Source organism: Lagopus muta, chromosome 31, assembly GCF_023343835.1.
Source record: "Lagopus muta isolate bLagMut1 chromosome 31, bLagMut1 primary, whole genome shotgun sequence".
Lineage (NCBI taxonomy): Eukaryota > Metazoa > Chordata > Aves > Galliformes > Phasianidae > Lagopus > Lagopus muta.
The window spans coordinates 187,501-1,020,000 of NC_064463.1; the positions used below are offsets into that span (position 1 = coordinate 187,501).

An 832,500-nucleotide genomic window follows, 5' to 3' on the forward strand; every position below is an offset into this window, starting at 1 on the left:
AATGCAAGATAACACAATATAATACAATCTAATTGAAATTGAGACTAATAAATCAAATAAAATAGGAGAGAGAGAGTTCCTGAGACCGAGTCAAACCTGAAAAGCTTGGAACAGCCAGGAAAGCACCTCCAGCACCCACTGCCAGGCAGTAAGAGACCCAGAAGGGCCAGATCCCATGACTTCCATAATGTATAGGGATAGGTACCTGGAATTGGAGCATTAACACTTTAACTCCCAGTGCACACTACACGAAGTTATGATATGGAATACTGAAAACCAAAAAACATAAAACCATGACAAACCAGCACAATCAGGCTGTTCCCAATGACAACTGTGACATAAACAAGCAGGAAGATAGCGAAGCACACAGCTGGCAGCCCAGGGTGACCAGTAAATCCCAAAAGAAATCAAGGTTCAGTGGTGTGATTCTTCAGGATATTTCCTTGGGGCATTTTCTCTGCATAAAACAACACCAACAACACTTTGTTAAAAAATGCCCATCCACCATATACAGCTCCAGCACAGCAGAGCAAAATGGACTTCAGGATTAGGACACCTTGACCAAAAAGTGAATGTAGGCATGGACTTCTAACTTGGTATTCTGGGCAGATTCAAGATGGCAGCCAGGCACACCCAGTTGAGCATAAGATAGAAAGTCCCATGTTGGGTCATCCTTGAAAAGTCCCCTATGCAATGCTCTGAGCATGCAATGCAGCTGTGAACCCTCAGCCCCATGCAGCATCCCTAGCAACATAAGGTCCCTGTGCTGCTGGGGGGCTCCTTCCTTCCCCCCACACATCTCCCTGCAGCTACCTGACTCTGCTGGACAGCCCTTTACACTTCCATGGGGACAGAATTCAGCTGAATCAGTTGAGGCATCTTATCCTCAGGTATCCTGGGTCCTGGAGGGGTGTCAGCTCCCTCCCATGCCTCCCACACACCCACCCAGACAAACACTGACCACACATTTGGCTACAAGCAACTGGCCCCCTGCATCTGCCTCTTCCACAGGCTTCTTTCTCCTCCATCTACATTAATTCCCATCTTTGTCTGGTGCAGTCATATCCATTTATCAGCTCTCATTGACTACATTTCCCTCTTGCATCCCCACAATGCTATCCCCATGCTGGCTGTGCCTCCCTCTCCCTGACGGAGCTGCCATCTGTGTCACAGGGGTTGAGCCACACTCACTGATGTCTCTGTGTCTGCTGTAATAAAAAATACCCTTAAATATGACAACTCCTTTTTTGGACAGTGCTCCTGGAAAACTTTGTCTACAACACTGAGACCATCCTAATGAACAGTTCAAGTCGTGAAGACTTAGGGAAGTAAGGTCTGTACACAGCTCCAGCTCATCCTGTTTATTTCCCATGCTATGTGCACTGGTCTACAGGCACTTTAGGGAAGCAGCAGGTGCAGTTACCCCTAGAGTGTGCAAGAAGATTTTGGATGGGGTATTGGCAACATGACCGTCTCTGAGGAGTGCCTGTATGAGGTTTTTCCCTGCTATCTCCAACAGTGTCAACATCCCATCAGTCCATCAGTAGCCCACATACCCAGTTTCTCAAAGGCCTGCCCAAGATCAGAATAACCAAAGCCTTGATCAAGACACTGCACCCTCAGTCAGGCAGCAAATGGGAGCCTCAGTGCTCCCCAGCAAGTAGCCCCCAAACTAAGACTCTCCACCCTTTTTTGCTGGTACTGGTATTGATGCAGCACTCTGTCTGGCTCTGTCCCTATGCTTGTAACACCCTGCATTCTCAACATGCTTCTTGGGGCATGAGTTCTAACTGTTTTCCTGACCCTCATGCGTTTCTGGCCTGAGAGACTCAAATTATGCAGGGATTGTGCAGGGGTTGGTGGCACCTTGCATGTTGAGGGCAGACGCCTCCCTCTGCACTGAACAGAAATGAACAAGTGAAGAGTAGGTAACCATTCATGTGGTAAATGCTGTCAGCACACTTGGAGGCGAGGCGACCCTGCATTCCTGGTCCAAAGAATAAATTCTGCAGCACAGAGAAGACACCTTGGCCTTGTGTATGAACCACTCAGCACTCTGCTTCTGAGTGTTGAGACTAGATCTGTGTTTAAAGCTCTTTTCACACTCATGACACTTAAAAGGTCTCTCCCCTGTGTGGATGCAGTGGTGCAGCTTCAATTCAGAACTGCTTTTGAAGCTTTTTGCACACTCAGGACACGTAAAGGGTCTCTCCCCTGTGTTGATGCACTGGTGATAGATGAAGTGGAAACGGCTTTTTATGGACTTCCCACATTCAAAGCACTTGTAGGGTCTCTCCCCCGTGTGGAATCGCTCGTGGCTCTTCAATTCAGAACTGCTTTTGAAGCTCTTCCCATCAGAGCACTTGTATGGATTCATTGCTGAGCGTATGCACTGGTGATTAACGATGCTGGAATCTATTTTAATGTTTTCCCACACTCAGTGCATGGATTCTGCTTTTTCTGCTGGCACACATCCTTGCTCCTGGGTTCTTCAATCTCCTTTTGACCTACGTTGAAGTCCAACGGGCTCCTCCCTGTCTTTCCCAGACCCTTTCCCAGTGGCTCCATGATGTGCTCACCCTGACCTTGCTCCAGGCCTCCTTGGACATCCCTTCTCATTTCTTCCACACAGACACCACCCCACCGCCTTTCGGCCACACCACTTTCCTCCAGGTCCTCCAGCGTATCTGCAATCCCAGTTCCTGCTGGATGACAGGAAATCCAGAAATAGCACACAGTGCCCAAAATAAAACACAGACAGACATGGCTCTTCCAGACCCAACCTCCTCCTTCCCTCCACCACCTCACCTGGGCTGAGGTCTCCTGGCACGGCCTCAGGGCTACGCACATCTGGGATCCAGGGCTCTTCCCCTCCTTCAAGCAGGGAGATCACCATGGGTTTGGGAGTTGGAAGTGGAGCTTCAAAGAGAAACAGGGGAGATGAGAGCAATTCCATCATTCTGGCACAGTGCCTGTTCAACAGCTCCACTCTGTGTCCCCTCCCCAGGGAGAAATCTCACTTTGGGCCTGAATGACACTGGGCCCAAAGTTTCCTTTCCAAAAAAAGAAATGCTTTTACAACTCTGAAAATTATGAAGGGATATTTCCTTTAAAATGAAATTGAGAACAGTTTGTTTATTTTCTGCCAATATATCAATGACCAAGGCATCAAAATGTTTATGGCAACTGAATGCAAAATGCTACATTGTAAAGAAGCACCCAGGCAGTCATCTGTTAGCTGGAGCTGGTGGCACCATGCTGTGCACCAACACAAGGGCTGGTTTTCTCCCTCCTGGCTGATGCCTGCTTGCCAGCACTGACTCTGGGGCATTTATGAGTCTGCTGTGCATACAAATCCCACCTGAAATTCATGCTTCTCAGTATTTCTTTTGTTGCTGTTGTAATTATCAATATGTAACTGCAGCTTGCACAAGGCACAAACTCCCATCCCAGCCGCTTCTCTGGCCCCAGCACACACACGCTGGCTGAGGCCACCTCCCTCTCCCCTGCATTCACATCCCTTTGCCCCTCGGCCTCTCCTGCCTGCTTCCCCCAGCCCCTACCTGAGATGCATGTGCTGTGGCCATCTGCTGCTCTCCTGCAGCTGAGATGATCACGGCTGGAAGGCAGAAGTTGAACTGGAGCCTGCAGGGACAAGAGAAATGGCAGGGGAGCTGTGAGGGAACGCAGCAGTCCCTGTCCCATCCCAGCCCTCCGGAGCTCTTGACCAAGCCTAGGACTAGGAGTGAACCCATCTGTGCCAAGGCTCCTTACCTCTGTGATTTGAGGATTTGTGATACAAAGGGGGATGACTCTGACCCTTGTGACAGAACAGGAAGTTCTCCTGTAGTTGTGTGTTTGTAACCCTATCATCTATGTGGGAAATAACCAAGTGTATTCAGCCATCGCCAGTTGTCATGGTTTTATGATCTTTGGTTATCAGTATTCCATACCATAAAATCATGTAATGCACTGACGGTTTGACTTCCAATGCTCAAGTTCCGAATGTTTGTATGTTTGTCTGATGGAGAAGAACTACATTTCCCCAGGAGGCTTTGTGGTCAGCGAGCAGATATAACTCTGTGCAAGGTCACCTGATCCTTCTTCTTCACCTGCTCTTCCTCGCCTGCACGTCTGTGTCTGCGCTTCACCATCTGCTTTTCTCCATCTGCTCAACTGGACTGCACTTTTCACCTCAGTGCTGTGGTGAGGCCTATCCACCTTTCAGACACACTCTCTCTCTCTCATTATATTTTGCTGATACTATATTTAGTAAACTAGTTTATTCCATCCTAGATTGTTGCCGCTATTTTCAATTATTTTGGGGTCCCCTGTTTCCCTTTTCCAGAAGCGCGGATCCACGGATCCCTCCACCCCGCTGGTCACAGAACCGGGCCAAACCAGCCCGTAAACCGTTGATACCAGTCTTGTTTCATCACTGCTAAATCACTACAGCATATCAGAATTACATCAATAAATACAGACCTGCTTCTGCCTTAGGAGTGTATATTACAGGGAGGATTATCTGTGACAAAGGGGCAAAGCCATTGGGGGCCATACAAGGATGAGAGTGGAGAGGTGTTATCTGCAAAGTCCCAGGTTTGGAAGTTGCATATGAAGCAAAGGAGAACAGAAGTAAACAGCAGCGGAGAACAGGAACTAAAGCAGAGGAGAATAAAGCTAAAGAGTCGCAAACAAATCTCCCAAGGAGGAGAAATCAATTTCAAGGAAAAAAAAAAAAAAAAAAAAAAGCCTTACATCTGGGTGTTCACAAAGACACTGTTCATCAACAGCTTCCTGATATTATCTCCAGTTTAATTGTAGCAATCCAGAAATGAGGTAACAGGGAAGGAAAGTATTTCAGCTCCTGTACTGTCAGGGTCAGCATGGAAAAGAAAACAGCTTCCCAGTTCCCCCATGTACCTCCAGAGAAACGGCAAGGCCTGAACTCAGAACAAAGAGCCCAGAAGGCATCGGCCCCACCTGTCCCAGGAAAATGGAGATCCGTGAATAAGTTCTGACAGCACAAATGCTTACATTCATCCCAATCGGTCTTTAATGATATCTGGCAAAGTCCTTTCCATAAATAATAAAGCACAAATGTCAGGGCCAGCTCTACTCCCTTCTGGGAACCTGAGCATGCACAGGCAGTGGAAACACTGACACGTACTGTGGGAAGAGTATAAGGAAGCTGCCATCCTGTATAGGGATGGGGTCAGGAAAGCCGAGGCCCGGTTTGAACTGAACGTGGCCGGGGATGCCAACAAGAACAAGAAAGGCTTCCACAGGTGCCTCAGCCAGAAAAGGGAAGTCCAGGAGGACATACCAACCTAGTGAGAAACACAGGCAGGCTGGTAACAACAGACAAGAAGGCGGCTGAGGTACTCAACAACTTTTTTCCTCAGACTTCTCTGGTAACTGCCCACTGCACAGCCCTCGGACATTTGGTTGGGTAGGAGGGGATCCGGGAAGCAACGTCCCTCCCACTGTAAGCAAAGATCAGGTTCGTGACCACCTGAGGAGCCTGAACATGCAGAAGTCTATGGGTCCTGATGAGATGCACCGCAGAGTCCTGAGGGAACTGGCTGATGTGTTTCTATGAAATTACAAAAGTTGCAGCAATCAGCTGTAAGTCCCTGGTGACTGGAAAAAAGGAAACGTCACACCTATTTCTAAAAAGGGTAACAGAGATTACCCTGGGAACGATGGACCCATCAGTCTCACCTCTGTGCCGGGGAAGATCATGAAGCAGATCCTCCTGGAAGCAGTGCTAAGGCACAAGGAAAGCAGGGAGGCGGTAGGGGAGAACCAGCACGGCTTCACTAAGGGCAAATCCTGTTTGGCCAAAATAGCAGCCTTCGACAGTGGTGCCACTGCATCAATGGGCAAGAGAAGAGAGGCATCAAGGCAGACTTGAGCAGTGGGCCCAGGTGAACCTCACGAGGTTCACTCTAGTGCAAGGCTCTGCACCTATGTCAAGGCAGCCCCCATTACCTATACAAGCAGGGGGATTCAAGGATTGAGAGCAGCCCTTCCAAAAAGGACCTGGGGGTACTGGTGGAGCCCAAAAAGCCAACTGTGTCCTGGGCTGCATCAAAAGAAGCGTGGCCAGCAGGGTGAGGGAAGTGATCCTGCACCTCCACTCTGCAGTGATGAGGACACACCTGGAGTACTGCGCCCAGATGTGGAACCCTCTGTACAGGAGGGAGATGGAACTGTTGGAGTGTGTCCACAGAAGGGCCACAAAAATGATTCACAGAGTGGAACACCTCTCCTTGGAGGACAGGCTGAGAGAGCTGGGGCTGTGTGGCCTGGAGAAGAGAAGGCCGCAAGGTGACCTGAGAGTGGCCTTTCAATACCTCAAGGGGAGCTACAGGAAAGAAGGGACAGGCTCTCCAGCAGGGTCTGTGGTGATAGAACAAGCGGAAATGGCTTCAAGCTCAGAGAAGGGAGGTTCAGGTTAGGAATAAGCAAAAAAACTTTGATAGTCAGGGTGGCAAGGCACAGGAAGAGGTTACTTAGCATTATGGTTGATGCCCCATCTCTGGAAACTTTCTAAGAGAAACTGGATCAGGCCCTGGGCAGCCTGATGGAGCTGTGCTGTTCCTGTGCACTGCAGGGAGTTGGACTGGATGGCCTCAGAGCCCCCTTCCAACTCTTAGGATTCTATGATTCCATGGTTCTCCACAAATCAAAAATAAGCGACATACAGCAATACTGCATTGCTGCAGCTGCACAGGGGGGAAGTTCTGATGTCCGATTTAGCTGCAGCTAAAGAAACTGAGCAGTGATAGACGAGAAATGGGAAAGGGAGTTTTATTGGAGGTCTGAGTGGAGAAGCAAGATGAGGAAGTACAACAAGGACAGCCTGTGCCAACCGGGGGATCTTTTGGTTGACTGGAAGCACGCCTAAAGAGGACTGCTACCCAGGAAAGAGCTGCAGAAAACTGTTAGGAAATGGTACGGCCATCCAACAGGAGGTGCAGAGAAATACCTGGATCACTGAAGAACACTGAATGCAGCCCCAGCACACAAACACAGTGAGCCTCAGCGCAGATCATAGAATCACAAGGTTGGAAACGACCTATAAGATCATCTGGTCCTACCATCTTCTATCACCACTGCTACCACCAGCACTAAACCAGATCTCACAGCTCCTCACCCAGGCACCTCTTGAACACTGCCAGGGACGGCGACTCCACGACCTCTCTGGGCAGCCATCCCAGTGCCTGAACACTCTCTGAGAGAAAAAGTTTTTCCTCATATCCGACCTAAGCCTCCTCTGGTACAACTTGCAGCCATTTCCCTGGGTCCTCTTCATTGTCTGGGAGAAGAGGCCAAACCTCTTCACCACAGCCTCCCTTCAGGAAGTTGTACAGTGCAGTGAGGTCTCCCCTGAGCCTCCTCTTCTCCAGACTGAACAATCTCAGCTCCATCAGCTGCTCCTCATAAGACTCGTGCTCCAGACCCCTCACCAGTTTCGTTGCCCTTCTCTGGACACGCTCCAGGGCCTCAATGTCTTTCTTGTAGTGAGGGGCCCAAAACTGAACACAGTACTCGAGGTGCAGCCTCACCAGTGCTGAGTAGAGGGGATGATCACCTCCCTGCTCCTGCTGGCCACACTGTTTCTCATGCAGGCTGGCCCTCTTGGCCACCTGGGCACACTGTCTGCTCACGTTCAGCCGAGCATCAACCAACACCCCCAGGTCCCTTTCCTCTTCCAATCATCCAGCCACTCGTCCCCAAGCCTATAATGCTGCATGGGGTTGTTGTGGCCAAAGTGCAGGACCCGGCACTTGGCCTTGTTGAACCTCATCCCATTCACTTCAAGCCCAGCGATCCAGCTTGTCCAGATCCCTCTGAAGGGCCTCCCTCCATCAACCACTATCCTCTGAGCACAACCCTCCAGCCAGCTCCTTACCCAAAGAAGTGTAGACGGGCAGCCAGTTTCCCCACAAGAAGCCTGTGAGAGACCGTGTCAAAGGCTTTGCTGAAGTCTAGGTCGACTACATCAACAGCCCTTCCCTCATCTACCAGACTGCTCACCCAGTCATAGAAGGAGATGAGGTTGGTCAAGCACGACCTGCCTTTCACAAACCCATGCTGGCTGGGCCTGGTCCCCTGGACACCATGCACGTGCCGTGCAATCTCACCCGAGATGATTTGCTCCATAACTTTCTCCAGTATTGAGGCCAGGCTGACAGGCCTGTAGTTCCCCAGATCCTCCTTACGGCCCTTCTCGAAGATGGGAGTCACATCAGCAAGCCTCCAATCCTCCAGGACCTCTCCAGTTAACCAGGAGCATTGATAGATGGCTGAGAGGGGCTTAGCAATCACCCCCGCCACCTCCCTCAGCACCCAAGGGTGCTGCCCATCCGGTCCCATGGACTTGTGACAGTCCAGATGGAGGAGGAGCTCTCTGGGGTCTCTCTGTCTCCACCTGAATTGTTGGGAGTATATTCTGAGTAGGGTCCCAGACTTCAGGGCATAAAAAGCCCAGTGGACAACTCGTCTGGCTATTAAAGGCAGATGTAAAGAAGGCATTGAGAACCTCAGCCCTCTCCTTGTCCTCAGTGGCCACATTCTCTGCTGCATCAAGTATAGAATGAGAAATATCCTTGGTTCCTCTATTGCCGTTGTTATATTTATAAAAGGATTTTTTATTGTCTTTTACTGCAGTGGCCAACTGTTCAAGTTCAAGTTGGGCTTTTGCCTTCCTTACTTTCTCCCTGGATACCTTAGCTACTCCTTGGTAATCCCCCCAAGTAGCCTGTCCCTTCTTCCAGAGGACACAGACTCTCTTTCTCTCCCTGAGCCTCACCAGTAATTCCCAGCTCATCCACACCGCTTGTCTTCCTCTACGGCTCGCCTTACAGCACTCAGCACAGCCTGTTCTTGTGCCTTTAAGATCTCCATGGATTGAGGAGCATCCAGGCTTCCCGGACCCTTTTACCCTGGAGAAGCGACTCCCAAGGGATTCATGCTACAAGTGCCCTGAACAGATCAAAGTCCGCCCTCTGGAAGTTCAAGAAAGTGGTCACTCTGTTGACGTCTCCAAGAAAGGAGAATTCTACAATTCCACAGTCAATCTGCCCAAGACGGTCCCCAGCTTTCACTTCTCCCACCAGTCCTTCGCTGTTAGCGAAGACCAGGTCTAGCTGGGCACCAGCCTGGTAGGATCTCCTACCAGCTGCATAAGGCAGCTATCTTCCACACAGCCTAGAAACCTCCCGGACTGCTTCTATGTGCTGTATCCACGTATCCAACACAGATCAGGGAAATCAAAGTCTCCCACGAGAATCCAGATGGCAGCTGCCAGCAGAGCAGCGTGCTGGAGAACCACCTCTGCTGATGTTCTGTACAGCGCGAATGGCGCACTGCGCCGAGACGATCCTCTGCTCTTCCTCCACAGCACCGCGCGGGACGGCAAATGGAAACGCCGCGCCCACGCTGCCACGGGGCGAGGCAGGAAAGGGTGACGCGCTCCGCCCGCTCGGCCTCACCTGCTCTGCTGGGAAGAGTCGGCCGTTCTCCTGCCGGCGGCTCCGACGGCTCCGTCTGTGCCCAGAGCTGCCCGCAGGGCTGAGCGCCGTCCCGGGATGTGCCGGGAGCAGCAGCCCGGGAGGTGACACAGCGCCAACGTCGCCGCTCGGAGAGACCAACAGCGCCGGAGAGGAGAGGAAAGGAAAGGAGAAGAGAGCGAGGCGTGGGGGACACAGAGCAGCGGAGCCCAGCGAAGGCCGACTCCCGTCCCGCCGGAACGCAGCCGTCCGTGGCCGTGAGGGAAGAGGAGTTCCGGGCTCAGTCGGGCTGCAACGACTGCCTGGGCCGGGCCGCTGGGCGGAGCCGCCGCCGTGACGGCGCGGGGCAGGGGGCGGCCGCAGGACGGGCTGGGCTGGGCTGCGTGCGTGCCGCGCTGTGCGGGGCGGGTGCTGCTGCCGTCTGGGTCAGCGAGCCCGAGGGTGGCAGCGGGAGGCTTTCTGTGGCGAAGGCAGGATTCCCTTTGCCGACTTATATATCGGTTCTTAAACGAACGTACGAATCGCTGTTGCTGAGGAAGCCGACCCGTATCACCAGCACAGCGGGTTTGCTGGGCCAGACGGGCCGCAGCGAGGGGAGCAGCGGCTCCCAGGCGTGTTGCAGCCCGGGTTGTATATCGAGGGGCACAGGAAGGGGTTGGAGCTGGGACAGCGAGGAAGTGAGCAGAGGAGTTCAGCGCGCTCTGCTGCCCGGTCGGCTCTCTGTAACACAGCCCAGCTGGGACTGCGCTTCTCCCCCTGGGCCACGGGAGACACGAGATGACCTCGCTCTGCAGCTCTGCACGCAAGGATTGATGGAAGCTTTCAACTCCCCGATGCCTCCTTTTGAGTGTCTGAACGTGAAGCCTCCAAGGCGGGAATTTCCGCTCCCCTCCCCGTCAGCCCGCAGTTTCCCTTCGTGGACCCAGCAGGCAACATCTGCCTCTAGCGGCCCTTGCAGCGTTACGTTTTGTGCGCTTAGTGCTGGGCTGATGGCCTATGGTGAGGATTCCTGTCCTCATGTTAACAACAGTGGCATTATCCCAGTTTCTCCCCGAGTAGCAGCACAGCACAGCATTTCCAGTTGCCATCCCAGCGCTGCTAAGAAAAGTAAGGAATCGTCTCGGTGGGGAATTCTAAACAGGTCACCCATTACAGAGAAGGATAAATCCATGATGCTTAATTGTTCTGTTCAGCACCGCTACTATTCAAGAAGTTGCCTACATGGTTCAGTTACCAGCACAGCATCGGTAGGTGGTGCTCTGACTGTCACAGCCTGGCTTGGCTACAGTGCTGTCAGATACTCTCTCCTCAGGAGGTGAATAAATCGTCTCCATTTGGTTGGATGTTTTGTTGATTTATTTCTGTGTTTTTTTAAGTAAGCCATCCCGTCTCCTTCCAGTTTTGTTCTTCCTCACCTGAGGAATGTGAGCCATTATCGCTTTTAGGTGACATCAGCAGTAGGTGGATTTGTGGGCTACGTAAGTTGCCTTCACAAAGTACTTTTCCCAAGCCCTTTCTGAGGGCTTAGTTGATTTAATCCAGGCCAAGGCTACTTCCACACCGGAGATGTACAGACATCTCCCAGAGGATTGAATCCCTTTGCCAGCAGGTGTTCCCCTCGCTGTCTGTAGAGGTGGTTCTCCAGCACGCTGCTCTGCTGGCAGCTGCCATCTGCGCTGAGGCTCACTGTGTTTGTGTGCTGGGGCTGCATTCAGTGTTCTTCAGTGATCCAGGTATTTCTCTACACCTCCTGTTGGATGGCCGTACCATTTCCTAACAGGTTTTCTGCAGCTCTTTCCTGGGTAGCAGTTCTCTTTAGGCGTGCTTCCAGTCAACCAAAAGATCCCCCGGTTGGCACAGGCTGTCCTTGTTGTACTTCCTCATCTTGCTTCTCCACTCAGACCTCCAATAAAACTCCCTTTCCCCTTTCTCATCTATCACTGTTGTGTTTTTTTAACTGCAGCTGAACTAGACAATAAGCACTAATTCTGCTGCCTCTGTTTGTTGAACTGTGTAGAGGCAGTGCCTTCAATTACAGTTTTCTTGGTGCAATTTCACATCTGTTTGGAATCAAACTATAAAAGTTCAGGATGTGTGGCATAAAGGATTGTAGGTGACAGAGGGAAGTCTTTGTTATGTGAATAACCATTACCTTCAGTATCACAGAATGGCTCGGGTTGGAAGGGTCCTCAAGGATCACGAATCTCCAACCCCCTGCCACATGCAGGGCCACCAGCCTCCACATTTCATAGCAGCCCAGGCTGCCCAGGGCCCCATCCAACCTGTCCTTGAACACCTTCCGGGATGGATGGGGCATCACAGCCTCTCTGGGCAGCTTCTCCAGCACCTCACCACTTTCACAGTAAAGAACTTTCCCCTGACATCCAACCTAAATCTTCCCTCCCTCAACTTAAAACCATTTCCCCTTGTCCTACTGTTGTCTACCCTTTCAAAGAATTGACTCCCCTCCTGTTTGTAGGCTCCCTTTAGGTACTGAAGGCTGCAATGAGGTCACCCCACAGCCTTCTCTTCTCCAGGCTACACAAGCCCAGCTCCCTCAGCCTGTCTTCGTGGGGAAGGTGCTGCAGCCCCCTGATAATCTCTGTGGCTCCTCTGGACCCTCTCCGACAGCTCTCTGTCTTTCTTGTGCTGGGGGCTCCAGACCTGGGCACAATACTCCAGATGGAGCCTCATGAGGGTGGAGTACAAGGGACAATCACCTCCCTGTTCCTGCTGGCCGCCCCTCTTCTGATGGAGCTCAGGATCCCATTTGCTTTCCGATCTGCCAGAGCACACTGCTGGCTCGTGAAGTTTTTCATAAATCAGGACCCTCGTAGCGCAGCAGAAATATTGTGGAATATCAGTCGTTTTTCATCCAGGGAGGACCGGTGCAGTTCTCCTTTGCTTCTTGTGTTACTTCCAAACCTGACATTATGCTGATAACACCTTTCCCCTTTTTCGCCCTTTTACTGCCCCTAATGACCTCTGCTCGCTTCTCAACTATAACAGTTGCCACAAGGACATTCATAGGAGAATTTGGAACGTGCTCCGTGTCTCCTGGAATCACTTTGTGTCCCTTGTTGCCATTCTGCAGACTTCACCAACTTGCCACAGATGGATCCAAACACAATATACACTCCTAAGGGAGAAGCAGGACTGTATTTATTGAAATAGTACAAATAGGTTGTAGTGATTTAACAGTGACACAGCAAGATGGGAGATGGTTGGATACACTTGGTTATTTACTGCATAGAAGATAGGGATATACCCACACCTACGGCAGACCTTCCTGTTGAGTCACGAGGCTCAGAGCGGTCCCCGTTCCTATGTGAAGTCCGCAAGCCACAAAGGTAAGGAGCCTGGCCATGGCTGGATCCGCTCCTAGTCCCAGGCTTGGTCAAGGGCCGTACGTCAAAGGAATCATATGTGCACAGTCTCTCTAAGACATAACCTCAGAGGAGCAATGATAGCTCCAAAGTAACAATGAGTCTCTTCCAGAATCTCTCTATCCGGAAGGAGTCTTGGCGGCAAGGTGCAGGTGTGCAGGTGTGACCTCGAGAGACATCCCTACTTGAGGGGAGATCCCGTTGTGCAGCACGCTGCTGTGCAGGAGAGCTCAAAGGGCACCTGGGCTGCTCCCTGTTTTGGGGTAAGATGACAGAGTCCTTGCCATGCTTTGTCTTAGGCACACAGTCCATGTGCCCTCAGCAGTTGAACTGAGTGTCAGCTGACAGTTCTTTCAGCCCCACAGTTTGAGACAGCTTTGAGATGGTTCATCTTTTAGCCAGAGTTGAGGTTGAGGTTACCAGTGCTGTTGCTGCTTGTGTTCCTGTGCAAGGCCTGCTGTGCCATCCCCCAGGCAGTGCCCTGCAGATGGGCTGTGGAGGGCTGGGCTGGGACAGGGACTGCTGCGTTCCCTCACAGCTCCCCTGCCATTTCTCTTGTCCCTGCAGGCTCCAGTTCAACTCTGCCTTCCAGCCGTGATCATCTCAGCTGCAGGGGAGCAGCAGATGGCCACAGCACATCCATCTCAGGTAGGGGCTGGGGGAAGCAGGCAGGAGAGGCCGAGGGGCGAGGGATGTGAATGCAGGGGAGAGGGAGGTGGCCTCAGGCAGCGTGTGTGTGCTGGGGCCAGAGAAGCGGCTGGGACGGGAGTTTGTGTCCTGTTTGAGCTGCTTCCCTGGGCCTTGGCTGTTCCCAGCAAGGAGCCTCTTTGCTTGCAGGAGCCCGTGAGCTTTGCGGAGGTGGCCGTGTATTTCAGCAGGGAGGAGTGGGCGCTGCTGGACCCTGCGCAGCGAGCGCTGTACCGGGACGTGATGCTGGAGACGTACCAGTGCGTGGCCTCGCTGGGTGAGGGCTTTGCTGCCTTTCCTCCTCATTAGGGCACCTCTGGCTGTGCAGAATGAGCCTCTGCAGGCCGGGCCTAGCAAAGTTGCCATGCAGTCACATATTGATAACTACAACAGCAACAAAGGAAATACTGAGAAGTGTGAATTTCAGGTATGCTTTGTCTGCACAGCAGACTCATAAATGCTCCAGAGTCAGTGCTGGCAAGCAGGCATCAACCAGCAGGGAGAAAACCAGCCCTTATGTTGTTGCGCTGCATGGTGTCACCAGCTCCAGCTAACAGATGACTGCCTGGGTGCTTCTTTACAATGTAGCATTTTGCATTCAGTTGCCATAAACATTTTGATGCCTTGGTCATTGATATATTGGCAGAAAATAAACAAACTGTTCTCAATTTCATTTTAAAGGAAATATCCCTTTGGAGTTTTCCATGTTGTAAAAGCATTCTTTGCTCCAAAGGAAGCTGTGTGCCCAGTGTCATTCAGGGCCAAGGTATGGTTTCTCCCTGGGGAGGGGCTGTTGAACAGGCACTGTGCCAGAATGAGGGAATTGTTCTCATCTCCCCTGTTTCTCTTTGAAGCTCCACTTCCTGCCCCCAAACCCATGGTGATCTCCCTGCTTGAAGGAGGAGAAGAGCCCTGGATCCCAGATGTGCGTAGCCCTGAGGCCGTGCCAGGAGACCTCAACCCAGGTGAGGTGGTGGAGGGAAGGAGGAGGTTGGGTCTGGAAGAGCCATGTCTGTCTGTGTTTTATTTTGGGCACTGTGTGCTATTTCTGGATTTCCTCTTTCATCCAGCAGGAACTGGGATTGCAGATATACTGGAGGACCTGGAGGAAAGTGGTGTGGCCGAAAGGCGGTGGGGTGGTGTCTGTGTGGAAGAAATCAGAAGGGATGTCCAAGGAGGCCTGGAGCAAGGTCAGGGTGAGCACATCATGGAGCCACTGGGAAAGCGTATGTTAAAGACAGGGAGGAGCCCGTTGGACTTCAACGTAGGTCAAAATGAGCCTGAAGAACCCAGGAGCAAGGATGTGAGCCAGCAGAAAAAGCAGAATTCATGCACTGAGTGTGGGAAAACATTAAAATAGATTGCAACATCGTTAATCACCAGTGCATCCACTTTGCCCATACAAGTGCTCTGATTGTGGGAAGTGCTTCAAAAGGAGGTTCCACCTAACTCGCCACCAGGTTATCCACACGGGAGAGAGACCCTACAAGTTCTCTGAGTGTGGGAAGAGCTTCAAAAGCAGTTGTCAGTTGAAGCAGCACCAGCGCATCCACACAGAGGAGAGACCCTTTCAGTGTCCTGAGTGTGGGAGGAGATTCAAAAGCAGTTCTGAATTGAAACAGCAGCAGCGCATCCACATGGGGGAGAGACCCTACAGGTGCTCTGAGTGTGAGAAGAGCTTCAAACGCAGATCTAATCTCAACATCCACAAGCACATCCACAGAGCACAGAGGCTGTAGAAGCATCCCAAGATACAGGGAACCTTCAAAAGTGGTTCCAGCCTTGTTACCTACCAGCAGAGCCGCAAAAGATACAGAGCCTCCATAGATGTAAATGTGGGAAGAGCTTGAGCCAGAGCCCCAGCCTGATCAGCACCTGTGGCTTTGTGTGGTGATGAACCTTACAAATCCCTTGAGCAGAGGACGAGCTCTGCGCCCTAACTCCTCTTTCTCCTTCTTTGCATGGGAATTATGTATATTGCTCTCTTAGAACTGCAGTTGCTGTGTTGAGTGGCCATGCAAAGGAGAATCCAGAGTGGGATTGTTACACCTCTGCCAGGTGGCCCATTTCTACCAGGGCTGTGTGCAAGGAGAGTCACCTCTTACCTCCCCTGTAGAAACCCATCTGCTGTGGGGCAGCAGGTGAGGACCAAAGGAAACCTCAGCTGGGCTGATGTCACCAGGAAGGAAGAAATCCTGTCTGCAGGCAGTGTGGGAAGAGCTTCATCTGGAGCTCAACCCTCAGTAGAGGCCAGAGAACCAACCCAAGAGGAGAGTCCCAGTGAGTGCCTTGACTGCAGGAAGAGGTCTGTCCACAGCTGGCAGCTCATCACACACCGGTGGATCCACGTGAGGAACCCTACAGATGTGCAGCCTGCAAGAAGAGCTTTGGGCACAGCTCGAACCTGCTGAGGTACCAGAGTGTCTGCACTTGGGTGGAGTCCAATCCGTGCCTGCAGCAGTGAGTTCACGTGGCAGGAAGCCTTAGAAATGCCTGGAGTGTGAGAAGGGCTTTGTGCAGAGCGCAGAGTTTCGTGAGATGGCACTCGTGGAAGAAGTGCTACAAATGTCCCATGTGTGGGAAGATTGTCAATCAAAGCTCCTACCTGATCAAGCACCCTGGGATCCACAGAATCACAGAATCACAGAATTGTAGGGGTTGGAAGGGACCTCCAGGGATCATCGAGTCCAACCCCCTGCCAAAGCAGTTCCCTACAACCAGGTCGCACAAGTAGGTGTCCAGGCGGGTCTTGAATATCTCCAGAGCAGGAGACTCCACCACCTCCCTGGGCAGCCTGTTCCCGTGCTCCGTCACCTCACCTAATGAAGGTCTTGTGTACATTTGTGCAGAACTTCCTATGCTGCAGTTTCCGGCCGTTTCCCCTTGTCCTGTCTCCACACACTGCTGAAAAGAGTCTGGCCTCGCCACTCTTCCCCCACACCTCAGGTATTTATAAACCTGGAATAGATCCCTTCTCAGTCTTCTTTTCTCAAGGCTAAGCAGACCCAGCTCACTCATCCTTTCTTCACAGGGGAGATGCTCCAGGCCCTTCACCGTCTTTGTGGCCCTCCGCTGGACTCTTTCCAAGAGATCTCTGTCTTTTTTGTACTGGGGAGCCCAGAACTGGACGCAGTACTCCAGATGAGGTCTTACCAGGGCAGAGCAGAGGGGGAGGATCACCTCCCTCGACCTGCTGGCCATGCTCTTTTTAATGCACCCCAGTAAGCCATTGGCCTTTTTGGCCACAAGGGCACACTGCTGGCTCATTGCCAACCTGTCGTCCACCAGGACGCCCAGGTCCCTTTCCGCAGAGCTCCCCTCCAGCCGCTCATCCCCCAACCTGTAGTGGTGCATGCAATTATTTCTCCCTAGATGCAAGACTCTACACTTGCTTTTGTTGAACCTCATGCGGTTTTTTTCTGCCCAGCTCTCCAGCCTGTCCAGGTCTCGCTGAATGGCAGCACGGCCTTCTGGCGTGTCAGCCAATCCTCCCAACTTTGTATCATCAGCAAACTTGTTGAGGTGGCCACTATCTCCTCATCAAGGTCATTGATGAAGATGTTGAACAAGACCGGACCCAGCACAGACCCCTGGGGGACACCACTGGTTACAGGCCTCCAGGCAGACTCCAACGACGACCCTCTGCGCTCTGCCACTCAGCCAGTTCTCAACCCACCTCACTGTCCACTCATCTATCCCACACTTCCTCAGCTTTGTTACAAGGATGTCGTGGGAGAGAGTATCAAATGCCTTGCTGAGATCAAGGTAGACTACATCCACTGCTTTCCCCCCATGTACCCACCCAGTGAAAACATCGTAGAAGGCTACCAGGTTGGTCAAACATGACATCCCCCTGGTGAACCCATGCTGACTACTCCTGATAACGTCATTTTCTTCCAGTTATCTGGAGATGGCATCCAGCACAGCTGTTCCATCACCTTTCCAGGGACAGAGGTGAGACTGATTGGCCTGTAGCAGAGACCATAGGAATGCCTGCACTTCAGGAAGAGCTTCATCCAGAGCTCAATCCTCATTAAACATTGCCCATTCCAATGAGACGGTGGCCCTGCAAGTGTCCCTGGTGCAGGAAGAGTTTCTCTCAGGGCTGGCACTGTGAGAATCCTTCTTTGTTTTTTTGGCTCAAAGTTTGCTTCCTTAGGTATTTTGTTGAGGAGGCAAGTGATGGATGTTGTGTGGCAATCAACATCGCTGTGTGGACAATTTTGCATCTTTGGAACTGTTTGCCTTTGGAAGATAGTGCTCAGGATTGTTTACTGGCAGAAGATCTAGCCTGTTACCAAATAACTCCTGTTTGCTATGGAAGACTGAGGGACAATGCCATTGTATCCTGCGAAGGCAAGATACAAGTTGGCGTCTCCCTGCTCCCTCTTATCTGCTGGCAAGGCCAGGAAGATAAGAACAAAGGAGTTTCCTGCTGAGGCCCCAGAGCCAGAGGCTGCCACTCAAAGGAGAGCTGACTCGACCACTTTGGATTTGAGCTGTCACTCCGAAGACAGCTGACTTCACCACTTTGAAACCATTGAAAAGGGGCCATCATCGCCATGGTCCTCGTCGTGCTTCGTCGTTGTCAACAGGACAACTCTGCCTGACGACCCACCGCTACTGAAGATCAAAGACTGAACTACGGGGGGGGGGGCGGATGGACGGACGGACGCACATATGGAAGTCACAGTTGGGTTTTGGGGGGGGCGTGAAATACACAGTGCAGTCCAGGGGGATACATGGGAGTTGGGGGGCGGGGATCACGTGATGCGGAGGGGGGGGCACCAAAAGATCCCAATGGGGACATGGGGTGATGGTTGTGGGGTGGTCCCCAAATCTCTCCCATACCCCCCCCACCCTGGTCAGTACCTCTGTGTTATCTGGAGCTGCTCCGTGCGGGGGGCTGGAACCGGAAATTCTGGATGGAGGGATTTGATGCGCGCCCCCCGAATTCTGGGAGGATGTGGGTGGAGTGGAAGTGGGGGCGTTCTCCGTTCCGACTGGGTTTTCTCGATGGATAGAAATGTAACATTTTTAATGTATATATATTTTTAGGGAGGGGGTCCGATAATTTCCCGGGGGAGAGCAGACTGATTTTTTTGTTTTTTCTCGGGCGACTTCTGGCGTGTATTTTGGGGCACCCCACGAATGCAGAGCGCCACGGCACTGAGCTGCGGTGGCTGGAGGGGGAGAGGCCTTCGCGGGCGGGGCCTTCGCAGGGGGCGGGTCTTCGGGGGCGGGGCTACCGGTGGAGCTGGATGAGGGCGAGGCCTGGTGGGTCTATGCGAAGTGAACGGGGCTACACGGAGTGGAACTAAATGTGGGCGTGACCTTGAGCTGTGGGCGGGGCTACGGGCGGTGGGCGGGGCGAAGCATCTCCATCCCATTTCCCCTATAGAACGGCCCGCCCCATTTCCGCGGACCTCCCCCGGTTTTGGGTGCAGTGGGGGGGGGCCCTGTGGGGGAAGGGGGCTGCTGTGTGCAGGGTAGCAGCAGCTATAGGACTGGAGGTGGGGGCAAGGGACCCCATTACCTCATCCCCATAACCCCGTAACTCCAATCCTGTAAGCTTAGCTCCAACCCTGACCCTAAACTTGACCTTGACCAGACCAGACCTCATAATCTCAACCCTGACCTCAATCCCATAACTCCAACCCCGTAACTCCATAAATCCCATATCTCCTATCCAATATCTACCTCTGACACCGGCCCCATAACCCCCTAACGCCAGTCCCATAACTCCAACCCTAAATCTAACTGTGAACCCAGCCCCATAACCCCACACCCCCAATCCCCCTCACAGTGGGTAAGAAGGGGTTAAAGGGTTCTTTCCCTCCCCTCTCCCCCACACCCCACCCCCAACCTTCACCCCACACACCTGAACCGGGCAGGAAGGTGTTGAACCGTCCCCTCCCCTCTAACCCTTCCCTTCCCTTCCCTACACCCAGTCGAGGAAACCCCATAGACATAGAAATGGGGCGGATATCCCAAAACCATGGACTGGGGACCCCAAAGACAATGGGTTGGAGACCCCATAGACACAGCAATGGGTCAGTGCCCCAGAGACAGAGATTGGGGACCCCATAAGGGCAGCGTTGGGTTGGAGACCCCAAAGACCCAAAGAACGGCCCAAAGTTCCCCCCACCCCCGAAAAACCCTGTTGGAAATACCCAAATAATTTTTGTCGGAACGGTATCTCTGATAAAAGCAGATTTTATTTGTGATTGCAATGGCAGGCATCCCACAAGCAGGAGCGACCCTATGGACACAACATGACAGTCTTTATATCCTGTTTTCCCCCCTTACCTCCCCTGTTTCCCCACTGGCTGGGTACTCCAGGTTCACAATCTTATCAGAAGGTTTACATTTGTTAATTACTTGTTAATTTATTTGTTATCTGGTGTCAGTACCATCCTCTCCAGCCCAATTAAGTAGAAGGGCTCCTGAAAAGAACTATTAGCTCTAATAAAGGACCCGAATGGTAGCAGAAGCCATGAAATTAACAAAATTCTTATTTTGTTCTGATGCAGAAGCAACGTTCAATTCACACAACCCCAAACCCACAAATCAACCCCATATCCCTGCAAACTGCTGAAAACCAAATGAAATACTGCAGCAACAGACCCCCCTCAAAGGCCCCAAAAACTCAACAAAATACCCCAAACCCCACCAGATCACCCCTAAAATCCAACAGATTGCCCCCAAAACCCAACAACACACCTCCAAAATCCATCAAATCCCCAAATCCCATCAATGTACCTCCAAACCCTCAAAAGCCCAACAAATCAACCCAAAGCTTCACAACCCCGCCCCCCCCTCCCCCTCTCCCCCCCCCCCCCCCCCCCCCCAAAAAAAAGGGGAAATGCCCCAAATCCACCAACTTGGATTTGGATTTTTGGGGGGGTTTCCTTCCCTCACCACCACCGTACCCAAAACTCCCCACTTTGGCCCCAAAATGTGCTGTGGGCGCTGGAGCAGCGATGTCTGAAAGGAACAGAAAGGAGCCAAAAGGAGCCAGATGGAGCCAAATTCCACCTTTTCTGCCCCCAGAAAAGTGAGAAATTCGCTGCAGGCGGGGCACCCTTTGCTGCTTCTTTTGCACTTCTTTTCCTTTTTTTTATTTTTTCTCTCTTCTTTTTTTTTTTTTTCCCCCCTTTTTCCTGAGTTAGGGGATGAAGGGCAAACATGGGCCGGCTGTAAAGGAAGCCAAGACAAAGAATGTAGCAAGCAGGATGTGCAGTAAATAAGGGTTAACCATTGTATAGGAAGGTGAGTAAAGAGAGGACAAGTTAAGGGTTAACCACTGCATAGAAATACAGGTAAGCAGGATGTGAGGCCAGTTAAGAAAAGAACATCTTGAAACTCTATTGTAAACTTGGAGAGAACATCACACAAGGAACAGGTGGGATCGGATCACTTCGGTTGAAGATAATGAGCCTTCATCCCATGACCACCAGAAGACCCCCACTGCCCACAGCACACGTGCAAAAGGGAGGGACCGTATGCTGATGGGTTCTTGGAAATGTAATAAATATGTATACGAATTCCGGGAAAAACACTGATTATGCATTAACTCGGCCTCTATCTGTACCAAGCTTTTGTCCTAGTTCGGAGGAGCGATCGCCCTGGCACCCAGCTTGGCGCCAAACGCTGAATAAAACATACCTGCTTTATAACCTAACTCTGGGTTATAGAGTTTGATTCCGTAAATCATTCCTTTTCCCTCCATTATCTCCTTTAATCCATTTTCCCATTCTCTCCTTTTATTTTTTTTTTATTTTCGCACTTTCGCCTTTTATTTTTTCCCAAATTTTCCCCCTTTCTTGTCAATTTTCCCCCATCTTTCCTCATTTCCCCCCTTTTCCTCATTTCTCTCCATTTTTCTCTCCATTTTCCCCAGCTTTTCCCCATTTTCCCTTTTTCCCCTGCTTTCCCCCTATTTTCTCCCATTTTTCATTTTTCCCCATTTTTCACCCAAATTTCCCAATTTTTCCCTCAAAGTTCCCAAATTTCCCATTTTTTCTCATTTTCCCTCAAATCTTCCATTTTCCCCCAATTTTCCCCCAATTTTCCCCCAATTTCCCATTTTTTCCTTTTCCCCCCAAAATTTCCCAAATTTTTCACTATTTCCCCGCTTTTTTCTCCTCCTTTTGCCCTCATTTTCTCCCATCTTTCCCCCATCTTTCTGCAATTTTTCCCTGATTTGTCCCCAAATTTTCTCATTATTTTCCCCCATTTTCCCCAATGTTCCCATTATTCCCCCTTATTTCTCCCTTATTCCCCCGTTATCCCCCGTTGTTCCCCCCCCCCCCCTCCCCCCGCACTTTGGTCGCTCCGCACTCGCGCTCGCTTCGGTTCCGACCCCCCGGCGCTCCGTACGGACCCTCCCCGCCCCCCTCAAATTCACACCGCGCGGAGCGGAGCAGAAATGGCGGCAGGACCCGCGGAAGTAACAGCGCTGCGCGGGCACGGCAAGGAAACCGCGCGGAAATTTGCGCGGATCGCTGCACTGAAATCTGCGCGGATGGCTGCGGTGCGCGGAGCACTGCGCGGTACTTTGCGCGGCTGACCGCACTGAAACGTCCACGGATCGCTGCGCGGCTCCCTGCGCTCCCCCCCCAGTTTGCGCCCTTTCCCTTCGTCTCCATATTCCTTTTCCTCCATTTATTTCCTTTTGAAAATCCCCGTTTTGGCTTTAATTTCGGGTTTTGTTTCATTAGATCGAAATTTTCATTCATTCTTCCCGAAGTTCCGTTTTGTTCCCTTTGTTTCATTTTGTCCCCATTTGCTTTCTTTTGCCTCAATTTTGAGCCCATTTCTTCAAATTTTGACTCATTTTAAAATTTCCATTTTAAGAAAAAACTTCGGTTTTTGAAAATTTCGATTTTTTCCCCCCAAATTCGATTTCTTTTGGAAATTTCGATTTTTTCCACGATTTCGATTTTTTCCCAATTTTGATTCAATTTCTTTGTATTTTTTCCCTTAATTTTGATTTAATTTCTCTGATTTTGATTTCACTTTTTCTCAATTCCAATTTTTTCCCCTAATTTTGATTGCATTTCGTTGAATTAATTCCAATTTTTAAATTTGGATTCTATTTTTCATTCATTGCCGTTTTATTGCCCCCAATTTCGATTTCTTTTTAATTTTTATTTCATTTTTTATTTCAATTTTTTTCAATTTCAATTTTCTTCATTTTTTTTAATTTTCCATTTTTTCAATCTTTTTATTTTATTTCTCTAGTTATTGATTTTTTCAAAAAATTTCATTTCCATATTTTTAATGTTCATTTCCTTTTTTATATTTGAGTTCTATTCCTTTAATCAATTCTCATTTTTTCAATTTTGATTTTATTTTTAAATTTGTTTCATTTTTAATTATTTATTTTCTTTTATTGCCCCTTAATTTTGATTCCCTATTAATTTTAACTGTACTTATTTTGATTTCATATTCCATATTTTTTAATTTCTAATGTTTAATTTTTCCATTTTCCTCAATTTCCTCCCAGTTTTTCCCAAATTTCCCTCACCCGCCCCCATTTTTCCCCAATTTCTCCAACATTATGCAGTTTCCCCCGTTTCCCCCAAATTTTCCCCATCCCCCCATTTTGTCCCAATTTCCCCATTCCCCCCCAATTTTCTCCTGCATTTCCTTGAAATTTCCCCGTTTGCCCCAATTTTTGCCCATTTTTCCTCTGATTTCCCCATTTCCCTCCATTTTCCCCATGTTTTCCCCCAATTTCCCTGAAATTGTCCCCAATTTCACTCCAATTTTCCCCCTATTTTGCTCCCGTTTTCCCCAAATTTCCTCAATTTCCCTCCAATCTCCCTCCACCCCCCTTCACCACCCTGCATTTCCCACAGGTCCCAGATGCACTGCAGGAAGTGACGGTCATTTCCACCCCCACCGCTCTCCACCCTCCCCCGGGGCACCGCAGCCACCCACAGCTTCCCCCCACAGGTGGGGCCACTGACCCTCTCCCCCCCTCCCCCCCCTCCAAACCCACAGTCCCATTTGGGGCCCCCATTTCCCCATAGGGATCCCCTCATGTCTTGGGGTGCAAAAAGATGGGAGCAAATGTGAGGGGGGCTGGGGGGCACTGGGGCGTGGACCCCCAAAAGATGCTTTCTGGCAGTGGTGGGATTCGAACCCACGCCCCCGCAGAGACTGGAGCCTTAATCCAGCGCCTTAGACCGCTCGGCCACACTACCCCATGGGACACCCCCAAATCCCAATGGGAAACAATGAGGAATCCTCAACCCAGTGGGATCCAAAGGGGTCCTACCACCCAAACCCATCAGCCAATGGGATCCTACAACCCAAACCTATCACCCAATGGGATCCCGCCACCCAATCCCATCACCCAATGGAATCTCACCAACCAAACCCCCTCAGCCAATAGAGCTCCACTTCTCCAAGCCCCATTATACCTCACTCAATGAAATCCCACCACCCCAATCCCACCACACCAATGGAATCCCATCACCCCAAACCCCATATGGGGGACTGGGACAAAACGGATGGGTTCCATTGGCAGCACTGGGGTGGGATGTGGGATCAGAGCTGTTCATCCCACCCCAAACACAGATCTGACCCACCGCCACCCACCTATATAGGGCCACAGGAGTGCAGTGGGGAGCCATGGGTCCCCAACATGCTCAGCTTGGGGGATGAGGAGCCCAAGCAACCACTGCTGTGGGTTTGGGTCTGGAGGAGGAGGTGAAGGGGCTGCCCCAACACCGGGACGTCCTCTGGGTCCTCCTGCTCAGGTAAATGGGGGATGGATGTAATGGGGGAAAGTGGGTGTGGGAACCAATGAGTACCCATATGGGGATGTGTCCACATCCCACCAGAACTCCATCCCCATCCCCCTCCCACAGTTCCCATCCCCTTTCCATGATTCCTTTCCCTCTTCCCACAGTTCCCATCCCTTCACCTCTCCTTCTCTTCCCCTGTCCATGGCTCCCATCCCCTTTCTATGGTTCCCATCCTCTTGTCATCCTCCTCATCCCCTCTCCACAGTTTCCATCCTTCATTCCCATTCATGGCCAACAAATTGCTCAGCAAGAGCCACACGCTGCCAGGCAGCAATGCCAGCAGTGCTGCAAACACAGCCTATGTTGCATTGCCTCCTACAGACTACATGGTACAGCTCCATGTGCACCGCAACCACGCACCAGAGCCGCGTGCTGCATACAGGCAGAGCTCAGCCCTCAGTGCAACACCTGCACGGCAGCACAAGGATGTGATGCCCCATCACTGCCTGCAGTGCGGAGCTGCATTCCGGCTGCATTCGGCACTGCTGCTTCACCAGAAAAGCCACACGGTGCCACGGCCGCACACCTGCAGCAACTGCGGGAAGGCATTCCGTGAAGCCGCCACGCTGTGCCGGCACCGCCGCATCCACACTGGGAAGAAGCCATACAGCTGCCAATACTGCGGGAAGAGCTTCCGCGCCAGCTCCACGCTCATCATCCACCAGCGCATCCACACCGGCGAGAAGCCGTACCCGTGTGGCAGCTGCACCAAGCGTTTTGTCTCCAGTTCATCACTCATGAAGCACCGCCGCACGCACCAGCGCCAAGCACCATGATGGGGTTGGTTGGTTGCCCCTCACCACGGGGCTCTGAGGGGCTCACAGCCCCCTCCCACAGAGCTCTGCTGTGTCCCCATTGCTGGCCCACAGTTTTATGGCTTTCCCAACCAAACCCAATGAGGATTGGTCTTTTCTTGGGGGGTTGGACTCCACTGGTTGGACTAATTGGGGTGTTGGAGGAGGGCGATGGGGATTGGGGTGATGGGACTCCATTGGGATGGAGGGATTCTACTGGGTAGGGGATGATGGAGTCGAGGATGGTGGGACCCCGTTGGGTTGGGGGATGATGGGGTTCCATTGGGAAGGAGGATGATGGGCTTGGGATGGTGGGATTCCATTGGGATGGAGGATGATAAGATTTAGGGCAATGGGACCCCATCCGATGGAGAATGATGAGATTTGGGCTGGCAAAATTCCACTCAGTGGACTATGATGGGGTTTGGGTCAGTGGGACCTCAGTGCAATGGTGGATGATTGGGTTTAGGATGGTGCTCAGGAAGCACCCTTGCATGCACCAATTCCAGGCGCCCTGACTAGCTCACAGCCCCCTGTCTCACTCCATTTTATAGGAGGGAGAGGAGGTTCTTTTATTATCTATGTACCCGGTGTGAGATTAAGAAGCAACGGTTCAAATGTTGGTCCGACCAGTTTATTACAAATCTTAATCAGGGAAATGGGGAAGGGGAGGATGGACACTATTATGATTAGGGTAATGGGGAAGGGAAGGAGGGTGATAGAAAAGATAGAAGAGAAGAAGCAAGGAGTCTTTATAGGCAGCAAGAGGGACATAGTCACCACAGTGGTTCAGTCTTTGATCCTCAGTAGTGGTGGGTCGCTGGGCAGAGTTTTTCTATTGACGATGACGGCAATGACGAAGGACAACGATGACCATGGTGATGATGGCCCTTTTTCAATGCTTCAAAGTGGTCGAGTCAGCTCTCCTTGCAGTGACAGCTCAAACCCAAGGTGGTTGAGTCAGTTCTCCCTGCTGTGGCAGCTTCTGGCTCTGGGATCTCAGCAGGAACCTCCTTTGTTCTTATCTTTCTGGCCTTGCCAGCAGAAAAGAGGAAGCAGGGAGGCACCAACTTGTATCTTGCCTTCGCAGGATACAATGGTATCATCCCCCAGCCTTCCATACTAAGCTGGAGCAGTTTAGTCACAGGCCAGATCTTCCGCCAGTAAACACTCCTGAGCACTCCCATCCACTCTTCTACAGAGCAAGCAGCTCTGGAGGAAGGGGCTTTCAAATGTGCCCACAGCGATATCGATTGTCACACAGTTAGCACCCTGATGGTAGCCACAGAGCTCTCCGTCTACTGAAGGGATTTGTGAGGTTCATCACCACACAAAGCTACAGGTGCTGACCAAGCTGGGGCTCTGGCAGAAGCCCTTCCAATGTTCGGGACTCTGCAGGCGCTGTATCTTCTGTGGCTGTGCTGGTAGATAACGAGTCTAGAACAGCTTTTGAAGGTTCCCAGAGTCTTGAGATGCTTCTACAGCATCTGTGCACTGTGGATGTGCTTGTGGGAGTTGAGACTACATTTGTGTTTAAAGCTCTTTTCACAATCAGGACACTGAAAAGGTATCACCCCTGTGTGGATGCGCTGGTGGCACTTCAGAGCTGCTTTTGAAGCTCTTCTCACACTTAGGACACTGAAAGGGTCTCTCTCCTGTGTGGAAGCACGCATGGTAGATGATGTGGGCACGGCTTTTGAAGCTCTTCCCACACTCAGGGCACTGAAAGGGTCCCTCTCCCATGTGTGTGGCCCGTTTCTGCCAGGGCTGTGTGCAAGGAGAGTCACCTCTGATCTCCCTGTAGAAACCCATCTGCTGTGGGGCAGCAGGTGAAGACCCAAAGGAAACCTCAGCTAGGACAATATGTCACCAGGAAGGAAGAAATCCTGTCTGCAGGCAGTGTGGGAAGAGCTTCGTCTGGAGCTCAACCCTCAGTAGACACCAGAGAACCAACCCAAGAGGAGAGTCCCAGTGAGTGCCTTGACTGCAGGAAGAGGTCTGTCCACAGCTGGCAGCTCATCACACACCGGTGGATCCACGTGAGGAACCCTACAGATGTGCAGCCTGCAAGAAGAGCTTTGGGCACAGCTCGAACCTGCTGAGGTACCACAGTGTCTGCACTTGGGTGGAGTCCAATCCGTGCCTGCAGCAGTGAGTTCACGTGGCTGGAAGCCTTAGAAATGCCTGGAGTGTGAGAAGGGCTTTGTGCAGAGCGCAGAGTTTTGTGAGATGGCACTCGTGGAAGAAGTGCTACAAATGTCCCATGTGTGGGAAGATTGTCAATCAAAGTTCCTACCTGATCAAGCACCCTGGGATCCACAGAATCACAGAATCACAGAATTGTAGGGGTTGGAAGGGACCTCCAGGGATCATCGAGTCCAACCCCCTGCCAAAGCAGGTTCCCTACACCAGGTCGCACAAGTAGGTGTCCAGGCAGGTCTTGAACATCTCCAGAGCAGGAGACTCCACCACCTCCCTGGGCAGCCTGTTCCCGTGCTCCGTCACCTCACCTAAAGAAGGTCTTGTGTACATTTGTGCAGAACTTTCTATGCTGCAGTTTCCGGCCATTTCCCCTTGTCCTGTCTCCACACACTGCTGAAAAGAGTCTGGCCTCACCATTCTGCCCCCCACACATCAGGTATTTATAAACCTGGAATAGATCCATTCTCAGTCTTCTTTTCTCAAGGCTGAACAGACCCAGTTCACTCAGCCTTTCTTCATAAGAGAGATGCTCCAGGCCCCTCACCATCTTTGTGGCCCTCCGCTGGACTCTTTCCAAGAGATCTCTGTCTTTTTTGTACTGGGGAGCCCAGAACTGGACGCAGTACTCCAGATGAGGCCGCACCAGGGCAGAGCAGAGGGGGAGGATCACCTCCCTCGACCTGCTGGCCATGCTCTTTTTAATGCACCCCAGTAAGCCATTGGCCTTTTTGGCCACAAGGGCACACTGCTGGCTCATTGCCAACCTGTCGTCCACCAGGATGCCCAGGTCCCCCTCTGCAGAGCTCCTCTCCAGCAGCTTATCCTCCAACCTGTACCAATGCAAGCAGTTGTTTCTCCCTATATGCAAGATTCTACACGTGCTTTTGTTAAACCTCATCTGGTTTCTTACTGCCCAGCTCTCCAGCCTGTCCAGGTCGTGCTCTCAATCTTCATTAAACATTGCCCATTCCAATGAGATGGTGGCCCTGCAAGTGTCCCTGGTGCAGGAAGAGTTTCTCTCAGGGCTGGCACCTCGTTTCTCCTGGGAAAAACGCCAGCGGAGAGACCTTGGGGATGCTGGAAAGCCCAGGATGATGGAGACCCCAATGCTTCTTGGAGGGTTTGGTTTTGGTGCCAACACAGGAGGAGTTTGCAACGGAGATGGCATCCCTGGCACCCTCTACACAGGGCACTTAAACCAGGAGCTTCAGATGGCCTCTCCTTGCTACCCAGCGCAGTTCTCTCACCATGCCTGCTTTCCTCTTCTGCTCTGCCTGCCAGCAGCTTTTTGATGCTGTTTCCTAAGGAGAAGCGGCTGTGCAGGGATGTTCTGTGTGTCTCTGTGCATGTGCTGCTCTCAGTAATTTGTGAGTGCACTGATGAATCTTAGAGGGGTCAGGAGAGCAGTAACGTGTCTCATGGAGGTATTCTGAAAATCATCTGTAGTGGGAAGGAAAAGGGGTGAATAAAGTAGCTGAGTTGTTCTGGAGCTTTCTTCACTGTGGTCTTGTTTTTTGTTTTTAAAATAAACGTCAGCATGTGCAATGAGGAGAGGGAAGGGTGCAAGCAGGGTTTGGTTTGGGTGCCTCTTCCAGCCCAGTGCTTGCTTTTGGGAAGGCATTTCTTTCACACAGTCCTATCATCCTTCCTAACCCAATGTGTTGCACATTGGTTCAATTGCTTTTCTCAAATGCTTTAATCAGGAACTCAAGAGTAGGTGTGTGACTTGAAGTCTTGGTTGTCTCCAATATAGCTACAAAAAGCTGAGCTTGTTATTCCTAAACGCATCGTCCAAAGTTTCAGGAGATGGCAGGAACAGAAAGCAGTGCAGGGTGCACCAGCAGTTCATCCCCACAGCACAGAGATATCAGAGTGCTCTCCAGGGCGTGCTTGCCTTGCAAGTGATCCCTTTAGAGCTTGAAAGTTTTTGCTTTGACCTTGGCAAGGTGTGTCTGAGACCTCCTGCAGCAGGGCCTTCACCTTTGCTGGGCTCAGCTAAAGCTGCTGTGGTTGGAATGCGGTTGGCAGGAAGTGGAGGTTGATTTTGGTGAGCTAGTGAAGCCAGCAGGAGCTTGCCCATGTCCTCTAAAGGCTCCCTGACCCCTCAGCAAGCTGCAAGGAGATGATGATTGCAGTCCCGAGGAGCTCTGCTTCCTCCATCCCAGGAAGCAGAGGCCTGGTCTGGTGCAGGAGAGGTACAGCAGGGCCCTGGGGCTTGCAGGAACTCACAGCTCCAGGGGAAATGCATGGGGACGAAGCAAGCAGCTGGGAGGCGTGGGGATCCCCAGCAGCAGGAGGCAGCAGCCCAGCCAACAGCCGGGATGATTTACATTTAAACTGCAACCAATTAATTCTTGTCCAGTGGCATCACTCATGTGTCTCCTCTTTCCTTTTAGATTCCCCAAAAAAACCTTCTCACTCTTCTGTGTTTTCATTTCACATCACCATATTCTCAGAATTGTTGAGCAGGATTTCTCTAAAAAGAAAATGAAGATGAAGGTTTTCTACATTTACTGCCATAAAAATCAATTTAACTGCTGGAGCAGGAACATTTCAGATGGGGGCGTGAAGGAGGGGCTGCCAGTCTAGGGGTGGACGTTCATACAGGTGGGCATGGAGGGAGGGAAGGAGGGATGGAGGGATGGAGGGATGGAGGGAGAGCTTTCTCCCATCAGATTTAACCCGCAGTTGCATACGCCCAGCAGAAGCCTGTGTCCTCTGTGTCCCACGTGACCTCTGCGTGGAGCTTACACTTGGCTGTGATGTGGTGAAGAGCCTCTGGGCACTGATTAAGGGACAGGGAAGTAAAGCGGGAATCTAGCGTAAGCCAGCCAGCCAGGAGGATGATACCAATTAATTATTCTTGATGGAATTAAGGGATGTGTCTGGAACAGCATCACTTCCCCTAGGCACTGTGGTCCGTCTGCACTGGACCAGTGCACTGGTCACTTGTTAAGAGTCATCTCATAAGAGCACAGGTGCAGGCAATTTCAAAGTGTTGCAAGACAAGAAGCGGGGCAGAAGTCCAGCTGCTCTGAGCAGAGATTTCTTCTAGAGTTCGTGTGGAAGGGAAGGTAAATGGACTCACGGAGTGAGACCTGGCTACATGGGAGCAACTGACTGTGAACCTTTGTGGAATGTGCTGCTCCACTTGCAGCCAGGTAAACGTATGGCCTGTGGGGATTATCCAGCGGTCTTGGGAATCTCAACAGGTCCCAGTTGATTGGAAGCCGGCAAACATCCCAGTTTCCAAGAAGAGCGGGAAAGAAGAGCTTGGTGATTAGTACCCTTTGAGGCAAGGCCTGATCTGTCAGCTTGTACCGAAAGGACTCCTAAGGTCCTTTTCCAGAAGTGCTCTTTCTGTTGTTCATTCAACACTGTCACTCCGTGCACATGATGGCCGAGGTGACCACATTCACAACCCTTCCAGTTAGACAAAGGCGAACCAACACTCAAGATTCACACACAGGTGGAAAACAACATCAACTTTATTAGCAGATTTCTACAAAACATTTATCCTACGTTTCCACCCTCTCACACTTGAATCTGTCTAAGCTGTATTGTTTACAGGAACTTCAAGTATGCCTTGAGGTAGTAAAAACAATAAGAGGAGAAAAAAAATAATGAAAAGGAAGAAGAGAAATTACAAGGGCTAGGCAGATCATCAGTCCTGGATCCAGCAACAAGCATGCTGACAGAGATGCTCCACATGGTAAAGAATTAAACAGGCGATAGCTCATGCAGTAGCCCTTGGGCCAGTGCAGACAGGACAAGATGTAAGAAATTCACTCCACACAGCAGCTGGGGAGAACGGCTCCACTTGGAGCCTCTGGCAGAAACCAGAGCAGTTCCCAGCATGTCAGTTGTTATACAGTTCATATATATATGCACACTGTCATAACATTCATCCTTTATCTAAGTGAAAACTTCATCTAAACCTGTAAGTTCTACTTCATGGGTTTTCCTTTTGTTCTCTCCTCCATCCCAAAGGGAAAGAGAAGAGTGAGAAAACGACTGCTGAGCGGCCTGCTGGTTTAAACCTTCTACTTTCTGTTCTTAAACACTTCTACTTTCTGTTTCCTCTGTGCACATGCTTATGGGATTTGAGATTTGAACTGCTTCTAAAGCCCTTCCCACACTCAGAGCACTTGAAGGGTCTCTCCTCTGTGTGGATGCGCTGGTGGAGAATGACATGGGAAGTCTTTTTGAAGCTCTTGCCACATTCAGGGCACTTGTAGGGTCTCTCTCCTGTGTGGACGTGCTGGTGTTGGATGAGGTGGGAACTGCTTTTGAAGCTCTTCAAACACTCTGAACACTTAAAGGGTTTCTCTCCAGTGTGGATGCGCTGGTGTACTGTGAGGTTTGAACGGTGTTTGAAGCTCTTCCCACACTCAGAGCACCTAAAGGGTCTCTCTCCTTTGTGGATGCGCTGGTGGTGGATAAGGTGGGAACTTCTTTTGAACCTCTTTCCACAGTCAGGACACTTAAAGGGTCTCTCTCCTGTGTGAATGCGCTGGTGAAGAATGAGGTCAGAACTGATTCTGAAACTCTTTCCACACTCAAGACACTTATAGGGTCTCTCTTCCATGTGGATGCTCTTGTGGCGCGTAAGGTTGGCTCTCCATTTGAAGCTCTTTCCACAATCAGAGCACTTATACAGTTGTTTTTCTGAGTTTACACACTGGTGGTTAACAAACTCAGAACAACTTCTAAAGCTTTTCCCAGATTCAGTGCAATACTTCTGCTTTTTCTTCTGGCACACTTGCTTACACCTGGGGTCTTCAGGCTCCTTCTGACTTGTGCTGAAGCTGAGATGGTTCCTTGCTCTCCTTCCAGAATGCTTTCTCAGTGGCTTCTTGAAGTGATCTCCTTGCTCCAGGCCACTCTGGGCATGCTTTCTTGCTTTCCTTACAGATGCACTACTATACTGCCTTTCGGCTACACTAGTTTTGGGCAGATCCTCCTTAAAATCTGTGATCACAGCTCCTGATGGATTGCATAAGAAACCAAGAATTAGCACATGAACCCAACAATGGCCTATTCACACAAGGCGCTTACAGCCTCAGCCTCCTCCTTCCGTCCACCACCTCACCTGGGCTGAGGTCTGTTGGCACAGTCTCAGGGCTACGCACATCCGGGATCCAGGGATCATCCCCTCCTTCACACAGGGAGATCAGCAGGCATTTGGGGACTGGATGTGGAGCTTCAATGACAGAAACATTGGAACATAAGAGTGTTAACTTGATTCTGGTACAGCTGCTTCTCCAGCAACTCGACTATCTGTCCCTCCAAAACGGAAGCCACAATCAGGGCCTGAATGACTCGGGGCAACCACGTAGACATTAGAATGTATCTGTTGAATTTTTCCAAACTGCTCTATGCCCAAGGCTTCAAAAATGTTTATGGGAATGGAATAGAGAGCCAATAAATGCTAAAGTAATAACTTGAGAGTGGTCTGGCTGCTGCTGCTGGTAGCACCCTGCAATGCAGCAAGATGGTTCTAACACCCGCCCCCCCAGCTGATGCCTGCTTCCCAGCACCAACTCAGGGGCTTTTATCAGAGTGCTGAGCACAATAAGCCCCCCATAAAACTCACGCTCCTCTGTGTTTCTTTTGTTACTGTCACTGTGGTGTTGGACAAGAACTAAGTGCATGGCGATTATTCTAGGCCCGGCCTGCAGAAGCTCATTCTGCACAGCCAGAGGTGCCCTAACGAGGAGGAAAGGCAGCAAAGCCCTCACCCAGCGAGGCCACGCACTGGTACGTCTCCAGCATCACGTCCCGGTACAGCGCTCGCTGCGCAGGGTCCAGCAGCGCCCACTCCTCCCTGCTGAAATACACGGCCACCTCCGCAAAGCTCACGGGCTCCTGCAAGCAAAGAGGCTCCTTGCTGGGAACAGCCAAGGCCCAGGGAAGCAGCTCACACAGGACACAAACTCCCGTCCCAGCCGCTTCTCTGGCCCCAGCACACACATGCTGCCTGAGGCCACCTCCCTCTCCCCTGCATTCACATCCCTCGCCCCTCGGCCTCTCCTGCCTGCTTCCCCCAGCCCCTACCTGAGATGGATGTGCTGTGGCCATCTGCTGCTCTTCTGCAGCTGAGATGATCATGGCTGGAAGGTGGAGTTGAACTGGAGCCTGCAGGGACAAGAAAATGTCAGGGGAGCTGTGAGGGAACGCAGCAGTCCCTGTCCCAGCCCAGCCCTCCACAGCCCATCTGCAGGGCACTGCCTGGGGGATGGCACAGCAGGCCTTGCACAGGAAGACATTCAGCAACAGCACTGGTAATGCTCTGTCTAAAAGAGATGAATCACCACAAAGCTGTCTCAAACTGGGGGGCTGAAAGAATTGATAACTGACACCCAGCTCAACAGCTGAGGGCACTTGCATTGTGTGCCTAAAAACAGAGCACAGCAAGGATTCAGTCACTACCCCAACACAGACAACAGCCCAAGTGTCCCTCAAGCTGTCCTGCACAGCAGTAGGCTGCATGACAGGATCTCCCCTTGAGTAGGGATTACCTGCACAGAGATGCCTTGCACCTTGACATCAAGACTCCTTCTCAATACAGATCTTCCGTAAGAGACTCATGGTTACTTTGGAACTATCAGAGCTTCTCTAAGGCTATATCTTTAACTGATTATGTATATATGATCACTTTGACATTATTCCCTGGTCAAGCCTGCAATTAGAAGTGGATCAAGCTGCAATTATGCTTCTTACCTTTGTGGTTTTAGAAGTTTAGAAAGGATGGGGGAGCACTGTGAGACACTTGTTGAGCCAGTGTCAATCCAACTCAGTTCTGGGAACCTGAGCGTGCAGTTCAGGCAGCAGTGTTAAGATTACCCACAGAAAGGGAACCAAATGTTGTGTGTCAAACTGCAAAGCCAGAGTCTGGCTCCCAGATGAGAAATGTATGTCAAACATTCACTCTGCAATTATAAACTGTCATGAGACATTGTTCTCAACCTCCAGAAAACAGGGAGGCTGCTGTGTGTGCACTTCATGCAGCTGCTAACCTCCATGAATCAAAAACCACCAACGTTCCCCTATACTCTTTTTCTGCTGCGGCATGGGGTGGAAATTCTGATGTTACAGCATATTTGGAGAAAATAAAAGACCTCTCATTCTCACCCATAATGCTTTAGCCACACATATGGAACTTTTACAGTTTACTTCCTTTAGTAAATGTAAAAGGAGAACTGGCTTCAATGGACTAAGAATAGGTTGAGGTACTGAATGAGTTCTTTGCCTCAGTCTCCACTGGCAGCCAGGATTCTAATAATTCTCACGTCCCTGATCCCTGCATCCCTAAACCTCCAAGTGGGTGTCAGAGCAGTAAATCAGGTCAGGCTGTCACTGGTGGCCTTCTATGATGAAGTGATGGCACTGGTGGACAAAGGGAAGGCAACCAATATCATTTACCTGGACTTGAGCAAGGCCTTTGACATGGACCCCACCACATCCTTATCTCCAAATTGGAGGGACTTGGATTTGATGGGTGGACCACTCCATGGATAAGGAATTGGTGGGAAAGCCACAGACAGAAAGTGGTGATTAATGGTGCTATGTCTCGGTGGAGGCTGATAATGAGTGGTTTCCCCCAGGGGTTTGTTTTGGAACTGGTGCTCTTTTAACACCTTTATCAATGACATCAACGATGGAATCGAGTGCACCCTCAGCAAGTTTGCTGCTGACACCCAGCTGAGTGGTGCTGTTGACAGGGTGGAAAAAAAAGATGCCGTTCAGAGGGACCTCAACAGGCTTGAAAGACGGGCCCAGGTGAATCTAATGAGGTTCAACACAGCGAAGTGCAAGGTTTGACACCTGGTCTGGAGGAATTGCAGGCATCTATACAGTTTGGAAGGAGTGGTCCCTGAGAGCAGCCCTGCAGAGAGGACCTTGTGGTACTGATGGATGAAAAGCTTCACATGAGCCAGCAGTGTGCTCTTGTAGTTCGGAAAGCAAATGGTATCCTGGGCTCCATCAGAAGAGGGGCGGCCAGCAGGGACAGGGAGGTGTCCCTCTCTATTCTGCCCTTGTGAGACCCCATCTGAAGCACTGTTGATTGTTTGTGGGGAGGGGGTTCAATTCTACCCCTTGCTTAAGACTCACAGAAGCGCTTTTGCAAAATGCAGCGAGAAAAATAAGCTCTTATCTGCATAGTTCGCAGAAAAAGGAACAAACACGAGGAAGTATTGGGACATAGTCAGCAAGAATTGGTTTTATTGTGCAAACTGGGCCAGAGGTGAAGAACCAGAGTGTGGAAGACAACTAACTTCATCCCCAAACACCACCAGCACGGACCCTCACTGCACAGGACGCACGCGCCAGGGGGAGGGAGTTTATGGAAATGAATTCCTGGAAAAATAATGAATATGTAGATGAATTCCAGGAAGTTTATTGAACATGTATGAGCGTGGCTTACAAATATGTAACGCTTCTGCTGCCTGGTATGCAAGGTAGGCAGAAAGCTCCCCTCCTGCATCCAGCATGTAAACCACTGAACTAAATGTACCTGCTCTTATAACTACTTTGTGGTTATAGAGTCTGATTCTGCAAGTCACTGTGACGTGTGGAATCAAACTGTATAACCACAAAGTGTTATAAAGCATGTATGGTTTATTCAGTGCTGCGCAGACACCGGGTGCAAGGGGGATAGATCTGCCTAACTTGCACACAGTCTAGAAAAATCATGCTACAGATATAGGATGAACTAATACATAATCAATAGTTTTCCCGGAATTCAGAGGGTCACGGGATGAAGATTTGTCATCTTCCTCGCGAAGGCTTCTGACCATTTTCACTGTAAACTTCTGACCTTTCAGGGGAACATCCCCCCAGACAGGTTTCTTCTTGCCCATCTAATCACCTCCCTGCCAAATGTCCTATGGCTGTTCTCAAACCCTTATCTTTATGGCCTTCATCCCCCTCACTATCTCAATCACAGTGTCTGCCATTCCTTATTTTCTAACAAGCTCTACATTCTTGCTTCTATAAACTATCTCTAACTATTCCCCTCCACTCCCCTTATTCTCAGTCACTGTGAAGTCTTCTTGCCTTATTACTTTCACTTATGGGGCCCGTCTCACCTTTCAACTGTGCGCAGGTCTGGAGTCACCAGTCCAAGAAAGACAGCTGTTGGAGAGGGTCCAGAGGAGAGACACAAAGATGATCAGGGGGCTGGAGCACGTCCATAACAAAGACAGGCTGAGGGAATTGGGCTTGTTCAGCCTGGAGAAAAGAAGGCTGAGGGGTGACCTCACTGCAGCCTTTCAGTACCTAACCCGCTCAGCCTCACCTGCTCTGCGGGGAAGAGTGGGCCGCTCCGTCTGTGCCCAGAGCTGCCCGCAGGGCTGAGCGCGGAGACCAGCGAAGGCCGAGTCCCGTCCCGCCGGAACGCAGCCGTCCGTGGCCGTGAGGGAAGAGGAGTTCCGGGCTCAGTCGGGCTGCAACGACTGCCTGGGCCGGGCCGCTGGGCGGAGCCGCCGCCGTGACGGCGCGGGGCAGGGGGCGGCCGCAGGACGGGCTGGGCTGGGCTGGGCTGGGCTGCGTGCGTGCCGCGCTGTGCGGGGCGGGCGCTGCTGCCGTCTGGGTCAGCGAGCCCGAGGGTGGCAGCGGGAGGCTTTCTGTCGCGAAGGCAGGATTCCCTTGCCGACTTATATATCGGTTCTTAAACGAACGTACGAATCGCTGTTGCCGACCCGTATCACATACGGCAGTTAGTATAGTATGGCAATTTGGTGCCTGTGGCAATTTGGAATGTATTGCACTGGGTACGCAGGGTCAGCCCCAAGTACATTGCCCGGTGCAATTCAAGGGTAGGTACGGCCAGTCATACGGACCACAACTCCACAGAGAACCCCATGGTATCACGGCACAGAAGACTTATTAGGACCTTTATTCAAGGATTTAGGGACGGTCGTATTCCTACAGCAATTTATGGGTAGAGCTCCTACGCACAGCTCCATCTGTTCAACACAATATGGCGCCTGGTGTCGTACCGGAGATTGCCTCTTCCTGAGACATATTCGTGGTTGAGAGGAGTTAAAGGAACGGTAGGACAGCAGCGCGGGGACGTGTGACCACAAGGATGTGCGGATGTCCCAAGCAAAGGAAGCAAAGAAACCCAGCAGAAAGCGACGCATCATTAGCGTAACAAAACACAGCCTCCATCCTCCCTCCCTGCCCCCATCCCTCCCCCGGGTGCAGATGTGCCATGAGAACGAGCTGTGAAACTGCCCAAGGCCCGGCAGCCGGCTCGGGGCGTGCTCGCTGTGGGAATTGCTGCCTGCACCTGAGGCTGTGCCGAAGCGGCCAGAGCCTGGCTGGAAGCCGTCCGGGCAGCACGGCGGTGGCAGGAGGAGCAGCGAGGCCGTGCTGCGACCAGCTCCGGGCTGAGGGCACTCGGCATCCTCTGCTCTCCGCGACTCCCAGGAGGCCGGTTGCCCGCACCAGAGGCGGGAGCAGCCTGCTCCGCACCCAAGGTAGGAGCCCTTCGCGGCTCGTGCAGAGGAGCGCACGCTTCCTGCCCCCTGCCAGCAGCAGCGGGAGGGGAGCGCGGAGCGTCACCGGGCGGGGCGGAACCGGCACTGCTGTAGCCCAGGTGGGAGCCCGGTCCCGGCTCCAGCTCCCGCCCAGCACAGCGGGTTTGCTGGGCCAGACGGGCCGCAGCGAGGGGAGCAGCGGTTCCCAGGCGTGTTGCAGCCCGGGTTGTATATCGAGGGGCACAGGAAGGGGTTGGAGCTGGGACAGCGAGGAAGTGAACGGAGGAGCTCAGCGTGCTCTGCTGCCCCGTCGGCTCTCTGTAACACAGCCCAGCTGGGACTGCGCTTCTCCCTCTGGGCCACGGGAGACACAAGATGACCTCGCTCTGCAGCTCTGCACGCATGGATTGATGGAAGCTTTAAAATCCCCGATGCTTCCTTTTGAATGTCTGAATGCGAAGGCTCCAAGGGCGGAATTTCCGCTCGTCTCCCTTCCCCGTCAGCCCGCAGCTTCCCTTCGTGGACCCAGCAGGCAACATCTGCGTCTAGCGACCCTGATAGATACTGATAGGACTAGGGGGATTTTATTTAAATTTGAAGTGGGGAGGTCTGACATTTGATATTAGGAAGAAATCAGCACTGTCCAGGCCATCAGCATCCATGGAAGATCCTGTGGGCAGGAAGCTAGCTAGATAATCAGGGCCTAATGTCATCAGTGATACAGAGTTCATATATTCATAGGTCACACACTAAAACCACAATCCCTCAGTGACTGGTAACTGGTCCAACACAGTTGAATGTTTTCATTAACTAACTTGCTTTATGGTGGCATAGAACACACTGTCAATCCTTTTTCTGGATGACTCAGAGCTCAAAGGTGTCCATGGTTTTATGGGCTGGTTTGGCCTGGTTCCATGACTGGTGGGGTGGGGGGACTTCTTCCTACAAAGAAGTGGTCTGAGCAGCCATGGATTAGGTTAGGATAGCTAAAACCCAGATAGAACTGGATCTAGCCAGGGACATAAAGAGGAACGAGAAGATTCTATAGATGGAAGGCCAGGAAAGATGAGGACTCTTTCTGGAAGGAAACTGGAGACCTGGTCACAAGGGATATATATATATATACATACATACCTGATGGATATGTACATCCTATGGAAATTGGTTCTAAAGAAACATAATGAAACACACTGGGGAGTAGAGGCTCTTTGTAAGTATTTGAAGGAAGTCACTGTCAGTTGTGATCTGTATAGCAGAATGAAACAGGTTATTCAACAGTGTGAAATCTGTCTGAAGAACAGTCCTAATACTAGAACAGGGTACGAGTGGGATCTATCAGGACAGGGAATGTTCCAGGAAAACAACGGCAAATAAATTTTTCAGAGCTTTCTAGAAAATGGGAGTATCAGTATTTACTGGTGCTGACAGACACTTTTTCAGGTTGGCCTGAAGCTTGTCAAATAAGGTGAGAGAAGTTACATGAGTATTATTGAATGAAATAATACCTCAATTTGGGATACGTGTCATGATATCATCAGGCAGGGGTACTCATTTCTGTGAGCAAGAGGAACAACAAATCAGCAGAATATTGGGAATTTATTGACAACTGCACGTCTGTCAAATTTTGAGTCAGAGAGAATTGCTTAAAGAATATATTCAAAGGCTTAATAAAACCATACACGAATCCTTAGTGAAAATGATGATTACCCAAAACGAAGTGAAACAGATCTCACAGCAAACTGAGGCAGGGGAGCTCTTCATCTTTGGGGACATCTTTGTAGGGTACTCCCTGATATTATCAAAAGTGTTTTATTAGTGCTGCTAGTGAGAAGTCTGATATTAACAATCTAATCTGCTTCTTTTTGTATAAACTTAAGAAATTAATTCAAAGTTTTTGGGCATTGCCTAGCAGTGATTAAGCATGAGCAATATGAGCTTTTGCAAAAGAAGCTTATTGAAAAAGGGGGGAGCTGATTTAAGAAATGATTACAAAATATTCCTTAGTATATCCTTATAAGATTGTTGTGGTAACACTTGCATCACCACGGTAGCCTTTAGATGTTATGGATGATAATTGTGATGCAGCATTGTAAATGAGGAGGCACACTGTGAGACTGATCTGCTTTAGCACGATACAACTTATCACAATACAGTTAAGCTTACTACAGTGCCTTGCAATTTGTTTAGATAATAGAAAGAGCTGTGACTCTGAACCAAGGAGATAAGGAAGTCCTGCTGAGTCTTTGTATCAAGGAAATAGCAGGTCCTGCCTGGAATCAATCACTGAATATTTAACATACTTCTGGGAAAACATGCGTATGTAACAGAACTCTGAGAAACCTCCACATATGTAGGGTACCTCTGGGAAAAGTTCTGCAGATGTAGCACAAGTCATATATATAAACTGAAGACCTCTTGTGTAAGCTATGCATGATAGGAGGATTATCCCCATGCACCACCCCAGCATCCAGTGCTGCCACCGGGAATATCTCCTTAACGATAATAAACTTTTGCTGATGCTCTTTGCATCGAGTTCTTCTAATCAATTGGAAGCAGAAATTGGCTGTGGAAACCATGGATTTAAGGGAAGAATCTTGCCCAGCAAAGCCTTGCTGGGTGAGGGAGATGAAACAAACTCAAATAGGAGACCAGGTGTCTGGCATCGAGTGCCCTCCAACCATCTCCACAGGAGGGGAGACTCCTGGGGTGAGGGGAGTAGGGGGTGGGACACAACCCTAGTCTGTGTTCATCCTGTTCTTTCCTGCTACAGGTACTGCAATTCTGGAAGCAATGTTCGGGTTACCTTGGCTAATGCAACCGGACAAGATACGCTATGTGTAAGTACTGCAACCCCGACAAACCCGATTCCTGACCTGCCTGGCTGGAGTACCACTGACTGAAAATGACTCTTGTGTACTCCAGAACAGCCTGAATGGCAAGAGCAAATGGCTTTCCTGCCATGCGCTGGGGAGTCTCCAGTTCTTGCTCCTGAGGATCTCTGGATCCTGGTGACACTATGCGCTGACTAGTGCACCAACTCCATGCCTGACATAGGCTGTTGGCACACCGCCAGCTGCCCAAGAGGTGGAGCCCCAGCTACAGTTGCCTACGCAACAAGCTGAGTTATTTGAATGACTCAGTGTGGTGTAATCACGCTGCAACTAATGTATCAACTGGCTACAACACCCCAGTGTCCCTGCCAAAGGGCAGATTTTTTATCCGTGGGGACCAGGTTTGGGCAGTTGTACCTGCTGGGGCCCTGGGAGGGCCATGTACCAGTGAATGACTCATTGTTTTTATGCCCAAAATCACCATGGCGATTGCATGGCAGTGGAAAAAAACACAGACTTGGTGACCCACGTGGGAATTTTACGCTTTCTTGCTGGACTGTAAATTTGAGTTTACAGCTGCACCTGCTGCCCAAACCATTGCTGTGGCTGCCTTGGTACTCCAGGCTCAGGTGTGGCAGCAACATTAACACAATTGAATAGGTTATCTTGCTGGCTTGGTAAATTTAGCAGTGCTGCTTCATTTGCTGTTTGGAAACTCTCATAGATGTAGGCAGTGTTAGGACCACCTCACTTCGGAACACTGCAGCTGTCGATTTCCCACTACTCAGCCATGGCCATGAATGCCAGGACTTTGATGGATTCTGCTGCATGAAACTTTTGGACCATTCCTAATCCATTCCAAACCTAGATGAATTAAGGGATCTCGCTGATCAGCTGCACGAGTCCTTGGGATGGAATCCTTTTTCAGCCTGGGACTGGGGATGAGGACTGCAGAAAAAGGTAATACAGATAGGCTGTATCTTGGACCTGTATTTCCTCACTCTTCTGTGCAATATTTCACGCTTCTTGCAACTTGTACAACAAGCTGTGCAAAGTGCTTTTTGTGGACTTGCAGTAAAAGTAGTGCATATTCCAAACCAGGAACACGCAGCGGCATGTGCCAGGGATCTGAAGGTTCTGACCAAAGAATGCTCCTGAATTGGAACAAAGGACTCTGGGAAAGTGCTTACAGCTGACTTAGCTTGTTTTGCAAGAAGCTGACCTTGCAGGTTTACAGTTTTGCAAGAAGCTGAACTTGTTTTGCAGGAAGTTGCTCTGCTGTGCCTCTATCCTATGCTGGCCACGCAGCTGCAGTGTGCGAGTAAAAAAACCCTGCAGACACTGGGAGAGAATAAAAAGAGGAGGGAGGTTGCGGTGGATCCCAGGAGGACAAGTGCACCTTGAAATGGGGGATGCACCATGGGCAATACCTAGTGAAAGCACCGCAGGCATGTTCCATCTCATCCTCCTGCTCAGCACTGTGTCCATCTCTAGGAGGTCGGTAAGTCATTTTTACTTGCTTGGGGAACTTCTGCTTGCTGCATACAGAGTTATCTAAGTGTATGAATGTGTGCGTGTGTCAAATAAAACTTATGATTCTCAGAGCTGCCATGAGTGCATACTTGTTCGTCTTCACTCCTGAGACATCCTCTTGAATCCAAACCAACCCAGAAACAAATTAGCATCATCATCCAGCCTGGGTGGCATATGATAGACTCTCACAGTGATAACTACTTTATTTCCTTGTCACTTAATCTGCACCCACCACATTATTGCTAAATGTAAGCTCCATTCCATCCAGCCCACCAGTACATACGGCCTGTAACCTGCCCTGCATCTCTGGCATGGAGAGCCCAGAGCCATCCATCACACACAGCACACCCGTCACAGGACCGTTCCCACCACCTCTCACTCATGCTGATGATGCTGCAGCACACAGGCCTCCAACTTCGAATGCCAATATGAAAAACCAATAACACCTAACAGCCTTGCACATGGGCACCTGGGGGGCTGGTTGTTCCCTTGGGAGCTCTGTCAGTGGCTGCACTATTGCAGTGAGTGCAGAGGTGGCATGAGACTCAAAGGGCATAGCTTTCTGCTGGGTGGATGCAACTACTGGTTAAACTGGCCAGGACAAAGCCTGTTCATTCCCTTCCACGTGAACATCCCCCCTGAGAATGGAGATCCCTCTTCCCCCATGCCCACCATCCCACCACCATAAGGGAAACAAAGCATTTTGGCATCTGAACTGCTCCTGTTCCTGCAGCTGGGCACTGCAGTCACAACTCTGCAGGGACTCATGTCTGCAACAGAAGGGTTTTCCCCAGAGCAGAGGGAAAGCAGGGAAGTCCAGGGGGAAGAGGAAAAAAAATTGAGTTTTCCTACTCTTCAAGCAACTAAACATGACATGCACAAAAAGATGGGGTGAAACCAGCAATGAAATTTTCCCGGGGGGAAAATATAGAGAGGAATATCTTGCAAAGCAAACATGCATTCTGGAGCCTGTTGCAATCTGAAAACTTAGTACTGAACAGATGAGCTGAACGTGCACTCTACATATCGCACTGTGTTTTGCTCCCACCACCTGCTGAAATCGGGATATTGCATTTAGGAAGAAAAAGCTAAGTTTTCATGTTTATGAGAGCAAATCAAGGCTTGGTATCTGATAGCAAATCTGAGCTGCAGATAAAAACCTTTGGGAAGTAAAGGATAGCAAGTGTGTTCTTCGGAAGGGAGACGGGGCTGTGTGCCAAACATGCCTTCACCCAGAACCAAGCAGTGGGCTGTAATCAGCACCAAAAACAAACCCTTTTCCCACCTTTTCCTCCCCTTTTTGCACACACACATTTTAAGAACATAGAGCCAGATGACAGGGAAAACAAAAGCTCCAGGACAACTCAGCTATGTTCTCCCCCTCCTTACCCTGCAGGTAATTTCCAGTTAATCTCCAAGAGCTGCGTTACTGCTTTCGTCACCCTTTATTTGACTCATCAGTGCACTAAGAAATTACTGGGTATAACACATACACACAGACACACAGAACATTTCTACACAGCTGCCTTTCCTTAGGAAACAACATCAAAAAGCTGCAAGCAGGAAGAGTGGAAGAGAAAGCTGGGCATGGTGACTTTCTTCTGTTAGCAAGGAAAGGCCATCTGAAGCTCCTAGGTCTCATGGTTTTATGGTTTTTCTTCATGCATCAGAACACTGCATTCATAGCAGCATGCCATGATGGGAGTCGGAGTGAAGAGATAATGCTCCATTTTCTGAAACGAATGAGCTAGAGCTCCCAAGGGCCAGGAGAAGACACTACACTTCCAGAAGATGTCATTTTGTAATTTTCTGTCTTGCAGGGGGAGAAAAAATAAAACAGCAGAGGTCACGGGATCTCTCTCTTTTGCTGCTGGCTGCTAACTGCTACAGCAAAAGATTCAGTTTCAGAAAACACTGTCTTTAGCATTTATTTAATTTCTTAGCTTAAATCCAAATTAAATTATATTTCACCATTATAATTAGTCAACTAAGGTTTCTTCTCCTCAGATCATTTCCAGCATCCTCAAGGTCTGGTCCCTCAAGGGACGGTTTTCCCAGGAGGAACAAGGTGCCAGCCCTGAGAGAAACTCTTCCTGCACCAGAGACACTTGCAGGGCCTCTTAATCACATGCATGGGGCAATGTTTAATGACGACTGAGCTCTGCATGAAGCTCTTCCTGCAGTGCAGGCATTTCCATGGTCTCTGCACTGAGTGGATCCACAGGCAAAAGCTCTTCCCACACATGGGACATTTGTAGCACTTCTTCCACCAGTGCCATCTCCTGTGAGTGGGGAGCTCTGCACTCTGCACAAAGCCCTTCTCACACTCGAGGCATTTCTAAGGCTTCCTGCCACGTGAACTCACTGGTGCAGGCTCTGGACAGACCTCTTCCTGCAGTCAAGGCACTCACTGGGACCTCTCCTCTTGGGTTGGTTCTCTGGCTTCTACTGAGGGTTGAGCTCCAGATGAAGCTCTTCCCACACTGCTGCAGACAGGATTTCTTCCTTCCTGGTGACATATTGGCCTAGCTGAGGTTTCCTTTGGGACCTCACCTGCTGCCCTACAGCAGATGGGTTTCTACAGGGGAGTTCAGAGGTAACTTCCCAGGCATCATCCTGCACACGGCCCTGGCAGAAACGGGCCACCTGGCAGAGGGTTTCCAGTGGCTGTGACACATCCCACTTTGGACTCTCATTTGCATGTCCACACAAGAGCCTGTCTGCAGCTGAAAGAGGGCAATAAGGGTAATTTACATGCAGGTAAGAGGGAATAGATTTAGTTTTGCCCCACAGCTCTTCCTCTACTCAGGGGATTTGTGAGGTTCATCACCACATAAAGCCAGAGGTGGTGACCAGGCTGCTGCTCTGGCTGAAGCACTTCCCACATCTTGGGCACTGCAGGCTGTGTCTGCTGTGAGGATGTCCCGGTAGGTAATGAGGGTGGAAGTGGGGCTTCAATGAGACAAACAGGGGAGATGAAAGCATTTCCATTTTTCTACACAGTGCCCGTTCAACAATTCTATGTCCCTCCCCAGGGAGAAACTGCAATTTGGTCCTGAACGACACTGGGCCCACAGCTTCCTTTGGAGCAAAGAGTGCTTTTACAAAACCGTGAAAATTATGAAGGGGTATTTTCATTCAAAATAAACTTGAGAACAGCTTATTTATTTTCAAAACAAATATCAATGACGAAAGCATCAAAATGTTTACGGGAATTGAATAGAAAATCCAAAATTGTAAAGGAGTAACCAGGGAGTCATCTATTAGCCCAAACTGGTGGCACTATGCAGTGCACCAACACAGGAACTGGTTTTCTTCCTCCTGGCTGATGCCTGCTTGCCAGCACTGACTCTGGGGCATTTATGAGTCTGCTGTGCATGCAAATCCCACCTGAAATTCACGCTTCTCAGTATTTCCTTTGTTGCTGTTGTAGTTATCAATATGTAACTGCATGGTGATTATTCACTTTGACCCTTGTGACACAACCGGAAGCTCTCCTGTAGGTGTATGTGTGTAACCCTATCCTCTATACAGGAAATAACCAAGTGTATCCAGCCATCACCAGTCTTGTTTCATCACTGCTAAATCACTACAGCATATCAGAATCATATCAATAAATACAGTCCTGCTTCTTCCTTAGGAGTGTATATTACAGGGAGGATTATCTGTGACAAAGGGGCAAAGCCATTGGGGGCCATACAAGGATGAGAGTGGAGAGGTGTTATCTGCAAAGTCCCAGGTTTGGAAGTTGCATATGAAGCAAAGGAGAACAGAAGTAAACAGCAGCGGAGAACAGAAACTAAAGCAGAGGAGAATAAAGCTAAAGAATTGCAAACAAATCTCCCAAGGAGGAGAAATCAATTTCAGGGAAAAAAAAAAAAAAAAAAAAAAGCCTTACATCTGGGTGTTCACAAAGACACTGTTCATCAACAGCTTCCTGATATCATCTCCAGTTTAATTGTAGCAATCCAGAAATGAGGTAACAGGGAAGGAAAGTATTTCAGCTCCTGTACTGTCAGGGTCAGCATGGAAAAGAAAACAGCTTCCCAGTTCCCCCATGTACCTCCAGAGAAATGGCAAGGCCTGAACTCAGAACAAAGAGCCCAGAAGGCATCGGCCCCACCTGTCCCAGGAAAATGGAGATCCGTGAATAAGTTCTGACAGCACAAATGCTTACATTCATCCCAATCGGTCTTTAATGATATCTGGCAAAGTCCTTTCCATAAATAATAAAGCACAAACGTCAGGGCCAGCTCTACTCCCTTCTGGGAAGCTGAGCATGCAGTTCAGGCAGCAAAGAGTTAAGACTACCAGAGGGAACGGAGGAAAATACTGTGTGCCAAAGTGCCGCAGCCTATGTCTGGTTCCCGGGTGAGAAACCCATGCCAGACAGTCACTGTGCAACGATAAACTGTCCTGGAAAATGTTCATGTCTGCAATGGATGACCCTGGGGACGCTCCTTCAGCTCAAACGCTGATCCAACCCCCGGAAAACAGGGAGGCTGCAGCGCGTGTACAAACACAGCGAGCCTCAGCGGAGATGGCAGCTGCCAGCAGAGCAGCGTGCTGGAGAACCACCTCTGCTGATGTTCTGTACAGTGGGAATGGCGCACAGCCCACAGGTAAGGCAGCAAGGAACGGAAGGGGAGAGGAGGGGAGGGGCTAAGGATTGTAGGTGGGATACGGAGCAAAACAAGGTTCAGCCATTGATTCTCTTCCCCTTCCCCCCCAGCCGAGAAACAGGGAGGCTGCTGTGCCCCTGCTTCGTGCAGCCGCTATCTACTGTGAGTTAAAAGAGCAGCTGCCCATCTGAAGTGCCTCTACACCAACGCGTGCAGTTTGGAAAACAAACAGGAGGAGGTGGAAGCTACTGAGCTGCTTGAAAAGCATGACGTGGTTGCCACCGAAACCTGGTGGGATGATTCCCACAGTCATAGTGCAGCTATTGATGGCTACAAGCCGTTCAGAAGGGACAGGCTGTGAAGGCGGGGTGGAGGTGTTGCTATGTACACCTGGAATGGAAGAGAATGTGCAGAGCTGGCCCTAAAGAACAATCCTGAACTAGTCAGGATTAGCCTATGGCTAACCGTAGTTAGAGACCAAGGCAGCAAAGGAAGCCTTGTGATTGGTGTCTACTATAAGCCACCAGATCAATCAGAGCCTGTTAATGAGGCTTTCTAGCTCCAGCTACAGGAGGCGTTGTGATCACAATTGCTTGTCCTGCTAGGGGACTTCAACCACTCAGACTGGAAAAGTAGCACAGCAAGCCGTAGGTAAGCTGGGAGGCTCCTGGAATGCACTGAGGATGACTTCCTGAGTCAAGTATCCACCATGGGGAATGCAATAGTCGACCCGTTGCTCACCAAAGTACATGAACTGACTGGTGACATCAAGATTGGAGGCTGCCTGGGCTGTAGCAACCATGCTATGGTTGAGTTCACGCTTCGGATGGCCACGAGACAGGTGAAGAGTAAAACTAGGAAGCTAAACTTTAGGAAAGCTAGCTTCCAGCTCTTCAGGGAGTTAATCCAAAACATCCTGGGAAACTGTCCTCACGGGCAAGAGTGCAGGGCAGATCTGTCCGGTCTTTAAGGAGGCTTTCTTCAGGGCTCAAGAGCTCTCCATCCCCAAATTTGGCAAGTCAGGAGAGGAAGGCAAGAGACCAGTGTGGCTGAAATGGGACCTGCTGGTCAAACTGAAGAGCAAGAAGAAAATGCACAGGCAGTGGAAACACTGACACGTACTGTGGGAAGAGTATAAGGAAGCTGCCATCCTGTATAGGGATGGGGTCAGGAAAGCCGAGGCCCGGTTTGAACTGAACGTGGCTGGGGATGCCAACAAGAACAAGAAAGGCTTCCACAGGTGCCTCAGCCAGAAAAGGGAAGTCCAGGAGGACATACCAACCTAGTGAGAAACACAGGCAGGCTGGTAACAACAGACAAGAAGGCGGCTGAGGTACTCAACAACTTTTTTCCTCAGACTTCTCTGGTAACTGCCCACTGCACAGCCCTCGGACATTTGGTTGGGTAGGAGGGGATCCGGGAAGCAACGTCCCTCCCACTGTAAGCAAAGATCAGGTTCGTGACCACCTGAGGAGCCTGAACATGCAGAAGTCTATGGGTCCTGATGAGATGCACCGCAGAGTCCTGAGGGAACTGGCTGATGTGTTTCTATGAAATTACAAAAGTTGCAGCAATCAGCTGTAAGTCCCTGGTGACTGGAAAAAAGGAAACGTCACACCTATTTCTAAAAAGGGTAACAGAGATTACCTTGGGAACTACGGACCCATCAGTCTCACCTCTGTGCCAGGGAAGATCATGAAGCGGATCCTCCTGGAAGCAGTGCTAAGGCACAAGGAAAGCAGGGAGGCGGTAGGGGAGAACCAGCACGGCTTCACTAAGGGCAAATCCTGTTTGGCCAAAATAGCAGCCTTCGACAGTGGTGCCACTGCATCAATGGGCAAGAGAAGAGCTACCGATGTCACTTATCTGGACTTCAGCAAGGCCTCTGACACAGTACCCCACAACTTCCTTCTCTCCAAATTGAAGAGAGAGGGATTTCACGGGCAGACAGTTCTGTGGATGAAGAACTGGTTGCAGGATCGAATCCAGAGCTGTGGTCACTGGCTCAATGTCCGGACAAAGACCAGTGATGAGTTGTGCCCCACTGGGGTCGGTCCTGGGGCTGATATTCCTCAGTATATATCTTCCTCAGTGACATCAACAGTGGGGTCGAGTGTCCCCTCAGCAAGTTTGCAGGTAGCACCATGCTGTGGTGTGCAGTGACACATCAGAGGAACAGGATGGCTTCCAGAGGGACCAAGGCAGACTTGAGCAGTGGGCCCAGGTGAACCTCACGAGGTTCAGCAACTCTAGTGCAAGGCTCTGCACCTGGGTCAAGGCAGCCCCCATTACCTATACAAGCAGGGGGATTCAAGGATTGAGTGCAGCCCTTCCAAAAAGGACCTGGGGGTACTGGTGGAGCCCAAAAAGCCAACTGTGTCCTGGGCTGCATCAAAAGAAGCGTGGCCAGCAGGGTGAGGGAAGTGATCCTGCACCTCCACTCTGCAGTGATGAGGACACACCTGGAGTACTGCGCCCAGATGTGGAATCCTCTGTACAGGAGGGAGATGGAACTGTTGGAGTGTGTCCACAGAAGGGCCACAAAAATGATTCACAGAGTGGAACACCTCTCCTTGGAGGACAGGCTGAGAGAGCTGGGGCTGTGTGGCCTGGAGAAGAGAAGGCCGCAAGGTGACCTGAGAGTGGCCTTTCAATACCTCAAGGGGAGCTACAGGAAAGAAGGGACAGGCTCTCCAGCAGGGTCTGTGGTGATAGAACAAGCGGAAATGGCTTCAAGCTCAGGGAAGGGAGGTTCAGGTTAGGAATAATGATGTCCGATTTAGCTGCAGTTAAAGAAACTGAACAGTGATAGACGAGAAACGAGAAATGGGAAAGGGAGTTTTATTGGAGGTCTGAGTGGAGAAGCAAGATGAGGAAATACAACAAGGACAGCCTGTGCCAACTGGGGGATCTTTTGATTGACTGGAAGCACGCCTAAAGAGGACTGCTACCCAGGAAAGAGCTGCAGAAAAACTGTTAGGAAATGGTACGGCCATCCAACAGGAGGTGCAGAGAAATACCTGGATCACTGAAGAACACTGAATGCAGCCCCAGCACACACAGTGAGCCTCAGCGCAGATGGCAGCTGCCAGCAGAGCAGCGTGCTGGAGAACCACCTCTGCTGATGTTCTGTACAGCGGGAATGGTGCACAGCCCACAGGTAAGGCAGCACCGAGACGATCCTCTGCTCTTCCTCCGCAGCACCACACGGGACGGCAAATGGAAACGCCATGCCCACGCTGCCACGGGGCGAGGCAGGAAAGGGTGACATGCTCTGCACCGCTCGGCCTCACCTGCTTTGCTGGGAAGTCAGCCGTTCTCCTCTTTTCCATTGGTAAGAAAACAAATTCTCCACCTTCCTTAAGCACTACTTGGTGTCTATTTTTATATATAAATAAATATGTACGGGCTACTATTGCTCACGTGCCGACCGGTGCCTTCTCGGCCAGGCAGCCCTGTTCATTCTGGGCACTGCTCTTTGTTCTCCAGACTGGGGGATGTTTGCTGGATCTGAGGGTGGAGTAGTTGAGGTACCCGCTTTCCTTCACTGTTCTGTCCCTTTCTAGGCTAACACCACGCAAGCAATACCCTTCCCTTTTTACAACAAAATCCGTTTTCTTTTGCCAGATCCCTTATCCACCCCGCAACAGCTGTGGGAGACTGCAAAGCTCCCCAGCACGGGTCTATCCTTTCCAAGTCAGGCACATGTTACAGCTCCCTTACCTGGGAAAGGGGAAGGGGGGTGAAGGGAAAAAGGCAGACAGATGGGCTTAGATTAAAAGAAATACAATTACAAGGAGCTAAGGGAAAGAAACTAATTTATTATATATGATAGCGGGACACAAGATAATACAGTATAGCTGGAATAGAAGCTAATAAATAAAATGATTTTCCGAAACCAAAGTCCGTACTCTAATGCAGTAGGTGAGATGGACAGCAGCACAGAAAGCAAAGAGGCAGTCTCGTGACTCACAGTTTTATCTTTCCCACCGACCAGAAAATGAAAACCTAATAATGAAGGCTTCTGAGAGTTGTAGTTCATCCTTCCCTTCAGAGACCAGGTACCCGGATCTATTGACAATTCACACAGCTTGAGAGTTAGCACTTAGCTTCCAGTACACTGAATGATGTTATAGTGTGGAATACCGATCAGAAAAATCATAAAAGCATTACATGCTCCTGTGTGGGTCTGTTGGTGGCGGTTGAGGTGGGAACTGTTTTTGAAGCACTTGCCGCACTGAGGACACTTATAAGGTCTCTCTCCTGTATGGCTGCGCTCATGATATTTCAGATCACCATTGCTTTTGTAACTTTTCCCACACTCAGCACACTTGTAGGGTCTCTCTCCAGTGTGGATGCGCTGGTGGACAATGAGGTCAGAACTGCTTTTGAAGCTTTTCCCACAGTCAGAGCACTTGTAGGGTCTCTCTCCTGTGTGGATACGTTGGTGGCGGATAAGGTGGGAACGTATTTTGAAGCTCTTCTCGCACTCAGTACAATTATAGGGTCTCTCTTCTGTATGCATACGCTGGTGACGAAAGAGGTTGGAACTGCTTTGGAAGCTCTTTCCGCACTCAGAGCACTTAAAGGATCTTTCTTTTGTGTGGATGCGCAGGTGGTACTTCAATCCAGTTCTGCTCATGAAGCTTTTCTCACACTCAGGACACTTATAGGGTCTTTCTCCTGTGTGCACGCGCTGGTGCTTGATAAGTTCAGATCTCCATTTGTAGCTTTTTCCACAATCTGAGCACTTCAACCGGCACTTCCCAGAGTGTATGCGCTGGTGATTAACAAGGTTGGAATACCTTTTGAAGCTTTTCCCACACTCAGTGCATGGATTCTGCTTTTTCTTCTGGCACACATTCTTGCTCCCGTGGTCTTCAGGCTGCTTTTGACCTGTGCTGAAGTGCAGCAGGTTCCTTGTTGTCTCTTCCGTATGCTTTCCCAGTGGCTCCTTGTAGTGCTCTGCTTGCTCAAAGCCCACCTGGACACCTCCGTCGATATCTTCCACAGAGGTGCTACCCCACTGCCTTTTGCCCATACCACTTTCCTGCAGATCTTCTACTATATATGTGATCCCATCCTCTCCTGGATGACAAAGGAAATCCATAAATAGCACACGGTGTCCCAAACATTTCTCCATCATAGACGGCGTTTATAGCCCCAACCTCCGCCTTCCCTCCACCACCTCACCTGGGCTGAGGTCTCCTGGCACAGCCTCAGGGCTACGCACATCTGGGATCCAGGGATCTTCCCCTCCTTCAAGCTGGGAGATCAGCATGGGTTTGGGGACTGGAAGTGGAGCTTCAATGAGAGAAAACAGGGGAGATGAGAGCATTTCATTGATTCTGGCAGAGCTGTGTGTCCAACAACTCCACTCTGTGTACCTCCCCACAAGGAAACTACAATTATGGCCTAAAGGACACTGGGCCAACACATACCAGCTTCCTTTGGAGCCTACCGTGCTTGTACAACACAAAAAAAATTATGCAGTAGTACTTCTTTTATGTTTTCTTTTAGAACGGTGTGTTTCTTTTCAAGTTGCTTCAAGTTGCTCAATGCCCAAGACATCAGAAAGTTTCATGGGAACTGAACAGAAAATCATAAGTTCGAAAGGAGAAACAAGGGACTCGTTTGGATTCCGGAGCTGGAGCCATCATGTAACACAGAAACATGAGCTGTTTGCAGGTTCTCCCCCTCCTGGCTGATGCCAGTTTGCCAGCACTGACTCAGGGTTTTTATCAGATTGCACAGCACACTAAACTCTCCTGAAACTCATGCCTGTCTCTTTTTGTTTTATTGCTTTTATTTTGATGTTAGTCAATATGTAACTGCATGGTGATTATTCTAAGCCCGGCCTGCAGAGGCTCATTCTGTACCAGCCAAAGGTGCCCTAACGAAGAGGAATCATAGAATCACAAGGTCGGAAACGACCTAGCATTTAGTCCAACCGTCTACTCACCACCATTGCCATCACAAGAACTAAAAAAGGAAAGGCAGCAAAGCCCTCACCCAGCGAGGCCACGCACTGGTACGTCTCCAGCATCACGTCCCGGTACAGCGCTCGCTGCGCAGGGTCCAGCAGCGCCCACTCCTCCCTGCTGAAATACACGGCCACCTCCGCAAAGCTCACGGGCTCCTGCAAGCAAAGAGGCTCCTTGCTGGGAACAGCCAAGGCCCAGGGAAGCAGCTCACACAGGACACAAACTCCCGTCCCAGCCGCTTCTCTTGCCCCAGCACACACACACTGGCTGAGGCCACCTCCCTCTCCCCTGCATTCACATCCCTCGCCCCTCGGCCTCTCCTGCCTGCTTCCCCCAGCCCCTACCTGAGATGCATGTGCTGTGGCCATCTGCTGCTCTCCTGTAGTTGAGATGATCATGGCTGGAAGGTGGAGTTGAACAGGAGCCTGCAGGGACAAGAGAAATGGCAGGGGAGCTGTGAGGGAACGCAGCAGTCCCTGTCCCAGCCCAGCCCTCCACAGCCCATCTGCAGGGCACTGCCTGGGGAATGGCACAGCAGGCCTTGCACAGGAGCACAATCAGCAACAGCATTGGTAACACTCTGGCTAAAAGATGAACCATCTCAAAGCTGTCTCAAACTGTGGGGCGGAAAGAACTGTCGGCTGACACTCAGTTCAACAGCTGAGGGCACATGGACTGTGTGCCTAAGACAAAGCATGGCAAGGACTCTGTCATCTTACCCCAAAACAGGGAGCAGCCCAAATGCTCTTCGAGCTCTCCTGCACAGCAGCGTGCTGCACAATGGGATCTCCCCTCAAGTAGGGATGTCTCTCAAGGTCACGCCTACACACCTGTACCTTGATGCCAAGACTCCTTCCTGACAGAGATCTTCTGGAAGAGACTCATGGTTACTTTGGAGCTATCAGAGCTCCACTGAGGTTATGTCTTAGAGAGACATGATTCCTTCCACAAAAAGCCCTGACCAAGCCTGGGATGAGGACTGGATCCAGCCACTTGCAGGCTCCTTACATCTGTGGTTTGAACAGTTCAGATAGGAGGAGAACTACTCTGAGCCTCGTGACTCAACAAGAAGTTCTCCTGTAGGTGTGTGTGTGTAACCCTATCCTCTATACAGGAAATAACCAAGTGTATCCAGCCATTGCCAGTCTTGTTTCATCACTGCTAAATCACTACAGCATATCAGAATTACATCAATAAATACAGACCTGCTTCTGCCTTAGGAGTGTATATTATAGATAATGACAAAGGGGCAAAGCCGTTGGGGGCCATACAAGGATGAGAGTGGAGAGGTGTTATCTGCAAAGTCCCAGGTTTGGAAGTTGCATATGAAGCAAAGGAGAACAGAAGTAAACAGCAGTGGAGAACAGAAACTAAAGCGGAGGAGAATAAAGCTAAAGAGTCGCAAACAAATCTCCCAAGGAGGAGAAATCAATTTCAGGGAAAAAAAAAAAAAAAAAAAGCCTTACATCTGGGTGTTCACAAAGACACTGTTCATCAACAGCTTCCTGATATTATCTCCAGTTTAATTGTAGCAATCCAGAAATGAGGTAACAGGGAAGGAAAATATTTCAGCTCCTGTACTGTCAGGGTCAGCATGGAAAAGAAAACAGCTTCCCAGTTCCCCCATGTACCTCCAGAGAAACGGCAAGGCCTGAACTCAGAACAAAGAGCCCAGAAGGCATCGGCCCCACCTGTCCCAGGAAAATGGAGATCCGTGAATAAGTTCTGACAGCACAAATGCTTACATTCATCCCAATCGGTCTTTAATGATATCTGGCAAAGTCCTTTCCATAAATAATAAAGCACAAACGTCAGGGCCAGCTCTACTCCCTTCTGGGAAGCTGAGCATGCAGTTCAGGCAGCAAAGAGTTAAGACTACCAGAGGGAACGGAGGAAAATACTGTGTGCCAAAGTGCCGCAGCCTATGTCTGGTTCTCGGGTGAGAAATCCATGCCAGACAGTCACTGTGCAACGATAAACTGTCCTGGAAAATGTTCATGTCTGCAATGGATGACCCTGGGGACGCTCCTTCAGCTCAAACGCTGATCCAACCCCCGGAAAACAGGGAGGCTGCAGCGCGTGTACAAACACAGCGAGCCTCAGCGGAGATGGCAGCTGCCAGCAGAGCAGCGTGCTGGAGAACCACCTCTGCTGATGTTCTGTACAGCGCGAATGGCGCACTGCGCCGAGACGATCCCCTGCTCTTCCTCCACAGCACCGCGCGGGACGGCAAATGGAAACGCCGCGCCCACGCTGCCACGGGGCGAGGCAGGAAAGGGTGACGCGCTCCGCCCGCTCGGCCTCACCTGCTCTGCTGGGAAGAGTCGGCCGTTCTCCTGCCGGCGGCTCCGACGGCTCCGTCTGTGCCCAGAGCTGCCCGCAGGGCTGAGCGCCGTCCCGGGATGTGCAGGGAGCAGCAGCCCGGGAGGTGACACAGCGCCAACGTCGCCGCTCGGAGAGACCAACAGCGCCGGAGAGGAGAGGAAAGGAAAGGAGAAGAGAGCGAGGCGTGGGGGACACAGAGCAGCGGAGCCCAGCGAAGGCCGACTCCCGTCCCGCCGGAACGCAGCCGTCCGTGGCCGTGAGGGAAGAGGAGTTCCGGGCTCAGTCGGGCTGCAACGACTGCCTGGGCCGGGCCGCTGGGCGGAGCCGCCGCCGTGACGGCGCGGGGCAGGGGGCGGCCGCAGGACGAGCTGGGCTGGGCTGCGTGCGTGCCGCGCTGTGCGGGCGGGCGCTGCTGCCGTCTGGGTCAGCGAGCCCGAGGGTGGCAGCGGGAGGCTTTCTGTCGCGAAGGCAGGATTTCCTTTGCCGACTTATATATCGGTTCTTAAACGAACGTACGAATCGCTGTTGCCGACCCGTATCACCAGCACAGCGGGTTTGCTGGGCCAGACGGGCCGCAGCGAGGGGAGCAGCGGCTCCCAGGCGTGTTGCAGCCCGGGTTGTATATCGAGGGGCACAGGAAGGGGTTGGAGCTGGGACAGCGAGGAAGTGAGCAGAGGAGCTCAGCGCGCTCTGCTGCCCGGCTGGCTCTCTGTAACACAGCCCAGCTGGGACTGCGCTTCTCCCCCTGGGCCACGGGAGACAGGAGATGACCTCACTCTGCAGCTCTGGACGCATGGATTGATGTAAGCTTTCAACTCCCCGATGCTTCCTTTTGAGTGTCTGAACGTGAAGCCTCCAAGGGCGGAATTTCCGCTCCTCTCCGTTCCCCCTCAGCCCGCAGTTTCCCTTCGTGGACCCAGCAGGCAACATCTGCGTCTAGCGGCCCTTGCAGCGTTACGTTTTGTGCGCTTAGCGCTGGGCTGATGGCTCACCTTGGCATGTGCAAACCCGTCCCAAGGCTTTTGTTCAGGCTGTCCCGGCAGCTGCCTTTAGCGCACAGCTGCGGGCCCAGAGCACAGCAAGCATCTGCTCCAGCCCCGGCACTGGGCTGTGTAATAGACGCTGAAAAGTTGACAGCCTGTGGGCTGACTGTAGCACACGCTGAGAACGCGCCCGAGCACCACATCAGTGAAGTGCAGCCCAGGCTGCCTCTTGCAAAGGGCGCACGGTGCTGAGAACGTCCCCTGGAAGCGAGCGCGGTGTGCGTGCTTGAGCGGAATGGGAAGCGTCGCCCCCTGGTGGGGGAGGAGGGAGATGCAGCCGAGGCATTCTTGGTGCGGATGGCTGCAGCTGGCACGCATCCAGCGCGAGCCTTCAGGCCCTGTGCTGTCAGGCGGGCAGAGGCTGAAATAGTGGCAGCAGAAAGTTCAGCTCTGCCCAGCAGGGAGAAGAGCTGCAAGGCGAGGGAAGGAACTTTTGCAAGGTGTTTCTGCCTCTGTCTGGCTGGCAGCTGGGGCTGGCAACAGCTATGCTGTGCATTTCAGTTCTAAGAGAGAAGGAGGAATGTATTTATTGATATAATGTTGTTATCATGTAGTGATCAAATAGTGGCTCAGAACATGCTCAGTTGTGCCCCAGCTGTTGAAGCAGGGCTCTGCTATCAGTTCTTTCAGTCCCCATTTTGAGACAAATCTATGGTGGTTAATCTATTTTAGCCAGAGCAACCTGCTGTGTTGTGCATTGCCTTCCTGTGCAGGGTGTTGTGAGCAAGGCCAGGCTGAAGAAGGGAGCTGAGGGAAGAAGCTGGAGGTGGGGGGAAGAGGGAGGAGGGGTGAGCAGGATGTGTCTCTCCTCATCCACCCTACAGTCACTCATGGTTGCATCAGCCATAGCAGGTGGGAAAGGCAGTTACACTGGTACAATCCCAGTGACATTCACTTCCATTTGTATATTTATGTGTGCTTCATTTCTGTGCATGACCATGGATGAGAGATCTGAGTTTTTGTTGTTAGAATTTGTAGTCATACTCACTACATACTGAACACAGGCATTGAGTGCGTATGGTGAGATTTCCTGTCCTGATGTTAACAAAAGTGGTGTTATTCCAGTATCTATCCAAGTAGCAGCATGAGTACAGCATTTCCAATTGCCATCCCAGGGCTGCTAGGAAAAGTAGGAAATCGTCTTGGTTGGGAATACTAAACAGGTCATGCCATTACTGGGAAGGATGATGCTTAATTGTTCTGTTCAGCATCGCTACTATTCAAGAAGTTGTCTACATGGTTCAGTTAAAATTACCAGCACAGCGTTGGTAGGTGGTGGTCTGACTGTCACAGGCTGGCTTGGCTGCAATGGTGTCACATTCTCTTCTCAGGAGGTGAAAAAATCATCTCTGTTTGGTTGGATGTTTTGTTGATTTATTTCTGTGTTTGTTTTAAGTAGCCATACTATCCTCCTTCCACTTTTGCATTTCCTTTCCCGAGGAATGTGAGCCATTATCACTTTCAGGTAACATCAGCAGTAGATGGATTTGAGAACTAAATCAGTCATCTTCAGTGTACCTTTCCCATCCCCTATCTGAGGGCTTAGTAGATTTAATCAAGGCCATGGGTACTTCCACTCCTGAGAAGATGTACAGACATCTCCCAGAGGATTGAATCCCTTTGCCAGCAGGTGTTCCCCTCACTGTCTGTAGAGGTGGTTCTCCAGCACGCTGCTCTGCTGGCAGCTGCAGTCTGCGCTGAGGCTCGCTGTGTTTGTGTGCTGGGGCTGCATTCAGTGTTCTTCAGTGATTCAGGTATTTCTCTGCATCTCCTGTTGGATGGCCATACCATTTTCTAACAGTTTTCTGCAGCTCTTTCCTGGGTAGCAGTCCTCTTTAGGCGTGCTTCCAGTCAACCAAAAGATCCCCCGGTGTCATGAAGTTGACCAGATCAATCTATGTCCGTGACAGGGGCGACAGGCCTCTGCCCTCCCCCTCCACCCCAGTCCCACAAAAAATGGGAAGGAAGTAAGGAAGGAAAAGAACGGCAACAATCTATGAAGGAAAACTTATTTTACTATAATATTGGAATACAAGATAACACAATATAATACAATTTAATTGAAATTGAGATTAATAAATCAGACAAGATGAGAGAGAGAGTTCCTGGGACCGAGTCAAACCTGAAAAGCTTGGAACGGCTAGGAAAGCACCTCCAGCACCCACTGCAAGGCAGCAAAGAGAGCGCCCCCCCCACCCAGAAGGGTCAGATCCCGTGACTGCTGTAATGTACAGGGATAGGTACTTGGAATTGGGGCAGTGACACTTTAATGCCCCGTACACTACATGATGTTTTGATGTGGAATACTGAAACCCAAAAACAAAAAACTTAGAACCATGACATTCCACCCCTTATTCTACATCGTTACATCATGCTTAAAATATATATACATATATACAAACAAACAAAAAATGATTAAAATGCATTACACACACATGACACATAGAATTACTAACTGCATTCCCCCAGCATCAAGTTTCCTTGTGGTACACATTGAACATCCCCATTCTTCTGCATTACCCACCAAGTGGATCCTGGTCCCTGGGCAAAAACTGTACCACGGAGAGGTTTGCCCTTTCCAGAAGCTGGAAGAACCCAAACTGCCTTTCCTAACATGTTCTTTACATGTACAACGGGGACTTTATCTCCCTCTACGGTATGTAGGGAACTGGATTGGTTAGGACCATCACGATTGATTGATCCTCTGGTATTGACTACCCAGGTGGCTTCTGCCAAATGCTTCTCCCAGTGCTTAAATGTTCCGCCACCCAGTGCTTTTAGCATCGTTTTTAACAATCCATTGTATCGTTCAATTTTACCAGAGGCTGGAGCATGATAGGGAATATGGTAAATCCACTCAATGCCATGATCTTTGGCCCAAGTATTTACAAGAGAATTTTTGAAATGAGTCCCATTATCTGACTCAATCCTTTCTGGGGTGCCATGTCGCCACAGGACTTGTTTCTCGAGACCCAGTATGGTGTTTCTGGCGGTAGCATGGGGTACTGCATATGTTTCCAGCCACCCAGCGGTTGCCTCCACCATGGTGAGCACATAATGCTTACCATTGCGAGATCGTGGCAAGGTGATATAATCAACCTGCCATGCCTCCCCATATTTGCACTTTTGCCATCGCCCTTCCTCCCACAGAGGTTTCATCCTCTTGGCTTGTTTGATGATGGCACATGTTTCACAGTTATGAATAACCTGTGCAATGGCATCCATAGTTAAATCCACCCCTCGGTCTCTAGCCCATTTGTATGTTGCATCTCTCCCTTGATGACCTGAGGTCTCATGGGCCCACCGAGCCAGAAATAATTCACCCTTGTTCTGCCAGTCCAGGTCTATTTGAGCCACCTCAATTCTGGCAGCTCGGTCTACCTGATGGTTATTTTGCTGTTCTTCAGTAGCCCGACTCTTGGGCACATGAGCATCTACATGACGCACCTTTACAACTATAGTCTTTGTTCGGGCAGCAATGTCTTTCCACAGTTCAGCAGCCCAAATAGGTTTACCCCTTCTTTGCCAATTATTTTGCTCCCACTGCTGTAACCACCCCCATAAGTCATTCGCTACCATCCACGAGTCAGTGTAAAGATAGAGCATTGGCCACCTCTCCCGTTCAGCAACGTCTAAGGCCAGTTGGACAGCCTTTACCTCTGCACATTGCCTTGATTCTCCTTTCCCTTCAGTGGCCTCAGCAACTTGTCATGTGGGGCTCCACACAGCAGATTTCCATCTGCGATGCTTTCCCACAATACAACATGATCCGTCTGTGAACAGGGCATATTTCTTTTTGTTCTCTGGTAGTTCATTGTATGGTGGGGCTTCTTTAGCATGTGATACTTCTTCTCCTGGTGGTGTTCCAAACTTCAGGCCAGTCCATGATGACCTCTAGGATTCCTGGATGGCTGAGGTTCCCCATCCGCGCTTGCTGTGTAATCAGTGCAATCCACTTACTCCAAGTGGCATCAGTAGCATGATGGGTGGAGGGAACCTTTCCCTTGAACATCCAGTTCAGCACTGGCAGTCGAGGTGCCAGAAGGAGCTGTGTGTCAGTACCGACTACTTCAGAAGCAGCCCGAACCCCCTCATAAGCGGCTAAGATCTCCTTCTCAGTTGCAGTGTAGTGCTCTTCAGACCCTCTGTATGCCAGACTCCAGAATCCCAGGGGTCGGCCTCGGGTCTCTCCCGAGGCTCTTTGCCACAAACTCCAAGTGGGACCGTTCTCTCCAGCAGCAGTATAGAGGATGTTCTTTATACCCTGTCCCATTCATACTGGCCCTAGGGCCACGGCACGGGCTATCTCCTGTTTAATCTGTTCAAAAGCCTGCTGCTGCTCAGGGCCCCATGTAAACTCATTTCTCATTCGCGTCACATAATAAAGTGGGCTTACAGTGAGGCTGTAGTTTGGAACATGCATTCTCCAAAAGCCCACTGCACCCAGAAAAGATTGTGTCTCTCTTTTGCTAGTGGGTGGAGACATAGCAGTGATTTTGTCCATCACATCTGTCGAGATGTGATGACGGCCATCTTGCCACTTTATACCTAGGAACTGAATCTCCTGGGCAGGTCCTTTCACTTTGCTTTGCTTAATAGCAAAACCAGCACTCAGAAGAATTTCGATTATTCGCTCTCCTTTCGTGAAGACTTCTTCTGCTGTATCGCCCCACACAATGATGTCATCAATGTACTGCAGGTGCTCAGGAGCACTGCCCTGTTCCAGTACAGTTTGGATCAACCCATGGCAAATGGTCGGGCTGTGTTTCCACCCGTGGGGCAAACGATTCCAGGTATACTGAATGCCCCTCCAGGTGAAAGCAAACTGTGGCTTGCATTCTTTGGCCAAAGGAATGGAAAAGAAGGCATTAGCAATGTCAATGGTGGCATACCATTTGGCTGCTTTTGACTCCAGTTCATACTGGAGTTCTAACATGTCTGGCACAGCAGCACTCAGTGGGGGTGTGACTTCATTCAGGCCACGGTAGTCCACCGTCAGCCTCCATTCTCCACTGGCTTTACGCACTGGCCATATGGGGCTGTTAAAAGGCAAGTGAGTTTTGCTGATCACTCCCTGGCTCTCTAGCTGACGAATTAACTTATGAATGGGGAGCAAAGAATCCCTGTTGGTGCAGTACTGACGCCTGTGCACCGTTTTTGTAGCAATTGGTACGTGTTGCTCTTTTACTCGCAGTAACCCCACAACAGACGGATCTTCTGACAGGCCAGGCAAAACAGACAGCTGCTTAATGTTGTCTGTGTCCACAGCAGCTATTCCAAAAGCCTATTGATACCCCTTAGGATCCTTGAAATGCCCCCTTCTGAGATAATCAATACCTAGTATACATGGAGCCCCTGGGCCCGTCACAATAGGATGTTTTTGCCAGTCCTTACCAGTGAGGCTTATCTCAGCCTCCAACACAGTCAATTCTTGAGAGCCCCCGGTCACTCCAGAAATATGGATTGATTCTGTCCCCTCATGACTCGAGGGCATCAGAGTGCACTGTGCACCAGTGTCCACCAGTGCCTTATATTTCAGTGGTTCTGATGTGCCAGGCCATCGAATCCACACAGTCCAATATACTCTATTATCCCTTTCTCCCCCCTGACTGAGGGCAGGGCCCCTCTATTCATTACCTGTGGTAACTGGAGCAACTGCACTGGTGGTTGATCTGCCTTGTAATTCTTTCACCCGGGCTCGTAGTACAGGAGTAGGTTGACCGTGCCACTTCCCCATGTCTTCTCCATGGTCACGTAGGTAATACGATAAGGCAATTCGCGGTGTATTACCCCTTACTTGAGCTGGAGAGCGTCTGCCTCTAACAGCTGAGATTTTTGATGGTGCACGTGAGAAGGAAGGTTCATCGTCTTTAGTTAGATGGGCTTGCATAAATTTCATCATCTCCTTCATCTCCTTCATTAGACTCTTTTGATTATCCTGATCTTCATCAAGTGTCTCTGATACTGCTACAGGTTTGTCATGACTGATCAGTTGAGACACTTGCGCTTGCACCTCATTCAGTTGGTCCGTCGTTTTTGAGATAGCTGCAACAGCAGAAAGAGTGGGGGGTAGCAACTGTTCATAGTTTTAGAGCGTAAGAATTAATTCATAAACTAAGGGTGTTCTCTGTTGTTCCTTGTATCTGTCACACTGACATTAGTGTAGCGGCATATTTGTGCGGTGCTGTTGTCATGAGTTTCTGCCATACCTCAGGTGTCATCCTCACTTTTTCAGGGTTGCAGTCTTGGCGTGGGTGGTTAGGAACAAAGTTAAGGTCATACAACATTTCCACCACACCTATTTCCCTCAAATACTGGATACCCTTTTCCACTGTATCCCATTTTTTCATTGCAATCTTCAAACCGTTTTTGAAGGGATACTTTTCCTTCATGGCTATTAACACTCATTCCCAGAGGGTGGTAGCCTCATCCGAACATCGACTAATTCCTCTATCAATAGCTGGATCTCTGGCAATGGCACCTAGTTGGTGAGCTTCATTACCATCCAGAGACAAGCTATGGGCCCCACTGTCCCAACAGCGAACCAACCAGGAAACAAGAGTTTCATTCGGGCGCCATGTAAACTCCTTTCTTGAACCTTGGATTTCAGTCATCTTTAGAGATCGACGAGTAGTAATAGAGACTTCATCACTCTCTTCTGCATGTCTCCTAGTTTTTTCTTTTGCCTTTCGCGATGGTGGTGGTTCCTAGGAGGGCCCCTCACCTGGATCTTCCTCCACCTTCGCCTCCTCCTCTTCTTCTCTTTTTCGTTCAAGACACAAAGACACTCGTTTCCATTTCTTGCCCTCCACAGGAGCAACTGGTATTGTTACTGGTGTCTCCTGTAATTGGTTAGATTTTACTTGGAGATTTTCCCCTTTGGCTTGAACCTCAGCTCGGAAACTCTCTCTCTCCAGAATGGTATTATATAGGGCACGGTAAGCACAAGCCAAACCCCAAATCAGTTGTACCTCCTTAGATTTATGTAAGCCGCATCGTCCCTGACTCAAATACTGGCTTAGTTTCTCAGGATCCCACAGGTGTTCAAGAGTAAAATCCCATGACACTGCGGGTCCCCATGCTTCTAAGACCTTTCCTAAACCTCTCCATATCCCCTACCAGTCATCATTCTCTGGTTTTGGAAGAGACTCCTTCCTCTTATTATTCACAATTATTAACACAATTATGAATACAATCAGAGAACTTAATGACACGCAGACCAACATGAGTATTAATTCAAGATTCGAAAAACGTTTGACAAACCAAGAAGAAAACCCGGAGACTGGTCTGAACATCGTGTTGTTTGTAAAATTAGCTATTCCATTAGGGATGTAGTTGTTTGTGAAATTAGCCATTCCTTCTGGGATGTAAATGTCAAAATTCAAATCATACCACATTGCATATAGGTAAAATATAGGTGTCTCCATCAGTGCCATTAGGTAGTTATATATAGATGCAATTCCACAACACACAAGTGTGAGATGGATTATTGGCCAGTAGGTTGTGACTAACACCATTGCTTTTAATCCTTTACCCAGCACCCCCACAATAACGAGTGGGTTCATCACTGGTGCTTGCTAAAAAGGGGTTAATGAATTGAAGCTAACAAGACGAGGGAAAAAAAAAAGGAAAAAAGGCACTACCCAGACTAAGTAGTGCTGAAAGTTTACAAATATCCCAGAACACTGGCAGTACGCCTAATCTTTCAAGGTCAGGTTTTCCAGCACAGAAACCTGAACTACTGATAATGCTCCTTAATGAAGCTCTCTAAGAGCAGAGAGAAAAAGAGATTCGTTCTAAAAGCTAAAAAGCAGTGAGCCCCACGTTGGGCGCCAGAAATCTGTCACGGAGTTGACCAGATCAATCTATGTCCGTGACAGGGGGCAACAGGCCTCCCCCCCCATCCCAGTCCCACAAAAAATGGGAAGGAAGGAAGGAAGGAAAAGAACGGCAACAATCTATGAAGGAAAACTTATTTTACTGTAATACTGGAATACAAGATAACACAATATATACAATTTAATTGAAATTGAGATTAATAAATCAGACAAGATGAGAGAGAGAGTTCGCGGGACCGAGTCAAACCTGAAAAGCTTGGAACGGCTAGGAAAGCACCTCCAGCACCCACTGCCAGGCAGCAAAGAGAGCGGCCCCCCCACCCAGAAGGGCCAGATCCCGTGACTGCTGTAATGCACAGGGATAGGTACCTGGAATTGGGGCATTAACACTTTAATACTGAAACCCAAAAACCAAAAAACATAGAACCATGACACCCGGTTGGTACAGGCTGTCCTTGTTGTATTTCGTCATCTTGCTTCTCCACTCAGACCTCCAATAAAACTCCCTTTCCCCTTTCTCATCTATCACTGTTGTGTTTTTTTAACTGCAGCTAAGCTAGACACTAAGCACTAATTCTGCTGCCTCTGTTTGCTGAACAGAGAGGCAGTGCCTTCAATTACAGTGTTCTTGATGCAATTTCACATCTGTTTGGAATCAAACTATAAAGGTTCAGCATGTGTGGCATAAAGGATTGTAGGTGACACAGGGAGGTCTTTGTTTATTTTGTGAATAAACATTATCTTCAGAACTTTTACACTGTAGCGCAGCAGAAATATTGCGAATATCAATCGTTTTTCATCCAGGGAAGAACCATCTCCTTTGCTTCATATGTTACTTCCAAACCTGACATTATGCTGATAACACCATTCTTTTTCATCCTTTTACTGCCCCTAATGACATCTGCTTACTTCTCAACTACAATAGTTGTCATGAGAGCATTCATAGAAGAATTTGGGATGTGCCCCATGTCTCTTGTAATCGGTTTGTGTCCCTTCTTGCCGTTCTGCAGACTTTGCAAACTTGTCACAGATGGATCCAAACACAATATACACTCCTAAGGGAAAAGCAGGTGGGGACCCAAGCAGTAAATACCCCCACCATAACGACAGAGCAAGTCCAAGACCGCCTCATGAGACTGAATGCTTAGAAGTCTATGGGGCCAGATGGCGTGCATCCCAGGATTCAGAAGGAGCTGGCTGAGGTGGTTGTCGAGCCACTCTCCATCATATTTGAAAAGTTGTGTCTGTCAGGTGAGGTCCCAGATGACTGGAGGAAGGATCACGTCACTCCCATTTATAAGAAAGGGAGCAAGGAGGACCTGGGGAGCTACAGGCCGGTGAGTCTCACTTCTGTACCTGGGAAGATCATGGAATGACGTCCTTGATCACATGAGGAATGTGTGTGTGATCTGAGACAGCCAGCACGGCTTCACCAGGGGAAGGTCATGCTTAACCAATCTGGTGGCCTTCTATGATGGAGTGACGGCATTGGTGGACAAAGGAAAGGTGACCGATGTCATTTACCAGGACTTGAGCAAGACCTTTGACATGGTCCCCCACCACATCCTTACCTCCAAGTTGGAGGGATGGGGAATTGATAGGTGGACCACCCAATGGGTAAGGGATTGGTGGAAAGGCTGCAGACAGAGGGTGGTGATTAATGATGCTATGTCAAGGTGGAGGCCCATAAAGAATGGTGTCCCTCAGGGATTGTCTTGGGACCGGTGCTCTTTAACATCTTTATCAATGACATAGACGATGGAATTGGATGCACCCTCAGCAAGTTTGCTGACAACACCCAGCTGAGTTGTGCGGTTGACACAGTGGAAGGAAGGGATGCCATTCAGAGGGACCTCAACAGACTTGAAAGGTAGGCCTGGGTGAACCTAATGAGGTTCAACAAGGTTTGGCACATGGGCTGAAGGAATTGCATGCATTTATACAGACTGGAAGGAGTGGTCCTTGAGAGCAGCCCTGCAGAGAAGGACCTGGGGTACCTGGGGAAGAAAACTTGAATGTGAGCCAGCAGTGTGCTCTTGTAGTTCGGAAAGCAAATGGGATCCTGGGCTCCATCAAAAGAGGGGCGGCCAGCAGGACGTGTAGGCGATTGCCCCCTCTACTCTGCCTTTGTGAGGCCCCATCTGCAGAACTGTGGCCAGGTCTGGAGCCCCCAGTACAAGAAAGACAGAGAGCTGTTGGAGGGGTCCAGATGAGAGCCACAGAGATTATCAGGGGGCTGGAGCACCTCCACTACAAATACAGGCTGAAGGATGTTGAGGACTGGCTTGAGAAACAAGGCCATGTTTCAAGGACATAATAATGGTGTAGAGGAATTTGGGTAAACAACTTGTTGCAAGTTGTATGAAAAAGCCATTGTGAGGGGTAGGCACAGGAGGGAATTTCGTGTTGTCACGGTTACAGGAGGATGTGAATAAGCAATAACCAATAAGAATGCGACAAATGTACCTAAACTTATATATTCTATTGCTCTGCCATTAAACGTTGGACTTAGCTGCTAACTTGTATCGAGTCGTCTCTAAGTAATTGTCCCAGGTCCCGCTCCTGCAGAGGGAGCTGAACTTATTCAGCCTGGAGAAAAGAAGGCTGCAGGGTGACCTCATTGCAGTCTTTCCGTACCTAAAGGAAGCCTACAAACAGGAGGGGAATCAACTCTTTAGAAGGGTAGATAACAGCAGGACAAGGGGAAATGGTTTTAAGTTGAGGGAGGGAAGATTTAGGTGGGATGTCAGGGGGAAGCTCTTTACTATGAGAGTGGCAAGGTGCTAGAACAGAGAGGTTAAGGATACCCTGTCCCTAGAGGTGTTCAAGGGTAGGTTGGATGGGACCCTGGGCAACCTGGTCTAGTATTAAATGTGGAGATTGGTGGCCCTGGATGTGGTAGGGGGGTTGGAGATTCAAGACCCCTGAGGTCCCTTTCAACCCATTCGATGTGATTCTATTACTATATATATTGATACAATACAGATAGGTTGTAGTGATCTAATAGTGACATAACAAGTTTGGAAATGGCTGGATACACTTGGTTATTTAGTGCATAGAGGATAGGGTTACACAGACACATACAGGAGGCCCTCCCACTGTGTCATGAGGCTCAGAGTAGTTCCCCTCCTATCTCAACTCTTCAAACCACAGATGTAAGGAGCCTGCAAGTGGCTGGATCCAGTCCTCATCCCTGGCTTGGTCAAGGGTTTTTGTGGAAGGACTTGTGTGTGCACAGTCCCTCTAAGACATAACTTTAGAGCTAAGCTCACAATGCTCCAAAGTAAGCATGAGTCTCTTACAGAAGATCTGTATCAAGAACGAGTCTTGACATCATGCTGTGTTGGATCTCTGTGCTAGTGTGACCTTGAGAGACATCCCTATTTGAGGGGAGATCCCATTGTGCAGCCCATTGCTGTGCAGGAGAGCTGAAAAGGCACCTGGGCTGCTCCCTGTTTTGGGGTAAGATGACAGAGTCCTTGCCATGCTTTGTCTTAGGCACACAGTCCATGTGCCCTCAGCAGTTGAACTGAGTGTCAGCCGACAGTTCTTTCCGCCCCACAGTTTGAGACAGCTTTGAGATGGTTCATCAGCTTTAGCCAGAGCATTACCAGTGCTGTTACTGATTGTGCTCCTGTGCAAGGCCTGCTGTGCCATCCCCCAGGCAGTGCCCTGCAGATGGGCTGTGGAGGGCTGGGCTGGGACAGGGACTGCTGCGTTCCCTCACAGCTCCCCTGCCATTTCTCTTGTCCCTGCAGGCTCCAGTTCAACTCCACCTTCCAGCCGTGATCATCTCAGCTGCAGGAGAGCAGCAGATGGCCATAGCACATCCATCTCAGGTAGGGGCTGGGGGAAGCAGGCAGGAGAGGCCGAGGGGCGAGGGATGTGAATGCAGGGGAGAGGGAGGTGGCCTCAGCCAGCGTGTGTGTGCTGGGGCCAGAGAAGCATCTGGGACGGGAGTTTGTGTCCTGTTTGAGCTGCTTCCCTGGGCCTTGGCTGTTCCCAGCAAGGAGCCTCTTTGCTTGCAGGAGCCCGTGAGCTTTGCGGAGGTGGCCGTGTATTTCAGCAGGGAGGAGTGGGCGCTGCTGGACCCTGCGCAGCGAGCGCTGTACCGGGACGTGATGCTGGAGACGTACCAGTGCGTGGCCTCGCTGGGTGAGGGCTTTGCTGCCTTTCCTCCTCATTAGAGCACCTTTGGCTGTGCAGAATGAGCCTCTGCAGGCCGGGCCTAGAATAATTGCCATGCAGTTACATATTGATAACTGCAACAGCAACAGAAGAAATACTGAGAAGCGTGAGTTTCCGAAGGGCTTAGTATGCATTGTCAGTGCTTGCAAGCAGGCATCAGCCAGGAGGGGGTGAACCAGCTCCCTGCAGACAGCCCTTCTGTTGTGTTACATGGTGCCAGCAGCTCCTGCAGCCAGACTACTCAAGGGTAACTTCTTAGGAATTAATTGTCTCTTTATTCCATTCCCATAAATATTTTTGAAACGTTCGGCATAGAGCAGTCTGAAAAATATGAAAGGAAATTCTATAAAATTATAATTCTATAAATGTCATTCTGGCCTTAATTGTACTTTCACTGTAGGGTGGGCCTGAGAGTGGAGTTGATGGACAAGCATCTGTGCCAGAGTCAGGGAAACTCTCTTATCTCCATATTTCTGTCATTGAAGCTCCGCTTCCAGCCCCCAGACCCGTGCTGATCTCCCTGCTTGAAGGAGGGGAAGACCCCTGGATCCTAGATGTGTGTAGCCCTGAGGCCGTTCCACGAGACCTCAGCCCAGGTGAGGTGGTGGAGGGAAGGAGGTGGCTGGGGCTGAAGGAGACATCTCTGTGTTTAATTTTGGGCATTATGTGCTATTTCTGGATTTCCTGTCATCCAGCAGGAACTGGGATTACAGATATATTGCCGGATCTGCAGGAAAGTGGTGTGGTCAAATGGCAGTGGAGTGGCATCTCTGTGGAAGAAATCAGAAGGGATGTCCAAGGAGGCCTGGAGCAAGGTCAGAGTGAGCACATCATGGAGCCACTGGGAAAGCATCTTGGAAAGACATCAAGGAAGCCACCGGACTTCAGTGTAGGTCAGAATCAGCCTGAAGACTGCAGGAGCGTGGGTGTGTGGAAAAAGAAGAATCAGTGCGCTGTAGGGGTTGGAAGGGACCTCCAGTGATCATCGAGTCCAACCCCCCTGCCAAAGCAGGTTCCCTACAGCAGGTCGCACAGGTAGGCATCCAGGCAGGTCTTGAACATCTCCAGAGAAGGAGACTCCACCACCTCCCTGGGCAGCCGTAACCACCAGTACATACACTCAACACTCAACAGCCCGTACAAGTGCTCTGATTGTGGAAAGTACTTTAAATGGAGATCCCACCTAACCCGCCACCTGCGCCTCCATACAGGAGAGAGACCCTTTAAGTGTCCTGAGTGTGGGAAGAGTTTCAAAAGAACTTCTGAATTGAACCAGCACCAGCGCATCCACACAGGAGAGAGACCCTACAAGTGCTCTGAGTGTGGGAAGGGCTTCAAAAGCAGTACTGAATTGAAACAGCACCAGCGCATCCACACAGGAGAGAGACCCTGTAAGTGTCCAGAGTGTGGGAAGAGCTTCAAAAGAAGTTATGAATTGAAGCTACACCTGCGCATCCACACAGGAGAGAGACCCTATAAGTGTCTTGAGTGTGAGAAGAGCTTCAAACACAGATCTAATCTCAACACCCACAAGCACATCCACAGCGCACACAGGCTTAAGAAGCATCTCAAGATGCAGGGAACCTTCAAAAGCAGTTTCAGCCTCGTTAACTACCAGCACAGCCACACAGGAAACAGAGTCTGCAGAGCCCCGAGGGTGGGAAGAGCTTCAGCCAGAGCCCCAGCCTGGTCAGCACCTGTGGCTTTGTGTGGTGAAGAACCTTACAAATCCCGTGAGTAGAGGAAGAGCTCTGCAGCTAAACTGAATCCCCATTCTCCTTCTTTGCGTGGGAATGACCCCTATTGCTCTCATTAAGCTGCAGTCAAGGTATTGTGTGGACACTCTAAGGAGAGTCCAGAGTGGGACGTGTCACAGCCACTGGAAACCCTCTGAGGCACATTTCTGCCAGGGCTGTGTGCAGGGAGATGCCTTGGAATTCACTTCTGATCTCCCCTGCAGAAACTCAACTGCTATGAGAGCAGGTGAGGACCCAATGTAAATCTCAGCTGGGCTGATATGTCACCAGGAAGGAAGAAATTCCGTTTGCAAGCAGTGTGGGAAGAGCTTCATCTGGAGCTCAACCCTCAGTAGATCCCAGAGAGCCAACCAAGGGGAAACTCTCTGTGAGTGCTGTCCAGAGCTGGGAGCACATCACACACCGGTGGATCCACGTGAGGAACCCTACAGATGTGCAGCCTGCAAGAAGAGCTTTGGGCACAGCTCGAACCTGCTGAGGTACCAGAGTGTCTGCACTTGGGTGGAGTCCAATCCGTGCCTGCACCAGTGAGTTCACGTGGCTGGAAGCCTTAGAAATGCCTGGAGTGTGAGAAGGGCTTTGTGCAGAGTGCAGAGCTCCTCACTCACAGGAGATGGCACTCGTGGAAGAAGTGTTATAAATGTCCCATGTGTGGGAAGAGCTTTTACCTGGGGATCCACTCAGTGCAGAGACCATGGAAATGCCTGCACTGCAGGAAGAGCTTCATCCAGAGCTTGATCCCCATTGAACATTGCCCAGTCCACATGAGATGGTGGCCCTGCAAATGTCTCTGGTGCAGGAAAAGATTGTGTCTGGGCTGGCACCTCATTTTTCACAGGAAAACTGCTAGCGGAGAGACCTTGAGGATTCTGGCAAGCCCAAGGATGACGCCCAGATGCTTTTCCCCACACAGGAGGAGTTTGCAAAGGAGATGGCATCACTGGCACCCTCTGCAGAAGGGACTTAACCCAGGAGCTTCAGATGGCCTCTCCTTGCTACCCAACGCAGTTCTCTCACCATGCCCGCTTTCCTCTTCTGCTCTTCCCGCCAGCAGCTTTTTGATGCCGTTTCCTAAGGAGAAGCTGTGTAGGGATGTTCTGTGTGTCTGTGTGCATGTGTTGCTCTCAGTAATTTATGAGTTCTCTGATGAACCTGAGGGAAGGGTCAGGAGAGCAGTAACGTGGCTCTTGGGGGTTTTCTGAAAATCATCTGTAGAGGAATGAGAAGGGGGTGAATAAAGTAACTGAGTTGTACTGAAGCTTTCTTCACTGTAGTTTTGGTTTTTTGTTCTTAAAATAAATGTCAGCATGTGGAATGAGGAGAGGGAAAGGTGCAATCAGGATTTGGTTTTGGTGCCAACTCCAGCCCACTGCTTGCTTCTGGAGAAGGCATTTCTTTCACACAACACTATCATCCTTCCTGCACCTTGTGCTGCACCTTGGTTCTACTGCTCTTCTTGACTGCTTTAATCAAGAGCTCAGAGCAACTGTGTGACACCAAGCCTTGTTTGTCTCCAATAAATCTACAAAAAGCTGAGCTTGTTCTTCCTAAATGCACCATCCCATGTTTCAGGAGGTGGAGAGAGCAGAAGGCAGTGCAAAGCTACAGGGTGCACCAGCAGCTCATCCCCACAGCACAGAGATACCAGAGTGCTCTACAGTGTGTGCTTGCCTTGCAAGTGGTACCTTCTGAGCTTGAAGGTTTTTCTTTTGACCTTGGGAAGGTATTTTGAGATCTCCTTCACATTTGTTGGGCTCAGCTAAAGCTGCTGTGCTTTGAATATGGCTTGCAGGATGTGGAGATTGATTTTGGTAAGCTAGTGAAGCTGTTTTTCCACTTTTTCCCTGGGAGAAAAAAAAAAAAAAATACTGTTGATTTCCTCCCATGTTTTGTCACACATTGTTTTTAGTTGCATTTAGAGTTACTCAAGATTTTTTTCTCTGACTCTGAACTTCCCATCTTTTCCTCTGCTCTGGGGAAAGTGCTTCTGTTGTGGACATGAGTCCTTGCAGAGTTGTGACTGCAGCGCCCCATCTACAGGAACAGGAGCATTTCAGATGCCACAATGGTTTGTTTTAGTTGTGGTAAAATCGTGGGCATGGAGGTGGGGGACTTCCATTCTCGGTGTGCATGTTCACTTGGGAGGCTTTGTCTTGGTGAATTCTAGTAGTTGCATCCACCCCACAGAAAGCTCTGCCCTCTGTGTCATAGGTCACCTCTGCACCCATGGAATCAACACAGGCACAGACAGAGCTCCCAAGGGAACAACCAGCCCCCCAGGTGCCCATGTGCAAGGCTGTTAGGTGTTACTGGTTTTTCCAGAGCCAATGAGCTCTGTGGTTTTCATGGCCAACTGATTATATACAACTGTTGAAGTCATGTGGGAGATACTCACACATCCACCCAGGAGCAGAAGTACTCTCTGGCTTGCTTAGGGGACTCAGTATCAGTCAGTGGGAAAAAAGCAGTGTGAGAGCAATCATTTTGCTTCTCTAATCTTCCTACTGCTGATGTTATCTACAGTGACAATGTCTCACATTCTTTGAGTGAGGAAATGCAAAACTGTGCAGTCAGAACTCATGCCCTGAGAAGCATGTTGAGAATGCAGGGCAGGGGGCCAGACAGATCACTGCATCAATATCAGTGCCACCAAAAAATGATGGAGAGTCTTAGTAATTGGGGGCTCCTGGCTGGGGAGAACTGAGGCTGCCATTTGTTGCCTGGGTGAAGGGGCAGCATCATGATCAAGGCTTTGGGTATTCTGATCTTGCACAGGCTTTTGAGAAACTGGGTATGTGGGCTCTTGATGGACTCCGACCGAGCAAGTGAGGCACACCTGTGCTGGGGAGCATGCTGTCTGCATTGATTACCAGGGCTTTAAACTAGGTCTGAAGAGGCAAGGGAGGGAAATTCATTGTGGCAGAGAAGGGCTTAGGGATGTTGTCACTGTTGGAGATTGCAGAGAAAACCTCTGAGCTGTCCCATAGGATCATACAGGGACTCCTCAGAGAAGGTCATGTTGCCAGTACCCCATCCAAAATCTTCCTGTGTCCCTCTAGGGGTAACTGCACCTGCGCTTCCCTGAAGTGCCAGTAGACCAGTGCGCATAGCATGGGAAATAAACAGGATGAGCTGGAGATCTGTGTACAGTCGCAGGGCCATGATCTCACTGCAGTCACGGAGATGTGGTGAGACAGCTCACATGATTAGAATGCTGTCATGGAGGGCTGTGTCCTTTTCAAGAAAGACAGGCTGGGGAAGCAAGGTGGAGGAGTTGCCCTTTATGTGAGACAACTAGAATGGATTGAGGTGCACCCATGAGTGGGTGAAGAACGTGTGGATTGCTTGTGGGTGAGAATTAAGAGCAGGGCTGGTATGGCCGACACTGTTGTGGGGTGTACTACAGTCACCAGATCAGGAGGGTGAAGTCGATGAGGCCTTCTTCATGCAGCTGGAAGTAGCCTTGCAATCCCATGCACTGGTTCTCATAGGGGACTTGAATCATCCACTATCCGTCCAATATCTGCTGGGTAAACAACATGCTCAGGCACACAAAACCCAGATGGTTTCTGCAATGTGCTGAAGATAATTTTGTCACGCAGGTGTTGGAGGAGTCAGCAAGGGATGGGGTGATTTTGGACCTTGTTCTTTCCAGCAGGCATGGGCTTGTTAGGGATGAGAAGTTTGGGGGAAGCTTGCGATGCTGATCATGAGATGGTAGTGTTCAAGATCTTGGGTGGAAGAAGTAAGGCAAAAAGTGGGATTGCTGCCCTGGACTTTCAGTGAGCCCACTTCAACAATTTCTGGGACCTACTTGGAGGTGTTTCATGGGCTGGAGTGCTTGAAGGTAAAAGGGCCCTTGAGATCTGGCCAACATTTAAACAGCACTTCTTCCAAGCTTAGGATTAGTGCATCCCTAGGAGTAGGAAATTATGGAATGGATTCAGGAGACCTGCATGAATGAGCAAGGAGTTCATGGATAAGATCAAAGGGAAGAAGAAGGTTTAGGAAAAGTTGAAAAAAGGGCCTGTCCCCTTGGGAGGAGTATAGGTGTGTTGTCAGAGCCTGCAGAGAAGCAACATAGAAGGCTAAAGTTCACGCTGAGCTGAAGCTAGTGAAGGACATAAAGGATAATAAGCAGGGTGATCTTCTTACTCATTTTAATTTCTCTTTCCTTTTTCTCCTTTTCTCTGAGAGCTGTAAAGTAACTCAAGCCTTCTGTGATTTCCTTATGTAGCATACAGCTTAGACAGATAAAATTGTGAGAGGGTCGACACATAAAGGATTACCATTTTGTGGAAATCTCCTGAAGGACTACAAGAGGAACATGGCTGGAAAAGGACCTTAGAAGTGATTCTTTCTGCACAAACTGACAGGTCAGCCCTCCCCTACAATGGTAGTGCTATGGTGCCAGAGACACCCAGCAGGACTCTGTGATCAATTTGTGCTGTTGTGTCACAAGGAACAACTAGTGAGACTGCAGAACCATCAGAGTAAGGCAATGCCAGGGTGAGTGCCAGTGCAGGAGTGTCTGCAGCCTGCAGGGAAAAGGAGGCGAGTGTAGGACTGCATGGAACAGCCTCTGGTGGAGATGGCCAACAGCACTGGCAAGGCTGGAGGGCCCTGGGAGAAAACCAAGGTCTTTGTCCTCTTGGCTGTGGCACTTGTGTCTGCTCTTGAGGCTCAAGAGGGCACATGTTGTCATCGTGCCACTGAGGCCTCCTTGCCTTCTTCCAGTCCTGTAGGGAGTAGTAGTAGCAGGCCAGTAGTTGTCATATTATTTTTCCTCACAGAACACTACACATGGACATAGGACAGGTATACTCTTCTTGGACAGGTACACTCTTCTTTGCGTAAGGAACTGGCTAGAGGGCCGTGGCCAATGGGCAGTGGTTAATGGAGCTAAGTCCAACTGGCGACCCGTTACAAGTGGTGTCCCCAAGGAGTTGGTACTGGGGCCCATGTTGTTTAATATCTTTATTGATGGCCTTGATGAAGGCACTGAGTGTGCCCTCAGTAAGACTGCAGATGACACCAAGGTGGGAGGCAGTGTTGATCTGCCTGAAGGTAGGGAGGCCCTGCAGAGGGATCTGGATAAGCTGGATCATTGGGCTGAGGGGAATGGGATGAGGTTCAACAAGGCTAAGTGCTGGGTCCTGCACTTTGGGCACAATAACTCCAGGCAGCACTGCAGGCTTGGGCTGAGTGTCTGAATGACTGTGAAGAGGAAAGGGACCTGGGGGAGTTGGTTAATGCTTGGCTGAACATGATACAACAGTGTGCCCAGGTGGCCAAGAGGTCCAGCATCCTGGCCTGCATTAGAAACAGCGTAGCCAGCAGGAGCAGGGAGGTGATCATCCCCTCTACTCAGCACTGGTGAGGCTGCACCTCGAGTACTGTGTTCAGTTTTGGGCCCCTCACTATAAGAAAGACATTGAGGCCCTGGAGCGTGTCCAGAGAAGGGCAGCAAAACTGGTGAGGCGTCTGGAGCACAAGTCTTACGAGGAGCGGCTGAGGGAGCTGGGATTGTTCAGTCTGGAGAAGAGGAGGCTCAGAGGAGACTTTATTGTACTCTCAAACTTCCTGAAGAGAGGTTGAGAGGAGGAGGGTTTTGGCACCTTTTTCTCTCAGAGAGTGGTCACACAATGGAATGGCTGCCCAGGGAGTGGTGCAGTTGCCGACCCTGGCAGTGTTCAAGAGGCATCTGGATGAGGAGCTATGAGATATGGCTTAGGGGTTTGTGGTAGCAATGGTAATGGTTGGACTGGATGATCTTGCAGGTCGTTTCCAACCTTGTGATTAAATGATTCTATGATTCACATCCCACTGACTGTGGGAGAGCTTTGGGCCATCAGTGAGGGACAGGACCACCCTTCTCAGAGGCAGCAGCTATGGCCCTACCCTTCTGCTGCATCAGACAAACCAAGGGCTTGCCTCAACCTCAAAGCACCTGCACAGGGCCTTTGCCTGCCTGGAATCACGACCTCCAATTATCTGCTCTAACATGGATGTGGGGAGGCTTTGTTGGTAATGGCTCCATAGGGACCAATTAACACTCCAACACTCTCCAACATTTCTGGACAGCGTTTTGACTGCACCTTCATCATTTGTTTACAGCAGGCTTTTCTCAGTACCAGAAGTTCATGCACACCACATTCGCTGTGGGACTCATTACAGTGCAGAAAGACCTAACAAGGCATTTCCATCAAGTCTTCAAGACTTGAACTGTTCATTAGGGAGGTCTCAGTGTTGCAGACAAAGCTTTCTAGGAGCACTGTCCAAAAAAGGGGTTGTCATATTTAAGGGTATTTTTTATTACAGCAGACACAGAGATGTCAGTGAGTGCAGCACAACCCCTGTGACACAGATGGCAGCTCTGTCAGGGAGAGGGAGGAACAGCCAGCATGGGGATGGCATTGTGGGGATGCAAGAGGGAAATGTAGTCAGTGAGAGCTAATAAGGGGATAGTGACTGCACCAGACAAAGATGGGAATTAATGTAGATGGAGGAGAAAGAAGCCTGCGGAAGAGGAGGAATGCTTGTGCCCAAATGTGTGGTCAGTGCTTGTCTAGCTTTGTGTGTGGGAGGCATGGGAGGGAGTTGACTGCCTTCAGGACCTAGGGCTGCAACTTCAGGATAAGATGCCTCAACTGATTCAGCTGAATCCCGTCCCCATGGAAGTGAAAAGGACTGTCCTGCAGAGCCAGGTAGTTGCAGGGAGATGTGTGGGGGGAAGGAAGGAGCTCCCCAGCAGCACAGGGGCCTTCTGCTGCTAGGGGTGCTGGGGGCTCACAGCTGCATTGCACACTCAGGGCACTGCAGAGGGGACTTTTTAAGAAGCAGGACCAAACATGGGACTTTCTGCCCTGTGTTCATTTTCCTACCCTTAGGGCAGGGATGACTGCAGAAGTGGGAGAGGAGCTGTCTATGTTGACACACCACTGAGACTGCTGTACTGCTGTAGCTTTGGAGTTGAGTAGGATTGTGAGCAGCATCCTCATGTTCCATCAGCCTTTCCTCACTCAGTGGACAGAACGAGCGTCAGCTTTATTGATCCCATTCAGGCTTTCTGATATGTCTGTTTATACCTGCAAAGACAAGCATGCACACGGATACTGCCCTGCAAATAGGCAGTTTCCTGACAGGCAAAGATGGGTGCACTGACTTTTGGGTGGTGAGTGTGAGTGCAGAAAGGAAAAGAAGGAAAAGACATGAGACATGGAAATGGCAGGGAGGGAAGACAATCTCTAGGCAGCTGGGATGTGATCAGGCAATGAGAGGAAAGGAAAAACAGAAATGTTATCTGCAGAGACAAGAGACAACCACATAGCATCCCTTCCATGCAAGCCCCCTGCATCCTCTCCCACCCAGAAATACCTCTGCCTTCATGGCAGTGGTGTCCAAGCATGAACTCCCTACTCTGCAGCCAGAGCTCCAGCAGAGCAGGGCTGCATCTCTCCAGGCATGAGCTCCTTTCCTTCTGCAGTACATGGGGCTGAGAGCAGCTGCCTGGGGCTGTGGACAGCAAAGTCTGTGAGGCTAGGGAATGAGCTGACATTCTTTTAATGAGATGCCATCATTAGGACACTTGGCTGTCTCTCTAAGACAGATGTCTTTTCAAGCTGTGAGCTGCCCTGCAGGATGCAAATCTTTCTCATAGGATCTCTGTGTTACCTGAAATCCCAGGGAGATGAAGTGGGGAGATGCCAAGAGAGATGTCACATTCTAAAAGTAAAACCAAGCACTCCGGCCTCTTTGCAATTACCCACGTGGATGGGTCAGGATTGCTTTCTCAAGAGCCCATGGGCAGAAGACTCTCCTCTTCCTTACATATTCCAATTCATGAAAATGATCTCAAATCATGGATCTGAACAATCACTTCCTTTAGAGAAAGAAAATGTATTGGATTATATGACAGGAGGAAGGTCACCAAGGAATGGTGCAGGGTTTTGCCAAGAGAAGTCTCACCTAACTTGCCTTTTGTTTCTTCTTTGATGATAACCCATGTCCAGGAGCAGCAGATGCCCAACAGCAGCTCCGTCAGCGAGTTCCTCCTCCTGGCGCTGGCAGACACGCGGCAGCTGCAGCTCCTGCACTTCTGGCTCTTGCTGGGCATCTACCTGGCCGCCCTCCTGGGCAACGGCCTCATCAGCTCAGCCGTAGCCTGTGACCACCGCCTGCACACCCCCATGTACTTCTTCCTCCTCAACCTCGCCCTCCTCGACCTCGGCTGCATCTCCACCACTGTCCCCAAAGCCATGGCCAATGCCCTCTGGGACACCAGAGCCATCTCCTACAGTGCATGTGCTGCCCAGGTCTTTCTGTTTTCATTCTTATTTTCAGCCGAATTTTACCTTCTCACTGTCATGTCCTATGACCGCTATGTTGCCATCTGCAAGCCTCTGCATTACAGGACCCTCATGGGCAGCACAGCTTGTGCCAGCATGGCAGCAGCTGCCTGGGGCGCTGGGCTTCTCAATTCTCTGCTGCACACTGCCAATACATTTTCACTGCCACTGTGCCGAGGCAACGCTGTGGACCAGTTCTTCTGTGAAATTCCTCACATTCTCAAGCTCTCTTGTTCGTACCCTTACCTCAGGAATCTCAGTCTTATGACATTCAGTGCTTTTTTGTTTTTTGGGTGTTTTGTTTTCATTCTGCTTTCCTATGTGCTGACCTTCAGGGCTGTGCTGAGGATGCCCTCTGTGCAGGGACGGCACAAAGCCTTTTCCACGTGCCTCCCTCACCTGGCCGTGTTTTCCCTCTCTATCAGCACTGGCTTCTTTACCTACCTGAAGCCCCAGTCCATCTCCTCCCCAGCAATGGATGTGGCGGTGGCAATTCTGTACTCGGTGGTGCCTCCAGCAGTGAACCCCCTCATCTACAGTGTGAGGAACCAGGCACTGAAGGATGCCATTTGGAAACTGTTACTGTGGATGTTTCCTGGTAATCATGATGATTCCATCTCTCTCCCCAGGTGACTTCTAATGTGTCCCATTCTAAGCTTGTGCTTTGTTGTTTTCCATTAGTATGTTTTTTTCTTTAACACATCTTCAATATTTTCAAACTACTTATGCTTCTTCTGTTCCCTTCCAATACTTTCAATCGTCTCTTCTTTTCCTACCTTGATTCTATGGAACTCGAGATTTCAGCATATGCCTCATTGCATCTGCGATGAAATAACAGCAAAGAAAGTACATGAGCAGAGGATCTCCATTGTGGAAAAGCACATTCAGTTGGGAGTCCTGATGGATCAAGATCAGAATTTGTGAATGCCTCATCTCTGGAGGCATTCAAGGCCAGTCTTGACGTGTTCCTGGGCAGTCTGGTCTTGTGGTTGGCAACCCTGCCCACAGAAGGAGGGTTGGAACTAGATGTTTTTTCTGATCTTGCCAACCAAAGCCATTCTGTGGCACCATAATTCAGTGGATATTACTTGGACTTAGTAAAACTTATTTTTACAGAACTGTGCCTTTTGCTTTCCTTTGCTGTCAATTAACCATATCCATCTGTGTCCTCATGTAGTTTTTCTCCATGGGAGGAAGCTGCAAACTGGTGACTAGTGCTACTTGTAACCCATTTACTAAACCTTTAATCTTAACTCTAACCCCCAACCCTAACTCCTAACCCATAACTCAAACTCCTAATATTGAAGTCTAACCTTAGCATTTTCTTGTCCTAAACTTTAACCAAAACCTGAACCCTTCCCCCTAAACACCAGTTCTTCTCACATCCCTCAACCTAACACTAATTCAAGTGCTAGCACTTCACCTAACACTGAATCTAATCATCAGTGCTAGCCCTGGCCTGAACTCTAATCTTAAACCTAACTCTAACAGTGAACCCTATCCCTGACCCTCTGGTTGGCAGCCGGTATCAGGTGGGGTAAATTAGGCTGCTGCTCTTCCAAGTCAGTTCCCAAGACAGATGGAATTCTCAGTATGAGTAGGACTTGGCATGCTTTACAAACAAATGTTTTGTAAGAGGCTGTTCATCAAGGCCCTGCCATAGAGAAGTCATCTCACCATAAACTGGAGAATTCAGGAAGATCCTAACAAGCACTGGAAGATCCAGGAAGGCTTCTGAAGTGCGAGTGGTCTGGGATGAAGCAGTTGGCAGTACGTAAGTCTGGGAAGCAGGATTGGGGGATATCTGTGAGAAGTAAAGTGATGTCTGAAGGCCTTAGTAAGTCACTCCAACCATATGTGAGCCCAGAAATTGAGAGAAATATGCATCTAGAAGAGAACAAGTATGAAGAGAATTAGCCTGGGAACATGGCATGAAGAAGGCCCCTGCTGTGCCAACCAGGAGAAAATGACAAGTTTCTATCTGGTGTGCATGGCTCTGCATGTGGGATGTGGAGTATTTGCTCAGCCATGCCCCATCAGCTAGCTGACCTTATTCTCCTCTCTTGTCCCTCCCACATTTCAGTGGACTTCCAGAAGCATTCATGACTGTGGAGGAAGCCTAATTCTCCTGCAGTGTTGGCTCATTGCTGCAATGGTAGAGGGAAGAGTTCGTGTGACACAGGGAAGTATAGGCCAGTGCTTGGCAATGCTGCTGAATGAAGCACAGCTGAATCAACCTCTGATTCAATGTGTCACGCAAAAGTCAAAACGTGTAGAAAAAAATCTCTGTGTAATAAATTTATAATAAGTTACTCTGCTGAATTTTGAGTGTTGTCTATAAGTGCTCATGATTTATTTTTCAGCAGCCAAGGACATGTAGCAGTAAGATAATAACTTTTATGTTTTATCTCAACATGGATTTATACAACCATTATTAAAAAAAAAAAAATCACTTGTAAGTGACATTTAGAGATCATTTAGTCCAACTGCCTGACCATTTCAGGACTAACAAAAAGTGAAAGCATGTTATGTAGGGCTTTATCCAGATGTCCCTTGAGCACCAGTGGTCATGGGTCAAGAAACGTTAAAGGAAGCTTTTTACAGTGTCTATTTTGAACATAGTAAGTTGGAAGATGAAAGAGAAGCAGAGGGTTTTTGTGTCCTGACTCGAGAAAGTGACTGATGTAGGGGCTGCATAGGTAGAGAATGAGGAGGATCAAAAACTGGCTGAATGGCCGGACCAGTCAGAGTGGTGGTCAGTGGTAGAAGGTTTTGCTGGAGGCCAGCAGCTGCAGGTGCGCTGCAGGAGTTGATAACGGGCCTTAATCCTACTTGAGTTTTCATTCATAGTCAGAACTGTGAGACAGTGGAGTTCAGGATGCTGAGTGGAAGAACCATGCCAAGAAGTAGGAAAACAGCCCAGTAGCAGGAAATGTGACTCTGACACTTCAGGGACCCACTTGGAGGTACCCTTTGGGTCAGAGTACTGGAAGATTAGGGGGACCAAGGCAGGTGGTTAACATTCAAGCATCACTTCCTTTGATTCCTCTACGCTTGAGATCAGTGCATCCCTCTGCGTTAAAAGTCAGACAAAGCTGAACAGGGACCAGCATGCATGAGCAAGGAACTCATAGATAATCGCAAAGGCAGGAAGAAAGTCTATGAAATGTGAAAAAGGGCATGGGCACTTGGGAAGAATAATGGAATGCTGCCAGGGCCTGCAGGGATGCAATGAGGAAAGCTAAGGCAATTTATAATTATTGCATCTGTAATTCATTGATTATACATGCAGACAGAGAACTGCTTGGGAGAGTGTAGTGGAGGGCATTAAAGATGATTGAGACCCAGAGCATCACCCATATGAGGAAAGGCAGAAAGACCTGGGCCTGTTCGGCATGCTGTAGGGAAGGCTAAGAGGGAATCTTAGTAATGCTTGTGAAGATCCGTAGGGGATATCAACTGGGGCAGAGTATGAGGGGAGAATTGTCTTCTGCCCCAGTGAAGACAATCCTTTGAGCCCTGCCAGTCAGCCAGATATCAATCCACCTCAATCTCCACTCACCTAGCCCTCACTTCCTCAGCTCATCTGCTATAATGGTTTGGGAAACAGTGTCATTCAGCCTGATGTTACTCTATTTCCTGTAGGACTTTGAGGCCATCCCATCAGTCAGTGGTTCACTGTTTCTGTGATTATGCCCTGCTACATCAGCTGTATGCCAAACATTTTGTCGACAAGGATACTGTGAGAATCTTTTGCAGAAGCTTTATTGGGCTTCTCTTGGTTGACTAAAGGAGTAAATCTGTCATCAAAGCAAATTAAGTTTATCCACAGGACTCTCCTCTCCTGAACCCATGTTGGCTGTTACCAATAAGTGTGTTGGCTTTGCAGTGTTTCTCAGAAGCTCCCAGAATGATCTCCTCCATAATTTTGCAGGTACCACAGTGAGACCGGCAGGCCTGTAATTCTCAAGGTCTTCTTTCTTGCTCTTCTTGGAAACTGGGATGTTTACCAGCTTCCAGTCAACTGGGATCTGTCAAGATTCCTAAGATCCTTGGATAAATGCCACAGGCCATACAACTGGAGCAGAAAATTCAACACAGGTTGAATAGTCAGGTCCTCCCCCATAGGCTTATCTCACTCCATGTGTCCATTCACCATCACTTTCACACAAACTCTAGAAGAAAATCTCTGCTCCAAGGAGCTGGACTTCCACCCCGCTTTCAACAAATTGGAGAGGAAAAAAGTTTTAAATTCAGAAAGCAACTAAACATGATATGTGATAAAACGTTAGGCAATAATTCATGGAGTAAAAGAGGAAAACCTGCTTCACTCTTTATTTCTTCTACTTTTTCTACCCAGTGCAAACCAGCACAGTGGTTCTGAGAATACGGTGATGTAAGATGAGAACACAAAATAGTGAGAATGCTTTTTGGGGGAACCTATAAGGAAAGAGGAAAAACATGACCGATGCCACAGGACAGCAATTATTGGATGCAATTAAGAAGTAAATCATCCCAGCTCTTGGCTGGGCTGCTACCTCCCGTTGCTGGGGATCTCCAGGCCTCCCCGCTGCTTGCTTCCTCCCCACACATTTTCCCTTGGAGCTGTGAGTTCCTGCAACTCCCAGGGCCCTCCTCTGCTGCGCCAGACCAGGCCCCTGCTCCCTGGGATGGAAGAAGCAGCACTCCTTGGTACTGCAATCATCATCTCCTTGCAGCTTGCTGGGGGGTCAGGGAGCCTTCAGACACACTCAGTGCTTTACTTCCTACCCACTGCATTCCAAGCACAGCAGGTTTATCTGAGCACAGCAAATGTGAAGGCCCTGCTGCAGGAGGTCTCAGACACACCCTTCCCAGCTCAAAATAAAAACCTTGAAGTTCAAAAGGGATCACAAGCAAGGCAAACATGCACTGGAGAGCACTCTGGTATCTCTGTGCTGTGGAGATAAGCTGCTTGTGCACCGTGTGGGTTTGCACAGCCTTCTGCTCCTACCACCTCCTGAAACTTGGGAGGGTGCATTTAGGAAGAACAAGCTCAGCTTTTTCTAGTTTTATTGGAGAAGGCACATTACTGCTCTCCTGACCCTTCCCTCAGGTTCATCAGTGCACTCACAAATTACTGAGAGCAACACATGCACACAGACACACAAAACATCCCTGCACAGCCACTTCTCCTTAGGAAACAGCATCAAAAAGCTGCTGACAGGAAGAGCAGAAGACGAAAGTGGGCATGGTGAGAGAACAGCTTAGGGCAGCAAGGAAAAGCCATCTGCAGCTCCTGGGTTAAGTCCCTTCTGCAGAGGGTGCCAGTGATGCCATCTCTGTTGCAAGGTCTTTCTGAGTCGGGAGATGTATCTGGGTCTCCCTCAACCTTGGACTCGTCAGCATCCTCAAGGTGTCTCTCCTGGGGGTTTTCCCAGGAGAAATGAAGTGCCAGCTGTGATAGAAAGTCTTCCTGCACTAAAAATATTTTCAGGACCACTTTACCATGTGGACTGGGCAATGTTTAATGAGAATCGAGCTCTGGATGAAGCTCTTGCTGCAATGTAGGCATTTCTAAGGTCTCTGGCCTGAGTGTATCCCCTCGCAAAAGCTCTTCCCACACATGGGACATTTGTAGCACTTTCTGCCACAGGTGAGGAGCTCTGTGCTCTGCACAAAGCTCTTCTCACACTTGAGGCATTTCTAAGGCTTCCTACCACGTGAACTCACTGCTGCAGGCACAGATTGGAGTCCACCCAAGTGCAGACACTCTGGTACCTCAGCAGGTTCAAGCTGTGCCCAAATCTCTTCTTGCTGGCTGCACATTTGTAGGGTTCCTCATGAAGATCTACTGCTGTGTGATGAGCTCCCAGCTCTGGATGGATCTTGACCTGCAGTCAAGGCACTCACAGGGAATCTTCCCTCCTTGGTTCTCTGGGGTCTGCTGAGTGTTGAGCTCCAGATGAAGCTCTTCCCACACTCCCTGCAGACAGGATTTCTTCCTTCCTGGTGACATATTGACCCAGCTGAGGTTTACATTGGGTCCTCACCTGCTCCCACAGCAGTTGAGTTTCTACAGGGGAGATCAGAGGTGAATTCCAAGGCATCTCCCTGCACACAGCCCTGGCAGAAACATGCCATCTGGTAGAGGGTTTCCAGTGGCTGTGACACATCCCACTCTGGACTCTCCTTAGAGTGTCCACACAATACCTTGACTGCAGCTTAATGAGAGCAATAGGGGTCATTCCCACGCAAAGAAGGAGAATGGGGATTCAGTTTGGCCACAGAGCTCTTCCATTGCTCAAGGGATTTGTAAGGTTCTTCACCACACGAAACCACAGGTGGAGACCAGGCTGGCTGAAGCTCAGCCCATGGTTGGGGCACTGCATGCTCTGTATCTTGTGTGGCTGTGCTGGTAGGTAATGAAGCTGGAACTGCCTCTGAAGGTTCCCAGAGTCTTGGAAAGCTTCTGAAGCCTGTGTGTGCTGTGGATGTGCTTGTGTGTGTTGAGATTAGATCTGCTTTTAAAGCTCTTCTCACAGTCAGGACACTTGAAGGGTCTCTCCCCTGTGTGGATGCGCTGGTGGTTCTTCAACTCACAACTCCTTCTGAAGCTCTTCCCACACTCAGGACACTTATAGGGTCTCTCCCCTGTGTGGATCCGCTTGTGCAGCTTCACTGCAGAACTGCTTTTGAAGTTCTTCCCACACTCAGGACACTGAAAGGGTCTCTCCTCTGTGTGGATGCGGTGGTGGCGCTTCAATTCACAACTCCTTTGGAAGCTCTTCCCACAGTGATGGCACCAAAATGGTTTCTTTCCTGTGTGTGTGCGTTGGTGGTAGGTGAGGTGGGAACTAATTTTGAAGCTCTTCCCACACTCAGAGCACCTGTAGGGTCTCTCTCCTGTATGGACACGCTGGTGGATAATGAGAAGGGATCTCCATTTGAAGCTTTTCCCACAGCCAGAGCACTTGTATGGCCTCATTGCTGAGCGCATGCACTGGTGGTTAATGATGCTGCAATGTAATTTAAAGCTATTTCCACACTCAGTGCATGGATTCTGCTTTTTCTTCTGGCACACATTCTTGCTCCTGGGTTCTTCAGGATCCTTTTGACCTATGCTGAAGTCCAGTGGGCTCCTTCCTGTCTTTTGCAGACCCTTTCCCAGTGGCTCCATGATGTGCTCACCCTGACCTTGCTCCAGGCCTCCTTGGACATCCCTTCTGATTTCTTCCACACAGACACCACCCCACCGCCTTTCGGCCACACCACTTTCCTCCAGGTCCTCCAGTATGTCTGCAATGCCAGTTCCTGCTGGATGACAGGAAATCCAGAAATAGCACACAGTGCCCAAAATAAAACAGAGACAGAGATGGCTCTTCCAGACCCAACCTCCTCCTTCCCTCCACACCAACTCATCGGTGTGTACGTCTGGGATACAGGGGTCTTCCCCTCCTTCAAGCAGGGAGATCAGCATGGGTTTGGGGGCTGGAAGTGGAGTTTAAATGAGAGAAATAGGAGAGATGAGAGCATTTCCATCATTCAGGCACAGTGCCTGTTCAACAACTCCACTCTGTGTCCCTCCCCAGGAAGAAACCACACTTTGGGCCTGAATGACACTACGCCCACAGCTACATTTTGAGCAAAATATGCATTTACATGTCTGAAAGGGATATTTTCTTTAAAATTAACTTGAGAACAGTTTGTTTATTTTCTGACAATAGTTCAATGACCAAGGCATCAAAATGTTTATGGCAACTGAACGTAAAATCCAAAATTGTAAAGGAGTAAGCAGGGAGTCATCTGTTAGCTGGAGCTGGTGGCACCATGCAGCACACCAACACAAGGGCTGGTTTTCTCCCTCCTGGCTGATGCCTGCTTGCCAGCACTGACTCTGGGGTGTTTATGAGTCTGCTGTGCATTCTAATCCAACTTTAAACTCACACTTCTCAGTATTTCCTTTGTTGCTGTTGCTGTTATCAATATGTAACTGCATGGCAATTTTACTAGCTCCAGCCTGCAGAGGCTCATTCTGCACAGCCAAAGGTGCCCTAACGAGGAGGAAAGGCAGCAAAGCCCTCACCCAGCGAGGCCACGCACTGGTACGTCTCCAGCATCACGTCCTGGTACAGCGCTCGCTGCGCAGGGTCCAGCAGCGCCCACTCCTCCCTGCTGAAATACACGGCCACCTCCACAAAGCTCACGGGCTCCTGCAAGCAAAGAGGCTCCTTGCTGGGAACAGCCAAGGCCCAGGGAAGCAGCTCAAACAGGACACAAACTCCCGTCCCAGACGCTTCTCTGGCCCCAGCACACACATGCTGGCTGAGGCCACCTCCCTCTCCCCCTGCATTCACATCCCTCGCCCCTCGGCCTCTCCTGCCTGCTTCCCCCAGCCCCTACCTGAGATGGATATGCTGTGGCCATCTGCTGCTCTCCTGCAGCTGAGATGATCACGGCTGGAAGGCAGAAGTTGAACTGGAGCCTGCAGGGACAAGAGAAATGGCAGGGGAGCTGTGAGGGAATGCAGCAGTCCCTGTCCCAGCCCAGCCCTCCACAGCCCATCTGCAGGGCACTGCCTGGGGGATGGCACAGCAGGCCTTGCACAGGAACACAAGCAGCAACAGCACTGGTAACGCTCTGGCTAAAGCTGATTACAAATCACAAAGCTGACTCCAACTGGGTGGCACAAAGAACTGACACCCGGTTCAACAGCTGAGGGTACATGGACTGTATGCCTAAAGACAATGCACAGAAATGAGTCAGTCATCTTACCCCTAAACAAGGCGCAGCCTAAGCAGCCCTTGAGGTCGCATGCACAGCAATTTGATACACAGGATTTCCACTCAAGTAGTAATGTCTCTTGAGGACACACCTGCACAAAGAGCTGTTGCAGCTTGACGTCAAGACACCTTGCTGATGGAGATCTTCTGAGAGAGACTCATGGTTAGTTTGGAGCTTTGTGAGCTTCTCTAAGGTTATTTCTTAATTATGTACATGTGATCTCTTCCACATCTCCTGATCAAGTCTGGGATTAGCAGTGGATCAAACTGCACTGTGGTTCCTTACCTTCGTGGTTTGAGAAATTTAGAAAGGATGGGGGAGCCCTCTGGGACTCATGACTCACTGAGACAGTGTCAATCCAACTCAGTTCTGGGAACCTGAGTGTTCAGTTTAGGCAGCAGCACCAATGGAAATGGAACCAAATGTTGTGTGTCAAACTGCCAAAGCCAGTGTCTGGCTCCCAGGTGAGAAATGCATGTCAAACACTCACTCTGCAATCATAAATTGTCAAAAAACATTGTTCCCAACCCCCAGAGAAACAGGGAGGCTGCTGTGTGTGCACTTCATGCAGCTGCTGACCACTGCAAATCCAAAACTATCGACGTTCGCCAATACTCCTTCTCTGCTGCAGCATGGGGTACAAGTTCTGATGTTACAGCATATTTGGAGAAAATAAAAGACCTCTCATTCTCACCCATAATGCTTTAGCCACACATATGGAACTTTTACAGTTTACTTCCTTTAGTAAATGTAAAAGGAGAACTGGCTTCAATAGATGAAGAAAAAGCTGAGGTATGGAATGAGTTCTTTGCCTCAGTCTCCACTGGCAGCCAGGATTCTAATATTTATCACTTCCCTGAGCCCTGCATCCCTTAACCTCTAGGTGGGGACCCAGGCAGTAAAACCCTCCCTGCTGTAATGGCAGAGCAGTGTGAGACCACCTCATGAGACTGAATGCATGCAAGTCTATGGGGCCAGATGGCATGCATCCCAAGATTCAGAAGGAGCTGGCTGAGGTGGCTGCCAAGCAGCTCTCCATCCTATTTGAAAAGTCGTGGCTGTCAGATGAAGTCCCAGATGACTGGAGGAAAGGTGAAGTTACTCCCATTCATAAGAAAAGGAGCAAGGAGGACCCAGGGAACTACAGGCCAGTGAGTCTCAGTTCTGTAACTGGGAAGATCACAGAACACTTCTGTCCCTGGGAAGATCCTCCTGGATGACATGCTTGATCACAAGAGAAATGAGCGTGTGATGCAAGACAGCCAGCACGGCTTTACCAGGGGAAGGTCATGCTTTACCAACCTCATGGCCTTCTATGATGGAGTGACAGCATTGGTGGACAAAGGCAATGTGACCGATGTCATTTATCTGGACTTGAGCAAGGCCTTCGACATGGTCCCCCACCACATCCTTACCTCCAAGTTGGAGGGATGAGGATTTGATGGGTAGACCACCTGATGGATAAGGAAATGGTGGAAAGGCCACAGACAGAGCGTGGTGGTTAATGGTGCTATGTTTGGGTGGAGGCCAGTAACCAGCCTCCCTCTCTACTCTGCCCTCGTGAAGCCCCATCTGCAGAACTGTGCCCAAAGAGCTGTTGGAGAGAGTTCAGAGGAGGATCACAAAGATGATCCGGGGACTGAAGCACATTCCCTACGAAGACAGGCTGAGGGAGCTGGGCTTGTTCAGCATGGAGAAAAGAAGCTGCGGGGTGACCTCATTGCAGCCTTCCAGGTCCAAAGGGAGCCTACAAACAGGAGGGGAGTCAACTCTCTGAAAGAGTAGACAACAGCAGGACAAGAGGAAATGTTTTTAGGTTGAGGAAGAAAAGATTTAGGTTGGATGTCAGGGGGAAGTTCTTTACAGAGAGAGTGGTGAGGTGCTGGAACAGCTGCGCAGAAAGGCTGTGGATGCCCCGTCCATCCCTGGACGTGTTCAAGGCCAGGTTGGATGGGGCCTTGGGCAGCCTGCTTTGGTGTTAAATGTGGAGGTTGGTGGCCCTGACAGCAGTAGAGGGATTGGAGCTTCATGATCCCTGAGCTCTCTTCCAACCCGGGCCAGTCTGTGATCCTCTGCTCTTCCTCCACAGCATCACGCGGGACGGCAAATGGAAACGCCGTGCCGGACAGGAGGGGCTCCGGACTCAGTCGGGCTGCAACGACTGCCTGGGCCGGGCCGCTGGGCGGAGTCGCCGCCGGACGGGCTGGGCTGGGCTGGGCTGGGCTGCGTGGGCGGGCGCTGCTGCCGTCTGGGTCAGCGAGCCCGAGGGTGGCAGCGGGAGGCTTTCTGTCGCGAAGGCAGGATTCCCTTGCCGACTTATATATCGGTTCTTAAACGAACGTACGAATCGCTGTTGCTGAGGAAGCCGACCCGTATCACCAGCACAGCGGGTTTGCTGGGCCAGACGGGCCGCAGCGAGGGAAGCAGCGGCTGGGAGCTGGGACAGCGAGAAAGTGAGCAGAGGAGCTCAGCGTGCTCTGCAGCCCGGTCTGCTCTCTGTAACACAGCCCAGCTTGGACTGCGCTTCTCCCTCTGGGCCACGGGAGACACGAGATGACCTCGCTCTGCAGCTCTGCACGTATGCATTGATGTAAGCTTTAAACTCCCTGATGCTTCCTTTTGAGTGTCTTAATGTGAAGCCTCCAAAGGGGGAATCTGCACTCCCCTCACCATTCCCGGGCAGCCCGCAGTTTCCCTTCGTGGACCCAGCAGGCAACATCTGCGTCTAGCGGCCCTTGCAGCGTTACGTTTTGTGCGCTTAGCGCTGGGCTGATGGCTCACCTTGGCATGTGCAAACCCGTCCCAAGGCTTTTGTTCAGGCTGTCCCGGCAGCTGCCTTTAGCGCACAGCTGCGGGCCCAGAGCACAGCAAGCATCTGCTCCAGCCCCGGCACTGGGCTGTGTAATAGACGCTGAAAAGTTGACAGCCTGTGGGCTGACTGTAGCTCACGCTGAGAACGCGCCCGAGCACCACATCAGTGAAGTGCAGCCCAGGCTGCCTCTTGCAAAGGGCGCACGGTGCTGAGAACGTCCCCTGGAAGCGAGCGCGGTGTGCGTGCTTGAGCGGAATGGGAAGCGTCGCCCCCTGGTGGGGGAGGAGGGAGATGCAGCCGAGGCATTCTTGGTGCGGATGGCTGCAGCTGGCACGCATCCAGCGCGAGCCTTCAGGCCCTGTGCTGTCAGGCGGGCAGAGGCTGAAATAGTGGCAGCAGAAAGTTCAGCTCTGCCCAGCAGGGAGAAGAGCTGCAAGGCGAGGGAAGGAACTTTTGCAAGGTGTTTCTGCCTCTGTCTGGCTGGCAGCTGGGGCTGGCAACAGCTATGCTGTGCATTTCAGTTCTAAGAGAGAAGGAGGAATGTATTTATTGATATAATGTTGTTATCATGTAGTGATCAAATAGTGCCTTTACAAGCCTGTTGTAAGCTCGTGGTTGTTTATTGCACAGAGGGCAGGGTTAAACACACACATAAAGGAGGCCCTCCTGCTGAGTCCCGAGGCTCAGAACATGCTCAGTTTTGCCCCAGCTGTTGAAGCAGGGCTCTGCTATCAGTTCTTTCAGTCCCCATTTTGAGACAGATCTATGGTGGTTAATCTATTTTAGCCAGAGCAACCTGCTGTGTTGTGCATTGCCTTCCTGTGCAGGGTGTTGTGAGCAAGGCCAGGCTGAAGAAGGGAGCTGAGGGAAGAAGCTGGAGGTGGGGGGAAGAGGGAGGAGGGGTGAGCAGGATGTGTCTCTCCTCATCCACCCTACAGTCACTCATGGTTGCATCAGCCATAGCAGGTGGGAAAGGCAGTTACACTGGTACAATCCCAGTGACATTCACTTCCATTTGTATATTATGTGTGCTTCATTTCTGTGCATGACCATGGATGAGAGATCTGAGTTTTTTTTGTTAGAATTTGTGGAGAATGGTGCCTCACTGGAGGCATTAGAACAGGCAGTAGACTCATTAACTGCTCACTTAGAAGAAAAACGGTGGGCTGTGAGCCCACAAAAGTGCAAGGACCAGGTTTGTTGGTAAAATTCCTGGATGTAATTTGGTCAGTGCAATAACGGACGAAGTTCAGGTGTTCCCAATTCCTGCTGGGCCATGGCAGCTGCAGGAATTTGGGGGTATATTGAGATACTGTTGTTCCTTTATACCCCACTTATCGCAGCTGCTGCAGCCTTTGTATCTGCTTACCAACCTCGTGGCCTTCTATGATGGTGTGACAGCGTTGGTGGACAAAGGGAATGTGACCGATGTCATTTACTTGGACTTGAGCAAGGCCTTTGACATAGTCCCCCACCACATCCTTACCTCCAAGTTGGAGGGATGTGGAATTGATGGATAGACCACCTGATGGATAAGAAATCAGTTGAAAGGCTACAAGACAGAGTGTGGTGATTAATGGTGCTATGTCCCAATGGAGGCTGATAATGAGTGGTGTCCCCCAAGGGTCTGTCTTGGGACCGGTGCTCTTTAACATCTTTATTAATGACATAAATGGTGGAATTGAGTGCATCCTCAGCAAGTTTGCTGATGGCACCCATCTGAGTGGTGCGGTTGACATAGTGGAAGGAAGGATGCCATTCAGAGGGACCTCAACAAACTGCCTGGGAGGGGGGGAAGGGGCAGAGGGGGGAAAAGGGAAGCAGAGGAGGAGGGGGGAGAAGAGAGGGGGGGAATGTAGGGGGTGGTGTGGAGCCCCACACCCAGCCGTGGAGACCCCATAGACAGAGAAATGGAGCAGACACCATAAAACCATGGACTGGGGACCCCAAAGACAAAAACTGGGGACCCCATAAGGGCAGTGTTGGGTTAGAGACCCCAAAGACCCAAAGAACGGTCCAAAGTTCCCCCCACCCCCGAAAAACCCTGTTGGAAATACCCAAATAATTTTTGTCGGAACGATATCTTTGATAAAAGCAGATTTTATTCGTGATTGCAATGGTGCGCATCCCACAAGCAGGAGCGGGCCTATGGACACAACATGACAGTCTTTATACCTCGTTTTCCCCCCTTACTTCCCCTGTTTTCCCACTGGCTGGGTACTCCAGGTTCACAATCTTATCAGAAGGTTTACATTTGTTAATTACTTGTGAATTTGTTTGTTATCTGGTCTCAGTCCTGTCTCCAGCACAGCTCAACACTCTTCTTGTTCATATTGATATGGTGATTTTCTTCAGAGTCCTCGTTAAACAAAGAATATGGAGGGGAGGTGCCCGATCTTCCTCAATACCTTCTTCAGGCACTCCCTGAGGCATGGAACGAATTGTCCTTTTAATTTGCACAGGATACTCTTGCCTTGTGTGTGACATGTATTTTCAATGCTGGCTACAGGTAAGTTGTTACTAGCTTACATACATGTTTTTAATTATTTAACTTCTCCTCCTTTATTTATTCTCTATTGCTCAGGTTCTGTCTATCCATCACCAAAAGCTTTTCCAACATCAAGGGGTTTCTGATTTGTAAAGATATTTATTACATCTAGCTTGCCTTTAACTGAAGGCACAGAAATTTTTCAGATGGCTGGACAGACAGGAGCTTCAGTCTTTGTGCTTTTAATTTACTCCATCTACCTAACCTCTATGGATATACACACACACACACACACACACACACACACACACACACACATTACTTTGCTTATATACTTAGTATGTGCTGTTGGGGAAGATTTATCTAGGGGATTAACAAGGAAAACTTATCAGAGAAACCCCATAAAGTAGAAGGGTGCCTGAAAAGAACTATGAGTTCTAATAAAGGACCCAGATAGTAGCAGAGGTCATGAAATTAACAAAATTCTTATTTTGTTCTGATGCAGAAGCAACATTCAATTCCCACAACCCCAAACCCACACATCAATTGCAAATCCTCCAAAACTGCTGAAAACAAAATGAAATACTGCAAACCCCAAAAGACCCTCCCCAAAGACCCCAAAAACTCAACAAAATACACCAAACCCCACCAGATCACCCCCAAAACCCAACAAAACACCCCCAAATCCATCAAATCCCCAAATCCCATCAATATACCCCAAAACACACACACACACACACACACACACAAAAACAAAACAAAACAAAAACCCTAAAAAGCCCAACAAATCACCCAAAACCCCATACCCCCCCCCCCCCCCAAAAAAAAAGGGGAAATGTCCCAAATCCACCAATTTGGGTTTGGATTTTTGGGGGGTTTCCTTCCCCGCCCCCACCGGACCCAAAAGTCCCATAATTGGCCCCAAAATGCGCCCCTGGCGCCGGGAGCGACGATGGCTGAAAGGAATAGAAAGGAGCCGAAAAGAGCCGGATGGAGCCAAATTCCGCCTTTTCTGCCCCCAAAAAGGTGAGAAATTCGCTGCGGGCGGAGGGGAATTGCTGATTCTTTTACACTTCTTTTCCTTTTTTATTTTTTCTTTTTTTTTTTTTTTTCTTTTTTCCCCTTTTTCCTTTTCACCCATTATCTCCTCTTATTCATTTTCCCATTTTCTCCTTTTTTTTTTTTTTTTTTTTTTGCGTTTTTTCCTTTCCCCCCCCCCAATTTTCCCCTTTTCTTATCAATTTCCTCCCATCTTTCCCCATTTTCCCACTTTTCCTCATTTCTCTCAATTTTCTCTTCATTTTTCCTAATCTTTCCCCAGCTTTCCCCCATTTTCCCCAAACTCTCCCATTTTTCCCAAATCTTCTAAATTTTTCCCTTTTTCCTCCAAATTTTCCCCGTTTTTACCTATTCCTCCCTTTTTTTCACTCCTGTCCCCCATTTTCCCCTATTTTCTCCCATTTTTCAATTTTTCCATTTTTCATTTTTCCCCATTTTTCACCCAAATTTCCCTGTTTTTCCCTCAAAGTTCCCAAATTTCCCAAATTTCCCATTTTTTCCCTTTTCCCTCAAATTTTCCAATTTTTCCTAATTTTCCCCATTTTCTCCATTTCTTTTCCTTTCTGCTCGAAGTTTTTTCCTATTTCCCCACTTTTTTCTCCTCCTTTTCCCCTCCTTTTCTCCCATCTTTCCCCCATCTTTCTCCAATTTTTCCCTGATTTTTCCCCAAATTTTCTCGTTATTTTCCCCCATTTTCCCCAATGTTCCCATTATTCCCCCTTATTCCCCCGTTGTTCCCCCCACCCCCCGCACTTTGGTCGTTCCGCACTCGCGCTCGCTTCGGTTCCGCCCCCCGGCGCTCCGTGCGGACCCTCCCCGCCTCCCAGCTCAAATCCACACTGTGCGGAGCGGAGCGGTGCAGAAATGACGGCGGGACCCGCGGAGGTAACAGCGCTGTACGGGCACGGCAAGGAAACCGTGCGGAGATTTGCGCGGATCGCTGCGCTGCTCCCTGCGCTCCCCCCCCCAGTTTGCGCCCTTTCCCTTCGTTTCCATTTTCCTTCTCCTCCAGTTATTTCCATTTGCAAATTCCCATTTTGGCTTTAATTTCGGGTTTTGTTTCATTTGATCGAAATTTTCATTCGTTCTTCCCGAAGTTCCATTTTGTTCCCTTCGTTTCATTTCGTCCCCATTTGACATTTTTGCCTCAATTTTGAGTCCATTTCTTCAAATTTTGACTCATTTTCAAAATTTCAATTTTTTACAAAAACTTCTGTTTTTGAAAACTTCGGTTTTTGAAAATTTTTATTTTTTTCCAAAAAAATTCGATTACTTTTGGAAATTTCTATTTTCTTTCAAAATTTCGATTTTTTTTTCCCAGTTTTGATTGCCCCTAATTTCATTTTTTAAAGATTTTGATTTCATTTTTTATTTCAATATTTTTTATTTTCAATTTTAATTTTCTTCGTTTTTTTGAAATTTTCGTTTTTTTCAAGTTTTTTATTTTATTTCTCTAGTTATTGATTTTTAAAAAAATTCATTTCCATATTTTTTTCAATGTTGGTTTTCTTTTTTAAATATCAGTTTTATTCCTTTAATTAATTCCCATTTTTTAAATTCTGACTTTATTTTTTAATTTGTTTCATCTTTAATTATTTATTTTCTTTAATTTCCCCTTAATTTTGATTTCAAATTAATTTTAATTGTGCTTATTTTGATTTCATATTCCATGTTTTTTAATTTCTGATTTTTCCATTTTCCTCCATTGCCCCCCAATCTTTCCCAAATTTCCCCCATCTGCCCTCATTTTTCCCCAATTTTTCCAATACTCTGCAATTTCCCCCCATTTCCCCCAGATTTTCCCCATCCCACCATGTTGTCCCAATTTCCCCATTCCCCCCAAATTTTCTCCTACATTTCCCTGAAATTTCCCCATTTGCCCCAGTTTTCACCCATTTTTCCTCTGATTTCCCCAATTTCCCTCAAATTGTCCCCAATTTCACTCCAATTTTCCCCCTATTTTGCTCCCGTTTTCCCCAAATTTCCTCAATTTCCCTCCAATCTCCCTCCACCCCCCTTCACCACCCTGCATTTCCCACAGGTCCCAGATGCACTGCAGGAAGTGACGGTCATTTCCACCCCCACCGCTCTCCACCCTCCCCCGGGGCACCGCAGCCACCCACAGCTTCCCCCCACAGGTGGGGCCACTGACCCTCCCCCCCCTCCCCCCCTCTCCAAACCCACAGTCCCATTTGGGGCCCCCATTTCCCCATAGGGATCCCCTCATGTCTTGGGGTGCAAAAAGATGGGAGCAAATGTGAGGGGGGCTGGGGGGCACTGGGGCGTGGACCCCCAAAAGATGCTTTCTGGCAGTGGTGGGATTCGAACCCACGCCCCCGCAGAGACTGGAGCCTTAATCCAGCGCCTTAGACCGCTCGGCCACACTACCCCATGGGACACCCCCAAATCCCAATGGGAAACAATGAGGAATCCTCAACCCAGTGGGATCCAAAGGGGTCCTACCACCCAAACCCATCAGCCAATGGGATCCTACAACCCAAACCCATCACCCAATGGGATCCCACCACCCAACCCACCAGCCAATAGAGCTCCACTTCTCCAAGCCCCATTATCCCCATTCAGTGAAATCCCACCACCCCAAACCCACCACCCCAATGGAATCCCATCACCCCAAACCCCATATGGGGGACTGGGACAAAACGGATGGGTTCCATTGGCAGCACTGGGATGGGATGTGGGATCAGAGCAGCCCTGACCCATCGCCCCCCACCCATTTAGGGCCACAGGAGCGCAGTGGGGAGCCGTGGGTGCCCGATATGCTCAGCTCGGAGGATGAGGAGCCCACGCAGCCGCTGCTGTGGGTTTGGGTCCGGAGGAGGAGGAGGTGGAGGAGCTTTCCCAACACGGAGATGTCCTCTGGGTCCTCCTGCTCAGGTATGGGGGCACTGAAATGGGGGATGGGTGTAATGGGGGAAAGTGGGTGTGGGAACCGATGAGAACCCATATGGGGATGTGTCCACATCCCACCAGAACCCCATCCCCTTCCCACAGTTCCCATCCCCTTTCCATGATTCCTTTCCCCTTCCCATAGTTCCCATCCCTTCACCTCTCCTTCTCTTCCCCAATCCGTGGCTCCCATCCCCTTTCTATGGTTCCCATCCTCTTTTCATCCTTCTCATCCCTTCTCCACAGTTTCCATCCCTTTGTCCTTCATTCCCATCCACTCCCCCAAAATTCCCATTCTGCTCCCATCGTTCCCATCCCATCCCTGTACTTCCCATCCCTTCATCCCTCCTTCCCATCCTGTATCTGTGGTTCCTATCTCCTTTCCATAGTTTCCATCCCTTTACTCCTTATTTCCACCCCCCTTTCCATCCTCTCCATCCATTTCCCATGGTCCCCATCCCATATCTGCAGTTCCCATCCCCTTTCCATCCTTCTCACCCCCTTCCTGCAGTTCCCACCCCTCCGCCCCCCATCCCCACCCCCCATTCCCACCCTGCTCCCCATTTCCTCCCCAATTCCTAACAGACGCCGATGATGGATGGACAACCACAACAACAGAGGGTGCATCCATGGAGGATGATGGTGATGATGGTGACGAGGAAGATGAGGACGAAGATGGGACCAAAATCAAGCCCCGCAGCATTGCATCAGGACGGAGAAGAACTGGCACCTCCTGCACCCAGTGTGGGAAAAGCTTCCGCCATGCTGCGTCACTCCGACGGCACCGCCGCCTGCACCGCCGCATGCAGCCGTCCCCATGCACCCGCTGTGGCCGCGTGCTGATGTGCAGCTCCGCCCTGGAGGACCACCAGAAGAAGCACTGCCGACCCCAGGCCCGGCACCGCTACTTTCCCTGCGCTGACTGCGGCAAGCAGCTCTCCTCCAATGCCGCGCTCATCACCCACCGCCGCATCCACACCGGGGAGCGGCCCTATGGCTGCCCCGACTGCGGGAAGCGCTTCATGGCCAGTAAGTCACTGGGCAAGCACCGCAAGAGCCACTCGGAGGACGGCTTCTTTACCTGCCCTGACTGTGGCAAGAAGCTGACGTCCAAAGCCACGCTGCTCACCCACCGCCGCATCCACAGCGGGGAGCGGCCCTATGGCTGCCCCGACTGCGGGAAGCGCTTCATGGCCAACAAATCGCTCAGCAAGCACCGCAAGAGCCACATGCTGCCGGGCAGCAATGCCAGCAGTGCTGCAAACACAGCCTACGTGGCACAGCTCCACATGCACCACAATCATGCACCAGAACTAAATGCTAAATACAGGCAGAGCTCAGCCCTCAGTGCAACACCTGCACAGCAGCACCGGCAGCACAAGGATGTGATGCCCCATCACTGCCTGCAGTGCGGAGCTGCATTCCGGCTGCATTCGGCACTGCTGCTTCACCAGAAAAGCCACACGGTGCCACGGCCGCACACCTGCAGCGACTGCGGGAAGGCATTCCGTGAAGCCGCCACGCTGCGCCGGCACCGCCGCATCCACACTGGGGAGAAGCCATACAGCTGCCAATACTGCGGGAAGAGCTTCCGTGCCAGCTCCACGCTCATCATCCACCAGCGCATCCACACCGGCGAGAAGCCGTACCCGTGTGGCAGCTGCACCAAGCGTTTTGTCTCCAGTTCATCACTCATGAAGCACCGCCGCACGCACCAGCGCCAAGCACCATGATGGGGTTGGTTGGTTCCCCCTCACCACAGGGCTCTGAGGGGCTCACAGCCCCCTCCCACAGAGCTCTGCCGTGTCCTGTTGCTGGCCCACAATTTTATGGCTTTCCCAACCAAGCCCAGTGAGGATTTGTCTTTTCTTGGGGGGTTGGACTCCACTGGGTGGAGGGTGGAGGGATTGGGGTGATGGGACTCCATTGGGATGGAGGGATTGCACTGGGTAGGGGATGATGGAGTCTAGGGTGGTGGGACCCCATTGGGTTGGGGGATGATGGTGTTTGGGGTGGTGGGATTCCATTGGGATGGAGGATGATGAAATTTGGGATGGCAGAATTCCACTGAGCCCACTGAGTCCACTAAGTGGACTATGATGGGATTTGGGTCAGTGGGATCCACTGCAATGGAGGTTGATTGGGTTTAGGATGATGCTCATGAAGCACCCCCGCATGCACCAACACCAGGAGCCCTGATGAGCTCACAGCCCTCTCCCCACAGAGCTCTGCTGTGTCCCCATTGCTGGCCCACAGTTTTATGGCTTTCCCAACAAAATCCAGTGAGGATTGGTCTTTTCTTAGGGGGTTCAACTCCATTGGCTGGAGGGCGATGGGGATTGGGGTGATGGGACACCATTGGGATGGTGGGGTTCTAGTGGGTGGGGATTGATGAGATTTGGGATGGTGGGACCCCACTGGGTGGGGTATGATGGGGTTTGGGGTGGTGAGACCCTGTTCTGGTGCAGGATGATGGGTTACCACCAACATTTAGGGTGGTGGTATTCAACTGGAGTGGATGTCAATGGGGTTTGGGATGATAGGACCCCACTGTGGTGGAGGATGATTGTGTTTGGGGTGGTGGGACCCCATTGGGTCGAGGGCAATGGGGTTTGTGATGGTGTAATTCCATTGGGATGGAGGATGATGGGGATTGGGATGGTGGAATTCCTTTGGGGGGGGACAGTGGAGTTTGGTGGGCTTTGAGGTTGATGGGGTCTGAGCACAGTGGGAAAGAGAGGGAGAAGTGAGGTGGCGTGGCTGAGCGGTCTAAGGCACTGGATTAAGGCTCCAGTCCCAGCACGGGCATGGGTTTGAATTCCACAAAGTATCTTTTGGGGGGTTGCTGGTGGGAGCACAGCTGGAAGGGGGGAACTTCTGCATCTGGGGTGCCTCCATCCCAGGGGACAGACCTCCCCATTTCAGTCCCCCCTATTACAGCTCTCCTTAATCAGAGGAATAATTCCATTTTCCATGCACTGAGTGCACCGAGTGATTGCCCACCTTCCACAAAAACACTTCCTGGTTCCCAGAGCCCTCCACCATGGGAAGAGGGGATGTGGGGGTGTCACAGGGCAAACATTAATTTCTGCATTAATGGTCAGTTACTTAAAAAAATCCCTACTGAACAAAGAAACCACCACACTTTAGGCATAGCTCAAAACAAACTCACCTCTGCCAGCTGCTCCAAGCCATAATCCTGCACCCTCAGGAAATGCTCTGGCAGCTTTACTGGTCCCCGTAACCTATGGGAAGTTGAAGAAACTGGGAGAAGTGTTCATGCAGCGCAGCTCATGGCTTTCTCATGTCCTATGGGTCCACGTTCCTGGTAGATGCAGAGCCCCATCAAGCCCCAGTGGAAAGTCAGCTATGGATTCCACAACCGTTTGCCCCATTGCCAACTGCCCCACGTTGGAGTGACTCCATTACCTCCTCCCCTGGTGGCTGTAACTCTGGGCCCCTCCCATTGAATCACAGAATCACTGTGGGGCCTGGGTTGAAAAGCACCTCAAAGATGACATCGTTCCAATCCCCTGCTATGTGCAGGGTCACAACCACCAGTCCAGGCTGCCCAGAGCCACATCCTATGGCCTGAAACACCTCCAAGGATGGGGTATCCACAGCCTCCCTGGGCAACTAGAGAGGTCACCACCCTCGGAGTGAGGCCACGAGAACTCATTGTCATGTCACAGTAAGAAAGTGGGACGGATGTGGGTAAAGATGCAAAGCAGACGCTTTGGTTGCACACAACACCAGCAGAGGCCCATTTGGGTACCTCCCCTTAAAGGTTAGAAGTGCACAGCGGGGAACACACCAAGCCTTTGTGAGGATGACTGCCGGCCTTCATCCAACAGCCACCAGATGGGGCACAGAGACCCTCCCACGTTTTAATACAGATAACATGCAACCAGTGTCTCAGAAATGCACTATGTACACACTGTGCCTACAGTCCTGTAGCCATCGCTCCCCTCGTGCTGCTCTTTGGGTGCAGCGATTCCCTGAGCTCCCAATGCTCCCAGTGATAAAGCAATTCCTGCTTGACATAACCCACTGCCATCCCACGTTACTGGGTCAGACTTCCCAGCCTTCGCTTGTCCAACTGGGGGGCAGATGATCACCCCCTGTCTGCACCCCTCCCTGCACTATCTGCAGCACTGAGACCTTAAGATTCACAGCGCAACATTTGTGCTCTGTGGGCCCCACTTTGCAGGCATGGAGGATATCAGCTCTCCTCCTTCCACCCACCCTCATCAGAGCCACTGTGCTGCTGGGGGAGGCAGATGGGATGGCTGCATCGCTCCCCCTCAGCTTCATAGAGTTGCTTTGCTGCAGGTTTTGGCTGCAAATTGGACCCTCTAAGAACAATCCCTCATTGTGAGACTCCACTGCAAAGCTGATCGGCTCGAGCTCTCTTCTCTTACAGCTTCTGCCCTCATATTCACCACGAGCTTTTTCCACATATTCTTTCCAAATCCTCTTCCCCATCTTCTCCATCTCCATCTCCTTCCTCTCTCACCTTTCCCCAACTCCTTCTCCCCTCCCCTTCTCCCACAGACGCTCTTCCTATTGGGCTGCAACCACCCCAGTTTCACCCTCCCCTGGAGGAGCCTCCTTGTTTATCTTGTGGCTCTGCAACTCCTCCATCTGGAATCAGGTAGGGGTCCTGTGTGGCTGCTGTGCCTGGCAGAGGTGTTTCTGTGGGGCAGGGGAGCAGCCATGGGACAGGGAGAACCCAAGACCAGCACCCAGCCCCACTTGAGTTTCTCTTCAGTTCTTTCATGAAATGTGTGATTTTGGGTAGAATTTCTGTCCCTTCACCTCCTCCACATGTTGTGAATGGGCTCCCACCCCCAGGAATCCTTCCCCACTCTCTCTTGCTCCTTCTCCAGTGGTTTTAGATGAGATGGGGCATACACCAACTCACCCTGTGCCGTTCCAGGTCCCCACATTAACACAGCCACCATCTCACCATCTCGTTGCTCAGCCCAGCTCAGGGTGGTGGCACCGAGCCTCTGTGTCACTGCCAACAAAGGACAGGATGTTGTGCTGCGCTACCAGTTGTTCTCTTGCAAGGATGCTCAGAGATCAGACATCAGATGGATCCAGCACCGGTCCTCTGGGCTTGTGCCCCACTACCAAAATGGAGTGTGCCTGCAACAGATGGTGGAATGTAAAGGGAGGACAGAACCGCCCAGGAATTGTCTCTCTGATGGAAACCTGGATTTGCGCATCACTGCAGTGAGCTCCTCTGATAGCAGCTCATATATCTGCGCTGTGCAAGATGGTGATGGTTATGCGGACGCTGTGGTGAACCTGGAGGTGTCAGGTCAATGGCTGGGGTATTCATGGATGGAGAGCTGAAGGACAGCAACCTTTGAAAGAGGATGGGGCTGAACTGCTCCATGAGATGCTGGAGTTGGAGCGGGCACATGGTTTGATTTGGGGATGGATCTGCATGGATGAGGTGGTTGGGTTGGGTTTCTGCGATGGGTTTCTCCATGTCTCAGCACAAGATGCTGAGCAGCTCCTCCACCTGTGCCAAGTTGGGGATGCTGCCATTGTATGGCACTGCTCCCTGGTTGCTGCTTCATTGGGTTCTGTTGTCTCCCAAGTCTATGTCTTGCTTTTCCACATAGGGGAATGGAAAAGTAACAACTTTCCCTGATTTTTTTTCCAGATCTCTTTTCCCAAATTGTGCATCCCTGGAAGGTGGCTCTGGCTGTGATCATCACACTTCTGGTTGCATCATCTGTTGTCATTGTTTTTCTCTATAGAAAGCGAAGAGAGCTGAGAGTGGAGGGGATGAAGTGCAGGGAGGTGTTGTGCAGCAACAGGGATGGTCGAGGTGGTGCTGAGTTCTGGTCCATGGAGGTACACAGGAGGAGGAAGGGAGATTTTTCCTGAGATTCCAATATTGCTTGTTAAATAAAATTTTTGGGACCGAAGTGGTCATCGGCCATTTCCCTGAACAAAAAGATTTGGGGTGTAGGAATGGGAGCAGCCATGGAAAGAGAAGATGTTCCCTCTGACCGTGCGTTTCCTTTGCTTCTGTTTTGCAGAAAGAAAAGATGAATGCTGGGTATGTACTGGAAGGAGCGGTGCTTGAGAGCAGCCCTGCAGAGAAGGACCTGGGGGCCCTGATGGATGAGAAGCTTAACATGAGCCAGCAGTGTGCTCTTACAGCTCTGAAAGCAAATAGGATCCTGGGCTACATGAGAAGAGGGGTGGCCAGCAGGGGACAGGGAGGTGATTGTCCCTCTCTAGCTTCTGTGAGGGCCCCATCTGCAGAACTGTGCCCAGGTCTGGCGCCCCCAGTACAAGAAAGACAGAGAGCTGTTGGAGAGGGTCCAGAGGAGCTACAGAGTTGATCAGGGGACTGGAGCACCTCTCCTATGAAGACTGGCTGAGGGAGCTGGGCTTGTTCAGCCTGGAGAAAAGAAGGCTGCGGGGTGACCTCATTGCAGCCTTTCAGTGTCATGTGAATCAGAAGCCTCACCATGTCCCTTTCCTCCTTTCTCCCAGAGCTGGGCTGAGAGAGAGCAGTTGGACAGTGGCCCTCTGCACAGCCTGGGTTCTTCTCTGGAGCAACCTGTGGGTGCAGCCATCCACCAGCTGAGCAAGGGGCAGCATGGGGCAGGTAGGAACAAGCCCGATGGACAGATCAGCTTGACTCTTCTCTAAGTGACAGTGAGAAGGCTTTACCTCTGAGCGCTGACCTGTCCTTATGCCAGGAAAGTAAACCTGGAGATTTTTTAGTCACAAACTTTAAGGGGAAATCTAAATCCAATTCATAGAAACTTTTTTTTCTCTCATCTTATAGAAAGCAAGATGTAAAGATTATTTTAATCAGTGGGAGACTGCATACAGCAAAGCTTTTTCATCCTATTACTCATAGAGGATTGGAAGAAAGAGCATTCTGCAAATTGATTTGAAGTCAGGCTCTCGCCTACCAAAATGACAAAATGTGTAGAAGTTTGGTTCAGTGCTGATCTCATGAGCATCTCTTTCTCCCTTGCTGAGCGTGGGAGCATGAGTTCAGTGATTCTTTTACTATGGACCCATCTCTGAAGAATAGAAAAGTAGGATGAGATGAATGCCATCTTTCCTTACCCACAATGATGGACATTGTGTCAATTTCATGTCTCATTGTGATAAAATGGTAATATTCCCAAAGAGCCACTGGACAGAATCTGAATAATTTAAAGCAGGGATCCAAGTGCAGAAAACTTCCCACTTCAAATCTAAGAGGTACTGATGGAAACTTCCATGTCTCCAGAGGCTTAGAGCAGGATTGACTCCTCTGAAATCTTTTCTAAAATCTCCTCTGTGCACCTCTGTTCCTCCTCCTGGCGCTGGCAGACACGCGGCAGCTGCAGTTCCTGCACTTCTGGCTCTTGCTGGGCATCTGCCTGGCCGCCCTCCTGGGCAACGGCCTCATCAGCACAGCTGCAGCCTGCAACCACCGCCTGCACACCCCCATGTACTTCTTCCTCCTCAACCTCGCCCTCCTCGACCTTGGCTGCATCTCCACCACTGTCCCCAAAGCCATGGCCAATGTCCTCTGGGACACCAGGGCCATTTCCTATGCAGAATGCACTGCACAGGTCTTTTTTTATTATGCTTTCATTCTGCAGAGATTTTTCTTCTCACTGTGACCTGTGAACTGTGGACCAGTTCTTCTGTGAAATCTCCCAGATCCTCAAGCTCTCCTGCCCAGAATCAGACTAACTCAGGGAAGCTGGTATTGTTTATTTTAGTCTTTGTTTAATGTAGTCTTTGTTTAATCTTTGGTTGTTTTGTATTCATTGTGCTGTCCTACATGCAGATCTTCAGTGCCGTGCTGAGGGTGCCCTCTGAGCAGGGACAGCACAAAGCCTTTTCCACGTGCCTCCCTCACATGTCTGTCTGTTTGTCAGCACTCTCCTGTTTGCCTCTCTGAAGCCACATTCCTTCCCCATCCCTGGACCTGGTGGTGGCAGTTCTGTACTCCATGGTACTTCCCACAGTGAATCCTCTCATCTATGGTGTGAGGAACCAGGAGCTCAGGGATGCCCTGAGGAAACTTTGGGAAATCCGGCTATATTAGGACAACATTTTGTTAAATGTTGTGTTTATTGCATCCTAAAACTTGCATTTTCTTTTAAATATAGTTATTCTAAATATGTTATTATAGTGAATTATGTATTTTGACCCAGTCATCTCATGTGCCTACAGAACTCGTCTTCCCATATGCATGAACACAATGAAGATGACAGCAGAAAATAATTTCTCTCAGCTCACTTTTCTTCCCTTCTCCTCTGGAGCTGGAGGAGAAACCCCCTTATGCAGGAGGGATTCAGGGGCCAAGAGCCCATCTACCAAGTTGAGCAGCAGCCCAAATTTCCTTGGCAGCTGCCCCTCACTACTCAGTGGGCTTCTGCACCTGAAGTTCTTTATTATGAGAGTGGTGTAACAGAGCTATAACAGGCTGCCCAGAGAGGTTGTGGATGCTCCATCCCTGGAAGTGTTCAAGGCCAGATTGGATGGGGCCCTGGGCAGCCTGGTCTAGTATCAGACTGGGAGGTTGGTGGCCCTACATGTGGCAGGGAGGTTGGAGATTCATGATCCTTGAGGTCCCTTCCAACCCTTGCCATTCTGTGATTCTGTGACTCTGTAATTCTTCTACTCACTGCCTTCAAGTCAGGGCTGCTGCTTTCCTGGGGCCATGACAATGGGCAAGGGCAAGATGTGATTTTTTGATTGCTGCTCTCTTTCCATTTCCATGCTTTCCTCTTGTCCCTCTACAGTCCTGGTAGCCCTCGGGTCTCAGATGAATTGACAGCAGTCCTGTTGTCTCTACAGTGGCATCCAGTGGCATCCAGTGGCAGTGAGGTAGCAGGCAGGAATAGGCAATATGCACCATTGCGTCAGAGTTTGTCTCACTGTTCCCATCACAAGACAAGGGGCTGCTTGTTGCAGGTTAGCAACACGTTACAGGGTTCTTGTGCAAAAATTCTCCTTTATTTTCTCATGCAAGGTTTTTATTGCCTAACACATTTATTCAGGACATTTCCACTAACAGTCCATTGGCTGAAAAAACAGTTTCAACACAAATCTTCATAACAGCAGCGAGCTTATCTTATGCTGTGAGAAACATGCTCAAGATCAACAATTTCTAGGCAAAGATCCCTGTGATTCATTATTGCAATACTGGGCGCACACCCCCTACTGGCAAGGTAGAAATTGCAGAACCAATTAGTGAAATCCATTCCGTTATATACCCTCAGTCCAACGCAGGTAAAGCCTCTCCTGACACTCAATGGTTGAGCATCTCAGGCTCACAATCTTCTGATGCTAGAGCTATGTTATACTTCCATAACTAAATTACACTTCTATAGCTATGGTTACACATCCAAAGCTATGGTTACACTTCCATAGCTATGGTTACACTTCCATAGCTACGTTTACACTTGCATACAATGTCTGTTACGACCCCATTGTCTTTGGATATGTTCTAAACTTTTTATAGTGTATGTTCTGGACTTTTTATAGTGATAGGAAGACAATATTTTCACTTGTTCTGTCTCTCCTTTACCCTAGTGCCTGTGCCAGTTCTAGGTCAAACTGCCCCAGTCTCGACTATGTTCAGGAGTTTTCTTTGTAAAAGGTTTCTTACCCTATGCTATTCACGGAAAATACTGAAAACTTCCATTGCAAAAACACAATCTGCCCCTCACAGGCCCGTGGCCATTTTGGGCCCTTATGGACACAAATGAAAGGGGATTGTACTTGCACCATGGTAAAACACATTATCATTATTATGATTATCAATATCATCATTCAACCTGCTGGGTCATCCTGGAATCAAGGTCCATCTGTCCACATGTGGGTCATTCAGGACTCACATATGACACAAAATGAAAGAAAATACACTCAGTCACATTTGATTGCAAGCATTAAAAACATGACATCTATCAGGTGCTTATCCAGTGTAACTTTACCAAATGATTTCTTGCTTCTCATACTTAGGGATTTGGGGTATTGGTAGTACCATTCATATTGCTCCAATCTGAGGCATTTTCAGCAGTACAGGTTGTTGCAAAATTCTATAAGATCTTTTCCTGGCTTGATATGAACTTCTAGGATGGTTGTATTCACAGATAGACAAATGGCTTTCATGTTCACAGAATCACAGAATCACAGAATTGTAGGGGTTGGAAGGGACCTCCAGAGATCATCGAGTCCAACCCCCCTGCCAAAGCAGGTTCCCTACAGTAGGTCGCACAGGTAGGCATCCAGGCAGGTCTTGAACGTCTCCAGAGAAGGAGACTCCACCACCTCCCTGGGCAGCCTGTTCCAGTGCTCCGTCACCTCACTGTAAAGAAGTTCTTGCGCATGTTTGTGCGGAACTTCCTATGCTGCAGTTTCCGGCCGTTTCCCCTTGTCCTGTCTCCACTCACCATTGAAAAGAGTCTGGCCTCACCATTCTGCCCCCCACACCTTAGATATTTATAGACCTGGATCAGGTCCCCTCTCAGTCTTCTTTTCTCAAGGCTGAACAGACCCAGTTCACTCAGCCTTTCTTCACAGGGGAGATGCTCCAGGCCCTTCACCTTTTTTGTACTGGGGAGCCCAGAACTGGACACAGTACTCCAGATGAGGCCTCAGCAGGGCAGAGTAGAGGGGGAGGATCACCTCCCTCAACCTGCTGGCCACGCTCTTTTTAATGCACCCCAGTAAACCATTGGCCTTTTTGGCCACAAGGGCACACTGCTGGCTCATGGCCAACCTGTCATCCACCAGGACACCCAGGTCCCTCTCTGCAGAGCTCCCCTCCAGCAGGTCATCCCCCAACCTGTACTGGTGCATGCAATTATTCCTCCCCAGATGCAAGACTCTACACTTGCTTTTGTTAAACCTCATCCGATTTTTTTCTGCCCAGCTCTCCAGCCTGTCCAGGTCTTGCTGAATGGCAGCACAGCCTTCAGGCTGTCAGCCAATCCTCCCAACTTCGTATCATCAGCAAACTTGCTGAGGGTGGCCACTATCCCCTCATCAAGGTCATTGATGAAGATGTTGAACAAGACCGGACCCAGCACAGACCCCTGAGGAACACCGCTAGTTACAGGCCTCCAACCGGACTCTGCACCGCCAACGACAACCCTCTGTGCTCTGCCAGTCAGCCAGTTCTCAACCCACCTCACTGTCCACTCATCTATCCCACACTTCCTCAGCTTTGTTATAAGGATGTTGTGGGGGACAGTATCAAATGCCTTGCTGAAATCAAGGTAGACTACATCCACCGCTCTCCCCCCATCCACCCAGCCAGAGACAACATCATAGAAGGCTACCAGATTGGTCAAGCATGACCTCCCCCTGGTGAACCCGTGCTGACTACTCCTGATAACCTCCTCTTCTTCCAGTTGTCTGGAGATGACATCCAGTACAAGCTGTTCCATCACCTTTCCAGGGACAGAGGTGAGGCTGACTGGCCTATAATTGCCTGGGTCTTCCTTCTTGCCTTTTTTGAAGACCGGGGTGACGTTGGCTATCTTCCAGTCTTCAGGCACCTCCCCCGTCCTCCAAGACTTCTCAAAGATGACAGAAAGCGGTTCAGCAATCACCTCTGCCAGCTCCCTCAGCACCCGTGGATGAATCCCATCGGGTCCCATGGATTTCTGAACATTGGTGTTGCCTAGGCGCTCCCGGACCACCTCTTCCCTGACTGAAGGGAGGTCTTCCATTCCCCAACCCTGTCACTAACCTCCAGGGTCTTGGATTCCCGAGGGGGAGCTTTTTCACTGAAGACAGAAGCAAAGAAGGCATTCAGTATCTCCGCCTTCTCAGCATCCCGTTACCAGCACACCCCCGTCACTTAGCAGGGGAGACACATTCTCCTTAGCCTTCCTTTTACTGTTAACATACTTAAAAAAGCCTTTTTTATTATCCTTTATCCCTTTCGCCAGATTTAATTCCAGGTGGGCTTTAGCCTTCCTCATTGCATCCCTGCAGGCCCTGACAACATTCCTGTATTCTTCCCATGTAGTCAGACCCTTTTTCCACATTTCATGGGCCTTCTTCTTTCCTTTGAGTTTGTGCACGAGCTCCTTGCTCATCCACACAGGTCTCCTGCCACCCTTTCCCGATTTCTTCCTCACAGGGACGCACCGATCCTGGGCTTGGAAGAAGAGCTGCTTAAATGCCAACCAGCTCTCACAGACCCCCTTGCCTTCCAACACCCTAGCCCACGGGATAGCTCCAAGTAGGTCCCGGAAGAGATCGAAGTTGGCTCTCTTAAAGTCCAGGGTAGCAATCCTACTTTTTGCTTTACTTCTTCCACTCAGGATCTTGAACTCCACCATCTCGTGGTCACTACAACCCAAGCTGCCCCCAACCTTTACTTCCCTGACAAGCCCTTCTCTATTAGAGAGAATAAGGTCCAGCAGTACCCTTCTCCTCATCGATTCCTCAACCACCTGCAACAGGAAGTTATCTTTAACACATTGCAGGAACCGTCTGGACCGCGCATGCCTAGCCACATTGCTTTTCCAGCAAATATCTGGATGATTGAAGTCCCCCATAAGCACCAGCGCCTGGGATTGTGATGCTGATTCCAATTGTTTGTGGAAGGCCTCATCAACCTCCTCCTCCTGATCAGGGGGCCTGTAGCACACACCTACAACGGTGTCAGCCATACCATCCCGCCCCTTGATTCTTATCCACAAGCTCTCCACTGCTACACCACTCTCCCCCAGGTGGAGTTCAATACATTCAAGCTGCTCTCTTACATAAAGAGCAACTCCACCACCCCGCCTCACTGGCCGATCTTTCTGAAAAAGCACATAGCCCTCCATGACAACATTCCAGTCATGTGAGCTGTCCCACCACGTCTCCGTGATCGCCATGAGATCGTAGCCAACTGGTTAAACTGCTCCACAGTTGTGTAAATGAGGTATGATCCAAAGTAAATCTCACCTAAGTAAATCTCACCAAAGTAAATATCACCTGAATTTGTTCCCACAGTTTAGTGTGCACATCTGTGTCTTTTATTGAGTTTTGTCAGTTTTGATTAATTCTAGCCAACACCCCTCCTTCTTGGGCCGTCAGGAGATCAAGAGCCATTCCATTCTGCAATACTGCCTGACTAAGAGAGGACACCTCTGTCTGCAATCCAAGTATAGCATCCATAGCTGAGTTCTTGATATTCTCTAGTGTAGCTGCTATACTGACAATTGCCTTTTCTGATTCACTTACTCCTGGACTAGGAATAAACCATCCAATAAAACTATGGAACCCACAGAACCTGTCTATAAGGGGGTTATCCCCCGCTTCACCATTTTCCAAGAGCTTCTCAGCACCCCTGGGGGAGGAGCTTGAAGCACTAAGCATCCTCCTACATAATATCCTTCTAGTTCTCAGGAAGGGTCTTACATTGAGGCCTGTCTACAGCTGTACACTGAATTTAGGTCCTTTTTCCTATTGTTCTGATTTTATTTGCACACCTACGCCTACTTCCTGCTCCACCCCATGGTGTCCAATTGGTGGAGGGAGTCCCACACTGAGGGATTTCCATTCCTCCATCTCTTGCTAAGGCTGTACATATCCTGCAATCAGGGAGCTTTAGGCTAACCACTGTTCCTTTAGTGATGTTTAAATAGGTATTTTCACACCAGGCTGAAGCAAGTCTTATGTAACACGTGCAACCTATAGAACACATTCTAAACATATTGTCTCTCAATCCTTAGCTCCAGTGGTCCGGTCTTCTTAACAGTGCACTGGGGCTGAGATGTCTTCTTAACTCATGTGTAGTTCCACCACGCTTTCTCTTTCACCTTGATCGCTATGGATGATGCTCTGGATGATGCTCTCAACCCCAAATCTTGGAATTGTCTCTTGTAACAATACTTTAGTTACTTCCTGCACCTTGTTGGTCCTGCAAGGGAAAAGGTGCCTGTTAATACCAACGTATACCTATACCCCTTTTCCCTGTGAGTTCAGAGAAATCAATTCACCATTGTTGTCGAGGATAAATTCCCTTCCCTGTTAGTCCCATGGCACCGTGGGGCCTGTTCTAGGACTATTCTGTAAACAAATCTCACATTGCTCTGTTACCTGCTTAGTGGTGGTGTATAAATTCCAAGCCATAATCCGTTGCCTCAAGTATTTATACAGGGTCTCAGTTCCCCAGTGAGTTTTCCTGTGCTCAGCCATGATTATGGCCCATAATAAGGAGGTGAGAACTACTATCTTGTTTTGAAGCCTGCACTTCTGTGTCCTCTGTTTCTGAACACTTTCCAAGCCCTCTTGATTAGTTTATCCAGGTCCTGTATTTTGCTTGCTTAATCTGTAATTCACCAGGACAAAATACAGACATTGTCACTCTGATTAGCAAAAGACCTTGGGAGATGTGAACAAGTTCAGCAGACATGGACAGAGAAAACCAAAAGATCGTAGCTTCCACTTGTTCTAGTAAATCTTGCCCTAGGAAAGGCTTTGGTGAGTTTGGCACCTACAAACATTTGTGTATCCCTACCTGTTTACCTGTACTAAGTTGTAAAGGCTTAGGAAAGTAAACCTCCTCACTTCTGCCAGTGGCTTCCCTTACGGTTACAAATTCATCACTTCCTGGAGTTAGAGAAGCATTTCACACCCAATAAGTTGCTCCAGTTACAACAAATTTCACACTTGGCTGCAATTCCTTCCTTAGCTTAATCTTCTCCACCCTTAACTGTTATTGCATCTGTTACCAAATCCAGTGCCTCTTATTGCACTGCTTTTCTGTTCAACGTGGAAGGAACACTCCTGGGCCTTTCCAGCTCCCCCCCTTCAGCTCCTCCTGAGGAGATCTCTGGGTCCTACAGCCCTGCTCTCAGCTCCTCCCCTGCTAAGGCTTCCCATGCTAACACTGGGATATCCAGTTTCCCAGGTCTCTGCAGATGAAGGCTGATCACTTCCAGCGTCTCATCTCCTGCCTTGGCACAAACAAGATGAACTGCTAAATGGTCATCACCTTCCAAACACCATTGATATTAAAGTTGTCTTGCTCATGGGGCCCCCAGGCTCCCCAGCAGTATCTGAAGTGGAATTTGCCTGGGGACTTCCTTTCCCTGTGCTCCCCCATACTCAATTTCATTGATTCCTTATTGTTCCCCAAAGTTCACACCTTATAGGTAGAATGTTAGTGTGACCAAATGCATATTCCTCTTTAAAGCCCAGTCTACAACACCAACCGAAACGCCACTTTCCTCTATTCCACTGTAATCCCTGGACACTACTACAGGTCAAGCCTCTGATAACAAATACAGGGTTAAACAAACAGCCAATTAGATTCCCACATTCACACCACTCACACCTTGCATCCAATAGTCAGCATTCACACCACACAGCAGCTGCTTATGAAGTCTCTGCTGCTGGGTAATGGACTCTGCCTACTTCCCCAGGGCACGGGAACACCGAATTCCCTGGGCAAGAGCTATAACCAATGTCCCCAGCAACAACAGCACTTGTATTGTATGTGGAATTCCACAAGCAATCATTTTATAACAGAAAAACTTAGCAATCACAAAGGTAATGACAATGAAGAAGTTTGGACGTTTACTCGTTACATGATCCTAACCATGCCCCTTCCTGGCAGCTAACTGCAAATGCCCCTGATACATTTCTGTTGTGATGATTTCTCCAAAGTATTTCAAAGCTTACATTCCCGAGCACATTATAGCCTCACTCCTGCATGATTTCACCCATGAGGTTCTTACAATTCTCAGGATACCACCTCAAGTGGGACCCTGCTCCCAAGGGTTGTCCTCCCCCAAGGATCGCCATGACCGAACCTCCAGCTATGGATCCACCCTCAAGGGGAGCACCCTCGCTCCTTCACCCTTCAAGATGCGTAGAGTTTAAACATTGCCAAATGAAACTGGGGGCCCACTTTTGCCCCACAGAAAATGCAATAGAACAGGAAGCACTCTTCCCCAGACACAAACCCCCGGTTAACCCGAGGGCAGTACCTTCTTGCTGACCTTAAAACCTGTAGATCTACAGCAGCAAACAGCAGAGCCGGCCCATGTATAACACAGAGCATAACCAAAGGAAGCAAAGAGACCCAGGAAAAAGCGATGCTTCATTAGCGTAACAAAACGCAGACCCCATCCCTCCCTCCCTCCCCCGGGTGCAGATGTGCCATGAGAAGGAGCTGTGAAACTGCCCAAGGCCTGGCAGCCGGCTCGGGGCGTGCTCGCTGTGGGAATTGCTGCCTGCACCTGAGGCTGTGCCGAAGCGGCCAGAGCCTGGCTGGAAGCCGTCCGGGCAGCACCGCGGTGGCAGGAGGAGCAGCGAGGCCGTGCTGCGGCCAGCTCCGGGCTGAGGGCACTCGGCATCCTCTGCTCTCCGCGCCTCCTAGGAACACAACTGCCTGCACCAGAGGCGGGAGCAGCCTGCTCCGCACCCAAGGTAGGAGCCCTTCGCGGCTCGGGCAGAGGAGCGCACGCTTCCTGCCCCCTGCCAGCAGCAGCGGGAGGGTAGCGGGGAGCGTCAGCGGGCGGGGCGGAACCGGCACTGCTGTAGCCCAGGTGGGAGCCCGGTCCCGGCTCCAGCTGCTGCCCAGCATAGCGGGTTTGCTGGACCAGACGGGCTACAACGAGGGGAGCAGCGGCTCCCAGGCGTGTTGCAGCCCGGCTTGGGCTCCGAGGGGCACAGGAAGGGGTTGGAGCTGGGACAGCGAGGAAGTGAGCAGAGGAGCTCAGCGTGCTCTGCTGCCCGGTAGGCTTTCTGTGACACAGCCCTGCTGAGGCTGCGCTTCTCCCTCTCGGCCACGGGAGACACGAGATGACCTCTCTCTGCAGCTCTGCACGTATGCATTGATGTAAGCTTTAAACTCCCTGATGCTTCCTTTTGAGTGTCTTAATGTGAAGCCTCCAAAGGCGGAATCTGCACTCCCCTCACCATTCCCGGGCAGCCCGCAGTTTCCCTTCGGGGACCCAGCAGGCAACACCTGCCTCTAGCGGTCCTTTCAGAGTTACCTTTTGTGCGCTTAGCGCTGGGCTGATGGCTCACCTGGGGATTGTGCAAACCCCTCCCATGGCTTTTGTTCAGGCTGTCCCGGCAGCTGCAGATGCCTTTAGCACACAGCTGCGGACCCTGAGCACGTCCAACACCTGCGCCAGCCGCAGCACTGGGCTGCGTAATAGGAGCTGTAAAGCTGAGAGCGTGTGGGCTGACTGGAGCACACGTTGAGAACGCGCCCGAGCAGCACGTCAGTAAAGTGCAGCCCAGGCTGCCTCGTGCAAAGGGCGCACGGTGCTGAGAACCGTGCCCTGAAGTGAGCGCGGTGTGCGTGTGGAGCTGAATGGGAAGCGGCGCCCCCTGGTGGGAGGGCAGGGAGATGCCGCCGTTGAGGCAATCTTTCGGTAATGAGGGACTTGGGCTTTTTTTATCTTGGAGAACAGAAGGCACTGGGGAGACCTCCTTCTGGTCTTCCAGGACTTGAAGGAAACGTATAAACTGGAGCAGAACAGCTGATTGCGAGGGTGGATAGCGATGGGGCAAGGGGAATGGTTTTAATTGGAGTTAGAGGAGATTATTTTAGATATCTGGAGGAAGTATTTTACTCTCTGAGTGAGTGGTGAGGCACAAGAACAGGTTGCCCATAGAGGATGTGGATGCCCCATCCTTTGGGCCTCTGGGATGTGGCTCAGAGCAGACTGGTCTGCTGGATGTTGTCTCTGCACATAGCATTTTATTGAAACTAGATGGTCATTGTGGTCCTTTTCAACCCCGGGTATTCCCTAATGATGTGATTACCTTCAGATAATCACTCTAACAAAACACCTTAGAGAAGCTCAGGAAGCTCCAAACTAACCATGAGTCTCTTACAGAAAATCTGTGTCAGCAAGGTGTCTTGACATGAAGCCAAGTGGGATCTCTGTACAGATGTGGCCTTGAGAGCCATCCCTGATTGTGGGGAGATCCTGTCGAGCAGCCCTTTGCTGTGCAGGAGAGCTCAAGGGGCACTTGGGCTGCTCCCTGTTTAGGGGTAAGATGACTGCCTCCTTGATAGGCATTGTCTTTAGGCATAGAGACTATGTATTCTCACCTGTTGAACCGGGTGTCATTTCTTTGTGCCACCCAGTCTGAGTCAGCTTTGTGATTTGTAATCAGCTTTAGCCAGAGTGTTACCAGTGCTGTTGCTGCTTGTGTTCCTGTGCAAGGCCTGCTGTGCCATCCCCCAGGCAGTGCCCTGCAGATGGGCTGTGGAGGGCTGGGTTGGGACAGGGACTGCTGCGTTCCCTCACAGCTCCCCTGCCATTTCTCTTGTCCCTGCAGGCTCCAGTTCAACTTCTGCCTTCCAGCCATGATCAGCTCAGCTGCAGGAGAGCAGCAGATGGCCACAGCACATGCATCTCAGGTAGGGGCTGGGGGAAGCAGGCAGGAGAGGCTGAGGGGCGAAGGGATGTGAATGCAGGGGGAGAGGGAGGTGGCCTCAGCCAGCATGTGTGTGCTGGGGCCAGAGAAGCGGCTGGGACAGGAGTTTGTGTCCTGTTTGAGCTGCTTCCCTGGGCCTTGGCTGTTCCCAGCAAGGAGCCTCTTTGCTTGCAGGAGCCCGTGAGCTTTGCGGAGGTGGCCGTGTATTTCAGCAGGGAGGAGTGGGCGCTGCTGGACCCTGCGCAGCGAGCGCTGTACCGGGACGTGATGCTGGAGACGTACCAGTGTGTGGCCTCACTGGGTGAGGGCTTTGCTGCCTTTCCTCCTCGTTAGGGCACCTATGGCTGTGCAGAAGGAGCCTCTGCAGGCTGGAGCTAGTAAAATTGCCGTGTAGTTACATACTGATAACAGCAACAAAGGAAAGACTGAGAAGCATGACTATCAGAAAGGGTTAGTATGCACAACAGACTCATAAACGCCCCAGAGTCAGTTTTGGCAAGCAGGCATCAGCTTGGAGAAGGAGAATCAGCTCCCTGCAAACAGCCCTTGTATTGCTGCATTGCATGGTGCCACCAGCCCCAGTGGACAGACCGCTTCCAGATTGTTTCCTCTGCATTTTTTGCCTCTATATTCTCTTCCCATGAACATTCTTGAACCCTTGGGCATTGAGCTGTTTGGAAAATATTAAAGGAAACGTTCTAATGGGTATTTGATTGCCCACTGTTATTATGGCCCTTATCTTGTTTTCAACGTGGTGATGGATGTACTGCAAAGTTGCTGGACAAGCGGCTGTGCCAGATTCTGGGAAACACTCTTATCTCCATATTTCTTCCATTCAAGCTCCACCTCGAGCCTCCAAACCCATGGTAATCTCCCTGCTTGAAAGAGGGGAAGAGCCCTGGATCCCAGATGTGCATAGCCCTGAGGCCGTGCCAGGAGTCCTCAGCCCAGGTGAGTTGGTGGAGGGAAGAAGTTTGGGGCTGTAAGAGCCATCTCTGTGTGTGTTTTATTTTGGACACTGTGTGCTATTTCTGGATTTCCTGTCATCCAGCAGGAACTGGCATTGCAGACATACTGGAGGACCTGCAGGAAAGTGGTGTGGCCGAAAGGCGGTGGGGTGGTGTCTGTGTGGAAGAAATCAGAAGGGATGTCCAAGGAGGCCTGGAGCAAGGTCAGGGTGAGCACATCATGGAGCCACTGGGAAAGTGTATGTTAAAGACAGGGAGGAGCCCGTTGGACTTCAACGTAGGTCAAAATGAGCCTGAAGAACCCAGGAGCAAGGATGTGTGCCAGCAGAAAAAGCAGAATCCATGCACTGAGTGTGGAAATAGCTTTGAAAAATATTCCGCCGTTGTTAACCACCAGTGCATACACTCAACAGAGAGCCTATACAAGTGTTCTTATTGTGGGAAGAGCTTCAAAAAGAAATCCCAACTCACATACCACCAACGCATCCACACAGGAGAGAGACCCTACAAGTGCTCTGAGTGCGGGAAGTCAGTAAAAACCCATTCCCACCTCACGTACCACCACCGCTTGCACACAGGAGAGAGACCCTTTAAGTGCTCTGAATGTGGGAGGAGCTTCAAAAGTAGTTCTGAATTGAAGCTGCACCAGCGTATACACAAAGGGGAGAGACCCTACAAGTGCTCTGAGTGTGTGAAGAGCTTCAAAAGTAGTTCTGAATTTAAGCGCCACCAGCGCATCCACACAGATGAGAGACCATATAGGTGTCCTGAGTGTGCAAAAAGCTTCAAAAGCAGTTCTGAATTGAAACGCCACCAGCGCATCCACACAGGAGAGAGACCCTATAAGTGTCCAGAGTGTGCAAAGAGCTTCAAAAGTTGTTCTGATTTGAAGCGCCACCAGCGCATGCACACAGGAGAAAGACCCTATAAGTGTCCCGAGTGTGGGAAGAGCTTCAGAAGGAATTCTGAATTGAAGAGCCATCAGCACACGCACACAGGGGAGAGACCCTTCAAGTGTCCTGAGTGTGAGAAAAGCTTCAAACGCAGGTCTAATCTCAACACCCACAAGCACATCCACAGCGCACACAGGCTGTAGAAGCATCCCCAGGATATGGGGAACCTTCAGAAACAGTTCCAGCCTCAGTATCTACCAGCACAGCCACACAAGACACAGAGCCTGCAGAGCTTCTGTCAACAGTTTTTGGGCTGGTTCGGCCCAGTTCCGTGACCAGGGGGGTGGAGGGATTTCATAAAATCTGTGCCTCTGGAAAAAAGGGAAACGGGACCCCCCAAAAAAATTAAAAACAGCGGGAACGACCTGAGGAGAAACAAACTGATTTACTCAATGTAGTATTGGAATGCAAGATAACACACCATAATACAATATAATAAGAATTGAAGCTAATAAATAAAATATAATGAGAGAGAGCATGTCCGAAAGGTGGGTAGGCCTCACCACAATGCTGAGGTGAGATGCGCAGTCCAGTTGAGCAGCAGGGAGATGGGAGGAGAGCCGACAAAGAGCAGATGAAAAAGAGCCCATCAGGTGACCTTGCCAGGAGCTCTATCTCCTTCCTGGCCGTGCTGCACATTGGTTCTACGACTCTTCTCAAATGCTTTGAACAGCTGGTCACAGCAGCTGTGTGACACCAAGCCTTGTTTGCCTCCAATAAAGCTACAAAAAGCTGAGCTTGTTCTTCCTAAATGCACCATCCCAAGTTTCAGGAGGTGGATTGAGCAGAAGGCAGTGCAAAACCTCAGGGTGTACAAGCAGCTCATCCCCACAGCACAGAGATATCAGAGTGCTCTCCAGTGTGTGCTTGCCTTGCAAGTGATCCCTTTAGAGCTTGAAGGTTTTTGATTTGACCCTGGCAAGGTGTGTCTGAGATCTCCCACAGCAGGGCCTTCACATTTGTTGCGCTCAGCTAAAGCTGCTGTGCTTGGAATGCAGTTGGCAGGAAGTGGAGGTTGTGATTGGTGAGCTAGTGAAGCTTTTTTTTCCATTTTTATTTCCTAAAATTATCAATTTAATGGTAGGTTTCCCCCCCAATGTTTTGTCTCACATCTTATTTAGTTGGATTAGGAGTTAGAAAACTCAACTTTTTGTCTGCCTCTGAACTCGCCATCTTTTCCTCTGCTCTGGGGAAAGTCCTTCTGTTGCAGACATGAACCCCTGCAGAGTTGTGACTGCAGTGCCCCAACTGCAGGAACAGGAGCATTTCTGATTCCACAACAGTTTGTTTTCCTAGTGGTGGTGGAAAAGGAGGGGGACTTCCATTCTCAGGGTGGATGTCCACTTGGGAGGCTTTGTCTTGGTGAATTCTAGTAGTTGCATCCATCCCACAGAAAGCTCTGCCCTCTGTGTCATAGGTCACCTCTGCACTCATGGAATCGACACAGGCACAGACAGAGCTCCCAAGGGAACAACCAGCCCCCCAGGTGCCCATGTGCAAGGCTGTTAGGTGTTACTGGTTTTTCGCACTGGCATCCAAAGTTGGAGGCCCTGTGTGCTGCAGCATCATCAGCATGAGTGAGAGGTGGTGGGAATGGTCCTGTGACGGGTGTGCTGTGTGTGATGGATGGCTCTGGGCTCTGCAGGCTGAAGATGCAGGGCAGGTGAGATGGGATGGGGCTGCTGTGTGTACGGGTGGGCTGGATGGAATGGAGCTTAGAGTTAGTAATGACATGGTTGAAAGCCTCTGGGTATGGATTAAGGGTCAAGGAAAACTAAAGAGGACGTCACTGTGGGAGTCTACTATAAGCCACTCAGCCAGGACGATGGTACCAATTAATTATTCTTAATTCTTTAAAGGAGTATCTCAAGATCAGCCTCTCTTGTCCTAATGGGTCACTGGATTCCCAGCAATTTAGGGGTTGTAGCACAAAGCCAGTAAGCTGTGTGGTTTTCATGGCCAACTGATGTGATTATATGTGACTGTTGAAGTTATGCAGGAGATACTCACACATCCGCCCAGGAGCAGAAGTACTCTCTGGCTTTCTTAGGGGACTCAGTATCAGTCAGTGGGCAAAATGCAGTGTGAGGGAGATCATTTTGCTTCTCAAATCTTCCTACTACTGACGCTACCTACAGTGACAATGGCTGACATTCTTTGAGTAAGGCAATGCAAAACTGAGCCAAATGAGAAAGAATGCAATGAGTGTTTGAAGTCCCTTACTACCCTCCATCAAACGTGGCAGTAGCAAGAGCAAAAGGTTGACTGTTCCAAACTCATCTTAGAGCTTCAGCAACTGAGAAGAGAGAATACCCAACAACACAGCAGTCACAGCAGGTGTGATAGTCAGACTACCACCTATTGATGCTGTGCTCATGATCTTTAAATAAAGTTTGTAGCCACTTACCCGTAGTAGTGGGGCTGAACAAGGAAGTCAGGGCATCATGAATTTAATTTTCTCCTTAATAGGGTAAGCTGTTCAGAATCTCCCACCACAGTGATTCTCTGTGCACCACACAGGATTGCAAATGGAAATGCTGCCATCAGAATCTCTATTGATGTTACTGCTGTTGTCGCAGAGTCTGGGTTCTTTAGCTCCGTGTGCCCAGATCTCATTTGCTCAGAGTGGCACGAGATTTTTGTTTCATTTCTGCACAGAGATGAGTGCTGTGGTTCATGCTAAGGTGCCTTCTCTGTGCTACAGGATTTCTTTTGTGGACCAGGAATGCAGGATCGTCTCACCTCCGAGTGTACTGACAGCATTTACCCACGTGAATGGTTACCTACTCTTCATCTGCTCATTTCTGATCATAGCAGAGGGAGGCATCTGCCCCCAACACCCATGGTGCCACCAACCCCTGCAGTGTCATAGATTTGGGTTTCTCAGGCCAGAAAAGGGTGAGGGTCAGGAAAACAGTCAGAACTCATGCCCCAAGAAGCACATTGAGAATGCAGGACAGAGGGCCAGACAGGGCACTGCATCAATACCAGTGCCACCAAAAAAGCATGGAGAGTCTTAGTAATTGGGGGCTTTTGGCTGGGAAGCACTGAGGCTGCCATTTGCTGCCTGACGGAGGGGGCAGTTTCTTGATCAAGGCTTTGGGTATTCTGATCTCGGGCAGGCTTTTGAGAAACTGGATATGTGGGCTACTGATGGACTCTGACTGAGCAAGCAGGGCACATGTGTGCTGGAGAGCAAGCTGTCTGGATTGATTACCAGGGCTTTAATCTAGGTCAAATAAGGCAAGGGAGAGGAATTCAAAGTGGTAGAGAAGGGCTGAGGGATGTTGTCACTGTTGGAGATTGCAGGGAATAACCTCTGAGCTGTCCCATAGGATCATGCAGGGACTCCTCAGAGAAGGTCATGTTGCCAATACCCCATCCAAAATCTTCGTGAGACCCTCTAGGGGTAACTGCACCTGCTGCTTCCCTGCAGTGCCTGTAGACCAGTGAGTGTAGCATGGGAAATGAACAGGATGAGCTGGAGATCTGTGTACAGACCTTACAAGTGATTCTTTCTGCACAAGCTGGCAGCTCAGCACTCACCTCCAATGGTAGTGCTGTTTTGCCTGAGACACCCAATAGGACTCTGATCAGTCCATGCTGTTGTGTCACAAGGAACAACTAGTGAGACTGCAGAACCATCAGAGTAAGGCAATGCCAGGGTGAGTGCGAGTGCAGGAGTCGAGGTGAGTGTCTGCAGCCTGCAGGAAAAAAAGCCAAGTGTAGGACTGCATGGAACAGCCTCTGGTGGAGATGGCCAACAGCACTGGCAAGGCTGAGGAGATCTGACAAAAAACCAAGGTCTTTGTCCTCTAGGATGTGGCAGCTGTGTCTGCTTCTGAGGCTCAGGTGGGCACACATTGTCCTTGTGACACGGTGGCCTTCTTGCCTCCTTACAACTCTGTAGGGAGGCCAGTAGGTGTCCCATCATTCTCGCTCACAGAACAATCCACACCCACGTCAAACTGACCTTGCAAAAACCTTGGGACATCTGTGAGAGACGTGACCACCCTTCTCAGAGGCTGCAGCTATGGCCCTACCCTTCTGCTGCATCAGACATATCAAGGGCTTTCCTCAGCTTGAAAGTACCTGCACAGGGCCTTTGCGTGCTGGGAATCACAACCTCCAATTATCTGCTCTAAAATGACTTTATTGGTAATGGCTCTACCGGGACCAAATAACACTCCAACACTCTCCAACATTTCTGGACAGCATTTTGACTGCACCTTCATCATTTGGTTGCTGCAGTCTTCTCTCAGTACCTGAAGTTCATGGACACCACATTCGCTGTGGGCTCATTACAGTGCAGAAAGACCTAACAAGGCATTTCCCACAAGTCTTCAAGACTAGAACTGTTCATGAGGGAGGTCTCAGTGTTGTAGACAAAGTTTTCCAGGAGCACTGTCCAAAAAAGGAGTTGTCATATTTAAGGGTATTTTTATTACAGCAGACACAGAGATGTCAGTGAGTGCAGCACAACCCCTGTGACACAGATGGCAGCTCTGTCAGGGAGAGGGAGATACCGCCAGCATGGGGATAGCATTGTGGGGATGCAAGAGGGAAATGTAGACAGTGAGAGCTGATAAGTGGATAGTGACTGCACCAGACAAAGATGGGAATTAATGTAGATGGAGGAGAAAGGGGATTCCACAACCCCCCTGGGCAGCCTGTTCCAGTGCTCCGAACATAAGCTGCAGCATAGGAAGTTCCAAACGAATGTGCGCAAGAACTTCTTGAGATGAGCTGATGGAGCACTGGAAACAGGCTGCTCAGAGAGGTTGTGGAGTCTCCTTCTCTGGAGATATTCAAGACCTGCCTGGATGCCGACCTGTGTGACCTGGTGTAGGGAACCTGCTTTGGCAGGGGGGTTGGTCTCGATGATCTCTAGAGGTCCTTTCCAACCCCTACAGTTCTGTGATTCTGTGATGATACCTGCAAAGATAAGCATGCACACAGATACTGCCCTGCAAACAGGCATTTTCCTGACAGGCAAAAATGGGTGCAATGACTTTTGGGTGGCGAGTGTGACAGCAGAAAGGAAAAGAAGGAAAAGACACAAGACTTGTAAACAGTAGGCCAATAGACACCAATAGAAGGCCTGTTTTTCTCCCTCCAGGTTGGAAAAAGCCTTCCCAAAAGCAAGCAGTGGGCTGGAGGAGGCACCAAAATCAAACCCTCCATGTACCTTTCCCTCTCCTCATTCCACGTGCTGACATTTTAAGAACCAAAGACGACAGTGAAGAAAGCTCCAGAACAACTCAGCTAATTTACTCATCCCTTCCCCTTTCCACTACAGATGATTCTCAGAAAACCTCCAAGAGCCACGTTACTGCTCTCCTCACCCTTCTCTCCTGCTCCTGGGTGGATGTGTGAGTATCTCCCACATGACTTCAACAGTCACATATAATCAGATCAGTTGGCCGTGAAAACCACGCAGCTCATTGGCTGTGTGCTACAACCCCTAAATTGCTGGGAATCCAGTGACCCATTAGGACAAGAGAGGCTGATCTTGAGATACTCCTTTAAAGAATTAAGAATAATTAATTGGTACCATCGTCCTGGCTGAGTGGCTTATAGTAGACTCCCACAGTGACGTCCTCTTTAGTTTTCCTTGACCCTTAATCCATACCCAGAGGCTTTCAACCATGTCATTACTAACTCTAAGCTCCATTCCATCCAGCCCACCCATACACACAGCAGCCCCATCCCATCTCACCTGCCCTGCATCTCCAGCCTGCAGAGCCCAGAGCCATCCATCACACACAGCACACCCGTCACAGGACCATTCCCACCACCTCTCACTCATGCTGATGATGCTGCAGCACACAGGGCCTCCAACTTTGGATGCCAGTGCGAAAAACCAGTAACAGCTAACAGCCTTGCACATGGGCACCTGGGGGGCTGGTTGTTCCCTTGGGAGCTCTGTCTGTGCCTGTGTCGATTCCATGAGTGCAGAGGTGACCTATGACACAGAGGGCAGAGCTTTCTGTGGGATGGATGCAACTACTAGAATTCACCAAGACAAAACCTCCAAAGTGAACATCCACACCGAGAATGGAAGTCCCCCTCCTTTTCTACCACCGCAAGGAAAACAAACCGTTGTGGAATCAGAAATGCTCCTGTTCCTGCAGTTGGGGCACTGCAGTCACAACTCTGCAAGGGTTCATGTCTGCAACAGAAGGACTTTCCCCAGAGCAGAGGAAAAGATGAGAAGTTCAGAGGGAGATGAGTTTTCTAATTTTTAATGCGACTAAACAAACCATGGGGGGAAAACCGCCATTGCAATGTTTTTTTTCCGGGGAAAAAAAATGGAAAAAAAGCTTCACTGGTGCACCAAAATCGAACTCCACTTCCTGCCAACTGCATTCCAAGCACTGCAGCTTTAGCTGAGCACAACAAAAGTGAAGGCTCTGCTGCAGGAGACTTTGGATACACATTCCCAAGGTCAAAATAAAAACCTTCAAGGTCAAAAGGGATCACTTACAAGGCAGGCACACGCTGGAGCGCACTCTGACATCTCTGTGCAGTGTGGACGAGCTGCTTGTGCAACTTATGGGTTTGCACTGCCCTCTGCACCCACCTGCATCCATAAATTTGGGGTGGTGCCTTTGGAAAAACCAGTTCAGTTTTTTGTAGATTTATTGGAGACAAACATGGCTTGGTGTCACACAGCAGCTCTGAGCTCTTGATACAAGCATTTGAGAACAGCAGTACAAGCAGTGTGCAGTACGTTGGTTTACAAAGGATGACTGGGTTGTGTGAAAGAAATGCATTCCCAAAAGCAATCACTGGGCTGGAGGAGGCACCAAAACCAAATCCTGCTTGCACCTTTCCCTCTCCACATTCCACACGCTGACATTTATTTTAAGAACAAAATACAAGACAACAGTGAAGAAAGCTCCAGAACAAGTCAGCTACTTGGTATTCACCCTGTTCCCTTTCCTCTACAGATGATTCTCAGAAAACATCCAAGAGACATGTTACTGCTCTCCTGACCCTTCTCTCAGATTCATCAGAGCACTCACAAAGTACTGAGAGCAACACATGCACACAGACACACAGAACATCCCTACACAGATGCCTCTCCTTAGGAAACGGCATCAAAAAGCTGCTGGCAGGAAGACAGAAGAGGAAAGCAGGATTTGGGTAGCAAGGAGAGGCCATCTGAAGCTCCTGGGTTAAATCCTGGGTTAAATTTTGCAGAGGGTGGCAGTGATGCCATCTCCTTTGCAAACTCCTCCTGTGTGGGGAAAAGCATCTGGGTCTCCCTCATCCTTGGGCTCACCAAAATTCTTAAGGTCTCTCTGTAGGGGGTTTCCCCATGGGAAAGCAGGTGTCAGCCCAGACAGAAATTTCCTGCACCAGAGACACATGCAGGGCCTCTTTATCACATGCATGGGGCAATGTTTAATGACGACTGAGCTCTGGATGAAGCTCTTCCTGCAGTGCAGGCATTTCCATGGTCTCTGCACTGAGTGGATCCACAGGTAAAAGCTCTGTCCACACATGGGACATTTGTAGCACTTCTTCCATGAGTGCCATCTCCTGTGTGTGAGGAGCTCTGCACCGTGCACAAAGCCCTTCTCACACTCGAGGCATTTCTAAGGCTTCCTGCCACGTGAACTCACTGGTGCAGGGATGGATTGGACTCCACCCAAGCGCAGACACTCTGGTACCTCAGCAGGTTTGAGCTGTGGCCAAAGCTCTTCTTGCGGGCTTCTCATTGGATCCACTGGTGTGTGATGAGCTCCCAGCCCTGCATAGACCTCTTCCTGCAGTCAAGGCACTCACTGGGACTCTCCTCTTGGGTTGGTTCTCTGGCGTCTACTGAGGGTTGAGCTCCAGATGAAGCCCTTCCCACACTGCCTGCAGACAGGATTTCTTCTTTCCTGGTGACATATCAGCCCAGCTGAGGTTTCCTTTGTGCTGCCCCACAGCACAGGAGTTTCTACAGGGGAGGTAAGAGGTGATTCTCCTTGCACACAGCCCTGGCAGAAACGTGCCACCTGGCAGAGTGAGGAAGACTGTTAAGCAAAACAGACCTGGCTGGCCTGAAAGGGTCAAACAGGGAACACGCGGCCCCTCCTGAAAGGGAAGGACTGCCATGTGAAACTAGCAAGCATAAGCTACAGCTTCTTTGTTCCGTGACCAAGAGCAGAACATGTTCTGTGGAGAGAACGCCTTTTGATCACTGTACTGATCATAATACAAAGAGCTAATTAAGTAATGATGTATTGCTGTCAGCCACATGAATGTTATCTGATTTAAGTATTGTATACTCCTGTAGCTAAAAGATATAAAAACCCTGTAACAACAATAAACTTTGCTTCTTGCGCCACCAGAGCCTAAGCCCGTCTGTCCCAGGCGTCTTGAGCTGGTCTCCGTCAGCAGAGGGTTTCCAGTGGCTGTGACACATCTGGATTCTCCTTTGTATGGCCACTCAACACAGCAACTGCAGCTGGAGGAGAGCAATATGCATTATTCTCATGCAACGAAGAAGAAAGAGGATTGAGTTTGGCCACAGAGCTCTTCCTCTACTGAAGAGATTTGTAAGGTTCATCACCACACAAAGCCACAGGTGGTCTCCATGCCGTGGCTCTGGCTGAAGTTCTTCTAATGCTCTGCAGGCTCTGTATCTTGTGTGGCTGTGTTGGTAGGTAATGAGGCTGGAACTGCTTTTGAAGGTTCCCCGTATCTTGTGATTCTTCTACAGCCTGCATGTGCTGTGGATGTGCTTGTGGGTGTTGAGATTAGACCTCCTTTTGAATCTCTTCTCACATACAGAACACTTATAGGATCTCTCTCCTGTGTGGATGGTCTGGTGGCGTTTCACAGAATCATAGAATCACCAAGGTTGGAAAAGACCTAAAAGATCATCCAGTCCAACCGTACACCTATTACCAATAGCTCCCACCAAACCATGTCCCTCAACACAACATCCATTTTTTCTTGAACCCCCAGGGTCGGTGACTCCACTACCTCCCTTGGCTGTCCATTCCAGTTTCAATTCAGAACTGCTTTTGAAGCTCTTCCCACACTCGGGACATTTATAGGGTCTCTCTCCTGTGTGAATGCACTGGTGGTAGGTTAGGTGGGAACTAAGTGTGGGAGTGAGTGCTTTAGAAATTCCTCCCACACTCAGCACTTGTAGGGTTTTTCACCTGTGTGGATGAGCTGATGCAACTTCAGTTCAGAACTGCTTGTGAATTTCTTCTAACACTCAGGACTTTTGTAAGGTCTCTCCCCTGTGTGGATGCTCTGGTGCCTCTTTAAATCAGCACTGATGGGGAAGCTCTTCCCACACTCAGAGCACTTGTAGGGTTTTTCACCTGTGTGGATGCGATGGTGCGACTTCAATTCAAAACGGCTTCTGAAGCTCTTCTCACACTCCGGACATTTGTAAGGTCTCTCCCCTGTGTGGATGCGCTGGTGCCTCTTTAAAACAGAACTGCGTGTGAAGCTCTTCCCACACTCCAAGCACTTGTGCGGTTTTTCACCTGTGTGGATGCGCTGGTGCCTCTTTAAATCAGAACGACATGTGTAGCTCTTCCCACACTCAGAGCACTTGTAGGGTCTCTCCCCTGTGTGTATGCGCTGGTGCAGCTTCAATTCAGAACTGCATCTATAGCTCTTCCCACACTCAGGACACTGAAATGGTTGCTGTCCTGTGTGGATGCGCCTGTGCAGCTTCAATTCAGAACTCCTTGTGAAGCTCTTCCCACACTCAGAGCACTTGCAGGGTCTCTCTCCTGTGTGGACACGCTGGTGGACAATGAGGAGGGATCTCCATTTGAAGCTCTTCCCACAATCAGAGCACTTGTATGGCCTCATTGCTGAGCGCATGCACTGGTGGTTATCAACGCTGGAATCTTTTTTAAAGCTATTTCCACACTCAGTGCATGAATTCTGCTTTTTCTGCTGGCTCACATCCTTGCTCCTGGGTTCTTCAGGCTCATTTTGACCTACGTTGAAGTCCAACGGGCTCCTCCCTGTCTTTAACATACGCTTTCCCAGTGGCTCCATGATGTGCTCACCCTGACCTTGCTCCAGGCCTCCTTGGACATCCCTTCTGATTTCTTCCACACAGACACCACCCCACCGCCTTTCAGCCACACCACTTTCCTGCAGGTCCTCCAGCATATCTGTAATCCCAGTTCCTGCTGGATGACAGGAAATCCAGAAATAGCACACAGTGCCCAAAATGAAACACACACAGAAATGGCTTTTCCAGACCCAACCTCCTCCTTCCCTCCACCACCTCACCTGGGCTGAGGTCTCCTGGCACAGCCTCAGGGCTACGCACATCTGGGATCCAGGGCTCTTCCCCTCCTTCAAGCAGGGAGATCAGCACAGGTTTGGAGGCTGGAAGTGGAGCTTTAATGAGAGAAACAGGAGAGATGAGAACAATTCGTAGAATCATAGAATTGTAGAATCACAAAGTTGGAAACAACCTGCAAGATCATCCAGTCCAACCACCCTCCCATTCCTATGAGTACCACAGGCTACTAAACCACATCTCATAGCTCCTCATCCAGGCAGCTCTTGAACACTGCCAGGGATGGAGACTCCACCACCTCCCTGGGCAGGCCATTCTAGTGCCTGACCACCCTCTCAGAGAAAGTTTCTCCTAATGTCCAACCTAAACCTCCTCTGGTACAACTTCTGCCCACTTCCTCAGGCCCTACTATTTGCTTGGGAGAAGAGGCCAGACCCTTTTTCATCACAACCTCCCTTCAGGAAGTTGTAAAGTGCAATGAGGTCTCCCCTGAGCTCCTCTTCTCCAGAGTGAACAATCCCAGCTCCTTCAGCCGCTCCTCATAAGACTTGTGCTCCAGACCCCTCACCAGTTTTGTTGCCCTTCTCTGGACACGCTCCAGGGCCTCAATGTTATACATATATATAACATATATACAATGTTATATATATATAATGTAACTCTTATAGTGAGGGGCCCAAAACTGAACACAGTACTTGAGGTTTGGCCTCACCAGTGCTGAGTACAGGGGGACGATTACCTCCCTGCTCCTGCTGGCTATTTCTATTCCACTATTTCTAATGCAGGCCAGGATGCCGTTGGTCCTCTTGGCCACCTGGGCACACTGTTGGCTCATGTTCAGCCGAGCATCAACCAACACCCCCAGGTCCTTCTCTTCTTCACACTCATCCAGCCACTCATCCCCAAGCCTATAGCGCTGCATGGGGTTATTGTGGCCAAAGTGCAGGACCCAACACTTGGCCTTGTTAAACCTCATCCCATTCACCTCGGCCCAGCGATCCAGCTTATCTACATCCCTCTACAGGGCCTCCCTACCATCAGGCATATCGACACCACCTCCCACCCTGGTGTCATCTGCAAACTTACTCAGGGTACACTCAACCCCTTCATCTAAGTCATCAGTGACGATATTAAACACGATGGGCCCCAGCACTGACCCCTGGGGGAAACCACTTGAAACAGGTCACCAGCTGGACTTAACTCCATTGACCACCACCCGTTGAGCATGGCCCTCCAGCCAGTTCCTTATCCAACGGAGGGTAAAACTGTCCAAGCCACAGGCAGCCAGTTTCTGCAGCAGGACACTGTGAGAGACCATGTCAAAGGCTTTGCTGAAGTCTAGGTAGACTACATCAACAGCCTTTCCCTCATCTACCAGTCTGGTCACCCAGTCGTAGAAGGAGATGAGGTTGGTCAAACACGACCTGCTTTTCATGAACCCATGCTGGCTGGGCCTAATCCTGTGGATGTCACGCACGAGCTGTGATCTTTCCCAGGAGGATTTGTTCCATGACCTTCCCTGGCACTGATGTCAGGCTAACAGGCCAGTAGATTCCCGGATCCTCCTTATGGCCCTTCTTGTAGATGGGAGTCACATCAGCAAGCCTCCAACCCTCTGGAACCTCTCCAGTCAACCAGGAGCACAGGTAGATAGCCGAGAGCATCTTAGCAATCCCCCCCGCGTTCCATCATTCCATCATTCTGGCACAGTGCCTGTTCAAAAGCTCCACCCTGTGTTCCCCTCCCCAGGGAGAAATCACACTTTGGGCCTGAATGACATTGGGTCCACAGCTTCCTGTGGAGCAAAGAATGCTTTTACAACTCTGAAAATTAGGAAGGGATATTATCTTTAAAATTAACTTGAGAACAGTTTGTTTATTTTCTGACAGTATATCAATGACCAAGGCAACAAAATGTTTATGGCAATTGAATGCAAAATCCTACATCGTAAAGGAGTAAGCAGGGAGTCATCTGTTAGCTGGAGCTGGTGGCATGACGTAAAGCACCAACAGAAGGGCTGGTTTTTTCCTTACTGGCTGATGCCTGCTTGCCAAAACTGACTCTGGGGTGTTTATGAGTCTGCTGTGCATACTAATCCCTCCTGCTACTCATACTTCTCAGTATTTCCTTTGTTGCTGTTGCTGTTATCAATATGTAACTGCATGGCAATTTTACTAGCTCCAGCCTGCAGAGGCTCATTCTGCACAGCCATAGGTGCCCTAATGAGGAGGAAAGGCAGCAAAGCCCTCACCCAGAGAGGCCACGCACTGGTACGTCTCCAGCATCATGTCCCGGTACAGCGCTCGCTGCGCAGGGTCCAGCAGCGCCCACTCCTCCCTGCTGAAATACACGGCCACCTCCGCAAAGCTCACGGGCTCCTGCAAGCAAAGAGGCTCCTTGCTGGGAACAGCCAAGGCCCAGGGAAGCAGCTCAAACAGGACACAAACTCCTGTCCCAGCCGCTTCTCTGGCCCCAGCACACACATGCTGGCTGAGGCCACCTCCCTCTCCCCCTGCATTCACATCCCTCACCCCTCAGCCTCTCCTGCCTGCTTCCCCCAGCCCCTACCTGAGATGGATGCGCGGTGGCCATCTGCTGCTCTCCTGCAGCTGAGATGATCACGGCTGGAAGGCAGAAGTTGAACTGGAGCCTGCAGGGACAAGAGAAATGGCAGGGGAGCTGTGAGGGAACGCAGCAGTCCCTGTCCCAGCCCAGCCCTCCACATCCCATTTGCAGGGCACTGCCTGGGGGATGGCACAGCAGGCCTTGCACAGGAAGACATTCAGCAACAGCACTGGTAACGCTCTGCCTAAAGCTGATTACAAATCACAAAGCTGACTCAGACTGGGTGGCACAAAGAACTGACACCCGGTTCAACAGCTGAGGGTACATGGACTGTATGCCTAAAGACAATGCATAGCAAGGAGGCAGTCATCTTACCCCTAAACAGGGAGCAGCCCAAGTGCCACTTGAGCTCTCCTGCACAGCAAAGGGCTGCTCGACAGGATCTCCCCACAATCAGGGATGTCTCTCAAGGTCACACCTGTACAGAGATCCCACTCAAGGTTGATGTCAAGACACCTTGCTGACACAGGTCTTCTGTAAGAGACCCAGGGTTCGTTTGGAGCTTTGTGAGCTTCTCTAAGGTGATGTGTTACAGTGAAGGTCTCAAGGTAATCACACAATCATAGAATGGCCTGGGTTGAAAAGGTCCTCAATGACCATCTTGTTTCAACCCTCCTGCTATGTGCAGGGTCACCATCTACTACACCAGGCTGCCCTGAGCCACATCCAGCCTGGCCTCGATTGCATCCAGGGATAGGACATCTATGACCTCCCTGGGCAAGATCTTGCAGTGTGTCTCCACTCTGACTGCAAAACTTCTGCTGACTATCTAACCTAAATCTCCTTTGTCTCAATTTAAAACCATTCCCCCTTGTCCCATCACTATACACGCTCGTAAAAAGCCGTTCTCCCGCTAGTTTATGCTTTTCTTTCACGTACTGGAAGGCCACAATGTGGTCTCCCTGGAGCCTTCCCTTCTCCCGTTAAACAAGCCCAGTTCCTCCATTGCGCCAAGAATGCTTCGGCGGCTAAATTTCCCTCCTCTCCCACCAGGGGGCGCCTCTTCCCATTCAGCTCCGCACGCACACCGCGCTCACGTCACGGCGCGGTTCTCAGCACCGTGCGCCCTTTGCACGAGGCAGCCTGGGCTGCACTTTACTGATGTGCTGCTCGGGCGCGTTCTCAACGTGTGCTCCAGTCAACCCAAAGCTTTTCAGCCTCTATTACACAGCCCAGTGCCGGGGCTGGCGCAGATGTTGGACGTGCTCAGGGTCCAAAACTGTGCGCTGAAGGCAACTGCAGCTGCCGGGACAGCCTGAACAAAAGCCTTGGGAGGGGTTTGCACAATCCCCAGGTGAGCCATCAGCCCAGCGCTAAGAACACAAAAGGTAACTCTGAAAGGACCGCTAGAGGCACATGTTGCCTACTGGGCCCCCGAAGGGAAACTGCGGGCTGCCGGGAAGGGGGAGGGGAGTGGAAATTCCCCCCTGTAGGCTTCACATTCAGACACTCAAAAGGAAGCATCGGGGAGTTTAAAGCTTACATCAATGCATACGTGCAGAGCTGCAGCGCGAGGTATTTCGTGTCTCCCGTGGCCCAGAGAGAGAAACGCAGTCCCAGCTGGGCTGTGTTACAGAGAGCCGACGGGGCAGCAGAGCACGCTGAGCTCCTCTGCTCACTTCCTCGCTGTCCCAGCTCCAACCCCTTCCTGCGGCCCTCGGAGCCCAACCTGGGCTGCAACACGCCTATTAACTTCTGATCCCCTCGTTGCAGCCCGTCTGCTCCAGCAAACCCGCTGTGCTGGGCAGGAGCTGGAGCCGGGACTGGGCTCCCGCCTGGGCTACAGCAGTGCCGGTTCCGCCCCGCCCGGTGACGCTCCCCGCTACCCTCCCGCTGCTGCTGGCAGGGGGCAGGAAGCGTGCGCTCCTCTGCCCGAGCCGCGAAGGGCTCCTACCTTGGGTGCGGAGCAGGCTGCTCCCGCCTCTGGTGCAGGCAACCGGGCTCCTGGGAGTCGCGGAGAGCAGAGGATGCCGAGTGCCCTCAGCCCGGAGCTGGCCGCAGCACGGCCTCGCTGCTCCTCCTGCCACCGCGGTGCTGCCCGGACGGCTTCCAGCCAGGCTCTGGCCGCTTCGGCACAGCCTCAGGTCCAGGCAGCAATTCCCACAGCGAGCACACCCCGAGCCGGCTGCCAGGCCTTGGGCAGTTTCACAGCTCGTTCTCATGGCACATCTGCACCCGGGGGAGGGAGGGGGAGAGCGGGGGAGGGGGAGAGGGGGGGTGGCGAGGTGGGGGGAGCGGGGGAGGCGTGCAGGGCTGGGAGGAGTGGGGGGGGGGGGGAGGGATGGGGGCTGCGTTTTGTTACGCTAATGAAGCATCCCTTTCTGTTGGGTCTCTTTGCTTCCTTTGGTTATGCTCTGTGTTATACATGGGCCGGCTCTGCTGTTTGCTGCTGTAGATCTACAGGTTTTAAGGTCAGCAAGAAGGTACTGCCCTCGGGTTAACCGGGGGTTTGTGTCTGGGGAAGAGTGCTTCCTGTTCTATTGCATTTTCTGTGGGGCAAAAGTGGGCTCCTAGTTTCATTTGGCAATGTTTAAACTCTACGCATCTTTGTGAGAATCAAGTGTTGTTTCTGCATTAGAATTGGATAATATTATTTTTATTTTATGATCTCCGCTATCATAGTTCCCAGGAACACACTGTATGTATGTGTATATATGTACATTTTGTCATACACACTGCAAGAATATCCTGCACGAGAGCAAACCAGAGAACAAGTCATGGCAGCCCGAGGAAGCGCCTGACATTGGGAAGGCCTGACATCATCCCCCAGTGCTCTCTGTTTAACGATGATGACTTTAAAGAAAATCACCATATCAAAGCAAGGAGAGCACCGAGACATCTTGGAGACAACAGGATGACTACTGACTGGCACCAGATAACAAATAAATTAACAAGTAAATAGCAAATGTAAAACCTTCTGATAAGATTGTGAACCTGGAGTACCCAGCCATTGGGGAAACAGGGGAGGGGGGAGGCAAGGGGGAGAAAACAGGGTATAAAGGCTGTCATGTTGTGTCCATAGGCGCGCTCCTACTTGCGGGACGCCCGCCATTGCAATCGCGAATAAATTCTGCTTTTATCAGAGATACCGTCCTGACAAAAATTACTTGGTTTATTTCCAACAATTTGGGGGCTCGTCCGGGATTATTATCGCCTCTTTGAGAGTTTCCCTACTGCCCTGCACAGGATAGGTGCACCCCGCTGATTTCAGCGGTCCTGTCTGGGTGCTGAGGTGACTCCTTGGTACGGCCGATAAAAAACCGAGACTGTTTCATAGAGGACGGACTCTGTAAAAGCCAAGGGGCAGGCAGGCACGGGTGTTGGCCATTGCGACCCGGTAACTTCGTGCACGGACCAAGGTAAGGGGATTTAACTCTTTCCTTGGGGGTCGGTTGAGACTCTTTGTGTGTGACTGAGACGCGCTGTCAGTGCGAAGCGAGTTCACGGAGTCCCGACCTGTGGTTCCGCTGTCCCGCGAGGGGCACGGCCAGGGACGGACAAAGCGGCTGTGTTGGTGAAAGGAAGAGTCTCGGGAGGGAACTGTTGGTGTGCGGTACCCTGTGCACTTGACGAAGTGCCAGCAGTACACCCCTATTAATCCGAGATAGGAGTGTAGTACTCCTGAGGGATTGGGCCCAAAATCCGAGAATCAGAGTGTGGTAACCTGTGAGCTGGGGAATTCACAGTAGCATTCTGGAGGGATGGGTAATAGGAGTTCCCGAGAGCAGGGGAAAAAGGTCCCCGGAATGGTGCCTAGAGAGAGCCAGCCCCTTGGGAGAAGTGCTTCAAAATTGGAAAATAATCCCAAAACTAGGAAAAGAACAGGGAAAAGATGTTTAAATACTGTATACAGTAGAGAGCCACTACAGGGAAAATCATTATTTTGACCAAAATAGGAGTCTGACGAAAATTGGGCCTATCAGACTTTGTATTTATATGTCAACAGTAAGACTCCTTTTTCTGAAACAGAATTGGCTTAGGTCGCTTAATGAGTGCAAGGAGTAAAGAAATGTTCCTTGCGAGGAGTCCAAGTTCAAAGGAAATGGGAAAGAGAAGCAGAAAGATCATAAATGGGATCCCTTAGATAACTTCCCCCCCTTTAATTTCTAAAGCAGTGCAATTTTTAAAGCGGCGGTGACCTCTCCAGAGGAGGAGAGTGTGTGCTGCTGATCTGTGCAGGGTCCTGGAGAGAGGATGCGCTCTCAATTACTGAGGGAGTTGGAGTAATGCGAATGGGACCTGGAGAGTTTTCCTTTCTCTAATACTAACCTTACTAATACTTCACTTTGTCCTCTTAAGGCAGTCTTAGGTCAAAGGAAAAAAAAAAAAAAGGTGCGGTAATGCTTGCTGTTTTTACTAGAAGAGAAGTTAGGAGTTGCAAGAAAAATTCCTTAACTGAGGATCCTATAAGTGTAGCAGAACAATTAGATCAATTTCTAGGGCCTAATTTGTACTCATGGATGGAAATGATGTTTATCATTGATATGTTGTTTATTGGAGAAGGAGGTTGGCAGCTCTGCAAGTGTGGGAAATGAATACAGAGGGAAGGTTGAGCTCTGGAGGAAGGCAGAGAGAGAGGAAGGATCCTGAGGATAAATTGTACTGATTATTGTCACTGTCTTTATGATTGTTAAATGTTTATGTCCTGAAGGTGTTGTGTTATGTTATGTTGTGTACGAGGCTGTTATGGAACAAGGGGTGTCTAAAGTGATATGAGAAGACCCCCTGGGTTGTATTTTGGCTCACTGGAGAAACATTGTTGGTGAGCCAGGGGGAATATTGAATAAGAAACCAGGAACGTAAATGGACTAATGGGACCAGTTGTATAATTGAGTATCCTAATCATGAGACCAAGTGCTGGGTGTTTGTGGAAGTTGAGGAATTGTGTTGTCTGATTTGTGGATTTTGAAGGCACTGGGAGAAACTGTCTTAATGGTATGTGGAAATTATGTGGAAATGCAGCTTTTAATGGTATATGAAAATGCAGAAATGCAATTTTAATGGTATGTGGAAATTACGTGGAAATGCAGTTGTTAATGGTATGTGGAAATTATGTGGAAATGCAGTTTTAATGGTATATGAAAATGCAGAAATGCAGTTTTTAATGGGATGTGGAAATTGTGTGGAAATGCAACTTTTAATGGTATGTGGAAATTATGTGGAAATGCAGTTTTAATGGTATATGGAAATGCAGAAATGCAATTTTAATGGGATGTGGAAATTGTGTGGAAATGCAACTTTTAATGGAATGTGGAAACTGTGTGGAAATGCAACTTTTAATGGTATATGGAAATTATGTGAAAATGCAGTTTTTAATGGTATGCGGAATTGCAATTGTTTGGTATGTGGAATTGCAGTTGAGGGTACAAATAGTGGAATTGTGGAAAAACAAACAAACAAACAAAAAAAAATGGCAAAAAGGTTAAGGAAAACAGTGAGTTTGGGATGTTAGAGTTGGGCCGGCACGAGAACACATCCCCGCACACCCCCCTTACTGCGGCTTGTAAGAACAACTTGGAGTGGGAGAAAGAGCTGGGGCCGGAGCCTCCCGCTGTGATGTGAAGGGTGCAGTGCTTGTGAATGGGGATGGGACGGACATTGGAAGTGAGAATAGCCGGCATCTGCAGAGCTGGGGAAACCCGATATCCAGTGTGAGCACTGGAAGCCTGGGGAGAGAAGGGAGTGAAACTGAAATACAGTGTTAGTAATGGCTGTGATGATGAGAGTTTGGGAAGTGAAAAGGGCTTGGGAAAAACAAACTGGGGAAGACAAAGTTGAGCAAGGTTAACAGGGATGTCCTTACCTAGAAGAAGAGGTAAGGGGAGCCTGGAAGGACTCAGGGAGAGTTCCACCCTGCCAGGACTGAAAGTAGCAGGGGAAGCAGGCTGAAGAGGTTTATTGTCTGGTACCTCTGGGTGCGTCTTACTGTTACCCGTAGATGATTTTTGTAATAGTTGTAGCAGCTACTGGCAAGAGAAGTTTACTTTTTTTTGGACCAATTAAATACAGGCTAGGAGAACAAGTAGGAATATATAAATTCTTGTACATGCCAGGTTCTCCAAAACGATTATTTGGGCATGACATGTTAGAATAGTTGAATGTAGAGATTAAATTCAGTAGAGACAATTGGACCTACTTGTCAAGCAAGAGCAATGGACTGAAAATTTTAAGTCTGGCTTTAACACAAACTGGGAAAAGCAATGTTGTACTCCCAGAAGTTACGTAAATCCTACATTGGGTATACACAGGATTGCAGGCATCAGGGATACCTGGCAGAGCCAAAAATGCAGCCCAATGAAAGTTAAGTTAAAGATGGGAGCCAGCCCAACCAGGGTAAAGCAATGCCCTTTGAGGATACAAGATTGTAGGAGGATAAAAGAAATAAAAATAACTTTTTGGATTTTTGGATTACTAATTGGATAGAAATCCAAATACAACACCCAATCTTGCAAATGAAAAATTGAATGGCAAGAGCTGTAGTTTGGTACAAGGTTTGAAGGCAATTAATAGAAAAGTTGAATATATACAACACATGGTGTATATCTTTATTAACCAAGTTAAGGAATAAGTAGGTGGGTTTTACCGTTCTGGACTTGAAGTACACCTTTTTCTGCCTGGTTTTGCAAAAGAAAGTCTAAAATTATTTGCCTTTGAATAAAAAAACTCAAATATGGAGAGAAGGAAAAAAAAAAAAATAATTAAAAGTAATAATAATAATAATTCAGTTAACCTGCACAGTGATACCCAGGGTTATGAGAACAGCCCAGTGATTTTTGAGAACTGGTCAACTCGTGAGCCTGAGATTTGGGTTCACCATCTCACAGTGGAACTTTACTGCAGTACGTGGATGCTACAGTAACAAAGGACTGTGTGCAATGGACTGTGAGCTTGCTGAATTTCTTGATTTAAATGGCTATCAAGTTTCTCAACAGAAAGCACAACTGATCAAAGAGAAGGAAGCAACTTGCTGAACACCCAGAAAGCCAACGCAGAGCTGCCTCCAAGCCAGCAGTGTGCGACTGCATGGAGACTATCTGTGCCAGCTGTCAGAGCTACAGGAGGAACCTCTGGATGATGCTGAGGAGTCCTGGATTCATCGACGGAAGCAGTTTTGTGAAGACAAGGAAACCGTAAGGCAGGACATGCAGTAACTGCTACTGACAAGGTAATTGAAGCAAAACCATTACCTGTGGGGACTTCCACTCAGAAGGCTGAAATAATTGCCTTGACAAGAACCTTAAATATATGGATGGATGCTAAATATGCTTTTGGGGTGGTACCCACTCGTGGTACCATCTGGAAAGAGCAAGGATTGTTTACACACAAGGAAAACAAATTCAGCATGATGTAAATCTACCAAAGAACATCATGGCTGTTATACATTGTAAAGGACATCAGAAGAGTGACACTGTACAGGAAACTGGAAATATGATGATGGATCAGGGGGCAAAACAGGCAGCTGAAGGAAAAGAAATTGGAGAACGGCTTTAATTCCAGACGGTAAACTTGAAATACCTGAACCTTAGTCAGAACTTATAAGGTACTCTAGAAAGGATAGGAATCTAATGAAGGGAAGAGAGCAAGCTGACAGATGGGTGCAGACCCAGATGGACACACTGTTGTGCCCATTAGTATTTTATAGAATTTGGTTCTAAGGGAACATAATAAAACATGGGGGGTACAGACACCAGAAAGTAACTGTACAATCCTAGTACCAGGAACAGGGTACAAGTGGGGCATGTTGGAAAGGGAACCTTCCAGGACAACAATTGCAAATTCATTTTTTTTAAACTGCCAGGAAAAATGAGGGTTTTGAGATATGCTAGTTCTAACCAATACCCTTTCAGGGTGACCAGAAGCATTCCCTTGCAGGACCAATAGAGCCAAGAAAGTAACCAAGGTACTTTTGCAGGAGATTATTCCAAGGTTTGGGTGTCCTGCAACAATACCCTTCAACCAGGGAACTCATTTTATTGCAGAGATTGTCCAAGAGGTCAGCAAGCATTGGGAATAAATTGGCAATTGCACACAGCACACAGACCACAGGCGAGTGGTCAGGGGGAAGAAATGAACTATCTAATTAAATCACAGGTTGTAAAACTGGGACAGGAAGCTGGACTATCCTGACCACAGTTGTTGCCTTTGGCTCTCCTTAGTACCAGAACAAAACCTAGAGCCAAAGAGGGGTTAAGTCCTTTCAAAATACTGTACAGAAGGCCTTATGTTGTACAGAAGGGGATTTCTACCCAAGTAGGGAGCGAAATACTAACTGAGCATGTGATAAGTCTGCAGGAATGGCTTTGAGAAAAGGAGAAACTGGTTCTAGGAACTAGAGCCCAAGGCCTTGATATGGCTCGATAATATGTATGTAACAAATCTCTTTAAGATTCGCCCCTGGAACCAAGGTGGGTAGGTCTGTTCCAGGTGCTGCTAACATCCCACACAACAGTGAAAGCATTGTGGATACATCATACTAGAGTTAAGAAGGTCCCTCGAACACAATGAGAACTGAAATCAGCTGGACCCTTAAAATTGTGAATCTAAGGACAGAAATGTGGGCTCTTGTAACTGTTAGAAATGTTGATTTGATGAGTGCAGCATTTGATGTAAATACTTATGTATCTCTTGTGACAAACATTATTACATATCAATATTGTTTGGTATGTGGGCAAGCTAAGGATTTAAACTTTTTTCTTCTTGTTGTTCCTGATGATTTTAAGGCAAGAAATCAAACTGTTTCAGGGTTTGAGTCACTGTCCTGGTGGGTGATGATCAACAAGAATGTAGATTGGGTTAACTACATCTGTTATAATCAGTGGAGATTTACAAATTATACAAAGAGTGCAATAAAGAGAATTGCAGGACAGTTATATGCCACAAGTAGGGTGGCCTGAGAAAATAGGATCTCCTAAGATATGATAAAGGAATGTATATGTAATACTGGGTACCCGTTGTTGCACCTTCATCCCAATAACACAGCTCTGGATGACATAATAATGAAGGCATTGCAAGGGCTTGGTGCCACCCTTGGCAATGAAGTGGTAGAAAAAAAATCAGGAATAGATAATTCTGTCACTGGATGGTTGGAGTTCTGGTTTGGTAAATGGAAAGGGGTGACTGTATCCACTTTTACTTCGTTGATAGTAGCAGCAGCAGCCTTGATGGCCACTGGTTGCTGTGTTATCCTCTTTGTGAGGGGATTAGTAGAGTGATTGATAGAGCACTACTGAAGCAAGCACTAATGGAGCTATTACATTTGGATAAAATTATGGTATTAGAGGAGATGGGAGATAAAGAAAGTGAAGATGAGGGTGATGTCTATAAAAGTGAACCTTAAAAAAAAAAGAATTGCAGAAATCAACAGTGTATAAAAAAAGAAAAAGGGGGGAATTGTGAGAATCAAGTGTTGTTTCTGCATTAGAATTGGATAATATTATTTTTATTTTATGATCTCCGCTATCATAGTTCCCAGGAACACACTGTATATATGTGTATATATGTACATTTTGTCATACACACTGCAAGAATATCCTGCACGAGAGCAAACCAGAGAACAAGTCATGGCAGCCGGAGGAAGCGCCTGACATTGGGAAGGCCTGACATCATCCCCCAGTGCTCTCTGTTTAACGATGATGACTTTAAAGAAAATCACCATATCAAAGCAAGGAGAGCACCGAGACATCTTGGAGACAACAGGATGACTACTGACTGGCACCAGATAACAAATAAATTAACAAGTAAATAGCAAATGTAAAACCTTCTGATAAGATTGTGAACCTGGAGTACCCAGCCATTGGGGAAACAGGGGAGGGGGGAGGCAAGGGGGAGAAAACAGGGTATAAAGGCTGTCATGTTGTGTCCATAGGCGCGCTCCTACTTGTGGGACGCCCGCCATTGCAATCGCGAATAAATTCTGCTTTTATCAGAGATACCGTCCTGACAAAATTACTTGGTTTATTTCCAACATCTTGAAGGGTGAAGAAGCGAGGGTGCTCCCCTTGAGGGTGGATCCATAGCTGGAGGTTCGGTCATGGCGATCCTTGTGGGAGGACAACCCTTGGGAGCAGGGTCCCACTTGAGGTGGTATCCTGAGAATCGTAAGAATCTTGCAGGAGTGAGGCTATAATGTGCTCGGGAATGTAAGCTTTGAAATCCTTTGGAAAAATCATCACAACAGAAATGTATCAGGGGCATTTGCAGTTAGCTGCCAGAAAGGGGCCTGGTAGGATCATGTAACAAGTAAACGTCCAAACTGGTTTTTCATTGTCGTTATCTTTGTGATTGTTAAGGATTTCTGTTATAAAATGATTGCTTGTGTGTTGGAAATAATCCAAGTAATTTTAAACGTTTCTTGAGTATGTTTAATGGAAGCAGCATAAGCTGCGCCAAAAGATGGAAAGTGGGGCGTGTTTTCCATAAATCCCCAGGAGAGAATGGCATCACCTAGCGACGTGACGCTTGCTAGGTTATAGAAAAGGGGGGAATTGATGTGGAACATATTTCTGTAGAATTGTTTAGGAATCGTGCACTGGGTAAGGAGCTGTAGAGCAATGAAAGTCAAAACAGAGGCTTCAGGGAGGGATGTCAGAGCAGGGGGCTGAGTCATCCCTCCTAGCAGGGGTCTGGAGAAGGGGGAGGTGAGGAATGCATCCCTCTCACACTGCTCCAGGCACTCGTGCTCACTTACTGGTTCCTTGCTGTGCCACTACAGCAAGGAATAAGAGCTGCAAGCCACATACTCAGCAATTGGGGTGGAGAATATTATAATAACTTCTTGGAACCAATGAATATCCCCTCCTATGCTCATTGTCATATCAGAATAATCTACGCCTACTTTCTTAGAATCAATGGTAATATCCTCTCCTATTTTTGCATATGTGTAACTTGTCTCTATAAAGATCCTTAAACTGTCGCTTTACGGTGTGCAGGTTAGGAGAGGCTCCTCCCTCAGCATGTGTGCGTAGTGCTGTAACTCAAAATAGACCTGCTTTATAACCATTTTGTGGTTATGGAGTTGGATTTCCCACAAGTCATCCTGTTCAGGCCATGATCTGTGTTCTTCCACACATATGGAAGTTCTGCTTAGGCTTGAGTGGGACAGAAGTGAGAACACTTGGCAGAATCTGGTGAACCAAGTCCCAAACTAGACTAAGGTGGGCTTCTTTGTTAGCTTGCTTATTGGTTTTCCTTTCTTTTTTGTTTTACTTTTTTGTTCTCAAGATCAGAATCAGAAGAGGATGTGTTGACCCTCTCTGCCATAGGGATACTGGCCATTTTATTAGAAAACCATGGCTTTCTGGAAAGCTCTAATGTGAGCGGAGGAAATACTTTTGGTCATGTGTACAGCTGGGTTATCAGCAGAAAGGAAAGAGATGCGGCTGTGATCACAGCAAAGTTCAGAGGAACATCCTCTGCAGAAAGATGTGTAGAGTTTAAACATTGCCAAGTGAAACTTGGAGCCCACTTTTGGCCCACAGAAAATGCAACAGAAAAGGAAGCAGCCTTTCCCGGGCACAAACCCCCGGTTACCCCGAGGGCGGTTCCTTCTGGGTGGCCTTTAAAGTCTGTAGATCTACAGCACTGAAGAGCAGAGCCGGCCTTCGTACAGCAGAGAGCTTAACCATGCTCATGCCTTGCAGGGAAGACCGAATTGAGAAAGCAGGATAGGAAGTTGTTCGAAATAGCACTCACTTGCTCAGTGAGTAGAAACGTGACATGAGTGCCATGGGCAGCACTCAGTGAGGAAGTGACCCAGCTGCAGGGAGATGCTGCCCTCGAGAGCAGGGCAGCGGGAGATTGCCTCTTGCTGGGAGCTGCTCACAGGTGAGAGGAGTTAAAGGAATGGCAGGGTAGCAACGTGGGGATGTGTGACCACAAGGATGTGCGAATGTCCCCAGCAAAGGAAGCAAAGGGACCCAGCAGAGTGATGCTCCATTAGCGTAACAAAGCACATAGAATCATAGAATCATGTTAGAATCACAAGGTTGGAAACGACCTATAAGATCATCTAGTCCAACTGTTTCCTCATCACCTTTGCCAGCACAAGCTTACTAAACCATATCATGCTGCACACCATCCAGACACGTCTTGAACACTGCCAGGGATGGCGACTCCACCACCTCTCTGGGCAGCCATTCCAGTGCCTGACCACTCTGTGAGAGAAATAGTTCTTCCTCATGTCTAATCTAAACCTCCTCTGATACAACTTGCAGCCATTACCCTGTGTCCTGCTCGTTGCCTGGGAGAAGAGGCCACATCCCTCTCCTCCACAACCTCCCTTCACAAAGTTGTAGTGTGCAGTGAGTTCTCCCCTGAGCCTCCTCTTCTCCAGAATAAACAATCTGAACTCCCTCAGCCGCTCCTCATAAGACTTGTGCTCCAGACCCCTCACCAGTTTTGTTGCCATCTCTGTACACGCTCCAGGACCTCAATGTCTTCTTTGTAATGAGGGGCCCAAAACTGAACACAGTACTTGAGGTGCGGCCTCACCAGTGCTGAGTAGAGGGGGATGATCACCTCCCTGCTCCTGCTGGCCACGCCATTTCTAATGCAGGCCAGGATGCCATTGGCCTTCTTGGCCACCTGGGCACATTGTTGGCTCATGTTCAGCCGAGCATCAACCAACACCCTCAGGTCCTTCTCTTCTTCACACTCATCCAGCCACTCATACCCAAGCCTATAACGCTGCATGGGGTTATTGTGCCCAAAGTGCACGACCCGGCACTTGGCGTCATCCCATTCACCTCAGCCCAGTGATCCAGCCTGTCTAAGTCCCTCTGAAGGGTCTTCTATCCTCAGGCAGATTGACACCACCTCCCAGCTTGGTGTCATCTGCAAACTTACTGAGGGTGCACTCAATGCCCTCATCTAGGTCATCAATAAAGATGATAAACAAGATGGGCCCCAGTACCGAGTCCTGGGGGACACCACTTGAAACGGGTCGCCAGCTGGACTTCACTCATTCACCACTACGCACTGGGCACAGCCCTCCAGCCAGTTCCTTACCCAAAGAAGCATAAACCTCTTCAGACCATGGGCAGCCAGTATCCCCACAAGAAGCCTGTGAGAGACCGTGTCTAAGGCTTTACTGAAGTCTAGGAAGATTACATCAGCAGCCCTTCCCTCATCTACCAGACTGCTCACCCAGTCATAGAAGGAGATGAGGTTGGTCAAACACGACCTGCCTTTCACGAACCCGTGCTGGCTGGGCCTGATCCCCTGGACACTGCGCACATGCCGTGCAATCTCATCCAAGATGATTTGCTCCATAACCTTCCCTGGTACTGAGGTCAGGCTAGCAGGCCTGTAGTTCCTCGGATCCTTCTTACGGCCCTTCTTGAAGATGGGAGTCACATCAGCAAGCCTCCAATTTTGTGGGACACCACGAGTTAACCAGGAGCATTGATAGATGGCGGAGAGGGGCTCAGCAATCACCCCCGCCAGCTCCCTCAGCACCCGAGTGTGCAGCCCATCCGGTCCCATGGACTTGTGACAGTCCAGACGGAGGAGGAGCTCTCTGACTATCTCCACCAGAATTACAGGGGGCAAATTCTGAGCAGCGTCCCAGACTTCCAGATCGGGGCATAAAAAGCCCAGAGGATGACTAATCTGGCTGTTAAAGGCAGATGTAAAGAAGGCATTGAGGACCTCAGCCCTCTCCTTGTCCTCAGTGGCCACATTCCCTGCTGCACCAAGTATAGGATGAGAATTATCTTTGGTTCTTCTTTAGCTGTTGATATACTTATAAAAGGATTTTTTGTCGTCTTTTACTGCAGAGGCCAACCTGAGCTCAAGTTGGGCTTTCACCTTCCTAAATTCCTCCCTGCTTACCTTAGCTACATCTTCATAATCTCCCCGAGCAGCCTGTCCCTTCTTCCAGAGGATGTAGAATCTCTTTTTCTCCCTGAGTCTCACCAGTAGTTCCCGGCTCATCCACACTGCTCGTCTTCCCCTACGGCTCGCCTTACGGCACTCAGCACAGCCTGTTCTTGTGCCTTTAAGATTTCCATGGATTGAGGAGCATCCAGGCTTCCTGGGCCCCTTTTACCCTTGAGAAGCAACTCCCAAGGGACCCGCGCTACAAGCGCCCTGAGCAGATCAAAGTCTGCCCTCTGGCAGTTCAAGAAGGCAGTTTTGCTGGTCACTCTGTTGACATCCCCAGGAATGGAGAATTCTACAATTCTGTGGTCACTCTGCCCAAGACGGTCCCCAACCTTCACTTCTCCCACCAGTCGTTTTCTGTTAGCGAAGACCAGGTCCAGCAGGGCACCGCCCCAGGTAGGTTCTCCTACCAGTTGCATAGGGAAGCTATCATCCATGCAGTCTAGAAACCTCCTGGACTGCTTCCTCTGTGCTATATTTCCAACATATATCAGGGAAGTTGAAGTCTCCCATCAGAACAAGTGCTGGCGATCGCGTGGCTTCCACAAGCTGCGCACAGAATGCCTCATCCAACTCTTCGTCCTGATTAGGTGGTCTATTACAGACCTCCAACATGATGCCGCCCCTACAGGCCTTCCCCCCGATCCTTACCCATACACACTCCACTCTATCATTCCCAACCCCAAGCTCTTCAACCTTGAAACAGTCTGTAATATAAAGGGCCACACCACCACTCTTCCTTCCTCGTCTATCCTTCTGAAGACCTTGTAGCCATCTATCACAGCACTCCAGTCATGGGAGGGGTCCCACCATGTTTCAGAAATAGCAACAAGGTCATAATTAGCTTGACTCACAACCGCTTCCAACTCATCCTGCTTGTTGCTCTTGCTGCGTGCATGGGTATAGACACATTTCAGACGAGTCATCTGCCTCACCCCAGCTCAAGCATCATTCCCCTAGGCTCATCTCTTGAGAATCCTGTTTTGTCCCCTTTCCCCTTCATAGCTATTTTAAAGCTCTTTCAATAAGTCCCGCTAGTTTGTGTGCTAGTATTTGTTGTCCCCTTTGAGATAGATGGGTTCCATGGACAGACAACAATCCAGGGGCCAAGTAAACTGCTCCATGATCAAAGAACCCAAAGTTTCTGGCACAACACCAGCCTCTGAGCCAATTATTCATCGCCTGTGCTTTCCGATCCCATTCACAGTCCCTCACTGCCCCTGAAGGTATCAAGCAGAAGATCATTTGAGCTCCCGCTCCTTGAACTAAATGCCCTAAACCCCTGAAATCTTTTTTCATCGTGCGTAGGCTTGTCTGAGCAATTTCATCACTGCCCACCTGAACTACGAGTAGGGGAAAGTAGTCAGATGACCTAACCAGCTTTGGGAGTTGCTTGGTTGTGTCCCTGACCCAAGCCCCAGGAAGGCAGCACACTTCCAGACAGCCTGGGTCAGGTGTGCATATAGGGCCCTCCATTTCTCTGAGAAGGGAGTCACCCACGACGACCACCCTTCTTTCTTTCCTGTCAGAGGCAGTCTCAAGTTATGGGGGTGACTGCCTCGCCCTAGGCTCTCTCCTAGGCAGATCCTCCATCTCTTCTCCAGTCACCTCCCTTCAACTTCCAGCAACTGGAACCTGTTACTCAGAGTTGTGGAAGCAGGCTGGGCAGGTGTGGGCGTCTCTTGTGACACCGAGTCGGGACTCTCTTCCAACCTTCCTCATCAGTGAGGTCTGTTCAACTGTGACAGGGTAGGGGGTCCACCACCTGTCTGGGGTTTTTCTCCCGGGGCCCTTCCCTCTAGTAATCCAGCGAGTCACTCCACCAGTCGATCTCCCGTTCACACTCCCTGATGGTCCTAAGTCTCTGCACCGCATCCTTGAGCTCCACCACCAGGTTGAGCAGCTCATCCACCTGCCCAAACCTCATACAAGTGAAGTTCCTGCCACTCTCCCCAGGCAGAAGTAGGCTCAGGCACTCATTGCAGCCAGAGGCCTGAACAGCAACATTTCTCAGCAAGCTTTCCGTCTGGGTTGCCACAATCTTCTTAGAATGAGACCACTGTCTAGTGGAGACCATGTTTCAGCCTGGGGCCTCAGGGACTGCCAAGGAAAGCCGGTCTCCTGAGCAAGTAGGGACCAGAGCTTACAATTCTCACCACTGGACCACCTCCCACACACAGATGTAGCACCCTATAGGAAGCATGGGCTGTGCTCACTCACTGAACCTCCCCTTTCTCAGTGAGAACAAACAATGATTTCTCAGCTGAAGCAACTCGTGGGTAGAAGCTAGCTATCAGGTGTGAAGGTGAGGGCAGGTATTTAAAGCATGCCACTAATATAGCAGCTCCACCCATGGAGACTCAGGAGCCTGCCCGCAAGCTGCTGGCTCCCAGTGGAAGTGCACTCCTGACGCTAGCCTCAAAGAAGCCTAAAAAAAAAAAGCGTTAAAAAGAGCTTTTTGGATGGCCTTTTTTTACTGTGCATCCCTTGCCAGTGCAGAATTACCTGCTCAAAAGAGAGTCTCTGCATAAAAAAAAAAAAAAAGCTCCGCAGTAAAAAGAAACAAAGCTCTCATCCCTCTCTCTCTCCTCTGGGTGCAGATGTGCCATGAGAAGGAGATGTGAAACTGCCCAAGGCCTGGCAGCCGGCTCGGGGCGTGCTCGCTGTGGGAATTGCTGCCTGGACCTGAGGCTGTGCTGAAGCGGCCAGAGCCTGGCTGGAAGCCGTCCGGGCAGCACGGCGGTGGCAGGAGAAGCAGCGAGGCCGTGCTGCGGCCAGCTCCGGGCTGAGGGCACTCGGCATCCTCTGCTCTCCGCGACACCCAGGAGCCCGGTTGCCTGCACCAGAGGCGGGAGCAGCCTGCTCCGCACCCAAGGTAGGAGCCCTTCGCGGCTCGTGCAGAGGAGCGCACGCTTCCTGCCCCCTGCCAGCACCGGCGGGAGGAAAGCGGGGAGCGTCACCGGGCGGTGCGGAACTAGCACTGCTGTAGCCCAGGTGGGAGCCCGGTCCCGGCTCCAGCTTCTGCCCAGCACAGCGGGTTTGCTGGGCCAGACGGGCTACAACGAGGGGAGCAGCGGTTCCTAGGCGTGTTGCAGCCCAGCTTGGGCTCCGAGGGGCACAAGCAAGGGTTGGAGCTGGGACAGCGAGGAAGTGAGCAGAGGAGCTCAGCGTGCTCTGCTGCCCGGTTGGCTCTCTGTAATACTGCCCAGCTGGGACTGCGTTTCTCCTTGTGGACCACAGGAGACACAAGATGACCTTGCTCTGCAGCTCTGCAGGCATGGATTCACTGATAGAAGCCTCCTTTTGAGTGTCTGCATGTGAAGCCTCCAAGGGGGGAATTTGCACCCCCCCCCCCAGGCAACACCTGCCTCTAGCGGTCCTTTCAGAGTTACCTTTTGTGTTCTTAGCACTGGGCTGATGGCTCACCTGGGGATTGTGCAAACCCCTCCCAAGGCTTTTGTTCAGGCTGTCCCTGCAGCTGCAGATGCCTTTAGCACGCAGCTGCGGACCCTGAGCACGTCCATCACCTGCGCCAGCTGTAGCACTGGGCTGTGTAATAGGAGCTGTAAAGCTGAGAGCGTGTGGGCTGACTGGAGCACACGTTGAGAACGCGCCCGAGCAGCACGTCAGTAAAGTGCAGCCCAGGCTGCCTCGTGCAAAGGGAGCACGGTGCTGAGAACCGTGCCCTGAAGTGAGCGCGGTGAGCGTGTGGAGCTGAATGGGAAGCGGCGCCCCCTGGTGGGAGGGCAGGGAGATGCTGCCGTTGAGGCAATCTTTCGGCAATGAGGGACTTGGGCTTTTTTTATCTTGGAGAAGAGGAGGCTCGGGGGAGACCTCCATGTGGCTTTCCAGGACTTGAAGGAAACGTATAAACTGGAGGAGAACGGCTATTTACGAGCCTCGATAGTGATGGGACAATAGGAATGGTTTTAATTGGAGTTAGAGGAGATTATTTTAGACATCAGGAGGAAGTATTTCACTTTCTGTGTGGGTGGTGAGGCACAAGAACAGGTTGCCCATAGAGGATGTGGATGCCCCATCCTTTGGGCCTCTGGGATGTGGCTCAGAGCAGACTGGTCTGCTGGATGGTGTCTCTGCACATAGCAGTTTCTTGAAACTAGATGGTCATTGTGGTCCTCTTCAACCCCGGGTATTCTCTGATGATGTGATTACCTTCAGATAATCACTCTAAAAAAACAACTTAGAGAAGCTCACAAAGCTCCAAACTAACCATGAGTCTCTTACAGAAGATCTCCATTAGCCTGGTAGATCTGGCAGCCTGGTGTAGTAGATGGTGACCCTGCACATAGCAGGAGGGTTGAAACAAGATGGTCATTGAGGACCTTTTCAACCCAGGCCATTCTATGATTGCGTGATTACCTTGAGATCTTCACTGTAACACATCACCTTAGAGAAGCTCACAAAGCTCCAAACGAACCCTGGGTCTCTTACAGAAGATCTGTGTCAGCAAGGTGTCTTGACATGAAGCCGAGTGGGATCTCTGTACAGATGTGGCCTTGAGAGCCATCCCTGATTGTGGGGAGATCCTGTCGTGCAGCCCATTGCTGTGCAGGAGAGCTCAAGGGACACTTGGGCTGCTCCCTGTTTAGGGGTAAGATGACTGCCTCCTTGCTATGCATTGTCTTTAGGCATAGAGACTATGTATTCTCACCTGTTGAACCGGGTGTCAGTTCTTTGTGCCACCCAGTTGGAGTCAGCTTTGTTATTTGTAATCAGCTTCAGACAGAGCGTTACCAGTGCTGTTGCTGCTTGTGTTCCTGTGCAAGGCCTGCTGTGCCATCCCCCAGGCAGTGCCCTGCAGATGGGCTGTGGAGGGCTGGGCTGGGACAGGGACTGCTGCATTCCCTCACAGCTCCCCTGCCATTTCTCTTGTCCCTGCAGGCTCCAGTTCAACTTCTGCCTTCCAGCCGTGATCATCTCAGCTGCAGGAGAGCAGCAGATGGCCACAGCATATCCATCTCAGGTAGGGGCTGGGGGAAGCAGGCAGGAGAGGCTGAGGGGTGAGGGATGTGAATGCAGGGGAGAGGGAGGTGGCCTCAGGCAGCATGTGTGTGCTGGGGCCAGAGAAGCGGCTGGGACGGGAGTTTGTGTCCTGTTTGAGCTGCTTCCCTGGGCCTTGGCTGTTCCCAGCAAGGAGCCTCTTTGCTTGCAGGAGCCCGTGAGCTTTGCGGAGGTGGCCGTGTATTTCAGCAGGGAGGAGTGGGCGCTGCTGGACCCTGCGCAGCGAGCGCTGTACCGGGACGTGATGCTGGAGACGTACCAGTGTGTGGCCTCGCTGGGTGAGGGCTTTGCTGCCTTTCCTCCTCGTTAGGGCACCTTTGGCTGTGCAGAAGGAGCCTCTGCAGGCTGGAGCTAGTAAAATTGCCGTGTAGTTACATACTGATAACAACAACAAAGGAAAGACTGAGAAGCATGACTATCAGAAAGGGTTAGTATGCACAACAGACTCATAAACGCCCCAGAGTCAGTTTTGGCAAGCAGGCATCAGCTTGGAGAAGGAGAATCAGCTCCCTGCAAACAGCCCTTGTGTTGCTGCATTGCATGGTGTCACCAGCCCCAACGGACAGACTGCTTCCAGATTGTTTCCTCTGCATTTATTGCCTCTATATTCCATTCCCATGAACATTCTTGAACCCTTGGGCATTGAGCTGTTTGGAAAATATTAAAGGAAACGTTCTAATGGGTATTTGATTGCCCACTGTTATTACGGCCCTGATCTTGTTTTCACCATGGCGATGGATGTACTGCAAAGTTGCTGGACAAGCGGCTGTGCCAGATTCTGGGAAACACTCTTATCTCCATATTTCTTCCATTGAAGCTCCACCTCGAGCCTCCAAACCTGTGCTGATTTCCTTGCTTGAAAGAGGGGAAGAGCCCTGGATCCCAGATGTGCATAGCCCTGAGGCCGTGCCAGGAGACCTCAGCCCAGGTGAGTTGGTGGAGGGAAGAAGTTTGGGGCTGTAAGAGCCATCTCTGTGTGTGTTTTATTTTGGATACTGTGTGCTATTTCTGGATTTCCTGTCATCCAGCAGGAACTGGCATTGCAGACATACTGGAGGACCTGCAGGAAAGTGGTGTGGCCGAAAGGCGGTTGGGTGGTGTCTGTGTGGAAGAAATCAGAAGGGATGTCCAAGGAGTCCTGGAGCAAGGTCAGGGTGAGCACATCATGGAGCCACTGGGAAAGTGTATGTTAAAGACAGGGAGGAGCCCGTTGGACTTCAACGTAGGTCAAAAGGATCCTGAAGAACCCAGGAGCAAGGGTGTGTGCCAGCAGAAAAATCAGAATCCATGCACTGAGTGTGGAAATAGCTTTGAAAAAGATTCCAGCATCGTTAACCACCAGTGCGTGTGCTCAGCAATGAGGCCATACAAGTGCTCTGATTGTGGGAAGAGCTTCAAAAAGAAATCCCAACTCACATACCACCAACGCATCCACACAGGAGAGAGACCCTACAGGTGCTCTGAGTGTGGGAAGAGCTTCAAAAGGAGTTCTCATGTGAAGGAACACGAGCGCTTCCACACAGGGGAGAGACCCTACAAGTGCTCTGAGTGCGGGAAGACCGTAAAAACCCGTTTCCACCTCACGTACCATTACCGCTTGCACACAGGAGAGAGACCCTTTAAGTGCTCTGAGTGTGGGAAGAGCTTCAAAAGCAGTTCTGAATTGAAGCTGCACCAGCATGTACACAAATGGGAGAGACCCTACAAGTGCTCTGAGTGTGTGAAGAGCTTCAAAAGCAGTTCTGAATTTAAGCGCCACCAGCGCATCCACACAGATGAGAGACCATATAGGTGTCCTGAGTGTGCAAAAAGCTTCAAAAGCAGTTGTGAATTGAAACGCCACCAGCGCATCCACACAGGAGAGAGACCCTATAAGTGTCCAGAGTGTGCAAAGAGCTTCAAAAGGAATTGTGAATTGAAGAGACATCAGCACACGCACACAGATGAGAGACCATATAGGTGTCCTGAGTGTGCAAAAAGCTTCAAAAGCAGTTCTGAATTGAAACGCCACCAGCGCATCCACACAGGAGAGATACCCTATAAGTGTCCCGAGTGTGGGAAGAGCTTCAGAAGGAATTCTGATTTAAAGTGCCACCAGCGCATGCACACAGGAGAAAGACCCTATAAGTGTCCCGAGTGTGGGAAGAGCTTCAGAAGGAATTCTGAATTGAAGAGCCATCAGCACACGCACACAGGGGAGAGACCCTTCAAGTGTCCTGAGTGTGAGAAAAGCTTCAAACGCAGGTCTAATCTCAACACCCACAAGCACATCCACAGCGCACACAGGCTGTAAAGCATCCCCAGGATACGGGGAACCTTCAGAAACAGTTCCAGCCTCAGTATCTACCAGCACAGCCACACAAGACACAGAGCCTGCAGAGCTTCTGTCAACAGTTTTTGGGCTGGTTCGGCCCAGTTCCGTGACCAGCGGCGTGGAGGGATTTCATAAAATCTGTGCCTCTGGAAAAAAGGGAAACAGGGGACCCCAAAAAAATTAAAAACAGCGGGAACGACCTGAGGAGAAACAAACTGATTTACTCAATGTAGTATTGGAATGCAAGATAACACACCATAATACAATATAATAAGAATTGAAGCTAATAAATAAAATATAATGAGAGAGAGCATGTCCGAAAGGTGGGTAGGCCTCACCACAATGCTGAGGTGAGATGCGCAGTCCAGTTGAGCAGCAGGGAGATGGGAGGAGAGCCGACAAAGAGCAGATGAAAAAGAGCCCATCAGGTGACCTTGCCAGGAGCTCTATCTCCTTCCTGGCCGTGCTGCACATTGGTTCTACGACTCTTCTCAAATGCTTTGAACAGCTGGTCACAGCAGCTGTGTGACACCAAGCCTTGTTTGCCTCCAATAAAGCTACAAAAAGCTGAGCTTGTTCTTCCTAAATGCACCATCCCAAGTTTCAGGAGGTGGATTGAGCAGAAGGCAGTGCAAAACCTCAGGGTGTACAAGCAGCTCATCCCCACAGCACAGAGATATCAGAGTGCTCTCCAGTGTGTGCTTGCCTTGCAAGTGATCCCTTTAGAGCTTGAAGGTTTTTGATTTGACCCTGGCAAGGTGTGTCTGAGATCTCCCACAGCAGGGCCTTCACATTTGTTGCGCTCAGCTAAAGCTGCTGTGCTTGGAATGCAGTTGGCAGGAAGTGGAGGTTGTGATTGGTGAGCTAATGAAGCTTTTTTTTCCATTTCCTAAAATTATCAATTTAATGGTAGGTTTCCCCCCCAATGTTTTGTCTCACATCTTATTTAGTTGGATTAGGAGTTAGAAAACTCAGCTTTTTGTCTGCCTCTGAACTCGCCATCTTTTCCTCTGCTCTGGGGAAAGTCCTTTGCAGACATGAACCCCTGCAGAGTTGTGACTGCAGTGCCCCAGCTGCAGGAACAGGAGCATTTCTGATTCCACAATGGTTTGTTTTCCTGTGGTGGTAAATCGTTGGGCATGGAGGAGTGGATGTTCACTTGGGAGGCGTTGTCTTGGTGAATTCTACCAACAGTTGCATCTGCCCCACAGAAAGCTCTACCCTCTGTGTCATAGGTCACCTCTGCACCCATGGAATCAACACAGGCACAGACAGAGCTCCCAAGGGAACAACCAGCCCCCCAGGTGCCCATGTGCAAGGCTATTACATGTTAATGGTTTCTCACATTGGCATCCAAAGCTGGAGGCCCTGTGTGCTGCAGCAACATCAGCATGAGTGAGAGGTGGTGGGAACAGCCCTGTGACGGGTGTGCTGTGTGTGATGGATGGCTCTGGGCTCTGCAGGCTGGAGATGCAGGGCAGGTGAGATGGGGTTGCTGTGTGTACTGGTGGACTGGATGGAATGGAGCTTAGAGTTAGTAATGACATGGTTGAAAGCCTCTGGGTATGGATTAAGGGTCAAGGAAAACTAAAGAGGACGTCACTGTGGGAGTCTACTATAAGCCACTCAGCCTGGACAATGGTACCAATTAATTATTCTTAATTCTTTAAAGGAGTATCTCAAGATCAGCCTCTCTTGTCTCAGTGTGTCAACAGCATCCCAGCAATTTAGGGGTTGTAGCACAAAGCCAGTAAGCTGTGTGGTTTTCATGGCCAACTGATGTGATTATATGTGACTGTTGAAGTCATGTGGGAGATATACATCCACCCAGGAGCAGAAGTACTCTCTGACTTCCTTGGAGGACTCAGTATCAGTCAGTGGGCAAAATGCAGTGTGAGGGAGATCATTTTGCTTCTCAAATCTTCCTACTGCTGACGTTACCTACAGTGACAATGGCTCTGTATAATCAAAGAATATTAGGCTGTTATAATCACAAACTGAACAGGAGTGTTAGGCAAAGTAGACTATGGTAACAAAAGAGAATAAATAGAAGGCTTACCCTTATGCTGGGCTCACCCACAAAACACCAGAAGAGGTGATCTCCAGAAGAGATCCTTCCCAATGGTAGCCAGCTCTTAAATAGGTCTAGGAGGGGTGGAGCTAGGCTCCATCCCTTCTGGCAGCACAGGTGAATTGCCTTCACCTGTGCTCCTCTGGCTGACTCATGGCTCACCTCAGGTGATCAATCAGAGGTTCAGGCCATGACTCAGCAGTTCCCATACACTCCAGCCCTTCACAGTGTGAACCAGTGATCAGGTTGACAAAAGGATAAGCTTTCCCTAATACAGAGATCCGGTATATCGTGACACTTATACAATTTTATTGCAACACGTGTTGGTACAATTCGAGACGAGTGATAATCAGTGGATGTCCATACTCTTCTATGGGCCAGTGCTCGATGATGTGACTGGAGGCATGAGGTCCTGAGGTGCAGGTCCGTTCTATGTTCCATCAGTCCCATGCAGACCATCACCGGGTGTTGTACGTGATCTGACAGCAACACTGGAACGCTAGATGGCATTTTGTTCCTTCCGGTGGTCCTGAAGGCTCACAGACTCACGGGGAGTAATACAGATGTTTTACAGGTACCAGGAGGGGAAGGTCTGCTCTCCAGGGCAAGATACAGGCCGTATTTCTATCCTGGGTCAACACTTCTGCCTGTACTGGGGCACGTCCTGGCCGCCTGTACCACACCTTCTGGCCGGATATCTGCGGCTGCGTAACGATATCAGGCACCAAAGGAGGTGTCCTGATCTGCCACAGGGACATGATGGGGGTCCCTTTAGCAATAAAGATCGGAGTGTTGACCACAATATCAGTAGGCCATGTACCTATTACTGGAGGGACTGCTGAGCCTCCCACCTCCAACAGTCTCCCCCAAGGTGCAAGTAGGCCACACCACTTGGGTCCTACCTGCACCTTCCAGGGCTATTTTATTTTATGGGTACCTGGCTCTAAGTTTTCAGGGGCAGGGAGCAGAAGATTATTTTCGTTACCTATCTGGGGTTTTACCTGATGATCAGTGCCCGTAATTTGGATCCTAAGCGGGGTGGCCCATGTCATCCGTAACATTCTCAGGGCACTGGGTGTGCCGTCTCAAGGTCTTTCATTCAGGTCCTGCAGGGTTTCATACAGTCTTTTCGTCCACCCCTGCAGGGACTGGGAGTCTGTCTTCAGGGCAGCCTTAAGAATACCATTATAACGTTCGATGAGGCCTGCCCCCATTGGATTATATGGCAGGTGGAATCACCATTCGATGTTAGTTTCTTCTGCCCAGCACTGTATCGTTGCACCAGTAAAATGAGTCCCTTGGTCACTCTCAATTACTTGAGGTGTCCCATAGGCAGATATCACAGAATCACAGGGGTTGGAAGGGACCTCCAGAGGTCATTGAGTCCAACCCCCCTGCCAAAGCAGGTTCCCTAAACCAGGTCGCACAGGTCGGCATCCAGGTGAGTCTTCAACATCTCCAGAGCAGGAGACTCCACAACCTTCCTGGGCCGCCTGTTTCAGTGCTCCGTCATCCTCACTGTAAAGAAGATCCTTTGCACATTTGTGCGGAACTTCCTATGCTGCAGTTTCCGGCCATTTCCCCTTGTCCTGTCTCCATTCACCACTGAAAAGAGTCCATCCTGGCCATTCTGCCCCCTACACCTTAGATACTTATAGACCTGGATCAGGTCCCCTCTCAGTCTTCTTTTCTCAAGGCTGAACAGACCCAGTTCACTCAGCCTTTCTTCATAAGAGAGATGCTCCAGGCCCCTCACCATCTTTGTGGCCCTCTGCTGGACTCTTTCCAACAGATCCCTGTCTTTTTTGTACTGGGGAGCCCAGAACTGGATGCAGTACTCCAGATGAGGCCTCACCAGGGCAGAGTAGAGGGGGAGGATCACCTCCCTCAACCTGCTGGCCACGCTCTTTTTAATGCATCCCAGGATGCCGTTGGCCCTCTTGGCCACAAGGGCACACTGCTGGCTCATGGCCAACCTGTCATCCACCAGGACACCCAGGTCCCTTTCCGCAGAGCTCCTCTCCAGCAGCTCATCCCCCAACCTGTACTGGTGCATGGAATTATTCCTCCCCAGATGCAAGACTCTACACTTGCTTTTGTTAAACCTCATCTGTTTTTTTTCTGCCCAGCTCTCCAGCCTGTCCAGGTCTCGCTGAATGGCAGCACGGCCTTCAGGCGTGTCAGCCAATCCTCCCAACTTCGTACCATCAGCAAACTTGCTGAGGGTGGCCATTATCCCCTCATCAAGGTCATTGATGAAGATGTTGAACAAGACCGGACCCAGCACAGACCCCTGAGGAACACCGCTAGTTACAGGCCTCCAACCGGACTCTGCACCGCCAACGACAACCCTCTGCGCTCTGCCAGTCAGCCAGTTCTCAACCCACCCCACTGTCCACTCATCTATCCCACACTTCCTCAGCTTTGTTATAAGGATGTCGTGGGGGACAGTATCAAATGCCTTGCTGAAATCAAGGTAGACTACACCCACTGCTCTCCCCCCATGCACCCACCCAGTGACAACATCATAGAAGGCTACCAGATTGGTTAAGCACGACCTCCCCCTGGTGAACCCATGCTGACTACTCTTGATAACCTCCTCAGTACATCAGTTTAGTGAGTGCCTTGATGGTATATGCCTGGTTTGCTTTCGGTACTGGATAGGCCTGCAGTAGCCCACTTGCTGTGTCGACACAGGTCAGGGCATATCTTGCCCCTTCGGAACGAGGAAGGGGCCCGATGTAATCGACCTGCCATCGCTGGAGAGGATTGTGTCCCCTAGTAAGATGGGCTGTTGCTTCGGGCAATGATCTTGGACTCATCTTGGAGCAAGCGTCGCAATCCTGGCATGCCTGGACGATATCAGATAGTTGTATGGGCAGTCCCCATGCTTTAGCAGCTGCCCACATTGTCTTTTGTCCAGCATGCCGTAGCTTCTGATGTAACCAGTGGGCAACGTTCTCAGATGGTGAATTCTCAATCCATCAAACTCGGGCCAGTGTGTCGGCTTCATCGTTTCCCGGTGACTGTAGGGGCTGGTGACCAGAAACATGGTAGACACGTACAGTCCTGTGTTTGACCATATTCCATGTATCTAACCACGTCTTTGCCCCAGATCGGTCGGGCGTGGATAGTCCATTCCTGGGTGGCCCACTGTGCAATCCAAAGAGTGAGCCCCCGGTACACAGCCCAACTATCTGTGCAGATGTTCAGGATACCATCACCGGGTTCTTTGGTCATAACCATCCACACGGCTCGCAGTTCTGCCCATTGGCTGCTCTGACCATCCCCCTTGTGTAACCAGATTGTCTCAGTGGAAGGATGGTATGCTATTGCTCTCCACTTGCTCGGGTTGCCCTTGCTGGACCCATCTGTGTACCAGGCATCTTCAGGGACAGGATATTTTCCCTCCTGAACAGGACTCTTCTCTGGTGGAGCGACCAGTATTTCTTTTGGTGCATCACTGTGACACGACACTGGGCCTAGGATCTTCTGGAGTTCTTCTTTCAAGGGTGATGAAGACAGACTGCTCCTTTGGCTAAGATAGGCGACCCATCGTGCCACTGTTTGTGCTTGGGCCACCCCTGTCTTAGGAAGGTGGGTCAGATCTTTCACTCACCCCTGAATTGGCAGAGTGGTCTTGACTATAACTGCAGCTGTTTGAGTTATTGGCTCTACTGCCTGTAATGCTGTATAGGCAGCCAATAACTGTTTTTCAATCATACTGTATCTCTCTTCTGCTCCATGCCAAACCTGAGACCAGAAACCAATGGGGGTCCAAACAGAGCTCTGGCGTTGACACAGGCCCCAGCCGAAGCCGTCTTGAGTAACATGAACATCCAACTCAGCAGGGAGGGTAGGATCAAACATACCCAATGCCTGGGCTTGTTTAACTGCCAGTTTCGCTTGTTGGAAAGCATCCTGTTCGGTTTTCCCCCAGTCCCATAGCTGCCCCTTTTTTGTGAGTCTGTATAGTGGCCTTAGCAGCTGCGCTAGGTGAGCTATAAAGGAACACCAGTAACCCAATATTGCTAGAAACTCTTGCAGCTTCTTCGATGTTGTAGGGACTAGGAATGCCTGAACCTTATCTATGACAGCACTGGGAAGGACTTTGGTCTTTCCTGACCAAACCACCCCCAGGAATTTTATGGACAGGCCTGGACCTTGCACCTTTGGGGGATTTATAGCCCATCCCCTCTGTTGTAAATAGGCGGTTAATGAATTTGCCGCCTGTACTACTGCCTCCAGTGAGTCGGATGTCAGCAGGAGATCATCAATATAATGATATAGGTTAACATCATCAGGTTTTCTCCAATCAGCCAGGTCACGCGCCACTAGATTGTGACAATACGTTGATGAATGCACGTACCCCTGTGGCAGGACCTGAAAGGTCCACTGCCTGCCTCCCCACATAAACGCAAATCTTGCGATTCCTCAGCAATTGGGATACTGAAGAATGCATTTGCTAGATCTGAGACACAATGATAGGTTTTTATCTCCCTACTCAATGTGTCCATTAGGGAGGCAATATTGGGTACGGCTGCATGAATAGGCGGCATGACCTTATTTAATTCTCTGTAATCTACTGTCATCCTCCATGTGCCATCCGACTTTCGCACTGGCCATATGGGGGAGTTATATGGGCTGCGTGCAGGTCTTATAATGCCCACTTTTTCTAATTCCTGCACCGTTCTCAATATTTCATCTTGCCCACCCAGGAGTCTATACTGTCTGACATTAGTAATCCAGCACAGTTTCGGCAGGCAAACAGGCCCATGTTTCGCATGGCCTCTTAATATTGCCTGCACCGCCTGGATACTGATACATCTCTGTCGAAGTCTGAACTCTCCCACAGTTGCCTGGAGAGCCAGACCCCATAGAATATCTATGCCCAGGATGTATTCTTGGACTGGGGCAATAGACACCTTGTACTCCCGGGGTGGGAGACGCCCAACCCCCAATTTTAACCATGTTTGGGTGACAGGAATAGTCTGTCCCCCAAAACCACCAATCGTCACTCTGTCCCCATCAAATTTCCTCGGATCTCCATAGATAATTGATGTTTCTGCTCCCGTGTCCACCAATGCCATAACTCTCTGAATATTTTTTCGGGACCAATGAATCGTTCATTCTACATAGGGCCTCCGATTCCGTCTGGAGGCCCTACAGGGACTAACATCCCTTGTCACTCCATGAATTGTGCTAGGGCCAATTCTTTTGCTTCTGGTGGCTCAGGCATCATGGCCCGAGACACCTGAGGTGGCTTTTTTTTTTTTTTTTCCTATTTGGAACAATGAAATCTTCTAGGTTCCATGTTGTTTTTGGTACCCTCTCTATAACAGTCACCCTTGATTTCTTAGGGTTGTTCTGGAATTTTTGATTGCCCTTTAGTTGTCTCCAGAGCTGGAGAAGGACATGGTTGGGCTGGCGGTCGATCTTAGCAAATTGGACCCCAGCCCGAATTAAATCATTAAACATTTGTTTTCGGGATACCCTTATGGGTCCCGATGGAGGAGCTCGAGTAGCCGGCATTCTGGTTTTATTTACCGGCAGGACCTCTGCTTCCTCCAAAAACCGAATATTGCGCCTAGTCCGCTGGTGTTCTGTTTCTCCCAAGTCGGCAACTAACTGGGCAGCCTGCTGGACTACGGCTTCGGATGCTACAAGGGGATTTAATATGGAGACTAGGGTGCCGTAGAGATGGGAGGGAGCTTGCTGTAAAATTAAATCTCTCATCCCTGCTGAAAATTTAACCATATCAGGGCCATCAAATGTGTTTTCATAGATAGCTTCTGTTACACCCAGTTCACGGATGTAATTTTGAAGGTCCTCCATGGAGGACCACATGCCTGTATGTAAAGGTATGTCCGATTTATTCGGCCATACCATACGGCAGGCCACCATTAACCATTCTATTATGGAATGGTTTTCATCAGGATATTGATTACCCACATATAACCTCAGTCTGAGAGCAGGATGGACAGTCATGGTGGCCAACTTGGCTATTTCTGGGCCATTCACCAAAACACTACGCCAAGTTCTTGCTCTAGTTTTTCAATACCGTCTTTTAAAAGTTGGTTTTCATTTTGTAAAGTATTATTTCTTATTTCCGCATGATTTAAGGCACTTAATAGTGGCCACGCCACTGTGGAGGCAGCCAATTGTCTTTCTTTAGCGATGAGCACATCCTTGCTAAGTCCCTGAAAGTAATCTGTCATGCGATATGGGGAGATATTACCCATAACACATAAGGGACCCCATTTCTCAATGATAACTGTTAGCTCATAATAGGGGGATCCCACAGATCCTGGGATCTGCCCTGGAATCATTTTTTCTAGAAGAGTATTGTTCTCCCCCTTGACCCATTTATAGAAATTCCAAAGAAAAGACATGATGTAACTTTTAGTATATTTGACCTGCCTGGCTCGCCAAGTGTATAATCAAAGAATATTAGGCTGTTATAATCACAAAACGAACAAGAGAGTTAGGCAAAGTAGACTATGGTAACAAAAGAGAATAAACAGAAGGCTTACCCTTATGCTAGGCTCACCCACAAAACACCAGAAGAGACGATCACCAGAAGAGAACCTCCCCACTGGTAGCCAGCTCTTAAATAGGTCTAGGAGGGGTGCAGCTCCACCCCTTCCCGCAGCACAGGTGAATTGCCTTCACCTGTGCTCCTCTGGCTGACTCATGGCTCACCTCAGGTTATCAATCAGAGGTTCAGGCCATGACTCAGCAGTTCCCATACATGCTCACATTCTTTGAGTAAGGAAATGCGAAACTGCAACAAATGAGAAAGAATGCAATGAGTGTTTGAAGTCCCTTACTACCCTCCATCAAACGTGGCAGTAGCAAGAGCAAAAGGTTGACTGTTCCAAACTCATCTTAGAGCTTCAGCAACTGAGAAGAGAGAATGTCTACAAACATTAGAGTCATAGCAGGTGTGATAGTCAGACTACCACCTATTGATGCTGTGCTCATGATCTTTAACTAAAGTTTGTAGCCACTTACCCGTAGTAGTGGGGCTGAACAAGGAAGTCAGGGCATCACGAATTTAACTTTCTCCTTAATAGGGTAAGCTGTTCAGAATCTCCCACCACAGTGATTCTCTGTTTTCTTTAACAGCACCACACAGGATTGCAAATGGAAATGCTGCCATCAGAATCTCTATTGATGTTACTGCTGTTGTCGCAGAGTCTGGGTTCTTTAGCTCCGTGTGCCCAGATCTCATTTGCTCAGAGTGGCACGAGATTTTTGTTTCATTTCTGCACAGAGATGAGTGCTGAGTGGTTCATGCTAAGGTGCCTTCTCTGTGCTACAGGATTTCTTTTGTGGACCAGGAACGCAGGATCACCTCACCTCCGAGTGTACTGACAGCATTTACCCATGTGAATGGTTACCTACTCTTCATTTGCTCATTTCTGATCATAGCAGAGGGAGGCATCTGCCCCCAACACCCATGGTGCCACCAACCCCTGCAGTGTCATAGATTTGGGTTTCTCAGGCCAGAAAAGGATGAGGGTCAGGAAAACAGTCAGAACTCATGCCCCGAGAAGCATATTGAGAATGCAGGACAGGGGGCCAGACAGGGCACTGCATCAGTACCAGTGCCACCAAAAAAGCATGGAGAGTCTTAGTAATTGGGGGCTTTTGGCTGGGCAGCGCTGAGGCTGCCATTTGCTGCCTGACTGAGGGGGCAGTTTCTTGATCAAGGCTTTGGGTATTCTGATCTCGGGCAGGCTTTTGAGAAACTGGATATGTGGGCTACTGATGGACTCTGACTGAGCAAGCAGGGCACGCTGCTGCTAGGGAGCATGCAGTCTGGGTTGATTACCAAGGCTTTAAACTAGGTCTGAAAGGCAAGGGGGAGGAATTCATAGTAGTAGAGATGGGCTGAGGGATGTTGTCACTGTTGGAAATTGCAGGGAATAACCTCTGAGCTGTCCCATAGGATCATGCAGGGACTCCTCAGAGAAGGTCATGTTGCCAATACCCCATCCAAAATCTTCGTGAGACCCTCTAGGGGTAACTGCACCTGCTGCTTCCCTGCAGTGCCTGTAGACCAGTGAGTGTAGCATGGGAAATGAACAGGATGAGCTGGAGATCTGTGTACAGACCTTAGAAGTGATTCTTTCTGCACAAACTGGCAGCTGAGCCCTTGCCTCCTTGCCTCCTTGCAGCCCTATAGGGAGGCCAAAAGGTGTGCTATCATTCTTGCTCACAGAACACTCCACACCCGCGTCCCACTGACCATGTGAGAGCTTTGGGACATCTGTGAGGGACAGGACCACCCTTCTCAGAGGCAGCAGCTATGGCCCTACACTTCTGTTGCACCAGACATATCAAGGGCTTGCCTCAGTCTCAAAGCACCTGCACAGGGCCTTTGCCTGCCGGGAATCACGGCCTCCAATTATCTACTGTAACATGGATGTGGGGAGGCTTTGTTGGTAATGGCTCCACCAGGACCAATTAACACTCCAACACTCTCCAACATTCCTGGGCAGCGTTTTGACTGCACCTTCATCATTTGGTTGCTGCAGTCTTCTCTCAGTACCTGAAGTTCATGGACACCACATTCGCTGTGGGGCTCATTACAGTGCAGAAAGATCTAACAAGGCATTTCCCTCAAGTCTTCAAGACTTGAACTGTTTATTAGGGAGGTCTCAGTGTTGCAGACAAAGTTTTCCAGGAGCACTGTCCAAAAAAGGAGTTGTCATATTTAAGGGTATTTTTTATTACAGCAGACACAGAGACATCAGTGAGTGTGGCTCAACCCCTGTGACACAGATGGCAGCTCTGTCAGGGAGAGGGAGGAACAGCCAGCATGGGGATAGCATTGTGGGGATGCAAGAGGGAAATGTAGTCAGTGAGAGCTGATAAATGCATATGACTGCACCAGACAAAGATGGGAATTAATGTAGATGGAGGAGAAAGAAGCCTGTGGAAGAGGCAGATGCAGGGGGCCAGTTGCTTGTAGCCAAATGTGTGGTCAGTGTTTGTCTGGGTGGGTGTGTGGGAGGCATGGGAGGGAGCTGACACCCCTCCAGGACCCAGGGCTACAACCTGAGGATAAGATGCCTCAACTGATTCAGATGGATCCCGTCCCCATGGAAGTGTAAAGGGCTGTCCAGCAGAGCCAGGGAGCTGCAGGGAGATGTGTGGCGGGAAGGAAGTATCCCCCCAGCAGCACAGGGGCCTTCTGCTGCTAGAGGTGCTGCATGGGGCTGGGGGCTCACAGCTGCACTGCACGCTTGGGACCTAGCAGAGGGGACTTTTCAAGGATGACCAAACATGGGACTTTCTGCCCTGTGTTCATTTTCCTGCCCTTGGGATAGGGATGACTGGCAAAATGGGAGAGGAGCTGTCTATGTCAAAACATCACTGAGACTGCTGTACTGCAGCTTTGGAGATGAGTAGGATTGCGAGCAGCATCCTCATGTTCCATCAGCTTTTCCTCACTCAATGGACAGAATGAGCATTAGCTTTGTTGATCCCATTCAGGCTTTCAAAAACAACAGAAAAAAACAGATCAGGTTTAACAGAAGCAAGTGTAGAGTCTTACACCTAGGGAGGAATAATTGCATGCACAAGTACAGGCTGGGGAATGAGCTGCTGGAGAGGAGCTCTGCAGAGAGGGACCTGGGTGTCCTGGTGGACGACAGGTTGGCCATGAGCCAGCAGTGTGCCCTCCTGGCCAAAAAGGCCAATGGCATCCTGGGGTACATTAAAAAGAGCATGGCCAGCAGGTCGAGGGAGGTGATCCTCCCCCTCTACTCTGCCCCGGTAAGGCCTCATCTGGGCTCTCCAGTACGAAAAAGACAGGGATCTGTTGGAAAGAGTCCAGCGGAGGGCCACAAAAATGGTGAAGGGCCTGGAGCATCTCCCCTATGAAGAAAGGCTAAGTGAACTGGGTCTATTTAGCCTTGAGAAAAGACGATTCAGTGGGGATCTAATCCACGTTTATAAATACCTGAGGTGTGGGGGCCATAGTGGTGAGGCCAGTCTCTTTTCAGTGGTACGTGGAGACAGGACAAGGAGAGACAAACATAAGCTGCAGCATAGGAAGTTCCGCACAAATGTGCACAAGAACTTCTTTAGGTGAGGTGATGGAGCACTGGAACAGGCTGCCCAGGGGGGTTGTGGAGTATCCTTCTCTGGAGACATTCAAGACTCGCCTGGATGCCTACCTGTGAAACCTGGTTTAGGAAACCTGCTTTGGCAGGGGGGTTGGTCTTGATGATCTCTAGAGGTCCTTTCCAACCCCTACAGTTCTGTGATTCTGTGATTATAATTGCAAAAAATAAGCATGCACACAGATACTGCCCTGCAAACAGGCAGTTTCCTGACAGACAAAAATGGGTGCACTGACTTTCGGGTGGCGAGACACAAGACCTGTAAACAGTAGGCCAATAGACACCAATAGAGAGCCTGTTTTTCTCCCTCCAGGTTGGGAAATGCCTTCCCAAAAGCAAGCAGTGGGCTGGAGAAGGCACCAAAACCAAATCCTGATTGCACCTTTCCCTCTCCTCATTCCACGTGCTGACATCTATTTTAAGAACAACAAACAAGACAGTGAAGAAAGCTCCAGAACAACTCAGCTACTTTACTCATCCCTTCCCCTTTCCACTACAGATGATTCTCAGAAAACCTCCAAGAGCCACGTTACTGCTCTCCTCACCCTTCTCTCCTGCTCCTGGGTGGATGTGTGAGTATCTCCCACATGACTTCAACAGTCACATATAATCAGATCAGTTGGCAATGAAAAGTTGGCTGTGTGCTACAACCCCTAAATTGCTGGGAATCCAGTGACCCATTAGGACAAGAGAGGCTGATCTTGAGATACTCCTTTAAAGAATTAATTGGTATGACTGTCCAGGCTGAATGGCTTATAGTAGACTCCCACAGTGACGTCCTCTTTAGTTTTCCTTGACCCTTAATCCATACCCAGAGGCTTTCAACCATGTCATTACTAACTCTAAGCTCCATTCCATCCAGTCCACCCGTACACACAGCAGCCCCATCCCATCTCACCTGCCCTGCATCTCCAGCCTGCAGAGCCCAGAGCCATCCATCACACACAGCACACCCGTCACAGGACCATTCCCACCACCTCTCACTCATGCTGATGATGCTGCAGCACACAGGGCCTCCAACTTTGGATGCCAGTGCGAAAAACCAGTAACACCTAACAGCCTTGCACATGGGCACCTAGGGGGATGGTTGTTCCCTTGGGAGCTCTGTCTGTGCCTGTGTTGATTCCATGAGTGCAGAGGTGACCTATGACACGGAGGGCAGAGCTTTCTGTGGGGTGGATGCAACTACTGGTAGAATTCACCATGACAAAAACTCCCAAGTGAACATCCACACCGAGAATGGAAGTCCCCCTCCTTTTCCACCACCACAAGGAAAACAAACCGTTGTGGAATCAGAAATGCTCCTGTTCCTGCAGTTGGGGCACTGCAGTCACAACTCTGCAGGGACTCATGTCCGCAGCAGCAGGACTTTTCCCAGAGAAGAGGGAAAGATGGGAAGTTCATAAGGAGATGACTTTTCTAATTTTTAATGCAACTAAACATGACATGTGACAAACCATGGGGGGAAAACCGCCATTGCAATGTTTTTTTTTCCGGGGAAAAAAAATGGAAAAAAAGCTTCACTGGTGCACCAAAATCGAACTCCACTTCCTGCCAACTGCATTGCAAGCACTGCAGCTTTAGCTGAGCACAACAAAAGTGAAGGCTCTGCTGCAGGAGACTTTGGATACACCTTCCCAAGGTCAAAATAAAAACCTTCAAGGTCAAAAGGGATCACTTGCAAGACCAGCAAACACTGGAGAGCACTCTGATATCTCTGTGCAGTGCAGACTAGCTGCTTGTGCAACCTATGGGTTTGCACTGCCCTCTGCACCCACCTGCATCCATAAACTTGGGGTGGTGCCTTTGGAAAAACCAGTTCAGTTTTTTGTAGTTTTATTGGAGACAAACAAGGCTTGGTGTCACACAGCAGCTCTGAGCTCTTGATACAAGCATTTGAGAAGAGCAATAGAACCACTGTGCAGCACATTGGGTTAGGAAGAAAGACTGAGTTGTGTGAAAGAAATGCCTTCCCAAAAGCAATCACTGGGCTGGAGGAGGCACCAAAACCAAATCCTGCTTACACCTTTCCCTCTCCTCATTCCACACGCTGACACTTATTTTAAGAACAAAATACAAGTCCGTAGTGAAGAAAGCTTCAGAACAACTCAGATACTTTATTGACCCCGTTCCCTTTCCTCTACAGAGGATTCTCAGAAAACCTCCAAGAGCCACGTTACTGCTCTCCTGACCCTTCTCTCAGATTCATCAGAGCACTCACAAAGTACTGAGAGCAACACATGCACACAGAACATCCCTACACAGATGCCTCTCCTTAGGAAACGGCATCAAAAAGCTGCTGGCAGGAAGACAGAAGAGGAAAGCAGGATTTGGGTAGCAAGGAGAGGCCATCTGAAGCTCCTGGGTTAAATCCTGGGTTAAATTTTGCAGAGGGTGGCAGTGATGCCATCTCCTTTGCAAACTCCTCCTGTGTGGGGAGAAGCATCTGGGTCTCCCTCATCCTTGGGCTCACCAAAATTCTCAAGGTGTCTCTGTAGGGGGTTTCCCCATGGGAAAGCAGGTGTCAGCCCAGACAGAAATTTCCTGCACCAGAGACACATGCAGGGCCAATTTATCACATGGACTGGACAATGTTTAATGACGACTGAGCTCTGAATGAAGCTCTTCCTGCAGTGCAGGCATTTCCATGGTCTCTGCACTGAGTGGATCCCCAGGCAAAAGCTCTTCCCACACATGGGACATTTATAACACTTCTTCCACGGGTGCCATCTCCTGTGTGTGAGGAGCTCTGCACTCTGCACAAAGCCCTTCTCACACTCCAGGCATTTCTAAGGCTTCCAGCCACGTGAACTCACTGGTGCAGGCACGGATTGGACTCCACCCAAGTGCAGACACTCAAACTCAAACCTCAGCAGGTTTGAGCTGTGCCCAAAGCTCTTCTTGCAGGCTGCGCATCTGTAGGGTTCCTCACGTGGATCCTCTGGTGTGTGATGAGCTGCCAGCTGTGGACAGACCTCTTCCTGCAGTCAAGGCACTCACTGGGACTCTCCTCTTGGGTTGGTTCTCTGGCGTCTACTGAGGGTTGAGCTCCAGATGAAGCTCTTCCCACACTACCTGCAGACAGGATTTCTTCCTTCCTGGTGACATATCAGCCCAGCTGAGGTTTCCTTTGTGCTGCCCCACAGCACAGGAGTTTCTACAGGGGAGAAGAGGTGATTATCCTTGCACACAGCCCTGGCAGAAACATGCCACCTGGCAGAGGGTTTCCAGTGGCTGTGACACATCCCACTCTGGATTCTCCTTTGCATGGCCACTCAACACAGCAACTGCAGCTGGAGGAGAGCAATATGCATTATTCTCATGCAAAGAAGGGGAAAGAGGATTGAGTTTGGCCACAGAGCTCTTCCTCTACTGAAGAGATTTGTAAGGTTCATCACCACACAAAGCCACAGGTGGTCTCCATGCTGTGGTTCTGGCTGAAGTTCTTCCAATGCTCTGCAGGCTCGGTATCTTGTGTGGCTGTGTTGGTAGGTAATGAGGCTGGAACTGCTTTTGAAGGTTCCCTGTATCTTGTGATTCTTCTACAGCCTGCATGTGCTGTGGATGTGCTTGTGGGTGTTGAGATTAGACCTCCTTTTGAATCTCTTCTCACATACAGAACACTTATAGGATCTCTCTCCTGTGTGGATGGTCTGGTGGCGTTTCAATTCAGAACTGCTTTTGAAGCACTTCCCACACTCGGGACACTTATAGGGTCTCTCTGTGTGAATGCACTGGTGGTAGGTTAGGTGGGAACTGCTTTAGAAGTTCCTCCCACACTTAGAGCACTTGTAGGGTTTTTCACCTGTGTGGAAGCGATGATGCAACTTCAATTCAGAACTGCTTCTGAAGTTCTTCTCACACTCAGGACATTTGTAAGGTCTCTGCCGTGTGGATGTACTTGTGCCTTTTTAAAACAGAACTGCGTGTGAAGCTCTTCCCACACTCCAAGCACTTGTGGGGTTTTTCACCTGTGTGGATGCGCTGGTGCCTTTTTAAAACAGAACTGCGTGTGAAGCTCTTCCCACACTCCAAGCACTTGTGGGGTTTTTCACCTGTGTGGATGCGCTGGTGACTCTTCAAAACACAACTGCTTGTGAAGCTCTTCCCACACTGAGAGCACTTGAAGGGCCTCTCCCCTGTGTGTATGCGCTGGTGCAGCTTCAATTCAGAACTGCATCTGTAGCTCTTCCCACACTCAGGACACTGAAATGGTTGCTGTCCTGTGTGGATGTGCTTGTGCAGCTTCAATTCAGAACTGCTCTTGAAGCTCTTCCCACAGTCAGAGCACTTGTAGGGTTTTTCACCTGTGTGGATGCGCTGGTGCCTCTTTAAATTAGAACTGCTTGTGAAGCTCTTCCCACACTCAGAGCACTTGTAGGGTCTCACCCCTGTATGGATATGCTGGTGCAGCTTCAATTCAGAACTGCATCTATAGCTCTTCCCACACTCAGGACACTGAAATGGTTGCTGTCCTGTGTGAATGCGACTGTGCAGCTTCAATTCAGAACTCCTTTTGAAGCTCTTCCCACACTCAGAGCACTTGCAGGGTCTCTCTCCTGTGTGGACACGCTGGTGGACAATGAGGTGGGATCTCCATTTGAAGCTCTTCCCACAATCAGAGCACTTGTATGGCCTCATTGCTGAGCGCATGCATTGGTGGTTAACGATGCTGGAATCTTTTTCAAAGCTATTTCCACACTCAGTGCATGGATTCTGCTTTTTCTGCTGGCACACATCCTTGCTCCTGGGTTCTTCAGGCTCCTTTTGACCTACATTGAAGTCCAATGGGCTCCTTCCTGTCTTTAACATACGCTTTCCCAGTGGCTCCATGATGTGCTCACCCTGACCTTGCTCCAGGCCTCCTTGGACATCCCTTCTGATTTCTTCCACACAGACACCACCCCACCGCCTTTCAGCCACACCACTTTCCTGCAGGTCCTCCAGTATATCTGCAATCCCAGTTCCTGCTGGATGACGGGAAATCCAGAAATAGCACACAGTGCCCAAAATAAAACACAGACAGACATGGCTCTTCCAGACCCAACCTCCTCCTTCCCTCCACCACCTCACCTGGGCTGAGGTCTCCTGGCACGGCCTCAGGGCTACGCACATCTGGGATCCAGGGCTCTTCCCCTCCTTCAAGCAGGGAGATCAGCACAGGTTTGGAGGCTGGAAGTGGAGCTTCAATGAGAGAAACGGGGGAGATGAGAACAATTCATAGAATCATGGAATCATGGAATCATAGAATCATGGAATCACAGGTTGGAAACAAACTGCAAGATCATCTAGTCCAACCACCCTCCCATTCCTATTAGTACCACAAGCTACTAAACCATCTCTCGTAGCTCCTCACCCAGGCACCTCTTGAACACTGCCAGGGACGGCGACTCCACCACCTCCCTGGGCAGCCATTCTAGTGCCTGACCACACTCTGAGAGAAAAAATTTCTCCTAATGTCCAACCTAAACCTCCTCTGGTACAACTTCTGCCCATTTCCTCAGGTCCTACTATTTGCCTGGGAGAAGATGCCAGACCCATTTTCATCACAACCTCCCTTCAGGAAGTTGTAAAGTGCAATGAGGTCTCCCCTGAGCCTCCTCTTCCCCAGACTAAACAATCCCAGCTCCTTCAGCCGCTCCTCATAAGACTTGTGCTCCAGACCCCTCACCAGTTTTGTTGCCCTTCTCTGGACACGCTCCAGGACCTCAATGTCTTTCTTATAGTGAGGGGCCCAAAACTGAACACAATACTTGAGGTTCGGCCTCACCAGTGCTGAGCACAGGGGGACAATTACCTCCCTGCTCCTGCTGGCTATTTCTATTCCACTATTTCTAATGCAGGCCAGGATGCCATTGGTCCTCTTGGCCACCTGGGCACACTGTCGGCTCATGTTCAGCCGATTATCAACCAACACACCCAGGTCTCTTTCCTCTTCACATTTATCCAACCACTCATCCCCAAGCCTATAGCGCTGCATGGGGTTATTGTGGCCAAAGTGCAGGACCCAACACTTGGCCTTGTTAAACCTCATCCCATTCACCTCGGCTCAGCAATCCAGCTTATCTACATCCCTCTACAGGGCCTCCCTACCGTCAGGCAGACAGACACCACCTCCCACCCTGGTGTCATCTGCAAACTTACTCAGGGTACACTCAACCCCTTCATCTAAGTTGTCAATGAAGATATTAAACAAGATGGGCCCCAGCACCAACCCCTGGGGGACACCACTTGAAACAGGTCGCCAGCTGGACTTAACTCCATTGACCACCACCCGTTGAGTACGGCCGTCCAGCCAGTTCCTTATCCAACGGAGGGTAAAACTGTCCAAGCCACGGGCAGCCAGTTTCCACAGAAGGATACTGTGAGAGACCGTGCCAAAGGCTTTGCTGAAGTCTAGATAGACTACATCAACAGCCTTTCCCTCATCTACCAGTCTGGTCACCCAGTCGTAGAAGGAGATGAGGTTGGTCAAACACGACCTGCTTTTCATGAACCCATGCTGGCTGGGCCTGATCCCGTGGACGTCACGCACAAGCTGTGATCTTTCCCAGGAGGATTTGTTCCATGACCTTCCCTGGCACTGATGTCAAGCTAACAGGCCTGTAGTTTCCCGGATCCTCCTTATGGCCCTTCTTGTAGATGGGAGTCACATCAGCAAACCTCCAACCCTCTGGAACCTCTCCAGTCAACCAGGAGCGCTGGTAGATAGCCGAGAGCATCTTAGCAATCACCTCTGCATTCCATTATTCCATCATTAGGCACAGTGCCTGTTCAACAGCTCCACCCTGTGTTCCCCTCCCCAGGGAGAAATCACACTTTGGGCCTGAATGACACAGGGTCCACAGCTTCCTGTGGAGCAAAGAATGCTTTTACAACTCTGAAAATTAGGAAGGGATTTTTCTTTAACATTAACTTGAGAACAGTTTGTTTATTTTCTGACAGTATATCAATGACCAAGGCATCAAAATGTTTATGGCCATTCAATGCAAAATCCGACATTGTAAAGGAATAAGAAGGGTGTCATCTGTTAGCTGGAGCTGGTGGCATGACGTAAAGCACCAATAGAAGGGCTGTTTTTCACCTTCCTGCCGATGCCTGCTTACCAGCACTGATTCTGGGGCGTTTATGAGTCTGCTGTGCATACTAATCCCTTCTGAAACTCATGCTTTTCAGTATTTCCTTTGTTGCTGTTGTTGTTATCAATATGTAACTGCATGGCAATTTTACTAGCTCCAGCCTGCAGAGGCTCATTCTGCACAGCCAAAAGTGTCCTAACGAGGAGGAAAGGCAGCAAAGCCCTCACCCAGAGAGGCCACGCACTGGTACGTCTCCAGCATCACGTCCCGGTACAGCGCTCGCTGCGCAGGGTCCAGCAGCGCCCACTCCTCCCTGCTGAAATACACGGCCACCTCCGCAAAGCTCACGGGCTCCTGCAAGCAAAGAGGCTCCTTGCTGGGAACAGCCAAGGCCCAGGGAAGCAGCTCAAACAGGACACAAACTCCCGTCCCAGCCGCTTCTCTGGCCCCAGCACACACACGCTGGCTGAGGCCACCTCCCTCTCCCCTGCATTCACATCCCTCGCCCCTCGGCCTCTCCTGCCTGCTTCCCCCAGCCCCTACCTGAGATGCATGTGCTGTGGCCATCTGCTGCTCTCCTGCAGCTGAGATGATCACGGCTGGAAGGCAGAAGTTGAACTGGAGCCTGCAGGGACAAGAGAAATGGCAGGGGAGCTGTGAGGGAACGCAGCAGTCCCTGTCCCAGCCCAGCCCTCCACAGCCCATCTGCAGGGCACTGCCTGGGGGATGGCACAGCAGGCCTTGCACAGGAACACAAGCAGCAACAGCACTGGTAACACTCTGGCTGAAGCTGATCACAAATCACAAAGCTGACTCTAACAGGGTGGCAGAAAGAACTGATACCCGGTTCAACAGCTGGGGGCACATGGACTGTATCAGAGAATCACAGAATTGTAGGGGTTGGAAGGGACCTCCAGAGATCATCGAGTCCAACCCCCCTGCCAAAGCAGGTTCCCTACACCAGGTCGCACAGTTAGGCAAAAGAGACAGACTGTATGCCTAAAGACAATGCATAGCAAGGAGGCAGTCATCTTACCCCTAAACAGGGAGCAGCCCAAGTGTCCCTTGAGCTCTCCTGCACAGCAATGGGCTGCATGACAGGATCTCCCCACAATCAGGGATGGCTCTCAAGGTCACACCTGTACAGAGATCCCTATCAGCTTGATATCAAGACACCTGGCTGACACAGATCTTCTGTAAGAGACCCAGGGTTCGTTTGGAGCTTTGTGAGCTTCTCTAAGGTGATGTGTTACAGTGAAGATCTCAAGGTAATCACACAATCATAGAATGGCCTGGGTTGAAAAGGTCCTCAATGACCATCTAGTTTCTACCCTCCTCCTATGCGCAGGGTCACCATCTACCATACCAGGCTGCCCTCAGCCACATCCAGCCTGCCCTCGAATGCATCCGGAGATAGGACATCCATGACCATGGCAACATCTTGCAGTGTGTCACCACTCTCTGACTGCCAAACATCTTCTGACTATCTAACCTAAATCTCCCTTGTCTCAATTTAAAACCATTCCCCCTTGTCCCATCAAAATACACGCTCGTAAAAAGCCGTTCTCCCGCTAGTTTTCTTTCACGTACTGGAAGGCCACAATGTGGTCTCCCTGGAGCCTTCCCTTCTCCTCGTTAAACAAGCCCAGTTTCTCCATTGCGCCAAGAATGCCTCGGCGGCTAAATTTCCCTCTTCCCCCACCAGGGGGCGCCGCTTCCCATTCAGCTCAGCACGCACACCGCGCTCACGTCACGGCGCGGTTCTCAGCACCGTGCGCCCTTTGCACGAGGCAGCCTGGGCTGCACTTTACTGACGTGCTGCTCGGGCGCGTTCTCAACGTGTGTTCCTGTCAGCACGCAAGATCTCAGCTTTTCAGAGACTGTTACACAGCCCAGTGCCGGGGCTGGCGCAGATGCTGGACGTGCTCAGGGTCCGCAGCTGTACGCTAGAGGCATCTGCAGCTGCCGGAACAGCCTGAACAACAGCCTTGGGAGGGGTTTGCACATCCCCAGGTGAGCCATCAGCCCAGCGCTATGCGCACAAAACGTAACGCTGGAAGGGCAGCTAGAGGCAGATGTTGCCTGCTGGGTCCCCGAAGGGAAACTGCGGGCTGCCTGGGAATGGGGAGGGGAGTGGAAATTCCCCCCCTGGAGGATTCACGTTCAGACACTCAAAAGAAGGCATCGGGGAGTTGAAAGCGTCCATCAATCCATGCGTGCACAACTGCCGAGCGAGGTCATCTCGTGTCTCCCGTGGCCCACAGGGAGAAACGCAGTCCCAGCTGAGCTGTGTTACAGAGAGCCGACGGGGCAGCAGAGCACGCTGAGTTCCTCTGCTCACTTCCTCGCTGTCCCAGCTCCAACCCCTTCCTGTGTCCCTCGGAGCCCAACCCGGGCTGCAACACGCCTGGCACCGGGCTCCCGCCTGGGCTACAGCAGTGCCGGTTCCGCCCCGCCCGCTGACGCTCCCCGCTCCCCTCCCGCTACTGCTGGCAGGGGGCAGGAAGCGTGCGCTCCTCTGCCCGAGCCGCGAAGGGCTCCTACCTTGGGTGCGGAGCAGGCTGCTCCCGTCTCTGGTGCAGGCAACCGGGCTCCTGGGTGTCGCGGAGAGCAGAGGATGCCGAGTGCCCTCAGCCCGGAGCTGGCCGCAGCACGGCCTCGCTGCTCCTCCTGCCACCGCGGTGCTGCCCGGACGGCTTCCAGCCAGGCTCTGGCCGCTTCGGCACAGCCTCAGGTGCAGGCAGCAATTCCCACAGCGAGCACGCCCCGAGCCGGCTGCCAGGCCTTGGGCAGTTTCACAGCTCATTCTCCTGGCACATCTGCACCCGGGGGAGGGAAGAGGAGAAGAGGGAGGGACGGAGGGGTGGGGGCTGCGTTTTGTTATGCTAATGATGCATCGCTTTTTGCTGGGTCTTTTTGCTTCCTTTGGTTAAGCTCTACAAGTGCCGGCTCTACTATTCGCTGCTGAAGATCTACAGATTTTAAAGTCAGCAAGAAGGAACTGCCCTTGGGTTAACCGGGGGTTTGTGTCTGGGGAAGAGTGCTTCCTGTTCTGTTGCATTTTCTGTGGGGCAAAAGTGGGCTCCTAGTTTCATTTGGCAATGTTTGAACTCTACGCATCTTGAAGGGTGAAGAGCGAGGGTGCTCCCCTTGAGGGTGGATCCATAGCTGGAGGTTCGGTCATGGCGATCCTTGTGGAAGGACAACCCTTGGGAGCAGGGTCCCACTTGAGGTGGTATCCTGAGAATTACAAGTACCTCACGGGTGAAATCTTGCAGGAGTGAGGCTATAATGTGCTCGGGAATGTAAGCTTTGAAATACTTTGGAAAAATCATCACAACAGAAATGTATCAGGGGCATTTGCAGTTAGCTGCCAGGAAGGGGCCTGGTAGGATCACGTAACGAGTAAACGTCCAAACTGGTTTTTCATTGTCATTACCTTTGTGATTCTTAAGTGTTTCTGTTATAAAATGATTGCTTGTGGAATTCCACATACAATACAAGTGCTCTTGTTGCTGGGGACTTTGGTTATAGCTCTTGCCCAGGGAATTTGGTGTTCCCGTGCCCTGGGGAAGTAGGCAGAGTCCATTACCCAGCAGCAGAGACTTCATAAGTGGCTGCTGTCTGGTGTGAATGCTGACTATTGGATGCAAGGTGTGAGTGGTGTGAATGTGGGAATCAAGTCTAATTGGCCATTGGTTTAACCCTGTATTTGTTATCAGAGGCTTGACCTGTAGTAGTGTCCAGGGATTACAGTGGAATAGAGGAAAGTGGCGTTTTGGTTGGCGTTGTGTACTGGGGTTTAAAGAGGAATATGCATTTGGTCACACTCACGTTCTAGCTATGAGGTGTGGACTTTGGGGAACAATAAGGAATCAATGAAATTGAGTATGGGGGAGCAGGGGAAAGGAAGTTCCCAGTCAAATTCCACGTCAGATACTGCTGGGGAGCCTGGGGGCCCCATGAACAAGACAACTTTAATAAAAAATTGTAATCAATGGTGTTTGGAAGGTGATGACCATTTAGCAGTTCATCTTGTTTGTGCCAAGGAGGAGATGAGACGCTGGAAGTGCCCAGCCTTCATCTGCAGAGACCTGGGAAACTGGATATCCCAGTGTTAGCATGGGAAGCCTTAGCAGGGGAGAAGCTGAGAGCAGGGCTGTAGGACCCAGAGATCTCCTCAGGAGGAGCTGAAGGGGGGGAGCTGGAAAGGCCCAGGAGTGTTCCTTCCATGTTGAACAGAAAAGCAGTGCAATAAGAGGCACTGGATTTGGTAACAGATACAATAACAGTTAAGGGTGGAGAAGATGAAGGTAAGGAAGGAATTGCAGCCAAGTGTGGAATTTGTTGTAACTGGAGCAACTTACTGGGTGTGAAATACTTCTCTAACTCCAGGAAGTGATGAATTTGTAACCGTAAGGGAAGCCACTGGCAGAAGTGAGGAGGTTTACTTTCCTAAGCCTTTACAACTTAGTACAGGTAAACAGGTAGGGATACACAAATGTTTGTAGGTGCCAAATTCACCAAAGCCTTTCCTAGGGCAAGATTTACTAGAACAAGTGGAAGCTGAAATCAAGTTGAAAGGGAACTGGAATTTAAGGTGAAAGAAGAACAGTTAATAGAAGTGCTTAGTTTAGCATTGATCACTACCCCTGCAGCAACCAGGATCCCAGACAAAGGAAGTGATCAAGTCTATCCTGAGGTTTGGGTACTAGAAACCCCCGCAAGAGCTAGGAATTCAGCTCCAATAGCAATTGGAATAAAGCAGGGAGCTCAGCCGGTTCAGATTGAACAGTACCCCCTCAAATTCGGAGATGGGAAAGCAATCTGGCCAATAATGGACAGTTTGCAGAAATTTGGGTTGTTATTGAAGTGGAGTACAAGATTTAAGGGCCATCAATAGAACAGGGCAAGATTTACTAGAATAAATGGATGCCACAATCTTTTGGTTTTCTCCGTCCCTGTCTGCTGAACTTGTTCACATCTCCCAGGGTCTTTTGCTAATCAGAGCAAGAATGTCTGTATTTTGTCCTGGTGAATTACAGATTAAAGGAAGCAAAATACAGGGCCTGGATAACCTAATTGAGGGGGCTTGGAGAGTATTCACAAAGCAGAGGACACAGGGGTGCAGACTTTGGTTTCAGATGGTTAAAAGTTTAAACTGAGGGTAAAGCAAGGTATTCAAGATAAGACCAAGTGTTGACAGAGGACTTAGGAGAGCATGTGGGAGAAGGAGGATGGATTAGGGTGCAGAACAAAATAAGAATTCCCGCCTCCTTATTATGGGCCATAATCATGGCTGAGCACAGGAAAACTCATTGGGGAACCGAGACCCTGTATAAATACTTGAGGCAACAGATTGTGGCTTGGAATTTATACACACCACTAAGCAGGTAACAGAGCAATGTGAGATTTGTTTACAGAATAGTCCTAGAACAGGCCCCAGGCTGCCAAGGGACAAATAGGGAAGGGAATTTGTCCTGGGCAACAATGGTGAATTGATTTCTCTGAACTCCCAAGAGAAGGGGGTATAGGTATATGTTGGTATTAACAGACACCTTTTCAGGTAGGCCAGAGGCTTTTCCCTTGCAGGACCAACAGGGTGCAGGAAGTAACTAAAGTATTGTTACAAGAGACAATTCCAAGATTTGGGGTTCCAGAGCATCATCTGTAGCGAGCAAGGTGAAAGAGCAAGTGTGGTGGAGCTACACGTGAGTTAAGAAGACATCTCAGCCCCAGTGCACTGTTAAGAAGACCGAACCACTGGAGCTAAGGATTTAGAGACAATCATGTGTTTAGAATGTGTTCTATAGGTTGCATGTGTTACATAAGACTTGCTTCAGCCTGGTGTGAAAATACCTGTTTAAACATCACTAAAGGAACAGTGGTTAGCCTAAAGCTCCCTGATTGCAGGATATGTACAGCCTTAGCAAGAGATGGAGGAATGGAAATCCCTCAGTGTGGGACTCCCTCCACCAATTGGACACCATGGGGTGGAGCAGGAAGTAGGCGTAGGTGTGCAAATAAAATCAGAACAATAGGAAAAAGGACCTAAATTCAGTGTACAGCTGTAGACAGGCCTCAATGTAAGACCCTTCCTGAGAACTAGAAGGATATTATGTAGGAGGATGCTTAGTGCTTCAATGGAACAGCTCCTCCCCCAGGGATGCTGAGAAGCTCTTGGAAAAGGGTGAAGCGGGGAATAATCCCCTTATAGACAGGCCCTGTGGGTTCCATAGTTTTATTGGATGGTTTATTCCTAGTCCAGGAGTAAGTGAATCAGAAAAGGCAATTGTCAGTATAGCAGCTACACTAGAGAATATCAAGAGCACAACTGTGGATGCTATACTTGGATTGTAGACAGAGGTGTCCTCTCTCAGTCAGGTAGTATTGCAGAATGGAATGGCTCTTGATCTCCTGACGGCCAAAGGAGGAGGGGTGTGGGCTAGAATTAATCAAAACTGACACAACTCAATAAAAGACACAGATGTGCACACTAAACTGTGGGAACAAATTCAGGTGATCCACCAATTTACTTTGGATAATACCTCATTTGGATTTACAGAATTGTGGAGCAGATTAACCAGTTGGTTAGTGAGCTTTGCCTGGCTAAAGCCACTCTTCGAGGCTTGCGCAGTCTAACTCTTGGAATATTCGTATGTGTTGTTACGTTGTTTCTTGAGTATGTTTAATGGAAGCAGCATAAGCTGCGCCAAAAGATGGAGAGCGGGGCGTGTTTTCCATAAATCCCCAGGAGAGAATGGCATCATCTAGCGACGTAACGCTTGCTAGGTTATAGAAAAGGGGGGAATTGATGTGGAACATATTTCTGTAGAATTGTTTAGGAATCGTGCACTGGGTAAGGAGCTGTAGAGCAATCAAAGACAAAACAGAGGCTTCAGGGAGGGATGTCAGAGCAGGGGGCTGAGTCACCCCTCCTAGCAGGGGTCTGGAGAAGGGGGAGGTGAGGAATGCATCCCTCTCACACTGCTCCAGGCACTCGTGCTCACTTACTGGTTCCTTGCTGTGCCACTACAGCAAGGAATAAGAGCTGCAAGCCACATACTCAGCAATTGGGGTGGAGAATATTATAACAACTTCTTGGAACTGATGAATATCCCCTCCTATTCTCATTGTCATATCAGAATAATCTACGCCTACTTTCTTAGAATCAATGGTAATATCCTCTCCTATTTTTGCATATGTGTAACTTGTCTCTATAAAGATCCTTAAACTGTGCAGGTGTGCAGGTTAGGAGAGACTCCTCCCTCAGCCCCCAGCGTGTGTGCGTAGTGCTGTAACTCAAAATAGACCTGCTTTATAACCATTTTGTGGTTATGGAGTTGGATTTCCCACAAGTCATCCTGTTCAGGCCATGATCTGTGATCTTCCACACATATGAAAGTTCTGCTTAGCCTTGAGTGGGATAGAAGTGAGAACACTTGGCAGAATCTGGTGAACCAAGTCCCAGACTAGACTAAGGTGGGCTTCTTTGTTAGCTTGCTTATTGGTTTTCCTTTCTTTTTTGTTTTTCTTTTTTGTTCTCAAGATCAGAATCAGAAGAGGATCTGTAGACCCTGTCAGCCATAGGGATACCGGCTGTTTTATTACAAAACCATGGCTTTCTGGAAAGCCTTGATGTGAGCAGAGGAAATACTTTGGGTCATGTGTACAGCTGGGTTATCAGCAGAAAGGAAAGAGATGCGGCTGTGATCACAGCAAAGTTCAGAGGAACATCCCCTGCAGAAAGATGTGTAGAGTTTAAACGTTGCCAAGTGAAACTTGGAGCCCACTTTTGGCCCACAGAAAATGCAATAGAACAGGAAGCAGTCTTTCCTAACACAAACCCCGGTTACCCCGAGGGCGGTTCCTTCTGGGTGGCCTTTAAAGTCTGTAGATCTACAGCACTGAAGAGCAGAGCCGGCCCTCGTACAGCAGAGAGCTTAACCATGCTCATGCCTTGCAGGGAAGACCGAGGAGGAGCAGCGAGGCCGTGCTGCGGCCAGCTCCGGGCTGAGGGCACTCGGCATCCTCTGCTCTCCGCTGTTTTATATTATGCCAAACAAATTGAACAACCCAATTATATATTTTGGAAATCGTCTTTTATTAAAACAAGCAAGTAAGCCAAACAGCACTGGGTGGCCCGGGAGTCTCTGCTCCACCAACGGCACACACTTTCCCTTGCCAGCTGACAGTCTTTATGCATTTCACTGTCCGGTGTTCGTGGCTTCACAATATCTCTTGTGCAGGCGTGGTCCTGTTGTGAGGCAGCCGTCCTTTGTCTTGTCAGATGGGGAGGCCTGGGATCTTTGCAATACATCCATTCATAATCCTTATGCAGCATCTTTAAAGCTGTGTAAGTCCTGGGGTCCGTACCTAAAACTGCTGTGTTTGTTGGTGTTTCCGGATGTCTGTAGTAGGAAACTGGCCCCTGCTGTTGTTACAGTTTTCTAGTGATAAGCTTACAAATGATTTGATGAACAAATAACAGATTGCTTCGATTACAATTCCCCCCTTTGCTTTTTCCCATTTTGTTCATCAAATCGATTAACGGCTTTCCGAGCCAACTCAAGGATAAGGGTCTCATTGACCTCCTCCTCCTCTAATTGTTCCTATTGTTTTCTGATCAACATTAAATGTGCCGCTTCAAGTCTGCTTTTTACTAGGGTGATTGCTTTATTAAAAATACATGGTTCAAAGGTTAGAACTAACATCAACAAAATCAAAGGACCAGCTATTGTTGGTCATAATGTAGTAAGCCATGGAAAACGGTTGAACCATGGCTCATACCAGTTCTGCTGTTGTTCTCTCTCTTTTTTTTCTTCTCCAGTCCTTCCCTTAATTTGGTCATGGAATCTCTTACTACCCTGGTGTGATCAGCATAAAGACAGCATTCTTCTGCTATGGCTGCAGACAGACCTCCTTGTTGCAAGAATAATACATCGAGTCCTCGCTGATTCTGTAATACTTGTTCCGATAATGATCTTAAAGATTTTTCCAGGGCTGTTATAGACTTTTCGATTCTTGCCAAATCCTCATCCACAGCCTCTCGTAATGATTGGAACCTTTGATTTTGCTGTACCAGAGAAGAGATGCCTGTGCCTGCTCCCACAACTCTTACAGTCATTAGAGTTGCTATAGTGAGAGCTGTAAAAGGTTCTCTTTTCTGTAAATGGTGTTCTCCTTTTTCCCTATGATTATATATGAAATTCTCATTGTGATATAATACCCTAGGAATAATGGTCACTTGAACACAATATTCTCGGTTTTCGTTAAACACCTTTGAGGACAAACAAGGGGTGAGTCCTGTCCTGGAACAAATCCATTTGGTCCCATTAGCCGAAATTATCCATTCAGCTTTTGGTTCTAGGGACACTGTTACTGCACAAAGTTTCTCCCTGGATTTGGGTATTTTACCTATACACTGCCCTTTTCCCGTTACATGTTGCATAGTGAGCCCCCTTTTCCCATCCTTCCACTTACACTGACTGGGGTTCGATTCGTTTGTTAGCTTAGCAGGAGTGGTAGTTCCTATTGCTTCATAAAATGGAGGTTTAATATCATAGCATAGCCAACAATGGTTTGTCACATTTGGGTTGGAGTCGTTAAGGGCCTGATAACTAGCTTTCATTAAATTCCAAAGGGGGTTGTTACTTACCACTTCTATCACAGGTTTTTCAGTGGATTTGTCTCCACTGTCAGTGGAGTTGACCCTACTGTCCTCAGTAACATCGAGATTCCCTCTCTCAGACCTTGGATCTTTTTTTAGTATGACATTTGGGCCCACTGCCACAGGAGATGACTGAAGTCCTTCCTTCCTAATGTATATCAAACCCCCTGGGTCGGTACCTGGTTCCCAGTATCTCATTCCCCAAGTTTTTCCCATTGTCCATCCTGGATTTTCAGGTTTAGTTCTGTTGAGGTAAATATGCTTGCAATTCCCTAGGGAGACTGTGCGTCCACTGAAATCTTGATGAGGAGATGTACACCCTGTGGGTCCCCAACCCATGGATAGGAAGGGATCTTTACCTTTCCCTCCTATCCAATCAGGGGCTATGGTCTCACAACCCCAGTAGGCACAATAATAATGCCCTGGCCAATTGCAATATCCTTTTCCTGGGTTAGAACTCGGGCAAAAATAAAATCCTAAAAGATTCAGGTGTGGTTTAATTGGTACAAGCTCGCATAAATTAGGTGTAAAACTGGGTGGACCTTCAGTCTCTTTAATTTGAATCACTTGCTGATCCTCCCACCTGATTAGAGACCATTTAAAGGGCTGGTGTGGGTTACTTTCTGCCTGGATTGGTACCAACACCCACCCCACAATGCATACAATACCATATAAGAATTGGATAACTGGTGGATCCTTATGGTGTTTAAATGAATTCCTCCTTTCCTCCAAAGTTTTGAGCGCCCAATTGATCTGGGTGTCGTATTCACGCTTTAAGAGGCATTGGTCCTGGGAGTGGGAGTCTGGGGTTTTACCTCTGAGGGGGCCTCTTGGCCTACATCCCCACCGTTTTACACCTCTGCCTCCTTCACCTACTCTTTTGCTTAGAGCAGGGAGGTGCTCCATCTTCTTGGCAGCAGTCGTATTCTTCAGGGGTCCCTCTTTTTGCCCCTTATAGGTTTACTCAACTCTCAATCAACCACTTCCAGGCTCTCAAGGTTTTACCTCCACTAAGCGCACCAATCGCTCCTTTGGGCCAATTCCTGTTTCAAAAGTGTCCCATCGTAGGGCTCTAAATAATCTCTGTAGAAACTTTGACCTCAGTTACAGGTCCTGGTATCTCTGAAGAGATATCCGTAGGTATAACGGATCCACCAGTTATCCTTACAGAAGTCAGTCAGTACTCACAAGGTTGAGCTACAGACAGTCTCATTTGTGCTCTTTAGATCTTTCTTCTCAGTTTGAGTTTCAGTCCCCTGGGATTTTCAGACACTTCCCACTGATCCTCCAGAATGGGTCCTTTTACACGACTTATGTGCATCCATCCCCGTTCGGCTGTTTGGACAGCAGTTTCTGTGGTAGTAGAACAATAAAAGGCCCCTGCCCATCTAGGGGTGAGGGATACTTCCCTCCAAGTCTTAATCAATACTCGATCTCCTGATTTCAACTGATGGATTGCCATATTTAGGGGTGGCCTCTGTACAATCAGGCCTCTCTTTCTCAGCTTGTTCCTCCTTTTCATTAACTCCACTATATATTCCCGTAAGGAGTATTCCTCAATCTTTGCATGTTCTACCACTAATTCTAAGTCATACGGCATCCCATATAACATTTCAAAAGGAGAAAGTCCTGTACCTGTCCTAGGCTGGGTCCTTACATTTAATAGTGCTAGTGGTAAACATTTAATCCAGGACATCTTAGTTTCTATCATTAATTTAGTAAGTTGTTTCTTGATTTCTCCATTCATCCTCTCTACTTTCCCTGAGCTTTGGGGGTGCCATGGAGTGTGGAATTCCCACTTAACTCCGAGTGGTTCTAAGGCCTCCTTCACTGTTCTGGAAATAAAATGAGGTCCCCTGTCTGAATCTATCACCTCCATGTTCCCACATCTGGGGATGATGTTTTCAAATAATATTTTTACCACTGTTTGGGCAGTGGCTCTGGCTACTGGGAAAGCTTCTACATAATACGTCAGATGGTCTATTATCACCAATAAATATTTTTATCTCCCAGTTTTAGGCAATTCTCTAAAATCTACCTGGATTTTGGCAAATGGTCTTAAGGCTAGTTCTCTCCCCCCCAGTATTCTTTCTCTTAGATGCTGCTTATTGACTTTCTTACAGGTCAAGCATCCTCCCAAAACAGCCTTTGCTATACTGTATACCCCGATGCACATATATTTTGTGCTAAATTGGTCCACAAGTGCCTGGATTCCCCAGTGTGTTTTTCTATGAAATTCTCTCATTACCCTCTGGGCAAGTCCTTTTGGTAGTACTTCCTGACCATCAGGAAGTAACCACTTCCCATCTTTTTCTTCAATACCCATTTGCAACAATCTTTCCTTTTCCTTAGTAGTAAAACTTTTTTTGCATTGTTTTTGTTCTTCAGACTCCTCCATCCCTAACTCCTTAACTATCAGCAGAGCTGCTTTCTTGGCTTCCTGATCAGCCAAGTTGTTTCCTCTTATGTGATTGGACATTCCCTTTTGGTGACCTCTTATATGTATGTCACGGAGCTGACTAGATCAATGTATGTCTGTGACAGAGGCAACAGGCCTCTGCCCTCCCCCCCCCACCACAGTCCCACAAAAATGGGAAGGAAGGAAGGGAGGAAAAGAACAGCGGCAGCAATCTATGGAGGAAAACTTATTTTACTATAATACCGGAATACAAGATAACAAAATATAATACAATTTAATTGAAATTGAGATTAATAAATCAGACAAGATGAGAGAGAGAGTTCCCAGGACCGAGTCAAACCTGAAAAGCTTGGAATGGCTAGGAAAGCACCTCCAGCACCCACTGCCAGGCAGCAAGAGAGCGCCCCCCCCCCCCCTCCCCCGGAAGGGCCAGATCCCGTGACTTCTGTAATGTACAGGGATAGGTACCTGGAATTGGGGCATTAACACTTTAATGCCCTGTACACTACATGATGTTTTGATGTGGAATACTGAAACCCAAAATAAAAAAAAACAAAAAACAAAAAACATAGAACCATGACAATGTACAATCGCAATTTACTTTGGTTTTCTCAAAGCTTGCAGTGTCTGCTTGATTAGGCATTCATGAACCAACCATTTTCCTTGTGAATTTATTAGCCCCCTCTCTTCCCATATCTTCCCGAAGGTGTGGACTACCCCATAGGCATATTTAGAGTCAGTATATATAGTCCCTTTCCTATCTTTAAGTCATATTAGCACCTTCAATAGGGCATATAATTCACACGCCTGAGCAGACCAAGATCTATCTAACGTCCCTGATTCGACTACTGATAATGTTTTCCCATCAGCTAGTGCATATCCCAACCTACACTTCCATCTACCACCCGAGAGGACCCGTCTATATATAATTTTTCTCCTTCCTGTAACTCTTCTTCCTCTAGGTCTTCCTGAATTTTGGATTGATGTTCTATACATTGTATACAATCATGGGTTAGATTTCCATTTGGTTCTCCATAAAGAAATTGAGCAGGGTTCTGTAAACCCGTAGTTTCAATCTCTAGTCTGGGGGAGTGTATTAATATCCCCTCATATTTTAATAACCTGGCATCAGTTATCCACTTATCTGCCTTTTGTTGTAATACTCCCCTAATGTTGTGGGGGGTATATACTTTTAATTCTCCACCAAAGGTTACTTTTCCAGCTTCTTCTACTAAAAGGGCTACTGCCACTATGGCTTGTAAACAAGTTGGCCACCTTCTACTCACGGGATCAAGTAACTTAGAGAAGTACCCTACAGGTTTCTTTCTTCCTGCCCATTCCTGTGTCAGGACCCCGAATGCTGTCCCTCCATCTATATTCACAAACAGGTAAAAAGGTCTCTTAATATCTGGCAGGCTTAATACTGGGGCATTAACTAAGTCCATCTTTATATCTTCGAGTTTCCGATCTTCCTCTTGGCCCCATTTCAGGTGTCCGTCTTTGGTTAATTTCTCATGTAAAAATTTTACCTTACTGCTACAGTTCTCAATCCATTGTCTGCAATATCCCAGTAATCCCAGGATTTGCCTTATCTGTCTTTTACTTTTCGGAGCCTGGAGGGATAGGATTCCATTCACCCTTTCTGGGTCTAATTTCTTGTTTCCTTTTGCTAACCAATGTCTCAAATACTTTACTTCCTCTTCTGTAAACTGCAATTTTGACTTTGATACTTTTAGTCCTTTTAGGCCTAAAAAGTTTAATAACTTAATACTTTCTTTTCAGACTGCATTCTTGTCTGCCCCTGCCAGGAGCAAATCATCTACATATTGCACTCAGGTTACCTGGGGATCTGGTTGATAAGTGCCCAGTACCTGTTCTAGTGCTTGACCAAACAGATGAGGTGATTCGGTGAATCCTTGGGGTAACACTGTCCACCTTAACTGTTGTTTCCTGTGAGTTCAGGGATCTTCCCATTCAAAGGCAAAATAATTCCTACATTCCTCCTTAAGGGGGCAGGCCCAGAATGCATCTTTTAAATCTATGACTGTATACCACTTCAGTTCCGGTGTTAATTGGCTTAATAGAGTATAAGGATTGGCGACCACTGGGAACCGGGTGATCGTTTGCTTGTTTATTTCCCTCAAGTCATGCACTAGCCTATATGACCCATCAGATTTCTTCACAGGTAGTGTAGGTGTGTTGGATGGTGACATGCTCTTGCTATTAATCGCTCAGTCTCTGGCTGGAGTCCCTGTCGGCCTTCCTATGAAATAGGATATTGTTTTATCCTTGCAGGGATCTCTGGGTTCTTAATGGTTACTTCAAAAGAGGCAATATCCAATTTTCCCACCGAATCCGAGGTATAGCACACCTCAGGATTTATCTTTTCTTCATCCTTTATTGTCAGGGTGCATAATTTTACAGTCAGCTCCTTGTTTGTAACTTCCAAATTAACTCCTAATTCAATAATCACATCCTTGATGTGATTAATCAATAATCATCCTTGGCTCCGACTACTTGAAGTTTTTCTGAGGAGACTGAGCATCCTCAGGGCAGCTTTTGGACAGCAGATCTTTCTGCCCCGGAGTCCACAAGGAACTCCATTTTCTGGCACTGAGGACCCACTTTCAATTTTATCAAGGGCTCTGTTCCTTTAAGGGTCCCCAGCACATAAAGCCCCTGACCCCACTAATCTTCCTGGCACATCTTTTCATCCTGTATTTGCTTTCTGCAATCTCTTTTCTTGTGTCCTTTTTTCTGGCAATAAAAACAGTTTATTTGCCTCATATCCCTAGTCATTCTCTGTTTTCCATCTCCCTGTTCCCTTGATTGACAGCCTTTCTCCCTCTGGAGAATTCCCACTTTGAGTGTTGCCCTTCTCTTGTTGCTGCCACTAAGATTCTAGCTTGCTTCTTGTGGATCTCCTCTTCTCGTCTTACATATACCCTCTGTGCTTCCCTCAGTAATTCATCTAGTCCCTTATCCTGCCAGTCTTCTAACTTTTCCAACTTCCTCTGATGTCAGTCCAAGATTTCGCCACAAACTGTGTTTTTAGTAGTGCCTGCCCTACGGGAGTAGCAGGATCTACTCCCGAATACAGCTGCAGGCTTTTACGCAGCCTTTCCAGCCATTCAGTCAGGGTTTCATCCTTCTCTTGCTGCTCACTAAAGGCCTTATTAATATTCTGTCCCTGAGGAACTGACTCTCTGATCCCTTGAATGATAATTGATCAGAGGTCTGACATATTAGCTCGGTGCTCTGCATTTTGGTTATTCCAGGGGGGCTTTTGGAGAGGCCATTTCTCATCTGCTCCCGGGCCAGCCTGATGCTGATAATCCCAGATTCTCATTCCTGCCTTCCGGATCATATCTCTCTCTTCTGCAGTAAATAAGATCCCTAATATAAATTGTAACTCTTCCCAGGTGTAAAGACTCGGTTCCAAAAACTGGTCTAGCTTTTCAGAAACTCCCAATGGGTCTTCTAGTAAATTCCCCATTTCCCTTTTAAATTCTCTAACATCTCCTGAATTCAAAGGAGTAGAGACGTACCCTATTCCTAGCTGCTGTCCAGGTCCCATTACTGTTCCCCTAAGGGGGAACAACTTTTCCTCCCTGGAACTTTTTTGTTTGGTGTGGCTTCTGGTTCTCCTTTGGAGTCCAGGTGAGTCAGGATAATCTGACTCCTCTGCATCATCAGACTCTATCCCCTTATCTTCTACCGGAGCCACTGCTGGAGCCTGGGGTGTGGAGACAGGTTCAGGAGCCACAGGAAGCTCAGGGGGTACATAAGGAGGAGGGGACCAGGGGATTTCTTCTTCCTTTCTAATATTTTCTTTTTGTCTCTTTTCTTTAAGGTTAAATAGAAAAGTTTGGGTTCCTGGAGTAGTCCATAGACTAGAGTATTCACTTTCCTCATCGCTAAATGGCTTTTTAGAATTAACATAAATATTTAAGGCCTGGCATATCCAGTCCTCAAAGGATCCAAATATTGGCCAGAATAAGCTATCTGCCCTAATTTGATTTCCCCCCCAAACTTCCGTACAATAATGGATCACTTTCTCCTTGCTCTTTCCTTTCCTCGAGGGGAAGTTTTCCCAGTACTTAATCATAAGTCCTGGTGGGCTATCTGCTGGTATATCTGGTAGTCTGCCCTTTTGTTTGGGACCACCCATGGGATCAGAAGGCTTGTTCTTCTTCTGTCCCATCTTCTGGAGTGCTCTCCTTTCACTCTCACACTCGTTCCCCTTATTCGTGACCCATGCCCTCCCAGGCTATGGGAACTGCACTACTAAAGGGTCCACACTCGCTTAGTCTCTCGCAGAGACCTCTCAGAGTCACTCACACTCCAGGATTCCCAACCCCGACTGAACGGATTCCCTTGCAACACTGCAATACTTACTCAACCACCTTGAGTTGTCATTTGGGTCTTCGTGCACAAAAATTACAGGATTCTGCAGTTTCTTTTGCTTACTTTCCTGATTTTTTGGGTTCGAAATTACAGGTCTCTGTATGGAGATCTCCCATTCCTGGCCATCCCCCAGGTTGAGGATCCCATATCAGAGTTACCTGTATCCAAGTCACGGCACCAAATTGTTTTATATTATGCCAAATAAATTGAACAATCCAATTATATATTCTGGAAATCGTTTTTTATTAAAGCAAGCAAGTAAGCAAAACAGCGCTGGGCGGCCGGGGAGTCTCTGCTCCACCAACGGCGTGCACTTTCCCTTTCCAGCTGATAGTCTTTATACAGTTCACTATCCAGTATTCATGGCTTCACAATATCTCTTGTGCAGGCGTGGTCCTGTTGTGAGGGAGCCGTCCTTTGTCTTGTCAGATGGGGAGGCCTGGGATCTTTGCAATACATCCATTCATAACCCTTACGCAGCATCTTTAAAGCTGTGTAAGTCCTGGGGTCCGTACCTTAAACTGCTGTGTTTGTTGGTGTTTCTGGATGTCTGTAGTAGGAAACTGGCCTCTGCTGTTGTTACAGTTTTCTAGTGATAAGCTTACAAATGATTTGATTAACAAACAGATTGCTCCTCTTACAAAGACACCTTGCTGACACAGATCTTCTGTAAGAGACTCATGGTTACTTTGGAGCTTCCTAAGGTTCTCTAATGTGGTTTTTTAGAGTGAATATCTGAAGGTAATCACAGCATCAGAGAATAGCCTGGGTTGAAAAGGACCACACTGACCATCCAGTTTCAAGCCCTTACTCTGTGCTGGGTCACCATTCACCAGACCTGTCTGCCTGAACAAAAGCCAAGGGAGGGGTTTGCACATCCCTAGGTGAGCCATCAGCCCGGTGCTAAGCACACAAAAGGTAACGCTGCAAGGGCCGCTAGAGGCAGATGTTGCCTGCTGGGTCCCCAAAGGGAAACTGTGGGCTGCCGGGAAGGGAAAAGGGAGTGGAAATTCCCCCCTTGGAGGATTCACATTCAGACACTCAAAAGGAAGCATCGGGGAGTTGAAAGCTTCTAGTGTGCAGAGCTGCGGAGCGAGGTAATCTCATGTCTCCCGTGGCCCACAGGGAAAAACGCAGGCTGTGTTACAGAGAGTGGATGGGGCAGCAGAGCACGCTGAGCTCCTCTGCTCACTTCCTCGCTGTCCTAGCTCCAACCCCTTCCTGTGGCCCTCGGAGCCCAAGCCGGGCTGCAACACGCCTGGGAACCCCTGCTCCCGTCCCCTCGGGGGTCTGTTCACAAGGGGAGGGAGAACTTCCTGCAGCTCGGGGACAGTCCCACACAGCGTGAGGGGGTGTGTTAAAAAAAAGCACACAGAACAAAGAGAGTAAGGGATACAAGCAACCAAACAACAACTACTATGGAACAAAATCTAATTAGTATTAATACCATTTGATGATAAGAAGTCTGTAGCCTAATTTAAAAAGAATCCCTTTCTTTCTTGACCTCCCAAAGCTGCAGGTCATCTACTAGTCCTCAAGTAGTGCTGTAGCCCTCCCCAGTCCCTGCTTCGAAACCGGGTTCACGTGGAAGAGAAAAATGCTTGCAGCTGCTCTGCACGAGCCACGAAGGGCTCCTACCTTGGGTGCGGAGCAGGCTGCTCCCGCCTCTGGTGCAGGCAACCGGGCTCCTAGGAGTCGCGGAGAACAGAGGATGCCGAGTGCCCTCAGCCCGGAGCTGGCCGCAGCACGGCCTCGCCGCTCCTCCTGCCACCGCGGTGCTGCCCGGACGGCTTCCAGCCAGGCTCTGGCCGCTTCGGCACAGCCTCAGGTCCAGGCAGCAATACCCACAGCGAGCACGCCCCGAGCCGGCTGCCGGGCCTTGGGCAGTTTCACAGCTCGTTCTCATGGCACATCTGCCCCCTGGGGGAGGAATGGAGGTAAAGGGGCTGTGTTTTGTGACACTAATGAAGCATCGCTCTCTGCTGGGTCTCTGCTTCCTTTGCTGGGGACATTCGCACATCCTTGTGGTCACACATCCCCACGTTGCTGCCCTGCCGTTCCTTTAACTCCTCTCACCCGTGAGCAGCTCTCAGCAAGAGGCAATCTCCGGCTGCCTGCTCTCGAGGGCAGCATCTCCCTGCAGCTGGGTCACTTCCTCACTGAGCGCTGCCCATGGCACTGATGTCACGTTTCTACTCACTGAGCAAGTGAGTGCTATTTCGAACAACTTCCTATCCTGCTTTCTCAATTCGATCTTCCCTGCAAGGCATGAGCATGGTTAAGCTCTCTGCTGTACGAGGGCCGGCTCTGCTGTTTGCTGCTGTAGATCTACAGACTTTAAGGCCACCCAGAAGGAACCACCCTCGGGGTAACTTGGGGTTTGTGTCCAGGAAAGACTGCTTCCAGTTCTATTGCATTTTCTGTGGGCCAAAGGTGGGCTCCAAGTTTCACTTGGCAATGTTTAAACTCTACACAACTTTCTGCAGAGGATGTTCCTCTGAACTTTGCTGTGATCACAGCCGCATCTCTTTCCTTTCTGCTGATAACCCAGCTGTACACATGACCAAAAGTATTTCCTCCGCTCACATCAAGGCTTTCCAGAATGCCATGGTTCAGAAACACATCCAAAGGGACTGTATCCCGATGGCAGGGAGGGTCTACAGATACTCTTCTGATTCTGCTCTTGAGAAGAAAAAAAAGAAAACAAAAAACAAAAGAAAGAAAACAAGCAAGCTAACAAAGAATCCCACCCTGGTCCAGTTTGGGACATTATTTATCAGCTTCTTCCAAGTGTTCTCACTTCCATCCCACTGAAGGCTAAGTGGAACTTCCATATGTGTGGATGTTCACAGATCATGGCCTGAACAGGCGACTTGCCTGTGAGAAAGGGTTTATGTGAGCTTTGTGTCCTGGTTGTGACAGTAGTCCACCTCATGACATCATGCAACAGACTGTTGGTATAGAGATGGAGTACACTGCAGAGCTGTACTGCCTGTTGTGGTGTTCTCTAGAAGTCTCCCATCAGTTCTGATTCTCCAAGAGGAGGATACACTGAGATGTGCTACATTTCCCAAGGGCCTCCACATGACCTACAATTGATGGGGCTGGGGGTGAAGCTTCTTTTGTGTTGTGGCAGCACAGCGTGCAGCATGGTCGTACCTTTGTGAGAAACGCTCAGCTTCAATCCCTATGAATCACAGCATCATAGAATGGGCCTGGGTTGGAAAGGACCTCAAAGATCATCTAAGCAGAACCAACCTCTCTGTATTCTCAGAGAGCTTTGTTGGAAAGCTTATCAGGACTGCAGGACTTGGATTGCAAACACGTGCTTGAAGTGCGGGCGGACTGCCCATCTCCTGACAAGTCTGTAAACTTTGTGAGTCTTTTGAAAAGGGGAAAGAAATACATGTATCTATTTGTTTTCTCTTGTAGAACTGTTCTTCAAGAGATTGCCTTCCACCAATTTTCCTCCTTTCATACTCAGAACATACTGGTCTTTATTAAGCTCACCACTCTATTCTATGGAGCTGCAGGTATTTATAGTAAAAATGTTGTGTCCATTTTGAGTGAAGTGTGAGTCAGACAAACTCAAAAAAGAAGAGTGAATAAGCCAGGAGTAAAGTGTGAGTAAAGATGAAGAAAAGTTTGATTCCACCTTGAGTAAAGTGTGAGTCAAAAACGCACAAAAAAGAAGTGTGAGTAAACCCGGAGTAAAGTGCGAGTGGAATTGGAGTGAAGTGTGAGGTAACACCAAGTGAAGCCAATCAGAGCCCTGAGATGCTCTTTCTTCTTCTAGTGGTGTTCTTGGTTTTCATGCTGCTTGTCTTGCTCCACAGCTGCTGCTCTGAACAGTTTTCTCTTGTGTTCCCACAATTCCCCCTTTTTTTGTTTATTCACAAACTTTTACTATACTATAAAATAATAACACTAATTATATTAATTGTACAATCATTATAACTGAATCAAGGCCTCAATTGACAGTACTCTAAAGAGACAAGGCAAACAGCATATTGCTGCTAATCTACTGAAAACAACAAACGTGTTTGGTCTGCAGCCCAACTTTCTGCAACCTGGAAATAAATTCCTGAGTGTCCCGTTCTACGTTAATCTCTAACTGATTAGAAAGAGGTCTTCAACTGTTCTATTGAAAGTTAGTGGCTGTATCAATATTCGAGGGCAAATGTGCTAGAGTATCACTAGGGGCGTTCTTACTTTCTGACCCTAGAGAAACAACAACCTGCAGAAAAAGAGAGAGAAAAAACATGGTGGTGGTGAATGCGATAGGCAGTGCCAGCAGGGCGTCCCCTGCTTCAAGGTGCACTTTTCCTCTCCCACCCACATCAGATTCTCTTGCTTTTCTTCATCTCAGGGTCTGAAGGGTACTTCCCATTTGTACACTGCATCCGCATGGCCACTGCGAGATACAGAGCCCAAGTGGAACACCTACTTGCAAAATACATCCTGATTACTGAGATGAAAGAGAGTTAATCATCCTACAATACAGGGTCATCCCTTTCCTGGGATTCCTTTCCAGGTTTTGTCTTGAAGACTATTTGGTAGGCTGACAGCATCATAACTGAGCATTAGTAATACATTAGAAGAGCTATTCCCGTACATCCTAGCATTGGAAACATTAAATCCTATTAATTCACATTCAATCAATTACTAAAATAAAGGAAGCACTCAACCGCATCAACACAACAGGAAATTCGCACCCTATATTATACGTTTGCAATACAGCAAGCTACAAGGCAACAGCAAACAATAAGAAGCACAGGCCAGTCGTTTCAAGTCTGGTATCAGTCTCTCTCATGATCATCAGTCTTTCTCATGGTCGTCTCACATCCTGGTGCTGTCCCTTTTGTGGAATGCTTGCTCGCAATATTACAAAGAGGGGTAAACATGGCCGAGCTGCGTCCACCACTCCTCCACAATTCCCCCTTTTTCTTTTTGCGCAAGCTAGACAGCAGCAGGCATTTTGTTGAGCAAGTGTTTTACAATTCCGATACCTATACTAATCATTGTAATACCTAAAACAATCATTAGGGGAGCGCGAAAACCTCTCTTTCCCAAACCTTGCAGCCATGCGGTAATACTCCATCCCTCTAGCCATTTGTCCAGCAGACTGACATCTTGCTGCATCTTATGTGCATGTCCTTTCAAATATGTGATGGCCTTGTGAACTGACTCACTGTGGTCACTTAAATGCAGCACATACCATCAAAATCCTTGCATCCGTGTCCCTGTGCTAATAGCAAAGAATCAATGGCAGCTCTATTTTGCAGCAAGGCATGGCATAAGCTACTTTGATGCAATAATAATTGCTCTAAAATACCAGTAGTTACATGAAGTTGTTTTTCTGCCCAGCATGCTAAGCAAGCTACAGTGTTTTTTGTGCATTCCCATCAACAACCCCTGGTATAAAGACAGCTAAAGCCACCTGTGCAGCCACAGATAATAACTCCACATTGTCGTTGTGATCTGGCAGTAGACCTATGCTACGTTTGGAACAGATGACATGCATTTCCAGGTCTATAAATATCTAAGGTGTGGGGGGCAGAATGGCGAGGCCGGACTCTTTCCAGTGGTGAGTGGAGACAGGATAAGGGGAAACGGCCGGAAACTGCAGCATAGGAAGTTCTGCACCAATGTGTGCAAGAACTTCTTTACAGTGAGGGTGACGGAGCACTGGAACAGGCTGCCCAGGGAGGTGGTGGAGTCTCCTTCTCTGGAGATGTTCAAGACCTGCCTGGATGCCGACCTGTGCGACCTGGTATAGGGAACCTGCTTTGGCAGGGGGGTTGGACTCAATGGTCTCTGGAGGTCCCTTCCAACCTCTACAATTCTGTGATTTCCTGGAAAGTGAGAGAAAATATAGCAAGTTTGCCAATGTAACATGGACCCCCAGAGGCATTTCCTGGTATACCCTGCCAGGCACAATCCCCACATATTAGAAAATACCCGGGTAGTGGTGCTTTCAGCTTCTGTGGGCCGATCAAAATTTGTGTGGTGTTCCATCCAAACCCAACTGCTCCTAGTGTGGTTTGGACCATAGTATTGGACTGATAAGCCAGCAACAATGCCTGCACCGTGCCTCTACTGAACAGTCTACTTGCTTAGGAGATACTATGGTCCATGTTTGGTTCCCTTGTGGTTTTCCAGGCAAAGGGATTCAAAATGAGTAACTCCTAATAGCCAGTTGCCATACTGAGTGTGTATAATTGCCAAACATGAAACTTGTTTTCTTCCATCCTGTAGTTGTTGAGCTCCAAGAAGATTCAATTCCTGTGGGTCCCAGGGTATAGTGGTATTGAGACCCTTAAGAAGCTTGAAAGAACAATCACCTGGAGTATCCAATATATTGCAACTATCTGTGGAGTAAGCAGGTAAGTCAGAATCACTGAGAAACAGCATCCATATAAAACAAATTTGGGAGGGATCAGTGGCAGAAGCAAGCACTAGCAGAAGTCGGTACAGGCTGTTGATTGAGCTCAGGTGACCCACATGTTTTGCCGCGGGTTGATTTGCTGTGGTTCAGGTAGTGCTTCCACGCCAAGGGCAAACACTGCAAGCAGGAATCCAAATAGGGCCATCATCTGTGGAAAGACAAAAATAACCTCTTCCTACAAATATGAGAGTACTTGGGCCCTTCCAATCTCCAGTCAAAGGATCTTCGTACGATACTTTAGCAGACCCAGATAGCACTCCCATGCTTGTGCCTGAATGATGCAAGGCTGTAGCAGGTACCGATGAACCTCCTCATTCAGAAAGGCAGTTAAGGGAGAAGAGAGCGCTCATGAGGCGATCCGGCACATCACGTGTATCGCTCATTCGGCTTAGCTGTGTTTTAGCGTAGCATGTGTGCAGTCTATGGTAGCCTGACCTGTAGGAGTATGTGGGATCCTGAACTTGTGTTGAACTCCCCACTTTTGCAAAATAAACTGTACTGACTGCAACTTATAGGCTGGCCCATTATCTGTTTTAATTTGTTTTGGAACTCCCAGGATAGCAAAACATGCAATCCCATGTTTAATGACATATTTAGCAGATTCACCCACTGAAGGAGAAGCCCATAGAAAGTCAGAGTAAGTATCAATAGTGACTTGTATATATTGCAGTTGGCCAAACTCTGCAATATGGGTGACATCCATTTGCCACACTTCCAATGCTCGTAAGCCTCGGGGATTGGTCCCCAGCCCAAGGCCACCGTTATGGTGACTGCACTGTGGACATGTTTGTACTATCAACCTTGCATCATTCATGCCAATATTAAACTGTCTGTGCAAACCACGGGCATTTTGATGAAACATCTCATGAGAGAGAGGTATGAGCAACATCAAACAGATTAACAGGGGTCACCATAACTAATGCTACAGGATTACCCTCTCTAAACCAAGTGTATTTAGCTCTCTGCAAATGTGGATGACACAATATGGTTCCTTTCTTTGCTGTAATATATGTTTAAGGTGTAAAAACAGAGAGATAAGCCACACATTGTTGTTCTTAATGTGGGCGTCCTCAATTCTTTGACATACGCCAGCCACGTAGAGGGAATCAGTTACAGCATTCAGGGGTTCATTTGGCCACGCAGTAAAAGCCCATAAAATCATTACTAGTTCCATAGTTTGCAAACTGTCTTGCAGCTCTGTTGGCACAATCTGATGCTTCCAACTATTGTCCCACCACACACACACATCTCCATGGCTTCAGCATCAGTATATACTGTGCAACTATTCGCCGGTCACCTTGAATACCAAGGTATTTCAATCCAGTCAGTTTTTTCCAGGAACTGCACTACTTGCTGATCTGGGAATTCCATATGCCAACGACCAGGGTACCCTTCTAAAGCCAACTGTAAGGAGAGGGAATTATGGTACACCCATTCTGCCCACATCGAGGTAAAGGGTAAACTAATATCATCAAGTTCTTGCCCCGCTATGCTGAGACATCTGTCTCTGCCCATACAAATTAGTTCAGCTACTATATCAATAAGTCATCAAAGACTGAGCAGGGGGAAACAGCCATTCCAGCAAAAAATAAAACAAACAAACAAAAAAACACAGATGGAAAGTACAAGATTGTTTAGTAGGCCAGTTTTGAGGAGAAGTGTGCCTTTTACAGTTGTCCGTCAGTGGTATTCTGCCTTGACCAACCTCCCCCTTTTTCTTTTGCCATTGACAGATGACTGCAAAAGTGTGTCTTTCCTGGACATACACAAGAGAAATGTCGTGAAGTAGGGATTGACGATGGCCAGCTGCCGATTGAATTTGGGTGGTGATCTGGACTAGAGCCTGCTCAGCCTCAGGCGTCAGTACGATTGCATCATTAGCACATCTCCTCCTTAACAACTGTAACAACGGTTCCAGTTGTGTGTTAGAAATGCTGACCAATTGCCATAGCCATTGTAAGTGACCTAAAAGCGTTTGAAAGTCGGTGAGTGTAGAAATAACAATTTTCAATTCTGCAGTCTGAGGGTATATCATAGCATCTGACAGTTTCCAACCCAGATTTAACATAGGAAATGTGTGTTGCACTTTCTCCGGTGCCACCGTAAGGCCAAATTGAGAGAGATGGGAGATTAATTGCATTTCCCAGCTATTATCAAAAGGCTGTTCCTGACAGCACAGGATGTCATCCCCGTAATGATAAATGATCATATGAGGGTTTGCTTTACAAATAGGTTGCAAGGCAGTGGCTACGAACAGCTGACACAGTCGGAGAATTCTTCAAGCCTTGAGGCAGTACAACACATTCATGCCAAGAGGCTGGCTCTGCTTTATTGACAGATGGCACAGAGAAAGCAAAACACATACAGCCTCTCTTGTGATGTGTCTCCCATATTCCCCCTTTTTTGTTTATGAAGAATGGATTTCAATGTGAGATGAGTACGCTCAATGATAGCTTGTCCAGTGGGAGAATGAGGAATGCCTGCAATGTCTAACACCCCATACTTGGAGGAAAGTTCAAATGGCTTTAAAGTATAAGCAAGTCCGTTATAAGCTTTAACCAAGATGCATGCAGGGCTGCAGAGACACAGCACCAAGCGACGTAGGGTTGAGTAAACCATAAGTAAAGGGTTAGTAAATGTGGCGTAAAGTGTGAGTAGAACCAGAGTAAGAAATGAGCTCACCCGGAGTTGAGTAAGAATAATCCCAGAGCAAAGAGTGTGCAAGCCTGGTGAAAAGCGTGAGCAAATCCTGGTGAAAACTGTGTCTAAACCAGGAGTAAAGTGTGAGTAAACTCAGAGTAAAGAGTAAGAAACACCTGGAGTAAACTGTGGAAAGGCTTGGAAGAGAGAGCATGCACACCTGGAGTAGGATGTCAGTAAAACCCGGATAAAACTGTGAGTAAATCAGGAGTAAAGTGTGAGTAAATTTGAAGAAAAGTTGTAATCCATCCTGAGTAAAGTGTGAGTCAAAGAGTCAAAGACACCAAAAAGAAGTGCATGTAAACCCGGAGAGACATGCAAGTAAACTCGGAGTACAGTGTGAGTTAATACCAAGTCAAGTTTGAAGAAACCCAGAGTAAAGGGTTAGTAAACGCCAAGTAAATGGTGAGTAAAACCAGACTAAGGTTGAGTCCACCTGCTGTAGAGTAGGAGTAATCCCAGAGCAGAGAGTGTGCAAGCCTGGTGCAAAGTGTGAGTAAATCCCAGTGAAAACTGTGAATAAACCAGGAGGGATGGGTGAGTAAGCTTGGAGTACAGTATGAGAAACACCCGGAGTAAAGTGTGGGTAGGCTTGGAGGAGAGAGTGTACACACCCAGAGTAGGGTGTCAGTAAAAACGGGAGAAAAGTGTGAGTAAACCCAGAGTGAAGTGTGAGTAAAGTTATGAAAATTTGAGAAACCCTGGAGTAAAGTGCAAGTCAAACACACTCAAAAAAGAAGTGTGAGTAAACTCCATTTGGTGAGCTTCTCTGTCATCTAGCAACAAACACACTGTTGGCCCCAGTGTCCCAACATCAAAGTGACCAGGTGGCAATGAGTTCCTTTGTGTGCTGTGCAAAATCTTTCCTCTTTCATCCAGCAGGAAATGCGATTGCAGACATACTGGAGGACCTGCAGGAAAGTGGTGTGGACGAAAGGCGGTGGGGTGGTGTGTGTGTGGAAGAAATCAGAAGGGATGTCCAAGGAGGCCTGGAGCAAGGTCAGGGTGAGCACATCATGAAGCCACTGGGAAAGGGTCTGCAAAAGACAGGAAGGAGCCCACTGGCCTTCAACATAGGTCAAAAAGAGCCTGAAGAATCCAGGAGCAAGGATGAGTACCAGAAAAAAAAAGCAGAATCCATGCACTGAGTGTGGAAATAGCTTTGAAAAAGATTCCAGCAGCATTAACCACCAGTGCATGCGCTCAGGAATGAATCCATACAAGTACTGTGACTGTGAGAAGAGCTTCAGAAGGAGATCCCACCTCACCTACCACCAATGCATCCACACAGGAGAGAGACCCTACAGGTGTTCTCAGTGTGGAAAGAACTTCAAAAGCAGTTCCCACCTCACCTACCACTAGCGCTTCCACACACTAGCAATACCCTACATGTGCTCTGAGCATTGGAAGAGCTTCAAAAGTAGTTCTGAACTGAAGTGCCACGAGTGCTTCACACAGGAGAGAGAACCTTTCAGTGTCCTGAGTGTGCAAAGATCATTGTGGGTGATGGCAACCCTGGTTGTAGGGCTCCCATGGGCTCCATTATTTTCCTAATTTTCCTCAAATTGTGTAAGAGCCTCCATCTTCCTGATTTCTTTTTATAATGAATATGGCGGTATTCCACAGGCTTGTGGAACAAACAATATGTCCTGCTTCAAATTGTTCTAGAACTAGTTTTTGGGCCTCTAATAACTTTTCCTGAGTTAGCAGCCACTGATCCACCCATACTGGGTTACCAGTTTTCCATTGTAACTTTATGGGTTGAGGCCGCTGCTCAGTGGCCGCGACTGATAAATTGCTGATGGCGAAACCAACCTGAAATGAAGTTGAGCCATCACGTCCCGACCAATCAAGGAAGGACTGTAGGTCGTACCTTGGCTACCTGGTCATCAATAATCATTTTGACATCCACTGTACTTTTAGGCCTACCTGTTGATATCCAATGCCTACTACTGCATTATTGACTGGGACCGCTGGCCAGGCAGGCCATCTGTCAAAATTTAGGATGGTGACATCTGCCCATGAATCCAAGAGAGCCTTTATGACAACCTCCTCTTTGAAGTCTTTCTGGTGCATGCGTACTTTGACCGTGGGCCCATTCTGCATGCTAAACGACAACATCGCCAATCCCCCAGTACTACCAAATCCATGATCCCCTCTGTTTCTATCACTAACCACATGCCATTTTTGTTCAAGTGGAATCAGCTGCACAATTTGAGATCCTGCAGGGATAAAGACAGGTGGGTTTAAAATGTAACATCTGACCATGATCACTCCTGTATAAGTCTGCGTCAATAACCCCTGGAACAACAAGAATCCCTTTAATAGAAGCTGATAATCGACCCACCAGTAAGGCGCCATATATCTTGCCTTGAATTATGATTGGGCCAGTTATTGTGGTAGCTATTTTTACCGGGTTTTGATCAATCAATGTTGTGCTTACTGCGGTAACCAAGTCTGATCCCAGACTCCCTCGGGTGGCTGGCTGTCATTGTTTCCCTGACCCTATCTACAGGCTAAAGTTGCATGTGAGGCATTCTTGCAGTTTTTGCACCAAACCTGTTCTCTACATTGTTTCCTAATATGTCCCCTGTTTCTACACCTAAAGCATGACCCTTGTGACTCAGCCCTCTCCTTCATCCCCAATGGCCTTAGTGCAGCTGCTAAAGTGGCAGTGACTGATTCAGCTGAGGTACGCATTGATTGTTCCACTGCTCTCCCAATCATAGCTGCAGATGCGTCTGCACCAGATTGGTTCACCTTCTCTATCATATCTGCTACACTGGCTGATCGTGGCAACTGCAATAGGATACTCTGCGTTTTTCCATTGGCCTTCTCTACTGCTAATGTTTTCAGCATAATTTCCTTGGCTTCTGGGGTGAGGCTGGGTTCAGGCATTAGGGAGTCTGTTAATTTGTCTATAAAGGAGGAAAATGGTTCCCCATCCGTCCGCTTAATTGTAACGTAGTGTGGTTGCACCTCTTTCAAGGGCACAAATTGCAAAGCCATTCGAGAGCAGCGCATGCTTTCCCATAGAATGGGTGCAGGGAAAGTCATCTGAACCTGAGTGGTTGTATAATTGCCCATCCCCATTAACATATCTGGGGTAACATTAGCAAGTGGGTCACCCGAGGTCTATTTACTCTGGTCGAAGCCTCACACTCTGTCCGCCAGGCCTTTTCCCACACCATCAATTGTGAGGGTCAGCAAATCAGTTTCATTATATGCTTAATATCTTCTGGCACCATCATATTCGTGGACCATAACCATTGTAACATTTGCCTGGCTGCCCATAATCAGCCACAGTATTACATAACTGTTGTAGCAGCTTCCAGTCTATTTGTACATATTTGGCGACCTGCCCGTTCCTGTGCCCAGGCTGATGAATTACCAGATATGCCCCTTGTGTTAACGACCTGACCACCCCCCATTCTCCTTCCAGGACTGCATCCCTTATTATTGCTGACCATTCTTCACCCCCCATAGGTTGTACGCTTAAGCCACCACATCCCCCCAGTCTCCCGCCAACTCTCCTTTCCCGAGAGGTGGCTTCATCATTGCTGGATGACGATTCCCCCGATTTGGGATTCAGAAGAATCGGCCGTGCTGGCAGCCTGGGGCAGGTAGATTGATCTGATCCATCCATCACGGATGGGGTAGGCAGCAATGGGGTGGTGGGCTCAGTCTTTTTGGGGCAGTCCAATGAGGCGAATTTGGATTGCAAGCTTCAGCTTCCGGCATAATTGGTGGGGTTGATGGTTCAAAGACTGACTGTCCTCCCACCCCGAACACCGATTCTGTCATCTTACTGCCTTCAGCCAGGTCTAAAACTTGCATCACATTCTGGGCAGTATTTTTCTCTACCTGGTATTTCTTTAGGCAGTTAATAACCTCCCGCCAAGGGCCCTGCATCCTTTTTTCCCACTTTTCTCCATCTATTACAGCGTCCCAAATAGCATCACCGAAATCTCGCCACTCCTTAATTTCAAAAAGACCTGTACTGAATCATTGAAATGCCCTTTTGCCCGGCCCATTGTAACTAATGCAGATAGGACTTTGGCACTGAGCTTTATGCCTCACTTCTCTAAGAAGCTCGCTGGTAATGACAGAGCTACCTCCAGCTCCATGTTGTCTTCCTTCCCGGATTTAGCGCACACTCACTCGACTGACATTGTTCCTCCCATAGCAAAGCCCCAAAGCTTTTCAGACTGCCTCTGCTCCCTGTTTGGGCGCCATTTGGGAGCAGGATTGTGGGATCTTAGAGACGACTAGATACCAGTTAGCAGCTAAGTCCAACCTTTAATGGTAGAGCATCAGAGTATATAACCTTACAGTACACCTGTCGCCTTCTCATTGGGCACTACTCATTTACGTCAACCTGTAACCATGAGAATGTGAAGTTCCCTGCTACGCCTACTTCCCATAACAGCTTCCTCATACAGCTTAACTTGCAACTAGTTGTTTACTCAAATTGACTTACAAGGCTATCATGTCCTTGATACTCTGAACATGGCCTTGGTTTTCAAGCCAGTCCTCAACACATGTGCAAGGCTGTTAGGTGTTACTGGTTTCTCCCATTGGCATCCAAAATTGGAGGCCCTGTGTGCTGCAGCATCATCAGCATGAGTGAGAGGTGGTGGGAACGGTCCTGTGACGGGTGTGCTGTGTGTGATGGATGGCTCTGGGCTCTGCAGGCTGGAGATGCAGGGCAGGTGAGATGGGATGGGGCTGCTGCGTGTACTGGTGGGCTGGATGGAATGGAGCTTACAGTTCTGCTCACAGGAGCAGACTTACTCTCCATCTTGCTTAGGGGACTAAATATCACTCAGAGGGCAAAATACAGTGTGAGGGCCATCATTTTGCTTCTCAAACTTCCTACTGCTGCTGATGTTATCTACAGTGACAATGTCTCACATTGTTTGAGTGAGGAAATGCAAAACTGTGCAGTCAGAACTCTTGCCTCTAGAAGAACATTTAGAATGCAGGGCAGGGGGCCAGACAGGGCACTGCATCAATATCAGTGCCACCAAAAAAGGATGGACAGTCTCAGCAACTGGGGGCCCCTGGCTGGGGAGTACTGAGGCTCCCTTTTGCTGCCTGGCTGAAGGCGCAGTGTCTTGATCAAGGCTTTGGGTATTCTGATTTTGTGCAGGAAGAAATGGGGTGTGTGGGCTACTGATGGACTCGGACTGAGCAAGTGAGGCACACGTGTGCTGGGGAGCAAGCTCTCTGGAATGATTACCAAGTCTTTAAACAAGGTCCAAAGAGGCAAGAGAGGGGAATTCAAAGTGGTAGAGATGGGCTGAGGGATGTTGTCACTGTTGGAGATTGCAGAGAAAACCTCTGAGCTGTCCCATAGGATCATGCAGGGACTCCTCAGAGAAGGTCATGTTGCCAATACCCCATCCAAAATCTTCCTGTGTCCCTCCAAGTTTAAATGCACCTGCTGCTTCCCTGAAGTGCCTGTAGACCAGTGTGCATAGCATGGGAAATAAACAGGATGAGCTGGAGATCTGTGTACAGTTGCAGGGCCATGATTTCACTGCAGTCAAGGAGATGTGGTGAGACAGTTCATGTGACTGAATGCTGCCATGGAGGGCTGTGTCCTTTTCAGGAACGATAGGCTGGGGAAGCGAGGTGGAGGAGTTGCCCTTTATGTGAGAGAGCTACTGGAATGTATTGAGGTGCACCTGTGAGAGGGTGAAGAACGTGTGGAGTGCTTCTGGGTGGGAATGAAGAGCAGGGCTGGTATGGCTGACACTGTTGTGGGGTGTACTCCAGTCACCAGATCAGGAGGATGAAGTCAATGAGGCCTTCTACACACAGCTGGAAGTGAAATAGCCTTGCAATCCCATGCACTGGTTGTCATGGGGGACATGAATCATCCACATATCTGCTGGGTAAACAACATGCCCAGGCACACACAGTCCAGACGGATCCTGCAATGCACTGAGGAAAATGTTGTCACGCAGCTGTTGGAGAAGCCAACAAGGAGTGGGGTGATTTTAGACCTTGTTCTTTCCAGCAGGTATGGGCTTGTTAGGGATGAGAAGTTTGGGGGCAGCTTGCGATGCAGCAATCATGAGATGGTGGTGTTCAAGATCTTGGGTGGAAGAAGTAAGGGAAAAAGTGGGATTGCTGCCCTGGACTTTCAGAGAGCCCACTGCAACAATTTCTGGGACCTACTTGGAGGTGTTTCATGGGCTCGGGTGCTAGAAGGTAAGGGAGCTAATGAGAGGTAGCCAACATTTAAACAGCACTTCTTCCAAGCTCAGGATCGGTGCAACCCTAAGAGTAGAAAATCAGGGAATGGATGCAGGAGGCCTGCGTGGATGAGCAAGGAGTTCATGGATAAGATCAAAGGGAAGAAGAGGGTTTAGGAAAAGTTGAAAAAAGGGCATGTCCCCTTGGGGGGAGTACAGGAGTGTTGTCAGAGCCTGCAGAGAAGTAATGGGGAAGGCCAAAGCTCACATTGAGGCAAAGCTAGTGAAGGAGATAAGGGATAATAAGCAGGGTGATCTTCTTACTCATTTTAATTTCTCTTTCCTTTTCCTCCTTTTCTCTGAAAGCTTTAAAGTAATTCAAGCCTTCTGTGGTTTCCTTATATAGCATACAGCTTAGACAGATACAATTGTGAGAGGGTCGACGCATGAAGGATTACCATTTTGTGGAAATCTCCTGAAAGACTACAAGAGGAACATGGCTGGAAAAGGACCTTAGAAGTGATTCTTTCTGCACAAACTGACAGGTCAGCCCTCCCCTACAATGGTAGTGCTATGGTGCCAGAGACACCCAGCAGGACTCTGTGATCAGTCTGTGCTGTTGTGTCACAAAGAACAACTAGTGAGATTGTAGAACCATCAACGTAAGGCAGTGCCAGGGTGAGTGCCAGTGCAGGAGTCGAAGTGAGTGTCTGCAGCCTGCAGGGAAAAGGACGCTGGTGTAGGACTGCATGGAACAGCCTCTGGTGGAGATGGCCAACAGCGCTGGCAAGGCTGGAGGGCCCTGAGAGAAAACCAAGGTCTTTGTCCTCTTGGCTGTGGCAGCTGTGTCTGCTGCTGAGGCTCAAGTGGCACGTTGTCCTCGTGCCACAGGGGCCTCCTTGCCTCCTTGCAGTCCTGTAGGGAGGCCACTAGTTGTCATATCATTTTCCCTCACAGAACACTACACACGCACATAGGACAGGTGTACTCTTCTTGGACAGTTGTTCCATTCTTTGCGTAAGGAACTGGCTAGAGGGCCGTGGCCAATGGGCAGTGGTTAATGGAGCTAAGTCCAACTGGCGACCCGTTACAAGTGGTGTCCCCAAGGGGTCGGTACTGGGGCCCATCTTGTTTAATATCTTTATTGATGGCCTTGATGAAGGCACTGAGTGTTCCCTCAGTAAGTCTGCAGATGACACTAAGTTGGGAGGTAGTGTTGATCTGCCTCAGGGAGGCCCTTCAGAGGGATCTAGATAAGCTGGATCACTGGGCTGAGGGGAATGGGATGAGGTTCAACAAGGCCAAGTGCCAGTTCCCGCACTTTGGGCACAATAAAAAAAAGGATCCTAGCCCAGGAGCTGGCAGGCCTCATTGAAAGGTCTTTAAACTAGGTAAGAAGGGGGAAGGGGACAAAATGAGGACTGCTGAGGTTCAGGTAGTTCAAGGTTCAAAAGTGAACTTGATGGGTGACGAGGGTGGAGTTCAAAGGGATGGAGTGTGGCAGGGGAATGCTGCCTCCCTGAAGTGTCTATACACTAATGCGCGCAGTATGGAAAATAAACAGGAAGAGTTGGCGATCTGCGTGCGGTCACATGGCTATGATCTCATTGCGATCACAGAGATGTGGTGGGACAGCTCGCATGACTGGAATGTTGTCATGGAGGGCTATGTGCTTTTTAGGAAAGATCGGCCGGCGAGGCGGGGTGGTGGAGTTGCTCTTTATGTAAGAGAGCAGCTTGAATGTATTGAACTCCACCTGGGGGAGAGTGGTGTAGCAGTGGAGAGCTTGTGGGTAAGAATCAAGGGGTGGGCTGGTATGGCTGACACCGTTGTGGGTGTGTGCTACAGGCCCCCTGATTAGGAGGAGGAGGTTGATGAGGCCTTCCACAAACAGTTGGAAGCAGCGTCACGATCCCAGGCGCTGGTGCTTATGGGGGACTTCAATCATCCAGATATTTGCTGGAAAAGCAATGTGGCCAGGCAGTCACGGTCCAGACGGTTCCTGCAATGTGTTGAAGACAACTTCCTGATGCAGGTGGTTGAGGAATCGACGAGGAGAGGGGTACTGCTGGACCTTATTCTCACTAATAGAGAAGGGCTTGTCAGGGAAGTAAAGGTCGGGGGCAGCTTGGGTTGTAGTGACCACGAGATGGTGGTGTTCAAGATCCTGAGTGGAAGAAGTAAAGCAAAAAGTAGGATTGCTATCCTGGACTTCAGGAGAGCCAACTTCGATCTCTTTCGGGGCCTACTTGGAGCTGTCTCATGGGCTAGGGTGTTGGAAGGCAAGGGGGCCTGTGAGAGCTGGTTGGCATTTAAGCAGCTCTTCTTCCAAGCTCAGGATCGGTGCGTCCCTGTGAGGAAGAAATCGGGAAAGGGTGGCAGGAGACCTGTGTGGATGAGCAAGGAGCTTGTGCACAAACTCAAAGGAAAGAAGAAGGCCCATGAAATGTGGAAAAAGGGTCTGACTACATGGGAAGAATACAGGAATGTTGTCAGGGTCTGCAGGGATGCGACAAGGAAGGCTAAAGCCCACCTGGAATTAAATCTGGCAAAGGGGATAAAGGATAATAAAAAAAGTTTTTTCAAGTACATTAACAGTAAAAGGAAGACTAGGGAGAATGTGGCTCCCCTGCTAAGTGACGGGGGTGTTCTGGTAATGGGGGATGCTGAGAAGGCGGAGATACTGAATGCCTTCTTTGCTTCTGTCTTCAGTGAAAAAGCTCCCCCTTGGGAATCTGAGACCCTGGAAGTTAGTGAGAGGATCTGGGGAATGGAAGACCCCCCTTCTGTCAGGGAAGAGGTGGTCCGGGAGCGCCTAGGCAACACCAATGTTCACAAATCCATGGGACCGGATGGGATTCATCCACGGGTGCTGAGGGAGCTGGCAGAGGTGATTGCTGAACAGCTTTCTGTCATCTTTGAGAAGTCTTGGAAGACGGGGGAGGTGCCTGAAGACTGGAAGATAGCCAACGTCACCCCGGTCTTCAAAAAAGGCAAGAAGGAAGACCCAGGCAATTATAGGCTAGTCAGCCTCACCTCTGTCCCTGGAAAGGTGATGGAACAGCTTGTACTGGATGTCATCTCCAGACAACTGGGAGAAGAGGAGGTTATAAGGAGTAGTCAGCACGGGTTCACCAGGGGGAGGTCGTGCTTGACCAACCTGGTAGCCTTCTATGATGTTGTCTCTGGCTGGGTGGATGGGGGGAGAGCAGTGGATGTAGTCTACCTTGATTTCAGCAAGGCATTTGACACTGTCCCCCACAACATCCTTATAACAAAGCTGAGGAAGTGTGGGATAGATGAGTGGACAGTGAGGTGGGTTGAGAACTGGCTGACTGGCAGAGTGCAGAGGGTCGTTGTTGGTGGTGCAGAGTCCGGTTGGAGGCCTGTAACTAGCGGTGTTCCTCAGGGGTCTGTGCTGGGTCCGGTCTTGTTCAACATCTTCATCAATGACCTTGATGAGGGGATAATGGCCACCCTCAGCAAGTTTGCTGATGACACAAAGTTGGGAGGATTGGCTGACAGCCTGAAGGCTGTGTTGCCATTCAGCAAGACCTGGATAGGCTAGAGAGCTGGGCAGAAAAAAACCGGATGAGGTTTAACAAAAGCAAGTGTAGAGTCTTGCATATGGGGAGGAATAATTCCATGCACCAGTACAGGTTGGGGGATGACCTGCTGGAGGGGAGCTCTGCGGAAAGGGACCTGGGTGTCCTGGTGGATGACAGGTTGGCCATGAGCCAGCAGTGTGCCCTTGTGGCCAAAAAGGCCAATGGCTTACTGGGGTGCATTAAAAAGAGCGTGGCCAGCAGGTCGAGGGAGGTGATCCTCCCCCTCTACTCTGCCCTGGTAAGACCTCATCTGGAGTTCTGGGCTCCCCAGTACAAAAAAGACAGGGATCTCTTGGAAAGAGTCCAGCGGAGGGCCACAAAGATGGTGAAGGGCCTGGAGCATCTCCCCTATGAGGAAAGGCTGGGTCTGTTCAGCCTTGAGAAAAGGAGACTGAAAGGAGACCTGATCCAGGTTTATAAATATCTAAGATGTGTGGGGCAAAATGGCGAGGCCAGACTGTTTTCAGTGGTGAGTGGAGACAGGACAAGGGGAAATGGCCGGAAACTGCAGCATAGGAAGTTCCGCACAAACATGCGCAAGAACTTCTTTACAGTGAGGGTGACGGAGCACTGGAACAGGCTGCCCAGGGAGGTGGTGGAGTCTCCTTCTCTGGAGACGTTCAAGACCTGCCTGGATGCCTACCTGTGCGACCTACTGTAGGGAACCTGCTTTGGCAGGGGGGTTGGACTCGATGATCTCTGGAGGTCCCTTCCAACCCCTACAATTCTGTGATTCTGTAATAATCCCATACAGCGCTATAGGCATGGGGATGAGTGTCTGGATGACTGTGAAGAGGAAAGGGACCTGGGGGAGTTGGTTGATGCTTAGCTGAACACGAGCCAACAGTGTGCACAGGTGGCCAAGAGGGCCAACAGCATCCTGGCCTGCATGAGAAACAGTGTGGCCAGCAGGAGCACGGAGGTGATCATCCCCCTCTACTCAGCACTGGTGAGGCTGCACCTCAAATACCACGTTCAGTTTTGGGCCCCTTGCTACAAGAAAGACGTTGAGGCCATGTAACATGTCCAGAGAAGGGCAACAAAACTGGTGAGGGGTCTGGAGCACAAATCCTATGAGGAGTGGCTGAGGGAGCTGGGATTGTTTAGTCTGGAGGAGGCTCAGAGGAGACCTTATTGTACTCTCAAACTTTGGCCTCTTTTCCCAGGCAATGAACAGGACCCGGGGAAATGGCTGCAAGTTGTACCAGAGGTGGTTTCGGTTAGACATAAGGGAGAACTTTTTCTCTCAGAGAGTGGTCAGACAATGGAATGGCTGCCCAGGAAGTGGTGGAGTTGCCACCCCTGGCAGTGTTCAAGAGGCATCTGGATGAGGAGCTATGAGATATGGCTTAGGGGCTTGTAGTAGCAATGATAATGGGAGGATGGTTGGACTGGATGATCTAGCAGGTTGTTTCCAACCCTGTGATTAAATGATTCTATGATTCACATTCCACTGACTGTGGGAGAACCTTGGGACATCAGTGAGGGACAGGACCACCCTTCCCAGAGGCTGCAGCTATGGCCCTACCCTTTTGCTGCATCAGACAAACCAAGGGCTTGCCTCAGTCTCAAAGCACCTGCACAGGGCCTTTGCCTGCCGGGAATCACAACCTCCAATTATCTGCTCTAACATGGATGTGGGGAGGCTTTGTTGGTAATGGCTCCACAGGGACCAGTTAACACTCCAACACTCTCCAACATTTCTGGACAGCTTTTTGACTGCACCTTCATCATTTGGTTGCTGCAGTCTTCTCTCAGTACCTGAAGTTCATGGACACCACATAAGCTGTGGGGCTCATTACAGTGCAGAAAGATCTAACAAGCCATTTCACTCAAGTCTTCAGGACTTGAACTGTTTATCAGGGAGGTCTCAGTGTTGTAGACAAAGTTTTCCAGGAGCACTGTCCAAAAAAGGAGTTGTCACATTTAAGGATATTTTTTATTACAGCAGACACAGAGATGCCAGTGAGCATGGCTCAACCCCTGTGACACAGATGGCAGCTCTGTCAGGGAGAGGGAGGAACAGCCAGCAGGGGGTTAGTATTGTGGGGATGCAAGAGGGAAATGTAGTCAGTGAGAGCTGATAAGGGGATAGTGACTGCACCAGACAAAGATGGGAATTAATGCAGATGGAGGAGAAAGAAGCCTGTGGAAGAGGAGGGATGCAGGGGGCCAGTTGCTTGTGGCCAAATGTGTGGTCAGTGCTGGTCTGGGTGGGTGTGTGGGAGGCATGGGAGGGAGCTGACACCCCTCCAGGACCCAGGACTACAACCTGAGGATAAGATAGGCATCAACTGATTCAGATGGATCCCGTCCCCATGGAAGTGTAAAGGGCTGTCCAGCAGAGCCAGGGAGCTGCAGGGAGATGTGTGGGGGGAAGGAAGGAGCCCCCCAGCAGCACAGGGGCCTTCTGCTGCTAGAGGTGCTGCATGGGGCTGGGGGCTCACAGCTGCACTGCATGCTTGGGACCTAGCAGAAGGGACTTTTCAAGGACGACCCAACATGGTACTTTCTGCCCTGTATTCATTTTCCTGCCCTTGGGATAGGGATGACTGGCAAAATGGGAGAGAAGCTGTCCATGTTGATGCATCACTGAGACTGTTGTACTGCAGCTTTGGCGATGAGTAGGATTGTGAGCAGCATCCTCGTGTTCCATCAGCCTTTCCTCAATGGACAGAATGAGCATTAGCTTTGTTGATCCCGTTCAGGCTTTCATATCAGAAAGTCTGTTTATTGACACGCCTGAAGGCTGTGCTGCCATTCAGCAAGACCTGGACAGGCTGGAGAGCTGGGCAGTAAGAAACCGGATGAGGTTCAACAAAAGCAACTGGAGAGTCTTACACATAGGGAGGAATAATTGCATGCACCAGTACAGGTTGGGGGATGAGCTGCTAGAGAGGAGCTCTGCAGAGAGGGACCTGGGTGTCCTGGTGGATGACAGGTTGGCCATGACCCAGCAGTGTGCCCTCCTGGCCAAGAGGGCCAATGGCACTCTGGGGTGCATTAAAAAGAGCATGGCCAGCAGGTCGAGGGAGGTGATCCTCCCCCTCTACTCTGCCCTGGAAAGGCCTCATCTGGAGTACTGCATCCAGTTCTGGGCTCCCCAGAACAAAAAAGACAGTGATCTCTTGGAAAGAGTCCAGTGGAGGGCCACAAAGATGGTGAAGGGCCTGGAGCATCTTCCCTATGAAGAAAGGCTGAGTAAATTGGGTCTATTTAGCCTTGAGAAAAGATGACTGAGTGGGGATCTAATCTAGGAGTATAAATATCTGAGGGGAGCACAGTGGTGAGGCCAGTCTCTTTTCAGTGGTGAGTGGAGACACGACAAGGGGAAACGGACATAAGCTGCAGCATAGGAAGTTCTACACGAATGTGCGCAAGAATTTCTTTAGGTGAGGTGATGGAGCACTGGAACAGGCTGCCCAGGGGAGTTGTGGAGTATCCTCTGGAGACTCGCCTGGACGCCTACCTGTGTGACCTGGTTTAGGGAACCTGCTTTGGCAGGGGGGTTGGACTTGCTGATCTCTAGAGGTCCTTTCCAACCCCTACAGTTCTGTGATTCCGTGATTATACCTGCAAAGATAAGCAGGCACACAGATACTGCCCTGCAAACAGGCAGTTTCCTGACTGGCAAAAATGGGTATACTGACTTTCGGGTGGCGAGTGTGACAGCAGAAAGGAAAAGAAGGAAAAGACACAAGACTTGTAAACAACAGGCCAATAGACACCAATAGAAAGCCTGTTTTTCTCCCTCCAGGTTGGGAAATGCCTTCCCAAAAGCAAGCAGTGGGCTGGAGAAGGCACCAAAACCAAATCCTGATTGCACCTTTCCCTCTCCTCATTCCACGTGCTGACATCTATTTTAAGAACAACAAACAAGACAGTGAAGAAAGCTCCAGAACAACTCAGCTACTTTACTCATCCCTTCCCCTTTCCACTACAGATGATTCTCAGAAAACCTCCAAGAGCCATGTTACTGCTCTCCTCACCCTTCTCTCCTGCTCCTGGGTGGATGTGTGAGTATCTCCCACATGACTTCAACAGTCACATATAATCACATCAGTTGGCCATGAAAACCACGCAGCTCATTGGCTGTGTGCTACAACCCCTAAATTGCTGGGAATCCAGTGACCCATTAGGACAAGAGAGGCTGATCTTGAGATACTCCTTTAAAGAATTAATTGGTATGACTGTCCAGGCTGAATGGCTTATAGTAGACTCCCACAGTGACGTCCTCTTTAGTTCTCCTTGACCCTTAATCCATACCCAGAGGCTTTCAACCATGTCATTACTAACTCTAAGCTCCATTCCATCCAGTCCACCCGTACACACAGCAGCCCCATCCCATCTCACCTGCCCTGCATCTCCAGCCTGCAGAGCCCAGAGCCATCCATCACACACAGCACACCCGTCACAGGACCGTTCCCACCACCTCTCACTCATGCTGATGATGCTGCAGCACACAGGGCCTCCAACTTTGGATGCCAATGCAAAAAACCAGTAACACCTAACAGCCTTGCACATGGGCACCTGGGGGGCTGGTTGTTCCCTTGGGAGCTCTGTCTGTGCCTGTGTTGATTCCATGAGTGCAGAGGTGACCTATGACACGGAGGGCAGAACTTTCTGTGGGGTGGATGCAACTACTGGTAGAACTCACAAGACAAGCAGAGGACTGGAGGAGGCACCAAAACCAACAAAAATCACCAAAGGTGCTTACACCTTTCCCTCTCCTCATTCCACGTGCTGACATTTATTTTAAGAACAACAAACAAGACAGAGAAGAGAGCTCCAGAACAACTCAGCTGCTTTATTCATCCCCTCCCCTTTCCTCTACAGATGATTCTCAGAAAACCTCCAAGAGCCACGTTACTGCTCTCCTGACCCTTCTCTCAGATTCATCAGAGCACTCACAGATTACTGAGAGCAACACATGCACACAGACACACAGAACATCCCCACACAGATGCCTCTCCTAAGTAAACGGCATCAAAAAGCTGTTGGCAGGAAGAGCAGAAGAGGAAAGCAGGATTTGGGTAGCAAGGAGAGGCCATCTGAAGCTCGTGGGTTAAATTCACTCTGCAGGGGGTGCCAGTGATGCCAGTTCCTTTGCAAACTCCTCCTGTGTGGGGAAAAGCATCTGGGCCTCCCTCATCCTTGGGCTCACCAAAATTCTTAAGGTCTCTCTGTAGGGGGTTTCCCCATGGGAAAGGAGGTGCCAGCCCAGAGAGAAATTTCCTGCACCAGAGACACATGCAGGGCCAATTTATCACATGGACTGGACAATGTTTAATGAGGATTGAGCTCTGGATGAAGCTCTTCCTACAGTGCAGGCATTTCTAGGGTCTCTGCCAGAGTGAAAAGCTCATCAGTGAAAGTGCCCCGGTAAAAGGTCTTCCCACACATGGGACATTTGTAGCACTTCTTCCACGAGTGCCATCTCCTGTGTGTGAGGAGCTCTGCACCATGCACAAAGCCCTTCTCACACTCGAGGCATTTCTAAGGCTTCCTGCCACGTGAACTCACTGCTGCAGGCATGGATTGGACTCCACCCAAGTGCAGCCACTGTGGTACCTCAGCAGGTTCGAGCTGTAGCCAAAGCTCTTCTTGCGGGCTCCTCATTGGATCCACTGGTATGTGATGAGCTGCCAGCTGTGGACAGACCTCTTCCTACAGTCAAGGCACTCACTGGGACTCTCCTCTTGGGTTGGTTCTCTGGCGTCTACTGAGGGTTGAGCTCCAGATGAAGCTCTTCCCACACTGCCTGCAGACAGGATTTCTTCCTTCCTGGTGACATATCAGCCCAGCTGAGGTTTCCTTTGTGTCCTCACCTGCTGCCCCATAGAACAGGAGTTTCTGCAGGGGAGGTAAGAGGTGACTCTCATGCACACAGCCCTGGCAAAAACGTGCCACCTGGCAGAGCGTTTCCAGTGGCTGTGACATATCCCACTCTGGATTCTCCTTTGCATGGCCACTCAGCACAGCAACTGAAGGGCAGCAATATGCATAATACTCATGCAACGAAGGAGAAAGAGGATTTAGTTTGGCCACAGAGCTCTTCCTCTACTGAAGAGATTTGTAAGGTTCATCACCACACAAAGCCACAGGTGGTCATCATGCTGTGGCTGTGGCTGAAGTTCTTCCAATGCTCTGAAGGCTCTGTATCTTGTGTGGCTGTGTTGGTAGGTAATGAGGCTGGAACTGCTTTTGAAGGTTCCCCGTATCTTGTGATTCTTCTACAGCCTGCATGCGCTCTGGTTGTGCCTGTGGGTGTTGAGATTAGACCTTCCTTTAAAGCTCTTCTTTTAAAACTCAGGACACTGAAAAGGTCTTTCTGTGATTGCTCTTGTGGTGCTTCAACTCAGAACTGCTTTTGAAGCACTTCCCACACTCGGTACATTTTTAGGGTCACTCTCCTGTGTGAATGCGCTGGTAGCAAATTAGGTGAGAACACTTCATGAAGCTCTTCCCACACTCAGAGTACTTGTGGGGTTTTCCACTTGTTTGGATGCAGTGGCGCGACTTCAATTCAGAACTGCTTCTGAAGCTCTTCTAACACTCAGAGCACTTGTAGGGTCTCTCCCCTGTGTGGATGCACTGGTGCTTCTTTAAATCAGAATGGTTTCTGAAGCCGTTCCCACACTCAGGACACTGAAATGGTTTCTCTCCTGTGTGCATGAGCTTGTGCAGCTTCAATTCACAATACCTCTTGAAGCTCTTCCCACACTCAGAGCACTTGTACGGTCTTTCAGGTGTGTGGACACGCTGGTGCTTCTTTAAATCAGAACTGACTGTGAAGCTCTTCCCACACTCAGGACATTTGTAAGGTTTCTTCCCTGTGTGGTTTACGCTGGTGCCTGTTTAAATCAGAACGGTTTCTGAAGCTCTTCCCACACTCAGGACACTGAAATGGTTTCTCTCCTGTGTGTATGCGCTGGTGCACCTTCAATTCAAAAAACCTATTGAAGCTCTTCCCACACTCAGAGCACTTGTAGGGTTTTTCACCTGCATGGATGCGATGGTGCAACTTCAAATTAGAACTGCTTCTGAAGCTCTTCTCACACTCAGAGCACTTGTAGGGTTTTTCACCTGCATGGATGCGCTGGTGCAACTTCAAATTAGAACTGCTTCTGAAGCTCTTCTCACACTCAGGACATTTGTAAGGTCTCTCCCCTGTGTGGATGCGCTGGTGCCTGTTTAAACTAGAACGGCATATGAAGCTCTTCCAACACTCAGAGCACTTGTAGGGTTTTTCACCTGTATGGATGTGCTGGTGCTTCATTAAATCTGAAGGGCTTGAGAAGCCCTTCCCACACTCAGGACACTGAAATGGTGGCTGTCCTGTGTGTATGTGCCTGTGCAGCCTCAATCCAGAACAGCTCTTGAAGCTCTTCCCACACTCAGAGCACTTGTAGGGTTTTTCACCTGTATGGATGCGCTGGTGCTTCATTAAATCTGAACGGTTTGAGAAGCCCTTCTCGCACTCAGGACACTGAAATGGTTGCTGTCCTGTGTGGATGTGCTTGTGCAGCTTCAATGCAGAACAGCTCTTGAAGCTCTTTCTACACTCAGAGCACTTGTAGGGTCTCTCTCCTGTATGGACACGCTGGTGGACAGTGAGGAGGGATCTCCATCTGAAGCTCTTTCCACAATCAGAGCACTTGTTTGGGCTCATTGCTGAGTGTATGCACTGGTGGTTAACGACACTGGAATCTTTTTCAAAGCTATTTCCACACTCAGTGCGTGGATTCTGCTTTTTCTTCTGGCACACATCCTTGCTCCTGGGTTCTTCAGGCTCCTTTTGACCTACGTTGAAGCCCAACGGGCTCCTTCCTGCCTTTCCCAGAAACTTTCCCAGTGGCTTCATGATGTGCTCACCCTGACCTTGCTCTAGGCCTCCTTGGACATCCCTTCTGATTTCTTCCACACCCCACCGCCTTTCGGCCACACCACTTTCCTGCAGGTCCTCCAGTATATCTGTAATCCCAGTTCCTGCTGGATGACAGGAAATCCAGAAATAGCACACAGTGCCCAAAATAAAACACAGACAGACATGGCTCTTCCAGACCCAACCTCCTCCTTCCCTCCACCACCTCACCTGGGCTGAGGTCTCCTGGCACGGCCTCAGGGCTACGCACATCTGGGATCCAGGGCTCTTCCCCTCCTTCAAGTAGGGAGATCAGCACGGGTTTGGTAGCTGGAAGTGGAGCTTCAGAGAGAGAAACAGGGGAGATGAGAACAATTCCCTCATTCTGGCACAGTGCCTGTTCAACAGCTCCACTCTGTGTCCCCTACCCAGGGAGAAATCACAGTTTGGTTTCTGGGCCCACAGCTTCCTTCGGAGCAAAGAGTCCTTATACAACTCTGAAAACTCCAAAGGGATTTTTTCTTTAACATTAACTTGAGAACAGTTTGTTTATTTTCTGACAATATATCAATGACCAAGGCATCAAAATGTTTACGGCAATTGAATGCAAAATCCTACATCGTAAAGGAATAACCAGGTTATTCATCTGTTAGCTTGAGCCATTGGCACCATTTAATGCAGCAACAGAAGGCCTGGTTTTCTCCCTCCTGGCTGATGCCTGCTTGCCAGCACTGACTCTGGGGCGTTTATGAGTCTGCTGTGCATTCTAATCCCACCTGAAATTCACGCTTCTCAGTATTTCCTTTGTTGCTGTTGCTGTTATCAATATGTAACTGCACGGCAATTATTCTATGCCCAGCCTGCAGAGGCTCATTCTGCACAGCCAAAGGTGCCCTAACGAGGAGGAAAGGCAGCAAAGCCCTCACCCAGGAAGGCCACACACTGGTACGTCTCCAGCATCACGTCCCGGTACAGCGCTCGCTGCGCAGGGTCCAGCAGCGCCCACTCCTCCCTGCTGAAATACACGGCCACCTCCGCAAAGCTCACGGGCTCCTGCAAGCAAAGAGGCTCCTTGCTGGGAACAGCCAAGGCCCAGGGAAGCAGCTCAAACAGGACACAAACTCCCGTCCCAGCCGCTTCTCTGGCCCTAGCACACACACGCTGCCTGAGGCCACCTCCCTCTTCCCCTGCATTCACATCCCTCGCCCCTCGGCCTCTCCTGCCTGCTTCCCCCAGCCCCTACCTGAGATGGATGTGCTGTGGCCATCTGCTGCTCTCCTGCAGCTGAGATGATCACGGCGGGAAGGCAGAAGTTACACCGGAGCCTGCAGGGACAAGAGAAATGGCAGGGGAGCTGTGAGGGAACGCAGCAGTCCCTGTCCCAGCCCAGCCCTCCACAGCCCATCTGCAGGGCACTGCCTGGGGGATGGCACAGCAGGCCTTGCACAGGAACACAAGCAGCAACAGCACTGGTAACGCTCTGCCTACAGATGATTACAAATCACAAAGCTGACTCCAACTGGGTGGCACAAAGAACTGATACCCGATTCAACAGCTGAGGGTACATGGACTGTGTGCCTAAAGACAATGCATAGCAAGGAGGCAGTCATCTTACCCCTAAACAGGGAGCAGCCCAACTGCCCCTTGAGCTCTCCTGCACAGCAAGGGCTGCACGACAGGATCTCCCTACAATCAGGGATGGCTCAAGGTCACACCTCTACAGAGATCCCTATCAGCTTGATATCAAGCCACTTTGCTGACACAGATCTTCTGTAAGAGACCCAGGGTTAGTTTGGAGCTTTGTGAGCTTCTCTAAGGTGATGTGTTACAGTGAAGATCTCAAGGTATTCACAAAATCATAGAATGGCCTGGGTTGAAAAGGTCCTCAATGACCATCTAGTGTCAACCCTCCTGCTATGCGCAGGGTCACCATCTACCATACCAGGCTGCCCTCAGCCACATCCAGCCTGGCCTCGAATGCATCTGGGGATAGGACATCCATGACCTCCCTGGCAACATCTTGCAGTGTGTCACCACTCTCTGACTGCAAAACTTCTTCTGAATATCTAACCTAAATCTCCTTTGTCTCAATTTAAAACATTCCCCCTTGTCCCATCAAAATACACGCTCGTAAAAAGCCGTTCCCCTACTAGTTCATGCTTTTCTTTCACGTACTGGAAGGCCACAGTATGGTCTCCCCGGAGTCTTCCCTTCTCCTCGTTAAACAAGCCCAGTTCCACCATTGCACCAATGCCTCGGCGGCTGCATCTCTCTCCTCCCCCACCAAGGGGCGCCTCTTCCCATTCAGCATCGCACGCGCACCGCGCTCACTTCAGGGCACGGTTTTCAGCACCGTGCGCCCTTTGCACGAGGCAGCCTGGGCTGCACTTTACTGATGTGCTGCTCGGGCGCGTTCTCAACGTGTGCTACAGTCAGCCCACAGGCCCTCAGCCTTTCATCTTCTATTGCACAGCCCAGTGCCGGGGCTGGCGCAGATGCTGGACGTGCTCAGGGCCCAAAACTGCGCTGAAGGGATCGGCAGCTGCCGGGACAACCTGAACAAAAGCCTTGGGAGGGGTTTGCACAACCTCAGGTGAGCCATCAGCCCAGCGCTAAGCGCACAAAACATAACGCTAGAAGGGCCGCTAGGGGCAGATGTTGCCAGCTGGGGCCCCGAAGGGAAACTGCGGGCTGCCGGGAAGGGGGAGGGGAGTGAAAATTCCCCCCTTGGAGGCTGCACATTTAGACAGTCAAAAGGAGGCATCTGGGAGTTGAAAGCTTCCATCAATCAATCCATGCGTGCAGAGCTGCAAAACGAGGTCATCTCGTGTCTCCCGTGCCCCAGAGAGAAAAATGCAGTCCCAGCTGGGCTGTGTTACAGAGAGACTACCGGGCAGCAGGACACGCTGAGCTGCTCTGCTCACTTCCTCGCTGTCCCAGCTCCAGCCCCTTCCTGTGCCCCTCGGAGCCCAAGCCGGGCTGCAACACGCCTGGGAACCGCTGCTCCCCTCATTGCACCCGTCTGGCCCAGCAAACCCGCTGTGCTGGGCAGGAGCTGGAGCCGGGACCGGGCTCCCGCCTGGGCTACAGCAGTGCCAGTTCCGCCCTGTCCGGTGCTGCTCCCCACTCCCCGCTCCCCTCCCGCCGCTGCTGGCAGGGGGCAGGAAGCGTGCGCTCCTCTGCACGAGCCGCGAAGGGCTCCTACCTTGGGTGCGGAGCAGGCTGCTCCCGCCTCTGGTGCAGGCAACCGGACTCCTGGGTGTCGCGGAGAGCAGAGGATGCCGAGTGCCCTCAGCCCGGAGCTGGCCGCAGCACGGCCTCGCTGCTCCTCCTGCCACTGCCGTGCTGCCCGGACGGCTTCCAGCCAGGCTCTGGCCGCTTCGGCACAGCCTCAGGTGCAGGCAGCAATTCCCACAGCGAGCACGCCCCGAGCCGGCTGCCAGGCCTTGGGCAGTTTCACAGCTCGTTCTCATGGCACATCTGCACCCGGGGGAGGGGGGGGAAGAAGGGAGGAGGGGGGAAGGAAGAGAGGAGGGGGGGGAGGAAGGGAGGAGCGATGTGTGCTGCGTTTTGTTACGCTAATAAAGCATCGCTTTCTGCTGGCTCTCTTTGCTTCCTTTGCTGGGGACATTCGCACATCCTTGTGGTCACACATCCCCACGTTGCTGCCCTGCCGTTGCTTTAACTCCTGCCATTCTATCATTTCCTGAATACCTTGGGATCTTCACTGTAACACATCACCTTAGAGAAGCTCACAAAGCTCCAAACTAACAATGGGTCTCTTACAGAAGATCTGTGTTAGCAAGCTGTCTTGATATCAAGCCGATAGGGATCTCTGTAGAGGTGTGACCTTGAGCCATCCCTGATTGTAGGGAGATCCTGTCGTGCAGCCCTTGCTGTGCAGGAGAGCTCAAGGGGCAGTTGGGCTGCTCCCTGTTTAGGGGTAAGATGACTGCCTCCTTGCTATGCATTGTCTTTAGGCACACAGTCCATGTACCCTCAGCTGTTGAATCGGGTATCAGTTCTTTGTGCCACCCAGTTGGAGTCAGCTTTGTGATTTGTAATCATCTGTAGGCAGAGCGTTACCAGTGCTGTTGCTGCTTGTGTTCCTGTGCAAGGCCTGCTGTGCCATCCCCCAGGCAGTGCCCTGCAGATGGGCTGTGGAGGGCTGGGCTGGGACAGGGACTGCTGTGTTCCCTCACAGCTCCCCTGACATTTCTCTTGTCCCTGCAGGCTCCAGTTCAAATTCTGCCTTCCCGCCGTGATCATCTCAGCTGCAGGAGAGCAGCAGATGGCCACAGCACATCCATCTCAGGTAGGGGCTGGGGGAAGCAGGCAGGAGAGGCCGAGGGGCGAGGGATGTGAATGCAGGGGAGAGGGAGGTGGCCTCAACCAGCGTGTGTGTGCTGGGGCCAGAGAAGCGGCTGGGACGGGAGTTTGTGTCCTGTTTGAGCTGCTTCCCTGGGCCTTGGCTGTTCCCAGCAAGGAGCCTCTTTGCTTGCAGGAGCCCGTGAGCTTTGTGGAGGTGGCCGTGTATTTCAGCAGGGAGGAGTGGGCGCTGCTGGACCCTGCGCAGCGAGCGCTGTACCGGGACGTGATGCTGGAGACGTACCAGTGCGTGGCCTCGCTGGGTGAGGGCTTTGCTGCCTTTCCTCCTCGTTAGGGCACCTTTGGCTGTGCAGAATGAGCCTCTGCAGGCTGGGCATAGAATAATTGCCGTGCAGTTACATATTGATAACAGCAACAGCAACAAAGGAAATACTGAGAAGCGTGAATTTCAGGTGGGATTAGAATGCACAGCAGACTCATAAACGCCCCAGAGTCAGTGCTGGCAAGCAGGCATCAGCCAGGAGGGAGAAAACCAGGCCTTCTGTTGCTGCATTAAATGGTGCCAATGGCTCAAGCTAACAGATGAATAACCTGGTTATTCCTTTACGATGTAGGATTTTGCATTCAATTGCCGTAAACATTTTGATGCCTTGGTCATTGATATATTGTCAGAAAATAAACAAACTGTTCTCAAGTTAATGTTAAAGAAAAAATCCCTTTGGAGTTTTCAGAGTTGTATAAGGACTCTTTGCTCCGAAGGAAGCTGTGGGCCCAGAAACCAAACTGTGATTTCTCCCTGGGTAGGGGACACAGAGTGGAGCTGTTGAACAGGCACTGTGCCAGAATGAGGGAATTGTTCTCATCTCCCCTGTTTCTCTCTCTGAAGCTCCACTTCCAGCTACCAAACCCGTGCTGATCTCCCTACTTGAAGGAGGGGAAGAGCCCTGGATCCCAGATGTGCGTAGCCCTGAGGCCGTGCCAGGAGACCTCAGCCCAGGTGAGGTGGTGGAGGGAAGGAGGAGGTTGGGTCTGGAAGAGCCATGTCTGTCTGTGTTTTATTTTGGGCACTGTGTGCTATTTCTGGATTTCCTGTCATCCAGCAGGAACTGGGATTACAGATAAACTGGAGGACCTGCAGGAAAGTGGTGTGGCCGAAAGGTGGTGCGGTGGTGTCTGTGTGGAAGAAATCAGAAGGGATGTCCAAGGAGGCCTGGAGCAAGGTTCTGATTTGAAACTGCACCAGCGCATCCACACGGGAGAAAGACCCTACAAGTGTCCCGAGTGTGGGAAGAGCTTCCGAAGCAGTTGTGAACTAAAACGCCACCAGCGCATCCACACTGGAGAGAGACCCTATAAATGTGCTATGTGTGAGAAGAGCTTCAAAAGAAGGTCTAATCTCGACACCCACAAGCACATCCACATTGTATGCAGGCTGCAGAAGCATATCAAGATACGGGAACCTTCAAAAGCAGTTCCAACCTCATTACCTACCAGCACAGTCACACAAGATACAGAGCCTGCAGAGCGTTGGAAGAACTTCAGCCAGAGCCTCAGCATGATGACCACCTGTGGCTTTGTGTGGTGATGAATCTTACAAATCTCTTCAGTAGAGGAAGAGCTCTGCGGCCAAACTAAATCCTCTTTGTCCTTCTTTGCACAAGAATTATGCATATTGCTCTCCTCCAGCTGCAGTTGCTGTGTTGCGTGGCCATACAAAGGAGAATCCAGAGTGGGATGTGTCACTGAAAACCCTCTGCCAGGTGGCATGTTTCTGTCGTGCCTGTGTGCAAGGAGAGTCACCTCTTACCTCCCCTGCAGAAACTCCTGTGCTGTGGGGCAGCAGGTGAGGACACAAAGGAAACCTCAGCTGGGCTGATATGTCACCAGGAAGGAAGAAATCCTGTCTGCAGGCAGTGTGGGAGAGCTTCATCTGGAGCTCAACCCTCAGTAGACGCCAGAGAACCAACCCAAGAGGAGAGTCCCAGTGAGTGCCGTGACTGCAGGAAGAGGTCTGTCCAGAGCCTGCACCAGTGAGTTCACGTGGCAGGAAGCCTTAGAAATGCCTCGAGTGTGAGAAGGGCTTTGTGCAGAGTGCAGAGCTCCTCACTCACAGGAGATGGCACTCGTGGAAGAAGTGCTACAAATGTCCCATGTGTGGGCAGAGCTTTTGCCAGTGGATCCACTCAGTGCAGAGACCCTAGAAATGCCTGCACTGCAGGAAGAGCTTCATCCAGAGCTCAGTCGTCATTAAACATTGTCCAGTCCATGTGATAAATTGGCCCTGCAAGTGTTCCTGGTGCAGGAAGTTTCTCTCTGGGCTGGCAACTCCTTTCTCATGAGAAAACCCCCAGCGGAGAGACAATGAGGATGCTGTTAAGCCCAAGGATGAGGGAGACCCCAATTCTTCTCCCCACACAGGACGATTTTGCAAAGGAGATGGCATCACTGGCACCCTCTGCAGAAGGGACTTAACCCAGGAGCTTCAAATGGTCTTTCTTGCTACCCAAAGCAGTTGGGTAAAGCATGCCCAGTTTTTTTTTGCTCTTCCTGACAGCAGCATTTTGATACCATTTCCTAAGGAGAAGCATCTTTGTAGGGATGTTCTGTGTGTCTGTGTGCATGTGTTACTCCCAGTAATTTGTGAGTGCTCTGATGAATCTGAGAGAAGGGTCAGGAGAGCAGTAACGTGGCTCTTGGAGGTTTTCTGAGAATCATCTGTAGAGGAAAGGGATGGGGGTCAATAAAGTATCTGAGTTGTTCTGAAGCTTTCTTCACTACGGTCTTGTATTTTGTTGTTAAAATAAATGTCAGCACGTGGAATGAGGAGAGGGAAAGGTGCAATCAGGATTTGGTTTTGGTTTCTCCTCCAGCCCACTGATTGCTTCTGGAGAAGACATTTCTTTCACACAACCCTATCATCCTTCCTAACCGTGTTGCACAGAGCAGCTGTGTGACACCAAACCTTGTTTGCCTCCAATAAAACTACAAAAAGCTGAGCTTGTTCTCCAAATTTCTGGAGGTGGTGGGAGCAGAAGGCAGTACAAACCCACATGGTGCACAAGCAGCTCATCCCCACAGCGCAGAGATATCAGAGTGTTCTCCTGTGCATGCTTGCCTTGCAAGTGATCCCTTTTGAGCTTGAAGGTTTTTGATTTGACCTTGGCAAGTGTCATGGTTCTATGTTTTTGTTTTTGTTTTTTTGTTTTTGGATTTCAGTATTCCACATCAAAACATCATGTAGTGTACGGGGCATTAAAGTGTCACTGCCCCATTTCCAAGTACCTATCCCTGTACATTACAGAAGTCACGGGATCTGGCCCTTCTGGGTGGGGGGGGCACTCTCTTGCTGCCTGGCAGTGGGTGCTGGAGGGTGTTTTCCTAGCCGTTCCAAGCTTTTCAGGTTTGAATCGGTCCCGGGAACTCTCTCTCTGTTATCTTGTCTGATTTATTAATCTCAATTTCAGTTAAATTGTATATATTGTGTTATTTTGTATTCCAATATTATAGTAAAATAAGTTTTCCTCCATAGATTGTTGCCGCTGCTTTTTTTCCTCCCTTCCTTCCTTCCCATTTTTGTGGGACTGGGGTGGGGGGGGGGAGGGCAGAGGCCTGTCGCCCCTGTCACGGACATAGATTGATCTGGTCAACTCCGTGACAGATTTTTGGCGCCCAACGTGGGGCGATTGCTTTTTAGCTTTTAGAACGAATCCCTTTTTCTCTCTGCTCTTAGAGAGCTTCGTTAAGGAGCATTATCAGTAGTTCAGGTTCCTGGGCTAGAAAGCCTGACCTTGAAAGATTAGGCGTACTGCCAGTGTTCTGGGATATTTGTAAACTTTCAGCACTACTTAGTCTGAGTAGTGCCTTTTTTTTTCTTTTTTTTTTCCCTCCTCTTGTTAGCTTCAATTCATTAACCCTTTTTTTAGCAAGCACGAGTGATGAACCCACTCGTTATTGTGGGGGTGCTGGGTAAAGGATTAAAAGCAATGGTGTTACTCACAACCTACTGGCCAATAATCCATCTCACACTTGTGTGTTTTGGAATTGTATCCGTATATAACTACCTAAGGGCACTGATGGAGACACCTATATTTTACCTACTTGCAATGTGGTATGATTTGAACTTTGACATCTACATCCCAGAAGGAATGGCTAATTTCACAAACAACTACATCCCAGAAGGAATGGCTAATTTCACAAACAACAGAGAATGCCCTTAGTTTATGAATTGTTACGCTCCAAAACTACAAACAATTGCTGTCCCCAATTCATGCTCCCGTTTCTGCTATATCAAGAATGATGACGGAGCAAGTGTCTCAACTGATTAACCGTGACAAACCTGTAGCAGTAGCAGTGACGCTTGATGAAGATCAGGATAATCAAAAGAGTCTAATGAAGGAGATCAAGGAGATGAAGGAGATGATGCGAGCCCACCTAACTAAAGACAATGAACCTTCCTTCTCACGTGCACCATCAAAGATCTCAGCTGTTAGAAGCAAACGCTCTCCGGCTCAAGTAAGGGGTAATACACCGCGAATTGCCTTATCGTATTACCTATGTGACCATGGAGAAGACATGGGGAAGTGGCACGGTCAACCTACTCCTGTACTACGAGCCCGGGTGAAAGAATTACAAAGCAGATCAACCACCAGTGCAGTTGCTCCAGTTACCACAGGTAATGAATAGAGGGGCCCTGCCCTCAGTCAGGGGGGAGAAAGGGATAATAGAGTATATTGGACTGTGTGGATTCGATGGCCTGGCACATCAGAACCACTGAAATATAAGGCACTGGTGGACACTGGTGCAAAGTGCACTCTGATGCCCTCGAGTCATGAAGGGACAGAATCAATCCATATTTCTGGAGTGACCGGGGGCTCTCAGGAATTGACTGTGTTGGAGGCTGAGATAAGCCTCACTGGTAAGGACTGGCAAAAACATCCTCTATACCGCTGCTGGAGAGAACGGTCCCACTTGGAGTTTGTGGCAAAGAGCCTCAGGAGAGACCCGAGGCCAACCCCTGGGATTCTGGAGTCGGGCGTACAGAGGGTCTGAAGAGCGCTACATTCCAACTGAGAAGGAGATCTTAGCTGCATATGAGGGAGTTCGGGCTGCTTCCGAAGTAGTCGGTACTGAAACACAGCTCCTTCGGGCACCTCGACTGCCAGTGCTGAACTGGATGTTTAAAGGAAAGGTTCCTTCCACCCATCATGCTACTGATGCCACTTGGAGTAAGTGGATTGCACTGATTACACAACGAGCACGGATGGGGAACCTCAGCCATCCAGGAATCCTAGAGGTCATCATGGACTGGCCTGAAGGTAAAAAGTTTGGAACACCACCAGGAGAAGAAGTATCACGTGCTAAAGAAGCCCCACCATACAATGAACTACCAGAGAATGAAAAGAAATATGCCCTGTTCACAGATGGATCATGTCGTATTGTGGGAAAGCATCGCAGATGGAAATCTGCTGTGTGGAACCCCACATGACAAGTTGCAGAGGCCACTGAAGGGAAAGGAGAATCAAGGCAATGTGCAGAGGTAAAGGCTGTCCAACTGGCCTGAGATGTTGCTGAACGGGAGAGGTGGCCAATGCTCTATCTTTACACCGACTCGTGGATGGGAGCGAATGCCTTATGGGGGTGGTTACAGCAGTGGGAGCAAAATAACTGGCAAAGAAGGGGTAAACCTATTTGGGCTGCTGAACTGTGGAAAGACATTGCTGCCCGAACAAAGACTATAGTTGTAAAGGTGCGCCATGTAGATGCTCATGTGCCCAAGAGTCGGGCTACTGAAGAACAGCAAAATAACCATCAGGTAGACCGAGCTGCCAGAATTGAGGTGGCTCAAATAGACCTGGACTGGCAGAACAAGGGTGAATTATTTCTGGCTCGGTGGGCCCATGAGACCTCAGGTCATCAAGGGAGAGATGCAACATACAAATGGGCTAGAGACCGAGGGTGGACTTAACTATGGATGCCATTGCACAGGTTATTCATAACTGTGAAACATGTGCCATCATCAAACAAGCCAAGAGGATGAAACCTCTGTGGGAGGAAGGGCGATGGCAGAAGTACAAATATGGGGAGGCATGGCAGGTTGATTATATCACCTTGCCACGATCTCGCAATGGCAAGCATTATGTGCTTACTATGGTGGAGGCAACCACTGGGTGGCTCGAAACATATGCAGTACCCCATGCTACTGCCCGAAACACCATACTGGGTCTCGAGAAACAAGTCCTGTGGCGACATGGCACCCCAGAAAGGATTGAGTCAGATAACAGGACTCATTTCAAAAATTCTCTTGTAAATACTTGGGCCAAAGATCATGGCATTGAGTGGATTTACTTTATTCCCTATCATGCTCCAGCCTCTGGTAAAATTGAACGATACAATGGATTGTCATGGTTCTATGTTTTTTTGTTTTTGGGTTTCAGTATTCCACATCAAAACATCATGTAGTGTACGGGGCATTAAAATGTCACTGCCCCAATTCCAAGTACCTATCCCCGTACATTACAGAAGTCACGGGATCTGGCCCTTCCGGGTGGGGGGGGGCGCTCTCTTGCTGCCTTGCAGTGGGTGCTGGAGGTGCTTTCCTAGCTGTTCCAAGCTTTTCAGGTTTGACTCGGTTCCGGGAACTCTCTCTCTCTCTCTCATCTTGTCTGATTTATTAATCTCAATTTCAATTAAATTGTATATATTGTGTTATTTTGTATTCCAATATTATAGTAAAATAAGTTTTCCTCCATAGATTGTTGCCGCTGTTCTTTTCCTCCCTTCCTTCCTTCCCATTTTTGTGGGACTGGGGTGGGGGGGGGGGGAGGGCAGAGGCCTGTCGCCCCTGTCACCGACATAGATTAATCTGGTCAGCTCCGTGACAGAACCCTAATCCACCCTCCTTCTCCCGCATGCTCTCCTAAGTCCTCTATCATGATTTGGTCTTATCTTGAATACCTTGGTTTACCCTCAGTTTTAACTCTTACTGTCTGGGACCAAAGTCTGCACCCCTGTGTCCTCTGTTTTGTGAATACTCTCCAAGCCCCCTCGATTAGGTTATCCAGGTCCTGTATTTTGCTTCCTTTCATCTGTAATTCCCCAGGACAAAATACAGACATTCTCACTCTGATTAGCAAAAGACCTTGGGAGATGTGAACAAGTTCAGCAGACATGGACAGAGAAAACCAAAAGATTGTGGCTTCCACTTGTTCTAGTAAATCTTGCCCTAGGAAAGGCTTTGGTGAATTTGGCACCTACAAACATTTGTGTATCCCTACCTGTTTACCTATACTAAGTTGTAAAGGCTTAAGAAAGTAAAACTCCTCACTTCTGCCAGTGGCTTCCCCTACGGTTACAAATTCATCACTTACTGGAGTTAGAGAAGTATTTCACACCCAATAAGTTGCTCCAGTTACTACCAATTCCACACTTGGCTGCAATTCCTTCCTTAGCTTAATCTTCTCCACCCTTAACTGTTACTGCATCTGTTACCAAGTCCAGTGCCTCTTACTGCACTGCTTTTCTGTCCTGGGCCTTTCCAGCTCCCCCCCTTCAGCTCCTCCTGAGGAGATCTCTGGGTCCTACAGCCCTGCTCTCAGCTCCTCCCCTGCTAAGGCTTCCCATGCTAACACTGGGATATCCAGTTTCCCAGGTCTCTGCAGATGAAAGCTGGTCGCTTCCAGCGTCTCGTCTCCTGCCTTGGCACAAACAAGATGAACTGCTAAATGGTCATCACCTTCCAAACACCATTGATTACAATTTTTTATTAAAGTTGTCTTGTTCATGGGGCCCCCAGGCTCCCCAGCAGTATCTGAAGTGGAATTTACTTGGGAACTTCCTTTCCCCATGTTCCCCCATATTCAATTTCATTGATTCTTTATTGTTCCCCAAAGTCCACACCTTATAGGTAGAATGTTAGTGTGAGCACATGCATATTCCTCTTTAAACCCCAGTCCACAATACCAACCAAAACGCCACTTTCCTCTATTCCACTGTAATCCCTGGACATTACTACAGGTCGAGGGCCTGATATGTCGACCTGACCCCACCCGGAGGGAAGCGTGCTGCCTCCCTAGGGCACAGGACAGCGACATCTCTGGAAAGCTTCCTGGGCTTATTCGCCCATCTGAATACTACCCCTTATTGGTAGTTCAGTTTGGCAGTGATGATGCTGCCAAGAGAAGCCTAAGGGCTATCAAGAATGACTTCAAGGTCTGAGGAGGGTACTAGATGGTGCAGGAGTGCAGGTGGTCTTCTCTTCTATCCCTTCAGTGGTGGGCAATGACACTGAGAGGATCAAAAAATCCCTCCTCATCAATAAATGGCTTAGAGGCTGGTGCAGGCAGAAGAACTTTGGTTTTTTTGACCATGGTGCAATTTACTTGGCTCCTGGCATGACGGCTGCAGATGAAGTTCACCTGTCAGCAAGGGGTAAAAGGATCCTAGCCCAGGAGCTGGCAGGCCTCATTGAAAGGTCTTTAAACTAGGTAAGATGGGGGAAGGGGACAAAATGAGGGCTGCTGAGGCTGTGCGGGTAGTTCGAGGTTCAAAAGAGAACTTGATGGGTGATGAGGGTGGAGTTCGAAGGGATGGAGTGTGGCAGGGGAATGCTGCCTCCCTGAAGTGTCTATACACTAATGCGCGCAACATGGGAAATAAACAGGAAGAGTTGGAGATCTGCATGCGGTTGCACGGCTACGATCTAATTGCGATCACAGAGATGTGGTGGAACAGCTCGCATGACTGGAATGTTGTCATGGAGGGCTATGTGCTTTTTAGGAAAGATCGGCCAGCGAGCCGGGGTGGTGAAGTTGCTCTTTATGTGAGAGAGCAGCTAGAATGTATTGAACTCCACCTGGGGGAGAGTGGTGTAGCAGTGGAGAGCTTGTGGGTGAGAATCAAGGGGCAGGCTGGTAGGGGTGACACTGTTGTGGGTGTGTACTACAGGCCCCCTGATCAGAATGAGGATGTTGATGAGACCTTCCACAAGCAGTTGGATGTAGCGTCACGTTCGCAGGGGCTGGTGCTTATGGGGGACTTCAATCATCCAGATATTTGCTGGAAAAGCAATGTGGCCAGGCAGTCACGGTCCAGACGGTTCTTGCAGTGTGTTGAAGACAACTTTCTGATGCAGGTGGTTGAGGAACCGGCATGGGGAGGGGTACTGCTGGACCTTATTGTCACTAATAGAGAAGGGCTTGTCAGGGAAGTAAAGACTAGGGACAGCTTGGGTTGTAGTGACCACGAGATGGTGGTGTTCAAGATCCTGAGTGGAAGAAGTAAAGCAAAAAGTAGGATTGCTATCCTGGACTTCAGGAGAGCCAACTTCGATCTCTTTCGGGGCCTACTTGGAGCTGTCTCATGGGCTAGGGTGTTGGAAGGCAAGGGGGCCTGTGAGAGCTGGTTGGCATTTAAGCAGCTCTTCTTCCAAGCTCAGGATCCTGTGAAGAAGAAATCGGGAAAGGGTGGCAGGAGACCTGTGTGGATGAGCAAGGAGCTCGTGCGCAAACTCAAAGGAAAGAAGAAGGTCCATGAAATGTGGAAAAAGGGTCTGACTACATGGGAAGAATACAGGAATGTTGTCAGAGCCTTCAGGGATGCAACGAGGAAGGCTAAAGCCCGCCTTGAATTAAATCTGGTGAAGGGGATAAAGGATAATAAAAAAAGGCTTTTTTAAGTATGTTAACAGTAAAAGGAAGACTAGGGAGAATGTGGCTCCCCTGCTAAGTGACGGGGGTGTTCTGGTAACGGGGGATGCTGAGAAGGCGGAGATACTGAATGCCTTCTTTGCTTCTGTCTTCAGTGAAAAAGCTCCCCCTCGGGAATCTGAGACCCTGGAGGTTAGTGACAGGGTTGGGGAATGGAAGACCTCCCTTCAGTCAGGGAAGAGGTGGTCCGAGAGCTTTGGTCATCTTTGAGAGGTCTTGGAGGACGGGGGAGGTGCCTGAAGACTGGAGGATAGCCAGTGTCACTCCGGTCTTCAAAAAGGGCAAGAAGGAAGATCCACGCAATTACAGGCCAGTCAGCCTCACCTCTGTCCCTAGAAAGGTGATGGAACAGCTGGTGCTGGATGCCATCTCCAGACAATTGGAAGAAAAGGAGGTTATCAAGAGTAGTCAGCATGGGTTCACCAGGGGGAGGTCGTGCTTGACCAACCTGGTAGCCTTCTATGATGTTGTCTCTGGCTGGGTGGATGAGGGGAGAGCAGTGGATGTAGTCTACCTTGATTTCAGCAAGGCATTTGATACTGTCCCCCACGACATCCTTATAACAAAGCTGAGGAAGTGTGGGATAGACGAGTGGACAGTGAGGTGGGTTGAGAACTGGCTGACTGGCAGAGCACAGAGGGTTGTCATTGGCGGTGCAGAGTCTGGCTGGAGACCTGTAACTAGCGGTGTTCCTCAGGGGTAGGTGCAGGGTCTGGTCTTGTTCAACATCTTCATCAATGACCTTGATGAGGGGATAATGGCCACCTTCTTCAAGTTTGCTGATGACACGAAGTTGGGAGGATTGGCTGAACGCCGTGCTGCCATTCAGCAAGACCTGGACAGGCTGGAGAGCTGGACATAGAAAAAATGGATGAGGTTTAACAGAAGCAAGTGTAGAGTCTTGCACCTGGGGAGGAATAATTGCATGCACCGTTACAGGTTGGGGGATGAGCTGCTGGAGGAATGGCTACGTGACAAAGGGCACGTAAACATGGTACAGCTCGCTGATCACGAGTTTGAGAATTACAGAACCCAGCTTGTCTGAATTGTTAACATGTCAAGGACACAGAACATGGTGGATACAAAGAAACAGAAGCAATATCTAAAGGAATGAGGAACAGGCATAAGGTGGGAGGGATTGGCATTCAGCTTCAAGCACCAATGATGAGCTCGCTTTTGCACTATGTGTGAGGATTATTAAGACATGTATAAAAGAGAATCTTTGGTAATCAAGAAACGAGACTTGTTGATCACTCATATTGAGTGCCAGGTTCTCCTTGTTACCACAAATGGTGGAGAATGCGGGCACATTCTACGCACCACGGGTAACAACTTACTGGGTTCAGTTCCTAGCAGCGAGGAAGACTCACAGAGCATCCAAACAAAAGATGCTCCGGATTTCAGGCTACCTCATAGGAGAGTCCTGGCTGAGAGTCCCAGGCGACCTCACAGGAGAGTCCTGGCCGGTACGCGCCGCCGCCGAGACCTTGCAAGGCTGCAACAGCGCCGCTGACTAATTGAGGTGATGGAAAGGCAAGCGGCATATGATTTATTTACTTGCTTTTTAGAAAAGCGTCAGGTTAAGGGAATTGACCCCTGTAAAGAGCTCTCAGGGCTCCTAGCATACGGGGAGGCTAAAGGTTGCTTTGTAAATCCGCATACAGTTCATGAAGTGGGGGAGTGGAGGAAGTTTGGTGATTTATTATGGGAGGCGGTGTTAGAGGAGGATAAAACAGCCAAAAAAATTAGCAAAACAATGGAAGGTGGTGATTAATGCTTTACAGCAGTATTATGCCGAACAAAAGGCGGCAAAACGGGCGACTGACGCCCTGGGGAATGAAGGGGCAGCAAGACCTGAAACCCTGTCGTACCCCTCCCCCTTTCCCCCCCCTCCCCCCCCCCCTCCCCTTTCCCCCCCCCCTTCCCCCCCCCCTCCCTCTCCCTCCCCAACTAACACTATCCTAATAAGGGCACCAGAGTTGCCAGCCATAACGTCATCGGCTCCGCTCGTGTCCACAGAACTATCGAATGCCTCAGGAAAGGAGAGGGTTGGCACAGAATCTATTTCGGGAGAAAAATCAGAATTTGCATCTGTAATAGCTAAGGAGAGGCGGGAAGTGTGGAATCACCTGACTAGGGAAGCGTTCATGGCTGGGGATCATGAGTCAGCAGACGCATTGCTTGAGGTAGCCTGTCCCGTGGTATACAATTATGTAGGAGAGAATACACAAGCGACTGTTAATGCTTTAGATTGGAAGTGGCTAACACAATTACGTTCTACAGTTAGTGAATTTGGTGTACATGGGGAACCAACTCGACAGATGCTAGATTATCTATGGGGAACTCAAATTTTATTGCCAGCAGATATTCGAAGTATCATGAGATTGATCCTTGCACAACATCAAAGCCTGTTATTCTCTGCTCACTGGCAAGGGTTTTGTCAGGAGAGTGTTAATGTTCAACACCAACCAGGAGATCCATTATATGGTGTGACATTGCAGGCATTTATGGGACTGGGAAATTTCTCACACCTAGAGGCTCAGGCATTGTTAGGTCCAGACAAGCTGCGCGAGGCAATACGATTAGCCAGAGCTGCCTTAAATAGGGTGAAAGCTCTGGGTGGTATTCCAACTTACATGGGTATTAAGCAGGGTTGGGAAGAGCCATTTGGTTTGTTTATTGATAAAGTGGCAGGAGCCATTGAGCAAGCGGGAGTTCCAGAGTACATGCGAGGGGCTTTGCTAAAGCAGTGTGCATTGCAAAATTCCAATCAGGCAACATGAGCAGTGTTGGTTACACTGCCAGGTACATGGACAATAGAGGAAGCTTTAGAGTGAATGTCTCATGTCCCGGTAGGCGCACAAGCTATGCTGGTGCAGGCAGTAAAAGAATTAGGGAGTGCCTTGAAAGAACAGACTGCCACGACCCAGAGTCAAGTAATGGCTGCTCTTGCACCCTTGCAAACGGCTACAACAAAGTCAGAAGGCTCAACTCCACCTCAAATCACATGCTTTAGATGTGGAGGTTATGGCCTTATCCGCAGAGAGTGCACTGTAAGTCAAGTATGGTGCCGCTTCTGTAAAACTAACTCGCACAGCAACAAGGCATGCTGCAGAAATCAGAAGTCGGGAAACGGACGGCCCAGCGCGAGGGGGCGCTGCGCTACGACACAAGCAGCAGCTCCAACATCAGGAGCTTTTCCTGCACAGCAGGGGGCAGCCATCAACTCCGACCCGCAACTACAGGAAGCCTCGGCTTGGACCTGGCAACCACAATAGACTGTACCCTGATTGACAATAAGCCTCAACGAATTCCGACTGGAATAGTGGGACCTATCCTTATCAACGGCCAGGCTACTGGAGCCTTACTCATTGGCAGATCATCCGCCACTATGGAAGGCTTAAATGTTTTGGTTGGACTAGTGGATGCTGATTATCAAGGCAAAATCTACATTATGGTACAGACTGTTATTCCACCGTTACATATTCCACAAGGATCGTGCATAGCCCAATTGATTCTTCTTTCGCAGATGAGTCAAGGCATAACACCACACGCATCCGTCCAGCGAAAAGACAAGGATTTTGGTTCCACAGGAGGCCTAACCTTAGTGACTGTGGACTTAGCCAAAGGCCTAAGTGAAGTGTACACTTGGAATATCAAGGCAAGAACATCCCCTTAATGGCATTACTGGACACAGGTGCGGATTCAAGCATTGTAGATGCAGCGCACTGGCCCAAAGGATGGCCAACCTTAACTAGTAATGCAGCAGTGTCTGGAGTAGGAGGGGTTATGTTGGCGAAGAAATCACCCTTGTAGATTCTGCATATTGAGGGCAAAAGAATTACCTCTACTATCTCAATCATTCCATTACCTGAAAGTGTACAATGCCTCATTGGCAGAGATGTTCTTTCTCAGCTTGGAATGGTCCTCACAACAGAGCTCCCTTTATAGATGGGGCCATTGCATGGACTTTCCCAATTCCCATCCGTTGGACAACTGATGCTCCGATATGGGTGGAGCAATGGCCTTTAAAACAGGAAAGTCTTGAACAAGCCCATCAGCTGGTTCGTGAACAATATCTACAAGGGCATCTGTGTTTATCTACAAGTCCTTGGAATACTCCAATTTTTGTAATCAAGAAGAAATCTGGAAAGTACCATCTATTACATGATCTATGTGCTGTGAATGATCAGATGCAGGCTATGGGTGCCTTACAGCCTGTGATGCTGAATTGTGCTGTTACCAGATCGGTGGCACTTGCTTGTTATTGATTTAAAGGACTGTTTCTTTACAATCAAGCTCCACGAGAATGACACACCTCGATTCGCCTTTACGCTGCCAGCTCTGAACAGGGAAGGGCCATCTCAGCATTTTGAATGGACGGTACTTCCACAAGGAATGCATAATTCATCCACACTCTGCCAACTATTCGTAGATGCTGCACTACAACCTCTGAGAGCGGCATGGCTGTTTACAATTATCTATCATTATATGGATGATATCTTGTTTGCACAGGACCCTTTTTCACCGCAGCAACGGACTGGTATTACAAAACAGCTTGAAGAGTGGGGACTAACAATTGCACCTGAAAAGGTGCAAGACTCCAGCCCGTGGAAATATTTGGGATGGACAGTTGAAGAACGCCAGATCACGCCTCAGAAACTGCAACTGCACCTTGACATCAGAACTGTAAATGATGCCCAACGGCTGCTGGGTGATCTGCAATGGCTTCGACCAGTAATTGGCATTCCCAATGAGACTCTGGATGTACTAAGACCCCTACTGAAGGGTCCAGACCCTACGCAGCCAGTATGCCCTATGCCAGAACAGCATGCTACAATACGCGATATTGCCAACTCAATCACAACCCGTTGTGTTAGACGGCGTGACCCAACTCTCCCGATTGATCTCACTATTCTTTTGGGCATTAAGTTCTTATTAGGTGCTCTCACTCAGCATTTAAAGAAAATGGGGGAGATATGGGTTTTGGAGTGGCTTGCGCCACCTTTACAACAACGGACAACTTTAATTCAGAAAATCAAGATTCTGGCACAGCTAATTAAGCGCGGTCATGCTCAAAAACTGCAAGTAACTAGAGAAGAGCCTGGATTAATAAGGATACCCATGAAGAGAGATACCTTAGATTGGTATCTTCGAAACTCCGTTAGTCTACAGGAGGCCCTGTTGAGTGCAGGTGCACCAATACGGATTGACTCACTATCAGACCCAAAGTTAGCCTGGATGAGTAATCAAGGATGGATAGAAAAGCCGAAATACACTAAGCAGCCAATTAAGGATGCAGTGACCACTTTCACGGACGCAGGAAAATGCTCCAGGACTGTAGCGGTGGCTTGGATGAGAAACAAGGAATGGCATCATCAAATCTTACTGGCAGAAGTTACAGATACCCTCCAAACTTTAGAACTGTTAGCAGTAGTTTGGTCAATGGTAACCTTCCAAGAACCTCTGAATATTGTTACTGACTAGCTCTATGTGGCAGGTGTAGCACAGAGGATAGAAGATGCCGATATTAAGGATGTACAAAATAGAGGCTTATTTGAACTGTTATGTCAATTGCAACGCGCTGTACATCAAAGAAGTGACTCATATTCAGTTATCCATATTCGAAGTCATCAATGGGAAATTGGACTTGGGGAAAGGAATGCTAGGGCAGACTGCCTGGTAGCAATAGGTCAGCAGGCACCCTTCTCCCAACATAGAAGAGCAAGAGAAACGCACGCTATATTCCATCAAAATGCTAAAGGCCTGATGAGGGAATATGGCATTTCTTTAGAGGAAGCCAAGGCCATAGTGTGAGCTTGCCCAACTTGCAGTTATCATAACCAAGGTGTTGGACTGGGTTCAGGAGTGAATCCAAAGGGCTTAGCGTCTAATGAACTGTGGCAAATGGACGTGACCCACATTTCAGACTTTGGCCATCTCAAATTTGTTCACGTAACTGTGGATACCTGTAGTCATTTTATTTGGGCAACTCCTCAGCCAGGGGAAAAAGCAAGAGATGTATGCTCATAACTGTTTTGCAGTTATGGGAGTTCCAAAGACACTAAAAATGGACAATGGCCCAGCCTACAAGATTACCTCAGTTCAAAGGTTTATTAGGCAATGGGATATACGTCATGTGACTGGAATTCTCCATTCTCCTACTGGACAGGCAGTAGTAGAGCGACCAAATGGCACGATTAAGCGTTATGTGCAGAAATATACAGACATTACGGATCCAAGAGAAAGATTGCTTAAGTGCCTTTTTGTGCTCAATCATCTATGTGTTTTTGGTAACTCGGATGCTCCCCTAGCTATGATACATTATCAAGGGAGTAAGCTGAGCCAGATGAATCCAGAAATGTGGGCCCACTATAGGGACCCAAAATCAGGATTGTGGCAGGAACCGTGTGAAGTGATTTATCTGGGTCGAGGTTATCTTTATGTGCTTACTCCAGCAGGTCCTCTCTGGGTTCCTAGTCACTGGACCCATCCATCAGTTGGCCACCCTGGACACCAAGGAGAAGCGACGCGAGCACCCCCTTCACTGGACACTGGACCCAGTGATTTGGTCAATACTTCATTTACTTGACCCTGAACTGGCCCATTGGAAAACTCGAAGTCAACTGGATGAGCTCCGAGGGATTTTACACATCATCGAACCAGCAGGAATAGCCTGTGATCTGTGTATTGATTGTCAGGAACATAGTTGTAAGGCATGGGTGAAGATACATTGTGGTGGGTGTAAGAAGGTCTGGTGGGCACATCAAAGTAGCCTCACACGATTGTGGTGCATTAATTGTGCTCAAGGCTGGCAAAGGGGTTCGACCGTAGCGGCGGTAGCTGAGGCCCTGCAGAATTTGACAGGCTCACCAAGACTTCAGGGTTTAGCTTTAATTGAAAGCAAAGAGACAAGGGTATTATTGGAAATTTGGTGGGAAACAAAATGGGAGGTGATATGAATTAGAGCCGAGACTGCTACTACGATACTACAGAAATTCTGTGATTGAGATGTCTGGGTTATTCTTCCCAAAGAGGCATGGGTCAGTCCACAAGACTGGAATTAAGCCTCACAGAAGTCATCACATGGGTCCCAGCCCAACCCAAGACTAATGTTTGGGTAACCTTAGCGAATATGACCAAGGAGGAGGCCATCTGCCTGTCTCTGTCTTCTCCAGGAAACCCATTCTCAACCTGCTTGGTAGGGTTGCCAGCAGACCCTTGGCCATGCCCAAGCTTCACACCACTGTTCACATGTAGTAATAGGGATCCTAGAAACAATGTGGATAACTGGGATCAATGGGCTCCTTATTTTCCAATATTGCCTCAGGAGCCTCAAGAAATAGAATTACTAGGATCCGTTAAGACCAATGCATGTCTCTTCTTTAATCACTCTAGTAGAGTTGCGACTAATAATCCCTCGACCATTGTGAATTCTAGCTTGTTAATATATCACAATGAAAGTGCATGGTGCAACTATACAACTGCAAACATTTCTGTATCTGCTAACAATCCCGTTCAATTGCCAACTGGATATTTTCTGATATGTGGCGATCGTGCTTGGCCCGGAATCCCATCCACATTAAGAGGAGGTCCTTGTACAATTGGACGGTTATCCTTATTGACACCTAATACATCTATGATCTTAAACATGAGTCGGCATTACTCTCAAAGCAGGACCAAGCGTATGACTCATGCATTTACCCGGGAGTGCCGTGATGATGTGAATTTCTGGAATCTGGAAACTCAGTCTCTCTCTTGGCTCCCTGGGGTTCTGCAATACGTGCTAACATTAACTACTTGGGAAGAATACAGGAATGTTGTCAGGGTCTGCAGGGATGCTATGAGGAAGGCTAAAGCCTGCCTGGAATTAAATCTGGCGAAGGAGATAAAGGATAATAAAAAAGGCTTTTTAAAGTATGTTAACAGTAAAAGGAAGGCTAAGGAGAATGTGTCTCCCCTGCTAAATGACGGGGGTGTTCTGGTAACGGGGGATGCTGAGAAGGCGGAGATACTGAATGCCTTCTTTGCTTCTGTCTTCAGTGAAAAAGCTCCCCCTCGGGAATCCGAGACCCTGGAGGTTAGTGACAGGGTTGGGGAATGGAAGACCTCGCTTCGGTCAGGGAATAGGTGGTCCGGGAGCGTCTAGGCAACACCAGTGTTCACAAATTCATGGGACCCGATGGGATTCATCCACGGGTGCTGAGGGAGCTGGCAGAGGTGATTGCTGAACCGCTTTCTGTCATCTTTGAAAAGTCTTGGAGGACGGGGGAGGTGCCTGAAGACTGGAAGATAGCCAACGTCACCCCGGTCTTCAAAAAAGGCAAGAAGGAAGACCCAGGCAATTATAGGCTAGTCAGCCTCACTTCTGTCCCTGGAAAGGTGATGGAACAGCTTGTGCTGGATGTCATCTCCAGACAATTGGAAGAAACGGAGGTTATCAAGAGTAGTCAGCATGGGTTCACCAGGGGGAGGTCATTCTTGACCAACCTGGTAGCCTTCTATGATGTTGTCACTGGGTGGGTGGATGGGGGGAGAGCAGTGGATGTAGTCTACCTTGATTTCAGCAAGGCATTTGATACTGTCCCCCACGACATCCTTATAACAAAGCTGAGGAAGTGTGGGATAGACGAGTGGACAGTGAGGTGGGTTGAGAACTGGCTGACTGGCAGAGCGCAGAGGGTTGTTGTTGGTGGTGCAGAGTCCGGTTGGAGGCCTGTAACTAGCGGTGTTCCTCAGGGGTCTGTGCTGGGTCTGGTCTTGTTCAACATCTTCATCAATGACCTTGATGAGGGGATAGTGGCCACCCTCAGCAAGTTTGCTGATGATACGAAGTTGGGAGGATTGGCTGACACGCCTGAAGGCTGTGCTGCCATTCAGCAAGACCTGGACAGGCTGGAGAGCTGGGCAAAAAAAAACTGGATGAGGTTTAACAGAAGCAAGTGGAAAGTCTTGCACCTGGGGAGGAATAATTCCATGCACCAGTACAGGTTGGGGGATGACCTGCTGGAGGGGAGCTCTGTGAAGAGGGACCTGTGTGTCCTGGTGGACAATAGGTTGGCCATGAGCCAGCAGTGTGCCCTTGTGGCCAAGAGGGCCAATGGCATCCTGGGATGCATTAAAAAGAGCGTGGCCAGCAGGTCGAGGGAGGTGATCCTCCCCCTCTACTCTGCCCTGCTGAGGCCTCATCTGGAGTACTGTGACCAGTTCTGGGCTCCCCAGTACAAAAAAGGTGAAGGGCCTGGAGCATCTCCCCTATGAAGAAAGGCTGAGTGAACTGGGTCTATTTAGCCTTAAGAAAAGATGACTGAAAGGGGATCCAATCCAGGTTTATAAATACCTGAGGCGTGGGGGCCATAGTGGTGAGGCTGGACTCTTTTCAGTGGTACGTGGAGACAGGACAAGGGGAAACGGACACAAGCTGCAGCATAGGAAGTTCCACACAAATGTGCGCAAGAATTTCTTTAGGTGAGGTGATGGAGCGCTGGAACAGGCTGCCCAGGGGGGTTGTGGAGTCTCCTTCTCTGGAGATGTTCAAGTCTCGCCTGGATGCCTACCTGTGCGACCTACTGTAGGGAACCTGCTTTGGCAGGGGGGTTGGTCTTGATGATCTCTAGAGGTCCTTTCCAACCCCAACAGTTCTGTGATTCTGTGATTCTGTGATTCTGTGAACTGGCAAACGTCCTAATTTTAAAGAAGAGGAAGAGAGAGGAAATCAACAATTATGGAGCTGTCATTCTCGCTTCAGTGTCTGGTAATCTTGTGACGAAAGTGGTGCTGGGAGTTACTGAAAAACCCCTCAAGGACAGTTCTGTCATCAATCACAGCCAACACAAGTTCACGAGGGGAAGGTCCTGTTTAACTTGATGTCCCTTTATGACAAGACCACCCACTGAGTTGACAAAGGGAAGCCAGTTGAGGTTATCCTTCAGGATTTCAGTAGAGCCTTTGATACTATTTCTCACAGTATCCTTCTGGACGAAATGTCCTGCATACCAGCTAGACAAAAACATAATGTGATGGGTGAGTAGTTGGCCAATGGGTCGGGCTGAAAGGATTACAGCAAATGCAGTTCCATCAGGCTGACGGACGGCCGCTAGCAGGGTTCCCCTGTGCTCCATTTAAGAGCAGTTCTCTTTTCATCAAGGACTTGCATGGAGGACTAGAAGAAATTTTGAGCAAGTTTGATGATGATATCACACTGGGAGGAGCTGTTGTTTCCATTGAGGGTGGAGAGAACTTGCAGAGAGATTTGGACAAGTCAGAGAACTGCGTAAGCACCAACTGCATGAAGTATTACAAGAAATAGTGCCTGATTCTGCACCTGGGTAGGGGCAACCCTGGATGTACAAACTGGCTGGATATGGGTACTGGAGAGCAGTTCCATTGAACAGGATCAGGGGTCCTGGTTAACATGAAATTGAATGTGAGTTAGCAGTGTGCCCAGAAAGCCAGGAAGGCCAACCATTCCCTGGGTGCACTGAACATGGCATTGACAGCTGGGTGAGGGAAGGGATTGTCCCTCCCTGCTGTGCACTGCTGCAGCCTTGCCTGGAGCACTGTGTGCGCTTCTGGGCAGTGCAGAACATAAAGGGCATAAAACTATTGGAGACTGTCCAAAGGAGGGCACCAGAACTGAGAGATCTGAAGTTCAAAGTTCCATTGTGAGTGATGGCTTGTTCAGACTGGGCCATTCTGACATCCCTCATCCTGTGATGAGACACACTGCCCACATGGGACTTGGGCCTCAGGGCATCCTCGAACCCCGTGCAGAGTCTGGGAACTGCTGTCCCCTTGTCTTTCATCTGACATTATACAAACCCACATCCCACTGCTCCAGGAAGGGCCCTGAGCCAGCATGAGGGACAGGATTTCCCTGCCAAGGGTCTGGGGATCAGGGCTTGGCCTTTCTGCTTTATAAGACAAAGGAGGCTTTCCTCACATCAGAGCCACCATCCCAGTGCCTTTGTCTGCCCTTAATCATGGCTTCCAATTATCTGCTTTAACAAGTCCCTGGGGAAGCTTGCTTGTTAATGGCCCTCAGTGGGGCCCATTAATACTCCAAGAAACTTCACTGTTCCTTCTGACTTTGTCTTCTTGAGCACCTCATGAAACCTTTTCTCTGCACTGGATGTTGTTAAGACTCAGCAGCAAATGCCCCCTGGGGCCCATTACAACCTGAAGAGCCCTCCTGTGCCTTGTGCCTACTTGTCATCTTTTGCAAGTGTTCAGAACTTGTACAGGTAACTGAAGGGGTTTCTGGAGAGAGCTTAAAGAGAAGAGAACAAAGGGCAATACAAAGTCCACTGATTAATTTTTATATAGTTATGTTTAAACAAGAAGCTGAAGCAGCACTTAGCAACTGAAATTGACCCAGGATGTCCCCTAATGAGCTTTGCTCTGTCACTGTGTGGACAAACATCCTCCTCAACTTCCTCACCCCATTTCAACTCACATTGGCCCCATGGGACTCACATCACTTTCCTCACATCACTCTTCTCTGCAGTCACTCACTCAGTGTTAAACCTCCTTTGCACTAACTCTCAATGGCTTGCTCAGAAAACCAGCTGCACATGGGCAAGCAAAGATTTCTCTTCTTTTGCCAACAAACAGAAGAAAACATGACGCAACTGAATGAACAGTAAAACACAGTGATCAACCGCATGCCTTGTCTAAACTTCATCTAGTGAGGTTTGTCTTTCACAAGGAATATTTGTACAAGAAATGAGTTAGAGATAGGAAGGGAGAGAGATAATCACATCTAAGGAGTTGATCAAAGAGTCCATCAGACTTTGGAGAGATGGAGCAATAATCTCCAGATTATTATATCTGGCAGATCACAGATCAGCCAGATAGCTGGCTAGCATCTGAATGAACAAAGAACAATGGATGGGGGAAACCTGGAGAGCAGTGGGAAGAGCATGTGCATCCAGATGGCTTACTGAGAACATGCCCTGAACCATGGTCATTGATTTAGGAGAGCTGGAGACACCTGGAGGATGAGGGACATCAAATACCCAGCAGGTAGATGCTGGGCATTAGTCACAAGGCATTGGCTCTGGCACCACTATCTGTGTCCCTGTACCTGAAGGCATCTGTGTCCTGCAAACACAGTTCTGGAAAACATTGAGATTAATAAATAAATAGATAAATAAATAAATAGATAAATAAATAAATAAATAAAGTAAGTAAGAAGAAGGAGAAGGAGAAGGAGAAGGAGAAGGAGAAGGAGAAGGAGAAGAAGAGAGATAGCAAATCCACTACAGGACTACTGTTTTCAGACTAAAGAGAGAAGACTCAGGAGAATACTAGAAATTGAGAAGTGTGCTAACATATTGTTATGGATTTGAATGTTTGTCTTCAATCCTCCTCCCCTCCCCTCTCCTCCCCTCTCCTCTCCTCTCCTCTCCTCTCCTCTCCTCTCCTCTCCTCTTTTGTTTTTCAATTTTACTGACATTAATGAACATGTGCCTGCCATAATTTCCCTTCCCAGAACTGTCCACGACATTTCTCAGTCTTTGCATGGATGGATTTACACTGTGGTACTGAGCTCATTTCTTATTTCTCAAATATTGTTTTAGATGGTCCAGTGCAGCACAGGAGGCTTCAATGCCCTCCATGCCTTTCATGCCAGGTACCCTGCCCCATTCTACTGTGGGTTCACATTGACCCAAACGATCCTTGTGCTGCCTATGTATTTCTACAAGCCTTTATTGTATTTGATATGCCTGGGCAGATTCAGCTGTGTTTGAGCTTTGGCCTTCTTAAACACATCTCAGCAGATACACTGGGACAAAGTATCTCCATTGCTCCCAGCTGACCACTTCTTGTTTACACTTCCTATAAGCTTTCTTTCCGTACTGTACATCACAGACAGTTGAAGAATCTAAGGTGTGCTCTCCTGAAGCCCAAAGGTGTGAGCTTGTCTTTTGCCCTCCCTTTGGACTCCTCAGCTCCACCACGCCATGGCCACTGCAGCCCAGGTTCTCTTTGACCTTCACATTCCTCACAACCCCTGCCTTGCCAGTGAGTATGAGATCTGAGACAGCCAGCACGGTTTCACCAGAGGAAGGCTTCCAATATGGGAGCCTTCTGTGATGGAGTGACAGCATTGGTGGACAAGTTAAAGGCGACCAGTGTCATTTACATGGACTTGAGCAAGGCCTTGGACATGGTCCCCCACCACATCCTTATCTCCAAATTGGAGGGATGTGGATTTGATGGATGGACCACTCAATGAATAAGAAATTGGTTGAAAGGCTGCAGACCACCACTCGAGAGTGCTGAGGGAACTGACGGAAGTGATAGCCGAGCCGCTTTCCATCATCTGTCAGTGCTCCTTGTTGACTGGTGAGGTCCCAGAAGACTGGAGGCTTGCCAATGTGACTCCCATTTACAAGAAAGGTCATAAGGAGGATCCAGGGAACTACAGGCCAGTTAGCCTGACCTCTGGGCCAGGGAAGGTTATGGAGCAGATTGTCTTGAGGGAGATCATGCGGCATGTGCAGGGTGTCTAACCAAGATGTTATAATTGCAATATAATCAAAAGAGTAAGGCAAAGCTGTATAACCAAGATGTTATAATTGCAATATAATCAAAAGAGTAAGGCAAAGCTGTATAACCAAGATGTTATAATTGCAATATAATCAAAAGAGTGAGGCAAAGCAAACAAGGATCACAAAAGAGAATAAGTAGAAGAGCTTACCCTTGGGTTGAGCTCACTAGAAGATATCAAAGAGGAGGATCTCCAGAAGAGATCCTTCCCCTCTGGTAGCCAGCTCTTAAATAGGTCCAGGAGGGGTGGAGCCTGGCTCCACCCCTTCCGGCAGCACAGGTGAATTGCCTTCACCTGTGCTCCTCTGGCTGACTCATGGCTCACCTCAGGTGATCAATCAGAGGTTCAGGCCGTGACTCAGCAGTTCCCATACACTCCACCCCTTCACGGCGTGAACCAATGATCAGGTTAACAAAAGGGTAAGCTTTCCCTAATACAGAGATCCGGTATATCGCGACGCTTATACAATTTTATCGCGACGTATGTTGGTACAGTTCAAGACAAGTGATGATTAGTGGATGTCCATATTCTTCTATGGGCCAGTGCTCGATGATGTGCCTGGAGGTATGAAGTCCTGAGGTGCAAGTCCATTCTATGTTCCATCAGTCCCATGCAGACCATCACCGGGTGTTGTACGTGATCTGACAGCAACACTGGAACGCTTGATGGCATTTTGTTCCTTCCGGTGGTCCTGAAGGCTCACAGACTCACGGGGAGTAATACAGATGTTTTACAGGTACCAGGAGGGGAAGGTCTGCTCTCCAGGGCAAGATACAGGCCGTATTTCTGTCTTGGGTCAACACTTCCGCTTGTACTGGGGCACGTCCTGGCCACCTGTACCACACCTTTTTGCCGGATATCTGCGGCTGCATAACGATATCAGGCACCAAAGGAGGTGTCCTGATCTGCCACAGGGACACGATGGGGGTCCCTTTAGCAATAAAGATCGGAGTGTTGACCATAATATCAGTAGGCCATGTACCTATTACTGGAGGGACTACTGAGCCTCCCACCTCCAATAGTCTCCCCCAAGGTGCAAGTAGGCCACACCACTTGGGTCCTACCTGCACCTTCCAGGGCCATTTTATTTTATGGGTACCTGGCTCTAAGTTTTCAGGGGCAGGGAGCAGAAGATTATTTTCATTACCAATTTGGGGTCTTACCTGATGATCAGTGCCCGTAATTTGGATCCTAAGTGGGGTGGCCCATGTCGTCTGCAACATTCTCAGGGCACTGGGTCTGCCATCTCGAGGTCTTTCATTCAGGTCCCGCAGGGTTTCATACAGTCTTTTTGTCCACCCCTGCAAGGACTGGGAGTCTGTCTTCAGGGCAGCCTTAAGAATACCATTATAACGTTCAATGAGGCCTGCCCCTGTTGGATTATATGGCAGGTGGAATCGCCATTCGATGTTATTTTCTTCTGCCCAGCGCTGTATCGTTGCACCAGTAAAATGAGTCCCTTGGTCGCTCTCGATGACTTGAGGTGTCCCGTAGGCAGACATCAGTTTAGTGAGTGCCTTGATGGTATATGCCTGGTTTGCTTTCGGTACTGGATAGGCCTGCAGTAGCCCACTTGCAGTGTCGACACAGGTCAGGGCATATCTTGCCCCTTCGGAACGAGGAAGGGGCCCGATGTAATCGACCTGCCATCGCTGGAGAGGATTGTGTCCCCTAGCAAGATGGGCTGTTGTTTCGGGCAACGATCTTGGTCTCATCTTGGAGCAAGCGTCGCAATCCTGGCATGCCTGGACGATATCAGATAGTTGTATGGGCAGTCCCCATGCTTTAGCAGCTGCCCACATTGTCTTTTGTCCAGCATGCCGTAGCTTCTGATGTAACCAGCGGGCGATGTTCTCAGATGGTGAATTCTCAATCCATCGAACTCGGGCCAATGTGTCGGCTTCATCGTTTCCCGGTGACTGTAGGGGCTGATGACCAGAAACATGGTAGACACGTACAGTCCTGTGTTTGACCGTATTCCATATATCTAACCACATGTCTTTGCCCCAGATCGGTCGGGCGTGGATAGTCCATTCCTGGGTGGCCCACTGTGCAATCCAGAGAGTGAGCCCCCGGTACACAGCCCAACTATCTGTGCAGATGTTCAGGATACCATCACCGGGTTCCTTGGTTATAACCATCCACACGGCTCGCAGTTCTGCCCATTGGCTGCTCTGGCCATCCCCCTCATCGAACCAGATTGTCTCGGTGGAAGGATGGTATGCTATTGCTCTCCACTTGCTCGGGTTGCCCTTGCTGGACCCATCTGTGTACCAGGCATCTTCAGGGATAGGATATTTTCCCTCCTGAACGGGACTCTTCTCTGGTGGAGCGACCAGTATTTCTTTTGGTGCATCACTGTGATACGTAACTGGGCCTAGGATCTTCTGAAGTTCTTCTTTCAAGGGGGATGAAGACAGACTGCTCCTTTGGCTGAGATAGGCGACCCATCGTGCCACTGTTTGTGCTTGGGCCACCCCTGTCTTAGGAAGGTGGGTCAGATCCTTCACCCACCCCTGAATTGGCAGAGTGGTCTTAACTATAACTGCAGCTGTCTGAGTTATTGGCTCTACTGCCTGTAATGCCGAATAGGCAGCCAATAACTGTTTTTCAATCATACTGTATCTTTATTCTGCTCCGTGCCAAACCTGAGACCAGAAACCAATGGGGGTCCGAACAGAACTCTGGCGCTGCCACAGGCCCCAACCGAAGCCGTCTTGAGTAACATGAACGTCCAACTCGGCTGGGAGGGTAGGATCGAATATACCCAATGCCTGAGCTTGTTTAACTGCCAGTTTTGCTTGTTGGAAAGCATCCTGTTCGGTTTTCCCCCAGTCCCATAGCTGCCCCTTTTTTGTGAGTCTGTATAGTGGCCTTAGCAGCTGCGCTAGGTGAGGTATAAAGGAACGCCAATAACCCAATATACCTAGAAACTCTTGCAGCTGCTTTGATGTTGTAGGGACTGGGAATGCCTGAACCTTATCTATAACAGCACTGGGTAGCACTTTGGTCTTTCCTGACCAAACCACCCCCAGGAATTTTACGGACAGGCCTGGACCTTGCACCTTTTGGGGATTTATAGCCCATCCCCTTTGTTGCAAATAGGCAGTTAATGAATCAGCTGCCTGTCCTACTACCTCCAGTGAGTCGAATGTCAACAGGAGATCATCAATATAATGATATAGGTTAACATCATCAGGTTTTCTCCAGTCAGCCAGGTCACGCGCCACTAAATTGTGACAATACGTTGGTGAATGCACGTACCCCTGTGGCAGGACCTGAAAGGTCCACTGCCTGCCTCCCCACATAAACGCAAACTGATCTTGCGATTCCTCAGCAATTGGGATACTGAAGAATGCATTTGCTAGATCTAGGACACAATGGTAGGTTTTTATCTCCCTACTCAATGTGTCCATTAGGGAAGCAATATTGGGTACGGCCGCATGAATAGGCGGCGTGACCTTATTTAATTCTCTGTAATCTACTGTCATCCTCCATGTGCCATCCGACTTTCGCACCGGCCATATGGGGGAGTTATACGGGCTGTGTGCAGGTCTTATAATGCCCACTTTTTCTAATTCCTGCACCGTTCTCGATATTTCATCTTGCCCACCCGGGAGTCTATACTGTCTAACGTTAGTAATCCGGCGCGGTTTCGGCAGGCAAACAGGCTCATGTTTCGCATGGCCTCTTAATATTGCCTGCACCGCCCGGATACTGATACATCTTTGTCGAAGTCTGAACTCTCCCACAGTTGTTTGGAGAGCCAGACCCCATAGAATGTCTATGCCCAGGATGTATTCTTGGACTGGGGCAATAGACACCTTGTACTCCCGGGGTGGGAGACGCCCAACCCCCAATTTTAACCATGTTTGGGTGACAGGAATAGTCTGTCCCCCAAAACCACCAATCATCACTCTGTCGCCATGAAATTTTTCCGGATCTCCATAGATAATTGATGTTTCTGCTCCAGTATCTACTAGTGCCATCACTCTCTGAATATTTTTTCGGGACCAATAAATCGTTAATTCTACATAGGGCCTCTGGTCCCGTCTGGAGGCCCTACGGGGACTAACACCCCTTGTCACTGCATGAATTGTGCTAGGGCCAGTTCTTTTGCTTCTGATGGCTCAGGCATTGTGGCCCGAGACACCTGAGGTGGCTTCTTTTTCCTGTTAGGAACAATAAAATCTTCTAGGTTCCATGTTGTTGTTGGAACCCTTTCTATAGCTCTTACCCTGGATTTCTTAGGGTAGCTCTGGAATTTTTGATTGTCCTTTAGTTGTCTCCAGAGCTGGAGAAGGACGTGATTGGGTTGGCGGTCGATCTTAGCAAATTGGACCCCAGCCCGAATTAAATCATTAAACATTTGTTTTCGGGATACCCTTATGGGTCCCGATCGAGGAGCTCGAGTAGCCGGCATTCTGGTTTTATTTACCGGCAGGACCTCTGCTTCCTCCAAAAACCGAATATTGCGCCTAGTCCGCAGGCGTTCTGTTTCTCCCAAATCGGCAACTAACTGGGCAACCTGCTGGACTACGGCTTCTGATGCTACAAGGGGATTTAATATTGAAACTAAGGTACCGTACAGATGGGAGGGAGCTTGTTGTAGAATTAAATCTCTCATCCCTGCTGAAAATTTAACCATATCAGGGCCATCAAATGTATCTTCATAGATGGCCTCTCTTACACCCAGTTCACGGATATAGTTCTGAAGGTCCTCCATGGAGGACCACATACCTGTATGTAACGGTATGTCTGATTTATTCGGCCATACCATACGGCAGGCCGCGATTAACCATTCTAATATGGAATGGTTTTCATCACGATATTGATTGCCCACGTATAACCTTTGCCTAAGAGCAGGATGGACAGTCATGGTGGCCAACTTAGATATTTCTGGGCCATTCACCACGACACTTTCTGCCCCAGAATCCCACAGTCTCAATAACCAAGCCGGCACACTTTCTCTGGGCTTCTGCCGAAATCGTTGTACTAAGTCCATTAATTCTGTCGCCGTGTATGGCCGAGCTGTCACATGTAAATGAGTCTGGGCAGGGGGCCATTGATCAGGTGGCACCCCTGCCGGTCTGTCCTGTACTTTTTTTGTTTTTTGGGTTATCACAGGACGGACCTCCAATGGATCAGTTTGAATTGGACATTCAAGGTCTGATTTGGATTTCTTGTTGTCCTGGTCAACGAAGTCTGTTGATTCAGGAGCCTGGTCATCATTTATTGAAATATTACGAATTTGGCTTACAGGAAGATGTAGAATTGGCTTCTTCCCCGTTAAAACGCCAAGTTCGTGCTCCAACTTTTCAATGCGATCTTTCAAAAGCTGATTTTTGGTTTCTAAAGTATTATTTCTTGAGTCCGCATGATTTAAAGCGGTTAATAGTGGCCATGCCACCATGGAGGCAGCCAATTGTCTTTCTTTGGTAATGAGAATGTCCTTGCCAAGTCCTTGAAAATAGTCTGCCATGCGATATGGGGAGAGATTGCCCATAACACGTAAGGGACCCCATTTTTCAATGATGGCAGCTAACTCGTAATAGGGCGATCCCTCAAATCCTGGGATCTGCCCTGGAATCATTTTCTCTAGGGGAGTATTGTTCTCCCCCTTGACCCATTTATAGAAGTTCCACAGGAAAGACATGTTAATTTCAGTATATTCAGCCTGCCTGGCTCGCCAAGTGTATAACCAAGATGTTATAATTGCAATATAATCAAAAGAGTGAGGCAAAGCAAACAAGGATCACAAAAGAGAATAAGTAGAAGAGCTTACCCTTGGGTTGAGCTCACTAGAAGATATCAAAGAGGAGGATCTCCAGAAGAGATCCTTCCCCTCTGGTAGCCAGCTCTTAAATAGGTCCAGGAGGGGTGGAGCTAGGCTCCATCCCTTCTGGCAGCACAGGTGAATTGCCTTCACCTGTGCTCCTCTGGCTGACTCATGGCTCACCTCAGGTGATCAATCAGAGGTTCAGGCCGTGACTCAGCAGTTCCCATACAGCAGGGTGACCGGGGGATCAGGCCTAGCCAGCATGGGTTCATGAAGGGCAGGTCCTGCTTGACCAACCTGATCTCCTTCTATGATCTAGTGACCCATCTGGTGGACGAAGGAAAGGCTGTTGATGTGGTCTACCTAGACTTCAGCAAAGCCTTTGACACGGTCTCCCACAGCATTCTCCTGCAGAAGCTGGCAGCCCGAGGCTTGGATGGGTGCACTCTTGGCTGGGTAAGCAGCTGGCTGGAGGCCCGGGCACAGAGAGTGGTGGTGAATGGAGTCAAATCCAGCTGGTGACCAGTCGTGAGTGGTGTTCCCCAGGGGTCGGTGCTGGGGCCTGTCCTCTTCAATATCTTTATTGATGACCTGGATGAGGGCATCGAGTGCACCCTCAGTAAATTGGCAGGTGACACCAAATTGGCTGGAAGTGTGGATCTGCCTGGGGGTAGCGAGGCCCTACAGAGGGATCTGGACAGGCTAGAGAGCTGGGCTGAAGCCAATGGGATGAGTTTCAACAAGGCCAAATGCCGGGTCCTGCACTTCGGCTACAACAACCCCAGGAGACGCTACAGGCTTGGGGAGGTGTGGCTGGAGGACTGCATAGAGGAAATGGACCTGGGGGTATTGATTGATGCTCAGCTGAACATGAGCTGACAGTGTGCCCAGGTGGCCAAGAAGGCCAATGGCATCCTGGCTTGCATCAGAAACAGTGTTGCAAGCAGGAGCAGAGAGGTGATTGTTCCCCTATATTCAGCACTAGTGAGGCTGCACCTCGAGTACCGTGTCCAGTTTTGGGCCCCTCACTGCAAGAAAGACACTGAGGCCCTGGAATGTGTTCAAAGAAGGGCAACAAAGCTGGTGAGGGGTCTGGAACACAGGCCATATGAGGAGAGGCTGAAGGAGCTGGGAATGTTCAGCCTGGAGAAGAGGAGGCTCAGGGGAGACCTCATTGCTCTCTATAACTTCCTGAAGGGAGGTTGTAGTGAGCTGGGGGTCGGCCTCTTCTCTCGTGTCATTGGTGATAGGACCAGAGGGAATGGTTTCAAGCTACGGCAGGGGAGATTCAGGCTGGACATGAGGAAGTATTACTTTTCAGAAAGGGTGGTCAGGCACTGGAATGGATGCCCAGGGAGGTGGTGGAGTCACCGACCCTGGGGGTGTTCAAGGAAAGGCTGGATGCTGTGTTGAGGGATATGGTTTAGTGGGAGATATTGGGAATAGGTGAACGGTTGGACTGGATGATCTTTTAGGACTATGATCATGATTCTAGGTCATGATTCTATGATTCTACCAAGGGTGGTCATCAGTGGCTCTGCATCCAGGTGGAGGCCTGTAACGAGTGGCGTCCCCCAGGGCTCTGTCTTTGGACTGGTGCTCTTTAACATCTTTATCAATGACAGTGATGATGGAATCGAGTGCACCCTCAGCAAGTTTGCTGACGGCACCAAGCTGAGTGGTGTGGTTGACACGGCTGAAGGAAGGGATGCCATTCAGAGGGACCTCAAGAGGCTGGAAAGGTGGGCCTGGGTGAACCTGATGAGGTTCAACATGGCAAAGTGCAGAGTTTTGCACTTGGGCCAGAGGAATCCCAGGCATCCATTGTCATGGTTTTATGATTTTTGGTCATCAGTATTCCACACCATAACATCATGTAATGCACTGGGGGTGGGGTTTGATATCTGCCGAATGTTCGTCCGTCAGAGAAGAACTACATTTCCCCAGGAGACTTTGCGGTCAGCAAGGGGATATAACTCCAAGCAAGGTCACCTGATCCTTCTTCTTCGCCTGCTCTTCGCTGTCTGCGCTTCGCTATCTGCGCTTCGCTGCCTGCGCTTCGCCATCAGCACTTCGCCGTCTGTACTTCAGTCACTCAACTGGACTGCACTTCTCACCCCAGCATTGTGGTGAGGTCTATACAATTCAAACAGACTCTCTCTCTCTCTCTCTCATTGTATTTTACTAATACTATATTTAGTAAAATCATTTGTTTCACCTCAGATCAGTGCTGTTGTTTTCAAGTATTTTGGGGTCCCCTGCTTCCCCTTTCCCAGAGGTGCGGATCCGCAGATCCCTCCGCCCTGCTGGTCACGGAACTGGGCCGGACCAGCCCATAAACCGTTGACATCCATACAGGCTGGAAGGAGCGGTGCTTGAGAGCAGCCCTGCAGAGAAGGACCTGGGGGTCTTGATGGGTGAAAAACTGAACATGTGCCAGCAGTGTGCCCTTGCAGCTCGGAAGGCAAATGGTATCCTGAGCTCCATCAAAAGAGGGGAGGCCAGCAGGGACAGGGAGGTGATTGTCCCCCTTTATTCTGCTCTTGTGAGGCCCCATCTGGAGTACTACATCCAACTGTGGAGCCCCCAGTACAAAAAAGACAGGGAGTTGTTGGAGATGGTCCAGAGGAGAGCCATGAAGATGATCAGGGGACTGGAGCACCTCCCCTATGAGGACAGGCTGAGGGAGCTGGGCTTGTTCAGCCTGGAGAAGAGAAGGCTGCGGGGTGACCTCATTGCAGCCTTTCAATACCTAAAGGGAGCCTACAGAGGGGAGGGGAATCAACTCTTTGAAAGGGTTGATAACTGCAGGATAAGGGGAAATGATTTTAAGTTGAGGGAGGGGAGATTTAGGTTGGATTTCAGGGGGAAATTCTTTACAGAGAGAGTGGTGATGTACTGGAAAAGGCTGCCCAGAGAGGTTGTGGATGCCCCGTCCTTGGAGGTGTTCAAGGCCAGGTTGGATGGGGCCCTGGGCAGCCTGGTTTAGCATTAAATGTGAAGGCTGGTGGCCCTTCATGTGGCAGGGGGGTTGGAGATTGATGATCCCTGAGGTCCCTTCCAACCCTGGCCATTCTGTGATTCTGTGATTCTGTGACAGCTGCAGGCTGTGCAGCTGGGGCTGCAGCCAGGTGTCCAGGGCTGTCCTGCAGAGCAGGTCCCTGCTGTGCCCTGGGGGCTGTCTGCCAGGGCAGGGGCTCTGCCACCTGCCAGGCTCAGCACTCAGCCTGCCCGGGGAGTTGCCAAGGGAGCTGTGGGGAGACGTGTGGGGGGAAGGAGCCCCCCAGCAGGGCAGGGGCCTTCTGCTGCCACAGCTGCTGCCTGGGGCAGGGGGATCATAGCTACACTGCACCACAGGGTGTTTCCAAGGGTACTTTGCAGGAGGAGAGACAGGGCAGGGATTTTCCATTTCCTTTTCTTAGGGAAGGGAAAAGTGTTGGAGGCAGAAATCTGAAAGGAACTTCCCACTTCCCACGTGAGATACGAGGAACCCCAAATAGTAACTTTCTCCATCTGCTGTTGTATGAACAATCTCCTAATGTGCTTTCAGCCTCTCCTTTCCCAAAGGACAACACCAGCTGAAATTACCATCATTTTCTACAGACATGAATAATGCACTTATCCTGCAAACAGGCAGCTTTCTCTAACAGGAAGTGCACAGAGGTTGAGTGCTCAGAAAGCAGAAAGGGTAAATACATATGAGATGTGGAAATAGCTACTAAGAGGAATATTTGCTGGTGGCTGAGATATGGTTAAAAAAAGAGAAGAAAGTAGGAGCTCCTTATGCTTCTACTTCTTAATAGATGCTGAAGAAATGGAATTAAGCTTGAGTTATGGAATGAAATGAACTTCTATAGTGTAGTGGGAGGAGTGTCTCTGAGAATGCTCTTGACTTGTCATTATCTTCTGGACTCTACACAGGGCTCCATGCCCAGGAACAGCAGATGCCCAACAGCAGCTCCATCAGCAAGTTCCTCCTCCTGGCGCTGGCAGACACGCGGCAGCTGCAGCTCCTGCACTTCTGGCTCTTGCTGGGCATCTACCTGGCCGCCCTCCTGGGCAACGGCTTCATCAGCACAGCCGCAGCCTGCGACCACCACCTGCACACCCCCATGTACTTCTTCCTCCTCAACCTCGCCCTCCCCGACCTGGGCTTCATCTCCACCGCTCTCCCCAAAGCCATGGCCAATATTCTCTTGGAAACCAGGGACATCTCTTATGCAGGATGTGCTGCACAGGTCTTCTTTTTAGCATTCTTATTTTCTGCAGAATTTTTTCTTCTCACCATTATGTCCTATGACCACCGCATTGCCATCTGGAAGCCCCTGCACTACAGGACCTTGATGGGCCGCAGGGCTTGTGCCAGCATGGCAGCAGCTGCCTAGGGCACTGGGATTCTCTGTTCCCTGATGCACACTATCAATACATTTTCTATAACTCTCTGTCAAGGCAATGCTATGCATCAGTTCTTTTGTGAAATGGCTCAGATCCTCAAGCTCTTAATATTCTTAATATTTTAATATTTACTATTCTTAATATTTTAATATTATTTTAATATTTGGTTCTTAATATTTTAGGTATGTTTGATTTTTTATTTGAGTGTGTAACTGTGATACAATAATCTGTAAAAAACAGTTGCAATTTTTTCCACTTCTTCTTTCCCATCTACTTTCTGTTTCCTCACACCAGGAGCTTATGTAAACATGAAACCAGGTTCCCTGAATAGGTTGAAAGATTCCTAAAAAGTTTTTAAAAATACTTTCTCTTAGCTCTTATCACTTCCTACCTTGTCTGGATGTGGGGAGGTGCAGCCATGGACAGCAGCACAATGCGCTCTTTTCATTCCTGGTCTCATTACACTGCCACACTGCTCTCAAGTCCTTGCATCTGTGCAGACCTGAAGATCTTGTATGTCTCACGACTGTGCTGTTGTCTCTACAGCAGCACTCTGGGGCTGCAGTCAGTAGTTGGCAATATGAATCACTGTGCTGGCCTCCTTGCTGGAACCGCCGTAACAAGAGGGGCTCTTCAGAGCAGGACCAGAGAACTGGAGGCCTCTTCCAAAACTAGTGTGAGGAATATACCTCAGGAGCTGCTCCCTGAGAAGATCTCGAGATCTTCTGGTGCTCTTCACTGTGTCATGGGGGCAGTTTCAGAGTCCCAAGGTGATCTGTTATGGCAGTATGGCAGTATGGCAGACTCATGGCAGTAATGTGGTTCAACATGGAAGGTGGCTCAGCACCACACGGTCGTTTGCTCAGTGTCCCCCTTCCCAGTGGAAGAGGGGAGAAAACTGAAATAAAACTACAAAGTCGAATCTGTGGGTTGAGATATTATTTAGTAAGACAGAGAAAAAGAAAAGGATAATAATTTTGACATATGTATTTATGCATATATGATATATATAGGAGATATTCACCTTTTGCCCAAGGAAGTTGTGGATGCCCCCTTCCTGGATGCATTCAAGGCCAGGCTGGATGTGGCTCTGGGCAGCCTTGTCTAGTGCTTGGTGACCTTGCACGTACCACGGGGGTTGAAAGTGGATGATCACTGTGGTCCTTTTCAACCCAGACCAGACTGGGTCTAGGTTTATGATTCTATGATTCTACGATTCTATAGTTCTATGATATATATAAAGATGCAGTAGCAAACATATATGCATAGCTACCATATCTATGTATATGTATTTGCAAATCCAGGTCCTGTTGCAGAGGTTGGAGCAACCGCGGGGCTCGTCCTGGAAATAGGAGTGACCAGAGAGCTGTACCTCTTGGCACAGTGCTCCTCCCTTCGGTAGAATTCTTTTCATTGTTTTATCGCAGTACTTGGAACAGCTATAGGAGCTGTAACAGGGGTGACCACAGGACTCATCGTGAGGGTTGGAGAGAGAGCAGCGTCTGACACAAAGCTTGGAGCAACCGCAGGAACCGTAGCAGCAATTGGAGCTGCTGCAGGGTCTGTCCCAGGACTTGGAGAGGCTGCAGCACTGTCAGCAGATCCAGCTCTCTTCCCCTTGAGGGCGCTGAAGAGTGTTGAACACAGCTCAAGAGGTGTGGGCCAGGCCCTGGCACACTGCGCTGATTTGTGCTTCTTTAGGATTACCGGGGCGACAGCAGACCTTCCCCAAATATCCTACCAGTTTCTCAGGATTCTGCAGTTGCTCGGAGATGAAGTTCCAAACGCTTGGGAGTGCCCACCACTCCAGGCACCTGCCCAGACCATCCCTCATCCCCTGCCATGCAGAACTCTCCTGACTTGGGGCAGATCTCTTGATGACACTCTTGAATAATTGTTTAATCTGAAACATAACCTGAAACACATTGACAACATGTAGTAATGGAAGCATGCTGGTCTGAACATCCCACGCGTAGACAAAATTCTCAGGAGCTACGGTAACTAGCTTTCCAGCTCCAGGGAAAGAAGGACAAGTGAAATGGAAGCTAAGGATCTGCTGGAAAGTGTCCTTCCTAATCTCCTCCATAGCTGGCAGCCTGAGGAGACAAAGTTATCCAACCAGCACAAAGCCCTGTGCTAACTTGCTCTTGAAAGATCTGCTGTTATCTCAGCCATTGCAGCCCCACATCAGGCACCAAATGATGGTGCTTTAAACGAACAGGTGGAACAGCACCACACAGTGCTTTGTGCACTGCCCCTTCCCAGTGGGATGGAGAGAACTGGGAAAAAACAGAGTACAATGCCTGGGTTGAAATACAGCTCTTTACTAAGAGGGAGAAAAGGAGATGTGTAATAATTATGACTTTTATGTACATCCATATAGAATCACAGTATCATAGAATTGGTCAGGTTGGAAAAGACTGGAGTAAAGTGTGTGCAAACCCAGCATAAACTGTGATTAAAACCAGGAGAAAAGGAAGAGTAAACCCAGGGTAATGTGTGAGTAAAACTTGAGTAAAGAGAGAGTAAAACCCAGAAGAAACTGCAAGTAAAACCCTGAGTAAGGAGTGGGCACACACGGAGTGAAGTGTGAGAGCAGCCAGAGAAATGTAAACCCAGAGTAAAGTGCGAGGTAACCCAAAATAACATGTGAGTAAAATCTGAAATAAAGTTGGAGTAAACCTGGAGTAGAGGATGAGTAAAAGACTGAATGAAGTGTCAATAAACCCTGAGTAAAGTGTGAGCAAAAAGTGGAGTCAAGTCTGAGTAAAACCCGAAGTAAGGTATGAGTAAACCTGGAGTAAAGAATGAGTAAACCTGAAGTAAAATAGGAGCATGCCTGGAGTAGAGTGTAAGTAAACCCAAAGTAAAGTGTGAGTAAACCCAGAGCAAAGGGTGAGTAAGCCTGGAGTAGAGTGTGACTACATCAAGGGTAGAGTGTGAGTAAAATTTGGAGAAAAGTCAGAGTAAAGAAGGAGTATTGTCTCAGTAAACCCAGAGTAAAGTGTGAGGTAACCAGAAGTGTGAGCAAACCCAGAGTGAAGTGTGAATAAATCTTGAAGTAAGGTGTGAGTACACCTTGGAATAGACTGTGAGTACCCAGTTGTGCAGTGTGAGCAAAACCTGGAGGAAAGCAGGATTAAAGCACGAGTAATTCTTGCATAAACAAAGTAAACTGTGAGTAAAACATGAAGGTAAACTTGAAATGAAGTCTCAGTAAACCTGGAGTAAAGTGTGAGTAAAACCTGGAGTCATGTGTGAATAAAATCCTAATTATGGCGTGAGTATACACCCAGAGTACAGTGTGACTAAAATACAGAGAAAAGTAAGAGTAAACTGGAGTAAAGTGTGAGTAAAACCCAGACAAAGTGTGATTACACCTGGAGTACAGTGTAAGTACACCTGGAGTAAAGCATGAGAAAACGTGAAGTAAAGTGTGAATAAACCTGAAGTAAAGTGTGTAAATCCAGTGTACAGTATTAGTAAACGTGGACTAAAGTGTGCATAAGACCTTGTGAGAGGTCTGAGTATACCCAAAGTAAAGAACGAGTAAACCCAGAGTAAATGGAGAGTAAACCCAGAATAAGTAGGAGTAAACCTAGTGTAAAGTATGAGTAAATCCCAGAGGAAGGAGTGAGTAAACCCAGAGTAAAGGATATGTAAACCTTTTTGTAAAGTGTGAGAAAAAAAACAACGTAAAGCATAAGTAATCCCAGAGTAAAGTGTGAGTAAACCCTGAGATAGTTTGCTTTCAGGGTAGGCTTTTTTTTTTAGCTAGCAACAGTGCAGCTCTTGTGCTGGTAGGCTGTCAGCTTGTAGGCAGGCTGTTGAACAATCAGGGTGGGGCTGGCACTGCCCACTCTTAACCTCGGCACTTGACCCATGGAGATAATCTTTCAGTATCCTCGGGGGAGGCTCGCTTCCGGCCACAGAGCACAGCAGGTTGCTGCTGCCCGCTGAGAAGAGGGAGGGTAAGACTGTGTTTGAGCACAGCCCACGCTGCCTCTACAGTGCTGCAGCTGTGGGTGTGGGAGGTGGGTCAAATGCCAGGGCGTGTAAGTGCTGTCCCTCTTGGCTCAGGGGACAGGCTTTCCTCTTGGCACTCTCTGAGACCACAGACTTCAACAGTGTCTCCACAAGACAGCAGGATTACTGCAGGAAGACTGTGGTGAACCAGACAGAGGGCCTGCCAGAAATGCAGCCGTTCAGGTCTGACGCTGCATGGGGTGCCTGAGCCTGCTGCTGCCGGGGAGGGTGACAGGGCTTCCAGCCGTGAGAGGGGTGAGCAGGTGGACGAGCTGCTCAGCCTGGTGGGGGAGCTGAAGGAGGAGGTGAAAAGACTAAGGGCCATCAGGGAGTGTGAGCAGGAGACTGACTGGTGGAGTGAGTCACTGGCATGCCAGAGGGAAGGGTGCCAGGGAGATACTGCAAGAAAAGTGGTGGACCACCAGCCCTGTCACAGTCAGACAGAGCTGACAGAGCAAGAGGCTTGGAAGTGTGTCCCCACTCGAAGTCTCAGGCGCATCCCCTGCCTGCCTACGCTACTCCCAAACGTCCAGCTAAGCAGCGGGTTTGAGATGCTGGAAATGGAATGGGAGATGAGTGGGGAGGCAATGGAGGATCTGCCTGGGAGGGAGCCTAGGGTGAGGGGGTCGCCCCATGCCTTGAGACTGCCTCTGTCAGGAAGGGCAGGAGGGGAATTGTGGTGGCCGATGCGTTTCTCAGGGGAACAAAGAGCCCCATTTGCAGACCTGATCTAACCCTAGGGAGGTGTGCTCCCTCCCTGGGGTCCACATCACGGACAGCACCAGAAAAATCTCGGGTCTGGTTCGCTCCTCTGATTACTAGCCATTCTTCATAGTTCAGGTAGGCACCGATGCAATTGCTCAGGGAAGCCTGTGAGCTATCCAAAAGGATTTCAGGATTTTAGGGCGAATGGCTGAAGGACTGAGTTCGCAAGTGGTATTTTCCTATCCTTCCGGGGTGGTGAGAGATACAGAGATACAGATGCAGAGCGGTCTAGGCTTTGAATAAGTGGCAGAAAGGTTGGTGCTGCCACCGGAACTTTGGGTTCTTTGACCATGGGGAGCAAGGAAGAGAAAACTCCATGTGAATTGAGAGCAAATTAGAACCGTGCATAGAAACCAAAGGGACGTGTGAGTGTAACACGGAGAAAAGTGAGAGTAAGCCCAGATTGAAGTGTGAATAAACTCACAGTAAAGTGTGAGAAACACCAGGAGCAAGGTGTGGGAAGACACGGAGGAGAGTCAGTACACCTGGAGTAAGGTGTCAGTAAAATGCATAGAAAAGTTTGTGTAAACCCAGAATAAAGAGTGGTAAAGTTGAAGAAAAGCTTGAGTAAACTCAGTGTAACATGTGAGTCAAACCCACGCAAAAAAAGAAGAGTGAGTAAACCTGGAGTAAAGTGCGAGAAAAACTGGAGTAAAATGTGAGAAAACTTCAAGTAATGTGTTAGTAAACACAGAGTAATGTGTGAGTAAAATCCAGACTAAGGTGTGTGAGCTCACCCTAAGCAGATATAGAGAAAACCAGGACTAATGATTGTGCAAGCCTGGGACAAAGTGTGAATAAAACCCGGAGAAAACTGTGAGTAAAGCAGGAGTAAAGTGTGAGCAAACTCAGAGTAAAGTGTGAGCAACAGCCGGAGTAAAGAGAGAGTGTACACACCCAGAGTAGGGTGTCAATAAAACCCGGAGAAAAGTGTGAGTTGACCAGGAGTAAAGTGTGACTAAAGTTGAAGAAAAGTTGGAGTAAACCGTCATAAAGTGTGAGTCAAGCACACTATAGAAAGAAGTGTGGATAAATGCTGAGTAAAGTATGAGAAAACATGGAGTAAAGTGTGAGGCAATCCCAAATAAAGTGTTCGAAAAGCTGGAATAAAGTGTTAGTAAACCTGGAGTAAAATAAAATGTTAGTAAACCTCTGCTGCAGGACATCTCGGACACACCTTCCCAAGGTCCAAATAAAAACCTTCAAGCTCTAAAGGGATCACTTGCAAGGCAAGCACACACGACAGAGCACACTGATATCTCTGTGGGGATGAGCTGCTTGTGCACCGTGTGGGTTTGCACTGCCTTCTGCTCCTGCCACCTCCTGAAACATGGGATGGTACATTCAGGAAGAACAAGCTCAGCTTTTTGTAGCTTTACTGGAGACAAACAAGGCTTGGTGTCACACAGCTGCTCTGACCAGCTGATCAAAGCATTCCACAAGAGCAGTAGAACTAATGTGCAACACGGTTAGGAAGGATGACAGGATTGTGTGAAAGAAATGCCTTCTCCAGAAGCAATCACTGTTCTGGAGGAGGCACCAAAAGCAAATCCTGATTGCACCTTTCCCTCTCCTCATTACACATGCTAACATTTATTTTATGAACAAAAAACATAAATACAATGAAGAAAGCTTCAGTAAAACTCAGCTGCTTTATTCTCCCCCTCCCCTTTCCACTAGAGATGATTCTCAGAAAACCTCCAGAGGCACGTTACTGCTCTCCTGACCCTTCCCTCAGGTTTATCAGTGCACTCACAAATTACTGAGAGCAATACATGCACACAGACACACAGAACATCCCTGCACCGCCGCTTCTCCTTAGGAAACGGCATCCAAAAGCTGCTAGCAGGAAGAGCAGAAGAGGAAAGCGGGCATGGTGAGAGAACTGCTTTGGGTAGCAAGGAGAGGCCATCTGAAGCTCCTGGGTGTCATGGTTAATCAGTTGAGACATTTGCTGCTGCGTTTCATTCAGTTGGTCCGTCACTTTTGAGATAGCGGATACAGCAGCATGAATGGGGGATAGCAACTGTTGATAGTTTTGAAGCATAACAATTAATTCATAAACTAAGGGCGTTCTCTGTTGTTCCTGGTATCTGTCACACACTAACATTAGTGTAGCGGCATATTTGTCCGGTGCTGTTGTCACGAGTTTCTGCCATATCTCAGGTGTCGTCCTCACCTTTTCAGGGTCGCGGTTTTGGTGTGGGTGGTTAGGAACAAAGTCAGGGTCATACAACATTTCCACCACGCCTATTTCCCTCAAATACTGGATACCCTTTTTAACCGTATCCCATTTTCTCATTGCAATCTTCAAGCCATTTTTGAAGGGATACTTTTCCTTCACGGCTGTTAACACTTGTTCCCAGAGGGAGGCAGCCTCATCCGAACATCGACTAATTCCTCTATCAATAGCTGGATCTCTGGCAATGGCACCTAGTTGGCGAGCTTCATTACCATCCAGAGACAAGCTATGGGCCCCACTGTCCCAACAGCAAACCAACCAGGAAACAAGACTTTCATTCGGGCGCCGTGTAAACTCCTTTCTTGAACCTTGGATTTCAGTCATCTTTAGAGGCCGGTGAGAAGTAATAGAGATTTCCTCTTCATCACTCTCTTCTGCACGTCTTTTAGTTTTCCCTTTTGCCTTTCGCGATGGTGGTGGTTCTGAGGAGGGCCCCTCGCCTGGATCTTCCTCCTCCTCCTCCTCCTCTTCTCTTTTTCGTTCAAGACGCGAAGACACTCGTTTCCATTTCTTGCCCTCCACAGGAGCAACTGGTATTGTTACTGGTGTCTCCTGTGATTGATTAGATTTGACTTGGGGATTTTCCCCTTTGGCTTGAACCTCAGCTCAGAAACTCTCTCTCTCCAGAATGGTATTATATAGGGCACGGTAAGCACAAGCCAAACCCCAAATCAGTTGTACCTCCTTAGATTTATGTAAGCCGCATAGTCCCTGACTCAAATACTGGCTTAGTTTCTCAGGATCCCACAGGTGTTCAAGAGTAAAATCCCATGACACTGCGGGTCCCCATGCTTCTAAGACCTTTCCTAAACCTCTCCATATTCCCTGCCAGTCATCATTCTCTAGTTTTGGAGGAGACTCCTTATTACGAATGCGTTGGAGTACATTCAGGAAAATTAACAACATGCACACCAACATGAGTATTGATGACACACTCACCAACATGAGTATTAATTCAAGATTTGAAAAACATTTGATAAACCGAGAAGAAAACCCAGAGACTGGTCTGAACATCATGTTGTTTGTGAAATTAGCTATTCCATTTGGGATGTAGCTGTTTGTGAAATTAGCCATTCCTTCTGGGATGTAGTTGTTTGTGAAATTAGCCATTCCTTCTGGGATGTAAATGTCAAAATTCAAATCATACCACATTGCAAGTAGGTAAAACATAGGTGTCTCCATCAGTGCCCTTAGGTAATTATATACGGATAGAATTCCAAAACACGTAAAGTGTGAGATGGATTATTGGCCAGTAGGTTGTGAGTAACACCATTGCTTTAAATCCTTTACCCAGCACCCCCACAATAACAAGTGGGTTCATCACTGGTGCTTGCTAAAAAGGGGTTAATGAACTGAGGCTAACAAGAGGAGGGGAAAAAAAGGAAAAAAAAAAAAAAAGGCACTACCCAGACTAAGTAGTGCTCAAAGTTTACAAATATCCCAGAACACTGGCAGTACGCCTAATCTTTCAAGGTCAGGTTTTTCAGCACAGAAACTTGAACTACTGATAATGCTCCCTAACGAAGCTCTCTAAGAGCAGAGAGAAAATGAGATTCGTTCTAAAAGCTAAAAAGCAGTTTGCCCCACGTTGGGCGCCAAAAAATCTGTCACGGAGTTGACCAGATCAATCTATGTCTGTGACAGGGGCGACAGGCCTCTGCCCTCCCCCCCACCCCAGTCCCACAAAAATGGGAAGGAAGGAAGGGAGGAAAAGAGCAGCAGCAACAATCTATGGAGGAAAACTTATTTTACTATAATATTGGAATACAAAATAACACAATAGATACAATTTAATTGAAATTGAGATTAATAAATCAGACAAGATGAGAGAGAGAGAGTTCCCGGGACCGAGGCAAACCTGAAAAGCTTGGAACGGCTAGGAAAGCACCCTCCAGCACCCACTGCCAGGCAGCAAGAGAGCGCCCCCCCCCCACCCAGAAGGGCCAGATCCCGTGACTTCTGTAATGTACAGGGATAGGTACCTGGGATTGGGCATTAACACTTTAATACCCCATACACTACATGATGTTTTGATGTGGAATACAGAAACCCAAAATAAAAACAAACAAACAAACAAAAAACATAGAACCATGACACTGGGTTAAGTCCCTTCTGCAGAGGGTGCCAGTGGTGCCATCTCCTTTGCAAAATCATCCTGTGTGGGGAGAAGAATTGGGGTCTCCCTCATCCTTGGGCTTAACAGCATCCTCGTTGTCTCTCCGCTGGGGGTTTTCCCATGGGAAAGGAGTTGCCAGCCCAGAGAGAAACTTCCTGCACCAGGGACACTTGCAGGGCCACTTTATCACATGGACTGGACAATGTTTAAAAGGATTGAGCTCTGGATGAAGCTCTTCCTGCAGTGCAGGCATTTCTAGGGTCTCTGCACTGAGTGGATCCCCTGGCAAAAGCTCTGCCCACACATGGGACATTTGTAGCACTTCTTCCACAAGTGCCATCTCCTGTGAGTGAGGAGCTCTGCACTCTGCACAAAGCCCTTCTCACACTCGAGGCATTTCTAAGGCTTCCTGCCACGTGAACTCACTGGTGCAGGCATGGATTGGACTTCACCCAATTTTTGCAGACACTCTGGCACCTCAGCAGGTTCGAGATGTGCCCAAAGCTCTTCTTGCAGGCTGCACTGTTGTAAGTGGATCCACTGGTGTGTGATGAGCTCCCAGTTCTGGACAGACATCTTCCTGCAGTCAAGGCACTCACTGGGACTCTCCTCTTGGGTTGGTTCTTTGACATCTTATGAGGGTTGAGCTCCAGATGAAGCTCTTCCCACACAACCTGCAGACAGGATTTCTTCCTTCCTGGTGACATATCAGCCCAGCTGACATATTTGGGTCCTCACCTGCTGCCCCACAGCACAGGAGTTTCTGCAGGGGAGGTAAGAGGTGACTCTCCTTGCACACAGCCCTGGCAGAAACGGGCCACCTGGCAGAGGGTTTCCAGTGGCTGTGACACATCCCACTCTGCAACTGCAGCTGAAGGACAGCAATATGCATAATTCTCAAGCTAAGAAGGAGAAAAAGGATTTACAGCAGTGCACTTCCTATACTCAGGGGATTTGTAAAGTTAATCACCACACAGCCTCAGCTGGTGACCAGGCTGGGACTAAGGCTGAAGTTCTTCGCGCATTCGGGGCACTGCAGGCTTGTGTGTATCTTGTGTGGCTGTGCTGGTAGGTAACAACTACCAGCAACTACAACTGGAACTGCTTTAGAAAGTTCCCAGAGTCTTGAGATGCTTCTACAGCCTGTGTGTGCTGTGGATGTGCTTGTGGGTGTTAAGACCAGCTCTGTGTTTAAAGCTCTTTTCACACTCTGGACACTGAAAAGGTCTCTCTCCTGTGTGGATGCCCCTGTGGCGCTTCAAGTCAGAATTGATTTTGAAGCTCTTTGCACACTCTGGACACTTGTAGGGTCTCTCTCCTGTGTGGATGCGCCGGTGGCACTTCAAATGAGAACTGCTTTTGAAGCTTTGCCCACACTCAGGACACTGAAAAGGTCTCTCTCCTGTGTGGATGCAACTGTGGCGCTTCAAATCAGAACTGATTGTGAAGCTCTTTGCACACTCTGGACACTGAAATGGTCTCTCTCCTGTGTGGATGCGCCGGTGGCACTTCAAATGAGAACTGCTTTTGAAGCTTTTCCCACACTCAGGACACTGAAAGGGTCTCTCTCCTGTGTGGATGAGCTGGTGGTACATGAGGTGGTATCGGCTTTTTACGGTCTTCCCACACTCATAGCAATTGTAGGGTCTCTCTCCGGTGTGGATGCGCTGGTGGCGCTTCAAATCAGAACTGTTTTTGAAGCTTTTCCCACACTCAGGACACTGAAAGGGTCTCTCTCCTCTGTGGAAGCTCTGGTGGTACATGAGGTGGGAACGGCTCTTGAAGCTCTTCCCACACTCAGAGCACCTGTAGGGTCTCTCTCCTGTATGGACACGCTGGTGGACAATGAGGAGGGATCTCCATTTGAAGCTCTTCCCACAATCACAGCACTTGTTTGGGGTCATTGATGAGTGTATGCACTGGTGGTTAACGATGCTGGAATCTTTTTCAAAGCTATTTCCACACTCAGTGCAGGAATTCTGCTTTTTCTGCTGGCTCACATTCTTGCTCCTAGGTTCTTCAGGCTCTCTTTGACCTATGCGGAAATCCAATGGGCTCCTTCCTGCCTTTCCCAGACACTTTCCTAGTGGCTTCACGATGTGCTCACCCTGACCTTGCTCCAGGCCTCCTTGGACATCCCTTCTCATTTCTTCCACACAGACACCACCCCACCGCCTTTCGGCCACACCACTTTCCTCCAGGTCCTCCAGTACATCTGTAATCCCAGTTCCTGCTGGATGACAGGAAATCCAGAAATAGCACACAGTGCCCAAAATAAAATGCAGACAGAGATGGCTCTTCCAGACCCAACCTCCTCCTTCCCTCCACCACCTCACCTGGGCTGAGGTCTCCTGGCACGGCCTCAGGGCTACGCACATCTGGGATCCAGGGCTCTTCCCCTCCTTCAAGCAGGGAGATCAGCACCGGTTTGGTAGCTGGAAGTGGAGCTTCAATGAGACAAACAGGGGAGATTCCATCATTCTGGCACAGTGCCTGTTCAACAGCTCCACTCTGTGTCCCTCCCCAGGGAGAAATCACAGTTGGGTCCTGAGTGACACTGGGCCCAAAGCTTCCTTTGGAGCCAAGAGTCCTTTTACAACTCTGAAAACTCCAAAGGGATATTTTCTTTCAAAATTAACTTGAGAACAGACTGTTTATTTTTTGACAAATATTGATGACCAAGGCATCACAATGTCTATGGCAACTGAATGCAAAATCCTAAATTGTAAAGGAGTAAGCAGGGAGTCATCTGTTAGCTGGAGCTGGTGGCACGATGTAAAGCACCAATAGAATGGCTGGTTATCTCCCTCCTGATTAACGCCTGTTTGCCAGCACTGACTCTGGGGCGTTTATGAGTCTGCTGTGCATTCTAATCCCACCTGAAATTCACGCTTCTCAGCATTTCCTTTGTTGCTGTTGTAGTTATCAATATGTGACTGCATGGTGATCATTCAAGGCTCGGCCTGCAGAGGCTCATTCTGCACAGCCAAAGGTGCCCTAACGAGGAGGAAAGGCAGCAAAGCCCTCACCCAGCGAGGCCACGCACTGGTACGTCTCCAGCATCACATCCTGGTACAGCGCTCGCTGCGCAGGGTCCAGCAGTGCCCACTCCTCCCTGCTGAAATACACGGCCACCTCCGCAAAGCTCACGGGCTCCTGCAAGCAAAGAGGCTCCTTGCTGGGAACAGCCAAGGCCCAGGGAAGCAGCTCACACAGGACACAAACTCCCGTCCCAGATGCTTCTCTGGCCCCAGCACACACACGCTGGCTGAGGCCACCTCCCTCTCCCCTGCATTCACATCCCTCGCCCCTCGGCCTCTCCTGCCTGCTTCCCCCAGCCCCTACCTGAGATGGATGTGCTGTGGCCATCTGCTGCTCTCCTGCAGCTGAGATGATCACGTCTGGAAGGCAGAGTTGAACTGGAGCCTGCAGGGACAAGAGAAATGGCAGGGGAGCTGTGAGGGAAACGCAGCAGTCCCTGTCCCAGCCCAGCCCTCCACAGCCCATCTGCAGGGCACTGCCTGGGGGATGGCACAGCAGGCCTTGCACAGGAACACAAGCAGCAACAGCATTGGTAACGCTCTGCCTACAGCTGATGACAAATCACAAAGCTGACTCAGACTGGGTGGCACAAAGAACTGACACCCGGTTCAACAGCTGAGGGTACATGGACTGTGTGCCTAAAGACAATGCATAGCAAGGAGGCAGTCATCTTACCCCTCAACAGGGAGCAGCCCAAGTGTCCCTTGAGCTCTCCTGCACAGCAAAGGGCTGCACGACAGGATCTCCCCACAATCAGGGATGGCTCTCAAGGCCACACCTGTACAGAGATCCCACTCAGCTTCATGTCAAGACACCTTGGTGACACAGCTCTTCTGTAAGAGACTCATGGTTGGTTTGGAGCTTTGTGAGCTTCTCTAAGGTGCTTTGTTAGAGTGATTATCTGAAGGTAATCACAGCATCAGAGAATAGCCTGGGTTGAAAAGGACCACATTGACCATCCAGTTTCAAGCCCTTGCTGTGTGCTGGGTCACCATTCACCAGACCAGCTTGCCTGATCGAAAGCCAAGGGAGGAGTTTGCACATTCCCAGATGAGCCATCAGCCCAGCGCTAAGCACACAAAAGGTAACGCTGCAAGGGCCGCTAGAGGCAGATGTTGCCTGCTGGGTCCCCAAAGGGAAACTGCGGGCTGCCCGGGAAGGGGGAGGGGAGTGGAAATACCCCCCTTGAAGGCTTCGCATTCAGACACTCAAAAGGAGGCATCGGGGAGCTGAAAGCTTCCATCAATCCTTGCGTGCAGAGCTGCAGAGCGAGGTCATCTCGCGTCTCCCGTGGCCCACAGGGAGAAGCGCAGTCCCAGCTGGGCTGTGTTACAGAGAGCCAATGGGGCAGCAGAGCACGCTGAGCTCCTCTGCTCACTTCCTCGCTGTCCCAGCTCCAACCCCTTCCTGCGCCCCTCGGAGCCCAAGCCCGGCAGCAACACGTCTGGGAACCGCCGCTCCGGTCCCCTCGTGGTGCTGCTCGCAAGGGGAAGAAGAACTTCCTGCAGCTCGCAGACAGTCCCACACAGCGTGAGGGATGGGTACAAAAAAGCACACAGATCAACGAGAGTAAGGGATACAAGCAACCAAACAACAACTACTAAGGAAGAAAATCTAATTAGCATTAATACCGCTTGACGATAAGAAGTCTGTCCCCTAATTTAAAAAGAACCCGATTCTTTCTTGACCTCCCAAAGCTGCAGGTCATCTACTAGTCCTCAAGAAGTGCTGCAGCCCTCCCCAGTCCCTGCTTCGAAATGGGGTTCAATATGAAGAGAAAAATGCCTGCAGCTGCTCTGCACGAGCCGCGAAGGGCTCCTACCTTGGGTGCGGAGCAGGCTGCTCCCGCCTCTGGTGCGGGCAACCGGGCTCCTGGGAGTCGCGGAGAGCAGAGGATGCCGAGTGCCCTCAGCCCGGAGCTGGCCGCAGCACGGCCTCGCTGCTCCTCCTGCCACCGCGGTGCTGCCCGGACGGCTTCCAGCCAGGCTCTGGCCGCTTCGGCACAGCCTCAGGTGCAGGCAGCAATTCCCACAGCGAGCACGCCCCGAGCCGGCTGCCGGGCTTTGGGCAGTTTCACAGCTCGTTCTCATGGCACATCTGCACTCGGGGGAGGCAGGGAGGGCGGGGAAGGAGCGGTGAGGGCTGTTTTGTTATGATAATGAAGCATCGTTTTGCTTCCTCTGCTGAGCTGAGGTGCTCACTTCCTCGCTCTACCAGCTCCAACCCCTTCCTGTGCGCCTTGGAACCCAAGCCGGGTCACACATCCCCACACTGCTCTCCTGCCGTTCCTTTAACTCCTCTCACCCGTGAGCAGCTCCCAGCAAGAGGCAATCTCCGGCTGCCCTGCTCTCGAGGGCAGCATCTCCCTGCAGCTGGGTCACTTCCTCACTGAGCGCTGCCCATGGCCCTGATGTCACATTTCCACTCACTGAACAAGTGAGTGCTATTTCGAACAACTTCCTATCCTGCTTTCTCAATTTGGTCTTCCCTGCAAGGCATGAGTATGGTTAAGCTCTCTGCTGTACGAGGGCCAGCTCTGCTGTTTGCTGCTGTGGATCTACAGACTTTAAGGCCACCCAGAAGGAACCGCCCTCGGGGTAACCAGGAGTTTGTGTCAGGAAAGGCTGCTTCCTGTCCTATTGCATTTTCTGTGGGGCAGATGTGGATTATTAGTTTCACTTGGCAATGTTTAAACTCTACGCATCTTTCTGCAGGGGATGTTTCTCTGGACTTTGCTGTGTTCACAGCATCATCTCTTTCCTTTCTGCTGATAACCCAGCTGTACCGATGACCAAAAGTGTTTCCTCCGCTCACATCATAGCTTACCTGAACGCGATCATTTTGTAATAAAACGGCCGGTATTCCTATGGCAGAGAGGGTCAACACATTCTGCTCTTGAGAACAAAAAAGAAAAACAAAAGCAAACAAACAAGCAAGCTAACAAAGAAGCCCCCCTTAGTCTAGTTTGGGAGTTGGTTCACCAGATTCTGCCAAGTGTTCTCACTTCTGTCCCACTCAAGGCTTTTCATTGGTTCCAAGAAGTTATTATAATATTCTCCACCCCAATTGCTGAGTTATCTTGATTTGCAGCTCCTATTCCTTGCTATAGTGGCACAGCAAGGAACCAGTAAGTGAGCACGAGTGCCTGGAGCAGTGTGAGAGGGATGCATTCCTCACCTCCCCCTTCCCCAGACCCCTGCTAGGAGGGGTGACTCAGCCCCCTGCTCTGACATCCCTCCCTGAAGCCTCTGTTGTGACTTTCATTGCTCTACAGCTCCTTACCCAGTACACAATTCCTAAACAATTCTACAGAAATATGTTCCACATCAATTCCCCCCTTTTCTAAACCATCTAATAAAACTATGGAACCCACAGGGCCTGACTATAAGGGGGTTATTCCACTCTTCACCCTTTTCCAAGAGCTTCTCAGCATCCCTGGGGAAGGAGCTGTTCCATTGAAGCACTAAGCATCCTCCTACATAATATCCTTCTAGTTCTCAGGAAGGGTCTTACATCAAGGCCTGCCTATAGCTCTACACTGAATTTAGGTCCTTTTTCCTCTTGTTCTGATTTTATTTGCACACCTACGCCTACTTCCTGCTCCACCCCATGGGGTCCAATTGGTGGAGGGAGTCCCACACTGAGGGATTTCCATTCTTCCATCTCTTGCCAAGGCTGTAAATATCCTGCAGTCAGGGAGCTTTAGGCTAACCACTGTTCCTTTAGTGATGTTTAAATAGGTATTTTACCATCTGGAACCAAAGTCTGCACCCCTGTGTCCTCTGCTTTGTGAATACTCTCCATCCCCCTCGATTAGGTTATCCAGGTCCTGCATTTTGCTTCCTTTCATCTGTAATTCACCAGGACAAAATACAGACATTCTCGATCTGATTAGCAAAAGACCTTGGGAGATGTGAACAAATTCAGCAGACAGGGACGGAGAAAACAAAAGATTGCGGCTTCCACTTGTTCTAGTAAATCTTGCCCTAGGAAAGGCTTTGGTGAATTTGGCACCTACAAACATTTGTGTATCCCTACCTGTTTACCTGTACTAAGTTGTAAAGGCTTAAGAAAGTATGCCTCCTCACTTGTGCCAGTGGCTTCCCCTATGGTTACAAATTCATCACTTACTGGAGTTAGAGAAGTATTTCACACCCAATAAGTTGCTCCAGTTACTACCAATTCCACACTTGGCTGCAATTCCTTCCTTACCTTCATCTTCTCCACCCTTAACTGTTATTGCATCTGTTACCAAATCCAGTGCCTCTTATTGCACTGCTTTTCTGTTCAACGTGGAAGGAACACTCCTGGGCCTTTCCAGCTCCCCCCCTTCAGCTCCTCCTGAGGAGATCTCTGGGTCCTACAGCCCTGCTCTCAGCTCCTCCCCTGCTAAGGCTTCCCATGCTAACACTGGGATATCCAGTTTCCCAGGTCTCTGCAGATGAAGGCTGGGCACTTCCAGCGTCTCATCTCCTGCCTTGGCACAAACAAGATGAACTGCTAAATGGTCATCACCTTCCAAACACCATTGATTACAATTTTTTATTAAAGTTGTCTTGTTCATGGGGCCCCCAGGCTCCCCAGCAGTATCTGAAGTGGAATTTGCCTGGGAACTTCCTTTCCCCTGCTCCCCCATACTCAATTTCATTGATTCTTTATTGTTCCCCAAAGTCCACACCTTATAGGTAGAATGTTAGTGTGAGCACATGCATATTCCTCTTTAAAGCCCAGTCCACAACACCAACCGAAACGCCACTTTCCTCTATTCCACTGTAATCCCTGGACACTACTACAGGTCAAGCCTCTGATAACAAATACAGGGTTAAACAAACAGCCAATTAGACTCGATTCCCACATTCACACCACTCACACCTGGCATCCAATAGTCAGCATTCACACCACACAGCAGCCGCTTATGAAGTCTCTGCTGCTGGGTAATGGACTCTGCCTACTTCCCCAGGGCACGGGAACACTGAATTCCCTGGGCAAGAGCTATAACCAATGTCCCCAGCAACAACAGCTCTTGTATTGTATGCGGAATTCCACAAGCAATAATTTTATAACAGAAACACTTAACAATCACAAAGGTAATGACAATGAAGAAGTTCGGACATTTACTTGTCCCATGATCCTAGCAGGCCCCTTCCTGGCAGCTAACTGCAAATGCCCCCAGTACATTTTTGTTGAGATGCTTTTTCCAAATTATTTCAAAGCTTACATTCCTGAGCACATTATAGCCTCACTTTCAGGGTGCCTTTCAAGGTTTCACCCGTGAGGTTCTTGTAATTCTCCAGATACCTTCCTAAGTGGGACCCTGCTCCCAAGGGTTGTGCACACTGTTAAAGGAATGGCAGGACAGCAAGGTGGGGTCCTGTGATGACGAGGATGTGCGAATGTCCCCAGCAAAGGAAGCAAAGAAACCCAGCAGAAAGCGACGCATCATTAGCGTAAAAAAAAAGCAGCCTCCATCCTCCCTCCCTGCCTCCATCCCTCCCCGGGTGCAGATGTGCCATGAGAACGAGCTGTGAAACTGCCCAAGGCCTGGCAGCCGGCTCGGGGCGTGCTCGCTGTGGGAATTGCTGCCTGCACCTGAGGCTGTGCCGAAGCGGCCAGAGCCTGGCTGGAAGCCGTCCGGGCAGCACCGCGGTGGCAGGAGGAGCAGCGAGGCCGTGCTGCGGCCAGCTCCGGGCTGAGGGCACTCGGCATCCTCTGCTCTCCGCGACTCCCAGGAGCCCGGTTGCCTGCACCAGAGTCGGGAGCAGCCTGCTCCGCACCCAAGGTAGGAGCCCTTCGCGGCTCGTGCAGAGGAGCGCACGCTTCCTGCCCCCTGCCAGCACTAGCGGGATCCGAGCGGGGAGCGGCACCGGGCGCGGCGGAACCGGCACTGCTGTAGCTCAGGCGGGAGCCCGGTCCCGGCTCCAGCTCCTGCCCAGCACAGCGGGTTTGCTGGGCCAGAAGGGCTGCAACGAGGCGAGCAGCGGTTCCTAGGCGTGTTGCAGCCCGGCGTGGGCTCTGAGGGGCGCAGGAAGGGGTTGGAGCTGGGACAGCGAGGAAGTGAGCAGAGGGGCCGAGCGTGCTCTGCTGCCCCATCGGCTCTCTGTTACACAGCCCAGCTGGGACACCATTTTTCTCTCTGGGCCACAGGAGACACGAGATGACCTTGCTCTGCAGTTCTGCACGCATGGATTGTTTGATGGAAACTTTTCAACTCCCCGACGCCTCCTTTGTGAAGCATCCAAGGCGGGAATTTCCACTCTCCTCCCCCTTCCCGGCAGCCCGCAGTTCCCCTTCGGGGACCCAGCAGGTAACAGCTGCCTCTAGCGGCCCTTGCAGCGTTACCTTTTGTGCGCTTAGCGCTGGGCTGATGGCTCACCTGGGGATGTGCAAACCCCTCTCAAGGCTTTTGTTCAAGCTGTCCCTGCAGCTGCCGATTCCTTTAACGCTCTGCTGCGGACCGTGAGCACGTCCAGCATCTGCACCAGTCCCGGCACTGGGCTGTGTAATAGAGGCTGAAAAGCTGAGGGCCTGTGGGCTGACTGGAGCACACGTTGAGAACGCGCCCGAGCAGCACATCAGTAAAGTGCAGCCCAGGCTGGCTGCCTCGTGCAAAGGGCGCACGGTGCTGAGAACCGTGCCCTGATGTGAGTGCGGTGTGCATGCGGAGCTGAATGGGAAGCGGCATCCCCTGGTGGGAGAGCAATCTTTCTGCAATGAGGGACTTGGGCTTTTTTTATCTTGGAGAACAGAAAGCACCTGCGAGACCTCCTTGTGGCCTTCCAGGACTTGAAGGAAACGTATAAACTGGAGGGGAATGGCTGTTTACCAGCGTGGATAGTGATGGGACATGGGGAATGGTTTTAATTTGAGACAGAGGAGATTATTTTACATATCAGGAAAAAGTATTTCACTCAGAGGGTGATAAGAACAGTTTGCCCATAGAGGATGTGGATGCCCTATGCTTTAGGGTGTTCGAGGCCAGGCTGAATGGGGCTCAGAGCAGACTGGTCTGCTGGATGGTGTCTCTGCACATAGCTGGTTGTTTTCAACCCCGGGTATTCTCTGGTGCTGTAATTACCTTCAGATAATCACTAACAAAACACCTTAGAGAAGCTCAGGAAGCTCCAAACTAACCATGAGTCTCTTACAGAAGATCTGTGTCAGCAAAGTGGCTTGACATGAAGCCGAGTGGGATCTCTGTACAGATGTGGCCTTGAGAGCCATCCCTGATTGTGGGGAGATCTTGTTGTGCAGCCCTTTGCTGTGCAGGAGAGCTCAAGGGGCACTTGGGCTGCTCCCTGTTGAGGGGTAAGATGACTGCCTCCTTGCTATGCATTGTCTTTAGGCACACAGTCCATGTACCCTCAGCTGTTGAACCGGGTGTCAGTTCTTTGTGCCACCCAGTCTGAGTCAGCTTTGTGATTTGTCATCAGCTGTAGGCAGAGCGTTACCAATGCTGTTGCTGCTTGTGTTCCTGTGCAAGGCCTGCTGTGCCATCCCCCAGGCAGTGCCCTGCAGATGGGCTGTGGAGGGCTGGGCTGGGACAGGGACTGCTGCGTTCCCTCACAGCTCCCCTGCCATTTCTCTTGTCCCTGCAGGCTCCAGTTCAACTCTGCCTTCCAGCCGTGATCATTTCAGCTGCAGGAGAGCAGCAGATGGCCACAGCACATGCATCTCAGGTAGGGGCTGGGGGAAGCAGGCAGGAGAGGCCGAGGGGCGAGGGATGTGAATGCAGGGGGAGAGGGAGGTGGCCTCAGCCAGCGTGTGTGTGCTGGGGCCAGAGAAGCGTCTGGGACGGGAGTTTGTGTCCTGTGTGAGCTGCTTCCCTGGGCCTTGGCTGTTCCCAGCAAGGAGCCTCTTTGCTTGCAGGAGCCCGTGAGCTTTGCGGAGGTGGCCGTGTATTTCAGCAGGGAGGAGTGGGCGCTGCTTGGACCCTGCGCAGCGAGCGCTGTACCGGGACGTGATGCTGGAGACGTACCAGTGCGTGGCCTCGCTGGGTGAGGGCTTTGCTGCCTTTCCTCCTCGTTAGGGCACCTTTGGCTGTGCAGAATGAGCCTCTGCAGGCTGGAGCTAGTAAAATTGCCGTGTAGTTACATATTGATAAGTACAACAGCAACTAAGGAAAGACTGAGAAGCATGAATATCAGAAAGAGTTAGTATGCACAACAGACTGATAAAAGCCCCAGTGTCAGTTTTGGCAAGCAGGCATTAGCCTGGAGCGGGAGAACCAGTTCCCTGCAAACAGCCCTTGTGTTGCTGCATTGTATGGTGCCACCAGCCCCAGCAGACAGAGCACTTCCAGGTTGTTACTTCTGCATTTATTGCCTCTATATTCCATTCATAGAGTCATTGAATGGCAAGGTTGGAAACGACCTGCAAGATTATCTAGTCCATTCCCATGAACATTCTTGAAGAATTGGCCATTCAGCTGTTTGGAAAATATTAAAGGAAACAAGCTGTTTGGAAAATATTAAAGGAAACATTCTAATGGTTATGTGATTGCCCACTGTTATTATGGCCCTAATCTTGTTTTCACCATGGTGATGGATGTACTGCAAAGTTGCTGGTTAAGCGGCTGTGCCAGATTCTGGGAAACACTCTTATCTCCATATTTCTTCCATTGAAGCTCCACCTCGAGGCCCCAAACCCATGGTGATCTCCCTGCTTGAAAGAGGGGAAGACCCCTGGATCCCAGATGTGTGTAGCCCTCAGGTTGTGCCTGGAGACCCCAGCCCAGGTGAGGTGGTAGAGGGAAGAAGGTTGGGTCTGGAAGAGCTGTCTCTGTCTGTGTTTTATTTTGGGCACTGTGTGCTATTTCTGGATTTCCTCTTTCATCCAGGAGGAACTGGGATTGCAGGTATACTGGAGGACCTGCAGGAAAGTGGTGTGGCCGAAAGGCAGTGGGGTGGAGTCTGTGTGGAAGAAATCAGAAGGGATGTCCAAGGAGGCCTGGAGCAAGATCAGGGTGAGCACATCATGGAGCCACTGGGAAAGTGTCTGGGTAAGTCAGGATGCAGCCCATTGGACTTCAACGTAGGTCAAAAGGAGCCTGAAGAATCCAGGAGCAAGTATGTGTGCCAGAAAGAAATACATAATCCATGTACTGAGTGTGGAAATAGCTTTGAAAAAGATTCCAGCATTGTTTATCACCAGTGCATTCACTCAACAGAGAGCCTATGCAAGTGTTCTTATTGTGGGAAGAGCTTCAAGAAGAAATCCCAACTCACATACCACCAACGCATCCACACAGGAGAGAGACCCTACAGGTGCTCTGTGTGTGGGAAGAGCTTTACAAGGATTTTTCAAGTGAAGCAACACGAGCGCTTGCACACAGGGGAGAGGCCCTACAAGTGCTCTGAGTGTGGGAAGACCGTAAAAACCCATTCCCACCTCACATACCACCACTGCTTACACATGGGAGAAAGACCCTACAAGTGCTCTGAATGTGGGAAGACCGTAAAAACCCGTTCCCACCTCACGTACCACCACCGCTTACACACGGAAGAGAGACCCTACAAGTGCTCTGAATGTGAGAAAAGCTTCAAAAGCAGTTCTGAATTGAAGCTGCACCAGCGCTTCCACACAGGGGAGAGACCCTACAAGTGCTCTGTGTGTGCGAAGAGCTTCAAAAGTTGTTCAGATTTAAAGCGCCACCAGCGCATCCACACAGGAGAAAGACCCTATAAGTGTCCCGAGTGTGGGAAGAGCTTCAGAAGGAATTCTGAATTGAAGAGCCATCAGCACACCGGGGAGAGACCCTTCGAGTGTCCTGAGTGTGAGAAAAGCTTCAAACACAGGTCTAATCTCAACACCCACAAGCACATCCACAGCGCACACAGGCTGTAGAAGCATCCCCAGGATATGGGGAACCTTCAGAAACAGTTCCAGCCTCAATATCTACCAGCACAGCCACACAAGATACAGAGCCTGCAGAGCTCCTGTCAACGGTTTACGGGCTGGTTTGACCCAGTTCCGTGACCAGCGCGTGGAGGGATTTCGCAAAATCCCTGGAAAAAAGGGAAACAGGGGACCCTAAAAAAAATTAAAAACAGAGGCAACGACCTGAGGAGAAACAAACTGATATACTAAATATAGTATTGGAATGCCAGATAACACTCCATAGTACAATATAATTAGAATTGAAGCTAATAAATAAAATACAGTGAGAGAGAGAATATCCGAAAGGTGGGTAGGCCTCACCACAATGCTGAGGTGAGATGCGCAGTCCAGTTGAGCAGCAGAGAGACAGGAGGAGAACCGACAAAGAACGGAGGAGAAAGAGCCCATCAGGTGACCTTGCCAGGAGCTCTATCTCCTCTCTGTGACCGCAAAGTCCCCTGGGGAATGTAGTTCTTCTTCTCTTCTGGGCAGGTACCCAGAACTTGAGCATTAGCAGTTAAATTCCCAGTGCCCAACGTGATGTTATGATGTGGAATACAAAAAAAAAAAAATCACAAAACCATGATAGCTCCAAACATGGGAAGAGCTTCAGCCAGAGCCCCAGCCTGGTGACCAACCGTGGCTTTGTGTGGTGATGAACCTTACAGATCTCTTGAGTAGAGGAAGAGCTCTGCTGCCAAACTAAATCATCTTTCTATTTCTTTGCATGAGAATTATGTTGTCCTTCAGCTGGAATTTCTGTGTTGAGTGGCCATGCAAAGGAGAGAATCCAGAGTGGGATGTGTCACAGCCACTGGAAACCCTCTGCCAGGTGGCATGTTTTTGCTGTGCCTGTGTGCAAGGAGAGTCACCTCTTATCTCCCCTGCAGAAACTCCTGTGCTGCGGGGCAGTAGGTGAGGACACAAAGGAAACCTCAGCTGGGCTGATATGTCACCAGGACGGAAGAAATTCTGTCTACAGGCAGTGTGGGAAGAGCTTCATCTGGAGCTCAACCCTCAGTAGACGCCAGAGAACCAACCCAAGAGGAGAGTCCCAGTGAGTGCCGTGACTGCAGGAAGAGATCTGTCCACAGCTGGCAGTTCATCACACACTGGTGGATCCATGTGAGGAACCCTACAGATGTGCACCCCGCAAGAAAAGCTTTGGCCACAACTCAAACCTGCTGAGGTACCAGAGTGTCTGCACTTGGGTGGAGTCCAATCCGTGCCTGCACCAGTGAGTTCACGTGGCAGGAAGCCTTAGAAATGCCTCAAGTGTGAGAAGGGCTTTGTGCAGAGTGCAGAGCTCCTCAGTCACAGGAGATGGCACTCGTGGAAGAAGTGCTACAAATGTCCCATGTGTGGGAAGAGCTTTTGCCAGGGGATCCACTCAGTGCAGAGACCCTAGAAATGCCTGCACTGCAGGAAGAGCTTCATCCAGAGCACAATCGTAGAATCATAGAATCATAGAATCACCAAGGTTGGAAAAGATCATCCAGTCCAACCTTTCACCTATTCCCAATAGCTCCCACTAAACCATGTCCCTCAACACAACATCCAGCCTTTCCTTGAACACCCCCAGGCTTGGTGACTCCACCACCTCCCTGGGCAGTCCATTCCAGTGCCTGACCACCCTTTCTGAAAAGTAGTACTTCCTAATGTCCAGATCCTTTTAAACAATGTCCAGTCCATGTGATAAAGTGGCCCTGCAAGCGTCTCTGGTGCAGGAAGTTTCTCTCTGTGCTGACACCTGCTTTCACATAGGAAAACCCGCAGCAAAGAGACCTTGTGAATGCTGGCGAGCCCAAGGATGAGGGAGGCCCATATGCTTCTCCCCACACAGGAGGAGCTTGGAAAGGAGATGGCACCACTGGCACCCTCTGCAGAAGGGACTTAACCCAGTGTCATGGTTCTATGTTTTTTGTTTGTTTGTTTGTTTGTTTTTATTTTGGGTTTCAGTATTCCACATCAAAACATCATGTAGTGTATGGGGTATTAAAGTGTTAATGCCCAATCCCAGGTACCTATCCCTGTACATTACAGAAGTCACGGGATCTGGCCCTTCTGGGTGGGGGGGGCGCTCTCTTGCTGCCTGGTAGTGGGTGCTGGAGGTGCTTTCCTAGCCGTTCCAAGCTTCTCCTTGCTACCCAAAGCAGTTCTCTCATCATGCCCGCTTTCCTCTTCTGCTCTTCCTGCCAGCAGCTTTTGGATGCCGTTTCCTAAGGAGAAGCGGCGGTGCAGGGATGTTCTGTGTGTCTGTGTGCATGTATTGCTCTCAGTAATTTGTGAGTGCACTGATTAACCTGAGGGAAGGGTCAGGAGAGCAGTAACGTGGCTCTTGGAGGTTTTCTGAGAATCATCTCTAGTGGAAAGGGGTGGGGGAGAATAAAGCAGCTGAGTTTTACTGAAGCTTTCTACATTGTAGTCTTGAATTTTGTTCCTAAAATAAATGTCAGCACGTGGAATGAGGATAGGGAAAGGTGCAATCAGGATTTGGTTTTGGTGCCTCCTCCAGCCCAGTGATTGCTTCTGGAGAAGACATTTCTTTCACACAACCCTATCATCCTTTCTAACCGTGTTGCACATTGGTTCTACTGCTGTTCTTGAATGCTTTGATCAGCTGGTCAGAGCACCTGTGTGACGCCAAGCCTTGTTTGCCTCCAATAAAGCTACAAAAAGCTGAGCTTGTTCTTCCTAAATGCACCATCCCATGTTTCAGGAGGTGGAGAGAACAGAAGGCAGTGCAAACCCTCAGGGTGTACAAGCAGCTCATCCCCACAGCACAGAGATATCAGAGTGCTCTCCTGTGCATGCTTGCCTTGCAAGTGATCCCTTTAGAGCTTGAAGGTTTTTGGTTGACCTTGGGAAGGTGTATCCACAATCTCCTGCAGCAGATCCTGCACGTTTGCTGTGCTCTGGTAATGCTGCTGTGCTTGGAATGCAGTTGGCAGAAAGTGGAGTTGATTTTGGTGAGCTAGTGAAGCCAGCAGGAGCTTGCCCATGTCTTCAGGTGAGGTTCTCTGAATGCTTCCTGACCCCCCAGCAAGCTGCAAGGAGATGATGATTGCTGCACCGAGGTGTGCTGCTTCCTCCATCCCAGGAAGCAGGGCCTGGTCTGGTGCAAGAGAGGTACAGCAGGGCCACGGAAGACGGGCCAACGCACAGCTCCAAGGGAAAATGCGTGCGGAGGGAGCAGGCAGCTTCAAGGCATTGGGATACCCAGGAACAGGAGACAACGGCTCAGCCAAGAGTTAGGGTGATTTACTTTTCAACTGCATCCAATAATTGCTGTCGTATGGTATCAGGCATGTGTCTCCCCTTCCCTTTTACGTTTCCCCAAACAGCATTTTCACTTTTTTTGTTTTCATCTTACATTTCTATTCTGAGAAATATTGTGCAGGTCTTCCCTGAAATGAAAATAAAAATGGTTTTCCACTTTCACTCCCTGAAACATTTTCTTAACTGCAGATTCCGCCTAATATTGTGTCACATGTCACATTTATTTCCATTTAGTTAAGGTAAGTTTCCATTATTTCGTCTCCTCCTGCTTCCCTGCTTTCCCTCTGCTCTGGGGAAAGTCCTTCTGTTGCAGACGTGAGTCCCTGCAGAGGTGTGACTGCAGTGACCCGTCTAGAGGAACAGGAGCATTTCAGGTGCCACAGCGGTTTGTTTTCCCTGTGGTGGTGGAATGGTGGGCATGGAGGAGGGGGACTTCCATTCTCAGGGTGGATGTTCACTTGGGAGGCTTTGTCTTGATGAATTCTACCAATAGTTGCATCCACCCCACAGAAAGCTGTGCCCTCCGTGTCATAGGTCACCTCTGCACCCATGGAATCAACACAGGCACAGACAGAGCCCCCAAGGGAACAACCAGCCCATGTGCAAGGTGCCCATGTGCAAGGCTGTTAGGTGTTACCTGTTTTTTGCATTGGCCTCCAAAGTTGGAGGCCCTGTGTGCTGCAGCATCATCAGCATGAGTGAGAGGTGGTGGGAACGGTCCCGTGACGGATGTGCTGTGTGTGATGGATGGCTGTGGTGTTGCTGGTGATACTGGTACTGGTGGGCTGGATGGAATGGAGCTTACAGTTCTGCTCACAGGAGCAAAAGTACTCTCTGGCTTGTTTAGGGGACCAAATATCAGTCAGTGGGCAAAATACAGTGTGAGGGCGATCATTTTGCTTCTCAAACTTCCTACTGCTGCTGTTATCTACAGTGACAATGTCTCACAATCTTTGAGTGAGGAAATGCAAAACTGTGCAGTCAGAATTCATGCCCCTAGAAGAACATTTAGAATGCAGGGCAGAGGGCCAGACAGGGCACTGCATCAATATCAGTGCCACCAAAAAAGGATGGACAGTCTTAGTAATTGGGGGCCCCTGGCTGGCGAGCACTGAGGCTCCCATTTGCTACCTGGCTGAAGGGGCAGCGTTGTGATCAAGGCTTTGGGTATTCTGATCTTGTGAAGGCTTTTGAGAAACTGGGTATGTAGGTTCCTGATGGAGCCCGACTGAGCAAGCAGGGCACACGTGTGCTGGGGAGCAAGCTCTCTGGAATGATTGCCAAGTCTTTAAACTAGGTCTGAAGAGGCAAGAGAGGGGAATTCAGTGTGGCAGAGAAGGGCTGAGGGATGTTGTCACTGTGGGAGATTGCAGGGAAAAACCTCTGAGCTGTCCCAGAGGATCATACAGGGACTTCTCAGAGAAGGTCAAGGTTCCAATACCCCATCGAAAATCCTCTTGCACCCTCTAGGGGTAACTGCACTTGCTGCTTCCCTGAAGTGCCTGTAGGCCAGTGTGCATAGCATGGGAAATGAACAGGATGAGCTGGAGATATGTGTACAGACCTTAGAAGTGATTCTTTCTGCACAAGCTGGCAGCTCAACACTCACCTCCAAAGGTGGTGCTGTTTTGCCTGAGACGCTGTGAGAATCCTTTTTTTTTTTTTTTGGCTCAGAGCTTGCTTCCTGAGGTATTTCTTGTGATAAGACTGACTTGTCTAGAATATGAGTGATGGGTGCTGTTGTATGGCAATCAACATCACTGTGTGGACAATTTCAGCTGTTTGCCTTCAGAAGATAGTGCTCAGGACTGTTTATTGGCGGAAGACCTAGCGTGTGAGCAAATAACTCCTGTTTGCTATGGAAGACTGGGGGACGATGCCATTGCATCCTGTGAAGGCAAGATACAAGTTGGTGCCTCCCTGCTCCCTCTTATCTGCTGGCAAGGCCAGGAAGATAGGAACAAAGGAATTTGCTGCTGAGATCCCAGAGCCAGAAGCTGCCACTCCAAGGAGAGCTGACCCAACCACTTTGGATTGAAGCTGTCACTCCAAAGACACCTGACTCGACCACTTTGAAAGCACTGGAAAGGGGCCATCATTCTCGTCGTGGTCATCGTCAATAGAACAACTCTGCCAGATGACCCACCACTACTGAAGAGCAAAGACTGAACTACGAACCTCGCTGGATCCATGGTGGTGACTATCTCCCTCTTGCTTCCTATAAAGACTCCTTGCTGCTTCTTTCCCATCTTTCCTATCGCCCTCCTTCCCCATCACCCTAAATCGTAATAGTGTCTGTCCTCCCCTTCCCCATCTCCCTAATTAAGATTTGTAATAAACTGGTCGAACCAACATTTGAACCGTTGCTTCTTAATCTCATGCCGGGTATATAGATAATAAAAGAACCTCCTCTCCCTCCAATAAATTGGAGCAAGACAGATGCCCAGCTGGACTCTGTGATCAGTCCATGCTGTTGTGTCACAAGGAACAACTAGTGAGACTGCAGAACCATCAGAGTAAGGCAATGCCAGGTGAGTGCCAGTGCAGGAGTCAAGATCTGCAGGAGTCTGCAGCCTGCAGGGAAAAGGAGGTGAGTGTAGGACTGCGTGGAACAGCCTCTGGTGGAGATGGCCAACAGCATTGGCAAGGCTGATGGGACCCAAAAGAAAACCAAGGTCTTTGTCCTCTAGGATGTGGCAGCTGTGTCTGCTGCTGAGGCTCAGGAGGGCACACGTTGTCCTCGTGCCACGGGGGCCTCTTTGCCTCCTTACAGCCCTGTAGAGAGGCCAGTAGGTGTCCTATCATTCTCTCTCACAGAACACTCCACACCCACATCCCACTGACAATATGAGAGCCTTGGGCCATCAGGGAGGGACAGGACCACCCTTCCCAGAGGCTGCAGCTATGGCCCTACCCTTCTGTTGTACCCTTCTCATCTTGTCTGATTTATTAATCTCAATTTCAATTAAATTGTAATATATTCTGTTATCTTGTATTCCGATATTATAGTAAAATAAGTTTTCCTCCCTAGATTGTTGCCGCTGTTCTTTTCCTCCCTTCCTTCCTTCCCATTTTTGTGGGACTGGGGTGGGGAGGGGAGGGCCGAGGCCTGTTGCCTCTGTCACAGACATAGATTGATCTGGTCAACTCCGTGACAAGTACACATGTTGTCCTTGTTCCACGCTCCTTGCCTTGTCCTTGCTCCTTGCCTTCTTACAGCCCTGTAGGGAGGTGTCCTATCATTCTCGCTCACAGAACACTCCACACCCACATCCCACTGACTGTTTGAGAGCCTTGGGACATCAGTGACAGGATCACCCTTCCCAGAGGCTGCAGCTATGGCCTTACCCTTCTGTTGCATCAGACATATCAAGGGCTTTCCTCAGCTTGAAAGCACCTGCACAGGGCCTTTACCTGCCAGGAATCAAGGCCTCCAATTATGTGCTCTAACATGGATGTGGGGAGGCTTTGTTGGTAATGGCTCCACAGGGACCAATTAACACTCCAACACTCTCCAACATTTCTGGACAGTGTTCTGACTGCACCTTCATCGTTTGGTTGCAGCCGTCTTCTCTCAGTATCTGAAGTTCATGGACACCACATTCGCTATGGGGCTCATTACAGTGCAGAAAGACCTAACAAGGCATTTCCCTCAAGTCTTCAAGACTTGAACTGTTCATGAGGGAGGTCTCAGTGTTGCAGACAAAGTTTTCCAGGAGCACTGTCCAAAAAAGGAGTTGTCATATTTAAGGGTATTTTTTATTACAGCAGACACAGAGATGTCAGTGAGTGCAGCACAACCCCTGTGACACAGATGGCAGCTCTGTCAGGGAGAGGGAGGTACAGCCAGCATGGGGATAGCATTGTGGGGATGCAAGAGGGAAACGTAGTCAGTGGTGGAGCACTGGAACAGGCTGCCCAGGGAGGTCGTGGAGTCTCCTTCTCTGGAGATGTTCAAGACCTGCCTGGATGCCTACCTGTGCGACCTGGTTTAGGGAACCTGCTTTGGCAGGGGGGTTGGTCTCGATGATCTCTAGAGGTCCTATCCAATCCCTACAGTTCTGTGATTCTGTGATGATACCTGCAAAGATAAGCATGCACACAGATACTGCCCTGCAAACAGGCATTTTCCTGACAGGCAAAAATGGGTGCACTGACTTTCAGGTGGTGAGTGTGACAGCAGAAAGGAAAAGAAGGAAAAGACACAAGACTTGTAAACAGTAGGCCAATAGACACCAATAGAAGGCCTGTTTTTCTCCCTCCTGGTACGGAAATGCCTTCCCAAAAGCAAGCAGTGGGCTGGAGGAGGCACCAAAACCAAATCCTGATTGCACCTTTCCCTATCCTCATTCCACGTGCTGACATTTAAGAACAACAAACAAGACAGTGAAGAAAGCTCCAGAACAACTCAGCTACTTTATTCACCCCCTTCCCTTTCCTCTACAGATGATTCTCAGAAAATATCCAAGATCCACGTTACTGCTCTCCTGACTCTTCCCTCAGATTCATCAGAGCACTCACAAATTACTGAGAGCAACACATGCACACAGACACACAGAACATCCCTACACAGACGCCTCTCCTTAGGAAATGGCATCAAAAAGCTGCTGGCAGGAAGAAAGAAGAGGAAAGCAGGATTTGGGTAGCAAGGAGAGGCCATCTGAAGCTATTGGGTTAAATCCATTCTGCAGAGGATGCCAGTGATGCCATCTCCTTTGCAAACTCCTCCCGTGTGGGGAGAAGCATCTGGGTCTCCCTCATCCTTGGGCTCACCAAAATTCTTAAGGTCTCTCTGTAGCGGGTTTCCCCATGAGAAAGGAAGTGCCAGCCCAGAGAGAAACTTCCTGCACGATAGACACTTGCAGGGCCTCCTTATCACAAGGACTGGACAATGTTTAATGACGACTGAGCTCAGGATGAGCTCTTCCTGCCGTGCAGGCATTTCTAGGGTCATTGGTCTGAGAGGATCCTCTGGCAAAAGCTCTTCCCATACATGGCTGTGACACATCCCACTTTGGATTCTCCTTTGCGTGGCCACTCAACACAGCAACTGCAGCTGAAGGACAGCAATATGCATAATTCTCATGCAACAAAGGAGAAAGAGCATTGAGTTTGGCCGCAGAGCTCTTCCTCTACTCAAGAGATTTGTAAGGTTCATCACCACACAAAGCCACAGGTGGTCATCATGCTGGGGCTCTGGCTGTAGCTCTTCCCACCTTTGGAGCTCTGCAGGTTCTGTATCTTGTGTGGATGTGTTGGTAAGTAATGAGGCTGGAACTGCTTTTGAAGGCTCCCCATATCTTGTGATTGTTCTACAGCCTGCATGCACTGTGGATGTGCTTGTGGGTGTTGAGATTAGACCTTCTTTTATAGCTCTTCTCACACTCAGGACACTGAAAAGGTCTCTCTCCTGTGTGGATGCTCTGGTGACATTTCAATTCAGAACTCCTTTTGAAGCTCTTCCCACACTCGGGACACTGAAATGGTTTCTCTCCTGTGTGTATGCGCTTGTGCAGCTTCAATTCAAAACACCTCTTGAAGCTCTTCCCACACTCAGAGCACTTGTAGGGTTTTTCACCTGTGTGGATGCGATGGTGCGACTTCAATTCAGAACTGCTTCTGAAACTCTTCTCACACTCAGGACATTTGTAAGGTCTCTCCCCTGTATGGATGCGCTGGTGCCTCTTTAAATCAGAACTCATTGTGAAGCTCTTTCCACACTCAAAGCACTTGTAGGGTTTTTCACCTGTGTGGATACGCTGGTGCCTCTTTAAATCAGAACTCATTGTGAAGCTCTTCCCACAGTCAGAGCACTCGTAGGGTCTCTCCCCTGTGTGGAAGCGCTGGTGCAGCTGCAATTCAGAACTCCTTCTGAAGCTCTTCCCACACTCAGGACACTGAAATGGCATTTGTCCTGTGTGTATGCGCTTGTGAAGCTTCAATGCAGAACAGCTCTTGAAGCTCTTCCCACACCCAGAGGTCTTGTTTGTGCTCACTGAAGAGTCTATGCACTGGTGGTTAACGATGCTGGAATCTTTTTCAAAGCTATTTCCACACTCAGTGCAGGGATTCTGCATTTTCTGCTGGCTCACATTCTTGCTCCTGGGTTCTTCAGGCTCCTTTTGACCTACACTGAAATGTTCAATGGGCTGCATCCTGTCTTTCCCAGACCGTTTCCCAGTGGTTCCATGATGTGCTCACCCTGACCTTGCTCCAGGACTCCTTGGACATCCCTTCTCATTTCTTCCACACAGACACCACCCCACCGCCTTTTGGCCACACCACTTTCCTCCAGGTCCTCCAGTACATCTGCAATGCCAGTTCCTGCTGGATGACAGGAAATCCAGAAATAGCACACAGTATCCAAAATAAAACACAGACAGACATGGCTCTTCCAGACCCAACCTCCTCCTTCCCTTCACTACCTCACCTGGGCTGAGGTCTCCTGGCACGGCCTCAGGGCTACGCACATCTGGGATCCAGGGCTCTTCCCCTGCTTCAAGAAGGGAGATCACTATGGGTTTGGAGACTGGAAGTGGCGCTTCAATGAGAGAAACAGGGGAGATGAGAGCATTTCCATCATTCTGGCACAGTGCCTGTTCAACAGCTCCACTCTGTGTCCCCTCCCCAGGGAGAAATCTCAATTTCAGCCTGAATGACACTGGACCCACAGCTTCCTTTTTAGCAAAGAGTCCTTATACAACTCTGAAAACTCTAAAGGGATTTTTTCTTTAACATTAACTTGAGAACAGTTTGTTTATTTTCTGACAAATATCAATGACCAAGGCATCAAAATGTTTATGTCAATTGAATGCAAAATCCTACATTGTAAAGGAGTAAGCAGGGAGTCAGCTGGAGATGTTGGCACGATGTAAAGCACCAACACAAGGGCTGGTTTTCTCCCTCCTGGCTGATGCCTGCTTGCCAGCACTGACTCTGGGGCGTTTATGAGTCTGCTGTGCATACAAATCCTTTCTGAAAATCACAATTCTCAGTATTTCCTTTGTTGCTGTTGTAGTTATCAGTATGTAACTGCAAGGCAATTATGTTAGTTCCAGCCTGCAGAGGCTCATTCTGCACAGCCAAAGGTGCCCTAACGAGGAGGAAAGGCAGCAAAGCCCTCACCCAGAGAGGCCATGCACTGGTACGTCTCCAGCATCACGTCCCGGTACAGCGCTCGCTGCGCAGGGTCCAGCAGCGCCCACTCCTCCCTGCTGAAATACACGGCCACCTCCGCAAAGCTCACGGGCTCCTGCAAGCAAAGAGGCTCCTTGCTGGGAACAGCCAAGGCCCAGGGAAGCAGCTCAAACAGGACACAAACTCCCGTCCCAGATGCTTCTCTGGCCCCAGCACACACACGCTGGCTGAGGCCACCTCCCTCTCCCCTGCATTCACATCCCTCGCCCCTCGGCCTCTCCTGCCTGCTTCCCCCAGCCCCTACCTGAGATGGATGTGCTGTGGCCATCTGCTGCTCCCCTGCAGCTGAGCTGATCACAGCTGGAAGGCAGAGTTGAACTGGAGCCTGCAGGGACAAGAGAAATGGCAGGGGAGCTGTGAGGGAACGCAGCAGTCCCTGTCCCCGCCCAGCCCTCCACAGCCCATCTGCAGGGCACTGCCTGGGGGATGGCACAGCAGGCCTTGCACAGGAACACAAGCAGCAACAGCACTGGTAACGCTCTGGCTAAAGCTGATTACAAATCACAAAGCTGACTCAGACTGGGTGGCACAAAGAACTGACAGCCGGTTGAACAGCTGAGGGTACATGGACTGTGTGCCTAAAGACAATGCATAGCAAGGAGGCAGTCATCTTACCCCTAAACAGGGAGCAGCCCAAGTGCCCCTTGAGCTCTCCTGCACAGCAAAGGGCTGCACAACAAGATCTCCCCACAGTCAGGGATGTCTCTCAATTTCACACCTCTACAGAGATCCCCCTCGGCTTCATGTCAAGCCACTTTGCTGACACAGATCTACTGTAAGAGACCCAGGGTTAGTTTGGAGCTTTGTGAGCTTCTCTAAGGTAATGTGCTACAGTGAAGATCTCAAGGTAATCACAAAATCGTAGAATGGCCTGGGTTGAAAAGGTCCTCAATGACCATCTTGTTTCAACCCTCCTGCTATGCGCAGGGTCACCATCGACCACACCAGGCTGCCCTGAGCTACATCCAGCCTGGCCTCGAATGCATCCAGGGATAGGACATCCATGACCTCCCTGGGCAACATCTTGCAGTGTGTCACTGCTCTCTGACTGCAAAACTTCTTCTGAATATCTAACCTAAATCTCCCTTGTCTCAATTTAAAACCATTCCTCCTTTACCATTACTATACGTGCTCTTAAACAGCCGTTCTCCCAGTAGTTCATGCTTTTCTTTCACGTTCTGGACCGCAACAGTGTGTTCTCCCTGGAGCCTCGTATTCTCGTTAAACAAGCCCAGTTCCTTCATTGCACCAAGAATGCCTCGGCGGCTAATTTTCCCTCCTCCCCCATCAGGGGGCGCCGCTTCCCATTCAGCTCCGCACGCGCACCGCGCTCACTTCAGGGTACGGTTCTCAGCACCGTGCGCCTTTTGCACGAGGCAGCAAGCCTGGGCTGCACTTTACTGATGTGCTGCTCGGCGCGTTCTCGACGTGTGCTCCAGTCAGCCACAGGCCCTCAGCCTTTCAGCCTCTATTACACAGCCCAGTGCCAGAGCTGCTGCAGATGCTGGCTGTGCTCAGGGTCGGCAGCTGTGCCCTAAAGGCATCTGCAGCTGCCGGGACAGCCTGAACAGAAGCCTTGGGAGGGGTTTGCACATCCCCAGGTGAGCCATCAGCACAGCACTACGCGCACAAAAGGTAACCCTGCAAGGGCCGCTAGGGGCAGATGTTGCCTGCTGGGTCCCCGAGGGGAAACTGCGGGCTGCCAGGGAAGGGGAATGGGAGTGGAAATTCCCCCCTGGGGGCTTCACATTCAGACACTCAAAAGGAAGCATGGGGAGTTGAAAGTTTCCATCAATTCATGCGTGCAGAGCTGCACAGCGAGCGATCTCGTGTCTCCCGTGATCCAGAGGGAGAAGCGCAGTCCCAGCTGGGCTGTGTTACAGAGAGCCGACGGGGCAGCACAGCACGCTGAGCTCCTCTGCTCACTTCCTCGCTGTCCCAGCTCCAACCCCTTCCTGCGGCCCTCGGAGCCCAAGCAACACGCCTATAATCCGCTGTTCCCCTCGTTGCAGCCCGTCTGGCCCAGCAAACCCGCTGTGCTGGGCAGGAGCTGGAGCCGGGACCGGGCTCCCGCCTGGGCTACAGCAGTGGCGGTTCCGCCCCGCACGGTGCCGCACCCCGCTCGGATCCCGTTAGTGCTGGCAGGGGGCAGGAAGCGTGCGCTCCTCTGCACGAGACGCGAAGGGCTCCTACCTTGGGTGCGGAGCAGGCTGCTCCCGCCTCTGGTGCGGGCAACCGGGCTCCTGGGAGTCGCGGAGAGCAGAGGATGCCGAGTGCCCTCAGCCCGGAGCTGGCCGCAGCACGGCCTCGCTGCTCCTCCTGCCACCGCCGTGCTGCCCGGACGGCTTCCAGCCAGGCTCCGGTCGCTTCGGCACAGCCTCAGGTGCAGGCAGCAATTCCCACAGCGAGCACGCCCCGAGCCGGCTGCCGGGCCTTGGGCAGTTTCACAGCTCGTTCTCATGGCACATCTGCACCCGGGGGAGGGAGCGAGGTATGTGGGCTGCGTTTTGTTACGCTAATGCAGCATCCCTTTCTGCTGGGTCTCCTTGGTTCCTTTGGTTGAGCTTTGTGCTATAGAAGGGCCAGCTCTGCTGTTCGCTGCTGTAGATCTACAGATTTTAAGGTCAGCAAGAAGGAACTGACCTCGGGTTAATCGGGGGTTTGGGTCTGGGTGTGAGGATCAAGTGTTGTTTCTGCATTAGAATTGTGTAATATTATTTTTATTTTATGATCTCCGCTATCATAGTTCTTTTTGGGAGTCCTTCTACTTGGGGAAGATCTCTGATAAGTTTACGTCACTTATCATATAGACGAACCTTCCCAGGAACGCACACTCTGTATATAGGTGTATATATGTCTATTTTGTCATACACACTGCAAGAATATCCTGCATGAGAGCAAACCAGAGAACAAGTCATGGCATGCCCGAGGAAGCACCTGAAGAGACATTGGGAAGGCCTGACATCATCCCCCCATGCTCTTTGTTTAACGAGGATGACTTTAAAGAAAATCACCATATCAGTAGGACAAGGAGAGCACCGAGACATCTTGGAGACAACAGGATGACTACTGACTGGCACCAGATAACAAATAAACTAACAAGTAAATAACAAATGTAAACCTTCTGATAAGATTGTGAACCTGGAGTACCCAGCCAGTGGGGAAACAGGGGAGGGGGAATGCAAGGGGGAGAAAACAGGGTATAAAGGCTGTCATGTTGTGTCCATAGGTGCACTCCTGCTTGCGGGACGCCCGCCATTGCAATCGCGAATAAATTCTGCTTTTATCAGAGATACCGTCCTGACAAAATTACTTGGATTATTTCCAACAATTTGGGGGCTCGTCCGCGATTATTATTGCCTCTTTGAGAGTTTCCCTACTGCCCTGCACAGGATAGTTGCACCCCACTGATTTCAGCGGTCCTGTCTGGGTGCTGAGGTGACTCCTTGGTACGGCCGATAAAAAACCGAGACTGTTACAAAAAGGACGGGCTCTGTGAAAGCCAAGGGGCAGGCAGGCACGGGTGTTGGCCATTGCGACCCGGTAACTTCGTGCACGGACCAAGGTAAGGGGATTTAACTCTTTCCTTGGGGGTCAGTTGAGACTCTTGAGTGTGTGTGACTGAGACGCGCTGTCGGTGCGAAGCGAGTGCTGAGTCCCGCCCTGCGGTTCCGCTGTCCCACGAGGGGCAACGGCCAGGGACGGACCGGCTGTTGGTGAAAGGAAGAGTCTCGGGAGGGAACTGTTGGTGTGCGGTACCCTGTGCACTTGACGAAGTGCCAGCAGTACACCCCTATTAATCCAAGATAGGAGTGTAGTACTCCTGAGGGATTGGGCCCAAAATCCGAGAATCAGAGTGTGGTAACCTGTGAGCTGGGGAATTCACAGTAGCATTCTGGAGGGATGGGTAATAGGAGTTCCCGAGAGCAGGGGAAAACGGTCCCCGGAATGGTGCCTAGAGAGAGCCAGCCCCTTGGGAGAAGTGCTTCAAAATTGGAAAATAATCCCAAAACTAGGAAAAGAACAGGGAAAAGATGTTTAAATACTGTATACAGTAGGGAGCCACTACAGGGAAAATCATTATTTTGACCAAAATAGGAGTCTGACGAAAATTGGGCCTATCAGACTTTGTATTTATATGTAAACAGTAAGACTCCTTTTCTGAAACAGAATTGGCTTAGGTCGCTTAATGAATGCAAGAAGTAAAGAAATGTGCCTCGCGAGGAGTCCAAGTTCAAAGGAAATAGGAAAGAGAAGCAGAAAGATCATAAATGGGATCCCTTAGATAACTTCCCCCCCCTTTAATTTCTAAAGCAGTGCAATTTCTAAAGCGGCGGTGACCTCTCCAGAGGAGGAGAGTGACCGTCTGCTGATCTGTGCAGGGTCCTGGAGAGAGGATGCGCTGTCGATTACTGAAGGAGTTGGAGTAATGCAAATGAGACCTGGATAGTTTTCCTTTCTCTAATACTAACCTTACTAACACTTCACTTTATCCTCTTAAGGCAGTCTTAGGTCAAAGGGAAAGAGGGTATGGCAATGCCTGCCGTTTTTACTAGAAGAGAAGTTAGGACTTGCAAGAAGAACTCCTTAACTGAGGATCCTGTAAGTGTAGCAGAGCAATTAGATCAATTTCTGTACGAGGCTGTTATGGAACAAGGGGTGTCTAAAGTGATAAAGTCTTCACTGGTGGCCAGGATTCTAGTCTTTTTCACGTTCCTGAGCCCTGCATCCCCAAACCTCTATGTGGGGACCAAGGAGGTAAATCCCTCCCCACTGTAAGGGCAGAGCAAGTCCGACAGTGCCTCCTTAGACTGAATGAATACAAGTCTATGGGGCCGGATGGCGTGCATCCCAGGGTCCTGAAGGAGCTGGCTGAGGTGGTTGCCGAGCCGCTCTCCATCATATTTGAGAAGTCGTGGCTGTCAGGTGAGGTCCCGGACGACTGGAGGAAGGGTCACGTCACTCCCATTTACAAGAAGGGGAGCAGGGAGGACCCGGGGAACTACAGGCCGGTGAGTCTCACCTCCGTGCCTGGGAAGATCATGGAACAGATCCTCCTGGACAACATGCTCGATCACATAAAGAATGAGCTTGTGATCCAAGACAGCCAGCACGGCTTCACCAAAGGAAGGTCATGCCTAACTAATCTTGTGGCCTTCTATGATGGAGTGACGGCATTGGTGGACGAAGGGGAGGCGACCGATGTCATTTACCTGGACCTGAGCAAGGCCTTTGACATGGTCCCCCACCACATCCTCATCTCCAAATTGGAGGGAAGTGGATTTGATGGGTGGACGACCCGATGGATAAGCAATTGGTTGAAAGGCCGCAGAGGGTGGTGGTCAATGGCTCTATGTCCAGGTGGAGGCCGGTAACAAGTGGTGTCCCCCAAGGGTCTGTCTTGGGACCGGTGCTCTTTAACATCTTTATTAATGACATCGATGAGGGAATTGAGTGCACCCTCAGCAAGTTTGCTGATGACACCAAGCTGAGTGGTGCGGTTGATACGGTGGAAGGAAGGGATGCCATTCAGAGGGACCTCGACAGGCTGGAAAGCTGGGCTCAGGTGAACCTAATGAGGTTCAACACGGCAAAGTGCAAGGTTTTGCATTTGGGCCGGAAGAACCCCAGGCACCCGTACAGGCTCGGAGGAGTGGTCCTTGAGAGCAGCTCGGCAGAGAAGGACCTGGGGGTCCTGATGGACGAGAGACTGAACATGAGCCAGCAGTGCGCTCTGGCAGCTCGAAAGGCAAATGGGATCCTGGGCTCCATCAGGAGAGGGGTGGCCAGCAGGGACAGGGAGGTGATTGTCCCTCTCTACTCGGCTCTTGTGAGGCCCCATCTGGAGTACTGTGTCCAGGTGTGGAGCCCTCAGTACAAGAAAGACATAGAGATTTTGGAAAGGGTCCAGAGGAGGGCGACTAAGATGATCAGGGGGCTGGAGCACCTCCCCTATCAGGACAGGCTGAGGGAGTTGGGCTTGTTCAGCCTGGAGAAGAGAAGGCTGCGGGGTGACCTCATTGCAGCCTATCAATACCTGAAGGGAACCTACACCCAGGAGGGGAGTAAACTCTTCAAAAGGGCTGACAATAGCAGGACTAGGGGAAATGGATCCAAGTTGAAGGAGGGAAGATTTAGGTTGGATGTTAGGGGGAAGTTCTTTACAAGGAGAGTGGTTAGGCCCTGGAACGGGCTGCCCAGGGAGGTTGTGGATGCCCTGTCCTTGGACGTGTTTAAGGCCAGGTTGGACAGGGTCCTGGGCAACCTGATCTGAATGTGTATGTTTGGTGGCCCTGCTAGGCAGGGGGGTTGGAACTACATGATCCTTGAGGTCCCTTCCAACCCGGGTGATTCTGTGATTCTGTGATTCTGTGATTCTGTGATATGAGAAGACCCCTTGGGTTGTATTTTGGCTCACTGGAGAAACATTGTTGGTGAGCCAGGGGGAATATTGAATAAGAAACCAGGAACGTAAATGGAGTAATGGGACCAGTTGTATAATTGAGTATCCTAATCATGAGACCAAGTGCTGGGTGTTTGTGGAAGTTGAGGAATTGTGTTGTTTGATTTGAGGATTTTGAAGGCACTGGGAGAAACTGTCTTATTGGTATGTGGAAATGCAATTGTTAATGGTATGTGGAAATGCAGTTTTAATGGTATATGGAAATGCAGAAATGCAATTTTAATGGTATGTGGAAATTGTGTGGAAATGCAAATTTTAATGGTATGTGGAAATTATGTGGAAATGCAGTTTTTAATAGTATGTGGAAATGCAGTTTTAATGGTATGTGGAAATGCAGTTTTTAATGGTATGTGGAAATTATGTGGAAATGCAGTTTTTAACGGGATGTGGAAATTGTGTGGAAGTGCAACTTTTAATGGTATGTGGAAATTGTGTGGAAATGCAGTTTTTAATGGGATGTAGAAATGCAGTTTTTAACAGTATATGGAAATTATGTGGAAATGCAGTTTTTAATGGTATGTGGAAATGCAGTTGTTAATGGTATGTGGAATTGCAATTGTTAATGGTATGTGGAATTGCAATTGTTAATGGTATGTGGAATTGCAGTTGAGGGTACAAATAGTGGAACTGTGGAAAAACAAACAAACAAACAAAAAAATGGCAAAAAGGTGAAGGAAAACAGTGAGTTTGGGATATTAGAGTTGGGCCGGCACGAGAACACATCCCCTGCATTCCCCCCCACTGCGTCTTGTAAGAACAACTTGGAGTAGGAGAAAGAGCTGGGGCCGGAGCCTCCCGCTGTAATGTGAAGGGTGCAGTGCCTGTGAATGGGGATGGGACGGACATTGGAAGTGAGAATAGCCGGCATCTGCAGAGCTGGGGAAACCCGGTATCCCAGTGTGAGCACTGGAAGTGTGGGAAGAGGAGGGGGTGAAATTGAAATATAATGTTAGTAATGTCTGTGATGATGAGAGTTTGGAAAGTGAAAAGGGTTTGGGAAAAACAAGCTGAGGAAGGCAAAGTTGAGCAAGGTTAACAGGGATGTCCTTACCTAGAAGAAGAGGTAAGGGGAGCCTGGAAGGACTCAGGGAGAGTTCCACCCTGCCAGGACTGAAACCAGCAGGGGAAGCAGGCTGAAGAGGTTTATTTTCTGGTACCTCTGGGTGCGTCTTACTTTGTGCTACATCAAGAACTATTACCCGTAGGTGATTTTTGTAATAGTTGTAGGAGCTACTGGCAAGAGAAGTTTGCTTTTTTTTTTTTTTTTTGGACCAATTAAATACAGGCTAGGAGAACAAGTAGGAATATATAAATTCTTGTACATGCCAGGTTCTCCAAAATCATTATTTGGGCATGACATGTTAGAATAGTTGAATGTAGAGATTAAATTCAGTAGAGACGATTGGAACTGCTTGTCAAGCAAGAGCAATGGACTGAAAATTTTAAGTCTGGCTTTAACACAAACTGGGAAAAGCAATGTTGTACTCCCAGAAGTTACGTAAATCCTAAATTGGGTATACACAGGATTGCAGGCATCAGGGATGCCTGGCAGAGCCAAAAATGCAGCCCAGTGAAAGTTAAGTTAAAGATGGGAGCCAGTCCAACCAGGGTAAAGCAATGCCCTTTGAGGATACAAGATTGTAGGAGGATAAAAGAAATAAAAATAACTTTTTGGATTTTGGATTACTAATTGGATAGAAATCCAAATACAACACCCAATCTTGCAAACAAAAAAATTGGATGGCAAGAGCTATAGTTTGGTACAAGGTTTGAGGGCAATTAATAGAAAAGTTGAATATACACAACTCATGGTGTATATCTTAATTAACCAAGTTAAGCAATGCACTTTGGCCACAACAACCCCAGGCAGCGTTACAGGCTTGGGGATGAGTGGTTGGATGATTGTGAAGAGGAAAGGGACCTTGGGGTGTTGGTTGATGCTCGGCTGAACATGAGCCGACAGTGTGCCCAAGTGGCCAAGAGGGCCAACGGCATCCTGGCCTGCATTAGAAATAGTGCGGCCAGCAGGAGCAGGGAGGTGATCATCCCCCTGTACTCAGCACTGGTGAGGCCGCACCTCGAGTACTGTGTTCAGTTTTGGGCCCCTCACTATAAGAAAGACATTGAGGCCCTGGAGCGTGTCCAGAGAAGGGCAACGAAACTGGTGAGGGGTCTGGAGCACAAGTCTTATGAGGAGCGGCTGAAGGAGCTGGGATTGTTCAGTCTGGAGAAGAGGAGGCTCAGGGGAGACCTCATTGCACTCTACAACTTCCTGAAGGGAGGTTGTGGTGCAAAAGGGTCTGGCCTCTTCTCCCAGGCAAATAGTAGGACCCGAGGAAATGGCAAGAAGTTATACCAGAGGAGGTTTAGGTTGGCTATTAGGAGAAACTTTTTCTCTCAGAGGGTGGTCAGGCACTGGAATGGCTGCCCAGGGAGGTGGTGGAGTCGCCATCCCTGGCAGTGTTCAAGAGGCGCCTGGATGAGGAGCTACGAGAGATGGTTTAGTAGCTTGTGGCACTGATAGGAATGGGAGGGTGGTTGGACTAGATGATCTTGCAGGTCGTTTCCAACCTTGTGATTCTGTGATTCTGTGATTCTGTGTGAAGGAATAAGTAGGTGGGTTTTACCGTTCTGGATTTGAAGTGCACCTTTTTCTGCCTGGTTTTGCACAAGAAAGTCTAAAATTATTTGCCTTTGAATAGGAAAACTCAAATATGGAGAGAAGAAAAAAAATAATAATAATTAAAAGTAATAATAATAACAATTCAGTTAGCCTGCACAGTGATACCCAGGGTTGTGAGAACAGCCCAGTGATTTTTGAGAACTGGTCAACTCGTGAGCCTGAGATTTGGGTTCACCATCTCACAGTGGAACTTTACTGCAGTACGTGGATGCTACAGTAACAAAGGACTGTGTACAATGGACACTTGGACAATGGACAGCTTGCTGAATTTCTTGATTTAAATGGCTATCAAGTTTCTCAACAGAAAGCACAACTGATCAAAAAGAAGGAAGCAATTTGCTGAACACCCAGAACACCAACGCAGAGCTGCCTCTAAGCCAGCAGTGTGTGACTGCATGGAGACTATCTGTGCCAGCTGGTCCGAGCTACAGGAGGAACCGTTGGACGATGCTGAGGAGTCCTGGATTCATCGATGGAAGCAGTTTTGTGAAGATAAGGAAACCGTAAGGCAGGACGTGCAGTAACTGCTACTGACAGGGTAATTGAAGCACAGCCATTACCTGTGGGGACTTCCACTCAGAAGGCTGAAATAATTGCCTTGACAAGAACCTTAAATATATGGATGGATGCTAAATATGCTTTTGGGGTGGTACCCACTCGTGGTACCATCTGGAAAGAGCAAGGATTGCTTACACACAAGGAAAACAAATTCAGCATGATGTAAATCTACCAAAGAACATCATGTCTGTTATACATTGTAAAGGACATCAGAAGAGTGACACTGTACAGGAAACTGGAAATATGATGATGGATCAGGGGGCAAAACAGGCAGCTGAAGGAAAAGAAATTGGTGAACGGCTTTAATTCCAGACGGTAAACTTGAAATACCTGAACCTTAGTCAGAACCTATAAGGTACTCTAGAAAGGATAGGAATCTAATTAATGAAGGGAAGAGAGCAAGCTGACAGATGGGTGCATACCCAGATGGACACACTGTTGTGCCTGTTAGTATTGTATAGAATTTGGTTCTAAGGGAGCATAATAAAACATGGGGGGTACAGACACCAGAAAGTAACTGTACAATCCTAGTACCAGGAACAGGGTACAAGTGGGGCTTGTTGGAAGGGAACCTTCCAGGGCAACAATCGCAAATTGATTTTTTTAACTGCCAGGAAAAAGGAGGGTTTTGATATATGCTAGTTCTAACCAATACCCTTTCAGGGTGACCAGAAGCATTCCCTTGCAGGACCAATAGAGCCAAGGAAGTAACCAAGGTACTTTTGCAGGAGCCAAGGTTTGGGTGTCCTGCAACAATACCCTTCAACCAGGGAACTCATTTTATTGCAGAGATTGTCCAAGAGGTCAGCAAGCATTGGGAATAAATTGGCAATTGCACACAGCACACAGACCACAGGCGAGTGGTCAGTGGGAAAAGATGAACTGTCTAATTAAATCACAGGTTGTAAAACTGTGACAGGAAGCTGGACTATCCTGATCACAGTTGTTGCCTTTGGCTCTCCTTAGTACCAGAACAAAACCTAGAGCCAAAGAGGGGTTAAGTCCTTTCAAAATACTGTACAGAAGGCCTTATGTTGTACAAAAGGGGATTTCTACCCAAGTAGGGAGCAAGATACTAATTGAGCATGTGATAAGTCTACAGGAATAGCTTTGAGAAAAAGAGAAACTGGTTCTAAGAACTAGAGACCAAGGCCTTGATGTGGCTCAATAATATGTATGTAACAAATCTCTTTAAGATTCGCCCCTGGAACCAGGCTGGGTAGGTCTGTTCCAGGTGCTGCTAACATCCCACACAACAGTGAAAGCATTGTGGATACATCATACTAGAGTTAAGAAGGTCCATCAAACACAGTGAGAACTGAAATCAGATGGACCCTTAAATTTGTGAATCCAAAGACAGAAATGTGAGCTCTTGTAATTGTTAGAAATGTTGATTTGATGAGTGCAGCATTTGATGTAAATACTTATGTCTCTCTTGTGACAAACGCCATTGTATATCAGTATTGTTTGGTATGTGGGCAAGCTAAGGATTTAAACTTTTCTCTTCTTGTTGTTCCCGATGATTTTAAGGCAAGAAATCAAACTGTTGCAGGGTTTGAGTCACTATCCTGGTGGGTGATGATCAACAAGAATGTAGATTGGATTAACTACATCTGTTATAATCAGTGGAGATTTACAAATTATACAAAGAGTGCAATAAAGAGAATTGCAGGACAGTTATATGCCATAAGTAGGGTGGCCTGAGAAAATAGGATCTCCTAAGATATGATAAAAGAGTGTATATGTACCGCTGGGTACCCATTGTTGCACCTTCATCCCAATAACACAGCTCTGGATGACATCATAACGAAGGCATTCCAAGGGCTTGGTGCCACCCTTGGCAATGAAGTGGTAGAAAAATCAGGAATAGATACTTCAGCGCTCCTTGTTGACTGGTGAGGTCCCAGAAGACTGGAGGCTTGCCAATGTGACTCCCATTTATAAGAAAGGTCGTAAGGAGGATCCGGGGAACTACAGGCCTGTCAGCCTGACCTCGGTGCCAGGGAAGGTTATGGAGCAGATTGTCTTGAGGGAGATCATGCGGCATGTGCAGGGTGACCGGGGGATCAGGCCTAGCCAGCATGGGTTCATGAAGGGCAGGTCCTGCTTGACCAACCTGATCTCCTTCTATGATCTAGTGACCCATCTGGTGGACGAAGGAAAGGCTGTTGATGTGGTCTACCTAGACTTCAGCAAAGCCTTTGACACGGTCTCCCACAGCATTCTCCTGCAGAAGCTGGCAGCCCGAGGCTTGGATGGGTGCACTCTTGGCTGGGTAAGCAGCTGGCTGGAGGCCCGGGCACAGAGAGTGGTGGTGAATGGAGTCAAATCCAGCTGGCGACCAGTCGTGAGTGGTGTTCCCCAGGGGTTGGTGCTGGGGCCTGTCCTCTTCAATATCTTTATTGATGACCTGGATGAGGGCATCGAGTGCACCCTCAGTAAATTCGCAGATGACATCAAATTGGCTGGAAGTGTGGATCTGCCTGGGGGTAGCGAGGCCCTACAGAGGGATCTGGACAGGCTGGAGAGCTGGGCTGAAGCCAATGGGATGAGTTTCAACAAGGCCAAATGCCGGGTCCTGCACTTCAGCCACAACAACCCCAGACGACGCTACAGGCTTGGGGCAGTGTGGCTGGAGGACTGCGTAGAGGAAATGGACCTGGGGGTATTGATTGATGCTCAGCTGAACATGAGCCGACAGTGTGCCCAGGTGGCCAAGAAGGCCAATGGCATCCTGGCTTGCATCAGAAACAGCGTTGCAAGCAGGAGCAGAGAAGTGATTGTTTCCCTATATTCAGCACTCGTGAGGCCGCACCTCGAGTACTGTGTCCAGTTTTGGGCCCCTCACTGCAAGAAAGATATTGAAGCCCTGGAACGTGTTCAAAGGAGGGCAACAAAGCTGGTGAGGGGTCTGGAACACAGGGCTTATGAGGAGAGGCTGAAGGAGCTGGGAATGTTCAGCCTGGAGAAGGGGAGGCTCAGGGGAGACCTCATTGCTCTCTATAACTTCCTGAAGGGAGGTTGTAGTGAGCTGGGGGTCGGCCTCTTCTCTCGTGTCATTAATGATAGGACCAGAGGGAATGGTTTCAAGCTACGGCAGGGGAGATTCAGGCTGGACATGAGGAAGTATTACTTTTCAGAAAGGGTGGTCAGGCACTGGAATGGACTGCCCAGGGAGGTGGTGGAATCACCGACCCTGGGGGTGTTCAAGGAAAGACTGGATGTTGTGTTGAGGGACATGGTTTAGTAGGAGCTATTGGGAATAGGTGAACGGTTGGACTGGGTGATCTTTTAGGTCTTTTCCAACCTTGGTGATTCTATGATTCTATGATTCTATGATTCTGTCACTGGATGGTTGGAGTCCTGGTTTGGTGAATGGAAAGGGGTGACTGTATCCACATTTACTTCTTTGATAGTAGCAGCAGGAGCCTTGATGGCCACTGGTTGCTGTGTTATCCCCTGTGAGAGGGGACTAGTAGAGTGATTGATAGAGAGAGCACTATTGAAGCAAACACTAATGGAGCTATTACATTTGGATAAAATTATGGTATTAGAGGAGATGGGAGATAAAGTGAAGACGAGGGAGATGTCTATAAAAGTGAACCTTAAAAAAAAACAATTGCAGAAATCAACAATGTATAAAAAAAAGAAAAAGGGGGAATTGTGAGAATCAAGTGTTGTTTCTGCATTAGAATTGTATAGTATTATTTTTATTTTATGATCTCTGCTATCATAGTTCTTTTTGGGAGTCCTTCTACTTGGGGAAGATCTCTGATAAGATTACATCACTTATCGTATAGACGAACCTTCCCAGGAATGCATACTCTGTATATAAGTGTATATATGTATATTTTGTCATACACACTGCAAGAATATCCTGCATGAGAGCAAACCAGAGAACAAGTCATGGCATGCCCGAGGAAGCACCTGAAGAGACATTGGGAAGGCCTGACATCATCCCCCCATGCTCTTTGTTTAACGAGGATGACTTTAAAGAAAATCACCATATCAGTAGGACAAGGAGAGCACCGAGACATCTTGGAAACAACAGGATGACTACTGACTGGCACCAGATAACAAATAAACTAACAAGTAAATAACAAATGTAAACCTTCTGATAAGATTGTGAACCTGGAGTACCCAGCCAGTGGGGAAACAGGGGAGGGGGAATGCAAGGGGGAGAAAACAGGGTATAGAGGCTGTCATGTTGTGTCCATAGGTGCACTCCTGCTTGCGGGACGCCCGCCATTGCAATCGCGAATAAATTCTGCTTTTATCAGAGATACCGTCCTGACAAAATTACTTGGATTATTTCCAACATGGGGAAGAGTGCTTCCTGTTCTATTGCATTTTCTGTGGGGCAAAAGTGGGCTCCTAGTTTCATTTGGCAATGTTTAAACTCTACGTGTCTTGAAGGGTGAAGAGCGAGGGTGCTCCCCTTGAGGGTGGATCCATAGCTGGAGGTTCGGTCATGGCGATCCTTGTGGGAGGACAACCCTTGGGAGCAGGGTCCCACTTGAGGTGGTATCTGGAGAATTCCAAGAACCTCACAGGTGAAATCTTGCAGGAGTGAGGCTATAATGTGCTCGGGAATGTAAGCTTTGAAATACTTTGGAGAAATCATCACAACAGAAATGTATCAGGGGCATTTGCATTTAGCTGCCAGGAAGGGGCCTGGTAGGATCATGTAACGAGTAAACGTCCAAACTTCTTCATTGTCATTACCTTTGTGATTGCTAAGTTTTTCTGTTATAAAATGATTGCTTGTGGAATTCCACATACAATACAAGTGCTGTTGTTGCTGGGGACATTGGTTATAGCTCTTGCCCAGGGAATTTGGTGTTCCCGTGCCCTGGGGAAGTAGGCAGAGTCCATTACCCAGCAAGGGAGACTTCATAAGCGGCTGCTGTGTGGTGTGAATGCTGACTATTGGATGCAAGGTGTGAGTGGTGTGAATGTGGGAATCGAGTCTAATTGGCTGTTTGTTTAACCCTGTATTTGTTATCAGAGGCTTGACCTGTAGTAGTGTCCAGGGATTACAGTGGAATAGAGGAAAGTGGCGTTTCGGTTGGTGTTGTGGACTGGGCTTTAAAGAGGAATATGCATTTGGTCACACTAACGTTCTAGCTATAAGGTGTGGACTTTGAGGAACAATAAGGAATCAATGAAATTGAGTATGGGGGAGCTGGGGAAAGGAAGTTCCCAGTCAAATTCCACTTCAGATACTGCTGGGGAGCCTGGGGGCGCTGTGAGCAAGACAACTTTAATAAAAAATTGTGATCGATGGTGTTTGGAAGGTGATGACCATTTAGCAGTTCATCTTGTTTGTGCCAAGGCAGGAGATGAGACGCTGGAAGTGCCCAGCCTTCATCTGCAGAGACCTGGGAAACTGGATATCCCAGTGTTAGCATGGGAAGCCTTAGCAGGGGAGGAGCTGAGAGCAGGGCTGTAGGACCCAGAGATCTCCTCAGGAGGAGCTGAAGGGGGGGAGCTGGAAAGGCCCAGGAGGTTTCCTTCCACGTTGAACAGAAAAGCAGTGCAATAAGAGGCACTGGATTTGGTAACAGATGCAATAACAGTTAAGGGTGGAGAAGATGAAGGTAAGGAAGGAATTGCAGCCAAGTGTGGAATTGGTAGTAACTGGAGCAACTTATTGGGTGTGAAATATTTCTCTAACTCCAGTAAGTGATGAATTTGTAACCACAGGGGAAGCCACTGGCACAAGTGAGGAGGCATACTTTCTTAAGCCTTTACAACTTAGTATAGGTAAACAGGTAGGGATACACAAATGTTTGTAGGTGCCAAATTCACCAAAGCCTTTCCTAGGGCAAGATTTACTAGAACAATTGGAAGCCACAATCTTTTGTTTTCTCCGTCCCTGTCTGCTGAACTTGTTCACATCTCCCAGGGTCTTTTGCTAATCAGAGCGACAATGTCTGTATTTTGTCCTGGTGAATTACAGATGAAAGGAAGCAAAATGCAGGACCTGGATAACCTAATCGAGGGGGATGGAGAGTATTCACAAAAAAGGGAACACAGGGGTGCAGACTTTGGTTCCAGATGGTAAAATACCTATTTAAACATCACTAAAGGAACAGTGGTTAGCCTAACGCTCCCTGATTGCAGGATATTTACAGCCTTGGCAAGAGATGGAAGAATGGAAATCCCTCAGTGTGGGACTCCCTCCACCAATTGGACACCATGGGGTGGAGCAGGAAATAGGCGTAGGTGTGCAAATAAAATCAGAACAAGAGGAAAAAGGACCTAAATTCAGTGTAGAGCTATAGGCAGGCCTCAATGTAAGACCCTTCCTGAGAACTAGAAGGATATTATGTAGGAGGATGCTTAGTGCTTCAATGGAACAGCTCCTCCCACAGGGATGCTAAGAAGCTCTTGGAAAAGGGTGAAGAGTGGAATAACCCCCTTATAGTCAGGCCCTGTGGGTTCCATAGTTTTATTGGATGGTTTATTCCTAGTCCAGGAGTAAGTGAATCAGAAAAGGCAATTGTCAGTATAGCAGCTACAGTAGAGAATATCAAGAGCACAACTGTGGATGCTATACTTGGATTGCAGACAGAGGTATCCTCTCTTAGTCAAGTAGTATTGCAGAATGGAATGGCTCTTGATCTCCTGACGGCCAAAGGAGGAGGGGTGTGGGCTAGAATTAATCAAAACTGACAAAACTCAATAAAAGACACAGATGTGCACACTAAACTGTGCGAACAAATTCAGGTGACCCACCAATTTACTTTGGATAATACCTCGTTTGGATTTACAGAGCTGTGGAGCAGACTAACCAGTTGGTTAGCGAGCTTTGCCTGGCTAAAGCTACTCTCTCTTCAAGGCTTGCGCAGTCTTACTCTTTCTTGGAATATTCGTATGCGTTGTTACGTTGTTTCTTGAGTATGTTTAATGGAAGCAGCATAAGCTGCGCCAAAAGATGGAGAGCGGGGCGTGTTTTCCATAAATCCCCAGGAGAGAATGGCATCACCTAGCGACGTGACGCTTGCCAGATTATAGAAAAGGAGGGAATTGATGTGGAACATATTTCTGTAGAATTGTTTAGGAATCGTGCACTGGGTAAGGAGCTGTAGAGCAATGAAAGTCAAAACAGAGGCTTCAGGGAGGGATGTCAGAGCAGGGGGTTGAGTCACCCCTCCTAGCAGGGGTCTGGAGAAGGGGGAGGTGAGGAATGCATCCCTCTCACACTGCTCCAGGCACTCGTGCTCACTTACTGGTTCCTTGCTGTGCCACTACAGCAAGGAATAGGAGCTGCAAATCAAGATAACTCAGCAATTGGGTTGGAGAATATTATAATAACTTCTTGGAACCAATGAAAAGCCTTGAGTGGGACAGAAGTGAGAACACTTGGCAGAATCCGGTGAACCAACTCCCAAACTAGACTAAGGGGGGCTTCTTTGTTAGCTTGCTTGTTTGTTTGCTTTTGTTTTTCTTTTTTGTTCTCAAGAGCAGGATGTGTTGACCCTCTCTGCCATAGGAATACCAGCCATTTTATTACAAAATGATCGCATTCAGGTAAGCTATGATGTGAGCGGAGGAAACACTTTTGGTCATCGGTACAGCTGGGTTATCAGCAGAAAGGAAAGAGATGATGCTGTGAACACAGCAAAGTCCAGAGAAACATCCCCTGCAGAAAGATGCGTAGAGTTTAAACATTGCCAAGTGAAACTAATAATCCACATCTGCCCCACAGAAAATGCAATAGGACAGGAAGTAGACTTTCCTGACACAAACTCCTGGTTACCCCGAGGGCGGTTCCTTCTGGGTGGCCTTAAAGTCTGTAGATCCACAGCAGCAAACAGCAGAGCCGGCCCTCGTACAGCAGAGAGCTTAACCATGCTCATGCCTTGCAGGGAAGACCAAATTGAGAAAGCAGGATAGGAAGTTGTTTGAAATAGCACTCACTTGTTCAGTGAGTAGAAAGGTGACATCAGTGCCATGGGCAGCGCTCAGTGAGGAAGTGACCCAGCTGCAGGGAGATGCTGCCCTCGAGAACAGGGCAGTCGGAGATTGCCTCTTGCTGGGAGCTGCTCATGGGTGAGAGGAGTTAAAGGAACAGCAGGAGAGCAGTGTGGGGATGTGTGACCACAAGGATGTGCGAATGTCCCCAGCAAAGGAAGCAAAGAGACCCAGCAGAGGGTGATGCTTCATTAGCGTAACAAAGCACATAGAATCATAGAATCATCTTAGAATCACAAGGTTAGAAACGAACTACAACATCATCTAGTCCAACCTTCTCCTCATCACTGTTCTAACCACAAGCTCTAAACCACATCACGCAGCTCGTCATCCAAACACCTCTTGAACACTGCCAGGGACAGCGACTCCACCACCTCCCTGGGCAGCCATTCCAGTGCCTGACCTCTCTGTGAGAGAAATAGTTCTTCCTCATGTCTAATCTAAACCTCCTCTGATACAACTTGCAGCCATTACCCTGTGTCCAACTCATTGCCTGGGTGAAGAGGCCACATCCCTCTCCTCCACAACCTCCCTTCAGGAAGTTGTACAGTGCAGTGAGGTCTCTCCTGAGCCTCCTCTTCTCCAGACTAAACAATCCCAGCTCCCTCAGCTGCTCCTCATAAGACTTGTGCTCCAGACCCTTCACCACTTTCTTGCCCTTCTCTGGACACGCTCCAGCACCTCAACATCTTTCCTGTAGTGAGGAGCCCAAAACTGAACACAGTACTCGAGGTGCGGCCTCACCAGTGCTGAGTAGAGGGGGATGATCACCCCCCTGCTCCTGCTGGCTATTTCCATTCCACTATTTCTAACGAAGGCCAGGATGCTGTTGGCTGTCTTGGCCACCTGGGCACACTGTTGGCTCATGTTCAGCTGAACATCAACCAACACTCCCAGGTCCCTCTCTTCTTCACAGTCATCCAGCCACTTGTCCCCATGCCTATACGGGTTATGGGGTTATTGTGCATAGGGTTATTGTGCCCAAAGTGCAGGGCCCGACACTTGGCCTTGTTGAACCTCATCCCATTTGCCTCAGCCCAATGATACAGCCTGTCTAAATCCCTCTGAAGGGCCTCCCTACCCTCAGGCAGATCGACACCACCTCCCAGCTTGGTGTCATCTGCAAACTTACTGAGGATACACTCAATCCCCTCATCTAGGTCATCAATAAATATATTAAACAGGATGGGCCTCAGTACCGACCCCTGGGGAACACCACTTGAAATGGGTTGCCAGCTGGACTTCACTCATTCACCACTATCCACTGGGCACGGCCCTCCAGCCAGTTCCTTACCCAAAGAAGCATAAACCTCTTCAGACCATGGGCAGCCAGTTTCCCCACAAGAAGCCTGTGAGAGACCGTGTCAAAGGCTTTGCTGAAGTCTAGGTTGACTACATCAACAGCCCTTCCCTCATCTACCAGACTGATCACCCAGTCATAGAAGGAGATGAGGTTGGTCAAGCACGACCTGCCTATCACGAATCTGTGCTGGCTGGGCCTGATCCCCTGGACGCTGCGCACATGCTGTGCAATATCATCCAAGATGATTTGCTCCATTACTTTCCCTGGTACCGAGGTCAGGCTGACAGGCCTATAGTTCCCCAGATCCTCCTTACGGCCCTTCTTGAAGATGGGAGTCACTTCAGCAAGCCTCCAATCCTCTGGGCCCTCAGCAGTTAACCAGGAGCATTGATAGATGACTGAGAGGGGCTTAGCAATCACCCCCACCAGCTCCCTCAGCACCCAAGGGTGCAGCCCATCCTGTCCCATGGACTTGTGACAGTCCAGACGGAGGAAAAGCTCTCTGATTGTGTCCATCTGAATCCCTTGGGGCATATTCTGAGCAGCATCCCAGACTACCAGATCAGGGCATAAAATGCCCTACAGTACTCAGCACAGCCTGTTCCTGCACCTGCACAAGGTTTCCATCTTGAGGAGCATCCAGGCTTCCTGGGCCCCTTTACCCATGAGAAGCGACTCCCAAGGGACCCGTGCTACAAGCGCCCTGAACAGGTCAAAGTCCGCCCTCTGGAAGTTCAAGAAGGCAGTTTTGCTGGTCACTCTGTTGACATCCCCAAGAATAGAGAATTCTACAATTCTGTGGTCACTCTGCCCAAGACGGTCCCCAACCTTCACTTCTCCCACCAGTCTTTCTGTGTTAGTGAAGACCAGGTCCAGCAGGGCACCACCCCTGGCAGGCTCTCCTACCAGTTGCGTAGGAAGCAATCTTCCACACAATCTAGAAACCTCCTGGACGGCTTCCTCTGTGCTATATTATATTTCCAACATATATCAGGGAAGTTGAAGTCTCCCATCAGAACAAGTGCTGGTGATCCCGTGACTTCCACGAGCTGCTCATGGAATGCCTCATCCAACTCTTCGTCCTGATTAGGTGGTCTATAACAGACCCCCACCAAGATGTCGCCCCTACAGGCCTTCCCCCTGATCCTTACCCATACACACTCCACTCTATCATTCCCAACCCCAAGCTCTTCAACCTCGAAACAGTCTTTAACATCAAGGGCCACACCACCACTTTTCTTTCCTCGTCTATCCCTTCTGAAAAGCTTGTAGCCATCTATCACAGCACTCCAGTCATGGGAGTGATCCCACCATGTTTCAGAAATAGCAACAAGGTCATAGTTAGCCTGACTCACAATCGCTTCCAACTCTTCCTGCTTGTTGCTCTTGCTGCGTGCATGGTATAGACACATTTCAGATGAGTCATCTGCCTCACTCCCAGATCAAGCATCGTTCCCCTAGGCTCACCTCTTGAGAGGCCTGTTTTGTCCCCTTCCCCCTTCATAGCTGTTTTAAAGCTCTTTCAATAAGCCCTGCTACTTCGTGCGCTAGTATTCGTTGTCCCCTTTCAGATAGGTGGGTTCCATGGACAGACGACAAGCCAAGGGGCCGAGTAAACTGCCCCACGATCAAAGAACCAAAAATTTCTGGCACAACACCAGCCTCTGAGCCAATTATTCATCGCCTGTGCTTTCCAATCCCACTCACAGTCCCTCACTGCCCCTGAAGATATCGAGCAGAAGATCACTTGAGCTCCTGCTCCTTGAACTAAACGCCCTAAACCCACACCTCATACAGGAGAAGTCCCTGCCACTCCCCCGGGCAGAAGTAGGCTCAGGCACTCCTTGCAGCCAGAGGCCTGAACAGCAACATTTCTCAGCAAGCTTTCCATCTGGGTTGCCACAGTCTTCTTAGAATGAGACCACTGTCTAGTGGAGACTATGTTTCAGCCTGGGGCCTCAGGGACTGCCAAGGAAAGCTGGTCTCCTGAGCAAGTAGGAACCAGAGCGTACAATTCTCACCACTTGACCACCTCCCACACACACAGATGTAGCACCCTATGGGAAGCATGGGCTGTGCTCACTCACTGAACCTCCCCTTTCTCACTGAGCACAAACAATGGCTTCTCACCTCATACAACTCGTGGGTGGAAGCTAGCTATCAGGTATGAAGGTGAGGGCGGGTATTTAAACCGTGCTGCTAATATGGCAGCTCCACCCCTGGTGACTCAGGAGCCCGCCCACAAGCTGCTGGCTCCCAGCACAAGTGCAATGCTGATGCTAGCCACAAAGAAGCCTTAAAAAAGCCTTAAGAAAAGCCTTAAAAAGAGCCCTTGCTGGGTAATGGACTCTGCTTACTTCCCCAGGGCACGGGAACACCAAATTCCCTGGGCAAGAGCTATAACCAATGTCCCCAGCAACAACAGCACTTGTATTGTATGTGGAATTCCACAAGCAATCATTTTATAACAGAAAAACTTAGCAATCACAAAGGTAATGACAATGAAGAAGTTTGGATGTTTACTCGTTACATGATCCTACCAGGCCCCTTCCTGGCAGCTAACTGCAAATGCCCCTGATACATTTCTGTTGTGATGATTTCTCCAAAGTATTTCAAAGCTTACATTCCCGAGCACATTATAGCCTCACTCCTGCAAGATTTCACCTGTGAGGTTCTTGGAATTCTCCAGATACCACCTCAAGTGGGACCCTGCTCCCAAGGGTTGTCCTCCCACAAGGATCGCCATGACCGAACCTCCAGCTATGGATCCACCCTCAAGGGGAGCACCCTCGCTCTTCACCCTTCAAGACGCGTAGAGTTTAATCATTGCCAAATGAAACTAGGAGCCCACTTTTGCCCCACAGAAAATGCAACAGAACAGGAAGCACTCTTCCCCAGACACAAACCCCCGGTTAACCCGAGGGCAGTTCCTTCTTGCTGACCTTAAAATCTGTAGATCTACAGCAGCGAAGAGCAGAGCTGGCCCTTGTATAGCACAGAGCTTAACCAAAGGAACCAAGGAGCCCTATCAGAAAGGGATTCTTCATTAGTGTAACAAAACGCAGACCTCATTGCTCCCTGCCTCCCCCCCTCCCTCCCCGAGGTGCAAATGTGCTATTCTCATAGAGCTGTGAAACTGCCCAAGACCCGGCAGCCGGCTCGGGGCGTGCTCGCTGTAGGAATTGCTGCCTGGACCTGAGGCTGTGCCGAAGCGGCCAGAGCCTGGCTGGAAGCCGTCCGGGCAGCACGGCGGTGGCAGGAGGAGCGGCGAGGCCGTGCTGCGGCCAGCTCCGGGCTGAGGGCACTCGGCATCCTCTGCTCTCCGCGACTCCCAGGAGCCCGGTTGCCCTCAGAGAGGCGGGAGCAGCCTGCTCCGCACCCAAGGTAGGAGCCCTTCGCGGCTCGTGCAGAGCAGCTGCAGGCATTTTTCTCTTCATATTGAACCCCATTTCGAAGCAGGGACTAGGGAGGGCTGCAGCACTTCTTGAGGACTAGTAGATGATCTGCAGCTTTGGGAGGTCAAGAAAGAATCGGGTTCTTTTTAAATCAGGGGACAGACTTCTTATCGTCAAGCAGTATTAATACTAATTTGATTTTGTTCCATAGTAGTTGTTGTTTGGTTGCTTGTATCCCTTACTCTCGTTGATCTGTGTGCTTTTTTATACCCATCCCCTCACGCTGTGTGTGACTGTCCCCGAGCTGCAGGAAGTTCTCCCTCCCTTTGCGAGCAGCACCACGAGGGGACGGGAGCAGCGGATCCCAGGCGTGTTGCTGCCGGGGTTGGACTCCGAGGGGCACGGGAAGGGATTGGAGCTGGGAGAGCAAGGAAGTGAGCAGAGGAGCTCAGCGTGCTCTGCTGCCCGGTCGGTTCTCTGTAACACAGCCCAGCTGGGACTGCGTTTCTCCCTGTGGGCCACGGGAGACACGAGATGACCTCGCTCTGCTCCTCTGCACGCATGGATTGATTGATGGAAGCTTTCAACTCCCCGATGCCTCCTTTTGACTGTCTGAATGCGAAGCCTCCAAGGGGGGAATTTTCATTCCCCCGCCCACGGCAGCCTGCAGTTTCCTCCCCCTGGTGGGAGAGGAGGGAAATTTAGCCGCCGAGGCATTCTTGGTGCAATGGAGGAACTGGGCTTGTTTGACGAGGAGAAGGGAAGGCTCCGGGAAGACCACATTGTGGCCTTCCAGGACGTGAAAGAAAAGCATAAACTAGTGGGGGAACGGTTTTTTACGAGCGTGTATTTTGATGGGACAAGGCGGAATGGTTTTAAATTGAGACAAGGGAGATTTAGGTTAGATATTCAGAAGATGTTTTGCAGTCAGAGAGTGGTGACTCACTGCAAGATGTTGCCCAGGGAGGTCATGGATGTCCTATCCCTGGATGCATTCGAGGCCAGGCTGGATGTAGCTCAGGGCAGCCTGGTGTGGTCGATGGTGACCCTGCGCATAGCGGGAGGGTAGAAACTAGATGGTCATTGAGGACCTTTTCAACCCAGGCCATTCTATGATTGTGTGATTACCTTGAGATCTTCACTGTAGCACATCACCTTAGAGAAGCTCACAAAGCTCCAAATGAACCCTGGGTCTCTTACAGAAGACCTGTGTCAGCAAGGTGTCTTGACATGAAGCTGAGTGGGATCTTTGTAGAGGTGTGAAATTGAGAGCCATCCCTGACTGTGGGGAGATCCTGTTGTGCAGTCCTTGCTGTGCAGGAGAGCTCAAGGGGCGCTTGGGCTGCTCCCTGTTTAGGGGTAAGATGACTGCCTCCTTGCTATGCATTGTCTTTAGGCATACAGTCCATGTATCCACAGCTGTTGAACCGGCTGTCAGTTCTTTGTGCCACCCAGTTGGAGTCAGCTTTGTGATTTGTAATCATCTGTAGGCAGAGCGTTACCAGTGCTGTTGCTGCTTGTGTTCCTGTGCAAGGCCTGCTGTGCCATTCCCCTGGCAGTGCCCTGCAGATGGGCTGTGGAGGGCTGGGCTGGGACAGGGACTGCTGCGTTCCCTCACAGCTCCCCTGCCATTTCTCTTGTCCCTGCAGGCTCCAGTTCAACTCTGCCATCCAGCTGTGATCAGCTCAGCTGCAGGGGAGCAGCAGATGGCCACAGCACATCCATCTCAGGTAGGGGCTGGGGGAAGCAGGCAGGAGAGGCCGAGGGGTGAGGGATGTGAATGCAGGGGGAGAGGGAGGTGGCCTCAGCCAGCGTGTGTGTGCTGGGGCCAGAGAAGCGGCTGGGACGGGAGTTTGTGTCCTGTTTGAGCTGCTTCCCTGGGCCTTGGCTGTTCCCAGCAAGGAGCCTCTTTGCTTGCAGGAGCCTGTGAGCTTTGTGGAGGTGGCCGTGTATTTCAGCAGGGAGGAGTGGGCGCTGCTGGACCCTGCGCAGCGAGCGCTGTACCGGGACGTGATGCTGGAGACATACCAGTGCGTGGCCTCGCTGGGTGAGGGCTTTGCTGCCTTTCCTCCTCGTTAGGGCACCTTAGGCTGTGCAGAATGAGCCTCTGCAGGCCGGGCCTAGAATGATCACCATGCAGTTCCATACTGATAACTACAACAGCAATAAAAGATATGTAGAGAATTGTGAGTTTCAGTAGGGATTAGTATGCACAGCAGACTCATAAACGCCCCAGAGTCAGTTTTGGCAAGCAGGCCTCAGCTAGGAGAGAGAAAACCAGGCCTTCTGTTGCTGCATTAAATGGTGCCACCAGGTCCAGCTAACAGATGACTCCCTGCTTACTCCTTTACAATGTAGGATTTTGCATTCAATTGACATAGACATTTTGATGCCTTGGTCATTGATATTTGTCAGAAAATAAACAAACTCTTCTCAAGTTAATTTTAAAGAAAATATCCCTTTGGAGTTTTCAGAGTTGTAAAAGCATTTTTTTCTCCAAAGGAAGCTGTGGGCCCAGTGTCATTCAGGCTGAAATTGAGATTTCTCCCTGGGGAGGGGACACAGAGTGGAGCTGTTGAACAGGTACTGTGCCAGAATGAAGGAATTGTTCTCATCTCCCCTGTTTTTCTCACTGGAGCTCCACTTCCAGCTCCCAAACCCATCAAACCGGTGCTGATCTCCCTGCTTGAAGGAGGGGAAGAGCCCTGGATCCCAGATGTGTGTAGCCCTGAGGCCGTGCCAGGAGACCTCAGCCCAGGTGAGGTGGTGGAGGGAAGGAGGAGGTTGGGTCTGGAAGAGCCATCTCTGTCTGTGTTTTATTTTGGGCACTGTGTGCTATTTCTGGATTTCCTGTCATCCAGCAGGAACTGGGATTGCAGATGTACTGGAGGACCTGGAGGAAAGTGGTGTGGCCGAAAGGTGGTGGGGTGGTGTCTGTGTGGAAGAAATCAGAAGGGATGTCCAAGGAGGCCTGGAGCAAGGTCAGGGTGAGCAGCTCATGGAACCACTGGGAAAGGGTCTGGGAAAGACAGGGAGGAGCCCGTTGGACTTCAACGTAGGTCAAAGAGAGCCTGAAGAACCAAGGAACAAGAATGTGAGCCAGCAGAAAATGCAGAATCCATGCACTGAGTGTGGAAACAGCTTTGAGGAAGATTCCAGCATCATTAACCACCAGTGCATGCGCTCAGCAATGAGCGCAAACAAGTGCTCCAATTGTGGGAAGAGCTTCAAATGGAGATCCCACCTCATTGTCCACCAGCGTATCCATACAGGAGAGAGACCCTACAGGTGCTCTGAGTGTGGGAAGAGCTTTACAAGCCATTCTGGTTTGATGAGGCACCAGCGCATCCACACAGGGGAGAGACCTTACAAATGTCCTGAGTGTGAGAAAAGCTTTATAAGAAGTTGTTCTTTGAAGTTGCACCTCCGCATCCACACAGGTGAAAAACCCTACAAGTGCTCTGAGTGTGGGACGAGCTTCACAATGAGTTCTGATTTAAAGATACACCAGCGCATCCATACAGGGGAGAGACCTTACAAATGTCCTGAGTGTGAGAAGAGCTTCAAAAGCAGTTCTGAATTGAAGTCGCACCATCGCATCCACACAGGTGAAAAACCCTACAAGTGCTCTGAGTGTGGGAGGAGCTTCAAAAGCCGTTCCCACATAACCTACCACCAGCGCATCCACACAGGAGAGAGACCCTATAAGTGTCCCGTGTGTGGGAAGAGCTTCAAAAGCGGTTGTGAATTAAAACGCCACCAGTGCGTCCACACAGGGGAGAGACCCTATAAATGTCCTATGTGTGAGAAGAGCTTCACAAGAAGGTCTAATCTCAACACCCACAAGCACATCCACAGTGCATTCAGGCTGTAGAAGAATCACAAGGTACGGAGAACCTTCAAAAGCAGTTCCAGCCTCATTACCTACCACCACAGCCACACAAGATACAGAGCCTGCAGAGCTCCCAAGATTGGAAGAGCTACAGCCAGAGCCACAGCATGATGACCACCTGTGGCTTTGTGTTGTGCTGAACCTTACAAATCTCTTGAGTAGAGGAAGAGCTCAGCTGCCAAACTGAATCCTCTTTCTCCTTCGTTGCATGAGAATTATGCATATTGCTATCCTCCAGCTGCAGTTGCTGTGTTGAGTGGCCATACAAAGGAGAATCCAGAGTGGGATGTGTCACTGGAAACCTACTGCCAGGTGGTACGTTTCGGCCAGGGCTGCATGAAAGGAGAGTCATCTCTTACCTCCCCTGCAGAAACTCCTGTGCTGTGGGGCAGCAGGTGAGGACCCAAAGGAAACCTCAGCTGGGCTGATATGTCACCAGGAAGGAAGAAATCCTGTCTGCAGGCAGTGTGGGAAGAGCTTCATCTGGAGCTCAACCCTCAGTCGACCCCAGAGAACCAACCAGAGGAGAGTACCAGTGAGTGCCTTGACTGCAGGAAGAGGTCTGTCCAGAGCCTGCACCAGTGAGTTCACGTGGCAGGAAGCCTTAGAAATGCCTCGAGTGTGAGAAGGGCTTTGTGCAGAGTGCAGAGCTCCCCACTCACAGGAGATGGCACTTGTGGAAGAAGTGCTACAAATGTCCCATGTGTGGGAAGAGCTTTTGCCAGGGGATCCACTCAGTGCAGAGACCCTAGAAATGCCTGCACTGCAGGAAGAGCTTCATCCAGAGCTCGATCCTTATTAAACATTGTCCAGTCATGTGATAAAGTGGCCCTGCAAGTGTCCCTGGTGCAGGAAGTTTCTCTCTGGGCTGGCAACTCCTTTCCCATGGGAAAACCCCCAGCGGAGAGACAATGAGGATGCTGTTAAGCCCAAGGATGAGGGGGACCCCAATTCTTCTCCCCACACAGGACGTTTTTGCAAAGGAGATGGCACCACTGGCACCCTCTGCAGAAGGGACTTAACCCAGGAGCTTCAGATAGTCTCTCTTGCAAAGCAGTTGGGTAAAGCATGCCCAGTTTTTTCTGCTCTTCCTGACAGCAGATTTTTGATGACGTTTCCTAAGGAGAAGCATCTGTGTAGGGATGTTCTGTGTGTCTGTGTGCATGTGTTACTCCCAGTAATTTGTGAGTGCTCTGATGAATCTGAGAGAAGGGTCAGGAGAGCAGTACTGTGGCTCTTGCAGGTTTTCTGAGAATCCTCAGTAGAGGAAAGGGAAGGGGGTCAATAACGTATCTGAGTTGTTCTGAAGCTTTCTTCACTACGGTCTTGTATTTTGTTGTTAAAATAAATGTCAGCACGTGGAATGAGGAGAGGGAAAGGTGCAATCAGGATTTGGTTTTGGTTTCTCCACCAGCCCACTGATTGCTTCTGGAGAAGACATTTCTTTCACACAACCCTAGCATCCTTCCTAGCCCTGCTGCACAGAGCAGCTGTGTGACACCAAGCCTTGTTTGCCTCCAATAAAGCTACAAAAAGCTGAGTTGTTCTCCAAGTTTCAGGAGGTGGTGGGAGCAGAAGGCAGCGCAAACCCACATGGTGCACAAGCAGCTCATCCCCACAGCACAGAGATATCAGAGTGCTCTCCTGTGCATGCTTGCCTTGCAAGTGATCCCTTTAGAGCTTGAAGGTTTTTGGTTGACCTTGGGAAGGTGTATCCACGATCTCCTGCAGCAGATCCTTCAAATTTGCTGTGCTCTGGTAATGCTGCTGTGCTTGGAATGCAGTTGGCAGGAAGTGGAGTTGATTTTGGTGAGCTAGTGAAGCCAGCAGGAGCTTGCCCATGTCTTCAGGTGAGGTTCTCTGAATGCTTCCTGACCCCCCAGCAAGCTGTAAGGAGATGATGATTGCTGCACCGAGGTGTGCTGCTTCCTCTATCCCAGGAAGCAGGGCCTGGTCTGGTGCAAGAGAGGTACAGCAGGGCCACGGAAGATGGGCCAACGCACAGCTCCAAGGGAAAATGTGTGGGGAGGGAGCAGGCAGCTTCAAGGCATTGGGATACCCAGGAACAGGAGACAACGGCTCAGCCAAGAGTTAGGGTGATTTACTTTTCAACTGCATCCAATAATTGCTGTCGTATGGTATCAGGCATGTGTCTCCCCTTCCCTTTTACGTTTCCCCAAACAGCATTTTCACTTTTTTTGTTTTCATCTTACATTTCTATTCTGAGAAATATAGTGCAGGTTTTCCCTGAAATGAAAATAAAAATGATTTTCCACTTTCACTCCCTGAAACATTTTCTTAACTGCAGATTCCGCTTAATATTGTGTCACATGTCACATTTATTTCCATTTAGTTAAGGTAAGTTTCCATTATTTCGTCTTCTCCTGCTTCCCTGCTTTCCCTCTGCTCTGGGGAAAGTCCTTCTGTTACAGACGTGAGTCCCTGCAGAGGTGTGACTGCAGTGACCCGTCTAGAGGAACAGGAGCATTTCAGGTGCCACAGCGGTTTGTTTTCCCTGTGGTGGTGGAATGGTGGGCATGGAGGAGGGGGACTTCCATTCTCAGGGTGGATGTTCACTTGGGAGGCTTTGTCTTGATGAATTCTACCAATAGTTGCATCCACCCCACAGAAAGCTGTGCCCTCCGTGTCATAGGTCACCTCTGCACCCATGGAATCAACACAGGCACAGACAGAGCTCCCAAGGGAACAACCAGCCCCCCAGGTGCCCATGTGCAAGATGTTACTGGTTTTTTGCATTGGCCTCCAAAGTTGGAGGCCCTGTGTGCTGCAGCATCATCAGCATGAGTGAGAGGTGGTGGGAACGGTCCTGTGCCGGATGTGCTTGTGTGTGATGGATGGCTGTGGTGTTGCTGGTGATACTGGTACTGGTGGGCTGGATGGAATGGAGCTTACAGTTCTGCTCACAGGAGCAAAAGTACTCTCTGGCTTGTTTAGGGGACCAAATATCAGTCAGTGGGCAAAATACAGTGTGAGGGTGATCATTTTGCTTCTCAAACTTCCTACTGCTGCTGTTATCTACAGTGACAATGTCTCACATTCTTTGAGTGAGGAAATGCAAAACTGTGCAGTCAGAATTCATGCCCCTAGAAGAACATTTAGAATGCAGGGCAGAGGGCCAGACAGGGCACTGCATCAATATCAGTGCCACCAAAAAAGGATGGACAGTCTTAGTAATTGGGGGCCCCTGGCTGGCGAGCACTGAGGCTCCCATTTGCTACCTGGCTGAAGGGGCAGCGTTGTGATCAAGGCTTTGGGTATTCTGATCTTGTGAAGGCTTTTGAGAAACTGGGTATGTAGGCTACTGATGGAGCCCGACTGAGCAAGCGGGGCACACGTGTGCTGGGGAGCAAGCTCTCTGGAATGATTGCCAAGTCTTTAAACTAGGTCTGAAGAGGCAAGAGAGGGGAATTCAGTGTGGCAGAGAAGGGCTGAGGGATGTTGTCACTGTGGGAGATTGCAGGGAAAAACCTCTGAGCTGTCCCAGAGGATCATACAGGGACTTCTCAGAGAAGGTCAAGGTTCCAATACCCCATCGAAAATCCTCTTGCACCCTCTAGGGGTAACTGCACTTGCTGCTTCCCTGAAGTGCCTGTAGGCCAGTGTGCATAGCATGGGAAATGAACAGGATGAGCTGGAGATCTGTGTACAGACCTTAGAAGTGATTCTTTCTGCACAAGCTGGCAGCTCAACACTCACCTCCAAAGGTGGTGCTGTTTTGCCTGAGACGCTGTGAGAATCCTTTTTTTTTTTTTTTTTTGAGCTTGCTTCCTAAGGTATTTCTTGTGATAAGACTGACTTGTCTAGAATATGAGTGATGGGTGCTGTTGTCTGGCAATCAACATCACTGTGTGGACAATTTTAGCTGTTTGCCTTCAGAAGATAGTGCTCAGGACTGTTTATTGGCGGAAGACCTAGCGTGTGAGCAAATAACTCCTGTTTGCTATGGAAGACTGGGGGACGATGCCATTGCATCCTGTGAAGGCAAGATACAAGTTGGTGCCTCCCTGCTCCCTCTTATCTGCTGGCAAGGCCAGGAAGATAGGAACAAAGGAATTTGCTGCTGAGATCCCAGAGCCAGAAGCTGCCACTCCAAGGAGAGCTGACTCAACCACTTTGGATTGAAGCTGTCACTCCAAAGACACCTGACTCAACCACTTTGAAAGCACTGAAAAGGGGCCATCATTCTCATCGTGGTCATCATCAATAGAACAACTCTGCCAGATGACCCACCACTACTGAAGAGCAAAGACTGAACTACGAATCTCACTGGATCCATGGTGGTGACTATCTCCCTCTTGCTTCCTATAAAGACTCCTTGCTGCTTCTTTCCCATCTTTCCTATCGCCCTCCTTCCCTTCCCCATCTGACGGAGACCAGCTCAAGACGCCTGGAACAGACGGGCTTAGGCTCTGGTGGCACAAGAAGCTAAGTTTATTGTTATTACAGGGTTTTTATATCTTTTAGCTACAGGAGTATACAATACTTAAATCAGATAACATTCATGCAGCTGACAGCAATACATCATTATTTAATTAGCTCTTTCATAGATTATGACCAGTACAGTAATTAGAAGGTGTTCTATTCACAGAACATGTTCTGCTCTTGGTCATGGAATGAAGAAGCTGTAGCTTATGCTTGCCAGTTTCACATGGCAGTCCTTCCCTTTCAGGAGGGGCCGCATGTTCCCTGTTTGACCCTTTCAGGCCAGCCAGGTCTGTTTTGCTTAACAGTCTTCCTTACCCATCACCCTAATTCTTAATAGTGTCCGTCCTCCCCTTCCCCATCTCCCTAATTAAGATTTGTAATAAACTGGTCGGACCAACATTTGAACCGTTGCTTCTTAATCTCATGCCGGGTATATAGATAATAAAAGAACCTCCTCTCCCTCCAATAAATTGGAGCAAGACAGATGCCCATCTGGACTCTGTGATCAGTCCATGCAGTTGTGTCACAAGGAACAACTAGTGAGACTGCAGAACCATCAGAGTAAGGCAATGCCAGGTGAGTGCCAGTGCAGGAGTCAAGGTGAGTGTCTGCAGCCTGCAGGGAAAAGGAGGCAAGTGTAGGACTGCATGGAACAGCCTCTGGTGGAGATGGCCAACAGCACTGGCAAGGCTGAAGGGACCCAAAAGAAAACCAAGGTCTTTGTCCTCTAGGATGTGGCAATTGTCTGCTGCTGAGGCTCAGGAGGGCACACGTTGTCCTCGTGCCACGGGGGCCTCCTTGCCTCCTTACAGCCCTGTAGAGAGTCCTATCATGTAGGACTATGTAGGTGTCCTATCATTCACTCTCACAGAACACTCCACACCCACATCCCACTGACCATATGAGAGCCTTGGGCCATCAGGGAGGGATAGGACCACCCTTCCCAGAGGCTGCAACTATGGCCCTACCCTTCTGTTGCATCAGGCATATCAAGGGCTTGCCTCAATCTCAAAGCACCTGCACAAAGCCTTTGCCTTTCTGGAATCACAACCTCCAATTATCTGTTGTAACATGGATGTATAGGAACTGCTGAGTCACGGCCTGAACCTCTGATTGATCACCTGAGGCAAGCCATGAGTCAGCCAGAGGAGCACAGGTGAAGGCATTTCAGCTGTGCTGCCGGAAGGGGTGGAGCCAGGCTGCACCCCTCCTAGATCTATTTAAGAGCTGGCTCCAAGTGGGGAAGGATCTCTTCTGGAGATCACCTCTCTTGTTGTTTTGTGGTGAGCCCAGCATAAGGGTAAGCTCTTCCACTTATTCTCTTTTTGTTATTATTGTCTATTTTGCCCAACTCTCTTGATTATATTGTGATTATAACATCTTGATATCTATTGATTATACAATTATGTTGTGATTATAACATCTTGATATCTTTTGATTATACACATGGATGTGGGGAGGCTTTGTTGGTAATGGCTCCACAGGGACCAATTAATACTCCAACACTCTCCAACATTTCTGGACAGTGTTTTGACTGCATCTTCATCATTTGGTTACAGCTGTTCTCTCTCAGTGCCTGAAGTTTATGGACACCGCATAAGCTGTGGGGTCATTACAGTGCAGAAAGATCTAACAAGGCATTTCCCTCAAGTCTTCAAGACTTGAACTGTTCATGAGGGAGGTCTCAGTGTTGCGGACAAAGTTTTCCAGGAGCACTGTCCAAAAAAGGAGCTGTCATATTTAAGGGTATTTTTTTATTACAGCAGACACAGAGATGTCAGTGAGTGCAGCACAACCCCTGTGACACAGATGGCAGCTCTGTCAGGGAGAGGGAGGTACAGCCAGCATAGGGATAGCATTGTGGGGATGCAAGAGGGAAATGTAGTCAGTGAGAGCTGAAGAATGGATAGTGACTGCACCAGACAAAGATGGGAATTAATGCAGATGGAGGAGAAAGAAGCTTGTGGAAGAGGAGGGAAGCTTGTGGCCAAATGTGTGGTCAGTGTTTGCCTGGCTGGGTGTGTGGGAGGCATGGAATTTAGCTGACTCCCTCCAGGACCCAGGACTACAACCTGAGGATAAGATGCCTTAGCTGATTCATCTGGATCTCATCCCTACGGAAGTGTAAAGGGCTGTCCAGCAGATCCAGGGAGCTGCAGGGAGATGTGTGGGAGGAAGGAAGGAGCCCCCCAGCAGCACAGGGGCCTTCTGCTGCTAGAGGTGCTGCACGGGGCTGGGGGCTCACAGCTGCACTGCATGCATGGGACCTAGCAGAGGGGACTTTTCAAGAAGGAGGACCAAACATGGGAAATCCTGCCTTGTGTTCATTTTCCTATCCTTAAGGTAGGGATGACTGGCAAAATGGGCGAGGAGCTATCTATATTGAGACATCATTGAGACTGCTGTACTGTAGCTTTGGAAATGAGTAGCTTTGTGAGCAGCATCCTCATGTTCTATCAGCCTTTCCTCACTCAGTGTGTCCACAACTGACCAAGCATCAGCTTTGTTGATCCCATTCAGGCTTTCTGATATGTCTGTTTATACTGCAAAGATAAGCATGCACACATACTGCTCTGCATACAGGCAGTTTTCTGACAGGCAAAGATGGGTGCACTGACTTCAGGGTGATGAGTGTGAGAGCGAAAAGGAAAAGACATGAGACATGGAAACAGCTGGCAGGGAAGACAGTCTCCAGGCACCTGGGTTGTGATCAGGGAATGAGAGGAAAAGAAAAACAGAAATGTTGTTGGAGGGACAATCACAGAATGGCCAGGGTTGGAAGGGACCTCAAGGATCATGAATCTCCAACCCCCTGCCACATGCAGGGCCATCAATCTCCCCATTTAATACCAGGCCAGGCTGCCCAGGGCCCCATCCAATCTGGCCTTGAACACCTCCAGGGACGGGGAATCCACAGCCTCTCTGGGCAACTTGTACCAGCACCCCACCACTCTCTCTGTAAAGAACTCCCCCCTGACATCCAACCTAAATCTCCCCTCCCTCAACTTAAAACCACTTTCCCTCGTCCTGCAGTTATCAGTCCTTTCAAAGAGTTGATTCCCCTCCTGTTTATGGGCTCCCATTAGGTATTGCAGGCTGCAGTGAGGTCACCCCACAGCCTTCTTTTCCCCAGGCTGAACAAGCCCAGCTCCCTCAGCCTGTCTTAGGGGAGGTGCTCCAGTCCCCTGATCATCTTCGTGTCTCTCCTCTGGACCCTCTCCATCAGCTCCCTGTCTTTCTTGTACTGGAGATAAGGATGTGGTGGGGGACCATGTCCAAGGCCTTGCTCAAGTCCAGGTAAATGACATTGGTCACCTTTCCCTTGTCTACCAATGCCGTGACTCCATCACAGAAGGCCCCCACGTTGTATTCATTAGACTGAATGAATACAAGTCTATGGGGCCAGATGGCGTGCATCCCAGGGTCCTGAAGGAGCTGGCTGAGGTGGTTGCCGAGCCGCTCTCCATCATATTTGAGAAGTCGTGGCTGTCAGGTGAGGTCCCGGACGACTGGAGGAAGGGTCACGTCACTCCCATTTACAAGAAGGGGAGCAGGGAGGACCCGGGGAACTACAGGCCGGTGAGTCTCACCTCCGTGCCTGGGAAGATCATGGAACAGATCCTCCTGGACAACATGCTCGATCACATAAAGAATGAGCTTGTGATCCGAGACAGCCAGCAAGCCAGCACGGCTTCACCAAAGGAAGGTCATGCCTAACTAATCTTGTGGCCTTCTATGATGGAGTGACGGCATTGGTGGACGAAGGGGAGGCGACCGATGTCATTTACCTGGACCTGAGCAAGGCCTTTGACATGGTCCCCCACCACATCCTCATCTCCAAATTGGAGGGAAGTGGATTTGATGGGTGGACGACCCGATGGATAAGCAATTGGTTGAAAGGCCGCAGAGGGTGGTGGTCAATGACTCTATGTCCAGGTGGAGGCCGGTAACAAGTGGTGTCCCCCAAGGGTCTGTCTTGGGACCGGTGCTCTTTAACATCTTTATTAATGACATCGATGAGGGAATTGAGTGCACCCTCAGCAAGTTTGCTGATGACACCAAGCTGAGTGGTGCGGTTGATACGGTGGAAGGAAGGGATGCCATTCAGAGGGACCTTGACAGGCTGGAAAGCTGGGCTCAGGTGAACCTAATGAGGTTCAACACGGCAAAGTGCAGGGTTTTGCATTTGGGCCGGAAGAACCCCAGGCACCTGTACAGGCTGGGAGGAGTGGTCCTTGAGAGCAGCTCTGCAGAGAAGGACCTGGGGGTCCTGATGGACGAGAGACTGAACATGAGCCAGCAGTGCGCTCTGGCAGCTCGAAAGGCAAATGGGATCCTGGGCTCCATCAGGAGAGAGGTGGCCAGCAGGGACAGGGAGGTGATTGTCCCCCTTTATTCTGCTCTTGTGAGGCCCCATCTGGAGTACTGTGTCCAGGTGTGGAGCCCTCAGTACAAGAAAGACATAGAGATTTTGGAAAGGGTCCAGAGGAGGGCGACTAAGATGATCAGGGGGCTGGAGCACCTCCCCTATGAGGACAGGCTGAGGGAGTTGGGCTTGTTCAGCCTGGAGAAGAGAAGGCTGCGGGGTGACCTCATTGCAGCCTATCAATACCTGAAGGGAACCTACACCCAGGAGGGGAGTAAACTCTTCAAAAGGGCTGACAACAGCAGGACTAGGGGAAATGGATCCAAGTTGAAGGAGGGAAGATTTAGGTTGGATGTTAGGGGGAAGTTCTTTACTAGGAGAGTGGTTAGGCCCTGGAACGGGCTGCCCAGGGAGGTTGTAGATGCCCCGTCCTTGGACGTGTTTAAGGCCAGGTTGGACAGGGTCCTGGGCAACCTGATCTGAATGTGTATGTTTGGTGGCCCTGCTAGGCAGGGGGGTTGGAACTACATGATCCTTGGGGTCCCTTCCAACCCGGGTGATTCTGTGATTCTGTGTGTCAAGCATGCCTTTCCCCTGGTGAAACCAGGCTGGCTGTCTTGGATCACACGCTCATTCCTCATGTGATGGAGTATGTCATCCGGGATGATCTGTTTCATGATCTTCCCAGGCACAGAGGTGAGACTCACCGGCCTGTAGCTCCTGGGGTCCTCCTTGCTGCCTTTCTTGTAAATGGGAGTGATGTGACCCTTCATCTGGGACCTCACCTGACAGCCACGACTTTTCAAATATGATGGAGAGCAGCTCGGCAACCACCTCAGCCATCTCCTTCAGAGCCCTGGGATGCACACCATCTGGCCCCACAGACTTAGAATCATAGAATCACCAAGGTTGGAAAAGACCTAAAAGATCACCCAGTCCAACCGTTCACCTATTCCCAATAGCTCCTACTAAACCATGTCCCTCAACACAACATCCAGTCTTTCCTTGAACACCCCCAGGGTCGGTGATTCCACCACCTCCCTGGGCAGTTCATTCCAGTGCCTGACCACCCTTTCTGAAAAGTAATACTTCCTCATGTCCAGCCTGAATCTCCCCTGCCGTAGCTTGAAACCATTCCCCCGGTCCTATCACTAATGACACGAGAGAAGAGGCCGACCCCCAGCTCACTACAACCTCCTTTCAGGAAGTTATAGAGAGCAATGAGGTCTCCCCTGAGCCTCCCCTTCTCCAGGCTGAACATTCCCAGCTCCTTCAGCCTCTCCTCATAAGCCCTGTGTTCCAGACCCCTCACCAGCTTTGTTGCCCTTCTTTGAACACGTTCCAGGGCCTCAATATCTTTCTTGCAGTGAGGGGCCCAAAACTGGACACAGTACTTGAGGTGCGGCCTCACGAGTGCTGAATATAGGGGAACAATCACCTCTCTGGTCCTGCTTGCAACACTGTTTCTGATGCAAGCCAGGATGCCATTGGCCTTCTTGGCCACCTGGGCACACTGTCAGCTCATGTTCAGCTGAGCATCAATCAATACCCCCAGGTCCATTTCCTCTACGCAGTCCTCCAGCCACACTGCCCCAAGCCTGTAGCGTCGTCTGGGGTTGTTGTGGCTGAAGTGCAGGACCCGGCATTTGGCCTTGTTGAAACTCATCCCATTGGCTTCAGCCCAGCTCTCCAGCCTGTCCAGATCCCTCTGTAGGGCCTCGCTACCCCCAGGCAGATCCACACTTCCAGCCAATTTGGTGTCGTCTGCGAATTTACTGAGGGTGCACTCGATGCCCTCATCCAGGTCATCAATAAAGATATTGAAGAGGACAGGCCCCAGCACCGACCCCTGGGGAACACCACTCACGACTGGTCGCCAGCTGGATTTGACTCCATTCACCACCACTCTCTGTGCCCGGCCCTCCAGCCAGCTGCTTACCCAGCCAAGAGTGTACCCATCCAAGCCTCTGGCTGCCAGCTTCTGCAGGAGAATGCTGTGGGAGACCGTGTCAAAGGCTTTGCTGAAGTCTAGGTAGACCACATCTACCTAGGATGGAAAGGATGAAGCCTTTCCTTCATCCACCAGATGGGTCACTAGATCATAGAAGGAGATCAGGTTGGTCAAACAGGACCTGCCCTTCATGAACCCATGCTGGCTAGGCCTGATCCCCCGGTCACCCTGCACATGCCGCATGATCTCCCTCAAGACGATCTGCTCCATAACCTTCCCTGGCACTGAGGTCAGGCTGACAGGCCTGTAGTTCCCTGGATCCTCCTTACGACCTTTCTTATAAATGGGAGTCACATTGGCAAGCCTCCAGTCTTCTGGGACCTCACCAGTCAACAAGGAGCGCTGACAGATGATGGAAAGCGGCTCGGCTATCACCTCCACCAGTTCCCTCAGCACTCTCGGGTGGATCTCATCTGGCCCCATCGACTTGTGACAGTCCAGCTGGAGCAGTAGGTCTCTGACTGTTTCTTTCACAATCACAGGGGGGTTAGTGTGCTCCCCAGCCGAGATTACCAGGTCAGAGAGAGGGGTATCCTGAGGATAACTGGTCTGACTTTTAAAGACAGACGTAAAGAAGGCATTCAGAACCTCCGCCTTTTCCTTATCCTCAGTGGTCACATTCCCAGCCTCATCCAGCAAAGAGTGGATATTCTCCTTTGTCCTCCTCTTACTGTTAATGTATTTATAAAACAGTTTCTTATTCCTTTTCACACCAGCGGCTAGGTTAAATTCAAGCTGGGCTTTTGCCTTTCTGATTTCACCTCTACACATCCTAACAACTTCCCTGTATTCATTTTGAGTGGCCTGTCCCTCTTTCCACAGGCGGTAGATTCTTTTTCTCCCGGAACCTCAGGAATAGCTCCCTATTCATCCACGCCGGTCTTCTTCCCGGCCGGCTCATTTTGCAGCTCAGGGGGACTGCCTGCTCCTGCGCCCTTAAGACTTCCTTCTTGAAGAGCAACCAGCTCTCTTGGACCCCTTTGCTCGCTAAGACTGAATGCCAGGGGACTCCCCCTATTAGTCCCCTGAACAATTCAAAGTCCACCCTCCTGAAGTCCAAGGTAGCAGTATTACTATTCCCCCTCCAGGCTCCACCATGAATCATGAAGTCTATCATTTCATGATCACTCTGTCCAAGACAGCCTCCAACCTCCACATCTCCCCACCAAACCTTCCCTGTTTGTGAACAGCAGGTCTAGTGGGGCAGTTCCTCTCGTGGGCTCTCTGACCAGCTGTATCAGGAAGTTGTCCTGTACGCATTCCAGAAACCTCCTAGACTGCTTCCTCTGTGCTGTGCTGTACTCCCAGCATACGTCAGGGAAGTTAAAGTCCCCCATGAGGACAAGGGCAGGCGACTGTGCAGCTTGTGCCAGCTGCTTATAGAATACCTCGTCTGTTTCTTCATCTTGATTTGGGGGTCTATAACAGACGCCCACCAGGCTGCCTGTCTTGTCAGCCCTTCCTCTGATCTTTACCCATAGGGATTCAACATTATCGTCCCCAGTCATAATCTCAGTAGCGTAAAAGCATTCCCTAACGTAGAGAGCTACACCGCCACCCCGCCTTCCTTGCCTATCTTTCCTGAAGAGTTTATAGCCATCCATTGCAGCACTCCATTCGTGGGAGCAATCCCACCACGTTTCCGTTATGGCAACTAGGTCATAGTTTGCCTGCTGCACAATGGCTTCCAACTCTTCTTGTTTGTTGCCCATGCTGCGTGCATTAGTGTAGACGCACCTCAGCTGAGCCCCTCGCCTCTCACCTAATCCCATTACCACTTCCCCAGGCTGCTCTCTAGCAGGCCTGGCTTTATCCCCCTCCCCCTTCCTATCTAGTTTAAAGCCCTCTCTACAAGTCCCGCCAGCTCCTGGGCAAGTATCCGTCTCCCTTTTGGAGACAAGCAATTCCCATCAGCAGACCTCAGGCCAGATGCCGAGTAGACCACCCCATGATCAAAGAATCCAAAATTTTTGCGCTTGCACCAGCCTCTCAGCCATGCATTTATAAGATGGCTTTTCCTGGTCATCTCAGCGTTCATCCCTGCCACCAAGGGAATACTGGCAAACACTACTTGTATGCCCGCTCCATCAACTAACTTCCCCAGTCTCCTAAAATCATTTTTTATAATCCTCAGGCTTCTAACAGGGATCTCATCACTGCCGGCCTGAACTATCAATAGAGGGTAATAATCAGAGGGGCGGATAAGGCTGAGGAGTTTTCTAGAAATATCCCTGACCCGGGCTGCAGGAAGGCAGCACACCTCCCTACGGGTAGGGTCAGGCCGACATATTGGACCCTCTGTTCCTCTCAGAAGAGAGTCACCTACAACTACCACTCTCCTTTCTTTCTTGGAGGAGGCAGTCTTTAAACGCGGAGCTGACCGCCTCACCTTAGGCAAGCTTGGCGGCAGTGCTCCCACATTATCATCAGTCACCACTCCCTCTGGTTTCAGGGTTTCATACCTATTACAGAGAGGGATCAGGGGAACCGAGGTAGGTCGAGAACTTGGGGGTTGCCTGCGACGCCGGGATGAGACCAGCTGCCATTCCTCATCTTCTCTCAAGCTGTCTCTCCCTGTTTGACTACAATGAGAGAGAGGGTCCATTGTTCCCTCCATCTGGGTAGTGCAATCTCTGCGCCTTTCTCGCAGAGAGTCACTCCACCAGTCAATCTCTCGCTCGCACTCTCTGATGGTCCGCAGTCTACCTACCTCCTCCCTAAGCTCCACCACCAGGTTGAGCAGCTCATCCAGCTGCTCACACCGCACACAAGTGGCATCCTTCCCATCCTCCCCCAGCAGCAGCAGGCTGAGGCACTCCCGGCAGCCAGAGACCTGAACCGCCACATTATTAAGCAGACCCTCTGTCTGGGTTGCCACAGTCTTTGCATGGGAAGCACGTTTCCTGGTGAGGACCATGACTGAAGGGGTGGTGTCAGGGCCTGTAAACAGGAGAGCCAGTCACCTGAGAAAAAGACAAGAGCACTCACCCTTGCTGACACAAGACACAGCCTCTGCTCCCCACTGCTGCCTTAATGAATGGGCAATGAAGTGCTAGTGGCCCTCACACACTACCTCCACCCTAGGTGGTCAGAGCAGCTTTCCAAACCTTCCGGCTTGTGTTGTGTGGGCGGGAACCGGTTCCCACCCTCCCTGGTCTCTTTTTATCCACACAACAAATGGGTCGAGGTCAAGCTCCAGAGATAAAGAGCAGGCAGTGTCAGCTCCACCCCTGGTGAGTCAGGAGCCCGCCCACAAGCTGCCAGCTGCTAGCCCAGGCACAGCACTGTCGATGGCTCCAAAAAAGCCTAAAAAAAGAGCTTTTTTGGTCACTTTTCTTCACTCCAGATCCCTTGCCCACCACAGTTTTACCTGCTCGCAGCTAGTCTCTGTAGCAAATGAAGCAAATGGCTGATGACTCGTGGTAAGTACCTTGAAAACTGCCACGAGGTGTCAGCTCCGCTTTTTTGGTCAGTCTTTTACTTGAGATCCCTTGCCCAGCGCAGTCTTACCTGCTCTGATGCACGTCACCACAGCAAATGGCCGAAGCCACGTGCTTGGGGTTTTTAAACTGAGCGGCGGACGAGCCGGCACCACCCCCGCCGAGTCAAGATCCCGCCCACAAGCTGCTAGATCCCCACTAGCAGCGCGGCACCACTGCTAGCTTCAAACTAGCCCTAAAAAGAGCTTTTTTGGTCAGTCTTTTACTTGAGATCCCTTGCCCAGCGCAGTCTTACCTGCTCTGATGCACATCACCGCAGAAAAAAAAAAAGAAAAAAAAAAACTTGTACGCACTCAGTCTCATGAGGTAGTCCTGGACTTGCTCTGCCCTTACAGTGGGAGTGGATTTACTGCCTCAGTCCCCACCGAGGTTTAGGGATGCAGGGCTCAGGGACGTGAGAAGTACTGCAATGCTGGCTGCCAGTGAAGACCAAGGCAAAGGACTCGTACCTCAGGCTTCTCTTTTCCGTTGAAGCCAGTTCTCCTTTTACATTTACCAAAGGAGGCTCACAAACTCTATTGTTTTTCATGTCCCTCGTCATGTTCAGTTCTGCCAGCGCTTTGGCTTTCCTGATCCCACGTCTGCAACCTGAGCCATAATCCGAACTGTAGAACCATGGAATGGCCCAGGTGGAAGGGACTTCAAGAATCATAGAACCATAGAATGGCTTGGGTTGGAAGGGACCTCAAGGATCGTGAAGCTGCTTGATGTGGCAATCAGGGCCACCAACCTCCCCATTTAATACCAGACCATGCTACCCAGGGCCCCATCCAATCTGGCCTTGAACACATCCACAACCTCTCTGGGCAACTGTTCCAGCACCTCACCACTCTCTCTGTAAAGAACTTCCCCCGACATCCAACCTAAATCTTCCCTCCCTCAACTTAAAACCATTTCCCCTTGTCCTGCTGTCATAAACCCTTTCCAAGAGTTGATTCCCCTCCTGTTCGTAGGCTCCCTTTAGGTCCTGGAAGGATGCAATGAGGTCACCCCTCAGCCTTCTTTTCTCCAGGCTGAACAAGTCAACGTAAACACGTCTCAGCTTTTCCTTCATCCACAATCCCAGTCACCTCATAGAATCATAGAATCACTCAGGTTAGAAAAGACTCTCGAGATCATCGAGTCCAACTGCAACCCAACCATCCTACCTTAACACTAACAACCTTCTGCTAAATCGTGTCCCCAAGCACCACATCCCAAATCTTACTGGATTCCACTGATGGATTTTCACCACAAATGACAGCACGTTTTTCCAAACCAAATTGGATGAAAAGAAAATTCCAGACTTCCTTCTCAGAACTTCAAGTCCTTGGGAAGGGTGAATGGAGGTCAATCAGAAGTGGGGAAGAAAGGAGCTGCTAAAGTCACTTGGGATCGTTTGTCCCCAGTATAATTGAAAATAAGCATACTGCACACTGCCATGTTTGCATCCATGGCTTTTAAATGGAAAAATTGACAAGGGTTCCATTAAAGATGTGATTTTCAAACTAAGCACCGACCAAGCAGAAATCACTTATGTGGAAAGAGTCCTCCGCTGACATACCTCAGCAGAAGTGAGCATCTGCTTCTTGGATGTTCCCACCAGAAAAAAAGCAAACGTAGAACAGAATCCATTCACAGACCTCCTGCTGCAAGCAGCTGTGGTTGTCTGGAGCACAACTGAGAGCAGCAGATGATCTCAGCTTCATTTTAAATCCCTTAAAGACAGGACTGAAAATCCTGGAGTTGTGCAAAGATGTAATTGTGAGTGAGTCATCAAAGAGCTGAACAGACTCCTTGATAGACCTCATCACTGTGAAGCCTTGGGAGCCTGAAATGCGAGTCTGAGCGCCGGCAAATGCCAGCTTGCAGATGGTAATGATGGCAATACGCAGATCTGAGAACAGTACCAGAGCTGTGTGGATTTCTGCTGCAAAGGGAACCGACTTTGAGGCCTTGGGAGTCTGAAATGCAAGACAAAGAGCATCAAAGGATAAACAGGAGGTTCTTCTGCATGTGCTGTTCATCTTTTCACAATTGAGAAATCTTTCATCCTCTATCGCTGCTGTTTGGAACAGTTCAGGGCCAATTCACTGATTTGAATTTGAAAAGGGATGATATGTAAGACGTATGTTGAACACAAGAAAGGAGTTCTGTTCTGATACTGCAATAAACCGAGAGAGCTCTCTAACTGGACTGAGCACCGACAAATGCCAGCTTGCAAACAGAAATGATGGTAATACCCAAATCTGAGAACAGCATCAGAGCTGTGCGTGGATTTCTGCTTCAAAGGGAACCGACTTTGCGACACTCCCACTGTCCTTCAGCACTGAGAAAACTGAGTGTGAACAACTTAGGGAAGGATGGATGCTCTGTTCAAGATCTCAGCACAAACCCATGTTTTTTTCCCCACGTCCACCAACTCTGTAAGTGCTGTAGTCTGAAACCGTTTGGTTCTAAAATTCATTGTGGAAAAACTGGGGGAAAAAAAAAACCAAACTCAGAGAAGTTGTAGTGTTTAGAATGAGTGAAAGGATAATGATGCAGAACTATAATTCTGGAGCAATCATGGGACTCAGGACCACAACAACCCATTTGCACTCACAGTGCTGCGGAGCATGTCGGCATCTCTGAATTTTTGAGCTGTTTTTTCTCTTGAAAACTTGGAGGTTAATAAATACAGAGATTGTTTGTTTGCCCCTTCCCAGGCATGTTTGCTTTCTGCTCACTCTTGGACACCACATCCAAATGGAGTTTTTAATATTTGAGCATTGCAGCGTTGGCTGGGATAAAAACAAGAAGGCTTTGTGTTGTCTGAACTGAGAGGTGACTGACCAGGTTACTGAGACGTGACTTGATCGACACACGTGTTAGAATATGTCATTTCTTTCTGGCTTGACCTTTCAGTTCAGATCTTAATAAATCAGAGGCCAAAATGTGTGACCTTCCCCAGGTCCATACAGCCTCAGTAGAGCATTAAACATAGCACGGCTGATGGGCTATGAGTGAGTCTGGGCAAGACTGACATCGCTTTCCCCCTTCCCCTTCCCCTTCCTTTTTCACTTTCCCCTTCCCCTTCCCCTTCCTCTTGCCCTTCTCCTTCTTCTTTAACCTGCAGAATTCTGACTTCAGTACCGTTAATGAGGCACAGAGCAATCATAGGAAGGATAATATGCAGTATAATACGGCAACTAAGACTAAATTGCAAGTACAGACTTCAAAAAGCTGGGGAGAAGGGAGCCCTCATTTCTTGCCCTGTGATGACGTGACATGAATCCTGTATAACCAAGATGTTATAATTGCAATATAAACAAAAGAGTAAGGCAAAGTGTATAACCAAGATGTTATAATTGCAATATAATCAAAAGAGTAAGGCAAAGCAAACAGGGATCACAAAAGAGAATAAGTAGAAGAGCTTACCCTTGGGTTGAGCTTACTAGAAGATATCAAAGAGGAGGATCTCCAGAAGAGATCCTTCCCCTCTGGTAGCCAGCTCTTAAATAGGTCCAGGAGGGGTGGAGCCTGGCTCCACCCCTTCCGGTAGCACAGGTGAATTGCCTTCACCTGTGCTCCTCTGGCTGACTCATGGCTCACCTCAGGTGATCAATCAGAGGTTCAGGCCGTGACTCAGCAGTTCCCATACACTCCACCCCTTCACGGCGTGAACCAATGATCAGGTTAACTAAAGGGTAAGCTTTCCCTAATACAGAGATCCGGTATATCGCGACGCTTATACAATTTTATCGCGACGTATGTTGGTACAGTTCAAGACAAGTGATGATTAGTGGATGTCCATACTCTTCTATGGGCCAGTGCTCGATGATGTGCCTGGAGGCATGAGGTCCTGAGGTGCAAGTCCATTCTATGTTCCATCAGTCCCATGCAGACCATCACCGGATGTTGTACGTGATCTGACAGCAACACTGGAACGCTTGATGGCATTTTGTTCCTTCCGGTGGTCCTGAAGGCTCACAGACTCACGGGGAGTAATACAGATGTTTTACAGGTACCAGGAGGGGAAGGTCTGCTCTCCAGGGCAAGATACAGGCCGTATTTCTGTCTTGGGTCAACACTTCCGCTTGTACTGGGGCACGTCCTGGCCGCCTGTACCACACCTTTTTGCCGGATATCTGCGGCTGCATAACAATATCAGGCACCAAAGGAGGTGTCCTGATCTGCCATAGGGACATAATGGGGGTCCCTTTAGCAATAAAGATCGGAGTGTTGACCATAATATCAGTAGGCCATGTACCTATTACTGGAGGGACTACTGAGCCTCCCACCTCCAATAGTCTCCCCCAAGGTGCAAGTAGGCCACACCACTTGGGTCCTACCTGCACCTTCCAGGGCCATTTTATTTTATGGGTACCTGGCTCTAAGTTTTCAGGGGCAGGGAGCAGAAGATTATTTTCATTACCAATTTGGGGTCTTACCTGATGATCAGTGCCCGTAATTTGGATCCTAAGCGGGGTGGCCCATGTCGTCTGCAACATTCTCAGGGCACTGGGTCTGCCATCTCGAGGTCTTTCATTCAGGTCCCGCAGGGTTTCATACAGTCTTTTTGTCCACCCCTGCAAGGACTGGGAGTCTGTCTTCAGGGCAGCCTTAAGAATACCATTATAACGTTCGATGAGGCCTGCCCCTGTTGGATTATATGGCAGGTGGAATCGCCATTCAATGTTATTTTCTTCTGCCCAGCGCTGTATCGTTGCACCAGTAAAATGAGTCCCTTGGTCGCTCTCGATGACTTGAGGTGTCCCGTAGGCAGACATCAGTTTAGTGAGTGCCTTGATGGTATATGCCTGGTTTGCTTTCGGTACTGGATAGGCCTGCAGTAGCCCACTTGCAGTGTCGACACAGGTCAGGGCATATCTTGCCCCTTCGGAACGAGGAAGGGGCCCGATGTAATCGACCTGCCATCGCTGGAGAGGATTGTGTCCCCTAGCAAGATGGGCTGTTGTTTCGGGCAACGATCTCGGTCTCATCTTGGAGCAAGCGTCGCAATCCTGGCATGCCTGGACGATATCAGATAGTTGTATGGGCAGTCCCCATGCTTTAGCAGCTGCCCACATTGTCTTTTGTCCAGCATGCCGTAGCTTCTGATGTAGCCAGCGGGCGATGTTCTCAGATGGTGAATTCTCAATCCATCGAACTCGGGCCAATGTGTCGGCTTCATCGTTTCCCGGTGACTGTAGGGGCTGATGACCAGAAACATGGTAGACACGTACAGTCCTGTGTTTGACCGTATTCCATATATCTAACCACATGTCTTTGCCCCAGATCGGTCGGGCGTGGATAGTCCATTCCTGGGTGGCCCACTGTGCAATCCAGAGAGTGAGCCCCCGGTACACAGCCCAACTATCTGTGCAGATGTTCAGGATACCATCACCGGGTTCCTTGGTTATAACCATCCACACGGCTCGCAGTTCTGCCCATTGGCTGCTCTGACCATCCCCCTCATCGAACCAGATTGTCTCGGTGGAAGGATGGTATGCTATTGCTCTCCACTTGCTCGGGTTGCCCTTGCTGGACCCATCTGTGTACCAGGCATCTTCAGGGATAGGATATTTTCCCTCGTGAACGGGACTCTTCTCTGGTGGAGCGACCAGTATTTCTTTTGGTGCATCACTGTGATATGTAACTGGGCCTAGGATCTTCTGAAGTTCTTCTTTCAAGGGGGATGAGGACAGACTGCTCCTTTGGCTGAGATAGGCGACCCATCGTGCCACTGTTTGTGCTTGGGCCACCCCTGTCTTAGGAAGGTGGGTCAGATCCTTCACCCACCCCTGAATTGGCAGAGTGGTCTTGACTATAACTGCAGCTGTCTGAGTTATTGGCTCTACTGCCTGTAATGCCGAATAGGCAGCCAATAACTGTTTTTCAATCATACTGTATCTTTCTTCTGCTCCGTGCCAAACCTGAGACCAGAAACCAATGGGGGTCCGAACAGAACTCTGGCGCTGCCACAGGCCCCAACCGAAGCCGTCTTGAGTAACATGAACGTCCAACTCGGCTGGGAGGGTAGGATCGAATATACCCAATGCCTGAGCTTGTTTAACTGCCAGTTTTGCTTGTTGGAAAGCATCCTGTTCGGTTTTCCCCCAGTCACATAGCTGTCCCTTTTTTGTGAGTCTGTATAATGGCCTTAGCAGCTGCGCTAGGTGAGGTATAAAGGAACGCCAATAACCCAATATACCTAGAAACTCTTGCAGCTGCTTTGATGTTGTAGGGACTGGAAATGCCTGAACCTTATCTATAACAGCACTGGGTAGCACTTTGGTCTTTCCTGACCAAACCACCCCCAGGAATTTTACGGACAGGCCTGGACCTTGCACCTTTTGGGGATTTATAGCCCATCCCCTTTGTTGCAAATAGGCAGTTAATGAATCAGCTGCCTGTCCTACTACCTCCAGTGAGTCGGATGTCAACAGAAGATCATCAATATAATGATATAGGTTAACATCATCAGGTTTTCTCCAGTCAGCCAGGTCACGCGCCACTAGATTATGACAATACGTTGGTGAATGCACGTACCCCTGTGGCAGGACCTGAAAGGTCCACTGCCTGCCTCCCCACGTAAACGCAAACTGATCTTGCGATTCCTCAGCAATTGGGATACTGAAGAATGCATTTGCTAGATCTAGGACACAATGATAGGTTTTTATCTCCCTACTCAATGTGTCCATTAGGGAAGCAATATTGGGTACGGCCGCATGAATAGGCGGCGTGACCTTATTTAATTCTCTGTAATCTACTGTCATCCTCCATGTGCCATCCGACTTTCGCACTGGCCATATGGGGGAGTTATATGGGCTGTGTGCAGGTCTTATAATGCCCACTTTTTCTAATTCCTGCACCATTCTCGATATTTCATCTTGCCCACCCGGGAGTCTATACTGTCTAACATTAGTAATCCGGCGCGGTTTCGGCAGGCAAACAGGCTCATGTTTCGCATGGCCTCTTAATATTGCCTGCACCGCCCGGATACTGATACATCTTTGTCGAAGTCTGAACTCTCCCACAGTTGTTTGGAGAGCCAGACCCCATAGAATGTCTATGCCCAGGATGTATTCTTGGACTGGGGCAATAGACACCTTGTACTCCCGGGGTGGGAGACGCCCAACCCCCAATTTTAACCATGTTTGGGTGACAGGAATAGTCTGTCCCCCAAAACCACCAATCATCACTCTGTCGCCATGAAATTTTCCTGGATCTCCATAGATAATTGATGTTTCTGCTCCAGTATCCACTAATGCCATAACCCTCTGAATATTTTTTCGGGACCAATAAATTGTTAATTCTACATAGGGCCTCCGGTCCCGTCTGGAGGCCCTACGGGGACTAACACCCCTCGTCACTGCATGAATTGTGCTAGGGCCAGTTCTTTTGCTTCTGATGGCTCAGGCATTGTGGCCCGAGACACCTGAGGTGGCTTCTTTTTCCTGTTAGGAATAATAAAATCTTCTAGGTTCCATGTTGTTGTTGGAACCCTCTCTATAGCTCTTACCCTTGATTTCTTAGGGTAGCTCTGGAATTTTTGATTGTCCTTTAGTTGTCTCCAGAGCTGGAGAAGGACGTGGTTGGGCTGGCGGTCGATCTTAGCAAATTGGACCCCAGCCCGAATTAAATCATTAAACATTTGTTTTCGGGATACCCTTATGGGTCCCGATCGAGGAGCTCGAGTAGCCGGCATTCTGGTTTTATTTACCGGCAGGACCTCTGCTTCCTCCAAAAACCGAATATTGCGCCTAGTCCGCAGGCGTTCTGTTTCTCCGAAATCGGCAACTAACTGGGCAGCCTGCTGGACTACGGCTTCTGATGCTACAAGGGGATTTAATATCGAAACTAGGGTGCCGTACAGATGGGAGGGAGCTTGCTGTAGAATTAAATCTCCCATCCCTGCCGAAAATTTAACCATATCAGGGCCATCAAATGTATCTTCATAAATGGCCTCTCTTACACCCAGTTCACGGATATAGTTCTGAAGGTCCTCCATGGAGGACCACATACCTGTATGTAACGGTATGTCTGATTTATTCGGCCATACCATACGGCAGGCCGCCATTAACCATTCTAGTATGGAATGGTTTTCATCACGATATTGATTGCCCACGTATAACCTTTGCCTAAGAGCAGGATGGACAGTCATGGTGGCCAACTTAGATATTTCTGGGCCATTCACCACGACACTTTCTGCCCCAGAATCCCACAGTCTCAATAACCAAGCCGGCACACTTTCTCTAGGCTTCTGCCGAAATCGTTGTACTAAGTCCATTAATTCTGTTGCTGTGTATGGCCGAGCTGTCACATGTAAATGAGTCTGGGCAGGGGGCCATTGATCAGGCGGCACCCCTGCCGGTCTGTCCTGTACTTTTTTTGTTTTTTGGGTTATCACAGGACGGACCTCCAATGGATCAGTTTGAATTGGACATTCAAGGTCTGATTTGGATTTCTTGTTGTCCTGATCAACGAAGTCTGTTGATTCAGGAGCCTGGTCATCATTTATTGAAATATTACGAATTTGGCTTACAGGAAGATGTAGAATTGGCTTCTTCCCCGTTAAAACGCCAAGTTCGTGCTCTAACTTTTCAATGCGATCTTTCAAAAGCTGATTTTCGGTTTCTAAAGTATTATTTCTTGAGTCCGCATGATTTAAAGCGGTTAATAGTGGCCATGCCACCATGGAGGCAGCCAATTGTCTTTCTTTGGTAATGAGAATGTCCTTGCCAAGTCCTTGAAAATAGTCTGCCATGCGATATGGGGAGAGATTGCCCATAACACGTAAGGGACCCCATTTTTCAATGATGGCAGCTAACTCGTAATAGGGCGATCCCTCAAACCCTGGGATCTGCCCTGGAATCATTTTCTCTAGGGGAGTATTGTTCTCCCCCTTGACCCATTTATAGAAATTCCACAGGAAAGACATGTTACTTTTAGTATATTCAGCCTGCCTGGCTCGCCAAGTGTATAACCAAGATGTTATAATTGCAATATAAACAAAAGAGTAAGGCAAAGTGTATAACCAAGATGTTATAATTGCAATATAATCAAAAGAGTAAGGCAAAGCAAACAGGGATCACAAAAGAGAATAAGTAGAAGAGCTTACCCTTGGGTTGAGCTTACTAGAAGATATCAAAGAGGAGGATCTCCAGAAGAGATCCTTCCCCTCTGGTAGCCAGCTCTTAAATAGGTCCAGGAGGGGTGGAGCCTGGCTCCACCCCTTCCGGTAGCACAGGTGAATTGCCTTCACCTGTGCTCCTCTGGCTGACTCATGGCTCACCTCAGGTGATCAATCAGAGGTTCAGGCCGTGACTCAGCAGTTGCCATACAAATCCCCACACACTCTTCTCTATACTACATAAACTTTGATTCCTACTGTAAGATGCAGTGGGTTGTGGGATGGTGCAGCAAATCTAGAGGTGTCACATCTGGAAGTGTCTGAGCCAATACCGGATGCCAGCACTCAAACAGCCAAATGCTCATTGTAACTATTTGGGCATATTTCACCCACTCTGGGTATTACTTTCTCCACAGGAGTTTTCTCAGGGTGATCCTCACTTCCCTATTCCTCATACTGTAGATGACAGGGTTAAGCATCGGGGTCAGAACCGTGTAAAACAGGGCAAGGTATTTGTCAGTGTCTGCGGAGCGGTGTTTGAAGTACAGGACCGTGGCTGAGCCATAGAAGAGTGTCAGCACCGTGAGGTGTGAGGTGCAGGTGGAAAAGGCTTTGTGTCTGCCCGGAGCAGAGTGCATCTTCAGAACCGTCCCGATAATTCTAACGTAGGAAGTGACGATGATGGAAAAGGGAAGGACGGCAAATATATAGCAAATATAAATAGCAGGATGACAGCGTGCAGGGTCACACGGCTCCAGAAAGTATCTGCACAGGCCAGCTTCAACAGAGGGGGGACGTCACAGAAAAAATGATGGAGGTGATGGGATGCACAGAAGGGCAGGGAGAACACTTGATAGGTCTGGCCCACTTGTATTGGTATGGCAGCCATCCATGAGCCAACCACCAGCTGACGCTGAACCCCCCACTCATCACCAGGCTGTTGCGCAGCAGGTCACAAATGGCCACATAGTGGTCGTAGGCCATGGCAGCCAGCAGAAGGCACTCAGTGCTTCCCAGCAAAACCAGGAAATACAGCTGGGCAGCACAGCCAAAGAAGGAGATCCGGACATCTCCCATCAGGAAACACACCAGCATTTTGGGGAGAGTGGCCGATGCGTAGCTGATCTCCAAGAAGGACAAGTTTCTCAGGAAGAAATACATGGGGCTGTGGAGGCTCAACTCCACCACTGTAACCAGCACAATCAGGCCATTCCCAATGACAACTGTGACATAAACAAGCAGGAAGATGGTGAAGCACATGCCTGGCAGCCCAGGGTGATCAGTAAACCCCAAAAGAAATGCAGGTCCAGCGGTGTGATTCTTCAGGATATTTCTCTGGGGCATCTTCTCTGCATAAAACAACACCAACAATACTCGGTTAGAGAATGCCCATCCACCACCATGTACAGCTCCAGCACACAGCCTACAGACAGCAGAGCAAAACGGACTTCAGGATTAAGAGACCTTGACCAAAATCTGAATGTAGGTATGGCACCCTAACTTGGTATTCTGGGCAGATTCAAGATGGCAGTCAGGCATACCCAGTTGAGCATAGGGTCAAAAGTTCCATGTTTGGTCCTTCTTGAAAAGTCCCCTATGCAATGCCCTGACGATGCAGCACAGCTGTGAGCCCCCAGCCCCGTGTAGCACCTCTAGTAGCAGAAAGCCCCTACACATCTCCCTGCAGCTCCCTGGATCTGCTGGACAGCCCTTTACACTTCCGTAGGGATGAGATCCAGATGAATCAGCTAAGGCATCTTATCCTCAGGTTGTAGTCCTGGGTCCTGGAGGGAGTCAGCTAAATTCCATGCCTCCCACACACCCAGCCAGGCAAACACTGACCACACATTTGGCCACAAGCAACTGGAATCCTTCTTCCCTCCTCTTCCACAGGCTTCTTTCTCCTCATCTACATTAATTCCCATCTTTGTCTGGTGCAGTCACTATTCACTTATCAGCTCACACTGACTACATTTCCCTCTTGCATCCCCACAATGCTATCCCCATGCTGGTGGTATCTCCCTCTCCCTGACGGAGCTGCCATCTGTGTCACAGGGGTTGTGCTGCACTCACTGACATCTCTGTGTCTGCTGAAATTAAAAATACCCTTAAATATGACAACTCCTTATTTGGACAGTGCTCTTGGAAAACTTTGTCCGCAACACTGAGACCTCCCTCATGAACAGTTCAAGTCTTGAAGACTTGAGGGAAATGCCTTGTTAGGTCTTTCTGCACTGTAATGAGCCACACAGCGAATGTGGTGTCCATGAACTTCAGGCACTGAGAGAAGACGGCTGTAACCAAATGATGAAGGTGCAGTGAGAACGCTGCCCAGAAATGTTGGAGAGTGTTGGAGTGTTAATTGGTCCCTGTGGAGCCATTACCAACAAAGCCTCCCCACATCCATGTTAGAGCACATAATTGGAGGTCGTGATTCCAGGCAGGCAAAGGCCCTGTGCAGGTGCTTTCAAGCTGAGGAAAGCCCTTGATATGTCTGATGGAACGGAAGGGTAGGGCCATAGCTGCAGCCTCTGGGAAGGGTGGTCTTGTCCCTGATGGCCCAAGGCTCTCATATGGTCAGTGGGATGTGGGTGTGGAGTGTTCTGTGAGCGAGAATGATAGGACACCTCCCTACAGGGCTGTAAGGAGGCAAGGAGGCCCCTGTGGCACAAGGACAACGTGTGCCCCTGTCACGGAGTTGACCAGATCAATCTATGTTCGTGACAGAGGCAACAGGCCTCTGCTCTCCCCCCTCCCACCCCAGTCCCACAGAAATGGGAAGGAAGGAAGGGAGGAAAAGAACAGTGGCAACAATCTATGGAGGAAAACTTATTTTACTATAATATCGGAATACAAGATAACACAATATAATACCATTTAATTGAAATTGAGATTAATAAATCAGACAAGATGAGAGAGAGAGTTCCCAGGACCGAGTCAAACCTGAAAAGCTTGGAATGGCTAGGAATGCACCCTCCAGCACCCACTGCAAGGCAGCAAGAGAGCGCCCCCCCCACCGGAATGCCAGATCCCGTGACTTCTGTGATGTACAGGGATAGGTACCTGGAATTGGAGCATTAACACTTTAATGCCCCAATGTGTGATGAGCTCCCAGCTGTGGACAGACCTCTTCCTATAGTCAAGGCACTCACTGGGACTCTCCTCTTGGGTTGGTTCTCTGGCGTCTACTGAGGGTTTAGCTCCCGATGAAGCTTGTCCCACACTGCCTGCAGACAGAATTTCTTCCTGGTGACATATCAGCCCAGCTGAGGTTTCCTTTGGGTCCTCACCTGCTGCCCCACAGCACAGGAGTTTCTGCAGGGGAGATAAGAGGTGACTCTCCTTTCATGCAGCCCTGGCAGAAACATGCCACCTGGCAAAGGGTTTCCAGTGGCTGTGACGCATCCCACTCTGGATTCTGTCCTTTGCATGGCCACTCAACACAGAAATTGCAGCTGAAGGACAGCATAATTCTCATGCAAAGAAATAGAAAGAGGATTTAGTTTGGCAGCAGAGCTCTTCCTCTACTGAAGAGATTTGTAAGGTACATCACCACACAAAGCCACAGGTGGTCACCAGGCTGGGGCTCTGGCTGAAGTTCTTCCCATGTTTGGAGCTGTCATGGTTTTGTGATTTTTGGTTTTTGGTATTCCACATCATAACATCATGTAGGGCGCTGGGAATTTAACTGTTAATGCTAAGTTCTGGGTACCTGCCCAGAAGAGAAGAAGAACTACATTCCCCAGGGGACTTTGCGGTCACAGAGAGGAGATAGAGCTCCTGGCAAGGTCATCTGATGGGCTCTTTCTCGTCTGCTCTTTGTCGGCTTTCCTCCCATCTCCCTGCTACTCAACTGGACTGCGCATCTCACCTCAGCATTGTGGTGAGGCCTACCCACCTTTCGGATATTCTCTCTCTCATATTTTATTTATTAGCTTCAATTCTAAATTGTATTGTATTATGGTGTGTTATCTTGCATTCAGATACTATATTTAGTAAATCAGTTTGTTTCTCCTCAGGTCGTTGCCGCTGTTTTTAATTTTTTTGGGTTCCCCTATTTCCCTTTCTTCCAGGGCCACAGATTTTGCGAAATCCCTCCGCCCGCTGGTCATGGAACTGGGTCAAACCGGCCTGTAAACCATTGACAGAAGCTCTGCAGGCTGTGTCTTGTGTGGCTGTGCTGGTAGATATTGAGGCTGGAACTGTTTCTGAAGGTTCCCCGCATCCTGGGGATGCTTTACAGCCTGTGTGCGCTGTGCATGTGCTTGTGGGTGTTGAGATTAGACCTGAGTTTGAAGCTTTTCTCACACTCAGGACACTTGAAGTGCCTCTACCCTGTGTGCTGATGGCACTTCAATTCAGAATTCCTTCTGAAGCTCTTCCCACACTCGGGACACTTACAGGGTCTTTATTCTGTGTGGATGCACTGGTGGCATTTCAACTCAGAACCGCTTTTGAAGCTTTTTTCACACTCAGGACACCTATATGGTCTCTTCTCTGTGTGGATGTGCTGGTGGCAGTTTAAATCTGAATAACTTTTGAAGCTCTTCCCACACTTGTAGGGTCTTTCTCCCGTGTGCAAGTGGTGGTGGTACGTGAGGTGGGAATGGGTTTTGACGATCTTCCCACACTCAGAGCACTTGTAGGGTCTCTCTCCTGTGTGGATGCATAGGTGGTATGTGAGTTGGGATTTCTTCTTGAAGCTCTTCCCACAATAAGAACACTTGCATAGGCTCTCTGTTGAGTGAATGCACTGGTGGTAAACAATGCTGGAATCTTTTTCAAAAATATTTCCATTCTCAGTGCAGGGATTCTGCATTTCTTTCTGGCACACATTCTTGCTCCTGGGTTCTTCAGGCTCCTTTTGACCTACGCTGAAGTCCAACGGGCTCCTCCCTGTCTTTCCCAGACCCTTTCCCAGTGGCTCCATGATGTGCTCACCCTGACCTTGCTCCAGGCCTCCTTGGACATCCCTTCTGATTTCTTCCACACAGACACCACCCCACTGCCTTTCAGCGACACCACTTTCCTCCAGGTCCTCCAGTATATCCGCAATCCCAGTTCCTGCTGGATGACAGGAAATCCAGAAATAGCACACAGTGCCCAAAATAAAACACAGACAGACATGGCTCTTCCAGACCCAACCTCCTCCTTCCCTCCACCACCTCACCTGGGCTGAGGTCTCCTGGCACGGCCTCAGGGCTACACACATCTGGGATCCAGGGCTCTTCCCCTCCTTCAAGCAGGGAGATCACCATGGGTTTGGGGGCTTGAGGTGGAGCTTCAATGGAAGAAATATGGAGATAAGAGTGTTTCCCAGAATCTGGCACAGCCGCTTAACCAGCAACTTTGCAGTACATCCATCACCATGATGAAAACAAGATCAGGGCTGTAATAACAGTGGGCAATCATATAACCATTAGAATGTTTCCTTTAATATTTTCCAAACAGCTCAATGCCCAAGACTTCAAGAATGTTCATGGGAATGGACTAGATGATCTTGCAGGTCGTTTCCAACCTTGCCATTCAATGATTCTATGAATGGAAAATAGAGGCAACAAATGCAGAAGTAACAACCTGGAAGTGGTCTGTCTGCTGGGGCTGGCGGCACCATGCAATGTAGCAACACAAGGGCTGTTTGCAGGGAGCTGGTTCTCCCGCTCCAGGCTAATGCTTGCTTGCCAAAACTGACACTGGGGCTTTTATGAGTCTGTTGTGCATACTAACCCTTTCTGATAGTCATGCTTCTCAGTCTTTCCTTAGTTGCTGTTGTAGTTATCAATATGTGACTGCGTTTTGTTATGCTAATGGAGCATCGCTTTCTGCTGGCTCTCTTTGCTTCCTTTGCTGGGGACATTCGCACATCCTTGTGGTCACACGTCCCCACGTTGCTGCCCTGCCGTTTCTTTAACTCCTCTCACCCGTGAGCAGCTCTCAGCAAGAGGCAATCTCTGGCTGCCCTGCTCTCGAGGGCAGCATCTCCCTGCAGCTGGATCACTTCCTCACTGAGCGCTGCCCATGGCACTGATGTCACGTTTCTACTCGCTGAGCAAGTAAGTTGTATTTCGAACAACTTCCTACCCTGCTTTCTCAATTCGGTCTTCCCTGCAAGGCATGAGCATGGTTAAGCTCTCTGCTGTACGAGGGCTGGCTCTGCTGTTTGCTGCTGTGGATCTACAGATTTTAATGACACCCAGAAGGAACCGCCCTCGGGGTAACTTGGGGTTTGTGTCCAGGAAAGACTGCTTCCAGTTCTATTGCATTTTCTGTGGGGCAGATGTGGATTCTTAGTTTCACTTGGCAATGTTTAAACTCTACACATCTTTCTGCAGGGAATGTTCCTCTGAACTTTGCTGTGATCACAGCCGCATCTCTTTCCTTTCTGCTGATAACCCAGCTGTACACATGACCAAAAGTATTTCCTCTGCTCACATCAAGGCTTTCCAGAATGCCATGGTTCAGAAACACATCCAAAGGGACTGTATCCCTATGGCAGAGAGGGTCTACACATCCTCTTCTGATTGTGATCTTGAGAAGAAAAACAAAAAACAAAAAACAAAACAAAAAAACAAAACAAACAAACAAAAAAAAAGAAAGCAAACAAGCAAGCTATTAAGGAAGCCCAACCTAGTCCAGTTTGGGACATTGTTTATCAGCTTATTCCAAGTGTTCTCACTTCCATCCCACTGAAGGCTAAGTGGAACTTCCATATCTGTGGAAGATCACAGATCGTGGCCTGAACAGGTGACTTGCCCGTGAGAAAGGGTTTATGTGAGCTTTGTGTCCTGTTTGTGACAGTAGTCCATCTCATGACATCATGCGACAGACTGTTGGTATAGAGATGGAGTACACTGCAGAGCTGTATTGCCTGTTGTGGTGTTCTCTAGAAGTCTCCCATCAGTTCTGATTCTCCAAGAGGAGGATACACTGAGATGTGCTACATTTCCCAAGGGCCTCCACATGATCTACAATTGATGGGGCTGGGGGTGAAGCTTCTTTTGTGTTGTGGCAGCACAGCGTGCAGCATGGTCGTACCTTTGTGAGAAACGCTCAGCTTCAATCCCTGTGAATCACAGCATCATAGAATGGGCCTGGGTTGGAAAGGACCTCAAAGATCATCTAAGCAGAACCAACCTCTCTGTATTCTCAGAGAGCTTTGTTGGAAAGCTTATCAGGACTGCAGGACTTGGATTGCAAACACGTGCTTGAAGTGTGGGCGGACTGCCCATCTCCTGACAAGTCTGTAAACTTTCTGAGTGCTTTTGAAAAGGGAAAAGAAATACATGTATCTATTTGTTTTCTCTTGTAGAACTGTTCTTCAAGAGATTGCCTTCCACCAATTTTCCTCCTTTCATACTCAGAACATACTGGTCTTTATTAAGCTCACCACTCTATTCTACGGAGCTACAGGCATATATAATAAAAACGTTGTGTCCATTTTGAGTGAAGTGTGAGTCAGACAAACTCAAAAAAGAAGAGTGAATAAGCCAGGAGTAAAGTGTGAGTAAAGATGAAGAAAAGTTTGATTCCACCTTGAGTAAAGTGTGAGTCAAAAACGCACAAAAAAGAAGTGTGAGTAAACCCGGAGTAAAGTGCAAGTGGAATTGGAGTAAAGTGTGAGGTAACACCAAGTGAAGCCAATCAGAGCCCTGAGATGTTCTTTCTTCTTCTAGTGGTGTTCTTGGTTTTTATGAGCTTGAGCTGGCTTGAGCTGGGCAGAAAAAAACCGGATGAGGTTTAACAAAAGCAAGTGTAGAGTCTTGCATCTGGGGAGGAATAATTCCATGCACCAGTACAGGTTGGGGGATGACCTGCTGGAGGGGAGCTCTGCGGAAAGGGACCTGGGTGTCCTGGTGGACGACAGATTGGCCATGAGCCAGCAGTGTGCCCTTGTGACCAAAAAGGCCAATGGCTTACTGGGGTGCATTAAAAAGAGCGTGTCCAGCAAAAAACAAAACAAACAAACAAAAAAACACAGATGGAAAGTACAAGATTGTTTAGTAGGCCAGTTTTGAGGAGAAGTGTGCCTCTTACAGTTGTCCGTCAGTGGTATTCTGACTTGACCAACCTCCCCCTTTTTCTTTTGCCATTGACAGATGACTGCAAAAGTGTGTCTTTCCTGGACATACACAAGAGAAATGTCATGAAGTAGGGATTGACGATGGCCAGCTGCCGATTGAATTCGGGTGGTGATCTGGACTAGAGCCTGCTCAGCCTCAGGCATCAGTACGATTGCATCATTAGCACATCTCCCCCTTAACAACTGTAACAACGGTTCCAGTTGTGTGTTAGAAATGCCAACCGATGGCCATAGCCAGTGTAAGTGACCTAAAAGCGTTTGAAAGTCGGTGAGTGTAGAAATATCAATTTTCAATTCTGCAGTCTGAGGGTATATCATAGCATCTGACAGTTTCCAACCCAGATTTAACATAGGAAAGGTGCGTTGCACTTTCTCTGGTGCCACCGTAAGGCCAAATTGAGAGAGATGGGAGATTAATTGCATTTCCCAGCTATTATCAAAAGGCTGTTCCTGACAGCACAGGATGTCATCCTTGTAATGATAAATAATCATATGAGGGTTGGCTTTACAAATAGGTTGCAAGGCAGTGGCTACGAACAGATGGCACAGTCAGAGAATTCTTCAAGCCTTGAGGCAGTACAACACATTCATGCCAAGAGGCTGGCTCTGCTTTATTGACAGATGGCACAGAGAAAGCAAAACACATGCAGCCTTTCTTGTGGCGTGTCTCCCGTATTCCCTCTTTTTTGTTTATGAAGAATGGATTTCAACGTGAGATGAGTACGCTCAGTGATTGCTTGTCCAGTGGGAGAATGAGGAATGCCTGCAATATGTCTAACACCCCATACTTGGAGGAAAGTTCAAATGGCTTTAAAGTATAAGCTAGTCTGTTATAAGCCTTAACCAAGTTACACTCAGGGCTGCAGAGATGCAGCAGCAAGTGATGTAGGGTTGAGTAAACCATGAGTAAAGGGTCAGTAAATGTGGCATAAAATGTGAGTAAAACCAGAGTAAGAAGTGAACTCACCCGGAGTTGAGTAAGAATAATCCCAGAGCAAAGAGTGTGCAAGCCTGGTGAAAAGTGTGAGAAAATCCTGGTGAAAACTGTGAGTAAACCAGGGGTAAAGTTTGAGTAAACTCAGAGTAAAGAGTAAGAAACACCTGGAGTAAACTGTGGAAAGGCTTGGAAGAGAGAGCATACACACCTGGAGTAGGGTGTCATAAAAAGTGTGAGTGCAAAGTGTGAGTAAAGCCCAGAGTAAGGAGTGGATGCACCCCAAGTAGACTAAGAGTAAACCCAGAGTAAAGGGTGTGTTACTCTGGTGTAAAATCTGAGTAAAACTGGACAAAACTGTGAGTTAGACAAGAGCAAGGTGTCAGTAAACTCGGATTACAGTGTGAGAAACACCTAGCATAAAGTGTGGGTAGGCCCAAAAGACAGAGCATACACTCCTGAGAAATTTTGCCAGAAAAACCCGGATAAAACTGTGAGTAAACCCAGAGTGAAGTGTGAGTAAAGTAATGAAAATTTGAGAAACCCTGGAGTAAAGTGCAAGTCAAACACACTCAAAAAAGAAGTGTGAGTAAACTCCATTTGGTGAGCTTCTCTGTCATCTAGCAACACAGTTGGCTCCAGTGTCCCAGCATCAAAGTGACCAGGTGGCAATGGGTTCCTTTGTGTGCTGTGCAAAATCTTTCCTCTTTCATCCAGCAGGAACTGGGATTACAGATATGCTGGAGGACCTGCAGGAAAGTGGTGTGGCCAAAAGGCGGTGGGGTGGTGTCTGTGTGGAAGAAATGAGAAGGGATGTCCAAGGAGTCCTGGAGCAAGGTCAGGGTGAGCACATCATGAAGCCTCTGGGAATCCGTCTGATAAAGAAAGGAAGCAGCCTTTCTTCAAAATAGGTCAAAAGAGAGCCTGAAGAATCCAGGAGCAGGGATGTGTGCCAGAAAAAAAGAAAACAAAAAAGCAGAATCCATGCACTGAGTGTGGAAACAACATTGAAAAAGATTCCAGCATCGTTAACCACCAGTGCATGCGCTCAGCAATGAGTCCATACAAGTGCTGTGACTGTGGGAAGAGCTTCAGAATGAGATCCCACCTCACCTACCACCAGTGCATCCACACAGGAGAGAGACGCAGCAGGTGCTCTGAGTGTGGGAAGAGCTTCACACGGAGTTCCCACCTCACCTCCCACCAATGCATCCGTACAGGTGGGAGACCCTTTAAGTACTCTGAGTGTGGGAAGAGCTTCAAAAGCAGTTCTGAATTGAAGCTGCAACAGCTCTTCCACACAGGAGAGAAACTCTACAAGTGCTCTGAGCATTGGAAGAGCTTCAAAAGCAGTTCCCACCTCACCTACCACCAGCGCTTCCACACACTAGCAATACCCTACATGTGCTCTGAGCATTGGAAGAGCTTCAAAAATAGTTCTGAATTGAAGCGTCACAAGCGCTTCACACAGGAGAGAGAACCTTTCAGTGTCCTGAGTGTGCAAAGATCATTGTGGGTGACGGCAACCCTGGTTGTAAGGCTCCCACGGGCTCCATTATTTTCTTAATTTTCCTCAAATTGTGTAAGAGCCTGCATCTTCCTGATTTCTTTTTATAATGAATATGGGGGTATTCCACGGGCTTGTGGAACAAACAATATGTCCTGCTTCGAATTGTTCTTGAACTAGTTTTTGGGCTTCTGATGATTTTTCCTGAGTTAGCAACCACTGATCCACCCATACCAGGTTATCAGTTTTCCATTGTAACTTTATGGGTTGAGGCCACTGCTCAGTGGCAGCGACTGATAAATCGCTGATGGCGAAACCAACCTGAAATGAAGTTGAGCCATCACGTCCTGACTATATATATATAATATAAGGCACCGTATATCTTGCCTTGAATTATGATTGGGCCAGTTATTGTGGTAGCTATTTTTACCGGGTTTTGATCAATCAATGTTGTGCTTACTGCGGTAACCAAGTCTGATCCCAGACTCCCTCGGGTGGCTGGCTGTAATTGTCAGTTTCCCTGACCCTATCTACAGGCTAAAGTTGCATGTGAAGCATTCTTGCAGTTTTCGCACCAAACCTGTTCTCTACATTGTTTCCTAATATGTCCCCTGTTTCCACACCTAAAGCATGACCCTTGCGACTCAGCCCTCTCCTTCATCCCCAATGGCCTTAGTGCAGCTGCTAAAGCGGCAGTGACTGATTCCACTGAGGTACACATTGATTGTTCCACTACTCTCCCAATCATAGCTGCAGATGCGTCTACACCAGATTGGTTCACCTTCTCTATCATATCTGCTACACTGGCTGATCGTGGCAACTGCAATAGGATACTCCGTGTTTTTGCATTGGCCTTCTCTACTGCTAATGTTTTCAGCATAATTTCCTTGGCTTCTGGGGTGAGGCTGGATTCAGGCATTAGGGAGTCTGTTAATTTGTCTATAAAGGAGGAAAATGGTTCCCCATCTGACCACTTAATTGTAACGTAGTATGGTTGCACCTCTTCTTAGGGCACAAATTGCAAGGCCATTTGAGCGCAGCGCACGCTTTCCCATAGAATGGGTGCAGGGAAAGTCATCTGAACCTGAGTGGTTGTGTAATTGCCCATCCCCATTAACATATCTGGGGTAACATTAGCAAGCGGGTCACCCAGAGGTCTATTTACTCTGGTCGAAGCCTCACACTCCATCCACCAGGCCTTTTCCCACACCATCAATTGTGAGGGTCAGCAAATCAGTTTCATTATATGCTTAATATCTTCTGGCACCATCATATTCGTGGACCATAACCATTGTAACATTTGCCTGGCTGCCCATAATCAGCCACAGTATTACATAACTGTTGTAGCAGCTTCCAGTCTATTTGTACATATTTGGCGACCTGCCCATTCCCGTGCCCAGGCTGATGAATTACCAGATATGCCCCTTGTGTTAACGACCTGACCACCCCCCATTCTCCTTCCAGGACTGCATCCCTTATTATTGCTGACCATTCTCCACCCCCCATAGGTTGTACAGTTAAGCCACCACGTCCCCCCAATCTCCCGCCAACTCTCCTTTCCCGAGAGGTAGCTTCATCATCGCTGGATGATGATTGACCTGATTTGGGATTCAGAAGAATCGGCCGTGCTGGCAGCCTGGGTTGGGTAGATTGATCTGATCCATCCGTCACGGATGGGGTAGGCAGCGATGGGGTCTTGGGATCAATCTTCTTGGGGCAGTCCAATGAGGGGAATTTGGATTGCAAACTTCAGCTTCCAGCATAATTGGTGGGGTTGATGGTTCAAAGATTGACTGTCCCCCACCCCGAACACCGATTCTGTCGTCTTACTGCCTTCAGCCAGGTCTAAAACTTGCACCACATTCTGGGCAGTATTTTTCTCTACCTGGTATTTCTTTAGGCAGTTAATAACCTCCCGCCAAGGGCTCTGCATCCTTTTTGCCCACTTTTCTACATCTATTACAGCGTCCCAAATAGCATCACCACTCCTTAATTTCGAAAAGACCTGTACTGAATCATTGAAATGCCCTTTTGCCCGGCCCATTGTAACTAATGCAGATAGGACTTTGGCACTGAGCTTTATGCCTCACTTCTCTAAGAAGCTCTCTGATAATGACAGGGCTACCTCCAGCTCCACGTTGTCTTCCTTCACGGTTTTAGCGAGCGCTCACTCGTCTGGCGTCCTTCCTCCCATAGCAAAGCCCCAAAGCTTTTCAGACTGCCTCCGCTCCCTGTTCGGGCGCCATTTGGGAGCGGGATTGTGGGATCTTAGAGATGACTCGATACCAGTTAGCAGCTAAGTAATGGTAGAGCATCAGAGTATATAACCTTACAGTACACTTGTAGCCTTCTCATTGGGCACTACTCATTTACGTCAACCTGTAACCATGACAACATGAAGTTCCCCGCTACGCCTACTTCCCATAACAGCTTCCTCATACAGCTTAACTTGCAACTAGGTGTTTAATGGTGCTTTAATAGTTGTTTAATAGTGCAAATGGGATCCTGGGCTCCATCAGGAGAGGGGTGGCCAGCAGGGACAGGGAGGTGATTGTCCCTCTCTACACGGCTCTTGTGAGGCCCCATCTGGAGTACTGTGTCCAGGTGTGGAGCCCTCATTACAAGAAAGACATAGAGATTTTGGAAAGGGTCCAGAGGAGGGCGACTAAGATGATCAAGGGGCTGGAGCACCTCCCCTATGAGGACAGGCTGAGGGAGTTGGGCTTGTTCAGCCTGGAGAAGAGAAGGCTGCGGGGTGACCTCATTGCAGCCTATCAATACCTGAAGGGAACCTACACCCAGGAGGGGAGTAAACTCTTCAAAAGGGCTGACAACAGCAGGACTAGGGGAAATGGTTTTAAGTTGAAGGAGGGAAGATTTAGGTTAGATGTTAGGGGGAAGTTCTTTACTAGGAGAGTGGTTAGGCCCTGGAACGGGCTGCCCAGGGAGGTTGTGGATGCCCCGTCCTTGGACGTGTTTAAGGCCAGGTTGGACGGGGTCCTGGGCAACCTGATCTGAATATGTATGTTGGTGGCCCTGCTAGGCAGGGGGGTTGGAACTACATGATCCTTGGGGTCCCTTCCAACCCGGGTGATTCTGTGATTCTGTGATTCTGTGATTCTGTTTACTTAAATTGCCTTACAAGGCTATCATATTGTCACGGAGTTGACTAGATCAATCTATGTCCGTGACAGGGGCGACAGGCCTCTGCCCTCCCCCCCACCCCAGTCCCACAAAAAATGGGAAGGAAGGAAGGGAGGAAAAGAGCAGCGGCAACAATCTATGGAGGAAAACTTATTTTACTATAATATCGGAATACAAGATAACACAATAGATACAATTTAATTGAAATTGAGATTAATAAATCAGACAAGATGAGAGAGAGGCTTCCCGGGACTGAGTCAAACCTGAAAAGCTTGGAACGGCTAGGAAAGCACCCTCCAGCACCCACTGCCAGGCAGCAAGAGAGCGCCCCCCTCACCCGGAAGGGCCAGATCCCGTGACTTCTGTAATGTACAGGGATTGGTACCTGGGATTGGGCATTAACACTTTAATACCCCGTACACTACATGATGTTTTGATGTGGAATACTGAAACCCAAAATAAAAACAAACAAACAAACAAACAAAAAACATAGAACCATGACACATGTCCTTTATACTCTGAACATGGCCTTGGTTTTCAAGCAAGTCCTCAACACATGTGCAAGGCTGTTACATGTTACTGGTTTCTCACATTGGCATCCAAAGCTGGAGGCCCTGTGTGCTGCAGCATCATCTGGGCATCTGGGCTCTGCAGGCTGGAGATGCAGGGCAGGTGGGATGGGATGTTGTTGCTGTGTGTATTTGGTGGGATGGATGGAATGGAGCTTACAGTTCTGCTCACAGGAGCAGACGTACTCTCTGTCTTGCTTAGGGGACTAAATATCAGTCAGAGGGCAAAATACAGTGTGAGGGCAATCTTTTTGCTTCTCAAAATTCCTACTGCTGCTGTTGTCTACAGTGACAATGTCTCACATTCTTTGAGTGAGGAAATGCAAAACTGTGCAGTCAGAACTCATGCCCCTAGAAGAACGTTTAGAATGCAGGGCAGGGGGCCAGACAGGGCACTGCGTCAATATCAGTGCCACCAAAAAAGGATGGACAGTCTCAGCAATTGGTGGCCCCTGGCTGGGGAGCACTGAGGCTCCCTTTTGCTGCTTGGCTGAAGGGGCAGCGTTGTGATCAAGGCTTTGGGTATTCTGATCTTGTGCAGGAAGAAACAGGGTGTGTGGGCTACTGATGGACTCGGACTGAGCAAGTGGGGCACACGTGTGCTGAGGAACAAGCTCTCTGGAATGATTTCCAAGTCTTTAAACAAGGTCCAAAGAGGCAAGAGAGGGGAATTCAGTGTGGCAGAGAAGGGCCGAGGGATGTTGTCACTGTGGGAGATTGTTGGAGATTGCAGGGAAAACCTCTGAGCTCTCCCATAGAATCATATGGGGATTCCTCAGAGAAGGTCATGTTGCCAATACCCTATCCAAAATCTTCCTGTGTCCCTCCAAGTGCAAATGCACCTGCTGCTTCCCTGAAATGCCTGTAGACCAGTGCGCATAGCATGGGAAATGAACAGGATGAGCTGGAGATCTGTGTACAGTCACAGGGCCATGATCTCACTGCAGTCACGGAGATTTGGTAACACAGTTCATGTGACTGAATGCTGCCATGGAGGGCTGTGTCCTTTTCAGGAAAGACAGGCTGGGGAAGCAAGGTGGAGGAGTTGCCCTTTATGTGAGAGAGCTACTAGAATAGACTGAGGTGCACCCGTAAGAGGGTGAAGAACGTGTGGAGAGCAGGGCTGGTATGGCTGGCAGTGCTGTGGGGTGTACTCCAGTCACCAGATCAGGAGGATGAAGTCGATGAGGCCTTCTACATGCAGCTGGAAGTAGCCTTGCAATCCCATGCATTGGTTCTCATGGGGGACATGAATCATCCACATATCTGCTGCGTGCCCAATGGGCAGGGCTTGGAACTAAGCCCAACTGGTGACCCGTTACAAGTGGTGTCCCCACGAGGTCGGTACTGGGGCCCATCTTGTTTAATATCTTTACTGATGGCCTTGATAAAGGCACTGAGTGTACCCTCTGTAAGTCTGCAGATGACACCATGTTGGGAGATAGTGTTGATCTCCCTGAGGGTAGGGAGGCCCTTCAGAGGGATCTGGATAAGCTGGATCACTGGGTAATTGTCCCCCTCTACTCAGCACGGGTGAGGCTGCACCTCGAGTACTGTGTTCAGTTTTGGGCCCCTCACTACAAGAAAGACTTTGAGGACCTGTAACATGTCCAGAGAAGGGCAACAAAACTGGTGAGGGGTCTGGAGCACAAATCCTATGAGGAATGGCTGAGGGAGCTGGGATTGTTTAGTCTGGAGGAGGTGCAGAGGAGACCTCATTTCACTCTCAAACTTTGGCCTCTTTTCCCAGGCAACAAACAGGACCCAAGGAAATGGCTCTAAGTTGTACCAAAGGAGATTTCGGTTAGACATAAGGGAGAACTTTTTTCCCTCAAAGAGTGGTCAGACAATGGAATGGCCTGCCCAGGAACTGGTGGAGTCATCACCCCTGGCAGTGCTCAAGAGGCATCTGGATGAGTGGCTATGAGATATGGCTTAGGGGCTTGTAGTAGCAATGGTAATGGGAGGATGATTGGACTGGATGATCTTGCAGGTTGTTTCCAACCTTGTGATTAAAAGATTCTATGATTCACATTCCACTGAATGTGGAAGAGCCTTGGGACATCAGGGAGGGACAGGACCACCCTTCCGAGAGGCTGCAGCTATGGCCCTACCCTTCTGTTGCATCAGAGAAACCAAGGGCTTGCCTCACTCTCAAAGCACCTGCACAGGGTCTTTGCCTGCCGGGAATCACGACCTCCTATTATCTGCTCTAACATGGATGTGGGGAGGCTTTGTTGGTAATGGCTCCATAGGGACCAATTAACACTCCAACACTCTCCAGCATTTCTAGACAGCATTTTGATTGCACCTTCCTCATTTGGTTGCAGCCGTCTTCTCTCAGTACCTGAAGTTCATGGACACCACATTCGCTGTGGGGCTAATTACAGTGCAGAAAGACCTAACAAGGCATTTCCCTCAAGTCTTCAAGACTTGAACTGTTCATGAGGGAGGTCTCAGTGTTGCAGACAAAGTTTTCCAGGAGCACTGTCCAAAAAAGGAGTTGCCGTATTTAAGGGTATTTAGAGGGGACTTTTCAAAGACAACCCAGAATGGAACTTTCTGCCCTGTGTTAATTTTCCTGCCCTTAGGATAGGGATGACTGGCAAAATGGGAGAGGAGCTGTTTATGTTGACACATCACTGAGACTGCTGTACTGCAGCTTTGGAGATGAGTAGGATTGTGAGCAGCATCCTCATGTTCCATCAGCCTTACCTCACTCAGTGTACAGAATGAGCATTAGCTTTCTTCATCCCATTCAAGCTTTCATATCAGAAAGTTTACTGACACGCCTGAAGGCTGTGCTGCCATTCAGCAAGACCTGGACAGGCTGGAGAGCTGAGCAGTAAGAAACCTGATGAGGTTCAACAAAAGCAAGTGTAGAGTCTTACACCTAGGGAGGAATAATTGCATGCAGTGGTACAGGTTGGGGGATGAGCTGCTGGAGAGGAGGTCTGCAGAGAGGGACCTGGGTGTCCTGGTGGACGACAGGTCAGCCATGAGCCAGCAGTGTGCCCTTGTGGCCAAAAAGGCCAATGGCATCCTGGGGTGCATTAAAAAGAGCGTGGCCAGTAGGTCGAGGGAGGTGATCCTCCCCCTCTACTCTGCCCTGGTAAGGCCTCATCTGGAGTACTGCGTCCAGTTCTGGGCTCCCCAGTACAAAATAGAGAGGGACCTTTGGAAAGAATCCAGTGGAGGGCCACAAAGATGGTGAGGGGCCGGAGCATCTCTCCTGTGAAGAAAAGCTGAGTGAGCTGGGTCTGTTTAGCCTTGAAAAAAGATGACTGAGTGGGGATCTAATCTAGGTTTATAAATACCTGAGGTGTGGGGGCATAGTGGTGAGGCCAGTCTCTTTTCAGTGGTTTGTGGAGACACGACAAGGGGAAATGGACATAAGCTGCAGCATAGGAAGTTCTGCACTAATGTGCGCAAGAATTTTGTTAGGTGAGGTGACGGAGCACTGGAACAGGCTGCCCAGGGGGGTTGTGGAGTATCCTTCTCTGGAGATGTATAAGACTCGCCTTGACGCCTACCTATGCGACCTGGTGCAGGGAACATGCTTTGGCAAGGGGGTTGGACTCGATGATATCTAGAAGTCCCTTCCAACTCCTACAATTCTGTGATTCCATGATTATACCTGCAAAGATAAGCATGCACACAGATACTGCCCTGCAAACAGGCAGTTTCCTGATAGGCAAAAATGGGTGCACTGACTTTCGGGTGGCGAGTGTGACAGCAGAAAGGAAAAGAAAGAAAAGACACAAGACTTGTAAACAAAAGGCCAATAGACACCAATAGAAGGCCTGTTTCTCTCCCTCCTGGTACGGAAATGCCTTCCCAAAAGCAAGCAGTGGGTTGGAGGAGGCACCAAAACCAAATCCTGATTGCACCTTTCCCTCTCCTTATTCCACTTGCAGACATCTATTTTGAGAACAAAAAACAAGACGACAGTGAAGAAAGCTTCAGTAAAACTCAGCTACTTTATTGACCCCCTTCCCTTTCCTCTACAGATGATTTTCAGAATACCTCCACGAGACACGTTACTGCTCTCCTGACCCTTCCCTCAGATTCATCAGAGCACTCACAAATTACTGAGAGCAACACATGCACACAGACACACAGAACATCCCTACACAGACGCCTCTCCTTAGGAAACGGCGTCAAAAAGCTGCTGGCAGGAAGAGCAGAAGAGGAAAGCAGGATTTGGGTAGCAAGGAGAGGCCATCTGAAGCTCCTGGGTTAAATCCATTCTGCAGAGGGTGCCAGTGATGCCATCTCCTTTGCAAACTCCTCCTGTGTGGGGAGAAGCATCTGGGTCTCCCTCATCCTTGCGCTCACCAAAATTCTTAAGGTCTCTCTGTAGGGGGTTTCCCCATGAGAAAGGAGGTGCCAGCCCAGAGAGAAACTTCCTGCACCAGACACTTGCAGGGCCTCTTTATCACAAGGACTGGACAATGTTTAATGACGACTGAGCTCAGGATGAGCTCTTCCTGGCGTGCAGGCATTTCTAGGGTCAATGCTCTGAGAGGATCCCCTGGCAAAAGCTCTTCCCATACATGGCTGTGACACATCCCACTCTGGATTCTCCTTTGCATGGCCACTCAACACAGCAACTGCAGCTGGAGGACAGCAATATGCATAATTCTCATGCAACAAAGGAGAAAGAGGATTGAGTTTGGCCGCAGAGCTCTTCCTCTACTCAAGAGATTTGTAAGGTTCATTACCACACAAAGCCACAGGTGGTCATCATGCTGTGGCTCTGGCTGTAGCTCTTCCCACCTTTGGAGCTCTGCAGGCTCTGTATCTTGTGTGGCTGTGCTGGTAGGTAATGAGGCTGGAACTGCTTTTGAAGGCTCCCCGTATCTTGTGATTCTTCTATAGCCTGCACGCGCTGTGGATGTGCTTGTGGATGTTGAGATTAGACCTTCTTTTATAGCTCTTCTCACACTCAGGACACTGAAAAGGTCTCTCTCCTGTGTGGATGCCCTTGTGGTGCTTCAATTCCGAACTGCTTTTGAAGCTCTTCCCACACTCAGGACACTTATAGGGTCTCTCTCCTGTGTGAAAGCGCTTGTGGTAGGTTAGGTGGGAACTGCTTCTGAAGCTCCTCCCACACTCAGGACATTTGTAAGGTTTCTCCCCTGTGTGGATGCGTTGGTGCCTCTTTAAATCAGAATGGTTTGTGAAGCTTTTCCCACACTCAGGACACTGAAATGGTTTCTCTCCTGTGTGTATGCGATCGTGCAGCTTCAATTCAAAACACCTCTTGAAGCCCTTCCCACACTCAGAGCACTTGTACGGTTTTTCAACTGTGTGGATGAGGTGGTGCGACTTCAATTCAGAACTGCTTCTGAAGCTCTTCTCACACTCAGAGCACTTGTAGGGTCTCTCCCCTGTGTGGATGAGATGGTGCCTGTTTAAATCAGAACTGATTGTGAAGCTCTTCCCACACTCAGAGCACTTGTAGGGTTTTTCACCTGCGTGGATGCGATAGTGCGACTTCAATGAAGAACTGCTTCTGAAGCTCTTCTCACACTCAGGACATTTGTAGAGTCTCTCCCCTGTGTGGATGCGCTGGTGCCTCTTCAAATTAGAACTGATTGTGAAGCTCTTCCCACACTCAGAGCACTCGTAGGGTCTCTTCCCTGTGTGGAAGCGCTGGTGCAGCTTCAATTCAGAACTGCTTCTGAATCTCTTCCCACACTCAGGACACTGAAACGGCCTCTGTCCTGTGTGTCTGCGCTTGTGCAGCTTCAATGCAGAACAGCTCTTGAAGCTCTTCCCACACCCAGAGGACTTGTTTGGGCTCATTGATGAGCGAATGCACTGGTGGTTAATGATGCTGGAATCTTTTTCAAAGCTATTTCCACACTCAGTGCATGGATTCTGCTTTTTCTTCTGGCACACATCCTTGCTCCTGGGTTCTTCAGGCACTCTTTGACCTACGTTGAAGTCCAACGGGCTCCTCCCTGTCTTTCCCAGACCCTTTCCCAGTGGCTCCGTGATCTGCTCACCCTGACCTTGCTCCAGGCCTCCTTGGACATCCCTTCTCATTTCTTCCACACAGACAGCACCCCATGCCCTTTTGGCCACACCACTTTCCTCCAGGTCCTCCAGCATATCTGCAATCCCAGTTCCTGCTGGATGAAAGAGGAAATCCAGAAATAGCACACAGTGCCCAAAATAAAACACAGACAGACATGGCTCTTCCAGACCCAACCTCCTCCTTCCCTCCACCACCTCACCTGGGCTGAGGTCTCCTGGCATGGCCTCAGGGCTACACACATCTGGGATCCAGGGCTCTTCCCCTCCTTCAAGCAGGGAGATCACCATAGGTTTGGGGGCTGGAAGTGGAGCTTCAATGAGAGAAACAGGGGAGATGAGAACAATTCCTTCATTCTGGCACAGTACCTGTTCAACAGCTCTACTCTGTGTCCCCTCCCCAAGGAGAATTTTCAATTTCAGCCTGAATGACACTGAGCACACAGCTTCCTTTGGAGCAAAGAGTCCTTATACAACTCTGAAAACTCTAAAGGGATTTTTTTCCTTAACATTAACTTGAGAACAGTTTGTTTATTTTCTGACAAATATCAATGACCAAGGCATCAAAATGTTTATGGCAACTGAGTGCAAAACCCTACATTGTAAAGGAGTAAGCAGGGAGTCATCTGTTAGCTGGAGATGTTGGCACGATGTAAAGCACCAACACAAGGGCTGGTTTTCTCCCTCCTGGCTGATGCCTGCTTGCGAGCAATGACTCTGGAGTGTTTATGAGTCTGCTGTGCATACTAATCCTTTCTGAAAATCACAATTCTCAGTCTTTCCTTTGTTGCTGTTGTAGCTATCAGTATGTAACTGCAAGGCAATTATGTTAGTTCCAGCTTGCAGAGGTTCATTCTGCACAGCCAAAGGTGCCCTAACGAGGAGGAAAGGCAGCAAAGCCCTCACCCAGCGAGGCCACGCACTGGTACGTCTCCAGCATCACGTCCCGGTACAGCGCTCGCTGCGCAGGGTCCAGCAGCGCCCACTCCTCCCTGCTGAAATACACGGCCACCTCCGCAAAGCTCACGGGCTCCTGCAAGCAAAGAGGCTCCTTGCTGGGAACAGCCAAGGCCCAGGGAAGCAGCTCAAACAGGACACAAACTCCCGTCCCAGATGCTTCTCTGGCCCCAGCACACACACGCTGGCTGAGGCCACCTCCCTCTCCCCCTGCATTCACATCCCTCGCCCCTCGGCCTCTCCTGCCTGCTTCCCCCAGCCCCTACCTGAGATGCATGTGCGGTGGCCATCTGCTGCTCTCCCGCAGCTGAGATGATCCCGGCTGGATGGCAGAAGTTGAACTGGAGCCTGCAGGGACAAGAGAAATGGCAGGGGAGCTGTGAGGGAAACGCAGCAGTCCCTGTCCCAGCCCAGCCCTCCACAGCCCATCTGCAGGGCACTGTGTGGGGGATGGCACAGCAGGCCTTGCACAGGAACACAAGCAGCAACAGCACTGGTAACACTCTGGCTGAAGCTGATTACAAATCACAAAGCTGACTCAGACTGGGTGGCACAAAGAACTGACAGCCGGTTGAACAGCTGAGGGTACATGGACTGTATGCCTAAAGAGAATGCCTATCAAGGAGGCAGTCATCTTATCCCTAAACAGGGAGCAGCCCAAGCGCCCCTTGAGCTCTCCTGCACAGCAAGGGCTGCACGACAGGATCTCCCCATAGTCAGGGATGGCTCTCAAGGTCACACCTCTACAGAGATCCCTATCAGCTTGATATCAAGACACCTTGCTGACACAGATCTTCTGTAAGAGACTCATGGTTAGTTGGAGCTTTGTGAGCTTCTCTAAGGTGCTTTGTTAGAGTGATTATCTGAAGGTAATCACAGCATCAGAGAATACCCGGGGTTGAAAAGGACCACAATGACCACCTAGTTTCAAGAAACTGCTATGTGCACAGACACTGTCCAGCAGACCAGTCTGCGGAGCCACATCCCAAAGGCCCAAAGGATGGGGCATCCACATCCTCTATGGGCAACCTGTTCTTGTGCCTCACCACCCACTCAGAGAGTGAAATACCTTCTCCTGATATCTAAAATAATCTCCTCTGTCTCAAATTAAAACCATTCCCCATGTCCCACTGCTATCCACGCTTGTAAGCAGCCGTTCCCCTCCAGTTTATACGTTTCCTTCAAGCCCTGTGTCATGGTTCTATGTTTTTGTTTTTGTTTTTTTTTTGTTTTGTTTTTGGATTTCAGTATTCCACATCAAAACATCATGTAGTGTACAGGGTATTAAAGTGTCACTGCCCCAATTCCAAGTACCTAACCCTGTACATTACAGCAGTCACGGGATCTGGCCCTTCCAGGTGGGGGGGGGGGGCGCTCTCTTGCTGCCTGGCAGTGGGTGCTGGACGGTGCTTTCCTAGCCATTCCAACCTTTTCAGGTTTGACTCGGTCCCGGGAACTCTCTCTCTTATCTTGTCTGATTTATTCATCTCAATTTCAATTAAATTGTATATATTGTGTTATTTTGTATTCCAATATTATAGTAAAATAAGTTTTCCTCCATAGATTGTTGCCGCTGCTCTTTTCCTCCCTTCCTTTCTTCCCATTTTTGTGGGACTGGGGTGGGGGGGGGAGGGCAGAGGCCTATCGCCCCTGTCACGGACATAGATTGATCTGGCCAACTCCGTGACAGATTTTTGGCGCCCAACGTGGGGCGACTGCTTTTTAGTTTTTTGAACGAATCTTTTTTTCTCTCTGCTCTTAGAGAGCTTCGTTAGGGAGCATTATCAGTAGTTCAGGTTTCTGTGCTGGAAAACCTGACCTTGAAAGATTAGGCGTACTGCCAGTTTTCTGGGATATTTGTAAACTTTGAGCACTGCTTAGTCTGAGTAGTGCCTTTTTTCCTTTTTTTTTCCCTCCTCTTGTTAGCTTCAATTCATTAACCCTTTTTTAGCTAGCATCAGCGATGAACCCACTCATTATCGTGGGGGTGCTGGGTAAAGGATTAAAAGCAATGGTGTTATTCACAACCTACTGGCCAATAATCCAGCTCATAACTATGTGTTGTGGAATTGCAACCATACATAGGTACCTAATGACACTGATGGAGACACCTATGTTTTACCTATTTGCAATGTGGTATCATTTGAACTTTGACATCTACATCCCAGAAGGAATGGCTAATTTCACAAACAACTACATCCCAGAAGGAATGGCTAATTTCACAAACAACTACATCCCAAATGGAATAGCTAATTTTACAAACAACACGATGTTCAGACCAGTCTCCGGGTTTTCTTCTTGGTTTGTCAAACGTTTTTTGAATCCTGAATTAATACCCATGTTGTTGTTCGCGTCATCAATTTTCCTGAATGTATTCCTATGCATTTGTATTAAGGGAAAGGAGTCTCTTTCAAAACTAGAGAATGATGATTGGCAGGGAATATGGAGAGGTTTAGGAAAGGTTTTAGAAGCATGGGGACCCGCAGTGTCATGGCATTTTACTCTTGAACACCTGTGGGATCCTGAGAAACTAAGCCAGTATTTGAGTCAGGGACTATGCGGCTTACATAAATCTAAGAGGTACAACTGATTTGGGGTTTGGCTTGTGCTTACCGTGCCCTATATAATACCATTCTGGAGAGAGAGAGTTTCCGAGCTGAGGTTCAAGCCAAAGGGGAAAATCCCCAAGTCAAATCTAATCAATCACAGGAGACACCAGTAACAATACCAGTTGCTCCTGTGGAGGACAAGAAATGGAAACGAGTGTCTTCGCGTCTTGAATGAAAAAGAGAAGAAGAGGAGGAGGAGGAGGAAGATCCAGGCGAGGGGCCCTCCTCAGAACCACCACCATCGCGAAAGGCAAAAGCAAAAACTAAGAGACACGCAGAAGAGAGTGATGAAGAGGAAGTTTCTATTACTACTCGCCGGCCTCTAAAGATGACTGAAATCCAAGGTTCAAGAAAGGAGTTTACACGGCGCCCAAATGAAACTCTTGTTTCCTGGTTGGTTCGCTGCTGGGACAGTGGGGCCCATAGCTTGTCTCTGGATGGTAATGAAGCTTGCCAACTAGGTGGCATTGCCAGAGATCCAGCTATTGATAGAGGAATTAGTCGATGTTTGGATGAGGCTGCCTCCCTCTGGGAACGAGTGTTAATAGCTGTGAAGGAAAAGTATCCCTTCAAAAATGGCTTGAAGATTGCGATGAAGAAATGGGGTACAGTTGAAAAGTATTTGAGGGAAATAGGCGTGGTGGAAATGCTGTATGACCCTAACTTTGTTTCTAACCAACCACACCAAAACCGCGACCCTGAAAAGGTGAGGACAACGCCTGAGATATGGCAGAAAATCGTGACAACAGCACCGGACAAATATGCCGCTACACTAACATCAGGATGTGACAGATACGAAGAACAACAGAGAACACCCTTAGTTTATGAATTAATTGTTATGCTCCAAAACTACGAACAATTGCTGTCCCCAGTTCATGCTGCCGTTGCTGCTATATCAAGAATGACAGAGCAAGTGTCTCAACTGATTAACCGTGACAAACCTGTAGCAGTATCAGAGACGCTTGATGAAGATCAGGATAATCAAAAGAGTCTAATGAAGGAGATCAAGGAGATGAAGGTGATGATGCGAGCCCACCTAACTAAAGATGATGAACCTTCCTTCTCATGTGCACCATCAAAGATCTCAGCTGTTAGAAGCAAACGCTCTCTGGCTCAAGTAAGGGGTAATACACCGCGAATTGCCTTATGGTATTACCTACGTGACCATGGAGAAGACATGGGGAAGTGGCACGGTCAACCTACTGTGTACTACGAGCCCGGGTGAAAGAATTACAAAGCAGATCAACCACCAGTGCAGTTGCTCCAGTTACCACAGGTAATGAATAGAGGGGCCCTGCCCTCAATCGGGGGGGGGGGAAAGGGATAATAGAGTATATTGGACTGTGTGGATTCGATGGCCTGGCACATCAGAACCACTGAAATATAAGGCACTGGTGGACACTGGTGCACAGTGCACTCTGATGCCCTCGAGTCACCAAGGGACAGAATCAATCCATATTTCGGGAGTGACCGGGGGCTCTCAAGAATTGACTGTGTTGGAAGCTGAGATAAGCCTCACTGGTAAGGACTGGCAAAAACATCCTATTGTGACGGGCCCAGGGGCTCCATGTATACTAGGTATTGATTATCTCAGAAGGGGGCATTTCAAGGATCCTAAGGGGTATCGATGGGCCTTTGGAATAGCTGCTGTGGACACAGACAACATTAAGCAGCTGTCTGTTTTGCCTGGCCTGTCAGAAGATCCATCTGTTGTAGGGCTGCTGCGAGTAAAAGAGCAACACGTACCGATTGCTACAAAAATGGAACACAGGCGTCAGTACCGCACCAACAGGGATTCTTTGCTCCCCATTCATAAGTTAATTCGTCAACTAGAGAGCCAGGGAGTGATCAGCAAAACTCACTCGCCTTTTAACAGCCCCATATGGCCAGTGCGTAAAGCCAGTGGAGAATGGAGGCTGACGGTGGACTACCGTGGCCTGAATGAAGTCACACCCTCATTGAGTGCTGCTGTGCCGGACATGTTAGAACTCCAGTATGAACTGGAGTCAAAAGCAGCCAAATGGTATGCCACCACTGACATTGCTAATGCCTTCTTTTCCATTCCTTTGGCCAAAGAATGTAGGCCACAGTTCGCTTTCACATGGAGGGGCGTTCAGTATACCTGGAACCATTTGCCCCAGGGGTGGAAACACAGCCCAACCATTTGCCATGGGTTGATCCAAACTGTACTGGAACAGGGCAGTTCTCCTGAGCACCTGCAGTACATTGATGATATCATTGTGTGGGGCAATACAGCAGAAGAAGTCTTTACAAAAGGAGAGCAAATGATCCAAATTCTTCTGAGTGCTGGTTTTGCTATTAAGCGAAGCAAAGTGAAAGGACCTGCCCAGGAGATTCAGTTCCTAGATATAAAGTGGCAAGATGGCCGTCGTCACATCCCGACAGATGTGATCGACAAAATCACTGCTATGTCTCCACCCACTAGCAAAAGAGAGACACAATGTTTTCTGGGTGCAGTGGGCTTTTGGAGAATGCACGTTCCAAACTACAGCCTCATTGTAAGCCCCCTTTATTATGTGACACGAATGAGAAATGAGTTTACATGGGGCCCTGAGCAGCAGCAGGCTTTTGAACAGATTAAACAGGAGATAGCCCGTGCCGTGGCCCTAGGGCCAGTACGGACGGGACAGGGTATAAAGAACATCCTCTATACTGCTGCTGGAGAGAACGGTCCCACTTGGAGTTTGTGGCAAAGAGCCTCGGGAGAGACCCGAGGCCGACCCCTGGGATTCTGAAGTCGGGCGTACAGTGGGTCTGAAGAGCACTACACTGCAACTGAGAAGGAGATGTTAGCCGCGTATGAGGGGGTTTGGGCTGCTTCTGAAGTAGTCGGTACTGAAACACAGCTCCTTCTGGCACCTCGACTGCCAGTGCTGAACTGGATGTTTAAAGGAAAGGTTCCCTCCACCCATCATGCTATTGATGCCACTTGGAGTAAGTAGATTGCACTGATTACACAACGAGCACGGATGGGGAACCTCAGCCGTCCAGGAATCCTAGAGGTCATCATGGACTGGCCTGAAGGTAAAAAGTTTGGAACACCACCAGGAGAAGAAGTATCACGTGCTAAAGAAGCCCCACCATACAATGAACTACCAGAGAATGAAAAGAAATATGCCCTGTTCACAGATGGATCGTGTTGTATTGTGGGAAAGCATCGCAAATGGAAATCTGCTGTGTGGAGCCCGACACGACATGTTGCTGAGGCCACTGAAGGGAAAGGCGAATCAAGCCAATTTGTAGAGGTAAAGGCTGTCCAACTGGCCTTAGATGTTGCTGAGCGGGAGAGGTGGCCAATGCTCTATCTTTACACTGACTCCTGGATGGTAGCAAATGCCTTATGGGGGTGGTTACAGCAATGGGAGCAAAATAACTGGCAAAGAAGGGGTAAACCTATTTGGGCTGCTGAACTGTGGAAAGACATTGCTGCCCGAACAAAGACTATAGTTGTAAAGGTGCGCCATGTAAATTCTCATGTGCCCAAGAGTCGGGCTACTGAAGAACAGCAAAACAACCATCAGGTAGACCGAGCTGCCAGAATTGAGGTGGCACAAATAGACCTGGACTGGCAGAACAAGGGTGAATTATTTCAGTGGGCCCATGAGACCTCAGGTCATCAAGGGAGAGATACAACATACAAATGGGCTAGAGACCGAGGGGTGGACTTAACTATGGATGCCATTGCACAGGTTATTCATAACTGTGAAACATGTGCCATCATCAAACAAGCCAAGAGAATGAAACCTCTGTGGGAGGAAGGGCGATGGCAAAAGTACAAATATGGGGAGGCATGGCAGGTTGATTATATCACCTTGCCACGATCTCGCAATGGCAAGCATTATGTGCTTACTATGGTGGAGGCAACCACTGGGTGGCTGGAAACATATGCAATACCCCATGCTACTGCCCGAAACACCATACTGGGTCTCGAGAAACAAGTCCTGTGGCGACATGGCACCCCAGAAAGGATTGAGTCAGATAATGGGACTCATTTCAAAAATTCTCTTGTAAATACTTGGGCCAAAGATCATGGCATTGAGTGGATATACCATATTCCCTATCATGCACCAGCCTCTGGTAAAATTGAACGATACAATGGACTGTTAAAAACGATGCTAAAAGCACTGGGTGGCGGAACATTTAAGCACTGGGAGAAGCATTTGGCAGAAGCCACCTGGTTAGTCAATACCAGAGGATCTATCAATCGTGATGGTCCTACCCAATCCAGTTCCCTACATACTGTAGAGGGAGATAAAGTCCCTGTTGTACATGTCAAGAACATGTTAGGAAATGCAGTTTGGGTTCTTCCAGCTTCTGGAAAGGGCAAACCTCTCCGTGGTACAGTTTTTGCCCAGGGACCAGGATCCACTTGGTGGGTAATGCAGAAGAATGGGGATGTTCAATGTGTACCACAAGGAAATTTGATGCTGGAGGAGTGCAGTTACTAATTCTATGTATATGTATATAGCCATGTGTGCATTTTAATCATTTTTTGTTTGTTTGTATATGTGTATATATATATTTTAAGCATGATGTAACGATGTAGAATAAGGGGTGGAATGTCATGGTTCTATGTTTTTTGTTTGTTTGGTTGGTTGGTTTTAATTTGGGTTTCAGTATTCCACATCAAAACATCATGTAGTGTACGGGGCATTAAAGTGTCACTGCCCCAATTCCAAGTACCTAACCCTGTACATTACAGCAGTCACGGGATCTGGCCCTTCCGGGTGGGGGGGGGGCGCTCTCTTGCTGCCCTGCAGTGGGTGCTGGAGGGTGCTTTCCCAGCCGTTCCAACCTTTTCAGGTTTGACTCGGTCCCGGGAACTCTCTCTCTTATCTTGTCTGATTTATTAATCTCAATTTCAATTAAATTGTATCTATTGTGTTATCTTGTATTCCAATATTATAGTAAAATAAGTTTTCCTCCATAGATTGTTGCCGCTGCTCTTTTCCTCCCTTCCTTCCTTCCCATTTTTGTGGGACTGGGGTGGGGGGAGGAGGGCAGAGGCCTGTCGCCCCTGTCACGGACATAGATTGATCTGGTCAACTCCGTGACACCCTGGAAGGCCACAGGGAGGTCTCCCCGATGCTTTCTGTTCTCTAAGATAAAAGAAACTCAAATCCCTCATTGCAGAAAGATTGCCTCGACGGCGGCATCTCCTTGCTCTCCCACCAGGGGGCGCCGCTTCCCATTCAGCTCAGCACGCACACCGCACTCACTTCAGGGCACGGTTCTCAGCACCGTGCGCCCTTTGAAGGCACCTGCAGCTGCCAGGACAGCCTGAACAAAAGCCTTGGGAGGGGTGTGCATAACTCCAGCTGAGCCATCAGCCCAGCCCTAAGCGCACAAAATGTAACGCTGCAAGGGCCGCTAGAGGCAGATGTTGCCTGCTGGGTCCCCGAAGGGAAACTGCGGGCTGCCGGGGACGGTGGAGTGGAAATTCCCCCCTTGGAGGCTTCACGTTCCGACACTCAAAAGGAGGCTTGTATCCATGAATCCACGCCTGCAGAGCTGCAGAGCGAGGTCATCTTGTGTCTCCTGTGGTCCACAAGGAGAAACATGGTCTCAGCTGGGCAGTGTTATAGAAAGGCAACCGGACAGCAGAGCACGCTCAGCCCCTCTGCTCACATGCTGTCTGTCCCAGCTCCAACCCTTGCTTGTGCCCCTCGGAGCCCAAGCCGGGCTGCCACACGCCTGGGAATCGCTGCTCGCCTTGTTGTAGCCCGTCTGGCCCAGCAAACCTGCTATGCAGGGCAGGAGCTGGAGCCGGGACCGGGCTCCCGCCTGGGCTACAGCAGTGCCGGTTCCGCCCCGCCCGGTGACGCTCCCACTCCCCTCCCGCTGCTGCTGGCAGGGGGCAGGAAGCGTGCGCTCCTCTGCCCGAGCCGCGAAGGGCTCCTACCTTGGGTGCGGAGCAGGCTGCTCCCGCCTCTGATGCAGGCAATCGGGCTCCTGGGAGTCGCGGAGAGCAGAGGATGCCGAGTGCCTTCAGCCCGGAGCTGGTCGCAGCACAGCCTCGCTGCTCCTCCTGCCACCGCCGTGCTGCCCGGACGGCTTCCAGCCAGGCTCTGGTCGCTTCGGCACAGCCTCAGGTGCAGGCAGCAATTCCCACAGCGAGCACGCCCCGAGCCGGCTGCCGGGCCTTGGGCAGTTTCACAGCTCCTTCTCATGGCACATCTGCACCCGGGGAAGGGAGGGAGGGATGGGGGCTGCGTTTTGTTATGCTAATGAGCATCGCTTTCTGCTGGCTCTCTTTGCTTCCTTTGCTGGGGACATTCGCACATCCTTGTGGTCACAGGTCCCCACGTCGCTGCCCTGCCGTTCCTTTAACTCCTCTCACCCATGAGCAGCTCCCAGCAAGAGGCAATCTCCGGCTGCCTGCTCTCGAGGGCAGCATCTCCCTGCAGCTGGGTCACTGAGCGCTGCCCATGGCACTGATGTCACGTTTCTACTCGCTGAGCAAGTGAGTGCTATTTCGAACAACTTCCTACCCTGCTTTCTCAATTCGGTCTTCCCTGCAAGGCATGAGCAAGATTAAGCTCTCTGCTGTACGAGGGCCGGCTCTGCTGTTCGCTGCTGTGGATCTACAGACTTTAAGGCCACCCAGAAGGAACCGCCCTCGTGGTAACTGGGGGTTTGTGTCAGGAAAGGCTGCTTCCTGTTCTGTTGCATTTTCTGTGGGGCAAAAGTGGGCTCCAAGTTTCACTTGGCAATGTTTAAACTCTACGCATCTTTCTGCAGGGGACTGTGGGAATCAAGTGTTGTTTCTGCATTAGAATTGTATAATATTATTTTTATTTTATGATCTCCGCTATCATAGTTCTTTTTGGGTGTCCTTCTACTTAACTTGGGGAAGATCTGTGATAAGTTTACATCACTTATCATATAGACGAACCTTCCCTGGAAACGCACACTCTGTATATAGGTGTATATATGTCTATTTTGTCATACACACTGCAAGAATATCCTGCATGAGAGCAAACCAGAGAACAAGCCATGGCATGCCCGAGGAAGCGCCTGAAGAGACATTGGGAAGGCCTGACATCATCCCCCAGTGCTCTTTGTTTAACGAGGATGACTTTAAAGAAAATCACCATATCAATACGACAAGGAGAGCACCGGGACTTCTTGGAAACAACAGGATGACTACTGACTGGCACCAGATAACAAATAAATTAACAAGTAAATAGCAAATGTAAACCTTCTGATAAGATTGTGAACCTGGAGTACCCAGCCAGTGGGGAAACAGGGGAGGGGGAATGCAAGGGGGAGAAAACAGGGTATAAAGGCTGTCATGTTGTGTCCATAGGCGTGCTCCTGCTTGCGGGACGCCGCCATTGCAATTGCGAATAAATTCTGCTTTTATCAGAGATGCCGTCCTGACAAAATTACTTGGATATTTCCAACAGGATGTTCCTCTGAACTTTGCTGTGATCACAGCCGCATCTCTTTCCTTTCTGCTGATAACCCAGCTGTACACATGACCAAAAGTATTTCCTGCGCTTACATCAAGGCTTTCCTGAATGCCATGGTTCAGTAACGCATCCAAAGGGACTGTATCCCTATGGCAGGGAGGGTCTACACGTCCTCTTCTGATCCTGCTCTTGAGAAGAAAAACAAAAAACAAAAAACAAAAGAAAGGAAACAAGCAAGCTATTAAAGAAGTCCACCCTAGTTCAGTTTGGGACATTGTTTATCAGCTTGTTATGCCAAACAAATTGAACAACCCAATTATATATTCTGGAAATCGTCTTTTATTAAAGCAAGCAAGCAAGTAAAACAGCACTGGGCGGCCGGGGAGTCTCTGCTCCACCAACAGCGCGCGCTTTCCCTTTCCAGCTGATAGTCTTTATACAGTTCACTAGCCTGAGTTTGTGGCTTCACAGTATGTCTTGCGCAGGCGTGGTCCTGTTGTGAGGCAGCCATCATCTTGTCAGATGGGGAGGCCTGGGATCTTTGCAATACATCCATTCATAATCCTTACGCAGCATCTTTAAAGCTGTGTAAGTCCTGGGGTCCGCACCTTAAACTGCTGTGTTTGTTGGTGTTTCTGGATGTCTGTAGTAGGAAACTGGCCTCTGCTGTTGTTGCAGTTTTCTAGCCCGGATGTCTGTAGTAGGAAACTGGCCCCTGCTGTTGTTACAGTTTTCTAGTGATAAGCTTACAAATAATTTGATTAACAAACAACAGATTGCTCCTATTACAATTCCCCCCTTTGCTTTTTCCCATTGTCATGGTTCTACGTTTTTGTTTTTGTTTTTTTATGGTTTCAGTATTCCACATCAAAACATCATGTAGTGTACGGGGTATTAAAGTGTCACTGCCCCAATCCCAGGCACCTATCCCTGTACATTACAGCAGTCACGGGATCTGGCCCTTCCGGGTGGGGAGGCGCTCTCTTGCTGCCTGGCAGTGGGTGCTGGACGGTGCTTTCCTAGCAGTTCCAAGCTTTCCAGGTTTGAATTGGTCCCGGGAACTCTCTCTCTCTTATCTTGTCTGATTTATTAATCTCAATTTCAACTAAATTGTGTATATTGTGTTATTTTGTATTCCAATATTATAGTAAAATAAGTTTTCCTCCATAGATTGTTGCCGCTGCTTTTTCCTCCCTTCCTTCCTTCCCATTTTTTGTGGGACTGGGGTGGAGGGGGAGGGCAGAGGCCTGTCGCCCCTGTCACGGACATAGATTGATCTGGTCAACTCCATGACACCCATTTTGTTCATCAAATCGATTAACGGCTTTCCGAGCCAACACAAGGATAAGGGTCTCATTGACCTCCTCCTCCTCTAATTGTTCCTATTGTTTTCTGATCAACATTAAATGTGCTGCTTCAAGTCTGCTTTTTACTAGGGTGATTGCTTTATTAAAAATACATGGTTCAAAGGTTAGAACTAACATCAACAAAATCAAAGGACCAGCTATTGTTGATCATAAAGTAGTAAGCCATGGGGAACGGTTGAACCATGACTCATACCAGTTCTGCTGTTGTTCTCTCTTTTTTTTTTGCTTTTCCAATCGTTCCCTTAATTTGGTCATGGAATCTCTTACTACCCTGGTGTGGTCAGCATAAAAACAGCATTCTTTTCCTATGGCTGCACACAGACCTCCTTGTTGCAAGAATAATACATCAAGTCCTCATCGATTCTGTAATACTTCTTCTGTTAATGATCTTAAAGATTTTTCCAGGGCTGTTATAGACTTTTCGATTCTTGCCAAATACTCATCCACAGCCTCTCGTAATGATTGGAACCTTTGATTTTGCTGTACCAGAGAAGAGATGCCTGTGCCTGCTCCCACAACTCTTACAGTCATTAGAGTTGCTATAGTGAGAGCTGTAAAAGGTTCTCTTTTCTGTAAATGGTGTTCTCCTTTTTCCCTATGATTATATATGAAATTCTCATTGTGATATAATACCCTAGGAATAATGGTCACTTGAACACAATGTTCTCGGTTTTCGTTAAACACCTTTGAGGACAAACAAGGGGTGAGTCCTGTCCTGGAACAAATCCATTTGGTCCCATTAGCCGAAATTATCCATTTAGCTTTTGGTTCTAGGGACACTGTCACCTCACAAAGTTTCTCCCTGGATTTGGGTATTTTACCTATACACTGCCCTTTTCCTGTTACATGTTGCATAGTGAGCCCCTTTTTCCCATCCTTCCACTTACACTGACTGGGGTTCGATTCGTTTGTTAGCTTAGCAGGAGTGGTAGTTCCTATTGCTTCATAAAATGGAGGTTTAATATCATAGCATAGCCAACAGTGGTTTGTCACATTTGGGTTGGAGTCGTTAAGGGCCTGATAACTAGCTTTCATTAAATTCCAAAGGGGGTTGTTACTTACCACTTCTATCACAGGTTTTTCAGTGGATTTGTCTCCACTGTCAGTGGAGTTGTCCCTACTGTCCTCAGTAACATCGACACTCCCTCTCTCAGACCTTGGATCTTTTTTTAGTATGACATTTGGGCCCACTGCCACAGGAGATGACTGAAGTCCATCCTTCCTAATGTATATCAAACCCCCTGGGTCGGTACCTGGTTCCCAGTATCTCATTCCCCAAGTTTTTCCCATTGTCCATCCTGGATTTTCAGGTTTAGTTATGTTGAGGTAAATATGCTTGCAATTCCCTAGGGAGACTGTGCGTCCACTGAAATCTTGATGAGGAGATGTACACCCTGTGGGTCCCCAACCCATGGATAGGAAGGGATCTTTACCCTTCCCACCTATCCAATCAGGGGCTATAGTCTCACAACCCCAGTAGGCACAATAATAATGCCCTGGCCAATTGCAATATCCTTTTCCTGGGTTAGAACTCGGGCAAAAATAAAATCCTAAAAGATTCAGGTGTGGTTTAATTGGTACAAGCTCGCATAAAGTAGGTGTAAAACTGGGTGGACCTGCAGTCTCTTTAATTTGGATCACTTGCTGATCCTCCCACCTGATTAGAGACCATTTAAAGGGCTGGTGTGGGTTACTTTCTGCCTGGATTGGTACCAACACCCACCCCACAATGCATACAATACTATATAAGAATTGGATAACTGGTGGATCCTTATGGTGTTTAAATGAATTCCTCCTTTCCTCCAAAGTTTTGAGCGCCCAATTGATCTGGGTGTCATATTCACGCTTTAAGAGGCATTGGTCCTGGGAGTGGGTGTCTGGGGTTTTACCTCTGAGGGGGCCTCTTGGCCTACATCCCCACCGTTTTACAGCTCTGCCTCCTTCGCCTACTCTTTTGCTTAGAGCAGGGAGGTGCTCCATCTTCTCGGCAGCAGTCGTATTCTTCAGGGGTCCCTCTTTTTGCCCCTTATAGGTTTACTCAACTCTCAATCAACCACTTCCAGGCTCTCAAGGTTTTACCTCCACTAAGCGCACCAATCGCTCCTTTGGGCCAATTCCTGTTTCAAAAGTGTCCCATCGTAGGGCTCTAAATAATCTCTGTAGAAACTTTGACCTCAGTTACAGGTCCTGGTATCTCGGAAGAGATATCCGTAGGTATAACGGATCCACCAGTTATCCTTACAGAAGTCAGTCAGTACTCACAAGGTTGAGCTACAGACAGTCTCATTTGTGCTCTTTAGATCTTTCTTCTCAGTTTGAGTTTCAGTCCCCTGGGATTTTCAGACACTTCCCACTGATCCTCCAGAATGGGTCCTTTTACACGACTTATGTGCATCCATCCCCATTCGGCTGTTTGGACAGCAGTTTCTGTGGTGATAGAACAGTAAAGGGCCCCTCCCATTTAGGGGTGAGGGATACTTCCTTCCAATTCTTAATCAATACTCGATCTCCTGATTTCAACTGATGGACTGCCATATTTAGGGGCGGCCTCTGTACAATCAGGCCTCTCTTTCTCAGCTCGTTCCTCCTTTTCATTAACTCCACTATATATTCCCGTAAGGAGTATTCCTCAATCTTTGCATGTTCTACCGCTAATTCTAAGTCATATGGCATCCCATATGACATTTCAAAAGGAGAAATGCCTGTACCTGTCCTAGGTTGGGTCCTTACATTTAATAGTGCTAGTGGTAAACATTTAATCCAGGACATCTTAGTTTCTATCATTAATTTAGTAAGTTGTTTCTTGATTTCTCCATTCATCCTCTCTACTTTCCCTGAGCTTTGGGGGTGCCATGGAGTGTGGAATTCCCACTTAACTCCGAGTGGTTCTAAGGCCTCCTTCACTGTTCTGGAAATAAAATTAGGTCCCCTGTCTGAATCTATTACCTCAATGTTCCCATATCTGGGGATGATGTTTTCAAATAATATTTTTACCACTGTTTGGGCAGTGGCTCTGGCTACTGGGAAAGCTTCTACAAAATACGTCCGATGATCTATTATCACCAATAAATATTTTTATCTCCCAGTTTTGGGCAATTCTGTAAAATCTACCTGAATTTTGGCAAATGGTCTTAAGGCTAGTTCTCTCCCCCCCAGTATTCTTTCTCTTAGATGCTGCTTATTGACTTTCTTACAGGTCAAGCATCCTCCCAAAACAGCTTTTGCTATATTGTATACCCCAATGCACATATATTTTGTGCTAAATTGGTCCACTAGTGCCTGGATTCCCCAGTGTGTTTTTCTATGAAATTCTCTCATTACCCTCTGGGCAAGTCCTTTTGGTAGTACTTCCTGACCATCAGGAAGTAACCACTTCCCATCTTTTTCTTCAATACCCATTTGCAACAATCTTTCCTTTTCCTTAGTAGTAAAACTTTTTTTGCATTGTTTTTGTTCTTCAGGCTTCTCGGTCCCTAACTCCTTAACTATCAGCAAAGCTGTTTTCTTGGCTTCCTGATCAGCCAAGTTTCCTCTTATGTGATTGCACATTCCCTTTTGGTGACCTCTTATATGTACAATCGCAATTTGCTTTGGTTTTCTCAAAGCTTGTAGTGTCTGCTTGATTAGATATTCATGAACCAACCCTTTTCCTTGTGAATTTATTAGCCCCCTCTCTTCCCATATCTTCCTGAAGGTGTGGACTACCCCATAGGCATATTTAGAGTCAGTATATATAGTCCCTTTCCTATCTTTAAGTAATGTTAGCGCCCTCAATAGGGCATATAATTCACACGCCTGAGCAGACCAAGTCTTATCTAATGTTCCTGATTTTACTACTGATAATGTTTTCCCATCAACTAGTGCATATCCCGACTTACGCTTCCCATCAACAACCCAGAGGACCCATCTGTATATAATTTTTCTCCTTCCTGTAACTCTTCTTCCTCTAGGTCTTCCCGAATTTTGGATTGATGTTCTATACATTGTATACAACCATGGGTTAGATTTCCATTCGGTTCTCCATAAAGAAATTGAGCAGAGTTCTGTAAACCCGTAGTTTCAATCTCTAGTCTGGGGGAGTGTATTAATATCCCCTCATATTTTAATAACCTGGCATCCATTATCCACTTATCTGCCTTTTGTTGTAATACTCCCCTAATGTTGTGGGGGGTATATACTTTTAATTCTCCACCAAAGGTTACTTTTCCAGCTTCTTCTACTAAAAGGGATACCGCCACTATGGCTTGTAAACAAGTTGGCCGCCCTCTACTCACGGGATCAAGTAACTTAGAGAAGTACCCTACAGGTTTCTTTCTTTCTGCCCATTCCTGTGTCAGGACCCCGAATGCTGTCCCTCCATCTATATTCACAAACAGGTAAAATGGTATCTTAATATCTGGCAGGCTTAATACTGGGGCGTTAACTAAGTCCATCTTTATATCTTCGAGTTTCCGATCTTCCTCTTGGCCCCATTTCAGGTGTCCGTCTTTGGTTAATTTCTCATGTAAAAATTTTACCTTACTGCTATAGTTCTCAATCCATTGTCTGCAATATCCCAGTAATCCCAGGATTTGCCTTATCTGTCTTTTACTTTTCGGAGCCTGGAGGGATAGGATTCCATTCACCCTTTCTGGGTCTAATTTCTTGTTTCCTTTTGCTAACCAATGTCCCAAATGCTTTACTTCCTCTTCTGTAAACTGCAATTTTGACTTTGATACTTTTAGTCCTTTTAGGCCTAAAAAGTGTAATAACTTAATACTTTCTTTTTGGACTGCATTCTCGTCTGCCCCTTTCAGGAGCAAATCATCTATATATAGCACTAAGGTTACCTGGGGATCTGATTGATAAGTGCCCAGTACCTGTTCTAGTGCTTGACCAAACAGATGAGGTGATTCGGTGAATCCTTGGGGTAACACTGTCCACCTTAACTGTTGTTTCCTGTGAGTTTGGGGATCTTCCCATTCAAAGGCAAAATAATTCCTACATTCCTCCTTAAGGGGGCAGGCCCAGAATGCATCTTTTAAATCTATGACTGTATACCACTTCAGTTCTGGGGTTAATTGGCTTAATAGAGTATAAGGATTGGCGACCACTGGGAACCGGGTGATCGTTTGCTTGTTTATTTCCCTCAAGTCATGCACTAGCCTATATGACCCATCAGATTTCTTCACAGGTAGTATAGGTGTGTTGAATGGTGACATGCAGGGTTCTAACAAGCCTCTTGCTATTAATCGCTCAGTCTCTGGCTGGAGTCCCTGTCGGCCTTCCTGTGAAATAAGATATTGTTTTATCCTTACAGGGATCTCTGGGTTCTTAATGGTTACTTCAAAAGAGGCAATATCCAATTTTCCCACCGAATCCGAGGTATAGCACACTTCAGGATTTATCTATTCTTCATCCTTTATTGTCAGCGTGCATAATTTTACAGTCAGCTCCTTGTCAGTCTTCTAACTTTTCCAACTTCCTTCTGATGTCAGTCCAAGATTTCGCCACAAACTGTGTTTTTAGTAGTGCCTGCCCTACGGGAGTAGTAGGATCTACTCCCGAATACAGCTGCAGGCTTTTACACAGCCTTTCCAGCCATTCAGTCGGGGTTTCATCCTTCTTTTGCTGCTCACTAAAGGCTTTATTAATATTCTGTTCCCGAGGAACTGACTCCCTGATCCCTTGAATGATAATTGATCAGAGGTCTGACATATTAGCTCGGTGCTCTGCATTTTGGTTATTCCAGGGGGGCTTTTGGAGAGGCCATTTCTCATCTGCTCCCGGGCCAGCCTGATGCTGATAATCCCAGATTCTCATTCCTGCCCTCCAGATCATATCTCTCTCTTCTTCAGTAAACAAGATCCCTAGTATAGATTGTAACTCTTCCCAGGTGTAAAGACTCGGTTCCAAAAACTGGTCTAGCTTTTCAGAAACTCCCAATGGGTCTTCTAGTAAATTCCCCATTTCCCTTTTAAATTCTCTAACATCTCCTGAATTCAAAGGAGTAGAGACGTACCCTATTCCTAGCTGCTGTCCAGGTCCCATTACTGGGACTTCCCTAAGGGGAAACAACTTTTCCTCCCTGGAACTTTTTTGTTTGGTGTGGCTCCTGGTTCTCCTTTGGAGTCCAGGTGAGTCAGGATAATCTGACTCCTCTGCATCATCGGACTCTATCGCCTTATCTTCTACCGGGGCCCCTGCTGGAGCCTGGGGAATGGAGGCAGGTTCAGGAGCTACAGGGAGTTGGGGAGCCGCAGGAAGCTCAGGGAGTGTGTGAGGAGGAGGGGACCAGGGGACTTCTTCCTTTCTAATATTTTCTTTTTGTCTCTTTTCTTTAAGGTTAAATAGAAAAGTTCGGGTTCCTGGAGTAGTCCATAGACTAGCGTATTCACTTTCCTCATCGCTAAATGGCTTTTTAGAATTAACATAAATATTTAAGGCCTGGCATATCCAGTCCTCAAAGGATCCAAATATCGGCCAGAATAAACTATCTGCCCTAATTTGTTTTTCCCCACAAACTTCCATACAATAATGGACCATTTTTTCCTTGCTCTTTCCTTTCCCCGAGGGAAAGTCTTCCCAGTACTTAGTCATAAGTCCTAGTGGGCTTTGTGGTGGCATATCTGGTAGTTTCCCCTTTTGTTTGGGACCACCCATGGGATCAGAAGGCTTGTTCTTCTTCTGTCCCATCTTCTGGAGTGCTCTCCTTTCACTCTCACACTCGTTCCCCTTATTCGTGACCCATGCCCTCACAGGCTGTGGGAACTGCACTACTAAAGGGTCCACACTCGCTTGGTCTCTTGCAGAGACCTCTCAGAGTCACTCACGCTCCAGGATTCCCAACCCTGACCGAACGGATTCCCGTGCAACACTGCAATACTTATTCAACCACCTTGAGTCGTCGTTCGGGTCTTCGTGCACAAAAATTACGGGGTTCTGCAGTTTCTTTTGCTTACTTTCCTGATTTTTTGGGTTTGAAATTACAGGTCTCTGTATGGAGATCACCCATTCCAGGCCGTCCAAAGACGGGGCGCCTCCCCAGGTTGAGGATCCTGCATCAGAGTTACCTGTATCTGAGTCACGGCACCAAATTGTTATATATTATGCCAAACAAATTGAACAACCCAATTATATATTCTGGAAATCGTCTTTTATTAAAGCAAGCAAGCAAGTAAAACAGCACTGGGCGGCCGGGGAGTCTCTGCTCCACCAACAGCGCGCGCTTTCCCTTTCCAGCTGATAGTCTTTATACAGTTCACTAGCCTGAGTTTGTGGCTTCACAGTATGTCTTGCGCAGGCGTGGTCCTGTTGTGAGGCAGCCATCATCTTGTCAGATGGGGAGGCCTGGGATCTTTGCAATACATCCATTCATAATCCTTACGCAGCATCTTTAAAGCTGTGTAAGTCCTGGGGTCCGCACCTTAAACTGCTGTGTTTGTTAGTGTTTCTGGATGTCTGTAGTAGGAAACTGGCCTCTGCTGTTGTTACAGTTTTCTGGCCCAGATGTCTGAAGTAGGAAACTGATCTCTGGTGTTGTTGCATTTTACTAGCCCGGATGTCTGTAGTAGGAAACTGGCCTCTGCGGTTGTTACAGTTTTCTAGTGATAAGCTTACAAATGATTTGATTAACAAACAACAGATTGCTCCTATTACAAGCTTCTTCCAAGTGTTCTCACTTCCATCCCACTGAAGGCTAAATGGAACTTCCGTATGTGTGGAAGTTCACAGATCATGGCCTGAACAGGCGACTTGCCTGTGAGAAAGGGTTTATGTGAGCTTTGTTTCCTGGTTGTGACAGTAGTCCATCTCATGACATCATGCGACAGACTTGGTATAGAGATGGAGTACACTGCAGAGCTGTACTGCCTGTTGTGGTGTTCTCTAGAAGTCTCCCATCAGTTCTGATTCTCCAAGAGGAGGATACACTGAGATGTGCTACATTTCCCAAGGGCCTCCACGTGATCTACAATTGATGGGGCTGGGGTGAAGCTTCTTTTGTGTTGTGGCAGCGCAGCATGCAGCATGGTCATACCTTTGTGAGAAACGCTCAGCTTCAATCCCTGTGAATCAATGTCAACGGTTTATGGTCTGGTTCGGCCCGGTTCCATGACCAGCAGGGCACAGGGTTCTGCGTATCTGCACCTCTGGGAAAGGGGAAACAGGGGACCCCAAAATACTTGAAAACAACAGCAATAATCTGAGGTGGAACAAATGATTTACTAAATATAGTATTAGCAAAAAATACAACGAGAGAGAGGGAGAATCTGTCTGGATGGTAGATAGACCTCACCACAATGCTGAGGTGAGACGTGCAGTCCAGTTGAGTGACTGAAGAAAAGCAGATGGCAAAGTGCAGATGGCGAAGCGCAGATGGCGAAGCACAGACAGTGAAACACAGACAGTGAAGAGCAGGCGAAGAAGAGGAATCAGGTGACCTTGCACAGAGTTATACCTCCTTGCTGACCGCAAGGCCTCCTGGGGAAATGTAGTTCTTCTCCATCGGACATTCGGCAGAAGTCATACCCCCCCCCCCCAGTGTATTACATGATGTTATGGTGTGCAATACTGATGACCAAAAATCATAAAACCATGACATTCCACCCCTTATTCTACATCACTACATCATGCTTAACACATGGGATTACAGACTGCACTCCCCCAGCATCAAATTCCCTTGTGGCACACACTGAACATCCCCGTTTTTCTGCAACACTCATCAGGTGGACACAGGTCCCTGGACATAAACCGTTCCGCAAAGAGGTTTGCCCTTCCCAGAAGCTGGAAAAACCCAAACTGCTTTTCCTAACATGTTCTTTACACGTACTACAGGGACCTTATCTCCCTCTACAATATGTAGGGAGCTGGATTGCGTAAGACCGTCTCTGGTGTTGACCAGCCAGGTGGCTTCTGCCAAATACTTCTCCCAGTGTTTAAATGTTCCGCCACCCATTTCTTTTAACATGGTTTTTAACAAACCGTTGTAGCGTTCAATCTTACCAGAGGCTGGTGCATGATAGGGGATATGGTAAATCCACTCAATGCCATGTTCTCTGGCCCAAGTATCCACAAGTGAATTTTTGAAATGAGTCCCATTATCTGACTCTATTCTTTCCAGGGTGCCATGTCACCACAGGATTTGCCTCTCCAGACCTAATATGGTGTTTCGGGCGGTAGCATGGGGTACTGCATATGTTTCAAGCCACCCGGTTGTTGCCTCCACCATGGGAGCACATAACGCTTACCATTGCAAGACAGTGGCAAGGTGATATAATCAACCTGCCATGCCTCCCCATATTTGTACTTTTGCCATCGCCCTTCCTCCCACAGAGGTTTCATCCTCTTAGCTTGTTTAATTGTGGCGCATGTGTCACAGTCATGAATGATTTGTACAATGGCATCCATAGTTACGTCCACCCCTCGGTCTCTAGCCCATTTGTATGTTGCGTCTCTCCCTTGATGACCTGAGGTCTCATGGACCCACCGAGCCAGAAATAATTCACCCTTGTTCTGCCAGTCCAGGTCTATTTGAGCCACCTCAATTCTGGCAGCTCGGTCCACCTGATGGTTATTTCGCTGATCTTCTGTAGCTCTACTCTTGGGCACATGAGAATCTACATGACGCACCTTTACAACCATATTCTTTGTTCGGGTAGCAATATCTTTCCATAGGTCAGCAGCCCAAATAGGTTTACCCCTTCTTTGCCAGTTATTTTGCTCCCACTGCTGTAACCACCCCCATAAGGCATTTGCTACCATCCATGAGTCAGTGTAAAGATAGAGCATTGGCCACCTCTCCCGCTCAGCGACATCTAAGGCCAGTTGGACAGCCTTTACCTCTGCAAATTGGCTCGATTCTCCTTTCCCTTCGGTGGCCTCTGCAACTTGTCGTGTGGGGCTCCACACAGCAGATTTCCATCTGCGATGCTTTCCCACAATACGGCACGATCCATCTGTGAGCAAGGCATATTTCTTTTCATTCTCTGGTAGTTCATTGTATGGTGGGGCTTCTTTAGCACGTGATACTTCTTCTCCTGGTGGTGGTCCAAACTTTTTACCTTCAGGCCAGTCCATGATGACCTCTAGGATTCCTGGACAGCTGAGGTTCCCCATCCGCGCTCGCTGTGTAATCAGTGCAATCCACTTACTCCAAGTGGCATCAATAGCATGATGGGTGGAAGGAACCTTTCCTTTAAATACCCAGTTCAGCACTGGCAGTCGAGGTGCCAGAAGGAGCTGTGTTTCAGTACCGACTACTTCGGAAGCAGCCCGAACCCCCTCATACGCGGCTAAGATCTCCTTCTCAGTTGCAGTGTAGCCCTGTAGGCTCAACTCCAGAATCCCAGGGGTTGGCCTCAGGTCTCTCCTGAGGCTCTTTGCCACAAACTCCAAGTGGAGCCTTTCTCTCCAGAAGCAGTATAGAGGATGTTCTTTATACCCTGTCCCATCCATACTGGCCCTAGGGCCACGGCACGGGCTATCTCCTGTTTAATCTGTTCAAAAGCATGCTGCTGCTCAGGACCCTACACAAAATCATTCTTCTTCCAAGTCACCTGATAAAGTGGGCTTACAATGAGGCTGTAGTTTGGAACATGCATTCTCCAAAAACCCACTACGCCCAGAAACGATTGTGTCTCTTTCTTATTAGTGGGCGGAGACATAGCAGTGATTTTGTTGACCACATCTGTCAGGGTGTGACGACGGCCATCTTGCCACTTTATACCTAGGAACTGAATCTCCTGGGCAGGTCCTTTCACTTCGCTTTGCTTAATTGCGAAACCAGCACGGAGAAGGATCTGGATTATTCGCTCTCCTTTCATGAAGACTTTTTCTGCTGTATCGCCCCACACAGTGATGTCATCAATGTACTGCAGGTGCTCAGGAGCACTGCCCTGTTCCAATACAGTTTGGATCAACCCATGGCAAATGGTCGGGCTGTGTTTTCACCCCTGGGGCAAATGGTTCCAGGTATACTGAACGCCCCTCCATGTGAAAGCAAACTGTGGCTTACATTCTTTGGCCAAAGGAATGGAAAAGAAGGCATTAGCAATGTCAATGGTGGCATACCATTTGGCCGCTTTTGACTGCAGTTCATACTGGAGTTCTAACATGTCCGGCACAGCAGCACTCAGTGGGGGTATGACTTCATTCAGGCCACGGTAATCCACCGTCAGCCTCCATTCTCCACTGGCTTTACGCACTGGCCATATGGGGCTGTTAAAAGGCGAGTGAGTTTTGCTGATCACTCCCTGGCTCTCTAGTTGATGAATCAACTTATGAATGGGGAGCAAGGAATCCCTGTTGTTGCGGTACTGCCGCCTGTGCACCGTTTTTGTGGCTATTGGTACCTGTTGCTCTTCCACTCGTAGCAACCCCACAACAGACAGTTCTTCTGATAGGCCAGGCAAAACAGACAGCTGCTTAACACCTTCTGTGCCTACAGCAGCTATTCCAAAAGCCCATCGATTCCCTTTGGGATCCTTAAAATATCCCCTTCTGAGGTAATCGATACCAAGTATACATGGAGCCCCTGGGCCCGTCACAATAGGATGCTTTTGCCAGTCTTTACCAGTGAGGCTGATTTCAGCCTCCAACATAGTCAGCTCTTGGGAACCCCCAGTCACCCCATGAATATAAATTGATTTTGTCCCTTGGTGACTCGAGGGCATTAGAGTGCACTGTGCACCAGTATCCACCAGGGCCTTATATTTCCATGATTCTGATGTACCAGGCCATCTAATCCACACAGTCCAATATACTCTATTATCCCTTTCTCCCCCCTGGCTGGGGGCAGGGCCCCTCTATTTGTTACCTCTGTTGTCTGCAGCAACTGGAGCAATCACCTTTTTGGAGAAGTTCACCTTGGTGGTTGATTTGCCTTGTAATTCTTTTACCCGTGCTTGAAGTGCAGGAGTAGGTTGCTTATGCCACTTCTTCATATCTTCTCCATGGTCACGTAGACAATGCCACAAGGCAAAAACGTGATGTGGTCTTACTGTTGTCACTTGTTCGAGCAGGAGGACGTCTTCTTTTGATAGCTGAGACATTGGATGACACTGGCTGGGAGGAAATCAAGCTGATCAGCCCCTCAAGTAGGCTGTTTTGGGGATTCTGTTCCTCACTGGATGTATCTGTTATCACCATGGATTCATCAGCATCCGGCACGATTGATAGTTTGTCTATTATATCTTGTTTGTTCTCCATTCTGTCCAGCTTTTCAGCTACTTTTGCAATGGCTGAAACACAAGCTCATAGAGGGCTTAAATGTAACTCAAAGTCTTGAAGTTTATTAACCAACTCATTTATAAGGGGTCTTCTTTCTCCTCTGCCATACATTGCTGCAAATGTACTGGCGTACCTTTCTGGTGCAGTCTTCGTGAATGTACGCCACATATTTGGTGTACACCTGGCTCTCTCAGGACCATGCTCTTGGTCTGGCTCATCAGGAACGAAATCGGGGCTATGTAGTGTTTCCACCACAGCATATTCTCTCAAATAATGGATGCCTTCTTCCCTATCAGTCCATTTCTTCTTCTCAGGCATCAGATCGTCTTTGAAGGGGTATCTTTCTTTTACAGCTAACAACATCCTCTTCCAGAGGGTGAAGGCCTGGTTCTGGAAGGTACTAATACCTCTGTCAATGGCTGAGTCCCTAGCAATGCCACCCAGTTGGCAAGCTTCTCTACTATCTAGCCACACACTGTTGGCCAATTGTCCCATCATCGAAGTAACCAAGTAGCAATAGGCTCATTTGGGTGATGTGACAAGTCTTTTCTCAGACTTCGAATTTCATTCATTTTCAGAGATTGATCCACAAAGGTAATGATGTATTGCTCACCTCTTGCTCTTCCAGGACTTCTTGCCCTTGTAGGTGTTGGTGACCGTGGTCTTACTGAGGGCCCCTCCCCTGGACTCAGAGGTGCTTCTCTTGGACCTCGGAGCCACTCCTCTGGACCTCTTTCCTCCTCTTTCTTCTCTTCTAACTGAGTCGAGATTCGTTTCGTTTTCTGTCCTCTTACAGGGGCAACTGACATCAATTGTGGTGCCTCCTGTGGTTGATCAGGCTGGTCAGTTTCAATGCTCTCATCCTCCAGCTCAGCTTGGAGCCTGTCTCGTTCAATTATGACAGTATCTAGCTCAGATCGGAGGGTGTCTTGTTGAGATTGAAGATTGTTGAGTTTGGATTGCAGGGAGTCTCTCTCAATTCGGAGGGCATCTCTCTCAGATCGGAGGTTTTTTCTCTGGAGCAGGAGACTCTCTCACTTATTTTGAACTGTTTCCCTGAGACTCTCCCTTTCAATTTCAGAAGCTCTCTCTCTCTCCAGGATAGTATTGAATAGGGCCCGATAAGCATTAGCCAGGCCCCAAATCATTTGTGCCTCCTCTGAACTGCCCAAGCCGCAACATTCCTGCCTCAAATAGCTGTTTAGACTCTCGGGGTCTTTCAGGTGTTCTGAAGTGAAATTCCATGACACTGAAGATTTCCATCTGTCTAAAGTCTCTCCCAGACCTCTCCACACTGCCTGCCACTCAGTATTCTCCAGATTTGGGGAGGGTGTCCTCAAAATATAATAAATACTAATACTGAGTGAAACGATGAGCAATACGTTCAGGGAGATTAACAACGCAATTATGTGATCATTCAAAAACTGCATAACAGCTTGAAAGGAGAGACTGGAAACCTTAAAAATCCCCAGTCCTGTAAAATTAACAGCTGTCTCCAAAATTGTATGCCATATTGTACGAACGTGCCAGGTCCATATTTCCACCCATGTTTTCAATTGATTATATATGCCGATTGCTCCATACAGCAAGGTGGCAAGCTAATTAATGCCCAGTATGTTTTGAGCATTAGGAAAGAAGAAGCAGTAGCATGCAGCCCCTGAAAAGTCAGTTTTACAACAGAATTTTTTTTTTTTTTTTTTTTTTTTTTTACAGAGGCAAGATAGTAAAGCTCAGAATTTACAAATATCCTAGGATATTGGCAGTGCGCCTGGAGTTTTCAAGGTCATGTTTTCAGAGAGTAGCGATGAAACAGATAAGCTTTACCAACGGAACTCTCCGAGAGCAGAGAGTCTAAACAGCTAGAAAGCAACTGTTGCCCGCATTCTCCACCAAAGAATGTCAATGGTTTACAGGCTGGTTCAGCCCGGTTCCGTGACCAGCAGGGCAGAGGGATCTGTGGATCCGCACCTCTGGGAAAGGGGAAACAGGGGACCCCAAAATACTTGAAAACAACAGCAATAATCTGAGGTGGAACAAATGATTTACTAAATATAATATTAGCAAAAAATACAACGAGAGAGAGAGAGAGTCTGTCTGGATGGTAGATAGACCTCACCACAATGCTGAGGTGAGACGTGCAGTCCAGTTGAGTGACTGAAGAAAAGCAGAAGGTAAAGTGCAGATGGCGAAGCGCCGACGGCGAAGCGCAGACAGCAAAGCACAGACAGTGAAGAGCAGGCGAAAAAGAGGAATCAGGTGACCTTGCACAGAGTTATACCTCCTTGCTGACCGCAAGGCCTCCTGGGGAAATGTAGTTCTTCTCCATCGGACGAACATTCGGCAGAAGTCATACTCCCCCCCCCCCCCAGTGCATTACATGATGTTATGGTGTGCAATACTGATGACCAAAAATCATAAAACCATGACAATCACAGCATCATAGAATGGGCCTGGGTTGGAAAGGACCTCAAAGATCATCTAAGCAGAACCAACCTCTCTGTATTCTCAGAGAGCTTTGTTGGAAAGCTTATCAGGACTGCAGGACTTGGATTGCAAATACGTGCTTGAAGTGCGAGCGGACTGCCCATCTCCTGACAAGTCTGTAAACTTTCTGAGTGCTTTTGAAAAGGGAAAAGAAATACATGTATCTATTTGTTTTCTCTTGTAGAACTGTTCTTCAAGAGATTGCCTTCCACCAATTTTCCTCCTTTCATACTCAGAACATACTGGTCTTTATTAAGCTCACCACTCTATTCTATGGAGCTACAGGCATATATAATAAAAATGTTGTGTCCATTTTGAGTGAAGTGTGAGTCAGACAAACTCAAAAAAGAAGAGTGAATAAGCCAGGAGTAAAGTGTGAGTAAAGATGAAGAAAAGTTTGATTCCACCTTGAGTAAAGTGTGAGTCAAAAACGCACAAAAAAGAAGTGTGAGTAAACCCGGAGTAAAGTGCAAGTGGAATTGGAGTGAAGTGTGAGGTAACACCAAGTGAAGCCAATCAGAGCCCTGAGATGTTCTTTCTTCTTCTAGTGGTGTTCTTGGTTTTCATGCTGCTTGTCTTGCTCCACAGCTGCTTCTCTGAACAGTTTTCTCTTGTGTTCCCACAATTCCCCCTTTTTTTGTTTATTCACAAACTTTTACTATACTATAAAATAATAACACTAATTATATTAATTGTACAATCATTATAACTGAATCAAGGCCTCAATTGACAGTACTCTAAAGAGACAAGGCAAACAGCATATTGCTGTTAATCTACTGAAAACAACAAACGTGTTTGGTCTGCAGCCCAACTTTCTGCAACCTGGAAATAAATTCCTGAGTGTCCCGTTCTACGTTAATCTCTAACTGATTAGAAAGTCAAATTAGAAACTTCAACTGTTCTATTGAAAATGAGTGGCTGTATCAATATTCGAGGGCAAATGTGCTAGAGTATCACTAGGGGCATTCTTACTTTCTGACCCTAGAGAAACAACAACCTGCAGAAAAAGAGAGAGAAAAAACATGGTGGTGGTGAATGCGATAGGCAGTGCCAGCAGGGCGTCCCCTGCTTCAAGGTGCACTTTTCCTCTCCCACCCACATCAGATTCTCTTGCTTTTCTTCATCTCAGGGTCTGAAGGGTACTTCCCATTTGTACACTGCATCCGCATGGCCACTGCGAGATACAGAGCCCAAGTGGAACACCTACTTGCAAAATACATCCTGATTAGTGAGATGAAAGAGAGTTAATCATCCTACAATACAGGGTCATCCCTTTCCTGGGATTCCTTTCCAGGTTTTGTCTTCACAAATCAAGAAAAGGCTAATTGATAGGCTGACAGCATCATAACCGAGCGTTACTAATACATTGGAAGAGCTATTCCCGTACATCCCAGCATTGGAAACATTAAATCCTATTAATTCACATTCCATCTATTACTGAAATAAAGGAAGCACTCAACCGCATCAACACGACAGGAAATTCGCACCCTATATTATACCTTTGCAATACAGCAAGCTACAAGGCAATAGCAAACAATAAGAAGCACAGGCCAGTCGTTTCAAGTCTGATATCAGTCTCTTTCATGATTGTCAGTCTTTCTCATGGTCGTCTCACATCCTGGTGCTGTCCCTTTCGTGGACTGCTTGCTCGCAATGTTCCAAACAGGGGTAAACATGGCCGAGCTGCGTCCACCACTCCTCCACAATTCCCCCTTTTTCTTTTTGCGCAAGCTAGACAGCAGCAGGCATTTTGTTGAGCAAGTGTTTTACAATTCCGATACCTATACTAATCATTGTAATACCTAAAACAATCTAAAATTAGGGGAGCGTGAAAACCTTTCTTTCCCAAACCTTGCAGCCATGCGGTAATACTCCATCCCTCTAGCCATTTGTCCAGCAGACTGACATCTTGCTGCATCTTATGTGCATGTCCTTCCAAATACGTGATGGCCTTGTGAACTGACTCACTGTGGTCACTTAAATGCAGCACATACCATCAAAATCCTTGCATCCGTGTCCCTGTGCTAATAGCAAAGAATCAATGGCAGCTCTATTTTGCAGCAAGGCATGGCATAAGCTACTTTGATGCAATAATAATTGCTCTAAAATACCAGTGGTTACATGAAGTTGTTTTTCTGCCCAGCATGCTAAGCAAGCCATAGTTTTTTTTTGTGCATTCCCATCAACAACCCCTGGTATAAAGACAGCTAAAGCCACCTGTGCAGCCACAGATAATAACTCCACATTGTCATTGTGATCTGGCAGTAGACGTATGCTACATTTGGAACGGATGACATGCATTTCCAGGTCTATAAATATCTAAGGTGTGGGGGGCAGAATGGCGAGGCCGGACTCTTTCCAGTGGTGAGTGGAGACAGGATAAGGGGAAATGGCCAGAAACTGCAGCATAGGAAGTTCCGCACAAATGTGCGCAAGAACTTCTTTACAGTGAGGTGATGGAGCACTGGAACAGGCTGCCCAGGGAGGTGGTGGAGTCTCCTTCTCTGGAGATGTTCAAGACCTGCCTGGATGCCTACCTGTGCGACCTGGTGTAGGGAACCTGCTTTGGCAGGGGAGTTGGACTCGATGATCTCTGGAGGTCTCTTCCAACCTCTACAATTCTGTGATTTCCTGGAAAGTGAGAGAAAATATAGCAAGTTTGCCAATGTAATACAGACCCCCAGAGGCATTTCCTGGTATACCCTGCCAGGCACACTCCCCATGTATTAGAAAATACCTGGGGGGTAGCAATTCGGCTTCTGTGGGCTGATCAAAATTTGTGTGGTGTTCCATCCAAACCCAACTGCTCCTGGTGTGGTTTGGACCATAGTATTGGACTGATAAGCCAGCCAAAAATGCCTGCACCATGCCTGTACTGAATAGTCTACTTGCTTAGGAGATACTATGGTCCATGTTTGGTTCCCTTGTGGTTTTCCAGGGAAAGGGATTCGAAGCAAATAACTCCTAATAGCCAGTTGCCATACTGAGTGTGTATAATTGCCAAACATGAAGCCTGTTTCCTTCCATCTTGTAGTTGTTGAGCTCCAAGAAGATTCAATTCCTGTGGGTCCCAGGGTATAGTGTATTGAGACCCTTAAGAAGCTTGAAAGAACAATCACCTGGAGTATCCAATACATTGCAACTATCTGTGGAGTAAGCAGGTAAGTCAGAATCACTGAGAAACTGCATCCCTATAAAACAAGTTTGGAGGGGATCGGTGGCAGAAGCAAGCACTAGCAGAAGTCGGTCCAGGCTGTTGATTGAGCCCAGGTGACCCACATGTTTTGCCATGGGTTGATTTGCTGTGGTTCAGGTAGTGCTTCCACGCCAAGGGCAAACACTGCAAGCAGGAATCCAAATAGGGCCATCATCTGTGGAAATACAAAAATAACCTCTTCCTACAAATATGAGAGTACTCGGGCCCTTCCAATCTCCAGACAAAGGATCTTCATACGATACTTTAGCAGACCCAGATAGCACTCCCATGCTAGTGCCTGAATGATGCAAGGCTGTAGCAGGTACCGATGAACCTCCTTGTTCAGAAAGGCAGTTAAGGGAGAAGAGCGCGCTCATGAGGCGATCCGGCACATCACGTGTATCGCTCATTCGGCTTAGCTGTGTTTTAGCGTAGCATGTGTGCGCTCTATGGTAGCCTGACCTGTAGGAGTATGCGGGATCCCGAACTTGTGTTGAACTCCCAGCTTTTGCAAAATAGACTGCACAGTGATTTATAGGCCAGCCCACTATCTGTTTTAATTTGTTTTGGAACTCCCAGAATAGCAAAACATGCAATCCCATGTTTAGTGACATGTTTAGCAGATTCACCCAATGAAGGAGAAGCCCATAGAAAGTCAGAGTAAGTATCAATAGTGACTTGTATATATTGCAGTTGGCCAAACTCTGCAATATGGGTGACATCCATTTGCCACACTTCCAATGCTCGTAAGCCTCGGGGATTGGTCCCCAGCCCAAGGCCACCGTTATGGTGGCTGCACTATGGACATGTTTGTACTATCAACCTTGCATCAGTCATGCCAATATTAAACTGTCTATGCAAACCACGGGCATTTTGATGAAACATCTCATGAGAGAGAGCTACGAGAAGCATCAAACAGATTAACAGGGTTTACCATAACCAATTTATCAGCTGCAGCATTACCCTCTCTAAACCAAGTGTATTTAGCTGTCTGCGAATGTGGATGACACAATATGGTTCCTTTCTTTGCCGTAACGTATGTTTAAGGCATAAAAACAGAGAGATAAGGCACACATTGTTGTTCTTTTTAATTTGGGCGTCCTCAATTCTTTGACATACGCCAGCTGCGTAGAGGGAATCAGTTACAACACTTAGGAGTTCATTTGGCCACGCTTTAAAGGCCCATAAAATCATTTCTAGTTCCACAGTTTGTAAACTGTCTTGCAGCTCTGTTGGCACAAACTGATGCTTCCAGCTATTGTCCCACCACACACACACATCTCTGTGGCTTCAGCATCAGTATACACTGTGCAACTATTTACCAGTCATTTGAATAACGAGCTATTTCAATCCAGTCAGTTTTTTCCAGGAACTGCACTACTTGCTGATCTGAGAATTCCGTATGCCAACGACCAGGGTACCCTTCTAAAGCCAACTGTAAGGAGACGGAATTATGGTACACCCATTCTGCCCACATCGAGGTAAAGGGTAAACTAATATCATCAAGTTCTTGCCCTGCTATGCTGAGACATCTGTCTCTGCCCATACAAATTAGTTCAGCTACTATATCAATAAGTCATCAAAGACTGAGCAGGGGGAAACAGCCATTCCAGCAAAAAATAAAACAAACAAACAAAAAAACACAGATGGAAAGTACAAGAATGTTTAGTAGGCCAGTTTTGAGAAGAAGTGTGCCTTTTACAGTTGTCCGTCAGTGGTATTCTGCCTTGACCAACCTCCCCCTTTTTCTTTTGCCATTGACAGATGACTGCAAAAGAGTGTCTTTCCTGGACATACACAAGAGAAATGTCATGAAGTAGGGATTGACGATGGCCAGCTGCCGATTGAATTTGGGTGGTGATCTGGACTAGAGCCTGCTCAGCCTCAGGCATCAGTACGATTGCATCATTAGCACATCTCCCCCTTAACAACTGTAACAACGGTTCCAGTTGTGCGTTAGAAATGCCAACCGATGGCCATAGCCAGTGTAAGTGACCTAAAAGCGTTTGAAAGTCGGTGAGTGTAGAAATATCAATTTTCAATTCTGCAGTCTGAGGGTATATCATAGCATCTGACAGTTTCCAACCCAGATTTAAAATAGGAAAGGTGCGTTGCACTTTCTCTGATGCCACCGTAAGGCCAAATTGAGAGAGATGGGAGATTAATTGCATTTCCCAGCTATTATCAAAAGGCTGTTCCTGACAGCACAGGATGTCATCCCTGTAATGATAAATGATCATATGAGGGTTGGCTTTACAAATAGGTTGCAAGGCAGTGGCTACGAACAGATGGCACAGTCGGAGAATTCTTCAAGCCTTGAGGCAGTACAACACATTCATACCAAGAGGCTGGCTCTGCTTTATTGACAGATGGCACAGAGAAAGCAAAACACATGCAGCCTTTCTTGTGGCGTGTCTCCCGTATTCCCTCTTTTTTGTTTATGAAGAATGGATTTCAGTGTGAGATGAGTATGCTCAATGATAGCTTGTCCAGTGGGAGAATGAGGAATGCCTGCAATATGTCTAACACCCCATACTTGGAGGAAAGTTCAAATGGCTTTAAAGTATAAGCTAGTCTGTTATAAGCCTTAACCAAGTTACACTCAGGGCTGCAGAGACGCAGCAGCAAGCGACGTAGGGTTGAGTAAACCATGAGTTAAGAGTTAGTAAATGTGGCTTAAAATGTGAGTAAAACCAGAGTAAGAAGTGAACTCACCCGGAGTTGAGTAAGAATAATCCCAGAGCAAAGAGTGTGCAAGCCTGGTGAAAAGTGAGAGCAAATCCTGGTGAAAACTGTGAGTAAACCAGGAGTAAAGTGTGAGTAAAGGTGAAGAAAAGTTTGAGTCTGCATTGAGTAAAGTGTGAGTCAGAGATACGGTAAAAAGAAGTGTGAGTAAACCTTGAAGTAAAGTGTTAGTAAACTTGGAATAAAGTGTGAGGTAAAACCAAGTCAAATGTGAGGAAATACTGAGTAAAGAATTAGTAAATGTGAAATAAAGTGTGAGTGAAACCAGACTAAAATGTGAACCTACTGGGAGTAGAGTCAGAGTAATCCCAGAGCAAAGAGTGTGCAAGCCTGGTGAAAATTATGAGTAAAACCCAGTGAAAACTGTGCATAAACCAGGAGTAAATTGTGCAAAGATCATTGTGGGTGATGGCAACCCTGGTTGTAAGGCTCCCACGGGCTCCATTATTTTCTTAATTTTCCTCAAATTGTGTAAGAGCCTGCATCTTCCTGATTTCTTTTTTATAACGAATATGGGGGGTATTGCACGGGCTTGTGGAACAAACAATATGTCCTGCTTCAAATTGTTCTAGAACTAGTTTTTGGACCTCTGATGATTTTTCCTGAGTTAGCAGCCACTGAAACACCCATACCAGGTTATCAGTTTTCCATTATAACTTTATGGGTTGAGGCCGCTGCTCAGTGGCCGCGACTGATAAATCGCTGATGGCGAAACTGACCGGAAATGAAGTTGAGCAGCCATCACGTCCCGACCAATCAAGGAATGATTGTAGGTCGTACCTTGGCTACCTGGTCGTCAATAATCATTTCGACATCCACTGTACTTTTAGGCCTACCTGTTGATATCCAATGCCTACTACTGCATTATTGACTGGGACCGCTGGCCAGGCAGGCCATCTGTCAAAATTTAGGATGGTGACATCTGCCCATGAATCCAAGAGAGCCTTTATGACAACCTCCTCTTTGAAGTCTTTCTGGTGCATGCGTACTTTGACCGTGGGTCCATTCTGCATGCTAAACGACAACATCGCCAATCCCCCAGTACTACCAAATCCATGATCCCCTCTGTTTCTATCACTAACCACATGCCATTTTTGTTCAAGTGGAATCAGCTGCACAATTTGAGATCCTGCAGGGATTAAGACATGTGGGTTTAAAATGTAACATCTGACCATGATCACTCCTGTATAAGTCTGCGTCAATAACCCCTGGAACAACAAGAATCCCTATAATAGAAGCTGATGATCGACCCACCAGTAAGGCGCCATATATCTTGCCTTGAATTATGATTGGGCCAGTTATTGTGGTAGCTATTTTTACCGGGTTTTGATCAATCAATGTTGTGCTTACTGCGGTAACCAAGTCTGATCCCAGACTCCCTCGGGTGGCTGGCTGTAATTGACTTGCACCTGCATTTGTGTCTTGATGCTCAGACGCGGAGCGCTCTTTCACCAGTTTCCCTGACCCTATCTACAGGCTAAAGTTGCATGTGAAGCATTCTTGCAGTTTTTGCACCAAACCTGTTCTCTACATTGTTTTATAATATGTCCCCTGTTTCCACACCTAAAGCATGACCCTTGAGACTCAGCCCTCTCCTTCATCCCCAATGGCCTTAGTGCAGCTGCTAAAGCGGCAGTGACTGATTCCACTGAGGTACGCATTGATTGTTCCACTACTCTCCCAATCATAGCTGCAGATGCGTCTACACCAGATTGGTTCACCTTCTCTATCATATCTGCTACACTGGCTGATCGTGGCAACTGCAATAGGATACTCCGTGTTTTTGCATTGGCCTTCTCTACTGCTAATGTTTTCAGCATAATTTCCTTGGCTTCTGGGGTGAGGCTGGATTCAGGCATTAGGGAGTCTGTTAATTTGTCTATAAAGGAGGAAAATGGTTCCCCATCTGACCACTTAATTGTAACGTAGTATGGTTGCACCTCTTCTTAGGGCACAAATTGCAAGGCCATTTGAGCGCAGCGCACGCTTTCCCATAGAATGGGTGCAGGGAAAGTCATCTGAACCTGAGTGGTTGTGTAATTGCCCATCCCCATTAACATATCTGGGGTAACATTAGCAAGCGGGTCACCCAGAGGTCTATTTACTCTGGTCGAAGCCTCACACTCCATCCACCAGGCCTTTTCCCACACCATCAATTGTGAGGGTCAGCAAATCAGTTTCATTATATGCTTAATATCTTCTGGCACCATCATATTCGTGGACCATAACCATTGTAACATTTGCCTGGCTGCCCATAATCAGCCACAGTATTACATAACTGTTGTAGCAGCTTCCAGTCTATTTGTACATATTTGGCGACCTGCCCATTCCCGTGCCCAGGCTGATGAATTACCAGATATGCCCCTTGTGTTAACGACCTGACCACCCCCCATTCTCCTTCCAGGACTGCATCCCTTATTATTGCTGACCATTCTCCACCCCCCATAGGTTGTACAGTTAAGCCACCACGTCCCCCCAATCTCCCGCCAACTCTCCTTTCCCGAGAGGTAGCTTCATCATCGCTGGATGATGATTGACCTGATTTGGGATTCAGAAGAATCGGCCGTGCTGGCAGCCTGGGTCGGGTAGATTGATCTGATCCATCCGTCACGGATGGGGTAGGCAGCGATGGGGTCTTGGGATCAATCTTCTTGGGGCAGTCCAATGAGGGGAATTTGGATTGCAAACTTCAGCTTCCAGCATAATTGGTGGGGTTGATGGTTCAAAGATTGACTGTCCCCCACCCCGAACACCGATTCTGTCGTCTTACTGCCTTCAGCCAGGTCTAAAACTTGCACCACATTCTGGGCAGTATTTTTCTCTACCTGGTATTTCTTTAGGCAGTTAATAACCTCCCGCCAAGGGCTCTGCATCCTTTTTGCCCACTTTTCTACATCTATTACAGCGTCCCAAATAGCATCACCACTCCTTAATTTCGAAAAGACCTGTACTGAATCATTGAAATGCCCTTTTGCCCGGCCCATTGTAACTAATGCAGATAGGACTTTGGCACTGAGCTTTATGCCTCACTTCTCTAAGAAGCTCTCTGATAATGACAGGGCTACCTCCAGCTCCACGTTGTCTTCCTTCACGGTTTTAGCGAGCGCTCACTCGTCTGGCGTCCTTCCTCCCATAGCAAAGCCCCAAAGCTTTTCAGACTGCCTCCGCTCCCTGTTCGGGCGCCATTTGGGAGCGGGATTGTGGGATCTTAGAGATGACTCGATACCAGTTAGCAGCTAAGTAATGGTAGAGCATCAGAGTATATAACCTTACAGTACACTTGTAGCCTTCTCATTGGGCACTACTCATTTACGTCAACCTGTAACCATGACAACATGAAGTTCCCTGCTACGCCTACTTCCCATAACAGCTTCCTCATACAGCTTAACTTGCAACTAGTTGTTTACTTAAATTGCCTTACAAGGCTATCATGTCACGGAGTTGACTAGATCAATCTATGTCCGTGACAGGGGCGACAGGCCTCTGCCCTCCCCCCCACCCCAGTCCCACAAAAAATGGGAAGGAAGGAAGGGAGGAAAAGAGCAGCGGCAACAATCTATGGAGGAAAACTTATTTTACTATAATATCGGAATACAAGATAACACAATAGATACAATTTAATTGAAATTGAGATTAATAAATCAGACAAGATGAGAGAGAGGCTTCCCGGGACTGAGTCAAACCTGAAAAGCTTGGAACGGCTAGGAAAGCACCCTCCAGCACCCACTGCCAGGCAGCAAGAGAGCGCCCCCCTCACCCGGAAGGGCCAGATCCCGTGACTTCTGTAATGTACAGGGATTGGTACCTGGGATTGGGCATTAACACTTCAATACCCCGTACACTACATGATGTTTTGATGTGGAATACTGAAACCCAAAATAAAAACAAACAAACAAACAAACAAAAAACATAGAACCATGACACATGTCCTTTATACTCTGAACATGGCCTTGGTTTTCAAGCAAGTCCTCAACACATGTGCAAGGCTGTTACATGTTACTGGTTTCTCACATTGGCATCCAAAGCTGGAGGCCCTGTGTGCTGCAGCATCATCAGCATGAGTGAGAGGTGGTGGGAACGGTCCTGTGACGGGTGTGCTGTGTGTGATGGATGGCTCTGGGCTCTGCAGGCAGGAGATGCAGGGCAGGTGAGATGGGATGGGGTTGCTGTGTGTATTTGGTGGGATGGATGGAATGGAGCTTACAGTTCTGCTCACAGGAGCAGACGTACTCTCTGTCTTGCTTAGGGGACTAAATATCAGTCAGTGGGCAAAATACAATGTGAGGGCAGTCATTTTCCTTCTCAAACTTCCTACTGCTGCTGTTGTCTACAGTGACAATGTCTCACATTCTTGGAGTGAGGAAATGCAAAACTGTGCAGTCAGAACTCATGCCCCTAGAAAAACGTTTAGAATGCAGGGCAGGGGGCCAGACAGGACACTGTGTCATTATCAGTGCCACCAAAAAAGGATGGACAGTCTCAGCACCTGGGGGCCCCTGGCTGGGGAACACTGAGGCTCCCTTTTGCTGCTTGGCTGAAGGGGCAGCGCTGTGATCAAGGCTTTGGGTATTCTGATCTTGTGCAGGAAGAAACGGGGTGTGTGGGCTACTGATGGACTCAGACTGAATAAGTGGGGCACATGTGTGCTGGGGAACAAGCTCTCTGGAATGATTTCCAAGTCTTTAAACAAGGTCCAAAGAGGCAAGAGAGTGGAATTCAGTGTGGCAGAAAAGGGCTGAGGGATGTTGTCACTGTGGGAGATTGTTGGAGATTACAGGGAAAACCTCTGAGCTCTCCCATAGGATCATATGGGGACTCCTCAGAGAAGGTCATGTTGCCAATACCCCATCCAAAATCTTCCTGTGTCCCTCCAAGTGTTAATGCAACTGCTGCTTCCCTGAATTGCCAGTAGACCAGTGCGCATAGCATGGGAAATAATCAGGATGAGCTGGAGATCTGTGTACAGTCACAGGAACATGATCTCACTGTAGTCACAGAGATGTGGTGAGACAGTTCACGTGACTGGAATGCTGTCATGGAGGGCTGTGTCCTTTTCAGGAACGATAGGCTGGGGAAGCAAGGTGGAGGAGTTGCCCTTTATGTGAGAGAGCTAATGGAATGTATTGAGGTGCACCTGTGAGAGGATGAAGAACATGTGGAGTGCTTCTGGGTGGGAATGAAGAGCAGGGCTGGTATGGCCGGCAGTGCTGTGGGGTGTACTACAGTCACCAGATCAGGAGGATGAAATTGATGAGGCCTTCTACATGCAGCTGGAAGTAGCCTTGCAATCCCATGCACTGGTTCTCATGGGGGACATGAATCATCCACATATTTGCTGCGTGCCCAATGGACAGGGGTTGGAACTAAGCCCAACTGGAGACCCGTTACAAGTGATGTCCCCAAGAGGTCGGTACTGGGGCCCATCTTGCTTAATATCTTTACTGATGGCCTTGATGAAGGCACTGAGTGTACCCTCAGTAAGTCTGCAGATGGCAACAAGCTGGGAGGTAGTGTTGATCTCCCTGAGGGTAGGGAGGCCCTTCAGAGGGATCTGGATAAGCTGGATCACTGGGCTGAGGTGAATGGGATGAGGTTCAACAAGGCCAAGTGCCAGTTCCTGCACTTTGGCCACAATAATCCCATACAGCTATAGGCTTGGGGCTGAGTGTCTGAATGACTGTGAAGAGGAAAGGGACCTGGGGGTGTTGGTTGATGCTCGGCTGAACACAAGCTGACAGTGTGTCCAGGTAGCCAAGAGGTCCAACGGCATCCTGGCCTGCATTAGAAATAGTGTGGCCAGCAGGAGCAGGGAGGTCATCATCTCCCTCTACTCAGCACTGGTGAGGCCGCACCTCGAGTACTGTGTTCAGTTTTGGGCCCCTCACTACAAGAAAGACTTTGAGGACCTGTAACGTGTCCAGAGAAGGGCAACAAAACTGGTGAGGGGTCTGGAGCACAAATCCTATGAGGAGTGGCTGAGGGAGCTGGGATTGTTTAGAATGGAGAAGAGGAGGCTCAGGGGAGACCTCATTGCACTGTACAACTTCCTGAAGGGAGGTTGTGGTGCAAAAGGGTCTGGCCTCTTCTCCCAGGCAAATAGTAGGACCCGAGGAAATGACCAGAAGTTATACCAGAGGAGGTTTAGGTTGGACATTAGGAGAAACTTTTTCTCTCAAAGGGTGGTCAGGCACTGGAATGGCTGCCCAGGGAGGTGGTGGAGTCGACGTCCCTGGTATTGTTCAAGAGGCGCCTGGATGAGGAGCTATGAGATATGGTTTAGTAGTTTGTGGTACTAATAGGAATGGGAGGGTGGTTGGACTAGATGATCTTGCTGGTTGTTTCCAACCTTGTAATTCTGTGATTCTGTGATCTCCTTCTGTGACTGGGTGAGCAGTCTGGTAGATGAGGGAAGGGCTGTTGATGTAGTCTACCTAGACTTCAGCAAAGCCTTTGACACGGTCCCTCACAGGCTTCTTGTGGGGAAACTGGCTGCCCATGGTCTGAAGAGGTTTACGCTTCTTTGGGTAAGGAACTGGCTGGAGGGCTGTGCCCAGTGGGAAGTGGTGAATGAAGTCCAGCTGGTGACTGTAAGATATTATTCTGTTAACCTCTGTGTCTCAAAGCTTGCTGGGGACACAGATGGACTTGTTCAAGTCCGGAGTAAGGATTGTGAAATCCTTTGTCTGAAGGACACAGATTAACAAGTCCAGGCAAGTCCTGGGCAAAGGTTGTGAGATCCTTTGTCTGGGGGACACAGATGGACAAGGCCAGGGGCAATGAGAGCGACATGAACTGCAGCTAAATAGCTGTGAAGTGCTCCTTTGTGTGGACTTATCTCAGAATGTTGGCCATCTCAGGGGCTACTCAATGACTCTTGCTCAAGGCCCATCCTTGTCAGGTAGGCAGGAGAACAAGGAGGATAAAAGAGGAACTGAAAACCATGAGGGTAGAGGGATTCCTGACGATCAGATTCCTCCTGAGGTGACTTCTGCATGCTGTCAAATTCTCCTGTGCCTGCTGCCTGAGCGCTGCTGCAGCTTCAAGGATTGGCTCCTCGACTTCCTTGTCTACCTGCTTGCTGCCCAAGGCCGGCCATGCTGCTGCTCCCTGTCCCCCTGCTGCATCTGCCTGGGACCTTCAAACGCTGTGCAACGGGACCGCTGCTGGATCCTGCTGGTGACTATCCCCGCTTTACGCAACTCCTGCTTCTTTTCCATCTTTACTATCGCCCTCCTTCCCTTCCCCATCTCCCTGTTTAGGTTTGGCAATAAACTGGATGGAACAACATATGAACCGTTGTTTCTTAATCTCATGCCGGGTATACAGATATTAGAAGAACCTCATCTCCCTCCTATAAATTGGAGCGAGACAGAGACCCGTTTCAAGTGGTGTTCCCCAGGACTCGGTACTGTGGCCCATCCTGTTTAATATCTTTATTGATGACCTAGATGAGGGCATTGAGTGCACCCTCTGTAAGTTTGCAGATGACACCAAGCTGGGAGGTGGTTTGGATCTGCCTGAGGGTAGGGAGGCCCTTCAGAGGGATTTAGACAGGCTGGATCACTGGGCTGAGGTGAATGGGATGAGGTTCAACAAAGTCAAGTGTCAGGTCCTGCACTTTGGGCACAACAACTTCATGCAGCGCTATAGGCTTGGGTATGAGTAGCTGGATGAGTGTGGAGAAGGACCTGGGGGTGGGTGTTGGTTGATGTTCAGGTGAACATGAGCCGACAGCGTGCCCAGGTGGCCAAGAGAGCCAACAGCATCCTGGCCTGCATTAGAAATAGTGGAATGGAAATAGCCAGCAGGAGCAGGGAGGTGATCATCCCCCTCTACTCAGCACTGGTGAGGCCGCACCTCGAGTACTGTGTTCAGTTTTGGGCTCCTCACTACAGGAAAGATGTTGAGGTCCTGGAGCGTGTCCAGAGAAAGGCAAGAAACTGGTGAGGGGTCTGGAGCACAAGTCTTATGAGGAGCAGCTGAGGGAGCTCAGATTGTTTAGCCTGGAGGAGGCTCAAGGGAAGCCTCACTGCATTGTAAAACTTCCTGAAGGGAGGATGTGGAGGAGAGGGATGTGGCCTCTTCACCCAGGCAACAAGCAGGACACAGGGAAATGGCTGCAAGTTGTATCAGAGGAGGTTTAGATTAGACATGAGGAAGAACTATTTCTCTCACAGAGAGGTCAGGCAGTGGAATGGCTGCCCAGGGAGGTGGTGGAGTCACCGTCCCTGGCAGTGTTCAAGAGGTGTCTGGATGACGAGCTGCGTGATGTGGTTTAGGGCTTGTGGTTAGAATGGTGATGAGGAGAAGGTTGGACTGGATGATCTTGTAGGTCCTTTCCAACCTTGTGATTCTAAGATTCTATGTGCTTTGTTACGCTAATGAAGTGTCACTTGCTGCTGGGTCTCTTTTCTTCCTTTGCTGGGGACATTTGCACATCCTTGTGGTCACAGGTCCCCACGTTGCTGCCCTGCCTTTCCTTTAATTCCTCTCACCCGTGAGCAGCTCCCAGCAAGAGGCAATCTCCGGCTGCCCTGCTCTCGAGGGCAGCACCTCCCTGCAGCTGGGTCACTTCCTCACTGAGTGCTGCCCATGGCACTGATGTCACGTTTCTACTCACTGAGCAAGCGAGTGCTATTGCGAACAACTTCCTATCCTGCTTTCTCAATTCGGTCTTCCCTGCAAGGCATGAGCATGGTTAAGCTCTCTGCTGTACGAGGGCCGGCTCTGCTGTTTGCTGCTGTGGATCTACAGACTTCAAGGCCACCCAGAAGGAACCGCCCTCAGGGTAACCGGGGATTTGTATCTGGGAAAGACTGCTTCCTGTTCTATTTCATTTACTGTGGAGAAAAAGTGGATTCTTAGTTTCACTTGGCAATGTTTAAACTCTATGCATCTTTCTGCAGGGGATGTTCCTCTGACCTTTGCTGTGATCACAGCTGCACCTCTTTCCTTTCTGCTGATAACCCAGCTGTACACATGACCAAAAGTGTTTCCTCCGCCCAAAGCTTTCTAGAATGCCATGGTTTAGTAACAAAAGTGCCGGTTTCATTGTTGCAAAGAGGGTCTGCACATCCTCTTCTGATTCCGCTCTTGAGAACAAAAAAGAAAAGAAAAAAAAAACAACCAAAAAATGAAAGAAAACCAATAACAAGCTAACAAAGAAGCCCACCTTAGTCTAGTTTGGGACTTGGTTCACCAGATTCTGCCAAGTGTTCTCACTTCTGTCCCACTCAAGCCTAAGCAGAACTTCCATATGTGTAGAAAAACACAGTCCATGGCCTGAACAGGGTGACTTGTGGGAAATCCAACTCCATAACCACAAAATGATATAAATCAGGTCTATTTTGAGTTACAGCACTGCGCACTCACGTTGGGAGCTGAGGGAGGAGCCTCTCCTAACCTGCACACTGTAAAGGGACAGTTTAAGGATGTTTATAGAGACAAGTTACCCACATGCAAGAATAGGAGAGGATATTACGATTGATTCTAAGAAAGTAGCCGTAGATTATTCTGATACTATACTTAGTATATGAGGAGATATTCATTGGTTCCAAGAAGTTGTTATAATATTCTCCACCCCAATTACTGAGTTATCGTGACTTGCAGCTCCTATTCCTTGCTGTAGTGGCACAGCAAGGAACCAGTAAGTGAGCACGAGTGTCTGTTTTGATTTTGATTGCTCTACACCTCCTTACCCAGTACACAATTCCTACACAATTCTACAGAAATATGTTCCACATCAATTCCCCCCTTTTCTATAATCTGGCAAGCGTCACGTCGCTAGATGATGCCATTCTCTCCTGGGGATTTATGGAAAACACACCCCGCTCTCCATCTTTTGGCGCAGCTTATGCTGCTTCCATTAAACATACTCAAGAAACAACGTAACAACACATAGGAATATTCCAAGAAAGAGTAAGACTGCACAAGCCTTGAAGAGAGAGTAGATTTAGCCAGACAAAGCTCGCTAACCAACTGGTTAATCTGCTCCACAGCTCAGTAAATCCAAATGAGGTGTTATCCAAAGTAAATTGGTGGATCACCTGAATTTGTTCCCACTGTTTAGTGTGCACATCTGTGTCTTTTATTGAGTTGTGTCAGTTTTGATTAATTCTAGCCCACACCCCTCCTTCTTTGGCCAAGAGGAGATCAAGAGCCATTCCATTCTGCAATACTACTTGACTAATAGACGACACCTCTGTCTGCAATCCACAGCTGAGTTCTTGATATTCTCCAGTGTAGCTGCTATACTGACAATTGCCTTTTCTGATTCACTTACTCCTGGACTAGGAATAAACCACCAAATAAAACTATGGAGCTCAGAGGACCTGTCTATAAGGGGGTTATCCCCCGCTTCACCATTTTTTAAGAGCTTCTCAGCATCCCTGGGGGAGGAGCTGTTCCATTGCAGCACTAAGCATCCTTCTGCATAATGTCCTTCTAGTTCTCAGGAAGGGTCTTACATTGAGGCCTGCCTATAGCTGTACACTGGATTTAGGTCCTTTTTCCTATTGTTCTGATTTTATTTGCACACCTACGCCTACTTCCTGCTCCACCCCATGGTGTCCAAATGGTGGAGGGAGTCCCACACTGAGGGATTTCCATTCCTCCATCTCTTGCTAAGGCTGTACATATCCTGCAATCAGGGAGCTTTAGGCTAACCACTGTTCCTTTAGTGATGTTTAAACAGGTATTTTCACACCAGGCTGAAGCAAGTCTTATGTAACACATGCAACCCATAGAACACATTCTAAACATATTGTCTCTCAATCCTTAGCTCCAGTGGTCCGGTCTTCTTAGCAGTGCACTGGGGCTGAGATGTCTTCTGGCCAACCTGAAAAGGTGTCTGTTAATACCAACGTATACCTATACCCCCTTCTCTTGGGAGTTCAGAGAAATCAATTCATCATTGTTGCCCAATGGACAAATTCCCTTCCCTATTTGTCCCTTGGCAGCCTGGGGCCTGTTCTAGGACTATTCTGTAAACAAATCTCACATTGCTATGTTACCTGCTTAGTGGTGGTGTATAAATCCCAAGCCACAATCTGTTGCCTCAAGTATTTATACAGGGTCTCCGTTCCCCAATGAGTTTTCCTGTGCTCAGCCATGATTATGGCCCATAATAAGGAGGCGGGAACTATTATTTTGTTCTGAACCCTAATCCACCCTCCTTCTCCCACATGCTCTCCTAAGTCCTCTATCAAGATTTGGTCTTATCTTGAATACCTTCCTTTACCCTCAGTTTAAACTTTTAACCATCTGGAACAAAAGTCTGCACCCCTGTGTCCTCTGCTTTGTGAATACTCTCTTAGCCCCTCGATTAGGTTATCCAGGTCCTGTATTTTGCTTCCTTAATCTGTAATTCACCAGAAGAAAAGACAGACATTCTCACTCCGATTAGCAAAAGACTTTGGGAGATGTAAACAAGTTCAGCAGACATGGATGGAGAAAACCAAAAGATTGTGGCTTCCACTTGTTCTAGTAAATCTTGCCCTAGGAAAGGCTTTGGTGAATTTGGCACCTACAAACATTTGTGTATCCCTACCTGTTTACCTATACTAAGTTGTAAAGGCTTAAGAAAGTAAACCTCATTTTGCACTGGGATACTCAGATATCCAGTTTCCCAGGACTCTGCAGATGAAGGCTGATCACTTCCAGCGTCTCATCTCCTGCCTTGGCACAAACAAGATGAACTGCTAAATGGTCATCACCTTCCAAACACCATCGATCACAATTTTTTAGTGAAGTTGTCTTGCTCATGGGGCCCCTAGGCTCCCCAGCAGTATCTAAAGTGGAATTTGCCTGGGAACTTCCTTTCCCCGTGCTCCTCCATACTCAATTTCAGTGATTCTGTATTGTTCCCCAAAGTCCACACCTTATAGCTAGAACGTTAGTGTGACCAAATGCATATTCCTCTTTAAAGCCCAGTACACAACGCCAACCGAAATGCCACTTTCCTCTATTCCACTGTAATCCCTGGACACTACTACAGGTCAAGCCTCTGATAACAAATACAGGGTTAAACAAACAGCCAATTAGACTCGATTCCCACATTCACACCACTCACACCTTGCATCCAATAGTCAGCATTCACACCACACAGCAGCCGCTTATGAAGTCTCCCTTGCTGGGTAATGGACTCTGCCTACTTCCCCAGGGCACGGGAATACCAAATTCCCTGGGCAAGAGCTATAACCAATGTCCCCAGCAACAAGAGCACTTGTATTGTATGTGGAATTCCACAAGCAATCATTTTATAACAGAAACACTTAAGAATCACAAAGGTAATGACAATGAAAAACCAGTTTGGACGTTTACTTGTCACATGATCCTAGCAGGCCCCTTCCTGGCAGCTAACTGCAAATGCCCCTGATACATTTCTGTTGTGATGATTTCTCCAAAGTATTTCAAAGCTTACATTCCCGAGCACATTATAGCCTCACTCCTGCAAGATTTCAACCGTGAGGTTCTTGGAATTCTCCAGATACCACCTCAAGTGGGACCCTGCTCCCAAGGGTTGTCCTCCCACAAGGATCGCCATGACCGAACCTCCAGCTATGGATCCACCCTCAAGGGGAGCACACTCGCTCCTTCACCCTTCAAGATGTGTAGAGTTTAAACATTGCCAAATGAAAGTAGGAGCCCACTTTTGCCCCACAGAAAATGCAACAGAACAGGAAGCACTCTTCCCCAGACACAAACCCCCGGTTAACCCGAGGGCAGTTCTTTCTGGGTGACCTTAAAATCTGTAGATCTACAGCAGCGAAGAGCAGAGCTGGCTCTTGTAGAGCTTAACCTAAGGAAGCAAAGAGACCCAGCAGAAAGGGATGCTTCATTAGCGTAACAAAACGCAGCCCACATCCCTCCCCCCCCTTCCCCGGGTGCAGATGTGCCATGAGAACGAGCTGTGAAACTGCCCAAGGCCCGGTAGCCGGCTCAGGGCGTGCTCGCTGTGGGAATTGCTGCCTGGACCTGAGGCTGTGCCGAAGCGGCCAGAGCCTGGCTGGAAGCCGTCCGGGCAGCACGGCGGTGGCAGGAGGAGCAGCGAGGCCGTGCTGCGGCCAGCTCCGGGCTGAGGGCACTCGGCACCCTCTGCTCTACGCGACACCCAGGAGCCCGGTTGCCCGCACCAGAGGCGGGAGCAGCCTGCTCCGCACCCAAGGTAGGAGCCCTTCGCGTCTCGTGCAGAGGAGCGCACGCTTCCTGCCCCCTGCCAGCACTAGCGGGATACGAGCGGGGAGCGTCACCGGGCGGGGCGGCACCGGCACTGCTGTAGCCCAGGCGGGAGCCCGGTCCCGGCTCCAGCTCCTGTCCAGCACAGTGGGTTTGCTGGGCCAGACGGGCTGCAAAGAGGCGAGCAGCGGTTCCTAGGCGTGTTGCTGCCCGGCTTGGGCTCCGAGGGGCGCAGGAAGGGGTTGGAGCTGGGACAACGAGGAAGTGAGCAGAGGAGCTCAGCGTGCTCTGCTGCCCGGTTGTCTCTCTGTAACACAGCCCAGCTGGGACTGCGTTTTTCTCTCTGGGCCACGGGAGACACGAGATGACCTCACTCTGCAGCTCTGCACGCATGCATTGATTACTGGAAATTTCAACTCCCCGATGCTTTCTTTTGAGTGTCTGAATGTGAAGCCTCCAAGGGGGGAATTTCCACTCCCCTTTCCCTTCCCGGGCAGCCCGCAGTTTCCCTTCGGGGACCCAGCAGGCAACAGCTACCTTTAGCGGCCCTTTCAGAGTTACCTTTTGTGTGCTTAGCGCTGGGCTCACCTGGGGTTGTGCGAACCCCTCCCAAGGCTTTTGTTCAGGCTGTCCCTGCAGCTGCCGGTGCCTTCAGCGCTCAGCTGCGGGCCCTGAGCACGTCCAGCATCTGCGCCAGCCCCAGCACTGGGCTGTGTAATAGAAGCTGAAAAGCTGGTAACCTGTGGGCTGACTGGAGCACACGTTGAGAAAGTGTGCAGCAAAGTGTCAGTAAAGTGCAGCCCAGGCTGCCTCGTGCAAAGGGCGCACGGTGCTGAGAACCGTGCCCTGGAGTGCGGTGTGCGTGCGGAGCTGAATGGGAAGCGGCGCCCCCTGGTGGGAGAGCAGGGAGATGCCGCCGTCGAGGCAATCTTTCGGCAATGAGGGACTTGGGCTTTTTTTATCTTGGAGTAGAGAAGGCTCGGGGGTGACCTCTTTGTGGCCTTCCAAGACTTGGAGGAAACGTATAAACTGGAGGGGAACGGCTGTTTACAAGCGTGGATAGTGATAGGATATGGGGAATGGTTTTAATTTGAGACAGAGGAGATTATTTTAGATATCAGGAGAAAGTATTTCACTTTCTGAGTGTGTGCACAAGAGCAGTTTGCCCATAGAGGACATGGATTCCCCATCCTTTATTGTGTTCGAGACCAAGCTGGATGTGGCTCAGAGCAGACTGGTCTGCTGGACGGTGTCTCTGCACATAGCTGGTTGTTTTCAACCCCGGGTACTCTCTGATTCTGTGATTACCTTCAGATAATCACTCTAACAAAGCACCTTAGAGAAGCTCACAAAGCTCCAAACCAACCATGAGTCTCTTACAGAAGATCTGTGTCAGCAAGGTGTGTTGACATGAAGCCGAGTGGGATCTCTGTAGAGGTGTGATCTTGAGAGCCATCCCTGATTGTACGGAGATCCTGTCGTGCAGCCCTTGCTGTGCAGGAGAGCTCAAGGGGCGCTTGGGCTGCTCCCTGTTTAGGGGTAAGATGACTGCCTCCTTGCTATGCATTGTCTTTAGGCATACAGTCCATGTACCCTCAGCTGTTGAACCGGCTGTCAGTTCTTTGTGCCACCCAGTTGGAGTCAGCTTTGTGATTTGTAATCAGCTGTAGGCAGAGCGTTACCAGTGCTGTTGCTGCTTGTGTTCCTGTGCAAGGCCTGCTGTGCCATCCCCCAGGCAGTGCCCTGCAGATGGGCTGTGGAGGGCTGGGCTGGGACAGGGACTGCTGCGTTCCCTCACAGCTCCCCTGCCATTTCTCTTGTCCCTGCAGGCTCCAGTTCAAATTCTGCCTTCCAGCCGTGATCATTTCAGCTGCAGGAGAGCAGCAGATGGCCACCGCACATGCATCTCAGGTAGGGGCTGGGGAAAGCAGGCAGGAGAGGCCGAGGGGCGAGGGATGTGAATGCAGGGGAGAGGGAGGTGGCCTCAGCCAGCATGTGTGTGCTGGGGCCAGAGAAGCGGCTGGGACGGGAGTTTGTGTCCTGTTTGAGCTGCTTCCCTGGGCCTTGGCTGTTCCCAGCAAGGAGCCTCTTTGCTTGCAGGAGCCCGTGAGCTTTGCGGAGGTGGCCGTGTATTTCAGCAGGGAGGAGTGGGCGCTGCTGGACCCTGCGCAGCGAGCGCTGTACCGGGACGTGATGCTGGAGACGTACCAGTGCGTGGCCTCGCTGGGTGAGGGCTATGCTGCCTTTCCTCCTCGTTAGGGCACCTTTGGCTGCACAGAAGGAGCCTCTGCATGCTGGAGCTAGTAAAATTGCCGTGTAGTTACATATTGATAACTACAACAGCAACAAAGGAAAGAATGAGAAGCATGAATATCAGAAAGGGTTAGTATTCACAACAGACTGATAAAAGCCCCAGAGTCAGTTTTGGCAAGCAGGCATCAGCCTGGAGCAGGAGAACCAGCTCCCTGCAAACAGCCCTTGTGTTGCTGCATTGTATGGTGCCTCCAGCCCCAGCAGACAGACCACTTTCAGGTTGTTACTTCTGCATTTGTTGCCTCTATTTTCCATTCATAGAATCATTGAATCACAAGGTTGGAAACAACCTGCAAGATCATCTAGTCTATTCCCATGAACATTCTTGAAGCCTTGGGTATTGAGCTGTTTGGAAAATATTAAAGGAAACATTCTAATGGGTGTGTGATTGCCCACTGTTATTATGGCCCTAATCTTGTTTTCACCATGGTGATGGATGTACTGCAAAGTTGCTGGTCAAGCGGCTGTGCCAGATTCTGGGAAACACTCCATATTTCTTCCATTGAAGCTCCACATCGAGGCCCCAAACCCATGGTGATCTCCCTGCTTGAAGGAGGGGAAGAGCCCTGGATCCCAGATGTGCGTAGCCCTGAGGCCGTGCCATGAGACCTCAGCCCAGGTGAGGTGGTGGAGGGAAGAAGTTTGGGTCTGGAAGAGCCGTCTCTGTCTGTGTTTTATTTTGGGCACTGTGTGCTATTTCTGGATTTCCTCTTTCATCCAGGAGGAACTGGGATTGCAGGTATACTGGAGGACCTGGAGGAAAGTGGTGTGGCCAAAAGGCGGTGGGGTGGTGTCTGTGTAGAAGAAATCAGAAGGGATGTCCAAGGAGGCCTGGAGCAAGGTCAGGGTGAGCAGCTCATGGAGCCACTGGGAAAGGGTCTGGGAAAGACAGGGAGGAGCCCGTTGGACTTCAACATAGGTCAGAGAGAGCCTGAAGAACCCAGGAGCAAGGATGTGAGCCAGAAGAAAAAGCAGAATCCATGCACTGAGTGTGGAAACAACTTTGAGGAAGATTCCAGCGTTGTTAACCACCAGTGCATGCGCTCAGCAATGAGTCCATACAAGTGCTCTGATTGTGGGAAGAGCTTCAAATGGAGATCCCTCCTCATTGTCCACCAGCGTGTCCACACAGGAGAGAGACCCTACAGGTGCTCTGAGTGTGGGAAGAGCTTCAAAAGCAGTTCTGATGTGAAGAAACATGAGCGCATCCACACAGGAGAGAGACCCTGCAAGTGCTCTGAGTGTGGGAAGAACTTCAAAAGGAGATCCCACCTCACCTCCCACCAGCGCCACCATACAGAAGAGAGACCCTACAAGTGCTCTGAGTGTGGGAAAACCGTAAAAACCCGTTTCCACCTCACGTACCACCACCGCTTGCACACGGGAGAAAGACCCTACAAGTGCTCTGAGTGTGGGAAGAGCTTCAAAAGTAGTTCTGATTTAAACCGCCACCAGCGCATCCACACAGAGGAGAGACCATATAGGTGTCCTGAGTGTGCAAAAAGCTTCAAAAGCAGTTCTGAGTTGAAACGCCACCAGCGCATCCACACAGGAGAAAGACCCTATAAGTGTCCCGAGTGCGGGAAGAGCTTCAGAAGGAATTCTGAATTGAAGAGCCATCAGCACACCGGGGAGAGACTCTTCAAGTGTCCTGAGTGTGAGAAAAGCTTCAAACACAGGTCTAATCTCAACACCCACAAGCATGTCCACAGCGCACACAGGCTGTAAAGCATCCCCAGCATACAGGGAACCTTCAAAAGCAGTTCCAGCCTCATTACCTACCAACACAGCCACACAAGATACAGAGCCTGCAGAGCACCTGTCAACAGTTTATGGGCTGGTTCGGCCCAGTTCCATGACCAGCGGGCGGAGGGATTTCGCAAAATCCATGCCTCTGGAAAAAAGGGAAACAGGGGACCCCAAAAAAATTAAAAACAGCGGCAACGACCTGAGGAGAAACAAACTGAGGTACCAGGGTGTTTGCACTTGGGTGGAGTCCAATCTGTGCATGCACCAGTGAGTTCACGTGGCAGGAAGCCTTAGAAATGCCTCGAGTGTGAGAAGGGCTTTGTGCAGAGTGCAGAGCTCCTCACTCACAGGAGATGGCACTCGTGGAAGAAGTGCTACAGATGTCCCATGTGTGGGCAGAGCTTTTGCCAGGGGATCCACTCAGTGCACAGACCACGGAAATGCCTGCACTGCAGGAAGAGCTTCATCCAGAGCTCAGTCATCATTAAACATTGTCCAGTCCGTGTGATAAAGTGGCCCTGCAAGTGTCTCTGGTGCAGGAAATTTCCCTCTGAGCTGGCACCTCCTTTCTCATGGGGAAACCCCCTACAGAGAGACCTTAAGAATTTTGGTGAGCCCAAAGATGGGGGAGACCCCAATTCTTCTCCCCACACAGGAGGAGTTTGCAAAGGAGATGGCATCACTGGCACCCTCTGCAGAATGGATTTAACCCAGGAGCTTCAGATGGCCTCTCCTTGCTACCCAAATCCTGCTTTCCTCTTCTGTTCTTCCTGCCAGCAGCTTTTTGGTGCCGTTTACTTAGGAGAGGTGTCTGTGTGGGGATGTTCTGTGTGTCTGTGTGCATGTGTTGCTCTCAGTAATCTGTGAGTGCGCTGATGAATCTGAGGGAAGGGTCAGGAGAGCAGTAACGTGTCTCGTGGAGGTATTCTGAAAATCATCTGTAGAGGAAAGGGAAGGGGGTCAATAAAGTAGCTGAGTTGTTCTGGAGCTTTCTTCACTGTAGTCTTGTTTGTTGTTCTTAAAATAAATGTCAGCATGTGCAATGAGGAGAGGGAAAGGATTTGGTTTTGGTGCCTCCTCCAGCCCACTGCTTGCTTTTGGGAAGGCATTTCCCAACCTGGAGGGAGAAAACCGGGCCTTCTATTGGTGTCTATTAGCCTATTCTTTGCAAGTCTTGCGTCTTTTCCTTCTTTTCCTTTCTGCTGTCACACTTGCCACCCAAAAGTCAGTGCGCCCATTTTTGCCAGTCAGGAAAATGCCTGTTTGCAGGGCAGTATCTGTGTGCATGCTTATCTTTGCAGGTATCATCACGGAATCACAGAACTGTAGGGGTTGGAAAGGACCTCTAGAGATCATCGAGACCAACCCCCTGCCAAAGCAGGTTTCCTACACCAGGTCGCACAGGTAGGCATCCAGGCATGTCTTGAACATCTCCAGAGAAGGAGACTCCACAACCTCCCTCGGCAGCCTGTTCCAGTGCTCCGTCACCTCACTGTAAAGAAGTTCTTGTGCACATTTGTGCGGAACTTCCTATGCTGCAGTTTCCGGCCGTTTCCCCTTGTCCTGTCTCCACGTACCACTGAAGAGAGATTGGCCTCACCACTATGGCCCCCACACCTCAGATATTTGTAAACCTGGATTAGATCCCCACTCTGTCGTCGTTTCTCAAGCCTGAAGAGACCCAGTTCACTCAGCCTTTCCTCATAGCAGAGATGCTCCAGGCCCTTCACCATTTTTGTGGCCCTCCGCTGGACTCTTTCCAAGAGATCCCTGTCTTTTTTGTGCAGGAGAGGCCAGAACTGGACGCAGTGCTCCAGATGAGACCTTACGAGGGCAGAGTAGAGGGGGAGGATCACCTTCATCGACTTGCTGGCCACGCTCTTTTCAATGCACCCCAGGATGCCATTGGCCTTTTTGGCCACCAGGGCACACTGCTGGCTCATGGCCAACCTGTCGTTCACAGGGATGCCCAGATAACAAGTGTGCAGTGCAACTGTGAGCCCCCAGCCCCATGCAGCACCTCTAGCAGCAGAAGGCCCCTGTGCTGCTGAGGGCTCCTTCCTTCCCCCCACACATCTCCCTGCAGCTCCCTGGCTCTGCTGGACAGCCCTTTACACTTCCATAGGGATGGGATCCAGATGAATCAGTTGAGGCATCTTATCCTCAGGTTGTAGTCCTGGGTCCTGGAGGGAGTCAGCTCCCTCCCATGCCTCCCACGCACCCACCCAGACCAGCACTGACCACACATTTGGCCACAAGCAACTGGCCCCCTGCATCCCTCCTCTTCCACAGGCTTCTTTCTCCTCCATCTACATTAATTCCCATCTTTGTCTGGTGCAGTCACTATCCCCTTATCAGCTCTCACTGACTACATTTCCCTCTTGCATCCCCACAATGCTATCCCCATGCTGGCTGTACTTCACTCTCCCTGACAGAGCTGCCATCTGTGTCACAGGGATTGTGCCGCACTCACTGACATCTCTGTGTCTGCTGTAATGAAAATAGCCTTAAATACAGCGACTACTTTTTGGACAGTGCTCCTGGAAAACTTTGTCTGCAACACTGAGACCTCCCTCATGAACAGTTCAAGTCTTGAAGACTTGAGAGACATGCCTTGTTAGATCTTTCTGCACTGTAATGAGCCCCACAGCGAATGTGGTGTCCATGAACTTCAGGTACTGAGAGAAGACGGCTGCAACCAAATGATGAAGGTGCAGTCAAAACGCTGTCCAGAAATGTTGGAGAGTGTTGGAGTGTTAATTGGTCCCTATGGAGCCATTATCAACAAAGCCTCCCCACATCCATGTTAGAGCAGATAATAGGAGGTCGTGATTCCCGGCAGGCAAAGACCCTGTGCAGGTGCTTTGAGAGTGAGGCAAGCCCTTGGTTTGTCTGATGCAACAGAAGGGTAGGGCTATAGCTGCAGCCTCTGGGAAGGGTGGTCCTGTCCCTCCCTGATGTCCCAAGGCTCTTCCACATTCAGTGGAATGTGAATCATAGAATCTTTTAATCACAAGGTTGGAAACAACCTGCAAGATCATCCAGTCCAATCATCCTCCGATTACCATTGCTACTACAAGCCCCTAAGCCATATCTCATAGCCACTCATCCAGATGCCTCTTGAGCACTGCCAGGGGCGATGACTCCACCACTTCCTCGGCAGCCATTCCATTGTCTGACCACTCTCTGAGAGAAAAAGTTCTCCCTTATGTCTAACCTAAACCTCCTCTGGTACAACTTAGAGCCATTTCCCCGGGTCCTGTTTGTTGCCTGGGAAATGAGGCAAAAGTTTGAGAGTGCACTGAGGTCTCCTCTGAGCCTCCTCTTCTCCATTCTAAACAATCCCAGCTCCCTCAGCCACTCCTCATAGGATTTGTGCTCCAGACCCCTCACCAGTTTTGTTGCCCTTCTCTGGACACGTTACAGGTCCTCAAAGTCTTTCTTGCAGTGAGGGGCCCAAAACTGAACACAGTATTTGAGGTGCGGCCTCACCAGTGCTGAGTAGAGGGAGATGATGACCTCCCTGCTCCAGCTGGCCACACTATTTCTAATGCAGGCCAGGATGCCGTTGGCCCTCTTGGCCACCTGGGCACACTGTCGGCTCGTGTTCAGCCGAGCTTCAACCAACACCCCCAGGTCCCTTTCCTCTTCACAGTCATTCAGACACTCAGCCCCAAGCCTATAGCGCTGTATGGGATTATTGTGGCCAAAGTGCAGGAACTGGCACTTGGCCTTGTTGAACCTCATCCCATTCCCCTCAGCCCAACAATCCAGCTTATCCAGATCCCTCTGAAGGGCCTCCCTACCCTCAGGGAGATCAACACTACCTCCCAGCTTGTTGCCATCTGCAGACTTACTAAGGGCACACTCAGTGCCTTCATCAAGACCATCAATAAAGATATTAAACAAGATGGGTCCCAGTACCGAGTCCTGGGGGACACCACTTGTAACGGGTCACCAGTTGGACTTAGCTCCATTAACCACTGCCCATTGGGCACGGCCCTCTAGCCAGTTCCTTAGGCAAAGAAGGGAACAACTGTCCAAGAAGAGTACACCTGTCCTATGTGCATGTGTAGTGTTCTGTGAGGAAAAATGATATGACAACTACTGGCCTCCCTACAGGATTGCAAGGAGGCAAGGAGGCCCCTGTGGCATGAGGACAACGTGCCACTTGAGCCTCAGCAGCAGACACAGCTGCCACATCCTAGAGGACAAAGACCTTGGTTTTCTCTCAGGGCCCTCCAGCCTTTCCAGTGCTGTTGGCCATCTCCACCAGAGGCTGTTCTATGCAGTCCTACGCCAGTCTCCTCCTTTTCCCTGCAGGCTGCAGACACTCACTTCGACTCCTGCACTCGCACTCACCCGGGCATTGCCTTACTCTGATGGTTCTGCAATCTCACTAGTTGTTCCTTGTGACACAACAGCACAAATTGATCACAGAGTCCAGCTGGGTGTCTCTGGAACCATAGCACTACCACTGTAGGGGAGGGCTGACCTGTCAGTTTGTGCAGAAAGAATCACTTCTAAGGTCCTTTTCCAGCCATGTTCCTCTTGTAGTCCTTCAGGAGATTTCCACAAAATGTTAATCCTTCATGCGTCGACACTCTCACAATTTTATCTGTCTAAGCTGTATGCTATATAAGGAAATCACAGAAGGCTTGAATTACTTCACAGCTTTCAGAGAAAAGGAGGAAAAGGAAAGAAAATTAAAATGAGTAGGAAGATCACCCTGCTTAATATCCCTTATCTCCTTCGCTAGCTTTGCCTCAGTGTGAGCTTTGGCCTTCCCCATTACTTCTCTGCAGGCTCTGACAACACTCCTGTACTCCTCCCAAGCGGACAGGCCCTTTTTTCAACTTTTTCTAAACCCTCTTCTTCCCTTTGATCTTATCCATGAACTCCTTGCTCATCCACGCAGGCCTCCTGCATCCATTCCCTGATTTTCTACTCTTAGGGTTGCACCGATCCTGAGCTTGGAAGAAGTGCTGTTTAAATGTTGGCTACCTCTCATGAGCTCCCTTACCTTCAAGCACCCGAGCCCATGAAACACCTCCAAGTAGGTCCCAGAAATTGTTGCAGTGGGCTCTCTGAAAGTCCAGGGCAGCAATCCCACTTTTTGCCTTACTTCTTCCACCCAAGATCTTGAACACCACCATCTCATGATCGCTGCATCGCAAGCTGCCCCCAAACTTATCATCCCTATCTAGCCCATCCCTGCTGGAAAGAACAAGGTCCAAAATCACCCCACTTCTTGTTTGCTTCTCCAACAACTACATGACAAAATTATCTTCATCGCATTGCAGGATCCGTCTGGATTTTGCGTGCCTGGGCATGTTGTTTATCCAGCAGATATGTGGATGATTCATGTCCCCTGTAAGAATCCAGCTGCATGTAGAACGCCTCATTGACTTCATCCTCCTGATCTGGTGACTGTAGTACACCCCACAACACTGTCGGCCATACCAGCCCTGCTCTTCATTCCCACTCAGCTCTCTCACATAAAGGGCAACTCCTCCACCTCGCTTCCCCAGCCTATCGTTCCTGAAAAGGACACAGCCCTCCATGACAGCATTCCAGTCACGTGAACTGTCTCACCACATCTCTGTGACTGCAGTGAGATCATGGCCCTACGACTGTACACAGCTCTCCAGCTCATCCTGTTCATTTCCCATGATACGTGCAGTGGTCTACTGGCACTTCAGGGAAGCAGCAGGTGCATTTACACTTGGAGGGACACAGGAAGATTTTGGATGGGGTATTGGCAACATGACCTTCTCTGAGGAGTCCCCATATGATCCTATGGGAGAGCTCAGAGGTTTTCCCTGTAATCTCCAACAATCTCCCACAGTGACAACATCCCTCAGCCCTTCTCTGCCACACTGAATTCCACTCTCTTGCCTCTTTGGACCTTGTTTAAAGACTTGGAAATCATTCCAGAGAGCTTCTTCCCCAGCACACGTGTGCCCCACTTGCTCAGTCCGAGTCCATCAGTAGCCCACACACCCCGTTTCTTCCTGCACAAGATCAGAATACCCAAAGCCTTGATCACAGCGCTGCCCCTTCAGCCAGGCAGCAAAAGGGAGCCTCAGTGCTCCCCAGCCAGGGGCCCCCAATTGCTGAGACTCTCCATCCTTTTTTGGTGGCACTGACATTGATGCAGTGCCCTGTTGTCAACGGTTTATGGGCTGGTCCGGCCCAGTTCCGTGACCAGCAGGGCGGAGGGATCTGCGGATCCGCGCCTCTGGGAAAGGGGAAGCAGGGACCCCAAAATACTTGAAAACAACAGCACTGATCTGAGGTGAAACAAATGATTTTACTAAATATAGTATTAGTAAAATACAATGAGAGAGAGAGAGAGAGAGAGAGAGTCTGTTTGAATTGTATAGACCTCACCACAATGCTGGGGTGAGAAGTGCAGTAGACGGCAAAGTGCAGATGGCGAAGCGCAGGCGGCGAAGCGCAGATAGCGAAGCGCAGGCGAAGAAGCACAGGCGAAGAAGCGCAGGCGAAGAAGAAGGAATCAGGCGACCTTGCTTGGAGTTATATCCCCTTGCTGACCGCAAAGTCTCCTGGGGAAAAGTAGTTCTTCTCCGACGGACGAACATTCGGCAGATATCAAACCCCACCCCCAGTGCATTACATGATGTTATGGTGTGCAATACTGATGACCAAAAATCATAAAACCATGACATTCCACCCCTTATTCTACATCACTACATCATGCTTAACACATGGGATTACAGACTGCACTCCCCCAACATCAAATTCCCTTGTGGTACACACTGAACATCCCCGTTTTTCTGCATCACCCACCAGGTGGACCCAGGTCCCTGGGCAAAGACAGTTCCGCGAAGAGGTTTGCCCTTCCCAGAAGCAGGAAAAACCCAAACTGCTTTTCCTAACATGTTCTTTACATGTACTACAGGGACCTTATCTCCCTCTACAATATGTAGGGAGCTGGATTGGGTAGGACCATCTTGACTGATTAATCCTCTGGTGTTAACCAGCCAGATGGCTTCTGCCAAATGCTTCTCCCAGTGTTTAAATGTTCCACCACCCATTGCTTTCAACATCGTTTTTAACAACCCGTTGTAGCGTTCTATCTTACCAGAGGCTGGTGCATGATAGGGGATATGATAAATCCACTCGATGCCATGTTCTCTGGCCCAAGTATCCACAAGTGAATTTTTAAAATGAGTCCCATTATCTGACTCAATCCTTTCCGGGGTGCCATGTCGCCACAGGATTTGCCTCTCCAGACCTAATATGGTGTTTCGGGCAGTAGCATGGGGTACTGCATATGTTTCAAGCCACCCGGTTGTTGCCTCCACCATGGTGAGCACATAATGCTTACTATTGCGAGATCGTGGCAAGGTGATATAATCAACCTGCCATGCCTCCCCATATTTGTACTTTTGCCATCGCCCTTCCTCCCAGAGAGGTTTCATCCTCTTAGCTTGTTTAATTGTGGCGCATGTATCACAGTCATGAATGATTTGTACAATGGCATCCATAGTTAAGTCCACCCCTCGGTCTCTGGCCCATTTGTATGTTGCGTCTCTCCCTTGATGACCTGAGGTATCATGGGCCCACCGAGCTAAAAATAACTCACCCTTGTTCTGCCAGTCCAGGTCTATTTGAGCCACCTCAATTCTGGCAGCTTGGTCTACCTGATGGTTATTTTGCTGATCTTCTGTAGCTCTACTCTTGGGCACATGAGCATCTACATGACGCACCTTTATAACCATATTTTTTGTTCGGGTAGCAATATCTTTCCATAGGTCAGCAGCCCAAATAGGCTTGCCCTTTCTTTGCCAATTATTTTGCTCCCACTGCTGTAACCACCCCCATAAGGCATTTGCTACCATCCATGAGTCAGTGTAAAGATAGAGCATTGGCCACCTCTCCCGTTCAGCGACATCTAAGGCCAGTTGGACAGCCTTTACCTCTGCAAATTGGCTCGATTCTCCTTTCCCTTCAGTGGCCTCTGCAACTTGTCGTGTGGGGCTCCACACAGCAGATTTCCATCTGCGATGCTTTCCCACAATACGACACGATCCATCTGTGAACAGGGCATATTTCTTTTCATTCCCTGATAGTTCATTGTATGGTGGGGCTTCTTTAGCATGAGATAAATCTTCTGCTGGTGGTGTTCCAAACTTTTTACCTTCAGGCCAGTCCATGATGAATTCTAGGATTCCTGGATGGCTGAGGTTCCCCATCCGTGCTCGTTGTGTAATCAACGCAACCCACTTACTCCAAGTGGCATCAGTAGCCTGATGGGTGGAGGGAACCTTTCCCTTGAACATCCAGTTCAACACTGGCAGTCGAGGTGCCAAAAGGAGCTGTGTTTCAGTACCGACTACTTCGGAAGCAGCCCGAACCCCCTCATAAGAAGCTAAGATCTCCTTTTCAGTTGGAGTGTAGCCCTCCTCCGACCCCCTGTAGGCTCGACTCCAGAATCCCAGGGATCGGCCTCGGGTCTCTCCTGAGGCTCTTTGCCACAAACTCCAAGTGGAGCCTTTCTCTCCAGCAGCAGTGTAGAGGATGTTCTTCACATCCTGTTCCATCCGTACTGGCCCCAGGGCCACAGCACGGGCTATCTCTTGTTTAATCTGCTCAAAAGCCTGCTGCTGCTCAGGACCCTACACAAAATCATTCTTCTTCCGTGTCACCTGATAAAGTGGGCTTACAATGAGGCTGTAGTTTGGAACATGCATTCTCCAAAAACCCACTACGCCCAGAAACGATTGTGTCTCTTTCTTATTAGTGGGCGGAGACATAGCAGTGATTTTGTTGACCACATCTGTCAGGATGTGACGACGGTCATCTTGCCACTTTATGCCTAGGAACTGAATTTCCTGGGCAGGTCCTTTCACTTTGCTTCGCTTAATAGCAAAACCAGCACGGAGAAGGATCTGGATTATTTGCTCTCCTTTCTCAAAAACTTCCTTTGCTGTGTTGACCCACACAATGATGTCATCAATGTACTGTAAGTGCTCAGGAGCACCTCCCTGTTCCAGTGCAGCTTGGATCAACCCATGACAAATAGTTGGACTATGTTTCCACCCCTGGGGCAAATGGTTCCAGGTATACTGAATGCCCCTCCATGTGAAAGCGAACTGTGGCCTACATTCTTTGGCCAAAGGAATGGAGAAAAAGGCATTAGCAATGTCAATGGTGGCATACCACTTAGCTGCTTTTGACTCCAGTTCGTATTGGAGTTCTAACATGTCTGGCACAGCAGCACTCAATGAGGGTGTGACTTCATTCAGGCCACGGTAGTCCACCGTCAGCCTCCATTCTCCACTGGCTTTACGCACTGGCCATATGGGGCTGTTAAAGGGCGAGTGCGTTTTGTTGATCACTCCCTGATTCTCTAATTGATGAATTAACTTCTGAATGGGGAGCAAGGAATCCCTGTTGGTGCGATACTGCCGTCTGTGCACCGTTTTTGTAGCTATCGGTACCTGTTGCTCTTCCACTCGTAGCAACCCCACAACAGACGGATCTTCTGATAGGCCAGGCAGAACAGACAACTGCTTAACACCTTCTGTGTCTACAGCAGCTGTTCCAAAGGCCCATCGATACCCTTTGGGATCCTTAAAATATCCCCTTCTGAGGTAATCGATACCAAGTATACATGGAGCCCCTGGGCCAGTCACAATAGGGTGCTTTTGCCAGTCTTTACCAGTGAGGCTGATTTCGGCCTCCAACATAGTCAGTTCTTGGGAACCTCCTGTCACCCCATGAATATAAATTGATTTTGTCCCTTGGTGACTCGAGGGCATTAGAGTGCACTGTGCACCAGTATCCACCAGGGCCTTATATTTCTGTGGTTCTGATGTACCAGGCCATCTAATCCACACAGTCCAATAAACTCTATTATCCCTTTCCCCCCCCTGGCTGGGGGCAGGGCCCCTCTATTTGTTACCTCTGTTGTCTGCAGCAACCGGAGCAATCACCTTTCTGGAGAAGTTCACCTTGGTGGTTGATTTGTCTTGTAACTCTTTTACCCTTGCTTGAAGTGCAGGAGTAGGTTGCTTATGCCACTTCTTCATATCCTCTCCATGGTCACGTAGGTAATGCCACAAGGCAAAACGTGACGTGGTCTTACTGTTGTCACTTGTTCGAGCAGGAGGACGTCTTCTTTTGATAGCTGAGACGTTGGATGACACTGACTGGGAGGAAATCAAGTTGGCTAGCCCCTCAAGTAGGCTGTTTTGGGAATTCTGTTCCTCATTGGATGTATCTGTTACCACCATGTATTCATCGGCATCAGGCATAATTGATAGTTTATCTATTATATCTTCTTGTTTGTTCTCCATTCTGTCCAGCTTTTCAGCTACTTTTTCAATAGCTGAAACACAAGCTCGTAGAGGGCTTAAATGTAACTCGAAGTCTTGAAGCTTATTAACCAACTCATTTATAAGGGGTCTTCTTTCTCCTCTGCCATACATTGCTGCAAATGTACTGGCGTACCTTTCTGGTGCAGTCTTCGTGAACGTACGCCACATATTTGGTGTACACCTGGCTCTCTCAGGATCATGCTCTTGGTCTGGCTCATCAGGAATGAAATCGGGGCTATGTAGTGTTTCCACCACAGCACATTCTCTCAAATAACGGATGCCTTCTTCCAAATCAGCCCATTTCTTCTTCTCGGGCATCAGATCGTCTTTGAAGGGGTATCTTTCTCTTACAGCTAACAACATCCTCTTCCAGAGGGTGAAGGCCTGGTTCTGGCAGGTACTAATACCTCTGTCAATGGCTGAGTCCCTAGCAATGCCACCCAGTTGGCGAGCTTCTCTACTATCTAGCCACACACTGTTGGCCCCATTGTCCCAGCATCGAAGTAAACAAGTAGCAATAGGCTCATTTGGGTGGCGTGAGAAGTCTTTTCTCAGACTTCGAATTTCATTCATTTTCAGAGATCGATCCACAAAGGTAACAATATCTTGCTCACCTCTTGCTCTTCCAGGACTTCTTGCCCTTGTAGGTGTTGGTGACCGTGGTCTTACTGAGGGCCCCTCCCCTGGACTCAGAGGTGCTTCTCTTGGACCTCGGAGCCACTCCTCTGGACCTCTTTCCTCCTCTTTCTTCTCTTCTAACTGAGTCGAGATTCGCTTTGTTTTCCGTCCTCTTACAGGGGCAACTGACATCGATTGTGGTGCCTCTTGTGGTTGATCAGGTTGGTCAGTTCCAATGCTCTCATCCTCCAGTTCAGCTTGGAGCTTGTTTCGTTCGATTATGACAGTATCTAGCTCAGATTGGAGGGTGTCTTGTTGAGATTGAAGATTGTTGAGTTTGGATTGCAGGGAGTCTCTCTCAATTCGGAGGGCATCTCTCTCAGATTGGAGGTTTTTTCTCTGGAGCAGGAGACTTTCTCCCTCATTTTGAACTGTTTCCCTGAGACTCTCCCTTTCAATTTCAGAAGCTCTCTCTCTCCAGGATAGTATTGAATAAGGCCCGATAAGCATTAGCCAGGCCCCAAATCATTTGTGCCTCCTCAGAACTGCCTAAGCCGCAACATTCCTGCCTTAAATAGCTGTTTAGACTCTCAGGGTCTTTCAGGTGTTCTGGAGTAAAGTTCCATGAGACTGAAGATTTCCATTTGTCTAAAGTCTTTCCCAGACCTTTCCACACTCCCTGCCACTCAGTATTCTCTGGTTTTGGGGAGGACATCCTCAAAATATAATAAATACTAATACTGAGTGAAATGATGAGCAATACATTCAGGGAGATTAGTAATGCGACTAGGTGTTCATTCAAAAACTGCACTACAGGCTGAAAGGTGAGACTGGAAACCTTAAAAAATCCCAGTCCTGTAAAATTGGCAGCTGTCTCCGGAATTGTAAGCCACATTGTACGAACGTGCCAGGTCCATATTTCCTCCCATGTTTTCATTTGATTGTATAAGCCGATTGCTCCATAGAGCAAGGTGGCAAGCTTAATTAATGCCCAGTATGTTTTGAGCATTAGGAAAGAAGAGGCAGCAGCGTGCAGCCCTTTAAGAGTAAGTTTCACTACAGAAAGCATTTTTTTTTTTTTTTTTTTTTTTACAGAGGCAAGATAGTAAAGCTCAGAGTTTACAAATATTCTACGATACTGGCAGTCCGCCTGGAGTTTTTCAAGGTCACGTTTTCAGAGAGTAGCGGTGAAACAGATAAGCTTTACCAACGGAACTCTCCGAGAGCAGAGAGTCTAAACAGCTAGAAAGCAACTGCTGCCTGCATTCTCCACCAAAAATGTCAACAGTTTATGGGCTGGTCCGGCCCAGTTCCTGACCAGCAGGGCAGAGGGATCTGCGGATCCGCGCCTCTGGGAAAGGGGAAGCAGAGGACCCCAAAATACTTGAAAACAACAGCACTGATCTGAGGTGAAACAAATGATTTTACTAAATATAGTATTAGTAAAATACAATGAGAGAGAGAGAGAGAGAGAGAGAGAGTCTGTTTGAATTGTATAGACCTCACCACAATGCTGGGGTGAGAAGTGCAGTAGACGGCAAAGTGCAGATGGCGAAGCGCAGGCGGCGAAGCGCAGATAGCGAAGCGCAGGCGAAGAAGCACAGGCGAAGAAGCGCAGGCGAAGAAGAAGGAATCAGGTGACCTTGCTTGGAGTTATATCCCCTTGCTGACCGCAAAGTCTCCTGGGGAAAAGTAGTTCTTCTCCGACGGACGAACATTCGGCAGATATCAAACCCCACCCCCAGTGCATTACATGATGTTATGGTGTGGAATACTGATGACCAAAAATCATAAAACCATGACACCTGTCTGGCCCCCTGCCCTGCATTCTAAACGTTCTTCTAGGGGCATGAGTTCTGACTGCACAGTTTTGCATTTCCTCACTCCAAGAATGTGAGACATTGTCACTGTAGACAACAGCAGCAGTAGGAATTTTGAGAAGGAAAATGACTGCCCTCACACCGTTTTTTGCCCACTGACTGATATTTAGTCCCCTAAGCAAGACAGAGAGTATGTCTGCTCCTGTGAGCAGAACTGTAAGCTCCATTCCATCCATCCCACCAAATACACACAGCAACCCCATCCCATCTCACCTGCCCTGCATCTCCTGCCTGCAGAGCCCAGAGCCATCCATCACACACAGCACACCCGTCACAGGACCGTTCCCACCACCTCTCACTCATGCTGATGATGCTGCAGCACACAGGGCCTCCAGCTTTGGATGCCAATGTAAGAAACCAGTAACACGTAACAGCCTTGCACATGTGTTGAGGACTCGCTTGAAAACCAAGGCCATGTTCAGAGTATCAAGGACATGATAGCCTTGTAAGGCAATTCGAGTAAACAACTAGTTGCAAGTTAAGCTGTATGAGGAAGCTGTTATGGGAAGTAGGCGTAGCAGGGAACTTCACGTTCTCACGGTTACAGGTTGACGTAAATGAGTAGTGCCCAATGAGAAGGCGACAAGTGTACTGTAAGGTTATATACTCTGATGCTCTACCATTAAAGGTTGGACTTAGCTGCTAACTGGTATCGAGTCATCTCTAAGATCCCACAATCCCGCTCCCAAATGGCGCCCGAACAGGGAGCAGAGGCAGTCTGAAAAGCTTTGGGGCTTTGCTATGGGAGGAAGGACACCAGTTGAGTGAGCGCGTGCTAAAACCGGGAAGGAAGACAACATGGAGCTGGAGGTAGCCCTGTCATTACTAGCGAGCTTGTTAGAGAAGTGAGGCGTAAAGCTCAGTGCCAAAGTCCTATCTGCATTAGTTACAATGGGCCGGGCAAAAGGGCATTTCAATGATTCAGTACAGGTCTTCTTGAAATTAAGGAGTGGTGAGATCTTGGTGATGCTATTTGGGACGCCGTAATAGATGTAGAAAAGTGCGCAAAAAGGATGCAGAGCCCTTGGCAGAAGGTTATTAACTGCCTAAAGAAATACCAGGTAGAGAAAAATACTGTCCAGAATGTGATGCAAGTTTTAGACCTGGCTGAAGGCAGTAAGACGAGAGAATCGGTGTTCGGAGTAGGGGACAGTCAATCTTCAAACCATCAACCCCACCAATTATGCTGGAAGCTGAAGTTTCTGTCATGGAGATGACTAGATCAATTTTTGTCCATGACAGAGGCAACAGGCCTCTGCCCTCACCCCCCCATTCTAGTCCCACAAAAAATGGGAAGGAAGAAAGGGAGGAAAAGAACAGTGGCAACAATCTATGGAGGAAAACTTATTTTACTATAATACTGGAATACAAGATAACACAATATATACAATTTAATTGAAATTGAGATTAATAAATCAGGCAAGATGATAGAGAGAGTTCCCGGGACTGAGTCAAACCTGAAAAGCTTGGAACGGCTAGGAAAGCACCTCCAGCACCCACTGCCAGGCAGCAAGAGAGCGCCCCCCCCACCCAGAAGGGCCAGATCCCGTGACTTCTGTAATGTACAGGGATAGGTACTTGGAATTGTGGCAGTGACACTTTAATGCCCCGTACACTACATGACGTTTTGATGTGGAATACTGAAACCCAAAATAAAAACAAACAAACAAACAAACAAAAAACATAGAACCATGACACTGTGTCCCCTCCGCAGGGAGAAACCACAGTTTGGTTTCTGGGCAAACAGGTTCCTTCGGAGCAAAGAGTCCTTATACAACTCTGAAAACTCCAAGGGGATTTTTTCCTTAACATTAACGTGAGAACAGTTTGTTCATTTTCTCACAATATATCAATGACCAAGGCATCAAAATGTTTACAACAATTGAATGCAAAATCCTAAATTGTAAGGGAATAACCAGGAGTCTTCTATTAGCTGGAGCTGGTGGCATAATTTAATGCAGCAACAGAAGGGCTGGCTTTCTCTCTCCTGGCTGAGGCCTGTTTGCCAAAACTGACTCTGGGGCGTTTATCAGTCTGCTGTGCATACTAATCCCTTCTGAAACTCACAATTCTCTGCATATCTTTTATTGCTGTTGTAGTTATCAGTATGGAACTGCATGGTGATCATTCTAGGCCCGGCCTGCAGAGGCTCATTCTGCACAGCCAAAGGTGCCCTAACGAGGAGGAAAGGCAGCAAAGCCCTCACCCAGCGAGGCCACGCACTGGTACGTCTCCAGCATCATGTCCTGGTACAGCGCTCGCTGCGCAGCCTGAACAGAAGCCTTGGGAGGGGTTCGCACATCTCCAGGTGAGCCATCAGCCCAGCGCTATGTGCACAAAACGTAACGCTGCAAGGGCCGCTAGAGGCAGATGTTACCTCCTGGGTCCACGAAGGGAAACTGCGGGCTGCCCGAGAAGGGGAAGGGAAGTGGAAATTCACCCCTTGGAGGCTACACGTTCAGACACTCACAAGCAGGCATCGGGGAGTTGAAAGCTTCCATCAATGCATGCGTGCAGAGCTGCAGAGCGAGGTCATCTCGCGTCTCCCGTGGCCCAGAGGGAAAAATGCAGTCCCGGCTGGGCTGTGTTACAGAGAGCCGACCGGGCAGCAGAGCGCGCTGAGCTCCTCTGCTCACTTCCTCGTTGTCCCAGCTCCAACCCCTTCCTGCGCCCCTCGGAGTCCAAGCCGGGCAGCAACACACCTGGGAACCGCTGCTCGCCTCGTTGCAGCCCGTCTGGCCCAGCAAACCCGCTGTGCTGGGCAGGAGCTGCATCCGGGACCGGGCTCCCGCCTGGGCTACAGCAGTGCCGGTTCCGCCCCGCCCGGTGACGCTCCCACTCCCCTCCCGCTGCTGCTGGCAGGGGGCAGGAAGCGTGCGCTCCTCTGCACGAGACGCGAAGGGCTCCTACCTTGGGTGCGGAGCAGGCTGCTCCCGCCTCTGGTGCGGGCAACCGGGCTCCTGGGTGTCGCGTAGAGCAGAGGATGCCGAGTGCCTTCAGCCCGGAGCTGGCCGCAGCACGGCCTCGCTGCTTCTCCTGCCACCGCCGTGCTGCCCGGACGGCTTCCAGCCAGGCTCTGGCCGCTTCGGCACAGCCTCAGGTGCAGGCAGCAATTCCCACAGCGAGCACGCCCCGAGCCGGCTGCCAGGCCTTGGGCAGTTTCACAGCTCGTTCTCATGGCACATCTGGGTCTCCTTGGTTCCTTTGGTTAAGCTCTGTGCTATACAAGGGCCAGCTCTGCTCTTCGCTGCTGTAGATCTACAGATTTTAAGGTCACCCAGAAAGAACTGCCCTCGGGTTAACCGGGGGTTTGTGTCTGGGGAAGAGTGCTTCCTGTTCTGTTGCATTTTCTGTGGGGCAAAAGTGGGCTCCTAGTTTCATTTGGCAATGTTCAACCTCTACGCATCTTGAAGGGTGAAGGAGCGAGGGTGCTCCCCTTGAGGGTGGATCCATAGCTGGAGGTTCGGTCATGGCGATCCTTGTGGGAGGACAACCCTTGGGAGCAGGGTCCCACTTGAGGTGGTATCTGGAGAATTCCAAGAACCTCACAGGTTGAAATCTTGCAGGAGTGAGGCTATAATGTGCTCGGGAATGTAAGCTTTGAAATACTTTGGAGAAATCATCACAACAGAAATGTATCAGGGGCATTTGCAGTTAGCTGCCAGGAAGGGGCCTGCTAGGATCATGTGACAAGTAAACGTCCAAACTGGTTTTTCATTGTCATTACCTTTGTGATTCTTAAGTGTTTCTGTTATAAAATGATTGCTTGTGGAATTCCACATACAATACAAGTGCTCTTGTTGCTGGGGACATTGGTTATAGCTCTTGCCCAGGGAATTTGGTATTCCCGTGCCCTGGGGAAGTAGGCAGAGTCCATTACCCAGCAAGGGAGACTTCATAAGCGGCTGCTGTGTGGTGTGAATGCTGACTATTGGATGCAAGGTGTGAGTGGTGTGAATGTGGGAATCGAGTCTAATTGGCTGTTTGTTTAACCCCGTATTTGTTATCAGAGGCTTGACCTGTAGTAGTGTCCAGGGATTACAGTGGAATAGAGGAAAGTGGCATTTCAGTTGGTGCTGTGGACTGGACTTTAAAGAGGAATATGCATTTGGTCACACTAACGTTCTAGCTATAAGGTGTGGACTCTGGGGAACAATAAAAATCAGTGAAATTGAGTATGGGGGAGCACAGGGAAAGGAAGTTCCCAGGCAAATTCCACTTCAGATACTGCTGGGGAGCCTGGGGGCCCCATGAGCAAGACAACTTTAATAAAAAATTCTAATCAGTGGTGTTTGGAAGGTGATGACCATTTAGCAGTTCATCTTTTTTGTGCCAAGGCAGGAGATGAGACGCTGGAAGTGACCAGCCTTCATCTGCAGAGACCTGGGAAACTGGATATCCCAGTGTTAGCATGGGAAGCCTTAGCAGGGGAGGAGCTGAGAGCAGGGCTGTAGGACCCAGAGATCTCCTCAGGAGGAGCTGAAGGGGGGAGCTGGAAAGGCCCAGGAGGGTTCCTTCCGCATTGAACAGAAAAGCAGTGCAATAAGAGGCACTGGATTTGGTAACAGATACAATAACAGTTAAGGGTGGAGAAGATGAAGGTAAGGAAGGAATTGCAGCCAAGTGTGGAATTGGTAGTAACTGGAGCAACTTATTGGGTGTGAAATACTTCTCTAACTCCAGTAAGTGATGAATTTGTAACCGTAGGGGAAGCCACTGGCAGAAGTGAGGAGGTTTACTTTCTTAAGCCTTTACAACTTAGTATAGGTAAACAGGTAGGGATACACAAATGTTTGTAGGTGCCAAATTCACCAAAGCCTTTCCTAGGGCAAGATTTACTAGAACAAGTGGAAGCCACAATCTTTTGGTTTTCTCCATCCATGTCTGCTGAACTTGTTTACATCTCCCAAAGTCTTTTGCTAATCGGAGTGAGAATGTCTGTATTTTCTTCTGGTGAATTACAGATTAAGGAAGCAAAATACAGGACCTGGATAACCTAATCGAGGGGCTAAGAGAGTATTCACAAAGCAGAGGACACAGGGGTGCAGATTTTGTTCCAGATGGTTAAAAGTTTAAACTGAGGGTAAAGCAAGGTATTCAAGATAAGACCAAATCTTGATAGAGTTCTTAGGAGAAGGAGGGTGGATTAGGGTTCAGAACAAAATAATAGTTCCCGCCTCCTTATTATGGGCCATAATCATGGCTGAGCACAGGAAAACTCACTGGGGAACCGAGACCCTGTATAAATACTTGAGGCATCGGATTGTGGCTTGAGATTTATACACCACCACTAAGCAGGTAACAGAGCAATGTCAGATTTGTTTACAGAATAGTCCTAGAACAGGCCCCAGGCTGCCAAGGGACAAATAGGGAAGGGAATTTGTCCATTGGGCAACAATGGTGAATTGATTTCTCTGAACTCCCAAGAGAAGGGGGTATAGGTATACGTTGGTATTAACAGACACCTTTTCAGGTTGGCCAGAGGCTTTTCCCTTGCAGGACCAACAGGGTGCAGGAAGTAACTAAAGTATTGTTACAAGAGACAATTCCAAGATTTGGGGTTCCAGAGCATCATTTGTAGCGATCAAGATGAAAGAGCAGGCGTGGTGGAGCTACACGTGAGTTAAGAAGACATCTCAGCCCCAGTGCACTGTTAAGAAGACCGGACCACTGGAGCTAAGGATTGAGAGACAATATGTTTAGAATGTGTTCTACAGGTTGCATGTGTTACATAAGACTTGCTTCAGTCTGGTGTGAAAATACCTATTTAAACATCACTAAAGGAACAGTGGTTAGCCTAAAGCTCCCTGATTGCAGGAATATGTACAGTGAGGAAGAGTGTTAAGCAAAACAGACCTGGCTGGCCTGAAAGGGTCAAACAGGGAACATGCGACCCCTCCTGAAAGGGAAGGACTGCCATGTGAAACTGGCAAGCATAAGCTACAGCTTCTTCGTTCCATGACCAAGAGCAGAACATGTTCTGTGAATAGAACGCCTTTTGATCATAATCCACAAAAGAGTTAATTAAGCAATGATGTATTGCTGTCAGCTGCATGAATGTTATCTGATTTAAGTATTGTATACTCCTGTAGCTAAAAGATATAAAAACCCTGTAAGAACAATAAACTTTGCTTCTTGCGCCACCAGAGCCTAAGCCCGTCTGTTCCAGGCGTCTTGAGCTGCTCTCCATCATTTGGTGCCGAAACCCGGGAACGGGAACTCTCGGACTCCATACGACAAAAGACGTCGCTTCCTCCCATGAGCCACGGTTAGTAAGTTGATCCGGGAGAGAAGGACTAGGGAATTAACAGATTGTTTAAAGAAAATGGGACAAGCAGCAAGTACAGAAAGAGGTATTTTTGCTGCAATGTTAAAATTGTTATTAGTTGCCCGAGGAATAAAAGTGACTCGGGGTCAGATTAGTCGTTTTTTAGATTTTATAGAGGAAGTATGCCCCTGGTTTCCCAGGGATGGAACTATTAATATTGAAACTTGGAACAAAGTAGGTGAAAGACTCCAGGGCTATTATGCTGTGCATGGTCCTGAGAAGGTACCTATTGATACCTTTACGCTTTGGACTCTAATAAAAGAATGTCTCAGAGGAGACACGGGAGATGAGAAGTGGCAGCGGACCACTCGCTCAACAGAAAAGTTATATCCTGCCTTGCCGCGATCAAAATCTCTTGATCATATCCTTTCGTTTATGCCATCGGCACCCCCACCCTCCCCTCCCCAATATGAGCAACCTTTGATTTGTAAATTAGCAAACGACTTGCCGCCTTGTAAACCTCCTGGCACTAACATAACAAAGGATATTTTACCCCCTGATGATTGGGAAGAATTAGAAAAAGAGGCTGCTGAATATCACCATAAGGACTTAGCAGCTGTAATCCCAGCGTTACAGGCTGCTGATGCCGCTGTGCAGACACAACAGATAGTCGATCAGGCTCGATCAGATCCCCTTGCTGTTTTGCCTGCCTTTCGGGCAGGGCGAATGCCTCCCCCGCCTGGAGTAGACGCTTTGCTTATGCAACAATCCCCTATGCAATTAGCGCTCAAAGAAGCAAGGAAAGCTGGGGAAACAATAGATGAATTTTTCTGGGCAACTTTTTCCGTCTCAAGTTTTCCCTGTCATACAGAGTCAACTTGCAAACGGTGGCATTCTGAATGATTATGAGCCTATTCCTTTTAAACAAATGAAAGAGCTTAAAGCTGCTAATATTCTTCCCCCTTCTGACTGGAAAAGCTTGGCAAAGGCTGAGTGGAGGTGAATATTTGCTTTGGACTTCCGAATATGCGGAATGGTTCTTCTTGTGCCCCTTTATTACCAGTTCCTCATTTTGGAGTGAACCCCAGAGGATTAATGCCTAACAATCTATGGCAGATGGATATCACACATGTACCTTCTTTTGGAAAATCTTCTTATGTCCATGTAACAATTGACACTTTCTCTCACTTTGCAGTAGCCCTCAGCCTTGTCTGGTGAAAAACTCTCTCATGTATGCAACCATCTTTTGCATTGTTTTAGCATTATGGGAACACTGAAATCATTAAAAACTGATAACGGGCCAGCTTATGTAAGTAGCGGTTTTGCAACCTTTTGTCGACATTTTAAAATTTACCATAAAACTGGAATTCCATATAATCCAGAAGGCCAAGGCATAGTAGAAAAATTTGATCATTAATTGAAAACTCAACTAAAGAAAATAAAAAGGGGGAGATGGGGAATTAAAGATACTCCGTTCTCTATGTTATCACATGCATTATTTGTTTTAAATTTTTCGACACTGAATGATGACGGAAAATTGGCTGCGGATAGACATTGGAGTAATAAAACAAGAAATAAACCAATGGTATATTGGAGAAATCCAATGGACGGTAAAATTTATGGTCCTGATCCTGTACTAATTTGGGGCAGAGGATATGTTTGTGTTTTCCCTTCAGACGAAACCTCACCACGGTGGATTCCTGAACGACTTGTTCGACATGCCGAAAACCAAAATGGGAAAACTGCGAAGGAAGATGCAGAGATTGACTTTAGCCCAGAAATGGGGAAGGAAGATGCAAGAAAGAATACACCTTGTAACCTTAATCCTCAGTACCTTGTGGATTCTACAGCATAGCTGTAAAGCAGAAACATGTTGGGCATTTGTACCTAATCCACCATTGATTCATCCAGTAACATGGGAAGAAACAATAGACATCCCGGTGTATAATAATCAAACTCTGTTCATGGGACAATATTCTGATTACCATATACATGCATATTCAGCAACAATCAATTATACAGGACAATTAGAAGGCTTACCCATTTGTTTTCAAGTTGATCAGACGAATCCATTGTGTGAACAAATTATAATGCAAAATGATTGGGATACTAATGTTTCAACAGGAATACACTGGGCTATGAACTTTTATTACCTGAATTTTAGAATGTACACTAAAGGTCCAGGGAGACTGCCCCCTCAAGTTCCTCCATGCGAAACCATGCAATTGCAAACCCCTAAAGGGAATTTTGCTCCTAACTGACGACTCTGCCACGCAAATGAAAGCACATAAATTAGATGTTACCCTAGCAACCCAGGCTCAAGATTTTGTTAGAATACTTAAGGCTACTTTCCCTTCGTTCTCGTCATTTCAGAAATGGTTTTATGGTATATGCTTGATGATTGTAATTGTGCTGATAGGGCTTATATTACTCCCCTATGTAATACGTTTGGAAATTCGACAATTGCAGGCAATACAAATTGAAATCAAAAAGGTTAAATTGGAACAAATGAAAAATAAACCACCACCACCCCTGGTCTAATAAAATAGAAAAGGGTGGAATGAAGAAGACTGTTCAGCAAAACAGACCTGGCTGGCCTGAAAGGGTCAAACAGGGAAGAGGCGGCCCCTCCTGAAAGGGAAGGACTGCCATGTGAAACTGGCAAGCATAAGCTACAGCTTCTTCGTTCCATGACCAAGAGCAGAACATGTTCTGTGAATAGAACGCCTTTTGATCATAATCCACAAAAGAGTTAATTAAGCAATGATGTATTGCTGTCAGCTGCATGAATGTTATCTGATTTAAGTATTGTATACTCCTGTAGCTAAAAGATATAAAAACCCTGTAAGAACAATAAAATTGCTTCTTGCGCCACCAGAGCCTAAGCCCGTCTGTTCCAGGCGTCTTGAGCTGCTCTCCGTCAGTTAGCCTCACCAAGAGATGGAGGAATGGAAATTCCTCAGTGTGGGACTCCCTCCACCAATTGGACACCGTGGGGTGGAGCAGGAAGTAGGTGTAGGTGTGCAAATAAAATCAGAACAATAGGAAAAAGGACCTAAATTCAGTGTACAGCTATAGGCAGGCCTCAATGTAAGACCCTTCCTGAGAACTGGAAGGACATTATGTGGGAGGATGCTTAGTGCTGCAATGGAACAGCTGTTCCCCCAGGGATGCTGAGAAGCTCTTGGAAAAGGGTGAAGCAGGGGATAACCCCCTTATAGACAGGCCCTCTGAGCTCCATAGTTGTATTGGATGGTTTATTCCTAGTCCAGGAGTAAGTGAATCAGAAAAGGCAATTGTCAGTATAGCAGCTACACTGGAGAATATCAAGAACTCAACTGTGGATTGCAGACAGAGGTGTCGTCTATTAGTCAAGTAGTATTGCAGAATGGAATGGCTCTTGATCTCCTCTTGGCCAAAGGAGGAGGGGTGTAGGCTAGAATTAATCAAAACTGACACAACTCAATAAAAGACATAGATGTGCACACTAAACAGTGGGAACAAATTCAGGTGATCCACCAATTTACTTTGGATAATACTTTGTTTGGATTTACAGAGCTGTGGAGCAGATTAACCAGTTGGTTAGCGAGCTTTGCCTGGCTAAAGCTACTCTCTCTTCAAGGCTTGCGCAGTCTCTCTTTCTTGGAATATTCCTATGCGTTGTTACGTTGTTTCTTGAGTATGTTTAATGGAAGCAGCATAAGCTGCGCCAAAAGATGGAAAGTGGGGCGTGTTTTTCATAAATCCCCAGGAGAGAATGGCATCACCTAGCGACGTGACGCTTGCCAGATTATAGAAAAGGGGGGAATTGATGTGGAACATATTTCTGTAGAATTGTTTAGGAATTGTGTACTGGGTAAGGAGGTGTAGAGCAATCAAAGGTGAAACCGAGGCTTCAGGGAGGGATGTCAGAGCAGGGGGTTGAGTCACCCCTCCTAGCAGGGGTCTGGAGAAGGGGGAGGTGAGCCGAGGAATGCATCCCTCTCACACTGCTCCAGGCACTCGTGCTCACTTACTGGTTCCTTGCTGTGCCACTACAGCAAGGAATAGGAGCTTCAAATCAAGATAACTCAGCAATTGGGGTGGAAAATATTATAACTTCTTGGAACCAATGAAAAGCCTTGAGTAGGACAGAAGTGAGAACACTTGGCAGAATCTGGTGAACCAACTCCCAGACTAGACTAAGGTGGGCTTTTTTGTTAGCTTGCTTGTTTGTTTGCTTTTGTTTTCTTTTGTTTTTCTTTTTTGTTCTCAAGAGCAGGATGTGTTGACCTTCTCTGCCATAGGGATACCAGCCGTTTTATTACAAAACCATCGCTTTCTGGAAAGCTTTGATGTGAGCAGGCGAAATATTTTTGGTCATGTGTACAGCTGGGTTATCAGCAGAAAGGAAAGAGATGTGGCTGTGATCACAGCAAAGTTCAGAGGAACATCCCCTGCAGAAAGATGCATAGAGTTTAAACATTCACAGAATCACAGAATCACAGAATTGTAGGGGTTGGAAGGGACCTCTAGAGATCATCGTGTCCAAGTGAAACTTGGAGCCCACTTTTGCCCCACAGAAAATGCAATAGAACAGGAAGCAGCCTTTCCTGACACAAACCCCCGGTTACCCCAAGGGCTGTTCCTTCTGGGTGGCCTTGAAGTCTGTAGATCCACAGCAGCAAGCAGCAGAGCCGGCCCTCGTACAGCAGAGAGCTTAACCATACTCATGCCTTGCAGGGAAGACCGAATTGAGAAAGCAGGGTAGGAAGTTGTTCGAAATAGCACTCGCTTGCTCAGTGAATAGAAACGTGACATCAGTGCCATGGGCAGCGCTCAGTGAGGAAGTGACCCAGCTGCAGGGAGGTGCTGCCCTCGAGAGCAGGGCAGCCGGAGATTGCCTCTTGCTGGGAGCTGCTCACGGGTGAGAGGAGTTAAAGGAACGGCAGGGCAGCAACGTGGGGACCTGTGACCACAAGGATGTGCGAATGTCCCCAGCAAAGGAAGAAAAGAGACCCAGCAGCAAGTGACACTTCATTAGCGTAACAAAGCACATAGAATCATAGAATCATCTTAGAATCACAAGGTTGGAAACGACCTACAAGATCATCCAGTCCAACCTTCTCCTCATCACCATTCTAACCACAAGCCCTAAACCACATCACGCAGCTCGTCATCCAGACACCTCTTGAACACTGCCAGGGACGGCGACTCCACCACCTCCCTGGGCAGCCATTCCACTGCCTGACCTCTCTGTGAGAGAAATAGTTCTTCCTCATGTCTAATCTAAACCTCCTCTGATACAACTTGCAGCCATTTCCCTGTGTCCTGCTTGTTGCCTGGGTGAAGAGGCCACATCCCTCTCCTCCACAGCCTCCCTTCAGGAAGTTTTACAATGCAGTGAGGTCTCCCCTGAGCCTCCTCTTCTCCAGGCTAAACAATTTGAGCTCCCTCAGCTGCTCCTCATAAGACTTGTGCTCCAGACCCCTCACCAGTTTGGTTGCCCTTCTCTGGACACGCTCCAGCTCAACATCTTTCCTGTAGTGAGGAGCCCAAAACTGAACACAGTACTTGAGGTGCGGCCTCACAAGTGCTGAGTAGAGGGGGATGATCACCTCCCTGCTCCTGCTGGCTATTTCCATTCCACTATTTCTAATGCAGGCCAGGATGCTGTTGGCTCTCTTGGCCACCTGGGCACACTGTCGGCTCAGGTTCAGCTGAACATCAACCAACACCCCCAGGTCTCCCTCTCTTCTTCACAGTCATCCAGCCACTTGTCCCCAAGCCTATATGGGTTATGGGGTTATGGTGCATAGGGTTATTGTACCCAAAGTGCAGGACTCGACACTTGGCCTTGGTGAACCTCATCCCATTCTCCTCAGCCCAGCGATCCAGCCTGTCTAAATTCCTCTGAAGGGCCTCCCTACCCTCAGGGAGATCCACACCACCTCCCAGCTTGGTGTCATCTGCAAACTTACTGAGGGTGCACTCAATCCTCTCATCTAGGTCATCAATAAAGATATTAAACAGGATGGGCCCCAGTACCGACCCCTGGGGACCACCACTTGAAACGGGTCGCCAGCTGGACTTCACTCATTCACCACTACCCACTTGCACGGCCCTCCAGCCAGTTCCTTACCCAAAGAAGTGTAAACCTGTTCAGACCATGGGCAGCCAGTTTCCCCACAAGAAGCCTGTGAGAGACCATGTCAAAGGCTTTGCTGAAGTCTAGGTCGACTACATCAACAGCCCTTCCCTCATCTACCAGACTGCTCACCCAGTCATAGAAGGAGATGAGGTTGGTCAAGCATGACCTGCCTTTCACAAATCTGTGCTGGCTGGGCCTGATCCCCTGGACACAGCGCACATGCCATGTAATCTCATCCAAGATGATTTACTCCATTACTTTCCCTGGTACCGAGGTCAGGCTCACAGGCCTTTAGCTCCCCAGATCCTCCTCACGGCCCTTCTTGAAGATGGGAGTCACATCAGCATGCCTCCAATCCTCTGGGCCCTCAGCAGTTAACCAGGAGCATTGATAGATGGCCGAGAGGGGCTCGACAATCACCCCTGCCAGCTCCCTCAGCACCCGAGGGTGCAGCCCATCCAGTCCCATGGACTTGTGACAGTCCAGACGGAGGAAAAGCTCTCTGATTGTCTCCATCTGAATCCTTTGGGGCATATTCTGAGCAGTGTCCCAGACTACCAGATCAGGGCATAAAATGCCCTACAGCACTCAGGACAGCCTGGTCCTGCACCTTTAAGGTCTTCTTCTTGAGGAGCATCCAGGCTTCCTTGGCGACTCCCAAGTTACCCGTGCTACATGCGCCATGAACAGGTCAAAGTCTGCCCTCTTTATGTTCAAGAAGGCAGTTTTGCTGGTCACTCTGTTGACATCCCCAAGAATGGAGAATTCTACAATTCTATGGTCACTCTGCCCAAGACAGTCCCCAGCCTTCACTTCCTGTCTCATGGGCAATGGGCAATGTCTCACATTCTTGGAGTGAGGAAATGCAAAACTGTGCAATCAGAATTCATGCCCCTAGAAGAACATTTAGAATGCAGGGCAGAGGGCCAGACAGGGCACTGCATCAATGTTAGTGCCACCAAAAAAGGATGGAGAGTCTCAGCAATTGGGGGCCCCTGGCTGGCGAGCACTGAGGCTCCCATTTGCTACCTGGCTGAAGGGGCAGCGTTGTGATCAAGGCTTTGGGTATTCTGATCTTGTGAAGGCTTTTGGGAAACTGGTTATGTAGGCTCCTGATGGAGCCCGACTGAGCAAGCGGGACACACGTGTGCTGGGGAGCAAGCTCTCTGGAACGATTTCCAAGTCTTTAAACAAGGTCCAAAGAGGCAAGAGAGGGGAATTCAGTGTGGCAGAGAAGGGCTGAGGGATGTTGTCACTGTGGGAGATTGCAGGGAAAAACATCTGAGCTGTCCCATAGGATCATACAGGGACTCCTCAGAGAAGGTCATGTTGCCAATACCCTATCCAAAATCTTCCTGTGTCCCTCCAAGTGTAAATGCACCTGCTGCTTCCCTGAAGTGCCTGCAGACCAGTGCGCATAGCATGGGAAAGAAACAGGATGAGCTGGAGATCTGTGTACAGTCGCAGGGCCATGATCTCACTGCAGTCATGGAGATGTGGTGACACAGTTCACGTGACTGAATGCTGCCATGGAGGGCTGTGTCCTTTTCAGGAACGATAGGCTGGGGAAGCAAGGTGGAGGAGTTGCCCTTTATGTGAGAGAGCTACTGGAATGGACTGAGGTGCACCCATGAGAGGATGAAGAACGTGTGGAGTGCTTCTGGGTGGGAATGAAAAGCAGGGCTGGTATGGCCAGCAGTGCTGTGGGGTGTACTACAGTCACCAGATCAGGAGGATGAAGTCGATGAGGCCTTCTTCATGCAGTTGGAAGTAGCCTTGCAATCCCATGCACTGGTTCTCATGGGGGACATGAATCATCCACATATCTGCTGGATAAACCACATGCCCAGGCACACAAAATCCAGACGGATCCTGCAATGTGCTGAAGATAACTTTGTCACACAGTTGTTGGAGAAGCCAACAAGAAGTGGGGTGATTTTGGACCTTGTTCTTTCCAGCAGGGATGGGCTAGTTAGGGATGATAAGTTTGGGGGCAGCTTGCGATGCAGCAATCATGAGATGGTGGTGTTCAAGATCTTGGGTGGAAGAAGTAAGGCAAAAAGTGGGATTGCTGCCCTGGACTTTCAGTGAGCCCACTTCAACAATTTCTGGGACCTACTTGGAGGTGTTTCATGGGCTCGGGTGCTTGAAGGTAAGGGAGCTAATGAGAGGTGGCCAACATTTAAACAGCACTTCTTCCAAGCTCAGGATCGGTGCAACCCTAAGAGTAGAAAATCAGGGAATGGATGCAGGAGGCCTGCATGGATGAGCAAGGAGTTCATGGATAAGATCAAAGGGAAGAAGAAGGTTTAGGAAAAGTTGAAAAAAGGGCCTGTCCGCTTGGGAGGAGTACAGGAGTGTTGTCAGAGCCTGCAGAGAAGTAATGGGGAAGGCCAAAGTGATTTTAGAAGTGATTCTTTCTGCACAAACTGACAGGTCAGCCCTCCCTTACAATGGTAGTGCTATGGTGCCAGAGACACCCAGCAGGACTCTGTAATCAGTCCACGCTGTTGTATCACAAGAAACAACTAGTGAGATTGCAGAACCATCAACGTAAGGCAATGCCCGGGTGAGTGCGAGTGCAGGAGTCGAGGTGAATGTCTGCAGCATGCAGGGAAAAGGAGGCTGGTGTAGGACTGCATGGAACAGCCTCTGGTGGAGATGGCCAACAGCACTGGCAAGGCTGGAGGGCCCTGAGAGAAAACCAAGGTCTTTGTCCTCTAGGATGTGGCAGCTGTGTCTGCTGCTGAGTCTCAAGAGGGTACACGTTGTCCTCGTGCCATGGGGGCCTCCTTGCCTCCTTACAGTCCTGTAGGGAGGCCAGTAGTTGTCATATCATTTTCCCTCACAGAACACTACACATGCACATAGGACAGGTGTACTCTTCTTGGACACTTGTTCCCTTCTTTGTGTAAGGAAGAGGGCCGTGCCCAATGGGCAATGGTTAATGGAGCAAAGTCCAACTGGTGACAGAATCACAGAATCACAGAATTACAGAATTGTAGGGGTTCGAAGGGACCTCCAGAGATCATCGAGTCCAACCCCCCTGCCAAAGCAGGTTCCCTACACCAGGTCGCACAGGTAGGCATCCAGGCAGGTCTTGAACATCTCCAGAGAAGGAGACTCCACCACCTCCCTGGGCAGCCTGTTCCAGTGCTCCGTCACCCTCACTGTAAAGAAGTTCTTGTGCACATTTGTGTGGAACTTCCTATGCTGCAGTTTCTGGCTGTTTCCCCTTGTCCTGTCTCCACTCACCACTGAAAAGAGCCTCGCCATTCTGCCCCCCACATCTTAGATATTTATAGACCTGGATCAGGTCCCCTCTCAGTCTCCTTTTCTCAAGGCTGAACAGACCCAGTTCACTCAGGCTTTCCTCATAGCAGAGATGCTCCAGGCCCTTCACCATCTTTGTGGCCCTCCGCTGGACTCTTTCCAAGAGATCCCTGTCTTTTTTGTACTGGGGAGCCCAGAACTGGACGCAGTGCTCCAGATGAGGCCTTACCAGGGATGAGCAGAGGGGGAGGATCACCTCCCTCGACCTGCTAGCTCTTTGCAATGCACCCCAGGATGCCATTGGCCCTCTTGGCCACAAGGGCACACTGCTGGCTCATGGCTGACCTGTCGTCCACCAGGACGCCCAGGTCCCTCTCTGCAGACCTTCTCTCCAGCAGCTCATCCCCCAACCTGTACCGGTGCATGCAATTATTCCTCCCTAGGTGTAAGACTCTACACTTGCTTTTGTTGAACCTCATCCGCTCAGCTCTCCAGCCTGTCCAGGTCTTGCTGAATGGCAGCACGGCCTTCAGGCGTGTCAATAAACAGAATTTCTGATATGAAAGCTTGAATGGGATGAAGAAAGCTAATGCTCATTCTGTACACTGAGTGAGGAAAGGCTGATGGAACACGAGGATGCTGCTCGCAATCCTACTCATCTCCAAAGCTGCAGTACAGCAGTCTCAGTGATGTGTCAACATAGACAGCTCCTCTTCCATTTTGCCAGTCATCCCTACCCTAAGGGCAGGAAAATGAACACAGGGCAGAAAGTCCCATGTTGGGTCGTCCTTGAAAAGTCCCCTCTACTAGGTCCCAAGCGTGCAGTGCAAGTGTGAGCCCCCAGCCCCATGCAGCACCTCTAGCAGCAGAAGGCCCCTGTGCTGCTGGGGGGGGTCCTTCCTTCCCAATAGACACCAATAGAAGGCCCGGTTTTCTCCCTCCTGGTTGGGAAATGCCTTCCCAAAAGCAAACAGTGGGCTGGAGGAGAAACCAAACCAAATCCTGATTGCACCTTTCCCTCTCCTCATTCCACGTGCTGACATTTATTTTGAGAACAAAAAACAAGACAGTGAAGAAAGCTCCAGAACAACTCAGCTGCTTTATTCACCCCCTTCCCTTTCCTCTACAGATGATTCTCAGAAAATCTCCAAGAGCCACGTTACTGCTCTCCTGACCCTTCCCTCAGATTCATCAGAGCACTCACAGATTACTGAGAGCAACACATGCACACAGACACACAGAACATCCCTACACAGACACCTCTCCTTAGGAAACGGCACCAAAAAGCTGCTGGCAGGAAGAACAGAAGAGGAAAGCAGGATTTGGGTAGCAAGGAGAGGCCATCTGAAGCTCCTGGGTGAAATCCATTCTGCAGAGGGTGCCAGTGATGCCATCTCCTTTGCAAACTCCTCCTGTGTGGGGAAAAGCATCTGGGTCTCCCTCATCCTTGGGCTCACCAAAATTCTTAAGGTTTCTCTGTAGCGGGTTTCCCCATGAGAAAGGAGGTGCCAGCCCAGAGAGAAACTTCCTGCACCAGAGACACTTGCAGGGCCTCTTTATCACAAGGACTGGACAATGTTTAATGACGACTGAGCTCGGGATGAGCTCTTCCTGCCGTGCAGGCATTTCTAGGGTCAATGCTCTGAGAGGATCCCCTGGCAAAAGCTCTTCCCATACATGGCTGTGACACATCCCACTCCGGATTTTCCTTTGCATGGCCACCCAACACAGCAACTGCAGCTGGAGGACAGCAATATGCATAATTCTCATGCAACGAAAGAGAAAGAGGATTGAGTTTGGCCGCAGAGCTCTTCCTCTACTCAAGAGATTTGTAAGGTTCATCACCACACAAAGCCACAGGTGGTCACCATGCTGTGGCTCTGACTGTAGCTCTTCTCACCTTTGGAGCTCTGCAGGCTCTGTATCTTGTGTGGCTGTGTTGGTAGGTAATGAGGCTGGAATTGCTTTTGAAGGTTCCCCATATGTTGTGATTCTTCTACAGCCTGCATGCACTGTGGATGTGCTTGTGGGTGTTGAGATTAGACCTTCTTTTAAAGCTCTTCTTGCACTCAGGACACTGAAAAGGTCTCTCTCCTGTGTGGGTGCTCTGGTGGCATTTCAATTCAGAACTGCTTTTGAAGCTCTTCCCACACTCAGAGCACTTGTAGGGTTTTTCACCTGTGTGGATGCGGTGGTGTGACTTAAACGAAGAACTGCTTCTGAAGCTATTCTCACACTCAGGACATTTGTAAGGTCTCTCCCCTGTGTGGATGCGATGGTGCCTCTTTAAATTAGAAAGGCTTCTGAAGCTCTTCCCACACTCAGAGCACTTGTAGGGTTTTTCACCTGTGTGGAAGCGCTGGTGCAACTTCAATTCAGAACTGCTTCTGAAGCTCTTCTCACACTCAGGACATTTGTAAGGTCGCTCCCCGGTGTGGATGCGCTGGTGCCTCTTTAAATCAGAACTCATTGTGAAGCTCTTCTCACAGTCAAAGCACTTGTAAGGTTTCTCACCTGTGTGGATGCGCTGGTGCCTCTTTAAATCAGAACTGATTGTGAAACTCTTCACACAGTCAGAGCACTTGTAGGGTCTCTCCCCTTTGTGGAAGTGCTTGTGCAGCGGGAATTCAGAACTCCTTCTGAAGCTCTTCCCACACTCAGGACACTGAAATGGCCTCTGGCCTGTGTGTCTGTTCTTGTGAAGCTTCAGTGCAGAACACCTCTTGAAGCTCTTCCCACAATCAGAGGACTTGTTTGGGGTCATTGATGAGTGTATGCACTGGTGGTTAACGATGCTGGAATCTTTTTCAAAGCTATTTCCACACTCAGAGCACTTGTAGGGTTTTTCACCTGTGTGGATGCGGTGGTGCGACTTAAACAAAGAACTGCTTCTGAAGCTATTCTCACACTCAGGACATTTGTAAGGTCTCTCCCCTGTGTGGACGCGATGGTGCCTCTTTAAATTAGAAAGGCTTCTGAAGCTCTTCCCACACTCAGAGCACTTGTAGGGTTTTTCACCTGTGTGGATGCGCTGGTGCGACTTCAATTCAGAACTGCTTCTGAAGCTCTTCTCACACTCAGGACATTTGTAAGGTCTCTCCCCGGTGTGGATGCGCTGGTGCCTCTTTAAATCAGAACTCATTGTGAAGCTCTTCCCACAGTCAAAGCACTTGTAGGGTTTTTCACCTGTGTGGATGCGCTGGTGCCTCTTTAAACCAGAGCTGATTGTGTAGCTCTTCCCACAGTCAGAGCACTTGTAGGGTCTCTCCCCTTTCTGGAAGTGCTTGTGCAGCGGGAATTCAGAACTCCTTCTGAAGCTCTTCCCACACTCATGATACTGAAATGGCCTCTGGCCTGTGTGTCTGTGCTTGAGAAGCTTCAGTGCAGAACACCTCTTGAAGCTCTTCCCACAATCAGAGGACTTGTTTGGGGTCATTGATGAGTGTATGCACTGGTGGTTAACGATGCTGGAATCTTTTTCAAAGCTATTTCCACACTCAGTGCATGCATTCTGCTTTTTCTGCTGGCTCACATTCTTGTTCCTGAGTTCTTCAGGCACTCTTTGACCTACGTTGAAGTCCAACGGGCTCCTCCCTGTCTTTCCCAGACCCTTTCCCAGTGGCTCCATGATCTGCTCACCCTGACCTTGCTCCAGGCCTCCTTGGACATCCCTTCTGATTTCTTCCACACAGACACCACCCCACCACCTTTCGGCCACACCACTTTCCTCCAGGTCCTCCAGCATATCTGCAATCCCAGTTCCTGCTGGATGACAGGAAATCCAGCAGTAGCACACAGTGCCCAAAATAAAAGCACAGACAGACATGGCTCTTCCAGACCCAACCTCCTCCTTCCCTCCACCACCTCACCTGGGCTGAGGTCTCCTGGCACGGCCTCAGGGCTATGCACATCTGGGATCCAGGGCTCTTCCCCTCCTTCAAGCAGGGAGATCAGCACGGGTTTGGGGGCTGGAAGTGGAGCTTCAAAGAGAAAAACAGGTGAGATGAGAACAATTCCCTCATTCTGGCACAGTGCCTGTTCAACAGCTCCACTCTGTGTCCCCTCCCCAGGGAGAAATCTCACTTTGGGCCTGAATGACACTGGGCCCAAAGCTTCCTTTGGAGCAAACAGTCCTTTTACAACTCTGAAAACTCCGAAGGGATTTTTTCTTTAAAATGAACTTGAGAAGAGTTTGTTTATTTTCTGACAAATATCAATGACCAAGTCATCAAAATGTTTCTGGCAACTGAATGCAAAATCCTACATTGTAAAGGAGTAAGCAGGGAGTCATCTGTTAGGTGGAGCTGGTGACACCATGCAGCGCAACAACAGAAAGGCCTGGTTTTCTCCCTCCTGGCTGATGCCTGCTTGCCAGCTCTGACTCTGGGGCATTTATGAGTCTGCTGTGCATACTAATCCCTCCTGATACTCACGCTTCTCAGTATATCTTTTGTTGCTGTTATAGTTATTAATATGTAACATCATGGCAGTTATTGTAGGTCCGGCCTGCAGAGGCTCCTTCTGTGCAGCCAAAGGTGCCCTAACGAGGAGGAAAGGCAGCAAAGCCCTCACCCAGCGAGGCCACACACTGGTACGTCTCCAGCATCACGTCCCGGTACAGCGCTCGCTGCGCAGGGTCCAGCAGCGACCACTCCTCCCTGCTGAAATACACGGCCACCTCCGCAAAGCTCACGGGCTCCTGCAAGCAAAGAGGCTCCTTGCTGGGAACAGCCAAGGCCCAGGGAAGCAGCTCAAACAGGACACAAACTCCCGTCCCAGATGCTTCTCTGGCCCCAGCAAACACACGCTGGCTGAGGCCACCTCCCTCTCCCCTGCATTCACATCCCCTCCGCCCCTCGGCTTCTCCTGCCTGCTTCCCCCAGCCCCACCTGAGATGGATGTGCTGAGGCCATCTGCTGCTCTCCTGCAGCTGAGATGATCACGGCTGGAAGGCAGAAGTTACACTGGAGCCTGCAGAGACAAGAGAAATGGCAGGAGAGCTGTGAAGGAATGCAGCAGTCCCTGTCCCAGCCCAGCCCTCCACAGCCCATCTGCAGGGCACTGCCTGGGGGATGGCACAGCAGGCCTTGCACAGGAACACAAGCAGCAACAGCACTGGTAACGCTCTGCCTACAGCTGATTACAAATCACAAAGCTGACTCAGACTGGGTGGCACAAAGAACTGACACCCGGTTCAACAGCTGTGGGTACATGGACTGTATGCCTAAAGACAATGCATAGCAAGGAGGCAGTCATCTTACCCCTAAACAGGGAGCAGCCCAAGTGCCCCTTGAGCTCTCCTACACAGCAAGGGCTGCACGACAGGATCTCCCCACAATCAGGGATGGCTGTCAAGGTCACTCCTGTACAGAGATCCCTTCCAGAGACGTTCTCAGCACCGTGCGCCCTTTGCACGAGGCAGCCTGGGCTGCACTTTACTGACGTGCTGCTCGGGTGCGTTCTCAAAGTGTGCTCCAGTCAGCACACACGCTCTCAGCTTTTCAGCTTCTATAACACAGCCCAGTGCTGGGGCTGGCACAGATGCTGGACGTGCTCAGGGCCCGCAGCTGTGCGCTGAAGGCATCTGCAGCTGCCGGGACAGCCTGAACAAAAGCCTTAGGAGGGGTTTGCACATCCTCAGGTGAGCCATCAGCCCAGCGCTAAGCGCACAAAATGTAACGCTGCAATGGCCGCTAGAGGCACATAGTGCCTGCTGGGTCCCGAGGGGAAACTGCGGGCTGCCATGGAAGGGAAAGGGGAGTGGAAATTCCCCCCTTGGAGGCTTCACGTTCAGACACTCAAAACGAAGCATGGGGAGTTTAAAGTTTCCATCAATACATGCGTCCAGAGCTGCATAGCGAGGTAATCTCATATCTCCCGTGGCCCACAGGGAGAAGCGCAGCCCCAAGCCGGGCTGCAATACGCCTGGGAACCGCTGCTCGCCTCGTTGCAGCCCGTCTGGCCCAGCAAACCCGCTGAACTGGGCAGGAGCTGGAGCCGGGACTGGGCTCCCACCTGGGCTACAGCAGTGCCGGTGCCGCCCCACCCGCTGTCGCTCCCCGCTCGTATCCCGCTAGTGCTGGCAGGGGGCAGGAAGCGTGCGCTCCTCTGCACGAGACGCGAAGGGCTCCTACCTTGGGTGCGGAGCAGGCTGCTCCCGCCTCTGGTGCGGGCAAGCAGGCTCCTGGGAGTCGCGGAGAGCAGAGGGTGCCGAGTGTCCTCAGCCCGGAGCTGGCCGCAGCACGGCCTCGCTGCTCCTCCTGCCACCGCCGTGCTGCCCGGACGGTTTCCAGCCAGGCTCTGGCCGCTTCGGCACAGCCTCAGGTGCAGGCAGCAATTCCCACAGCGAGCACGCCCTGAGCCGGCTGCCAGGCCTTGGGCAGTTTCACAGCTCCTTCTCATGGCACATCTGCACCCGGGGGAGGGGGGGAGGTATGTGGGCTGCGTTTTGTTACGCTAATGAAGCATCCCTTTCTGCTGGCTCTCTTTGCTTCCTTTGGTTAAGCTCTGTGCTATACAAGGGCCAGCTCTGCTCTTCGCTGCTGTAGATCTACAGATTTTAAGGTCACCCAGAAAGAACTGCCCTCGGGTTAACCGGGGGTTTGTGTCTGAGGAAGAGTGCTTCCTGTTCTGTTGCATTTTCTGTGGGGCAAAAGTGGGCTCCTAGTTTCATTTGGCAATGTTTAACCTCTACGCATCTTGAAGGGTGAAGGAGCGAGGGTGCTCCCCTTGAGGGTGGATCCATAGCTGGAGGTTCGGTCATGGCGATCCTTGTAGGAGGACAACCCTTGGGAGCAGGGTCCCACTTGAGGTGGTATCTGGAGAATTCCAAGAACCTCACAGGTGAAATCTTGCAGGTGTGAGGCTATAATGTGTTCGGGAATGTAAGCTTTGAAATACTTTGGAGAAATCATCACAACAGAAATGTATCAGGGGCATTTGCAGTTAGCTGCCAGAAAGGGGCCTGGCAGGATCATGTAACGAGTAATTGCCCAAACTATTTCTTCATTGTGGTTATCTTTGTGATTGTTAAGTGTTTCTGTTATAAAATGATTGCTTGTGGAATTCCACATACAATACAAGTGCTCTTGTTGCTGGGGACATTGGCTATAGCTCTTGCCCAGGGAGTTCCCGTGCCCTGGGGAAGTAAGCAGAGTCCATTACCCAGCAAGGGAGACTTCATAAGCGGCTGCTGTGTGGTGTGAATGCTGACTATTGGATGCAAGGTGTGAGTGGTGTGAATGTGGGAATCGAGTCTAATTGGCTGTTTGTTTAACCCCGTATTTGTTATCAGAGGCTTGACCTGTAGTAGTGTCCAGGGATTACAGTGGAATAGAGGAAAGTGGCATTTCAGTTGGTGCTGTAGACTGGGCTTTAAAGAGGAATATGCATTTGGTCACACTAACGTTCTAGCTATAAGGTGTGGACTTTGAGGAACAATAAGGAATCAATGAAATTGAGTATGGGGGAGCAGGGGAAAGGAAGTTCCCAGTCAAATTCCACTTCAGATACTGCTGGGGAGCCTGGGGGCCCCATGAGCAAGACAACTTTAATAAAAAATTGTGATCGATGGTGTTTGGAAGGTGATGACCATTTAGCAGTTAATCTTGTTTGTGCCAAGGCAGGAGATGAGACGCTGGAAGCTAACATCCTTCATCTGCAGAGACCTGGGAAACTGGATATCCGAGTATCCCAGTGCAAAATGAGGTTTACTTTCTTAAGCCTTTACAACTCAGTATAGGTAAACAGGTGGGGATACACAAATGTTTGTAGGTGCCAAATTCACCAAAGCCTTTACTAGGGCAAGATTTACTAGAACAAGTGGAAGCCAATCTTTTGGTTTTCTCCGTCCCTGTCTGCTGAATTTGTTCACATCTCCCAAAGTCTTTTGCTAATCAGATCGAGAATGTCTGTATTTTCTCCTGGTGAATTACAGATTAAGGAAGCAAAATGCAGGACCTGGATAACCTAGTCGACGGGGCTTGGAGAGTAGTAAGAAGACATCTCAGCCCCAGTGCACTGTTAAGAAGACCGGACCACTGGAGCTAAGGATTGAGAGACAATATGTTCTATATGTTGCATGTGTTACATAAGACTTGCTTCAGCCTGGTGTGAAAATACCTATTTAAACATCACTAAAGGAACAGTGGTTAGCCTAAAGCTCCCTGATTGCAGGAATATGTACAGCCTTACCAAGAGATGGAGGAATGGAAATCCCTCAGTGTGGGACTCCCTCCACCATTTGGACACCATGGGGTGGAGCAGGAAGTAGGCATAGGTGTGCAAATAAAATCAGAACATTAGGAAAAAGGACCTAAATCCAGTGTACAGCTATAGGCAGGCCTCAATGTAAGACCCTTCCAGAGAACTGGAAGGACATTATGTAGGAGGATGCTTAGTGCTGCAATGGAACAGCTGTTCCCCCAGGGATGCTGAGAAGCTCTTGGAAAAGGGTGAAGCAGGGGATAACCCCCTTATAGACAGGCCCTCTGAGCTCCATAGTTTTATTTGGTGGTTTATTCCTAGTCCAGGAGTAAGTGAATCAGAAAAGGCAATTGTCAGTATAGCAGCTACACTGGAGAATATCAAGAACTCAGCTGTGGATTGCAGACAGAGGTGTCGTCTATTAGTCAAGTAGTATTGCAGAATGGAATGGCTCTTGATCTCCTCTTGGCCAAAGAAGGAGGGGTGTGGGCTAGAATTAATCAAAACTGACACAACTCAATAAAAGACACAGATGTGCACACTAAACAGTGGGAACAAATTCAAGTGATCTACCAATTTACTTTGGATAATACTTTGGATTTACAGAGCTGTGGAGCAGATTAACCGGTTGGTTAGCGAGCTTTGCCTGGCTAAAGCCACTCTCTCTTCAAGGCTTGCGCAGTCTTACTCTTTCTTGGAATATTCCTATGCGTTGTTACGTTGTTTCTTGAGTATGTTTAATGGAAGCAGCATAAGCTGCGCCAAAAGATGGAAAGTGGGGCGTGTTTTTCATAAATCCCCAGGAGAGAATGGCATCACCTAGCGACGTGACGCTTGCCAGATTATAGAAAAGGGGGGAATTGATGTGGAACATATTTCTGTAGAATTGTTTAGGAATTGCGTACTGGGTAAGGAGGTGTAGAGCAATCAAAGGTGAAAGCGAGGCTTCAGGGAGGGATGTCAGAGCAGGGGGTTGAGTCACCCCTCCTAGCAGGGGTCTGGAGAAGGGGGAGGTGAGCCGAGGAATGCATCCCTCTCACACTGCTCCAGGCACTCGTGCTCACTTACTGGTTCCTTGCTGTGCCACTACAGCAAGGAATAAGAGCTGCAAATCACAATAACTCAGCAATTGGGGTGGAGAATATTATAATAACTTCTTGGAAAAAATGAAAAGCCTTGAGTAGGACAGAAGTGAGAACACTTGGCAGAATCTGGTGAACCAACTCCCACACTAGACTAAGGTGGGCTTCTTTGTTTGCTTGCTTATTTGTTTGCTTTTGTTTTCTTTTGTTTTTCTTTTTTGTTCTCAAGAGCAGGATGTGTTGACCCTCTCTGCCATAGGGATACCAGCCGTTTTATTACAAAATGATCGCTTTCTGGAAAGCTTTGATGTGAGCGGGGGAAATATTTTTGGTCATGTGTACAGCTGGGTTATCAGCAGAAAGGAAAGAGATGTGGCTGTGATCACAGCAAAGTTCAGAGGAACATCCCCTGCAGAAAGATGCATAGAGTTTAAACATTCACAGAATCACAGAATCACAGAATTGTAGGGGTTGGAAGGGACCTCTAGAGATCATCGTGTCCAAGTGAAACTAAGAATCCACTTTTTCTCCACAGTAAATGAAATAGAACAGGAAGCAGTCTTTCCCAGATACAAACCCCCGGTTACCCTGAGGGCGGTTCCTTCTGGGTGGCCTTGAAGTCTGTAGATCCACAGCAGCAAACAGCAGAGCCGGCCCTCGTACAGCAGAGAGCTTAACCATGCTCATGCCTTGCAGGGAAGACCGAATTGAGAAAGCAGGATAGGAAGTTGTTCGCAATAGCACTCGCTTGCTCAGTGAGTAGAAACGTGACATCAGTGCCATGGGCAGCACTCAGTGAGGAAGTGACCCAGCTGCAGGGAGATGCTGCCCTCGAGAGCAGGGCAGCCGGAGATTGCCTCTTGCTGGGAGCTGCTCACGGGTGAGAGGAGTTAAAGGAACGGCAGGGCAGCAACGTGGGGACCTGTGACCACAAGGATGTGCGAATGTCCCCAGCAAAGGAAGAAAAGAGACCCAGCAGAGAGAAACGCTTCATTAGCGTAACAAAGCACATGGAATCATAGAATCATCTTAGAATCACAAGGTTGGAAAGGACCTACAAGATCATCCAGTCCAACCTTCTCCTCATCACCATTCTAACCACAAGCCCTAAACCACATCACGCAGCTCGTCATCCAGACACCTCTTGAACACTGCCAGGGACGGCGACTCCACCACCTCCCTGGGCAGCCATTCCACTGCCTGACCTCTCTGTGAGAGAAATAGTTCTTCCTCATGTCTAATCTAAACCTCCTCTGATACAACTTGCAGCCATTACCCTGTGTCCTGCTCGTTGCCTGGGAGAAGAGGCCACATCCCCCTCCTCCACAGCCTCCCTTCAGGAAGTTGTACAGTGCAGTGAGGTCTCCCCTGAGCCTCCTCTTCTCCAGGCTAAACAATTTGAGCTCCCTCAGCTGCTCCTCATAAGACTTGTGCTCCAGACCCCTCACCAGTTTCGTTGCCCTTCTCTGGACACGCTCCAGCTCAACATCTTTCCTGTAGTGAGGAGCCCAAAACTGAACACAGTACTTGAGGTGCGGCCTCACAAGTGCTGAGTAGAGGGGGATGATCACCTCCCTGCTCCTGCTGGCTATTTCCATTCCACTATTTCTAATGCAGGCCAGGATGCTGTTGGCTCTCTTGGCCACCTGGGCACACTGTCGGCTCATGTTCAGCTGAACATCAACCAACACTCCCAGGTCTCCCTCTCTTCTTCACAGTCATCCAGCCACTTGTCCCCAAGCCTATATGGGTTATGGGGTTATGGTGCATAGGGTTATTGTACCCAAAGTGCAGGACTCGACACTTGGCCTTGGTGAACATCATCCCATTTGCCTCAGCCCAGCGATCCAGCCTATCTAAATTCCTCTGAAGGGCCTCCCTACCCTCAGGGAGATCCACACCACCTCCCAGCTTGGTGTCATCTGCAAACTTACTGAGGGTGCACTCAATCCTCTCATCTAGGTCATCAATAAAGATATTAAACAGGATGGGCCCCAGTACTGACCCCTGGGGACCACCACTTGAAACGGGTCGCCAGCTGGACTTCACTCATTCACCACTACCCACTTGCACGGCCCTCCAGCCAGTTCCTTACCCAAAGAAGTGTAAACCTGTTCAGACCATGGGCAGCCAGTTTCCCCACAAGAAGCCTGCGAGAGACCGTGTCAAAGGCTTTGCTGAAGTCTAGGTTGACTACATCAACAGCCCTTCCCTCATCTACCAGACTACTCACCCAGTCATAGAAGGAGATGAGGTTGGTCAAGCATGACCTGCCTTTCACGAACCCGTGCTGGCTGGGCCTGATCCCCTGGACACTGCGCACATGCCATGTAATCTCATCCAAGATGATTTACTCCATTACTTTCCCTGGTACCGAGGTCAGGCTCACAGGCCTTTAGCTCCCCAGATCCTCCTCACGGCCCTTCTTGAAGATGGGAGTCACATCAGCATGCCTCCAATCCTCTGGGCCCTCAGCAGTTAACCAGGAGCATTGATAGATGGCCGAGAGGGGCTCGACAATCACCCCTGCCAGCTCCCTCAGCACCCGAGGGTGCAGCCCATCCAGTCCCATGGACTTGTGACAGTCCAGATGGAGGAGAAACTCTCTGACTATCTCTACCGGAATTGCTGGGGGCAAATTCTGAGCTGCGTCCCAGACTTCCAGATCAGGGCATAAAAAGCCCAGAGGATGACTGATCTGGCTGTTAAAGGCAATTGTAAAGAAGGCATTGAGGACCTCAGCCCTTTCTTTGTCCTCAGTGGCCACATTCCCTGCTGCATCAAGTATAGGATGAGAATTATCTTTGGTTTTTCTTTTGCCATTAATATATTTAGAAAAAGATTTTTTATTGTCTTTTACTGCAGTGGCGAACCTGAGCTCAAGTTGGGCTTTTGCCTTCCTAAATTCCTTCCTGCAAGCCTTAGCTGCTTCTTTGTTATCTCCCCAAGCAGCCTGTCCCTTCTTCCAGAGGACGTAGACTCTCTTTTTCTCCCTGAGTCTCAGCAGTAACTCCCGGCTCATCCACACCGCTCGTCTTCCCCTTCGGCTCGCCTTACGGCACTCAGCACAGCCTGGTCCTGCACCTTTAAGGTTTCCTTCTTGAGGAGCATCCAGGCTTCCTGGGCCCCTTTACCCATGAGAAGTGACTCCCAAGGGACCCGTGCTACAAGCGCCCTGAACAGGTCAAAGTCCGCCCTCTGGCAGTTCAAGAAAGCAGTTTTGCTGGTCACTCTGTTGACATCCCCAAGAATGGAGAATTCTACAATTCTGTGGTCGCTCTGCCCAAGACAGTCCCCAGCATTCGCTTCTCCCACCAGTCCTTCTCTGTTGGAGGAGACCAGGTCCAGAAGGGCACCGCCCCTGGCAGGCTCTCCTACCAGTTGCGTAGGAAGCAATCTTCCACACAATCTAGAAACCTCCTGGACTGCTTCCTCTGTGCTATATTATATTTCCAACATATATCAGGGAAGTTGAAGTCTCCCATCAGAACAAGTGCTGGTGATCCCGTGACTTCCACGAGCTGCTCATAGAATGCCTCATCCAAATCTTCGTCCTGATTAGGTGGTCCAGAACAGACCCCCACCAAGATGCCGCCCCTACAGGCCTTCCCCCTGATCCTTACCCATACACACTCCACTCTATCATTCCCAACCCCAAGCTCTTCAACCTCGAAACAGTCTTTAACATCAAGGGCCGCACCACCACCCTTCTTTCCTCATCCATCTCTTCTGAAGAGCTTGTAGCCATCTATCACAGCACTCCAGTCACGGGAGTGGTCCCACCATGTTTCAGAAATAGCAACAAGGTCATAATTAGCCTGACTCGCAATTGCTTCCAACTCTTCCTTCTTGTTGCTCATGCTGCGCCCATGGGTATAGACACATTTCAGACAAGTCATCTGCCACACCCCAGCTCAAGCATCGTTCCCCTAGGCTCATCTCTTGAGAGGCCTGTTTTGTCCCCTTCCCCCTTCATAGCTATTTGAAAGCTCTTTCAATAAGCCCTGCTACTTCGTGCGCTAGTATTCGTTGTCCCCTTTGAGATAGGTGGGTTCCATGGACAGACGACAAGCCAGGGGCCGAGTATACTGCCCCACGATCAAAGAATCAAAAATTTCTGGCTCGACACCAGCCTCTGAGCCAATTATTCATCGCCTGTGCTTTCCAATCCCGCTCACAGTCCCTCACTGCCCCTGAAGGTATTGAGCAGAAGATCACTCGAGCTCCCGCTCCTTGAACTAAACGCCCTAAACCCACACCTCATACAGAAGAAGTCCCTGCCACTCCCCCGGGCAGAAGTAGGCTCAGGCACTCCTTGCAGCCAGAGGCCTGAACAGCATTTCTCAGCAAGCTTTCCATCTGGGTTGCCACAGTCTTCTTAGAATGAGACCACTGTCTAGTGGAGACCATGTTTCAGTCTTGGGCCTTAGGGACTGCCAAGGAAAGCCAGTCTCCTGAGCAAGTAGGAACCAGAGCGTACAATTCACACCACTGCACCACCTCCCACACACAGATGTAGCACCCTATGGGAAGCGTGGGCTGTGCTCACTCACTGAACCTCCCCTTTCTCAGTGAGCACAAACAATGATTTCTCACCTGATGCAACTCATGGGTGGAAGCTAGCTATCAGGTGTGAAGGTGAGGACAGGTATTTAAACCATGCTGCTAAAATGGCAGTTCCACCCCTGGTGACTCAGGAGCCTGCCCACAAGCTGCTGGCTCCAAGCACAAGCGCATTCTGATGCTAGCCTCAAAGAAGCCTTAAAAAAGCCTTTAAAAAATAAAAAGCATTAAAAAGAGATTTTTGGTTGTCCTTTCTTTAAACCAATAGCCAATTAGACTCGATTCCCACATTCACACAACTCACACCTTGCATCCAATAGTCAGCATTCACACCACACAGCAGCCGCTTATGAAGTCTCCCTTGCTGGGTAATGGACTCTGCTTACTTCCCCAGGGCACGGGAATACCAAATTCCCTGGGCAAGAGCTATAACCAATGTCCCCAGCAACAAGAGCACTTGTATTGTATGTGGAATTCCACAAGCAATCATTTTATAACAGAAACACTTAACAATCACAAAGATAACCACAATGAAGAAATAGTTTGGGCAATTACTCGTTACATGATCCTACCAGGCCCCTTCCTGGCAGCTAACTGCAAATGCCCCTGATACATTTCTGTTGTGATGATTTCTCCAAAGTATTTCAAAGCTTACATTCCCGAGCACATTATAGCCTCACTCCTGCAAGATTTCAACCGTGAGGTTCTTGGAATTCTCCAGATACCACCTCAAGTGGGACCCTGCTCCCAAGGGTTGTCCTCCTACAAGGATCGCCATGACCGAACCTCCAGCTATGGATCCACCCTCAAGGGGAGCACCCTCGCTCCTTCACCCTTCAAGATGCGTAGAGGTTAAACATTGCCAAATGAAACTAGGAGCCCACTTTTGCCCCACAGAAAATGCAACAGAACAGGAAGCACTCTTCCCCAGACACAAACCCCCGGTTAACCCGAGGGCAGTTCTTTCTGGGTGACCTTAAAATCTGTAGATCTACAGCAGCGAAGAGCAGAGCTGGCCCTTGTATAGCACAGAGCTTAACCAAAGGAAGCAAAGAGAGCCAGCAGAAAGGGATGCTTCATTAGCGTAACAAAACGCAGCCCACATACCTCCCCCCCTCCCCCGGGTGCAGATGTGCCATGAGAAGGAGCTGTGAAACCGCCCAAGGCCGGCAGCCGGCTCGGGGCGTGCTCGCTGTGGGAATTGCTGCCTGGACCTGAGGCTGTGCCGAAGCGGCCAGAGCCTGGCTGGAAACCGTCCGGGCAGCACGGCGGTGGCAGGAGGAGCAGCGAGGCCGTGCTGCGGCCAGCTCCGGGCTGAGGACACTCGGCACCCTCTGCTCTCCGCGACTCCCAGGAGCCTGCTTGCCCGCACCAGAGGCGGGAGCAGCCTGCTCCGCACCCAAGGTAGGAGCCCTTCGCGGCCCGTGCAGAGCAGCTGCAGGCATTTTTCTCTTCATATTGAACCCCATTTCGAAGCAGGGACTGGGGAGGGCTGCAGCACTTCTTGAGGACTAGTAGATGACCTGCAGCTTTGGGAGGTCAAGAACAAATCGGGTTCTTTTTAAATCAGGGGACAGACTTCTTATCGTCAAGCGGTATTAATACTAATTAGATTTTCTTCCGTAGTAGTTGTTGTTTGGTTGCTTGTATCCCTTACTCTCGTTGATCTGTGTGCTTTTTTATACCCATCCCCTCACGCTGTGTGGGACTGTCTGCGAGCTGCAGGAAGTTCTCCCTCCCCTGGCGAGCAGCACCACGAGGGGACGGGAGCAGCGGTTCCCAGGCGTGTTGCTGCCGGGCTTGGGCTCCGAGGGGCACGGGAAGGGGTTGGAGCTGGGACAGCGAGGAAGTGAGCAGAGGAGCTCAGCGCGCTCTGCTGCCCAGTCGGTTCTCTGTAACACAGCCCAGCTGGGACTGCGTTTCTCCCTGTGGGCCACGGGAGACACGAGATGACCTCGCTCTGCTCCTCTGCACGCATGGATTGATTGATGGAAGCTTTCAACTCCCCGATGCCTCCTTTTGACTGTCTGAATGCAAAGCCTCCAAGGGGGGAATTTTCATTCCCCCGCCCACGGCAGCCTGCAGTTTCCTCCCCCTGGTGGGAGAGGAGGGAAATTTAGCCGCCGAGGCATTCTTGGTGCAATGGAGGAACTGGGCTTGTTTGACGAGGAGAAGGGAAGGCTCCGGGGAGACCACATCGTGGCCTTCCAGGACGTGAAAGAAAAGCATAAACTAGTTGGGGAACGGTTTTTTACGAGCACTTATGGTAATGGTACAAGGAGGAATGGTTTTAAATTGAGACAAGGGAGATTTAGGTTAGATATTCAGAAGATGTTTTGCAGTCAGAGAGTGGTGACACACTGCACGATGTTGCCCAGGGAGGTCGTGGATGTCCTATCCCTGGATGCATTCGAGGCCAGGCTGGATGTAGCTCAGGGCAGCCTGGTGTGGTGGATGGTGACCCTGCGCATAGCAGGAGGGTAGAAACTAGATGGTCATTGAGGACCTTTTCAACCCAGGCCATTCTATGATTGTGTGGTTACCTTGAGATCTTCACTGTAGCACATCACCTTAGAGAAGCTCACAAAGCTCCAAATGAACCCTGGGTCTCTTACAGAAGACCTGTGTCAGCAAGGTGTCTTGACATGAAGCTGAGTGGGATCTCTGTAGAGGTGTGAAATTGAGAGCCATCCCTGACTGTTGGGAGATCCTGTCGTGCAGCCCTTGCTGTGCAGGAGAGCTCAAGGGGCACTTGGGCTGCTCCCTGTTTAGGGGTAAGATGACTGCCTCCTTGCTATGCATTGTCTTTAGGCATACAGTCCATGTACCCTCAGCTGTTGAACCGGGTGTCAGTTCTTTGTGCCACCCAGTTGGAGTCAGCTTTGTGATTTGTAATCAGCTGTAGGCAGAGCGTTACCAGTGCTGTTGCTGCTTGTGTTCCTGTGCAAGGCCTGCTGTGCCATCCCCCAGGCAGTGCCCTGCAGATGGGCTGTGGAGGGCTGGGCTGGGACAGGGACTGCTGTGTTCCCTCACAGCTCCCCTGCCATTTCTCTTGTCCCTGCAGGCTCCAATGTAACTTCTGCCTTCCAGCCGTGATCATTTCAGCTGCAGGAGAGCAGCAGATGGCCACAGCACATCCATCTCAGGTGGGGCTGGGGGAAGCAGGCAGGAGAAGCCGAGGGGCGGAGGGGATGTGAATGCAGGGGAGAGGGAGGTGGCCTCAGCCAGCGTGTGTTTGCTGGGGCCAGAGAAGCGGCTGGGACGGGAGTTTGTGTCCTGTGTGAGCTGCTTCCCTGGGCCTTGGCTGTTCCCAGCAAGGAGCCTCTTTGCTTGCAGGAGCCCGTGAGCTTTGCGGAGGTGGCCGTGTATTTCAGCAGGGAGGAGTGGGCGCTGCTGGACCCTGCGCAGCGAGCGCTGTACCGGGACGTGATGCTGGAGACGTACCATTGCGTGGCCTCGCTGGGTGAGGGCTTTGCTGCCTTTCCTCCTCGTTAGGGCACCTTTGGCTGCACAGAAGGAGCCTCTGCAGGCCGGACCTACAATAACTGCCATGATGTTACATAGTAGTTACTATAGCAGCAACAAAAGATATACGTTGAGAAGCGTATATATATGAGAAGCGTGAATATCAGGAGGGATTAGTATGCACAGCAGACTCATAAACGCCCCAGAGTCAGTGCTCGCAAGCAGGCATGAGCCAGGAGGGAGAAAACCAGCCCTTCTACTGGTGCTTTACATCATGCCACCAGCTCCAGCTAACAGATGACTCCCTGCTTACTCCTTTACAATGTAGGATTTTGCATTCAATTGACATAAACATTTTGATGCCTTGGTCATTGATATTTGTCAGAAAATAAACAAACTCTTCTCAAGTTCATTTTAAAGAAAAAATCCCTTCGGAGTTTTCAGAGTTGTAAAAGGACTCTTTGTTTCAAAGGAAGCTGTGGGCCCAGCGTCATTCAGGCCCAAAGTGAGATTTCTCCCTGGGGAGGGGACACAGAGTGGAGCTGTTGAAGAGGCATTGTGCCAGAATGAGGGAATTGTTCTCATCTCCCCTGTTTCTCTTTGAAGCTCCACTTCCAGCTCCCAAACCCGTGCTGATCTCCCTGCTTGAAGGAGGGGAAGAGCCCTGGATCCCAGATGTGCGTAGCCCTGAGGCCGTGCCAGGAGACCTCAGCCCAGGTGAGGTGGTGGAGGGAAGGAGGAGGTTGTGTCTGGAAGAGCCATCTCTGTCTGTGTGTTATTTTGGGCACTGTGTGCTATTTCTGGATTTCCTGTCATCCAGCAGGAACTGGGATTGCAGATACGCTGGAGGACCTGGAGGAAAGTGGTGTGGCCGAAAGGCGGTGGGGTGGTGTTTGTGTGGAAGAAATGAGAAGGGATGTCCAAGGAGTCCTGGAGCAAGGTCAGGGTGAGCAGATCATGGAGCCACTGGGAAAGGGTCTGGGAAAGACAGGGAGGAGCCCGTTGGACTTCAACCTAGGTCAAAGAGTGCCTGAAGAACCCAGGAACAAGAATGTGTGCCAGCAGAAAAAGCAGAATGCATGCACTGAGTGTGGAAATAGCTTTGAAAAAGATTCCAGCATCGTTAACCACCAGTGCATACACTCATCAATGACCGCAAACAAGTCCTCTGATTGTGGGAAGAGCTTCAAGAGGTGTTCTGCATTGAAGCTTCACAAGCACAGACACACAGGCCAGAGGCCATTTCAGTGTCCTGAGTGTGGGAAGAGCTTCAGATGCAGTTCTGAATTGCAGCTGCACCAGCGCTTCCACACAGGGGAGAGACCCTACCAGTGCTCTGACTGTGGGAAGAGCTACACAATCAGCTCTGGTTTAAAGAGGCACCAGCGCATCCACACAGGTGAAAAAGCCTACAAGTGCTCTGAGTGTGGGAAGTGCTTCACAATCAGTTCTGATTTAAAGAGGCACCAGCGCATCCACACCGGGGAGAGACCTTACAAATGTCTTGAGTGTCAGAAGAGCTTCAGAAGCAGTTCTGAATTGAACTTGCACCATCGCATCCACACAGTTGAAAAACCCTACACGTGCTTTGAGTGTGGGAAGGGCTTCAAGAGGTGTTTTGAATTGAAGCTGCACAAGCGCATACACACAGGAGAGAAACCATTTCAGTGTCCCGAGTGTGGGAAGAGCTTCAAAAGCAGTTCTGAATTGAAGCTGCACCAGCGCTTCCACAGAGGTGAAAAACCCTATAAGTGCTTCGAGTGTGGGAAGAGCTTCGGAAGCCATTCTAATTTAAAGAGGCACCAGCGCACCCACACAGGGGAGAGACCTTACAGATGTCCTGAGTGTGAGAAGAGCTTCAGAAGCAGTTCTTCGTTTAAGTCGCACCACCGCATCCACACAGGTGAAAAACCCTACAAGTGCTCTGAGTGTGGGAAGAGCTTCAAAAGCAGTTCTGAATTGAAGCTGCACAAGCGCATACACACAGGAGAGAAACCGTTTCAGTGTCCTGAGTGTGGGAAGAGCTTCAAAAGCAGTTCTGAACTGAAATGCCACCAGAGCATCCACACAGGAGAGAGACCTTTTCAGTGTCCTGAGTGCAAGAAGAGCTTTAAAAGAAGGTCTAATCTCAACACCCACAAGCACATCCACAGTGCATGCAGGCTGTAGAAGAATCACAACATATGGGGAACCTTCAAAAGCAATTCCATCCTCATTACCTACCAACACAGCCACACAAGATACAGAGCCTGCAGAGCTCCAAAGGTGAGAAGAGCTACAGTCAGAGCCACAGCATGGTGACCACCTGTGGCTTTGTGTGGTGATGAACTTTACAAATCTCTTGAGTAGAGGAAGAGCTCTGCGGCCAAACTCAATCCTCTTTCTCTTTCGTTGCATGAGAATTATGCATATTGCTGTCCTCCAGCTGCAGTTTCTGTGTTGGGTGGCCATGCAAAGGAAAATCCGGAGTGGGATGTGTCACAGCCATGTATGGGAAGAGCTTTTGCCAGGGGATCCTCTCAGAGCATTGACCCTAGAAATGCCTGCACTGCAGGAAGAGCTCATCCCGAGCTCAGTCGTCATTAAACATTGTCCAGTCTGTATGATAAAGAGGCCCTGCAAGTGTCTCTGGTGCAGGAAGTTTCTCTGGGCTGGCACTTCCTTTCTCATGGGGAAACCCCCTGCAGAGAGACCTTAAGAATTTTGGTGAGCCCAAGGATGAGGGAGACCCAGATGCTTTTCCCCACACAGGAGGAGTTTGCAAAGGAGATGGCATCACTGGCACCCTCTGCAGAATGGATTTCACCCAGGAGCTTCAGATGGCCTCTCCTTGCTACCCAAATCCTGCTTTCCTCTTCTGTTCTTCCTGCCAGCAGCTTTTTGATGCCGTTTCCTAAGGAGAGGTGTCTGTGTGGGGATGTTCTGTGTGTCTGTGTGCATGTGTTGCTCTCAGTAATCTGTGAGTGCGCTGATGAATATGAGGGAAGGGTCAGGAGAGCAGTAACGTGGCTCTTGGAGATTTTCTGAGAATCATCTGTAGAGGAAAGGGAAGGGGGTCAATAAAGTAGCTGAGTTGTTCTGGAGCTTTCTTCACTGTCTTCTTTTTGTTCTCAAAATAAATGTCAGCACGTGGAATGAGGAGAGGGAAAGGTGCAATCAGGATTTGGTTTTGGTTTCTCCTCCAGCCCACTGTTTGCTTTTGGGAAGGCATTTCCCAACCAGGAGGGAGAAAACCGGGCCTTCTATTGGTGTCTATTGGGAAGGAAGGACCCCCCCCAGCAGCACAGGGGCCTTCTGCTGCTAGAGGTGCTGCATGGGGCTGGGGGCTCACACTTGCACTGCACGCTTGGGACCTAGTAGAGGGGACTTTTCAAGGACGACCCAACATGGGACTTTCTGCCCTGTGTTCATTTTCCTGCCCTTAGGGTAGGGATGACTGGCAAAATGGAAGAGGAGCTGTCTATGTTGACACATCACTGAGACTGAGGATCACTCCCTCGACCTGCTGGCCACACTCTTTTAAATGCACCCCAGAATGCCGTTGGCCTTTTTGGCCACGAGGGCACACTACTGGCTCATGGCTGACCTGTCATCCACCAGGACGCCCAGGTCCCTCTCTCCAGCAGCTCATCCCCCAGCCTGTACCTGTGCGTGCAATTATTCTTCCTCACATGCAAGACTCTACACATGCTTTTGTTGAACCTCATCCGGTTTCTTACTGCCCACCTCTCCTGCCTGTCTATGTCTTGCTGAATGGCAGCACAGCCTTAAGGCGTGTCAATAAACAGACTTTCTGATATGAAAGCCTGAGAGGGATCAACAAAGCTAATGCTCTTTCTGTACACTGAGTGAGGAAAGGCTGATGGAACACGAAGATACTGCTCACAATCCTACTCATCTCCAAAGCTGCAGTACAGCAGTCTCAGTGATGTGTCAACATAGACAGCTCCTCTCCCATTTTGCCAGTCATCCCTATCCTAAGGGCAGGAAAATTAACACAGGGCAGAAAGTCCCATGTTGGGTCGTCCTTGAAAAGTCCCCTCTGTTAGGTACCAAGCGTGCAGTGCAACTGTGAGCCCCCAATCCCATGCAGCACCTCTAGAAGCAGAAGGCCCCTGTGCTGTGGGGGGGGGGGGGAGGGGCTCTTTCCTTCCCCCCACACATCTCCCTGCAGCTCCCTGGCTCTGCTTGACAGCCCTTTACACTTCGATAGGGATGGGATCCAGATGAATCAGTTGAGGCATCTTATCCTCAGGTTGAAGTCCTGGGTCCTGGAGGGAGTCAGCTCCCTCCCATGCCTCCAACACACCCAGTCAAACAAGCACTGACCACACATTTGGCCACAAGCAACTGGCCCCCTGCATCCCTCCTCTTCCACAGGCTTCTTTCTCCTCCATCTACATCAATTCCCATCTTTGTCTGGTGCAGTCACTATCCCCTTATCAGCTCTCACTGACTACATTTCCCTCTTGCATCCCCACAATGCTATCCCCATGCTGGCTGTGCCTCCCTCTCCCTGATGGAGCTGACATCTGTGTCACAGGGGTTGAGCCACATTCACTGACATCTCTTGTGTCTGCAGTAATAAAAATACCCTTAAATATGACAACTCCTTTTTTGGACAGTGCTCCTGGAAAACTTTGTCTACAACACTGAGACCTCCCTCATGAACAGTTCAAGTCTTGAAGACTTGAGGGAAATGCCTTGTTAGGTCTTTCTGCACTGTAATGAGCCCCACAGCGATGTAGTGTAGTGTCCATGAACTTCAGGTACTGAGAAAAGACGGCTGTAACCAAATGATGAAGGTGCAGTCAAAATGCTGTCCAGAAATGTTGGAGAGTGTTGGAGTATTAATTGGTCCCTGTGGAGCCATTACCAACAAAGCCTCCCCACATCCATGTTAGAGCAGATAACTGGAGGTCGTGATTCCCGGCAGGCAAAGGCCCTGGTGCAGGTGCTTTGAGAGTGAGGCAAGCCCATGATATGCCTGATGCAACAGAAGGGTAGGGCCATAGCTGCGGCCTCTGGGAAGGGTGGTCCTGTCCCTCCCTGATGGCCCAAGGCTCTCACATGGTCAGTGGGACATGGTTGTAGAGCGGTGTGTGAGGGAGAGTGATAGGACACCTACTGCCCTCCCTACAGGGCTGTAAGGAAGGCAAGGAGGCCCCCATGGCACGAGGACAACGTGTACCCTCTTGAGACTCAGCAGCAGACACAGCTGCCACATCCTAGAGGACAAAGACCTTGGTTTTCTGTCAGATCCCTTCAGCCTTGCCAGTGCTGTTGGCCATTTCCACCAGAGGCTGTTCCATGCAGTCCTACGCTCGCCTCCTTTTCCCTGCAGGGTGCAGACACTCACCTCAACTCCTGCACTGGCACTCACCTGGCATTGCCTTACTCTGATGGTTTTGCAGTCTCACTAGTTGTTCCTTGTGATACAACAGTATGGACTGATCACAGAGTCCAGATGGGCATCTGTCTTGCTCCAATTTATTGGAGGGAGAGGAGGTTCTTTTATTATCTATATACCCGGCATGAGATTAAGAAGCAACGGTTCAAATGTTGGTCCGACCAGTTTATTACAAATCTTAATTAGGGAGATGGGGAAGGGGAGGACAGACACTATTACGATTTAGGGTGATGGGGAAGGAGGGCGATAGGAAAGATGGGAAAGAAGCAGCAAGGAGTCTTTATAGGAAGCAAGAGGGAGATAGTCACCACCATGGATTCAGCGAGGTTCGTAGTTCAGTCTTTGCTCTTCAGTAGTGGTGGGTCATCTGGCAGAGTCGTTCTATTGATGATGACCATGACGAGAATGATGGACCCTTTCCAGTGTTTTCAAGGTGGTCGAGTCAGCTGTCTTTGGAGTGACAGCTTCAATCCAAAGTGGTTGAGTCAGCTCTCCTTGGAGTGGCAGCTTCTGGCTCTGGGATCTCAGCAGCAAATTCCTTTGTTCCTATCTTCCTGGCCTTGCCTTCACAGGATGCAATGGCATCGTCCCCCAGTCTTCCATAGCAAACAGGAGTTATTTGCTCACACGCTAGGTCTTCCGCCAATAAACAGTCCTGAGCACTATCTTCTGAAGGCAAACAGCTAAAATTGTCCACACAGTAATGTTGACTGCCATACAACAACACCCATCACTCATCTTCTAGACAAGTCAGTCTTATCACAAGAAATACCTCAGGAAGCAAGCTCTGAGCCAAAAAAAAAAAAAAAACCAAAAAAAAAAAAACAAAGAAGGATTCTCACAGCGTTTCAGGCAAAACAGCGCTACCATTGGAGGCAAGTGCTGAGCTGCCAGCTTGTGCAGAAAGAATCACTTCTAAGGTGTGTACACAGATCTCCAGCTCATCCTGCTCATTTCCCACGCTATGCACACTGGTCTACAGGCACTTCAGGGAAGCAGCAAGTGCAGTTACCCCTAGAGGGTGCAAGAAGATTTTGGATGGGGTATTGGCAACATGATCTTCTCTGAGGAGTCCCTGTATGATCCTATAGGACAGCTCAGAGGTTTTTCCCTGCAATCTCCCACAGTGACAACATCCCTCAGCCCTTCTCTGCCACACTGAATTCCCCTCTCTTGCCTCTTTGGACCTTGTTTAAAGACTTGGAAATCGTTCCAGAGAGCTTGCTCCCCAGCACACGTGTGCCCTGCTTGCTCAGAGGGCTCCATCAGGAGCCTACATACCCAGTTTCCCAAAAGCCTTCACAAGATCAGAATACCCAAAGCCTTGATCACAACGCTGCCCCTACAGCCAGGCGGCAAATGGGAGCCTCAGTGCTCGCCAGCCAGGGGCCCCCAATTACTAAGACTGTCCATCCTTTTTTGGTGGCACTGATATTGACGCAGTGCCCTGTCTGGCCCTCTGCCCTGCATTCTAAATGTTCTTCTAGGGGCATGAATTCTGACTGCACAGTTTTGCATTTCCTCACTCCAAGAATGTGAGACATTGTCACTGTAGATAACAGCAGCAGTAGGAAGTTTGAGAAGCAAAATGACTGCCCTCACACCGTTTTTTGCCCACTGACTGATACTTAGTCCCCTAAACAAGCCAGAGTACTTCTGCTCCTGTGAGCAGAACTGTAAGCTCCATTCCATCCAGCCCACCAGTACCAGTATCACCAGCAACACCACAGCCATCCATCACACACAGCACACCCGTCACAGGACCGTTCCCACCACCTCTCACTCATGCTGATGATGCTGCAGCACACAGGGCCTCCAACTTTGGAGGCCAATGCAAAAAACCAGTAACACCTAACAGCCTTGCACATGGGCACCTGGGGGGATGGTTGTTCCCTTGGGAGCTCTGTCTGTGCCTGTGTTGATTCCATGAGTGCAGAGGTGACCTGTGACATGGCACGGAGGGCACAGCTTTCTGTGGGGTGGATGCAACTATTGGTAGAATTCATCAAGACAAAGCCTCCCAAGTGAACATCCACCCTGAGAATGGAAGTCCCCCTCCTCCATGCCCACCATTCCACCACCACAGGGAAAACAAACCGCTGTGGCACCTGAAATGCTCCTGTTCCTCTAGACGGGTCACTGCAGTCACACCTCTGCAGGGACTCACGTCTGCAACAGAAGGACTTTCCCCAGAGCAGAGGGAAAGCAGGGAAGCAGGAGGAGACGAAATAATGGAAACTTACCTTAACTAAATGGAAATAAATGTGACATGTGACACAATATTAGGCAGAATCTGCAGTCAAAAAAATGTTTCAGGGAGTAAAAGCGGAAAATCATTTTTATTTTCAATTCAGGGAAGACCTGCACAATATTTCTCAGAATAGAAATGTAAGATGAAAACAAAAAATAGTGAAAATGCTGTTTGGGGAAACGTAAAAGGAAAGAGAAGACACATGCCTGATACCATACGACAGCAATTATTGGATGCAGTTGAAAAGTAAATCACCCTAACTCTTGGCTGAGCCGTTGTCTCCTGTTCCTGGGGATCCCAATGCCTTGAAGCTGCCTGCTCCCTCCCCACACATTTTCCCTTGGAGCTGTGTGTTGGCCCGTCCTCCGTGGCCCTGCTGTACCTCTCTTGCACCAGACCAGACCCTGCTTCCTGGGATGGAGGAAGCAGCACACCTCGGTGCAGCAATCATCATCTCCTTGCAGCTTGCTGGGGGGTCAGGAAGCATTCAGAGAACCTCACCTGAAGACATGGGCAAGCTCCTGCTGGCTTCACTAGCTCACCAAAATCAACTCCACATCCTGCCAACTGCATTCCAAGCAGAACAGCTTTACCAGAGCACAGCAGATGTGAAGGATCTGCTGTTGGAGATCTCAGACATACCTTCCCAAGGTGTCACGGAGTTGACCAGATCAATCTATGTCCGTGACAGGGGCGACAGGCCTCTGCCCTCCCCCCCCACCGCAGTCCCACAAAAAATGGGAAGGAAGGAAGGGAGGAAAAGAGCAGCGGCAACAATCTATGGAGGAAAACTTATTTTACTATAATATTGGAATACAAGATAACACAATAGATACAATTTAATTGAAATTGAGATGAATAAATCAGACAAGATGAGAGAGAGAGTTCCCGGGACCGAGTCAAACCTGAAAAGCTTGGAACAGCTAGGAAAGCACCCTCCAGCACCCACTGCAAGGCAGCAAGAGAGCGCCCCCCCAACCCGGAAGGGCCAGATCCCGTGACTGCTGTAATGTACAGGGATAGGTACTTGGAATTGGGGCAGTGACACTCTAATGCCCCGTACACTACATGATGTTTTGATGTGGAATACTGAAACCCGGAAACAAAAAAAAAACAAAAACAAAAACATAGAACCATGACACAAGGTCAAATCAAAAACCTTCAAGCTCAAAAGGGATCACTTGCAAAAAAAAAAAAGCAGTTCGAGCCTCACTACCTATCAACACAGCCACACAAGATACAGAGCCTGCAGAGCTCCGAAGACTGGAAGAGCTACAGCCAGAGCCACAGCATGATGACCACCTGTGGCTTTGTGTGGTGATGAACCTTACAAATCTCTTGAGTAGAGGAAGAGCTCTGTGGCCAAACTCAATCCTCTTTCTTCTTCTTTGCATGAGAATAATGCATATTGCTGTCCTTCAGCTGCAGTTGCTGTGTTGAGTGGCCATACAAAGGAGAATCCAGAGTGGGATCTGTCTGCCAGGTCTGCGTGCAAGGAGAGTCACCTCTTACCTCCCCTGCAGAAATTCCTGTGCTGTGGGGCAGCAGGTGAGGACCCAAAGGAAACCTCAGCTGGGCTGATATGTCACCAGGAAGGAAGAAATCCTGTCTGCAGGCAGTGTGGGAAGAGCTTCATCTGGAGCTCAACCCTCAGTCGACCAGAGGAGAGTCCCAGTGAGTGCCTTGACTGCAGGAAGAGGTCTGTCCAGAGCCTGCACCAGTGAGTTCACGTGGCAGGAAGTGTTAGAAATGCCTCGAGTGTGAGAAGGGCTTTGTGCAGAGTGCAGAGCTCCTCACTCACAGGAGATGGCACTGGTGGAAGAAGTGCTACAAATGTCCCATGTGTGGGAAGAGCTTTTGCCAGGGGATCCACTCAGTGCAGAGACCATGGAAATGCCTGCACTGCAGGAAGAGCTTCATCCAGAGCTTGATCCTTATTAAACATTGTCCAGTCATGTGATAAAGTGGCCCTGCAAGTGTCCCTAGTGCAGGAAGTTTCTCTCTGGGCTGGCAACTCCTTTCCCATGGGAAAGCCCCCAGCGGAGAGACAATGAGGATGCTGTTAAGCCCAAGGATGAGGGAGACCCCAATTCTTCTCCCCACACAGGAAGATTTTGCAAAGGAGATGGCATCACTGGCACCCTCTGCAGAAGGGACTTAAAACAGAAGCTTCAAATAGTCTCTCTTGCTACCCAAAGCAGTTGGGTAAAGCATGCCCAGTTTTTTCTGCTCTTCCTGACAGCAGATTTTTGATGCCATTTCCTAAGGAGAGGTGTCTGTGTAGGGATGTTCTGTGTGTCTGTGTGCATGTGTTGCTCTCAGTAATTTGTGAGTGCTCTGATGAATATGAGAGAAGGCTCAGGAGAGCAGTAACGTGGCTCTTGGAGGTTTTCTGAGAATCATCTGTAGAGGAAAAGGAAGGGGGTCAATAAAGTAGCTGAGTTGTTCTGAAGCTTTCTTCACTGTAGTCTTGTATTTTGTTCTTAAAATAAATGTCAGCACGTGGAATGAGGAGAGGGAAAGGTGCAATCAGGATTTGGTTCTGGTGCCTCCTCCAGCCCACTGATTGCTTCTGGAGAAGACATTTCTTTCACACAACCCTATCATCCTTCCTAACTGTGTTGCAAAGAGCAGCTGTGTGACACCAAACCTTGTTTGCCTCCAATAAAACTACAAAAAGCTGAGCTTGTTCTCCAAGTTTCAGGTGGTGGTGGGAGCAGAAGGCAGCGCAAACCCACATGGTGCACAAGCAGCTCATCCCCACAGTGCAGAAATATCAGAGTGCTCTCCTGTGCATGCTTGCCTTGCAAGTGATCCCTTTTGAGCTTGAAGGTTTTTGATTTGACCTTGTGTCATGGTTCTACGTTTTTTTTTTTTTTTTTTTTTTTTGTTTCCGGGTTTCAGTATTCCACATCAAAACATCATGTAGTGTTCGGGGCATTAGAGTGTCACTGCCCCAATTCCAAGTACCTATCCCTGTACATTACAGCAGTCACGGGATCTGGCCCTTCCGGGTTGGGGGGGCGCTCTCTTGCTGCCTTGCAGTGGGTGCTGGAGGGTGCTTTCCTAGCCGTTCCAAGCTTTTCAGGTTTGACTCGGTCCCGGGAACTCTCTCTCTCATCTTGTCTGATTTATTCATCTCAATTTCAATTAAATTGTATCTATTGTGTTATCTTGTATTCCAATATTATAGTAAAATAAGTTTTCCTCCATAGATTGTTGCCGCTGCTCTTTTCCTCCCTTCCTTCCTTCCCATTTTTTGTGGGACTGCGGTGGGGGGGGAGGGCAGAGGCCTGTCGCCCCTGTCACGGACATAGATTGATCTGGTCAACTCCGTGACACCTTGGGAAGGTATGTCTGAGATCTCCAACAGCAGATCCTTCACATCTGCTGTGCTCTGGTAAAGCTGTTCTGCTTGGAATGCAGTTGGCAGGATGTGGAGTTGATTTTGGTGAGCTAGTGAAGCCAGCAGGAGCTTGCCCATGTCTTCAGGTGAGGTTCTCTGAATGCTTCCTGACCCCCCAGCAAGCTGCAAGGAGATGATGATTGCTGCACCGAGGTGTGCTGCTTCCTCCATCCCAGGAAGCAGGGTCTGGTCTGGTGCAAGAGAGGTACAGCAGGGCCACGGAGGACGGGCCAACACACAGCTCCAAGGGAAAATGTGTGGGGAGGGAGCAGGCAGCTTCAAGGCATTGGGATCCCCAGGAACAGGAGACAACGGCTCAGCCAAGAGTTAGGGTGATTTACTTTTCAACTGCATCCAATAATTGCTGTCGTATGGTATCAGGCATGTGTCTTCTCTTTCCTTTTACGTTTCCCCAAACAGCATTTTCACTATTTTTTGTTTTCATCTTACATTTCTATTCTGAGAAATATTGTGCAGGTCTTCCCTGAATTGAAAATAAAAATGATTTTCCGCTTTTACTCCCTGAAACTTTTTTTTGACTGCAGATTCTGCCTAATATTGTGTCACATGTCACATTTATTTCCATTTAGTTAAGGTAAGTTTCCATTATTTCGTCTCCTCCTGCTTCCCTGCTTTCCCTCTGCTCTGGGGAAAGTCCTTCTGTTGCAGACGTGAGTCCCTGCAGAGGTGTGACTGCAGTGACCCATCTAGAGGAACAGGAGCATTTCAGGTGCCACAGCGGTTTGTTTTCCCTGTGGTGGTGGAATGGTGGGCATGGAGGAGGGGGACTTCCATTCTCAGGGTGGATGTTCACTTGGGAGGCTTTGTCTTGATGAATTCTACCAATAGTTGCATCCACCCCACAGAAAGCTGTGCCCTCCGTGCCATGTCACAGGTCACCTCTGCACTCATGGAATCAACACAGGCACAGACAGAGCTCCCAAGGGAACAACCATCCCCCCAGGTGCCCATGTGCAAGGCTGTTAGGTGTTACTGGTTTTTTGCATTGGCCTCCAAAGTTGGAGGCCCTGTGTGCTGCAGCATCATCAGCATGAGTGAGAGGTGGTGGGAACGGTCCTGTGATGGGTGTGCTGTGTGTGATGGATGGCTGTGGTGTTGCTGGTGATACTGGTACTGGTGGGCTGGATGGAATGGAGCTTACAGTTCTGCTCACAGGAGCAGAAGTACTCTGGCTTGTTTAGGGGACTAAATATCAGTCAGTGGGCAAAAAACGGTGTGAGGGCAGTCATTTTGCTTCTCAAACTTCCTACTGCTGCTGTTATCTACAGTGACAATGTCTCACATTCTTGGAGTGAGGAAATGCAAAACTGTGCAGTCAGAATTCATGCCCCTAGAAGAACATTTAGAATGCAGGGCAGAGGGCCAGACAGGGCACTGCGTCAATATCAGTGCCACCAAAAAAGGATGGACAGTCTTAGTAATTGGGGGCCCCTGGCTGGCGAGCACTGAGGCTCCCATTTGCCGCCTGGCTGTAGGGGCAGCGTTGTGATCAAGGCTTTGGGTATTCTGATCTTGTGAAGGCTTTTGGGAAACTGGGTATGTAGGCTCCTGATGGAGCCCTCTGAGCAAGCAGGGCACACGTGTGCTGGGGAGCAAGCTCTCTGGAACGATTTCCAAGTCTTTAAACAAGGTCCAAAGAGGCAAGAGAGGGGAATTCAGTGTGGCAGAGAAGGGCTGAGGGATGTTGTCACTGTGGGAGATTGCAGGGAAAAACCTCTGAGCTGTCCTATAGGATCATACAGGGACTCCTCAGAGAAGATCATGTTGCCAATACCCCATCCAAAATCTTCTTGCACCCTCTAGGGGTAACTGCACTTGCTGCTTCCCTGAAGTGCCTGTAGACCAGTGTGCATAGCGTGGGAAATGAGCAGGATGAGCTGGAGATCTGTGTACACACCTTAGAAGTGATTCTTTCTGCACAAGCTGGCAGCTCAGCACTTGCCTCCAATGGTAGCGCTGTTTTGCCTGAAACGCTGTGAGAATCCTTCTTTGTTTTTTTTTTTTTGGTTTTTTTTTTTTTTTTGGCTCAGAGCTTGCTTCCTGAGGTATTTCTTGTGATAAGACTGACTTGTCTAGAAGATGAGTGATGGGTGTTGTTGTATGGCAGTCAACATTACTGTGTGGACAATTTTAGCTGTTTGCCTTCAGAAGATAGTGCTCAGGACTGTTTATTGGCGGAAGACCTAGCGTGTGAGCAAATAACTCCTGTTTGCTATGGAAGACTGGGGGACGATGCCATTGCATCCTGTGAAGGCAAGGCCAGGAAGATAGGAACAAAGGAATTTGCTGCTGAGATCCCAGAGCCAGAAGCTGCCACTCCAAGGAGAGCTGACTCAACCACTTTGGATTGAAGCTGTCACTCCAAAGACAGCTGACTCGACCACCTTGAAAACACTGGAAAGGGTCCATCATTCTCGTCATGGTCATCATCAATAGAACGACTCTGCCAGATGACCCACCACTACTGAAGAGCAAAGACTGAACTACGAACCTCGCTGAATCCATGGTGGTGACTATCTCCCTCTTGCTTCCTATAAAGACTCCTTGCTGCTTCTTTCCCATCTTTCCTATCGCCCTCCTTCCCCATCACCCTAAATCGTAATAGTGTCTGTCCTCCCCTTCCCCATCTCCCTAATTAAGATTTGTAATAAACTGGTCGGACCAACATTTGAACCGTTGCTTCTTAATCTCATGCCGGGTATATAGATAATAAAAGAACCTCCTCTCCCTCCAATAAATTGGAGCAAGACAGATGCCCATCTGGACTCTGTGATCAGTCCATACTGTTGTATCACAAGGAACAACTAGTGAGACTGCAAAACCATCAGAGTAAGGCAATGCCAGGTGAGTGCCAGTGCAGGAGTTGAGGTGAGTGTCTGCACCCTGCAGGGAAAAGGAGGCGAGCGTAGGACTGCATGGAACAGCCTCTGGTGGAAATGGCCAACAGCACTGGCAAGGCTGAAGGGATCTGACAGAAAACCAAGGTCTTTGTCCTCTAGGATGTGGCAGCTGTGTCTGCTGCTGAGTCTCAAGAGGGTACACGTTGTCCTCGTGCCATGGGGGCCTCCTTGCCTTCCTTACAGCCCTGTAGGGAGGGCAGTAGGTGTCCTATCACTCTCCCTCACACACCGCTCTACAACCATGTCCCACTGACCATGTGAGAGCCTTGGGCCATCAGGGAGGGACAGGACCACCCTTCCCAGAGGCCGCAGCTATGGCCCTACCCTTCTGTTGCATCAGGCATATCATGGGCTTGCCTCACTCTCAAAGCACCTGCACCAGGGCCTTTGCCTGCCGGGAATCACGACCTCCAGTTATCTGCTCTAACATGGATGTGGGGAGGCTTTGTTGGTAATGGCTCCACAGGGACCAATTAATACTCCAACACTCTCCAACATTTCTGGACAGCATTTTGACTGCACCTTCATCATTTGGTTACAGCCGTCTTTTCTCAGTACCTGAAGTTCATGGACACTACACTACATCGCTGTGGGGCTCATTACAGTGCAGAAAGACCTAACAAGGCATTTCCCTCAAGTCTTCAAGACTTGAACTGTTCATGAGGGAGGTCTCAGTGTTGTAGACAAAGTTTTCCAGGAGCACTGTCCAAAAAAGGAGTTGTCATATTTAAGGGTATTTTTATTACTGCAGACACAAGAGATGTCAGTGAATGTGGCTCAACCCCTGTGACACAGATGTCAGCTCCATCAGGGAGAGGGAGGCACAGCCAGCATGGGGATAGCATTGTGGGGATGCAAGAGGGAAATGTAGTCAGTGAGAGCTGATAAGGGGATAGTGACTGCACCAGACAAAGATGGGAATTGATGTAGATGGAGGAGAAAGAAGCCTGTGGAAGAGGAGGGATGCAGGGGGCCAGTTGCTTGTGGCCAAATGTGTGGTCAGTGCTTGTTTGACTGGGTGTGTTGGAGGCATGGGAGGGAGCTGACTCCCTCCAGGACCCAGGACTTCAACCTGAGGATAAGATGCCTCAACTGATTCATCTGGATCCCATCCCTATCGAAGTGTAAAGGGCTGTCAAGCAGAGCCAGGGAGCTGCAGGGAGATGTGTGGGGGGAAGGAAAGAGCCCCTCCCCCCCCCCCCACAGCACAGGGGCCTTCTGCTTCTAGAGGTGCTGCATGGGATTGGGGGCTCACAGTTGCACTGCACGCTTGGTACCTAACAGAGGGGACTTTTCAAGGACGACCCAACATGGGACTTTCTGCCCTGTGTTAATTTTCCTGCCCTTAGGATAGGGATGACTGGCAAAATGGGAGAGGAGCTGTCTATGTTGACACATCACTGAGACTGCTGTACTGCAGCTTTGGAGATGAGTAGGATTGTGAGCAGTATCTTCGTGTTCCATCAGCCTTTCCTCACTCAGTGTACAGAAAGAGCATTAGCTTTGTTGATCCCTCTCAGGCTTTCATATCAGAAAGTCTGTTTATTGACACGCCTTAAGGCTGTGCTGCCATTCAGCAAGACATAGACAGGCAGGAGAGGTGGGCAGTAAGAAACCGGATGAGGTTCAACAAAAGCATGTGTAGAGTCTTGCATGTGAGGAAGAATAATTGCACGCACAGGTACAGGCTGGGGGATGAGCTGCTGGAGAGAGGGACCTGGGCGTCCTGGTGGATGACAGGTCAGCCATGAGCCAGTAGTGTGCCCTCGTGGCCAAAAAGGCCAACGGCATTCTGGGGTGCATTTAAAAGAGTGTGGCCAGCAGGTCGAGGGAGTGATCCTCAGTCTCAGTGATGTGTCAACATAGACAGCTCCTCTTCCATTTTGCCAGTCATCCCTACCCTAAGGGCAGGAAAATGAACACAGGGCAGAAAGTCCCATGTTGGGTCGTCCTTGAAAAGTCCCCTCTACTAGGTCCCAAGCGTGCAGTGCAAGTGTGAGCCCCCAGCCCCATGCAGCACCTCTAGCAGCAGAAGGCCCCTGTGCTGCTGGGGGGGTCCTTCCTTCCCAATAGACACCAATAGAAGGCCCGGTTTTCTCCCTCCTGGTTGGGAAATGCCTTCCCAAAAGCAAACAGTGGGCTGGAGGAGAAACCAAAACCAAATCCTGATTGCACCTTTCCCTCTCCTCATTCCACGTGCTGACATTTATTTTGAGAACAAAAAGAAGACAGTGAAGAAAGCTCCAGAACAACTCAGCTGCTTTATTGACCCCCTTCCCTTTCCTCTACAGATGATTCTCAGAAAATCTCCAAGAGCCACGTTACTGCTCTCCTGACCCTTCCCTCATATTCATCAGCGCACTCACAGATTACTGAGAGCAACACATGCACACAGACACACAGAACATCCCCACACAGACACCTCTCCTAAGTAAACGGCACCAAAAAGCTGCTGGCAGGAAGAGAGAAGAGGAAAGCAGGATTTGGGTAGCAAGGAGAGGCCATCTGAAGCTCCTGGGTGAAATCCATTCTGCAGAGGGTGCCAGTGATGCCATCTCCTTTGCAAACACCTCCTGTGTGGGGAAAAGCATCTGGGTATCCCTCATCCTTGGGCTCACCAAAATTCTTAAGGTCTCTCTGTAGGGGTTTTCCACCATGAGAAAGGAAGTGCCAGCCCAGAGAAACTTCCTGCACCAGAGACACTTGCAGGGCCTCTTTATCACAAGGACTGGACAATGTTTAATGACGACTGAGCTCGGGATGAGCTCTTCCTGCAGTGCAGGCATTTCTAGGGTCAATGCTCTGAGAGGATCCCCTGGCAAAAGCTCTTCCCATACATGGCTGTGACACATCCCACTCCGGATTTTCCTTTGCATGGCCACCCAACACAGCAACTGCAGCTGGAGGACAGCAATATGCATAATTCTCATGCAACGAAGGAGAAAGAGGATTGAGTTTGGCCGCAGAGCTCTTCCTCTACTCAAGAGATTTGTAAGGTTCATCACCACACAAAGCCACAGGTGGTCACCATGCTGTGGCTCTGACTGTAGCTCTTCTCACCTTTGGAGCTCTGCAGGCTCTGTATCTTGTGTGTCTGTGCTGGCAGGTAATGAGGCTCAAACTGCTTTTGAAGGCTCCCCATATGTTGTGATTCTTCTACAGCCTGCATGCACTGTGGATGTGCTTGTGGGTGTTGAGATTAGACCTTCTTTTAAAGCTCTTCTTGCACTCAGGACACTGAAAAGGTCTCTCTCCTGTGTGGATGCTCTGGTGGCATTTCAGTTCAGAACTGCTTTTGAAGCTCTTCCCACACTCAGGACACTGAAACGGTTTCTCTCCTGTGTGTATGCGCTTGTGCAGCTTCAATTCAGAATTGCTTTTGAAGCTCTTCCCACACTCAGAGCACTTGTAGGGTTTTTCACCTGTGTGGATGCGGTGGTGCGACTTAAACGAAGAACTGCTTCTGAAGCTCTTCTCACACTCGGGACATCTGTAAGGTCTCTCCCCTGTGTGGGTGCGCTGGTGCCTCTTTAAATTAGAACGGCTTCCGAAGCTCTTCCCACACTCGAGGCACTTATAGGGTTTTTCACCTCTGTGGAAGCGCTGGTGCAGCTTCAATTCAGAACTGCTTTTGAAGCTCTTCACACACTCGGGACACTGAAATGGTTTCTCTCCTGTGTGTATGCGCTTGTGCAGCTTCAATTCAAAACACCTCTTGAAGCCCTTCCCACACTCAAAGCACGTGTAGGGTTTTTCAACTGTGTGGATGCGATGGTGCAACTTCAATTCAGAACTGCTTCTGAAGCTCTTCTGACACTCAAGACATTTGTAAGGTCTCTCCCCGGTGTGGATGCGCTGGTGCCTCTTTAAATCAGAACTCATTGTGAAGCACTTCCCACACTCAGAGCACTTGTAGGCTTTTTCACCTGTGTGGATGCGCTGGTGCCTCTTTAAACCAGAGCTGATTGTGTAGCTCTTCCCACAGTCAGAGCACTGGTAGGGTCTCTCCCCTGTGTGGAAGCGCTGGTGCAGCTGCAATTCAGAACTGCATCTGAAGCTCTTCCCACACTCAGGACACTGAAATGGCCTCTGGCCTGTGTGTCTGTTCTTGTGAAGCTTCAATGCAGAACACCTCTTGAAGCTCTTCCCACAATCAGAGGACTTGTTTGCGGTCATTGATGAGTGTATGCACTGGTGGTTAACGATGCTGGAATCTTTTTCAAAGCTATTTCCACACTCAGTGCATGCATTCTGCTTTTTCTGCTGGCACACATTCTTGTTCCTGGGTTCTTCAGGCACTCTTTGACCTACGTTGAAGTCCAACGGGCTCCTCCCTGTCTTTCCCAGACCCTTTCCCAGTGGCTCCATGATCTGCTCACCCTGACCTTGCTCCAGGACTCCTTGGACATCCCTTCTCATTTCTTCCACACAAACACCACCCCATCGCCTTTCGGCCACACCACTTTCCTCCAGGTCCTCCAGCGTATCTGCAATCCCAGTTCCTGCTGGATGACAGGAAATCCAGAAATAGCACACAGTGCCCAAAATAAAACACAGACAGAGATGGCTCTTCCAGACCCAACCTCCTCCTTCCCTCCACCACCTCACCTGGGCTGAGGTCTCCTGGCACGGCCTCAGGGCTACACACATCTGGGATCCAGGGCTCTTCCCCTCCTTCAAGCAGGGAGATCAGCACGGGTTTGGGAGCTGGAAGTGGAGCTTCAAAGAGAAACAGGGGAGATGAGAACAATTCCCTCATTCTGGCACAATGCCTCTTCAACAGCTCCACTCTGTGTCCCCTCCCCAGGGAGAAATCTCACTTTGGGCCTGAATGACGCTGGGCCCACAGCTTCCTTTGAAACAAAGAGTCCTTTTACAACTCTGAAAACTCCGAAGGGATTTTTTCTTTAAAATGAACTTGAGAAGAGTTTGTTTATTTTCTGACAAATATCAATGACCAAGGCATCAAAATGTTTATGTCAATTGAATGCAAAATCCTACATTGTAAAGGAGTAAGCAGGGAGTCATCTGTTAGCTGGAGCTGGTGGCATGATGTAAAGCACCAGTAGAAGGGCTGGTTTTCTCCCTCCTGGCTCATGCCTGCTTGCGAGCACTGACTCTGGGGCGCTTATGAGTCTGCTGTGCATACTAATCCCTCCTGATATTCACGCTTCTCATATATATACGCTTCTCAACGTATATCTTTTGTTGCTGCTATAGTAACTACTATGTAACATCATGGCAGTTATTGTAGGTCCGGCCTGCAGAGGCTCCTTCTGTGCAGCCAAAGGTGCCCTAACGAGGAGGAAAGGCAGCAAAGCCCTCACCCAGCGAGGCCACGCACTGGTACGTCTCCAGCATCACGTCCCGGTACAGCGCTCGCTGCGCAGGGTCCAGCAGCGCCCACTCCTCCCTGCTGAAATACACGGCCACCTCTGCAAAGCTCACGGGCTCCTGCAAGCAAAGAGGCTCCTTGCTGGGAACAGCCAAGGCCCAGGGAAGCAGCTCACACAGGACACAAACTCCCGTCCCAGCCGCTTCTCTGGCCCCAGCACACACACGCTGGCTGAGGCCACCTCCCTCTCCCCTGCATTCACATCCCCTCCGCCCCTCAGCCTCTCCTGCCTGCTTCCCCCAGCCCCTACCTGAGATGGATGTGCTGAGGCCATCTGCTGCTCTCCTGCAGCTGAAATGATCATGGCTGGAAGGCAGAAGTTACACTGGAGCCTGCAGGGACAAGAGAAATGGCAGGGGAGCTGTGAGGGAACACAGCAGTCCCTGTCCCAGCCCAGCCCTCCACAGCCCATCTGCAGGGCACTGCCTGGGGAATGGCACAGCAGGCCTTGCACAGGAACACAAGCAGCAACAGCACTGGTAACGCTCTGCCTACAGATGATTACAAATCACAAAGCTGACTCCAACTGGGTGGCACAAAGAACTGACACCCGGTTCAACAGCTGAGGGTACATGGACTGTATGCCTAAAGACAATGCATAGCAAGGAGGCAGTCATCTTATCCCTAAACAGGGAGCAGCCCAAGTGCCCCTTGAGCTCTCCTGCACAGCAAGGGCTGCACAACAGGATCTCCCCACAGTCAGGGATGGCTCTCAATTTCACACCTCTACAGAGGTCCCACTCAGCTTCATGTCAAGACACCTTGCTGACACAGGTCTTCTGTAAGAGACCCAGGGCTCATTTGGAGCTTTGTGAGCTTCTCTAAGGTGATGTGCTACAGTGAAGATCTCAAGGTATTCACAAAATCATAGAATGGCCTGGGTTGAAAAGGTCCTCAATGACCATCTAGTTTCTACCCTCCTGCTATGCGCAGGGTCACCATCCACCACACCAGGCTGCCCTGAGCTACATCCAGCCTGGCCTCGAATGCATCCAGGGATAGGACATCCAAGACCTCCCTGGGCAACATCGTGCAGTGTGTCACCACTCTCTGACTGCAAAACATCTTCTGAATATCTAACCTAAATCTCCCTTGTCTCAATTTAAAACCATTCCTCCTTGTACCATTACCATAAGTGCTCGTAAAAAACCGTTCCACAACTAGTTTATGCTTTTCTTTCACGTCCTGGAAGGCCACGATGTGGTCTCCCCGGAGCCTTCCCTTCTCCTCGTCAAACAAGCCCAGTTCCTCCATTGCACCAAGAATGCCTCGGCGGCTAAATTTCCCTCCTCTCCCACCAGGGGGAGGAAACTGCAGGCTGCCGTGGGCGGGGGAATGAAAATTCCCCCCTTGGAGGCTTTGCATTCAGACAGTCAAAAGGAGGCATCGGGGAGTTGAAAGCTTCCATCAATCAATCCATGCGTGCAGAGGAGCAGAGCGAGGTCATCTCGTGTCTCCCGCGGCCCACAGGGAGAAACGCAGTCCCAGCTGGGCTGTGTTACAGAGAACCGACTGGGCAGCAGAGCGCGCTGAGCTCCTCTGCTCACTTCCTCGCTGTCCCAGCTCCAACCCCTTCCCGTGCCCCTCGGAGCCCAAGCCCGGCAGCAACACGCCTGGGAACCGCTGCTCCCGTCCCCTCGTGGTGCTGCTCGCCAGGGGAGGGAGAACTTCCTGCAGCTCGCAGACAGTCCCACACAGCGTGAGGGGATGGGTATAAAAAAGCACACAGATCAACGAGAGTAAGGGATACAAGCAACCAAACAACAACTACTACGGAAGAAAATCTAATTAGTATTAATACCGCTTGACGATAAGAAGTCTGTCCCCTGATTTAAAAAGAACCCGATTTGTTCTTGACCTCCCAAAGCTGCAGGTCATCTACTAGTCCTCAAGAAGTGCTGCAGCCCTCCCCAGTCCCTGCTTCGAAATGGGGTTCAATATGAAGAGAAAAATGCCTGCAGCTGCTCTGCACGAGCCGCGAAGGGCTCCTACCTTGGGTGCGGAGCAGGCTGCTCCCGCCTCTGGTGCGGGCAACCGGGCTCCTGGGAGTCGCGGAGAGCAGAGGATGCCGAGTGCCCTCAGCCCGGAGCTGGCCGCAGCACGGCCTCGCTGCTCCTCCTGCCACCGCCGTGCTGCCCGGATGGCTTCCAGCCAGGCTCTGGCCGCTTCGGCACAGCCTCAGGTCCAGGCAGCAATTCCCACAGCGAGCACGCCCCGAGCCGGCTGCCGGGCCTTGGGCAGTTTCACAGCTCCTTCTCATGGCACATCTGCACCCGGGGGAGGGAGCGAGGTATGTGGGCTGCGTTTTGTTACGCTAATGAAGCATCCCTTTCTGCTGGGTCTCCTTGGTTCCTTTGGTTAAGCTCTACAAGGGCCAGCTCTGCTCTTCGCTGCTGTAGATCTACAGATTTTAAGGTCACCCAAAAAGAACTGCCCTCGGGTTAACCGGGGGTTTGTGTCTGGGGAAGAGTGCTTCCTGTTCTGTTGCATTTTCTGTGGGGCAAAAGTGGGCTCCTAGTTTCATTTGGCAATGTTTAACCTCTACGCATCTTGAAGGGTGAAGAGTGAGTGTGCTCCCCTTGAGGGTGGATCCATAGCTGGAGGTTCGGTCATGGCGATCCTTGTGGGAGGACAACCCTTGGGAGCAGGGTCCCACTTGAGGTGGTAACTGGAGAATTCCAAGAACCTCACGGTTGAAATCTTGCAGGAGTGAGGCTATAATGTGCTCGGGAATGTAAGCTTTGAAATACTTTGGAGAAATCATCACAACAGAAATGTATCAGGGGCATTTGCAGTTAGCTGCCAGGAAGGGGCCTGCTAGGATCATGTGACAAGTAAATGTCCAAACTGGTTTTTCATTGTTGTCATCTTTGTGATTGTTAAGTGTTTCTGTTATAAAATGATTGCTTGTGGAATTCCACATACAATACAAGTGCTCTTGTTGCTGGGGACATTGGTTATAGCTCTTGCCCAGGGAATTTGGTATTCCCGTGCCCTGGGGAAGTAAGCAGAGTCCATTACCCAGCAAGGGAGACTTCATAAGCGGCTGCTGTGTGGTGTGAATGCTGACTATTGGATGCAAGGTGTGAGTGGTGTGAATGTGGGAATCGAGTCTAATTGGCTATTGGTTTAAAGAAAGGACAACCAAAAATCTCTTTTTAACGCTTTTATTTTTTAAAGGCTTTTTTAAGGCTTCTTTGAGGCTAGCATCAGGAATGCGCTTGTGCTTGGTGCCAGCAGCTTGTGGGCAGGCTCCTGAGTCACCAGGGGTGGAGCTGCCATTTTAGCAGCATGGTTTAAATACCTGTCCTCACCTTCACACCTGATAGCTAGCTTCCACCCATGAGTTGCATCAGGTGAGAAATCATTGTTTGTGCTCACTGAGAAAGGGGAGGTTCAGTGAGTGAGCACAGCCCACGCTTCCCATAGGGTGCTACATCTGTGTGTGGGAGGTGGTGCAGTGGTGTGAATTGTAAGCTCTGGTCCATACTTGCTCAGGAGACTGGCTTTCCTTGGCAGTCCCTAAGGCCCAAGACTGAAACATGGTCTCCACTAGACAGTGGTCTCATTCTAAGAAGACTGTGGCAACCCAGATGGAAAGCTTGCTGAGAAATGCTGTTCAGGCCTCTGGCTGCAAGGAGTGCCTGAGCCTACTTCTGCCCGGGGGAGTGGCAGGGACTTCTTCTGTATGAGGTGTGGGTTTAGGGCGTTTAGTTCAAGGAGCAGGAGCTCGAGTGATCTTCTGCTCAATACCTTCAGGGGCAGTGAGGGACTGTGAGCGGGATTGGAAAGCACAGGCGATGAATAATTGGCTCAGAGGCTGGTGTCGAGCCAGAAATTTTTGATTCTTTGATCGTGGGGCAGTTTACTCGGCCCCTGGCTTGTCGTCTGTCCATGGAACCCACCTATCTGAAAGGGGACAACGAATACTAGCGCATGAAGTAGCAGGGCTTATTGAAAGAGCTTTCAAATAGCTATGAAGGGGGAAGGGGACAAAACAGGCCTCTCAAGAGATGAGCCTAGGGGAACGATGCTTGAGCTGGGGTGTGGCAGATGACTCGTCTGAAATGTGTCTATACCCATGGGCGCAGCATGAGCAACAAGAAGGAAGAGTTGGAAGCAATTGTGAGTCAGGCTAATTATGACCTTGTTGCTATTTCTGAAACATGGTGGGACCACTCCCATGACTGGAGTGCTGTGATAGATAGCTACAAGCTCTTCAGAAGAGATGGATGAGGAAAGAAGGGTGGTGGTGTGGCCCTTGATGTTAAAGACTGTTTCGAGGTTGAAGAGCTTGGGGTTGGTAGTGATAGAGTGGAGTGTGTATGGATAAGGATCGGGGGGAAGGCCTGTAGGGGCGGCATCTTGGTGGGGGTCTGTTCTGGACCACCTAATCAGGACGAAGAGTTGGATGAGGCATTCTATGAGCAGCTCGTGGAAGTCACGGGATCACCAGCACTTGTTCTGATGGGAGACTTCAACTTCCCTGATATATGTTGGAAATATAATATAGCACAGAGGAAGCAGTCCAGGAGGTTTCTAGACTGTATGGAAGATTGCTTCCTAAGCAACTGGTAGGAGAGCCTACCAGGGGCGGTGCCCTTCTGGACTTGGTCTTCTCTAACAGAGAAGGACTGGTGGCAGAAGTGAAGGCTGGGGACTGTCTTGGGCAGAGTGACCACAGAATTGTAGAATTCTCCATTCTTGGGGATGTCAACAGAGTGACCAGCAAAACTGCCTTCTTGAACTGCCAGAGGGCGGACTTTGACCTGTTCAGGGCGCTTGTAGCACGGGTCCCTTGGGAGTCGTTTCTCATGGGTAAAGGGGCCCAGGAAGCCTGGATGCTCCTCAAGAAGGAAACCTTAAAGGTGCTGGACCAGGCTGTGCTGAGTGCCGTAAGGCGAGCCGAAGGGGAAGACGAGCGGTGTGGATGAGCCGGGAGTTACTGCTGAGACTCAGGGAGAAAAAGAGAGTCTACGTCCTCTGGAAGAAGGGACAGGCTGCTTGGGGAGATAACAAAGAAGCAGCTAAGGCTTGCAGGAAGGAATTTAGGAAGGCAAAAGCCCAACTTGAGCTCAGGTTCGCCACTGCAGTAAAAGACAATAAAAAATCTTTTTCTAAATATATTAATGGCAAAAGAAAAACCAAAGATAATTCTCATCCTATACTTGATGCAGCACGGAATGTGGCCACTGAGGACAAAGAAAGGGCTGAGGTCCTCAATGCCTTCTTTACAATTGCCTTTAACAGCCAGATCAGTCATCCTCTGGGCTTTTTATGCCCTGATCTGGAAGTCTGGGACGCAGCTCAGAATTTGCCCCCAGCAATTCCGGTGGAGATAGTCAGAGAGTTTCTCCTCCATCTGGACTGTCACAAGTCCATGGGACTGGATGGGCTGCACCCTCGGGTGCTGAGGGAGCTGGCAGGGGTGATTGTCGAGCCCCTCTCGGCCATCTATCAATGCTCCTGGTTAACTGCTGAGGGCCCAGAGGATTGGAGGCATGCTGATGTGACTCCCATCTTCAAGAAGGGCCGTGAGGAGGATCTGGGGAGCTAAAGGCCTGTGAGCCTGACCTCGGTACCAGGGAAAGTAATGGAGTAAATCATCTTGGATGAGATTACATGGCATGTGCGCAGTGTCCAGGGGATCAGGCCCAGCCAGCACGGGTTCGTGAAAGGCAGGTCATGCTTGACCAACCTCATCTCCTTCTATGACTGGGTGAGTAGTCTGGTAGATGAGGGAAGGGCTGTTGATGTAGTCAACCTAGACTTCAGCAAAGCCTTTGACACGGTCTCTCGCAGGCTTCTTGTGGGGAAACTGGCTGCCCATGGTCTGAACAGGTTTACACTTCTTTGGGTAAGGAACTGGCTGGAGGGCCGTGCAAGTGGGTAGTGGTGAATGAGTGAAATCCAGCTGGCGACCCGTTTCAAGTGGTGGTCCCCAGGGGTCGGTACTGGGGCCCATCCTGTTTAATATCTTTATTGATGACCTAGATGAGAGGATTGAGTGCACCCTCAGTAAGTTTGCAGATGACACCAAGCTGGGAGGTGGTGTGGATCTCCCTGAGGGTAGGGAGGCCCTTCAGAGGAATTTAGATAGGCTGGATCGCTGGGCTGAGGCAAATGGGATGATGTTCACCAAGGCCAAGTGTCGAGTCCTGCACTTTGGGTACAATAACCCTATGCACCATAACCCCATAACCCATATAGGCTTGGGGACAAGTGGCTGGATGACTGTGAAGAAGAGAGGGAGACCTGGGAGTGTTGGTTGATGTTCAGCTGAACCTGAGCCGACAGTGTGCCCAGGTGGCCAAGAGAGCCAACAGCATCCTGGCCTGCATTAGAAATAGTGGAATGGAAATAGCCAGCAGGAGCAGGGAGGTGATCATCCCCCTCTACTCAGCACTTGTGAGGCCGCACCTCAAGTACTGTGTTCAGTTTTGGGCTCCTCACTACAGGAAAGATGTTGAGCTGGAGCGTGTCCAGAGAAGGGCAACGAAACTGGTGAGGGGTCTGGAGCACAAGTCTTATGAGGAGCAGCTGAGGGAGCTCAAATTGTTTAGCCTGGAGAAGAGGAGGCTCAGGGGAGACCTCACTGCACTGTACAACTTCCTGAAGGGAGGCTGTGGAGGAGGGGGATGTGGCCTCTTCTCCCAGGCAACGAGCAGGACACAGGGTAATGGCTGCAAGTTGTATCAGAGGAGGTTTAGATTAGACATGAGGAAGAACTATTTCTCTCACAGAGAGGTCAGGCAGTGGAATGGCTGCCCAGGGAGGTGGTGGAGTCGCCGTCCCTGGCAGTGTTCAAGAGGTGTCTGGATGACGAGCTGCGTGATGTGGTTTAGGGCTTGTGGTTAGAATGGTGATGAGGAGAAGGTTGGACTGGATGATCTTGTAGGTCCTTTCCAACCTTGTGATTCTAAGATGATTCTATGATTCCATGTGCTTTGTTACGCTAATGAAGCGTTTCTCTCTGCTGGGTCTCTTTTCTTCCTTTGCTGGGGACATTCGCACATCCTTGTGGTCACAGGTCCCCACGTTGCTGCCCTGCCGTTCCTTTAACTCCTCTCACCCGTGAGCAGCTCCCAGCAAGAGGCAATCTCCGGCTGCCCTGCTCTCGAGGGCAGCATCTCCCTGCAGCTGGGTCACTTCCTCACTGAGCGCTGCCCATGGCACTGATGTCACGTTTCTACTCACTGAGCAAGCGAGTGCTATTGCGAACAACTTCCTATCCTGCTTTCTCAATTCGGTCTTCCCTGCAAGGCATGAGTATGGTTAAGCTCTCTGCTGTACGAGGGCCGGCTCTGCTGCTTGCTGCTGTGGATCTACAGACTTCAAGGCCACCCAGAAGGAACAGCCCTTGGGGTAACTGGGGGTTTGTGTCAGGAAAGGCTGTTTCCTGTTCTATTGCATTTTCTGTGGGGCAAAAGTGGGCTCCAAGTTTCACTTGGACACGATGATCTCTAGAGGTCCCTTCCAACCCCTACAATTCTGTGATTCTGTGATTCTGTGAATGTTTAAACTCTATGCATCTTTCTGCAGGGGATGTTCCTCTGAACTTTGCTGTGATCACAGCCACATCTCTTTCCTTTCTGCTGATAACCCAGCTGTACACATGACCAAAAATATTTCCCCCGCTCACATCAAAGCTTTCCAGAAAGCGATCATTTTGTAATAAAACGGCTGGTATCCCTATGGCAGAGAGGGTCAACACATCCTGCTCTTGAGAACAAAAAAGAAAAACAAAAGAAAACAAAAGCAAACAAGCAAGCTAACAAAGAAGCCCACCTTAGTCTAGTCTGGGAGTTGGTTCACCAGATTCTGCCAAGTGTTCTCACTTCTGTCCTACTCAAGGCTTTTCATTTTTTCCAAGAAGTTATTATAATATTCTCCACCCCAATTGCTGAGTTATTGTGATTTGCAGCTCTTATTCCTTGCTGTAGTGGCACAGCAAGGAACCAGTAAGTGAGCACGAGTGCCTGGAGCAGTGTGAGAGGGATGCATTCCTCGGCTCACCTCCCCCTTCTCCAGACCCCTGCTAGGAGGGGTGACTCAACCCCCTGCTCTGACATCCCTCCCTGAAGCCTCGGTTTCACCTTTGATTGCTCTACACCTCCTTACCCAGTACACAATTCCTAAACAATTCTACAGAAATATGTTCCACATCAATTCCCCCCTTTTCTATAATCTGGCAAGCGTCACGTCGCTAGGTGATGCCATTCTCTCCTGGGGATTTATGGAAAACACGCCCCGCTTTCCATCTTTTGGCGCAGCTTATGCTGCTTCCATTAAACATACTCAAGAAACAACGTAACAACGCATAGGAATATTCCAAGAAAGAGTAAGACTGCGCAAGCCTTGAAGAGAGAGTGGCTTTAGCCAGGCAAAGCTCGCTAACCAACCGGTTAATCTGCTCCACAGCTCTGTAAATCCAAAGTATTATCCAAAGTAAATTGGTAGATGACTTGAATTTGTTCCCACTGTTTAGTGTGCACATCTGTGTCTTTTATTGAGTTGTGTCAGTTTTGATTAATTCTAGCCCACACCCCTCCTTCTTTGGCCAAGAGGAGATCAAGAGCCATTCCATTCTGCAATACTACTTGACTAATAGACGACACCTCTGTCTGCAATCCACAGTTGAGTTCTTGATGTTCTCCAGTGTAGCTGATATACTGACAATTGCCTTTTCTGATTCACTTACTCCTGGACTAGGAATAAACCACCAAATAAAACTATGGAGCTCAGAGGGCCTGTCTATAAGGGGGTTATCCCCTGCTTCACCCTTTTCCAAGAGCTTCTCAGCATCCCTGGGGGAACAGCTGTTCCATTGCAGCACTAAGTATCCTCCTACATAATGTCCTTCCAGTTCTCTGGAAGGGTCTTACATTGAGGCCTGCCTATAGCTGTACACTGAATTTAGGTCCTTTTTCCTAATGTTCTGATTTTATTTGCACACCTATGCCTACTTCCTGCTCCACCCCATGGTGTCCAAATGGTGGAGGGAGTCCCACACTGAGGGATTTCCATTCCTCCATCTCTTGGGAAGGCTGTACATATTCCTGCAATCAGGGAGCTTTAGGCTAACCACTGTTCACAGAATCACAGAATCACAGAATTGTAGGGGTTGGAAGGGACCTCCAGAGATCATCGAGTCCAACCCCCCTGCCAAAGCAGGTTCCCTACACCAGGTAGCACAGGTAGGCATCCAGGCAGGTCTTGAACGTCTCCAGAGAAGGAGACTCCACCACCTCCCTGGGCAGCCTGTTCCAGTGCTCCATCACCCTCACTGTAAAGAAGTTCTTGCGCATGTTTGTGCGGAACTTCCTATGCTCCAGTTTCTGGCCGTTTCCCCTTGTCCTGTCTCCACTCACCACTGAAAAGAGTCCGGCCTCGCCATTCTGCCCCCCACACCTTAGATATTTATAGACCTGGATCAGGTCCCCTCTCAGTCTCCTTTTCTCAAGGCTGAACAGACCCAGTTCACTCAGGCTTTCCTCATAGCAGAGATGCTCCAGGCCCTTCACCATCTTCGTGGCCCTCCGCTGGACTCTTTCCAAGAGATCCCTGTCTTTTTTGTACTGGGGAGCCCGGAACTGGACGCAGTACTCCAGATGAGGTCTTACCAGGGCAGAGTAGAGGGGGAGGATCACCTCCTTTGACCTGCTGGCCACGCTCTTGGAAATGCACCCCAGTAAGCCATTGGCCTTTTTGGCCACAAGGGCACACTGCTGGCTCATGGCCAACCTGTCGTCCACCAGGACACCCAGGTCCCTTTCCGCAGAGCTCCCCTCCAGCAGCTCGTCCCCCAACCTGTACTGGTGCATGCAATTATTCCTCCCCAGATGCAAGACTCTACACTTGCTTCTGTTAAACCTCATCCGGTTTCTTTCTGCCCAGCTCTCCAGCCTATCCAGGTCTTGCTGAATGGCAGCACAGCCTTCAGGCGTGTCAGCCAATCCTCCCAACTTCGTATCATCGGCAAACTTGCTGAGGGTGGCCATTATCCCCTCATCAAGGTCATTGATGAAGATGTTGAACAAGACCGGACCCAGCACAGACCCCTGAGGAACACCACTAGTTACAGGCCTCCAACCGGACTCTGCACCACCAACAACGACCCTCTGCGCTCTGCCAGTCAGCCAGTTCTCAACCCACCTCACTGTCCACTCATCTATCCCACACTTCCTCAGCTTTGTTATAAGGACGTCATGGGGGACAGTATCAAATGCCTTGCTGAAATCAAGGTAGACTACATCCACTGCACTCCCCCTATCCACCCAGCCAGAGACAACATCATAGAAGGCTACCAGGTTGGTCAAGCACGACCTCCCCCTTGTGAACCCGTGCTGACTACTCCTGATAACCTCCTCTTCTTCCAGTTGTCTGGAGATGACATCCAGTACAAGCTGTTCCATCACCTTTCCAGGGACAGAGGTGAGGCTGACTGGCCTATAATTGCCTGGGTCTTCCTTCTTGCCTTTTTTGAAGACCGGGGTGACGTTGGCTATCTTCCAGTCTTCAGGCACCTTCCCCGTCTTCCAAGACTTCTCAAAGATGACAGAAAGCGGTTCAGCAATCACCTCTGCCAGCTCCTTCAGCACCCGTGGATGAATCCCATCGGGTCCCATGGATTTCTGAACATTGATGTTGCCTAGGCGCTCCCGGACCACCTCTTCCCTGACAGAAGGGGGGTCTCCCATTCCCCAGATCCTCTCACTAATCTCCAGGGTCTCAGATTCCCGAGGGGGAGCTTTTCCACTGAAGACAGAAGCAAAGAAGGCATTCAGTATCTCCGCCTTCTCAGCATCCCCCGTTACCAGAACACCCCCGTCACTTAGCAGTCACTGTTCCTTTAGTGATGTTTAAATAGGTATTTTCACACCAGGCTGAAGCAAGTCTTATGTAACACATGCAACCCATAGAACACATTCTAAACATATTGTCTCTCAATCCTTAGCTCCAGTGGTCCGGTCTTCTTAACAGTGCACTGGGGCTGAGATGTCTTCTTAACTCACGTGTAGCTCCACCATGCTTGCTCTTTCACCTTGATCGCTACAGATGATGCTCTGGAACCCCAAATCTTGGAATTGTCTCTTGTAACAACACTTTAGTTACTTCCTGCACCTTGTTGGTCCTGCAAGGGAAAAGCCTCTGGCCAACCTGAAAAGGTGTCTGTTAATACCAACGTATACCTATACCCCCTTCTCTTGGGAGTTCAGAGAAATCAATTCACCATTGTTGCCCAGAACAAATTCCCTTCCCTATTTGTCCCTTGGAACCCTGGGGCCTGTTCTAGGACTGTTCTGTAAACAAATCTCACATTGCTCTGTTACCTGCTTAGTAGTGGTGTATAAATCTCAAGCCACAGTCCGATGCCTCAAGTATTTATACAGGGTCTCGGTTTCCCAATGTGTTTTCCTGTGCTCAGCCATGATTATGGCCCATAATTACGTGGCGAGAACTATTATTTTGTTCTGAATCCTAATCCATCCTCCTTCTCCCACATGCTCTCCTAAGAACTCTATCAAGATTTGGTCTTATCTTGAATAACTTGCTTTACCCTCAGTTTAAACTCTTACCATCTGGGACCAAAGTCTGCACCCCTGTGTCCTCTTCTTTGTGAATACTCTCCAAGCCCCGTCGACTAGGTTATCCAGGTCCTGCATTTTGCTTCCTTAATCTGTAATTCACCAGAAGAAAATACAGACATTCTCGATCTGATTAGCAAAAGACTTTGGGAGATGTGAACAAATTCAGCAGACAGGGACGGAGAAAACCAAAAGATTGTGGCTTCCACTTGTTCTAGTAAATCTTGCCCTAGTAAAGGCTTTGGTGAATTTGGCACCTACAAACATTTGTGTATCCCCACCTGTTTACCTATACTGAGTTGTAAAGGCTTAAGAAAGTAAACCTCATTTTGCACTGGGATACTCGGATATCCAGTTTCCCAGGTCTCTGCAGATGAAGGATGTTAGCTTCCAGCGTCTCATCTCCTGCCTTGGCACAAACAAGATTAACTGCTAAATGGTCATCACCTTCCAAACACCATCGATCACAATTTTTTATTAAAGTTGTCTTGCTCACAGCGCCCCCAGGCTCCCCAGCAGTATCTGAAGTGGAATTTGACTGGGAACTTCCTTTCCCCTGCTCCCCCATACTCAATTTCATTGATTCCTTATTGTTCCTCAAAGTCCACACCTTATAGCTAGAACGTTAGTGTGACCAAATGCATATTCCTCTTTAAAGCCCAGTCTACAGCACCAACTGAAATGCCACTTTCCTCTATTCCACTGTAATCCCTGGACACTACTACAGGTCAAGCCTCTGATAACAAATACGGGGTTAAACAAACAGCCAATTAGACTCGATTCCCACATTCACACCACTCACACCTTGCATCCAATAGTCAGCATTCACACCACACAGCAGCCGCTTATGAAGTCTCCCTTGCTGGGTAATGGACTCTGCTTACTTCCCCAGGGCACGGGAACTCCCTGGGCAAGAGCTATAGCCAATGTCCCCAGCAACAAGAGCACTTGTATTGTATGTGGAATTCCACAAGCAATCATTTTATAACAGAAACACTTAACAATCACAAAGATAACCACAATGAAGAAATAGTTTGGGCAATTACTCGTTACATGATCCTGCCAGGCCCCTTCCTGGCAGCTAACTGCAAATGCCCCTGATACATTTCTGTTGTGATGATTTCTCCAAAGTATTTCAAAGCTTACATTCCCGAACACATTATAGCCTCACTCCTGCAAGATTTCACCTGTGAGGTTCTTGGAATTCTCCAGATACCACCTCAAGTGGGACCCTGCTCCCAAGGGTTGTCCTCCTACAAGGATCGCCATGACCGAACCTCCAGCTATGGATCCACCCTCAAGGGGAGCACCCTCGCTCCTTCACCCTTCAAGATGCGTAGAGGTTAAACATTGCCAAATGAAACTAGGAGCCCACTTTTGCCCCACAGAAAATGCAACAGAACAGGAAGCACTCTTCCTCAGACACAAACCCCCGGTTAACCCGAGGGCAGTTCTTTCTGGGTGACCTTAAAATCTGTAGATCTACAGCAGCGAAGAGCAGAGCTGGCCCTTGTATAGCACAGAGCTTAACCAAAGGAAGCAAAGAGACCCAGCAGAAAGGGATGCTTCATTAGCGTAACAAAACGCAACCCCCCTCCCCCGGGTGCAGATGTGCCATGAGAAGGAGCTGTGAAACTGCCCAAGGCCTGGCAGCCGGCTCAGGGCGTGCTCGCTGTGGGAATTGCTGCCTGCACCTGAGGCTGTGCCGAAGCGGCCAGAGCCTGGCTGGAAACCGTCCGGGCAGCACGGCGGTGGCAGGAGGAGCAGCGAGGCCGTGCTGCGGCCAGCTCCGGGCTGAGGACACTCGGCACCCTCTGCTCTCCGCGACTCCCAGGAGCCTGCTTGCCCGCACCAGAGGCGGGAGCAGCCTGCTCCGCACCCAAGGTAGGAGCCCTTCGCGTCTCGTGCAGAGGAGCGCACGCTTCCTGCCCCCTGCCAGCAGCAGCGGGATACGAGCGGGGAGCGACAGCGGGTGGGGCGGCACCGGCACTGCTGTAGCCCAGGTGGGAGCCCAGTCCCGGCTCCAGCTCCTGCCCAGTTCAGCGGGTTTGCTGGGCCAGACGGGCTGCAACGAGGCGAGCAGCGGTTCCCAGGCGTATTGCAGCCCGGCTTGGGGCTGCGCTTCTCCCTGTGGGCCACGGGAGATATGAGATTACCTCGCTATGCAGCTCTGGACGCATGTATTGATGGAAACTTTAAACTCCCCATGCTTCGTTTTGAGTGTCTGAACGTGAAGCCTCCAAGGGGGGAATTTCCACTCCCCTTTCCCTTCCATGGCAGCCCGCAGTTTCCCCTCGGGACCCAGCAGGCACTATGTGCCTCTAGCGGCCATTGCAGCGTTACATTTTGTGCGCTTAGCGCTGGGCTGATGGCTCACCTGAGGATGTGCAAACCCCTCCTAAGGCTTTTGTTCAGGCTGTCCCGGCAGCTGCAGATGCCTTCAGCGCACAGCTGCGGGCCCTGAGCACGTCCAGCATCTGTGCCAGCCCCAGCACTGGGCTGTGTTATAGAAGCTGAAAAGCTGAGAGCGTGTGTGCTGACTGGAGCACACTTTGAGAACGCACCCGAGCAGCACGTCAGTAAAGTGCAGCCCAGGCTGCCTCGTGCAAAGGGCGCACGGTGCTGAGAACGTCTCTGGAAGGGATCTCTGTACAGGAGTGACCTTGACAGCCATCCCTGATTGTGGGGAGATCCTGTCGTGCAGCCCTTGCTGTGTAGGAGAGCTCAAGGGGCACTTGGGCTGCTCCCTGTTTAGGGGTAAGATGACTGCCTCCTTGCTATGCATTGTCTTTAGGCATACAGTCCATGTACCCACAGCTGTTGAACCGGGTGTCAGTTCTTTGTGCCACCCAGTCTGAGTCAGCTTTGTGATTTGTAATCAGCTGTAGGCAGAGCGTTACCAGTGCTGTTGCTGCTTGTGTTCCTGTGCAAGGCCTGCTGTGCCATCCCCCAGGCAGTGCCCTGCAGATGGGCTGTGGAGGGCTGGGCTGGGACAGGGACTGCTGCGTTCCTTCACAGCTCTCCTGCCATTTCTCTTGTCCCTGCAGGCTCCAGTGTAACTTCTGCCTTCCAGCCGTGATCATCTCAGCTGCAGGAGAGCAGCAGATGGCCTCAGCACATCCATCTCAGGTGGGGCTGGGGGAAGCAGGCAGGAGAAGCCGAGGGGCGGAGGGGATGTGAATGCAGGGGAGAGGGAGGTGGCCTCAGCCAGCGTGTGTTTGCTGGGGCCAGAGAAGCATCTGGGACGGGAGTTTGTGTCCTGTGTGAGCTGCTTCCCTGGGCCTTGGCTGTTCCCAGCAAGGAGCCTCTTTGCTTGCAGGAGCCCGTGAGCTTTGCAGAGGTGGCCGTGTATTTCAGCAGGGAGGAGTGGGCGCTGCTGGACCCTGCGCAGCGAGCGCTGTACCGGGACGTGATGCTGGAGACGTACCAGTGTGTGGCCTCGCTGGGTGAGGGCTTTGCTGCCTTTCCTCCTCGTTAGGGCACCTTTGGCTGTGCAGAAGGAGCCTCTGCAGGCCGGACCTACAATAACTGCCATGATGTTACATATTAATAACTATAACAGCAACAAAAGATATACTGAGAAGCGTGAGTATCAGGAGGGATTAGTATGCACAGCAGACTCATAAATGCCCCAGAGTCAGAGCTGGCAAGCAGGCATCAGCCAGGAGGGAGAAAACCAGGCCTTTCTGTTGTTGCGCTGCATGGTGTCACCAGCTCCAGCTAACAGATGACTCCCTGCTTACTCCTTTACAATGTAGGATTTTGCATTCAGTTGCCAGAAACATTTTGATGACTTGGTCATTGATATTTGTCAGAAAATAAACAAACTCTTCTCAAGTTCATTTTAAAGAAAAAATCCCTTCGGAGTTTTCAGAGTTGTAAAAGGACTGTTTGCCCCAAAGGAAGCTTTGGGCCCAGTGTCATTCAGGCCCAAAGTGAGATTTCTCCCTGGGGAGGGGACACAGAGTGGAGCTGTTGAACAGGCACTGTGCCAGAATGAGGGAATTGTTCTCATCTCACCTGTTTTTCTCTTTGAAGCTCCACTTCCAGCTCCCAAACCCATGGTGATCTCCCTGCTTGAAGGAGGGGAAGAGCCCTGGATCCCAGATGTGCGTAGCCCTGAGGCCGTGCCAGGAGACCTCAGCCCAGGTGAGGTGGTGGAGGGAAGGAGGAGGTTGGGTCTGGAAGAGCCATGTCTGTCTGTGCTTTTATTTTGGGCACTGTGTGCTACTGCTGGATTTCCTGTCATCCAGCAGGAACTGGGATTGCAGATATGCTGGAGGACCTGGAGGAAAGTGGTGTGGCCGAAAGGTGGTGGGGTGGTGTCTGTGTGGAAGAAATGAGAAGGGATGTCCAAGGAGGCCTGGAGCAAGGTCAGGGTGAGCAGATCATGGAGCCACTGGGAAAGGGTCTGGGAAAGACAGGGAGGAGCCCGTTGGACTTCAACGTAGGTCAAAGAGTGCCTGAAGAACTCAGGAACAAGAATGTGAGCCAGCAGAAAAAGCAGAATGCATGCACTGAGTGTGGAAATAGCTTTGAAAAAGATTCCAGCATCGTTAACCACCAGTGCATACACTCATCAATGACCCCAAACAAGTCCTCTGATTGTGGGAAGAGCTTCAAGAGGTGTTCTGCACTGAAGCTTCTCAAGCACAGACACACAGGCCAGAGGCCATTTCAGTATCATGAGTGTGGGAAGAACTTCAGAAGGAGTTCTGAATTCCCGCTGCACAAGCACTTCCAGAAAGGGGAGAGACCCTACAAGTGCTCTGACTGTGGGAAGAGCTACACAATCAGCTCTGGTTTAAAGAGGCACCAGCGCATCCACACAGGTGAAAAACCCTACAAGTGCTTTGACTGTGGGAAGAGCTTCACAATGAGTTCTGATTTAAAGAGGCACCAGCGCATCCACACCGGGGAGAGACCTTACAAATGTCCTGAGTGTGAGAAGAGCTTCAGAAGCAGTTCTGAATTGAAGTCGCACCATCGCATCCACACAGGTGAAAAACCCTACAAGTGCTCTGAGTGTGGGAAGAGCTTCAGAAGCCTTTCTAATTTAAAGAGGCACCATCGCGTCCACACAGGGGAGAGACCTTACAAATGTCCTGAGTGTGAGAAGAGCTTCAGAAGCAGTTCTTTGTTTAAGTCGCACCACCGCATCCACACAGGTGAAAAACCCTACAAGTGCTCTGAGTGTGGAAATAGCTTTGAAAAAGATTCCAGCATCGTTAACCACCAGTGCATACACTCATCAATGACCCCAAACAAGTCCTCTGATTGTGGGAAGAGCTTCAAGAGGTGTTCTGCACTGAAGCTTCACAAGAACAGACACACAGGCCAGAGGCCATTTCAGTGTCCTGAGTGTGGGAAGAGCTTCAGAAGGAGTTCTGAATTCCCGCTGCACAAGCACTTCCACAAAGGGGAGAGACCCTACAAGTGCTCTGACTGTGTGAAGAGTTTCACAATCAGTTCTGATTTAAAGAGGCACCAGCGCATCCACACAGGTGAGAAACCTTACAAGTGCTTTGACTGTGAGAAGAGCTTCACAATGAGTTCTGATTTAAAGAGGCACCAGCGCATCCACACCGGGGAGCGACCTTACAAATGTCCTGAGTGTGAGAAGAGCTTCAGAAGCAGTTCTGAATTGAAGTTGCACCAGCGCTTCCACACAGGTGAAAAACCCTACAAGTGCTCTGAGTTTGGGAAGAGCTTCAGAAGCCTTTCTAATTTAAAGAGGCACCATCGCGTCCACACAGGGGAGAGACCTTACAAATGTCCTGAGTGTGAGAATAGCTTCAGAAGCAGTTCTTCGTTTAAGTCACACCACCGCATCCACACAGGTGAAAAACCCTACAAGTGCTCTGAGTGTGGGAAGAGCTTCAAAAGCAGTTCTGAATTGAAATGCCACCAGAGCACCCACACAGGAGAGAGACCTTTTCAGTGTCCTGAGTGCAAGAAGAGCTTTAAAAGAAGGTCTAATCTCAACACCCACAAGCACATCCACAGTGCATGCAGGCTGTAGAAGAATCACAACATATGGGGAACCTTCAAAAGCAATTCCAGCCTCATTACCTACCAACACAGCCACACAAGATACAGAGCGTGCAGAGCTCCAAAGGTGAGAAGAGCTACAGTCAGAGCCACAGCATGGTGACCACCTGTGGCTTTGTGTGGTGATGAACCTTACAAATCTCTTGAGTAGAGGAAGAGCTCTGCGGCCAAACTCAATCCTCTTTCTCCTTCGTTGCATGAGAATTATGCATATTGCTGTCCTCCAGCTGCAGTTGCTGTGTTGGGTGGCCATGCAAAGGAAAATCCGGAGTGGGATGTGTCACAGCCATGTATGGGAAGAGCTTTTGCCAGGGGATCCTCTCAGAGCATTGACCCTAGAAATGCCTGCACTGCAGGAAGAGCTCATCCCGAGCTCAGTCGTCATTAAACATTGTCCAGTCTGTATGATAAAGAGGCCCTGCAAGTGTCTCTGGTGCAGGAAGTTTCTCTGGGCTGGCACCTCCTTTCTCATGGGGAAACCCGCTACAGAGAAACCTTAAGAATTTTGGTGAGCCCAAGGATGAGGGAGACCCAGATGCTTTTCCCCACACAGGAGGAGTTTGCAAAGGAGATGGCATCACTGGCACCCTCTGCAGAATGGATTTCACCCAGGAGCTTCAGATGGCCTCTCCTTGCTACCCAAATCCTGCTTTCCTCTTCTGTTCTTCCTGCCAGCAGCTTTTTGGTGCCGTTTCCTAAGGAGAGGTGTCTGTGTAGGGATGTTCTGTGTGTCTGTGTGCATGTGTTGCTCTCAGTAATCTGTGAGTGCGCTGATGAATATGAGGGAAGGGTCAGGAGAGCAGTAACGTGGCTCTTGGAGATTTTCTGAGAATCATCTGTAGAGGAAAGGGAAGGGGGTGAATAAAGCAGCTGAGTTGTTCTGGAGCTTTCTTCACTGTCTTGTTTTTTGTTCTCAAAATAAATGTCAGCACGTGGAATGAGGAGAGGGAAAGGTGCAATCAGGATTTGGTTTTGGTTTCTCCTCCAGCCCACTGTTTGCTTTTGGGAAGGCATTTCCCAACCAGGAGGGAGAAAACCGGGCCTTCTATTGGTGTCTATTGGGAAGGAAGGACCCCCCCCAGCAGCACAGGGGCCTTCTGCTTCTAGAGGTGCTGCATGGGGCTGGGGGCTCACACTTGCACTGCACGCTTGGGACCTAGTAGAGGGGACTTTTCAAGGACGACCCAACATGGGACTTTCTGCCCTGTGTTCATTTTCCTGCCCTTAGGGTAGGGATGACTGGCAAAATGGAAGAGGAGCTGTCTATGTTGACACATCACTGAGACTGCTGTACTGCAGCTTTGGAGATAAGTAGAATTGCGAGCAGCATCCTCGTGTTCCATCAGCCTTTCCTCACTCAGTGTACAGAATGAGCATTAGCTTTCTTCATCCCATTCAAGCTTTCATATCAGAAATTCTGTTTATTGACACGCCTGAAGGCCGTGCTGCCATTCAGCAAGACCTGGACAGGCTGGAGAGCTGAGCGGATGAGGTTCAACAAAAGCAAGTGTAGAGTCTTACACCTAGGGAGGAATAATTGCATGCACCGGTACAGGTTGGGGGATGAGCTGCTGGAGAGAAGGTCTGCAGAGAGGGACCTGGGCGTCCTGGTGGACGACAGGTCAGCCATGAGCCAGCAGTGTGCCCTTGTGGCCAAGAGGGCCAATGGCATCCTGGGGTGCATTGCAAAGAGCTAGCAGGTCGAGGGAGGTGATCCTCCCCCTCTGCTCATCCCTGGTAAGGCCTCATCTGGAGCACTGCGTCCAGTTCTGGGCTCCCCAGTACAAAAAAGACAGGGATCTCTTGGAAAGAGTCCAGCGGAGGGCCACAAAGATGGTGAAGGGCCTGGAGCATCTCTGCTATGAGGAAAGCCTGAGTGAACTGGGTCTGTTCAGCCTTGAGAAAAGGAGACTGAGAGGGGACCTGATCCAGGTCTATAAATATCTAAGATGTGGGGGGCAGAATGGCGAGGCTCTTTTCAGTGGTGAGTGGAGACAGGACAAGGGGAAACAGCCAGAAACTGCAGCATAGGAAGTTCCACACAAATGTGCACAAGAACTTCTTTACAGTGAGGGTGACGGAGCACTGGAACAGGCTGCCCAGGGAGGTGGTGGAGTCTCCTTCTCTGGAGATGTTCAAGACCTGCCTGGATGCCTACCTGTGCGACCTGGTGTAGGGAACCTGCTTTGGCAGGGGGGTTGGACTCGATGATCTCTGGAGGTCCCTTCGAACCCCTACAATTCTGTAATTCTGTGATTCTGTGATTCTGTCACCAGTTGGACTTTGCTCCATTAACCATTGCCCATTGGGCACGGCCCTCTTCCTTACACAAAGAAGGGAACAAGTGTCCAAGAAGAGTACACCTGTCCTATGTGCATGTGTAGTGTTCTGTGAGGGAAAATGATATGACAACTACTGGCCTCCCTACAGGACTGTAAGGAGGCAAGGAGGCCCCCATGGCACGAGGACAACGTGTACCCTCTTGAGACTCAGCAGCAGACACAGCTGCCACATCCTAGAGGACAAAGACCTTGGTTTTCTCTCAGGGCCCTCCAGCCTTGCCAGTGCTGTTGGCCATCTTCACCAGAGGCTGTTCCATGCAGTCCTACACCAGCCTCCTTTTCCCTGCATGCTGCAGACATTCACCTCGACTCCTGCACTCGCACTCACCCGGGCATTGCCTTACGTTGATGGTTCTGCAGTCTCACTAGTTGTTTCTTGTGACACAACAGCGTGGACTGATTACAGAGTCCTGCTGGGTGTCTCTGGCACCATAGCACTACCATTGTAAGGGAGGGCTGACCTGTCAGTTTGTGCAGAAAGAATCACTTCTAAAATCACTTTGGCCTTCCCCATTACTTCTCTGCAGGCTCTGACAACACTCCTGTACTCCTCCCAAGCGGACAGGCCCTTTTTTCAACTTTTCCTAAACCTTCTTCTTCCCTTTGATCTTATCCATGAACTCCTTGCTCATCCATGCAGGCCTCCTGCATCCATTCCCTGATTTTCTACTCTTAGGGTTGCACCGATCCTGAGCTTGGAAGAAGTGCTGTTTAAATGTTGGCCACCTCTCATTAGCTCCCTTACCTTCAAGCACCCGAGCCCATGAAACACCTCCAAGTAGGTCCCAGAAATTGTTGAAGTGGGCTCACTGAAAGTCCAGGGCAGCAATCCCACTTTTTGCCTTACTTCTTCCACCCAAGATCTTGAACACCACCATCTCATGATTGCTGCATCGCAAGCTGCCCCCAAACTTATCATCCCTAACTAGCCCATCCCTGCTGGAAAGAACAAGGTCCAAAATCACCCCACTTCTTGTTGGCTTCTCCAACAACTGCATGACAAAGTTATCTTCAGCACATTGCAGGATCCGTCTGGATTTTGTGTGCCTGGGCATGTGGTTTATCCAGCAGATATGTGGATGATTCATGTCCCCCATGAGAACCAGTGCATGGGATTGCAAGGCTACTTCCAACTGCATGAAGAAGGCCTCATCGACTTCATCCTCCTGATCTGGTGACTGTAGTACACCCCACAGCACTGCTGGCCATACCAGCCCTGCTTTTCATTCCCACCCAGAAGCACTCCACACGTTCTTCATCCTCTCATGGGTGCACCTCAGTCCATTCCAGTAGCTCTCTCACATAAAGGGCAACTCCTCCACCTTGCTTCCCCAGCCTATCGTTCCTGAAAAGGACACAGCCCTCCATGGCAGCATTCAGTCACGTGAACTGTGTCACCACATCTCCATGACTGCAGTGAGATCATGGCCCTGCGACTGTACACAGATCTCCAGCTCATCCTGTTTCTTTCCCATGCTATGCGCACTGGTCTGCAGGCACTTCAGGGAAGCAGCAGGTGCATTTACACTTGGAGGGACACAGGAAGATTTTGGATAGGGTATTGGCAACATGACCTTCTCTGAGGAGTCCCTGTATGATCCTATGGGACAGCTCAGATGTTTTTCCCTGCAATCTCCCACAGTGACAACATCCCTCAGCCCTTCTCTGCCACACTGAATTCCCCTCTCTTGCCTCTTTGGACCTTGTTTAAAGACTTGGAAATCGTTCCAGAGAGCTTGCTCCCCAGCACACGTGTGTCCCGCTTGCTCAGAGGGCTCCATCAGGAGCCTACATAACCAGTTTCCCAAAAGCCTTCACAAGATCAGAATACCCAAAGCCTTGATCACAACGCTGCCCCTTCAGCCAGGTAGCAAATGGGAGCCTCAGTGCTCGCCAGCCAGGGGCCCCCAATTACTAAGACTGTCCATCCTTTTTTGGTGGCACTGATATTGACGCAGTGCCCTGTCTGGCCCTCTGCCCTGCATTCTAAATGTTCTTCTAGGGGCATGAATTCTGACTGCACAGTTTTGCATTTCCTCACTCCAAGAATGTGAGACATTGTCACTGTAGATAACAGCAGCAGTAGGAAGTTTGAGAAGCAAAATGACTGCCCTCACACCGTTTTTTGCCCACTGACTGATATTTAGTCCCCTAAACAAGCCAGAGAGTACTTCTGCTCCTGTGAGCAGAACTGTAAGCTCCATTCCATCCAGCCCACCAGTACCAGTATCACCAGCAACACCACAGCCATCCATCACACACAGCACACCCGTCACAGGACCGTTCCCACCACCTCTCACTCATGCTGATGATGCTGCAGCACACAGGGCCTCCAACTTTGGAGGCCAATGCAAAAAACCAGTAACACCTAACAGCCTTGCACATGGGCACCTGGGGGGATGGTTGTTCCCTTGGGAGCTCTGTCTGTGCCTGTGTTGATTCCATGAGTGCAGAGGTGACCTGTGACACGGCACGGAGGGCACAGCTTTCTGTGTGGTGGATGCAACTATTGGTAGAATTCATCAAGACAAAGCCTCCCAAGTGAACATCCACCCTGAGAATGGAAGTCCCCCTCCTCCATGCCCACCATTCCACCACCACAGGGAAAACAAACCGCTGTGGCACCTGAAATGCTCCTGTTCCTCTAGACGGGTCACTGCAGTCACACCTCTGCAGGGACTCACGTCTGCAACAGAAGGACTTTCCCCAGAGCAGAGGGAAAGCAGGGAAGCAGGAGGAGACGAAATAATGGAAACTTACCTTAACTAAATGGAAATAAATGTGACATGTGACACAATATTAGGCAGAATCTGCAGTCAAAAAAATGTTTCAGGGAGTAAAAGTGGAAAATCATTTTTATTTTCAATTCAGGGAAGACCTGCACAATATTTCTCAGAATAGAAATGTAAGATGAAAACAAAAAAAGTGAAAATGCTGTTTGGGGAAACGTAAAAGGAAAGAGAAGACACATGCCTGATACCATACGACAGCAATTATTGGATGCAGTTGAAAAGTAAATCACCCTAACTCTTGGCTGAGCCGTTGTCTCCTGTTCCTGGGGATCCCAATGCCTTGAAGCTGCCTGCTCCCTCCGCACGCATTTTCCCTTGGAGCTGTGCGTTGGCCCGTCTTCCGTGGCCCTGCTGTACCTCTCTTGTACCAGACCAGGCCCTGCTTCCTGGGATGGAGGAAGCAGCACACCTCGGTGCAGCAATCATCATCTCCTTGCAGCTTGCTGGGGGGTCAGGAAGCATTCAGAGAACCTCACCTGAAGACATGGGCAAGCTCCTGCTGGCTTCACTAGCTCACCAAAATCAACTCCACATCCTGCCAACTGCATTCCAAGCAGAGCAGCTTTACCATCTGGATCTGCTGTTGGAGATCTCAGACATACCTTCCCAAGGTCAAATCAAAAACCTTCAAGCTCAAAAGGGATCACTTGCAAGGCAAGCACGCACAGGAGAGCACTCTGATATCTCTGCGCTGTGGGGATGAGCTGCTTGTGCACCATGTGGGTTTGCGCTGCCTTCTGCTCCCACCACCTCCTGAAACTTGGAGAACAAGCTTAGCTTTTTGTAGCTTTATTGGAGACAAGTTATGGCGTCACACAACTGCTCTGTGCAGCAGGGCTAGGAAGGATGATAGGGTTGTGTGAAAGAAATGCCTTCCCCAGAAGCAAGCACTGGGCTGGAGGAGAAACCAAAACCAAATCCTGATTGCACCTTTCCCTCTCCTCATTGCACATGCTGACATTTATTTTAACAACAAAATAGAAGACTGCAGTGAAGAAAGCTTCAGAACAACTCAGCTACTTTATTGACCCCCTTCCCTTTCCTCTACTGAGGATTCTCAGAAAACCTGCAAGAGCCACGTTACTGCTCTCCTGAGCCTTCTCTCAGATTCATCAGAGTACTCACAAATTACTGAGAGCAACACATGCACACAGACACACAGAACATCCCTACACAGATGCTTCTCCTTAGGAAACGTCATCAAAAAGCTGCTGTCAGGAAGAGCAGAAAAAACTGGGCATGCTTTACCCAACTGCTTTGGGTAGCAAGAGAGACTATTTGAAGCTTCTGTTTTAAGTCCCTTCTGCAGAGGGTGCCAGTGATGCCATCTCCTTTGCAAAATCTTCCTGTGTGGGGAGAAGAATTGGGGTCTCCCTCATCCTTGGGCTTAACAGCATCCTCATTGTCTCTCCGCTGGGGGCTTTCCCATGGGAAAGGAGTTGCCAGCCCAGAGAGAAACTTCCTGCACTAGGGACACTTGCAGGGCCACTTTATCACATGACTGGACAATGTTTAATGACGACTGAGCTCGGGATGAGCTCTTCCTGCAGTGCAGGCATTTCCATGGTCTCTGCACTGAGTGGATCCACAGGTAAAAGCTCTTCCCACACATGGGACATTTGTAGCACTTCTTCCACCAGTGCCATCTCCTGTGAGTGAGGAGCTCTGCACTCTGCACAAAGCCCTTCTCACACTCGAGGCATTTCTAACACTTCCTGCCACGTGAACTCACTGGTGCAGGCTCTGGACAGACCTCTTCCTGCAGTCAAGGCACTCACTGGGACTCTCCTCTTACGTTGGTTCTCTGGGGTCGACTGAGGGTTGAGCTCCAGATGAAGCTCTTCCCACACTGCCTGCAGACAGGATTTCTTCCTTCCTGGTGACATATCAGCCCAGCTGAGGTTTCCTTTGGGTCCTCACCTGCTGCCCCACAGCACAGGAGTTTCGGCAGGGGAGGTAAGAGGTGACTCTCAGCCCTGGCAGAAACGGGCCACCTGGCAGAGGGTTTCCAGTGACACATCCCACTCTATATTCTCCTTTGTATGGCCACTCAACACAGTAACTGCAGCTGGAGGATAGCAATATGCATAATTCTCATGCAACGAAAGAGAAAGAGGATTGAGTTTGGCCGCAGAGCTCTTCCTGTACTCAAGAGATTTGTAAGGTTCATCACCACACAAAGCCACAGGTGGTCATCATGCTGTGGCTCTGGCTGTAGCTCTTCCAATCTTCGGAGCTCTGCAGGCTCTGTATCTTATGTGGCTGTGCTGGTAGGTAATGAGGCTCGAACTGCTTTTGAAGGCTCCCATATCTTGAGATGCTTCTACAGCCTGCATGCACTGTGGATGTGCTTGTGGGTGTTGAGATCAGACCTTCTTGTGAAGCTCTTCTCACACTCAGGACACTGAAAAGGTCTCTCTCCTGTGTGGACGCACTGGTGGCGTTTTAATTCACAATCGCTTTTGAAGCTCTTCCCACACTCGGGACACTTATAGGGTCTCTCTCCTGTGTGAAAGCGCTGGTGGTAGGTTATGTGGGAACTGCTTTTGAAGCTCCTCCCACACTCAGAGCACTTGTAGGGTTTTTCACCTGTGTGGATGCGGTGGTGCGACTTCAATTCAGAACTGCTTCTGAAGCTCTTCTCACACTCAGGACATTTGTAAGGTCTCTCCCCTGTATGGATGCATTGGTGCCTCTTTAAATCAGAACTCATTGTGAAGCTCTTCCCACAGTCAAAGCACTTGTAGGTTTTTTCACCTGTGTGGATGCGGAGGTGCAACTTCAAAGAACGACTTCTTCTAAACCGCTTCTCACACCCAGGACATTTGTAAGGTCTCTCCCCTGTGTGGATGCGCCGGTGCCTCATTAAACCAGAATGGCTTGTAAAGCTCTTCCCACACTCAGAGCACTTAAAGGCTCTCTCACATTTATGGAAACGCTGGTGGACAATGTGAAGGGATCTCCATTTGAAGCTCTTCCCACAATCAGAGGACTTGTTTGGGGTCATTGATGAGTGTATGCACTGGTGGTTAATGATGCTGGAATCTTCCTCAAAGCCATTTCCACACTCAGTGCATGGATTCTGCTTTTTCTGCTGGCACACATTCTTGTTCCTGGGTTCTTCAGGCTCTCTTTGACCTACGTTGAAGTCCAATGGGCTCCTCCCTGTCTTTCCCAGACCCTTTCCCAGTGGCTCCATGAGCTGCTCACCCTGACCTTGCTCCAGGACTCCTTGGACATCCCTTCTCATTTCTTCCACACAAACACCACCCCACCGCCTTTTGGCCACACCACTTTCCTCCAGGTCCTCCAGCGTATCTGCAATCCCAGTTCCTGCTGGATGACAGGAAATCCAGCAGTAGCACACAGTGCCCAAAATAAAAGCACAGACAGACATGGCTCTTCCAGACCCAACCTCCTCCTTCCCTCCACCACCTCACCTGGGCTGAGGTCTCCTGGCACGGCCTCAGGGCTACGCACATCTGGGATCCAGGGCTCTTCCCCTCCTTCAAGCAGGGAGATCACCATGGGTTTGGAGACTGGAAGTGGAGCTTCAAAGAGAAACAGGGGAGATGAGAACAATTCTATCATTCCGGCACAATGCTTGTTCAACAGCTCCACTCTGTGACCCTCTCAGGGAGAAACCACACTTTGGGCCTGAATGACACTGGGCCCAAAGCTTCCTTTGGAGCAAACAGTCCTTTTACAACTCTGAAAACTCCAAAGGGATTTTTTATTTAACATTAACTTGAGAAGAGTTTGTTCATTTTCTGACAATATATCAATGATCAAGGCATCAAAATGTTTCTGGCAACTGAATGCAAAATCCTACATTGTAAAGGAGTAAGCAGGGAGTCATCTGTTAGGTGGAGCTGGTGACACCATGCAGCGCAACAACAGAAAGGCCTGGTTTTCTCCCTTCTGGCTGATGCCTGCTTGCCATCACTGACTCTGGGGCATTTATGAATCCGCTGTGCATACAAAACCCTTCTGAATCTCACGCTTCTCAGTATTTCCTCTGTTACTGTTGTAGTTATCCACATGTAACTGCACGGTGATTATGCTAGGTCCGGCCTGCAGAGGCTCATTCTGCACAGCCAAAGGTGCCCTAACGAGGAGGAAAGGCAGCAAAGCCCTCACCCAGCGAGGCCACGCACTGGTACGTCTCCAGCATCACGTCCCGGTACAGCGCTCGCTGCGCAGGGTCCAGCAGCGCCCACTCCTCCCTGCTGAAATACACGGCCACCTCCGCAAAGCTCACGGGCTCCTGCAAGCAAAGAGGCTCCTTGCTGGGAACAGCCAAGGCCCAGGGAAGCAGCTCACACAGGACACAAACTCCCGTCCCAGATGCTTCTCTGGCCCCAGCAAACACACGCTGGCTGAGGCCACCTCCCTCTCCCCTGCATTCACATCCCCTCCGCCCCTCGGCTTCTCCTGCCTGCTTCCCCCAGCCCCACCTGAGATGGATGTGCTGTGGCCATCTGCTGCTCTCCTGCAGCTGAAATGATCACGGCTGGAAGGCAGAAGTTGAACTGGAGCCTGCAGGGACAAGAGAAATGGCAGGGGAGCTGTGAGGGAACGCAGCAGTCCCTGTCCCAGCCCAGCCCTCCACAGCCCATCTGCAGGGCACTGCCTGGGGGATGGCACAGCAGGCCTTGCACAGGAACACAAGCAGCAACAGCACTGGTAACACTCTGTCTGAAGCTGATTACAAATCACAAAGCTGACTCCAACTGGGTGGCACAAAGAACTGACACCTGGTTCAACAGCTGAGGGTACATGGACTGTATGCCTAAAGACAATGCATAGCAAGGAGGCAGTCATCTTACCCCTAAACAGGGAGCAGTCCAAGTGTCCCTTGAGCTCTCCTGCACAGCAAGGGCTGCATGACAGGATCTCCCCACAATCAGGGATGGCTCTCAATTTCACACCTCTACAGAGATCCCACTCAGCTTCATGTCAAGACACCTTGCTGACACAGGTCTTCTGTAAGAGACCCAGGGTTCATTTGGAGCTTTGTGAGCTTCTCTAAGGTGATGTGCTACAGTGAAGATCTCAAGGTATTCACAAAATCATAGAATGGCCTGGGTTGAAAAGGTCCTCAATGACCATCTAGTTTCTACCCTCCTGCTATGCGCAGGGTCACCATCCACCACACCAGGCTGCCCTGAGCCACATCCAGCCTGGCCTAGAATGCATTTTCTGTGGGGCAAAAGTGGGCTCCTAGTTTCATTTGGCAATGTTTAACCTCTACGCATCTTGAAGGGTGAAGAGCGAGGGTGCTCCCCTTGAGGGTGGATCCATAGCTGGAGGTTCGGTCATGGCGATCCTTGTGGGAGGACAACCCTTGGGAGCAGGGTCCCAATTGAGGTGGTATCTGGAGAATTCCAAGAACCTCACGGTTGAAATCTTGCAGGAGTGAGGCTATAATGTGCTCGGGAATGTAAGCTTTGAAATACTTTGGAGAAATCATCACAACAGAAATGTATCAGGGGCATTTGCAGTTAGCTGCCAGGAAGGGGCCTGGTAGGATCATGTAACAAGTAAATGTCCAAACTGGTTTTTCATTGTTGTCATCTTTGTGATTGTTAAGTGTTTCTGTTATAAAATGATTGCTTGTGGAATTCTACATACAATACAAGTGCTCTTGTTGCTGGGGACATTGGTTATAGCTCTTGCCCAGGGAATTTGGTATTCCCGTGCCCTGGGGAAGTAAGCAGAGTCCATTACCCAGCAAGGGAGACTTCATAAGCGGCTGCTGTGTGGTGTGAATGCTGACTATTGGATGCAAGGTGTGAGTGGTGTGAATGTGGGAATCGAGTCTAATTGGCTGTTTGTTTAACCCCGTATTTGTTATCAGAGGCTTGACCTGTAGTAGTGTCCAGGGATTACAGTGGAATAGAGGAAAGTGGCATTTCAGTTGGTGCTGTAGACTGGGCTTTAAAGAGGAATATGCATTTGGTCACACTAACGTTCTAGCTATAAGGTGTGGACTCTGGGGAACAATAAAAATCAGTGAAATTGAGTATGGGGGAGCACAGGGAAAGGAAGTTCCCAGGCAAATTCCACTTCAAATACTGCTGGGGAGCCTGGGGGCCCCATGAGCAAGACAACTTTAATAAAAAATTGTGATTGATGGTGTTTGGAAGGTGATGACCATTTAGCAGTTAATCTTGTTTGTGCCAAGGCAGGAGATGAGACGCTGGAAGCTAACATCCTTCATCTGCAGAGACCTGGGAAACTGGATATCCGAGTATCCCAGTGCAAAATGAGGTTTACTTTCTTAAGCCTTTACAACTCAGTATAGGTAAACAGGTGGGGATACACAAATGTTTGTAGGTGCCAAATTCACCAAAGCCTTTACTAGGGCAAGATTTACTAGAACAAGTGGAAGCCACAATCTTTTGGTTTTCTCCGTCCCTGTTTGCTGAATTTGTTCACATCTCCCAAAGTCTTTTGCTAATCAGATCGAGAATGTCTGTATTTTCTCCTGGTGAATTACAGATTAAGGAAGCAAAATGCAGGACCTGGATAACCTAGTCGACGGGGCTTGGAGAGTAGTAAGAAGACATCTCAGCCCCAGTGCACTGTTAAGAAGACCGGACCACTGGAGCTAAGGATTGAGAGACAATATGTTCTATATGTTGCATGTGTTACATAAGACTTGCTTCAGCCTGGTGTGAAAATACCTATTTAAACATCACTAAAGGAACAGTGGTTAGCCTAAAGCTCCCTGATTGCAGGAATATGTACAGCCTTACCAAGAGATGGAGGAATGGAAATCCCTCAGTGTGGGACTCCCTCCACCATTTGGACACCATGGGGTGGAGCAGGAAGTAGGCATAGGTGTGCAAATAAAATCAGAACATTAGGAAAAAGGACCTAAATCCAGTGTACAGCTATAGGCAGGCCTCAATGTAAGACCCTTCCAGAGAACTGGAAGGACATTATGTAGGAGGATACTTAGTGCTGCAATGGAACAGCTGTTCCCCCAGGGATGCTGAGAAGCTCTTGGAAAAGGGTGAAGCAGGGGATAACCCCCTTATAGACAGGCCCTCTGAGCTCCATAGTTTTATTTGGTGGTTTATTCCTAGTCCAGGAGTAAGTGAATCAGAAAAGGCAATTGTCAGTATATCAGCTACACTGGAGAACATCAAGAACTCAACTGTGGATTGCAGACAGAGGTGTCGTCTATTAGTCAAGTAGTATTGCAGAATGGAATGGCTCTTGATCTCCTCTTGGCCAAAGAAGGAGGGGTGTGGGCTAGAATTAATCAAAACTGACACAACTCAATAAAAGACACAGATGTGCACACTAAACAGTGGGAACAAATTCAAGTCATCTACCAATTTACTTTGGATAATACTTTGGATTTACAGAGCTGTGGAGCAGATTAACCGGTTGGTTAGCGAGCTTTGCCTGGCTAAAGCCACTCTCTCTTCAAGGCTTGCGCAGTCTTACTCTTTCTTGGAATATTCCTATGCGTTGTTACGTTGTTTCTTGAGTATGTTTAATGGAAGCAGCATAAGCTGCGCCAAAAGATGGAAAGTGGGGCGTGTTTTTCATAAATCCCCAGGAGAGAATGGCATCACCTGGCGACGTGACGCTTGCCAGATTATAGAAAAGGGGGGAATTGATGTGGAACATATTTCTGTAGAATTGTTTAGGAATTGTGTACTGGGTAAGGAGGTGTAGAGCAATCAAAGGTGAAACCGAGGCTTCAGGGAGGGATGTCAGAGCAGGGGGTTGAGTCACCCCTCCTAGCAGGGGTCTGGAGAAGGGGGAGGTGAGCCGAGGAATGCATCCCTCTCACACTGCTCCAGGCACTCGTGCTCACTTACTGGTTCCTTGCTGTGCCACTACAGCAAGGAATAAGAGCTGCAAATCACAATAACTCAGCAATTGGGGTGGAGAATATTATAATAACTTCTTGGAAAAAATGAAAAGCCTTGAGTAGGACAGAAGTGAGAACACTTGGCAGAATCTGGTGAACCAACTCCCAGACTAGACTAAGGTGGGCTTCTTTGTTTGCTTGCTTATTTGTTTGCTTTTGTTTTCTTTTGTTTTTCTTTTTTGTTCTCAAGAGCAGGATGTGTTGACCCTCTCTGCCATAGGGATACCAGCCGTTTTATTACAAAATGATCGCTTTCTGGAAAGCTTTGATGTGAGCGGGGGAAATATTTTTGGTCATGTGTACAGCTGGGTTATCAGCAGAAAGGAAAGAGATGTGGCTGTGATCACAGCAAAGTTCAGAGGAACATCCCCTGCAGAAAGATGCATAGAGTTTAAACATTCACAGAATCACAGAATCACAGAATTGTAGGGGTTGGAAGGGACCTCTAGAGATCATCGTGTCCAAGTGAAACTTGGAGCCCACTTTTGCCCCACAGAAAATGCAATAGAACAGGAAACAGCCTTTCCTGACACAAACCCCCAGTTACCCCAAGGGCGGTTCCTTCTGGGTGGCCTTGAAGTCTGTAGATCCACAGCAGCAAACAGCAGAGCCGGCCCTCGTACAGCAGAGAGCTTAACCATGCTCATGCCTTGCAGGGAAGACCGAATTGAGAAAGCAGGATAGGAAGTTGTTCGCAATAGCACTCGCTTGCTCAGTGAGTAGAAACGTGACATCAGTGCCATGGGCAGCACTCAGTGAGGAAGTGACCCAGCTGCAGGGAGGTGCTGCCCTCGAGAGCAGGGCAGCCGGAGATTGCCTCTTGCTGGGAGCTGCTCACGGGTGAGAGGAGTTAAAGGAACGGCAGGGCAGCAACGTGGGGACCTGTGACCACAAGGATGTGCGAATGTCCCCAGCAAAGGAAGAAAAGAGACCCAGCAGAGAGAAACGCTTCATTAGCGTAACAAAGCACATGGAATCATAGAATCATCTTAGAATCACAAGGTTGGAAACGACCTACAAGATCATCCAGTCCAACCTTCTCCTCATCACCATTCTAACCACAAGCCCTAAACCACATCACGCAGCTCGTCATCCAGACACCTCTTGAACACTGCCAGGGACGGCGACTCCACCACCTCCCTGGGCAGCCATTCCACTGCCTGACCTCTCTGTGAGAGAAATAGTTCTTCCTCATGTCTAATCTAAACCTCCTCTGATACAACTTGCAGCCATTACCCTGTGTCCTGCTCGTTGCCTGGGAGAAGAGGCCACATCCCCCTCCTCCACAGCCTCCCTTCAGGAAGTTGTACAGTGCAGTGAGGTCTCCCCTGAGCCTCCTCTTCTCCAGGCTAAACAATTTGAGCTCCCTCAGCTGCTCCTCATAAGACTTGTGCTCCAGACCCCTCACCAGTTTCGTTGCCCTTCTCTGGACACGCTCCAGCTCAACATCTTTCCTGTAGTGAGGAGCCCAAAACTGAACACAGTACTTGAGGTGCGGCCTCACAAGTGCTGAGTAGAGGGGGATGATCACCTCCCTGCTCCTGCTGGCTATTTCCATTCCACTATTTCTAATGCAGGCCAGGATGCTGTTGGCTCTCTTGGCCACCTGGGCACACTGTCGGCTCATGTTCAGCTGAACATCAACCAACACTCCCAGGTCTCCCTCTCTTCTTCACAGTCATCCAGCCACTTGTCCCCAAGCCTATATGGGTTATGGGGTTATGGTGCATAGGGTTATTGTACCCAAAGTGCAGGACTCGACACTTGGCCTTGGTGAACATCATCCCATTTGCCTCAGCCCAGCGATCCAGCCTATCTAAATTCCTCTGAAGGGCCTCCCTACCCTCAGGGAGATCCACACCACCTCCCAGCTTGGTGTCATCTGCAAACTTACTGAGGGTGCACTCAATCCTCTCATCTAGGTCATCAATAAAGATATTAAACAGGATGGGCCCCAGTACCGACCCCTGGGGACCACCACTTGAAACGGGTCGCCAGCTGGATTTCACTCATTCACCACTACCCACTTGCACGGCCCTCCAGCCAGTTCCTTACCCAAAGAAGTGTAAACCTGTTCAGACCATGGGCAGCCAGTTTCCCCACAAGAAGCCTGCGAGAGACCGTGTCAAAGGCTTTGCTGAAGTCTAGGTCGACTACATCAACAGCCCTTCCCTCATCTACCAGACTACTCACCCAGTCATAGAAGGAGATGAGGTTGGTCAAGCATGACCTGCCTTTCACGAACCCGTGCTGGCTGGGCCTGATCCCCTGGACACTGCGCACATGCCATGTAATCTCATCCAAGATGATTTACTCCATTACTTTCCCTGGTACCGAGGTCAGGCTCACAGGCCTTTAGCTCCCCAGATCCTCCTCACGGCCCTTCTTGAAGATGGGAGTCACATCAGCATGCCTCCAATCCTCTGGGCCCTCAGCAGTTAACCAGGAGCATTGATAGATGGCCGAGAGGGGCTCGACAATCACCCCTGCCAGCTCCCTCAGCACCCGAGGGTGCAGCCCATCCAGTCCCATGGACTTGTGACAGTCCAGATGGAGGAGAAACTCTCTGACTATCTCCACCGGAATTGCTGGGGGCAAATTCTGAGCTGCGTCCCAGACTTCCAGATCAGGGCATAAAAAGCCCAGAGGATGACTGATCTGGCTGTTAAAGGCAGATGTAAAGAAGGCATTGAGGACCTCAGCCCTTTCTTTGTCCTCAGTGGCCACATTGCCTGCTGCATCAAGTATAGGATGAGAATTATCTTTGGTTTTTCTTTTGCCATTAATATATTTAGAAAAAGATTTTTTATTGTCTTTTACTGCAGTGGCGAACCTGAGCTCAAGTTGGGCTTTTGCCTTCCTAAATTCCTCCCTGCAAGCTTTAGCTACTTCTTTGTTATCTCCCCAAGCAGCCTGTCCCTTCTTCCAGAGGACGTAGACTCTCTTTTTCTCCCTGAGTCTCAGCAGTAACTCCCGGCTCATCCACACCGCTCGTCTTCCCCTTCGGCTCGCCTTACGGCACTCAGCACAGCCTGGTCCAGCACCTTTAAGGTTTCCTTCTTGAGGAGCATCCAGGCTTCCTGGGCCCCTTTACCCATGAGAAACGACTCCCAAGGGACCCGTGCTACAAGCGCCCTGAACAGGTCAAAGTCCGCCCTCTGGCAGTTCAAGAAGGCAGTTTTGCTGGTCACTCTGTTGACATCCCCAAGAATGGAGAATTCTACAATTCTGTGGTCGCTCTGCCCAAGACAGTCCCCAGCATTCGCTTCTGCCACCAGTCCTTCTCTGTTGGAGGAGACCAGGTCCAGAAGGGCACCGCCCCTGGCAGGCTCTCCTACCAGTTGCGTAGGAAGCAATCTTCCACACAATCTAGAAACCTCCTGGACTGCTTCCTCTGTGCTATATTATATTTCCAACATATATCAGGGAAGTTGAAGTCTCCCATCAGAACAAGTGCTGGTGATCCTGTGACTTCCACGAGCTGCTCATAGAATGCCTCATCCAACTCTTCGTCCTGATTAGGTGGTCCAGAACAGACCCCCACCAAGATGCCGCCCCTACAGGCCTTCCCCCTGATCCTTACCCATACACACTCCACTCTATCATTCCCAACCCCAAGCTCTTCAACCTCGAAACAGTCTTTAACATCAAGGGCCGCACCACCACCCTTCTTTCCTCATCCATCTCTTCTGAAGAGCTTGTAGCCATCTATCACAGCACTCCAGTCACGGGAGTGGTCCCACCATGTTTCAGAAATAGCAACAAGGTCATAATTAGCCTGACTCGCAATTGCTTCCAACTCTTCCTTCTTGTTGCTCATGCTGCGCCCATGGGTATAGACACATTTCAGACGAGTCATCTGCCACACCCCAGCTCAAGCATCGTTCCCCTAGGCTCATCTCTTGAGAGGCCTGTTTTGTCCCCTTCCCCCTTCATAGCTATTTGAAAGCTCTTTCAATAAGCCCTGCTACTTCGTGCGCTAGTATTTGTTGTCCCCTTTGAGATAGGTGGGTTCCATGGACAGACGACAAGCCAGGGGCCGAGTAAACTGCCCCACGATCAAAGAATCAAAAATTTCTGGCTCGACACCAGCCTCTGAGCCAATTATTCATCGCCTGTGCTTTCCAATCCCGCTCACAGTCCCTCACTGCCCCTGAAGGTATTGAGCAGAAGATCACTCGAGCTCCCGCTCCTTGAACTAAACGCCCTAAACCCACACCTCATACAGGAGAAGTCCCTGCCACTCCCCCGGGCAGAAGTAGGCTCAGGCACTCCTTGCAGCCAGAGGCCTGAACAGCATTTCTCAGCAAGCTTTCCATCTGGGTTGCCACAGTCTTCTTAGAATGAGACCACTGTCTAGTGGAGACCATGTTTCAGTCTTGGGCCTTAGGGACTGCCAAGGAAAGCCAGTCTCCTGAGCAAGTATGGACCAGAGCTTACAATTCACACCACTGCACCACCTCCCACACACAGATGTAGCACCCTATGGGAAGCGTGGGCTGTGCTCACTCACTGAACCTCCCCTTTCTCAGTGAGCACAAACAATGATTTCTCACCTGATGCAGCTCATGGGTGGAAGCTAGCTATCAGGTGTGAAGGTGAGGACAGGTATTTAAACCATGCTGCTAAAATGGCAGCTCCACCCCTGGTGACTCAGGAGCCTGCCCACAAGCTGCTGGCTCCAAGCACAAGCGCATTCTGATGCTAGCCTCAAAGAAGCCTTAAAAAAGCCTTTAAAAAATAAAAGCATTAAAAAGAGATTTTTGGTTGTCCTTTCTTTAAACCAATAGCCAATTAGACTCGATTCCCACATTCACACCACTCACACCTTGCATCCAATAGTCAGCATTCACACCACACAGCAGCCGCTTATGAAGTCTCCCTTGCTGGGTAATGGACTCTGCTTACTTCCCCAGGGCACGGGAATACCAAATTCCCTGGGCAAGAGCTATAACCAATGTCCCCAGCAACAAGAGCACTTGTATTGTATGTGGAATTCCACAAGCAATCATTTTATAACAGAAACACTTAACAATCACAAAGATGACAACAATGAAAAACCAGTTTGGACGTTTACTTGTTACATGATCCTACCAGGCCCCTTCCTGGCAGCTAACTGCAAATGCCCCTGATACATTTCTGTTGTGATGATTTCTCCAAAGTATTTCAAAGCTTACATTCCCGAGCACATTATAGCCTCACTCCTGCAAGATTTCAACCGTGAGGTTCTTGGAATTCTCCAGATACCACCTCAAGTGGGACCCTGCTCCCAAGGGTTGTCCTCCTACAAGGATCGCCATGACCGAACCTCCAGCTATGGATCCACCCTCAAGGGGAGCACACTCACTCTTCACCCTTCAAGATGCGTAGAGGTTAAACATTGCCAAATGAAACTAGGAGCCCACTTTTGCCCCACAGAAAATGCAACAGAACAGGAAGCACTCTTCCCCAGACACAAACCCCCGGTTAACCCGAGGGCAGTTCTTTTTCGGTGACCTTAAAATCTGTAGATCTACAGCAGCGAAGAGCAGAGCTGGCCCTTGTAGAGCTTAACCTAAGGAAGCAAAGAGAGCCAGCAGAAAGGGATGCTTCATTAGCGTAACAAAACGCAGCCCACATACCTCCCCCCCTCCCCCGGGTGCAGATGTGCCATGAGAAGGAGCTGTGAAACTGCCCAAGGCCCGGCAGCCGGCTCAGGGCGTGCTCGCTGTGGGAATTGCTGCCTGGACCTGAGGCTGTGCCGAAGCGGCCAGAGCCTGGCTGGAAACCGTCCGGGCAGCACGGCGGTGGCAGGAGGAGCAGCGAGGCCGTGCTGCGGCCAGCTCCGGGCTGAGGGCACTCGGCATCCTCTGCTCTCCGCGACTCCCAGGAGCCCGGTTGCCCGCACCAGAGGCGGGAGCAGCCTGCTCCGCACCCAAGGTAGGAGCCCTTCGCGGCCCGTGCAGAGCAGCTGCAGGCATTTTTCTCTTCATATTGAACCCCATTTCGAAGCAGGGACTGGGGAGGGCTGCAGCACTTCTTGAGGACTAGTAGATGACCTGCAGCTTTGGGAGGTCAAGAACAAATCGGGTTCTTTTTAAATCAGGGGACAGACTTCTTATCGTCAAGCGGTATTAATACTAATTAGATTTTCTTCCGTAGTAGTTGTTGTTTGGTTGCTTGTATCCCTTACTCTCGTTGATCTGTGTGCTTTTTTATACCCATCCCCTCACGCTGTGTGGGACTGTCTGCGAGCTGCAGGAAGTTCTCCCTCCCCTGGCGAGCAGCACCACGAGGGGACGGGAGCAGCGGTTCCCAGGCGTGTTGCTGCCGGGCTTGGGCTCCGAGGGGCACGGGAAGGGGTTGGAGCTGGGACAGCGAGGAAGTGAGCAGAGGAGCTCAGCGCGCTCTGCTGCCCAGTCGGTTCTCTGTAACACAGCCCAGCTGGGACTGCGTTTCTCCCTGTGGGCCACGGGAGACACGAGATGACCTCGCTCTGCTCCTCTGCACGCATGGATTGATTGATGGAAGCTTTCAACTCCCCGATGCCTCCTTTTGACTGTCTGAATGCAAAGCCTCCAAGGGGGGAATTTTCATTCCCCCGCCCACGGCAGCCCCCAGTTTCCTCCCCCTGGTGGGAGAGGAGGGAAATTTAGCCGCCGAGGCATTCTTGGTGCAATGGAGGAACTGGGCTTGTTTGACGAGGAGAAGGGAAGGCTCCGGGGAGACCACATCGTGGCCTTCCAGGACGTGAAAGAAAAGCATAAACTAGTTGGGGAACGGTTTTTTACGAGCACTTATGGTAATGGTACAAGGAGGAATGGTTTTAAATTGAGACAAGGGAGATTTAGGTTAGATATTCAGAAGATGTTTTGCAGTCAGAGAGTGGTGACACACTGCACGATGTTGCCCAGGGAGGTCGTGGATGTCCTATCCCTGGATGCATTCGAGGCCAGGCTGGATGTAGCTCAGGGCAGCCTGGTGTGGTGGATGGTGACCCTGCGCATAGCAGGAGGGTAGAAACTAGATGGTCATTGAGGACCTTTTCAACCCAGGCCATTCTATGATTGTGTGGTTACCTTGAGATCTTCACTGTAGCACATCACCTTAGAGAAGCTCACAAAGCTCCAAATGAACCCTGGGTCTCTTACAGAAGACCTGTGTCAGCAAGGTGTCTTGACATGAAGCTGAGTGGGATCTCTGTAGAGGTGTGATCTTGAGAGCCATCCCTGACTGTTGGGAGATCCTGTCGTGCAGCCCTTGCTGTGCAGGAGAGCTCAAGGGGCACTTGGGCTGCTCCCTGTTTAGGGGTAAGATGACTGCCTCCTTGCTATGCATTGTCTTTAGGCATACAGTCCATGTACCCTCAGCTGTTGAACCGGGTGTCAGTTCTTTGTGCCACCCAGTTGGAGTCAGCTTTGTGATTTGTAATCAGCTGTAGGCAGAGCGTTATCAGTGCTGTTGCTGCTTGTGTTCCTGTGCAAGGCCTGCTGTGCCATCCCCCAGGCAGTGCCCTGCAGATGGGCTGTGGAGGGCTGGGCTGGGACAGGGACTGCTGTGTTCCCTCACAGCTCCCCTGCCATTTCTCTTGTCCCTGCAGGCTCCAATGTAACTTCTGCCTTCCAGCCGTGATCATTTCAGCTGCAGGAGAGCAGCAGATGGCCTCAGCACATCCATCTCAGGTGGGGCTGGGGGAAGCAGGCAGGAGAAGCCGAGGGGCGGAGGGGATGTGAATGCAGGGGAGAGGGAGGTGGCCTCAGCCAGCGTGTGTTTGCTGGGGCCAGAGAAGCGGCTGGGACGGGAGTTTGTGTCCTGTGTGAGCTGCTTCCCTGGGCCTTGGCTGTTCCCAGCAAGGAGCCTCTTTGCTTGCAGGAGCCCGTGAGCTTTGCGGAGGTGGCCGTGTATTTCAGCAGGGAGGAGTGGGCGCTGCTGGACCCTGCGCAGCGAGCGCTGTACCGGGACGTGATGCTGGAGACGTACCAGTGCGTGGCCTCGCTGGGTGAGGGCTTTGCTGCCTTTCCTCCTCGTTAGGGCACCTTTGGCTGCACAGAAGGAGCCTCTGCAGGCCGGACCTACAATAACTGCCATGATGTTACATAGTAGTTACTATAGCAGCAACAAAAGATATACGTTGAGAAGCGTATATATATGAGAAGCGTGAATATCAGGAGGGATTAGTATGCACAGCAGACTCATAAACGCCCCAGAGTCAGTGCTCGCAAGCAGGCATGAGCCAGGAGGGAGAAAACCAGCCCTTCTACTGGTGCTTTACATCATGCCACCAGCTCCAGCTAACAGATGACTCCCTGCTTACTCCTTTACAATGTAGGATTTTGCATTCAATTGACATAAACATTTTGATGCCTTGGTCATTGATATTTGTCAGAAAATAAACAAACTCTTCTCAAGTTCATTTTAAAGAAAAAATCCCTTCGGAGTTTTCAGAGTTGTAAAAGGACTCTTTGTTTCAAAGGAAGCTGTGGGCCCAGCGTCATTCAGGCCCAAAGTGAGATTTCTCCCTGGGGAGGGGACACAGAGTGGAGCTGTTGAAGAGGCATTGTGCCAGAATGAGGGAATTGTTCTCATCTCCCCTGTTTCTCTTTGAAGCTCCACTTCCAGCTCCCAAACCCGTGCTGATCTCCCTGCTTGAAGGAGGGGAAGAGCCCTGGATCCCAGATGTGCGTAGCCCTGAGGCCGTGCCAGGAGACCTCAGCCCAGGTGAGGTGGTGGAGGGAAGGAGGAGGTTGGGTCTGGAAGAGCCATCTCTGTCTGTGTGTTATTTTGGGCACTGTGTGCTATTTCTGGATTTCCTGTCATCCAGCAGGAACTGGGATTGCAGATACGCTGGAGGACCTGGAGGAAAGTGGTGTGGCCGAAAGGCAGTGGGGTGGTGTTTGTGTGGAAGAAATGAGAAGGGATGTCCAAGGAGTCCTGGAGCAAGGTCAGGGTGAGCAGATCATGGAGCCACTGGGAAAGGGTCTGGGAAAGACAGGGAGGAGCCCGTTGGACTTCAACCTAGGTCAAAGAGTGCCTGAAGAACCCAGGAACAAGAATGTGTGCCAGCAGAAAAAGCAGAATGCATGCACTGAGTGTGGAAATAGCTTTGAAAAAGATTCCAGCATCGTTAACCACCAGTGCATACACTCATCAATGACCGCAAACAAGTCCTCTGATTGTGGGAAGAGCTTCAAGAGGTGTTCTGCATTGAAGCTTCACAAGCACAGACACACAGGCCAGAGGCCATTTCAGTGTCCTGAGTGTGGGAAGAGCTTCAGATGCAGTTCTGAATTGCAGCTGCACCAGCGCTTCCACACAGGGGAGAGACCCTACCAGTGCTCTGACTGTGGGAAGAGCTACACAATCAGCTCTGGTTTAAAGAGGCACCAGCGCATCCACACAGGTGAAAAAGCCTACAAGTGCTCTGAGTGTGGGAAGTGCTTCACAATCAGTTCTGATTTAAAGAGGCACCAGCGCATCCACACAGGGGAGAGACCTTACAAATGTCTTGAGTGTCAGAAGAGCTTCAGAAGCAGTTCTGAATTGAACTTGCACCATCGCATCCACACAGTTGAAAAACCCTACACGTGCTTTGAGTGTGGGAAGGGCTTCAAGAGGTGTTTTGAATTGAAGCTGCACAAGCGCATACACACAGGAGAGAAACCATTTCAGTGTCCCGAGTGTGTGAAGAGCTTCAAAAGCAGTTCTGAATTGAAGCTGCACCAGCGCTTCCACAGAGGTGAAAAACCCTATAAGTGCTTCGAGTGTGGGAAGAGCTTCGGAAGCCATTCTAATTTAAAGAGGCACCAGCGCACCCACACAGGGGAGAGACCTTACAGATGTCCTGAGTGTGAGAAGAGCTTCAGAAGCAGTTCTTCGTTTAAGTCGCACCACCGCATCCACACAGGTGAAAAACCCTACAAGTGCTCTGAGTGTGGGAAGAGCTTCAAAAGCAGTTCTGAATTGAAGCTGCACAAGCGCATACACACAGGAGAGAAACCGTTTCAGTGTCCTGAGTGTGGGAAGAGCTTCAAAAGCAGTTCTGAACTGAAATGCCACCAGAGCATCCACACAGGAGAGAGACCTTTTCAGTGTCCTGAGTGCAAGAAGAGCTTTAAAAGAAGGTCTAATCTCAACACCCACAAGCACATCCACAGTGCATGCAGGCTGTAGAAGAATCACAACATATGGGGAACCTTCAAAAGCAATTCCAGCCTCATTACCTACCAACACAGCCACACAAGATACAGAGCGTGCAGAGCTCCAAAGGTGAGAAGAGCTACAGTCAGAGCCACAGCATGGTGACCACCTGTGGCTTTGTGTGGTGATGAACTTTACAAATCTCTTGAGTAGAGGAAGAGCTCTGCGGCCAAACTCAATGCTCTTTCTCCTTCGTTGCATGAGAATTATGCATATTGCTGTCCTCCAGCTGCAGTTGCTGTGTTGGGTGGCCATGCAAAGGAAAATCCGGAGTGGGATGTGTCACAGCCATGTATGGGAAGAGCTTTTGCCAGGGGATCCTCTCAGAGCATTGACCCTAGAAATGCCTGCACTGCAGGAAGAGCTCATCCCGAGCTCAGTCGTCATTAAACATTGTCCAGTCTGTATGATAAAGAGGCCCTGCAAGTGTCTCTGGTGCAGGAAGTTTCTCTGGGCTGGCACTTCCTTTCTCATGGGGAAACCCCCTACAGAGAGACCTTAAGAATTTTGGTGAGCCCAAGGATGAGGGAGACCCAGATGCTTTTCCCCACACAGGAGGAGTTTGCAAAGGAGATGGCATCACTGGCACCCTCTGCAGAATGGATTTCACCCAGGAGCTTCAGATGGCCTCTCCTTGCTACCCAAATCCTGCTTTCCTCTTCTGTTCTTCCTGCCAGCAGCTTTTTGATGCCGTTTCCTAAGGAGAGGTGTCTGTGTGGGGATGTTCTGTGTGTCTGTGTGCATGTGTTGCTCTCAGTAATCTGTGAGTGCGCTGATGAATATGAGGGAAGGGTCAGGAGAGCAGTAACGTGGCTCTTGGAGATTTTCTGAGAATCATCTGTAGAGGAAAGGGAAGGGGGTCAATAAAGTAGCTGAGTTGTTCTGGAGCTTTCTTCACTGTCTTCTTTTTGTTCTCAAAATAAATGTCAGCACGTGGAATGAGGAGAGGGAAAGGTGCAATCAGGATTTGGTTTTGGTTTCTCCTCCAGCCCACTGTTTGCTTTTGGGAAGGCATTTCCCAACCAGGAGGGAGAAAACCGGGCCTTCTATTGGTGTCTATTGGGAAGGAAGGACCCCCCCCAGCAGCACAGGGGCCTTCTGCTGCTAGAGGTGCTGCATGGGGCTGGGGGCTCACACTTGCACTGCACGCTTGGGACCTAGTAGAGGGGACTTTTCAAGGACGACCCAACATGGGACTTTCTGCCCTGTGTTCATTTTCCTGCCCTTAGGGTAGGGATGACTGGCAAAATGGAAGAGGAGCTGTCTATGTTGACACATCACTGAGACTGAGGATCACTCCCTCGACCTGCTGGCCACACTCTTTTAAATGCACCCCAGAATGCCGTTGGCCTTTTTGGCCACGAGGGCACACTACTGGCTCATGGCTGACCTGTCATCCACCAGGACGCCCAGGTCCCTCTCTCCAGCAGCTCATCCCCCAGCCTGTACCTGTGCGTGCAATTATTCTTCCTCACATGCAAGACTCTACACATGCTTTTGTTGAACCTCATCCGGTTTCTTACTGCCCACCTCTCCTGCCTGTCTATGTCTTGCTGAATGGCAGCACAGCCTTAAGGCGTGTCAATAAACAGACTTTCTGATATGAAAGCCTGAGAGGGATCAACAAAGCTAATGCTCTTTCTGTACACTGAGTGAGGAAAGGCTGATGGAACACGAAGATACTGCTCACAATCCTACTCATCTCCAAAGCTGCAGTACAGCAGTCTCAGTGATGTGTCAACATAGACAGCTCCTCTCCCATTTTGCCAGTCATCCCTATCCTAAGGGCAGGAAAATTAACACAGGGCAGAAAGTCCCATGTTGGGTCGTCCTTGAAAAGTCCCCTCTGTTAGGTACCAAGCGTGCAGTGCAACTGTGAGCCCCCAATCCCATGCAGCACCTCTAGAAGCAGAAGGCCCCTGTGCTGTGGGGGGGGGGGGGGAGGGGCTCTTTCCTTCCCCCCACACATCTCCCTGCAGCTCCCTGGCTCTGCTTGACAGCCCTTTACACTTCGATAGGGATGGGATCCAGATGAATCAGTTGAGGCATCTTATCCTCAGGTTGAAGTCCTGGGTCCTGGAGGGAGTCAGCTCCCTCCCATGCCTCCAACACACCCAGTCAAACAAGTACGGACCACACATTTGGCCACAAGCATCCCTCCTCTTCCACAGGCTTCTTTCTCCTCCATCTACATCAATTCCCATCTTTGTCTGGTGCAGTCACTATCCCCTTATCAGCTCTCACTGACTACATTTCCCTCTTGCATCCCCACAATGCTATCCCCATGCTGGCTGTGCCTCCCTCTCCCTGATGGAGCTGACATCTGTGTCACAGGGGTTGAGCCACATTCACTGACATCTCTTGTGTCTGCAGTAATAAAAATACCCTTAAATATGACAACTCCTTTTTTGGACAGTGCTCCTGGAAAACTTTGTCTACAACACTGAGACCTCCCTCATGAACAGTTCAAGTCTTGAAGACTTGAGGGAAATGCCTTGTTAGGTCTTTCTGCACTGTAATGAGCCCCACAGCGATGTAGTGTAGTGTCCATGAACTTCAGGTACTGAGAAAAGACGGCTGTAACCAAATGATGAAGGTGCAGTCAAAATGCTGTCCAGAAATGTTGGAGAGTGTTGGAGTATTAATTGGTCCCTGTGGAGCCATTACCAACAAAGCCTCCCCACATCCATGTTAGAGCAGATAACTGGAGGTCGTGATTCCCGGCAGGCAAAGGCCCTGGTGCAGGTGCTTTGAGAGTGAGGCAAGCCCATGATATGCCTGATGCAACAGAAGGGTAGGGCCATAGCTGCAGCCTCTGGGAAGGGTGGTCCTGTCCCTCCCTGATGGCCCAAGGCTCTCACATGGTCAGTGGGACATGGTTGTAGAGCGGTGTGTGAGGGAGAGTGATAGGACACCTACTGCCCTCCCTACAGGGCTGTAAGGAAGGCAAGGAGGCCCCCATGGCACGAGGACAACGTGTACCCTCTTGAGACTCAGCAGCAGACACAGCTGCCACATCCTAGAGGACAAAGACCTTGGTTTTCTGTCAGATCCCTTCAGCCTTGCCAGTGCTGTTGGCCATTTCCACCAGAGGCTGTTCCATGCAGTCCTACGCTCGCCTCCTTTTCCCTGCAGGGTGCAGACACTCACCTCAACTCCTGCACTGGCACTCACCTGGCATTGCCTTACTCTGATGGTTTTGCAGTCTCACTAGTTGTTCCTTGTGATACAACAGTATGGACTGATCACAGAGTCCAGATGGGCATCTGTCTTGCTCCAATTTATTGGAGGGAGAGGAGGTTCTTTTATTATCTATATACCCGGCATGAGATTAAGAAGCAACGGTTCAAATGTTGGTCCGACCAGTTTATTACAAATCTTAATTAGGGAGATGGGGAAGGGGAGGACAGACACTATTACGATTTAGGGTGATGGGGAAGGAGGGCGATAGGAAAGATGGGAAAGAAGCAGCAAGGAGTCTTTATAGGAAGCAAGAGGGAGATAGTCACCACCATGGATTCAGCGAGGTTCGTAGTTCAGTCTTTGCTCTTCAGTAGTGGTGGGTCATCTGGCAGAGTCGTTCTATTGATGATGACCATGACGAGAATGATGGACCCTTTCCAGTGTTTTCAAGGTGGTCGAGTCAGCTGTCTTTGGAGTGACAGCTTCAATCCAAAGTGGTTGAGTCAGCTCTCCTTGGAGTGGCAGCTTCTGGCTCTGGGATCTCAGCAGCAAATTCCTTTGTTCCTATCTTCCTGGCCTTGCCTTCACAGGATGCAATGGCATCGTCCCCCAGTCTTCCATAGCAAACAGGAGTTATTTGCTCACACGCTAGGTCTTCCGCCAATAAACAGTCCTGAGCACTATCTTCTGAAGGCAAACAGCTAAAATTGTCCACACAGTAATGTTGACTGCCATACAACAACACCCATCACTCATCTTCTAGACAAGTCAGTCTTATCACAAGAAATACCTCAGGAAGCAAGCTCTGAGCCAAAAAAAAAAAAAAAACCAAAAAAAAAAAAAACAAAGAAGGATTCTCACAGCGTTTCAGGCAAAACAGCGCTACCATTGGAGGCAAGTGCTGAGCTGCCAGCTTGTGCAGAAAGAATCACTTCTAAGGTGTGTACACAGATCTCCAGCTCATCCTGCTCATTTCCCACGCTATGCACACTGGTCTACAGGCACTTCAGGGAAGCAGCAAGTGCAGTTACCCCTAGAGGGTGCAAGAAGATTTTGGATGGGGTATTGGCAACATGATCTTCTCTGAGGAGTCCCTGTATGATCCTATAGGACAGCTCAGAGGTTTTTCCCTGCAATCTCCCACAGTGACAACATCCCTCAGCCCTTCTCTGCCACACTGAATTCCCCTCTCTTGCCTCTTTGGACCTTGTTTAAAGACTTGGAAATCGTTCCAGAGAGCTTGCTCCCCAGCACACGTGTGCCCTGCTTGCTCAGAGGGCTCCATCAGGAGCCTACATACCCAGTTTCCCAAAAGCCTTCACAAGATCAGAATACCCAAAGCCTTGATCACAACGCTGCCCCTACAGCCAGGCGGCAAATGGGAGCCTCAGTGCTCGCCAGCCAGGGGCCCCCAATTACTAAGACTGTCCATCCTTTTTTGGTGGCACTGATATTGACGCAGTGCCCTGTCTGGCCCTCTGCCCTGCATTCTAAATGTTCTTCTAGGGGCATGAATTCTGACTGCACAGTTTTGCATTTCCTCACTCCAAGAATGTGAGACATTGTCACTGTAGATAACAGCAGCAGTAGGAAGTTTGAGAAGCAAAATGACTGCCCTCACACCGTTTTTTGCCCACTGACTGATATTTAGTCCCCTAAACAAGCCAGAGTACTTCTGCTCCTGTGAGCAGAACTGTAAGCTCCATTCCATCCAGCCCACCAGTACCAGTATCACCAGCAACACCACAGCCATCCATCACACACAGCACACCCATCACAGGACCGTTCCCACCACCTCTCACTCATGCTGATGATGCTGCAGCACACAGGGCCTCCAACTTTGGAGGCCAATGCAAAAAACCAGTAACACCTAACAGCCTTGCACATGGGCACCTGGGGGGATGGTTGTTCCCTTGGGAGCTCTGTCTGTGCCTGTGTTGATTCCATGAGTGCAGAGGTGACCTGTGACATGGCACGGAGGGCACAGCTTTCTGTGGGGTGGATGCAACTATTGGTAGAATTCATCAAGACAAAGCCTCCCAAGTGAACATCCACCCTGAGAATGGAAGTCCCCCTCCTCCATGCCCACCATTCCACCACCACAGGGAAAACAAACCGCTGTGGCACCTGAAATGCTCCTGTTCCTCTAGATGGGTCACTGCAGTCACACCTCTGCAGGGACTCACGTCTGCAACAGAAGGACTTTCCCCAGAGCAGAGGGAAAGCAGGGAAGCAGGAGGAGACGAAATAATGGAAACTTACCTTAACTAAATGGAAATAAATGTGACATGTGACACAATATTAGGCAGAATCTGCAGTCAAAAAAAAGTTTCAGGGAGTAAAAGCGGAAAATCATTTTTATTTTCAATTCAGGGAAGACCTGCACAATATTTCTCAGAATAGAAATGTAAGATGAAAACAAAAAATAGTGAAAATGCTGTTTGGGGAAACGTAAAAGGAAAGAGAAGACACATGCCTGATACCATACGACAGCAATTATTGGATGCAGTTGAAAAGTAAATCAAAAGTAAACTCTTGGCTGAGCCGTTGTCTCCTGTTCCTGGGGATCCCAATGCCTTGAAGCTGCCTGCTCCCTCCCCACACATTTTCCCTTGGAGCTGTGTGTTGGCCCGTCCTCCGTGGCCCTGCTGTACCTCTCTTGCACCAGACCAGACCCTGCTTCCTGGGATGGAGGAAGCAGCACACCTCGGTGCAGCAATCATCATCTCCTTGCAGCTTGCTGGGGGGTCAGGAAGCATTCAGAGAACCTCACCTGAAGACATGGGCAAGCTCCTGCTGGCTTCACTAGCTCACCAAAATCAACTCCACATCCTGCCAACTGCATTCCAAGCAGAACAGCTTTACCAGAGCACAGCAGATGTGAAGGATCTGCTGTTGGAGATCTCAGACATACCTTCCCAAGGTGTCACGGAGTTGAACAGATCAATCTATGTCCGTGACAGGGGCGACAGGCCTCTGCCCTCCCCCCCCACCGCAGTCCCACAAAAAATGGGAAGGAAGGAAGGGAGGAAAAGAGCAGCGGCAACAATCTATGGAGGAAAACTTATTTTACTATAATATTGGAATACAAGATAACACAATAGATACAATTTAATTGAAATTGAGATGAATAAATCAGACAAGATGAGAGAGAGAGTTCCCGGGACCGAGTCAAACCTGAAAAGCTTGGAACGGCTAGGAAAGCACCCTCCAGCACCCACTGCAAGGCAGCAAGAGAGCGCCCCCCCCAACCCGGAAGGGCCAGATCCCGTGACTGCTGTAATGTACAGGGATAGGTACTTGGAATTGGGGCAGTGACACTCTAATGCCCCGAACACTACATGATGTTTTGATGTGGAATACTGAAACCCGGAAACAAAAAAAAAAAAAAAAAAAAAAAAAAACATAGAACCATGACACACGGTCAAATCAAAAACCTTCAAGCTCAAAAGGGATCACTTGCAAGGCAAGCATGCACAGGAGAGCACTCTGATATTTCTGCACTGTGGGGATGAGCTGCTTGTGCACCATGTGGGTTTGCGCTGCCTTCTGCTCCCACCACCACCTGAAACTTGGAGAACAAGCTCAGCTTTTTGTAGTTTTATTGGAGGCAAACAAGGTTTGGTGTCACACAGCTGCTCTTTGCAACACGGTTAGGAAGGATGATAGGGTTGTGTGAAAGAAATGTCTTCTCCAGAAGCAATCAGTGGGCTGGAGGAGGCACCAGAACCAAATCCTGATTGCACCTTTCCCTCTCCTCATTCCACGTGCTGACATTTATTTTAAGAACAAAATACAAGACTACAGTGAAGAAAGCTTCAGAACAACTCAGCTACTTTATTGACCCCCTTCCTTTTCCTCTACAGATGATTCTCAGAAAATCTCCAAGAGCCACGTTACTGCTCTCCTGAGCCTTCTCTCATATTCATCAGAGCACTCACAAATTACTGAGAGCAACACATGCACACAGACACACAGAACATCCCTACACAGACACCTCTCCTTAGGAAATGGCATCAAAAATCTGCTGTCAGGAAGAGCAGAAAAAACTGGGCATGCTTTACCCAACTGCTTTGGGTAGCAAGAGAGACTATTTGAAGCTTCTGTTTTAAGTCCCTTCTGCAGAGGGTGCCAGTGATGCCATCTCCTTTGCAAAATCTTCCTGTGTGGGGAGAAGAATTGGGGTCTCCCTCATCCTTGGGCTTAACAGCATCCTCATTGTCTCTCCGCTGGGGGCTTTCCCATGGGAAAGGAGTTGCCAGCCCAGAGAGAAACTTCCTGCACTAGGGACACTTGCAGGGCCACTTTATCACATGACTGGACAATGTTTAATAAGGATCAAGCTCTGGATGAAGCTCTTCCTGCAGTGCAGGCATTTCCATGGTCTCTGCACTGAGTGGATCCCCTGGCAAAAGCTCTTCCCACACATGGGACATTTGTAGCACTTCTTCCACCAGTGCCATCTCCTGTGAGTGAGGAGCTCTGCACTCTGCACAAAGCCCTTCTCACACTCGAGGCATTTCTAACACTTCCTGCCACGTGAACTCACTGGTGCAGGCTCTGGACAGACCTCTTCCTGCAGTCAAGGCACTCACTGGGACTCTCCTCTGGTCGACTGAGGGTTGAGCTCCAGATGAAGCTCTTCCCACACTGCCTGCAGACAGGATTTCTTCCTTCCTGGTGACATATCAGCCCAGCTGAGGTTTCCTTTGGGTCCTCACCTGCTGCCCCACAGCACAGGAATTTCTGCAGGGGAGGTAAGAGGTGACTCTCCTTGCACGCAGACCTGGCAGACAGATCCCACTCTGGATTCTCCTTTGTATGGCCACTCAACACAGCAACTGCAGCTGGAGGACAGCAATATGCATTATTCTCATGCAAAGAAGAAGAAAGAGGATTGAGTTTGGCCACAGAGCTCTTCCTCTACTCAAGAGATTTGTAAGGTTCATCACCACACAAAGCCACAGGTGGTCATCATGCTGTGGCTCTGGCTGTAGCTCTTCCAGTCTTCGGAGCTCTGCAGGCTCTGTATCTTGTGTGGCTGTGTTGATAGGTAGTGAGGCTCGAACTGCTTTTTTTTTTTTGCAAGTGATCCCTTTTGAGCTTGAAGGTTTTTGATTTGACCTTGTGTCATGGTTCTATGTTTTTGTTTTTTTTTTTTTTTTTTGTTTCCGGGTTTCAGTATTCCACATCAAAACATCATGTAGTGTACGGGGCATTAGAGTGTCACTGCCCCAATTCCAAGTACCTATCCCTGTACATTACAGCAGTCACGGGATCTGGCCCTTCCGGGTTGGGGGGGCGCTCTCTTGCTGCCTTGCAGTGGGTGCTGGAGGGTGCTTTCCTAGCCGTTCCAAGCTTTTCAGGTTTGACTCGGTCCCGGGAACTCTCTCTCTCATCTTGTCTGATTTATTCATCTCAATTTCAATTAAATTGTATCTATTGTGTTATCTTGTATTCCAATATTATAGTAAAATAAGTTTTCCTCCATAGATTGTTGCCGCTGCTCTTTTCCTCCCTTCCTTCCTTCCCATTTTTTGTGGGACTGCGGTGGGGGGGGAGGGCAGAGGCCTGTCGCCCCTGTCACGGACATAGATTGATCTGTTCAACTCCGTGACACCTTGGGAAGGTATGTCTGAGATCTCCAACAGCAGATCCTTCACATCTGCTGTGCTCTGGTAAAGCTGTTCTGCTTGGAATGCAGTTGGCAGGATGTGGAGTTGATTTTGGTGAGCTAGTGAAGCCAGCAGGAGCTTGCCCATGTCTTCAGGTGAGGTTCTCTGAATGCTTCCTGACCCCCCAGCAAGCTGCAAGGAGATGATGATTGCTGCACCGAGGTGTGCTGCTTCCTCCATCCCAGGAAGCAGGGTCTGGTCTGGTGCAAGAGAGGTACAGCAGGGCCACGGAGGACGGGCCAACACACAGCTCCAAGGGAAAATGTGTGGGGAGGGAGCAGGCAGCTTCAAGGCATTGGGATCCCCAGGAACAGGAGACAACGGCTCAGCCAAGAGTTTACTTTTGATTTACTTTTCAACTGCATCCAATAATTGCTGTCGTATGGTATCAGGCATGTGTCTTCTCTTTCCTTTTACGTTTCCCCAAACAGCATTTTCACTATTTTTTGTTTTCATCTTACATTTCTATTCTGAGAAATATTGTGCAGGTCTTCCCTGAATTGAAAATAAAAATGATTTTCCGCTTTTACTCCCTGAAACTTTTTTTTGACTGCAGATTCTGCCTAATATTGTGTCACATGTCACATTTATTTCCATTTAGTTAAGGTAAGTTTCCATTATTTCGTCTCCTCCTGCTTCCCTGCTTTCCCTCTGCTCTGGGGAAAGTCCTTCTGTTGCAGACGTGAGTCCCTGCAGAGGTGTGACTGCAGTGACCCATCTAGAGGAACAGGAGCATTTCAGGTGCCACAGCGGTTTGTTTTCCCTGTGGTGGTGGAATGGTGGGCATGGAGGAGGGGGACTTCCATTCTCAGGGTGGATGTTCACTTGGGAGGCTTTGTCTTGATGAATTCTACCAATAGTTGCATCCACCCCACAGAAAGCTGTGCCCTCCGTGCCATGTCACAGGTCACCTCTGCACTCATGGAATCAACACAGGCACAGACAGAGCTCCCAAGGGAACAACCATCCCCCCAGGTGCCCATGTGCAAGGCTGTTAGGTGTTACTGGTTTTTTGCATTGGCCTCCAAAGTTGGAGGCCCTGTGTGCTGCAGCATCATCAGCATGAGTGAGAGGTGGTGGGAACGGTCCTGTGATGGGTGTGCTGTGTGTGATGGATGGCTGTGGTGTTGCTGGTGATACTGGTACTGGTGGGCTGGATGGAATGGAGCTTACAGTTCTGCTCACAGGAGCAGAAGTACTCTGGCTTGTTTAGGGGACTAAATATCAGTCAGTGGGCAAAAAACGGTGTGAGGGCAGTCATTTTGCTTCTCAAACTTCCTACTGCTGCTGTTATCTACAGTGACAATGTCTCACATTCTTGGAGTGAGGAAATGCAAAACTGTGCAGTCAGAATTCATGCCCCTAGAAGAACATTTAGAATGCAGGGCAGAGGGCCAGACAGGGCACTGCGTCAATATCAGTGCCATCAAAAAAGGATGGACAGTCTTAGTAATTGGGGGCCCCTGGCTGGCGAGCACTGAGGCTCCCATTTGCCGCCTGGCTGTAGGGGCAGCGTTGTGATCAAGGCTTTGGGTATTCTGATCTTGTGAAGGCTTTTGGGAAACTGGGTATGTAGGCTCCTGATGGAGCCCTCTGAGCAAGCAGGGCACACGTGTGCTGGGGAGCAAGCTCTCTGGAACGATTTCCAAGTCTTTAAACAAGGTCCAAAGAGGCAAGAGAGGGGAATTCAGTGTGGCAGAGAAGGGCTGAGGGATGTTGTCACTGTGGGAGATTGCAGGGAAAAACCTCTGAGCTGTCCTATAGGATCATACAGGGACTCCTCAGAGAAGATCATGTTGCCAATACCCCATCCAAAATCTTCTTGCACCCTCTAGGGGTAACTGCACCTGCTGCTTCCCTGAAGTGCCTGTAGACCAGTGTGCATAGCGTGGGAAATGAGCAGGATGAGCTGGAGATCTGTGTACACACCTTAGAAGTGATTCTTTCTGCACAAGCTGGCAGCTCAGCACTTGCCTCCAATGGTAGCACTGTTTTGCCTGAAACGCTGTGAGAATCCTTCTTTGTTTTTTTTTTTTTGGTTTTTTTTTTTTTTTTTTTGGCTCAGAGCTTGCTTCCTGAGGTATTTCTTGTGATAAGACTGACTTGTCTAGAAGATGAGTGATGGGTGTTGTTGTATGGCAGTCAACATTACTGTGTGGACAATTTTAGCTGTTTGCCTTCAGAAGATAGTGCTCAGGACTGTTTATTGGCGGAAGACCTAGCGTGTGAGCAAATAACTCCTGTTTGCTATGGAAGACTGGGGGACGATGCCATTGCATCCTGTGAAGGCAAGGCCAGGAAGATAGGAACAAAGGAATTTGCTGCTGAGATCCCAGAGCCAGAAGCTGCCACTCCAAGGAGAGCTGACTCAACCACTTTGGATTGAAGCTGTCACTCCAAAGACAGCTGACTCGACCACCTTGAAAACACTGGAAAGGGTCCATCATTCTTGTCATGGTCATCATCAATAGAACGACTCTGCCAGATGACCCACCACTACTGAAGAGCAAAGACTGAACTACGAACCTCGCTGGATCCATGGTGGTGACTATCTCCCTCTTGCTTCCTATAAAGACTCCTTGCTGCTTCTTTCCCATCTTTCCTATCGCCCTCCTTCCCCATCACCCTAAATCATAATAGTGTCTGTCCTCCCCTTCCCCATCTCCCTAATTAAGATTTGTAATAAACTGGTCGGACCAACATTTGAACCGTTGCTTCTTAATCTCATGCCGGGTATATAGATAATAAAAGAACCTCCTCTCCCTCCAATAAATTGGAGCAAGACAGATGCCCATCTGGACTCTGTGATCAGTCCATACTGTTGTATCACAAGGAACAACTAGTGAGACTGCAAAACCATCAGAGTAAGGCAATGCCAGGTGAGTGCCAGTGCAGGAGTTGAGGTGAGTGTCTGCACCCTGCAGGGAAAAGGAGGCGAGCGTAGGACTGCATGGAACAGCCTCTGGTGGAAATGGCCAACAGCACTGGCAAGGCTGAAGGGATCTGACAGAAAACCAAGGTCTTTGTCCTCTAGGATGTGGCAGCTGTGTCTGCTGCTGAGTCTCAAGAGGGTACACGTTGTCCTCGTGCCATGGGGGCCTCCTTGCCTTCCTTACAGCCCTGTAGGGAGGGCAGTAGGTGTCCTATCACTCTCCCTCACACACCGCTCTACAACCATGTCCCACTGACCATGTGAGAGCCTTGGGCCATCAGGGAGGGACAGGACCACCCTTCCCAGAGGCTGCAGCTATGGCCCTACCCTTCTGTTGCATCAGGCATATCATGGGCTTGCCTCACTCTCAAAGCACCTGCACCAGGGCCTTTGCCTGCCGGGAATCACGACCTCCAGTTATCTGCTCTAACATGGATGTGGGGAGGCTTTGTTGGTAATGGCTCCACAGGGACCAATTAATACTCCAACACTCTCCAACATTTCTGGACAGCATTTTGACTGCACCTTCATCATTTGGTTACAGCCGTCTTTTCTCAGTACCTGAAGTTCATGGACACTACACTACATCGCTGTGGGGCTCATTACAGTGCAGAAGGACCTAACAAGGCATTTCCCTCAAGTCTTCAAGACTTGAACTGTTCATGAGGGAGGTCTCAGTGTTGCAGACAAAGTTTTCCAGGAGCACTGTCCAAAAAAGGAGTTGTCATATTTAAGGGTATTTTTATTACTGCAGACACAAGAGATGTCAGTGAATGTGGCTCAACCCCTGTGACACAGATGTCAGCTCCATCAGGGAGAGGGAGGCACAGCCAGCATGGGGATAGCATTGTGGGGATGCAAGAGGGAAATGTAGTCAGTGAGAGCTGATAAGGGGATAGTGACTGCACCAGACAAAGATGGGAATTGATGTAGATGGAGGAGAAAGAAGCCTGTGGAAGAGGAGGGATGCTTGTGGCCAAATGTGTGGTCCGTACTTGTTTGACTGGGTGTGTTGGAGGCATGGGAGGGAGCTGACTCCCTCCAGGACCCAGGACTTCAACCTGAGGATAAGATGCCTCAACTGATTCATCTGGATCCCATCCCTATCGAAGTGTAAAGGGCTGTCAAGCAGAGCCAGGGAGCTGCAGGGAGATGTGGGGGGGGAAGGAAAGAGCCCCTCCCCCCCCCCCCCACAGCACAGGGGCCTTCTGCTTCTAGAGGTGCTGCATGGGATTGGGGGCTCACAGTTGCACTGCACGCTTGGTACCTAACAGAGGGGACTTTTCAAGGACGACCCAACATGGGACTTTCTGCCCTGTGTTAATTTTCCTGCCCTTAGGATAGGGATGACTGGCAAAATGGGAGAGGAGCTGTCTATGTTGACACATCACTGAGACTGCTGTACTGCAGCTTTGGAGATGAGTAGGATTGTGAGCAGTATCTTCGTGTTCCATCAGCCTTTCCTCACTCAGTGTACAGAAAGAGCATTAGCTTTGTTGATCCCTCTCAGGCTTTCATATCAGAAAGTCTGTTTATTGACACGCCTTAAGGCTGTGCTGCCATTCAGCAAGACATAGACAGGCAGGAGAGGTGGGCAGTAAGAAACCGGATGAGGTTCAACAAAAGCATGTGTAGAGTCTTGCATGTGAGGAAGAATAATTGCACGCACAGGTACAGGCTGGGGGATGAGCTGCTGGAGAGAGGGACCTGGGCGTCCTGGTGGATGACAGGTCAGCCATGAGCCAGTAGTGTGCCCTCGTGGCCAAAAAGGCCAACGGCATTCTGGGGTGCATTTAAAAGAGTGTGGCCAGCAGGTCGAGGGAGTGATCCTCAGTCTCAGTGATGTGTCAACATAGACAGCTCCTCTTCCATTTTGCCAGTCATCCCTACCCTAAGGGCAGGAAAATGAACACAGGGCAGAAAGTCCCATGTTGGGTCGTCCTTGAAAAGTCCCCTCTACTAGGTCCCAAGCGTGCAGTGCAAGTGTGAGCCCCCAGCCCCATGCAGCACCTCTAGCAGCAGAAGGCCCCTGTGCTGCTGGGGGGGGTCCTTCCTTCCCAATAGACACCAATAGAAGGCCCGGTTTTCTCCCTCCTGGTTGGGAAATGCCTTCCCAAAAGCAAACAGTGGGCTGGAGGAGAAACCAAAACCAAATCCTGATTGCACCTTTCCCTCTCCTCATTCCACGTGCTGACATTTATTTTGAGAACAAAAAGAAGACAGTGAAGAAAGCTCCAGAACAACTCAGCTACTTTATTGACCCCCTTCCCTTTCCTCTACAGATGATTCTCAGAAAATCTCCAAGAGCCACGTTACTGCTCTCCTGACCCTTCCCTCATATTCATCAGCGCACTCACAGATTACTGAGAGCAACACATGCACACAGACACACAGAACATCCCCACACAGACACCTCTCCTTAGGAAACGGCATCAAAAAGCTGCTGGCAGGAAGAACAGAAGAGGAAAGCAGGATTTGGGTAGCAAGGAGAGGCCATCTGAAGCTCCTGGGTGAAATCCATTCTGCAGAGGGTGCCAGTGATGCCATCTCCTTTGCAAACTCCTCCTGTGTGGGGAAAAGCATCTGGGTCTCCCTCATCCTTGGGCTCACCAAAATTCTTAAGGTCTCTCTGTAGGGGGTTTCCCCATGAGAAAGGAAGTGCCAGCCCAGAGAAACTTCCTGCACCAGAGACACTTGCAGGGCCTCTTTATCATACAGACTGGACAATGTTTAATGACGACTGAGCTCGGGATGAGCTCTTCCTGCAGTGCAGGCATTTCTAGGGTCAATGCTCTGAGAGGATCCCCTGGCAAAAGCTCTTCCCATACATGGCTGTGACACATCCCACTCCGGATTTTCCTTTGCATGGCCACCCAACACAGAAACTGCAGCTGGAGGACAGCAATATGCATAATTCTCATGCAACGAAGGAGAAAGAGGATTGAGTTTGGCCGCAGAGCTCTTCCTCTACTCAAGAGATTTGTAAAGTTCATCACCACACAAAGCCACAGGTGGTCACCATGCTGTGGCTCTGACTGTAGCTCTTCTCACCTTTGGAGCTCTGCAGGCTCTGTATCTTGTGTGGCTGTGTTGGTAGGTAATGAGGCTGGAATTGCTTTTGAAGGTTCCCCATATGTTGTGATTCTTCTACAGCCTGCATGCACTGTGGATGTGCTTGTGGGTGTTGAGATTAGACCTTCTTTTAAAGCTCTTCTTGCACTCAGGACACTGAAAAGGTCTCTCTCCTGTGTGGATGCTCTGGTGGCATTTCAGTTCAGAACTGCTTTTGAAGCTCTTCCCACACTCAGGACACTGAAACGGTTTCTCTCCTGTGTGTATGCGCTTGTGCAGCTTCAATTCAGAACTGCTTTTGAAGCTCTTCCCACACTCAGAGCACTTGTAGGGTTTTTCACCTGTGTGGATGCGGTGGTGCAACTTAAACGAAGAACTGCTTCTGAAGCTCTTCTCATACTCAGGACATCTGTAAGGTCTCTCCCCTGTGTGGGTGCGCTGGTGCCTCTTTAAATTAGAATGGCTTCCGAAGCTCTTCCCACACTCGAAGCACTTATAGGGTTTTTCACCTCTGTGGAAGCGCTGGTGCAGCTTCAATTCAGAACTGCTTTTGAAGCTCTTCCCACACTCGGGACACTGAAATGGTTTCTCTCCTGTGTGTATGCGCTTGTGCAGCTTCAATTCAAAACACCTCTTGAAGCCCTTCCCACACTCAAAGCACGTGTAGGGTTTTTCAACTGTGTGGATGCGATGGTGCAAGTTCAATTCAGAACTGCTTCTGAAGCTCTTCTGACACTCAAGACATTTGTAAGGTCTCTCCCCTGTGTGGATGCGCTGGTGCCTCTTTAAATCAGAACTGATTGTGAAGCACTTCCCACACTCAGAGCACTTGTAGGCTTTTTCACCTGTGTGGATGCGCTGGTGCCTCTTTAAACCAGAGCTGATTGTGTAGCTCTTCCCACAGTCAGAGCACTGGTAGGGTCTCTCCCCTGTGTCGAAGCGCTGGTGCAGCTGCAATTCAGAACTGCATCTGAAGCTCTTCCCACACTCAGGACACTGAAATGGCCTCTGGCCTGTGTGTCTGTGCTTGTGAAGCTTCAATGCAGAACACCTCTTGAAGCTCTTCCCACAATCAGAGGACTTGTTTGCGGTCATTGATGAGTGTATGCACTGGTGGTTAACGATGCTGGAATCTTTTTCAAAGCTATTTCCACACTCAGTGCATGCATTCTGCTTTTTCTGCTGGCACACATTCTTGTTCCTGGGTTCTTCAGGCACTCTTTGACCTAGGTTGAAGTCCAACGGGCTCCTCCCTGTCTTTCCCAGACCCTTTCCCAGTGGCTCCATGATCTGCTCACCCTGACCTTGCTCCAGGACTCCTTGGACATCCCTTCTCATTTCTTCCACACAGACACCACCCCACCGCCTTTTGGCCACACCACTTTCCTCCAGGTCCTCCAGCGTATCTGCAATCCCAGTTCCTGCTGGATGACAGGAAATCCAGAAATAGCACACAGTGCCCAAAATAACACACAGACAGAGATGGCTCTTCCAGACCCAACCTCCTCCTTCCCTCCACCACCTCACCTGGGCTGAGGTCTCCTGGCACGGCCTCAGGGCTACGCACATCTGGGATCCAGGGCTCTTCCCCTCCTTCAAGCAGGGAGATCAGCACGGGTTTGGGAGCTGGAAGTGGAGCTTCAAAGAGAAACAGGGGAGATGAGAACAATTCCCTCATTCTGGCACAATGCCTCTTCAACAGCTCCACTCTGTGTCCCCTCCCCAGGGAGAAATCTCACTTTGGGCCTGAATGACGCTGGGCCCACAGCTTCCTTTGAAACAAAGAGTCCTTTTACAACTCTGAAAACTCCGAAGGGATTTTTTCTTTAAAATGAACTTGAGAAGAGTTTGTTTATTTTCTGACAAATATCAATGACCAAGGCATCAAAATGTTTATGTCAATTGAATGCAAAATCCTACATTGTAAAGGAGTAAGCAGGGAGTCATCTGTTAGCTGGAGCTGGTGGCATGATGTAAAGCACCAGTAGAAGGGCTGGTTTTCTCCCTCCTGGCTCATGCCTGCTTGCGAGCACTGACTCTGGGGCGTTTATGAGTCTGCTGTGCATACTAATCCCTCCTGATATTCACGCTTCTCATATATATACGCTTCTCAACGTATATCTTTTGTTGCTGCTATAGTAACTACTATGTAACATCATGGCAGTTATTGTAGGTCCGGCCTGCAGAGGCTCCTTCTGTGCAGCCAAAGGTGCCCCAACGAGGAGGAAAGGCAGCAAAGCCCTCACCCAGCGAGGCCACGCACTGGTACGTCTCCAGCATCACGTCCCGGTACAGCGCTCGCTGCGCAGGGTCCAGCAGCGCCCACTCCTCCCTGCTGAAATACACGGCCACCTCCGCAAAGCTCACGGGCTCCTGCAAGCAAAGAGGCTCCTTGCTGGGAACAGCCAAGGCCCAGGGAAGCAGCTCACACAGGACACAAACTCCCGTCCCAGCCGCTTCTCTGGCCCCAGCAAACACACGCTGGCTGAGGCCACCTCCCTCTCCCCTGCATTCACATCCCCTCCGCCCCTCGGCTTCTCCTGCCTGCTTCCCCCAGCCCCACCTGAGATGGATGTGCTGAGGCCATCTGCTGCTCTCCTGCAGCTGAAATGATCACGGCTGGAAGGCAGAAGTTACATTGGAGCCTGCAGGGACAAGAGAAATGGCAGGGGAGCTGTGAGGGAACACAGCAGTCCCTGTCCCAGCCCAGCCCTCCACAGCCCATCTGCAGGGCACTGCCTGGGGGATGGCACAGCAGGCCTTGCACAGGAACACAAGCAGCAACAGCACTGGTAACGCTCTGCCTACAGCTGATTACAAATCACAAAGCTGACTCCAACTGGGTGGCACAAAGAACTGACACCCGGTTCAACAGCTGAGGGTACATGGACTGTATGCCTAAAGACAATGCATAGCAAGGAGGCAGTCATCTTACCCCTAAACAGGGAGCAGCCCAAGTGCCCCTTGAGCTCACCTGCACAGCAAGGGCTGCACGACAGGATCTCCCAACAGTCAGGGATGGCTCTCAATTTCACACCTCTACAGAGATCCCACTCAGCTTCATGTCAAGACACCTTGCTGACACAGGTCTTCTGTAAGAGACCCAGGGTTCATTTGGAGCTTTGTGAGCTTCTCTAAGGTGATGTGCTACAGTGAAGATCTCAAGGTAATCACACAATCATAGAATGGCCTGGGTTGAAAAGGTCCTCAATGACCATCTAGTTTCTACCCTCCTGCTATGCGCAGGGTCACCATCCACCACACCAGGCTGCCCTGAGCTACATCCAGCCTGGCCTCGAATGCATCCAGGGATAGGACATCCACGACCTCCCTGGGCAACATCGTGCAGTGTGTCACCACTCTCTGACTGCAAAACATCTTCTGAATATCTAACCTAAATCTCCCTTGTCTCAATTTAAAACCATTCCTCCTTGTACCATTACCATAAGTGCTCGTAAAAAACCGTTCCCCAACTAGTTTATGCTTTTCTTTCACGTCCTGGAAGGCCACGATGTGGTCTCCCCGGAGCCTTCCCTTCTCCTCGTCAAACAAGCCCAGTTCCTCCATTGCACCAAGAATGCCTCGGCGGCTAAATTTCCCTCCTCTCCCACCAGGGGGAGGAAACTGGGGGCTGCCGTGGGCGGGGGAATGAAAATTCCCCCCTTGGAGGCTTTGCATTCAGACAGTCAAAAGGAGGCATCGGGGAGTTGAAAGCTTCCATCAATCAATCCATGCGTGCAGAGGAGCAGAGCGAGGTCATCTCGTGTCTCCCGTGGCCCACAGGGAGAAACGCAGTCCCAGCTGGGCTGTGTTACACAGAACCGACTGGGCAGCTCGCAGACAGTCCCACACAGCGTGAGGGGATGGGTATAAAAAAGCACACAGATCAACGAGAGTAAGGGATACAAACAACCAAACAACAACTACTACGGAAGAAAATCTAATTAGTATTAATACCGCTTGACGATAAGAAGTCTGTCCCCTGATTTAAAAAGAACCCGATTTGTTCTTGACCTCCCAAAGCTGCAGGTCATCTACTAGTCCTCAAGAAGTGCTGCAGCCCTCCCCAGTCCCTGCTTTGAAATGGGGTTCAATATGAAGAGAAAAATGCCTGCAGCTGCTCTGCACGGGCCGCGAAGGGCTCCTACCTTGGGTGCGGAGCAGGCTGCTCCCGCCTCTGGTGCGGGCAACCGGGCTCCTGGGAGTTGCGGAGAGCAGAGGATGCCGAGTGCCCTCAGCCCGGAGCTGGCCGCAGCACGGCCTCGCTGCTCCTCCTGCCACCGCCGTGCTGCCCGGACGGCTTCCAGCCAGGCTCTGGCCGCTTCGGCACAGCCTCAGGTGCAGGCAGCAATTCCCACAGCGAGCACGCCCCGAGCCGGCTGCCGGGCCTTGGGCGGTTTCACAGCTCCTTCTCATGGCACATCTGCACCCGGGGGAGGGGGGGAGGTATGTGGGCTGCGTTTTGTTACGCTAATGAAGCATCCCTTTCTGCTGGGTCTCCTTGGTTCCTTTGGTTAAGCTCTACAATGGCCAGCTCTGCTCTTCGCTGCTGTAGATCTACAGATTTTAAGGTCACCCAGAAGGAACTGCCCTCGGGTTATCCGCGGGTTTGTGTCTGGGGAAGAGTGCTTCCTGTTCTGTTGCATTTTCTGTGGGGCAAAAGTGGGCTCCTAGTTTCATTTGGCAATGTTTAACCTCTACGCATCTTGAAAGGTGAAGGAGCGAGGGTGCTCCCCTTGAGGGTGGATCCATAGCTGGAGGTTCGGTCATGGCGATCCTTGTGGGAGGACAACCCTTGGGAGCAGGGTCCCACTTGAGGTGGTATCTGGAGAATTCCAAGAACCTCACGGTTGAAATCTTGCAGGAGTGAGGCTATAATGTGCTCGGGAATGTAAGCTTTGAAATACTTTGGAGAAATCATCACAACAGAAATGTATCAGGGGCATTTGCAGTTAGCTGCCAGGAAGGGGCCTGGTAGGATCATGTAACAAGTAAATGTCCAAACTGGTTTTTCATTGTTGTCATCTTTGTGATTGTTAAGTGTTTCTGTTATAAAATGATTGCTTGTGGAATTCCACATACAATACAAGTGCTCTTGTTGCTGGGGACATTGGTTATAGCTCTTGCCCAGGGAATTTGGTATTCCCGTGCCCTGGGGAAGTAAGCAGAGTCCATTACCCAGCAAGGGAGACTTCATAAGCGGCTGCTGTGTGGTGTGAATGCTGACTATTGGATGCAAGGTGTGAGTGGTGTGAATGTGGGAATCGAGTCTAATTGGCTATTGGTTTAAAGAAAGGACAACCAAAAATCTCTTTTTAATGCTTTTATTTTTTAAAGGCTTTTTTAAGGCTTCTTTGAGGCTAGCATCAGGAATGCGCTTGTGCTTGGAGCCAGCAGCTTGTGGGCAGGCTCCTGAGTCACCAGGGGTGGAGCTGCCATTTTAGCAGCATGGTTTAAATACCTGTCCTCACCTTCACACCTGATAGCTAGCTTCCACCCATGAGTTGCATCAGGTGAGAAATCATTGTTTGTGCTCACTGAGAAAGGGGAGGTTCAGTGAGTGAGCACAGCCCACGCTTCCCATAGGGTGCTACATCTGTGTGTGGGAGGTGGTGCAGTGGTGTGAATTGTAAGCTCTGGTCCATACTTGCTCAGGAGACTGGCTTTCCTTGGCAGTCCCTAAGGCCCAAGACTGAAACATGGTCTCCACTAGACAGTGGTCTCATTCTAAGAAGACTGTGGCAACTCAGATGGAAAGCTTGCTGAGAAATGCTGTTCAGGCCTCTGGCTGCAAGGAGTGCCTGAGCCTACTTCTGCCCGGGGGAGTGGCAGGGACTTCTTCTGTATGAGGTGTGGGTTTAGGGCGTTTAGTTCAAGGAGCGGGAGCTCGAGTGATCTTCTGCTCAATACCTTCAGGGGCAGTGAGGGACTGTGAGTGGGATTGGAAAGCACAGGCGATGAATAATTGGCTCAGAGGCTGGTGTCGAGCCAGAAATTTTTGATTCTTTGATCGTGGGGCAGTTTACTCGGCCCCTGGCTTGTCGTCTGTCCATGGAACCCACCTATCTCAAAGGGGACAACGAATACTAGCGCACGAAGTAGCAGGGCTTATTGAAAGAGCTTTCAAATAGCTATGAAGGGGGAAGGGGACAAAACAGGCCTCTCAAGAGATGAGCCTAGGGGAACGATGCTTGAGCTGGGGTGTGGCAGATGACTTGTCTGAAATGTGTCTATACCCATGCACGCAGCATGAGCAACAAGAAGGAAGAGTTGGAAGCGATTGTAAGTCAGGCTAATTATGACCTTGTTGCTATTTCCGAAACATGGTGGGACCACTCCCGTGACTGGAGTGCTGTGATAGATGGCTACAAGCTCTTCAGAAGAGATGGATGTGGAAAGAAGGGTGGTGGTGCGGCCCTTGATGTTAAAGACTGTTTCGAGGTTGAAGAGCTTGGGGTTGGGAATGATAGAGTGGAGTGTGTATGGGTAAGGATCGGGGGGAAGGCCTGTAGGGGCGGCATCTTGGTGGGGGTCTGTTATGGACCACCTAATCAGGACGAAGAGTTGGATGAGGCATTCTATGAGCAGCTCGTGGAAGTCACGGGATCACCAGCACTTGTTCTGATGGGAGACTTCAACTTCCCTGATATATGTTGGAAATATAATATAGCACAGAGGAAGCAGTCCAGGAGGTTTCTAGATTGTGTGGAAGATTGCTTCCTACGCAACTGGTAGGAGAGCCTGCCAGGGGCGGTGCCCTTCTGGACCTGGTCTCCTCCAACAGAGAAGGACTGGTGGCAGAAGCGAATGCTGGGGACTGTCTTGGGCAGAGCGACCACAGAATTGTAGAATTCTCCATTCTTGGGGATGTCAACAGAGTGACCAGCAAAACTGCCTTCTTGAACTGCCAGAGGGCGGACTTTGACCTGTTCAGGGCGCTTGTAGCACGGGTCCCTTGGGAGTCGCTTCTCATGGGTAAAGGGGCCCAGGAAGCCTGGATGCTCCTCAAGAAGGAAACCTTAAAGGTGCTGGACCAGGCTGTGCTGAGTGCCGTAAGGCAAGCCGAAGGGGAAGACGAGCGGTGTGGATGAGCCGGGAGTTACTGCTGAGACTCAGGGAGAAAAAGAGAGTCTACGTCCTCTGGAAGAAGGGACAGGCTGCTTGGGGAGATAAAGAAGTAGCTAAGGCTTGCAGGGAGGAATTTAGGAAGGCAAAAGCCCAACTTGAGCTCAGGTTCGCCACTGCAGTAAAAGACAATAAAAAATCTTTTTCTAAATATATTAATGGCAAAAGAAAAACCAAAGATAATTCTCATCCTGTACTTGATGCAGCAGGGAATGTGGCCACTGAGGACAAAGAAAGGGCTGAGGTCCTCAATGCCTTCTTTACATCTGCCTTTAACAGCCAGATCAGTCATCCTCTGGGCTTTTTATGCCCTGATCTGGAAGTCTGGGACGCAGCTCAGAATTTGCCCCCAGCAATTCCGGTGGAGACAGTCAGAGAGTTTCTCCTCCATCTGGACTGTCACAAGTCCATGGGACCGGATGGGCTGCACCCTCGGGTGCTGAGGGAGCTGGCAGGGGTGATTGCCGAGCCCCTCTCGGCCATCTATCAGTGCTCCTGGTTAACTGCTGAGGGCCCAGAGGATTGGAGGCATGCTGATGTGATTCCCATCTTCAAGAAGGGCCGTAAGGAGGATCTGGGGAGCTAAAGGCCTGTGAGCCTGACCTCGGTACCAGGGAAAGTAATGGAGCAAATCATCTTGGATGAGATTGCACAGCGTGTGTGCAGTGTCCAGGGGATCAGGCCCAGCCAGCATGGGTTCGTGAAAGGCAGGTCATGCTTGAACAACCTCATCTCCTTCTATGACTGGGTGAGTAGTCTGGTAGATGAGGGAAGGGCTGTTGATGTAGTCGACCTAGACTTCAGCAAAGCCTTTGACACGGTTTTGCTGACAGGCTTCTTTGTGGGGAAACTGGCTGCCTATGGTCTGAACAGGTTTACACTTCTTTGGGTAAGGAACTGGCTGGAGGGCCGTGCCCAGTGGGTAGTGGTGAATGAAGTCCTGCTGGCGACCCGTTTCAAGTGGTGTTCCCCAGGACTCAGTACTGGGGCCCATCTTGTTGATGGGGGGGATTGACAAGAGGACTGAGTGCACCCTCAGTAAGTTTGCAGATGACACCAAGCTGGGAGGTGGTTTGGATCTGCCTGAGGGTAGGGAGGCCCTTCAGAGGGATTTAGACAGGCTGGATCGCTGGGTTCAGGTGAATGGGATGAGGTCAAGGCCAAGTGTCGAGTCCTGCACTTTGGGCACAACAACCCCACGCAGCGCTATAGGCTTGGGGATGAGTGGCTGGATGAGTGTGAAGAAGAGAAGGAGCTGGGGGTGTTGGTTGATGCTCGGCTGAACATGAGCCAACAGTGTGCCCAGGTGGCCAAGAGGGCCAACGGCATCCTGGCCTGCATTAGAAATAGTGTGTCCAGCAGGAGCAGGGAGGTGATCATCCCCTGTACTCAGCACTGGTGAGGCTGCACCTCGAGTACTGTGTTCAGTTTTGGGCTCCTCACTACAGGAAAGATGTTGAGGTCCTGGAGCGTGTCCAGAGACGGGCAACAAAACTGGTGAGGGGTCTGGAGCACAAGTCTTATGAGGAGCAGCTGAGGGAGCTGGGATTGTTCAGTCTGGAGGAGGCTCAGGGGAAACCTCACTGCACTTTACAACTTCCTGAAGGGAGGCTGTGGAGGAGAGGGATGTGGCCTCTTCTCCCAGGCCACAAGCAGGACACAGGGAAATGGCTGCAAGTTGTATCAGAGGAGGTTTAGATTAGACATGAGGAAGAACTATTTCTCTCACAGAGAGGTCAGGCAGTGGAATGGCTGCCCAGGGAGGTGGTGGAGTTGCCGTCCCTGGCAGTGTTCAAGAGGTGTCCGGATGATGAGCTGCGTGATGTGGTTTAGGGCTTGTGGTTAGAATGGTGATGAGGAGACGGTTGGACTAGATGATCTTGTAGGTCGTTTCCAACCTTGTGATTCTAAGATGACTTTATGATTCTATGTGCTTTGTTACGGCTGTGATCACAGCAAAGTTCAGAGGAACATCCCCTGCAGAAAGATGCGTAGAGTTTAAACATTGCCACGTGAAACTTGGAGCCCACTTCTGCCCCACAGAAAATGCAATAGAACAGGAAGCAGTCTTTCCTGACACAAACCCCCGGTTACCCCGAGGGCGGTTCCTTCTGGGTGGCCTTAAAGTCTGTAGATCCACAGCAGCAAACAGGAGAGCTGGCCCTCGTACAGCAGAGAGCTTAACCATGCCCATGCCTTGCAGGGAAGATCGAATTGAGAAAGCAGGGTAGGAAGTTGTTCGCAATAGCACTCACTTGCTCAGTGAGTAGAAACGTGACATCAGTGCCATGGGCAGCACTCAGTGACCCAGCTGCAGGGAGATGCTGCCCTCGAGAGCAGGCAGCCGGAGATTGCCTCTTGCTGGGAGCTGCTCACGGGTGAGAGGAGTTAAAGGAACGGCAGGGCAGCAACGTGGGGACGTGTGACCACAAGGATGTGCGAATGCCCCCAGCAAAGGAAGCAAAGAGAGCCAGCAGCAAGCGACGCTTCATTAGCGTAACAAAACAGCCCCCACCGCTCCATCCCTGCCCCCATCCCTCCCTTCCCCGGGTGCAGATGTGCCATGAGAAGGAGCTGTGAAACTGCCCAAGGCCCGGCAGCCGGCTCGGGGCGTGCTCGCTGTGGGAATTGCTGCCTGGACCTGAGGCTGTGCCGAAGCGGCCAGAGCCTGGCTGGAAGCCGTCCGGGCAGCACGGCGGTGGCAGGAGGAGCAGCGAGGCCGTGCTGCGGCCAGCTCCGGGCTGAGGGCACTCGGCATCCTCTGCTCTCCGCGACTCCCAGGAGCCCGGTTGCCCGCACCAGAGGCGGGAGCAGCCTGCTCCGCACCCAAGGTAGGAGCCTTTCGCGTCTCGTGCAGAGGAGCGCACGCTTCCTGCCCCCTGCCAGCAGCAGCGGGATCCGAGCGGGGAGCGTCAGCTGGCAGGGCGGAACCGGCACTGCTGTAGCCCAGGCGGGAGCCCGGTCCCGGCTCCAGCTCCTGCCCAGCACAGTGGGTTTGCTGGGCCAGACGGGCTGCAACGAGGCGAGCAGCGGTTCCCAGGCGTGTTGCTGCCCGGCTTGGGCTCCGAGGGGCGCAGGAAGGGGTTGGAGCTGGGACAGCGAGGAAGTGAGCAAAGGAGCTCGGCGTGCTCTGCTGCCCGGTCGGCTCTCTGTAACACAGCCTAGCTGGGACTGCGTTTTTTTCTCTGGGCCTCGGGAGACACGAGATGACCTCGCTCTGCAGCTCTGGTCGCATGGATTGATGGAAGCTCTCAACTCCCCGATGCCTCCCTTTGAGTGTCTGAATGTGAAGCCTCCAAGGGGGGAATTTCCACTCCCCTTTCCCTTCCCCGGCAGCCTGCAGTTTCCCTTCGGGGACCCAGCAGGCAACATCTGCCTCTAGCGGCCCTTGCAGCGTTACCTTTTGTGCGCTGGGCTGATGGCTCACCTGGGGTTGTGCAAACCCCTCCCAAGGCTTTTGTTCAGGCTGTCCCGGCAGCTGCAGATGCCTTTAGCTCACAGCTGCGGCCCCTGAGCACGTCCAGCATCTGTGCCAGCCCCAGCACTGGGCTGTGTAATAGAAGCTGAAAAGCTGAGAGCGTGTGTGCTGACTGGAGCACACGTTGAGAACGCGCCCGAGCAGCACATCAGTAAAGTGCAGCCCAGGCTGCCTCGTGCAAAGGGCGCACGGTGCTGAGAACGCCTCTGGAAGGGATCTCTGTACAGGTGTGACCTTGACAGCCATCCCTGACTGTGGGGAGATCTTGTCGTGCAGATCTTGCTGTGCAGGAGAGCTCAAGGGGCACTTGGGCTGCTCCCTGTTTAGGGGTAAGATGACTGCCTCCTTGCTATGCATTGTCTTTAGGCATACAGTCCATGTACCCTCAGCTGTTGAACCGGCTGTCAGTTCTTTGTGCCACCCAGTTGGAGTCAGCTTTGTGATTTGTAATCAGCTGTAGGCAGAGCGTTACCAGTGCTGTTGCTGCTTGTGTTCCTGTGCAAGGCCTGCTGTGCCATCCCCCAGGCAGTGCCCTGCAGATGGGCTGTGGAGGGCTGGGCTGGGACAGGGACTGCTGCTTTCCCTCACAGCTCCCCTGCCATTTCTCTTGTCCCTGCAGGCTCCAGTGTAACTTCTGCCTTCCAGCCGTGATCATCTCAGCTGCAGGAGAGCAGCAGATGGCCACAGCACATCCATCTCAGGTAGGGGCTGGGGGAAGCAGGCAGGAGAGGCCGAGGGGCGAGGGATGTGAATGCAGGGGAGAGGGAGGTGGCCTCAACCAGTGTGTGTGTGCTGGGGCCAGAGAAGCGGCTGGGACGGGAGTTTGTGTCCTGTTTGAGCTGCTTCCCTGGGCCTTGGCTGTTCCCAGCAAGGAGCCTCTTTGCTTGCAGGAGCCCGTGAGCTTTGCGGAGGTGGCCGTGTATTTCAGCAGGGAGGAGTGGGCGCTGCTGGACCCTGCACAGCGAGCGCTGTACCGGGACGTGATGCTGGAGACGTACCAGTGCGTGGCCTCGCTGGGTGAGGGCTTTGCTGCCTTTACTCCTCGTTAGGGCACCTTTGGCTGCACAGAATGAGCCTCTGCAGGCCGGGCATAGCATAATTGCTATGCAGTCACATATTGATAACTACAACAGCAACAAAGGAAATATGAGAACTGGGCTCCCCAGTACAAAAAAGACAGGGATCTCTTGGAAAGAGTCCATCGGAGGGCCACGAAGATGGTGAAGGGCCTGGAGCATCTCTCCTATAAGGAAAGGCTGAGTGAACTGGGTCTGTTCGGCCTTGAGAAAAGAAGACTGAGAGGGAACCTGATCCAGGTCTATAAATATCTAAGGTGTGGGGGGCAGAATGGCGAGGCCAGACTCTTTTCAGTGGTGAGTGGAGACAGGACAAGGGGAAACGGCTGGAAACTCCAGCATAGGAAGTTCCGCACAAACATGCGCAAGAACTTCTTTACAGTGACGTGACGGAGCACTGGAACAGGCTTCCCAGGGAGGTGGTGGAGTCTCCTTCTCTGGAGATGTTCAAGACCTGCCTGGATGCCTACCTGTGCGACCTGCTGTAGGGAACCTGCTTTGGCAGGGGGGTTGGACTCAATGATCTCTGAAGGTCCCTTCCAACCCCTACAATTCTGTGATTCTGTGAGAAGCATGAGTTTCAGAAGGGATTAGTATGCACTGCACCCTGATAAAAGTAACGGTGTCAGTGCTGGCAAACAGGCATCAGCCAGGATAGAGAATACCTGGCCTTCTGTTGCTGCATTAAATGTTGCCACCAGCTCCAGCTAACAGGTGACTCCCTGCTTACTCCTTTACAATGTAGGATTTTGCATTCAGTTGCCATAAACATTTTGATGCCGTGGTCATTGATATATTGTCAGAAAATAAACAAACTGTTCTCAACTTCATTTTAAAGAAAATATCCCTTTGGAGTTTTCAGAGTTGTATAAGGAACTCTTTGCACTAAAGAAAGCTGTGGGCCCAGCATCATTCAGGCCCAAAGTGAGATTTCTCCCTGGGAAGGGGGCACAGAGTGGAGCTGTTGAACAGGCACTGTGCCAGAATGAGGGAAATGCTCTCATCTCCCCTGTTTTTCTCATTGGAGCTCCAATTCCAGCCCCCAAACCCATGGTGATCTCCCTGCTTGAAGGAGGGGAAGAGCCCTGGATCCCAGATGTGCGTAGCCCTGAGGCCGTGCCAGGAGACCTCAGCCCAGGTGAGGTGGTGGAGGGAAGGAGGAGGTTGGGTCTGGAAGAGCCATCTCTGTCTGTGCTTTTATTTTGGGCACTGTGTGCTATTGCTGGATTTCCTGTCATCCAGCAGGAACTGGGATTACAGATGTACTGGAGGACCTGGAGGAAAGTGGTGTGGCCGAAAGGCAGTGGGGTGGTGTTTGTGTGGAAGAAATCAGAAGGGATGTCCCCTTGGAGCAAGGTCAGGGTGAGCAGCTCATGGAGCCACTGGGAAAGGGTCTGGGAAAGACAGGGAGGAGCCCGTTGGACTTCAACATCAGTCAAAAGGATCCTGAAGAAGCCAGGAGCAAGAATGTGTGCCAGAAGAAAAAGCAGAATCCATGCACTGAGTGTGGCTTTGAGGAAGATTCCAGCATCGTTAACCACCAGTGCATGCGCTCAGCAATGAGTCCATACAAGTGCTCTGATTGTGGGAAGAGCTTCAAATGGAGATCCCACCTCACCTACCACCAACGCATCCATACAGGAGAGAGACCCTTCAAGTGCTCTGAGTGTGGGAAGAGCTTCACAAGGAGATCCCACCTCACCGCCCACCAACGCATCCACACAGGAGAGAGACCCTACAAGTGCTCTGAGTGTGGGAAGAGCTTCAAAAGCAGTTCTTGCCTCAGGTCCCACCACTACATCCACACAGGAGAGAAACCCTTCAAGTGCTCTGAGTGTAGGAAGAGCTTCAAATGCAGCTATGATTTGAAGCTGCACCAGCATGTGCACACAGGAGAGAAACCCTACAAGTGCTCTGAGTGCGGGAAGAGCTTCAGAAGCAGTTCTGAAGTGAAGAAACATGAGCGCTTTCACACGGGGGAGAGACCCTTCAAGTGCTCTGAGTGTGGGAAGAGCTTCAAAAGCAGTTCTCATTTGAAGTGCCACCAACGCATCCATACAGGCGAGAGACCCTGTAAGTGTTCAGTGTGTGGGAAGTGCTTCAGAAGGAGTTGTGAAGTGAAGAACCACCAGCACATCCACACAGGAGAGAGACCCTGTGAAGGTGCTGAGTGTGAGAAAAGCTTTAAATGAAGATCTAGTCTCAACACCCACAAGAACATCTACAGTGCACACAGGCTGTAGAGGCATCTCAAGAGTCTGGGAACCTTCAAAAGTAGTTCCAGCCCTGTTACCTACCAGCAGAGCCATACAAGGAATAGAGCCTGCAGGGCCCTGAACAGGGGAAGAGCTTCAGCCAGAGCCCCAGCCTGTTCACCAGCTGTGGTGATGAACCTTACAAATCCCTTGAGTAAAGGAACAGTTCTGCAGCCAATCTGAATCCTCTTTTCCTTCTTTGCGTGAGAATTATGCATATTGCTCTCCCTCAGCTGCAGTTGCTGTGTTGAGTGGCCATACAGAGGAGACTCTGGAGTGGGATGTGACCCAAAGGAAACCTCAGCTAGGCCAATATGTCACCAGGGAGGAAGAAATCCTGTCTGCAGGGTGTGTGGGAAGAGCTTCATCTGGAGCTTGACCCTCTGCATACCCCGGAGTACTAACCCATGAGGACTCCCTATGAGTGTCCTTTCTGCAGAAAGAGGTCCTTCCACAGCTGGGAGCTCATCACACACCAGTGGATCCACGTGAGGAACCCTAGAAATGTGCAGCCTGCAACAAGAGCTTTGGCCAAGCTTTAAGCTGCTGAGGTACTACAGTGTCTGCACTTGTGTGAGGTCCAATCCGTGCCTGCACCACTGAGCTCACGTGGCAGGAAGCTTTAGAAATGCCTCGAGTGTGAGAAGGGCTTTGTGCAGAGTGCAGAGCTCCTCACAGGCCTTACAAGTTTTTCCAGTGCATCACTGGCACCCTCTGCAGAAGGGACTTAACCCAGGAGCTTCAGATGGCCTCTCCTTGCTATCCAAAGCCGTGTCCGGTTTTCTTTTCTGCTCTTCCTGCCAGCAGATTTTTGATGCCATTTCCTAAGGAGATGTGCAGGGATGTTCTGTGTGCATGTGTTGCTCTCAGTAATTTGTGAGTGCTCTGATGAATATGAGAGAAGGGTCAGGAGAGCAGTAACGTGGCTCTTGGAGGTTTTCTGAGAATCGTCTGCAGTAGAAAGGGAAGGGGGTGAATAAAGTAGCTGAGTTGTTCTGAAGTTTTCTTCACTGTGGTCTTGTTTTTTGTTCTGAAAATAAATGTCAGCATGTGCAATGAGGAGAGGGAAAGGTGCAATCAGGATTTGGTTCTGGTGCCTCCTCCAGCCCAGTGCTTGCTTCTGGGGAAGGCATTTCTTTCACACAACCCTATCTTCCTTCCTAGCCGTGCTGCACACTGGTTCTACTGCTCTTCCCAAATGCTTTAATCAGCTGGTCAGAGCAGCTGTGTGACACCAAGCCTTGTTTGCCTCCAATAAAACCACAAAAAGCTGAGCTTGTTCTTCCTAAATGCACCATCCTAATTGTCTGGAGGTGGAGGGAACTGAAGGCAGTGCAAACCCTCACGGTTCACTAGCAGCTCATCCCCACAGCACAGAGATACCAGAGTGCTCTCCAGTGCGTCCTTGCCTTGCAAGTGATCCCTTTTGAGCCTGAAGGTTTTTCCTTTGACCTTGGGAAGTTGTGTCTGAGATCTCCTGCAGCAGGGCCTTCACATTTGCTGTGCTCTGGTAAAGCTGCTGTGCTTGGAATGCAGTTGGCAGGAAGTGGAGTTGATTTTGGTGAGCTACTGAAGCTCTTTTTCCATTTTTTTTCCCCGGAAAAAAAGCATTGTAATGGCGAGTTTCCCACCATGTTTTGTCCCACATCATGTTTAGTTGCATTAAGAGTAAGAAAACTAATCTGCCTGAGTACTTTCCTGTTTTCCCTCTGCTCTGGGGAAATCCTTCTGATTCCACAATGGTTTGTTTTCCTTGTGGTGGTGGAAAAGGAGGGGGCCTTCCATTCTCAGGGTGGATGTTCACTTGGGAGGCTTTGTCTTGGTGAATTCTAGTAGTTGCATCCACCCCACAGAAAGCTGTGCCCTCTGTGTCATAGGTCACCTCTGCACTCATGGAATCAACACAGGCACGGACAGAGCTCCCAAGGGAACAACCAGCCCCCCAGGTGCCCATGTGCAAGGCTGTTAGGTGTTGCTGGTTTTTCACGTTGGTATCCAAAGTTGGAGGCCCTGTGTGCTGCAGCATCATCAGCATGAGTGAGAGGTGGTGGGAATGGTCCTGTGACGGGTGTGCTGTGTGTGATGGATGGCTCTGGGCTCTGCAGGCTGGAGATGCAGGCAGGTGAGATGGGATGGGGCTGCTGTAAGTACCGGTGTGCTGGATGGACTCTGAGCAAGCAGGACACACTGCTGCTGGGGAGCATGCTGTCTGGGTTGATTACCAGGGCTTTAAACTAGATCCAAAGGGGGAAGGGTGGGGAATTCATGTGACAGAGAAGGACTGAGGGATGTTGTCACTGTTGGAGATTGCAGGGATAAACCTCTGAGCTCTCATACAGGATCATAGAGGGACTCCTCAGAGAAGGTCATATTGCCAATACCCCATCCAAAATCTTCTTGCACACTCTAGGGGTAACTGCACCTGCTGCTTCCCTACAGTGCCTGCAGACCAGTGTGCATAGCGTGGGAAATGAGCAGGATGAGCTGGAGATCTGTGTACACACCTTAGAAGTGATTCTTTCTGCACAAGCTAACTCTTCAGCCCTTGCCTCCAGTGGTTGTGCTGTTTTGCCCAAGACACTCAGCTGGACTCTGTGATCAGTCCGTGCTGCTGTGTCACAACTAGTGAGACTGCAGAACCATCAATGTAAGGCAATGCCAGGTGAGTGCGAGTCTGCAGCCTACAGGGAAAAAGAGGTGAGTGAAGGACTGCATGCAACAGGCTCTGGTGGAGATGGCCAACAGCACTGGCAAGGCTGAAGGGACACGAAAGAAAACCAAGGTCTTTGTCCTCTAGGATGTGGCAGTCGTGTCTGCTGCTGAGGCTCAGGAGGGCACACGTTGTCCTCATGCCATGGGGCCTCCTTGCCTCCTTACAGTCCTGTAGGGAGGCCAGTTGGTGTCCTGTCATTCTCCCTCACAGAACACTCCACATCCCACTGACCGTGCAAAAACCTTGGGCCTTCCTCTACCTCAAAGCACCTGCACAGGGCCTTTGCCTGCCTGGAATCATGGCCTCCAGTTATCTGCTCTAACATGGCCGTGGGGAGGCTTTGTTGGTAATGTCTCCACAGGGACCAGTTAACACTCCAACACTCTCCAACATTTCTGGACAGCATTTTGACTGCACCTTCATCATTTGGTTGCTGCAGTCTTCTCTGAGTGCCTGAAGTTCATGGACACTACACTACATCGCTGTGGGGCTCATTACAGTGCAGAAAAATCTAACAAGGCATTTCTCTCAAGTCTTCAAGAATTGAACTGTTCATGAGGGAGGTCTCAGTGTTGCAGACAAAGTTTTCCAGGAGCACTGTCCAAAAAAGGAGTTGTCATATTTAAGGATATTTTTTATTACAGCAGACACAGAGATGTCAGTGAGTGCAGCACAACCCCTGTGACACAGATGGCAGCTCTGTCAGGGAGAGGGAGGCACAGCCAGCATGGGGATAGCATTGTGGGGATGCAAGAGGGAAATGTAGTCAGTGAGAGCTGATAAGGGGATAGTGACGGCACCAGAAAAAGATGGGAATTAATGTAGATGGAGGAGAAAGAAGCCTGTGGAAGCGGAGGGAAGAAGGAGGCCAGTTGCTTGTGGCCAAATGTGTGGTCAGTGCTGGTCTGGGTGGGTGTGTGGGAGTCATGGGAGGGAGCTGACACCAGTCCAGTACCCAGGACTACAACCTGAGGATAAGACGCCTCAACTGATTCATCTGGATCCCATCCCTATGGAAGTGTAAAGGGCTGTCCAGCAGAGCCAGGGAGCTGCAGGGAGATGTGTGGGGGGAAGGAAGGAGCCCCCAAGCAGCACAGGGGCCTTCTGCTGCTAGAGGTGCTGCATGGGGCTGGGGGCTCACAGCTGCACTGCACACTTGGGACCTAGCAGAGGGGACTTTTCATGCATGACCCAACATGGGACTTTCTGCCCTGTGTTAATTTTCCTGCCCATAGGATAGGGATGACTGGAGAAATGGGAGAGGAGCTGTCTATGTTGACACATCACTGAGACTGCTGTACTGCAGCTTTGGAGATGAGTAGGATTGCGAGCAGCATCCTCGTGTTCCATCAGCCTTTCCTCACTCAGTGTGTCCACAACTGACCAAGCATCAGCTTTGTTGATCCCATTCAGGCTTTCTGATATGTCTGTTTATACTGCAAAGATAAGCATGCACACAGATACTGCCCTGCAAACAGGCAGTTTCCTGACAGGCAAAGATGGGTGCACTGACTTCAGGGTGGTGAGTGTGAGAGCAGAAAGGAAAAGAAGGAAAAGGCATGAGACATGGAAACAGCTGGCAGGGAAGACAGTCTCCAGGCAGCTGGGTTGTGATCAGGGAATGAGAGGAAAGGAAAAACAGAAATGTTGTTTGGAGGGACGATCACAGAATCACACAGTCACAGAATGGCCAGGGTTGGAAGGGACCTCAAGGATCATGAATCTCCAACCCCCTGCCACATGCAGGGCCATCAATCTCCCCATTTAATACCAGGCCAGGCTGCCCAGGGCCCCATCCAATCTGGCCTTGAACACCTCCAGGGACGGGGAATCCACAGCCTCTCTGGGCAACTTGTTCCAGCACCCCACCACTCTCTCTGTAAAGAACTCCCCCCTGACATCCAACCTAAATCTCCCCTCCCTCAACTTAAAACCACTTTCCCTCGTCCTGCAGTTATCAGTCCTTTCAAAGAGTTGATTCCCCTCCTGTTTATGGGCTCCCATTAGGTACTGCAGGCTGCAGTGAGGTCACCCCACAGCCTTCTTTTCCCCAGGCTGAACAAGCCCAGCTCCCTCAGCCTGTCTTCTTAGGGGAGGTGCTCCAGTCCCCTGATCATCTTCATGGCTCTCCTCTGGACCCTCTCCAACAGCTCCCTGTCTTTCTTGTACTGGAGATAAGGATGTGGTGGGGGACCATGTCCAAGGCCTTGCTCAAGTCCAGGTAAATGACATCGGTCACCTTTCCCTTGTCCACCAATGCCGTGACTCCATCATAGAAGGCCCCCACGTTGGTCAAGCATGCTTTTCCCCTGGTGAAACCAGGCTGGCTGTCTTGGATCACACGCTCATTCCTCATGTGATGGAGTATGTCATCCAGGATGATCTGTTCCATGATCTTCCCAGGCACAGAGGTGAGACTCACCGGCCTGTAGCTGGTGCCAGGATCCTCCTTGCTGCCTTTCTTGTAAATGGGAGTGATGTGACCCTTCATCTGGGACCTCAACTGACAGCCACGACTTTTCAAATATGATGGAGAGCAGCTCAGCAACCACCTCAGCCATCTCCTTCAGAGCCCTGGGATGCACACCATCTGGCCCCAGAGACTTGTACACACTCAGTCTCATGAGGTAGTCTCGGACTTGCTCTGCCCTTACAGTGGGAGCGGATTTACTGCCTCAGTCCCCACCGAGGTTTAGGGATGCAGGGCTCAGGGACGTGAGAAGTACTGCAATGCTGGCTGCCAGTGAAGACTGAGGCAAAGAACTCGTACCTCAGGCTTCTCTTTTCCGTTGAAGCCAGTTCTCCTTTTACATTTACCAAAGGAGGCTCACTTGCTTTGGCCTGTCTCTTCTGCCCAGTGTACCTGTAGAAAGTCTTCCTATTGTTTTTCATGTCCCTCGCCATGTTCAGTTCTGCCAGCGCTTTGGCTTTCCTGATCCCACGTCTGCAACCTGAGCCATAATCCGAACCGTAGAACCATAGAATGGCCCAGGTGGAAGGGACTTCAAGAATCATAGAACCATAGAATGGCTTGGGTTGGAAGGGACCTCAAGGATTGTGAAGCTGCTTGATGTGGCAATCAGGGCCACCAACCTCCCCATTTAATACCAGACCATGCTACCCAGGGCCCCATCCAATCTGGCCTTGAACACATCCACAACCTCTCTGGGCAACTGTTCCAGCACCTCACCACTCTCTCTGTAAAGAACTTCCCCCGACATCCAACCTAAATCTTCCCTCCCTCAACTTAAAACCATTTCCCCTTGTCCTGCTGTCATAAACCCTTTCCAAGAGTTGATTCCCCTCCTGTTCGTAGGCTCCCTTTAGGTCCTGGAAGGATGCAATGAGGTCACCCCTCAGCCTTCTTTTCTCCAGGCTGAACAAGTCAACGTAAACACGTCTCAGCTTTTCCTTCATCCACAATCCCAGTCACCTCATAGAATCATAGAATCACTCAGGTTGGAAAAGACTCTCAAGATCATTGAGTCCAACTGCAACCCAACCATCCTACCTTAACACTAACAACCTTCCGCTAAATCGTGTCCCCAAGCACCACATCCCAAATCTTACTGGATTCCACTGATGGATTTTCACCACAAATGACAGCACGTTTTTCCAAACCAAATTGGATAAAAAGAAAATTCCAGACTTCCTTCTCAGAACTTCAAGTCCTTGGGAAGGGTGAATGGAGGCCAATCAGAAGTGGGGAAGAAAGGAGCTGCTAAAGTCACTTGGGATCGTTTGTCCCCAGTATAATTGAAAATAAGCATACTGCACACTGCCATGTTTGCATCCATGGCTTTTAAATGGAAAAACTGACAAGGGTTCCTTTAAAGATGTGATTTTCAAACTAAGCACCGACCAAGCAGAAATCACTTATGTGGAAAGAGTCCTCCGCTGACATACCTCAGCAGAAGTGAGCATCTGCTTCTTGGATGTTCCCACCAGAAAAAAAGCAAACGTAGAACAGAATCCATTCACAGACCTCCTGCTGCAAGCAGCTGTGGTTGTCTGAAGCACAACTGAGAGCAGCAGATGATCTCAGCTTCATTTTAAACCCCTTAAAGACAGGACTGAAAATCCTGGAGTTGTGCAAAGATGTAATTGTGAGTGAGTCATCAAAGAGCTGAACAGACTCCTTGATAGACCTCATCACTGTGAAGCCTTGGGAGCCTGAAACGCGAGTCTGAGCGCCGGCAAATGCCAGCTTGCAGATGGAAATGATGGCAATACTCAGATCTGAGAACAGCATCAGATCTGTGCATGGATTTCTGCTGCAAAGGGAACCGACTTTGCAACACTCCCACTGTCCTTCAGCACTGAGAAAACTGAGTGTGAACAACTTAGGGAAGGATGGATGCTCTGTTCAAGATCTCAGCACAAATCCCTGTTGTTTTTCCCCACATCCACCAACTCTGTAAGTGCTGTAGTCTGAAACCGTTTGGTTCTAAAATTCATTGTGGAAAAACTGGGGGAAAAAACCCAGACTCAGAGAAGTTGTAGCGTTCAGAATGAATGAAAGGATAATGATGCAGAACTATAATTCTGGAGCAATCGTGGGGCTCAGGATCACAACAACCCATTTGCACTCACAGTGCTGCGGAGCATGTCGGCATCTCTGAATTTTTGAGCTGTTTTCTCTCTTGAAAACTTGGAGGTTAATACATACAGAGGTTGTTTGTTTGTCCCTTCCCAGGCACGTTTGCTTTCTGCTCACTCTTAGACACCACATCCAAATGGAGTTTTTAATATTTGAGCATTGCAGCGTTGGCTGGGATAAAAACAAGAAGGCTTTACGTTGTCTGAACTGAGAGGTGACTGACCAGATTACTGAGACATGACTTGATTGACACATGTGTTATAATACGTCATTTCTTTCTGGCTTGACCTTTCAGTTCAGATCTTAATAAATCAGAGGCCAAAATGTGTGACCTTCCCCAGGTCCATACAGCCTCAGTAGAGCATTAAATATAGCACAGCTGGTGGGCTGTGACTGAGTCTGGGCAAGACTGACATCCCCTTCCCCTTCCGCTTCCCTTTCCCCTTCCTTTTTCCCCTTCCCCTTCTCCTTCTCCTTTAACCTGCGGAATTCTAACTTCAGTACCATTAATAAGTGTATGGGAACTGCTGAGTCACAGCCTGAACCTCTGATTGATCACCTGAGGTGAGCCATGAGTCAGCCAGAGGAGCACAGGTGAAGGTGTATGGGAACTGCTGAGTCACGGCCTGAACCTCTGATTGATCACCTGAGGTGAGCCATGAGTCAGCCAGAGGAGCACAGGTGAAGGTGTATGGGAACTGCTGAGTCACAGCCTGAACCTCTGATTGATCACCTGAGGTGAGCCATGAGTCAGCCAGAGGAGCACAGGTGAAGGTGTATGGGAACTGCTGAGTCACGGCCTGAACCTCTGATTGATCACCTGAGGTGAGCCATGAGTCAGCCAGAGGAGCACAGGTGAAGGTGTATGGGAACTGCTGAGTCACGGCCTGAACCTCTGATTGATCACCTGAGGTGAGCCATGAGTCAGCCAGAGGAGCACAGGTGAAGGTGTATGGGAACTGCTGAGTCACGGCCTGAACCTCTGATTGATCACCTGAGGTGAGCCATGAGTCAGCCAGAGGAGCACAGGTGAAGGCAATTCACCTGTGCTGCCGGAAGGGGTGGAGCCAGGCTCCACCCCTCCTGGACCTATTTAAGAGCTGGCTACCAGAGGGGAAGGATCTCTTCTGGAGATCCTCCTCTTTGGTATCTTCTAGTGAGCTCAACCCAAGGGTAAGCTCTTCTACTTATTCTCTTTTGTGATCCTTGTTTGCTTTGCCTTACTCTTTTGATTATATTGCAATTATAACATCTTGATATCTATTGATTATACACAATTGTATTGTGATTATAACATCTTGGTTATACACTTGGCGAGCCAAGCAGGCTGAATATACTGAAATTAACATCATGTCTTTCCTGTGGAATTTCTATAAATGGGTCAAGGGGGAGAACAATACTCCTCTAGAGAAAATGATTCCAGGGCAGATCCCAGGATTTGAGGGATCGCCCTACTATGAGTTAGCTACCATCATTGAAAAATGGGGTCCCTTACGCGTTATGGGCAATATCTCCCCATATCGCATGGCGGACTATTTTCAAGGACTTGGCAAGGATATCCTCATTACCAAAGAAAGACAATTGGCTGCCTCCATGGTGGCATGGCCACTATTAACCGCTTTAAATCATGCGGACTTAAGAAACAATACTTCAGAAACCGAAAATCAGCTTTTGAAAGATTGCATTGAAAAGCTGGAGCACGAACTTGGCGTTTTAACAGGGAAGAAGCCAATTCTACATCTTCCTGTAAGCCAAATTCGTAATATTTCAATAAATGATGACCAGGCTCCTGAATCAACAGACTTCGTTGATCAGGACAACAAGAAATCCAAATCAGACCTTGAATGTCCAATTCAAACTGATCCATTGGAAGTCCGTCCTGTGGTAACCCAAAAAACAAAACAAGTACAGGACAGACCGGCAGGGGTGCCGCCTGATCAATGGCCCCCTGCCCAGACTCATTTACATGTGACAGCTCGGCCATAGACGGCAACAGAATTAATGGACTTAGTACAACGATTTCGGCAGAAGCCTAGAGAAAGTGTGCCGGCTTGGTTATTGAGATTACGGGATTCTGGGGCAGAAAGTGTCTTGGTGAATGGCCCAGAAATATCTAAGTTGGCCACCATGACTGTCCATCCTGCTCTCAGGCAAAGGTTATACGTAGGCAATCAATATCGTGATGAAAACCATTCCATACTAGAATGGTTAATGGCGGCCTGCCGTATGGTATGGCCGAATAAATCAGACATACCGTTATATACAGGTATGTGGTCCTCCATGGAGGACCTTCAAAACTATATCTAACTAAAGGTGCAAGGTCCAGGCCTGTCTGTCTGAGCTTAGATTGCAGAAGCAGAGAAGCAAAGACAGCTTAGAGGCTCACCACAGTACAGAGCAGTAGAGTTTTACTTTCAAGCTGTAGTGTTGTGGATCTTATGTGGGATGAGATACAGGTGTGAATGTTACTGGCAAGTGTTTTTCTTTGTTCCTTTGTTACCTGCTGCCATGCAAGGCTGCTCTTCTTTTCTCTGCCTCTGCTTTTGTTGTCCATACCTATCTGCATCACCAAATCTCTAACAGGTTTTGTTTCTAAAATTGTATGGCTAGAAGAAGGGCTGATCTCAGCCTTCGTATTGGCATCAGATGGACATTGGCAGTGTATGGGAGTTTGCATAAATTATTAGCATCTTACCAAAACCAAGGAACAGGGAAAAAAAAAAAGGAGCCCAAAGAAGTGCTTATAGCTGAGCCAGGAGGAAACGTTACCTTCAGTTTGTGAGTCTGTCCTTTGTCCCCATTCTGCTCAGCACTGACTGGATGGGGTTAGCATTGACCGCTGGTGAAAGCGCTCTGCTACCTGTCTCACGGTGCTAACGGTTGCTGCGTTATGAGTGAACTGCTCCTGCTGGCGTGTTTTCTCACACCTCGGTTGTTATCTGAGCAGTGGTAGCCCTCGCAAGCTGTGCAGTCAGTGGCTGCTTGCTGCAGGTGCTGCGTAGGAAGGATGCCAGGGGGCTTGCAGATGGTGTCTGCACTATTCTGGCTAACTGCCGAAGAAACCATTTTTTTCCTTCGTAAGATCCTTGCAAACACTGTATGGAAGTTTGTGTCCAAATGTCTTTTTGCAGTAGGTGCAATGAGGTTATCTGTTTTTCAGGAAGATGAGGAGACAGTGAGGAGAAGTGCTGGCTCAGGCTTCACCTCATTGCTGTGTTACCCACTCACAGGTATCATGTCTTTGTAACGGTGTAACACAGTGAGTCCTGTACCAGCACTGCTGTCATAGGCCAACAAGGGCCTGTGATGCCAGGGTGAAGGCTGATACTGCGGATGACTTCCAGTCACTGGAATAGGTGGAGTTCTTGGGCATGGGGCTGTGCTCCTTTCTTTTTCTTTTTTGTTTCCTTCTTGTTGCAGGGAGACAGCTGTCCCTTCTGCCCCTGTGAAGTCACTCTGTGGGATGAAAGGTTCTGCAGCTGTGGAAGGAGGATCGCTGCGTCAGGAGAGGCTGCACGTTCAGACACGTGGAAATTGGTGTGTTTGCCTACAGGTGTGTTCTCAATCCACAAATCCAGTGAACTGCTGTAGGAGGCTAAGTGTGCTTTTAAGGCTAGATTCATTTGCTTTGAAAAGATATGGTTTTGATGACGGGGAAGACAACGGAATGGTGCCAGAGATGTGTGTTGATCAGACAGGAAATAGTGGGTGTTGGCCTCCTGTGAGCTGGGCTTGATCCACCAGGACTCTTCTGTCCTGGCTTTCTGCAGAGAACGTTGTTCTGGCTGCTTGTAGTTTTGAAGTGTGGGGAAGGAAAGCGTGGTTATGAATGGAGAACCTCAAGATAATATTGGATAGGTATAACTAAGGCAGTTAAAGACAACGTTTCCCTCTGAAGAATCCAAGTGCTTTGCCCTGTGTATTAGTTCAGCTCCCCCAGACTGATGTTTGTGTGCCTGTCTTCTGCAACTGAATGATGAGCAAGCAAAATACATGAATTAGCTACAGCAAGTGCAGACTTTGTGAATATGCCCTCAAATTCTTTCCTTTACTGGTAAAGGATCCTCTGAAGTAATGTTTCAGCACTATGATAGTCCTGTCTCTGGCATGACCTGGAGACGTGTGTCCCTGTATCAACCTTAGGTGCCTATTTCCAATAAGATCATGGTTGTCTCAACTAAGCATCTCCCAAGAGCTGCTCATGGATTACTACTTTCTCACAGTATGAAGATGATGTAATTGGCCTTCCACTGAAGAACAGAAATGCAGGGCAAGAAAACAGAGTCTGAAAAATGAGCCAAGTGAGAGGTAGAGATAGACAGCAGGATTGGATGCAGGGCTTTTCAGTTCAGGTTTTCTGTTTGTTCTCTTTGCATGGTGATTAAGGTCGTAAGCACTGGGATTTACAGTTAAAGATAGTTGTATTGTTGCATTTCCGCTATTTTACCACTACGGGAAGCAAGTGCTTTGGCTTCCTCCAGAGAGATGCTTTGCTCTGACTGGCAGCCGCAGGCTCCTTCTGGGCTGGGGACCCTGCAGTTGTATCTGTGCTGGAGGAAGCAGCATGCCCAGTAGCTCCCCTTTCCTGCTCCCAGGCACGGATGCTAAGATTCTGGCCTGCTCCAGACTCAGTGGGCACCTCTGCTTTGCCCTGACAGTATACTCTTTTCCTTTGCTTTTTCATGTTGCTGGTGCTGCTGTTGCCGCTGCTGCTAGAAGGGTTGTTGTTGGTTTACTCTGTATGTTGTCCTGGCTGTTTTTCTGTTGTTCCTGCCTTGCTTTACTGCTCCTTCTGCATTGCAAGGCATTGTTTTTTTCCAGCTTTGTTGCTCTTTTTTCCCCTTCCGTTTGTGTTCTTTGAACTCCTTTTTGCTTTGCTAAGCGTATTGCCTTCTGTTTGTGAGGATTTCAAGTGATTGAACTTTGCTTTCCTTGGCTTTTCAGTCCTTCGTCTTTCTTTGATTTGTCCTGGTTTTGCTTGGCTTGGGTTTGCTCTTTGGTTTTTCGTTAGTATCCTGGCCCTGCACTGCTTTTAAATTTTCATTCTTTCCTTCCATGGCTAAGCATTGGTGAGCGTCTTTATCAGTTTCCTTTGTTTGGATTCTTTGCTTTGCCACGAGAGTGTATTCAGCTCATTGGCTTTACTCTTGTGTTTCTTGACCTCATTTTGCTTTGTTTTCCTTCTTTGTTCTGTTTTGTCTTTTGCTTTTTCTGTAGTGAGCCTTTTTGCTTTGCTTTCCATTGTCTTTCCTACTTGTTGGTTCTTTGTCTTTCCTGCTCCTTACTTTGTATGATCTTTTTCCTTGCTGAAAGCATCCTTTACTTTTTAGAGTATGTTTCTTTTATCTGGTTTGTTTTTTATTTTTTTATTCATATTCTTAATTCATTTCTTTCTGTTAATCTGTTAATTTCTGTTAATTAAGTCTATTTGCAAGTTCTTAGGACTTAACGCTATCCCTTCTGTTAAGCTCTTAACCCTGAATTTAATGAAGTATCACTTAACATTACTCTTAAGTCATAATGCTAACCTCTGCACTCATGCTTAGTGGGTGATCTTTAAGCTCTTCAGGAAAATGTATCCCTTTACCCTAAGCCAGCAAGTTAGCTGTCTGCTCTTATGCCTCTCACTAACTGTGGTGTGTAACTCATTTTGCTAATCCAAATGCATAAGCCTGGAATCTTAACTCTAAAGCGTACAGGTAACGTGTAACCCTCACCAAATGGGTTGCCCATATCCGTGTACTGTTAATGCAACATGGGAAGCCTTAACCGTAATAACAAAAGGGCAAGCCTTAATACTAACACAAAAGGGTAGCCTTTAACCGTAACCCTGCGTGGGAATCCTTGACTCTAATCCAAAATGGGAACCATTAACTCTTATTACAAAAGGGAAGCCTTTCATCCTAATGTAATGTGGTAACTCTTTACCCTAAATACTAGCCCAAAACAGTAACCTTTAACTGAAAGGGTTTAAGGCTTTGCTGCTGTTCAGTGAGACCTGGACAGGCTGGGGAGCTGGGCAGTAAGGATCCAGATGAGGTTTAACAAAAGCAAGTGTAGAGTCTTGCACCTGGGGAGGAATAATTGCACGCACCAGTACAGGTTGGGGGATGAGCTGCTGGAGAGGAGCTGTGCGGAGAGGGACCCGGGTGTCCTGGTGGACGACAGGTCGGCCATGAGCCAGCAGTGTGCCGTTGTGGCCAAGAGGGCCAATGGCATCCTGGGGTGCATTAAAAAGAGCGTGGCCAGCAGGTCGAGGGAGGTGATCCTCCCCCTCTGGTCTGCCCTGGTGAGGCCTCATCTGGAGTAGTGCCTCGTAAGGGGACAGGTATCTCTGCGCTGGACGGACAGACGGAGGAGCATCTCTGTGCCTCGTGAGGGGATGAGCATCTCTGTGCCTCATGAGGGGATGAGCATCTCTGTGCTGGACGGACAGAGGAGCGTCTCTGTGCCTCGTGAGGGGATGAGCATCTCTGTGCCGGACGGACAGAGGAGCTTCTTTGTGCCGGACGGACGGAGGAGCCGCTCTCTGCTGGACAGATGGAGGAGCTTTCCTGTGCCACGTGAGCAGACGAGCATCTCTGCAATGGACGAAGGGATGAGTCCCCACGTGGCTGTTGCCAACGCAGAGCATCCTGCTGCAGGGAGGCCAGCCCAGATCACGTTCTGGGAGGATGGCCCCACCACACGGCGTGACTACAGAATGCTGGAAGTCTCCGCCAAAGGTACGCGGGCCCGCGGCCGGCACAGCGCCAGCGCGGGGACAGCCTCAGGGCCGCCTCCGTGTGGGGCCGTAGACAGCGACGACGTTCTGCGTCTGCCACCTCCTTCCCGCTGTGAGAAAGGAGGAGCCCTGGGAGGCGGCAGCAGCAGAGCATGACCTTCTTTTCCTTTGCCCTGCAGAGTGACTCCCTGTCTGGGACGTGGTGGCTGCCTACATCCAAGAGCGGCTTGTGCTGCGCAAGGTGGGTCGGCGCCTTCTTCCCGCTCGGCTGCCTGGAGGGGTGGGGAGCCCCTCGCCTTGGGCCGCAGAACGCAGCAACTCTTCCCCTGTGCCAAGGCGGGTAACTCGGCTCCAAAATGCCTCTAAGGTAGCAGTGTGGCTCCCGCAGCGTGGTGCGATGCATGGTGCGACGTGTCGGGGCTGATCCCAGCCCCTGTGAACCTCTGGCTTCCACGAAGCTGCTGCTGCCCTGGCTGCTGCACTGCGCTTTGGCAGGGAGAGGGAGAGGAGCGGGCAGCCCTTCCCAAAGCTCTCCCGCTGCCCCGGCCTGATCTTCTGAACAGGGGGAGGGGGCACGGTGGCACCTAAGGCACAGACCCCGACAGGGCGACCACCAGCTCTTTGTCCGGCCTTAACCATGCGGCCCTCCCTTCTCTTCCACGTGCGAGATGTCTGAATTCCCACCTTTGGGACCTTCAGCATGGCCTCCCAGTGGGTTGAGGCTGAGGATGGAGCCGTGACTGTGCAGTGGCCTGTGTTCAGCTTGGCCAGGAACCTTGTGGGCAGCCGGAACCTGGTGGAGATTGAGGAGCACCTAAGAGGTACGAGGGGGCTTTCACCCTTTCCTGCTGCGCAGACAGGACAAGCGGGGCTCTCACCTCTGTGCCCAAAAGCAATCCAGCCCCTCCTCGGAGCCTGTCCCAGTGTAGGGCTGTCCTGGCCAGTAACTGCAACGAGTCACACTAGGGAAGCAGCGGTGGAAATGGGCCCTGAGACTCTCTTCTGATTTTCCAGGCCATAAGGAGGTGGAGCCGCTCAAACACGCAGAGGTGGCGGCGGCTGCATCGGTGAGGTGGCAGACTGGGAAGGCCTGCATATTGGACACCACGTCCCTCGTCTGCCACTGCCTGAGGAAGGGGGAGGACGTTGCCTTTGTCCTGAAGGACGTAGGTGTGCTCCTCATCCAGGGAACCGGCGTCCAGATGAAGTTCTACTACGACTTCCTGGAGAGCATCAATGGCAAAGAGAACCTGGCGAAAGTTGTTCTCAAGGTGAGCTTTCAGTTTCCCCATGGCCCTCGTGCTGCCCGCACGCGGCTCTCCAGGACCTGGCCGGCTGCCCGGCCGTGCGAGTGCTGTGCTGCTGCCGGCTCTCGTGGCCTCGGCTGCTCCAGAGCTCCGCAGAGGCTCAGCTGTGATGAGGACGTCCCCCATCCTCACTGTTGCTCCCCCGCAGGTGCCCTGGCTGCTGGACCTGGTGGTGTCCAGGGTGGTGGCTGCAGCCTCCCTGATGTCTTCTGGCCAAGCCATCGTCTTTCCCAGTGAGTGCGTTTGCGGCTGCAGCCCTGCTTGGTGCAGCTGCTCAGCTCTGCTGCAGGAGCGTTGGCTCCTTGGCACCGTGGGCATCCCGCCATGGGGGGCAGGTCAGTGTGAGCCGGTGATCGAGCCGGCAGCAAGGGCCGCTGGAGCCCCGGCTCACACCGCCTCTTGTTTTGCATAGCTTCAAATGGGAGTTTGCACCCAGACCACCGCCCGGGAAACCCTGCAGGGCCTCAGGAGCGCCGCTGCCCGCTCTCGGCCGGGACAAGAAAGGTAAAGCAGCTGCTGTCCCCCTCTGTTCCAAACAGGTGATGGGAAATCCCCCATCCGCCATCACCCAAAGAAGGCTCTGACTCGGTGAACCATTCCTAAGTGCCAGCCTGGCGCCGCCTCCCCTCCTGCCCACACGTCGTCCTCATCAAATCCCAGGCGCTGGGTGCCGTGTCCCCACAGTGCCCCCATCGCCAGCGACGGCAGGGGGGCGTCCAGGCCCAGCGCTCCCCCAGGAAATGAGCTGCCACAGGAGACTGTCGCCTGGCAGGCAGCACCCAGCTCCTCTTTCCAAAGCTGAGCCAGCAATGCAGCCCCTGAGAGGAGGAGGAGCTGGGCACGAGGCATAGGGGGCCCGTGGTCTCTGCGTTTTCATACCTTTCATTTTTTTGCATATTTCTCCATATTTCTATTTCACTATTTTTTTCATATATCATCACATTTTTTCATTTTTCCACCTTGTTTCACATTTCTTTTTTCCACATTCTTTCACTTTTCTTTATTCCATATTCTCCATCTTTTTCATATTTTTTCATATTTCCTTTTTTCGTATTTTTTCATATTCCTTTTTTCTCATATTTCTTTTTTTTTTTCACATTTCTTTTTTGTTTTTAAACACGGGTATTCCTTAAACCCCTGTACCCCTTCACTACCCTCCCCATGCTTTCTGTTCTCCCTTACCCTCACCTCCCCCCTTGCCGTAGCCTACGATTTCCTTGCCTGCTCTTCTGACCTCAGCTGCTTGTTTCTAACATTACCCAGCTTGCCTGCTTGCCCCTCACTTCCCCTACCTCAGCTGCTGTTTCCTCACTTCCCTGCCTTACCAGCTTTCCCCTCACTTTCCCAGCTGAGCTGCTGGCCCCTCACCTGCTGTTTCTTGATGCTCTTGCCTTTTCCTGCTACTTGCTCCAAATCTCAACACTTGCGTGCTCTGCTTTTTCTCTTTTTTCCTAGTTACACTCCCATTTATGAATTTATTTCTTTTTCAGTCCTTGCTTTTTTTTTTATTCTCATTATTCTGTTGTGTTTTTTCTTGATCCCTGGAGATACTCTGTATCCACCTACTCTCCCCTTTCGTCCCCATCATCCTGCCTATATCTGTGCCTCGCTCTTGGTCTTCTCTCTGCATATTCCCGTTCAGCACACAGGGTAGCCCCATATTACCCTCTATTTTCCCGTGCCCACACAAGCCCCTATTGCTCCCCTACAGCCTTTTATAACCTTATGTGCCTCTATGTCCTGCCTGTACCCCCCCGCAGACCCCTACTGTGCCCGTTTCTCCATATCACACCCATAGCCCCCTCCCACTGCTCCCTGCCTGTATTCCCCCTACAGACGCTCATAGAGCCGTATTTCCTTACATCCTCCCCCAGCCCCCACATCCCTCCCCATAGCTCTCCCCAGCCCCTTTCCCCCCCCCCCCCCAACACTCCCTATAGCACCGTGTCCCCGTTAGCCCCTCACAGCCTTCTGCTCCCCTAAATCCCCCTGCACCCACCCTATAGCCCCATATACCCCGATACCACTGCCCACTGCAGCCCCGTGTGCCTCCCTGGATGCCCCCGGCCTTCCCAACCCCTCACTCTACAAGGCTTCCTTCCCTGTCCCGGTACTGCGCTCCGTCCCTCCCGGCTCCGGCCCCGCTGTGCTCAGCACCACTCCCTTCGTGCCGCGGTTCCGTCTCGGTGCTGCCCGGAGCTCCAGCGCTCAGCGGCGATGCATGCCGGCCCAGGCTGCGGGAGCGCCCCCATCTGAGGGGAGAGCAGCTCTGAGGCGGTTGAAAAACGGCCGTCCCTGCGCGCCGCGCCTCAACCAAAGGGAGATGGCGGCGCTGCCGCTGACCAATGAGAGCCCGGGGGTGGGAGGGACAGGCACCTGACCAATGAGAGCCGTGGGGAGAAGGGCTTGTTTCTGGAAGGTTCTGTGCTGTGGAGTTTATTCTGTCGGTGGGAATGCTTGGAGATGGTGAGCAGTTCTTTTCCTGCCTCTGTACTACGCTGATATTGCGCGGGTGTTTCTGTCGCAACGTGTGCGGTGGCTTTCTTTCTGCTATGCTTTTTACGTTGCGGCCGGGGTCCGGGGTCCGGGGTCCGGGCCGCCGCCGGGGTCCGGGGTCCGGGCCGCTGGCGCGGCCGCCGGGGTCTGGGGTCCGGGGTCCGGGCCGCCGCCGCGGCTGCCGGGGTCCGTGCGGTGTGGCGTTGCTTTTTCTGTTCGTGTATATTAAAACGTGCTATTTCTGTGTTGGTTCTCATTCCAGTTTCTTTTCTCTGTTTTGCAGGTCAGCTCGTGCTGGAAAGTTGGTGGTGTTACTTTGTGAATGAAGGTCATTTCAGGAGTAGCTGCTGGTGGAAGGAATGAAGTCCACGTTAATGAACTGAAGCATCTTCTGGTAAGCTGTTAGAGGCTGCTGTCACCATGTCTGTAGTTTTGAAAACCAGAGGGCTGGCTCATCCAAGTGCTTGCTGATTGGTGTGTGAGAGCATCTGTCTTCTCCAACTGAATGATAAGAAAACTAAATGTGCTGAATCATTACTTATGCAGATTATGCAGAAGTTGTGGATATGCTCTCTCCAATGTTTCCTTTAGTGATAAACTGTGTTTCGGCACTGTGGTGGTCCTGTCTCTGAGCTGGAGCACTGCGTCTCTTGCAAGCCTGGTGTGCCTGTTTCCATGAACCTTCCTTTCTTTCACTTTTCAGAAGTGCTGGCTGCTTCTGGGGGAATCATGCAGGAGGCTGTCAGAAAGCCAGCTGTGATTTTCCTCACATGAAGGGATGCAATGGGAATGGACTGTCATTGCCACCAAGCAGAAGTGAGCTGCTTATGTCATGATAGATATAATCTTGGTTATTGATTATGAGCAGTTGCAGTGCGATAGGGCCCTGAAGTAACTGGGAGTTCAGGGAAGAGCCATGAGAAGTGAAATGGCAGTTTGTGTTTTGGCTGTCAAAATGGTGGAGCTTTACTGGAGTGAAAGGTGTGGGCTTTGTGTAGGCAGGCCCCGGGTTGATTTCTGTAAGCAGGCCCCCTCTCAGGTTGGTCTTTGCTGCTGTGCTGTGCCTACCTGCCTGCTCGCTGTGCTTGCTGCATCTGGTCCCAGTGGTTGTGGCCAGGCTCCCCAGGGCTGTGGGCCTGGTCCTGAGCTGCTGCAGCTGAAAGACCATCTGTATTTGGGTTGTCCTTCCTGGAGCATCAGGTTGGACTTGGTGATCCTTGTGGATCCCTGACAGCTTGGGACATTATGTGATTCTATGATCTTGGTGTTTTGCCTGGAAAATACCAGGTGATTTTTTTTATCCCCTGATGTTTTCACGGCATTTAAGCTTGTAGTTTCTCTTCTAAATGTGAGAGCGGAGTTGGATAAGGGGAGGGTAAGTTGCTTCTTTATTTGCTGTTCTGCCAGGTGGGTCTGTGTATTTAGTGCCCAAGTTGTGGTGGGCTCTGTAACTAGGAATGTTCCTAATGGTCGTAAAAAGACTCTGCTGCCAGCACAGAATTTGTCCACAGGACGGCCTGCTGGATTAAGTTCTGTGGATTGATTATCAGCTATTTGAGATGGTCTGTTCTGTTTATTTTTTCCAAGACGTCAGGTTTTGAGTTTGCTGAGATGTATGGATTAATCAATCCCTTGCATCACATTTGAGCTTGAAGCAGTTGAATCGTCCCACACAGCACTGTGAAATGAAACCTTATAATTGCTTTGGGATCGTAGCTCTGCGCTGGGCTGTGCCACCAAAACGTGTTGGTGTTTGATGCTCTTGGTGGGTTTTATTTTTTAAGCGAGTGTTGAGAATCACTGAAGTTGAGCAGAGGAGCCTCAGTGGTGTGGTTGTATCAGGTGTGCCTGATTTCATGAGGACAGGTGGCCTTTTAGTGGAGTTCAGGCTCTGAGCCCTCAAAGCAGTAATGGGACGAGTTCTGGGTGATAGCAAGGCTAATCCAGAAAGGTTTGATGAAGCTGTCCCAGAAGAGTTAGCGATCCTTAGCAGCCTGGCTGGTGTGTGGTGTAATTACTGAGACGTTCCTTGCTCTGTGCTGATGAAGCAGCTGCTGTTACGTAAGGGCATTAAGGCATTGGATCTTAGCTTGAAGCGCAGTGAAGGCAGTTGGAAGGCAGGCAGGTGAGGAGTTGGAATCATAGTGTGAGCCCAAATTCAGCAAACATTATTGCTAAACAGGGGCCTCGGATATGTTTCAAGTTTTTCTGATTGCTGTGAGACTTGAACGTCTGGTGAACGCATCATGGTGTCTTGATCTCTTTGCTCCCTCTGTCGAAGGCTTTGCTCAATCTAGACTCGTTGCAGGTGCTGAGTCTGTTATTTGGATCCACGTGAGATTGATTCAGAGATTAAACAGAAAATAAGGTAGGGTTCTGCCACACTAATTGGAGTGTGTTAGGAGCACGATCTTGCTTAGGAAGGGTATCTGCCGCAGTGCCGACTGTCGTCGCCCCACAGCCTTTGTGGGACTCAGACCTGTAGAATGAGCTCCTTGAAGAGAGGGGCTCCCGAGGTGTTAATCCATGTGAACTTCAGAGTGCCAGGTTGTGTGGTGGCATTTATAGGACAGAACCCGCAGAGAATATGCCTCTGTTGCCACTGTGCTGTGATGGCACAGCACCTGCTGTCCGTGGGGTCAGTGCAGGCACAGCGGGGTGGGAGCTGGGCTGGCCACAGCCTGGCATCGGCCGTGCAGCGTGCCCTGCCTGCTGCTGGGCTCAGTGCTGCCCTGTGCTGGTGAGGCTGCTTGGGGTGGGTGTGGGGCAGCACTTGGGGCAGCTTCCTGCCGGCAGGACCCCGAGCAGCAGCAGGTTATGGTGAGAGCAGGGGCGTGGGGGGAGAGCGCATTGCGCTTGCTGGTACTGCCTCAGAGCAGTGTTGTTACCTTTAAATGTTTCTGTCTGCTGTGGGACTTGTGTCATTGTCACATCCCACTCTAGAGTACTCTGTCACTACCTGTACAGGCGAAGAGTACGAGCTTGTGGGATTCCATTTTATCTTTGCTATCCACAGGAAACAGTGGGTGGCTTCAAAAATAGTTGGAATTGTCTCTGCTAAGATGAAGTTTTGCTGCATGTAAGACAGAACCCTGAGCTGTTGGTATTTTACAGCTGATACAACCCGACTTTCCGATCTACCGAAGCAGTAGGCTTAGGAACACAGAATAAGTCCCAGCTGCAGTAGGTGATCGTGTAGCTTGAGAAGGGCTGACCGTGGAGCTCAGGTAGTTCAGATCTTGGTACCTTTTGGTCTTCTGAAGCGTGAATAACTCAGCTGATGTACTTTTCCTTGTATTGTTGCTTGTTCATTGCTGACGGATAATTTCAGTAGTTTTTGCTGGCCGGTTGCTGGTTAGCAGACAGGCTTTTGTACTTCTCTTGGTAAGGCAGGTGGATGCAAAGACTAAAAGGCAGAGTGATTTTAGAAATCGTGAATGTTCTGCTTCTGAGTGATTTTCTCCCGTTTTTTGATTGAAACAAGAGGAACTTAGGATTATTTTGATTTTTTGTAATGCCAGGCATTGTGTTCAACTTAAAAAATGAACGCCTTAAGCGTAGCTTTGTTTACGTTTTGGTAACTGCTGAGGCTTTGGCTGACAACAGCTTTCAGCTATGTCTGAACTAGACTGGGTTTGTCTCATGCTCTTAATATGTCAGTATTTCTCTTCCAGACCTGTGAATCAATTATTTCTCTGCTATCTCTCTTTTCTGGTGGCTGGAGAGAAGAGTTGCTATGTTACGTGCTGATTTGTACGATCAAGCTTGGTGATTTTCAGTAATGCAGGATTTTCTTGCTTTTCTTTAAGTGAAATAAGTGGTAACTTGTCATCTTGAGACATTTCTTTTCCTTTTCCTGTGCGTAATGCAGAGGGATGGGGTTGGAGGTCCTGCTGGTTCAGGTGGCATCCCGGATTTTCCTACGCAGCTTAAGACACGCAACAGGAAATTCTGAAATACGGTAAAATCTTGATTTCCAGTGTTTTGGTATGTGTGTTAAAGTCAGTGTGGTTCCAGTCCAGACAGCATTGCCTCACATACGTTTGTTGTCTCATAGTACAAAATTCTTCTAATACTTTGGCTACGTACATATCCACCCATAGTCTGCATGTTGTCGTCTTATGGTGAGGTTTGCCTGTTAAGCAGAAAGACAAAGTGAGCTTAGATTGCAGAAGCAGAGAAGCAAAGACAGCTTAGAGGCTCACCACAGTACAGAGCAGTAGAGTTTTACTTTCAAGCTGTAGTGTTGTGGATCTTATGTGGGATGAGATACAGGTGTGAATGTTACAGGCAAGTGTTTTTCTTTGTTCCTTTGTTACCTGCTGCCATGCAAGGCTGCTCTTCTTTTCTCTGCCTCTGCTTTTGTTGTCCATACCTATCTGCATCACCAAATCTCTAACAGGTTTTGTTTCTAAAATTGTATGGCTAGAAGAAGGGCTGATCTCAGCCTTCGTATTGGCATCAGATGGACATTGGCAGTGTATGGGAGTTTGCATAAATTATTAGCATCTTACCAAAACCAAGGAACAGGGAAAAAAAAAAGGAGCCCAAAGAAGTGCTTATAGCTGAGCCAGGAGGAAACGTTACCTTCAGTTTGTGAGTCTGTCCTTTGTCCCCATTCTGCTCAGCACTGACTGGATGGGGTTAGCATTGACCGCTGGTGAAAGCGCTCTGCTACCTGTCTCACGGTGCTAACGGTTGCTGCGTTATGAGTGAACTGCTCCTGCTGGCGTGTTTTCTCACACCTCGGTTGTTATCTGAGCAGTGGTAGCCCTCGCAAGCTGTGCAGTCAGTGGCTGCTTGCTGCAGGTGCTGCGTAGGAAGGATGCCAGGGGGCTTGCAGATGGTGTCTGCACTATTCTGGCTAACTGCCGAAGAAACCATTTTTTTCCTTCGTAAGATCCTTGCAAACACTGTATGGAAGTTTGTGTCCAAATGTCTTTTTGCAGTAGGTGCAATGAGGTTATCTGTTTTTCAGGAAGATAATCACAGAATCACAGAATTGTGGAGGTTGGAAGGGACCTCCTGAGATCATTGAGTCCAACCCCCCTGCCAAAGCAGGTTCCCTACACCAGGTCGCACAGGTAGGCATCCAGGCAGGTCTTGAACATCTCCAGAGAAGGAGACTCCACCACCTCCCTGGGCAGCCTGTTCCAGTGCTCCGTCACCCTCACTGTAAAGAAGTTCTTGCGCATGTTTGTGCGGAACTTCCTATGCTCCAGTTTCTGGCCATTTCCCCTTGTCCTGTCTCCACTCACCACTGAAAAGAGTCTGGCCTCGCCATTCTGCCCCCCACACCTTGGATATTTATAGACCTGGATCAGGTCCCCTCTCAGTCTCCTTTTCTCAAGGCTGAACAGACCCAGTTCACTCAGCCTTTCCTCATAGGGGAGATGCTCCAGGCCCTTCACCATCTTCGTGGCCCTCCGCTGGACTCTTTCCAAGAGATCCCTGTCTTTTTTGTACTGGGGAGCCCAGAACTGGACGCAGTACTCCAGATGAGGTCTTACCAGGGCAGAGTAGAGGGGGAGGATCACCTCCTTTGACCTGCTGGCCACGCTCTTTTTAATGCACCCCAGTAAGCCATTGGCCTTTTTGGCCACAAGGGCACACTGCTGGCTCATGGCCAACCTGTCGTCCACCAGGACACCCAAGTCCCTTTCTGCAGAGCTCCCCTCCAGCAGCTCATCCCCCAACCTGTACTGGTGCATGCAATTATTCCTCCCCAGATGCAAGACTCTACACTTGCTTTTGTTAAACCTCATCCGGTTTTTTTCTGCCCAGCTCTCCAGCCTATCCAGGTCTTGCTGAATGGCAACACAGCCTTCAGGCGCGTCAGCCAATCCTCCCAACTTCGTATCATCGGCAAACTTGCTGAGGGTGGCCATTATCCCCTCATCAAGGTCATTGATGAAGATGTTGAACAAGACCGGACCCAGCACAGACCCCTGAGGAACACCGCTAGTTACAGGCCTCCAACCGGACTCTGCACCACCAACAACGACCCTCTGTGCTCTGCCAGTCAGCCAGTTCTCAACCCACCTCACTGTCCACTCATCTATCCCACACTTCCTCAGCTTTGTTATAAGGACGTCATGGGGGACAGTATCAAATGCCTTGCTGAAATCAAGGTAGACTACATCCACTGCACTCCCCCTATCCACCCAGCCAGAGACAACATCATAGAAGGCTACCAGATTGGTCAAGCACGACTTCCCCCTTGTGAACCCGTGCTGACTACTCCTGATAACCTCCTCTTCTTCCAGTTGTCTGGAGATGACATCCAGTACAAGCTGTTGCATCACCTTTCCAGGGACAGAGGTGAGGCTGACTGGCCTATAATTGCCTGGGTCTTCCTTCTTGCCTTTTTTGAAGACCGGGGTGACGTTGGCTATCTTCCAGTCTTCAGGCACCTTCCCCGTCTTCCAAGACTTCTCAAAGATGACAGAAAGCAGTTCAGCAATCACCTCTGCCAGCTCCTTCAGCACCCGTGGATGAATCCCATCGGGTCCCATGGATTTCTGAACATTGATGTTGCCTAGGCGCTCCCGGACCACCTCTTCCCTGACAGAAGGGGGGTCTTCCATTCCCCAGATCCTCTCACTAATCTCCAGGGTCTCAGATTCCCGAGGGGGAGCTTTTTCACTGAAGACAGAAGCAAAGAAGGCATTCAGTATCTCTGCCTTCTCAGCATCCCCCGTTACCAGAACACCCCCGTCACTTAGCAGGGGAGCCACATTCTCCCTAGTCTTCCTTTTACTGTTAATGTACTTGAAAAAACCTTTTTTATTATCCTTTATCCCCTTTGCCAGATTTAATTCCAGGCGGGCTTTAGCCTTCCTTGTCGCATCCCTGCAGACCCTGACAACATTCCTGTATTCTTCCCAAGTAGTCAGACCCTTTTTCCACATTTCATGGGCCTTCTTCTTTCCTTTGAGTTTGTGCACGAGCTCCTTGCTCATCCACACAGGTCTCCTGCCACCCTTTCCCGATTTCTTCCTCACAGGGACGCACCGATCCTGAGCTTGGAAGAAGAGCTGCTTAAATGCTAACCAGCTCTCACAGGCCCCCTTGCCTTCCAACACCCTAGCCCATGAGACAGCTCCAAGTAGGCCCCGAAAGAGATCGAAGTTGGCTCTCCTGAAGTCCAGGATAGCAATCCTACTTTTTGCTTTACTTCTTCCACTCAGGATCTTGAACTCCACCATCTTGTGGTCACTACAACCCAAGCTGCCCCCGACCTTTACTTCCCTGACAAGCCCTTCTCTATTAGTGAGAATAAGGTCCAGCAGTACCCCTCTCCTCGTCGATTCCTCAACCACCTGCATCAGGAAGTTGTCTTCAACACATTGCAGGAACCGTCTGGACCGTGCATGCCTGGCCACATTGCTTTTCCAGCAAATATCTGGATGATTGAAGTCCCCCATAAGCACCAGCGCCTGGGATCGTGACGCTGCTTCCAACTGTTTGTGGAAGGCCTCATCAACCTCCTCCTCCTGATCAGGGGGCCTGTAGCACACACCCACAACGGTGTCAGCCATACCATCCCGCCCCTTGATTCTTACCCACAAGCTCTCCACTGCTACACCACTCTCCCCCAGGTGGAGTTCAATACATTCAAGCTGCTCTCTTACATAAAGAGCAACTCCACCACCCCGCCTCACCGGCCGATCTTTCCTAAAAAGCACATAGCCCTCCATGACAACATTCCAGTCATGTGAGCTGTCCCACCACGTCTCTGTGATCGCAGTGAGATCATAGCCATGTGACCGCACGCAGATCTCTAACTCTTCCTGTTTATTTCCCATACTGCGCGCATTAGTGTATAGACACTTCAGGGAGGCAGCATTCCCCTGCCACACTCCATCCCTTCAAACTCCACCCTCGTCACCCATCAAGTTCACTTTTGAGCCTTGAACTACCTGAACCTCAGCAGTCCTCATTTTGTCCCCTTCCCCCTTCTTACCTAGTTTAAAGATCTTTCAACGAGGCCTGCCAGCTCCTGGGCTAGGATCCTTTTACCCCTTGTAGACAATTGAGCTCCATCTGCAGCTGTCATGCCAGGAGCCGAGTAAATTGCCCCATGATGAAAAAAACCAAAGTTCTTCTGCCTGCACCATCCTCTAAGCCATTTATTGATGAGGAGGGCCTTTTTGATCCTCTCAGAGTCCTTCCCCACCACTGAAGGGATAGAAGAGAAGATCACTTGCATTCCCGCACCATCCAGTACCCTCCCCAGACCCCCATCTTTGTTTGGTGCATTTCCACTCAGCTTTCCACTGCTGTGCTCTGCATCTTCGTCTTGCTCATTTAATTGCTTCAGAGCCAACTGACGCCAGCTCCGCAAGGACGCCTTTCCAACCCAAAACCCATCGCTCCCCTTGACTGTTATCTTCAGCTTGTTGGTGATGGTTTTGTGGTCTTCATTGAGCTGGTTTTTCAGACGCAGGATTCGACACCTTTTTACCACACAGTCCTTGCAAAGTGCGTTCAGCCTGGGTCCCCCGCCGTATTTCCGATAGAAGAAGTCAGCCACATACTCAGATATCTTCTTCACGATGCCTATCTTGTCAGGATGCAGCTTCCTGTGCGAGCACATGCAGGCGGTGTTGTCTATGAGTTTGGGAGGGGTGTACTCATCCAGCCACTTCTGCAGCCATGCAGGGCAAGAAAATAGAGTCTGAAAAATGAGCCAAGTGAGAGGTAGAGATAGACAGCAGGATTGGATGCAGGGCTTTTCAGTTCAGGTTTTCTGTTTGTTCTCTTTGCATGGTGATTAAGGTCGTAAGCACTGGGATTTACAGTTAAAGATAGTTGTATTGTTGCATTTCCGCTATTTTACCACTACGGGAAGCAAGTGCTTTGGCTTCCTCCAGAGAGATGCTTTGCTCTGACTGGCAGCCGCAGGCTCCTTCTGGGCTGGGGACCCTGCAGTTGTATCTGTGCTGGAGGAAGCAGCATGCCCAGTAGCTCCCCTTTCCTGCTCCCAGGCACGGATGCTAAGATTCTGGCCTGCTCCAGACTCAGTGGGCACCTCTGCTTTGCCCTGATAGTATACTCTTTTCCTTTGCTTTTTCATGTTGCTGGTGCTGCTGTTGCCGCTGCTGCTAGAAGGGTTGTTGTTGGTTTACTCTGTATGTTGTCCTGGCTGTTTTTCTGTTGTTCCTGCCTTGCTTTACTGCTCCTTCTGCATTGCAAGGCATTGTTTTTTTCCAGCTTTGTTGCTCTTTTTTCCCCTTCCGTTTGTGTTCTTTGAACTCCTTTTTGCTTTGCTAAGCGTATTGCCTTCTGTTTGTGAGGATTTCAAGTGATTGAACTTTGCTTTCCTTGGCTTTTCAGTCCTTCGTCTTTCTTTGATTTGTCCTGGTTTTGCTTGGCTTGGGTTTGCTCTTTGGTTTTTCGTTAGTATCCTGGCCCTGCACTGCTTTTAAATTTTCATTCTTTCCTTCCATGGCTAAGCATTGGTGAGCGTCTTTATCAGTTTCCTTTGTTTGGATTCTTTGCTTTGCCACGAGAGTGTATTCAGCTCATTGGCTTTACTCTTGTGTTTCTTGACCTCATTTTGCTTTGTTTTCCTTCTTTGTTCTGTTTTGTCTTTTGCTTTTTCTGTAGTGAGCCTTTTTGCTTTGCTTTCCATTGTCTTTCCTACTTGTTGGTTCTTTGTCTTTCCTGCTCCTTACTTTGTATGATCTTTTTCCTTGCTGAAAGCATCCTTTACTTTTTAGAGTATGTTTCTTTTATCTGGTTTGTTTTTTATTTTTTTATTCATATTCTTAATTCATTTCTTTCTGTTAATCTGTTAATTTCTGTTAATTAAGTCTATTTGCAAGTTCTTCGGACTTAACGCTATCCCTTCTGTTAAGCTCTTAACCCTGAATTTAATGAAGTATCACTTAACATTACTCTTAAGTCATAATGCTAACCTTTGCACTCATGCTTAGTGGGTGATCTTTAAGCTCTTCAGGAAAATGTATCCCTTTACCCTAAGCCAGCAAGTTAGCTGTCTGCTCTTATGCCTCTCACTAACTGTGGTGTGTAACTCATTTTGCTAATCCAAATGCATAAGCCTGGAATCTTAACTCTAAAGCGTACAGGTAACGTGTAACCCTCACCAAATGGGTTGCCCATATCCGTGTACTGTTAATGCAACATGGGAAGCCTTAACCGTAATAACAAAAGGGCAAGCCTTAATACTAACACAAAAGGGTAGCCTTTAACCGTAACCCTGCGTGGGAATCCTTGACTCTAATCCAAAATGGGAACCATGAACTCTTATTACAAAAGGGAAGCCTTTCATCCTAATGTAATGTGGTAACTCTTTACCCTAAATACTAGCCCAAAACAGTAACCTTTAACTTAAAGGGTTTAAGGCTTTGCTGCTGTTCAGTGAGACCTGGACAGGCTGGGGAGCTGGGCAGTAAGGATCCAGATGAGGTTTAACCGAAGGAAGTGTAGAGTCTTGCACCTGGGGAGGAATAATTGCACGCACCAGTACAGGTTGGGGGATGAGCTGCTGGAGGGGAGCTGTGCGGAGAGGGACCTGGGTGTCCTGGTGGACGACAGGTCGGCCATGAGCCAGCAGTGTGCCGTTGTGGCCAAGAGGGCCAATGGCATCCTGGGGTGCATTTCCAAGAGCGTGGCCAGCAGGTCGAGGGAGGTGATCCTCCCCCTCTGGTCTGCCCTGGTGAGGCCTCATCTGGAGTAGTGCCTCGTAAGGGGACAGGCATCTCTGCGCTGGACGGACAGACGGAGGAGCATCTCTGTGCCTCGTGAGGGGATGAGCATCTCTGTGCCTCGTGAGGGGACGAGCATCTCTGTGCTGGACGGACAGAGGAGCGTCTCTGTGCCTCATGAGGGGATGAGCATCTCTGTGCTGGACGGACAGAGGAGCGTCTCTGTGCCTCGTGAGGGGATGAGCATCTCTGTGCCGGACGGACAGAGGAGCTTCTTTGTGCCGGACGGACGGAGGAGCCGCTCTCTGCTGGACAGATGGAGGAGCTTTCCTGTGCCACGTGAGCAGACGAGCATCTCTGCAATGGACGAAGGGATGAGTCCCCACGTGGCTGTTGCCAACGCAGAGCATCCTGCTGCAGGGAGGCCAGCCCAGATCACGTTCTGGGAGGATGGCCCCACCACACGGCGTGACTACAGAATGCTGGAGGTCTCCGCCAAAGGTACGCGGGCCCGCGGCCGGCACAGCGCCAGCGCGGGGACAGCCTCAGGGCCGCCTCCGTGTGGGGCCGTAGACAGCGACGACGTTCTGCGTCTGCCACCTCCTTCCCGCTGTGAGAAAGGAGGAGCCCTGGGAGGCGGCAGCAGCAGAGCATGACCTTCTTTTCCTTTGCCCTGCAGAGTGACTCGCTGTCTGGGACGTGGTGGCTGCCTACATCCAAGAGCGGCTTGTGCTGCGCAAGGTGGGTCGGCGCCTTCTTCCCGCTCGGCTGCCTGGAGGGGTGGGGAGCCCCTCGCCTTGGGCCGCAGAACAGCAACTCTTCCCCTGTGCCAAGGCGGGTAACTCGGCTCCAAAATGCCTCTAAGGCAGCAGTGTGGCTCCCGCAGCGTGGTGCGATGCATGGTGCGACGTGTCGGGGCTGATCCCAGCCCCTGTGAACCTCTGGCTTCCACGAAGCTGCTGCTGCCCTGGCTGCTGCACTGCGCTTTGGCAGGGAGAGGGAGAGGAGCGGGCAGCCCTTCCCAAAGCTCTCCCGCTGCCCCGGCCTGATCTTCTGAACAGGGGGAGGGGGCACGGTGGCACCTAAGGCACAGACCCCGACAGGGCGACCACCAGCTCTTTGTCCGGCCTTAACCATGCGGCCCTCCATTCTCTTCCATGCGCGGGATGTCTGAATTCCCACCTTTGGGACCTTCAGCATGGCCTCCCAGTGGGTTGAGGCTGAGGATGGAGCCGTGACTGTGCAGTGGCCCGCATTCCGCTTAGCCAGGAACCTTGTGGGCAGCCGGAACCTGGTGGAGATCGAGGAGCACCTAAGAGGTACGAGGGGGCTTTCACCCTTTCCTGCTGCGCAGACAGGACAAGCGGGGCTCTCACCTCTGTGCCCAAAAGCAATCCAGCCCCTCCTCAGAGCCCGTCCCAGTGTAGGGCTGTCCTGGCCAGTAACTGCAATGAGTCACATTAGGGAAGCAGCGGTGGAAATGGGCCCTGAGACTCTCTTCTGATTTTCCAGGCCATAAGGAGGTGGAGCCGCTCAAACACGCAGAGGTGGCGGCGGCTGCATCGGTGAGGTGGCAGACTGGGAAGGCCTGCATATTGGACACCACGTCCCTCGTCTGCCACTGCCTGAGGAAGGGGGAGGACGTTGCCTTTGTCCTGAAGGACGTAGGTGTGCTCCTCATCCAGGGAACCGGCGTCCAGATGAAGTTCTACTACGACTTCCTGGAGAGCATCAATGGCAAAGAGAACCTGGCGAAAGTTGTTCTCAAGGTGAGCTTTCAGTTTCCCCATGGCCCTCGTGCTGCCCGCACGCGGCTCTCCAGGACCTGGCCGGCTGCCCGGCCGTGCGAGTGCTGTGCTGCTGCCGGCTCTCGTGGCCTCGGCTGCTCCAGAGCTCCGCAGAGGCTCAGCTGTGATGAGGACGTCCCCCATCCTCACTGTTGCTCCCCCGCAGGTGCCCTGGCTGCTGGACCTGGTGGTGTCCAGGGTGGTGGCTGCAGCCTCCCTGATGTCTTCTGGCCGAGCCGTCGTCTTTCCCAGTGAGTGCGTTTGCGGCTGCAGCCCTGCTTGGTGCAGCTGCTCAGCTCTGCTGCAGGAGAGTTGGCTCCTTGGCACCGTGGGCATCCCGCCATGGGGGGCAGGTCAGTGTGAGCCGGTGATCGAGCCGGCAGCAACGGCCGCCGGAGCCCCGGCTCACACCGCCTCAACGTCAGCTTTCTGGTGGAGAAGCCGCCCGAGGAGAAGGCACCAAAGCAAAGGAGCCGTGTCCAGAAGAAGGCCAGGTGAGGCTGTAGCTCAGGGCCGGGATCTGCACCAGGTGTTTCCCTAGGGTCCTGGCTCGGGGTTGCAGGATACGGCCCTGAAGCCGTCACCCACTCACAGAGCCCTCCACTCTGTCCTTCCAGGCAGCCGCCAGTTATCCCGGAGGCATCTCTTTCCAAGCCAAAGCCACTGAAGGAGAAGAAGGCAGCAAAACTCTCTGCCGAGAGCGCAGCAATGGCCAAGACGGGTCCGGCACGGGCGGCACGAGCTGCAGGCGGCAAGGAAGCACAGCGCAGCGGGGCAAGCGTGCCTGGACCGCTGCCGCTGCTGCCTGGTGCTGCAGGCCTGCGAGGAGCGCAGGGTCACGGGTAGCTATACTGGTTGGCGATGGCCATGTCTATCTCCTGCTGCTCCAGGAACTGCACGGGGCAGATCTTCATCTGCTGGGCCACCTGCTGCTGCTCCTCCTGGGCCGGCTTCTTCATGCTCTCCCTCTGGGGCCACTGCTCGGCTGTGATGGGCAGCAACTCCTCCATCACTGTGGGTATTGCACCGCCACCCGCCTGCGGCCCAACGCAGGGCACAAAGTCCACAGGGTGCCGAGGCTGCTGCTGGTGCAGCGCTGGTGGTGGTGGTGGTTGCAGTGGGTCCCTCCGCAGCGCCGAGCTCCTCTGCGGGGACAGGCGCGGGCAGCTCGGCGGCGCCTGCTTTGCAGTGCCCTCCTCCTGCACCGTGCTGCCTGGAGCTGCAGGCACTGCCTTGTTTGTGTCACTGCCTTGGGGCTGGAGGGCAGCAGGGCCAGCGCTGGCTGAGGGTTGGGGCTGCACAGAGGGTGGCTGGCGCAGCGGGTCCACCGCAGTCACCCTCTGCCCCAGCGGGTGCACAGCCTGGATGCATTCCTGCAGGTGCGCGCGCAGCTCGCTGACAGTGCCCGCTTGGCTGCCACTGGCTCCTGCGCCGGCCCCAGACAGCTCTGCTTGCCATGGCTGTTTGCGGCTTTTTCCCTCCCTTTTGTTCCCCGCGTGGTGGCAGCTTCCTTTTCTTGGCCGGAGCGCTGCTGGTGGGCTGCTCCTGCTGGGAGCTCTCCCTTTTCTGGGGGGTGCCGGCAGGCGCAGGGCGCTTGGCCCCCCGCTTGGTACTGCCCCTGTTCTTCTTCTCTGCCTGAGCCTCCTGGGGCCGCCTTTGCTGCACCTCCTCGGTGGGCTGTGCGCTTTGCGCTGAGGGAGGTGCACTGACAGGGTGGTCGGCCGTGGGCTGAGCCGGGCACTTGCTGTTTGCACGACGGGGTGCAGCTCTGACAGCCCGCATTGCAGCTCAGACAGGAACCCGGGGGATGGAGGAAGCCCCCAGAAGGGGTCGGTGGGCGTCCCAGAGGCAGCCTGTGTGCTGAGCTCTGTGCTGTCCTCGGGGTTGTCAGGGAGCTCAGCGGTGAAGAATCCTGGGGCAGGGCTGCTGGGGTTCTCATGGGGGACCTCAACAGCTCTTGCCACGTCTGAAAATGCAAAAACACCCCCCAAATGATGATGAAAGCCTTCTCGCACCCACTGTGCAAACACGCACCTGCAGTTCTGCAGCCCCAAACTCACTATTGATCCAAGAGAGCAAACCCTGGATGTCCGTGATGTCCTCCGGTACATGCGAGCTGCTCACCACTGCTGGGAACAGCAAGAAAGAATCCCAAAGAGTCAATGCCAGCTCCTGTACCATGTTCACAGCAAGGGATCTGGGGTGAACGTTGGGTTCCCATTATAAATAAGGACAGGAGAGGTAACTGTCAATTCCAGGGCTTAAAACCCCAAGCAACATGCATTGAGAACAGTCCCAGGAAAGAACAGGCAGAAAGCCTAACCAGAAAGACTGTGCACCAAACCCAGATGCCTGCTGGGTGCTGTACTTCTCTTGGGTACTGTGCCACACTCCTGGCTTTCCACATGGCTGCGCTTCAGAGGAAGGCCACTGGCATCAGCTTCTGACAGAAAGGAGACAAAAAAGACATGAAGAGCATCTCTTTGCAGTCCCTTCTCCCCTCCATCACACATTTTCCTGATGTCTTCTGTCTGAGCTGTCGTCTTTCCCAGGTGAGTGCGTTTGCGGCTGCAGCTGTGGTCACAGCTCAGATGTCAGTGTTTTGCGGTGGCCATCAGGGCTGTTTGGCAGATGGCAGCGGTGATGCACAGCTGGTTGTAAGTCCAGAAGAGGCCGAGTCAGCTCTCTTGGAGGCACAGCTCCGATGCCAAGGGGTTGAGCTGGCAGTCTGTGGAGCGGCAGCTCCTGGCTTTGGATCTCGGCAGAAACTCCTTTCTTCCCGTCTCACGAGAGGCAGCAGGCAGATGCCCGCCTGTGCCCTGCGTTCCATGGGATGCGACGGCGTCGCTCCCGAGTTCTGCACACCGAGCTGCAGTTTCTGGTCCCAGGAATGGCGCAGATGGAACCGCGCGCCTGCCTGGCAGCCTCAGGCGGAGCTCTGCTTCTCCTGGGCACCCCGTGCCCTGCTCAGCGCGGATAGACCGGCTTCCACACGGGGAGCCCCGCGTTGCTCCTCGGCGGCTGGCCCTGCGTGGATCCGGTCCCCTTGTGTGCCAGTGGCATCGCAAGGGAGGTGCTGCGGCTGTGCTCCCCCAGCAGGCTGCTCTCGGAGCTCCAGGACCACAGGGCCGCCAACGGCGTTTGCTGCAGGGCTGGGGCTGCGCAGCGGCACCTGGGCTTGGCCTCGGCCTGTGCCTCGTCCGGCACTGCTCCTCCAGCAGGGGCTTTCACCATGCTCGCCACGCTGCGCTGTGCTTCCTTGCCGCCTGCAGCTCATGCCGCCTGTGCCGGACCCATCTTTGTAGGGAAGGGATGAAGAGAGGCAGAGAAATGGCCGCCTCCCCTCAGCGTTCCGACCTGCAGCCACCCCTGGGGCGTGCAGGAGGAAAAGAACTGCCCTGTGCTTTGGCTTTGGCTTCCCTTTGCCACAGCTCTGCCTGCAGCCGTTTCTGCCGGGTCTCAGCCCCCCAGCGCCCCATGCCCTCCTCCTCAGCTGCCACCACCAGCCCCATTTCCCAACATCCCCTCCAAGTCCATCCCGTATCCAGAGCCCATCCCATGCTTCCCATTTCCCAACATCCCGTCCCGTGTCCATCCTGTATCCACACCCCACAGCCCCATCCCCCACTTCACCCCCCAATCCCGCACCCAACACCTTCCGATCCCAAATCTCATTCCCAATCCCTCATCCCAAACCCACCTGTCACTCTCAATCACTCGTCCCGGTCACGATCCCGCATCCCTGATCCCAATCCCAATTCCCATCCCCTATGGCAGTAGGGTGCACCGCGAGGCCCCTCCTCCCCCACATCTGGGCCATGCCCCCCCTAGCCCCCCAGCGCTGCTCCTGATGGCCCCCCAGGGTTGAGCTGTGGGTATAGGGGACGGTGGGGGCGGGTACTGGGGGATGTGGGGCTTCAGAGGGTTTATAGGGCAATGATGGGCTGTAGGGGAGCTTCAGGGTGAGATGGGGTGCTGTAGGGGAGCTGTGAGGGGCTACAGCAAGGTTGTAATATGGGGCTGTAGGGGACTTCGGGGGGCTCGAGACGCGTTCGAGCCCGGCACGGAGTCACAAGAGCCTTCGGCTCTCACCGGCTCCAATCATCGGCAGCGCTGTGCTGAGCTGCTGCCCCGCAGCCGCAGTCCCCAAGGGCCGCTTTCTGTCTGCCTGTCCCCGTGCGGAGCTCCCGGAGCCGCGTGAAGCCGACGTGGAGCCGCTTTGTGTTGGCCCCGAGGAGGGAAGCCGTGAGGGGGGGTGATTGTTCGGGTGGAGCTGGTTGGGAATGCGGTCATTTCTCCGTTAATTGCTCTGTGTGTTGAATGATTAAATGTTTAGCGTTCGTTTTTCAGCACTTCTGTGTGCAGTCCATTCTGCAGCTCCAAAGACTCCCCCTCACCCCCGTGCCCACCGCCGGGTAATGACGGGGCAGCACAAACCGCCATGTCATAGGGCTGCAACCACCAGCCCCGTTCCTTCTCCCAGAATCCCTTCTCTTCCTGAGCACCGTGTGGGAAATGGTTGGGGTGGGATTCCGGCAGCGCTGGGGCAGCTCAACGTACAGAAGAGGCTCGGGGGGATCCGGGCACGGCCATCGGTCCCTGCAGAGAGGTGTAGAGAGGCCGGAGCTGGGCTGCACCCAGCCGTGCCCGACAGCGGGACTGGAGGCTCCCGCTGCAGCACAGCAGGTTTCCCTGTATGTCACCACTGAGCCCCCAGCTCTGGTCAGCGCCGCTGGATATTTCTGCCCGTGATCACAATGCGGGAGATGAGTGCATCCTTGTGAAATCCACCGGGCGTCCTAAGGCACGAGGTGATGCTGGCATTCCTGAGGTTTGCAATGGGCAGCAGGGGGAACTGGAGGGCTCAGTGCAGTAGCTGGGGTCTCTTGAAGGGACTTTGTGGGGCTGTGGGTTCAGAACTGTACTTTTTCCTTCTGCTTCACACAGAAGGTGGCAGTTTGCCTCAATACTGCAAGGTGGCTGCAGGACCCCCAGCAGCAGAAACATCGGAGCCCCGTGTACGGCTGTGAGAAGGATGGAGGGTGTAAGAAGCGTAGGACATGCACAGGGCTTATGATTGCCGTGACATAGGGAGGACACATTCCTGTATTCTCCTGTATCCTATCTCCTCCTGTATCCTCCTATGTCCTCCTGTGTCCTCCTCTGTTCTTCCAGCAGTTGGGTTAAAGCCTCCTGAGATCATATGAATGATAAATCCCGCTTGACACACATGATGTCCCTCTATAACAAGGTGACCCGCTTAGGATGAAGGTGGGGCTGTCAGGGTGGTCTACCTGGACTTCAGTAAAGCCTTTGGCACTGTCCCCCACACCATCCTCGTGGAGAAGCTGGCTGCCCACGGTTTGGATGGACATACGCTCTGCTGGCTGAAACACTGGCTGGATGGCTGAGCCCGAAGAGTCGTGGTCAGTGGAGTTAAACCCAGCGGGCAGCCAGTCATGAGCGGTGTCCCCACAGCTCAGTGCTTGGGCCACTCCTATTTAACATCTTTGTCAATAATCCTGATGAGGGGATTGAGTTCATCCTCAGTAAGTTTGCAGATGGCACCAAGTTGGGAGGGAGTGTTGAAAAAGGTGCTGCAGAGGAGCCTGGACAGACTGGTCAATGGGCTGAAGAAAACTGTATGAGTTTCAGTAGGGCCAAGTGTCGGGTCCTGGGGACTGGCCTCTTTTCACTGGTGACAGGATGAGGGGAAATGGCCTCAAGTTGTGCCAGGAGAATTTAGGCTGGATATCAGGAAAAATATCTATAAAGAGAGGGTGGTTAAGCATTGCAACGTAGAGAGAAGGAAGTGGTGTGGGACCACAGCAAGGGCCTTGTACAAGTCCAGGGAGATGACATCAGTTGCCTTCCTGTTGTCCATCAGTGCCAGCACTGCATCACAGAAGGCACCAGGTGGATCAGGCACGGTCTGCCCTTGGTGCAGCCATGCTGGGCCATGCTGGCTGTCCCGGATGACTTCTTCATCTCTCAGCTGCCTTCACACATCTTCTGGGATGATTTGCTCCATGATCTCAAATACCTATGAGGTCGCTGTGACTTGTGCACTGTGCAGGTGTAGCATGGAAACTTCTGACTCTGAAGAGAAGCCAATGTGAATGTATTCTGGGAGAATTAAGCAGAATGTGGCACAGCCAGCAGAGTTAAGAGTGGAGCTGGGGAGCTCTCTGGTCTGAGGGGGGTGACGTGCTGGGGCTCTGCAGCACCTAGGCTGGATGTCTTGACACATGTGGAGGCCGCTGGGGCGGACCCCTCTGTTCTCTGCTTTGTATGGGGTCACCTTGCTGTCCAGATGCCCTAGGGCAGCACACTGGGCTTTGGCAGATTCCATGAGGTGCCTGCAGAGAGAGGAACTGCTGAGGGCATGGGAGAGCCCCCTGCTCTCCTTCCTCCCAGCACCACACAGCGCAGTGCTGGAATGAAGAGCGTGGTGGATCCCCTCCCCTCCCACCAGGGACCCAAAGGAGCACTGAGCTGGAAGCACACAGTCTCCTCTGGGCCCAGGCTCAGCCCCACGCGTGGCTGCACCTTTCAATGATGCCAAAGCCTGGGCTTTGGTTGCTCTGTGGCCCCCAGGAGGGAGCGTGACTTTGGGCAGTGAGGAACTTGAGATCCCCAGGCTGCCAGGAATGCAGGCTGTCAGAGCCAAGGGGTCTTGGAAGGAAGAGTCCCCACTGCCCCTCTTGCTCTGCTCCGCTTCGCTGTCTCGCTGCCACGGTCAGAGCAGGGGGAGGCTCCTGTGATGTGCGTGCGGCTGAGGAGAGATGCAGATGCAGCGGGTTTGATGTCAGCCCGTCCAGTTTATTATTGCAGACCCCAGGTGTTTCGGGAGGTGGTGGGGAAGACGGGCGATGGAAAAGATGGAATTGAAAGCGACAGAGAGGTTGTCAGCACCACGGCTCCAGTGTGGGTCACAGCTCAGATGTCAGTGTGCCGTGGTGGCCATCAGGGCTGTTGTTCGGCCCATGGAAGAGGCCGAGTCAGCTCTCTTGGAGGCATAACTCCGATACCAAGGGGTCGAGCAGGCTGTCTGTGGAGCGGCAGCTCCTGGCTTTGGATCTCGGCAGAAACTCCTTTCTTCCCATCTCATAAGAACGGCCTCAAGTTGCAGCAGGGGAGATTGAGGCTGGACATCAGGAAATATTGCTGCAAAGCAATGCAATGGGCTGCACTGTGAGCAGCAGGGCCACTGACTCTGCACGTGTTCAAGGAACAGTGAGGCGTCGTGCGGGGGGACACGGATCATTGGGAGCTGTGGGCGATTCCGACCTTGGTGCAACTCTGTGGTTCTGGGTGGGGGAATGAGGGGGGGGGCACTGGAAGGAGGATCAGAACGGGGGGACAGGAGGGGTGGGATGGGGGGGGTGGGGGGGAGAAGGGACCTTCAGGGTAAGAATAGGGGGACACCCTGGGGTGGGTAAAGGTCAGGTTATGGGGTGCCTCACGACCCCACATCCCCCCCCATGTGACCCCATATCCCCTATATCCAGCATGACCCCCCCATGCTCCCCCCACATTCCCCTGCCCCCCCCGTCCCCCCTATCTCCCCCCCATGCTCCCCCCCACATTCCCCTGCCCCCCCGTCCCCCCTATCCCCCCCCCATGTCCCCCCACATTCCCCTGCCCCCCCGTCCCCCCCTATCTCCCCCCCATGCTCCCCCCACATTCCCCTGCCCCCCCGTCCCCCCTATCTCCCCCCCATCCCCCCCACATTCCCCTGCCCCCCCGCCCCCCCTATCTCCCCCCCATGTCCCCCCACATTCCCCTGCCCCCCCCGTCCCCCCTATCTCCCCCCCATGTCCCCCTATATTCCCCTGCCCCCCCGTCCCCCCTATCACCAATAGAGGTGATCTCCAGAAGAGATCCTTCCCCTCTGGTAGCCAGCTCTTAAATAGGTCTAGGAGGGGTGCAGCCTGCCTCCACCCCTTCCAGCAGCACAGCTGAATTGCCTTCACCTCTGCTCCTCTGGCTGACTCATGGCTCACCTCAGGTGATTAATCAGAGGTTCAGGCCGTGACTCAGCAGTTCCCATACACTCCACCCCTTCACGGCATGAACCAATGATCAGGTTAACTAAAGGGTAAGCTTTCCCTAATACAGAGATCCGGTATATCGCGACGCTTATACAATTTTATCACGACGTGTGTTGGTACAACTCAAGACAAGTGATGATCAGTGGATGTCCATACTCTTCTATGGGCCAGTGCTCGATGATGTGACTGGAGGCATGAGGTCCTGAGGTGCAGGTCCGTTCTATGTTCCATCAGTCCCATGCAGACCATCACCGGGTGTTGTACGTGATCTGACAGCAACACTGGAACGCTAGATGGCATTTTGTTCCTTCTGGTGGTCCTGAAGGCTCACAGACTCACGGGGAGTCATACAGATGTTTTACAGGTACCAGGAGGGGAAGGTCTGCTCTCCAGGGCAAGATACAGGCCGTATTTCTATCCTGGGTCAACACTTCCACCTGTACTGGGGCACGTCCTGGCCGCCTGTACCACACCTTCTGGCCGGATATCTGCGGTGCATAACGATATCAGGCACCAAAGGAGGTGTCCTGATCTGCCATAGGGACATGATGGGGGTCCCTTTAGCAATAAAGATCGGAGTGTTGACCACAATATCAGTAGGCCATGTACCTGTTACTGGAGGGACTGCTGAGCCTCCCACCTCCAATAGTCTCCCCCAAGGTGCAAGTAGGCCACACCACTTGGGTCCTACCTGCACCTTCCGGGGCCATTTCATTTTATGGGTACCCAGATCTAAATGCTCAGGGGCAGGGAGCAGAAGATTATTTTCATTACCAATCTGGGGTTTTACCTGATGATCAGTGCCCGTAATTTGGATCCTAAGCGGGGTGGCCCATGGCATCTGCAACATTCTCAGGGCACTGGCTCTGCCGTCTCGAGGTCTTTCATTCAGGTCCCGCACGGTTTCATACAGTCTTTTTGTCCACCCCTGCAAGGACTGGGAGTCTGTCTTCAGGGCAGCCTTAAGAATACGTTATAACGTTCAATGAGGCCTGCCCCCATTGGATTATATGGCAGGTGGAATTGCCATTCCATGTTATTTTCTTCTGCCCAGCGCTGTATCGTTGCACCAGTAAAATGAGTCCCTTGGTTGCTCTCGATGACTTGAGGTGTCCCGTAGGCAGACATCAGTTTAGTGAGTGCCTTGATGGTACATGCCTGGTTTGCTTTTGGTACTGGATAGGCCTGGACAAGGCCTACAAGACAGGCCTGGACCTTGCACCTTTGGGGGATTTATAGCCCATCCCCTCTGTTGTAAATAGGCGGTTAATGAATCTGCCGCCTGTCCTACTGCCTCCAGTGAGTCGGATGTCAGCAGGAGATCATCAATATAATGATATAGGTTAATATCATCAGGTTTTCTCCAATCAGCCAGGTCACGCGCCACTAGATTGTGACAATATGTTGGTGAATGCACGTACCCTTGTGGCAGGACCTGAAAGGTCCACTGCCTGCCTCCCCATGTAAACGCAAACTGATCTTGCGATTCCTCAGCAATTGGGATACTGAAGAACACATTTGCTAGATCTGGGACACAATGATAGGTTTTTATCTCCCTACTCAATGTGTCCATTAGGGAGGCAATATTGGGTACGGCCGCATGAATAGGCGGCGTGACCTTATTTAATTCTCTGTAATCTACTGTCATTCTCCATGTGCCATCCGACTTTCGCACTGGCCATATGGGGGAGCTATATGGGCTGTGTGCAGGTCTTATAATGCCCACTTTTTCTAATTCCTGCACCGTTCTCGATATTTCATCTTGCCCACCCGGGAGTCTATACTGTCTAACATTAGTAATCCGGCATGGTTTCGGCAGGCAAACAGGTTCATGTTTTGCATGGCCTCTTAATATTGCCTGCACCGCCCGGATACTGATACATCTTTGTCGAAGTCTGAACTCTCCCACAGCTGTTTGGAGAGCCAGACCCCATAGAATATCTATGCCCAGGATGTATTCTTGGACTGGGGTAATAGACACCTTGTACTCCCGGGGTGGGAGACGCCCAACCCCCAATTTTAACCGTGTTTGGGTGACAGGAATAGTCTGTCCCCCAAAACCACCAATCATCTCTCTGTCCCCATCAAATTTTCCCAGATCTCCATAGATAATTGATGTTTCTGCTCCCGTGTCTACCAATGCCATCACTCTCTGAACATTTTTTTGGGACTAATAAATCATTAATTCTACATAGGGCCTCCGGTCCCGTCTGGAGGCCCTATGGGGACTAACATCCCTTGTCACTCCATGAATTGTGCTAGGGCCAATTCTTTTGCTTCCGACGGCTCAGGCATTGTGGCCCAAGACACCTGAGGTGGCTTTTTTTCCTATTTGGAACAATAAAATCTTCTAGGTTCCATGTTGTTGTTGGAACCCTCTCTATAGCTCCTACCCTTGATTTCTTAGGGTAGCTCTGGAATTTTTGATTGTCCTTTAGTTGTCTCCAGAGCTGGAGAAGGACGTGGTTGGGCTGGCGGTCGATCTTAGCAAATTGGACCCCAGCCCAAATTAAATCATTAAACATTTGTTTTCGGGATACCCTTATGGGTCCCGATGGAGGAGCTCGAGTAGCCGGCATTCTGGTTTTACGTACCGGCAGGATCTCTGCTTCCTCCAAAAACCGAATATTGCGCCTAGTCCGCAGGCGTTCTGTTTCTCCCAAGTCGGCAACTAACTGGGCAGCCTGCTGGACTACGGCTTCTGACGCTACAAGGGGATTTAATATGGAGACTAGGGTGCCGTAGAGATGGGAGGGAGCTTGCTGTAGAATTAAATCTCTCATCCCTGCTGAAAATTTAACCAATATCAGGGCCATCAAATGTCTCTTCATAAATAGCCTCTCTTACACCCAGTTCGCAGATATAATTTTGAAGGTCCTCCATGGAGGACCACATGCCTGTATGTAAAGGTATGTCTGATTTATTCGGCCATACCATACGGCAGGCCACCATTAACCATTCTAGTATAGAATGGTTTTCATCACGATATTGATTACCCACGTACAACCTCTGTCTGAGAGCAGGATGGACAGTCATGGTGGCCAACTTGGCTATTTCTGGGCCATTCACCAAGACACTTTCTGCCCCAGAATCCCACAGTCTCAATAACCAAGCTGGCACACTTTCTCTAGGCTGCTGCCGAAATCACTGTACTAAGTCCACCAATTCTGTTGCCATGTATGGCCGGGCTGTAACATGTAAATGAGTCTGGGCAGGGGGCCACTGATCAGGCGGCACCCCTGCTGGTCTGTCCTGTACTTGTTTTGTTTTCTGGGTTATGACAGAATGGACTTCCAGTGGATCGGTCAGAATTGGACATTCAAGGTCTGATTTGGATTTTTTGTTTTCCTGATCAACGAAGTCTGTTGATTCAGGAGTCTGGTCATCATTTATTGAAATGTTACGAATTTGGCTTACAGGAAGATGTAGAATTGGCTTCTTCCCTGTTAAAACGCCAAGTTTGTGCTCCAGCTTTTCAATGTGGTCTTTCAAAAGCTGATTCTCAGTTTCTAAAGTATTATTTCTTATGCCTGCATGATTTAAGGCACTTAATAATGGCCATGCCACCATGGAGGCAGCCAGTTGTCTTTCTTTAGTGATGAGCACATCCTTGCCAAGTCCTTGAAAATAGTCCGCCATGCGATATGGGGAGATACTGCCCATAATACGTAAGGGGCCCCATTTTTCAATTATAACAGCTAACTCATAATAGGGCGATCCCTCAAATCCTGGGATCTGCCCTGGAATCATTTTCTCTAGAGGAGTATTGTTCTCCCCCTTGACCCATTTATAGAAATTCCACAGGAAAGACATGATGTTAATTTCAGTATATTCAGCCTGCCTGGCTCGCCAAGTGTATAACCAAGATGTTATAATCACAATATAATTGTGTATAATCAATAGATATCAAGATGTTATAATTGCAATATAATCAAAAGAGTAAGGCAAAGCAAACAAGGATCACAAAAGAGAATAAGTGGAAGAGCTTACCCTTGGGTTGAGCTCGCTAGAAGATACCAAAAGAGAGGATCTCCAGAAGAGATCCTTCCCCTCTGGTAGCCAGCTCTTAAATAAGTCCAGCAGCCAGGCTCCACCCCTTCCGGCAGCACAGGTGAATTGCCTTCACCTGTGCTCCTCTGGCTGACTCATGGCTCACCTCAGGTGATTAATCAGAGGTTCAGGCCGTGACTCAGCAGTTCCCATACACCTAACGTAGAGAGCTACACCGCCACCCCGCCTTCCTTGCCTATCTTTCCTGAAGAGTTTATAGCCATCCATTGCAGCACTCCATTCGTGGGAGCAATCCCACCACGTTTCCGTTATGGCAACTAGGTCATAGTTTGCCTGCTGCACAATGGCTTCCAACTCTTCTTGTTTATTGCCCATGCTGCGTGCATTAGTGTAGACGCACCTCAGCTGAGCCCCTCGCCTCTCACCTAATCCCATTACCACTTCCCCAGGCTGCTCTCTAGCAGGCCTGGCTTTATCCCCCTCCCCCTTCCTATCTAGTTTAAAGCCCTCTCTACAAGTCCCGCCAGCTCCTGGGCAAGTATCCGTCTCCCTTTTGGAGACAAGCAATTCCCATCAGCAGACCTCAGGCCAGATGCCGAGTAGACCACCCCATGATCAAAGAATCCAAAATTTTTGCGCTTGCACCAGCCTCTCAGCCATGCATTTATAAGATGGCTTTTCCTGGTCATCTCAGCGTTCATCCCTGCCACCAAGGGAATACTGGCAAACACTACTTGTATGCCCGCTCCATCAACTAACTTCCCCAGTCTCCTAAAATCATTTTTTATAATCCTCAGGCTTCTAACAGGGATCTCATCACTGCCGGCCTGAACTATCAATAGAGGGTAATAATCAGAGGGGCGGATAAGGCTGGAGAGTTTTCTAGAAATATCCCTGACCCGGGCTGCAGGAAGGCAGCACACCTCCCTACGGGTAGGGTCAGGCCGACATATTGGACCCTCTGTTCCTCTCAGAAGAGAGTCACCTACAACTACCACTCTCCTTTCTTTCTTGGAGGAGGCAGTCTTTAAACGCGGAGCTGACTGCCTCACCTTAGGCAAGCTTGGCGGCAGTGCTCCCACATTATCATCAGTCACCACTCCCTCTGGTTTCAGGGTTTCATACCTATTACAGAGAGGGATCAGGGGAACCAAGGTAGGTCGAGAACTTGGGGGTTGCCTGCGACGCCGGGATGAGACCAGCTGCCATTTCTCATCTTCTCTCAAGCTGTCTCTCCCTGTTTGACTACAATGAGAGAGAGGGTCCATTGTTCCCTCCGTCTGGGTAGTGCAATCTCTGCGCCTTTCTCGCAGAGAGTCACTCCACCAGTCAATCTCTCGCTCGCACTCTCTGATGGTCCGCAGTCTACCTACCTCCTCCCTAAGCTCCACCACCAGGTTGAGCAGCTCATCCAGCTGCTCACACCGCACACAAGTGGCATCCTTCCCATCCTCCCCTGGCAGCAGCAGGCTGAGGCACTCCCGGCAGCCAGAGACCTAAACCGCCACATTATTAAGCAGACCCTCTGTCTGGGTTGCCACAGTCTTTGCATGGGAAGCACGTTTCCTGGTGAGGACCATGACTGAAGGGGTGGTGTCAGGGCCTGTAAACAGGAGAGCCAGTCACCTGAGAAAAAGACAAGAGCACTCACCCTTGCTGACACAAGACACAGCCTCTGCTCCCCACTGCTGCCTTAATGAATGGGCAATGAAGTGCTAGTGGCCCTCACACACTGACTACCTCCACCCTAGGTGGTCAGAGCAGCTTTCCAAACCTTCTGGCTTGTGTCATGTGGGCGGGAACCAGTTCCCACCTTCCCTGGTCTCTTTTTATCCACACAACAAATGGGTCGAGGTCAAGCTCCAGAGATAAAGAGCAGGCAGTGTCAGCTCCACCCCTGGTGAGTCAGGAGCCCGCCCACAAGCTGCCAGCTGCTAGCCCAGGCACAGCACTGTCGATGGCTCCAAAAAAGCCTAAAAAAAGAGCTTTTTTGGTCACTTTTCTTCACTCCAGATCCCTTGCCCACCACAGGTCTACCTGCTCGAAGCTAGTCTCTGTAGCAAATGAAGCAAATGGCTGATGACTCGTGGTAAGTACCTTGAAAACTACCACAAGGTGTCAGCTCCGCTTTTTTGGTCAGTCTTTTACTTGAGATCCCTTGCCCAGCGCAGTCTTACCTGCTCTGATGCACGTCACCGCAGCAAATGCATTCTCCAAAAGCCCACTGTACCCAGAAAAGAAAACAAAAACATAGAACCATGACACATGGGTTCGTGAAAGGCAGGTCATGCTTGACCAACCTCATCTCCTTCTATGACTGGGTGAGCAGTCTGGTAGATGAGGGAAGGGCTGTTGATGTAGTCGACCTAGACTTCAGCAAAGCCTTTGACACGGTCTCTCACAGGCTTCTTGTGGGGAAACTGGCGGCCTATGGTCTGAACAGGTTTACACTTCTTTGGGTAAGGAACTGGCTGGAGGGCCGTGCCCAGTGGGTAGTGGTGAACGAAGTCCTGCTGGCGACCCGTTTCAAGTGGTGTTCCCCAGGACTCAGTACTGGGGCCCATCTTGTTGATGGGGGGGATTGACAAGAGGACTGAGTGCACCCTCAGTAAGTTTGCAGATGACACCAAGCTGGGAGGTGGTTTGGATCTGCCTGAGGGTAGGGAGGCCCTTCAGAGGGATTTAGACAGGCTGGATCACTGGGTTGAGGTGAATGGGATGAGGTTCACCAAGGCCAAGTGTCGGGTCCTGCACTTTGGGCACAACAACCCCACGCAGCGCTATAGGCTTGGGGATGAGTGGCTGGATGAATGTGAAGAAGAGAAGGAGCTGGGGGTGTTGGTTGATGCTCGGCTGAACATGAGCCAACAGTGTGCCCAGGTGGCCAAGAGGGCCAACAGCATCCTGGCCTGCATTAGAAATAGTGTGTCCAGCAGGAGCAGGGAGGTGATCATCCCCTGTACTCAGCACTGGTGAGGCTGCACCTCGAGTACTGTGTTCAGTTTTGGGCTCCTCACTACAGGAAAGATGTTGAGGTCCTGGAGCGTGTCCAGAGACGGGCAACAAAACTGGTGAGGGGTCTGGAGCACAAGTCTTATGAGGAGCAGCTGAGGGAGCTGGGATTGTTCAGTCTGGAGGAGGCTCAGGGGAAACCTCACTGCACTTTACAACTTCCTGAAGGGAGGTTGTGGAGGAGAGGGATGTGGCCTCTTCTCCCAGGCCACAAGCAGGACACGGGGAAATGGCTGCAAGTTATATCAGAGGAGGTTTAGATTAGACATGAGGAAGAACTATTTCTCTCACAGAGAGGTCAGGCAGTGGAATGGCTGCCCAGGGAGGTGGTGGAGTTGCCGTCCCTGGCAGTGTTCAAGAGGTGTCCGGATGATGAGCTGCGTGATGTGGTTTAGGGCTTGTGGTTAGAATGGTGATGAGGAGACGGTTGGACTAGATGATCTTGTAGGTCGTTTCCAACCTTGTGATTCTAAGATGACTTTATGATTCTATGTGCTTTGTTACGGCTGTGATCACAGCAAAGTTCAGAGGAACATCCCCTGCAGAAAGATGCGTAGAGTTTAAACATTGCCACGTGAAACTTGGAGCCCACTTCTGCCCCACAGAAAATGCAATAGAACAGGAAGCAGTCTTTCCTGACACAAACCCCCGGTTACCCCGAGGGCGGTTCCTTCTGGGTGGCCTTAAAGTCTGTAGATCCACAGCAGCAAACAGGAGAGCTGGCCCTCGTACAGCAGAGAGCTTAACCATGCCCATGCCTTGCAGGGAAGATCGAATTGAGAAAGCAAGATAGGAAGTTGTTCGAAATAGCACTCGCTCAGCGAGTAGAAACGTGACACGGGTGAGAGGAGTTAAAGGAACGGCAGGGCTGCAACGTGGGGACGTGTGACCACAAGGATGTGCGAATGCCCCCAGCAAAGGAAGCAAAGAGAGCCAGCAGCGATCGACGCTTCATTAGCGTAACAAAACAGCCCCCACCGCTCCATCCCTGCCCCCATCCCTCCCTTCCCCGGGTGCAGATGTGCCATGAGAACGAGCTGTGAAACTGCCCAAGGCCCGGCAGCCGGCTCGGGGCGTGCTCGCTGTGGGAATTGCTGCCTGGACCTGAGGCTGTGCCGAAGCGGCCAGAGCCTGGCTGGAAGCCGTCCGGGCAGCACCGCGGTGGCAGGAGAAGCAGCGTGGCCGTGCTGCGGCCAGTTTCCGGGCTGAGGGCACTCGGCATCCTCTGCTCTCCGCGACTCCCAGGAGCCCGGCTGCCTGCACCAGAGGCGGGAGCAGCCTGCTCCGCACCCAAGGTAGGAGCCTTTCGCATCTCGTGCAGAGGAGCGCACGCTTCCTGCCCCCTGCCAGCAGCAGCGGGATCCGAGCGGGGAGCGTCAGCTGGCAGGGCGGAACCGGCACTGCTGTAGCCCAGGCGGGAGCCCGGTCCCGGCTCCAGCTCCTGCCCAGCACAGTGGGTTTGCTGGGCCAGACGGGCTGCAATTAGGCGAGCAGCGGTTCCCAGGCGTGTTGCAGCCCGGCTTGAGCTCCGAGGGGCGCAGGAAGGGGTTGGAGCTGGGACAGCGAGGAAGTGAGCAAAGGAGCTCGGCGTGCTCTGCAGCCCGGTCGGCTCTCTGTAACACAGCCCAGCTGGGACTGCGTTTTTTTCTCTGGGCCTCGGGAGACACGAGATGACCTCGCTCTGCAGCTCTGGTCGCATGGATTGATGGAAGCTCTCAACTCCCCGATGCCTCCCTTTGAGTGTCGGAACGTGAAGCCTCCAAGGGGGGAACTTCCACTCCCCTTTCCCTTCCCCGGCAGCCTGCAGTTTCCCTTCGGGGACCCAGCAGGCAACATCTGCTTCTAGCGGCCCTTGCAGCGTTACCTTTTGTGCGCTGGGCTGATGGCTCACCTGGGGTTGTGCAAACCCCTCCCAAGGCTTTTGTTCAGGCTGTCCCGGCAGCTGCAGATGCCTTTAGCTCACAGCTGTGGGCCCTGAGCACGTCCAGTATCTGTGCCAGCCCCAGCACTAGGCTGTGTAATAGAAGCTGAAAAGCTGAGAGCGTGTGGGCTGACTGGAGCACATGTTGAGAAGGCGCCTGAGCAGCACATCAGTAAAGTGCAGCCCAGGCTGCCTCGTGCAAAGGGTGCACGGTGCTGAGAAATCTCTGGAAGGGATCTCTGCACAGGTGTGACCTTGAGAGCCATCCCTGATTGCGGGGAGATCCTGTCGTGCAGCCCTTGCCGTGCAGGAAAGCTCAAGGGGCACTTGGGCTGCTCCCTGTTTAGGGGTAAGATGACTGCCTCCTTGCTATGCATTGTCTTTAGGCATACAGTCCATGTACCCACAGCTGTTGAACTGGGTGTCAGTTCTTTGTGCCACCCAGTTGGAGTCAGCTTTGTGATTTGTCATCAGCTTTAGCCAGAGCGTTGCTGCTTGTGTTCCTGTGCAAGGCCTGCTGTGCCATCCCCCAGGCAGTGCCCTGCAGATGGGCTGTGGAGGGCTGGGCTGGGACAGGGACTGCTGCTTTCCCTCACAGCTCCCCTGCCATTTCTCTTGTCCCTGCAGGCTCCAGTGTAACTTCTGCCTTCCAGCCATGATCATTTCAGCTGCAGGAGAGCAGCAGATGGCCACAGCACATGCATCTCAGGTAGGGGCTGGGGGAAGCAGGCAGGAGAGGCCGAGGGGCGGGGGATGTGAATGCAGGGGAGAGGGAGGTGGCCTCAGCCAGCATGTGTGTGCTGGGGCCAGAGAAGCAGCTGGGACAGGAATTTGTGTCCTGTTTGAGCTGCTTCCCTGGGCCTTGGCTGTTCCCAGCAAGGAGCCTCTTTGCTTGCAGGAGCCCGTGAGCTTTGCGGAGGTGGCCGTGTATTTCAGCAGGGAGGAGTGGGCGCTGCTGGACCCTGCGCAGCGAGCGCTGTACCGGGACGTGATGCTGGAGACGTACCAGTGTGTGGCCTCGCTGGGTGAGGGCTTTGCTGCCTTTCCTCCTCGTTAGGGCACCTTTGGCTGCACAGAATGAGCCTCTGCAGGCCGGGCCTAGCATAGTTGCCATGCAGTCACGTATTGATAACTACAACAGTAACAGAGGAAATACTGAGAAGCGTGAGATTCAGAAGGGTTTTGTATGCACAGCGGACTCATAAACGCCCCAGAGTCAGTGCTGGCAAACAGGCATCAGCCAGGATAGAGAAAACCAGGCCTTCTGTTGCTGCATTAAATGTTGCCGGCAGCTCCAGCTAACAGGTGACTCCCTGCTTACTCCTTTACAATGTAGGATTTTGCATTCAGTTGCCATAAACATTTTGATGCCTTGGTCATTGATATATTGTCAGAAAATAAACAAGCCGTTCAGAAGTTCATTTTAAAGAAAATATCCCTTTGGAGTTTTCAGAGTTGTATAAGGACTCTTTGCTCCAAAGAAAGCTGAGGGCCCAGTGTCATTCAGGCCCAAAGTGAGATTTCTCCCTGGGAAGGGGGCACAGAGTGGAGCTGTTGAACAGGCACTGTGCCAGAATGAGGGAAATGCTCTCATCTCCCCTGTTTCTCTCACTGAAGCTCCACTTCCAGCCCCCAAACCCGTGCTGATCTCCCTGCTTGAAGGAGGGGAAGAGCCCTGGATCCCAGATGTGTGTAGCCCTGAGGCCATGCCAGGAGACCTCAGCCCAGGTGAGGTGGTGGAGGGAAGGAGGAGGTTGTGTCTGGAAGAGCCATCTCTGTCTGTGTTTTATTTTGGGCACTGTGTGCTATTTCTGGATTTCCTCTTTCATCCAGCAGGAACTGGGATTGCAGATATGCTGGAGGACCTGGAGGAAAGTGGTGTGGCTGAAAGGCGGTGGGGTGGTGTTTGTGTGGAAGAAATGAGAAGGGATGTCCAAGGAGGCCTGGAGCAAGGTCAGGGTGAGCAGATCATGGAGCCACTGGGAAAGGGTCTGGGAAAGATAGGAAGGAGCCCATTGGACTTCAGCATAGGTCAAAAGGAACCTGAAGAAGCCAGGAGCAAGAATGTGTGCCAGAAGAAAAAGCAGAATCCATGCACTGAGTGTGGCTTTGAGGAAGATTCCAGCATCGTTAACCACCAGTGCATGCGCTCAGCAATGAGTCCATACAAGTGCTCTGATTGTGGGAAGAGCTTCCAATGGAGATCCCTCCTCATTGTCCACCAGCGTGTCCATACAGGAGAGAGACCCTACAGGTGCTCTGAGTGTGGGAAGAGCTTCAAAAGGAGATTCCACCTCACTGCCCACCAACGCATCCACACAGGGGAGAGACCCTACAAGTGCTCTGAGTGTGGGAAGAGCTTCACAAGCAGTTCCCACCTCACCTCCCACCAACGCATCCACACAGGAGAGAGACCCTACAAGTGCTCTGAGTGTGGGAAGAGCTTCACAAGCAGTTCTGAAGTGAAAAAACATGAGCGCTTTCACACGGGGGAGAGACCCTTCAAGTGCTCTGAGTGTGGGAAGACCTTCAAATGGAGATCCCACCTCATCTCCCACCAATGCATCCATACAGGAGAGAGACCCTACAAGTGCTCTGAGTGTGGGAAGAGCTTCACAAGCAGTTCCCACCTCACCTCCCACCAACGCATCCATACAGATGAGAGACCCTACAGGTGCTCTGAGTGTGGGAAGAGCTTCAAAAAAAGTTGCAACCTCACGTACCACCAACGCATCCACACAGGAGAGAGACCCTACAAGTGCTCTGAGTGTGGGAAGAGCTTCAAACGCAGTTCTGAAGTGAAGAAACATGAGCGCTTTCACACGGGGGAGAGACCCTTCAAGTGCTCTGAGTGTGGGAAGAGCTTCAAAAGCAGTTCTCATTTGAAGTGCCACCAACGCATCCATACAGGCGAGAGACCCTGTAAGTGTTCAGTGTGTGGGAAGTGCTTCAGAAGGAGTTGTGAAGTGAAGAACCACCAGCACATCCACACAGGAGAGAGACCCTGTGAAGGTGCTGAGTGTGAGAAAAGCTTTAAATGAAGATCTAGTCTCAACACCCACAAGAACATCTACAGTGCACACAGGCTGTAGAGGCATCTCAAGAGTCTGGGAACCTTCAAAAGTAGTTCCAGCCCTGTTACCTACCAGCAGAGCCATACAAGGAATAGAGCCTGCAGGGCCCTGAACAGGGGAAGAGCTTCAGCCAGAGCCCCAGCCTGTTCACCAGCTGTGACTTTGTGTGGTGATGAACCTTGCAAATCCCTTGAGTAAAGGAACAGTTCTGCAGCCAGTCTGAATCCTCTTTTCCTTCTTTGCGTGAGAATTATGCATATTGCTCTCCCTCAGCTGCAGTTGCTGTGTTGAGTGGCCATACAGAGGAGACTCTGGAGTGGGATGTGACCCAAAGGAAACCTCAGCTAGGCCAATATGTCACCAGGGAGGAAGAAATCCTGTCTGCAGGGTGTGTGGGAAGAGCTTCATCTGGAGCTTGACCCTCTGCATACCCCGGAGTACTAACCCATGAGGACTCCCTATGAGTGTCCTTTCTGCAGAAAGAGGTCCTTCCACAGCTGGGAGCTCATCACACACCAGTGGATCCACGTGAGGAACCCTAGAAATGTGCAGCCTGCAACAAGAGCTTTGGCCAAGCTTTAAGCTGCTGAGGTACTACAGTGTCTGCACTTGTGTGAGGTCCAATCCGTGCCTGCACCACTGAGCTCACGTGGCAGGAAGCTTTAGAAATGCCTCGAGTGTGAGAAGGGCTTTGTGCAGAGCTCCTCACAGGCCTTACAAGTTTTTCCAGTGCATCACTGGCACCCTCTGCAGAAGGGACTTAACCCAGGAGCTTCAGATGGCCTCTCCTTGCTACCCAAAGCCGTGTCCGGTTTTCTTTTCCGCTCTTCCTGCCAGCAGATTTTTGATGCCATTTCCTAAGGAGATGTGAAGGGATGTTCTGTGTGCATGTGTTGCTCTCAGTAATTTGTGAGTGCACTGATGAACCTGAGGGAAGGGTCAGGAGAGCAGTAACGTGGCTCTTGGAGGTTTTCTGAGAATTGTCTGCAGTAGAAAGGGAAGGGGGTGAATAAAGTAGCTGAGTTGTTCTGAAGTTTTCTTCACTGTGGTCTTGTTTTTTGTTCTGAAAATAAATGTCAGCATGTGCAATGAGGAGAGGGAAAGGTGCAATCAGGATTTGGTTCTGGTGCCTCCTCCAGCCCAGTGCTTGCTTCTGGGGAAGGCATTTCTTTCACACAACCCTATCTTCCTTCCTAGCCGTGCTGCACACTGGTTCTACTGCTCTTCCCAAATGCTTTAATCAGCTGGTCAGAGCAGCTGTGTGACACCAAGCCTTGTTTGCCTCCAATAAAACCACAAAAAGCTGAGCTTGTTCTTCCTAAATGCACCATCCTAATTGTCTGGAGGTGGAGGGAACTGAAGGCAGTGCAAACCCTCACGGTTCACTAGCAGCTCATCCCCACAGCACAGAGATACCAGAGTGCTCTCCAGTGCGTCCTTGCCTTGCAAGTGATCCCTTTTGAGCCTGAAGGTTTTTCCTTTGACCTTGGGAAGTTGTGTCTGAGATCTCCTGCAGCAGGGCCTTCACATTTGCTGTGCTCTGGTAAAGCTGCTGTGCTTGGAATGCAGTTGGCAGGAAGTGGAGTTGATTTTGGTGAGCTACTGAAGCTCTTTTTCCATTTTTTTTCCCCGGAAAAAAAGCATTGTAATGGCGAGTTTCCCACCATGTTTTGTCCCACATCATGTTTAGTTGCATTAAGAGTAAGAAAACTAATCTGCCTGAGTACTTTCCTGTTTTCCCTCTGCTCTGGGGAAATCCTTCTGATTCCACAATGGTTTGTTTTCCTTGTGGTGGTGGAAAAGGAGGGGGCCTTCCATTCTCAGGATGGATGTTCACTTGGGAGGCTTTGTCTTGGTGAATTCTAGTAGTTGCATCCACCCCACAGAAAGCTGTGCCCTCTGTGTCATAGGTCACCTCTGCACCCATGGAATCAACACAGGCACAGACAGAGCTCCCAAGGGAACAACCAGCCCCCCAGGTGCCCATGTGCAAGGCTGTTAGGTGTTGCTGGTTTTTCACGTTGGTATCCAAAGTTGGAGGCCCTGTGTGCTGCAGCATCATCAGCATGAGTGAGAGGTGGTGGGAATGGTCCTGTGACGGGTGTGCTGTGTGTGATGGATGGCTCTGGGCTCTGCAGGCTGGAGATGCAGGCAGGTGAGATGGGATGGGGCTGCTGTAAGTACCGGTGTGCTGGATGGACTCTGAGCAAGCAGGACACACTGCTGCTGGGGAGCATGCTGTCTGGGTTGATTACCAGGGCTTTAAACTAGATCCAAAGGGGGAAGGGTGGGGAATTCATGTGACAGAGAAGGACTGAGGGATGTTGTCACTGTTGGATATTGCAGGGAAAAACCTCTGAGCTCTTCTACAGGATCGTGCAGGGACTCCTCAGAGAAGGTCATATTGCCAATACCCCATCCAAAATCTTCTTGCACACTCTAGGGGTAACTGCACCTGCTGCTTCCCTACAGTGCCTGCAGACCAGTGTGCATAGCGTGGGAAATGAGCAGGATGAGCTGGAGATCTGTGTACACACCTTAGAAGTGATTCTTTCTGCACAAGCTAACTCTTCAGCCCTTGCCTCCAGTGGTTGTGCTGTTTTGCCTGAGACACCCAGCTGGACTCTGTGATCAGTCCGTGCTGCTGTGTCACAACTAGTGAGACTGCAGAACCATCAACGTAAGGCAATGCCAGGTGAGTGCGAGTCTGCAGCCTACAGGGAAAAAGAGATGAGTGAAGGACTGCATGCAACAGGCTCTGGTGGAGATGGCCAACATCACTGTCAAGGCTGAAGGGACCCGAAAGAAAACCGAGGTCTTTGTCCTCTAGGATGTGGCAGCCGTGTCTGCTGCTGAGGCTCAGGAGGGCACACGTTGTCCTCGTGCCATGGGGGCCTCCTTGCCTCCTTACAGTCCTGTAGGGAGGCCAGTTGGTGTCCTGTCATTCTCCCTCACAGAACACTCCACATCCCACTGACCGTGCAAAAACCTTGGGCCTTCCTCTACCACAAAGCACCTGCACAGGGCCTTTGCCTGCCTGGAATCACGGCCTCCAATTATCTGCTCTAACATGGCCATGGGGAGGCTTTGTTGGTAATGTCTCCACAGGGACCAATTAACACTCCAACACTCTCCAACATTTCTGGACAGCATTTTGACTGCACCTTCATCATTTGGTTACAGCTGTCCTCTCTCAGTACCTGAAGTTCATGGACACCACATTCGCTGTGGGGCTCATTACAGTGCAGAAAGACCTAACAAGGCATTTCCCTCAAGTCTTCAAGAAAGTTTTCCAGGATATTTTTTATTACAGCAGACACAGAGATGTCAGTGAGTGCAGCACAACCCCTGTGACACAGATGGCAGCTCTGTCAGGGAGAGGGAGGCACAGCCAGCATGGGGATAGCATTGTGGGGATGCAAGAGGGAAATGTAGTCAGTGAGAGCTGAAGAATGGATAGTGACTGCACCAGACAGAGATGGAATTAATGTAGAAGGAGGAGAAAGAAGCCTGTGGAAGAGGAAGGATTCTTGTGGCCAAATGCTGTGGTCAGTGCTGGTCTGACTGGGTGTGTGGCAGGCATGGAATTTAGCTGACACCCCTCCAGGACCCAGGACTACAACCTGAGGATAAGATGCCTCGACTGATTCATCTGGATCCCGTCCCTATGGAAGTGTAAAGGGCTGTGCAGTAAAGCCAGGATCCCTGCATCCTAGGGGCTGCGTGCCAGAGCAGGGATTCAGCTGCCTGCCAGGCTCAGTGCTCATCCTGTCTGGGGAGCTGCCAAAAGACACAAAACGTGGAAACAGCAGGCAGGGAAGACGATCTCCAGACAGCTGGGATGTGATCAGGGAGTGAGAGGAAAGGAAAAAGAGAAATGCTTTCTGGAGGGACAACTCAAGAGACAACCGAATATCATTCCCTTCCATGCTGGCCCCTTCTTCTGAGCAAGCCCTCGTGCATCCTCTCCCACCCAGAAATACCTCTGCCTTCATGGCAGGGGTGTCCAAGGCATGAACCCCCTCCTCTGCAGCCAGAGCTCCAGCAGAGCAGAGCTGCATCTCTCCAGGCGTGAACTCATTTCCTTCCGCAGCACACAGGGGCTGACTGCTCAGGGCTGTGGAAAACACAGTCTGTGAGGCTGGAGAAAGAGCAGACATTCTTTTAATGAGATGCCATCATTAGGACACTTGGCTGTCTCTCTAAGACAGATATCTTTTCAAGCTGTGAGCTGCCCTGCAGGATGCAAATCTTTCCCACAGCATCTTTGTGTTACCTGAAAGCCCAGGCAGATGAAGTGGGGAGATGCTGAGAGAGATGTTACCTCCTAAAAGTAAAACCAAGCACTCCTGCCACTTTACAATGTACCCACGTGGGTGGGTCAGGATTGCTTTCTCAAGAGCCCATGGGTAGAGGCCTCTCCTCTTCCTTACACATTCAAAATCATGAAAGTAACCTCAAGTCCAGGATCTGAACAATCATTTCCCTCAGAGAAGGAAAACACATTGGCAGGAGGAAAGTCACCAAGGAATGGGGCAGGGTTTTGCCAAAAGAAGTCTCACCTAACTTGCCTTTTGTTTCTCCTTTGATGATAACCCATGTTCAGCAGCAGGAGATGCCCAACAGCAGCTCCGTCAGCGAGTTCCTCCTCCTGGCGCTGGCAGACACGCAGCAGCTGCAGCTCCTGCACTTCTGGCTCTTGCTGGGCATCTGCCTGGCTGCCCTCCTGGGCAACGGCCTCACCAGCACAGCTGCAGGCTGCGACCACCGCCTGCACACCCCCATGTACTTCTTCCTCAACCTCGCCCTCCTCGACCTGGGCTGCATCTCCACCACTGTCCCCAAGCCATGGCCAATGCCCTCTGGGACACCAGGGCCATCTCCTACAGTGCATGTGCTGCCCAGGTCTTTCTGTTTTCGTTCTTGTTGTCAGCCGAATTTTACCTTCTCACTGTCATGTCTATGACTGCTGCGTTGCCATCTTCAAGCCCCTGCACTACAGGACCCTCCCGGGCAGCACAGCTTGTGCCAGCATGGCAGCAGCTGCTTGGGGCGCTGGGCTTCTCAATTCTCTGCTGCACACTGCCAGTACATTTCCACTGCCACTCGGCCGAGGCAACGCTGTGCACCAGTTCTGCTGTGAAATTCCTCACGTTCCCAAGCTCCCTTGTTCATACTCCTACCTCAGGAATCTCAGTCTTATAAGACTCAGTATTTTTGTTTTTAGGGTGTTTTGTTTTCATTCTGCTTTCCTATGTGCTGACCTTCAGGGCTGTGCTGAGGATGCCCTCTGTGCAGGGACGGCACAAAGCCTTTTCCACGTGCCTCCCTCACCTGGCCGTGGTTTCCCTCTCTATCAGCACTGGCTTCTTTACCTACCTGAAGCCCCAGTCCATCTCCTCCCCAGCCATGGATGTGGCGGTGGTGGCAATTCTGTACTCAGTGGTGCCTCCAGCAGTGAACCCCCTCATCTGCAGCATGAGGAACCAGCACTGAAGGATGTCACTTGGAAACTGTTATTGTGGATGTTTTCCAGTAATTATAATGATTCCATGCCTCTCCCCAGGTGACTTCTAATGTATCTTAGTCTAAGCTTGTGCTTTGTTGTTTTCCATTAGTATGTTTTTTTCTTTGATACATCTTTAATATTTTCCAACTACCTGTGCTTCTTCTGTTTCCCTTCAGTACTTTCTCTTGGTCTCTTCTTTTCCCTCCTTGCTTCTATGGAACTTGAGATTTCAGCATATGCCTCACTGTGTCAGAGATGAAAGAGCAGCAAAGAAAGTACGTGGGCAGTGAGTGTTTCGGGGGTGCTGAAATCTGTGTTTGACACAGTGAGAAGATATTTTCTATTGCTCAGAGGTTCTCCATCGTGGAAAGTGGATTCAGCTGATGGATGAAGAGCTGGCCATGAGCCAGCACTGCGCTCTTGTAGCCTGGATGCCCAGTGGTGTCCTGGGCTACACCAACAAAGGGGTGTCCAGCAATGAGAGGGAGGTGACTTTCCCCTCTACTCTGCCTTTGTAAGGCTCCATCTGGAGCACTGTGTCCAGGCCTGGTGTCCCTGCCAAGGAAGACACGGAGCTGTTGGAGCAGGAACAGAGCAGTGCTGCATGGATGATCAGAGGTCTGAAGCACCTCTCCTCTGATGAAAGGCTGAGGAAGCCAGGATGGTTTAGCTTGGAGAAGGAAGGCTCCGGAGAGACCTCACTGCAGTCTTCTTGACTTCTGGACTTCTGGTTCTTGAAAGCAACGTAGAGGCTGGAGATAGACCGACTTTTTAAAAAGGTACAGAGGATAGGACAAGGGGAATGGATTTACACCAAAAGGCTTTTAGGTTAGCTGTGAGGATGAAATCCTTCACTCAGAGGGTGTTCAGTCACCGCATCAGTCTGCCCAGAGGATTTGGTTTGGAACTGGATGATCTTTCTGATCTTTCCAACCAAAGCCATTCTATGATTCTGTGATTCAGTGGATATAACTTGGACTTAATAAACTTCACTTTTACAGAACTGTGACTTTTGCTTTCCTTTGCTGTCAATTAGCCATATCCATCTGTGTCCTCACCTAGTTTTTCTCCACAGAAGGAAGCTGGGAATTGGTGCCTCGTGCTAACTCTAACCCATATACTAAACCTTTAATCTAAGCCTAACCCCAACCCTAACTCCTAACCCATAACTCAAACTCCTGATCTTAAAGTCTAACTTTAACCCGTTCTTGTCCTAAAATTCAAACTAAACTCAAACTCTTCCCCCTAAATAACAACTCTCCTCACATCCCTCGCCCTAACATTAAGTGCTAGCACTTCTCCTAACACTAAATCTAATCATTAGCGGCAGCTCTGGCCCTAACTCTAATCTCACACCTACCTCTAACACTGAACCCTATCCCTGACCCTCTGGTTGGCAGCTGGTATCAGGTGGGGAAAAAATCAGGCTGCTGCTCTTCCAAGTCAGTTCCCAAGACGGATGGAATCCTCAGCATGAGTAGGACACAACATGCCTTATAAACAAACGTTTCATAAGAGCTGCTCGTCAAGGCCCTGTCATAGAGAAGAAGTCTCACCAGGAACTGAGGAGAATTCAGGAAGATCCTAACAAGCAGTGGAAGATCCAGGAAGGCTTCTGAAGTGCAGGTGGTCCAGGAAGCAGCACTGGCAGTATGTAAGTCTGGGTGAGAGGATTGGGGATATCTGTGAGAAGTGATGTCTGAAGGCCTTAGTAAGTCGCTCCAACTGTATGTGAGCCCAGAAAGTGAGAGAAATACGCTCGTGGATGTGAATAAGGAGGAAGAGGAACAAAGCAAGGAAGGAAGGCCTCTCCTGTGCAATGAGGGGAAAATGACACATTTCGATGTGATGTGCATGGCTCTGCATGTGTAAAGTGGAATATTCACTGCAGGCAGTGGTTGTGCTCAGCCATGCCCCATCAGCTGGCTGTGTGGGGAAGTCTCTGGACTCTCAGGACGCGCTAGAGACGTAACAGCACACCAGTGTGGTTAAAAGCTGCTTGTCTGCTTCATTGTTAAGCACTGCTCTATGTATACACGTTAGCAGAGCATTCTGCAAAACACTCTTCAATCATTCGCATTCTTTGGCCACTATTTGCCAAATGCCTTCTCTCCCAAGCTCATCCATTTTCTCCCCCAACAAAATTACCGGTTCCATTTTCCCGAGCAAGCACTCCAGCCTGGAAAGCAGAGCAGGTGGGGACTCTGGAGCCACAGCAGCCTTATTCTGCTTAAATCTTATTACTGGAGCCAAGGTGGGCTGTCACACGGGCGTTGAATCAACGTGCACGGACTGATCTCAAGAGCCCGCGGGAAGAGGAGGCGCTGACGCAGCCGAAGGTGCCGCATCCTTCTCCATCCTTTATAATCCAGGGGAGGAAGAACAAAAGATGGAGCTCGGTCCATCCTGTGTTCCACCATTGGGTACCTGTGACTACATGCCCTTGTTTTGTCACCCCGACTGGAAAAGCTACCCCTGGGTCATGTGTGACGAACGCTGGTGGGGGGAAAGAGGACTCTATTCTTTCCTTCCCCATGACCGCTGCAGACTCTGAGGACGGCCGTGTCAAGGTCTCCTCAGTCAAACCATCCCGCACTGCCTGTGACACCACCACACGCCTGACGATTCGCTTTCTTGAATACCTGCTTCAGCGAATCCCAAGTCGCTATTAGCTCTCTGGCACCAGACCCACCACCTGAAGCAAAATCAAGTAACTCCTTCCCCACTTCTGTGAAAATCAACGGGGCCATAACGTCCCCTGGTTTTTGCAAAAACCCACATCGCTCCCCCTATTGAAGAAGCGACGTCAGGGCTGAATTTTCAGCTGCGCTTCCGTCTCTCTCCCCTGCCCTTTCAAAATTACGACTATCTGTGCAATGGATGCCATGTCTAAGCAGTTGTGCACCGCCTGCAGGCCACCCCATCCAGCCTTATCACGTCGGGGTCAGCAAAAAGTAGCAGCAACCTACATTATCCTGCGGGCTGAGCCGACCCCCACCCGTCTGATCTCCCCAATCAGGGACACATGCTGTCACACACAGTGTCAAGAGAGAGTGCCAATTTAATGCTGTGAAACAAGGCATTTCATACCCATAGATGCGACCACCCCCTTACCCCGTGACCTCCCCAAATGCCTATCCCAACCCTGTTGCTAACCCTTGTGCCTAAACCAGACAGTTCTGCCTTGCCCCGTTACACCCTGCTGCAACCCACAGGGTTCCTCGTGTGTGGATCCATCGGTGTGTGATGAGCTCCCAGCTCTGCACGGACCTTTTCCTGCAGTGACGGCACTCACTGGGACTCTCCTCTGGTTAGTTCTCTGGGGTCTACTGAGGGTTGAGCTCCAGATGAAGCTCTTCCCACACTGCCTGCAGACAGGATTTCTTCCGTCCTGGTGACGTATCAGCCCAGCTGAGGTTTCCTTTGGGTCCTCACCTGCTGCCCCACAGCACAGGAGTTTCTGCAGGGGAGGTAAGAGGTGACTCTCCTTGCACGCAGCCCTGGCAGAAAAGAGCCACCTGGCAGAGGGTTTCCAGTGGCTGTGACACATCCCAATGTGCATTCCCCTTTGTTTGGCCGCTCAACAAAGCAACTGCAGCTGAAGGAGAGCGTTATGCATAATTCTCATGCAAAGAAGGAAAAAGAGGAATGAGTTTGGCCGCAGAGCTCTTCCACTACTAGAAGGATTTGTAAGATTCATCACCACACAAAGCCTCAGCTGGTGACCAGGCTGGGGCTCTGGCTGAAGCTCTTCCCATGTTCATGTCTTTTGAGGCTGTGCTGCTAGATAATGAGGCTGGAACTGCTTCTGAACGTTCCCTGTCTCTTGGGGATGCTTCGACAGCCTGTATGCACTGTGGATGTGCTTGTGATACTTGAGATTAGATCTGCACTTAAAGCTCTTCCTGCATTCGGGACACTTAAAAGGTCTCCCCTGTGTGTGGAAGTACTGGTGCAGCTCCAATTCAGAACTGCTTTCAAAGCTCTTCCCAAACTCAGAGCAGTGAAAGTGTCTGTCCTCTGTGTGGCTGCACCAGTGCTGCTTCAATTCAACATGGCTGTTGAAGCTCTTCCCACACTCAGAGCACCTGTAGGGTCTCTCTCCTTGTGGATGTGGTGGTGGTAGGTGAGGTGGGATGTCCATTTGAAGCTCTTCCCACAATCAGAGCACTTGTATGGACTCATTGCTGAGCGCATGCACTGGTGGTTAACGATGCTGGAATCTTTTTCAAAGCTATTTCCACACTCAGTGCATGGATTCTGCTTTTTCTGCTGGCACATATTCTTGTTCCTGGGTTCTTCAGGATCCTTTTGACTGATGTTGAAGTCCAACGGGCTCCTCCCTGCCTTTCCCAGACCCTTTCCCAGTGGCTCCATGATCTGCTCACCCTGACCTTGCTCCAGGCCTCCTTGGACATCCCTTCTCATTTCTTCCACACAAACACCACCCCACCGCCTTTCGGCCACACCACTTTCCTCCAGGTCCTCCAGCATATCTGCAATCCCAGTTCCTGCTGGATGAAAGAGGAAATCCAGAAATAGCACACAGTGCCCAAAATAAAACACAGACAGAGATGGCTCTTCCAGACACAACCTCCTCCTTCCCTCCACCACCTCACCTGGGCTGAGGTCTCCTGGCACGGCCTCAGGGCTACGCACATCTGGGATCCAGGGCTCTTCCTCTCCTTCAAGCAGGGAGATCAGCACGGGTTTGGGGGCTGGAAGTGGAGCTTCAATGAGAGAAATAGTGGAGATGAGGGCATTTCCCTCATTCTGGCACAGTGCCTGTTCAACAGCTCTACTCTGTGTCCCCTCCCCAGGGAGAAATCTCACTTTGGGCCTGAATGACACTGGGCCCACAGCTTTCTTTAGTGCAAAGAGTTCCTTATACAACTCTGAAAACTCCAAAGGGATATTTTCTTTAAAATGAACTTCTGAACGGCTTGTTTATTTTCTGACAATATATCAATGACCAAGGCATCAAAATGTTTATGGCAACTGAATGCAAAATCCTACATTCTAAAGGAGTAAGCAGGGAGTCACCCGTTAGATGGAGGTGGTGGCACGAAGCAGTGCAACAACACTAGGGCTGGTTTTCTCCCTCCAGGTTGAAGCCTCCTTGCCAGCAATGACTCTGGGGCTTTTATCAGGGTGCAGTGCATACTAATCCCTTCTGAAACTCATGCTTCTCAGTATTTCCTTTGTTGCTGTTGTAGTTATCAATATGTGACTGCATGGCAACTACGCTAAGCCCGGCCTGCAGAGGCTCATTCTGCACAGCCAAAGGTGCCCTAACGAGGAGGAAAGGCAGCAAAGCCCTCACCCAGCGAGGCCACGCACTGGTACGTCTCCAGCATCACGTCCCGGTACAGCGCTCGCTGCGCAGGGTCCAGCAGCGCCCACTCCTCCCTGCTGAAATACACGGCCACCTCCGCAAAGCTCACAGCTTCCCACCAGGGGGCGCCGCTTCCCATTCATCTCCGCACGCACACCGCGCTCACTTCAGGGCAAGGTTCTCAGCACCGTGCGCCCTTTGCACGAGGCAGCCTGGGCTGTACTTTACTGACGTGCTGCTCGGGCGCGTTCTCAACGTGTGCTCCAGTCAGCACACACGCTCTCAGCTTTTCAGCCTCTGTGGCTCTTACACAGCCCAGTACCGGGCTGGCACAGATGCTGGACGTGCTCAGGGCCCACAGCTGTGAGCTAAAGGCGTCGGCAGCTGCCGGGACAGCCTGAACAAAAGCCTTGGGAGGGGTTTGCACAACCCCAGGTGAGCCATCAGCCCAGCGCTAAGCACACAAAAGGTAACGCTGCAAGGGCCGCTAGAAGCAGATGTTGCCTGCTGGGTCCCCGAAGGGAAACTGCAGGCTGCCGGGGAAGGGAAAGGGGAGTGGAAATTCCCCCCTTGGAGGCTTCACATTCAGACACTCAAAGGGAGGCATCGGGGAGCTGAAAGCTTCCATCAATCAATCCATGCGTGCAGAGCTGCAAAACGAGGTCATCTCGTGTCTCCTGTGGCCCAGAGGGAGAAGCGCAGTCCCAGCTGGGCTGTGTTACAGAGAGCCAACCGGGCAGCAGAGCACGCTGAGCTCCTTTGCTCACTTCCTCGCTGTCCCAGCTCCAACCCCTTCCTGCGCCCCTCGGAGCCCAAGCCGGGCAGCAACATGCCTGGGAACCCCTGCTCCCGTCCCCTCGGGGTGCTGCTCGCCAGGGGAGGGAGAACTTCCTGCAGCTCGCAGACAGTCCCACACAGCAAGAGGGGATGGGTAAAAAAATCACACAGATCAACGAGAGTAAGGGATACAAGCAACCAAACAACAACTACTACGGAAGAAAATCTAATTAGTATTAATACCGCTTAATGCTAAGTCTGTCCCCTGATTTAAAAAGAACCCGATTCGTTCTTGCCCTCCCAAAGCTGCAGGTCATCTACTAGTCCTCAAGTAGTGCTGAAGCCTTCCCCAGTCCCTGCTTCGAAATGGGGTTCAATATGAAGAGAAAAATGCCTGCAGCTCCTCTGCACGAGCTGCAAAGGGCTCCTACCTTGGGTGCGGAGCAGGCTGCTCCCGCCTCTGGTGCGGGCAAGCAGGCTCCTGGGAGTTGCGGAGAGCAGAGGATGCCGAGTGCCCTCAGCCCGGAAACTGGCCGCAGCACAGCCTCGCTGCTCCTCCTGCCACCGCCGTGCTGCCCGGACGGTTTCCAGCCAGGCTCTGGCTGCTTTGGCACAGCCTCAGGTCCAGGCAACAATTCCCACAGCAAGCACGCCCCGAGGTGGCTGCCAGGCCTTGGGCAGTTTCACAGCTCCTTCTCATGGCACATCTGCCCCCAGGGAGGGAGGGAGGAATAGGGGCTGTGTTTCTTTTTGCTGCGAAGCTTGTATTTTTTTGGCTGCTGTGTTTTTTTGCTGCAGAGACTAGCTTCTGAGCAGTTAAGTCTGCATTGGCAAGGGATCTGGAGTAAAGAAAGAGCAAACAAAAAGCCCTTTTAAAGGCTTTTTTTTAGGCTGTTTTAAGGCTTCTTTGAGGCTAGCATCAGCACTGTGCTTGTGCTGGGAGCCAGCAGCTTGTGGGCAGGCTCCTGAGGCTTCAGGGGTGGAGCTGCCATATTAGCGGCACGGTTTAAATACCCACCCTCACCTTCACACCTGATTGCTAGCTTCCACCCACGAGGTGCATCAGGTGAGAAGCTATTGTTTGTGCTCACAGAGAAAGGGATCAGTGAGTGAGCACAGCCCACGCTTCCCATAGGGTGCTACATCTGTGAGCTACTTGCTCAGGAGACTGGCTGTCCTTGGCAGTCCCTGAGGCCCCAGGCTGAAACATGGTCTCCACTAGACAGTGGTCTCATTCTAAGAAGACTGTGGCAACCCAGATGGAAAGCTTGCTGAGAAATGTTGCTGTTCAGGCCTCTGGCTGCAAGGAGTGCCTGAGCCTACTTCTGCCCGGGGAAGTGGCAGGGACTTCACCTGTATGAGGTGTGGGCAGGTGGACGAGCTGCTCAGCCTGGTGGTGGAGCTCAAGGATGTGGTGCAGGGACTTAGGACCATCAGGGAGTGTGAGCGGGAGATCAACTGGTGGAGTGACTCACCGGCTTACCAGAGGGAAGGGCTTTGGGAGAAAAACCCCAGACAGGTGGTGGACCCCCTACCCTGTCACAGTTGGACAGACCTCACTGATGAGGAAGGTTGGAAGAGAGTCCCGACTTGGTGTCACAAGAGATGCCCCCACCTGCCCAGCCTGCTTCTGCAACTCTGAGTAACAGGTTCCAGTTGCTGGAAGTTGAAGGGGAGGTGACTGAAGAGGTGATGATCTGCCTAGGAGAGAGCCTAGGGCGAGGCGGTCACCCCCATAGCTTGAGACTGCCTCTGACAGGAAAGAAAGAAGGGTGGTCGTGGTGGGTGACTCTCTTCTCAGAGGAACGGAGGGCCCCATATGCACACCTGACCCGGGCTGTCGGGAAGTGTGCTGCCTTCCTGGGGCTTGGGTCAGGCACATAACCAAGCAACTCCCAAAGCTGGTTAGGTCATCTGACTACTTTCCCCTACTCGTAGTTCAGGTGGGCAGTGATGAAATTGCTCAGACAAGCCTACGCACGATGAAAAAAGATTTCAGGGGTTTAGGGCGTTTAGTTCAAGGAGCGGGAGCTCAAGTGATCTTCTGCTCGATACCTTCAGGGGCAGTGAGGGACTCTGAGCAGAATGGGAAAGCATAGGCGATTAATAATTGGCTTGGAGGCTGGTGTTGAGCCAGAAATTTTCGGTTTTTTGATCGTGGGGCAGTTTACTCGGCCCCTGGCCTATTGTCTGTCCATGGAACCCACCTATCTGAAAGGGGGCAACGAATACGAGCGCACGATCTAGCGGGGCTTATTGAAAGAGCTTTCAAATAGCTATGAAGGGGGAAGGGGACAAAACAGGCCTCTCAAGAGATGAGCCTAGAGGAACGATGCTTGAGCTGGGGTGAGGCAGATGACTCGTCTGAAATGTGTCTATACCCATGCACGCAGCATGAGCAACAAGAAGGAAGAGTTGGAAGCGATTGTAAGTCAGGCTAATTATGACCTTGTTGCTATTTCCGAAACATGGTGGGACCCCTCCCATGACTGGTGTGCTGTGATAGATAGCTACAAGCTCTTCAGAAGGGATGGATGTGGAAAGAAGGGTGGTGGTGCGGCCCTTGATGGTAAAGGCTGTTTCGAGGTTGAAGAGCTTGGGGTTGGGAATGATAGAGTGGAGTGTGTATGGGTAAGGATCGGGGGGAAGGCCTGTAGGGGCGACATCTTGGTGGGGGTCTGTTATAGACCACCTAATCAGGACGAAGAGTTAGATGAGGCATTCTATGAGCAGCTCGTGGAAGTCACGGGATCACCAGCACTTGTTCTGATGGGAGACTTCAACTTCCCTGATATATGTTGGAAATAAAATACAGCGCAGAGGAAGCAGTCCAGGAGGTTTCCAGACTGTGTGGAAGATTGCTTCCTACGCAACTGGTAGGAGAGCCTGCCAGGGGTGGTGCCCTGGTGGAACTGGTCTTCTCCAACAGAGAAGGACTGGTGGCAGAAGTGAAGCTTGGGGACTGTCTTGGGCAGAGTGACCACAGAATTGTAGAATTCTCCATTCTTGGGGATGTCAACAGAGTGACCAGCAAAACTGCCTTCTTGAACTTCCAGAGGGCGGACTTTGACCTGTTCAGGGCGCTTGTAGCACGGGTCCCTTGGGAGTCGCTTCTCATGGGTAAAGGGGCCCAGGAAGCCTGGATGCTCCTCAAGATGGAAATCTTAAAGGTGCAGGACCAGGCTGTGCTGAGTGCCGTAAGGCGAGCCGAAGGGGAAGACGAGCGGTGTGGATGAGCCGGGAGTTACTGCTGAGACTCAGGGAGAAAAAGAGAGTCTACGTCCTCTGGAAGAAGGGACAGGCTGCTTGGGGAGATAAAGAAGTAGCTAAGGCATGCAGGGAGGAATCTAGGAAGGCAAAAGCCCAACTTGAGCTCAGGTTCACCACTGCAGTAAAAGACAATAAAAAATCTTTTTCTAAATATATTAATGGCAAAAGAAAAACCAAAGATAATTCTCATCCTGTACTTGATGCAGCAGGGAATGTGGCCACTGAGGACAAAGAAAGGGCTGAGGTCCTCAATGCCTTCTTTACATCTGCCTTTAACAGCCAGATCAGTCATCCTCTGGGCTTTTTATGCCCTGATCTGGAAGTCTGGGATGCAGCTCAGAATTTGCCCCCAGCAATTCCAGTGGAGACAGTCAGAGAGTTTCTCCTCCATCTGGACTGTCACAAGTCCATGGGACCGGATGGGCTGCACCCTCGGGTGCTGAGGGAGCTGGCAGGGGTGATTGCCGAGCCCCTCTCGGCCATCTATCAATGCTCCTGGTTAACTGCTGAGGTCCCAGAGGATTGGAGGCTTGCTGATGTGACTCCCATCTTCAAGAAGGGCCGTGAGGAGGATCTGGGGAGCTAAAGGCCTGTGAGCCTGACCTATGTATCAGGGAAAGTAATGGAGCAAATCATCTTGGATGAGATTGCACGGTGTGTGCGCAGTGTCCAGGGGATCAGGCCCAGCCAGCATGGGTTCGTGAAAGGCAGGTCATGCTTGACCAACCTCATCTCCTTCTATGACTGGGTGAGTAGTCTGGTAGATGAGGGAAGGGCTGTTGATGTAGTCGACCTACATCCAAGAGCGGCCCCTGCTGCGCAAGGTGGGTCGGCGTCTTCTTCCCGCTCGGCTGCCTGGAGGGGTGGGGAGCCCCTCGCCTTGGGCCGCAGAACACAGCAACTCTTCCCCTGTGCCAAGGTGGGGAACTCTGCTCCAAAATGCCTGTAAGGCAGCAGCGTGGCTCCCGCAGCGTGGTGCGATGCATGGTGCGACGTGTCGGGGCTGATCCCAGCCCCTGTGAACCTCTGGCTTCCACGAAGCTGCTGCTGCCCTGGCTGCTGCGCTTTGGCAGGGAGAGGGAGAGGAGCGGGCAGCCCTTCCCAAAGCTCTCCCGCTGCCCCGGCCTGAGCTTCTGAACAGGGGGAGGGGGCACGGTGGCACCTAAGGCACAGACCCCGACAGGGAGACCACGAGCTCTTTGTCCGGTCTTAACCCTGTGTCCCTCCCTTCTCTTCCACGCGCGGGATGTCCCAATTCCCACCTTTGGGACCTTCAGCATGTGTATGGGAACTGCTGAGTCACAGTCTGATCCTCTGATTGATAACCTGACAACACCCGGTGATGGTCTGCATGGGACTGATGGAACATAGAACGGACCTGCACCTCAGGACCTCATGCCTCCATTCACATCATCAAGCACTGGCCCATAGAAGGGTATGGACATCCACTGATCATCACTTGTCTGGAGTTGTACCAACACACGTCGTGATAAAATTGTATAAGCGTCGCGATATACCGGATCTCCGTATTAGGGAAAGCTTACCCTTTAGTTAACCTGATCATTGGTTCACGCCGTGAAGGGGTGGAGTGTATGGGAACTGCTGAGTCATGGCCTGAACCTCTGATTGCCCTGAGGCAAGCCATGAGTCAGCCAGAGGAGCACAGGTGAAGACAATTCAGCTGTGCTGCCAGAAGGGGTGGAGGCAGGCTGCACCCCTCCTAGACCTATTGAAGAGCTGGCTCCCAGTGGGGAAGGATCTCTTCTGGAGATCGCTTCTATTGGTGTTTTGTGGTGAGCCCAGCATAAAGGTAAGCCTTCCATTTATTCTCTTTTGTTATCGTTGTCCACTTCGCCTAACTCTCTTGTTTATTTTGTGATTGCAACATCTTGATATCCATTGATTATACAGGGGGGGATATGGCGATGTGGGGGGCATGGGGAGAGATGGGGGAATATATGGGGCATGGGGGGATGTGGGGGGGATGTGGGGGACAGGGGCATGTGGGGGGACAGGGGGATGTGGGGGGGATGTGGGGGGCTGTCAACGGTTTGTGGGCTGGTCCGGTTTGTGGAGTTTTCAAGGTCACGTTTTCAGAGAGTAGCGGTGAAACAGATAAGCTTTACCAACGGAACTCTCCGAGAGCAGAGAGTCTAAACAGCTAGAAAGCAACTGTTGCCTGCATTCTCCACCAAAAATGTCAACGGTTTATGGGCTGGTCCGGCCCAGTTCCGTGACCAGCAGGGCGGAGGGATCTGCGGATCCGCGCCTCTGGGAAAGGGGAAGCAGGGAACCCCAGAATACTTGAAAACAACAGCACTGATCTGAGGTGGAACAAATGATTTTACTAAATATAGTATTAGTAAAATACAATGAGAGAGAGAGAGAGAGAGAGAGTCTGTCTGAATTGTATAGACCTCACCACAATGCTGGGGTGAGAAGTGCAGTCCAGTTGAGTGACTGAAGTACAGACGGCGAAGCGCAGGCGGCGAAGCGCAGGCGGCGAAGCGCAGGCGGCGAAGCGCAGACAGCGAAGCGCAGACAGCGAAGCGCAGACAGCGAAGAGCAGGCGAAGAAAAAGAATCAGGTGACCTTGCTTGGAGTTATATCCCCTTGCTGACTGCAAAGTCTCCTGGGGAAATGTAGTTCTTCTCCGACGGACAAACATTCGGCAGATATCAAACCCCACCCCCAGTGCATTACATGATGTTATGGTGTGCAATACTGATGACCAAAAATCATAAAACCATGACATTCCACCCCTTATTCTACATCACTACATCATGCTTAACACATGGGATTACAGACTGCACTCCCCCAACATCAAATTCCCTTGTGGTACACACTGAACATCCCCGTTTTTCTGCATCACCCACCAGGTGGACCCAGGTCCCTGGGCAAAGACAGTTCCGCGAAGAGGTTTGCCCTTCCCAGAAGCAGGAAAAACCCAAACTGCTTTTCCTAACATGTTCTTTACATGTACTACAGGGACCTTATCTCCCTCTACAATATGTAGGGAGCTGGATTACGTAGGACCGTCTCTGGTGTTGACCAGCCAGGTGGCTTCTGCCAAATGCTTCTCCCAGTGTTTAAATGTTCCGCCACCCATTGCTTTCAACATCGTTTTTAACAACCTGTTGTAGCGTTCGATCTTACCAGAGGCTGGTGCATGATAGGGGATATGATAAATCCACTCAATGCCATGTTCTCTGGCCCAAGTATCCACAAGTGAATTTTTAAAATGAGTCCCTTTATCTGACTCAATCCTTTCTGGGGTGCCATGTCGCCACAGGATTTGCCTCTCCAGACCTAATATGGTGTTTCGGGCGGTAGCATGGGGTACTGCATATGTTTCAAGCCACCCGGTTGTTGCCTCCACCATGGTGAGCACATAATGCTTACTATTGCGAGATCGTGGCAAGGTGATATAATCAACCTGCCATGCCTCCCCATATTTGTACTTTTGCCATCGCCCTTCCTCCCACAGAGGTTTCATCCTCTTAGCTTGTTTAATTGTGGCGCATGTATCACAGTCATGAATGATTTGTACAATGGCATCCATAGTTAAGTCCACCCCTCGGTCTCTGGCCCATTTGTATGTTGCGTCTCTCCCTCGATGACCTGAGGTCTCATGGGCCCACCGAGCTAAAAATAACTCACCCTTGTTCTGCCAGTCCAGGTCTATTTGAGCCACCTCAATTCTGGCAGCTTGGTCTACCTGATGGTTATTTTGCTGATCTTCTGTAGCTCTACTCTTGGGCACATGAGCATCTACATGACGCACCTTTATAACCATATTTTTTGTTCGGGTAGCAATATCTTTCCATAGGTCAGCAGCCCAAATAGGCTTGCCCTTTCTTTGCCAATTATTTTGCTCCCACTGCTGTAACCACCCCCATAAGGCATTTGCTACCATCCATGAGTCAGTGTAAAGATAGAGCATTGGCCACCTCTCCCGTTCAGCGACATCTAAGGCCAGTTGGACAGCCTTTACCTCTGCAAATTGGCTCGATTCTCCTTTCCCTTCAGTGGCCTCTGCAACTTGTCGTGTGGGGCTCCACACAGCAGATTTCCATCTGCGATGCTTTCCCACAATACGACACGATCCATCTGTGAACAGGGCATATTTCTTTTCATTCCCTGATAGTTCATTGTATGGTGGGGCTTCTTTAGCATGAGATACTTCTTCTGCTGGTGGTGTTCCAAACTTTTTACCTTCAGGCCAGTCCATGATGACTTCTAGGATTCCTGGACGGCTGAGGTTCCCCATCCGTGCTCGTTGTGTAATCAGTGCAATCCACTTACTCCAAGTGGCATCAGTAGCATGATGGGTGGAAGGAACCTTTCCCTTGAACATCCAGTTCAACACTGGCAGTCGAGGTGCCAGAAGGAGCTGTGTTTCAGTACCGACTACTTCGGAAGCAGCCCGAACCACCTCATAAGCAGCTAAGATCTCCTTCTCAGTTGGAGTGTAGCCCTCCTTCGCCCCCCTGTAGGCTCGACTCCAGAATCCCAAGGGTCGGCCTTGGGTCTCTCCTGAGGCTCTTTGCCACAAACTCCAAGTGGGGCCTTTCTCTCCAGCAGCAGTGTAGAGGATGTTCTTCACATCCTGATCCATCCGTACTGGCCCCAGGGCCACAGCATGGGCTATCTCTTGTTTAATCTGCTCAAAAGCTTGCTGCTGCTCAGGACCCCACACAAAATCATTCTTCTTCCATGTCACCTGATAAAGTGGGCTTACAATGAGGCTGTAGTTTGGAACATGCATTCTCCAACAACCCACTACGCCCAGAAACGATTGTGTCTCTTTCTTATTAGTGGGGGGAGACATGGCAGTGATTTTGTCGATCACATCTGTCGGGATGTGACGACGGCCATCTTGCCACTCTATGCCTAGGAACTGAATTTCCTGGGCAGTTCCTTTCACTTTGCTTCGCTTAATAGCGAAACCAGCATGGAGAAGGATCTGGATTATTTGCTCTCCTTTCTCAAAAACTTCCTTTGCTGTGTTGCCCCACACTATGATGTCATCAATGTACTGTAAGTGCTCAGGAGCACCTCCCTGTTCCAGTGCAGCCTGGATCAACCCATGACAAATAGTTGGACTGTGTTTCCACCCCTGGGGCAAACGGTTCCAGGTATACTGAATGCCCCTCCATGTGAAAGCGAACTGTGGCCTACATTCTTTGGCCAAAGGAATGGAGAAAAAGGCGTTAGCAATGTCAATGGTGGCATACCATTTGGCTGCTTTTGACTCCAGTTCGTATTGGAGTTCTAACATGTCCGGCACAGCAGCACTCAATGAGGGTGTGACTTCATTCAGGCCACGGTAGTCCACCGTCAGCCTCCATTCTCCACTGGCTTTACGCACTGGCCATATGGGGCTGTTAAAGGGCGAGTGAGTTTTGTTGATCACTCCCTGATTCTCTAATTGATGAATTAACTTCTGAATGGGGAGCAAGGAATCCCTGTTGGTGCGGTACTGCCGCCTGTGCACCGTTTTTGTAGCTATCGGTACCTGTTGCTCTTCCACTCGTAGCAACCCCACAACAGACGGATCTTCTGATAGGCCAGGCAGAACAGACAACTGCTTAACACCTTCTGTGTGTACTGCAGCTATTTCAAAGGCCCATCGATACCCCTTAGGATCCTTGAAATGCCCCCTTCTGAAATAATCAATACCTAGAATACATGGAGCCCCTGGGCCAGTCACAATAGGGTATTTTTGCCAGTCTTTACCAGTGAGGCTGATTTCGGCCTCCAACATAGTCAGTTCTTGGGAACCTCCTGTCACCCCATGAATATAAATTGATTTTGTCCCTTGGTGATTTGAGGGCATTAGAGTGCACTGTGCACCAGTATCCACCAGGGCCTTATATTTCTGTGGTTCTGATGTACCAGGCCATCTAATCCACACAGTCCAATAAACTCTATTATCCCTTTCCCCCCCCTGGCTGGGGGCAGTGCCCCTCTGTTTGTTACCTCTGTTGTCTGCAGCAACTGGAGCAATCACCTTTCTGGAGAAGTTCACCTTGGTGGTTGATTTGTCTTGTAACTCTTTTACCCTTGCTTGAAGTGCAGGAGTAGGTTGCTTATGCCACTTCTTCATATCCTCTCCATGGTCGCGTAGGTAATGCCACAAGGCAAAACATGACGTGGTCTTACTGTTGTCACTTGTTTGAGCAGGAGGACGTCTTCTTTTGATAGCTGAGACGTTGGATGACACTGACTGGGAGGAAATCAAGTTGATCAGCCCCTCAAGTAGGCTGTTTTGGGAATTCTGTTCCTCGTTGGATGTATCTGTTACCACCATGTATTCATCGGCATCAGGCATAATTGATAGTTTATCTATTATATCTTCTTGTTTGTTCTCCATTCTGTCCAGCTTTTCAGCTACTTTTTCAATGGCTGAAACACAAGCTCGTAGAGGGCTTAATGTAACTCGAAGTCTTGAAGCTTATTAACCAACTCATTTATAAGGGGTCTTCTTTCCCCTCTGCCATACATAGCTGCAAATGTACTGGCGTACCTTTCTGGTGCAGTCTTTGTGAATGTACGCCACATATTTGGTGTACACCTGGCTCTCTCAGGATCATGCTCTTGGTCTGGCTCATCAGGAATGAAATCGGGGCTATGTAGTGTTTCCACCACAGCACATTCTCTCAAATAACGGATGCCCTCTTCCAAATCAGCCCATTTCTTCTTCTCGGGCATCAGATCGTCTTTGAAGGGGTATCTTTCTCTTACAGCTAACAACATCCTCTTCCAGAGGGTGAAGGCCTGGTTCTGGCATGTACTAATACCTCTGTCAATGGCTGAGTCCCTAGCAATGCCACCCAGTTGGCGAGCTTCTCTACTATCTAGCCACACACTGTTGGCCCATTGTCCCAGCATCGAAGTAACCAAGTAGCAATAGGCTCATTTGGGTGGTGTGACAAGTCTTTTCTCAGACTTCGAATTTCATTCATTTTCAGAGATCGATCCACAAAGGTAATGATATCTTGCTCACCTCTTCCTCTTCCAGGACTTCTTGCCCTCATAGGCGTTGGTGACCGTGGTCTTACTGAGGGCCCCTCCCCTGGACTCAGAGGTGCTTCTCTTGGACCTCGGAGCCACTCCTCTGGACCTCTTTCCTCCTCTTTCTTCTCTTCTGAGTCAAGATTCACTTTGTTTTCCGTCCTCTTACAGGGGCAACTGACATCGATTGTGGTGCCTCTTGTGGTGCTTCTTGTGGTTGATCAGGTTGGTCGGTTCCAATGCTCTCATCCTCCAGTTCAGCTTGGAGCTTGTTTCGTTCGATTATGACAGTATCTAGCTCAGATTGGAGGGTGTGTTGTTGAGATTGAAGATTGTTGAGTTTGGATTGCAGGGAGTCTCTCTCAATTCGGAGGGCATCTCTCTCAGATCGGAGGTTTTTCCTCTGGAGCAGGAGACTTTCTCGCTCATTTTGAACTGTTTCCCTGAGACTCTCCCTTTCAATTTCAGAAGCTCTCTCTCTCTCCAGGATAGTATTGAATAAGGCCCGATAAGCATTAGCCAGGCCCCAAATCATTTGTGCCTCCTCAGAACTGCCTAAGCTGCAACATTCCTGCCTTAAATAGCTGTTTAGACTCTCAGGGTCTTTCAGGTGTTCTGGAGTAAAGTTCCATGAGACTGAAGATTTCCATTTGTCTAAAGTCTTTCCCAGACCTTTCCACACTCCCTGCCACTCAGTATTCTCTGGTTTTGGGGAGGACATCCTCAAAATATAATAAATACTAATACTGAGTGAAATGATGAGCAATACATTCAGGGAGATTAGTAATGCGACTAGGTGTTCATTCAAAAACTGCACTACAGGCTGAAAGGTGAGACTGGAAACCTTAAAAAATCCCAGTCCTGTAAAATTGGCAGCTGTCTCCGGAATTGTAAGCCACATTGTACGAACGTGCCAGGTCCATATTTCCACCCATGTTTTCATTTGATTGTATAAGCCGATTGCTCCATACAGCAAGGTGGCAAGCTTAATTAATGCCCAGTATGTTTTGAGCATTAGGAAAGAAGAAGCAGCAGCGTGCAGCCCTTTAAGAGTAAGTTTCACTACAGAAAGCATTTTTTTTTTTTTTTTTTTTTTTTACAGAGGCAAGATAGTAAAGCTCAGAGTTTACAAATATTCTACGATACTGGCAGTCCGCCTGGAGTTTTTCAAGGTCACGTTTTCAGAGAGCAGCGGTGAAACAGATAAGCTTTACCAACGGAACTCTCCGAGAGCAGAGTCTAAACAGCTAGAAAGCAACTGTTGCCTGCATTCTCCACCAAAAATGTCAACGGTTTATGGGCTAGTCCAGCCCAGTTCCTGACCAGCAGGGCGGAGGGATCTGCGGATCCGCGCCTCTGGGAAAGGGGAAGCAGGGGACCCCAAAATACTTGAAAACAACAGCACTGATCTGAGGTGAAACAAATGATTTTACTAAATATAGTATTAGTAAAATACAATGAGAGAGAGAGAGAGAGAGAGAGAGAGAGTCTGTTTGAATTGTATAGACCTCACCACAATGCTGGGGTGAGAAGTGCAGTAGACGGCGAAGTGCAGATGGCGAAGCGCAGGCGGTGAAGCGCAGATAGCGAAGCGCAGGCGAAGAAGCGCAGGCGAAGAAGCGCAGGCGAAGAAGAAGGAATCAGGTGACCTTGCTTGGAGTTATATCCCCTTGCTGACCGCAAAGTCTCCTGGGGAAAAGTAGTTCTTCTCCGACGGACGAACATTCGGCAGATATCAAACCCCACCCCCAGTGCATTACATGATGTTATGGTGTGGAATACTGATGACCAAAAATCATAAAACCATGACAGGGGCATGTGGGGGGCATGTGGGGGGGCAGGGTTGAGTGGGGGGGATATGGGGGGACGGGGGGTGACAGGGGGGTATATGGAGTGGGGGGGGGACAGGGGGTTGGGGGGGGTTGGGGGACAGGGGAGGTGGGGGACATGGGGGGGATATGGGGGGAACAGGGAGAAGTGGGGGGTACCGGGGAACATAGGAGGATGTGGGGGGGAGATGGGGGGACAGGGGTTGGGGGGGGACGGGGGAGGACAGGGGGCGATGTTTGGGGACAAGAGGATATAGGGGAACATGGGGGGGAGATGGAGGGGCAGGGGAATATAGGGGGACATGAGTGGGATGCGGGGGGGGGGGGCAGGGGTATGTGGGGGGAGCATGGGGGGTCATGGGTAGGACATGGGCATGCGGGGGGCCATGGGGGATATAAAGGATGTGGGGTCAAATAGGGTGGGATGTGGGGTTGTGAGGCACCCCATAACCTGACCTTTCCCCCCCAGGGTGTCCCCCTATTCTTACCCTGAGTGTCCCTTCTCCCTCCTGTCCCCCCGTTGTGATCCTCCTTTCAGTGCCCCCCTCATTCCCCCACCCAGAACCACAGAGTCGCACCAAGGTCGGAATCGCCCACAGCTCCCAATGATCCCTGTCCCCCCGCATGACGCCTCACTGTTCCCTTCTCTTCCACGCGCGGGATGTCTGAATTCCCACCTTTGGGACCTTCAGCATGGCCTCCCAGCGGGTTGAGGCTGAGGATGGAGCCGTGACTGTGCAGTGGCCAGCGTTCCGCTTGGCCAGGAACCTTGTGGGCAGCCGGAACCTGGAGGAGAACAGGGAGCACCTAAGAGGTACAAGGGGGCTTTCACCCTTTCCTGCTGCACAGACAGGACAAGCGGGGCTCTTGCCTCCGTGCCCAAAAGCAATCCAGCCCCTCCTCGGAGCCCGTCCCAGTGTAGGGCTGTCCTGGCCGGCGACTGCAACGAGTCACACTAGGAAAGCAGCGGTGGAAACGGACCCTGAGACTCTCTTCTGATTTTCCAGGCCATAAGGAGGTGGAGCCGCTCAAATACGCAGAGGTGGCGGCGGCTGCATCGGTGAGGTGGCAGACTGGGAAGGCCTGCATATTGGACACCACGTCCCTCGTCTGCCACTGCCTGAGGAAGGGGGAGGACGTTGCCTTTGTCCTGAAGGATGTAGGTGTGCTCCTCATCCAGGGAACCGGCGTCCAGATGAAGTTCTACTACGACTTCCTGGAGAGCATCAATGGCAAAGAGAACCTGGAGAAAGTTGTTCTCAAGGTGAGCTTTCGGTTTCCCCACGGCCCTCGCGCTGCCCGCACGCGGCTCACCAGGACCCGGCCGGCTGCCCGGCCGTGCGAGTGCTGTGCTGCTGCCGGCTCTCGTGGCCTCGGCTGCATCTTAACTCTAAAGCGTACAGGTAACGTGTAACCCTCACCAAGTGGGTTGCCCATATCCGTGTACTGTTAATGCAACATGGGAAGCCTTAACCGTAATAACAAAAGGGCAAGCCTTAATACTAACACAAAAGGGTAGCCTTTAACCGTAACCCTGCGTGGGAATCCTTGACTCTAATCCAAAATGGGAACCATTAACTCTTATTACAAAAGGGAAGCCTTTCATCCTAATGTAATGTAGTAACTCTTTACCCTAAATACTAGCCCAAAACAGTAACCTTTAACTTAAAGGGTTTAAGGCTTTGCTGCTGTTCAGTGAGACCTGGACAGGCTGGGGAGCTGGGCAGTAAGGATCCAGATGAGGTTTAACCGAAGGAAGTGTAGAGTCTTGCACCTGGGGAGGAATAATTGCACGCACCAGTACAGGTTGGGGGATGAGCTGCTGGAGGGGAGCTGTGCGGAGAGGGACCTGGGTGTCCTGGTGGATGACAGGTCGGCCATGAGCCAGCAGTGTGCCGTTGTGGCCAAGAGGGCCAATGGCATCCTGGGGTGCATTTCCAAGAGCGTGGCCAGCAGGTCGAGGGAGGTGATCCTCCCCCTCTGGTCTGCCCTGGTGAGGCCTCATCTGGAGTAGTGCCTCGTAAGGGGACAGGCATCTCTGCGCTGGACGGACAGACGGAGGAGCATCTCTGTGCCTCGTGAGGGGATGAGCATCTCTGTGCCTCGTGAGGGGACGAGCATCTCTGTGCTGGACGGACAGAGGAGCGTCTCTGTGCCTCATGAGGGGATGAGCATCTCTGTGCTGGACGGACAGAGGAGCGTCTCTGTGCCTCGTGAGGGGATGAGCATCTCTGTGCCGGACGGACAGAGGAGCTTCTTTGTGCCGGACGGACGGAGGAGCCGCTCTCTGCTGGACAGATGGAGGAGCTTTCCTGTGCCACGTGAGCAGACGAGCATCTCTGCAATGGACGAAGGGATGAGTCCCCACGTGGCTGTTGCCAACGCAGAGCATCCTGCTGCAGGGAGGCCAGCCCAGATCACGTTCTGGGAGGATGGCCCCACCACACGGCGTGACTACAGAATGCTGGAGGTCTCCGCCAAAGGTACGCGGGCCCGCGGCCGGCACAGCGCCAGCGCGGGGACAGCCTCAGGGCCGCCTCCGTGTGGGGCCGTAGACAGCGACGACGTTCTGCGTCTGCCACCTCCTTCCCGCTGTGAGAAAGGAGGAGCCCTGGGAGGCGGCAGCAGCAGAGCATGACCTTCTTTTCCTTTGCCCTGCAGAGTGACTCGCTGTCTGGGACGTGGTGGCTGCCTACATCCAAGAGCGGCTTGTGCTGCGCAAGGTGGGTCGGCGCCTTCTTCCCGCTCCGCTGCCTGGAGGGGTGGGGAGCCCCTCGCCTTGGGCCGCAGAACGCAGCAACTCTTCCCCTGTGCCAAGGCGGGTAACTCGGCTCCAAAATGCCTCTAAGGCAGCAGTGTGGCTCCCGCAGCGTGGTGCGATGCATGGTGCGACGTGTCGGGGCTGATCCCAGCCCCTGTGAACCTCTGGCTTCCACGAAGCTGCTGCTGCCCTGGCTGCTGCACTGCGCTTTGGCAGGGAGAGGGAAAGGAGCGGGCAGCCCTTCCCAAAGCTCTCCCGCTGCCCCGGCCTGATCTTCTGAACAGGGGGAGGGGGCACGGTGGCACCTAAGGCACAGACCCCGACAGGGCGACCACCAGCTCTTTGTCCGGCCTTAACCATGCGGCCCTCCCTTCTCTTCCACGCGCGAGATGTCCGAATTCCCACCTTTGGGACCTTCAGCATGGCCTCCCAGCGGGTTGAGGCTGAGGATGGAGCCGTGACTGTGCAGTGGCCAGCGTTCCGCTTGGCCAGGAACCTTGTGGGCAGCCGGAACCTGGAGGAGAACAGGGAGCACCTAAGAGGTACAAGGGGGCTTTCACCCTTTCCTGCTGCACAGACAGGACAAGCAGGGCTCTTGCCTCCGTGCCCAAAAGCAATCCAGCCCCTCCTCGGAGCCCGTCCCAGTGTAGGGCTGTCCTGGCCGGCGACTGCAACGAGTCACACTAGGGAAGCAGCGGTGGAAACGGACCCTGAGACTCTCTTCTGATTTTCCAGGCCATAAGGAGGTGGAGCCGCTCAAATACGCAGAGGTGGCGGCGGCTGCATCGGTGAGGTGGCAGACTGGGAAGGCCTGCATATTGGACACCACGTCCCTCGTCTGCCACTGCCTGAGGAAGGGGGAGGACGTTGCCTTTGTCCTGAAGGATGTAGGTGTGCTCCTCATCCAGGGAACCGGCGTCCAGATGAAGTTCTACTACGACTTCCTGGAGAGCATCAATGGCAAAGAGAACCTGGAGAAAGTTGTTCTCAAGGTGAGCTTTCGGTTTCCCCACGGCCCTCGCGCTGCCCGCACGCGGCTCACCAGGACCCGGCCGGCTGCCCGGCCGTGCGAGTGCTGTGCTGCTGCCGGCTCTCGTGGCCTCGGCTGCATCTTAACTCTAAAGCGTACAGGTAACGTGTAACCCTCACCAAGTGGGTTGCCCATATCCGTGTACTGTTAATGCAACATGGGAAGCCTTAACCGTAATAACAAAAGGGCAAGCCTTAATACTAACACAAAAGGGTAGCCTTTAACCGTAACCCTGCGTGGGAATCCTTGACTCTAATCCAAAATGGGAACCATTAACTCTTATTACAAAAGGGAAGCCTTTCATCCTAATGTAATGTAGTAACTCTTTACCCTAAATACTAGCCCAAAACAGTAACCTTTAACTTAAAGGGTTTAAGGCTTTGCTGCTGTTCAGTGAGACCTGGACAGGCTGGGGAGCTGGGCAGTAAGGATCCAGATGAGGTTTAACCGAAGGAAGTGTAGAGTCTTGCACCTGGGGAGGAATAATTGCACGCACCAGTACAGGTTGGGGGATGAGCTGCTGGAGGGGAGCTGTGCGGAGAGGGACCTGGGTGTCCTGGTGGACGACAGGTCGGCCATGAGCCAGCAGTGTGCCGTTGTGGCCAAGAGGGCCAATGGCATCCTGGGGTGCATTTCCAAGAGCGTGGCCAGCAGGTCGAGGGAGGTGATCCTCCCCCTCTGGTCTGCCCTGGTGAGGCCTCATCTGGAGTAGTGCCTCGTAAGGGGACAGGCATCTCTGCGCTGGACGGACAGACGGAGGAGCATCTCTGTGCCTCGTGAGGGGACGAGCATCTCTGTGCTGGACGGACAGAGGAGCGTCTCTGTGCCTCATGAGGGGATGAGCATCTCTGTGCTGGACAGACAGAGGAGCGTCTCTGTGCCTCGTGAGGGGATGAGCATCTCTGTGCCGGACGGACAGAGGAGCTTCTTTGTGCCGGACGGATGGAGGAGCCGCTCTCTGCTGGACAGATGGAGGAGCTTTCCTGTGCCACGTGAGCAGACGAGCATCTCTGCAATGGACGAAGGGATGAGTTCCCACGTGGCTGTTGCCAACGCAGAGCATCCTGCTGCAGGGAGGCCAGCCCAGATCACGTTCTGGGAGGATGGCCCCACCACACGGCGTGACTACAGAATGCTGGAGGTCTCCGCCAAAGGTACGCGGGCCCGCGGCCGGCACAGCGCCAGCGCGGGGACAGCCTCAGGGCCGCCTCCGTGTGGGGCCGTAGACAGCGACGACGTTCTGCGTCTGCCACCTCCTTCCCGCTGTGAGAAAGGAGGAGCCCTGGGAGGCGGCAGCAGCAGAGCATGACCTTCTTTTCCTTTGCCCTGCAGAGTGACTCGCTGTCTGGGACGTGGTGGCTGCCTACATCCAAGAGCGGCTTGTGCTGCGCAAGGTGGGTCGGCGCCTTCTTCCCGCTCGGCTGCCTGGAGGGGTGGGGAGCCCCTCGCCTTGGGCCGCAGAACGCAGCAACTCTTCCCCTGTGCCAAGGCGGGTAACTCGGCTCCAAAATGCCTCTAAGGCAGCAGTGTGGCTCCCGCAGCGTGGTGCGATGCATGGTGCGACGTGTCGGGGCTGATCCCAGCCCCTGTGAACCTCTGGCTTCCACGAAGCTGCTGCTGCCCTGGCTGCTGCACTGCGCTTTGGCAGGGAGAGGGAGAGGAGCGGGCAGCCCTTCCCAAAGCTCTCCCGCTGCCCCGGCCTGATCTTCTGAACAGGGGGAGGGGGCACGGTGTCACCTAAGGCACAGACCCCGACAGGGCGACCACCAGCTCTTTGTCCGGCCTTAACCATGCGGCCCTCCCTTCTCTTCCACGCACGAGATGTCCGAATTCCCACCTTTGGGACCTTCAGCATGGCCTCCCAGCGGGTTGAGGCTGAGGATGGAGCCGTGACTGTGCAGTGGCCAGCGTTCCGCTTGGCCAGGAACCTTGTGGGCAGCCGGAACCTGGAGGAGAACAGGGAGCACCTAAGAGGTACAAGGGGGCTTTCACCCTTTCCTGCTGCACAGACAGGACAAGCAGGGCTCTTGCCTCCGTGCCCAAAAGCAATCCAGCCCCTCCTCGGAGCCCGTCCCAGTGTAGGGCTGTCCTGGCCGGCGACTGCAACGAGTGACACTAGGGAAGCAGCGGTGGAAACGGACCCTGAGACTCTCTTCTGATTTTCCAGGCCATAAGGAGGTGGAGCCGCTCAAATACGCAGAGGTGGCGGCGGCTGCATCGGTGAGGTGGCAGACTGGGAAGGCCTGCATATTGGACACCACGTCCCTCGTCTGCCACTGCCTGAGGAAGGGGGAGGACGTTGCCTTTGTCCTGAAGGATGTAGGTGTGCTCCTCATCCAGGGAACCGGCGTCCAGATGAAGTTCTACTACGACTTCCTGGAGAGCATCAATGGCAAAGAGAACCTGGAGAAAGTTGTTCTCAAGGTGAGCTTTCGGTTTCCCCACGGCCCTCGCGCTGCCCGCACGCGGCTCACCAGGACCCGGCCGGCTGCCCGGCCGTGCGAGTGCTGTGCTGCTGCCGGCTCTCGTGGCCTCGGCTGCATCTTAACTCTAAAGCGTACAGGTAACGTGTAACCCTCACCAAGTGGGTTGCCCATATCCGTGTACTGTTAATGCAACATGGGAAGCCTTAACCGTAATAACAAAAGGGCAAGCCTTAATACTAACACAAAAGGGTAGCCTTTAACCGTAACCCTGCGTGGGAATCCTTGACTCTAATCCAAAATGGGAACCATTAACTCTTATTACAAAAGGGAAGCCTTTCATCCTAATGTAATGTAGTAACTCTTTACCCTAAATACTAGCCCAAAACAGTAACCTTTAACTTAAAGGGTTTAAGGCTTTGCTGCTGTTCAGTGAGACCTGGACAGGCTGGGGAGCTGGGCAGTAAGGATCCAGATGAGGTTTAACCGAAGGAAGTGTAGAGTCTTGCACCTGGGGAGGAATAATTGCACGCACCAGTACAGGTTGGGGGATGAGCTGCTGGAGGGGAGCTGTGCGGAGAGGGACCTGGGTGTCCTGGTGGACGACAGGTCGGCCATGAGCCAGCAGTGTGCCGTTGTGGCCAAGAGGGCCAATGGCATCCTGGGGTGCATTTCCAAGAGCGTGGCCAGCAGGTCGAGGGAGGTGATCCTCCCCCTCTGGTCTGCCCTGGTGAGGCCTCATCTGGAGTAGTGCCTCGTAAGGGGACAGGCATCTCTGCGCTGGACGGACAGACGGAGGAGCATCTCTGTGCCTCGTGAGGGGACGAGCATCTCTGTGCTGGACGGACAGAGGAGCGTCTCTGTGCCTCATGAGGGGATGAGCATCTCTGTGCTGGACAGACAGAGGAGCGTCTCTGTGCCTCGTGAGGGGATGAGCATCTCTGTGCCGGACGGACAGAGGAGCTTCTTTGTGCCGGACGGATGGAGGAGCCGCTCTCTGCTGGACAGATGGAGGAGCTTTCCTGTGCCACGTGAGCAGACGAGCATCTCTGCAATGGACGAAGGGATGAGTTCCCACGTGGCTGTTGCCAACGCAGAGCATCCTGCTGCAGGGAGGCCAGCCCAGATCACGTTCTGGGAGGATGGCCCCACCACACGGCGTGACTACAGAATGCTGGAGGTCTCCGCCAAAGGTACGCGGGCCCGCGGCCGGCACAGCGCCAGCGCGGGGACAGCCTCAGGGCCGCCTCCGTGTGGGGCCGTAGACAGCGACGACGTTCTGCGTCTGCCACCTCCTTCCCGCTGTGAGAAAGGAGGAGCCCTGGGAGGCGGCAGCAGCAGAGCATGACCTTCTTTTCCTTTGCCCTGCAGAGTGACTCGCTGTCTGGGACGTGGTGGCTGCCTACATCCAAGAGCGGCTTGTGCTGCGCAAGGTGGGTCGGCGCCTTCTTCCCGCTCGGCTGCCTGGAGGGGTGGGGAGCCCCTCGCCTTGGGCCGCAGAACGCAGCAACTCTTCCCCTGTGCCAAGGCGGGTAACTCGGCTCCAAAATGCCTCTAAGGCAGCAGTGTGGCTCCCGCAGCGTGGTGTGATGCATGGTGCGACGTGTCGGGGCTGATCCCAGCCCCTGTGAACCTCTGGCTTCCACGAAGCTGCTGCTGCCCTGGCTGCTGCACTGCGCTTTGGCAGGGAGAGGGAGAGGAGCGGGCAGCCCTTCCCAAAGCTCTCCCGCTGCCCCGGCCTGATCTTCTGAACAGGGGGAGGGGGCACGGTGGCACCTAAGGCACAGACCCCGACAGGGCGACCACCAGCTCTTTGTCCGGCCTTAACCATGCGGCCCTCCCTTCTCTTCCACGCACGAGATGTCCGAATTCCCACCTTTGGGACCTTCAGCATGGCCTCCCAGCGGGTTGAGGCTGAGGATGGAGCCGTGACTGTGCAGTGGCCAGCGTTCCGCTTGGCCAGGAACCTTGTGGGCAGCCGGAACCTGGAGGAGAACAGGGAGCACCTAAGAGGTACAAGGGGGCTTTCACCCTTTCCTGCTGCACAGACAGGACAAGCAGGGCTCTTGCCTCCGTGCCCAAAAGCAATCCAGCCCCTCCTCGGAGCCCGTCCCAGTGTAGGGCTGTCCTGGCCGGCGACTGCAACGAGTGACACTAGGGAAGCAGCGGTGGAAACGGACCCTGAGACTCTCTTCTGATTTTCCAGGCCATAAGGAGGTGGAGCCGCTCAAATACGCAGAGGTGGCGGCGGCTGCATCGGTGAGGTGGCAGACTGGGAAGGCCTGCATATTGGACACCACGTCCCTCGTCTGCCACTGCCTGAGGAAGGGGGAGGACGTTGCCTTTGTCCTGAAGGATGTAGGTGTGCTCCTCATCCAGGGAACCGGCGTCCAGATGAAGTTCTACTACGACTTCCTGGAGAGCATCAATGGCAAAGAGAACCTGGAGAAAGTTGTTCTCAAGGTGAGCTTTCGGTTTCCCCACGGCCCTCGCGCTGCCCGCACGCGGCTCACCAGGACCCGGCCGGCTGCCCGGCCGTGCGAGTGCTGTGCTGCTGCCGGCTCTCGTGGCCTCGGCTGCATCTTAACTCTAAAGCGTACAGGTAACGTGTAACCCTCACCAAGTGGGTTGCCCATATCCGTGTACTGTTAATGCAACATGGGAAGCCTTAACCGTAATAACAAAAGGGCAAGCCTTAATACTAACACAAAAGGGTAGCCTTTAACCGTAACCCTGCGTGGGAATCCTTGACTCTAATCCAAAATGGGAACCATTAACTCTTATTACAAAAGGGAAGCCTTTCATCCTAATGTAATGTAGTAACTCTTTACCCTAAATACTAGCCCAAAACAGTAACCTTTAACTTAAAGGGTTTAAGGCTTTGCTGCTGTTCAGTGAGACCTGGACAGGCTGGGGAGCTGGGCAGTAAGGATCCAGATGAGGTTTAACCGAAGGAAGTGTAGAGTCTTGCACCTGGGGAGGAATAATTGCACGCACCAGTACAGGTTGGGGGATGAGCTGCTGGAGGGGAGCTGTGCGGAGAGGGACCTGGGTGTCCTGGTGGACGACAGGTCGGCCATGAGCCAGCAGTGTGCCGTTGTGGCCAAGAGGGCCAATGGCATCCTGGGGTGCATTTCCAAGAGCGTGGCCAGCAGGTCGAGGGAGGTGATCCTCCCCCTCTGGTCTGCCCTGGTGAGGCCTCATCTGGAGTAGTGCCTCGTAAGGGGACAGGCATCTCTGCGCTGGACGGACAGAGGAGCGTCTCTGTGCCTCGTGAGGGGATGAGCATCTCTGTGCTGGACGGACAGAGGAGCGTCTCTGTGCCTTGTGAGGGGATGAGCATCTCTGTGCCGGACGGACAGAGGAGCTTCTTTGTGCCGGACGGACGGAGGAGCCGCTCTCTGCTGGACAGATGGAGGAGCTTTCCTGTGCCACGTGAGCAGACGAGCATCTCTGCAATGGACGAAGGGATGAGTCCCCACGTGGCTGTTGCCAACGCAGAGCATCCTGCTGCAGGGAGGCCAGCCCAGATCACGTTCTGGGAGGATGGCCCCACCACACGGCGTGACTACAGAATGCTGGAGGTCTCCGCCAAAGGTACGCGGGCCCGCGGCCGGCACAGCGCCAGCGCGGGGACAGCCTCAGGGCCGCCTCCATGTGGGGCCGTAGACAGCGACGACGTTCTGCGTCTGCCACCTCCTTCCCGCTGTGAGAAAGGAGGAGCCCTGGGAGGCGGCAGCAGCAGAGCATGACCTTCTTTTCCTTTGCCCTGCAGAGTGACTCGCTGTCTGGGACGTGGTGGCTGCCTACATCCAAGAGCGGCTTGTGCTGCGCAAGGTGGGTCGGCGCCTTCTTCCCGCTCGGCTGCCTGGAGGGGTGGGGAGCCCCTCGCCTTGGGCCGCAGAACGCAGCAACTCTTCCCCTGTGCCAAGGCGGGTAACTCGGCTCCAAAATGCCTCTAAGGCAGCAGTGTGGCTCCCGCAGCGTGGTGCGATGCATGGTGCGACGTGTCGGGGCTGATCCCAGCCCCTGTGAACCTCTGGCTTCCACGAAGCTGCTGCTGCCCTGGCTGCTGCACTGCGCTTTGGCAGGGAGAGGGAGAGGAGCGGGCAGCCCTTCCCAAAGCTCTCCCGCTGCCCCGGCCTGATCTTCTGAACAGGGGGAGGGGGCATGGTGGCACCTAAGGCACAGACCCCGACAGGGCGACCACCAGCTCTTTGTCCGGCCTTAACCATGCGGCCCTCCCTTCTCTTCCACGCGCGAGATGTCCGAATTCCCACCTTTGGGACCTTCAGCATGGCCTCCCAGCGGGTTGAGGCTGAGGATGGAGCCGTGACTGTGCAGTGGCCAGCGTTCCGCTTGGCCAGGAACCTTGTGGGCAGCCGGAACCTGGAGGAGAACAGGGAGCACCTAAGAGGTACAAGGGGGCTTTCACCCTTTCCTGCTGCACAGACAGGACAAGCAGGGCTCTTGCCTCCGTGCCCAAAAGCAATCCAGCCCCTCCTCGGAGCCCGTCCCAGTGTAGGGCTGTCCTGGCCGGCGACTGCAACGAGTCACACTAGGGAAGCAGCGGTGGAAACGGACCCTGAGACTCTCTTCTGATTTTCCAGGCCATAAGGAGGTGGAGCCGCTCAAATACGCAGAGGTGGCGGCGGCTGCATCGGTGAGGTGGCAGACTGGGAAGGCCTGCATATTGGACACCACGTCCCTCGTCTGCCACTGCCTGAGGAAGGGGGAGGACGTTGCCTTTGTCCTGAAGGATGTAGGTGTGCTCCTCATCCAGGGAACCGGCGTCCAGATGAAGTTCTACTACGACTTCCTGGAGAGCATCAATGGCAAAGAGAACCTGGAGAAAGTTGTTCTCAAGGTGAGCTTTCGGTTTCCCCACGGCCCTCGCGCTGCCCGCACGCGGCTCACCAGGACCCGGCCGGCTGCCCGGCCGTGCGAGTGCTGTGCTGCTGCCGGCTCTCGTGGCCTCGGCTGCATCTTAACTCTAAAGCGTACAGGTAACGTGTAACCCTCACCAAGTGGGTTGCCCATATCCGTGTACTGTTAATGCAACATGGGAAGCCTTAACCGTAATAACAAAAGGGCAAGCCTTAATACTAACACAAAAGGGTAGCCTTTAACCGTAACCCTGCGTGGGAATCCTTGACTCTAATCCAAAATGGGAACCATTAACTCTTATTACAAAAGGGAAGCCTTTCATCCTAATGTAATGTAGTAACTCTTTACCCTAAATACTAGCCCAAAACAGTAACCTTTAACTTAAAGGGTTTAAGGCTTTGCTGCTGTTCAGTGAGACCTGGACAGGCTGGGGAGCTGGGCAGTAAGGATCCAGATGAGGTTTAACCGAAGGAAGTGTAGAGTCTTGCACCTGGGGAGGAATAATTGCACGCACCAGTACAGGTTGGGGGATGAGCTGCTGGAGGGGAGCTGTGCGGAGAGGGACCTGGGTGTCCTGGTGGACGACAGGTCGGCCATGAGCCAGCAGTGTGCCGTTGTGGCCAAGAGGGCCAATGGCATCCTGGGGTGCATTTCCAAGAGCGTGGCCAGCAGGTCGAGGGAGGTGATCCTCCCCCTCTGGTCTGCCCTGGTGAGGCCTCATCTGGAGTAGTGCCTCGTAAGGGGACAGGCATCTCTGCGCTGGACGGACAGAGGAGCGTCTCTGTGCCTCGTGAGGGGATGAGCATCTCTGTGCTGGACGGACAGAGGAGCGTCTCTGTGCCTTGTGAGGGGATGAGCATCTCTGTGCCGGACGGACAGAGGAGCTTCTTTGTGCCGGACGGACGGAGGAGCCGCTCTCTGCTGGACAGATGGAGGAGCTTTCCTGTGCCACGTGAGCAGACGAGCATCTCTGCAATGGACGAAGGGATGAGTCCCCACGTGGCTGTTGCCAACGCAGAGCATCCTGCTGCAGGGAGGCCAGCCCAGATCACGTTCTGGGAGGATGGCCCCACCACACGGCGTGACTACAGAATGCTGGAGGTCTCCGCCAAAGGTACGCGGGCCCGCGGCCGGCACAGCGCCAGCGCGGGGACAGCCTCAGGGCCGCCTCCATGTGGGGCCGTAGACAGCGACGACGTTCTGCGTCTGCCACCTCCTTCCCGCTGTGAGAAAGGAGGAGCCCTGGGAGGCGGCAGCAGCAGAGCATGACCTTCTTTTCCTTTGCCCTGCAGAGTGACTCGCTGTCTGGGACGTGGTGGCTGCCTACATCCAAGAGCGGCTTGTGCTGCGCAAGGTGGGTCGGCGCCTTCTTCCCGCTCGGCTGCCTGGAGGGGTGGGGAGCCCCTCGCCTTGGGCCGCAGAACGCAGCAACTCTTCCCCTGTGCCAAGGCGGGTAACTCGGCTCCAAAATGCCTCTAAGGCAGCAGTGTGGCTCCCGCAGCGTGGTGCGATGCATGGTGCGACGTGTCGGGGCTGATCCCAGCCCCTGTGAACCTCTGGCTTCCACGAAGCTGCTGCTGCCCTGGCTGCTGCACTGCGCTTTGGCAGGGAGAGGGAGAGGAGCGGGCAGCCCTTCCCAAAGCTCTCCCGCTGCCCCGGCCTGATCTTCTGAACAGGGGGAGGGGGCATGGTGGCACCTAAGGCACAGACCCCGACAGGGCGACCACCAGCTCTTTGTCCGGCCTTAACCATGCGGCCCTCCCTTCTCTTCCACGCGCGAGATGTCCGAATTCCCACCTTTGGGACCTTCAGCATGGCCTCCCAGCGGGTTGAGGCTGAGGATGGAGCCGTGACTGTGCAGTGGCCAGCGTTCCGCTTGGCCAGGAACCTTGTGGGCAGCCGGAACCTGGAGGAGAACAGGGAGCACCTAAGAGGTACAAGGGGGCTTTCACCCTTTCCTGCTGCACAGACAGGACAAGCAGGGCTCTTGCCTCCGTGCCCAAAAGCAATCCAGCCCCTCCTCGGAGCCCGTCCCAGTGTAGGGCTGTCCTGGCCGGCGACTGCAACGAGTCACACTAGGGAAGCAGCGGTGGAAACGGACCCTGAGACTCTCTTCTGATTTTCCAGGCCATAAGGAGGTGGAGCCGCTCAAATACGCAGAGGTGGCGGCGGCTGCATCGGTGAGGTGGCAGACTGGGAAGGCCTGCATATTGGACACCACGTCCCTCGTCTGCCACTGCCTGAGGAAGGGGGAGGACGTTGCCTTTGTCCTGAAGGATGTAGGTGTGCTCCTCATCCAGGGAACCGGCGTCCAGATGAAGTTCTACTACGACTTCCTGGAGAGCATCAATGGCAAAGAGAACCTGGAGAAAGTTGTTCTCAAGGTGAGCTTTCGGTTTCCCCACGGCCCTCGCGCTGCCCGCACGCGGCTCACCAGGACCCGGCCGGCTGCCCGGCCGTGCGAGTGCTGTGCTGCTGCCGGCTCTCGTGGCCTCGGCTGCATCTTAACTCTAAAGCGTACAGGTAACGTGTAACCCTCACCAAGTGGGTTGCCCATATCCGTGTACTGTTAATGCAACATGGGAAGCCTTAACCGTAATAACAAAAGGGCAAGCCTTAATACTAACACAAAAGGGTAGCCTTTAACCGTAACCCTGCGTGGGAATCCTTGACTCTAATCCAAAATGGGAACCATTAACTCTTATTACAAAAGGGAAGCCTTTCATCCTAATGTAATGTAGTAACTCTTTACCCTAAATACTAGCCCAAAACAGTAACCTTTAACTTAAAGGGTTTAAGGCTTTGCTGCTGTTCAGTGAGACCTGGACAGGCTGGGGAGCTGGGCAGTAAGGATCCAGATGAGGTTTAACCGAAGGAAGTGTAGAGTCTTGCACCTGGGGAGGAATAATTGCACGCACCAGTACAGGTTGGGGGATGAGCTGCTGGAGGGGAGCTGTGCGGAGAGGGACCTGGGTGTCCTGGTGGACGACAGGTCGGCCATGAGCCAGCAGTGTGCCGTTGTGGCCAAGAGGGCCAATGGCATCCTGGGGTGCATTTCCAAGAGCGTGGCCAGCAGGTCGAGGGAGGTGATCCTCCCCCTCTGGTCTGCCCTGGTGAGGCCTCATCTGGAGTAGTGCCTCGTAAGGGGACAGGCATCTCTGCGCTGGACGGACAGAGGAGCGTCTCTGTGCCTCGTGAGGGGATGAGCATCTCTGTGCTGGACGGACAGAGGAGCGTCTCTGTGCCTTGTGAGGGGATGAGCATCTCTGTGCCGGACGGACAGAGGAGCTTCTTTGTGCCGGACGGACGGAGGAGCCGCTCTCTGCTGGACAGATGGAGGAGCTTTCCTGTGCCACGTGAGCAGACGAGCATCTCTGCAATGGACGAAGGGATGAGTCCCCACGTGGCTGTTGCCAACGCAGAGCATCCTGCTGCAGGGAGGCCAGCCCAGATCACGTTCTGGGAGGATGGCCCCACCACACGGCGTGACTACAGAATGCTGGAGGTCTCCGCCAAAGGTACGCGGGCCCGCGGCCGGCACAGCGCCAGCGCGGGGACAGCCTCAGGGCCGCCTCCATGTGGGGCCGTAGACAGCGACGACGTTCTGCGTCTGCCACCTCCTTCCCGCTGTGAGAAAGGAGGAGCCCTGGGAGGCGGCAGCAGCAGAGCATGACCTTCTTTTCCTTTGCCCTGCAGAGTGACTCGCTGTCTGGGACGTGGTGGCTGCCTACATCCAAGAGCGGCTTGTGCTGCGCAAGGTGGGTCGGCGCCTTCTTCCCGCTCGGCTGCCTGGAGGGGTGGGGAGCCCCTCGCCTTGGGCCGCAGAACGCAGCAACTCTTCCCCTGTGCCAAGGCGGGTAACTCGGCTCCAAAATGCCTCTAAGGCAGCAGTGTGGCTCCCGCAGCGTGGTGCGATGCATGGTGCGACGTGTCGGGGCTGATCCCAGCCCCTGTGAACCTCTGGCTTCCACGAAGCTGCTGCTGCCCTGGCTGCTGCACTGCGCTTTGGCAGGGAGAGGGAGAGGAGCGGGCAGCCCTTCCCAAAGCTCTCCCGCTGCCCCGGCCTGATCTTCTGAACAGGGGGAGGGGGCATGGTGGCACCTAAGGCACAGACCCCGACAGGGCGACCACCAGCTCTTTGTCCGGCCTTAACCATGCGGCCCTCCCTTCTCTTCCACGCGCGAGATGTCCGAATTCCCACCTTTGGGACCTTCAGCATGGCCTCCCAGCGGGTTGAGGCTGAGGATGGAGCCGTGACTGTGCAGTGGCCAGCGTTCCGCTTGGCCAGGAACCTTGTGGGCAGCCGGAACCTGGAGGAGAACAGGGAGCACCTAAGAGGTACAAGGGGGCTTTCACCCTTTCCTGCTGCACAGACAGGACAAGCGGGGCTCTTGCCTCCGTGCCCAAAAGCAATCCAGCCCCTCCTCGGAGCCCGTCCCAGTGTAGGGCTGTCCTGGCCGGCGACTGCAACGAGTCACACTAGGGAAGCAGCGGTGGAAACGGACCCTGAGACTCTCTTCTGATTTTCCAGGCCATAAGGAGGTGGAGCCGCTCAAATACGCAGAGGTGGCGGCGGCTGCATCGGTGAGGTGGCAGACTGGGAAGGCCTGCATATTGGACACCACGTCCCTCGTCTGCCACTGCCTGAGGAAGGGGGAGGACGTTGCCTTTGTCCTGAAGGATGTAGGTGTGCTCCTCATCCAGGGAACCGGCGTCCAGATGAAGTTCTACTACGACTTCCTGGAGAGCATCAATGGCAAAGAGAACCTGGAGAAAGTTGTTCTCAAGGTGAGCTTTCGGTTTCCCCACGGCCCTCGCGCTGCCCGCACGCGGCTCACCAGGACCCGGCCGGCTGCCCGGCCGTGCGAGTGCTGTGCTGCTGCCGGCTCTCGTGGCCTCGGCTGCATCTTAACTCTAAAGCGTACAGGTAACGTGTAACCCTCACCAAGTGGGTTGCCCATATCCGTGTACTGTTAATGCAACATGGGAAGCCTTAACCGTAATAACAAAAGGGCAAGCCTTAATACTAACACAAAAGGGTAGCCTTTAACCGTAACCCTGCGTGGGAATCCTTGACTCTAATCCAAAATGGGAACCATTAACTCTTATTACAAAAGGGAAACCTTTCATCCTAATGTAATGTAGTAACTCTTTACCCTAAATACTAGCCCAAAACAGTAACCTTTAACTTAAAGGGTTTAAGGCTTTGCTGCTGTTCAGTGAGACCTGGACAGGCTGGGGAGCTGGGCAGTAAGGATCCAGATGAGGTTTAACCGAAGGAAGTGTAGAGTCTTGCACCTGGGGAGGAATAATTGCACGCACCAGTACAGGTTGGGGGATGAGCTGCTGGAGGGGAGCTGTGCGGAGAGGGACCTGGGTGTCCTGGTGGACGACAGGTCGGCCATGAGCCAGCAGTGTGCCGTTGTGGCCAAGAGGGCCAATGGCATCCTGGGGTGCATTTCCAAGAGCGTGGCCAGCAGGTCGAGGGAGGTGATCCTCCCCCTCTGGTCTGCCCTGGTGAGGCCTCATCTGGAGTAGTGCCTCGTAAGGGGACAGGCATCTCTGCGCTGGACGGACAGAGGAGCGTCTCTGTGCCTCGTGAGGGGATGAGCATCTCTGTGCTGGACGGACAGAGGAGCGTCTCTGTGCCTTGTGAGGGGATGAGCATCTCTGTGCCGGACGGACAGAGGAGCTTCTTTGTGCCGGACGGACGGAGGAGCCGCTCTCTGCTGGACAGATGGAGGAGCTTTCCTGTGCCACGTGAGCAGACGAGCATCTCTGCAATGGACGAAGGGATGAGTCCCCACGTGGCTGTTGCCAACGCAGAGCATCCTGCTGCAGGGAGGCCAGCCCAGATCACGTTCTGGGAGGATGGCCCCACCACACGGCGTGACTACAGAATGCTGGAGGTCTCCGCCAAAGGTACGCGGGCCCGCGGCCGGCACAGCGCCAGCGCGGGGACAGCCTCAGGGCCGCCTCCATGTGGGGCCGTAGACAGCGACGACGTTCTGCGTCTGCCACCTCCTTCCCGCTGTGAGAAAGGAGGAGCCCTGGGAGGCGGCAGCAGCAGAGCATGACCTTCTTTTCCTTTGCCCTGCAGAGTGACTCGCTGTCTGGGACGTGGTGGCTGCCTACATCCAAGAGCGGCTTGTGCTGCGCAAGGTGGGTCGGCGCCTTCTTCCCGCTCGGCTGCCTGGAGGGGTGGGGAGCCCCTCGCCTTGGGCCGCAGAACGCAGCAACTCTTCCCCTGTGCCAAGGCGGGTAACTCGGCTCCAAAATGCCTCTAAGGCAGCAGTGTGGCTCCCGCAGCGTGGTGCGATGCATGGTGCGACGTGTCGGGGCTGATCCCAGCCCCTGTGAACCTCTGGCTTCCACGAAGCTGCTGCTGCCCTGGCTGCTGCACTGCGCTTTGGCAGGGAGAGGGAGAGGAGCGGGCAGCCCTTCCCAAAGCTCTCCCGCTGCCCCGGCCTGATCTTCTGAACAGGGGGAGGGGGCATGGTGGCACCTAAGGCACAGACCCCGACAGGGCGACCACCAGCTCTTTGTCCGGCCTTAACCATGCGGCCCTCCCTTCTCTTCCACGCGCGAGATGTCCGAATTCCCACCTTTGGGACCTTCAGCATGGCCTCCCAGCGGGTTGAGGCTGAGGATGGAGCCGTGACTGTGCAGTGGCCAGCGTTCCGCTTGGCCAGGAACCTTGTGGGCAGCCGGAACCTGGAGGAGAACAGGGAGCACCTAAGAGGTACAAGGGGGCTTTCACCCTTTCCTGCTGCACAGACAGGACAAGCGGGGCTCTTGCCTCCGTGCCCAAAAGCAATCCAGCCCCTCCTCGGAGCCCGTCCCAGTGTAGGGCTGTCCTGGCCGGCGACTGCAACGAGTCACACTAGGGAAGCAGCGGTGGAAACGGACCCTGAGACTCTCTTCTGATTTTCCAGGCCATAAGGAGGTGGAGCCGCTCAAATACGCAGAGGTGGCGGCGGCTGCATCGGTGAGGTGGCAGACTGGGAAGGCCTGCATATTGGACACCACGTCCCTCGTCTGCCACTGCCTGAGGAAGGGGGAGGACGTTGCCTTTGTCCTGAAGGATGTAGGTGTGCTCCTCATCCAGGGAACCGGCGTCCAGATGAAGTTCTACTACGACTTCCTGGAGAGCATCAATGGCAAAGAGAACCTGGAGAAAGTTGTTCTCAAGGTGAGCTTTCGGTTTCCCCACGGCCCTCGCGCTGCCCGCACGCGGCTCACCAGGACCCGGCCGGCTGCCCGGCCGTGCGAGTGCTGTGCTGCTGCCGGCTCTCGTGGCCTCGGCTGCATCTTAACTCTAAAGCGTACAGGTAACGTGTAACCCTCACCAAGTGGGTTGCCCATATCCGTGTACTGTTAATGCAACATGGGAAGCCTTAACCGTAATAACAAAAGGGCAAGCCTTAATACTAACACAAAAGGGTAGCCTTTAACCGTAACCCTGCGTGGGAATCCTTGACTCTAATCCAAAATGGGAACCATTAACTCTTATTACAAAAGGGAAACCTTTCATCCTAATGTAATGTAGTAACTCTTTACCCTAAATACTAGCCCAAAACAGTAACCTTTAACTTAAAGGGTTTAAGGCTTTGCTGCTGTTCAGTGAGACCTGGACAGGCTGGGGAGCTGGGCAGTAAGGATCCAGATGAGGTTTAACCGAAGGAAGTGTAGAGTCTTGCACCTGGGGAGGAATAATTGCACGCACCAGTACAGGTTGGGGGATGAGCTGCTGGAGGGGAGCTGTGCGGAGAGGGACCTGGGTGTCCTGGTGGACGACAGGTCGGCCATGAGCCAGCAGTGTGCCGTTGTGGCCAAGAGGGCCAATGGCATCCTGGGGTGCATTTCCAAGAGCGTGGCCAGCAGGTCGAGGGAGGTGATCCTCCCCCTCTGGTCTGCCCTGGTGAGGCCTCATCTGGAGTAGTGCCTCGTAAGGGGACAGGCATCTCTGCGCTGGACGGACAGAGGAGCGTCTCTGTGCCTCGTGAGGGGATGAGCATCTCTGTGCTGGATGGACAGAGGAGCGTCTCTGTGCCTTGTGAGGGGATGAGCATCTCTGTGCCGGACGGACAGAGGAGCTTCTTTGTGCCGGACGGACGGAGGAGCCGCTCTCTGCTGGACAGATGGAGGAGCTTTCCTGTGCCACGTGAGCAGACGAGCATCTCTGCAATGGACGAAGGGATGAGTCCCCACGTGGCTGTTGCCAACGCAGAGCATCCTGCTGCAGGGAGGCCAGCCCAGATCACGTTCTGGGAGGATGGCCCCACCACACGGCGTGACTACAGAATGCTGGAGGTCTCCGCCAAAGGTACGCGGGCCCGCGGCCGGCACAGCGCCAGCGCGGGGACAGCCTCAGGGCCGCCTCCATGTGGGGCCGTAGACCGCGACGACGTTCTGCGTCTGCCACCTCCTTCCCGCTGTGAGAAAGGAGGAGCCCTGGGAGGCGGCAGCAGCAGAGCATGACCTTCTTTTCCTTTGCCCTGCAGAGTGACTCGCTGTCTGGGACGTGGTGGCTGCCTACATCCAAGAGCGGCTTGTGCTGCGCAAGGTGGGTCGGCGCCTTCTTCCCGCTCGGCTGCCTGGAGGGGTGGGGAGCCCCTCGCCTTGGGCCGCAGAACGCAGCAACTCTTCCCCTGTGCCAAGGCGGGTAACTCGGCTCCAAAATGCCTCTAAGGCAGCAGTGTGGCTCCCGCAGCGTGGTGCGATGCATGGTGCGACGTGTTGGGGCTGATCCCAGCCCCTGTGAACCTCTGGCTTCCACGAAGCTGCTGCTGCCCTGGCTGCTGCACTGCGCTTTGGCAGGGAGAGGGAGAGGAGCGGGCAGCCCTTCCCAAAGCTCTCCCGCTGCCCCGGCCTGATCTTCTGAACAGGGGGAGGGGGCACGGTGGCACCTAAGGCACAGACCCCGACAGGGCGACCACCAGCTCTTTGTCCGGCCTTAACCATGCGGCCCTCCCTTCTCTTCCACGCGCGAGATGTCCGAATTCCCACCTTTGGGACCTTCAGCATGGCCTCCCAGCGGGTTGAGGCTGAGGATGGAGCCGTGACTGTGCAGTGGCCAGCGTTCCGCTTGGCCAGGAACCTTGTGGGCAGCCGGAACCTGGAGGAGAACAGGGAGCACCTAAGAGGTACAAGGGGGCTTTCACCCTTTCCTGCTGCACAGACAGGACAAGCGGGGCTCTTGCCTCCGTGCCCAAAAGCAATCCAGCCCCTCCTCGGAGCCCGTCCCAGTGTAGGGCTGTCCTGGCCGGCGACTGCAACGAGTCACACTAGGGAAGCAGCGGTGGAAACGGACCCTGAGACTCTCTTCTGATTTTCCAGGCCATAAGGAGGTGGAGCCGCTCAAATACGCAGAGGTGGCGGCGGCTGCATCGGTGAGGTGGCAGACTGGGAAGGCCTGCATATTGGACACCACGTCCCTCGTCTGCCACTGCCTGAGGAAGGGGGAGGACGTTGCCTTTGTCCTGAAGGATGTAGGTGTGCTCCTCATCCAGGGAACCGGCGTCCAGATGAAGTTCTACTACGACTTCCTGGAGAGCATCAATGGCAAAGAGAACCTGGAGAAAGTTGTTCTCAAGGTGAGCTTTCGGTTTCCCCACGGCCCTCGCGCTGCCCGCACGCGGCTCACCAGGACCCGGCCGGCTGCCCGGCCGTGCGAGTGCTGTGCTGCTGCCGGCTCTCGTGGCCTCGGCTGCATCTTAACTCTAAAGCGTACAGGTAACGTGTAACCCTCACCAAGTGGGTTGCCCATATCCGTGTACTGTTAATGCAACATGGGAAGCCTTAACCGTAATAACAAAAGGGCAAGCCTTAATACTAACACAAAAGGGTAGCCTTTAACCGTAACCCTGCGTGGGAATCCTTGACTCTAATCCAAAATGGGAACCATTAACTCTTATTACAAAAGGGAAACCTTTCATCCTAATGTAATGTAGTAACTCTTTACCCTAAATACTAGCCCAAAACAGTAACCTTTAACTTAAAGGGTTTAAGGCTTTGCTGCTGTTCAGTGAGACCTGGACAGGCTGGGGAGCTGGGCAGTAAGGATCCAGATGAGGTTTAACCGAAGGAAGTGTAGAGTCTTGCACCTGGGGAGGAATAATTGCACGCACCAGTACAGGTTGGGGGATGAGCTGCTGGAGGGGAGCTGTGCGGAGAGGGACCTGGGTGTCCTGGTGGACGACAGGTCGGCCATGAGCCAGCAGTGTGCCGTTGTGGCCAAGAGGGCCAATGGCATCCTGGGGTGCATTTCCAAGAGCGTGGCCAGCAGGTCGAGGGAGGTGATCCTCCCCCTCTGGTCTGCCCTGGTGAGGCCTCATCTGGAGTAGTGCCTCGTAAGGGGACAGGCATCTCTGCGCTGGACGGACAGAGGAGCGTCTCTGTGCCTCGTGAGGGGATGAGCATCTCTGTGCTGGACGGACAGAGGAGCGTCTCTGTGCCTTGTGAGGGGATGAGCATCTCTGTGCCGGACGGACAGAGGAGCTTCTTTGTGCCGGACGGACGGAGGAGCCGCTCTCTGCTGGACAGATGGAGGAGCTTTCCTGTGCCACGTGAGCAGACGAGCATCTCTGCAATGGACGAAGGGATGAGTCCCCACGTGGCTGTTGCCAACGCAGAGCATCCTGCTGCAGGGAGGCCAGCCCAGATCACGTTCTGGGAGGATGGCCCCACCACACGGCGTGACTACAGAATGCTGGAGGTCTCCGCCAAAGGTACGCGGGCCCGCGGCCGGCACAGCGCCAGCGCGGGGACAGCCTCAGGGCCGCCTCCATGTGGGGCCGTAGACAGCGACGACGTTCTGCGTCTGCCACCTCCTTCCCGCTGTGAGAAAGGAGGAGCCCTGGGAGGCGGCAGCAGCAGAGCATGACCTTCTTTTCCTTTGCCCTGCAGAGTGACTCGCTGTCTGGGACGTGGTGGCTGCCTACATCCAAGAGCGGCTTGTGCTGCGCAAGGTGGGTCGGCGCCTTCTTCCCGCTCGGCTGCCTGGAGGGGTGGGGAGCCCCTCGCCTTGGGCCGCAGAACGCAGCAACTCTTCCCCTGTGCCAAGGCGGGTAACTCGGCTCCAAAATGCCTCTAAGGCAGCAGTGTGGCTCCCGCAGCGTGGTGCGATGCATGGTGCGACGTGTCGGGGCTGATCCCAGCCCCTGTGAACCTCTGGCTTCCACGAAGCTGCTGCTGCCCTGGCTGCTGCACTGCGCTTTGGCAGGGAGAGGGAGAGGAGCGGGCAGCCCTTCCCAAAGCTCTCCCGCTGCCCCGGCCTGATCTTCTGAACAGGGGGAGGGGGCATGGTGGCACCTAAGGCACAGACCCCGACAGGGCGACCACCAGCTCTTTGTCCGGCCTTAACCATGCGGCCCTCCCTTCTCTTCCACGCGCGAGATGTCCGAATTCCCACCTTTGGGACCTTCAGCATGGCCTCCCAGCGGGTTGAGGCTGAGGATGGAGCCGTGACTGTGCAGTGGCCAGCGTTCCGCTTGGCCAGGAACCTTGTGGGCAGCCGGAACCTGGAGGAGAACAGGGAGCACCTAAGAGGTACAAGGGGGCTTTCACCCTTTCCTGCTGCACAGACAGGACAAGCGGGGCTCTTGCCTCCGTGCCCAAAAGCAATCCAGCCCCTCCTCGGAGCCCGTCCCAGTGTAGGGCTGTCCTGGCCGGCGACTGCAACGAGTCACACTAGGGAAGCAGCGGTGGAAACGGACCCTGAGACTCTCTTCTGATTTTCCAGGCCATAAGGAGGTGGAGCCGCTCAAATACGCAGAGGTGGCGGCGGCTGCATCGGTGAGGTGGCAGACTGGGAAGGCCTGCATATTGGACACCACGTCCCTCGTCTGCCACTGCCTGAGGAAGGGGGAGGACGTTGCCTTTGTCCTGAAGGATGTAGGTGTGCTCCTCATCCAGGGAACCGGCGTCCAGATGAAGTTCTACTACGACTTCCTGGAGAGCATCAATGGCAAAGAGAACCTGGAGAAAGTTGTTCTCAAGGTGAGCTTTCGGTTTCCCCACGGCCCTCGCGCTGCCCGCACGCGGCTCACCAGGACCCGGCCGGCTGCCCGGCCGTGCGAGTGCTGTGCTGCTGCCGGCTCTCGTGGCCTCGGCTGCATCTTAACTCTAAAGCGTACAGGTAACGTGTAACCCTCACCAAGTGGGTTGCCCATATCCGTGTACTGTTAATGCAACATGGGAAGCCTTAACCGTAATAACAAAAGGGCAAGCCTTAATACTAACACAAAAGGGTAGCCTTTAACCGTAACCCTGCGTGGGAATCCTTGACTCTAATCCAAAATGGGAACCATTAACTCTTATTACAAAAGGGAAGCCTTTCATCCTAATGTAATGTAGTAACTCTTTACCCTAAATACTAGCCCAAAACAGTAACCTTTAACTTAAAGGGTTTAAGGCTTTGCTGCTGTTCAGTGAGACCTGGACAGGCTGGGGAGCTGGGCAGTAAGGATCCAGATGAGGTTTAACCGAAGGAAGTGTAGAGTCTTGCACCTGGGGAGGAATAATTGCACGCACCAGTACAGGTTGGGGGATGAGCTGCTGGAGGGGAGCTGTGCGGAGAGGGACCTGGGTGTCCTGGTGGACGACAGGTCGGCCATGAGCCAGCAGTGTGCCGTTGTGGCCAAGAGGGCCAATGGCATCCTGGGGTGCATTTCCAAGAGCGTGGCCAGCAGGTCGAGGGAGGTGATCCTCCCCCTCTGGTCTGCCCTGGTGAGGCCTCATCTGGAGTAGTGCCTCGTAAGGGGACAGGCATCTCTGCGCTGGACGGACAGACGGAGAAGCATCTCTGTGCCTCGTGAGGGGACGAGCATCTCTGTGCTGGACGGACAGAGGAGCGTCTCTGTGCCTCATGAGGGGATGAGCATCTCTGTGCTGGACGGACAGAGGAGCGTCTCTGTGCCTCGTGAGGGGATGAGCATCTCTGTGCCGGACGGACAGAGGAGCTTCTTTGTGCCGGACGGACGGAGGAGCCGCTCTCTGCTGGACAGATGGAGGAGCTTTCCTGTGCCACGTGAGCAGACGAGCATCTCTGCAATGGACGAAGGGATGAGTCCCCACGTGGCTGTTGCCAACGCAGAGCATCCTGCTGCAGGGAGGCCAGCCCAGATCACGTTCTGGGAGGATGGCCCCACCACACGGCGTGACTACAGAATGCTGGAGGTCTCCGCCAAAGGTACGCGGGCCCGCGGCCGGCACAGCGCCAGCGCGGGGACAGCCTCAGGGCCGCCTCCGTGTGGGGCCGTAGACAGCGACGACGTTCTGCGTCTGCCACCTCCTTCCCGCTGTGAGAAAGGAGGAGCCCTGGGAGGCGGCAGCAGCAGAGCATGACCTTCTTTTCCTTTGCCCTGCAGAGTGACTCGCTGTCTGGGACGTGGTGGCTGCCTACATCCAAGAGCGGCTTGTGCTGCGCAAGGTGGGTCGGCGCCTTCTTCCCGCTCGGCTGCCTGGAGGGGTGGGGAGCCCCTCGCCTTGGGCCGCAGAACGCAGCAACTCTTCCCCTGTGCCAAGGCGGGTAACTCGGCTCCAAAATGCCTCTAAGGCAGCAGTGTGGCTCCCGCAGCGTGGTGCGATGCATGGTGCGACGTGTCGGGGCTGATCCCAGCCCCTGTGAACCTCTGGCTTCCACGAAGCTGCTGCTGCCCTGGCTGCTGCACTGCGCTTTGGCAGGGAGAGGGAGAGGAGCGGGCAGCCCTTCCCAAAGCTCTCCCGCTGCCCCGGCCTGATCTTCTGAACAGGGGGAGGGGGCACGGTGGCACCTAAGGCACAGACCCCGACAGGGCGACCACCAGCTCTTTGTCCGGCCTTAACCATGCGGCCCTCCCTTCTCTTCCACGCGCGAGATGTCCGAATTCCCACCTTTGGGACCTTCAGCATGGCCTCCCAGCGGGTTGAGGCTGAGGATGGAGCCGTGACTGTGCAGTGGCCAGCGTTCCGCTTGGCCAGGAACCTTGTGGGCAGCCGGAACCTGGAACCTGGAGGAGAACAGGGAGCACCTAAGAGGTACAAGGGGGCTTTCACCCTTTCCTGCTGCACAGACAGGACAAGCGGGGCTCTTGCCTCCGTGCCCAAAAGCAATCCAGCCCCTCCTCGGAGCCCGTCCCAGTGTAGGGCTGTCCTGGCCGGCGACTGCAACGAGTCACACTAGGGAAGCAGCGGTGGAAACGGACCCTGAGACTCTCTTCTGATTTTCCAGGCCATAAGGAGGTGGAGCCGCTCAAATACGCAGAGGTGGCGGCGGCTGCATCGGTGAGGTGGCAGACTGGGAAGGCCTGCATATTGGACACCACGTCCCTCGTCTGCCACTGCCTGAGGAAGGGGGAGGACGTTGCCTTTGTCCTGAAGGATGTAGGTGTGCTCCTCATCCAGGGAACCGGCGTCCAGATGAAGTTCTACTACGACTTCCTGGAGAGCATCAATGGCAAAGAGAACCTGGAGAAAGTTGTTCTCAAGGTGAGCTTTCGGTTTCCCCACGGCCCTCGCGCTGCCCGCACGCGGCTCACCAGGACCCGGCCGGCTGCCCGGCCGTGCGAGTGCTGTGCTGCTGCCGGCTCTCGTGGCCTCGGCTGCATCTTAACTCTAAAGCGTACAGGTAACGTGTAACCCTCACCAAGTGGGTTGCCCATATCCGTGTACTGTTAATGCAACATGGGAAGCCTTAACCGTAATAACAAAAGGGCAAGCCTTAATACTAACACAAAAGGGTAGCCTTTAACCGTAACCCTGCGTGGGAATCCTTGACTCTAATCCAAAATGGGAACCATTAACTCTTATTACAAAAGGGAAGCCTTTCATCCTAATGTAATGTAGTAACTCTTTACCCTAAATACTAGCCCAAAACAGTAACCTTTAACTTAAAGGGTTTAAGGCTTTGCTGCTGTTCAGTGAGACCTGGACAGGCTGGGGAGCTGGGCAGTAAGGATCCAGATGAGGTTTAACCGAAGGAAGTGTAGAGTCTTGCACCTGGGGAGGAATAATTGCACGCACCAGTACAGGTTGGGGGATGAGCTGCTGGAGGGGAGCTGTGCGGAGAGGGACCTGGGTGTCCTGGTGGACGACAGGTCGGCCATGAGCCAGCAGTGTGCCGTTGTGGCCAAGAGGGCCAATGGCATCCTGGGGTGCATTTCCAAGAGCGTGGCCAGCAGGTCGAGGGAGGTGATCCTCCCCCTCTGGTCTGCCCTGGTGAGGCCTCATCTGGAGTAGTGCCTCGTAAGGGGACAGGCATCTCTGCGCTGGACGGACAGACGGAGGAGCATCTCTGTGCCTCGTGAGGGGACGAGCATCTCTGTGCTGGACGGACAGAGGAGCGTCTCTGTGCCTCATGAGGGGATGAGCATCTCTGTGCTGGACGGACAGAGGAGCGTCTCTGTGCCTCGTGAGGGGATGAGCATCTCTGTGCCGGACGGACAGAGGAGCTTCTTTGTGCCGGACGGACGGAGGAGCCGCTCTCTGCTGGACAGATGGAGGAGCTTTCCTGTGCCACGTGAGCAGACGAGCATCTCTGCAATGGACGAAGGGATGAGTCCCCACGTGGCTGTTGCCAACGCAGAGCATCCTGCTGCAGGGAGGCCAGCCCAGATCACGTTCTGGGAGGATGGCCCCACCACACGGCGTGACTACAGAATGCTGGAGGTCTCCGCCAAAGGTACGCGGGCCCGCGGCCGGCACAGCGCCAGCGCGGGGACAGCCTCAGGGCCGCCTCCGTGTGGGGCCGTAGACAGCGACGACGTTCTGCGTCTGCCACCTCCTTCCCGCTGTGAGAAAGGAGGAGCCCTGGGAGGCGGCAGCAGCAGAGCATGACCTTCTTTTCCTTTGCCCTGCAGAGTGACTCGCTGTCTGGGACGTGGTGGCTGCCTACATCCAAGAGCGGCTTGTGCTGCGCAAGGTGGGTCGGCGCCTTCTTCCCGCTCGGCTGCCTGGAGGGGTGGGGAGCCCCTCGCCTTGGGCCGCAGAACGCAGCAACTCTTCCCCTGTGCCAAGGCGGGTAACTCGGCTCCAAAATGCCTCTAAGGCAGCAGTGTGGCTCCCGCAGCGTGGTGCGATGCATGGTGCGACGTGTCGGGGCTGATCCCAGCCCCTGTGAACCTCTGGCTTCCACGAAGCTGCTGCTGCCCTGGCTGCTGCACTGCGCTTTGGCAGGGAGAGGGAGAGGAGCGGGCAGCCCTTCCCAAAGCTCTCCCGCTGCCCCGGCCTGAGCTTCTGAACAGGGGGAGGGGGCACGGTGGCACCTAAGGCACAGACCCCGACAGGGCGACCACCAGCTCTTTGTCCGGCCTTAACCATGCGGCCCTCCCTTCTCTTCCACGCGCGAGATGTCCGAATTCCCACCTTTGGGACCTTCAGCATGGCCTCCCAGCGGGTTGAGGCTGAGGATGGAGCCGTGACTGTGCAGTGGCCAGCGTTCCGCTTGGCCAGGAACCTTGTGGGCAGCCGGAACCTGGAGGAGAACAGGGAGCACCTAAGAGGTACAAGGGGGCTTTCACCCTTTCCTGCTGCACAGACAGGACAAGCGGGGCTCTTGCCTCCGTGCCCAAAAGCAATCCAGCCCCTCCTCGGAGCCCGTCCCAGTGTAGGGCTGTCCTGGCCGGCGACTGCAACGAGTCACACTAGGGAAGCAGCGGTGGAAACGGACCCTGAGACTCTCTTCTGATTTTCCAGGCCATAAGGAGGTGGAGCCGCTCAAATACGCAGAGGTGGCAGCGGCTGCATCGGTGAGGTGGCAGACTGGGAAGGCCTGCATATTGGACACCACGTCCCTCGTCTGCCACTGCCTGAGGAAGGGGGAGGACGTTGCCTTTGTCCTGAAGGATGTAGGTGTGCTCCTCATCCAGGGAACCGGCGTCCAGATGAAGTTCTACTACGACTTCCTGGAGAGCATCAATGGCAAAGAGAACCTGGAGAAAGTTGTTCTCAAGGTGAGCTTTCGGTTTCCCCACGGCCCTCGCGCTGCCCGCACGCGGCTCACCAGGACCCGGCCGGCTGCCCGGCCGTGCGAGTGCTGTGCTGCTGCTGGCTCTCGTGGCCTCGGCTGCATCTTAACTCTAAAGCGTACAGGTAACGTGTAACCCTCACCAAGTGGGTTGCCCATATCCGTGTACTGTTAATGCAACATGGGAAGCCTTAACCGTAATAACAAAAGGGCAAGCCTTAATACTAACACAAAAGGGTAGCCTTTAACCGTAACCCTGCGTGGGAATCCTTGACTCTAATCCAAAATGGGAACCATTAACTCTTATTACAAAAGGGAAGCCTTTCATCCTAATGTAATGTAGTAACTCTTTACCCTAAATACTAGCCCAAAACAGTAACCTTTAACTTAAAGGGTTTAAGGCTTTGCTGCTGTTCAGTGAGACCTGGACAGGCTGGGGAGCTGGGCAGTAAGGATCCAGATGAGGTTTAACCGAAGGAAGTGTATAGTCTTGCACCTGGGGAGGAATAATTGCACGCACCAGTACAGGTTGGGGGATGAGCTGCTGGAGGGGAGCTGTGCGGAGAGGGACCTGGGTGTCCTGGTGGACGACAGGTCGGCCATGAGCCAGCAGTGTGCCGTTGTGGCCAAGAGGGCCAATGGCATCCTGGGGTGCATTTCCAAGAGCGTGGCCAGCAGGTCGAGGGAGGTGATCCTCCCCCTCTGGTCTGCCCTGGTGAGGCCTCATCTGGAGTAGTGCCTCGTAAGGGGACAGGCATCTCTGCGCTGGACGGACAGACGGAGGAGCATCTCTGTGCCTCGTGAGGGGACGAGCATCTCTGTGCTGGACGGACAGAGGAGCGTCTCTGTGCCTCATGAGGGGATGAGCATCTCTGTGCTGGACGGACAGAGGAGCGTCTCTGTGCCTCGTGAGGGGATGAGCATCTCTGTGCCGGACGGACAGAGGAGCTTCTTTGTGCCGGACGGACGGAGGAGCCGCTCTCTGCTGGACAGATGGAGGAGCTTTCCTGTGCCACGTGAGCAGACGAGCATCTCTGCAATGGACGAAGGGATGAGTCCCCACGTGGCTGTTGCCAACGCAGAGCATCCTGCTGCAGGGAGGCCAGCCCAGATCACGTTCTGGGAGGATGGCCCCACCACACGGCGTGACTACAGAATGCTGGAGGTCTCCGCCAAAGGTACGCGGGCCCGCGGCCGGCACAGCGCCAGCGCGGGGACAGCCTCAGGGCCGCCTCCGTGTGGGGCCGTAGACAGCGACGACGTTCTGCGTCTGCCACCTCCTTCCCGCTGTGAGAAAGGAGGAGCCCTGGGAGGCGGCAGCAGCAGAGCATGACCTTCTTTTCCTTTGCCCTGCAGAGTGACTCGCTGTCTGGGACGTGGTGGCTGCCTACATCCAAGAGCGGCTTGTGCTGCGCAAGGTGGGTCGGCGCCTTCTTCCCGCTCGGCTGCCTGGAGGGGTGGGGAGCCCCTCGCCTTGGGCCGCAGAACGCAGCAACTCTTCCCCTGTGCCAAGGCGGGTAACTCGGCTCCAAAATGCCTCTAAGGCAGCAGTGTGGCTCCCGCAGCGTGGTGCGATGCATGGTGCGACGTGTCGGGGCTGATCCCAGCCCCTGTGAACCTCTGGCTTCCACGAAGCTGCTGCTGCCCTGGCTGCTGCACTGCGCTTTGGCAGGGAGAGGGAGAGGAGCGGGCAGCCCTTCCCAAAGCTCTCCCGCTGCCCTGGCCTGAGCTTCTGAACAGGGGGAGGGGGCACGGTGGCACCTAAGGCACAGACCCCGACAGGGCGACCACCAGCTCTTTGTCTGGCCTTAACCATGCGGCCCTCCCTTCTCTTCCACGCGCGAGATGTCCGAATTCCCACCTTTGGGACCTTCAGCATGGCCTCCCAGCGGGTTGAGGCTGAGGATGGAGCCGTGACTGTGCAGTGGCCAGCGTTCCGCTTGGCCAGGAACCTTGTGGGCAGCCGGAACCTGGAGGAGAACAGGGAGCACCTAAGAGGTACAAGGGGGCTTTCACCCTTTCCTGCTGCACAGACAGGACAAGCGGGGCTCTCGCCTCCGTGCCCAAAAGCAATCCAGCCCCTCCTCGGAGCCCGTCCCAGTGTAGGGCTGTCCTGGCCGGCGACTGCAACGAGTCACACTAGGGAAGCAGCGGTGGAAACGGACCCTGAGACTCTCTTCTGATTTTCCAGGCCATAAGGAGGTGGAGCCGCTCAAATACGCAGAGGTGGCGGCGGCTGCATCGGTGAGGTGGCAGACTGGGAAGGCCTGCATATTGGACACCACGTCCCTCGTCTGCCACTGCCTGAGGAAGGGGGAGGACGTTGCCTTTGTCCTGAAGGATGTAGGTGTGCTCCTCATCCAGGGAACCGGCGTCCAGATGAAGTTCTACTACGACTTCCTGGAGAGCATCAATGGCAAAGAGAACCTGGAGAAAGTTGTTCTCAAGGTGAGCTTTCGGTTTCCCCACGGCCCTCGCGCTGCCCGCACGCGGCTCACCAGGACCCGGCCGGCTGCCCGGCCGTGCGAGTGCTGTGCTGCTGCCGGCTCTCGTGGCCTCGGCTGCATCTTAACTCTAAAGCGTACAGGTAACGTGTAACCCTCACCAAGTGGGTTGCCCATATCCGTGTACTGTTAATGCAACATGGGAAGCCTTAACCGTAATAACAAAAGGGCAAGCCTTAATACTAACACAAAAGGGTAGCCTTTAACCGTAACCCTGCGTGGGAATCCTTGACTCTAATCCAAAATGGGAACCATTAACTCTTATTACAAAAGGGAAGCCTTTCATCCTAATGTAATGTAGTAACTCTTTACCCTAAATACTAGCCCAAAACAGTAACCTTTAACTTAAAGGGTTTAAGGCTTTGCTGCTGTTCAGTGAGACCTGGACAGGCTGGGGAGCTGGGCAGTAAGGATCCAGATGAGGTTTAACCGAAGGAAGTGTATAGTCTTGCACCTGGGGAGGAATAATTGCACGCACCAGTACAGGTTGGGGGATGAGCTGCTGGAGGGGAGCTGTGCGGAGAGGGACCTGGGTGTCCTGGTGGATGACAGGTCGGCCATGAGCCAGCAGTGTGCCGTTGTGGCCAAGAGGGCCAATGGCATCCTGGGGTGCATTTCCAAGAGCGTGGCCAACAGGTCGAGGGAGGTGATCCTCCCCCTCTGGTCTGCCCTGGTGAGGCCTCATCTGGAGTAGTGCCTCGTAAGGGGACAGGCATCTCTGCGCTGGACGGACAGACGGAGGAGCGTCTCTGTGCCTCGTGAGGGGACGAGCATCTCTGTGCTGGACGGACAGAGGAGCGTCTCTGTGCCTCATGAGGGGATGAGCATCTCTGTGCTGGACAGACAGAGGAGCGTCTCTGTGCCTCGTGAGGGGATGAGCATCTCTGTGCCGGACGGACAGAGGAGCTTCTTTGTGCCGGACGGACGGAGGAGCCGCTCTCTGCTGGACAGATGGAGGAGCTTTCCTGTGCCACGTGAGCAGACGAGCATCTCTGCAATGGACGAAGGGATGAGTCCCCACGTGGCTGTTGCCAACGCAGAGCATCCTGCTGCAGGGAGGCCAGCCCAGATCACGTTCTGGGAGGATGGCCCCACCACACGGCGTGACTACAGAATGCTGGAGGTCTCCGCCAAAGGTACGCGGGCCCGCGGCCGGCACAGCGCCAGCGCGGGGACAGCCTCAGGGCCGCCTCCGTGTGGGGCCGTAGACAGCGACGACGTTCTGCGTCTGCCACCTCCTTCCCGCTGTGAGAAAGGAGGAGCCCTGGGAGGCGGCAGCAGCAGAGCATGACCTTCTTTTCCTTTGCCCTGCAGAGTGACTCGCTGTCTGGGACGTGGTGGCTGCCTACATCCAAGAGCGGCTTGTGCTGCGCAAGGTGGGTCAGCGCCTTCTTCCCGCTCGGCTGCCTGGAGGGGTGGGGAGCCCCTCGCCTTGGGCCGCAGAACGCAGCAACTCTTCCCCTGTGCCAAGGCGGGTAACTCGGCTCCAAAATGCCTCTAAGGCAGCAGTGTGGCTCCCGCAGCGTGGTGCGATGCATGGTGCGACGTGTCGGGGCTGATCCCAGCCCCTGTGAACCTCTGGCTTCCACGAAGCTGCTGCTGCCCTGGCTGCTGCACTGCGCTTTGGCAGGGAGAGGGAGAGGAGCGGGCAGCCCTTCCCAAAGCTCTCCCGCTGCCCCGGCCTGATCTTCTGAACAGGGGGAGGGGGCACGGTGGCACCTAAGGCACAGACCCCGACAGGGCGACCACCAGCTCTTTGTCCGGCCTTAACCATGCGGCCCTCCCTTCTCTTCCACGCGCGAGATGTCCGAATTCCCACCTTTGGGACCTTCAGCATGGCCTCCCAGCGGGTTGAGGCTGAGGATGGAGCCGTGACTGTGCAGTGGCCAGCGTTCCGCTTGGCCAGGAACCTTGTGGGCAGCCGGAACCTGGAGGAGAACAGGGAGCACCTAAGAGGTACAAGGGGGCTTTCACCCTTTCCTGCTGCACAGACAGGACAAGCGGGGCTCTTGCCTCCGTGCCCAAAAGCAATCCAGCCCCTCCTCGGAGCCCGTCCCAGTGTAGGGCTGTCCTGGCCGGCGACTGCAACGAGTCACACTAGGGAAGCAGCGGTGGAAACGGACCCTGAGACTCTCTTCTGATTTTCCAGGCCATAAGGAGGTGGAGCCGCTCAAATACGCAGAGGTGGCGGCGGCTGCATCGGTGAGGTGGCAGACTGGGAAGGCCTGCATATTGGACACCGCGTCCCTCGTCTGCCACTGCCTGAGGAAGGGGGAGGACGTTGCCTTTGTCCTGAAGGATGTAGGTGTGCTCCTCATCCAGGGAACCGGCGTCCAGATGAAGTTCTACTACGACTTCCTGGAGAGCATCAATGGCAAAGAGAACCTGGAGAAAGTTGTTCTCAAGGTGAGCTTTCGGTTTCCCCACGGCCCTCGCGCTGCCCGCACGCGGCTCACCAGGACCCGGCCGGCTGCCCGGCCGTGCGAGTGCTGTGCTGCTGCCGGCTCTCGTGGCCTCGGCTGCATCTTAACTCTAAAGCGTACAGGTAACGTGTAACCCTCACCAAGTGGGTTGCCCATATCCGTGTACTGTTAATGCAACATGGGAAGCCTTAACCGTAATAACAAAAGGGCAAGCCTTAATACTAACACAAAAGGGTAGCCTTTAACCGTAACCCTGCGTGGGAATCCTTGACTCTAATCCAAAATGGGAACCATTAACTCTTATTACAAAAGGGAAGCCTTTCATCCTAATGTAATGTAGTAACTCTTTACCCTAAATACTAGCCCAAAACAGTAACCTTTAACTTAAAGGGTTTAAGGCTTTGCTGCTGTTCAGTGAGACCTGGACAGGCTGGGGAGCTGGGCAGTAAGGATCCAGATGAGGTTTAACCGAAGGAAGTGTAGAGTCTTGCACCTGGGGAGGAATAATTGCACGCACCAGTACAGGTTGGGGGATGAGCTGCTGGAGGGGAGCTGTGCGGAGAGGGACCTGGGTGTCCTGGTGGACGACAGGTCGGCCATGAGCCAGCAGTGTGCCGTTGTGGCCAAGAGGGCCAATGGCATCCTGGGGTGCATTTCCAAGAGCGTGGCCAGCAGGTCGAGGGAGGTGATCCTCCCCCTCTGGTCTGCCCTGGTGAGGCCTCATCTGGAGTAGTGCCTCGTAAGGGGACAGGCATCTCTGTGCTGGACGGACAGAGGAGCGTCTCTGTGCCTCGTGAGGGGATGAGCATCTCTGTGCCGGACGGACAGAGGAGCTTCTTTGTGCCGGACGGACGGAGGAGCCGCTCTCTGCTGGACAGATGGAGGAGCTTTCCTGTGCCACGTGAGCAGACGAGGATCTCTGCAATGGACGAAGGGAAGAGTCCCCACGTGGCTGTTGCCAACGCAGAGCATCCTGCTGCAGGGAGGCCAGCCCAGATCACGTTCTGGGAGGATGGCCCCACCACACGGCGTGACTACAGAATGCTGGAGGTCTCCGCCAAAGGTACGCGGGCCCGCGGCCGGCACAGCGCCAGCGCGGGGACAGCCTCAGGGCCGCCTCCATGTGGGGCCGTAGACAGCGACGACGTTCTGCGTCTGCCACCTCCTTCCCGCTGTGAGAAAGGAGGAGCCCTGGGAGGCGGCAGCAGCAGAGCATGACCTTCTTTTCCTTTGCCCTGCAGAGTGACTCGCTGTCTGGGACGTGGTGGCTGCCTACATCCAAGAGCGGCTTGTGCTGCGCAAGGTGGGTCGGCGCCTTCTTCCCGCTCGGCTGCCTGGAGGGGTGGGGAGCCCCTCGCCTTGGGCCGCAGAACGCAGCAACTCTTCCCCTGTGCCAAGGCGGGTAACTCGGCTCCAAAATGCCTCTAAGGCAGCAGTGTGGCTCCCGCAGCGTGGTGCGATGCATGGTGCGACGTGTCGGGGCTGATCCCAGCCCCTGTGAACCTCTGGCTTCCACGAAGCTGCTGCTGCCCTGGCTGCTGCACTGCGCTTTGGCAGGGAGAGGGAGAGGAGCGGGCAGCCCTTCCCAAAGCTCTCCCGCTGCCCCGGCCTGATCTTCTGAACAGGGGGAGGGGGCACGGTGGCACCTAAGGCACAGACCCCGACAGGGCGACCACCAGCTCTTTGTCCGGCCTTAACCATGCGGCCCTCCCTTCTCTTCCACGCGCGAGATGTCCGAATTCCCACCTTTGGGACCTTCAGCATGGCCTCCCAGCGGGTTGAGGCTGAGGATGGAGCCGTGACTGTGCAGTGGCCAGCGTTCCGCTTGGCCAGGAACCTTGTGGGCAGCCGGAACCTGGAACCTGGAGGAGAACAGGGAGCACCTAAGAGGTACAAGGGGGCTTTCACCCTTTCCTGCTGCACAGACAGGACAAGCGGGGCTCTTGCCTCCGTGCCCAAAAGCAATCCAGCCCCTCCTCGGAGCCCGTCCCAGTGTAGGGCTGTCCTGGCCGGCGACTGCAACGAGTCACACTAGGGAAGCAGCGGTGGAAACGGACCCTGAGACTCTCTTCTGATTTTCCAGGCCATAAGGAGGTGGAGCCGCTCAAATACGCAGAGGTGGCGGCGGCTGCATCGGTGAGGTGGCAGACTGGGAAGGCCTGCATATTGGACACCACGTCCCTCGTCTGCCACTGCCTGAGGAAGGGGGAGGACGTTGCCTTTGTCCTGAAGGATGTAGGTGTGCTCCTCATCCAGGGAACCGGCGTCCAGATGAAGTTCTACTACGACTTCCTGGAGAGCATCAATGGCAAAGAGAACCTGGAGAAAGTTGTTCTCAAGGTGAGCTTTCGGTTTCCCCACGGCCCTCGCGCTGCCCGCACGCGGCTCACCAGGACCCGGCCGGCTGCCCGGCCGTGCGAGTGCTGTGCTGCTGCCGGCTCTCGTGGCCTCGGCTGCATCTTAACTCTAAAGCGTACAGGTAACGTGTAACCCTCACCAAGTGGGTTGCCCATATCCGTGTACTGTTAATGCAACATGGGAAGCCTTAACCGTAATAACAAAAGGGCAAGCCTTAATACTAACACAAAAGGGTAGCCTTTAACCGTAACCCTGCGTGGGAATCCTTGACTCTAATCCAAAATGGGAACCATTAACTCTTATTACAAAAGGGAAGCCTTTCATCCTAATGTAATGTGGTAACTCTTTACCCTAAATACTAGCCCAAAACAGTAACCTTTAACTTAAAGGGTTTAAGGCTTTGCTGCTGTTCAGTGAGACCTGGACAGGCTGGGGAGCTGGGCAGTAAGGATCCAGATGAGGTTTAACCGAAGGAAGTGTAGAGTCTTGCACCTGGGGAGGAATAATTGCACGCACCAGTACAGGTTGGGGGATGAGCTGCTGGAGGGGAGCTGTGCGGAGAGGGACCTGGGTGTCCTGGTGGACGACAGGTCGGCCATGAGCCAGCAGTGTGCCGTTGTGGCCAAGAGGGCCAATGGCATCCTGGGGTGCATTTCCAAGAGCGTGGCCAGCAGGTCGAGGGAGGTGATCCTCCCCCTCTGGTCTGCCCTGGTGAGGCCTCATCTGGAGTAGTGCCTCGTAAGGGGACAGGCATCTCTGTGCTGGACGGACAGAGGAGCGTCTCTGTGCCTCGTGAGGGGATGAGCATCTCTGTGCCGGACGGACAGAGGAGCTTCTTTGTGCCGGACGGACGGAGGAGCCGCTCTCTGCTGGACAGATGGAGGAGCTTTCCTGTGCCACGTGAGCAGACGAGGATCTCTGCAATGGACGAAGGGAAGAGTCCCCACGTGGCTGTTGCCAACGCAGAGCATCCTGCTGCAGGGAGGCCAGCCCAGATCACGTTCTGGGAGGATGGCCCCACCACACGGCGTGACTACAGAATGCTGGAGGTCTCCGCCAAAGGTACGCGGGCCCGCGGCCGGCACAGCGCCAGCGCGGGGACAGCCTCAGGGCCGCCTCCATGTGGGGCCGTAGACAGCGACGACGTTCTGCGTCTGCCACCTCCTTCCCGCTGTGAGAAAGGAGGAGCCCTGGGAGGCGGCAGCAGCAGAGCATGACCTTCTTTTCCTTTGCCCTGCAGAGTGACTCGCTGTCTGGGACGTGGTGGCTGCCTACATCCAAGAGCGGCTTGTGCTGCGCAAGGTGGGTCGGCGCCTTCTTCCCGCTCGGCTGCCTGGAGGGGTGGGGAGCCCCTCGCCTTGGGCCGCAGAACGCAGCAACTCTTCCCCTGTGCCAAGGCGGGTAACTCGGCTCCAAAATGCCTCTAAGGCAGCAGTGTGGCTCCCGCAGCGTGGTGCGATGCATGGTGCGACGTGTCGGGGCTGATCCCAGCCCCTGTGAACCTCTGGCTTCCACGAAGCTGCTGCTGCCCTGGCTGCTGCACTGCGCTTTGGCAGGGAGAGGGAGAGGAGCGGGCAGCCCTTCCCAAAGCTCTCCCGCTGCCCCGACCTGAGCTTCTGAACAGGGGGAGGGGGCACGGTGGCACCTAAGGCACAGACCCCGACAGGGCGACCACCAGCTCTTTGTCCGGCCTTAACCATGCGGCCCTCCCTTCTCTTCCACGCGCGAGATGTCCGAATTCCCACCTTTGGGACCTTCAGCATGGCCTCCCAGCGGGTTGAGGCTGAGGATGGAGCCGTGACTGTGCAGTGGCCAGCGTTCCGCTTGGCCAGGAACCTTGTGGGCAGCCGGAACCTGGAACCTGGAGGAGAACAGGGAGCACCTAAGAGGTACAAGGGGGCTTTCACCCTTTCCTGCTGCACAGACAGGACAAGCGGGGCTCTTGCCTCCGTGCCCAAAAGCAATCCAGCCCCTCCTCGGAGCCCGTCCCAGTGTAGGGCTGTCCTGGCCGGCGACTGCAACGAGTCACACTAGGGAAGCAGCGGTGGAAACGGACCCTGAGACTCTCTTCTGATTTTCCAGGCCATAAGGAGGTGGAGCCGCTCAAATACGCAGAGGTGGCGGCGGCTGCATCGGTGAGGTGGCAGACTGGGAAGGCCTGCATATTGGACACCACGTCCCTCGTCTGCCACTGCCTGAGGAAGGGGGAGGACGTTGCCTTTGTCCTGAAGGATGTAGGTGTGCTCCTCATCCAGGGAACCGGCGTCCAGATGAAGTTCTACTACGACTTCCTGGAGAGCATCAATGGCAAAGAGAACCTGGAGAAAGTTGTTCTCAAGGTGAGCTTTCGGTTTCCCCACGGCCCTCGCGCTGCCCGCACGCGGCTCACCAGGACCCGGCCGGCTGCCCGGCCGTGCGAGTGCTGTGCTGCTGCCGGCTCTCGTGGCCTCGGCTGCATCTTAACTCTAAAGCGTACAGGTAACGTGTAACCCTCACCAAGTGGGTTGCCCATATCCGTGTACTGTTAATGCAACATGGGAAGCCTTAACCGTAATAACAAAAGGGCAAGCCTTAATACTAACACAAAAGGGTAGCCTTTAACCGTAACCCTGCGTGGGAATCCTTGACTCTAATCCAAAATGGGAACCATTAACTCTTATTACAAAAGGGAAGCCTTTCATCCTAATGTAATGTAGTAACTCTTTACCCTAAATACTAGCCCAAAACAGTAACCTTTAACTTAAAGGGTTTAAGGCTTTGCTGCTGTTCAGTGAGACCTGGACAGGCTGGGGAGCTGGGCAGTAAGGATCCAGATGAGGTTTCACCGAAGGAAGTGTAGAGTCTTGCACCTGGGGAGGAATAATTGCACGCACCAGTACAGGTTGGGGGATGAGCTGCTGGAGGGGAGCTGTGCGGAGAGGGACCTGGGTGTCCTGGTGGACGACAGGTCGGCCATGAGCCAGCAGTGTGCCGTTGTGGCCAAGAGGGCCAATGGCATCCTGGGGTGCATTTCCAAGAGCGTGGCCAGCAGGTCGAGGGAGGTGATCCTCCCCCTCTGGTCTGCCCTGGTGAGGCCTCATCTGGAGTAGTGCCTCGTAAGGGGACAGGCATCTCTGTGCTGGACGGACAGAGGAGCGTCTCTGTGCCTCGTGAGGGGATGAGCATCTCTGTGCCGGACGGACAGAGGAGCTTCTTTGTGCCGGACGGACGGAGGAGCCGCTCTCTGCTGGACAGATGGAGGAGCTTTCCTGTGCCACGTGAGCAGACGAGGATCTCTGCAATGGACGAAGGGAAGAGTCCCCACGTGGCTGTTGCCAACGCAGAGCATCCTGCTGCAGGGAGGCCAGCCCAGATCACGTTCTGGGAGGATGGCCCCACCACACGGCGTGACTACAGAATGCTGGAGGTCTCCGCCAAAGGTACGCGGGCCCGCGGCCGGCACAGCGCCAGCGCGGGGACAGCCTCAGGGCCGCCTCCATGTGGGGCCGTAGACAGCGACGACGTTCTGCGTCTGCCACCTCCTTCCCGCTGTGAGAAAGGAGGAGCCCTGGGAGGCGGCAGCAGCAGAGCATGACCTTCTTTTCCTTTGCCCTGCAGAGTGACTCGCTGTCTGGGACGTGGTGGCTGCCTACATCCAAGAGCGGCTTGTGCTGCGCAAGGTGGGTCGGCGCCTTCTTCCCGCTCGGCTGCCTGGAGGGGTGGGGAGCCCCTCGCCTTGGGCCGCAGAACGCAGCAACTCTTCCCCTGTGCCAAGGCGGGTAACTCGGCTCCAAAATGCCTCTAAGGCAGCAGTGTGGCTCCCGCAGCGTGGTGCGATGCATGGTGCGACGTGTCGGGGCTGATCCCAGCCCCTGTGAACCTCTGGCTTCCACGAAGCTGCTGCTGCCCTGGCTGCTGCTCTGCGCTTTGGCAGGGAGAGGGAGAGGAGCGGGCAGCCCTTCCCAAAGCTCTCCCGCTGCCCCGGCCTGATCTTCTGAACAGGGGGAGGGGGCATGGTGGCACCTAAGGCACAGACCCCGACAGGGCGACCACCAGCTCTTTGTCCGGCCTTAACCATGCGGCCCTCCCTTCTCTTCCACGCGCGAGATGTCCGAATTCCCACCTTTGGGACCTTCAGCATGGCCTCCCAGCGGGTTGAGGCTGAGGATGGAGCCGTGACTGTGCAGTGGCCAGCGTTCCGCTTGGCCAGGAACCTTGTGGGCAGCCGGAACCTGGAGGAGAACAGGGAGCACCTAAGAGGTACAAGGGGGCTTTCACCCTTTCCTGCTGCACAGACAGGACAAGCGGGGCTCTTGCCTCCGTGCCCAAAAGCAATCCAGCCCCTCCTCGGAGCCCGTCCCAGTGTAGGGCTGTCCTGGCCGGCGACTGCAACGAGTCACACTAGGGAAGCAGCGGTGGAAACGGACCCTGAGACTCTCTTCTGATTTTCCAGGCCATAAGGAGGTGGAGCCGCTCAAATACGCAGAGGTGGCGGCGGCTGCATCGGTGAGGTGGCAGACTGGGAAGGCCTGCATATTGGACACCACGTCCCTCGTCTGCCACTGCCTGAGGAAGGGGGAGGACGTTGCCTTTGTCCTGAAGGATGTAGGTGTGCTCCTCATCCAGGGAACCGGCGTCCAGATGAAGTTCTACTACGACTTCCTGGAGAGCATCAATGGCAAAGAGAACCTGGAGAAAGTTGTTCTCAAGGTGAGCTTTCGGTTTCCCCACGGCCCTCGCGCTGCCCGCACGCGGCTCACCAGGACCCGGCCGGCTGCCCGGCCGTGCGAGTGCTGTGCTGCTGCCGGCTCTCGTGGCCTCGGCTGCATCTTAACTCTAAAGCGTACAGGTAACGTGTAACCCTCACCAAGTGGGTTGCCCATATCCGTGTACTGTTAATGCAACATGGGAAGCCTTAACCGTAATAACAAAAGGGCAAGCCTTAATACTAACACAAAAGGGTAGCCTTTAACCGTAACCCTGCGTGGGAATCCTTGACTCTAATCCAAAATGGGAACCATTAACTCTTATTACAAAAGGGAAGCCTTTCATCCTAATGTAATGTAGTAACTCTTTACCCTAAATACTAGCCCAAAACAGTAACCTTTAACTTAAAGGGTTTAAGGCTTTGCTGCTGTTCAGTGAGACCTGGACAGGCTGGGGAGCTGGGCAGTAAGGATCCAGATGAGGTTTAACCGAAGGAAGTGTAGAGTCTTGCACCTGGGGAGGAATAATTGCACGCACCAGTACAGGTTGGGGGATGAGCTGCTGGAGGGGAGCTGTGCGGAGAGGGACCTGGGTGTCCTGGTGGACGACAGGTCGGCCATGAGCCAGCAGTGTGCCGTTGTGGCCAAGAGGGCCAATGGCATCCTGGGGTGCATTTCCAAGAGCGTGGCCAGCAGGTCGAGGGAGGTGATCCTCCCCCTCTGGTCTGCCCTGGTGAGGCCTCATCTGGAGTAGTGCCTCGTAAGGGGACAGGCATCTCTGTGCTGGACGGACAGAGGAGCGTCTCTGTGCCTCGTGAGGGGATGAGCATCTCTGTGCCGGACGGACAGAGGAGCTTCTTTGTGCCGGACGGACGGAGGAGCCGCTCTCTGCTGGACAGATGGAGGAGCTTTCCTGTGCCACGTGAGCAGACGAGGATCTCTGCAATGGACGAAGGGAAGAGTCCCCACGTGGCTGTTGCCAACGCAGAGCATCCTGCTGCAGGGAGGCCAGCCCAGATCACGTTCTGGGAGGATGGCCCCACCACACGGCGTGACTACAGAATGCTGGAGGTCTCCGCCAAAGGTACGCGGGCCCGCGGCCGGCACAGCGCCAGCGCGGGGACAGCCTCAGGGCCGCCTCCATGTGGGGCCGTAGACAGCGACGACGTTCTGCGTCTGCCACCTCCTTCCCGCTGTGAGAAAGGAGGAGCCCTGGGAGGCGGCAGCAGCAGAGCATGACCTTCTTTTCCTTTGCCCTGCAGAGTGACTCGCTGTCTGGGACGTGGTGGCTGCCTACATCCAAGAGCGGCTTGTGCTGCGCAAGGTGGGTCGGCGCCTTCTTCCCGCTCGGCTGCCTGGAGGGGTGGGGAGCCCCTCGCCTTGGGCCGCAGAACGCAGCAACTCTTCCCCTGTGCCAAGGCGGGTAACTCGGCTCCAAAATGCCTCTAAGGCAGCAGTGTGGCTCCCGCAGCGTGGTGCGATGCATGGTGCGACGTGTCGGGGCTGATCCCAGCCCCTGTGAACCTCTGGCTTCCACGAAGCTGCTGCTGCCCTGGCTGCTGCACTGCGCTTTGGCAGGGAGAGGGAGAGGAGCGGGCAGCCCTTCCCAAAGCTCTCCCGCTGCCCCGGCCTGATCTTCTGAACAGGGGGAGGGGGCACGGTGGCACCTAAGGCACAGACCCCGACAGGGCGACCACCAGCTCTTTGTCCGGCCTTAACCATGCGGCCCTCCCTTCTCTTCCACGCGCGAGATGTCCGAATTCCCACCTTTGGGACCTTCAGCATGGCCTCCCAGCGGGTTGAGGCTGAGGATGGAGCCGTGACTGTGCAGTGGCCAGCGTTCCGCTTGGCCAGGAACCTTGTGGGCAGCCGGAACCTGGAACCTGGAGGAGAACAGGGAGCACCTAAGAGGTACAAGGGGGCTTTCACCCTTTCCTGCTGCACAGACAGGACAAGCGGGGCTCTTGCCTCCGTGCCCAAAAGCAATCCAGCCCCTCCTCGGAGCCCGTCCCAGTGTAGGGCTGTCCTGGCCGGCGACTGCAACGAGTCACACTAGGGAAGCAGCGGTGGAAACGGACCCTGAGACTCTCTTCTGATTTTCCAGGCCATAAGGAGGTGGAGCCGCTCAAATACGCAGAGGTGGCGGCGGCTGCATCGGTGAGGTGGCAGACTGGGAAGGCCTGCATATTGGACACCACGTCCCTCGTCTGCCACTGCCTGAGGAAGGGGGAGGACGTTGCCTTTGTCCTGAAGGATGTAGGTGTGCTCCTCATCCAGGGAACCGGCGTCCAGATGAAGTTCTACTACGACTTCCTGGAGAGCATCAATGGCAAAGAGAACCTGGAGAAAGTTGTTCTCAAGGTGAGCTTTCGGTTTCCCCACGGCCCTCGCGCTGCCCGCACGCGGCTCACCAGGACCCGGCCGGCTGCCCGGCCGTGCGAGTGCTGTGCTGCTGCCGGCTCTCGTGGCCTCGGCTGCATCTTAACTCTAAAGCGTACAGGTAACGTGTAACCCTCACCAAGTGGGTTGCCCATATCCGTGTACTGTTAATGCAACATGGGAAGCCTTAACCGTAATAACAAAAGGGCAAGCCTTAATACTAACACAAAAGGGTAGCCTTTAACCGTAACCCTGCGTGGGAATCCTTGACTCTAATCCAAAATGGGAACCATTAACTCTTATTACAAAAGGGAAGCCTTTCATCCTAATGTAATGTAGTAACTCTTTACCCTAAATACTAGCCCAAAACAGTAACCTTTAACTTAAAGGGTTTAAGGCTTTGCTGCTGTTCAGTGAGACCTGGACAGGCTGGGGAGCTGGGCAGTAAGGATCCAGATGAGGTTTAACCGAAGGAAGTGTAGAGTCTTGCACCTGGGGAGGAATAATTGCACGCACCAGTACAGGTTGGGGGATGAGCTGCTGGAGGGGAGCTGTGCGGAGAGGGACCTGGGTGTCCTGGTGGACGACAGGTCGGCCATGAGCCAGCAGTGTGCCGTTGTGGCCAAGAGGGCCAATGGCATCCTGGGGTGCATTTCCAAGAGCGTGGCCAGCAGGTCGAGGGAGGTGATCCTCCCCCTCTGGTCTGCCCTGGTGAGGCCTCATCTGGAGTAGTGCCTCGTAAGGGGACAGGCATCTCTGTGCTGGACGGACAGAGGAGCGTCTCTGTGCCTCGTGAGGGGATGAGCATCTCTGTGCTGGACGGACAGAGGAGCGTCTCTGTGCCTTGTGAGGGGATGAGCATCTCTGTGCCGGACGGACAGAGGAGCTTCTTTGTGCCGGACGGACGGAGGAGCCGCTCTCTGCTGGACAGATGGAGGAGCTTTCCTGTGCCACGTGAGCAGACGAGCATCTCTGCAATGGACGAAGGGATGAGTCCCCACGTGGCTGTTGCCAACGCAGAGCATCCTGCTGCAGGGAGGCCAGCCCAGATCACGTTCTGGGAGGATGGCCCCACCACACGGCGTGACTACAGAATGCTGGAGGTCTCCGCCAAAGGTACGCGGGCCCGCGGCCGGCACAGCGCCAGCGCGGGGACAGCCTCAGGGCCGCCTCCATGTGGGGCCGTAGACAGCGACGACGTTCTGCGTCTGCCACCTCCTTCCCGCTGTGAGAAAGGAGGAGCCCTGGGAGGCGGCAGCAGCAGAGCATGACCTTCTTTTCCTTTGCCCTGCAGAGTGACTCGCTGTCTGGGACGTGGTGGCTGCCTACATCCAAGAGCGGCTTGTGCTGCGCAAGGTGGGTCGGCGCCTTCTTCCCGCTCGGCTGCCTGGAGGGGTGGGGAGCCCCTCGCCTTGGGCCGCAGAACGCAGCAACTCTTCCCCTGTGCCAAGGCGGGTAACTCGGCTCCAAAATGCCTCTAAGGCAGCAGTGTGGCTCCCGCAGCGTGGTGCGATGCATGGTGCGACGTGTCGGGGCTGATCCCAGCCCCTGTGAACCTCTGGCTTCCACGAAGCTGCTGCTGCCCTGGCTGCTGCACTGCGCTTTGGCAGGGAGAGGGAGAGGAGCGGGCAGCCCTTCCCAAAGCTCTCCCGCTGCCCCGGCCTGATCTTCTGAACAGGGGGAGGGGGCACGGTGGCACCTAAGGCACAGACCCCGACAGGGCGACCACCAGCTCTTTGTCCGGCCTTAACCATGCGGCCCTCCCTTCTCTTCCACGCGCGAGATGTCCGAATTCCCACCTTTGGGACCTTCAGCATGGCCTCCCAGCGGGTTGAGGCTGAGGATGGAGCCGTGACTGTGCAGTGGCCAGCGTTCCGCTTGGCCAGGAACCTTGTGGGCAGCCGGAACCTGGAACCTGGAGGAGAACAGGGAGCACCTAAGAGGTACAAGGGGGCTTTCACCCTTTCCTGCTGCACAGACAGGACAAGCGGGGCTCTTGCCTCCGTGCCCAAAAGCAATCCAGCCCCTCCTCGGAGCCCGTCCCAGTGTAGGGCTGTCCTGGCCGGCGACTGCAACGAGTCACACTAGGGAAGCAGCGGTGGAAACGGACCCTGAGACTCTCTTCTGATTTTCCAGGCCATAAGGAGGTGGAGCCGCTCAAATACGCAGAGGTGGCGGCGGCTGCATCGGTGAGGTGGCAGACTGGGAAGGCCTGCATATTGGACACCACGTCCCTCGTCTGCCACTGCCTGAGGAAGGGGGAGGACGTTGCCTTTGTCCTGAAGGATGTAGGTGTGCTCCTCATCCAGGGAACCGGCGTCCAGATGAAGTTCTACTACGACTTCCTGGAGAGCATCAATGGCAAAGAGAACCTGGAGAAAGTTGTTCTCAAGGTGAGCTTTCGGTTTCCCCACGGCCCTCGCGCTGCCCGCACGCGGCTCACCAGGACCCGGCCGGCTGCCCGGCCGTGCGAGTGCTGTGCTGCTGCCGGCTCTCGTGGCCTCGGCTGCATCTTAACTCTAAAGCGTACAGGTAACGTGTAACCCTCACCAAGTGGGTTGCCCATATCCGTGTACTGTTAATGCAACATGGGAAGCCTTAACCGTAATAACAAAAGGGCAAGCCTTAATACTAACACAAAAGGGTAGCCTTTAACCGTAACCCTGCGTGGGAATCCTTGACTCTAATCCAAAATGGGAACCATTAACTCTTATTACAAAAGGGAAGCCTTTCATCCTAATGTAATGTAGTAACTCTTTACCCTAAATACTAGCCCAAAACAGTAACCTTTAACTTAAAGGGTTTAAGGCTTTGCTGCTGTTCAGTGAGACCTGGACAGGCTGGGGAGCTGGGCAGTAAGGATCCAGATGAGGTTTAACCGAAGGAAGTGTAGAGTCTTGCACCTGGGGAGGAATAATTGCACGCACCAGTACAGGTTGGGGGATGAGCTGCTGGAGGGGAGCTGTGCGGAGAGGGACCTGGGTGTCCTGGTGGACGACAGGTCGGCCATGAGCCAGCAGTGTGCCGTTGTGGCCAAGAGGGCCAATGGCATCCTGGGGTGCATTTCCAAGAGCGTGGCCAGCAGGTCGAGGGAGGTGATCCTCCCCCTCTGGTCTGCCCTGGTGAGGCCTCATCTGGAGTAGTGCCTCGTAAGGGGACAGGCATCTCTGCGCTGGACGGACAGACGGAGGAGCATCTCTGTGCCTCGTGAGGGGATGAGCATCTCTGTGCTGGACGGACAGAGGAGCGTCTCTGTGCCTCGTGAGGGGATGAGCATCTCTGTGCCGGACGGACAGAGGAGCTTCTTTGTGCCGGACGGACGGAGGAGCCGCTCTCTGCTGGACAGATGGAGGAGCTTTCCTGTGCCACGTGAGCAGACGAGCATCTCTGCAATGGACGAAGGGATGAGTCCCCACGTGGCTGTTGCCAACGCAGAGCATCCTGCTGCAGGGAGGCCAGCCCAGATCACGTTCTGGGAGGATGGCCCCACCACACGGCGTGACTACAGAATGCTGGAGGTCTCCGCCAAAGGTACGCGGGCCCGCGGCCGGCACAGCGCCAGCGCGGGGACAGCCTCAGGGCCGCCTCCGTGTGGGGCCGTAGACAGCGACGACGTTCTGCGTCTGCCACCTCCTTCCCGCTGTGAGAAAGGAGGAGCCCTGGGAGGCGGCAGCAGCAGAGCATGACCTTCTTTTCCTTTGCCCTGCAGAGTGACTCGCTGTCTGGGACGTGGTGGCTGCCTACATCCAAGAGCGGCTTGTGCTGCGCAAGGTGGGTCGGCGCCTTCTTCCCGCTCGGCTGCCTGGAGGGGTGGGGAGCCCCTCGCCTTGGGCCGCAGAACGCAGCAACTCTTCCCCTGTGCCAAGGCGGGTAACTCGGCTCCAAAATGCCTCTAAGGCAGCAGTGTGGCTCCCGCAGCGTGGTGCGATGCATGGTGCGACGTGTCGGGGCTGATCCCAGCCCCTGTGAACCTCTGGCTTCCACGAAGCTGCTGCTGCCCTGGCTGCTGCACTGCGCTTTGGCAGGGAGAGGGAGAGGAGCGGGCAGCCCTTCCCAAAGCTCTCCCGCTGCCCCGGCCTGATCTTCTGAACAGGGGGAGGGAGCACGGTGGCACCTAAGGCACAGACCCCGACAGGGCGACCACCAGCTCTTTGTCCGGCCTTAACCATGCGGCCCTCCCTTCTCTTCCACGCGCGAGATGTCCTAATTCCCACCTTTGGGACCTTCAGCATGGCCTCCCAGCGGGTTGAGGCTGAGGATGGAGCCGTGACTGTGCAGTGGCCAGCGTTCCGCTTGGCCAGGAACCTTGTGGGCAGCCGGAACCTGGAGGAGAACAGGGAGCACCTAAGAGGTACAAGGGGGCTTTCACCCTTTCCTGCTGCACAGACAGGACAAGCGGGGCTCTTGCCTCCGTGCCCAAAAGCAATCCAGCTCCTCCTCGGAGCCCGTCCCAGTGTAGGGCTGTCCTGGCCGGCGACTGCAACGAGTCACACTAGGGAAGCAGCGGTGGAAACGGACCCTGAGACTCTCTTCTGATTTTCCAGGCCATAAGGAGGTGGAGCCGCTCAAATACGCAGAGGTGGCGGCGGCTGCATCGGTGAGGTGGCAGACTGGGAAGGCCTGCATATTGGACACCACGTCCCTCGTCTGCCACTGCCTGAGGAAGGGGGAGGACGTTGCCTTTGTCCTGAAGGATGTAGGTGTGCTCCTCATCCAGGGAACCGGCGTCCAGATGAAGTTCTACTACGACTTCCTGGAGAGCATCAATGGCAAAGAGAACCTGGAGAAAGTTGTTCTCAAGGTGAGCTTTCGGTTTCCCCACGGCCCTCGCGCTGCCCGCACGCGGCTCACCAGGACCCGGCCGGCTGCCCGGCCGTGCGAGTGCTGTGCTGCTGCCGGCTCTCGTGGCCTCGGCTGCATCTTAACTCTAAAGCGTACAGGTAACGTGTAACCCTCACCAAGTGGGTTGCCCATATCCGTGTACTGTTAATGCAACATGGGAAGCCTTAACCGTAATAACAAAAGGGCAAGCCTTAATACTAACACAAAAGGGTAGCCTTTAACCGTAACCCTGCGTGGGAATCCTTGACTCTAATCCAAAATGGGAACCATTAACTCTTATTACAAAAGGGAAGCCTTTCATCCTAATGTAATGTAGTAACTCTTTACCCTAAATACTAGCCCAAAACAGTAACCTTTAACTTAAAGGGTTTAAGGCTTTGCTGCTGTTCAGTGAGACCTGGACAGGCTGGGGAGCTGGGCAGTAAGGATCCAGATGAGGTTTAACCGAAGGAAGTGTAGAGTCTTGCACCTGGGGAGGAATAATTGCACGCACCAGTACAGGTTGGGGGATGAGCTGCTGGAGGGGAGCTGTGCGGAGAGGGACCTGGGTGTCCTGGTGGACGACAGGTCGGCCATGAGCCAGCAGTGTGCCGTTGTGGCCAAGAGGGCCAATGGCATCCTGGGGTGCATTTCCAAGAGCGTGGCCAGCAGGTCGAGGGAGGTGATCCTCCCCCTCTGGTCTGCCCTGGTGAGGCCTCATCTGGAGTAGTGCCTCGTAAGGGGACAGGCATCTCTGCGCTGGACGGACAGAGGAGCGTCTCTGTGCCTCGTGAGGGGATGAGCATCTCTGTGCTGGACGGACAGAGGAGCGTCTCTGTGCCTTGTGAGGGGATGAGCATCTCTGTGCCGGACGGACAGAGGAGCTTCTTTGTGCCGGACGGACGGAGGAGCCGCTCTCTGCTGGACAGATGGAGGAGCTTTCCTGTGCCACGTGAGCAGACGAGCATCTCTGCAATGGACGAAGGGATGAGTCCCCACGTGGCTGTTGCCAACGCAGAGCATCCTGCTGCAGGGAGGCCAGCCCAGATCACGTTCTGGGAGGATGGCCCCACCACACGGCGTGACTACAGAATGCTGGAGGTCTCCGCCAAAGGTACGCGGGCCCGCGGCCGGCACAGCGCCAGCGCGGGGACAGCCTCAGGGCCGCCTCCATGTGGGGCCGTAGACAGCGACGACGTTCTGCGTCTGCCACCTCCTTCCCGCTGTGAGAAAGGAGGAGCCCTGGGAGGCGGCAGCAGCAGAGCATGACCTTCTTTTCCTTTGCCCTGCAGAGTGACTCGCTGTCTGGGACGTGGTGGCTGCCTACATCCAAGAGCGGCTTGTGCTGCGCAAGGTGGGTCGGCGCCTTCTTCCCGCTCGGCTGCCTGGAGGGGTGGGGAGCCCCTCGCCTTGGGCCGCAGAACGCAGCAACTCTTCCCCTGTGCCAAGGCGGGTAACTCGGCTCCAAAATGCCTCTAAGGCAGCAGTGTGGCTCCCGCAGCGTGGTGCGATGCATGGTGCGACGTGTCGGGGCTGATCCCAGCCCCTGTGAACCTCTGGCTTCCACGAAGCTGCTGCTGCCCTGGCTGCTGCACTGCGCTTTGGCAGGGAGAGGGAGAGGAGCGGGCAGCCCTTCCCAAAGCTCTCCCGCTGCCCCGGCCTGAGCTTCTGAACAGGGGGAGGGGGCACGGTGGCACCTAAGGCACAGACCCCGACAGGGCGACCACCAGCTCTTTGTCCGGCCTTAACCATGCGGCCCTCCCTTCTCTCCCACGCGCGAGATGTCCGAATTCCCACCTTTGGGACCTTCAGCATGGCCTCCCAGCGGGTTGAGGCTGAGGATGGAGCCGTGACTGTGCAGTGGCCAGCGTTCCGCTTGGCCAGGAACCTTGTGGGCAGCCGGAACCTGGAACCTGGAGGAGAACAGGGAGCACCTAAGAGGTACAAGGGGGCTTTCACCCTTTCCTGCTGCACAGACAGGACAAGCGGGGCTCTTGCCTCCGTGCCCAAAAGCAATCCAGCCCCTCCTCGGAGCCCGTCCCAGTGTAGGGCTGTCCTGGCCGGCGACTGCAACGAGTCACACTAGGGAAGCAGCGGTGGAAACGGACCCTGAGACTCTCTTCTGATTTTCCAGGCCATAAGGAGGTGGAGCCGCTCAAATACGCAGAGGTGGCGGCGGCTGCATCGGTGAGGTGGCAGACTGGGAAGGCCTGCATATTGGACACCACGTCCCTCGTCTGCCACTGCCTGAGGAAGGGGGAGGACGTTGCCTTTGTCCTGAAGGATGTAGGTGTGCTCCTCATCCAGGGAACCGGCGTCCAGATGAAGTTCTACTACGACTTCCTGGAGAGCATCAATGGCAAAGAGAACCTGGAGAAAGTTGTTCTCAAGGTGAGCTTTCGGTTTCCCCACGGCCCTCGCGCTGCCCGCACGCGGCTCACCAGGACCCGGCCGGCTGCCCGGCCGTGCGAGTGCTGTGCTGCTGCCGGCTCTCGTGGCCTCGGCTGCATCTTAACTCTAAAGCGTACAGGTAACGTGTAACCCTCACCAAGTGGGTTGCCCATATCCGTGTACTGTTAATGCAACATGGGAAGCCTTAACCGTAATAACAAAAGGGCAAGCCTTAATACTAACACAAAAGGGTAGCCTTTAACCGTAACCCTGCGTGGGAATCCTTGACTCTAATCCAAAATGGGAACCATTAACTCTTATTACAAAAGGGAAGCCTTTCATCCTAATGTAATGTAGTAACTCTTTACCCTAAATACTAGCCCAAAACAGTAACCTTTAACTTAAAGGGTTTAAGGCTTTGCTGCTGTTCAGTGAGACCTGGACAGGCTGGGGAGCTGGGCAGTAAGGATCCAGATGAGGTTTAACCGAAGGAAGTGTAGAGTCTTGCACCTGGGGAGGAATAATTGCACGCACCAGTACAGGTTGGGGGATGAGCTGCTGGAGGGGAGCTGTGCGGAGAGGGACCTGGGTGTCCTGGTGGACGACAGGTCGGCCATGAGCCAGCAGTGTGCCGTTGTGGCCAAGAGGGCCAATGGCATCCTGGGGTGCATTTCCAAGAGCGTGGCCAGCAGGTCGAGGGAGGTGATCCTCCCCCTCTGGTCTGCCCTGGTGAGGCCTCATCTGGAGTAGTGCCTCGTAAGGGGACAGGCATCTCTGCGCTGGACGGACAGACGGAGGAGCATCTCTGTGCCTCGTGAGGGGATGAGCATCTCTGTGCTGGACGGACAGAGGAGCGTCTCTGTGCCTCGTGAGGGGATGAGCATCTCTGTGCCGGACGGACAGAGGAGCTTCTTTGTGCCGGACGGACGGAGGAGCCGCTCTCTGCTGGACAGATGGAGGAGCTTTCCTGTGCCACGTGAGCAGACGAGCATCTCTGCAATGGACGAAGGGATGAGTCCCCACGTGGCTGTTGCCAACGCAGAGCATCCTGCTGCAGGGAGGCCAGCCCAGATCACGTTCTGGGAGGATGGCCCCACCACACGGCGTGACTACAGAATGCTGGAGGTCTCCGCCAAAGGTACGCGGGCCCGCGGCCGGCACAGCGCCAGCGCGGGGACAGCCTCAGGGCCGCCTCCGTGTGGGGCCGTAGACAGCGACGACGTTCTGCGTCTGCCACCTCCTTCCCGCTGTGAGAAAGGAGGAGCCCTGGGAGGCGGCAGCAGCAGAGCATGACCTTCTTTTCCTTTGCCCTGCAGAGTGACTCGCTGTCTGGGACGTGGTGGCTGCCTACATCCAAGAGCGGCTTGTGCTGCGCAAGGTGGGTCGGCGCCTTCTTCCCGCTCGGCTGCCTGGAGGGGTGGGGAGCCCCTCGCCTTGGGCCGCAGAACGCAGCAACTCTTCCCCTGTGCCAAGGCGGGTAACTCGGCTCCAAAATGCCTCTAAGGCAGCAGTGTGGCTCCCGCAGCGTGGTGCGATGCATGGTGCGACGTGTCGGGGCTGATCCCAGCCCCTGTGAACCTCTGGCTTCCACGAAGCTGCTGCTGCCCTGGCTGCTGCACTGCGCTTTGGCAGCGAGAGGGAGAGGAGCGGGCAGCCCTTCCCAAAGCTCTCCCGCTGCCCCGGCCTGATCTTCTGAACAGGGGGAGGGGGCACGGTGGCACCTAAGGCACAGACCCCGACAGGGCGACCACCAGCTCTTTGTCCGGCCTTAACCATGCGGCCCTCCCTTCTCTTCCACGCGCGAGATGTCCGAATTCCCACCTTTGGGACCTTCAGCATGGCCTCCCAGCGGGTTGAGGCTGAGGATGGAGCCGTGACTGTGCAGTGGCCAGCGTTCCGCTTGGCCAGGAACCTTGTGGGCAGCCGGAACCTGGAACCTGGAGGAGAACAGGGAGCACCTAAGAGGTACAAGGGGGCTTTCACCCTTTCCTGCTGCACAGACAGGACAAGCGGGGCTCTTGCCTCCGTGCCCAAAAGCAATCCAGCCCCTCCTCGGAGCCCGTCCCAGTGTAGGGCTGTCCTGGCCGGCGACTGCAACGAGTCACACTAGGGAAGCAGCGGTGGAAACGGACCCTGAGACTCTCTTCTGATTTTCCAGGCCATAAGGAGGTGGAGCCGCTCAAATACGCAGAGGTGGCGGCGGCTGCATCGGTGAGGTGGCAGACTGGGAAGGCCTGCATATTGGACACCACGTCCCTCGTCTGCCACTGCCTGAGGAAGGGGGAGGACGTTGCCTTTGTCCTGAAGGATGTAGGTGTGCTCCTCATCCAGGGAACCGGCGTCCAGATGAAGTTCTACTACGACTTCCTGGAGAGCATCAATGGCAAAGAGAACCTGGAGAAAGTTGTTCTCAAGGTGAGCTTTCGGTTTCCCCACGGCCCTCGCGCTGCCCGCACGCGGCTCACCAGGACCCGGCCGGCTGCCCGGCCGTGCGAGTGCTGTGCTGCTGCCGGCTCTCGTGGCCTCGGCTGCATCTTAACTCTAAAGCGTACAGGTAACGTGTAACCCTCACCAAGTGGGTTGCCCATATCCGTGTACTGTTAATGCAACATGGGAAGCCTTAACCGTAATAACAAAAGGGCAAGCCTTAATACTAACACAAAAGGGTAGCCTTTAACCGTAACCCTGCGTGGGAATCCTTGACTCTAATCCAAAATGGGAACCATTAACTCTTATTACAAAAGGGAAGCCTTTCATCCTAATGTAATGTAGTAACTCTTTACCCTAAATACTAGCCCAAAACAGTAACCTTTAACTTAAAGGGTTTAAGGCTTTGCTGCTGTTCAGTGAGACCTGGACAGGCTGGGGAGCTGGGCAGTAAGGATCCAGATGAGGTTTAACCGAAGGAAGTGTAGAGTCTTGCACCTGGGGAGGAATAATTGCACGCACCAGTACAGGTTGGGGGATGAGCTGCTGGAGGGGAGCTGTGCGGAGAGGGACCTGGGTGTCCTGGTGGACGACAGGTCGGCCATGAGCCAGCAGTGTGCCGTTGTGGCCAAGAGGGCCAATGGCATCCTGGGGTGCATTTCCAAGAGCGTGGCCAGCAGGTCGAGGGAGGTGATCCTCCCCCTCTGGTCTGCCCTGGTGAGGCCTCATCTGGAGTAGTGCCTCGTAAGGGGACAGGCATCTCTGCGCTGGACGGACAGACGGAGGAGCATCTCTGTGCCTCGTGAGGGGACGAGCATCTCTGTGCTGGACGGACAGAGGAGCGTCTCTGTGCCTCATGAGGGGATGAGCATCTCTGTGCTGGACGGACAGAGGAGCGTCTCTGTGCCTCGTGAGGGGATGAGCATCTCTGTGCCGGACGGACAGAGGAGCTTCTTTGTGCCGGACGGACGGAGGAGCCGCTCTCTGCTGGACAGATGGAGGAGCTTTCCTGTGCCACGTGAGCAGACGAGCATCTCTGCAATGGACGAAGGGATGAGTCCCCACGTGGCTGTTGCCAACGCAGAGCATCCTGCTGCAGGGAGGCCAGCCCAGATCACGTTCTGGGAGGATGGCCCCACCACACGGCGTGACTACAGAATGCTGGAGGTCTCCGCCAAAGGTACGCGGGCCCGCGGCCGGCACAGCGCCAGCGCGGGGACAGCCTCAGGGCCGCCTCCATGTGGGGCCGTAGACAGCGACGACGTTCTGCGTCTGCCACCTCCTTCCCGCTGTGAGAAAGGAGGAGCCCTGGGAGGCGGCAGCAGCAGAGCATGACCTTCTTTTCCTTTGCCCTGCAGAGTGACTCGCTGTCTGGGACGTGGTGGCTGCCTACATCCAAGAGCGGCTTGTGCTGCGCAAGGTGGGTCGGCGCCTTCTTCCCGCTCGGCTGCCTGGAGGGGTGGGGAGCCCCTCGCCTTGGGCCGCAGAACGCAGCAACTCTTCCCCTGTGCCAAGGCGGGTAACTCGGCTCCAAAATGCCTCTAAGGCAGCAGTGTGGCTCCCGCAGCGTGGTGCGATGCATGGTGCGACGTGTCGGGGCTGATCCCAGCCCCTGTGAACCTCTGGCTTCCACGAAGCTGCTGCTGCCCTGGCTGCTGCACTGCGCTTTGGCAGCAAGAGGGAGAGGAGCGGGCAGCCCTTCCCAAAGCTCTCCCGCTGCCCCGGCCTGATCTTCTGAACAGGGGGAAGGGGGCATGGTGGCACCTAAGGCACAGACCCCGACAGGGCGACCACCAGCTCTTTGTCCGGCCTTAACCATGCGGCCCTCCCTTCTCTTCCACGCGCGAGATGTCCGAATTCCCACCTTTGGGACCTTCAGCATGGCCTCCCAGCGGGTTGAGGCTGAGGATGGAGCCGTGACTGTGCAGTGGCCAGCGTTCCGCTTGGCCAGGAACCTTGTGGGCAGCCGGAACCTGGAGGAGAACAGGGAGCACCTAAGAGGTACAAGGGGGCTTTCACCCTTTCCTGCTGCACAGACAGGACAAGCGGGGCTCTTGCCTCCGTGCCCAAAAGCAATCCAGCCCCTCCTCGGAGCCCGTCCCAGTGTAGGGCTGTCCTGGCCGGCGACTGCAACGAGTCACACTAGGGAAGCAGCGGTGGAAACGGACCCTGAGACTCTCTTCTGATTTTCCAGGCCATAAGGAGGTGGAGCCGCTCAAATACGCAGAGGTGGCGGCGGCTGCATCGGTGAGGTGGCAGACTGGGAAGGCCTGCATATTGGACACCACGTCCCTCGTCTGCCACTGCCTGAGGAAGGGGGAGGACGTTGCCTTTGTCCTGAAGGATGTAGGTGTGCTCCTCATCCAGGGAACCGGCGTCCAGATGAAGTTCTACTACGACTTCCTGGAGAGCATCAATGGCAAAGAGAACCTGGAGAAAGTTGTTCTCAAGGTGAGCTTTCGGTTTCCCCACGGCCCTCGCGCTGCCCGCACGCGGCTCACCAGGACCCGGCCGGCTGCCCGGCCGTGCGAGTGCTGTGCTGCTGCCGGCTCTCGTGGCCTCGGCTGCATCTTAACTCTAAAGCGTACAGGTAACGTGTAACCCTCACCAAGTGGGTTGCCCATATCCGTGTACTGTTAATGCAACATGGGAAGCCTTAACCGTAATAACAAAAGGGCAAGCCTTAATACTAACACAAAAGGGTAGCCTTTAACCGTAACCCTGCGTGGGAATCCTTGACTCTAATCCAAAATGGGAACCATTAACTCTTATTACAAAAGGGAAGCCTTTCATCCTAATGTAATGTAGTAACTCTTTACCCTAAATACTAGCCCAAAACAGTAACCTTTAACTTAAAGGGTTTAAGGCTTTGCTGCTGTTCAGTGAGACCTGGACAGGCTGGGGAGCTGGGCAGTAAGGATCCAGATGAGGTTTAACCGAAGGAAGTGTAGAGTCTTGCACCTGGGGAGGAATAATTGCACGCACCAGTACAGGTTGGGGGATGAGCTGCTGGAGGGGAGCTGTGCGGAGAGGGACCTGGGTGTCCTGGTGGACGACAGGTCGGCCATGAGCCAGCAGTGTGCCGTTGTGGCCAAGAGGGCCAATGGCATCCTGGGGTGCATTTCCAAGAGCGTGGCCAGCAGGTCGAGGGAGGTGATCCTCCCCCTCTGGTCTGCCCTGGTGAGGCCTCATCTGGAGTAGTGCCTCGTAAGGGGACAGGCATCTCTGCGCTGGACGGACAGACGGAGGAGCATCTCTGTGCCTCGTGAGGGGATGAGCATCTCTGTGCTGGACGGACAGAGGAGCGTCTCTGTGCCTCGTGAGGGGATGAGCATCTCTGTGCCGGACGGACAGAGGAGCTTCTTTGTGCCGGACGGACGGAGGAGCCGCTCTCTGCTGGACAGATGGAGGAGCTTTCCTGTGCCACGTGAGCAGACGAGCATCTCTGCAATGGACGAAGGGATGAGTCCCCACGTGGCTGTTGCCAACGCAGAGCATCCTGCTGCAGGGAGGCCAGCCCAGATCACGTTCTGGGAGGATGGCCCCACCACACGGCGTGACTACAGAATGCTGGAGGTCTCCGCCAAAGGTACGCGGGCCCGCGGCCGGCACAGCGCCAGCGCGGGGGACAGCCTCAGGGCCGCCTCCGTGTGGGGCCGTAGACAGCGACGACGTTCTGCGTCTGCCACCTCCTTCCCGCTGTGAGAAAGGAGGAGCCCTGGGAGGCGGCAGCAGCAGAGCATGACCTTCTTTTCCTTTGCCCTGCAGAGTGACTCGCTGTCTGGGACGTGGTGGCTGCCTACATCCAAGAGCGGCTTGTGCTGCGCAAGGTGGGTCGGCGCCTTCTTCCCGCTCGGCTGCCTGGAGGGGTGGGGAGCCCCTCGCCTTGGGCCGCAGAACGCAGCAACTCTTCCCCTGTGCCAAGGCGGGTAACTCGGCTCCAAAATGCCTCTAAGGCAGCAGTGTGGCTCCCGCAGCGTGGTGCGATGCATGGTGCGACGTGTCGGGGCTGATCCCAGCCCCTGTGAACCTCTGGCTTCCACGAAGCTGCTGCTGCCCTGGCTGCTGCACTGCGCTTTGGCAGGGAGAGGGAGAGGAGCGGGCAGCCCTTCCCAAAGCTCTCCCGCTGCCCCGGCCTGATCTTCTGAACAGGGGGAGGGGGCACGGTGGCACCTAAGGCACAGACCCCGACAGGGCGACCACCAGCTCTTTGTCCGGCCTTAACCATGCGGCCCTCCCTTCTCTTCCACGCGCGAGATGTCCGAATTCCCACCTTTGGGACCTTCAGCATGGCCTCCCAGCGGGTTGAGGCTGAGGATGGAGCCGTGACTGTGCAGTGGCCAGCGTTCCGCTTGGCCAGGAACCTTGTGGGCAGCCGGAACCTGGAACCTGGAGGAGAACAGGGAGCACCTAAGAGGTACAAGGGGGCTTTCACCCTTTCCTGCTGCACAGACAGGACAAGCGGGGCTCTTGCCTCCGTGCCCAAAAGCAATCCAGCCCCTCCTCGGAGCCCGTCCCAGTGTAGGGCTGTCCTGGCCGGCGACTGCAACGAGTCACACTAGGGAAGCAGCGGTGGAAACGGACCCTGAGACTCTCTTCTGATTTTCCAGGCCATAAGGAGGTGGAGCCGCTCAAATACGCAGAGGTGGCGGCGGCTGCATCGGTGAGGTGGCAGACTGGGAAGGCCTGCATATTGGACACCACGTCCCTCGTCTGCCACTGCCTGAGGAAGGGGGAGGACGTTGCCTTTGTCCTGAAGGATGTAGGTGTGCTCCTCATCCAGGGAACCGGCGTCCAGATGAAGTTCTACTACGACTTCCTGGAGAGCATCAATGGCAAAGAGAACCTGGAGAAAGTTGTTCTCAAGGTGAGCTTTCGGTTTCCCCACGGCCCTCGCGCTGCCCGCACGCGGCTCACCAGGACCCGGCCGGCTGCCCGGCCGTGCGAGTGCTGTGCTGCTGCCGGCTCTCGTGGCCTCGGCTGCATCTTAACTCTAAAGCGTACAGGTAACGTGTAACCCTCACCAAGTGGGTTGCCCATATCCGTGTACTGTTAATGCAACATGGGAAGCCTTAACCGTAATAACAAAAGGGCAAGCCTTAATACTAACACAAAAGGGTAGCCTTTAACCGTAACCCTGCGTGGGAATCCTTGACTCTAATCCAAAATGGGAACCATTAACTCTTATTACAAAAGGGAAGCCTTTCATCCTAATGTAATGTAGTAACTCTTTACCCTAAATACTAGCCCAAAACAGTAACCTTTAACTTAAAGGGTTTAAGGCTTTGCTGCTGTTCAGTGAGACCTGGACAGGCTGGGGAGCTGGGCAGTAAGGATCCAGATGAGGTTTAACCGAAGGAAGTGTAGAGTCTTGCACCTGGGGAGGAATAATTGCACGCACCAGTACAGGTTGGGGGATGAGCTGCTGGAGGGGAGCTGTGCGGAGAGGGACCTGGGTGTCCTGGTGGACGACAGGTCGGCCATGAGCCAGCAGTGTGCCGTTGTGGCCAAGAGGGCCAATGGCATCCTGGGGTGCATTTCCAAGAGCGTGGCCAGCAGGTCGAGGGAGGTGATCCTCCCCCTCTGGTCTGCCCTGGTGAGGCCTCATCTGGAGTAGTGCCTCGTAAGGGGACAGGCATCTCTGCGCTGGACGGACAGACGGAGGAGCATCTCTGTGCCTCGTGAGGGGACGAGCATCTCTGTGCTGGACGGACAGAGGAGCGTCTCTGTGCCTCATGAGGGGATGAGCATCTCTGTGCTGGACGGACAGAGGAGCGTCTCTGTGCCTCGTGAGGGGATGAGCATCTCTGTGCCGGACGGACAGAGGAGCTTCTTTGTGCCGGACGGACGGAGGAGCCGCTCTCTGCTGGACAGATGGAGGAGCTTTCCTGTGCCACGTGAGCAGACGAGCATCTCTGCAATGGACGAAGGGATGAGTCCCCACGTGGCTGTTGCCAACGCAGAGCATCCTGCTGCAGGGAGGCCAGCCCAGATCACGTTCTGGGAGGATGGCCCCACCACACGGCGTGACTACAGAATGCTGGAGGTCTCCGCCAAAGGTACGCGGGCCCGCGGCCGGCACAGCGCCAGCGCGGGGACAGCCTCAGGGCCGCCTCCATGTGGGGCCGTAGACAGCGACGACGTTCTGCGTCTGCCACCTCCTTCCCGCTGTGAGAAAGGAGGAGCCCTGGGAGGCGGCAGCAGCAGAGCATGACCTTCTTTTCCTTTGCCCTGCAGAGTGACTCGCTGTCTGGGACGTGGTGGCTGCCTACATCCAAGAGCGGCTTGTGCTGCGCAAGGTGGGTCGGCGCCTTCTTCCCGCTCGGCTGCCTGGAGGGGTGGGGAGCCCCTCGCCTTGGGCCGCAGAACGCAGCAACTCTTCCCCTGTGCCAAGGCGGGTAACTCGGCTCCAAAATGCCTCTAAGGCAGCAGTGTGGCTCCCGCAGCGTGGTGCGATGCATGGTGCGACGTGTCGGGGCTGATCCCAGCCCCTGTGAACCTCTGGCTTCCACGAAGCTGCTGCTGCCCTGGCTGCTGCACTGCGCTTTGGCAGCGAGAGGGAGAGGAGCGGGCAGCCCTTCCCAAAGCTCTCCCGCTGCCCCGGCCTGATCTTCTGAACAGGGGGAAGGGGGCATGGTGGCACCTAAGGCACAGACCCCGACAGGGCGACCACCAGCTCTTTGTCCGGCCTTAACCATGCGGCCCTCCCTTCTCTTCCACGCGCGAGATGTCCGAATTCCCACCTTTGGGACCTTCAGCATGGCCTCCCAGCGGGTTGAGGCTGAGGATGGAGCCGTGACTGTGCAGTGGCCAGCGTTCCGCTTGGCCAGGAACCTTGTGGGCAGCCGGAACCTGGAGGAGAACAGGGAGCACCTAAGAGGTACAAGGGGGCTTTCACCCTTTCCTGCTGCACAGACAGGACAAGCGGGGCTCTTGCCTCCGTGCCCAAAAGCAATCCAGCCCCTCCTCGGAGCCCGTCCCAGTGTAGGGCTGTCCTGGCCGGCGACTGCAACGAGTCACACTAGGGAAGCAGCGGTGGAAACGGACCCTGAGACTCTCTTCTGATTTTCCAGGCCATAAGGAGGTGGAGCCGCTCAAATACGCAGAGGTGGCGGCGGCTGCATCGGTGAGGTGGCAGACTGGGAAGGCCTGCATATTGGACACCACGTCCCTCGTCTGCCACTGCCTGAGGAAGGGGGAGGACGTTGCCTTTGTCCTGAAGGATGTAGGTGTGCTCCTCATCCAGGGAACCGGCGTCCAGATGAAGTTCTACTACGACTTCCTGGAGAGCATCAATGGCAAAGAGAACCTGGAGAAAGTTGTTCTCAAGGTGAGCTTTCGGTTTCCCCACGGCCCTCGCGCTGCCCCCACGCGGCTCACCAGGACCCGGCCGGCTGCCCGGCCGTGCGAGTGCTGTGCTGCTGCCGGCTCTCGTGGCCTCGGCTGCATCTTAACTCTAAAGCGTACAGGTAACGTGTAACCCTCACCAAGTGGGTTGCCCATATCCGTGTACTGTTAATGCAACATGGGAAGCCTTAACCGTAATAACAAAAGGGCAAGCCTTAATACTAACACAAAAGGGTAGCCTTTAACCGTAACCCTGCGTGGGAATCCTTGACTCTAATCCAAAATGGGAACCATTAACTCTTATTACAAAAGGGAAGCCTTTCATCCTAATGTAATGTAGTAACTCTTTACCCTAAATACTAGCCCAAAACAGTAACCTTTAACTTAAAGGGTTTAAGGCTTTGCTGCTGTTCAGTGAGACCTGGACAGGCTGGGGAGCTGGGCAGTAAGGATCCAGATGAGGTTTAACCGAAGGAAGTGTAGAGTCTTGCACCTGGGGAGGAATAATTGCACGCACCAGTACAGGTTGGGGGATGAGCTGCTGGAGGGGAGCTGTGCGGAGAGGGACCTGGGTGTCCTGGTGGACGACAGGTCGGCCATGAGCCAGCAGTGTGCCGTTGTGGCCAAGAGGGCCAATGGCATCCTGGGGTGCATTTCCAAGAGCGTGGCCAGCAGGTCGAGGGAGGTGATCCTCCCCCTCTGGTCTGCCCTGGTGAGGCCTCATCTGGAGTAGTGCCTCGTAAGGGGACAGGCATCTCTGCGCTGGACGGACAGAGGAGCGTCTCTGTGCCTCGTGAGGGGATGAGCATCTCTGTGCTGGACGGACAGAGGAGCGTCTCTGTGCCTTGTGAGGGGATGAGCATCTCTGTGCCGGACGGACAGAGGAGCTTCTTTGTGCCGGACGGACGGAGGAGCCGCTCTCTGCTGGACAGATGGAGGAGCTTTCCTGTGCCACGTGAGCAGACGAGCATCTCTGCAATGGACGAAGGGATGAGTCCCCACGTGGCTGTTGCCAACGCAGAGCATCCTGCTGCAGGGAGGCCAGCCCAGATCACGTTCTGGGAGGATGGCCCCACCACACGGCGTGACTACAGAATGCTGGAGGTCTCCGCCAAAGGTACGCGGGCCCGCGGCCGGCACAGCGCCAGCGCGGGGACAGCCTCAGGGCCGCCTCCATGTGGGGCCGTAGACAGCGACGACGTTCTGCGTCTGCCACCTCCTTCCCGCTGTGAGAAAGGAGGAGCCCTGGGAGGCGGCAGCAGCAGAGCATGACCTTCTTTTCCTTTGCCCTGCAGAGTGACTCGCTGTCTGGGACGTGGTGGCTGCCTACATCCAAGAGCGGCTTGTGCTGCGCAAGGTGGGTCGGCGCCTTCTTCCCGCTCGGCTGCCTGGAGGGGTGGGGAGCCCCTCGCCTTGGGCCGCAGAACGCAGCAACTCTTCCCCTGTGCCAAGGCGGGTAACTCGGCTCCAAAATGCCTCTAAGGCAGCAGTGTGGCTCCCGCAGCGTGGTGCGATGCATGGTGCGACGTGTCGGGGCTGATCCCAGCCCCTGTGAACCTCTGGCTTCCACGAAGCTGCTGCTGCCCTGGCTGCTGCACTGCGCTTTGGCAGGGAGAGGGAGAGGAGCGGGCAGCCCTTCCCAAAGCTCTCCCGCTGCCCCGGCCTGAGCTTCTGAACAGGGGGAGGGGGCACGGTGGCACCTAAGGCACAGACCCCGACAGGGCGACCACCAGCTCTTTGTCCGGCCTTAACCATGCGGCCCTCCCTTCTCTTCCACGCGCGAGATGTCCGAATTCCCACCTTTGGGACCTTCAGCATGGCCTCCCAGCGGGTTGAGGCTGAGGATGGAGCCGTGACTGTGCAGTGGCCAGCGTTCCGCTTGGCCAGGAACCTTGTGGGCAGCCGGAACCTGGAACCTGGAGGAGAACAGGGAGCACCTAAGAGGTACAAGGGGGCTTTCACCCTTTCCTGCTGCACAGACAGGACAAGCGGGGCTCTTGCCTCCGTGCCCAAAAGCAATCCAGCCCCTCCTCGGAGCCCGTCCCAGTGTAGGGCTGTCCTGGCCGGCGACTGCAACGAGTCACACTAGGGAAGCAGCGGTGGAAACGGACCCTGAGACTCTCTTCTGATTTTCCAGGCCATAAGGAGGTGGAGCCGCTCAAATACGCAGAGGTGGCGGCGGCTGCATCGGTGAGGTGGCAGACTGGGAAGGCCTGCATATTGGACACCACGTCCCTCGTCTGCCACTGCCTGAGGAAGGGGGAGGACGTTGCCTTTGTCCTGAAGGATGTAGGTGTGCTCCTCATCCAGGGAACCGGCGTCCAGATGAAGTTCTACTACGACTTCCTGGAGAGCATCAATGGCAAAGAGAACCTGGAGAAAGTTGTTCTCAAGGTGAGCTTTCGGTTTCCCCACGGCCCTCGCGCTGCCCGCACGCGGCTCACCAGGACCCGGCCGGCTGCCCGGCCGTGCGAGTGCTGTGCTGCTGCCGGCTCTCGTGGCCTCGGCTGCATCTTAACTCTAAAGCGTACAGGTAACGTGTAACCCTCACCAAGTGGGTTGCCCATATCCGTGTACTGTTAATGCAACATGGGAAGCCTTAACCGTAATAACAAAAGGGCAAGCCTTAATACTAACACAAAAGGGTAGCCTTTAACCGTAACCCTGCGTGGGAATCCTTGACTCTAATCCAAAATGGGAACCATTAACTCTTATTACAAAAGGGAAGCCTTTCATCCTAATGTAATGTAGTAACTCTTTACCCTAAATACTAGCCCAAAACAGTAACCTTTAACTTAAAGGGTTTAAGGCTTTGCTGCTGTTCAGTGAGACCTGGACAGGCTGGGGAGCTGGGCAGTAAGGATCCAGATGAGGTTTAACCGAAGGAAGTGTAGAGTCTTGCACCTGGGGAGGAATAATTGCACGCACCAGTACAGGTTGGGGGATGAGCTGCTGGAGGGGAGCTGTGCGGAGAGGGACCTGGGTGTCCTGGTGGACGACAGGTCGGCCATGAGCCAGCAGTGTGCCGTTGTGGCCAAGAGGGCCAATGGCATCCTGGGGTGCATTTCCAAGAGCGTGGCCAGCAGGTCGAGGGAGGTGATCCTCCCCCTCTGGTCTGCCCTGGTGAGGCCTCATCTGGAGTAGTGCCTCGTAAGGGGACAGGCATCTCTGCGCTGGACGGACAGAGGAGCGTCTCTGTGCCTCGTGAGGGGATGAGCATCTCTGTGCTGGACGGACAGAGGAGCGTCTCTGTGCCTTGTGAGGGGATGAGCATCTCTGTGCCGGACGGACAGAGGAGCTTCTTTGTGCCGGACGGACGGAGGAGCCGCTCTCTGCTGGACAGATGGAGGAGCTTTCCTGTGCCACGTGAGCAGACGAGCATCTCTGCAATGGACGAAGGGATGAGTCCCCACGTGGCTGTTGCCAACGCAGAGCATCCTGCTGCAGGGAGGCCAGCCCAGATCACGTTCTGGGAGGATGGCCCCACCACACGGCGTGACTACAGAATGCTGGAGGTCTCCGCCAAAGGTACGCGGGCCCGCGGCCGGCACAGCGCCAGCGCGGGGACAGCCTCAGGGCCGCCTCCATGTGGGGCCGTAGACAGCGACGACGTTCTGCGTCTGCCACCTCCTTCCCGCTGTGAGAAAGGAGGAGCCCTGGGAGGCGGCAGCAGCAGAGCATGACCTTCTTTTCCTTTGCCCTGCAGAGTGACTCGCTGTCTGGGACGTGGTGGCTGCCTACATCCAAGAGCGGCTTGTGCTGCGCAAGGTGGGTCGGCGCCTTCTTCCCGCTCGGCTGCCTGGAGGGGTGGGGAGCCCCTCGCCTTGGGCCGCAGAACGCAGCAACTCTTCCCCTGTGCCAAGGCGGGTAACTCGGCTCCAAAATGCCTCTAAGGCAGCAGTGTGGCTCCCGCAGCGTGGTGCGATGCATGGTGCGACGTGTCGGGGCTGATCCCAGCCCCTGTGAACCTCTGGCTTCCACGAAGCTGCTGCTGCCCTGGCTGCTGCACTGCGCTTTGGCAGGGAGAGGGAGAGGAGCGGGCAGCCCTTCCCAAAGCTCTCCCGCTGCCCCGGCCTGATCTTCTGAACAGGGGGAGGGAGCACGGTGGCACCTAAGGCACAGACCCCGACAGGGCGACCACCAGCTCTTTGTCCGGCCTTAACCATGCGGCCCTCCCTTCTCTTCCACGCGCGAGATGTCCGAATTCCCACCTTTGGGACCTTCAGCATGGCCTCCCAGCGGGTTGAGGCTGAGGATGGAGCCGTGACTGTGCAGTGGCCAGCGTTCCGCTTGGCCAGGAACCTTGTGGGCAGCCGGAACCTGGAGGAGAACAGGGAGCACCTAAGAGGTACAAGGGGGCTTTCACCCTTTCCTGCTGCACAGACAGGACAAGCGGGGCTCTTGCCTCCGTGCCCAAAAGCAATCCAGCCCCTCCTCGGAGCCCGTCCCAGTGTAGGGCTGTCCTGGCCGGCGACTGCAACGAGTCACACTAGGGAAGCAGCGGTGGAAACGGACCCTGAGACTCTCTTCTGATTTTCCAGGCCATAAGGAGGTGGAGCCGCTCAAATACGCAGAGGTGGCGGCGGCTGCATCGGTGAGGTGGCAGACTGGGAAGGCCTGCATATTGGACACCACGTCCCTCGTCTGCCACTGCCTGAGGAAGGGGGAGGACGTTGCCTTTGTCCTGAAGGATGTAGGTGTGCTCCTCATCCAGGGAACCGGCGTCCAGATGAAGTTCTACTACGACTTCCTGGAGAGCATCAATGGCAAAGAGAACCTGGAGAAAGTTGTTCTCAAGGTGAGCTTTCGGTTTCCCCACGGCCCTCGCGCTGCCCGCACGCGGCTCACCAGGACCCGGCCGGCTGCCCGGCCGTGCGAGTGCTGTGCTGCTGCCGGCTCTCGTGGCCTCGGCTGCATCTTAACTCTAAAGCGTACAGGTAACGTGTAACCCTCACCAAGTGGGTTGCCCATATCCGTGTACTGTTAATGCAACATGGGAAGCCTTAACCGTAATAACAAAAGGGCAAGCCTTAATACTAACACAAAAGGGTAGCCTTTAACCGTAACCCTGCGTGGGAATCCTTGACTCTAATCCAAAATGGGAACCATTAACTCTTATTACAAAAGGGAAGCCTTTCATCCTAATGTAATGTAGTAACTCTTTACCCTAAATACTAGCCCAAAACAGTAACCTTTAACTTAAAGGGTTTAAGGCTTTGCTGCTGTTCAGTGAGACCTGGACAGGCTGGGGAGCTGGGCAGTAAGGATCCAGATGAGGTTTAACCGAAGGAAGTGTAGAGTCTTGCACCTGGGGAGGAATAATTGCACGCACCAGTACAGGTTGGGGGATGAGCTGCTGGAGGGGAGCTGTGCGGAGAGGGACCTGGGTGTCCTGGTGGATGACAGGTCGGCCATGAGCCAGCAGTGTGCCGTTGTGGCCAAGAGGGCCAATGGCATCCTGGGGTGCATTTCCAAGAGCGTGGCCAGCAGGTCGAGGGAGGTGATCCTCCCCCTCTGGTCTGCCCTGGTGAGGCCTCATCTGGAGTAGTGCCTCGTAAGGGGACAGGCATCTCTGCGCTGGACGGACAGACGGAGGAGCATCTCTGTGCCTCGTGAGGGGACGAGCATCTCTGTGCTGGACGGACAGAGGAGCGTCTCTGTGCCTCATGAGGGGATGAGCATCTCTGTGCTGGACGGACAGAGGAGCGTCTCTGTGCCTCGTGAGGGGATGAGCATCTCTGTGCCGGACGGACAGAGGAGCTTCTTTGTGCCGGACGGACGGAGGAGCCGCTCTCTGCTGGACAGATGGAGGAGCTTTCCTGTGCCACGTGAGCAGACGAGCATCTCTGCAATGGACGAAGGGATGAGTCCCCACGTGGCTGTTGCCAACGCAGAGCATCCTGCTGCAGGGAGGCCAGCCCAGATCACGTTCTGGGAGGATGGCCCCACCACACGGCGTGACTACAGAATGCTGGAGGTCTCCGCCAAAGGTACGCGGGCCCGCGGCCGGCACAGCGCCAGCGCGGGGACAGCCTCAGGGCCGCCTCCATGTGGGGCTGTAGACAGCGACGACGTTCTGCGTCTGCCACCTCCTTCCCGCTGTGAGAAAGGAGGAGCCCTGGGAGGCGGCAGCAGCAGAGCATGACCTTCTTTTCCTTTGCCCTGCAGAGTGACTCGCTGTCTGGGACGTGGTGGCTGCCTACATCCAAGAGCGGCTTGTGCTGCGCAAGGTGGGTCGGCGCCTTCTTCCCGCTCAGCTGCCTGGAGGGGTGGGGAGCCCCTCGCCTTGGGCCGCAGAACGCAGCAACTCTTCCCCTGTGCCAAGGCGGGTAACTTGGCTCCAAAATGCCTCTAAGGCAGCAGTGTGGCTCCCGCAGTGTGGTGCGATGCATGGTGCGACGTGTCGGGGCTGATCCCAGCCCCTGTGAACCTCTGGCTTCCACGAAGCTGCTGCTGCCCTGGCTGCTGCACTGCGCTTTGGCAGGGAGAGGGAGAGGAGCGGGCAGCCCTTCCCAAAGCTCTCCCGCTGCCCCGGCCTGATCTTCTGAACAGGGGGAGGGGGCACGGTGGCACCTAAGGCACAGACCCCGACAGGGCGACCACCAGCTCTTTGTCCGGCCTTAACCATGCGGCCCTCCCTTCTCTTCCACGCGCGAGATGTCCGAATTCCCACCTTTGGGACCTTCAGCATGGCCTCCCAGCGGGTTGAGGCTGAGGATGGAGCCGTGACTGTGCAGTGGCCAGCGTTCCGCTTGGCCAGGAACCTTGTGGGCAGCCGGAACCTGGAACCTGGAGGAGAACAGGGAGCACCTAAGAGGTACAAGGGGGCTTTCACCCTTTCCTGCTGCACAGACAGGACAAGCGGGGCTCTTGCCTCCGTGCCCAAAAGCAATCCAGCCCCTCCTCGGAGCCCGTCCCAGTGTAGGGCTGTCCTGGCCGGCGACTGCAACGAGTCACACTAGGGAAGCAGCGGTGGAAACGGACCCTGAGACTCTCTTCTGATTTTCCAGGCCATAAGGAGGTGGAGCCGCTCAAATACGCAGAGGTGGCGGCGGCTGCATCGGTGAGGTGGCAGACTGGGAAGGCCTGCATATTGGACACCACGTCCCTCGTCTGCCACTGCCTGAGGAAGGGGGAGGACGTTGCCTTTGTCCTGAAGGATGTAGGTGTGCTCCTCATCCAGGGAACCGGCGTCCAGATGAAGTTCTACTACGACTTCCTGGAGAGCATCAATGGCAAAGAGAACCTGGAGAAAGTTGTTCTCAAGGTGAGCTTTCGGTTTCCCCACGGCCCTCGCGCTGCCCGCACGCGGCTCACCAGGACCCGGCCGGCTGCCCGGCCGTGCGAGTGCTGTGCTGCTGCCGGCTCTCGTGGCCTCGGCTGCATCTTAACTCTAAAGCGTACAGGTAACGTGTAACCCTCACCAAGTGGGTTGCCCATATCCGTGTACTGTTAATGCAACATGGGAAGCCTTAACCGTAATAACAAAAGGGCAAGCCTTAATACTAACACAAAAGGGTAGCCTTTAACCGTAACCCTGCGTGGGAATCCTTGACTCTAATCCAAAATGGGAACCATTAACTCTTATTACAAAAGGGAAGCCTTTCATCCTAATGTAATGTAGTAACTCTTTACCCTAAATACTAGCCCAAAACAGTAACCTTTAACTTAAAGGGTTTAAGGCTTTGCTGCTGTTCAGTGAGACCTGGACAGGCTGGGGAGCTGGGCAGTAAGGATCCAGATGAGGTTTAACCGAAGGAAGTGTAGAGTCTTGCACCTGGGGAGGAATAATTGCACGCACCAGTACAGGTTGGGGGATGAGCTGCTGGAGGGGAGCTGTGCGGAGAGGGACCTGGGTGTCCTGGTGGATGACAGGTCGGCCATGAGCCAGCAGTGTGCCGTTGTGGCCAAGAGGGCCAATGGCATCCTGGGGTGCATTTCCAAGAGCGTGGCCAGCAGGTCGAGGGAGGTGATCCTCCCCCTCTGGTCTGCCCTGGTGAGGCCTCATCTGGAGTAGTGCCTCGTAAGGGGACAGGCATCTCTGCGCTGGACGGACAGACGGAGGAGCATCTCTGTGCCTCGTGAGGGGACGAGCATCTCTGTGCTGGACGGACAGAGGAGCGTCTCTGTGCCTCATGAGGGGATGAGCATCTCTGTGCTGGACGGACAGAGGAGCGTCTCTGTGCCTCGTGAGGGGATGAGCATCTCTGTGCCGGACGGACAGAGGAGCTTCTTTGTGCCGGACGGACGGAGGAGCCGCTCTCTGCTGGACAGATGGAGGAGCTTTCCTGTGCCACGTGAGCAGACGAGCATCTCTGCAATGGACGAAGGGATGAGTCCCCACGTGGCTGTTGCCAACGCAGAGCATCCTGCTGCAGGGAGGCCAGCCCAGATCACGTTCTGGGAGGATGGCCCCACCACACGGCGTGACTACAGAATGCTGGAGGTCTCCGCCAAAGGTACGCGGGCCCGCGGCCGGCACAGCGCCAGCGCGGGGACAGCCTCAGGGCCGCCTCCATGTGGGGCTGTAGACAGCGACGACGTTCTGCGTCTGCCACCTCCTTCCCGCTGTGAGAAAGGAGGAGCCCTGGGAGGCGGCAGCAGCAGAGCATGACCTTCTTTTCCTTTGCCCTGCAGAGTGACTCGCTGTCTGGGACGTGGTGGCTGCCTACATCCAAGAGCGGCTTGTGCTGCGCAAGGTGGGTCGGCGCCTTCTTCCCGCTCAGCTGCCTGGAGGGGTGGGGAGCCCCTCGCCTTGGGCCGCAGAACGCAGCAACTCTTCCCCTGTGCCAAGGCGGGTAACTTGGCTCCAAAATGCCTCTAAGGCAGCAGTGTGGCTCCCGCAGTGTGGTGCGATGCATGGTGCGACGTGTCGGGGCTGATCCCAGCCCCTGTGAACCTCTGGCTTCCACGAAGCTGCTGCTGCCCTGGCTGCTGCACTGCGCTTTGGCAGGGAGAGGGAGAGGAGCGGGCAGCCCTTCCCAAAGCTCTCCCGCTGCCCCGGCCTGATCTTCTGAACAGGGGGAGGGGGCACGGTGGCACCTAAGGCACAGACCCCGACAGGGCGACCACCAGCTCTTTGTCCGGCCTTAACCATGCGGCCCTCCCTTCTCTTCCACGCGCGAGATGTCCGAATTCCCACCTTTGGGACCTTCAGCATGGCCTCCCAGCGGGTTGAGGCTGAGGATGGAGCCGTGACTGTGCAGTGGCCAGCGTTCCGCTTGGCCAGGAACCTTGTGGGCAGCCGGAACCTGGAACCTGGAGGAGAACAGGGAGCACCTAAGAGGTACAAGGGGGCTTTCACCCTTTCCTGCTGCACAGACAGGACAAGCGGGGCTCTTGCCTCCGTGCCCAAAAGCAATCCAGCCCCTCCTCGGAGCCCGTCCCAGTGTAGGGCTGTCCTGGCCGGCGACTGCAACGAGTCACACTAGGGAAGCAGCGGTGGAAACGGACCCTGAGACTCTCTTCTGATTTTCCAGGCCATAAGGAGGTGGAGCCGCTCAAATACGCAGAGGTGGCGGCGGCTGCATCGGTGAGGTGGCAGACTGGGAAGGCCTGCATATTGGACACCACGTCCCTCGTCTGCCACTGCCTGAGGAAGGGGGAGGACGTTGCCTTTGTCCTGAAGGATGTAGGTGTGCTCCTCATCCAGGGAACCGGCGTCCAGATGAAGTTCTACTACGACTTCCTGGAGAGCATCAATGGCAAAGAGAACCTGGAGAAAGTTGTTCTCAAGGTGAGCTTTCGGTTTCCCCACGGCCCTCGCGCTGCCCGCACGCGGCTCACCAGGACCCGGCCGGCTGCCCGGCCGTGCGAGTGCTGTGCTGCTGCCGGCTCTCGTGGCCTCGGCTGCATCTTAACTCTAAAGCGTACAGGTAACGTGTAACCCTCACCAAGTGGGTTGCCCATATCCGTGTACTGTTAATGCAACATGGGAAGCCTTAACCGTAATAACAAAAGGGCAAGCCTTAATACTAACACAAAAGGGTAGCCTTTAACCGTAACCCTGCGTGGGAATCCTTGACTCTAATCCAAAATGGGAACCATTAACTCTTATTACAAAAGGGAAGCCTTTCATCCTAATGTAATGTAGTAACTCTTTACCCTAAATACTAGCCCAAAACAGTAACCTTTAACTTAAAGGGTTTAAGGCTTTGCTGCTGTTCAGTGAGACCTGGACAGGCTGGGGAGCTGGGCAGTAAGGATCCAGATGAGGTTTCACCGAAGGAAGTGTAGAGTCTTGCACCTGGGGAGGAATAATTGCACGCACCAGTACAGGTTGGGGGATGAGCTGCTGGAGGGGAGCTGTGCGGAGAGGGACCTGGGTGTCCTGGTGGACGACAGGTCGGCCATGAGCCAGCAGTGTGCCGTTGTGGCCAAGAGGGCCAATGGCATCCTGGGGTGCATTTCCAAGAGCGTGGCCAGCAGGTCGAGGGAGGTGATCCTCCCCCTCTGGTCTGCCCTGGTGAGGCCTCATCTGGAGTAGTGCCTCGTAAGGGGACAGGCATCTCTGCGCTGGACGGACAGACGGAGGAGCATCTCTGTGCCTCGTGAGGGGATGAGCATCTCTGTGCTGGACGGACAGAGGAGCGTCTCTGTGCCTCGTGAGGGGATGAGCATCTCTGTGCCGGACGGACAGAGGAGCTTCTTTGTGCCGGACGGACGGAGGAGCCGCTCTCTGCTGGACAGATGGAGGAGCTTTCCTGTGCCACGTGAGCAGACGAGCATCTCTGCAATGGACGAAGGGATGAGTCCCCACGTGGCTGTTGCCAACGCAGAGCATCCTGCTGCAGGGAGGCCAGCCCAGATCACGTTCTGGGAGGATGGCCCCACCACACGGCGTGACTACAGAATGCTGGAGGTCTCCGCCAAAGGTACGCGGGCCCGCGGCCGGCACAGCGCCAGCGCGGGGACAGCCTCAGGGCCGCCTCCATGTGGGGCCGTAGACAGCGACGACGTTCTGCGTCTGCCACCTCCTTCCCGCTGTGAGAAAGGAGGAGCCCTGGGAGGCGGCAGCAGCAGAGCATGACCTTCTTTTCCTTTGCCCTGCAGAGTGACTCGCTGTCTGGGACGTGGTGGCTGCCTACATCCAAGAGCGGCTTGTGCTGCGCAAGGTGGGTCGGCGCCTTCTTCCCGCTCGGCTGCCTGGAGGGGTGGGGAGCCCCTCGCCTTGGGCCGCAGAACGCAGCAACTCTTCCCCTGTGCCAAGGCGGGTAACTCGGCTCCAAAATGCCTCTAAGGCAGCAGTGTGGCTCCCGCAGCGTGGTGCGATGCATGGTGCGACGTGTCGGGGCTGATCCCAGCCCCTGTGAACCTCTGGCTTCCACGAAGCTGCTGCTGCCCTGGCTGCTGCACTGCGCTTTGGCAGGGAGAGGGAGAGGAGCGGGCAGCCCTTCCCAAAGCTCTCCCGCTGCCCCGGCCTGATCTTCTGAACAGGGGGAGGGGGCACGGTGGCACCTAAGGCACAGACCCCGACAGGGCGACCACCAGCTCTTTGTCCGGCCTTAACCATGCGGCCCTCCCTTCTCTTCCACGCGCGAGATGTCCGAATTCCCACCTTTGGGACCTTCAGCATGGCCTCCCAGCGGGTTGAAGCTGAGGATGGAGCCGTGACTGTGCAGTGGCCAGCGTTCCGCTTGGCCAGGAACCTTGTGGGCAGCCGGAACCTGGAACCTGGAGGAGAACAGGGAGCACCTAAGAGGTACAAGGGGGCTTTCACCCTTTCCTGCTGCACAGACAGGACAAGCGGGGCTCTTGCCTCCGTGCCCAAAAGCAATCCAGCCCCTCCTCGGAGCCCGTCCCAGTGTAGGGCTGTCCTGGCCGGCGACTGCAACGAGTCACACTAGGGAAGCAGCGGTGGAAACGGACCCTGAGACTCTCTTCTGATTTTCCAGGCCATAAGGAGGTGGAGCCGCTCAAATACGCAGAGGTGGCGGCGGCTGCATCGGTGAGGTGGCAGACTGGGAAGGCCTGCATATTGGACACCACGTCCCTCGTCTGCCACTGCCTGAGGAAGGGGGAGGACGTTGCCTTTGTCCTGAAGGATGTAGGTGTGCTCCTCATCCAGGGAACCGGCGTCCAGATGAAGTTCTACTACGACTTCCTGGAGAGCATCAATGGCAAAGAGAACCTGGAGAAAGTTGTTCTCAAGGTGAGCTTTCGGTTTCCCCACGGCCCTCGCGCTGCCCGCACGCGGCTCACCAGGACCCGGCCGGCTGCCCGGCCGTGCGAGTGCTGTGCTGCTGCCGGCTCTCGTGGCCTCGGCTGCATCTTAACTCTAAAGCGTACAGGTAACGTGTAACCCTCACCAAGTGGGTTGCCCATATCCGTGTACTGTTAATGCAACATGGGAAGCCTTAACCGTAATAACAAAAGGGCAAGCCTTAATACTAACACAAAAGGGTAGCCTTTAACCGTAACCCTGCGTGGGAATCCTTGACTCTAATCCAAAATGGGAACCATTAACTCTTATTACAAAAGGGAAGCCTTTCATCCTAATGTAATGTAGTAACTCTTTACCCTAAATACTAGCCCAAAACAGTAACCTTTAACTTAAAGGGTTTAAGGCTTTGCTGCTGTTCAGTGAGACCTGGACAGGCTGGGGAGCTGGGCAGTAAGGATCCAGATGAGGTTTAACCGAAGGAAGTGTAGAGTCTTGCACCTGGGGAGGAATAATTGCACGCACCAGTACAGGTTGGGGGATGAGCTGCTGGAGGGGAGCTGTGCGGAGAGGGACCTGGGTGTCCTGGTGGACGACAGGTCGGCCATGAGCCAGCAGTGTGCTGTTGTGGCCAAGAGGGCCAATGGCATCCTGGGGTGCATTTCCAAGAGCGTGGCCAGCAGGTCGAGGGAGGTGATCCTCCCCCTCTGGTCTGCCCTGGTGAGGCCTCATCTGGAGTAGTGCCTCGTAAGGGGACAGGCATCTCTGCGCTGGACGGACAGAGGAGCGTCTCTGTGCCTCGTGAGGGGATGAGCATCTCTGTGCTGGACGGACAGAGGAGCGTCTCTGTGCCTTGTGAGGGGATGAGCATCTCTGTGCCGGACGGACAGAGGAGCTTCTTTGTGCCGGACGGACGGAGGAGCCGCTCTCTGCTGGACAGATGGAGGAGCTTTCCTGTGCCACGTGAGCAGACGAGCATCTCTGCAATGGACGAAGGGATGAGTCCCCACGTGGCTGTTGCCAACGCAGAGCATCCTGCTGCAGGGAGGCCAGCCCAGATCACGTTCTGGGAGGATGGCCCCACCACACGGCGTGACTACAGAATGCTGGAGGTCTCCGCCAAAGGTACGCGGGCCCGCGGCCGGCACAGCGCCAGCGCGGGGACAGCCTCAGGGCCGCCTCCATGTGGGGCCGTAGACAGCGACGACGTTCTGCGTCTGCCACCTCCTTCCCGCTGTGAGAAAGGAGGAGCCCTGGGAGGCGGCAGCAGCAGAGCATGACCTTCTTTTCCTTTGCCCTGCAGAGTGACTCGCTGTCTGGGACGTGGTGGCTGCCTACATCCAAGAGCGGCTTGTGCTGCGCAAGGTGGGTCGGCGCCTTCTTCCCGCTCGGCTGCCTGGAGGGGTGGGGAGCCCCTCGCCTTGGGCCGCAGAACGCAGCAACTCTTCCCCTGTGCCAAGGCGGGTAACTCGGCTCCAAAATGCCTCTAAGGCAGCAGTGTGGCTCCCGCAGCGTGGTGCGATGCATGGTGCGACGTGTCGGGGCTGATCCCAGCCCCTGTGAACCTCTGGCTTCCACGAAGCTGCTGCTGCCCTGGCTGCTGCACTGCGCTTTGGCAGGGAGAGGGAGAGGAGCGGGCAGCCCTTCCCAAAGCTCTCCCGCTGCCCCGGCCTGATCTTCTGAACAGGGGGAGGGGGCACGGTGGCACCTAAGGCACAGACCCCGACAGGGCGACCACCAGCTCTTTGTCCGGCCTTAACCATGCGGCCCTCCCTTCTCTTCCACGCGCGAGATGTCCGAATTCCCACCTTTGGGACCTTCAGCATGGCCTCCCAGCGGGTTGAGGCTGAGGATGGAGCCGTGACTGTGCAGTGGCCAGCGTTCCGCTTGGCCAGGAACCTTGTGGGCAGCCGGAACCTGGAACCTGGAGGAGAACAGGGAGCACCTAAGAGGTACAAGGGGGCTTTCACCCTTTCCTGCTGCACAGACAGGACAAGCGGGGCTCTTGCCTCCGTGCCCAAAAGCAATCCAGCCCCTCCTCGGAGCCCGTCCCAGTGTAGGGCTGTCCTGGCCGGCGACTGCAACGAGTCACACTAGGGAAGCAGCGGTGGAAACGGACCCTGAGACTCTCTTCTGATTTTCCAGGCCATAAGGAGGTGGAGCCGCTCAAATACGCAGAGGTGGCGGCGGCTGCATCGGTGAGGTGGCAGACTGGGAAGGCCTGCATATTGGACACCACGTCCCTCGTCTGCCACTGCCTGAGGAAGGGGGAGGACGTTGCCTTTGTCCTGAAGGATGTAGGTGTGCTCCTCATCCAGGGAACCGGCGTCCAGATGAAGTTCTACTACGACTTCCTGGAGAGCATCAATGGCAAAGAGAACCTGGAGAAAGTTGTTCTCAAGGTGAGCTTTCGGTTTCCCCACGGCCCTCGCGCTGCCCGCACGCGGCTCACCAGGACCCGGCCGGCTGCCCGGCCGTGCGAGTGCTGTGCTGCTGCCGGCTCTCGTGGCCTCGGCTGCATCTTAACTCTAAAGCGTACAGGTAACGTGTAACCCTCACCAAGTGGGTTGCCCATATCCGTGTACTGTTAATGCAACATGGGAAGCCTTAACCGTAATAACAAAAGGGCAAGCCTTAATACTAACACAAAAGGGTAGCCTTTAACCGTAACCCTGCGTGGGAATCCTTGACTCTAATCCAAAATGGGAACCATTAACTCTTATTACAAAAGGGAAGCCTTTCATCCTAATGTAATGTAGTAACTCTTTACCCTAAATACTAGCCCAAAACAGTAACCTTTAACTTAAAGGGTTTAAGGCTTTGCTGCTGTTCAGTGAGACCTGGACAGGCTGGGGAGCTGGGCAGTAAGGATCCAGATGAGGTTTAACCGAAGGAAGTGTAGAGTCTTGCACCTGGGGAGGAATAATTGCACGCACCAGTACAGGTTGGGGGATGAGCTGCTGGAGGGGAGCTGTGCGGAGAGGGACCTGGGTGTCCTGGTGGATGACAGGTCGGCCATGAGCCAGCAGTGTGCCGTTGTGGCCAAGAGGGCCAATGGCATCCTGGGGTGCATTTCCAAGAGCGTGGCCAGCAGGTCGAGGGAGGTGATCCTCCCCCTCTGGTCTGCCCTGGTGAGGCCTCATCTGGAGTAGTGCCTCGTAAGGGGACAGGCATCTCTGCGCTGGACGGACAGACGGAGGAGCATCTCTGTGCCTCGTGAGGGGATGAGCATCTCTGTGCTGGACGGACAGAGGAGCGTCTCTGTGCCTCGTGAGGGGATGAGCATCTCTGTGCCGGACGGACAAAGGAGCTTCTTTGTGCCGGACGGACGGAGGAGCCGCTCTCTGCTGGACAGATGGAGGAGCTTTCCTGTGCCACGTGAGCAGACGAGCATCTCTGCAATGGACGAAGGGATGAGTCCCCACGTGGCTGTTGCCAACGCAGAGCATCCTGCTGCAGGGAGGCCAGCCCAGATCACGTTCTGGGAGGATGGCCCCACCACACGGCGTGACTACAGAATGCTGGAGGTCTCCGCCAAAGGTACGCGGGCCCGCGGCCGGCACAGCGCCAGCGCGGGGACAGCCTCAGGGCCGCCTCCGTGTGGGGCCGTAGACAGCGACGACGTTCTGCGTCTGCCACCTCCTTCCCGCTGTGAGAAAGGAGGAGCCCTGGGAGGCGGCAGCAGCAGAGCATGACCTTCTTTTCCTTTGCCCTGCAGAGTGACTCGCTGTCTGGGACGTGGTGGCTGCCTACATCCAAGAGCGGCTTGTGCTGCGCAAGGTGGGTCGGCGCCTTCTTCCCGCTCGGCTGCCTGGAGGGGTGGGGAGCCCCTCGCCTTGGGCCGCAGAACGCAGCAACTCTTCCCCTGTGCCAAGGCGGGTAACTCGGCTCCAAAATGCCTCTAAGGCAGCAGTGTGGCTCCCGCAGCGTGGTGCGATGCATGGTGCGACGTGTCGGGGCTGATCCCAGCCCCTGTGAACCTCTGGCTTCCACGAAGCTGCTGCTGCCCTGGCTGCTGCACTGCGCTTTGGCAGGGAGAGGGAGAGGAGCGGGCAGCCCTTCCCAAAGCTCTCCCGCTGCCCCGGCCTGATCTTCTGAACAGGGGGAGGGAGCACGGTGGCACCTAAGGCACAGACCCCGACAGGGCGACCACCAGCTCTTTGTCCGGCCTTAACCATGCGGCCCTCCCTTCTCTTCCACGCGCGAGATGTCCGAATTCCCACCTTTGGGACCTTCAGCATGGCCTCCCAGCGGGTTGAGGCTGAGGATGGAGCCGTGACTGTGCAGTGGCCAGCGTTCCGCTTGGCCAGGAACCTTGTGGGCAGCCGGAACCTGGAACCTGGAGGAGAACAGGGAGCACCTAAGAGGTACAAGGGGGCTTTCACCCTTTCCTGCTGCACAGACAGGACAAGCGGGGCTCTTGCCTCCGTGCCCAAAAGCAATCCAGCCCCTCCTCGGAGCCCGTCCCAGTGTAGGGCTGTCCTGGCCGGCGACTGCAACGAGTCACACTAGGGAAGCAGCGGTGGAAACGGACCCTGAGACTCTCTTCTGATTTTCCAGGCCATAAGGAGGTGGAGCCGCTCAAATACGCAGAGGTGGCGGCGGCTGCATCGGTGAGGTGGCAGACTGGGAAGGCCTGCATATTGGACACCACGTCCCTCGTCTGCCACTGCCTGAGGAAGGGGGAGGACGTTGCCTTTGTCCTGAAGGATGTAGGTGTGCTCCTCATCCAGGGAACCGGCGTCCAGATGAAGTTCTACTACGACTTCCTGGAGAGCATCAATGGCAAAGAGAACCTGGAGAAAGTTGTTCTCAAGGTGAGCTTTCGGTTTCCCCACGGCCCTCGCGCTGCCCGCACGCGGCTCACCAGGACCCGGCCGGCTGCCCGGCCGTGCGAGTGCTGTGCTGCTGCCGGCTCTCGTGGCCTCGGCTGCATCTTAACTCTAAAGCGTACAGGTAACGTGTAACCCTCACCAAGTGGGTTGCCCATATCCGTGTACTGTTAATGCAACATGGGAAGCCTTAACCGTAATAACAAAAGGGCAAGCCTTAATACTAACACAAAAGGGTAGCCTTTAACCGTAACCCTGCGTGGGAATCCTTGACTCTAATCCAAAATGGGAACCATTAACTCTTATTACAAAAGGGAAGCCTTTCATCCTAATGTAATGTAGTAACTCTTTACCCTAAATACTAGCCCAAAACAGTAACCTTTAACTTAAAGGGTTTAAGGCTTTGCTGCTGTTCAGTGAGACCTGGACAGGCTGGGGAGCTGGGCAGTAAGGATCCAGATGAGGTTTAACCGAAGGAAGTGTAGAGTCTTGCACCTGGGGAGGAATAATTGCACGCACCAGTACAGGTTGGGGGATGAGCTGCTGGAGGGGAGCTGTGCGGAGAGGGACCTGGGTGTCCTGGTGGATGACAGGTCGGCCATGAGCCAGCAGTGTGCCGTTGTGGCCAAGAGGGCCAATGGCATCCTGGGGTGCATTTCCAAGAGCGTGGCCAGCAGGTCGAGGGAGGTGATCCTCCCCCTCTGGTCTGCCCTGGTGAGGCCTCATCTGGAGTAGTGCCTCGTAAGGGGACAGGCATCTCTGCGCTGGACGGACAGACGGAGGAGCATCTCTGTGCCTCGTGAGGGGATGAGCATCTCTGTGCTGGACGGACAGAGGAGTGTCTCTGTGCCTTGTGAGGGGATGAGCATCTCTGTGCCGGACGGACAAAGGAGCTTCTTTGTGCCGGACGGACGGAGGAGCCGCTCTCTGCTGGACAGATGGAGGAGCTTTCCTGTGCCACGTGAGCAGACGAGCATCTCTGCAATGGACGAAGGGATGAGTCCCCACGTGGCTGTTGCCAACGCAGAGCATCCTGCTGCAGGGAGGCCAGCCCAGATCACGTTCTGGGAGGATGGCCCCACCACACGGCGTGACTACAGAATGCTGGAGGTCTCCGCCAAAGGTACGCGGGCCCGCGGCCGGCACAGCGCCAGCGCGGGGACAGCCTCAGGGCCGCCTCCGTGTGGGGCCGTAGACAGCGACGACGTTCTGCGTCTGCCACCTCCTTCCCGCTGTGAGAAAGGAGGAGCCCTGGGAGGCGGCAGCAGCAGAGCATGACCTTCTTTTCCTTTGCCCTGCAGAGTGACTCGCTGTCTGGGACGTGGTGGCTGCCTACATCCAAGAGCGGCTTGTGCTGCGCAAGGTGGGTCGGCGCCTTCTTCCCGCTCGGCTGCCTGGAGGGGTGGGGAGCCCCTCGCCTTGGGCCGCAGAACGCAGCAACTCTTCCCCTGTGCCAAGGCGGGTAACTCGGCTCCAAAATGCCTCTAAGGCAGCAGTGTGGCTCCCGCAGCGTGGTGCGATGCATGGTGCGACGTGTCGGGGCTGATCCCAGCCCCTGTGAACCTCTGGCTTCCACGAAGCTGCTGCTGCCCTGGCTGCTGCACTGCGCTTTGGCAGGGAGAGGGAGAGGAGCGGGCAGCCCTTCCCAAAGCTCTCCCGCTGCCCCGGCCTGATCTTCTGAACAGGGGGAGGGAGCACGGTGGCACCTAAGGCACAGACCCCGACAGGGCGACCACCAGCTCTTTGTCCGGCCTTAACCATGCGGCCCTCCCTTCTCTTCCACGCGCGAGATGTCCGAATTCCCACCTTTGGGACCTTCAGCATGGCCTCCCAGCGGGTTGAGGCTGAGGATGGAGCCGTGACTGTGCAGTGGCCAGCGTTCCGCTTGGCCAGGAACCTTGTGGGCAGCCGGAACCTGGAGGAGAACAGGGAGCACCTAAGAGGTACAAGGGGGCTTTCACCCTTTCCTGCTGCACAGACAGGACAAGCGGGGCTCTTGCCTCCGTGCCCAAAAGCAATCCAGCCCCTCCTCGGAGCCCGTCCCAGTGTAGGGCTGTCCTGGCCGGCGACTGCAACGAGTCACACTAGGGAAGCAGCGGTGGAAACGGACCCTGAGACTCTCTTCTGATTTTCCAGGCCATAAGGAGGTGGAGCCGCTCAAATACGCAGAGGTGGCGGCGGCTGCATCGGTGAGGTGGCAGACTGGGAAGGCCTGCATATTGGACACCACGTCCCTCGTCTGCCACTGCCTGAGGAAGGGGGAGGACGTTGCCTTTGTCCTGAAGGATGTAGGTGTGCTCCTCATCCAGGGAACCGGCGTCCAGATGAAGTTCTACTACGACTTCCTGGAGAGCATCAATGGCAAAGAGAACCTGGAGAAAGTTGTTCTCAAGGTGAGCTTTCGGTTTCCCCACGGCCCTCGCGCTGCCCCCACGCGGCTCACCAGGACCCGGCCGGCTGCCCGGCCGTGCGAGTGCTGTGCTGCTGCCGGCTCTCGTGGCCTCGGCTGCATCTTAACTCTAAAGCGTACAGGTAACGTGTAACCCTCACCAAGTGGGTTGCCCATATCCGTGTACTGTTAATGCAACATGGGAAGCCTTAACCGTAATAACAAAAGGGCAAGCCTTAATACTAACACAAAAGGGTAGCCTTTAACCGTAACCCTGCGTGGGAATCCTTGACTCTAATCCAAAATGGGAACCATTAACTCTTATTACAAAAGGGAAGCCTTTCATCCTAATGTAATGTAGTAACTCTTTACCCTAAATACTAGCCCAAAACAGTAACCTTTAACTTAAAGGGTTTAAGGCTTTGCTGCTGTTCAGTGAGACCTGGACAGGCTGGGGAGCTGGGCAGTAAGGATCCAGATGAGGTTTAACCGAAGGAAGTGTAGAGTCTTGCACCTGGGGAGGAATAATTGCACGCACCAGTACAGGTTGGGGGATGAGCTGCTGGAGGGGAGCTGTGCGGAGAGGGACCTGGGTGTCCTGGTGGATGACAGGTCGGCCATGAGCCAGCAGTGTGCCGTTGTGGCCAAGAGGGCCAATGGCATCCTGGGGTGCATTTCCAAGAGCGTGGCCAGCAGGTCGAGGGAGGTGATCCTCCCCCTCTGGTCTGCCCTGGTGAGGCCTCATCTGGAGTAGTGCCTCGTAAGGGGACAGGCATCTCTGCGCTGGACGGACAGACGGAGGAGCATCTCTGTGCCTCGTGAGGGGACGAGCATCTCTGTGCTGGACGGACAGAGGAGCGTCTCTGTGCCTCATGAGGGGATGAGCATCTCTGTGCTGGACGGACAGAGGAGCGTCTCTGTGCCTCGTGAGGGGATGAGCATCTCTGTGCCGGACGGACAGAGGAGCTTCTTTGTGCCGGACGGACGGAGGAGCCGCTCTCTGCTGGACAGATGGAGGAGCTTTCCTGTGCCACGTGAGCAGACGAGCATCTCTGCAATGGACGAAGGGATGAGTCCCCACGTGGCTGTTGCCAACGCAGAGCATCCTGCTGCAGGGAGGCCAGCCCAGATCACGTTCTGGGAGGATGGCCCCACCACACGGCGTGACTACAGAATGCTGGAGGTCTCCGCCAAAGGTACGCGGGCCCGCGGCCGGCACAGCGCCAGCGCGGGGACAGCCTCAGGGCCGCCTCCATGTGGGGCCGTAGACAGCGACGACGTTCTGCGTCTGCCACCTCCTTCCCGCTGTGAGAAAGGAGGAGCCCTGGGAGGCGGCAGCAGCAGAGCATGACCTTCTTTTCCTTTGCCCTGCAGAGTGACTCGCTGTCTGGGACGTGGTGGCTGCCTACATCCAAGAGCGGCTTGTGCTGCGCAAGGTGGGTCGGCGCCTTCTTCCCGCTCAGCTGCCTGGAGGGGTGGGGAGCCCCTCGCCTTGGGCCGCAGAACGCAGCAACTCTTCCCCTGTGCCAAGGCGGGTAACTTGGCTCCAAAATGCCTCTAAGGCAGCAGTGTGGCTCCCGCAGTGTGGTGCGATGCATGGTGCGACGTGTCGGGGCTGATCCCAGCCCCTGTGAACCTCTGGCTTCCACGAAGCTGCTGCTGCCCTGGCTGCTGCACTGCGCTTTGGCAGGGAGAGGGAGAGGAGCGGGCAGCCCTTCCCAAAGCTCTCCCGCTGCCCCGGCCTGATCTTCTGAACAGGGGGAGGGGGCACGGTGGCACCTAAGGCACAGACCCCGACAGGGCGACCACCAGCTCTTTGTCCGGCCTTAACCATGCGGCCCTCCCTTCTCTTCCACGCGCGAGATGTCCGAATTCCCACCTTTGGGACCTTCAGCATGGCCTCCCAGCGGGTTGAGGCTGAGGATGGAGCCGTGACTGTGCAGTGGCCAGCGTTCCGCTTGGCCAGGAACCTTGTGGGCAGCCGGAACCTGGAACCTGGAGGAGAACAGGGAGCACCTAAGAGGTACAAGGGGGCTTTCACCCTTTCCTGCTGCACAGACAGGACAAGCGGGGCTCTTGCCTCCGTGCCCAAAAGCAATCCAGCCCCTCCTCGGAGCCCGTCCCAGTGTAGGGCTGTCCTGGCCGGCGACTGCAACGAGTCACACTAGGGAAGCAGCGGTGGAAACGGACCCTGAGACTCTCTTCTGATTTTCCAGGCCATAAGGAGGTGGAGCCGCTCAAATACGCAGAGGTGGCGGCGGCTGCATCGGTGAGGTGGCAGACTGGGAAGGCCTGCATATTGGACACCACGTCCCTCGTCTGCCACTGCCTGAGGAAGGGGGAGGACGTTGCCTTTGTCCTGAAGGATGTAGGTGTGCTCCTCATCCAGGGAACCGGCGTCCAGATGAAGTTCTACTACGACTTCCTGGAGAGCATCAATGGCAAAGAGAACCTGGAGAAAGTTGTTCTCAAGGTGAGCTTTCGGTTTCCCCACGGCCCTCGCGCTGCCCCCACGCGGCTCACCAGGACCCGGCCGGCTGCCCGGCCGTGCGAGTGCTGTGCTGCTGCCGGCTCTCGTGGCCTCGGCTGCATCTTAACTCTAAAGCGTACAGGTAACGTGTAACCCTCACCAAGTGGGTTGCCCATATCCGTGTACTGTTAATGCAACATGGGAAGCCTTAACCGTAATAACAAAAGGGCAAGCCTTAATACTAACACAAAAGGGTAGCCTTTAACCGTAACCCTGCGTGGGAATCCTTGACTCTAATCCAAAATGGGAACCATTAACTCTTATTACAAAAGGGAAGCCTTTCATCCTAATGTAATGTAGTAACTCTTTACCCTAAATACTAGCCCAAAACAGTAACCTTTAACTTAAAGGGTTTAAGGCTTTGCTGCTGTTCAGTGAGACCTGGACAGGCTGGGGAGCTGGGCAGTAAGGATCCAGATGAGGTTTCACCGAAGGAAGTGTAGAGTCTTGCACCTGGGGAGGAATAATTGCACGCACCAGTACAGGTTGGGGGATGAGCTGCTGGAGGGGAGCTGTGCGGAGAGGGACCTGGGTGTCCTGGTGGACGACAGGTCGGCCATGAGCCAGCAGTGTGCCGTTGTGGCCAAGAGGGCCAATGGCATCCTGGGGTGCATTTCCAAGAGCGTGGCCAGCAGGTCGAGGGAGGTGATCCTCCCCCTCTGGTCTGCCCTGGTGAGGCCTCATCTGGAGTAGTGCCTCGTAAGGGGACAGGCATCTCTGCGCTGGACGGACAGACGGAGGAGCATCTCTGTGCCTCGTGAGGGGATGAGCATCTCTGTGCTGGACGGACAGAGGAGCGTCTCTGTGCCTCGTGAGGGGATGAGCATCTCTGTGCCGGACGGACAGAGGAGCTTCTTTGTGCCGGACGGACGGAGGAGCCGCTCTCTGCTGGACAGATGGAGGAGCTTTCCTGTGCCACGTGAGCAGACGAGCATCTCTGCAATGGACGAAGGGATGAGTCCCCACGTGGCTGTTGCCAACGCAGAGCATCCTGCTGCAGGGAGGCCAGCCCAGATCACGTTCTGGGAGGATGGCCCCACCACACGGCGTGACTACAGAATGCTGGAGGTCTCCGCCAAAGGTACGCGGGCCCGCGGCCGGCACAGCGCCAGCGCGGGGACAGCCTCAGGGCCGCCTCCATGTGGGGCCGTAGACAGCGACGACGTTCTGCGTCTGCCACCTCCTTCCCGCTGTGAGAAAGGAGGAGCCCTGGGAGGCGGCAGCAGCAGAGCATGACCTTCTTTTCCTTTGCCCTGCAGAGTGACTCGCTGTCTGGGACATGGTGGCTGCCTACATCCAAGAGCGGCTTGTGCTGCGCAAGGTGGGTCGGCGCCTTCTTCCCGCTCAGCTGCCTGGAGGGGTGGGGAGCCCCTCGCCTTGGGCCGCAGAACGCAGCAACTCTTCCCCTGTGCCAAGGCGGGTAACTCGGCTCCAAAATGCCTCTAAGGCAGCAGTGTGGCTCCCGCAGCGTGGTGCGATGCATGGTGCGACGTGTCGGGGCTGATCCCAGCCCCTGTGAACCTCTGGCTTCCACGAAGCTGCTGCTGCCCTGGCTGCTGCACTGCGCTTTGGCAGGGAGAGGGAGAGGAGCGGGCAGCCCTTCCCAAAGCTCTCCCGCTGCCCCGGCCTGATCTTCTGAACAGGGGGAGGGGGCACGGTGGCACCTAAGGCACAGACCCCGACAGGGCGACCACCAGCTCTTTGTCCGGCCTTAACCATGCGGCCCTCCCTTCTCTTCCACGCGCGAGATGTCCGAATTCCCACCTTTGGGACCTTCAGCATGGCCTCCCAGCGGGTTGAGGCTGAGGATGGAGCCGTGACTGTGCAGTGGCCAGCGTTCCGCTTGGCCAGGAACCTTGTGGGCAGCCGGAACCTGGAACCTGGAGGAGAACAGGGAGCACCTAAGAGGTACAAGGGGGCTTTCACCCTTTCCTGCTGCACAGACAGGACAAGCGGGGCTCTTGCCTCCGTGCCCAAAAGCAATCCAGCCCCTCCTCGGAGCCCGTCCCAGTGTAGGGCTGTCCTGGCCGGCGACTGCAACGAGTCACACTAGGGAAGCAGCGGTGGAAACGGACCCTGAGACTCTCTTCTGATTTTCCAGGCCATAAGGAGGTGGAGCCGCTCAAATACGCAGAGGTGGCGGCGGCTGCATCGGTGAGGTGGCAGACTGGGAAGGCCTGCATATTGGACACCACGTCCCTCGTCTGCCACTGCCTGAGGAAGGGGGAGGACGTTGCCTTTGTCCTGAAGGATGTAGGTGTGCTCCTCATCCAGGGAACCGGCGTCCAGATGAAGTTCTACTACGACTTCCTGGAGAGCATCAATGGCAAAGAGAACCTGGAGAAAGTTGTTCTCAAGGTGAGCTTTCGGTTTCCCCACGGCCCTCGCGCTGCCCGCACGCGGCTCACCAGGACCCGGCCGGCTGCCCGGCCGTGCGAGTGCTGTGCTGCTGCCGGCTCTCGTGGCCTCGGCTGCATCTTAACTCTAAAGCGTACAGGTAACGTGTAACCCTCACCAAGTGGGTTGCCCATATCCGTGTACTGTTAATGCAACATGGGAAGCCTTAACCGTAATAACAAAAGGGCAAGCCTTAATACTAACACAAAAGGGTAGCCTTTAACCGTAACCCTGCGTGGGAATCCTTGACTCTAATCCAAAATGGGAACCATTAACTCTTATTACAAAAGGGAAGCCTTTCATCCTAATGTAATGTAGTAACTCTTTACCCTAAATACTAGCCCAAAACAGTAACCTTTAACTTAAAGGGTTTAAGGCTTTGCTGCTGTTCAGTGAGACCTGGACAGGCTGGGGAGCTGGGCAGTAAGGATCCAGATGAGGTTTAACCGAAGGAAGTGTAGAGTCTTGCACCTGGGGAGGAATAATTGCACGCACCAGTACAGGTTGGGGGATGAGCTGCTGGAGGGGAGCTGTGCGGAGAGGGACCTGGGTGTCCTGGTGGACGACAGGTCGGCCATGAGCCAGCAGTGTGCCGTTGTGGCCAAGAGGGCCAATGGCATCCTGGGGTGCATTTCCAAGAGCGTGGCCAGCAGGTCGAGGGAGGTGATCCTCCCCCTCTGGTCTGCCCTGGTGAGGCCTCATCTGGAGTAGTGCCTCGTAAGGGGACAGGCATCTCTGCGCTGGACGGACAGACGGAGGAGCATCTCTGTGCCTCGTGAGGGGATGAGCATCTCTGTGCCTCGTGAGGGGACGAGCATCTCTGTGCTGGACGGACAGAGGAGCGTCTCTGTGCCTCATGAGGGGATGAGCATCTCTGTGCTGGACGGACAGAGGAGCGTCTCTGTGCCTCGTGAGGGGATGAGCATCTCTGTGCCGGACGGACAGAGGAGCTTCTTTGTGCCGGACGGACGGAGGAGCCGCTCTCTGCTGGACAGATGGAGGAGCTTTCCTGTGCCACGTGAGCAGACGAGCATCTCTGCAATGGACGAAGGGATGAGTCCCCACGTGGCTGTTGCCAACGCAGAGCATCCTGCTGCAGGGAGGCCAGCCCAGATCACGTTCTGGGAGGATGGCCCCACCACACGGCGTGACTACAGAATGCTGGAGGTCTCCGCCAAAGGTACGCGGGCCCGCGGCCGGCACAGCGCCAGCGCGGGGACAGCCTCAGGGCCGCCTCCATGTGGGGCCGTAGACAGCGACGACGTTCTGCGTCTGCCACCTCCTTCCCGCTGTGAGAAAGGAGGAGCCCTGGGAGGCGGCAGCAGCAGAGCATGACCTTCTTTTCCTTTGCCCTGCAGAGTGACTCGCTGTCTGGGACGTGGTGGCTGCCTACATCCAAGAGCGGCTTGTGCTGCGCAAGGTGGGTCGGCGCCTTCTTCCCGCTCGGCTGCCTGGAGGGGTGGGGAGCCCCTCGCCTTGGGCCGCAGAACGCAGCAACTCTTCCCCTGTGCCAAGGCGGGTAACTCGGCTCCAAAATGCCTCTAAGGCAGCAGTGTGGCTCCCGCAGCGTGGTGCGATGCATGGTGCGACGTGTCGGGGCTGATCCCAGCCCCTGTGAACCTCTGGCTTCCACGAAGCTGCTGCTGCCCTGGCTGCTGCACTGCGCTTTGGCAGGGAGAGGGAGAGGAGCGGGCAGCCCTTCCCAAAGCTCTCCCGCTGCCCCGGCCTGATCTTCTGAACAGGGGGAGGGGGCACGGTGGCACCTAAGGCACAGACCCCGACAGGGCGACCACCAGCTCTTTGTCCGGCCTTAACCATGCGGCCCTCCCTTCTCTTCCACGCGCGAGATGTCCGAATTCCCACCTTTGGGACCTTCAGCATGGCCTCCCAGCGGGTTGAGGCTGAGGATGGAGCCGTGACTGTGCAGTGGCCAGCGTTCCGCTTGGCCAGGAACCTTGTGGGCAGCCGGAACCTGGAACCTGGAGGAGAACAGGGAGCACCTAAGAGGTACAAGGGGGCTTTCACCCTTTCCTGCTGCACAGACAGGACAAGCGGGGCTCTTGCCTCCGTGCCCAAAAGCAATCCAGCCCCTCCTCGGAGCCCGTCCCAGTGTAGGGCTGTCCTGGCCGGCGACTGCAACGAGTCACACTAGGGAAGCAGCGGTGGAAACGGACCCTGAGACTCTCTTCTGATTTTCCAGGCCATAAGGAGGTGGAGCCGCTCAAATACGCAGAGGTGGCGGCGGCTGCATCGGTGAGGTGGCAGACTGGGAAGGCCTGCATATTGGACACCACGTCCCTCGTCTGCCACTGCCTGAGGAAGGGGGAGGACGTTGCCTTTGTCCTGAAGGATGTAGGTGTGCTCCTCATCCAGGGAACCGGCGTCCAGATGAAGTTCTACTACGACTTCCTGGAGAGCATCAATGGCAAAGAGAACCTGGAGAAAGTTGTTCTCAAGGTGAGCTTTCGGTTTCCCCACGGCCCTCGCGCTGCCCGCACGCGGCTCACCAGGACCCGGCCGGCTGCCCGGCCGTGCGAGTGCTGTGCTGCTGCCGGCTCTCGTGGCCTCGGCTGCATCTTAACTCTAAAGCGTACAGGTAACGTGTAACCCTCACCAAGTGGGTTGCCCATATCCGTGTACTGTTAATGCAACATGGGAAGCCTTAACCGTAATAACAAAAGGGCAAGCCTTAATACTAACACAAAAGGGTAGCCTTTAACCGTAACCCTGCGTGGGAATCCTTGACTCTAATCCAAAATGGGAACCATTAACTCTTATTACAAAAGGGAAGCCTTTCATCCTAATGTAATGTAGTAACTCTTTACCCTAAATACTAGCCCAAAACAGTAACCTTTAACTTAAAGGGTTTAAGGCTTTGCTGCTGTTCAGTGAGACCTGGACAGGCTGGGGAGCTGGGCAGTAAGGATCCAGATGAGGTTTAACCGAAGGAAGTGTAGAGTCTTGCACCTGGGGAGGAATAATTGCACGCACCAGTACAGGTTGGGGGATGAGCTGCTGGAGGGGAGCTGTGCGGAGAGGGACCTGGGTGTCCTGGTGGACGACAGGTCGGCCATGAGCCAGCAGTGTGCCGTTGTGGCCAAGAGGGCCAATGGCATCCTGGGGTGCATTTCCAAGAGCGTGGCCAGCAGGTCGAGGGAGGTGATCCTCCCCCTCTGGTCTGCCCTGGTGAGGCCTCATCTGGAGTAGTGCCTCGTAAGGGGACAGGCATCTCTGCGCTGGACGGACAGACGGAGGAGCATCTCTGTGCCTCGTGAGGGGATGAGCATCTCTGTGCCTCGTGAGGGGACGAGCATCTCTGTGCTGGACGGACAGAGGAGCGTCTCTGTGCCTCATGAGGGGATGAGCATCTCTGTGCTGGACGGACAGAGGAGCGTCTCTGTGCCTCGTGAGGGGATGAGCATCTCTGTGCCGGACGGACAGAGGAGCTTCTTTGTGCCGGACGGACGGAGGAGCCGCTCTCTGCTGGACAGATGGAGGAGCTTTCCTGTGCCACGTGAGCAGACGAGCATCTCTGCAATGGACGAAGGGATGAGTCCCCACGTGGCTGTTGCCAACGCAGAGCATCCTGCTGCAGGGAGGCCAGCCCAGATCACGTTCTGGGAGGATGGCCCCACCACACGGCGTGACTACAGAATGCTGGAGGTCTCCGCCAAAGGTACGCGGGCCCGCGGCCGGCACAGCGCCAGCGCGGGGACAGCCTCAGGGCCGCCTCCATGTGGGGCCGTAGACAGCGACGACGTTCTGCGTCTGCCACCTCCTTCCCGCTGTGAGAAAGGAGGAGCCCTGGGAGGCGGCAGCAGCAGAGCATGACCTTCTTTTCCTTTGCCCTGCAGAGTGACTCGCTGTCTGGGACGTGGTGGCTGCCTACATCCAAGAGCGGCTTGTGCTGCGCAAGGTGGGTCGGCGCCTTCTTCCCGCTCGGCTGCCTGGAGGGGTGGGGAGCCCCTCGCCTTGGGCCGCAGAACGCAGCAACTCTTCCCCTGTGCCAAGGCGGGTAACTCGGCTCCAAAATGCCTCTAAGGCAGCAGTGTGGCTCCCGCAGCGTGGTGCGATGCATGGTGCGACGTGTCGGGGCTGATCCCAGCCCCTGTGAACCTCTGGCTTCCACGAAGCTGCTGCTGCCCTGGCTGCTGCACTGCGCTTTGGCAGGGAGAGGGAGAGGAGCGGGCAGCCCTTCCCAAAGCTCTCCCGCTGCCCCGGCCTGATCTTCTGAACAGGGGGAGGGGGCACGGTGGCACCTAAGGCACAGACCCCGACAGGGCGACCACCAGCTCTTTGTCCGGCCTTAACCATGCGGCCCTCCCTTCTCTTCCACGCGCGAGATGTCCGAATTCCCACCTTTGGGACCTTCAGCATGGCCTCCCAGCGGGTTGAGGCTGAGGATGGAGCCGTGACTGTGCAGTGGCCAGCGTTCCGCTTGGCCAGGAACCTTGTGGGCAGCCGGAACCTGGAGGAGAACAGGGAGCACCTAAGAGGTACAAGGGGGCTTTCACCCTTTCCTGCTGCACAGACAGGACAAGCAGGGCTCTTGCCTCCGTGCCCAAAAGCAATCCAGCCCCTCCTCGGAGCCCGTCCCAGTGTAGGGCTGTCCTGGCCGGCGACTGCAACGAGTCACACTAGGGAAGCAGCGGTGGAAACGGACCCTGAGACTCTCTTCTGATTTTCCAGGCCATAAGGAGGTGGAGCCGCTCAAATACGCAGAGGTGGCGGCGGCTGCATCGGTGAGGTGGCAGACTGGGAAGGCCTGCATATTGGACACCACGTCCCTCGTCTGCCACTGCCTGAGGAAGGGGGAGGACGTTGCCTTTGTCCTGAAGGATGTAGGTGTGCTCCTCATCCAGGGAACCGGCGTCCAGATGAAGTTCTACTACGACTTCCTGGAGAGCATCAATGGCAAAGAGAACCTGGAGAAAGTTGTTCTCAAGGTGAGCTTTCGGTTTCCCCACGGCCCTCGCGCTGCCCGCACGCGGCTCACCAGGACCCGGCCGGCTGCCCGGCCGTGCGAGTGCTGTGCTGCTGCCGGCTCTCGTGGCCTCGGCTGCATCTTAACTCTAAAGCGTACAGGTAACGTGTAACCCTCACCAAGTGGGTTGCCCATATCCGTGTACTGTTAATGCAACATGGGAAGCCTTAACCGTAATAACAAAAGGGCAAGCCTTAATACTAACACAAAAGGGTAGCCTTTAACCGTAACCCTGCGTGGGAATCCTTGACTCTAATCCAAAATGGGAACCATTAACTCTTATTACAAAAGGGAAGCCTTTCATCCTAATGTAATGTAGTAACTCTTTACCCTAAATACTAGCCCAAAACAGTAACCTTTAACTTAAAGGGTTTAAGGCTTTGCTGCTGTTCAGTGAGACCTGGACAGGCTGGGGAGCTGGGCAGTAAGGATCCAGATGAGGTTTAACCGAAGGAAGTGTAGAGTCTTGCACCTGGGGAGGAATAATTGCACGCACCAGTACAGGTTGGGGGATGAGCTGCTGGAGGGGAGCTGTGCGGAGAGGGACCTGGGTGTCCTGGTGGACGACAGGTCGGCCATGAGCCAGCAGTGTGCCGTTGTGGCCAAGAGGGCCAATGGCATCCTGGGGTGCATTTCCAAGAGCGTGGCCAGCAGGTCGAGGGAGGTGATCCTCCCCCTCTGGTCTGCCCTGGTGAGGCCTCATCTGGAGTAGTGCCTCGTAAGGGGACAGGCATCTCTGCGCTGGACGGACAGACGGAGGAGCATCTCTGTGCCTCGTGAGGGGATGAGCATCTCTGTGCCTCGTGAGGGGACGAGCATCTCTGTGCTGGACGGACAGAGGAGCGTCTCTGTGCCTCATGAGGGGATGAGCATCTCTGTGCTGGACGGACAGAGGAGCGTCTCTGTGCCTCGTGAGGGGATGAGCATCTCTGTGCCGGACGGACAGAGGAGCTTCTTTGTGCCGGACGGACGGAGGAGCCGCTCTCTGCTGGACAGATGGAGGAGCTTTCCTGTGCCACGTGAGCAGACGAGCATCTCTGCAATGGACGAAGGGATGAGTCCCCACGTGGCTGTTGCCAACGCAGAGCATCCTGCTGCAGGGAGGCCAGCCCAGATCACGTTCTGGGAGGATGGCCCCACCACACGGCGTGACTACAGAATGCTGGAGGTCTCCGCCAAAGGTACGCGGGCCCGCGGCCGGCACAGCGCCAGCGCGGGGACAGCCTCAGGGCCGCCTCCATGTGGGGCCGTAGACAGCGACGACGTTCTGCGTCTGCCACCTCCTTCCCGCTGTGAGAAAGGAGGAGCCCTGGGAGGCGGCAGCAGCAGAGCATGACCTTCTTTTCCTTTGCCCTGCAGAGTGACTCGCTGTCTGGGACGTGGTGGCTGCCTACATCCAAGAGCGGCTTGTGCTGCGCAAGGTGGGTCGGCGCCTTCTTCCCGCTCGGCTGCCTGGAGGGGTGGGGAGCCCCTCGCCTTGGGCCGCAGAACGCAGCAACTCTTCCCCTGTGCCAAGGCGGGTAACTCGGCTCCAAAATGCCTCTAAGGCAGCAGTGTGGCTCCCGCAGCGTGGTGCGATGCATGGTGCGACGTGTCGGGGCTGATCCCAGCCCCTGTGAACCTCTGGCTTCCACGAAGCTGCTGCTGCCCTGGCTGCTGCACTGCGCTTTGGCAGGGAGAGGGAGAGGAGCGGGCAGCCCTTCCCAAAGCTCTCCCGCTGCCCCGGCCTGATCTTCTGAACAGGGGGAGGGGGCACGGTGGCACCTAGGGCACAGACCCCGACAGGGCGACCACCAGCTCTTTGTCCGGCCTTAACCATGCGGCCCTCCCTTCTCTTCCACGCGCGAGATGTCCGAATTCCCACCTTTGGGACCTTCAGCATGGCCTCCCAGCGGGTTGAGGCTGAGGATGGAGCCGTGACTGTGCAGTGGCCAGCGTTCCGCTTGGCCAGGAACCTTGTGGGCAGCCGGAACCTGGAACCTGGAGGAGAACAGGGAGCACCTAAGAGGTACAAGGGGGCTTTCACCCTTTCCTGCTGCACAGACAGGACAAGCGGGGCTCTTGCCTCCGTGCCCAAAAGCAATCCAGCCCCTCCTCGGAGCCCGTCCCAGTGTAGGGCTGTCCTGGCCGGCGACTGCAACGAGTCACACTAGGGAAGCAGCGGTGGAAACGGACCCTGAGACTCTCTTCTGATTTTCCAGGCCATAAGGAGGTGGAGCCGCTCAAATACGCAGAGGTGGCGGCGGCTGCATCGGTGAGGTGGCAGACTGGGAAGGCCTGCATATTGGACACCACGTCCCTCGTCTGCCACTGCCTGAGGAAGGGGGAGGACGTTGCCTTTGTCCTGAAGGATGTAGGTGTGCTCCTCATCCAGGGAACCGGCGTCCAGATGAAGTTCTACTACGACTTCCTGGAGAGCATCAATGGCAAAGAGAACCTGGAGAAAGTTGTTCTCAAGGTGAGCTTTCGGTTTCCCCACGGCCCTCGCGCTGCCCGCACGCGGCTCACCAGGACCCGGCCGGCTGCCCGGCCGTGCGAGTGCTGTGCTGCTGCCGGCTCTCGTGGCCTCGGCTGCATCTTAACTCTAAAGCGTACAGGTAACGTGTAACCCTCACCAAGTGGGTTGCCCATATCCGTGTACTGTTAATGCAACATGGGAAGCCTTAACCGTAATAACAAAAGGGCAAGCCTTAATACTAACACAAAAGGGTAGCCTTTAACCGTAACCCTGCGTGGGAATCCTTGACTCTAATCCAAAATGGGAACCATTAACTCTTATTACAAAAGGGAAGCCTTTCATCCTAATGTAATGTAGTAACTCTTTACCCTAAATACTAGCCCAAAACAGTAACCTTTAACTTAAAGGGTTTAAGGCTTTGCTGCTGTTCAGTGAGACCTGGACAGGCTGGGGAGCTGGGCAGTAAGGATCCAGATGAGGTTTAACCGAAGGAAGTGTAGAGTCTTGCACCTGGGGAGGAATAATTGCACGCACCAGTACAGGTTGGGGGATGAGCTGCTGGAGGGGAGCTGTGCGGAGAGGGACCTGGGTGTCCTGGTGGACGACAGGTCGGCCATGAGCCAGCAGTGTGCTGTTGTGGCCAAGAGGGCCAATGGCATCCTGGGGTGCATTTCCAAGAGCGTGGCCAGCAGGTCGAGGGAGGTGATCCTCCCCCTCTGGTCTGCCCTGGTGAGGCCTCATCTGGAGTAGTGCCTCGTAAGGGGACAGGCATCTCTGCGCTGGACGGACAGACGGAGGAGCATCTCTGTGCCTCGTGAGGGGATGAGCATCTCTGTGCCTCGTGAGGGGACGAGCATCTCTGTGCTGGACGGACAGAGGAGCGTCTCTGTGCCTCATGAGGGGATGAGCATCTCTGTGCTGGACGGACAGAGGAGCGTCTCTGTGCCTCGTGAGGGGATGAGCATCTCTGTGCCGGACGGACAGAGGAGCTTCTTTGTGCCGGACGGACGGAGGAGCCGCTCTCTGCTGGACAGATGGAGGAGCTTTCCTGTGCCACGTGAGCAGACGAGCATCTCTGCAATGGACGAAGGGATGAGTCCCCACGTGGCTGTTGCCAACGCAGAGCATCCTGCTGCAGGGAGGCCAGCCCAGATCACGTTCTGGGAGGATGGCCCCACCACACGGCGTGACTACAGAATGCTGGAGGTCTCCGCCAAAGGTACGCGGGCCCGCGGCCGGCACAGCGCCAGCGCGGGGACAGCCTCAGGGCCGCCTCCATGTGGGGCCGTAGACAGCGACGACGTTCTGCGTCTGCCACCTCCTTCCCGCTGTGAGAAAGGAGGAGCCCTGGGAGGCGGCAGCAGCAGAGCATGACCTTCTTTTCCTTTGCCCTGCAGAGTGACTCGCTGTCTGGGACGTGGTGGCTGCCTACATCCAAGAGCGGCTTGTGCTGCGCAAGGTGGGTCGGCGCCTTCTTCCCGCTCGGCTGCCTGGAGGGGTGGGGAGCCCCTCGCCTTGGGCCGCAGAACGCAGCAACTCTTCCCCTGTGCCAAGGCGGGTAACTCGGCTCCAAAATGCCTCTAAGGCAGCAGTGTGGCTCCCGCAGCGTGGTGCGATGCATGGTGCGACGTGTCGGGGCTGATCCCAGCCCCTGTGAACCTCTGGCTTCCACGAAGCTGCTGCTGCCCTGGCTGCTGCACTGCGCTTTGGCAGGGAGAGGGAGAGGAGCGGGCAGCCCTTCCCAAAGCTCTCCCGCTGCCCCGGCCTGATCTTCTGAACAGGGGGAGGGGGCACGGTGGCACCTAAGGCACAGACCCCGACAGGGCGACCACCAGCTCTTTGTCCGGCCTTAACCATGCGGCCCTCCCTTCTCTTCCACGCGCGAGATGTCCGAATTCCCACCTTTGGGACCTTCAGCATGGCCTCCCAGCGGGTTGAGGCTGAGGATGGAGCCGTGACTGTGCAGTGGCCAGCGTTCCGCTTGGCCAGGAACCTTGTGGGCAGCCGGAACCTGGAACCTGGAGGAGAACAGGGAGCACCTAAGAGGTACAAGGGGGCTTTCACCCTTTCCTGCTGCACAGACAGGACAAGCGGGGCTCTTGCCTCCGTGCCCAAAAGCAATCCAGCCCCTCCTCGGAGCCCGTCCCAGTGTAGGGCTGTCCTGGCCGGCGACTGCAACGAGTCACACTAGGGAAGCAGCGGTGGAAACGGACCCTGAGACTCTCTTCTGATTTTCCAGGCCATAAGGAGGTGGAGCCGCTCAAATACGCAGAGGTGGCGGCGGCTGCATCGGTGAGGTGGCAGACTGGGAAGGCCTGCATATTGGACACCACGTCCCTCGTCTGCCACTGCCTGAGGAAGGGGGAGGACGTTGCCTTTGTCCTGAAGGATGTAGGTGTGCTCCTCATCCAGGGAACCGGCGTCCAGATGAAGTTCTACTACGACTTCCTGGAGAGCATCAATGGCAAAGAGAACCTGGAGAAAGTTGTTCTCAAGGTGAGCTTTCGGTTTCCCCACGGCCCTCGCGCTGCCCGCACGCGGCTCACCAGGACCCGGCCGGCTGCCCGGCCGTGCGAGTGCTGTGCTGCTGCCGGCTCTCGTGGCCTCGGCTGCATCTTAACTCTAAAGCGTACAGGTAACGTGTAACCCTCACCAAGTGGGTTGCCCATATCCGTGTACTGTTAATGCAACATGGGAAGCCTTAACCGTAATAACAAAAGGGCAAGCCTTAATACTAACACAAAAGGGTAGCCTTTAACCGTAACCCTGCGTGGGAATCCTTGACTCTAATCCAAAATGGGAACCATTAACTCTTATTACAAAAGGGAAGCCTTTCATCCTAATGTAATGTAGTAACTCTTTACCCTAAATACTAGCCCAAAACAGTAACCTTTAACTTAAAGGGTTTAAGGCTTTGCTGCTGTTCAGTGAGACCTGGACAGGCTGGGGAGCTGGGCAGTAAGGATCCAGATGAGGTTTAACCGAAGGAAGTGTAGAGTCTTGCACCTGGGGAGGAATAATTGCACGCACCAGTACAGGTTGGGGGATGAGCTGCTGGAGGGGAGCTGTGCGGAGAGGGACCTGGGTGTCCTGGTGGACGACAGGTCGGCCATGAGCCAGCAGTGTGCCGTTGTGGCCAAGAGGGCCAATGGCATCCTGGGGTGCATTTCCAAGAGCGTGGCCAGCAGGTCGAGGGAGGTGATCCTCCCCCTCTGGTCTGCCCTGGTGAGGCCTCATCTGGAGTAGTGCCTCGTAAGGGGACAGGCATCTCTGCGCTGGACGGACAGACGGAGGAGCATCTCTGTGCCTCGTGAGGGGATGAGCATCTCTGTGCTGGACGGACAGAGGAGCGTCTCTGTGCCTCGTGAGGGGATGAGCATCTCTGTGCCGGACGGACAGAGGAGCTTCTTTGTGCCGGACGGACGGAGGAGCCGCTCTCTGCTGGACAGATGGAGGAGCTTTCCTGTGCCACGTGAGCAGACGAGCATCTCTGCAATGGACGAAGGGATGAGTCCCCACGTGGCTGTTGCCAACGCAGAGCATCCTGCTGCAGGGAGGCCAGCCCAGATCACGTTCTGGGAGGATGGCCCCACCACACGGCGTGACTACAGAATGCTGGAGGTCTCCGCCAAAGGTACGCGGGCCCGCGGCCGGCACAGCGCCAGCGCGGGGACAGCCTCAGGGCCGCCTCCATGTGGGGCCGTAGACAGCGACGACGTTCTGCGTCTGCCACCTCCTTCCCGCTGTGAGAAAGGAGGAGCCCTGGGAGGCGGCAGCAGCAGAGCATGACCTTCTTTTCCTTTGCCCTGCAGAGTGACTCGCTGTCTGGGACGTGGTGGCTGCCTACATCCAAGAGCGGCTTGTGCTGCGCAAGGTGGGTCGGCGCCTTCTTCCCGCTCGGCTGCCTGGAGGGGTGGGGAGCCCCTCGCCTTGGGCCGCAGAACGCAGCAACTCTTCCCCTGTGCCAAGGCGGGTAACTCGGCTCCAAAATGCCTCTAAGGCAGCAGTGTGGCTCCCGCAGCGTGGTGCGATGCATGGTGCGACGTGTCGGGGCTGATCCCAGCCCCTGTGAACCTCTGGCTTCCACGAAGCTGCTGCTGCCCTGGCTGCTGCACTGCGCTTTGGCAGGGAGAGGGAGAGGAGCGGGCAGCCCTTCCCAAAGCTCTCCCGCTGCCCCGGCCTGATCTTCTGAACAGGGGGAGGGGGCACGGTGGCACCTAAGGCACAGACCCCGACAGGGCGACCACCAGCTCTTTGTCCGGCCTTAACCATGCGGCCCTCCCTTCTCTTCCACGCGCGAGATGTCCGAATTCCCACCTTTGGGACCTTCAGCATGGCCTCCCAGCGGGTTGAGGCTGAGGATGGAGCCGTGACTGTGCAGTGGCCAGCGTTCCGCTTGGCCAGGAACCTTGTGGGCAGCCGGAACCTGGAACCTGGAGGAGAACAGGGAGCACCTAAGAGGTACAAGGGGGCTTTCACCCTTTCCTGCTGCACAGACAGGACAAGCGGGGCTCTTGCCTCCGTGCCCAAAAGCAATCCAGCCCCTCCTCGGAGCCCGTCCCAGTGTAGGGCTGTCCTGGCCGGCGACTGCAACGAGTCACACTAGGGAAGCAGCGGTGGAAACGGACCCTGAGACTCTCTTCTGATTTTCCAGGCCATAAGGAGGTGGAGCCGCTCAAATACGCAGAGGTGGCGGCGGCTGCATCGGTGAGGTGGCAGACTGGGAAGGCCTGCATATTGGACACCACGTCCCTCGTCTGCCACTGCCTGAGGAAGGGGGAGGACGTTGCCTTTGTCCTGAAGGATGTAGGTGTGCTCCTCATCCAGGGAACCGGCGTCCAGATGAAGTTCTACTACGACTTCCTGGAGAGCATCAATGGCAAAGAGAACCTGGAGAAAGTTGTTCTCAAGGTGAGCTTTCGGTTTCCCCACGGCCCTCGCGCTGCCCCCACGCGGCTCACCAGGACCCGGCCGGCTGCCCGGCCGTGCGAGTGCTGTGCTGCTGCCGGCTCTCGTGGCCTCGGCTGCATCTTAACTCTAAAGCGTACAGGTAACGTGTAACCCTCACCAAGTGGGTTGCCCATATCCGTGTACTGTTAATGCAACATGGGAAGCCTTAACCGTAATAACAAAAGGGCAAGCCTTAATACTAACACAAAAGGGTAGCCTTTAACCGTAACCCTGCGTGGGAATCCTTGACTCTAATCCAAAATGGGAACCATTAACTCTTATTACAAAAGGGAAGCCTTTCATCCTAATGTAATGTAGTAACTCTTTACCCTAAATACTAGCCCAAAACAGTAACCTTTAACTTAAAGGGTTTAAGGCTTTGCTGCTGTTCAGTGAGACCTGGACAGGCTGGGGAGCTGGGCAGTAAGGATCCAGATGAGGTTTAACCGAAGGAAGTGTAGAGTCTTGCACCTGGGGAGGAATAATTGCACGCACCAGTACAGGTTGGGGGATGAGCTGCTGGAGGGGAGCTGTGCGGAGAGGGACCTGGGTGTCCTGGTGGACGACAGGTCGGCCATGAGCCAGCAGTGTGCCGTTGTGGCCAAGAGGGCCAATGGCATCCTGGGGTGCATTTCCAAGAGCGTGGCCAGCAGGTCGAGGGAGGTGATCCTCCCCCTCTGGTCTGCCCTGGTGAGGCCTCATCTGGAGTAGTGCCTCGTAAGGGGACAGGCATCTCTGCGCTGGACGGACAGACGGAGGAGCATCTCTGTGCCTCATGAGGGGATGAGCATCTCTGTGCTGGACGGACAGAGGAGCGTCTCTGTGCCTCGTGAGGGGATGAGCATCTCTGTGCCGGACGGACAGAGGAGCTTCTTTGTGCCGGACGGACGGAGGAGCCGCTCTCTGCTGGACAGATGGAGGAGCTTTCCTGTGCCACGTGAGCAGACGAGCATCTCTGCAATGGACGAAGGGATGAGTCCCCACGTGGCTGTTGCCAACGCAGAGCATCCTGCTGCAGGGAGGCCAGCCCAGATCACGTTCTGGGAGGATGGCCCCACCACACGGCGTGACTACAGAATGCTGGAGGTCTCCGCCAAAGGTACGCGGGCCCGCGGCCGGCACAGCGCCAGCGCGGGGACAGCCTCAGGGCCGCCTCCATGTGGGGCCGTAGACAGCGACGACGTTCTGCGTCTGCCACCTCCTTCCCGCTGTGAGAAAGGAGGAGCCCTGGGAGGCGGCAGCAGCAGAGCATGACCTTCTTTTCCTTTGCCCTGCAGAGTGACTCGCTGTCTGGGACGTGGTGGCTGCCTACATCCAAGAGCGGCTTGTGCTGCGCAAGGTGGGTCGGCGCCTTCTTCCCGCTCGGCTGCCTGGAGGGGTGGGGAGCCCCTCGCCTTGGGCCGCAGAACGCAGCAACTCTTCCCCTGTGCCAAGGCGGGTAACTCGGCTCCAAAATGCCTCTAAGGCAGCAGTGTGGCTCCCGCAGCGTGGTGCGATGCATGGTGCGACGTGTCGGGGCTGATCCCAGCCCCTGTGAACCTCTGGCTTCCACGAAGCTGCTGCTGCCCTGGCTGCTGCACTGCGCTTTGGCAGGGAGAGGGAGAGGAGCGGGCAGCCCTTCCCAAAGCTCTCCCGCTGCCCCGGCCTGATCTTCTGAACAGGGGGAGGGGGCACGGTGGCACCTAAGGCACAGACCCCGACAGGGCGACCACCAGCTCTTTGTCCGGCCTTAACCATGCGGCCCTCCCTTCTCTTCCACGCGCGAGATGTCCGAATTCCCACCTTTGGGACCTTCAGCATGGCCTCCCAGCGGGTTGAGGCTGAGGATGGAGCCGTGACTGTGCAGTGGCCAGCGTTCCGCTTGGCCAGGAACCTTGTGGGCAGCCGGAACCTGGAACCTGGAGGAGAACAGGGAGCACCTAAGAGGTACAAGGGGGCTTTCACCCTTTCCTGCTGCACAGACAGGACAAGCGGGGCTCTTGCCTCCGTGCCCAAAAGCAATCCAGCCCCTCCTCGGAGCCCGTCCCAGTGTAGGGCTGTCCTGGCCGGCGACTGCAACGAGTCACACTAGGGAAGCAGCGGTGGAAACGGACCCTGAGACTCTCTTCTGATTTTCCAGGCCATAAGGAGGTGGAGCCGCTCAAATACGCAGAGGTGGCGGCGGCTGCATCGGTGAGGTGGCAGACTGGGAAGGCCTGCATATTGGACACCACGTCCCTCGTCTGCCACTGCCTGAGGAAGGGGGAGGACGTTGCCTTTGTCCTGAAGGATGTAGGTGTGCTCCTCATCCAGGGAACCGGCGTCCAGATGAAGTTCTACTACGACTTCCTGGAGAGCATCAATGGCAAAGAGAACCTGGAGAAAGTTGTTCTCAAGGTGAGCTTTCGGTTTCCCCACGGCCCTCGCGCTGCCCGCACGCGGCTCACCAGGACCCGGCCGGCTGCCCGGCCGTGCGAGTGCTGTGCTGCTGCCGGCTCTCGTGGCCTCGGCTGCATCTTAACTCTAAAGCGTACAGGTAACGTGTAACCCTCACCAAGTGGGTTGCCCATATCCGTGTACTGTTAATGCAACATGGGAAGCCTTAACCGTAATAACAAAAGGGCAAGCCTTAATACTAACACAAAAGGGTAGCCTTTAACCGTAACCCTGCGTGGGAATCCTTGACTCTAATCCAAAATGGGAACCATTAACTCTTATTACAAAAGGGAAGCCTTTCATCCTAATGTAATGTAGTAACTCTTTACCCTAAATACTAGCCCAAAACAGTAACCTTTAACTTAAAGGGTTTAAGGCTTTGCTGCTGTTCAGTGAGACCTGGACAGGCTGGGGAGCTGGGCAGTAAGGATCCAGATGAGGTTTAACCGAAGGAAGTGTAGAGTCTTGCACCTGGGGAGGAATAATTGCACGCACCAGTACAGGTTGGGGGATGAGCTGCTGGAGGGGAGCTGTGCGGAGAGGGACCTGGGTGTCCTGGTGGACGACAGGTCGGCCATGAGCCAGCAGTGTGCCGTTGTGGCCAAGAGGGCCAATGGCATCCTGGGGTGCATTTCCAAGAGCGTGGCCAGCAGGTCGAGGGAGGTGATCCTCCCCCTCTGGTCTGCCCTGGTGAGGCCTCATCTGGAGTAGTGCCTCGTAAGGGGACAGGCATCTCTGCGCTGGACGGACAGACGGAGGAGCATCTCTGTGCCTCGTGAGGGGATGAGCATCTCTGTGCCTCGTGAGGGGACGAGCATCTCTGTGCTGGACGGACAGAGGAGCGTCTCTGTGCCTCATGAGGGGATGAGCATCTCTGTGCTGGACGGACAGAGGAGCGTCTCTGTGCCTCGTGAGGGGATGAGCATCTCTGTGCCGGACGGACAGAGGAGCTTCTTTGTGCCGGACGGACGGAGGAGCCGCTCTCTGCTGGACAGATGGAGGAGCTTTCCTGTGCCACGTGAGCAGACGAGCATCTCTGCAATGGACGAAGGGATGAGTCCCCACGTGGCTGTTGCCAACGCAGAGCATCCTGCTGCAGGGAGGCCAGCCCAGATCACGTTCTGGGAGGATGGCCCCACCACACGGCGTGACTACAGAATGCTGGAGGTCTCCGCCAAAGGTACGCGGGCCCGCGGCCGGCACAGCGCCAGCGCGGGGACAGCCTCAGGGCCGCCTCCATGTGGGGCCGTAGACAGCGACGACGTTCTGCGTCTGCCACCTCCTTCCCGCTGTGAGAAAGGAGGAGCCCTGGGAGGCGGCAGCAGCAGAGCATGACCTTCTTTTCCTTTGCCCTGCAGAGTGACTCGCTGTCTGGGACGTGGTGGCTGCCTACATCCAAGAGCGGCTTGTGCTGCGCAAGGTGGGTCGGCGCCTTCTTCCCGCTCGGCTGCCTGGAGGGGTGGGGAGCCCCTCGCCTTGGGCCGCAGAACGCAGCAACTCTTCCCCTGTGCCAAGGCGGGTAACTCGGCTCCAAAATGCCTCTAAGGCAGCAGTGTGGCTCCCGCAGCGTGGTGCGATGCATGGTGCGACGTGTCGGGGCTGATCCCAGCCCCTGTGAACCTCTGGCTTCCACGAAGCTGCTGCTGCCCTGGCTGCTGCACTGCGCTTTGGCAGGGAGAGGGAGAGGAGCGGGCAGCCCTTCCCAAAGCTCTCCCGCTGCCCCGGCCTGATCTTCTGAACAGGGGGAGGGGGCACGGTGGCACCTAAGGCACAGACCCCGACAGGGCGACCACCAGCTCTTTGTCCGGCCTTAACCATGCGGCCCTCCCTTCTCTTCCACGCGCGAGATGTCCGAATTCCCACCTTTGGGACCTTCAGCATGGCCTCCCAGCGGGTTGAGGCTGAGGATGGAGCCGTGACTGTGCAGTGGCCAGCGTTCCGCTTGGCCAGGAACCTTGTGGGCAGCCGGAACCTGGAACCTGGAGGAGAACAGGGAGCACCTAAGAGGTACAAGGGGGCTTTCACCCTTTCCTGCTGCACAGACAGGACAAGCGGGGCTCTTGCCTCCGTGCCCAAAAGCAATCCAGCCCCTCCTCGGAGCCCGTCCCAGTGTAGGGCTGTCCTGGCCGGCGACTGCAACGAGTCACACTAGGGAAGCAGCGGTGGAAACGGACCCTGAGACTCTCTTCTGATTTTCCAGGCCATAAGGAGGTGGAGCCGCTCAAATACGCAGAGGTGGCGGCGGCTGCATCGGTGAGGTGGCAGACTGGGAAGGCCTGCATATTGGACACCACGTCCCTCGTCTGCCACTGCCTGAGGAAGGGGGAGGACGTTGCCTTTGTCCTGAAGGATGTAGGTGTGCTCCTCATCCAGGGAACCGGCGTCCAGATGAAGTTCTACTACGACTTCCTGGAGAGCATCAATGGCAAAGAGAACCTGGAGAAAGTTGTTCTCAAGGTGAGCTTTCGGTTTCCCCACGGCCCTCGCGCTGCCCGCACGCGGCTCACCAGGACCCGGCCGGCTGCCCGGCCGTGCGAGTGCTGTGCTGCTGCCGGCTCTCGTGGCCTCGGCTGCATCTTAACTCTAAAGCGTACAGGTAACGTGTAACCCTCACCAAGTGGGTTGCCCATATCCGTGTACTGTTAATGCAACATGGGAAGCCTTAACCGTAATAACAAAAGGGCAAGCCTTAATACTAACACAAAAGGGTAGCCTTTAACCGTAACCCTGCGTGGGAATCCTTGACTCTAATCCAAAATGGGAACCATTAACTCTTATTACAAAAGGGAAGCCTTTCATCCTAATGTAATGTAGTAACTCTTTACCCTAAATACTAGCCCAAAACAGTAACCTTTAACTTAAAGGGTTTAAGGCTTTGCTGCTGTTCAGTGAGACCTGGACAGGCTGGGGAGCTGGGCAGTAAGGATCCAGATGAGGTTTAACCGAAGGAAGTGTAGAGTCTTGCACCTGGGGAGGAATAATTGCACGCACCAGTACAGGTTGGGGGATGAGCTGCTGGAGGGGAGCTGTGCGGAGAGGGACCTGGGTGTCCTGGTGGACGACAGGTCGGCCATGAGCCAGCAGTGTGCCGTTGTGGCCAAGAGGGCCAATGGCATCCTGGGGTGCATTTCCAAGAGCGTGGCCAGCAGGTCGAGGGAGGTGATCCTCCCCCTCTGGTCTGCCCTGGTGAGGCCTCATCTGGAGTAGTGCCTCGTAAGGGGACAGGCATCTCTGCGCTGGACGGACAGACGGAGGAGCATCTCTGTGCCTCGTGAGGGGATGAGCATCTCTGTGCCTCGTGAGGGGACGAGCATCTCTGTGCTGGACGGACAGAGGAGCGTCTCTGTGCCTCATGAGGGGATGAGCATCTCTGTGCTGGACGGACAGAGGAGCGTCTCTGTGCCTCGTGAGGGGATGAGCATCTCTGTGCCGGACGGACAGAGGAGCTTCTTTGTGCCGGACGGACGGAGGAGCCGCTCTCTGCTGGACAGATGGAGGAGCTTTCCTGTGCCACGTGAGCAGACGAGCATCTCTGCAATGGACGAAGGGATGAGTCCCCACGTGGCTGTTGCCAACGCAGAGCATCCTGCTGCAGGGAGGCCAGCCCAGATCACGTTCTGGGAGGATGGCCCCACCACACGGCGTGACTACAGAATGCTGGAGGTCTCCGCCAAAGGTACGCGGGCCCGCGGCCGGCACAGCGCCAGCGCGGGGACAGCCTCAGGGCCGCCTCCATGTGGGGCCGTAGACAGCGACGACGTTCTGCGTCTGCCACCTCCTTCCCGCTGTGAGAAAGGAGGAGCCCTGGGAGGCGGCAGCAGCAGAGCATGACCTTCTTTTCCTTTGCCCTGCAGAGTGACTCGCTGTCTGGGACGTGGTGGCTGCCTACATCCAAGAGCGGCTTGTGCTGCGCAAGGTGGGTCGGCGCCTTCTTCCCGCTCGGCTGCCTGGAGGGGTGGGGAGCCCCTCGCCTTGGGCCGCAGAACGCAGCAACTCTTCCCCTGTGCCAAGGCGGGTAACTCGGCTCCAAAATGCCTCTAAGGCAGCAGTGTGGCTCCCGCAGCGTGGTGCGATGCATGGTGCGACGTGTCGGGGCTGATCCCAGCCCCTGTGAACCTCTGGCTTCCACGAAGCTGCTGCTGCCCTGGCTGCTGCACTGCGCTTTGGCAGGGAGAGGGAGAGGAGCGGGCAGCCCTTCCCAAAGCTCTCCCGCTGCCCCGGCCTGATCTTCTGAACAGGGGGAGGGGGCACGGTGGCACCTAAGGCACAGACCCCGACAGGGCGACCACCAGCTCTTTGTCCGGCCTTAACCATGCGGCCCTCCCTTCTCTTCCACGCGCGAGATGTCCGAATTCCCACCTTTGGGACCTTCAGCATGGCCTCCCAGCGGGTTGAGGCTGAGGATGGAGCCGTGACTGTGCAGTGGCCAGCGTTCCGCTTGGCCAGGAACCTTGTGGGCAGCCGGAACCTGGAACCTGGAGGAGAACAGGGAGCACCTAAGAGGTACAAGGGGGCTTTCACCCTTTCCTGCTGCACAGACAGGACAAGCGGGGCTCTTGCCTCCGTGCCCAAAAGCAATCCAGCCCCTCCTCGGAGCCCGTCCCAGTGTAGGGCTGTCCTGGCCGGCGACTGCAACGAGTCACACTAGGGAAGCAGCGGTGGAAACGGACCCTGAGACTCTCTTCTGATTTTCCAGGCCATAAGGAGGTGGAGCCGCTCAAATACGCAGAGGTGGCGGCGGCTGCATCGGTGAGGTGGCAGACTGGGAAGGCCTGCATATTGGACACCACGTCCCTCGTCTGCCACTGCCTGAGGAAGGGGGAGGACGTTGCCTTTGTCCTGAAGGATGTAGGTGTGCTCCTCATCCAGGGAACCGGCGTCCAGATGAAGTTCTACTACGACTTCCTGGAGAGCATCAATGGCAAAGAGAACCTGGAGAAAGTTGTTCTCAAGGTGAGCTTTCGGTTTCCCCACGGCCCTCGCGCTGCCCGCACGCGGCTCACCAGGACCCGGCCGGCTGCCCGGCCGTGCGAGTGCTGTGCTGCTGCCGGCTCTCGTGGCCTCGGCTGCATCTTAACTCTAAAGCGTACAGGTAACGTGTAACCCTCACCAAGTGGGTTGCCCATATCCGTGTACTGTTAATGCAACATGGGAAGCCTTAACCGTAATAACAAAAGGGCAAGCCTTAATACTAACACAAAAGGGTAGCCTTTAACCGTAACCCTGCGTGGGAATCCTTGACTCTAATCCAAAATGGGAACCATTAACTCTTATTACAAAAGGGAAGCCTTTCATCCTAATGTAATGTAGTAACTCTTTACCCTAAATACTAGCCCAAAACAGTAACCTTTAACTTAAAGGGTTTAAGGCTTTGCTGCTGTTCAGTGAGACCTGGACAGGCTGGGGAGCTGGGCAGTAAGGATCCAGATGAGGTTTAACCGAAGGAAGTGTAGAGTCTTGCACCTGGGGAGGAATAATTGCACGCACCAGTACAGGTTGGGGGATGAGCTGCTGGAGGGGAGCTGTGCGGAGAGGGACCTGGGTGTCCTGGTGGACGACAGGTCGGCCATGAGCCAGCAGTGTGCCGTTGTGGCCAAGAGGGCCAATGGCATCCTGGGGTGCATTTCCAAGAGCGTGGCCAGCAGGTCGAGGGAGGTGATCCTCCCCCTCTGGTCTGCCCTGGTGAGGCCTCATCTGGAGTAGTGCCTCGTAAGGGGACAGGCATCTCTGCGCTGGACGGACAGACGGAGGAGCATCTCTGTGCCTCGTGAGGGGATGAGCATCTCTGTGCCTCGTGAGGGGACGAGCATCTCTGTGCTGGACGGACAGAGGAGCGTCTCTGTGCCTCATGAGGGGATGAGCATCTCTGTGCTGGACGGACAGAGGAGCGTCTCTGTGCCTCGTGAGGGGATGAGCATCTCTGTGCCGGACGGACAGAGGAGCTTCTTTGTGCCGGACGGACGGAGGAGCCGCTCTCTGCTGGACAGATGGAGGAGCTTTCCTGTGCCACGTGAGCAGACGAGCATCTCTGCAATGGACGAAGGGATGAGTCCCCACGTGGCTGTTGCCAACGCAGAGCATCCTGCTGCAGGGAGGCCAGCCCAGATCACGTTCTGGGAGGATGGCCCCACCACACGGCGTGACTACAGAATGCTGGAGGTCTCCGCCAAAGGTACGCGGGCCCGCGGCCGGCACAGCGCCAGCGCGGGGACAGCCTCAGGGCCGCCTCCATGTGGGGCCGTAGACAGCGACGACGTTCTGCGTCTGCCACCTCCTTCCCGCTGTGAGAAAGGAGGAGCCCTGGGAGGCGGCAGCAGCAGAGCATGACCTTCTTTTCCTTTGCCCTGCAGAGTGACTCGCTGTCTGGGACGTGGTGGCTGCCTACATCCAAGAGCGGCTTGTGCTGCGCAAGGTGGGTCGGCGCCTTCTTCCCGCTCGGCTGCCTGGAGGGGTGGGGAGCCCCTCGCCTTGGGCCGCAGAACGCAGCAACTCTTCCCCTGTGCCAAGGCGGGTAACTCGGCTCCAAAATGCCTCTAAGGCAGCAGTGTGGCTCCCGCAGCGTGGTGCGATGCATGGTGCGACGTGTCGGGGCTGATCCCAGCCCCTGTGAACCTCTGGCTTCCACGAAGCTGCTGCTGCCCTGGCTGCTGCACTGCGCTTTGGCAGGGAGAGGGAGAGGAGCGGGCAGCCCTTCCCAAAGCTCTCCCGCTGCCCCGGCCTGATCTTCTGAACAGGGGGAGGGGGCACGGTGGCACCTAAGGCACAGACCCCGACAGGGCGACCACCAGCTCTTTGTCCGGCCTTAACCATGCGGCCCTCCCTTCTCTTCCACGCGCGAGATGTCCGAATTCCCACCTTTGGGACCTTCAGCATGGCCTCCCAGCGGGTTGAGGCTGAGGATGGAGCCGTGACTGTGCAGTGGCCAGCGTTCCGCTTGGCCAGGAACCTTGTGGGCAGCCGGAACCTGGAGGAGAACAGGGAGCACCTAAGAGGTACAAGGGGGCTTTCACCCTTTCCTGCTGCACAGACAGGACAAGCGGGGCTCTTGCCTCCGTGCCCAAAAGCAATCCAGCCCCTCCTCGGAGCCCGTCCCAGTGTAGGGCTGTCCTGGCCGGCGACTGCAACGAGTCACACTAGGGAAGCAGCGGTGGAAACGGACCCTGAGACTCTCTTCTGATTTTCCAGGCCATAAGGAGGTGGAGCCGCTCAAATACGCAGAGGTGGCGGCGGCTGCATCGGTGAGGTGGCAGACTGGGAAGGCCTGCATATTGGACACCACGTCCCTCGTCTGCCACTGCCTGAGGAAGGGGGAGGACGTTGCCTTTGTCCTGAAGGATGTAGGTGTGCTCCTCATCCAGGGAACCGGCGTCCAGATGAAGTTCTACTACGACTTCCTGGAGAGCATCAATGGCAAAGAGAACCTGGAGAAAGTTGTTCTCAAGGTGAGCTTTCGGTTTCCCCACGGCCCTCGCGCTGCCCGCACGCGGCTCACCAGGACCCGGCCGGCTGCCCGGCCGTGCGAGTGCTGTGCTGCTGCCGGCTCTCGTGGCCTCGGCTGCATCTTAACTCTAAAGCGTACAGGTAACGTGTAACCCTCACCAAGTGGGTTGCCCATATCCGTGTACTGTTAATGCAACATGGGAAGCCTTAACCGTAATAACAAAAGGGCAAGCCTTAATACTAACACAAAAGGGTAGCCTTTAACCGTAACCCTGCGTGGGAATCCTTGACTCTAATCCAAAATGGGAACCATTAACTCTTATTACAAAAGGGAAGCCTTTCATCCTAATGTAATGTAGTAACTCTTTACCCTAAATACTAGCCCAAAACAGTAACCTTTAACTTAAAGGGTTTAAGGCTTTGCTGCTGTTCAGTGAGACCTGGACAGGCTGGGGAGCTGGGCAGTAAGGATCCAGATGAGGTTTAACCGAAGGAAGTGTAGAGTCTTGCACCTGGGGAGGAATAATTGCACGCACCAGTACAGGTTGGGGGATGAGCTGCTGGAGGGGAGCTGTGCGGAGAGGGACCTGGGTGTCCTGGTGGACGACAGGTCGGCCATGAGCCAGCAGTGTGCCGTTGTGGCCAAGAGGGCCAATGGCATCCTGGGGTGCATTTCCAAGAGCGTGGCCAGCAGGTCGAGGGAGGTGATCCTCCCCCTCTGGTCTGCCCTGGTGAGGCCTCATCTGGAGTAGTGCCTCGTAAGGGGACAGGCATCTCTGCGCTGGACGGACAGACGGAGGAGCATCTCTGTGCCTCGTGAGGGGATGAGCATCTCTGTGCCTCGTGAGGGGACGAGCATCTCTGTGCTGGACGGACAGAGGAGCGTCTCTGTGCCTCATGAGGGGATGAGCATCTCTGTGCTGGACGGACAGAGGAGCGTCTCTGTGCCTCGTGAGGGGATGAGCATCTCTGTGCCGGACGGACAGAGGAGCTTCTTTGTGCCGGACGGACGGAGGAGCCGCTCTCTGCTGGACAGATGGAGGAGCTTTCCTGTGCCACGTGAGCAGACGAGCATCTCTGCAATGGACGAAGGGATGAGTCCCCACGTGGCTGTTGCCAACGCAGAGCATCCTGCTGCAGGGAGGCCAGCCCAGATCACGTTCTGGGAGGATGGCCCCACCACACGGCGTGACTACAGAATGCTGGAGGTCTCCGCCAAAGGTACGCGGGCCCGCGGCCGGCACAGCGCCAGCGCGGGGACAGCCTCAGGGCCGCCTCCATGTGGGGCCGTAGACAGCGACGACGTTCTGCGTCTGCCACCTCCTTCCCGCTGTGAGAAAGGAGGAGCCCTGGGAGGCGGCAGCAGCAGAGCATGACCTTCTTTTCCTTTGCCCTGCAGAGTGACTCGCTGTCTGGGACGTGGTGGCTGCCTACATCCAAGAGCGGCTTGTGCTGCGCAAGGTGGGTCGGCGCCTTCTTCCCGCTCGGCTGCCTGGAGGGGTGGGGAGCCCCTCGCCTTGGGCCGCAGAACGCAGCAACTCTTCCCCTGTGCCAAGGCGGGTAACTCGGCTCCAAAATGCCTCTAAGGCAGCAGTGTGGCTCCCGCAGCGTGGTGCGATGCATGGTGCGACGTGTCGGGGCTGATCCCAGCCCCTGTGAATCTCTGGCTTCCTTGAAGCTGCTGCTGCCCTGGCTGCTGCACTGCGCTTTGGCAGGGAGAGGGAGAGGAGCGGGCAGCCCTTCCCAAAGCTCTCCCGCTGCCCCGGCCTGAGCTTCTGAACAGGGGGAGGGGGCACGGTGGCACCTAAGGCACAGACCCCGACAGGGCGACCACCAGCTCTTTGTCCGGCCTTAACCATGCGGCCCTCCCTTCTCTTCCACGCACGAGATGTCCGAATTCCCACCTTTGGGACCTTCAGCATGGCCTCCCAGCGGGTTGAGGCTGAGGATGGAGCCGTGACTGTGCAGTGGCCAGCGTTCCGCTTGGCCAGGAACCTTGTGGGCAGCCGGAACCTGGAACCTGGAGGAGAACAGGGAGCACCTAAGAGGTACAAGGGGGCTTTCACCCTTTCCTGCTGCACAGACAGGACAAGCGGGGCTCTTGCCTCCGTGCCCAAAAGCAATCCAGCCCCTCCTCGGAGCCCGTCCCAGTGTAGGGCTGTCCTGGCCGGCGACTGCAACGAGTCACACTAGGGAAGCAGCGGTGGAAACGGACCCTGAGACTCTCTTCTGATTTTCCAGGCCATAAGGAGGTGGAGCCGCTCAAATACGCAGAGGTGGCGGCGGCTGCATCGGTGAGGTGGCAGACTGGGAAGGCCTGCATATTGGACACCACGTCCCTCGTCTGCCACTGCCTGAGGAAGGGGGAGGACGTTGCCTTTGTCCTGAAGGATGTAGGTGTGCTCCTCATCCAGGGAACCGGCGTCCAGATGAAGTTCTACTACGACTTCCTGGAGAGCATCAATGGCAAAGAGAACCTGGAGAAAGTTGTTCTCAAGGTGAGCTTTCGGTTTCCCCACGGCCCTCGCGCTGCCCGCACGCGGCTCACCAGGACCCGGCCGGCTGCCCGGCCGTGCGAGTGCTGTGCTGCTGCCGGCTCTCGTGGCCTCGGCTGCATCTTAACTCTAAAGCGTACAGGTAACGTGTAACCCTCACCAAGTGGGTTGCCCATATCCGTGTACTGTTAATGCAACATGGGAAGCCTTAACCGTAATAACAAAAGGGCAAGCCTTAATACTAACACAAAAGGGTAGCCTTTAACCGTAACCCTGCGTGGGAATCCTTGACTCTAATCCAAAATGGGAACCATTAACTCTTATTACAAAAGGGAAGCCTTTCATCCTAATGTAATGTAGTAACTCTTTACCCTAAATACTAGCCCAAAAAAGTAACCTTTAACTTAAAGGGTTTAAGGCTTTGCTGCTGTTCAGTGAGACCTGGACAGGCTGGGGAGCTGGGCAGTAAGGATCCAGATGAGGTTTAACCGAAGGAAGTGTAGAGTCTTGCACCTGGGGAGGAATAATTGCACGCACCAGTACAGGTTGGGGGATGAGCTGCTGGAGGGGAGCTGTGCGGAGAGGGACCTGGGTGTCCTGGTGGACGACAGGTCGGCCATGAGCCAGCAGTGTGCTGTTGTGGCCAAGAGGGCCAATGGCATCCTGGGGTGCATTTCCAAGAGCGTGGCCAGCAGGTCGAGGGAGGTGATCCTCCCCCTCTGGTCTGCCCTGGTGAGGCCTCATCTGGAGTAGTGCCTCGTAAGGGGACAGGCATCTCTGCGCTGGACGGACAGACGGAGGAGCATCTCTGTGCCTCGTGAGGGGATGAGCATCTCTGTGCCTCGTGAGGGGACGAGCATCTCTGTGCTGGACGGACAGAGGAGCGTCTCTGTGCCTCATGAGGGGATGAGCATCTCTGTGCTGGACGGACAGAGGAGCGTCTCTGTGCCTCGTGAGGGGATGAGCATCTCTGTGCCGGACGGACAGAGGAGCTTCTTTGTGCCGGACGGACGGAGGAGCCGCTCTCTGCTGGACAGATGGAGGAGCTTTCCTGTGCCACGTGAGCAGACGAGCATCTCTGCAATGGACGAAGGGATGAGTCCCCACGTGGCTGTTGCCAACGCAGAGCATCCTGCTGCAGGGAGGCCAGCCCAGATCACGTTCTGGGAGGATGGCCCCACCACACGGCGTGACTACAGAATGCTGGAGGTCTCCGCCAAAGGTACGCGGGCCCGCGGCCGGCACAGCGCCAGCGCGGGGACAGCCTCAGGGCCGCCTCCATGTGGGGCCGTAGACAGCGACGACGTTCTGCGTCTGCCACCTCCTTCCCGCTGTGAGAAAGGAGGAGCCCTGGGAGGCGGCAGCAGCAGAGCATGACCTTCTTTTCCTTTGCCCTGCAGAGTGACTCGCTGTCTGGGACGTGGTGGCTGCCTACATCCAAGAGCGGCTTGTGCTGCGCAAGGTGGGTCGGCGCCTTCTTCCCGCTCGGCTGCCTGGAGGGGTGGGGAGCCCCTCGCCTTGGGCCGCAGAACGCAGCAACTCTTCCCCTGTGCCAAGGCGGGTAACTCGGCTCCAAAATGCCTCTAAGGCAGCAGTGTGGCTCCCGCAGCGTGGTGCGATGCATGGTGCGACGTGTCGGGGCTGATCCCAGCCCCTGTGAATCTCTGGCTTCCACGAAGCTGCTGCTGCCCTGGCTGCTGCACTGCGCTTTGGCAGGGAGAGGGAGAGGAGCGGGCAGCCCTTCCCAAAGCTCTCCCGCTGCCCCGGCCTGAGCTTCTGAACAGGGGGAGGGGGCACGGTGGCACCTAAGGCACAGACCCCGACAGGGCGACCACCAGCTCTTTGTCCGGCCTTAACCATGCGGCCCTCCCTTCTCTTCCACGCACGAGATGTCCGAATTCCCACCTTTGGGACCTTCAGCATGGCCTCCCAGCGGGTTGAGGCTGAGGATGGAGCCGTGACTGTGCAGTGGCCAGCGTTCCGCTTGGCCAGGAACCTTGTGGGCAGCCGGAACCTGGAACCTGGAGGAGAACAGGGAGCACCTAAGAGGTACAAGGGGGCTTTCACCCTTTCCTGCTGCACAGACAGGACAAGCGGGGCTCTTGCCTCCGTGCCCAAAAGCAATCCAGCCCCTCCTCGGAGCCCGTCCCAGTGTAGGGCTGTCCTGGCCGGCGACTGCAACGAGTCACACTAGGGAAGCAGCGGTGGAAACGGACCCTGAGACTCTCTTCTGATTTTCCAGGCCATAAGGAGGTGGAGCCGCTCAAATACGCAGAGGTGGCGGCGGCTGCATCGGTGAGGTGGCAGACTGGGAAGGCCTGCATATTGGACACCACGTCCCTCGTCTGCCACTGCCTGAGGAAGGGGGAGGACGTTGCCTTTGTCCTGAAGGATGTAGGTGTGCTCCTCATCCAGGGAACCGGCGTCCAGATGAAGTTCTACTACGACTTCCTGGAGAGCATCAATGGCAAAGAGAACCTGGAGAAAGTTGTTCTCAAGGTGAGCTTTCGGTTTCCCCACGGCCCTCGCGCTGCCCGCACGCGGCTCACCAGGACCCGGCCGGCTGCCCGGCCGTGCGAGTGCTGTGCTGCTGCCGGCTCTCGTGGCCTCGGCTGCATCTTAACTCTAAAGCGTACAGGTAACGTGTAACCCTCACCAAGTGGGTTGCCCATATCCGTGTACTGTTAATGCAACATGGGAAGCCTTAACCGTAATAACAAAAGGGCAAGCCTTAATACTAACACAAAAGGGTAGCCTTTAACCGTAACCCTGCGTGGGAATCCTTGACTCTAATCCAAAATGGGAACCATTAACTCTTATTACAAAAGGGAAGCCTTTCATCCTAATGTAATGTAGTAACTCTTTACCCTAAATACTAGCCCAAAACAGTAACCTTTAACTTAAAGGGTTTAAGGCTTTGCTGCTGTTCAGTGAGACCTGGACAGGCTGGGGAGCTGGGCAGTAAGGATCCAGATGAGGTTTAACCGAAGGAAGTGTAGAGTCTTGCACCTGGGGAGGAATAATTGCACGCACCAGTACAGGTTGGGGGATGAGCTGCTGGAGGGGAGCTGTGCGGAGAGGGACCTGGGTGTCCTGGTGGACGACAGGTCGGCCATGAGCCAGCAGTGTGCTGTTGTGGCCAAGAGGGCCAATGGCATCCTGGGGTGCATTTCCAAGAGCGTGGCCAGCAGGTCGAGGGAGGTGATCCTCCCCCTCTGGTCTGCCCTGGTGAGGCCTCATCTGGAGTAGTGCCTCGTAAGGGGACAGGCATCTCTGCGCTGGACGGACAGACGGAGGAGCATCTCTGTGCCTCGTGAGGGGATGAGCATCTCTGTGCCTCGTGAGGGGACGAGCATCTCTGTGCTGGACGGACAGAGGAGCGTCTCTGTGCCTCATGAGGGGATGAGCATCTCTGTGCTGGACGGACAGAGGAGCGTCTCTGTGCCTCGTGAGGGGATGAGCATCTCTGTGCCGGACGGACAGAGGAGCTTCTTTGTGCCGGACGGACGGAGGAGCCGCTCTCTGCTGGACAGATGGAGGAGCTTTCCTGTGCCACGTGAGCAGACGAGCATCTCTGCAATGGACGAAGGGATGAGTCCCCACGTGGCTGTTGCCAACGCAGAGCATCCTGCTGCAGGGAGGCCAGCCCAGATCACGTTCTGGGAGGATGGCCCCACCACACGGCGTGACTACAGAATGCTGGAGGTCTCCGCCAAAGGTACGCGGGCCCGCGGCCGGCACAGCGCCAGCGCGGGGACAGCCTCAGGGCCGCCTCCATGTGGGGCCGTAGACAGCGACGACGTTCTGCGTCTGCCACCTCCTTCCCGCTGTGAGAAAGGAGGAGCCCTGGGAGGCGGCAGCAGCAGAGCATGACCTTCTTTTCCTTTGCCCTGCAGAGTGACTCGCTGTCTGGGACGTGGTGGCTGCCTACATCCAAGAGCGGCTTGTGCTGCGCAAGGTGGGTCGGCGCCTTCTTCCCGCTCGGCTGCCTGGAGGGGTGGGGAGCCCCTCGCCTTGGGCCGCAGAACGCAGCAACTCTTCCCCTGTGCCAAGGCGGGTAACTCGGCTCCAAAATGCCTCTAAGGCAGCAGTGTGGCTCCCGCAGCGTGGTGCGATGCATGGTGCGACGTGTCGGGGCTGATCCCAGCCCCTGTGAACCTCTGGCTTCCACGAAGCTGCTGCTGCCCTGGCTGCTGCACTGCGCTTTGGCAGGGAGAGGGAGAGGAGCGGGCAGCCCTTCCCAAAGCTCTCCCGCTGCCCCGGCCTGATCTTCTGAACAGGGGGAGGGGGCACGGTGGCACCTAAGGCACAGACCCCGACAGGGCGACCACCAGCTCTTTGTCCGGCCTTAACCATGCGGCCCTCCCTTCTCTTCCACGCGCGAGATGTCCGAATTCCCACCTTTGGGACCTTCAGCATGGCCTCCCAGCGGGTTGAGGCTGAGGATGGAGCCGTGACTGTGCAGTGGCCAGCGTTCCGCTTGGCCAGGAACCTTGTGGGCAGCCGGAACCTGGAACCTGGAGGAGAACAGGGAGCACCTAAGAGGTACAAGGGGGCTTTCACCCTTTCCTGCTGCACAGACAGGACAAGCGGGGCTCTTGCCTCCGTGCCCAAAAGCAATCCAGCCCCTCCTCGGAGCCCGTCCCAGTGTAGGGCTGTCCTGGCCGGCGACTGCAACGAGTCACACTAGGGAAGCAGCGGTGGAAACGGACCCTGAGACTCTCTTCTGATTTTCCAGGCCATAAGGAGGTGGAGCCGCTCAAATACGCAGAGGTGGCGGCGGCTGCATCGGTGAGGTGGCAGACTGGGAAGGCCTGCATATTGGACACCACGTCCCTCGTCTGCCACTGCCTGAGGAAGGGGGAGGACGTTGCCTTTGTCCTGAAGGATGTAGGTGTGCTCCTCATCCAGGGAACCGGCGTCCAGATGAAGTTCTACTACGACTTCCTGGAGAGCATCAATGGCAAAGAGAACCTGGAGAAAGTTGTTCTCAAGGTGAGCTTTCGGTTTCCCCACGGCCCTCGCGCTGCCCGCACGCGGCTCACCAGGACCCGGCCGGCTGCCCGGCCGTGCGAGTGCTGTGCTGCTGCCGGCTCTCGTGGCCTCGGCTGCATCTTAACTCTAAAGCGTACAGGTAACGTGTAACCCTCACCAAGTGGGTTGCCCATATCCGTGTACTGTTAATGCAACATGGGAAGCCTTAACCGTAATAACAAAAGGGCAAGCCTTAATACTAACACAAAAGGGTAGCCTTTAACCGTAACCCTGCGTGGGAATCCTTGACTCTAATCCAAAATGGGAACCATTAACTCTTATTACAAAAGGGAAGCCTTTCATCCTAATGTAATGTAGTAACTCTTTACCCTAAATACTAGCCCAAAACAGTAACCTTTAACTTAAAGGGTTTAAGGCTTTGCTGCTGTTCAGTGAGACCTGGACAGGCTGGGGAGCTGGGCAGTAAGGATCCAGATGAGGTTTAACCGAAGGAAGTGTAGAGTCTTGCACCTGGGGAGGAATAATTGCACGCACCAGTACAGGTTGGGGGATGAGCTGCTGGAGGGGAGCTGTGCGGAGAGGGACCTGGGTGTCCTGGTGGACGACAGGTCGGCCATGAGCCAGCAGTGTGCCGTTGTGGCCAAGAGGGCCAATGGCATCCTGGGGTGCATTTCCAAGAGCGTGGCCAGCAGGTCGAGGGAGGTGATCCTCCCCCTCTGGTCTGCCCTGGTGAGGCCTCATCTGGAGTAGTGCCTCGTAAGGGGACAGGCATCTCTGCGCTGGACGGACAGACGGAGGAGCATCTCTGTGCCTCGTGAGGGGATGAGCATCTCTGTGCTGGACGGACAGAGGAGCGTCTCTGTGCCTCGTGAGGGGATGAGCATCTCTGTGCCGGACGGACAGAGGAGCTTCTTTGTGCCGGACGGACGGAGGAGCCGCTCTCTGCTGGACAGATGGAGGAGCTTTCCTGTGCCACGTGAGCAGACGAGCATCTCTGCAATGGACGAAGGGATGAGTCCCCACGTGGCTGTTGCCAACGCAGAGCATCCTGCTGCAGGGAGGCCAGCCCAGATCACGTTCTGGGAGGATGGCCCCACCACACGGCGTGACTACAGAATGCTGGAGGTCTCCGCCAAAGGTACGCGGGCCCGCGGCCGGCACAGCGCCAGCGCGGGGACAGCCTCAGGGCCGCCTCCATGTGGGGCCGTAGACAGCGACAACGTTCTGCGTCTGCCACCTCCTTCCCGCTGTGAGAAAGGAGGAGCCCTGGGAGGCGGCAGCAGCAGAGCATGACCTTCTTTTCCTTTGCCCTGCAGAGTGACTCGCTGTCTGGGACGTGGTGGCTGCCTACATCCAAGAGCGGCTTGTGCTGCGCAAGGTGGGTCGGCGCCTTCTTCCCGCTCGGCTGCCTGGAGGGGTGGGGAGCCCCTCGCCTTGGGCCGCAGAACGCAGCAACTCTTCCCCTGTGCCAAGGCGGGTAACTCGGCTCCAAAATGCCTCTAAGGCAGCAGTGTGGCTCCCGCAGCGTGGTGCGATGCATGGTGCGACGTGTCGGGGCTGATCCCAGCCCCTGTGAACCTCTGGCTTCCACGAAGCTGCTGCTGCCCTGGCTGCTGCACTGCGCTTTGGCAGGGAGAGGGAGAGGAGCGGGCAGCCCTTCCCAAAGCTCTCCCGCTGCCCCGGCCTGATCTTCTGAACAGGGGGAGGGGGCACGGTGGCACCTAAGGCACAGACCCCGACAGGGCGACCACCAGCTCTTTGTCCGGCCTTAACCATGCGGCCCTCCCTTCTCTTCCACGCGCGAGATGTCCGAATTCCCACCTTTGGGACCTTCAGCATGGCCTCCCAGCGGGTTGAGGCTGAGGATGGAGCCGTGACTGTGCAGTGGCCAGCGTTCCGCTTGGCCAGGAACCTTGTGGGCAGCCGGAACCTGGAACCTGGAGGAGAACAGGGAGCACCTAAGAGGTACAAGGGGGCTTTCACCCTTTCCTGCTGCACAGACAGGACAAGCGGGGCTCTTGCCTCCGTGCCCAAAAGCAATCCAGCCCCTCCTCGGAGCCCGTCCCAGTGTAGGGCTGTCCTGGCCGGCGACTGCAACGAGTCACACTAGGGAAGCAGCGGTGGAAACGGACCCTGAGACTCTCTTCTGATTTTCCAGGCCATAAGGAGGTGGAGCCGCTCAAATACGCAGAGGTGGCGGCGGCTGCATCGGTGAGGTGGCAGACTGGGAAGGCCTGCATATTGGACACCACGTCCCTCGTCTGCCACTGCCTGAGGAAGGGGGAGGACGTTGCCTTTGTCCTGAAGGATGTAGGTGTGCTCCTCATCCAGGGAACCGGCGTCCAGATGAAGTTCTACTACGACTTCCTGGAGAGCATCAATGGCAAAGAGAACCTGGAGAAAGTTGTTCTCAAGGTGAGCTTTCGGTTTCCCCACGGCCCTCGCGCTGCCCGCACGCGGCTCACCAGGACCCGGCCGGCTGCCCGGCCGTGCGAGTGCTGTGCTGCTGCCGGCTCTCGTGGCCTCGGCTGCATCTTAACTCTAAAGCGTACAGGTAACGTGTAACCCTCACCAAGTGGGTTGCCCATATCCGTGTACTGTTAATGCAACATGGGAAGCCTTAACCGTAATAACAAAAGGGCAAGCCTTAATACTAACACAAAAGGGTAGCCTTTAACCGTAACCCTGCGTGGGAATCCTTGACTCTAATCCAAAATGGGAACCATTAACTCTTATTACAAAAGGGAAGCCTTTCATCCTAATGTAATGTAGTAACTCTTTACCCTAAATACTAGCCCAAAACAGTAACCTTTAACTTAAAGGGTTTAAGGCTTTGCTGCTGTTCAGTGAGACCTGGACAGGCTGGGGAGCTGGGCAGTAAGGATCCAGATGAGGTTTAACCGAAGGAAGTGTAGAGTCTTGCACCTGGGGAGGAATAATTGCACGCACCAGTACAGGTTGGGGGATGAGCTGCTGGAGGGGAGCTGTGCGGAGAGGGACCTGGGTGTCCTGGTGGACGACAGGTCGGCCATGAGCCAGCAGTGTGCCGTTGTGGCCAAGAGGGCCAATGGCATCCTGGGGTGCATTTCCAAGAGCGTGGCCAGCAGGTCGAGGGAGGTGATCCTCCCCCTCTGGTCTGCCCTGGTGAGGCCTCATCTGGAGTAGTGCCTCGTAAGGGGACAGGCATCTCTGCGCTGGACGGACAGACGGAGGAGCATCTCTGTGCCTCATGAGGGGATGAGCATCTCTGTGCTGGACGGACAGAGGAGCGTCTCTGTGCCTCGTGAGGGGATGAGCATCTCTGTGCCGGACGGACAGAGGAGCTTCTTTGTGCCGGACGGACGGAGGAGCCGCTCTCTGCTGGACAGATGGAGGAGCTTTCCTGTGCCACGTGAGCAGACGAGCATCTCTGCAATGGACGAAGGGATGAGTCCCCACGTGGCTGTTGCCAACGCAGAGCATCCTGCTGCAGGGAGGCCAGCCCAGATCACGTTCTGGGAGGATGGCCCCACCACACGGCGTGACTACAGAATGCTGGAGGTCTCCGCCAAAGGTACGCGGGCCCGCGGCCGGCACAGCGCCAGCGCGGGGACAGCCTCAGGGCCGCCTCCATGTGGGGCCGTAGACAGCGACGACGTTCTGCGTCTGCCACCTCCTTCCCGCTGTGAGAAAGGAGGAGCCCTGGGAGGCGGCAGCAGCAGAGCATGACCTTCTTTTCCTTTGCCCTGCAGAGTGACTCGCTGTCTGGGACGTGGTGGCTGCCTACATCCAAGAGCGGCTTGTGCTGCGCAAGGTGGGTCGGCGCCTTCTTCCCGCTCGGCTGCCTGGAGGGGTGGGGAGCCCCTCGCCTTGGGCCGCAGAACGCAGCAACTCTTCCCCTGTGCCAAGGCGGGTAACTCGGCTCCAAAATGCCTCTAAGGCAGCAGTGTGGCTCCCGCAGCGTGGTGCGATGCATGGTGCGACGTGTCGGGGCTGATCCCAGCCCCTGTGAACCTCTGGCTTCCACGAAGCTGCTGCTGCCCTGGCTGCTGCACTGCGCTTTGGCAGGGAGAGGGAGAGGAGCGGGCAGCCCTTCCCAAAGCTCTCCCGCTGCCCCGGCCTGATCTTCTGAACAGGGGGAGGGGGCACGGTGGCACCTAAGGCACAGACCCCGACAGGGCGACCACCAGCTCTTTGTCCGGCCTTAACCATGCGGCCCTCCCTTCTCTTCCACGCGCGAGATGTCCGAATTCCCACCTTTGGGACCTTCAGCATGGCCTCCCAGCGGGTTGAGGCTGAGGATGGAGCCGTGACTGTGCAGTGGCCAGCGTTCCGCTTGGCCAGGAACCTTGTGGGCAGCCGGAACCTGGAACCTGGAGGAGAACAGGGAGCACCTAAGAGGTACAAGGGGGCTTTCACCCTTTCCTGCTGCACAGACAGGACAAGCGGGGCTCTTGCCTCCGTGCCCAAAAGCAATCCAGCCCCTCCTCGGAGCCCGTCCCAGTGTAGGGCTGTCCTGGCCGGCGACTGCAACGAGTCACACTAGGGAAGCAGCGGTGGAAACGGACCCTGAGACTCTCTTCTGATTTTCCAGGCCATAAGGAGGTGGAGCCGCTCAAATACGCAGAGGTGGCGGCGGCTGCATCGGTGAGGTGGCAGACTGGGAAGGCCTGCATATTGGACACCACGTCCCTCGTCTGCCACTGCCTGAGGAAGGGGGAGGACGTTGCCTTTGTCCTGAAGGATGTAGGTGTGCTCCTCATCCAGGGAACCGGCGTCCAGATGAAGTTCTACTACGACTTCCTGGAGAGCATCAATGGCAAAGAGAACCTGGAGAAAGTTGTTCTCAAGGTGAGCTTTCGGTTTCCCCACGGCCCTCGCGCTGCCCGCACGCGGCTCACCAGGACCCGGCCGGCTGCCCGGCCGTGCGAGTGCTGTGCTGCTGCCGGCTCTCGTGGCCTCGGCTGCATCTTAACTCTAAAGCGTACAGGTAACGTGTAACCCTCACCAAGTGGGTTGCCCATATCCGTGTACTGTTAATGCAACATGGGAAGCCTTAACCGTAATAACAAAAGGGCAAGCCTTAATACTAACACAAAAGGGTAGCCTTTAACCGTAACCCTGCGTGGGAATCCTTGACTCTAATCCAAAATGGGAACCATTAACTCTTATTACAAAAGGGAAGCCTTTCATCCTAATGTAATGTAGTAACTCTTTACCCTAAATACTAGCCCAAAACAGTAACCTTTAACTTAAAGGGTTTAAGGCTTTGCTGCTGTTCAGTGAGACCTGGACAGGCTGGGGAGCTGGGCAGTAAGGATCCAGATGAGGTTTAACCGAAGGAAGTGTAGAGTCTTGCACCTGGGGAGGAATAATTGCACGCACCAGTACAGGTTGGGGGATGAGCTGCTGGAGGGGAGCTGTGCGGAGAGGGACCTGGGTGTCCTGGTGGACGACAGGTCGGCCATGAGCCAGCAGTGTGCCGTTGTGGCCAAGAGGGCCAATGGCATCCTGGGGTGCATTTCCAAGAGCGTGGCCAGCAGGTCGAGGGAGGTGATCCTCCCCCTCTGGTCTGCCCTGGTGAGGCCTCATCTGGAGTAGTGCCTCGTAAGGGGACAGGCATCTCTGCGCTGGACGGACAGACGGAGGAGCATCTCTGTGCCTCATGAGGGGATGAGCATCTCTGTGCTGGACGGACAGAGGAGCGTCTCTGTGCCTCGTGAGGGGATGAGCATCTCTGTGCCGGACGGACAGAGGAGCTTCTTTGTGCCGGACGGACGGAGGAGCCGCTCTCTGCTGGACAGATGGAGGAGCTTTCCTGTGCCACGTGAGCAGACGAGCATCTCTGCAATGGACGAAGGGATGAGTCCCCACGTGGCTGTTGCCAACGCAGAGCATCCTGCTGCAGGGAGGCCAGCCCAGATCACGTTCTGGGAGGATGGCCCCACCACACGGCGTGACTACAGAATGCTGGAGGTCTCCGCCAAAGGTACGCGGGCCCGCGGCCGGCACAGCGCCAGCGCGGGGACAGCCTCAGGGCCGCCTCCATGTGGGGCCGTAGACAGCGACGACGTTCTGCGTCTGCCACCTCCTTCCCGCTGTGAGAAAGGAGGAGCCCTGGGAGGCGGCAGCAGCAGAGCATGACCTTCTTTTCCTTTGCCCTGCAGAGTGACTCGCTGTCTGGGACGTGGTGGCTGCCTACATCCAAGAGCGGCTTGTGCTGCGCAAGGTGGGTCGGCGCCTTCTTCCCGCTCGGCTGCCTGGAGGGGTGGGGAGCCCCTCGCCTTGGGCCGCAGAACGCAGCAACTCTTCCCCTGTGCCAAGGCGGGTAACTCGGCTCCAAAATGCCTCTAAGGCAGCAGTGTGGCTCCCGCAGCGTGGTGCGATGCATGGTGCGACGTGTCGGGGCTGATCCCAGCCCCTGTGAACCTCTGGCTTCCACGAAGCTGCTGCTGCCCTGGCTGCTGCACTGCGCTTTGGCAGGGAGAGGGAGAGGAGCGGGCAGCCCTTCCCAAAGCTCTCCCGCTGCCCCGGCCTGATCTTCTGAACAGGGGGAGGGGGCACGGTGGCACCTAAGGCACAGACCCCGACAGGGCGACCACCAGCTCTTTGTCCGGCCTTAACCATGCGGCCCTCCCTTCTCTTCCACGCGCGAGATGTCCGAATTCCCACCTTTGGGACCTTCAGCATGGCCTCCCAGCGGGTTGAGGCTGAGGATGGAGCCGTGACTGTGCAGTGGCCAGCGTTCCGCTTGGCCAGGAACCTTGTGGGCAGCCGGAACCTGGAACCTGGAGGAGAACAGGGAGCACCTAAGAGGTACAAGGGGGCTTTCACCCTTTCCTGCTGCACAGACAGGACAAGCGGGGCTCTTGCCTCCGTGCCCAAAAGCAATCCAGCCCCTCCTCGGAGCCCGTCCCAGTGTAGGGCTGTCCTGGCCGGCGACTGCAACGAGTCACACTAGGGAAGCAGCGGTGGAAACGGACCCTGAGACTCTCTTCTGATTTTCCAGGCCATAAGGAGGTGGAGCCGCTCAAATACGCAGAGGTGGCGGCGGCTGCATCGGTGAGGTGGCAGACTGGGAAGGCCTGCATATTGGACACCACGTCCCTCGTCTGCCACTGCCTGAGGAAGGGGGAGGACGTTGCCTTTGTCCTGAAGGATGTAGGTGTGCTCCTCATCCAGGGAACCGGCGTCCAGATGAAGTTCTACTACGACTTCCTGGAGAGCATCAATGGCAAAGAGAACCTGGAGAAAGTTGTTCTCAAGGTGAGCTTTCGGTTTCCCCACGGCCCTCGCGCTGCCCGCACGCGGCTCACCAGGACCCGGCCGGCTGCCCGGCCGTGCGAGTGCTGTGCTGCTGCCGGCTCTCGTGGCCTCGGCTGCATCTTAACTCTAAAGCGTACAGGTAACGTGTAACCCTCACCAAGTGGGTTGCCCATATCCGTGTACTGTTAATGCAACATGGGAAGCCTTAACCGTAATAACAAAAGGGCAAGCCTTAATACTAACACAAAAGGGTAGCCTTTAACCGTAACCCTGCGTGGGAATCCTTGACTCTAATCCAAAATGGGAACCATTAACTCTTATTACAAAAGGGAAGCCTTTCATCCTAATGTAATGTAGTAACTCTTTACCCTAAATACTAGCCCAAAACAGTAACCTTTAACTTAAAGGGTTTAAGGCTTTGCTGCTGTTCAGTGAGACCTGGACAGGCTGGGGAGCTGGGCAGTAAGGATCCAGATGAGGTTTAACCGAAGGAAGTGTAGAGTCTTGCACCTGGGGAGGAATAATTGCACGCACCAGTACAGGTTGGGGGATGAGCTGCTGGAGGGGAGCTGTGCGGAGAGGGACCTGGGTGTCCTGGTGGACGACAGGTCGGCCATGAGCCAGCAGTGTGCCGTTGTGGCCAAGAGGGCCAATGGCATCCTGGGGTGCATTTCCAAGAGCGTGGCCAGCAGGTCGAGGGAGGTGATCCTCCCCCTCTGGTCTGCCCTGGTGAGGCCTCATCTGGAGTAGTGCCTCGTAAGGGGACAGGCATCTCTGCGCTGGACGGACAGACGGAGGAGCATCTCTGTGCCTCGTGAGGGGATGAGCATCTCTGTGCCTCGTGAGGGGACGAGCATCTCTGTGCTGGACGGACAGAGGAGCGTCTCTGTGCCTCATGAGGGGATGAGCATCTCTGTGCTGGACGGACAGAGGAGCGTCTCTGTGCCTCGTGAGGGGATGAGCATCTCTGTGCCGGACGGACAGAGGAGCTTCTTTGTGCCGGACGGACGGAGGAGCCGCTCTCTGCTGGACAGATGGAGGAGCTTTCCTGTGCCACGTGAGCAGACGAGCATCTCTGCAATGGACGAAGGGATGAGTCCCCACGTGGCTGTTGCCAACGCAGAGCATCCTGCTGCAGGGAGGCCAGCCCAGATCACGTTCTGGGAGGATGGCCCCACCACACGGCGTGACTACAGAATGCTGGAGGTCTCCGCCAAAGGTACGCGGGCCCGCGGCCGGCACAGCGCCAGCGCGGGGACAGCCTCAGGGCCGCCTCCATGTGGGGCCGTAGACAGCGACGACGTTCTGCGTCTGCCACCTCCTTCCCGCTGTGAGAAAGGAGGAGCCCTGGGAGGCGGCAGCAGCAGAGCATGACCTTCTTTTCCTTTGCCCTGCAGAGTGACTCGCTGTCTGGGACGTGGTGGCTGCCTACATCCAAGAGCGGCTTGTGCTGCGCAAGGTGGGTCGGCGCCTTCTTCCCGCTCGGCTGCCTGGAGGGGTGGGGAGCCCCTCGCCTTGGGCCGCAGAACGCAGCAACTCTTCCCCTGTGCCAAGGCGGGTAACTCGGCTCCAAAATGCCTCTAAGGCAGCAGTGTGGCTCCCGCAGCGTGGTGCGATGCATGGTGCGACGTGTCGGGGCTGATCCCAGCCCCTGTGAACCTCTGGCTTCCACGAAGCTGCTGCTGCCCTGGCTGCTGCACTGCGCTTTGGCAGGGAGAGGGAGAGGAGCGGGCAGCCCTTCCCAAAGCTCTCCCGCTGCCCCGGCCTGAGCTTCTGAACAGGGGGAGGGGGCACGGTGGCACCTAAGGCACAGACCCCGACAGGGCGACCACCAGCTCTTTGTCCGGCCTTAACCATGCGGCCCTCCCTTCTCTTCCACGCGCGAGATGTCCGAATTCCCACCTTTGGGACCTTCAGCATGGCCTCCCAGCGGGTTGAGGCTGAGGATGGAGCCGTGACTGTGCAGTGGCCAGCGTTCCGCTTGGCCAGGAACCTTGTGGGCAGCCGGAACCTGGAACCTGGAGGAGAACAGGGAGCACCTAAGAGGTACAAGGGGGCTTTCACCCTTTCCTGCTGCACAGACAGGACAAGCGGGGCTCTTGCCTCCGTGCCCAAAAGCAATCCAGCCCCTCCTCGGAGCCCGTCCCAGTGTAGGGCTGTCCTGGCCGGCGACTGCAACGAGTCACACTAGGGAAGCAGCGGTGGAAACGGACCCTGAGACTCTCTTCTGATTTTCCAGGCCATAAGGAGGTGGAGCCGCTCAAATACGCAGAGGTGGCGGCGGCTGCATCGGTGAGGTGGCAGACTGGGAAGGCCTGCATATTGGACACCACGTCCCTCGTCTGCCACTGCCTGAGGAAGGGGGAGGACGTTGCCTTTGTCCTGAAGGATGTAGGTGTGCTCCTCATCCAGGGAACCGGCGTCCAGATGAAGTTCTACTACGACTTCCTGGAGAGCATCAATGGCAAAGAGAACCTGGAGAAAGTTGTTCTCAAGGTGAGCTTTCGGTTTCCCCACGGCCCTCGCGCTGCCCGCACGCGGCTCACCAGGACCCGGCCGGCTGCCCGGCCGTGCGAGTGCTGTGCTGCTGCCGGCTCTCGTGGCCTCGGCTGCATCTTAACTCTAAAGCGTACAGGTAACGTGTAACCCTCACCAAGTGGGTTGCCCATATCCGTGTACTGTTAATGCAACATGGGAAGCCTTAACCGTAATAACAAAAGGGCAAGCCTTAATACTAACACAAAAGGGTAGCCTTTAACCGTAACCCTGCGTGGGAATCCTTGACTAATCCAAAATGGGAACCATTAACTCTTATTACAAAAGGGAAGCCTTTCATCCTAATGTAATGTAGTAACTCTTTACCCTAAATACTAGCCCAAAACAGTAACCTTTAACTTAAAGGGTTTAAGGCTTTGCTGCTGTTCAGTGAGACCTGGACAGGCTGGGGAGCTGGGCAGTAAGGATCCAGATGAGGTTTAACCGAAGGAAGTGTAGAGTCTTGCACCTGGGGAGGAATAATTGCACGCACCAGTACAGGTTGGGGGATGAGCTGCTGGAGGGGAGCTGTGCGGAGAGGGACCTGGGTGTCCTGGTGGACGACAGGTCGGCCATGAGCCAGCAGTGTGCCGTTGTGGCCAAGAGGGCCAATGGCATCCTGGGGTGCATTTCCAAGAGCGTGGCCAGCAGGTCGAGGGAGGTGATCCTCCCCCTCTGGTCTGCCCTGGTGAGGCCTCATCTGGAGTAGTGCCTCGTAAGGGGACAGGCATCTCTGCGCTGGACGGACAGACGGAGGAGCATCTCTGTGCCTCGTGAGGGGATGAGCATCTCTGTGCTGGACGGACAGAGGAGCGTCTCTGTGCCTCGTGAGGGGATGAGCATCTCTGTGCCGGACGGACAGAGGAGCTTCTTTGTGCCGGACGGACGGAGGAGCCGCTCTCTGCTGGACAGATGGAGGAGCTTTCCTGTGCCACGTGAGCAGACGAGCATCTCTGCAATGGACGAAGGGATGAGTCCCCACGTGGCTGTTGCCAACGCAGAGCATCCTGCTGCAGGGAGGCCAGCCCAGATCACGTTCTGGGAGGATGGCCCCACCACACGGCGTGACTACAGAATGCTGGAGGTCTCCGCCAAAGGTACGCGGGCCCGCGGCCGGCACAGCGCCAGCGCGGGGACAGCCTCAGGGCCGCCTCCGTGTGGGGCCGTAGACAGCGACGACGTTCTGCGTCTGCCACCTCCTTCCCGCTGTGAGAAAGGAGGAGCCCTGGGAGGCGGCAGCAGCAGAGCATGACCTTCTTTTCCTTTGCCCTGCAGAGTGACTCGCTGTCTGGGACGTGGTGGCTGCCTACATCCAAGAGCGGCTTGTGCTGCGCAAGGTGGGTCGGCGCCTTCTTCCCGCTCGGCTGCCTGGAGGGGTGGGGAGCCCCTCGCCTTGGGCCGCAGAACGCAGCAACTCTTCCCCTGTGCCAAGGCGGGTAACTCGGCTCCAAAATGCCTCTAAGGCAGCAGTGTGGCTCCCGCAGCGTGGTGCGATGCATGGTGCGACGTGTCGGGGCTGATCCCAGCCCCTGTGAACCTCTGGCTTCCACGAAGCTGCTGCTGCCCTGGCTGCTGCACTGCGCTTTGGCAGGGAGAGGGAGAGGAGCGGGCAGCCCTTCCCAAAGCTCTCCCGCTGCCCCGGCCTGAGCTTCTGAACAGGGGGAGGGGGCACGGTGGCACCTAAGGCACAGACCCCGACAGGGCGACCACCAGCTCTTTGTCCGGCCTTAACCATGCGGCCCTCCCTTCTCTTCCACGCGCGAGATGTCCGAATTCCCACCTTTGGGACCTTCAGCATGGCCTCCCAGCGGGTTGAGGCTGAGGATGGAGCCGTGACTGTGCAGTGGCCAGCGTTCCGCTTGGCCAGGAACCTTGTGGGCAGCCGGAACCTGGAGGAGAACAGGGAGCACCTAAGAGGTACAAGGGGGCTTTCACCCTTTCCTGCTGCACAGACAGGACAAGCGGGGCTCTTGCCTCCGTGCCCAAAAGCAATCCAGCCCCTCCTCGGAGCCCGTCCCAGTGTAGGGCTGTCCTGGCCGGCGACTGCAACGAGTCACACTAGGGAAGCAGCGGTGGAAACGGACCCTGAGACTCTCTTCTGATTTTCCAGGCCATAAGGAGGTGGAGCCGCTCAAATACGCAGAGGTGGCGGCGGCTGCATCGGTGAGGTGGCAGACTGGGAAGGCCTGCATATTGGACACCACGTCCCTCGTCTGCCACTGCCTGAGGAAGGGGGAGGACGTTGCCTTTGTCCTGAAGGATGTAGGTGTGCTCCTCATCCAGGGAACCGGCGTCCAGATGAAGTTCTACTACGACTTCCTGGAGAGCATCAATGGCAAAGAGAACCTGGAGAAAGTTGTTCTCAAGGTGAGCTTTCGGTTTCCCCACGGCCCTCGCGCTGCCCCCACGCGGCTCACCAGGACCCGGCCGGCTGCCCGGCCGTGCGAGTGCTGTGCTGCTGCCGGCTCTCGTGGCCTCGGCTGCATCTTAACTCTAAAGCGTACAGGTAACGTGTAACCCTCACCAAGTGGGTTGCCCATATCCGTGTACTGTTAATGCAACATGGGAAGCCTTAACCGTAATAACAAAAGGGCAAGCCTTAATACTAACACAAAAGGGTAGCCTTTAACCGTAACCCTGCGTGGGAATCCTTGACTCTAATCCAAAATGGGAACCATTAACTCTTATTACAAAAGGGAAGCCTTTCATCCTAATGTAATGTAGTAACTCTTTACCCTAAATACTAGCCCAAAACAGTAACCTTTAACTTAAAGGGTTTAAGGCTTTGCTGCTGTTCAGTGAGACCTGGACAGGCTGGGGAGCTGGGCAGTAAGGATCCAGATGAGGTTTAACCGAAGGAAGTGTAGAGTCTTGCACCTGGGGAGGAATAATTGCACGCACCAGTACAGGTTGGGGGATGAGCTGCTGGAGGGGAGCTGTGCGGAGAGGGACCTGGGTGTCCTGGTGGACGACAGGTCGGCCATGAGCCAGCAGTGTGCCGTTGTGGCCAAGAGGGCCAATGGCATCCTGGGGTGCATTTCCAAGAGCGTGGCCAGCAGGTCGAGGGAGGTGATCCTCCCCCTCTGGTCTGCCCTGGTGAGGCCTCATCTGGAGTAGTGCCTCGTAAGGGGACAGGCATCTCTGCGCTGGACGGACAGACGGAGGAGCATCTCTGTGCCTCGTGAGGGGATGAGCATCTCTGTGCTGGACGGACAGAGGAGCGTCTCTGTGCCTCGTGAGGGGATGAGCATCTCTGTGCCGGACGGACAGAGGAGCTTCTTTGTGCCGGACGGACGGAGGAGCCGCTCTCTGCTGGACAGATGGAGGAGCTTTCCTGTGCCACGTGAGCAGACGAGCATCTCTGCAATGGACGAAGGGATGAGTCCCCACGTGGCTATTGCCAACGCAGAGCATCCTGCTGCAGGGAGGCCAGCCCAGATCACGTTCTGGGAGGATGGCCCCACCACACGGCGTGACTACAGAATGCTGGAGGTCTCCGCCAAAGGTACGCGGGCCCGCGGCCGGCACAGCGCCAGCGCGGGGACAGCCTCAGGGCCGCCTCCGTGTGGGGCCGTAGACAGCGACGACGTTCTGCGTCTGCCACCTCCTTCCCGCTGTGAGAAAGGAGGAGCCCTGGGAGGCGGCAGCAGCAGAGCATGACCTTCTTTTCCTTTGCCCTGCAGAGTGACTCGCTGTCTGGGACGTGGTGGCTGCCTACATCCAAGAGCGGCTTGTGCTGCGCAAGGTGGGTCGGCGCCTTCTTCCCGCTCGGCTGCCTGGAGGGGTGGGGAGCCCCTCGCCTTGGGCCGCAGAACGCAGCAACTCTTCCCCTGTGCCAAGGCGGGTAACTCGGCTCCAAAATGCCTCTAAGGCAGCAGTGTGGCTCCCGCAGCGTGGTGCGATGCATGGTGCGACGTGTCGGGGCTGATCCCAGCCCCTGTGAACCTCTGGCTTCCACGAAGCTGCTGCTGCCCTGGCTGCTGCACTGCGCTTTGGCAGGGAGAGGGAGAGGAGCGGGCAGCCCTTCCCAAAGCTCTCCCGCTGCCCCGGCCTGAGCTTCTGAACAGGGGGAGGGGGCACGGTGGCACCTAAGGCACAGACCCCGACAGGGCGACCACCAGCTCTTTGTCCGGCCTTAACCATGCGGCCCTCCCTTCTCTTCCACGCGCGAGATGTCCGAATTCCCACCTTTGGGACCTTCAGCATGGCCTCCCAGCGGGTTGAGGCTGAGGATGGAGCCGTGACTGTGCAGTGGCCAGCGTTCCGCTTGGCCAGGAACCTTGTGGGCAGCCGGAACCTGGAGGAGAACAGGGAGCACCTAAGAGGTACAAGGGGGCTTTCACCCTTTCCTGCTGCACAGACAGGACAAGCGGGGCTCTTGCCTCCGTGCCCAAAAGCAATCCAGCCCCTCCTCGGAGCCCGTCCCAGTGTAGGGCTGTCCTGGCCGGCGACTGCAACGAGTCACACTAGGGAAGCAGCGGTGGAAACGGACCCTGAGACTCTCTTCTGATTTTCCAGGCCATAAGGAGGTGGAGCCGCTCAAATACGCAGAGGTGGCGGCGGCTGCATCGGTGAGGTGGCAGACTGGGAAGGCCTGCATATTGGACACCACGTCCCTCGTCTGCCACTGCCTGAGGAAGGGGGAGGACGTTGCCTTTGTCCTGAAGGATGTAGGTGTGCTCCTCATCCAGGGAACCGGCGTCCAGATGAAGTTCTACTACGACTTCCTGGAGAGCATCAATGGCAAAGAGAACCTGGAGAAAGTTGTTCTCAAGGTGAGCTTTCGGTTTCCCCACGGCCCTCGCGCTGCCCCCACGCGGCTCACCAGGACCCGGCCGGCTGCCCGGCCGTGCGAGTGCTGTGCTGCTGCCGGCTCTCGTGGCCTCGGCTGCATCTTAACTCTAAAGCGTACAGGTAACGTGTAACCCTCACCAAGTGGGTTGCCCATATCCGTGTACTGTTAATGCAACATGGGAAGCCTTAACCGTAATAACAAAAGGGCAAGCCTTAATACTAACACAAAAGGGTAGCCTTTAACCGTAACCCTGCGTGGGAATCCTTGACTCTAATCCAAAATGGGAACCATTAACTCTTATTACAAAAGGGAAGCCTTTCATCCTAATGTAATGTAGTAACTCTTTACCCTAAATACTAGCCCAAAACAGTAACCTTTAACTTAAAGGGTTTAAGGCTTTGCTGCTGTTCAGTGAGACCTGGACAGGCTGGGGAGCTGGGCAGTAAGGATCCAGATGAGGTTTAACCGAAGGAAGTGTAGAGTCTTGCACCTGGGGAGGAATAATTGCACGCACCAGTACAGGTTGGGGGATGAGCTGCTGGAGGGGAGCTGTGCGGAGAGGGACCTGGGTGTCCTGGTGGACGACAGGTCGGCCATGAGCCAGCAGTGTGCCGTTGTGGCCAAGAGGGCCAATGGCATCCTGGGGTGCATTTCCAAGAGCGTGGCCAGCAGGTCGAGGGAGGTGATCCTCCCCCTCTGGTCTGCCCTGGTGAGGCCTCATCTGGAGTAGTGCCTCGTAAGGGGACAGGCATCTCTGCGCTGGACGGACAGACGGAGGAGCATCTCTGTGCCTCGTGAGGGGATGAGCATCTCTGTGCCTCGTGAGGGGACGAGCATCTCTGTGCTGGACGGACAGAGGAGCGTCTCTGTGCCTCATGAGGGGATGAGCATCTCTGTGCTGGACGGACAGAGGAGCGTCTCTGTGCCTCGTGAGGGGATGAGCATCTCTGTGCCGGACGGACAGAGGAGCTTCTTTGTGCCGGACGGACGGAGGAGCCGCTCTCTGCTGGACAGATGGAGGAGCTTTCCTGTGCCACGTGAGCAGACGAGCATCTCTGCAATGGACGAAGGGATGAGTCCCCACGTGGCTGTTGCCAACGCAGAGCATCCTGCTGCAGGGAGGCCAGCCCAGATCACGTTCTGGGAGGATGGCCCCACCACACGGCGTGACTACAGAATGCTGGAGGTCTCCGCCAAAGGTACGCGGGCCCGCGGCCGGCACAGCGCCAGCGCGGGGACAGCCTCAGGGCCGCCTCCATGTGGGGCCGTAGACAGCGACGACGTTCTGCGTCTGCCACCTCCTTCCCGCTGTGAGAAAGGAGGAGCCCTGGGAGGCGGCAGCAGCAGAGCATGACCTTCTTTTCCTTTGCCCTGCAGAGTGACTCGCTGTCTGGGACGTGGTGGCTGCCTACATCCAAGAGCGGCTTGTGCTGCGCAAGGTGGGTCGGCGCCTTCTTCCCGCTCGGCTGCCTGGAGGGGTGGGGAGCCCCTCGCCTTGGGCCGCAGAACGCAGCAACTCTTCCCCTGTGCCAAGGCGGGTAACTCGGCTCCAAAATGCCTCTAAGGCAGCAGTGTGGCTCCCGCAGCGTGGTGCGATGCATGGTGCGACGTGTCGGGGCTGATCCCAGCCCCTGTGAATCTCTGGCTTCCTTGAAGCTGCTGCTGCCCTGGCTGCTGCACTGCGCTTTGGCAGGGAGAGGGAGAGGAGCGGGCAGCCCTTCCCAAAGCTCTCCCGCTGCCCCGGCCTGAGCTTCTGAACAGGGGGAGGGGGCACGGTGGCACCTAAGGCACAGACCCCGACAGGGCGACCACCAGCTCTTTGTCCGGCCTTAACCATGCGGCCCTCCCTTCTCTTCCACGCACGAGATGTCCGAATTCCCACCTTTGGGACCTTCAGCATGGCCTCCCAGCGGGTTGAGGCTGAGGATGGAGCCGTGACTGTGCAGTGGCCAGCGTTCCGCTTGGCCAGGAACCTTGTGGGCAGCCGGAACCTGGAACCTGGAGGAGAACAGGGAGCACCTAAGAGGTACAAGGGGGCTTTCACCCTTTCCTGCTGCACAGACAGGACAAGCGGGGCTCTTGCCTCCGTGCCCAAAAGCAATCCAGCCCCTCCTCGGAGCCCGTCCCAGTGTAGGGCTGTCCTGGCCGGCGACTGCAACGAGTCACACTAGGGAAGCAGCGGTGGAAACGGACCCTGAGACTCTCTTCTGATTTTCCAGGCCATAAGGAGGTGGAGCCGCTCAAATACGCAGAGGTGGCGGCGGCTGCATCGGTGAGGTGGCAGACTGGGAAGGCCTGCATATTGGACACCACGTCCCTCGTCTGCCACTGCCTGAGGAAGGGGGAGGACGTTGCCTTTGTCCTGAAGGATGTAGGTGTGCTCCTCATCCAGGGAACCGGCGTCCAGATGAAGTTCTACTACGACTTCCTGGAGAGCATCAATGGCAAAGAGAACCTGGAGAAAGTTGTTCTCAAGGTGAGCTTTCGGTTTCCCCACGGCCCTCGCGCTGCCCGCACGCGGCTCACCAGGACCCGGCCGGCTGCCCGGCCGTGCGAGTGCTGTGCTGCTGCCGGCTCTCGTGGCCTCGGCTGCATCTTAACTCTAAAGCGTACAGGTAACGTGTAACCCTCACCAAGTGGGTTGCCCATATCCGTGTACTGTTAATGCAACATGGGAAGCCTTAACCGTAATAACAAAAGGGCAAGCCTTAATACTAACACAAAAGGGTAGCCTTTAACCGTAACCCTGCGTGGGAATCCTTGACTCTAATCCAAAATGGGAACCATTAACTCTTATTACAAAAGGGAAGCCTTTCATCCTAATGTAATGTAGTAACTCTTTACCCTAAATACTAGCCCAAAAAAGTAACCTTTAACTTAAAGGGTTTAAGGCTTTGCTGCTGTTCAGTGAGACCTGGACAGGCTGGGGAGCTGGGCAGTAAGGATCCAGATGAGGTTTAACCGAAGGAAGTGTAGAGTCTTGCACCTGGGGAGGAATAATTGCACGCACCAGTACAGGTTGGGGGATGAGCTGCTGGAGGGGAGCTGTGCGGAGAGGGACCTGGGTGTCCTGGTGGACGACAGGTCGGCCATGAGCCAGCAGTGTGCTGTTGTGGCCAAGAGGGCCAATGGCATCCTGGGGTGCATTTCCAAGAGCGTGGCCAGCAGGTCGAGGGAGGTGATCCTCCCCCTCTGGTCTGCCCTGGTGAGGCCTCATCTGGAGTAGTGCCTCGTAAGGGGACAGGCATCTCTGCGCTGGACGGACAGACGGAGGAGCATCTCTGTGCCTCGTGAGGGGATGAGCATCTCTGTGCCTCGTGAGGGGACGAGCATCTCTGTGCTGGACGGACAGAGGAGCGTCTCTGTGCCTCATGAGGGGATGAGCATCTCTGTGCTGGACGGACAGAGGAGCGTCTCTGTGCCTCGTGAGGGGATGAGCATCTCTGTGCCGGACGGACAGAGGAGCTTCTTTGTGCCGGACGGACGGAGGAGCCGCTCTCTGCTGGACAGATGGAGGAGCTTTCCTGTGCCACGTGAGCAGACGAGCATCTCTGCAATGGACGAAGGGATGAGTCCCCACGTGGCTGTTGCCAACGCAGAGCATCCTGCTGCAGGGAGGCCAGCCCAGATCACGTTCTGGGAGGATGGCCCCACCACACGGCGTGACTACAGAATGCTGGAGGTCTCCGCCAAAGGTACGCGGGCCCGCGGCCGGCACAGCGCCAGCGCGGGGACAGCCTCAGGGCCGCCTCCATGTGGGGCCGTAGACAGCGACGACGTTCTGCGTCTGCCACCTCCTTCCCGCTGTGAGAAAGGAGGAGCCCTGGGAGGCGGCAGCAGCAGAGCATGACCTTCTTTTCCTTTGCCCTGCAGAGTGACTCGCTGTCTGGGACGTGGTGGCTGCCTACATCCAAGAGCGGCTTGTGCTGCGCAAGGTGGGTCGGCGCCTTCTTCCCGCTCGGCTGCCTGGAGGGGTGGGGAGCCCCTCGCCTTGGGCCGCAGAACGCAGCAACTCTTCCCCTGTGCCAAGGCGGGTAACTCGGCTCCAAAATGCCTCTAAGGCAGCAGTGTGGCTCCCGCAGCGTGGTGCGATGCATGGTGCGACGTGTCGGGGCTGATCCCAGCCCCTGTGAATCTCTGGCTTCCACGAAGCTGCTGCTGCCCTGGCTGCTGCACTGCGCTTTGGCAGGGAGAGGGAGAGGAGCGGGCAGCCCTTCCCAAAGCTCTCCCGCTGCCCCGGCCTGAGCTTCTGAACAGGGGGAGGGGGCACGGTGGCACCTAAGGCACAGACCCCGACAGGGCGACCACCAGCTCTTTGTCCGGCCTTAACCATGCGGCCCTCCCTTCTCTTCCACGCACGAGATGTCCGAATTCCCACCTTTGGGACCTTCAGCATGGCCTCCCAGCGGGTTGAGGCTGAGGATGGAGCCGTGACTGTGCAGTGGCCAGCGTTCCGCTTGGCCAGGAACCTTGTGGGCAGCCGGAACCTGGAACCTGGAGGAGAACAGGGAGCACCTAAGAGGTACAAGGGGGCTTTCACCCTTTCCTGCTGCACAGACAGGACAAGCGGGGCTCTTGCCTCCGTGCCCAAAAGCAATCCAGCCCCTCCTCGGAGCCCGTCCCAGTGTAGGGCTGTCCTGGCCGGCGACTGCAACGAGTCACACTAGGGAAGCAGCGGTGGAAACGGACCCTGAGACTCTCTTCTGATTTTCCAGGCCATAAGGAGGTGGAGCCGCTCAAATACGCAGAGGTGGCGGCGGCTGCATCGGTGAGGTGGCAGACTGGGAAGGCCTGCATATTGGACACCACGTCCCTCGTCTGCCACTGCCTGAGGAAGGGGGAGGACGTTGCCTTTGTCCTGAAGGATGTAGGTGTGCTCCTCATCCAGGGAACCGGCGTCCAGATGAAGTTCTACTACGACTTCCTGGAGAGCATCAATGGCAAAGAGAACCTGGAGAAAGTTGTTCTCAAGGTGAGCTTTCGGTTTCCCCACGGCCCTCGCGCTGCCCGCACGCGGCTCACCAGGACCCGGCCGGCTGCCCGGCCGTGCGAGTGCTGTGCTGCTGCCGGCTCTCGTGGCCTCGGCTGCATCTTAACTCTAAAGCGTACAGGTAACGTGTAACCCTCACCAAGTGGGTTGCCCATATCCGTGTACTGTTAATGCAACATGGGAAGCCTTAACCGTAATAACAAAAGGGCAAGCCTTAATACTAACACAAAAGGGTAGCCTTTAACCGTAACCCTGCGTGGGAATCCTTGACTCTAATCCAAAATGGGAACCATTAACTCTTATTACAAAAGGGAAGCCTTTCATCCTAATGTAATGTAGTAACTCTTTACCCTAAATACTAGCCCAAAACAGTAACCTTTAACTTAAAGGGTTTAAGGCTTTGCTGCTGTTCAGTGAGACCTGGACAGGCTGGGGAGCTGGGCAGTAAGGATCCAGATGAGGTTTAACCGAAGGAAGTGTAGAGTCTTGCACCTGGGGAGGAATAATTGCACGCACCAGTACAGGTTGGGGGATGAGCTGCTGGAGGGGAGCTGTGCGGAGAGGGACCTGGGTGTCCTGGTGGACGACAGGTCGGCCATGAGCCAGCAGTGTGCTGTTGTGGCCAAGAGGGCCAATGGCATCCTGGGGTGCATTTCCAAGAGCGTGGCCAGCAGGTCGAGGGAGGTGATCCTCCCCCTCTGGTCTGCCCTGGTGAGGCCTCATCTGGAGTAGTGCCTCGTAAGGGGACAGGCATCTCTGCGCTGGACGGACAGACGGAGGAGCATCTCTGTGCCTCGTGAGGGGATGAGCATCTCTGTGCCTCGTGAGGGGACGAGCATCTCTGTGCTGGACGGACAGAGGAGCGTCTCTGTGCCTCATGAGGGGATGAGCATCTCTGTGCTGGACGGACAGAGGAGCGTCTCTGTGCCTCGTGAGGGGATGAGCATCTCTGTGCCGGACGGACAGAGGAGCTTCTTTGTGCCGGACGGACGGAGGAGCCGCTCTCTGCTGGACAGATGGAGGAGCTTTCCTGTGCCACGTGAGCAGACGAGCATCTCTGCAATGGACGAAGGGATGAGTCCCCACGTGGCTGTTGCCAACGCAGAGCATCCTGCTGCAGGGAGGCCAGCCCAGATCACGTTCTGGGAGGATGGCCCCACCACACGGCGTGACTACAGAATGCTGGAGGTCTCCGCCAAAGGTACGCGGGCCCGCGGCCGGCACAGCGCCAGCGCGGGGACAGCCTCAGGGCCGCCTCCATGTGGGGCCGTAGACAGCGACGACGTTCTGCGTCTGCCACCTCCTTCCCGCTGTGAGAAAGGAGGAGCCCTGGGAGGCGGCAGCAGCAGAGCATGACCTTCTTTTCCTTTGCCCTGCAGAGTGACTCGCTGTCTGGGACGTGGTGGCTGCCTACATCCAAGAGCGGCTTGTGCTGCGCAAGGTGGGTCGGCGCCTTCTTCCCGCTCGGCTGCCTGGAGGGGTGGGGAGCCCCTCGCCTTGGGCCGCAGAACGCAGCAACTCTTCCCCTGTGCCAAGGCGGGTAACTCGGCTCCAAAATGCCTCTAAGGCAGCAGTGTGGCTCCCGCAGCGTGGTGCGATGCATGGTGCGACGTGTCGGGGCTGATCCCAGCCCCTGTGAACCTCTGGCTTCCACGAAGCTGCTGCTGCCCTGGCTGCTGCACTGCGCTTTGGCAGGGAGAGGGAGAGGAGCGGGCAGCCCTTCCCAAAGCTCTCCCGCTGCCCCGGCCTGATCTTCTGAACAGGGGGAGGGGGCACGGTGGCACCTAAGGCACAGACCCCGACAGGGCGACCACCAGCTCTTTGTCCGGCCTTAACCATGCGGCCCTCCCTTCTCTTCCACGCGCGAGATGTCCGAATTCCCACCTTTGGGACCTTCAGCATGGCCTCCCAGCGGGTTGAGGCTGAGGATGGAGCCGTGACTGTGCAGTGGCCAGCGTTCCGCTTGGCCAGGAACCTTGTGGGCAGCCGGAACCTGGAACCTGGAGGAGAACAGGGAGCACCTAAGAGGTACAAGGGGGCTTTCACCCTTTCCTGCTGCACAGACAGGACAAGCGGGGCTCTTGCCTCCGTGCCCAAAAGCAATCCAGCCCCTCCTCGGAGCCCGTCCCAGTGTAGGGCTGTCCTGGCCGGCGACTGCAACGAGTCACACTAGGGAAGCAGCGGTGGAAACGGACCCTGAGACTCTCTTCTGATTTTCCAGGCCATAAGGAGGTGGAGCCGCTCAAATACGCAGAGGTGGCGGCGGCTGCATCGGTGAGGTGGCAGACTGGGAAGGCCTGCATATTGGACACCACGTCCCTCGTCTGCCACTGCCTGAGGAAGGGGGAGGACGTTGCCTTTGTCCTGAAGGATGTAGGTGTGCTCCTCATCCAGGGAACCGGCGTCCAGATGAAGTTCTACTACGACTTCCTGGAGAGCATCAATGGCAAAGAGAACCTGGAGAAAGTTGTTCTCAAGGTGAGCTTTCGGTTTCCCCACGGCCCTCGCGCTGCCCGCACGCGGCTCACCAGGACCCGGCCGGCTGCCCGGCCGTGCGAGTGCTGTGCTGCTGCCGGCTCTCGTGGCCTCGGCTGCATCTTAACTCTAAAGCGTACAGGTAACGTGTAACCCTCACCAAGTGGGTTGCCCATATCCGTGTACTGTTAATGCAACATGGGAAGCCTTAACCGTAATAACAAAAGGGCAAGCCTTAATACTAACACAAAAGGGTAGCCTTTAACCGTAACCCTGCGTGGGAATCCTTGACTCTAATCCAAAATGGGAACCATTAACTCTTATTACAAAAGGGAAGCCTTTCATCCTAATGTAATGTAGTAACTCTTTACCCTAAATACTAGCCCAAAACAGTAACCTTTAACTTAAAGGGTTTAAGGCTTTGCTGCTGTTCAGTGAGACCTGGACAGGCTGGGGAGCTGGGCAGTAAGGATCCAGATGAGGTTTAACCGAAGGAAGTGTAGAGTCTTGCACCTGGGGAGGAATAATTGCACGCACCAGTACAGGTTGGGGGATGAGCTGCTGGAGGGGAGCTGTGCGGAGAGGGACCTGGGTGTCCTGGTGGACGACAGGTCGGCCATGAGCCAGCAGTGTGCCGTTGTGGCCAAGAGGGCCAATGGCATCCTGGGGTGCATTTCCAAGAGCGTGGCCAGCAGGTCGAGGGAGGTGATCCTCCCCCTCTGGTCTGCCCTGGTGAGGCCTCATCTGGAGTAGTGCCTCGTAAGGGGACAGGCATCTCTGCGCTGGACGGACAGACGGAGGAGCATCTCTGTGCCTCGTGAGGGGATGAGCATCTCTGTGCTGGACGGACAGAGGAGCGTCTCTGTGCCTCGTGAGGGGATGAGCATCTCTGTGCCGGACGGACAGAGGAGCTTCTTTGTGCCGGACGGACGGAGGAGCCGCTCTCTGCTGGACAGATGGAGGAGCTTTCCTGTGCCACGTGAGCAGACGAGCATCTCTGCAATGGACGAAGGGATGAGTCCCCACGTGGCTGTTGCCAACGCAGAGCATCCTGCTGCAGGGAGGCCAGCCCAGATCACGTTCTGGGAGGATGGCCCCACCACACGGCGTGACTACAGAATGCTGGAGGTCTCCGCCAAAGGTACGCGGGCCCGCGGCCGGCACAGCGCCAGCGCGGGGACAGCCTCAGGGCCGCCTCCATGTGGGGCCGTAGACAGCGACAACGTTCTGCGTCTGCCACCTCCTTCCCGCTGTGAGAAAGGAGGAGCCCTGGGAGGCGGCAGCAGCAGAGCATGACCTTCTTTTCCTTTGCCCTGCAGAGTGACTCGCTGTCTGGGACGTGGTGGCTGCCTACATCCAAGAGCGGCTTGTGCTGCGCAAGGTGGGTCGGCGCCTTCTTCCCGCTCGGCTGCCTGGAGGGGTGGGGAGCCCCTCGCCTTGGGCCGCAGAACGCAGCAACTCTTCCCCTGTGCCAAGGCGGGTAACTCGGCTCCAAAATGCCTCTAAGGCAGCAGTGTGGCTCCCGCAGCGTGGTGCGATGCATGGTGCGACGTGTCGGGGCTGATCCCAGCCCCTGTGAACCTCTGGCTTCCACGAAGCTGCTGCTGCCCTGGCTGCTGCACTGCGCTTTGGCAGGGAGAGGGAGAGGAGCGGGCAGCCCTTCCCAAAGCTCTCCCGCTGCCCCGGCCTGATCTTCTGAACAGGGGGAGGGGGCACGGTGGCACCTAAGGCACAGACCCCGACAGGGCGACCACCAGCTCTTTGTCCGGCCTTAACCATGCGGCCCTCCCTTCTCTTCCACGCGCGAGATGTCCGAATTCCCACCTTTGGGACCTTCAGCATGGCCTCCCAGCGGGTTGAGGCTGAGGATGGAGCCGTGACTGTGCAGTGGCCAGCGTTCCGCTTGGCCAGGAACCTTGTGGGCAGCCGGAACCTGGAACCTGGAGGAGAACAGGGAGCACCTAAGAGGTACAAGGGGGCTTTCACCCTTTCCTGCTGCACAGACAGGACAAGCGGGGCTCTTGCCTCCGTGCCCAAAAGCAATCCAGCCCCTCCTCGGAGCCCGTCCCAGTGTAGGGCTGTCCTGGCCGGCGACTGCAACGAGTCACACTAGGGAAGCAGCGGTGGAAACGGACCCTGAGACTCTCTTCTGATTTTCCAGGCCATAAGGAGGTGGAGCCGCTCAAATACGCAGAGGTGGCGGCGGCTGCATCGGTGAGGTGGCAGACTGGGAAGGCCTGCATATTGGACACCACGTCCCTCGTCTGCCACTGCCTGAGGAAGGGGGAGGACGTTGCCTTTGTCCTGAAGGATGTAGGTGTGCTCCTCATCCAGGGAACCGGCGTCCAGATGAAGTTCTACTACGACTTCCTGGAGAGCATCAATGGCAAAGAGAACCTGGAGAAAGTTGTTCTCAAGGTGAGCTTTCGGTTTCCCCACGGCCCTCGCGCTGCCCGCACGCGGCTCACCAGGACCCGGCCGGCTGCCCGGCCGTGCGAGTGCTGTGCTGCTGCCGGCTCTCGTGGCCTCGGCTGCATCTTAACTCTAAAGCGTACAGGTAACGTGTAACCCTCACCAAGTGGGTTGCCCATATCCGTGTACTGTTAATGCAACATGGGAAGCCTTAACCGTAATAACAAAAGGGCAAGCCTTAATACTAACACAAAAGGGTAGCCTTTAACCGTAACCCTGCGTGGGAATCCTTGACTCTAATCCAAAATGGGAACCATTAACTCTTATTACAAAAGGGAAGCCTTTCATCCTAATGTAATGTAGTAACTCTTTACCCTAAATACTAGCCCAAAACAGTAACCTTTAACTTAAAGGGTTTAAGGCTTTGCTGCTGTTCAGTGAGACCTGGACAGGCTGGGGAGCTGGGCAGTAAGGATCCAGATGAGGTTTAACCGAAGGAAGTGTAGAGTCTTGCACCTGGGGAGGAATAATTGCACGCACCAGTACAGGTTGGGGGATGAGCTGCTGGAGGGGAGCTGTGCGGAGAGGGACCTGGGTGTCCTGGTGGACGACAGGTCGGCCATGAGCCAGCAGTGTGCCGTTGTGGCCAAGAGGGCCAATGGCATCCTGGGGTGCATTTCCAAGAGCGTGGCCAGCAGGTCGAGGGAGGTGATCCTCCCCCTCTGGTCTGCCCTGGTGAGGCCTCATCTGGAGTAGTGCCTCGTAAGGGGACAGGCATCTCTGCGCTGGACGGACAGACGGAGGAGCATCTCTGTGCCTCATGAGGGGATGAGCATCTCTGTGCTGGACGGACAGAGGAGCGTCTCTGTGCCTCGTGAGGGGATGAGCATCTCTGTGCCGGACGGACAGAGGAGCTTCTTTGTGCCGGACGGACGGAGGAGCCGCTCTCTGCTGGACAGATGGAGGAGCTTTCCTGTGCCACGTGAGCAGACGAGCATCTCTGCAATGGACGAAGGGATGAGTCCCCACGTGGCTGTTGCCAACGCAGAGCATCCTGCTGCAGGGAGGCCAGCCCAGATCACGTTCTGGGAGGATGGCCCCACCACACGGCGTGACTACAGAATGCTGGAGGTCTCCGCCAAAGGTACGCGGGCCCGCGGCCGGCACAGCGCCAGCGCGGGGACAGCCTCAGGGCCGCCTCCATGTGGGGCCGTAGACAGCGACGACGTTCTGCGTCTGCCACCTCCTTCCCGCTGTGAGAAAGGAGGAGCCCTGGGAGGCGGCAGCAGCAGAGCATGACCTTCTTTTCCTTTGCCCTGCAGAGTGACTCGCTGTCTGGGACGTGGTGGCTGCCTACATCCAAGAGCGGCTTGTGCTGCGCAAGGTGGGTCGGCGCCTTCTTCCCGCTCGGCTGCCTGGAGGGGTGGGGAGCCCCTCGCCTTGGGCCGCAGAACGCAGCAACTCTTCCCCTGTGCCAAGGCGGGTAACTCGGCTCCAAAATGCCTCTAAGGCAGCAGTGTGGCTCCCGCAGCGTGGTGCGATGCATGGTGCGACGTGTCGGGGCTGATCCCAGCCCCTGTGAACCTCTGGCTTCCACGAAGCTGCTGCTGCCCTGGCTGCTGCACTGCGCTTTGGCAGGGAGAGGGAGAGGAGCGGGCAGCCCTTCCCAAAGCTCTCCCGCTGCCCCGGCCTGATCTTCTGAACAGGGGGAGGGGGCACGGTGGCACCTAAGGCACAGACCCCGACAGGGCGACCACCAGCTCTTTGTCCGGCCTTAACCATGCGGCCCTCCCTTCTCTTCCACGCGCGAGATGTCCGAATTCCCACCTTTGGGACCTTCAGCATGGCCTCCCAGCGGGTTGAGGCTGAGGATGGAGCCGTGACTGTGCAGTGGCCAGCGTTCCGCTTGGCCAGGAACCTTGTGGGCAGCCGGAACCTGGAACCTGGAGGAGAACAGGGAGCACCTAAGAGGTACAAGGGGGCTTTCACCCTTTCCTGCTGCACAGACAGGACAAGCGGGGCTCTTGCCTCCGTGCCCAAAAGCAATCCAGCCCCTCCTCGGAGCCCGTCCCAGTGTAGGGCTGTCCTGGCCGGCGACTGCAACGAGTCACACTAGGGAAGCAGCGGTGGAAACGGACCCTGAGACTCTCTTCTGATTTTCCAGGCCATAAGGAGGTGGAGCCGCTCAAATACGCAGAGGTGGCGGCGGCTGCATCGGTGAGGTGGCAGACTGGGAAGGCCTGCATATTGGACACCACGTCCCTCGTCTGCCACTGCCTGAGGAAGGGGGAGGACGTTGCCTTTGTCCTGAAGGATGTAGGTGTGCTCCTCATCCAGGGAACCGGCGTCCAGATGAAGTTCTACTACGACTTCCTGGAGAGCATCAATGGCAAAGAGAACCTGGAGAAAGTTGTTCTCAAGGTGAGCTTTCGGTTTCCCCACGGCCCTCGCGCTGCCCGCACGCGGCTCACCAGGACCCGGCCGGCTGCCCGGCCGTGCGAGTGCTGTGCTGCTGCCGGCTCTCGTGGCCTCGGCTGCATCTTAACTCTAAAGCGTACAGGTAACGTGTAACCCTCACCAAGTGGGTTGCCCATATCCGTGTACTGTTAATGCAACATGGGAAGCCTTAACCGTAATAACAAAAGGGCAAGCCTTAATACTAACACAAAAGGGTAGCCTTTAACCGTAACCCTGCGTGGGAATCCTTGACTCTAATCCAAAATGGGAACCATTAACTCTTATTACAAAAGGGAAGCCTTTCATCCTAATGTAATGTAGTAACTCTTTACCCTAAATACTAGCCCAAAACAGTAACCTTTAACTTAAAGGGTTTAAGGCTTTGCTGCTGTTCAGTGAGACCTGGACAGGCTGGGGAGCTGGGCAGTAAGGATCCAGATGAGGTTTAACCGAAGGAAGTGTAGAGTCTTGCACCTGGGGAGGAATAATTGCACGCACCAGTACAGGTTGGGGGATGAGCTGCTGGAGGGGAGCTGTGCGGAGAGGGACCTGGGTGTCCTGGTGGACGACAGGTCGGCCATGAGCCAGCAGTGTGCCGTTGTGGCCAAGAGGGCCAATGGCATCCTGGGGTGCATTTCCAAGAGCGTGGCCAGCAGGTCGAGGGAGGTGATCCTCCCCCTCTGGTCTGCCCTGGTGAGGCCTCATCTGGAGTAGTGCCTCGTAAGGGGACAGGCATCTCTGCGCTGGACGGACAGACGGAGGAGCATCTCTGTGCCTCATGAGGGGATGAGCATCTCTGTGCTGGACGGACAGAGGAGCGTCTCTGTGCCTCGTGAGGGGATGAGCATCTCTGTGCCGGACGGACAGAGGAGCTTCTTTGTGCCGGACGGACGGAGGAGCCGCTCTCTGCTGGACAGATGGAGGAGCTTTCCTGTGCCACGTGAGCAGACGAGCATCTCTGCAATGGACGAAGGGATGAGTCCCCACGTGGCTGTTGCCAACGCAGAGCATCCTGCTGCAGGGAGGCCAGCCCAGATCACGTTCTGGGAGGATGGCCCCACCACACGGCGTGACTACAGAATGCTGGAGGTCTCCGCCAAAGGTACGCGGGCCCGCGGCCGGCACAGCGCCAGCGCGGGGACAGCCTCAGGGCCGCCTCCATGTGGGGCCGTAGACAGCGACGACGTTCTGCGTCTGCCACCTCCTTCCCGCTGTGAGAAAGGAGGAGCCCTGGGAGGCGGCAGCAGCAGAGCATGACCTTCTTTTCCTTTGCCCTGCAGAGTGACTCGCTGTCTGGGACGTGGTGGCTGCCTACATCCAAGAGCGGCTTGTGCTGCGCAAGGTGGGTCGGCGCCTTCTTCCCGCTCGGCTGCCTGGAGGGGTGGGGAGCCCCTCGCCTTGGGCCGCAGAACGCAGCAACTCTTCCCCTGTGCCAAGGCGGGTAACTCGGCTCCAAAATGCCTCTAAGGCAGCAGTGTGGCTCCCGCAGCGTGGTGCGATGCATGGTGCGACGTGTCGGGGCTGATCCCAGCCCCTGTGAACCTCTGGCTTCCACGAAGCTGCTGCTGCCCTGGCTGCTGCACTGCGCTTTGGCAGGGAGAGGGAGAGGAGCGGGCAGCCCTTCCCAAAGCTCTCCCGCTGCCCCGGCCTGATCTTCTGAACAGGGGGAGGGGGCACGGTGGCACCTAAGGCACAGACCCCGACAGGGCGACCACCAGCTCTTTGTCCGGCCTTAACCATGCGGCCCTCCCTTCTCTTCCACGCGCGAGATGTCCGAATTCCCACCTTTGGGACCTTCAGCATGGCCTCCCAGCGGGTTGAGGCTGAGGATGGAGCCGTGACTGTGCAGTGGCCAGCGTTCCGCTTGGCCAGGAACCTTGTGGGCAGCCGGAACCTGGAACCTGGAGGAGAACAGGGAGCACCTAAGAGGTACAAGGGGGCTTTCACCCTTTCCTGCTGCACAGACAGGACAAGCGGGGCTCTTGCCTCCGTGCCCAAAAGCAATCCAGCCCCTCCTCGGAGCCCGTCCCAGTGTAGGGCTGTCCTGGCCGGCGACTGCAACGAGTCACACTAGGGAAGCAGCGGTGGAAACGGACCCTGAGACTCTCTTCTGATTTTCCAGGCCATAAGGAGGTGGAGCCGCTCAAATACGCAGAGGTGGCGGCGGCTGCATCGGTGAGGTGGCAGACTGGGAAGGCCTGCATATTGGACACCACGTCCCTCGTCTGCCACTGCCTGAGGAAGGGGGAGGACGTTGCCTTTGTCCTGAAGGATGTAGGTGTGCTCCTCATCCAGGGAACCGGCGTCCAGATGAAGTTCTACTACGACTTCCTGGAGAGCATCAATGGCAAAGAGAACCTGGAGAAAGTTGTTCTCAAGGTGAGCTTTCGGTTTCCCCACGGCCCTCGCGCTGCCCGCACGCGGCTCACCAGGACCCGGCCGGCTGCCCGGCCGTGCGAGTGCTGTGCTGCTGCCGGCTCTCGTGGCCTCGGCTGCATCTTAACTCTAAAGCGTACAGGTAACGTGTAACCCTCACCAAGTGGGTTGCCCATATCCGTGTACTGTTAATGCAACATGGGAAGCCTTAACCGTAATAACAAAAGGGCAAGCCTTAATACTAACACAAAAGGGTAGCCTTTAACCGTAACCCTGCGTGGGAATCCTTGACTCTAATCCAAAATGGGAACCATTAACTCTTATTACAAAAGGGAAGCCTTTCATCCTAATGTAATGTAGTAACTCTTTACCCTAAATACTAGCCCAAAACAGTAACCTTTAACTTAAAGGGTTTAAGGCTTTGCTGCTGTTCAGTGAGACCTGGACAGGCTGGGGAGCTGGGCAGTAAGGATCCAGATGAGGTTTAACCGAAGGAAGTGTAGAGTCTTGCACCTGGGGAGGAATAATTGCACGCACCAGTACAGGTTGGGGGATGAGCTGCTGGAGGGGAGCTGTGCGGAGAGGGACCTGGGTGTCCTGGTGGACGACAGGTCGGCCATGAGCCAGCAGTGTGCCGTTGTGGCCAAGAGGGCCAATGGCATCCTGGGGTGCATTTCCAAGAGCGTGGCCAGCAGGTCGAGGGAGGTGATCCTCCCCCTCTGGTCTGCCCTGGTGAGGCCTCATCTGGAGTAGTGCCTCGTAAGGGGACAGGCATCTCTGCGCTGGACGGACAGACGGAGGAGCATCTCTGTGCCTCGTGAGGGGATGAGCATCTCTGTGCCTCGTGAGGGGACGAGCATCTCTGTGCTGGACGGACAGAGGAGCGTCTCTGTGCCTCATGAGGGGATGAGCATCTCTGTGCTGGACGGACAGAGGAGCGTCTCTGTGCCTCGTGAGGGGATGAGCATCTCTGTGCCGGACGGACAGAGGAGCTTCTTTGTGCCGGACGGACGGAGGAGCCGCTCTCTGCTGGACAGATGGAGGAGCTTTCCTGTGCCACGTGAGCAGACGAGCATCTCTGCAATGGACGAAGGGATGAGTCCCCACGTGGCTGTTGCCAACGCAGAGCATCCTGCTGCAGGGAGGCCAGCCCAGATCACGTTCTGGGAGGATGGCCCCACCACACGGCGTGACTACAGAATGCTGGAGGTCTCCGCCAAAGGTACGCGGGCCCGCGGCCGGCACAGCGCCAGCGCGGGGACAGCCTCAGGGCCGCCTCCATGTGGGGCCGTAGACAGCGACGACGTTCTGCGTCTGCCACCTCCTTCCCGCTGTGAGAAAGGAGGAGCCCTGGGAGGCGGCAGCAGCAGAGCATGACCTTCTTTTCCTTTGCCCTGCAGAGTGACTCGCTGTCTGGGACGTGGTGGCTGCCTACATCCAAGAGCGGCTTGTGCTGCGCAAGGTGGGTCGGCGCCTTCTTCCCGCTCGGCTGCCTGGAGGGGTGGGGAGCCCCTCGCCTTGGGCCGCAGAACGCAGCAACTCTTCCCCTGTGCCAAGGCGGGTAACTCGGCTCCAAAATGCCTCTAAGGCAGCAGTGTGGCTCCCGCAGCGTGGTGCGATGCATGGTGCGACGTGTCGGGGCTGATCCCAGCCCCTGTGAACCTCTGGCTTCCACGAAGCTGCTGCTGCCCTGGCTGCTGCACTGCGCTTTGGCAGGGAGAGGGAGAGGAGCGGGCAGCCCTTCCCAAAGCTCTCCCGCTGCCCCGGCCTGAGCTTCTGAACAGGGGGAGGGGGCACGGTGGCACCTAAGGCACAGACCCCGACAGGGCGACCACCAGCTCTTTGTCCGGCCTTAACCATGCGGCCCTCCCTTCTCTTCCACGCGCGAGATGTCCGAATTCCCACCTTTGGGACCTTCAGCATGGCCTCCCAGCGGGTTGAGGCTGAGGATGGAGCCGTGACTGTGCAGTGGCCAGCGTTCCGCTTGGCCAGGAACCTTGTGGGCAGCCGGAACCTGGAACCTGGAGGAGAACAGGGAGCACCTAAGAGGTACAAGGGGGCTTTCACCCTTTCCTGCTGCACAGACAGGACAAGCGGGGCTCTTGCCTCCGTGCCCAAAAGCAATCCAGCCCCTCCTCGGAGCCCGTCCCAGTGTAGGGCTGTCCTGGCCGGCGACTGCAACGAGTCACACTAGGGAAGCAGCGGTGGAAACGGACCCTGAGACTCTCTTCTGATTTTCCAGGCCATAAGGAGGTGGAGCCGCTCAAATACGCAGAGGTGGCGGCGGCTGCATCGGTGAGGTGGCAGACTGGGAAGGCCTGCATATTGGACACCACGTCCCTCGTCTGCCACTGCCTGAGGAAGGGGGAGGACGTTGCCTTTGTCCTGAAGGATGTAGGTGTGCTCCTCATCCAGGGAACCGGCGTCCAGATGAAGTTCTACTACGACTTCCTGGAGAGCATCAATGGCAAAGAGAACCTGGAGAAAGTTGTTCTCAAGGTGAGCTTTCGGTTTCCCCACGGCCCTCGCGCTGCCCGCACGCGGCTCACCAGGACCCGGCCGGCTGCCCGGCCGTGCGAGTGCTGTGCTGCTGCCGGCTCTCGTGGCCTCGGCTGCATCTTAACTCTAAAGCGTACAGGTAACGTGTAACCCTCACCAAGTGGGTTGCCCATATCCGTGTACTGTTAATGCAACATGGGAAGCCTTAACCGTAATAACAAAAGGGCAAGCCTTAATACTAACACAAAAGGGTAGCCTTTAACCGTAACCCTGCGTGGGAATCCTTGACTAATCCAAAATGGGAACCATTAACTCTTATTACAAAAGGGAAGCCTTTCATCCTAATGTAATGTAGTAACTCTTTACCCTAAATACTAGCCCAAAACAGTAACCTTTAACTTAAAGGGTTTAAGGCTTTGCTGCTGTTCAGTGAGACCTGGACAGGCTGGGGAGCTGGGCAGTAAGGATCCAGATGAGGTTTAACCGAAGGAAGTGTAGAGTCTTGCACCTGGGGAGGAATAATTGCACGCACCAGTACAGGTTGGGGGATGAGCTGCTGGAGGGGAGCTGTGCGGAGAGGGACCTGGGTGTCCTGGTGGACGACAGGTCGGCCATGAGCCAGCAGTGTGCCGTTGTGGCCAAGAGGGCCAATGGCATCCTGGGGTGCATTTCCAAGAGCGTGGCCAGCAGGTCGAGGGAGGTGATCCTCCCCCTCTGGTCTGCCCTGGTGAGGCCTCATCTGGAGTAGTGCCTCGTAAGGGGACAGGCATCTCTGCGCTGGACGGACAGACGGAGGAGCATCTCTGTGCCTCGTGAGGGGATGAGCATCTCTGTGCTGGACGGACAGAGGAGCGTCTCTGTGCCTCGTGAGGGGATGAGCATCTCTGTGCCGGACGGACAGAGGAGCTTCTTTGTGCCGGACGGACGGAGGAGCCGCTCTCTGCTGGACAGATGGAGGAGCTTTCCTGTGCCACGTGAGCAGACGAGCATCTCTGCAATGGACGAAGGGATGAGTCCCCACGTGGCTGTTGCCAACGCAGAGCATCCTGCTGCAGGGAGGCCAGCCCAGATCACGTTCTGGGAGGATGGCCCCACCACACGGCGTGACTACAGAATGCTGGAGGTCTCCGCCAAAGGTACGCGGGCCCGCGGCCGGCACAGCGCCAGCGCGGGGACAGCCTCAGGGCCGCCTCCGTGTGGGGCCGTAGACAGCGACGACGTTCTGCGTCTGCCACCTCCTTCCCGCTGTGAGAAAGGAGGAGCCCTGGGAGGCGGCAGCAGCAGAGCATGACCTTCTTTTCCTTTGCCCTGCAGAGTGACTCGCTGTCTGGGACGTGGTGGCTGCCTACATCCAAGAGCGGCTTGTGCTGCGCAAGGTGGGTCGGCGCCTTCTTCCCGCTCGGCTGCCTGGAGGGGTGGGGAGCCCCTCGCCTTGGGCCGCAGAACGCAGCAACTCTTCCCCTGTGCCAAGGCGGGTAACTCGGCTCCAAAATGCCTCTAAGGCAGCAGTGTGGCTCCCGCAGCGTGGTGCGATGCATGGTGCGACGTGTCGGGGCTGATCCCAGCCCCTGTGAACCTCTGGCTTCCACGAAGCTGCTGCTGCCCTGGCTGCTGCACTGCGCTTTGGCAGGGAGAGGGAGAGGAGCGGGCAGCCCTTCCCAAAGCTCTCCCGCTGCCCCGGCCTGAGCTTCTGAACAGGGGGAGGGGGCACGGTGGCACCTAAGGCACAGACCCCGACAGGGCGACCACCAGCTCTTTGTCCGGCCTTAACCATGCGGCCCTCCCTTCTCTTCCACGCGCGAGATGTCCGAATTCCCACCTTTGGGACCTTCAGCATGGCCTCCCAGCGGGTTGAGGCTGAGGATGGAGCCGTGACTGTGCAGTGGCCAGCGTTCCGCTTGGCCAGGAACCTTGTGGGCAGCCGGAACCTGGAGGAGAACAGGGAGCACCTAAGAGGTACAAGGGGGCTTTCACCCTTTCCTGCTGCACAGACAGGACAAGCGGGGCTCTTGCCTCCGTGCCCAAAAGCAATCCAGCCCCTCCTCGGAGCCCGTCCCAGTGTAGGGCTGTCCTGGCCGGCGACTGCAACGAGTCACACTAGGGAAGCAGCGGTGGAAACGGACCCTGAGACTCTCTTCTGATTTTCCAGGCCATAAGGAGGTGGAGCCGCTCAAATACGCAGAGGTGGCGGCGGCTGCATCGGTGAGGTGGCAGACTGGGAAGGCCTGCATATTGGACACCACGTCCCTCGTCTGCCACTGCCTGAGGAAGGGGGAGGACGTTGCCTTTGTCCTGAAGGATGTAGGTGTGCTCCTCATCCAGGGAACCGGCGTCCAGATGAAGTTCTACTACGACTTCCTGGAGAGCATCAATGGCAAAGAGAACCTGGAGAAAGTTGTTCTCAAGGTGAGCTTTCGGTTTCCCCACGGCCCTCGCGCTGCCCCCACGCGGCTCACCAGGACCCGGCCGGCTGCCCGGCCGTGCGAGTGCTGTGCTGCTGCCGGCTCTCGTGGCCTCGGCTGCATCTTAACTCTAAAGCGTACAGGTAACGTGTAACCCTCACCAAGTGGGTTGCCCATATCCGTGTACTGTTAATGCAACATGGGAAGCCTTAACCGTAATAACAAAAGGGCAAGCCTTAATACTAACACAAAAGGGTAGCCTTTAACCGTAACCCTGCGTGGGAATCCTTGACTCTAATCCAAAATGGGAACCATTAACTCTTATTACAAAAGGGAAGCCTTTCATCCTAATGTAATGTAGTAACTCTTTACCCTAAATACTAGCCCAAAACAGTAACCTTTAACTTAAAGGGTTTAAGGCTTTGCTGCTGTTCAGTGAGACCTGGACAGGCTGGGGAGCTGGGCAGTAAGGATCCAGATGAGGTTTAACCGAAGGAAGTGTAGAGTCTTGCACCTGGGGAGGAATAATTGCACGCACCAGTACAGGTTGGGGGATGAGCTGCTGGAGGGGAGCTGTGCGGAGAGGGACCTGGGTGTCCTGGTGGACGACAGGTCGGCCATGAGCCAGCAGTGTGCCGTTGTGGCCAAGAGGGCCAATGGCATCCTGGGGTGCATTTCCAAGAGCGTGGCCAGCAGGTCGAGGGAGGTGATCCTCCCCCTCTGGTCTGCCCTGGTGAGGCCTCATCTGGAGTAGTGCCTCGTAAGGGGACAGGCATCTCTGCGCTGGACGGACAGACGGAGGAGCATCTCTGTGCCTCGTGAGGGGATGAGCATCTCTGTGCTGGACGGACAGAGGAGCGTCTCTGTGCCTCGTGAGGGGATGAGCATCTCTGTGCCGGACGGACAGAGGAGCTTCTTTGTGCCGGACGGACGGAGGAGCCGCTCTCTGCTGGACAGATGGAGGAGCTTTCCTGTGCCACGTGAGCAGACGAGCATCTCTGCAATGGACGAAGGGATGAGTCCCCACGTGGCTATTGCCAACGCAGAGCATCCTGCTGCAGGGAGGCCAGCCCAGATCACGTTCTGGGAGGATGGCCCCACCACACGGCGTGACTACAGAATGCTGGAGGTCTCCGCCAAAGGTACGCGGGCCCGCGGCCGGCACAGCGCCAGCGCGGGGACAGCCTCAGGGCCGCCTCCGTGTGGGGCCGTAGACAGCGACGACGTTCTGCGTCTGCCACCTCCTTCCCGCTGTGAGAAAGGAGGAGCCCTGGGAGGCGGCAGCAGCAGAGCATGACCTTCTTTTCCTTTGCCCTGCAGAGTGACTCGCTGTCTGGGACGTGGTGGCTGCCTACATCCAAGAGCGGCTTGTGCTGCGCAAGGTGGGTCGGCGCCTTCTTCCCGCTCGGCTGCCTGGAGGGGTGGGGAGCCCCTCGCCTTGGGCCGCAGAACGCAGCAACTCTTCCCCTGTGCCAAGGCGGGTAACTCGGCTCCAAAATGCCTCTAAGGCAGCAGTGTGGCTCCCGCAGCGTGGTGCGATGCATGGTGCGACGTGTCGGGGCTGATCCCAGCCCCTGTGAACCTCTGGCTTCCACGAAGCTGCTGCTGCCCTGGCTGCTGCACTGCGCTTTGGCAGGGAGAGGGAGAGGAGCGGGCAGCCCTTCCCAAAGCTCTCCCGCTGCCCCGGCCTGAGCTTCTGAACAGGGGGAGGGGGCACGGTGGCACCTAAGGCACAGACCCCGACAGGGCGACCACCAGCTCTTTGTCCGGCCTTAACCATGCGGCCCTCCCTTCTCTTCCACGCGCGAGATGTCCGAATTCCCACCTTTGGGACCTTCAGCATGGCCTCCCAGCGGGTTGAGGCTGAGGATGGAGCCGTGACTGTGCAGTGGCCAGCGTTCCGCTTGGCCAGGAACCTTGTGGGCAGCCGGAACCTGGAGGAGAACAGGGAGCACCTAAGAGGTACAAGGGGGCTTTCACCCTTTCCTGCTGCACAGACAGGACAAGCGGGGCTCTTGCCTCCGTGCCCAAAAGCAATCCAGCCCCTCCTCGGAGCCCGTCCCAGTGTAGGGCTGTCCTGGCCGGCGACTGCAACGAGTCACACTAGGGAAGCAGCGGTGGAAACGGACCCTGAGACTCTCTTCTGATTTTCCAGGCCATAAGGAGGTGGAGCCGCTCAAATACGCAGAGGTGGCGGCGGCTGCATCGGTGAGGTGGCAGACTGGGAAGGCCTGCATATTGGACACCACGTCCCTCGTCTGCCACTGCCTGAGGAAGGGGGAGGACGTTGCCTTTGTCCTGAAGGATGTAGGTGTGCTCCTCATCCAGGGAACCGGCGTCCAGATGAAGTTCTACTACGACTTCCTGGAGAGCATCAATGGCAAAGAGAACCTGGAGAAAGTTGTTCTCAAGGTGAGCTTTCGGTTTCCCCACGGCCCTCGCGCTGCCCCCACGCGGCTCACCAGGACCCGGCCGGCTGCCCGGCCGTGCGAGTGCTGTGCTGCTGCCGGCTCTCGTGGCCTCGGCTGCATCTTAACTCTAAAGCGTACAGGTAACGTGTAACCCTCACCAAGTGGGTTGCCCATATCCGTGTACTGTTAATGCAACATGGGAAGCCTTAACCGTAATAACAAAAGGGCAAGCCTTAATACTAACACAAAAGGGTAGCCTTTAACCGTAACCCTGCGTGGGAATCCTTGACTCTAATCCAAAATGGGAACCATTAACTCTTATTACAAAAGGGAAGCCTTTCATCCTAATGTAATGTAGTAACTCTTTACCCTAAATACTAGCCCAAAACAGTAACCTTTAACTTAAAGGGTTTAAGGCTTTGCTGCTGTTCAGTGAGACCTGGACAGGCTGGGGAGCTGGGCAGTAAGGATCCAGATGAGGTTTAACCGAAGGAAGTGTAGAGTCTTGCACCTGGGGAGGAATAATTGCACGCACCAGTACAGGTTGGGGGATGAGCTGCTGGAGGGGAGCTGTGCGGAGAGGGACCTGGGTGTCCTGGTGGACGACAGGTCGGCCATGAGCCAGCAGTGTGCCGTTGTGGCCAAGAGGGCCAATGGCATCCTGGGGTGCATTTCCAAGAGCGTGGCCAGCAGGTCGAGGGAGGTGATCCTCCCCCTCTGGTCTGCCCTGGTGAGGCCTCATCTGGAGTAGTGCCTCGTAAGGGGACAGGCATCTCTGCGCTGGACGGACAGACGGAGGAGCATCTCTGTGCCTCGTGAGGGGATGAGCATCTCTGTGCTGGACGGACAGAGGAGCGTCTCTGTGCCTCGTGAGGGGATGAGCATCTCTGTGCCGGACGGACAGAGGAGCTTCTTTGTGCCGGACGGACGGAGGAGCCGCTCTCTGCTGGACAGATGGAGGAGCTTTCCTGTGCCACGTGAGCAGACGAGCATCTCTGCAATGGACGAAGGGATGAGTCCCCACGTGGCTGTTGCCAACGCAGAGCATCCTGCTGCAGGGAGGCCAGCCCAGATCACGTTCTGGGAGGATGGCCCCACCACACGGCGTGACTACAGAATGCTGGAGGTCTCCGCCAAAGGTACGCGGGCCCGCGGCCGGCACAGCGCCAGCGCGGGGACAGCCTCAGGGCCGCCTCCGTGTGGGGCCGTAGACAGCGACGACGTTCTGCGTCTGCCACCTCCTTCCCGCTGTGAGAAAGGAGGAGCCCTGGGAGGCGGCAGCAGCAGAGCATGACCTTCTTTTCCTTTGCCCTGCAGAGTGACTCGCTGTCTGGGACGTGGTGGCTGCCTACATCCAAGAGCGGCTTGTGCTGCGCAAGGTGGGTCGGCGCCTTCTTCCCGCTCGGCTGCCTGGAGGGGTGGGGAGCCCCTCGCCTTGGGCCGCAGAACGCAGCAACTCTTCCCCTGTGCCAAGGCGGGTAACTCGGCTCCAAAATGCCTCTAAGGCAGCAGTGTGGCTCCCGCAGCGTGGTGCGATGCATGGTGCGACGTGTCGGGGCTGATCCCAGCCCCTGTGAACCTCTGGCTTCCACGAAGCTGCTGCTGCCCTGGCTGCTGCACTGCGCTTTGGCAGGGAGAGGGAGAGGAGCGGGCAGCCCTTCCCAAAGCTCTCCCGCTGCCCCGGCCTGAGCTTCTGAACAGGGGGAGGGGGCACGGTGGCACCTAAGGCACAGACCCCGACAGGGCGACCACCAGCTCTTTGTCCGGCCTTAACCATGCGGCCCTCCCTTCTCTTCCACGCGCGAGATGTCCGAATTCCCACCTTTGGGACCTTCAGCATGGCCTCCCAGCGGGTTGAGGCTGAGGATGGAGCCGTGACTGTGCAGTGGCCAGCGTTCCGCTTGGCCAGGAACCTTGTGGGCAGCCGGAACCTGGAGGAGAACAGGGAGCACCTAAGAGGTACAAGGGGGCTTTCACCCTTTCCTGCTGCACAGACAGGACAAGCGGGGCTCTTGCCTCCGTGCCCAAAAGCAATCCAGCCCCTCCTCGGAGCCCGTCCCAGTGTAGGGCTGTCCTGGCCGGCGACTGCAACGAGTCACACTAGGGAAGCAGCGGTGGAAACGGACCCTGAGACTCTCTTCTGATTTTCCAGGCCATAAGGAGGTGGAGCCGCTCAAATACGCAGAGGTGGCGGCGGCTGCATCGGTGAGGTGGCAGACTGGGAAGGCCTGCATATTGGACACCACGTCCCTCGTCTGCCACTGCCTGAGGAAGGGGGAGGACGTTGCCTTTGTCCTGAAGGATGTAGGTGTGCTCCTCATCCAGGGAACCGGCGTCCAGATGAAGTTCTACTACGACTTCCTGGAGAGCATCAATGGCAAAGAGAACCTGGAGAAAGTTGTTCTCAAGGTGAGCTTTCGGTTTCCCCACGGCCCTCGCGCTGCCCCCACGCGGCTCACCAGGACCCGGCCGGCTGCCCGGCCGTGCGAGTGCTGTGCTGCTGCCGGCTCTCGTGGCCTCGGCTGCATCTTAACTCTAAAGCGTACAGGTAACGTGTAACCCTCACCAAGTGGGTTGCCCATATCCGTGTACTGTTAATGCAACATGGGAAGCCTTAACCGTAATAACAAAAGGGCAAGCCTTAATACTAACACAAAAGGGTAGCCTTTAACCGTAACCCTGCGTGGGAATCCTTGACTCTAATCCAAAATGGGAACCATTAACTCTTATTACAAAAGGGAAGCCTTTCATCCTAATGTAATGTAGTAACTCTTTACCCTAAATACTAGCCCAAAACAGTAACCTTTAACTTAAAGGGTTTAAGGCTTTGCTGCTGTTCAGTGAGACCTGGACAGGCTGGGGAGCTGGGCAGTAAGGATCCAGATGAGGTTTAACCGAAGGAAGTGTAGAGTCTTGCACCTGGGGAGGAATAATTGCACGCACCAGTACAGGTTGGGGGATGAGCTGCTGGAGGGGAGCTGTGCGGAGAGGGACCTGGGTGTCCTGGTGGACGACAGGTCGGCCATGAGCCAGCAGTGTGCCGTTGTGGCCAAGAGGGCCAATGGCATCCTGGGGTGCATTTCCAAGAGCGTGGCCAGCAGGTCGAGGGAGGTGATCCTCCCCCTCTGGTCTGCCCTGGTGAGGCCTCATCTGGAGTAGTGCCTCGTAAGGGGACAGGCATCTCTGCGCTGGACGGACAGACGGAGGAGCATCTCTGTGCCTCGTGAGGGGATGAGCATCTCTGTGCCTCGTGAGGGGACGAGCATCTCTGTGCTGGACGGACAGAGGAGCGTCTCTGTGCCTCATGAGGGGATGAGCATCTCTGTGCTGGACGGACAGAGGAGCGTCTCTGTGCCTCGTGAGGGGATGAGCATCTCTGTGCCGGACGGACAGAGGAGCTTCTTTGTGCCGGACGGAGGAGCCGCTCTCTGCTGGACAGATGGAGGAGCTTTCCTGTGCCACGTGAGCAGACGAGCATCTCTGCAATGGACGAAGGGATGAGTCCCCACGTGGCTGTTGCCAACGCAGAGCATCCTGCTGCAGGGAGGCCAGCCCAGATCACGTTCTGGGAGGATGGCCCCACCACACGGCGTGACTACAGAATGCTGGAGGTCTCCGCCAAAGGTACGCGGGCCCGCGGCCGGCACAGCGCCAGCGCGGGGGACAGCCTCAGGGCCGCCTCCATGTGGGGCCGTAGACAGCGACGACGTTCTGCGTCTGCCACCTCCTTCCCGCTGTGAGAAAGGAGGAGCCCTGGGAGGCGGCAGCAGCAGAGCATGACCTTCTTTTCCTTTGCCCTGCAGAGTGACTCGCTGTCTGGGACGTGGTGGCTGCCTACATCCAAGAGCGGCTTGTGCTGCGCAAGGTGGGTCGGCGCCTTCTTCCCGCTCGGCTGCCTGGAGGGGTGGGGAGCCCCTCGCCTTGGGCCGCAGAACGCAGCAACTCTTCCCCTGTGCCAAGGCGGGTAACTCGGCTCCAAAATGCCTCTAAGGCAGCAGTGTGGCTCCCGCAGCGTGGTGCGATGCATGGTGCGACGTGTCGGGGCTGATCCCAGCCCCTGTGAACCTCTGGCTTCCACGAAGCTGCTGCTGCCCTGGCTGCTGCACTGCGCTTTGGCAGGGAGAGGGAGAGGAGCGGGCAGCCCTTCCCAAAGCTCTCCCGCTGCCCCGGCCTGAGCTTCTGAACAGGGGGAGGGGGCACGGTGGCACCTAAGGCACAGACCCCGACAGGGCGACCACCAGCTCTTTGTCCGGCCTTAACCATGCGGCCCTCCCTTCTCTTCCACGCGCGAGATGTCCTAATTCCCACCTTTGGGACCTTCAGCATGGCCTCCCAGCGGGTTGAGGCTGAGGATGGAGCCGTGACTGTGCAGTGGCCAGCGTTCCGCTTGGCCAGGAACCTTGTGGGCAGCCGGAACCTGGAGGAGAACAGGGAGCACCTAAGAGGTACAAGGGGGCTTTCACCCTTTCCTGCTGCACAGACAGGACAAGCGGGGCTCTTGCCTCCGTGCCCAAAAGCAATCCAGCCCCTCCTCGGAGCCCGTCCCAGTGTAGGGCTGTCCTGGCCGGCGACTGCAACGAGTCACACTAGGGAAGCAGCGGTGGAAACGGACCCTGAGACTCTCTTCTGATTTTCCAGGCCATAAGGAGGTGGAGCCGCTCAAATACGCAGAGGTGGCGGCGGCTGCATCGGTGAGGTGGCAGACTGGGAAGGCCTGCATATTGGACACCACGTCCCTCGTCTGCCACTGCCTGAGGAAGGGGGAGGACGTTGCCTTTGTCCTGAAGGATGTAGGTGTGCTCCTCATCCAGGGAACCGGCGTCCAGATGAAGTTCTACTACGACTTCCTGGAGAGCATCAATGGCAAAGAGAACCTGGAGAAAGTTGTTCTCAAGGTGAGCTTTCGGTTTCCCCACGGCCCTCGCGCTGCCCGCACGCGGCTCACCAGGACCCGGCCGGCTGCCCGGCCGTGCGAGTGCTGTGCTGCTGCCGGCTCTCGTGGCCTCGGCTGCATCTTAACTCTAAAGCGTACAGGTAACGTGTAACCCTCACCAAGTGGGTTGCCCATATCCGTGTACTGTTAATGCAACATGGGAAGCCTTAACCGTAATAACAAAAGGGCAAGCCTTAATACTAACACAAAAGGGTAGCCTTTAACCGTAACCCTGCGTGGGAATCCTTGACTCTAATCCAAAATGGGAACCATTAACTCTTATTACAAAAGGGAAGCCTTTCATCCTAATGTAATGTAGTAACTCTTTACCCTAAATACTAGCCCAAAACAGTAACCTTTAACTTAAAGGGTTTAAGGCTTTGCTGCTGTTCAGTGAGACCTGGACAGGCTGGGGAGCTGGGCAGTAAGGATCCAGATGAGGTTTAACCGAAGGAAGTGTAGAGTCTTGCACCTGGGGAGGAATAATTGCACGCACCAGTACAGGTTGGGGGATGAGCTGCTGGAGGGGAGCTGTGCGGAGAGGGACCTGGGTGTCCTGGTGGACGACAGGTCGGCCATGAGCCAGCAGTGTGCCGTTGTGGCCAAGAGGGCCAATGGCATCCTGGGGTGCATTTCCAAGAGCGTGGCCAGCAGGTCGAGGGAGGTGATCCTCCCCCTCTGGTCTGCCCTGGTGAGGCCTCATCTGAAGTAGTGCCTCGTAAGGGGACAGGCATCTCTGCGCTGGACGGACAGACGGAGGAGCATCTCTGTGCCTCGTGAGGGGATGAGCATCTCTGTGCCTCGTGAGGGGACGAGCATCTCTGTGCTGGACGGACAGAGGAGCGTCTCTGTGCCTCATGAGGGGATGAGCATCTCTGTGCTGGACGGACAGAGGAGCGTCTCTGTGCCTCGTGAGGGGATGAGCATCTCTGTGCCGGACGGACAGAGGAGCTTCTTTGTGCCGGACGGACGGAGGAGCCGCTCTCTGCTGGACAGATGGAGGAGCTTTCCTGTGCCACGTGAGCAGACGAGCATCTCTGCAATGGACGAAGGGATGAGTCCCCACGTGGCTGTTGCCAACGCAGAGCATCCTGCTGCAGGAAGGCCAGCCCAGATCACGTTCTGGGAGGATGGCCCCACCACACGGCGTGACTACAGAATGCTGGAGGTCTCCGCCAAAGGTACGCGGGCCCGCGGCCGGCACAGCGCCAGCGCGGGGACAGCCTCAGGGCCGCCTCCATGTGGGGCCGTAGACAGCGACGACGTTCTGCGTCTGCCACCTCCTTCCCGCTGTGAGAAAGGAGGAGCCCTGGGAGGCGGCAGCAGCAGAGCATGACCTTCTTTTCCTTTGCCCTGCAGAGTGACTCGCTGTCTGGGACGTGGTGGCTGCCTACATCCAAGAGCGGCTTGTGCTGCGCAAGGTGGGTCGGCGCCTTCTTCCCGCTCGGCTGCCTGGAGGGGTGGGGAGCCCCTCGCCTTGGGCCGCAGAACGCAGCAACTCTTCCCCTGTGCCAAGGCGGGTAACTCGGCTCCAAAATGCCTCTAAGGCAGCAGTGTGGCTCCCGCAGCGTGGTGCGATGCATGGTGCGACGTGTCGGGGCTGATCCCAGCCCCTGTGAACCTCTGGCTTCCACGAAGCTGCTGCTGCCCTGGCTGCTGCACTGCGCTTTGGCAGGGAGAGGGAGAGGAGCGGGCAGCCCTTCCCAAAGCTCTCCCGCTGCCCCGGCCTGATCTTCTGAACAGGGGGAGGGGGCACGGTGGCACCTAAGGCACAGACCCCGACAGGGCGACCACCAGCTCTTTGTCCGGCCTTAACCATGCGGCCCTCCCTTCTCTTCCACGCGCGAGATGTCCTAATTCCCACCTTTGGGACCTTCAGCATGGCCTCCCAGCGGGTTGAGGCTGAGGATGGAGCCGTGACTGTGCAGTGGCCAGCGTTCCGCTTGGCCAGGAACCTTGTGGGCAGCCGGAACCTGGAGGAGAACAGGGAGCACCTAAGAGGTACAAGGGGGCTTTCACCCTTTCCTGCTGCACAGACAGGACAAGCGGGGCTCTTGCCTCCGTGCCCAAAAGCAATCCAGCCCCTCCTCGGAGCCCGTCCCAGTGTAGGGCTGTCCTGGCCGGCGACTGCAACGAGTCACACTAGGGAAGCAGCGGTGGAAACGGACCCTGAGACTCTCTTCTGATTTTCCAGGCCATAAGGAGGTGGAGCCGCTCAAATACGCAGAGGTGGCGGCGGCTGCATCGGTGAGGTGGCAGACTGGGAAGGCCTGCATATTGGACACCACGTCCCTCGTCTGCCACTGCCTGAGGAAGGGGGAGGACGTTGCCTTTGTCCTGAAGGATGTAGGTGTGCTCCTCATCCAGGGAACCGGCGTCCAGATGAAGTTCTACTACGACTTCCTGGAGAGCATCAATGGCAAAGAGAACCTGGAGAAAGTTGTTCTCAAGGTGAGCTTTCGGTTTCCCCACGGCCCTCGCGCTGCCCGCACGCGGCTCACCAGGACCCGGCCGGCTGCCCGGCCGTGCGAGTGCTGTGCTGCTGCCGGCTCTCGTGGCCTCGGCTGCATCTTAACTCTAAAGCGTACAGGTAACGTGTAACCCTCACCAAGTGGGTTGCCCATATCCGTGTACTGTTAATGCAACATGGGAAGCCTTAACCGTAATAACAAAAGGGCAAGCCTTAATACTAACACAAAAGGGTAGCCTTTAACCGTAACCCTGCGTGGGAATCCTTGACTCTAATCCAAAATGGGAACCATTAACTCTTATTACAAAAGGGAAGCCTTTCATCCTAATGTAATGTAGTAACTCTTTACCCTAAATACTAGCCCAAAACAGTAACCTTTAACTTAAAGGGTTTAAGGCTTTGCTGCTGTTCAGTGAGACCTGGACAGGCTGGGGAGCTGGGCAGTAAGGATCCAGATGAGGTTTAACCGAAGGAAGTGTAGAGTCTTGCACCTGGGGAGGAATAATTGCACGCACCAGTACAGGTTGGGGGATGAGCTGCTGGAGGGGAGCTGTGCGGAGAGGGACCTGGGTGTCCTGGTGGACGACAGGTCGGCCATGAGCCAGCAGTGTGCCGTTGTGGCCAAGAGGGCCAATGGCATCCTGGGGTGCATTTCCAAGAGCGTGGCCAGCAGGTCGAGGGAGGTGATCCTCCCCCTCTGGTCTGCCCTGGTGAGGCCTCATCTGAAGTAGTGCCTCGTAAGGGGACAGGCATCTCTGCGCTGGACGGACAGACGGAGGAGCATCTCTGTGCCTCGTGAGGGGATGAGCATCTCTGTGCCTCGTGAGGGGACGAGCATCTCTGTGCTGGACGGACAGAGGAGCGTCTCTGTGCCTCATGAGGGGATGAGCATCTCTGTGCTGGACGGACAGAGGAGCGTCTCTGTGCCTCGTGAGGGGATGAGCATCTCTGTGCCGGACGGACAGAGGAGCTTCTTTGTGCCGGACGGACGGAGGAGCCGCTCTCTGCTGGACAGATGGAGGAGCTTTCCTGTGCCACGTGAGCAGACGAGCATCTCTGCAATGGACGAAGGGATGAGTCCCCACGTGGCTGTTGCCAACGCAGAGCATCCTGCTGCAGGAAGGCCAGCCCAGATCACGTTCTGGGAGGATGGCCCCACCACACGGCGTGACTACAGAATGCTGGAGGTCTCCGCCAAAGGTACGCGGGCCCGCGGCCGGCACAGCGCCAGCGCGGGGACAGCCTCAGGGCCGCCTCCATGTGGGGCCGTAGACAGCGACGACGTTCTGCGTCTGCCACCTCCTTCCCGCTGTGAGAAAGGAGGAGCCCTGGGAGGCGGCAGCAGCAGAGCATGACCTTCTTTTCCTTTGCCCTGCAGAGTGACTCGCTGTCTGGGACGTGGTGGCTGCCTACATCCAAGAGCGGCTTGTGCTGCGCAAGGTGGGTCGGCGCCTTCTTCCCGCTCGGCTGCCTGGAGGGGTGGGGAGCCCCTCGCCTTGGGCCGCAGAACGCAGCAACTCTTCCCCTGTGCCAAGGCGGGTAACTCGGCTCCAAAATGCCTCTAAGGCAGCAGTGTGGCTCCCGCAGCGTGGTGCGATGCATGGTGCGACGTGTCGGGGCTGATCCCAGCCCCTGTGAACCTCTGGCTTCCACGAAGCTGCTGCTGCCCTGGCTGCTGCACTGCGCTTTGGCAGGGAGAGGGAGAGGAGCGGGCAGCCCTTCCCAAAGCTCTCCCGCTGCCCCGGCCTGAGCTTCTGAACAGGGGGAGGGGGCACGGTGGCACCTAAGGCACAGACCCCGACAGGGCGACCACCAGCTCTTTGTCCGGCCTTAACCATGCGGCCCTCCCTTCTCTCCCACGCGCGAGATGTCCGAATTCCCACCTTTGGGACCTTCAGCATGGCCTCCCAGCGGGTTGAGGCTGAGGATGGAGCCGTGACTGTGCAGTGGCCAGCGTTCCGCTTGGCCAGGAACCTTGTGGGCAGCCGGAACCTGGAACCTGGAGGAGAACAGGGAGCACCTAAGAGGTACAAGGGGGCTTTCACCCTTTCCTGCTGCACAGACAGGACAAGCGGGGCTCTTGCCTCCGTGCCCAAAAGCAATCCAGCCCCTCCTCGGAGCCCGTCCCAGTGTAGGGCTGTCCTGGCCGGCGACTGCAACGAGTCACACTAGGGAAGCAGCGGTGGAAACGGACCCTGAGACTCTCTTCTGATTTTCCAGGCCATAAGGAGGTGGAGCCGCTCAAATACGCAGAGGTGGCGGCGGCTGCATCGGTGAGGTGGCAGACTGGGAAGGCCTGCATATTGGACACCACGTCCCTCGTCTGCCACTGCCTGAGGAAGGGGGAGGACGTTGCCTTTGTCCTGAAGGATGTAGGTGTGCTCCTCATCCAGGGAACCGGCGTCCAGATGAAGTTCTACTACGACTTCCTGGAGAGCATCAATGGCAAAGAGAACCTGGAGAAAGTTGTTCTCAAGGTGAGCTTTCGGTTTCCCCACGGCCCTCGCGCTGCCCGCACGCGGCTCACCAGGACCCGGCCGGCTGCCCGGCCGTGCGAGTGCTGTGCTGCTGCCGGCTCTCGTGGCCTCGGCTGCATCTTAACTCTAAAGCGTACAGGTAACGTGTAACCCTCACCAAGTGGGTTGCCCATATCCGTGTACTGTTAATGCAACATGGGAAGCCTTAACCGTAATAACAAAAGGGCAAGCCTTAATACTAACACAAAAGGGTAGCCTTTAACCGTAACCCTGCGTGGGAATCCTTGACTCTAATCCAAAATGGGAACCATTAACTCTTATTACAAAAGGGAAGCCTTTCATCCTAATGTAATGTAGTAACTCTTTACCCTAAATACTAGCCCAAAACAGTAACCTTTAACTTAAAGGGTTTAAGGCTTTGCTGCTGTTCAGTGAGACCTGGACAGGCTGGGGAGCTGGGCAGTAAGGATCCAGATGAGGTTTAACCGAAGGAAGTGTAGAGTCTTGCACCTGGGGAGGAATAATTGCACGCACCAGTACAGGTTGGGGGATGAGCTGCTGGAGGGGAGCTGTGCGGAGAGGGACCTGGGTGTCCTGGTGGACGACAGGTCGGCCATGAGCCAGCAGTGTGCCGTTGTGGCCAAGAGGGCCAATGGCATCCTGGGGTGCATTTCCAAGAGCGTGGCCAGCAGGTCGAGGGAGGTGATCCTCCCCCTCTGGTCTGCCCTGGTGAGGCCTCATCTGGAGTAGTGCCTCGTAAGGGGACAGGCATCTCTGCGCTGGACGGACAGACGGAGGAGCATCTCTGTGCCTCGTGAGGGGACGAGCATCTCTGTGCTGGACGGACAGAGGAGCGTCTCTGTGCCTCATGAGGGGATGAGCATCTCTGTGCTGGACGGACAGAGGAGCGTCTCTGTGCCTCGTGAGGGGATGAGCATCTCTGTGCCGGACGGACAGAGGAGCTTCTTTGTGCCGGACGGACGGAGGAGCCGCTCTCTGCTGGACAGATGGAGGAGCTTTCCTGTGCCACGTGAGCAGACGAGCATCTCTGCAATGGACGAAGGGATGAGTCCCCACGTGGCTGTTGCCAACGCAGAGCATCCTGCTGCAGGGAGGCCAGCCCAGATCACGTTCTGGGAGGATGGCCCCACCACACGGCGTGACTACAGAATGCTGGAGGTCTCCGCCAAAGGTACGCGGGCCCGCGGCCGGCACAGCGCCAGCGCGGGGACAGCCTCAGGGCCGCCTCCATGTGGGGCCGTAGACAGCGACGACGTTCTGCGTCTGCCACCTCCTTCCCGCTGTGAGAAAGGAGGAGCCCTGGGAGGCGGCAGCAGCAGAGCATGACCTTCTTTTCCTTTGCCCTGCAGAGTGACTCGCTGTCTGGGACGTGGTGGCTGCCTACATCCAAGAGCGGCTTGTGCTGCGCAAGGTGGGTCGGCGCCTTCTTCCCGCTCGGCTGCCTGGAGGGGTGGGGAGCCCCTCGCCTTGGGCCGCAGAACGCAGCAACTCTTCCCCTGTGCCAAGGCGGGTAACTCGGCTCCAAAATGCCTCTAAGGCAGCAGTGTGGCTCCCGCAGCGTGGTGCGATGCATGGTGCGACGTGTCGGGGCTGATCCCAGCCCCTGTGAACCTCTGGCTTCCACGAAGCTGCTGCTGCCCTGGCTGCTGCACTGCGCTTTGGCAGGGAGAGGGAGAGGAGCGGGCAGCCCTTCCCAAAGCTCTCCCGCTGCCCCAGCCTGAGCTTCTGAACAGGGGGAGGGGGCACGGTGGCACCTAAGGCACAGACCCCGACAGGGCGACCACCAGCTCTTTGTCCGGCCTTAACCATGCGGCCCTCCCTTCTCTTCCACGCGCGAGATGTCCGAATTCCCACCTTTGGGACCTTCAGCATGGCCTCCCAGCGGGTTGAGGCTGAGGATGGAGCCGTGACTGTGCAGTGGCCAGCGTTCCGCTTGGCCAGGAACCTTGTGGGCAGCCGGAACCTGGAGGAGAACAGGGAGCACCTAAGAGGTACAAGGGGGCTTTCACCCTTTCCTGCTGCACAGACAGGACAAGCGGGGCTCTTGCCTCCGTGCCCAAAAGCAATCCAGCCCCTCCTCGGAGCCCGTCCCAGTGTAGGGCTGTCCTGGCCGGCGACTGCAACGAGTCACACTAGGGAAGCAGCGGTGGAAACGGACCCTGAGACTCTCTTCTGATTTTCCAGGCCATAAGGAGGTGGAGCCGCTCAAATACGCAGAGGTGGCGGCGGCTGCATCGGTGAGGTGGCAGACTGGGAAGGCCTGCATATTGGACACCACGTCCCTCGTCTGCCACTGCCTGAGGAAGGGGGAGGACGTTGCCTTTGTCCTGAAGGATGTAGGTGTGCTCCTCATCCAGGGAACCGGCGTCCAGATGAAGTTCTACTACGACTTCCTGGAGAGCATCAATGGCAAAGAGAACCTGGAGAAAGTTGTTCTCAAGGTGAGCTTTCGGTTTCCCCACGGCCCTCGCGCTGCCCCCACGCGGCTCACCAGGACCCGGCCGGCTGCCCGGCCGTGCGAGTGCTGTGCTGCTGCCGGCTCTCGTGGCCTCGGCTGCATCTTAACTCTAAAGCGTACAGGTAACGTGTAACCCTCACCAAGTGGGTTGCCCATATCCGTGTACTGTTAATGCAACATGGGAAGCCTTAACCGTAATAACAAAAGGGCAAGCCTTAATACTAACACAAAAGGGTAGCCTTTAACCGTAACCCTGCGTGGGAATCCTTGACTCTAATCCAAAATGGGAACCATTAACTCTTATTACAAAAGGGAAGCCTTTCATCCTAATGTAATGTAGTAACTCTTTACCCTAAATACTAGCCCAAAACAGTAACCTTTAACTTAAAGGGTTTAAGGCTTTGCTGCTGTTCAGTGAGACCTGGACAGGCTGGGGAGCTGGGCAGTAAGGATCCAGATGAGGTTTAACCGAAGGAAGTGTAGAGTCTTGCACCTGGGGAGGAATAATTGCACGCACCAGTACAGGTTGGGGGATGAGCTGCTGGAGGGGAGCTGTGCGGAGAGGGACCTGGGTGTCCTGGTGGACGACAGGTCGGCCATGAGCCAGCAGTGTGCCGTTGTGGCCAAGAGGGCCAATGGCATCCTGGGGTGCATTTCCAAGAGCGTGGCCAGCAGGTCGAGGGAGGTGATCCTCCCCCTCTGGTCTGCCCTGGTGAGGCCTCATCTGGAGTAGTGCCTCGTAAGGGGACAGGCATCTCTGCGCTGGACGGACAGACGGAGGAGCATCTCTGTGCCTCGTGAGGGGACGAGCATCTCTGTGCTGGACGGACAGAGGAGCGTCTCTGTGCCTCATGAGGGGATGAGCATCTCTGTGCTGGACGGACAGAGGAGCGTCTCTGTGCCTCGTGAGGGGATGAGCATCTCTGTGCCGGACGGACAGAGGAGCTTCTTTGTGCCGGACGGACGGAGGAGCCGCTCTCTGCTGGACAGATGGAGGAGCTTTCCTGTGCCACGTGAGCAGACGAGCATCTCTGCAATGGACGAAGGGATGAGTCCCCACGTGGCTGTTGCCAACGCAGAGCATCCTGCTGCAGGGAGGCCAGCCCAGATCACGTTCTGGGAGGATGGCCCCACCACACGGCGTGACTACAGAATCCTGGAGGTCTCCGCCAAAGGTACGCGGGCCCGCGGCCGGCACAGCGCCAGCGCGGGGACAGCCTCAGGGCCGCCTCCATGTGGGGCCGTAGACAGCGACGACGTTCTGCGTCTGCCACCTCCTTCCCGCTGTGAGAAAGGAGGAGCCCTGGGAGGCGGCAGCAGCAGAGCATGACCTTCTTTTCCTTTGCCCTGCAGAGTGACTCGCTGTCTGGGACGTGGTGGCTGCCTACATCCAAGAGCGGCTTGTGCTGCGCAAGGTGGGTCGGCGCCTTCTTCCCGCTCGGCTGCCTGGAGGGGTGGGGAGCCCCTCGCCTTGGGCCGCAGAACGCAGCAACTCTTCCCCTGTGCCAAGGCGGGTAACTCGGCTCCAAAATGCCTCTAAGGCAGCAGTGTGGCTCCCGCAGCGTGGTGCGATGCATGGTGCGACGTGTCGGGGCTGATCCCAGCCCCTGTGAACCTCTGGCTTCCACGAAGCTGCTGCTGCCCTGGCTGCTGCACTGCGCTTTGGCAGGGAGAGGGAGAGGAGCGGGCAGCCCTTCCCAAAGCTCTCCCGCTGCCCCGGCCTGATCTTCTGAACAGGGGGAGGGGGCACGGTGGCACCTAAGGCACAGACCCCGACAGGGCGACCACCAGCTCTTTGTCCGGCCTTAACCATGCGGCCCTCCCTTCTCTTCCACGCGCGAGATGTCCGAATTCCCACCTTTGGGACCTTCAGCATGGCCTCCCAGCGGGTTGAGGCTGAGGATGGAGCCGTGACTGTGCAGTGGCCAGCGTTCCGCTTGGCCAGGAACCTTGTGGGCAGCCGGAACCTGGAACCTGGAGGAGAACAGGGAGCACCTAAGAGGTACAAGGGGGCTTTCACCCTTTCCTGCTGCACAGACAGGACAAGCGGGGCTCTTGCCTCCGTGCCCAAAAGCAATCCAGCCCCTCCTCGGAGCCCGTCCCAGTGTAGGGCTGTCCTGGCCGGCGACTGCAACGAGTCACACTAGGGAAGCAGCGGTGGAAACGGACCCTGAGACTCTCTTCTGATTTTCCAGGCCATAAGGAGGTGGAGCCGCTCAAATACGCAGAGGTGGCGGCGGCTGCATCGGTGAGGTGGCAGACTGGGAAGGCCTGCATATTGGACACCACGTCCCTCGTCTGCCACTGCCTGAGGAAGGGGGAGGATGTTGCCTTTGTCCTGAAGGACGTAGGTGTGCTCCTCATCCAGGGAACCGGCGTCCAGATGAAGTTCTTACTACGACTTCCTGGAGAGCATCAATGGCAAAGAGAACCTGGAGAAAGTTGTTCTCAAGGTGAGCTTTCGGTTTCCCCACGGCCCTCGCGCTGCCCGCACGCGGCTCACCAGGACCCGGCCGGCTGCCCGGCCGTGCGAGTGCTGTGCTGCTGCCGGCTCTCGTGGCCTCGGCTGCATCTTAACTCTAAAGCGTACAGGTAACGTGTAACCCTCACCAAGTGGGTTGCCCATATCCGTGTACTGTTAATGCAACATGGGAAGCCTTAACCGTAATAACAAAAGGGCAAGCCTTAATACTAACACAAAAGGGTAGCCTTTAACCGTAACCCTGCGTGGGAATCCTTGACTCTAATCCAAAATGGGAACCATTAACTCTTATTACAAAAGGGAAGCCTTTCATCCTAATGTAATGTAGTCACTCTTTACCCTAAATACTAGCCCCAAACAGTAACCTTTAACTTAAAGGGTTTAAGGCTTTGCTGCTGTTCAGTGAGACCTGGACAGGCTGGGGAGCTGGGCAGTAAGGATCCAGATGAGGTTTCACCGAAGGAAGTGTAGAGTCTTGCACCTGGGGAGGAATAATTGCACGCACCAGTACAGGTTGGGGGATGAGCTGCTGGAGGGGAGCTGTGCGGAGAGGGACCTGGGTGTCCTGGTGGACGACAGGTCGGCCATGAGCCAGCAGTGTGCCGTTGTGGCCAAGAGGGCCAATGGCATCCTGGGGTGCATTTCCAAGAGCGTGGCCAGCAGGTCGAGGGAGGTGATCCTCCCCCTCTGGTCTGCCCTGGTGAGGCCTCATCTGGAGTAGTGCCTCGTAAGGGGACAGGCATCTCTGCGCTGGACGGACAGACGGAGGAGCATCTCTGTGCCTCGTGAGGGGATGAGCATCTCTGTGCCTCGTGAGGGGACGAGCATCTCTGTGCTGGACGGACAGAGGAGCGTCTCTGTGCCTCATGAGGGGATGAGCATCTCTGTGCTGGACGGACAGAGGAGCGTCTCTGTGCCTCGTGAGGGGATGAGCATCTCTGTGCCGGACGGACAGAGGAGCTTCTTTGTGCCGGACGGACGGAGGAGCCGCTCTCTGCTGGACAGATGGAGGAGCTTTCCTGTGCCACGTGAGCAGACGAGCATCTCTGCAATGGACGAAGGGATGAGTCCCCACGTGGCTGTTGCCAACGCAGAGCATCCTGCTGCAGGGAGGCCAGCCCAGATCACGTTCTGGGAGGATGGCCCCACCACACGGCGTGACTACAGAATGCTGGAGGTCTCCGCCAAAGGTACGCGGGCCCGCGGCCGGCACAACGCCAGCGCGGGGACAGCCTCAGGGCCGCCTCCGTGTGGGGCCGTAGACAGCGACGACGTTCTGCATCTGCCACCTCCTTCCCGCTGTGAGAAAGGAGGAGCCCTGGGAGGCGGCAGCAGCAGAGCATGACCTTCTTTTCCTTTGCCCTGCAGAGTGACTCGCTGTCTGGGACGTGGTGGCTGCCTACATCCAAGAGCGGCTTGTGCTGCGCAAGGTGGGTCGGCGCCTTCTTCCCGCTCGGCTGCCTGGAGGGGTGGGGAGCCCCTCGCCTTGGGCCGCAGAACGCAGCAACTCTTCCCCTGTGCCAAGGCGGGTAACTCGGCTCCAAAATGCCTCTAAGGCAGCAGTGTGGCTCCCGCAGCGTGGTGCGATGCATGGTGCGACGTGTCGGGGCTGATCCCAGCCCCTGTGAACCTCTGGCTTCCACGAAGCTGCTGCTGCCCTGGCTGCTGCACTGCGCTTTGGCAGGGAGAGGGAGAGGAGCGGGCAGCCCTTCCCAAAGCTCTCCCGCTGCCCCGGCCTGAGCTTCTGAACAGGGGGAGGGGGCACGGTGGCACCTAAGGCACAGACCCCGACAGGGCGACCACCAGCTCTTTGTCCGGCCTTAACCATGCGGCCCTCCCTTCTCTTCCACGCGCGAGATGTCTGAATTCCCACCTTTGGGACCTTCAGCATGGCCTCCCAGCGGGTTGAGGCTGAGGATGGAGCCGTGACTGTGCAGTGGCCAGCGTTCCGCTTGGCCAGGAACCTTGTGGGCAGCCGGAACCTGGAACCTGGAGGAGAACAGGGAGCACCTAAGAGGTACAAGGGGGCTTTCACCCTTTCCTGCTGCACAGACAGGACAAGCGGGGCTCTTGCCTCCGTGCCCAAAAGCAATCCAGCCCCTCCTCGGAGCCCGTCCCAGTGTAGGGCTGTCCTGGCCGGCGACTGCAACGAGTCACACTAGGGAAGCAGCGGTGGAAACGGACCCTGAGACTCTCTTCTGATTTTCCAGGCCATAAGGAGTTGGAGCCGCACAAATACGTAGAGGTGGCGGCGGCTGCATCGGTGAGGTGGCAGACTGGGAAGGCCTGCATATTGGACACCACGTCCCTCGTCTGCCATAGCCTGAGGAAGGGGGAGGATGTTGCCTTTGTCCTGAAGGACATAGGTGTGCTCCTCATCCAGGGAACCGGCGTCCAGATGAAGTTCTACTACGACTTCCTGGAGAGCATCAATGGCAAAGAGAACCTGGAGAAAGTTGTTCTCAAGGTGAGCTTTCGGTTTCCCCACAGCCCTCGCGCTGCCCGCCCGCGGCTCACCAGAACCCGGCCGGCTGCCCGGTTGTGCGAGTGCTGTGCTGCTGCCGGCTCTCGTGGCCTCGGCTGCTCCAGAGCTCCGCAGAGGCTCAGCTGTGATGAGGACGTCCCCCATCCTCACCGTTGCTCCCCCGCAGGTGCCCTGGCTGCTGGACCTGGTGGTGTCCAGGGTGGTGGCTGCAGCCTCCCTGATGTCTTCTGGCCGAGCCTTCGTCTTTCCCAGGTGAGTGCGTTTGCGGCTGCAGCCCTGCTTGGTGCGGCTGCTCAGCTCTGCTGCAGGAGCGTTTGCTTCTTGGCACCGTGGGCATCCCGCCATGGGGGGCAGGTCAGTGTGAGCCGGTGATTGAGCCGGCAGCAAGGGCCGCCGGAGCCCCGGCTCACACCGCCTCTTGTTTTGCACAGCTTCAAACGGGAGTTTGCACCCAAACCACCGCCCGGGAAACCCTGCAGGGCCTCAGGAGCGCCGCTGCCCGCTCTCGGCCGGGACAAGAAAGGTAAAGCAGCTGCTGTCCCCCTCTGTTCCAAACAGGTGATGGGAAATCCCCCATCCGCCATCACCCAAACAAGGCTCTGATTCGGTGAACCATTCCTAAGTGCCAGCCTGGCGCCGCCTCCCCTCCTGCCCACACGTCGTCCTCATCAAATCCCAAGTGCTGGGTGCCGTGTCCCCACAGTGCCCCCATCGCCAGCGACGACAGGGGGGCGTCCAGGCCCAGCGCTTCCCCAGGAAGTGAGCTGCCACAAGAGACTGTTGCCTGGCAGGCAGCACCCAGCTCCTCTTTCCAAAGCTGAGCCAGCAATGCAGCCCCTGAGCATAGTGGCACCCTTGAGAGGAGGAGCTGGGCACGAGGCTCAGGGGGACCGTGGTCTCTGCGTCCATGAGCGGAGCAGAGCGGCCTCTGGGTGCTTTGGGACAGGGCTGAGCGCACTGCAGCTCACAGTCGGTCTCCCCTGACCAGGTCTCTCCTTCCCCATTGCAGAGCAACGTCCTGAGCTACTGCCCCTCCCCAGCTGGATCCACATCACCTTTCTGGTGGAGAAGCCGCCCGAGGAGAAGGCACCAAAGCAAAGGAGCCGTGTCCAGAACAAGGCCAGGTAAGGCTGTAGCTCAGGGCCGGGGTCTGCACAGGGTGTTTCCCCAGGGTCCCGGCTCGGGGTTGCAGGATACGGCCCTGAAGCCGTCACCCACTCACAGAGCCCTCCACTCTGTCCTTCCAGGCAGCCGCCAGTTATCCCCGAGGCATCTCCTGCCAAACCAATGCCACTGAAGGAAAAGAAGGCAGCAAAACGTTCTGCCAAGAGCGCAGCAATGGCCAAGACGGGTCCGGCACGGGCGGCACGAGCTGCAGGCGGCAAGGAAGCACAGAGCAGCGTGGCGAGCGTGCCTGGAACGCTGCCGCTGCTGCCTGGTGCTGCAGGCCTGCGAGGAGCGCAGGGTCACAGGTAGCTATACTGGTCGGCAATGGCCATGTCTATCTCCTGCTGCACCAGGAACTGCACGGGGCAGATCTTCATCTGCTGAGCCGCCCGCTGCCGCTCCTCCTGGGCCAGCTTTTTCATGCGTTCCCTCTGGGGCTGCTGCTCGGCTGTGATGGGCAGCGACTCCTCCATCACTGTGGGTATTGCACCGCCACCCGCCTGCGGCCCAACGCAGGGCACAAAGTCCACAGGGTGCCGAGGCTGCTGCTGGTGCAGCGCTGGTGGTGGTGGTGGTTGCGGTGGGTCCCTCCGCAGCGCCGAGCTCCTCTGCGGGGACAGGCGCGGGCAGCTCGGCGGCGCCTGCTTTGCAGTGCCCTCCTCCTGCACCATGCTGCCTGGAGATGCGGGCGCTGCCTTGTTTGTGTCACTGCCTTGGGGCTGGAGGGCAGCAGGGCCAGCGCTGGCTGAGGGCTGGGGCTGCACAGAGGGTGGCTGGTGCAGCGGGTCCACCGCAGTCACCCTCTGCCCCAGCGGGTGCACAGCCTGGATGCATTCCTGCAGGTGCGTGCGCAGCTCGCTGACAGTGCCCGCTTGGCTGCTGCTGGCTCCTGCGCCAGCCCCAGACAGCTCTGCTTGCCATGGCTGTTTGCGGCCTTTTCCCTCCCTTTTGTTCCCCGCGTGGCGGCAGCTTCCTTTTCTTGGCCGGAGCGCTGCTGGTGGGCTGCTCCTGCTGGGAGCTCTCCCCTTGCTGGGGGTGCCGGCAGGCGCAGGGCGCTTGGCCCCCCGCTTGGTACTGCCCCTGTTCTTCTTTTCCGCCTGAGCCTCCTGGGGCTGCCTTTGCTGCACCTCCTCGGTGGGCTGTGCGCTTTGCGCTGAGGGAGGTGCACTGACAGCCAGGGTGGTCGGCTGTGGGCTGAGCCGGGCACTTGCTGTTTGCACGATGGGGTGCAGCTCCGACAGCCTGCACTGCAGCTCAGTCAGCAACCCAGGGGATGGAGGAAGCCCCCAGAAGGGGTCGGTGGGCGTCCCAGAGGCAGCCTGTGTGCTGAGCTCTGTGCTGTCCTCGGGGTTGTCAGGGAGCTCAGTGGTGAAGAATCCTGGGGCAGGGCTGCTGGGGTTCTCATGGGGGACCTCAACAGCTCTTGCCACGTCTGAAAATGCAAAAACATCCCCCAAATGGCAATGAAAGCCTTCTCACACCCACTGTGCAAACATGCACCTGCAGCTCTGCAGCCCCAAACTCACCATTGATCCAAGAGAGCAAACCCTGGATGTCCGTGATGTCCTCCGGTACATGCGAGCTGCTCACCACTGCTGGGAACAGCAAGAAAGAATCCCAAAGAGTCAATGCCAGCTCTCCTGTACCATGTTCACAGCAAGGGATCTGGGGTGAACGTTGGGTTCCCATTATAAATAAGGACAGGAGAGGTAACTGTCAATTCCAGGGCTTAAAACCCCAAGCAACATGCATTGAGAACAGTCCCAGGAAAGAACAGGCAGAAAGCCTAACCAGAAAGACTGTGCACCAAACCCAGATGCCTGCTGGGTGCTGTAGCTCTCTTGGGTGCTGTGCCACACTCCTGGCTTTCCACATGGCTGCGCTTCAGAGGAAGGCCACTGGCATCAGCTTCTGACAGAAAGGAGACAAAAAAGACATGACGAGCATCTCTTTGCAGTCCCTTCTTCTCCCCTCCATCACACATTTTCCTGATGTCTTCTGGCCAAGCCGTCGTCTTTCCCAGGTGAGTGCGTTTGCGGCTGCAGCTGTGGTCGCAGCTCAGATGTCAGTGTTTTGCGGTGGCCATCAGGGCTGTTGTTTGGCGGATGGCAGCGGTGATGCACAGCTGGTTGTAAGTCCAGAAGAGGCCGAGTCAGCTCTCTTGGAGGCACAGCTCCGATGCCAAGGGGTCGAGCTGGCAGTCTGTGGAGCGGCAGCTCCTGGCTTTGGATCTCGGCAGAAACTCCTTTCTTCCCGTCTCACGAGAGGCAGCAGGCAGATGCCCGCCTGTGCCCTGCGTTCCATGGGATGCGACGGCGTCGCTCCCGAGTTCTGCACACCGAGCTGCAGTTTCTGGTCCCAGGAATGGCGCAGATGGAACCGCGCGCCTGCCTGGCAGCCTCAGGCGGAGCTCTGCTTCTCCTGGGCACCCTTTGCCCCGCTCACCATGGACAGACTGGCCTCCACACGGGGAGCCCCGCGTTGCTCCTCGGCGGCTGGCCCTGCGTGGATCCGGTCCCCTTGTGTGCCGGTGGCACCGCAAGGGAGGCGCTGCGGCTGTGCTCCCCCAGCAGGCTGCTCTCGGACCTCCGGGACCACAGGGCCACCAGCGGCGTTTGCTGCAGGGCCGGGGCTGCGCGGCGGCACCTGGGCTTGGCCTCGGCCTGCGCCTCGTCCGGCACTGCTCCTCCAGCAGGGGCTTTCACCATGCTCGCCACGCTGCACTGTGCTTCCTTGCCGCCTGCAACTCGTGTCGTCCGTGCTGGACCCATCTTTGTAGGGAAGGGATGAAGAGAGGCAGAGAAATGGCCACCTCCCCTCAGCGTTCCGACCTGCAGCCACCCCTGGGGCGCGCAGGAGGAAAAGAACTGCCCTGTGCTTTGGCTTTGGCTTCCCTTTGCCACAGCTCTGCTTGCAGCCGTTTCTGCCGGGTCTCAGCCCCCCAGCGCCCCATGCCCTCCTCCTCAGCTGCCACCACCAGCCCCATTTCCCAACATCCCCTCCAAGTCCATCCCGTATCCAGAGCCCATCCCATGCTTCCCATTTCCCAACATCCCGTCCCGTGTCCATCCCCTATCCACACCCCACAGCCCCATCCCCCACTTCACCCCCCAATCCCGCACCCAACACATCCCGATCCCAAATCTCATTCCCAATCCCTCATCCCAAACCCACCTGTCACTCTCAATCCCTCGTCCCGGTCACGATCCCGCATCCCTGATCCCAATACCAATTCCCATCCCCTATGGCAGTACGGTGCACCGTGAGGCCCCTCCTCCCCCACATCTGGGCCATGCCCCCCCCCAGCCCCCCAGCGCTGCTCCTGATGGCCCCCCAGGGTTGAGGTGGGCTGTGGGTACAGGGGACGGTGGGGGCGGATACTGGGGGATGTGGGGCCTCAGAGGGTTTATAGGGCAATAATGGGCTATAGGGGGGCTTCAGGGTGAGATGGGGTGCTGTAGGGGAGCTGTGAGGAGCTACAGCAAGGTTGTAATATGGGGCTGTAGGGGACTTTGGGGGGCTCGAGACGCGTTCGAGCCTGGCACAGAGTCACAAGAGCCTTCGGCTCTCGCCGGCTCCAATCATCGGCAGCGCTGTGCTGAGCTGCTGCCCCGCAGCCGCAGTCCCCAAGGGCTGCTTTCCATCTGCCTGTCCTGGTGCAGAGCTCCTCGAGCCGCGTGAAGCCAACGTGGAGCCGCTTTGTGTTGGCCCCGAGGAGGGAAGCCATGAGGGGGGGTGATTGTTCGGGTGGAGATGGTTGAGAATGCAGTCATTTCTCCGTTAATTGCTCTGTGTGTTGAATGATTAAATATTTAGCGTTCGTTTTTCAGCACTTCTGTGTGCAGTCCATTCTGCAGCTCCAAAGACTCCCCCTCACCCCCGTGCCCACCGCTGGGTAATGACGGGGTGGCACAAACCGCCGTGTCATAGGGCTGCAACCACCAGCCCCGTTCCTTCTCCCAGAATCCCTTCCCCTCCTGAGCACCGTGTGGGAAATGGTTGGGGTGGGATTCCGGCAGCGCTGGGGCAGCTCAACGTGCAGAAGAGGCTCGGGGGGATCCGGGCACGGCCATCGGTCCCTGCAGAGAGGTGTAGAGAGGCCGGAGCTGGGCTGCACCCAGCCGTGCCCAACAGCGGGACTGGAGGCTCCCGCTGCAGCACAGCAGGTTTCCCTGTATGTCACCACTGAGCCCCCAGCTCTGGTCAGCGCCGCTGGATATTTCTGTCGATGATCACAATGCGGGAGATGAGTGCATCCTTGTGAAATCCACCAGGCGAAATCCATAAGGCACGAGGTGATGCTGGCATTCCTGAGGTCTGTAATGGGCAGCAGGGGGAACTGGAGGGCTCAGTGCAGTAGCTGGGGTTTCTTGAAGGGACTTTGAGGGGCTGTGGGTTCAGAACTGTATTTTTTCCTCCTGTTTCACACAGAAGGTGGCAGTTCGCCTCAATACCGCGAGGTGGCTGCAGGACCCCCAACAGCAGAAACATTGGCTCCCCGGAGCCCCGTGTACGGCTGTGAGAAGGATGGAGGGTGTACAAAGCGTAGGACATGCACAGGGCTTATGACTGCCGTGACATAGCGAGGACACATTCCTGTATCCTCCTATCTCCTCCTGTATCTTCCTGTATTCTGTAAGCAGAATGCCACAAGGAAGATCAGGCTGCTAAGACTTCCATGCACACTGAACCTGCAGCTGATACGTTTAATGTCTGATAGACAAACCTGCCAAAGGAAAAAGCTGAACACCTACATTGGCTTCCCTGAGCTGCTCGACATGAAGCCTTTTATGGAACAAAAAAGTGGTGCTTATTTATATGAACTGAGTGCTATTCTCATACACCAAGGTATGAGTGCATACTCAGGGCACTACATTGCCCATGTGAAGGACCCACAGACAGGAGAGTGGTACAGATTCAATGACGAAGACACTGAGAAGATGGAGGGCAAGAAACTGCAGCTGGGGATGGAGGAAGATCTAGCAAAGCCTTCAAAATCTCAGACCCGTAAACCTAAATGTGGGAAAAGGATGCACTGCTCATGCAACGCTTACATGCTGGTGTACAGGCAGCAGCTCAAGGAGAGTCCACCGACGGTGGAAGTGTCAGATTTCCTGCAGGAGCTGGTGGAACGTGACAACTGCAAGTTTGAGGAGTGGTGCAACGAAATGGCCGAGATGCGCAAACAGAGCGTGGCCAGGGGCAAAATCAAGCACGAAGAGGTGAAGGACCTCTACCAGAGGTTACCTGCTGAAGCTGGTTCCCCGTACGACTTCATCTCTCTGGAATGGCTGCAGAAGTGGCTGGATAAGTCCACCCCTCCCAAACCCATAGACAACACCGCCTGCCTGTGCTCGCACAGGAAGCTGCATCCTGACAAGATATGCATCGTGAAGAGGATATCTGAGTACGCGGCTGACTTCTTCTATAGGAAATACGGCGGGGGACCCAGGCTGAACGCACTTTGCAAGGACTGTGTGGTAGAAAGGTGTCGAATCCTGCGTCTGAAAAACCAGCTCAATGAAGACCACAAAACCGTCACCAACTTGCTGAAGATAACAGTCAAAGGGAGCGATGGGTTTTGGGTTGGAAAGGCGTCCTTGCGGAGCTGGCGTCAGTTGGCTCTGAAGCAATTAAATGAGCAAGACGAAGATGCAGAGCACAGCAGTGGAAAGCTGAGTGGAAATGCACCAAACAAAGATGGGGGTCTGGGGAGGGTACTGGATGGTGCGGGAATGCAAGTGATCTTCTCTTCTATCCCTTCAGTGGTGGGGAAGGACTCTGAGAGGATCAAAAAGGCCCTCCTCATCAATAAATGAGCTTAGAGGATGGTGCAGGCAGAAGAACTTTGGTTTTTTTCATCATGGGGCAATTTACTCGGCTCCTGGCATGACAGCTGCAGATGGAGCTCAATTGTCTACAAGGGGTAAAAGGATCCTAGCCCAGGAGCTGGCAGGCCTCGTTGAAAGATCTTTAAACTAGGTAAGAAGGGGGAAGGGGACAAAATGAGGACTGCTGAGGTTCAGGTAGTTCAAGGCTCAAAAGTGAACTTGATGGGTGACGAGGGTGGAGTTTGAAGGGATGGAGTGTGGCAGGGGAATGCTGCCTCCCTGAAGTGTCTATACACTAATGCGCGCAGTATGGGAAATAAACAGGAAGAGTTAGAGATCTGCATGCGGTCACATGGCTATGATCTCACTGCGAACACAGAGACGTGGTGGGACAGCTCACATGACTGGAATGTTGTCATGGAGGGCTATGTGCTTTTTAGGAAAGATCAGCCGGCGAGGCGGGGTGGTGGAGTTGCTCTTTATGTAAGAGAGCAGCTTGAATGTATTGAACTCCACCTGGGGGAGAGTGGTGTAGCAGTGGAGAGCTTGTGGGTAAGAATCAAGGGGCGGGCTGGTATGGCTGACACCGTTGTGGGTGTGTGCTACAGGCCCCCTGATCAGGAGGAGGAGGTTGATGAGGCCTTCCACAAACAGTTGGAAGCAGCGTCACGATCCCAGGCGCTGGTGCTTATGGGGGACTTCAATCATCCAGATATTTGCTGGAAAAGCAATGTGGCCAGGCATGCACGGTCCAGACGGTTCCTGCAATGTGTTGAAGACAACTTCCTGATGCAGGTGGTTGAGGAATCGACGAGGAGAGGGGTACTGCTGGACCTTATTCTCACTAATAGAGAAGGGAAGTAAAGGTCGGGGGCAGCTTGGGTTGTAGTGACCACAAGATAGTGGAGTTCAAGACCCTGAGTGGAAGAAGTAAAGCAAAAAGTAGGATTGCTATCCTGGACTTCAGGAGAGCCAACTTCGATCTCTTTCGGGGCCTACTTGGAGCTGTCTCATGGGCTAGGGTGTTGGAAGGCAAGGGGGCCTGTGAGAGCTGGTCAGCATTTAAGCAGCTCTTCTTCCAAGCTCAGGATCGGTGCGTCCCTGTGAGGAAGAAATCGGGAAAGGGTGGCAGGAGACCTGTGTGGATGAGCAAGGAGCTCGTGCACAAACTCAAAGGAAAGAAGAAGGCCCATGAAATGTGGAAAAAGGGTCTGACTACTTGGGAAGAATACAGGAATGTTGTCAGGGTCTGCAGGGATGCGACAAGGAAGGCTAAAGCCCGCCTGGAATTAAATCTGGCAAAGGGGATAAAGGATAATAAAAAAGGTTTTTTCAAGTACATTAACAGTAAAAGGAAGACTAGGGAGAATGTGGCTCCCCTGCTAAGTGACGGGGGTGTTCTGGTAATGGGGGATGCTGAGAAGGCGGAGATACTGAATGCCTTCTTTGCTTCTGTCTTCAGTGAAAAAGCTCCCCCTCGGGAATCTGAGACCCTGGAGAATAGTGAGAGGATCTGGGGAATGGAAGACCCCCCTTCTGTCAGGGAAGAGGTGGTCCGGGAGCGCCTAGGCAACATCAATGTTCAGAAATCCATGGGACCCGATGGGATTCATCCACGGGTGCTGAAGGAGCTGGCAGAGGTGATTGCTGAACTGCTTTCTGTCATCTTTGAGAAGTCTTGGAAGACGGGGAAGGTGCCTGAAGACTGGAAGATAGCCAACGTCACCCCGGTCTTCAAAAAAGGCAAGAAGGAAGACCCAGGCAATTATAGGCCAGTCAGCCTCACCTCTGTCCCTGGAAAGGTGATGCAACAGCTTGTACTGGATGTCATCTCCAGACAACTGGAAGAAGAGGAGGTTATCAGGAGTAGTCAGCACGGGTTCACAAGGGGGAAGTCGTGCTTGACCAACCTGGTAGCCTTCTATGATGTTGTCTCTGGCTGGGTGGATAGGGGGAGTGCAGTGGATGTAGTCTACCTTGATTTCAGCAAGGCATTTGATACTGTCCCCCATAACGTCCTTATAACAAAGCTGAGGAAGTGTGGCATAGATGAGTGGACAGTGAGGTGGGTTGAGAACTGGCTGACTGGCAGAGCACAGAGGGTCGTTGTTGGTGGTGCAGAGTCCGGTTGGAGGCCTGTAACTAGCGGTGTTCCTCAGGGGTCTGTGCTGGGTCCGGTCTTGTTCAACATCTTCATCAATGACCTTGATGAGGGGATAGTGGCCACCCTCAGCAAGTTTGCCGATGATACGAAGTTGGGAGGATTGGCTGACGCGCCTGAAGGCTGTGTTGCCATTCAGCAAGACCTGGATAGGCTGGAGAGCTGGGCAGAAAAAAACCGGATGAGGTTTAACAAAAGCAAGTGTAGAGTCTTGCATCTGGGGAGGAATAATTGCATGCCCCAGTACAGGTTGGGGGATGACCTGCTGGAGGGGAGCTCTGCGGAAAGGGACCTGGGTGTCCTGGTGGACGACAGGTCAGCCATGAGCCAGCAGTGTGCCCTTGTGGCCAAAAAGGCCAATGGCTTACTGGGGTGCATTAAAAAGAGCGTGGCCAGCAGGTCAAAGGAGGTGATCCTCCCCCTCTACTCTGCCCTGGTAAGACCTCATCTGGAGTACTGCGTCCAGTTCTGGGCTCCCCAGTACAAAAAAGACAGGGATCTCTTGGAAAGAGTCCAGCGGAGGGCCACAAAGATGGTGAAGGGCCTGGAGCATCTCCCCTATGAGGAAAGCCTGAGTGAACTGGGTCTGTTCAGCCTTGAGAAAAGGAGACTGAGAGGGGACCTGATCCAGGTCTATAAATATCCAAGGTGTGGGGGGCAGAATGGCGAGGCCGGACTCTTTTCAGTGGTGAGTGGAGACAGGACAAGGGGAAATGGCCAGAAACTGGAGCATAGGAAGTTCCGCACAAACATGCGCAAGAACTTCTTTACAGTGAGGGTGACGGAGCACTGGAACAGGCTGCCCAGGGAGGTGGTGGAGTCTCCTTCTCTGGAGATGTTCAAGACCTGCCTGGATGCCTACCTGTGCGATCTGGTGTAGGGAACCTGCTTTGGCAGGGGGGTTGGACTCGATGATCTCAGGAGGTCCCTTCCAACCCCCACAATTCTGTGATTCTGTGATTCTGTGATTATCTTCCTGAAAAACAGATAACCTCATTGCACCTACTGCAAAAAGACATTTGGACACAAACTTCCATACAGTGTTTGCAAGGATCTTATCAAGGAAAAAAATGGTTTCTTCGGCAGTTAGCCAGAATAGTGCAGACACTATCTGCAAGCCCCCTGGCATCCTTCCTACGCAGCACCTGCAGCAAGCAGCCACTGACTGCACAGCTTGCGAGGGCTACCACTGCTCAGATAACAACCGAGGTGTGAGAAAACACGCCAGCAGGAGCAGTTCACTCATAACGCAGCAACCGTTAGCACCGTGAGACAGGTAGCAGAGCGCTTTCACCAGCGGTCAATGCTAACCCCATCCAGTCAGTGCTGAGCAGAATGGGGACAAAGGACAGACTCACAAACTGAAGGTAACGTTTCCTCCTGGCTCAGCTATAAGCACTTCTTTGGGCTCCTTTTTTTTTTCCCTGTTCCTTGGTTTTGGTAAGATGCTAATAATTTATGCAAACTCCCATACACTGCCAGTGTCCATCTGATGCCAATACGAAGGCTGAGATCAGCCCTTCTTCTAGCCATACAATTTTAGAAACAAAACCTGTTAGAGATTTGGTGATGCAGATAGGTATGGACAACAAAAGCAGAGGCAGAGAAAAGAAGAGCGGCCTTGCATGGCAGCAGGTAACAAAGGAACAAAGAAAAACACTTGTCTGTAACATTCACACCCGTACCTCATCCCACCTAAGACCCACAACACTACAGCTTGAAAGTAAAACTCTACTGCTCTGTACTGTGGTGAGCCTCTAAGCTGTCTTTGCTTCTCTGCTTCTGCAATCTAAGCTCACTTTGTCTTTCTGCTTAACAGGCAAACCTCACCATAAGACGACAACATGCAGACTATGGGTGGATACGTACGTAGCCAAAGTATTAGAAGAATTTTGTACTATGAGACAACAAACGTATGTGAGGCGATGCTGTCTGGACTGGAACCACACTGACTTTAACACACGTACCAAAACACTGGAAATCAAGATTTTACCGTATTTCAGAATTTCCTGTTGCATGTCTTAAGCTGCGTAGGAAAATCCGGGATGCCACCTGAACCAGCAGGACCTCCAACCCCATCCCTCTGCATTACGCACAGGAAAAGGAAAAGAAATGTCTCAAGATGACAAGTTACCACTTATTTCACTTAAAGAAAAGCAAGAAAATCCTGCATTACTGAAAATCACCAAGCTTGATCGTACAAATCAGCACGTAACATAGCAACTCTTCTCTCCAGCAACCAGAAAACAGAGATAGCAGAGAAATAATTGATTCACAGGTCTGGAAGAGAAATACTGACATATTAAGAGCATGAGACAAACCCAGTCTAGTTCAGACATAGCTGAAAGCTGTTGTCAGCCAAAGCCTCAGCAGTTACCAAAACGTAAACAAAGCTACGCTTAAGGCGTTCATTTTTTAAGTTGAACACAATGCCTGGCATTACAAAAAATCAAAATAATCCTAAGTTCCTCTTGTTTCAATCAAAAAACGGGAGAAAATCACTCAGAAGCAGAACATTCACGATTTCTAAAATCACTCTGCCTTTTAGTCTTTGCATCCACCTGCCTTACCAAGAGAAGTACAAAAGCCTGTCTGCTAACCAGCAACCGGCCAGCAAAAACTACTGAAATTATCCGTCAGCAATGAACAAGCAACAATACAAGGAAAAGTACATCAGCTGAGTTATTCACGCTTCAGAAGACCAAAAGGTATCAAGATCTGAACTACCTGAGCTCCACGGTCAGCCTTTCTCAAGCTACACAATCACCTACTGCAGCTGGGACTTATTCTGTGTTCCTAAGCCTACTGCTTCGGTAGATCGGAAAGTCGGGTTGTATCAGCTGTAAAATACCAACAGCTCAGGGTTCTGTCTTACATGCAGCAAAACTTCATCTTAGCAGAGACAATTCCAACTATTTTTGAAGCCACCCACTGTTTCCTGTGGATAGCAAAGATAAAATGGAATCCCACAAGCTCGTACTCTTCGCCTGTACAGGTAGTGACAGAGTACTCTAGAGTGGGATGTGACAATGACACAAGTCCCACAGCAGACAGAAACATTTAAAGGTAACAACACTGCTCTGAGGCAGTACTAGCAAGCGCAATGCGCTCTCCCCCCACGCCCCTGCTCTCACCATAACCTGCTGCTGCTGGGGGTCCTGCCGGCAGGAAGCTGCCCCAAGTGCTGCCCCACACCCACCCCAAGCAGCCTCACCAGCACAGGGCAGCACTGAGCCCAGCAGCAAGCAGGGCACCCTGCACGGCCGATGCCAGGCTGTGGCCGGCCCAGCTCCCACCCCGCTGTGCCTGCACTGACCCCACGGACAGCAGGTGCTGTGCCATCACAGCACAGTGGCAACAGAGGCATATTCTCTGCGGGTTCTGTCCTATAAATGCCACCACACAACCTGGCACTCTGAAGTTCACATGGATTAACACCTCGGGAGCCCCTCTCTTCAAGGAGCTCATTCTACAGGTCTGAGTCCCACAAAGGCTGTGGGGCGACGACAGTCGGCACTGCGGCAGATACCCTTCCTAAGCAAGATCGTGCTCCTAACACACTCCAATTAGTGTGGCAGAACCCTACCTTATTTTCTGTTTAATCTCTGAATCAATCTCACGTGGATCCAAATAACAGACTCAGCACCTGCAACGAGTCTAGATTGAGCAAAGCCTTCGACAGAGGGAGCAAAGAGATCAAGACACCATGATGCGTTCACCAGACGTTCAAGTCTCACAGCAATCAGAAAAACTTGAAACATATCCGAGGCCCCTGTTTAGCAATAATGTTTGCTGAATTTGGGCTCACACTATGATTCCAACTCCTCACCTGCCTGCCTTCCAACTGCCTTCACTGCGCTTCAAGCTAAGATCCAATGCCTTAATGCCCTTACGTAACAGCAGCTGCTTCATCAGCACAGAGCAAGGAACGTCCCAGTAATTACACCACACACCAGCCAAGCTGCTAAGGATCGCTAACTCTTCTGGGACAGCTTCATCAAACCTTTCTGGATTAGCCTTGCTATCACCCAGAACTCGTCCCATTACTGCTTTGAGGGCTCAGAGCCTGAACTCCACTAAAAGGCCACCTGTCCTCATGAAATCAGGCACACCTGATACAACCACACCACTGAGGCTCCTCTGCTCAACTTCAGTGATTCCCAATGCTCGCTTAAAAAATAAAACCCACCAAGAGCATCAAACGCCAACACGTTTTGGTGGCACAGCCCAGCGCAGAGCTACGATCCCAAAGCAATTATAAGGTTTCATTTCACAGTGCTGTGTGGGACGATTCAACTGCTTCAAGCTCAAACGTGATGCAAGGGATTCATTAATCCATACATCTCAGCGAACTCAAAACCTGACGTCTTGGAAAAAAAAAACAGAACAGACCATCTCAAATAGCTGATAATCAATCCACAGAACTTAATTCAGCAGGCCGTCCAGTGGACAAATTCTGTGCAGGCAGCAGAGTCTTTTTATGACCATTAGGAACATTCCTAGTTACAGAGCCCACCACAACTTGGGCACTAAATACACAGACCCACCTGGCAGAACAGCAAATAAAGAAGCAACTTACCCTCCCCTTATCCTACTCCGCTCTCACATTTAGAAGAGAAACTACAAGTTTAAATGCCGTGAAAACATCAGGGGATAAGAAAATCACCTGGTATTTTCCAGGCAAACCACCGAGATCATAGAATCACATAATGTCCCAAGCTGTCAGGGATCCACAAGGATCACCAAGTCCAACCTGATGCTCCAGGAAGGACAACCCAAATGCAGATGGTCTTTCAGCTGCAGCAGCTCAGGACCAGGCCCACAGCCCTGGGGAGCCTGGCCACAACCACTGGTACCAGATGCAGCAAGCACAGCGAGCAGGCAGGTAGGCACAGCACAGCAGCAAAGACCAACCTGAGAGGGGGCCTGCTTACAGAAATCAACCCGGGGCCTGCCTACACAAAGCCCACACCTTTCACTCCAGTAAAGCTCCGCCATTTTGACAGCCGAAACACAAACTGCCATTTCACCTCTCATGGCTCTTCCCTGAACTCCCAGTTACTTCAGGTCCCCCATCGCACTGCAACTGCTCATAATCAATAACCAAGATTATATCTATCATGACATAAGCAGCTCACTTCCGCTTGGTGGCAATGACAGTCCATTCCCATTGCATCCCTTCATGTGAGGAAAATCACAGCTGGCTTTCTGACAGCCTCCTGCACGATTCCCCCAGAAGCACCCAGCACTTCTGAAAAGTGAAAGAAAGGAAGGTTCATGGAAACAGGCACACCAGGCTTGCAAGAGACGCAGTGCTCCAGCTCAGAGACAGGACCACCACAGTGCCGAAACACAGTTTATCATTAAAGGAAACATTGGAGAGAGCATATCCACAACTTCTGCATAATCTGCATAAGTAATGATTCAGCACATTTAGTTTTCTTATCATTCAGTTGGAGAAGACAGATGCTCTCACACACCAATCAGCAAGCACTTGGATGAGCCAGCCCTCTGGTTTTCAAAACTACAGACATGGTGACAGCAGCCTCTAACAGCTTACCAGAAGATGCTTCAGTTCATTAACGTGGACTTCATTCCTTCCACCAGCAGCTACTCCTGAAATGACCTTCATTCACAAAGTAACACCACCAACTTTCCAGCACGAGCTGACCTGCAAAACAGCGAAAAGAAACTGGAATGACAACCAACACAGAAATAACACGTTTTAATATACACGCCCGGACCCCGGCAGCCGCGGCGGCGGCTCGGACCCCGGACCCCGGCAGCCGCGGCGGCGGCCCGGACCCGAGATCCCGGACCCCGGCGGCCGCGGCGGCGGCCCGGACCCGAGATCCCGGACCCCGGCGGCCGCGGCGGCGGCTCGGACCCCGGACCCCGGCCGCAACGTAAAAAGCATAGCAGAAAGAAAGCCACCGCACACGTTGCGACAGAAACACCCGCGCAATATCAGCGTAGTACAGAGGCAGGAAAAGAACTGCTCACCATCTCCAAGCATTCCCACCGACAGAATAAACTCCACAGCACAGAACCTTCCAGAAACAAGCCCTTCTCCCCACGGCTCTCATTGGTCAGGTGCCTGTCCCTCCCGCCCTCGGGCTCTCATTGGTCAGATCCCGGTCCGTCCCACCCCCGGGCTCTCATTGGTCAGCGGCAGCGCCGCCATCTCCCTTTGGTTGAGGCGCAGCGCGCAGGGACGGCCGTTTTTCAACCGCCTCAGAGCTGCTCTCCTCTCAGATGGGGGCGCTCCCGCAGCCTGGGCCGGCATGCATCGCCGCTGAGCGCTGGAGCTCCGGGCAGCACCGAGACGGAACCGCGGCACGAAGGGAGTGGTGCTGAGCACAGCGGAGCCGGAGCCGGAGCCGGGAGGGACGGAGAGCAGTACCGGGACAGGGAAGGAAGCCTTGTAGAGTGAGGGGTTGGGAAGGCCGGGGGCATCCAGGGAGGCACACGGGGCTGCAGTGGGCAGTGGTATCGGGGTATATGGGGCTATAGGGTGGGTGCAGGGGGTTTAGGGGAGCAGAGGGCTGTGAGGGGCTAACGGGGACACGGTGCTATAGGGAGTGTTGGGGGGGGGGGGATAGGGGCTGGGGAGAGCTACGGGGAGGGATGTGGGGGCTGGGGGAGGGTGTAAGGAAATACGGCTCTATGAGCGTCTGTAGGGGGAATACAGGCAGGGAGCAGTGGGAGGGCTATGGGTGTGATATGGAGAAACGGGCACAGTAGGGGTCTGCGGGGGGGTACAGGCAGGACATAGAGGCACATAAGGTTATAAAAAGGCTGTAGGGGAGCAATAGGGGCTTGTGTGGGCACGGGAAAATAGAGGGTAATATGGGGCTACCCTGTGTGCTGAATGGGAATATGCAGAGAGAAGACCAAGAGCGAGGCACAGATATAGGCAGGATGATGGGGACGAAAGGGGAGAGTAGGTGGATACAGAGTATCTCCAGGGATCAAGAAAAAACACAACAGAATAATGAGAATAAAAAAAAAAGCAAGGACTGAAAAAGAAATAAATTCATAAATGGGAGTGTAACTAGGAAAAAAGAGAAAAAGCAGAGCACGCAAGTGTTGAGATTTGGAGCAAGTAGCAGGAAAAGGCAAGAGCATCAAGAAACAGCAGGTGAGGGGCCAGCAGCTCAGCTGGGAAAGTGAGGGGAAAGCTGGTAAGGCAGGGAAGTGAGGAAACAGCAGCTGAGGTAGGGGAAGTGAGGGGCAAGCAGGGAAGCTGGGTCATGTTAGAAACAAGCAGCTGAGGTCAGAAGAGCAGGCAAGGAAATCGTAGGCTACGGCAAGGGGGGAGGTGAGGGTAAGGGAGAACAGAAAGCATGGGGAGGGTAGTGAAGGGGTACAGGGGTTTAAGGAATACCCGTGTTTAAAAACAAAAAAGAAATGTGAAAAAAAAAAAGAAATATGAGAAAAAAGGAACATGAAAAAATACGAAAAAAGGAAATATGAAAAAATATGAAAAAGATGGAGAATATGGAATAAAGAAAAGTGAAAGAATGTGGAAAAAAGAAATGTGAAACAAGGTGGAAAAATGAAAAAATGTGATGATATATGAAAAAAATAGTGAAATAGAAATATGGAGAAATATGCAAAAAAATGAAAGGTATGAAAACGCAGAGACCACGGGCCCCCTATGCCTCGTGCCCAGCTCCTCCTCCTCTCAGGGGCTGCATTGCTGGCTCAGCTTTGGAAAGAGGAGCTGGGTGCTGCCTGCCAGGCGACAGTCTCCTACGGCAGCTCATTTCCTGGGGGAGGGCTGGGCCTGGACGCCCCCCTGCCGTCGCTGGCGATGGGGGCACTGTGGGGACACGGCACCCAGCGCCTGGGATTTGATGAGGACGACGTGTGGGCAGGAGGGGAGGCGGCGCCAGGCTGGCACTTAGGAATGGTTCACCGAGTCAGAGCCTTCTTTGGGTGATGGCGGATGGGGGATTTCCCATCACCTGTTTGGAACAGAGGGGGACAGCAGCTGCTTTACCTTTCTTGTCCCGGCCGAGAGCGGGCAGCGGCGCTCCTGAGGCCCTGCAGGGTTTCCCGGGCGGTGGGCTGGGTGCAAACTCCCATTTGAAGCTGTGCAAAACAAGAGGCGGTGTGAGCCGGGGCTCTGGCGGCCCTTGCTGCCGGCTCGATCACCGGCTCACACTGACCTGCCCCCCATGGCGGGATGCCCACGGTGCCAAGGAGCCAACGCTCCTGCAGCAGAGCTGAGCAGCTGCACCAAGCAGGGCTGCAGCCGCAAACGCACTCACTGGGAAAGACGACGGCTCGGCCAGAAGACATCAGGGAGGCTGCAGCCACCACCCTGGACACCACCAGGTCCAGCAGCCAGGGCACCTGCGGGGGAGCAACAGTGAGGATGGGGGACGTCCTCATCACAGCTGAGCCTCTGCGGAGCTCTGGAGCAGCCGAGGCCATGAGAGCCGGCAGCAGCACAGCACTCGCACGGCCGGGCAGCCGGCCAGGTCCTGGAGAGCCGCGTGCGGGCAGCGCGAGGGCCGTGGGGAAACTGAAAGCTCACCTTGAGAACAACTTTCTCCAGGTTCTCTTTGCCATTGATGCTCTCCAGGAAGTCGTAGTAGAACTTCATCTGGACGCCGGTTCCCTGGATGAGGAGCACACCTACATCCTTCAGGACAAAGGCAACGTCCTCCCCCTTCCTCAGGCAGTGGCAGACGAGGGACGTGGTGTCCAATATGCAGGCCTTCCCAGTCTGCCACCTCACCGATGCAGCCGCCGCCACCTCTGTGTATTTGAGCGGCTCCACCTCCTTACGGCCTGGAAAATCAGAAGAAAGTCTCAGGGTCCGTTTCCACCGCTGCTTCCCTAGTGTGACTCGTTGCAGTTACTGGCCAGGACAGCCCTACACTGGGACGGGCTCCGAGGAGGGGCTGGATTGCTTTTGGGCACAGAGGCGAGAGCCCCGCTTGTCCTGTCTGTGCAGCAGGAAAGGGTGAAAGCCCCCTCGTATTCTGTGCTGGCAGCAGAGTCTTTTTACGACCATTAGGAACATTCCTAGTTACAGAGCCCACCACAACTTGGGCACTAAATACACAGACCCACCTGGCAGAACAGCAAATAAAGAAGCAACTTACCCTCCCCTTATCCTACTCCGCTCTCACATTTAGAAGAGAAACTACAAGTTTAAATGCCGTGAAAACATCAGGGGATAAGAAAATCACCTGGTATTTTCCAGGCAAACCACCGAGATCATAGAATCACATAATGTCCCAAGCTGTCAGGGATCCACAAGGATCACCAAGTCCAACCTGATGCTCCAGGAAGGACAACCCAAATGCAGATGGTCTTTCAGCTGCAGCAGCTCAGGACCAGGCCCACAGCCCTGGGGAGCCTGGCCACAACCACTGGTACCAGATGCAGCAAGCACAGCGAGCAGGCAGGTAGGCACAGCACAGCAGCAAAGACCAACCTGAGAGGGGGCCTGCTTACAGAAATCAACCCGGGGCCTGCCTACACAAAGCCCACACCTTTCACTCCAGTAAAGCTCCGCCATTTTGACAGCCAAAACACAAACTGCCATTTCACCTCTCATGGCTCTTCCCTGAACTCCCAGTTACTTCAGGTCCCCCATCGCACTGCAACTGCTCATAATCAATAACCAAGATTATATCTATCATGACATAAGCAGCTCACTTCCGCTTGGTGGCAATGACAGTCCATTCCCATTGCATCCCTTCATGTGAGGAAAATCACAGCTGGCTTTCTGACAGCCTCCTGCATGATTCCCCCAGAAGCAGCCAGCACTTCTGAAAAGTGAAAGAAAGGAAGGTTCATGGAAACAGGCACACCAGGCTTGCAAGAGACGCAGTGCTCCAGCTCAGAGACGGGACCACCACAGTGCCGAAACACAGTTTATCACTAAAGGAAACATTGGAGAGAGCATATCCACAACTTCTGCATAATCTGCATAAGTAATGATTCAGCACATTTAGTTATCTTATCATTCAGTTGGAGAAGACAGATGCTCTCACACACCAATCAGCAAGCACTTGGATGAGCCAGCCCTCTGGTTTTCAAAACTACAGACTTGGTGACAGCAGCCTCTAACAGCTTACCAGAAGATACTTCAGTTCATTAACGTGGACTTCATTCCTTCCACCAGCAGCTACTCCTGAAATGACCTTCATTCACAAAGTAACACCACCAACTTTCCAGCACGAGCTGACCTGCAAAACAGAGAAAAGAAACTGGAATGACAACCAACACAGAAATAACACGTTTTCATATACACGCCCGGACCCCGGCAGCCGCGGCGGCGGCTCGGACCCCGGACCCCGGCAGCCGCGGCGGCGGCTCGGACCCCGGACCCCGGCAGCCGCGGCGGCGGCTCGGACCCCGGACCCCGGCAGCCGCGGCGGCGGCTCGGACCCCGGACCCCGGCAGCCGCGGCGGCGGCTCGGACCCCGGACCCCGGCAGCCGCGGCGGCGGCTCGGACCCCGGACCTCGGCAGCCGCGGCGGCGGCTCGGACCCCGGACCTCGGCAGCCGCGGCGGCGGCTCGGACCCCGGACCCTGGCAGCCGCGGCGGCGGCTCGGACCCGAGATCCCGGACCCCGGCGGCCGCGGCGTCGACCCGGACCCGAGATCCCGGACCCCGGCGGCCGCGGCGTCGACCCGGACCCGAGATCCCGGACCCCGGCGGCCGCGGCGGCGGCCCGGACCCGAGATCCCGGACCCCGGCGGCCGCGGCGGCAGCTCGGACCCCGGACCCCGGCCGCAACGTAAAAAGCATAGCAGAAAGAAAGCCACCGCACACGTTGCGACAGAAACACCCGCGCAATATCAGCGTAGTACAGAGGCAGGAAAAGAACTGCTCACCATCTCCAAGCATTCCCACCGACAGAATAAACTCCACAGCACAGAACCTTCCAGAAACAAGCCCTTCTCCCCACGGCTCTCATTGGTCAGGTGCCTGTCCCTCCCGCCCTCGGGCTCTCATTGGTCAGATCCCGGTCCGTCCCACCCCCGGGCTCTCATTGGTCAGCGGCAGCGCCGCCATCTCCCTTTGGTTGAGGCGCAGCGCGCAGGGACGGCCGTTTTTCAACCGCCTCAGAGCTGCTCTCCTCTCAGATGGGGGCGCTCCCGCAGCCTGGGCCGGCATGCATCGCCGCTGAGCGCTGGAGCTCCGGGCAGCACCGAGACGGAACCGCGGCACGAAGGGAGTGGTGCTGAGCACAGCGGAGCCGGAGCCGGGAGGGACGGAGAGCAGTACCGGGACAGGGAAGGAAGCCTTGTAGAGTGAGGGGTTGGGAAGGCCGGGGGCATCCAGGGAGGCACACGGGGCTGCAGTGGGCAGTGGTATCGGGGTATATGGGGCTATAGGGTGGGTGCAGGGGGTTTAGGGGAGCAGAGGGCTGTGAGGGGCTAACGGGGACACGGTGCTATAGGGAGTGTTGGGGGGGGGGATAGGGGCTGGGGAGAGCTACGGGGAGGGATGTGGGGGCTGGGGGAGGGTGTAAGGAAATACGGCTCTATGAGCGTCTGTAGGGGGAATACAGGCAGGGAGCAGTGAGAGGGCTATGGGTGTGATATGGAGAAACGGGCACAGTAGGGGTCTGCGGGGGGTACAGACAGGACATAGAGGCACATAAGGTTATAAAAAGGCTGTAGGGGAGCAATAGGGGCTTGTGTGGGCACGGGAAAATAGAGGGTAATATGGGGCTACCCTGTGTGCTGAATGGGAATATGCAGACAGAAGACCAAGAGCGAGGCACAGATATAGGCAGGATGATGGGGACGAAAGGGGAGAGTAGGTGGATACAGAGTATCTCCAGGGATCAAGAAAAAACACAACAGAATAATGAGAATAAAAAAAAAAGCAAGGACTGAAAAAGAAATAAATTCATAAATGGGAGTGTAACTAGGAAAAAAGAGAAAAAGCAGAGCACGCAAGTGTTGAGATTTGGAGCAAGTAGCAGGAAAAGGCAAGAGCATCAAGAAACAGCAGGTGAGGGGCCAGCAGCTCAGCTGGGAAAGTGAGGGGAAAGCTGGTAAGGCAGGGAAGTGAGGAAACAGCAGCTGAGGTAGGGGAAGTGAGGGGCAAGCAGGGAAGCTGGGTCATGTTAGAAACAAGCAGCTGAGGTCAGAAGAGCAGGCAAGGAAATCGTAGGCTACGGCAAGGGGGGAGGTGAGGGTAAGGGAGAACAGAAAGCATGGGGAGGGTAGTGAAGGGGTACAGGGGTTTAAGGAATACCCGTGTTTAAAAACAAAAAAGAAATGTGAAAAAAAAAAAGAAATATGAGAAAAAAGGAATATGAAAAAATACGAAAAAAGGAAATATGAAAAAATATGAAAAAGATGGAGAATATGGAATAAAGAAAAGTGAAAGAATGTGGAAAAAAGAAATGTGAAACAAGGTGGAAAAATGAAAAAATGTGATGATATATGAAAAAAATAGTGAAATAGAAATATGGAGAAATATGCAAAAAAATGAAAGGTATGAAAAAAGAAATAATAAAGAAGCATGAAAAAATGTGAAAAAATGCAAAAAAAGAAACTCGGAAAAATGTGAAAAAATAAAAAAAAAAAAAAAACGAAACAGGAAAAGATGTGAAAAAATACCAAAAAAAGAAAGAAACAGGCAGAAATGTGTAAAAAACACCAGAAAAAAGAATCAAACAGGCGAAAATGTGGAAAAAATATTAGAAAGAAAGAAAGAAACAGGCAAAAATGTGGAAAAAAATTACCAAAAAAAAAAGAAACAGGCAAAAATGTGGAAAAAAAATACCACAAAAAAAGAAAGAAACAGGCAAAAATGTGGAAAAGTACAAAAGCACAAGAAACAGGCAAAAGTGTGGGAAATATAATGAAAATGTATTTGAAAAATAAAAGGAACATGAGAAAATGTGAAAAAAGGAATTATGAAAAAAAGGAAATATGGAAGAAAGTACTATGGAAAACTATTTACAAACAATATTAAAGAAAGAAGTATAAAAATAAGAAATATGAAAGCAAGAAACATGGAAAAACAAATCTGAAAAAAGAATGAAGAAAATAAATATGTAGAAAAAGGTGAAGAGAAGGAAAAAGTAATCCAGAACAAAGATGAAAAAAGAGAAAAAGAGATGAAAAAGGAAAAAAAGTGAAAAAGGAAAAGCCGCAAAGAAAGAGCAGTACAGAAAAAGAAAAAAGAGAGATGAAGAGAAGGAAAAAGCCAAGTAAAAAGTGAAGAATAGCAGCTGAGAAAAGGCTGGACGGCAACAAATAGAGAGAAAGCAGAGCCCAGCAGAGCAAGGGAAAGCAAGGCTGGAGGAGCAGCCGAAGGCAGGAGAGTGAAGGAGGGAGTGAAGAGCAGGAAAGGTAAGCTTCCCCTAAGGCAAGGGGGAAGGGAGAAAAGAGGGGGTACGGGAGGGGAAGGGAAGGAGGGGAAGAGAGGGGAGAGGGGTGGAAGGAGGAAATGGGAGGTAGGGGGAGGGGAGAGGGGGAGGGTGGAAGGGAAACTGGAGAAATAAGAGACCAAGTAGAGAATAAAAAGTAGAAATCAACGCTCGTCACTCTAGAGAAAGCCAGCAGGAAAGCTCACCGCAGCAGAGCAAAGGAAGGCAGCGAATGACAGCAAGCAAGCTTGCAGGACTGGAGGAAGGTGGGAAGAGCTGAGCCCCGGCTTGCTGCAGGACCTGCGCAGAAGGAGAAGAAGCTGGGCCCAAAGATAAGAGGGGTTTGGTCATTTGGGCTGTGGGCTTGAAGCAATGCTGAGAAGCCGTGCCCGGGAGGAGGTGTGGGTAGCTACAGGCCACCTTGCCATCTCCTCAAGAGATGCGGGCTAGGCAGCGGGCAGGAGTGCTGGCCAGAAGCAAGCATCTCTGTGGAGAAAGGCAAAGGGCGGAGGAGGTTGAAGGGTAGCTACCGGACACGGCCGTGCTCAGCAAGGGGAGGCAAAGCCAGAAGGGCACGAGAAGGGAAGAGAGAAGGGCGTGCAGAAGGAGTGAAGCTGCGAGCAGAGTTGGGAGCCAGCTGTGAAAGCAGCAAGCAGAGCAGGCAAGCGTGGAGATTGGAAGCGAGCAGCAGGAAAAGGCAAGAGCATCAAGGAACAGCAGGTGAGGGGCCAGCAGATAGGTAGGGGAAGTGAGGGGCCAGCAGCTCAGGTAGGGAAGGGGAACTGCGGGCAGCTCAGTTAGGTAGGGGATGGGACAGCAGCTCAACTGGGAATGTGAGGGGACAGGAGGTCAGCTAGGAAAGTGAGGTAACAGCAGCTCAGGTGGGGGAAGGGAAAGGCATGGAGCTCAGCTGGGAATGTGAGGGGACAGAAGGTCTGCTAGGAAAGTGAGGGGAAAGCTGCTCAGCTAGTCGAGTGGATAGCAGGTCAGCTTCTCCATGAGCTCTTTAACTCTTTTTCCCTGTCTCCTCTCTTCTTTTACTTCGTTTTCAGTTCTCCTCTGCTCTTTTTCTTTCCATCTCCTCACTCCTCTTACTGCTGTATCTGCACTCCTCTGCTTCTGCTCTGTCTTTTATCTATCCTCATTCCTCTTTCATCTGCATATTTACTCCAGTTCTTCTACTCTTTCTTCCCTGTATCCTCACACATTTTCCTTCTGTGTCTGCTCTTCACCTTGGCTTTCTTTCTTCCATTTCTCCTCACTCTTTTTTTGCATCTGCACTCCTCCTTTATTTTCTCTATCCTCTCCTATTTCTTCTGCTTCTGCTCTCCTCTCTGCTTTTCTTTGTTCCCTGTATCCTGTCTTATTTTTTGTCTGCATCTGTTTCTCTTCTGCTGTTCTTTTTTTCCCCTATATTTTCACTCCTCTTTCTGCTCTCCTCTTCTGACCTTCCTTCCCTGAGTTGTCACACGTCTTCTTCATCTACACTCCTTTTCTGCTATTCCTTCTCTACGGTCATCTCTTCTCTTTCTTCATCTGCTCTCTTTCACTGTTTTTCTCTTCCTAGCGTAATCTGCTCTCCTTTAGTGCTCTTTAATTCTCTGCTCTTCTGTCCTCACTTCTTTTCTTGTGCTCTTCTCACAGCTCTCTTTCCTCTCTTCCCATTTCCTGTCATAGATCTTTTCTCTATTCTCCTCTTCAGCTCCTCTCTGCTTCTGCTTTTCTGTCTTATCTGTATCCTTTCCGTCATGCCAATCCCTTTGTCGTGATACCTCCTGTCCCACCATTCCACCTTGTTGATCTTCCTCATTGTTACAGATACCATCTGTCCCTTCCCGCCCTCCCTGGAATGTCCATGTGCCAGCTCCAGTTGCTGCCCAGCTTTTGGAGGACTGGCTGTGACCACACAGTCTTACCAATGCCTTGTGCCCTGGATTTCACAGCATCTTGATGGCAAGGAGTGGCCTTGTGAGGATGCTGAGCGACGCTCTTGAGCACTGCTCTATTCCTGGACCAGTATCCCAAGCTCTTCCGAGCTGAGAGCCTGTCTCTCTTTTTGCCTGGGGTTCTGTGGCACAGTTAGCAAGCATGGACTTTGCCAGCCTCCTCGTTTCAGTTGACTTTGGGCAATGAGGAACTCGAGATCCCCAGGCTGCCAGGAACGCAGGCTGTCAGAGCCAAGGGGTCTTGGAAGGAAGAGTCCCCACTGCCCCTCTTGCTCTGCTCTGCTTCACTGTCTCACTGCCATGGTCAGCGCAAGAGGAGGCTCTTGTAATATGCATGCGGCTGAGGAGAGATGCAGACACAGCGGGTTTGATGTCAGCCCGTCCAGTTTATTATTGCAGACCCCAGGTGTTTCGGGAGGTGGTGGGGAAGACGGGCGATGGAAAAGATGGAACTGAAAGCAACAGAGAGGTTGTCCCCACCACGGCTGCAGCGTGGGTCGCAGCTCGGATGTCAGTGTTTCACGGCGGCCATCAGGGCTGTTCAGCGGATGGCAGCGGTGATGCACAGCGGGTTGTCATTCCAGAAGAGGCCGGGTCAGCTCCATTTGGAGGCACAGCTCCGATGCCGAGGGGTCGAGCAGGCAGTTTGTGGAGCGGCAGCTCCTGGCTTTGGATCTGGGCAGAAACTCCTTTCTTCCCGTCTCATGCGAGGCAGCACCAGGCGCCCACCTTCACCCTGCTTTCCGTTGGATGCAGCGGCGTCGCTGCCCGGCTCTCCACGCCAAGCTGCAGTTTCTGGTGCTGGGAACGGCACAGATGGGGATCTTGTGCCTGCATGGAGCTCTGCTTCTCCTGGGTACCCGGCGCCCCCGCTCAGCGCGGACAGACTGGCCTCCACACGGGGAGCCCCGCGTTGCTCCTCGGTGGCCGGCCCTGCGTGGATCCGGTCCCCATGTGCGCCGGTGGCACCACAGGGGAGGTGCTGCGGCTGCGCTCCCCCAGCAGGCTGCTGTCAGAGCTCCGGGACCACAGGGCCACCAGCGGCGTTTGCTGCAGGGCCAGGGCTGCGCGGCGGCGCCTGGGCTTTGCCTCGGCCCATGCCTCCTCCAGCACTGCTCCTACAGCAGCGGCTTTCACCACGCTCACTGCACTGCGCTGCTCTTGCTTGCCGCCTGCAGCTTGTGCCGCCCGTGCCGGACCCGTCTTTGCCGTGGCTGCCCTTTTGGCAGAGCATTTTGCTGCCTTCTTCAGAGGCTTCTGTTTGACAGGAGATGCCTCTGGGATGGCTGGCAGCTGCCTGGAAGGACAGAGCAGGAGGGCTCTGTGAGTGGGTGACGGCTTTGGGGCCGTATCCTGCAACCCTGAGCGGGGACCCTGGGGAAACAGCTTCAATGGACAAATGGCAGCAGGGCAGTCCTGCAGCTCATGGCAGCCCTGTGGCTCTGCCCCTTTGCCAGGCTGGAGAGCTGAATCAGCTCGGAGATGTGGGACCAGTTGTCCTCCTGACTGTTGATCCCGATCCTTCCCAGGTCCTGCTGCTAACCATTGATGAGAGGAGCAGGTGACAGACAGAAGGGTCTGGCCTTCTGCTGGGTGACAGCCCCATGCGTGATCTGTTCCTGCTTTCTTTTTTTCCCAACGTAGCCTTGTGTTTCCCAGGATGTGTGTGAACCTTTCTGATGGGAGTGAGCAGCAAGGAACCGAGCGGGTCACAGCTTCCATCCTGCCCTGCACCTGAGTGAAGGAAACCATGACCTGCTCAGGAGGTAAGAGGTGGCTGCTGTGCCACCCCGTGGTACCAGCATTTCCCCCTGAAGCGTGTTTTCCCCCGGAGTTTGCTCTCTACTTGGAGATTTGGACTTCTGGAGCGTCTTGTGAGTCCTGTTCTTCAGAAAGGGTGAGTAATTCTGTCTTTATTTACTGGTTTGTGTTCTTTACCTTTCTTGTATAATTTAGAACTGTTTCAAGCAGCCGTACTTTCTGTTGCCCTTGTCTGCAGTTACCCTTCTGCGTTATGGAGATGGGACACCGTTTCGGGTTAGGTTTATGGGTGAAGAGGTACCATTGTAATGAAGCGGAAACGGTGGTGTCACCATCTCTGGAAGTGTTGAAGGAGTGTTTAGATGTTGTGCTGAGGGACACGGTGTAGTGGGAAACGTTGGTGATAGGTGGATGATTGGACTGGATGATCTTCGAGGTCTTCTCCAAGTGTGGTGATTGTGTGATTCCTCAGGTTTCCGCTTCTGGCCTGCGAGGAGGTATTAGCATTTAGTGCTTCAACTAAGTGCTGAGGTTAACCCTTGTGGGTTAGAGTTTCGTGTTAGTGCTCTCTGTTAGGTTTAAAGGTTAAGGCTTAACACTTGATGTTAGTGATGGTGGGGGGTGTGCCTGGGGGTTTGTGGCTTGTCCTTTCTAGTTAGGGACAAGGGCAGCACTTTTGAGATGGAGATGAGGGTTAAGCGTTAGCATTTTGGATTAGGGTTGAGGAGTATCTTTTGGGTGAGTGTTACAGGTGAGCCTTCAGGGTTAAAGGGTTAAGAGCTGCCCTATGAGGTTAGTGCTAAGGGATGCTGTAGTGGCTGTGCTTAATCATGGCTTGAGACGTGATTTTTCACCTGGTAGAAAGGCAGGGCCAACCCAGGGGGGCTCAGGGGTATGTGATGTTCCCGAATGACAGAAGGGCTGGAGCCAGGATCCACCCCTTCCCAGCCCTCACTGAAGTGGAAGCCTGGCAGTGGAGGCAAGGGGATCTCACTGGAGATCCCTGCCTACCTGAGTCCTTCTGAAGGTAAGCAGCTTCGTCCCTTGACTTCTGAGCCCACAGCTGTTGCCTTTGAGCAAACCCTCCCTTGCTGCAGCCTTGGACCTTGCTCCTCTGCTGTCACGGCTGTGCTTTCCATTGGGCCTGGCCTCGTGGGGCTCGGCCCCGTAGGCCTTGCTGGCTGCTAGTGGTGTTGGTTGGTGGTTGGTGGTGGTTGCGGTAGCAAATGGCCAAAGCATTTCCTTAGTGCTCAGACTAAGGAGATAAGTGGGAAAACAGGAAAGTCTTGAGAAGTAAGAGTGAGTGATTGCAGTGCTGTACTGGGAGCTATAGTAGAAGCAATAGAGAGGCTGACAGTGGCTGGTAGTGGCAGTGGAGCTAAATGAGTCTGTGTGTAAATGGTGGTTTCTAGAGCTGCCTCTGTTCATTGGAGAGGCCAAACAGTGTGGAGGTACTTGTAATGCCGTTTGTTTGGCTCAGGAGTGAAGTGTGTTTCTCAGCTGGTGCACCTGATGGCGTTGTGTTTGCTCGTGCAGCTGTGCTCTGCGTGTTGTAGAGCTGTCAGGCAGACGTGGGTTGGTTTGCCACTCTTAGCAAGAATGAGACTAGTACTGCTTTCTGTAAGTGCATTGCAGTTGAACAATGAGCTTGTTTTGGCTATAGAAGCAGCGTGATTGAAGGATTTTGGTGGACGTGGGTGAACAGGACGAGGATTCTATTGGCGACTGGTTTCTGTGACACGGGAAAGCCATACTTTGTTTCAAGGATGAAGCATGGGATTTGATAGACTCTTACTGAGAAAGGAGAAAACGGGAAGCCTGTGTGGGTAAGAACCTTCTGTGAGCTGTAGTCTGGGTGCCTTGAGCTAAATAGGGCTGTATGAAAGGGTGTGTGTGAGGGAGGAGACAGGAAAGTGCCTTGTGTTGACTGTGAAGATGGTAGAATATCAGAGCAGTGGAAAGGCAAATTGAAGAAACACGACAGACATCTGGACTTGATGCACTGTCTTTCTGCCCAGGTTTTCTGTTTGTCGGTTCCTGGGACAGTTCTGTGCGGTTTGCATCCCAGCTTTCTCCCAAGCCCTGGCTTGGCAAGCCAGGCAAGCAATCAGAGGAAGAGAAAGGAAAAGCAGAGGAGTGGCCTTCTGAGGAAAGAGTTGAGGGGGAGCAGGAGGAGCTTGAGGCAGTGTTTTGGAGAAGTAGTGCTTTGACTTGGGGTTGTTCTGAGTCTGAGTTTTCCTTGTCCTGGGTGATCACTGAGTGTAGCTATTTGTTTTCGTGGATCCTGTGTATGCGTTGTTGGTGGACAGATTAGTGTGTGGAAAAGACAACTGCGAATGCAGGGCATGGCAGTGTACTTGTGCTGGGCAGATGTACTGAACTGCTGGAAGGACTGTGGGAATGAGAAGCTGTATTCCTCTTGGACAGCCAGACTGCATCAGTTCTGCCTTCCTTTCACTGAGCTGAACACACGGTGTGTATGAAGCCTTGTGATGGGAAACCCACAGTCCCCAGAGAGCGGGCGCAGAAAGGAATGGAGCTGAGATGCATCTGAGTGCTGTGAGTCCTACTCTGAGGACAGGGAGGAGCCCCAGCTGCTAAAACACCTTTATTACAAAGAGTGGTGAAAGCAGGAGTGGATATGGAAGATGTAGGTTGCTCTGGGAGGAAAGGTGGAAGTTTCAAATGTTGTGCAGGTTCAGCACGCTCCTGCTGCCTTGGTGTGCCACGCTGCCCGCCCTTTCTACGCTATGTCAGGCTTTTTTCCTTTATTTTCTAAGGTAGGAAAACCAATTTCTGGGCCAGGAGAAGAAGAAATGCAGCAATCTTCTCTGCACGGCCCACTTTGCCTGAGTTGCCAAGTGCTCCTGGGGTAATGATATGATATGATGAGCCGGCCTTTGTGGCAGGGGCTGTGGCTTTATTTTATGCCTGTCAGAACTTGAGGCCTAGGATTTTCCTTTCAGAGTGCCCACCGTCTATTTTAAATGATAAAAACTGATATATTAGAAACGTCTTCCCTCCTTGTGTTAGAATAATGTATTGGCTTTTGATATTTCTGTCTTTCCATTCCTTTAGCAACTGGGGTTCTGATGCAGCTGCACGCATCTCCCATTTTGTCCTTCTGCTTTGTGTAAAAGAATAGTAAAATATGCCATCCCTGTGTGGAATTCCCTTGAAGTACTTTACTGACTTTGCTTTCAGGAAGCAATGGTGTGGAAATGATGGTGGTGTCACCCAGCAGCCTGTGCAGCGACCTGATGTCTGATTGTTTGGGTCTGTCAGAAACCACCACGATGAGGAAAGAAGGTTTGCATGGATTCTGTGCTGTGTCAGTCCAGCCCTGTGGACATGGCATGGCAGGGAGAAGGGATTTCCCTTCTGATGGGAAAGTGCCCAAGGAATGTTGACATCCCGCGCGTTGGTGTGTAAGCGCTTCTGAATGGGCAGCTCAGCTTCTGTGTCACTCAGCCACCTGTGGCAGAGCAGATCAGGCTTTCTGCAGGCGTGGGCCCATCACTTTGTGCCTTACAAGGAGTTGAAAACCTTTTCTTTTTGAGTCGTATTTCCAAGTTTCACTACCATCGGCGAAGCTGATGTTGTTTTTTTTTTTTTTCCTATCCTTCAATTCTGAGTCCCTGTTTTCCTAAATGCAAAGGAATTTGGAGGAACCACCTACAGCAAAGTGAGTGATTTCGGTATTTATTTCTGAGCGCGGCACTTATTTCTGTTTGGAGGTCTGCCTTAATGTACGGTGCCTGTCTTAATTCTGAGCAAGGTTCTAGTTGCGGCTGACTTCCCTAGGCTGCAACACGTGGTAGTGACACAGCCTTGGGCTTCTGAGTTTGCGTTAATCACACCTTTTATTTCTCTGCCTTGCAGGGCAGCTCGTGCTGGAAGTGGGCGGTATCACAGTGTGAGTGAAGGCCAGTGCAGGAGCAATTTCTGATGTGAGGAAGGAACTCCAGGCTAATGGACTCTGCGGCATCTTCTGGTATGGTACCAGAGGAAGCAGGAATGATATTGCAGAAGAATGTGAGGAACTCTTCAGCAGGAAGCCACAAACCTTGCAGAAAGCTGCAAGAGAGCTGGAGCAAGTGTGGATGCCCAGGGGAAGTGCAGCCACAGTGTTTGAGCAATGCCGGGCCATGGGATGCTGCGGCCCAAGAACAGAGCTATTCTGCCTTTGCAAGCTGGCTTGACAGAAGGACTTTTCTGCCTTCATAAAAAACAGAGGGCTGGCTTATCCAAATACTTGCTGATTGTTTGGAAGCCCAAACCTTTCCAGCATCCAACCTGTAGGCAGCCAGGAAGCAGCATCTGCTTGGTCTGATTGTGCAATGCCTGAGCAAGAGTGTGACCCAAGCTGGCTGCACAAGAGTCATCTTAATTTCTCTGTTCCTTTACTTCAACTAACTCCACTGGGTGACACTTGAGTTGGTTTCTTAGCCTTTGGATGTAGGAGGTGACCACTCCCTTTGCTGTGATGAAAGCACAGCAGTGATGCAGGCACTCGCTGAGGTCACAGTCGATGCCGGGGTGGGAGCGTTTGTGCCCCAGCTGGTGAGCAGAGCTGGTGCTCTGGTGAGCATGGTGCACGCAGACTGAGCTGTTGTGGAGCTTCCTTGAGAGAGATCATCGTGAGAGCCCGGTTGGAAGCAGTGCTGCGGCGTGTGCATGAGCTGGGCACAGCTCAGGCCGAGGAGTGACCAGGTGAGCTGGGTTTGGTGCTGGGGGGTTGCCAGGATGTGTCTCAGCAGGAAAGCTGGGCTGGGGTGGGCACACTGTGTCAGCCCTCGTCCAGGCTGGCGGTGAGGCAAAAGGAGTTTTCTTCGTGACAGCAACACCAGCCATGTGCTTCAAGGTGCACAACTATTGAGGAGGTGGAGAAGAACGCTTGCTGCCAGAAGTCACGGCAGCTGTACGGAAGCTGGATGTGTTTTGGGGACAGTTCCTGTAACTAGTTGGTTTTGAGTATTGCCCTGCCCGATAGTTTAAACTGCGTAGCAGAAGAGAGAACAGAAAGCTGGGAAAATGCTTCTTTCTCACTATTTTTCACTTGCAGGTTCTTTCCTTAGGGTTGGTTTCCAAAAGGAGATTTTGGGAATCGAGGCAGTTGAAGAAAGCCAGTGAAGGCAGCTCTCTCCAAGAGTGGGGGCTGTGCCTGTGGAGAGGACCCCAGGAACCTGAGCTTCCTCTGAGACGTTCCCCAGCATGTCTCAGCAGGGAGACAGTTCCCATTCCTGCTTTGCGCGTGGAAAGGTATGGCTGGGTTTCTCTATCTTGGGTTTTCTTCCTTTCTCTGGTTTTGGAGGGGGAAGAGGTGGAGCAGGGGGAGCCCTGCTGGTCCTTTGTGAGCTCAGTAACCGGTTGGGTTGTGTGCGTGCAGCACCAGAACAGCATTGCCAGGCTCCTGAACCTGCTGGGGCAGGGTGGGAGCAGAGAGCGGGTGCTGCCCTCCTGCCAGCTGTGCTGGGTTATGGTTTGCCAGGTCCCTGCTGCCCTGGGTTTCTGCTGAGAAGTTTGTTCTAGCTGCCTGCAGTAGTGAAGAGTGGGGAAGAAATGGTGGTGAAGAGCTAAGGCTGCGCATGGTAATTTTGCGTGGGTTGAACTGTGGCACCTGAAGACGCTTTTTCCCTCGGAATAATACTGGTGTTTGCAGGTGTGCTGGTGTAACCCCTGAAGTGATGTCTGAGAGCGCCTGTCTTCTGCACCTGAACGATAAGAAAGCTGGATATGCCCAGAAATTGCAGCTTGTGCAGATGTTGTGAATGCGCTTGCAAATGTTTCCTTGAGTGACAGCTAATGTCTCAGCACTCTGATATCCCATCTCTGGCCCAATGTGGAATGCTGCATCTCTTTGCAAACATTGGGTGCCTGTTTCCATGGACCTTCCTTTTTTCTCTCCTCAGAAGCAATGCGGTGCTGTTCCCTGTGTTTGGGAGCAGCAGCCAGCAGGCTGCCCCAATGCCAGCTGGGCCTTGCAGTGCGCAAAGGGACACAATGGGGATGGAGCATCCTTAGCACCATGCAAAAGTGAGTCTCTTTAGTCCTCTGTCATGAAGGATGGAAGAATGCATTCTAGGTATTACTTCTGAGCGGGTGCAGTGCTGCAGGGATGTCCAGTAACCATGGTGGAAGCATTAGAGAGGCCGACAGAGGCAGCTGATGGCAGCAGTGAGACAGAAGTCTGTGTATAAGTGGTGGTGCTCAGGGCTGAGCGCATTCCCTCTAGGGACAAGAGATCCGTGTCTTGACGTTTGCACCTGGCAGTGTTTTGTTTGCTGATGCAGCTTTGCTCTGCAGATTGCAGAGCTGTCAGGCAGACCTGGGTTCCTCTGCTGCCATCTGACAGGAATGAGAGCAGTACTGCTTTGTGTAAGCGCAGTGCAGTTTGAACATCAGTTTCTGTTCTGGCTGTAGAACAGCGTTTTTTAGTTTTTGGGGGGTGGATGTGGGCTGACAGGACAGCGCTGCTCCTGGTGTCTGTGCAATCACACTGGATCTGTTGTTGCAGGGACGGAGCCTGCGCGTCCGTGGGATGGTGCTGGGCACGGAGGGAAACTGAAAGCCTCCCCAGGTAAGAAGCTCCTGTGAGCTGTGGTGTGGGTGCTGCCTCTAAGGAGGGCTGCATGCAGGGCTGTGTGTGTGATGGAGGAGAGAAGAAAGGGCGCTGCAGATCTGTGCTGACTGCAGAAGTGGCACAACGCTGTAGCAGCGGAAAGGCAAACTGAAGAAACTACACTCGAAGACTTGAAGAAGTTTGTGGTTGGCTGTGCTAGAATGTTCCTCCAGAGAGATGCTCTTCATGTCTTTCTTGTTTCTATTCTGTCAGAAGCTGATGCAAGCAGGCTTGGAGTGAAGCGCAGCCTTCCAGGAAGGCAGGGGAAGAGCACGGAGTGTGGCACAGCACCCAAGAGAGGTACGGGCATACAGCAGGCGTCTGGGTTTTGGTGCCCTGTGTTTCTAGCTAGGCTTTCTGTCTGTCCTTTCCTGGGGCTGCTGTCCTTGCATGTTGCTCTAGGTCTTAATCCCTGGCGATTACAATTACCTTCCCCGTCCCAAATGGAAGTGGGACTCCACAGTTCAGCTAAGATCCATTGCTGTGAGCACTCAGGATGAGATTTCCTAATATTGTGGCCCATTTTGCAGACTGAAGGTAGTGCAGGACTCACTGAATGTTGTTGTTCCCCTTTCTTCATTCTAAAAGGGAGAGGAGCTGAGCCAAATGGCAAGATCTATGTGAAAGCTCCCCTCCAGGCTGGAGGGCTTCCTGGAACAGCAGGCCCCAGCACAGGGGGAAGAGCTTCCCCTGCAGTTGCCAACCGCTCCTTCTGCAAGACTGTGGCTGCAAGAAAGCGCAAGGGCATGGAAGAAGAGGAGCAGCAAGCAGAGCTGTGTCCTGCCAAGAAACCAGTGAAGGTGGAGCACAGTGGGGAGAAGGCTCAGAGCAGAGGTGGTGTGCCAGCCCCAGCGCCGACTGAGCGGTTCCGGGCCTCAAAGCGAAGAGGTAAGAAGATGCTGCAGCTGCACTGGTGAGGTGCTTCCCTTATCAAGCACTTGGAGTTTGCTTAGGGTTTGCTTTGCTTTTTCCTTCTCTCTGCAGAGAGAGGAAAAGAGTAGAAGGCTACCAAGTCCAAAGGCAAGGACGTGCCAGAATGTGTAACCCCTTCTTTTTCCGTTAACTCCATGATGGCCCTCTGCTCGTCCCACTGGAAATACCGTTCCCTGAGAGGCTTCCTAGCCTGTTCTCATGGTACCCAAGTTTCCGCAGTTTTGCTGTTGACGAAATGAATTTCTCTTTTCTTGCTCTATAGCAAGACGACAAAGACAGAAAGAGAGGAGAGCAGAAATGAAGAAGGCTGCTCTGAGAGCTGCCGCTGCACATGCAGAGGTGAGTCCTTGGCGAGCACAGACATGGCTCTTGTTCTCTGTCTGTCAGACATGAAGGGGATCGTAGAATACTGGGGGAAGCTGAATCCTATTCTGACACTCGCCTTGTTTCCTTCCAGTCCTCCACAATCAACAGCCTTGTGGAGATGATGGAGAAGCTGCAGCTGAAGGACTGAGTAGGGGAACATCAGAAGGCAGCAGCTTTGTGGCAGCAGCCCAACTTGGCACTCTGGTTGCAGTCCATCAATAAACAATTGGAGTTTTGCATTCACAAGGAGCTCACGGCCTGATTTGTCCAGCGGCACTCTGAGCTGCTGCACCACCTCCTCGTTATTCCACTCGTGGCGCTGGGTCAGAACTCCCACAGCTCCATCAGGGAATGCTGTAGGTTATCAAAGCAATGGATGTACAAATTCTTGGCCCTGCCCATAACCACGCTGTCTGCAAAGCACGCGCAAAGAACTGCGAGTAGCACGGCCTGAGCACAGGCACGCTGAGTTAGACAACAGCTCCATAGAGCTGAGTTTCTCGGGGCAGCACAGAGCATAAGTGAGCGTGTGCCCCTCACCCTGCAGGTGTCTCTGTTGGGGGAGGAGAGGCTCTGCCGGCTGCCTGATCGTGGAAGGCAGAGGTGTTCTCCTGACTTCTCTGCGGTGCTACCTTCCCTCATTAGCCCCCCCTCTCTTCAGCCATTTGGATGCTTCTTTTCACCTTTGGGGTGGAGCTTGAGTGACTCTCATTGCTGCATGGTGTGGAATTTTCTGGCTTTGCCTTCAAAAGCCTAGGCTGAAAACTGCAGCGTGCATGTTAAATGTAGAGTTGTAGCACCGTGGAAGCGAGTCACTTCTGGGATGGAGCTGCTTTTGGTTTTCTAACAAGTGTATAATGAGCAAAGAAAAGCGAAGGAAGGCAGCGAATGACAGCAAGCAAGCTTCCAGGACTGGAGGAAGGTGGGAAGAGCTGAGCCCCGGCTTGCCGCAGAGCTGCACGGAAGGAGAAGCTGGGCCCAAAGATAAGAGGGGTTTGGTCCTTTGGGCTGTGGGCTTGAAGCAAAGCAGAGAAGCCGTGCCCGGGAGGAGGTGTGGGTAGCTACAGGCCACCTTGCCGTCTCCCCAAGAGATGCGGGCTGCGGGCTAGGCAGCGGGCAGGAGTGCTGGCCAGAAGCAAGCATCTCTGTGGAGAAAGGCAAAGGGCAGAGGAGGTGGAAGGGTATGATCCGTATCCCACAAATTTATCCCATCCCATATCCATCATATCCACCCCACAGCCATCTCAAACCCATCCAATATCCACACCCCACATCCTATCCCCATCCCTTATCCTATATCCATATCCATTCCAAATCCGTATCTCCACATCCATCCCACATCCATTCCGTATACTTATCCCATGCCGTTATCATCCCAATCCCATCCCATATCCTTATTTCATTCCCAATCCATCCCGCGTTCTTCCCACATTGATCCCACATCCACCCCAAGCCCAGCCCATATATATTCCATTTTCTGATCTCCCACTCTGCATCCACCCCATATCCATATCTCCACACCCCGATCTTAAATTTCACATCCCACTGCCAAATCCAACCTCCTAACCGCAGCTCCCAATTCCAAACCTCCTTCCCAATCCCACGTCCCAGCCCCACCTCCCACCTGTCAATCCCAGTCCCATCTCCCACGCCCTTGTCACGGTTTTATGATTTTTGGTCATCAGTATTCCACCCCATAACATCATGTAATGCACTGGGGAGGTTTGACTTCTGCCGACTGTTCATCTGACGGAGAAGAACTACGTTTCCCCAGGAGTCTTTGTGGTCAGCAAGGAGATAGAACTCTGGGCAAGGTCACTTGATCCTTCTTCTTCACCATCTGCGCTTCGCCATCTGCTTTTCTTCAGTCACTCAACTGGACTGCACTTCTCACCTCAACATTGTGGTGAGGCCTATCTACCATCCAGACAGACTTTCTCTCTCTCATTATATTTTTTTGCTAATAGTATATTTAGTAAATCATTTGTTCCACCTCAGATTATTGCTGTTGTTTTCAATTATTTTGGGTCCCCTGTTTCCCCTTTCCCGGAGGTGTGGATCCACAGATCCCTCTGGCCTGCTGGTCACAGAACTGGGCCGAACCAGCCCATAAACCGTTGACACCCCTAGAGCAGTAGGGTGCACCTCGAGGCCCCACCCCCTGCCCGCGCTCCTCCCACCAACAGCCCAGCGCCACCCAGCTACCGGGCACGGCCGTGCTCAGTCAGCAACGGGAGGCAAAGCTGGAAGGGCACGAGAAGGGAAGAGAGAAGGGCTGCAGAAGGAGTGAAGCTGTGAGCAGAGTTGAGAGCCAGCTGTGAAAGCAGCAAGCAGAGCAGGCAAGTGTTGAGATTGGGAGTGAGCAGCAGGAAAAGGCAAGAGCATCAAGGAACAGCAGGTGAGGGGCCAGCAGATAGGTAGGGGAAGTGAGGGGCCAGCAGGTTAGCTAGGTAAGACCGAAGGTCAGCTAGAAAGGTGAGGGGACAGCTGCTCGGCTAGTGAAGTGATTGGATAGCAGGTCAGCTAGGTAAGTGAGAAGACAGCCACTAAGGAAGGAAGCTAAGGGAGAACACATCTGCTAAAGTGTGGGTCTGGGTCCAGGGTCTGGATTTGCTCTCATTCTCTCTCTCTGTTGCCTGCACGCAACTTCCCACTTCTTCCATCTTTAGTTCTTCTTCTGTTGAACTCCTATCTTGTTTCTCTTCCACTCTTGCTTTGTAATCCCTTCTCTGCTACACTCTCCCTTCTTTTTTCTGTCTTTTCTAACTTCTCCTCTCTGCTGCCTTCCAGTCCTCTATTTCTTTCCTGTACTTTTCTCTCTCTTCTCTGCACCATTATTTCCCTTCTTTCTCTTGCATTTTTGTGCTCTTCTGTTCCCTCCTCTCAGTTCTCCCTTGCCCATTCCTTCTCTTTTCCTTTTCTCCTCACTCTTCTGCCCTGTTTCTGCTTTACCTCATCCTGCTGCTGCGGTGGATCATCTACTCTGAAGTCCTCCTCCCTTAGTGCTGTCCTCTCCTTTTCTGCTGGCTGATTCTTCCCTGTGTTCTCGCTCCTCTTCAGCTGGTGATTAGTTCTCCCAGTAATGGCTCCTATTGTGCCATTCTTTCTGGCCCATATTCTCACTCTTCCTTCACCTGCACTCCTTTCTTCTCTCTATCCTCTCTCTCTTCTGCATTTCAACTCTACTTCTGCTGCTCTTCTTCCTGTTTCTTCAATGCGCTCCTCTTCTGCTGTTTCTTTTTTTCCCCTGCTTCCTCTCTCCTCTTTCATCAACATCAGCTCTACTCTTGTGCTCTTCTTTCTTCCCTTTATCCTCACTCTTTCTTTTGCATCTTCACTTCTCTTAGGCTCTTCTTTCTTTCTTGTACCCTTCATACTCTTTGCTCTGCATTCACACACCTCCTCTCTTGTCCTTTTTCTTCTGCATCTACACAGCTGTGCTGTATTCTTGCCTGTGAATTCACCTCTTTCCTCTGCATCTGCACTCCCTTCTGTAGTTTTCTTCCCTATGTCCTCACTCCTTTGTTCATTGTATGTGCTCCTGCTCTGCAGCTCTTTTTCCTGCTGCTTCACTCCTCCATCGTCTGCTCTAGTTTTGTGCTGTTCTTTCTTTACTCTGTCCTCAATCTTTCTTTTGCATCTGCACTCCTCTTAGGCTCTCCCTTCTTCCTTCGTCACTGCTCTTTCCTCTGCATTTTCACTCTCCTGTTGCTTCTTTCCTGCTTCCTCACTCCTCTTTCCTTTGCATCTACGCTCCTACTGTACTTTCTCCCCTGTTTCCACACTTCTCTTTATTCTACATCTGTGCGGCTCTTCTGCTGTTTTATATTTTGTTTACATTCATCTTGTTCCTTCTGGGACTGCACTCCTCTTGGGCTCTCTTTTCTTCCCTATATTCTCCCTGTTCTTTCCTCTGCATTCTCACTCCTCTTCTCTACTTTTTTCCCTGCTTCCTCATTCCCCTTGTTTCTCCTTCTCTCATCTTCTGCTTTTCTTTGTTCTGTCTCCTCGCTGCTCGCTCTTATGCATCTGCTCTTCTTTTCTGCTCTTCTTTCTTCCTTTTATCATCCATACTTTTTCCTCATCTGCTCTCTTTCTCTTTCTTCCCCATCTCCTTATTTGTCTTCTCCATCTGCTCTACTCTTCCGCATCTGCATTCCTGTTGTTCTTTCTTCATCCTATCCCCACTCCTCTTCATATATATATACTTTTTTTTAATTGTGTTTTACCAATGCTTTCACTTGTATTTGCACTTCTTCTGGTTGGTCTTCTTCCCTGCGTCTGCACTGCTCTTCTATAACCGATCCCCGCTTCTGCTGTTCGTTCTTCCTGGTTTCCTCACTCCTCTTCTGGATATGCACTCCACATGTACTGTTCGTTCTTCTCTGTATCCCGACTGCTTTTTCTTGCGCATCTGCTCTCCTCTTTCTTCCCTGGTTCCTCACTCCTTTTCCTACTGTGTATGTACTCCAGTTCTATTCTTTCTTCCTTGTATCCTCTCTGCTCTTTCACTTGTATATGAATGCTTACTCAGCTATTCTTTCTTCTGTTTTGTCATTCCTTTTTCTTCTGCATCTGCGCTGCTTTTTTGCTGATCGTTTTTCTGTGGGAATACAAGGAAAGTTGTTCAGAGCAGCAGCTGTGGAGCAAGATAAACAGCATGAGAACCAAGGACACCTCTAGAAGAAGAAAGAACGTCTCACTGCTCTGATTGGAGAAGCGCCTGCATGAAAGGTTGAAGAGCGTAGAATGCTCTGTTGTCATGTAAAGGTGGATGGGAAAGTTGTTGGGGAGGGTTGGAGAACTAGAAATAGAAAACTTGTGAAGGTATATAAGTCATGTGAGAATTTCTACTAAATGATTTGGATAGTTCCCATCTGAGTCTGTGCATCAGACACTGTAGGTTTAGGGGGTGAGAATGTTTGATTTGTGACTGGAGATGAAAAGCAAGAGGTAAAAGGGAAGGGTTGGAAATGTCAGCTTTGGAGTAGGAAGTGGAAAGTAAGGAAAGGTGAGATGGATTTAGTAGTTGAAAATTCCTGATTTGAGGTCAGAGGTGAAAAATGAGGGAACAGTGCACAGATTTTGGGGTTGGAGAAGATCAGATTTTGATTTGGAGGGGTAAAGGAGGTGTTGCTGTGAAAGGTGGATGGATTTGGAGCCTGGAAATGCGAATTTTTGGGGTTGCAGATTAAGTCTGGGAGGAGGGAGAGAGTGGGGAAGGAGGATCCTTTGGGAATGCATTTTGAAAGGAATGGACTTGGATTTCAGTGCCAAAGCGGTAATTTTGGCTCAATGGGACACAGCACATCATAGAACAAACTGTCCCTGACCATAAAGCACCATCTTCACAACTGAGCAGAGGGGAGTCTAGGATGGTTTGGACAGTTACCCTGAGAACTGCTGTTACCCCACTGACATCACAGCAATGAAGGGGGGGGCCTCCACCTGCTCTGCTTTGCCTCATTGTTTTCCTTTCTGCCTTAAGCAGGACATCCATTTGAGGGCCCCACTGCACCCCATAAACACTCATAGGTGGGCAATGGACCCCACTGATCCATTCTACTCCATAGAACTAATTCCCTCCTGTAAGAGGAGGACCCATATAGCAAGGACCCATTTCACCCCACATCCTGTTAAATCACGGAATCACAGAATCACCCGGGTTGGAAGGGACCCCAAGGATCATGTAGTTCCAACCCCCCTGCCTAGCAGGGCCACCAAACATCCACATTCAGATCAGGTTGCCCAGGACCCCGTCCAACCTGGCCTTAAACACGTCCAAGGACGGGGCATCCACAACCTCCCTGGGCAGCCCGTTCCAGGGCCTAACCACTCTCCTAGTAAAGAACTTCCCCCTAACATCCAACCTAAATCTTCCCTCCTTCAACTTAAAACCATTTCCCCTAGTCCTGCTGTTGTCAGCCCTTTTGAAGAGTTTACTCCCCTCCTGGGTGTAGGTTCCCTTCAGGTATTGATAGGCTGCAATGAGGTCACCCCTCAGCCTTCTCTTCTCCAGGCTGAACAAGCCCAACTCCCTCAGCCTGTCCTGATAGGGGAGGTGCTCCAGCCCCCAAAAAGGGGACAATGCTCCACCATACCCAAGATCCATCCTGTACCATAGACCCCATCAATGCTCCCCTGCTACAGCTTGCAGCCATTTCCTGTTTGGCGCCTGGGAGAAGAGGTCAAACCCCTCCTCATCACAACCTCCCTTTAGGTAGTTATAGAGAGCAATAGTGTCTCCTCTGAGCCTCCTCTTCTCCAGACTGAACAATCCCAGCTCCTCCAGCCACTCCTCGTAAGGCCTGTACTCCAGACCCTTCACAAGTTTCGTTGCCCTTCTCTGAACACATTTCAGGGCCTCAATGTCTTTCTTGCAGTGAGGGACCCAAAACCAAACACAGTATTGGAGGTACAGCCTCACCAGTGCTGAGTACAGGGGATAATCACCTCCCTGCTCCTGCTGGCCACACTATTTCTAATGCAGGCCAGGATGCCATTGGCCCTCATGGCCACCTGGGCACACTGTTCGCCCCTGTTGAGCCAAGCATCAACCACCACCCCCAGGTCCCATTTTTCTTCACAGTTATCCAGCCAGTCAGCCCCAAGCCTGCAGCACTGCATGGGGTTGTTGTGCCCAAAGTGCAGGACCCGACACTTGGCCTTGTTGAACCTCATCCCATTCACCTCAGCCCAGCAATCCAGCCTGTCTAAATCCCTCTGAAGGGCCTCCCTACCCTCAGGCAACACCACCTCCCAGCTTGGTGTCACCAGCAAACTTACTGAGGGTACACTCAGTGCCCTCATCTGGGTCATCAGTAAAGATATTAAACAAGATGGGCCCCAGTACCAACCCCGAGGGACACCACTTGTAATGGGTCACCAGCTGGACTTAGCTCCATTAACCACTACCTGCTCCAGCCAGTTCCTTACCCAAAGAAGGGTATAGCTGTCCAGGCCACAGGCAGCCAGTTTCCACAGGATAATATTGTGGAAGGTCGTGACAAAGGCTTTGCTGAAGTCTAGGTAGAATACATCAGCAGCCTTTCCTTCATCTACCAGTCTGGTCACCCAGTCACAGGAGATGAAGTTGGTCAAGCGTGATCTGCCTTTAATGAACCCATGCTGGCTAGGCCTGATCCCCTGGATGCCACACATGTACCGTGTGATCTCACCCAAGACAATTTCACCTGTAACTTTCTCTGGTACTGAGTCAGACTGACAGGCCTGTAGTTCCCCAGATGCCCCCAGAATGGGTCACTGAGGGTGCTGGTGTCAGCCTGTGTCTCCCTGCTGCTCCTGGGGAAGTCAGGGAGCTCAGCAATGAAAGGAGAGGAGTCAAGACTGCTGGGGACATCCAGGCTCAGTGGCTCTGTGGCTGCGATCCACCTCCTCAGCTCTTCACTTTTGCAGCTGTCCAGTTCCAGCAGCAGCTGGTCCCCAGGATTTTCCTCTTCCACCTTGTCAGCATCTCTGGCCTGCTCCCTTTTGAGAACAGGCAGGTCCCGGTTCTCCTGCGGGACCTCCAGAGTGCTCAGCTCTTCTGAAAAAGCAAGAACATGCCCCAGAGTTATGATGGCAGCCTTCCTGCACCCTCTCGCTGCAGACACCCACCCACCAGCTCTATAGACCCAAGCTCACTGTTGTTGATCCACATGAGTAAATTGCCAATTTCCGTGTAGTCTTCCAGAATGTCAGTGCTTGCTGTCACTTCTGGGAAAGGAAGAAAATCCCCAGCGGAGCAATGCTGGCTTTTGTTCACCCACTCAGTGCAGACACCCTCTTGCCAGTTCTTTGTTGCCCAGACTCACCATCATCAATCCAGGTGAGCAGATCACCGATGTCTGAGAAGTCATCCAGAGTATCTGTGCCAGTCATTGCATCCAGAAAAAGGAAGAACATCCCCAGTGGGGTAATGCCAGCTTTCCCATAGCCTCGCAAAGTAGACAGCCTGCTGCCTACCCTGCAGCCCCTGGACTCACTGCCTGATTCCAGTGTGGCAGTACTGCAGGTGAGCGGAACCGTGGCGGGGTGGGGGCACACGTCGGTGGGCGCTGGGTGCCCCTAGTTCTCCGAGAGCAGCACGGCGTCTTGGAAGGGCTGCATCAGCAGCTCCCAGGTAACAGGCAGGGTGCAGGGCACGGGGAGCATCAGCTCCTCCAGGGAGGATACCTGCAAAAGAACTAGGGGGGTGGGGGCAGCTAGGGGCCTGCAGCAGGCAGATGCCTGCAGGCTGTGGGGGCTCCTCGGGGAGCCCTAGGCCACAGCCACATTGGCTGTTGGGGGTGGCAGCATCCCTACCAGCAAGGGATGTCCCTGGTGGTGGACAAAGGCAGCGGGGGGGAGCATACCTGGGTACAGTCCCCCAGGTAGTAGCAGCAGCACTGGTAAGCGCAGCCCCACAGTTGGCAGCTGAGCCAGAATTGGGGGCAGCCTCCCAGGTGGGAGCTGCGCTGCCTGTGCCCAGATACCTGGTACCCCAGGCCAGACAGAGGGCTGAGGTGCCAGGTGGGTGGCAGCGGGGACAGAAAAGGGTTGGGGTGGTACCGGCATCAGTCTGCAGATGCTAATTGGCACTTGAGCTATACCCTATGGCATGCATCTCTCGTGTCCCTGTGCTGAGTAGGGGAAAGTGTACTTTGCCCAAGAACCACCCACACCTTCAAAAAATTTGTTATTTTCCTCCCCACACATGCTGTTTTTTCCCCAAAACATACAGCCTTTCCTCCCCTAAAACATGCCATTTTCCACCCTAAAACTACTACATTTCCCCTGCTAAAATACACTATCTCCACACCTAAAAATATAGTCTTTCCTCCCCTAATGTACACCATTCTGCACCCCAAAAATACCACCTTTTCTTGCTCAAAACAAGCCATTTTCTACCCCCAAAAATACTGCTTTTCCTACCCAAAAGTACACATTTTTTTTTTCTACTGGAAATACCACCTTTCCTCACCAGTAATACAACATTTCCTGCACATGCAAGGGAAGCTTTTCTCTACAGCAAACCAAGAAAGTAAGTCAGTGAGAGGAAGAGGAGCTGGTATCCTACCTGGAGCTCCATCTTTCTTCCTTTGTGCACCCTGTTCTCTGGAAATGCTGCTCCTCTTCTCCTCTGCGGAAACCCAAAACAGCTGTCTACAGAACCAGAACAGGAACTCTTGATTTCCTGTTGTTTTACATGATGTTCTGATACACACCACTGATAACAAAAATCACATCACCACAGCAGAGATCCTTCCCCAGCGGCAGCCAGCCCTTAAATGGGGTCCAGGAGAGGTGCAGCCAGGCTCCACCCCTTCATTACACAGCTGAATCGCCTTCACCTGCACTCCCACAGCTGGCTCGGTCCTTGCCTCAGGTGATCAATCAGCGCTCCAGGCCCTGACCCAAAAGCTATTCGCAGAGCCATGCAATAACAAATATGTGTCACTGGGAGCACTGGGTGTGCAAACAGCACTCGCTGCATCCCCAGCAGTGATTTCAGCCCTTTGCTGTCTGGGCTGCTCACACAGATCGCAGCATCTGCTGTGCCAGCACTGAGATCTGTGCTCCCCTGTCTGTTAGGAGAGTCACTAACTGGCATCCAGGACAGACTGGGACCAAAATTCTTGGGCTACGGCAGGTCGTCCATCCATAAACCTCCCTCAGCAGATATTCATTTTTCTTGTTACTGTCGTCCCGTGGCTGTACCGGCACTTTAAGGGCACGGCCCCAAGCTGTGATGGAGCACCTGGGGGGGGTGCGGCCCTGCAGCACAGCTGGGGGCAGTTTGGCTGTGGGCGGGGCTGAGCCAGGCTCCACCCCTCCCTGGCCCCATTTAAGGGCTGGGAAGCGCAGGGGCAGCATCCAAACCCGGTGAGTGCTGCCTTGGCATGGGGTGAGCCCTGCTTCTTGGCAGGGGGTGGGAGAACCCTTCTCTGTTGCCGGGCTGTGGTCTCTTCCTTTCTGGGGATCCTGACTGCGTTGGAGGGCTGGCAGCCATCTGCACCTGGAAGCTGTTTCATTTGAGCGTGGTGAGCACTGGTCCTTGGAATGGGGTAAGTGGTTCCATTTGTATTTCAGGGTTGTGATCTCTCCTTTTGGGGGTTCCTTGCCTCATTTAAGGGCTGGTAGCTGTAAGGGCAGCACCTGAACCTGGAGACTGCTTTTTCTGGGGTGTGGGATGAGCCTTAGGATGGGGTGAGTGATTCCTGCTTTATTTCAGAGCTGTGAGCTCTGTCTCTCTGGGGGATCTCAAGCTGGGTCAGAGCAGCTGTATTTGCTATGTGGGTTGTTTCTTTTTCAGTGGTTCCCATCTCATAACTTCTAGTCTGGGGCTCCAAGTGGGGTTCATCTGCTCCCACATCATCCTGCTTTGTGGCTGTAATTCACAGTACCATGTATTAATTGCACCTATGCAGAGTTTTTTGAGGGCATTCTGTGCATCATTATTGTGTGTTAAGTTATGTTCTGTATCTTTTCTGACTTTATTTTGCAACCCAATGGGGTTCAAGGATTGCCTGGGCTCCTCCAGTCAGTGGTTGAGATCAGTACAGCAGGTAATGAACGCCATGAGCCCCATGTTGGTGCACTGTTTGTATGCAGGTCGGTTTGCGATGCGGTGCAGCTCCCCCACAATGATCACCCAGCTGGATTGGGCTGCTCAGAGCCTGACCCAGCCTCACCTTGAAAGGGGCAGCGCATCCACCGTGTCTCTGGCAACCTGTTCTACTGCCTCACCACCCTCACTGTGGAAGACATTTTCTTTATATCTAAACTCTATTTTCCCTTGCTCTTTCCTTTGGTATTGAAAGGCTGTTACCAGGTCACCTTGGAGCCTTCACTTCTCCAAGCTGAGCAGCCCAGCTCTCCCTTCTTGCAGGAGTGGTGTTCCGTCCTTTAGCTCATACTTGTGGCTGTGCTCTGGATGCGCTCCCACAGCTCCATGTCTCCCTGCACTGAGGACTCCACATTGGGACACAGCACTGCAGGTGAGGCCTCAGCAGCGCAGAGCAGAGGGGCGGGGATCGCCTCCCTTCGCCTGCTGACCACAGATGGATGCAGCCCAGGACACGGTTGGCTTTCTGGGCTGGAAGGGCCCATTGCTGGCTCCAGCTGACACCAGTGCCCCCAGGCCTTACGGGGCAGGACTGTGCTCAGTCCTCTCATCACCAGCACATTTTGGTGGTTCTGGACTGCATTAGAAGAGGAGCAGCCAGCAGGGGCATGGAGGTGATCGTCCCCCTCTACTCTGCTCTTGTGAGGCCCCATCTGCAGCACTGCATCCAGGCCTGGGGCCCCAGCACAGGAATGATGTGGAGGTTTGGACTGGTCCAGAGGAGGGCCACTAAGTTGATCAGAGGGCTGGAGCTGCTCTCCTGTGAAGAAAGGCTGAGGAAACTGGGATTGTTTTTCTTGGAGAAGAGAAAGCTCTGGAGAGACCTTGACACAGCTTTCCAATACTTGATGGGAGCGCATAAGTGGGGGGGTAGTGGCTGTTTATGAGGGTGGACGGTGACAGGACAAGGGGAAAGGTTTTAAACTGAGATGGGAGGTTTAGGTTGGTTATTAGGAGGAAGCTTTTCACACAGAGGGTGGTGAGGCACTGGAACGTGTGCTTCAGAATCACTTCCAGGAGGATCTGCTCCATGATCTTTCCCAGCACGGAGGTGACACTGACATGTTGGCAGTTCCCAGGATCATCCTTTCTATCCATAATAACAGCTGTGCTGTCACCTTTTTTCTGCTCACCAGGGACTTCACCTGACTGCCTCGACTTCTCAAATACCACTGAGAGTGGCTCCGTGACTGCAGCGGTGAATTCCCTCAGGGCTCTGGGACTCGTCTCATCAGGACCCAAAGACTCCTGGATGTTCGAGTCTGCAGGTGGTCCAGAACCTGATCTTCTATCACAGTGTGAGATGGGGGGGGGGGGGGGGGGGGGGGTGGGACTGGCATTGCTTCCTTAGTCCCCACCTACCAAACCGAAGGTGAGAGCAGTGTATAGTGAGCAGTTATCAGAGAAGATGGAAGATGGATATTGTTGGGTACCTGAGCCTTCTACTTGTCTGTTGTTCCCAGCTGCAGTGCTGCTGGTAAGCAGCATCACGCACAGAGTGCAGCCACATTGATCAGGGAAAGGAGTGCAGGTTTGTGAAAGAGGCACATCTGTAGGGCAGTGCCTTCATTACTGTTTTGTGTCCCACAGGTGGCTGCGGAGTTGCAGCGCTCCCGAGTGCCGTAACGACTGCATGGAGATGCGTGGCTCTTCATGGGAACAGCAAGGAACCGGAATCTGCATTTCCTGGAATGCCCCAGAGCCTCGCTTTGCTGGCTGGTAATTGTCTGCCTAGCAGGTAAGGGCAATGCTCACCCATCAGTGTTTACCCACTCCATAGCATGGCACAACACGGTGCTCCCAGAGCTCTTCATTGCACTTTATGGTGCCCTGGATGCTGCCTGTCCTTTTCTTTCTGTGTTCTCTTTGTCTCTGGCCTTTCACTGCAGTGTTTTCCTTCCCTTTGCCCTTGCTGTTCCCTACTGCATTCTCTTGCCCTCCTGTTTTTGTGTTCCATGCCACGTTCATTTGGCCGGTTGCCCTTGGCTTTCTTTGCTGGATTCACTTCAGCGTTCAGTTTTGGTGTTCTGTACTGCGTTCTCTCGCCCTCCTGTTTTGGTATTTCCTTCCATGTTCTCTTAGCCGTTGCCATTGGCTGGGCATTCTCTTGCCCTCCTGTTTTTGTGTTCCATGCTGGGTTCTCTTGGCCATTGCCCTTGGCTTTCTTTACCACATTCACTTCGGCATTCAGTTTTTGGTGTTCCCTGCTGCGTTCTCCTGCCCTCCTGTTTTGGCGTTTCTTGCCATGTTCTCTTGGCCATCATCCTGGGCATTTCCTTCCACGTTCTCTTGGCCCTTGCCCTCCTGTTTTTGTGTTCTATGCCACATCTCTTGGCCATTGCCCTGGCTTTCTGTTGCCACATCCTCTTCAGCATTCAGTTTTGGCGTACCCGGCAGCATTCTCTTTGGCCTCCTGTTTTGGCATTTCCTGCCACGTTGTCTTGGCCCTTGCCTGGGCATTCCCTGCAGCGTTCTTTTTGACCTCCTAACTTGCTGTTCCAGCCACATTTTGCATTGGCCTTCTTTGCCGCGTTCTTTTTGGCCTCCTATTTTGGCTTTTCCTGCCATGTTTTCTTAGCCCTTGCCTGGGCATTCCATGTTGTGTTCCCTTGTCCTTTTGTTTTGGCATTTTGTGCTGCATTCTCTTGGCCTTTGCCCTTGGCCTTTCCTGCTGTGTTCTCTTTGGCTGTATTCTGACCTTTCCTGTTGCGTTCTCCTTGCCCTCACCTTGGCTTTCCATTGGTGCTCTCTTTGCTTTTGCCCTTGCCTTAGCTTGGCTGTTTTCTTCGCATTTACCTTGGTTTTCCATGAGAGTTCTCCTTCCCTTTGCCTGCCCTGGGAGTTCTGCTTGCCTTCGGCACTCTGGGATTAGCTGGGAGGCAACATTAAAGTTAACCTTGACCTGAACCCGTAGCTGAATGGGAGTTCTAACAATAATTGTGTTAACCTGCAGCGTATCTGTAAACCAAACCCTTAACGCAGTGTTGAAAATGTCTCTTAACCTGAATGCTGCCTTAGAAATAATGCCTCATGTTTTTTGTCAAATAACCTTAATTGTGATTGTAGTGCAGAATACTGATGTTAGACCAACTGTAACTTCAACCCTATGAATAACATTAATTATATCCCTAATGTTAATTATAATTATAATTAATTACAACCCTTGTGTCATCATTACAGCAACGTGCTCAGGGTGCAGCCCCACACATGCGGGGCAGCGCCTTCATTACTGCGTTGTTTCCCACAGGTGGCAGCAGAGCTGCGTTGCTCCTGAGCGCTTTTAAGGACAGCACGGAGATGCGCGGCTCTTCACAGCAGCAGCAAGGAACCGGAATCTGCATTTCCTGGAATGCCCTGGAACCTCGCTTTGCTGGCCGGTAATTGTCTGCCCAGCAGGTAAGGGCAATGCTCACCCACCAATGTTTACTCATTACTTACTGAGGCACAAGGTAGGGTTCCCAGAGCTCATTTCTGCACTTTATGGTGTCCTGAATGCTGCCTGTCCTTTTCTTTCCATGTTCTCCTCACCTCCAGCCTTTCCCTGCAGCATTCTCCTTGCCCTTGGCTTTTCCTGCTGCGTTCTCTTGCCCTCCTGTTTTGGCGTTCCCTGTGGCATTCTCTTGGCCATTTGCCCTTGGCCACCTTCGCTGTTTCTCTTTGGCCTTTGGTTCTTGCCATCTGTGCCACATTCCCTTGGCCTTTGTCCTTGCCTTCTTTGCCACGTTCCCTTTGCCTTCTGTTCTGGCATTCCCTACAACATTCTCTTTGGCCTTCAGTTTTGGTGCTCCTGGCTGCGTTCTCTTTGGCCATTGCCCTCAGCCTTCATTGCCACATTCCCTTTTGGCCTCTTGTTTTGGCATCCCTTACGGCGTTCTCTTTGGCCTTTGGTTTTGGCGTTCCCTTCCATGTTCTCTTTGGCCATTGCCCTTGGCCTTCTGCGTTGGCCTTCCATGCAGCGTTCTCATGGACCTTGCCCTCCATTTTGGCCTTCCCTGATTTGTTTTCTTTTGTCTCTGTTTTGGCGTTCTCTGCAGCCTTCTCCTCAGGCCTGGCCTGTGACGAGGCTTTCTCTTCAGTGCTCTCCCTGCCTTTGCCTTCCCTTTGCCTTTGGCGTTGCCTTCCCTTGGGTGTCATCCATGCCTTTGCCCTCCGTTTTGGCATTCCCTCAGCTGTTCTCCTTGCCTTTTGCTCTTACCTTTGCCTTGGCCTTCCTTATCGCTCACTCTGAGCACGATCCTAATAACCCTAACCTCAATACTTTCTCCCCAACCCTAAGCTCTGAACCCCAAATGAAGTGTGAATTGCAGCCATGACTGTATAGATACCTGTGCAAATTAACCCTGCACCTTCCATAGTGCTTTCAATTGGGCACTGAACCCCTCTGTAACCTTCTGTGTAATACTAACAAAAACCCCACAGCTTCCCTGTTAAATACTCCTACCGTACTCTGAAGCCATTTCTTGGAGCCGTGTTTGGCTTCCATGTTTTGTGGGTGGGCTGACTGAGCATCGTTTGTGTCTCGATGTTCCTCCTTCTAAAGCGTGTCTCTGTATTACAGGTGAAGATGCCTTCGATGCTTCCAGTTGATGGCTTGCCCCCTGCAATGCCATCATCTTTCCAGTCCTCCCACACTCACCGCCAGCTCGGTTCAGTCCAGCTTTTACCTGAATCCCTGCTCTGTTCCCTTTCCTGAGCGCTGTAAGGACAGCATGGAGATGCGCGGTTCTTCATGGCAGCAGCAGAAACTGGAATCTGCATTTCCTGGAATGCCCCGGAACCCCAATTTGCTGCCTGGTAATTGTCTGCCCAGCAGGTAAGGGCAATGCTCAACCACACAATGTTTACTCATTACTTACTGAGACACAAGGTAGGGTTCCCAGAGCTCATTTCTGCACTTCATGGTGTCCTGAATGCTGTCTGTCCTTTTCTTTCCATGTTCTCCTCACCTCCAGCCTTTCCCTGCAGCGTTCTCCTTGCCCTTGGCTTTTCCTGCTGCGTTCTCTTGCCCTCCTGTTTTGGCGTTCCCTGTGGCATTCTCTTGGCCCATTTGCCCTTGGCCACCTTTGCTGCGTTCTCTTTGGCCTTTTGTTCTTGCCATCTGTGCCACATTCCCTTGGCCTTTGTCCTTGGCCTTCTTTGCCACGTTCCCTTTGCCTCCCGTTCTGGCGTTCCCTGCAACATTATTTTGGCCTTCAGTTTTGGCGCTCCTGGCTGCGTTCTCTTTGGCCCTTGCCCTCGGCCATCTTTGCCACATTCCCTTTGGCCTCCTGTTCTGGCGTTCCCTGCGGTGTTCTCTTTGGCGTTTGGTTTTGGCGTCCCCTTCCACGTTCTCTTTGGCCCATTGCTCCCGGCCTTCATTGCCACTTTCCCTTTGGCCTCTTGTTTTGTCTTCTCCTACAGCATTCTCTTTGCCCTTGGTTTGGCCTTTTGTGCTGCATTCTCTTTGGCCATTGCCCTTGCACCTTCTGCATCGGCCTTCCCTGCAGCGTTCTCACGGACCTCGCTCTCCATTTTGGCCTTCTGCGTTGATCTCTTTGGTCTCTGTTCTGGTGTTCTCTGTGGCCTTCTCCTTGGGCCTGACCTCTGATGCGGACTTTTGGCATTCTCCAAGCCTTTCCCATCCCTTTGCCTTTGCCCTCTGTTTTGGCGTTCCCTCGGCTGTTCTCCTTGCCTTTTGCTCCTGCCTTTGCCTTGGCCTTCCCTAACGGTCACTCTAACCCTAATCCCTGATGTACCTAACCCTAACACCTTTCCTTTTAAATACTCCTAACCTTACTCTGAAGCCATTTCTTGGAGTGGTGTTTGGCTTCCACGTTTGTGGGGGTGGGCTGACGGTGAGCACAGTTTGGGGTCTCAGCGTTCCTCCTTCTAAAGCATGTCTCTGTATTACAGGTGAAGATGCCTTCGATGCTTCCAGTCGATGACTTCCCCCCTGCGATGCCATTGGCTTTCCTGGCCTCCCACAGTCACCGCCAGCTCAGTTCAGTTGAAGCCGTTACCCGAATCCCCACTCCGTTCCCTTTCCACGATCTTCCTGTCACTCTTGCCACAAGCCCCCACCAAGGTCATCGCAGGCAACGTGTGGGATGCAGCACTCGGTCTCATTGCAGTTCATCCCATCAGCTTCAGCCCAGCGATCCAACCCACCCGCACCCTTCCTGAGGGCCCTTCTGCTCCCAGGCCAATCAACGCTTCCTTCTGATGCCATCTGCGTTCCTTCCTGCCCACTTTCAGACTCGTGCCCCTTTGTGGCCATTTTGAGAGTTGTGCTGATTTCAGCGTCTGCATTCAATTGACTTCAACCAAATTGGCTTTAGCTTTACATTCACTTAATGTAAACCAAATTGGCTTTAGTTTTACATTCGATTAATGTAAACCAAATTGGCTTTAGTTTTACATCCAATTAAATGTAAACCAAATTGGCTTTAAGTTTGCCTTGCTTACGGGGTTGGGTTAGCTTTGCTTTGTTTGTTCCTAGGCAGGGCTAACCAACCCGTAACCAAGGGCCGGCAGAGCGATTTTGTTCCTTCCCGGCCAGTCTGAGACTTGCGCCCCCTTGTGGCCATTGATGATCTGCGCTGATTTCAGTGTCTGCATTCAATTAATCTCAACCAAATTGGTTTTAGCCTTACAGTCATTTTGCATCAACCAAATTGGCTTTGGCTTTGCATTCAACTTATTTCAACCAAATTGGCTTTAGTTTTACATTCACTTGACTTCAATCAAATTGGCTTTAGCTTTACACTCAATTATTGTAAACCAAATTGCTTTAGTTTTACATCCAATTAAATGTAAACCAAATTGGCTTTAAGTTTGCCTTGCTTACGGGGTTGGGTTAGCTTTGCTTTGTTTGTTCTAAGCGCAGGGCTAACCCAACCCCGTAACCAAGGGCCGGCGGAGGCGATTTTGTTCCTTCCCGGCCAGTCTGAGACTCGCGCCCCCTTGTGGCCATTTGAAGAGTTGCGCTGATTTCAGCATCTGCATTCAATTAATCTCAACCAACTTGGCTATAGCCTTGCAGTCATTTTGCATCAATCAAATTGGCTTTAGTTTTACATTCAATGGACTTCAATCAAATTGGCTTTAGCTTTACACTCAATTATTGTAAACCAAATTGGCTTTAGTTTTACATCCAATTAAATGTAAACCAAATTGGCTTTAGTTTTACATTCAATTAATGTAAACCAAATTGGCTTTAGTTTTACATTCAATTAATGTAAACCAAAGTGGCTTTAAGTTTGCCTTGCTTACGGGGTTGGGTTAGCTTTGCTTTGTTTTGTTCTAGCGCAGGGCTAACCCAACCCCGTAACCAAGGGCCGGCGGAGGCGATTTTGTTCCTCCCGGCCAGTCTGAGACTCGTGCCCCCTTGTGGCCATTTGAAGAGTTGCGCTGATTTCAGCGTCTGCATTCAATTGATCTCAACCAAATTGGCTTTAGCCTTGCAGTCATTTTGCATCAATCAAATTGGCTTTGGCTTT

At 52.1% G+C, this 832,500-nt stretch overlaps 21 protein-coding genes, 1 long non-coding RNA gene, 2 other non-coding genes and 3 pseudogenes across 54 annotated transcripts in view; 11 read left to right on the plus strand and 16 right to left on the minus strand.

Moving 5' to 3' along the window:
* Positions 1-10,954, minus strand: part of LOC125686088 (uncharacterized) — a 10,989-nt gene extending 35 nt beyond the window's left edge. The window contains exons 1-7 of the mRNA XM_048929722.1: positions 10,937-10,954; positions 10,040-10,182; positions 9,504-9,942; positions 3,564-3,645; positions 2,809-2,919; positions 303-2,705; positions 1-205 (exon numbers count right to left, since the gene is read on the minus strand). The exon at positions 1-205 is cut by the window's left edge and continues 35 nt beyond it. Of these exons, the coding sequence (XP_048785679.1) occupies positions 2,416-2,705; positions 2,809-2,919; positions 3,564-3,645; positions 9,504-9,942; positions 10,040-10,182; positions 10,937-10,954 (1,083 nt within the window). The 3' untranslated portion in view covers positions 1-205; positions 303-2,415. The remainder of the gene's footprint in view (positions 206-302; positions 2,706-2,808; positions 2,920-3,563; positions 3,646-9,503; positions 9,943-10,039; positions 10,183-10,936) is intronic.
* A 1,918-nt stretch (positions 10,955-12,872) lies between these two features.
* Positions 12,873-487,271, plus strand: LOC125686094 (zinc finger protein 501-like). 7 transcript variants are annotated; one of them, XM_048929729.1, is made up of 6 exons: positions 65,228-65,410; positions 67,832-67,912; positions 217,946-218,072; positions 450,395-450,505; positions 485,013-486,431; positions 486,600-487,271. In XM_048929729.1, the coding sequence occupies exons 1-6, from the start codon at positions 65,228-65,230 to the stop codon at positions 486,779-486,781; spliced, it is 2,103 nt and encodes a 700-aa protein (XP_048785686.1). In that variant the 3' UTR covers positions 486,782-487,271. The 7 variants fall into 7 exon arrangements, with proteins under 7 accessions (XP_048785691.1, XP_048785686.1, XP_048785685.1 ...); XM_048929734.1 differs by lacking the exons at positions 65,228-65,410; positions 67,832-67,912; positions 217,946-218,072; ... (1 more) ...; positions 485,013-486,431; positions 486,600-487,271 and adding exons at positions 12,873-13,170; positions 13,475-13,555; positions 13,745-13,871; positions 149,340-149,450; positions 149,551-151,387; XM_048929728.1 differs by having other exon boundaries at positions 485,013-487,271.
* Positions 23,727-23,808, minus strand: TRNAL-AAG (transfer RNA leucine (anticodon AAG)). The gene has a single exon. It is a non-coding gene; the product is annotated as a tRNA-Leu (tRNA).
* LOC125686101 (zinc finger protein 664-like) lies at positions 30,881-216,944 on the minus strand. Of its 3 annotated transcripts, none has more exons than XM_048929751.1 (5): positions 55,174-55,513; positions 53,212-53,292; positions 52,896-53,022; positions 32,503-32,613; positions 30,881-32,396 (listed from the first exon to the last, which is right to left on the minus strand). In XM_048929751.1, the coding sequence occupies exons 2-5, from the start codon at positions 53,263-53,265 to the stop codon at positions 31,477-31,479; spliced, it is 1,212 nt and encodes a 403-aa protein (XP_048785708.1). In that variant the 5' UTR covers positions 53,266-53,292; positions 55,174-55,513; the 3' UTR covers positions 30,881-31,476. The 3 variants fall into 3 exon arrangements, with proteins under 3 accessions (XP_048785708.1, XP_048785707.1, XP_048785706.1); XM_048929750.1 differs by lacking the exons at positions 30,881-32,396; positions 32,503-32,613; positions 52,896-53,022; positions 53,212-53,292; positions 55,174-55,513 and adding exons at positions 50,685-51,971; positions 52,077-52,187; positions 86,432-86,558; positions 214,685-214,766; positions 216,647-216,944; XM_048929749.1 differs by lacking the exons at positions 30,881-32,396; positions 32,503-32,613 and adding exons at positions 50,685-51,971; positions 52,077-52,187 and having other exon boundaries at positions 55,174-55,508.
* On the plus strand, positions 67,800-276,711 carry LOC125686103 (zinc finger protein 239-like). The gene is made up of 4 exons (XM_048929754.1): positions 67,800-67,912; positions 271,261-271,388; positions 272,018-272,128; positions 272,231-276,711. Exons 2-4 carry the CDS (start codon positions 271,355-271,357, stop codon positions 273,235-273,237), a joined length of 1,152 nt encoding a protein of 383 aa, XP_048785711.1. The 5' UTR covers positions 67,800-67,912; positions 271,261-271,354; the 3' UTR covers positions 273,238-276,711.
* On the plus strand, positions 69,255-83,596 carry LOC125686104 (olfactory receptor 14A16-like). The gene has a single exon (XM_048929755.1). The coding sequence runs from the start codon at positions 78,013-78,015 to the stop codon at positions 78,997-78,999; it is 987 nt and encodes a 328-aa protein (XP_048785712.1). The 5' UTR covers positions 69,255-78,012; the 3' UTR covers positions 79,000-83,596.
* Positions 93,259-98,710, plus strand: LOC125686099 (zinc finger protein 135-like). 2 transcript variants are annotated; one of them, XM_048929748.1, is made up of 4 exons: positions 93,259-93,455; positions 95,530-95,626; positions 96,228-96,383; positions 96,981-98,710. In XM_048929748.1, exons 1-4 carry the CDS (start codon positions 93,420-93,422, stop codon positions 98,126-98,128), a joined length of 1,437 nt encoding a protein of 478 aa, XP_048785705.1. In that variant the 5' UTR covers positions 93,259-93,419; the 3' UTR covers positions 98,129-98,710. The 2 variants fall into 2 exon arrangements, with proteins under 2 accessions (XP_048785705.1, XP_048785704.1); XM_048929747.1 differs by lacking the exon at positions 93,259-93,455 and having other exon boundaries at positions 94,877-95,626.
* TRNAL-AAG (transfer RNA leucine (anticodon AAG)) lies at positions 95,796-95,877 on the minus strand. The gene has a single exon. It is a non-coding gene; the product is annotated as a tRNA-Leu (tRNA).
* On the plus strand, positions 101,882-117,444 carry LOC125686113 (zinc finger protein 566-like). The gene is made up of 8 exons (XM_048929769.1): positions 101,882-101,955; positions 102,170-102,266; positions 102,455-102,619; positions 102,918-103,032; positions 103,755-103,999; positions 114,969-115,095; positions 115,635-115,745; positions 115,849-117,444. Exons 1-8 carry the CDS (start codon positions 101,882-101,884, stop codon positions 116,856-116,858), a joined length of 1,944 nt encoding a protein of 647 aa, XP_048785726.1. The 3' UTR covers positions 116,859-117,444.
* Positions 123,252-188,290, minus strand: LOC125686100 (zinc finger protein 660-like; annotated as a pseudogene).
* LOC125686096 (zinc finger protein 383-like) lies at positions 164,831-284,180 on the minus strand (annotated as a pseudogene).
* LOC125686097 (zinc finger protein 345-like) lies at positions 209,551-265,591 on the minus strand. The gene is given in 5 exon segments (XM_048929745.1): positions 209,551-212,420; positions 212,422-213,569; positions 213,673-213,783; positions 263,698-263,778; positions 265,217-265,591. Coding segments are annotated over 5 exon segments (1,902 nt in total). The 5' UTR covers positions 265,485-265,591; the 3' UTR covers positions 209,551-212,126.
* Positions 257,505-496,603, minus strand: LOC125686095 (zinc finger protein 501-like). Of its 7 annotated transcripts, none has more exons than XM_048929742.1 (4): positions 496,402-496,603; positions 354,623-354,749; positions 262,689-262,799; positions 257,505-262,582 (listed from the first exon to the last, which is right to left on the minus strand). In XM_048929742.1, the coding sequence occupies exons 1-4, from the start codon at positions 496,561-496,563 to the stop codon at positions 261,489-261,491; spliced, it is 1,494 nt and encodes a 497-aa protein (XP_048785699.1). In that variant the 5' UTR covers positions 496,564-496,603; the 3' UTR covers positions 257,505-261,488. The 7 variants fall into 7 exon arrangements, with proteins under 7 accessions (XP_048785699.1, XP_048785696.1, XP_048785700.1 ...); XM_048929739.1 differs by having other exon boundaries at positions 257,506-262,585; XM_048929743.1 differs by lacking the exons at positions 262,689-262,799; positions 354,623-354,749 and adding exons at positions 436,343-436,453; positions 496,085-496,211 and having other exon boundaries at positions 257,506-262,582.
* LOC125686098 (zinc finger protein 485-like) lies at positions 269,453-592,038 on the plus strand. Its single transcript, XM_048929746.1, has 5 exons — positions 269,453-269,698; positions 270,990-271,070; positions 401,994-402,120; positions 508,425-508,535; positions 587,942-592,038. The coding sequence occupies exons 1-5, from the start codon at positions 269,549-269,551 to the stop codon at positions 589,147-589,149; spliced, it is 1,677 nt and encodes a 558-aa protein (XP_048785703.1). The 5' UTR covers positions 269,453-269,548; the 3' UTR covers positions 589,150-592,038.
* On the minus strand, positions 281,682-282,704 carry LOC125686085 (zinc finger protein 239-like; annotated as a pseudogene).
* LOC125686106 (zinc finger protein 239-like) lies at positions 309,120-310,087 on the plus strand. Its single transcript, XM_048929757.1, has one exon. It carries the CDS (start codon positions 309,127-309,129, stop codon positions 310,000-310,002), a length of 876 nt encoding a protein of 291 aa, XP_048785714.1. The 5' UTR covers positions 309,120-309,126; the 3' UTR covers positions 310,003-310,087.
* On the minus strand, positions 322,349-323,867 carry LOC125686105 (uncharacterized). The gene is made up of 2 exons (XM_048929756.1): positions 323,554-323,867; positions 322,349-323,425 (listed from the first exon to the last, which is right to left on the minus strand). The coding sequence occupies exons 1-2, from the start codon at positions 323,730-323,732 to the stop codon at positions 322,675-322,677; spliced, it is 930 nt and encodes a 309-aa protein (XP_048785713.1). The 5' UTR covers positions 323,733-323,867; the 3' UTR covers positions 322,349-322,674.
* On the minus strand, positions 333,842-334,700 carry LOC125686086 (olfactory receptor 10AG1-like). Its single transcript, XM_048929719.1, is given in 3 exon segments — positions 333,842-334,147; positions 334,150-334,367; positions 334,370-334,700. Coding segments are annotated over 3 exon segments (855 nt in total).
* Positions 352,550-353,941, minus strand: LOC125686087 (zinc finger protein 501-like). The gene is made up of 3 exons (XM_048929720.1): positions 353,920-353,941; positions 353,218-353,811; positions 352,550-353,151 (listed from the first exon to the last, which is right to left on the minus strand). Exons 1-3 carry the CDS (start codon positions 353,939-353,941, stop codon positions 352,550-352,552), a joined length of 1,218 nt encoding a protein of 405 aa, XP_048785677.1.
* Positions 466,061-528,933, minus strand: LOC125686093 (zinc finger protein 420-like). Its single transcript, XM_048929727.1, has 8 exons — positions 528,834-528,933; positions 527,440-527,521; positions 527,123-527,249; positions 526,404-526,514; positions 525,124-526,300; positions 494,399-494,862; positions 494,002-494,012; positions 466,061-467,808 (listed from the first exon to the last, which is right to left on the minus strand). Exons 1-8 carry the CDS (start codon positions 528,908-528,910, stop codon positions 466,933-466,935), a joined length of 2,925 nt encoding a protein of 974 aa, XP_048785684.1. The 5' UTR covers positions 528,911-528,933; the 3' UTR covers positions 466,061-466,932.
* Positions 488,550-800,867, minus strand: LOC125686110 (coiled-coil domain-containing protein 81-like). 6 transcript variants are annotated; one of them, XM_048929764.1, is made up of 10 exons: positions 800,291-800,867; positions 799,528-799,638; positions 799,106-799,218; positions 797,973-798,229; positions 797,602-797,788; positions 797,433-797,524; positions 794,988-795,098; positions 790,313-790,403; positions 488,969-488,991; positions 488,550-488,669 (listed from the first exon to the last, which is right to left on the minus strand). In XM_048929764.1, the coding sequence occupies exons 3-7, from the start codon at positions 799,149-799,151 to the stop codon at positions 795,060-795,062; spliced, it is 621 nt and encodes a 206-aa protein (XP_048785721.1). In that variant the 5' UTR covers positions 799,152-799,218; positions 799,528-799,638; positions 800,291-800,867; the 3' UTR covers positions 488,550-488,669; positions 488,969-488,991; positions 790,313-790,403; positions 794,988-795,059. The 6 variants fall into 6 exon arrangements, with proteins under 6 accessions (XP_048785721.1, XP_048785720.1, XP_048785718.1 ...); XM_048929763.1 differs by lacking the exon at positions 488,550-488,669 and having other exon boundaries at positions 488,865-488,991; XM_048929761.1 differs by lacking the exons at positions 488,550-488,669; positions 488,969-488,991 and adding an exon at positions 791,421-791,510 and having other exon boundaries at positions 790,296-790,403.
* On the minus strand, positions 569,730-784,710 carry LOC125686102 (basic salivary proline-rich protein 1-like). The gene is made up of 2 exons (XM_048929753.1): positions 784,022-784,710; positions 569,730-572,222 (listed from the first exon to the last, which is right to left on the minus strand). The coding sequence occupies exon 2, from the start codon at positions 571,219-571,221 to the stop codon at positions 569,947-569,949; it is 1,275 nt and encodes a 424-aa protein (XP_048785710.1). The 5' UTR covers positions 571,222-572,222; positions 784,022-784,710; the 3' UTR covers positions 569,730-569,946.
* Positions 598,736-600,165, minus strand: LOC125686089 (zinc finger protein 764-like). The gene is made up of 3 exons (XM_048929723.1): positions 600,015-600,165; positions 599,311-599,421; positions 598,736-599,202 (listed from the first exon to the last, which is right to left on the minus strand). The coding sequence occupies exons 1-3, from the start codon at positions 600,163-600,165 to the stop codon at positions 598,736-598,738; spliced, it is 729 nt and encodes a 242-aa protein (XP_048785680.1).
* On the plus strand, positions 784,142-788,118 carry LOC125686090 (ubiquitin carboxyl-terminal hydrolase 48-like). Its single transcript, XM_048929724.1, has 2 exons — positions 784,142-784,210; positions 786,019-788,118. The coding sequence occupies exons 1-2, from the start codon at positions 784,142-784,144 to the stop codon at positions 787,252-787,254; spliced, it is 1,305 nt and encodes a 434-aa protein (XP_048785681.1). The 3' UTR covers positions 787,255-788,118.
* On the plus strand, positions 799,589-800,714 carry LOC125686091 (collagen alpha-2(VI) chain-like). Its single transcript, XM_048929725.1, has 2 exons — positions 799,589-800,193; positions 800,543-800,714. Exons 1-2 carry the CDS (start codon positions 799,589-799,591, stop codon positions 800,712-800,714), a joined length of 777 nt encoding a protein of 258 aa, XP_048785682.1.
* Positions 800,868-800,895: 28 nt separating the features above from the next.
* LOC125686111 (zinc finger CCCH domain-containing protein 11A-like) lies at positions 800,896-816,413 on the plus strand. 10 transcript variants are annotated; one of them, XM_048929767.1, is made up of 10 exons: positions 800,896-802,771; positions 802,972-810,180; positions 810,378-811,208; positions 811,561-811,757; positions 812,408-812,531; positions 813,013-813,075; positions 813,331-813,417; positions 813,706-814,005; positions 814,313-814,389; positions 814,508-816,413. In XM_048929767.1, exons 4-10 carry the CDS (start codon positions 811,710-811,712, stop codon positions 814,562-814,564), a joined length of 756 nt encoding a protein of 251 aa, XP_048785724.1. In that variant the 5' UTR covers positions 800,896-802,771; positions 802,972-810,180; positions 810,378-811,208; positions 811,561-811,709; the 3' UTR covers positions 814,565-816,413. The 10 variants fall into 10 exon arrangements, 2 of the variants coding, with proteins under 2 accessions (XP_048785724.1, XP_048785725.1); XM_048929768.1 differs by lacking the exons at positions 800,896-802,771; positions 802,972-810,180; positions 810,378-811,208 and adding an exon at positions 811,346-811,416; XR_007373670.1 differs by lacking the exons at positions 812,408-812,531; positions 813,013-813,075; positions 813,331-813,417; ... (1 more) ...; positions 814,313-814,389; positions 814,508-816,413 and having other exon boundaries at positions 802,972-809,804; positions 810,154-810,180; positions 811,561-811,704.
* Positions 816,414-823,905: 7,492 nt separating this feature from the next.
* The window catches only part of LOC125686092 (uncharacterized), a 9,283-nt gene continuing 688 nt past the window's right edge, over positions 823,906-832,500 (plus strand). The window contains exons 1-7 of one of the 2 annotated variants that reach the window (XR_007373666.1): positions 823,906-824,462; positions 824,919-824,963; positions 826,159-826,290; positions 826,613-826,760; positions 828,270-828,418; positions 829,581-829,835; positions 830,915-832,500. The exon at positions 830,915-832,500 is cut by the window's right edge and continues 688 nt beyond it. This is a non-coding gene — a long non-coding RNA (uncharacterized LOC125686092). The remainder of the gene's footprint in view (positions 824,463-824,918; positions 824,964-826,158; positions 826,291-826,612; positions 826,761-828,269; positions 828,419-829,580; positions 829,836-830,914) is intronic. The other variant, XR_007373665.1, reaches the window with a different exon arrangement.

Excerpts from the sequence above, each read along its gene's own strand:
- LOC125686113 (XM_048929769.1), top strand. The coding sequence starts at position 101,882 with ATGGGTTTCTCCATGTCTCAGCACAAGATGCTGAGCAGCTCCTCCACC. Across the intron at positions 103,033-103,754 it reads CAAGGGGCAGCATGGGGCAG|ACACGCGGCAGCTGCAGTTC; the intron begins GTAGGAACAAGC and ends TGGCGCTGGCAG. Across the intron at positions 115,096-115,634 it reads CCAGTGTGTGGCCTCACTGG|CTCCACCTCGAGCCTCCAAA; the intron begins GTGAGGGCTTTG and ends CTTCCATTCAAG.
- LOC125686091 (XM_048929725.1), top strand. The coding sequence starts at position 799,589 with ATGACCTTCATTCACAAAGTAACACCACCAACTTTCCAGCACGAGCTG. Across the intron at positions 800,194-800,542 it reads CCCCGGACCCCGGCCGCAAC|ATGGGGGCGCTCCCGCAGCC; the intron begins GTAAAAAGCATA and ends CTCTCCTCTCAG.
- LOC125686105 (XM_048929756.1), bottom strand. The coding sequence starts at position 323,732 with ATGCAAAGACTGTGGCAACCCAGACAGAGGGTCTGCTTAATAATGTGG. Across the intron at positions 323,426-323,553 it reads TGGTGGAGCTTAGGGAGGAG|TCAAACAGGGAGAGACAGCT; the intron begins GTAGGTAGACTG and ends CTCTCATTGTAG.
- LOC125686099 (XM_048929747.1), top strand. The coding sequence starts at position 95,302 with ATGTTGTCCCAATTTCCCCATTCCCCCCAAATTTTCTCCTACATTTCC. Across the intron at positions 95,627-96,227 it reads CCCACAGCTTCCCCCCACAG|GGCCACAGGAGCGCAGTGGG; the intron begins GTGGGGCCACTG and ends CCACCCATTTAG. Across the intron at positions 96,384-96,980 it reads CTCTGGGTCCTCCTGCTCAG|ACGCCGATGATGGATGGACA; the intron begins GTATGGGGGCAC and ends AATTCCTAACAG.
- LOC125686104 (XM_048929755.1), top strand. The coding sequence starts at position 78,013 with ATGATAACCCATGTCCAGGAGCAGCAGATGCCCAACAGCAGCTCCGTC.
- LOC125686098 (XM_048929746.1), top strand. The coding sequence starts at position 269,549 with ATGACCTTGCTCTGCAGTTCTGCACGCATGGATTGTTTGATGGAAACT. Across the intron at positions 271,071-401,993 it reads CCACAGCACATGCATCTCAG|GAGCCCGTGAGCTTTGCGGA; the intron begins GTAGGGGCTGGG and ends CTTTGCTTGCAG. Across the intron at positions 508,536-587,941 it reads GCCAGGAGACCTCAGCCCAG|CAGGAACTGGGATTGCAGAT; the intron begins GTGAGGTGGTGG and ends TCTTTCATCCAG.
- LOC125686101 (XM_048929749.1), bottom strand. The coding sequence starts at position 53,265 with ATGATCATCTCAACTACAGGAGAGCAGCAGATGGCCACAGCACATGCA. Across the intron at positions 53,023-53,211 it reads CCACAGCACATGCATCTCAG|GAGCCCGTGAGCTTTGCGGA; the intron begins GTAGGGGCTGGG and ends CTTTGCTTGCAG. Across the intron at positions 52,188-52,895 it reads CCAGTGCGTGGCCTCGCTGG|CTCCACTTCCAGTCCCCAAA; the intron begins GTGAGGGCTTTG and ends CTCTCATTGAAG.
- LOC125686090 (XM_048929724.1), top strand. The coding sequence starts at position 784,142 with ATGCTCGCCACGCTGCACTGTGCTTCCTTGCCGCCTGCAACTCGTGTC. Across the intron at positions 784,211-786,018 it reads TCCGTGCTGGACCCATCTTT|CGAGGACACATTCCTGTATC; the intron begins GTAGGGAAGGGA and ends GCCGTGACATAG.
- LOC125686093 (XM_048929727.1), bottom strand. The coding sequence starts at position 528,910 with ATGACCTGCAGCTTTGGGAGGTCAAGAACAAATCGGGTTCTTTTTAAA. Across the intron at positions 526,301-526,403 it reads GCCAGGAGACCTCAGCCCAG|CAGGAACTGGGATTGCAGAT; the intron begins GTGAGGTGGTGG and ends CCTGTCATCCAG. Across the intron at positions 494,863-525,123 it reads ATACACACAGGAGAGAAACC|AGCCTTTAAGTGCTCTGAGT; the intron begins GTTTCAGTGTCC and ends TAAATGTGAGAG.
- LOC125686111 (XM_048929767.1), top strand. The coding sequence starts at position 811,710 with ATGTCTCAGCAGGGAGACAGTTCCCATTCCTGCTTTGCGCGTGGAAAG. Across the intron at positions 812,532-813,012 it reads ATCCTTAGCACCATGCAAAA|GGACGGAGCCTGCGCGTCCG; the intron begins GTGAGTCTCTTT and ends CTGTTGTTGCAG. Across the intron at positions 813,418-813,705 it reads TGGCACAGCACCCAAGAGAG|GGAGAGGAGCTGAGCCAAAT; the intron begins GTACGGGCATAC and ends TCATTCTAAAAG.
- LOC125686087 (XM_048929720.1), bottom strand. The coding sequence starts at position 353,941 with ATGCCAGGAGACCTCAGCCCAG. Across the intron at positions 353,812-353,919 it reads GCCAGGAGACCTCAGCCCAG|GAACTGGGATTGCAGATATG; the intron begins GTGAGGTGGTGG and ends TTCATCCAGCAG. Across the intron at positions 353,152-353,217 it reads AGGGGAGAGACTCTACAAAT|GTGAAAAACCCTACAAGTGC; the intron begins GTCCTGAGTGTG and ends GCATCCACGCAG.
- LOC125686103 (XM_048929754.1), top strand. The coding sequence starts at position 271,355 with ATGCTGGAGACGTACCAGTGCGTGGCCTCGCTGG. Across the intron at positions 271,389-272,017 it reads CCAGTGCGTGGCCTCGCTGG|CTCCACCTCGAGGCCCCAAA; the intron begins GTGAGGGCTTTG and ends CTTCCATTGAAG. Across the intron at positions 272,129-272,230 it reads GCCTGGAGACCCCAGCCCAG|GAGGAACTGGGATTGCAGGT; the intron begins GTGAGGTGGTAG and ends TCTTTCATCCAG.
- LOC125686095 (XM_048929737.1), bottom strand. The coding sequence starts at position 496,563 with ATGGGCTGTGGAGGGCTGGGCTGGGACAGGGACTGCTGCGTTCCCTCA. Across the intron at positions 496,212-496,401 it reads CCACAGCACATCCATCTCAG|GAGCCCGTGAGCTTTGCGGA; the intron begins GTGGGGCTGGGG and ends CTTTGCTTGCAG. Across the intron at positions 436,239-495,384 it reads GCCAGGAGACCTCAGCCCAG|CAGGAACTGGGATTGCAGAT; the intron begins GTGAGGTGGTGG and ends CCTGTCATCCAG.
- LOC125686110 (XM_048929764.1), bottom strand. The coding sequence starts at position 799,151 with ATGAAGGGATGCAATGGGAATGGACTGTCATTGCCACCAAGCGGAA. Across the intron at positions 798,230-799,105 it reads GTCATTGCCACCAAGCGGAA|GCCGTAAGGAGGTGGAGCCG; the intron begins GTGAGCTGCTTA and ends CTGATTTTCCAG. Across the intron at positions 795,099-797,432 it reads TCTCGGCCGGGACAAGAAAG|GTCAGCTCGTGCTGGAAAGT; the intron begins GTAAAGCAGCTG and ends GCTGTTTTGCAG.
- LOC125686094 (XM_048929728.1), top strand. The coding sequence starts at position 65,228 with ATGGGGCCAGATGGCGTGCATCCCAGGATTCAGAAGGAGCTGGCTGAG. Across the intron at positions 65,411-67,831 it reads ACCTGGGGAGCTACAGGCCG|GCTCCAGTTCAACTCCACCT; the intron begins GTGAGTCTCACT and ends TTGTCCCTGCAG. Across the intron at positions 67,913-217,945 it reads CCATAGCACATCCATCTCAG|GAGCCCGTGAGCTTTGTGGA; the intron begins GTAGGGGCTGGG and ends CTTTGCTTGCAG.
- LOC125686102 (XM_048929753.1), bottom strand. The coding sequence starts at position 571,221 with ATGTACCGGAGGACATCACGGACATCCAGGGTTTGCTCTCTTGGATCA.
- LOC125686106 (XM_048929757.1), top strand. The coding sequence starts at position 309,127 with ATGGAACCACTGGGAAAGGGTCTGGGAAAGACAGGGAGGAGCCCGTTG.
- LOC125686089 (XM_048929723.1), bottom strand. The coding sequence starts at position 600,165 with ATGGGAAGCGGCGCCCCCTGGTGGGAAGCTGTGAGCTTTGCGGAGGTG. Across the intron at positions 599,422-600,014 it reads CCAGTGCGTGGCCTCGCTGG|CTCCACTTCCAGCCCCCAAA; the intron begins GTGAGGGCTTTG and ends CTCTCATTGAAG. Across the intron at positions 599,203-599,310 it reads GCCAGGAGACCTCAGCCCAG|GAACTGGGATTGCAGATATG; the intron begins GTGAGGTGGTGG and ends TTCATCCAGCAG.